General features: G+C 41.7%; 7 protein-coding genes, 1 non-coding gene and 1 pseudogene across 15 annotated transcripts; 2 read left to right on the top strand and 7 right to left on the bottom strand.

Moving 5' to 3' along the window:
* The first annotated feature begins 340,388 nt into the window (after positions 1–340,388).
* Positions 340,389–341,594, top strand: LOC138779048 (bone morphogenetic protein 7-like). The gene has a single exon (XM_069956556.1). The coding sequence runs from the start codon at positions 340,389–340,391 to the stop codon at positions 341,592–341,594; it is 1,206 nt and encodes a 401-aa protein (XP_069812657.1).
* A 13,228-nt stretch (positions 341,595–354,822) lies between these two features.
* Positions 354,823–882,730, bottom strand: THSD4 (thrombospondin type 1 domain containing 4). Of its 7 annotated transcripts, none has more exons than XM_069982054.1 (18): positions 882,487–882,730; positions 843,580–843,702; positions 836,575–836,644; positions 784,159–784,589; positions 744,345–744,753; positions 718,437–718,539; positions 634,620–634,753; positions 432,203–432,407; positions 411,450–411,625; positions 400,358–400,454; positions 394,394–394,639; positions 393,118–393,247; positions 384,536–384,740; positions 380,678–380,851; positions 378,836–379,009; positions 361,405–361,584; positions 360,914–361,058; positions 354,823–356,729 (listed from the first exon to the last, which is right to left on the bottom strand). In XM_069982054.1, the coding sequence occupies exons 2-18, from the start codon at positions 843,606–843,608 to the stop codon at positions 356,587–356,589; spliced, it is 3,051 nt and encodes a 1,016-aa protein (XP_069838155.1). In that variant the 5' UTR covers positions 843,609–843,702; positions 882,487–882,730; the 3' UTR covers positions 354,823–356,586. The 7 variants fall into 7 exon arrangements, with proteins under 7 accessions (XP_069838155.1, XP_069838171.1, XP_069838164.1 ...); XM_069982070.1 differs by lacking the exon at positions 882,487–882,730 and adding an exon at positions 858,301–858,485; XM_069982063.1 differs by lacking the exon at positions 882,487–882,730 and adding an exon at positions 857,764–857,853.
* A 56,876-nt stretch (positions 882,731–939,606) lies between these two features.
* On the bottom strand, positions 939,607–1,030,800 carry LRRC49 (leucine rich repeat containing 49). Its single transcript, XM_069956555.1, has 17 exons — positions 1,030,593–1,030,800; positions 1,027,406–1,027,468; positions 1,021,359–1,021,449; positions 1,019,542–1,019,766; positions 1,016,475–1,016,586; positions 1,012,301–1,012,504; positions 1,008,397–1,008,463; positions 1,005,234–1,005,377; positions 993,891–993,952; positions 989,974–990,121; positions 975,498–975,581; positions 967,837–968,006; positions 946,239–946,476; positions 945,495–945,680; positions 945,216–945,325; positions 944,433–944,586; positions 939,607–940,120 (listed from the first exon to the last, which is right to left on the bottom strand). The coding sequence occupies exons 1-17, from the start codon at positions 1,030,629–1,030,631 to the stop codon at positions 939,917–939,919; spliced, it is 2,301 nt and encodes a 766-aa protein (XP_069812656.1). The 5' UTR covers positions 1,030,632–1,030,800; the 3' UTR covers positions 939,607–939,916.
* LOC138781889 (U2 spliceosomal RNA) lies at positions 945,763–945,942 on the bottom strand (annotated as a pseudogene).
* Positions 1,030,801–1,042,641: 11,841 nt separating the features above from the next.
* LARP6 (La ribonucleoprotein 6, translational regulator) lies at positions 1,042,642–1,078,195 on the top strand. The gene is made up of 3 exons (XM_069956554.1): positions 1,042,642–1,043,126; positions 1,074,775–1,074,985; positions 1,076,610–1,078,195. The coding sequence occupies exons 1-3, from the start codon at positions 1,042,894–1,042,896 to the stop codon at positions 1,077,657–1,077,659; spliced, it is 1,494 nt and encodes a 497-aa protein (XP_069812655.1). The 5' UTR covers positions 1,042,642–1,042,893; the 3' UTR covers positions 1,077,660–1,078,195.
* Positions 1,077,690–1,098,975, bottom strand: LOC138783550 (adenosine deaminase-like protein A). The gene is made up of 9 exons (XM_069958378.1): positions 1,098,917–1,098,975; positions 1,097,132–1,097,219; positions 1,096,704–1,096,774; positions 1,093,948–1,093,986; positions 1,093,421–1,093,449; positions 1,091,809–1,091,909; positions 1,090,934–1,091,113; positions 1,079,172–1,079,351; positions 1,077,690–1,077,785 (listed from the first exon to the last, which is right to left on the bottom strand). The coding sequence occupies exons 1-9, from the start codon at positions 1,098,973–1,098,975 to the stop codon at positions 1,077,690–1,077,692; spliced, it is 843 nt and encodes a 280-aa protein (XP_069814479.1).
* Positions 1,098,976–1,105,330: 6,355 nt separating this feature from the next.
* TM2D3 (TM2 domain containing 3) lies at positions 1,105,331–1,118,022 on the bottom strand. The gene is made up of 6 exons (XM_069982042.1): positions 1,117,510–1,118,022; positions 1,112,911–1,113,003; positions 1,111,590–1,111,747; positions 1,109,732–1,109,912; positions 1,109,319–1,109,394; positions 1,105,331–1,107,159 (listed from the first exon to the last, which is right to left on the bottom strand). The coding sequence occupies exons 1-6, from the start codon at positions 1,117,586–1,117,588 to the stop codon at positions 1,106,994–1,106,996; spliced, it is 753 nt and encodes a 250-aa protein (XP_069838143.1). The 5' UTR covers positions 1,117,589–1,118,022; the 3' UTR covers positions 1,105,331–1,106,993.
* Positions 1,118,023–1,120,403: 2,381 nt separating this feature from the next.
* Positions 1,120,404–1,152,772, bottom strand: LOC138800383 (threonine--tRNA ligase 2, cytoplasmic-like). Of its 2 annotated transcripts, XM_069982020.1 has the most exons (23): positions 1,152,424–1,152,772; positions 1,143,646–1,143,729; positions 1,140,641–1,140,793; positions 1,140,377–1,140,553; positions 1,140,052–1,140,136; positions 1,139,164–1,139,210; positions 1,134,868–1,135,058; positions 1,134,551–1,134,674; positions 1,133,655–1,133,776; positions 1,132,447–1,132,564; positions 1,131,209–1,131,273; positions 1,129,376–1,129,454; positions 1,128,670–1,128,816; positions 1,128,060–1,128,158; positions 1,127,045–1,127,211; positions 1,125,373–1,125,535; positions 1,125,150–1,125,287; positions 1,124,986–1,125,063; positions 1,124,473–1,124,573; positions 1,123,694–1,123,798; positions 1,122,665–1,122,737; positions 1,122,354–1,122,468; positions 1,120,404–1,120,658 (listed from the first exon to the last, which is right to left on the bottom strand). In XM_069982020.1, the coding sequence occupies exons 1-23, from the start codon at positions 1,152,724–1,152,726 to the stop codon at positions 1,120,510–1,120,512; spliced, it is 2,883 nt and encodes a 960-aa protein (XP_069838121.1). In that variant the 5' UTR covers positions 1,152,727–1,152,772; the 3' UTR covers positions 1,120,404–1,120,509. The 2 variants fall into 2 exon arrangements, with proteins under 2 accessions (XP_069838121.1, XP_069838130.1); XM_069982029.1 differs by lacking the exons at positions 1,139,164–1,139,210; positions 1,140,052–1,140,136; positions 1,140,377–1,140,553; positions 1,140,641–1,140,793.
* On the bottom strand, positions 1,131,437–1,131,628 carry LOC138781332 (U2 spliceosomal RNA). The gene has a single exon (XR_011361467.1). It is a non-coding gene; the product is annotated as a U2 spliceosomal RNA (small nuclear RNA).
* Positions 1,152,773–1,153,433: the final 661 nt, after the last annotated feature.

Genomic DNA, 1,153,433 nt, shown 5'->3' with positions numbered 1-1,153,433 from the left:
ATGTAATGCAGCTTACTTGTAACATGTAGTAGAAATAGGCATACAGCTGAAATCGTCCTTGTGGATTGAGCTATTGGGCATGCAATAAATTACTTAATGGCAAATCATCTGGTGAGTGCCGACAGACTGTGTATAGACATTAAGGACATCACAGGCTTCTCTAGCAACTGAAGCAGTTCTGCTTTTGGGAATGTAGGAGCACAAAGCTCAAACTTAGTACATACATTAACCAGCTGCAAGCAAAAAGAACAAGCTCTGCACCCCATTAACTTAAAAGGAGGAGTTGTGAAGGGGTTAAATTAGCTCTACAGTGATGTTTTTCTGATTTAAAAGTCCATTGATTTCATTAGCATTATTTTCACTTAGCCCTCAGTTAATTTTACTAAGTTTCTATTAGCTAAATGAAGTGTACTTTAAATTTACTTGCTCTTCTTGATGGACTTAACTTATCCTGATTTTCAGTCTTAGGCCACATTTTCACATCCTGTACGTATTAGACAGGTCTTAGCAATTGAATAGGTCTCACCCAGCGGTCCAAAACCTTTTTTTTTCTTTTTTTAAATGGCGATGCAGTTCATGTGCAGGGTTAGAAATATATGGTCTAAAAGAAAAAGTTGTGCTGAACAGGAGGTACAACTCTCGGAATAGCATAAAAAGTATAAACCTGCAAACCGCAGCCACTCCCGAACTCCACCAAGGAAATAATGAGGAAAAACACCACCAAACTCCAACAACGGGGATCCAGGCGCAGGTCCGACTAATGGTGACCAGATGAATAATGTAAAACTATAAAAGTTTATTAAAAAGACCATTTGAGTCTTTTTAATAAACTTTTATAGTTTTACATTATTCATCTGGTCACCATTAGTTGGACTTGCGCCTGGATCCCCGTTGTTGGAGTTTGGTGGTGTTTTTCCTCAGAAATATATGGTATCCTTCATGAATATATGGCATTTTTGGTATATAAGGCATTATAAGGGTAATGTGGATGGATTGTTTTGCTTTGGTATTAGACTTTAAATATACAAGACTCTCTGTGTACAGAATAACGTATTTGCGTATCAGGTCAGGCATGATCCCATTATAAATGTTACAGCTGTCATTACTTTCATAGCCTTAACTATGGGTACGTTCCATATTGTACGCAATAAGTAACCAAGAATGGTCAGCTGTCTTCATTCTTTTCTGTTTATCAGTAAAACAAGTACCGTAATTTCTGGCATATAAGAGGACTTTTTAACATCAAAAAATCTTCTCACAAGTAGGGGTCGTCTTATACGGTGGGGGAGCTCAAAAATGGTCGCATCCCAACCGTAGGCAGTGACCCCTGTAAAAAAACAACAACAAAAAAAAAACAATTCAACTCACCTGTTACCTGTTCCTGGCAGCTGCACATCCCCGTCATGTTTTCGGCGCAGGCAGTGTGATGCAGAGACACTGCTTGTGCCGGAGGTCCCCAAAGCTTTTCCGGCAGCCAAGCATCTCATTGGAGAAGCTCAGAGATGCTTGGCTGCCGGGAGAGCTTTGGGAGAATGGCAGAGGTGCTGGAAGTCCCCGAAGCAAATGTCAATCTTCCAAAGCTGTCCCGGCAGCAGAGCATCTCCGCGCTTCCCCAATGAGACGCTCGGCTGCTGGGAGAGCTTTGGGAGAATGACAGAGGCTTCGGGGACTTCCAGCACCTCTACCCCTCTCCCAAAGCCCTCCCGGCAGCCGAGTGTCTTCAAGCTTCCCCGATGAGATGCAGGGCAGGCAGGGGTTAACATTTTCTGGCATTTAAGACAAAAATCTTCTTAAAAGTAAGGGTCATCTTATACACCCAGTTGTCTTATACGCCGGAAAATACGATTATGTTAACATATTTGTGTTTGTACCTTGAATGGTGAACTGATGAAACTGTACTGTATTTTGTATTCTTCAGTCCATTGTCATGTACAATGCATGTACAGTATAATTACAATGTCAATATGTACAGATGTAGGATATATCAAATGTTCAGGGTATTAACAAGGATGTGCCACCATTAACAATTATTTTCTGTCCATGGTGGATGGAAGAAAGTATACACCTATTCTATTTTTAAAGAAAGCATTAATACACTTTCACGCTAGGTTCACACTACGTAAAAGTACGGCTGTTGTTGTCGATGGTGCGGATGGTGAAACAATGCCTGTTGTTCTATGGGATCCCGGCCGGAGCGTACACACATCGTGTGCGCTCTGGCCGGGATCCCATACGCCGCCACAAACAACTGACATGTCAGTTTTCTGCGGCCGGAATTCAGTGAATTCCTGCCGAAGAAAGACCTGTCAGTTCACACAGTGAAGCGAGCGGCTCCGACCACTGTGTGCTATGGGAAACTCTGATGCGGGCGCGCGCTGCGGCCGAAAGGATCATCCGGCCGGTACTTAAGTACCGGCCGAGATGATCCCGCCAGAGACCGGCCGTTCTGTGACCTGGCCGGGGTCACAGAGTGGCCGGTCTCTTACGTAGTGTGAACATAGCCTAAGTTAGGACTGTCATGTTTTGGCACGCTACATACATAGCATATTGTGCCGAATTTTCATTTTGTGGCTGTTGCATCTGTTTTCTTACAATATATTATTCTCAATAATTAAACCAGATTAGCCTACCTCTCCGCTGCGTTGAGACATTTTCTTGTAATATAATAGCTTCAAAAGATTATGTCATGAAGTTAGAATTATCTATTTTCAGTTGCATTTAATTATATGGCAGCTTTGTTTTACCATAAGTAGAATTGCGAAAGAGGTCTGACAACATAAAACATATTAGCAAAATGAAACAAAGAACAGTAATCAGTGAGTAAATAAAATACTTGGGTAACAATATAGTAGTTGCTCTGCAAATGTTGACTTAAAAAGTATATCTAACTGCAAATAAACAGGAATCTTTTTACAATCCATTTACAACCAGTGCTACCGTACACATATGTCTTCAAAAATATGTCTTCATTCATTTACTTATAGATATCCAGGAGGGATAATGAGCGTGGCACAATACATAGGTCTATGATGCTCCAGAATAATAGAATGCTGGTTTTATGTGTTGTCTGTAAATGTGCTGGGAAGTACTGTATTCTCTTATACAGTGGTGCCTTGGATTAAGAGCATAATTCATTCCAGTGTTGTGATTGTAATCTAAATCCACTCTTAAAACAAAGCAAATTTTCCCATGAGAAATTATTAAAATGACGACAATTGGTTCCACACCCCGAAAATAATGATTTTGTTATCCTGAATAACTTGTAAAACAAAAGAAACATACATTTAGAAACAGCTGTTGATATTATAAGCTACTGTACAGTATAGCAATCAGCATGTGGAGTATAATGTATAGTAAGCGCATAAACCTGAAAAAACAGCAGCAGTTTGTAGATACAGGATGGAGCTGCAGATCCCCATAATGCAGTAGCGTAATACAACAGAGAAGTACAATAGAGAAGCAGAGCTGCTGTCAGAGGTCTGTGTGGTCACATGACTGCAGTGGGGAAGGAGTGTGTGTTCAGCCTGGACCAATCAGGAAGGAAGAATCCGAGCTGTGCAGGAGGACAGTGACAGAAACTTTTCTATACAGCAGTGTAAATGGAGGAGTGTAAGTGCAGGGACACAATAGTAGCAGTGTGTATAGCTGAGTGTAATTGCAGGCACATTATAGCAGGAATGGAGAAGATGGGAAACACAGGGGCTGACAGAAACTGCAGGGAGCATAAAGGAATGAGCAGGACATATGTTGGCACATATATGCAGCACTCTGTCTGGGGAGAGAGGGGTTACAGGTATGGAGAGATTACCTACACAGTCCTGTGCCCTGATGCAAGTTTCAGCCCAAAGTGGATCTTTGTTTGTTATATTGGGGTTTGGATAGTAATTGCATATACCTGTCCTGGCTGTACGATTAAGTGTTTTTATACTTCAGTTTCATTTTTATGAAAATTAAACTTATGAAACTTACGAAAAGTCACCAAATAAAACTTTTTTGCAGCAGCAGCACTATGCATTTTGTTCATGGGATGGAAGGCTTTGTGTGCTAGTGCTGCTTTTTAGTCCCAGCCTGACCCTGCATCTACAGTACACTAACAGTGGTTAACATTAAATCAAAAATATATTTTTTCAGCAAACCAATCATGTAAAAATATTAAATTTCCCACAAGCTCTTTAATTCTCTCTTTTGCATTATTATATTGAAACAGATGGGCAGCAGGTTGCTTTAACATTATTCAGGTCCCAGATATTTTAATAATACTATTTTAGACATATTCTAGAAAAGGAAAAAAAGATATTCAAAGACACCAAAATTCAGATATGCCGGCAAAGCAGTATTTTGTTTCTCTTACTGTACCCACTTATTTCTTGTAATTTCGTAATATAATTTAAAGTGTCACTGTTGTTATAACTTTAAAAATCTATATCAACAGTTATTTGTTATTAGTTATGTGCTGGTTGAAAAGAAGAGACTAAACACAGGAAGTTCTGTCCTGTACAGAGTGTCAAAGGACTGCCTTCTTTGTGAGCGTGGAGATGACCAGGACTTCCTGCATTTAGTCTATTTTTATTTAGACCAGCACAAGACTTAAAAGCTGCCTTCAGGAGTCTGGACCTGGATACAAGTAAGTATAGATTTGCTTTAAATAAAAAAATAAAAAAAAGTAAATTACAAACATGCTTTATTTTCACATCCCTTGTTGATTTTGATTTTGAAAGTTATAAAGTGACACTTTAAAATTCAGAAATTATTTGTGAGCCTTTTTGAATAATTTGGCAAAAACTTACAAACTGATTTGCAATGCTTAGAGTTCTTAGAGATTGGCTGAAGACGGCTGAAGACAGCTGAAGGCTAGCTGGAGTCGGCTAAAGACATGGAAAAGAACACCAGGAGAGTGCAGACAGGTAAGTATAGGTTTATTAATGTTTGGTTTGCAAATTTCACAAATTTTATGGTAAAATTTATGGTACAAACATTGTGAACAAAAGTTTTAAGATTGGCTCATCTCTACAGGTAACCTAATAGTGTGTTAGTAGAGGTCAAGCACAAACATGTTGTACTGCGAGACAAGCAAAACAAGTCTTACTGAGACATTGGTTGCAATGGAAAAGAGATGATGTTAGAGCACAATAGTTAAGTGGGTCCAAGATTTTCACTGTTCAACTAGTTTCATCAGATGTCATTTTTTCAACATGATCTATTATTAAAATGTAAGTCTCAGTATCAGAAACAAATTCAAAGGTGACAAATAATGTAACCAAGCTATCAAACACTGGCTACTGCTATAATTTCTGAATTACAAATTTAATATAGTTGGATGCTTTCTTTCATAGCTGAAAAAAGAAAAAACAACTGTTTTAATATGGTATATGCTACTTTGTATCACTACTTTGTAAACCCCCTTTAATATAAGAAAAGGTATTCAGACACAACAATGTTTTCAATGTCTATGAAATATTATTCCCCTGAAAACTTGAAGTTTTGAAGATGAAATAGTTTCTGTTGGATTTCAGATGAATAAGTACAGGTTACATGAAAATGAAAGTCGAAAGGATTTATGCACATAAGAATTGTAGGACACAATAATGAAAAGATAATGCTTTGTGAACAAGCCTGCCTCGTACCTGAATAAGCTCTTAATGCAGCTTGAATACTATTGATAGCACAAAGCAGAAGAAATTCTATGACAACAAGCACCAGTAAAAATTGTTAGAACTATTTACATGCGGTACATATATATAATAGGTTTAAATATATTAACAAATATCACAATAGTGTCGGCTATACATGAACAGTTTCAGAGCAAGTTGAATACCACAACAGTAAGCACTCCAGTACAGTTCTAACTGTAGTTATAAATATATTTTATTTGTGTGACCATATCCATTAAGTAGCTCCCTATTTGGAGAACATATGAGCAAATATAATGAACCCTGGGGTCTGGTCTTTAATTGAAATAGGTGACAGTAAGATGCAACAAATCTGCACATTAAGGCTATGTTCACACTACGTATATGTCCGGCCGCATATTTTTGCGGGCGGACATATACGCGTTAAGCTCTGGCCGGGAATTTACGCAAGTTGCGGCCGGCTACGTACGGACCGTGAACTTACACCCGTAGTCTACTTACACTTCCCAAGCACCCTACGTAGCGATCTGACAGCGGTCTTTTACTTGGAAATCTTCGCCTAGCCCCGGACACCCCACAGAACCTTTTGGATCGGCAAAGAAAAGTGGAAAAATGAAGAAATCGCCACTACGTACGGGACCGCATGTTACGCTATGGGCGTAAGTTACGGCATTTTCGTCCTCAAACAATGGTCTGGTTCATTTTTTATGGCGCCGCGTACGATCCGGGCGTAAGTTCGCCGTACATCGTATACTTTCCATTGTATGCAAACTATGTTATTCACTGAACGCGATACGTCCAGAGACTTACGTAGTGTGAACATAGCCTAAATCTTAAAAAGGTACTACAGAGTGGAAAATGCTGTCAGAAAGTTATACAGATTTGTAAATTACTTCTATTTAAAAATCTCAAAGCTTCCAGTACTTATCATCTGCTATATGCCCTGCAGGAAGTAGAGTATTTTTCTAGTCTAAAGCTATGTTCACACAATGTAAAAAAAAAAAAAAAAGGCGCCCGATTATGATATTTAAAAAAAATGTTAGTTTTAGCTGTGATTTAACTGACTGCAATGGCAATGCATTGAGATTGGGAAGACGGATGTCCAATGCACACAATGCATTGAATAATAGACGTTTTTACAGCGGACGTCAAAATAATGAACATGATCATTATTTTCAGATGTCTTTTGCAAACAGCGGATGTTTTTTATTAGTTGTTCACACACACAGTTTTTGTTTTGTCACCGTTCTTTTTCCGTTTTTACTATTCAATGAACTTTTCAATTGAGCCACACCCAAATTCCAATTAGTAACCCAAACTAGAATAATGTACAAACACCAGTCATTGCACTAAAGAGAGGTCAGACAGCTAAATGACGTCCGTTATTTAAGACTCAAAATGACAGATGTTATTTAAAACGGAGCTGAAAAAACATTGTGTGAACATAGCCTGACCCAGTGCTCTCTGCTGCCAGCTCTGTCTGTGTCAGGAACTGTCCAGAGCTGTAGAAAATACCAATAGAAAACCTCTACTGCTTTGGGTTCCTGACATGGACAGAGGTGGCAGTAGAAAGTACCATGATGGTCTGTAAAGAATACACCACTTCCTATAGAACATACAGCAGCTGTTAAAAACTGGAAGAGTTCAGTTTTTAAATAAAAGTAATTTACGAACCTATAAAACACCAGTTGATTTAAAATCAGTGTTCTTTCTCTTTAGTACCCATTTAAGAAATCTATAAGCTGGGTCACCAGTGCAAATGATAATAAATCTGTTCAGGTATGGGAGGTCACAACCCCTTCCAGAAATTAGTGTTCACATTGTGAAAAGTTAAAAAGCTACAATATTTTTTCTGAGAATAGAATTTTAACAACAAAGTGGGGACTTTGGTACTTCTACAGTTATGTAGGATGTATGATGACTAACAAGCCTACTATAGTTTCAATTCACATTGGTGTTGTTTTCTGTTCAACCTTTTTATCCTTAGCATGAAATAAATAGAACCCTAAACGAAATCTGACAGAAACCCTTATAAGACAAAGGGAATCATCAAGGGGATCAATTTAAAAAGTTAAGACTGGGAAAGAAATCATTGCAAAAGTGTGAACAGAGCAAAATCTCGATCATTAATGGGAATGTATTGTGAGAAAATATTAAAGTATTCCTAAAATCTTGCTGATCACTCATTACACTCTGGCCACTAAGTCTGATAATAAGCAAACACTTCCTGGTCTTATTTTCCATCACAGACAAGATTACAATACTGTATCTACCCATCTATCTATCTATCTATCTGCAAGAAAAAAAGCAGCATTGCTTAGTATATTAGCATTGGTGTTTGTGGACCTAGGTCCTGACTCCAGACCGCAGTAATATAAGAAAGGAAAGTCCCCGGGACACCAAGGTTTTACAGTGAAGAAAAAACAGTGGCTGATTCAATAATTCATAATGCAGCACTAGCGTCTATGGAGTGCTCCACTATGAATTATTGAATAAACCACAGTTTTTTTTCCCACTGTAAACCCTTGGAGTGCCGTGGACTTTCCTTTCCTATCTATTTCTTTATCTAACACTTGATTCACCATTGACAAAAGCCCCCCTTCTCCCCTCCCCGTCCATTGACCTCACTGCAGGTCACAAAGCATACTTACAAACTCTCCCATAGATGTCAAAGAGTCCCCTCCAGACTACTATTTCCTATGTCTATGGGGCTGTTGTAAATAATAATTCTAAAAACTATTAACAGTGCAAAACAGAAGCCCAAGCAAAACTGCTGCTCCATGTTAAAACACAAAAGAAATTAAATACAAAATACAATCAGAAAAGCAAAAACTGATAAGAAAAAGAATTGCAGAATTTTTCTATAAACAATAACAATCTCGGTGACACGTTATAGTTATAAAGGAGTCCATTTTGAAGTAGACCTATATGTAGTTACTGCTGCAAAGTCAATGAAGGATGAAACGCTGGAATAAGTGCTTTTGATTTCTGCCTCAATTGACTTACGTATGCAAATATGGCTCCATCGTAAAAAATTTGCATGTTCATAATACGTTGATTAGGTGAATTTTTAACAATTTGCTAATCTCCCATAATAACACAGTCTTACTTTTTCTTATATACAGTGTCTCATGTCATTATAAGGTGTAAGAGCATTAAAGTTATGACATCACACATTAGCATCCCATACTTGTCAGCCTCATCCAGAGCATACTGTCATACTTTCTATGCGATAAACATAGATGTTCTTTGAACATTTACTAAATCCTATATAATTCCCAAAGTATCAAAAAATATTCTTATTTTATATCATTTTTAATGTGATGGCTGAATCTTATAAATGCTATAGACTGTGTTATCCTTGAAATGCCAACAACATTTGGGCATGATTTGCCTGGGGAATAGTAATTGGGAAACAGCTGTCACTAAAAGCAAAGAAAAACAGGCATTCACACAACATCTTGAAAGATAAACTTTTCTATGTAGGAGCTGTATTTATTATTTTATAATATGTCAAAAGACATTTTACAACATGGATCAAAGTAATATCTGGGGATTCTGTGTTCGTGAGTGCTGTGCGTTTCATGTGACCCACTAATGTGTCTTTCCATTGACCTTTCTTGACTGGAACACAGAGCAACAGTGCTCATCTCTTTATAAAGTGATTGGTCTCAATGGTGGTTGAGCACTGAAGAGACTGCAGTAAGTGACACAAACTACTTCCTGACTTTCTCAGTTTCTTTGAGAGATACTTAAGATTCTACTCCTGTCAAATTCAGATATAAAGATTATATGAGAATAAAGACTCTTCAAATCTCAGCATGAAATATTGTAAATTACCGAACAGATGCATATTTCATACCGAGAGACTGCAGTAGATCTTACAAAACCATTGTCACAATGTTTCTTTCTCTTTTTTTTTGTATAAATAAGGGTCATTTGCACATGTAATAGAAGACAACTGAATTGAGATGGAAATATCTAGACAGCTAACTTTTTTCCTAGGTATTGTATCAAATATATAATTGATGTGCTGAAGTATCATTTCAAATAGTGCATTTTAACAATCTATGAACTTTATTTAACACTTACAGAACTTTTATTAGATTTATCCATTGTTTCAGATTCTTGCCTTCTCCCTGGCACACACCAGGGAGGGCAGGGGGATCGTGGCACCAGATTTTTCATTGTAAATTTGTGTTGCAATACCTGTGCCAGGCACATAGAAACATAAAAGGTTGTCGGCAGAAAAAGACCACTGGGTCCATCTAGTCTGCATGGCTGACTGGCTTTACTAAGAGGTGTATGTAATACTGTAATACCGAAGTCATGGTAGTATGTACACATCAACTAGTGACTAGCTGGAGCAAACATGTGCAGGAGTGGTACATTATAGCTTTATTAATGCAAACATATACTAGCAAGGGGAACACAGGACTAGTGTGAGATTTTTTCCTTAGGTTTTAATGTTATGTAATCAATAAAAATCCGACAGCTTTCTCATGTTGTTGAGACAGCTTTCTCTTGTAGTTGAGAAATTTGGTGGTTCCAGGTCTGTTCCAGTCAATACCAAGGAGGTATCAACTACTCTATTGGCATCTTTAAGTCCTGCTGGCCAGAAAGGCTGATTAAGGACCTTTTTGCCTACTCCACACCTTTAAAGGTTTATTCAATGTAAAATAGATAGCTTTTGCCAATTGCATTGAGGCTCCAAGTGATTTATGGGGATTAGCTTGCCCTCACCCCCCTTGCCCCTTTAAAAAAAAAAAAAAAAATTGTTCCAGAACTGGCTGGTGGCAACCATATCGATCCTTTTAAGTCACTGAAGTGGAAAATTTGGTGTTATGTACTGTATAGATGCGAGGACCAAACAATGTCATCCATTGCCCATGTTCAAACAACATATAACACTGTCCATTGCCTTGTGGCGTTCGGCACATTCCCGCAGGTGATACTGCTGTATGAGCTGCTGGGACATTATTTGTTTACAACTGACTTGCGGGCACCATTGGGTGTGCCCCCAAATTAATTAATTATTCATTACAATGTATAGTACGGCCACCGGATTGTCCGTAAATAATAGGCATGTTCATTATTTTAACACCCATTCTAAAGAACAAGTGTTAAAATAACGCTGTTGGAACAGAGCAGCAGCAATGCATTGAATTTATTGGGGTGTGATGTGAATGGCAGGGTAGGGGGTGTCCGCTATATACCATGTATTTGCTCTAGATAGATAAAGTAAGAGATAGCTATAATAGCATATACAGTCACAAAAGGGGAGGGGAGGAAAACAGATGGGGGTGTTACCAGGGGGAGGGTAATAGTGCCGATGGGGCCACTGGGAGGTGTAGTAGCAGAGCTTAGCAAGCTTCTGGCTAAACCGGAAGTGAGGTGGAGCACCATGGTTGTGAAAACCACATCTGTGGGTGAGAAAAAAAGGCGATTTTGGGCTGGATAGCTTCAAAGTGGTAAGTGGTATCCCAAAAGAATAAGCAATTTTTTATTTTTTTTTTGTCAAGTGGCCGGACTTCTCCTTTACATGGGGATTACATTTTTACATTTTGTTGATGTGACATAGCACTAAAAAGAACACACATAGAGCAAGAAATCATTTACAAATACCATTCACTGTATGATCATTTCAGAGAGAAACCACCCATTTACAGGATCCATAAATTTGTTAAAAATACATAAAACATTTATGTAGCAAGAACTTGCTAATGTGAACCTGGCAGAATTTCGATGATAATTTTAAACAATTATTCGCCTACATTTTCTTTACATATCTCTAAGAGAACATTTTTCTCTTAGTAATTATCTATTTACTCAACTCTCATCCTAACTACAATTTCACACAGCCACTAATTATTCTTTTAATTAAACATAGGCCCAAAGGATACTAATTACCTATTTGTGCTGTTCCTTTGTTTTAAGACTTGTACTAATGTTTGCTTTAAAAAAAAAACAACAACTGTATAGCATGAAAACAAAGGGGGAACTTACTAAAGCTTAAAGCGCAACTATAATTTCAGTAGCCAAAAAATGAAATTCCTCAAATAAAAAGCCCTCGTGTTACCTTTTAAAAAGAGCCCTAAACTGTGTTGATAGTGTGTACGCTCGCTGAGATATCCCCAGTTGTTTGGCTCAGAGGAATAAATGAAATTTTCTTCTGGCTGAGACAAAGTGGGCGTGGCCTATCCCTCATCTCCCTGGCTGCGTCCTTCCATTCACTGACCAGCACCTCAGCAGATGTATCACACAAAATGGGATTAGATACAGCCCCAGCATACAGTATCACAATGTAAGATTAGATACAGAGCTCCAGCAGATGTTATCACACACATTGGGATTAGATACAGTCATCTGCTCTCATTACACTGTAGGATAATGTCAGCCAGACAGGGGAGGACCTGCTGCAGACATCTGATAGTGAATGTTCTATGTACTATGGAAGGACTATAGCTGTGTTGTGCTGGGACTTGTAGTCCTCCCCTCAGTGACTCACCCACTCTCCCTCATGCAGTACATTGGCTGGGTCATGGCTGGGATGTCCCTCCTTGTTGAAGCACTGAGTCCCTCCATCCAGCTCTTCCCCTGCGCTGCTCCTCACACACAACACCCTCAGCTCTGCTAAGTCACCTCTGTGAAGGGAGGGGGGAGGACGTGCTGCTAGAAGGTGAGGGGAGGGGGGAGGAGGTTTTGTTTATGTCTGTGTCAGGGCTGTTATCTGATCCTCCTGTCAGAGTCCGTACACTCAGAACGGATCTGCAAGGAGGGGGCGTGTCCAGCAGGAATGCAGAAAAAAGTCAGAGCCAGACACAGCTGTAAGGGCATAATCAGCCTTATGTATTTAAAAAACTGTTCATTTTAGGTTATTAATGTATATTGCAAAAATTGTTATCATGACTTAAGCTAACTAAAACTGAATGGTCAAAATATATGCGCTTTAAGTTTCATATGCCGGCCTAAAGGCAGTGGCGTAGCTATAGGGGTCGCCATGGTTGCCATGGCGACCGGGCCCGTAGCTAGTGGGGGCCCGCTTGTCCCCCTCACCACTTTCTGTCACTCTGCAGTTCTTCCCAACTGGCTGTTATAATGACAGCCAGTTCGGAAGAAATGCACTAAGCACAGGCCTCCAGGAAAAAAAGTAACAGGCAGTGCAGGGGACAGCCCTTCCTTCCTGCCCAAGGCCCCCCTCCTCGTCCCCATGCTGCCAAACCATCTACTGAGAGCTGCCGCCAGACACTGCTGACAGCCGTGTGCAGAGTGGTGTCCGTCTCCTTATCTACACTGTGTGCTGTCCCTTCTTCCACCTGTGAGGTTAGAATAATTAAGTTCATGACCTGTGTGAGCAGGGTCGGCATCACAAACAGGTCCTGAACATGATTTATGGTTGGAAGTGGGGAAGCTGTGTCTGCCGTCTCCTGACATGTCAGGACGTTCCTCACTGTACAGCAGAGTCCAGGTGTCTCCCTTCCCTCTTACTGACCACACTGCATCTGCGCCTGTCATCCTCCTCCTCCTGGGCTGGTGCTGCTTTTGGAGGCTGTTGTCTGGTGAGTTTTCATAAGGGTGCTGAGAGTGGGAGTGATGGGGTCAGGGAGGTCAGCATGTGAAACTGAGGAGAAGATTTCCTCTTTTACTGCTCTGGCACAGCTTACACCCAGCCATGTCCCATAAGCCAGTCACTTAGTGTATCTTCATACTGGGAAAGTCAGGTTGTGTTCAGTTAACAGTGAATGGAGCCATCATTTATTGTCTGTCATTGTGAATTATATTGTCGTGTTTCAGGAGGGCTCTTGATCAGTTGTTAATGGCTCCCATGTAGCATTATGATTTTCTGAGGGCATAATGTGTTTGGAACACATTTTTTTAGGGGCACAATTTTTTACTGTAATACTCAGAAGATACAATGTGTGTGTGTCACTGTTTAGGGAGCATAATGTGAGTGGCACTATTTTAATCCGAGGGCACAGAATGTGGCAGCATAATATTTAGGGGACACAGCATGTGATGCCAATATATTTAGGGGACGTGGTCTGTGGCAGTATTCATGGGGCACAACATAACGTTCAGGGGACTATTTGTGTGTGGCACTACTATAATAAGGGGGCACATTAAGTGGCTGCATTGTATTCAGGGGGTACAGCATATAGAAGTATTTTAATCAGGGGTCGCAGTGTATGGCAGTATTATATTCAGGGGCACAGTGTGTGGCAGTATTATTCAATATATACAGAAGGTGCTTTCAGAACATGATGGGGGTAGGGCATTTAAATTTTCGCCTCAGGTGGCAAAAAGGCTAGAATCGGCCCTGAGTGGAGGAGGGGGGGGGGCCAAGCTAAAAATTTTGCACCAGGGCCCATCAGCCTTTAGCTACGTCCCTGCCTAAAGGGTTTATCCATTTAAATATTTTTACATATTAATGCCCTGTTGGAGAACATAAAAACATGTTATTCCTCCCTTTCTGTGCTCCCCGATGCTCTTGATGCTTCTTCTGTTGTGGAGTCTCTGGAGTCTAAGCCCGCTCAGCCAATCACTGGCTGCAAGGCTGTCCTGTCTCAGCCAGTGATTGGAAGAGTGGGATGTCAATCCTGTGACAAGTTTGTCTCAGAAGTAGCGGGGCTGAAATCAGGGGGGAATCGGCAGGGCCACATCGGGACACCAGTGAAGCATAGATAGGTTACCATAACACTTTTATTATGTTTACCAACAGGGCATACCTATTTAAAAAAAAAAATTAAATGCCAGATAACCTCTTTAAGTAAATCCTGGCCACATGCACTCTCACAATGGATCTATAAGAGAATAATGTTGTACAGTGTTAGCCATTAAAAGCCATAGAAATCAGGCGATACCTTTTAGAGGCTAACTGGGTGTATTTGATTGTAAGCCTTCGGGAGTCTAGCCCCGTTTGTCATGACAAGGTTTAGATTATTGACCTGTTATAAATAGCAGACCCTTCTCCGTGTATATTGCATTTTATTTTTCAAGTTTCTAAAATCCTTTGATCTCATTATAGTGTGTATATAAGTCTGTGAATTTAGTTTTGTATAACATCATATTCGACCAAGGAGGCTGGAGTCCCAAAAGCTTATAATCAAATATATTCAGCTGCCAAAAGGTATCGCCTGATTTCTTTAATCTTCTACTGGATTTATAAAGATTTGCAAGCCTCTTCACAATTCCCAGTGCTTCTAAGGCTGCTTTATGCTAGAATGCATAACTTTTAGTGAACTTGGCATGTGGGGTGGCCTCACCCCTTCGTGTAAGCCTCTGCACCAACCATGAAATGCCCTGCTGATTTGCTGAGCGTCATGTAAATCGGCAAAAAACATTTTGCACCTTTTTGCTGGTCTATGCTGGGCACAGGACTTGATAAATTCCCCCTATGTTTTTACGAAAAATAACACTACAAACAGGCATGGCAATCAGAGAATGTCTCCTTATCAATAGTTTCTTCTATATTGGTGATAGTTATTTCCTCTAGATACTATTATCTAGGGGGTTTCAAAACAAAAGAGACTAATGAGCCTTTTACCAAATAGCTTATCAGTCACTGATCGGTAGGGTGGATGCACCTGCTCCCATCAGCTGTTCAGCGAAGTTTGCCTCTATTCACTTTGTAGCTGTGAGACACAACTCAAATCACTGTGTAGTTTGTGGGCCTACTAGCTTATTAGCATGGGTGCTGCGTGTCAGTAACCCACCAATCAATCCTTTTTGCCTGGAAAACCCATTAAAATATTGTAAACCTCAATAGGTGTGAAGATGTAAATCTGCCCCTTAAAGGAAATTCAGTTCAATAACACATAGTAACATCTTAAAACTATAGATATGGGTTACATAATATGCTATAAATAGAAATGTACAGTGAAAATCTTGGGCTATTTCAATTTTTATTATATTTTTACCAGAAACCTAGCCTGAAACTTTTAGACCGTGGCATACCTTTTATCTCCTAGGCAAATTTTGGACTTTACCCTCCCATTATAGCATTTCTAGGGTACAAAAAAAATATGTTTTCCCCCACCCCACAAAAATAAAATAAGCATTAAAATAGGTGTAACACAATTTTCTGTGTATGACAAGGCTGAGTTCATACTCATGCTCATAACCCTCATTTTGATCTAATTGGGGTCATGCTCACTACTGTCTACGTATGTTTTGTCTCCATAGATACCTAAACGTCCTGACTTTCCTAATATGTTTTATCCTTCAGACAATCCACAATTTTTTTTCGTCTTTTCATCCATTTTATCAATATCTTTATGTGTCTTATAGATTGTAAGCCCTTGCAGGCAGGATCCTCTTACCCTATGTACCAGTCTACCATTTGTCTTCATGTGATGTGTTTTTGACCTTGTATTGTTCCTGGTTGTTACCCCCTATCTCTTGTATAGTGCTCTGGAATTAAGGGTAAATAGGCAATAATAATTATAATTATAAAAAGTAATAGGTGAGGTCTCCAGAACTGAACACAATATTCCAGGTGTAGCAGCACTTGAGCTCTATACAGCGGGATCACAATCTCCCTATTCCTAGGGGTCCAATATGTGAACATTGGAGATTATATTTCCATGTAGCTGCCTCCAGTGTTACTTCCTGACCATTGAAATGAGTGCCATATATATATATATATATAGAGAGAGAGAGAGAGAGAGAGAGAGAGAGAGAGAGAGAGAGATGTGCTGTCTATTCTATCAAATAAATTGTGGCCCTGAACATCTCAAAACAGTTACAAACAATATCCAGACCTCTCAAACTTAGCTTGGAAAGGTTAAGAATATAGTCATAAAGTTTTTTCCTTTTTTTTTTTTTTTTTTATAGTTAACCGTTTCAATATTTTTTGAAGCTTCTTAGACATTTTAAACTTCAAATAAATTTTTAATGAAACTATTCCATGCTTTTTGAAGATTATTACAGTAAGGGGTGTAATCCTAGAACAGACAAGTGAATTTATGTCACATTTGCTCTCATCTCATATTGAGAAAATGATGTTGCTAATTTAAATGCACCTACTATATTACAGACACATTTTTGAAAGCTGTAGGAATATATCATTGCAGATGTCTGCATTCAGAAAAGTCAATTTCTTATTAATTGAAATTTTGGCAATTGTAAGATTCCCTGTAATATTCTGCAGTGCAGAAGATAATGTTGAAGCTTCTGTACTGCTTGGATGTTGTGAAGAAATTAAAGTCATAATCCTATTTTGGAAGACAAGAAGTAACTCAGATTGTTTATTTAACAATATTTTCTTGGATTAAATCTATTATAATTTGTACAGCACAGTTGATGAGGGAATAGAGTCCTTCCCAAAACACATTAATTTTAGGGCTTGACAAGGATTCATGATAGAACACAGCTTTCATTTCACATTGACAAACCCATTTATATCAGGTTTTTTTTTCTGTAACAAGATAATTATATTAGCGGCGCATAGTGTATAAGCCAGGCAAGCAAAACATTTTTCATCTGCATTGGTTTTGTTTATGATATGACTTCCCAAATAGATATTATGTAGAGAAAAGATGAACACCTTCTTAGAGATGATTGATATTATTATGTTGTTTGTGCCACTATTTACAAATAATTTGTAAATATATCATTTAAACTGCTAATTGGCCATGGTTATCATTTGATTGTATTGATTGTATGGATGCATATTTAAAGGGGTCACTCAGCATAAACTATTACTCTTTGCTGCTGCCGGGGCTGCAGGGGACATGACAATGCTATACATTTACCTGTTCCGCTCCGCTGCCAGTTCCTGGCCCTCACACTGTCCCTGTTGTCCGCTGCAATTATCATTTACACATCTGCTCACATGCTGCCCCCACTGGAAATGGCCTCTCAGCAGAGACAGCACTATACTGAGGGGCCATTTACTATTTTTTTTAAAAAAGTTATCTTTTAAAAAGCTGTATAAATGGGTTTCATTGTAATCACGCTGACCAACAGAATACAAATAATGTCATTTTATCTAACTTGCTTTGCATAAAAAGAGCAAACCCCAAAGTTTGTTAAAGGAGACCTGTCACACCCCGTGCTGGGGTGACAGGCTCCCGACCCCCAGCTAGATCCCTTTATACTGACCTCATCTCGCCGAGTCCCGCTCCCGAAGCCGGTCGGAGGACGGAGATATCCTGGTCAGAAGCCGGCTCTTCTGACCAGGAGATAGGTCCGGCATCCATAGAGAATGAATGGAGCTGTGTGCGCGCTAAAGAGATGAGTCCGGCTCCATTCATTCTCTATGGACGCCAGACCTATCTCCACAGCGCGCAAGGGGGTGACAAGTCCTCTTTAAATCATGGCCTTTAGAAGGCAAAGAAGAAAAAAAAAAAAAAAAAAAGCAAACCTGGTGTTGAAAGGTAAAAATGAGGTCATTTAAAGACTTAAGGGAATTAATAAAGTAGCCACATTGTTTTACTCCCCACCGGACTTCTCGTCACCTTTATCTTTTATACTACAATGGTTACCTTAGGCCTATACCTTTTTATGCTCCAAGGTAATGTAATACCACAATTTGTACTTGGACAATAAAAACGAAAACACAAGTGGTTTGTGTTTTTTATTTTAATTAAAAACTAACCAATAGGTGCATTAGTTAGTCTGGCCTAATTTAATGGCACCATAATGAGCAGACTTTACCTCCAATGGACTTTTCTTTGATGGGAGTTATCTAATATTAGGTATCAACATTACAGTTCAATATATGAGGCCTAGGTATATAAACAAAGATTGATTTAAACCAAAATCACAGAGTCGATCCTTTAAAAAGAGTTTAGGCATATGTTGCCTTCTTTTCCATGCACATTCTATCTAAATTTGACTAGTAATTGTACTGACATGAAAGGCAGTTTGAACTTAATATGTTGATGAGAACAATCTAAAATAAAAAATATTACATAGAAAAAGTGAAGGCAATGACAATGTTCCATTAATCGGCTATTGGTCAATCTGGAGGGAGGTGGAGAATGCAATTTATTACTTATTCATAACCAGGTAGTACCAGATGAACAATGAGCTTCATATGTTTGGTTTACATTGTATGCAATAGGCACTTGGCACTTTATGTAGACCTCTTCGTGAATACTAGTTACTTCTTGTAATGCTTCCAGTGACGTAATCTTGTTAGTGATTTGATACTGATGGCTACTTTGGTTTACCTATGATAATTGTTAGTGATAAGCGAATAGTGAAATATTTGAATATTCGATATTCGTACGAATATCTCCCGAATATTCGAATATTCGATCGAATGGGAATGAAAAGTCAATGGGAATAAGTATTCGATTATTGAAAAACATCTATTCGACCACTTGGAGGTGAAAACCGGAAGCTGGGGGATTTCGGCGAACTATTCGATAATATTCGATAGATCGAATACCTTACTATTCGATCAAATATCTATTCGATCGAACAGTATTCGCTCATCACTAATAATTGTACAAATATTTTTTATTTTTTTTATGTTCAGTATTTTAAATATTTTTTTGCTTGAATTAAATATATATTTTGAATGACAATTGTGGTAACTTTTCTGAGAAGCTTACCTTTTTTAGGATATATCAATGGAGCAAATTTGTAATTTGTTGATTTAGAGAATTTTGAAAAGCATTTTTATTTTGCTTTATCTATTGTGCTTATGAAAAATATCCATAATACCATAGCAATTTATGGGGAAGCTGTGCAGTCCTTTCATTTTGGTCTACAATGAGCCTCTATTGTTTTACAAGGATAATTTTACTGGAGTAGCTATTGACAGCCTTGAGATATTTATTGGAGATGAGAAGCCTGAAGTAGATAATATGTATGAGTAAACAACCAAGGATGGAAGCTTACTTATAATGTACCTACATTCATTTTTATTATTTATTTATGTTTAACTGAAAAGATTTCAACAACAAGCAAGCTTTTAGACTATCATTTGCATCTACTGGCTAGCAAAGATATTTGTTCCTCCGATTATACACAACTTTACATAAATAAATAGTCCAAACATGACAAGAAGCTTAACAATATTTCTTGTTAGAGAAAAATATGTCTTTCGCCATTTATGAGAATCCTTTCCTACCCTCACCATCTTCTCAACACCCTAACAGCTAGAAAACCCCTTCTGAAAATGTCACATAGGGACAAGGACAGAAGCAGTTGTCTCCGCTCACTGTGCAGCAGTGGTGATCTGTTACTGCAGCTTAGCAGCCATTCACTTGATGGGGGGCTGAAGTTGCAGGTACAACATGCTATGCAGTGAATAAGGACAACTGCTTCTGGCCTCATTCACTCATAGGGTGTGTGCCAAACAGCTGATTGGTGTGGGGGGTGACGGTTGTCAGTTTATCAATCTATTTTGCCTGGGAAAACCCCTTTAATATGTGCATACAAAGTCTCTGGTGTAAGGAAACTGACTGGTCACCAGCAACACCTTGCTCCTTCTAAAGCAGTTGCTTCTTCTGGATTCCAACTGTAGTTCACAGCACATAGCTAACTCAAAAATTAAAGTAAAGCTAAATAGAATAACCAACAGACAATAGAGGAAGGTCACAGGAATGGGATTTCCTTCTCACCATTACATAACTAAAACTAATTAAATCAAATCATGAAAAAATAAGAAGACAAACTGTGACAAATATAGGGAGCTGGATAATTTCCATATTAAATTGGCCCTCATGTATTTCTCAGCCTCTTTGTCCATAGCAGCTCATTGCTATTTCCTCTTTCCCTTCTTAGTAGAATTCTACGGACAGCTGTAACCTGATCTCTTAGTGAAGCTGAAAATTCATCTCCTCTCTGCTGTGTGGATTTTGAATCAGGGTCATAGGTTGTTTATTGTTCTTCCCTCGCTCCATATAGTTCTTTAGTCCCCCCCCCCCCCCCCCCGCACACACACCCAGGGGCGGACACAGCCTACCTTAAAGGCGCACACATATGTGTGCCCGGGTATATGGTACTTGTGTCCTGGTTTCTCGGAGGGGCCCTATAGCACAGCACAGATGCCAGGGCCCACTATAGCATTGTACTGCAGTCTGTGCAGGTCCCAGTGTGGAACTGGGGTACCTTTGGCCCACCAATAGAACTGATCATGGTGGACACCCAAATAAAGAATCTGTCAGAAGTAACATGCTGACCTGAGCCAATCCTGTACTGATGTATCTGTAACCACAACTCCTGGAATAACAGTAACTACAACCCCTCAGAATGCCTTACATCTATGAAGCTCTCACAGAACACTGGGAGTTGTCTACTCATGTGTACTTCAAATCCCAGCACACCCTGAAGGCTGTAGTAAATGCTGAGAGTTGTAGTGTTTACAGCTGTTGTACTTGGAGGGTCCTAGGTGCATTGTGTTGAAGTGACCCCCAGATCAGCACTAATAGGGGATAGAACAGGTGGGCCCTTAATCACTGTACAGGTGGTATTCATGTACTGTATGTGGCTGCACAGGTGGGATACATGTACTTTATGTGGCTGCTTGGGGGGGGGGGATAACAACCATGCTGCAGGGGGAGGGGGGCACAGATATTGGCAAAAAAGGCACAAACTTACATTCAAACTAACAGCATCAGAGGGTGGGGGCTCTGTGCTTTCCGTTACTCAGTCTACCATCTATCTTACAACTTCCAGCAGCCTGACAGACACACTGACAATATTCACTCACTGTCAGAGCTGCTGCTGTTGCTCCTCTTTACAGTCCTGTCTCTGGCAGCCATAACCCTGCAGGATCCCTCCAGCGCCTGTCATCACATGCTCTCTCCATCCTCCTCTCACAAGGTATGAGGGAAAGTGGAGTAGAGGAGGGGGATCAGAGTACAGGAGGGGGAGGGGCTGTCAGCAGCAGCGTGCAGGAGGAGAGAGAAGAGAAGAACCAGCCCTAGCTAGGCACAGCACCCAGTGACTAAGTGGGCCCCCCAGGAACAGGGGACCTGCACTTCCCACTACATGCCATGCTGATCTGACACTTGATCCTGGTGGCTCCTCTATTGATCTGGGCCCCTGTGCAGCTGAACAGGCTGCACAAGTGATACAGTATGTCCGCCACTGCGCGCACACACACACACAAAAACAAAGAAATCAACTTTTTTTTTTTTTTTTTCAGCTTTCCTCATGACTATCTTACTCCTGGGCCTGTATCCATCCTTCCTTTTCATTTTCCTGTGTGGTCCTATTATACTTTCCTGCTGTGTGAATTTTATAAGCAAATTCCAAGCTAGTTAGCAGTTAAGGAGGCAAGAGGGGGAAATGAAAAAATAAGTTTGAAAAGTGGGAAAAGAGGCTTTTTTCTGTAATAAGATGCGCAACAAAGTTTCTTATCTTCGCTTTTACTGCTGATTTATGGAAATGTATTTCTAATCAAAGGTACACGTTAACTACTATTCATTGTTCTTTACATACGTGAACACAAGTGAGAGCCACATGAGTTATGGTTCCCAATTAACAAGTTCAAAGCCAATGGCTTAACTAATAGGTTTATTGGCTGTTCATGTCCTTATCTTTTTTTTCTATTGGAAATGTAATTTATGCCTATATGGTCTGCATGTTTTGTGATAAAAGTCCTTTTCATCCTAAGTTATTTTGCACCACTTATCCAGGGCTATTTCATCTGGCACATTTCCAGATGGCTTTAAAGTTGCTGAATGTATTTGGGTGGACAATGCACTGAGGAGATTCCAGAGGGGATCTGCAGCTCATGATAAGGGCTAAAAGTAAAAGAATGATATGAGAATAGAGCACTGAGAACAAGCAACTCCACACAGCTAGGAAAACCTTAGTACAATTGCAGTAAAAGATGGTATATGCAGTAATAAAGTATTTGCCCCCTTGCAGGTGCCACCTATAACAGCATATTTGTCACACAGAATAGTTTCAGGTTTTCACAGTTATCACAAAGTTTTCCAGTTTTTTTGTGTGTGTGTTTACAAATAAATAAATTTACCAGTTTTATTACCCAACTGAAAAGTACACCTTCACCATTAAGTTTAAAAATTAGTTGTTCCACCTTCAGCAGATATAACTACAAGTACTGTAAATGTACCCTTGTAATTTGTTATGAAAGCACAACACAGTAATGACATTTCCACAGTTTTTGCTCTATAACTGTCTGGGGTCATATGGTAATGGTGTAATAGTTTCATTCTATTAGGTTTCCACTTAAGTTATATATATATATATATATATATATATATATATTTTCTATGACATTTTGTATACTGATCTAAAAAGTCTAAACAGTTCTGAACATAAAGGGAAGGGTGAGGGTCTCACACCAATTTACACCACCATTACGTTTTGCAAGAGCTCACCCCAGTACCTTCATCCCTTTGGCAACAATTAAAAAAAAAACCCTCATTCCTCCCACAGCATTTCAACATAGCGGTGCCACCAGACATTCCACCCATTCCCTTGTAGCCCCCTAGGCTGTTTCCCTCAGAATATATCTGGGGATATGGGTCAAAGGCCATGATATGCCATAATTGGGAACGGTAGCCCACCAGGGAATCTGGAATATATGTCCTATATCTCTGAGCAGGCCTGCCTTTTAGCTATGTGTATACTGGTGAGGATCAGGGTGCAAGGAAATTCTTGTACAGGCAGTGTCTGTCTGCCAAGCTGTCTTTACCAGAAGCTCACAGAGTAGCAAGAAGGCTTCCAAAATGCAAGAAGGCCAGAGAGCTATATGGGAGCAGTGCCAGAAGTGAGTTGTTTTCTTTTTTTCCTCACATAGGGGCATTGTAGGGTCCTAACACTATTCAGGTGGACAGAAGGGGCCTAATACTATACAGGGGGCACAGAGGGGGCCTAATTGTGTACACTGGCACACAGTGACCTAATTACCATACAGGGGTACACAGGGGGCCTAACTTAAATAAAGAGGCAGAAGAGCCTAACTATTAAATAGCAGCAGATATGTATTTCGACCATCTGTCTTTCAAAATCTGAAGTTCTATATTTGGTATGGAGCTTATATATTCCCTTTTAAGATGAGCCTCTTCTCACTGGCCGGTGATGTGTGCTTGCCCCCCAGGCTACATTGCTGGAAAAGCCCTTCTTGTAACTACTGCAAATAAACAAAGTTAAAATGTATACAGTACACATGGATATAGAGCGACACAACAATATATATCTAGACTAAATGAAACTTCTGAGCTGTACCTCATAAGCAAAGTGTCCAATTAAAGTGGCAGGCAACCATATACAAAAGGACACTGTGCTGCAAGGACAATACACAATTCATTCTCCTTGCAAACATACATTTTCAGGCTGGGTTCACACTATGTATATTTCAGGCTGTATTTGGTCCTCATGTCAGGTCCTCATAGCAACCAAAACCAGGAGTGGATTGAAAACACAGAAAGGATCTGTTCACACAATGTTGAAATTGAGTGGATGGCCGCCATATAACAGTAAATAACGGCCATTATTTCAATACCACAGCCGTTGTTTTAAAATAACAGCAAATATTTGCCATTAAATGATGGCCATCCACTCAATTACAACATTGTGTGAACAGAGCCTTTCTGTGTTTTCAATCCACTCCTGGTTTTGGTTGCTATACAGCCTCACAAATACAGCCTCAAATATACATAGTGTGAACCCAGCCTAAAATTTCAAGCACATATGAATAATAAAAATAATCAGTGCTCCTTTAACCCCTTCAAAACAGGGTCCTATTAGGCAAATCGATTTTTAACTGTTAACAATAAACGATCAAAAAGAAAGCTACTTGAAATCGTGCACCACATTACACAGAACGATAGTCGTTACTTATGATCCTTACTGCGATCATTTACTTCACCTGATTCCAGCAAAAGACCAAACGATGTGGAATTATGGTCCTTTTACATGGAGCGATAATTCGCCTAATCAATCGTTTATTGATTTTAAGGCAATAATTTCAATTTGATGTTTATAATGATCAGCGTTTAGACAAAGTGAAAAATTGCTTAAAAAATCATTATTGCGATCGTTTTAAGATTGCTTAAGGACATCTCACGCAATAGGGTGCATCTGTGAAAGACTGTTTACACGAATCGATCTGCAAATTTTTAGCAAACGACCAACGACAATTTGAGCACGTGTTAAGGGATCACAATATATGATTTCTCGCTCATTGTTTGATCGTTCGTTGTGTTTACACAAGCTGATTATAGCTCCAATGCGATCGTTATCGTGAAAATTCGAACAATAATTGTTCCGTGTAATTGTACTATTACATTGAACAATTAGTGATTGGTGTTGCCTGCATTCACATGAAAAAAATTATCATTTAGGTTCGAACGATATAACGATTTTTCGAATGATAATCATCCCATGTAATACAGCCCTTAAAACAACTATAAAATGCTTTATGTATCCATCCTAATATACAAATGCTAAAGCTCCAATATGTTCACTCTATTAATATACAGTACAGCCTGGTATTAAGCTCTCCAAAAAGCTGACATGTTTAACCTAGAGTACTGTATGAGTAAAATGCTCTAACTTGTGAGACAGATTTCTTTTAATAAACATACACGCAACAGGGATTTTTACAGCACCACCATAAAGTTTGACAGCTGTGTGTGAAACTTTGCAATTATAAATAGTGAAAATAAATAATAACTATTAACTGAAATGTTTCTGCATGTTTTGCTACAAAACTTTTCTCTGAGATTTTGCCCATATAAACTTATGAAATCAATATGCATTTAACTGTCATAGAAGGCTAGAATTAACAACCTATATACTCAGGTAATCTGCAACTTTATGGAGCTTTAAAATAGTAGGGTTGGTTCCTCCCTCATATATTGTAAGTAGTAACAATGCAATGTTCTCTATACCTAGAGATATAATGATAATGATAACATGTAGGATATTGCTTTCCCTAAATTTCCTAAATGTGAAAGTTAGAGAACATAATAAATTATAGTATAGGAAGAACCCACTGTCCCCTAGCTCAGAACCTCATGGCAGTAAATAGCATGGTACAGAACAGATGGAGAGCTGTAAAGTCAATCTAGCAAAAAAGGCAAAATAACATTTTGCCAAAGTGATTGAGCCTTTAATAAATGAAACATAAAGTCTAGGGTCTGCTAAATGTAGCTTTACTACTGCAGCTCATTCACAATATGATAGAATGCATGCAAGAGATTTCTGTATTACACAGAGCTGTAAAAATACTTAAAAGTAAAAACTGTTGCGTTATCATAATGAAATAAGCAAATGATGTGTCAGAAGGTTTCTTAATTACATCATTATATAAAGCATAAGGCTGCTTTGAAATCCAAGGTGACATCCATTACTACTTTTTTGTTATTTGTTACATTGCAATTTCTATTCCCAAACTGGAAAATGTGTTAGATGTACTGTACCCAGTTTATGTGGCTGTGTCCTTTTGGATGTGTGTTTTACTCTATGCAAGACATTGAGACATTAGAGTAAATGTCACTGGGGACAGGGTCAAATGTAATTCAAATTTAACTAAGTGAGTTTGTACTTGTATGTTCTCTTTGTGTTTGCTTGGGTTTCCTATAGGTACTCTTGTTTCCTCTCGCACTCCAAAACCATACTAATAGTGTCAGGATCATGCAGTAAACTGGTGTGAACTAGGCTTGGTTTTTGCATTTATGTGACACACCCGACTGATTCTCTGCATCCGGCAATGCAGGAGTTAACTAGAGCCCTGCAAAGATCTGATTACTGCAGCTGAGCGGGCTTCTTGACTGACTTGTTCCTCTGCCTGTCTGGAGACTGGGAGATCAGAGCGCCGGTCCAATGAGGATCCGGACCGGACTCTTGGTCAGCATAAAACTTAGCTGAAGGAGTTTCTCAGAGCTGGCTATTAGATTAACACCCTGATCCCAGCTCCCCCCTGTCTTTTCCTGCGATCCCCGTACCTAATCCCTCTGCTTGCTCGACTTTATTACCTGACCTCTGGCTTGACTTTTTTGACTATCCGATTGTTACCTGATTTTGTACTGCGCTGCCCATTTGGTTCTGACCTTGCATGTTTGACTATCCTTTATTGTGTTCGTTTGTCTGTCTTGTTCTTTGTGCACGTATCCAGTACAGGGAACGACTTCATGGTTGTCCATGACTACCTAGGGCCATTTGAGGCAAGTAGGTAGGGACTAAGGATGGTCCAAACCTGCCGAGGTTTGGGTTCGTCTGAACCCGAACGCACGGCAGCAGATTCCCACTGTCTGCGCGCTCCGTGTAGCGGGCGGATCCAGCGGGAGTAACGCCTGGAAAACTTGGATACAGCCTATGGCTATGGCTGTATCCCAGTTTTCCAGGCGGTCCTCCCGCTGGATCCGCCCGCTCCACGGAGCGGGCAGACAGCAGGAATCATTACCGAGGGTTCGGGTTCGTACGAATACGAACCGAACTCGGTTCAGACCATCCCTAGTAGGGACAGTTGGTGGGTTCAGTATTAGGACTCACTGTCATGTCTTGTCCCTGCCTCCCCGTCCCTGACAGATAGATTAATTGGTTTCTTAATGACAGTGATGTAACATCTGTTGGCCCTATATAAGCTATTACCATTAATGCATTATATGTGACATTTAACACGTTATACTATTAGCATAATGCATTTTACAAGAAGTAGGGACATCCGCATTTGTTAAGTGCCCATATAGTTTCCATAGTGCCACATGAAAACTTTAGTAGGGACAGTAAACTAGGGATGATTTATGCATCCCTATTTTACTGTCAGTAGATTCCAAGGGGCAGGCTCACAGAAAATATAGGGGAATCTCACAAGAGGCTCCTTGTTAAATAGAAAAAAATGCCTGTGCTTGCTGGCATTGACATTTTGCTACATGATGTGGCAAAACTTTTTGCTTCTGTTATGGAAATCCCATCGTAGTAAACAGTTGACAGCAAGCCAATGCTGCACACAGCAGCTTGCTGAAATTTGGGGAAAAGTTGATTCCCAGCATTGGTAGCAGTGAGCCCAGCCCTGGGAATCTACTGACAGTGAAAGAGGGAAGCATAAAGCATCCCTATTTTACTGTATAAAATCTGTGACAGGAATTTCACTAGTCAGGAGCACTGCTCCTGGCCCAAGAAATCTATAGTAATATTATATTGTTAAACAGCTTCATTCAGACTTATCCAAACAATAAACATTAGTAAATGAGTGGTTAAAATCCAAATAATAACTTCAAAAACCTATAAAATAATAACAACCCACTATACAATAAATTAGTCAAAATATCCAAAACAATGGTTGGTGGGAAATATCCATTTTTCTGTAAGCAACTCTCTAAAAACATCAAAAATTATGGATGTATGAAGGCCCCTGGATTGCCACCACAGTACAATTGGTAATAAAAGGCCATGTATAAAACAAAAGTACAAGTGCAATACAGTATGTAGAATGATTATACATGTACCAGGTCTAGGGTAATACGGTATATGTAAATAACAGCTAAAATAGTAACAATAATAAATATTTACCCACACATTTTCCACAAATAGACCTGTATACAGATGTATAGCAATGCAGCAGGGACCCCCAACCCAGACCTTGCCACATGTTTCCCCTCTGTCTTTGTCAAAAGGTACAAAGACAAAGACAAGCGATACCTCTTGACAAAGCCTGAGGTGAAACATGCATCAAAAACTCAAGACTTTTAAGTCTGCTCTGTTCATGAGAGAAGCACCTCTCCCATGATGCCCGGAACACATCCAATCAGCAGGGATCTTAAACTAGCCCACCCCCTGTGTGACGCCGGTATTGCTTTAAGAGGAGCGGTCACATGACCGCACCACTCAGTGTGTAGAGGGAGAGAGAGAGAAAGCAAGCAAGCTTCTGTTGTGTACTACAGGGTACTGAGAAGATACTGTGGGAAAGGAAAGGAAAGATTAGGAAAGCGGAGAGGAGAAACATCTAGTGATTGAGAGAGAAGTATAGAGAGGGCGAAAGATAGATAGATTAGGCATTGTACAGAAGAGGGTGCACGGAACCAAAACATGCAGTACAGATATACAAGTCCTATACTTCTGATAGTGTGTATATCACATCTGTCTTATCCTGAGAGACTAAAATAACTGGTTTAGGTGTATAGCATTGTAGCTTTAAAAAAAAGTGCTCTCTCTCTCTCTCTATATATATATATATATATATATACAGTATATATATATATATATATATATATATATATATATATATATATACACCCAATTTCCATACTTGGACCCTTCTGATTAAAAAGTGTGTATATCACATCTGTCTTATACTGAGAGACTAAAATACCTGGTTCAGGTGTATAGCATTGTATCTTAGAAAAGTGCTATATACCCAATTTCCATACTTGGACCCTTCTGATTGAAAGTGTGCATATCACATCCGTCTTATCCTGAGAGACTAAAATACCTGGTTCAGGTGTATAGCATTATTGGCTCACACTTCAGCGTCCACAAGGATGAGTAGTGAAATAGCCAGCCAGGTATCTGTGGGCACCTCGGACACGACCCTGACTTGGTACGGGCACGCAGCAATTCCCCCACGTCCTCCATCTGACATCCCCAGCAACATCCCGCTAACTTTTGACCCGCCACCTGCAAGGGAACTGTTGACGTCTATGAGCAGCCAACTGCTCTTTGATGATGATGAGCACGTGGACGAAGAGACAGGGGACAATCAAGTGCAGGGCATAGCTGTGTCGGAGGCAATATCAGAGCAGGTACATGTTAGGCCTGGCAGGAGAGCAGTAGGCAGTAGACGAGAGAGGGCTGGGCAGGAGCCTGATGAGGATGATAGCATCATTCTGGAACAGGATGATGCTACATCGGATGTTACATGGGATCTACGGCAGGATTTGGCTTATTTGACGGATTCGTCAACCGGGAATCCGTCCGCCAGCAGTCCCGCCACAACTAAAAAGCAGACAGGCAGCAGTTGTCAACTAACAAGCGTAGTCAACTAACAAGCGTAGCCGGGACAAGCAGATGACCACTGGGGAAACCTCCTCCACTGCAGGTCCTAGTATTTGCAGTGCCTGCCCATCCTCGCAGCCTGTCAGTACTAGACTCTACACCTCGCCTGTGTGGCAGTTTTTTAAAAAGTGCCTGGAGGATACCTATGTGGTCATCTTTCGCCTGTGCGACAGACGCATTAAAAGAGGCAAGAGTTGCCATCCTGGCACCAGCGCCATGGCTGCCCATATGAAGCACCACCACCTTTCCGCCTGGGAGAAACAGGGTGATAGTGGGTCACAGCAGGCCCAGGCAGAGCCGCGGTCAACAGCAGCACGAAAGCAGCAGTAGTCAGGGGGGCCTTTCACAGAGTCAGACCTCCTCTGTGGAAGGGAGTGTGTCTTCACTCCCTTCTTCGGCTGGTGGCCCCTGTGTTGCTACCAGTAGGCAGCCTATCATCATGGAGTCCCTATACCGGAGGCAGACATATGCACCCAGCAATCCCGTAGCAGTCAAGCTGAACGCCCACCTGGCCAAGTTGCTGGTGCTCCAGGCTCTGCAGTTTAAAGTTATTGACTCGGTAAATGTAATATGGCCGGCGGACCCCCAGCAACTTGGCCAGGGAAGGGTGATGACACCACCCCGTTGTCACAGCAGGGTTCCTGTGTCGCGGTCCTCCTCCACCTCCTCCAGTAGTTCCAAAACCTCCTCAACCACCAGTGTTCCTCCCTTGTACCACTTAGGTGTAGCACAGAGGTGTCACGCTGTGCTGCATCTAGCCTGCCTGGGTGAAAGGAGACACAGGGAAAGAGCTGCACCTGCCTGCTCGAGACGGAAATCCTCTCGTGGCTGACTCCATGCCATCTTAAAGTTGGGACGGTGGGGCGCGACAATGGGAGCAACATTCTCTCCGCGCTGTGTCGAGGAGGGATGAGGCACGCCCCGTGTATGGCACATGTTTTAAACCTAATAGTTACACACTTTCTAAAGTCTTCATCCCATTTACAGACTGTGCTGTCAATGGCTCGAAAGCTGTGTAACCATTTCAGCCATTCAAGTCGCTCTCACCACATCCTCCTCGACCTGCAGCGGAGGAATGGTCTTCCCAACCATGGTCTCATTTGCAATGTAGCCACGCAGTGGAACTCCACCCTCCACATGCTGGACAGGCTCTATGAGCAGAGGAAGGCTTTGACACGGCGACTCCCCTGTGTATCCTGGAGCTCAGCCAGTGGCAACTCATGTGTGACACCTGCCGCTTGCTACGACCCTTTGAGGAGGCCACCTTTCTGGTCAGTGGGCAAGACACAGGACTGAGCGCCATCATACCCATGCTTCATGTAGTGGAGCTGATGCTGATGTGATTCAGTGGCGAGGGGGAAGAGGTCTTGCCACTGTCACAGCCTAGGTCGCTGGAGGAAGGCTTGGCGGAAGAGGAGGGAGAGGAAGTTGAGGAGGAGGAGGAGAAGGACCTGAACGCACAGGAACTCTTAGGGGAGACAGGTGGAGGAGGAGATGAGCCTTCCTGCCAGACCAGAGGAGGATATGCAGGACTATGAGGAGGATGAGGAGGATGGAGGCATTATTCTAGAGAGGAGCTGGGTGCACAGTTAGTGGCAGCCTTTGGAACACGTCGCTCTCATTCACGCCATTCCCACCAGGGCCACACCAGCAGCGTTGCCTCCTCCACATCCTCCTCTAGCAGCTTGGGTGGCATGAGCAGTGGCACCAGTCTGAGCCTGATGTCCATGATGCACACTTTTATGCAGCCACAGGCCGGGGTAACAGGGGCACCCGCACAGCAGCAGGACATGGCGGCACACCTCAAACAGCAAGTCCAGGTGTTTTTGGACTGTACGTTGCCACCTAACGTCCCCAAACCCCTGGACTACTGGGTGGGAAAATTAGATGTCTGGCAACAACTCGCTTAATTTGCTTTGGACATACTCTACTGTCCGGCCAGCAGTGTGTCATCCAAGTGAGTTTTCAACGCAGCAGGTCATATTGTCAGTCCCAGGAGAACCAGATTGTCCTGTGATAGTGTGGAGCGTCTGACTTTCATCAAAATGAATGCCATATGGATAGATAAGTACTTTGTGACACCTGCTCCTGATACCACAGAGTAGGATTTGGTTGTGTTGTCACCAAGATGTAGAACCTTTTCTGCTTCTATTATAGCCTATATGTGAACTAGTCCATACTGGTCATTCCACCATTCCTGCTGCTGCTGCCCTGCTACCTCTCGCCTGTCCATGGACCTCATTATTCTGCTTCCGCTGCTCATGTCACCCCATTACAACTGCTACTCCTGCCCTGGCCTCCCTGTTGGCTACTGCTGCTCCTGCCTGGCCTCCATGTTGGCTACTGTTGCTCCTGCCCTTGGCTTCATGTTGGCTACTGTTGGGCCTTGACTGGCATCTAGGTTGACTACTGCTGTGCCTGCCCTTGCCTCAATGTTGGCTACTGCTGGGCCTTGACTGGCATCTAGGTTGACTACTGCTGTGCCTGCCCTTGCCTAAATGTTGGCTACTGCTGGACCTTCACTGGCATCTAGGTTGACTACTGGTGTGCCTGCCCTTGCCTCAATGTTGGCTACTGCTGGGCCTTGACTGGCATCTAGGTTGACTACTGCTGTGCCTGCCCTTTCCTCAATGATGGCTACTGCTGGGCCTTGACTGGCATCTAGGTTGACTACTGGTGTGCCTGCCCTTGCCTCAATGTTGGCTACTGCTGGGCCTTGACTGGGATCTAGGTTGACTACTGGTGTGCCTGCCCTTGCCTCAATGTTGGCTACCGCTGGGCCTTGACTGGCATCTAGGTTGACTACTGCTGTGCCTGCCCTTGCCTCAATGTTGGCTACTGCTGGGCCTTGACTGGCATCTAGGTTGACAACGGCTGTGCCTGCCCTTGCCTCAATGTCGGCTACTGCTGGGCCTTGACTGGCATCTAGGTTGACTACTGCTGTGCCTGCCCTTGCCTCAATGTTGGCTACTGCTGGGCCTTGACTGGCATCTAGGTTGACTACTGGTGTGCCTGCCCTTGCCTCCTTGTTGGCTACTGCTGGGCCTTGACTGGCATCTAGGTTGACTACTGCTGTGCCTGCCCTTGCCTCAATGTTGGCTACCGCTGGGCCTTGACTGGCATCTAGGTTGACTACTGCTGTGCCTGCCCTTGCCTCAAGATTGGTTACTGCTGGGCCTTAACTGGCATTTAGGTTGACTACTGGTGTGCCTGCCCTTGCCTCCTTGCTGGCTACTGCTGATCCTGCCTGGCCTCCATGTTGGCTACTGCTGCTCCTGCCTTGCCTCCATGTTGTCTACTGTTGCTCCTGCCTGGCCTCCATGTTGGCTACTGCTGCTCCTGCCTGCCCTCCATGTTGGCTACTGCTGATCCTGCCTGCCCTTCATGTTGGCTACTGCTGCTCCTGCCTGCCCTCCATGTTGACTACTGTTGCTCCTGCCTGGCCTCCATGTTGGCTACTGCTGATCTTGCCTGGCCTCCATGTTGGTTACTGCTGATCCTGCCTGCCCTCCATGTTGGCTACTGTTGCTCCTGCCTGGTCTCCATGTTGGTTACTGCTGCTCCTGCCTGGGCTCCATGTTGGCTACTGCTGCTCCTGCCTGGCCTCCATGTTGACTACTGCTGCTCCTGCCTGCCCTCCATGTTGGCTACTGCTGCTCCTGCCTGGCCTCCATGTTGGCTACTGCTGATCCTGCCTGCCCTCCATGTTGTTTACTGCTGATCCTGCCTGGCCTCCATGTTGGCTACTGCTGATCCTGCCTGGCCTCCATGTTGGCTACTGCTGCTCCTGTACTGGCCTCAAATGACTATTGCTGGACTTCCACTGGCCTCCAATGACTACTGCTGCTCCTTCACTGCATTTGTGACCTTTTTCCTGCATAGACCCTGTAATGGTGAATATTGAAGTAAAAAAAAAAAATTGACTTTGAGATATCAAAAAGATAATGATGTTACTGACATGTAGAGCCCTAAATTCAACCAAATACACTACCCCTGTATCATATAGATGCTTTATACTATGAAATCCAAAGAAATCCGAAATTCGGTCGGACCGAACTCTCCGAAAAAATCCAAAAGTCTGGTCGGACCGAACTTTTGAAAAGTTCGCTCATCTCTACTAATCAGCATTCCTTTATCTAAACTCTCTCCCTCCAATCTATTCTTAATGCATCTTTCTGTCCAATCACTACACCGATGCCTCCCCCCTGTGCCAGTCACTACATTGGCTCCCTAATAAACACAGGATACAATACAAACTCCTCCTGCTCTCCCATAAAGCTCTCTACAGTGCTGCACCTCCCTACATCTCCTCCCTCATCTCTGTCTACCGCCCTACCTGTGCCTTACGCTCCACTAACTACTTAAGACTAAAATCCACCTTAATCCGCACCTCTCACTCCCGTCTCCAGGATTTTACCAGAGCTGCACCAGTTCTATGGAATGCATTACCCAAGACAGTCAGGCTCACCTCCAATACCTAAAGCTTCAAATGTGCCCTCAAAACTCATCTGTTCAAGCAGGCTTACCAGGTTCCCTAATTTTAACTGCTACCCTCAACCCCCCCCCCCCCCCCCGCCCCATACACACACACACATCAACATTTAAGCACTTAGACCTACACATGCAGGTATTGGTTGGTGACTGGTTCACACTACTTGTACTGCCCTATTTATAAGGATGGCTGCACAATAAGAACAATGAAGGACTTTGACCCTCTGCCTTTTTATCTCACCCCCACTCATAATAGTCTGTAAGCTCATGCATATGAGCAGGGTCCTCATGTATGGATAATTATATGTACATCTCTGTAACATTTGGTTTTTGTCTATGTATGTACCCCCAGAATTGTAAAGTGCTGCGGAATCTGTTGGCGCTATATAAATAAAAAATATTATTATTATTATTATTATTAGTAGTAGTAGTAGTAGTAGTAGTAGTAGTAGTAGTAGTAATAATAGTAGTAGTGGACTATGATCGTATATGATCCATACAGATGTAGAAGCTAAGGAAGAAGAAATTAACTTTTACAGTTCTGTAACAAAATGGGCCCTGTGTGTCTCTACCCTTATAAAAGATTCTTTGTCCGGGGAAATATGTAAGGTGAGAAAGTTTCCATCAGAAGAAAAACAGAGATTTTTATGCTGCTTCCAATACTTAAATAACATTTTTCCCACTGGTCTTAACATCAAGGCACCATCTCCATTTTATGTCTATTTCTCAATGTGCCAATTTTATGTCTTGGGTCAATAAACACTGAAGCTGGATTTGTCAAATTCTGGTCCACAATTTTTAATCTTTACAAAGAACTGGCCTTTATAAATGGATTTAACAGCAAGCCTGAAATAATCATTCCAATACATTTTGGCCATTTTCACTTAGGTAATTAAAAGTGCACAGGCTTAGAATTATATAAAGTTACCGGACTGATGTCAATTGTTAGAACATGAAAACACAAAAAATATGTATGTGTATTATTCCAAGCTAATCTTCCATTTAATAGTGCCCTCTGTGGTTTACGTGAATGCTATGGAAGAATAAAATGTTCCCTTAGCCTGCTGACTCTAATTTAATTTAATCAGAGCCTTCTGGCTTACAGCATTGCTCTAACATTAAAGTGGACCTGTCAGCTGTGTATGTGTGCAAAATGGCTTTAAAATCTGTAAATTTGCTTTTGACACAGAACTCTGCTTTTTATTCTTTTTTTTTCACTTTGATTTATTTTCCTAACGTTGATGTCCAATGATGAAACTATACAGTTAGTAAACTGACAATTCTAAGGCAACATGTGATATGCTAATAAAGATAAAGATTTTTGGGCTTTACTTTGCTTACTTCAGATATAATTTAACCCCTAGGTGACCCTGGGCGTACCCGTACGTGAGGCGGCCCCGCTCTGAATCGCCGCGGTCCCAGGTGCTGTTTGTAGCCTGGGACCGTGGCTACTAGCAGGCACGGTCTGATCGCCATGCCCGCTAATTAAGTAATCAATGAGATAGGCACTGGCAGATTTACCCCAGGGTGAACGGCGTAAAAACAAAAACCCTCCAAATAAAAGAAAGGTGTTTTTTTTTTTCAATTTCACCACACATTGAATTTTTTTTCTGGTTTTGCAGTGTACTTTATAAAAAATTCAGCCTGTCATTGCAAAGTACAATTAGTGGTGCAAAAAATATGGCCTTTTAAGCACAAGGAGGAAAAAACGAAAACTGAAAAATTTAAATTGGCCCTGTCCTCTAAGGGTTAAGTATATAAGTACAAACTTCCTGAATCGAGATTCGCTCCGAACTTTGCAGAAAGTTTGGTTTTGTAGCGCATGGAACTTTTTGCAAAGTTCCGAACACGTTTGGAAACATGGCAGCCACATATATAATATATAAAAAAAAGTTTTTCTCACTCGCCCACGCCCTTCTACAGGTCTCAGGTGTCCTCAGCTGCTTCCAGCTCATTCAGTCAATCACTAGCTGAGATGGAACAGCACTGTAATCAGTGACTGGCTGAGTGGGCTGTCACTCTTGTCTCATTGATTGACTGGGATGGGACAACGCTGGGACAAGAGTGACAGCCTACTTAGCCAATCACTGACTGTGTTGGTGTCCCGTCTCAGTCAGTGATGGGCTAAATAGGATTTTGGCTCTGTGGGGGACACCGGACTCCAGAGAAGGACATTGGGGTGGGGGTGGGGGTTAGGGCAAATCCGATATTTATGTTAAAGTTAGGCAAACCTACTGCTGTGACTAAAAAGGTATATTACTACAATAGATACTAGTTAAGGCTAATATATTTTCAGGTGACTTTTGAGAATTCACTATTCTGTATGTTAACATGAGGAATAAGCACTCTTTCTGGGTACTATATGCATGGTATCTTGCATTTTTCACTTTTGCAAGCTCTATCAGCTTTCCTTGATCTCAGTGCCAGAGTTGTTGGAGAACAGAATCTATTACACAGACAGGATATATAGAAAACAGAGAAGCCTGGCTCTTCCTGCTGGTGGTCATTCTGGAGACCACAACTTGTCCAACTTTGATTGCAGTGTATAAGGGGAACAATAAATGGTGCCTATTATACTCCTCATTCCAGTCTGGCCAACACCAAAGCAAATGCACTAGAGGGTACATTCTAGTCTAGAAACATTACTCTGTTTCAATCTCTTGCTTGATTCCTGTATATGCAGTGTGTAATAAAGTAACATTTATAATATGTCATTATTGTAGTGGAGTGAGGAGTTTAATGTAGACATTTTAATAGCTGGAAAACAGAAAGTCAAAAAAGTCAAGATAGGAATGGTTAAGTATTGTCTTTCTAAGGACTGAAACTTTCTAAAAGGAAAATTCTACATGAAGGAGAATGGTTCAAACCTTTAGTCAAGTACAGAGTTGCAGCCTGTACTAGACAATATATAAGATATGAGGGAATGGGACCGAATATATAAATGGTTAGACAAACAGATGAAAGACTTGTAGATATTTTTTTTACTGAGTCAAAATGTTGAAAGAAATCTCCATATCTTGAATGCAAAACAGTGCCAAAGATGGTACTGTCTTTATATGCTCACTTGTACATTTAACCCTGTTTATAAGAAACATGCTGAGAAATTATAGATTTAATCAGAGATGCAGCCACAGACTATATTGGAAGCCACAGACTATATTGATAACATTCAGACTTTGTTCACACTGTAAAAGAAGAAAACAGGGAATGGGGAGAAAGGGGCACCTTCTGGTGTAGAATATTAGCAGCATTCCAAGAGAGCTAGAAAAAGATATGCAGATATGAAGATATGCATGCTCACCTGGAGCAGTTGTGTGTATACACCAAGTGACTTAGGGTATGAAACATTGTGATTATTATTAATGACCATTATGTTTTTAATGTTGTTGGTATCTTTTATATGAATAAATGTACTAATACCTGTAAATCAGTGACCATCAGAATATCCGGAAGTGTTTAATGGTACCGAGGGGTCACCTATGGTATATTTAAGAGTGGAGTGTAGTATGTTGATGTATTTGTGAGGAAGGCTTTCACATAATACTGAGCCAAAATGCAAGGCCAAACAATGAAAAGTTTTTTTTATTTTTGCCAAGTCCATCTGATGCAATCGTGTTTAGCTACTAACGACTTGATCGTAGCTACACAAACATGATTGTGATACATGACACGTCTGCGCCCGACTCATTCAAAGGGTTCCCTGCCCCAGACTGTTTCATCTGGGAAATGCTGCTGTAACTGAAACAAAATTACTGCTGTAATTGACCTTTATTTTAAGGTGTGAACATAGCCTCAAACTATTTTTAAACGGGCACTAATATGTGCAGGAAACAAAGTTTTTCCATTTTTTACAGTATGGTTGAAAACTGCAGTATTTTATACTTATTCCAAAGAGAAGCCAATTACAGATGCAGAGCACAAATTTGCAATTAACACTTCATAAATTTGCAATACTTAGGCTACCAGTTGGGAATTAAGTATCTTTTTAGAGCAAAACAAGTATTAGGCTTTGCGCATTTGCCAAATATTATGTGGTAACGGATCAGAATTTGTTAAATTCGACCCTGGAAATTAGGACATCTTACTTTAAAAGATGTTTTCCTTATACTGTGTCACAGGACAAGATTTAATCATGTCCTCGGTACTAAATAGATGGTTCCTTTAAAGAGCGTAAAGATCCCACAGGAAATAAGCTAATATTGCCTTCTGTTAGGGTATGTTCCCACTACAGTATAGCTTTTACACAATGTTTTTTTTAGTTCCGTTTAAAATTACGTCCGTCATTTTGAGTCTAAAATAACTGATGTCATTTAGCTGTCTGGCCTCCCCTTAGTGCAATGATGGCTGCTGGTACATTATTCTAGTTTGGGATTAATAATTACCCTTAAGGTGTGGCTTAATTGAAAAGTCAATTGAATTTAATAGTAAAAACGGAGAAAGGACGGTGACAAAAGACGAACTGCGTTTGAACAACTAATAAAAAACGTCCGCTGTTTGCAAAAGACGTCCAAAAATAATGATCATGACATCTGCGGTAAAAACGTCTGTTATTCAATACATTGTGTGCAATGGGCATGCTTCTTACTATTGACTTCAATGTATTACCATTGCAGTCAGTTAAATCGCGGTAAAAACTGACATTTTTTCAAATAGCAAAATCGTCCGCCTTTTCTCTATTTTTGACGTTGTGTGAACATAGCCTAGAAGTGCAAATTTCGAACGGAGGCTGCGCTGAAGACTCCACTTGAAGTCCCATAGACTTAATAAAATTCTGAAGCTCAATCCACTGTCCACCCAAAGAATTGACATGAAACTGACAGAAGCTATTCAACAATGAACGTTCGGACCTGACATCTGTAATGTGTTGGTGCACCATCTTGCTGGAAGAACTCAGGGAATGTGCCAGCTTCAGTCCACATAGAAGGATACACATTATCTTTTAGCAATTGCAGATAACCAGTGGAATGTACAGTAAGTCTCATTTGATGAAGAATGGCCCCACTATCTTTGTAAACCATATACCACACCATCAATTTTTGTGTTCCAACACATTTGGAGGGATCTGTCCAGTGTGGGTTACTGTCAGACCAATAGCGGTGGTTTTGTTTAACTTCACTGTTCAGATAAAAGTTTGCCTCATCACTGAACAGAACCTTCTGTGTAAACTGTGGGTCCTGTTCCAGTTGTTGTGTCATCCACTCTCCAAATTCAACACGCTTCTCCGGATCATCCTCAGTGAGATGTTGTAACAGCTGGATCTTGTGCCATTTGTTTGTAGCGAATATCCGTCTAATGGACGTTCGAATGATGCCAAACTCCAGTGACATACATTAAGTGCTACGCTGTGGGCTCTTAGTAAATGCTGCCAGGACAGCCACAGATGTTTGGTCCCTGGTGACAGGTTTCATATGTCCAGATTTGGCCTTATCCAACACCAAACCAGTAGCATGAAATTTGGCGAGCAGTTTGCTAGCTGTGGCATGGGAGATGGGTGGTCTCTAGTAATGAGCGAATAGTTAAATATTCGAATATCTCCCCAATATTCGAATATTCGATCGAATATTCTATCCCATTAAAGTCTATGGGAACAAGTATTCGTTTATCGACCACTTGGAGGAAAAAAACGGAAGTAGGGGGATTTGAACGCTTATCGAATATTTATTGAATATTCGGTGAACTATTCGATAATATTCGATAGGATTGAATACCTTACTATTCCATCGAACAGTATTCGTTCATCACTAGTGGTCTCGTAAGGTTTCTTGCATTGAAGTGTGCTGCAATGACCCAGGTACTGCATTCACCCAATTAGTTAACTTGCAAAAAATGCAGAAAATAAAAATGTTCCACTTTTTAAAGAAACCACTGTGTGTGAAATCATTGTGCAACAATTCTTTACAGCTTTAAAAATAAAATATTTCAGAAAATGGAAAAAACAACTTGCTTGACTTGTGTTTTATGAATACTTACAGAAAATTTGAGTTTCCCTTTCCCATAATAAAATTATGGAAAAGATGTGAAAGAGTTACAAGTAACACAGGAAGCGTGTTATTGCGAATATGTTTGTATGGGGAGAGAGATTGGATCAGCTACAGGCAGGAACACTTTGTGCCCAAAGAAGTTCTGAATTATAACAGCCCTGCCTATAACAATTCAAAGCAATGTTCAGAACACAAACATGTTACAATGTGTGCTCCTCTTTAATCGCTATAGTAATAATGCTTTGGTAGATTTTGTTTATCTTCACAATGTTTACACATTATCATAGATAGCAAAAAGTGTGAATTTCAAATTTAACTTGTGTGACCATAAAATGGGAGTTTAAATATAGATAGTTTTTCTTGCTTCTGCATTCATTTAAGTACATAGTGACCTACATGAGATGTGCACATAATAAAACATCCACACTACAGAGTAGATAATGTCACTAATTATTCTTCAAATGTCTGGAGATTTCTGTACATTACCATCGTCTAGTTGGAAAATTGAATGCTCTTAAAGTGAAAATTATGCCCAAAGCAATAAGATGTTGTCAATTACATTTTAGAAAATGTAGAAAAATAATACAATTGTTAGCCTCAGTTTCATATAAATAGAATTAGAAGGGTCTTATCCTCCATCAAAAGTGACAAAAATAAATGCCTCTGCTCACCATGTCAATGAGGTGACATCATCAGAAACAGTTTTCATCTAATATAACAAGCCAAAACTAAATCATAGAGTGCCCCGCAGACAAACATTTATCATGCTCAATGAATCACTAAAGGTTCTCTAAAAATAGTTTCAAAAAAATTCTTGCACAAATTACATGTTGTTGTTGTTTTTTTTTTAAACAGCAGACCCTTGTTTCTTATTATGGACAACCCTTAATTATAATAAAAGGGTATGTATAATATTTCATGGGCAGCAGGATACGCTGTGAAAAAACCTGCCGCACCGCTCCGGATTTACGTAAGGAGGTACGGATTTCTTCCAGCAGTACTTTTGATTGCATTACAATCAACGCAATCATTGCTGGAAGATATCTGTAACTGCTGCATGCCTTCATTAGTGCGGTGCGACAGGATTTTACACTGCATATCCTGCTGCTTGCAAAACATTATAGTTACCCTTTAAGTAAAGCCCCCTTCACACACTTTTTGCAGCTATTTTCATTCTTGAGAAAAATCCACAAAATCTGCACCAATGTTTTTGGTGCTTCATGATGCAGATTTTTTTTTCTCTTCCCAAAATTTCACATTTGATGTGCCAAAAGCACCAAATATGTGCCTCATTAATGACATGTAGGAAACTGTATCAAGATTCCACCAATTGTCAGAGTTTTAGGCTCCATGCACACATCAGAAAAATCTATCCAGATTTCCTATCAGGAAATCCAGATAGATTTTCTGACCCATAGAGTTCTATAGGGCACAGACACCTTTCAGTATTTACAGAGATAACAGAGCTTTGCTTGATAGTGGACGTAATCAGCTGGAACTTTAAGATGTTTATATATAGGATTGAGTCTCATTGAAAGTAAGGTCCACAATGTAAAATTTGGATTACCATGGGAGCATAGCATTCAAGAGGTGTCACATAAAGACATAACAGGTGTCATCACTTAGATAAGAATTGTATTGTGTGATTATTATACAGTATATAAAAATAATCTATTGTATTTTCCATTGTATAAGATGAATGGGCGTATGAGACGACCCGTGACTTCTAAGAAAAATTTCAGGGGTTCGTCTTATACGCCGTAAAATGTTAACCCCTGCCTGACCACAGCAGGGTTTACCAGCTGCAGCCAGCTGGAGCCCTGCTGCGGTCAGGCAAGGGTTAGCTGAATCAGGAGGCATGACCCCCCCCCCCACCACCGACACCGCCCAACTCCCATATTGAAATAAAAAAAAAACATACTTACCTGTCACCCAACAGCTGCGCATCTCCTGTCATGTTCCCAGCACAGGAAGCGTGATGCAGAGACAATGCCTGCGCCGGAAGTTTCCAAAGCCTCTGCCATTCCCTCAATCTCTCCAGGCAGCCGAGAGTCTCATAGGAGAAGCTGGGAGGTGCTCGACTGCTGGCAGAGCTTCAGGAGAATGTAAGAGGCTTCAGGGACTTCCGGCACAGGCAGTGTCTCTGCATCACGTTGCCTGCGCTGGGAACATGACAGGAGACGCGTGGCTGCTGGAAACGGGTGAGTTGATTCATTTGTTTTTTATAGTAGTCACCTCATATGATGGGGATTCAGCCCTTTTTGAGCTCCCCCACTGTATGCTGCGACCATACCCGGGGTATGAGACGACCCCGACTTCTGATCAGGTTTTTCGGGATTTTAAAGTCGTCTTATATACCGGAAAAAAGGTTTTAAACCCTCCATGGATCATATAGATCAAAAGACAAATTCATTTTTTAAATGCAGTTGTTGATCTGGAAGTGTTGTGGGTCAGTGGCAGACAATCCATCCATGGTGCTTTAAACAAGGTGTTAAAATCTCACTCTAGAAGAAATACCCCTGATAAAGGTAAAGATTGTTTAACAACTTTAGCATATAAAGTGGATGTAAAGAGAGTCTGGCAATGATGAGGAGGGAAATGACTGTAAATGAACAAGAATAGTCAAAACAAGGATGACAATAGCCACAGTCTTTTTATTGCTGTTGTCAGGTAACAGGTCCCTGGCAACCAATATTTCCTAGGTTACTTAGCTCTGCAGCTCATGACAGAATTGTCACCAACCTGTAGACAAAACTAATCTTTAATGGAAAGTCGTTTTAAAACTCTGAGAATCTCATTTTTTGAACTTGCTATAAAGTATTTTTCCTAGATAAATAGTAGCAATATGGAAACTAAAATCCATTTTTTGCTGCTGAACACTGCACTAGGGAAAACGTTTCAGATCATATCTCACAGTTTTGGAAAGGATTATCTGTCCCAATCTCAAGTATGAGAATAACATTCTTAGCTCTCTTTATTTCTTATGAGACTTTGCTTCTCATTGAATGAAAAGCGTTACAGATGTGCATATTCCCTGAAATTGCCTAAAAAATGTATGTGAACCAAAAGCATATTCCAAAATGTAGGTAGCTTTGAGATATCACACTATTTAAACACAGGTTAAAATACAAACTCTTTACTGTTGCTTGTATTTACTGTAGTATCATTTAAAGGGGTACTTTTTTGCTAATGCATTGCTTTAATAAAGTTATGTTACTTTGTAATATAACTGTAAAAAAAAAAAAAGTTTGGTCTTTTTTACATAGCCACTTCTGTTAAATGTCAGCAGTGAGGGGCAACAATCCCTGCTCAATCCCTGCTCTGCTCAAGCGCTGCCTCATAGTGCTATACAGAGCATGATCCTATTCACTCCATGTATTGTAAATTCTTATATACAACACTCAGGGGAAAGCTGTCCTTTACTATCGCACCACAAGGCAGCCTCTCGACATCGCGTGGTGATTGCTATCCCTACTTGTTGAGCAAGAACCACTAGGAGAGTGAGCGGTGATAGTAATCATTGCTTGCTTTGAAGAGGCTGTCACACTGTAGGATAGTGACGTGCGTCCTTTACTCCCCCCCCCCCCCCCCCCAGGTACTCTACTGTACTGCACTGTGCATTAGCACTAGATCAGAATACAAATTTTGGTGGCAGCAAAGAGCTTATATGACCCCTTTCTGCTGCCATTCAAAAGTAGTGACTATGCAGATAAAAAACTATAAATTCCTAATCTCACACGGTTAACGGCGTAAGCGCAAAAACCCACCAAAGTGCAAAGTTGTGCCTTTTTTTATCACATCAAATCCAGAAAAATTTTGATAAAAAGTGATCAGAAAGTTGCATATACTCAATCAAGGTACCAATAGAAAGAACAAATCATGGCGCAAAAAATGACGCCTCACACAGCCGTATACACCAAAGCATGGGAATAGAGCAATTTCAAGGAACATTTATTTTTTATAAAAGGATTAAATTTTTTAAAAGCCATCAAATAAAATAAAAGTTACACAAGGTACATATTGTTGTAATCGTACTAACTTGAGGAACATGTATAATAATTCAGTTTTACTCAAGGGCAAATGGCGTAACCCCCCCCTAATTAAAAAAAAAATCTCACCAAACATATACATTTTTTTCTGGTTTCGCAGCGTATCCTATCCTTTAGAAGAGTTCTTATAATACCATATAGGGCAGTAGGGAATTTAACTTGCCTATACCCTTCAATAACTGCAGGCAGGCTTCCATGTGTGTTATATAATATGTACTATAATGAATTACTAAATATTAATATTCATTGTGATACAACATTGATTATAAAAGCCTTACAGTAACTATGAATCTTTTGTTTAAAATTCTATAATGAATTAATGAAGCATGTAGACGACTTAATTAAATTGTTGTACCCAATGCATTATTCAGTGTCTTAGCCAGAACAAAATTTGCCATAGAACTATTCAATTTAATGTAATTTATATGTGATTATGTATTATGCATTACCTTCCCCATATCCATTTATCACCTATTCATATACAACTTTCACCAATGCATCAGGTCCAGGACCTGGGGAATAGAGCCCCTTTGAGGGCCTGACTTAAGACTTTGCTTAAAGCGACTCCGTACCCACAATCTGACCCCCCCAAACCACTTGTACTTTCGGATAGCTGCTTTTAATCCAAGATCTGTCCTGCGGTCCGTTCGGCAGGGGATGAAGTTATTGTCACAAAAACATCTTTTAATCCGGCAGCGCTTTGTCTAACGTCTGTGGCTTACATTTGTATATGCATTAGGCTGGCACACCCTCTCTGTCCTTCCTCCCCACCCTCCTCATCATTAGGAATCCTCCAGGCAGATTGCTTCCTATTCGTCATCTGTGTGAGCCCGACACATGGGCTGGATCATTAATACACCTGTGCAAAGCTCAAACAGCAGTAAATGTTCCTGGATCATTCCTAATGATGAGGAGGGTGGGGAGGAAGGACAGAGAGGTGGTGCCAGCCTAATGCATATACAAATGTAAGCCCCGGCCGTTAGACACAGCGCTGTAGGATTGAAAGTTGTTTTTGGGACAATAACTACATCCCCTGCCTAACGGACCCCAGGACAGATCTTGGATTAAAAGCAGCTATCCAAAGGTACAAGTGGTTTGGGGGAGACAGATTGTGGGTACAGAGTCGCTTTAATTTGATAACCTAAAATGTAATAGTGAATCCAACAAAACATTAAAAAACACACAGCCCTATGCTCATATAGTAATTATACTGTCTAGTGATACACCAGTCCTCATCACTGGAGATTTTGTTTGATCAATAGGAGCACAAGGAGTAACTAATTAAAATGGTAAGTATAGTCTCTGCAACATGTTTTGTGTCCTCCGGTAGAGATACAACGGAGAGTTCCACTCAACCTATGAGGGCAGTCCAGGGTTTAGGCAGCCTATTTAACCTATTTAGGTTACTGCTAAGAAGAGGTCTTAAGAAAGACCTTAAGAAAGAGTCTTTGGTACCGGTTTGGTGTAACGTTTGATGTTTTGAGGTGCTGGGCAGTCGGCTGGTCACTTCTATAGTTAGAGTGGCTTATATGTTTTGATGGTTTTAAAGATTTATTTTTGTACTGTTGATGTAAATTAACTTTGTATGAAGAGAAAAAAAACTGACTGAGGTTTTCACAAAAGAATCTCTACTTTGGACTTAACTTCTTGTTGCCCCAGTGGTGTCTCTCTTTAATCAGTGGCTGTGCAGACCTTTCCTTCAGGGAAGCTGGAATTCACCATGCATTATTTTTTAAATCATCCCTACTGCATTATAAAACATTCTATATGACAGCATCTAACCTGCTTATATGTTCCTATTGCTCAGGGGGTACTGAGGATGAAGGTAATTTTCTTACCCGAAACCTCAGCATAATTTTTTTGGATATTTATAGTTAATTTCATATGCTAATGAGGCATATTTTTCGACCCTCAGTGCACCGATCTGCCCTGGCTGACCCACTCAGACTAATGAATATTAGCAGAGCAGGGCACCACCCCAATATTTATTAGGAGTGACAGGCATGCCATGGCGGATCAGTACACTGACAGCAGTAGCCCTGCCCCCAGTGCACCAAAATGCCTCATAAGCATATAAAATAAACTAAGAATACCCCAACTCTGCCGAGTTTTAAGGTTAGAAAATTATCTTCATTTTCAGTGTCCAGAATTTCCCTTTAAGTTCTTTAAAAAGCTGTCTATTTAACCTGCTAATTTATTTATTTTTTAAGTGTGATTCAAAAATATGTTTTGTTTTTCCTAGTTTCCATAGGGATATGCCATTGTTTTTTCCTCTCATATATCTTATTATTATGTTCATATTTCTTAAACTGTATCTTAGTGACATGGAACCTCATACTGAGCTATCAATCACATATAATTGAGACAATAGCACTGCCAACATAGCTATATTAATTTCTGGTGTGACTTTTAACTGTGTGCTGTAAATCATTTGCAGCCTCTTCATTCATTTATAAATATCAGACACTTATCAGGAAAATTCATTTTATTTCTAGACTTGAAACACAATAGATGTATTGATGTATTAAACTGTCCTCAAGTCAATTTACTATTGCAAAGAACTTATAAAAGATAACTTCATTTTCTGTTCTGACACAAAACAGTGATTTTTTTCTATTATAAGATAAAATAAGCCCAGTGCCTTTTTGCTTCATAAAAAGGTTACATTTTTAGTGTTCTACACATACAATACAAATATACAAGTATTAAACCACAATATGATGTACAATAATTTACTTTACATAGATCACTTATTACACAGTGATGTTAATAAATCATACTGCAGTACCGGCTGGTATGATTTTTTTAGAGACTGGCCGTTCCGTGACCCGGCCGGTCCAATACGCTGTGTGAACATAGCCTTAGGGTGCATCACATATACAGGATCTGCAGCAGATCCACAGCAGATCTACACCATCAATTCTGAGATGGATCCATTCCCCAGAGGAAAAAGCCAGATCTGCTGTCAGCTACTATACCTACAATCAAAACACAGGAGATAACATAGTAGATGTCAGTCAGTTATGCATAACAAGCAGTCACAAGGATCGCTAAAAACCTGGGACCAGCAATAACATATAATACCTCTCGGAGATGAACACCAAAGTTAAGGATTCACACCTGCACTGAAGGACAGTAAACCAATGCAGTATCACATGGTTCTTGGATATGGCAAATAGCTTCTCAGAAAATGCAGGCACAAATTTACCAGCATTCAAATGTTATGCTTCTAACAGTTCCCATTACTGGAACAGTTCACATGACTGGAAACTGATGACAGCAGATGGTCCCATAGGTATGCTCAAACAGATGCCTATGCATTCTATATTCACAGGCAATAATGTAATGTCATGTAGAAATATGACATTACATTACAGTTCACAAAATATGTTTAAATGTCTGCTAAAAGGATAAGAAAAAAGATGAAAATAATGTATTCTGTTATTAATATTACAAAAGTGGGCAGGACACCGTTAGGCTATATTCACGCCGCATACTATTTTTGTTTTCATTAAAACGAAGGCCATTCTTTTCATACTGCAATGATATGCATTGAAGTCAATGCCAAACACAGACTGTTGTTCAATGCATTGTGTGAAAACAACAGCAGTTGTTCCATTGACTTCAAAGCATCATTGCAGTTTAAAAAGATTGTCCGTTGTTTTAATGGAAAATATCATCAGTTCTTTTATAAAATACGTTGTGTGAACATGACTTTAAAATCAAAATTTTTTCCTTTTCCCTTTGATTAAAATTTTAAACAATGGCCATTAAAAGATTTGCATTGAAGTCTATGGAAACAATGGACGTTGGAGTTATTTTAACTTGTTCACACACAGTCCTTTTTTTTAAGCATCCTTTGCATTAACCCCTTAAGGACCCATGACGTACTAGTACGTCACCGGCGCCTGTCACTTAAGGACCCATGATGTACCGGTATGCCAGTGGGTCCGGCGTCGGTATGTAGTAAGCTCAGAAGCTGAGCTCACTTCATATCACGTGGGGACCGGCTGCTATCAGCAGCCAGGTCCCCAGTGTTAATGACTGGCCGCCATTAACTCCTGCACTTACAACAGTGACAGGAGCTGCACTTCTCTCACTGTCCGATCGGGTCAGATCATTGTAACTGACTTCCGGACATCAGTGCTATGCTATGACATAGCAGTGATCAGTGTTTGTAATCCAATGTAAAAATGTAAAAGACCCCTAGGGGGACATAAAAAAAGTAAAATAAAATTCTTGATGTCCCCCTACTAGTGTATATGTGACAGAAGGTTAATTTAGGTGGCAAAGTTTCTTAAATTGGATGTAAAATACAAATTATTGTGTATACCATATATGGCGAACATTTATCAAATTGGTGTAAAGTAGAATTGGCCCAGCTGCTCTTAGCTATCAATCAGATCCTACCTATCATTTTCCAAGGCATCTGTGAAGAATGAACAGTGGAATCTGCTAGGGGCAACTGAGCCAGTTCTACATCCCTTTGATAAATCTCCCCCTATGTGTTAATTATTGAGATGAAGACAACATGTAATCTCTGGCATTAAAGAACAACTCCGATGCCTATACAAAAAAAACTATTTTTTTATACTTACCCTCACTCCTGGGTCAATCTTTGTTTGAATTTCGAAACAATTGAGATACCCCAAGGCTCGGTTCAGCTCAATTGATGATTTTTGTGTGATTTTTGTTGTCAGCACTAGTGATGAGCGAATAGTGAAATATTAGAATATTCGGTATTCGTACGAATATCTCCCGAATATTCGAATATTCAATCCCATTAAAGTCAATGGAAACAAGTATTCGATTATTGAAAAAACATCTATTCGACCACTTGGAGATAAAAAAAAAGGAAGCTGGGAGCTTTGAACGCTTATCGAATATGTTTCGAATATTCGGCGAACTATTTGATAATATTCCATAGATCGAATACCTTACTATTCGATCGAATATCTATTCGATCGAACAGTATTCGCTCATAACTAATAGGATATAAGGTGCTATATAACTGTAGCAAAAAAAAAACAAAAAAAACCCTTAAACAATTGTACCAATGTAGTTTAACAATATAAAAAAATGTGCCAATAGCGCAAAAAATCAAACAGCAAAGCTACAATACTGTTCAGGTAGCTAGGCTGTAACATCACAAGTGGGTGAAGTCTGAACTCCTACACATTCTGTCACGCGTGTTCTCCTGAGTTTTTTTTTGCTACATTTATATAGCACCTTATATCTTATGCACTTTATTATATTGCTTGTTTGGGTTATTTATTAATGCTGCAACTCAGTTATATATATTTCAGTAAGTCAGGTGTCACCGGGTTGCATCATAGCCAGTGAGGCAGTGTATATGTTTTTAAATGCTTGTATCCGTCTTGCATTTATGTCAATAAACAAACTTCTTTGATTATGATTTATTTGTGAGGTGCAGTCTAATTATTTTTCATTTCTGGTGTTGTTTTGAAGTCATACATAAAAAAACTTTAATAAAAATTTAATGCAAGAAAAAATAAACACTACTGCTTTGGCAACTGTAAATCTCTGGTTCTACACTATTAGCCATGGGTTTGTGAATATACTGTACTTCTACTTATTCCTTGTAAAAGCACAACAGGTGCAGACTGAAGATAACCGAATTAAGACCAATGCCTTATGCTGACAAAACCATTAACGCTTCTACCTGGACAGTTACTGCACATGCTTCTTTGTTATCGATAGCAGCAGGAGATAGAAGTAAGGTAAGATGGAGGCACACACACCACAAACATTATATAAGGAATCAATCTTTTAGCCATATGAAAGCTTTATGGCTTAATTGCTTGCCGTCTATTGATGAAAATGTACATGGGTGGCTGAAAGTTGCAGATTTACTACCTAATGATCTTGCTTGTGGGTTCAGCAGCAATAGCCAGTATGTAATACAGAGCCCTGCTCCTCAGAGAACTGCCAGAAATAGAGAAAACTCTGACCCTCATGGGGGTTGTCCGGGAAAAATGCACAATAAGCCATGCTGCCGGGAGTGGGGGGACAAGACAGTTATGTTTATTTACCTGTCCTGCTCTCAACAACATCTGCTGATATCCTGTTCCCATAGGAAATAGCTGGACCCTTAGTGGTCATTCCAGTGGGAGCGAAACATTCTTAGATGTTACTGAAGCGCTGACAGCGGTGCAGAGCAGGCAGTCTAGGAACTGGCATATCAAAGAAGACCATAATTATCTCAGAAATCGATTGCCACAAATAAACTTACAACAACAGAAAGCTGAAACAACTGGGAATGTTCCCCATGATGTACAGATACTTCATGTGCTGTCCATGGTGCTAAGCCCAGAGCTGAAGGTAATTAATTTCTCATTTTCTTCGATATGCTACATGACCATCTTCTCATTGAAAACTCTTTCTCTAGGTACAATATGATGGCTTTCAGCATGCCAGCCATATTCCAAACATAGCCCAAAAGACCCCAGGTGAGCCTTTTTCAAGCCATTTAAATGCTGCTGTTGATTAATGGTTGATTAGCCAGTGTGGCGATCGGCCAGCGACCCCTCTTTGTACCCTCCTAGGGACCACAAGATGTACCAGATAGTGCAGTACTGGCCGGATGATATTTGGTGCCGCAGAGTTCTAATGCAGGCTCCTCCGTGCACGCCCGCATCAGAACTTCCCACAGCACACTATGGAGCAGGCAGCCGGAGCCGCTCACTCCATAGTGTGCACTGACATAGTTTTCTGCGGCCGCTATTCAATGGGTAGCAGCCGCAGAAAACTGACATGTCAGTTTTTTGCGGCGCAGCTAGGGATCCTTAATAGGGATATTATGTGTATACGCTCCGGCCGGGATCCCATAGATGGCAAGGTGAAAATCCTGAAAAGTTATCAAAAAGTGGTAAATGGTAAACGGCAAACGGTAAACACAAAACTCACCTGAAAAAAATAAAGGAACTCTGTCACCTTCAACCCACCCTCTTCAAAACCCTAAACTAAAGACATCTGTAAGTAGGATAAATAATGCTGATTACAAATCTATAATTTGTAGCTTTCTACTCATTTGTATTTCACTGGTGTAAGCCTACAAACTGGGCATGTTAATGCATAGAGAGGATTAATTAGCTCAGGAAAATAATGGAAAGGACTACTTAGACTCTTTGACTTGTGGGCTTATAGCAAAGGAACGCAAGAACATAGATAAAAATTGCAGATATAAAATCAGCATTGTATACTCTATTGATCACTTAAGTTTAGTGGGTGTTTTACAAGTGACAAAGTCCCTTTAAGTGTCATTACAAAGTACAATTGGTGTTGTAAAAAAAGACCTTATATGGGTTTGTAGAAAAAAATAATGGAAGCAGTATGGTTTTTTAAATACGAAGAGGAAAAAACAAAAGTGCAAAAATGAAAATTCATAAAGGGGTTAAGTTTTCAATGTTCTATATGGGTGCATTGAGTGAAGCTAGATCAATATTATAATGCCACATACTGTACAACATACACAAATATGCATTACATATGCTTAAAGTAGATGTCTGCCAAAACATTACAGAAGCGTGTCTGACACTAAATTTTCTCTGAGTGAACGATCTGCATGAGTCAGTTTTATAAGAAGTAATGGAAAAAAAGTGCTGAATGCATGGAAATAGCATTCTAACAGAATAGACTAAAAGTTAGCATAAGCAATAACTCTGTTCACTTGCTATTGAAAATTGAGTTTTTGTGAGATGTTTTGTAGGACAAATGCTTAATTTTAAAGTAAAACAAGTTGATAGGTGAATTAAATAACATTGCCCTCCAGGTAAAATAAAAGAACATTAAATGGGTTGTCTGTGATTTTTTTTTATAAATTAGCATTCGTAGTTTATTTACCTCTGTGGCTGTTGTATATTCTATATACACTTTATTATTATTATTATTGTTTTTTTTTTGTTAATTTAGAGCGCTTATTGTGTTCTTAGGCTCAGTCACATGATTACTCTTCCTGTGTTTTCTCTACTTCCTGTGATGTCACACTCCTTGTCTGTCATCAGGTGGGTGGGGTTATGCATCCACATTGATTTAGCCCCACCCCATGTAGGAGGAGCTAACATCTGAGTCTGGTAGAAGCTGCAGCAGTAAGGACAGCATGACATGGAGGAGACCAGAGCTAATAGCTATGTTGTGGGGGACACAGAGGTTAGCCATGTTGTAGGGGGCACAGAGGTTAGCCATGTTGCATTGTAGTGTTGAAGCCCTGGGATCAAAGGCCACCAAGGATAACAGCTGTATGTATGTTCTCTCAATGTTTGCATGGATTTTATCACATACACTAAAACACTGTGAGCCCCATTGGGGACAGGGACCAATATAAATAGCTACAATCTCTATACAGCACTACTAAATAAGTTGCAGCTCTATAAATAAAGGTACAATATTGTTGTTATTATTGCACTGTTCTGATCTGTATTGCTCTGTTCACACAACATATATTTTTGTAAAAGTACAGCCTTTGTTGCAACCGGCAACAATGGTCCTACTTTTTAAGAAAATATACACGCACTGGCCACTTTATTAGGTACACCTGTCCAACTGCACGTTACCACTTAATTTCTAATCAGCCAATCACATGGCGGCAACTCAGTGCATTTAGGCATGTAGACATGGTCAAGACAATCTCCTGCAGTTCAAACCGAGCATAAGTATGGGGAAGAAAGGTGATTTGAGGGCCTTTGAACGTGGCATGGTTGTTGGTGCCAGAAGCGCTGGTCTGAGTATCTCAGAAACTGCTGATCTACTGGGATTTTCACTCACAACCATCTCTAGGGTTTACAGAGAATGGTCCGAAAAAGAAAAAACATCCAGTGAGCGGCAGTTCTGTGGGTGGAAATGCCTTGTTGATGCCAGAGGTCAGAGGAGAATGGGCAGACTGGTTCGAGCTGATAGAAAGGCAACAGTGACTCAAATAGCCAACCGTTACAACCAAGGTAGGCAGAAGAGCATATCTGAACGCACAGTACGTCGAACTTTGAGGCAGATGGGCTACAGCAGCAGAAGACCACCCGTTACTAGCATGGTGTACCTAATAAAGTGGCCAGTGAGTGTACGTTGCCTTGTCTTCTATGGAATCCCGGCCAGAGCGTATACACATAGTATATGCTCTGGCTGGGATCTTTCACGGCACCATAGAAAACTGATATTCAGTGAATAGCGGCTAAAGAAAACCCTGTCAGTGCCCACTATGGAGTTAGCGGCTCCAGCCACTTGTCCATAATATGCAGTGGGGAGTTCTGATGAGGATGCGCAGGGATGCACCCGCATCGGAACTGCAGTATCGGCCGGGATGATCTTTTTAGAGACCCGCCGTTCCGTGACCCCGCCGGGTCGGCGGAACGGCCGGTCTCTTACGTAGTCTGCACATGGCCTAAAGATGTACGGTGGTCGGGCAGTGTAATATGGAGAGATGAGAGGATACCTCACCTCATGTCACCATTCTATTTATTACTGAGGTAAGCCTCACCACTCCCACCTCCAGGTTGCTGACCCCCTGTGACCTGGAAGTTCTTTAGGCAATTAAACAAACACAAATTTGAAAAACAGCAACAGAGAAAACAACTCAAAAATCTTACTCATGAAATCATGTATTGTTAATATTGCACCTATTTATTAGGTCTTTTTCATGAGAAGTTGCAATGTCCCATCTTTTAACATATTGGTCCAGGTGTACAGTAAGTAGGGAGTAAACTTTTATTTTACAGCTCCTTAAGGCTACTTTCACACAGTATGCTAGTTAGTATTTTGGTCAGTACTTTTTCAAATAAACCCAGAAGTGGAATAAAAAAAAACACAGAAAGGCCACAACCACACAATGAGGGAAACTTATCAAACTGGTGTAAAGTAGAATTAATTGCTATTAGCAACTATAACGAAAATGTCAGTACTTACAAGCGACATAAGACTGGTGCCAGTAAGAAGAGGTAAGCGGTCATCTAGAACTATCAACAGGTTTTTATGCACAAACCTGATGATATTTTTCTTTTCATGTAGCTTGTTGTTATATTCAAATACAGCTGCATTTTATACCTATTTTACATTCCTGAATGTGTGAACATATCATACCAGATATTGCTCACTTTAGGGTTAATAGGACCTCCTATGTTCATAAATCCCCCCCCCCTTTTTATACGGGGCCTAATACACAGCATACAAAGCAAATCAAATATAGGAAGAGACCTGCTAATGGCTACATAACTAATTTAATGTGCTCTGTTTGTTTGCTTGCGTGGAAATGTTTCAGGAAAATTGTATTAACCCCTAGACGACCCTGGACGTAGGGTTACGTCATGGAAGTCTGTCCCCAGACGACCCATGACGTAACCTTACGTCACGGGTGTTATTCCCGCTATGAAGCGCGCTCCGGAGCGGAGCGCGCTTCATAGGAGGTGGGGGCCGGCTGCAGTGAGCAGCCGGGACCTCACCGGTAATGACACGCTGCAGCGATCGCGCTGCCGCGTGTCATTAACCCCTTAAACGCCGCGATCGCGGCGCGACCGCGGCGTTTAAGTGTAAGTGACAGGGGGAGTCCCCTGTCACTTACCGATCGGGACCCCCGCAGTGTGACTGCGGGGGTCCCGATCGGTATAACGGACTGCTGGAGGTCTCTCACCTGCCTCCGTGCGGTCCGATCGGCGATCTGCTACACTAAGCCTGCACAGGCAGGCTCAATGAGCAGAGCGCCGATAACACTGATCAATGCTATGCCTATGGCATAGCATTCATCAGTGTAAAAATCAAACTAATCTATGTACAAGTCCCCCAAAGGGACTTCAAATGTGTAAAAAAAAAAAAGTTAAAAACACTAATACACTACCCCAAAACCCCTCCCCCAATAAAAGTTGAAATCACCCCCCTTTCCCATTATATAAATAAAACATATAAAAATAAATAAATAGATAAACATATAATATACCGTAGCGTGCGTAATTGTCCGATCTATTAAAATATAACAAGTGTCATTGTGACCGGTAAACGGCGTACACGAAAAGAGGGGAAAAAGTGCGCAGATTACCGATTTTATGTTACATTATATATATAAAAAAATTAATAAAAAGTGATCAAAACGTCCGATCTTCACAAATATGGTATTAATAAAAACTAGAGATCATGGCGGAAAAAATGACACCCCATACAGCCCCGTAGGTGAAAAAATAAAACCGTTATAAGCGTCACAATAGTCCCATTTTATTTATAATTAATTGCCAAAAAAAAGGATTTCATTTAAAAAAAATATATAACATTAGAGAATCTGTGTAAACCTGCATATGGTTGTGTTCGGGCTGACCTATAGAATAATTGTATCATGTCGCTGTTACCATATAGTGCATAACGTAGACACAGGAACCCCCCAAACGTTACCATATTGCATTCTTTTTTGCGATTTCATCAATTTATATCTTCATAAATAATATATTTGGGATTCCATCATACATGTTATGGGAAAATGAATGACGCCATTACAAAGTACAACTATTCCTGTAACAAATAAGCCCTTACATGGCCTGTAGATAAAAAACTGAGAGTGCTAGAGCTCTTAGGAGGGGAGGAGGGAAAAACGGAAACACTAAGATCAAAATTTGCGCGGTCCACTGGGTCATTTTGGGCCTGGTCCTCAAAGGGTTAATATTTAAAAGTTTCCACTTGTTGACAAAAACATTCAATAATTCTTTATGTTATTCATTAGAAATTACAGCAAAGTCGGCAATTACTGAACAAAACCATTAACTGCATTATGTCTAGACTTCAAGTAGAAATTTATGGAGACTCAATAATGTGGTATTGTATGTATGGTAAGAAAAGTATTTTCTTTACTTTGTATGTGGTTTTCTACAGTATTAGGCAAAGTTCACAATACATTGTAATGTATTCTTGAAGTACAAACTAAGTAAAATACCATATACCCCCATTCACTCAAAAAGAACGTCCACTTGGACTCTACTAGAGAAAGAAGCAGTTATTTCTCCTACATAGACCACTATGATAATATAGGGCTATCTATACAACACTATATTCCTACAAAAATCGATAGCTCGCACAGCCATTAAATAGTAATGTAAACTTTATTGAAACATGATATGACATACATAAAAACACATACTTTTGATTAAAAATCTAGAGTAGTATTACAGATTTGCACGGATAACACAGGCAGGCCACAGAGATCACCAGAGCATATGTAAACAGTTTCTAAGGGAGCATGGTATAATGGCTCTAATAGCCAAACAGGATCTATGAATAAATAGTAAATAAAGTGCACAGTTCCGCAGGACTAGTGTCCAATCTATGTATTATAGCAGCAACCGAGGTCCGGACTAAAGTGCACAGTGTTAAATAAATACTTAATCGAAAATCCCCAGCACAATAGCAGCAATGTAAGTTGTAAACATGTCCACAAGAACCAGGTAAGTGCCGGACCAGCTTCCAAGCAGTAAGTATGCACAGTGCAAGTATACCTCAGATCTGATGACAGCATGGTCCTCCTCCTCCTCCAACGCACGTTTCGTGTTAGCTTGATCACCCTGTGCCTGGGTCAGCATGAAGATTACTCCCAGCCATGATTTATCTATGCAGAATCGGCTAGACAAACATTTTAGGCTCCTCACTCTCTCATCATCCTCATCTATTTACAAAATCCACATCTGTCTTATTATACTACAAACCTTTATAACACGTGGCGGAGTCTACATGACTTTATAACTATCACAACAGTTGTGTATCTATCATAACAATATGTCTGTCCGAAGGGTCTTAGCTTGTCACTAGAGATGAGCGAACCTCGAGCATGCTCGAGTCTATCCGAACCCGAGCATTCGGCACAGCGGGGGCTGCTGAACTTGGATAAAGCCCTAAGGTTATGTGGAAAACATATCCATGTATTAATGTTTTCCAGACAGCTTAAGAGCTTTATCCAACTTCAGCAGCCCCCGCTATGCCGAATGGGTTCAGATAGACTCGAGCATGCTTGAGGTTCGCTCATCTCTATTTGTCACAGTAGTACCAAATATGTGACATAGATCCAATTTCTTTCTCACACTTCCAACAGGGTGTTGAAACATCTTTAAAAATTCTGTTAAGGTGTAAAGCAGTTCTGTACCACCTGTTTATTATTTTACATCTGTATTCTTTGTTTCATTTATTCCTGTTAGAAATGAGTGTTGCTAACCTGACCACTAACTGTACAAAATACATTTATACAAACTTAAAATATATGGCCATGTTCACACATAGTAATTTGGTCAGTATTTTTATTTCAACCAAAACTGGGAGTCGGTCAGTCAGCCTGAAAAAAATAAATTTTCAGTTCCATCCCTGACCCAAAGGGAACGTTTCCACAACATCTTTTTTGGCCATTTTGCAGACCTTTTTTTTTTTTTTAACAGACAGCTACTATTTGGCGCCAAAACGTCTGTCCAAAAAAAAAAAAAACAGCCGTGAAACAACAACAAAAAAAAAAGACATTGAAATATTGCCAAAGGCCCACACTCTTGTCAGTATGCCCGTGGCCTTGTCCCTCTACATTAGTCTTTCCCATGTTTTCTGTATTAACAGGGGGGATTTATCATACATGGTGTAAAGAAGAATTGGCTTAATTGCCCCTAGCAACCAATCAGATTCCACCTTTCATTTTCCAAAGAATCTGTGAGGAATGAAAAGTGGAATCTGATTGGTTGCTAGGGGCAATTGAGCCAGTTTCACTTTACACCATAGTAAACAATGGCGTATACTCAGTCACCATGACTAGAATTTTGCACTATGGCACTGTTTAGACTGTAAAGTACTGTACGGCAGATTTTGTTTCCTAGGACTTTTGGATAGTTGTGGATATAACTGACTATTACTAACTATATACCAGTATACTATTCCGTACAATACTGGTATATTTTATGTAATTAACTCTTTATAAGTCACACTGACAGACTACTAGTCCTTAAAAGGACTCTTGGGTGCTCGCTTGACTAACCACACTAAGCCTACACTACCACCTTCTCAACTCCAGTAGCTCTGCCTGACAACTAACAGCAAGCCCAATAGCATGGTAACAGCATCTCACTTAGGCATCTCACTTAGTCCTGGAGGAGGAGTCTGCATATATGTCATCTTTCTGGGGACATGTCCAGTGCTGGCTCAGCTATATCGACGACATTTTTTTGGTGTGGGAGGGGTCAGAGGAAGAATTACTGCAGTTCCAAGTTTTTTTGAATGGCCTCCATAATGACTTGCGTTTTACCCTTGTGTCTTCCAGGCTGGAAGTAGTTTTTGGATACACAGATTTTTAAAGTTGGTGACAAGCTTGAGTCTGATTTATTTGTTAAGCCAACAGATAGAAATAATATCTTACATTTTCAGAGCAATCACCCACGGAGGATGCTGGAATCCCTACCGTGGAGTCAAATGCTCTGTGTTAGACGGGTAGTAGGACAAGAGGAAGTTGTGGATGAGAGGCTTAATTCTATGTGCAATAAGTTTATCGCCAGGGGTTACCCTCCACAACTAGTACAACAGCATAAGAACAGAGCCCTGTCCGTGTGTAGATCTGATTTGTTTAAACCTAAGATGCGTTCGACGGAAAAACGTATCCCTTTCATTTCCACCTTCTGCCCATTGAGTGGTAAAATTCCTAATGTTTTGAGAAGGAATTGGGGTATACTTACTAAAGGTTGCCCGAAGGTAGAAGAATTTAAACTCCCCCCCCTAATGTCTTATAAACGTACAAGTAACATTAGGGATGCAGTTGTGAAATCTGATATAGGAGTTTCTAAAGGTCCGGTACAAACAGTGTTGTCCACATGTAAAACTGGATGTTTCCCTTGTCTGAATTGCTCCTGTTGTGGGAATTTAGTCAAGGGAGACACTTTTCATCACCCGCATACTGGTCCTGAATTTAAAATCAAACAGAGATTTAATTGTAGATCTAGTTTTGTGATATATATATAATTTCCTGCCCCTGCGGTCTTTACTATGTGGGTGGAACGACAAATGAAGTAAGAGTGAGGATACAAAAACACAAAAGTACCATTCGTACAGGAAAAACCGAATTGCCAGTCCCACAGCATTTTTTGGAAGCGAGACATACATTAAGCCAGTTACGCTTCAGGGTAATTGACGGTGTCCCTCCGTTGGTAAGAGGGGGTGATAGAACATTGAAGCTTAAAAAATTGGAACTAAAATGGATTTTTTGATGGATACAATGAGCCCTAGAGGCTTAAATTTGGAATATAAGGTGCTGCCAAATATGTATTGCATCTAGTCCGTATACGTGAAATTGTATATGTTAGGACTCAACCCTTTTCTGTTTTTAGCTGTGTTTTTACATATTTTATTAATTTTATGCTTTTTTCACTTTTTGTTTTAGATAGATGCGTTTGCTCTCCATGGGTCCGCTAAATGAGGAGCGTTTATACTAAAGAGGAGTTTAGTTATTATCATCCTGATGTGGTGCCAGCCGTGCCTTATGCTGTACTTTATTCCAACTGATATCAGTGATGCCCTATGGGACTTGAATTGAAGGTTGTCTCATGTTACCTGTCATCATAAGGAGATGTTATGAGGAGATGCTGTCCGGTGATCCCCGACTGCCATCTAACTGAAAGATCTTGTACCCAGGTCTGTTTTCTGCATTTAGCGGATCCGATTGTACCACTGAGAAGCGGACACGCGCGGATTGTGTGTTCTTTTGCGCTTATGGACTGGTGGAGTCTCAGTGCACAATACCGGTGGAACCGCAGTGCATAATGTTTGATGTGCCGCAGCTTGTGACCGGAGGTTGACGGTGAAGGTCTGCATCATTGGCATTGATTTGCTACTTCTAGCCTATGTGCATGAAGAGGACCTGTTTATGTCTAACAAGGACTATGGATTCGGAGATGATGCCGTGCTGATTTAGTTTTGGAACTCTCCGTACGTGGCCTATTCTGTATAAGGCTGAAGATCAGTTGTATTACAGGACATTTACATGAGACGTTCCCTATATTGAACTGTTACCTGTGACCTTTGATTACGATGAACTGAGATTCCTTACAAGTAATGGCCGGATGACACCTGTCAGGGTGAGCGTGGAGGGTTGCTATGGTTGCGATCACATGATCGCAGCCGTTGACACCCACCGTGCCCTAATTGGTCTTTGCTTAGCGCAAGTGCAGTAAGCGCCGCAAGACGCCGGCGCCTGTGCATATCGCGCTCCTTCCATGCTCGGATAGTGGGTACACCTGTTGGAGACTAGCGCTTCTGAGTAGTTTTAACTCTATAGTGATGAGTGTAGCACTTGATTATGTTTAAATAAAGGTTATGTATATATGCTGTCTAACACGGGTTTGTTAAGGGTTAATGTGTGTTAATTATGGGTTTTTCTTCATTGGCTGATGATCCCTTATATACTACATGGTGATCCTAACTATGTATGCTTGAAAAAGACCATTAAGGTTGAAACGTCGCTCTGTGTGCCATGCTGGAATAAAGTTTTTCTTTTTCATATTACCGCCTAAGTGAGATGCTGTTACCATGCTATTGGACTTGTACTATGTTGTCCCTATAGGACACAGGGACGGGTAACTATTGCATCTACATTTCTAAACCCTTTTTTTTCTCATGTTATATTTACACCGGATGGTCTTTGTGGGGAAGTGCTATAGTGTCTCTTTTTTTACATATTAACTAACAGCAAGCAACTGGAGACCTGGGTCTTTATACACCCAGGTCACCTGATGCAGCGGGCCAATCACTGCTATGCCAGCAGCTAACATAACTGCTGGGTAGCAGGATCTCCCAGCCCCTTCCCTGCATGTTTGTTGGCTGATTAAAACTACCAAATATGCAGGGAGAAGACTATCAGTGTTATCCAAACACCACGCCCTACCGTGATACTCAAGAGAATGGTGAAAAAGAGCATGTTCACTTATCACTACTTGAGATCATTAATACCGGCTGTTGTTTTCCAATAATGGACATTATTTGCCCTTATTTTTACATTGTGGGAACATAGCCTTATACTGACGGCTTCTTGGGCTTCCTCTGCTCCAGACAACACCTACTGCAGCGAGGGGCTAACAGGGGTCGCCAGATTCATGTGCAACACAAAGAAAACAGCATATGCAGAACACGAAACAGAGAAGACACAACTTGTTTCATTGTCTCCACGTCTAGTCTAATATATAAAAAAAAATAACCTGTTTCTTTAACCTATATATACTGATCTAACCTTTGCTGAAGCACATTTTTTTTTTTAATAATATTACTGCGTGGTTGCTTTGATAGATATCTTCACACATACACTGAGTATAAATGACTGTAAGAAATCAGCTGTCTGGCAGTTGGAAAACATTTGCTGTGATGATAATTCTGATGAATGCTGAGATGTTACTCAAATAAAGTATGCTCCACGTGATTTATGATTTCATTTAATTTCAGCTGAATACATGGACTTTCTAGGTTGTTTGTGCTGTCAGCATTCTCCTGATTTACCTTACATGTCAGTTAGGTTTTGCTGGAATAAGCAAACTTCCTTTATTTATCAGGATACGCTGAGGCTCTGACTGAGCATCTTCCACCACCCCTCATAATGCATTAGGCTGGAAGAGCTATGCCCTTTTATCATTTCTCAAATCCTGCACCATTTGTATTGCAGCTTCAAGATCTTTAACAGAAGTGCTTCTGCCTTCACTTGTCTGGAATGCTTTCTATATATTATTCTTGGAAAATGTCAGAAAGACCTCACTGTGCCAAACAATCGGTCTCTGTCACATAGTGGAGCATCCTAAAACAACCCTGCACCTCTCTGTGAGCAAGAAAGATTTGATAGAAACTGCTTATTTCTATTCCTCAGAGAAATGTGGTAGACAGGTTATTCTGACCCCAGTGTAAAATTAATATGCTACTGGGACAGGGGAGGGGAATAGAAAAAGAAACATACTTACCTATATCCAGTCCCCTGCTGTTGGCCCGCAGTTCCAATTCACCTCAATCTAGTCCTCCAATTGTTTCTCTTTTTCCTACCTCTGAGACATGTGCTCAGTCACAGTGACTTGCTGCTTCTGTCAGAAGGTGCGTAACCACTGCAGCATGTTAATATTTACAAAAGACAGGTTTTAAAGGAAAGAAAACAAATCAACAAAAATAATTTAAATATGTTAATGCAAAAAAAAAAGGTCAGAGCATGTAGGACCCTTAAAAAATGGTGGCAGGAGTTGATAAAGTTGATTATTGAGGAACAAGATAAAGCAAAGTTGCTGAATTTGCTCTTTAGCACTAAAGAATTTTTTATTATGGCTTCTATGCCAGTAATTTGGTGTACAAAAGACCTAAATCTCATTTCTGAAAAAATGTGTGACTTTTCAGCTGGTTACCATCATGCTTCTTATTTATCGGGAGACATTTCAGAATCTTAATCTGTATAGTATAGAGGAAAGAAGGGAAAAGGGGACATGATCCAAACCTTTAAAAATGTCAAAAACTTAAAGTGGTATTCTAGTCAGGTAAAATACATGTTAAATCATACCCCCTCCTGCAGAATATTAATTTGTTTCATACTTGTTATTAGCTTTTCAGTCTCCTTACCCAAATTCTTAACCTGCTGCTTTCCGTAGCATGATCCTACTTTGATTAATCCTTCCTGCATTACCAAGTGCTGGGACAGCTAGCAAGGGACACTAATTACATGCGCTTATGCTATGTTTACACGGAACGATTATCAGGCGTATTTTCACGATAACGATGGAGTTCGAACTTTAATCATACGTGTAAATGCGTTGAACGATCGATAAATCGTTCATTTTGATCTTTTAGGCTATGTTCACACTATGTATCTGTGCGGCTGTATTTTTTATGCGGCTGGAAATGTGCAGTTGAAACTACGGCCGTGGGAAAAAATAGACATGCGGCTGAAATCTGGTTCAACTAAAAATAACAAATAAAATCTTTAGAAAGTGATGCAAACACCTCTGGAATGTATCTGGAAAAGCAGGGAAACAGTTTACAGGAACCGCTATTACCGGGGTTTGCGATCCTCTGCAGTAATGCCGATGCCTCTCATGGTTAATATATTTAATTAATCAAGCACATTTTCGTTCATTTTGCAATTAAATATACTGGTAAAATAAATATATATATACATAAATGTATATATATATATATATATATATATATATATATATATATATTTATTTTGACAGTATATTTAATTGCACAATGATGGATTCGTTTAAATTAAATTATTGAACAACAAAACGGATTTTATTACAACAAAAATGTGTTTTATTAATTAAATATTAAATAGTACAGGAAGCTCCATTAAGCCATTAATTCATATTCCCGGTAATCAACACTTTACTTTAATCTAAACATCAAATGTTTCTTCTAATTATGTTATCACAATAGCATTATTAGAAGAAACATTTTGAATTATATGTGCGCTCAGCTGATTGGCTGATCGGCTGAGCGCACATATAAAGAGCCGGTCCGCAGTACAGTGACTTCATTGTGCTGTGGACCAGCGAAAAGGACACATCGGGGTCAGTATAAAGCTCTCCCCACCCCCTCCCCAGCACTGCACCCATCCCAGCAAGGAAGGGGGGGGTCACCTAACCCCTTCCTTGCTGGGATGCATCCTCCCTTAACCCCTTGGGGGCCAGACTGTAAGCAGCGATCTGTAAAGATGCTGCATACTGTAAGGTGCACAACAACGCTCACAATGATGGGTGTTGTGCTCCTGTTTGTGTGTGTTTTTGTGTGTTTCTCCCGTTTTGTTTTTCAGATATCGGTATCCTGTGGATTACGTCGGATTCGGTGGACTACGTCCATGACCAGCGGTTGTTTGGTGTTTTTTTTTTATAAAATGGTCAATGAGGGGTGTGGGGGTGTTTTTATTTGAATAAAAAAAATTTTTTCACTTGTGTCTTGTCTTTATTTCTTTACTTTATAGACTTAGTAGTGGAAGCCGTCTAATAGACGGAATCCATTACTAAGTCGGGGCCTAGTGTTAGCCGGTATAAAATGGCTAACACTAACCCCCCATTATTACCCCAGTACCCAATGCCACCAGGGGTACTGGGAAGAGCCGGGTGCCAGTGGTCCCGCAGCATCAAAATTGGCGCTCCTGGACTGGGGCGGCAGCAGGCTGGTAAGATTTAGGCTGGGGAGGGCCTAAACCAATGGCTCTTCTCACCCTGGTGTTACCAGGCTGCTGTCGCTTGGTTTTTAACCCGGCTGGTTATAAAAATAGGGGGGACCCTATGCGTTTTTTTTAAATAAATAATAAAAAAAAAACGCACCCCCCACCACCTACCGCTGCTGCTTCGAGCGCCCCCCCCCCCCCCCCGTCGTCGCCGCTCCGATCGCCCCCGACGCCCCGGCCACGAGCATACGTTACCTGCTCTGCGTAGCAGGTCTTGGAAATCCCCGACTCCCCTCTTCAGCGCATTGATTGGCTGAAGAGGGAAGCCGGGAATTTCAAACGGCTCCTCTGCAGCCAATCAGTGCAGCGGGGGGGCGATCGGAGCGGCGGGGGCGGCGATCGGGGCGGCGCAGGGGGCTGCGGTTGAGCGGGAGGCCGGGCTGCGGTTGAGCGGGGGGCCGGGCTGCGGGCGGGCCGGGCTGTGGGCGTGTTCACACTACGTACATTTCAGTCAGTATATTTCAGTCAGTATTGCAACCAAAACCAGGAGTGGATTAAAAACACAGAAAGGATCTGTTCACACAATGTTGAAATTGAGTGGATGGCCGCCATATAACAGTAAATAACGGCCATTAGTTCAATTTAACAGCCGTTGTTTTAAAATAACAGCAAATATTTGCCATTAAATGGCGGCCATCCACTCAATTTCAACATTGTGTGAACAGATCCTTTCTGTGTTTTTAATCCACTCCTGGTTTTGTTTGCAATACTGACTGAAATATACTGACTGAAATATACATATACTGACTGAAATATACGTAGTGTGAACATAGCCTATAGGGTTCATGAGAGAAATGTTTTTAACCCCTGCCATCAGTAATCTGTATACCTTATATACGTTCCTACTGCACATACCCCATGCAGTAAGAATGTATATATATATATATATATATATATATATATATATATATAGACTACCGTTCAAAAGTTTGGGGTCACATTGAAATGTCCTTATTTTTGAAGGAAAAGCACTGTACTTTTCCAATGAAGATAACTTTAAACTAGTCCTGACTTTAAACAAATACACTCTATACATTGCTAATGTGGTTAGTGACTATTCTAGCTGCAAATGTCTGTTTTTTGGTGCAATATCTACATAGGTGTATAGAGGCCCATTTCCAGCAACTATCACTCCAGTGTTCTAATGGTACAATGTGTTTGCTCATTGGCTCAGAAGGCTAATTGATGATTAGAAAACCCTTGTGCGATCATGTTCACACATCTGAAAACAGTCTAGCTCGTTACAGAAGCTACAAAACTGACCTTCCTTTGAGCAGATTGCTCAAAATGGCCAGAAAAAGAGAACTATCATCTGAAACCCGACAGTCTATTCTTGTTCTTAGAAATTAAGGCTATTCCATGCGAGAAATTGCTAAGGGTGTGTACTACTCCCTTCAGAGGACAGCACAAACAGGCTCTAATCAGAGTAGAAAAAGAAGTGGGAGGCCGCGTTAAACAACTAATCAAGAAGATCAGTACATTAGAGTCTCTAGTTTAAGAAACAGACGCCTCACAGGTCCCCAACTGGCATCTTCATTAAATAGTATCCGCAAAACCCCAGTGTCAACATCTACAGTGAAGAGGAGGCTGCCGGATTTTGGGTTTCAGGGCAGAATGGCAAAGAAAAAGCCATATCTGAGACTGGCCAATAAAAGACAAAGATTAAGATGGGCAAAAGAACACAGAAATTGGACAGAGGAAGACTGGAAAAAAGTGTTGTGGACGGATGAAACCAAGTTTGAGGTGTTTGGATCACAAAGAAGAACGTGTGAGACGCAGAACAAATGAAAAGATGCTGGAAGAATGCCTGATGCCATCTGTTAAGCATGGTGCAGGTAATGTGATGGTCTGGGGTTGCTTTGGTGCTGGTAAGGTGGGAGATTTGTACAGGGTAAAAGGGATTCTGAATACGGAAGGCTATCACTCAATTTTGAAACACCATGCCATACCCAGTGGACAGCGCTTGATTGGAGCCAATTTCATCCTACAACAGGACAATGACCCTAAACACACCTCCAAATTGTGCAAGAACTATTTACAGCAGAAGCAGACAGCTGGTATTCTATCGGTAATGGAGTGGCCAGCGCAGTCACCAGATCTGGACCCCATTGAGCTGTTGTGGGAGCAGCTTGACCGTATGGTACGCCAGAAGTGCCAATCCAACCAATCCAACTTGTGGGAGCTGCTTCTAGAACGTGGGGTGCAATTTCTCCAGCTTACCTCAACAGATTAATAGCTAGAATGCCAAAGGTGTGCAATGCTGTAATTGCTGCAAAAGGTGGATCCTTTGACGAAAGCAAAGTTTGATGTAAAAACAATGTTATTTCAAATAAAAATCATTATTTCTAACCTTGTCAATGTCTTGACTCTATTTTCTATTCATTTTACAACGTATGGTGGTGAATAAGTGTGATGACTTTTCATGGAAAACACAAAATTGTTTGGGTGACCCCAAACTTTTCAATGGTAGTGTATATGTTCCTGCACTGACGAGGGCTTCCTGATGTGAGCGGGATCGCTGCAGTGAGAGTGATCCCGCTCACATCAGTGTCTGGGGCTGGAGGTAATGAGAGTCAGCTGCGATCCCGCAGCTGACTCTTATTAACCCCGTAAACGCCGTGATCTACAGTGATCATGGCGTTTAAGGTGCTCAGTGACAGATCAAGCATCTGTCACTGAGTGATCGGGACCCCAGCAGCGCGATCGCGTGTGCCAACATTTGGGGGTAAGCTCCTTACCACCGTCCTGTCGGTTGGGCGATCCATGTATAGAGTCAGTGGCGGATTAACTTTACCATAAACCATAGATTGGTTCGTGAAAAAATGTAAAAAAGCAGCGATTTTTTGCAAATCATGTCAGAAATGTAGCCAGGAGACAGTACACCACTGAAAGTCTTTTTGAGTGGCCATGGGCCCCCCAGGAGCTCAGGGCCCAAGGCTATCGCCTGAAGAGGACCTATTATAATCCGCTACTGTATAGAGTCTGCTCTCAGGCAGGCTCTATACATAGATCACCGATAACACTGATCTATGCTATGCTATGGCATAGCATAGATGAGTATATGCAATCTAATGAATGCATATTTTACAGTGAAAAAAGTGTAAAAAAAAAAAAAAAAAAAAAGAGTGTAATCAAAAAGTTTAAAAGTATTTATAAAAAACCCTTATAAAACCCCTCCCAAAAAAAGTTTAAAAGACCCCCTTGCCCAGTATAAAAATATAAATATAAATAAATAAACATATTACATATCGCAGTGTGCAGAATTGTCAGATCTATTAAAATATAATATTATTGTTCCCCCACGGTGAACGGCATAAGCGGGGGAAAAAAGAAATGCACCAGGATTGCTCATTTTATTCAATTATATCTCACAAAAAATATAATAAAAAGCATCCAAATTTTTCTGTTACACCAAAATGATATTAATAAAAACTAGAGGTCATGACACAAAAAATGACGCTCAAACCAGCCCTGTAGGTGGAAAAATTAAAGTGCAATGGCTCTTAGAAGGCGGGGAGGAACATTGCATTAATCTGACCCAGACTTTTGTGCATCAAAGGGCTCTGTCTTGAAGGGGTTAATAATAAACTGAAAACAAGAAAAAGGGAACACACCCTGAGGTTGGTAGGGGGAAAGAAATAACATGAGAAAATATTACCTTACTTATTAGTTAAACATCTCTTCAGCCACACAGAGCACCTTATCTCATTAACGCGGTCCTGCTTGCTTACCCGCCTGCTAGAATGCACACACCTGCCTCCTAGGGTGCACGCACCGGCTCTGTGAAATTTGAAAGGACAGTACATCCCTTATTGGTCAAGTATACTAAACACTTCCCTATAAATTCCAGCTTGTCCTGACTCTAGTGTTGAAGCCTCTGCATGCCTTCTGCTGTTTCAGGCGTTAGTCCTGCCGTCTTCCTGCTGCCTGCGGTTCCAACCACATGTCCTGCCGTGTTCCTGCCAGCCTACATGTCTCCAGCTGCACCTTGCCTGCCGCCGTTAGCAAGCCAAACCAGGGCTAGCAACCTGGGGGTCACCTGCCACAGCAAGTCCATCCCGCCTTGCAGTAGACACTAGGGAAGACCAGCGGCCCCTTAGATGGTGCTAATAATGTCATTGCTAGCAGCCAGAAACCTACCGTATTTCCCTGAAAATAAGACAGTGTCTTATATCAATATTTTCTCCCAAAGAGGCACTATGTCTTATTTTCAGGGGATGTCTTATTTTTCCATGAACAGTTCACACTTAAATGTTGAACAAAAACATTGAATATTTATTATATACTGTACAGTAGTCGTCATCACAAACCAGCATAACCAGACATAACCCTTGTGGCTACTGGGGATTTATGTTCGGGGGATGCCTTATTTTAAGCTATCCTGTAAATCCTCCGCTATGCCTTATTTTCGAAGGATGTATTATTTTCAGGGAAACAGGGTAGAGGCCTACTGTATATCATTGTTACAAAAATGGCAACTAGTCTCTGAGTCAGATGAACAGGAAAACCTAGGGACATCATGACTCTTATATAAGATATAATACATAGTACCTAGTACCCAGAACTTAGTGGCAGGTATGACTAATATAAACATAAATAGTAATGTAAAAATTATACAATTAACACAGAAACCCAAAATATATAAGTGGGGCTGTGCCATTTTTTAGTTGGGAAACCACATAAATCAGGGAACTGTGAAGCGACGTGTGGGCTTATGCACTTTGATTAAAATGTACCTAACTTCTGATGTCAGTAGTATATAGTGCTGAGAAGCAAAAGGATCAGTGATAAGTATATATATATATATATATATATATATATATATATATATATATATATACACATTATTGTCCATGTAAAAGCAGCTTGTAGGTATTTCATACTGTAACCACACTTCATGAAAACACACTATAGGAAAGAAAAAAAATGGTTTAAGTGTATCATAACCTCTATTTTGCTGCTTTACTAATGGACTGAACCTCTGATTACTGAAAATGTATTTTTCATTCAGTCTTTGAAAACTAGAAGATACCAGTAATAATGTTAAGTGCTGGATTTGAGGAGAAAACTAAATTAATTGCTTTAATGTTAAGGGGCCATATTGGGGAATGAGCCAACTTGACTGTCTCTGAGTTATCAAATTAACTGTTCCATTTTTCTTTCTCCTATAAGACGCTAACACAGTCTGACCATATATCAATAAGACAATATATGCGGCCTAGACTACATGAGAAAAATATAGGCACAGAGGTCTCTGCCTAAATATTGATTTTAATACTATGTCTGGGAAAATGTGTGTAATATTATAGTTATAGATCTGATAGATGTGAGTAATAGAAAATCTACTCTTAGGAAATTATTTCAGATGTAGAAATTGAAGTCTTTTAGAATATATTTACACAGAAAAATATATGAATGTTTACCTGTGCCTGCTTCATTATCAATTCCCGTTTTCTCTTCCATCATAGAAAAGCAAAATTGATAAAAAAAGCTAAATTGTTTTATAATGTGGCCTGTTGAGTTCCATCATGCAATTTATGATTTTGATGAAAGACTAGAGCTGTAATCGGCTTTATTCTTCAGATCAATTTTGATTGAAATCTGCAAGAGAGGCTCTTAAGGAACTGCCAATACAGATGTGAACACAACCTAATTCAGTAAGTAATATTTTAAGAAATGATTTTAAATTGCCTGGTGCACAGATTATTTTTTTTTTAAAGTGAAGATCAAAGAATATAGGGTAATCGTGATGTTAATTTCACATGACCAGTCTTATATGTATTATTCATTCATATTCCAATAAATGCCTTGAGCAGTTCTTCTTCACAGTTGGAAGTTTTTCATCAGTAAAACTCAAATGATAATGTTAGCATGTTCTATAGGAAATTCTACAAAGTTTCTGGCTGCTTGATAGTATTTCTGCCTAACCCTTTGAAGACCAAGCCCAAAATGACCTAGTGGACCGCACAAATTTAAATTTTTGCGTTTTCGTTTTTTCCTCCTCCCCTTCTAAGAGCTCCAGCACTTTAATTTTTCTATCTACAGGGCCATGTAAGGGCTTGTTTTATTTTTAGGAATAGGTGTACTTTGTAATAACATCTTTCATTCTAATATAACATGTATGATGGAACCCCATTGCGATCACGGCATTTAAAGGGTTAATGGCAGGCAGCAGCTTGATCACTGCAGCCTGTCATTAATGGTAAGGGCCCGGCTGCTCACTGCAACTGGCCCCCAACTGCTATGAAGCGCACTCCGCTCCGGAGCGCGGATCATAGCAGGATAAACACCCAGGACGTACAGTTACGCCCAAGGTCGCCTGGTGACAGACATCCAAGGCATAACTGTACGTCCAGGGTCGACTAGGGGTCGTCTAAGTATTTGTGAAAGAAAATTGCATAGACCTTAACAAAAAAACAAAACAGATAACAACTGTTAATTGATATATTTATTTATTGCATTGTTACAGACATGATTTATATTGTTTAACCCCTTCACATCCACAGTATGTAAAAATACAGTGGTGTCTTGGATTACGTGCATAATTCGTTCCAGTACTGTGCTTGCAATCCAAATCCACTCTTAAACCAAAGCTAATTTTCCCATAAGAAATCACTGATAAGTAGACAATTGGTTTCTCACCCCAAAAATAATGATTTTATATTCTGAATAACTTGAAAAACAGATTAAACAAACAATGAGAATCTGAATATGTCATATTATAAGTTACTGTACAGTATAGCAACCAGCATGTGGTGTATAATGTATAGTAAGTGCATAAACCTTTAAAAAAAAAAGGCAGCAGATGGAGATGCACATGCCCATATTGCAGTAGTGTAGTACAACAGGCTAGAATAGATAGGAAGGGCTGCTGTCAGAGGTCTGTGTGGTCACATTACAGCAATGGGAAAGGGGTGTGTAATCAGCATGGACCAATCAGTAAGTGAGAATCAGAGCTTTGCAGGAGGACAGTGACAGAAACTTCTCTATACAGTATAGCAGGAATGGAGAGAATGGGAAACACAAGGACTGACAGAGACTGCAGGGTCTATGAAGGAATGAGCAGGACAGATGTGGGCAGATAAATGCAGTGCTCTCTCTTGAGGAGAGAGGGGTTTCAGCTATGGAGAGATTACCTCCACAGTCCTGTCCCCTTATGCAAGCCCCAGCCTGAAGTGGATCTGCTATGATTTGGAAGGTGAGGGAGACTTCCTGGGTCAGAGTACAGTGCTGTAGACCACCCTGTGCAGACCACGCCCTTCCCCCACTTACCCTCCAACCCAGTACAGGGAGCTCTTAAACCGAAGCAATGCTCTTAAACCAAGTTACAATTTTGAAGAACTATGAGCTCTTCTTGCAAAATGCTCTTAATCCAAGTTACTTTTTTTTTTTTGTAACTGTAATTTTTATTAGAATTTTTATAAGATAGAAAACGCTTAATAACAAGCAATGAAGCCAGGGAACAGGTGGCTATACAGTATGACATGCATGAACAGTAAGCTTCCAAGGGAGGTTGCATAGCAAACAATAGGCAAAGAACACACGGCGCATTCAAGAGGACATGTATAGAAACATTGAAATATTGCAGCAGAGTGGACCAAAGTAAACAATCTCCGAGCCTGCATAAGTACTGCATGATCTGTTACTGAAACCACACAAAGAATATAGAGAGTTGGAAGAGACATAGATAGGAAAAGAGACTAGTAAGAAACACAGAGAGAAGGGAGAGATAAGAGAGGCGAAGACAGGATAGGGAGGGAGGGGGAAAGGGTAAGGTAGCGGCCCAGACTCCTCAGGTATAGCCTTGCTGTGTACAATAAGCATCCCATGGGGACCACACTGCATCAAAGAGATCCAGGCGGTTCATCAGGGAGGCTGTAAGATAGTCCATGGTCCTCATATCTCTTATTCTAGCCACAAAGTCCATTAACCCAGGAGGTAGGGTCTGTTTCCACTGCCGCGCTATCAGGGTCTTAGCTGCTGACAGCAGTTGCAGTATGAGCTTAGTGGCTCTCTTACCTATAGTCTTGGGGGTCAAGTTAAGTAGACATGTCAGAGGATCACAGGGGAAGGGCTTCTGTATAATAGTAGACACCATGCCACACACAGTGGACCAATCAGGCTTAATGACCGGGCAGTCCCAAAAGATATGCTGGATTGTTCCAATTCCCCTCAGGCATCGCCAGCACAGGGGGGAGATGGAGGCATTCAATTTGTTCAGTAATTCGGGGGGTGATACCACAGCATAAGCAATTTATACTGGGTTTCCTTGTAAACGGTGCAAATGGACGTTTTGGCTGCCCTCTCCCATATGATCCTCCATCACTCCGCAGAGATGGTCCTAGCGAAAGCCGTCTCCCATTTCGCCATGTACTTATGGCAGGTTGGGGAGTCATCCGGAGGCGAGCCCAGTATTTTGTAGATGTCAGAGATCAGACCTAGCATATTAGGACCCGTTCTAGACAGCTGTTCAAATGCTGTAGGCCTGGAGACCGTGGTGGACCCCATTAGGGTTGTCATAAAGTGATGTATTTGTAGGTAAGAGAAGTGCTCCGTAAGAGGGAGTCAATATTTCTCAAGCAAGTCCGCAAAAGGTAGCAGAGTGCGAGTGAGTGGGTTGACAATATCAGCAAATTGGAACAAATTGTGCTCACCCCACGTCCGGACCACCACAGAGTGCAGGCCCAGGGCAAATGCAGGGGTAAGGAGAAATGAGACTAAGGGCGAAGCTTCAGAAAAAAGTTTAAATTTAGCCAAGTACGTTAGCCAAATTTGCCTTGTATGTCTGATAGGACCCAGGAGTCGATCAGGAGGGGTGATATCTGGGTTAGAGAGCCAGAGGAAAGAGTTAGGATGTGTGGGGGCCAGCTATCTCCGTTCAATGGCCATCCATTTGCTGTAGGCATGATAAGCGGTCCAGGAGGGGATATGCCTTAGATGGGCCGCCCAGTAATAATGTGTGACATTTGGAACTGCCAGGCCACCTTGCAATTTTCTAGCCATCATTACCGTTTTAGGAATCCTATGCCTTTTCCCATTCCATATAAATCTAAACATAGCCGCCTGGATGGCCTTAAGTTCATGCATAGGGACCCTAACTGGTAAGGTTTTAAACAAATACAGTAATTTGGGGAGAATAGTCATCTTAACTGCCGCTATTCGACCCAGAAGAGAGATGTAATGCTTGCTCCATTTCACCATAAGGGCCTTGATGTCTCCAAAGAGCGTGGGGAAGTTAGCTCGGTACAAGGAGGGATAAGATGCGGTCAAACGGATCCCCAAATATCAGATATATTCTGTAGACCAGCGGAACTTAAAGGTAGCACGTAGGCGTTGCAGCTCCCCAGCTGGCAAATTGAGAGGTAATGCCTCTGTTTTTGCCGTATTGACCTTGTACCCCGATAACACCCCAAACTCCTGCAATATTTTAGTTAGATTAGGTAGAGTTATGAGTGGGTTAGTGAGGGTCAACAGGACATCATCAGCAAACAACATTAGCTTGTATTCCCACCCCCTAATAGTAATCCCGTTAATGTCCGCATTACTCCTAATGGCCGCCGCCAGATGCTCTTTACAGAGAACAAATAACAAAGGTGAAAGCAGGCAGCCCTGGCGGGTGCCTCTAAAGGGGTGGAGCACTCCCGAAAGATGATGCGAGGATTTAATGGATGCTGTCGGGTGGGAGTATAAACCCTAAATTGCTGTCAGGAAGGGACCGGAAAATCCATAGGTGGAAAGAGCTTCCCATAAGAAGGGCCAGCCCAGGCGATCAAACACCTTTTCAGCATGAAGGCTCAGGACCAGCACTTTATCATTTTGGAGGTTGACAGCATCGATTATATTGATCGCCCGCCTGGTATTGTCCGCCCCATGCCTGCCCATAACGAATCCCACTTGGTCCTTATCTACTAGTGATGGTAGATATAGCCCAAGGCATGTGGCTAGGATTTTTGTGAAAAGCTTTAAGTCTGTATTCAGCAGGGCGATGGGCCGATAGCTGGAGCAATCTAAGGGGTCCTTGTCCGGTTTGGGTATTAGAGTTATGAGAGAGTGAAGCATAGAAGATGGGATGGGGGATCCCTGCATATAGGTGTTAAAGAACAAAACCAGTCTGGGGGAGAGGAGTTCCGAGAAAGTCTTGTAATACAAGTAAGTATAGCCATCCGGCCTCGGGGACTTTCCTGAGGGAAGATGTTTAAGCACTTCCTGCAATTCTTCGAGGGTAATGGGGGAATTTAGGTGTTTCACCACCTCCAGGTTTAGAACGGGCAGATGGCAGGTGGCCAGAAAGTCTCTTATCTTCTGGGCCCGAGTGGTAGGGTCGGATGGCAGTGAAGATGGGAGGGAGTACAAAGCAGAGAAATACTTCTCAAAAATTCGGGAAATGTCTGCTGGATGGCATTTTGTGTTCCCCTGTTCATCTCTGAGAGCCTGCGGAGATTGTGCCGCCGAGCGTTCGGAGAGCATGCGGGCCAAAAGGGTATGTGCCTTGTTCCCCTTCTCATAAAAGTGTTGCTTGGAGAACAAGAGCAAACGTTCTACTCACTGGTGCTCACTGAGGGATGTGAAGACAAGGAGGCCTCTAGGGTCCGGATTCTGCGTTTAGCTTCCAGGATGTCGGCTTGGCGATCTTTTTTAAGTTTAGAACTAATCGCAATGCAGTGTCCTTTAGTGACTGCCTTATGGGCTTCCCATAGAACTGATTGGGAGGACACTGACCCCTCATTTTCTCTTAGTTTTCAAAACATAGTTTAATAGAGTCCCGGGACACCTGAGTTTTGAGTTGGGATTTGTTAAGACGCCAGTGACAGTGTCGGATGGGCGAGAGCATGGGGGCCAGGATAATGTGGACAGGGCCGTGGTCTGACCACGAGATGAGTTCAATATCCGCTCTCCGGAGCAAGCGTAGTGTCGGGATATTCCCCCAAAAATAGTCAATTCTAGTGTGTGTTTGGTGTAAGTGCGAGTAAAAAGAACAGGCTTTCTTCAGGGGATGTACAATACGCCAGAGATCGTAAAGGTTATGCCGGTGAATTAATTTACGAAATTCGACCGATAACCTACGCAAATTATGGGAGGGAGGTGCACCTGAGTGGGAGCATCTATCCATCAGTTCTGAGAACGGGAGGTTGAAATCGGCCCCCAATATTCTGGGGGAAGGCGGGTAAGCCGCAAGTCGCTTGAGCACCCCCCGGAGAAAGGGAATTTGCCTACGGTTTGGAGCAGATACGTTGCATAACAGGAGGGGTTTACCCTGCAGGGTCCCTTCCACCACCACAAATCTCCCCCTTGGGTCTGAGTAGGAGGATGTCACCTGTATGGGACAGTGTCAGGAGATCAGTATAGCCACTCCTCCTCTTTTACACCCCATTGTGGCTGAATAGACATGCGGGTAGGAATGTTTAGAGAAATTGGCAGTAGCGTCAAAGTGGGTCTCCTGTACAAAGACGATATCCGCTCTCAAGGAGCGTAGCTCCTGTAGGAGCAGACGTCTCTTAGCATTAGAGTTTAGCCCTTTGGCATTTATCGTGACTATCTGAGCCATAGGGGAATCAGGCAGTAGGAAAGGCTAGTAAAAGCATAAAACTCACCCAAATCCAGAGCACAGGGTATCCACCACAACAGGCGGTCTGAGGAGGCTGGAAATCCATTCGGAGTCTGAAGCCGCTGGGGACAGGGAGGGAAAAGAAGGGAGGAAGGTACACAAGGGCTATACAGAAAAAAGAAAAAAACAAGTAGTGGATCCATAAACATTCCAGAAAAATCCCAAAAGAGGGAATCTGCGGCCTCTCTAGGCCATATACCCATGTAAGATAAGCATGGGAAGGAGCAAAAACCAAAAAAAAGGTTTCTCCTACCAAAAACAGGTAGAAGGAGATTCAAAAAGAGCAAAGGGATGAGGCTCCTAGGGGGAGGGAGAAACCAGGCTGCGAACCTGACAAGCAACAGAATGTACAATAACCAAGTGGACAGCTTGTCCATGCAGCCTAATTAGCTAAATAAGTGAGAAATAGGCCAAATGTGCAGTAAGAAACAGTCCCACCACAAGGTGGCAGCTCAACGAGTCACATTCGCCGAGTGTCAAATCAGCGGGGAGAGGAAGGAAAAAACCCGAGCCATGAGCAGGAGGGGGTGAGGGGCAAGATGAGGATCTGCGCCGCTTCTGCTGCGAGGGACGCCAGACGGTTCCAGGAGGGGTTGGAGGATGTGCGATGATCCGATGGACGGGAAGGGCAAGGGTCTCGCAGAATGCAGGGAGGTCGGCGAGGTCTCTCAGCGTTGCCGATATGCCATCCTTCCTAGCCACTAAGGCAAATGGAAAGTTCCAGCGGTACATGACCTGGTTATTCTTCAGCGTAGTGAGGAGGGGACGGAGGAACCGTCTCTTTTGTAGAATAAGCCAGGATAGATCCGGGAAGGAGCTCCATCAAACTCAAGATCCTTCATGGCACGGACTTTAGTCATAATACGTTCTTTCACCACATAGTCATGTACACAGCAGATAATGTCTCTAGGGGCACCAGTGTTCAATTTAGGCCTAAGGGCCCTATGAGCCCTATCCAATTTAATCCTATGTGAGGAAGGTTCTCCCAGGACGATGTTGAAAATAGCCTCAAGAGTCTCAGAGAGATCCTCATCTTGTGTTGCTTCTGGGAGCCCCCAGACCCTGATATTGTTGCGCCCTCCCCTATTGTCCAAGTCCTCCATGTGGCACTGCATATCGTTGAGGGCAGAGGACTGCACCGCCACTGTTGCATGAAGTTGGGTAATATAGGAGCGGGTAGCATCATGCTCCTCCCCTAAGTTTTCCACCCAGTCTGAGACATGCTGAATGTCTTTGCGAATCTCCGATACTTCCACCCTGCATGCTTTCATCTCTGATAGAAGGGCTTTGAAGTCATTTCGTGTGGGCAGTTGGAAGAAAAGCTGTCTGAGATTGTCCTCAGACTGAGCCCCAAAGACGAGTCAGAGTCGGAGACCCCCCAGGGTGCCAAGAAGTCTTATGTGGAGGTGTCCCAGGGAGGGGATTTCCCCCATCTTTAGCTTTCGTAGATTTTTGCTGGGAGGATTTTTGTTGTGAGTTTTTTGTGTGAGACTTGTCACCCCTTGGAGGAGTGCTTAAAATTTGGCTTTCTGACCATGCTAATGTAGAAGAAAAAAGGTTTCCTGGTGTTTTATTTCCACTTTACATAGAGGTTTACATTGTGTTTGGAGTGTATTGTTGAGAGGCTGTGATAGTGGTGTCATACTGCGATTTGGGCGTGTTAAATGCACCCAGGTGTGGTGTCCTACCACGGGTGTTACTGTTATATACTCTCTTCAGAAAAGTCTGTACTTATTGTACTTGTATGGTGATGAAAGTAGTACTAAAGTTTCGCCACTAGATGTCTCTGTTTGGGATATGTGTATCCAGATGCTGCACGGCTGAACTGTGTAAAGGGTTATTGTTTGTTTGTATGTCACATGGATCTGCGAACCAATGAGAATCTGTTCTTCTTCTCTAATATCATCTCTCTCTTTACTTCTTCTGTTTGCACTTTTCACACACTCACAGCGCACCTTAGATACACTGAGGAAGGAAGTCACATGGGTGTAGGAAGTGTATACAGTAGGTCTTTCGTGTTGGACATTGTGGAGGAAGGACGCAAGCTAGATAGCTTTCTTCAGTGATCCACTCAGGGCCCTGGTCCTCTGCCAGGTCCCCTACTCTGGTCGGTCTTAGCTAGAATCTAGCCTTAAGAAACTTACAATGTACTAGTATACCAGTTTACAGTACAGCATTACAGTATTTGTATTTTGCAAAGGGACCAGGCCGTAAGCAGTAGGACTGGGCCCCGTTGGGCAATTTGCCTAAAATGATTCCCAATAAGTTTGGATTCAGAAAAGAAAAAAACAAATATGTAAATTAACCAAATATAAAACAAATGTATACAGTGGGATTGGTGGATTAAATGCTTATGTTATGCTGATAGTACTAATATTATAAATACCTATTATATCCTAACTACTAGCTACTTTTTTATTTGGTTTACATGTTAAAGAAAACAAGAGACACCGATTGTATTATACATTCTATTATACTCATGGGGATGCTTGTTGAGTCAGTTAAGATGAGCTAAAAAAATCCTATTAAAAAATTAAAGTGCTACAATTTGTACCTTTTACTCCTCATGAATCTTTCGTACTGCCTCAAGGTCTTAACCATTAGTCACAGTCACTGCAACCCTCTTGCTTTCATGCCTCTATAAGAAAACCAATACGTTGGCATTGAAAGTGAAATTTTCCTAATGGCCTGCCCTGTAAATATCAATAGGCAAGAAAACATCTGAAGACACCACATTTTAACGTAAGTAATAAATTCTGTTATATCCCATTTAGCTTATATTGTATACACACTTATTATACTGTTTTATGTTATGTCATCACCTGTCACAACACTATTAAGGAAAATCGACAAGCACTCTAACTGTTTGAAGGGTTCTTTTTTATTATTTATTTTTACGATGGTTAGTATTACATTTTACTGTATACTTGCTTGTGTTGGATCACATAACAGTGTAAATCATTCTCTGCAGAACACATGTAAATTACTGATATTCTTTATTTACTGTGAGAATTATCTTTGTCATTGTCAATTTTTTTTTTTTTTATCTGATCAATCTATCTTCTATACAACTTACAGTATGTTAGGCTTAAAACCCGACAAGTAGGTTTTAATAAATAGGTAAATAGGTTTAAATTAATAGGTAAATAGGATCATTTTAACTGGACCCTACTAATATAAACAGCATGCCAAGACACCCTGATTTATTGTACTTGTGGTCCTATACAGATTTAGCCAGTGTCAACTTTATAGTCAGCATGGTAAATCTATTTCCAAGTTGTACGTTGTTATTGTAGCGCACTTTGCAAGGAGCAGCACTGGAGGATATTAAGTCTAGGAAGCCTTATGTATCCCCTTGACTGGAAACCATAGCGGGGACTGTGCCATTGATGGCGGCAACAGGTTTTGCTTCTCATTTAAAATCACTAGTTTGGACAACCGGATCCTGGCCGTAATTTTGGGACATTGATACCTGATGGAAACAGTTTTGAACGATATTGCTACTGTGTTCTAAAATTTCACTTTCATTAGTAAACTGAGCAATTCGGTATTTGAAAGATTCGAATTCAATCGAGTAGTGAGGCGAATACGTGCCAAACATTCGAAAGCCCTCCCATCGCAGTTGGTGCTTTTTAAAAATCAAATGACCATGCAGGGAGGCCGTGAGGGACCCTTGGAGTATGCACGCAGCGCGAAAACAGCGTCTACCCTTATTGGATAGCTTAACCACATGACCTCGAATGTTAAATACTTCGCTCCAGCCTCTCGACCGCAGATGAGCTTTTAATCTAGCCAGGGAAAGATCTTGCAGCAGAGAGAGATAGGTACCCAAAAGTCCTTTTCAGGGCTAAGATCAAGCAAAAAAGTCATCTCTGTATCAAAAGCACTTCTCAGTGTTAAGAAATAGATGATATAACAGCAGCATCAGCATCAGCAGGTGTATTCATTCCTGTACCCTGTGTGTACAAGTGACTTATAGTGTCCCTATTTAACACCACTAAGGGCACGTTATACATATTGTTCCAGTAGCCCACTAAGGGCACCTGATATATACTGTTTCAGTAGCCCAGTAAAAGGCACGTGATACATATTGTTTCAGTAGCCCAGAAAAAGGCAGGGCATACATACTGTTTCAGTATTGTTCGTACAGCATTACGCGTGATACGCGCGAATAACATGACGCTCTGCGGACACACATTGGAATCATGTATGTAACACTGCGCACGAAATACGAACAAAATGTGTGAACATTGCCATAAATGTTCGTAAAGTGTTCGCAAATATTTTTCCTTTGCAACTGCAGAGAGTGGCATTATACTGCGATTTTGGGGTGTTAGGTGCACCCAGGCATGCTCCCCCTAATATCCCAGTGTCTTTCCGGAGGTGTTTGCATTGTTTATGGAGGTTTTATGAAGGACTTGGTGACCTCCAAGTAGTCGAATTTTGATTTCCAAGTGCCGTGAATTTTTTTCCCATAGACTATAATGGGATCAAATACTCGTTCGAATAGTCAAATATCGGTGACTATTCGATTCGAATTCTCAAAAGTCGAATATTTCACAACTCGCTCATCTCTAATAATCAGTACTCTTACTCCATTCCTACTGTGTTAAACAAGTTTGTTTTCATTAGTGAACTGTGTGCTTCTTACATAAGTGTGCTTCTTACATAATCAGTGCTCGCACTCCACTCCTACTATGTTCTAAAAATTCATTTTAATTAGTAATGGGCCACTCTACGTCTACATTAAAATAAAATAAAACATCAATTGAAATAAAAATGAAATTGGCACTTATATTGGTTCCACTAAATGGGGATACAAAGGGTGCCACACAACCGGAGGTGAAAGGGTACTTGAAGGGGTATTGAAATATGTTAAACTGTTTATTAGAAAGTTTATATATTTTATGCCGATGTTCCACCAAGGTCCTCTGCTGTCCATGGCTGAAAATGAATGATTGATTGGCTGACATTCTTTTTTAAATTGTGATTTTCCAATTTTTCACACTTTTACAAGCACGTGTGTTATCAAATTCGTCATTCTGTAATAGTCCCAGTATTGTAGCTACTATAGTTTGGCTGTTTTATTGAAACTCATTATAATTCGATTTACGAATCTTAATGAGTTTAACCCAAAATTTGCGAAGCTTGCAAACAAACTTTGCTCATCTCTAACAGCCTTACATTAGACAGTGTACAGATGTGCCTGATATTTCAATCAGTCTTATACATTTTGATAAATCGGGATCATTTGAAGAGTGTGCTTCTATTTGCATCTAAGAATGTATTACTGTAGGCCATTGTTTTATTAGTTTATGCTATAAACAAGAATCTTTTTTGTTCGAAAGAAATTAACATAATTATATGCACTGTATATTATAAAGCAAAAATGTAAAATATGTCACTTCTGATATGAATACATTTTACTGGCATTTAATTTTAACATGTCATTTGATTTTTGAAGATCATCAAGCAATAGTGATGAGCGAACATGCTTGTCCGAGCTTGGTACTCATTAGAGTATTAGGGTACTGGATGGTACTCGTTACTCAGACGAGCATCTTGCGATACTCGAGAAAATCTCATCATCCGTTTCCTTTAAGTTTCAGCACTTTTTGGTACTCTTTGGTACATCCTGCGATCATGTGGGACCCATACATGTCGATAGTAGCGATTTGTTGGCCAGATCAGATAACCCTGCCATGTAAAAATTGTCGCCGGCAAGGCTCGGCTCACATGCATGTTGAAAGAGATTAGGGACAGAGCTGCTGCTGGTCAGGGAGAGCTTTAGGGAGGGAATTAGCGTTCCAGTAGGCAAGGAATACTAGCGAAACAACCAAACAGCCCTTGTAAGGGCTTCAAATTGTTTTTAAATTGTATTACTACAGACCACTGGCTGAGACTTGCAGTGCAGCTACCCTAAAAACTAGTGGGCCTTCTACTATATTTCACGATTTCTGTTTTTCTTAGGCAAGGCATATCTAAGTTCACTACTGCTTGTTCAGTGTAAAGGGGGTGTCACAGAGTTTTTATAGGTACAGCCACCAACAGATTGTATCCCACAGCCAGCCCCCTAAAAACTAGTGGGCCCTCTACTATATTTCCTGATTTCAGTATTTCTTACGCAAGGCATTTGTAAGTTTACTACTGCTTCCACAGTGTAAAGGGAGTGTCACAGAGTGTATATAGGTGCAGTCACCACTAGATTGTATCCCATAGCCCCCTAAAAACTAGTGGGCCCTCTACTATATTTTCTGATTTCTGTATTTCTTACGCAAGGCATTTCTGAGCTCCATACTGTGCAGTGTCCATAAAATGGTGAACCCCAGGGGTAAGGGTCAAGGGCGTGGGCGTGGGGTTCCAAGCGATGCAGTTGGCAGAGGCCTTGGTTCAGTGCAGGGTGACACAGCAGCCCTTAGACCCTGAGTCTAAGCACATTTATTACAAATTTATTACAAAATCGTAACAAAGACTGTACAGTGTTTTGCTCATTCTGGAAAGATAAAGATCAGTGATACACAACTCTGGAAATTGTCCAAAGGTTGCGGCATTAACTTTTTCCTTAAGAGTGAATTATTGGTTTTGTCTGCCCATTCCCTGCCACAGGGGCCTGCAGATTCTTGCACTGTAAGGAGATACATACTCCTCTGGCTGTGAAGAAGCAGAACATGGCAGAAAATTGCCTTTCAAAAACAGGAAGCTGACCTTGCCCATCTTTGTAAATGAAATACGAGAAGGATTTTCACATAAAAATGCACACACGTGTGTCTTTTATTACCAAATAGTGCTACAATTAACAATGCAAACTTTGCTGTCTAATTCTGTGTTTGTCTCTCTCTCTCTCACTCTTTTTTTTGTACAAATTGGAAACCGAGTGGTAAACTTTGTCAGTATTCTGTTCTTAAGAGTGTGTCTATATACAGACCTGTGTGTGTTGTATAAAGACCTGTGTTTGTCTACTGACATAAAATGATAACAAAACAAAAGGAAAAAGGGGGAAAAAAATAAGACCCTGCTCAAACTAAAGAAACAAATGACAATTCTAGTTGTTGGGCAGCACATAATTAGTAAGGCCGGACCTCAAGTGATGATCCCTTTGCATGAGACAATTGCCAGATCATCAAGGAATTAAAACCAGGATGCCTTAGCCACATCAGTTCTGCAGTTGTGTTGAGTATTGTGCTGAGACAGCCATACCCCATGAAAATCACTTGATGCAGGGAATGTTACTCCAACTGCTACAGTCAAAGTCAAATTCAAACTCAAAACAGAAGTGGGGGGAGAAGTAGTGAGTCACATGATGCAGGGAATGTTACCTCAACTGCTACAGTCAAATTCAAAGTCAAATCCAACTTAGCATCCTTTTCTTGTCCATTTCGAACCATGTTATTTGTGGATGTCATCTTACAGGTGTCCTCTGCCGTACTTTCACCAGTACCTTCTACCTTCTTTGGATGTTGCTATGTTGTGGCAGGCAAAATTTTTGGGTGGTTCATCATATGCTACCTCTGTTTTAATCCTTCACTGTGTGATCACTGCCATACTGTTGCCCATAATTTGGCGTAATAGTGCGATAAGGCAGCCTCAGAGGCATCCATGCTTTCTGCCCCTGCTGTTTCCTGTCCATTTCAGTGGTGTTTCCATCATTTTTTGAAGTTGACAGGTTTTCACATGACCTTCCCTCTACCAAACTTGGGTTCCCTGCAAAAATGTTTGAGTTTACCATTGACTTCAATGGTATTCGTTACTCGAAACGAGCACTCGAGTATCAGGAGATATTCATCTCGAGTAACGAGCACTTGAACATTTTAATACTCGCTCATTTCCATCAAGTAACTTTCAACTTAAATGTGTGCCTAAATTACTTAAAATGTGAATTGTTAACAGTATCAAACTGGAATATCTTGTTCCTGGCATACAACATGGAAATAAAATTGAACTTTTCAGATGGGGAGACTAGGAAGTGCAAAGCTAATTAAAGTTAAAGTTATGTAAATGAGATCAGCAGTCCATGATATTTTTACTTTAAAGAAAGAATATTGCTACAGAGAGGATCTAAAAAAATGAAAAATGTCTGCAATTGAAGCTTTATATATAAAAAAGGCATCGTCCATAAAATTGCTTTTCTTATTAAACCCTTTCACGTCAGCAATCTGTATATATACGTTCCTACTGCACATACCCCGTGCAGTAGGAATGTAAATATACTTTCCTGCTATGACAAAACACCAAAAATATTATTTATCGGGTGAAATTGGAGTGAGTTAACTTGTTTACGCATTGGACTTTACAGTACAGCTGTTAGGACAAGGAGAAACAGTTTATCTTACAAATATCTATTAAGGTCCTATGCTGCATATACAGGTATGAGGTTTGGAGCTTGGGAAACCCTCTAAGACACTTTGCTTAAGAGAACAAAAGCCTTTTTTTTATCATATGGAAGCACAAACAAATATTTGAAAGGTTCCATGTGTCTCATTGCTCTAACAGCTAATTCTGCCCTTATAAACAACATAATAAACAACGTACTGTTACCTCCCCATTTACCAGATTAAGATGTTTATTATACACCATTATTGTTGTATATAAAGGTAGCATTATAAAAAAAAAGTTTTGCTAAGTAAAATATACTCAAAGGTAGAGATACTCAAAGCAAACCTGGATTCGCAACAAATTTAGCAAAAATTTGAACGAGGCAAATTTAGCAAAATTCATTTTAAAAAAGTTTATTTACCTGTCCGTACTCCCCTGATGTCCTCTTTCGTGTCTTCAGTCGTGCGCTTAGGCAATCATTGACTGAAGGACAGCACTGCAGCCAGTGATAGCTAAGCGTCCTGTCACTCTTGAGACCAAAAAGTGACAGCCTGCTCAGCCAATCACTGGTCAAGGTGCTGTCTGTTCTGTGAGTAATTGGCTGAGTAGGCTTTCACTCTCCGCTCAGCCAATCACTGGTCACGGTGCTGTCTGTTCTGTGAGTAATTGGCTGAGTAGGCTTTCACTCTCCGCTCAGCCAATCACTAACTAAGAATGGACAGCACCGCTGCCATTGAGTGTGTGGCTGATGACATGGAAGGACGGTGGGGGAGTATGGGCAGGCGTGTATTTATTTGTTAAAGTGTAACTATAATTTAAGCAGCCAAAAAATGAAATTTATCAAATAAAAAGCCCACGTGTTACCCTTTAAAAAGAGGTTTAAATTGCGTTGATAGCTTGTGCGCTTGCTGAGATATCCACAGTTGTTTGGCTCAGAACAATAAATTAATTTTTCATTTGGCTGAGAGAAATTGGGCGTGGCCTCCTCCCTCATCTCCCTGGCTGGGTCCCTTCATCCACTGATAAGCACCTTAGCAGATGGTATCACACACAGTGGGATTAGATACAGCCCCAGCATACAGTATCACAATGTAAGATTAGATACAGAGCCCTAGCAGATCACACACAGTGGGATTAGATACAATCATCTGCTCTCATAACACTGTAGGATAATGTCAGCCATGGAGGTAGGAGCACCTGCTGCAGACATCCAATAGTGAGTGTTATATGTACTATGGAAGGACTACAGCTGTGTTGTGCTGGGACTTGAAGTCCTCCCCTCAGTGACTCACCCACTCTCCCTCATGCAGTACATTGGAGTCATGGCTGGCATGTCCCTCCTGGGTGAAGCACTGGGTACTTGTCCCTCCATCCAGCTCTTCCCCTGCGCTGCTCCTCACACAACACCCTCAGCTCTGCTTAGTCACCTCTGTGAAGGGAGGGGGGAGAACGTGCTGCTAGGAGGAAGGGAGGAAGTTTTGTTTATGTTTCTGTCAGGGCTATCTGATGCTGCTGTCGGAGTCCATACCTAGCTGCTGCTCTGTACGGATCTCCAGGGAGGGGCGTGTCCAGCAGGAATGCAGAAATAACTCAGAGGCTAACACAGCTTCATGGGGACTTTATGCTTCATGTATTTAAAAAACTGTTCATTTTAAGTTATTAATGTATATTGCAAAAACTCTTATCATGACTTAAAGGGGTAGTGCGGCGCTAAGAAATTATTCACAAAATAACACACATTACAAAGTTATACAACTTTGTAATGTTTGTTATGTCTGTGCATCGCCTCCTTCCCCGTGTCCCACCACCCCGACACGTGAACCCGTCAGTGTGGTGCATTATACATACCTGTCACGTGCCGACCCCGTCTCCGATCTTCTGCTAAGGACGTCATCTTCAGACTGACGGCCGAATCGCTGCAGCCGTCCCTCATGCCGGCCCCCCTCTGCCGCGTCATTGGCTGCTCAGCCACGATTGGCTGAGCATAACTGTACTCAGCCAATCGCAGCAGAGCAGCTGATGTACTGTATGCTTCTATGCAGCTGAATCCGTGTCTTCTCCCTCCCTGTGCTCTAATGTACCCCCTCCCTCCATCCTATCACATCACACTGCCTGTCTGTCTCTCTCCCCGCCTCTATTATACCTTCTGCCGGTTCCAAGCAGCGGGGTGAGCGCTACTTATCTAAAACTCACCACGCTGCGGAGCTCCCCCCCCCCCGCCCGTTCCCAGCTGGATCAGCATACCCCTAAACAGTCCTGTGGAGGAGCGCTCACCCTCCCCGCTCCTTCCCAGCGGGGTGAGCGCTCCTGCACCTCCCTATGCCTGGTCCCTTGCAGAAATGCTCACCCGCCGCTTGCTCCTAGTGGGGTGAGCTCTCCTGCCCCTCCTCATCTGGTCGCCCGATCCCTTGGAGGAGCTCTCACCCGGTGAGCGCTCCTGTACCTTCTCCATGTGCACCAGTCCTCACTGAGGTGCAGTGGGGCATGGAGGCTGTACTCACCGCGCCTCAGTGATCAGCTCCCCTGCACCTGGTCCAGTTAGTGAGGACTGGTGCACATGGAGAAGATGCAGGAGCGCTCACCGGGCGACCAGATGAGGAGGGGCAGGAGCGCTCACCCCACCAGGAGCAAGCGGCGAGTGAGCGCTCCTGCAAGGGATCGGGCATAGGAAGGTGCAGGAGCGCTCACCCCGCCGGGAAGGAGCAGGAAGGGTGAGCGCTCCTCCACAGGACTGTTTAGGGGTATGCTGATCCGCAGCGGGGTGAGTTTTAGATAAGTAGCGCTCACCCCGCTGCTTAGAACCGGGCAGAAGGTATAATAGGGGGGGGGGAGAGAGACAGACAGGCAGTGTGATGGGACGAAGGGAGGGGGTACATTAGAGCACAGGGCGGGAGAAGACACGAATTCAGCTGTATAGAAGCATACATCAGCTGCTCAGCCGCGATTGGCTGAGCACAATTATGCTTAGCCAATTGCGGCTGAGCAGCCGATGACGCGGCAGAGGGGGGCCGGCATGAGGGACAGCTGAAGCGATTTAGCCGACCGTCCGAAGATGACGTCCTTGGCAGAAGATCGAAGACGGGGGTCGGCACGTGACAGGTATGTATAATGCACCACACTTCCGGGTACACGTGCGGGGGTGGTGGGACACGGGGAAGGAGGCGATTCACAGACATAACATACATTACAAAGTTGTATAACTTTGTAATGTTTGTTATTTTGTGAATAATTTCTTAGCGCCGCACTACCCCTTTGAGCTAACTTAAACTGAATGGTCAAAATATTTTATAGTTACCCTTTAAGGCTGGGTTCACACTACGTATATTTCAGTCAGTTTTGTGGTCCTCATATTGCAACCAAAACCAGGAGTGGATTGAAAACACAGAAAGGCTCTGTTCACACAATGTAGAAAATGGGTGGGTGGTCGGCATTTAATGGCAAATATTTGCTGTTATTTTAAAACAACGGCTGTTATATTGAAATAATGGCAGTTATTTACTGTTATATGGCGGCCATGCCTCACTCATCTCTATAGATGAGCGAATAGTGAAATATTCGATTCGATTGGATTCGATTCGAATAGCTCCCGATATTTGACTATTCGATTGAATATCAAATCCCAGTATAATCTATGGGAGAAAAATCCTTGGCACTTGGAAATCAAGATTCGACCACTTGGAGGTCACCAAGTGCACAATGAAACCTCAGGAAATTATGCCAACACTTCTGGAATCCATATGGGACAAGCAGGGGAAGCATGCCAGGGTACATGAACATAAAGTAGAAGTGAACCTTTTGGTCTAGCGGTATTTGCCTACGTATTAGGTGGTGCGTAATATTAGCGTATGTTTGTTTCTTGTTTATTCAGTACACTTGTGAAATACAGTTGTTTGCAGAGTTATATATTGCCCAGCCAGTGATGTGAATTGCACACATGAATATATTGCATATACTGTAACAATAAGGTAAGAAGGCGGCACTCCGAGTTTCCCCTGTTTGGGATGTGACAATTGTCCCTTGATGTTAAAGGGTGATACTTTCACCCACCCGGTGACAAAAAAACAGTTCAAGTTAAAATACCATGTAACTTGTAAGTCTGACTACGTAATTTATGTTTTACAGTGCCATGCCCTCGCCTATATGTAGGAGAAACCACCACAGAGTGCAGAACCAGACTCAATAACCACAAATCCTCCATACGTACAGAGAAGTGTGAACTACCTGTCCCTCACCACTTTAAAGAATGTGGTCACACCACGAACCAGTTAAGATTTTGTATTATTGACCATATACCAACCCCCAGACGAGGAGAAGATCGTCAGAGACAGTTGAAACAGAGAGAGGCACAATGGATATCAAAATTAAATACATTATATCCGAACGGCCTGAATGTTGATTTCTCACTGAGATCTTACATGTAATCCTTGCCCGACCCCCTCCCGATATGTTTGACATGACCAGTAGGGATAGGTTTAGTGATCCTAAAATTGTATATATGTATATTTATACTTTACACATCTGCTAACACTTTATGTCCGTTCCTTTAGTATCTGTATTATTTTTATTCATTATGTCTTTTTTATTTGTTCTAGATCTTTATTGATGGATGGAGTCCGATCACTCACCTGCTATATAGCTCTATTCTTTTTTATATGGACACAGTTTGGATTGGCGCCATAATATGGAACCAATGGTTTTGGTCAGTGTTCACATTGTATATTGGGAATGTCGTCCTACCATCGTGGAGTGGGGAAGACCCTGGTCTAGGTAACTTTGATAGCCGGAAGGATCAGGGATCAACCAGTCCGGAGGTCCCGAGTGCGACACTCACAGAGGGCGGGGACCCGAATTGGACGCTTCTACTTCACCAGAGGACGATGCCTATTACTAATTTTTTGGTTCACTCTAAGGGACACAATGACCTTAACCAAGATGGCTTCAGCGGACGCCTAGCGCTTACAGCGTATGCGCAATCTCCGAATACCGATTGGAAGTGACTGCAGTCGCTCCGTATGGAGAGCGCACGCGCGGTCCCGTGACACTGAATGTGAGTTATGACGCCCATTCTGACGAGTCCTCTGATTGCACCCCTCCACGCATGAGCAGTGCCTGTGTTTACAAACCGAGATCGACTAGGAACAACACGTGGAGGAGTAGCTGTTTATTCAAGATACCGGGTGAGAGACGGCCTCCCTCCATTAACCCTTTAATGTATATGAGCTGGATCTATTATGAATTATGTGGACGATACTGCATTGATATAGGATCGGACTTTATTTTTATGAATAGTCACTATCACTTCACACTGTATTATGTTTAAAATGGGATTTTGTACACTGTAATAAGTATTTTTGAAGATTGTTTATATAATAATGTAATTATGATGTCACTGATTATGGGCTGAGCTTATGGACTTTAAATACCAGCCCCTTCCTTCACATGTGTATGTGTTGCTTTAAAAAGGTTTCATCAAGAAACTGAAACGTTGTATTGCACATTATGGGTGAATAAATCCACCGCATTTTTTCACTATTTCGGAGTGCCGCCTTCTTACCTTATTGTTTGGATTCTTGAGGAGCCTGGGTCTGACTCCTGAGGGCTGTGCACCCACCGGAGCAATTTGCCGCACAGTGCCTACAGTCTATACCTACCTGATCTTTTGCATATACTGTATATATCCACTTTCAGTATTACGCCACTATCACAGACTATCAACTATAGACTCCAAACACAGTATAAACGCTTTGTATAACAGAAAAAAATACTCGGACAACTTATTTCCTCTACATTAGCGTGGACAGAAAGCCAAATATTGAGCAAAAGAAAATTTATCATGCAGCCATTTAAATCACAAAAAGCAAAATTGGTGTGGGGATTACCTTAAATGGCAATAGAGTATCTCTCCCCATGCTGTTTAGCCAAACAGCAGTCCTTTTATTTTTGAGGCAATGGAAAAGCCTGGAATACGTGGGAGCAGTCGTCCCACACGTCGCTTTGACTGCTCCAGTAAAGCCGGACCCGGATCAGCTGTGGAAACAGCTGATGCATCTAATAAAAGTGACAATAACCTACAGTTACTGCCTAAAGCTACCAGTTCACTTCACCAAGGCCAGGCACCTCTGTGACACGTATCTGTCCTCTAAAATGACAAATAGTATGAGGCCTATGAGGTGAGCCCTCGAAAGATTAGCTTGAAGCCCATGAGGTTAGCTCTCGAAAAAATTAGCTTTAGGCCCATGAGGCTAGCCCTCGAAAAATTAGCTTGAGGCCCATGAGGTTAGCCCTCCAGAAATTGTATAGAGGCCTATGAACTTTGTCCCATGAGGTCAGCCCTCCAAAAAATTGTATAGAGGCCCATGAACTTTGGCCCATGAGGTGAGCCCTCAAAAAAATTGTTTAGAGGCATATGAACTTAGGCCCATGAAGTGAGCCCTTAAGAAAATTGTATAGAGGCCTATCAAGTGAGCCTTCAAAAAAAATGTATAGAGTCGTATTAAATTAGGCCCACAAGGTGAGCCCTTAAGAAAATTGTGAATATGGCCCTTCAGATGAGCCTTGTTATTTATTTATTTTTTTTAAATGGTCCATTTCTATGGCAGTGAAGGAGGAGGAGGAGGAAATGACATAGAGCTGAAACATGCAACTTCACTTCTCGAGGCATTGAAATGGTGGAGAAGTTTGGGTCTATCCACTGGGCTTTCATTTTGATGAGCGTCAGCCGGTTAGCACTGTCAGTTGACAGGCAGCTGCGCTTATCTGTGATGATGCTCCCAGCTGCGCTAAAGACTCTTTCGGACAGAATGCTGGCAGCAGGGCAGGCCAGCACCTCCAAGACGTATAGCAAGAGTTCCAGCCACGTGTCCAACTTGGAGGCCCAAAATGTGTAGGGCGCCGAGGGATCCGGGAGGACAGGGTTGTGGTCGGCCATGTACTCCTGCAACATGCGCCGATACTTTCCCTCCTGCTCGTACTAGGCCCTGCACTGATGGTACTTTGGCGAGGGGGTGGCATGAACGTGTCCCATACTTTTGAGAGTGTTCCCCTGGCGGCCGTGGACCTGATGGATGTTGTCTGGCTTTGGGAGGAACTCTCTTCTCTGCTGCCAGCAATGGAAGGTGGGAATATCTCCATCATATTCTGCAGAAGTTCTCTCTGGTAGTCCAGTAGTCAGGTGGTCCTCTCTTCTACTGGAATGAATGAGGAGACATTATCTTTATACCGGGGGTCCAGCATTGAAAAAAAAACAGTATTTTTTGCTCCCCTTTATGTGGACAATTTGTCCCTCGCAAAGCAGCTCAATATAAATTCAGCCATGCGTGCCGGGCTGTGAATTGGCATCACATCACTGCCCCCACCAGAAGTATCACTCAACATTTCCTCCTCCTCTTCCTCGTCTCCTTCCTCTTCGCCCCATCCTCACTGGACCAATGGAACGTACACAACTGCACCGCCTCACCAACAGTGTGACAACAGCCTCCTCCTCCTCCTCTTCCTCCAGGAATCGACCCTGAGAAGCTGACAGTAGTGTAGTGTGATTGTCTAGCTCCGTCACATCTCCTCCTATCCCAGCCTCCGCTGCGTGCAAGGTATTCTCCCTAATGGCGATGAGGGATTCTGTAATGACGCATAGGAATGGGATGGTAACGCTCACTATGGCATTGTCGCAGCTCACCCTCTTGGTGGACTCCTCGAATACCCTTAAAACTTCATATAAGTCTGCCATCCATGGCCACTCATGGTTGGCAAACTGAGGGAGCTGAGTTGAAGGCACCCATGGGTTTTGTAGCTGGTATTCCATGAGAGCTCTCTGCTCACACCCTGTACAACATATGATATGTGGAATTCCAGCGAGTGGTGACATCACACAACAGCCGGTGTTCTGGCAAATGTAGGTGTTTTTGGAGCTTTTTAAGGCTAGCAGACGCCATGGAGGACTTCCGAAAGTGGGCGCACAAGTGCCGCACTTTCACCAGTAGCACTGCACCACCAAATTAAAAAAACGTGGGCCAGGCATGGAACGTGTTGGAGTTCTCCGAACTCCAGAGCTGCCACCAAGTTACGGCCATTATCACACACGACCATGCCTGGTCCCAGCTGCAGCGGCGACAGCCAAATTTCTGCCTGCTGCAAGATGGCATCTTTGACCTCTGGGGCGCTGTGCTTCTTATCACCCAGGCTGATAAGCTTGAGCATGGTCTGGTGACGTCTCCCCATGCCAGTGCTGCAGCTTTTCCAGCTGACCGATGAGGGTGATTTTACAGAGGAGGAGGAGGAGAGGGAGGGTTTGTCAGAGGCCGTGCTGGCAATCTTAGGCGGGGGGGGGAGGAGGATCCATGTGGCAGTGGTCAAATGGATCTTCGCTCTAACCACGTAACTCAGGGCCCTCCCGATGTTACGGGACACGTGCTGGTGCAAGGCAGGGACGGCACACCTGGAAAAGTAGTGGTGGCCAGGGACGGAATACCGAGGTGTGGCAGCTGCCATGAGGTCAAGGAAGGCTTGTGCCTCCACAAGCCTAAACGGCAGCATCTCCATGGCCAGCAATTTGAAGATGTAGCGGTTTAAGGCTTGGGCAGAGGGGTGAGTTGAGGCACCTGACTGAGAGGCAATTCACTGGACGCAGACTGCGCAAATCTCTAGAGTCAAGATAACAGCTATATTATCCCACACAATGTATACAGCCGAATACTTGATATAGAATTTTTTTTACAACAATAGAAATAAAGGGCTGGTTGGAGCCTTTGCTGGACGCAGACTGTGCAAATCTCTAGAGTCGAGATTACAGCTATATTATCCCACACAATGAATACAACCTTATACTTGATATAGAATTGTTTTTACAACAATAGAAATAAAGGGCTGGTCGGCGCTTTTACTGGACGCAGACTGCGCAAATCTCTAGAGTTGAGATAACAGCTATATTATCCCACACAATGTATACAGCCATATACTTGATATAGAATTGTTTTACAACAATAGAAATAAAGGGCTGGTTGGGGCCTTTACTGGACGCAGACTGCGCAAATTTTTGCTAGCAAGATAAAAGGTATTATCTCACAATTACAGTATACAGCCGTATACACTATTAGGCTATGTTCACACTACGTATATGTCCGGCCGCATATTTTTCACGGCCGGACATATACGTGTAAAACTCCGTCCGGGATTTACTCAAGTTGCGGCCGGCTAAGTACGGTCCGCGAACTTACGCCCGTAAGCTACGTACGCTTCCCGAGCGGCGTACGTAGCGATCTGACAGCGGTATTTTACTTGGATATCTTCGGCTAGCCCCGGACCCCCCACAGAACCTTTTGGTTCGGCAAATCAAAGTGTCAAAAAGAATAAATCACCACTCCGTACGGGACCGCATGTTACGCTACGGGCCTAAGTTACAGCATTTCCGTCCCAAAACAATGGTCTGGTTCATTTTCTACGGCGCCGCATACGTTCCGGGCGTAAGTTCTTACGTAGTGTGAACTGTGCAGCCGTAGATCGTATACTTTCCATTGTATGCAAACTACGTAAATCTCCGGCCGCTTATTCACGGAGCGCGCTACGGACGGAAACTTACGTAGTGTGAACCTAGCCTCAGTGGGTATACACACTGTGTATAAACACTGCCTGTCTCACAACAGCTTATACAGAGTAGACACATTGCCTGTGTCACAACTGGTTCTACAGTGTGTGTATACACTGCCTGTCTCACAACAGCTTATACAGTGTAGACACACTGCCTGTCTCACAACAGCTTATACAGTGTAGACATACTGCCTGTCTCACAACTGCTTCTACAGTGTGTGTATGCACTGCCTGTCTCACAACAGCTTATACAGTGTAGACACACTGCCTGTCTCACAACAGCTTATACAGTGTGTGTATGCACTGCCTGTCTCACAACTGCTTATACAGTGTAGACACACTGCCTGTCTCACAACAGCTTATACAGTGTAGACACACTGCCTGTCTTACAACTGGTTCTACAGTGTGTGTATACACTGCCTGTCTCACAACAGCTTATACAGTGTAGACACACTGCCTGTGTCACAACAGCTTGTAAATGTCTGTTTTTATATAGTTTCAGCCCTAACAAGGGCTTTTGGGGGTCCCTTCCTACCTAACTTCACCTAAAACCTTCCTCTCCCTGATTTACAGACTTTGGGGGAGATTTATCAAAGGGTGTAAAATTTAGACTGGTGCAAACTGCCCACAGCAGCCAATCACAGCTCTGCTTTAGGCAGTGCTGAAAGGAAAGCTGAGCTGTGATTGGTTGCTGTGGGCAGTTTGCACCAGTCTAAATTTTACACCCTTTGATAAATCTCCCCCTTTCTCTCTTTAGTTCCAACCAGCAAGTGACACGAATATCAAATCACTACTCTTTTATTCAGGAGGTCACATTGTTTAGCCAGCCAATCACAGTTAGAGTTTTTTTTTAAAGTCCTGCCTTCTCCTAGTGCCTGTCCCTACCCCCTGCATGTTTATTGGCTGGAAAAAAGCGCCAGGTGATGTGGGATGGCGACTCAAATTTTTACTGCATTTTAGCATGAATATTCGACCGCGGTCGAATACCTCAAATATCGTACTTTTCAAACGAATAGCTGTTCGATCAAATAGTATTCACTCATCACTAATCTCTACTCAAAGGTCCTTTAATAAACAGCAGTAAATGGCAGTGACACCTAAATGTTATCTAACCATGCCCACATATAAAAGGTTGTTCTGCAGTAGACAGGGATAAATCAGTGTTGAAATATTTGGGAAATACCATCAGTTCAACAGTTTGCAGTTTTCTAAACTGAAGTATCAATTTGTCCTATGCACAGATTGATAAAAGCACCTTTTATAAAATAATCCTTTCAATGATATTTGCGCTCTTATCATTGCTAATCAAAAAGGGAACCAACACATAGTAAGTAAGAATGTAATTACAAAATACTGCGCAACAAAGAGGAACTGGTTCTCTATCAGTAGAACATTTAAATTAGTCTTCTAGTCACAATAAAGAACATTTCTAGACTTAATTGCTTTTACTTTAAGGGTTTCATTTAACCACCCCGAAACAAAGCACTTAGGCTTAAATGTGTTTCTCTTTTATGTAGCATTTCAACTAGCACTTTATGCTCTATTTTATATTATGAACAGAAGAATGTTTTTCCTTGATACTGAAACCCATTGAAAATAATTATTAGGTAATTATTACATTTGGAGGATGCTCCACAATTTTCTTTATTACTGTGTAGGTGGTAAATACAGAGTTCAGAAATATGACATAAAACACTTTTTAAAGTAGTTGTCCAGGCTTAGAAAAACATGGCAGCTTTCCTCTTGAAATATTGGCCCTCCTTTTGATTGTGGCTTTGCAGCTCAGTTTTATTGAAGTGAAAGAAGCTGAACTGTAATACCACACCCAACCTGAGGACAGGTGTGGTGCTGATTTTACAAAAAAAAATAGCTGTGCTTTTCCTAATCCTAGCCCCTTTATTAGGTTAACATATTGGCTTCATGAAACATATACAAACCAAATTTTTTCATTAATAGAATATGTTTTTACAGATAAAGTAATGGAAAAAGAAATAATGGAATCTCTCAATGTTGAGTGAAAATTACAATTTTTTTGACGGACACAAAAATGTAGCTGACACTACTTTTGTGTCTGTTGCAAAAAAGCATCCGTTTTGATCCGTTTTTTTTTTTACAATGGAAGTCAATGGAAAAACAGATCAAAACCGATGCACACAAATGCATTTCTGTAATGCATTTTCTCTATGCATATCCTTGTTATAACCTATAATAAACCTTATCTTGACCTCTAGAGATGAGTGAAGTGAATCTAACGAATTCTAATTTGCAGCGAATCGGGCATTAAATTCGCTTTGTTGCAATTCGCAAATTCACCAGATTCACTTCACAAATTCAATAAACATGGTGTCCGCAATGGTAGCTGCACATGTTAGCTAAGGCTAGGTTCACACCGTGTTTTTGCAATCTATTTTTTTCATCCGTTTTTTTTTTTTTTTTTTTTCAAAAAACGGATGAAAAAAACGGAAGCATTTGTGTGCATCGGTTTTGATCCGTTTTTCCATTGACTTCCATTGTAAAAAAAACGGATCAAAACGGATCCAATTTTTTTGACAGACACAAAAACGTAGCTGACACTACTTTTGTGTCTGTTACAAAAAAGATCCGTTTTAATCCGTTTTTTTTTTTTTTACAATGGAAGTCAATGGAAAATCGGATCAAAACCGATGCACACAAATGCATCCGTGTTTTTCATCCGTTTTTCATCCGTTCTTCGCAAAAAAACAATGAAAAAAAAAACGGATTGCAAAAACGCAGTGTGAACTTAGTCTAACAGAGCTTTTGGTGGGAGCAAAGGATTATCCATAATCCCCTGCACCTGTTCAATCAACCCCACTGTGATGTCAGAAACCAACCTCACCCTCTATATGAGGTGATTGGCTTCCTGGAGGCGGCAAGTGGGCTGTGTGTAGTTGAGAGTAGGTGGCAGCAGGCAGTTAGAGCAGGAAGAGAAATACAGAGAGATAGGGACAGAGAGGAGGGTGGATTGTGGATGGTTTACTGTTGGAGCAGTGAAGCCATTGTCCAGTTTTAATAAAAATTTGCTTATATGCGATTCATGAACATTCACAAACTTTGCAAAATGAAATTCCGAGTGATTAGCTAATCTCTAATGACCTTGATTATATGACCTGTGAACAATGGTATCAGCAATCATATCCTACTACTGAATAATAATAACAATAAAGGAGTATTCCAAGTGGTGAGCATAAAGTATGTTCTGTACTATACTGCACTGATGAGTTTATTCTCATGTAATCCAAATTTTTCATACAGCTTTAGCAAGCCACCTTGGTATTAGAGGCTGTTCACACACTGAAAAGCAATACAGAAGTACAGTACTTTATTTTTCTATAAGCCATCAAGCATTACTTTGTTTAGAGGTTATACAAGGATGAAAGAACTTTCTGTTCTTCAATAATGGTAGCTGACTTAAAAGGATATGTGCTTGAACAGATCAAAACAGGTGCTTTGTTTTGTCTCTGACACTGAAAACTATAACTTCAGAAGATTACACAGGTAGACTTTGTCATGCAGGCTGGTTAAAGTAGCAATTGAAGTCCAGACAATTTAAAAAGAGTTTGTGCTAAAAGGTTTTATAATATCTGTACATGGATATCTATGATGTCACAGTTATTGCAGCCAGGAAGATTTATGGTCATATTACAGCAGGGCAATTTAAAAAACAGAGGCACATTACTTCTAATGTTTTGAAGAGCATTCCTTGCTCTATCATGGTGGTATCATTTTTATACTAGGAATACCGTATTTTCATCTTTCATGTTTACATTTTTTTTTTCAGTCAGTGGACATTTTTTATTTACATGTTCTAGGTTTTTCTGGCATTTTTCTACGCCTACGGCGTAGGCAAAAAGGGAGGTAAAGATTTTGTCACATTATTCATCAGAAAAAAAAGAAAAACATTTTTAAAAATATATAAAATATGATGCTAATAAAAACTGTAGGTGATAAAATCAAAGAGCTCTTGGAAGGTGAGGAAAAAAAAAAAACACAAAAATTTTATTTGGCCTCGTCCTTAAGGCCATAATTCACTGTGTCTTTAAGGGGTTAATGCAAAAAAAAGCTTTTTTTTTTATAAACTGGCCAACACTGTATGGCTATGTTCACACAACGTCTTTTCATCTCCGTTTAAAATGACGTCCGTCATTTTGAGTCTAAAATAACGGACGTTATTTAGCAGCCTGACCTCCCCTTAGTGCACTGACTGGTGTTTGTACATTATACTAGTTTGGAATTACTAATTGGACTTTGGCTGTGGCTTAATTGAAAAGTCCATAGAATTTAATAGTAAAAACGGAGACAGAACGGTGACAAAAGGAAAACTGTGTGAACTACAAATAAAAAACGTCCGCTGTTTGCAAAAGACGTCTGAAAATAATGATCATGTTCATTATTTTAACGCCCGCGGCAAAAATGTCCGTTATTCAATATGCTGTGTGCATTGGACGTCTGTCTTCCCATTGACTTCAATGCATTGCATTGCAGTCAGTTAAATCTTGGCAAAAACGGACGTTATTTTAAATATGAAAATTGGCCGTCTTTTTAATATTTTTGACGTTGTGTGAACATAGCCTATAAGTGTTTACAAACTTTTATCAAATAGGCCCGCTATGCATCCCTCTATGCAGGAAAGACTTTGGGGGAGATTGTACCTGTGCCTTGCGAATACTTAGAAATAATTGCAATTTTTGCACAGAGCATCATCTGGCTCCTTTCACACAATGTAGTAATGCCGGCCGTTTTAAGTAAACGGCCATTATTTAACAGCAAATAACTTTCGTTATCTCAAAAACAACAGCTGTTGTTTTGAAATAACAGCCGTTATTTGCTGTTAAATGAGTGCCGCCCACTAAAAATGTCGGTCATGAAGACAGTGTGTGAAGAGAGCCTCTCTGTACAAAAATCTGTGATTATTTTAAAGTATTCACCAGACACAGTCCCGCTCTCCTGAAGGGCGGGCATGGAGATGTGGCAAGGCTGGCAGGATGAGTGGCCTTCTCCTGCAACTAATTTATGCTAGCAGGCGGAAATCATGGTAAAAATCTATGTCTTACTAAAAGTCCAGCACAGCGCACAGGGGGAGCGAAGTTTATTAGACCTGTGTATGTGTATGCTAGTTTGATATATTTCACCCAGGCACCTTTGTTAAAAAAGTTTTGTCTTCAGACAACCCCTGTAATTGCAAACTGTCTGTGAATATGGCTTTAGAGTATACATAAATGTGTTGAGGGTTTGAATATGCAAAGTGTCCAATCATCAATTGATTACAGTTATGCTGCGTTTACACGGAGCGATAATTCGCCCAATTGATCGTTTAACGATTTTGAAGCAACAATTTGATTTTTATAACGATCAGTGTTTAGACAAATAAATCGTTAGAAAAATCGTTAGAACATTTTTAAGAAAAATCGTTGTTTAAGCCTATCTCACACATAGGGTAAATCGGTAAAAGACTGTTTACACGAAGCGATCTGCAAATTTTTAGCGAACGACCAACGCCAATTTGAGAACATGTTGAAAGATCAAAATAAATGATTTCTCGCTCGTCGCTTGATCGTTCGCTGTGTTTACACGAGCCGATTATCGATCAAATGCGATCATTATCGTTAAAATTCGATCGATAATAGTTCCGTGTAAACGCAGCATTTAACATTGATCTCAAATCATAAGCATTTAGGAAATCTTTATGTACATATTTCCTTTACAAGTAGCAGACAGACAGAAAGTAAACTCAATCAGATTTGTAAACATCATTGTAATAGGCATTGAAACAAATGAAATTACTTATCCTTCCAGGCTTGGCTTGTTTTTGCTTACTGATCTTTTTATGATTTAATCACCAAAAGGTTTCCTTTGAGTTAAATGAAGCAAAGTCATTCAGCCATTCAGTGTGGTATACAGCAAGACACTAATTTATTTTATATTTTAAAAAGTTAAAATATGTAAATGTTTTCTTTGATAATGAGATTCTGCATGTTTGCATCTATTTATTTTTCAACATCCAGAGTCTAAATGATTCTATCTTTGCTTTTGGCCAATTTTCATCCTGTCTGAATTAATTTTTCAGATTGTCAACACTTTTTGTCCTAACTGAACATTTGTAATTCTATGCCCTAACAATGGATTCGGATTAGTTAATACTTCATATGGAAGGACAGTGGTAACTTAAGTAATAAAAATATATTAACTGATAACAAAACTAAAACTATGAATATAAAATACTAATGAATGTTTAGAAAAAAATGTTAGCAATATCTAGTAATATCTACTCCCCTGTAGATAGAAGTATGCACTAAATTACAAGCAATCCCTAATGGTAAATTTCAAGGTATATAACATAAATTATTATGATTATTAGACATGAGCAAACCTTACAAAATTAGTTTGGGAGGATTCACTAGAATAAACTTTCAAGCTGAATTTGGAACCACCAGCTGATTCGTACCTGTGCACTGAGTGGCAATGCATAGTATATTTGGTTAATTTGTGTTAATTAGATGCTTGGCCAAGCAAAAGTTAGCTGAGAAGCGAAATAGTGTATACGACATATGCCTACTTGTTCAATGTAAAAGAGCAGAGACTGGATGACAAGTCCCTGATTCTTAAAGTAGTTAGCCTTATGCCTTAAAACAAATCTGTACCAACCGCCACCCACCCCAAACTGCCAGTACCATTCTCTAGTCTTCACCACCCCATGCCCATATTGCAGTTGAAAAGATATTCTGGCGGCATGGTGAGGCAAGGAGTCAATAAGGCAGGGCCTAAAGCATCCATGCCCTAGGCCTGTAGCTCCTGAGAGAGGCACCTCATTGACTCCCTACACCATCAGAATAAAATTTGTATTTAACCATAATACTGACCCCAGGAGGAAGGCCGACTCTGGGACTGGATGTGGCGTGGTGAAGATACCGGCAGTTTGGGGTGGGTAGCAGCCAGTACAGATTTGCATTAAACTTATAGCATAGGTTGCAATGAAAAGTATGTACAGGAGCAGGAACTTCTGTTAAAAGCAAGTGTCCTTGATCCTGTACCCCTACAGTTACTCAATGCATACACTGTATGCCTTGCCTCTTAAAAAGTATTTGCTGAATTGTGCAAAACATGCAAGATCTTAACCCTAAACTTAAAAGTTGAAAATATTACTTTTTAGTTTGTAATCTAAGATCAAGGTACAATAGGACTTCTTACCCTAATTCTATAGCTACTTTTCTTATTGAGATATCTTTGTTTTTATTTATATGCAAATCCGTTCCCAAAGCTTATGGAGCATTTGTGGGACTGCAAAAGTCCAGCAAGGTTCAGTCCCTTTACTATACAGTAATGTCTTGTCCTGCTTTTATGCGCTTGTAGGCTTTTGGAGCTAACTTTAATATAAAAATAAAAAAAACAGTAGTGGTGCCAAAGGGGTAATTTTTCTAAGTAAAGCATCTGGGGAATCAGGGTAGGAAGCCCTTTTGTACACTGCCCTTAAATTAGACACTAAAAAGCTACTGTCGGGTTGTCTTTATAAAAGCACATGGCCATAAGTGCCATAATGAAAGCCAAAATGGTATGTGTTTTCAGTTATTTTGACGGAAGTATATAAAGTTATTGCCATGGGAAGGTAACAGAAGGTAGTTGGGGTTGGTGTGTGTTGGTATGTGTGTGTGTGTGTATAGGGTAGTTGTTGCTTGTTCTTGTATCAGAAATTCAAGATATTCTGGTGAGACTTATTTTTGCTAGAGATACATGTTAATGCAGCAATACAAACAATTTTATGGCATTTATATTGGTGATATCACCACATCAAACAACCACATCTAGCTTTGATCCCACACTAGCTTTGATACCTTTCACTAAATGTTGTTCTATACTAAATTACCTTCTCTTTCCGTATAAACGGTTTTCTCAAGTTCAAAGTACAAATATTTAATCTGAGTGGGCTCTTGAGATTAGTCTCAGAATTGATTTTATGTCAACATAACCATTTTCTACAGAAACCAGTTTGCCCTTTGGCTTCTTGTACCTATCATGCCATCATTCATCTTACTTTTTCTTTACTTATGAAATTGAGGAAATGTATTTATATATGTATGTACAAATGTTTAGTGAAAAAGAAGGTCTGGTTTCTAGACTATGTCAGTTTTTAACATAATTAACCAAATTGAAGTAACATTACAGAATACCAGATGTCATATATTAGTAATAATTTAATTAGGCATAATCCGCTATTTCTGTTGGAAGTTGATAACAGAAATTGTAACTCAGTAATAGTACTCAAACCAGGGGCATAGCTAGAGGCTCATGGGCCCTGGTGCAAAAGTTTAACCTGGGCCCCAGGTTAAAGATGCAGAAGACAAGGGAGTCACACTATGGGCTATGTACAGCACATGATGGGCACACTATGGGCTATGTACAGCACATGATTGGCACACTATGGGCTATGTACAGCACATGATGGGCACACTATGGGCTATGTACAGCACATGATGGGCACACTATGGGAGATGTACAGCACATGATGGGCACACTATGGGCTATATACAGCACATGATGGGCACACTATGGGCTATGTACAGCACATGATGGGCACACTATGGGCTATGTACAGCACATGATGGGCACACTATGGGAGATGTACAGCACATGATGGGCACACTATGGGAGATGTACAGCACATGATGGGCACACTATGGGCTATATACAGCACATGATGGGCACACTATGGGAGATGTACAGCACATGATGGGCACACTATGGGCTATGTACAGCACATGATGGGCACACTATGGGCTATGTACAGCACATGATGGGCACACTATGGGCTATGTACAGCACATGATGGGCACACTATGGGAGATGTACAGCACATGATGGGCACACTATGGGCTATGTACAGCACATGATGGGCACACTATGGGCTATGTACAGCACATGATGGGCACACTATGGGCTATGTACAGCACATGATGGGCACACTATGGGTTATGTACAGCACATGATGGGCACACTATGGGCTTTGTACAGCACATGATGGGCACACTATGGGCTATGTACAGCACATGATGGGCACACTATGGGAGATGTACAGCACATGATGGGCACACTATGGGCTATGTACAGCACATGATGGGCACACTATGGGCTATGTACAGCTTATGATGGGCACACTATGGGCTATGTACAGCACATGATGGGCACAATATGGGAGATGTACAGCACATGATGGGCACACTATGGGCTATGTACAGCACATGATGGGCACACTATGGGTTATGTACAGCACATGATGGGCACACTATGGGAGATGTAAAGCACATGATGGGCACACTATGGGCTATGTACAGCACATGATGGGCACACTATGGGTTATGTACAGCACATGATGGGCACACTATGGGCTATGTACAGCACATGATGGGCACACTATGGGCTATGTACAGCACATGATGGGCACACTATGGGCTATGTACAGCACATGATGGGCACACTATGGGCTATGTACAGCACATGATGGGCACACTATGGGAGATGTAAAGCACATGATGGGCACACTATGGGCTATGTACAGCACATGATGGGCACACTATGGGTTATGTACAGCACATGATGGGCACACTATGGGTTATGTACAGCACATGATGGGCACACTATGGGCTATGTACAGCACATGATGGGCACACTATGGGAGATGTACAGCACATGATGGGCACACTATGGGCTATGTACAGCACATGATGGGCACACTATGGGTTATGTACAGCACATGATGGGCACACTATGGGAGATGTAAAGCACATGATGGGCACACTATGGGCTATGTACAGCACATGATGGACACACTATGGGAGATGTAAAGCACATGATGGGCACACTATGGGCTATGTACAGCACATGATGGGCACACTATGGGTTATGTACAGCACATAATGGGCATACTATGGACTATGTACAGCACATGATGGGCACACTATGGGAGATGTACAGCACATGATGGGCACACTATGGGCTATGTACAGCACATGATGGGCACACTATGGGAGATGTACAGCACATGATGGGCACACTATGGGCAATGTAGAGCACATGATGGGCACACTATGGGCTATGTACAGCACATGATGGGCACACTATGGGTTTTGTACAGCACATGATGGGCACACTATGGGCTATGTACAGCACATGATGGGCACACTATGGGAGATGTACAGCACATGATGGGCACACTATGGGCTATGTACAGCACATGATGGGCACACTATGGACTATGTACAGCACATGATGGGCACACTATGGGCTATGTACAGCACATGATGGGCACACTATGGGAGATGTAAAGCACATGATGGGCACACTATGGGCTTTGTACAGCACATGATGGGCACACTATGGTTTATGTACAGCACATGATGGGCACACTATGGGAGATGTACAGCACATGATGGGCACACTATGGGCTATGTACAGCACAGGATGGGCACACTATGGGAGATGTACAGCACATGATGGGCACACTATGGGCTATGTACAGCACATGATGGGCACACTATGGGCTATGTACAGCACATGATGGGCACACTATGGGCTATGTACAGCACATGATGGGCACACTATGGGAGATGTACAACACATGATGGGCACACTATAGGCTATGTACAGCAGATGATGGGCACACTATGGGCTATGTATAGCACAGGATGGGCACACTATGGGAGATGTACAGCACATGATGGGCACACTATGGGCTATGTACAGCACATGATGGGCACACTATGGGCTATGTACAGCACATGATGGGCACACTATGGGAGATGTACAACACATGATGGGCACACTATGGGCTATGTACAGCAGATGATGGGCACACTATGGGAGATGTAAAGCACATGATGGGCACACTATGGGAGATGTACAGCACATGATGGGCACACTATGGGCTATGTACAGCACAGGATGGGCACACTATGGGAGATGTACAGCACATGATGGGCACACTATGGGAGATGTACAGCACATGATGGGCACACTATGGGCTATGTACAGCACATGATGGGCACACTATGGGCTATGTACAGTACAGGGAGGCACACTATGGGCTATGTACAGCACAAGGAGGCATGAGGAACCAGTTTCTGCACATAAAAATATTAAATCCAGCAGATAGTTTATGCAGTGTGTAGAGTCCTTACCAGCAGCTGCAGGCTCAGCATGTCAGGTCTCAGACCTCAGACTGGCTCCGGAGCACATAGAGATGAGGTGAGGAGGGGGAGGGGCAGCTGTCCTCCTGCTGCAGCTCTGTCCCTCCTCCTCTCCGTCCACAGACACGTTGGAAATTAGGGGCTGCCGCTTAATAAGTAAGTGTGCTGCTGAGGCCCCAACTCTCCTGTCCTCCCCCTCCCCCTCCTTACAGATGAAAATATTCCCTGCGGGCCCCACTTTGATGATGGGCCGGGTCGCAAGTGCGACCTCTGCAACCTCTAGCTACCCCACTGACTCAAACTATTACAATGATCACACGATCATTTGCAACTTTATTTGAAGTTTGGAAACAACTTATATGATAGCAAAAATATGTAAGAACACTTTGACAACACAGGTATGACTATTAACTTGTTTTCACCTAGTTTTCACTTAGACAGTTTTAGTAAATGTAGGCCCTTGTGTTTGTATGTATGAATGCAGTATGTATACAGTATCGCGCAAATTCTTACCTTTTTTCGTGGGGTACCCCAGGGGTACGCCCCGCTCACTTGATAGATAGGTGGGGGGCCTCAAGGCAGGGAGGAGGCATGCCATACGTATGTGGTCAATAGCCAAATGATTTTTCCAGTGAAACTGCATAGTTACTAACAAATGCAACCATTGGCCACCACATGGGGCTATGATTTCATTCACATACAGCAACTGTAACATGGAAATGCCCCCATAAGCAGTGTCCTAACGTGTCAATGAATGCTTGTGGCCGATACCACACCCCCATGTGTTTACAAGTGGCAGTGTGATGTTTCAGATAATCCCTGAAACATTGTGGGGCCATCGGTCAATCCATATGTTGTGGTTTTAGACAAATGCATTCATCAGCTTTTGGGAACACAACCTAAGGGTAGGGTCTCAATCGGTGTAAGCTGTGTTGCCACAGAGTGTACCGATCAGCATGGTTTTCTAACTGATTATTAACACCCATGCTGGTGAGTAAGCTGCAGTTTTATGACTTAGGCTATGTTCACACATTGTGGGTTAAAAACTAAAACTGTGGAAATCTTTGCATTATGATTTTGCTGTCAGTTCCACTCCTGATTTTGTTTGAAAAAAGACAAAAAGCCTTAAACAGACTTTTTTTTTCTTTCAAAGGGTCTAAACACAGGAAGTCCTATGTTTCCCAGGTCATCTGAGCGCTCACAGAGAAGGCAGTCATGTGATTGATGGACACATTGGGGGAGATTTATCAAACATGATGTAAAGTGAATCTGGCTTAGTTGCCCCTAGCAACCAATCAGATTCCACCTTTCATTATCCAAAGAGTCTGTGAGGAATGAAAAGTGGAATCTGATTGGTTGCTAGGGGCAACTGAGCCAGTTTCACTTTACACCGTGTTTGATAAATATCCCCCATTGGATTTCTGATATGTATAGCTTGTTTTACAGCACGATAAAAAAAAAAAAGAATGTATATGGCAAATTGCTTCATTTCTATCTGCATTCTGCCCAGCAGGATGCGGGCTTTGAAGTCTAATCCGCTCAGTGCTGCTCCTCCCTGGGTGCTGGGAAAAGATGGATCCAGTCTTAGGAAACTGGAGAGGATCTGCAAAGAGCAGAGCAGACTTCAAAGCCCGCAGCCTGATGGGCAAAATGCACATAGGAACAAAGCGTTTCTCTCTGTTCCTACTGTAGATTTGCTCATCTCTAGTTATAAGGAAATTTCCAGAGCAGTAGCAAATCTCCATAGAAAACTTCTCCTGCTCTGGACAGTTCCTGTCTCGGACAGAGATGTCAGCAGAGAGCACTATATCAGACTAAATAGAAAAAAACATTTCCTGCAGGACATACAGCAGCTGATAAGTATGTGAAGACTTGAGATTTTTGAATAGAAGTAAACAACAAATGTATACAACTTTCTGGAACCTGTTAATTTGAAAGAAGAAGGTTTTTGCTAGATAACCCCTTTAATGATGGATTGAGATGTCTCATAAACAAGTTGTTCTAGCAAAGTCTACTCTGTGAACCTCAATAGCAGCAGACTTTTTTTTATCTTATTATATTTTGCAAACTGAAATAAGTACAAAATGTTCTTTTTATAATAATGTTCCCAGTTTCTTTGTGTCGCTAGCCTAAAAAATATCAATTGCCTTTGTCATCTCTATGTGAGCAGGTACTTGTTGTCTAAAATAGGGAATAATATAGCAAAATTTTATGAAGGAAACAAAAGCCGGACTCTCATTACCTTTATTATGCATTTTACTATTTCAACAAACCAGGTCATTATATTTGTGAGCAATAGGAATTTCTGCAATGCAGTGCAAAATATGAATTATTTACATAGGAACACATGACAATAGCAAATGAGGGTCTGCAATGGAAAGGAACACAGTGGGGGAGATTTACTTTTGTATTTGTACAAAGCAACAAACATTAGTACATTTCTGATACAAAATGTTGCACCCTATTTTACACACATTTAAAAGCAAATGCCAGCCTAAGGTATGACCCAATGCACCTGGCTTATTTGCTTCAGTTTCTCAACTTGAAAAGGGATGCATAGGTGAGAGAGAGGGGATGGCTTACCAGCATTGGGAATGGTTTGAAATATTTCAATAAGTACCACAACTGCGACAAAGTGTGGTACATATTGAGGTGTAAAGTTAGACAAAGGTTTTGAACATGTAAAAACAATGGGAACACATTTTGTCATTACATCTAATACTTGAAGGGGTATTCCAGGGAAAATCAATAATTTAGCAAAGGAAAGGGTTAACCAAGGTTAACCCTTTCCTAATATACTTACCTGTTCTTTTTTGGGCCCCCAAGGAGATCTCTGGTCCAGTCACGTGATCTTCCAGCTTGTGGCTCGGATCCTCTTCTCCTTCCGGTCCGGTGACGTCACCCGGCCGGCGTCGCTCTCCGTCTCATTAGCAGCAGAGCACTAAACCCTGACTGGCTTGGTAGCGTGTAGCCAATCAGGGTTCAGTGCTCTGCATCCCCACCACGCTCCAGAATGGGGGGTCCCCTGAGGCTGCAGTAAATTTTCAGGGGTTGTGGGGGCTCAGTGCCGGTCGCCAGTTACATGGGCCGGCACTGCACTACAGCAGGTAAATGCAGGGTCTGGCGTCCATCATCACTTCCCAGAACCCCCCCCCACCTTGTCAGCAATGCCGACCGAGTCCCGGGAGGGGATGCGGCAGGCGGCATTACTTCATTCATAGCTACCAGACACCCGGCAGCCCGCTGCATCCCTTCACCCCAGGGACTCAGGGTCAGCATCGGTGGGGAAGTAATGTGTATTGGCTGCTGATCCCCCCAGCCCCCCCTCCCTGAGTCCCTGTCAGAGATCTCACCCCCACCCCCAGAGCGTGCTGCTGGCCCCGATCTCTGCACTGGTCTGAAGCACCTGTACTCAGCTGACAGGCGCTGTGTGAGTGAGGAAGGAGAGATTTTTGTCTTGCTCCGTACACAGCGCCTGTCAGATGAGTACAGGTACTTAAGACCAGTGCAGAGATCGGGGCCAGCAGCAAGCTCCGGGGGGGTGGGGTGACTGATCTCTGACAGGGACACAGGGAGGGGGGGCCGGGGGGGGATCAGCAGCCAATACACATTACTTCCCCACCGATGCTGACCCTAAGTCCCTGGGGGGAAGGGATGCATCCACTCCCGGGACTCGGTCGGCATTGCTAACAAGTTGGGGGGGGGGGGGGTTCTGCGGAGTGATGATGGATGCCAGACCCCGCATTTACCTGCTGTAGTGCAGTGCCGGCCCATGTAACTGGCGACCGGCACTGAGCCCCCACAACCCCTGATAATTTACTGCAGCCTCAGGGGACCCCCACTCTGGAGCATGGTGGGGATGCAGAGCACTGAACCCTGATTGGCTACACGCTACCAAGCCAGTCAGGGTTTAGTGCTCTGCTGCTAATGTGACGGAGAGCGGACGCCGGCCGGGTATAGTGGCGTCACCGGACCGGAAGGAGAAGAGGATCCGAGCCACAAGCTGGAAGATCACGTGACCGGACCAGAGATCTCCTTGGGGGCCCAATAAAGGACAGGTAAGTATATTAGGAAAGGATTAACCTTGGTTAACCCTTTCCTTTGCTAAATTATTGATTGTCCCTGGAATACCCCTTTAACTTAAATAAAAATTAGTAACAAACTAGTAAAAATGACAACCCCCTCACGACAACAAAAACAAACCTACCATAAAAAAAAGTTTGACTGTTTAAGGAGTTTGTTTTTGTGGTCTGTTTGTATTAAGGGGAAAGGGTTGTGTGTCCTTATACTTTTCATTGCAATTTTGCAATGATAGTTTAAACAAATGAGAACAAAAAATGTAATAGCTTTCTGCAAGACAGATTAAAAGTGTGGGGGGATTGCGGGCAATCACCAGCAATCCTACTGGATTTCTAATGTGTTTTGCAGAAGGCTATTACATTTTGTTGTTCTTATTCTTGTATATTTTGTTTAAACATCCCCAGAAGGAACAAAATATAAAGAAAATTACAACAAAAAAATTTAATAAGTTTTAACTGACAGATTTCAGTTACCTGAGAAGCCTCTGAGCTTGCTCGCTGAACACTTGTCACAGGGGGTACAGCTTTAACTGGGCCTTTCCCCACTGCCTCTTTAACCCTTTTAGGACCAAAAATGACCCAGTGGACAGCACCAATTTTCATGTTTTCGTTTTTTCCTCCTCCCCTCTAGCACTTTAATTTTTCTATCTACAGGGCCATGCAAGGGCTTTTTTTTCAGGAATAGTTGTACTTTGTAATGGTGTCTTTCATTCTACCATAACATGTATTATGGAACCCCAAAAATATTATTTATGAAAATATAAATTGGTTAAATCTTAAAAAAGAATGCAATATGGTAACTTTTGGGGTCTCTGTGTCCTAATGCACTTTATGGTAAAAGTGACATGGTACCATTATTCTATAGGTCAGTCCGAACACAACCATATGCAGGTTTACACAGATTTTCTGTGTTTTTATGTGTTTTTATGTGTTTGGGTTTTTTTATGATTTTTTTTTTTTGTGCAATTGTGTTTTTATGTGGTTTTTTAATGATTTTTTTTTGGTGCAATTAATTATTAATAAAATGGTCCTTTTGTGACTCTTATATCGATTTTAGTTTTTTACCTATGGGACTATATGGGATATAACTTTTTCGGTCGAAGTGTTGATGTCTGAGGACTAGAATGTAACTGCGACTATTATTGCTGACCACGTTGACTTATACACGGATGGATCTGTTGGTATAGTCACTACTCCTTTCTATAGACTATGTGATGCTGGTGGACTACTGTGACACTTACACAGTGTACTGCTATTAGTGGTTTGGTTTCTGGTAATTGGTCCCTCTGGTGGATCAGGGAACGGACTGGACCGGACAGGACCAACTGATTTATGTAGGGAAAGACTAACACGACATGGTGCATAATTTCCTACTTAATTAATAAGATTGTGGAGAATTTTGATATTTGTACATAACTGAATATATTGGTGACGGTTGGATACTTAATAAACACCTTTTTGTTACAAGCATATCCTATTTTTTCTTTTGTATTTTCGATTGCTGGGATACAGTTGATCTATTGCTTGGTGTAGCATATATACACTGTCGTATACATATGCAAGTTTACACAGATTTTCTGTGTTTTTATGTGTTTTTATGTGTTTGGTTTTCTTTTATGATTTTTTGTGCAATTGTGTTTTATTGTGTTTTTTTATGATTTTTTTTGTGCAATTAATTATTAATAAAATGGTCCTTTTGTGACTCTTATAACGGTTTTAGTTTTTTACCTATGGGACTATATGGGATGTAACTTTTTGCGCCATGATCTCTAGTTATTACTAATACCATATTTGTGTAGATTGGACATTTTGATCACTATTTATTATTTTTTTAATATATATAACGTAACAAAAAAAAATCAGCAATCCTGATGCTTTTTTCCCCCTCTTTTTGTTTACGCTGTTTGTCGCAAACTAATTAGCAGAGCACTAATCGGACTGCACAGAGAAAGGTAAGAGACCTCCAGCGGCCCGTGAAAGTGATCGGGACTCCCGCAACCACACTGCGGGGATCCTGATCTGTAAGTGACAGGAGCTCGTTGAAACCTGTCATTAACGTTGAGGGCCCGACTGCCCACTGCAGTCGACCCCACTTGCTATGAAGCGTGCTCCACTCCTCAGCGCTCTTCATAGTTCCTTAGAGACCCGGGACGTACAGTTACGTCCAGGGCCATCTAGTGACACACCCATGATGTAACTGTACGTCCAGGGTCGTTTAAGGGTTAAGGTTGACTACTGGTGCCTTACTTGCTGAAGCACTGATAGGGGCAGGGATGTCACACAGGTCAGAGAAGTAAAGTTATAAATATATAGATTGGTTTTACTAATTATAGCTATGACCAGGGACAGGTTACCAATTACAGCTCCTGTCTCGGTCCTTCAGCTCCAGGCCCGCACGGGTACATGAGTCTACAAGGGTCCGTACTTAACTCCCCGCTAACTCTGCCTGAGCCTCACCTCTACTCGCAGCTTATCTCACCATAAACTATATATACATATATATATATATAAATCCAACTTTTCAAAATGAAGTGACCCCACCTCTTTACCTCAAGGTAAGGAGTACAATATCGTACCTTTCCCAATCATATTCAGCGGGCATCTAAGCTGAAGCAGACATGCTCCCAACCTGGACCAAAAAGCCGAATTTATGAAATTGGCTAACGCCCCAGAATCTATGTGAGCGTAACCGGAGATACAAATTTTCTCCAAACTTAAAGAAATGGGTAACATTAATTTACTCTTTTGATCGAAGGTTACCTGTGCACCTGAATGACCCCCTCGACAGTCACTCAGGTGCTGGAGTTTTCCGGCGGTGGTCCAGGTCTAGAAGAGCATTCTCGTACTCGATGTCCGGCCTTCCCACAGTATAGGCTCAATTGATTTTGTAGTCAATATGCCCGTCTGACCTTAGCATCAGTGAACCCGATCTGTATGGGTTCCTCTTGTGGTAGAGAGACTGGAGAAGGAAGTTTAGGAGAAGAGTTTATAGGATACAGACTTTTAAGAGATTCAGAGACCCCCATCTCCTTCCGTCTGTCCCACACCCGTCTGTCCACACATATCACACTGTTTCAAAGAGGTCAACTGACGCTCTGCCACTGCTGCTCGGTCCTGGTCGTCATACAGTAACCCCAAAGCTGAGAAAAAACGATCAACCAAACTTAATTCAACCAAGTCGGAAGGCAAAAAAAACGCCCACTCCTGCAGCGGTCCCTGCAGAAGGGACATGACAATGCCCATCTTGCCCACTGACTCTCGTCCCCAGAGGGTTGGGGGCACAACCGAAAAAAAAGTTTGCATCCTTCTCTGAAGGCCCAAAGACTCCTCCTGTCCCCCTTAAATTTTTCAGGTAACTGCACAGGTGGTTCAGGAGGTTGGGGGTTCGTCATGGTCACCTGACGAGGTGCAGCCTTCTGTACTTGCACACGTTCAGCAAGGTTCTGAACCAGCATGTTTAGGCCATGCATTTGCATCACTAGTGCCTTCATGGGGTCCATGATGCAAAAATTCCCCCGGACACAAATGGGCTGGCTATTCTGTCAGGAAAGCAAAGACAGAGACAGTACGAGACAGTGGGCCCATCCACTGTCCCTGCCTGCTTGCCACGGACGGCCATAAATGGCCGCGGACAACCACGGAGCCGCACCCTACTCTGAATATGTGTAACACCAAACGCAGACAGACGAACAAACACAATAAAGCAGTAGCCAGTAGTGAGCAGTGTAACCCTTGCACTGCCAGGAGGCTGAAATGAAAGCGGGTGTGTCAGACAGAAGGTAAAACAGGCCCAGTTCACACCAGGCTCAGTGCACATTCCTGACACAAACACCAGTCATTGCACTAAGGTTAGGCCAAGCTGCTATATAACGTCCGTTATTTTAGACTCAAAATGATGGACATTAATTTAAACAAAGCTGAAAAAACGTTGTGTGAACATAGCCCATCTTTGTCGCTGCTTCTTTTTACCAGTGGATACATTTCTCCTAACCCTGCCCTCCCCACTGGATCATATCTACCCTGCAGCCCTCTTATCATCCACCAGCCTCCTCTAGACCACACCACTTCATATGTATTCTTCCCACCCTCACTTCTTCCTTTCCTCTTTTTGGCGCACTTAGGAACTCACGCTCTGTCTGCAATAAATTTTCATTTATCCACCAACTCATTCTTGACCACAACTAATCCTTTATAGGCCTACTGAAACATGGTAGACACCTACTGACACAGCCTCCCCTACTGCACTGTCCTACAGCAGGCTTCAATTGTCTTTACTGTCCCTCGCCCTGAAAACAAACAGGGTGGCAGCGTTGGTATGCTTCTACCAGACAACTGCTCCTTCACCCCTGCTCTCACTACCCTCATTACCTTCATGCAAAGTGTTTTCTAATTTTGTAATGTTCAGTTTGTTAACCTCATTGCTTGTATAGCGCTCTGGAATCAAGGGTGCTCTAATAATAATAATAATAATAATAATAATAATAATTTACATCCTTCTTGTGCTAGAAATAAAAGACTCAATTCTTTACTCCTACTGCACAGTGTCTTTCTTCCTTGGTCTTTTTGCATTATGCACAGGATTTAGGAAGTATTTAATTGGAGAACCTAAATGGATGTCTTTCTGGCAAATACTACAATCTACATCAGATTATAAATACACAGAACACCATTTGCCATTGTGCATATTAAACTCTGCTTGCAATGATAGTGCTCTGTAAGGATAATGGCGGAGATAAATAAAAATGGTCTACTTAGAAAGTGTAAAGTTAGGCCAGGCATTTTAAGGCTATGGGGAAGATTTATCAAACTGGTGAAAAGTAGAATTGTCTTAGTTGCCCCTAGCAACCAACCACATTCCACCTTTCATTCCCCACAGATTCTTTGAAAAATAAAATATGTAATCTGATTGGTTGCTAGGGGCAACTAAGACAATTCTACTTTATACCAGTTTGATAATTCTCCCCCTATGTTCCTATTACATTCTTTTTACAGTTGTCCCTTTGGATGGCAGTCATATTAATGCCAAAACACGGCAGTCTTTTAATAATGACGCTGGTATGATTTTACCTGTTGGGCTCTAGTACACCAACAGATTATCTGACAGATTTTTTTAAGCCAATGCCAAGAACAGACTATAAACAGAGAACAGGTTATAAAGGAAAAACTGAGATTTCTCCTCTTTTTCAAATCCATTCCCGGGTTTGGTTTAAAAAAATCTGTCAGACAATCTGTTGGTGTAATAGGGCCTGAGGTACGACAGACACTGTGCTGTTGGCCATGAATTTTCACTTATTTTATGTATTATTTACATTTTTATGAGCTCTGTCTGAACACTCTCCTATTCCTTCTGCATGTTGATTGATTGCCCTACCACACCCGTCATTCCTCTCCTCAGTTTCTTCTGGCCACCTTCTGGTTCCCTGTGCTAACTTCTTTATCTTTATGGCTTTCCTCACCATGGCTGTTGTATCCAGGCTACTCTTTGTTATCTGACTTCTCGAACCTTGACTTTCGTAAGCTTACTATTTTGTGAATTCTGATTCTGTACCTCTGCTGCCTGTTTGATTTGCCCTCAGCTCCCTGACTATCCCTATCTGTGAGCTTCTAGTGCCTGTGTGTTCTGGGTTTCACATATTGTAAGTTAGGAACTGCCGCCCAGTTGCCTGTAGTCACCTAGGGCTGTCCGAGGCAAGTAGGCAGAGACAGTGGTGGGGACTAGTTCAAGGTTAACTGTCCGTGTCCTCCCAGTCACTTTTCTGAACCGTCAGTGCTTGCAGTTTCCTGACAGATGGTTGCAATTAAGGATTGTGAACATGAATTGCTTCCTTTTATTTGCACTAAAATCACCTCCAGAAAGACGGTCATCATTTTCCCATTGTGAAAACATAGCCTCAGAGTTAGCCAAATTTTTCACAGTAGCTCAGGCTGTTTAAAGATCTGGTGCAATGTAGACTGTCTTATTTAACAATAAACTTTCTCCAAAATTCAGCAAATTTTTAGCTGATCTGTTGTTTTCATTGTTATAAATCGGAGGTGGATGGGACCTTTTCTATTTTTATTACTACAGGTGTAATTATACTAAATCAATTAAAAGAAAACAATATTTCAAACACTAATCCTGCAGGTAATATTAGATTGCTTACTGTTGTTTGCCAGACCTTTCAACTGATGTTTAATGGGGTGACTGACTGGTGTATATATAGCGATAGCCAGGGAGAAGGCACAGATTCACCCCTTCTCTCTGGTGTACCCCTGCCATAACCCCTGCTTACCCAAAGATTTACCAAGAAGCCTGGTTTACCATGACTTGTGCCTGTGCGCAGGCAATAAATCATGGGTGCGATTGGGGGCATGGCTTTATTCAAGACCAGTGTACTCATATGATGCTTTTTATAAATGTCCCCCAATATTTCTATACATCTACATTATAAGTATACAGTAATCTAGACATTGAGCTGTTAACAATGAGAGGGACAGAGTAGCATATCAGTAGAATGACACAAGTTTGCTAAATGAATGTCTATGCAAAAATATTTAACATGTCCTACAAGTTAACTATACAAGTTAAGATGGAGATACCCATTTAGGCTATGTTCACACAGCAAACAAACAACAGTGGTTATTTGGCACTGACAATTAAATCGAAATCAATGCAGAATGTCCGGAATGATGCGTAATTATGCTGGAAATACAATAATTATATTATTAAACCCGCAAAATTTTAAATAAGAAAGATGCTAATTTTGTAATTTTTTTGCAGGAAAAATTGGCATTTTTCTGAAAAAAAGTGTACAGATATCAGCCAAAATTTACCACTAACCTAAAGAACAATATATCACGAGAAAACAGTCTTAGAATGGCATGGATAAGTTATAGCATCACAGAGCTGTAACGGCATAAAGTGAAACAGGTCAGATTTCAAGTCACCATCTGGACTGGTCCTGAAGGGGTTAAAAGAACATACTTTGTGAGTTTTATACAGGTAATAATGTTAAAATAATATTTTCATTCCCAAAACAATTAGCTATGATTGATTAATCCTTCCAATAGTAATTAATTATAACATTTCTACAGAACATTTTGTGAATTCCCCAAAATAACTGGTTGTTTTGAATTCTATTACAAAAACAAGTATAGTAAACACATTACATAAGTCCCAGAGACGCTGGAGAAATCAATGAACTTGAATATAAATTTATTCAATGAGCAAATTTTTTTTTTTTTTCCTGTGAACCAAATTTACTCGGTGGACTATATTTTATAATAGTCACATCTTAGCAAGGTATTTCAAAACTCTTCTCCAATAGTTTAACCAAAGTCCAGGCTAACTTTCAACATAATAGAACAAATAAATCTTTCTTACAGGATCAAATTATATAACGTTTGTAATGAGACCAAAGTCATTAGACGGAAAGCCCTAAATTATCCGTGACAATGCTGATCCAGTTCATCCAGTTCATTTACATCAATTTCCTTTTAGTCACAATAACAAAAGTAAGGCTAAAACAAAGTAAACAAAGAGAACACAAAGTTAAAACTACATCATTTTATTAATGGCTATGATAGAAGGGTGTTAAAATACAGTACATTAAAGCTTGTTGTATGGGGGGCTATATGGCTACAGGTAGAGTGTCCATGCTGACCCCTACGCATTAGAACTGAATCATGAAACAATAAAAGAAAGTACCTGGTCTGATAAATCACATATTCTCCCATATCATATAGATGCTCAAGAGTGTGTATGTTATCTAGGGAAAAAGCAAGCTGGCAGAGGCAGTGCCATAGCTTGGTCAATGTTCTGTTGAGAAAGCTTGGGTCCTAGCATTCATGTGAATGTTACATTGTCAAGTGTCATTTAACTATATGTTGTTCAAGACCAAGTATACCCCTGACAATGGCAATGGCATTGCCTAATGGTAGAAGCCTTTTTAAGTGGGATAATGCAACCTGCTACACTGCAAAAGAATAGTTTGATGAACAAAGTTTTTGAGTCATGGACATGGCAAATTCCCAAATTTTCAATCAGATTGAGCATTTGTGGGATATGCTGGAAAAACAATGCTCCAATCCATAAAAACCATAACTTGCAGCTGCTGACAAAATCTTAGTGAGAAATACCATAAGACACCTTTAGGCTATGTTCACGCAACGTCAAAAAGAGAGAAAAGGCGGACAATTTTGATATTTAACTGACAGCAATGGAAATGCATTAAAGTCAATGGAAAGACGAACGTCCAATGCGCACAATGTATTCAATAATGGAAGTTTTTTGGACTTTTTCATTAGTTGTTTTTTGGACTTTTTAATTAGTTGTTCACACACAGTTTATCTTTTGTCACCGTTCTTTCTCCATTTTCACTATTATATTCAATGGACTTTTCAATTAAGCCACACCCAAAGTCCACTTAGTAATCCCAAACTATAATAATGTGCCAACAGCCGTCGGGTGGGTTCACACATAACGTATCTGCTGCCGATCCCTTCACTGTCACTTTCAATGAGATTACATACTCGAGGCAACGCCCATATTATAGACAGCACACTGATTGGTTGAGCAAGACGCCCAGATGCCGGGATCCCCGGAAGCAAACTGGAGCGCAGAGCAGCAATATATGTACCGAACCACAGAGGGTCAAGGGGGCTGTGGGATGACAATTCTTCTGCGAGTCCACAATCTCATTTAAAGTGGCAGTGAAGGGATCCGCAGTGGATTTCACTTCTATGACATACTGCAGTACATAGTAGTCAGATTTCCTATGCACTGCATAGAGGTTAAAGTAATCAAATTCATGTATTATTTATTCATAATAAAATGTCAGCCTGCTTTGTGTGTCACAATAAAATGTCAAACTCATGCATGCTGTCCAATAAAATGTCCATCTTACCTCAGGAGCCTGCTACGACCAGATACATGATGAATTAGTAATCTCAGGAGGGAAAGTTGAATAATAAAGTTCAGCAGCATCTAACATCAATTTGGAAGCATGATACACATGTCCAGTAGAACAATGCTCGTCATCCCGGACTGCTTTGTGTATAACCTGATAAGTATGATTAAATGATAGCTGTGCAAATGTGGCATCAAAAGAGAGCAAAGATGAAGATGTAATGGTCTAATATCCATCATACCTCATTTAGAAGCTGCACATCTCTGTATAATAGATCTGCACTTTGGGATTCTCGCTCTTTTCAGTTCCCATCATTTTGCTTGATAAGTGGCTGGCAGACGATCATGCAAACTGAAGTTAAATATTACATTTAGGCGGTGTATTATACATTTCTGGCTTATATGAAAAACAGATTTTCGCAGTTGTCCAGGAGACTTGTATTATTGTGGTTATTCACAAACTATGATACTTATTGCAATCAATAAATTATTGTCATCAGTCATGTACCAAAAATTATAAATTGGCCTGTAGAGACATTTATACAAAGCATTGCTTGCAACAATGATGCTACCTGTCCAGAAGTTAGGAGTTTAATTCGCTACTGGCTGCAAGGATAGTGCTGATGTGCAGATGTGTCTACACTCTACACTTACCATCCACTTCAAAATTCCTTTTAAGTCTTATCTATTTAGAACCTCACACTTCAAGAAAAATCTGAGGTTCTTAATAGCTCAATTAACTTTAAAAAAAACTTAAAAAAATATTAAAAATTTGTATTGACAGAGATGTATCTTATTTACTACAACTATTTCCAAAAGAATAGACTCAGGGGCCTATTCCACGGAGCGAACATCTGCCGATTATCGCTCCGTGGAATAGAGAGAGAACGATCAGCCGATAATTGTGTCATCGACTGATCGTTCATTTGGGTTCAAACCTAAAATCACTGATGATTTCACAAACATCATACACTACCTGTGCAGGCGCAGGTCTTCTCCTTCTCCCGATCCCGTGCTGCAGCATAAGCTTCAGAGTGGCCTGTCTGAGCTGACAGACCACTCAGCCAATCACTGGCCAGGACCGCCACGGCCAGTGATTGGCTGAGCAGTCTGTCAGTTCAGACAGGCCACTCCAAAGCTGATGCTGCCGCACGGGATCGGGAGAAGGAGAAGACCTGCGCCTGCACAGGTAGTGTATGAAACAAGGGCTGCAAGGACACTGGTAACGATGTCCCTGCAGCCCTCACTAACGATTGTCGGGCCGTGGAATAGGCCCAGTAAACGAGCGCCGATCTAGCCGATCTGTGCTCGTTTACATTGTTGATTGGCCCTGCTCTGCCCATGAAATAGGACTCTAACACTGTGGGGGAGTTTTATCAAATTGGTGTAAAGTAGAATTGGCTCAGTTGCCCCGGCAACCAGATTCCACTTTTCGTTCCTCTCAGACTCTTTGGAAAATAAAAGATGAAATCCGATTGGTTGCTAGGGACAACTGGGGCAGTTTTACTTTACACCAGTTTGATAAATCTCCCCCTATATTTTTTCCTCAATAAATACTGTAGATTTGGACTGTTTCATAGATTTTACCTTATGTAAATGGTACAGGTTTTAGACTAAACAAGAGCTGTATGTATAATGGTGATAATAAGCACTAATGATAGATAGATAGACAGACAGACACCTTTACATGTGAGACATGGCTACTGTAAGTTTTGTTCATTGTTCATCAGAAATTAATGATGAAGGTATCTAAGAATTGAGGGTCCCTAGAGGCCAGGCGCACCTGAACTATTTTACCATTTGCCCTCCTTATAATCCAGTCCTGTAAAAGTAGAACATCTTTTGTTGTGAGGCAATATCAACAGTGAAGATTTAACATAAAATACTGATAGGAGGTTGTTAATAGCAATGAAATGATAATTACTTTAAGATGCCTTTAGTTCTAGTCAAAGCAAACTTTATGAAAAGAAATATGTTCTTTCTATTGAACTAGTCTGAGCAGCATTTTCTGTTATTTGCTTTGCGTTTTAAGCAACCTCAGGCAATATACTTGGGAAAGAGCATATGCAAACTTTATTATATCCCAAAGCTGATAACAGGAAGCGCATGAACCAGCATGCCAAGTATTAGTTTTAGGGGTTTATTAATAAGCCAATACTTGGATCACAGCACCACCTACAGGCAGTCCTTCTTAAGGGATACCCTAGTTCAGTAAGACTAAGCAGCTTTTCAGCTGTTATATTTCGACTAATTGCTTATTAAACCATAACTAAACTTGTGTTGGTTTCTTTCCACACTCCAAAAAATACAATAATTGGTGAAGTTGCTTCCTATGAAATTTGACATGTATGTGTCTGTGTGTAAAATAAGTAATCCCATTGGGGGTAATAAGTAATCCCGTTAGGGACAGGGACTGAAGTGAGTGGGAAATTTTTTGTGCAGTTTTGAAAACTTCTATGATCAACTGTGAATGTTATTATTGAAAAATGGAAGTTGTTAGCGATGACATCAACTTAAAGTAACCATATACCTTCAAGACCAGTGGTACTGTTACCGTGAAGCCCCGCCCACTTAACACAATCTGCAGATGATAAAAGATCACTTTTTACTTGAACAAGCACCATGACGTATGATTTAAATAAGGTATGAAAACTGCAATATGTACCCTTTACACCTGTGTAGAGAAGTCATAATGCAAAAAGGGGGTGACAGTGTCACTTTAAATTCAGCAGGATAGATTAGAGATGGACTGTGGGAGGATAGGAGTAGTCCAGTCAGATGGAGGTTGGGGGGGGAGCCGGGGTGTCGGGGTTTGGGAGGGGGGAGGGTTCGGGCAGCAGTGGAATTTTTCTTTTTTTTTTTTTTTTTTCTCTCTCCTTGCTTTTTTAATGGGATCGGAGGTTAAAGTGGTTTTCTGGAATGTGAGGGGAATGGGAGAGGCTGCGAAGCGGTGCGCCATATTCGATCATATATCAAGGAACTGACCAGCCATCGTTTGTCTTGCAGAGACACATTGCGTCGAGGAGACTGTTGTGCGCATTAGGCGGCGATGGGCAGGTAATGAGTTTCACTCCTTTTGCTCTGGATATTCAGCAGGCCTGTCCATATATGTGCACAGAAGCATTCCATTCACACTCCTCGCGAAAAAAATAGACCTGTTTGGGCGTTATATATTCCTACACTGTAAGGTATACAATTATGAAGTTATTTTAGCCGGTATCTATTCCCCCCCCCCCTTCTCCCCCCATGTCCTAGTAAATTTATTAAGCTTTCTTAATGCTAAAGAAGGGTTACCTGTCTTACTATGTGGGGACTTTAACTGTGTGCTGAATAGCCAGATGGATAGGAGGGGTAGGGTGCAAAAGAGCAGTCCCTGCAGTACACCATTGGCTAAATGGATTTCAGAGGTTGGGTGGATGGATGTGTGGAGGGGGCTCTATGGTGAAAGATATGCCTTCTCATGTTTCAGCCCTGGCTCCAATGCAGCCTCTAGGATAGACATGGCACTAAGTAATGATGTTGGGATGAGATGGGTTAAAAAGATGACATATGAGTTAAGGACAATATCTGACCACTCCCCATTGACAGTCACGTTAAGGGGTCCATGGTGTGGTGAACAGGTGCCAAGGGGCTTTAGGTTCAATGCGCATTGGCTGAGTCTTCTGGAGAGCAAGGGGCAAATAGGAATTGAAATTGGGCAGTTTTGGGAGGAAAATAAGGGGTTCACCCGTATCCAGTTTCTATGGGATGCCCTAAAGGCCTCATTGAGGGGCTTGCTCTTCAGGGAAGTGAAATTGAAAAAAAACTGTTTTATGCACAGGAGAAACTTCTTGTAGAGAATGCAGCAGCCGCAGAGCAGGAGTTTGCTACAAATCCCTCAGAAGCTAATGGGGAAAAGATGAAGATGGAGCAGTCTAAGTACTCAGAGTTTCTTTATAAAAAAGCCCAGCAACGTACCTTCTTTAAGGGACCGAAGTACTTTGCGGAGGCAGGGAGGCCGGGGAAACTACTCTCTGCCATCATTAAGGCGCAAGATGAGAAACCCTATATAGCACATCTAAAAGTGAAAGATGGTTTTGTAATTAGGGAACCAGAAAAAGTAAGGAAGTTAGTGTTTGATTTCTTTTCAGATCTGTATTTGAAGGGCGGTGTTAGGGGTGTCCCCGCAGACTTTTTGCGAGGCGTCTCCCTCCCTGAGGCGGATGCTGCGCAGAGAGCCCTGTTAAATAGACCATTATCAGTGCAGGAACTGAAGACCGCTCTGTTTAGTTTCTCGGGAGGTTCGGCCCCAGGTTCGGATGGCCTTCCTTTTGAAGTATATAAAGAATTCGCTGATATATTACTCCCTTTTTTGTTAGAGACATATAATGAATCCTGTAAGGATGGGGAACTTCCAAGATCCATGAGAGAGGCCACAGTAGTTTTATTGGGGAAAAAAAATAAAGACCTAAGCTATATAGAATCATACTGCCCTATCCCACTCCTCAATGCCGATATTAAGATCATAGCGAAGGCACTGGCACTCAGGCTGGCAGAGGTGGCTCCTGGTTCCCCGTTCCATCCTGTCATTGGACGCTACTAAGGCCTTCGACAGGGTGGAATGGGGGTTCCTTTGGGAATCCCTCCAAGCGTTTGGACTGGGGGAGGAGTTCATCTCCTGGATTAAGCTGCTGTATACAAGTCCGATAGCCAATGTAAGGGTCAACAATGTATGTACAGATTGGTTTGCATTACATAGGGGTACTCGACAGGGGTGCCCCCTGTCTCCCTTATTGTTTATTTTTTATTTAGAGCCGCTAGCAGCCTGGCTGAGACAAAATGAGGAGGTGGAGGGATTTGGTCTGAAGGGTCATTCAGAGAAATTCCTCTTATATGCATATGACGTAGTATTGTTTGTGAAGGGTCAGGAAGCCCCCATCCTAAAATTAATTTGCTTAGTAAATGAATATGGCTCTTATTCTGGATTGCAGATAAACTGGGAGAAATCCGCTTTATTACCGTTGGACTGGGCTCCTGGGGTAGGGAATCTACCGATTAACATAATTAGAGAGGGGGACACAATGGAATACTTGGGGGTTAAGGTCTCCTCTGTAGTAAATGATTTTGTGGTAAATAATATGGCTCCCCTATTGAGAAAATTGAAAGAGAAGGTGAATGTCTGGTCCAGAATGCCAATAGCCATGGGGGACAGAATTGGGATCATAAAAATGATAGTTTTGCCACAAGTTCTATACTTGTTAAACAGCTCTCCGATATGCATTCCGGACAGCTGGTTTAAAAAATTTATGTCTTTAATGAACTTTCTGATTTGGGGTAGGAAGAAAGCTAGAATCAAGTTTGTGACATGGACACAGTTATGGGGAGAGGGGAGTCTTGCCTTTCCAGACTTTCAGCTATACTTCTTGGCAGTGTTGGCTCGAGGTCTGGCGATGTGGAGATCCTCCCCATTAATGGAATGGATGTTAGCAGAATCCACAGTTAAATATACAGATATTTTTCAAGCTGTCGATGCAGGTTTTGGTGGTCTAGGTTCTTCAATATCTTTTGTTCACTTATATACTAAAGGGTGGAAAGCACTTAAGAAAATATGTAAGTTGTCGGGTAGTTTTGTATATACCTCCATATAGGGAAACATAAACTTGGTAGAATTTTCTAAAATCCACGATAGAAAGTTTTGGTTGAATAAAGGGGTTAGCACGGTAGCACACATTACACAAGATGGACAGTTATTAACATTTGAACAGTTTAAGGCAGTATTTGACTTACGCAATGCACAGTTTTTTTGGTTTTTACAGATTAGGGATGCATTTAATAGTACGCTAAATAAAAGTATTTGGAACACTAATGCACATGATTTTTTTGACTATGTCACAAGGGAAGCGCACGGGAAGAAAATATTAACTGCAATTTATAGGAGATTGGTAAGGGAAAGGGGTAGCGTCCATTTGAATAAAATTAGAATGAAGTGGCAAAACTATGGTATAGAAACCTCTGAAGATGAATGGAGTAGAGTACTGTGGAATACTAGGTTATTATCATCCAATATAACGTTTAAAATTATTCAGTTAAAAGTTTTATACTGTACCTACCTGTCCCCCCTGAAGATGTTTAATAATGATTGTCGCTCGGATTCCCTATGTCCCAAATGTGGGAAGGAAAACGCTGATTTTTTTCATATGGTATGGTCATGTCCTAAGGTCTTGGCCTTTTGGAACTTGGCAAAGGACTACTTGGAGAACGGGCTTGGTATTAAATTGAAGGGGGGCACCATGGAGATGCTGCTGGGAGGGTTCCCCGAGGAGGGGAGTGAGAGCTCTCTCGCAAATAGGGCATATGCCATATGTAAAGTCTTATTGGCTAGAAAATGGTTCTGCAAAGGAGCGCCAGATATTAAGGAGTGGAGGTCTCTGGTGGGGAAAATCAAAATCTATGAGGAATGTATAGCAAAGAAAACATCTGCAAAGGCTATTATTAGATACACTAAAATTTGGAGCTTGTGGAAATGATCCCGTGGTAGTTTGCTGAGGTTTGTTTTTGTTTTGTTTTTTTTCCACTGCCGCCCGGGGTGGGGTGGGGAGTTGCTGAGGGGGGGGGGGGGGGGATTGGGGGATTGGTCTATATGGTTTTGTGTTAAAGGGATATCTATTGGTTCCCCTTTTTGTATTTTATATTTGTACTTTTTGGTTTGCAAAATAAAAAAAGAAAGAAAAAAAAAGTGTGTTGCCAATGGGCCTCTCTGTCTCTTGGATATTTTTCTGGGTCTCCGCCCCTAATTTTGGGAGTGATTTTTTCGGTGCCATATATTGCAGGATTGTTGCATTTGCCTTGATGATTTTGTGTGGAGTGTGGCGAGGCCCCGGATATGTTTCTCGGTGGATTCCCTGTTATGTCATTGACATGCTCAAGTCGAGGTGTCTTTAGTTTGCGAGTTGTAGATCCTGCATGTTTCGTGTTGCGTTTGCGGAACATTCTATGGCATGGGCAACATTGGTTGAGTTGCAGGCAGTTTGCTGTCTAGTGGGAAATTCTCTGGTTTTGGAGCTATTGTGAGAAGAGGTACAAGGTTTAGCATAAGTGCAGGTGCAACCACACCTAAAAAAAACCAAGACGTTTCAATGGGGACTAGACATTCTCCCCATTGGCAAGTCTTATGATCTCTTCTTGGGAGGAGCAATATGTTTTTTCTGATGTTAATCCCTTTGTGTCCCAGTTACAATGGTACCTGAGATTGATGATGTCATCATTTGGAACAGAGATGTATCTCCAATGCCATTGTTTTTGGAATATTTAAACTCCAACAATTATAATTAGCTTTTTATGTATAATTTACAAAACAAAGTTATTGAATTCTTGGACTTGCAGTTACGGGGCACAGTGGGATGTAAGATAAATTTTTACGTATCGCAAGCCCATATCGGGCAATACACTGTTGAAAGCAGACAGCAATCATCCTGCTCACACCATCCGTGCAGTTTCTGTGGGCGAATTAACGCCTTAAAAGGAAGTGCATGGATGTTGAAACATTCAAAAAGAAATCCATTGCATTAGAAAATAGGCTGAAGGCAAGAGGTTATGACACCCGCCATTGGGACAGAGCAAAAGCATTTTGTTGCAAAGAAAGATCGAGATACACTAATAAAACCTAAAAAACAACAAACAAAAATAAAATTACCAAACTAGTGCTATCTATCACTAATAGTCCTCTGTTCAGTATTTTGCTAAAAATCATATTCATATCTTATTGGAGGATGACAAAATTAGCAGAGATACTCATTCAAGGATGTGCAATAGTCCCAAAAAGGGCCAAAACATTGGGTGATATGCTTTCATCCAGTTTAGTACACAGTGTGGTGTATAACCTTGTCGCACAGGCACTTACGTTGGAGCCCGTGCTTCTTTTCGTGGTGGCTCTGGGACTGGAGAGTTTCCCATTGGATAGCGGATTGATTGTGGTTCGGCTGGTTTTGTTTACCGGTGTGACCCCTATGGGTACGCCACTGCCAGTAGGATATATGCCACATATAGAACTATATTCCAGCAATGTTTATATTCCCGACGTAGCCACATATGTCAGAAGTGTATATTATGTGCCCTCTAATTTTAATTTACTAATTCAGACTGAACACAATAAATTATAGCTCTGTCCAGCTTTACAGGTGCTGCCTACAACTTGATTTTCACAGTAATAGTCATACAGTTTGCAGAGGGTTAAACTTACTTTAACCTTATGGCTTCTGGGAGCTGGAGGGAGACTGCTGTTTTAAGGTGCAGGCATTGTTCTGGTTTCCTATCTGACCTCCTTGTCATTATCTTCTATCCCTACAACTAAATAACGCAGGAAACTTCAGCAGGACTCACCAGACTGTGGCCTTATGAGCTGACGCCAGGAGCAGGACACCCGCGATGCAGCACACTCACTGCAAGGGGCAGGCGGAGTTCTGTTTTAGCAGCTACAGCTAGGAGAGCGTCAGGGCGGCCATCCCACCCCACACCATGCAGGGTGCTGCTACCACAGTGTGCACAGTGTGTAAGCCAGTAATCCAGGCCTTATCATTTTAGTTAAAGATAGACTAATTTAACTAAAATGACAAGTTGCCGCCCCCTCACAAACAGGGTACCATAGCCAGGTATACTGTCAGCTATAAGCACTCATTAGTGCTTATAGCTAAAGGCATGGGGGCAGGGCTTCATGCGGCAGGAGTGGAGCTTCCCGGGACATACTTGGGACATGGTTTTGCCGGGACTGTCTACTCTAAATCGGGACAGTCCGGGCAAAACTGGGACTGTTGGCAACTATACTATCTGTCTGATGGACATGTCTGCATTTGGCAAATGCCAGGAGAACAAGTGGAAGCTGTCATAACAACATAGAGATGACCAACTCCATATTAGTGACTGTGAATTTAGAATTGGGTCCTCCAAAAGCTTTCTTTAAGTATATTGTGTAGTCAACCCAATACTTTTGTCCATGTATTGTACGTATAAATATCCCTGATGTACTGTATACCATAATTACAACAATATAGCCTAACAATGCTTAGAAACACTTGGAGAGAGAGCAATGCAACTATAAATTTGGTTGAGTTCATATGTGAAGGACTTTTTTAAGTGAGTGGAAATACCCTTTTAAAGTATCTGCTACCCACCTCTAATGGCAGACACCATAGGACACTTTCAGAGGTCTTGGGAACCAATATCTGGGTGGAGCTGACAGTCTTGGTGGCATTTGGAGGGCTCATACAATATTAGGCAGGAGGTTTTGACCCCTTCAGGACAGAGGACGTAACTGCACATCCTTTTTTGCCGTGCATTTCCGCTGAAGGACGTACAGTTACGTCCTGGGATGAAACAGGCGCAGGAGCTATAGTGTAGAATAGAGGGTGAATCTTCCCTCTCTTCCCATCAGGGTTGTGCAGAAGCGATCAAGCGGCCCTGATGGCTGCTTTGACACCAGGAGGCTTTCCTGAAGCCTCCTGTGTCATAACTACGATGGCTGACGAGGCACAATCTGCATTGGAATTTAACTAAAATCTGGCAATCAAATAGTGATGTCCCTATGGTGGGACAGTAAAATAAAGTATTACAGTAAATAATACACACAAAAAAATAAAGTGCACAACACATAAAATCCGCATAGCCCCCAATGCAGTAATAAATGTAAAAAAAAAAAAAGTACACATGTTCAGTATTGTCCCGTGTGTAATGATGCTGGCAATAAAGTTATCATATAACTAAACCTGCACGGTGACCACAGGGGAAAAGAAATCCGAAAATCAAAAATTTTGTCATCTTTTCATTTAATGTGGGCATTTTTCACACCAAAATTTTACGGATATCGGCCAAATTTTACCAGTAACCTAAAGTACAATATGTCACGAGATAACAATCTCAATATTGCTAGGATAAGTTATAATTAGTGATTAGCAAGCATGCTCGTCCGAGCTTGGTACTCGTTCGAGTATTAGGGTACTCGTTACCGAGACAATGGCATGTTCCACTTCCTGTATGTTTGGTGGCTTTTTTCAGCCAATCATCATGCAAGAGAGACTTTGGGAGCTTGTAGCATCACTTGGGAACCCTACATGTCGATAGCAGCGATTGGCTGGCCAGATCAGATGATCTTTGCACATAAGAATCAGGTCCCGCGATGCCCGCTTTAGACGCAGGCTGGATGAGCATAGGGAGAGAGCTGCTGTCTGTCAGGGAGAGTGTTAGGCCGGGAATTAGTGTGCGGTCAGGCAAGATTCTAACACAAAGAACCCAACAGTCCTTCTAAGGGCTTAACATTTTTAAAAACATATTTTTTTTCTGCTACTCTTGGCTGCTGGCTTGGACTTTTAGTGCAGCTGTTAGTAGTCAGTTTGTCCTGTTGCTGACATTTTCTTGGCTGGCTGGGATCTGTAGTTCAGCTATACCTTTCCTCACTGTGCATTGTCCTGTGTATGTGGGGCCTTAAAAAAAAAAAAAAAAAGCACCAGTTACACTTGCCCATCTTGGTCTAGGTCAGCATAATTGTATTGAGGGCCACCACCCAGCTGTAGCCCATAATTTAGTGTAATGTTGCGATTAGCCAATCCCAGAGGCGTCCATGCATGCCGCCCCTGCTGTTTCCTGTCCATTTCCGTGTTGTTTCCTTCATTTTCTGAGGTTTCCAGGTTTTCACACAACCTTCCCTGTGCAGAGCTTTGGTCCCTTGCAAAAATGCTCAAGTTTCCCCCTTGACTTCAATGGGGTTCGTTACTCAAAACGAGCACCCGAGCATTGGGAAATATTCGTCTCAAGTATCAAGCACCCGAGCATTTTAGTTCTTGCTCTTCTCTAGTTATAATATCATGGAGCTATAACCACATAAAGTGAGACTGGTCAGATTTAAAAAAATTGGCTTTCTGGACTGGTCCTGAAGGGGTTAATGTTATGGCCGGTCTGTACATATACAGGACATTTTTCAGACACTAAAATAAAAGAATCCCCCCCCTCTTTTAATCAAATATTAATGATTTCTTAAAGAAGTTTTAGAATTTCAATAAAACCATTTGTCTCATCTGTCTTATACATGCTTCTCACCTTTGCAACTGCAAAATATAGACATTTGATAAAGTTCAAATTCTTTCACGCTAGAAAGCCTTAATCTAGTCTGCCGTTCTTTCCTCTGGCATCAAACCTCTGCTGGATAGAAAATACTCACGATAAACTGCCAGAATGATTGCTTCCATTTGTCATAGTCTTTAAAAAAACATATGGTTTGCAAACTGCCATAAAGGGCCTACCCAGGATACTGGAGAGTAATCTCATAACATATGCTTCTAAAAGGACAATTACATTTTATTGAATTGAAATATTTTTGTTATTTACATTCCAGAACTTGTCATTCAAATGTCTAAATATTGCCAGGTACACAAACTTTGGGAATCTAGGAGGCTCACCTTCTAAATGATGAACAATCTAATCTTCTGATATGCAAAAAAAGAGTCCGTGGAACCTCGGTTGTGAGTCTCAAAACACAGGAATAGCCAGATATCACTAGCTTGTTGGTACGGGGCTCCTCCATGATGGGGAGAGCACCACACCACCCCGTTAGATAGCCCCTTAAGTCCCACTCGGTTGCGAGTATTGAAACATAAATAGGGAAACAACAGAATGGCCCCTTTTGTGTCAAAGTCTAACTCAAGGTGCGTGTATTGTGACATGACAAGCGATAGCCAAGCCAGGCATCCATCCACAGACAACCGTTTCGGGGTATTTGCCCCTCGTCAGTGTGGAGCAGGAATCTGGCTATTTGGGGCAATAACAAATCAACCAACAAAACACAGTACTCACTGAACTCAAGAAGATCAGCGAAAAATTCCAATGAAGTATTCAATGAAGAGTCTCCACTGATGCCCCCAAAAACAGGGCTAGTGATATCTGGCTATTCCCATGTTTTGAGACTCGCAACAGAGGCTCCACGGACTCTTGTTTTGCACATTTAAATTTTTGGGGTGAAGAGTGCAAGCCAAACTTACCCAATTTTCAATATGGCGGTTTTCAGCCCTTGTATAGCTTTTATTCTATTTTTCTACTGCCAGTTTTTTTTTTTTTACGCCAAAATACATTGTTATTATTATTATTATTATTATACATCAATTTTTAGAGGACCAAACCTACAATCTTAAATGTATTTATTAGCTAAACTTATGTTTATTGTACATTTCATATGTCAGGTTATCAAATTACTAATTATGGAACATTCACAGTATGATACTAAGAACATACCAATGTTACATTTTATAATGACATAATCATATATCATGTCTTTCTGCTGAGGTTCTCTTTGTTGTCTCATAGTAAAGCATGGGTTTCTTATTTATCCAGCACTAAATGATTTTTTGCTCATGCTAAAGTTTTAGAAATGTGGAGAGCTTAACTACAAATGAAGGACTGGCAACCTCTCAGTTTGACTCTAGTTTTAAATCTGGCTATAGGTAATGCAATTTGCTTGAACATAGCATGCTATTAAGGGACTGGTAACATATACTGCAGGAAACCATTTAAGAATTGATCAGCTGACACCTAATGCTATGCTTTCAAGGAAGAAATTTTAGTTTACACAGAATAATTCTTTCCTATACTTAAAAGCCCTTATTTTTCACTTTTTATATATACAGTGGTGCCTTGGATTACGAGCATAATTTGTTCCGGGACCGTGCTTGTAATCCAAATCCACTCTTAAACTAAAGCAAATTTTCCGATAAGAAATCATAGAAATGTAGACAATTGGTTCCACACCCCAAAAATAATGATTTATTATTCTGAATAACATGTAAAACAGATTAAACAAACATTCAGAAACAGCAGAATATGTGATATTATAGGTTACTGTACAGGAATGGAGAGGATGGGAAACACAAGGGCTGACAGAGACTGCAGGAAGCATGAAGGAATGAGCAGGACATATGTGGGCACATACATGCAGCACTCTCTGTCCAGGGAGAGAGGGGTTACAGCTATGAAGAGATTACCCCACAGTCCTGTCCCCAGATGTAAGCCCCAGCCTGAAGTTAATCTGCCATGATTTGGAAGGTGAGGGAGACTTTCTGGGTCAGAGTACAGGGCTGTAGACCCCGCTATGCAGACCATGCCCCTACTCCACTTGCACTTCCACCCAGTACAGGGAGCTCTTAAACCAAAGCAATGCTCTTAAACCAAGTCACAATTTTGAAAAACTGTGAGCTCTTAAACCAAAACGCTCTTAAACCAAGTTACTCTTAAACCGAGGTACCACTATATTTAGTTAGTTAACAGGCTATGTTCACACAATGTTTTTTTAAGTCCATTTAAAATAACGTCCATCATTTTGAGTCTAAAATAACGGACGTAATTTAGTAGCCTGGCCTCCCTTTAGTACAATGACAGCTGTTGGTACATTATTCTAGTTTTGGTTACTAATTGGCCTTTGGGCGTGTCTTAATTAAAAAGTAATTTGAATTTAATAGAAAAAAAACGGAGAAAAAACGGTGACAAAAGAAAAACTGCGCGTGAACAACTAATAAAAAACGTCCGCTGTTTGTAAAATACGTTCAATATTTTGATGTACACAGTGATAACGTCCGGTATTTTTTTTCAACATTTCGATTGACTTCAATGCATTGCCATTGCAGTCAGTTAAATTGCGGCAATAATGGACGTTATTTTAAATCGCCTTTTCTCTATTTTTGATGTTATGTGAACATAGGTACAGTGTGTGATAAATGAGATGGTTTTATAGTTTGGGTCATTTGTCTTTTTTTTTTTTTTTTACAAGAGGACAAGTGATCTCTTGTATCATTTCAGTATTTAATATCCACTCAGCAGCCATGATAACATACTGGCACCTAGAGATTGTGATGCTGGGAGGCCATATGGGGGAAAGACACAGAAAAGCCTTAAATGCAGCAGTTATCTATGCAGAAATGCAGAAACTAAGGCATTGTTCCACCCCGCAAAAACTACGGCCGTTGTTGCCATCGGCAACAGCGGCTGTAGTTTTACATAGTTTGACCATAGCCTAAATCTGGAAGTAAACAAGACCTCACATGGCCCTTTAGATGCAAAAATAAAAGAGTTATAGCTCTTAACCCTTTGAGGACCAGGCCCAAAATGACCCAGTGGACCGCGCAAATTTTGATCTTAGTGTTTTCGTTTTTCCCTCCCCCCTTTCTAAGAGCTTTAGAACTCTCAGTTTTCTATCTACAAGCCATGTAAGTGCTTGTTTTTTACAGGAATAGTTGTACTTTGTAACGGCGTCATTCATTTTACCATAACATGTATGATGGAATTCCAAATATATTATTTATGAAGATATAAATAGGTGAAATCGTAAAAAAGAATGCAATATGATAACGTTTGGGGGGTTCCTGTGTCTACGTAATACACTATATGGTAACAGCGACATGATACTATTATTCTATAGGTCAGCCTGAACACAACCATATGCAGGTTACACAGATTCTCTAATGTTAAATACATATTTTTTTATGAAATTCTTTTTTTTGGCAATTAAATATTAATAAAATGGGCCTATTGTGACGCTTATAACGGTTTTATTTTTTCACCTACGGGGCTGTATGGGGTGTCAATTTTTCCGCCATGATCTCTAGTTTTTATTAATACCATATTTGTGAAGATCGGAAGTTTTGATAACTTTTTATTGATTTTTTTAAATATATAATGTAACATAAAATCGGTAATCTGCGCACTTTTTCCCCTCTTTCCGTGTACGCCGTTAACCGATCACAATGACGCTTGTTATATTTTAATAGATCGGACAATTACACACGCTATTTATTTATTTTTATATGTTTTATTTATATAATAGGATAGGGGGGGGTTATTTCAACTTTTATTGGGGGAGGGGTTTTGGGGTAGTGTAATAGTGTTTTGAACTTTTTTTTTACACATTTGAAGTCCCTTTGGGGGACTTGTACATTCACTACTTTGATTTTTAAATTGACCATTGCTATGCCATAGACATAGCATTGATCAGTGTTATCGGCAATCTGCTCATTGAGCCTGTGCAGGCTCAGTGTAGCAGATCGCCGATCGGACCGCACGGAGGAAGGTGAGAGACCTCCGGCGGTCCGTTTCAATGATCGGGACCCCCGCAGTCACACTGCGGGGGTCCCGATCGGTAAGTGACAGGGGACTCCCCCTGTCACTTACACTTAAATGCCGTGGTCGCGCCGCGGCGTTTAAGGGGTTAATGACACGCGGCAGCGCGATCGCTGCAGCGTGTCATTACCGGTGAGGTCCCGGCTGCTCACTGCGGGAGAAACACCCAGGGCGTAGAGTTACGTCATGGGTCGTCTGGGGACAGACTTCCATGACGTAACCCTACGTCCAGGGTCGTCTAGGGGTTAAAAGGCGAGGAGGGAAAAACGAAAACACAAAACTGAAAATTCGCCCGGTCCTTAAGGCCATTTTAGGCTCTGTCCTTAAGAGGTTAAAGTATGGGTACAGTATGTTGACCTCTTACATATTGAGAAGGATTACAGAATCTTTAATAAAATAAACTAAAGATCTATCTTACATACATTCAAACTTTATTATTGTTTTGCTTTAGTAAATGTAGGTAAAGGGAAGACTGCAGTTGGTTTAAGGCAGTGCACCAACCACACAATGTCAACTATGGCAGTATTCAATAAGATGATGAAACATAAAAACTGCATAAACAGTTTCAGGCTAAGTTCCCACACAGTATTTTTGCGCAGTATTTTTTAACCAAAACCAGGAGTGGGTTGAATACACACAAAGGCTATGTTCACACACTGTTGTAAATTAACGGCTATTATTTGACTTTAAAGTATGGCATTCACTAAATTTCAACAGTGTGTGAACACAGCCTTTCTGTATATTCAACCCACTCCTGGTTTTGGTTGAAAAATACTGACCAAAATACTGAGTAAAAATGTTGTATGGGAATATAGGTTAATAATGGCCGTTAATTAACGACAATTATTTGCCATTAAATGATGGCCATGCATTAGCAAGGCTTATTTTCAACACTGTGTAAAGATAGCCTTTCTGAGTTTTCAATCCATTCATGGTTTTGGTTGAAAAATACTGACCAAAATACTGAGCAACAGTACTGTTTGTGAACATAGCTTTTGAAGGAATAAAAGGAAGGTTAAATGGGTTATTCAGCATTTGAAAAACATGGGCACTTTCTTACAGAGATAAAACTACTCTTTCCTCCAGTTCAGGTGTGGTTTTCAATTAATCTTCATTCATTTCATTGGAACGGAGTTGAAAAAACCCTCCCAAACTGGAGACAAGAGTCGTTGTGAATCTGGAAGAAAGTGGCCATGTTTTTTCTAATGCTGGATAACCTCTTTAGTAAAATTATCTCAGGACAGATGAATAATGCTCTTTGTCCTTTGTATCCTGCTCAACAGCACTCACATCCTTAAATCAAGCTGAATTATAATCCATTTAAATGTTAAAATGTTATTTTGTTCAGTCACAAAAGTAACACAAATGCGCTGTTTGCCATTTTCCTGTCACCCTGCTTTATAATCAGTTTTGATTTTCACAGCATTAACTAAGCAGAATTTTGCCTCTAGGATTTTAGAATATTTTACATATGGTAGTTTGATGCTCCATGTTAATCATTCAACTAAAGCCCAATGGGCAAAAGAAGACAGATTTTAGAATATTCTACATGACATATAGACACACTAAAAAACCAACGTAATGCAGTAGCTCAAAGTTCCTAAATACTTTTCCACGCCATCAACCTCGTGAATCCCAAAGGGACAAAGCTGAATTTTCACATATGGTTATGTTTACCCAATAAAAAAGCAAAAAAATTATTTATCTGTATTAGGAATGAGCGAACTTTTCAAAAGTTTGGTTCAGTTCGATCTGGGGTACTTTCGTGAAGTTCGGATTCGTACGAACCAAACCTAAAACGAACCTTGCTATAACGGCTGAATAATTGCAGCTACAATAGTGGGAGTCTGATAGGGTAAAGTTTCATTTAGTTGTAGTTGCTTTTACAATGAAAAAAGTGGAAAAAATCAAAGTGCAAAAATAGTGAAAAAAAATTAGCCAAGGTGTAAGTGATAACACAGGACATAGGACACAAATTTCCTTGGACCCAGTAGGGTAGAAAACAGACATTTGACAGTGGAACCAGAAGCAGTAATTGTACTGTATTGGACCCAGTATGGTTAAGAACAGACAATTGACGGAGGAGGAGGAGGCAGCAGCACTTGATTGCACCCAGCCCAGTATGGTTGAAAAAAGACTATTGGAGGAGGCGGCACCACTTGATTGCACCCAGGCCACTATGGTTGAGAACAGACTATTGACGGAGGAGGAGGATGTCCAGCCTTGGAGTGGTGACCTGGGAATCCTCGCTGATGATGTTGTTCAGCGCACTTTCCAGAACACGGACGAGTGGGATGATGTCGTTGATCCCATAGTCATGCCTGCTCACAGAGTTGCGTCCTCAAAAGGGATCAACAATTGGCAGGACATGTTCAAAGAAACCTGTGCACTATGAGGTTTATCACATGTGCCATACAAGGTGTATGACTCAGCCCACCCTGCGGCACTGCAGAGACAATGTTCCTCCTTTTCTGGGCTACAACATTTCCCATCTTTAGTTGACCTGGGGTAAGCCATTCATATATCTCCTCCCTTATGGTCCAGGGGAGCTTCTGCCCACTGTGGCTCTCAAAAGGCTCACCCAGGCTCACAAAATGGAGGACAGCCTGAGAGCGCCGGGCCTGACATCGATGGTAAGACACCCGGGCAGGATGGACTGCAGTCAAAGCAGCGGGTGGTTGCAAGGTGTTGGAGGCAGAAATGGCCCCCTAAAGCACTGGGGAGGTGACAGTGGCAAGAATGGGCTAACTTTCTGATGGTCTTCTGGGAGGATGTTGACCCAATGGGCAGTAACAGACAGGTACTGCCCTTGCCCATAATTAAAGGACCAGACATCAGCACTGGGGTACACGGTCTTGGGCACCAAGAATCCCAATGAGTCGCCAACATTTTTCTACACAACTGTGCAGTGATGGGACAGACGATGGGACTTTTTTTTTCTGGGACAGTGATGGGACTTTTTGTGGACAGTTTTTTTTTTTTTTTTTACTTTTTTTGGTTGCGGCTAAACGGGGTTCTCCTATAATCTTTTTTGAAGCTTTATTGTAAAGATATGAACTGAGATTTTCACTTAATAGAGTGGATCAGCTTGAACACTGACATTGCTTTTATGTGTCTTGGTTGACTCACAGACAGCTGTCACATTACATTTTTGATTAGGCAGCACCCAGGTATATCTGAGGAGACAAATTTAAGGTCTCACCCTAAGAGGGGTGACGTCACACATCTTGATATTCACAGAAAACCAGCATACAAGGGGTTATAGGAGTAATAATCCCTTGTATCCTGGTGTATTCTGTGATTTTATTTGTTGTTGTTGTTTTAACTAGATTAATCAAACAAGGAGAACAAGGCACTACTCAAAGAATGATAAAAAAGCATGGGGTACTCTACCCAATATGGCATGAAAACATATGTAACACTAAAGAAAAAATAAAAAAAAAGCTATGCCATATACAAAAGAGTGGCACATCCACAATAAATAGACTGCATCCTCAAATATGAATAATATAGAAATCTTTATTAGTATATGGAACTACAGGTGCAAGGCGAACAAAATAAAATCATTTAAAAACACACAAAACAGACATGGAACTGTGCGTGGTAAGCACAGACCCAAATATGTGAGAAATATGTGTGTGAGCCTGTAACCTAATCAGCACAAAGCAAGAAGTGACAGAAGGTAAATGTGGCCAAATAAGGCCAAAACATAATAGGTTCATATCACTGTAGAAGGGAGTCCATGTCGGGGTCCAATGAACCATGGACTCCCTTCTACGGTGATATCAACTTATTATGTTTTGGCCTTATTTGGCCACATTTACTTTCTGTCACTTCTTGCTTTGTGCTGATTAGGTTACAGGTTCACACACATATTTCTTATACATTCTATACTTGGTTTTTGATATAGTTAGCCTGTACCATTGAATGAGCTGTTGAAGGGGTCAGTATATTTGTACATGTCGGGGTGCTTTGGGTCTGTGCTTACCACCCACAGTTCCATGTCTGTTTTGTGTGTTTTTAAATGATTTTATTTTGTTTTTCTTGCACCTGTAGTTCCATATACTAATAAAGATTTCTATATTATTCATATTTGAGGATACAGTCTATTTATTGTGGATGTGCCACTCTTTTGTATATGGCATAGCTTTTTTCTTTTTTCTTTAGTGTTGCAGTTGTTTTAACTAGATTCGCTACGAACTTTCTCAAAGTGCGGTTCGATGACGAACCATACTCTTTGTAAAGTTCGTAACGAATCTGGTTTGTTACGGTTCGTTCGCTCATCCCTAATCTGTATAGTTATGTCATCTTAAATTATTGAACATATATGGTAAAAAAAGAACTGTAGTATGTTACTTTGGACCTTTATTTTATGTTTAATACATGCAAACCATTGGCATATCCCATATTAATAAGTTACATTATTGAGCAGTTATTAGGTTTATTTGCTAAAAATTGGAAAAATAAGTGGCAATGAAGTCTAAGAAAAATAAAAAATATATATTTTCCTGCACCATTCACTATTATGTTTAACCCAATATTACTGTACTTCCCCCACATAATTAAATTGCACCAATTTGACCAGCTAATAAAGTTAAAGGGAACCTGTCAGCCGCGTCAGCCCCCCAAACCCTCCCCACCCTGCACAGGGCCCGGCATACATATTTGCTCCTGTGCTTCCTGTTTTCAGTCCCGCCGCAGAGATATAACCATTGGCTGACTAGCTATGATGGGTCCGATGGCCATAGACAGTCACTGCTCTAGGAAGGTTAATATAATTTTTGATATGGGACCCGTTTTCTTCTGTGTACACCGATTTCCAAGAGAGGCTGAAGTTCCTAAGGGGTTTCGAGTCGGCAGGTTGATGACTGCAGACAACAGACTCAGGACCTGTATGAATTATATTGGTTTGGAATTGTCTTTTTGAAAGCCAAACTAAGCCAGAGAGAGCAAAATCTGTGTTGAGAGTGGGTTCACACGTAAGGGGATACGACGCTGCGAGTATGTAAACCCATACAAAATCATAGTATCAGAAATCGCAATGGATTTAGCTTCTGAACTCACACTATCATTTTGTATGTATTGTATTTTGAATCTGATGCGATTCTTGCTACTATCATTTTGTATGGGTTTACCAACTCGCAGAGTCGTCCCCTTTAACCCACCACTGCCCAGTGAATACTTTATTTCTCCTCAGTCTGACCTGCTTTTGTGGATCCCAGCTTCATGAAGTGCCGCTCAGGCAATAAGTGCGCTGTACCGCTGCAGCCACTGATTGGCTGAGCGAGATGTTAGGAAGCCAGGGGCCACAGAAGGTGGGTTAATAAGGATGGGGCTTTACATACTCGCAGCAGAATGAAAAATGCGTTGTGAGTATGTAAACCCATGCAAAATGACAGTAAGTGAAATCCACTGCGATCCAGTATGTGTGAACCCACCCTTAAGCTTAAACAAGGGAGCCTAATGCAGCCATACACCTATCAAAGAATTGGTCAATAAATTAGCTTTGTTTTAAACTATATGTAGTGTCTCATTTTGTTTTTTTCTTCTTTCATAAACCTAGGTAAAAGTGTCTCTGTATGGTGTCAAAGGTAGGGCAGTAAGCTGCTGTTCTTTACTCCAACCACTAGGTGTCACATTCTCTCACAGCACAGCTGGATTAAAAACCAAGTTCAGCTACACACACACCCTCCTCTTAATAGTCTACATTTCCTTTAGTTTAGTTAGTGTCTGGCTTCAGGCCAGGCAGGACATGTATAGCTTGTTCTCCAACACTAGTGACTCAACCTTTATGGGTTGCTAGTCTTCACCCCAAGGGAAGCCGGAAACAAGGTAATCTCACCCCTTGCCTACGCCATGGATTTATTTAAACTTGGGGCATTCAACCACCTATAGAAAGGAGAAGAACACTAAGGCTGTGCCGCAGTAGAGCACAGTCCAAGTTAGCCGCTCTCTACTTAATTGCAATCGGCTGAGTAGTAAGGATATTACTAACTAGCTCCACACAGTGACAGAGACCTGGGACCTATGCTAGCCATCAGGATGGAAACCCAACACTGAAGGGCAGAAGGCAGTCATATGAGATAACTGAGACTCATCTATATGATACCATAAGATACTATTTAGACACTTCACCACATCACCGGCAGAGTATTCACTAAGGTAGGCAAGCGTACCTCCTAACCTGTCCCTGACACCTGCACTGTTATATTATTCTATCAACTCATCTTTTGTCCATTCCTATTGCTATTGTAAATTTTTTTGCACTAAGTACCTGAGCACTGTTTGTTACAACTGCACTGAAAATACCTTTTTTATGTAAATTTGGATGTTGTTTAAAGTCATCTCTTTTGCTGACCGACACGGTGTGGAGTTAGCGTAGGGACCCGTGTGGACCAGAGGACCTGCGCGGTGGTACACGGGGCAATATGGCTTGATCAATTCATATACAGACACTCTGGTGTTGATTTTTAATATAGGCCTAGCGGCATTAGTATCAGCCATAGATGGGATGTGCAGCGGTTCCATTCTCTCCAGTTCGTGAAGTCATCTCTTTTGCTGCAACTGCACCTACACTCTGCACCTCACATTAGTCCTAACCAAGGTCCGGTTGCAGTGTGTACGGGGGTGGGTGTTACCAGTCCTGGCCACCGTGACAAGTAGCCCCCCAAAATACTAGAGCCCACCAGCAGGTTCAACACCAGTCCCAGCAACCTGGGCCACGGCATATATAGTAGCTCAAATTAAGCCATTTTGATAAATGTTATTAAATCGTTATATCATTTTGTAATTTACTTTGACTTTTAATTCATCAGCTTTTCATGATCTCTTATGCAAGTAAATGGAAACTTTTTACATTATTTCCAGAAGCTGAAAACTTGTCCAGATCATGTCTTAGTGACACAGCTGCAGTTAATAAACCCTCTCAGAAAAGACATTTATGGAGTATCCACAGGACAAGAGGGATTCCCTCACTTCTAATCTGCCTGAAGAGGTGACTTATGGCTGTTGTATCCAGGCAGTGATTAAACAGATGGCTGCACATGCTGATGGCTCTCCATTCTAGTATATGAGTTACAGAAAAAAAACAACAAACTGTGATATTGTGCTACTGTATATGGTATGACTTTTCTTTTTAGAAAGTATAAAGGAAATGGTTAAAGTATTCTGCAATACATAATGATGTGATATTTTTGGCAGAAAATCTTAGCATAAATCTGACCTAGCTATAATTTGTTTTAAAGTGTGCTCAAAAAGAGATAGTAGTTAAATAAGCAGGATTTTCGTACCAGAAAATAGAGTATTGTTGTATTGTGTTAGCCATATAAATCAGTAGAATAGAGAAGAAATCAGGCGATACCTTTTAGAGGCTAACTAAGTATATTTGATTATAAGCTTTTGAGAGTCTAGCTCCCTTCATCAGACATGATGTTATACAAAACTGAAAAAATTAAAGACTTTGAAGCGACTCTGTACCCACAATCTGACCCCCCCCCCCCCCTTGTACCTTCAGATAGCTGCTTTTAATCCAAGATCTGTCCTGAGGTCCATTCGGCAGGTGATGCAGTAATTGTGCTAAAAAACAACTTTTAAACTTGCAGCCCCGTGCCCAATGGCCAGGGCTCTGTCTCTCCTCCCACCCTCCTCATCATTAGGAATGCTCCAGGCAGATTATCTCCTCTTCCCCACCTGTGTCAGCACGGCACATGGGCTGGATCGTTAAGGCACCTGTGCAATGTTCAGACAGGAGAAAATGTTCCAGTGGAATTCCTAATAGTGAAGAGGGTGGGGGGGAGGGACGGAGGGGTGGTGCCAGCCTAATGCATAGACATTCTAAGCCCTGGCCATTGGGCACGGGGCTGCAAGTTTAACATTGTTTTTTAGGACAATAACTGCATCACCTGCCTAACGGACCCCAGGATAGATCTTGGATTAAAAGCAGCTATCTGAAGGTACAAGAGGTTTGCGGGATCAGATTGTGGGTACAGAGTGACTTTAAAAAATAACAAAATACACAGGGTCTGCTATTAACAACAGGTCAATAAACTAAAGCTCGTAAGGCGTGACAAGAGGATGGTAAGCTCTGTTTGGTGTCAGATTAATAGCCTAATAGCAATTAATGACCTCCATAGCTAGAACAGGTCCCACATAGTCCGACATGAGGCTGGCATGAATAATTAGACCATGTTGCAAAGTTTTAAATTTGAGCATTAGTTTATGTTCCCATTCATTTCTTTCTCTTTGTGTCTTAAAATGCCCCATTAAGGCTGTAACCCGTAGGTCTTCAACTGTATGTCCCTCTCCAGAAAAATATGCAGCCACGGGGAGATCTGTCTGGCCGTTGTTAATATTAAAGTGGTGTGAGTTCATTCGTTGACTGAGTCTCTGCCCTGTTTCCCCTACATAGAGGCCTGTAGTGAAACATCACACACACGTGATCAGATACACGACATTAGAAGATCTGCAAGAAAATGCTTTTTGATTCTGTGTATCTTCTGTGACTGTGGAATTTGTACTCTGTCAGAGATATGAATATGTGTGCAAGTCTTGCACCGGTTTTGTAGGCATGGTGAGGTGCCATTATCTGTTGGGGCCTTCAGAGCACTGCGGACATTGATTTGTCGCAGGTTTGGTGGTTGCCGAAATGAAAGCAGCGGGGAGGGGAATATTTCTTTTAGTCTGCTATCCTTGTGTAGCACAGATTGGAGTTCCCTAGCAATCTTTTGTAGGATCTCAAACTGTGGATTGTAGGTGACAACTAGGGGCCCTCGGGTTTCATCATGGGCCTCCTTGTATGTGAGTAGTGTCCCTGTTTATAGCTACTGCTTGGCTGATCTGTTTGTCCATCATGTTTGGTTTGTAGCCCAATTGGAGGAATTCAGTCCTATCTGAGTTTCATTCCCAGCACCTAGCCCAAAAATCACAAAGAACAAAAGGGGTCTTTTTTATTGACATGTTGTAAATAGCAGACCCTGTGTATATTGCATTTTGTTATTTTTCAAGTTTCTAAAATCCTTTGATGAGCTCTGTCTAGTGTGTATATAAGTCTGTGATTTTTTCAGTTTTGTATAACATCATGTCTGATGGAGGGAGCTAGACTCTCGAAAGCTTACAATCAAATATACTCAGTTAGCCTCTAAAAGGTATTGTCTGATTTCTTCTCTAAAGTACCAGAAAATGTAAGAGAAGAATTGCACTCACAGGTGGGGCAGTATTTAGGCACAACTCCATGATCGCCTTGGTCACTTGGTGACCGCCTAGCTGATGATTTAATGCTCACCCATATTTCTTCTATTTGAAAACCACGACTGGATTAGTAGTGAACTCTTGTATGTATGTGGGAGAAGGAGATTCCTGTTGGCTCTGCTATGTAAGTATCACACTTACCACAGATGTGGACTTACTGTGATGAATTACCGTGACGCCAAAGAGCAACGAGTCGGGGTACTTGGAAGAGAGTGAGGGGAATGAGGAGAGGCTGATAGTGGTAGTAGTCTCTCCTGAGTGTGGCGCTGAGCTCCTCTGTGAGGGGATGCACTGAGGGCTGCAGAGTGAGGGTGTGCTATACCTGCAGGATATCTGGATCTTGTCACGGTCACAGGTGGGCACGAGGGCTTCTGCAGGTACAGGGGGACCCTCTGGCACTTCCCTGAGTTCTCTCTCTCTTCTGTGGGCTACTGCAGAGGTTCCTGTAGGGGGGCTGCACCAGTATGTATGGTGGTCAATGGTGTGGACCTGTAGTTCCCCCGGGGCCAACCCCAAATACTGCTGTCCGGTACAATGGCCCTTGATGGTGGTGTGGTGCAGATAAGCAGAACAACAGGGAGACAAGGAGGAAGGCAGAGTAACAATAACTCCTTTGCTTATAGACCTGCAGGTGTTCTTACAGTCTTTTGGCATACAGCGGTGAATACTGGCGGCTTTGACTGGGTCACTGCACTTGTGGAGAGTCTGGTGGTGTGTGGAGAGATGATCTGCCTCAGATCCTGGTCTGTCAGTACATGTGGGACGCTGGTGGGCACTGTGATCCTGTGGACCTCTTCCCCAATGGTGCTTGCGTCTGTCTTTCCCTCCCTGTCAGCTAGGGAGCTTCCTGCTTAGGTTACTAGGCCGGGCCTTAGGCCACAACTTTCGGGTCCCAGAGGTATCCAGGGGTCCTAGTAAATCTTACCCCCCAATTCAGGAAGATGGGTGCAGAGGGCTACGTTAACTCTGCTCCCTTTTACAGCCAAGTCCGTCCACTTAGGGTGTCTGTCTTTAGGATTCCCACTGACTGTAAGTGTGCTAGCCCTTTCCTGAGGGTGCACCTGACAAACTGTCTCTCAAAGTCTCTCTTTTCCTCTCACCTCCAGCTGTTTTCTTTGGCTGCTCTGTTCTTGTTCCCCTTAGCAGCTTTGCTCTGTGGTGATGGTCTCTCATGAGGTGATGTTGTTCCCTCAGCAGCTAGTCACTTGTCTCACTTGTCTCAGCTATGCACTGCAACTGCCATCCTTATATAGGGGTTCCATCTGCATAACCCCACCCCCTTCTAGCAACTTCCTAGGCTTACCACACTACCTAAAGCAGTTCCCACTAAGGACAGTAGGTGTCGCTGTTTTGTGTGGTGTGCAGTGAAAAGCATATAACCCATTCTCTGCCTGCCAGTTACTGGTACAGAGAAATATACATAACAGTTCAACATAAAACATGTTAACTCCTAAAATATATAATAAAACACTTGTTGACAGGTGCCATTCTCAGCCCAGCCACAGGGATTACGCTCTGGTATACTACATAATTCCCCCTCTAAAAATAAGCTGGCCTCGACGACGGGCTGGGGCGAGGATGAAAGCTGGAAACACAAATAAAAAGCACCATACCTGTTTAAAATAAGTGTAAAAATTTGGTTAGGCACATAGGCAAATATAGTGCAAACAACTCTGTAAACATAGTGGGCTCCTGCCCAACAGGGAACGTTTGAAGTCTCTCTATTGGCACTTAGCATAGCGTCCATATTAGAGTGCTCCTTTAAACAAGCAATACACATGGCTGCAATAACAGTGTACTAGTGCAAACAAAACTATTTGGCACATGACCTGGGTAGAGTCCATTAGAGTTTCACGGAAAAGAGGCAGTCCATGGCAGATGTGTGTCTTTTTAACACATTAAACCCCAACAAAAACATACCCCCCCCCCAAAAAAAAACAATAGCACTTTGATGCAATACTTTGAAACGACCACATTACATGGTTTAAGAACCAGGCACCTTTACTTAAAATGAAAATGTTGCAGCACACATAAAACTTTGTAAAAGCATATTTTGAATCATGGCGGATGCCAGGCACATATCACTTAAACGTTGCAGTAAACAGTTAACTTTTTGGAGTCTATGAGGTAACACCGGGCAGCACCGGGGCCACTGAGCACCTTCACTCCAGGTGCGAGGTGCATATGCCAAGTGGCATTCGCCTCCACAATAATGGTGGTGGCAAAATCCCGGACTCCCGGAGGGCTGGTGGTAGACACAGTAGGCACAGGCTTTTCAACCACCAGGGTGGCCTCTGTGGGTGTGGTTGGTACCTCTGTGGACACCTCTGGAACGGCAACTGGAACCGCTGTAGGATTCGCCATGCTGTTTACGACTGAACCCCCTCCTTTTATGGGTGGTCCAGGTTCCGCCCACTTCCTGTGTGGGACGGAAGCGCTCTTTTTCCTTTGAGGCTGAAACTCACCCAAGATGGCGGCACACGGTGGACTCCGGAAGCGCTGTCTGTGCAGACCTCTAGGAGACTTGGCGGGTGACCGTTGCTGTTGTGGTGCTGCTGCGTAGCTGCTCTGAGGTGAGGCGGGACTAAGAGTGCGTTTACACAGACAGATTTATCTGACAGATTTTGGAAGCCAAAGCCAGGAATGGATTTGAAAAGAGGATAGATCCCAGTCTTTCCTTTATGACCTGATCCCTGTTTATAGTCTGTTCCTGGTTTTGGCTTCAAAGATCTGTCAGATAAATCTGTCGGTGTAAATGCACCCTCACTCTTTCCCACGCTTCAGTGGAGCTGTAGTTAACCCCTTGAGGGGCAGTGCGTTGCAACTGTGATGCAGCAAACAAATCCTTCTACTTTAGGACAGTGGCAAAGTCTCTGAGAGCACAGTAAAGGTGGCACAGTGAAGCAAACATGGTGGCTTGCAAAGTCTCTTTCAATAAAGCAAAGTCCATGCTGTACATCTGTAAATCCACACACAGGGAAATGGGTTCCATCTTCCCCCTCTTTTATGCAAAGTTTCTCTCAGGCGAAACAGTTCAGTAAAACAGTAGCAGAAACACTTTAGCAGTCCTTTCTCACAAGCAGCATACAGTTAAAGTCTCTGTGGGTACAGGGTTCCCCCTCTTTTGCGGTTAGCACACACTTGAGGGCGGTTTTCTCACAGCTGAGGTGTCGGTACTTTGTTACAGGCACACAGCCTTTCCTGTTCGTGACACCAAAGAAAACTGTGCGGCGAGCCGGGGTACTTGGAAGAGAGTAAAGGCAATGAGAAGAGGATGATGGTGGTAGTAGTCTCTCCTGAGTGTGGCGCTGAGCTCCTCTGTGAGGGGATGCACTGAAGGCTGCAGAGTGAGAGTGTGCTGTACCTGCAGGATGGCTGGATCTTGTCACAGTCACAGTTTGGCACGAGGGCTTCTGCAGGTACAGAGGGCTCTCTGGCGCTTCCCTGAGTTCTCTCTCTCTTCTGTAGGCTACTGCAGAGGTTCCTGTAATGGGCTGCACCTGTGTGTAAGGTGGTCAGTGGTGTGGACCTGTAGTTCCCCCGGGGCCAACCCCAAATACTGCTGTCTGGTACAATGGCCCTTGATGGTGGTCTGTCTGCTAGGCAGCTTACTGCTTAGGCTACTGGGCCGGGCCGTAGGCCACAACTTTCGGGTCCCAGAGGTATCCAGGGGTCCTAGTCAATCTTACCCCCCGAATTTAGGAAGATGGGTGCAGAAGCCTCAGTTATCTCTGCTACCCAGTATGCTCAATTCCTTTTGCTTAGGGGTTCTTCCCTTAGGATTCCCACTGACTGTAGAGAAATACCTTTTATCTCTGTAAATACTCCTGAAGAACTTTCCTTTGGTTCAGTCTCTCCTCCTTTATCTCCTTCTCCTTCTTTAGCAACAGGCAGGCTTAACTGGCCTGCTTGCCGAACAGCCACTAGCTGCACTATGCAGTGACTGTAGACACTGAGCACTGAGCTCTGACTTGCCTGTGACTGCACACTGACTGGACTGAACTGAACACACACTGAACACTACTTCCTGTCACAGCTAGGTTTTATGAGGAGACTGCTCCTCCCTCTTTCTGGCACTTTCTGAAGCAGTCCCCACTAAGGTCAGTAGGTGTCGCTGTTGTGTGGTGTGCAGTGAAAAGCATGTAACCCATTCTCTGCTTGCCAGTTACTGGTACAGAGAAATACACATAACAGTTCAACATAAGACATATTAACTCCTAAAATATATAACAAAACACTTGTTGACAGGTGCCATCCCCAGCCCAGCCACAGGGATTACACTCTGGTATACTACACTTTACTATATTTTTAGGTGCAACAGACTACAATGTTTTGCTGAATCAGACTGATCCTTTATCATCTAACCTGACCAAGCCATCCCAAGATTTGTTGTAGTCTGTTGAACCTAAAGATAAAATAAAGCAAGTCTTCTTCTGAGAAAAAGTAAAGAGCGGCACTGAAACAAATCTTCTTCTTTTACTACATATACTACATATTTACTACATAAGTAGACATGTCGTAGAGACATACAGTATGAAAAGTTTTGAGGTCTGACTAACTGATCTCTATATTAGAGAAAAGCACAAGACTGAGCACTTGCCTCCCCACACTCTGTGCACATGACCGAGGCAGGCCCATAGACTTACACTCGGTGTCTGTCTCATTCTGGTGCTATAGAGGTGAGAGGGAGCATGCTTAGCATGAACGTCTTCTGCCTTGTTATAGCGACCGGTCAGGATCTGAACACCCAGACTCTCTGCCCATTTAAACTGAATGAAGATGACAACATTAGTGAGAAAAATACTCCACTATTTAAACTTCCAAGTCATCACCATACTGTGCTTTGACTTAGGTTGGAAGATTGTGTATCCATTACCAGCAATGATCATTCCCTGTCATAGTAAATCTCTTTGACATTTCACATGCTACACTGGAACATCATACCCTACTGCCACAAGCGCAGTCTGTCTATGACATTTTATGTCAGCTGCTTTATCCGAACTAGTGAAAGAATGAAAAGTTCTTGTTACATTTTAGTACCCCAGGGATATGACCTTTACATTTAAAGCAATAAAAAATAGAACAAGCTAAAATTCGAAAGTTTGGGAAATTGTTGTTACTTGCAGTAGTGTAGATTAAATCCTACAAGCCATTTTTTTTATTGAATATGCATCAAAATACTTGATAAATTTTTCAGGCAAAATTATAAAAAAGGCATCTTAAAGGTATTTACAATTGATTACCTATCAGGGTAGACCAGGGCAGCTTTAACCAGAGGGCACATGGTGCACGTGCACCGGGCCCACTGGTTAAAGGGGCCCCCCGAGCAGGCCGGCCGTTGCTATGTGCGACCAGTGCAGTCGCACAGGGCTCCGGCCACCAGCCTGTCAGGGGGGAGCGCCATGGATGAGTAATCTACTTACCCCTCCATGGCGCCCCCTGCAGGGCCCCCCCGTCCGCCACTGCCCCCGCCCGCTGCTGCTGCGCTTCATCAGCAGCGATACTGACAGAGAGAGAGCCATTGGCTCCCTTCCTGTCAGTCACTCTTGTGGCCGCACTTCTGCGGTCACAAGAGGCCGCACTCTCCCTCTAGCACCCAACGTCACTGGAGCGTCGGCCCGAGGGTAAGGGGAGTGCAGCCTCTTGTGACCGCAGGAAGTGTGGCTACAAGAGGAAAGAGAAGAGGAACGCGTGGACCTAGGTGAGTAAAAGTGTTTGTTTTTTTCAATGTTATATGGGAGGGGGAGCGCATATACTATTGGGGAGCACAGGGGAGCTATATACTATGGGGGAGCACAGGGGAGCTATATACTATGGGGGAGCACAGGGGAGCTATATACTATGGGGGAGCACAGGGGAGCTATATACTATTGGGGAGCACAGGGGGCTATATACTATGGGGGAGCACAGGGGAGCTATATACTAAGGGGGAGAGCACAGGGGGGCTATATACTAAGGGGGAGAGCACAGGGGGGCTATATACTATTGGGGAGAGCACAGGGGGGCTATATACTATTGGGGAGAGCACAGGGGGGGCTATATACTATTGGGGGGAGAGCACAGGGGGCTATATACTATTGTGGGAGAGCACAGGGGGCTATATACTATTGTGGGAGAGCATAGGGGGCTATATACTATTGTGGGAGAGCAAAGGGGGGCTATATACTATTATGGGAGAGCACAGGGGAGCTATATACTATTGTGGGAGAGCACAGGGGGGGCTATATACTATTGGGGAGAACAGGGGAGCTATATACTATTGGGGAGCACAGGGGAGCTATATACTATTGGGGAGCTATATACTATTGGGGGAGAGCACAGGGGGCTATATACTATTGGGGGAGAGCACAGGGGGGCTATATACTATTGTGGGAGAGCATAGGGGGGCTATATACTATTGGAGAGCACAGGGGGGCTATATACTATTGTGGGAGAGCACAGGGGGGCTATATACTATTGTGGGAGAGCACAGTGGGGCTATATACTATTGTGGGAGAGCACAGGGGGGCTATATACTATTGTGGGAGAGCACAGGGGGCTATATACTAATGGGGGAGCACACAGGAGGACTGTATATAACTGGAGGAGCACATGAGGGTCCATATACTACAGGGACACCTTAAAACTATGGAGGCACAGAGGGGTGTAACTATGTAGGGGTACAGAGGGGTGTAATTACTGTATAGGGGTACAAGGGACCTAACTACTGTATGTGTTGGAGCCTAAAATATTTGTCTGGCAGATTCTGGAGAGAAGATTCACAGCCAGGAGAAGACTTCAAGGTGGCCCAGGCTGAATGGAGAGAAAAAGAAAAGGTGTCACACTCTGATCGGAGAAGACGCCCCTGGTGAGTCACTGGATGTAACTGCACTCTGTTATAGGGTTGTAGTGTTAGGGGTCATGATGTGGCGGTATTATGTAATGGTATCATTGGTTATATCTTTCTGTTTTGTTCAGTGCAGTTTTTATGTAATATGAAATCAATGTATGGTGGAAATAGTGTTAGAAGGTAACTACTGTATGTATTGGTGCTCTTGATACAGTGTGGGGGCAAATTCAGTACATTATACAATGTGCCGAAAGGGAAGGGGGGGGCCTACTCTTGAGGGCTGTGCACTGGGCCCACCAATGTATTAAAACGGCCCTGGGGTAGACACATCTGTGTAGTCATACTCACTAGCTTTTGTCTAAAATTTTTGCAAACTTTCTATCCATTTTTTTATATGCATTGATGCTTTGCAGCAGCAAATACTGTTTGCAATGACCACTGTAAATGTTAATTTATTGAACTGTTTAAAATCATTGAGTAATATATGACATGCCATATAGTTGTATCATAGCAGAGGTACCAATGGAGCTTGCTATATGAGCGCGGTATTAATGGTGATCAATAACATTTACATTGGAGCGTAAGATCTCTTTTAAATAAGCCATTAAACCATCAACTAAACAAGGGCTGACAAAAAAAAAAGCAAGGCTGTGTTATTACAGACTATGTTTCTGTTACATCCTCATGTACAAGACAGATACCTGTGTCCCGTTAAGCAGCCCTACCATTTATTATTGCAGCATATATTCAGCAAGCTAGTGCTGCTCATCCCTGCAATCTTTAAATGAACATCTTGACATTTTCTATTTATTTCTGACATGCACTGAAACGATGGGGAGCAAAGAAGAACAATGACAGCAAGGAGAAGAAAACTCTTTTTAATATACGCCAACATAATACAGAGACAATTTAATGAGAAGTAGTGATATTTTTCACAGGCTATGTTCACACATAGTATTTCCGTCAGTCTTTTGGTCAGTCTTTTTTCAACCAAAACCAGGAGAGGGTTAAAAAACAGAAGCTGTGCAAATCTTCCCATCAAAACTTTGCCCTGTCTGTTCCACTCCTGATTTTGGACTGACGGAAGTACTATGTGTGAACATAGCGTAAAGGGTGCGTTCATATGTACAGGATCTGCAGCCGATCTGCAGCAGGTTTGAGGGGCCAAAATTGATTTGCTTTGAATCTTCAAATCTGCGCCATTAAATCTGCTGCAGATCCTGTACATGTGAACGCACCCTAAGGCTATGTTCACACTATGTAAAACTACGGCCGTAGTTTTGCGGGGTGGAACATAACCTTACTTTCAATGGGATCCCGGCCGGAGCGTACACACATCGTATATGGTCTGGCCGGAATCTATGCGGCGCCGCAAATAACTGACAGGTCAGTTTTCTGTGGCCGGAATTCAGTGAATTCCGGCTGCAGAAAGACCTGTCAGTTCACACAGTGAAGCGAGCGGCTCGGGACGCTTTCTTCACTGTGTACTATGGCAAGCTCTGATGCGGGCGGGCGGTACTTAAGTACCGGCCGAGATGATCTGGCCAGAGACCGGCCGTTCCATGACCCGGCCGGGGTCACAGAACGGCCGGTCTCTTACGTAGTGTGAACATAGCCTTATACTGTTTTTTTTCCCCCAATATGTAAACAAATGTGAACAATCTTAGAATCTTCTGTCCTGTAGCATATCAGGAGAGACATGAATTTTACCTTTGCTAGTATTCTACTATCCATATGCTTGGTAAACAGGATCAACATTTCTAATATTTTTATTTAACTGTGTTGGTAAAGTATGCAGAAGATGGAAATTCAAGATGTATAGGTTATGTTCACACTACATTTTTTCCTCTCCTTTTTTTAAAAGAACAATGACGTCAGTCATTTTGAGTTCCAAATTATGTCTGTCATTTCGCTGTTTGGGTGCCCATCAGTGCAATGACGGCTGTGGGTACATTATTGTAGTTTAGGTGGACTAATTGCCCTTTGGGTGTGTCTTTACTTTAAAAGTCTATTGAAATAAATAGTAAAAATGGTGAAAGGATGGTGAAAAAAGAAAAACTGTGTGTGAACAACTAAAAAAAAAAGTCAGCTATTTACAAAATACGTCCAAAAATAATTGTCATGATCATTACCTTGATGCCCGTGCAGACAACGTCCGTTATTTAATAAACTGTGTGCATTGGGTGGCCGTCATTGCATTAAAGTCAATTAAATTGTGGCAATAACGGACGTCTTTTTAAAAAGAAAAAGAGGATGCCTTTGCTATGTTTTGAATGTAGTGTGAACATAGCCTAGGGGAGTACAAATGTGTGTGGAATAACAATTCTGCACTGTAATCAGTGGAGTTTTACTACTGCGACCACCACCACCGATCTGAAGACTAGGTTTGCTTGGGCCCTGAGTAAATGTAGTGACAGTGTGCAGGCTTATTCCCTTTTTGTCACAATTTCTATTGTATTGAGCCTATCAATTTATCATATAAATTCATATACAATCCCCTCTCCATGATAGAATTTTGGTAGATTACTCACATAGCTTCCCCGCACCCTTACGCTATGTTCATACACAGTATGGGACTGGCCGTTCCATGTCTTTGAAAAGATCATACCGGCTGGATGATCTTTGCAGCCACAGCCGTCTGCTCTATAGTGTGTGCTGACAGGGTTTACTGCAGCCGCTATTTACTGAATAGCGCCCGCAGAAAACTGACAGTCAGTTTTCTACGGTGCCGCTAGGGAACCCGGCCGGTGTGTATACCATGTGTATACACTCCGGCCCAGGATCCCTTCAGCCTGCAGCACTACGTAGGTTCCGTGGAAATCATGGCCGTTACGTAGCCTATCATGGATATCCCAACACCAATTTATCTCACTATAACACAATGGTAACATGTTTTTCATTCGAAAGTATAAATTCTATAAGACTACAAGTGAGCAACTTATAATTTTTGAAAATTTTACACGATGCAGGGCAACAGAAAAAAGGTGCAAAACAAAAAGATTACAAAATACACACATACACACAATGCAAACAGTTACAGTTGTAGCACTATCAGAGTACCCCCATCCAATGCATTCCGATATTCCTCACATTTTCATACCAAACATGAAGATGATTATGGTAATATGGTTGGACTTTTTCCTTGGATATATGATTTCATTTATGGTTTACTAGAAAATGTACCCGGCGCTGCCCGGGTATAAAGTGTCAGTGTGTTAATTAGATTTGTTCTAAGGTGCCCAGGAGGCCAAGCTAAAGGTATTGTTTCATCTGAGTTAATCAGTGGAATTAGTGTATACCTGTAGTGCATAGTTGGAGGGGTTCTGTATACCCACAATGTATAGTTTTTAGGGGTCTCGCATATCTGTAGTGCATAGTTGGGGGGGCTGTATACCTATAGTGTATAGTTTAGGGAGGTCCTGTATACCTTCAGTGTACAGTTGGTGAAGGTCCTGTATACCTGTACTGTATAGTTTGGGGGTCCTGTATACCTGTAGTATATAGTTGGTTCTGTATACCTGTAATGTATAGTTGGTGGAGGTCTTGTATACCTGTAGTTTATAGTTTGAGGGTCCTGGATACCTGTAGTGTATAATTGGTGGAGGTCTTGTATACCTGTAGTATATAGTTCGGGGGTCCTGTATACCTGTAGTGTATAGTTTGGGGTCCTATATACCTGTAGTATATAGCTGGTGGAGTTCCTGTATACCTGTAGTATATTTGGGGTCCTGTATACTTGTAGTATAGAGTTGGTGAAGGTGCTGTATACCTGTATTATAGAGTTGGTGTAGGTCCTGTATACCTGTAGTGTATGGTTTTGAGGTCCTGTATACCTGTAGTGTATAGTGTGGGGTCCTATATACCTGTAGTATATAGTTGGTGGAGTTCCTGTATACCTGTAGTGTATAGTTTGGGGTCCTGTATACCTGTAGTATATAGTTGGTGGAGGTCCTGTTTACCTGAAGTATATAGTTGGTGGAGGTCCTGTATACCTGTAGTATATAGTTTTGGGGTCCTGTATACCTGTAGTGTAAAGTTTGGGGTCCTGTATACCTGTAGTATATAGTTTTGTGGAGGTCTCGTGCACTTGTAGTGTATAGTTTTGGGGTCCTGTATACCTGTAGTGTCCTGTATACCTGCAGGGTTGTATTTACCCATATGGCAGTGTTATTCAGTCACAGTTTGTCGGTATTGGTCATGTCTGGTATGGGGGTGTTATCCAGTCACAGTATGGCGGTATTGGTCAGGTCTGGTGTGGCGGTGTTATCCAGTCACAGTATAGTGGTATTGGTCAGGTCTGGTATAGCGGTGTTATCCAGTCACAGTATGGCAGTATTGGTCAGGTCTGATATGATGGTGTTATCCAGTCACAGTATGGTGGTATTGGTCAGGGCTGGTGTGGCGGTGTTACCCAGTCACAGTTTGCCGGTATTGGTCAGGTCTGGTATGGCAGTGTTATCCAGTCACAGTATGGCGGTATTGGTCAGGTCTGGTATGACAGTGTTATCCAGCACAGTATGGCGGTATTGGTCAGGTCTGGTATGGCACTGTTATCCAGTCACAGTATGGCGGTATTGGTCAGGTCTGGTATGACAGTGTTATCCAGCACAGTATAGCGGTATTGGTCAGGTCTGGTGTGGCGGTGTTATCCATTCACAGTATGGCGGTATTGGTCAGGTCTTATATGACTGTTATCCAGTTACAGTATGGCGGTATTGGTCAGGTCTGGTGTGGCAGTGTTATCCAGTCACAGTATGGCAGTATTGGTCAGGTCTGGTGTGGCGGTGTTACCCAGTCACAGTATGGCGGTATTGGTCAGGTCTGATATGGAGGTGTTATACAGTCACAGTATGGCGGTATTGGTCAGGTCTGGTATGGAGGTGTTATCCAGTCACAGTATGGCGGTATTGGTCAGGTCTGGCAGTGTTATCCAGTCACAGTATGGCGGTATTGGTCAGGTCTGGTATGACAGTGTTATCCAGCACAGTATAGCGGTATTGGTCAGGTCTGGTGTGGCGGTGTTATCCATTCACAGTATGGCGGTATTGGTCAGGTCTTATATGACTGTTATCCAGTTACAGTATGGCGGTATTGGTCAGGTCTGGTGTGGCAGTGTTATCCAGTCACAGTATGGCGGTATTGATCAGGTCTGGTGTGGCAGTGTTATCCAGTCACAGTATGGCAGTATTGGTCAGGTCTGGTGTGGCGGTGTTACCCAGTCACAGTATGGCGGTATTGGTCAGGTCTGATATGGAGGTGTTATAAAGTCACAGTATGGCGGTATTGGTCAGGTCTGGTATGGAGGTGTTATCCAGTCACAGTATGGCGGTATTGGTCAGGTCTGGCAGTGTTATCCAGTCACAGTATGGCGGTATTGGTCAGGTCTGGTGTAGCAGTGTTACCCAGTCACAGTTTGGTATACCTGTTGTGCCCTGTATATACATGTACAGTATAGATGGAGTAGGGGGCCCTGTATATACATGTACTGTATAGATGGAGTAGGGGCTCCTGTATATACATGTACTGTATAGATGGAGTAGGGGGTCCTGTATACATGTACTGTATAGATGGAGTAGGGAGTCCTGTATATACATGTACTGTATAGATGGAGTAGGGGGTCCTGTATATACATGTACTGTATAGATGGAGTAGGGGGTCCTGTATACATGTACTGTATAGATGGAGTAGGGGGTCTACCAGTTATTACTGTGGATGTTGTGAGGCAGCTTCCCTAGCAACCATTGCTCCCTGTGAAAATGAAAGCAGTAATCCTATTGGTTGCTAAGGCTCCAACTGCCGTGTCTGCTGCAGCTAATTATATCACCTGTGTTTGCAGTGAGGAGATTTTCCCATTCATCTCTATGGGGCGCCTCTCTTTCCCCTCCCCCTCCCCTCCTGTACATCTGGCAGGGACGGGACCTTCGCAATAACCTTCCCGGGCACCCAATGTATCTGTCTGCCAAATTTGGGGTCAAACGGTTCAGGCATTTGGAAGTCTATAGAGGACAGACAGACAGACAGACAGAAGGAAAGACAGACAGACAGACTTTGATTTTTATGATATAGATGTGAGTGACCTGACCAGCGACCTTTTGATGACTCCACTGGGTTCTATAAGTATGTGGTTTCAGGACTTGGATTGGATCTGTTTAGAATAGTGGAGTTGTAATCTTAATTGCTTTATGGCCCCAATTTCCTTGGCCTGGTTTTGGGCAAGAAACATAGATTAAGAATCAAGGAATGTGAAGCAGGGTTCAATGACTCCCGAGCATATTTTTGAGGTATAGAAATTCTATTATCACACTGTTGTATTCTATTTCTGTTGGACTTCCAAAGATAACTGAGCGCTATACTTGACACATAACACAAAGAAAAAAGACTTATTCTATCACCTAGAAAGAATATTATTACATTTTAATCGGAATAGTAGTTCTACATGAAGAACATTTTTTCCTGTCAAAATTGCAGAGAGTGAGGAGGCAGTCAACATATCCAATTATGTATATTATAGTCAATGGGGCCTGCCAGCTGCCATTGGTTTCCATTGTGCATATGATCTCGCACTTAGTACTAGATTATAATTTTCATTTATAGTATAAACAAAGATGCAAAAGTGAACTGAACCTAAACAGGGAGCCCAGAATGATATTTACAGAACACGGCAAGGCAACATTTAATGGATTACTATTTCTGCCTAAGAACACTTATTTCAGACACACCAACTGCAATTAATCCTTAAAGTTCAGGATATTAATATTATCAATGATTGTTTTTGGCATTTACTATTTGATTAGTCCTCTACCTAACAAACATGAGTAAAGTTGGAAGTTTACCAACAGTAATTAGGTTGAAAAGGTTAGAAAGCTATCAAATTAAATATAGTTGTTTATTATTAGGCGATCACAGAAAATTATGATGTCGATCTTAACTTCTGAGAAAACAGGAGTAATTAAATTTGACAAACCAAGTATAGAAAGGTTGATCAGCAATCCCAAGTGTGCTGTATCTTTAGACTAAAAACTGAAATCTGCAATTACCCTTAATGCCACAAGATATGTGACTTGACATCATAAAACCTACCTCTATACAGGAGTTATTACTAAGATTTATACTGAACAAAACTTGCTGCCTCAATGGTAGAATTCCATATAGTTTCAGACAACTTGGCTAATTCTGCTTTTTTTTCTTTTTGTTTTATCAAGTTGTGCATGGATATTATAGAGGTTATACTATCTGGGCAACCTCTCCTCTTAATGAACAATAGCGATCGGTTCGTGTTCACATTCACATTTATGAACAAATAAGGAATGTACTGTAGATGCGTACGTTTTGGTCTACGCATTCGTGTACAGATTTTTAGGTGCAAAGCGTAAACTACGCCGCTGTGTACGTTTTGGTCTAGAGTTACGCACATGTGTACATATTATTAGATGTAAAGCGTAAATTACGTAATTACATATGTTTTGGTCTACACACATGGGTACAGATTATCAGGTGTTAAGTGTAAATTAAGCTGTTGCGTACGTTTAGGTCTAGAGTTACGCACATGTGCACAGATTATCAGACGCAAAGCATAAATCACGTAGTTGCGTACATCGCGAGATAAACATTTGCATGTTAGAATATGTTTGAAAATAAGGGAGACTACACAGAGGGGGTCATATATAAGGGGCACTACACAGAGGGGGCATCTATAAGTGGGACTACACAGAGGGGGGTGTATACTATTGGGGATACACAGAAGGGGACCATCTATAAGGGGGACAACAAAGGGGACATGTATAAGGGAGACTACACAGGGGTTGTGTATACAATAGAGGATTCACAGTGGGGGTCATCTACTATAGTGGACTACACAGAGGGGTCATAAATAAGGGGGTACAGAAAGGGGGGGCATATACTATAGGGGATGCACAAAGGATGTCATCTACTCTAGGGGGACTACACAGTAGGCATATATTATAGGGCATGCACAGAGGGTGTCATCTACTATAAGGGAACTACACAGGGGGGGCTCTCAAGGAGATGCACATGGGGCCATCTATATGGAAGAATGAACAAGGGGCCATCTATAAGGAAGCAACACAAAGGGGGGCATATACTATGAGGGGGATCACATAGTGTCAGGGCTACCCACTAAATCAGGACGTAAAGGGGACAATACAGATGTGCAGTTTGTAAAGAGATGATCATGGTGACAGAGTGAGGAGCCTAATATGTTAGATATGTCAGAGCAGATGGAGAAGAAAATGAAACTCTGATCAGAGAAGACATCCCCTGTGAGTCAATTAATATAACTGCACTGTAATTTATATGGTGTACAGAGCCTGTGAGCCTTCTTGATATGGCAAGCCCCGTAGCAGCCACCACGGATACACACCCATCTCTATTGTATCATACACACTCAGCTCTGCTACATAAACATATCACAAACACACAGTGCTACTACAAGAATATACAGACCATTGCTACATCACCCTACACAAACGGCTTTGCTACATACAAAGACATACAAACACCTGGCTCTACTTCATAAACATATTCAGATACACAAACACCTCTGCTACATGACCATACACAAACAGCTCTGACACATACATACAGACAGACAGACACACACACACAAAATGTTTTAACACAGATTGTCTCAACCTACAGTATCTGTATCTGGACCATACTAATCACATGACTGTGACATCACTTAAGGTCCTGCAGGTCCTTCAGCTCCCCTTCTGAGTAAGATCCCAGATAGAGTTTTTACATGTGGGAATCTGAAGGTAATGCACATTACCTCGAGATTCCTCTCAGGAAGGGCACTGATCTCATTGATTGGTGTCCAGCAGAAGAGAGAGGACTGTGCAGTATCCGCACAGTTTAGGCTGGGTTCACACAACATTTTTTTTTTTCATCCATTAAAAAAAAAAAATGCAATTGTGTGCGTCCGTTTTGATCCATTTTTCCACTGACTTAAAAAAAAAAACCTGACCAAACGGATCAGTTTTTTTTTTAACATACACAAAAACGTAGTCAACCTTATTTTTGTGTCTGGATCCGATTTTTTTTATAATGGAAGTCAAAGGAAAAACGGATCAAAGAGGATGGACACAACTGCAGGCGTTTTTTTTTTCCATTCGTTTGGGGGGGGGGGGAATTGGATGAAGAAAAACGTTGGATGATTGCAGAACGTAGTGTGAACCCAGCCTTCCCAAGCAGTCGGGCACATCGCTGAATCAGCGCTTTACCCAAACATTAGGGAATGATTTAGAGTGGTCTGACACTGTCAGGTCACCCTGTCTGTGGAGAATACACTTCTTGCTAGATATTTTCTTTCTAAAAAGAGTGTCTTATAAAGCGGAAAATAGTCTGTGTTTACAATCTTAGAATGTGATGGGGTTTTGGAAATATCCCCTGTAGGTTGAACCTCCCTTGAGGCTCTGTGATTACTTCTGACGTCTTTTAAAATAAGACCTTACTGCTTTATCATATATCTTGATAAATGATATGAATAAGGATTTCAATTTGTAATGCATCAGGTACTAGTTAAAGAAAATTTCCAGGCAGGACACTTTTTTCAATATGGCCAGTGAGGGGGTGGGTGAAAACAGTAACATCCACTTACCTCCCTGGCTCCAACACTGACGCCTGCAGTCCGCTGCTTTAATCCCCGCTCCCTGGACACTTCCTGGTGGTGAAAACAGACCTGAGGCGTGACGTGGCTATTAGGCCATTCAGCTGCTGTAGTGGTTTCCCACCTCTGCTGCTAAATGACTGAGTGGGCCTACCACATCACACCCCAGGTCAGTTGTCATCAGGAAGTGGCCGGGAACTGAACTGGCAGACTGCGGGTGTCAGAGCTAGAAACGGGGTGGTAAGTGGATGTTATTGTTTTTAACCACCCACTCCCTGGCCATATTGAAAGAAAACTGTCCTGCCCAGAGTTCTCCTTTATTCTGTATAACCCTTAGATGTTGATTTTCACAACAAATAAATGAAGGAAGAACTTTGCCTTCTCCATTCTGATGCTGAAAGTTTCCTTTTCCTCAAAGTTGAATTGCTGGCTCAGACTAATTTATGCACAATGTGGGTTAATATGAATAAAGCATTGATCTGACCTTGGACCTACCTGTTTACTCTTTTATAAATAGTTCCAAAGTCCCAAAACGGAAAAGGAAACCTTTTGCATCAAATGAATCAAGTTCTATCATTATTAATTTAATTAACAAATAGTCACAAAATAATTTTTGTTATATCAGAAATTTTAGAAAGGAAAAATAATTGAAACTAAAAACATAATAATTTTCTATTTGAGCAAATGCATAAAAAAAATCAAAAACAAAAACGTACAGTGATACCTCTGTTTTTTAACTTAATTGGTTCAGGAAGTTTGAGAACCAAGCAGTGTTTTCTAGAGATAAGCGAACCTGCCGAGGTTCGGGTTCGTATGAACCTGAACTCTCGGCGTCTGATTCCTGCTGTCTGCAGCCTCTGTAAAGAGGGTGGATACAGCCGGAGGACTGCCTGGAAAACTGGGATACAGCCTGTGGCTTATGGCTATGGCTGTATCCCAGTTTTCCAGGCGGTCCTCTGGCTGTATCCACCCTATTCACGGAGGCTGCAGACAGCAGGAATTAGACGCCGAGAATTCAGGTTCATACGAACCCGACGCTCGGCAGGGTCATTCATCTCTAGTGTTTTCCCATAGGAAATAATGTAAATGTGTTTAAATGGTTACAGCACCTACAAATAATTAACTACAGTATTAGTTTATGGCATGGAATTTTTTTTAAAACTGAAAGGTACATGTTCAAATTCTTACTCTCAATGTCAAAAATACACATTTCCAAAAGAAGGAGCATACTAAAGATTTTTTTTTTATTTAAAGGGATTTTCAAGGCTAAAAAAACAGACTGATAAGCTATACCGCATTGTCAGGATGTGTACCTATTCGAGAAGTGGAATTGTGAGAAGTTAGCCTAGAAGGTAGAAGGCTTCAGGGATCGTCTTCTCTCTAGACAAGCTCTATAATTAAACATGGGTTATTTATCCTTTTTTCATTGAAAAGACCAGCCCCTCCAATCTGTCTTTCTTAAGGGAACGGCTTTAGGCAAGAAGATATTTCCATGGCCCTAAGGGGATTATGGTTATGGAGGGGATTGGATTTTAGTTCATACTGTATGATTTAATGCTGAAAGTTATAATGTGAATGTAGGCAAAGTATTGTGCCCCTCTACATCCAACCCCAACCCCCCACACACACACATACACACACAGAGTGCCACAATAACTGCTATGAAGCCCCTTTTATCGCGGTTACTCTGATTATGCCCCTATTATTACAATTAACCCCCTTGAAGCCCTTAGCTTTGCATTTAACCCCTTGTGATGCCCCTAGTATTGTAGTTAACCCTTCATTACCTAGTATTGCAGTTAACCCACATAAAGCCCCTAGTATCACAATAAAAACCTCTCCCAATGACCCTAATATTGTAGTTCCCCCCATGATACCTCTTGTATTGTAGTTAACTTGTTGTCTCTTGTATTGCAGTTAACCCCCCTAAAGCCAGCTTTTTGAGTACAAAAGAAAATCTTTTGCTTATAAAAACCTATTACAGAGTTTCTAAACATACCAAGTGCAGAAGGAACGTAAATGCACCTTGCTGACTGAAGGGGCTGTGGATGTGTGCGGGACCGCTGTAGTGAGAGCGGTCCCACACACTCAGTGTCCGGGAAACCAAGGATAATGAAAGGCATCTACAATCCCGCAGCTTTCTCTAATTAACCCCTTAAACCCCAAGATCTATAACGATCCCGGCGTTTATTGTACTCAGTGACAGGAGAAGATCCTGTCATTGAGTGGTCACGATCGCTTGTATCAATGGTCAGGGGTAAGCCTCTTACCTCTGTCCTGTCGAATTGGCAATCTGTGCATAGAGTCTGCTATCAGGTAGGCTCTATGCGTAGATCGCAGCGTGCGGAATTGTCCGATCTATTAAGATATTATATTATTGTTCCTGTACGGTGAATGACGTAAACGGAAAAAAACACCAGGATTGCTGATTTTTTTTAAATTATATGTCAGAAAAAAATAAAAAGCAATCAAAATTTTTCTGTTACACCAATACGTTATAAATAAAAACTAGAGATAATGGCGCAAAAAAAAAATGACACTGCAACCAGCCCTGTAGGTAGAAAAATAAAAGCGCTATGGCTCTTAGAAGGCAGGGAGGAACATTGCATTAATTTGGCCCTGACATCCTGGCACGAATGACCTTGGTCTTGAAAGGATTAAAATTTCTTGTACTGATATTTATTGATTTCTAAAAAGTGACATTTAAATGAAAGTTACGCTTTAAGAATTATGCGCTGGTGCCGTGGATTGGCACTTGTCCTACGACCGAATCCTGGTTCACAGACCAGCGATTAGGGACCCCTGCCCTAAAGAAAAACATTTCTGTTGCTAATTTATATGGTTGGCCTACCAGGTTACACTTTATGGTAAAATTTAGGTAACTTTAAGAAAAAGTAAGTTTAATTTTAACAAATTATGCCTTTTACACCCAAGCATGAAAGAGAAGTAGTTAACTACAAGGACTAAAAAGATCAGTGTATATATAAGCAAAGCTTTAGCAGTCTTGTTTTCTACTGTTTACATTTTAATTCACTTGTGTACAGTCTGTTTGTTCATCAAATGTGTGTCAATTGACATTGTAAAATGGTCTTTTTGCAGAGTGATCTCTCAAAGAAAATGGCCAGTACACATAGTATACAAAAAAAAAAACTGTTACAGAAAGTAAGGTATACCTTTTCAGAATTTTTTTTTTTTTTTTTTTGGGGGGGGGGGGGGGAGGTTTCAAGGTCTTTGCATCAATTTTAGACAGCTAGTTGAAGTTGGTAACAAATGTGTATGCCTGTTACACCTACTGAAGTGAAGCCTTTGTGGCTGTATCCCTAAAAGTACTTAGAAACTATATAAGTAGTACAAATCATATTGCTTTCATCATAGTAGTGAACATAATAGCAGCCACAGTGCAACATATTAGTCCCTATGGTGATAAGTTCATTGTAGTAATTATATTGCAAGACTCAGCACAACCCATTTAGCTCTGCCACGGTTCCTTTCTGTTTTTGACAGCAGCCAGAAAGTTACATATGAGCTGGGTATTGTGAGTATGATATATACTGTAGGTAGGACAGTTGTGAGGAACTACCTACATTATGTTTTTTGATTATTAGAATGGTCTCTCACAAATAAATGCTTTATAAAAAAAAGAATCTGATTTTACAAGTATTCAGTAGGGAGTGTGAAAACAGGAAACTGCTTTGGAAAAAAGGAATACATACTATTCCGGGATGGGAAGTAATGAAATACTTTTAATCTCAGCTGTTTGGATTTTATAAAGGTTACCTATAGCCACACCTGAATTGTCAGGTCTTTACATTTCCGTCATAGCCTCTATCAGGAGCCTCCATTAGATATTTCATTATATTTAACAGAAAAAAAGTGATGTAACGTTCAGTCAACTTAATTATCAATCAATGAGATCTAATGGAGTGTGTCGTGCAGGGTGGTTTCCATTTACAGAGGTGTCCTATTTCAATATATATGCATGAAGTTACCATCTTTTCACAACATAATTTGGTGATAGTCAGTCATTAGATGTATACATTGTATTTGTTATGTGTGGGCTCCAAGAGTTTGGCTTTTGTGTGTTTTTGATGGCATGTTACAAACAGTGTAATCAACAGCACTCAAATGCATGGAGCTATATTAGCTTTCATAAGGGCACATCTAATCATCTGACCTGTGGATCCTACCAGTCAAAAAGCATATGTAAAAAAAAAAAAAAAGGGATAATGACAGCAGCATCCAAAATTAGGCAGTCAGAAGGCAGACCGTGCGCTCAGCCTGCAGCACTGCCGGAGCGTGCGGCTAGCCCCTTGCTGATGGCGATCCTTAGCTACTTACCGGCCGAGACTCCAGGCCCCATAAGTATCCTCCCCTGCTAATTTGGGTCATGTGGGTCTTATGAAGGGGAGGGCCAACTGCTCAGAAAAGGGAGAAAAATAAAATATGACACGGAGAGAAAGGAGCTGCTGCACATCACACCTATGGCTGATACTAATGCCACTCAGCTACATTTAAAAACCAATGCCAGGATGTTGGTATATAATTTGATCAAACCATATTGCCCCATGTGCCACGTGCCGGTCTCCTGGTTCACATGGGTCCCTACACTAACTCCACACTCTTGAGTACAAGAGCATATTCACACTTGTGTTGTTTGGTGGCAGCTTTCTCCACCGGTTGTGCCAACTGGGTTTGGGGAGGGAACTTTGGGTTTGGTCCTGTGACATTGGGGTTGCAGGGCCATTCCATGGCCTCCCTTCCCTGTTTGTGCATGCTTTTCAGGGTTGGCGGTCGCTGACCGACACAGTGTGGAGTTAATGTAGGGATCCATGTGAACCAGGAGACCGGCACGTGATACATGGGGCAATATGGTTTGATCAAATTATATACCAACATCCTAGTGTTGGTTTTTAAATGTAGCCGAGTGGAATTAGTGTCAGCCATAGGTGTGATGTGCAACAGCTCCTTTCTCTCCATGTCATATTTTTTTTCTCCCTTTTCTGAGCAGTTGGTCGTAAGACCCACATGACTTAAATTAGCAGGATACACTTGTGCTCACATATCAGTACCTCCTATCTTTCCCATTCTATCTGCAGTAGTAATGGTGAGTACAAGAGCATATTCACACTTGTGTTGTTTGGCAGCAGCTTTCTCCGCCAGTCATTTCTGTGTTGCTCCTCTCTGGGTGCCTGGAAAATCTGGGTCCAGAGGGGCATGAAGTGGCACTGAATTCAAAGGCAGCTGGCTGACAAGCTGAGTTGATCATACCTGCTTTTTACATGCCTCTAGGACATTGCCCATTTAAATAATAAACCATATTTTCATGGATCTGAGATGCTTGTATAGGCAGGGGAGGAGGAGGGATGCCAATCTTACTTAATAGGGGACAATTAAAATACGAAAATATGGAAGAAACAAAAAGACAGTGAACTTTTAAAACTTTATTCATACATTAGTAAATGCTATTTGTTCAATAAAAGCAAGTAAAAATAAAGATCAACCTAGACGAAGAATCAGAAATTCATTGGGGCCATTATAAATATAACACATACTGTACAAGGTAAACAGAATGCTTTGTTTAAAATAGTTATTTTGCAGCAAATCCTCTAAAGATTTGTGATAAATAAAAGTTTAAAGCCACATGTAGCTTTCTTTGTAAATGCCTGTTAGCAGGCAACTACCCTTAGTGCTTTGTAGTTCATTCTTCCTCTCTGTAAGGAACAGTTTGAAAGGAACATTAAATTAAATTTGTGAAGAAAACAAGAAAACTAAGTAATTTGTTAGGGGAAAATTCATAGTTTTTTAAGGCCATTATAAGCCTCCAGGTAGAAAACAGAGGCTTTCCAAACTCTTCAGGCCATGGTTAGTGCCATATATGATAAAGGAAACAGTTTGAAATATTTTATGAAACATTCGGCATTTATAATTACAGTTGCTTTCTCCCTATTTTAGCTATTATTTCTCTGTTTTAATTGACATTGAAGGGAAAAATCGTAAAATTATGTTTTTATTCTTACAACGTTTACAAGTGATCAAAACAAATTAGTCACATAATATATAACCTCTTTCTTTTGTATAAAAGTTTCAATTTCCTGTATGTTTTTATACTTTACAGTGAAAGTCATAAGGTTGATATCTGAGTTGGAAAACAAATGGTATTATTCCACTTGTCACTAGTTACCTTGATTTGGTTGTTTATATTCTATAAAGAGAAAAAAGGCATGGTTGCACATCCACATGATATACACTGATACACTGCTTTTCAGCACAATTAAGGCAAATATCAAAAGTTAGACCAAGTCTCCAAGTTCTGGGCCACTCAGCCCTACAGACACAACATTACAGCAACAATGGCCATTACACAGCACCACAACAGTGTTAACAGATGGATAAGCTCACCTTGTGCTCCCAGCCAACTGAGAAGAGCTTGGGGCTTGGTATGGCAACAGTGGACCACTGGATCACTCCATTTATTGGCGCGGACCTTATGGCGATGGTCATGGCCAACACTACACCATTTAGATTAGCGACTCACATGAATCAGGAACCGTGAAGTGGTGTGTGGGCTTATACACTTTCACCAAAATGTAAAGTATACTAACTACTGATATTAGTTGTGATTGTGCTGAGAAGCAGTGGATCAGTGTATAGCATATGGATTAAAATGTAATACTACATATAATGCCCTAGGCAATTTATTCTGCATGCTGACTAGAACAGTCACCTACTATTGTACATATTGTAATATTGTAATGACTAGTCAGGTACAAGAGCAGAGACAGACAAGTGAGCCCTGAACTGACCCAATCCAGTGCCCCTGCCTACTTACCGCAATCTGCCCTAGATGACAGCGGGTAACTTGGAGACGTTCCCTACACTGAGTAGGTGAAACACAAGACAAACAAAACACAATAAAGAAAGGTCAGCAATCCGGGTCATACACTGTCAGGTAGCAGAGGTACAGAGTCACAAGGCAAAAGCAAGGTCAGAACACAGGCAGAAGATCAGGGCAAGCAGCAAACAAGGAAGGTCCAGGAACAAGCCAAAAGGTCAGAAACAGGATACAATACAAACCAGGGAGCTGAGACACTATGTGGATACACACCAAAATACCCAGCAACTCCTACAGACACAGACTGTGTTATATGAGAAACCAGGAATCTGGTTCAGGACAGGATTGGCCCAGCCCCTAATCTCCAACCAGAGACACCTGAAACACACACACACACACACACACACACACACACACACACACACTGGGAGCAACCTGCCTGTCACAGAATGCAAGCCAAACCAAGGTTAACCCTGCAATTGCCAGAGAACACAACAGAGGCAACCTGAGCTGAGAAATAGGTCAGTGTACAGATTACCATCAGCGGCGTCTTGTCCGCGCGCCCTGAGCACAGGAGACCTCTGCTGATGCAAAGTCAGGTAAGTTGCTAAAACATATACTGTAGATATACCAAATGTAAATTTATGAACCTAAAAAGGAGCTTTTCAGCTGGCACGATGTTCTGTAATAACAAGATGTGTTATTGGAGATTTTTGATGTAAGCCTGAATCTAAACCTGCATAAGTTAAAATGTAGGTTTCAAGCCAACAAATATGTACTGTAAACCGCACACTGGTTTGCCTATGGTAATATTGTGGCCAGGCTTGGGGCATTCTGGCTCTCACATATAGTGAAGGCCTGTAATTCCTTGTCTTATCTTGTCTTATTTCTGAGGCCACTGTTACTCTCACAGTTATAGGATTACTGTTACTGGATCACAATGTGACCATCACTGGGATTTTATTTACATGAAAACTAAATGTGTGTACACCTAACCCGTGCTTTAAGTGTCACTAAACAAGATGTCCCAAGTTGGGCTGATAATCCTGAGCTATATAATGATGAGAGATAATGTATAAGTCAATGTAAGGAAACATTTACTAGTGTGAACTACCTGACCATAGCCTGTAGTCTCTGACTTGTATTCAAATAGTATGTTTTCTTTGTTCTAAAAAGTACATTCTCCAACTGTTTATTACATAGTGTCAAAAGTCCACTTCTTACTACTGGGGGAAGTTTGAAAGAGTTGAACTAGAAGCACAATGCCTATAACATTGTGTTAGGATATTTTAGCTTATCTCCTGAGCTCTGGTATATTACATAGGACAGAACTTGATAGAAAGGTTGTCATGCTACTCTTGCTAGAAGCAACACTGAACAGCAATATACAGTAATCTTACCCACTGTTCCGGGTAATTTTCATGAAATATATTTGTATTAAATGGTATTTTGACCCTAATTTATGTTTCTTTTTTGGTGCAGACACTTGAATGAGTACATTGCCTAATTCATGTGTTATCACTGCCGTGTATACATGAGCTATTGTTACATTATTTTTTAACATTTTACTCTAGAGGTGATTTCAGAAGGAGCTAGGAGTCTTTCTGTCAGAGTCTGAGACTTCAGAGAAACTGATGAAGTATAAAATCAATGTCAGCGACCTAGGTTGTTCAATCACCTTGAACATGGCCAAGGGGATTTGCATGACTTTGCTTGGCAGGAACATAGGGAAACAAATTTGCAATACAGTTTTTAATCATAATTAAATATTAACAGAAAAAAGGGAACTGCTTTGTTTGGCAAAAAAACTTATTGGTACTATTCAGCATTTTAGCATTGTCCGAATCATCCAGCCATATTACTTCTTCTGGACACCATCTGTACATTTTACTGCAAGAAAGTCTCTGGAGCAAAAAAGCAGAGTGTGCTGATTGACTTTGACAGCTGAGCTAATTTGGATATATCTGGATAAAGAGGGCATCAATAATACAAAGAAAATCACACTTTTTTATGACAGAAAATGACATTAACCATAGTCAAAATATTAATTTAACTTAAAAAATATTCAGTGTCTTTATATTACCATACTTTCTGATGATATATATAAGTTTAAGGTTAAGTTCGCACTTTCTTTTTTATGGAAAAGAACGGATGCTGATTGAAATGAAATCAGCATCTGTTATTTTCTGCAGCGGCGGCATTGGATTGGATTTAATGCAATACCACCCGCTGTTTCGACACTGTTATTTTAACATCCGTTCTTTAGAACAGGAGTTAAAATAATGAGCATGCCTATTATTTATGGACGCTGTTCGCCAACCAGTGTTTAGAAACAATAACTGTTCACACAATGTTAAGTATGGCTGGCGGCCGTACTTTACATTGTAGTCAATGATTAATTGAATTGCAGGCCAACCCAACGGTGGCCGCTATTCAGTTGTAAAAAGATAATATTCCTGTAGCTGATACAGTGGTATTGGCTGCAGGACCATGCTGAACTCCACCTGGCGGATGGCAGTATAACCCTGCACACTGCTATGCAGTGTGAAAATAGCTTTGCAGTGCATATTCATTCTGTTAGCAGAGCTCTGCTTATACAGATACAATATGTCAATGTCAAACTATAATAGAATCATGACACACCAATTTCTGATATATAGATACACTTTTGAAAAAGTGGGTGAAGCATTGATTAATAGGGCCATGGCAACAGCAGCCCATCAGATTTACTATGATGTACACTAATGACCTGGCATAAAACAGAGCTATATGAATAGGGAGCCACGTCCACTACTTTAGAAACTGAAATGACCTACAGCAACTTATACAATTTCACTAATCAAAATGTAAAAATAAAAATAAAAATACCTCCTAAACCTTAACACAAAAATAATGTGTAACCAAGAAATAAGCCATACATTACCAGGAGTAAAATGAAAAATATTTTACCCCTCTTGTTAGCTTGCAGCCACATGGGTATATAGGAAAGAATTAGAACACTAGGTCCACTTGTCACAAAGTCTTGAAGCGAATAACCTTCATTAAGCATTCTTTTTAACAATGGTTATTTTTCTCCAAGGTAGATTACACGGTAGGATTCACATATTTCAATAAGCTTGTAAGCTGTTAGTAAGAATTGAGACAAACTACAGTAGGCAAAAGATCTTTGGCCCTTACACCTGCTACCAAACTCATCCTCCAAGAAGAGCACTTGACGTAAGAATTCCCAAGATACTATGAATGTACAGTATGTATCCTACTTTGTCCTACAAAATAAAAAAGGTCAGCCCAATACTGACAACAAAGTTTTAGGAATGGTTATGCATACATGTAAACCCCAACTTTTGTCAAGTTTGCTTGAATCTACTCATATTCATTGCCTATAGACCAGATCGGTCATTGTAACTGTCCCCTGATATTTTTTTTTCTAGTTAATAGAAAGCAAATATTGGGACTATCAAGCGTATTGTTTATTATATGTGTTATAAAAACCATGACTGAATAATTGGGGCTTCTGACACTATGGTATCAAATCACCTTCTAGAAGTACAGAAATATATTAGATAATCTACCAATGGAAGAATAAAGCATTGTAGGATATAATGGTCTTAAATGTATTCATTGTGTAATACATTTACAATGAGTTGCTTCTCTAATTCTAAACTTATTCTCTGAATATACATTAGGCTTAGGCAATATATTTTACTTACTCATGTAGAAATTCCTAAACCCACATACTTATCAGTACAGCCAGTAACACAGATGAATGTATTTTCTCAGAACTCTGCCTAAGATGTCCAGTAGTTGCCTTTTCATCAGTTGTATAAGTATATAGGTTACTGGGATTAGCCTGGAAATATTTTGTAATACATGGCATGAAAACTAACATGATTTAATTCATATATCACTTAAGTTAGGAATCGGGGCAGGATAACACAAGGACAGGTGAACCCTGAAACTGTAGTGGTGACCAAGGGATGCCAGGCTAGATGGTGGTGCTCCTGAGGCACTTGTCATGGTGGCCAGGAGTGGTATGTGCCCACCCCTGGATAAACCAACAAAACCCTTTTTTAATATGGGTGTATGTTTGAAGTAAATCACCAGAGTCAGGGTTGAATTAAATCAGGAAATCAATTTTACTGTAATCCCTTGAATGCAATACAGGGTAGTAAATCTCTTTTTTCAATAAAGGTGCAATATGTATATGATCCAATCCTTGAGCTGGGTATCTTTAGTTTTGAACACAGCTTTTCGCTGGTGAAATAATACTTGAATACTTTATTTAATAGGAAAGTCTTTGAATACTGTAGCTTGGCTGACTTTGGAAGAGGAGAGGACTGAGGGTTACTACGGGCTTATTGGGGCCTAACTAGACCCTAAGATACTCAACTGAAGGGGCTTTACGCCCATGGATATGAATCCTCCACCTATGGCTGTCTATAGGCACCTAATGACTTAGAGCTGGAACGTAGGCCCCACCTTGTGGGTAGAACTAGCTGTCATGGGGGGCCCTAAGGAACCTAGCAAATTGAAGTAAAGTCTTTCACCTCATCGCTTTTTCTTATTCACTGGCTTGTAGTCCTGTTTTAGTTATCAGGAGAGAAAATAGCCGCCCAGCATAGGTAGGGTATCCTTTTCATTTTTCACCTCAGCCCCCTCTATGTATTGTTAGCCAGGCATGGATGACCTGAAGCAGTTGCAGAAAAGATAAAATAAAATAATCCTTTTTCTCATATCCCTGCACAGGGCACCTGGCATAAGCCAGGCCCTGAAAGCAGGAGCTCTCCCTAGTGTAGTCCTCCCTCAGAGAAAAATCCTTACTCGAGTGATTTACCTCAGGGGAATAAACTAATCCTTGATTGGCCGAACACAGACTCGGAGGCCTTAGTACTGGACAGGGATTGGCCAGATCACTTGAGGCACCTAACTTATGGATTGGTCAGTGAACATCACCTCATACGTACTTAACAGTTATACAGTTAACCCTTTCTTTCAGCTGTGCATACAATTCATATAATACAGTGACATCTAGTAGCATAAAACAAGTAGTGCAGGCACAAGTAAAAAATGCAGTTACAAACAGGGAATATGTTTCGAGTGCAGATAACTTCAGGTGGACAGGAAACACAACAGAGGCCACACACGCTCTTGGACACTGCACTGGCACCTGCCCTGCTGTCCCTGCCTACTTGCCTTAGGAGTCCTAGATGGCAACGGACAACTGTACGACAAAACCCTTACCTAATCCAAGTGCAACATAGAACAAAACAAGACAAACACAAAAAATAAGGCAAAGTCAGGGATCCAGGTCAAAAACAAACAAGTGGCGCAGTACAATACAGAATCAAAGGGGGTAGTCAAAAATCAGGAGCAAGAAGTCAGATAACCAGAAATAAAATGCAGGATATACACTAGGTCAAGATACACTAGTAAACTAGACACTATTTCAGGCAAGGAAGGCATGCAAAAAGAGGATACCTATGGAACCTGGAGTCCCAGCCCCAGGCGTGATTTGAGCTGAGGCTCCAGGTCCGGCCCAATACTGACAGCTGACTGGCAGTGTCAGCTGTCAGTCACAATCATGAAATAACAACACCTTATGCCGATCGACTGGGGGCAGTGAAACCCCGACCGCAACTACAACAAATAAATAGCGCTGCCATGCCCCCAGGAATCTGGCCGGCTGTTAGGAACCCAGTTTGTGTGCCCCTAGCAAATGGCCAGGCTGATCGCTAAGGATGCCGTCGGCTCCCCTGTTAGGCCAGCCACGCGCTCCTCAATCCCACCTACAACCGAGACCTTATGTGCAATATGATATTAGTGCAAGAAAATTAACTACAAAATATGTATAAATTGTACCTTTATTGTTTAAAATATAACAGTATAAAATATCAAAATTCGACACATGGATAACAGCACCCTAGGTTTAGGCAGCTTTGGGTAACCTCATGATAAAGTCTGCACCCATGCCATAAAACACTGTCAAGTCCAAAAATACTCTGATGGTGTAAATAACATTATACATAGTTTAATGCTGAATAACAACCTAATAGCCCATCATTGGTAAGGTGACCAGTGCAATTGTGACCATAAGCAAGGTGTAACCCATATACAGTACGCTGCTCGCCTGGGATGCCGCCAAACTGTGCCGCCCGGTTTCTAACAATTACAGTATTACTACTAAAGACTAGCACATCATTGCACTGTTGTATAGGTTTTAGAATACCATATTTTTGTCCATCATTTCAGGTGGTCTACATCACTAAGAAAGTATATTTTATATACAATGACTAAGGTAAATTCTTCTATATATCTCCATGTATTGTCATTTCGTGTCAATATTTTATTTTGATACTGTATGTGATGGAAGCATATAGAACAATTCAGCCTTTTCTAAGACTGTTGTAATCTGGTGAGTTTTCTACGGTATTTTACCTAAAATCTTTTGCATACCGATATTGTTCTATATATTTGTATATTCCAGCAAGTAAAGCAGGTGCCAATTAGTTACAGTGACCTTTATACTCTTTATGACAAGAATTTAATTGACAGAAAATTGTTAAAAATAGTCTAAAATTTATGACATTACACAAGCCTTTAGTGTCTGCAAATAATTGCAATCATTCCAGGTACAGTGAGCAGCAAAGCAGCATTCATCCATAGTGAGTAATGGCCTCATTTTCTCTAACAGGCAAAAGAAAAAAAAGTTATAATAACTTTTTGTTTCTCATACTTTTTATTATAAGATTTGCTTCTTGTCTTCATACTAAGGCACATTTTTCAAAGTAAAGTATGTAAGCCATTGGATACTAAAAAGTTCCCAAAGTTTTTGGAAGGCATTGTACAGTATGCAAAAAATAACAGATGAAAACGGATGCATACTGTACACATGCATCCATTTTTTGCAAAAAACGGATTGCAAAAACGTAGTGTGAACCCAGCCTAACCCTGCAACTTTTTAACACTACTATTTTTGTTTTATTCAGAACAGTGGTGCCTTGGATTACGAGCATAATTCTTTCCGGAACCATGCTTGTAATCCAAATCCACTCTTAAATCAAAGCAATTTTTCCCTTAAGAAATCATAGAAATGCAAAAAATTGGTTCCACACCCCAAAAATAATGATTTATTATTCTGAATAACAAGTAAAACAAATTAAACAAACATTCAGAAACAGCTTAATATGTGATCTTATAAGTTACTGTACAGTAATGGAGAGGATGGGAAACACAAGGGCTGACAGAGACTGCAGGGAGCATGAAGGAATGAGCAGGGCAGATGTGGGCACATACATGCAGGACACTCTGTCCAGGGAGAGAGGGGTTACAGCTATGGAGAGATTACCTCCACAGTCCTGTCCCCTGATGCAAGCCCCAGCCTGAAGTGGATCTGCTATGATTTGGAAGGTGAGGGAGAATTCCTGGGTCAGAGTACAGGGCTGTAGACCCCGCTATTCAGACCATTCCCCTCCCCCACTTGCGCTCCCACCCAGTACAGGGAGCTCTTAACCCCTTAACGACATCGGGCGTAAATTTACGCCCTGATGCCGGTAAGGGAGTTCAGAGCGGGGCCGCCGCCGCCTCTGAACCGCGCCGGTCCCGGGAGCCGCGTGTAGCCCGGGACCGTAGGTATTAGCGGGCACGGTCCGATCGCCGTGCCCGCTAATACAGTAATCGGATGCAGCTGTCAAACATGACAGCTGCATCCGATTACCGGACGCAGCGTCATCCCTGGTGTCTAGTGGGGAGATCGCTCCTCCGGGATGTTATCCCGGAGGAGCGATCTCCGTAAATGAAGCCGGCCGGGGACCGCTCCAAGATGGCGCCGTCCCCGGCTCGGCACTCGTTTACTTCCGGCTGCAGCAGCCGGAAGTAAACGAGTGCCTATCTCATGGATCTCTGCAGCATATCTATGCTGCAGAGATCTCTATGAGAGATCAGATCACTTATACTAGAAGTCCCCCAGGGGGGCTTCTAGTATAAGTGTAAAAGTTTAAAAAAAAATGTCATTATTAGTAAAAAGCCCCCTCCCCTAATAAAAGTCTGAATCACCCCCCTTTTCCCAGGTTATAAATAAAAGTAAATAAATAAATAAATAAATAAACATGTTTGCTATCGCCGTGTGCGTAATTGCCTGAACTATTAATTAATCACATTCCTGATCTCGCACGGTAAATGGCGTCAGCGCAAAAAAATCCCAAAGTGCAAAATTGCGCATTTTTGGTCGCATCAAATCCAGAAAAATTGTAATAAAAAGCGATCAAAAAGTCGTATATGCGCAATCAAGGTACCGATAGAAAGAACTCATCATGGCGCAAAAAATGACACCTGACACAGCCCCATAGACCAAAGGATAAAAGTGCTATAAGCATGGGAATGGAGCGATTTTAAGTGACGTATATTTGTTGACAATGGTTTAAATTTTTTACAGGCCATCCGATACAATATAAGTTATACATGTTACATATCGTTTTAATCGTAACGACTTGAGGAACATATATAACAAGTCAGTTTTACCCCAGGGCGAATGGCGTAAAAACACATTTCCCCCAAATAAACAAAATGCGGGTTTTTTTTCAATTTCACCACACTTTGAATTTTTTTCTGGTTTCGCAGTGTACTTTATGCAAAAATTCAGCCTGTCATTGCAAAGTACAATTAGTGACGCAAAAAATAAGGGCTCATGTGGGTCTCTAGGTGGAAAAATGCAAGTTCTATGGCCTTTTATGCACAAGGAGGAAAAACCGAAAACGCAAAAATCGAAATTTGCTCTGTCCTTAAAGGGTTAAACCAAAGCAATGCTCTTACACAAGTCACAATTTTGAAAAACTGTACGCTCTTAAACCATAAGACTTTTAAACCAAGTTACTCTTAAACCAAGGTACCACTGTACTTTACTTTGATAATCAAAAGAATAGAACATGTTGACATAAAATAAAAGCAAATACATTAAATGACCACTTTTTCTTGGGGCATATCTGGCTTGTTAAATCATTTTCTGATCAGAGCACATGTTAAGTTTTGAGCTCTAACCTTGTTTTCAGTTGGTCTCCTGCAATTCACTGTAGGCTGCTGCAGCTTAACTGTAGTGCTCCAGGCTCCCCCCATCTGCTCCACACATCTGCTTAACGTTTGTAAAATCAGCCCTAAAGTCGATTAGCCCCTTTGGCCCAGTGATGCATGCCAATATGAGGAAAATTAGCTGAAAGCAGTTTCTAATTCTTGCGAAGTATTTTGTTTGCTTTCAGGACTAATATCTTGATTTAACAAATATATGTTATAAAAATGATATGAATAATGACCATATGTACAGTAGAAGAACCCTAACATAGTATATATTTGTAAAAGTGGGGCATTGCATTCATTGGACTGTTTCTTATTTCTTAATTGTATTAATGATCCCATTGGCAATTATTTAAACTGTAGAAAGTCTTATCTGAATTTTCATTCATTAACCCTTAGGCGACCCTGGACGTACCCGTACGTCCAGGGCTACCTCACCGCATTCAGAGCGGGGCCGCGCTCTGCACCTCCGCGGGACCAGGTGCCGCTCGTAGCCTGGAAATGCAGGTATTAGCGGGCATGGTCCGATCACCATGCCCGCTAATACAGTAATCAGACGCAGCTGTCAAAGTTGACAGCTGCATCCGATTACTGAATGCAGCCGTTCCCTGGTGTCTAGTGGGGAGGATCGGTCCTCCGGGATGTTGTCCCGGAGGAGCGATCCACACATCTTACCCCTTCCGGGGTCAGCGCCGTGATGGCGCTGATCCCGGCTCGGCACTCGATTGCTTCCGGCTGCAGCAGCTGGAAGCAATCAATGTGCCTATCTCATGGGTCTGTGCTGCAAATCTATGCAGCACAGATCTCAATGAGAGATCAGTGCACTTATACTAGAAGTCCCCCAGGGGGGCTTCTAGTATACTGTAAGTGTAAAAGTTAAAATAAAAGTGTGGTTATTAGTAAAAAGCCCCCTCCCCTAATAAAAGTCTGAATCACCCCCCTTTTCCCATGTTATAAATAAAATTAAACAAATAAATAAATAAACATGTTTGCTATCGCCGCGTGCGTAATCGCCCGAACTATTAATTAATCACATTCCTGATCTCGCACGGTAAATGGCGTAAGCGCAAAAAAATCCCAAAGTGCAAAATTGCGCATTTTTGGTCGCATCAAATCCAGAAAAATTGTAATAAAAAGTGATCAAAAAGTCGTATATGCGCAATCAAGGTACCTATAGAAAGAATACATCATGGCGCAAAAAATGACACCTCACACAGCCACATAGACCAAAGGATAAAAGCGCTATAAGCCTGGGAATGGAGCGATTTTTAGGAAAATATATTTGTTAACAATGGTTTGGATTTTTTACAGGCCATCAGATAAAAGAAAAATTATACATGTTACATATCGTCGTAATCATAACAACTTGAGGAACATATATAACAAGTCAGTTTTACCCCAGGGCGAATGGTGTAAAAACGAATTTTTTCCTAGTTTTGCAGTGTACTTTATGCATAAATTCAGCCTGTCATTGCAAAGTACAATTAGTGGCGCAAAAAATAAGGGCTCATGTGGGTTTCTAGGTGAAAAAATGCAAGTGCTATGGCCTTTTAAGCACAAGGAGGGAAAAATGAAAACGCAAAAATTTAAATTGGCAGGGTCCTCTAAGGGTTAAGATCCCATTGTTCCACGTCTTGCAAGTGTAAGTGATCTATTTATTTTTGTTTGCTCCCCATCACTTGTCCAACAGTGCCATTTGTATCATTCCAGCACAGCAACATCCATTTATTTAATAACCCCCAGAAAATCACAGTATTTAATGTGTCAGAGGACTTGGCCTGTCATGGGTTTGCTGACTTTCTGTAAACTAAAAGATTATATTTCCATCTATTAGATCCCCTCTGGCTGCTCACAAACCCCTCCCCGCTCGGTCCTATTTATTAAGAGTGTTCACAGCATACATCAACAAAAAGATGCAGATTTTGCACAAACCACTTAATTTAAAGTTTTTGTATTAGTTGTTGTTCCCATGCACAGGAACATTCAGCACAGCCAACCATTCCTGTGTTCTCTATGGGGAGGGGAGGGATAAGTTGAAGTCAAAAGAGCTATGGCTTTAGCTTGCTTCTCATAGAACAAAGGGGACGGTGACTTTTGGTGATTTTTTCATCACGCCCGACCCCTTTCTGCACTCAGCTAAATACAAAGCCAGAATATTGTACTGTATAACACGAAGCAACATGGATGCTTTCTTGTCTTCTCTTTAGGTTTTCTCATACTTCTATTGTTTAATAACAGATCAGAGTCAAAGAAACTAGACATTAAAAAAAGATACAAAGGAATAAAAAATACAACATTAAGTTGACTAGAAAGTATGCCTGAGTTGACATGACCACAGCATAGTCAATACATCAACGTTTCAAGCAAATGAAGCAGCACTCAAGTAGTGTATAAATCACAATAGCCCTGATTTATCAATCTGTCTGAGCCATAAATTTGCCTGATTTGCCTTTTGTCTGACAGACAGCAACCAATCACTGCTTAGTTTTTGTTTTTCAAAGCAATTAATACATAATTGGTACTTGTTAACCATGTGTGACTATAAAAAGACTAATCATCATAAAGCTCATGAATCAACAGAGAGACAAATTTATCACAAAATAACCCATAGCCATTTGTTAAGCAACATGTACCATGAGATGTGTGCATAAACAGCAGACATTGAAGGGGTTATCCAGAACTTAAAAAACATAGCCCTTTAATTCCAAACACAGCCCCAGACCTGTCTTCAGGTTGTGTGTGGTATTATATGTCTATCTCATTCACAACAATAGAACTGAGCTGCCATACCACTCAAAAACAGGACAAGTGTAACACTATGTCTGTAACAAAGCAATTAGGGTTTTCTAATCTCAGACAACACAATTAACCCCTTAATGACATCGGGCGTAAACTTAAGCCCTCGCGCCCTGGTACTTGGCGCATCAGGGCATAAATTTACGCCCGATGTTTCCCCGATCGCTGCGTGTTCGCACACAGCGATCGGGGAAGATGGCCTGCTATAAATCATAGCAGGCCATCTTAGCTTCACGGCACGGGGGGTGGTTAACACCCCCCGTGCTTACGATCGCCGCTATAGGCTGATCAATTCAGATCAGCCAATAGCGGCGATCGGAACCTTTCCGGGTCATCGGTGACCCGATGACCCGGAAAAAAAATGGCGGTCGGTGCTGTCCGAGGATGGCACCGACCGCCATTACTGTAAAAAGTAATGGTGGTCACCGTGCCACCGGCCCGATCGCCGTGAACGGCTGTCCGGTACCGGCCGGCCGTTCACGGCGATCGGGCCGGTGGCACGGCGATCAGAGTCACACAAAATAGTAAATACCTGCCCTGGACCCCTCAGCTTGGTAGCCGAGGGGTCCAGAGCAGGTATTTGTACATTACTCACCTGTCCCGGGCTCCTGATCGGCGTCTTCCGGGTTCGCGGCGTCCTCGTGTTCGTTCGGGTCTTCGGCTTCCTCCGTGACGTCACGTTCGGCTTCTCTCGGCTATTTTCGGCTCCAGCGTCGGCTTTTTCCGTATTTTGCGCTCTGCTGCCCTCTAGCGGCTGATATGTGTAATACACTTATCAGCAGCTACAGGGATGTTCAGAATGTAGAAAAAGTTTTGTTTTGTTTTTTTCAAAATTTTTTTTTCTATTTTCCGCACCCTATCGCCGCTGAGTGTTGATCAGCATCGCACAAAAGTGCACTGCTAATCAGCAACTCATCCTTTTTGGCGTAGGGTGTTTTTTTTCTATACCCTACTGCCACGGTCTGCTGATAAGTGCCGCACATAAGTGCGGCATTTATTAGCAACTCCTTTGTTGGCGTAGGTTTTTTTTTTATACTTACTGTAAAAAAACACGTAAAAAACACTACATTACACCACACTACATTGAATAAAGTTTGACACTACACCACTACATACCCCATATACTAGTCCCCGTATAAAGATGGCCCCCAGGGTGTTTTCGGCGTCAGAGGGATACGTTATTGCCTCCGACACCGAAACAGCCAGTGAGGATGAATGGGGGGATCCTTCTTTCCTCCATTCATCCTCATCATCCTCATCATCCAGTGACATGTCTGGGGGTAGCGTAGCGTACGCTGCCCCCCAGACACGTCTTTTCTGCCAGTACCGTCCCAATAAGAGATGACGGTATGGTGTGAAATTCTACAAACTCTGTGAGAGTACCTCTGGGTACACTTACAGATTTAGGGTACGTGCATACTGCGGAGTGGTGAAGGATAACCCTTCGTGCATTCCGCAGCTGGCACCCGCTGGTGGACTGATGCGGGCGCGTGTCTCCGCCCGAGTCATAGACTCCATATTATGCATGGGCGGATTCCATCGTCCATCCAAAGAATGAACACGTGCATAGAATGGAGTCTATGACACGTGTGGAGACGTGCGCCTGCATCACTCCGCCGGCGGGTGCCAACTGCGGAATGCACGAAGGGTTATCCTTCGCCATTCCGCAGTGTGCATGTACCCTTAGAGTGTATGTAGGAAGGGACACCCGAATCCAGCCCCCAGATGCCCCCTCCCCCCCCCATCCTCGGAACAAGTGGGAAGATCGTCCAGGAACTGATCTTCCCACTGCTGGATAAAGGTCACCACCTGTACGGGGATAACTTTTATACCAGCGCCCCCTCTTCCGGTCCCTCGCTGCCCTGTAGCTTGCGGCACGATCCGAAAATATCAGAAGTAGTAATAGCGCCCTAATATTTAGCAGCCATAGAGCGGACCCAGTGCTTCTGGATATGAAGGACCCCGGATCGCACCAGGACAACATTTTCCAGGTGACGTCCCCCACACTGGGGAACAGGAGACCCCAGAAGAAGTGCAGAGTGTGGCGTAACAGGGGGATCAGGAAGGACACCATTTTCCTGTGTGACACCTGTCCTGATCCCCCCGGCCTCTGCATACTGGATCGCTCCAAGGCGCACCACACGTCACTGGGGTTCTACATTATCTAAATTCTGTCCCTTATTCCTATTTCAGGGGTCACGTTGGTCCGGGGATTATTCTGATCGCCAATATGGAGTCGGGAAGGAATTTTCCCCTGTGATGAGGCTACTGTCGTCTGCCTTACGAGGGTTTTTGCCTTCCTCTGGGTCAACACAGGTTGAGTTTGATGGACACCTGTCGTTTTCAACCTTATAAACTAATAATTGCCCTAATACCCCCAAATAAATTAGATTTGTCCCTTTTCCCCAGCTAAGTAGGTATGGCCGCCATTCCCATTAGAGGATGCCATGATGCAATTACAAAGCCTCTGTGCAGCCAGGACAGTAGAAACCCCCCACAAGTGACCCCATTCTGGAAACTACACCCGATAAGGAATCTAACAAGGGGGGCAGCGGGGATATGGCCCCCTGGTGACGGCCACATTTGGGACGTGAAAATGAAAAAAATTGTATTTTTTATTTTCTCGGCACATGTTCTACGTAAGTGCCCGTCACCAGTGGGGTCCATATGCTCACTGCACCCCTTGTTAGATTCCTTATGGGGTGTAGTTTCCAGAATGGGGTCACTTGTCGGGGGTTTCTACTGTCCTGGCAGCACAGGAGCTTTGTAATTGCGACATGGCCTCCATCCTCCATTCCAGTCTCTAAATGGCGCTCTGTCCCTTTGGTGGCTTGCCCTGTGCCCATATGGCACATTATGCCCACATGTGGGGTATTTTCGTACTCAGGGGAAACTACCCTACACGTTTTGTGTTCATTTTCTTTTTTAACCCCTTGTGGAAATGGAAAAAAATCAAGGCTAGACCAACATTTAGTGTAATTTTTGTAAAATTTTTACTCTAAATCATTAATCTTGTCATGATTTTTTCATTTTCACAAGGGGTTAAAAGATAAAAAAAAACATTAAATGTGTAGCGCAATTTCCCCTGAGTACGGAAATACCCGACATGTGGACATAAAGCGCCATTCGGGTGCAGGGTAAGCCTCCGAAGGGACGGAGCGCCATTTGGTTTTTGAAGGCTGGATTTGGATGGAATGGATTTCGAGGGGCCATGTTGCATTCAAAAGGCCCCTGTGTTGCCAAGACAGTTGAAACCCCCCACAAGTGACCCCATTATGGAAACTGCACCCCTCAGGGAATGTAACAAGGGGTGTAGTGAGCATATGGACCCCACTGGTGACGGGCACAAATGTGGAACAATGTGGCGTGAAAATGAAATATTACATTTGTTACACTATAATGTTGGTTTAGCCTTGAATTTATCATTTTCACAAGGGGTTAAAAGAGGGAAAAAAAACAAAACGTGTAGAGCAATTTCCCCCGAGTCCGTAAATATCCCACATGTGGACATAAAGCGCCATGTGGGCGCAGGGCAAGCCTCCCAAGGGAAGGAGCGCCATTTGGATTTTGGAGGTTGGATTTGGCTAGAATGGATGATGAACGCCATGTCGCATTTACAGAGCCCTTGTGCTGCCAAAACACTGGAAACCCCCCACAAGTGACCCCATTCTGGAAACTGCACCCCTCAGGGAATCTAACAAGGGGTGCAGTGAGGATATGGACCCCTTGATGATGGGCACATTTGTGCCATGAAAGTGAAAAAATGACATTTTTTACTTTTATGTCATATTGTTCCACATTTGTGCCCGTCACCAGTGGGGTCCATATGCTCACTGCCCCCTTTGTTAGATTCCTTGAGGGGTGTAGTTTCCAGAATGGGGTCACTTGTGGGGGGTTTCCAGTGTCTTGGCAGCACGAGAGCTCTGTAAATGCGACATGGCCCTTGAAATCCTTTTCAGTGAAATTCAGCTTCCAAAAGCCAATTGGCGCTCCTTCCCTTTGGAGGCTCGTCCTCGTACTCGGGAGAAACTGCGCTACACATTTTGTGTCTTTTTTGCCTCTTATCCCTTTAAGAAAATGAAAAATTGAAGGCTAGAACAACGTTTTAGTGTAAAAAATAAATTTTTCTTTTTTCACGCCATATTGTTCGGAAAATCTGTGAAGCACCTGTGGGGTCCAGATGCTCACCGCACCCCTTGTTACATTCCTTGAGGGGTGTAGTTTTCTAAATGGTGTCCCTTTAGGGGTGTTTTTTAGGTTTTGGCACCCCAGAGCCTCTGCCAACCTGAAGTGGTACAGTCAAAAATGACCAAATATAACGGAGGCGTTGAAATTCACTAGGCGCTCCTTTATATCTGAGGCTTGTGGTTGCGTCAAATAGCGCAATAGGGCCACATATGGGGTATTTCTATAAACTGCAGAAACGGGACAATAATTATTGGGGTTCATTTCTCTGGTAATAGGTTTATAATTATGAAAAATATTGGATTACAATAAAATCTCTGCACAGAAAATTAAAATTTTCAAATTCCTTACACACTTAGCTTTTATTTCTGTGACTCCCCTAAAGGGTTAAAACACTTTCTGGATATGCTTTTGCAGAGTTTGGGGGGTGCAGTTTCTGAAATGGGGTGCTTTGTGGGGCTTTCTAACATACAGGCCCCTCAAATACACTTTAAACCTGAACAGGTCCCTAAAAATATCTGATTTTGAAATTTTACTGAAAATTTGGAAATTTGCTGCTAATGTTTTAAGCTTCCTATCGTCTAAAAAAAATGAAAGATCGTTTAATAAATGCCGCCAACATAAAGTAGACATGTTGCTAATGCTATTTAATATATAATTTATGTGGTATAACCACTTTCTGTATACGCAAAAAAGTTTCAAAGTTGGAAAAATGCATTTTTTCAAATTTTTTCACATTATTTGGATTTTTTTCATAAATATTTGTTATGAGTATCGACTCCAATTTACTAGAAATGTAAAGTACAATATGTCACGAGAAAACAATCTCAGAATCAGCTGGATAGGTAAAAGCATCCCGAAGTTATTAATGAATAAAGTGACACTGGTCATATTCATAAAATTTGTCTCTGTCCTTAAGGGGTTAAAAAATGTGAATGAGACCTTAAGGATCAGGCCCAAAATGACCCAGTGGACCGCGCAAATTTAGATTTTTGTGTTTTCGTTTTTCCTCCTCCCCTTCTAAGAGCTCTAGCACTTTCAGCTTTCAGTTTATCTACAAGGCCATGTAAGGGCAATTTTTTTTTTACAGGAGTAGTTGTACTTTGTAATAACGTCTTTCATTGTACCATAACATGTATGATGGGACCCCAAAATTATTATTTATGAAGATATAAATTGGTGAAATCGTAAAAAAGAATGCAATATAGTAACTTTTGGGGGGTTCCTGTGTCTGCGTAATGCACTATATGGTAAAAGCGACATGACACCATTATTCTATACATAGGTCAGTCCAAACAAATTAAGGTTTATACAGATTCTCTAATGTTATATATATATTTTTAATGAAATCCTTTTTTTTTTGGCAATTAATTATTAATAAAATGGGCCTATTGTGACATTCATAACAGTTTTATTTTTTCACCTCCAGGGCTGTATGGGGTGTCGTTTTTTTTTTCGCCATGATCTTTAGTTTTTAATAATACCATATTTGTGAAGATCAGACTATTTGATCATGTAACATAAAATCGGTAATCCTGGCACTTTTTTCACTCTTTCGTGTACGCCGTTCGCCGTTCGCCGTTCGCAATGACGCTTGTTATATTTTAATAGATCGGACAATTACGCCAGCTATGGTATATTATATGTTTATTTATTTATTTTTACATGTTTTATTTATATAATGGGAAAGGAGGGTGAGAGACCTCCAGCGGTCCTTTACAACCAGGGGCGGACTGGGCCACCGGGGGACCGGGGAAACCCCCGGTGGGCCCCAAGCAGGAGTAGGCCCCGCCCCCAGTCAGGGAGCACGGTCCCCCCGCATCGGGGGCCCCCGTGCTCCTGGGGGGCCCACTCAGCCGCCGGCACCTTCCCTTCCTTGTGATCGCAAGCTTCCCTTCCTTGTGATCGCAAGCCCCGACAGATGAGCAGCTGCTGGTCCCGGCAGCGTCATCACCACTGAGCTCTGTGTGCGGTGCGGCTGCTAGGACTTCCGGATCACGTAGCGCATACCGGAAGTCCCAGCCGCTGCGGCGCGCACGGAGCTCAGTGTTGATGGCGCTGTCCAGGACCAGGAGCTGCTCGTCTGTCGGGGAACAGAGGAGAAGAGACCAACGACAGGGGAGCGTGTTGACAGGTGAGTTGAGTTTCGGTTTTGTTTTTTTTATCATAGGGGGGAGATGGACAACATGAGGAGAGGGGAGAGATGGACAACATGAGGGGGGTGGGGGAGAGATGGACAACATGAGGGGAGGGGAGAGATGGACAACATGAGGGGGGTGGGGGAGAGATGGACAACATGAGGGGAGGGGAGAGATGGACAACATGAGGGGGGTGGGGGAGAGATGGACAACATGGGGAGGAGAGATGGACAACATGGGGGGGGAGAGATGGACAACATGGGGAAGAGATGGACAACATGAGAGGGGGGAGATGGACAACATGAGGGGGGGAGATGGACAACATGGGGGGGGGAGATGGACAACATGGGGGGGGGGAGATGGACAACATGGGGAGGGGAGAGATGGACAACATGAGGGGGGGGAGATGGACAACATGGGGAGGGGAGAGATGGACAACATGAGGGGGGGGGAGATGGACAACATGGGGGAGAGATGGACAACATGAGAGGGGGGGGGGAGATGGACAACATGGGGGGGGGAGAGATGGACAACATGGGGGACCAGGGGGAGAGATGGACAACATGGGGGACCAGGGGGACAGATGGACAACATGGGGGGGGGAGAGATGGACAACATGAGGGGGGGGAGATGGACAACATGGGGGAGAGATGGACAACATGAGGGGGGGGGAGATGGACAACATGGGGGAGAGATGGACAACATGAGGGGGGGAGATGGACAACATGAGGGGGGAGATGGACAACATGAGGGGGGGGAGATGGACAACATGGGGGAGAGATGGACAACATGGGGGGGAGATGGACAACATGGGGGGGAGATGGACAACATGGGGGGGGAGATGGACAACATGGGGGGGAGATGGACAACATGAGGGGGGGGGGGAGATGGACAACATGGGGGGGGAGATGGACAACATGGGGGGGGAGATGGACAACATGGGGGGGAGATGGACAACATGGGGGGGGGAGATGGACAACATGGGGGGGAGATGGACAACATGAAGGGGGGGAGATGGACAACATGGGGGGGGAGATGGACAACATGGGGGGGGGAGATGGACAACATGGGGGGGAGATGGACAACATGAAGGGGGGGAGATGGACAACATGAGGGGGGGAGATGGACAACATGAGGGGGGGGTAGGACAACATGGGGGAGAGATGGACAACATGAGGGGGGTGGGGGAGAGATGGACAACATGAGAGGGGTGGGGGAGAGATGGACAACATGAGGGGGGTGGGGGAGAGATGGACAACATGAGGGGGGTGGGGGAGAGATGGACAACATGAGGTGGGTGAGGGAGAGATGGACAATATGGGGAGGAGAGATGGACAACATGAGGGGGGAGAGATGGACAACATGGGGGGGGGGAGATGGACAACATGGGGGGGGAGAGATGGACAACATGAGGGGGGAGATGGACAACATGGGGGGGAGATGGACAACATGAGGGGGCTATAGGGGGGAGATGGACAACATGAGGGGGCTATAGGGGGGATGGATAACATGAGGGGGCTATAGGGGGGATGGACAACATGAGGGGCTATAGGGGGGAGATGGACAACATGAGGGGGCTATAGGGGGGAGATGGACAACATGAGGGGGCTATAGGGGGGAGATGTACAACATGAGAGGGCTATAGGGGGGAGATGGACAACATGATGGGGCTATAGGGGGGATGGACAACATGAGGGGGCTATAGGGGGGAAATGGACAACATGAGGGGGCTATATGGGGGGATGGACAACATGAGGGGGCTATAGGGGGGGTGGACATCATGAGGGGGCTATAGGGGGGGATGGACAACATGAGGGGGCTATAGGGGGGGATGGACAACATGAGAGGGCTATAGTGGGAATGGAAAACAGGAGGGGGCTATGGGGGGGATGGACAACATGAGGGGGCTATAGGGGGGAGATGGACAACATGAGGGGGCTATAGGGGGGAGATGTACAACATGAGAGGGCTATAGGGGGGAGATGGACAACATGAGGGGGCTATAGGGGGGATGGACAACATGAGGGGGCTATAGGGGGGAAATGGACAACATGAGGGGGCTATATGGGGGGATGGACAACATGAGGGGGCTATAGGGGGGGTGGACATCATGAGGGGGCTATAGGGGGGGATGGACAACATGAGGGGGCTATAGGGGGGGATGGACAACATGAGAGGGCTATAGTGGGAATGGAAAACAGGAGGGGGCTATAGGGGGGGATGGACAACATGAGAGGGCTATAGTGGGAATGGAAAACAGGAGAGGGCTATAGTGGGAATGGAAAACAGGAGGGGGCTATGGGGGGTTGGACAACATGAGGGGGCTATAGGGGGCAATGGACAACATGAGGGGGCTATTACTGAGGAATCGACAACATGAGGGGGCCATATGGGGTGAATGGACATGAGGATATCTATATTGAAGAAGGACAACTTGAGGGTGCTATATATATGGGGATGGACAGCATAAGGGGGGTACCTATATGGGGGATGGACAATATGGGGTGCCATTTATAAGGGGGACAACAGAGGGGGGACCATATACTGTAAGGAATATATATATATATATATATATATATATATATATATATATAGAGTGAGGGCGTACAGGGGCCAATACAGATGTGCAGTTTGTAGAGAGATGAGGATGGTGACATAGTGAGGAGCCTAATATGTCTGTCTGGCAGATTCTGTGGATTCGTGGCTCATAGAAGTTCTCATTATGGCCCAGGACGGATGGAGAAGATGAAAAGGGAAGAACTCCGATCAGAGAAGACGTCCCCTGTGAGTCACCTGATATATTTGCACTGTAATGTATATGGTGTATAGAACCTGTGTAGAGCTGTGTCTACCTCTATATGACTGGATGAGGTGATGGTGATCTGTGTACAGTGAATTTTATTCAGTAGCAGTGGTGGTGTTAGTCAGTATGTGGTGGTATTAGTCAGTAGCAGTGGTGGCGTTAGTCAGTATGTGGTGGTATTAGTCAGTATGTGGTGGTATTTGTCAGTATGTGGTGTTATTTGTTGCTTGTAATCCGGTACTGTGTTTTATTGGTCTTAGTATACTAGATTTGGTCAGTAACAATATAGTGATGGTATTGGTTGTGGTGTGGCGGTAATATTTTCCCCTTGTATACTGGTATTATTGGTATACAGGATTTGGTCAGTAACAGTATGGCGGTAATATGTATGGTGATAATATTTCCCTCTGATATACTGGTATTATTAGTAATATCACTCTCAGTACACAGGATCTGGTCAGTAACAGTATGGCGGTAATTGTGGCGGTAATATGTATGGTGATAATATTTCCCACCTATATAATGGTATTATTGGTAAAATCAGTCTCAGTATACAGGATCTGGTCAGTAATAGTATGGCGGTAATATGTGTGGGGATATTTGCTCTTTATATACTGGTGTCATTGGTAGCTGTATGACTTTTGTATCTAAGTATACAGTGTTATCATACAAAGGAAATTGTCTTATAGCCCAATTACACCGGCCAATTATAGGTAACAAGCGCTCCTAGGAAGCCCCATGTAACAGTGTCAGAGATCAGCTGACAAGCAAATGCCCCATAGTCGGCTGATTTGATCTTGTGCGGCTGTAAAAATCATTGCTGTCGGCTGCACATCTCGGTGTATTCCTGCCCTGCTGATTAGCAATCGTTTGCACCCCCATACTGCCCCAAATCACGCCGTGTTACTGGACCCTTATTAATGTTACCATAGATAAGTATGGTGGCTGAAGGGTGGGCCCTAAGAATGATTTCCCCTGGTGGGCCCAAGGCACTCCAGTCCGACACTGTTTACAACTATCGGGACCCCCGCAGTAACACTGCGGGGGTCCCGATCGGTAAGTCACCTGTCACTTACACTTAAATGCTGTGGTCCCTCCGTGGTTGCCCCGCAGCGTTTAAGGGGTTAATGACACACTGCAGCGTGATCGCTGCAGCCTGTCATTAACAGTGAGGGCCAGGCTGCTCTCTGCCCACCTCCTATGAAGCGCGCTCCGCTCCGGAGCACGCCTCATAGGAAAGGAGGTACACAGACTTCCGTGGCATAAAGGGTCTGTCCTTAGTCATCTAGGGGTTAAAGTGACACTGTCATCCCCTGACCTCTTACCGCGCTGGTGGCACTGCTATATAGATACCAAGAGAAGCATTCAGAACATACTGGTGTGTTTTTTTTTTTTTTTTATGAAAAACACCTTTATTTGTGCAATGAATAGTGTCACGGAGGTTGGGCCTATCACTTCTATGCCCCCACTACAATGTATGCCCGCTAGAGATGAGTGAACTTCTTAAAAGTTCGGTCCGACCAGACTTTCGGATTTTTTTGGAACGTTTGGTCAGACCGAATTTCGGATTTCTTCGGATTTCATAGTTTAAAGCATCTATATGATACGGGGGTAGTGTATTTGGTTGAATTTAGGGCTCAGTCAGTCAGTAACATCATTATCTTTTCGATATCTCAAAGTCAATTTTTTTTATTTTAGACTTCAATATTCACCATTACAGGGTCTATGCAGGAAACTCATCATTACAGGGTCTATGCAGGAAATTCACCATTACAGGGTCTATGCAGGAAAAAGGTCACAAATGCAGTGAAGGAGCAGCAGTAGTCATTGGAGGCCAGTGGAGGTCCAGCAATAGTCATTTGAGACCAGTACAGGAGCAGCAGTAGTCAACGTGGAGGCCAGGCAGGATCAGCAGTAGCCAACATGGAGGCCAGGCAGGATCAGCAGTAGCCAACATGGAGGCCAGGCAGGAGCAGCAGTAGCCAACATGGGGGCCAGGCAGGAGCAGCAGTAGCCAACATGGGGGCCAGGCAGGAGCAGTAGTCAACAATTGGGTGTATAGCACTTTTTTTTTAGATTTAATGCTATACACCTGAACCAGGTATTTTAGTCTCTCAGGATAAGACAGATGTGATATACACACTTTCAATCAGAAGGGTCCAAGTATAGAAATTGGGTATATAGCACTTTTTTTTAAGATACAATGCTATACACCTGAACCAGGTATTTTTGTCTCTCAGGATAAGACAGATGTGATATACACACTATCAGAAGTATAGCTTTTCTGTCCAATGCCTAATCTATCTATCTTTCGCCCTCTCTATATTTCTCTCTCAATCACTAGATGTTTCTCCTCTCCGCTTTCCTAATCTTTTCTTTCCTTTCCCACAATATCTTCTCAGTAGTCTGTAGTACACAAAAGCAGCTTGCTTCCTCTCTCTCTCTCCCTCTACACACTGCGTGGTGCAGTCATGTGACCGCTCCTTATAAAGCAATACCGACGTCACACAGGGGGTGGGCTAGTACAAGATCCCTGCTGATTGGATGTGTTCCGGGCATCGGATCGGATTTCCAAAAATCCGAATCCGATCGGACTTGGATTTTTGGAAAAATCTGAACCGGATCCCATACCGGTCGAACCGGTTCCCATACCGGTCGAACCGGTTCGCTCATCTCTAATGCCCGCCCCTTTGCCTAATCAGGGCCAAACACTGTACAAATAGCAGTGCTAGGGCCCATGAAACGATAGGCTCTGCCTCCTATTATGAAATAAACTGGCACAAGCAACAAATGTATGTTCTAAAAGTTTTTTTTTATAAACATCTCTCCAGCAGTGCCACCAGTTCAGAAGGCAGTTTTTAGGTGACAGTGTTGCTTTAATAAGAGCGATAACCCTATAATCAACATAAATGCCCAGGTCAGGAATGCACTAGAGCTGTAGAAAATACAAAGACAAGAAAAAAGATAAAAAAAACTTTCATTAGTCAAGGTCATACTGCTGAGACCCCCTCCAATCAGGTAAATGGGAGGCACGCCCAATAGCGCACGTCAGTTACCCACAGTCAATCCTCTTTGTCCAACAGCCTCATAGACTTATGGAGCTGTCTGGACAGAGATTGATGTGAGTTGGGGAGTTCAATGTATTACCGTAGATTTCTCTCATCTCATTCTTTTAATTGGTGGGAGTCCTTATGGTACAGTATGTCACAAGTTTTCTTTTAAATGACAGTGCCCACTTTTTACAGTGACAGTGCCTACAATAGTATAAATGGATCTAATGGAAAATATGGTGAAAAACTGATTAATGAGCTTTCCCAAAATAATTTCCAGCATCGACAAGACTTCATTATAAAAACTGTAACTATAACTGTAACTGTCAGGAGCCGATCGCAGCAGTAATAACTCATAGCTTCAAAAATAGCTTTGAAGATATAAGGCCTTATTCACATGCCGTAAGATATCGGCCATTCTTTGAACATCACAGGTGTGAAGTTCCTCCTTGCCAGTACTGCAGTAGACGAGTTGAGGTCTCCCTCACACATCATTGGTAATGCCCCCTTTTTAATGTAGCTTATATCACCATTGATAAATTGTATTACTTATGGTGAGCTTAAACTCTGTTTTAGGACTGTGAGACCACAGAGACCAGGGAAGACACAGCAGTGAGCCCTAGGGATAGACCCCCCCCCCCCCCCAAAAAAAAAAAAAAAGTCCCTGCTTACTTGCTAGCCTGATCCTAGGCAGTCTACAACAACTGGTTGACAGTCCCTCCCTACATAAGGGTGCACACAGAGACAAAATGAGACAAACAAATGCAATAAGAAATGGTCAAGCAGATGTAGGTTATAACCACACACAGCGATTACAGTACCAAGAAAATTGGGAGTCAAAGAAGGGTAGGTCGGAAGATCAAAAAAACTAAATGGATTAACCACCAACCAAATCTAAATAGACTTATAAAAAGCACTGAAAGAAGGGTCAGTTGTATTCTTATGTAATGTCAGAGTCCTAGTACAGGGTATGATAGGAAGAAACCTCTGACATTCAGACCACAGAGATCACAGGCTAGTAGGATGGAGTGAGAATGGTGAAGGGATCTGTCAATCACACATAGCTTAACCATCTGCAGCCCAAAACAAGGTCAACAAAAGAAATAGTCTGGTGTGATGGAATCCAATCAACATTGCAAGGAAAGGAATAGAGCCATACAGACCAGTGTAAGACAACAAACAATACATACACTAAATCAGGGTAAACAGTGCAATCCTCCGCCATACTCCACTGACTGGCTGGCGCTGAAGCCTGTGTATGCATTGATTTCACTTTGTTTTTAATTTTTTTAGGGGCATGATATGTCAGACCTTTAAAGTTTCCAAAGGGGAATCTGTGACCAAAGTTAATAGATGTGTTAAGGTACAGTGTACTCTTTCCTTGATTATATCTCAAAATGCAAAGACTGGCAAAACATTTTTACACAGATGTAAAAGTGGTTGAAAGTCACATTGTGACAAAAGAAACCAAAAAGCACTGTCAGGGAAGGACAGAAGGCACAAGGACAGGTGAGCCCTGAAGCTAGCACCCGCCCCACTGGTCCTACCTACTTGCCCCAGATGCCCAAGATGGCAAACGGACAACTGGACGGCAGTCCCTGTACTTACTAAGGTGCAACACGAAACAAACAAGACAGACACACACAATAAGAGAGAGGTCAGAATTCCGGGTCAATAACAGTCGAGCGGCAAGGTACAAACACGAGTCCAAAGGGTAGTCAGAAATACAAGCCAGAGGGTCAGGTAACGGGAATAGCAAGGTCAGGAAAGATTGCGAGGTCAAGAAAACACTAGGGGTACTAGGCTCTATCGCAGGCAAGGACTGAGACACAGGGGAAGGAACTTATACAGCCCGGAGTCCCAGACCCCTAACACCATTGGAGCTGAGACTCCAGGCTAACACAGAGCGATGTATTTGACTGGAGCCTACTGCTGTCAGTCACCATCCCTAACGCCGCTCAGCTGGGGAAGAATGAGCCCCAGCCGCGGCTAGCAGTGGGCGTTCCCAGCAGGCTGACTGCCAGGGACGCTGCCGACGCGCCCCTAGCAACCAGCCCTGCACTAAGGACGCCGTCGGCTTCTCCTGAGCCTGGCCCACAGAGTGAGAGCCAGGAGCGCGGCCGGCCGTAGTGTAATAACAGTGGGCCGGCCGCTAGGGACGCCGGCGACGCGCCCCTAGCAACCGGCCCCGCACGTCACCAGGGACGCCGGCGGCTCTGCTCAGAGTCCGGACGCGCGCTCCGGCAGAGCCAGGAGCCGAGCGCGTGGCTCGGACCCTGACAAGCACATTGGGGAAGATTTATCAAACTAGTGTAAAGTAGAATTGTCTTAGTGCCCCTAGCAATCAATCAGATTCCACCTTTCATTTTTTAAAGAATCAGTGAGGGATGAAAAGTAGAATTTGATTGGTTGCTGGGGGTAACTAAGTCAATTCTACTTTACACCAGTTTGATAAATCTCCCCCATTGTTTCTAAAACAAATAGGTTTATAGAACATCACATATAATAAAGTCTATCAAAAGCAAATGGCAGGAAAAAAAAGTTATTTTGTCCAACACCTGTCAGTGTTGCATGACTTTTTTAATGTCTTATAGGCTTTGAGCAATTGAGCCAAGGCCATGGCACTCTGTAGGAAGGAGTGTGAGACTGTTATTGCTGAAGGGAGCTTCTTCCTCTTCACTTAGTTCTGGTTATGAATTACCTTGATACGTTGAACAGATTACTTTAGAAGCATGTTATAACCCCCTGGAGCCAAACTGTGAGGTTATCTATTATCACGATAAAGCAATCTTTCTTTTAGTTTTGTTTAAACAACCCCCCCCCCCCCCACACACACACACACACATTTTGTTAGCTTGTTCAACTTTCTTTGAATACGTTTGACATCTCAACTCACTTCTCAGTAATGTGCCAGAACATACAATTAGTTGGATGCAAATATTTATTGTTTTAGCCAACTCGTTCCCCTTGTCAGGATAACAGATGACTTGCATTCAATATTCATTTAATCTAAACAGCTGAAGGCTTTACCATGATTCATCAATACAGAAAATGCTGCAGGGGCAAGAAAGTAAAACTTGTTTTATTAATTCTGTCATACCACAGGCCTCTCTACGAATAAATCCTTTATTTGTAAGCTTTTTTAAATCATTTTTTTTGTCACTATTAGCTTTCATATTATGATCAGAAACCTATTTTAATGACTTTTGCTCTGGTTTAATCATTTAGATTGCAGTTTTCTGTAGTAATGGAACAACTTTGTATTGCTTTTAAAAATAACTTAATAATCTAAACATTGTTACTAATTTTCTTTTTTAATACTTTTAAATAATTGTGCTGACTCTTACTTTGTTCTCTTAAAAGTACAATTCCATTAATATATAGGGAAACTACATTAAATACACTAAAACACATTTAGTATTGACATAGCTTGTTTAGCAGTGGGTCTGATTTGGTTTTAGAGCAAGATAGCAGCTATATATTGATTGCCATGTATAGTGGCCGGCATTGTGCACATGGAGCAACATGCACACACTTACATAAAACAACCAGTGTCTCAAAAGCTGCAGGGAAATGGATGGGAATTTGCCATTCCTGTGGTTTCCCTGCTCAGAACACTTCTCACTTTTATTCAATGCTGTTATGTAACAACTATTATGTAACGTTTGCCAGTACAGTATTTATTGAAGCTGAAAGACAAAAAACAGTAGCAAAAGTGTAGTTGACAGAAAGTAGAGGCTTAAGCCAAGGATGTGGGTCATTTGGACTGCAACCTGAGTGTGAAAACTAAGGTAGAATAGCCACCAGTTGGCAGCTGGACACAGCATGCGTTACTGGCCAGACACCAAATCATATGAGATTGGAAGATTTCAGACCAGGAGCATGGACACCAGGAACAAGGACAATGGAGCAGAAACCAAGAATATGGACGCCAGATAGAGCTGAAACATAATCTCAGCAAGTCAAATGAGCAGAACTGAAACATGGTCACTGCAGCAAGTCTACAACGTGTATATGGGACTTGAAGGCCAGTGGTGAATTATAACGTAGGCGGTTTGGGCAGCTGCACGGGGCACAAGGTTCCTGAGGGACCCATGCCATCCAAACTGCCAAGATAACTATCTACTACATTCAACTTGGCATATCCCTCCCCAGCGGAGGATCTGATGTTCTGCAATGCAGCGGCGTCCCAGGAATCCTAAGTGAGCGCACCGTTTATTTGGGTGTATGCCATTAAGGCACACAAGCAATGTTCCCTCCAGGTGGCTGGCCGGGACTTCTGTCATAGGCAGCGTCTGAAGCATACGCTGCCTGAGCCGGAAGAAAACTGAAGGGGAGAGCCAAGTGCTGTGAGAGGATACTCAGCAGCATCAGCCTCCAGCTCAGAGGGGGAGCAAGGTGAGCAGGTGAGTTCGTTTTTATTTATTTTATTATCATATTTTCATGAATCATTATGGTGCAAGGCCATTTGTAGCAGAAGCAGCAAGGGGCCATCTACTGTAGTGGAGGCAGAAGGGGGCCATCTACTATATTAACCCCTTAGTGACCGCCGATACGGCTTTTTACGGCGGTCACTAAGGGTCCTTATTCTGCTGCCATCATCTTTTTACGCCGATGGCAGAGAATAAGGCTGCGGGGCCGGGACGGCCCCCACCCCATCCCCCGATTACCGGTGCTGCCGCCGCCTTTCATCTCCCCCCGCCGTGAATCTACGGCTGGGGGAGATGAAATAAGTGTCCCCCAGACCTCAGATCAGCCCCCCCTAGTAGGGCGATCACTAACCCCCTCCCCCGGCGGCCATCATTTCCAAAATGGCCGCCGCCATCGCTGTGAACCGACTGTCGGTTCACAGCGATGGAAAAGTTAAAATGAATGAAAGTCATTGGGGACCCCCCTGTTGGGTCCCGGTACAAGCGATCAGCGGTATATACTATATACCGCTGATCGCTTGTACCATGTGCTCCTGGCACTTTTTATCCCCTGTCACCATGAATGATTGGTGACAGGGGATAAAAAGTGATGTCCCCCCATCCCCCAAGTCGCCCCCACCCCCCCTGTCACCCCCGTCCCCTAGTCACCCCCCCTTCCCCATATACTCACCTGATCCTGGAGCTCCTTCCTCCTCGACGTCCTGGCTGGTTATGAAGTGCGCATGCGCTTCACAACCAGCCAACTCTGAAAATTTAAAGTGACAGAGACCAATTTGGTCTCTGTCACTGAACTATGATTACTGAGATAGAAAATATCACAGTAATCATAGTAATACAGTGAAAATGAATATGTAAAGTACAAAAAGTGACAAACATACAAAAAAATAAAACACACACTTTTTATTATAGTAATAATTGCAGTTTACTCCCAAATTACCCCTAACCCCTCCCCAGATTACCCGTAACCACCGCACGTTGCCCGTAACCACCGCACGTTGCCCGTAACCACCGCACGTTGCCCGTAACCACCGCAAATTGCCAGTGACCCCCTCCCGATTGCCCGTAACCACCCCAAATTACATGTACCTACCCCAGATTACCTATAAGCACTTCAGTTTATCAGTAACAATCCCAGATTGTCTGTAACCCTTCCAGGTTGCACATAACCCCCCCAGGTTTCCCGTAATCATGCCAGATTACATGTAACCCCCCCAGATTGCACGTAACCACCGCGCGTTGCCTCTGACCACGCCACGATGCCTCTGACCACGCCACGATGCCTCTGACCACCGCACGTCGCCTCTGACCAACGCACGTCGCCTCTGACCACCACACGTCGCCTCTGACCACGCCACGGCGCCTCTGACCACCCCAAATTGCCAATGACCCCCTCCAGATTGCGGTGCCCATGCCAGATTACAGGTATCCACCCCAGATTGCCTATAAGAACTTCAGTTTATCCGTAACCACCCCACATTGCCCGTAACCACCCCACGTTGCCCGTAACCACCCCAGATTGTCAGTAAGCACTGCAGGTTGCCCGTAACCACCCCACGTTGCCCGTAACCAACCCAGATTGTCTGTAAGCACTGCAGGTTGCCCGTCACCACCCCACATTGCCTGTAACCACCCCAGATTGTCTGTAAGCACTGCAGGTTGCCCGTAACCACCCCACGTTGCCCGTATCCACCCCAGATTGTCTGTAAGCACTGCAGGTTGCCCGTAACCACCCCACGTTTCCCGTAACCATCCCAGATTGTCTGTAAGCACAGCAGGTTGCCCGTAACCAGCCCACGTTGCCTGTAACCAGCCCACGTTGCCTGTAACCACCCCACGTTGCCGTAACCACAGCAGGTTGCCCGTGACCACCACACGTTGCCCATAACCACCCCACGTTGCCCGTAACCACCCCACGTTGCCCGTAACCACCCCACGTTGCCTGTAACCACCCCAGGTTGCCGTAACCACAGCAGGTTGCCCGTGACCACCCCATGTTGTCCATAACCACCACAGATTACCTGTAACCACCTCAGGTTGCCCATAACCACCCCTGGTTGCCCGTAACCACCCCACATTACCTGTAATCTCATTTTTTTTATTTTATTTTAGTAACTGCGCTATTCTAATAACTATTACTAGCTGCGGTTTTGCTCCAGCAAATTGGCGCTCCTTCCCTTCTGAGCCCTGCTTTGTGCCCATACAGTGGTTTATGCCCACATATGGGGTACCGTTGTACTCAGGAGAACCTGTGTTACAGATTTTGGGGTACATTTTCTCTCCTGTTCCTTGTCAAATTGAGAAATTTCAAACTAAACCAACATATTATTGGAAAAATTCGAGTTTTTCATTTTTACTGGCCAATTTTGAATACTTTCCTCTAATACCTGTGGGGTAAAAATGGTCACCACACTCCAAGATGAATTCTTTGAGGGGTGTACTTTCCAAAATGGGGTGACTTTTGGGGGGAATCTATTCTGCTGACACTACAGGGGCTCTGCAAACGCACCTGGCGCTCAGAAACTTCTTCAGAAAAATCTGCACTGAAAATGCTAATTGGCGCTCCTTCCCTTCTGAGCCCGGCTGTGTGCCCATGCAGTGGTTTATGCCCACATATGGGGTACCGTTCTACTCAGGAGAACCTGCTTTACATATATTGGGGTGACATTTTTCTCCTGTTCCTCGTGAAATTGAGAAATTTCAAACTAAAGGAACATATTATTGGAAAAAATCGAGTTTTTCATTTTTACTGTCTACTTTTGAATACTTTCCTCTAATACCTGTGGGGTCAAAATGGTCACCACACACCAAGATGAATACTTTGAGGGGTGCACTTTCCAAAATGGAGTGACTTATGGCGAGATTTTACTACAGGGGCACTACAGGGGCACTGCAAACGCACCTGTCGCTCGGAAACTTCTGCAGCAAAATCTGCATTGAAAAAGCTAATTGGCGCTCCTTCCCTTCTGATCCCTCCTGTGTGCCCATACAGTGGTTTACGCCCACATATGGGGTACCACTGTACTCAGGAGAACCTGCGTTACAAATTTTGGGGTACTTTTTTTCTCTTGTTCCTCGTGAAATTGAGAAATTTCAAACTAAACGAACATATTATTGGAAGAATTCGAGTTTTTCATTTTTACTGTCTTCTTTTGAATACTTTCCTGTAATACCTGTGGGGTCAAAATGGTCACCACACACCATGATGAATTCTTTGAGGGGTGCACTTTCCAAAATGGGGTGACTTATGGGGGGTTTTCTCTCTGCTGACACTACAGGGGCACTGCAAACGCACCTGGCGCTCAGAAACTTCTTCAGCAAAATTTGCATTGGAAAAGCTAATTGGCACTCCCTTCCTTCTGAGCCCTGCTGTGTGCCCATACAGGGGTTTACGCCCACATATGGGGTACCGTTGTACTCAAGAGAACCTGCATTACAAATTTTGGGGTGCTTTTTGTCTCACATTCCTTTTGAAAATGAGAAACTTTAATCTAAACGTATATATTATTGGAAAATTTAAATTTTCCATTTTTCTACTGCCTAATTGTGAATACTTTCCTCCAGCCCCTGTAGGGTTAAAATGCTCATTATACCCCTAGATTAATTCTTTAAGGTGTGTAGTTTCCAAAATGGGGTCACTTATGGGGGTTTTCAGGATACCAGACTTCTAAATCCATTTAAAAAAAGAACTGGTCCCTAAAAAAATCAGTTTCACGAAAATGTGATAATTTGCTGATAAATTTCTAAGCCCCATAACACCCTAAAAAAGTAAAATATGTTTACCAAATTATGGCAGAATAAAGAAGACATATTGGTAATGTGACTTAGTAACTAATTTATGTGCTACGACTTTCTTTTTTTAGAAGCAGAGAATTTCAAAGTTCATAAAATGCAAATTTTTTAAATTTTTCATGATATTTTGATGTTTTTCACAAAAAACACACAAAGTAGTGACCAAATTTTGCCACTAACATAAAGTGCCATATGTCACGAAAAAACAATCTCAGAATCGCTAGCATACGTTAAAGCATCACTGAGCTATAAGAGCATAAAGTGAGACAGGTCAGATTTTGAAAAATTAGCCTGGTCATTAAGGCCCAAACTAGCTGCAGCACGAAGGGGTTAAGGGCAGCAGGAGGATATCTACTATAGAAGGGGCAGCAGCCAGGGGGCAATCTTTTAGAGGGGCAGAAGTGAGGGGACCAATGGGTGGGGGGGCGATAGCTTGGTGGCCGCCATCACCACTCATACCTCTGGTTGCAACACGGTCTATTCTCTATACATACAGCTAGTATACCTGTTGACAAAGGTCTTGTTTTGACCGAAACGTCCAGCAATAAAATAGTATACTAAAAATATGCTTTGAGCGCTATACTACCCATATCGATAACTGTTTAAAACTGTAAATGCAACCCTCCCCCCCCAAAAAAAAATTAAAAATAAAAAATGATGGCAACCTAATGTGTGCAGTTGATATTTTTTTCTTCTATTTTTTTCTTTTTTGCATCTTATCTGGCTAACATCACCAGGGTATGTGAACTTTTGATCACGGTTATATACTGTATATGTTTATAGTTGTCATGATTGACCTGCCATTGGCTATAGCAGAACAAAGAGAAGGTTCTGGAGTGGCCATCTCAGTCTCCTGACCTCAATATTATTGAGCCAGTCTAGGCAGATCTCAAGCGCATAGTTCATGCAAGACAGCCCAGGAATTTACAGGACCTGGAGGCTTTTTTGCCAAGAAGAATGGGCAGCTTTACGATCTGAGAAAATAAAGAGCCTAATCCACAACTTCCACAAAAGACTTCAAGCTGTAATAAATGTTAGAGGGGGGCAATGCACTGTATTAAGAACTGGGGTATGTTTACTTTTGATTAGGGTCATTTTGATGTTTTTGGTTGTCAATATGATTAAAACAGAGAAAACAGTAGTTTGACAATAAATGGCTTCAGCCAACCACTAACCATGAGTGGATTTTTTTGTGTGTATTATCACTCATATTCGTTGAAAGAAGGACAGGAAAGCAAAAAATTCTGCTGGGGTATGTAAACTTTTGAGCACAACTGTATAATTACACACTCTGCTCACACACTATCTATTCTCCACATCGCCCCCTTAACCCTTTGATGACCAGGCCAATTTTCACACTTTCGTTTTTTCCTCTTTATGTCTTAAAGGCCATTCTGCTTGCACTTTCTTAAGTTTAATTAAACAAAACTAAAAGAAAGATTGCTTTATCATGATAAAAGACAACCTCAAAGTTTGGCTCCAGGGGGTTATAACATGCTTCTAATCTGGTCAACCTCACAAGGTAATTCATAACCAGAACTAAGTGAAGAGGAAAAAGCTCCTTTCAGCAATAACAATCTCACACTCCTTCCTACAGAATGCCATGGCCCTGGCTCAATTGCTCAAAGCCTATAAGACATAAAAAAGACATGCAACACTGACAGGTGTTGGACAAAATAACTGGAACACTCCTACTTTACAAACACTAATTTAACTCTTCCTGACATACCTGCCACCACCAGTTATGTCCCTTTTTTCTGCCATTTGCTGTTAAAAGACTTTATTATATGTGATGTTCTATAAACCTGTTTGTTTTAGACACAATGGGGGAGATTTATCAAACTGGTGTAAAGTATAATTGTCTTAGTTGCCCCTAGCAACCAATCAGATTCCACCTTTCATTTTTCAAAGACAATTCTACTTTACACCAGTTTGATAAATCTCCCCCTCAATGTGTTAAATTTACGTGTGTACATTGTACATGTGTTTCCCTTGTTTTCATCTGTAATATGAAGATGAGATGCAGGACGCAGCATTTCATTTAGTGACTCCAGGTCATTAGAGGACGACTGTTCTATGAATATAAAAGGGTATGGTAAACCATGGCAACCTGTTATTCAGGCCAAGGTATAATGACAGGCTTTAGAATACTCAAAAGTATCAACGAGCTGTGCATTATCTAGATCTAGTATGTTTTATAAGTGATTATGGGTAATGGAATAGTAAGATGGTTACAATATTTACTATATTTTTTAATGCTCCCAATCTTATTAAATTAAACACAGGTTGTGTAACATCACTTTACAACTGCTTGTGTATACCTCTATTTTTTTTTTTATTATATGACAACATGGAAAACAATAAAATTGCAAAATCCAAAGATTTGCAATAACACAATACTACTATTGTAGTGAATTTCACATTCATGTAGCATTTCTCGTTTACAGTATTTTCTGGTCTGATCTTTATCATATATAAAAATGTGTAAAATGATTGGCCTTAGTGAATCACAGAGCAAAGCTCCATTTCACTTTTTTGTAAACTATGTTTAAGTTATAACCTAAAAACAATAGAGATTAAAATAGGAGTACACATGGTTGTGTTGCTTTCTTGCTTGTTATGTTATTGCTTGCCACCTTGCGTTGATCTTCCTATTTTCTATTCTATACTAGACAGTAGAGAATTGTGAACCTTTAAACAAAATAACAGCAAGATGCACTGGCTTCATGCCAAGTAATTATTCTAGCAGTGTAGATGTCTGAACAGCAACCAAAGTCTGTTTTGTACTGGAAACAATAGTAAAAATAAATACTATTGAGATATTTGACAAGTATTAATCCTTTACCATGCTGATTTTTTCTGTTTTGAGAAATTTCTCATACGCATTTGTGTGGGCCCTATAGCTAACACCCTACCACACTGTCCCTACCTACTTGCAGTGCAGGTTCTAAACGACCCTCCGCAACTGGGTGTCAGTCCCTGCACTCAAATAAGTGCAAAACACACAAGACACAGTACAGGCAAACAAGGTACAAAGACAGTAAACAAGGCAAAGTCACACAGAAGGACAGGACCAAAAAGGCAGCGAGGAACAGGGGACCAAACCAATGGAGGACGAAGCCAGAGATGCAACAAGGTAAACAGAGAACCAAAAGCCGGAGATAGTAGCAAGATAAACTAAGGACAGAGCAAGAAACACTGAGGACTAAGCAATACACAGAACTAAAAGAGAAAGAATGGCAAGAAAAAGGGATAAGGAACCAGGAATACACACTGTAGGCAAAAAAGGCTGGATCTAGCTGAACAGACAAGCTGTACAAAGCTATCAAGAGCCCAGAGTAAAGGGAGAGACCAAGCTACAGTATAAGCAAGGCTGTAATAACAGCTGCTGCTGCCCTAGGCGCTAAACCTAAAGACGCCCCATCTTCACTCATCACATTGATATATGATCAGTCTTAGGCTGCGTTAACACATTTACTGTACATCACCACATGCAGCAGATACCAGACACTCATGCGGTAACCATAGGTGTATGCTCAACAATCCTGCTAACAGCACATGACTAGTGGGAAAGAAATGGGAGCGTGGTTTCCGCCACGTGCATACCCCCAACACCTCACCACCACCTTGAAAATACACCAGATTTACTGGCAAGCCTGAAGGGGAGGTGGGAGAGTAAAAAAACAAAAACAGAAAAAAAGTTTTTTTCTTCCCCCTGCTCCCTGGTGCTGCCCCCCCTGAAAGCTACTGCCCTAGGCACCGGACCACGGGTGCCTAGTGGTAAATATATGAGTATAAGGGTGAGTATACCCTGAGTATAAGGGAACAGAAGTCCCGGACTCCAAGCTGAAAGGTAGAGCAGGAGAAACACACAAGAGAATCACAGAAAGCCAGAGGTGAAGAGACCTATCATTTAGAACACAGCAGACACAATTAGTGAATAGACCACAGCAAGGATAGTGCAGGGTGAACTAAGAAAATATGAACCGGATCACAGAAGACATAGGCAAAGAACAGAACAAAACCAGGCACGGACTTAATGCCAAAAGTGCAGTCTTTGGCGCAGAGGTTGGATCTTCACCGCAGAGGGTAGCACAGATGTCTTTTCAGGCACAATCATGACAGATACCTTTGGTTGTATGGGGTCCGGTGGTGTTACAGTACAGTTGAAAAGGGTGTATGACCAAAAACTTAAACCAAGAGTGAAGAGAACATATAGATAATGGGGACTATGGGGCCTATGGGTAAATTTAGAACTTTGTTTCCCCCTATTGATCCAAAGAAAGTCAAGAAACCCATAAAACATAAACCAATCTGCCTGTATTTTTTATTTTTTTCAACCCCTTAAACCCACTAATGGGCTTTATTCCAATGCGTACGCCTTTGAACGGCGTACGTATCGGAATGAATTGCCACCCGACGGCGGCGGCAGTGCGGGGTATCAGCGGTCAGTATGACAGCTAACCCTCTCCTGTAACTGCCTGGAGCGGAGGATTCTCCCCTTCGGACAGTTTAACCCGTTAAATGCCGCTGTCAAAGCATGACAGCGGCATCTAATGGGTTCCGGTGTGTACCGGACGGCGCCGCAGATCCACTTACGTGATCGGAGGTCCCGCAGCGCCGTCCGGTCCCCCAACGTCTCCATGGTAACTCCGGGGGCCTAATGAAGGCCCCCGGGCTTACCATGGATAAGCCATCCTGCTGACAGGGGGGGCTGTGCTACTGCCTGTCAGCAGGATGGTCACATGATACAGAAGCAGTACAGTGTATTGTATAATGTAATCTAAGTGTTACACTAGTGTACAGTAATGTACACTAGTGTAAGAAAGTAGAAAAAGTGCACCAAACACAATCCCCCCCAGCCCCCCATAATAAAAATGCATTACATTCCCCATACACTATAAAACATTACATAAAAGCGATCAAAAACACAAATCATATACATATTTGGTATCGCTACATCCGTAACGACCCAATCTATTAAATGATATCAATAATTTTATCGCATCACACACGCTGTAAAAAAAATAAATAAAAAAACAGAAAAAGAATAGCTGTATTTTATCAATCTGCTTTAAAAAATATGTCATAAAAGAGATTAAAAAGTCATATACATATAAAACTTGGTATCAATAGAAACTTTTTGTGGGTTTTTGCTAGGAAGATAGTTTCTATTGCGCCAAAGTGGTAATAGTTAAAAAAAACCTCCACAAATGTGGTATCGCCGTAACAGTAGTGACCCAGAGAATACATGTATTATGTTATTAGTGACCGCCAATATGAATTTTTACGGCGATCACTAATGGGCTCTATTCTGCTGCCATCAGCTCTTTATGGCGATGGCACAGAATAGTGCAGCAGCGGCGGTAATGCCCGCAGCCCCCTCCGCTACCGGAGGTCGCTGAGAAGTTGGGCCAGAATGTGGGGTCAGTCCTGGCCAGTCCCCGCACCGGCGATCGCCGTTATTATCAGTATAATGGCGGTCACTGGTAACGGGCATTGCATGCTTTCATCACCTCTCACCGTAAATCCACGGTGAGAGGAGATGAATGTCCCCCCCGGAATAACCTTAGTGTTCACAGTGATTAATTCCTTAGGGTACAAACACACTTGCCGCATCGGCAGCGAGACTCGCTGAGGATCCCGGCCCTGTGTACTCAATGGCAAACAAACTCGCAGCAGGGATGTACATGTGCTGCAAATTTGTCCAAAGGACGACCCGTTAACCTCCCGCCGACGACTATACATCACCTGGTCCCGACTATACATCATCTGGTCCTTCGCTGATTCCCGACACATCCCGCTCGGCCAATCAGTGGCTACCCCACTGCAACACTGATTGGCTGAACGGGCTGTGAAGACGTCGGGAGCCCCGTAGCCGGGATTAGCTGGTGTATAGTCTCCGGCGGCCGGGGAGTTAACGGGGCGAGCTGCGGACAAACTTGCAGCAGGGATGTACATCCCTGCTGCGAGTTTGTCTGCCATTGAGTACACATGGCCGGGATCCTCAGTGAGTCTCGCTGCGGATACGCAGCCAGAAACTCGCTTTGGATACAGCAAGTGTGTTTGTACCTTTAAAAAAAGATCAAACTCTCATTCTCTCCACTACCAGAGGTGGCGGAGAGCATGGGGCAATGAGCAGACTAGCCAATGTGGTCCTGGTACAAGTGATCAGTGGTATATACTATATACCACTGATCACTTGTTCCAAATGCTGCCGGCACTTTTTGTCCCGTCACCATAAATCATTGGTGACGGGATAAAAAGTCAAGTGCCCCAGATTACCTCTAACCACCTCGCATTACCTGTAACCACCCCAGATTACCTGTAACCACTCCGCATTACCTGTAACCACCCCGCATTACCTGTAACCATCCCAGATTACCTGTAAACACCCCAGATTACCTGTAACCACTCCGCATTACCTGTAACCACCCCGCATTACCTGTAACCACCCCGCATTACCTGTAACCACCCCACATTACCTGTAACCACTCCGCATTACCTGTAACCACCCCAGATTACCTGTAACCACTCCAGTTTACCTGTAACCGCTAAGATTACCCGTAACCACCCCAGATAGCCAGTAAACACCCCCAGATTGCCTGTAACCACCCCAGATTGCCACAGGCTACCCATAACCACTACAGATTGCCCGTAACCACCCCAGATTGCCCGTAACCACCCCAGATTGCCCATACACACCCCAGATTGCCTGTTACTCCTCCCCGATTGACCATCACCACCCCAGTTTGCCTGTGACCCCCCCAGATTGCCTGTCACCAACTCAGATAGCCAGTAAACACCCCCAGATTGTCCGTTACCACCCCATATAGGCAGCAAACACCCCCAGATTGTCCGTTACCACCCCATATAGCCAGTAAACACCCCTAGATAGTCAGTAAACACCCCCAGATTGTCCGTTACCACCCCATATAGCCAGTAAACACCCCTAGATAGTCGGTAAACACCCCCAGATTGTCCATTACCACCCCAGATAGCCAGTAAACACCCCCAGATAGCCAGTAAACACCCTTAGCCAGTAAACACCCCCAGATTGCCTGTAACCACCCCAGATTGCCCATAACCAACCCAGATAGCCAGTAAACACCCCCAGATTCCCCATAAACACCCCAGATTGCCACAGACTGCTCGTACCACCCCAGATTGCCCGTTACCACCCAAGATAGCAAGTAAACACTCCCAGGTTGCCTGTCACCACCCCAGATTACCTGTAATCTCATTAAAAAAAAAAATTTTAAGCAACTGTGCTATTCTAATAACCGATACTAGCTGCGGTTTTGCACCAGCAAAATGACGCTCCTTCCCTTCTGAGCCCTGCTGCGTGCCCATACAGTGGTTTATGCCCACATATGAGGTACCGAGAAATTTCAAACTAAACAAACATATTATTGAAAAAAATCTTTTTTTTTTTTCATTTTTACTTTCTAATTTTGAATCCTTTCCTCTAATACCTGTGAGGTAAAAATGCTCACTGCACCCCAAGATGACTTCTTTGAGCGGTGCACTTTCGCAAAATGGGGTGACTTTTGGGGGGTTTCTCTTCTGTGGACACTACAGGGGCTCTGCAAACACACCTGGCGCTCGGAAACTTGTTCAGCAAAATCTGCACTGAAAATGCTAATTGGTGCTCCTTTCCTTCTGAGCCCCGCTGTGTGCCCATACAGTTGTTTATGCCCACATATGTGGTACCGTTGTACTCAGGAGAACCTGCGTTAAATGGGGTGACTTATTGGGGGGTTTCACTCTGCTGACACTACAGGGGCCGCACCTAGCGCTCAGAAACTTCTACAGCAAAATCTGCACTGAAAATGCTAATTGGCGCTCCCTTCCTTCTGAGGCTTGCTGTGTGCCCATACAGTGGTTTATGCCAACATATGGGGTACCTTTCTACTCGGAAGAACCTGTGTTACAGATTTTGGGGTGCCTTTTCTCTCCTGTTCCTTGTGAAATTGAGAAATGTCATACTAAACTAAACTCTAATACCTGTGGGGTCAAAATGCTCACTGCACCCCAAGATGTATTCTTTGAGGGGTTAACTTTCCAAAATGGGGTGACTTATGGGGGGGTTCACTCTTCTGGCACAACAGGGGCACTGCAAACGCACCTGGCGCCTGAAAACTTGTACAGCAAAATCGGCACTGAAAATGCTAATTGGCGCTCCTTCCCTTCTGAGCCCCGCTGTGTGCCCATACAGTGGTTTATGCCTACATATGGGGTACCATTGTACTCAGGAGGACCTGCGTTACAAATTTTGGGGTGCTTTTTCTCTCCTGTTGCTTGTGAAAATGACATACTTTAATCTGAACGAACATATTATTTGAAAATTTCTATTTTCCATTTTTTTCCGGCCTATTTGTGAATACTGTTCTCCAGCCCCTGTAGGGTTAAAATGCTCATTATACCCCTAGATTAATTCTTTAAGGTGTCTAGTTTCCAAAATGGAAAGTATACAAGCCTCCTAAACACACTTAAAAAAAGAACTGGTCCCTAAAAAAATTAGTTTTGGAAATTTAATGAAAAATTGAAATTTCAAGAAAAGTAAAATATGTTTACAAAATTATTCCAGAATAAAGAGGACATATTGGTAATGTGACCTAGTAACTAATTTATGTGATACGACTTTCTTTTTTTAGAAGCAGAGAATTTCAAAGTTTGTAAAGTGCAAATTTTTCAAAATTTTCATATTTTTATGTTTTTCACAAAAAACACAAAAGATAGTGACCAAATTTTGCCACTAATATAAAGTACCATATGTTACAAAAAAAACAGTCTCAGAATTGCTTGCATCTGTTAAAGCATCACTGAGCTATAAGCGCATAAACTGAGACAGGTAAGATTTTGAAAATTAGCCTGGTCATTACGGCTCAAATAGGCTTGGTCCCTAAGGGGTTAAATAAGTCTTATTTTAAGCCATAACTTGTTTATTCTGTTACTAGTCCCTGACTTTTCCACAGATTGACAGTTATTAAGTTAAAGAAGCCTTGTTGCCTCTAGGCATGGGACATTTTTTGCCAGGTGGGGCAAATGTCCCTTGGTCTTTTGAGAAAGTTTTACATCAGTTAGCTTTTCACCATATTTGTTTACAGGCCATTTATATGTTTATATAATAAAGATATTTAATTAATCTTTCGTTATAACTAAGATGTTCTATACTCTATATCAGTTGCGTTGCTTGTATTTGTACCCATTTTGAGCTCAAGGGCATCCTTTCAATGAACTGGTGTTCAGAACTGAATAGCATACTACAGATGAGGTCACATCAATGCTTTTTATTCTGTCCCTGTCTGGCAAGTCACCATGGTGTTCTGTATCCTATGATTTACCTGTACACCCAGATTATACTCTACAAGTGACTCTCCCAGTTTTCCTCGCCTTAGGACTTATGATGCATGAAGGCTATTAGTTCCGAGGTGCAAAACGTTACATTTATCGACAATACACCACTTTGGACATGCAGATAACCAAACACTTAGGGCAGGCATGTCCAAACTTTTTTCGAAGAGTGCCAAATTTGATGAAGTGAACATGTGCGAGGGCCGACCATTTTACATGCTACATGCTATATGCTTTATAACACAGGCAGATAATAGCAAGCTGGATACTTGGGGGGCCGTAAAAGTTCGGAACGCGGGCCGCAAATGGCCCTTCAGCCGGACTTTGGACATGCCTGACTTAGGGGGACAATCTGATTTTAGGCGCAGATGGGCCAGATCAGTGTAAAATTATTCATAAATGGTCTATTCGCGAATATTTAATTTGTATCGGGCCCATGTGTGCTTCCTACACCAGTAGGCAGGGGCCTCATGGGCGCGACCTCTGCCTGCACCGCATTTATCATTTTTCTAAAGGAAAAATTATAGTGAAACCTACACAAGCTTGGAGCTGGCGTAGTTTTTAATCTATTCGCATGGACGAGCTCAGTGCACCTCTACATAAATCCTCTGAGCTCCAGAGCTGCGGGGACATTTGTAAGCCTGGCGTAAAAAAAGCCGGACTTAATAAATGTCCCCCTTAGTGTGTTCAAGTTGGCTTGTAATTTATGAATGTCTGTAAGAAATGGCCCTATATTGCATAATGTGGTTCCTGGTGCCATTTGCAAAAATAGGAATAGTGCTTTTAATCTCATCATATATATCACAAACCCAAGTGTGCATCATTTAATTACCAATGGCTGAAGAAGGACTCTCTAGGGCTCCATCCAACATCTTCAGACACCGGTAATCAAATGCTGCACATTTAGGTTTGAACAAACTAGGCATTTGAAACACTGTCATATAACAAAACTAGCTATGGTCTACAATCTGAGTGAAAAATTTCTATTGTCTTAATTACCATTATCTTGTTCACTAGACTTCTACTCCCCAGAGACAAATTATAGGTTGGCACAAGTACCTATAAATTCAGCATGGACAAAACTAGTAAAATAACATACTCCTCAATAAAGATTTTATTGCTCTCAGCGTGGGAAACAAAGTAGCAATCTTGCAGATATGATACCATTTTATGGCTAACAAAAATAAAAGAAATCATGTTGAACAGCAAACTTAGGAGACAACTTAGGTCTCTTCAGGCATGATAAAACAAAGTATTTGAAGGAACACACACATAAGCATATATGTATCCTACTGTATACATCTAATGGGTAAAATTTGAATTTTGACTGTGAGCCCCAATAGGAGAAAGAAGCAGATTTGAGGGATGACAAGATCTGTACACTAATGTGGAATAAGTTGTCAGTATAAAAATAAAGGAAGTTTTCTTATTGTTATTGGCTCTAATGTATATCAATGTGTAAACATACAGTGAAATATGTTGCATACTGACTTTATTAGCACTACATGCTGTATGCCACAGATGTTCTCTTAGCCTTTTGTCATAATCCCTAAACACAAACAAGAACCAAGCTCAGTGCATAGTTATGGTAACAAGACCGTGAATAGAGCTGATCATCTCATGATTTGGGGGTCTGAAAATGAACAAAGGAATTAAAATTGCAGACTCAAACTCAAACATTACTTTTAAGATTGGCGCTAACACAGAGATGTGTCCACACTTCACTTATTTGTAATTTGCTTGGGGAATCCAATTTCCCATTAAGACAAAGATGGCTTATAATCCTGTTTCTACGATTTAATTAATACTAAAAGAGAGAATTCACATTTCATGCACTACCCTTTAAGGCCCTGACCTAAAGTACACTATGGCAAGTCTGCTTCTTTAATTCAGATTTGATATGTTGCTGGGGTTGCAGAGGAAACAATCAACAGCCTATTATGGCACCTTTGGGTCCCCCTGTGGTACACTCGTCTTGACAGTGACAGTCTGTTCAGCATCACTGACTGAAGTGGGACAGTGCTGCAGCCTGTCACTACCGAGACTAGTCCATCACGGAAGTAGTGGCCAGAGTGTTCAGTGGGCGATCTGAACATGCGACAGAAGGATCCCAGGAGCAGTGTGTTAAGCATATAAAATAATATGAATTCCAGAAGTAACCTTTTTAGATATTGAAGATTTACAAAACTAAAGATACCTGCACCAGTAAGTACATAAAAAAGCTACTGTTCAACCTTTTTAATTGAAAGCTGAGACAGCCAACAAAATCTCACATTAGTCTAAAGTATGTTGCTCACTAGAGATGAGCAAAGCGAGTCTGGTGAATCAAGATTTGCTGCAAATCAGGCTGTCAATTTGCTTCTTGCCCATTCTCATCCATTCATTAAAGAAATCCGCAAAAATACAAAATGGAGGCTGCACTTGCTGTCTGAAGAGTCACTGGGTGGGAGAAAGGGATTAACTATAATCCCTAGCACCTGTCCAATCAACTGCGGGCCCCTCTGTGATGTCAGCACCTCACTTTCTATATAAGGTGGTGCGGTAACGGGGGTGGCCGGTCAGCTGTGTGAGAAGAAGAGAGCAGCATGGCAGAAGGCATTAAGAACAGAGCAGGGAGAGACTAACAGCGATTTAAGAACAGAGAGGAAAGGAGAAGAGGGCTTATTGTGGGTGATTTTTTGTTGTACTTGTCAACCAAGTGTCCAGTTTACCAAGTAACTGGATGCCTATAGGAATTCACTGGGACCAGTGAAGACACAGTCCATATTATTCACTCACTGGGCACTGTAAACTTCTATTGAGTTATATCAGTTTACTGGGATCAGTGAATTGTGCGTGCGCCTTACATAATCAGTGGTCGTACTCCAGTCCTACTGTGTTAAACAAATTTGGTTTCATTACTGAACTGAGTGTGCACTTTACTTAATCAGTATTTGCCCTCCACTCCTACTACTGTATGTTATACAACTTGGGTTTCATTACTGAACTGAGTCTGTGCCTTACATAGTGAATGCTCGCTCTCCAGTCCTGTCCTGGGAAAAAAATTGATATTACACCACTGATCCACTGAGGTCCATTGCTGTCCATGGTGGGAAAAGAGTGATTGCGATTTTCCACTTTTTGACACTTTTACAACAACATGTTTTAACAAATTTGCCCTTCTGTAATAGTCCCAGTTTTGTAGCTACTATAGTTTTGGCTGTTTTAATGAAATTCATTAGGATTCAATTGGCGAATTTTAACGAGTTTGGCGAGTTTGAACCAAAATTCATGAAGCTCGCAAAACGAATTTCCGGCTGCTTCACTCATCTCTATTGCTCACTGTCTGAATCCAAAATAAATGTGTAAAACCTGCCTGTATTTTTTGCAATATATGTAAAAATTACTGACTTTCTGGTTTGCACAAGCGTCTGCTATTGTCATTGTTTCCTCAGAAGTAATTGATTTCTTTTCCTTGCCATTATTTGTATACATGTCAAATGTATTGCACAAACTAAGCCTCTAGATGGTAAGTGCAAAGCTAGCAATGTCTCCCAGTATATGGAGGCATCATGCTTGAGTGCGAAGGACACAACAGGGCATAGATTTTATCTGGTTAAATAGTGACAGGTAGCATCTGAGATTAACATTTCCCAAGATGCGCTCCGGATAGTACAATGTAAATCATTCTAGGCACTGACAGAGCTATCAATTCTGAATGCATCGCTAGGCACGAGAAGTCAGAGGGTTTATTGTTTTTCAGCATTACCTTTAGACAAAGATTGAATGTTATACCTTGGATAGCAATATGGAATGACAGATGTCTTTCATAGGCACTATGTGGTGTGTGGTATTTATTGTGGCAGGGGTTGGGACATGGTAAAAGTGAGACAAAAGGAAAGGTCGGCTAGCGTATTTGTTCTTATTTTTTTCCCCTCTTCTAAAAATAGAGATATGGCAAGTAAGAAGGCCTGAGAGTAATTCCAAATCCTACAGAGTTTGCTCCCTTTTAAAATTACCATTTTGCAGTTTTAATATGTAGATGTAGTCTAAGTAACACATTGGATCACTTTGCAGATAGGTTGCATTAACAGTACTGGTTCATGCTGGATTTTCAGCAAATTTGTACACTGTCAAATCCCCAATACTGTATCTTATCCGAGCTCCAAAAATACATTGGAACAGTTTATCTGACATATATCACTATCAAGTGTCTATGATAAGAAGAACTCTAGCCAGAATGTGTATCACCGGAGCAAAATGTGTGCACAGCAATGAATGCAGACTTATGATAGTAGTTTTGGAATATAATACAGGACATATATCTGGATTAGAGCATAATAAATAATTTAATGTGTTATTCAACTTTTTATAGCATTTGTTCACACTTACAGTAATTCATTTCCTTCCAGCTCCCGAGATCAACTTACAAAACCTCTTGGAATATGCACATCAGTTTATTTCTTAATAGATTTCTTTGCTGTTTTGTAGCTTTAGTCACTGCCAGTCTATGTTCAAACAACATCTTTTAATGTTAAGGCAAAATACTGCCTTATTTTGATAATTATGGCCATTTATAACAATCACACTCTTTATGATGAAAATACAGATGTATTTTCATCTCAAAAGACATTGTGTGAACATAGCTCTAGACTGCACACTCCATTATTTCCAATATAGGGCAGTGTAGGAGGTGGCCTAAATTCCTGCAGCCTTTTACTTCATGTCCTTACCTTTCCTCTTGGTTTCATATTTCCCAAGATATCCTGAGACAAGTCTTGAAAATAAACATGATTTTGCAATACTATAGTCAGTAGATATATTTTCCATATGTGTCTTAAGTCCCTATTACACAAAACGATTATCGGCCATTACGGTCGATAATCGTTTCGTGTATTAGAAGACAATGATCAGCTGACATGAATAACATGTCTTTCAACATGTTAAAAGACAAATGACTAACATAGCAACGATCTGTTGCCGTCGCTCTGTGGAATAGGAGCGGCGGCAGCAGACCACTGCTATCTTCAATGAGCTACCCGGACGATCTATCAATCACATGTCACAATAATGTATTGAATTTGTATAATGAGAAATAGGAGTACTAAACAAAATGTGTGGAAAGGTAGGTAGGGGTGGCCACAGTTGTACAAGATAAATAGAAGAAAGATAGTCTAATGCCTGCTGCATACTCCCCTTAAAGCGACTCTGTATCCACCAACATTCGCCACCAAACTGCTAGTACCATCCATTTGATGAGAGTAAGTCTTTATCAGTCATGTCTTTTAAAATGTGTCTTGGTTAAAGCAAAAAATGATCTTTTAAATTTGCAGCATTGTGTCACACTGGTGTGGCCTAAAGTGTCTTTGCCCCGGGTCTGCAATGCCTCTTCTTTCTTCTTTTCTCCCTTTCCACCCTCCTTATCAATAGGACCACCCCCAGGCAGGATTTCTTTTTATCAGCTGTCTAAACAGTGCACATGTACCATAGAGACACAAGTGCACTGTTTAGATGAGCAATGAATAAAAATTTCTGCCTGTGTTATTATGATGAGGAGGGTGGCGAGGAAGAGAGGAGAGGCATTGCAGGCCTGGGGCACAGACACTCTAGGCCACATCAGTATGACACAGTGCTGCAAGTCTAAAAGATCTTTCCAATGTTCTTTTTGCTCTAACCAAGACACAGGGAAAATTTAAAAAGACACGGCTGGTAAGGATCTACTCTCATCAAATGGATGGTACTAGCAGTTTGGTGAGGTGGGTTGATGGATACAAAGGCGCTTTAAGAACATAATCACAAATATGCTAGGCATATGGAAAGGTTGTCAAGATATGATTAAAGGGGTTGTCCAATCATAAACTCTTAGAGAGGATAAGTATATAATGATGGAGGAAGGGGTTCATGACTACTGGTCAGACCCCTACGGCATAAGCATGAGACATGCATTATCAATATTAAAGGGGTTATCCAGCATTACAAAAACATGGCCACTTTTCCTCCTCTCTTGTCTCCAGATTGGGTGGGGTTTTGAACTCAGTTCCATTGAAGTAAATGGAGCTTAATTGCAAACCACACCTGAACTGGAGACAAGATAGGGGGAAAAGTGGCCATGTTTTTGTAGTGCTGGATAACCCCTCTAAACTAATTATTATTCACCACAAAGAACCCTCAACACAGCAGCCTAGATCTTTTGCTTTCTGAATTCCTGTGAACATGACAAACAATATCTGGAATTTTGAGATATGCTTTTGTCAGACCTCATCTGACCGGGTATGTGTCATCAAAAAAATGACCTTCGGCTTAAATCTAGTTTGTATGTTAATTTTAAAACTGGTGATATATCTATATCATAAAAATCAAAGTCTGTCTGTCTGTCTGTCCTTCTGTCTGTCTGTCTGTCCCATATAGACTTCCAAACGCCTGAACCGTTTGACCCCAAATTTGGCAGACAGATACATTGGGTTCCCGGGAAGGTTTTAGCGAAGGTCCCGTCCCCGCCAGATGTACAGGAGTATAGGGGGAGGGGGAAGAGCGGCGCCCCATAGAGATGAATTGGAAAATCTCCACACTGCACACAGGAGATATAATTAGCTGCAGCAGACACGGCAGTTGGAGCCTTAGCAATCAATAGGATTACTGCTTTCATTTTTACAGGGAGCAATGGTTGCTAGGGAAGCTGCCTCACAACATCCACAGTAATAACTGGTAGACCCCCTACTCCATCTATACAGTACATGTATACAGGAGCCCCTACTCCATCTATACAGGTATACAGGGCAGTATTACCAGCTGCTGCTGCCCTAAGCACTAAACCTGAAGATGCCCCATCCTCACTCACCAATTAGCATCAGGACTGGTAGGTAATAGCTCCACACGTCACATTTAACACCGCCACACCATACCTGACTAATACCGCCATACTGTGACTGGATAACAACTCCATACCAGACCTGACCAATACCGCCATACTGTGACTGGATAACACTGCCACACCAGACCTGACCAATACCACCATACTGTGACTGAATAACACTGCCATACTAGACCTGACCAATGCTGCCATACTGTGACTGGATAACAACTCCATACCAGACCTGACCAATACCGCCATACTGTGACTGGATAACACTGCCACACCAGACCTGACCAATACCACCATACTGTGACTGAATAACACTGCCATACCAGACCTGACCAATACCGCCATACTGTGACTGAATAACACTGCCATACCAGACCTGACCAATACCGCCATACTGTGACTGGATAACACTGCCACACCAGACCTGACCAATACCACCATACTGTGACTGAATAACACTGCCATACTAGACCTGACCAATGCTGCCATACTGTGACTGGATAACAACTCCATACCAGACCTGACCAATACCGCCATACTGTGACTGGATAACACTGCCACACCAGACCTGACCAATATCACCATACTGTGACTGAATAACACTGCCATACCAGACTTGACCAATACCGCCATACTGTGACTGAATAACACTGCCATACCAGACCTGACCAATACCGCCATACTGTGACTGGATAACACCACCACACCAGACCTGACCAATACCACCATGCTGTGACTGGATAACACTGCCATACCAGACCTGACCAATACCGCCATACTGTGACTGGATAACACTGTCATACCATACCAAATAAGACCGCCACACCAGACCTGACCAATACCCCCACATTGTGACATGATAACACTGCCATACCAGACCTGACCAATACTGCCATACTGTGAATGCATAACACCGCCATACCAGACCTGACCAATACCGCTATACTGTGAATGAATAACACCGCCACACCAGGCCTGACCAATACCGCCATACTGTGACTGGATAACACCGCCATACCAGACCTGACCAATACCACCAAACTGTGACTGGATAACTCTGCCATACCAGACCTGACCAATACGGCCACACTGTGACTGGAAAACACTGCCATACCACACCTGACCAATACGACCACACTGTGACTGGATAACACTGCTATACCAGACCTGACCAATACCGCCATACTATGACTGAATAACACCACCATACCAGACCTGACCAATACCGCCATACTGTGACTGGATAACACCGCCATACCAGACCTTACCAATACCGCCATACTGTGACTGGATGAATCTGCCATACCAGACCTGACCAATACCACCATACTGTGACTGGATAACACCGCCATACCAAACCTGACCAATACCGCCATACTGTGACTGGATAACACTGCCATACCATACCTGACCAATACCGCCATACTGTGACTGAATAACACTGCCATACCAGACCTGACTAATACCGCCATACTGTGTCTGGTTAACACTGCCATACCAGACCTGACCAATACCACCATACTGTGACTGGATAACACTGCCACAGCACCTCCACTAACTCTATACTACAGGTATACAGAACCCCAAACTATACACTACAGGTATACAGGACCCCCGAACTATATACTTTAGGTACATAAGACCTCCACCAACTCTATACTACAGGTATACAGCACCTCCACCAACTCTATACTACAGGTATACAGGACCCTCTATACACACTGACACTTTATACCCGGGCAGCACCGGGTACATTTTCTAGTATATATATATATATATATATATATATATATATATATATATATATTCCATTTTTTTCTATCTGTATTTTGAAATCTTGCAGTTTCCATTCTCACCACTAGACTTAAAACAAAGATGAGACTTTCTGTTCTGTCTGTAATGCACTGGAAGTTCCCTGCTCCAACACAGCAGCCCCAGCAAGTTCTTCTGTACATCAGGGGCATGTTGCTATTGATAGCAGATGTCTTGCTATTGATAGAAAGCATGTCTGCTAATAATATTGTGACTTTTAAAGTGACAGGGCGCCTTGATGACATCTGGTCACCGCAACCGTTAAGTGTGCTGGGGGAATATCAGCCGGGAAGGTGGGCATACACCCCTCTGCTCTTCCGGCTTGCTGTTGGCACTGTGCATCGTGCCCGGGAGGTGGCAGCAGACACTGCTGAGTCCATGGATTATGCCCCCTTGCCAGTAGCGTAACAACCAGTGTTGCAGTGGTCACAGCTGCAACCCAGCCCGCCACAAGGCCCCCATCAATCACTCTTGTGACCACAAGCCATGCAACATCCGGGGGCCAGACGGAGGCTGAAGAAGAAGAGAGGATCGACAAGGGAGTGCGTTGTTTGGTGCGTTGTGTGTTGTTGTTGTTTTTTTAATTATTTGTATGCCCGGAGTAAAAAGGTAACCATCTGTAGAAGGGGGAGGGGGCCATCTATAGGTGGGTGGGGAGAGGGGGCCATCTATAAGGGGGAGAGGGGGGCACCTATAAGGGGGGAAAGGGGCTATCTATACGGGGGGCATCGATAAAGGGGGGACATCTATAAGGGGGGAGAGGGGGCCATCTATAGGAGGGGGCTATCTATAAGGGGGGCCATCTATAAGGTGGGGCAACATAGGGGGAGAGGGGGCCATCTATAAGGGGGGGGAAACACAGAGGGGGCATCTATAAGGAGGCTACATAGAAGGGGGCATATACTATAAGAGGGAAACACAGAGGGGGACCATCTATAAGGAGGCTACACATAGGGGGGCATATACTATAAGGGGGGTCACATAGAGTCAGCCTACCCACTAAATGAGGGCATAAAGGGGCCAATACAGATTTACAGTTTGTATAGAGATGAGGATGGTGCCAGAGTAAGGAGCCTAATATGGTTTACAGAACCTGTGTGGAGCTGCGTCAACCTCTATATGACTGTATGAGGTGATAGTGATCTGTGTATAGTGGATGTTATTTAGTAGCAGCGGTGGTGTTATTCAGTAGCAGTGGTGGTGTTAGTCAGTATGTGGTGGTGTTAGTCAGTAGCAGCTGTGGTGTTAGTATGTGGTGGTGTTAGTCAGTAGCAGCGGTGGTGTTAGTATGTGGCGGTGTTAGTCAGCATGCGGCGGTGTTAGTCAGTATGTGGTGGTGTTATTCAGTAGCAGCGGTGGTGTTAGTCAGTATGTGGTAATATCAGTCAATAGCAGCAGTGGTGTTAGTTAGTATGTGGTGGAATTATTTGTTACTTGTTAACCGGTACTGTGTTTTATTGGTCTTATTATACTGGATTTGGTCAATAACAATATGGTGGTGATGGTAGTGGTTGTGGTGTGGCGGTAATATTTCCCTCCTATATACTGGGAATATATTGGCCTCAGTATACAGGATTTGGTCAGTAACAGTATGGCGGTAATATGTATGGTGATAATATTTCCTCTTCCTATATGCTGGTGGTATTGGTAATATCTGTCCTGGTGTATATCTACTATCTATCTATCTATCTATATATCTATATATATATATATATATATATATATATATATACACACACTACCGTTCAAAAGTTTGGGGTCACATTGAAATGTCCTTATTTTTGAAGGAAAAGCACTATACTTTTCAATTAAGATAACTTTAAACTAATCCTAACTTTAAACAAATACACTCTATACATTGCTGATGTGGTAAATGACTATTCTAGCTGCAAATGTCTGGTTTTTGGTGCAATATCTACATAGGTGTATAGAGGCCAATTTCCAGCAACTATCACTCCAGTGTTCTAATGGTACAATGTGTTTGCTCATTGGCTCAGAAGGCTAATTGATGATTAGAAAACCCTTGTGCAATCATGTTCACACATCTGAAAACAGTCTAGCTCGTTACAGAAGCTAAAAAACTGACCTTCCTTTGAGCAGATTGTGTTTCTAGAGCATCACATTTGTGGGGTCAATTAAACGCTCAAAATGGCCAGAAAAAGAGAACTTCCATCTGAAACTCGACAGTCTATTCTTGTTCTTAGAAATGAAGGCTATTCTATGGGAGAAATTGCTAATAAATTGAAGATTTCCTACAAAGGTGTGTACTACTACCTTCAGAGGACAGCACAAACAGGCTCTAACCAGAGTAGAAAAAGAAGTGGGAGGCCGCGTTGCACAACTAAGCAAGAAGATAAGCACATTAGAGTCTCTAGTTTGAGAAACAGACGCCTCACAGGTCCCCAACTGGCATCTTCATTAAATAGTACTCGCAAAACACCAGTGTCAACATCTACAGTGAAGAGGCGGCTGCGGGATTTTGGCCTTCAGGGCAGAGTGGCAAAGAAAAAGCCATATCTGAGACTGGTCAATAAAAGAAAAAGATTAAGATGGGCAAAAGAACACAGACATTGGACAGAGGAAGACTGGAAAAAAGTGTTGTGGATGGATGAATCCAAGTTTGAGGTGTTTGGATCACAAAGAAGAACGTTTGTGAGACGCAGAACAAATGAAAAGATTCTGGAAGAATGCCTGACGCCATCTGTTAAGCATGGTGCAGGTAATGTGATGGTCTGGGGTTGCTTTGGTGCTGGTAAGGTGGGAGATTTGTACAGGGTAAAAGGGATTCTGAATAAGGAAGGCTATCACTCAATTTTGCAACGCCATGCCATACCCAATGGACAGCGCTTGATTGGAGCCAATTTCATCCTACAACAAAACAATGACCCTAAACACACCTCCAAATTGTGCAAGAACTATTTACAGCAGAAGCAGGCAGCTGGTATTCTATCGGTAATGGAGTGGCCAGCGCAGTCACCAGATCTGAACTCCATTGAGCTGTTGTGGGAGCAGCTTGACCGTATGGTACGCCAGAAGTGCCCATCCAACCAATCCAACTTGTGGGAGCTGCTTCTAGAAGCGTGGGGTGCAATTTCTCCAGCTTACCTCAACAGATTAATAGCTATAATGCCAAAGGTGTGCAATGCTGTAATTGCTGCAAAAGGTGGATTCTTTGGCGAAAGCAAAGTTTGATGTAAAAACAATGTTATTTCAAACACAAATCATTATTTCTAACCTTGTTAATGTCTTGACTCTATTTTGTATTCATTTCACAACATATGGTGGTGAATAAGTGTGACTTTTCATGGAAAACACAAAATTATTTGGGTGACCCCAAACTTTGGAACGGTAATATATATATATATATATATATATTTATATATATTTACCAATAGCATCACTTGGTCATGAAAGGAGGGAGGGGGGCAAGTTGACCTCTCGCACCAGGGGCCAGGAGACATCAGCTACGCCCCTGCCCCTAGCTATCGCCCAGCTTGCATGGTGGTGGAAATGGCCCTGGTCAATGTGACAGGTCCTGTCGATTGTTGTCTATATCCATGGGTCTTGCTGTAAAGCATATCCCTAAATGCTATTATAAACATATTAGGTAACAGAGCTGCCCCTACAATAATGTGCAAAAAATTTAATAAAAAACATTACAATCAGAAAATAAAAACAGAGAATTAACGCTTGTACCCTTTTCACAGAACGTCATACAGATGTTCCCTAAAAACAAAGTATCCAAACATATCCTACCTATCCCTCAAGCTGTACATTATATTGTGTGCACATTAGTAATAGAATCTTCTGCTTAAGCCATGTTTAACAAAATTAAAATATATATATATTCCTACACAAAATGGAACAAAATACATTCAAGACTGTGTGCCCTTGGCAGATTAACTGTGTTGAACTCATAACCCTATACATCTTTTACTAGTTCCTAGCAGCCCAGATGCAATCTTGCTGTAAGTTTGTATCTGTCTAAAGAAATATGTCAAGTAATGTCCAGTTAGAATTTCCAGCAGACCTTAACTATGTAAGTCTTCATTCTTTGTGAGAACTGTTTCTCACGGCACCGCTCTCTTCTTCCCTTGGGTCAGAACAGTAATGGAAAAATCAAACTTTAGAGCACACCTGCCACACAATTTTATTTTGTGATAGATTACTCAACTAAGCCATGATTAAACTTTTGCTATTTACATTCATGGAAGACGAGAAGAATTGGAAATAAAGTAACTTGGGACAATGTGGAACAATAAATATATCCTTTATCTGTGAGCTCTGTATTTAAGATTCTTGGCAATGCCATCTCTCAGAGGCAATAAGTTAGAGGAACACTTTTGTGACCCTTATAACTGCCTGGAGTTTTGTACTGATCACTAATAGTTTAAGGTCAGAGTGTTATCTCAGTCACACTTATAATAAAACAAATCTACATAAACTAACACACAAGTGGTAGCGTTTTGCAAACATCCAAAGTGCAACAGAGAAAGTAAGTGAACCTTTTGTGTTAATATTCTGAAATCAAATTGTACTAGTGCAACCCTACAGCAACTCTGCCAGGGGATTGTGGCATACACTAATTTGGTCAGTTAGCCACACCAACAACTGACATATTATCTGTGTCTTCATATATAGACAGATGAGTTGGGAGAAGAGATGAGCGAGCAATAAAATACTCGAATGTTCATTGTTCATGTCCAGTATTTTTTTTTTTATACTAGAATGCTTGATTAAGTAACTAACCCAATTAAAGTCAATGGAAGATTAGAGCATTTTTTTCAAGAGGCCCTACTCGGCAGAGGGGAGAGTGTCTGGTCCACCCGAAAATCTCAGAAAGTGATGGAAACACCAAGAAAATGGAATGGGAACAGCAGAGGGAGCATGCATGGATGCATCTAAGACTCACAGGTCACTGTGTTAGCTGTACTAGCTGTATACAGTACCACTATCAGGCTGGGTTCACACTATGTATATTTGAGGCTGTATTTGGTCCTCATAGCAACCAAAACCAGGAGTGGATTGAAAACACAGAAAGGATCTGTCCACACAATGTTGAAATTGAGTGGATGGCCGCCATATAACGGTAAATAACTTCCATTATTTCAATACAACAGACGTTGTTTTAAAATAACAGCAAATATTTGCCATTAAATGACGGCCATCCACTCAAATACAACATTATGTGAACAGAGCCTTTCTGTGTTTTCAATCCACTCCTTGTTTTGGTTGCTTTACAGCCTCAAACATACAGCCTCAAATATACGTAGTGTGAACATAGCCTCAGACTGCGTAGACCACCTAATAATGGTATACTATACTGTATACACAGAAAAACACAGAAAAATGCAACAGCTCACCACAATGGCAAGATACAGACCCACTGCAATCATTAAAAGCAGCCCTCCAACTGCCCAAAAAAATCTTCACAAAAATAATTAGGCTCTTGGTTACCATTTGCAAACAATGTAAACCACCCCACCAACGATAAGGTGGCTTCATGCTCGGGGTGGACCCTACACTGTACTATGGCCTCTCCATGGCATGTAATAAGTCTATTCTCTGGGCATGCAAGATTTATTTTATACTGGCAAAAAGGGTGGGATAGGTGGAGTGCACGACCAAGTACAGGCAGCCACTCCCCCCATCTGGAACATAGAAAAAAAAAAAATTTAGTCAGCTCTCCTAGAACACCATTCACACTAGGCAAGAGCACGTTACTATGGCTGAAATTGAAAACACACAAAAATGCAACTGCTCACTGCAATGACAAGATAAAGAGGCTAAAGTACAGAGTAGGGTCCACCCTGAGCATGAGGCCACCTTATTGTTGGTGGGGTGGTTAACACTGTTTGCAAATGGTAACCAAGACCCTTATTATTTTTGTGGAGATTTTTTTCGCAGTTGGAGGGCTGCTTTTAGTTATTTTCATATCTCTAGTGGGTCTTTATCCTGCCATTGCGGTGAGCTGTTGCATTTCTCTGTGTTTTTGTGTGTTTGCAATTTCAGCCATAGCAACGTGCTCCTGCCTAGTGAGAATGGTGTTCTAGGAGAGCTTACCAAATTTGTCTTATTTTATACTATACTGTATGTCGGATGCTTTTTTCGGTGTCACATTGGGGTATAACTAGTCCTAGAAAGCACTTTTGGGTAGTTGTGGATTAATGCTAGTACTCCGACTGCATACTCCAACTAGATTTGCATTTCCAGAGAAATACATAGTGCTTGAAAAGAGCGCCCCTTTAACAGTGACTTCCAGAGCGCCCTTTTACCAGTGAATTCCTTTTAAGAGAAACTTTACCCTGGGTGCTATCCCTTTAAAAGCGACTTGGTTCTCATCCCTTTAAGAGCGACTTGGGTCCCGTCCCTTTAAGAGCGACTTGGGTCCTGTCCCTTTAAGAGCGACATGGGTCCCTTTAAGAGCAACTTGGATCCCGCCCCTTTAAGAGCGACATGGGTCCCGTCCCTTTAAGAGCGACATGGGTCCCTTTAAGAGAGACATGGGTCCCGTCCCTTTAACCCCTTGCCGCAAAATGACGTTTGGGGAACGCCATGTAAAACAAGTAGTTCCCGCAACATGACGTTCCCCAAACGTCATGCTTTCCCTGCCTCCCCCCGCTGTCCCTAACGGTGATCGGGCAGCGGGAGGAGGCTATGTCATATAGCGTCCTCCTGCTGCCGCTGCCCGGAGGGGAGCCGCGCTCCCCGCGGGCAGTTAACCCCATAAATGCCGCGGTCAATGCGACCGCAGCGTCTATGGGGGAGATTTGTGTCCTCCCGCCGATCGGGCAGCGGGAGGAGGCTGCAGAACGTTGAACGGGTATTACCGGCGCCGCCGACAGATTTCATCTCCCCCCACCGTGAATCCACGGTGGGGGGAGATGAAAATGTATAATTCAGACCCCAGATCAGCCCTCCTAGTGGCCGATCACTAACCCTCTCTCCTCCCCGATGTTTGTTCGCAGGGATGGAAATGAATAAATGATCAAAGCCCCATGCTCTCCGCCACCGGAGGTAGCGGAGAGCATTGGGCAGTGATCGGGGATCCCCCCCGTGTGGTCCCGGAGCAGGCGATAGACGGTATATACTATATACCGCTGATCGCCTGTTCCCAGTGCAGAGAAGCACTTCTTATCCCCTGTCACCATAAATCATTGGTGACAGGGCATAAAAAGTGTCAGTGTGTCGCCCCCCACCCCCCCAGTCACCCCCCCCCCCCCTTCCCCATATATGTTACCTGATCCTGGAGCTCCTTCCTCCTCGGCGTCCTGGCTGGTTGTGAAGTGCGCATGCGCTCCACAACCAGCCAGCTCTGAAAATTTAAAGTGACAGAGACCAATTTGGTCTCTGTCACTGAACTATGATTACTGTGATAGAAAATATCACAGTAATCATAGTAATACAGTGAAAATGAATGTGTAAAAGTACAAAAAGTGAAAAACATACAAAAAAATAATACACACACTTTTTATTATAGTAATAATTGCAGTTTACTCCCAAATTACCCCTAATCCCCCCAGATTACTCATAACCACCGCAGGTTGCCCATATCCACCCCAGGTTGCCCGTAATCACGCCAGATTGCACGTAATCACCGCACGTTGCCCCTAACCACCGCACGTTGCCCCTAACCACCACACATTGCCCCTAACCACCGCACGTTGCCTCTAACCACCGCACGTTGCCCATAACCACCGCACATTGCCTATAACCACCACACATTACCCATAACCACCGCACGTTGCCCATAACCACCGCACGTTGCCTGTAACCACCACATGTTGACTGTAACCACCCTGAATTGCCAGTGACCCCCTCCAGATGGTGCGTTATCAGCCCCGATTGCCCGTAACCCCCCAGATCGCACGTAACCACCGCACGTTGCCTCTAACCACCGCACGTTGCCCCTAACCACCGCACATTGCCCCTAATCACCGCACGTTGACTCTAACCACCGCACGTTGCCCATAACCACCGCACGTTGCCCATAACCACCGCACGTTGCCCGTAACCATCGCACGTTGCCCTTACCACTGCACGTTGCCCATAACCACTGCACATTGCCTATAACCACCACACCTTACCCATAACCACCGCACGTTGCCTCTAACCACCGCACGTTGCCTCTAACCACCGCACGTTGCCTCTGACCACCGCATGTTGCCTCTGACCACCGCACGTTGCCTATAACCACCGCACGTTGCCTATAACCACCGCACATTGCCTCTGACCACCACACGTTGCCTCTGACCACCGCACGTTGCCTATAACCACCGCATGTTGCCTATAACCACCGCACGTTGCCCAAATTGCAAGTGACCCTCTCCAGATTGCCCGTAACCACGCCAGATTGCCTGTTCTTTGAGGGGTGTACTTTCCTAAATGGGGTGACTTTTGGTGGGGTTCTATTCTGCTGACACTACAGTGGTGCTGCAAACGCACCTGGTGCTCAGAAACTTCTTCAGAAAAATCTGCACTAAAAGTGGTAATTGGCGCTCTTTCCCTTCTGAGCCTGGCTGTGTGCCCATACAGTGGTTTATGCCCACATATGGGGTACCGTTCTACTCAGGAGAACCTGCGTTACAGATTTGGGCATGCAGCTTCTCCCCTGTTCCTAGTGAAATTGAGAAATTTCAAACTAAACGAACATATTATTGGAAAAATTCTAGTTTTTCAATTTTACTGTCTTATTTTGAATACTTTCCTCTAATACCTGTGGGGTCAAAATGGTCACCACACCCAAAGATGAATTCTTTGAGGGGTGTACTTTCCAAAATGGGGTGACTTTTGGGGGGTTCTCTTCTGCGGACACTACAGGGGCACTACAAACGCACCTGGCGCTCAGAAACTACTTCAGCAAAATCTGAACTGAAAATGCTAATTGGCGCTCCCTTCCTTCTGAGCCCTCCTGTGTGGCTATACAGTGGTTTATGCCCACATATGGGGTACCGTTGTACTCAGGAGAACCTGCGTTACAAATTTTCAGGTGTGGATTCTCTCATGTTCCTTGTGAAATTGAGAAATTTAAAACTAAACAAACATATTATTGGAAAAATTCGTGTTTTTCATTTTTACTGTCTAATTTTGAATACTTTCCTCTAATGCATGTGGGGCAAAATGCTCATCCTACCCAAAGATGAATTCTTTGAGGGGTGTACTTTCGAAAATGGGGTGACTTTTGGGGGGATTCTATTCTGCGGACACTACAGGGGCTCTGCAAACGCACCTGGCACTCAGAAACTTCTTCAGCAAAATCTGCATTAAAAAAGCTAATTGGCGCTCCTTCCCTTCTGAGCCCGGCTGTGTGCCCATACAGTGGTTTACGCCCACATTTGGGGTACCGTTGTATTCAGGAGAACCTGCGTTACAAACTTTGGCATGCTTTTTTTCTCATGTTCCTTTTGAAAATGAGAAACTTTAATCTAAACGTATATATTATTTGAAAATTTAAATTTTCGATTTTTTTTTTACGGCCTATTTGTGAATACTTTCCTCCAGCCCCTGTAGCGTTAAAATGCTAATTATACCACTAGATTAATTCTTTAAGGTGACTAGTTTCCAAAATGGGGTCACTTATGGGGGTTTCCAGTATACAAGCCTTCTAAATCCATTTTAAAAAAGAACTGGTCCCTAAAAAAAATCAGTTTTGGAAATTTTCACAAAATGTGATAATTTGCTAATACATTTCTAAGCCCCGTAACACCCTAAAAAGGTAAAATATGTTACCCAAATTATGCCAGAATACAGAGGACATATTGGTAATGTGATTTAGTAACTAATTTATGTGCTATGACTTCCTTTTTTAGAAGCAGAAAATTTCAGAAGTTCATTAAATGCAAAATTTTCAAATTTTTCATGATATTTCGATGTTTTTCACAAAAAATACACAAAGTAGTGACCAAATTTTGCTACTAATATAAAGTGTCATATGTGACGAAAAAACTATCTCAGAATCGCTAGCATACGTTAAAGCATCACTGAGCTATAAGCGCATAAAGTGAGACAGGTCAGATTTTGAAAAATGAGCCTGGTCATTAAGGCCAAAACAGGCTTTAGAGGCAAGGGGTTAAGAGCAACATGGGTCCCTTTAATAGCGACTTGGGTCACATACCTTTAAGAGCGACTTGGGTCCCTTTAAGAGTGTCATGGGTCCCGTCCCTTTCATCTTCTCCATCTTCTATTGGCCAATAGTGGACATGTGACTGTGTGAATGTTGTGATACATTGCCTGACAAGACCTTAGAGTTCCTATTGGCTGCTATATTTCAGCTATTTGCATATGTGCTGTGATTGGCTGTCAGCAATTAGAGTGTGACCATTATTTCCAATGGGCCAATATTTTCTATGGGAAATTAGGGGTCTTTAAACATAAATTTCTTAAAAACGACAAATCCGATCGAAACAAAAAATAGATAGCACACCTCACAACGCCGAGGGCTTCGAAACGCAGTTTGAACAGAGTCTGTGCGCAAAGCGGTTCGGGCTGTATTAATCGCAGAAAAATAGGTGGAAGAAACGGAAGAAACGGTAGAAGAAGAATACGGATTACAATATAGTGCTTTTCAAGCACTATAATAACACAAACTATAGCACAATATGTATGTTTGCATTTATAATATACCAGTATAACATATGATACTGGTATTTATTGTGTCACACTGTGAGATTACTAGTCCTGAATAAGACTTTTGAGTGTTTGTTAGCTAGTAATTTACCAACTAATAAAACTAAGGCTGCATTTACACGTCCAGTGTTCTGTCCATGCAACACGGACAATACAGACATTGAATACAAGTCCTGGAGTGTTTCCCCAGATGGTATGATGTATCAATATCATGCCAGCATCGAGAAAACTCTTTGAATCCACCAACCCACCCACCCTCTTCGAAACGTTAGTACCATTCGTTGGATGAGAGAAAATCCTCTAGAGAAAAAAAAAATATCTTTTAATCCGTAGCAGGCAAGTCAAAGTGGTGTGGCCTAGAGTGTCTGTGCCCCAGGTCTGCAAAGCCTCTCCTTTATTCCTCCTCTCCATCCTCATCATTAGGAATGCCCCTGCCAGGATTTCTCTTATTCATCACTTGTCTAAAGAGTGCACATGTGCTATAGCGACACAGGTGCAGTTTAGAAGAGTGATGAATAGAAATCCTGCCCAGGGATGTTCAGGAGCACATGCAGTTAAAGGGATGCGGCATAGCACCCAGCAGCCAAGTGGTACTGATGCCAGCGTACCCACTCAGGGACAGGCCTATTGGGTAGATGCTGCCTACTCTTCAGGCCAGTCCAACACTGTCAGTAGGCCCCCAGCCTGTGTGGGCCTGGGAGGTAAGGCATCCCTTGCTCAGGATACAAAAAGCTTTTTGATTAGGATCTGATTGGCTGCCTGGCGAAAGTAAAGCTAGAAGAACAGAGCAGTAACTATAATTTTCACCCCTCAATAGACACAATCTGGCTAGGTAAATTGGCCCAATTTTAAATTCCTTACAATATCTACTAGAATTATAAATGGGCAACAAAACTAAAAAAGGGTTAATGGATTTTAGTAGTTTTCAAGAACAGTTAATTTTGTGTACCAAGTGAACCAAGTATTTTTTTTCTGAATAACTACTGTACATTACCAATTATATACCCAGTCATCCCTAAAAGACCTTAATAAATTATTCCTGATTAGCAATTTTCCCTTCAGCTAACAGTTGTACAATATACAGTGAGATGTCACATTTAAGCAGAATTAATGAATTATTACAATGTGAATGCCCTTCGCGTCTTGTAGTTTGCATAGTCTTTAACCCCTTGCCTCCGCAGCCTGTTTTGGCCTTAATGACCAGGCTCATTTTTCAAAATCTGACCTGTCTCACTTTATGCGCTTATAGCTCAGTGATGCTTTAACGTATGCTAGCGATTCTGAGATTGTTTTTTCGTCACATATGGCACTTTATATTAGTGGCAAAATTTGGTCATTACTTTGTGTGTTTTTTGTGAAAAACATCAAAATATCATGAAAAATTTGAAAATTTTGCATTTTATGAACTTATGAAATTCTCTGCTTCTAAAAAAGGAAGTCATAGCACATAAATTAGTTACTAAATCACATTACCAATATGTCCTCTTTATTCTGGCATAATTTGGGAAACATATTTTACTTTTTTAGGCTGTTATGGGGATTAGAAATTTATTAGCAAATTATCACATTTTCATAAAATTTCCAAAACTGATTTTTTTAGGGACCAGTTCTTTTTTTAAGTGGGTTTAGGAGGCTTGTATACTGTAAACCCCCATAAGTGACCCCATTTTGGAAACTAGACACCTTAAAGAATTAATCTAGTGGTATAATGAGCATTTTAACCCTACAGGGGCTGGAGGAAAGTATTCACAATTAGGCCTTAAAAAAATCGAAAATTTTAATTTTCCAATAATATATATGTTTAGATTAAAGTTTCTCCTGTCCAAAAGGAACATGAGAGAATCTGCACCCCTAAATTTGTAACACAGGTTCTCTTGAGTACAACGGTACCCCATATGTGGGCGTAAACCACTGTATGGGCACACAGCCGGGCTCAGAAGGGAAGGAGCGCCAATTAGCTTTTTTTAAAAGTTTGAGCGCCAGGTGCGTTTGCAGTGCCCCTGTAGTGTCAGCAGAATAGAATCCCCCCAAAAGTCACTCTATTTTCGAAAGTACACCCCTCAAAGAATTCATCTTGGGGTAGGATGAGCATTTTGACCTCACATGCATTAGAGGAAAGTATTCAAAATTAGACAGTAAAAATGAAAAACACGAATTTTTCCAATAATATGTTCGTTTAGTTTGAAATTTCTCAATTTCACAAGGAAAAAGAGAAAAAAAGTACCCCAAAAATTGTAACACAGGTTCTCCTGAATACAACAGTACCCCATATGTGGGCGTAAACCACTGTATGGGCACACAGCGGGGCTCAGAAGGGAAGGAGCGCCAATTAGCATTTTCAGTGCAGATTTTGCTGAAGAAGTTTCTGAGCGCCAGGTGCGTTTGCAGCGCCCCTGTAGTGTCCGTAGAAAAGAACCCCCCCAAAAGTCACCCCATTTTGGAAAGTACACCCCTCAAAGAATTCATCTTGGGGTGTGGTGACCATTTTGACCCCACAGGTATTAGAGCAAAGTATTTAAAATTAGACAGTAAAAATGAAAAACTCGAATTTTTCCAATAATATGTTCGTTTAGTTTAAAATTTCTCAATTTCACAAGGACCATGAGAGAATCCGCACCCCAAAATTTGTAACGCAGGTTCTCCTGAGTACAACGGTACCCCATATGTGGGCATAAACCACTGTATGGGCACACAGCGGGGCTCAGAAGGGAAGGAGCGCCAATTAGCATTTTCAGTTCAGATTTTGCTGAAGAAGTTTCTGAGCGCCAGGTGCGTTTGCAGAGCCCCTGTAGTGTTCGTAGAAGAGAACCCCCCCAAAAGTCACCCCATTTTGGAAAGTGCACCCCTCAAAGAATTCATCTTGGGGTGTGGTGACCATTTTGACCCCACAGGTATTAGAGGAAAGTATTCAACATAAGACAGTAAAATTGAAAAACTTGAATTTTTCCAATAATATGTTTGTTTAGTTTGAAATTTCTCAATTTCACGAGGAACAGGAGAGAAGCTGCATGCCCAAATCTGTAACGCAGGTTCCCCTGAGTAGAACGGTACCCCATATGTGGGCATAAACCACTGTATGGGCACCCAGCCGGGCTCAGAAGGGAAGGAGCGCCAATTAGCATTTTCAGTGCAGATTTTTCCGAAGAAGTTTCTGAGCGCCAGGTGCGTTTGCAGTGCCCCTGTAGTGTCAGCAGAAGAGAACCCCCCCAAAAGTCACCCCATTTAGGAAAGTACACCGTTCAAAGAATTCATCTTGGGGTGCAGTGAGCGGTTTGACCCCACAGGTATTAGAGGAAAGTATTCAAAATAAGACAGTAAAATTGAAAAACTCGAATTTTTCCAATATATGTTCGTTTAGTTTAAAATTTCTCAATTTCACGAGGAATGGGAGAAAAAATGTACCCCAAAATCTGTAACGCAGGTTCTCCTGAGTACAACGGTACCCCATATGTGGGCATAAACCACTGTATGGGCACACAGCAGGGCTCAGAAGGAAGGGAGCGCCAATTTGCTGGAGCAAAACCGCAGCTAGTAATGGTTATTAGAATAGCGCAGTTACTAAAATACAATAAAAAAATGAGATTACAGGTAATGTGGGGTGGTTACGGATAATCTGGGGTGGTCACGGGCAACCTGCGGTGGTTACGGACAACCTGCGGTGGTTACGGGCAACGTGGGGTGGTAACGGGCAACGTGGGGTGGTAACGGATAAACTGAAGTGCTTATAGGTAATCTGGGATGGGAACCTGTAACGTGCGGTGGTCGGGGGCAACGTGCGGTGGTCGGAGGCAACGTGCGGTGGTCGGGGGCAACGTGCGGTGGTCGGGGGCAACGTGCGGTGGTCGGGGGCAACGTGCGGTGGTCAGGGGCAACGTGCGGTGGTCGGGGGCAACGTGCGGTGGTCAGAGGCAACGTGCGGTGGTTAGAGGCAATCTGGGGGGAATTACATGTGATTAGGGGCAACATGGGGTGTTTACAGACAATCTGGGGTGGTTATGGATAAACGGAAGTGCTTATAGGTAATCAGGGGTGGGTACATGTAATTTTGGGTGGTTCCGGCAATTGGAGGGGGTCACTGGCAACGTGTGTGAGTTAGAGGCAACGTGCAGTGGTTAGAGGCAACGTGCGGTGGTTAGAGGCAATCTGGTGGGAATTACATGTGATTATGGGCAACCTGGGGGGGTTACAGACAATCTGCGGTGGTTATGGGCAACATGGGGTGGTTACAGACAATCTGTGGTGGTTACGGGCAACCTGGGGGGGTTACAGACAATCTGCGGTGGTTACGGGCAACATGGGGTGGTTACAGACAATCTGCGGTGGTTATGGGCAACATGGGGTGGTTACAGACAATCTGGGGTGGTTACGGATAAACTGAAGTGCTTATAAGTAATCAGGGGTGGGTACATGTAATTTTGGGTGGTTACGGCAATCTGGTGTGGTTACGGGCAATCTGGAGGGGGTCACTGGCAACGTGTGTGAGTTAGAGGCAACGTGCAGTGGTTACGTGCAATATGGGGGGGTTACGGGCAATCGGGGCTGATTACGGACCATCTGGAGGGGCTCACTGGCAATTTGGGGTGGTTACAGGCAACGTGCGGTGGTTATGGGCAACGTGCGGTAGTTATGGGCAACGTGCGGTGGTTATAGGCAACGTGCGGTGGTTATGGGCAACGTGCGGTGGTTAGTGGCAACGTGCGGTGGTTAGTGGCAACGTGCGGTGGTTATGGGCAACGTGCGGTGGTTATGGGCAGCGTGCGGTGGTTATGGGCAACGTGTGGTGGTTAGTGGCAACGTGCGGTGGTTAGTGGCAATGTGCGGTGGTTATGGGCAATGTGCGGTGATTACGTGCAATCTGGGGCGGATACGGGCAATCTGGGGCAGATATGGGCAACCTGCGGTGGTTACGGGTACTTTGGGGGGGCTAGGGGTAATCTGGGAGTAAAGTGCAATTATTACTATATACTTTATACATTAATTTTCACTGTATTACTATGATTACTGTGATATTTTCTATCACAGTAATCATAGTTCAGTGACAGAGACCAAATTGGTCTCTGTCACTTTAAATTTTCTGAGATAACTGATTCTGGAGCGCATGCGCACTTCAGAATCAGCCTGGACGTCGAGGAGGACGGAGCTCCGTGGATCAGGTAACGTATGTGGGGAAGGGGGGGTGACTGGGGGACGGGGGGTGACTGGGGGGGTGGGGGGCGACTTGGGGGGGGGGCACGGTGACACTTTTTATCCCCTGTCACCAATGATTTATGGTGACAGGGGATAAAAAGTGCTGATCAGCACTGGGAACAGGCGATCGGCGGTATATAGTATATACCGCCGATCGCCTGCTCCGGGACCACACGGGGGGTCCCCGATCACTGCCCCATGCTCTCCGCTACCTCCGGTTAATTTCCATCCCTGCGAACAAACATCGTTTGTTCGCAGGGATGGGGGCGGCCATCTTGGATCTGATGGCCGCCCGGGTAGGGTGATCGGGGGGCTGATCTGGGGTCTGAGGGGACATTTTTCATCTCCCCCCACCGTGAATCCATAGATGAAAGCTATCGGCGGCGCCGGTAATGCCCGGTACCGGCGGATCGCCGCTAAAACGGTAGTAGCGGCGATCCGCCGGTATCGGAGGACGAGGGGAGGGGGCCGGGGGACACAGACTGAGTGGCGGTGGGGGGAGGCAGCGTTCTGCAGCCTCCCCCTGCCGCCCGATCGGCGGGGGACACTGAATCTTCCCATAGACGTTGCGGTCGCATTGACCGCGGCGTTTATGGGGTTAACTGCCCGGGGGGGAGCGCGGCTCCCCTCCGGGCAGTGGCAGCAGGAGGAGGCTGTGTGACACAGCCTCCTACTGCTGCCCGATCACATCTAGGGACAGAGGGGGGAGGCAGGGAAAGCATGACGTCCAGGGACGTCATGATGCATTCTGCCACTGCTTTTCATGACGTCCCTGGACGTCATATTGGGGGAAGGGGTTAAAGAATATTTCCTCAACCCTTGCACTTTTGTTTCTTCTCAAACACAAAATCTATATTCAAGCCAAAATGTCTAGGACAGTCAGTAAAGTATTAAAAAAAAAAACAAAAAAAAAACGAATGTGATTATTTGTATCTATCAAATGAAAAATGTGATGGAGATAATCTGTCACAGGTCCAGGAGTCATGTAATCAGTTAAAATAATGAAAGTTCAGTGGATTGAATCTGACAAGTATTGTATAATTTTATTTTATCTGGGATTACAAACCTTCTTTTTAAGAACACATTGCAGAAACTAGTACTGTGAAAGGCTATGCTCACACAACGTCATGATCATGTTCATTATTTTTGGACGTCTTTTGCAAACAACGGATGTTTGTTATTAGTTGTTTACACAGTTTTTCTTTTTTTGCCATTCTTTCTCAGTTTTTACTATTAAATTCAATGGACTTTTTAATTAAGCCACACCCAAAGGCCAATTAGTAACCCAAACTATAAAAATGCACTGAGGGAAGGCTAGACAGCTAAATGATGTTTGTTATTTTAGACTCAAAATGATGGATATAATTTTAAACGGAGCTGTAAAATCATTGTGTGAACATAGACAAGAGAGTAATCCCTATTAGAAGACATTATTTGTGTACCATTCAATAACCCTTAAGGCCGTGTTCCCAGGTAGTAAGAGACCTACCGTTTTGTGACTCGGCCAGGTCACTAAACGGCCGGTGTCTGAGAAGATCATCCCGGCCAGTACTGTAGTAGCAGCTGGATGATCTTTACTGACGCTGAATTCGGTTGCAACAATGGAGCGTGTGTCCAGAGCCGCACGCTCCTTTGTGTGAACTGACAGGGTTTTCTGCGGCAGCTATTCATTGAATAGCGATCCCGGGCGGAGTGTATACTATAAGGGACATGTATCAAGCGGCGTATTTTATTTTTTCAGTGGAAAGTGCCGTTTTGCGAATAAAATATTTGTAAATCTGCACTTTCCGCCGGGTACGCCAGGGGGAGGAGACGTGGAGGGGGTGATTCGCGATTTGTCATTGTTTTCGCGCTAAGATACGCAAAAAGCGTACTCCAGCTCTCAGCTGGCGTAGGTTTCCTGTTTTGCACACCGGCTCGCACGGCATTTATGTAGAGGCAGGCCACCTCTACATAAATCTCCGTAGTGCCGGAGCTGCGGGGACATTTTTAAGTCCGGCGCAGAAAACGTCGGACTTTATAAATGTCCCCCAATGTGTATACCCTCCGTCCGGGATTCCTTAGACGGTACCACTACGTAAGTTCTGTATTAATCACGGCCGTTGTTACAATGGCTGTGATTATTATGAAACTTACGCAGTAGGCAGGTCCTGCTCTAAGCCATTTCCTCAAAAGCAGTCAAATTAAGACGAGCAGTGTGAACTCGAAGTGGAAGAAAATGCATCTGCAGTGGAAGTAGGGGTATATAGTATAGCTTTGTTTTTTATTATTATTATTATTATTATTATTATTATTATTATTATTATTATTATTATTATTATTATTCTATGGTCCAGTAATATATTATTTTGTTTTTAAAATACCAGAATATCCAGGACTCATGCACAAAGCATATCTGTCATGAATGTGCCTGTACCGAACTCCGTGCGCCCCTTGGCTCGTGCTGCGCGCCTGAGATGGCGCTGATATTCAGTGTTTTTGTATGTTTGTGCAGTGTCCTGAACCTTGTCTGAACACTGCTCTATTTCCTTCTGTGTTTGTTCAGCCACACCCGCTTTGCCTGAGATACTCCTGGCCACTCCGGAGTTAACTCTGATGCTGGTTAGCTAGTCTGATAGACTGTTCTCTCTGCCAGTCAGGTTGCTCTTGCCCCAGGTGTTCTGAGGAGATTAGGGGTCTGGTCCAATCAGCTCCTGCACTGGACCTCTGTTCTCCTATATAGTGTCTGCCAGCCTGCCTCTCACTGCCAGATATTGAGCTTGTCTCTGCCTGGTTCTGTGTCTCCTGCTCTGTTTATTCTGACTCTTTTGCTTTGTATTTCTGACCATCCCTGCTAGCTGCCTGCCCTGACCATATTGACTGTTTATAGACCTTGCTTCTTGGATTGTGTTTTTGTACTGCACTGCCAGACTGTTGTGACCCGGATTCCTGACCATTCTCATTGTGTTTTGTCTGTCTGTCTTGTCTTTTTGTCCCACCAAGCCAGTACAGGGACTGCCGCCCAGTTGTTGCCCTGGGGTTTAGCCTAAGGGGGCAAGTAGATAGAGGACAGTGGGCGGGGCTGAGCTTAGGGTGCACTGTCTCTGTGTGTCTGGTGTCACCGGTTCCTGACAATATCTTTTATAGAGGGTTATTAAACCTATAATAACCCCATAAAAAATTCAAATCCACAAAAATACTCTTTATAAATCCAAATAAATATTATTGAAAAAACAACAACCCGTAATCCCATAAAAAACATAAATCCACACAGACAGTTTAAAAACAGGAGGAGTCAGGACAAAAATGATATATGATTGTTCACAAAAATTTCATAATGTATCACACACTAGCCAAATGGCTACAACAATGCTCATATGGTAATATTTATTATTGCATTAAATGGTTATGGATAGATCCCTATGTATTGCAACAACCCCAAATAGCAGCAGATGTATATTGCACACACTATATATAGCAGCATACAATTTATTGCACATAAATCCCAATTCAGACTATATGTGTCATATCCCTGTAAGGATGCACTAATGCCTGCACCTATATCCCTATACCAATGTATACCAAAGCCAAGCTGCAGGGTTAATAATCCACTGAGATCATACTCAAAGCAATATGCCGGGATAAATCACTCACCCAATCTGAATATCCTGACTCGTTCACTCCACACCCCAACGCGTTTCGCCGCTGCTTTTACCAGGAGTGATAGATTGGAGGAGTGTATAGTGCCTTATAAGGGGGATATACGTCTGGTGGCCAATTATGTAAAGTGTCCGGTGTTAACTTACCGGCGTGTCCATGAACGCATGGTGAGCCGCCCGGACGCCATGTTCCTTCTAGTCTCCGCCCACAGATCAGGCATCATGGCGCCATCATTGGGGGCGGGAGTGTCAGGAACACAGCGTCCGTCGGCGCATGCGCACACCGACGCGCAACACTCGACGGCCATCTTGGAGATGGGAAAATCGCCCATATCCATGTGAAACTAGTAAGTATGGTTGAATGAGAGAGTGTGTAGTGAAACTTAAAAAAAAAAAAACTAAAATCTAATGTGCAATCAAAACCATACGTAAAACTAAAGTGACAAGTGCAGTATACTTCAAAAATTGTGTGATCACCAGAATGACAATAGTGATGTTGTGTATACTGTGAAAATTAATTACAGAAAGAAAAAATTATTTTAATCCAAAACATGATTGTGTATATATGTATATGCATGATAATAGTAACCTAACAAAAACTAGTGTAGAATGTGAACCTAATGAAGTGCTGTGTGATCTAAGTGAATTAAATGAATAAATACCATAATGCTCTCCAATAATAAAATAAGATGAATTCATATCAAAAAAATATATCCCACAAATATTGTAAAGTGCAAAAACTTGTGTTAGTGATCTACATGTTGTGTTCATAAGTAAATTTGATAATGGAATAAATAGTGAAATATTGAAAAATGTCAGAAAAGACCCTAAACAACAAAAATATAGTAAATAAACAAAAAAATAATAAAAAATAAAAATTATGAAATGGATAATAAAAATGTATAACGAGCAAAATAATTGAAAAATGTTTTTTCTAATATCAATAATGAACACAATACAAATCTGAAAAATTATTATAAAGAAAAATATGATAATATAAATCGGTGAAAAAGTATAATTATGAATTTTCAAAAACAGTTTTTTTTAGATATGAATTACTGATAGAATCATTCGTAGCTTCATCTTCCACAGACAAAAGGGTCCAAAAATTTTCCATACAGTTAGCCCCAAGATGGCCGATAATGATGTCTACTCCTATTAAACAAACATAAATGTGATTAATACATAATTCAATATGGCAAGTATTCATGTCCCCAGTCCAGATGACCACCATCCCATCTCCTCCCATAAGAAAGTTCAATCCTAAATAAATAAATATATATATAATAAAAGACACTTACCCCCACCCCGCACTTATAATACTCTATCCACAAGACCCAAAGTAGTTATGTATTACAGAAAACTAGAAAAACTCAGCTGTTCATTTAGTCCCTGGGGCGACATTGTCTTCAATTTGCAGATCCACTTACATTCCAACTGTGCCAGCTTTTTCCGTATATCTCCTCCCCTCATTCCAAGACGAGCTTGATCAATTCCTCTGAATTGCAATTTTTCCCACTGCCCTGGATGGGCTACCCGGAAGTGTCGTGGAATTGGCTTGAGACTCCTCATTCCATCTTCATCTGTTAGATCTATTTTCTGCGCTGCTCTGATGTCCCTGTTGTGTTCCAATATTCTTGTCCTTAGTTCTCTACTTGTGAGTCCCACATAGATTAGGCCGCATGGACATGTGGCATAATATACCACTGCCGTGGATTTACAATTTATGTAATGTACAATGCGATATTCCCCATCACCCTTTGAATTATAAAATGTTTCTGTTTTCGTCATTTGATTGCATATGGAGCAAGCACCACAGGCTCTAGAGCCCCACTTTGGGCCCTTCGATGAAAAAATAAAATTTGAGGGTTTAGAGGGTTGTCCAGGATAAAACAATACTTGATCACTGGGTTGCTGACACCTGACAAATTTTAAGGGAAAAGGGGGGGGGGGGAATGGAAACCTTTCAGTATATTAAAGGCCTGAATAAGGTTCAGAAGGGAAGTGTTTTTAATAAAAACTGAGCACTACGGGACATAATCTGAGGTTAGTTGGGAAAGATTCCAGAAGCAATATGAGAAAATATTACTTTACCAAAAAAGTAACTAACTTCCAGCAGATGTGGTTGGTAAGTCTACAGTAACTGACTTTAAACATATCTGGGATAAACATATATCCAAAGAGGATAATAAAGGAAATAATATATAGGCGGACTAGATGGACCCAGTGGTTTTTCTCTGCTGACAATCTTCTATGTCTTTGCGTAACCAATGGCATCATCAGTTCATCATGACATGACAAAGCCATGCAGCGATAAACTGTTACTTTATTTAATTTAACATCAACTTAAATAAAAGAGCTATTGAAATATATAAATGGTCTGTGCAGAGAATATGGTAATAGCTATTACATGTGAATCAAGAGTGGTATGCTTATATGTAGGTACTGTATAGGGTTAAAATGCATGAGCTTTTTTTATTTGAAAATGGGATAGTTGCCATTGATTGGGGTATCTCATATTGTGAACATGTCCATAGGGCATTGTTTCCCCATTGGGACCTGCTGCAGTTTTCTGCATTACATTCTTTACAGATCCCATTAAAACTAATTGCTACTTAGTCTGTGATGTGATTAGAATCCAACATTTTTCTTAAACTATTTTATTACTTAGCTAATCTGTTAACTGAATAAAAGTTGTCTTTTAAACTTTAAAAAGTATATGAACATTACTGTAATAAATATAGTAGATCAATAGCAATTGGTATTCTGTAAGAGAACTATTAACCTCAAAGGATATGGCGGGTATGGATATTCTCCACATTTAGATGCTTTAGGACGGTCAATACAGGCTTATTATTCCTTTCACATGCTTCAAAATGCTGTTGCAGACAGATGTATGAAATCTCCTTTGGGTAGAGTATTTTACTACGGTGCTAACTAGCCGGCACTAAACGCAAGGGTCGGAGCAGAAAACATGCTTATTTATGGGGAACCGCGGCTGGTTCACACTCGGCTGTTCTTGAACTTTATAGTATGGCAGCTGCATAAAAAGGACACTAGACATTTCTTAGCATATATGCCTTCTTTAGAATTAAATAAGAAATTATATGATATTATAAAGACCCTATAGGCACTGACTTACAATGTTAAGAAAGGCCTTACAGTCCTTTGTATAGTCCAGAGCTGCACTAACAAATAATAAATAAAATAATAATAATAATAATAATAATAATAATAATAATAATAAAAGCAAGAACACTTCCCACAATGCAAATCAAAAGAAATATCTATTTACAAAGATTAACACTCAAAGGAATACAAAACTGTATGGTAAGCATTTGTTTTTTAATTAAATCATGCAGAGAACTAGGGGTTTATTTCTCGCTGATCTTTCTCCATTTTCAGTTGTGAAACTGCTGAAGGATTGGGCTTAGCCAAGCGAGTGGGCATGTTGATCAAATTGTCCAAATGCAAACAGAGCAGCAGGATGGCTCCTGTTCCAGCCAATCTTACAGCCACACTCGGTCTAGGGTCCTCTTAGATAGGCCGATGGCAGCACAATAAATGGTGTAAATGAGCGCCAATCTGCTAGATTGGCACTCGTTTACTGGGCCTATTACACGGCATCGTTAGCGATGTCCGTGCAGCCCTTGCTCAAACAGTTTACATCACCTGTCCATGTTTCTGGTTTTCTCCTGTCTTCTGATTACTCCTCGGGTCCAACGATCTGCAGCTTCAGAGCGGCCCATCTGAGCTGACAGGCTGCATAGTCAATCACTGGCTGGGAACACCGCGGCCAGTAAGCACAGAAGAAAACTGGGAACAGGGACAGGTGATGTAAACTTTGTTGAATTGTCATCTGTCGGTTATTACATGTAGCAATGCTCAGTTGGCGGACAATGTTTTTAGGTCTGGGCCTAAAGAAACAATCAGTTGATGATCGTTTCATTGGCTCATCGATGTTTTTATTACATGGAGCGATAATTGGACAAATCAAGCCGATTCGGCTGAATATCACTTAGCATAATAGGGCCCTCAGTGAAGGGGAAGGAGAGGGAGCTTAGTTTGTGGCAACAGAAAATTTCTTTATCTAGTAATGGGATTAATAGAATGAAGGGGAGGTAGAAAGATAGATAATAGATATGATAGAACCGCCGGTCTTTTCTCAAGTGTGCACATAGCCTTAGACAGTATTTACCTAGCAACTTTGATGGGTTCAACCAACTGTCTAAGGTGTATGGGGGCGTCCCCACTCTTTCCCAACAGATAATGTCAGGGGAGAGAAAGGTCAAGTATGTTGGATGTTAACTGCCGAACACTGCCGAGCAGTCTGGCAGCATCTTACCTATCCTTTATCCATAGGGAACACATAAAAGTTTGGACGTGCCAAACGTTCTTGTATATGGGGAAAATCGTGTGAGATCAATTTCAGCCAAACATTCAGCTGAAGGCTAATCAAAGTGAACAGCCACCTGAAGATGTGGTAATAGTATAGGGAGCAAGGATATATATTCTGTAACAGCAGCCTGGAAAAGGCATGCCTACAGTACATACTAGCTATAGCTATTTGTTGCTAATATAACAATTTCATTAAATCAATTCTTTTCCATTTAGACCAAAACCCAATTGATTATTCTATTCCTCTGGTGAGATTCCTAAGTAACTTAGCTCATCAGGGTGTACTCGGCAGGTCTCAGTATATCAGCATGTTCAAAGACCACACTCATGCATTTTTGTTAGCACATCCAAAGTAAATCAATGATTGTCTAAGAGATGAGATTCTGGTTTGACCTAATTAATTTCCTGCCAGGAACTTGCATGATTGCTTATGCAAATTTATTGATGAGAGAAATCAGCACTAGTCACCTATTATGTGTATTTATTACAGACATTTAGCATTTGTAATGCAAATTAAAATGATTATTACTGTAAGTGGTGTCACTTTATATGGAATGTATCTGAAACCTCAAGCATGAACCCAACAGAGGGGTCAATGTGTCATTAGTGGAAACAGATTGCAACATGCAATCTGTTGTGTTAACAGTGGTTCAGGGCAGACGCTTCATAGATCCCTGAAATGTAGCTAAATACATCTACAGTCTTTTATATAAAAATAAATAAATAAAGAGAGCAGTAGCTTCATAAAAGACTAAGCCTGTAATGCAGAGCTTATTATCCATAGCGTATGAATGCTATACATTAGAATATGTTTGATGTTATTTATTCCAGAGGTAAATATTTATAAGTGCTAAACACAAAAAAATACACAATGTCATAATGAGATCATGATATTTTCTAAATTTGTTTTTGTTGCATATGTTGCAATTTAATATGACCTTACAATTTAATGTAATGATTAATGAATAGAATTTGTGCTCCTTGCTTTCATGGTTCGTAGCATGAACTGAACTGCATTTGTAATGGCTCATTACACTAGTCCAAGGCTACAGTATCAACTTTTATTGCAGTTACATCTGAACGATGTACTGTATTTTGCAAACCAGCATTTTTTTTTTTTTTTTTTTGCTAATTTGCCCCCAGTAATGAGTCGCAGCTCCTAAAAATGCATTTCCCATGAGCAAATTACAGTTATCCTCCGGAACAACTTTTGTGTCCAAATAAGCAAAATGAGGTGACTGAACGGCATGGTAACTAAACCTCCGCAAACTGTTATCTACAGTTATGAGATTTCTTTTAAAGGCTAAAAGGGAACCTGGTATGGTAAAAAAATAATGCAGTTTGATTCCCATGTTATAGAGCACAAGAAACTGGGCAGATATCTTGTTTTGCAGGAGAATTTCCAGTACAACTTGTCATTTATTAATGCAAATCTCTGTGCATTTTGGGCTAAGTAGTTATGTGGACAGGGAAAGGGAGTGATTGGCAGTTCTCTCTTTACTCCTATACGCAGATAACTGTCAATCACTGAGTTGGACTGCCCACATGTTACAGTTATCCTGAAGCTTTTTACACAAAACTGTTTTTGAGCCTGCTCAGCTTCTGCTCTATAGTGTCATGCCTGCAGATTCAATTGAATTTTGTATAGGGTCATTTTAAGAAACCTCTTAAGACATTATCCTGAAACTGTTCCTGCTGGAACCACATAAATAGAAATGCCGGAATATTGTCACAAAAAAATAACAAACCTAGACCATCTTGGAAAATCCATACTCATAATCTTGGTGCAAAATTAATGTTCATTTGCTATTAAAGATTTTAATGTATTTAACATCCTCAGCTTCCACAACAATATCATGTAATTGTGGATTTGTTGTGGATTTTGATTCTTTATTGAAGTAAATTGGAAAAGTATACCACAAATAAAAACCAAGATATGCTTCCATGGGAATTCTGTGCAGATGTCTTCTGCTTAATCTGAATGGGATTTCTTACAATCTCATCGACTGAACATTACAGACACTTCATATAGAATATATGCAGTGTTTATATTTTGTAAGGCATGTTCCCAAAACATCTTTTTTAGGTATTAAAAAAAAAAAAACAGTTTGTTTGTTTGTTTGTTTGTTTATTTATTCATTTTTATAATGACTGGCATTGTTATAAAAAAAGGGCATTTTTTCACCTAAAAACATAGCCTACATGGGAACATAGCCTATGTCTGTATTTTTAATGGTTCACACAGTGCCATGTTTTTTGGCAAATTACAGAGTTCTTTCTCATAGTGCCATGAAAAAGTTCCATAACTAGTAAGTTTTGGTTTAAAGCATTACTGTCATTTCACTAAACAGTTGACATGTCACAGAGACATGTCAGAAGCTTTGATAGGCAAGGATCTAGGTGTTCACACCCCAATCTCTTGCTGTTCTCCCCATCTCATCAGTAGGCAGAATCTATAGTAAGTCTGTGGAGCCATTCTTCTGCAGCAAGAAGGCACATTCTACCAATTGGTAGGGATGGGAACACCCAAAGACTGACCAATCAAATCTTAAGACAAGTCAACTGTTTTATCAGATGATTAGAAAAATATGGCTGCTTTCTTCCTCAAACAGTGCCACACTTGTTTACAGATTATGGGAAATTTTCTAATTGCATTTAAATGGGTATTCAGAAAAACTGTTGCTGGGAACACATTAAAAATAAAAAAATAACACATTCCTACCTCGCTGCATCTGGGCTCCCCCTGTGATGTCATATGGCCCTCCCTTCCTTCCAATTTTATATGTTATATAGTCAATATAACGATTCATGACTTGCCATGCATTTCCCTTTATTTAATGTCATATTTGAAGATTTTAATAATTATAGCACCTTGCGGCATGTGTTGTATTTGCAAAGAATAGAACATTTTACACTGACATCCAACATCTTAGCTTGTACTGACTGTGAACATAATAGCTGAACACAACCAGCCATGATTATTTCTCTCTAATGATCGATGAACTGGTATTGAGTTTCATAACCAGTATACACTTACCAGGGCACATATTAGTAATAAATAATATAACTCATTTTTCTCTAACCTGGCTCCACTGCTCCAATATTCATCTTCTTTTTTTTACACCACTGGTATCCAATCTATGGCTCAGTTGTGCAAAAACTACAACAGCAGGGAACTTAAAAAGTCTGAAAAAGACTTCTTGTGTGGTATTATCGTTCGTCATTTTACCCATAGAATACTTTAATAAGAGAAGAATTTTAAGGAAGCTTTTAAGCAACCACTTGTTTTACTGGATTTGCTGTCTGAGTATGCTGGAAGTTACTCTTTTATAACAGGTAGGGATTTTCGAGCTGGTCCCCACTTTTCTATTTTGTAGATTAGGCTTATACGCAACCTTCACGTGGCTCACAGTGTTTTGCTTATTGAAATGTAACATTCCCTTTTTCAGACAAATGTATAATCTGTCAGAGCCTTCACCTCAGTCACTAGTTGTGCATGGCCCTAGCAGTCACAAGAGCATATGATAGAAACTTCTTGTCCCCCCTCTTCCTTCCCTCTCCCCTAGCCCGCTCTCACCCCTCCCTTTATTTAACCTCTCTCCCAACCTGCCCATCCCCCTCTTTCCACCTGCACCTCCTTTTCTCTCCCCCCCCCCCCCCCCCCCCCGACCTGACTTGCTTCTCCCCTCCCCTCTCCCTCCACTTCTCCCCCCCCCACACACACACACTCAGCTGGTATCATTTATTGTAGGCCTCGGTCTAACCCGATATAAATTTGTTTTCTGCCTTCTACTGGAAGAGAGTATTTAAATATTGGGTATGTTGCTGGAATTGTGTTTGATGTGCATGGGGATGCCTCACCCCACTCCATCATCTGTTTCTAGTGTTGTACAGTTTGTATTGTTTATATGCAAAAACTTTTCAATAAAAAGAGATTTGGAAAAAAAAAAAAAAAAAGAACCTTCTTGTATCTATCCAACCCCATTAGACTGCACCATCGGTTGCGCAGCTCTTTCTCCTAGAGTCTATGGTTACAGTCAGAACATAAAGCACAGAAGATATTTGCACAGATCATCATGAATTCTAATACAAGAGAGTGTAACATCTTAAGATTAAAGTGCTAAGGAGATTTGCCTTCCCCAGCATGCAGGCTGGATTCGCAATGTGAAAGTAATGGAATATCAAATGTTTGTATTTTACTGCTGTAAAGTGTTTTTGATGACGGACATATTTTGTATATAGCTATAATTTTCAGCTAAGCGTATGTTTGTTGACACGTTCTGTAAGCCATTCATTTCATGACTTTTTACTTAAGGTTTTTGTGATAATTCATTTCTGTTTTCCTAACTTGATATTCATGACACCATGCATTTTAATTTTAATAATATCTTCCATTTTCCTTATTGATAGTGCCAGGAACCCCTAGTGGTGCATCACACACCGCCAGTTGAAATCAAGCTGCGAGTATAACAGAAGAAAGAAAGAAAATGTGTCAGCATGAAATCTCTTCCATTTTCAGATATGAGTGTACATTCTTTGGAGTCTGTCTAAATATGATAAAAGGGCTTGACTTAACTTGAAATATCTATTACAGCTTCATCAGAGAATACCCCACAGTGCTCCAACTCACAGGCTGTCATTGTTCTCTGCAATATGTTCTCAAGTGCTTGGCTGTTTGTAGAATGTAAAAACCAAATGCCAACACCTCCCAATGAGCTGCTCATTGATTTCTAATTTCCTGGTCCTGCAGTTTATAAGTGATTGTGTGGATATGATTGAAGGGTCTCAGAGGTTTAGTAATGAAATGCTGGATGGAACTTGTGTTGCTTCTTAACTTTTAATGCATGCCAGGCTAAAAATTAAAGAGTGTTATTGAGGGCCCTATTACACAGACAGATTTATCTGACAGATATCTGAAGGATCATTAAAGCCAAAGCCAGGAACAGACTATAACAGGGAACAGGTCATAAATTAAAGACCAAGATTTCTCCTCTTTTCAGATCCATTCCTGGCTTTGGTCTCAAAAATCTCTCAGATACTGCATCTGTCAGACAATCTGTGTGTACTAGGGTCTTAAGTAGAACCAAATTAGTGTTAGTATTAGGAGAGTCTGTCATGATGGTTGCAATATGTCTATTTTTATTATATACAGTGAAACTATTCTGCAATGACCATCCAAAACTACAATAAAAAGTCTTCTCTAAGAGGAGGACTAACATACATAGTTTATAGAATGATTGAAAATTTGCGGCTGAAAAATCTTGTCATGGGTGGTCTTAAACGACCTATTAGTATTTCACTGATAATCACGTTGGTTTTCCAAACTAAATATATGAAGATCAACAAGTGGAAACCCCAAAACGCATGCTATTAAAAGGAAATGATTATAGGTTCTATACATATACATTTAAGTGTCTTTGGTCTAAGAACTTGTCTAGGCCTGTTTTGAAGCCCTCTACTGTTTTTGCTGTGACCAGATCCTGCGGTAGACTGTTCCACAGATTCACAGTTCTCATTGTAAAGAAGGCTTGTCGCCTCCGGAGATTGAACTTTTTTTTCTTTAGGCAAAAGCAGTGCCCCTTTGTCCTTTGAGGGGGTTTTACCCAGAACATCTTTTCCCCATATTTCTTGTAGGGGCTATTTATATATTTAAATAAATTAATCATATCTCCCCTTAAACGTCTCTTCTCCAGACTTCTCATAACTAAGATGCTCCATTGCCCTTAGTTTAGTTGACCGTCTTTGAACCCTCTCCAGCTCTAGGACATCCCTTTTATAAATTGGGTTTCAAAACTGGACAGCATACTCCAGATGAGGCCGCCCCAAAGCTTTATAAAGCGATAATATTATATCCCTGTCCAGAGAGTCCATGCCTGTTTTAAAGGGGTTATCCAGTTGTTATATAATATTAAGTCAGTTGATGGTTTCATTTGCATATTGCATGGCATGTGTATCATGAAAAACTAGTAATTTTTAAGAAAAGGTAAGGCTGGACAAAACTGTATGTTTGTTTTATTGTGGCACTACAAGAGGAGCTATATCAAATAGGTAAATGAGGTTCTGGCACATTTCACTGATTGTTTCTTGTGCTTGTACAGTAAAGGTTTGCCCACTATCCGTCAATCAGAAGAGCAGTGCTATTTTTTCCTAATGTAGGAATGGTGTACTAATGGCTGCTCGTGCAATCAGTAGTAATGGCACTTTGTAATATAAAATAAAGCTTGATTACAATATATTTGCTTCAGAGATGAGGTCTTCTGCTAATCATTTCAGCTTTACAAATGCTGTATAATAATGCTTAACAGCAGACGTCCACGACTCATTATTTTGCTCATTTGTATCACCCATATTTCTGTGCCAATTTGCTAACTATATGCAGAGCTAAGTAAGGCACTGATAGAAAATTGTATGCTATGTAATATCAAAGACCTTGATGCTTAAAAATCTTCTTTTATGTTGTGATTTTTACATGTACTATATAAATGTATCTATTAATCAAGCTTTAGTCTTGATGTTGTTGTTAAGATTATTGACAAAATGTGTTCTTTTCCCTCTTAAAGAGGAAGTCCCATGAAAATTAATAATGGCAGACAGGCAGGGAATGGGAGAAAAAAATAAACAAGTAAGCTCACCCCTCCTTGCGCTGCTCCCAGGTCCTTTTGACTTCTGCTGGAAACCAGGTGCCTGGCTCTTCTAGCTGCAACATCACAACTCGGCTGAATGATTGCCTGGTGTCCCGCCCCAGTCACTGATTGGCTGAGCAGGCAATCACTCACATGATGTTGCAGCTAGCATTGCTGCAGGATACTGGTGGCTGTCGATAAGACCTGGGATAGGTAAGTTTACATTGTTTACTATTAACCCCCCCTCCGGCTTTTGTGGGACTTATCCTTTAATGGTACAACATGCTGTAAAAGTAATGATGAACTAGGATAAGTATTAGTAGTAACAGTAATAGGAAAAAATAGACATTGGATAACATGATTGATCCAGCCATTAAATCAGGACTAGATGCAGGATTTTTTTTTAAAGAAAGTCTTTTTTTTGTGACCTGTAGGTCTAATTTAATCCTCCACCAGCATACAGACTTGCTGGATTTATGTAAAGGTACCGCTATACAAATCTGGACACATCTGACCTTTCATACATACCAAAATCCACACCAGTGTTCATTTACTCATGTGCAATTGTAGAAAATTCAGTGCAGGGGGGGATGGCATGCCCCCTTATGTCACAACCTGCCTGCCCTCCTGGCAATCTAGACACAGACCTGGCAAATGTTTGCATTTTGCTTCTTTAGTCTGCTCCAGGTGCATCCTTGATGGGTTTCCTGCATCAAAACTTGTACAAAAGTAATTCACTGGTTACATAGGTTTACTTCACCTTCAGATAAATGACAAGTCTCTTTAGTTTCCCTATGTGAAGATATCACAATATAACTTTAAAAATGCACAAATAAGAATTGCATTTTCAATAATAAGTACAAAGTTTTAAAAGTTAAGCTTTACTCTGAGAATCGGCAGTATTCAATTACATTTTGTGTACAGATTTCCTGGAGCATATTCTCAGGTACATTGCTGAATACATGCGCTTAGCCAGAAACCAATTTAGAGCAATATTTGTCTTGAAGCAATGTCATAAAGACCATTAACGTTGCTGTGTGCTGCCAATAAGCAAGTTTCTAAGTTATCACAACGCAGTTACTTCTATGTTGCTTGCAACTGTAAAATTCAATTTTCCTTGAAAAGTATAAAACCGTAAATAATATTTGTTTATTCCACGAACAAACCTCATAAAGCCAGAAAGCTTTATAATAGACCTGAAAGTGGAAAGTATTGTACGCTACTGAGCTTCATTGATATTGGGCCTGAACTTCAGGAATAAACACCTTAAACTGATTTATGTACTAAGATGAAGCGAGGACTATTCCCAGTCAAACAAAATGGCTTATGTTCTATTTCATTGAACACAGGGGGATGTGTCATTGATCTGGTAATGTAAAAGCACTATTCCGCATTGTGCTAAATGACGTTCTGACTTCTAGTATTAATATTTAATTTCTTCGCTTGAAAGTAGGAAAAGTTCTTTGAAAGGAAATATATTTCTCCAGTTTCATCTATGCAGCACAGCCTTGAGGATCTATCAGCCTTGTCATGGTTTTGCAGTATTTTTTAAAGTTAAGTTACTTAAAATATAACAGATAGAATATATAAAGTATAGGTTATATTATATAGGTTCCCTATTCACCTAGTTATAAATAATTAAACCATGCTAATACTACTTGTAGACATTGATGCATATTGTGCCTGAAACATAGAAAAGAAACATAGAAAATGGTCGGCAGAAAAAGACCAATTGGTCCATCTAGTCTGCTCTTTTTAGTATTTCCTTTCTTATTATCTTAGGATAGATATTTCTTTCAGTGTTGCTTCTGTTCTTTCCCCAATTTAACCTCGAACTGTGTCCTCTTGTTCTTGTGCTCAGTTTTTTTTATTTTATTTTTTATTTTTTATTAAAAACAAGTAAAGAGTAAATTTGACATTTAGAGGAGTGCAGTTTATTGCAGCTTGCAGAAAGGGAGACATGTAGGAATTGGTGTGAGTCCTGGGGCGGTTGTATTAAACACAAGTTCTTCGTCCACCAGGAGTTCCATTCTATTTTTTTATTAAAAATACTTCCCTCTCCAACCGTATTTAGTTCTTTACCATATTTAAAATATTTGTAAGAACCTGTATAGCTCTGTTACATTAACCTTTCAGAGGGTGACAATGTGATTTTAGTGCTCTCTCTGCTATTACTAAGCTTCAGAGAGCCTCCTCTATGGAACTATTTCTCATTCTCTCCATTTTAAAGGGTGGGCCTTTCTGTGAAACCAAGGGACTGAAAACTTTCATAATGTGTTGATAAGAAAACAAATATCTCACCCAAAAAGTTTGGCTGAGTAGGAAGAATACTACTAGCTAGCTCCACCTAGTGACAAATGACCTGGACTCTTACTACCCCATTAGGACGGAAACCCGAAACTGAGCGGCAGAAGGTGGTTATATATGCAGAGACCAAATATATTCGTGAGTACAAGGATTATTACAAAACACTATAAAGACATTTCACCACATCCCGCAGAGTACTAATTAGGAAAGGGGCCCTCCTATCTGGTCCCTGGCACCTGCTACTTTTAACTTTTTCTATCAACTCATCTTCTATTAGTTTTTATTTGCTGTTATTGATTGTGCACTAAGTACTTAAGTACTGTTCGTTACTACTCCTGCACTAAAGATCCCTCTACTAAGTAAAGTTGACCATTTTTTAAAGTGGGACTCTGTCATCTCTATTGCTGCACCTGCACCTACACTCTGCACCTCACATTAGTTCTAAGGTCTGATTTGTCATGTGTCCAGGGGTGGGTGGATTAAGCTGTGAGCCAGGGAGTAATAAGCACAGCTGCATACTTATCCAAGCCTTATTGAGTCATTGGTCGGGGTCTCGGCATGATTGGCTGAGTGGGTATTTCCTGTGTGTTGACAGGTCTGGTCCCTAAGGGGTAAAATTATATTTTGCATGTAAGTATTACATTAATTTTTAACAAGACAAAAGAGAAAATCATACTTACGAATAACGTGGGCAAGCTGGTGAAGCTGTAAGAGGTCTTCAGGTTGTAATAAAGGGACAAGCACAAAGAGGTGGATCCCCTGGATCACCAAGGAGTACTGACGAGGAGCAGAGTCTAAGGAGTTGCTGGTTTTCACCAGTGTTCACCCCAAGGCCAGTTGGACTTCACTGCGAGAGATTCCCGGGTCGCTATCCTCATAGAAAGACCTTGGTTACCACCAACTAAAGAACTGCAAGAATGCTGGCATCCAGTAAAAGATGCTCTTCCTCTGGTGGAAGTGCGGGATGCACGTTAGGAGACAGAACTGGGTTTGAGCTGGAAAGGAATAGAGATCCAGATAACTGAAGATCGCTTGAAAGTGGCCATAAGCCAGGTAGCACAGATGTGGTTGAGAGTCAACTCCAACTACTGAGCAAAGAGGGATGGAGACTATATGTACTCCAAGAGCCTCTGAGCTGCGCCATAACAGATGCATTCATGCCACTAGAGGGAGGCCAATCAAGCAGGAGATGAGCTCAAAGCAAGAGGGCTGTCGCAGGAGAAGCATGCTCAGAGAACAATGCAGTGTGAACCTGAGCAGGTATGGGGTAATGGACACAGCCACATGCTGTTACACAGGTGTTTTGGTACATTCTGTTTTATAATTGCAATTATTGAGTACAAAAAGTACAGAAACAGATTGAAAATAGTGGACACATATAAAGGAGAGACTGACACTGCTCCTCTTTTCATTCCTAGATTCATTCCTGGATTTGTATTAAATAACTGTAATTAAAGCCTTGAACATGTTAACACCCCTATGAATGCATAGAAGGCCATGTTCAGCTGTAGGCCAGGAGCATCCCAATTCATAATCATCAAGGTCACATTGAATTAGTGAAGTGAGGCACCAAAAAGTAATAAATGCTATCAGTTTAATTTTACGCATCAAAATAACCATTTTAAGCAGTTTCACATTTTCAAGATGAATATAACCCCTGAATTATCTGTGTAATTCCATGATAGAATATTCTTGTGAAGTTCTGTCTGTGAAATCAAAGCCCTATTAAATCATGCAAGTATTCACAGGGAATGAATGTCACATACACAAGTAATTTTACTCGTCAAAAGAGGAAAAGTTGCATATATCTTGCTGTGCATTAATAGGTTTCACTCCATTACATATATCCTTAGGCCTCTAGTCTGTAATTTCATTAAATTCTTCATCTGCATTTCCACATTTCTAACTGATAGACTGTGCAAGGAGACATTTGGCCTTAAAGAGAACCAATCATGGACGAAAGTTAAAATTTTTTTATTCCTTAAATAGATGCAAATCATAATTTAATTGACATTTGCAAATATAATTAATTATTTTTATTGTCACGTTTTTGAATTATTCCCTTTTTACTTTCCTGTCTCGAGCCGGCTCTTTTCAAAAGAGCCGGCGCGAGACAGGAAACTCCCGTCATGCAGAGTGGCAGGAAAGGTTCCCATGATCCTTTGCCTGCCGCTCTGTTAACACACAGTGATCTCGCGCTATACAGCGCAAGATCGCTGTGTATTATCTAAAGTCCCTCTTCTCTAATCTATTTATGAAGATACAGACTGCCTCTGCAGTCTGTATCTTTATACTTTACCTAATCCTCTTCTTCGGTGCAGCAAGGCCGGCGGCGCCATCTTGATTACGTCACTTGCGTTCCAGCGGTGGAACGCAAGGCCCGTAATCAAGATGGCGGTGCCCGGCCTTGCGGCACTGAAGCAGAGGATAGGTAAAGTATAAAGCTACAGACTGCAAATGCAGTCTGTATCCTCATGAAGTCTATCTATGAAGATACAGACTGCCTTTGCAGTCTGTATCTTTATACTTTACCAGATCCTCTGTTCCCTGGCTGTTCCGGCGGCGCCGCCATCTCGATGACGTCACGCTGGAACGCACAGCTGGAACGCAAGTGACATCATCAAGATGGCGGCACTCACCGGAACAGCCAGGGAACAGAGGATCAGGTAAAGTATAAAGATACAGACTGCAAAGGCAGTCTGTATCTTCATGAATAGACTTAGGGAGAGATGTACTGTCATAATAGGGACAGTTATATTTAGGTGATTGGTTCTCTTTAAACAGGAAGGAACCTATAGCTGTGCATGATCAAAAAACTGTATGGCCAGAATAGTCAATCTGTGTAAATCAAAAACAGGTGTAGTTTGCCCATAACAGCCAATCACAGTTCAACTTTGATGTTTGATTGAAACCTGTGATTGTTTGCTGTGGGCAGCAACCATCTTTTGTTTTACACTTTGATAAATCTGGGCAGTAAGATATGAATATAAATCATATAAGCTATATTTACACAAATAGGCCAATACACAAAATAGGAGTGTTTTAGGAGCAAATATATAAAAAGCTATGGATATTTCAGGAAGGATTTTTATGATGGTCATAATTTACGCAACATATAACTGGGAATTGAGGCCGATATATTGATGTAGACATATCCAATCAAGCGTTAAAGTGGCCGGAAGCCAGATATATTACTTCTATTTATTGACTATAGAAAATTTACTATAACTGAGATTGAACACTTTTAGGGTAGCTTCACATGTAACGGATTTGCAGCGGATTTCACGACACGAGTTTGCGGCAAAATCTGCTGCGAATTTTGCTACCGTGATTTTCAATGAGGTTCCACTGTGAATATATAGACGCCGGCCCCTTTAAACAGCTGCAGCCCGGAGAATACATTACCTGCTTAGCGCCGCGGTTACATCTGAGGCTCCCATCTCCCGTCAGTCCCAGTCAGCCAATCAGTGACTGCGGCCGGGCTGTGCACTGATTTTTGTTCCATGTAGGGGTGTGTGGCTACCTTCTGTTGGTTTGCACTCCACTTCTCTCCTGCGGGTGTTTTAAACAGAGATTAGTCGGATCCTTCATGCCCAGTTTATAGGCTTTATATGAGCCCAAGAGAGACCACTGCTAGCTAATGAACCATCTCTCTGGGGTTCACCTTGGTGTGGGGAGATGGCACATTCAGTTTGATCAAATAGTTTTCTAAGAATCTAACTTTTTATAATCTTTAAAACAGCTTTTGATTGCATGTATGTTGGGGGAGTATGTGAGGTAAGTCCTGGCACTTGCAGGTTGCTGTAGCGCTCTCCTGTTTTAACCTTTCCTTGAAGTCTCTGCTGATTGGGTCTCCCTTAGGCAGAATTAATCAGCAGAGCATCAATATAACTGATCATTGCTATGCAGAAGCATAGCATTGATTATTAAACAAAGCATTGGCAGTATAAATCTAATGATTGCATATTGTAGTCGACTTAAAAAGTATACATGTGGTGTACCAGCACAGGGTGCTGTATATAGCACCTTAGTACGTCACTCCCACAGGTTCACACAGGTGGAGATGATGTGCTGTTGTGTTCTCCCCACAAAGTGTCCCTACTGTCTTGTCTATGCACGGCTGAAGAAGCATAATGGTTAATTTGTTTTGTTTCACATGTTAAATGTTAACCAGTCACAGGTGTGAGTTCTTTTCTGTCCTATCCCATCTTCTCTATCACACACACTCAGCCCCACCACTCACAGGAGGGTTAACACAGCCCCTAAAGGAGGAGTTAATTCTTGGTGGGAGAAAGCAGGGAGTTCTTAGTTAGTCTTAAGTTTGAGAGGAAGAAAACAAAGGAGCTAGGGCCCCTCTGGCAACTCCTCTCCTTTCTCTCCCTCTCTCTTTACTACAAACCACCTTTCTACTAAAAGCAAGATCTGTACTGCTGTACTGCACTGTTACTAGGTGTACTGTTTTTGGTTTGCACTATGTTAATCAAAAGTAAAGTATTTTATTTTTACCAAAATGCACGGCACTCTGGTCTACTCTTTCAGCACCTGCACCTAAACAACTCTGTACACTTAGGCTATTTTCTCTTTCTTTGTTTGGAGGTACCGACAGTCCAGGGAGGGTCCAATACCACTGCAGGCTACCGTGACAAGTGCCCAAGTGACCCTAAACACCTGGGAGACGCCATCTACTGGCCCACTACCCCATACAAATAAATATGTTTGGAAAGTACAAAAAAAACATTTTCTATTGAAAGTTAAATCCCTTCCCTTTTCCTATTTTTCAAATAAGAAGCATAGATTAAGAAAAAAAACAACAACACAAGACATGACGATGTTAAAAACTACAGATCATAGTGCAAAAAATACGCCCCCATTATAGACCCGGTTGATAAGGTTATAGAAGTCTCAATATGGCAGTTCAAAACAAAGTGTTAGAGTGTGTGTGTGTGTGTGTGTGTGTGTGTGTGTGTGTGTGTGTGTGTACGTGCGTGTATGTGTGTGTGTGGGGGGGGATAAAAATAAAAAAAAATGAAAAAGGAGGGCAATTTAAACTTTTATTTTAGAATGGATTTATTTATATATTTAAAAAAAAATTGGTCACCCTATTCCATTCCTCAAGGCCCACCAACAGGTCATGTTTTGAAAATATCCTATAGGCTATGTTCAAGCAACGTCAAAAATAGAGAAAAGGCGGACGATTTTGCTATTTAAAAAATGTCCATTATTACCCCGATTTAAGTGACTGCAATGCAATGCATTGAAGTCAATGGGAAGACAGACATCCAAAGCACACAATGTATTAAATAACGGACGTTTTTTATCAAAATAATTAAACTGATCATTATTTTCGGACGTCTTTTGCAAACAGGAGACTTTTTTTATCAGTTGTTCGCACACAGTTTTTCTTTTGTCACCGTTCTTTCTCCATTTTTACTAATAAATTTAATGGACTTTTTAATTAAGCCACAACCAAAGGCCAATTAGTAACCCCAACTAGAATAATGTACCAACAGCTGTCATTGTACTAAGGGGAGGCCAGGCTACTAAATAACGTCCGTTATTTTTTACTCAAAACGACGAATGTCATTTTTAACGTAGCTGAAAAAAAAATATTGTGTGAACATTGCCATACAGAGAACATCTGTGATAATACCTGATGCTGTACAATTATATTACCTGCAAAATACTAAAGGAATCCTCAAAACATGACCTGTTGGTGGGCCACGAGGACTGGAATTGACAAGCACTTGCCTAGAGGACTTCCATGAGCAACACACTGATTTTTAATAGGCTTTAATGCAATACTGCATTGGTTTATTATTCTGTGCTCGATTGCTACAGGGTGCATGTAGCACTTGCCGATGTCAGACAGCCTGGGACTTTGCTAACAGTGGTTTGGCTCCCAAAATCTCACTGCAGGGAGCTGATCCCCCCCACTGGACTACCAATGAGGGTATTCTAGGCCATTTATATGTCATAGAGGAATGCTCCGTGCTGACTGTTTGCAGCTGCCCAAGTTGCTGATAGCAGCCAGGTGGCGCCATGTATAGAATGGGCTTGCATCCTGAGGCCGCTCTATACAATGTTGACGGCACCAGAATGAATATGCTTGTTTGGTGTCGTCAACCAGTTAACCCCTTCAAGACAGAGGCCTATGATGCACAAAAGTCTGGGTCAAATTAATGCAATGTTCCTCTCCACCTTCTAAGAGCCATAGAACTTTTATTTTTTCACCTACAGGGCTGGTTGGGGCATCATTTTTTGTGCCATCATCTCTAGTTTTTATTAATATCATATTGGTGCAACAGAAAAATTTTGATTGCTTTTTATAAAAAAATTTGTCATATATAATTTAATAAAATCAGCAATCCTGGTGCGTTTTTTTTTTCTGTTTACGCCTTTCACTGTGTGGGAACAACGATGTTATATTTTAATAGATCGGACAATTCTGCACGCTACAATGTGTAATATGTTTATTTATTTATTTATTATTTATATATATATATATATATATATATATATATATATATATATATAGGGCAAGGGGATCTTTTTAACTTCTATTGGGAGGGGGTTTATAAGGTTTTTTTTAATACTTGTATAAAACTTTTTTATTACACTTTTTTTTCACTTTTATCACTGTAAAATATGCCATCATTACATTGCATATACTGTTGTATGCTATGCCATAGCATACCATAGATTAGTGTTATCGGCGATCTATGTATAGAGCCTGCCTGAGAGCAGACTCTATACATGGATTGCCCATCCGACAGGACGGAGGTAAGGAGCTTACCCCCACCTGTCGTCATATGCAATTGGGACCCCCACAGCATGGCTGCAGGGGTCCCGATCACTCAGTGACAGATGCTTGATCTGTCACTGAGCACCTTAAACGCCGTGATCGCTGTAAATCACGGTGTTTAAGGGGTTAAAGAGAGCCGGCTGCAGAATCGCAGCTGACTCTCATCACCTGCGGCCTCGGACTTTGATGTGAGCAGGATCGATATGCTCCTGCTCACATCATTAACCCCATACCAGCAGGAATGTATATATACATTCCTTTTTTTTTTTTTTTTAATTCATTTATTTCTTTTTAAACAAATGTATACAAACAACAATCATACATAATGCTAGTCAAAGACTTTTAAAGAAGGGAGACAAGTACAATAACCATACAATTATATCAAACCTACAAAATAACCATATACAATATTAATCCCTTCCCACCCCACCACCCACTTTGGACAGGGAAGAAAAAAGAGAAGAAAAAAAAAAACAACACCCATAATAACTGTCAAAGCCTCCAACCACTAAAGTTCAATTATTCCTATACCCATTTCCTCCAGAAGCTATAATGTTTTAGGCCACCGTCTTTCTTATGAGAATACCAAGACTGCTCAAATTGTTTAATCTTTCCAACCGTGCTAATCCTCAGATACTAAAGGGGGGGATGGGGAGATCCAATTCCTTAGGATCACCAACCTCGCATAGAACACCAACCTAATTATAAGTTTTACGTATTTTTTAAGCCCACATGAATCACCAAGCAAAAGGAGGAGAGGATCCCTAGGAACAGTGTAATTCAGCCTGCTATCCAGAGTTCTACAAACTTCTTCCCAATAGCTGCCAATACTCGTACAAGTCCACAACATATGGATTAAGTCAGCCTCTACCTGCCTGCATTTCGGACAGCAAGATCTCTCTGCAGAGCCTATTCGTCCAATAAGTAATAGGCACAATATAGTAGCTTGAATTGTATCAGTTTATGAGATTCACTCAATGATACCTTATTCAAGTTACTAAGAATAGATTCACGGCTACCAGGCTCAATCTCCCCTAGATATTTGCTCCATCTAAACCAGCATCTATCCACCATTTTATACGAGATCCAGAGATTTGTAGACAAAGGAGAGGGGATTCCTGCAAGCCGAAACCCGCGACCACCTTATCAAAAATAACCGAATGTGAAATTATAAATCTGTGCTTATTCTCAGTGTCAAATTTAGCTGACTCTAATTGTTTATAATACAACCAGTGTTTTTCCTCTAATCCATAAACCACACGTAATCTCTCAAAGCTAATGAGTGAACCCTGATCAAATATTTGACTCACTCGTGCAATACCATAGCCCAACCAAAATTTATTAGGCATTTTAGTGAAATGTTGCAATAAATACAGTGTATGTGCAGTAGGAACGTATATATACAGATTACTGACGTGAAGACGTTAAAGAATGCATGATTAAAATGAAACAAAATTGCATTACCAAACCCACAAAAAAAATGAGCTAACTTAAGATGGTAATCACCGGCGTATGAGGACCACTTAGGACTAACTAATACTTAACTTTTAATGATACATTAAAAATATACAACAAAAAGGTCCACACAGACAACAAAAAGAATATCCACTAGTGTGCTCTATGTACAGTGAAGTAACCTGAAAGGCCAATATGCATATCGGGGAGATTATCCCACGTCCCCGAAGGGATACTAATAATTAGGGACTACAGGCCAGGTGTCAAGGTACACAAGATACAATCTAAGAGTAAGGGAGGAAAAGAGAGGAGAGTGGTGGTGCGCCCTGCTCTCTGCCCTAGTAACCTCTTGCCCTGCCTTTTGGGGAACCCACCTCCTTAATAGGGTGGCCCCAACCACGATGACGGTCCCTTCCTTATTGCACGTGCCCAGGAGGAAACAAGAAACACAGAAGACAGAAAAGAGTGAAAAAACAGTGTAAACTCAAAACCACCTTAAAAACAAACAGCAAGAGATATCATTATATCTACACAGCCCCTATTTCATAAGCTGTGCTTGTTCCTACACAGCACCTATTTTATAAGCTGTGTTCGTTCCGACGCGTTTCAGCCATCCCAATTATGGACGGATTCATCAGGGAACACATGTAGCACTCCAGAGGATGTGCTTAAACCAATTCCTGCTGTGAGGGATATCCTCTCATCACAACAATATCCATGGACCTCTTAGGAATGGTAAAAATAATGCAGCGATAAGTCACTAGTACTCAGCATGGTGACAACAAATAAGAAAATAACAGGAGAATGACCCCATATAAATAAATGGATAAATAAATAAAGCAGATTGTTGTACTTAGCTATACAGATGAACTAGAGCAATAAATAGATAAATAAATAAAGCAGATTGTTGTACTTAGCTATACAGATGGACTGAAGTCCTTGTTATCTTCTGCAGGCGGGTAAGTGGTGCTTGTGCGCCCTATGCTTATACAGAGGCTACCTGATAAGTATCCAGTTAGGATTGTAGCGGAGTCACGTGACCGCATATAGGTCACGTGACCGCATCAACATACTAACCGTAACCCGGAAGTAATATGACTATTACCGGTATATAAGCCTGGCCTGCCTTTGATTCAGTGTCACCCTCTCATCGTGGGGTGAACATGGATCCCCGCAGGCAGTGTTGCGTCAGTCCATCTGTATAGCTAAGTACAACAATCTGCTTTATTTATTTATCTATTTATTGCTCTAGTTCATCTGTATAGCTAAGTACAACAATCTGCTTTATTTATTTATCCATTTATTTATATGGGGTCATTCTCCTGTTATTTTCTTATTTGTTGTCACCATGCTGAGTACTAGTGACTTATCACTGCATTATTTTTACCATTCCTAAGAGGTCCATGGATATTGTTGTGATGAGAGGATATCCCTCACAGCAGGAATTGGTTTAAGCACATCCTCTGGAGTGCTACATGTGTTCCCTGATGAATCCGTCCATAATTGGGATGGCTGAAACGCGTCGGAACGAACACAGCTTATAAAATAGGTGCTGTGTAGGAACAAGCACAGCTTATGAAATAGGGGCTGTGTAGATATAATGATATCTCTTGCTGTTTGTTTTTAAGGTGGTTTTGAGTTTACACTGTTTTTTCACTCTTTTCTGTCTTCTGTGTTTCTTGTTTCCTCCTGGGCACGTGCAATAAGGAAGGGACCGTCATCGTGGTTGGGGCCACCCTATTAAGGAGGTGGGTTCCCCAAAAGGCAGGGCAAGAGGTTACTAGGGCAGAGAGCAGGGCGCACCACCACTCTCCTCTCTTTTCCTCCCTTACTCTTAGATTGTATCTTGTGTACCTTGACACCTGGCCTGTAGTCCCTAATTATTAGTATCCCTTCGGGGACGTGGGATAATCTCCCCGATATGCATATTGGCCTTTCAGGTTACTTCACTGTACATAGAGCACACTAGTGGATATTCTTTTTGTTGTCTGTGTGGACCTTTTTGTTGTATATTTTTAATGTATCATTAAAAGTTAAGTATTAGTTAGTCCTAAGTGGTCCTCATACGCCGGTGATTACTTTAGTTTGTTTTGACCACTGGACCTTATGCTATTATGGTGTAACGGCACCTGTATCTCCGTTATTTGGATTTTCGTGTTTATGCTGTTTTTCACTGATCTTACAGTGTGTTGTATTTACATTGGGCATGGCAAGTTATTTGTCCAGTTGTCTTAACACAGACACATGGACGGAGGAGGCACGTGAAGTTTTTTCAGATAAAAACATTAACTTAGTTAATCAGGCGACACCTACCCTCCACAATGTGTTTAAAGATCTGGAACAGAATTATAAGGATAATATTAAGTCATGGTGGGAGGTGAAATCACTTGAAAGCTATATCTCGCACAATATAGTCCCAAAAGGCCTTAGGATCAACATTATCCCGGCAGAAAGATCACAAACCCCTGAGTTTATGCGCAAATGGGAACAGGAGGCTACTATTAGCTCACTCAGATTTATGAATCTCTTATTGGATCAGGAGAAAAAAATTCTTAAAAACACCACCACTAAACTACAAGAAACAATTAATTTAGCAACCAGTCTTAGAGACACCCAGGACTTCTCCAAGAAGGAGACTGAATTACAAAACAAGATTGAGAAATTTAAATATACATTGAAGGAGAGGAAACACCGGCATTTCATTAAGGACATTAATGAATTTAAGGAAAACAGGGCCTACACCCATCTACTACAATCCAACCAAAAAAGGGGGGTCGATACTGACTACACCTCCTCGGACACAGACACCTCAGACTCCGAATCAAGGAGGGAAAATCGAGGGAATAAAAAGTACACACATTACAATAGAAACAGAGGGTCTGGAACATGGAATTCGCAGAGGGGAAGGGGAAACATGAATCGAGGAAGGGGGTACAATACACGATCCTTCTCCAATGCCTCCTCCTCTACTTCCACGGTGCCTTTTTTGGACAGGGGTCCACTACCACCCACACAGGGGTAAAACACACAGGGTCTCCAACTGATAACCAAATTATCAATTTATCACATCATGACCTATCTAGAGCAGAGACCTCCCTCCTGTTGAAGGGACTGTCCTTTATCCCTACCAACAGAAGGGATACTTTTGGTTGGATTAAAGATCTTCACTTGTTTAGTAGGTCACTTAGGTGGAAAAAGTTCTTCCTGATGAGAAATCAACGGATCCATCAGGATCCGACACTGGATATGGTGGATTTTGCTAATATTGACATGTTGTCTTCTCTCCTTAATGAACAAAATAGGGCTCCGGGGACGGGTCCCTTTACTGATCTTAGACCCAAGAGCACCAGAATGCCACCAGTGGGGGACCATGACGTCATTGACGCGTTCCTACAGGTCGTTATACGGGCCATTGAACAACTGGACACTAACCCCCCCAATATTGGACATAATCTGTCCTTCGAGGAGAGAAAAGCTCTGGTGTCATTGGAAAGAGATAGGTCCTTGGTCATCAAACCCTCGGATAAAGGGGGTAATTTGGTGATCATGGACCATGATGATTATGTTACGATGTGCCAACAGGTCCTCAAGGATAAGTCCAATTATACATTGTTACGGTCTGACCCTACCCCAGTATTTCAAAAGGAGCTCAAGAGTATCCTGGACCAAGCTAAAAACAATAAACTAATCGATCAGAATGAGTTTAATTTTATGTACCCAGTTTCTCCACAAGTGGCAACCTTCTATGGACTTCCTAAAGTCCATAAGGGATTGACACCTCTGAAGTGCCGCCCCATTGTCTCAGGTGTTGACAATCTAACCCAGAATGTAGGGATATACCTGGACAAAATTCTTAGGCCGTTTGTACTTTCTATGCCATCTTACCTGCGTGATACCACTGACCTGTTGCTGCGCACTCAGGATGTCATCTTAGAACAACACCATCTGCTCTGCTCCATAGATGTAGAGGCCCTTTACAGTTCCATCCATCATGAACTAGGACTCAAAGCGGTGGGTCATTTTCTAAGTAGCAGAAGTACCCATGATAGACCACATAATGTATTTATTTTACAACTTCTGGAATTTGTTCTGACCAAGAACTATTTCCTCTTTGCTTCCCATATCTTCCACCAGCTCAGGGGCACTGCAATGGGTGCCCCTGTGGCGTCCACGTACGCAAATCTGTTCCTGGGCTGGTGGGAGGAAGCTATGGTCTTTGGCGATCACCTATTGGAATACCAGCAGCATATTCAATTATGGGCTAGGTATATTGACGATGTGGCAGTAATTTGGTCAGGCACGCGCAGCGAGTTCGTGGATTTCATGCAGTGCCTCAATACCAACACTATTGGGATGAGGTTCACCTATGAAATCCAGGAACAAGAATTGTGTTTCCTGGATGTAACCCTGAAGAGAGGGGCTGATGGTAGGCTAAATATGGCCATCTATCGAAAACCCACGGCCGGTAATTGTCTGCTACGGTGGGACAGCTATCACCCACAACCACTCCGCCGAGGTATCCCGAAGGGGCAATACCTTAGGGCTCGGCGGAATTGCTCCTCCCCGGATGCGTTTAAACAAGAAGCGGATACGCTGTATAAGCGATTCCGCGACCGAGGATACCCTGACCATGTACTCAAAACCGCCTATAAGGAGGCTAAGCGACGAGACAGACGGACTTTACTGATACCTAGGGATACACCAATAGATGGACTGTCTAAGACGAGAATCATAGGGACCTATGACTCATCGGCAACCGAGATCAGGGACATACTTAATCGCTTTTGGCCAATCCTTAAATCTGACCCTGTGGTTTCCCAACTAGTGGATGACAGACCGGCTGTCACCTACAGACGGGGTAGAAATTTAGGCGATCGCTTGGTACATAGTCACTACTCCCCTCCATCTACGCACATGTGGCTGAGACAGGCTCGAATGGAGGGTACCTATAAGTGTGGGACCTGTAAGGCCTGTAAGTACATACTACAGGTTCGTTCTTTTCATGGGGCAGATGGTAAGCATTACACTAATCGGGAGTTTGCTAACTGCAAGACCTCTGGGGTCGTGTATTTGGCAAGCTGCCCTTGCCCCCTTCAGTATGTCGGCAAAACGAAGCGGGAATTACGCAGACGTATATTAGAACATATGGGAGATATCTCACACAGTCGAGATAAACCTCTCGCTAAACACATGCGATTGGTCCATCGGGATGACCCATGGACGGTTAAGTTTCAGGTTATTGAGGTGCTACGACCCTCACCTAGGGGGGGTGATCTGGATAAACGTCTTCTCCAAAAAGAGGCCCAGTGGATCTACAGACTTGGTACTGTGAGTCCAAGGGGCCTCAATGAAGCACTTGTGTTTTCATCATTCATTGGTTAAATATGCCCTTATTGTGTACTCTTGGTGACTGTTCTCTGGTTAATGATCTCATATTGTGGATATTGAGTGGCTTCATTGGCCCGGGAATGTAACCCCTTATAATTGCATCTACACCCAATGATCTCGCCACCCATTACACTATCTTGTCTGTGTGGATATTGAGTGGCTTCATTGGCCCGGGAATGTAACCCCTTAAAATTGCATCTACACCCAATGATCTCGCCACCCATTACACTATCTTGTCTATGTGTGGGTGGCGTATGTTGGGCTATGATTGATTTCTTATTATGTTTTATTATTTATGAATTATCATGTTTACCTTAGTTATTATACATCGTTTTATTATTACCTTTCTCTGTTAGTTATGGGTTACTAACATCATGATATTTCTGCCCCTATACACACTATTAGGTATTTACATGGGGGATTCATCATTTGATGTGGCTTATGTGTCCACCGATCATGGGCTGTATTGCCTTGGATGTCATCACTGCGTCCTGTTCAATAAAACTGCGGGTGGAACGCATTCTGCGCTCCACTCCATAGCCCTGTACCTGATACATGACGCACTTCCGCCGCTTGGAACGCATTTGCGTTCCGGCAACCGGAAGTGGCCGCAGAACATCTTTATATGGATTACTAGTGGCGTCTTTGACACTCTCGGCGTCCTTGTTATCTTCTGCAGGCGGGTAAGTGGTGCTTGTGCGCCCTATGCTTATACAGAGGCTACCTGATAAGTATCCAGTTAGGATTGTAGCGGAGTCACGTGACCGCATATAGGTCACGTGACCGCATCAACATACTAACCGTAACCCGGAAGTAATATGACTATTACCGGTATATAAGCCTGGCCTGCCTTTGATTCAGTGTCACCCTCTCATCGTGGGGTGAACATGGATCCCCGCAGGCAGTGTTGCGTCAGTCCATCTGTATAGCTAAGTACAACAATCTGCTTTATTTATTTATCTATTTATTGCTCTAGTTCATCTGTATAGCTAAGTACAACAATCTGCTTTATTTATTTATCCATTTATTTATATGGGGTCATTCTCCTGTTATTTTCTTATTTGTTGTCACCATGCTGAGTACTAGTGACTTATCACTGCATTATTTTTACCATTCCTAAGAGGTCCATGGATATTGTTGTGATGAGAGGATATCCCTCACAGCAGGAATTGGTTTAAGCACATCCTCTGGAGTGCTACATGTGTTCCCTGATGAATCCGTCCATAATTGGGATGGCTGAAACGCGTCGGAACGAACACAGCTTATAAAATAGGTGCTGTGTAGGAACAAGCACAGCTTATGAAATAGGGGCTGTGTAGATATAATGATATCTCTTGCTGTTTGTTTTTAAGGTGGTTTTGAGTTTACACTGTTTTTTCACTCTTTTCTGTCTTCTGTGTTTCTTGTTTCCTCCTGGGCACGTGCAATAAGGAAGGGACCGTCATCGTGGTTGGGGCCACCCTATTAAGGAGGTGGGTTCCCCAAAAGGCAGGGCAAGAGGTTACTAGGGCAGAGAGCAGGGCGCACCACCACTCTCCTCTCTTTTCCTCCCTTACTCTTAGATTGTATCTTGTGTACCTTGACACCTGGCCTGTAGTCCCTAATTATTAGTATCCCTTCGGGGACGTGGGATAATCTCCCCGATATGCATATTGGCCTTTCAGGTTACTTCACTGTACATAGAGCACACTAGTGGATATTCTTTTTGTTGTCTGTGTGGACCTTTTTGTTGTATATTTTTAATGTATCATTAAAAGTTAAGTATTAGTTAGTCCTAAGTGGTCCTCATACGCCGGTGATTACTTTAGTTTGTTTTGACCACTGGACCTTATGCTATTATGGTGTAACGGCACCTGTATCTCCGTTATTTGGATTTTCGTAACTTAAGATGGTGCATGCTAAAAATAAACAATCTAAAGATGTGACAGAGTCACTTTATATGGTGCATGTGTAGAAAATTTATTCTAAGTGTAAACTGCTGCAATATTTTATTTATTTCCCCTGAGTATACACATTTTATCCAAAATGTTCCTGATTTGTAACTCTGTTTTCCTGATGTAACAAAAGAATTCAATTTTGGTCCCACTACTTATTATAAATAGTATTTATTTTTTTCACTAACATGTTTGGCTGTCTAGACTAGTAATTCTTTTACAGTTACTGCAACCTTTTTATTTGCTATTTTTTGGACTATACTTATTGGAGGAGGTTGTTTTTGTAATCAACGAGCATTATGTTGTAAGAAGATTCTTAGTAAAGATTGATGCACAATTATAGCACCCTATTAGAAATGTCAGAGTTAATCTTATTCTTCAGTGTGCTTCTAAGAGGATAACGTTTAATGTATGACCTACCGTGTTTCAGGAACAATTATGTTAGAATAATTACATTTTTGAAAGCTAGGTCTGTTTAGAATTTCAGGTCATAGGAAGTTAATATGATGTACAGAATCTAAATGAACAAATACTAACAAGTCATCAAAGAAAGTGCAAATCTACATAAGACATTGTCACATATCAGGTAAGGGGACCTTCTATAACATAGTCAGTTAAATAGGCCTTGATGAGGTCATTTAAATGCACCTTCACCATCGCAATATGACACCAACAAGCTAGAAATGCAAGGGCATTGCCAGAGGAGGGCATACTTGTCAGTGTAGAATCGAAAACATAAAAAATCCTCCCTAATGGCCATGCTGTTTTATTTTCTCATCCTCCTCACTTTCCAGAATCCATAACTATTAAAAAAAATAAAAATAAATAAATATATATTTATATATATATATATATATATATATATATATATATATATATATATATATATATGTGGGATTGTTTTTTGAGGTATCAGTTTTATTTTTTTTATTTTTTTATAACATAATTGATTTTACCACAAAATGTCATATAAAACAAAAAAAGGGGCCTAATTTAAAAAAAAATGCAATTCTATACCGTAACTTTTTTTTTTATATCATTCACTTTGCATTGTAACTGACTAGAGATGAATGAATATGATTCGATCGAGTAGGTATTTGATCGAATACTGCGGTATTCGAAAGATTCAAATTCAATCGAGTAGTGAGGGGAATACGCGGGAGACATTTGAAAGCCCTCCCATCGCAGTTGGCGCTTTTTTTAATCCAATGACCATGCAGGGAGGCCGTGAGGGAAAACGGCATCTACCCTCATTGGATAGCTGAACCACATGACCTCGAATCTTAAATACTTGGCTCCCGCCTCTCGACCGCAGATGAGCTTTCAACCTAGCCAGGGAATGATCTTGCAGCAGGGAGAGATAGGTTTTAGTAGCGTTTTGGTTAGGCAGGCTTACTACTGAACCCAAAAGTCCTTTTCAGGGCTAAGATCAAGCGAAAAAGTCATCTCTGAATCAAAAGAACTTCTCAGTGCTAAGAAATAGATGATATAACAGCAGCAGCCTCATCAGCATCAGCAGGTGTATTCATTCCAGTACCCTGTGTGTACAAGTGACTTATAGTGTCCCTGTTTAACACTACTAAGGGCACGTTATACATATTGTTCCAGTAGCCCACTAAGGGCACCTGATATATACTGTTTCAGTAGGCCAGTAAAAGGCACATGATACATATTGTTCCAGTAGCCCAGAAAAAGGCACATCATACATACTGTTCCAGTAATGTTCGTACAGCATTAAGCGTGATACGTGTGAATAACATGACGCTCTGCGGACGCACATTGGAATCATGTATGTAACACTGCGCAAGGAATACGAACAAAATGTGTGAACATTGCCATAAATGTTCATAAAGCGTTCGCAAATATTTTTCCTTCGCAACTGCAGAGAGTGGCATTATACTGCGATTTTGGGGTGTTAGGTGCACCCAGGCATGCTCCCCCTAATGTCCCAGTGTCATTCCAGAGGTGTTTGCATAGTTTAGGCAGGTTTTATGAGGGACTTGGTGACCTCCAAGTTGTCAAATTTTGATTTCCATAGACTATAATGGGATCAAATACTCGTTCCAATATCGTTCCAATATCGGTGCCTATTTGATTCAAATTCTCGAAAGTTGAATATTTCACTACTCGCTCATCTCTATAACTGACATGTCAACTTTAAAAAATTGACAATTCTGGCAGTTGTTATTCTCATTGTCTCACTTACAATGTTCATGCTACTTAAATAAATATAGTTTAATCATTTAGACATTCCCATAGGCAGTTATACCAATCATGTATTTTCTTTAGCTTTAATTTTGTATTTGAGCAACAAGAAAGGTGTGCGTTGGATTTTTAATGTGTGGATGTTTTGTTTTTGTTTTTTTTGTTTTTTTTTTATAAAAAACCTTTAATTAAACCCTATAGGATTCTTGAATACTTATAAGCGTCCACAAGCTGTAGATACCAAATAAACTGTGAATCAACCAAATTATAATGCCTTTTACAGTCCTCAAAATACATTAACTTCCCATCAACCACCAACTGATTTACATATCTCAACCCCCTACTTAACCAAAATTGTGAATCTTATATTTTTAAAAATTCTCTAAAGGCAACATTACCCCAGAGTGATGAAAATTCAAAGTTCCCTACACAATTACAAATCTTCTTTAAATATTTCCAAGTGTTACAATATTTTTTAACTTGTGCTAATACTTTACATCCCCCAAAGCCTGCATCAACACCAATCAGAACATCATTATATCGCCATTGACTGTGATCCATAATATATTCCAAAACTGGAAACTTAATCCCTCTGTGCAAATCTTGTGCTCCTATAGCTAAGAAGTAAATAAAAAAATCCGGCAACCCACAACCACCTTCCGCCTGAGGGGAGGTCCAGTTCTTGTACTTTAATCTAGGCTTACGACCGCCCCAAATAAAGGAATTAAGCATTACAGTTAATTTATCAAACCAGGTCTTAGGGATCCAAACAGGAGCTGCATACAAAAAATATAGTAGCTGCGGCAATACAATCATCTTTATTAGCGCTATCCTATCTGCCATTGAAATAGTTAACTGCGACCAGAAATTAATTCTACTCTGTATCTTTTTTCATAACGGGTAAAAGTTTAGGTCCAAGAAATCATTTATATTATCTGAGACTTGCACACCCAAATATTCAAATGAGCCCCCCGGCTGAATAACCGAGATTCTGAGCCCTTCCAATGAAGCCTCTGGTTCGAGAGGGAGCAAAGCCAACTTTCTCCAATTCACCTCTAACCCTGAAACCGCCCCAAAGATATCAACCAGGTCCATGCCTTCCTGACTGCCTATATACCGCCCCTTACAAATAACAAAATGTCATCTGCGTATAATAATATTTTTTCTTTCCATCCTTTTAACCCAAATCCTAAAACCTGGGGGGAGGATCTAATAAGTGTAGCTAATGGTTCAATATAGAATAAAAAAAGCAGGGGGGAAAGGGGGCAGCTTTGTCTCGTACCCCTCGAAGGATAGAACCACTCAGAGGCATCGTTGTTAACCCTCACCCTAACCATGGGTAACGAGTATAGCAGTTTAACCCAAAAAATAAAATTATCTCCAAAATCCAGCTTCTCCAATACCCTCCAAAGGAACCCCCACTCCACCCTATCAAACGCCTTGGTGGCATCTATCGATAGGATGGAGCGGGGGACACCAGTCTCCAGCTGCAGATTCGCAGAGATATTGTCCTGTATAAATCTACCTGGAACAAAACCTGTCTGTTCCTCCCCAATCACATCCGGTGCAACCTCTCCCAATCTTTGCGCCAGTACTTTAGCTATAATTTTGCAGTCAGAATTTAATAGGGAAATAGGGCGGTACGAATCAACTTTAGCTAAATCCTTGTTTTTTTTTCCAATGAGAACTATACACGCCTCCCTCATAGATCGAGGAAGAGCACCTAACTTACATGATTCTTTAAAAGTCTCCAGCAACTTAGGGAGAAGCAGATCCTGAAATTCCTTGTAGATTTAAAATTGGAGCCCATCTGACCCGAGCAAGGAATTACCTTTGAAACTCTTAAGAGAGCGAGCCAAATCATCTACTGTTATTGGCCTATTCAAAATAGCTTTCTGTTCAAGATTCATTACAAACATATCTAGACCATCTAACAGTACCCTTGCCTTATCTGGATCATAATTATCCGATGATTTGTATACCTGTTGAAAGTGTTGCAGAACAATATTTTAACCTTGACTGGGTCATGAGTGAGTATTCCCTGCTTATCACACAAAGCTGTTTTACAATTCCTAGAGTCAGAATTTTTAACCATATTGGCAAGAAATCTTCCCGGCCTCCCCCCTTCGATAAATCTGAAGAAGGATTTTTGCTGGGCTTTAGATAGCAGATATTCAGTATAAACATCTTGACACTGTTTTAATTTTCTACCATTCTCGTCTGAGGGCTCCATAGAGAACTTATCCTCTGCAATACGTAATTCATCTTTAACCCTATCTTCCTCCACAGAGAACTCCTGCTTCTTCCTTTTTACCTCTTTAAACAGGATACCCCTCAGATACGCCTTGAGGGCGTCCCGGACAAACTGAATATGCGTTGAACCTTTATTTAAGGACCAAAATGATTCTATCTCCTCCCTAATAGCTTGTTTAGACTCCAAGATGGTAAGCCAATGAGGGTTAAAATGAAAATCCTTTCTTAGTCGCAATCCACTTCCAAGTAATTTAATACACAACAAAAGAGGGGAATGATCAGATAGTGATCTAGGTTCGTACCTAATAGAGCTGACCCACGGAATAGATACATCATTACAGAAAGCCAGGTCTATGCGAGAAGCCGCATTATGTGAGGAGCTGAAGCAGGAAAATACAGAAGAGTCACCGTGCAGGCACCTCCAAACATCATGCCAGTTTATTTAATCTATTACCCTGCCCAGAGACGTGATATGTGGCGAGTCACTAAGCGTCTTACCCCTCCTATCCAAACAATTATCTATTGGACAGTTAAAATCCCCACATACAAATAAGGGAACACCTTCCTTGTCCTGCACAAATTCAATTAACTTAGCTAGTACCGTAAGGGAAAATGGGGGAGGAACATAAATAGCTGCAAGAATAACTGTGACATCATACAACACACAGTGCAAAAAAATAAACCTGCCCAATTCGTCCACCTTGCACTCGAGTTTCTGAAAGGGGATTTTATTGTGTATATATATTGCTACCCCTGAAGTAAAACTAGAATACATTGTATGATATTGATTAATAGCCCATCGTCAAGAGATGGGTGTAGCTGGAACATTGTGTCACATTCTTTTTTTGAATTCTTTAGGAATCTCCCGGAGGGGAAGAAGGTACTATCCAGTATTTATAGGTATCTGGTTCGGGAGAGGAGCAATCCATATCTCTCAAAAATGAAGGAAAAATGGGCTCTTAGGATAGGAGATATAAATGACACTCAATGGGAGGTAATGAAGAAAAATCTTAAATCTATATCCTTCAGTGCCTCCCATCGGTTAATCGTTTTAAAGATTCTTTACAGAGTGTATTTGTCTCCACAAAGGCTGGCGTTGATGGGAAATAGAGAGGATGCTGTTTGCCCAAAATGTCAACAAGATCAGGCGGACTTTGTGCATTTGATCTGGGATTGCCCATCTGTCCAGGCTTTCTGGGGGAAAATATTAGGATTCATGAGGAACTCCCTCAGTATGGTGGTGGAGGAGGGGATATTTCAAACACTAATGGGGGCACATTCCAATGACACAATTGATGGTAGGTTAATTAATAAACTTACTGCATTAGCGAAAGTTCTTCTTTCCCGTTATTGGATGGGAACACTATCCCCTTCATTTCAAGAGTGGGAAAGTCTGGTAGAAAGAGTATATAAATACGAGAAGACTATTGCCAAAAAACAATCTAGTAGAATGTTGACTCGGTTCTGTAGGACTTTGACGAAATGGGAAAATAGGAAAGCAGAGTAAGAGGTTGTGAGTGTTTTTTCCTTGCCTTTTTTTTTTTTTTTTTTTGAGGTGTGTTTTTTTTTTTTTTTTCTTTCTTTCTCTCTCTCTCCGCTGGAAGGGTGGGGGGTGGGGGTAGTGGGATGGTTGGGTTGGGTGGGTTATAGTGGACATGGTAAAATACAGTGGAGTATTGGGATGGCACCATTTTGGTGTCTTCGGATTAGTATGTGTGCTACTTGGATTGTACATTACACTGTATAATTTTGTTTTAATGTGTTCTGTTGGAATGTCTCTTTATTTTGTGTATCTTGTCAGTAAAAATAAAAAAAAAATTTGGTAAAAAAAAACAACCCTATAGGATTCTTGAACACACAATTATCTGGTTGCTCATATATTACACTTCATTAAATATATTTTACAGTATACTGTAAAATATACAGCTTACACTTGCCTTGTGGAGACTAAATTCATCTCTTGGACCTCCTCCATTTCACTCCACTGCACTTCTGATATTGGATCCCCTTCACACATCAGAAACATCTATCTGGATTTATTAACAGTAAATCTGGACAGATTTCTTGACCAATAGGGTGGTATTGGCCATGGACACCCTTCAGGATTTTTTCCAGAAAAAAAGAGCCAGTCCTATAATTCCATCATGGATGCCAATGCCCCCATAAAAGTCTATGGGAGCGTTCAGAATTCCAGACGCTTTCCTAAAGCAGAGGTGAAAGCAGAGAGCACTCTGTCAGGCTAGAGAGAATACAACACTTTCTGCAGCACATACAGAAGCTTATATGTACAGAAACACTTGAGATTTTTTAATAGTAGTAAATTACAAATCTGTGGCACTCTTTGGCCAGACTCTTTAAACCGATGTTTCTTACCCTGCCGTGATGATCTTTCCATGTCTCAGGATTGGTGTACACCTTTCTCAAAGGATTGCGGCATGTGCAAAGGAAGAAATATCCAATTCCTATTGTCACTTGTTGTGTGGTGTCCAAGCTAGATCTCCTTACTCAAGGTCATTTGGTCAAGGTCTCAGAAGGACGACCCCTCCCCATTCTACCCCTTTGTGTTGTCCCTAAATAATAAATAAACACATTCTTCCAATATCCTCTCACCCTCTGACGTCCGTTTCCACCACGTGATCGGTATCCTCGGGGAGCGTGCAAGAAGGATGTCTGGGTATGATAATTAGGGTACGCTTCAGATGCAGTCTTCTACAGTGGTAGAAACAGATGGTTTGTTGCCCCTGCCGGTGCACTGAGAGCAGTAGAGTGTGGGGCAGTGGCTCGAGTGGGGAGCCATGTTCCTGTGGCCAACACTGACATATCAGCTTCAGTAACATTATCTTTTTCCCATTTGGATTGCGGACACCTTTGGGTGTGCCCGCAATCCAATAAAGCATTGAACACAATGTAAAGCATTACTTAGCCCCATACTTTACATTGTGTGCGCAAATATTTTATACGGCCGCTGTTCATCAAACTGTGGCCGTAGAAAATAGACATGTTCATGATTTTCTCCAGCCGCAGTTCAACAACACCCGTAGTGTATACTGTGTGTGTACACTACGGCCATTGTTGCATTGAAGTCAATGCAAATCTATTGATTTTATTACCAATGGCTGTTCTTTTTAGTGAAAAGAAAGGCTGTTCCTAACTAAATAAATACATTGTGTGAACATGGACTGAGGATAACTAAATTTCCTGCCTTTTTTTTTAACATGCAGTATTTCTGTACTAAGTTTTATTTTCCCCATCCTTCCATAAGAAGGATTAGTAGCACAGAGTATCAGGCTTGTATTTTGCTGTCTTGGAAAGGATTAAGGACAACAGCTTTGGAAAATGAGTAAACTGCTAAGTGTTTGATAAATGTTCTTGTGTTTCCTTTACTTTTATAGCCAAGAGTTACAGGGACATTCAGACTATTCACTGCAACCTATTTATTGTTACCGGGCTTTGTGTACTTTTCGACATTTCGATTATAGAGCAGAATGTGACCAGGCTGAATTATGTTTTATTTTCTTTTATTCTGTGTAACGCTGACAATTCAAACCATGGTCATGAACACTGATACAATTAATGTCTCACACCCACAATACACTTTTTTATATGCCCCAAATAAATTTGGCATGCTGTATGTTAAATGTAGATTTATGTTAGCAGGGTGAAAAAATAGCAATAGTTCTCTGGTATTTCAGTTGTTAGACACAGCCAAAAATCTGGACAGCAGATAATAATCTACAGCCTGTTTGTGCAGTAATATGCTAGTGACATGGATAATACCATATTTCATCCAGATGGCTAAATGAAAAATTGCCAGATTAGTCAAGCATGTGTAATCAATCTGAGAACTGTTCCTTGTATGGAGTCAGGGCAATAACAGGTTAGTACCCTATGTAAAGGTAACAAAGTGATCTGAAGGTTCTGTTGACAAGATCAGTTGTAAAAATAAGTGCAAATAACAGCAGTTGTTGTAAAACAATGTCCATTATTAATGAACTTTAACATTACTAACAGACGTTGTTTTGAAACAACGTCCCTTATTTGCACTTATTTTTACATTGTGTGAACATAACACTTTGTATTACTATTCTGAATTCAGAATAACCAACAAAACACAGTTATCACTGAACTCAAGGAGAACAGTGAAAAAACTCCAATGAAGCACTCAATCACTGATGCCCCCCAAAATTTAAATATGCAAAACAAGAGTCTGTGGAGTCTGGGTTGCGAGTCTCAAAACACGGGATAGCCAGATATCTCTAGCCTGTTGCCACGGGGTGCCTTCATGATAGAGAGAGCACCACACCACCCTGATAAATAGCCCCTTAAGTCCCACTTGGTTGCGAGTATTGGAACATAAATAGGGAAATACCAGGGTGGCCCCTTTTTGTCAATGTCCAACTCAAGGTACGAGTATTGCGATCATGAAAAGGGCTTGCCAAGGCAGGAATCCATCCACAGACAGCCGTTTCGGGGTATTTGCCCCTCGTCAATGTGAAGTAGGATTCTGGCTAGTTGGGGCAATGACAAATCAAGCAACAAAACACAGTAATCACTGAACTCAAGGGATGCCTGCCCTGGCAAGCCCTTGTCATGATCGCAATACTCGTACCTTGAGTTGGACATTGACAAAAAGGGGCCACCCTGGTAGTTCCCTATTTATGTTCCAATACTCGCAACCGAATGGGACTTAAGGGGTTGTTTATCAGGGTGGTGTGGTGCTCTCCCCATCATGGAGGCACCCCGTGGCAACAGGCTAAAGATATCTGGCTATCCCGTGTTTTGAGACTCGCAACCGAGACTCCACGGACTTATGTTTTGCATATTTGAATTCAGAATAAACTTTAGTTTTTGTTGTATCACTTTCAACAACTGTTATTACTAGGTCTGTATACCCTGAGTCATTCTTCAAGGTAAAGAATGTCATAGTTGATTCAGGTGTTTAACCCCAGTCTACCCATATGGAATCCCATCTCAGCTTCTTATCCCCTATTTTACTGACAGGAGATAAGAAGCTGATTGCTGGTGTTCCATCCACCAAGACCCCCACCGATCCTGAGATTGAGGATCACTCTAGAATGAGTGAAGAGTAGAGATGAGCGAGTACTAAAATACTCGGGTGCTTCATACTTGAGACAAATATTTCCCGATGCTCGGGTGCTCATTTCGAGTAACGAACCTTATTGAAGTCAACTATCAACTAGTAAACTCGAGCATTTTTGCAGGGGACCAAATCTCTGCACAGGGAAGGTTGCATGAAACCTCAGAAAATGATGGAAACAACACAAAAATAGACAGGAAAAAGCAGGGGCAGCATGCACAGTGAGGATATGTATAGCTGAACTACAGATCCGAGCCAGCCAAGAGAATGCCAGCAACAGAACAAATTAATTACTGACAGCAGTTTTGGGGGTAGACAAATAGAGTATATGTATAATTGGTGCTGTTTTCTTTATTTTTTAAAGGCACCCGTTGCACAGGACACTGCACAGTGAGGATATGTATAGCTGCACTACAGATCCCACCCAGCTAAGAAAATGTCAGCAACAGTACAAATTGACTACTGACAGCTGCACTACAAGTTCCAGCCAGCAGCCAAGAGTAGCAAACAAAAAATATGTTTTAAAAATTTTAAGCCTTAGAAGGACTGTTGCTGCATGATGATTGGATGAGATAAAGCTGCCAAACATGCAGGCAGAGGAAGGTGCCATTGTTTCGAGTATCGCGAGATACTGGTCCGAATAACGAGTACCATCAAGTACCCTAATACTCGTACGAGTACCAAGCTCGGACGAGCATGCTTGCTCATCATTAGTGAAGAGTTCACCTTGCCTGTGCTGCCACAAGGCCTGCACTCAATTTATTTTCTATTTGACTGACAAACACTTCAAAGCACTGATGAATGGAGCAAGTACAGTCACCACTCTATTCATTTCAGGGCAATTGCAATTCAAGGGCAATCCCCTATCCTATGAGGATTGTATATAATATTGTGTATGTGTGTGGGTATGTGTGCGCGGTCATTGTGTGTAATGTATATTTTATGTAAGTTTTATGTGTACGGATATATTTCCACACATCTTTTTTTGACCGTGTGAAGCCAAATAACGGCAGTTATTTCATAATGATAGCCATTATTGTACAAATGGCCAAAAAAGACATTGTGGCATAGCCTATATGTGTGAGTAATGTGTGTGTATCTATGCATGTAATGTCACTGGGAGCTTTATAGCCATTTATGCTTCTACAAGTTAAAGCAAATATACCATAAAAACTGCAGAAATTTTTTCTTTCCAGTCCCTGTTTGGCGCTGGTGTGGGGATCCCGGGAGCGCAGTCCTTTTTCCAAAATACACACCCATTCCCACACTCTGTGTAATTTTCTGCTTGAGCAGCGGCTTGGCTTGGAGCCTGGTGTTCCCCTGTGTGAAGATAACCCCTTCCCTTTGTGACGGTCCCCCTGCTTAATTCTAATAGAGAGGCATCACCAAGAAAAGTGGTTATTGCCCACAGTGCTCCGAGACAGGCTGGTGCTTACATGACCATTAAAGGGGTTATCCGGGTAACAAAAACAATATTCCAAACAATCCCCCTTCCCAATACTACCCTATGTCTAATATACATGTATTACCTATCTTGCACCATTTCCCTGTTTTTTTTGTTTTTTTTCCCCTCATTCTTCCCGACTCTTGTTGTCTAAAATCCTCTACTCTCTGTCCACTCAGACCATGCTTAGCTCCCTCTTCATTTGTGGTCTGAGGACATCTAATCCCCTCTCTGGGGGCCAGGTTAGCTTGTCTATTGATTTGGTAACCAAACTCCCAGGAGACATTATATTCATGCACCTGTGCTGCTTCCACAGGCTTGTGTCCTTGAGTCTAGGTCTCTGTAATATGAAAAGATATAGTTTTATCTCTACTTGCTGTCAGTGAATGCAAGTATATGTTCTTGTCTTTGTGTCACAGCTCTGCATATTGTAAGTGTTATAGATGTCCGTAATAAATCTGGATGGAACTAGAATGTTTCCAGTCAGCAAGCAGAGATCCAAACCTACACTACAACCCCCACCCCCTGGTAAACAGATACCCGTTATGCAGCACATAGTTACAACATGTGCGCATCAGCTCTGCTACATCATCAGCTAATATGGAATACATAATGGGGTGATATGATGCAAAATCAGTGAAAAAAACATACCTGTGTTTACTGTGCAATAGTAATGACAGCAGTGAGAAGGAAAGAATGCCAAGGGGGCGTGTACGCAATCAGGCAAATGCATGATGGGAAATGTAGTTTCCTATCTTAGATTTAGATCGGCTTTTAGAAAAACTTATAACACAGGAGAGGGCTCAAAATACACAGGGGGTCTTAGTGAGTAAGACCAACTAGCATTTCTATTTTTCGCTCCTATGTGGATAACCCCTTTAAGGATTTTTATTTTCTTTACCATTGTGCACTTATATCACATTTGTATTTTTTAAATCCATTATTTTTTTTAATCATGTAAAATTAATTTTACAAAGATAATGTATGTTTAAGTCCTCTATTTATTTTAATATACCATATGGCAATTTATTAGTCATTTACATCTGACATAAAAAAGTAGCAAATTTTTGGGCAGTGCTTAGTAGCACAAAGCATTGCAGATTTTTGGTTGAATAACACCAGGCTTGCCACTCTAGGAAGAGGATAGAGGATTGATGGATTAAAGGGTGTAGCCATGGTGACCCACCAGATTTGCAATCATTTATGGCTGTGACCTGATGTAAATCATAGAGAATTCTATGCCAGCTCAGAGCTGTAGCGCACAGTCCTACAGGATTTATATAGAGGCCGGTGTCTCTTAATAAATCTGCTAAAAAGATTAGCTATAGAGAATTTACTTAACACTGACGAGTAATACGCCAGTCTTAGTAAATTCCCTCTTGTATGTCTAAGAGCTAGGGTTACATAGAACTTCTAGTAACGTTTTTAATAATAACAGATTAAGCAACAATGGTTAAGCAACAATTTTTATTATGTTTTGTGAATGATAATCCTTCTATTTACCAGTTCATGGTATTACTTAAATTATCTGTAAGACTAGCTGATGTAATTATAGTTTGTATCTATAGAGGACAATGGCTAAACATCGGGGCAATGTAATAATAAAGGAACAGCAAATGTAGCTTGTGTACTGTCCCTGCCACTACACTTGTAAACCTCTCGATAGAGAATTATATACAAATTGCATTTTTCAATCTTTACTAATTCTAGGGAAAGCCAATAAACCATAAGGCATCTGATGGAGCATGGCATAATGTTTTCTTATATGGCAGCTTATGGAGAGCATACAAAAACACCTCCATACAAACAGACACTGGATAAAACTACTGCCATATAATGGGCTTGTACAACATGGAATATGAAGAGAACCATAATGGGGTTGTCTGCATGAGATTATTTATTTGTCACAGGGACCCAACCTTTAAAAAAAAAAGCCAAAACAGCGATCAGCTGGTATAGTGGTGGAATCCACCTCTGGCCATTAAAGTTTATCACTTGGACAGCGCAACAGGATATGTTAAAATAGAATCCTGCAGGTTTGCAATCCTTTTCTGATGCGAGCAGGGGACACACTCCACAAAGTTTCATATGCTGCATTGTAATACACTTGCTCTGTCTGCACCAGAAGAGGGCAGTGTACCTACAGGAGTTTTTAATTGTATCTTGCCGCAAAGTCTAAGTCATAGGTATAGTTTAAAGAGGTTGGTCAGCACAATGAAAAATATAATATGTAGCGATTCGGAGATTTGTTAAGCATTTCATTCAGGGGCGTAACTAGAAATGGCTGGGCCCCATAGCAAACTTTTGATTGCCCCCCCCCCCCCGACTGACCACTAAACGGTCAAGTGAAGTCTAATAACTACATAACTGCTAGCTCTGGTCAGGAGTGCTTGCAGTTAAAGGGACATTTGCAAAAACCAGGAGACCAGCAGGGCCACCCGGTGCTGCAAATGATGACTGCTCAGGGGGCCCAGTGTATTGCAGGAGCAGGCCATGGGGCCCCCTGATGCGGCAGGCCCCATAGCAGCCGCTATGGCTGCTATAGTGGTAGTTACGCCCCTGATTTCATTACTGGTGGCTGAAGAAGTTGGTTGCCGCCCTAGAGAGTCTGGGAAAACATGGATACAGCCTATGGCCTAATAATCTGACTTGAGCATGCGCGAGTTGTGCTCATCTTTATTAATAATTTTTCACCTAACTCAACTTCCATGAAGTATTCATGCTACACTATGCTACTGCCTACTAATAGGGGGTAGGCTGTGCTACAGGTAATGGTCTCAGGGGCTTAACTCGAAATGACTGGGCCCCATAGAAAACCTTTGATCCCCCCCCTTTGAACTGACCACTAAGCCGTCAAGTAAAGCCATAACTTCATAACAGCAAGCACTTCCTGGGAGTTCTTGTAGTTAAAGGGACATTTGCAGAGCCCAGGAGACCTCCGTAACAGGTCAGGGGGCCCAGTGTATTGCGGGAGCGGGCCACCGGGCCCCCTGGTGTGGTGGGCCCCATAGCAGCCGCTATGGCTGCTACAGTGGCTGCTATGGGACCCGCTAGATGGTCCTATGTTGTGACCTCCGTAAGTGGGTGAAAGTAAACTTGCATAAGGTGGCCAATGGCATCAGCAATATAGTTATTGGTCACTGTATGCAGGTGTGGTTTGATATAGGAGTTGGTTGCGATATAGCTAAAACTAAAAGTGGGTCCAGAATACAGAAAAGACACAAATTGCTTCATTAATGTCTTGTCTATGAAATAGTTCATCTCCTGATGTTGGGTAAAAATATTGATCAAAATACTTATGTATGAGCATAGTTATACTACATATGAACATACTCAATAGAAAGCTACTTTTAAGGTAACAGAGCTCTCATGCAACTTCACAGACTGCAGCAAGTTTAAGTAAAAGTTCAAGGCCCTATTCCACCAACAGATCTGACAACAGATTATCTGCCAAAGATTTGAAGCCAAACCCAGGAACAGACTATAAACAGAGATCAGGTCATAGAGGAAAGACTGGATTTCTCCTCTTTTAAAATCCACTCCTGGGTTTGGCTTCAAATCTTCGTCAGATCTGTTGGTGGAATAGGCCTTTATTATTCTTGCTTCTAGCATCTGTCTCCCATCCTTAGAGATAGAGCACGGTTATTAAGGGCTTAACACCAACATTTGTAAACATCAATTCCGAGTCTGTCGTACGCTGACAACAGATTATGTTTACTTTTAGGACATTTTTATTTCTAGTGTACAGTAGTCTGACTGAAAAGCAAACTTCATATTTTTCCCTGCTTCCAATTAGGAAAGCTTTTAACAAAAATCCATCAAGCATTGATTTCCAACAGGCGGCATTCAAATACAAAAGGAGACTTGTCCTTATCTGTCATACAGGCTAGGGGCTCTTTGGACTTACTATAGGAAAGTTAAATAGCAATGCTGCCACCTGCTGGTTATCTAGAATACAACAAATGAGAATTCTGCTGAATTGCTTTCCTGAATTATTTTTGGAAGACTGTTTTAGTACAGTGCAAAGGAAACGATTTCATAAATAAAATGAAGCTTTTAAGTAATATCATCCTCACTAAAGTAGAGCAATCTCATAAACTAATGTATCAGATAACTTTGGTAACCTATGGAATTACATTGATACATAACCAAAATGCTGTGCTTGCTTACTGGCCATTTCTTGCTCATAGCATAATGATGCATGCTCTTTTACATGGAACAAGTCATGTCAAAAGTTAGGGGTTACAGGGAATCTCAAAAAAAAAAAATCATGTTGGCAAAAATATTCTTATGGCAAAAGAGGGGAAAGATTTCTCACAAAGTATAAGGAAGCTAGATCATCCATGATCAGCACCAGTGCTACATTTTCAAAGCAGATATGTCAGACACGGGAAATCCTAACTCTACAAAGTGTGTTTTTGCATTTGTCTCTTTATATGACCTTCTGCTGACGCTGAAAGTTAAAAATAGGGGTTAAAGACAAGGCTGCATAGAAAAGGATAATTAAAAGCAAAAAGCACTCAAGAAAGGGTAAAGCATATGACTGGGGCCCCACATGTGTGCTGGAGCTCCCTAAAATATAAATAAAGAAAGCGCTGCTATGATTTTTCCTCTATAGTGAAATCTTGAGAGTGTGATGTCACTGTCTGCTGTAGTTATAGGATCTGTTATCACTATGAACAGCATTGTATTTGCAAATACTCTACATAGTGGTTAAGGAAGGGATCCAGAAGGTAATAGCAAGGAAGCACAAACATAAAGGTAAGTATACTGAGAAGTTTTTTTTTTTTATCTCAGGCTATGTCATATCACCTTACTCCTTAAAAAAAACTTTCAAGTTTGTTAAAGTTTTTTTTTCCAAAGCTAGACCCTTGCCGTCTATCCACAGTTTGGGATTTGCAGGGGTCTGTCTGCTGGAACCTCCACTAATCATCAAGAAGGGTCTTGTGTTCTCCTCATGTCAATAGATTCGTTGTCGAGCATGCTTGCTATTGCTCCATGTGCTTGCTATGGATGTGGCACAGTGTTGTGATTTTGTTTAAGATCGGAGCAGCCATCTTGTTGTATAAAGAGTAGCGATAAGCAAACCTAGAGTACTCTCAGGTTCATCCAAACCAAAGTGTGAAGCATTTGATTACCGGTCGCTAAAGAAGTTGAATGCAGCCCTAAGGCTGCTTGGAAACATGGATACAGACATAGGCTTAGTTCAGACGACGGGATTTTGTGGCCAACATTGCCGACGGCCATCAAGAAGACACCTGATATTTTCTAATGATGGACGTCTATAATGAGAAAATTTGTCATAGGCTGTATCAATGTTTTCCGGGACGCCTTAGGGTTGCATCCAATTTTATTAGCCACCAGTAATTAAATGCCTAGCGTTCTCGAGATTCGTTTTACTATAATAAAAGAGCCTTATATAGAATTAATGGCTTTTAGACTTTAGTAATAAAAGTAATTCCGTAGTAATAGCTTTCTTTCTTGACTGTCTCAATTTATATTATTTCTACTATGCTGCTCATTCTGCAAACCAAAATCATGAGGTTATCATTCTATATAGCAATGCAATAATCTGCTGACTGTCCCAGTCAAACTTCAGCAATTCTTAACTGTAATTGGAATTATATTATCCTCTATATAGGAAGATCTACATTCATTCATAACAACCTACCCTCCATAGCTCAGTTAACTTAAGGGTCTGACAGGCAAAGTAATTAAACAAGATGGAGGTCAAATGGATTCACTGTGTCTTGACATCTGTAAAATATGCTGTGAAGCGGTGACATTTCCATTACTGTTGCTATAGTACTTTGGTAAAATATGCTAAGTGTTGCATAAATTCATGCAGTTAGACATGTATACAATTTGCCATCTTGTTTCAACTATTTTAAAGCCAGATTTACTTCCTTCCTTGCCACCAATCGTATGTAGTAGCAGATGAAAATTAACACAATATTTGAAGTCAGATTAATAATTTAAGAGAATATGGTATAGCTTATTTTTTTATGTCTGCAAAATGGCCCAGATTGCTCCTGTTTAATAATTCATTATGTAATTCTTTGACATTTGACATTTTTTTGTTATTAAATGTAGCTTATTTTCTACTTGGAATTCTACTAAACCTTCATCTAATCTTGAAGGTTTATATTTGAAGGTTTACTTTTTTTTTTTTTTTAAATGTAAGGGATTTGAAGACATGTTCTAATATACTTAATCAGAGGATCTGGTCCTCATCTGCCTGAAAAACATTGCTAACTGGTGCTCGCTATTCCCTAGATGCTCTTGCTAAATAACTAAATTAGATGCTATACCCAATGCCAGAGAAAGCGAGTACCGGGAAAAGAACTGGACAAAATTATTTAGAAGTAGTAAAAGAACATAGGCACAGTGTACGGAGCTGTATCGGGAACAGCATGTAGTGCTGATGTGGCTCTGTCTTCCTCTGCTACAGTACCCTGTACCCATGCTCTCTGCCTAAGGCTCTATAAATTAGTAATAGCCTGCTGGACCCAAAAAATAACCAATGAGATAGAGCAGCACTAGAAAAAATGATACACAAAAGATAAAAGCTATGTTCGCGCTACAGCATTTTAGCACAAAAAGACAGACAACTATTTGATAATAATTTCCACAAACAATGTTCATTTTAAAAAATTTTGCGACCGTCAATACGTGTGTTTTTGCGCTAAAATGTTATAGTGGAAACATAGCCATAGGGTGCACACCTCACTTGATGCAAGTTCTGCTTTGGTAAATCAAATTAAAATTGTCAGGAAGTCCTGGGGTCCGGGAAGATGACAGTCCCTATTTGACCCACAACCCCTGTCCGTACCTACTTGCCCCCCTGAGCTAATCCCCAGGGAAGCAACTGGGCGACAGTCCCTAGCCTAGCTAGGGATAAAGGGGGTTAGACAGAACACACCGACAGGTATAAAATAACAGGTCAGACAATCCGAGTCGGCAACAGGAGGTAACGTCAAAATCCAAATCAGTAAGCAAAGGGTAAACAGAGTCCGGTCTAAGTGCAGTCGGACGAAGATTGATTTCTTGGATGTGTCCTTGCAGGTTGACGAACAAGGCTTTGTTCAGACGGATCTATATCGAAAAACGACCTCTGCCAACACGTTGTTACATGCATCATCATCTCACCCTTCACATCTGATTAAGAACATTCCAGTTGGCCAATTCCTACGCGCTAGGAGAATCTGTTCCACTGATGCAGCATTCGAGAAACAAGCTGAAGATCTAAGGATGCGCTTTCGAGAGCGGGGTTACAGCAACAGATGCATTAAAAGAGCATATTTGCGAGCCAAGCACTCCCAGAGACCGGATCTACTACACTCAGAGAAAAAAGAAAAAATAGACGAGACACAGGTGAGATTCATCACGGACTATAATGGACAAAGTCAAGCAATTGTACAAGCACTTAACAAATATTGGCCAGTCCTTTGTATGGATCAATCGCTTAATACATTTTTGCGTCCACAGGCATCTGTTACATACCGTCGTTCAAGGAACCTGAGAGATCATATGGTTCGTAGCCATTACCAGCCAATGAATCAAGTAGAACTATTCAAAGGTGCGAAGCCAAAGAAGTTTGAATCCATTCCCTGTGGTAAGTGTGTAGCATGTCCCAATATGTGTAGATCGAATTGCTTCTACAATTCGGATGGCACTAAACAATATGAGATCAGACACCACATCTCGTGTGAAACAAAGGGAGTGATCTATTTTGCTACATGCCCATGTGATAAGATCTATGTGGGCATGACCATACGCCAGTTGAGAAGACGTGTCCGTGAACATGTTCTAGACATCCGGGCAGCCAAAGATACAAATGATACTGCGGGCTTGAAGTCATTGCCGAGGCACTTCAAATTAGCCCATGGATGCGATGAAACAGGCCTCAAAGTACGGGGGATTGATATGATCCATACTAATATACGGGGTGGTGACATTAAGAAACGTTTGGCACAAAGGGAAACGAGATGGATCTATCTCCTTAAAACAATGGCTCTGTCTGGCCTAAATGAGTATAACAGCTTTGCCCCCTTCTTATAATGACGCCGCCCTATACTCCACATTCTATATTCCACACTTCATATCTCTGTTTTATACTTTCTTGACTAATAAACGTGTGTTTTTCATGTCCGCTAAATGAATATTCTTTATTGAGGAAGCCTTTTCTTCATTTTTAATATGTTGTGTCAATGTTGGCACACATTTTTTAATAATTTTTTAATCCTGTTTGTTAATTGTGCTGTAGTGCTTCATTATATGTTTGTTATTATGTTTTATCTAGTATATAAATCTGGGATCTGCAATCAATGAGAAGCCGACGAATTTTTTTCATCCTTGGAGCGTTATCGATATACGAGACTAGAGGGACTATCTGTAATGAGTGGTGCTTATTATATTGCATCTAGTTATGTCAATATACATACATATATGCATTAGTCACCTTATACGATGATATGCACATTAGTCACTTTATATGATGATATATTGCACTTTAGGACCTGGTACATCAATTTATTTACATATATGCATTGGTCACTTTATACGCTGATATATTGCACTTTATAACCTTTTTATGTATTAAATGTCTGTATTAAATGTCTTTATATTGTCTATATGCATTTTTATTGTAGGTTTTGCACATATTACTATTCATGCATTAGGCATAGTTTTCATTATACGCTTATATTCACAACTCACATCTGCATTTGGTTGTATCAACCAATATGCATTTTTTTCACTTGTTTAATAATTATGCAAATTTTTGGTCTATATACTATTAATCACATAATATTGGAATCAAACTGCACATTATTCTAGTGATCTATAGTTCACTTTATATTCATTTACCCATTTCTGTTTAACACTGATCTACGGTATACCTACACATTTAACTATATTAATGTAACATATTCTGTATATATTTACACCTCTGAGGGTAAGTGGTAAGTATTCACGTGTGTTTTTTTGCACTTTTTTGCACATCGCACTTTTATTTGTTTTTCACTTATCACTGTGGTGTATTATCTGTCTTAATGTTATTTGTCTTGTGTGTTTTTGTATGTTATGCATTGGTCCATGTTAGTTTGCAATATAGTACATCTTAGGTGTTATGTATGTATATTCAGTCTAAAGTATATTCTGACTATTTATATTAGTATATAGAGAGATAGAGGGTAATCTGAACATATTGGTCTAGCTGTGTTGTGGATCCACCTTGAATTCTCTCTCTCTGTCTTTTTCTTGCTTTGATCTGTTTATGCTCAGATCACATGTCCGCATTTGCGGTCATGTGATCTACAAGGCGTTGTTATGACAACAAGTTCCTGCCTGTGTTAGCTGCTTCCCAGTCACATGGTCGCAATTGCGATCATGTGACTTGAGGGATCTGACACAACTTCCGGTTACAAGTGACGATTGTTGTCACATGACTAGTATGACCATCCCCTTTAGTCACATGTGACGCACGTTGTCACGTGACCACATAGACTATCCCCTCGGTCTCCACCCACCTCCTCCATTAGGATGCAACTTCAGACTATCGGTCAGCTCGTCATTAGGGTGAGTTATTTCACCTGCCATAGGCAATTCTCATTGGTTGTAAGGTGGTATATAAGATCATGGCTTCCCCCCAATGCTCACATCCCTTGATAAAGCCACGCGAAACGCGCGTAGGGTGAGTGGGTGAGTGGGACTATATTGAATGCAGCCATCCTCCATTACTTATAAATTTTAGACATTAGTTTATTTTCTGTGTGGGAGACACTTATTTGTGTATCTCCCGTACTTTCCAGGGCTTCTGCCAGGTTATACATTATCTAGTGTTGTATATAATTACATTCAGTGCGCCATCTAGTGGAGGCTGCCTGCATTCCCTCAATTACATATATCCTGAATAGCATGTGCAATATATGATCCTATAAAATATGAGTATATCTCCCCTCACCACCTGTATGTTTTTTCATCTGTTTGGTCGTGTTTTATTCCTTTGTGTGTTTTTTCTTTTCATGATAATGTGATATATTGTATTTTATTCATATGAATTGTCTAAATAAAAAATTCTGTTTGATATATTGATCTATGTTTGTCCCTGCATTTCTTTGATCCGTAATGGGATCCTTTTCTTGTTGTATGTGATGCTTTTGGTGCATTTTGGGACTAGTTATTTTTTGGGCGTTTTCTTTTATTTTAGAGTCCGGTCTAAGGTCAAGCACAGGAGGTAACGCAGTACAGAGGATGAGGCAGAGGCAAAGTGCAAGTCAAAAACAAGCAGAAATATGGATACGCTGGTGTAGCTGGAGACTAAACATACACTTGCAACTACTGATAGAACTGGCCAGACTAAACAGACTAAACAGACTAAACTGCCAGAACTCCCGCCCCAGCTCCTGATAGGAGCAAGGAGTCTGACAGCAGTGATGCAGACCAATAGCAGCCAGGGAGCCCTCCCTGTGCTCTGAATGGAGCAAGCCCCAGGAGCAATGCAACACCTGAAGGCTTAACCCCACAAGCACCAGAGAGGAATCAGGAGAAACATGAAGCCGGGTGTCGGCTCCCTGGCAGCACAGATAGAAGTGTGTGAATCAGGTCTGAGTAATGGGGCGTCGGCTGGTTCTTCCAGCCGAATTCACACACAGGAAACGAATTCTAACAAAAATATTTCAAAGCAGCACTTCCACGTGAAGAAAAACTTGCTGTTGTGGAACATTTTATTTGAATCTGCTATACAGGCGCTTGGACATGTCAATTCTTTGGGCAGATGGCGGATTACACATTGAGTCAATGAAACAGGAGGAGCTTCAAGTGGAACCCGCAGCGTGTTTGAAATTCCTCATTTAATTCCTTAGTGTTCACATACCTCTAGGAGGTGAGGAGGAAAGAAGGAAGTAAAAGTACAGTAAACCCAGTCTTAAAGGGGTCACATGAAAGATCTACCGATAGTTCATGCAGCCCTGGATATGCAATTAAAGAGCCATTTAATAGGCTGAGTAAGAGATCAATGAGATCGTCACTCTTCACTAAACTGCTCGGGTTGGTTGACAGGTAACACAGCCTAGTTAACAGCTATCGCTGTATCCGTGTGTACAGAGAAGGTTGTCAATCGACTTGTATGGAAGCAATAATCTAGTAGAAAGGGTTTTTTTTATATTGTTTCTCTTTACAGAGTTGGTGTATGTGAATATGTGCAAACAGTGCTGTGTCAAATCATGGGATTACATGGCATACTACTGTTCATGTCTAATGGGATTAACACACTTGTCCTAATATTTGCTATTTGTGCTACATTACAGTATGCTCTATCATGTTGAGTGTTTGAAAGAAAACTAATGTTTCCCCTATTTACTCACAACATTTAATTTTATTAATACCAATTTATGAAAATGTAATTCAGCATTTGTTACATTTAATGCAGGTGTAACAACAGGGAACACATTAAATACATTATTCAAATTTACTGACACACTACTTGTAGCTGCCCCATGTTCTAGCATGTCAAGTGCCTATGAACCATGTTAGCACTTGATTGGATATAGTGATGATCACAGAGCTTAGTGTGTGGCACAGCTTAACTATTCTGACAGCTACAGTCATGTCAATGCTCAGGGGGACAGCTGTTAATGTCAGCATATAATGACATTGTCCAGCCAGCTTGCTAACATCGTTGTTCTGTTAAGTTACAAGCCATCTGGAACTTGACAGGTTGTACAGTTTAGAAGCCCAGACTGTGTTTACTAAACTATGGCCAACATTACAATGACCACAGAAACAAATGCAGACTACAAACACATCAGTGAAATATATTTTATAATGCATAAATTAAATATAAGATCATCTACAGTACAGAGAAAAAGTATTGTCTATCTCTGTTATATTGTTTAAGTGTTACATTCAATTGCTTGTAACTCCTAAATAGAATATAAAGGGAAAACCCAAGTAAAAATATAACACAGGTTATTATTTATGTAACCTATTTGTTGCTGGGAAAACTTTGAAACAATTTGAAAAAAGAATCATATCATAATATATGAAAACCCCATACATATGTATTTAAGACTGAATCCAACATGGAAGTGAATTTACACAGCCAGATTATGGCACCTGAAATGGAAAACTCTGGTATGGAATCCATGGTACATTAAACAGCAGGGCCAGGCTGGAAGTAAAATGTCCTGGTGCAAAACCCCTACCGGCCCTAATACAAACTCCCTCACCATCACTGGTGGACATTTCACTCGTGCAGCTGGTTCAGCTGCACAGGGGCCCAGGCCAACAGAGGGGCCCCTCCAGGTTCGGACTCTGAGCCTCAGCCTAGTAGGCCCCTCCACAGCCCTGGGCCTCGCCGCATAGGTGATATGTATTGTGCATCTATTTATGTACCAGGCGCCTGATCAGATGTCCTGCCACCTGCAGCCTGCCAACCAGAGATGCCAACAGCTGCACCCTGCCCCACATACCACACTTGTCTATTGAATATGTGAGCCATGGCCGGCTGCAGAGGCGCCGCGCTCCTGCCCTTCTTCGGGCCGTTCCGCACCAGTGATGTCACCTGGTGGTCATACACTGGCAATCGTAGCAGTAGGCATCCTGATGACCTTTAGGGCCGCTGGGGGGTCAAGTGGGGTATTGTGTGTGGGGATGAGGGTCAGCCAGGATGGGTAGTGTGTGGGGAAGGGGGTCAGCCAGGATGGGTAGTGTGTAAGGATGGAGGTCATCCAGGATAGGTAGTGTGAAGATGGGGTTCAGCCAGGATGGGTTGTGTGTGGGGATGAGGGTCAGCCAGGATAGGTAGTGTGTGGGGATGAAGGTCAGCCAGGATGGTTAGTGTGTGTGGGGATGGGGGGGGGGCAGCCAGGAATGTGGTGGAATGTCTTGCTTATGGGGGGCCCAGGCAAAGTTTTTGCACAGGAGCCCTATGCAGTCTGTGTCTGCCCCTGCTCACCATATTGCAGTAAAATGAGTAATTAAATAAATATCATTGCTTTTAGCAAAATGTGCTGTACTTAATGGTGAACTCTGGATAGGGAAAAATATTTTCTATTAAAAAGTACAATATAGATGTCTCTATATAATGTATTACATTCTGCGCAGTTCTGCTGCAACATCTAGAAAGAGAAGACAACAGTGTAATCCACCCTGTTCCCTGCTCCCTCTGCTTGACCTTCCCCCACAGGAGAAAGAAATCATGTGACCTCCGTCTCACATTGAGTTTTCTTGATGACCACAGGCTGATGATGTAGACATGACAGTAAAAAAAAAATTCTTGATCATAATACTTGTGTAGAGATGAGAAGGAAAAGGGCCACACTGACCAAATTAAATTTAAAGATAATCTTTACTCCAATATTGGTGTTACAGGTATCGAATACAGTGTGCTGTGGGGTGTTACAGGTAGAGAATACAGCGTGCTTTGTGGTGTTACAGGTAGAGAATACAGCACTGTGTGGTGTTACAGGTAGAGAACACAGCACTGTGTGGTGTTACAGGTAGAGAATTCAGTGTGCTGTGTGGTGTTACAGGTAGAGAATACAGCATGCTGTGTTGTGTTAGGGTATGTCCATATCTCGTTTTTAGCCGCACGTTGGGCTACACGGCAGAAATCAGTGAAAAAAGGATGCTGCCGTACAGCCCGACGTGCGGCCGCCGGCCACATGACGGCCACATTGACTTTAATGAGCAGGACAGAGTCATTATGTGACTGTGTTCTGCTCATTTGCGGGATGTACACGGCTTTTGTGCAGGACTCAAAAGCATGGTCGACTACGCATCAGCATGCGCCCGCATCAGAGCTTCCTATAGCCCACAGTGAAGCAAGCGGCCGGAGCTGTGTGAACTGACAGGTCTTTCTGTGGCTGGAATTCACTGAATTCCGGCTGCAGAAAACTGGCATGTCAGGTTTTTTCGGCGTCATATGGGATCCCGACCAGAGCATACACACATCATATACGCTTTGCAAATAAGGCTATGTTCAACTCCTCAAAACTACGGCCGTAGTTCTGCGGCGAGAACTACGGCCGTAATTTTACGTGGTGTGAACATAGCCTAAGGCTGGGTTCACACACAGTATATTTCAGGCAGTATTTAGTCCTCATGTCAGGTCCTCATTGCAACCAAAAGCAGGAGTGGATTCAAAACACAGAAAGGCTCTGTTCACATACTGTTGAAATTGAGTGGATAGCCGCCATATAACGGTAAATAACTGACTTTATTTCAATGCAACAGCCATTGTTTTAAAATAACAGCAAATATTTGCCATTAAATGACGGCCATCCACTCAATTACAACAATATGTGATCATAGCCTTTCTGTGTTTTTAATCCACTCCTGGTTTTGGTTGCAATGAGGACCTGACATGAGGGCCAAATACTGCCTGAAATATACTGTGTGTGAACCCAGCCTTAAACATAAGCATGTCACATGGAAATAACTGTGCATATTAACTGGTGGTCATAATAATGTGATTTAACTGTATACTGTATGAAGCAGTCATTACAGACAATAAAGCAACTTAGAGACAACATAGACAATATAGATTCACGGAAGAAAAGGAGCGCTGCTGCAGACAGAATGGGAAAAGACAGAAGGGATTAAAACCATGTGCACTCAGGTGTCTCCTGCTAATTGCGGTCATGTGGGTCTCACCAGGAGGAGTGCAAAACACGGAGAAAAGAGAGAAACAAAATGCGGTTCACGGAAGAAAAGGAGCGCTGCACCTCACACCTATGGCTGATACTAGTGCCCCTAGGCTAAATAAAAAACAAATCAGAATTTTGTGTATGAATTGATCACGCCATACTGCCCCATGTACCATCGTGCATGTATCTGATACACATGGGTCCCTACATTAAGTCCACACCGTGCCAGTCAGTGGCCACCAACCCCGCAGGCGCGCACAGTCAGGGAACGGGGGCCATGGGACGGCCCTGCGACCCCCATGCCACAGGACCAGACCCAAAAACACCACACGAGAACCCGGCCAGCACCGCCGGCGGAGAAGGTCGCCCCCAAACAGCACAAGTCTGGATGAGGTATTGCGCTCACCATGGCTGCTGCAGACAGAATGGGAAAAGACAGGAGGGATTAAAACAGAAAATATAGAGACAGCATTTAAATATCAAATGTGGGAAAAAGATGGTTGATGGTGGAAGTGTCCAACCAGAGCTGTTTAGAAACATTATACCAGGTACTTAGTGATGAGCGAGTACTAAAATGCTCGGGTGCTCGTTACTCGAGACGAATATCTCCTGATACTCGAGTGCTCGTTTCAAATAACAACCCCATTGAAGTCAATGGGAAACTCGAGCATTTTTGCAGCGGACCCGAGTTCGGTAGAGGGAAGGTCGTGTTATAACCTGGTAACAGAAAATGATGGAAACACCACTGAAATAGACAGGAAACAGCAGGGCAGCATGTATGGATGAGTCTGAGGCTGCCTTATTGAACCATTATGCCAAATTCTTGGCAACAGCCTGGTTAAGACAGAGGTAGGCATATGAACCACCCAAAAACTCAGCCTGACACAGCATGGCAGTGAGAACTAAGGGAACCATTAAAAAAAAGGTGGCATATGAGGAACCACCCAAAAACTTACTGACACAGTATGGCAGTGAGGACACAGAGAACCATTAAAAACAGAGGTAGCATATGAACCACCCCAAAATTTAGCCTGACACAGCATGGCGGTGAGAACACAGGGAACCATTCAAACACAGGTAGCATATGAACCACCCAAAAACTTACTCTGACACAGCATAACGGTGAGGACACAGAGAAACATTAAAAACAGAGGTATATATGAACTACCCCAAAATTTAGCCTGACACAGCATGGTGGTGAGGACACAGGGAACCATTCAAATACAGGCAGCATATGAACCACTACAAAATTTAGCCAGACGCAGCATGGCAGTGAGGACACAAAGCACCATTAAAAGTGAAGTAGCCAGTGAGCCTCCCAAAAATTAGGCCTGACACAGCATGGCAGTGAGGACACAGAGTTCCATTAAAGCAGAGGTAGCATTTGAACCAACCCAAAATTTAGCCTGACACAGCATGGAGGTGAGAACACATGGAACCATTCAAACACTGGCAGCATATGGACCACCCAAAAACTTAGCCTGACACCACAGACCCAGACCAAGATGGACAATACAATCATCCAATAAAAATAGCCGGATTATGGCTAGATTTAGCCTCACACCCTGTGCATGAGAGGCATATATTTGGAGGTAGGGACGAAGAACAACAATACAGTCTTCTTAAGAGGCCCCGGAAGTGCGGTAGCCTGTCTAATAAAAAGACCTGGTCAATTCTGTCTTCAAAAAGGCTACAACATTCAAGAAAGGTAGAAGGTACTGTTGAAAGGTCTGGTGAATCCTGCCTTCAAAAAGGCTACAACAACATCCAAGCAAGGATAGAAGCTATTGGTGAAAGGCCTGGTCAATCCTGCCTTCAAAACGGCTAAAACATCCAAGGAAGGTAGAAGGTGCTGTTCAGCAGTTTGAACACCGCCTGTTGGCTCTTACCCACGGGAGTGCTGCTGCGCCTAAAACTAAAATAGCCGGATTATGGCTAGATTTAGCCTCACACCATCATGCAGTTGTGCGTGAGAGGCATATCTTTGGAGGTAGGGATGAAGAATAACAATACAGACTTCTTAAGAGGTCCCGGAATTTTATCAAAAAATCCTGCCTTCAAAAGGGCTACAACATCCAAAAAAGGTAGAAGGTACTGGTGAAAGGACGACAGAGGACACCTGTAAGATGATATCCACAGATAATATGGTTTGAAATGGACAAGACAAGGATGCTAAATTCCCCACTTCTCCCTTCACTGCTGTTTCGACTTTAAATTTGACTGTGGCAGTTGGGGTAACATTCCGTGCATAATGTGACTCCCCACTTCTCCCCCCACCTCTGTTTTGACTTTGAATTTGACTGTAGCACTTGGGGTAACATTCCCTGCATAATGTGACTCCCCACTTCTCCCCCCACTGCTGTTTCGACTTTGAATTTGACTGTAGCAGTTGGGGTAACATTCCCTGCATAATGTGACTCCCCACTTCTCCCGTCACCGCTGTTTCGACTTTGAATTTGACTGTAGCAGTTAGGGTAACATTCCCTGCATCATGTGACTCCCCACTTCTCCCTCCAACGCTGTTTCGACTTTGAATTTGACTGTATCAGTTGGGGTAACATTACCTGCATAATGTGACTCCCAACTTCTCCCCCTACCGCTGTTTCGACTTTGAATTTGACTGTAGCAGTTGGGGTAACATTCCCTGCATCATGTGACTCACCACTTCTCCCCACACCGCTGTTTTGAGTTTGAATTTGACTTTGAATTTGACTGTAGCAGTTGGGGTAACTTTCCCTGATTGACTTGCGGAAATGCGCACAGATGCAGTGCACCTTGGTGAGCAAGTCAGCCAAGTTAGGGTAGGTTTTAAGGAACCGCACCAACATTAGGTTGAAGACGTGGGCCAGACATGGTACATGTGTGAGACTGCCAAGTTGCAGAGCCGCCACCAGGTTTTGCCCATTGTGACACGCAAGCTCCCAAGCTCACTGCTAATTACACAGGGTATTACAATACAGTCTTCTTAAGAGGCCCTGGAATTTTATTAAAAAGACCTGGTCGTGGTCAATCCTGCCTTAAAAACGGCTACAACATCCAAGAAAGGTAGAAGGTACTGGGGAAAGGACAGCAGAGGACTCCCGTAACATGGCATGGTACATGTGTGAGGCTGCCTAGTTGCAGAGCCGCCACCAGGTTCCGCCTGTTGTCACATGCAACCAAGCTCACTGCTAATTACACAGGGTATTTAACAGGGAGCTTGTATATGGCTGAAATAAGAAATAATAAAATTAATAAACGTCAGCCTGTCAGCGCTGCCAATTGAGAGGCGGGTGCGCTTATTAGTGACTGATGATGCCACCAGCTGCACTGAAGACCCGCTCTGACAACACACTAGGGGCAGGGCAGCCCAGCACCTCCAAGTCAAACTCAAACTTGAATCTGCGGTGGGGAGAAGTGGTGAGTGACATCCAAGCTCACTGGTAATTGCCCTGTGAAAGATGGATGCATATACTATATAGCTGCAGTTACCCACAAATTGTATACGACAACCTCCAGAAACTTGTTTGACCAATATATTTTCTTATTTCTTCATTTATGACTGCAGTCACATCAACGCTCACTGCTAATTGCCCTGTGAAAGATGGCATATACTATATAATAGTAATAATAATATAATAGTACTGAGGACTTCTTAAGAATCTTTATGCAACACCTTCTGCCAGCAGCTGATCACCACAGTGTGCTGCTAAAATCTTGGTAGCTGCACTGACTTTGAGCATAGTGGAGGTTAAGGGGTGGGTGTAGGGCGGGAGGCGCTCGTGCCTGGGGCCTGGGCAAGGGGGCTGACAGAGCCAGCATGTGACACAGAGGAAGGAGCACTAACTAAGTGAACGGCCTTGGTTCCACTGAGTGGGGTGTTTAGCACTCATATGCCTACGCATGCTGGTAGTAGTTAGCCTGGTAGTGGTGGCTCCCCTGCTTATCCTGGCGTGGCACAGGTCTCACACTACAGTCCGGCGGTCATCTGCAGTTTCTTTAAAGAACCTCCAGACTTGTGAACATCTAGGCCTGCCCATGGGAGTTTGACTTCGTGAAACAGTTGCTGATCTACTTGCTCTGGCCCTGCTTCTCCCTCTGCTCAACCCTCTTCCCCTACCAACCTTTACTGTAGCTGAACTTGACTCCCCCTCAGAAGCACTGTCACTAGGCTTAACCACCCAGCTAGGATCAGTCACCTCGTCCTTATCCACCACTAGCCCTTCCTCCAATTCTGAATCCCTCCTTTTTCTGGAGGGGCCAGGCTGTGAGGAAGGAGGTTGAGCTTCTGGAGCAAGGGTTCCACTCCCTTGGCTAGCGTGGGTGGACTGCGTGGAAGACTGGGTGGTGGATAAGTTACTGGACACACTATCCGCTATCCATGTCAGCACCTGTTCCCGCTGCGACCCCGTAAGTTGCGAGAAGAAGCTAGGGATTGAATGTCTGCGGTGTGCCACTGCTCCCTCCTCAACGGGTGCTGCTGTGTCACCCTGCCCAGAATCACGGCCTCTGCTCACTGCAACGCTTGGAACCCCACGCCCACGCCCTTGTCCTCGACCCTTACCCCTGGGATTCACCATTTTATGGACACTGCACAGTCAAGACTAAGATAGCTGCACTACAGATCACAGCAAGCCAAGAAAATATATTACTCAGACTACTTTTGGAGGTAGTCGTATAAAGTCTGTGTGTAAGTGCTGCTATATGGTGTATAGCAGCTCTTACACAGGGCAATTAGCAGTGAGCTTGGAGAAATACAGAAATAAGAAAATTTACTGGTGGTCAGGTCACACTAGTGTTTGGGAGGCTGTGGTATACAATCTGTTGGTGGCTGCACCTATACACTCTGTGACACCCCCTTTACACTTTGCAAGCAGTAGTGAACTTAGATATGGCTTGAGTAAGAAAGACAGAAATCTGAAAATATACTAGTCCCACTAGTTTTTGGGGGGCTGTAGTATACAATCTGTTGGTGGCTGCACATATACACTCTGTGACACCCCCTTTACACTGTGCAAGTAGTAGTGAACTTAGATATGGCTTAAGTAAGAAAGACAGAAATCTGGAAATATACTAGTTGTCCCACTAGTTTTTGGGGGGCTGTTGGATACAATCTGTTGGTAGCTGCACCTATACACTCTGTGACACCCCCTTTACACTGTGCAAGCAGTTGTGAACTTAGATATGGCTTGAGTAAGAAAGACAGAAATCTGGAAATATACTAGTGGTCCCACTAGTTTTTGGGGGGCTTTGGGCTTTGGAATCTGGTGGTGGCTGCACCTATACACTCTGTGACACCCCCTTACAATGAGCAGTGAAGTTCTATGCAGGTGTACAACAAATCACAGCAATACTGTACTGAGCACTTCTTAGGGGTCTGTATGCAACACCTAATGTCCCCTTTCTGCCAGCAGCCGATCACCACAGTGTGCTGCTGAAATCGTAGTAGCTGCACTGCAAGTCCCAGCCAGCAGTCTGTAGTAATACAATTTAAAAAACGATTTGAAGCCCTTACAAGGAATGTTTGGTTGTTTCGCTAGTATTCTCTGCCTACTGAAACGCTAATTCCCTCCCTAACGCTCTCCCTGACCAGCAGCAGCTCTGTCCCTAATCTCTTCCAGCATGCATTTGAGCTGAGCCTCGGCGGCTGCGATATTTATATGGCAGAGTCATCTGATCTGGCCAACCAATCGCTGCTATCGACATGTATGGGTCCCACGTGATCGAAGGATGTATCAGAGCCAAGAGCTGGGCCGGCTCCAGGTTTTTGTGGGCCCTTGGGCGAGAGAGCCTCAGCGGGCCCCTTTGTATAGCACACCTCGGGGCACACCTACCAAATAAAGTTTGACAAAATACCGAAAAAAACTGTAATCCAGTAACTCACAGGTGACTTCTTCTTTGATCTGAGGCGATCGCTCTCCGTTTCCTCTCCATCTTGCCCAGACCTCCATGATGATTTCTTCCAGCTACAATTCATCTCTTCGGGACCTGTCAGGCAAACATGTTAGGCTCCGCACTTTTCCAGCAACTTCCTTCCCTTTTTCCCACCCATAGGCTCCTATACAGTAGTAACTCCACTGTTTGGTGTCATGTGCAGTAAAGTAAGGAGGTTTGTGGGTCCCGTGCTATGCCCCCATATAGTAATAATGCCCTCTGTCCCCATAGTAATGCCCCCTGCTCTGTCCCCATAGTAATGCCCCATAGAAATGCCCCCTGATCTCCCTCAGCACAAGAAAATAAAAAAATAAAACATACTCACTAATTCGGGCGGGGGACGGGTCCTCTTCTCCGTTGTGTGCACCTTGTAGATCCACCAGCAGGCGTGATGACGTTATCGCTCTGCGCCTGTTGGTGAGATCGCATCCATGCTAGAATGAACTAGAATGTAGGTGCTAGAAGGAGGTCGTCCCCCTGGAGTCTGTATTCTAGCTTCTTCACCATAGAGCAGGCTAGAATGGAGTTACAATAAGAGACATAACATGAGGTATACCAGGGGGAACTACAACTCCGAGCATGTCCAGCCTGTTATTATGGGATATCAGAGGACATTAAAGGAGGAGATATAATAGGACTACAACTCTCAGCGTGTCCAGCCTGTTATTATCGGAGGTCAAAGGACATTACAGGAGGAGATTTAAGAGGAGTACTACAACTCCCAGAATGGACAGCCTGTTATTATGGGAGATCAGAGGACATTACAGAAGGAGATATAAGAGGACTACAACTCCCAGCATGGACAGCCTGTTATTATGGGAGATCAGAGGACATTACAGAAGGAGATATAAGAGGACTACTACTCCCAGCATGGACAGCCTGTTATTATGGGAGATCAGAGGACATTACAGAAGGAGATATAAGAGGACTACAACTCCCAGCATGGACAGCCTGTTATTATGGGAGATCAGAGGCCATTACAGGAGGAGATATGAGAACTACAACTCCCAGCATGGACAGTCTGTTATTATGAGAGATCAGAGGCCATTACAGAAGGAGATATAAGAGAAGGACTAAAACTCACAGCATACAGAGGGAAGGTATTAGTGAGCCCCGCCTCCTCATGTCACATGACAATGATCACAGGTCCTTCATCCACATGCAGCCTCTCCCATTCTCAGCTCCGCCCCCTTATGATGTCACCACAGGTCCTTCATCCATATGCAGCCTCTCCCGTTGTCAGCCCCGCCTGCTTATGACGTCACCACAGGTCCTTCCCCAGTGCAGCAAACATGGCAGGTCCTTCCCCAGGCCCTCCAGCCCTCCCCCGGATTTGGTGTCGGCAGCACCCGCTCCCCCGGGGGTCGGTGATGCAGCGGACATCTGTCTCACTGCTTGGGCAAGTGTCGGGGGCCCCTTGACGCCGGCCCTGCCAAAGAGTCTCCTGCATGTTTATTGGCTGAGAAATAGCGCCAAAACTTACAGGAAACAGATGATGAGATTTTCTCGAGTATCGCGAGATGCTCGTCCGAGTAACGAGTACCATCGAGTACCCTAATACTTGATCGAGTACCAAGTTTGGACGAGCATGTTTGCTCATCACTACAGATACTGAACAGATCACTCCAATGGTTGAGGCCACTGAGAGATTTGTCCTGCTCCACATGGAGTGGAAACAGCAAAAAGTTTAACCATTTTTGCATAAACACACTAATTTCCCCCCAGATTTAGTGATGTTTTGCTTTCTATGCCACTCATTTACAAAAGTTAAGGAGAGGAGGAACAGCTGCATACTTGGCAGGGCTGCAGCGGCATCCCATGCTCCGGGCCACCGCCGCACCCCCTCCCTGTCTCATGCAGCCACCGGTGTCCAGGTGCAAGGACCCAGTGCTGCTGCTAGTTCGCCCCGCTCCTGTCTCCATCTGTCCCGGCTGGCATGCGCGTCCCCGCCTCCTAGGGCGCGCGCGTGCCGGCTGTCACAGATTTAAAGGGCCAGTCCTCCCCTAATTGGTGTCTGCACATAATCACTCCCTATAAATCCCAGCATGCCCTGTCCTTCGTGTTGGAGCCTCTGTATGCTTCCCATAGCGTTTTGGCCCAGCTCCCCATTGTTCCTGTCCACTGCCCTTGTCCGTTGTTCCTGTCCAACGCCTCTACCGCCTGCGGTTACACCTAAGACCACTATCTGCACCATCTCCTGCCTACTGCTCCTGCTTCACCTTGCCCGACGTCACCAGCAAACCAAGCCAGGGGTAGCGACCTGGTGGTTACCTGCCACAACAAGCCCATCCCGCGGCGGGCTCTGGTGAAAACGAGCGGCCCCTTAGACTCCGCTCCCTGGTGCAGTTTAAGCCATTCCTGGTGACGGTACAGAGGATCCACGACTCCAGTTGTTACAGCAGGCTCCAACCATGGATCCCGGCGAGGTGCCCGATATCCGTGACGTTGCGAGAGTGGTCGCCCAGCAGGCACACCAGATCCAGCAGCAGTCCCAGCAGATCCAACAGCTGACTGCCGCCTTACAGCAGCGTACTGCAGCCAAATGGTCGCCTCTAGCAGCACCGCCTCCTGCGCCTGGTCTGTCTCCTCTTGGTCCGAACCTACGGCTTGCGCTTCCGAGTAAATACGGTGGAGAGCCCAAGATGTGCAGAGGATTCCTCACCCAGTGCACTATGCATATTGAGCTCCTAGGCGGACAGTTCACCACCGAGCACTCCAAAGTGGCATTCATCATCAGCCTCCTGGAGGGTAGGGCCTGGGCTACAGCGCTGTGGGACCGAGATGACCCAGTTGCTGCCAACCTCCGGACGTTCCTGGCCGAGTTTCGCTCTCTCTGTCTTTGAGGAGCGAGCCCGTGCTTCATCGGCAGAGACTGCTCTCCTCAACCTCTTAAAGGGGAGCTCCTCCGTTGGCGAGTACGCCATCCAATTCGGCACGCTGGCGGCGGAACTAGACTGGAATGAGGCCACTCTGGTAGCCACCTTCAAGAAGGGCCTGTCCAGTTGGGTGAAGGATGTGCTCTCCGCCCGAGATCTTCCGACCTCCTTGAATGATCTCATCCTGATGGCTACTAGGATCGGTGTCCGGTTCTCCGAGAGAGAGGAGGAGCTTTGGCAAGAACGGTGACCAAGTCTTCCCCGTCGTCCTCACCGGCTGGCACCGGTCTTTCAGAACCCAGTTACCCCTACATCTCAGCTGACATCTGAGGAACCCATGCAGGTGGAATGAGTTCGCCTGACTCCCGATGAGAGAACTCGCTGTCGGGAGCTGAATCTCTGTCTCTACTGCGGTGGCTCTGATCACTTCCGGCTGAGCTGTCCCCAACACCCACAGTGTCCGGGAAACGCTTGCACTTAGGTCCGGTAGAAGAGGCCTACCTAGGTGTAAATGCCTCCTCTCCAAGGTTAGCTATGCCAGTCTCCATCTTCGCATCCTCTGGACAGAGTCATCAGTCCACTGCTTTCCTCGACTCTTGGTCTGCAGGCAGTTTTATTGCAGCAACGTTGGTCCAGAGATGGCAGCTACTCGTGACCCCGCTAGCTAGATCCCTGACTCCCTGACTAGATCTCCTCGGTCACTGGTGAGACTCTTACTGATGTTGTGCACTAACAGACTGCTGCCACTAATCCTCCAAGTGGGCGCTTTGCATCAGGAGAGGATCTTCCTCTACATCTTGCCCCGTTCCTCCTCTGCCATCCTGCTGGGACTCCCTTAGCTGCAATTACATTCCCCTAAGCTAGACTGGAGAACCGGGGAAATTCTAAGTTGAGGTCCGGACTGTTCAAACCGGGGCCTGAAGTCCCCTTAGCTCAAGTGCTCTGTGACATCACCTGACCCCGTTAAGCCTCTATCCGGCCTACCGGCAGAATACTAAGACTTGGCTGACGTGTTTTCTGTCAAAGAGGCTGACTCTCTACCTCCTCACCAGCCATATGATTGTCCCATTGACCTTCTTCCCGGGACTTCTCCCCCTCGTGGTCGAGTGTATCCTCTCTCCATTCCCGAGACTGAGGCTATGTCCTATATCGAGGAGAATTTGCTGAAGGGCTTCATCCGCAAATCCACGTCCCCTCCCGGCACAGGATTCTTTTTCGTGCAGAAGAAGGGCGGTTCTCTCCGCCCATGCATCGATTATCGGGGCCTTAATAAGGTGACAGTGAAGAACCGATATCCTCTCCCGCTCATCTCTGAATTATTCAATCGTCTCCACGGAGCCCGGGTCTTCACCAAGCTGGATCTCAGAGGGGCATATAATTTGATCAGAATCCATGAGGGTGACGAATGGAAGACCGCCTTCAACACCAGAGATGGGCACTATGAATATCTGGTCATGCCATTCGGCCTATGTAATGCCCCAGCGGTCTTCCAGGAATTCGTCATCGATATATTTCGTGACCTTCTCTAGGTCTGCGTCATCGTCTATCTTGACAACATTCTGGTCTTCTCCCCTAATCGACACAAGTACGCCAGGTTCTGCAACGACTACGGGCCAACCATCTGTACGCCAAGCTGGAGAAGTGCGTCTTCCATCAACACAGCCTTCCTTTCCTTAGGTAAATTGTCTCCGATCGGGGTCTGCAGATGGATCCAGCAAAGCTCTCGGACGTCCTTCAGTGGCCACGTCCCGTAGGACTCAGGGCAATCCAACGCTTCCTGGGATTTGCCAACTACTTGCGGCAGTTCATCCCACATTTCGGCCAGGCCGTTTTCTGTAGACGTCGATGCATCCTCGATGGGCGCTTGGGCTGTTCTTTCACATAAGGACTCCTCAGGCAAGAACAGAACCTGTGGGTTTTTCTCCAAGACCTTCTCTCCTGCTGAAAGGAACTATACTATAGGAGACAGTGAGCTTCTGGCAATTAAGTTTGCCCTGGAGGAATGGCGTCATCTCCTAGAAGGAGCTAGGCATCCGGTTAACATCTTCACGGACCACAAGAATCTCCTCTATCTTCAATCGGCCCAACGCCTCAATCCCAGGCAGGCCAGATGGTCGCTCTTCTTCTCGCGCTTCAACTTCATCATCCATTTTTGCCTGGCTGAGAAGAACGTGAAAGCCGATGCCCTCTCTCGAGCGTCTGATGTCCTGGGACAAGAAGAATCCCCTTGCCACATCATACCTCCTAATCACTTGATGCCAGTCGCCACTTCCGTTCTTCAAAAGGTTCCTCCCGGAAAAACTTATGTACGCCCTGCACTCCGGAGAAGAAATTTGAGATGGGGGCATTCTTCTATGATTGCCGGGCACCCTGGAGTTCACAAGACCAGGCAGCTGATCTCCCGCCACTATTATTGGCCAAGCCTACCCCAAGACGTCAAGGACTTTGCGGCTTCCTGTACCACCTGTGCCAAAAATAAATCCTCCCGTCTAAGACCAGCCAGGTTGTTGCAACCCTTGCCAGTTCCAGACCGCCCCAGGTCCCACATTGGCATGGACTTTGTTATTGACCTGCCACCTTCTTCGTTTGGGTGGTCACGGACAAATTTTCTAAGATGTCTAATTTTGTGGCTCTTCCTGGACTGCCGTCTGCTCCTCGCCTGGCCCAGTTGTTTTTTCAACATATCTTCCGTTTACATGGACTCCCTCTACATATCGTCTCAGATAGAGGTTCGTAATTCATTTCCAAATTCTGGCGTGCTCTCTTTTCTCGGCTCCAAGTGAAGCTGGATTTCTCTTCTGCCTACCATCCCCAGACCAACGGACAAGTGGAAAGGGTCAACCAGATCCTAGGAAATTATCTACGACACTTTGTCTCTGCACGCCAGGACAACTGGTCCAGTCTTCTTCCGTGGGCAGAATTCTCATACAACCATCTGGACTCAAGTTCCACAGGTAAGTCACCCTTCTACATTGTCTATGGTCAGCACCCTCATCCTCCTTTGCCTCTCTCTTCATCATCCGAGGTTCCAGCCGTCGAAGAACTGGTATCAGATCTTCAGTCTATCTCGAGACAGACTCAACAGTCCTTACTCAATTCTTCCGACCACATGAAGGTCCAGGCGGATAAAAAGAGGAGACCTGCCACAAACTTTTCTCCTGGTGACAAGGTTTGGCTTTCGGCCAAATATGTCCAATTCCCAGCTACAAGTTGGGACCCCGATTTCTTGGACCTTTTTCAGTGCTAAGATGCATCAACCCGGTCACCTACAAACTTCGTCTACCCCCTACTATGCGGATCCCGAACTCCTTTCACGTCTCCCTCTTCTCACAATTTCTGCTGAAATTATGCAGCACTCATGCATTAGGACTTATTTAGAGACATGCATCTGTGTGCTGGTGGGAGATTTTTTAGAGATACTGATCTAAATAAATTGTCTAGATAAAAAATATGTTTGAAAACACTAAACACTAAATTAGTTAATTTAAAACTGTGTCAGTAGTTTTAACCATTGATTTGTGTAATTTTCATTTAAATGGTAATATGAAGTTACAGTATATCTGGTGGCAATTTACCTATTAGATTCTATTTCCACTATATACACAAAAGTTGTGTCATTCCTGATGGATTGTAGCGCTAAGAATGCATGTTAATGTCATGTGGTCTACAGCAGTGCTTCTCAATTCCAGTCCTCAGGCCTCACCAACAGGTCATGTTTTGAGGATTTCCTTAGTATTTCACAGGTTATATAATTATACTCAGTGCATCAGGTATGATCACATGTGTTCTTTGTATGGGATATGCTCAAAACATGACCTGTTGGTGAGGCCTGAGGACTGGAATTAAGAAGCACTGGTCTACAGGATTCTGTTTCAATGATGCTTTCTAGAACAAAGTTCAATATGGTTGTTGCTTAACAACATGGTTAAATGGATAACAAGCACTCATGACTTGTACATATGTCTTTTAGCCAGTTCATCCTGATGGCCAGTGGCTGCTGCTTAATGAATCCTTTAAGTGTGGTAAGACTATATGTGTATTGTGTAGATAGATGATAGGAAAAAAAAAACAAACATCAAACTCATTCACTTCAAAACATTCTGGCAAGCAGTACTGAATATAGTCATTAATCAATTGTGATTCTACTTGTGGTATAAATGATTCATTGTGTAGAATGCAGAAAAAGACCACTTGGTCCGTCTAGTCTGCCCTTTTAATATTTCCTTTCCTATAATCTTAGGATAGATATATGTTTATTCCAAGTATGTTTAATTTAGTTATTGTAGGTTTACCTACCACATGTGCGGAATGTTTTATCCAAACATCTACTACTCTTTTAGTAAATATTTTTTTTTTCTGACCTTTCTCCCAACTAATCTAAGATTGTGTCCCCTTGTTTAAAAATTAAATACACTTCCCTCCTTAATCTTTTTTTTTTTTAGACCTTTAATATATTTAAATGTTTTTACCTGTAAGCTTATTAATTTAAAGGGCTTTGGGACTTATTTACTGCATCAACAACTTGTTAGCCAGCTCGATCACAGGTGCAGCAGGAAAGCACAGAGGTGTTGGGACGCACAGTCATCAGTAATAAGGAAGAGAAGAGAATAAAGAGTTCAATTGTTAATATGGCAGCTTTTTTACCACTGCAATAGGTAAAAATGTAGAATCCCCAACAGCCAACATGTTTGAGGATGAACTGCAATGATAAAGGCTTGTTCAGCCCGAAACGTATTGGCCTCATTGTTATTTATTTTTTCTGTAGTCGCTGGAGTCTCCCTTCTCCCCCACACACACTTCATCACTCCTCTTCCCAATTAACATTATTTATGGTACCAGTCTCCAACAGACATGGCTAGCAGGGAAAATGCATGTTTCTAATATTCATTTTGAAGGCTGGACACCTCCCTGATGACTGCTATGAGCATTAGGTATTTGCATAAGAGGCGGAGTTCCGTGTAGGGCCCCCACTGTGGACTCCCCATAAAAAAACACCTGCCTTATTGTGTCAATGCTTTGAGTAGAGAGCAGTGGAGGGCATGGTATCACATTGGCATACTGAGACAGGCGGGAGTTCGAGCGGGGTCTGTGGTGGGGGCTCATTGCGGAATTCCACCACTTTTACTCAGTGTGAACATACCATAACAGGTGAGCTTGGAGGGATATTGTCCCTCCCTTGCTTTGTAGGCCATTCTCTGCACCATCCACATTTGATGTATTCCTTTATGCATGTATAGAACGTGTCTGTGTCTTCTTTCTGCTCTGGAGTTGCTTTGTTTAGTTGGTGGACGGTGTCGCCTAGGTGGGGATTCATGGCAGTTGGACCACCTCTCCTTGGGCCCAGGGGCTGTTGGGCCCTGCCCTTGTGGCGCTGTCCGCTTATAGAATGGGGCAACTTTGCAGCGGAGAGAGGACACAGATAATAAGATATAAGAAATAAGATATTTTATTGTCAAAAACAGGAAACATACATAACAGATAAGCTTTGTACATGTATACAGGTATATATTGAAAGTGCAGCATCTAAGCTTGTGGATGATGCGGAGAACGGCTAGTAAAGTGGAGGCATGATACTGTCACTTTAAGCTCACCTGTAAGGGTTGTGCGATGCTCAGGGACTATCCTAGAAAATGCTTGTGTAGTACAGGTAGACTGCAGATCTTCTGAACCAGCTAATATAATGTATTACTAATTTACTATCAATTGAAGTGATCCTGTCGCCTCTATTTTCCTGTGTGCTTTTGTCATTGTTGGACAGTGTCAATATGATAAGCTTAGCGTCCATTAAGCCCCCTCTTTTTGCCTCAGTCCGATGCTGTTGTCCACACTGCCCCCATTAGTGGCACTTGGACAGCTGGACACGGTGATGATGACACGCAGGAGGACTGGAGTGACAGGACCACTTTAAAAAAAAAAAAAGAAATATATATATATATTTTTTTAATCATGTCCCCCCTTTCCCTTCTTTCCTCAAGACTAGAGATGAGCGAACCGGGTTCGGGTTCGAGTCCATCCGAACGTTCGGTATTTGATTAGCTGGTGCTGTTTCATGTAGAGATAAGCGAATTTACAGTAGTAAAAAAGTTTATTGCTTTGTTATCTCTGCAATCTGCTAATCAGCTGTCCGCCTTTCCAGGCTCCGTGTCGTTTCTCCCAGGCAGGGCCGTTTCTAGGACATTTTGATAATAGGGCGAATGTTGAGAAAAGCGCCCCCCCACCCCCCTCCAATCCCAAGAGAGGTTCTGGGCACATGGGGAGTGTCATTAGGAAGAAACTGTATGTGTATTATTGCATATAGCAGTGTTCCCAACACTCTAAACTCACAGGCGATGTCTTCTCGGATCTAAGGCGTCACTTTGCTTTTCCTCTCCATCTGGCCCAGACCACCATGATGGCTTCTTCCAGCTACAATTCCTTTCTTCAGAACCTGCCAGACAAACATCTCTCTGCACTTTTCCAACAACTTTCTTCCCTTTTTCCCTCCGATAGGCTCCCAAACGATAGTCATTTAGCTTTTTTGTGTCATGTGCTGTAAAGTGAGTGGGTTTGCTCCTTGTATGCTGGATTCCCTGCTTTGCACATATATATAGTAATAATGTTTTCTGCTGTGCCCCCATTTAGTAATAATGTTCCCTGCTGTGCCCCCATATAGTAATAAAGTCTCCTGCTGTGTCCTCCTTATAGTAATAATGTCTCCTTCTGTGCTCTCCATATAGTAATAATATCTCCTGATGTGCCCATATATAGTTGTAATGTCCCTGCTGTGCCCTCTATATAGTAATAATGTCTCCTGCTGTGCTCCCATGTAGTAATATTGCCTCCAACGGTGCTCCAATATAGTAATAATGTCTCCTGCTGTGCCCCCATATAGTAATAATGCCACCTGCTGTGCCTCCATACAGTAATATTGCCTCCTGCTGTGCTCCTATATAGAAATAATGTCCCCTGCTGTGCCCTCCATATAGTAATAATGTCTCCTGCTGTACCTCCATATAGTAATAATGTCACCTGCTGTGCCCTACATTTAGTAATAATGCCTCCTGCTGTTCCCCCATATAGTATTCATGCCCCTGCTGTGCTTCCATACAGTAATAATGTTCTCTGCTGTTCCCCATATAGTAAGAATGCCCCCTGCTGTGCCCCCATATAGTAATAATGTTCCTTGCTGGTCCCCATATAGTAATAATGCCCCCTGCTGTGCCCTCCATATATTAATAATGTCCTTTGCTGTGCTACCATATAGTAATAATGCCCTTGCTATGCCTCCATATAGTAATAATGTCTCCTGATGTGCTCCCATATAGTAATAATGCCCCCTGCTGTGTCCTCCATATAGTAATAATGTCCCCTGCTGTGCTCCCATATAGTAATAATGTCCCTGCTGTGCCCTCCATATAGTAATAATGTCCCTTGCTGTGCCCCATATAGTAATAATGTCCCCTGCGGTGGCTCCATATAGTAATGTCTCCTGCTGTCCCCTCATATAGTAATAATGCCTCCTGCTGTGCCCTCCATATAGTAATAATGTCCCTGCTGTGATCTCCATATAGTAATAATGTCTCCTGCTGTTCCTCGTTTAGTAATAATGTCCCTGCTGTGACCTCCATATAGTAATAATGTAGAAAAATAGAGGAAATCCACAGCTTCCATAAAAGAATATCTTTTATTCCAGCATATAAAAAAAATTCCAAAGTATGGTTAAAAACGTAGGCCTACATGTTTCGGGAGAAACACCTTCTTGATCATGGCAAAGCATACATACAGAGTAACTGCAGTGATATATAAGCTGCTCATGTCTAATTGCAACCTAGAAAGGAACCGCCCACTTCACTTGATGTAGAGATCTTCTATCATGTGTTTGTCCCACCTGATAGTGGGCAGTTCCTTTTTAGGTTGCAATTACTATCCACTTGCTCCCTTCAGGATACCACACCATAATCCTACAAGCCAACTGCGGTGAGCTGATCTACTTGTATATATTGGACTATAGTAATAATGTCCCTGCTGTGCCCTCCATATAGTAATAATGTCTCCTGCTGTGCCTCCATATAGTAATAATGTCTCCTATAGTAATAATGTGCCTGGCTGTGCCCTCCATAGTAATAGAGGGTGCTCAGCATCGCGAGGTCTGAGAGAGTGCTTTTGCAGTTTTAATGAATGCTGCCCTCCTTAATAAGATATAATGCACTGCACCCCCTCAGTAGGATATTTTGTACTGTGCACCCACTTAGTATGATTTAATGTACTGCCACCCCACTTAGATATAATGCACTGTGCCCCCTCAGTAGAATATAATGCACTGTGCCTCCCCCATTAGGATATACTGCAGTGTTCCCTCCTCAGTAGAATAAAATGTATAATGTGTGCCCCCTTAGTAGAATATAATGCACTGCACCCCACTTAGATATATTGCACTGTGTCCCTTCAGTAGGATACAATTTATTGTACTGCACCAACACTTACACAGCACCTTTGTCATGTGATGTGGTGCCGCACTATGCTGAGGTCCAGGGGGGTTTGCGGGCGATGGATGCTATGCTTCTGTCTGGTGCAGGGTAAGGTCCGGGGGTGCTACCCCCTAGCTGTTGGTGCTCTGTGCAGCCGCCTGCCTCATCCGCCCCTAAAAACGGCACTGCTCCTGGGGTGCCTGGCAAAGCTGGATCCAGTACTGGGAAACTTCTCCCAGTTTTCCAGGACTGGATCCAGCTTTTTCGAGCACCTGGAGCACAGCGGCATTGAGTTAGAAGACAGCCGGCTGATTGCCACAATAACAAAGCAGTTCAACAGTAACAAATTTGTTACTACTGTAAATTCGCTCATGCTTTCGACCATCCACCATTATATACAGCATAGAATACTGTATATAATGATAAATCACATAACTTATCATTGTAAAAATGCAAAGACAGAATTTATTTATTTTTTCTCATTCACCCAAAAAATGTTTAGTAAAAGTTATTTAATATAATGTTTATACCTCAAAACTGTTCCTCTAAAACTATAACTCAACTTGCACAATACAGTATCAAATACATCCACACTTAAGAAAGAATAAAAATTTTATTACTGCTGGAATTGAAAGAAAAATGACTGCAATGATTAGCCGACATTGTTCTTGTCGGCTGATCGTTATCTTCTCTGGAATACAGACGATAATCGTTTTGTGTAATAGGGCCTTTAATAACTGTACATACTGCACTTACTGACAGCAACATCCTGTGTACCTTATAAAGCTAACATCAGACTTCCCCATCCAGGCTGTGCTGTCCTGCTCTGTGGTGAGCAGGACTTGAATTGGGAGGGCGTAGTCATTTTGTGACTACGTTCTGTCCATTTTCCGTACATATAGTCTTCTTACACAATAGAAGTATATGTCCATTGTATGGACAGAACATAATCACAAAATGAGTATGACCACACAAGAGGGTACACATCGTCCTTACTTTACCATACTTGTTTTAATGAAGTCATATTACAAAGTAATAAACCTTCATTGAAGCAATGTATTAGTAAAAATAAAAACTTTCTCCGGAGTACTGCTTTAACCTCTGGTCCTCATAGTAGCAGCTATGGATGATACAGAAAGCGGCTGCAGGAGCCAGTGAGTGGATACAGAAACTGAAAACATGTGCCCTTGTTGGGACTACCCTTTTTAGCTTAGACTAGTGCTCCCTAACCTTTTCCATCTTGGGGCACCCCTACCAAGTAACGCCCAACAAAATAATAAAAAAAATAATAATAATTTGTCACTTTCCCTTTTCCTCTCCATCTGGCCTGGACCACCATGATGATTTCTTGCAGCTTCCTCTCTTCAGAACCTGAGTACTTATGTAATGTACTTAAATACACGAGTAAGAAGATATAAGGGAACTCACCATTCGATGCAAATAGTCTTTATTGGTGATCTTCTAAAAACATAATTAGCAGGCGGCGAGGACCCCGTGCACCTCCAGGACTGCTGTTTCGTGATAATCGCTGACGGAGCAAATATCGTGAAACAGCTGTCCTGGAGGTGCACAGCGTCCTCGCCGCCTGCTAATCATGTTTTTAGAAAATCACCAATAAAGACGATTTGCATCGAATGGTGAGTGCCTTATATCTTCTTACTCGTGTATTTATGAATCGGAGGCATTCTACTGCCGTTCAATAAGTGAGTACCACCTTTGCAAAGTTAAGCGAGACTACTCCACCCATCCTGCAGTGTTTCCTAGCCGCATGAGAAGGGTTGTAGTGCCGGTGGCTGTAACTACTGTGCAAAAGTATGTAATGACTTGACAGTAACTACATGTGTCAGGTTACCTCTGGGGCAGCTCATATATATATATATATATATATATATATATATATATAGAGAGAGAGAGAGAGAGAGAGAGAGAGAGAGAGAGAGACTTCCGATGAAAACATGGCAGAAAACTCTTTCACTTAGTATGCTGACAAATGTGGTAAGTACTTCTCATTTCACTGCATATGCCTGGGAACACTCATTCAATTGAACATGCTGGGATTTTAAGATGGCTTCTCATAAGGTAAGACCCTCTGTGAGACACCAGTCATACCACAATTAGTGTCACTACAGACTGGATTAGATGTCTATCCAGGGGTTTGGCTTGCGTGAGCAATGTTACAGCATCATTTTTGTGAGAATGCTCCTTGTGCTATTTCACAGTGGTAAAACAGTATTGTGAAAGCTTAGGGTAGGAAAACAAAGTTATCAAATTCATTTACATTTCACAGACTTTATCCACTGTGGATGCTATGCGGAAGATTTCATCAATATAAATAAATAGCTGAAATTTGCATCAGATCATGCACATGTGAACGTACCCTAAAGTGGATTGTATCGTGAAGAGAGAACAGGACTTTCAGCTGTCCTCTAAATATAGTGTATAGTGCTGCTCAGGCCCGGACTGGTAATCTGGCAAGGCGGGCAAATGCCCGCTGGGCTGGCCAGATTACCAGTCTGTGGGCCGCCCGGGCTGTCTAATAGAAAAAAAAAAAATCACCGCTGCGGCCCGCTCCTGACATGCTCCTCCAGTCCAATCAACGTGGGGCCGATGCGGCCCGCCGCTGTGGCCCCTCGTTGATTGGCGGAGCACGTCAGGAGCGGGCCAGCCGGGCCAAGGTGAGCGGGCTGTGGTGGCGGGAGGGGGCTGCGGTGGCGTGTCTCCGCCCCGTTGTTCCCCTCCCAAGTGCCGAGGGCTGCAGACGTGCCGCGCGCAGGCACGTCTGCAGCCACCTCCACCAGGCCCCCAGCGGTGACGTCACTTCCCTGACGCGCCGCTGAGGACCTGGAGGAGAGAGAGGAGAGCCGCCGCCGCCGTGGACCGAAGATCCAGCCGAGGAAGAAGCTGCTGGGAGCGAGGTGAGGTGAGAATTTTTTTTTTTAACCCCTTCACATGTGGCCATGCAGGGGGGCTATTCTATATGGGAGGGGGTGCAGGGGGGGGGGCTATTTTATATAGGAGGAGGATGCAGGGGGGCTATTCTATATGGGGGGGTGCAGGGGGGGCTATTCTATATAGGAGGAGGATGCAGGGGGGCTATTCTATATGGGAGGGGGTGCAGGGGGGGGCTATTTTATATAGGAGGAGGATGCAGGGGGGCTATTCTATATGGGGGGTGCAGGGGGGGCTATTCTATATAGGAGGAGGATGCAGGGGGGCTATTCTATATGGGAGGGGGTGCAGGGGGGACTATTCTATATAAAAGGAGGATGCAGGGGGGCTATTCTATATGGGAGGGGGTGCAGGGGGCTATTCTATATGGGAGGGGGTGCAGGGGGGGCTATTCTATATAGGAGGAGGATGCAGGGGGGCTATTCTATATGGGAGGGGGTGCAGGGGGGGCTATTCTATATAGGAGGAGGATGCAGGGGGGCTATTCTATATGGGAGGGGGTGCAGGGGGCTATTCTATATAGGAGGAGGATGCAGGGGGGCTATTCTATATAGGAGGGGGTGCAGGGGGGCTATTCTATATAGGAGGAGGATGCAGGGGGGCTATTCTATATTGGAGGGGGGTGCAGGGGGCTATTCTATATGGGAGGGGGATGCAGGGGGGCTATTCTATATGGGAGGGGGATGCAGGGGGGCTATTCTATATGGGAGGGGGATGCAGGGGGGCTATTCTTTATAGGAGGGGGATGCAGGGGGGCTATTCTATATGGGAGGGGGTGCAGGGGGGCTATTCTATATAGGAGGAGGATGCAGGGGGGCTATTCTATATGGGAGGGGGTGCAGGGGGGGGCTATTCTATATAGGAGGAGGATGCAGGGGGGCTATTCTATATGGGAGGGGGTGCAGGGGGGCTATTCTATATAGGAGGACGATGCAGGGGGGCTATTCTATATGGGAGGGGGTGCAGGGGGGCTATTCTATATAGGAGGAGGATGCAGGGGGGCTATTCTATATAGGAGGAGGATGCAGGGGGGCTATTCTATATGGGAGGGGGTGCAGGGGGGCTATTCTATATAGGAGGAGGATGCAGGGGGGCTATTCTATATGGGAGGGGGTGCAGGGGGGGGGCTATTCTATATAGGAGGAGGATGCAGGGGGGCTATTCTATATGGGAGGGGGTGCAGGGGGGGCTATTCTATATGGGAGGGGGATGCAGGGGCTATTCTATATGGGAGGGGGTGCAGGGGGCTATTCTATATAGGAGGAGGATGCAGGGGGGCTATTCTATATGGGAGGGGGATGCAGGGGGCTATTCTATATAGGAGGAGGATGCAGGGGGCTATTCTATATGGGAGGGGGTGCAGGGGGGGCTATTCTATATAGGAGGAGGATGCAGGGGGGCTATTCTATATGGGAGGGGGTGCAGGGGGGGCTATTCTATATGGGAGGGGGATGCAGGGGGCTATTCTATATTGGGGGGATGCAGGAGGCTATTCTATATGGGAGGGGGATGCAGGGGGCTATTCTATATGGGGGGGTGCAGGGGGGGCTATTCTATATGGGGGGTGCAGGGGGGGCTATTCTATATGGGAGGGGGATGCAGGGGGCTATTCTATATTGGGGGGATGCAGGAGGCTATTTTATATGGGAGGGGGATTCAGGGGGGCTATTCTATATAGGAGGAGGATGCAGGGGGGCTATTCTATATGGGAGGGGATGCAGGGGGCTATTCTATATGGGGGGGATGCAGGGGGGCTATTCTATATGGGAGGGGGATGCAGGGGGCTATTCTATATGGGAGGGGGTGCAGGGGGCTATTCTATATGGGAGGGGGTGCAGGGGGCTATTCTATATAGGAGGAGGATGCAGGGGGCTATTCTATATGGGAGGGGGATGCAGGGGGCTATTCTATATTGGAGGTGGATGCAGGGGGCTATTCTATATGGGAGGGGGGTGCAGGGGGCTATTCTATATGGGAGGGGGATGCAGGGGGCCATTCTATATAGGGGGGGATGCAGGGGGGCTATTCTATATGGGAGGGGGATGCAGGGGGGCTATTCTATATGGAAGGGGGGGTGCAGGGGGCTATTCTATATGGGAGGGGGATGGACAGGGGGGCTATTCTATATGGAGGGGGATGCAGGGGGGCTATTCTATATGGGAGGGGGATGCAGGGGGCTATTCTATATGGGGGGATGCAGGGGGCTATTCTATATGGGAGGGGGATGCAGGGGGGCTATTCTATATAGGAGGGGGATGCAGGGGAGGCTATTCTATATGGGAGGGGGTGCAGGGGAGGCTATTCTATATGGGAGGGGGGTGCAGGGGGCTATTCTATATGGGAGGGGGATGCAGGGGGCTATTCTATATGGGAGGGGGATGCAGGGGGCTATTCTATATGGGAGGGGGATGCAGGGGGGCTATTCTATATTGGAGGGGGATGCAGGGGGCTATTCTATATGGGGGGGGGGATGCAGGGGGCTATGCTATATGGGAGGGGGATGCAGGGGGGCTATTCTATATCGGAGGGGGATGCCGGGGGCTATTCTATATTGGAGGGGGATGCAGGGGGCTATTCTAAATGGGAGGGGGATGCAGGGGGCATTCTATGTAGGAGGGGGATGCAGGGGGGCTATTCTATATGGGGGGATGCAGGGGGCTATTCTATATGGGGGGTGCAGGGGGGCTATTCTATATAAGGGGATGTACAGCAGGGGGGCTATTCTATAGGGGGGGATGTATAGATGAGGATGTTGCTGGAGCATGAAGCCTAAAATGTCTGTCTGGCAGATCCCGTGGAGAGGAGTCATGGCCAGAGAAGCCTTCATGATGGCCGGAGCCAGATGGAGAAGAAAAGGAAAAGTGGACGTCTCGTCATGCAGAGAAGACACCTACTGTGAGTGACAGGATGTAACTGCACTATAATCACTTATAATGTCTGCAGAACCTTTATACAGCTGGGATCTACCTCAGTATCAGGGGTGTCACACTCCGGCCCTCCAGGTGTTGCAAAACTACAATTCCCGTCATGCTTTAGCTGTCCAGTCCTGATGGGATTTGTAGTTCTGTAACAGCTGGAGGGACAGAGTGTAACACCTGTGTTCTATTGTCACTGCTTTGGGAGAATATTGGTCTTTATATAGTGGCTGTTATTTGGTGCCAGTATAGTGGTATCCAGTCACTGTATGCTGAGAGTAGTGGGCATGGTGTGATGGTATAGTGGTATTATCCAGTCACTGTATGCTGAGGGTAGTGGGCATGGTGTGATGGTATAGTGGTATTATCCAGTCACTGTATGGTGGGAGTAGTGGGCATGGTGTGATGGTATAGTGGTATTATCCAGTCACTGTATGGTGGGAGTAGTGGGCATGGTGTGATGGTATTACTCGTATTATTGGTAATATTAGTGTTTTATATATGGATTGTATATATGGATATATATATATGGATTTTATATATGGATATATATGTGGATTGTATTCAGTCACAGTATAGCGGTATTAGTCATTATGTGGTGATAATGGCCGTGCTCATGGTGTGGTGATATTATTTGTTACTTATATACTGGTAGTATTGGCAATATTGGTGGGTTTGCTTAGTGACAGTATGGCAGTAACGTGTACAGTGTGGTGATAATATTTGCTTACTGGTGTTATTAACTATGACAGTATTATCATGCACAGAAAATTCTTACCCATGTTACCATTATATATCCTTCAATTTTTCCTGGGGCCCTACTGATAGATAGATAGATAGATAGATAGATAGATAGATAGATAGATAGATAGATAGATAGATAGATAGATAGATGGATATCCAGTAGGAAATGGCTATCTAGCAGCTTATTATGTAGCTTTGACTGCCATTATATGGTGTGCAAACATAGGATAAAAGGTATTTAAAAAATATTGTAACTTTTGTCCAAAAACAGCACCACCCTGTCCTCAGTGTATGGTTATTACAACTTGGCTCCATTCACTTCAATGGAACTGAGCTGCAATACCTCACACAAACTGAAGAAGAGTGTGGCGCTGTTTCTGGAAGAAAGTGGCCATGTTTTTCTCCTATAAAGGGAATCTGTGAGGTCCGTACCAGGTCTAGGGCTGTAGCTCTTAGCAGACAGGGGTGAGGGAGATATCACTGATCTTTAGTCCAGTGTAAACTTATATAATTGTCCTTTTCATTTCCAACTAAAGTTTCACAACAGCAGCGGCAGCAGCAGCAGCACTAACCTATACGTCCATCAGTCAGAGCAGGAAGGGGCGGGGCAGAAAGTGCTGCTGTGGCTCCACCTCTGTGACACTTCAGCTGGTAATGAAAAGAAAGATTATAGAGGTTTACACTGGACTAAAGGTCCAGTCCCTGATCTGTACGCTGGGATCTACAGCTGTGCACCTGGTATAGACCCCACAGGTTCCCTTTAAGGGCACGTTCATACCTAATCCAATGTGGATTTGATGCTTCTGATTTAATCAGTTGAATGAGTGCATAAATATGCTGCATCAAATCCACAGCAGATTATGTTATAGCATTATTTTTAGGTGCTGATGGTGGGGTTCACATGTTTAAGGGAGTAGTGGGGGACATGGCTAAATAAAGTAGAATTTGCAACAGCTCGTATTTTATACCACTATCCATGATATATAGGGAGGGATATGATATGTGGGCTGCTGGGGTTTGATTGCCAGGGCTGATTTTAAGTCCCAGTCCGGCCCTGGTGCTGCTGACCAGTTCAATGCCCTATGGATCATCAGTGTAATACAAACATTATTCAAAGGAACAATTCATAGCTCTCTGGCATACGGTAGTAGGGTTTTATTGCAGTAGACAAGGAAAGACATTTATAAACATAGGCAATGTGCATCCAAGCTAAAGGTTACATCCTTGCTACCCTGTAAAATAATAATCCAAGAACAATGCTTATTCTTGACCCTTTAAAATAGCACTGAGGGCAGGAGGATCAGGTTTATGTCATGCTGTTTGAACCTGAATAATTGAGTCTTTGCTCTGACTTGCATCTGTTTTGGCTTCTGGAAAAAAAGAGCTGATTTACTGCCAATAACTTGTCTACTTTATGTCCTTAAAGCAAATTATATAAAAATCCTTAACTGCGTCTTTCAACTTTTTGAAACAACATCAATTATAATTGCTATTAATATTTAGCAAACCCATAAGGCTAGTATCTATGCACTTCTATGTTAAGGGTAGCTTCACATACACCCTATCTCAGCGGATTTTCTAGAATTGATCTAAATAACTGAACACAACATCAAATCTGCACCATCAAATCCGCTGCAGATCCTGTACGTGTGAATGCACCCTTAGGGTAGTTTCACACATACCGTATCGCAGTGGATTTTCTGACTAAATAAATGAACACAAAATCAAATCCGCACTGTAAAATCTGCTGCGGATCTGCTGTGGGTCCACTGCAAAAATCCACTGCGATACGGTACGTGTGAAGCTATCCTTAACCCCTAGACGACCCTGGGCGTACATTTACGTCCTGGGCTGCCTAGGGGTGTTCAGAGCGGGGCCAGTGCGTGTCCTTACCCGTCCGGGGTCTCCGCCGTAATGGCACAGATGCCGGCTAGGCACTCGGTTGTTTTCGTCTTCAGCAGCCGAAAGCAATCGAGTGCCGATCTCATGGATCTCTATAGTTATACTATAACATATATACTAAATCAGTGTGGCTTCTAGTATAAGTGTAAAAAAAAAAAAAGTGTTTTTATTAATAAAAACAATAAAAATTAATGAACAATGAATAAAGGATAAAAGTAGGCACTCACCAGCAGTGTATTCAGACCATCCGGCTTTTATTGCTGTGCGCAGGGGGAGCAGGGGAGACAAGGTGGGTAATGAAAGTTTGAATTTAAGGAACATATATTTGTTAACAATGGTTTGAATTTTTTAAAAGCCATCAAATAAAATAAAAGTTATACATGTTACATATTGTTGTAATCAAAAGGAACTTGAGGAACATGTTTTACCCCAGGGCGAACGGTGTATAAACAAAAACCCTGCAAATTAAAAAAAAAAATGCTTTTTTTTTTCTCATTTTCACCTCACATTTAATTTTTACCTGCTTCTCCAGTGTACTTTATGAACAAATCAGCCTGTCATTGCAAAGTACAATTAGTGGCGCAAAAAATAAAGGCTCATGTGGGTTTCTAGGTGAAAAAATGCAACTGCTATGGCCTTTTAACCTCTTAACGACGCATGACGGGTATACCCGTCATGCGGCCGTTAAGGGTAAACAGAGAGGGCTCTCGGCGTGAGCCCTCTCTGCAGCGCGCGGTCCCTGGTTGATATGTGCAGCCAGGGACCGCGTGTATTAGCCGGCGCGGCGATCGCCGCGGCCGGCTAATTAACCATTCAAATGCCGCTGTCAAAGCTGACAGCTGCATTTGAACAGTGAATGTGGCCACTCTCCCTGGTGTCTAGTGGGGGATCTCCCCCCCGCGATGCGATCGCGGCGGGGAGATCCGTTGTACTGAGCCGGCAAGGGCTCAGCGTCGCTCCGACGCTGTTCCCGGCTCGCCAATCTATTTAGATGGTCTGCGGCAGACCATTATAATAGAGCCATGATCTGATGGATCATTGCTCTATTATATACACAGGATTGATCTCAATGGGAGATCAGTTCTGTGTATATAGAAGTCCCCCAGGGGGCTTCATATTACTGTAAGTGAAAGTAAAAAAAAGTGTTTTTATTAATAAAAAAATCCCCTCCCCTAATAAAAGTCTGAATCACCCCCCTTTTCCCATTTTACAAATAAAAATAAATAAATAAATAAACAAACATGTTTGGTATCGCCGCGTGCGTAATCGCCCGAACTATTAATTAATCACATTACTGATCTCGCACGGTAAATGGCGTAAGCGCAAAAAAATCCCAAAGTGCAAAATTGCGCCTTTTCGGTCGCATCAAATTCAGAAAAATTGTAATAAAAAGTGATAAAAAAGTTGCATATGTGCAATCAAGGTACCGATAGAAAGTAAACATCATGGCGCAAAAAATGACACCTCACTCAGCCCCATAGGCCAAAGGATAAAAGCGCTATAAGCCTGGGAATGGAGCGATTTTAAGGAACATATATTTGTTAACAATGGTTTTAATTTTTTACAGGCCATCAGATACAATATAAGTTATACATATTATATATCGTTTTAATCGTAACGACTTTAGCAACATATATAACAAGTAAGTTTTTCCATAGGACACACAGCGTAAAAATGAAGCCCCCCAAAGAAAAATAATTGTGTGGTTTTTTTTCAATTTCACTGCGTATATAATTTTTTTCTGGTTTCGCAGCATATTTTATGGAAAAATTCAGCCTTTCATTGCGAAGTACAATTAGTGACACAAAAAAAGGGCTCATGTGGGTCTGTAGGTGTAAAAATGCAAGTGCTATGGCCTTTTAAGCACAAGGAGGAAAAAACGAAAACACAAAAACGAAAGTTAGCCCGGTCCTTAAAGGGTTAAACACAAGGAGGAAAAAACGAAAACGAAATTGAAATTGGCCAGGTCCTCTAAGGGTTAAAGGTAAACCATCACCAGAAAATGTTTTTAATGCTTTTTTCCCCCTTTGCCATGTGGTATACTGTAAGGGTCGTCTCAAACGTACCTGAATCGCAGCAGATCTCGTGCTGCAAGTTTAGCAGTAAGATCTGCTGCGATTTCCTGAACTGTCAGTTTGAATAGGTTTACATACTTGCAGCGGAATGAAAATTAAGTATTTAAAAGTATATTAAGTATGTAAAGCACCATCCCCCTTAACCAACGGCCTGATAAATACATTATCGTTCCGCCCTCCAGCTTGCTTCTGTGGCTCCCAGCTCCCTGATGTCCCCCTTAGCCAATCACTGGCTGCGGCAGGACAGTGCACTTACTGGCTGCGCGGGACATCAGGGAGCCAGGAGCAGGCCAAGCGTGGAAGGGTAAAGTATTCACTAGGGATGAGCGAACCGAACCGTTACGAACCAGATTCGTTACGAACTTTAGGAAAAGTTCAGTTTGGTACCGAACTGAACTTTGAGAAAGTTTGTTACGAATCTGTAAAAAATAACAACAGTGACGCAAAATTGTACTTTTTTCACAGAATACGCCAGGATACAAGGCATTATTACTCCTATAATGCCTTGTATCCTGGTTTTCTCCCCAGCACCATGAAGTGCCTGAGCGTGCCAGCAGCTTCTCATTGTGTTGCAAGACTTCAGAGAGAGAGAGAGAGGAGCTCCACAGTAGATAGAGAGAGAAAAGAGACAGATAGATAGCCAAACAACTAGATCGATACTGGGACAGATAGATAAGGAATACAAAGTGTTGGTGAGAGAAGCAGGAGAGAGGAAGAGAAAAAAAATAGCAAGATCCAAGGAAAGCTGGATGTAGAAGATAAGCTCATACATAGGGAAAGAGGCTGAGAAATCAAGAGAAATAGGGAGAGAAGAGGACAGGTAGCATTGAACCAGCTCCTGTCCCGTGACTGAAAGTCAGCACCCCACAAAACCTGTCCGTTTGTGCTTTGCTGGGTGCCGTCAACTTTGTTTAGCCGCACCAAAAAATGTTTGTTTCTCATAAGCTGTTATAGATGAAGTAATCTATAGCAGCAAAAGTTATTGAAGCCCTCCATAGAGAGTGACTAGAGATGAGTGGAACTTTCGGAATTTCGGTCCGAAAGACGCTCACTTCAGTGCGATGCGTGCGATCCCGGGTGCGTGGGCAGGATCTTCCAGGGAATTCAAGATACATTCCCTGGAAATCCAGGGAATGTATCTTGAATTCCCTGGATGATCCTGCCCGCAGATTACCGGGAGCGCTACTACGCACGCGGGATCGCAGGCATCTAAGTGTGATGTAAGTCAGCTCCCCACAAAACCTGTCAATTTCTGCTTTGATGGGTGTTGTCAACCCTGCTTAGCCGCAACAAAAAAAAGTAAAAAAATTTTTAAAAAATAAATAAATAATAATAAAGTTTAAAAAATTAAAATAAAAAAATTGTTTCTCATAAGCTGTTATTGGTGAAGTAACCTATAGCAGCAAAACTTGTTCAAGCCCTCCATAGAGTGTGACGCAAAGTCAGCGCCCCTCCTCCTACTCCTGCTACTCAGCTTGTCTGTTCTTGTCTGTTCTCAACAATACTGGCCTGGGTGCAATCAACTGCTGCCTCCTCCTGCTACTCAACTTGTCTGTTCTCAACAATACTGGCCTGAGAGCAATCAACTGCTGCTGCCTCCTCCTCCTCAACTTGTCTCTTCTCAACAATACTGGCCTGAGAGCAATCAACTGCTGCCTCCTCCTGCTCCTCAACTTGTCTCCTCTCAACAAAACTGGCCTGGGTGCAATCAACTGCTGCCTCCTCCTGCTACTCAACTTGTCTCTTCTCAACAATACTGGCCTGAGAGGCGAGCAATCAATTGCTGCCTCCTGCTACTCAACTTGTCTGTTCTCAACAATACTGGCCTGAGAGCAATCAACTGCTGCTGCCTCCTCCTCCTCAACTTGTCTCTTCTCAACAATACTGGCCTGAGAGCAATCAACTGCTGCCTCCTCCTGCTCCTCAACTTGTCTCCTCTCAACAAAACTGGCCTGGGTGCAATCAACTGTTGCCTCCTCCTGCTACTCAACTTGTCTCTTCTCAACAATACTGGCCTGAGAGGCGAGCAATCAATTGCTGCCTCCTGCTCCTCAACTTGTCTCTTCTCAACAATACTGGCCTGAGAGGCGAGCAATCAACTGCTGCCTCCTCTTGCTCCTCAACTTGTGTCTTTTCAAAAATACTGGCCTGAGAGGCAAGCAATCAACTGCTACCTCCTCCTGCTCCTCAACTTGTCTCCTCTCAACAATACTGGCCTGGATGCAATCAGATACATCCTCTTTAATCTGACACAGGGATAGAACGGCACCGTCACGGGCAAGCGGTCTGTTTTTCTGTTCCCGTGTAGGGCACCATTCCATCCACGGGTTCCGGGACGGTGCTCAAGCACTGGAGGCAGGCCGGCCCACCCCCAGTAGGAGGAAATTACCTCCCTTGAATGACGTGGCTCCATTGATATGTATATCAATTGGTATGTATACCTGTTCAAACTGACAGTGCTGAGAATTTCAGCGGATCCCACTCTTAATGTATATTTGCTTGTGTCTAACAGAAGCACAATAATGGGATATTTCTGCTTCTGTGCATTAGTAGGGCAGATGGGGTCTTGAATGAAATTATCTCAAATTACCTTGAGCCCCAAACCTTTTAAAACATGTCTAGCGCCTTCAGCTCTCCAACTTGTGTGCTGTGTGGACTTGGACAAATGGTTTGCCAATGGATTGCTTATTATTTTGGTTGCTCTTTTCAGTTTATCAGACTTCAGTTTATCAGACTTCTTAGATAATGTTGCTGGAGAGATACAATCTAATTAGGCTGGGTTCACACTATGTATATTTCAGTCAGTATTTGGTCCTTATGTCAGGTCCTCATAGCAACCAAAACCAGGAGTGGATTAAAAACACAGAAAGGCTCTGTTTACACAATGGTGAAATTGCGTGAATGGCCGCCATATAACGGTAAATACCTGTCATTATTTCAATACAACGGCCGTTGTTTTAAGATAACAGCAAATATTTGCCATTAAATGGCGGCCATCCACTTAATTACAACATTATGTGAACAGAACCTTTCTATGTTTTTAATCCACTCCTGGTTTTGGTTGCTATGAAGACCTGACATGAGGACCAAAAACTGACTGAAATATACATAGTGTGAACCCAGCCTAAGTAAAGGTAGAAATTAAGATTCTCAAAGGAGACAGCATTCTATGGGATCTGTGTTTTTGCGGACATCCCAGATGACACTGTGAAGTCTGTGAAAAAGCTGATGAAATATGGGCGAGCTACTTATTTATTTATTTATTTTACCAGTTCAACTTTATCAGAGCGTACCAGCACGGCACATACCATTGCCAACATATAGGTGTGATTACAGCCAGACCATGCCCTGGGACTGTGACTAGTTCCAGCCCAGATGACTAGATGCCCTACAGCGCGGGACTTGATATAAATACATTTTCGGGGTACACCTTTCTTCAGGCAGCCAGGGGGTTGACTAGGGGGAATTAATAGCATTACTACGTTTTTTTTTACTAGCTGATTGGTTCCCTTTAACTAACATTGGGCCAACTGAAGAGACCACAGAAAAATAGATTGAGTTTGTTCACACATACCGTAACCCATCGGATTTCGCACTGTGAGTTTTGCAGTGAATTCTGCTGTGATACTGGTTACTGTTTAAGTCTATAGCACTCAATTCTCAGAGCGGATTTTCATAGCATTGTAAAACTCAAATATGTAGCTGCTGCAATGTTAAAAATAATAAATACATAATGCTTATCTGCCCGTGTTCCCCTAGTGCCATCCTGCTTGCTTTTCCGGGATCACCGCTAAGTGACAGCCTACTCAGCCAATCACTGCATTGTTCCACCACAGTCAGTGATTAACTGAGCGGGCTGTCACCGAGCAGGGAACCCTAAAGAAGCACCTGAAGTGCCCAGAGTGATCGTGGTCCCTTTAAAGGGGTACTCCAGCGGTGGGGGGCACTTTTTCGCTGGGATCGGGAAGGAGGTAGCTGAGAGAAAAGACGTCCACCCACCTCCCTGGTTACAGCGGCGGGTTCCACATCGTGGTGTTCCGGTGCCTGGTTCCCGTCCGCTTCCTGGTGTCTGACGTGGGCCCGAGACGTGACGTCTCAGGTCCGCTCAACCAGTCAGAGAAGGAGGCGGGATCCGTTTTAAGTCCACTCAGATCCCGCCTCTGTCACTGACTGGCTGAGCGGACCTGAGACGTATCGTCTTGGGCCCGCGTCAGACACCAGAAAGCGGCCGTGAACCAGGGACTGGAGCGCCGCGATGCGGAACCCGCCGCTGAAACCAGAGAGGTGAGTGGTCGTCTTTTCCCTTAGCCACCTCCTCCTTGGTCCCAGGAAAAAAGTGCCCCCCCCCCCGCTGAAGTACCCCTTAATATGTTTAACATCACAACAGCTAAATATCTAAGTTTTACAAGGCTAAGGCACTATATTCTCACAGTCGAGTAAAAATCTGCTGCAAGAATAGAGTGCTACAGACTTTAATAGTAACCAGTATCACAGCGGATTTAACCTTTAAACTCACAGCTTGATATTCGCTGCGATATGGTACCTTTAAATTGACCCTAAAGTTTTTACTTAGCCTGTAAAAACCGATGACCTATCCTTCGGAAAAGCTGTCAATATTAGAATGGAGAAGGCTAGAGCTAAGCAAACTTTACAAAAGTTCAGTTCACCTGAACTAAACTGAACTTCTAAAAATAGGTTTATGACAAATCTGGGTTCGAGAAGTTCGGTTTGCTCATCTCTATTGGGGGCCTCCTGACACCAACTTCTTTTCCAAACCAATTGCACCACAAAGTTTTTTTTTTTTTTCCATTTTACTCTCCTAGCAGATTTAAACTAATGTAAAAGAGGGGGGGGGGGTTGAATATTTAAGTACACATTGACTTTTGTGAGTTTTAACCCCTAGACGACCCAGGGCGTCCTGGCATCGCTAAGGGAGTTCGGAGCCGGGCTGTGCGCCAGCCCTGCTCTGAACCGTCACGGTCCCGGGTGCTATATGTGGCCCGGGTCTGTGGCTATTAGCGGGCATGGTCCAATTGCTGTGCCCAATAATTAAGTATTCAGATGCAGCTGTCAAAGTTGACAGCTGCATCTGAATACTAGCTGTCCACCTTCCCTGGTGTCTAGTGTCAAATGTTGCCAAGAAAATCTGCAAGGAGGTTTTTTTTTGTGTGTTTTATGTATGATGCTTGTGTGGGTTTTATCCCATATCTCCCAGATTGACTGATCAGTCAATTTGGAATTTAGATTGTGAGCCCTGTTAGAGACAGTGGCCTGTGTGAGCAATAACCATCCCTGTTAAGCGCTGTGCAGTAAGTGCTATGTAAATTTGTGATAGAATCCTGGGTCACTTAAAGGAAAAGTCCCACCAAAGTGGGAAAAAAAGCAGACAGGCAGGGGGATGTGGAAAAATAATAAACAATGTATACTATGTATACTATGTATCCTCGTGACCCATAACACCGATACGCTCAGCCAATCGGTGTCTGTGTTCCGTCCCAGTACTGCCTAGCTAAGCAGGCATTCACTCAGCCGGGCCTTGTCATTTCAGCTGGAAGAGCCAGGTTTCCAGCGTAAGATGACATCTGGTGGCCATCAACAGGACCCAGAAGGGGCACAAGGAGAGGTGAGTTTACTTATTTATTATTTTCTTGCACCCCCCTGCCTGCCTATCTTATTTTATTTTTTATTGTAGGTGTCAACAGGGCCGTTTCTAGGGCGGGCAAGCAGGGCCACCCCACGGGGCACCCCCCAGCAGTACCCAGCCCGCACGCTCAGATCTTGCCCAGGGATCTGGAATATAAGTTCCAGATCCCCTGGCCAGAGCAACCTTTAGCTGTGCTTACGCATGCACAGCTAAAGGAAACAGTAGCTGGGGCAGAGACACAGAAACTTCCTATGCAGGCGGCCTCTGTATGACAGGTGGCTGCCTGCACCGGAAGCCAGAAGAGGACGGACTCACCCAGAAGAGGAGCTGGAGGCTTCAGAGTGACAGGTGAGTATCTGGTGGGGAGAACTCTGCACAGAGGGAGGCCCAGATATGTCCGATAAGCCTGTGCCCGCGTGATAAGCTCCGCCCAGCAATAAGCCCCGCCCCCGGCGCCAAAGTTTACAAGTCACCCAGCTTTCCCAGCATCCTGTATGCCAGTGTAATGGAGGTCACCCAGCTCTCCCAGCATTTTGTATAGCAGTGTAATGGAAGTCACCCAGCTTTCCCAGCATCCTGTATGGCAGTGTATAATGGAGGTTACACAGCTTTCAGCATCCTGTATGGCAGTGCAATGGAGGTCACCCAGCTTTCCCAGAATCCTGTATGGCAGTGTATAATGGAGGTCACCCAGCTTTCCCAGCATCCTGTATGGCAGTGTATAATGGAGGTCACCCAGCTTTCCCAGCTTCCTGTATGTCAGTATAATGGAGGTAACACAGCTTTCCCAGCATCCTGTATATCAGTGTAATGGAGCTCACACAGCTTTCCCAGCATCCTGTATGTCAGTAAAATGGAGGTCACACAGCTTTCCCAGCATCCTGTATGTCAGTATAATGGAGGTCACACAGCTCTCCCAGCATCCTGTATGTCAGTGTAATGGAGGTTACCCAGCTTTCCCAGCTTCCTGTATGTCAGTATAATGGAGGTCACACAGCTTTCCCAGCATCCTGTATATCAGTGTAATGGAGCTCACACAGCTTTCCCAGCATCCTGTATGTCAGTAAAATGGAGGTCACACAGCTTTCCCAGCATCCTGTATGTCAGTATAATGGAGGTCACACAGCTCTCCCAGCATCCTGTATGTCAGTGTAATGGAGGTCACCCAGCTCTCCCAGTATCCTGTATGGCAGTGTATAATGGAGGTCACCCAGCTTTCCCAGCATCCTGTATGGCAGTGTATAATGGAGGTCACCCAGCTTTCCCAGCTTCCTGTATGTCAGTCAAATGGAGGTCACACAGCTTTCCCAGCATCCTGTATGTCAGTGTAATGGAGGTCACACTGCTCTTCCAGCACACAGTTTGGAACCTTGTAGGTGGGAAAAGGGAAGGAAGTTGCTGGAAATGTGCTGAACCTGAGTTGTTTGTCTGGCAGGTCCTGAAGAGATAAATTGTAGCTGCAAGAAACCGTCATGGAGGTCTGGGCCGGATGGAGAGCAAAAGGAAAGTGACCGTCAGATCAACAAAGACGTCACCTGTGAGTCCCTGTATAATGATTTTGTATTCAGTAGAACATTATTTGGTAGGAGCACTGCACTGCTCTATGCCGTAATACACACGCGACTTCTTCCTAATAACCCGAATCTTGCTAAAAGCCCCCCTTCCCTCCCCAGGGCCATAAATATTACAAGATGGCTTTTTTTCCTGCTATGTTCCCATAGTAGGGAATGTTCACACAATGTAGTTTTTAAGCAAACAACGGCCATCTTATTCGTTTACAGCAATGGCCATAATTCAATGATTTACATAAAGTCTAGACGTTGGTTTACACAATGTATTAAATAACTGCCGCTGTTTGCGTGAGCCGTCAAAATAATGTGATTTATCCTTGACCATTATTTTAACATGTTCATGCACAGTACTTATTTTCAGTGGTCCTTTGCATTAAAATCAATAGACTTTTTATGACAAGACACAGCCAAAAGGGTCAGCATTCAATATTGAACTAAAATAAAGTTAAAGGAACACACTTAACCACAGGCGTTGTTTCAAATGCCAAATATCTCCTATTGTTAGGACATTGTGTGAACATAGCCTACTGGTGCGTTTACACAGAAAGATTTATCTGACAGATCTCTGAAGCCAAAGTCAGAAACAGTCTATACACAGGGAACCGGTCATAAAGGAAAGACTGTGCTTTTTCCTCTTTTGAAATCCATTCCTGGCTTTGGCTTCTAAATCTGTCAGATAAATCATCCTGTGTAAATGCACCATAAGGGTACAAACACACACACACCGTATACGCAGCAGATACGCAGCAGATCTGCAGCAGATTTGATGGTGCAGATTTGATGCTGTGTTCAGTTATTTAGATCTAATCTGCTGCGTATTTGTTGCGTATTTGCTGCGTATCGTATACGGTGTGTGTGTTTGTACCCTAAGGCTATGTTAACACAACATTTTTTCAGCTCTGTTTAAAATGACGTTGGTCATTTTGATGCTAAAATAACCGATGTCATTAAGCTGTCTGGCCTCCTCTTACATTATTCTAGTTTGGGGTTACTAATTGGCCTTTGGGTGCAGCTTAATTGAAAAGTCTATTGAATTTAATAGTAAAAACGTAGAAAGAACGGTGACAAAAGAAAAACTGTGTGAACAATTAATAAACAATGCCCGTGTTTGCAAAAGACATCTGAAAACAATGATCATGTTCATTATTTTGACATCCTTGGTAAAAACGTCTGTTATTCAATACATTGTGTGCATTGGACGACCGTCTTTCCATTAACTTCAATGAATTGCCATTGCAGTCAGTTAAACCATGGCAATAGCGGACATTATTTTAAATATCAAAATCGGCCACCTTTTCTCTATTTTTGACGTTGTGTGAACATAGCCTAAAGCAGTAGTAGTTTTGCAAAATTGAATGGTTGCAAGAATTTCAAAAATTTCAAAAATAATAAAATGCAACATACCAACATAAAAACATTGCATATAAATATATCCTTTAAAGGGGTTAATTAACATTTAAAAAAGCATGTAATTTTTTTTCCCCAGAGATAGCATAACTTTTGTCTTTAGTTTGTGTGCAGGTTTTGCAGCTATGTTCCATGGAAATGAATGGAGCTTAATTGCAAACCACACCTGAAGAGTTGTGTCGTCTCTGGAAGAAAGTGGCAGTGTTTTGCTAACGCTGGATAACCCCTTTGAAAAATTGCAATGTAGTCTGATGTTTGTAACAGTGGCAGCTTTTTGTTTATAGATTTCACATGTTAATGACTCATCACGTCCACTGATTGAATGAGAAGGTGTCTGGGTTTACTAGGTGTGTCTGTGTTGTCCTCACACCCCGCTGCTCCATTTTACCTCGAGACCAGTTCCTATTCTAATAATCTTCTAGACATGGTTTATTAATCTTTCTGTGCTTAACTTTTCTTTGCTCAGTTTTAAAACAAACCCCTGCATGTGGATTCCCTATGTGCTCCAGCGGCCCATTGCATAATCTCATCTATTTCTGATATCCTATCTTTTTTAAGCCAATCAAGTGAACATATCCTCTACAAATGCAGGTGTGAAGACTCACCTAGGAAGGGATGAATTCAATTGTATTCTTATTCAGAGGATCTGTTTCTGAAGGAGCTAAAACAAACATCTAGTTGGCTCCTCAAGATTATCAAGCAGTCACCAGCCAAACTTATTTTTGGAGTAGTAGATTTTCCTGGAACCATACAAGACTCACTGCAGCGGCCTGAACACAAATGTAAGTAGAGTATATCTCATTTCACTGAAGGAAATCAGTTTTTTATTTTTCTATTTTAATGTACTGTAGCTGACCACATTTTTCTGTGCATTAAAATTAAACATTTTGAAATGGATATAGTGAGCCTTAAAAACTTCTACCATATTCTTAGAAAACATGTTAAATAATGCATGTGTAAATATGTTGTTGCATTCTTTGTGGAATATATGACTAATATATTTGTTACCTCGATTGTAACTATTTTTTTCCCCCCTCATTTATATGCTTGAAACAGTGGCAAAAATGTTATATAACTATGGTGTTGGACCGCAACACTCTATTTTCAATGCACTTTTACGCCAATACTAGTTTTAATATAGTAACAAATCTGCTCCGGTGACTCTTTACTTAGAATACGTCTAGACGTTTTCCTGACATATAGGCTATGTTCTCACACAGTATTTTTATCAGTGGATTGAAAACACAGAAACTGTGCAAATCTTTCCATTATAACTTTGCCATGACAATTCCACTTCAAGACTGATGGAAATACTGTGTGTGTGAACATAGCCATGCTCTGATTTATTTTACCCACAGTATGATTGTATACTTTGTGACCATTCTTTTCTGCAAATGCATTTTCTTGAATAACTGGCCACTTTCTGTTATAAAAGATTGAGTGCATGTGGTGTATACGCTGTAGAATTTCTATACAGATTATCCACAATAATTTTATAGTCTATTGATTTAAAAAATCTTATCCATATGCTGTGAGGAAAAGAATCTGAACAAAAAAAATTCAAAATTGGTAAAAAAGGGTATTGATTTGGTGTCAATGTTTGTGCCTGGCTCCCTAGACAATATACTAGATAGCTACTGTCCCTCTCCCAGGTACGCAGTATTCAAACAGCATGGCGCTAGGCAAAAAGTCAATGGAAAATAAATGTAATCACTATTTAGAGGGTAGTTTCACACATACCAGTTTGGTGTAGTTTTTGAAGATCAAAGTAGGAGAGAATTAATAAAGGAGAAATACATTATTTTTTTTATATAACTTCCCTTCTGTAATGATCTACTCCTACCAGAGGCTTCAAAAACTGCATTAAAAAAGGCCCATTTTGGATGAAAACACACACAGCTTATTTTGGGAAAACTGCTGCTGCAGTATTTGTGCCAAAACCAGAAGAAGATCAAACATAAAAAGTTTAAGTCCTCCCTTTATATTGTATATCCCAATTGAATCCACTTATGGTTTTGCCACAAACTCCAGTGGCGGTTTTCCCAAAATAAGCTGTGTGTGTTTGCAGCCTCTAAAAGCACCCTTGCAAGGAAAACAGGAATATTTGATAGATGCCTAAAAAAAAAAAAAAAAACTTCACACAAACTTCACACTTGGATTTTTAAATATTTTTTCTTAAATACATAAATTGCAAGGAAAATATTTCTAATAGGAAAACTAACCTGTCTACTAGACATAGTTGAATTTCAGTTATTTGTGCTCACTGTTATATAAATGGATCCCAGTACTACAACATTTGTGCAACTCCTATTAATATCAAGGTAAGTTACACAAATTGCATGACATTTTCTGTCACTGGAAAATCTCAAACAGCAATTGCCATGTAAATAAGTCATCTCCTATTCACAAGCTTGTCAGTGCTCCACTGATCCTGAGAACAGGGACCACATTTTTCTGAGAGTGAGTGCGCCAGCCAAGCGCCCTGTTTAGTCCTAAAATATAAGAAGGAATGAGCCGCTGGCTGTACAAGCAAAAGGTGCCCTGTTTATGCTGATGACAAACTGCCTGAAAATTCTAGAGCAGACGTGTCACTCAGGCCCTCCATCTGTTTTAAAACTACAATTCCCATCATGCCTGGAAAGCTAAAGCTTTGGCTGTCCAGGCATGATGAAACTTGTAGTTTTGCAACAGCTGGAGGGCCTGAGTTTGACATCCCTGTTCTAGAGCATCCTGCTCTAACACCACATTAAAACTAAAATGTTTGCACTGTATTTTAAGGCTATGTTTACACTCCATCAAAATGTCAGCCTTTTTATTGATCGTCTGTTGTTTAATCCCTTCAGGACAGGGCTAATTTTTGTTTCTCCATTTTAATTTCTTCCTCCTCGTGTTTAAAGACTATGGACCATGGAAAAAAACTTTTTTTACCTACAGACCTACATGAGCCCTTATTTTTTGTGCCACTAATTGTACTTTACAATGACAGACTTAATTTTTCCATAAAGTATGCTGTGAGACCAGAAAAAAATTATTTGTGCAGTGAAATTGAAAAAAAGTCATTTTGGGCAGTTTCATGTTTACGCCATTCATTCTATAGTAAAACTGACATGTTATATATGTTCCTCAGGTCAGTAGGATTACAATGATAAGTAATTTATATAACTTTTATTTGATCTGACTGCTTTTAAAACCTTTAAGAAAAAACTTATTCTTATTCTATTCCCAGCCTTATAACGCTTTTATCCTTTTTGGTCTATGCGGCTGAGTGAGGTGTCGTTTTTTTGCGCCATGATCTGTACTTTCTATTGGTACCTTGATTGCGTACATGTGACTTTTTTAAATCACTTTTTATCACAACTTTTCTGGATTTGATATGACAAGAATTCAGCAATTTTGCACTTATTTGGATTTTTGTGCTTACACCAAATAACGTGCAAGATCAGGAATGTGCTAATTAATAGTTTGGGTGATTACGTACGCGGCGATAACAAACATGTATGTTTATTTTTATTTTAAAATGGGAAAAGGGGGGTAATTCAAACTCTTATTAGTCACTTAATCCCCCCCACTAGACACCAGGGAAAGGGGAATATAATACATTTAAATGCAGCTGTCAGTTTTGGTAGCTGTGTTTAAATGTATAATTATTGGGTGTGGCCATCGCCCGCTAATAACTGCGGTCTGGGGCTACAGACAGCAGCCGAGATTGTGGCAGTTCAGAGCGGCAGACCCCTCCGAACCCCCCCCCCCTCCGCATCAGAATGTAAATGTACTGACTGATGCGGAAAGGGATTATTAATGAATAATGGCCATTTTTATAAAATAACAACCAATATTTGCCAATGACTGACAATAGTCCTCCATAAGACAGCTGTCATTTTCATGCTGTGTGAACATGGCCTAAAATATTCCTATTAAAGGGGTTATAAAGTGCATAAAAAAACATGGCCACTTTCTTTCAGAGACAGTACAACTCTAGTCTCCAGTTCAGATGCGGTTTAATGGAACTGAGCAGCAATACCCTGCCCAAGCTGGAGACAAGAGTGGCGCTGTCTCTATAACAAAGTGGCCATGTCTTTGTAGCCCTGGGTAACCCCTTTACCTTTTCAGCTTGCAGTTGGCCACAGTTATTATTTTTATTTATTTTTTTTACAAAAGAATGCATGTTTAAGGATGCATGTTTAAGGCTATGTTACCACTTTTGGGAAGGTGGTCATCTTGTTATATAAATGGCCGCTAATAACCAGCATGATCTTTATTAGCAGCTGTCTATATAATTAAACTGCCACCTTCCTCTGCTATTATCCCAAAGTAGGAACATGGCCTGAATATTACAAAGGGGAGTTTTGCTGGATAACGCCATATGTAAAAGCAGCCTGAGTGTATGGTGGATTTTGGCTTCTCTATTTAATCTGCAGCATAGTCACTAGATCGAATGTGTAATAGTCTGGAACATCACTTTAGTTTTTCACCTAAGAAGTAATACACAAGAGAAATATTAGTCTTTTTGTTAGGCCAGTATCACATGGGCATAGGTTTGACGTCGCTCACAGGTTTTTTTCTTTTTTTAAACTGCCACTGAAGTCATTGAGCCAAAGCCAGAAGTTGGTCTAGTAGGAATCGGAAGTATAAGTTCTTCCTTGTTCTTTTTAAATCTACTCTTACTTTTGGCTCAAACTGCAGTGGTAGTTTTTTTTTTTTTTTTTTTTTTTTTTTATAATAATAATAATAATAATAAATAATAATAATAAAAAAAATTCATGTGTTACAGCTAGTGATGAGTGAGTACTAAAATACTTGGCTGCTCATTACTCGAGACGAATATCTCCCGAGTGCTTGTTTCGAGTAACGAACCCCATTAGAGTCAATGGGAGACTCAAGCATTTTTGCAGGAGACTCAAGTTCGGTAGAGGGAAGGCCGTGTGAAAACCTGTCAACCTCAGAAATTGATGGAAACACAAGGGAAATGGACAGGAAACAGCAGGGGCAGCATGTATGCATGTCTCTGAGGCTGCCTAATGGCACCATTATGTCTAATTCTGTGCAACAGCCTGGTTAAAACAGAGGTTGTCATATGGACCACGCAAAAACTCAGCCTGACACAGCACGACAGTGAGAACACAGGGGACCATTAAAACAGAGGTAGCATATAATAAACCAGCCAAAAATTCAGCCTGACACAGCATGGCATTGAGGACAGAGAGAACAAGGTAGAAACGGTAGCCAGTCAGCCTTCCAAAAATTATACCAGAACAAGCATGGCACACAGAGAACCATTAAAAGTGAGTCAGGAAGCAAGTGAGCATCCCCAAAATTAGGCCAGACACTGCATGGCATTGAGCACACAGAGAACTCCCGTGAGCAGCAGTAGCCAACATGGAGGCTATGGCAGGCACAGCAGTAGTCAACATGGATGCCAGTGAAGGCCCGCTGTTTTGATTTTCAATTTGACTTTGACTGTAGCAGTTGGAGTAACATTCCCTGCACCTCTCCCCCCACAGCTGTTTTAATTTTCAATTTGACTTTGACTGTGGTGATGTGGCTCTGGCATCCTGGTTTTAATTCGTTGAGAATCTGGCAAAGGGATCATCACTTGAAGTCCTGCCGTACTAAATTATGTGCTGCCCAACAACTAGAATTGTTATTTGTTTAGTTTGAGCAGGGTCTGATTTTTTTTTTTTTTTTTTCCTTTTTCCTCTTTTGTTTTGTTATCATTTTATGCCAGCAGACACACATTAAGAACAGCATGCTCAAAAAGTTTACCACTCGGTTTAAAAATTGTAAGAAATTCTTAAAGGGGTTATCCAGCACTACAAAAAAAGGGCCACTTTTCCCCCTACTGTTGTCTCCAGTTCAGGTGTGGTTTGCAATTAAGCTTTATTTACTTCAATGGAACTGTGTTTCAAAACTCCACCCAAACTGGAGACAACTGTAGGGGGAAAGTGGCCATGTTTTTGTAGCGCTGGATAACCCCTTTAAGAGTGAGAGAGACAAACATAGAATTAGACAGCAAAGTTTGCATTTTTCATTGTAGCACTATTTGGTAATAAAAGAAACCCTTTTCATTTGGACAGTATAAAGGGAAGCAATATAAAGGAATTACTATATGTGAGGTGAGACAAGGGGCCATAGGGAGATATGTATAAATTTACTCCAGAATTCAAACGGAAAGCTCTGTGTTTATTTTCCCATAAAGCTATTCCCTTTATGGGAAAATACGTTTTTTTGTTTAAATTGCGCAGTGCTGCAGCATTTTCGGACATTTTATATAATATATATTATAAGTTTACACCAGCTACTGGCCCCAGTTCACACTGAAGAATGCAGTAATTTTTTATTTTTTTGCATATATACACAGATACACATACACACACCAAAAGCATTGCTTGGTCGAGGAGGGAGGGGGGGGGGGAGAGGGCCCCAAGCTGACCTCTTGCACCAGGGCCAAGGGGACATTAGCTACGCCCCTGCGTAGTAATACTTTTAAAAAACAATTTGAAGCCCTTAAAAGCGCTGTTTGTATTGCTAGTATTCCCTGCCTACTGGAACGTTAAATCCTACACTAACGCTCTCCCTGACCTACAGCAGCTCTGTCCCTAATATCTCACAGCATACGTCTGAAGCGAGCACTACCTGCTGTGCTTTTTATATGGCAGGGTCATCTGATCTGGCCAACCAATCGCTGCTATTGACATGTATGGGTCCCACGTGATCGCAGGATGTACCAGAGAGTCTTCTGCATGTTTATTGGCTGAGAAATGGCGCCCAAACTTACAGGAAACGGATGATGCGATGTTACTCGGACGAGTATCTTGAAATACTCGAGAGAGTACCATCGAGTACCCTAATAATCGAGTACCAAGCTCGGACGAGCATGCTCGCTTATCACTAGTTACAGCAGCTTAAAGGGGTTGTCTGGGATAACTTGATAGGGCATCCAACTGGGGACATGTCAGTAATATATACTCACATGTCCTACTCCCCTACAGCTGCCAGCTCTCTAGTTGCACGTTTCTGCCTCTCAGTGTTTTGGAAACATCTGGTGAAGTGCCACTCCCTCCAGAAATGGCCGGTCAGCATACACCATATAAGACTATGCTAACAGGCCATTTCTAGAGGGAGCAGCACATCGCTAGACTGGTCACCAATGATAATATCCCCTCCAACCCCCCCCCCCCCCCCCCAAAAAAAAAAAAAAAAAAACTTGCCAAAGGTTGGTAAGAAAACTATTGTCTTGAACTGGATTTTGATTTCATATAAAACAGTATGTAGATGCTATATATATATATATATATATATATATATATATATATATAAGAATATATATCATAATACATTACATTTTAGCACTAAAACGGTAAAAAATATTCTTTCCTCTTTTGCCTTTGGAGGACATAGAAACCAAGGCCAAAAAGATCTGCACAAAGACATACATTACAGCCAAACTGAAAGGGAATTATTTTAATGAGATGCAATGTTAAAATACATTGCTGCTGAATGCAGGACAATTCCAAGCCTAAAGATTAGCAGTGTGATAAGGCCTCCTCCCAGTAATGTGTGAACAGATGTTGATGTTTTCAACTTTGTCATAAAGGCAGTATTGTGGCTACGGCATCACATTTGCAGTTCAAGGCAACAGATGCTAATGTGAAAATGCACAGGCACAAAAAGTGCTGAAGCCCGGATAATGTTCTTGGGGATCACGCTCTAGTTTGCTTTGCAGACTTTTATTTGAACGATGCACTTTTCCCCTAGCAATCTTGCTATTTTTGTGACAAAGCATTGTGAGCAATGCATCAGCTAGAGGAACAGACAACGCTAATGGTGAGAACCTACTCGCTGAACTGGGAATTGAAAGCTAAAGAATTCTTAGTATATTTTATGCAAATTCACGTAGAGCTGGAAGGGTAATAATTTTCATTACGAAATTGTTGACTTCTGTAAAAGCTAGAGGGAATTCTTATTAATGCTTATTTGTTCCATACCTTTTGTGCGCACACAAATATTATATACATGTTTTAGATCAGAATAAAGAGGTATAACAATCATGGCAGTGACAAAAAGTGATTTCCAGGTCATACTGAAGAAGTGTATTCCTCTCTTAAGGGCCATAACTTTTTTACTTTTCCAAATGTAGAACTTTTTGGGCCTTTTTTTTTTTTTTTTTTTTTTTTATATATACTTTTTTGATATGTATAACATGACAAAAATTACTACACACATAGAATAGTCCCGCATAGACAAATCTTTAAAGCAGCCTCCACACAACCGGACTCCACAGGTCCCGTATGTTCCAATATGTATAACACAGTAAATATGGAGGAAATAAATGGTTGTCTCACCAATCAGTAGATCCACTTGGTCCGATATGAACCTTCATGCTCTGAGAATTCAGAACATAAAATACTCACGAATGCCTTCTTGACATATATTTCACTTTTATTTTACAAGTTCACGTTACATGCTGCAGCTCACAGCTGATGTATCCATCAGACACGGACGCCCAGGTACGTCCTCACCGCGGACCTTTCGGAGGATATAGACTCCTCCTTCCTCATGTGCAGGGACGCAAGAGGCTGGACAATGTTATAAGGATATAGCAATTAATAACAAGACCTGCACATAGCATAATGGCCTATGGTGAATATAACACACGTAATCCAAATAACATATACAATCCTAGGTGTGGGAGACTGGATATAAATATACAAATGAAAATCACAAAAATGCTCTAAAGCTACAGACCTCATTGAGTCCATTTGGACTCAATGTGTCTAATCTTGAAATTTAAAAGGTCTCACAGCGGAGTAATCGCTTGCGATTCTCCTCCTTTTCGGCACAAACTCTACCTGCTCCACCACTTGCCACCTTAGATCACAAACATTGTGGCGTGATTCACAAAAATGCCTGGCTACCGTAGTCTCACCAAAAGTCTTAACATCTCCTCTTGTAACCATCTCTGTTTCCTGATTAAGGCTGGGTTCACACTACGTATATTTGAGGCTGTATAGTAACCAAAACCAGGAGTGGATTAAAAACACAGACAGGATCTGTTTACACAATGTTGTAATTGAGTGGATGGCCGCCATTTAATGGCAAATATTTGCTGTGATTTTAAAACAACGGCTGTTGTATTGAAATAATGGCCGTTATTTAATATTATATGGCGGCCATCCACTCAATTTCAACATTGTGTGGACAGAGCCTTTCTGTGTTTTCAATCCTCTCCTGGTTTTTGTTGCTAAGAGGACCAAATACTGCCTGAAATATACGTAGTGTGAACCCAGCCTCATACTGAATTTGCAGATCGCGGCTTTGTGCTCGTTCAGACGCAGCTTGGTAGGACGGCTGGTCTGACCCACATAGCCGTACCCGCAAGGACACTTAACCAGGTTTTTGTCATTACAGGTGAAAAACCCTTTAACCGGGTACTTGTTACCTTTATTGGGATGACAAATGGAGTCACCCTTTATGATTGCACTGCAGTGCTGACATGTCATGCACCCAAAGGTGCCTTTCCGGCGGCTGGCTAAGAAAGTCTGCCTGCTCACTTTTTTACCAGCTATGTCTCCTCTCACAAGTTTGTTCCCAATAGATTTATTTTTCTTATAACAAAACAAAGGTCTCTCTCTAAATATACTACCGTACTTCGGATCATATTGTAGCAACTTCCAATGCTTCAAAACGCATCTTTTAATAATCTGAGAGTGTCTATCATAAGTGCTACTAAACAGCAATCTGTTACAGGTTTTATCCACTTTATCTTTTTTCTTCCTCACTTCTATCTTTTTTCTTCCTCACTTCTCTCCTATCCAATCTACCAACCTCCCTCTCCGTGGAATTCATCTCCCTCTTATTGTATCCTCTCTCGATAAATTTAGTTTTAATTTTTTCAGAATTTTTTTGATACTCTATTGCAGTACTGGCAATTCTCTTAGAACCGCACCTCCTATGTCAATGAAGCCCAACGCCAATTGGCGGATGTGAACACATACCGTAGGTTGCCGGGTGATCCCACAGTTCTTTTTAAAAAGGAGGTGGACACATTTGTCAATGATGCGGTTGTTAATGGTGTCATACAAGAGAAAACAGCTGATGCATTGCGAGTTGAGACTCCCCGTGTACCGATTTTATATCTCCTTCCTAAGATCTACAAGGACTGCAGCAGCCCACCCGGCCGACCCATTGTGTCTGGGTCGCTGCTGCAGTCCTTGTCGATCTACGTGGATTAGTTTCTGCAAGGCATTGTACGCAGGCTCGATAGATGCCTGGTTGATACTGGCCATTTTCTGGACGTGATTGAACGTATTGATACAGCTAACGTGTCCTTTCTTTGCACACTTGATGTGCAAAGTTTGTACACTAATATTCCCCAAGAGGAGAGCATGCTGTGCATTAGGGAACAACTTAATAAGGATTGCAAACTTATGGTGCATTTACACAGGCAAATTTATCTGACAGATTTTGGAAGCCAAAACCAGGAATGGATTTGAAAAAAGGAGAAATCTCAGTCTTTCCTTTATGACCTGTTCCCTGTTTATGGTCTGTTCCTGGCTTTGGCTTCAAAAATCTGTCAGATAAATCTGCCTGTTTAAACGCACCATTAGTAATAGCATGATCAATTTTTTGATGGGTTTATTGGACCTGGTACTCAGTCGTAATTATTTCAGGTTTGATACTGATTTTTATTTACAGACCCATGGCGTTTCTATGGGCTCGTCTGTAGCCCCCAGTTTAGCCAACATTTTTATACATTCTTTTGAAGAGAAATTTGTCGTCCCTTGCTTGCCCGCGCCGTCCACGTGGGTGCGCTACATGGACGACGTGTGCTTGCTATGGACGTCAGATGAAACCTCTTTGCTCAAATTTGTGGAGACGTTAAACAGCTGCCATGATTCCATTAAGTTTACTTTGGAGTATGACAGTAAACGCATTCATTTTCTAGACGTGGAAGTTCGCAAAGGCGATAATATGCTGGAAACTACATTATTTTCCAAACCCACTGACAGGAATAATTTATTGCACCGTGAGAGCCAGCATGCCCCCCATGTGTTTAAGAGTTTGCCCAAATCTCAGTTTATGCGGGCTAAGAGAATTGCTAGTACTGCAATAGAGTATCAAAAAAATGCTGAAAAAATTAAAACTAAATTTATCGAGAGAGAATATAATAAGAGGGAGATGGAATTCCACAGAGAGGGAGGTTGATAGATTGGATAGGAGAGAAGTGAGGAAGAAAATAGATAAAGTGGATAAAACCTGTAACAGATTGCTGTTTAGTAGCACTTATGATAGACACTCTCAGATTATTAAAAGATGCGTTTTGAAGCATTGGAAGTTGCTACAATATGATCCGAAATACAGTAGTATATTTAGAGAGAGACCTTTGTTTTGTTATAAGAAAAATAAATCTATTGGGAACAAACTTGTGAGAGGAGACATAGCTGGTAAAAAAGTGAGCAGGCAGACTTTCTTAGCCAGCCGCCGGAAAGGCACCTTTGGGTGCATGACATGTCAGCACTGCAGTGCAATCGTAAAGGGTGACTCCATTTGTCATCCCAATAAAGGTACCAAGTACCCGGTTAAAGGGTTTTTCACCTGTAATGACAAAAACCTGGTCTACATTCTTAAGTGTCCTTGCGGGTACGGCTATGTGGGTCAGACCAGCCGTCCTACCAAGCTGCGTCTGAACGAGCACAAAGCCGCGATCCGCAAATTCAGTATGAATCAGGAAACAGAGATGGTTACAAGAGGAGATGTTAAGACTTTTGGTAAGACTATGGTAGCCAGGCATTTTTGTGAATCACGCCACAATGTTTGTGATCTAAGGTGGCAAGTGGTCGAGCAGGTAGAAGTTTGTGCCGACAAGGAGGAGAATCGCAAGCGATTACTCCGCTGTGAGACCTTTTGGATTTCAAGATTAGACACATTGAGTCCGAATGGACTCAATGAGATCTGTAGCTTTAGAGCATTTTTGTGATTTTCATTTGTATATTTATATCCAGTGTCCCACACCTAGGATTGTACATGTTATTTGGATTATGTGTGTTGTATTCACCATAGGCCATTATGCTATGTGCAGGTCTTGTTAGAGTTAATTGCTATATCCTTATAACGATGTCCAGCCTCTTGCGTCCCTGCGCATGAGGAAGGAGGAGTCTATGTCCTCCGAAACGTCCGCGGTGAGGACGTACCTGGGCATCCGTGTCTGATGGATACATCAGCTGTGAGCTGCAGCATGTAACGTGAACTTGTAAAATAAAAATATACAGTATGTCAAGAATGCATTCGTGAGTATTTTATGTTCTGAATTCTCAGAGCATAAAGGTTCATATCGGACCAAGTGGATCTACTGATTGGTGAGACAACCATTTATTTCCTCCATATTTAGTGTGTTATACATATTGTAACATGACAAAAATGCAAGCAGGCCACTTTCTTTTTTTTTTTGTGATCTTTTAGTTTGTTCACTGTGTTGGGATAGTTTGAAAATTGCACACTGATACCAGCGATACGCTGAAAAACTTGTTAAAAAATGGCTTGAGGAATATGGGAAAGGGCTTGGCCTTCAATTCCCCACCCACACACCCCCAATCCCATCCTGGTAGTGCATGGGATGTGTTTGGAAAACAAGTCAAAACCTTAGAGGCCCTACATAAAAATAATACATATTGTTGCTATATACCAAAGGACATATTTTTTTATTGCTTCCGGTAGCCAGAATCCTCCTCCACACTGACGAGGGGCAAATACCCTGAAACTGCAGTCTGTGGATGGATGCCTAGCCTTGGTAACCCTTGTCTTATGTCGCTATACTCGCCACAGAGTTAGACATTGACTTACAGGGGCCACCCTGGTGTTTCCCTATTTAGGTCCCAAAGCTCGCAACAGAGTGAGGACCTTAGGGACGTCGTATCAGGGTGGTTTGGTGTTCTCCCAACTAGGAGGCACCCCTTGGCAATGGGCTTCCTTCTCTGGAGAGAGGGATATCTGGCTATTCCCGTGTTTTAAGATTCGCAACTGAGGCTCCAAGGACCCCTTCTTTGCATATTCAAATTTTGTAGGGGGCAATCAGTGGAGACTCGTAAATGAGTACTCCATTGGATTTTTTTTGCTGCTCTCCCTGAGTTCAGTGATTGTTGTGTTTTGTTGGTGTCTGTGTGTGTGTGTGTGTGTGTGTGTGTGTGTATGTATGTATGTATGTATGTATGTATGTATGTATGTATGTATATATATATATATATATATATATATATATATATATATATATATTTATACTGTATATATAATTATACTGTGTATGTGTGTAATATATATATATATATATATATATATATATATATACACACACACACACACACACACACACACACACACACACACACACACACACACACACACACACACACACACACACACACACACACACACACACACCAAAAATATGAGTTTGAGTTGATTGATCTGGGCATCTCGGAACAACAGATCAATCAACTCAAATTCATATATTTTTGGTATATGTGTGTATATTACACACTGGATTGCATGTTTATTCTATAGCATCCCATCTCTTCTAACTTTATTAAGGTTCCTGATGGACTGTTTGAGCTGTGCAGTGTGTTTTGGTGGGCAACAATGCACAAACTTGAAGAATGTTAACAAAAATTAACACTTTGTTAAACTTTAAACTTTTATAACTTCTCTAATTCAGATCTTTACTAATCTACATTAAACTGGTTCCAACTTTCTTTAGGAGCTATTACAGATCAACTTCGCAGGATGGGGCCTCTTTGCTGCATTTGTACACTTTTTTTCAATTGTTTTATTGTGCCTTTTATTATTTTCCCAAGGTGCATTACTGTTCAATACAAACTCATTGGAGTCATTTTTGGCGTGCCCATGTGTTCTCCAGTTTTAAAATTTTCCATTTTGTTTATATTGCGCCCACTTTGTGATTCTTTATTTATTTGTAATTTTTCCTTTTGTTTTGCAGTAAAATCCTGGGGAAATGACTGTAAAAGTATCCAATGAAAGAACCTTTATAAGTTATATAATTGTATCTTACATTTTGTTAAGACTTGTAATGGCAGACCCAACACTTGAACATGGTACTCATTCCAGTTTTATACAGAAAAAGTTACGAGGCCATGAACGCAGAGAGATCCAAAAAGAAATTTTATCTGTCTTGGGATTACCACATAGACCAAGACCTCACTTAAATGAGAAATCTACATCTGCTCCAATGTTTATGATGGATTTATATAATTCAATGAATGTCAGAGAAGAGCCACATGTGGATTTTCCTTTTTTTAAACAGTTTTTCACAGATGACGAACTTTCATTTGTGAGTCTACAGGAAAACCACTTTCTTGCTGATGCTGATCTAGTAATGAGCTTTGTCAACGTGCTTGAGAATGATACTGAAGTTTGTCACCAGTGCTACAGTAAGGAACTCAAATTTGACCTTACGGACATACCTGTGGAGGAAAAAATGACAGCTGCTGAGCTAAGGATATATAAAGATCAAGTCCCCTATAATAAAACATACAAAATAAGTGTCTACCAGGTGATTCAGGAACAAACACGTAAACTGAGGAAGATTGATGCACAAATCATCCATGGGTCAGACGTTGGATGGTTGACATTTGACATTACTGCAACCAGGAATGATTGGGTACTGATTCCACAGCACAGTCTTTACCTCCAAGTATTAGTTGAAACTATGGACATCAAAAGAATTCAACCAGGATTTGTAGGTTTAGTGGGCCGAAATGGCTCACAGGAGAAGCAGCCATTCATAGTGGCATTTTTTAAATCTGAAACTATCCACCTTCGAACTGTAAGGTCTACTAGTGGTAAACATTGGAATCAAGACAAAACAAGGGGATCTAAAGAACATGAAGATCTTCCATTTGCCAATATTACAGAAAGCTTCATGAGTAGTAGCACTCATAGTGGCCGGCGTTACTTAAAACAGGCATGTAAGAAGCATGAACTATACGTGAGTTTCCGTGATCTTGGTTGGCAGGATTGGATCATTGCTCCAGAAGGTTATGCTGCGTATTACTGTGATGGAGAATGTGCTTTTCCATTGAACTCTTACATGAATGCCACCAATCATGCCATTGTCCAAACTCTGGTTCACTTTATTAATCCAGAAATTGTTCCTAAACCATGTTGTTCTCCTACAGAGCTCCAAGGTATATCAGTCTTGTATTTTGATGATAGCTCCAATGTTATACTAAAGAAGTATAGAAACATGGTAGTTCAATCTTGTGGCTGTCACTAGGATGCCCAGAGAAGGCTCACCATGTCATTGAATTCTTTTAAGTCTCTTTTGTATTTTTATTATTTTTAAAGATTATCTATGGGAACACTGTTATCAGACACTTTACACAGTATACTGTTTGTCACTCTTGTTTAAAAGGCAGATTGGAACTTTGTACAAGTAAGCTGGAAATCCTCTTTATTCTTCCTTGTGCCAAAGGCGGATCCTGCTTTTGATCAAAATATACATTCTGGAGTATTGATCTCCAAAGCCTGGATAAACATTAAATAAACAAGATCATATATATATAAATCTCTGGAGTGCCCTTTTAATTGGTTGAAGATTTTTAAAGGGGTTATCCAGGAAGCAGGAGCAGCTATTGAATTTACTCAGTTCCCTTTCCTCAGTTCAGAAATGTAACTACCATACATGGGGGCTTTGTATTGCCATCATTGCATGTGGAGAAAGTGTTCACATGTGGTGACCAATGACCACACAATATTGAGGCAAGATTGTGTAGCCATTGGTCACCAAATATGGACATGGTTTCACCAATACATAATTAAAATACAGTACCCACCTTCTGTCTGAGACGTTATACCTCCAAGATGACAGCAGGGCAGAAAAAGAATCTATGGAATGGCAATAAATTTCCTGCCCTGATGACCAATTCAAGGATTTGTGGTGGTTAATATTACCTGGCAACCTATGGGTTAACTTGACCTTTAAAAAAAAAAAAAAAATATGAAGGCTATGTTCACACAATGATCCCCCAGCAGTCTTTTTAGCTGGCCATCATTTTGAGGTAAAAACATGGCCATATTCAGAATAGTATGGCCATAATTTTTAGAATACAGACAATTTGGTGTCAAAATGAGAGCTGTCCAAAAGGGTCAAGAAAAGGTGTTATGTGAACATAGCTAGAAGATAAAATAGTACCTGTTAGAAGGAAAACAAATCATTTTTTATTCTCCTTTTTAAAATAGGTGTGCGAGTCCCCTAAAAGGATGTGCTGTGACCTGATATCTTAGTCTGTCAGAATTTTTCACCCCATGCTGTCTTCTGTCCTCTAAAGTAAAAAATAAATTGATATTTTTCTGATTCTTTTAGTTGTTTAGCATAATCATGGTACAAATAAGGAGCATCTTCTGGTGCCAATGCCAACAATGAATGCTTTTTTGTGACAAGGGACGTGGATGAACAAATAGTGTTTTTTTTTTTTTTTTTGTTAATGTTGTTTTAAGATGTATAAACACTGGGAAGTCATTGCTAAGGCTCTTTTGGTCCCAGTTATTACCCAGTGTAAAGCCCCTATCAGTATTAGATATGGCTTTCCCTACTGGGTCACTCTAGGTTGGCTTGGTTCTGCACCACAGTCTCACTGACACAAGGCTGCAAGATCAAACACAGCTGATGTTCCTACCAAATAATGGAGAGGCTGGAGTCCTTTCAGTCAACATATTTTTGGTGATTCAAGCAAAATCTTATATTGTTTGTTAACCTCTTAAAGGGGAACTCCGACATCTTTTTTTCCCTTTCAAATTAACTAATGTCAGAAGGTTATATAGATTTATAATTTTCTTCTGTCTAAAAATATTAAATCTTTGATACTTAGCTGCTGTATGTCCTGCAGGTAGTGGTGATCTTACACTGTGATCTCTGCTGCCACCTCTGTCCATGTCAGGAACTGTCTATAGCAGTAGAGGTTTTCTATGGGGATTTGGTACTGCTCTGGACAGTTCCTGTCATGGACAGAGGAGGCAGCAGAGAGCACTGTTAGACTAGAAAGAATGCACTGCTTCCTGCAAAACATACAGCAGCTGATATGTACTGGAAGACTTGAGATTATAAAATATTTTTTAATTTATTTTTTTTAAAGACCAAATTATTTAAAACAAAGTTTCCCCTTTTTTTATTTAATGACATTCACCCACCATGGTATCATTAAGAGTAGAGATGAGTGAATTTCCAATACAATCCAATCCCTGTTTGATCAGCAAGCGGCTTATCAGGTGCCTACCTTTTAACTCTGCTCTTCTCCCTGCCGCTCCTCCCCTGGTTACATCCAGTCCAGGAAAAATTCTCCCTGGACGGAATTAAGCTTTTTCTGACACCCAGGGTCAAGCCGAACAGAGTTGAAATTCAGTCTGCTTAAAAGCCACCTTCCAATCAAACGAAGCGATTTGCTTCGTTTACATGGGTGATTCGCTCATCTCAAAGTATAGTGAGGGTTAACAATGTGACCCCTCTGCATACCCGGCAGCTCCCTGCTGCTATCAGCCGACACTGCTGAAAGACTTGAGGTTTTTTATTTTAACTAAATTACAAATCTCTATAATATCAGTTGATTTAACCCTTAGATGACCCTGGGCGTACCCATACATCCTGGGTCGCCTAGGGGACTTCAGGGCGGGGCCGCGCGGCGGTCCCGGGTGCAGCTTGTGGCCCGGGACCACGGCTATTAGTGGGAACGGTCCAATCGCAGTGCCCGCTATTTAAGTATTCAGATTCAGCCGTCAAAGTTGACAGCTGCATCTGAATACTTCTTGCAGCCGCAACATTGTTGCGGAGGAGCGATCCCAGCGTCTGGCACCGGCTGGGGTCTGTGCCGTAATGGCACTGATCCCGGCTCGGCACTCAATTGATATCAGCTGCAGCAGCCGAACGCAATCGAGTGCCAATCTCATTGATCTATGCAGTATGAATATACTAGAAGCTTAATAAAAAGCCCCCTCCCCTATTACAAGTTTGAATTACCCCCCTTTTCCCATGTCTAAATAAAAATAAACATGTTTAGTATCGCCACGTGTGTAATCGCCCAAAATTATAAATTATCACATTCCTGATCTCACACGGTAAACTGCGTAAACGCAAACAAATCTAAAGTGCTACATTGCGCATTTTTGATTGCATCAAATCCAGAAAAATAGTAATAAAAAGCGATCAAAAAGTCGCATGTGCCCAAATCAAGGTATCGATAGAAAAAACACATCATGGAGCACAAAATGACACCTTAAGGGTTAAAATGAAAGGGAAAAAAATCACTGGAGTTTCCTTTTAATGATGGATACACCCATCATGGTGTTAAGAGGGCTCACATCATGACCCCCTCTGTATACCCAACAGCTCCCCGCTGCTATCAGGAGGACAACTGATAATAGCCGACATAGAATGGTCTCTTCTTACCAGCTTTTTAATTATTTAGATGCCACTGTTAAAACTGATCCCGTATTAAAAGTTTAAATTGCTCCTTTTTTTAAATAAATACATAAACAAAAATAAACACATTTGGTATTGCTGCATGCAGATTTGCCCGAACTGATTTATCACATTCCTGATCTTGCACACTAAGGGGGAGATTTGTCAAACTGGGATAAAGTAGAACAGGCATAGTTGCCTCCAGCAACCAATCAGATTCCACTTTTCATTTGCCAAGGAATCTGTGAAAAGTGGAATCTGGTTGCTATGGGCAACTGAGCCAGTTCTACTTTACACCCCTTTGATAAATCTCCTTTTAAATGTGCAAAAACCCACCAAGTGCACAATTGCAGATTTTTTTATTTTTTTTTCTGGATGTGATATGAGTGATTAAAAAGTCACATACACAAGTACTGATAAAAAGTACACATGGCGCAAAGAATGAGCTTTCAAATTGCTCCATAGACATATAGCAAGATATGTAACTTGCTAATATAGTGTTATCACTAATGGTACTGGCTTCAGAATGCTTTTGCTTGACTGACCACTGACAGTAATTGGGAAAACAGCAGAACTATAAAATGAGTCTTGTCTCCAGATCCTCCTTCTCTTAACTCACTGATTTATATACAACATTGGCAGTATTACATACAGCCTGGTTATATACAACAGTTGTATACAACATTGGCAGTGTTATACAGAGCCTGGTCACATACAACATTGGCAGTGTTATATATAGCTTGGTTATATACAGCCTGGTTATGTACAACATTGGCAGTGTTATTGCCAGGTACATAGACATAAAGATTTTTACCTGATACAAATCTGAAGCAGCAACATACACTTGCCCATGCGGAAAACATGCAGAATCCAGATGTATGCTGCCACCTGCAGTGATCAGGCTTGGGCCTTGTTTATTGCCATTGCAAATGATGCTTAACAGGAAACTGCAGTCATCTAAAAGGTATTGTTTCATCTGAATTAATCAGTCGAATTAGTGTGTACCTGTAGTGTATAGTAGGGGGGGGGCTGTATACCTGCAGTGTATAGTTGGGGGAGGTCCTGTATACCTCAAGTATGTAGTTGGTGAAGGTGCTGTATACCTGTAGTTTATAGTTTGAGGGTCGTGGATAACTGTAGTTTACAGTTTGGGGGTCCTGTATACCTGTAGTATATAGTTGGTGGAGGATCTGTATACAGTACCTGTAGTGTAAAGTTGGTGGAGGTCTTGTATACCTGTAGTGTATAGTTTGAGGGGCCTGTATACCTGTAGTATATAGTTGGTGGAGGTGCTGTATATCTGTAGTATATAGTTTGGGGGTCCTGTGTATCTATATTATAGAGTTGGTGGAGGTACTGTATACCTGTAGTAAAGATTTGGTGAAGGTCCTTTATACTTGTAGTGTATAGTTTAAGGGCCCTGTATACCTGTAGTGTATATTTTGGGGGTCCTGTATACCTGTAGTATAGATTTGGTTTAGTTCCTGTTCACCTGTAGTGTTTAGTTTTATGGTCCTGTATACCTGTAGTGTATAGTTGGAGTAGGGGGTCTACCAGTTATTTCCGCGGATCTATTGTGAGGCAGCTGGCCCTAGCAACCACAGCTCCCTGTGAAAATAAAAGTAGTAACCCTATTGGTTGCTAATGCTTCCAACTGCCGTTTCTGCTGGAGACCTGCAGCGCTAATTATATCACCTGTGTGTGCAGTGTGGAGATTTTCCCATTCATTTCTATGGGGTGCTCTCCCACCTCCCCCTCCCCTCCCTGTACATCTGGCAAGGATGGAACCTTTGCTCTAACCTTCCCAGGCACCCAATGTATCTGCCTGCCAAATTTAGGGTCAAACGGTTCAGGCGTTTGAAGTCTATAGAGGACAGACTTATAAATAACAAAAAAATCGGCAATTCTGGGATTTTTTTTCCCCTCTTTTCATGTATGCCATTCACCATGACGATTGTTATATTTAATTATATCATGGTACGGTATACAGTATAATATGTTCATTTATTGATTTTATTTTTTTTTTATATGTTTTATATAATAGGATAGGGGGTGATTTTTAATCTTTATTGGGGGAGGGGCTTTGGGGTATTTTTAAAAACATTTTAACACTTTTTTTTTTTTTTTTTTTACACATTTTAAGTCCCCCTGGGGGACTTTCACATGCAATCATCAGATTTCATACACTGATCACTGCTATGCCATAGGCATAGCATTGATCAGAGTAATAGGCGTTCTGCTAATTGAGTCTGCCTGTGACAGACTGAATCAGCAGAGTGCTGATCGGACCGCACGGAGGAAGGTAAGAGACCTCCAGCGGTCCGTGAAAGTGACTGCAGCGTTTAAGGGGTTAATGACAGTTTGCAGCGCGATCGCTGCTGCCTGTCATTAATTGTGACCAGGCTTAGAAAAACATGGTTGCTTTCTACTAAAAACAGCACCACTCTTGTCCTCAGTCTGGTCCATGTTCTAAGCTTGGATAACCCCTTTAAAGTGACATGGTGATACAAAGTGGACATTAATTGTTCTTAAATATTTCACTACAGATTTGTTCTTATTACTACTAATCTCAAACATGTTATGCTAACTAATGAAGTAATAGGCCTACCAATTCTATGAGTGCAAAGAGTTTTGCCTGAGATGGGACTACCCGATTAAACCATAGAATGTATAGCTGTATGTAAAATTACAAGAATTTTCTAAAACGTAATTGGGTACTTCTGTTTGTGTAAAATTACAACTTAAAGCAACTCTGTACCCACAATCTGCCCCCCCCCCCCCCCAAAAAAAAAAAAAGAAAAAACACTTGTACGGTCAACTGCATTTAATCCAAGATCTGTCCTGTGGTCCGTTCGGCAGGTGCTGCAGTTATTGTCCTAAAAAAATACTTTTAGGCTGCGTTCACACTACGTATATTTCAGTCAGTATTGCAAGCAAGATGGTTGCCATATAACAGTAAATAACTGCCTTTATTTTAATATAACAGCCATTGTTCTAAAATAACAGCAAATATTTGCCATTAAATGGCAGCCATCCACTCAATTTCAACATTGTGTGAACAGATCCTTTCTGTGTTTTTAATCCACTCCTGGTTTTGGTTGCAATACTGACTGAAATATACGTAGTGTGAACGCAGCCTTAAACTTGAAGCCCTTGTCAAACAGGAGTACCTGTGCCCTAATTTTGCACCACCCCTCCATCCCTCCTCCCCACCCTCTTCATCATTAGGAATACCACTAAGACATTTTCTCCATGCTGAACATTGCACAGGTCCTTAACGATCCAGCCCATGTGCCGGGCTGCCACAGGTGGGGAATAGGAGGCAATCTGCCTGGAGTAATCCTAATGATGAGGAGGGCGGGGAGGAGGGACAGAGAAGTTGTGCAAAGTTAGGGCACAGATACTCCCGTTTGGCACGGGCTTCAAGTTTAATAGTATTTTTAGGACAATAACTGCATCCCCTGCCAAACGGACCGCAGGACAGGTCTTGGATTAAAAGCAGCTATCCGCAGGTACAAGTGGTTTTTTTTTTTTTGGGGGGGGGGGGGGTTAGATTGTGGGTACAGAGTCGCTTTAATTACCACCTGAATGAGTAGCGGGCTTTACAGATCCATTCCTATTAAAAATTCTATTTGGCTTTTGACAAGCCCAGATCAGGCCCACATTTTCTAGTTCTTGAGATTTGCTCGCACCAAAGCATTATGCAGAAGCCTATATTTTCCCTCATTAAGGATGTTTGCAGATTTCTGGAGCATTGGCCATCAATAAAACCGGCACATTATTTCTAAGATGAAATGCTTCAACTTTTTAGTCAACACGTTACAGCTCTACGTGCCTAGGAGCACACTTATCATTTATGAATCTTAGTCTATCACAGGTTCGTAACACTTCCTTACTTCAACTGACATGTATATCACTGCGTCGGTGGTATAGAATTTTAATGTGTTCTAAGCTAGTTAACAAATTGAATAATGACAGATTAATTTTGGAGAATATTTTGATTATTTATATTTTGGTCATGTGCTGTAATCATTCTACCTAAACTAAAAGACAAGATATATATTGACTGAAATCAGAAGCAAATGAACAAAAATACTGTACATAAATAAAATAACTCTAAGAAAAGGAGTAAAAAAAGGATAACTTATGTTGCACATATATTATGGTTACGCTCATCTTTTCTCTCAACTCTTTTGGGGATGGTCCATCCTAATTTAGACAAATTAAAGAGGTAATCCCAGTTGGTAATAAATGCTGGTTCTTTCTGTGGGGGGCATATCTATTAGGATAAATACAATAGGTGTAAGGACCCTAGTTAGCAGATTTAAGAGGGACACTTTTGACAGGCGTCAGCACTCAAAACTTAACCCATGAAAGGTACACAGCCTGTTTTATATTTATCAATGTTTGGACTGAAGAGTTATTAATGGGAAAACTATCAGCAGGTTTCTGCAGACAAACCTGCCGATTGCTAATGGTTACTTTCTGTTACCTCCTTTTAGAACACCCACCCATTTAAGACCACTCACCCTGCCCATTGCCTCCTACATAAACCCACCTGCTTATGCATCCTTGAATATCATTAGATATGCGTTAATGTAGGAGGCAAAGTGCTCCTTGCGTACTAATTTACAGATTTCTTTAGGAGTAGCAGCATCAGGAACAGGAGGTAACAGCGTCGTCTTTGATCTGAGGGGTCACTTTCCTTTTCCTCTCCATCAGGCCCGGACTACCAGGACGATTTCTTGCAGCTACAATTCGTCTCTTCAGAACCTGCCAGACAAACATCTTTTTCCCACCTATAGCCTCCCAACTGTAATAATTCTGCTCCAAAGTCATTAGGTATGTGGATTGCCCCCTGTATGTAAGATGATCTGCTGTGCTTTCATATAATAATAATAATAATAATAATGTTTCCTATTGTCCCCCATATACTGTAGTAATAATGTCCCCCCTGCATTGTCCCATATACTAATAATGCCCCCCTGCATTATCCCCCCAATATACTAATATTGTCCCCCATATTATAATAATAATAGCAGAGTGCCATTAGCTCGCACAGCTCCGTGGTCTGCAGTCCCTGCTGCACCGCCCTCTGGGGGGGGGGGGGGGTTGCTAGTGGAGGGCACCATGAGCCCCCTAGATCAGGGTTTCTCAACCTGTGGTACGCATACCCCGGGGGGTATGTGCCGCTGGTTGAGGGGGTATGCGGGAAAGGGGGGGGGGAATAAACTTTTGGTTTTAGTGCCGGGACACTGCTATCCCCCAGCAGTGTCCCGGCACCTATGCCGCGGCAGCTCTAAGCTCCTCCCTCCCCTCCAGCAGCAGCTCACCTGCGGTACCAGCATGCTGTGTGGGTGATGCTCCTGGGGGATGCTCCTAGGGGAAGGAGAGAGATCAGGGAGAGATCAGGGCAGTTCCTATCAGCCAGCGACCACGGGAGGTGCTGGCAGTGACATCCCCCGTACCCTACTCGGCTTTTGCCCTTCCCTCCCGGACCCCACTCTGAGGATAGTAGCAGCCCGCCCTCCCCCTGGCTCACCATCGGGCAATGGGGCCCGGGATGGAAAGTGCAGGTGCATTGCGGCGATTGCACCCCCCTTACACTCAGGGTGCATAGCACACACACTTTCCATCTCGGGACCCATCGCTCGATGCTGCCTGTGTCTGTGGGGAGTGAGGTCTAGCTTTTGCAGTGGCTCCATGTAGCCTGTGAGGAGTGAGCTCCAGCTTTTGCAGTGGCTCCATGTAGCCTGTGAGGAATGAGCCCGCCCTAGCTCCAGCGTTACCAGCGCTGTCAGTGTCCAAAAGTTTACTTGTATTTGGGGCCATGCTGTGCAGGGAGACATCAGGGGTGCAGTGTAATGGTGGCCATCGTCAGCTGGGGAAGCCATGGATGTGTCTGGGTCGCTGCTTCGAGGGGTCTCTGCTGCTGGTGTCGCTTGTGATGTCTTTAGCTGGGGGAGCTGTGGACAGGAGCGGGGTCTCATGCTGCTGCCACCATTTGGAGTCTTTAGCCAGGGAGAAGTACAGGCTGGCGCTGCTGTGCTGAGGTAATATATCTCTTGTCACCCCTCACACTGCAGAGATGCCTATACTGTCCTGTGTCTCTGCAGTGGGCTGGGTTAGCAGCAGTAAATAATTACAACCCAGCCCACAACAGAGGACATGTGACCTCGTCTTGTAAAGGAGGGGGGAAGAGGAGTAAACAAGACGGAGAAGTCTCAGTCTAGCCGCATTTTTGTGCTGACATGGTATAAGACACGTAAAAAACATCAAAAATGGTGCAGAGGCCGTAATAACATCCAATTGCACATATTTTTAACTTTTTACGTACTATTAAATATTGCAAAGAATTTTTTTTGTGGAATACCCCTTTAATACTGATGTTACGGAGTTTGACTATAGCCTTAATTTGCATTTACCTGGTTAGCCACATCCTAGCAGTAGTGTAAGAAGGCTCGGACTGGGTCATGGAGGAACAGCAGCCCCCCCCCAGTGGGCCCTGCCTTACAGTTGGGTCCCCTCCCTGCAATGCAGGGATGGGGAACCTTCAGCCCTCCAGCTGTTGCAAAACTACAATTCCCATCATGCCTGGACAACCAAACCTAAAGCATGATGGGGATTGTTGTTTTGCAACAGCTGCAGAGCTGAAGGTTTGCCATCCATACTGTAGAGCATAGCTGGCAAGGCCTCCCCGGTACTGCACACTTCCTTTAATTGATAGTGCTACTACTCACACTTTGAGTTACACACAGTGCTCTGATTGATGGAGCGAGGAGCCATTAGCTCCCCAGCCCGCCAATCACCCTAGTGACTCTTTGCTCTGAAATGCGGCTCTGGCTCACACGTGACGTCACTCTTGCACTGGAGCTCAGCAGATGAGAGCGGCCTTGTGTGGCCGCAGGCAATTGGTCACGAGACTGCTCTCATCTGCTGAGCTCCGGCACAAAAGTGCTGCATTTCAGAGTAAACAGCAGGAAGAAACGTTAGGGGATTAAACAGAAACTAGGTGAGTATGTGTTTTTTAATTATTTTTTTTGTAATTCATTTTATTTAAAATTGCAGAGGAAGCATGTGGGGAGGGGCACTTACTGCTAAGGGGTGGTGCATAATAATGTACAGTACTGTACATCTTACCAGCTCAACTCTGTATAATCACATCCATCACCTACTATTCACTAGTATTATTAAAGTTAGATTCATGCTTATCTGACAAATAATTTGTCAGACAAAATATAAAATGGGAGGGCATTTAGAAAAACTGTAAAAGGGTGTAATCCGAACACCCTAATTAATTTGATGGCAATACCATCACATTTTTTCCAACATTGGATACAGGCCCCCTTTTAAAGCGAGTTTGTACCCACAATCCCCCCAAACCGCTTGTACCTTCGGATAGCTGCTTTTAATCCAAGATCTGTCCTGGGGTCCGTTTGGCAGGTGATGCAGTTATTGTCCTAAAAAACAACTTTTAAACTTGCAGCCCTGTGTCAAATTGACATGGCCAAAGCAGTGCTTCTCAATTCCAGTCCTCAGGCCTCACCAACAGGTCATGTTTTGAGGATTTCCCATACAAAGAACTCCTGTGATAATACCTGATGCACTGAGTATAATTAGATCACCTGTGAAATACTAAGGAAATCCTCAAAACATGACCTGTTGGTGAGGCCTGAGGACTGGAATTGAGAAGCACTGGCGTAGAGGCCCCATGCCCTAGGATTGCGACACCCCTCCGTCCCTCCTCCACGCCCTCTTAATCATTAGGAATGCACCTAGAACAATTTCTCCTATTTATCACCAGTGTGAACACTGTACATGTGCTGGATCGTTAAGGCACATGTGCAGTGTTCAGACAGGTTATAAATAGGAAAAATTCTACCCGGGAGCATTCCTAGTGATAAGGGCGGGGGGGAGGGATGGAGGGGCATTACAATCCTAGGGCACATACACTCTAGGCCACGCAAGTTTGACACAGGCTTGCAAGTTTAAAAGTTTTTTTTTTTTTTTTTTTAGCACTGCAATAAGTGCATCACCTGCTGAACGGAGCCCAGGACAGATCTTGGATTAAAAGCATTTATCTGACAGTACAAGCGGTTTGGGGGGGGGGGGGTCAGATTGTGTGTACAGAGTTGCTTTAAAGGATTTGCTGCAAATGCGATGATGCCAGATACCATTCAAAATTGGGTAGGTTGTTTTAATATCATGGTTGCTCAGTGGGGCACATTAGTAGCCTATTAGTTTGCTTTTATTTAAATAGTAATGTGTTGGTTGACATTTCTGTATGTATTTTTTTCCTTTTTCATGTGTTTATTTCTTTGCACGTTATTGTAAAAAAATAATGTATGCAGAATAAGTCAAAGAATTCTGTTTAGCTAATTCACAAACAAGCTCACAGTTGACACTGTAGGATTGACAGATGACTCTAGTGTACTGTATCAGAACTGAGTGACTCCAGCTGTGCAACCAGTGGAAAGACCAACTTCCCAAGAGTGGTTTCATAAACATCGTATAATTAGTATTAATTACATCTCTATGTTCATTTTCCCCTGCTGCTCCTGTTTGGTGTATGTGCAGGGATTGTTATATAAGGTTGCCTAGTAACTACTTATATGACAATCTTCTGCACACATGTAGCTACAACTGTTTTCCAATAGTACTCATTCTTATGCCACATATGAATATGATTGCCGAGACACAGCAGACAGTTACTGTATGTACCATCTCTTTAATCAGTGGTAGCCTTGGGGGAAACATTGACTAAAAAAAAACACGTTAGGGACTTTAAAAGGGCATTTCCTAATATTGTTAAACTTGTAGAAGACGTCAAGTAAAATATTTTTTACTTCATAAATTTGTATTAGGGTACAAACACACATAACATACATAACGTATCTGTAGCAGATTTCTCAATGAAAAATCTGCTGCACATACTTGCCCATTCACATTAATGACCTACTCGCAGCGGAATTGTCATCCCGCTGTGAGTACCGTATGTCAAACTCAGTACTATTAACCCCCACGGCCTGAGAATATACTGTACCGGGTCCCCTCTCCTGCTTTCTTCACGGTCTCCTGGTGGTCAGCCAATCAGTGCACTGCTTTGCACTAATTGGCTGACTGCCGGGAGATGCCAGGAGGCCCTGAAGCAAGCAGGAGCAGCGACACGGTACAGTATCTTCCTGGGTCATGGGGGTTAATAGCGCTAAGTTTGTCAGCCCATTGAAGTGAACCCCGCCAATCACTAGTACGCTCTGCCCCTTCATCTCCACAAGCGGGGAAGGAGGCGCGGCCTCTTCTTCAGTCTGATTAATCATGGTTTACACCTGCCAAATCATGGCAGAAATCTACATCTGCTCTGGTGCATGTGGAGATTCCTGTTCCTGTCGTGCAGTAGCCACAGATCCTCCAGGTTTACTGAGAGGCGTGCACCTCTTAGTAAAGCCAGCGTGGGGCATGAGGGGAAGAATTTGAGGGTATGCCAGTCTTGAGAAATTCCAATAAGGCTGTGTTCCCACTACGGTTTTCTTTTGTCCGTTAATAATTTTTAAAATTACGTCCTATTTTTGAGTCCAAAATGACTATTTAGAGGATTGAGGATTAGCCACCTGTCATTGCAATAACAGCTGCTAGTACATTATTCTAGCGTTGGTTTGATAATTGACCTTTGGGGTGTCTTTAATTAAAAACTCCATTAAATTTAATATTAAAAACAGAGAAAGGACAGGGAAAAAAGAAAAACTGTGTGTGAACTAAAAAATAATGTCCGCTGTTAGCAAAAGACATCCGAAAATAATTGACATCATCATTATTTTGACGTCCGTGCAGATAACCTCCGTCATTTTATACACTGTATGCATTGATCGTATGTCATTCCATTGACTTCAGTGCATTGCAATAATAATAGAGGAAATAATATAGACAGATAAAATGGATCATGTGATCTTTTTTTTTTTTTTTTTTTTTGCCAACAATGATCTGCCGATGACATTCTGAACCCACTGAGGTTGCATTGGGCTGGGAACATCAGCAACATTAAAAAGGAGTGTGTGTCATCAGGGTACGTAAACTGAAGTATTAAGGTTGACCAGAGTGCTGGACCTGGCAAGACCAGTATGTACTGCTTTGTTATTTCTCAGCTCAGAAGGCTGCAGTTTGTTTTTACCTCCTTATCTGTATTGCACAATGATCAGTGCACATAATGACATTCAATCGCTGGAAATTTAGGTAGCCATGGATATGACCACGCCGAGTTGTTTCTTTACACAAGCCTCATTCAGATCCAAAAGGGCTTATGTGCGAAACAGACCCTGCGTGGTTTTATCCATCAAGAGACTAACTTCCAGCAGTAGAATGGAATGCATGCTGATCAGGTCAGTGCACATCATGACATGTACGCTTTAACAATGTATGGAACCCAAAAATTGCTTTAAACATCAGGATATTACTCATGTCAATGAAAGCATAGGTTTTACAGAGATCTCTTGTTGTGCTTACCACAATTTTCATACAAATAAATAATTTTTCAATTGGGATAACCAATGCAGCTGGTCTTTAATGAAATCATCTAAAGTCATTGCGTTTCATTGTTTATATTTGAGTTCTGCATTAAAGTGATAAAGGTCCAGGGGCATAAAATTAATTTAAGAAGTTGTATAAGATAAGGGTTTGCACTTTTTTCCAGAAAAATTTGGACTCAATTACAGCATCAGACCGAGCCAATTTACAAGAGTGGCACTGCTACTGGAAAAACTGGCTGTTTTCTTCTCATAAAGCATCTTTTTGTTTTGTCAAAAATAAAATTTGTAATCTCAAAATAAAGATGAACTATTCCAAAAAAAAATACAAACATTTTATGCACATAAAGTTTTCATGCAAAAGCTGAAAAGCAAACATGTTAATGTAGTTTAGTAGATCGTGAAACTGTAGCTGTAGTTCCTATGAATAGGTACTAAGAGTCACTGGTAAAATAGTCCAACATTAGTAATAATACTATATAATAACATTTGTATGTGACCTGGCCTGCCATCCATACTTCTATTAATCCCTCGTAAAATAAGAGATTCTTATGGGTAGCCTAAAAACAAATATTGAAGGAATAGGGTACGGTTTGTTTTGTAGGAACTGTATACACAGTGCCAATGTAAAATAGGTGGTGATGGGGAAGATGTATGATTTTTCTAAATATAAATTTGGCAGGTACATTTAGGTTTTTACAATAGTTACAATGCACCTAAGTCAGCAGCTTCTAATATTACAAACTGTGAACCACTATTTGACAAATTCGTAAGACATTTACCAAGAATCCAAAATAATTATACTCCAACATATTCTGGCGTACTAACAGGAGCCAAAAGACTGCAGCATTTCAAGTTTATATATAAAATCATTATTTACAAGATTTCTAAGCCAACATCCCAATCTCATTAAACTACAACATTTCTTGATTATTTACAGAACATATAATACCCACAATTACTCAAAGTAAAAAAAAAAAGGTGCCAAATCTGTGCCTTTTCATTTGGCTCTCCCAATGGGTGAAGAATGGGTATTGTCTTGTTCCAACAGTGTGCACAAAGTCCAGTTTATAAAGTGTGAAAGTTTTTCAGCTCAGATTATAAAAAAAAAAAAAAAAGTCAACAAACATTCCTATAAAAGTTGTGGCAATTTAAAGAGCTATGTCGCTGGTAATGAAGTCCCACGTGGCATAAAATGTGAAGTTTGTACTGTACAGCCAGAGGCAAGGAAGTCAGATCAATAACTGTCACTGTTCAGGTGTGTTGCCTCTTGTCTTGGATAAAAGGTTCAGTAGTTGTTATCTTGGTCCTATAAATCCTGATTGCCTACTGGCTGCTTTCGAGCAGGAAGCACAACAGGCAGTCTTGTAGTAGGCATATACACAAAGTCTGGCCTGGACCACCACATTGCAGTTGTAGTATTTATCTTTGCATTGCTCATCTGTTAGAAAAGTAAAAAAGAAAATCTTAGACGCAGTAGCTGCACAAGATGTGAAATTTTTCTAAAAATAAAAATAGAGAAAATGTGACTGTAGAAATGAGCAAACCAAGATTCGTTATAAACTTTGCAAAAAGTTTGGTTTGTAACCTATCTTTTTGCAAAGTTTATAACAAGTCAGGTCCAAAATGGCAACTGCACAATTTAATACACATATTAGTATGCTAACCTGTCTGTGCTCCCTGGTGTCCCCCGCTGATCACAACTGCCTCCAGACCGCTCAGCAAATCACTGACTGAGACAGGATAGCACAGTGGCCAGTGACTGGCTGAGTGGGCTTTCACTCCCAAGACAAGAGTGACAGTCCATTCAGCCAATCGCTGACTGTCTTAGGGTCTATTTTACACAGACAGATATATCTAACACATTATTGAAGTCTGGAATGAACTTAAAAAAAGGGGAGAAATATCAAACTTTCCTTTGTGACCTGTTCTCTGTTTATAGTCTGTTTCTGACATTGGCTTCAATAATTTGAATTGGTCTGTGGAAAAGGACCCAAGTCAGTAATTGGCTGAGCAGGCTGTCAATCCCGAGATGAGAGTGAAAGCCTGCTCAGCCAATCACTCTGAGTGAGAAAAGTCAGTCCTATGGCCAGTGAATGGCTTTGGTCTCAGTCAGGAAGTGGAGGCAGCTGCGATCGGCAGGGGACACCAGGGGTGCGCAGGCAGGTAAGTATTGATAAACCAACTTACTGACCAACACTAAAACAGCTAACCTGCTTCAATTGTTTAGCTGTTTTAGTGCAGTTCTCTTAAGGTTCATTTCCCTTGAACCCTGTAAAATCAAAAAATTTAAAGTTCACTTATTTCTACTGGGCTGTTCTGTAACACTGCTAGTCAACTGTGAATTAATTAACTTTGTTAGCAGGGAACATATTATCTATGAATTCCTTGCTGTCTCAATATGTAAATCACTGATAGATTGCTATTACCATAAATCTGTATAGCAAGACATGGTAAGAAAATGCAGATCACATCTTAAATATATAATTCCAAGCCCCCTGTGTACCGTTAATGCATAGACATCATCACTGAACAGAGCCTAAGAAGTAGCAAACCCCTATTATTCACAATATACTTTTGAAAAGATAACAATGTATTGAATTATTTTGTCAGGTTATAAATATTTGAAAGTGGTAATACACAATCATTAAACTAAGTTCCGTTTTGCATCAATACACTAAGGTATACATTCACTGCAGATTCATCTATTGTATTCAATTCATAGTTCTGCTACTCTATATCAATACTGCACTGATGAAGAAACAAGAAAAAAGAGAACACACAGGGATATGACCCTGTAGAGCTGACTTTCCATCTATAATATAAATAGTCATTTATGTTCCTGCAGTATTTTGGAAATATATTTAAGTATAATATGTACAGTAATATGAAAGATACTACTTATGAGAAAAACTAATTGAAAAATATACAGAATGTAGTGAACAAGTAAACAAAAGCTGTTTTCGTCCTAATAACCCGATATTGTGGAAATAAAGATGACTTTAAATTTGACAAATACAAGAAAATCTGGGAAGCGTAGATTGATTATGAAAATGCTGTGCTGTTCCTGCAGTATTTGCTATATTATCCTGAATCAGCTCATTATTTATGGATAATAATACACAGAACTGTGACAAAGAAAACTTTCAGTCTGGTACATCTTGTTAGCCAAGACTACGGTACAAAGTGACTGCACAATATGTACCACATGTTCTATAGTACACTAGGTAAATCTCTTACATTATTGAGTTATTATTTAAATGTTTTATAGAGACGAGCAACTCTCGGGCACGCTCTGCTTCATCCGAACCCAAGCGTGCAGCATTTCATTACCTATGGCTGAAGAAGTTGGATGCAGCCCTAAGAAATCGTGGAAAACATGTATACAGACTACAGTTGTATCCATGTTTTCCAGACAACCTTAGGACTGCCCTCAAAGCGCTCATACACTGGGTGTAATTGATTGGGGCCAGCCCACTGGATATCTCAAAATATATATAGTGGTTTAATGGATTGCAAAATGCACATACACTCACAGAACAATAAAATCAATAAAAACAGTATTTGCAACAAAGCGACCAAAATATTTTTCCAAAAATGGAAGACATTGTTACACACTACAACACACAAGAAATAGCTGACATTATGCATCCCTTATTGCTGACAGAGTGGTACTGCAAAGCGGATTTGGCTCATTCCCAGGGGCGGTTGAAGGTGATACCTTCCACCATATAGCACAAATATTGCATTATGATGCTACCACAGTTAAAGATGGACGGAATGGGAAGATCATCATCTGACTGGATTGTATATATAACCCATGATAGATATATTTATAAGGTACTATTTCGACCCGAAGAGTTCTACTGTAGTAGATTTCTACTGTTTCTTTTTGGTTATGTTGCCACCATTTTAAGTTTTCTTCACTTTTCCTTTTTGTATCTGTGTAATGTAAAATCAAATAAAATTTATTTGGAAAAAAAAAAAACAGTAGTTGCCACAGGGCCCATGTGGAAAAAACTGAATGGGAACCATACACGAAAATAAAGAAAAACTAAATACGATAGAAAAAAAATATAGATATTCAGAAGTTCAGAGTCTCAATAATAATTGTTTGCCAGCAGTTATTGTGTGCTTGTCCCGTATAGCTTAGTGGGTTGGTAAATGGACTTGTAGTATTCTGGTATGGGTGATCCACTAAGGTAAAGGTATTGTAACTCTGTCAGGTGTCACTAAGGGGATGAAGCTGCCGTTTGCATTTTCACCACTTGGTAGCTCACTTTCCCCTAACTGTCTGTTTTGTAAAAGCACAGCTGAAGGAAAAGGGTTAACTATGCTTTTTTTATGAACACTGTTTCTGACCAATAACAGGTACAGGTACCAGACACAGCTTTCAGCCACTCACACTGCTCCACCAATTGGAGGTTAGACCCAGTCACCCCTATAAAAGCTTGGATAGTTCCTGGTGGGAGGTCTTTTGTCTGGTTATGGGAAAGAGAAAAAGCAAGCTAGAGAGTTCCTGCTGCAGTGAAACCTGGGCCAGAGCCCTTGTCAGCGACAAAGAAAGAGAAATATTTCTTCTATGAAAGTAACTTTTGCTAAGATGCTCTGTTAAAACCACAAGAGGGGTAGCTGTCCTCTAGGGAAAACATTGTCCATGCCAGGGATCCTTCTCCAGTTTCTCAGGACAGTCTACAGGATTCAAGGGACTGGTCTGCAGAAAGACAAAGAGCATAAGCTGAAGTATCTTACTGATCGTGCACAGCTATCTTGGGAGGTCTCAAGGAGTCTGATTCACCCAGTTGTATAGGCCTGGGGCTCGTACTACTCAACCTGGCATTACCTGATCTGGTTGGGCAGAAGGCGGTCTGTTATATACATAAGTATGAGTATTCTCTTCTTCAGTACTAAGTACTTTTCTCAACACTAATCCCGACAGAGTACGCTTCTACAGTGCTCCTGGCCAAAAATTATACTGACTAACAGCGCAGGACCGGTGTGGAGGAGGAGGAGGTAAGACATATACCTTCCTCCTCAGCACCCCTGGCACTATCAGCAGGTTAGATTTGTCTAACCTGCTGCTAGTTTCCGTTTAATTTCTTTTTATTCTTGCATTTTATTGCATTTATTTTTATGGTTTCTATTTAGTCTTTTACGCATGGTCCTGTGGCACTGTTTATGCAACTGATTCATGCTAACTGCTGTTTTATTGATTTTTATTGTTCTGTGAATTTATGTGCATTTTGGAATGCTTTAAACCACTATATATATTTTGAGATATATATTTTGAATATCCTATTCAATTCCACCCATTGTAAAAAACAAACAAAAAAAACACAGCACTTTGAGGACAGACTTCTTTTGTATATCTTCAAGAGTTTATTGTGCATTGAGGATAGTGCACTTATTTCTGGTTCACCTCGGTTCTTTCTATAGTTACAGTAGGTGAGTTGCAACATATGGTTTTCTTTTAACCTTAGCACTGCATCCAACTTCTCCAGGCAACAATGATCAAATATTGCATGCTCAGGTTTAGATTAACCCAAACCTGCTCGAGATTCACTCATCTCTAGTGTTTTATGATTTCATCATATCCTGGAAATTAGATAATACTGATATAGTTACCTATTTCCGGAATGCACTCTTGAGTGTTGCAGGATTCAGTGTCCCCTGGTTTTAGGTCTGCTTCACATTTATCACTATGTGACATGTCATCCGCCAAGCACCGGACCTCACGAACCCGGAAGCCTCCTTCACAAGACTTGGAGCACTAAGCATTATATAGAATACAAAAATTAATTAAAAGCATAACATGAGCACAAATTACAATAAAATATTTTAAATTGAAGGCATAAAAGAAAAATGGTTCCTTTGTGTGTAAGAATTTGTGTACATGTATTGCAGGATTAGGTGCAGCCCACTATACCCTCAAAGGATATAGGTAAAATAGGCATTCACTACCCAAATCACTAAGTCTCGGTAGGAAAAATTTGTAGAAAGGAGCCTAGACCTCAAGGCAGTGTGGTATATATTATGAATATGAATTAACAAAGTATCTAAAAACACTCATTTAATGTAGCAATGTGTGTTAATGTACTTGCATTAGAATAACCTACCGTACTCCAATCAGTAAAGAACCATTTTGCTCCACAGGATTTCAGAAGGCAGGTTTGCTGATTGGGAGGTCGCTCCAGATAGGAACACTCTTGCGGCCTTACGACTGTAAAACTGTCCGATGTTTTGCGAATGCAAACTACATCTCTCTGCTGGGTTCCGCTTCCACATTCAACAGAACACTATGGAAGATATAGATAGATAGATATATATATATATATAGGTCATCACATACCACACTGTGACATGGGCTGGATCGTTAAGACACATGGGCAAATGTTCAGCATAGAGAAAATGTTCCAGTGGCATTCCTAATGATGAAGAGGGCGGGAAGGAGGAACGGAGGGGTGGTGCAAAGTTAGGGCACAGATATTTAAAGCCACGCCCATAGGGCACGGGGCTGTAAGTTTAAAAGTTGTTTTTTAGGACAATAACTGCATCACCTGCCAAACGGACCGCAGGACAGATCTTGGGTTAAAAGCAGCTATCCAAAGGTACAAGTGGTTGGGGGGTCAGATTGTGGGTACAGAGTCACTTTAATAACAATTTAACCATAATATAAAATATTTTTACACATCCCCCCCCCCACCCCCACATACATCTCTTATCTATTCATTATCAAAACATGTCTACATTACAGAAAAGCAACGTGAAGACAGGTTTGCGCTTATTATAATCTATAGAGGGTGAAGGGGCCGAGGGGGATGACTGAGCAGAAAGAGGAGACAAGCAGCTTGTGCAGTATGCAGACTTTGTGGCCAAAGTAAACACTGGATTTGCATGTTACACTGCTCAATGCTGGTCTGCAAACTTCTGAAGCTTTGCTACAGTGAGGTAGGATTGTAGGATCTTGTTTTTAGTGTTTATATAGTGTATATAAGGCAGCACAGAGGCTAGTCTACATCTACACTGCAAATGAGCATAGAGAAAGCAGGCAGAGAGAGAGAGAGAGAGAGAGAGAGAGAGAGAGTGTGTTTGCAGGGTGGTAAATGGCATTTACAAGTGATAGAATGACCAAATATAGTCCTGCTCCTTAAAAATCACCTGAAACTATAAGTTACACTTTAAATATGGAGCCAAACTGTCCATTGTTTCTGTGTGTGTGTGTGTGTGTGTGTGTGTGTGTGATGTGAACTGCAGCCTGTATATAAACTGCAGCATGTAACAGCTAAAAAAAAAATAAAATGGGGGAGGGGCACAATCATTGTAAAAGAGAGGAGGGGAGGAAGCATGACAGGATGGAGGAGGGGAGGGAGATGTAAGATATATATTGAAAAGCATGACAGAATTATAAAAACTCAATATAAAGAACAAAATCATGTAGAAATGCAGGAATGGTGTCAAAACACAGTGAGCACAACAGGGCTGCCTTTGCAATTCTTTTTTTTAAACTGGCCTGGGTGGAATCCCCTTTAAGTGGCCAACCTAAGAAATTGATTGTACAGACATTAACATTCAGTGCAGTAGATTCCCACCTTTTAACCTAAACACGTTGGCATTGCTAAGGAATAGTTGGTTGACTGCACATGGAGATTTTTCCAACTTTTGGCAGAATTGCTTTGTGTTGTTTCAACTTCTTTCAGTTAAAAGAAGTTGGAGATATGATACGAAACTAGTTTAAAGTAAAGGGGAGGTGTTGCTTATAGCACCCAGTAAGGTTATGGATATTTTTCATTGACTTTAAAATTGTACTTGAAGATGTGATATTTTATAAAAATCAAAAGTTATTGGGCTTCTGGCTGGTAAAATATTTGAACATATGATGCAATAATATTTTAAAAAACACCATTTGATTTAAATCCGCAAAGTAAAGATTATTCTGCCTGTGTGGGATTTTACAACCTTATATTTTATATTTATTGCCATACTAGTTTCATAGGATATATAATGTAATGGATTTTATAATGGAAGACCTTAGGGTGTAAAAAAATGTTTTATCGCTATGTCATGGCATAAACAATGATAAATTCAATCGTCGATGGAAGAAGCAGTTAATTTACATCATTTGAAATGGTCTTTTTAAAACAGTCTAAATGCAAATTATTATAGTGCTTGAAAAAGCCCTATATTGTAATTCCTTTTTTTCCTCCTTCTAGTTCTTCTCCCGATTTTCTGCAATTAAAGGGACTCTGTACCCACAATCTGACCCCCCCCAAAACCACTTGTACCTTCAGATAGCTGTTTTTAATCCAAGATCTGTCCTGCGGTCCGTTAGGGAGGTGATGCAGTTATTGTCCTAAAAAAACACTTTTAAACTTGAAACCCGTGCCAAACGGGAGTATATGTGCCCTAACTTTGCACCACCCCTCCGTCCTTCCTCCCTACCCCCTTCATCATTAGGAATGCCACTGAAACATTTTTTCCATGCTGAACATTGCACAGGTCCTTAACAATCCACCCCATCTTCCGGGCTGTCGGCTGTCACACGTGGGGAATAGGAGGCAATCTGCCTGGAGCATTCCTAATGATGAAGAGGGTGGGGAGGAGGGACAGAGAGTTTGTGCAAAGTTAGCGCACAGATACTCCTGTTTGGCATGGGCTTCAAGTTTAAAAGTATTTTTTTAGGACAATAACTGCATCACCTGCCGAATAGACCGCAGGAAAGGTCTTGGATTAAAAGCAGCTATCCGAAGGTACAAGTGGTTAGGGGGGGGGGGGGGTCAGATTGTGGGTACAGAGTCGCTTTAATAGAGCCCCAACCACTTTGTATATAGACTCTGTTGAAGCTGTGTTTTAAAGCCCTCGGTACTGTAGTGAAAGGTGCTATGTATTTTGGGATTTGATCGGGTTTGTCTTTTTTAAGAAATTTATGTTTATAGACCAGCAAACATGCAAATTTCTGAAATGTAGAAACCAACAGAAACTCGCAGGTCCTTCACTCAATGCCTGACAATGCCTACTGTTCTGACTCCAGTGGACGACCCGTACTATAGCCTATGTTTCTTCACCTGATTCTCTCACTGCTCCTGACTGACCCCCACCTGGGCAAACAGCTACCACATCAGGACCACCAGGTACCTGATACCTCCTGGAGGATGGTTATACTGTATATTGGCCACCATCTCCCACTGACCATCATAATATTTAGTATAAATTATCTGCTGTTAATCAGGTTAGTATATTATCCTGACTAAAGGGGGCCCATAAGATTTAAGGAAAAGATTTAATGTCCTGATTACTGAATTCTCTAACATTACGATTCATCATAATAAACGCTACATTGTCACAGTATTTATAGCCTTACATAGACTGTCCTTAATGAATGTTATTTTAAATATTCATGACAATACATAAAGTAATGTGTAACATGTGCCATGCATATATTAAAGGACTGTTCAGAATAATAAATTAAGCAATATTAATTCATTTTTTTATAACAGAAACAAGAATTCATGCAGCCACAGGAAGTCCTAATGCTATTAAAGTACACAACAGAACCTACAGTGCTTGGAGCCATGAAGTATTTATAATACAAGCAGTACAAGAATAACAGCTTGCATTGGCTTTTTAGAATACTACTTTCTATAACAGTAAATGTGTTTTTACACTGAATACATTATTTACAAGTTCTACTCTCCTAAAAAAGACACACTGCATATAGTCAGCCTAGAAGAACCAACAATAAACTAAGTAGAAACCTTTTTTTTTTCTGCGCTTTGATTATAAGTGTTCTGTAATTCAGAACACTTAGGGTATATTCACACGAACGGGCTAGCAGCGAGATTCTCGCTGCGAGCCCGGCAGGTCCTGGCAGTTCTCATACACTACATACTTGCTGCGGTCTAAACGACCGCAGCGAGTATGTAATTATACCGCCCTTAACCCCTTCTGCTCCCGCCCGGCTCCCCCGCTGTAAGCATACTTTACCTGTCCTTGCTGCACGGGTTCGGTGTCCTGCTCTCCCACCTGGCCAATCGGTGGCTGCGGCTGGGCAACACACTAATTGGCCGGACAGGAGAGCAGGACGCCGGACCCGTGCAGCAAGGACAGGTAAAGTATGCTTACAGTGGGGGAGCCGGGCGGGAGCAGAAGGGGTTAAGGACGGCAGAATTACATACTCGCTGCGGTCGTTTAGACCGCAGCAAGTATGTAGTGTATGGGAACTGCCAGGACCTGCCGGGCTCGCAGCGAGAATCTCGCTGCGAGCCCGTTTGTGTGAATATACCCTTAAGGTAGGAAATCTGACAATAAATGCCATTTTTGCATAAAGTATTTTGGACTACAATATTAATATTCTTATTTTTGTTGTTTTACTTTAACCCCTTCACATCAGCAATACGTACATATACACTCACCGGCCACTTTATTAGGTACACCTGTCCAACTGCACGTTACCACTTAATTTCTAATCAGCCAATCACATGGCGGCAACTCAGTGCATTTAGGCATGTAGACATGGTAAAGGCAATCTCCTGCAGTTCAAACCGAGCATCAGTATGGGGAAGAAAGGTGATTTGAGTGCTTTTGAACGTGGCATGGTTGTTGGTGCCAGAAGGGCTGGTCTGAGTATTTCAGAAACTGCTGATCTACTGGGATTTTCACGCACAACCATCTCTAGGGTTTACAGAGAATGGTCCGAAAAAGAAAAAACATCCAGTGAGCGGCAGTTCTGTGGGCGTAAATGCCTTGTTGATGCCAGAGGTTAGAGGAGAATGGGCAGACTGGTTCGAGCTGATAGAAAGGCAACAGTGACTCAAATAGCCAACCGTTACAACCAAGGTAGGCAGAAGAGCATCTCTGAACACACAGTATGTCGAACTTTGAGGCAGATGGGCTACAGCAGCAGAAGACCACAACGGGTGCCACTCCTTTCAGCTAAGAACAGGAAACTGAGGCTATAATTTGCACAAGCTCATCGAAATTGGACAGTAGAAGATTGGAAAAACGTTGCCTGGTCTGATGAGTCTCGATTTCTGCTGCGACATTCGGATGGTAGGGTCAGAATTTGGCGTCAACAACATGAAAGCATGGATCCATCCTGCTTTGTATCAACGGTTCAGGCTAGTGGTGGTGGTGTCATGGTGTGGGGAATATTTTCTTGGCACTCTTTGGGCCCCTTGGTACCAATTGAGCATCGTTGCAACGCCACAGCCTACCTGAGTATTGTTGCTGACCATGTCCATCCCTTTATGACCACAATGTACCCAACATACTTTCAGCAGGATAATGCGCCATGTCATAAAGCTAGAATCATCTCAGACTGGTTTCTTGATCATGACAACGAGTTCACTTTACTCAAATGGCCTCCACAGTCACCAGATCTCAATCCAATAGAGCATCTTTGGGATGTGGTGGAATGGGAGATTCGCATCATGGATGTGCAGCCGACAAATCTGCGGCAATTGTGTGATGCCATTATGTCACTATGAACCAAAATCTCTGAGGAATGCTTCCAGCACCTTGTTGAATCTATGCCGCGAAGAATTGAGGCAGTTCTGAAGGCAAAAGGGGGTCCAACTCGTTACTAGCATGGTGTACCTAATAAAGTGGCCGGTGAGTGTACGTTCCTGCTGCACATACCCCTTGCAGCAGGAGCGTGTATGTATGTTCTTGACTGTCAGTGGGGTTTGATGTGTGGGGGACCACTGCAGTGAGAGCGGTCCCGCACACATCAGTGTCCCAGGAGCCAAGGATAATGAAAGGCAGCTGCAATTCCACAGCTGCATGTCATTGACCCCTTAACCCTAAAAGGATCGGGCCAATTTGCATTTTTGCACCCCGTTTTTTTTCCTCCTTGTGCTTAAAAGGTCCTTATTTCTTGCACCACTAATTGTACTTTGCAATGACAGGCTGAATTTACAAAGTACACTGCAAAACCAGGAAAAAATTCAATGTGTGGTTAAATTTATAAAAAAAAAAAAAAATCAAATTTTTTTTATTTGGGGTGTATTTGTTTTTACGCCTTTCGCCCTGGGGTAAAACTGACTTGTTATATATGTTCCTCAAGTCGTTATGATTACAACGATATATAACATGTACAACTTTTATTTTATGTGATGTAAAAAATTCAAACCATTGATAACAAATACAGTGGTGCCTTGGATTACGAGCATAATTCGTTCCAGGACCGTGCTTGTAATGCAAATCCACTCTTAAACCAAAGCACATTTTCCCATAAGAAATCATAGAAAAGCAGACAATTGGTTCCACACCCAAAAAATAATAACTTATTATTCTGAATAACATGTAAAACTAAAGAAACAAACATTCAGAAAAAGCAGAATATGTGATATTATAAGTTACTGTACAGTAATATAGAGGATGGGAAACACAAGGACTGACAGAGACTGCAGGGAGCAGGAAGGAATGAGCAGGGAAGATGTGGGCACATGCATTCAGCACTCTGTGTCCAGGGAGAGAGGGATCACAGCTATGAAGAGATTACCTCCACAGTCCTGCCCCTGATGCAAGCCCCAGCCTGAAGTGGATCTGCTATGATTTGATGATATGATGGGTCAGAGTACAGTGCTGTAGGCCCCGCTATCCAGACCATGCCCCTCCTCCACTCGCGCTCCCACCCAGTACAGGGAGCTCTTAAACCAAGTCACAATTTTGAAAAACTGTGAGCTCTTAAACCAAAATGCTCTTAAACCAAGTTACTCTTAAACCGAGGTACCACTGTATATGTTCATTAAAATCGTTCTATTCCTATGCTTATATCGCTTTTATCCTTTGGTCTATGGGGCTGTGTGAGGTGTCATTTTTTGCGCTATGATGTGTTCTTTCTATCAGTACCTTGATTGCACATATGCGTTTTTGATCACTTTTTTGATCGATTACAATTTTTCTGGATTTGATGCGACCAAAAATGCACAATTTTGCACTTTGGGATTTTTTTTGCACTTACGGCGTTTACCGTGTGAGAACGGGAATGCAATAAATTAATAGTCCGGGCGATTATGCATGCGGCGATACCAAACATGTTTATTTATTTATTTATTAACATGGGAAAAGGGGGGTGATTTATTTATAATAACACTTTTTTTTAACTTATAATAGAAGCCCCCCTTGGAGACTTCTAGTATATGCACACTGATCTCTCATTGAGATCTATGTAGTATAGTTATACTGCATAGATCAATGAGATAAGCACTGAATTGATTTCGGCTGCTGCAGCTGAAAGCAATTGAGTGCTGAGCCAGGATCAGCGCCATTACGGAGCAGTCCCCGGCCGATGCCAGATATAAGGATCGCCCCTCAGTGACTATGTCGCGGAGGGGTGATCCAAACCACTAGACACCAGGGAACGGCTGCAATGAAGTCTTCAGATGCAGCTGTCAACTTTGACAGCTGCATCTGAAGACTTAATTAGCGGGCAAGGCGATCGGACCGTGCTCACTAATAGCCGCGGTCCCGAGCTACAAGCGACACCTGGAACCGCGGCAGTTCAGAATGCTCTGAAGTCTCCTATGCGACCACTTGATGTACGGGTACTCCCAGGGTCGTCTAGGGGTTAAATGCTGTGATCTATAGTGATCAAGACATTTAAGATAGTGAGTGACACAACAAGCCCATGTCACTGACTGATCGCTTGTACTGACGGACGGGGGTAAGCCACTTACCTTAGTCTTGTCAGATCGGCCATCTATGCATTGAGTCTGCTCTCAGGCAGACTGTATGCATAGATTGACGACAACACTGATCTATGCCATGCTATGTTTTAAAGTTAATACGTTGTTGTTGTTTTTTTTAAAGTCTAATAAACTTTTTAAGTATTAAAAAGCACCTTATAAACCCCCAAATAAATGTTTAAAATACCCCCTTGCCCATTCAAAAAATTAAAAATATTTAAAAAAATTAAAACAATAAACATTTTATATCGTAGCATGCAGAATTGTCCAATCTATTAAAATATCACGTTATTGTTCTCGCATGGTGAATGGCGTAAACAAAAAAAAAACCACCAGGATTGCTGATTTCTTTTTAAATTATCAGAAAAAAAATTAATAGAAAGCGATCAAAAATTTGATTTTACACCAATATAATATTATTAAAAACAAGACATAATGGCGCAAAAAATGACACCCCAACCAGCCCTGTAGGTGGAAAAATAAAAGCACCATGGCTCTTAGAAGGCGGGGAAAAACATTGGAATAATTTGACATCCGTGCATCAGTGGGCTCGGTCATGAAGGGGTTAAAGTAACTTGTGCTGTGAATAACTGTGAGCACACCTCAGGAATAGACTCTGTGCAAATGGTCATAATACAGCACTATGTAGAGAACGTAGATTAAGCACCAATGAGTTATGAGATTTATGAGAACAACTTTCCCAAATCTTTTAACCCATAGGGGACACAGCCAGTTTTGGCGTTTATGACACAGCCAAATTTTTCAAATATGACATGTGTCACTTTAAGCATCAATAACTTTGGAATGCTTTAACCAATCCTTGTAATTAAGATTGTTTTTTTCAAGACATATTCTACTTTATGTTAGTGGTAAATTTGGGTTTATAACTTTAGAATTTTTTTGTGAAAAAACTCCAAAATGTTGTGAAAATTTGAAAAAATTGCATTTCTCTACATTTGAAAGTCTCTGCCAATAAGGAAAATAGTAATACTACATAAATTATTTATTAATTCATATCTAGAACATGTCTACTTTATAATAACAGCATTTGGTGAACATGCTTTTACTTGTTTAGGATGATAGAGGCCGTTAATGTTTAGTAGCAATTTTCAAATTTTTCATGAAAATTTCAAACTGAGAAATTCTTTAGGCACCAGTTCAGTTTTGAAGTATATTTTGGAGGCCTGTACACTAGAAACCCCCATAATTTACCCCATTTTGAAATCTTCACCCTTTCAAGTATTCAAATCTACAGTCACACAGTTTTTTTTAACCCTTTGGGCATTTCACAGGAATAGCTGCAAAGTAAGAGTGAAAAGTTGCAGAGATTCCAATGTAATCCTATGTATTTTTTACCACACCAATTACCGTTACCGATCCACCAATGCCAGCAATTGCCGATGCTGGAACTCTTTTGGGGGTCCAGTGGCAGTTACACTAGACTGTCAGCTATCAGCTGACAGTTTAGTTGCGGCTCCCGGTCACTGTTTGTGTAAACAGCAAGCATCTGAAGCTGCGCAGTTATAATACATCATCGTGCTGAAACTAACCTTTTACCATGAGGTATTATAACTGCATGGTGCGGCTAGGGGTTAATCTCTAAGAACAGGGTCAGATCCCATCATTAACACTAAATATACAAGCCATTTTACCTCGGCCAGGGCTACACTGGTGAAGTAAGCTTTGTAGCTAGTAAAGGAAAGCCTACCAATGACAATAAAGATGTCTATACATCTTTTGTGAGTTCAGACTGTCTAAGATGCATGTTGGTCTGTCGAATTGGATTTTTTTTTATTTTGGGAGAGATACACCGCCACCAGAGCTGTAAGACTGAAGCTTACATTATCCCTCCCCATAAAGGAAACATAAACTTTCAGCTGTGCCAAACGTCCATGTGTCAGGGGAAATTGTTGACTGCCAATTGAATGTAAAAACCAAAAGAAAAAAACTATGAATGCAAGACCAATATATATATAAATACTTTATTTTTTATTGTTGTTAGAATATCAAAATATCAAAAAGAAATTATTTCAGTTAAAAATACAAAACAGGGGGGCTAGAGCTAATACAAATCCCCAAACAAAACGGTGGATTGACTAGGTTCTTCTACATAAAATATGGTATCAAAAAAATAGATAACAGTAGAAAAAGGGGGGAACCTATATACACACATATATACTGGGCACTGGGTTGGTACTACATACAATACATAAGTATAACTCACAGTGAGTACACAAAAAGAAATATCATCCATATATAGTAAATATTACCCATACGTGTCCTTAGTATACAAGTCCACCTCACCATGCACCCGACGCGCGTTTCGCGTGTTGCTTTATCGAGGGTGATGTCCCAAGTACTGAGCCCAAACCTTATAAACCCCATGTAGCCAATCAAGCACATGCCCATCATGTGTATCATATAAAACAATCAGTAATGCCGGAAAAACCGGAAATGATGTCACTCGGTCACATGGTCTTGTTTCGTCACATGATGGGCAAATGTTCACATATCTAGGTTATTCCTTTATATAAATTCATTACACCCCCGTCTAATTCCCCCCTTCCCCATCATATTGCTATCCTATTCCTCTCGTTTGCAAATAACACTTAATACCTAAGTTGCTGCATCCATGGACCGCATCGTAAGACCGGAAATGACGCGCGACACGTGACCGCGTCACATGACCGCGTCATTCACGGAAACCCGGCGCCAGAACTGCCACTCAACGAGCGTCATCCGGAGCAAGGTTGTATGTGAGGCCATGTGACATCCCGCCGGTCACCTGACCAGCCCGGAGTCACATGACCGCACACAATGTAAACATGGCCCTATAACGAATGGACATTACTCATTTGCAGTCTTGATGTTACATCTTATGTGCAATACAGAAACAAAGACAACATATATACCCACAATAAAGCTCTATAGTGAAAAATAAAGGGAAAGAATAAATAATGGACGCAGTAGTGTTATATCTACATATGTGAAGTGGTTAAAGTGACAGTGTCCAGAGAAAGGTGCAACTCGTGCTAAAATGTGAACATAAGTGCCAAGCCGTGCCGTGCCTAAGAGAGTGCCAAACCATACTTACCTAATCGATTACAAAAATAAGAGACAAAATAAATAAATATAATAAAAATACACATACAATTTAATTATATTAATAGGGGCAAAATAAATACATGTGAGAATAGAGATACATATACAGTTAAAGATACATATACAATTAATTACATGTCTAATAAAGTGCATCATATAAATACTATAAATAATGTAATATATATAACCATATAAATAGATAAGATACACATGAAAATATATATATATATATATATATATATATATATATTGAATAGGAAGGTTTAATGCATATATACCTTCCTATTCAATATATATATATATATATTTTCATGTGTATCTTATCTATTTATATGGTTATATATATTACATTATTTATAGTATTTATATGATGCACTTTATTAGACATGTAATTAATTGTATATGTATCTTTAACTGTATATGTATCTCTATTCTCACATGTATTTATTTTGCCCCTATTAATATAATTAAATTGTATGTGTATTTTTATTATATTTATTTATTTTGTCTCTTATTTTTGTAATCGATTAGGTAAGTATGGTTTGGCACTCTCTTAGGCACGGCACGGCTTGGCACTTATGTTCACATTTTAGCACGAGTTGCACCTTTCTCTGGACACTGTCACTTTAACCACTTCACATATGTAGATATAACACTACTGCGTCTATTATTTATTCTTTCCCTTTATTTTTCACTATAGGGCTTTATTGTGGGTATATATGTTGTCTTTGTTTCTGTATTGCACATAAGATGTAACATCAAGACTGCAAATGAGTAATGTCCATTCGTTATAGGGCCATGTTTACATTGTGTGCGGTCATGTGACTCCGGGCTGGTCAGGTGACCGGCGGGATGTCACATGGCCTCACATACAACCTTGCTCCGGATGACGCTCGTTGAGTGGCAGTTCCGGCGCCGGGTTTCCGTGAATGACGCGGTCATGTGACGCGGTCACGTGTCGCGCGTCATTTCCGGTCTTACGATGCGGTCCATGGATGCAGCAACTTAGGTATTAAGTGTTATTTGCAAACGAGAGGAATAGGATAGCAATATGATGGGGAAGGGGGGAATTAGACGGGGGTGTAATGAATTTATATAAAGGAATAACCTAGATATGTGAACATTTGCCCATCATGTGACGAAACAAGACCATGTGACCGAGTGACATCATTTCCGGTTTTTCCGGCATTACTGATTGTTTTATATGATACACATGATGGGCATGTGCTTGATTGGCTACATGGGGTTTATAAGGTTTGGGCTCAGTACTTGGGACATCACCCTCGATAAAGCAACACGCGAAACGCGCGTCGGGTGCATGGTGAGGTGGACTTGTATACTAAGGACATGTATGGGTAATATTTACTATATATGGATGATATTTCTTTTTGTGTACTCACTGTGAGTTATACTTATGTATTGTATGTAGTACCAACCCAGTGCCCAGTATATATGTGTGTATATAGGTTCCCCCCTTTTTCTACTGTTATCTATTTTTTTGATACCATATTTTATGTATAAGAACCTAGTCAATCCACCGTTTTGTTTGGGGATTTGTATTAGCTCTAGCCCCCCTGTTTTGTATTTTTAACTGAAATAATTTCTTTTTGATATTTTGATATTCTAACAACAATAAAAAATAAAGTATTTATATATATATTGGTCTTGCATTCATAGTTTTTTTCTTTTGGTTTTTATGTTGGACAGTTTTGGGTGCGTATAGACCGCACTACTTGGGCCTTATATAGGATTGCCAATTGAATGTGTAGAGCCATTAGTTGAGTTGATGTGTGCTTAACAGGCCTGTTACATGGCCCCATTATCATTCACCACAATTGCTCATGTGGCCTTCTGGTTCCTCATTCGTCAGCCACCCATTTCCTATTATTAAGGTGCAGCTGACTAATAAGCATTTTTTGACCTGTAAAAATTATGTGATCAGTTGATAAAAGAGCATTTTCTGGTAGTTGGTCCTATTACACGATGTGATATAAACTTGTTTGGCCAATATTCATCCTTAGTCATAAAGCCCTAACTTCTTAAATACTATTTCAAGTTGAAAGCGAAATGTTATTAACAAGTTTTCATTTACTTAGTATAAGAAGGTAGTTTTTGACTTTAGAACATGCTTAGATTAGAATCCAAGTATACGGACAAAATGTTTGAATGCTACAAGCATACAAGAGCCTCCCGCTACTGTTATTTTGTTCAGCTGAGTGAAACATTAGGCTGTGCAAGAATGAAAGCATGTATGACCTATGGAGAGCTCTGGCCCAAAGACACAATAGAATAGATCAGTATAACATTTTGCAAGCTTTCTCATTTTTGTGCCAGATGGATATAGTAATGAAAGTCTTCATTAGCAGGCACTTTTGAGCCAACTCAATGGAATGTTGGCTTTAAGAACTGCATTTGCTGAGGTCAAGCCACAGTCCTACCAAGAAGACATAGTGTACCTTTCATGACTCTGATTCTTTGCTTAATGCACTTCTACCACTGGAAGCAGCATATTTTATACAGGAATAAAAAGAAACCTTGAAGTAGAAACAAGGATGCAAATTTATCTTAACAGGGGCGCCTTAGGGAAGCTGAGACATAGCCAAATTGCGTATTCTTCAAGTGTCACCTAAATACTCAGAGTACCCTAAGCAAAATAAGTGAATGCTAAAGGTTTCTTTTTTTGTTTTGCTCCTTATAAAGACAAAGACACAGCAGAGTTTGGCTTGGGATTCTGTAAGGTAATATATTTTCTTTTGCATTACTGCTACTTAACAATGTAACACTATTTTCTTAATGTTCTAAATAAAGACTTGTAAAACTCCCTGCTCCCTGACAGATTTGAAGAATATTGTGTAAAACAGTTGACTCTATTCAACACCTTAAAAGGAAAAGGCCTTTATAATTCTTTACATTGGTTTGTATTGTAGTTAGTTTCTTGGATAACTAGTCTTAGTATGAAAATAAACACAAGTATGTGAATGGATAAAAAAAAATGTAACGACTCAAAATGGCTGCAAATAAAAATAAATATTAGCTTTGAACAGAATAATTTTCCCAATAAAGAAGACAACATTAAACTGTACAACTGTACAGCTAAAAATGTGTAGTTTACAATAGTCAAAGATTAAAAGCAGTATTTGTTTAACATAGATCCTGTGTTATTTTGTATCAACCTTACCATACAGAAAAATAAAACTATACTTTACTTTTGTTTTTTTTTTAAAGTCCCTACTTTAGACACTTGGATCCTGAAAGTGGATCAAATATTTAGACTAGAGGAAATTTCTCACTGGGAGTCAAACATGGGACATAAATTTCTAACTATATGGGCCCCTTGGATCTCCTACCGGGAACCTGTGTTCTCCCAACCAGCCTAAATATAACAAAGCCCAAACTAATAACTAATCTTGTGTACCCCTTTGCCTCAATAAACACTACAGATTCGAATAGTAAACTGTAAGGGAAAGCAGTAAGTTATACAAGATGTTTTATATTCTTATTGTTACAATATTACTAACACTTCCCCCCCTTACAGACTTGCTCGCTAACAAATAGGTTGATATGTCATGTAACAGATTCAGTTTACTATTAAAGTGACTCTGTACCCACAATCTGACACCCCCCCTCCCCCCTAAAAAAAACAAAAAAACGCTTGTACCTTCAGATAGCTGCTTTTAATCAAAGATCTGTCCTGGGGTCCGTTCGGCAGGTGATGCAGTTATTGTCCTAAAAAACTACTTTTAAACTGGCAGCACGTGCCCTTTGGCCATGGCTTACATTGTGTATGCATTAGGCTGGCACAACCTCTCTGTCCCTCCTCCCCGCCCTCCTCATCTTTAGGAATGCTCCAGGCAGATTGTCTCCTGTTCATCAGCTGTGAGAGGACGGCACATGGGCTGGATCCTTAAGGCACCTGTGTAGTTTTCATTGCAGATGAACAGGAAAAATGGTGCAGAGGGTGGGGAGGAGGGACAGAGAGGGTGTGCCAGCCTAGTGCATACACAATCTAGGCCACGGCCAAAGGGCATGGGGTTGCCAGTTTAAAAGTTGTTTTTTAGGACAATAACTGCATCACCTGCTGAACGTACTACAGAACAAATCCAAAGGTACAAGTGGTTTTGGGGGGGGGGGGGTCATATTGTGGGTACAGAGTCGCTTTAAGAAGATATTTTGCTTTTATATTAGCAATATAATAGTTCTCGGTGGCGTACTTTAATTTTTAAAACTGTTTCTAAAATTATTCAATTATGTTAGAATTGAAATAGTTGGTGGCTAAAGCACACCAAAAGAAAGTGCATTAATGGGAGCCTATAATTACTTCCATGTTGCCTGAGCCAAAAATCAATTGGACAGTCCCTGGAGGCTTCTAACTGTCCTGCCAACCTTGATTTATACATTGTATGTACACTTCACCTGTGATAGACAGAATATATTTAAAAAAAAAAATAGGAATGTGACTTCGCGCTACTTGGTCCGTGCTAGGCAACCGAGGAAGTGCTGAGCCTCTGGTTGTTTTTTGTTTGCAGTCATCTGTCTAAATGCCGTCTTAGTTTCCCAGCCACACTCGCATTGCCTGTTACACTCTGGCAGTGTGGGGGTTACTCCTTCTGAAGGACCGTCCAGCTGAGCTGGGTGCTGAGATCAGGGCTTATCCAATCAGCTGCCGGACCCAGTCCCTGATCCAAGGTAAATAGCAGCAGACTCCTCATTTCCCTGCTAGCTATTGAGTGTTACTCAGCTAAGCACTTCTCCTGGTTCTATTACTTCTGTTGCCTGACCCATTGCTTGATCTTTCTACCTGCTTTGTCTGCTGCCTGCCCTGACCTCCTTGCCGGTCCCCAACTCTCCTTCTGCCTTACGTTTTGTACCACGCTGACCGCCATTGGCGACCCAGACCGAAGACTCTTCTTTATTGTGTTTGTTTTGTCTGTCTTTGTTTTGTGTATCACTGGGTGTAGGACAGGGACCGTCACCGTGGTTGTCCGTGGCCGTTTAGGGCCGTTGAGGCAAGTAGGTAGGGATAGAAGGTGGGTTGCAGTGTCTAAGACTTAACTGTCCTGTCCTGTTCTCTACCTCTGTCTGGTGCTTTAATGACTAAAACGTCAAGAAAATCACATTTTATGATTTTGAAATAATGAATTTGTGTTATATTGCATGAAATAAGTATCTGATCACCTACCAACCAGCAAGAATTCTGTCGTGGAGTGGCCAAGCCAGTCTGTAGACCTGAAGCCAATAAAAAAAATTTGGAGGGAGCTCAATGTTGCCCAGTGACCTCTCCGGACCTGGAGAAGATCTGTATGGAGGAGTGGGACGAAATCTCTGTTGCAGTGTGTGCAAACTTTGTCCAGAACTACATAAAATGTCTGGCCTCTCTAACTGCAAACAAAGGTTTCTGTACAAAATATTAAAGGGGTAGTTCAGAAAAAAAAAGTAAATAAATGGTGCCAGAAATTTATAATTTCCTTCTATTAAAAATCCCCAGTCTTCCAGTACTTATCAGCTGATGTATGTGGTGTATTATTTCTTTTTAGTCTGACACATGCTGCCACCTTTGTCAATGTCAGGAACTGTCCAGAGCAGGAGCAAATCACCCCCCCCCCTTTTTTTTTCCTGAACTACCCCTTCAAGTTCTATTTTTGCTATTGTATCAAATACTTATTTCATGTAATAAAATGCCACTAAACCATGTGATTTTCTGGAAGTTGAGAAGTTCCTACGAAGAAAATTGCACACTTTTCCATTCTTTGTAGGTGGGAAAACTGGCAAAATTAGCAGTGTATTAAATGTTTGTTTCTCCCACTGTATAAGCAGCCTAGCAGTCAAAGGGCTTTACTTATATCCAAATGACAACAGAGGGAAGCAGCTAGACTTCTCAATGTAGGCTTTGGCAAATGTTGCAGGACTGCAGTTACACATAAAAACTCAATCTTCTTTATGGTAAATTTTAAAATCCAACTAGCCATACAAACACAATAAGATGCTACTACCAGCATAATGGTGTTAAGTAGAGATGATCGAATTACAGTAATAATAAAGCAAATCACTTTGTTATCTCGGAAATCTCCTTATCAGCCTGCTGCCTCTTACCTCACTGCTGCTCCGTGCTGCTCCTCCCTGGGTGCTGGGAAAAGCTGTATCCAGTCCTAGGAAACTGGGAGAATTTTCCCAGAACTGGATCCAGCTTTTCCAGGCACCCAGGGAAGTGGCATGGAGTGGCAGTAAATCAGGCAGCAGGGTGATGAGCAATTTTCCAAGATAATAAAGCGATTTGCTTTTTTATAACTTCAAATTTGTTCATCTCTAGTGTTGAATAGCTCTATGGAGAGAAAAGTTTAAAAGACATGGCTGAGCATTCACATGTTATACATAGATCTGCTGCTTATCAGCAGAATTTACAATAACTAATATGCATTTTTTTTTTATTACACATCTTGATGAAACGGTAAGTTCAAAATACCAAGTACAGTCCAAGTACTGTGCTACCATGCCCTCCATTCTATAAATATAGTCTGTAACCTAGTAAACATCTATAATTTTATATGAACTGAATTTAGTCTTTCCTATTAATCAGGTAATACTATATTATTTTTCTGCAAGAAAGAACCCCATAATAAATGTGAAATTTGTATTTTAATATGTGTACAGAGAATTGAGTGGTGCTTTTAACTTGAAAGTATAAACATTTAGGCAGTTATATAGGTCCATTCTTTATATGCAACCATTCAGGAAGTCAGCCGTGAGTAGTAAAGAGATTTACCTGACTCCAGGCTCCAGTAAACCACTCCACCTTGCCTTCACAAGGACCGTTATCACATGTTGTAGTTTCTGGTGGTTTATTATTTCCACATCCTTCTAATGGTAAACTGCTAATGTGATTGGACATGCAAACCACTGACCGTGTCCGCACTCCTTCCCCGCATTCTGCTGAGCACTGGAACAGAGAATAGAAGCAATTATTCTGACCACCAGTATTTGATTATGGAGAGCAGCTGACTTTAATACAGATGAGGTAGACTAAAGAAGTCATTCGGAGTGTTGTATGGCCACAGTGTGCATGTAAAATGTAACTGAAGGATGGATTATTTGCACTTCATATCTGCCACTATAAAAGCAGTGCTGGCCTGGATGTGAATAATACATCATGTGGTAAACTCTAGAGAATGAAAATCAGTTGTAAATTCTTTCAGTGGAACAAAGACAAATATTTTGTTGACTTTTTATTTACAATAGCAATCATTGTTCACAGAGGACAATGTAACACAATGTAATTGCCCATTGGCAAAAGCACTGCATTGCAACTGTGGGTACCCTAACAGTGTGCTATGTAGTATTTCCATCTAGGTCTATAAACCATGTATATAGCTGTAGTCACAATGCACTGAAGGTACTGTAGAAAAATTAAATTTGGCTTAGACCTTAGAGGTCATGAATACATGGAATTCCTGCCAATAGAGTTAAATGGCATGCCTACACAAAAGAGCATTACATTATGTTTATGTTCTGAAACTTTTCTAATATTGTCCTCTATCACTGGGGGAATAAATACTACTTCCAATCTGCCAAGAGGTAAGATAAACATCTCGCCTCAGGCGGCAGACTGACAATAGACACGAGTCCCTGTGGGGTGGCATGTTCCATGGACTAAATCATGCTGTCTAGGATTTCTTTTACTACACACCACTAGCTCCATTGACCAGCAAATGGTGGCTGGAGACAGATGTGGAATGCAAGTCAGTCAGGACTGAAAATGCAGTAATCATTTGGTATATGTGTGAATATTATATAGAAGTAAACAGTACTGTATGGTAATAGTGTATCATACTGCAGATTTTCTGCACACATACATTACTTATTTATGATTTTTAATGGAAGAGGTGCTATTTTTTGCCTCAGGCAGCAGAAAATCCAGGATCTACTGTGCTTGCACTTTTTGGGAGATTCCCATGTGACTTCCATACTAGTGCATCAACAGCATTGACTGTTCTACAAACGTCTGCACCAAAATCACACAATACTGTCACCAGAACCCTGTAAACTGTTAGTTCTAAAGATATCTGTTTCAGAAGTCTTCACTGCTATACATACCAATTTTGCATTTTAAGTAAAGTCTAAATAAATTGTCTCTTCATAAAAGTACAGTGCTCCCTCAAATTACAATAATAATTGGTTCTGGGATAAACCAATGTATGTTGAAAACATTGAATTTTGAAAAAAGAAACACTATGGAAAACTGGTTCTGAAGCCCCCAAACATGAGTAAAAAAAAATTGTATTTAAAGAAAAATAAGCAGATAACTAATATAGATAAAGTCCTTCCATATAACAGTCCTTAGCATCTACAAGAAGCTTTAAATTACTTTCTATGTAGAGGACAAGAGCATTTTTTTGCTCCTGTAGGGTTCATGTAGGGTCCAAGAAAAATAAAATGAAGACACTCCTATCTGGTGCCCAAAGGAGCAATCTGCCCTGGCACATACAAAGAGCAGTACAAAACATGTAGTATCACACTGTACTGTAGAAAGGGTGCTACTAGACAGCCAATCAGTATGTAGTGTAAAAAACATTATCCACTCATAAGAGACTGGGAAATTATGTCTTACCCTGTCACTCCACTCCGTAAGGAACCAACTCTTGGCACATGGTCCCATATCACAGTTCTCAATGTCATTTGGCCGCAGTTTCATATTGCATTCTTCATCATCAACCACATCGCCTATGTTGCTGACGCATTTTACATCACGCGTCTTCTGCCCAACACCACATGGCACGGAACACTGTATAAAATGGAGGCAAAGATTGCAATTATTATATCCAGAAGCAATGTCAGCAATCTTACTTTTAGCTTGGTTATGTCCTGATGAAATGATAGCAGAGAATGAACAGGACAGATATTTGTAACAGCTATAAAAACTGATTATTAGGTATGAACCAAGACAAATTGCTCAAACAGAACAGATTTACTTCAAGCATTATATGAGAAATATACAATTCACAGAAATGCAAAAGAACATTGTAATTTGATTAAAGGAATTGCCAATAATGACCCTTATTCAATTTATTTGATACTGAAATATAACTGTATGGCAAAAGACTAAAGAGCGACCATAATATTAAATAACCAGAATGTGGTTAAAATACGGTAATTCTAATCTGTGCTTATAAACATAATGTCTTCCCTAGGCAGAAAGAGAATGTTTACAGCTAAAGATCTTTCTCTGGGCTTAAGCATGAGGCCAAGTGGTTTATAGCTACAGGACACGTTTGGCTTAATGTCGGAGGCAAGACATATGTATTTCCAATGGCCTATTAATAAGCTCTTGATTAACTAGACTGGGCACAAGAGTCATGTGTGCAGGCAGATATGCTGCAGAAATTTCTTAGTTATTTGTATATTTTTGCTGCTAGTCCATGCTGTGCATTCAGGGTTGGATTTCATTATCACACTGGGCCAGATGTAATAATGTTTCTGCATCCAAATTCCACCCAAAAAGTGACATATAGGACTGTTATCCAAATGTATTTTGCATTATAAAGATGCTTTTCCTTGGGGTCAGAAAAGGGGGCACAGCTCCTGCAAAAAGGGTTTTGACTTAAATGGGAACTATCAGCAGGTTAGACTAATCTATCCTGCTGATAGCCTCCTTTAGCACACAAGATGCTGAGGAGGAAGGTAAGACACATACCTTCCACCTCAGCATTCAGGGCGCCACAGGGGGCTATCAGCAGGCTGGATTTGTCTGATAGTTCCCCTTTAAGGTGCAGCATTGTATACTGAAAAATATGACAAAATTTGTCTAAAAATGATGGCACGCTTTAAGAAAACTAATACATGTAGAGTACAAGTCACAACATAACCAGAGAGTCCCAAATATGGTCCCAAGTGGTATTTATTCAAAGTCCACTATCAAACAGTATAGCAACGTTTTAGCAGGCAAAACTGCTTTCATCAAGCTTGCACTGCTCCTTTACAAGGGCCAATGTAGCAGAAATGAGTGTTCCTGCTAACCTATAATGGGTCCATGTAAAAGAGCCTTTATATATTATCTCAGCTATTCAGATGAAGGCCCTCTTATGCCCCTGTAAGGGGCTACACAAACATTTCCATGTCCATTGGACAGCTTTCCCAGCTGTTAGTGGCTGCACCAAATTCTACACAGACACTGAAAGGCAACTGAATGCATCCAATTTATGAGAAGATACAGTATAGGCATCAGTATATGTGCATGTGTTTATTTCCCAACCACAGACATCAAGGAAAGTAGTCACAGGGGTAAATAAAGTGACTGCCACCATCTCGCAATCTATGGATTGAGAGACTATCACTTCATATTATTAACATGGCGCATACATATGCAGAGGGTGGATTCCAAAGGAACAGCTAAGGTTAACTACAATGATGATAGGCAGATTGTTTTGAAATGTCAGAGGCAATATTGCATTTCAAAGCCAACTTATGGAAACACTGCAAACTTAAAGGAATTACTTTTCTTTGAATGCATCTGCATACTCAGAGCTAAAGTGATGTCTCATCTTTTCTATATCGGAGCTGTCAACGCAATGTAAATTAGTGAACTCCATAGACAAACTGCAAGACCGACAATTGGCACACATTAGGTTTGTATACAATAAACACGGCTAAAATTATAGGTTGTTACTTGACAAATTGCTAAGAACACATGCCATTTTAGATATAAAACAATGTGTGTGAAGGCGATGTGAGGAAAAAAAAAACACACACAAAAAACCATCATAAAGGAAGCAGCCTCGGACGTTTTCAGAGCCTGCATAGCAACTCATTTCAGGATATTTTTCTTCTTTGCACAGGGTAGGAGAAAACATATATTGTTAGTGACAAGCAGCTAGAGACAACCCCTAGTCATATTCATGAAGAGAGGAAAAGAGTGGGACTCTATAAAAGCGGGGGAATGTCTGCAACGTAAAATAATTCTGACATCTCCAAGTCAAGAAATATTCTATTTATTAAGGGCACAGATTCATCTGTATGTAAATGCAAAGGCATAAAGTAGAGCAAGGATTAAAGTAAACTTTGTGAAAAATGACTTGTTTACTTTGTCTCCAGCAAATCTCAAAAAATAAAAGGCTATTAGAGATGAGCGAACCTCGAGCATGCTCGAGTCGATCCGAACCCGAACTTTCAGCATTTGATTAGTGGTGGCTGCTGAACTTGGATAAAGCCCTAAGGCTATGTGGAAATCATGGATATAGTCATTGACTGTATCCATGTTTTCCAGACAACCTTAGAGCTTTATCCAAGTTCAGCAGCCCCAGCTAATCAAATGCCAAACGTTCGGGTTCGGATCGACTCGAACCCGGTTCACTCATCTCTAAAGGCTAAGATGATGGAAAGTATTCACTTCAAGTCTGTGAAGCATGTTTGGAGCATGTGTTAGGAAAGCTCCAGTACAAGCATCTAAAGGATCCATAAGGCTCCACTGTCTTTTTGGCAGTTGCAGAATCAGGTACAATACATAATAATGTAGTAGACTACACTGTTCTATACAGAGTTAGGCCAGGTTCACACTATGTATAACATCAGCCGTTCTGTGACCTGGCCGGGTCACAGAACGGCCAGTGTTACAGAAGATCATCCCGGGTGGTACAGCAGTACCAGCCAGATAATCTTACTTTCTGGTGAATCCAAATGCGGGCGCATCAGTGTGTGCCTGCATCGCAATTCACCACTGCACACAATTGAGCGTGCGGCTGTAGCTGCACGCTCCACTATGTGGACTGACGTGTTCTGTGCGGCTGCTATACACTCAGACCGGGATTCCCTCTACCTGCAGTACAATGTGAGTTTAGTATTCATCATGGCCATTGTCACAAATCGGCAACAACGGCCGAGATTAATACTAAACTTAGGTTGTGTGAACATAGCCTTATATAGTAAAGCATTAAAGGGAAACTAACAGCAGGTGGTGTATCACCATTTTTAAGTATTTTACTCCAAAGAAATTACGGAAATTAGACCATTCCCTGCCCTCTAAGTGCACAGATATAACTGCCTGTCTTAGTCCCCTACTGCTTATGCATATTCAGGATGCATAAGAGGTTCCATCTCCCTGCTCGGATGAGATCTCACACATATAAAGGAGCAGCACCCAGCGAGCAGGGAGATGAGACCACTTGCATCCTGAATATGCATGAGTAGGGGGAACGCCCCCAGTACACCCAACAGGCTCACTTTATAATTCCTTTGGAGAAAAATACTCAAAAACAGAGCCACACAGAAAGATAAGAATAACAACGCTGGAATCAGAGGCATTAACACTACAGGTACCTGCTGTTACTTTCCCTTTAAGTATTTCCTGGTGCGTGGGCTGGACATGCACAGTGAATATTGTACAAACATATACTGGACTTGTACCATGTAAAAAAAAAAAAAGTATGAAACATGGCATTGTGCTCTTATTCTTCCCCTTACATCTGGGACTTACAGGTGTCCAGTCTGCTCTGATTTGCCATTCACTGCAGATCTTCAGTTGGCAGCTGCTTGTTGTCTCTGGCTTCTCCAGGTTCTGACAGCGGTGTGGCTGCACTGTATGGGTGCGGTTAGCATAGATATGCCTGCATAAGATCTGCCGGTGCTGCATTCCCAGACCACAGGTCTTACTGCACTCAGACCACTCGCCTATGTCCCAGCTAAACAAAGAACAGAAATGGTAATATAGTTGAAATTCTGATTGGGAAACTGATGGGCTTATTCGAATGGAGGAGAACGTTGTCAAAATTGAAGCAAAATAAGGTGAAACACACCACATTTACTATTTGTCATAGACATTATGCTTATTTTTTATTTGTCCCCCAGCAGCAGGATGGTGCATATACTTACCAATAAGGAACGGTGTGGCTTCATTCCGGATCTACAGCAGTGTTCGAATCTCACATGTGGTGAGGTCAGAGCTCTTCTGACCCGTCGTATTTCTCCAGGGCTATTGAAGGCCGGAAGTTGGAGTCTCAAATGAATCTCTATGAGAGCGCCCTCACAGAGATGCATTGGAGACCCAGACTTCTGTTCTCCTCAGCTTCAGGCCACTCAGTGGAAAGGACACATGGGCGCCAATGGGACTTGAACAGTGCTGCTAGACCGCAATGAAGCCATGCCACGGGACACCAATTATCATTGGTAAGTATATGTGGGTGCCAGCCTGCTGCTGGGGGACAAATAAAAAAATAATGTGTAAGAAAAAAAGAGTGTGTGTCTCAAATAAATGATAAACATAAGCACCTACAGTACAACACATAGATTTTTTTTCTCCCAGTGTGTCAGTGTGGGTAGAGAACTACATATGTCTGTAGCCTGTAACAATGGAGACACATGGACCTCCATAGTGCCTGTTGAACCAAATAAGGATATTTTTAATTAGTAAAGTTTCTTCGAAAATTAAAATTCTTTTAATTTTTTTATGCATTAGACATTAATTCCACCAAAAGAATGTAGATGAGTTTTTGTCAAATTCTTTTTATTATTGTATGTTTCTCACATCCTGCACCAATTATTTAACACATGGCTAGTTACCAGATAATCTGAAAAAAATATTCCTATATTTATGAAGACTTTAGTCAGTGACTCAGCAGCTTGGAAGAAGTTGTTAAGTACGATCTCAGCAAATTAAAAAGCATAGTAGGATATTAAAAATGGCAAAAAGTCTTATACATTATTTATCAAATCTGCTCTGCTTAACAATGCACAGCACTCATTAACATCAGCACTAAAATAGACAGCGTACATAGAATTATTCAGTGTTATTCCCATCTCATTGATCCTATTTAAATTATGTAAAGTTATGTATATATTTCTATGCATTTTTTTATGCTATTTTTTTTTGTTGCTATTGTTATGGCCACAATGTTGGTGCAGAGACTCTTGATACTCTAGGTAGCGATTAGGGATGAGAGGACTTTTGAAAAGTTCGGTTCGGCTCGATCCGGCGAACTTTCCTGAAGTTCGGCTTCGTCCGAACCAAACCTAAAACGAACCTTGCAATAACGGCTGAATAATTGCAGCTACAATAGTGGGAGTGTGAGAGGGTATAGTTTCGTTTAGTTGCAGTTGCTATTACAATGAAAAAAGTGTAATATAAACAAAGTGCAAAAATAATGGGGAAAAAAAATTGCCGCACCCTTTAATAGTTAATATTTAATTAATAAAACAAATTTTCGTTCTAAAAAAAACCATTTTCGTTGTTCAATAGCATAATTAAAAGGAATCCATGCTTTTGCAATTAAATATACTGTTAATAAAAAATTAAATATATAAATGTGTGTATATATATATATATATATATATATATGTGTGTTTATTTATTTACAGTATATTTAATTGAAAAAGCATTGATTTGTTTTAATTATGGTATTGTACAACAATAATAGCTTTCTTAGAACGAATATCTGCTTTATTAATTAAATATTAACTATTTAATGGAGCTACATTGATGCATGGGTCAGGTGCAGTGCACCCGGTCCATGGGGTTTAAAGGGTTAAGAAGTGATGCAGTCGCATCACTACTAACCCTCTGTGGCTGTACAGTAAGGAGGGGTGCATAGCGCACCCCTCCTTACAGTACAGGAGCAGGGAATCCCTTAATTAAGTGGGGATTCCCTGCCCTACGGGTTTCCCACCGAGAAGCAGAAAGCGGTCTGCTTCTCAGCGGGAAATTTAAAATCCCCTGCACAGAAGTTACAGTCTGGCTCCCAGGGGCTTAAATCCTTGGGAGCCAGACTGTAACTCCCAAGCCTATGCTGGAGGTTACCCAGCTTTCCCACCATCCTGTAAGGTTAACCCTAACAGGATCCTGGGAGAGCTGGGTGACCTCCAGCATAGGCATGGGTGTTACAGTCTGGCTCCCAGGGACTGAACCTCCTGGGAACCAGACTGTTCTGCCACTGCACCTGCACCAGCAAGGAAGGGGGTTAAGTGTTCTCTCCCTTGCTGGGGCAGATGCAGTGCGATCTCCAAGGGGTGGGGGGTGAGGGGGGTGATGGCTGGGGCTTGCCTGCTGCTTTGTCCATAGTTGGTAGCAGTCCCAGTATGTCCGGTAAGCCCCGCCCCGTGACAATAAGGGACATCGGGACAGCTAGCAACTATGGACAAAGCAGCAGGTAAGCCCCAGCCATCACCTCCCTCCCCCACCACCCCATGCAGATCGCACTGCATCTGCCCCAGCAAGGGAGGGGCACTTAACCCTCTTCCTTGCTGGTGCAGGTGCAGTGCTAGAACAGTCTGGTTCCCAGGGGGTTAAATCCCTGGGAGTCAGACTGTAACTCCCATGCCCATGCTGGAGGTCACCCAGCTTTCCCACCATCCTGTAAGGGTTAACCTTACAGGACCCTGGGAGAGCTGGGATTTAACCCCTTACTTGCTGTTTGTTTTTTCTTTTTGTTCTTCAGATACCGGCATGCAGAGGATTATGTCGATGACCGGCGGACTTTACTGTACAATAAAATGGTCAATGAGGGGTGTGGGGGTGTTTTTATTTGAATAAAAAAAATGTTTTCACTTGACAACATCTAGACAACATCCCTGGTGGCTGTTTATACACTGTGTGAAGCTGGGAAAGTAATCTGAGGTCAAGTTACTTGTGACCTTACAATGACTAACCCTTCCTGCTGAATAGAGAGAGGAAACAGCTTACTAGGGAGTTGTTTACATAAGCTGTCTCAGAGCAGAGTTGGACTGATCAGCTCAGATACAGATTTCTATGTCTCCAGCAGAAAGCAGCAGCTCAAAACTGAAAGGAGGAGACAGATGAGGTAAAGACATGAATGGAATGAATTGGTAGTCTCCTGGATGAGGGATGATTTAACATATATTTTACCTAGCCAGATAACCCTTTCAAATCAATCAAATAAAGGCTTCCATGTACTTTTCCTGCTCTTAATGCTTCTTGGTGACTGACCTATTTTAGGACTCCTTCCACCAAGATAGGGTACCTCTATTTCTGTTGATACAGTGTTTCTTATTTTGTGTGTATTGCATAGTGCACTTTTGTTTTTGCTCCAGATTAACTTTGAAGTACAAATAATGTTGTATATTCAATAATAAATTGTAGAATTACAACAGCATAACAAACCAACATCGGGTCTTTGGAAGTTATAGATGGGGCCCTCACATAAAACCTCACTCTAAGAGCAGATCTTGTTTAATGATTTATTATAATATATATATATATATATATATATATACACCTGTATAGTATAGTTTTGGTGTCCTGTATACCTGTAGTGTAAAATTTGGGGTCCTTTATACCTGTAGTATATAGTTGGTGGAGGTCCTGTATACCTGTAGTGTAAAGTTTGGGGGTCCTGTATACCTGTAGTATAGAGTTGGTGAAGGTGCTTTATACCTGTAGTATAGAGTTGGTGGAGGTCCTGTATACCTGTAGTGTATAGTTTTGAGGTCCTGTATACCTGTAATGTATAGTTTGGGGTCCTATATACCTGTAGAATATAGTTGGTGGAGTTCCTGTATGCCTGTAGTGTATAGTTTTGGGGTCCTGTATACCTGTAGTGTCCTGTATACCTGCAGGGTCGTATTTACCATTCGGCACCCATGGTCTGGTGCGTAGTGTAGCACCTTGCAGAGGGGCAGTACCCTCCTGTTCAGAATTGCCAGAAAATCTGGTGTCTTTTCGAGAGGGGTATGGCGGTATTGGTCAGGTCTGGTATAGTGGTGTTATCTAGTGATGAGCCAATAGTGAGATATTCGAATATTCGATATTCGTACGAATATCCCGCAAATATTCTAATATTCGATCGAATATTCGATCCCATTAAAGTCTATGGGAAAAAGTATTCGATTAGTGAAAAACATCTATTTGACCATTTGGAGGATGAAACCGGAAGCTGGGGAATTTGACCGCTTATCGAATATGTATCGAATATTCGCGGGATATTTGTACGCATATCGAATATTCGAATATCTCACTATTCGATCGAATATCTATTCGATCGAACAGTATGCGCTCATCACTAGTGTTATCAATAATCACAGGCGGTATTGGTCAGGCCTGGTATGGCAGTGTTATTCAGTCACAGTGTGTCGGTATTGGTCAGGTCTGGTATGGCGGTGTTATCCAGTCACAGTATGGCGGTATTGGTCAGGTCTGGTGTGGTGGTGTTCTCCAGTCACAGTGTGGCGGTATTGGTCAGTTCTGGTATGGTGGTGTTATACAGTCACAGTATAGCGGTATTGGTCAGGTCTGGTATGGCAGTGTTACCCAGTCACAGTATGGCGGTATTGGTCAGGTCTGGTATGGCAGTGTTATCCAGTCACAGTATGGCGGTATTGAACAGGTCTGGTATGGCGGTATTGGTCAGGTGTGGTATGACAGTGTTATCCAGTCACAGTATGGTGGTATTGGTCAGGCCTGGTGTGGAGGTGTTATCCAGTTGCAGTATGGCGGTATTGGTCAGGTCTGGTATAGCAGTTTTTTCCAGTCACAGTATGGCGGTATTGGTCAGGTGTGTTATGACAGTGTTACCCAGTCACAGTCTGGCGGTATTGGTCAGGTCTGGTATGACAGTGTTATCCAGTCACAGTATGGCGGTATTGGTCAGGTCTAGTATGGCAGTGTTATCCAGTCACAGTATGGCGGTATTGGTCAGGTCTGGTGTGGCAGTGTTATCCAGTCACAGTATGGCGGTATTGGTCAGGTGTGGTATGACAGTGTTATCCAGTTACAGTATGGCGGTATTGGTCAGGCTTGGTTTGGCTTAAATGTGACATGTGGGGCTATTACCTACCAATTCTGATGCTAATTGGTGAGTGAGGAATGGGCACCTTGAGTTTTAGTGCTTATAGCAACAGCAGCTGGTAATACTGTCCTGTATACAAGTACTGTATAGATGGAGTAGGGGGTCCTGTATACATGTACTGTATAGATGGAGTAGGGGTTCCTGTATACATGTACTGTATAGATGGAGTAGGGCGTCCTGTATACATGTACTGTATAGATGGAGTAGGGGGCCCTGTATATGTACTGTATAGATGGAGTAGGGGGTCCTGCATACATGTACTGTATAGATGGAGTAGGGGGTCCTGTATACATGTACTGTATAGATGGAGTAGGGCGTCCTGTATACATGTACTGTATAGATGGAGTAGGGGGTCCTGTATGCATGTACTGTATAGATGGAGTAGGGGGTCCTGTATACATGTACTGTATAGATGGAGTAGGGGGTCCTGTATACATGTACTGTATAGATGGAGTAGGGGTTCCTGTATACATGTACTGTATAGATGGAGTAGGGCGTCCTGTATACATGTACTGTATAGATGGAGTAGGGGGTCCTGTATAGATGGAGTAGGGCGTCCTGTATACATGTACTGTATAGGTGGAGTAGGGGGTCCTGTATACCTGTACTGTATAGATGGAGTAGGGGGCCCTGTATACATGTACTGTATAGATTGAGTAGAAGGTCCTGTATACATGTACTGTATATATGGAGTAGGGGGTCCTGTATACATGTACTGTATAGATGGAGTAGGGGGTCCTGTATACATGTACTGTATAGATGGAGTAGGGGGTCCTGTATACAGTACATGTACTGTATATATGGAGTAGGGGTTCCTGTATACATGTACTGTATAGATGGAGTAGGGGGTCTACCAGTTATTTTTGTGGATGTTGTGAGGCAGCTGCCCCAGCAACCATTCAGATTCCAGCTCCCTGTGAAAATGAAAGCAGTAATCCTATTGGTTGCTAAGGCTCCCAACTGCTGTTTACTGCTGGAGACATGCAGCTAATTATATCACCTGTGTTTGCAGTGTGTATCTGTGTGCCAAATTTGGGGTCAAACGGTTTAGGCGTTTGGAAGTCTATACGGGACAGACAGACAGAAAGACAGACAGACTTTCATTTTTATGATATATATATATATATATATATATATATATAAATATATATATATATATAAGAAAAAATAACTAACAAGAACTGTAAAATGGTAATTACCCTATGTTTGACCGAAAAGTTCTTAAAGTGACACTGTCACCCCCTTTGTGCATTCTGACATCACAGGTGTAAAGGGTAAATTTAGCAGTTTTCACACCTTATTTTATATTATACATCATGGTGCTTGTTCAAGTAAAAAGTGATCTTTTATAAACTGCAGATTGTGTTAAGTGGGCGGCCATTGGTGGGCCAACATAGAGGGGGTGGGGCCTAGACCTTTAGGCCAGCCTGTTCCAATGGCCGATGAGGGGGTGGGGCCAACGGTGGCGATGTGGGCGGGGCTAAGTGGAGCTAATACCGCGAGGCCCCGCCCACTTTTTACTTGAACAAGCACCATGACGTACGATATAAAATAAGGTATGAAAAACGCTAAATTTACCCTTTCCACCTGTGTAGAGATGTCAGAATGCACAAAAGGGGGTGACAGTGTCACTTTAACCTTTTTTTCTTAAAGCGACTCTGTACCCACAATCTGACCCCCCCAAACCACTTGTACCTTCGGATAGCTGCTTTTAATCCAAGATCTGTCCTGGGGTCCGTTCGGCAGGTGATGCAGCTATTGTCCTAAAAAAATACTTTTAAACTTAAAGCCCGTGCCAAACAGGAGTATCTATGCCCTAACTTTGCACAACCTCTCTGTCCCTCCTCCCCACCCTCTTCATCATTAGGAATGCCACTGAAACATTTTCTCCATGCTGAACATTGCACAGGTCCTTAACGATCCAGCTCATATGCCGGGCTGCCACAGGTGAGGAATAGGAGGCAATCTGCCTGGAGCATTCCTAATGATGAGGAGGGTGGGGAGGAGGGACGGAGGGGTGGTGCAAAGTTATGGCACAGATACTGCTGTTTGGCTCAGGGCTTCAAGTTTAAGGCTGGGTTCACACTATGTATATTTGAGGCTGTATTTGTGAGGCTGTATAGCAACCAAAACCAGGAGTGGATTGAAAACACAGAAAGGCTCTGTTCACATAATGTTGTAATTGAGTGGATGGCCGTCATTTAATGGCAAATTTTTGCTGTTATTTTAAAACAACGGCTGTTATATTGAAATAATGGCAGTTATTTACCGTTATATGACGTCCATCCACTCAATTTCAACATTGTGTGAACAGAGCCTTTCTGTGTTTTCAATCCACTCCTGGTTTTGGTTGCTATGAGGACCTGACATGAGGACCAAATACTGCCTGAAGTATACAGTGTGTGAACCCAGCCTAAAAGTATTTTTTTAGGACAATAACTGCATCACCTGCCGAACAGACCGCAGGACAGATCTTAGATTAAAAGCATCTATCTGAAGGTACAAGTGGTTTAAGGGGGTTAGATTGTGGGTACAGAGTCGCTTTAAAACAAAGGAGTCTGAGCAAAATTCATGTTGAATTAATGTACTATAGAAATACTTACAGTCTCTTGATGATGATAATAATAATAATAATAATAATAAGACTGCTGGTAGAATATACATTTTATGAGTGTCTTACTGTGCATTAATAATGCAGTAGTATGCTGTAAACAGAAGGATAAAACAGTATGCTATGCCCTTAGAAGTATTCACCCTTCTCTATGCTGGGATCATTATAAATTGATCTAGTTATTATTTTTTTTCCTTGTATGCTTCCTAAGTTTACTGAGATATTTTTTTCAGTGTTGCCTTTGTTTCTAAGCTTTAGCTGGACAATCCTAGAGAAGCATCCTATAGAGAACATAATTACCCTGGTGAGGGAAAAAAGATTCCTACCGCGTAATGTCAGTCCAAGTATGTCAGTGTCTACTAAAAAATAAATATATTGACCCAGATTTACCAATGTGTCTGCGCCACCCCGCCACCCCTTTAGTTTGTTCTCTCTCTCTATATATATATATATATATATATATCTCCCACAATTCTACAGTATAAACAAAAGGTAACAAGAATGTAAGTCATGTTCCATGTGACACGCTACATACATTATTTTTTAAATGCAATAAAAAGTACAATGTTCATTGTATTATGAAAAATATATTATATTTTCCTGTGTTGCTTAAGTTAGACACTTTTGTTACTGTAGTCGTGAAAAACTTACAATGCAGGACAAGGAAAGTGATTACATGGCTCTTCTTCAGAACTGGGTTTTGTTGTTAAGTCACAGGAGGCATCTGACACCTCTTCAAGAGTGATCCTATTTACACAGCGAAAGATGGGGTACCGTGAACCTAGAAGATAACACAGAGGCATGGTTATTCATTCATTTCTATCTCATGTCCTGGTCCTTACATTAGAAACATATAGTGTGTGTTCCTTTTGCAGCATTGCCATATATGGTATTAGCTAAACTTTTTGAGACTAAGAGGGACATTTACTAAGGAGTCTAATGTGTGCAACTGTTCTAATGGGGATTGGTGTGTATTTTGTTCCAATATCTTGGGACTGATTTATTAACATGTAGCACTGCCATAGTAAATGTATCTAAGTAAAAAGTCGCAAAAAAAGTCAGACAAAAAGTCGCAAAAATTGTGCAAGTATATTTACCTGGTACTGACCAGACGTAAGCCTGCACTAATCCTGGATTATTCGAACTTTTGGGTGAATACTCAAAACAGGCAGATTAAAAAAAAGTCCCATCTAAAAAATATCGAATAGAATAGAACTTAGACCAAAACTGGTCGAAAAATCCAATTATTCACCTAAAAATAGACACAAAGCCCTTGCTAAGTTTCCCCCTAAGTGTTTTCTTAGATATAATGCAGCCAACATTTAAACAACCACAAAATGGGTTGGCATCCTTTATCAGTGATGCCAGGGATATATGCGACATGATGTGCCATATTGTATCATTTGAGGTAGCAGTCTACCTCAACAGTCCCATATTGAGGTAGGGTCTACCAAATATGGAACCACTGTGCTAGGTGTCACTGGCAAGGATTTCACGGGGTGATCACACGATTTCGTGTACAAAAGCTGCACTACTAATTTTCCCTTGAGCATTGTATAGTACATTTTACAAATATTTTGTTTTCTGAGGCCCCATAAGGAACCAAGGCCCTTTGAGCCTAACTGCGAACTCTCCAGTTCAGGCCCTATCAGAATGCTCTTTCAAAACGCAACAGATTTAAAAAAAAAATGTAAACAATCACTTACATCACATGGTTTTGCATGCATAAGTAATAAAACAAGTATAATGTAAATGTGACTTGGAAGACCCCACATTGCACAAATTTTCTTGAATTTGGCTTTATGTATTGTATGTTTTGTGTCATTTTATAACATTTTTCTCACCTTAACTAAAGTGAGACATGTAGTTGAAATGTACCCATATACCCTATTTTTTTGCATATTGTACTTTATTTTACCAACCTCACCTTTACCACAAGAGACTGAGCAGTCAGTTGAGCCCACTTGCTTCCAGTTATAGTCCCGATTCCGTCTAGGCGGCTGTAGTGGAGGCACCTGATTATCAGGCTGATAAGAAGGATTTCTTCCAGGTTGTCTAGGAGGTAAAGATCCCGTCGGCTGTCCAATGTTTGTATCAGTATTACTCAATGAGTCTTGATTTTCACCAGGATTTGAAGTATCTTTTACGTCCAACTGGCCATTTAAAGGGTCTCCTAGATTAAAAAAAAAAAAAAAAAATCTATATTACTGCTATATTATAAAATTAGGCAAAATAAGAGACAAAAATATACAATCAACATGTTAAACAACAATATGTTATACACTCTATATCCAATAATGATTGGTGCTCTATATTTTAGATATCAGTAAAAAGCAGTTTATATCTATTCCTACAAGTATTCTAAGTTATTTATTATCTTCATCAATATGTCATATCACATAAGAACAACATGGTTTTAAAATATGTACACATGTTCTGCTTCAATATACTAACTAGCCAAGTTAGTAGGGCATATGTATATTATTCTGATTAAGGGTGCCTTCGCACCTACCGACTCGCAGCGTTAATAACGCCGTGAGTCGGCTAGGTCCTGGCAGATCACTGTCAGTACATACATGCAGCGGTCTCAACGACCGCTGCGTGTATGTAAATCTGCCGGCAGCTTAACCCCTTCTGATGCCGGCCGGCCGCCTCCCGCTCAGCTCTGTGTACATTACCTCCTCGCTCCACGGGGTCCCGGCGTCCTGCTCTCCCGCCCGGCCAATCAGTGGCTGCGGCAGGGCAACACACTGATTGGCCGGGCGCGAGAGCAGGACGCCGGGACCCCGTGGAGCGAGGAGGTAATGTATACAGAGCTGAGCGGGAGGCGGCCAGCATCAGAAGGGGTTAAGCAGCCGGCAGATTTACATACACGCAGCGGTCGTTCAGACCGCTGCGTGTATGTACTGACAGTGATCTGCCAGGACCTAGCCGACTCACGGCGTTATTAACGCTGCGAGTCGGTAGGTGTGAAGGCACCGTTAAAGGGAACTTGTCTTCACTTTCATGCTGTCTGAGCCACAAGTCAATGTTTTGTTTTTTTTTCTCACCCTGCTGGCTTTGATTGATAGCTCTCTATCTATACTCAAACAAGGAGAAATTTAACACTCAAGGCTGGTGGGATGCAGAGAACTGGCAGGGAATTCTCAAATCACTTATGAAAGTGATGGCAGGTGCCCTTTAAATATATGTACGGCTATAGTTATTTGTTGAACATTTACAAATATTCACACTATATGCTGATTGCGATTCACATTTTAACAGTTACATTAAAATTAGAAAAATAATGTCAATTTTTTAATTGTAGATTTCAAATATATGTTTTAGGTAAATATTGTTGGTGCCTAACTTCGATGCATTATGTGGCTATAAGAGGCCGTTTAGTTTTTACAACAAATAGTTTTTATAGGAACCATTTTTTGGGTACATATCTTGTAATTAATTTTTGTTACTTTTTTCTTCTGGGGAAAAATGAAAAAAAAAAAAAAAAAGCCATAATGGTGGAGATATTATACTAATAAATATAATATTTGGCTTTATTCTGATACTAAATATGTATAGTTCTTTTTACATTAGGGTGCCCTCACATGTAACGGATCCGCAGCAGATTTTACTCTACGGATTCGCAGTGAAATCCGCTGCGATTCCAGTGCCATTCATCCCTATGAGAGCACATACTCACAGCAGGATTGACATCCCGCTGTGAGTTTGTGAGGTAACCCCCCGCAGCTCGCAGCCCATATCCGAGAGTGTACGTTACCTGCTCGGCGATGCAGCTGCACATGCAGCCGCATCGTCGAGCAGGTAATGTATGTTCTCGGCTGCGGGTGGTTAACTTACATACTCACAGCGGGATGTCAATCTCGCTGCGAGTATGTGCTCTCATAGGGATAAATGGCACCGGATCCACAGCGTATTTCGCTGCAAATTCACAGTGTGAAATCCGCTGAGGATCCGGTACATGTAATATACATGTAATATACTACATTAATACGTAGTATAGCCATGACAGCATTTGTAGATCCTGGGAGCATTTGTTAGTCTCTCAGCTGACATGGCAACCATCAGCACAAAGCGACTTCTATTTCTTGCTCCCCCTGTCATATCCCTTACATGTCATGTGATCACTACCTCGTGGCATGTGAAGGGTTAAAGTAGACTTCAGCATGTGGGAAGGTGTAAATAGTTATAACTAAAAAATGTACCCGGCACTGCCCGGGTATGAAGTGTCGGTGTGTTAATTAGATTTGTTCCAAAAGTGCTCAGAAGGCCAATCTATACCCTATTTTTTGTTTAAGGGGAAATCGCCAGGAGCCCTATATACCCCGTTATAGCTTATGCACATTAGAAATAAACTAAAAACTTTAAACATTCTAAATACCTAATAGCCAAACTGAGATGTCATGTGATCAGACTGTATACAGAGCCTGATTATATACAACATTGGCAGTGTTATATACAGAGCCTGGTTATATAAAACATTGGCAGTGTTATACTGAGCCTGGTTTATTACAACAATGGCAGTGTTATATACAGCCTGGTTATATACAACATTGGCAGTGTTATACAGTATACAGACTGGTTATATACAACATTGGCAGTGTTATACAGTATACAGACTGGTTATATACAACATTGGCAGTGTTATACAGAGCCTGGTCACATACAACATTGGCAGTGTTATATACAGCTTGGTTATATACAACATTGGCAGTGTTATATACATAGCCTGGTTATGTACATGATTGGCACTAGGGATGGTCCGAACCTAGTTCGTACGAACCCAAACTCTCGGAAATGATTCCCGCTGTCTGGCCGCTCCGTGCAGCGGGTGGATAAAGTGGGAGGACCGCCTGGAAAACTGGGATACAGCCATAGCCATAGGCTGTATCCCAGTTTTCCAGGCGGTCTTCCCACTGTATCCACCCGCTGCAAGGAGCGGCCAGACAGCGGGAATCTGATGCCGAGTGATCGGGTTCATACGAACCCGAACCTCGGCAAGTTCTGACCATCCCTAATTGGCACTGTTATTGCCAGGTACATAGACATAAAGAATTTTACCTGATACAAATCAGCAACATACAATTGTCCATGCGGAAAACATGCAGAATCCAGATTTATGCCGCCACCTAAAGTGATCCGGCTTGGGCCTTGTTTATTGCCATTACAAATGATGCCTAACAGGAAACTGCAATCGTCTAAAAGGTATTGTTTCATCTGAATTAACCAGTGGAATTAATGTATACCTGTAGTGTATAGTTGGGGGGGGCTGTATACGTGCAGTTATGGATGGTCCGAACCTGAACTCTTGGCAATGATTCCCGCTGTCTGCCCGCTCTGTGGAGAGGGTGGATACAGCGGGAGTACCGCCTGGAAAACTGGGATACAGCCATAGCCATAGGCTGTATCCCAGTTTTCCAGGCGGTCCTCCCGCTGTATCTACCCGCTGCACGGAGCGGCCAGACAGCGAGAATCTGATGCCGAGCGTTCGGGTTCATATGAACCTGAACCTCGGCAGGTTCGGACCATCCTTACCTGCAGAGTATAGTTGGTGGAGGTCCTGTATACCTCTAGTATATAGTTGATAAAGGTGCTGTCTACCTGTAGTTTATAGTTTGAGGGTTGTGGATACCTGTAGTTTACAGTTTGGGGGTCCTGTATACCTGTAGTGTAGCATTTGAGGTCCTGTATACCTGTAGTGTATAGTTTGGAGGGGTCCTGTATACTTGTATTATATAGTTGGTGAAGGTGCTGTACACCTGTACTGTATAGTTTGGGGGTCCTGTATACCTGTAGTATATAGTTGGTGGAGGTCCTGTATACGTGTAGTGTTTAGTTTTGGGGCCATGTATACCTGTAGTGTATAGTTTGGGGGTCCTATATACTAATACCGTACTTCCCAAGTGTCCCTACTTTTGACCTATGTCCCTCTGTCCCTCTTTGCCCCTTACATGTCCCTCTTTTTGACCTAGGAATTAGATTTGCATTATTAAACCTTCAATGTTGCTCTAGAAAGTGTCTAGTTTCTTACTGTATAATAGACCCAAACTTGCATATTATTCTATCATGTGGTGCAAGCTGGATCCAAAAAATTGTTATAGTCACATGAATCATGTGACATTATGGCCGCTGTCACACATGCAGACTCATTAAGTTCTATGGCCCCATACACACACTGTAGGTGTTTCTGATCCATTTGGGGACATGATCCATGCTGCAACAAAACGATGAAGCCATTGATGCGTCTGTGTCACCTACAGTATATGACAGTGGGTACCTGTAAATGCCGACAAGAACTGAAACACATTTGTAATCCTGTCCACAGTTTTGGGTCCGCAATTACAGACAGGGATACTGATGTGTGAATGCGACCTAAGGATGCAGTCACACATACAGGATCTGCTGCAGATTTGCAGATATCGATGTAACTAAATGCATCAATCTGCAGCAGATCCTGGATGTGTAAATGCAGCCTTAAATTAAAAAGAAATGCCTGTAAAATTTTCCTAGCATGAACCACAACTGTCCCTCTTTGGCTGTCCAAAATGTTAAGAGGTATGTATACTTGCAGTGTATAGTTTTGGGTTTCTGTATACCTGTAGTTTCCTGTATACCTGTACTGTATAGTTGGAGTAGGGTGTCTACGAGTTATTTCTGTGGATCTGTTGTGAGGCAGCTGGCCCTAGCAACCAATCAGATTCCAGCTTCCTGTGAAAATGAAAGTAGTAATCCTATTGGTTGCTAAGGCTTCCAACTGCCGTTTTCTGCTGGAGACCTGCAGCACTAATTATATCCCCTGTGTGGAGATTTTCCCATTCATTTCTATGGGGCGCTCTTCCCCTTCCCCCTCCCCTCCTGTACATCTGGCAAGGATGGGACCTTCGCTCTAACCTGCCCAGGCATCGATTGTATCTGGCTGCCAAATTTGGGATCAAGCGGTTTAGGCGTTTGGAAGTCTATAGGGGACAGACGGACAGACAAACAGACAGACAGGCATTTTTACGATATAGATTGTCCACGGGTCTATGTCCGTTTACTAGCACCAGACCTGACAGACCGCTCCACTCCTCAGCTGATGCGGGACTCTACTGAGTGAAGCAATCTATCAGGTCTGGTGCCAGTGAACAGATGTGAAGCCCAGGAGATAAGTATAACTAATTACACCTTCCAACAGGCATAGGATCTGAAAAAGGGTGAGCTCCCCCAGACACATTCTTCACATGCTGTGCAGTCAATACTGTATGGCATTTGAGAAGGGTTAACTGCCTGGAACTGACTACCAAGCAGTCATTGCAGGATTCCGGCTATCCCTCTCTCTGTCTTTCTCTCTTTACATGGAGCAGTCTCTATAGACTACGGCAGGGCAATGAGTTAGACAACTGAGAAAAGAATGCTTTACATTCCTGACTGTTGCAGCACAGGCGGGATCCTGGGCAGAGTCCTGGTTGAGCAAAACTGTAGTGGCCTCAGCTATTCAGCTTGGCCAGACTTAAAGGGGTTATCCAGCGCTACAAAAACATGGCCACTTTCCCCCTACTGTTGTCTCCAGTTTGGGTGGGGTTTTGAAACTCAGTTTCATTGAAGTAAATGGAGCTTAATTGCAAACTGCACCTGAACTGGAGACAACAGTAGGGGGAAAAGTGGCCATGTTTTTGTAGCGCTGGATAACCCCTTTAAGGGAAAATTGATAAAATTAAGATGATTAGGCAATTCTTAAAATTTTCAGACAGCACTGAAGCTAAGCCTTGTTTAAACTACTCCCTAAAAAAAGTCATAACTGTAGCATTTATGTTAAATTTCAAATATCAAAAAGATCACTTTTACTACAATGGACCCATACAGTGGTAACATGTTCAATAGAAGTGTGCAAAATCTGTGAAACCAACAATACCTGGTCTTCGTTGAGCTGGTAGTTGAGGACTGATAGTATTTGCATATGGAATGACATATTCATAATGGATTCCAGGGTTAGGTTGCTGGTGAATCATCTGGGAATATTAAAAACAAGTACTTGTTGTTTAATTTATTGCATATACACTACATCTCATATTACATTAAATTATGTATGCATGTTAGGTATGAATCTTCCCAGTGCAAAGGTAATCAAGGAAAATCTTCACATGTAAAAAATATTTGTAGTAGGCTTGTAAACAAATTAAAATTGTAGACATTGGGGTGTATACATTTGATGTGAGTTTTGAAAGTGTCATTTTATTTTATCAGTATCCACAAGGGCCCTGTGGTTGAGGAGAGACATTATATTGCTTATTTTTGGACTATAATAAAACTAATAAGCAACAAGATGGATTAAAATAGAAACATAGAAGATTGTCGTTTGAAAAAGACCACCTGGTCCACCTAGTCTACTCTTTTAGTATTTCCAATTATTATTATTATTATTATTATTATTATTATTATTATTATTATTATCATCATCATCTCAGCATAGATATTTGAACCCTATTTCTTATTTATCCCTTTAAACACCGTCCACCAATTTTGTAGCCCATATTTGGACCTATCCTATTAATATTTTTTTTATAGGTGAGATCTCCAGAACTGGACACAATATTCCAGATGTAGTCTCATTAGAGCTCTATACAGCAGGATCGCAATCTCCCTCTTCCTATCGGTTATACCTTTAGCTTTATAGCCCAGCATACAGTTAGATTTCCCTGCTGCCTGGTTGCACTGTCAAGGCAGTCAGAAATTACTGACCCTAAATCTTTCTCTTCTAAAGTCTTTGGTAACACAGAACTGATTATATGATACTCAAATAGAGAAGTCCTTCTCCACAAGTGCATTATTTTACATTTGGAAACATGTGTACAAATAAATACTAGCCTGGTATTAGCCTAAAGATAAGACATTTTGGAACAGCACAATTCCTAGCACATGCTTGGAGTAACTCTTATAGGCTTCAGTGGTGAGAGCTATCTATATGTGTAACATTTCTATACACGTCAGGACATCCCTTTTCTCCCAGTTCTGAGGATATGTCATAAATATCTAAAGATAATACTATATAAAATTACACAAAATTAGGTAGGTACTTAATATTCAAGAAAGTAAACAGCAGACGAACACTGTTGTACAGCTTGAATACACTATAATAAAAGTGTGCCCTTGGCCACAAATACATATTTATGAGCAACTATACACTTTGGGATCATTACAGAGATTTACAAAATGTGCATAAACACCTTAAAACAGATTTGTGCATAATTCACCTTCCACTTGACAAACGTTTTACGTTAATGAAGAATAAAAGATTTATCATGTTAAAGCAGCAAGTTTGACAAGACTATAAGTCCTGAAAAAATGATGAAGTCAAAACTCAATGGTTTTTGGAGCATGATAGTGTTTATGGTGGCTGCAATGCTTGTTTTAGAGAATGAAACAACACTGCCAAGTTGAAAATATTAATAATGTAGGCTGCTTTGTCAACTCAAGTATTTCTGGAAGACCTGTGACACCATTCACCATGAGTTCCTTAGCTACTTTACACAATGGTGTCAAGTAGCATTGATAAATCTGTTTGGAAAAGGTAGAATCGCTTTTATTCCAGAAATAAGATCTGACTGGGAAGCAATAGGGGTGGACATAGCTGAAATTTATTTTGATAGATTGATTTACTTGCTTGGAGACCATACATTAAATGTTGTCAAAAAATGTAGCAAAGGGAATCATTCTTTACTTACATAAGCATTACCGTTATTATTTCTGTGATTTTTATCTTACTATATGCATAATGAAATGTTTAACTTGTTTAATTTCCAACAAAGATTTATACTATTACACTCTCCAGCTAGAAAACATATGTAAACCATAATTCAACCTTCACATCTACTTGATTACTCACCCTCACTTATTCCTTTAATGACACCTGCAAAGTTCTCAGTTAGGTAACCTGAAGGTTTCAAGTCACTAACCCAACTAACCCTTCAGTGCACGGACAATAATTGGATTTATGCGGCCTAACACTCAACAAAATAAGGCAAATTATGCAAAGCACACCAGTACACAAGCCAAACAGTGAACTTGGTGAAAGCATATAAATGAGAAATTATTCATCAGTTCACACACATGTAGAATAATGTCCTTAAAGGGAATTTGTCACTAAGTTTATTCCTCCTTAAATGAGGGCTGCATAAACTAGTGATATAATTGCTGAACAGATCGGTGTATTACTTCCTTTATACTGTTCAGCTGTTCTCCTAATATGCAGGAGAATAGGATTCTTGCCACACCCCTCCCCCAACCCTCCAGCTGCTGATTGACAGTTGACTGCCTATACACAGCATGGATAGACAACTGTTAATCAGTGGCTGGTGAGCAGATTTTTCTGATTCATTTTAATATTGAGGACTACCTGGTTCATGCAACTAATGGAGAGGATCACTTATTGTCCATCTTATTAAGGAAGATATCTTCAAACCAGCTGCACAGAAAAATGTAAGTGATACAGCTTTCTGTTTAGCTTCTCTGTCAACAGTTTATGCTTCCCTGAGATAGGACACCATAAACCTGCTGACAGGGTCTCTTTAAAATAATAAACATGATCTATATTTATGGCCATCATTATGTAAAATACAGGAATATTTTCAGCTCTAAGGATATGTTCACACTGAGTAAAACAGGCGGAATTCTGCGGCGGAACTTTCCTCCACGGAATCCCGCCTTTTTTAGTGTCCCATAAATCTTGTCATGTCACTTCTTTGAGCGGAGAGCGGCGGCTGTAAGGAGAGCGTGCTCTCCAATTGAGATGCTGTGACACACAATTTTACTCAGTGTGAACATACCCTAAATGATGGCCACCCAAACATCTGGCCTTAAAAAACGTCTGCGCTGAATCGCAATTCGGCACAGTCGAAGGGCTGTGACAAAGCACAATTCAACGCAAAATGATCGTCAGCTATCTTTTATCATTTGTACTGTCTTTGTGACCATTCTCATGACCGTACATTGTATTGAGGTCAATGGTTAATTGCAGTGCAGATACACCTAAATGTGCCCACATTTCAATTAAAATAAGATTATATTCATCAAGCCGATACTGCAGTATCGGCTGGGTGAACATTTAAGACAGTGGTCATTTTTTGGCCACTGTTCTTACCTAGTGTGAACACAGCCAAACACTGCAGTCCCAGAAGATCCCTTTGCCGTTTTCCGTCTGCCCACTTAACTGAACTCAATCATTACTGCTTTGTAGTGATCACTTTTAATCCCTTCAAAACCGAGCCTATTGATGCATGGATGTCCGGGTCAAATTAATGCAATGTTCCTCCCCGCCTTCTAAGAGCCATAGTGCTTTATTTTTCCACCTACAGGGCTGGTTAGGGTGTCATTTTTTGCACCATGACCTCTAGTTTTTATTAATATCATATTAGTGTAACTGAAAAATTTTGATTGCTTTTTTTATTATTTTTTTCTGACATAAAATTTTTAAAAAATCTTCAATCCTGGTGTTTTTTTCCCCCGTTTACGCCGTGCGGGAACAATAATGTTATATTTTAATAGATCAGACAATTCTGCACACTACGATATACACTACCGTTCAAAAGTTTGGGGTCACCCAAACAATTTTGTGTTTTCCATGAAAAGTCACACTTATTCACCACCATACGTTGTGAAACGAATAGAAAATTGTCAAGAGTCAAGAAAGAGTCAAGACATTGACAAGGTTAGAAATAATGATTTGTATTTGAAATAACATTGTTTTTACATCAAACTTTGCTTTTGTCAAAGAATGCTCCTTTTGCAGCAATTACAGCATTGCACACCTTTGGCATTCTAGCTATTAATCTGTTGAGGTAAGCTGGAGAAATTGCACCCCACGCTTCTAGAAGCAGCTCCCACAAGTTGGATTGGTTGGATGGGCACTTCTGGCGTACCATACGGTCAAGCTGCTCCCACAACAGCTCAATGGGGTTCAGATCTGGTGACTGCGCTGGCCACTCCATTACCGATAGAATACCAGCTGCCTGCTTCTGCTGTAAATAGTTCTTGCACAATTTGGAGGTGTGTTTAGGGTCATTGTCCTGTTGTAGGATGAAATTGGCTCCAATCAAGCGCTGTCCACTGGCTATGGCATGGTGTTGCAAAATTGAGTGATAGCCTTCCTTATTCAGAATCCCTTTTACCCTGTACAAATCTCCCTCCTTACCAGCACCAAAGCAACCCCAGACCATCACATTACCTCCACCATGCTTAACAGATGGTGTCAGGCATTCTTCCAGCATCTTTTCATTTGTTCTGCGTCTCACAAACGTTTTTTTTTGTAATCCAAACACCTCAAACTTGGATTCATCTGTCCACAACACTTTTTTCCAGTCTTCCTCTGTCCAATGTCTGTGTTCTTTTGCCCATCTTAATCTTTTTCTTTTATTGGCCAGTCTCAGATATGGCTTTTTCTTTGCCACTCTGCCCTGTAGGAAATCTTCAATTTCTTAGCAATTTCTCGCATGGAGTAGCCTTCATTTCTAAGAACAAGAATAGACTCTCGAGTTTCAGATGAAAGTTCTCTTTTTCTGGCCATTTTGAGCGTTTAATTGACCCCACAAATGTGATGCTCCAGAAACACAATGGGGGAGATTTATCAAAGGGTGTAAAACTTAGACTGGTGCAAACTACCCACAGCAACCAATTACAGCTCAGCTTTAGGCAGTGCTGAAAGGAAAGCTGAGCTGTGATTGGTTGCTGTGGGCAATTTGCACCAGTCTAAATTTTACACACTTTGATAAATCTCCCCCAATCTGCTCAAAGGAAGGTCAGTTTTGTAGCTTCTGTAACGAGCTAGACTGTTTTCAGATGTGTGAACATGATTGCACAAGGGTTTTCTAATCATCAATTAGCCTTCCGAGCCAATGAGCAAACACATTGTACCATTAGAGATAGTTGCTGGAAATGGGCCTCTATGCACCTATGAAGATATTGCACCAAAAACCAGACATTTGCAGCTAGAATAGTCATTTACCACATTAGCAATGTACTGTATAGAGTATATTTGTTTAAACGTAGGACTAGTTTAAAGTTATCTTCATTGAAAAGTACAGTGCTTTTCCTTCAAAAATAAGGACATTTCAATGTGACCTCAAACTTTTGAACGGTAGTGTATATTTATTTTTTACAATTTTTTTTCTATAATGGGCAAGGAGGTATATAAAACTTTTATTGGGGGGGGGGTTATAGGCTTTTTTTATTACACTTTTTTCACTTTAAATCATGCAATTAATAGATTGCATATACTGATCTATGCTTTGATCTAACACTATGCAGGGTGTTATCTGTGATCTATGCATAGAGCCTGCCTGAGAGCAGGACGGAGGTAAGTGGATTACCCCCACTGGTCGGTACAAGCGATTAGGACCCCTGCAGCATGGGGGCCCGATCACTCAGTGATAGGAGCTTGTCCTGTCACTGAGTACCTTAAACGCTGCGATCGTTATAGATTGCAATGTTTAAGGGGTTAATGAGAGGCAGCTGTGGGATCGCAACTGCCAGGTCATTCACATAAGTGATGGTAACAATTTTCTTCCTCCCCGTACCTGCACAATAACCTCGACAAAAGCAAAACGAATGCCTAAAAACTGTTTTCCCTACAGTCTATGTACATATGTTTCTATGTCCATGGATCTGCTGTAAAGCATGGCATTTCTTAATGCTGTGAGTAAAGCACACCAAAAACTCAGGCAATATTGCTTCCCCAAATGATAATGTACATAAAAGGAAGTTAAAAAAAAGAAAAAGTGTATATTAAAAAAAGAACATGTACCAGTATTTGGCCCTGAACTAGTTAAGTAATAAATTTCTTTTTATAAATCACTGCTACCTTACTTTGAAAAATGGTACAGCTAGGGGAGGCTTATTTTGTTATAAGACACTGTAACCTCATGAGAATAAAAAATTAAAGGATGTCTATTACTTAGCTAGATGCATGTCTTATGCGGATATCAGGTGTTTTTAAGCATAGTAAATTCCCATAAAAGTTGATAAAAGGCTATTATTAGGATAGTGTATCGTGTAATAAATAATGTAGCAGCAACTGATATTTATCTGTTATATTTTATAGAAAATATGCATAAACTGATACACATTTTACAGTTCATAACTGGTGCATGTAGTCTTTATAGGATAATCTCTCAATTACAACACATACTGAGAATGTTTTTACACAAATGTAAATGCTGTGAAGACTGCTGACTTTGATATTGTGGTAGTCTCTTTTTTTTCCATACCTAGTTATGGTAGATTGTTTGTATAATCCCCTGAGCTTGTGTGTTCGGGGCAAACTATACTGATCAAACGCACTAATAAGCATTTTCTACCTCCACCACTCAGACACACAAAACCTATCCTGTAGATATATAGGTTGCAAATATAGAAAGGCCTTTAAAGTGACTCTGTACCCATAATCTAACCCCCCCAAACCACTTAAACCTTCGGATAGCTGCTTTTAATCCAAGATCTGTCCTAGGCTCCGTTCGGCAGGTGATGCAGTTATTGTCCTAAAAAACAACTTTTAAACTCCCCGCCCTCCTCATCATTAGGAATGCTCCAGGCAGATTGTCTCCTATTCATCAGCTGTGTGAATACTGAACACGGGCTGGATCGTTAAGCACCTGTACAATGTTCAGATAGGAGAAAATGTTCCAAATGAAAAGTTAGGGCACAGATACTCTAAGCCCTGGCTGTTGGGCACGGGCTGCAAGTTTAAAACTTGTCTTTTAGGACAATAACTGCATCACCTGCCGAACAGACCTCAGGACAGATCTTGGATTAAAAGCAGCTATCTAAAGGGTTTGGGGGGGGGGGGGGGTCAGATTGTGGGTACAGAGTCGATTTAAATCCTATTTTCTGTGGCTTAACAGTGAATGATGTCACACAGCATGCCAGTTAAGGTGTCTATACACCTCCAATAACTGTTGGCCAAATGACAATTCAGCCGACAGTTATCTCCCCCATCCTCTCTATACACAGGAACATTAAACACAGCCAAGCAATACTCTGATCCCTATGGGAAGTGATGGGAAAGCCACAGCTCTGGCAATGGCTTATCTTTCTGAAAATAAAGGGGTGGGGCTTTAATGTTCCCATCATCATGCCCAACCCCTATCTTCACCTATATCAGCTTTTGGCAGAGTCTCAGGGGAGCCCCATACACTGTATACTGATAGCTGAACTCTCCATAACTGGCTGTTTCAGAAATATAAAGTGTATAGAGACCTTTAGTGAAGCTATTAGTATGTAGAAAAATTTGCTGAACTAAATAATCTGAAGCTTTATTCAAATTTATATTAGTTCCTGTTCATCAGGTTTCCATTTCTTTTTACTGACCAGAGTACAACGAAAGATTGTATTATTTTATTAAATTAAAAATCCAAATCTAACAAATCCATTATGAGCAAAAGGGATCTGTCAAAATCCATTAGGATCAGTTACAAAATGAATAATAATGAATCAGTCTTAATTGGCATATAACAGGCTGGACGGCAGCAGATAACAAATGAATATTTGCAAGCAATTTAAGATTCAATTACATTGTGAATCATACATAATAATAGATCCAAATACATACAGCAGACAAAAACTGTTTTTTTTTTTTTTCATAAATGATTTATTTAGGCCTGTCAATGCCCAAGACATATCAGCCCATCTAAGGATGAGCTTTTACTTTCTGTACAAAAGCTGTCAGGTAATGTATATAAAAAACTATTTCTCAGCAATACCGAGTCAGAACATTCTTGAATTTCTCTCAGCCATCCTTATTGGGATTACAAACAATGAGTTTTTTTATGTGTGATTGATTAGAATACAGGCAGCGTGGGTGCATGCTTAGGACCCAAGGCTGTGCAAACCCCCTGCCACCTTAATAGGCAGCATGCAATTTATGCATCACAACAAACAGTTAATCAACTTAGGCTTGTCAACTGAATGGTATAGTGCAAAAAAACAAGCTAAAATATACCTTTTATTAATTGTATTAAAAATAACAGCTGTAATTTATCAAAGAAATTCTCTTATACCATATCTCAACACTAGAAACAGGGATCCTGGCCAAGGTTACTACACTGAACCCTGATGGACTGTTGATAGCCATCCTAATCCTAGGTGGGGTGATCACCCTAAAAAGAGCAGTCCCGTTTTGGAGCCTAGGCCTGATATGCTTTTATGCACCCTGCTGTAAGGTAAGCACTAAATGGCCTGGTCCATTACGGCTTTCCCTTACCACCTGACCAACTCACCAGATAGACCAGATCCCTGTTCAGTATCATCTAAAAATACCCCTAACTAGGCATCAGTCTCAAGACTCCAGCAACCAGATTGTTGTATATAGATAATGCAAGATCTTAGTAGCCGAGATATTACTTAGATGAATGAATGATTTGTATTTGAAATAACATTGTTTTTACATCAAACTTTGCTTTTGTCAAAGAATCCACCTTTTGCAGCAATTACAGCATTGCACACCTTTGGCATTCTAGCTATTAATCTGTTGAGGTAAGCTGGAGAAATTGCACCCCACGCTTCTAGAAGCAGCTCCCACAAGTTGGATTGGTTGGATGGGCACTTCTGGCGTACCATACGGTCAAGCTGCTCCCACAACAGCTCAATGGGGTTCAGATCTGGTGACTGCGCTGGCTACTCCATTACCGATAGAATACCAGCTGCCTGCTTCTGCTGTAAATAGTTCTTGCACAATTTGGAGGTGTGTTTAGGGTCATTGTCCTGTTGTAGGATGAAATTGGCTCCAATCAAGCGCTGCCCACTGGGTATGGCATGGCGTTGCAAAATTGAGTGATAGCCTTCCTTATTCAGAATCCCTTTTACCCTGTACAAATCTCCCTCCTTACCAGCATCAAAGCAACCCCAGACCATCACATTACCTCCACCATGCTCAACAGATGGCGTCAGGCATTCTTCCAGCATCTTTTCATTTGTTCTGCGTCTCACAAACGTTCTTCTTAGTGATCCAAACACCTCAAACTTGGATTCATCCGTCCACAACACTTTTTTCCAGTCTTCCTCTGTCCAATGTCTGTGTTCTTTTGTCCATATTAATCTTTTTCTTTTATTGGCCAGTCTCAGATATGGCTTTTTCTTTGCCACTCTGCCCTGAAGCCCAAAATCCCGCAGCCGCCTCTTCACTGTAGATGTTGACACTGGTGTTTTGCGGGTACTATTTAATGAAGATGCCAGTTGGGGACCTGTGAGGCGTCTGTTTCTCAAACTAGAGACTCTAAAGTGCTTATCTTCTTACTTAGTTGTGCAACGCGGCCTCCCACTTCTTTTTCTACTCTGGTTAGAGCCTGTTTGTGCAGTCCTCTGAAGGGAGTAGTACACACCATTGTAGGAAATCTTCAATTTCTTAGCAATTTCTCGCATGGAATAGCCTTCATTTCTAAGAAAAAGAATAGACTGTCGAGTTTCAGATGAAAGTTCTCTTTTTCTGGCCATTTTGAGCGTTTAATTGACCCCACAAATGTGATGCCCCAGAAACACAATCTGCTAAAAGGAAGGTCAGTTTTGTAGCTTCTGTAACGAGCTAGTCTGTTTTCAGATGTGTGAATATGATTGCACAAGGGTTTTCTAATCATCAATTAGCCTTCTGAGCCAATGAGCAAACACTTTGTACCATTAGAACACTGGAGTGATAGTTGCTGGAAATGGGCCTCTATACACCTATGTAGATATTGCACCAAAAACCAGACATTTGCAGCTAGAATAGGCATTTACCACATTAGCAATGTATAGAGCGTATTTGTTTAAAGTTAGGACTAGTTAAAATTTATTATTTTATTTATTTAATTTATTAATTAAAGTACAGTGCTTTTCCTTCAAAAATAAGGACATTTCTATATGGCCCCCAAACTTTTGAACGGTAGTGTATATATATATATATATATATATATATTTTTTTTTTTTTTCTTTCTTTTTTTTTCCCCTTAAAATGCCTCAATCACACACAGTCACACCGAAGGACAAATTATTTTACTACAGGTGAGGTGTCAAAACAAAGAAAAAACAATTTGTTTCCCCTGCTTGTGACCATAGGCTTGGATGCGCTCGTGCCACACTTTCAGTTGCTTGCTTATACATTTAAATATTTTGCCACTGACATTTTGTGTTAGGCGTGGCGTTATTATTCATAACAACACCATACCTTATTTCTGATGTTGGGATATGGTATAAGAGAGATTCTTTAATATATTACGGCTGGCAGAGATCAGATTTTATCATTTTTGTCTTCCTGTCACCACCTCCTGCACCAGTAAAAAATATCTGACTTGACCGCTCATGGCAGTAGCTGGTGGAGGCTGGCAAAATTTTAACCAAAATTGATAGGGACCCCTGACAGTGACATCAATGCGTATGCCAGAATACCATAAATAGCCAACAGGTGCAGCATCTGCTTCTAGCTATCCAACAAGGCTTCCCCGACCCTGCCTGTCCTGTTTGCAAAAACACCTGAACTTACTATTTAGTTCCTTTTTGTAACCTCCATAAAATTAATGATGGAAGTAAAGATACATATAAATTACAGAACCAAAGAAGCACCATGAGCTACACTGTTCCTAAAACGTAGGAGTTGGACTTGGTTTTCATAATCCATGCCACCTTAGCTACTGCAACCAGGCTAGACACAATCCCTATGCTACGCACAGATGTAGGGTCTACAGTTGGGGCCCCACACTTATCACCTATTTAGGGCTTATCCTTTGGATATATTATAAATGTATGACATACTTATATTTATTGCATTTGTGAGAGGAGTTGTGCCACAATAGACATTTTACAGTGAAATGGTAAGGGGGTCTTTGACTTTAGTTCTAGTGATTTCTGGGAATCATGGCGACAGGCCTAGCTGAGAGTGCATGAGCAAAGAGCATAACCTAGGGCCTATGGTAGAGTAAATCTGATTAAGAATTATTTAATATATTGAAGAATTTAAATTCATTCATTTTTTGCTATGCTCTACTTACATAAACTTCCAGTATTTCATTTGTTGGTCCTTCTGCTAGAAATGATTCACCTGCAGTGCTTGAGATTTCATTTGGTCGCTTATATGTGAACATAGTTCCTCCACCTTCATATTTCCCAGGTCTGTCAATTGCCCAATTTCCATTAATGATTGATCTGCCAGAACGACTACGGAGAGCTAGTAAATAAAAAGATATTGAATTTTAAAACACCTAGTACTGTGCACTCAACAGTGACCAGAAGAGAAAAAAAAAATACATATAAAGGATCAAAACAATTGAATATGTATTAGTGTGCAAAAAATATTACAGTAATAGACTTACATGGTTAAAACATGAAAATAAAAGATGTATTAAAACAGTAGACATGAGAACTGAACACCTTCAAGCATACCTGTCATGAAGTTCGCTGGGCCCAATGAGCGTGCAATCCATTTGCTGCAGGAAGTTTGGCTATCCATGGTGACAGCCATGCAAGGTTGGTACTGTGCACAACCCATGTTTGGATTCAATTGAGGTATTGTGCATTACTGACCCGGCAGGGTCATCTCAATGGATACACAAATGTCTGGCAGCAAATGGGTTACAGGCCGACTTGGTCTTGTGTACTTCTTGACAGTACCATTTAAAGCGACTCTGTATGCACAATCTGACCCCCCCAAACCACTTGTACCTTCAGATTGCTGCTTTTAATCGAAGATCTGTCCTGGGGTCTGTTTGACAGGGGATGCAGTTATTGTCATAAAAACAACTTTTAATCCTGAAGCGCTGTGTCTAACGGCCGGGGTTTACATTTGTATATGCATTAGGCTGGCACCACCTCTCTGTCCTTCCTCCCCACCCTCCTCATCATTAGGAATGATCCAGGAACATTTACTGCTGTTTCAGCTTTGCACAGGTGTATTAACGATCCAGCCCATGTGCCGGGCTCACACAGCTGACGAATAGGAAGAAATCTGCCTGGAGCTAATGATGAGGAGGGCAAGGAGGAAGGACAGAGAGGGTGTGCCAGCCTTATGCATATACAAATGTAAGCCCCGGCTGTTAGACACAGCTCTGCCGGATTAAAAGTTGTTTTTATGACAATAACTGCATCCCCTGCCGAACGGACCCCAGGACAGGTCTTGGATTAAAAGCAGCTATCTGAAGGTACAAGCGGTTTGGGGGGGTCAGATTGTGGGTACAGAGTCGCTTTAAAGGCAGGCAAGTGGGTGCAGAAACTTAATAAAATATACTCGCCAGTCCTTGTGCCTCCGTAACGCCATTCCCAGGTCTCGCTAGCCGTAATTTTTGTCTGGAATCCGGGTACGTCACACACCCGGATCCTCCAGCTGTAATGTCAAGAACCTGGCTGATCAAATACCCAATCAGCCAGTCAGTGACTGGGGGAGTGCCCTGCTTTAGTCACTGATTGATTGAGCGGGCAATCGATCAACTGGAGTTTGTGATGTTGCAGCTGGAAGAGCCGGCGGCTGTCAACAAAACTCTCGGAAGCAGCATGACAAGGCCTGAGGATAGGTAAGTATACTTTGTTTATTATGTTCCCCCACCCCCTGCCTTCCTGTCTTTTTTTTTTTTTTTTTTTTCACGACTTCTCATTTAATAGATAATAGTACCAATATGGGAAACATCCAGGACTGTAACGCATAGGCCTAGATTTACTAATGTGTCTGTTCAACACTTTCGGCTTGTTCTTAGTTATTTTGTGATACTCAGGTTTTTCCACCACTTGCATTTTTTCCCATGTGGCATTTGTGCGCTAAATGTTTTTGGTTTTTTTTGCCACAAAAATGTCATGTCATTACTCCTGACTACTTTCTAGTTTGATCTTTGGAACAAATGCGTCAGATAGTGGTGCATAAATCTGTCACACAATATATTACTTTGAAGATATAGACAGACAGTGTACAAAGATCAGACGAGTAATGCCTACATTACCATAGTCCATGCACCATAATAGTAATTGATCAGTGAGGTCCTGATGTCAAGCATCCCAGATAATATGCTGCTTGGCAGAGTTGCAGTTGCCAGGTCTACACTGTGAATAAAGCCAGAAGCAGCTGGCTTTCTTCCCTGAATTACTGCAGCTCAGCTCCCACTCACTTCAATGGGTGTTTAGCTACAGTGTTCCAACATGGCCAATACAAAATGAATGGCACCATATGCTTCCAGCTCTGTTCACAATGTAGATTTGGCCAATGCAGCTCTGCCAAACAGGTGATCAGTGAAGGTGGCAGGCTTAGACAATAAAAAGAAATTCGGCTGTGGACATTAAGATATTGACATTTTTGAGGTTAGCCCATAACATAATGAAAATTTAATTTTCTTTTAGTGGAAAAAAAACTATATCTACCAAAACACATAAAATACTAGTCTTTCAAATATTGCCTAGACATTATATACTACACACCCAAATTGAGGGCCAAAAGCCCAAAACAACTCACCCTGACTAAACCCTATAATAAAACGTAACTTTTACTGGCTTCTTAATAAAAAGTAAAGTAAACTAATAGCTTAAAAACCCACACCACCAAGCTATCTGTGCACTATATCTATACTGTGTATACTTTGAAGGTAATCACTGACAGTGAGGTAGCTGCAGTCTACCACTGTCACTAGTATCAATCACTTATAACTAATGATATGCATGGTGGAGCGATTATAAAATTTACACCGCACAGCCCCTCAACTAGTTTCACCCATCACGTGGGCGTCATCAGGAGGAGGGCTTATTGTCATATTGTCTTATTGTCTGCAACCTATTCACATCCTACTGTTTACTGTTCGGTAAGTTGCTGATAAATTTTGGGTCACTTCTAGATATCAGCAAGCATCCACTCAAGTATCGGGCTACTCGAAAATACTGTGTATTTAGCGTATTTAGTGGATAGCCTCCATTAAATGGTGGCCATCTGCTCAATTTTAACAGCAGTGAACATAGCCTTTCTGTGTTTTCAATCCACTCCTGGTTTTGGTTAAAAAATACTGACCAAAAATACTATGTGGGAACATAGCCTAATTCTGTATATACTTTATTCACATACCTTGTAATCTGAAATAGACATAATATTATTCACACATCTAATAAACACTCCACTTCCTGTTTTAATATTGATAGTTGATATGTATTTGTTAATAAGTCTTTCTCCTATCTTGTAATAGGACCACGTCTATAGGATTGCATTCTCAACCTCGATAATGGGAATTTTATGTAACTCTCTCACATCATTTTTACCCAGTAAGATGAGCAATTATTGTATCAGCTGAACGACTAAACATATGTACACAGTGAGGACAGAAGACGACTAGACAAGCCGTGGGTACTTCAGGAGGGAACTTTAGAATCATGTCTGGATAATTTGCGATCTTATCTTATTGCATAAAACACGAAGAAACTAGAGTATGTGGGAAAGAGCACTGTGCCTATTTTACTAACTACCCAATTCTGTAGAGATGGACAACTGAAAAGTATGGGATTTCATGTCACTTGTTCATGTATTTGTTTCTAAATGCATATCCTTCCTTGAAAAAGCTGATTCTAACATTTTAAAGTCTCATCTAATAACCTTGATTCCTTTTATGTTGTCTCCATTCTATGTTGTTTAAAAGAACACAGGTTTAACCCCTGTGTATATATCTTGTTGGGGCATATGAATGTCATAGAGGATGGTCCCTAGTGACCCCCCAGTAATAGTGCAATAGAAAACATGTCTTCATGTGACAATGACAACATGCAGAGGCAGCTAACAGAAATCGGAGGATAGTTTGCAGTAATATACAAACAATTTCATAATATTTGGTGTAAAATGTAGCCAGTATTAAACTACTATTCTGTGAAATGATGATGTGCAGTGATAGTTTGGCTACATTCACACATCCATAATATCTGACGGCATTCATTTGAACGGCCCCGTTCATTCGCCCATAAGTGTTACAAGGTCATGATCTCAACAGTCCCAGGGAAGGGGGATTTGAACACTTATCGAATATTTGGCGTACTATTCGATAATATTCGATACTATCGAATATCTTACTATTCGATCAAATTTCTATTCGATCGAACAGTATTCGCTCATCACTAATAGGAAAATGTCTCAAAGGACTGTCTTGATGGTTTACTTTTGGTTTGAAATCTAGGCCCACTAGGGGAAAGGTAGCTTTCTCCTATTTACTCTGAAATAAACTATTTGATGTCATTACTGTTTACATGGAACAAAATGTTACCAGGTTGTCCTCAGCACTGGCCCATCATACTGTTGTCTATTTTCTAAGTATAAAATATACATTTTATGAAAAAACAGCAATGACAATATGAAAATGTCCTTTTCAGAACATATATAATTAAAGGCTTACATTTCTTACTAATGCATTAAGTACTTACCAAAATAACATTGCATTAAAAAAAAGGTTTTAAATAGATGCAGGTATGTGGTAATTATAATACCTTTTACAATTAACTTTTACATTTAATGAAGCTTGGTATTATACAATTAATAAGAAATTATATACACCAGAATGCATCTCACTGCAAAGTGACACTTGCCCCAGGTGTTGAGAAAAGGGCACAATGCCAAGCGCAGCGCACCTTCAGCATCTGGCACATTTAGTGGTTATACTACACTGTGCATTATTATACCTTCACTCCTCTCTCACATGTTACTGTAACTGATGTTTAATTAGGCAAATGAAGATTAGAACACAGGCAACAAATACATCAGAGATTTTCTCTATCTCATGTAGTTACTGAAAGCACTTGTCTCACAATGTGATTATGTAAACAGAAATTTTACTAAAAACGGCTTTAGGGATCCTTTATACACACATTTTTATGACATTCTTCAATGCTTATTAAAAGGCCAAAAGTTTGATGCTGATCCTTTGGTGGCATTTTATTTTAAAACAGTCAAATAGGTATTGTAGCCATAGGCTAAAAATTTATATTGCACAATGCCTCTCCCAAAGTAGAAAAAAGCTTACATCACAACTGTCCCTCTCCATTGTCTCTGTCCAGTTTTCTTATCTTTTTTTTGTTCTGCTTCTGAGATGAGTACTTGCCAGTTCAGACAGACAGGACACTGTGTCAGCCAGAAAGAGGAGAGGAAACAGGGGCAGCAGAGGATCAGAGCTAGGCAAGTATATTTTTTTTCTATTTTGTAAGGGGCCTAGCACAAAATCTATTCTTAAGCAAAGTGCCAGAATACCCCTTTAAAACTTTTTTTTTTCCCCAATTTCAAATTCTGTAAATATTTTAATGGTTAACCTAAAGGGGTTATCCAGTCTCCAGAAAAAGTACAGCCACTTTCTTGCACAAACCCAGATTGTGTGGAGTATTACAATTCAGCTCCATTCACTTCAATGAAGCTGCAAAGCCACACCCAAACTGACAATGTACTAAAGTACACAGCACTCAGCATTTACAGTATTTACAGTACTGACCAAGACTTTTCTCTGCAATATCTGCCAGGCCAATCCTTGTTCCATCTTGACAATGGCCTCTCTACAAACTCCCTATGTGTATTGTCCCACAGAGTAAGGCCAACATCTTCAAAAATTGTCTGCAACTGCAGATCCACAATGGCAGACACATTTAAAACATATTGATTTAATGTGTTTATTCACACATCTGTAATTTTTGCGGATCCATGAATAGGCAATGATTCAGTCAGTGCCAGTGTTTAGAATGTAGCGGTCCATGAGCTTCGCATTGCAGGTCCGCGATTGTGGATATTGCTCTAGGATGTGAGAATGAGGTCTTATTGTGCACATTTTGTACCCCCATAGAGTAGTTAGGCTCCTCTGTGCCCCCATACAGTACTTAAATCCACCTTTATACTACCATACATTATGTCTCCTTTTTATGGCAATGAATGAATATGATAAGGTACACAAGAGGGTATAACAATGCAAATAACCTAATCAGTTTGCAGCAATTTAATTTTATTTCATGTCTTAAAAAGAATTGCTGTGCATACTGTATGTTGTTAGAAGCAATGTTTTGAGCATATGCCCCTTATCAGGCTAAACAAGTTACCATGTACACTTTACCTACCTATTTACTATAAAAAGATATGCATATTTTGCTTTTTGAGACACAGCAGTGGGTGTGGGGGAAATGGTTCCAAACTAACTGCTGCAAATTAACAATTAGGAGTGCCAGCTCATAAGTCCTTTTGATAACATTGGTGGCTTTTTAGGTGAACCACAAGGGCCTGACACCAATTACTTGCAGTAAGTTTGGATCTGTGTTGCATTATCATTATAATATATTGTTATAATAAATGTAGTCAGGGACTATAAAGCCCCCCAAAGTGCTGTAACGATAATCACATACACTGGCTCTAAAATATTCCCTAATGGATCACTTTTGACTTAAGTTTTCCCTCAGCTTTTTACCACTAGCTAGAAATAAAAATGTGAGGACTGGACCTATTGAATGTGAATAGTTGGCCACACATGATTTGTATAACATTTTCTAGTTATCATGATCATCCCCGAGGCAAACTCATGAATATTTCCGAGCATTTTTGGAATTTTTGCACCATATATGAGGAACTTCAAATGATAATATCTGTTTAAGACAACACAGGATTTTATAGCTGCACAGATCCTACTCGCATCACAGTGGGTGTTCGCCACAAGGCAAAGGCTTCATATTGCCAAGGTACATTAAATTCCATAAACCATTGCAGGATCAATGAGAAATATAAATTTAAAGTGAGACTGCTAAGGCTGGATGAGAAATTAATTATATGATTGAATAGTTAAAATCTTTTAATGAAAACCCCAGGCCTGAAGTTTTAAGAAGGTTAACATTGTAAATTCAAAAATGTGTCCATTTATTCAGGTTCTCAAACTAAGGAAATTACACTCTAATTTTAAAATTATGTGTTCAATCAGAGTGGAAAATTAAAATTAATGTGGCAAGAATTTGGACTGTGCACTCGGGAGGTCTTAGGATCAAGTAGTTCATTCAATAAAACTTCCTAGCAATTGCAGAAATAAAACTTGTTACTGAATCCAATTATATCTAAGATAAAATGAATTAAGCAAGCAATAAAACTTCCACATGTGGAGTCTTCAATAGCTGGGCTCTAAAGGCAGTGCAATATATTACCATGTCAGGATTTAGAAAAATAACAAGTGTAGATTTTTGAAAGTTTTACTATCAATAAGAACAACAAATCCTAACATCTAGTACAAATAACTGAAATTCTTGCTAGTTCCTTTTATGTAAAGCGTGTATTTATTTTGGTTGTTCCTTAAAAAGACATCATAAAAGCCATTCCGTTGTTTGGCTTGTATGTAGCAACTAAAGCAATTTACAGTCTTTACAGACTTTGACTAGCCAAGATAGACAACCACTTGGCTCAGAGAATTTAAAATATCTTGGTATATTGATTACCCCTAACAAGGCTGTTGGCTTTTATTTCTTGGCAAGATAAAAATAGTGAAAAATAATGATGATAATAATAATATTAAAAATAATAATATTAATAAAAATAATAATTAGAGACGAGCAAAGCAAATCCAGCAAAGCTCATCTCTAAGAAGGGATAATGCCGCCGCCAGTGATTGGCTGATCAGACCATGTCTTAAGAGTGACAGTCCACTCAGCCAATCACTGGCCGCAAAGCTGTCCCCCAGTCAGTCATTGCCTGAGCGGGCTGAAGGCAGCTGAAGACATGGCAGAGGACAGTGGGAGAGTGTGGACAGGTAAGTATAGCTTTGTCATCACAAACCAAAGTTTTCAAAAATTTCACAGACCATAACAATCCAAACATATTTTTGCTTTTAACGCTTTTGAGTGTGACATTTACAAATATGTTCTTTAACTTACATAGTCGTTCAATATCTGAACATTTTTACAGTACTACTGGTGTAGTGACATAGTGTAAAATAATGTTACGGTACTTTGTCAGGAAATGCACTGTATATTCTATACATGGCCAACCAGTGGCAGTGATATCTATAGTAGTCTGTTGGATTTTGCTGTCCCCACCTCCTGTGGAGAGAGAGAAGTATAACCATCCCTCTACTGTGCCTTTTCTCACGTCTGGGAAAGGCAGTGTCAAATGGTTGCAAGAAAATGTCAGTAATAGCCATCAATTAATGATATTAGCAATAATAGCAATTCATTGTATACAGTATATTGTTCCTATCTGCATTTATAAAGTGTATACAATTCTTAGCCATTGGGCTAAAATGGAAACTTGTACTGTACATATTCCTGTGGACAATAAAAGCAACTTCACCTCTCCTTTATGTATGATACCACATACCAAGATTTTTTGCAGGAGCAGCCAGTTTGATAGGAGGCAATTAAACCATCCAGGAAAAAAGAGAGGGTTGGAATGAACAAGAAACTGCTCATGGCTTCTGAACTGCATTTTGAGAAAAGCAGCTTTACAAGACAAATGGAACTTTGTACTGTGTTTTTCATGGCAGATATGTCTCATTCTTTCAACATTTTTCATCCCAACAGAGACTGACATCATAGATATAAATCTTTTTCTTAAGCTTAAAATAATATTCATTACATTCATATTCTCTCCAGCACTTGGCATTGGTCACTGGAAACTATACAACCTAACATTTATTCAGTGAGTTTTAATTGGGCTCCTGGGTAACAGCAGTTAAAGGCAACTTCATGGACAACAACATAAGAGACAACCAGAACGATGAAAAAGAGTGCATTATTGTTGATATAGCAAAAATATATATATTTATATAGCAAAATATAATGGTCCTAAAAAGTCAACAGGACAACAGACTGAGCACTACAATTCGAAACTCACTCTTTACAACAGCGTCATTTCAGGGTTATCATAGTTATATTCTCAGGTGGGAATATGTTTCCAAGTCATCAGAGTAATTAGTGGTCTTCATTAACAAGTCTCTCAAATTTACATACTGTACAAGAGAGAACTATCACTGACTCCGAGACACTTTCCCAGCCAAAGATGCAAACATAGTTTATCTTGAATAGTACAGCTGTTAGTAGGTCATTGTGATAAGGGAGCCCAGGGTTGAGGCAGCATAAAACTAGTGACAGGTTCCTAATAATAATAATAATAACAACAACAACAACAACAACAACAACAACTATTATTATTATTATTATTATTATTATTATTATTATTATTATTATTATATATTTATATACCATGAACAGATGACAGATTCCTTTTTATTCTATTAATCACTTGAAAACAGAAGAGTCAGGGGCTTCCACTCAGCACAATATAGATTTTCAAAATACTGCAAAAATCTGTAGGATGCATCAACAGACATTAAAAAGTCTGTTTTATAAAACTCTATCAGAAGAGAACTCAAATGGATTTCTAGAAAAGCATTATGCTTGGATAAGACCACCATGCAGGGTGTTAAAATGCTTCCCTTCAGCTGTTGCAAAGCTACCATTCCCATCATCCCTGGCATGATGGTAATTGTAGTTTTTCAACAGCTGAAAAGCTACACCTTTAACACCCCTACCCCAAAGCAAGAAGACTAAACATCTGGCTATAAGTAGCAGACCCTGAACAGAACCTGACCACTGCTCGGAGATAGGAGAATAGGGAATAGTCTAATATCCTCTCATGTGCATTTTGCATTTTTTTCTTTTAAGTTGAAGACCTTGAAGAAAAAATGACAGAAAATACTCACATATATGTATACATGCATTAGTTTTTGTTTTGTCTTTTAACCATTGGAAGTCTATAAGAGAAAAATTAAATTGTCAGAGCAATTGCCCCTAGCAACCAGATTCCATCTTTCATTTTCCAAAAAGTCTGTGAAATCTGATTGGTTGCTAAGGGCAACAAAGCCAGTTTAACTTTACACCATGTTTAATAAATCTCCCCCAATTATGTCCTTTAGTACAAGGGGTCCTTTTTTGTGGCCTAGAGCTTTGTAACTGTGGTCCACCATAAAACATGTTAGAATCTGTTTAAGACATAAGTGCCCAGAAAAGGTTAATGGCTGTATCTTTTAGGGTTGTTAAAGTTTGAGGGCTGTCACAGTGTCAGACATTCAGACATGCCCTGTTTTTGTAATACTCTAGCTTCAATGTTTTAAGTCTCTGATTATTGCTTCCTCCAGGCCTGCTGCCATGTCATCCATTTTGTTTTCCTAGGCTGCAACGTGAGAGCCAAGATTTTGCAGCTGCTTCATAAAGTCAGCTACTGCTTTGGAAAGTTATGTGGTGGACAACTTTTTTATGTTCATATAAAGTTCTGTCGGAACAGACCCAGCTGTGGATGTATCTACAAGTGGATCTTGTTCAGAGGGCACTAGTGAGTTGGTGCTGTCATGAGGGGAGACACTCTCTGTTATGGTGGAAAGTCACAGTGTCCACAGTATACAGTGTGTACTTCGGCTCTCATTACATGTCACTTAAAAAAAAAATACTTGCACTCACTAAAAAATAATTCAGAAGAATTTTCTCTTACAAGAGACATACTGACAGGTCCTCGCTAAAGGGGTTACCCAACGATTTACTGGAGGACAGGGGATAAGTGTATGATCTTGGAGGGTCCTATCAGTCATATAGTAAAAAGAAGTACCCAGTTCTCCTTATGGAATGGGGCAGCGGTGATTTGTGCCACTGTTCCATTGTCTATGGAAACAGCTGAACACAGTGCTACATAGATCGATTATCAGCTGGTAGCAATGCCTACAGTATTTATCTTAATCATCCTGCTAAAAAGGCCAGGAATCAGATGATTGTCGGCAAATTACATATTTTGGACAACCATTAAAAGCATCACTAGTTGCCGCACATCTTTCCACGTTAACAATAATTGTGTGCCCGACAATGATGAAATTAATGGGCTGCATGAACAATCCAGAGATCCTTCATGTGGCCTAGCTGCACAATTGATCGAGCCTCTGAAAATGAGTGACAGTCTTGCACCAATCAACACTCTTTTGTGGCCTTAGGATACTACTAAACAAATTGATTATCGGCCATTACGTCCGATAATCGCTTTGTGCAATAGCTCATGACATGCATGATGTTGGCTGATCGCTGGTTTACAACAGGAACCAAAATCCTGATGCCGATAGCGACGATCTGCTGGCTGTCGCTGTGTGTAATAGAGGTGTCAGCAGCAGACCGCTTCTATCTTCTATCTAAAGATAATCCGGACAGTCTCTCCCGCAGCTTCCTGCGGCCAGGTCGGCGCTCTCTTGCTCCTATAGATCACACCATGTCATAAGGCCTTTATTTTGAGTCATATTAAAAGGACCTGAGTCTTAATCAATGGCGGACATATCACTTGTGTAGCAGGTTCAGCTGCACAGGGGCCCAGGCCAACAGGTAGGCCCTTCAGGTTTGAACTCTGAGCCTCAGCCTAGCGGGCCCCTCCACTGCCCCGGGCCCCGCCGCATAGGGGATATGTATTGTCCATCCACCCATGTACCAGGCACCTCATCGGATGTCCTGCCACCTGTTAGCTTCCAGCGCTGAGATGCCAGAAGCTCCGCCCCGCCCTGCATACTGCACTCGTCTATTGGATATATGAGCCACGGCCAGCCGCAGCGGCGCCACGCTCCTGTCTTGGGACGCGCACCAGTTACGTCACCTTGCGATCGTACATTGACAATCACGGCATTGGGCATCCTGATGACCTGGAGGACCTCTAGGGGGTAATGTTGGGTATTGTGTTCAGGGATTGAGGTCAGCCAGGATGGGCAGTGTGTGGATATGGGGGGGGGGGGGGTGCAGCCATAAATGCGGTGGCATGGTTTGCTTATTGGGGGGGGGGTGTCAAGGCAAATTTTTTGCACAGGGACCCTATGCAGTCTGTGTCCGCCACTGGTCTCAATTATGCGACAACACCTGTAAACACCTGTTTTTTGTCTACTGACAGACAGTACACAAAGTAACAGCCTATGATACAGATCTTTCTCCCAGTTTCCAGGTGTAAGCAATAAGTAGATTTTCATTAGATAAAAAACAGTATTAAAAGTACACAATAATATTAAACATTTACATATTCCATGAAAAACTTTTGAATCACTGTAAATTCCTTTCCACAGTGTGGCAGATACCAATGCCTTAAATGCCCAGGAGACATTGAAGACAAAATAGAAGTAAACACAGTACGCTAAATGAAAGGTACAATTACCATGTGCCTCATAAATAAAATAATTGCCTCTCAAATCTGTGTTTTCACAAGCAAAATGTAACTTTTCAGGCATAAACAGATTCTATATAAAACTCATCAGAAAAGCTCAGGAACCTATATTTATTTTAAAACATTATAGAAATAGTAAGATGCCACCAATTGAGGAATATCCACTGTGCACACAGTTCTTATACACTGATCAGCTATGATATTGTCCATCTGCTCCACTGGGGAGCAGATGAAGACCTCTGCTCCCTAGTGCTCACTTTCTGTGAATCCACATCTCTGAAGTAAGCCTTCTGAGACATCTAAGACATTGAGGGGGCATGCATATATCTTCTTGATCATTGACCAAGAATTTCACGGACTTCCAAAAACTGTATTAACGAACTTAAAAATGGAATAATGATGGATAAAATAATTTAAGAGCAGAAATTAGTTTTTTAAAGTGCAATTGATAATTTATGGGTAGGGACTAAGAGGGATATTTATGATTGTATCATTCTGGCGTACGCCACAGAAATGGTGAATATTCTAACATTCTCCATAGCATATGCCAGCCATAACCCCTACTCACCTGATGGGAAGGTGTGTGTGTGTGTGGGGGGGGAGGTGGATGGTGGGGACGAGACGTGGACTAATCCTGCACCTGATTTACCATGATTAGCGCCTGTTAGGAGGCAAAAATCTATATTTGCACAGGAGATGGCCCTTCCAGATTTACCTAAGAGGCGTGCACCTCTTAGTAAATCCACCAGAGGGAATTGGGGCAGGCCTAATTTAAAACGTATTGTCTTGAAGTGTCACTGTTGTCACAAAAAAACTTTTGACTTTCTCTCCTGGCTGTATGCCACGTGATAAGACAGCCTCATAAGGAAAGCCTAGGGGGCACGTCTTTTCTCACTGACACAGAGCAGTGAGTGGACCACACAATCACTACGGGTCTGAACACATGGGCCCTGACTGGTGAAAACTTTTGACATGTGTCTCTGACATTTCAAAAGTTTTTTTTTTGTAAAAACAGTGACACTTTAATAAATGTACCCTTAACAGTTCAATTTGAACCTATTTTAAAAGATTCACAGGAAGTGAGCTACTGATGTGTAAGTGACCCTTGAGCCACATGGACTCCACAAGACCTTTAAAGGTGCATCAAGATGTTGGCAGAAGATTGGAGTTATCTCTGATCCATTGCTTCAGTACTCAGCAGTGGAGATGAGCGAACCTTGGGCACGCTCAGGTTCATCCTAACCCAAACACTCTTTTGATTACAGGTGGTTAAAGAACTTGGAGGCAGCCTTAAGCCTGCCTGGACAACATGGATACAGCCATATTTCTAGGACTGCCTAGAGATGCATCCAACTTCTTTATCTAGCAGCAATCAAATGCAGAGTGTTTGGGTTTGAAGCCGAGCGTGCCCAAGGTTTGCTCATCTCTACTTTGCAGTAAAATATAGCTGATATCCACTGCATAAAAATTGTCCTCCTAAAATGAATGTGCGACAGACGGCACCAACTGATAAATAAAACAAATAAAAACAGCAGGAAAGTGTCTTTTTATATTGTTTCTGAAAAAACATACAGTATGTAACGTATTAACATTATTAAATGCATGACTGGAAATACAATAAAGGTTAAATTCTGCTAAAATGTCAGATATAAACACAGATGAGTTAAGAAATGTTTAAACACTTAACCTCTGCACAAAAAGAATTTAAAGTATCACATATTTTACTTGGCTCAATTTAAGAAACAATACTAAATCTTAACACTTCTTAAGGTTAAGGTCTGCTGTATTAAAATACATTTATTTTAACGTTGTTAAATAAAATGTAAATATATTTTTGTTTTTTACTTTTTTTTTATTGAATGGCAGCAGTAAGGGTAAGCAGTAAGCCCTCTGTTGCCACCAATAGCTGTGTTGGGATTTGCAGGGCTGCACAAGCCCCGTCCTGGCACAGTGGAATGCAGTACTAGTAAAACTAAGCCTTCTCTAATGTCAATTTGAATGCAACCTGTGTAAGAAGCACAGCAGCTATCGAACATTAAAGCAGTAAGCGGTGACTGACAGTTATCCCTGTTCACTCTGCTTCATTGTGTAGTAGCTGAAGTGCTCATGACACAGGCTGTTTCCCCAACTATAATGTCTATTCTAATGAAAATATGCATTAGAATTGACATTAGAGGAGGCTCAGCTTTGTTAGCACTGCACGCAACAACATTAGCAATATCTAGCTAGTCTACCTGTAGTTTCTCACACAGCCACTGATGGCAGAAGAAGAATCATGTTGTGCTCCATTTAAACAGAGTAAAACTGGCGGAATTCCAACAGCTTTCGTGACATACTGGTATTCTATGGGAGGCTTGTACGCCTCCTCTCTCCACGCTGAAGAATTGACATGTCCATTCTTCAGCGCGAAGAGAGGAGAAGCGTGAGCCTCCCACAGAGTACCAGTATGTCATGGAGGCTGGTGGGATTCCATCGCGGAGAATTCTGCCAGTTTTACTCCGTGTGAACAGAGCCTTACCCTTTTCTGCTTTATGTCATTTCAAACATGTAAAAAAAATACCATTAGAATACCCCTTTTAGGTTTTGTTTAACCCCTTAGTGACCGCCGATACTGCTTTTTACGGCAGTCACTAAACAGTGGTTTATGCCCACATATGAGGTACCGTTTTACTCAGAAGAACCTGCGTTACAGATTTAGGGATACGTTTTCTCTCCTGTTCCTCGTCAAATTAAGAAATTTCAAACTAAACCAACATATTATTGGAAAAATTCGAGTTTTTCATTTTTACTGGCCAATTTTGAATACTTTCCTCTAATACGTGTGGGGTAAAAATGGTCACCACACCCCAAGATGAATTCTTTGAGAGGTGCACTTTCAAAAATGGGGTGACTTTTGGGGGGAATCTATTCTGCTGACACTACAGGGGCTCTGCAAACGCACCTGGCGCTCAGAAACTTCTTCAGAAAAATCTGCACTGAAAATGCTAATTGGCGCTCCTTCCCTTCTGAGCCCGGCTGTGTGCCCATGCAGTGGTTTATGCCCACATATGGGGTACCGTTCTACTCAGGAGAACCTGCGTTACATATATTGTGTGTCTCTCCTGTTCCTCGTGAAATTGAGAAATTTCAAACTAAAGGAACATAGTATTGGAAAAATTAGAGTTTTTCATTTTTATTGTCTAATTTTGAATACTTTCCTCTAATACCTGTGGGGTCAAAATGGTCACCACACACCAAGATGAATTCTTTGAGGGGTGCACTTTCCAAAATGGGGTGACTTATGGCGAGATTTTACTCTGATGGCACTACAGGGGCACTGCAAATGCACCTGGCGCTCGGAAACTTCTGCAGCAAAATCTGCATTGAAAAAGCTAATTGGCGCTCCTTCCCTTCTGAGCCCTCCTGTGTGCCTATACAGTGGTTTACACCCACATATGGGGTACCATTGTACTCAGGAGAACCTGCGTTACAAATTTTGGGGTATTTTTTTTCTCTTGTTCCTCGTGAAATTGAGAAATTTCAGACTAAACGAACATATCATTGGAAAAATTTGAGTTTTTCATTTTTACTGTCTTCTTTTGAATACTTTCCTGTAATACCTGTGGGGTCAAAATGGTAACCACACACCAAGATGAATTCTTTGAGGGGTGCACTTTCCAAAATGGGGTGACTTATGGGGGTTTTTCTCTCTGCTGACACTAGAGGGGCACTGCAAACGCACCTGGCGCTCAGAAACTTCTTCAGCAAAATCTGCTTTGGAAAAGCTAATTGGCGCTCCCTTCTTTCTGAGCCTGGCTGTGTGCCCATACAGTGGTTTACGCCCACATTTGGGGTACCGTTGTACTCAAGAGAACCTGCGTTACAAATTTTGGGGTGCTTTTTCTCTCATGTTCCTTTTGAAAATGAGAAACTTTAATCTAAACATATATATTATTGGAAAATTTTAATTTTCCATTTTTTTTACTGCCTAATTGTGAATACTTTCCTCCAGCTCCTGTAGGGTTAAAATGCTCATTATACCACTAGATTAATTCTTTAAGGTGTGTAGTTTCCAAAATGGGGTCACTTATGGGGGTTTTCAGGATACCAGACTTCTAAATCCATTTAAAAAAAGAACTGGTCCCTAAAAAAATCAGTTTTGGAAACTTTCACGAAAATGTGATAATTTGCTGATAAATTTCTAAGCGCCATAACACCCTAAAAAAGTAAAATATGTTTACCAAATTATGCCAGAATAAAGAAGACATATTGGTAATGTGACTTAGTAACTAATTTATGTGCTACAACATTCTTTTTTTAGAAGCAGAGAATTTCAAAGTTTATAAAATGCTATTTTTTTTTACATTTTTCATGATATTTTGATGTTTTTCACAAAAAACACACAAAGTGCCATATATGACGAAAAAACAATCTCAGAATCGCTAGCATACGTTAAAGCATCACTGAGCTATAAGAGCATAAAGTGAGACAGGTCAGATTTTGAAAAATTAGCCTGGTCATTAAGGCCCAAACTAGGGGTTAAATATGTATTACTGATTATGAAATCAAGATCCTCATTATCTTTACTCTGACTCTTATACAGTGTATCTGTAAAATCTGTGTTCTTTTATGCTCTTGTCTATCTTTTTATGTTTTGTTTACAGTCTTTCCAATGTTCCATCAAATTTCCTGTCTCATCTGAGTTCCTACATTGCTACACAGTCTTCTTTTATGTGCTGTATTCATAACCTGACCACTAACATCCCTAGGTTTTCTGATCTGTTCCTATGAGTATCTGAATGCCTTTTCTATCCGAGAATAAAGAAGCAATAAGAATGTAAGGTTTTTCACATACAATACCTTTCTGTTGTATTATCTTTGTTCTGCCTCAATAATCTTTATCATACTAAAGTCTGATAAAGCATTTAATGAAGTGCATGTTACAAATATATATAGAAATATAATATTGCATATAGAACTATAAAACGGTATATAGAAATATATATAATAGAAATGAAATGTCTATTGCACTCAAGATTAGTTCTCCTCCGAACAATAAATAGTAAAAAGAATGACCCACAAAAATCTATAAAATCAATAAGATACATCTGGAGAGTATATAAAGTTAAAATGAGAATAGCTTTCATAATACAAACCACTGTTAAATGCTGCTTTATGTACTTAAAGGGAATCTGTCAACTAAAAAACTTTCTACAAACTGCTGACACTGGTATATAGCTAGTAGAGGAAGGAATCACACGGTGGCTGTTTTCAGATGTCTATGCTTCCAAATTGCTAATTTCCTGACTGCCCCGACTTGGAAAGCCTCCTCACTCCCTTTCTTGGCTCGACTGACAGACATGGTTTGGCTTCAAGACCAGTCAAAATCTGTCAAATGCTGAGCATTTTTATTGTGGTGCATATTCAAAGTGTGAATGCTACTGCTGCCCATCAGGAAAACTCACCGCATGTGCACCTCAATATTATTCCATGGCACGTGAGGGACATTTAGGGTCCTATTACACCAACAGATTATCTGACAGATTTTTTTTGAGCCAAAGCCAGGAATGGACTATAAACACAGAACAGGTAACAATGGAAAGACTGAGATCTCTCCTCTTTTCAAATCCATTTCTGGCTTTGGCTTAAAAAAAATCTGGAAGACAAGCCCGTCTGACAGTCAAGTCGGGAGAAGGTTCAGGAGAGAGAACAAAGAGGCATTCCAGCCTAAGGCACTTCAGTAACTTAAAAATTCCTCTATATTTGGAGGAAATTTTTGTTTATTTTTTTTTTCTGATTTGAAAATCTAAAAGAAAAATAATATTTATTCCTTGCGATACTAGCTACTAGGTCAAACGTTTTATCTATTTGACTGGATAACAGCAGCTCTTGTGTGGATGTTCCTGGGATGCATTAGTTGGAACCTACCAAAAGTGGTCCAAGTATGGACAATAAGCTGACAACAGGATCATGGGTGCACCAGGCTTATGTATGGGGAGCGATGGCTAGCCCATTTGGTATTAGCCAACTAAAGATTTAGGGCTGTATTAGATGTATCGCTATAGTAAGCCAAGCGCCGATCTGCTAGATTGGTGCCTGTTTACTTAGCCTATTACATGGCTCGATTATCGTGCAGTAAGGGCTGAATGGAGATCATTAACAATGTCTATGCAGGCCTTCCTTTAAAAGTCTAATAATAAATTTCATACATTACCTTTCCTGCACCCCGGTGTCTTTCTGTCTTTCCCCCTGCTCCCCGCAACCACCGGTGCAACTGCAGAGCTGGTCTCTGAAGTGACAGGCCACTCAGCCGATCACTGGTTGCGGCATTCCTGTCTCAGCCAGTGATTGGTTGGGCAGCTTGTCACTTCAGAGACCAGCTTTGCAGTTGCAATGGCAGCTGCTGGGAGTGGGAGAGAAGACAAGAAGACCCTAGGGACCTTGGACAGGTAATGTAGGAACTTTATTATTTTCTTCACACATTTATCTGTCATCAGCTATGCATCACTATTACACATAGCAATGCATACCCGACAGCAGATGTTTTGAGGCCAGGTCCAAAACACACAATCAGCTGATGATCAGTGTCATCAGCCGATCATTGCTTTTATTACACAGAGCAATGATCTGCTGAATTGACCTGATTTGGCAGATTATTGTTCCGTGTGATAGGGCCCTCACCGTAGAACAAATTGCTAAAGTTAGAAAGGCGCTGGAATATACAGTGCTTCTTGCTGTATATGGACTGCATAAATACTGACTGGTCAGGGTACCCATATTAATCCCTGTCCTCCACAAAACATGCCTGCATCAGAATTAAACCACAAAGAAATGGGGGAAGTTCTAGTCTGAATAATTGTACATCCTGTGAACAAGAAGGGTGTGCTTGTGTCGCTTAGCTGGTACCAAGATTCATTACAGGAAAAAGGCCTACAGTGTGATACGTTCTGCTGGGTAAACTTGGGTCCTAGCACTCACACAGATCCTAAATTGACACATACCACCTAAATCACCTAAACATTGGTGCAGACCAAGCACACACCTTCTAGCAAGCGTTTCCTAATAGAAATTGGTGTACACTTTTCTATCATTTATGGAAATTTCTGAGATAAATTATAATTAATTTGTATCACTGCAAGAAGTTGTGACCCACTTATTAGAAGGTGCTATGAATGCTCCAAACGTGAATAAAGTAAAATCATGTTTTTTTAGAAATCTTGAAGTTTTGAAATATTACTTATTTTTTTATTTAGCCAGCCTCGGTTCTACATGATTATACACACATAAAAACTCATTAAACCTATTTAAATTGTAGCTATTATTTAAACAAACATGTCAGAAATTTGCATAGGTGGGGGTCAGGTTGCTGAGACCTTCACAGATTGCAATACTGAAAGGGCAGAAGGGCCCCTTCTTCTCTGCTATAAACTGCTAATTCAAACAGTGAATGTTATAATGGGAATCTATGGAATTTCGGGTATACGTTGAGAGTGCCTGCTCTTCGTTCTAGCAATCAGCATTTCAAACCCCACTGATACAAACTTCTAACATGTCGCTATGTTTAAATTGTACCCTCGGATAGCTGCTTTTAATCCAAGATTTGTCCTGCGGTCTGTTCAGCAGGTGATGCAGTTATTGTCCTAAAAAACAACTTTTAATCTTGCAGCCCGTGTCAAATGGGAGTATCTGTGCCCTAACTTTGCACCACCCCTCCGTTCCTCCTTCCCACCCTCCTTATCCTTAGGAATGCCACTGGAATATTTTCTGCATGCTGAACATTGCACAGGTGCTTAACGATCCAGCCCATGTTCCGGGCTGACACAGGTGGGGAATAGGAGATAATCTGCCTGTAGTATTCCTAATAATGAAGAAGGTGGGGAGGAGGGACGGAGGGGTGGTGCAAAGTTATGGCACATATACTCCCGTGTGGCACGGGCAGCAAGTTTAAAAGTTGTTTTTTAGGACAATAACTGCATTACCTGCCGAATTGACCGCAGGACAGATTTTGGATTAAAAGCAGCTATCCGAAGGTGCAAGCTGTTTGGGGGGGGTCAGATTGTGGGTATAGAGTCGCTTTAAGGAGCTGCAACCTAACATGGAACTTACATAATGAGGCTGCGTTCACACTACGTATATTTCAGTCAGTATATTTCAGTCAGTATTGCAACCAAAACCAGGAGTGGATTAAAACACAGAAAGGCTCTGTTCACACAATGGTGAAATTGAGTGGATGGCCGCCATATAACAGTAAATAACTGCCATTATTTCAATATAACAGCTGTTGTTCTAAAATAACAGCAAATATTTGCCATTAAATGGCGGCCATCCACTCAATTTCATCATTGTGTGAACAGATCCTTTCTGTGTTTTTAATCCACTCCTGGTTTTGGTTGCAATCCTGACTGAAATATACTGACTGAAATATACATATACTGACTGAAATATACGTAGTGTGAACGCAGCCTAAAAATGCATTCCAATCTACAGATATCATGGTATAGAACAAGTAGACTTGAACAGATTGATATATAGTTCTGTTAGAAAAGTTCCAGTATAACTTGTCAGTGTTCACTGAAATTCCTGCTAATTATGGGATTAGTACCCAAGTAAGAGGTCAAACCAAAAGGGAACATGACTTACCCAAGTAATTGTTACTTTTTGTCATTTCTGTAACATTGATTTTTGTTGCTCCCTCTGGAATTTCCACAATTTTATGGTAGCCAATTTTACTTAGTACATGCTTGAAGACACCTGATATAACCTTACAAGCTGTGTTATCTCCTCCACAAACTCCACACTTGTCAACCACTTTGTCTTGTCCTAAGTAGTCATCGCAACCAATAATCTGTAAAAAGGCAAAATATTCAGTGTCACATAAATAAAGCTTTACACCAAACTGTACAAAGAGCAAAAATATAAACAGCAATAATAAACAGCAATATTGCCAGAAATTATCCATCAGTAATATCACAAACATGCTTATATACATTTAACTTAATGCTAATGTTTTTTTTTTATTTTGATTCCACGATTTTGCTCTATGAAAGTTATAATCATTCTACTTTAGATTGTTCATTATTTCTATAAAATATGATTTTGAGATATTCCCCAGAATTCTGAACTGACCTACTACAGTTTTGTTGTGAATATAAGGTACTCATTTGAATTCTGAGTGGATCCTCAAAAAGAGGAAGAAAATAACCAAGGCCATGCTTTATTATTACTAAGGGGTTACATTGTGAAGAAATTACAGCCCTACAATTGCTTAAATAGACTCCAGGATTTTATCTACTTATAATGGGTTTAGCAACATAAGAAGGAAAAGATCTGCACTTTAACAATTGCAAAAAAAGAAAAGCACACAGCAATAAAAGAAAATAACCTTTCAGCACAATTTCTAAGCAAAGAAGCGCATTAAAATACAATATAAGAAATCACAGAGTGCATGAACTTTATATTGCCCTGAATTACCGCACCTACAATACTTAGAAATTATGTTCCAAGTACAATCATTACACCAATACTAGGAATTTCTGCGCATCCGGCTTTTACTCATGCTTCTTGGAAATCTGGTTTGAATTCTAATATAGACAAGCTTCATTCAAAATTATATTATTGAAGCAATCTGAACCTACTGCCAGGCTGTCAATATGGGAATCAAATTTCCCACTGATTCCTGACCCCTAAGATCTGCTGTCGTGGAACACAATGTTTAGGATATGTTGGTTTTTAACATGCTAAAATTTTACATTTGCTTCCCTGGTACATGTACCTAGTCCTTGTAGCAAAAGGTATTTACACTCATTCATTCTTTATGCAAGTTGGAAGAGTACTAACAGTAACATTTTCTTAAAGAGAATCTGTCACATTGTACACACAGTCCTATTACGAGTGGTTATAAAGGAGGGGAGCAGATTTATAAATAATTTTGTGGTCAAAGTCTTAGTATTAATTTACATCTTTCTATGCTTAGAAATACAGTGGGCAGTTCCACTTAAATGGACAACCTTTCTATATGACTTTTCCCACTAAACTATGCTGTATTATTATTATTATTATTATTATTAATACTATTATTATTATTGTTGTTATTTATTTTTATAGAGCCCTTGATTTTAGAGCACTATACAAGTGATAGGGGGTGACAAACAGAACATTACAAAATCAAAAACACATTACATTAATAAGGTAAATAGTGAATGGGTAAATAGGGCTAGAGAACGCTGCCTGCAACGGCTTACTGGGATATCAATCTGCTTAGCTCTTCCTGTTTTATATTATGCCATCTAAAGATCAGGCACCACGTTAGGCATGACAGGGTCCCTTTAAACCCTTGAAGACCCAGGGCATACCCGTACATCCTGGGTCGGGTAAGGGAGCTGTCAAAAATGCCCTTTTCCCCCATCATTGGTGGTATAGTTGCGGGATCTCCCCCCTCCACCTACATGATGCAATCGTGGAGGGGCGATTCCTGCTTATTGTCAGGCTGGGGCTTTATGCCTTAATGGTGCTGATCACTGGTCTCATGCATCTATGCTGTACATATGTACTGCATAGATATCAATGAGAGGTCAGTGTAGTTATAAGTCCCTAGGGAGACTTCTAGATACTGTATAAAAAATAAATAAAAATACATTTTATTAAAAAATTCCCTCCCCTTAAAAAAATGTTTAAAACACCACCATTTTCTCATTTTATAAATAAATAAACATTGTTGGTATTGCTGCATGCGTAATTGGCAGAAATATAAAAATTTCACATTCTTAATCTTGTATGGTAAACAATGTAAGTGCAAAAAATTGTCAAAGCAAAAAATTGCTGATTTTAGTCATATCAAATCCAGAAAGAATTGTAATAGAAAGCGATCAAAAATTAGCATAAACGCAAGCAAGGTAATTATAGAAAGTACAGATCATGGCACAAAAAGACACCTTATGCAGCCCCATAGACGAAAGGATTAAAGTATATTGATGGTAAAAGAGTAATTTTAAGAACATTTAGTTGTTTTTTTTCAAATGTATGAACTGCGTGAACACGAACACCCCAGCCCCACCCCTGCCAAAATGAAAAAAAAAGTGTCTTCAATTTCTTTAGGTGAAAAAATGCAAGCACTATGGCCTTTTAACCCCTAGACGACCAAGGAGGTACCTGTACGCCCTGTGTTATGCAGCGCGATCTGGAGCGTAGTGCGCTTCATAGCAGGTGGTGGCCGGCTACAATCAGTAGCCGGGCCCTCACCATTAATGGCAGGCTGCAGCAATCATGCTGCAGCCTGTCATTAACCCCTTAAACACAGTTTTATTAATAATATATATATATATATTTTTAAAGAGGATTTCATAAAAAAAAAATGATATATGTATATTAGAAAATCTGTTAAAACCCACATATGGTTGTGTTCAGACTGACCTATAGAATAATGGTATCATGTCACTTTTACCGTATTGTGCATTACGTAGACACAGGAACCCCCTAAAAGTTACCATATTGCATTCTTTTTCCAATTTATATTTTCATAAATAATATTTTGGGGGTTCCATCATACATTTTATAGTAGAATGAAAGATGCCATTACAAAGTTCACCTATTCCTGAAAAAGCAAGGCCTCACATGGCCCTGTAGATAGAAAAATGAAAGTGCTAGAGCTCTTAGAAGAGGAGAAGAAAAAATAAAAGTGCAAAAATGAAAATTGGTGCGGTCCACTGGGTCATTTTGGGCCTGGTCCTCAAAGGGTTAAAGACAAGGAGAAAAAAACAAATGCGCAAAAACGATATGTAGCACATTTCTCTCATACATACATACATACATACATACATACATACATACTTAAATTAAGTTGCTATTGCTGGGAGAGAACATGCTAAGTGCAAACTTCTCCAATTGTGTACTCCTAATTAGTTGCAGTCTAAACACTGCAAAACACTGCAAAAAGATTTCAGCTGATAAAATATTTTTATAGGTCTCTGGGGTAGGCTGTTTTTGTTTGTTTGTTTTAATTCAATCTTTTGTATATCATGATAATTTTGTTGTCATTTGGGGTTTTGTTACAGATTGGTAGCAGGACACAATTATCTCTTACCAACAAAAACACTGTATTATTGAATAGTCTGTTTTTAGTCTACAATGTGTTATTTGTAATGACTGTAACAATGTATGCTGCTGTGTATGCCATTTGAAATCATTTGGAAAAAGGGTCGGCTCTGGTTGCTTATTTTGTAAATATAAATCACTATACATCTTCACTGACTTAAACATAAGGAAAATAATGTGATACCCGCCTTAATTAATTTAGCATTAATGGTATATTCTGATTTAAAGACAAGTAACTCATTTGCATGTACAATGACATAATTGGCAAGAACAGAAAATGATTGAGATTAGAAGCTAGAGAATGGCATCTTCACCAGCTGGCATCCTGTGAATGAATGAAGCTATTGTTTAAATTAACATCAGTAAGTCTTTTCTTAAAAATCACCTAGGTATTTTAAAGTAAATGCACCTACTTATTTGTGAAAAGGATATACTTTGGGTTCACCGGATACCTAGTCAGCTTTGGAGTGTATAAATATTGAGGGGATGTCTTAACTTTCTGTTTATGTTACCATCCAATGACACACAAAACATACTCCATCAGCCCCTTATTAACTTATGCTGCGTTTACATGGAACGATTATCGTTCCAATTTGCATGATAACGATCGAATTCGAATGATAATCGTATGTGTAAACGCAGCGAACGATCAAATGACGAGCGAGTAATCATTAATTTTGATCTTACAACATGTTCTTAAATCGTCGTTCCTCTTTCGCAAAAAATTTGCACATCCTTCCATGTAAACAGTCATTCACCGATTTTACTTATGTGCGAGATAGGCCTAAGTGATCGCAAAACGATTGCAAAACGATTTTTTTCGTACGATATATCATTCCGTCTAAAAGCTGATCGTTATAAAAAAAAATTGTTACTTCAAAATCTTTAATCGTACGATCGGGCGAATTATCGCTCCGTGTAAACGCAGCATAACTCATGAGGTATGTTATTCTAACATGAAGAAAACATATTAGAGCAACATGTGGTTGAGGAGTGGTCTCTCCCCAGTCGTATCACCTGATTCGGTGGGATCAATATCTTTTGACTTGTCTGATGACGCGTCAAAAGTTATTTTTTATGACAAGTACTTTTTAAGTGATGATAATAGTCTAAATATTACCAATAACAAATACTCTATATATAAAAATAAACTATGGACGCTAATGATTTATATTCAGCCATGCTTAGAGGTACAAAAATGATCAAATGTGATGGGGAACAGATAAAGAAACACATACCCTACTTAATTTTTCAGTAACACCAAGGATATTCAGCCATGCTTGGAGGTACAAAAATGATCAAATGTGATGAGGAACAGATAAAGAAACACATACCCTACTTAATTTTTCAGTAACACCAAGGGTATTCAGCCATGCTTGGAGGTACAAAAATGATCAAATGTGATGGGGAACAGATAAAGAAACAATCCCCTTCTCAATTTTTCAGTAACACCAAGGGTTTCAACCCACTTTTTACCATGATAATGCACAATATACTCCATGCCATAAACCCATCGTCAGTAGCCCCATTAAAATGTAAGAGCAAGAGGCACACTGCACTCTCCTCTTACTCTGGCTGCCCCCTCACCTATGTCATTTCTCACTCCATAACTCGAGGTCCCTTATTGCTGTGCCTGAAGGATAAAATGCAGTCAAATGCATGTTTCATAGCCTGAACATTCTGACCCTCACTTAGACCCAGCCAAAAAGGAGAAAAAGCCGAGAGAAATGTGCAAAAAATAAATGCCTCTTTTTATACCCATTTTATTTACTGTCATTTTTATGTTTTCATTTTCCATTGTATAAACTCAGTCTAAATGTGAATCTATTCGAACAACACATTTTCATTGTAGAGGATTCATCAAGACGTATTCACTCTTCCTTTGTGGGAGTATGACATCAAGACTACTAAAAAAAAAAACTACTACAAATTGTAAGCAGTAGAGGACTTGATTATAGCATACTGTAATTATTAATCCCTTCTTTATGTTTTCTGAAAGTGGGTGTTTTTTTATATATAAGTATGTGCTTAGGTAGGCACAAAGCGATGATTATGTGCTTTCTCTTTACTTTGTGAAGAAAAAAAAAGTACATTAATACAGTTGGGGAAAAAATCACAGCGAAAAGGCATCTGCTTACAACACTATAAAGATTGTCCCAGATCCTCCCCACTTAAAGAATACCTATCATTAGGAAAAAAAAATTGACATGTCAGAGAGACATGTCAAAAGTTTTGATCAGTTGGGGTCTGATCAGTCATCGACCATGATCGATCAGGAGAACAAGCCAGTAAAAGTCTGCACTGCCCCGTGTTGCTCTCCTCTCTCTGTAACTGCCCAGCCTGAATGACTTCATAGCTTTACTCTATGCGTCCATCCAGGTCTCATAACAGAAGTGCTCTCTAGGCTCCTTCTCCTGGCTAGTCGCAGTCTGAACAATTAAACCCTGACTGATGTAAACCTTTGACATGTCTCTGTGACCGCTATCTCCTCTGATATCCTCTTTCAGTGGTCTGTCAGGAGAGCATCTTACTCTTTATACTGTCAGCGGAACCAACTGCGAATAGCAGCGACAGCCAACAAAAGCATAAGGTGTATGGGGACCTTTACTATTTTGTGACTTATTTGAACTAAAAACTAGAGAAAAGGTGTCCCATGGTAGCTTCTTACTTAAATCATTGCCTTTCAATATAGATATAAGACTACTGCCTAAGCGGAAAGATTTTTGGATCTTTCCTAGAAGGTATCTGGAGCTCTAAAGTGCTTGCAATATATCATAAGTGTCTCTACCAGTATATGTGTACTGGCAACAAGTATCTTTAATTGATTTTCCATATTCTGTGTTATTCTTGTCTAGTAATAAAAGTCTAATTGGGCCAGAATTAAATAAGATATGGTTAGTTTGGATGTTAAAAGAAATTTGAACATAACCATATAAGGGGTATAATTGTAAATATCTATCCTTTTTACAAAAACGGATAAGTGGATTTAGCTTCAAAGAAATGTAGAGTAGGCCACAAAATAAAGCCTGTATGGGCATCAAAGGGCTTGATTTTTCAGTGGAAGTTTAGAAGGGGCTCATACACTTTAGTGGGAATTAACACTTGTTCCATTGATCTGAATAGGTCTTGCAGAAATAGGTTTTACAACAAAATAACCCCATTCAGATGGATGAGGGTGATTTTTAGTAGCATACATTTCTGACACAAACCTGCTATGTGTGTATATTCCTTTACATACAAGCTTCATACCAGCTGTACCAAACCAACTATGTAATGGGCTATGTTATGGAACCCATTAGTGGCATCATTTTGATAAGTATACATTTTGCCCAGCACCCCATGATATACTAAAAATTAACTTTGTGAGAGAAAAGAAAATGTAGTGAACAGTCAGAGCAGGCATTTCATTGTTTCTATAGAATTCTGCCAACACATTCACTAATCCGACTCGTTTCTTGGCTTTTAATCTACCACAGTTTGTTTTCATAAAATAATCCTATCCTTTAGATCTTAAACAACTACAAACAGCCAGTAAGAATGGGAAAACACAAAGTCCAGAACAGCTGAAGGAGGTCGCTCAAGGATAAGAATAAGTTATAACAGTGAGACATACAAGGAACACTTAAATAGAATGGGTGGGAAAATGAAACCTGTAAAGATCTGTTGTATATTTCATCGAAGAATGTCACTAAGAAAAACAATGTCCCAAGTATAATACAACACATATGTTGCATGTCAACTTTAAATGTACTTTAATAATTAATGTGATCATGCAAAATGCCTCAAAGTAATAATATAAAGGAATGTGTAGGGAGAGGAATCACACAGATCTCAGTTTTGCATACCATGGAGTATATAGGCTGCCAAGCTTCAACTGGACTAAGAACATCTGCTTCCATTTTTCAGTGATAGGAATACAGTATATAAAATCAATTAATATTCAATAAATATGGGTCATACATAGAACTTGTCCAACAATGTCAAAAACACTCAAAAATTAATCCTCAAATGGGAACAACAGTGTGAACGATTAAGTGAAAAACTAGCAAAAATACATGATGGATTGAATACAGGTGGGAGATTGCACTGACCTAATGTAATTTGTTCTAGCACCACTGAGACAAAATGATTACTGTGAAAACATATTGCTCTGTGCTGGGACATCTTACATATTAGTACTTTCAACCTTGACTACAGTATTTGGAAGATGGAGAAATAAAATTACAATCCAACCCCTTAGGTGCCGATGCAGCAAAAACAAAGCAAGGATGCAGATGTCCCCCCAAGAGTCCATATGAATACAGTGAATGCCTATCTAGTAACGTAAATGTCCTCCAAAAGGAATATTCCCACATAGAGATTTATTTGGTTTTGATTTACCCAGACAGCAATGGGATTTGTCTAATTAAAATCATTAAATTGAAATGCATCAAACACAACTTTTACTCTTTAGCATACTAAACACACAATGGACAGAAACCCGTGAGTATTCACCTTGCTGCTCACCTCCGTCCCTACATCCCTTCAGCTGCTACTCCTCTCTGGGACATGCCCTGGCAGCGCCCCATGGTTACTCGTTATGGACAATGCAGCTGGGATGATTCTGTATATTCCTAGTGCTAACATGGGTTGATTGAATTCTAATAGAGTGAATTCTGGTTAACACCTGTTCATTTTCTGGAGTCAATTCTACCAGCACCTGAATAGATAACTCCTTGCTTTGCTGGTGATTGACAGCCCATTTCTTCTCTGCTCCAATTACCTCTGAGACGAGGACCTTGTTTCTTTTAAGAGTCATTCACTATGCCTGATGCCTGCTATAGCGTATACTTAGTGTGCCTATACTTGCTTCCTACCCTGTGCTATTGGTTACCTGACTTTGACTTATGTCCCTGACTACATGTTTGTCTCCTGACTTGGCCTGTGTTTTTGTCCTCTGGGGTGCCTCATTGACTCTGTTTATTGCCTAGAAACTTCGTACTAGTATTTGCCTCTCCTGGTTTTACCCTAGTTTGCTGACCACCCGCCATTGTGCATCTTTGTCCTCATCTCGTAATTGTCCTTGCCTCATATTTTTCTCAAGTTTGTCTTGTTTCATGTTCCACCTACAGTATACTAGCACAAGAAGCAGCTCCAAATTGTCCTGTGTCCTCCCTCCCTATAGCAAGATGCAATAAGATATCCACATCTTCCAGACTGAGATTTTGCCTTTTTGGCACTATCAAAGTGAGCCATATGAACATAGCAATAAACACATGAAAAGTACATATGTACAATAGTATAACATCACCCATCAACTATGTTATCCAGGTATTGATATTATTATTATTAGTAGTAGTAGTAGTAGTAGTAGTAGTAGTAGTAGTAGTAGTAGTAGTGGTAGTAGTAGTAGTATTTATATTTAAAGCGCCCTTAGGTCCAATCACCTTTCATGTTAGAAAAAATGATGGTAGTCAGCTCACCTCCTGTATAGATCTAAGAGGATCCTCATATGAGAAAAGAGGGTGCACGGGTCCGGCTTCGGCCAACTGCCAATTTGAGATGAAGGTAACAAAAGTGGTGGTCCCAGCACTCCGCAGTTAAAAATATATCAAAACTTTATTTAATTCCAAAATAGTTAAAAAGCTCATATATGGTAGACAGCAAAGGACCTACGGGTTTTGCGCACATGCGCCCGAAACGCGTAGGTCCTTTGCTGTCTACCATATATGAGCTTTTTAACTATTTTGGAATGAAATAAAGTTTTGATATATTTTTAACTGCGGAGTGCTGGGACCACCACTTTTGTTACCTTCACCTTTCATGTTGCAGTTACAAACTTTCTTTTTTTCAAATAGTTTGGCTCAAAAGACATAGGGGGGATTTATCAAGAGCAGCGCCCCTTTCCCTCTCGCTTGGTGAACAGGCCTGTACACCAGTGAAAGATTTTTTTTGCAATGTAACTTTTTACCAATCTGTTCTAGACACAGACCTTGACAAATGGCCCCCATCATAAAGGCTTTTATATAAATATTTACAGTACAAAAAAGTTCCTCTGACCTGCTATAACTTCAGTAAGAAAATCTTAGGGAAGCTTGAAGTCGTCTGGATCTGTAATACATTATTCTCAATGAAGGAACTCTGAAGGTTCACAGACTCCTTAGTCTGACAGGTATTGTGGATTGTAAACCTTGTAGCAATATAAAAGATATATCTTTCATAAACCCGTGAATGTGGTGAAGTAATTTGTGCTGTCTGGAAATCTGATATACTCTGATATATGTTTTGACAAACCGACAAGACCTGCACTGACCTAAACCATGAAACAGAACAGCTGGAAGGAACCTTTCATTCCTTATTACTCAGTCGGAGCACTGTCATGGCAGAATTAGAGGGCTTGACCAGAAATAAAATATATCCACCCAAAGATATGTGTGTCACAAACAATTTAGAAATGTACTATGATAAGAGCAAATTGTTTTATTGTAACCTGCCACATTATCCAACATGCATAAGGTAATTCAGAATCTCTGGCTTAGGAAAGTGAATGCTAAAGATTATACAGGTGGTACATGACGACAAGGATGTTGAATAGACAAGCTATGAAATTTGCAGCCTGTGCATGATTAGTTCTGCAACATGAATTGGATATAAAGTTCATTACTATATTATCCATTATTAGATCATTCATTCACTGTGTATGATTTATTAGCATCTATTAACTTAATTATCTACAGGTTTTTTTTTTTTTTTAAGTCTCCCGATAATATTGCAGTAAGCAAATTATGCATCATTGTCATTTAAAAATAAAAAGTGGATGGCAAATAATTGCCTAAAAAAAAAAAAAAACCAACAACAGGCGTTCTTTGCCATTAAATGGCGGCCATCCACTAAATTTTAACAGAGTGGGAACATAGCCTTTCTGTGTTTTCAACCCACTCTTGGTTTTCGTTGCAAAATACTGACCAAAATACTGAGCAAAAATACTGTGTGGGAACATAGTCTAAGGCTATGTTCACACTTTGCAGGACATTTGCTAAGGAGTCTAATTTGTGTGACTCTTCTAATGAGGATTGGTGTATATTTTGTTCCAATATCTTGTGACTGATTTATTAAAATGTATATGTATATTTAATGAATAGCGGCCGCACAAGACTGACAGAGCAGACAATGTAAAGTGCAGCTCCTGACGCACTTTACATTGTTGCCTATGGTGATTTATAATGCCGGCACACCCCCATCCCAGTTAAAAAGAAATGAAGTTCCTCCAGCTGGTACTTTAGTACCGGCTGGGATGAAAATCACTGACACTGGCCTAACACTGTAATGATAATAGGATAATGCATATAGGAGGTCCAAATAAATAAAGAGCCCTGTCACAATCAATCCCACCCTGTGTAGCCAGTCTATGACCAAGGATAGACACTTAGTAAAAGCCAAGTACAACAAACCAATAAAGGTGTCCACTTAACTCAAGCACCCAGTGCATGTATCACTTATTGCAACAGCGGAGACACTAGAAGTAGATTCTGCAGCTAAGCTTTTTATGTTGCTAAATGATGAGTGCAAATGTTTTTGATCTGAAGTGTGTTTTTGTTTCAAGTGTGAGACTTTAAAGTAGGTATCAATAAGAAATCACACGACGCTCCAATTTCCACTTGCTTTATTCAGCCATATACATGACACGGATGCACCCGATGCATCAATGTCATATATATTGCTGAATAAAGCAATTGGAGCGAGTGCTGCATCGTGTGATTTTTTTATTGATACATGGTAATGTCTATTTCTATTGCATGCTGAGCACCGCGGAATCCACTGAACGTGTCCAGGTGAGCCGCATCCATTTGGCTGCTGTGAGGTGGGGATATAGTGCCGTGGCTCCATTGCTCTATAAACATGACTTTAAAGTAGGGATGGAAAACCTTCGGCCCTCCAGCAGTTGCAAAACTACAATTCCCATCATGCTTCGACAGCCAAAGTGAGCAGCAGGATATGCAGTGAAAAAACCTGTCGCGCTCCTACGACAGGCACGTGCCAGGTACAGATTTCTTCCAGCAGTGCTTTTGATTGCATTGCAGTCAATGCAATCAAAAACACTGCTGGAAAAAATCTGTACCTGGTGCGCACCTGCTGCAGGAGCTGGGTGGGAGCATGGGAGGAGTGCTGTGGCAGGTGATTTCACAACGTATCCTGCCGCCCGCAAAACTTCATGGCTACCCTTTAAAATTCAGGGACTTAGGATTCTGGAAGTTTAGAGGGGAACAAATCTGTTAGCATTTGTATCTTTTTTCACTGTCTGTATCTTATATACCCATTGCAAAATGTCCTCTATGTTTGATGCGGTCCAATGTACATCTTGTGCAATGTATTCAATCCTGGAATTTAGAGAAAATGTCAATTTAGAGAAAAGTTGAGAAAGGGCACATCCGTATTAGTCCATGGGCAGCATTTGGTATGACTTCGTTTTTCATTTATTTATTTATTTTTTTCTAATCTTAGGGTATGTTCACACTGAGTAAAATAGGCGTAATTACACCTGCCTCAGTGTGTCATATCATCTCAATGGGAGAGCCCAAGCTCCTCCGCAGCTGCCGCTCTCCGCTCAGAGAAGTGACATGTCAATTCTTCGGGCGGAGAGGGGCAGCAGCGGAAGAGCGAGTGCCCTCTCATTCACTCACAGCGGGACACTGAGCAGGACGGGATTCCACGGCAGAGAGCTCTGCTGCGGCATTCCACCACATGGTTAAGATAACTGAAAACAGGAAGAAGAAAAAAATTCATGCTAATTAAATTTCCATGGTGGTCTGAGGCGGTGAAGGGGTCAAAGTTTATTGAAATAACAGCCATTTTGACAATCTCCATGATAGTACATTATACCCACACATACACAGCTCTACAGAATGCACAATATACACACAGCTCTGCTACATAATACACACCTGCTACTTCAAAACACACACACACAAACAGATTTTAACACAGATTGTCCCTACCTACAGTATCTGTAGTGCACACCGCTCACAGTCATGTGACCAATAACATGACTGTGACATCACTAAGGGTCCTGTAGGTCCTTCAGCTCAATTCTGGAGAAGTTCCAAGTGGCTTTACATGCAGAAATCTGGAAGTGATGAACATCACATCCGGATCCCTCTCCTGTCAGGCACTGATTTTACAGATCAGTGCCCGGCAGGAAAAGGGAAAGGACTGTCAGTTATCAGTTGTGCACACTTTACCAGTCAGTTGGCACAGCACTGAATCAGTGCTTTGCCTGAACAATAGGGGAGGAGTTAGGGGGGTGACACTGTCGGGCCACCCTATCTCTTAAATATAAGATGCAGACACTTTTTGGTGTAACTAAACTATAACTATTTCAGGACTGCCCTTTGAAAATAATTATCCACATTTTATGGGCTTTATATAGCACCAACATATATTTACACCCATTTTTCTGCTGGCGAATGTGCCCTTCACAGTAGGATCAGAATGTCTCTATCAATGGTTATAATTCCACACATCTATAACAATTCATCACTTAAACTATGTTACATTTCATACCAATCTGGTACACTATGCATACTGAACCGAAACATATTCACATCACACAATCACAGTATACTTGCTTTATGATCAAAATAATTGAAAAGGATAAAGGTCTGTTCTTAATCTGGCTAACAAGTTTGGTTTAGTGTTTCTTTGGGAATATTTCAGCGTCCCATCATATTTCACCTAAACTGCACCTCGAGGAATTATTAAGCCATTGGAGCTTTTACAACAAAAGTGTTATAAACGTTTCGGAATAATAGAATCACATCTGTGTCTCGTCTATTGTCAGACTCTAGCTCACGTTACTTATGCACCTGGGATTACTAATTCTTGAGATCAAATCAAGTTTGACTTTGTTGTCTCATTGTTCTCGCTAGAAACATATTTTATTGATTATACCTGGCAGAAACTTTTTAACCAAACCTTTGTTCAAGCCTCACACATCTATAAAACAGATTCTGACCTCCCATTACAGATCCCAGTTATTGCTAAAATATGAGGAAGGAAAGGTCTCTCCACAGGTTATAAGGTGAGGAGAAGTAAGCACATTCATAAAAACATTCATTTCACAATGGAGATAATGTTTAACAAATAGTTTGAACAATTACATTAAAAGGAAAACAATGATATTTAAGCTAGATCTATAGATTGTATGTATAGCAAATGATGACTACATCTCTTCCTTAGCAGCAGTCCACACCTGCCCTGATTGTTTGCCTCAATGTATCAATGTAAGTAAAATATCTCTCTGCTTAGCTCATATTAGTCTTGTCAATCTTTTCTACTGAGGTCTCACTAGCCAGAACATGGGTACAGGTTTTTTTTTACCGAATTCTTTTCTATTTTCCGGTCATCTCGTTGTAACTTTTGATTTTTTGGACATTAATATGAAGGCTGACATCTTGCCTGAACTGTTTTACCAGCTTTTAATGACACATTTTACAGTAAGCACCTATTTGCTTGAGTATTGGGGTGCTCGAAATACATCAATGAGTACCACGTGGTACTCGTGTTAGGCTGGGTTCACACTACATTTTTGCAATCTGTTTAACGGATCCGTTTTTTTGTTTCGTTTTGTTTTTTTACAAACACAAAAATGAGATTGACCACGTTTTGTGTACATTAAAAAAAAAAAAAAAGGATCTGTTTCGATCCATTTTTTTTTATAATGGAAGGCAATGGAAAACGGATCATAACGGATGCACACAGTTTCAAAAACGGATTGCAAAATCATAGTGTGAACCCGGCCTTAAATAGTAGGTCTCCTCCCCACATGTTTTAGTTTGCCATTTAACGTGCAGAGAAAGGGTCTGGATAATCCTGCTATGCCGTAGCCATGTTGGCTACTGGTCTAGCAATGATTGGCCAGCCACATCAGGTGACTTGGGTGTATATAGACCCAGACCACCTGATGCTTGATTTACTTGCATTCTGTTAGCTGACAGGGATAGCTGCTGGAGCAGTAACTTAGCGTAGGGTTTTTTTTTTTAATAGGTAGGCAACTAGCTAACAAAAGACCTTTTCAGGACTAGTAGTCTCAATGTGACACAAAAAACAACAATATTACATACAATATACCAGTGTTATTTGGTATACTCATAGTGGTGCAGTATACTGGTACTGGTATAAAGCTAATATATGCAGTTTTATACTGTGCTATAGTTTGTGTTTAGTAGGAGTACTAGCATTAATCCATACCTATCCAAAAGTGTTGTTTAGGACTAATAATATACCTGTGTGACACACAAAAAAAGTATCTGACATACAGTATAGTATACCAGTATTAGATGGTCTACTCAGTTTGATAGTTGTACAGTATACAGCTAGTATGGCTAATACAGCGGCCTGTGAGTCTTAGGGCCCTATTCCACAGGCCGAGCAACGATGTAAACAAGTGCCGATCTGCTAGATCGGCGCTCGTTTACTGGGCCTATTCCATGGCCCCGATGATTATTTAGCGAGGGCTGCAGGGACATCGTTACCGATGTCCTTGCAGCCCTTGCAGCATACATTACCTAGCAGGGCTTCTCCTGCGCTCCGTCTTCCTCACCGGGTCCCGTGGCGCAGCATCAGCTTAGGTGCGTCCTGACTGAGCTGTCACACCGCTCAGCCAATCACTGGCCGCGGCGGTCCCGGCCTGTGATTGGCTGAGCGGTCTGACAGCTCAGTCAGGTGGCTCCAGAGTTGATGCTGCGTGCGGGACCCAGAAAGGAAGGAAGCAGGAGAAGCCCTGCTAGGTAACGTATAGTGCTTGGATTGCGGTCGCCGCAGCGTACCGCTATTCCACCAGAGCGATGTGCAGTTGGCGAAGGACGATTTTAGGTTTGAACCTAAATGAACAATCAGCCGATGACACGATCATTGGCTGATCGTTCTCTCTATTCCACTGAGCAATAATCAGCCAATCGGACCGATTATCGCTCCCGTGAAATAGGCCCCTTAGATGCAGATGTTTCACATTCACAGCAAGGGGCAGACTCTGTCTATTGTTGTCTGTGTAAATGAGTCTTGCTGTAAAGCATGTCTCTAAATCCTGTTAAAAACGGTTCAGGCAAGATGTCAGTCCCCATAAAAAAAAGTCCCTTTTAAGCCTAGTGGTGAGAATGAAAACTGCAAGAACTGCCCAATTCTTACTGTAGGCAAATTTTGGTGGTGACTAATCAATAACACAGCACCTGAAACAAATATACACTAGAATACATGTACACTGTTTTATACAAAGTAAATTGTATATTGATTAAACAATCTTATTTAATAGACTTTCTATTTTAATATTTCAGGCATACTGTAGCAGGATGTTGGCTGAGCGGATATGAATTTATAATTCTGTTAAATCTTATAATGCTGTTTTCCAAACTTCTAAAAACAGCCAGGAAACGCATTAGAATTTTATAACTCGAGAAATATAAATAAACAAATGTTTTTTTGAAACTATTTTCCTAAAATTAATACTTTATAAAGTAATTATATGTGGTTATGGTGTGTTTCCTACAGAAATTCTGCTATAGTGTCATTAAAGCATTAAAAAAACCAGAAATTATATGTCGGAAATAAAACCATAGTATGAATAAAATATCCTGCTATAAAAAGATAACTGTGTACTTATCAGCAGTATCTCTACGTTGTTTCAGCTGCATATTTATGATTATACTTTAGGGATTCACATAAACACAATACAAAATACAGCAGTTAACTAAAGTAGTATTGCCCTTATGCCATTCGTACTGGCATTCATTTAAAGAGTTTAGTTTTTTTTTTTCTTAAACTTGTAACTTATATTGTAGTATTTCTACCCTCCTTCTTAAATACCTCCAGAAGGTAATACACGCACCTACCGCGGCTGCAGCAGCAGCTTTATATGGGAGAAAATTAAGATTAAATCCCCGTTACTGGCCCCCCTGCCTGTCAATCATCCCCGCCGAGCGCACTGACAGGCAGAGAGCCGCCTAGATGACTACTTGCCCATCTCTGCCTGCCGGATGCTGGGGAATTGAAACATAATTTTATCCCATATAAAGGTGCTGCTGCCGCGAGCAGCAGAGCAGCAGAGCAGCTTTATACAGTGATGCCAGGAAACAAATCAGCTCAATTGGGCTGATTGGTTCCATTTAATTATAACCTGTAATGTTAAAAATCCCCCATTATGCCTGCTAGTTCTCACTTGTACCAGCCACATATAATTTACAGAATCTTGAGTAAACAATATAATATACATCTTCACACTACTTTCCCTTGATTCTTGCTTGTAAGCGCAGACAAAGAGAAAGATATCACAAGCAGGAGGCAGGGCAAGACGAGCTGAAGCTACATCACATAGGGATACACTGAGACTTTTTAGTGGGTCAGATGACATTCTGTGTCATTGGTCTATGGTATCACGTGGTGTCCCTCCATGGCTGCATGGGAAATAAAACATCACTGAATCTTGTTCGCATTTAAACAAGTATGAATCTTGTTCACATCTGGTTTCTTATAAGGTTATAAAATATCCAGGAGGGTGCGCTGGGACCATCTCTCATATACGTTTTATTAATGGAAATTAAGGTAGTGTAGGTGAATTAAGAGGAGTAGAAGGAAATGAGATGGCCAATGACCCATAAATAGCACATCAACTAAAATAGATATACACAAGAGCTTCTCTGCCATTCTTTAAAGATAACCTATACTGCACTGTACAGAAAACAGAAAAATACACAGATGTGCTTCTTTGAAGAAAGAACACCTGTGGCTGTACGTCATGCACTGACAATAATTTATTCATTGTTTGAGAGTACTCACTGCAAGTAAAAGGGACAACGTTATAAAGATGTGCATGCCTTCCTTTATCTGAAAACATTGTTCCAAGGATGTTGACTTCCACTGAAATGAATAAAAACCTCGAGAGGCTGAATTAGTATTTTTAGTTTCTAGAATACATATGGGGGGGAGATTTATCAAACTGGTGTTAAGTAGAATTGTCTTAGTTGCCCCTAGCAACCAATCAGATTCAATTTTTCATTCCTCATAGATTCTTTAAAAAATGCAAGGTGGAATCTGATTGGTTGCTAGGGGCAACTAAGACAATTCTACTTTACACCCGTTTGATAAATCTCCCCCATGGTGTTGCACATTGGTAAGCCAGTCTTAAGGTGCCTTTACACAGAGAGATTTATTTGACAGATTTTTTAAGCCAAAGCCAGAAATGGATTTGAAAAGAGGAGAAATCTCAGTATTTCTTCTATGACCTGATCTCGGTTTATAGTCTGTTCCTGGCTTTTGCTTCAAAAATCTGTCAGATAAATCTCTATGTGTAAAGGCACCCTTAATGTGAGAGTACTTTCTTCCTATGTATTAACTATGTAGACTGCACAGCGGCTTGGCCATCAGTGTAACATATAAGATTTGAGAATCGGGAGAAGTGTTCATATACATTTCCATGCAGCTGGATGATGAGAATACCCATCTGCATAGCTAAAAAGCCATTCATTAGGATCCTAACTTTCAGAAACAGCAACTCTTCCACACATGCCTGCTCTGATAAGCATAATATTGTACTAGGAGACCAAGAACAATCATGAGCTGGATTTAATTAAGCAAAAGATCAGTTTCCTTGAAGTCTTTTAGCAAATGTACTGTACTAATAAAACTCATCAATGATGTTAATTGAATTTAACATATCTCACTATTCCAGTCTATTTCCATTTCTAAAATGCATCTGTAATTGGTTGCGTCTATCTAACCATCTTCAATCAGTGGAATAATCAAATACTATCTAACTGGAGACTCTCATAAAGAATGCATTAAATGGAAACCCTCCAAATCTGTGAAAACACAATTAAGCACTCAATTTCTCTCGCTATGTAAACTTGCTACTAGATATGGGTCCTACAATAACTATTACTCATCTGAAAATTAAATATAATCATAAAATCTGGTCTTTAGAGACCATTTAAGCAGTGAAGAATGTGCGGTGATTAAAACAAATGGAGCAGCTTATTTCTTTATGCAAATCAAGAGTAAAGCAGATCCCCTCCCGAGATGAAAATGAACGCTTATACAAGTCAACATACTTTTTGAAATAGATCCTTAAGGTTGGATTGTAAAAGGAGATTTTTATTCTAGGTATATGTTTGTTACAAATTTTACCTAGCCTCACCCTACTTTTTTTTATTTTTCAGCAAAACAGCTCATGAACATCTTCCATATATCTTTATTTAAAGAGCCACTGTTTAATGACAGTAACCCTTTAAGCAGGGGCCTAGCTAGGATTCATGGGGCCGAAAAATTTAAGGGGCCCCCTTCCCCTAAGCACAACACAAAGCACTGTGTGTGTGTGTGTGTGTGTATGTATATATATATATATATATATATATGTAAAATCTATCTGCTTTACTTCTGGTGTACTGATAACCCCTGGCCTCTGCAAGGAGCTCTGCACATTTTCCTTTCCTACTTGATTGCTAGCTGGAGAACAGAGGTCAGGGGTTATCAGAGCAGTGAAACAGAGATCTCTGTCTTCTGCTTGTTAACCCATTTTTTGTGCTGCAGCATGTAAGTAAACATTGGGTCACTTACATGCTGCAATACATAAGTGGTTAAGCAGAAGGACACCTTCTCCTCCGGGCCCCCCTCCTGCACGGGACCCATACCAACTGCCTACCCTGCCTCTATGGTAGCTACGCCCCCATGCCTTTAAGTAGAACAAAAACTAAAAATATTTTTTATTTACTAGTTTGTCCCCATTATTTAAACTGCCAAACAAATGAATGTGGGTGACTGAAAGCTTCTTCTTTACATTAAAATTATGCTACAGACATTATTTCCACATCTAAAAGTAGAAATCATCAAACATCTTGCAGGGACATTGGCTATCAATGCCACATAATAACAGCCTTTGATGCCATTGTACACGTAATGTACCAGTGGATGACAACTGAAAGAAAAAAGTACTTTTTTTCACTCCCTTTATCCTACAGGGATCATTTATCCAATGTTTATTTAGTATGTTTAATGCTCCACTGACACCATCAGAAAAACACATCACAAAAAGAAGCAAATGACACCAGGGACTAGAAGACAGCAGGGCCACAGAAGTGGAAAAAGGGCATGTGAGTACAGTATGTTACTTTTCATGTTGGACCTTTCTAAAAAAAAAAAAAAAAAAAAATCATCAATGGTCAACCCCTTTAACCCTTTCCCGCATGAAGGCGTAACTGTACATCCTCATGCAGATGGGAGCATTCAGAAAGGGGTCGCGTGGCGACCTTACACAAGTTACATATCGTAATCATAACAACTTGAGGAACATGCGTAACAAGTCATTTTTTTTTCATCACACATTTAATTTTTTTCTGGTTTTGCAGCGTTTTATGCAAAAACTAAGCCTGCCATTGCAAAGTACATTTAGTGGCACAAAAAATAAGGGCTCATGTGGGTTTGTAGGTGAAAAAATGCACGCGCTATGGCCTTTTAAACACATGGAGGAAAAAAACAAAGTGCAAAAATGAAAATTAGCCCGGTCCTGAAGGGGTCAAACCCACTACATATAACAATGGAAGCAACAGTAAAGGTAGAAGTCTAAGTAGCCGATCCAACTAATTATGATTGCTCTGGTGTCAATAAAGCCACTACAATTATAGGGTTTGTAGACAGGTAGATGTACCAACTTAATTAGTGACTACAAATCAATAGCGCTCTGGAATCATGGACTCTTTAAAATGAATAATAATAATTCTGTGAAGTAGAATGAAGTTTTCAGAATAAATTAAAAATCCTAATTCTTACATGACTAAAGGCATACCTGCTCTCTCAATGTAGATAGTAAATATATTGTGGGTAAGTTAATTATTCACTGTGGTAGCAGGGATTGAACGAAATTTAAAAAATCAAAGTTCCTAATGCAAATGCAATTTACAAAAGGTCAATATCTTAATGTTATTACTTGGAGACTTCCTTCTCACTAAAGCAATTAAAACCAAGTTAAAGCATGATGAGCACAACAACTGCGCCCATAGCAGAGTTATATTGAAATTCTGTTGGGGTATTCCACTCAAACATAACTTTAAATATTTTGCTGACCATTGTGAAACTAACGATTCCTTCCATACTGAAAACATTTTAACAATTTTTTGTCCCAAAAAAGGTATCACTCCTTTGATCACAAGTATTTACAACAGTATGGATGTCTGTCTATCCCCCACCCCTAGGAGGGTTATTCTGAGGTCCAAGTTGCTGATAAACTCACTGTGCTTATCCCTCCCAGAATTACAAAGAAGCTACAATGTTGCAGATACAGTCAGCCAGGGACTTGTTTACATCAGTCATCTCAGAAGGGAGTGGGGGGAGAGAAAGGCTCACATATAAATTTTTATGTTTTCAGCAGAAAGCAGCAGCTGAGAACTGGGGGAAGGAGACTGAATAGATAATAAGTATGGAATTAATTTTAAGTCTCATCATGGGAAGCAACATATCAAAAGTTATGTTTGAATGGAATACCCCTTTAAAGGGGTAGTACATCCCATAAAGTGATGGCCTATCACCAGGATATGGCATCATGTAATAAATTATAGAGGTCTGACTCTGGGATCCCATTTATCCTGAAGGGTTCTATCCTGACTAGGCTATACGTTGTGAGTCTTTCTGTGTATGTTTGTATTTAAGCTGGTACTCATATCATGGTATATGTTGTCAGACATTGTCAACTCAACTGGTGAATATATACCTCTTATCTAAACGGCTTTGTGTATAATGTATTAATGAGTAGCATCTTTGGTACAGTACATTGTATATTTTTGATGTGAGAGGAAAGGTGCAGTTAAATGTATTGTATAGGGGCGAAGACAAGAAGAACAGGAGACCTTGTGTACTGCCTGAACAGAAAGAGAGGTCAAGAATGGGAACGGCTCCCTACACACTTGCAAGGTGTCACATGGTTAATTTAGAACTTATTACCACCAGTAATAGAATTAAAAATAAAGATTAAGTTTTCAAAAAAATTTGCCCCGAAGTAATAATATGAGTTAAGGTGGAAGATACTTTAACAAACCTGGCTAGTTCATATAGTAATTGGTTAAGGCATGCAGAACAGTAAATTACTTGAGATCATTTGAGCTGCTTGACTCTATACACATTAGAAGTGACAATAGGCTATGTCTGTTAGAGGGCTGCGTTTGTCATGATGTGCTGTGGTAGTGGCCAACATTCTTCAAGACTGTTTGAGGGTATCCATGTGGCAACATGCTGTGAGTAATTCATCACCCTGAGACACCATGAGGGTACAGCCCAGCTCATTAGAACACTGAGCTGCCACAGACTGAAGGCTTACACAATGTCCTCTCAGCAATAACATCAGAGGTGTTGGGAGGACAGATACTGAGCTGGAACTAAATTACTTCGATCTGAAACAATTTGTTCATGCTTACTTCTTAGAATGTTAACAAGATGTGGTTAAATAAAGACATTAACAGTTTGGCTGATCTTTCAGTTTTTCAGCCTTAGGACCGTAATAGTTACCTCCTGAAGAATTTCTTAGAATTAATTCATGAAGACAGCATTTACATTTTCAGCCGCTATTCTTTGTTGGCTATTAATGTAGCACTACATGTGAACACTTAAAGCATCACTGTCACTTCAGAAAACTTTTGACATGTTACAGAGACATGTCAAATGTTTTGATCGGTCCGGGTCTGAGTGTTCAGACCCGTACGGATTGGGAGATAGAGCGGGGAGGAGTTGTGCTGCAGTGCGTCCTCTCTTTGCATTGAGTCACGTAATCAGTCGGGGTCCATAGAGCTCCATTGTAAGTCTGACTGATCAAGCGACTCAGAGCCAAGAGAGGACGCGCTGCAGCACAACTTCTCCCCACTCTATCTCCCAATTGGTACGGTTCTGAACACTAAGACCCGGACCGGTCAAAGCAATTGGGTCTGAACATTCAGACCCTGACCGATCAAAACTTTTGACATGTCTCTATGACTTGTCAAAAGTTTTCTGAAGTGACAGTGACGCTTTAAATGAGTGGCCCTCGATATAATACGTTAATGGCACAAATCCATAAGTGCTACTGTTTTTAGGTTTCACACCATCATCATGTGTGAATGGACAGGAGCTGTCTTAGGCCAGGTTTCCACACACATCTATTATATGATCCAAATGTTGTGGAAATAGCACCCCCAGTTTTCTGCCAATAGCAGTGTAATTATCAGCAACATTGCATGGCTATTTGGGGGGAGGTAATCATAGGGTTCAAATCCCATTCTGAAGGCATATGTGTAAACCCATCCTTAGGGTTTATATTACATTTGTTGAATAGATGTTGGCTGAATGCCACCAACTATCTCTCCCAAGCTCCGCATACACTAAATGTGTTCTTAGTGGAGGGAGGATTGATAAGTCACTGCCAGACAGCTCTAACTGTGGCTTATCTCTCTGAAAACAAAAGGGTCGGGCAGTTATCCAGCTCTTTTTTGTTGCAACATCATCTGTTGGGGGAGAGTCAGGAGGCTACCATACACCTTAAGCAGCTGGCCAGTTTAGCCAACTTTTGACTAAATTGACATAAACTCTTTTTAATGCATTTTCTAGTTTGGAAACCGCAACTTTATAATGCAGATCCAGCCAAAATAAATAGATGTAGGTGGTATGTTAAGCATGTCCATGCTGTACACTGTTTTCAATAAGAACTATAATGTTCAGTGGTGCTGAAAGCTTCAGCAGGTTGATTTATCTAATAAATGGGAGTTCTAGGGTTCCATTAGGAAGAAGTTCTCATAAAATGTATAAATCACTATGCAAAAATCAATGTAATTCTTGAAGATACGTTGGCCTTCAGGGCACCTTTTATAAACATTTACATTGATTTCTCAGTTCTTTTTTTCGTTCAGTCCGTTTCCAGAGACAGTTGAATGTCAGTCATGAACCCTAGAATTCTCAGAGTTCAAGTGCATTACAATAATATTATCACATCTGCTCAAAATGAAGCCTATATTTGGGGTTTTCAATGCTTTTTTAGTCATGTTTTGCTAATTAGTAATTAATCTCAACTGATACCAACATTGCACTAAAGAGTTGAGAGCCATGCAAACACTAACAATCCTAACAGACACTACCAAGATTGAGCATGGAGAATGGAAAAACAATGTTTCTTTCATAAAACAATAAAAATCTGGGTTTTGGATAAAAGAAAACAAATGGTAAAACTATGCAAAATAACTGGCACCTCACCCATCCTACAAAACTGGTGCAAGACCTGCAAACACATCCATATCTATGACAGAGTACCAGTTCCACAGTCACAGGAGATTGCACATTTCCCCAGAGAGGGACATACAGTAGAAGACCTGCGGGTTACGGTCTTAATGGGACATTTTAAGACACAAAGAGAATGAAAGGAATGGGAATTTAAAACTAATGCTCAAATTTTAAACTTTGCAACATGGTCTCAATATTCATGCCAGCTTCATGTCTGCCTATGTGTGACCGGTTCTGGATATGGAGGCCATGAATTACTATTAGGCCATTAATCTGACAACAAACAGAGCTTACCATCCTCTTGTCACGCCTAATGAGCTTTAGTTTATTGACATGTTGTAAATAGCAGACCCTGTGTATATTGCATTTTGTTATTTTTAAAGTTTCTAAAATCCTTTGATGAGCTCTGTCTAGTGTGTATATAAGTCTGTGATTTTTTCAATTTTGTATAATATCATGTCTGACGAAGGGAGCTAGACTCTCGAAAGCTTACAATCAAATATACTCAGTTAGCCTTTAAAAGGTATCACCTGATTTCTTCTCTAGTCTACAGAATAAATAAATGGTTCAGTTTGAATCTTAATATCATAAGCCTAGTCGGAAAGGATAATCTGAAAGGATAATCTACCACGCATCAACGCTAGACACAAATTACAAATGAAATATGAGAAAATTGTAGGATCATTAAGCTTACAAATCACATAACTATTACAGTCATACCTAACCATGTTCAACATAAGAAATCACTCAAAGTATTTGGTGGAGAAAAAAAATTGCAGTTTGGAGTAATTATATGTAATTATACAGTGAAACCTCTATGAGCTGACCACCCAATTTTGCACAAAAAAATGGTCTTTTATGGGGGTGGTTTGGTCAAAGAATAAAGTATAAGAAATGCAGAATTAAGAGTGTAATTGAACAAGGAACATGTACAGCATACATATATACATAATGGCGAAATATCTTACAGTCATGTATTTTATCATGTGTTTAATATGAACTTTTTTTTTGTACATTCCTACATAAGGGAAGTATTGCCCAGCTCTAAAACTATTCTTGGAACTGAATACAGTATAACATATGTACAGTATCAGCTCTATACACATGTTTTATATATCACTGGTATCAGGATCTATACATCATTTTATTACATCACTGGTATCAGCTCTATACACCATTCTATTGCATTACTTGTATCAGCTGAATACACCATTCTATTACATCACTGGTATCATGAGCTCTATACATCATTTTATTACATCATTGGTATCAGCTGTATACACCATTATATTACATAACTGGTATTAGCCATGTACACTATTCTATTACATCACTAATATTAAGATCTATACACCATTCTATTACAGTGCATCACTGGTATCAGCAGCCAGTGGCAAGAAAGAGGGGGAAGAAATTGCGGCAGTGCACTCTGCCAATCCTCCCCTCTCTCCCTGTCAGCCTCTGTAAACAGCCAGGACACCCCTTCCCTCTCTTTCTATGGCCTCTGTAAGCAACCAGGAGACCCTTACTCTCTCCGTCAGCCTGCCCTCTCTTCTCCCGGGCGACCTCCATAGGCAGCCAGAACACAAGACCTCCTTTGTCCATGGCTACCTTCAGGACTTATATGCGATCACATCACAGAGCCCCATTGGTAAGCAGAGGGAGAATTCTCTCTCTGTACAAGAAGAATTCTCTCTTTGTAGCTCTATAGATGCTACAGTTGTGCCTTTACAGAGTTAACTGTAAGCACTGGAACATGGCTCCAAAGCTGACAGTTGTGGGGGACCCCGACTATCATTAAAATCTGGGACCCACCAAGGATGGCAAAGGCAAAGCTTCTCTGTACCTGTTCCATCCAGAGGACGCTAATTACCAGGGAAGGACAGTGCACTCTGCCAATCCTCCCCTCTCTCCCTGTCAGCCTCTGTAAACAGCCAAGACACCCCTTCCCTCTCTTCCTATGGCCTCTGTAAGCAACCAGGAGACCCTCGCTCTCTCCGTCAGCCTGCCCTCTCTTCCTGCCCCCCCTTCTCCCGGCCGACCTCCATAGGCAGCCAGAACACAAGACCTCCTTTGTCCATGGCTACAGTTGACAGTTGTGGGGGGCCCCGACTATCATTAAAATCTGGGACCCACCAAGGATGGAAAAGACAAAGCTTCTCTGTACCTGTGCCATCCAGAGGACGCTAATTACCAGGGAAGGACGACGTCAGTCTGGGGGGTCCTGGTGGCTGCTGATGCTGCTCCCCGCATGGCTCCACTGTGGGTGCTGTTCCTCGGCGCTATGGGGCTCCTTCGTCCTCCTCCCAGCTCAGCCACACCTCCACCCTCTCTCGCCCTGCTTGTGTGCTCCCTCCTTCTTTATTATGGCCCTATCATAGCTGTCAGGTAGCAATTTTATCATGTAAGTCTTGCTTCTGGTCTTTTTATGGAGGTCTTTGGTCGGATAAGGGGGTCTTCTCAAAGAGAAGCATTGTCCATGAGAAATACTGGTTAAAAAATCGGTCACAAAAAAATTGGTCACAAAAAAATGCAACAAAACCGCCATATGTGAACAAAGCCTTGGGATATCTTAAAAAGGAATCAAGATAAGACCAATAACAGAGAATCAATGTCAAACTTGGGTTTGTGTAACATGTATTGATATTGCACTTCATTTCAAAAGTAGGTAATTCCTGAAGGGTTTACAATGGTCCATCATAGTATACTGCAATCATCTTTTCATTTAGCAGTTTTTTAAAAATAGAAACATAGAAGATTATTAGAAGAAAAAGACCACTTGGTCTTTTAGTATTTCCTTTCTTGTTATCTTATGATAGACATAAGTTTATCCCAGGCATGATTAAAATTCAGTTATTATGCACTAAAGCCCCTATTACACGGAGCGATTGTTTTTTAAAGATTCGCTGTAACGATTGATTGCTAGCAATAACTAGCAATTTTATAGCGAACGATTTACACGTTATTACTTGGAAAAAAATGCGACATGGTTGCTTTAATCGTTTGTGCTAGAGAAAAATCATATAGGTTATTTCATTAATGACCAAAATATTTCTTATTGCACAAACAGATTAGTGAATTATTATTGAAAGACCAACTTTTTTTCCCCAACACGCTGAAAGATCATTTTGAACGAGAATGCAACAATTTTGTGTTTGTCGATCGCTTGTTTATACCTTTCACACCTAATGATTATCACTAACTATCGTTTTAGCGGGTTTTTAAATGATAATTGCTCTATGTAATAGGGGCTTTACCTAGCACATCTGCTGGAAGTTTGTTCCAAGCATCTATTACTCTTTCAGTAAAGTGATATTTTCCCATGTTGCTTCTAATCTTTCCTCCAACAAACCAACTGTGTCCTCTTGTTCCAGAGTTCAGATTTTTTTCATTAAAAACACTTCGCCCCTGAACCTTATTTAGTCCTTTAATATATTTAAAGGTTGTAATCATGTCCACCCATTTCCTTCTGTCCTCCAGATTTAACAGATTACAGATACAGTCCTTAAAGGGGTTATCCAGTGCTACAAAAACATGGCCACTTTCTTTCAGAGACAACATGACTCTTTTCTCTAGTTCAGGTGCGGTTTGCAATTAATCCCCATTCATTTCAATGTAACTGTGCAGCAAAACCCACCCAAGCTAGAGACAAGAGTGGGTCTGTCTCTGGAAGAAAGTGGCCATGTTTTTGTAGCGCTGGATAACCCCTTTAAGCCTTTTCTGATGTTTTATGCCTTCCACCTTCCACTATTTTTGTAGCCACTTTATTTTATCAATATCTTTTTGTAGATGAGGTCTTCAGAACTAGACATAGTATTCAAGATGTGGTCTCACCAGAGCTCTATACAGTTGGATTACAATCTCCATATTCTTACTGGTTATATCTCTAGCTATACAGTTCAGCATACGATTTGGTGACTACCACTAAACTCTTCTCTTATAAAGTCTTTACCAACACAAAACTGCAGATATGATACTTCGATAAAAGATTACTCCTACCAAGTGCATTATTTTACATTTGGAAACATTGAACTGCAGTTTTCATTGTTAGGACCACGTATCTAGTAAAGCTAAATTGTTTACCATATTACTGACACAACCAGGAATATCAACCCTATTGCTCACTTTTGTGTCATCCACAAACAGACTAACCTTACCTACCAAACCTTCTCCTATCTCACTTAAAAAGATACTAAAAAGAATAGGACCCAGAACAGACTCTTGTAGCACATCACTTGTAACGGCTCTCTGCTCAGAATACACACCATTAACAACGACCCTCTGATGTCTATCCTTCAACCAGCCACAAATCTACTAAACTATCCAGGCATTAAATTAAATTTTCTCTAATTTTTCTATCAGCTCTTTAGGGGAACTGTATCAGAGGCTTTGCTGAAGTCCAGATAGGTGAGCTCCACTTCACTACCTTCATCCAGCACTTTTGTGAGATAATCAAAGAAATCAATGAGATTAGTCTGACATAATCTGCCAGCAGTTTTCTGGTTTGGGTCTATCAAATTATTGATCCTTAGGTGATCCATTATTTTTTTTAGAAGTAGTTTCATTATATTTACTACTTAAGATGTTAGGCTAACTGGCCTGTAGTTACTGGGCTCTTCTCTACTACCCTTCTTGTGAATGAGTACAACATTGGCTGTTTTCCATTCATCAGGAACATATCCTGTTAGGAGGGAGTGGTTATACGGATCCATCAGGGGGACATCAATCCGTGATCTGAATTCTTTAAGAACCCTGGGGTGGATGCCATCTGGACCCATTGTCTTACTCAACTTTGAACGGGCAAGTTCCTCTGAAACATTGCCTCTGAAAACACTGGGGCTGAACCCATTCAACTGAAGGTAATAATATGTCCAACCATACTGTCATTGTGAAGGCCTCCTTCTGAAAACACTGAGCAGAAGTAGCTCAGAAGGTTTTATTCCCCTCCTTAACAGATTTTGTCTTCTGAGGCTTTAGCAGCATTTACAATCTACTTTGCCTCCTTCTGTATAATTTTATATGTCTCTTTGTCAGTTAAACTTCCAGTCTCTTTATTCCTCTTATTGACTGCCTTTTTTCCTTTACAATAGCCCTAACATCTCTAGTAAACCATAGTGGTTTCTCCTTCCTTTTACATTTGCTTATTTTTCATACATATAGTCTAGTTGCCTTTAATATAGCAATTCTTTTAGGACGAATGAAAGATCGCTCCCAATATTTTAACCTACCCTTTTAATTCATTATTTAAATATTCCTTCATTTTCCCAAAATCAGTCTTTCTAAAATCCAATACTTTGGATGCAATATAGGATTGCACATTGTCAGTTGTATGTCAGAACATAAACACTGGTGGTCATTGGAACCTAAATTTTCTTCCACACTAACTTCAGACACATGACCCCCATTAGTAACTACTATAAGTAGAATGTTCTCTCCTCCAGTTGGTGACCTCACAAGCTGCTTTAGAGATGCCCCTGTAAGGGCCCATTCACACAACGGCATAAGGGCAAAGATTCCGCCCAAAATTCCACCCAAATGCTGCCTGGCATTAAAATCAACATCCGGCATGTTAAAGGAACCCATAACTACAATGTCCCCCTTTACTTACATTTTTATAATTTCATCCATCAACATGTTATCAAAGTCCTTATCTATCCCAACAATATTCCATTGTAGCACAGAGAGTTAATCTTTTGTACGGCATATATTTAACATGAACAATTAAATGTATACAGATATAGATAGCTAAAGAGATACTCTAGTTTAAAAAGTAGAGCAATCTTTTAGCATCATTATTTCAAGTAACCGATTATATGAAAACTGAACGTCATGACACTATCATAGCATGAACCATTAAAGATAGTATATTATTTCCTGGGTGCCCACAGCATAGATGTCACATTTAAGAAACAGTATTTGTGTACCAAGAATATCTCTTCAAGAATCTACAACTACACTGTAAAGACATTGAGAAAATGATTTAAAATTGTCATTCTACTAGTGTAAACTCAATTCTGATTTTGGACTGGAAGCAACTTGGACCAAAAAAACTCTTGGCGGGCTTGTATAAAATGCTAAATTAACTTTAGTACTGTGTGCATGAGCAAAAAAACATTCTGATTTATAACAATCTAAATCACTTTTGGTGATAGAACACGCCAGGTCATCTGGCAGCAACTTTCCTCCTCTGCACCAGACCTCGGCCAATTGAGGAATAACTCTGTTTAAGTACACTGACTCAACAAGAATGACACTATGATGTTTCTTGGTTATCCCTTTTGGAAGCCAGTGTTTTACTACAAAGTGTGAAAAATAAAAAGGGAGAGCTGAATCATAGTGTAGCACATGACACTGTGAGCCATATGACGAGGTGACTGAAGACTGCAAAACACATTACTCACAAGAATAGCAACACTGGATGATTCAGACCTTAACCGCTGATCCCAACTGTATTGAGCCTATCCAGTTAGTGGATGTATAACTATGTTTTAAAGGGGAATTCCCATCTAAAATTAAATAGTTATGCTTGTAGGGCTTCAAACATTTTTTGCAAATACATTTATTTTGCAAACTTGCCTTCTTCCTTGATATCTTGCTCTTGCCTTCATCTTCTTCGCCATTACCATGCATTTTTAATGTAATCCTTTGTCAGGTGGGGCTGTTTGGAGCACTGCCCCAACGCCAGAGCTCTTATCCCCTCATCTGGCCCACCCCTTCTAATGATTATGAGTAGAGCGGCCCAGGGATGGGCTAGATCTTCGCTCTGGGGACAGGGCAGTGCTCCACATCCCTACCGGACACAGGATTACGTTAAAACTGCACTGGAACGACACCAAGGATGAAGGTAACAAACATACCTTCATCCTCAGCTCTCAGTGGGCAATAGGGAGCTATCAGCTAGTTATATTCGTCTAATCTACTGATAGTTCCCTTTTAATCAGTCAGAGAGAACTGAAGGGGCACAAACGTGTTAAATGAAAGGCCAAGTGCACATTTACCATGGCCACAGATTATAAGCATAGGTTAATTCACTTTGGTTGGAAATGTTGCAGATAGAGCTGCAGAGAAATACAGAAGCAGGCAGACAAGTGGTAATTCTTTTTTTAATTTGCAACAATTCAGGGACCATGGGCTGTATATGCAGGAAAAGACCATTGACGATAGTAATTGACTGCAGCATCATGTGAACAATGTACATGACACCACCACATCAGAGTGGCAGTGTTAATTTAAGGGATGAGTAAGCAATGTTTTTTTTTGTTTGTTTTTCCCCAGTTCAAGCCATTGGTAAATGTATTACGAGTGCTGGAAAACTATTTAAAATACACTAATTGTTTTATGTTAGCATTTTATTGTGCACTCTTTCTAGAGGGATTTCTACTATAACAAACATCGTAACAATATAATAAAGATTTGCATACTTTTCTATGGTTATTTTACAATCCTGGAAACCTATCAGATCTTTCTGTCATTGCTTCATTACAGGAATTGCACTGTTTACACATAGTTTTATACAACCTCTTCTAAACTAGGGAGAAAAAAAGTTAACTATGGAGATCAGCCTGCTTCTCTGTAAGCACTGGGCTCCTCTGCCTATCAATTTATCCATGGAAAATCCGTTCTCTCAGACAGTTTTCATCAACTGCACTTGTCAGGCATGAGTCATGGTGATGACTGGGATGTATTTCAAAGTAGCCTGGCTTTTTCCTATTCTGATTTATGGTGGTTTCTTAGTTCAGTAGCAGTCAGTAGATGCCACATGGGAATCCAATGTTCTTGGATCATACAACACTTAAGAATAAAATGAAGTTTTCATATAATTCAGACTCTGTCAAGCTAGCGTGCACCAAGGCATCTCAGTTACTTATGATTTCTTACAGGTGAACAACGTTCTTATTAAACTGACCTTTGTGTTACACATCTTGTAGAACAAGATTACACTATGTCCTGGAATCCACTGATGCTTATTGCAGGCTTGTTTTAGGATAGTACTACACAGCCTAGATAATTATTTCTATTTATTACCAGAATCAGCACTAGCTATTGTATTACAAAGCAAGGTTGTTGCTTTCATTTAGTCTGGCTGCTCAGCTGGATATATACTTAAGTATTATTTAGCCACAACAAATATGAATCAAAATGAAATTGCTTTGCAAAGTACAGGCTCAAAGTATATGTTCTGTTGTTAAATTAAACATGTACAGTATTTTGGAATGTTTTCATTGTTTTATTACAAAAACGTAGCCCTGCAGTGAGTCTTCTTGTCTAGTTAGGCATGTGCTACACAATGTGATGTTTTTTTTTATGTGGAATCACATTTGGTGTATGTTATATATGTAGAACATACTGGAGTTTTCTTTACCAAGGGCAAATATTCATTTTATTTCCGCAACCATGTGTGTAAACTTCCTAGACAAGGCAGTTTAGCTTGTTGGCACCCAGACAGAGAGTGGTGGCATTAATCAGTATGTGGTGGTATTAGAAACAGAAGATTGTTCTAATCTTCCATCTAATCAGCCATTTTAGCAATACCTTTCTTATCATCTTAGGACAAATATATGATTATCCCAGGTATGTTGAAATTCAGTTATTGTGGATCTACCTACCACATCTGCTGGAAGTTTGTCCCAAGGATCTACAACTCTTTCAGTAAAATACCATTACCCCATGTTGCTTCTGATCTTTCCCCAAACTAACCTCAGATTATTTTTACTTGGTCTTGAGTTGTTGTTTTTTTTAAATTAAAAACACTTCCCTCTTGAACCATATTTAGTCCTTTTACATATTTAAAGGTTTTAATCATGTCCCCATTTCCCTTCTTTTCTCTAGACTACACAGATTGAAATCCTTAAAGAGGAAATTTATTAAGGGTTTTGCGCCTATTTTTTAGGTGAATAATTGCCCATTTTTGGTCTAAGTTATATTTATGAACCAGTATTCGACAGACGAAAAAGTCGCACAAACAGGTGCAGGCCTATGTCTGGTCATTACCATGTGAATGTGCTTGCACAATTTTTCCTTTTTTGCAACTTTTTTTTACTCAGATACATTCACTATGTCAGTGCTACATGTTAAAAAATTAGTCACAAGATATTGGAACAAAATTTACACATATCCTTATTAGAATAGTCACACAAATTAGACTCCTTAGTAAATGTCCCTCTAAGTCCCTCCTGATATGTTTTATGCCTCACACCCTCCACCATTTTTGTAGCCAGTCTTTGGACCAGTTTTATTTTATCAATATCTTTTTTAGATGAGGTCTCCAAAACTGGACACAGTGTGGTCTTACTAGAGCTCTGTACAGCGGGATCAAAATCTCCTTCTGCCTACTGGTGATACCACCATCTGGTTGCACTGGTGACTCATTGTAAGGCTGTTAGACATCACTAACCCTAAATCCTTCTCTTCTAAAGTCTTTGCCAACACAGAACTGCCAATATAATACTCGGATAGAGGATTCCTGCTCCTCAAGTGCATTATTTTACAGTTGGATACATTAAACTGCAGTTTCCATTGTTTGGACCACATATCTAGTAAAGCTAAATTATTTTCCAGATTACTGACATCTCCAGGAATCTAAATCCTATTGACCACTTTTGTGTCATCAGCAAACAGACAAACATTGCCTAGCAAACTTTCTCCTATGTCACATACAAACATAATAAAAAAACAGGACCCAGAACAGACTCTTGTGGCACACCACTTGTAACCAGTCTCTGTTCTGAACATACACTATTAACAATAACACTCTGATATCTATTAGTCATTATATAGTGGTAAAATGTGTCCCTTGTACACTGATACAATATTATCAGCCTTAGTAAACTTGATTTGGTGAGTAACAATATGGTGGCAGAGGTCATGGTATTGTGGTAATATTTTGCATACTGAAAAAGCTAGTGATAAAAAGCTTGGCTTGTATTGCTATATAATGAGCATTATGATACAATTCTAGTGAGCTCTGAGCTCCCAACTTGAATTCCATTAGGATCTCTACCTTGGGACTACATGGGCACCTCCACAACCAGGTAGGAATCTGCTACATACGCAATCTAGTACTCATTAGAACTGTGATTACATTGTATCATAATGCTCATTATATAGCGATACAAGCCAAGCTTTTATCACTTGCTCAGATATTTGTATGTTCAACTGCTTTGTGCAGTTAAGACATTTATTGGCACCCTTTCATTGTTCGGGCACCACATTACATTACAATATATAGACAATATATCTGGCATCCATTTATAGCCATATAGACTTTGATATATATTTTTAGTACTGGATTGAATTCATGTATACCTAGGTGTATATATATATATATATATATATATATATATATATATATATAATAGTCTAACAACTAAAAACCACATAAAGTAAAACCAAAATACTTTTAAAATATGAGAAAAAAATCTTCTCAAGTGAGATGAATCAAATTAGGGAATCTAAAATATAATTCTCTCTATATTTTCTTATTTACTATTCAAATTTTTTTCAGCAAAAATAAAAAAAGGATACAACCTAGTGGCCTATATTTATCAATCTCTCTGAGACACAAAAATGCCTGACTGTTGTCTCAGATGACAACCAATTACAACTCAGCAAATCTGGGCCCTTATTTTAACTCATAAACCAACAAACTACTTTCTAATAAAAGGTCCCAGACGGGATCCAGTTACTTTCTATAGCATCAACCTTCAAGTTCCACAGGTCTAGAGGTAATAATATGAAGGGCTGTGTAAACACCATGGCATGTACTGCACCTGGGTAACCAGTCATCTTACAGCTTAGTATGTTTCCTTGTAAAAGCCTTTTGTGAGCTGAGAATAGGCTAGTGTTTTTATGTACTGTATTTTAGAATTTATATAAAGCAATCTGAATTTAAGGAGGACTATAAATTATCTACCCGGATTACAGAACCAAATATCATCTATTGTAAAAGTCAATTATTCAAGGAGGAATAATTCATCATCATAATCATCATACAAATAGAACAACAAAGTATGGAGAATATTTTTGAAGGACTTATGTCATCCAAAAATATTTAGTTTTTATCAACTATGAACTATTTAACTATGTATATTAAAAAATAACACTGAAATAGTTCAGCTTCTATTCTATTTTTTAAAGTCTAATAATACCCTGGCATGTCCTGTTCTGAGAAGATCACTTTTCAGTCGTCTCCTCCTTATCTTTGGAGAAAGGATTACAGTGAAAGGTAACTCTAGTATACAGATAACACCGGATCATACAACTTACAATAGGTGATGTTCAGAGCTCCCCCTCCATCTACAGTGACATTTGCACAAGTAAGCTGTCCTTGTCTATTACAGTGATGAGTTCCTGCTCTTCCAATACTTCTCACTATGTGCCTCCCCATCTCTCCTCCCTCCTTCCTTATGAGAACGACGAGTAAAGAGGGAAGAGCATATAGCGTTGCAAAAATTATTAAGCAGAGGAGGTACTTTCACACTTCACTGGGCAGTCAGTGACAAGTGCAGTAAACAGGATAGGATTTTTTTTTAATTGAGGAGGGATTGCTTAGGTATCAATATGGTGTCGCAGAATTGCACAGCTTGAATACATTGCTGCCACAGAAACCCTGTAAGAAGTGATGAGCTGACACCTGCTGGACTGATAGCTACGATTTATGTTATGTACTAATGGCTCTATTTGTTTATAAATAAAATATAAGTCATTCAGTATTCTCCCTATTGCCTGGTAACTTACAGGACTATCTACTGTATATGTTAGAATTGCTTTTCATGTAATTTATGTTCCTGTGAAATGTATATAATGATAGGCTTCAGCTTGGGTTACCAGGTGAAAATGTATCAACATCTATAATTGTGAGCTAAGGAAAATGGGAACAATTAAAGGAAACAAAATAACTAGTGCACAGTTTACATTGCACACAGACATTTACAACACAGCAGGGAATGGAATGCTTTCCTTGGTATAGAACTTTCCATCATAAAACTTTAAAGGTATATAAATATTGTGAATTAATGCTGTCATCCAGTCTCTTGGAGGAATTGTTTACTGCAGAGCAGAGACCACCGCCACATAAATCCGTCTCAAGAAATAATTTCAACTACTAAAATTCTACAGAATGACTTTCTCTCCTGGCACAGAGAAATAAACCTCAAGTAGGGGTGTCAACAGGCTAATCACCTGGGGTAAGTGCTCAACTCATTTGGGAAATTAATGAAGATGCTGCTCAAGTAATGCTGAATGGGTGGATTAAGAGTCTGACTCTGCCATGGCTGCTTTATAGTTTGTAATGTCATTGAGATATTACAGACTTTCCAATTATTTCTTGTTGAGATACAGTACAATTATGTCTTGTCATTGCCAAGAGATTGTTTTTAGTGTCGTTACGTCCTTTGTTTTTTTTTACTATCGGAATTGTGCTCTGCACTGTGCAATGATATATCTGCATATAGTAATTACACAGCAATTAAATCTGGAACCTTTTTTCTCCCCCACCAGTAATCTCCATTAGTAAAATAGCAGCACTTATAATTATTCTATTTACAGCTTTATTTTTTAAATACAATTCCAGTTCCATTTCTGCTCTTAGCCCATGTGACCAGTGCTCTGGCTTCTCAAATCCCAGAGCATTTACTGTGTGGACTGGAAGTCACTTAATTGATGTAGCTCTATAAGAATTTTATGGAACAAGAGTAGTATGGCTAGGTTCACACTATGTAAAAATTACATCCAAATTTCATAACAATGGGCAAATAACGTCTGTTATTTTAATAACAGATGTTATTTGCACGATGACACCCATTGTATTGGAAGAAGCTGTCATTTTGTTGCAGTGTGTGCATGTAAGCTAACAGCAAGACTGGAAGATCTTATTTGTAAAATGGAACCAACAATAGGAAAAGTATGAATTTTGAACTTCTGTGTAACTGTTTACCACCTCCTGACCAGGTGTAAAATTTAAGCAATTGGGAAAATATTTTTTTAGCTTAATATATGCATTTAAAATGAACAAAAAAATGCAATAAAAGAAGACACATAAAAAAAAGGATTGCAGTTATCAGAGAAATACCTCCTATTGCCTTTAAGTAATTGCAATAGTTTAATTTTCTTAGTATTAGCTACAAAGCTCTCTTTAAAAGAGAAACATTAGTCATGTTTGATCATAGTAAACATAAAAAAAACAAATATCACCATCTAAACTGTGTCACTTATAAAGCAATAAAAAGGCTACTACAAGTCACAAAACATTTTACAAGGCACAAAACATAATACTTACGGCTAGTAACCCACAATCAACTTCTTAATGATCACTATACACCTCGTAATAGGGGTCACCAACTTATCACTGCAGTCCTAGAATAAGGTATTGCGGGTCCCCCAGATGGGCATTGTGGGAGCTTGGCTGTCAAGTATTATAGCCGGGCCCCTGATGTCTCTACCAGTTTCTGGTATATTATGTCTTTATATTCTGCTGTCAGATCGTAACCGTGACATGTAAAGAGTGTGCAGATCTATCTTTACCTGTCGGCTTCTAGATGAGAGGATCGGAAGAAAAATTAGTCTTCATGGAAGCTGGGGGGCCTTAAGAAGACCCCCAGGGCTGCCCTGGATGCCCTGCCATGAAGTTCTCAGCTGTGTTCGCAGTGTGACCAGGTAGAGTCAGCATAAGCCTGACAGGCTTAATACACTGCAGATGACTAGTGCTGTGTATTACATATAGTAGTGATCTATGATCACTGGGAAACGTCCCCTTTTGGAACAAGAAAAAAAAAAACAAAAATAAAAACATTGAATAAAATATTATTTTAAATCACCCCCAATCCACACATAAAATAAACAACACATTTTCCCTTTAACTTCTCTTCTACATAAAAAAAATGAAAAATAAACATATTAGGTATTGCCAATGTCCATGGCAGCCTGAACAATAAAAAAGGGAGTAAAAAAAGCATTTAAAAAAAAGCACTAGGATTGCTGTATTTTGTTAATCTGCCTCCCAAAAAACTCTAAAACATAAATCAAGCAGTTAAACGTTTTAATAAAGGGAACTAATAAAAAGTACAACTAGTCCCACAAAAGGAAAGCCGCCATATGGTTAAGTTGATGGAAAAATAAAAGCGTTATACCACTTGGGATGCAACCATAGAATAAATAGAAATAAAAATAAATAAATAGGGCAGTAAGCCTTAGAAAGTGGGATGTGAAGGGGTTAAAAGGGATAAATTCAAACACACTGTTTTATAAACTTTACTTGCTTGATGGTTAGCTTATTTATACTTATCGTTAACAATAGCTTCTAATCCAATAAACAGAAACTGTGAATACAATAGTGTCAGAAAAAGTAACACAGTACATGCACCAACAAAGAGTAAAGTCATGGACCACTAAGAAATTTATCTTTTATTCTTCAGTCATTCACAATGGCTGCATCTTGACGGCCAAATAAGTACTAGAACTTCATCATTTCTTGTCTCGGCCAGATTACACCACCCCATGAAATACGTTTTATTATGCCAGCACGATATCCAATCCAGGAAGAATCAACAATTTTCAAGGTCTGTTGGTGTTATCCAGATTTAAAAAAAAAAAAAGCTCTAAATGAGGCTTTTAACAGCAGAATTCCTGTATAGATCCCAGCTTTATGATACACTTTACATGCTTATTCATCTGCAAATAGGGCTTCAGAAAACTGGGGGCCTTTATTTCAGAAAGACAACAAAGGGCAGATAGCCGATAGCCTATGATGCCAGTCCCCTGTATAACTTGCAGTTTTTCTGGGAATGTTCATTTTCCTTTTCCTTTCACAAGCTTCTGCTCTCTCCTCAGTGTTTACAAGTCTGCTTGCACAAAGCCATCTGTCATTAGTGACCCTGCTTGAAAGGTCTCAAGTATGACTAGACCCAAATTATTCCTTCAATGAACCTTTTACATTGGGCATCTTCCCCTGCATTCCCCTGGAAGCAGGTGGCTTAGAATTTTGTTCAAATGAGTTAGCATTCATTACCAACACACAATGGTAGCTAAGTCTCCACTGGCCAAAATACTTTCCCCATCCAAGACAGACAATGCTGCTGCTAAGAGACCTTTATGAACTACTGGTCCAGACAGTGCACTTGTGTATTTGGTGGTAAACGCCAGTAAACTTTAAAGTGCCAGCTTCCGTTCAAGTATAGCAGTATGTGTGCTAAAGAGTGAGTGTTTACACTGTAGGATGTATAGTATAATTAATGATGAAAGACGTGTTTTCACAAGATTCAGCGGTTCATGACTTAACGTGAAAGTCAGACATTCAGACGTTACATAACTTATACATTATGTTATATACATCAATGTCCATTACAATCATGTTACAGATGTGTGGATAAGTTTTATGTTATACAGATAACCATACAGAAGCGTAACCAGAAGCTCCTGGGCCCCAAGGGGACAGCTGCTTACAAGTTTAACTGGTTGAAGATTTTCTATTGTGTGGATATCACACATCTGGATGCTCTATGTTTTATTTTCCTTATAATAGGATGTTCCTGCATTAAAGCTAAATCTATCTGGGAGGATTACCTAATAACTGATTACCTCCACTATCCGTACTGTGTCCACATAATGTGTCCACATAATGACTTGATGGAATAATCTGTAATCCGATCTGACGCTATAAAATAAGTGTGTGTGATGTCACATATGCATATCCCCAAACTCCTGTGGGTCCTGAATTTTATGTGATGCCACCAATCCTGGAGGTCTAACACATGTTGCGCTGCTGTAATCATGCCCCCCCCCCCTTGGATCCTATCAGTGAGTTGTCAGCTTGAATATATTCCTATGCCTATGCCTACCTCAGCATCCTGATCTGTTCTGCACTTAATTGAGGCCATCCATAATGGATGAAGGTGTAGTTCTGTACAGCTGTTTTGATGATGGTCTACTTGAAGAAGTAGGGTGCAGTTGGGTGTTCCTTGGGCATCAATTTGGTAAAGTTAGAGGAATGACTTTAAAAAAAATCTGTGTTTCTATTTTTTAAAACATATGGGAGGAATGACTATTTTGTGTGTATTATACGGGCACTATTATATGGGCACTATTACTGGCAAAAACTTCTGCAGAAAAAAAAAACATGTCAGTCTTGCCCCATTAGGAAAGATGGGGAAAGGACATGTCTACAGTCTGAGAACTACAGTTATTGTGACTACATCTGATCAGTACTGGTATTCTGTTGGTTCTGCAGCTATGAATTTAAATTTAAAAAGTAACATCCACACAGAAATGGTGTTTTTTAAGACCCTAGCAACTCTTTTGATATACCCTTACACCCATATACCTGTCACAACTTGGTACTAAGCAGATCTCAGGATCATCTCAAGCTACAACAGTAGATTTCAAACTTCCTAAAGTTGATTATTCTGAACATGTCCCATCGCAGGAGACGTATGGCCACAGGGTCCGAAATGCTGTTTCTGAACACTTAAAGGTACTATCTAGTGTTTATATACAGTAGGAGCTGTAGTATATACATAAAGGAGCTGATAGTTGCCCTTTAAATGCCTGGTTTATGAATATAAGCCAGACTGTTTACCTTTCAATTGGCCTGATATCTTCATTGAAAACACTGGGGTTGGTAAGCATTAGTGCTGACATGATTACATATATAAATGTAGAGGAGGGACGAGCCATTTGTATTTGTCTGACATTTCTACATATTAGCATGATTTACGTCACTAAGATAAAAGATATATACTCTACGCATCTATGCTGCCTTAGCTTCAAGTGGCTCACTTTGTGCTATAATTCCCAGTTGTAAGTAAACTCAAAGTTAAAGGAGCTGCACAATGAAACAATCATCTCTACACAGACATCTCAGAAATTGTGGATGCTAGCTCGTAAATATAAAATTGTGCAATCCAGCAAGAATTCACTTTCACAGAAGCACTTCAACACTCATCGCAAAACCAACATTTTTTTTTAAATGAAAAAGTCGTATTTTATCTTGTGAAATATGCCTTACATAATTCCTTTCAATGTGAAATCAATACTTAGGTTCGTAAACAAGATTTATCTAGTAGCTAGGTGGCTGGCATAGCGCATAAACATAAAAATATGCACTAGGTGCCAGTAAAGAATATTAGAGATGAAGATGCAGAAAGAGACACAGTTTGCCATCAATGTATATATCATGAGTGTATCTGTCACTGCCGTATTTCTATTAGCGAGTGTAATCAAACTGTCATTTTACAAGACGTGTGACACACTTGATTATTAGGTGAAATAGATTTCTGGGTCTCACAGCTGCAACTCCAGTCATTTCTGTGATCGGTGAGATTTACAGTCACCCTGTAATTCACATAGAGCAAGGGTGTAAGAAAATCATTAGATTTTACGTAGCTCTTTTCACATCTCTACCTGCATTACAGAAAAAAAGAATGATGCAAATGGAACCGGCATAACTATACATTTATATCAATGTAACTGACTTCATAATGCAATGCATTGTAATAAAAAGTTATTGCTTGGCTAAGATTCTGCATGACGTGCCTGTATATTATATCCACATTTATTCCTGTGCCTTTAGAGACAACGTATTTTTTGCTATGTAACGTCGGGAGTAAAAACCATGGAAATGAAGTAAAAGCACAAATAATCTGAATAATAACCGTTTTCCTTTTATTAGAACACTCAATGTGCATTTACATTGTATTATACTGTAGGTACAAATTATTTGGAAGTGAAAGGCAAGCGAACAGAATCTTAGTGTAGTTTAGGTAAGAATGATCATTATGATGCCTTTTACAGCTTATTGAAGCCTTTTATACAACAAACATGCAAAGAATTTGAAAGGGTATGAACAGTAAGTGAGGCTAGGTGCACGTTATGTTTTTGCATCTTGTTAAAATGTCCTGGTTTTTTTTTTTCATCTTCAAAAAATGTCAGTTTCTGTTTTCACTGGGTTCAAACTAAATTTTGTAGCATATGTATCACTCAGTTTGTGGCATTATTTTGGCAAAAAAGATGTTTTTACGCATGTCATTTTTTTCACTGCATTTATCAAGCCGTTTGCGGTATTTTTGAGCATTTTACGTATGGATGGGGCATGTTTGGGGTGTGGTTTATATTATCAACTTTTTGTTCAGATTTATCATGTGCAATTTTTTATTTTGTGCAATAAAAATTGCACAGCAGTACATTAATCAGACCCTGGCGTAGTTAGTTAGCCTTTTTTTAGACAATAAATAAAACACAAAAATTGCACAACTTTCTGTGCAGACGTACAGCAAAAGAAAAAAAAAAAAAAAAAAAAAAAGAGGACATGTTAAAAGACCATATGTTTTTAACAGATTGTTTTCTATTTGTCAAATATATACTTTGTCATGGCGTCCCCCACTGAAAACAAACGGGTTGATTGACAAATTAAAAAACAAAAAGTAAAGAATTTAAAGTTGACCCAATCAGCGAGAAATCCATTCTGCTACCATATTTCCGGGTATCCATTGAAAAGACAAGCTAGGTCTGTTGCATGCTAGGTCTGTTGTCATAAAATTGAAAAATTGACTCGGTACAGTTGTATCCATAGAACTTCCGGCGGCAGAGGGGATTTCAGGGCAATCGGGACAGCATTAGAGATGAGTGAACCAGGCGGATTTCTGGTTTGTATGAATCAGAAATCTCGGCGGCTGACTCCCGCTGTCTGTCAATGGCTGTATCCAAGTTTTCTAGGCGTTCCTTACGATGTATCCACCCGCTGCACGGAGGGAACAGACACCGGGAGTCAGCCGCCGAGATTTCTGATTCATGCGAACCAGAAATCCGGCTGGTTCGCTCATCTCTAGTCAGCATATGTCATGACAGGTATACTTTAAGTGGCCATTTCAACACTTAAACAAAGAATAAGATTCCTATGCTTCCATGTGGCCCATGAATTGAGTTCTAATCTAGTGTACATAGGAGGACCAGATTACTAAAAAAATCTATGCTATCCTAAGCACATCTCAACTGAAAGTACAATACAGGCTACAGCTTTGTGCAATATGGTTTATCTATATGGTACCCAAAGAATATAAATAGTGCACAAATAACAGTGACCTAAAATAAAAATTAGCTAAGAAATACTGCCTGGATTGGATGCCAGGATTCCCAGCTGTATCCAGCTTTTCCCAGCATCCTGGGAGAGACAGGAGCGGAGCAGTCCTGAAAGACAGGTGGCTTGATGAGTGGAGCGCTCTATGACTACACAAAACCCACCCAACTTTGGCTGACCCTGGGTACGTTTCCTTATGAAACATCAGAATCAAAGATAATGCTAAGAAAATTAAATGTTAACTAATTTGGAAATACACTATGAGAAATTTCACATCTCCTACTCTCTCTTTCCTTACAGATAATCTGCGTTTTTGTTTTTTTGCCTCATTGACTTTTAATTTATTTCTTAGATTTCCATAATGCAACACTTTGTTTTAATGACTAGGAGAGCAAACCCTCCTACATCAATAATAACAAAGCGATGGAAAAGTGACAATGTGAAGAACTGCATGAACAGTGTTTTGTTTCTTTTTGGTCAAAATAGCAAGCAGTAAAAAAAAAAAAAAAAAAAAAAAAGAAAAGAAAGAAAGAAAAGAAAAAGGAACCCTGATGAATCCAGTATAAACCAATAGATAAGAATACATTTCATACACCCCTTTATTTAAATGGATGAGATTTACTCAATTAATGTCCCATCCAGTAAAATATTTACAAGTCAGTTTAACACACACATAAAATGGTCAATACTGCTTTGCTACAGCCAGTCCTGATGAAACCCATTATTGGCTGGCTAAAGGATGAGAATGTCTCTACAGAAATTACTTTGCAATTTACATCTGCTATAAAAACCTTAATGTTATGGCTACATACTTATTCAGTCATTGAATTCTACTCTTGTGATTTCCTGTGGGCTCTTGAAACAATTGTTGTTAGCAATGCAAAGAATCTCTTCTGTTTCTTTGGGGTTTTTTTTAGTATTTGCTCTATGTATTTTCCATTTTGTTGCTTTTCCCCCCTTTGGCACAAGGAGTGAATCTATTTTGATGTGCATATTTTAATGTTAAGTTCTATCAGACAGGGGTTTACAGCTGTAAACTGTGGGGGAGCCATTAATTGATTCTGTGCCGTGCCCATTCAGAATACTTAACACAGCACAGTTCCCAATAAAATCAGTGAACTTTCCATGTACTATGGATAAAGAATATAAAAAAATGGCTCTGAACTGAGTGATAGAGTAGAAAGTTTTTATTTAATCTACTTGCAATAGCTTTACGTTTTTAGATTCCCTAATTAAACTTTGCATCATACAAATGTGTGCATCCTAATCTTTTTTGGGAATTTAGTTCCAGATTTCATTTACTCTTCATACAAATCTAATACAATATTTTGACACGCTAGCAAAGTCAAGTGAATAAATAGGAGAGAAATCTTAATTAAACATCACATTGAGACATCACATTGAGACAGTGAGGCAGGTGGCGTTCCGAGCGGAGTCTGCTTCTTGAGTTCCGCTCAGAATGTCCAGCTGTTTTCCTTAGTGTGAATGAGCCCTAAGTTCCAAATGTCTTGGTAAACTAACCACAGGTTTCTAAATGTAAACTTCTCAAATCCTTCTGTCTCTTCATATAATTCTAGACAGACTGGATGATGTTGAGATAAGGGTTCTGTGGGGCCATATACCTTGTTGTTCTTAGGTTGTATGTTTGGGGTCATTGTTCTGCTGCAGAATGAACTTGGAGTCAATCAGACACCTTCCCCATGGCATTGTATGATGAAAAAGTATCTGGTTGTATTTATCAGCATTGAGGAAACCATTAATCACCAAATCCGACTCTATTTGCTGAAATGCAGCTAAAAACTTGCAAGGAACCAACAAATTTCATAGTGCATGTAACTGCTGATTTTTCTGTCCTCCACCCATTAGTAAAAAGCCTGGTTTACCTTTGTAGCAGAGTTTGGCTGTTCTTTATTCAAAGAATAAAATGTTTTAAAGTGTACCTGTTGTTATAAAGAAATTTTTGACCTGCCACAGAGAAATGCCAAAAGTTTTGATTGGTCCGTGTTTAGACCTGTACAGATCGGGATAATGAGCAGTAGTAGTAGTAGCAGTAGACCATGCTAAGCGTAGTTCTCTCCCAGCTCTGTGCCATGTAATGATTTAGGCTCATAGAGTAAGTATATGGAGCCCGCTCACACCTGGCCCGATCAAAACTTTTGATATGTCAAAAGTGTTTTATGAGGACATGTACACTGTACGCTTTCTACATAGCTCCTTCTGTTTCAGCTAATGACTGTGTTTCAACCTACATATCAAAATGATAATTATTATCTCATTTGGTATAGTTGGTTAATCATATGCTTGACTATAAACCTACAAATTCTCTGTCTTTGTGTAAGTGTACTTAAAAGATTTGATGCTGTTTTGAAGGCAAAGGGCAGTCACACCAAATATCGATTTGCTTTAGATTTCCCTGATGTTTATTTCATGTGCTTTTTCCTAATTGATACAAATTATTTTAAACTATTAACACTTTTTTAAGCATTCTTAAATCAACTCTGTACCCACAATCTGACCCCCCCCCCCCAAACCGCTTGTACCTTCGGATAGCTGCTTTGAATCCAAGATCTGTCCTGGGGTTCGTTTGGCAGGTGATGCAGTTATTGTCCTAAAAAACAACTTTTAAACTTGCAGCCCCGTGCCCAAAGGTCGGGACTTAGATTGTGTATGCATTAGGCTGGCACTACCTCTCTGTTAAAGTAAGGCCACAGATACTCTAAGCCCCAGCCGTTGGGCACGGGCTGCAAGTTTAAAAGTTGTTTTTTAGGACAATAACTGCATCACCTACTGAACAGACCCCAGGACAGATCTTGGATTAAAACAGCTATCCGAAGGTACAAGTGGTTTTGGGGGGTCAGAGTCGCTTTAATTTTCAGTACTCTTTCCCAAGGGCACTCTATCTATATTATATATATATATATATATATATATATATATATGGCTGGAGTCCTCCCACAACCTCTTGGGCTGGTCCTTGCAAATCACAATCATCTATAAGTTGAACTTTACAGAAGAGCAAGAATTGCTCAGTTTAGTTTTTCATCTGGATAAAGAATGTACTCTTAACCTAAACATGTAACCTTTGATTTACAATTCCCATGATTTCTTTTTCATTGCACGTTTTATTGAATGACCTTTAAGCACTGAACTGGAAAATGTAATCAATGGGCTATAGAAGATAGCTTGATTAAATATTATTGGAAATTGTACATTTACTGAAGTAACCCTTTAAGGGTGTTGCATGTTTTATTGAATGTCTGTTAAGTACATGATTTCAAGTCTTGTATGATGATCCTCTTTGAAATATAAACTTTCATTTCCACATATAAATTGAGGAAATTGTAAATCATGGAGATTTATATAAGACAGGGTAAACGGCAAGCACAGCAGCAACCAAGCATTTCCCAAATGGAGCAATCCAGCAGTCATGGACATCAGCCCATAAATAAAAATGAAGTCATTTGGCCTCTGAAGTATGAAAGGTTAAAAGACATCATAAAAACTTGTCTCTGACTGTTAAAAGACCTCCGAACAATTGAATTTCTACTTTTTGTACATTTTTATTTTTTTTTGCCGGCTGCTCCCAGCACATAAGTAGGAGATCATGAATCAATTATACTGGAAGTATTATCTCTGGTGCGTTTTCATCTTCTTGCCACTGCACATATGTGGGTGTCACTTACTATAACTGCATGTTTCTCTTCAGAGTAAGATAGTCGAAGAGGAGTATGTGGTATTTCTATTACAGAAAAAATAAGCAAGGCCTTACAGGATTAAATATACTATTGAAGGAGATTACGGAGCGCAATTACCAACCTCATGGAAGTGGAACAGTACAAGGAAGAAAAATAATGTGATTTGTAACTTCAAATGTATAGATCCAAGAATAGCAAAAGATTGTTCAAGTACATATTGTTCTATGAACTTACATGTCAAGTACATTGGTGACATAGATAAAATAACAAGATTCTGATTTTCTATGCAGTGCAAGCAGCACCTGATGAAGTTATTCAGTGTTAAGTAAATTGAAATGATTCAATTGATGCAGATTTTCAAAAGTTCAATACTAAAGTCATGTGTAGCATCTGTTCAAAGGGGCTATCTAGGTCTGTATGGATTATCTAGAATTGTTGGGTTATTTGCAGTGTATTTACAGTATGTATAGTATTTACAATACTCAAACAAAAGAGAATATCCCCATCTCTTTGTTTGAGGTTACATAAGGCTAAAGGAATGGAAGGTGGATGTGCCCGCTGGAGGTCAGTGGCTGGAATACCCTTTTTCGAACAACTCGCTTGTTGTATTTTATGGAAATGGTTGATTTAAGCTCCTGGTTTAAAAAAAAAAATCACAAAAGCTGTAGCCGACCTCAGGGAATGGTGTTAATATGTGTTTGGGTCATTACCCTCTTTATAATGTTATGCTTGCTCCCTATAGTCTCTTAAACTTCACGTGGCCATGTTCTGATGACGGCCACCCTCCGTCCTGTTTTATGCATGTTGAACTTAATTTCATTTATGGGAACTGAGGTTTATTCTTGTTATTTTACAGATGGCAGCAGCCTACTTTTATCAGAGTTTACCTATTCTTTAGCTAATTAATCCATTTACCGCTCCTTTTGCTAAGCTTGATATGAGAAAGTTCTTTTACCAAATCTCAATAACACTATTCTACTATATTCACAGTGTACAAAATATGGAAAACTACGGCCGTAGTCTTCATTTAAAACAGCCGTAGTTTTCCACTGCAGTGAACATTGCTGTCAGTGCAACAACGGCCATAGCGCTCACACACAGGTGAACTACGGCTGTTGTTCACTGCTGCCATGGAAAAATGAAATTGTCAATTTTCAATGGCCACAGTTCGGCAGTGACCCTGGTTAACCCTCTATGCAAACAATGTATGGCCGTACAATGTACAGAGGGCTATAGCTAATTGGTTTACAAAATATTTTTATTTTATTTTTTTCCACAAGTGACCAACAGCGGCCAACATTAGAAATCACAGGTAGAAGCAAGAATAAAAGAAGATAAGACAAGTTCTAAGAATGTTCAGAAGGTACGATACCAACTAAGAAATCTTTCCATGCCATCTTGTAAACATTAAAGGAATATAAGAAACACTAACAAACCCTTCTTGGGTCTGTCCATTAAATATCCCACCTCCTACCAGACTTTAGTTTCATAATAAGACAAAACACATAACAAACAAAACAAAAGACATTGACTAGACAACCACTGAACAGGACAGGAACAGAAAAAAGGGAGCAACAACACCCCATTCGATAGGAATCGATGTTATCCCCTGCTTCTCCCTACCTGTTAACCACTTCTTCTTTATAGGAAATCCAGGGAGGCTATAACTAGTTGGATTGTAGGCACACCCAAAGTTGCCCGCAATGCAACTTAAAATAATATAATGTTCCTGCAGCCGATAGGGCAGTATCAGCCACAGGAACATGTAAAACAGCGTTGATCGACCCTGAAAACAATGGCCAATGTTTTAACAGCGTGTGAGCAAGAAAAAAGAATAAAAGAAATTATAAGAAATTAAAAGAGTATTACATAAAATTAGTAAAGCAGAAAGGATAGTAAGGAAATACAATGCATAAGGGAAAAAAAAGAAAGAAATTAATATTATTGCTATATTATGGAAACTTACTTTAAAGGACAACTCCGGCGAAAATTTTTTTTGGCTTATTTAACACACATTACAAAGTTATATAACTTTGTAATGTGGTTAAATACCCGGTCTGGCCCCCTTCCCCCACTTTCCGACCCCCGACCCCCCACCCCGGAAGTTAAAGAATATATACATTACCTATTACGGTCGTCACGGTCCTCTTCTCTGGTGTCGGGTGATGTCAGAGCTGGGGGCGGTCCGGGTCTTCTTCCTCCTCGGCGTCTTCGTTGAGAGTGAATGGGAGAGAAAAGGCTGCTGGTGCACATGCGCACCAGCAGCCTTTTCATTGGCTGGAGCGCATCACATGGCTTCCAGCTTGCTCAGCCCTGATTGGCTGAGCTTGCTGGAAGCCATGTGATGCGCTCCAGCCAATGAAAAGGCTGCCGATGCGCAAGCGCGCTGGCAGCCTTTTCTCTCTCATGGACCCGGAAGAAGGAGACATCGCTGGACGGCGGACGCAGGTGACGGTGAGGCGGACAGCGGGCAAATGGAGTGGCGATCGTCACCGGAGGGATGGTGAGTATGGTGTCTGTGTGTGTCTGTGTTTTTTTTTTGGGTGGTCCCGCCGGAGTTGTCCTTTAATGACTTAAAAACCATTTGGCATAATAAGGCATGGACAGGGTAGTTGAGAAAGGAATGGCAAAAAATGTCATATTGCGCCATGGGCCATGTAGATGTTGGATAACTCAATTGGCAAACCAAGCCTAGTACTACTTTGGCGAGCTTTACATTGAATGAGTTCTATAAATCTTCATAAAGTCCTAGAGGACACCATGTTGTAGATTGTACAGTAACGATCTAAGGTGCAGCTCACCTGTATCTGATTTGGCTGAGGTTAACTGGAATACACCATCCAATGTACACAGTAACTAAAAAAATTCTAAGCATACCAGTCCTCAAAGCAAAATCTGATAATATGTGTCAATTTATTGTAATAAAATGTAATAAAAATATATATAAATATATAATAAAAAGAAAAAAAAAAAATCTTAAACCTGAAGTGTCTTTCTGTCTAGTCCAGGATAAAATACTCATAAACACATTAAAAGCATAAACCATACAAATACATAAGCCCCGGGGCCCTTATAGTACAATAGATCAACACAGAGGGTTAGGGAATGCGGTACAAAAGCATATGAAAACAAATGGAAGAAAAAAGAAAACACAACAAAACATAAAGGTTTAAAAGTGTATAAAACAACTAGATACTCATATAAATAGCCATATAGTCGTTGTACTGCAATGCTTCAAATATATAATCAGCATAAAAAGTGGTAGAACTGGTCTTTTGGTTCAGACCAAGAGGGGGATTCCCATCACCATGTTGTAGATTGTGTTTGGTAGATTGCATGTATTTGAAAGAAATTTTTCTGCAATTAGACACCAGTATGAAGTAACCATCCTGCCCCATAATAAAACTTGTGTGCCTTTGAATGTTTATGGGCTCTTAATCTTTACAGTATTTTAATTGCTACAATTGAAGTTTAAGCTGCAGAGCAAGTATTAACATGCCTCAAAAAAAAAAAAAGACATAAAACTGAAACCTCAGTCCACATCTTTAGGGTAGCTTCACACGTACCGGATTTGCAACGGATTTCACGCTGCGAGTTTGCAGCGAAATCCGCTGCGAATCCTGGTAGTGTGAAGTTAAATGGGGTCACATACCCGCAGCGAATTTTCATTCCACTGCGAGTATGTAACCTGGCCCCTTTAACCCCCCGATGCCTGCAGCATACATTACCTGCTCAGCGCTGCGGCTGCATGTGAGGCTCCCGTCTCCCATTGGTCTCACTTAACCAATCATGCCTGAATGAGGAGCGCGGCGGTAGGATTTTGACAGCGTATCCTGCCGCCTGCTAAAGATGATAGTTACACTTGGAATCCAAATTGAAATTGTTGTAAAAACCAAGGGTAATTCATAAGTTTTATACTCATACTCATATTACAAGAGTTCTAATGTACAGGGAAAAAGCTAAAGGACTAGGCTGTTGCGGTTGATTCTAACAATATACACATCTGCAAAGCAATAATTCTGCCACTTCATTTATCTCAAAGAGCAATCAGTATTGGAAATGAATGAATATATATATATATATATATATATATATATATATATATATATATATATGCACACATGACGTGACTTCATTTTTAAGCCATGATTAATTTATCTAGTCATTGACGTATGCTGTATAAAGTTTGTCTCAATGTTATTTGAAAGGAATATTTAATCTTATCAGTTAAGTGCTTTGAACCTGCAACCACAGTCCTAGAGAAATCTTAATGTGTACATCAATCTAAAGAAGCATAACAATGTCAGATAATGATATAATTAGTCCGCTGATGCTGGGAATGCATTTTCCTGTTTCAACCTCAATTAAGTCTTTAATACATATTTATTATATGTTTGCACAAAGTTACTACTTGAAGCCTTGATAATTATTATAAGTAATTTCATAATTATTCATTGTCTATTGTTTTCTTGAAACAATATTTTATATACAACATTTTAAAAAATCTATTTATCATAGCCTGTGTACTTGCAGCACCGTGTGAATATGGGCCAGTTTGATTAATATAATTTTAGAACAGTTGTTCTATGGTAAGCAGCACAAACTGCTAAACTTGTCAATTAACCTGAAAGGGTGTTACATCTTTAGTGTGACCCCTAATGTGAAGAAATAAACTGAAAAAAAGCTGTAAATATATAGAACTTTTACAATAACAGGTTTCATTGTGGTTACAAATTGTTCCAGTAGGGCTTGCTATTCATACAGGAAAAATCCCTTACAAAGCCAAGGTATTACAAATCTCAGCATGAGTGGAAAAACATAGATTTGGTTACCTGCATTTAAATATTCAAGCTTTCTATAGTTTTGTGTCAATGCTTTACAGATGGCATCTATAAAGGAAAACCAGTGTTTGCTGCCCTATATGCTGAGAGTTTGGTTTATTTTTAATACAGTGGAAAAAAATGAAATCACTACTCACAGAGGCTCCACACACTATGCATATTTACTTACAGGGGTATTCACACACACAGATCAAAGATATGACACAGAACACTAATAGCTGAACACAACAACATTTAATGGCTGAACACAACAACAGGCTTCTGATACACAATCCGTATTGCAGTCCGCAACTGTGGCCAGACAACAGACCCACCAGTTTGAATGGCCCTGTTCACATGTCCATATGTGATATATATATATATATATATATATATATATATATAAATATATATATATATATATATATATATATATAAATATATATATTTATTAAAACACACACACACGTATATATGTGTGTGTGTTTGTGTTTTGCTAATGTGACTTTTTCAGGCAAATTAAACTGATGGGTTATCCACAGGAAATGAAAAATGAACCAAAGAAAATGTTTATCTAGGACTTGAAAAAACACAGCTACCTACGTACAAAAACAGCACCACTCCTGTCCTCCACACCCCACCCCTGTTGTGTGTGATATAACAATTCAGCTTCTTTCACTTCAATGGACCTGAGCTGCAAAACCCACACCCAAATTGAGGACAGGAGTGGTGCTGTTTTAAAATGAAGGTGGCCATGTTTACCTAAGCCTGCATACGCCCTCTGTGTCTGTCCCTGGCATATGTTTACATTTGTTGACTGTTGATTTTAATATAACAAGTGCTGGAATTTTGCTCCAAGCATCCACCCTACAGTTCTGATAGCTCTTAACCTCAACTATTTTTACTAAAAATACCCCTATTATAAGTCTTAGCATACAGTTTCTATTTATTGTCTTTCAGACCTTGTAAAGTTGGTAACCTAGTTACTGTATCATTCACTGCACATGAAATGGTTAATATAAACTACAAAGCTCCACTGAAAATGTGTCCTCAATGACCACTGATCATTCAGCAAAAAAAATGAGTACTTCCCAAGTGAACAAATAGTTCAGAGAGAACAGAAAGTGTTGAACTTGTATGGAGTCACATGTTCCAAATATAGAGGTCTCAGTTAAGCACTCTATTGTACCTGGCTCAAGGCATTCCTGGCATCGCTTCACATCCCATTTGCTCTGGCTAGCAGCACTCACAACAATATCTTTGCGCCAAAGTAATGACATAGGATATAGGGATACAGCATGAGGTCTTACTCAGCTGCACACAATTCCATGCAGGTGCTCTGCGGCTTCCAATTGATTTATGAAGCACTCTGCAGACTTCACCAAATGTAATGCTTAGTGGGTGAGTAGCATGGCAGCTGCTTTAGCAATTTGCTGGAACTTTCTGATACTTAATTCTCCACTGAACTTGCCACTTTTAGGATGACAAATTGATGACTGTTTTGTTATTGTAGTGCCAAGTACAGAACCACCAGGTCAGCAGTGGGTGGTCTTGGCTTTTTGACACTGAGATGTATGTTTTGTACAGTAAAGCAATTTAAAGTATGTGGGGTTACATACTGTACAGTATATGCTAAATATACTGTACATATGAAGTATCAATTTAACCCCTTGAGGACAGAGCCAATTTCGATTTTTGCATTTTTGTTTTTTTCCTCCTTGTGCTTAAAAGGCCATAGCACTTACATTTTTCCACCTAGAAACCCACATGAGCACTTATTTTTTGCATCACTAATTGTACTTTGCAATGACAGGCTGAATTTTTTTATAAAGTACACTGCGAAACCAGAAAAAAAATAAATGTGTGGTGAAATTGAAAAAAAAACACATTGGGGGAAATTTATCTAAGGGTGTAAAATTTAGACTGGTGCAAACTGGCCACAGCAACCAATCACAGCTCCTCTTTCCTTTCACCAGAGCTGGAAGCTGAGCTGTGATTGGTTGCTGTGGCCAGTTTGCACCAGTCTAAATTTTGCACCCTTTGATAAATCAACAAAATCCCCCATTTTGCTTATTTGGAGGGTATTTGTTTTTACGCCATTCACCCTGGGGTAAAACTGACTTATTATATATGTTCCTCAAGTCGTTATGATTAAAATGATATACAACATGTGTAACTTTTCTTTTATCTGATGGCCTGTAAAAAATTCAAACCATTGTTAACAAATATACGTTCCTTAAAATCGATCCATTCCCAGGCTTATAGCGCTTTTATCCTTTGGTCTATGGGGCTGTGTCAGGTGTAATTTTTTTGTGCCATGATGTGTTCTTTCTATCGGTACCTTGGTTGCGCATATACGACTTTTTGATTGCTTTTTATTACATTTTTTTCTGGATTTGATGCGACCAAAAATGCGCAATTTTGCACTTTGGGATTTTTTGTGCCCTTTGTCGTTAAGGGGTTAAGGCTTTGTTCACACAACGTTTTTCAAGCTCCATTTAAAATTACGTCTGTCATTTTGAGTCTAAAATAACGGACGTCATTTAGCAGCCTGGCCTCCCCTTGCAATGACTGGTTTTGGTACATTATTCTAGTTTGGATTTACTAATTGGCCTTTGAGTGTGGCTTAACTAAGAAAGTCCATCGAATTTAATAGTAAAAACAGAGAAAGAACACTGACAAAGGAAAAACTGTATGTGAACAACTAATAAAAAAGACGTCCGAAAATAACGATAATGTTCATTATTTTAAAGTCCGCAGTAAAAATGTCCATTATTCAATACATTGTGTGCATTAGACGTCCTTCTTTCCATTGACTTTAATGCATTGCCGTTGCAGTGGCGGCAATAACGAACTTTTTTTAAATATCAAAATCGGCCGCCTTTTCTCTATTTTTGATGTTGTGTGAACATAGCCTAACACTTGTTAAATATTTTATATTTATATAGGGTATTTTAAAGAGAATAAAAGTAAATTAAACTGTGAGGCTAATTTGGAACATCCTTTTTTTATTAAAAGCTTTGTTTAGTTTCTGCGCTACAGCCTACAGTTTGCTGTGTGAGCTCAGCTTCTCCTTTACACTTTTACACTCAATTTAATGTTGTGTACAAGGAAGAAAGCATAATTTGAAAAGGATGTTTTCATTACAGCAACATCCTGGGTTCAGGGACGTCAGCTGAGCACTGGGCATTGTGACAATGTAAAAGCGCAGGAGCAAGGTACAATAAACATAAAAATAAAGCAAATCATATAAAGGCAGCCTAGATAGAACAGGTCGTCGTTTTTGCTGACAATGTTCTATGTTTTTTAAATCTTTCGACACCTTACATTTGATATTGAAAACCCCTTCTTTTTTTTTTTTTTACATATGTTAATAGTACTAGTTACCTTTAATAAAAAAAAAAACACAATAAATTGCATTAGGTTTTAGTCTGCAATCTTCATACAGTCATTTTTCAGTGTGCAGTCTACTCCTTCTACAGTTTCCTCCTTCTACAGTGTCTGTAAGCTTCCATCCTTAAATGTTTTTCCCTCTCTCCACACTGTGGTCTCCAGTATACACCCCCTCCCATCCAGAAAATGATCAAGAAAACACCACATATGGATGCAGAGTGTGTGATCACTCACATGCCTGTTATCTTCTATCACTATGGTCTTAATGCATTCTCCCCGGTCTGGGCTCATCGGGAGATCAACAATAAACATCGCCAGATGCCAGAAAAGAGCATAATTCATACATTAATTGCCTATGTCTCAACCTGCATTGTGCCAAAACAAAGGCACCATCCGTCAGGTAGAGCTTGTAAAATCACCAATATCACATGAGTAAGTTATGCCCTGGCTCATAGAAGCCATTCCCATGATTACGTAACCATAATAAGGAGATGCCGAGGACCCCCTCACCAATATCCCAATATTAATTATTATAAAATACTGTTTATTATTTTATTTGTAGAATTAAAGAGCAATACATATAAATATCTCATAAAGGGAGTAATTGGTCATTAATTGTGAGAATAATCCTTTAATTTCTTGTGGAACCAGGGCCCTTGTGTTACTGCAACCCCTGCTGTTTCTATAGCTTTTCCCTATGTTGAATATTGCCTTTAAAATTAAATTGGACCTGTCAGTAGTTGTAAAAAAGGAGTCATGTGTACAGTTGGCCTCCCCCAGTATGCCAATAATCCAGGGTTATGCCTACCCTCCCTGTGAATAACCCTTGGCTCTTGCCATGTTGGAGAATGTCCCCTGGGCCCGTCGGTCTCATTTATTTACATATTACAAACAGGGTCTTGACATGTCTGCTTTAAGTGGATTGGCGGACCTCAAAGCGAATGTACCATCAGATACATTCGCTTTAAGTATTACCAATGTACAGAATGGCGCCAGTGTGGGCAAGCTGGTGCCACAGCCCTTTTTTAAACCGCGGCCCGGGTCCCGTGTACGGCCCGGGTCCCGTGTATGGTGCAGGTCTATTCACGGGTAACGGGCTGGACCGCCCCAAGTGGGAAGAAACCCCCTCCCCTCTATGACGCGGCTCCATTTGAATCAAAAAGCTCTATAAATGGGTAATGCTTAAAGCGACAACCTTTTAATATGTTTTCTTTGTCAGTATCTAACTCATGTATTATCTTGGAAGGTAACTTCTGCAATGAAAACACTCTGCAGTGTAGTGTTTATAGCATGGCAAGGACTAATCAAAAACATTTTAGAAGAATATTGCAGTTTTCACTGACACCAAACTAAGTAGTTAACTAGACATCATAACACATTAATACAAGCTATGGCAATACAATGAAAAGGTCTTCTCCCTCAACATTTATTTGTATCACCCTGCAGCCAAGAAAGTTGGCACAGTTAAGTTACCAGGGATCTCGCAGTAGGAATGCTTTCAACCTAAAGCCCAGGAGGCTAATATTAGGGCAGAAAACATTCACTGTTTCTTACAAAATAAAGAGCAAATCTGCCATTTCAACAACCCACAATAATTTCCTTTAAAATGTATATTTTTTAAAGTTTTAAATGTCAACCAAGAAGTGGAAAAGTCCTGTTTACAATAAGGAATGGTCACATTGTCTTTTGCCTGCAAAGTGAGGTGATCCTACCTTTAAGTGCCTGTGACTTCCACATTTACTGGGATGCTTTTTGCACCTTACAATCACACTTTGTGGAGTGAAAAGTTAAGTGATTTTTCTCTAATGTGTTAAATCTCTAAAAATCATAGATGATACATTTTTCTAGTCCCTTTGAACCTGTGACACCCACACGAGGTTAGAAAAGTAGATCAGCAAAAGGCTAAAATAAGCCAAAAAAGGACAAAACTAATTGTCCGGTTCCAGAAAAACAAAGACTGTTCATTGCTAATAGTTTGTACTAAAAATATTTCTACTGAAGATAGAGTTAGTCTCAATAAAAGAACATCTTTAGCCAAATGTCTCTATCTAGAATAGATTCCCTCCCACACAGACTTGATTAATATTTCTTCTATTATGCTGCTAATTTGGGAATGTTGAAACACATGCATTGCTAGCTGATGAAATACAGTACCATTCTTCAGCACAGTAGCTGAGCAACAAGTGTAACCAGCCAGGGACTTAACAAATGACTTTAAGATCGTCTGTCAAGATAACTAAATATACAAGCTCTTTGTGGCGTCTAGAAACAATGTTAGGACATCAGTATAAATTCTTCCAGCTGGAGAAATAGGAATATCCTATCTGTTACACCTCAGCACCATGCCATGTCTGCAGAATTTTCACTCTTTCTGTAAAAAAAAGAGAGCACATTATTGGGAATAAATGTCTGCTTCCTGCCCCCTTGTACTATTTTTTCTTTGTCTGACCAGTTTAGATAGGGTAGCACAGTTTGGTATCATTGGTGCAGTCACCATCTGATTTCGATTTCTGGAGTTTATAGGCACAGATTGTCTGTGACCTTTAAAATCTATGGAGATCCTTGTACAGATTCCTTTTTTTTGGTCATTGATTTGTTTCCTGAATGAAAAATAATAAAAATTTCTTAACATTTTTATGCTACTTATAGAACAGTAAAATAAATGGGTCCAATAAACCTTTCACTCTCAGTATTAGAGACAGCAACTGAAAGGGAAGGGGAAATCAGCAGAGTTGGAGAGTCAGTGTTATGGCAATCAAGTTGTAATCCAATTACAACTCTTAGAATGCCTTAAACTTATTAAGCTCTTAGAGTAGGCTGGGAGTTGCAATTTCTGAAAAGACAACCTTTTAATAAATTATGGTTGTGTGGGCCATGAGCCCTGAAGGTCTATTAATCTTTCAACAGTGACAGCAATTATCAGAGGAGTTGTCTGTTCAATTGTAATTAAGCCCTCCATATGAATCCATAGAGTAGTTGACTCCCCATTTAGTACTGTAGTTAGGCCCTTCTGTCCCCATATTGTAGTTAGGTCTCCTCTACATATTCATATAGTATTTAGACCCCTCTGTACATCCATATAATTTATATAGCAGCTAGGCCTTACTTTCCCTCCACATAGTATAGGTGCTCTCTGTGCCCCATATAGCAGTTAGGCCCTGCTGTCTCTATATAGTTGGTATGCCCCTCTGTGTCTCCATATAGTGGTTAGGCCTCCTTGTGCCTCCATATAGTAGTTAGAACTTTCTGTATCTTCCTATAATATAGACACTTTCTGTGCCCTCATATAGTAGTTAGGTCTCCCCTGTGCACTTAATATAATGGTTAGGTCCCCCTCAATGGAAAGCATCACCATCTTAGGCTTCACTCTGTAGGTAATCTCCTCTGTAGGTAATTCTTGTAGTTAGCCCCTCCCCCAAGTATGTAGTATACCCCAGGTAGTAGACATCCTACTGTAGGTAATCCCCCTGTTAGTTAGTAAGTCAGCCCCAGTGGATAGCATCCCCTATCTTAGGCATATTGCCTGAAAGTTAGCTCTCCGCCCCCATGAAGGCACTCTTTGTAATTTAAAAAATAAACTGCCAATCAAAGTGTTGCACTTAACTGGATGAACCTATCAGGAGTACTAAACAGAACTGGTGAACACCTCCTATACTCTGTGATAAGGGCTTTCAACAAACATGAGAGCAAGGGTCACAATGTCAAACACTCTGCACCTGAATGTATACTGCACCACGATAGATAATATATGTGTGCAACACAAAAAAACACACTGCCATGCCACCAAAGGAGATAGTCACACCTATTCATCATGGAACATGCAGAGTAGTACCTCAGAGCCCAGCACGCATGGGGGCAGTTTTGAGCAAACTAACTTGCTGCCGTGGGAATCCCAATCTCCAATTTTTGGTAAGTGGTGGTGAGGTTCGGGTGTTCTGTAGGGTTGTTGCATGTGATCTGTATCCTATATGGCCGTCCGTCTTCCAGCAATCCACTTTGGGTATCTTGTTTAGTATTTTTTTTAAATGCTATTCCTGCAATAGTAATGTTCTTGAGGAGAGCGTCCCGGCCTGTGGCGCAATTGTCACTCAAGCATAGCAATTCAAAATAGGAGGAGACGGGAGATCCCGTGTGACATCACAGTGGGTACGTATGCCTGCATGGATTAAAAAAACAACTAAGGAACAAACCTCACCACCACTTACTAAAACATCAGAGAAAAGGATTGTCATGGCAGCAGGTTAGTTTGTAAAACACTACCCCATGCATGCTGGGCTCTGCGGTACTACTCTGCACCTTCCATGATAGAACAGGTGTGACTATGTACTTTGGAGGCACGGCAGTGTGTGTTTTTTGTGCTGGACCTCTATCCTTGTATAGTGGTGCAGTATACAGGCCTACTCTAAAAACCCTGAAAAATCTACCTAGGGCTTATTTTCAGGGTAGGTCTTATTTTTGTAAGAACAGGGTAATAATCATGCTCAAACTCAAGATATCTCCTGGTCTTGTCTTGCAGTACACCATTCATAGACTACTAAGCAAAGTAACATTGTACATCTCAAAGACTAAGAAAAAAATGATGACATTGTCATTTAATTGCTCTTTTTGTAGATGGAATATGCTAAATCATATATTTTCCAGGTCAACACTAATACATTTGGAAGCAACTGAAACAGCTTTTTCCAAGAGAAGATAGTGGCAAATCACACTCCCACAGGGTGTATTTTACACAGGGCTGTACAGAGGCATGGTTCTAACAATCACTGGGCATAATTTATTTGACAGAAGTCATCTAAGGCTAACTTGTCTTTCAAGCAAATGCTCGCAGAACATATTTTAAAGTCAGACAAATACACGTTTCTGGCTTCAGTAAATATGTTCAGAGTTTTTCCTAAACTTTTTCTACCAGGTCTTCAAGAACAGTTTTCTGTTAACTATATTGTCACTGCCAGTAGGAAAAAAAACACATATGGAAGTCTACAATAAATCTTTATTTTGCTTACTTACCTTTCACAATTTTCCTTTTTAGTAACTCGACATCTTTAATAACTCTAATGAAATATAGGCCTTTTTGTGTTCTTTTTTTTTCTCATTATTGTATCATTAGTATTAGTTGTTTTTTTTTTAATACAATGCAAAAAAAGTTATTTTTTTCTTCACATCATTGTATTAAAAAACTAAACTAATCTGGCCCTGATTGAGAATTCTTTGAACAATGATACAATAATGAAAAAATTAAGTAATCATATTCCATTTCCAACAGGGTATTTTAATCAAAATGGTGGTGGTCTTTAGACAGGTAATTTACCCCTAGACCACAGGTCCAACACAGGCTAGAAGATTCAACTAATGTATATCTGATTGCAGATCAGTCCTCTGTTGGCAGATACCGGCTGACAGCTGAGCAAGCAGGAGGCCAGGCAGCATTAAATATTCAAGAAGAGGGAGGAGGAAGCAGTGGTGAGATGTGCCAGAGTGTGGCACAAACGCTGAGGCACACATCCTGTTTGACTCTTCATTACAGTAAGAGACCTCAGACCAGTATAATCCAGTGAACGGACAAATTACCAAAAGGTAACATGCTCACTAGGGGACTGCCAACCACAGCAAACTCTCAGCCTCAGAGGTGGGGCAGGGCTGGGGTGCTGACAGATTCCCTTTAAATACTAAAATCCACAGTGATTATTTTTAGGAGCTGTCCAATTTAGACTACTGTCATGATCATGCCTGAAAAGGCATCAGTGCCACCCTCTGCTGCGAAGTTTCGACCTCTGCGCCAAAGAATGCGCTTTTGGCCATGATCCGTTCCTTGTTTTACTGTGTTTTCTGCTTATGTAATCTGTGTTTCGGTCCATGTTTTCTTAGTTCTCCCTGCACTTTCCTTGCTGTGGTCTGTTCACTGATTGTTATCTGCTGTGTTGTAATGGACAGGTCTCCTCACCCCTGGCTCTCTGTGATTTCTTGTGTGTTTCTCCTGCTCCACCTATCAGCTTGGAGTCCGGGACTTCTGATCCCTTATAGCTGTGCCTCTTCCTTCACTCAGGGCTCTTGATAGCGTTGTTCAGCTTGTCTGTCTGCTAGATCCTGCCTTTTCTCGGATTGTCTGTATTCCTGGTTTCCTGATCCCTTGCTTGTTCATTACCTTCTTTGTCTTTTGGTTCAATGTTCTCCTTTAGTCCTCAGTGTGCCTTGCTTGTCCTCAGTGTTCCTTGCCTTGTCCTCTAGTTACCTGGTTATTGTCTCTGGTTTCTGTTTCACCGTGTACCTTGTTTACTGTCTGTTATTGCGTATAGTTCCTTGTACCTTTTCCTTGTATCTCTGTTCCGTGTTTATAAGTGTTTCTCACCTGGATTTCGTGACCTCGACTTTTCTTGTGGATTCTGACTCTGTACTTCTGCTGCCCGTTTGTTGCCAACCTTGCCTGCCGACTATTCTTTATTGTGTTAGTTTGTCTCGTCTTGTTTTGTGTTTGCACTTACTGCAGCGTAGGGAACGCCGCCCAGTTGCGGACGGTTATTTAGGACCTGCACTGCAAGTAGGTAAGGACAGTGTGGGGGGCTGTTAGCCATAGGGCCCACTTGTCCTGTGTCCTTATTTCCTGGGGCCCTGACAACTACCTTTTTAACAGTCAATATTATGCTATTACAGTAAACTGTATCTGCTTTGCCCAGGACCTGTTCCATCTCACCCCTTTATAGAAAATAACCCAAACTGGCATGAGAATGAACCAGCTGTTTTAATTGTAATTAGTTAGGTTTTCCTCTGCCTGATTATGAAGCAATATAATATAGCTGATGCCAGAGAGACCTGTGCTATCCGGATATTCTTTGGGGTACTGTATTTTCTTATGGTGCCCTTGCAGTTGGCTTGCAGTTGGTTTGCAAAATTAAATCAATTCTTAGAAAAGAGCGCGTACATTCTGAACCAAGTATTCAGCAATTCTGTTCAAAGATAACAACTAGAAGAAAAAGAAAAAAAAAGTGTGCGACGTTCGCTTGGGCTCTTGTAGCTGTTATCTTTAACTCAGGGATTTGTGACTTATAAAATATCATTGATTTTAGTCAAGGAGTCAATTACTGAAATAATGTACTGTTTCTTCCAAAGCGGTTTTTGGCAGTTACAAGCAATGGTTTGCCATCTTTGATTAACATTAATGTGACATGGTAATCTCTGCTGATTACAGATGTTGGATGGGTACAGTACCTGCTGTCAATTACATTTAGAAATATTTTAGCTCATTACAACACTTTATGATAATGATTCTGAACACTTTAGCATCATGGCTTTGGATGATAATGAAGCCATGACAGCTATTTCAGATCGTTTTTTAAACAGATGGCAGGGAATCCTGAAAGAAGTTATATGTATACAGGGTTTAATTTGCATTTTCAGTGTTTCTTAGAGCAAGAATAACACTGTCCACTGTTATTCTTCCTGTCAAAGATATTGAAAAGTCTGATGGAATGGCAAAAATACCATTGTGAACAGAGTCTAATACTGGAGTGTTAACACTATATAATATCATTTCTCACAGCTACTTACTCTGTGGAGTCATTAACATTGACCTCAGTGATGGGAAAAAAAATGTCCCCTCTCATAAACAGTAGAACAAGATTTCCAATATTATCAATCTTCCCTTCCTTCTAAGTAATGGAAAGGACTTAAACCTTCTCAATCATACTATGTGCACATTATAGAGGGAGATTAAAGTATCAAGAAAAGTCTTACTGTTCATAGGTAAGCATTAGCCATTGCAATAGACAGCTTGCAGATTACTGATATAGACTGTTTTTAAACCGTGTGGGTGGGAACATATAATATCACTTTAAACATTAAAAAATCTGTATCTGCTGCAGAAATGTGCCTTTCATATTATTGATTTGCGGGCAACGTTGTGAGTGCCTGCAAATCAATCAGCCATTAACTTCAATGTAATGTGCGGCAACCAGGCTGCATTCAGGATGTTCAGGCTGCAGGAAGATTCTTTATATACTATTGATTTGCGGGCAGCATCGTGTATACCCGCAAATGAATTAGCAATTCACTTCAATTTAAAGTGCGGCCGCCACCACACATTTCCTTGTGTGAACGGCTATTATTTCCAGACACTCACTGAACAGCATCGAAAAATAATAGGCAAGTACATAATTTAACACCTGTTCTAAAGAATGGGCGTTAACATAACACTGTGTAAAACACAGATTTCAATGTAATGCCGCCCATGCAGTAAAGAACAGATGCTGATTCCATTGCAATCAGCGTTCGTTCTTTACATAAAAATTACTTTGAGTAAACATAGCCTGAAACGGATGCACACAAATGCATTAATTTTTCATCCATTTTTTTGCATAAAATGGATGAAAAAAAAAGGCCAGCAAAAACACAGTGTAAACCCAGCATTACTTTTGCAATACACAGAAACACTAAACTGCAGTTTTTATTTTGATCACCTAGTAAAGCTAAATCATTTTCCATATTGCAGAAACCTCCAGGATAATTAGCCCAACGGCCACTTTTGTGTCAAACCAAAGACAAACCTTACCGCCAAAACTGGAGAGCTGAGGGAAAGCAATGCATTCTTTGAATTTTAGTACTGCTCAACTGCTCAACCAGGGAGTAGCAGACTGTACAAAACAAAGACCCCCAAAATAAATTTATGGTGGTTTCAGAACTGGGGCAGACAGACAAGCAATTATTTACTTTTTTTATCTGATGTCTGAGTACCCCATTAAGTCCAAATTTTACTAATGTATTTATGTGGGATATGCACAGCTAGGTGTCTGAACCAACCAGGGACTGTATAACTGAATCAGTGCTGCAGCCAGTCCATCCTCAGGATTGTGGGGGTCCCAATTGTTAGACCACCAGCAATCATAAGGTGATGGCATATCCTAGTCATAAGTCATTACTGTTTGGGATGAAAATTCTACTTAAAGGAGAAGTCCAGTGAAATGTTTATAAAAGTATTGCATTGCCCCCCAAAAGTTATACAAATTGCCAATACAATACAATACAATACAATACTAATATAATATAATAAAAAAATTTGCTGGACTTCTCCTTTAAAATTAAACCCAGAAGAAACTGCTAGATGAATAGGATCAATACATTATATCCAGTTCTGAAACAGGCTAAACAGTATTATACAGTATGTTCCAAGATAGAAGTTTCAGAAATGCTTCACAAGACAATGTGCTTTAGTAATGCTGCAATGTACATGAATTAAAAAGCATGGGAATGCTGAATGTATGTTATAAAGTCTAAATGTAAAACCAGCCAGAGTAATGACAATTGAACTGTGTGAATAGTGTGTACCTCTGTGCATGGTAATTTTTTTTTCCATTTCTTGTAACACCACCAAACATCAGCATGACTTCTTCTGGACTAATAAAATGGTGAAATCTGGCAACTGCACTCTCATAAAGACTTCTATGTGCCTCGTGTGTACAGGCTTTCTTGTTGATCGTGTAGAGGAGGAGAAGTGCATTGGTGGTAACAAGCTGATAAAAGACAAATTAAATTCCCAGGCACAATAAATAGCAAAAACTGGAACACGAATGTTCATTGTATCTGCTAAACTCACAAGTGTTTTAGCTGCTGCTCTAGATAGCAGACGGAATACTTCCATTTGTTGTGTAATTAATTTCAGTATCTTTATGTTGCACCTTTAGTAACCCTGCACTCATATATTAGAAAACTGCAATAAATGGCAACTACCTGATATAGTCTATTCATCTGAAGCACATAACAAGCTACAACAGGCGAGTAGTCAGCGGCACAGGTTGCTGTACAAATTTATCAACAAAATGCAGGCTATTCTACAGGTGGAACAAGCTTTTACTGATGACAGACTAACAGAAAACGCACAAATAATTGAAAACCCTTTGATTTCCACAGTCACATACAGAAGATTGGAGTCTTTTATTCACCACAATGTCTTGCTATATTACAACGCTACTTTGCACTCCTGGTGTGGTTAAAAATTATAAAGTGACCAATTGGCATGCAACTTTGAAAAGGGTAAAACCAACTTAAACATAGGTTCTGTCTTTCTTAAGATAGCTTCTTTATTACCACTATTTCAGCAGGTCCTGTCTTCTACATTTCCATCTCAGTTCACATTTCACATTCCAGCCTTGTCAGAGCAGCCTCTGTCAACTGTATGTATGTTTATTATCATGTGCAAACACCTACCACTTCTAAGAACATTAATGGAATCATCACACTAAGACAATGTTTTCCTAATATTTATTTCATACCAAATATAAGTCACAGATACTATACAAGATAATGGCCTACATTTACTAAGACTAATTCTTAGGCAGCGTAAATTTAGACTAGACAGCTTAAGAATGCGCCAAATATATCACAGTGGCTCAGGCTGTTTGATAAATCTGTTGTATTCTTAGACTGTCTAGTCTAAGCTTAGACCACTAAACAAAACATGGCTGGCTGTAATAAAGGGGCAACATATAAAGTGTACCTGCCCCTTTAAAAGAAATGTTGGTCACATTGGGATGCTGTGAGAGAGCCCAAAAGCATCCAGAATTTAATCAGTAATCAAGTTTTATTGCAAATCCAAGAGCACAGTGACAATGATTCCACGCCGGTGGTGCTTTATTAAAGTGTCACTGTCGTTATAACTTTCAAAATGTAAATCAACAGTAGATGAAGTGTGCTGTCTCAGCACTATTAGTAATTAGGCAGGAACAGCTGAGTGTGTCCTCAGCTGATCACACACGGAGCCCAGTGTTATGCTGGGTTTACATGGATCGACCATTCGCCCGATCATACGATTAACGATTTTGAAGTAACCATTTTTTTTTATAAAGATTAGCGTTTCAATATTATTTATTAACACAAATTTTTAAATCTTTATAACATACAGCAGATAGAGAAGGCTTCATAGGTTAGCATGTACATCAATAACAGACTATAGCTTGTAGGCGACCACAAGTTATTATCGAATCGACTGATTGTTGTTGTCCATATTTAGTAGTCCACCAACAAGATATGATACGAATAGAATATTGCAACTCTGTAATCGTTCATCAGAAGTACAAGTTGAGTGGATAAATAATACTCTAAAGTACATGCTCCACCGTAGCCGATAAATTGAGTCGAACAACATATCGACATAACACAACAACATAACTAATAACAACTAACAGACAGTAATTACATTTAGTAGCATAAGGTATCGTATGTGTGGTCAATCTTCATCCAGTCCACCTGCGCCTGGTTGGTGTTTGAGGAGGTTCAAGTGGTGCGGGTGCAGAAAAGGAGGGGTGGGGGAGAGTGGAGTGGAGGGGAAAAGAGCTGTTTATTTTGATTCCTGTTCCCAGCAAATCCACCTAGTCAAAGAATTTTAGGTGTGCCTAGTAAGCAGGAGGTTCAGAATGGTATTGACTTGAGACCCATATTGCCCATTGGGTGTCAAAGGAGGTGATGTTATCTCTTCCCATAGCTATAAGGCGTTTTAACGATTAGCGTTAAGACAGAACGATACTGCATATCGTACAGAAAAATCGTTTTGCGATCGCTTAAGCCTATTTCGCACATAGATCAAATCGGTGAATGACTGTTTACACGGAACGATCTGTGATATTTTTGCGAACGACCAACGACGATTTTAGAACATGTTCAAAGATCAAAATGAACAATATCTCGCGCGTCGCTTGATGCATTTACATGTATGATTATCGTTCGAATTCGATAGTTATCGTGCAAATTTGCGCGATAATCGTTCCGTGTAAATGCAGCATTAGTATTGCAGCCTTACAGCACAGGTGCTGTACACATCCAAAGATCATCCAGATCGTAACGTTCGAGAAAGAAGTTGTGGCACTCACCATAAGCTTAAAAGTCTTGTATCTTCATTCCAGTATAATGGTCGCGAAGTAAACCAATGTAGGCTATGACCATTTCGCGCGTTAGTGCACACGCTTTATCTGTGAGTGCCACAACAGTAGATGTAATATAAAGCAAGTTTTCAATTTACAGTAATGATTTTTTTTATCATGGAAAACACGGCACTTCCTGTGTTATGACTCTTTTTTTTTTTTTTTAAAGAGAATTAACACAGGAAGTGCCGTGTTTTTCCCAGGACAACATCTGCACACTCACAGAGAAGGCAGTCATGTGATTAATGGACATATTGAGATGTGACTCTTTGTACTGGTCAGACTTCATAAGGGAGATTTATCAAAGGGTGTAAAATTTAGACTGGTGCAAACTGCCCACAGCAACCAATCACAGCTCCTCTTTCCTTTCAGCACTGCCTAAAGCTGAGCTGTGATTGGTTGCTGTGGGTAGTTTGCACCAGTCTAAATTTTACACCCTTTGATAAACTTCCCCCCATGTCTTCATGTTTAGTCTGTTTTGATTTTGTCTAAAAATCTGCCTTTAGGAGACTGGACCTGGATTTTTTAAAAAAAGTAATTAATGTATATTGCAAGCTTGCTTTATATCTAATGTTGATTTAGATTTCGAAAGTGATAATGACAGTGACACATTAAGCATGCTTTATAGAGAACTATTAGGGTTTAAACATTGCTGCTATGCTCTTGGGTTTGCAATAAAACTAGAAGATTACTTATTGAATTCGGTATGCTGTTTGGACTCATTTTTATGGCATACTGGTTAGTATTGGGATGGCTTACACTCCAGCGTGCATTCTCACAAGTAACTGCCAATTCCCGGACCTATTTCCACAGTGCCGTTGGACTCCAAGTCTTCTGTTACGTCGTAGACATTTATCAAAAGTTTTGACTGGTAGAGGTTTTTGTAAATCATTTACAGCAGCCAAGAATAAAGCAGAGCTGACAGATGCCAGAATGGCATTGCACTTCCCTACTGCTTGCTTTCTTTTAGTGATTGGCAGGTACCATGGTAGCTAGACCCCCACTGATGGGAAATTGATGCCCTATTCAAGCACTTGGCCATTAACATCTGTGGACAGCTCATCAGTCTATTCTGTCCAGTAAACCCCTTTAAGAAAATTGTACACCTAGCCTGTCAAAACTTCAAAAATGGTTTCAATACCATTGGAGATATTTGGATACATTTAGATTTGTATGCCAACAGAGCTCAGCCTTGCTGATCAGATGAGACAGCTCATACTAATACTACTGTGGTTGAATGGATGCAACTCTCTGCATCCAGGTTTCAGAATCTGGTAGAAAATCCTTGCAGAGTACTAAAGCGAGGGCATCATATTTCTGGTTTCCACATACTTTTAAGCATGTTTATGTCATATCTGTTCTAACAATCATTGTTTCTGGTATTAAAACCTGCCCATGTAAATTATGCTTCAGGTACCCAATATAATCATATTGTTTCTGATTGATGCAACAAGAAAAAAGCAGGTTACACTATATCATGAGATCACATCTATATTATATAAGATTTCCGAGACTGTATGAAAAATGGTTAAATGAAAAAAATCCATAATCTTCTAGTTTGAGAACAAATGAATCAGCGCATTTAGGTATCAATAGACGCTGCCATCTACTGACCAAAATATAAAAATGGTTGTTAATATTTTCCTTATTTGTTAGCAATAGGTTCCTATACAAATCACTGTTCTTTTACATCCAATATGATTTATACCGTAGAAAATGTACATTCATTGTACCAAAAAAGCCTCATATAGATAGTTATAATTTTTATGCTTCCAGCCCTGCTAGAAATATAATTATAACATAATTTAATATCAATAACTTAATGCTTTAGAGCTATAGTACCTCGCATAGATTTACAAGTGTCACTTTAAACATTTGCAATTTACTAGTACAAATAGTTTAACATAAAAGTGAAAGTACCACCTATAGCAAACTATAAGCCCTCTGAAATAGTTCTAGGACCTAATTCATTGCTATGAGCCACCTGCTTCATTTTATATTCTCAACATCAATCATATTTTGGTATTACGGACTGCATATTCAGGACAGATTCAAAGAGAAATAGAAATGTTTTAATGTTTTGGTAGACCTACTCTTTTTGGGTAAAGAAGAGTTCCATATGTTAGTCTTAAGTAAACCCTCACCAGAGTAGGATTGCACCAGATTTTTTTTTTTTAACACCTTTTGACCAATCCATGTGCTTTATAGGGTGCCCATGCAGCAGCATTAGTTATCTACACCAGACTTTATGCTGATCTGTGCCAGGTGCATAATTCATTTAATCCCTTTATTTAAGAACAAATTAAATATTTTAGTTTTTTTAAAATATATATTTAAAGGGCTTATCCAGCGCTTCATAGATATTGCCACTTTGTTCCAAAGACAGTATCACTCTCGTCTCCAATTCAGGTGGTTTTGTAACTAAGTTACACTGAAGTATATGGAGTTTAATTGTAAACCACACCTGAACTGGAGACAAGAGAAGGGGAAAAGTGGCCATAAAGAAATTGGCCATGTTTGTATAACCCTTTTAACCTGAATGGAAAAAAAGTTATATATTTGTGTTTTGTTTTTTTTAAATGACTTGATTACCTGATTTGTACACACAAGAGAGTGGGCACAATCCAAAATAACATAAAAATAAGAACTTCTTAAATTAAACCAAGCATTGGAGAAAGTAGATGAGTACATAAACAAGCACCAAGCACCTCCTAAATGGTTGACAGGTAAGCCAACAGAAATGATATACCATCATCATCTTCTTTATTTGAGAACTGCTGAATATGAAACTCCATAAAAAAACAAATAAAATCTTAGCTTTTACAAAACAATGAGTGCAAAGCAGTAGTTAATATTAGCAATTTGTAATAAAACCAGATTATAAGTAATTTAAAAATGGTTAAATGGGTATATATTTAGGGACTTCTAAGTAACCATATATCATCTGTTCTCTACATTAGAGAACTAACAGTAGGGAGTACATGTTAATATTTCCCTGTACAAAAAGCCATAATCACAAAGTCTTGTCCTTAGAACCTCATCACACAATAGTTTTATATGTTAGTTTTCCCAAAGCATTAAAATGTTTGGTGGAAAGCAGCACATCACCAACAAAGCACACAAAACTTGCTCTGTAGAATGAGGTTAACAAGAGTTTTACAATGTATTACCATGTGTTCCAGATTCTATTGGAGACCGTCCTTATATTTTAATCCAGAAAATACAAACTGCGCTCACTGGCCACTCAGCATTCAAGTTGTAAGTCTGGATGCAATTACTTTCCTTGAAAATGTCTTGGTGAACTGAACACTACGTATGTGGTATTCAAAGCTTAAAACAATGTAACTTGGAAGACGCTGCCTTAAATACCTGTGCCAAAATGGACTAAAATGTTTGAAGATTGTCATTATTGTGAAGTTATTGATAGCAACATGAACACCAAGTCAGGAGTTTCTTCCATCCCTCATACTAATGGGATTTCAGTCATTTTACAGATCCCATTTGGTTTACACTTGGCAAACAATGAAGTGCTCTAGTGTGTCAATGGTAAAACCAGTCGCAAGCTTGTTTTAGTAATTGTGGAGGTGGTAAGAGACAGGTTTGATTTTCATTAGGATTTACGAGGATAAATGATAGGGAAGGATGCTCATGTAAAGTGAGTAATGGTCATTATTTAGCTGACTTCACAAAATCAACCACTAAGACTGTCCATATGCTTTACTGTTAATGATTTTTAAAGCTGTGCAGCTGAATCCATCCACATAACTCAAGAGATAAACACACACTTTAATGGATAAATATGGATCTAAAATAATTGAGAAATTTCTGGAAATTTATTTATGAATTTACAAACCATTAATATCAGCTGTAAAAGAAAGATTGTCTCTTCTTGGATACCTAACAACAAAGGTTAGTAGCAAGTTTTACTTTTCTGGAAAAACCGTAGCATTTCTACAGTCAAATCCAGACAATAATATGATGCTTGATGCTTATTTTTTAAAGAATTGCTGCCACAGATTTGTACACAAAGTACATAAAAGTATTTTTTTTTAAATGATATGAAACTAAAATCCCCAAATCATAGTAGATTTTGACTTTTTTGACTTTCCTGTTAAAGTCAATAGGGAAACCCTGCAACAGATTGGCAGTTTATCAATAACCAAAACTGATCCTGCAGCCTTAAAACCTGCACTGCAAGTCAGTTTCAACAATGATTTTCAGTGGAATTTGTACTGCTTGGACAAGATTACTATAAATCCCATTGATTTTCCAGTTACTGTAACATCCTGCATATTTTCTGCAAAAAATGTGATAGACTAGAGATGAGTGACTCAACACATCCAAAGTTAATTAATCGTCTATCATTTTAACTAGTCCTCAAAAAATTGTTCTGCTTTCAAAGGGTTCCCCCTCCCAAGAGAAGTCTTGTATGACACAGTTCTAGGTGCCCTTAGAGTCATATATTAACCAATCATTTAAGAGTTATAACAATACTGTTTCAGACTATGTAGCCAGTTTGAAAAAAGAATCAAGGAAATACTGAAATGTGGCAGAAAAACGTGTGTAATAAAGTAAAGATTTATACATCATTGGTTGAGATGAAGTCCAATCATTCTGCATTTGCATAGTGGTGGGTAAAGAAGTGGGATAAAGGGAGTTATAGAGGGAAAACATGGCTAAAGCTTATGGCCACCGATACTCAAATGTCGAACGATTGGACATGCTAGAGCATGCTTGAGTTGAGCTCATCTCTTATCATTGGGAAACAACTACTGGTTAGGTGTTTACTTTAAAATGAATGCCCATCCAAGAACTACAAGGGTTGGGGTGGGGGGCATTTGCAAAGGAAAGCCTTTCTATTACCTACATACAGGTAGCAAAGATAGTAGAAACAAATAGCTATCCCACAGTGACAAGTGTAGATATATGAAAGAAGTGAACCCCTTCATAGCCTCTGTTATAGAAAAGTGAGCATAAAAGTGAGCATGTACATAGCGACTCTGTATCCACCAACCCACCCCAACAAACAGCTAGTATAATCCATTTGATAAGAAAAAATCCTTACCAGTCGTGTCTTTTAAAATGCACCTGATGCCTTGGTTAGAGCAAAAAATGATCTTTTAATCTGCAGCACTGTGTGAAACTGGTGTGGCCTAGATTGTCTTTTCCCCAGGTCTGCAACGACTTTTCTTCCTTCCTCCTCACCCTCCTCATCATAAGGAACACCCCAGTTGCACAGTGCTGTAGCAACACAGTTTAGACACAAGGCCATGTCAGTATGACAAAGATTAAAAGATAATTTTTTCGCTCTAAAGGCCCTATTCCACGGAACGATTATCGGCCGATATCTGATGCTACGGACGATAGTCGTCCCGTGGAATAGAGTGCAATGATCAGCCGACATCATTCATGTCGGCTGATCGTTGCAGTCGCTTGTTTTTCAACATGTTGAAAAACAAGCGACTGATATAGCAGCGATCTGCTGCCGGCGCTCCGTTGAATAGGAGCATCGGCAACAGACGCTGCTATATCCTATGGGCTGCCCGGACGATCAGCGATCACCCGGGCAGCCCCCCGCAGCTCCCCGACGCCCCCTCCCGCAGTCACCTGCTCGCTGCAGCCGCGCTGAATAGCGGTGGCAGCGAGCGGGGAACGAGGAGCAAACGAGCGCTGAGAGCGCTCGTTTGCTCCTCTTAACGACCCGTGTAATAGGCCCTTAACCAAGGCACTAGATGCATTTAAAAAAAAGACACAACCGGTAAGGATTTACTTTCATCAAACGGATGGTACCAGCAGTTTGGTGGGGTGGTTGGTGAATACAGAGTCGCTTTAATAAAGGTTTGAGTTATCTAGGCTTAGACAAGTATGACAGCTTTCTTCCAAAAGCAGAAACCACTCTTGTCCTCAGTTTGGGTTAGGTTTTGTAGCTTATATCCATTAAAGTAAATGAAGCTGAATTATTATACCATACACAACCATAGCATAGTACTGTATATTAGCATTGATTCTGGACCTTTATTTTACCAATCAGTATAAAGTTACCTTAACCCGTTCCGCCAATATGACGTCCAGGGACGTCATGAAAAGCAGTGCCATTCAGCAACATGACGTCCCTGGATGTCATGCCTGCTGTGCCTCCCCCAGCTGTCCGTATCTGAGATCAGGCAGCGGAAGGAGGCTGTGTCACACAGCCTCCTCCCGCTGCCAATGCCCGGAGGGGAGCCGAGATCTGATGCCTCCCGTTGATCGGGCAGCAGGAAGAGGCTGTGGCACATTGCCTCCTCCTGCCGCCACTACTGATGCCCTCCCCCCGCCTCTCTCCCTCCCTCTCCGACCCCGTGCTGCTCCCCCTGCCCCAGTCCAGCTCCCTCTCCCCATGCGCTCCGGCCCCCTCCTCGATCCTGTTTCCTCCGCCTCATCCGGCTTCTCCCCCATGCGCTCCGCCCCTCGATCGGCTTCTCCCCCATGCGCTCTGCCCCCCCTCCCCCGATCGGCTTCTCCCCTATGTGTTTGTCCCCCTTCCTCCCCCGATCCGTCTTTGCATGCACTCCCCCGTTTCCCCTCGCTCCGGCTCCCCCCCCCCTCAGCTCCCTCCAAAGACTCACCCCCCGCCCGGCTCCGGCTTCCTCTCGGTGCTCAACGATCAGGTCCCTGCACTGCAGGTACCTGATCGTTTGAATGAGCTGTCAGCTGTAAAGCTGGATATCACTGTAAAGCTGGATATCACTGTAATCGTATCAGCCTGACGAGTAACGATAAAATGTCATATATAACATATAGTAAACAGCGTAGAAAAAAATGGTGAAAAACTGCTGCTAAATTGTGTTTTTTATTCGTACCACCTTATAAAAAAATTAACTAAATATTGATCAGGGTGTCACATGTCCCTCAGTATGGTACCGGTAGAAACTTCAACTTGTCTTACACAAATATTTTGGCACCGCAAGGCCTCTGTGACATGGTATAATGGCAAAAAAAAAAACTGAAATAAGAAAAGACCCCAAAATTCACCAGGTCTCTGTCATGTCTGCGCCCTGTGGTTGAGTCAGATGACGCACAGCAGCCACATATGGGGGATTTATAGAAACATTGGCGTAAGGGGAATAAATAGTGAGTTCCATTTTTCAGTTAGTATTTGCTGTGTTAGAGGGAAAAATGGATTAAAGTGGAATATCAGCCAAAAAAATTAAATGTTTAAATTTCCCCTCCAACTTGCTTAAATTTCTGTGAAATACCTAAAGGGTTAATACACTTATGAAATGTTACTTTGAATACTTTGAGGGGTGCAGTTTTTTACTGTGGAGGGATTTATGGGGGTAACTAACATACAGGCCCCACAAATCCACTTCAGAACTGAACTGGTCCCTAATAAAATCTGAATTTGAAATTTTCCAGAAAATGTGAAAAATCGCTGCAAAATTTTGAAGCCCTCTAACATCCTAACAAGTAAAAGGACATTCACCAAATGACGTCACCATAAAGTAGACATGTTGTAGATGTTGCAGTAATAATTAGTTCATGTGATATAACTATTTTTCTTAGGAAAAGAGAATTTTGAATATAAAGAAACGTAAATTTTTCTACTTTTTGCGCAAATGTTGTGTTGTTTACAAAAAACTTATGAGTGTATCAACCAAAGTATACCACAAACATAAAGAGGAATATGTCATGAAAAAACAATGTCAGAATAACTGAGATAATTAAAAGCATCGCAGAGTTATCACTACATAAAGAGAGACAGGTCAGATTTGAAAAATATTAGGAAGAGCCCGGCACTCACCAAGTAGATTATGCTTCTTTATTGTAGTGTAGCAAACATATGGTACAAGGACGCGTTTCGGCCAAGCATGGCCTTCATCAGCTTAGGGGTGTACACCCCTAAGCTGATGAAGGCCATGCTTGGCCGAAACGCGTCCTTGTACCATATGTTTGCTACACTACAATAAAGAAGCATAATCTACTTGGTGAGTGCCGGGCTCTTCCTAATATCTGAACATTTTTCTCACCTCGAGCACCACCGCCACGGAAGTGCCGTCTTCTACATATTTCTACAGATTTGAAAAATAGGCCCTGGTCATTAAGGCCAAAACAGGCTGCGAAGGCAAGGGGTTAAAGGAAACCAATCAGCTGAAATAACTTATATATCTATTTATATAATATACCTACTGTCTGTGTCCCTGCAAAACCATTTTTAATAACTCCAGCACTATATGCATATCCAGCTGAACTAGGCATCAGTGAAGTCCTTGTGTCACTAGTCACAGTCCTGGGGCTGTACAGAGCTATAATCACATATCTCACCCGCCTTTGTGTGATGCAAGCGAGGTATTGTCCTGCGAATCATGCTCAGACATGATTACAGCACTGTACAGCCCTGGACCGTGACTAGTTCGTCCACATAGACCGAGCTGGATTTGTATACAGCGTGGGACAATACATATATGTTTGTTATTTCAGCTGTTTGTTTCCCTTTAAAACTCCACTTTAAGGCTTTCTCCTCTACAGTGCTCAGATCCAATGGGTTAATGTTCCTGGATGTCACAATAGTCATGGGACACTGTAAAAGCAATGGTATACATTGTATGTGTATTATTTGGAAAGGAAATAGCACTTAAGAACTTTATGAACATGAATTTTGTTCTGCACAATGTATATTAACAGCTGTCATTTTATAATACAGATGGACTGCTATAAGTAAATCCTGTTTCTATAAAAGAGTATCTAGCCAATACATTTGACACTTAGACAGTGCTTTCCAGACTGTTAGATTAGCCTGTAAATGTAAATCTCATGGCAATGCACATCACATAGATAATTGATAGTGGAGATCTAAATTCTTAAAGGGGTTATCCAGTGAGGGAAAGGGGTTTATATATTGTTGCAAGTATATAGAAAACAATAAAGAAGCTATGCTTTCCTACTTGCACTTCCCCAGTGTCTTCCTATAGGTCTCTGGTGTCCCCCGCTGAACAATCCCGTCTCCACTTCCAAGGCAGACATGTCTCAGCGGTCACAGGTCATTCAGCTAATCACTGATTAAGGCTATGTTGACACTACGTAAAAGTATGGCCGTTGTTTCCATCGGCAACAACGGCCGTACTTTATGCAGTGTGGAACATTGCCTACATTTCTATGGGATCCCGGCCAGAGCGTATACACATCGTATATGCTCCGGCTGGGATTCTGTGTGGACCCGCAAATAACTGACATGTCAGTTTTCTGCGGCCGCAATTCAATGAATTGCGGCTGTAGGAAACCCTGTCAGTTCACACAATGAAGCGAAAGGCTCCGGCAGCTTGCTTCATTGTGTGCTGTGGGAGGTTCTGATGCGGGTGCGCGCTGATGCGCCCACATCAGAACCCTGCGGGCAGAGACCGGCAGTACCGTGAGCCGGCCGGGTCACGGAACGGCCGGTCTCATACGTAGTGTGAACATAGCCTAAGACAGGATAGCATTGTGGCCAATAATTGGCTGATAGGGCTGTCACAGCTGAGGTGAGTCCTTCTTTGAAGTGGTAGAAGGATGATTCAACAGAGGGCACCAAAGACTCAGGGGAGGACATCAGGAAAGCGTGGAGAAATAAACATAACTTCTTTATTGTTTTCTATATACTTGCAACAATATATATATATATATATAAAAAAAAGATAACCTTATTAAGAGTGGGTTCACATGTACCAAAATAACAGCAGATTTAATGCTGCAAGTTCAGCAGTAAAATTTTTCATTTCACTGCGAGTATTTAAACCATGCCCCCCTTAACCCGCTATGGCCCGGTGAATACTTTAACTGACACAATTAGGCTTGCTTCTGTGGCTCCTGGCTCCTTGATGTCCCGCTCAGTCAATCAGTGGCTGCGGCAGGACAGTGCACTGATTGGCTGAGTGGGACATCAGGGAGCCGGGAGCCACAGAAGCAGGCCGGAACGCAGACAATTAAAGTATTTACTGGGCCATGGTGGGTTAAGGGGGGCAGGGTTTACATACTCGCAGTGGAATTAAATATCTGCTGCGAGTATTTAAACCATACAAACTGACAGAATCGGGAATCGCAAAATGAAAAATTTAAATTGTTAGAGTAATATGTACTTTTAGCTTAAATAGACACTGTTATTTTAACAAACTTTGCATGTATCAATAGTACAAGCAAATATAAGAAACTTTGTAATGCATCTTGTTAGACAAATATGTTTCCATCTCCTGTTATCCTTCCTCTCCCCTCCTTCCTGCTTAACTGTCATCCACTCTCAAAATTAGCTTAGCAATAACTTTTGTTGACTAGTTATGACAACCACCACTTTGCTTTTAGAGCAGTATGGTGGTTGATAACCTAGACATGATGTCAGAAGTGAAATCCTAGGTGCATTCCTGCTATCCATCCACAGACAGCTGTTTGGGGGTGTTGCCCCTCATTAGTGTGGAGCAGGATTCTGGCTAGGTGGGAGCAATTCCTAGTAAAGCCATATAAGAAACAGATCGCCGATCTCAGGGAGACCAGGCAAATGATAACACTGTCAACTGTGGGTTAAAGTGCTTAATGCAGTGGAATCCTAGGTGGATTGCTCCCTGGGAAACATGAATATGCAAAAGAAGAGCCCATGGAGCCTCATTTAAGAGTCTCGAAACACAGGAATAGCCAGATATCCCTCCAGGAAGGACCCAGCCGAGGGGTGGGTCCTGTAGGGAAACCATCATATTAAGTGGTCCTATAAGTCAATGTAATGACAAGGGAAAACTCAAGGTCAGGTATCCGTCCACAGATAGCTGTTTTGGGGTGTTGCCCCTTGGCTGGGTCCTTCCTAGAAGGATATCTGGCTAGTCCTGTGTTTCAAGACTCTTAAATGAGGCTTTACAGGCTCTTCTTTTGTATATTCATGTTTCCCAGGGAGCAATGCACCTAGGATTTCACTGCATTGAGCACTTTAACCAGCAGCTGGCAGTGTTAACGTTTGGCTGGTCTCCCTGAGATCAGCGATCTGTTTCTCTTATAGATCTACTAGGCATTGCTTCCACCTAGCCAGAATCCTGCTCCACACTGATGAAGGGCAACACCCTGAAACAGCTGTCTTTGGATGAATACCTGGCCTTGGTTTTTCCCTTGTCATCAAAGTGACTTATAGGGCCACTTAATATGGTGGTTTGGTGGTTTGCCTACAGAAGCCTCCCTTGGCTGGGTCCTTCCCGGAGGGATATCTGGCTAGTCCTGTGTTTCAAGACTCTTAAATAAGGCTCCACATCTTTTGCATATTCAAGATGTCAAAAGGGGAAGAGAAAGAGTGGGCATATCAGGAGATATTTAATCCCAAAATACGTATATAACTTTCTAATATAGTATTACCACAAATCGCCTTAAACCCGGAAGGTTACCAACCATTTTGGGGAGCCGGCCACATACAAAAAGCAGGTACCAACATCACACCTGTGTGCGTGTCTAGTGCACGCAGTTTTCCGAGTTCACAGGAAAACTTACCAGTAGCACACCACAATATTAGTAGTTGTATTTTTTTTAAATGAGTGCTATACAGTACTTGTATGGTTCCTTCTACCTTATCAGATAGTAAAAGTAGCTTTGTCATGCACTAGTAAAACCCTGATGAGAATTCATATTCTTTTATATTAGGAAACTAATCACCCATATAAATCAGTACAAAGTGTTGCAGATACATTTTGATAAACTGTCTACAGAACTGCATTTAGGAATGTCCCATAAAACGGCAGGCACACAGCCAAGTGTCATGGGGTCACTTGTGATGCTAGAGTGTTTTTGAAGTGGTGAGAGTTTATGATGAAAGCAGCAGCTAGGGAACCACCTGCAGTAATCAAACTACTTTCCCCGAGACAGCCAGGGGATGACTTAAACAGCATCTTGTGAAACAAAAGCCCCAAACTACACAAAAACATGAGAAGACTGCATTGTGAGTGATTTACTCATAGTACCTAAATACAGAAGCAGTTCTAAAAACTTTTATTCCATGCTTTTTATTGGAATGAGTGGATCAACTTAGAAGAAAAATGAAAGAATGAAGAAATAATAAACTGTATCCAAATTTTTCTTCAAACAAAAACAAACAAACAAGCCTCTAGAAATATAAGGTTATGTTTACACACAGTAAAATAAAAGCAAAATACAGCCTTAAATTTAAGTGAAGATAAAATAATGTGTGAAGACATTTTTCTTTTCCCTTTTTTTCCCCCCAAAAGTGTGCTAATTATTTGGATGGTATAAACTAGGTTTCCAGAAAACCTGTGATATATTCTAGATCAGGCATGTCAAACTCCCATGGGAGGTCCAGATGGCCTCTTAAACCACCCATATTATAATTGAAGCCTGCAGCCTAGAAGTCGCGTCCTTTCAGAGGCAGCATGGGGACATCATCATCCCACACGTTCTGCACAGGGTGCAGCCTGCTGCCTGAGGAGATAGTTACTGAGTGCTAGGATGACAGCAGGGAGAGCATGTATCAAAAAACAAATAAATCTGTTTAAGGCTATGTTCACATATTTTTTCAGCTCTGTTTAAAATGACATCCGTTATTTTGAGTCTAAAATAACGGACATTATTTAGCAGCCTGCAATGACTGGTGTTTGTACTTTATTTTAGTTTGGGATTACTAATTGCCCTTTGGGTGTGACTTAATTGAAAAGTCCATTGAATTTAATAGTAAAGACAGAGAAAGAACGGTGACAAAAGGAAAACTGTGTGTGAACTACTAATAAAAAAGTCTGCTGTCTGCAATAGACGTCCGAAAATATTTGATATGATATTTTTGACGTTGTGTGAACATAGCCTAAATTTGATGTTTCCCTTTACACTTTTTTTTTAAATAAAAAAATAAATTAGGCATAGGGTACGGACAGTAAAACATTTAGGCACTAAAAAGAAGAATTTAGGGGCACAGAGGGGGCATGGTTTTATGTTCACTACTTTTTTTTTAACCAGATTTATAAAATCTTGTACAAAATGTTTTGTACAAAAATAATTGCACAACAGTACTTCAGTCAGACCCTGGAGTACTCCAGTCAGACCTGTGCTCCTAACAATAAATTTTGTGCAAGGACCAGAGATTATGTGCAGAACTTGTAAAGTACACAAGCACAAAAAATACTGTGCAAAGGATACAAGCCCGCTTAATCTTTCACTGTACATAATGGGGTAGAGATGGCAAATCTTGGCACCCAGTTGTTGCAAAACTACAATGCCCATAATGCCTGGAGAACGATATGAATTTGGTTGTCCAGGCATGATCGGAATTGCAGTTTTGCAACAGCTTCACCATCAAGGTTCACCATCACTGTAATAAGGTACACAGGCACACTCTCAGATTTCTGCATGAGATGTTGGCACAGATTTGGATGTGATTTGGCACTTGGGCTCTACAACCAGGCTACCCAACAAAGGATCCACACAGTTTCTGTATGCCAGTGGACACTTATTTTTTTCTGTGACACATTTCTAGGAATAGTCTGCTCCAAATTCCTTTTAATAATAATTGGATGTGGATTTCAAGTAAATTCCACATAGGCTTTCTGGAAGAAAAAGCTACATGTAAACATAGACTCAGAGTCAACATAGAGAAATATCCCCCTAAAAGCAGATTTACTCAGATTTACAGTTGGCAGCCGGGTAGGGGTTAACGTTTTTCACTCTACATTTTTATACATGGGAAACAGTTTTTTAGTTTGAGTCCAGTGTCTTATTGAGAAGTAAAATCAAAACTAAGCCAAATAAACTTTCAGAGAATAATCAAAATGAAGTATTGTATAGTGTAACATAGTCCTCTGCTTATTTTTATAAAGGTGGGGTAATGTATGAAGTTTGAATGTCTTTCATCAAGTCATCACTTGCTGCTCAGTAAACTGAATATAACTTTACACAATAATCTACACCCTTTTACTTTTAAGCAAAAGAGCCGAGCAGTCTGTGATTCTACAAACCGTGCTGATCCCTGGAGAGAGATCAGGTGTTGCAGAACAACAGAGTAACAAGGTGTTGAGTGGAAAGGACTGGACCAGATGGAATCTCTATCCTTTAAGGTTAAATATTTGCTGACACAGTAAACATTAAAGCGTAGGCATAGAAGTGGAGTAATGTTTTCTGCTTCTGGTACAGGTGAACCTCACTTCAGTTCAGTTGAACCACAGGAAATTGTCTCAATATCTACATCAAATGTAGACAACCTATGACCAGAGCTTCCTCTATGCTGGCCAATTGGGAAATTATAGGTTTAAACATTGAACTTTGAAAAAAAAATGATGCAGGCTGTCAATGGAAGTCTTCAGAAAGAAGTCCTCATTAATGATCACTTTAACCTCTTCTTGCCTGGGTCTAGATATAGTTGTAGGTTTTGTGGAGCTATGTGGACAGAAGTTTCCCTACCATTTAAAATTATGCTATTAGGAGAAAACGTATTTGTTCAGTTGACCATCTAAGATTGTGATGGCAAACCTTCAGCATGACAACTGTTGGAAAACTATAATACCCTGCATGCCCAGACATGATGGGAATTGTAGTTTTGCAACAGTTAAAAAGTCAAAGGTTCTCCATCCTTGATGTGTGAGGTGAACTAAACAATAAGGTTAGTCATAATGGTTGTGCAGCTCAAGAGTAATGGATCCTTACTAGAGTTGAGTGACCTTGCCAAAAGTTGGGGCTCACAATGCCAATTTTTCGTGTTTGTCCGAACCCGAACTTTTGGCAAATTCGCTCATCTTTACTCCTTATCATTTTGCAGAAAAAAGATGGAGATACTTACTATAAAATACAATAAAGTGCAATGGGAAAAAAATGACAACTTGTTCCTTATTTCCAAAGTCTTACTTGGCAAGATCTCAGAAAATGTTCCTGCCACATTCCATAGTTATTACAACCCTCGGCACCAGTGTAATGAGGCATTCTTAAGAGGTTATCCAACTAGGTAAAACCTTATATATGGTTTCCAAAAAATAGAAAACAATGTAGAAGGTATGCTTACCTCTCCGCGCTCCCCCTGTGTCCTCCTATAGATTTCTGGTGCCCCCCACTGACTGCAGCCGCTGCCACTTCGTAGACTGACTTGTGTTAGGGAAGACAGCTCGCTCAATCACTGGCAGCAGCGCTAAATAAATGGTCACCAATATAAATAAGGTGCTACACTACAGGGAAAGTATGCAGAAAGAGTCTCTATGGTCTTGACAGTGTATGAGCCTATAAACTGATGCCATTTCCTTAGGCTATGATTGGTTCAGGTTTGGGAACACTATAATATACGAGTGGGGCTGTGTTTTGTTTCCCTATTTTGTACTTCAGCTACTGTGTCTGCCTAACTGAATAAGGAAGTGTTCACTTTGCGTTGAGATGTACAGTATGGGCATTGTGCCACCACCTTTTTCTCAGAAGCACTGTTATGTATAGTAGAAAGTTTCACCCCATACCAATAACAATCTATGCAGGAGAATTTCAAGCAAATATACAGCTTTTTTACTTGTAAAAAAAAAAAAAGGAAAAAAAGTACTTTATTATATATTTTGCTTAGTAATCTGCAATAGCTCTAGAATAAACATAATGTAAGAAGCTTTAACAGCACTTTGGGCGATTTTCAAAAATTCTAAGATCTAAATCCTATATGTCTGATAATGCTACACAAGTTGTATGTCTATACATTACAGCATACAGGGCGACTTCACAGCAGCATATAGTAGAGAAATGTTTTTTGTAATAACGCAATGCATTTTTGTGTTCCATATAAATGGAGTTTCTCCTGAATACCCATGTGGCCAGTAAACAGTAACTGTTTTTTTGGAGAAAGGTTATGCCAGTTTTAGTTTTCCACAGCACTATAAAAGAGAAAGGTAGTGTGTATGGCATATGTTAAGCATTACAGGCTCTAGAGTAAAAAACATATATGCCTACAAGACATCTACCGTGACAATTCCTCTCCAGATTAGCTTGTAACTCTTTTTATGGCTTTTTCTTCCTGGAGTTACTGTAACATGTGGTAACATACTACTGCTGAGCTGCTTTAGATTTTTCCCTAATAGTATCTATGAATAGTATCTGTATATAGGGGGTGAGAATTAGAAATGTCCACTAAGTTCTTAAAGAATTAGAAACTGTGAAAGTTTCTAACACTTAGTACTGTAGGCTAAAATCAATGAGTGGTGCAAAGTCTTCTATTACCAGCCGCCATACCTGTAAATTAGGATAGAGCTGCAAACCAGGAATTGTCGACATATATATATCCTTAGAAGGCTTTTAGCTTCAATACGTTTTCTAATGTCAATGATGGTGTAACATACAATATACAGCATTTCTTATACAAAACAGCTGTAAATATATATTTAAGGTAAGTTTCCTAATGGCCTTCTATGAACCCTGACTGGAATTTAAAGTGACACTGTCACCCCCTTTGTGCATTCTGACATCTCTACACAGGTGTAAAGGGTAAATTTCATATCATACGTCATGGTGTTTGTTCAAGTAAAAAGTGTCCTTTTATCAACTGCAGATTGTATTAAGTGGGAGTGACCTCACTGCATTAGCGCCACTTAGCTCCTTTCGGCCAGCCTGTTTCAATGGCTGGCGAGGAGACGGGGCCAACTGTGGCGTTGTGGGCGGGGCTAAGTGGCGCTAATGCCGCGAGGCCCCGTCCACTTAACACAATCTGCAGTTGATAAAAGATCACTTTTTACTTGAACAAGCACCATGACGAATGATATAAAATAAGGTATGAAAACTGCTAAATTTACCCTTTACACCTGTGTAGAGATGTCAGAATGCACAAAGGAGGTGAATGTGTCACTTTAAAGAATCCCTGTCAATCAATCAATTTTATAAAAAAAAAAACTTCCGACATATCCTAGAGGCATGTCAAAAGTTTTTGATCGATCAAGGTCTAAATGTTTAAATTGGGAGAAGCATCCAGCTGAGCCCTTCACTCTCTATCTTTCTGCAGGACAAAGGCTTAATAGGGTACCTTTACACAGAGAGATTTATCTGACAGATTTTGGAAGCCAAAGCTAGGAATGGATTTGAGAAGAGTAGAAAACTCAGTATTTAGTTTATTACCTGTCTCTATTTATAGTCTGTTCCTGGCTTTGGCTTCAATATCTGTCTGTGATAAATCTCTCTGTGTAAACATACCCTTTGGGTGGGTTCAAACTACGGAATCCGCTCAGATATCTTTCTGTGAATTCTGTGTGCTCACTGTAGCACGCATCTCCGCCCATGCCATAGACACTGATCTATGACCGGGCCGATTCCTCCGTCCACAGAAAGAACTGACATGTCAGTTCTTTCAGCAGATGGCAGAATCGGCCTGGCCATAGAATGGTGTTTATGGCACGGGTGGAGATGCGCGCCGCCGCGAGCAAGTATGAGCAATGGAGTCCGACGGAACTTATCCGTGGAGATTCCGTAGTGTGAACCCACCCTTAGAATCGAAAAGGCAGCGAGCCAGGGAGTGAAGCGCTTGGCCACACACCTTTCCTGACTCTGTTGACCAATCAGTGTAGGGTATAATAGTGACTTTACACAGCAAGATTTATCTGATTTTTAAAGCAAAAGCCAGAAACAGGAGAAATCTGTCTTTTCATTATGACCTGTTTCCTGTTTATAGTCTGTTCCTGGCTTTGGCTTCAAAACTCTGTCAGATAAATCTCTCTGTGTATAGGCACCCTTAGAATAATGTCTGCGCAGTCTGTTAGGATGGAGCCAGTTGAAATACAATATATAGGAACAGTAGCGAAATTTGGTGGGGGGCAAGGGGGGCGGTCGCCCCCGGGCCCACTCAGACAGGGGCTCACTGAGGTCTTAGACAGTTAATGCTGTCTGCAAAAGCTATTGCTTTTGCAGACAGCATTAACACGTCAGTAGTGGCCGGAACTGTATGCGCTCGCACTCCTAATGAGCGCATACAGTTCCGACTGGGCCAGGATGTGATTGACACAGCATCAGGAGCCATTGGCTCCTGGCTGTGTCAATCATTCTTGTGGCCGGAGGCAGCGTTATGCCTCCAGCCACAAGAGGCTGCGCTCCGCATCCGCACACGCCCCCCGAACCGCCGAGCCCACCCCCTCCTTTATGCCTCTCTTGCGACCGCAAGCACGGTCTTGCTTGCGGCCGCAAGAGGCAATCTTGCCCCTGTCTGATGCGTCGCTCCCTGGGGGATTCCCAGGGAGCGCACGTATCAGGAACCTTAGTGCGCGTCGCTGGGACTTCCTGTACCGGAAGTCCCGGCCTGGGCGCACACTCAGCTTCCGGATGTGTGCGCTGCCCGGGAATCCCCCAGGGAGGGACGCATCAGCTGGGGGCAGAAGAGAGGACAGCAGCGACGGGGGAGCGCTGGTAGGTGAGTTGTGTGTTAGTTTTTTTTAATCTGCTGTGCAGGGCGCAAACTATAAGGGGGGATACAGGGGGGGAGCCATCTACAAGGGGGGAATACAGGGGAGGGAAGCTATCTATAAGGGGGGATACAGGGGGGGAGCCATCTATAAGGGAGGGATACAGGGGAGGGGAGCCATCTATAAGGGGGGATACAGGGGGGGAGCCATCTATAAGGGAGGGATACAGGGGAGGGGAGCCATCTATAAGGGGGGGGATACAGGGGAGGAGCCATCTATAAGGGGGGGATACAGGGGGGGAGCCATCTATAAGGGGGAATACAGGGGAGGGAAGCCATCTATAAGGGGGGGGGATACAGGGGGGGGGGAGCCATCTATAAGGGGGGAATACAGGAGGAGTCATCTATAAGGGGGGATACAGGGGAGGGAAGCCATCTATAAGGGGGGGATACAGGGGAGGGGAGCCATCTATAAGGGGGGGGGGATACAGGGGTAGCCATCTATAAGGGGGTAATACAGGGGGGGCATCTATAAGGGGGCAATACAGGGGGGAGCCATCTATAAGAGTCAGGGCTACCCACTAAACAAGGGTGTAAAGGGGCCAATACAGATGTGCAGTGTGTAGAGAGATGGAGATGGTGTCAAGAGTGTGGAGCCTAATATGTATGTCTGGCAGATTCTGTGGATTCGTGGCTCGGAGAAGTTCTCATAACGGCCCAGGACGGATGGAGGAGAAAATGAAAAGGGAAGAACTCTGATCAGAGAAGACGTCACCTGTGAGTCACTAAATATATCTGCACTGTAATGTATATGGTGTATAGAGCCTGTGTAGAGCTGGGGCTACTGCTAAATGACTTGAAGAGGTGATATTGCTCTGTGTACAGTGGATTATTCAGTTGCAGCAGTGGTGTTAGTCAGTATGTGCTGGTATTAGTCGGTATGTGGTGGTATTAGTCGGTATGTGCTGGTATTAGTCGGTATGTGCTGGTATTAGTCGGTATGTGCTGGTATTAGTCAGTAAGTAGTGGTGTTATTTGTTACTTGTAATCTGGTACTGTGTTTTATTGGATTTAGTATAGAGGATTTAGTCAGTAACAATATGGTGGTGATGGTAGTGGTTGTGGCGATATTTCCCCCTTGTATACTGGTATTATTGGTAATACCATATATATATACCAGTAGCATGCACTTGGTCGAGGAAGGGGGGCTCCAGGTTGACAGTCTGCAGCCCTCAGGGTATGCTGGGAGTTGTAGTACAGTAGTACAATCCTCCGATAACTGACGCTGTAGACAGATGTATTGCTGGAACTTCAGGGCTGATGGTTGTCACCCACAGGTTGCAGCCACCAGGAGAATCAAACTGAGGACAAGAGTGGTGCTGTCTGTGGAAGAAGGCAGCTATATTTTTCTAATGTTAAGCCCTTTTACTTTTTTTGTGGTTCTATATTCCAGATGTAGAAGCCTCTTACACGGCTCTGTATCCTTATTCACTATAAGAAATGTAGAAGAATATTCCCTTTATTATTCAAAAAAATCCTTGTCACCTGCTGGGGTTCCCTATGGGTAACGTTGGTTGGGGGCCCACTCAGCCTCACTCGCCCCCCCTAGGCTGAACCCCTAGCTACGCCCCTGTATAGGAAGAGTGTGATATCAACTGCTAGGACATTTTTTGCTCAAGTTACCTTCTTTTATTTTGCAAATTGCTGTTCACATTTATCATCTGTAAAAGGCACAAAAACTGAAATTATGCATTTTTCATTAGTAGATCAGCCTTTCAAATACACTTATTTGTCTGGCTACTTTGGTCAAGAAAAGATCTTTCCTAAAACACTATAAAAGGCTATGTTCACACAACGTATTGAGACCGGCCGTTCCGTGACCCGGCCGAGTCACAAAATGGCCAGTCTCTACCCGGATCATCCCGGCCTGTACTTAGGTACCGGCCGGATGATCTGTCCGGCCGCAGAGCTGTGATGCGGGTGCATCAGCGCGCGCCCGCATCAGAGCTTCCCCCTGCACACAGTGAAGCAAGCGGCCGGAGCCACTGGCTTCACTGTGTGAACTGACAGGGTTTCCTACGGCCGCAATTCATTGAATTGCTGCCGCAGAAAACTGACATGTCAGTTATTTGCGGGGCCGCACGGGATCCCGGACGGAGCGTATACGATGTGTATATGCTCCAGCCGGGATCCCATTGAAACTAAGGCATTGTTCCACTCAGCAAAAACTACGGCCGTTGTTGCCATCGGCAACAACGGCCGTAGTTTTACGTAGTGTGAACATAGCCTAATGGTGGCATGAAGACATAGGACATAATGCCTAGATGCAATTTAATAATGGTTCAGCCTAGAGCCTGAGCTGGAACAGTCTGACCCCCAAGAGGTTAAGTGGGGTCGCATGACATGTCCACTTAACCCTCTGGTGGCCAAATTATTCATTCAGGCCCCTAAAGGGTTAAGTGGATATGCTATGCGACCCTACTTAACCCCCTGGGGATGAGGCTGCTTCAAGTACTGTGCTGCACCCATCCCCTCAACAAAGGATTCAGTTACTTAACCCCTACCTTGCTGGGGTGGGCACAGTGCGCTCAGTGCAGATGGGCCACAATCTGACCCCCAGGGGGTTAAAAGGGGAAGCACATCATATATGCTTAACCTCCTAGGGGCTAGACATCTGTACAAATGCTTTTTTCGTATCTCCTTTTTGTTTTTCAGATATTGATATCCTAAGAACTACTTCAGATTTAAAAAAACTGCATCGATGACCAGCAATTTTTTCTTTTTATTAAAATGGTCTAAAAGGGAAGTGGGGGGAGTTTTAATTTAAATAAAAAAAAAAGTCTATTGTGCATTATCTTTTTTTAATTACTAAGCCTGTAAAATGGCTAGCAACAACCCTCACACACATTATTACCTCAGTACCGACCACCACAAGGGTACTATAAAAAGCCAGGTACCAGTAGTACTGGAGCATCAAAAATGGCACTGGGCAGTAGTAGGCTGGTATTATTATGCTGGGAAGGGACAAAAAAAATGGCCCTTCGAACCCTGGTATTATTAGGCTGCTGCTGTTTGTTTTTGCTTTTTTTTTTACCTGGCTATTTATGGGGGATGAGGGCGAAGTCTCACACGCTTTTTTTTTAAATTATTTAATTGAAAAAAAACCCTCTCTATTCCATAACCAACCAGGTAAAAGACCAAACAGTAGCAGCCTAGTAAAACCAGGATGGGAAGGGCAATTTACTAGGCTATCCCCAGCCTAATAATACCAGCCTGATACTGCCCAGTCTAGGAGCACCATTTTTTGACACTTCAGGATTATTGGTGCCCAGCTCTTCCCAGTACCACTTTGGTGTTGAGTACTGTGGTAATAATGTGGGAGTACTGTTAGCCATTTTATGGGCTAACACTAAGCTCTGGCTTAGTAATGGATGTCGTTTCTCAGACGACTTTTACTACTAAGCCAATTTAAAAAAATACAAAACTTTAGAATATTTTTATGTACATAAAAAAAAACTCCTTATTGACCATTTATTAAAAATAAATAACAGTTGGTTATCGGCATGGTCCATGAAATTCAAAGTAGTTCTCAAGGTACCAATATCTGAAAAGCAAAAAGCAAAAAAAAAAAGAAAAAAAAGGAAGAGTCATTTCCGCCTTAGAGTATGCAGCATCTGTAGAGATAGGTTCTTACACTCTGACCCCCAAGAGTTTAAGTTGATATGCTATGCACCCCTTCTTAACCCCCTGGGGGCCGATTGTGGTCCACCTGCTGTCCTTAACCCACTGCGCCCCAGGGAGTTAAGTGTAGTAACATAGCATATCCACTTAACCTCTTAGGGGAAAGACTAAAAAAATGTGTCTTCTTTCTTTTGTTCCTTTTAATACACTGAGCTAATCAGCAGCTAATACGGGACACTGCTGCAGCCACTGATTGGCTTAATTGAGTTTTCTATAGTTTCAGCTTCCATAGTTTCTTCTCTACTTTCAGCACTACCTAAGCTGTTGATTGGTTCATTGTATTAAAAATGAAAAGATGAAAGAAGACAACTCCCTGCCAGGCGGCAGATTCTGCAGTCCCAGAAGGGGCAGCATAATCTTCCCCGCTGCCGTCATTTAAGTTAAGTTTAACTTAACAAAAATTACAGCCGTCACGGTCCTACTTGTCAGCCGCTCACTGCTATCTGTGCTGTCCTGCCACCAAGTCCTGCACCGTCTCCCGGCAGCTCTTATCCCCTGACTCTAGAGCTTAGCCCCCTGAACCCAACAGTACCTCTTTTATAAGATATATCTTCCACCATTGCTGAGAACTCCACTTAACATTGAGTATACTAATTAGTTGCTTCTTTTCTATATTCATTGCCTTCCTAAGCCCTGATGTAGCTTTTCCAGGTTGCAACAATACACACATGTGCACTAACTTCTCCTGCCTGGCAACCATGCAAAGATAGGGACAAGTATAGGACCTTGTAGCTCAGATAAGTCACATGAGGGCTGTGAAAGACAATGAATATGAAAGTAGCTACTAGGCTAATGTTGGGATGCACTGGGGGGCTCCTCCTGGCTTATTGACGACGACACCCCCCCCCCCTTCCCCACTCAGGCTGATTGATAGGTCTCCCTGTGTTTGTGTATGAGACCTGTCAAGCAAGCCAAGCAATCTAGGTGGTTGGGAGGGCAGAATACCACCTGATGCCATAGCTTGTTCTTAAACTAAATATATGTTTTTAAAACACTGTAGCAATTCAGACTTAGGGCCATATTACACGGCCTGATATTCCAGATAAGTGAGTGCCGATTTGCCAGATCGGATCTCATTTACAGAGCCTACTATCATGTGGCAAGGGCTGCATGAACATCGTGTCTGTGCAGTCCTTGCTGTGTATACAAAATAATAATAATAATAATTTTTATTTATATAGCGCAAACAGATTCCGCAGCACTTTACAATTCTGGGGGTACATACATAGACAAATAAAACCATTTTTTACTTACCTCTCCATGCTCCACGATGTCCATCTAGCTTTTCCCCATGTCAGGAGCCAATGCAGAAGCTACTACACCCTTCTCAGTAGTGACTGGCCGCTCAGCCAATCACTGACCGACACGGGCCAGCGGTGGCTGCGGGGAGTGGGCAGAAGTTAGGAGGACATCACGGAGCGTGGACAGGTATGTATAATTTTTTTTTTCTTTTACACATTCACTAGCTGTTGCTTAAAAAGACAACGATCAGGCAATAATCGTTTCTTTGGCTTATCATTGTGTTTTTTATATGAAGTGATAATCTGACGAATTGGCCTAATTGGAATTGGGCAGATTATTTCTCCATCTAATAAGGCCTTAAGAGTTAAGACTTAGCTGTCTGTGAAGAGGAAGCCAGTCAGAATTTAATACTGCCTGTGGATTAGGCAGCATAAATCTACAGACTCCCTTCAAAATCAGTCAATGACAGTGAAAGAAATCTATTCCACTTAGGGCCCTATTACACGGCCCAATATTATGGAGGAAGCGAGCCTGAAAGGTGAACGCTCGCTTCCTCCTTATTCCCTGCTCTCTGTCTGTGCCATTACAGCCACAAACAGACATGGAGCATAGAGGAGCAGGGGGGGCACAGCAAGCTGTGGGAGGGGCTGCCTGGATGATCTTTAGATCCATTACATGGAGTGATGGGCAGCAGACTCTTGCTATTGCATGCCGGCTGATTGTTACCTTTCAACATAAGCTATCACACAAAACAATTATTGGCCAGAGGCTTGACAAGGGAGCATGCGCTCTTGAAACGTTGCGATCTTCCTCATGGATGTGTTGGATTTTTATCCCCTGCCGTGAACAACATCCGGATGGCTACTAGCTGAAATAGGACGCTTTGAAAAAAGACTTTGCCGCTACAACAGACTGGGTGATATATGCATGAAAACTGTATTATGAGCATGTATATGTTTCTATGCAAAAAAGAAAAAAAGACAATGAAGTTTTGAGCAGTTTAAAAGAAATCGGTGGTATGTGTGTTCCTTTTTTGTATGTGGGCTGATTGTTGCCTTTCAACATAAGCTATCACACAAAATGATTATTGGCCAGAATGGCCTGTAACTAGCCAATTACGGGTGATAATCATATCATGTAATATGCCCCTCAGTCATGGGTAAATCTCAGGGTCCTGTTTTCTTCTTTTGGCAGTCTACATTGGCCTCTGCTGTTAGTCCCTTTGCCACAACCCAGTAACCCAACTGTTCAGTCTGCACAGCTTTGTGCTTTGAGTAATCATACCACAGAAAGAGTTGTAAGGTACATGACCTAAGTTACTGAAAGGTTTCTAGAGTTGTAAGGCACATGACCTAAGTTAACGAAAGGTTTCTAAAGTTGTAAGGTACATGACCTAAGTTACTGAATGGTTTCTAGAGTTGTAAGGTACATGACCTAGGTTATTGAAAGTTTTCTAGAGTTGTAAGGTACATGACCTAAGTTACTGAAAGGTTTCTAGCAGAGATGAGCGAACCTGGAGCATGCTCGAGTCAATCCGAACCCGAACGTTTGGCATTTGATTAGCGGTGGCTGCTGAACTTGGATAAAGCCCTAAGGCTATGTGGAAAACATGGATATAGTCATTGGCTGTATCCATGTTTTTCAGACAACCTTAGAGCTTTATCCAAGTTCAGCAGCCACCGCTAATCAAATGCCGAATAATCGGGTTTGGATCGAGCCCGGTTCTCTCATCTCTAGTTTCTAGAGTTGTAAGTACATGACCTAAGTTACTGAAAGGTTTCTTGAGTTGTAAGGTACATGACCTAAGTTACTGAAAGGTTTCTAGAGTTGTAGGGTACATGACCTAAGTTACTGAAAGGTTTCTAGAGTTGTAAGGTACATGACCCAAATTACTGTATCGTCTTGTGCCGTGAATTAAGTTGCTACACTGTTGGGGCTGCAGAATTACACACTACTTTTTATTAAACAAAGGTTTCATTATTAAATTATTTATCAACTTATCTAGTGCCCTATTTCTAAGTCCTAAGTCCACAGACACAGTTAGTTTCTACTAAATCCTTTGAGAACATCAAAATCTGTCTCAACAATGTTGACCACTCACTAGATGCTGGAGCTGCATAATGAGAGTTGTGGTCGGAAGTGGTGTGTTTCACTGATGCTATAAAACCACATCCACATCTTGGCTATGCCCACCCATATATATACATTTTTATATACAAGGGTTGCAAACCACATACAGTTGATAAATGCAGCTCTAAACATTCTTACCTTTCCACGACATCTGGCACTGTACTTGGATTATGTCCATTGTACAAAGAAGTTGTGACCTGACAGGTAGTACTTGATGGATTTATTATAGTCTATTATACTTATAATAGTGCTAACAACTGTTTAAGCCTGATCCAGCCCTGTCATTGGCTATGTTAAATTCATTCTTGTTGTATTATAAGCAGACCAAGTACAAATCACAATACTATCTCAAAACATAATAATCAAGTTACAATAAATACATACTGATGCCGTTTTAGCATTAAAAGTAACACATATTAGAGGGTTTAAAAAGTATCTTAAACACGCCACAGTAACCAACCACTTTGAATAAACAAGATAGAGAACATGATACCAAGAAACAATGTTGATACATTACTTTGTACATGGAAGAACATGACCTCTGTTGATAATGATATTGATTTCACTGACCACTAGCTGACCATTACTATAAAAAGAATATACACATATAAAATAATTACAAGTAAAGCACATGTGATTAGAGATAGATTGTAAGCACATATGAACAGTGTTCTTGCCCTTTTTATACCCTGCCACTATCAGTTCTACGCTTTCCTTATGTGTGTTCCATTTCTATTTGCCTTTGTCCTTAGTTGTACAGCGCTTCTGTCTATGATGGCACTACATGGAAAATAAAATCAATTTAACCATTGACGTTTACAACAATATTAGCATAAAACAAAGTTCTGGCAAGTCATATTATCACTTTCATCATACAGGAATATATAGTATATGTATAATACAGTATATATGTTACACCTCCAAGGTTTTAAAGTTCTGTTTTTTTTCACACAGGAATGGATCAAATAAAATTCAGTATTAGAGAGCGGTACGATTAGCCTATTTATTAGGTGAGTTTTAAATTGATTCATAACAAAGACATAACTCTGTTGAGCAGAACTTTGACAAACTTTCATTCATCTCCTTCCATGTAACAAGTTGTACTTAAAAATGATCAACTTTTTCTCATTCGACAAAACACATCACATTCTGCTATTAAGAACTAAATCAGTTCTGAAAAGTACATCACACTAGACCAAATGTGACTTACCTCTCCCCCAGGTCTTGCTAGTATGGCTTTTTGAAAGGAGAGGAAACTTAAAATGAAGTAGCTGACAAACATTATTATCAACTCAATGTCAAAACTGTCCTAGAGGAAGAAAATCCTTCTGCCAAATATTAACAGCTAGCAGATGCACTTGTGTCTCAGTATCTCAAGACTGCAGTTCTGCAAGGCACTGATCCCTCTCCCTCTCTGTCTCGAGCTGTTTCAATACAAGAAGCTTTGCTTCAGCCACAGCTCTGGAGACAACTGGTAAGCTGATCCCCTCATGGAATAACTTCTCTGTGCTAGGGGAGGGGGAAGGAGACAGCAGTGTGTTAGGGGCTGTAGTTCATATAAAGCAAAGAGAGGGAGGGACAGGAGTGGTCCATGCCAAGTTACGCATCTGGTCCAGTTAAAAGATAACTTTCTCAGTGGACCAGGAAGGTGACTTTTTAGCCTCTGTGCATCACACAAAGAATCTAAGTTTAATATATGAAAGTAACAGCAATTCATGGATTTAAGATGGATAGCCAATGAATCACAGTGAAGGAAATATTCAAATTGTAAAAGAGAACATAAAAAGTTGTTTTAAGTGTTATCCTTTGTTCCACTGTTGATGTATCCAGGGACCATACGTTTGTTGGTTAGTAAGACAGAGAAGAAACGATTCACAGATGGGATGAAATGTACTTGAAAATCACAGAAAAAGTACAGTAGTGATACAAGGACAGGTTCAAACACCAATTCTCAGTAGCAGACAAAGAAGCAAATAGTGATAAACAGCCACTCACACACCTGCTCTCTACAAGCTTCTAAGAACTGGTGAGTGAACCTGCCCCCTGCCCCTCTGTATTAATAAGTGTGATATTTTCTGTCATTTCAAGATCAGACTACACACAGTTTGTTTGTAGTCTGTAACCACGTAAGGCGTATGCTTTTTTGTTTTAAAATGGCGCCCATTAGTATAGCATTTTAATTAACCTCAATAGAAAACATTTAGGTCAATGACGACCGCCCAATGCACATACAGTTTTTATTTTTTCATCGTCCTTACTGTCTTTACTAATAAATTCAATAGAATTTTCAATTAAAGACACACCCTAAGGTCAATTAGTACACCTGAGCTAGAATAATGTAGTAACAGCCGTCATTACACTAACAGGCCGCCAAACCACAAAATAACGGACATCATTTTTTCTTTTAAAGACAAACAGGAAAAATTGTTGTGAGAACAAAGCTAGTCACGTTTATTTAATATGTCCAGTTTGTTGTTTATGCAAAAAAAAAGCTTGAACATGTCTCAGAGGCATGTCTTTGACCCTGCTGCGGTCTGTTCTTGTCCGCTTCCCATGCCCCCATTCTCACAGATTGAGTGGCAGGCAGGTGAACTTCAGACTTGCTAGAATCCAGAGCAGGTGCCCTTTCTCCTCAACTTCAGCAGCAGCCTCCAAGACCTACTGTGCATGCACATACCCTGAAAGGTCAAACACTAGAGCAAGGTCTTTACTAACTCTCGACCTGTTGGTGCAAATGCACACTGTCAGTTAATATTATGACACTATTATACATATTTAAAGAGGAAGTCCCACGAAAATAAAAAAGGCAGGCACGCAGAGAGGTGCGAGTAATAATAAGTACACTCACCTCTTCTCATGCATCTGTTGTGGCACTCCCGGGTCCCGTTGACGGCAACCGGCTGTCATCACCTTCTGTAAACTGGGTACATCACGTACCCAACTCTTCCAGCTGCAAGGTCACAGCCCAGCTGAATGATTGCCCGCTTAATCAGGTAGTGACTGGGGCAGTGTGGGCCCCAGTCACAGATTGGCTGAGCAGGCAATCACTCACCTGGGTACATGACGTTGCAGCTGGAAGAGTTGCAGGACACGGGCAGCTGTCAATGGAACCCAGAATGAAAGTTTAGTTTGTTTATTATTTTCCCACATCCACCTGCCTGTCTGCATTTTTTCAGTTTTGTGGAAATTCTCCTTTAGGGTGCGTTCACACCTACAGGATCTGGAGCAGATCTGCAGCAGATTTGATGCTGTGTTCAGTTATTTAAATGAAATCTGCTGCAGAAAATCAGCTGCAGATCCTGTAGGTGTGAACGCACCATTAATTACTATAAATGCTATATATTTATAATATGGATGTCTGAACCATCCAACAACAACCCACCACTCTGTCGTGAAAATAAACTGCACAAACAATAGAAGTGATTGCTAGCTAATTCACAAATAAAGCTAGCTATACACATTAAATAAGTGTTGAATAATCTTACATACCGTATTTTGGTAGGACAGGACAACCATCAAATGTATATGGCGGCATCACAATCCTTACTCAAAAGGTAAAGTCAGGGGAGATAAGGATTAGATTTAACTGCCCAATATACTGGATGCCCACCAGTGGCTTACACTTCCTGTCTCCATTGAAACACATCAGTCAGGCTGAACATGCAAGTTTATGAGGGGGGATCAGAAGAGATAGCTACTTGATAACATATCTAATGTGTATGGTAAGCTTCAGACATGCACACTTGCTAGTTTACAAGAAAGGACAGCTTAACAAACCATCTACAGTAATATGACAAATGCAGTCAACTGCGTGAGTAAAGTACTTGACTACCGCTTTTTGGTATCTACATATCCCTTTAAAGTTACTGTGACCAAATAATGACAGATGTACTTTGATGTTCGTGTAAGCAACTGTTTTTTTCATTCATGTTAATCAACTTCTGCATTTAGCCTAATATATCAGTATTAAAAAGTTGCTTGTGACTAAAAACTTTTCCACTAGATAGGGACGACAAAGATACTATGTTATTTCCTTCTCATATTAACCATGACTGAGTACCTTCTGTGAAGTACCTGTAACCAATGAATGTTTATAGGATTGTGAAAGACTCACAAAACAGATGGAATCCCCCTCTTATTTCGTAACTCACTCAAGTAATGTTTTGCGTTAGTAGTGACTAAATGTCCCTGTGAAATGCCATGTGCAAATGTTTCTGGAAACCTCAATGTTGTCATGCTGTTTGTTCCTTTAAACCTATATTTCACATACATTATTTCTATTACCAAAGCACATTTATTATTTATCAGTCATTACACCAAGGAAAATGCAGAGAACACCTGGCTGCTTACAAAATGGAACACGTACCCCCAAGCTTAGTGTAAAGTTTTATAGAATTTCCCAAGTTTTAATAAGTTCATGACTCACTTGAAAGTAAGTCCTGTCTGCAGTGAAATTTGTTAGATGTCACAAATGAAATGAATAGTTCTACTGCAAGACGTATGTACTGCTGTGATAACATAGTATTTGCCATCATTTATACTGCCGCTCCGAATGGGTTTCCCACATGCGTATCTTGGAGGCATGTCCAAGATATTCTGATGCATAAACCTTGGAGACTATAGATGTCTCTTGATCATAGGTGATGAACGCACATTATGTCACTGAGCAGATGTGATGAAGCTTATGTACCAGAGTACCTCATAAGTCAGGTATGCATTGTTCTTAACTTCATCCATGCCAGCATATAGGACTCTAGGGGGGACATTTATTAAGTCCGACGTTTTTTACGCCGGACTTAAAAATGGCCCCGCATCTCCGGCGCTACGGGGATTTATGTAGAGGAGGAGTGCCTCTACATAAATCCCGTGCGCTCCGGTGCGCACGGCCGAAAACCTACGCCAGCTGAGGACTGAAGTAGGTTTTTGGCGTATCTTTTGGCAGAACGGATGGTGAATCGCGCTGACTCTGAGTCCGTGCCCTCCATTCCGCCCCCTTCACACCCCTCCCCGCCCCCTGGCATACCCGGCGGAAAGTGCAGATTTGCGAATATTATATTCGCAAATCGGCCATTTGCGAATAAAATTATGCGCAAATCGGCACTTTCCGCCAAAAAAAAAACAGTACGCCCGTTGATACATGTCCCCCTAGGTGTTTAAGGGCACATGCTGTAATAGAATCTATGCAACATTTTTATAACCCAGAAGAACTGAAAATTTTATCTATGTGATTAAACAATTACATGAAAATGAAAGGCGAAGGCCACATTCACACCATTCAGTACATGTAATCCCAACCCTGTTGCTGCTCTAAAACACTGAAAAGATGCCAATCATTCTATTATATACTTGTTCTCTGATTCTGTTTCACTCCTGGTTTTGGCTTGCATGTACTGATGCTAAATAATAAACCTAAATACAGGGTTGTGGCCTATGACTTGACTTGGGGTTCTTATTCACCTGCCCAAATCCCCCATCCCTATCATTCCTCTGGCATCTGTCGCACATTAATGTGTAATAACAAGCCTATATTACAGTGCTTTGTTTTGTGCGTAGGGGAGAGGGCCCCTTTAAAGTTTTGCATAGCTATGTCCCTAACTTTTGTAATGTACTCTTTGGACCTAGATTACTCATTTTTTAGAAAAACATTTTGGGGGGTCAAAAATACAGCAGCCAGATGTTAGCTGAAAGTCGGTGAGAAAATATGAAATGCAATATCCACAGGACGTTTTGTCAGGCAAGTCTGGAGTTTTTCAGTGCAGTTTTGTGAAATTACAGCAGGCCCTGCATTCAGCATTTTTCCGCCATTGCGTTATCATTTTGCCCCTATAGACTTCTATAGACTATGAAGATAAAAACTTGATGTCTATATTTACAAAACCTAGAATCAAATGACTTGTACAAAAAAAGGGGCAGGGGAAAAAATGCAAAATATAAAAACACCTATAATAATTTACACTAAAATGACAAAACAAGTCTTGTCTACTGCCTTTTCATGGAAGATTCTGTAGGGCAGCAAAGTAGTGGCTAACACTGTTCTCTTACAAATGGGGTTATGGGTTGAACCAAGATCTGCATTAAGCTTGCAAGTTCTCCCGCAAGTTCTCCCGCAAGTTCTCCCGCTGTCTGCTCTCTAGTTTTCTTCCACACTATTAAAACTACTTCTTCCACACAATTTAAATTGTGACAAAAACTGTACATTGTTGTTATATAGCTTGGCGCTATAGGAGAGAACAACTAATATTAAAGATAAAACATTACTGAGAATGCATTTCCACTGAACATTTGTTCAAAAAATAAAGGAAAAAAATAAAATAAATAATCATAAATTATAATAAAAAATAAAAAAAGATAAGTTGACGCCCATATAGATCTATGTCTTGTTTTGTGATGTGAGCTTTTATGTTTCCAGTTAAAATGACAGAAATTTCAAATATTTCAACCATAAACCACCTCTAATAACAAAAGCAGTCCACCAACTGCACTAGAGGCTGCTCAAAAATCATTGCCCTCCATCTTCCCAAAGCTTCTGATGCACAATCAGTCAACTGGGCATCCCTTACCTTTTGCACCCTCCTTTGCTACCTCCTGTTGTGATAGAACCTACAAACCAGCTTTAGACTCAACACTGGCCATCAGTCTGCTCTAAAGTTCCTGCGCCAACAACAATCAGGCATTGTGGGTTCTAATTGCCTGTCCCTTTTGTTCCGGGAGAGAAAAACCACTGCCAGATCTGTCATGCAGCAACTAACCTCTCTTCTTTCCATAGAGAACAAATTAAGATTTGGAGATTGGGAGAGATAGCTGTAAGCCATCGAAAGTGTACAGCCACCTTTGTTATAGCAGATGAAAGAAGTCGATCTTCCCCATCACAACACATTCATCCTCTGTCTCTCACATTTAGCAAGGCAATGTGACAGAGAGGGGGGGGGGGTGGAATTAAAGGTTATATTTTTGTCAATTAATAAACTGACTTTTTATAACTTTTCATTTTGGAAGTCAACAGACCTATCCTTGGATGTCTTGAAGAAACTGACATAGAAGAGAGAGCAAGGCATAATATTTCTACTTAGTGATGGAAAATAGCTGATTAGTTGCAAACCACTATGTAAATTGTCAGCCGAGTTCAGTGTCACTTCATTGCACATTAAGCAAAGTATACAGTTTCTTAAACTATAAGCACTTAACGAAAAACATAATGCTTGTAATGGTCTAAAGCTTGACACCAGAACCCTGAGAGAACAGTCTTTTACAAAACAGTTCTTTAATGTTCATGCATGAAGTATAATGCTAAGAACGACCTCAGCTTTATGTTGTTTGCCAACTTGATGATTTGATCTATGGTTAATAAGCACAGCAGTTTAAATCCACTATTGAAGGACCTGGCTGGGATGATTTTTCCTTCTTTTTTGCCTCCAACAACATTAAAGTCCTCAGCATGTGCTGCTATATACATTTCAATAACTCAACACACTTGGCTTCTTGAAGGAAGCGGGCTCAGTAACAGGAGAGCCATCTTAGTAGAGGTAACAGCAGATTGTGTATCACTGAATTAACAACAGATTTCAAATTGGCATTTAAACTATTGCATTCATTTACACAACTATGTGAAATTGCAGATCGAGGTAGGTCAGAGAATCTTTTTCCACTAATGGCACCAAGAATAAGCTATCTGCAATACATGTACTAAATGTGTATGTTACCCTTGTGTTCACTTCTGTGGGGGGATATTTGTCAACCCGTTTTGTCATGAATAAGGACCTATACATACTGTAACTGTACAAGGATTTGCATGAGGTCACATAATAAGGTGTGTACACACCCTAGAAATGCAAAATTCCATAAAAAGCTGTTGTGATTGGGTCTTTTTGGGACCTGTATTAGATAAGAGGGTCTTGTCTAGGGTATGTATTTAAGGTGTCGGGTCTAGGGTTTGTATTAAGGAGTCTGGTCTAGGATCTATTTAGGGAGTCTGGTCCAGTACCTATTTTCAGGGAGTCTAGTCAAGGAACTGCATTTAGCTTCAGTCTAGTGTAGTGTTTGAATTTATTTAGACATCTGTATTATTTTTAGCGGGTTTAAGTTTTTTTTTTTTTTTTCTGGGAAATGTAGGTATATAGGGTATTTGGTCTAGGGAATGTAATATTTTAGGGGATCTGTGGTCTGTATTTGTTTATAGGGTTTAGCCTGGGGTATGTGTGGCTTTAGTCTGGAGTGTGTTTAGTGGTCTCCTCTATCATCTGTACTTTTTGGGGTGCAAAGAGGTTTTTTGAGGGTGCATGGTATATTTAGATCCAAATACATGCAGATATTGCGTTGCACTTCTACACTGACTAAAATTATGGGATACATGAATGCACCCTAAGGCTGTTCACAATATTCAAAAGTACGGCCGTTGTTGCCATCGGCAACAACGGACGTACTTTTAGCGGAGGGGGGAACAATGCCTTATTTTCAATGGGATCCCGGCCGGAGTGTATACGCATCGTACACGCTCCGGCCGGGATCCTGTGCGGGTCAGCAAATAACTGATATGTCCGTTTTCTGTGGCCGCAATTCAATGAATTGCTGCCGTAGGAAACCCTGTCAGTTCACACCCTGTCAGTGCTTCACTGTGTGCTATGGGAAGCTCTGATTAGAGCTCTGCGGCCGGAAAGATCCCCTGGCCGATACTTAAGTACCTGGCCGGGGTCACGGAACGGCCGGTCTCATATGTTGTGTGAACATAGCCTAATATGAGCACTACAAAGAATATAAGGGAAATTCTTTATTTCTTTAGCTATTAATGTGACAACTTATGCACTGGTTAAAATATATACATAGACATAGACTGTAGAATAATATAGTATACTTACTGTATAAGCATTGTCTTATTCAAGGTTAAGCCAGTACCCCAAACCTGATATGTAATCATACTTAGAATATACAAAAATCAGAAAAATCAGGTGCTGCTGATGGTCATAACATCCAGGGTTTTACTAAAACGTTGTCCATCTCATAAATCACTTTACAAAGAGAAAATAAGAAAGCCCTAAACACAAATTCAGTAGTCTCAGATCTGTAAAAGACACAACTGTTCCATGCCAAATGCAAAAAAAAAAAAACAACAACAACAACCAGCTATTCACACAGAACACTGATCCATTTACTAAACAGATAATGTCTCTCTCTAATCAGTATAGTCCTGTATAAAATGTTGTGATTACAAGGTAAACTGTAGTTGACTATTCACAATGATGCGATTTAACAGGTCGGAAATACCAAACATAGCTAAATTACTATATAAATATTTACTATGGAGTTTACCAAAGCTTGCATGTCAGTTTTTTGCTGTAGAAAAAATGCTTATAATCTGGGTTACAGGCACTTGTGCACGTTGTCTGACAAAGAAGCATGACTTTAGTATAAGATGGGTGTGGTTTAGGTTAAGTTAGTCTTTAGACACATTTATCAACTTTAAAAAAAAAAATCGGAAATATTTTTGCACAACTTCACATAATAGGTTGTGTACAAACCACACAACAGAAAGTGCATAAAAAAAAGTGTGTCAATTCATAACAAACTGTTTAACGTGAATCTGTCAGCACCTATTTTGGTTCTATATAAGGTCTGTGTCTGTTAGTGTGGTGGGTTACCTTTCTTTCAGATCGGTGCTGTAGTTTGTCTTCACAACTGTCAAAGAGGGGGAGTGGTGATGTCTTTGTGCCGCACTTTGGCCTGCCTCACCACTATCTCCTCCCAGCTTGTCTTGAATATTCATGGCGCCCGTCCCCCGGCCTCCTGGCGACGTCATCTGTAGCTTCCTGGTTCTGTGTACTGTGCACGCTCCCGCGGTCTGATTCGCGCATGTGTCGGAGTGGCCAAAGCCTGTGCCCTCAATGGCTTCGCTTAGTGCCACTCCGATGCACTAAGGGGCATGCACGAATCACGCCGCGGGAGCCCGCGCAGTACACAGAACCAGGAAGCTACAGATGACGTCGCCAGGAGGCCGGGGGACAGGCGCCATGAATATTCAAGACAAAGGAAGTACAAAGGAATATTGCAAATGTTGTCTTTAGTGAAATTTAAACCCCAGTGCTGCGAAGCAACAGTGCTAACCACTGAGCTATCGTGCACCAAACCACTAAGCAGAGAGTTGAGATCAGGGGACCAGTAGTTACAAAATGATCTACGAAACACTTTTTTTAGACTACAAATTCAGCACAAAAAAAAATCGTTAGGAATTTCTTACTTAAAGGGTAACTATAATGTTTTGCGGGCGGCAGGATATGCTGTGAAAAAACATGCCGCACTGCTCCTGCTGCAATCAATGCAATCAAATGCACTGTTGGAAAAAATCAATACCTGGCGCATGCCTGCATTGGGAAAGCAGCAGGAGCGGTGCAGCAGTTTTTTTTTTAACAGTGTATTACTTTAAGAGAATTGATACAAAAAAGTACCATGTGCTGCCGTACAACCCTCCAAGCACTCTGCCTCATACTGCATCTAAATCTATAAATTCCTTGGTCATGATAAATTAATAGTTACAATCAATATATGCATATATTATATGCAGTTCTGTACTAAAAAAATTGTATAATCCCATGTAAACATCAAATTAATCCATTTGTGCTCTGTAATAAATTCTAGTGCTGTTAAACTTATAAATACTATTTTAGAGAATGTACCACTTTGCTGCTATAATGTCATTCTGTTGAATTTAAACAGGTGCCTTGTATACCATATAGATCTGTGCAGATAAGATTAGTTTATTTGGACTATCAGTGTATGTCTAACATGGCAGAAACAAAACAGATAGATGAGCCATACTTTCAATAATTAAAGGGGTTTTCAGGGCACAACACTGACACTCAATACCCACACCAATCAGCTACACAACAAATGGAGCTTGTCTCCGTTTATTATGTATTGGTGGCGATATGCAATTGCAACTCTGCGCCTATTCACTTGAATAGAAGCTAAGCTAATGTTAAACATTGCAACCACTACACAATGGATGGAGATAAACTCCTTTCACTGTGTTAAGCACTGATGATCGGCTAATTGGAAGGGGTGCTAGATGTCAGCACCCCGCCAATTACTGATGACTTATCCCTTTTAAATGATGTAGCAAAAATTAAAGTGGTTTTCCAAGAGTTAAAAAAGAAAAAAAAACACAACTAATTTCTTTTATCCCCCGTAATTCAAATACTCCAATGTTCCCCACCAGTTGTTTACAGGCTTCAGCGATAACACGTCATATGGGCATGTTACTGCTGTAGCCAATGAGTGGCCTCAGCCGTCATGCGCTATGCAACCATTAGTGCTTGACAAGGAACTATACAAGTTACTACTGTTGTTTATTTTTTTTCCAAAATACTTGGACAAATCCTTTAATTCCTTTACCAGTGGAAAAATGAGATTTACATATTAGAGCAGGGCAATAGCAGGAAATTTAAAGTCTTGTCCTCTTCACCATCAGCAGAACAAAGGATCTCTGTTAGAATTGTTGCAAATAAGGAGCTCATAGGGGTTGTTACAATGTACAACAACATTCTCTCTTGCCAAAGGAAAAGCTGTAAGGGATTTAGATTCTCCTCTGTCACCCTGTTTTACTATAGATTTCACTTTCACTTCTATTGTGAGAAATATGAGTAGCAGATAAGACCAATAAAGCAGTCACTAGTGGTGTTTCCCTAACATCATTTTACTTGTGTTTTGGTTCATTTCAAAATGAATTTAAAAAAAAGTTATAAAATTGTTAAAATGGTCTCCACACGTCCTTATAACACTCTCCTGAAGGATAATTAGTATCCCTCTGGTCCCATGACAAAAGACCTCTATAGCTATCACCCCGCTCTGTTCTGATGAGGGGCAATAATGCCAAAACAGCTGTCTGCTGATGGGTATTCTTTCCAAAGAGACTTTTGGCTTGCCACATATCCCTAATTAATGTTTAAAGACTCCTAGTTGGAGTGTAACACTGACTGAAAGGGAAAATCATATTCTTTCTGCCTATGGGAAAGAACATACCAAAATGCACCAAAGTACCATATAAAAACGATAAGTAATATGCCATTTGAGTATTGCATTTTTGGTAACACTTTGCTGCAGAATTTTTGGACCAAAACAGGTAAAACACTACAATAACACTGCATTTTTCAAAATAATGCTGTCTATGAAACCATCCCAAAGCATATACAGAATATACAGAAACTGAAATCAATGGCTAGTTTTGGTGCTGCCCAGCCCAGCCAGAGGTAAGTGATACTATAGAAATTTGGGCCAAATCTAATGCATCAGCCATTAGTCTAGACAAACTAGTTCCCCTTTCAGGCTATGTTTACACTACGTGAAGAGACCGGCCGTTATGTGCACGGATCATCCCAGCCCGTACTACAGTACCGTCCGGATGATCTTTTGGCCGCAGGGTTCTGATGCGGGCGCATCAGCCCGCGCCCGCATCAGAACCTTCTACAGCACACAATGAAGCAAGCAGCCGGAGCCACTTGCTTCATTGTGTGTACTGACAGGTCTTTCTGCGGCCGCAATTCACTGAATTGCGAACGTAGAAAACTGACATGTCAGTTATTTGCGGCCCGTACAGGATCCCAGCCAGAGAGTATACGATGTGTATACGCTCCGGCCGGGATCCCATAGAAGATAGGCTATGTTACACACTGCACAAAGTACAGCCGTTGTTGCCATCGGTAGTGTGAACATAGCCTCAAGGTGCTCCTGTTGCCCAGACAAGAAGGATACAGTCCTAGGAGACCTCAAACTGCCTTAGACAATGTTCATTAGATTATCCCTTTCCCGACCTGCTGAATTTTCTTCCTCCTTACTTTCTAAGCCTCATATTTTTTCGGTATGGGTTCTCATTCTTTTTTGGACAAGTTGTACAAAAATATATGAAAATAATGCAAGTTTGTGAGACAATTCACTGCCTAGTAAGGATGTTTTCAGACAATGTATAACACTGCCCGCTGCATAGCAATGGATTATGTCATGTTGCCAGACAGCGTTTGGCATGTTCCTGCAGCCCATATTGCTGTATTGGCTGCAGGAACATTAATTTTTTTACAAATGACTTGTGGGCACGATTGGGTGTGCCCGCAAATCAATTAACTTTTCACTATAATGCAGAGCATGGCCGCAAGCTGTACTTTACATTGTGTGAACAGCTATAATTTTAACGCCCGTTCTAAAGAAATTATTTTATTAGATCAGTGTAATGCATTTGTATTACAATGATCTGTTAGATTGGTGCTGTGCTGGTAGAGTCCTCTACAGGCCTCAGGGTGCTGGGCCAACCAGTTGGCCCACAGTAATTACAGAGAGGGTGCCAGGCCCCTGGACCACCAATGACCCAGGAAGAAACTGTTTATATTCCCGTGGTCACTATTGATCGCACCATCTAAACAGCCAAGTGACCATCCTATAGTAGAAAAAGCTACTGGCAAACAATAGCAATCTGATAAAAGCGTCAATGTGCCTTATATGGAGGTTCAAATAAAGGTCACTAAAGGGGTGTTCGCTCTCTAAAAGTGCAATCTTTTCAGTGAACAAATAGTAGAGATAAACAAGAGGGCACTCAGATAGTACCCGCTGGGTATGATGTGGGCCCCAAATATACTCCCGCATAATACTCCCTGATTCTCTTATGTACTTTGTGGGTTGGGAGGAGGTTAAATATATATACATATTTTTACCTGCAATGAAAAAAGAATTACTGTATTTTCCAGCGTATAAGACGACTTTTAAACCCCGAAAAAACTTCTCAGAAGTCTGGGGTCGTGTTATACACCAGTTATGGTCGCCACATACAGTAAGGGACCTAAAAAATGGCTGTATCCCCACCGTATGCGGGGACCACTATAAAAAAACAAACAGTTATCTCACCTGTGACCCGTTCCCGGCAGCCTCGCGTTTCTGGTGCAGACATTGTAAAGTTCTCCCAGGAAGCCGAGCGTCTTATCAGATAATCTCAGAGATGCTCGGCTGCCCGGAGAGCTTTGGGAGAATGACAGAGGCTCTGGAATTTCCCAAAGCCTCTGATATTCTCCCGAAGCTCTCCCCCGCAGTCGAGAGGGGCAATAATGCCAAAACAGCTGTCTGCTGATGGGTATTCTTTCCAAAGAGACTTTTGGCTTGCCACATATCCCTAATTAATGTTTAAAGACTCCTAGTTGGAGTGTAACACTGACTGAAAGGGAAAATCATATTCTTTCTGCCTATGGGAAAGAACATACCAAAATGCACCAAAGTACCATATAAAAACGATAAGTAATATGCCATTTGAGTATTGCATTTTTGGTAACACTTTGCTGCAGAATTTTTGGACCAAAACAGGTAAAACACTACAATAACACTGCATTTTTCAAAATAATGCTGTCTATGAAACCATCCCAAAGCATATACAGAATATACAGAAACTGAAATCAATGGCTAGTTTTGGTGCTGCCCAGCCCAGCCAGAGGTAAGTGATACTATAGAAATTTGGGCCAAATCTAATGCATCAGCCATTAGTCTAGACAAACTAGTTCCCCTTTCAGGCTATGTTTACACTACGTGAAGAGACCGGCCGTTATGTGCACGGATCATCCCAGCCCGTACTACAGTACCGTCCGGATGATCTTTTGGCCGCAGGGTTCTGATGCGGGCGCATCAGCCCGCGCCCGCATCAGAACCTTCTACAGCACACAATGAAGCAAGCAGCCGGAGCCGCTTGCTTCATTGTGTGTACTGACAGGTCTTTCTGCGGCCGCAATTCACTGAATTGCGAACGTAGAAAACTGACATGTCAGTTATTTGCGGCCCGTACAGGATCCCAGCCAGAGAGTATACGATGTGTATACGCTCCGGCCGGGATCCCATAGAAGATAGGCTATGTTACACACTGCACAAAGTACAGCCGTTGTTGCCATCGGTAGTGTGAACATAGCCTCAAGGTGCTCCTGTTGCCCAGACAAGAAGGATACAGTCCTAGGAGACCTCAAACTGCCTTAGACAATGTTCATTAGATTATCCCTTTCCCGACCTGCTGAATTTTCTTCCTCCTTACTTTCTAAGCCTCATATTTTTTCGGTATGGGTTCTCATTCTTTTTTGGACAAGTTGTACAAAAATATATGAAAATAATGCAAGTTTGTGAGACAATTCACTGCCTAGTAAGGATGTTTTCAGACAATGTATAACACTGCCCGCTGCATAGCAATGGATTATGTCATGTTGCCAGACAGCGTTTGGCATGTTCCTGCAGCCCATATTGCTGTATTGGCTGCAGGAACATTAATTTTTTTACAAATGACTTGTGGGCACGATTGGGTGTGCCCGCAAATCAATTAACTTTTCACTATAATGCAGAGCATGGCCGCAAGCTGTACTTTACATTGTGTGAACAGCTATAATTTTAACGCCCGTTCTAAAGAAATTATTTTATTAGATCAGTGTAATGCATTTGTATTACAATGATCAGTTAGATTGGTGCTGTGCTGGTAGAGTCCTCTACAGGCCTCAGGGTGCTGGGCCAACCAGTTGGCCCACAGTAATTACAGAGAGGGTGCCAGGCCCCTGGACCACCAATGACCCAGGAAGAAACTGTTTATATTCCCGTGGTCACTATTGATCGCACCATCTAAACAGCCAAGTGACCATCCTATAGTAGAAAAAGCTACTGGCAAACAATAGCAATCTGATAAAAGCGTCAATGTGCCTTATATGGAGGTTCAAATAAAGGTCACTAAAGGGGTGTTCGCTCTCTAAAAGTGCAATCTTTTCAGTGAACAAATAGTAGAGATAAACAAGAGGGCACTCAGATAGTACCCGCTGGGTATGATGTGGGCCCCAAATATACTCCCGCATAATACTCCCTGATTCTCTTATGTACTTTGTGGGTTGGGAGGAGGTTAAATATATATACATATTTTTACCTGCAATGAAAAAAGAATTACTGTATTTTCCAGCGTATAAGACGACTTTTAAACCCCGAAAAAACTTCTCAGAAGTCGGGGGTCGTGTTATACACCAGTTATGGTCGCCACATACAGTAAGGGACCTAAAAAATGGCTGTATCCCCACCGTATGCGGGGACCACTATAAAAAAACAAACAGTTATCTCACCTGTGACCCGTTCCCGGCAGCCTCGCGTTTCTGGTGCAGACATTGTAAAGTTCTCCCAGGAAGCCGAGCGTCTTATCAGATAATCTCAGAGATGCTCGGCTGCCCGGAGAGCTTTGGGAGAATGACAGAGGCTCTGGAATTTCCCAAAGCCTCTGATATTCTCCCGAAGCTCTCCCCCGCAGTCGAGAGTCTCCAAGCTTCTCCGATGAGACGCTTGACTACCCAGGAGAGCTTCAGGGACCTCCAGCACAGACAATGTACATCACACTTCCTGTGTCGGGAATGGGACAGGAGACGCGCAGCTGCCTGGAACAGGTCACAGGTGAGTTAACTGTTTTTTTTTTCGTTTTTTTTCTTTAACCCCTTAGTGACCGCCGATACGGCTTTCTACGGCGGTCACTAATGGGCCTTATTCTGCTGCCATCAGCTTTTTACGGCGATGGCAGAGAATAAGGCTGCGGGGCCGGGACGGCCCCCACCCCATCCCCCCGGCTACCGGAGGTAGCTGAGGGGTTGGGGCAGTGTGTGAGGTCCGTCCCGGCCCCCCCCCTTACCGACGATCGCCGCTATTAACGTTATAGCGGCGACCGTCGGTAAATGAGAGTACCGGTGCCGCCGCCACCTTTCATCTCCCCCCGCCGTGAATCTACGGCGGGGGGAGATGAAATAAGTATCCCCCAGACCTCAGATCAGCCCCCCCTAGTGCCCCGATAACTAACCCCCCTCCCCCGGCGGCCATCATTTCCAAGATGGCCGCCGCTATCGCTGTGAACCGACTAACGTCGGTTCACAGCGATTAAAAGGTTAAAATGAATGAAAGCCCCATGCTCTCCGCCACCGGAGGTAGCGGAGAGCATGGGGCAGTCATCGGGGACCCCCCTGTGGGGTCCCGGTACAAGCGATCAGCGGTATATACTATATACCGCTGATCGCTTGTGCCATGTGCTCCCGGCACTTTTTATCCCCTGTCACCATGAATGATTGGTGACAGGGGATAAAAAGTGATGTCCCCCCACCCCCCAAGTCGCCCCCCACCCCCCCTGTCACCCCCGTCACCCCCCCCTTCCCCATATACTCACCGGATCGACGGAGCTCCTTCCTCCTCGACGTCCTGGCTGGTTATGAAGTGCGCATGCGCTTCACAACCAGCCAACTCTGAAAATTTAAAGTGACAGAGACCAATTTGGTCTCTGTCACTGAACTATGATTACTGAGATAGAAAATATCACAATAATCATAGTAATACAGTGAAAATGAATATGTAAAGTACAAAAAGTGACAAACATACAAAAAAATAAAACACACACTTTTTATTATAGTAATAATTGCAGTTTACTCCCAAATTACCCCTAACCCCTCCCCAGATTACCCGTAACCACCGCACGTTGCCCGTAACCACCGCACGTTGTCCGTAACCACCGCACGTTGCCCGTAACCACCGCACGTTGTCCGTAACCACCGCACGTTGCCCGTAACCACCGCACGTTGCCCGTAACCACCGCACGTTGCCCGTAACCACCGCACGTTGCCCGTAACCACCGCAAATTGCCAGTGACCCCCTCCAGATTGCCCGTAACCACCCCAAATTACATGTACCCACCCCAGATTACCTATAAGCACTTCAGTTTATCAGTAACAATCCCAGATTGTCTGTAACCCTTCCAGGTTGCACATAACCCCCCCAGGTTCCCCGTAATCATGCCAGATTACATGTAACCCCCCCAGATTGCACGTAACCACTGCGCGTTGCCTCTGACCACGCCACGATGCCTCTGACCACGCCACGATGCCTCTGACCACGCCACAATGCCTCTGACCACCGCACGTCGCCTCTGACCACCGCACGTCGCCTCTGACCACCGCACGTCGCCTCTGACCACCGCACGTCGCCTCTGACCACCGCACGTCGCCTCTGACCACCGCACCTTGCCTCTGACCACCCCAAATTGCCAATGACCCCCTCCAGATTGCGGTGCCCATGTCAGATTACAGGTACCCACCCCAGATTGCCTATAAGAACTTCAGTTTATCCGTAACCACCCCACATTGCCCGTAACCACCCCACGTTGCCCGTAACCACCCCAGATTGTCAGTAAGCACTGCAGGTTGCGCGTAACCACCCCACGTTGCCCGTATCCACCTCAGATTGTCTGTAAGCACTGCAGGTTGCCCGTAACCAGCCAACGTTGCCTGTAACCACCCCAGATTGTCTGTAAGCATTGCAGGTTGCCCGTAACCACCCCACGTTGCCCGTATCCACCCCAGATTGTCTGTAAGCACTGCAGGTTGCCCGTAACCACCCCACGTTTCCCGTAACCATCCCAGATTGTCTGTAAGCACAGCAGGTTGCCCGTAACCAGCCCACGTTGCCTGTAACCAGCCCACGTTGCCTGTAACCAGCCCACGTTGCCTGTAACCACCCCACGTTGCCGTAACCACAGCAGGTTGCCCGTGACCACCACACGTTGCCCATAACCACCACACATTGCCCGTAACCACCCCGCGTTGCCTGTAACCACCCCACGTTGCCTGTAACCACAGCAGGTTGCCCGTGACCACCCCATGTTGTCCGTAACCACCCCAGATTACCTGTAACCACCTCAGGTTGCCCATAACCATCCCTGGTTGTCCGTAACCACCCCACATTACCTGTAATCTAATTTTTTTTATCTTATTTTAGTAACTGCGCTATTCTAATAACCATTACTAGCTGCGGTTTTGCTCCTGTAAATCGGCGCTCCTTCCCTTCTGAGCCCTGCTGTGTGCCCATACAGTGGTTTATGCCCACATATGGGGTACCGTTGTACTCAGGAGAACCTGCGTTACAGATTTTGGGGTACGTTTTCTCTCCTGTTCCTCGTCAAATTGAGAAATTTCAAACTAAACCAACATATTATTGGAAAAATTCGAGTTTTTCATTTTTACTGGCCAATTTTGAATACTTTCCTCTAATACCTGTGGGGTAAAAATGGTCACCACACACCAAGATGAATTCTTTGAGGGGTGCTCTTTCCAAGATGTGGTGACTTTTGGGGGGAATCTATTCTGCTGACACTACAGGGGCTCAGCAAACGCACCTGGCGCTCAGAAACTTCTTCAGAAAAATCTGCACTGAAAATGCTAATTGGCGCTCCTTCCCTTCTGAGCCCGGCTGTGTGCCCATGCAGTGGTTTATGCCCACATATGGGGTACCATTGTACTCAGGAGAACCTGCTTTACATATATTGGGGTGACATTTCTCTCCTGTTCCTCGTGAAATTGAGAAATTTCAAACTAAAGGAACATATTATTGGAAAAATTCGAGTTTTTCATTTTTACTGTCTACTTTTGAATACTTTCCTCAAATACCTGTGGGGTCAAAATGCTCACCACACCCCAAAATAAATTCTATGAGGGGTGCACTTTCCAAAATGGAGTGACTTATGGCGAGATTTTACTCCGCTAGCACTACAGGGGCGCTGCAAACGCACCTGGCGCTCAGAAACTTCTTCAGCAAAATCTGCATTGAAAAAGCTAATTGGCGCTCCTTCCCTTTTGAGCCCTCCTGTGTGCCCATGCAGTGGTTTACGCCCACATATGGGGTACCATTGTACTCAGGAGAACCTGCGTTACAAATTTTGTGGTACTTTTTTCCTCTTGTTCCTCGTGAAATTGAGAAATTTCAAACTAAAAGAACATAATATTGGAAAAATTCGAGTTTTTCATTTTTACTGTCTACTTTTGAATACTTTCCTCAAATACCTGTGGGGTCAAAATGCTCACCACACCCCAAAATAAATTCTATGAGGGGTGCACTTTCCAAAATGGAGTGACTTATGGCGAGATTTTACTCCGCTAGCACTACAGGGGCTCTGCAAACGCACCTGGCGCTCGGAAACTTCTGCAGCAAAATCTGCATTGAAAAAGCTAATTGGCGCTCCTTCCCTTCTGAGCCCTCCTGTGTGCCCATGCAGTGGTTTATGCCCACATATGGGGTACCATTGTACTCAGGAGAACCTGCGTTACAAATTTTGGGGTACTTTTTTCCTCTTGTTCCTCGTGAAATTGAGAAATTTCAAACTAAACGAACATATTATTGGAAGAATTCAAGTTTTTCATTTTTACTGTCTTCTTTTGAATACTTTCCTGTAATACCTGTGGGGTCAAAATGGTCACCACACACCAAGATGAATTCTTTGAGGGGTGTACTTTCCAAAATGGGGTGACTTATGGGGGGTTTTCTCTCTGCTGACACTACAGGGGCACTACAAACGCACCTGGCGCTCAGAAACTTCTTCAGCAAAATCTGCATTGGAAAAGCTAATTGGCGCTCCCTTCCTTCTGAGCCCTGCTGTGTGCCCATACAGTGGTTTACGCCCACATATGGGGTACCGTTGTACTCAAGAGAACCTGCATTACAAATTTTGGGGTGCTTTTTGTCTCATATTCCTTTTGAAAATGAGAAACTTTAATCTAAACGTATATATTATTGGAAAATTTAAATTTTCAATTTTTTTACTGCCTAATTGTGAATACTTTCCTCCAGCCCCTGTAGGGTTAAAATGCTCATTATACCCCTAGATTAATTCTTTAAGGTGTGTAGTTTCCAAAATGGGGTCACTTATGGGGGTTTTCAGGATACCAGACTTCTAAATCCATTTAAAAAAAGAACTGGTCCCTAAAAAAATCTGTTTCACGAAAATGTGATAATTTGCTGATAAATTTCTAAGCCCCATAACACCCTAAAAAAGTAAAATATGTTTACCAAATTATGCCAGAATAAAGAAGACATATTGGTAATGTGACTTAGTAACTAATTTATGTGCTACGACTTTCTTTTTTTAGAAGCAGAGAATTTCAAAGTTCATAAAATGCAAATTTTTTAAATTTTTCATGATATTTTGATGTTTTTCACAAAAAACACACAAAGTAGTGACCAAATTTTGCCACTAACATAAAGTGCCATATGTCACGAAAAAACAATCTCAGAATCGCTAGCATACGTTAAAGCATCACTGAGCTATGAGAGCATAAAGTGAGACAGGTCAGATTTTGAAAAATTAGCCTGGTCATTAAGGCCCAAACTAGCTGCAGCACAAAGGGGTTAAAGGGGTAGTGCAGCGCTAAACATTTATTCACAAAATAACACAAATTACAAAGTTATACAACTTTGTAATGTGTGTTATGTATGTGAATGGCCCCCTTCCCAGTGTCCCCACCCCACCCCGGAAGTGTGGTGCATTATACTCACCGCATTTGTGTCGACCCCCGGCCGCCATCTTGGGACAATGAAGACATCTTCAGGAGGCCGGCCGAACCACTCCAGCCGTCCCCCCTTTGCCGTGTCATCAGCTGCTCAGCCGCGATTGGCTGAGCATAACTGTGCTCAGCCAATGTGTGTTATTTTGTGAATAAATGTTTAGCGCCGCACTACCCCTTTAACTGCAGGGGTTGTCTTATACACCCAGTCGCCTTATACACCGGAAAATATGGTAACAGTTCTCCCTTTTTTTTTTCTCTCAGGGGCTTTAAAACTATTTTAATTCGCATCACACAAATAAAATCCCACTTCAGCTATTCCAATGAGATATAATTAAAGTTGTGGTACTCTAATAGCAGTGTACTAATCATATGCACTTAGCGTGCTCACCTTTGGAAATTAAATTAGTACATTTGCTTTCATACAAAGCGCTCCTTTCCACTTAATGCAGACACTTAGATATCTACAGATATTATAGATATACTGGGTAATAAAGGAAACTGAAATTAAAATCAGTCAAATAATGGCCACAACCTATTTATCATATATAATATTATATTTATACTATACTACAGAAGAGAAAATATTTCTGCTTTTTCCTCCACACACATATTTCTTTACTAATGAAAGTGCCAAAGATGGTTAAAAACTACAATTTAATAATAAAAAAAATCTCTAAAAAAAAATCTAAAATCCTCTAAGAATCTTATTTCCTCCTCCCTGATAGGAAAAGTTATATTGTTCTGGTGAGTCTCCAGATTACAATTCAGACTTTCACAATATTTTTCATTTGTGGATTATTCTAAATTATACCATTGGAATGTACATAACCAATGAAACCACTTAAATCCAGTACACAGACCGCAAGTAAATGAATATCCACACCTGATTCACTCTGCTCCTTTTTGTATACTTGAATGGTAACCCCACCCAACAAGGTTGGAGAAAGATGCTGCTTGATAGAACTGCCAGACCTTATGTACAAAGCAGTGAGGACAGTCTTGCAGCAGTAGTCAGTCTCAAGAAGACTGTCTGCCTCCCTCTGCCCCATGACTTCAACTGTCTTCCACTGGCCAACTTATGAAACTTTTTGTAAGTTGGCCTTCTATACCTCCCTTTCCTTACAGAACCTATGCTAGAACTCCACTCACAGAACTTAATCATGTTGTTAGCCATACAAAATTTTCTGAACCTGAAGTACTAACCCCAACCCTGGTATACCCAAGGAATATGCAATGGGAAAAAGCTTCTATGACTTTATCTCCATAACACTTTCTCCTCTGTGGCCTAACAGCTAAGTAGCAAAAGACATACAAAACACATTTTCTTTCTATTTGTAAAACCTGCAATATTTGTAAAAAAGCTAAATTTCAAAAACCTGCAGCACCTACAATATTCTTTATGTATGCATCTGGTCCTCAATTCTCATGGAAACAGAAACTGGATATTTAACAACTCTTAACAGAGCATGGAGTTTATTTTTGCAGTGGGACGACATAAAAGCAAACAAAGGTATACTAAATAAAACTGCTCTGTTAGTTATGTTATGATGAAAGTGTAAAACCACAAGAAAAACATCCGAATGGGTTATGTCATCAGGACAGTAATTAGGATATATAAAATATTTCTTAGTTCCATTGTTTGTCCAGACAGTTATAGAATTAGATGCATTATACTTGTAACTTTAGAAAGGTTTTCATTCCAGTTTTGTAATTTTTCATTTGTAACCCCCACCACCACCCAAATTTAAAAAATTTGAATGAAAAAAAATAAATAAATTACAGTGCATAAAAAAAACACATGAGAACAAAAGAGGTATGCTGGGAACTCATAGCCAATGTGTTGTATACGTAACCCGAGCACCACAAGTATTCAAGTATCAATACTTGATCAAGCTCAGACAAGCATGCTTGCTTAAAACTAAAGTTATGAATAGTCAGGAAAAAAGGAACACGGACAAGCGAGCCCTGACTGGTGCCCCACCGGGTACCTCAGACTGCCCTAGATAGCAGTGGGTTACTTGGCGACAGTCCCTACAGTGAGTTGGTGATACACAAGACACAACAAGACAAACAAAACACAATAAAGCACTTTAATGGTCTGGTTTCCGGTAGCAGACTAAAAGTTAACAGGAGGATAGCAAGGATCAGAACCAGAAGATCAAGCAGGAAGTAACAGGAGTACGCTGTGTAGGGTAAAAGCCCAAATAGCCAGTAACTAACTGAGCCCCCTGGAAGAACTTATAGGAAATCAAGAGACCAACTAGTCAGGTATGTTTTACACCAAAAATTAAATGTGAGTTAGAGAAGCCATGGGTCAGCTAATAGAGAGGTGGGGATGCAGTACCATGAAGAAGAAAGCAGTTAAGCAAGCCAAGGTTTAGAAAACAGTGATCAGTCGGAGCACGCTATACATTACAGCAAGAGGTCTAAGGGAAATGTCTGGAGACTGGGTCACAATAGTAAAATAAAATACAAGTTTTGAAGACAAAACTCATATACCAAATGAGTGAATGAAGCCTGTGTATTGCTGCTTTAAATCTATAGCCCTATAGTCTGTTAGGCTGGCAGCTGTGCATTCTGCAGGCTCTGACACAAGACTCAGTAGTGGCTAGTGAGAAGAACAGATGTGCAATGCTGAGTACATTGCAAGGTGTTTATTATAGAGTTAAAAATAACGATCTTAGATTTTAAATGATTCAAGGCTATTGACTGACTGTTAAAAGTATCAAATATTGAGCATTTTGACTATCCAATTCAAATTCATTAGTGTATCATTCATGAAAGCAGGATTAGTAAAGCAGGCTGTTATGTAAATGCAGAGCATTGATCATAAGGAATGACAGGAGATCAAAGCGGCAACTTGGCAGGATCAGAATACAGTTTAATGTGTATAGGTCTCTATGTTCACACACTGTCAAAATAACTGTTATCTTCATTAGACGGCCGTCATTTAATGACAAATAAGGACCTTTTTTTTTTTTTTTTTTTTTTTTTTACAAATAATCACGAATATCATTTTGATGGTGTGTGAATATAGCCATAAAAAGCATTTTTGAATTTTTGTTTTGTACTTTGGTACAAAAATATTTTCTAACATCTTAGGCTATGATCACGCAACACTGTTTTGCAACCGACTTTTTGTACGGACATAATTTTGATGCCAAAAGATAGTCATCTTTTCATCATTACAGCCGCAATAAATAATCATGATTATTTGCAGTGAACAGACGTCATCATTACATAGTGGGAACATAGCCGAAGACTAAACTTAACACCTGATATTTCCATCTCTGCTTTCAGCACTACCATAACGCCTAGACAGCAGACCCACTGTTTAGGGGTTATGCTAGACAAAAAAATAAACAGTTAAATAAATAGTTTCTGTAGATCTGTAAAAATACGGATAGTGCAAATAGCCCAATAGAAATCAATGGTCCTTAACTATTGTATCAGAGAAGGGAAGTATTTCCCAGAGTATCCTATGTTATGACAACTAGTCACTGACGACTGGGAAAACCCAGAGAAGATAGACTTGGGCAGCAAGTTTCCTTCTGTCTATGGCCTAGAGGGCTTATCTTCTGAAAGTGTGAATCTCCCCAAAAAGTAGCTATACTAGCTATGAAATCAGTTTTTCCCTGCTTAGGAGTCTTTTTCCCTTAAAGGGGTAGTTGAGCAAAAAATGTTTTCTTTCAAATCAACTGGTATTTTACTTCTGTAATTTACTTCTATTAAAAAGTCTACAGTACTTTTCAGCTGGTGTCTGCTGGAAGTGGTATATTCTTTCTAGTCTGACAAAGTGCTCTCTGCTGCCACCTCTGTCCATGTTAGAAACTGTCCAGAGCAGTAGCAAATCCCCATAGAAAACCTCTCCCGCTCCGGAGACTGGAAAGAAAACACCCCTTTAAATATCCCATGAAACGACGGCATACACCCTAGCCAAAAGGGCCTATGGTATGTTCCCGAGCCTGTAAGGTGTCATTGTCTGCTATTTTAGTAGCAGAGGCCATAAAAATAGGGCTTAGTGAGACATTTAGGATGGAGTCTCGGGAGAAAGAATTCTAGATCACATACCTACCTTCATTTAAACCTGTGATTGGCTATTTGATTCTTTTAATCGTAACCTTATCAAGATGCTCTGCTATAACCTGAAAAGAGCTTGCCTGGAAGACAGCCAAGAAATATTTAAAAACTAAAACACATTGGCATGGTGAAATGGTCCAAAGTTCCTCCTCATCATTGTGCAAATCTTATTTGCAGCTACAGGAAACATTGGTGGCTGCTGATTCCTACTAAAGGAGGATTTACAGGTTATTAAATTCAAGGGTTCACTTACTTTGTCTCCTAGCACTGTGGACATTTTCTCAATGTGCTCAAAAAAACATTACCAGTACAATATTTTGTGTGTATATTGTCTAGATAGATGTTTGTCTATAAATGTGACTTAGTTAACAAGCATGCCGCATTTTATTGGTAATCAATGTAGAAATCCAAGTATTTCTAAAGAGATCTCTTGCTACTTTCTCTTGCAACTGTAATCTTGGCCTTTAAAATAAATATATTAAATCAGTGAACAAAATGTTGGGTTTAAAAAAGAAATCTCTATCCTATCCTCTCCGGCACAAGATGTGTTCCAAATGGCTAATTCTGAGATTTACTATCCCTGATGTGTCTATTCTCCAATGCAAAAAACATCTGCAAGGGCCTCTATTTTACTTAAACATCTGAACTCAACATATTGTACTAGTGAACTGGGAAAATTGCATAAAAGCAATAAAGTCTACTGCATAATGGAACTACTGGACATCAAACAATTGAATACTAATAATTCTGGTGTAAAGTGAGCCTTTTATAGAGGTGCTTAAACTGCAGCATTATTGGGACCCTAAAAAAAAGGCCCGCAACTTTATCCAAGGGAACTCATTCCATTCAGGGCTATACCCCCTGTAACACATAGGTCTCTGTACACCAATGAGTACTCTCTACCACAGCCAATGGAAGATACAAAACATCATATGTTACGCATCTTCCCTTGTATCCCCCCAGTAGATAGTGGCCCCCATGGTGGACAACTCCCATATTGTCTCCCAAATAAGCATCTCCCCTAGTATCCACCCCTCCCCAGTACATAGTGTCCCTCATGGTAGACATCTCCCTTGGAAGTAATCTATTGCAGAAATGGGCCCCCTGATGTGGTGGGCCCTGTAGCAGCCGCTCTGGCTGCTATGGTGGTAGTTATGCCCCTGGATATGGTGGAATCATTAAGAAGGGTCATGCAGCAGAATGCAAACTGAACCATTAACAACCACTACCCGGAATTATCATTTACACAGCACATCAGTCCCAGTACAATGAGTTTCTTAGATACAACCATACATAGACCACCAGATAGGAGACCTGAAATTGTAGTATCTATGTACTGTACAAGACAGCCAATCACTGAATGGACTTCAGAATTACTGGGGTTTTACCAGTAAAATGGTCACTTTTATTGGTCAATCATCTAGTTATTCACATGTGCCTGACTGTCTGTAGCATTGCATGTTGATTCAGGTCTCAAGATTCTGCTCTTAACAATGGTCTAGAAAGGACTGTTGTATGCTGAAAATATTGTAACCTGAGGCCATTGTAAGTTGAGGGACCATTGTATATGAATTTGATGACAGATGCATTTTAATAAACTGTGACCTCTTAAAACCGCACTTTTAGGGATGGAACCAGTAGACTTTGCCAAATAAAAAATAAAAAAAGGATTTTCTTAATACATATTTCTTTACTTTTATGCGAAAATGTTATTTGGACCAAAGGATTTAATGTTTTTTTTAATTAAATTTGGAAGAAACATCTGCTTTCAAATTCAGAAAGAGTCATCAAATCACACTCAATTTAAACTAACATTTAGTCCATTCACTGGAATCAAAGGAGAGGAGATTGACTTTTGTCTACAATTCTGTATCTACGAAGAATGAAAATGATTAAGGTTTAAAGCTTTTCGTTTTGTAGCCAAACACATAGCCCTTTCATATGGTCACAACTATAGACACCTTTGACATATTACAGATTTATGGCATGGCATAAATCCACTGTACATCATACATATGGTCATCTGGCAAGAGATATATTGAATTTAAGCTGTCCAAACTTCTAATAAGTACCTGGCAGATCATAATTAATCGAGTTGGACCACATTCTGGTGAGGTTTCCAATAGCTGTACTTAATATCAATCAGCCTAGAAGAGATGTAGAATAAAGGCCTTCCAGACCACTATGCTAGATGTAAGCTGCAATTACACGATCCTTTACTGCTGCATCCAGCTTCTGTCCAGCCATACTTTAAGTACAAATACGCACAGTAGCTTCTACCAACAGATGTCCAATGACTATAATGTAACCGAAACTCCTAAATGTCCATCATATCGTAAACCCTGATGACAATGCTAAAATGCTTTTAAATAACCACCCACTGAATTGGTATTGCCTTACTCGCAGATGTCTCAAGCCCTAGAATTACCTCCCCCTCATTTCCTGCTCGTCAACATCATCTTATTGGTTTGCTTTCGACCTCAGTCATCTATAAGTTATTGCTACAGTAATGCATGTCACACAGAAAGCATGTGCAGCTCCAGGAATTTTGACATCTTCAGGAACCATGAAGCATATGTAAAATAGCTTAGTAATAGGAAATTTTAAATCATATAAAACTCATCTGAAATAAAGACCAATAAAACGACAACAGCAGTTAATCCGGTAGAAATACACATTTTGTAATATGTGGGTTTATGTCTCTATGTGCTTACTAGCTTTAGAATTGTAGGTCATCTGAGACTCATAAGGGCCCTGAAACACCTAGAGAACTTTAAGATGATAGAAGAGGCTTACTGTTCTTTCTAAGTGCAATAGGCGAGATCCTGTACACTGCTTTTTAATAGATGCATGCCTCATTTAATACATACATGTTAAATACCGTAAATCTGCCAGGAAAAAAGTACCCCACCAGAGAAACTACAGGTGCCTGACAATTTGCTGAAGATTTACAACAATTAAGGTAAATGGAGCCAAATGCTAGTCTTTATATGCAATGGTTATTCTCAAGCATTAAATGTATACTCACCTGCCCCAATCTCCTGGTATGATGCCTCACCACATCTGCTCTCCCAGCTGAGCAGTGCTTGTTTCATAATCCAAGTTTTTGCTCAGATAATCACTGGGGACTGGCACTACTTAAAGTGACGCAATCAGGGATTGGGGCAGGAAAGTCTAAGCTTTGCTTCTTCTTTTACTTTTTCATAATCTGAGGCCAGGAACAAAACTTTTATTTGTTAAGACAACCCCATTAAACCATTAAAGTCACATCACTTTATGGTTTAAAATTGTTATGCTTGTGATGCTGCATATTTTGTGTATTATTTCCCCCTCATGTTACTGCTTATTGGTTGTATTAACTATTTGAGTCCTGTTACATGGTTTAAGCACTTGCACTTTAACTGTATATATACTTATTGATTTCTATTCCATGTGTAGGGGGGAACATTGTATGATGGCAACATCACTATACTAAATATATTCGTTTGATGGTGTCCTGGGCTCCCATTTTTTGCTTTTGTGTGGTCATAAGTGTCCTTTTTGTAACAAAAAAATATTTTTTCATGTGACACTACACAGACCCCAGTGTTGGTGCCTGTGTGAGTGTGTATTTTTGTTATACATTTTAAAAACAATAAATATATAACAATAAATAAATATTCATATTTTCCCTATAAATGCTTCCCTTTTGTTTGTACATATTGAATTGTGCATTGGGATTTTTTTCTTTGTTAATTAATCATATATATACACTACAGTTTAATATACAATAGTGGCGGAAAGAACCAAGAAAGTAGAGCTTGCTCTGGATTTTTGAATCTACAGCATGCTCATTTCTGTATTTTCAACAAGGATTTCAACATCAGCAAAGCAAATGAGGAAATAAACAGCACAGTTTGCAGCAAAACTCCCATGTGGAGATTATAAGTGGATTTGCCATGAAATTGCCTAATATCCACAATGGAAAAAAGTCTACTACATGTGGACCTTACTCCACCATGTGAAGAATAACACCCAGAGCATCCTGCTGGTGACTTGAGCCCAACTGAGATGCTGTGTACAGGCCTCAACAGGTTCATATATGAAACCTACAAAGTGTTTGTATTAGATTGGTCATGTGACCAATCATAAAACTGTATAAACCTACATATTTTGGGAATGGGGGAGACATCTCAATAAACTATAAAGTGAGTGTAATCAGGGCACCCCAAGCTATTTAATAACAGTGAAATATCTCTCTCACAAAAACAACTCCTGCAGAGATGTATTGGAACTACTAGGGCTCATGACAAAAGAAAGAAAGCAATGAAATAGCTGATTAAAGGTTTACTTTAAAAAGACTTTCGCAATAATATATGTTTTAGGTCAGTATGTAATATATACGTAAGCATTGCATTTCACTATACATCTGGTCCTCAGAAATGTCTTGCAAATACATTTAATTTCTAATAAAATGCACATTTTGTGCAATGAGAGACATGTTGCTTCAGTACAGCAGAAAAACAGTGTTGTTTAGTGCATATTTGTACACTTGGGTCACTGCTATATAAAGTCCTTCTTTCTATCTATCTGGTAGCAAGATGTTGTGCTGATGACTAGAAAATGAGATTAATTATTAAGCCCCATCTTCTTATGCTGTATACACATCGCTCTGGTATGAGCACATGCTTAAGGATTCCCAGCAATAAATATGGGAGTGATTTACTTACCATTACACATTAGTGGGTGACTACTGTATGGAGACTGCATTAACCTGCTTTGTCAGTGAACAACTAAGGGCTATTAGACATCAGAACACAGCAGAGTCTGAAAAAGACTGTCTTAGAGTATTGTGAATTAATAAACAATATTTTCTTGGTCAGGACTTGGGGACTATGCAATGCTTTATTTCACCAGCAGGGGCACTGTAGACAAATGGAATACTTTCTGTTTGATTACCCCAACAGATTGTTGGGGGTTATGGCAGTGTCCCAACTTGTCAGATAAGCATTGTAACAAAATAGTATTGTCCAAAACACCTTAAAGAAGTGTCTGTTTTGTCAGCTGTAAAATTAGGTTTCTAGAACCATATGGTAACAGACAGTAAAGTTTTACCATCTGAAAAAGTTTCTGAAAAACTAGCTTGAAAGTCACAGCTAATAGCTAATATTTCCTATGTGATGTCACTTTTGTAACAATTACCACTAAAACATAATAGAAGAAAGCTAATTTCTCTGTGGCCAAATAAAATTTAATCAGTAACACATTTGGCTAGTTTAAAATTTTAATATTTTGTAATATATGGCAAATGTAATAATTTGGGTACAAACTCTCTCTCTCTCTCTCTCTATATATATATATATATATACACACACACACACACACAGATTAATATCTTCATGGTTATTTTAGATTTCTTTAGGGATTAGAGTTTACTGACTGTAACGCCCGGAGTAGTGGATCCACTGGACCGGCACCAGCGAATATCTTTAACAACGTAGACGTCGTCTGAGACGGCTTGTGGAACAGAGAACGGAGACTGATCGGAGAACCGGTTGAGGACCACAGGCTTCAAGAGGGAGACATGGAAGGCGTTCGGAATCCGCATAGTAGGGGGCAGGCGGAGTTTGTAGGTGACAGGGTTTATGCGTTTCAGCACCGAAAAAGGACCAAGGAATCGGGGACCCAACTTGTAGCTGGGAATCTTGAGTCGAACATATTTGGCCGAGAGCCAGACTTTGTCACCTGGACGAAAATTTGTGGCAGGTCTCCTCTTCTTATCAGCCTGGTCCTTCATGCGTTCTGAGGCTTTGAGTAAGGACTGTCGAGTTTGTTCCCAGATGGACTGCAGGTCAGATAACAGCTCCTCCACGGCTGGGACCCCAGAGGATGGAGAGAGAGGCAGAGGAGGACGAGGATGATGCCCGTAGACCACATAGAAAGGAGACTTGCCTGTGGAACTCGAGTCCAGATGGTTATAGGAGAATTCCGCCCATGGAAGGAGGTCGGACCAGTTGTCTTGGCGGCTGGACACAAAATGCCGTAGGTAGTTACCCAGGATCTGATTGACTCTCTCCACTTGCCCGTTAGACTGGGGATGGTAGGCTGATGAGAAGTCCAGCTTTACTTGGAGCTGCGAGCAGAGGGCACACCAAAACTTAGAGACAAATTGAGAGCCTCGGTCGGACACAATGTGAAGAGGAAGTCCATGCAGGCGGAAGATGTGTCGGAAGAACAACTGAGCCAGACGAGGAGCAGAGGGTAGGCCAGGAAGAGCCACGAAGTGAGCCATTTTAGAGAAGCGGTCCGTCACCACCCAAATAACAGTATTGCCCGCAGATGGTGGTAGGTCGGTGATGAAATCCATCCCAATGTGGTGCCAGGGATGGTCCGGGACTGGCAAGGGCAAAAGTAGGCCGGCAGGTCTTTGACGGGGAGACTTATTCCTGGCACAGACTGCACAGGAAGCCACAAAATCCTTGACATCCTGGAGGAGATTGGGCCACCAGTAGTGACGGGAGATCAATTGCCCAGTCTTTTGAGTTCCTGGATGCCCGGCCACCAAAGAGGAATGCCCCCACTTCAAGATGCGTCTACGGAGCGCGGGGCGCACATAAGTCTTCCCGGGGGGCAGTCTCTGCAGAGCAGAAGTAGCAACTGGTACTAGGCGGTCGGGAGGTATTATGTGACGAGGAGATTCCTCTTGCCCCATGACATCGGATGCTCGGGATAATGCATCGGCCTTTAGGTTCCTCTCGGCTGGACGAAAATGGATGGTAAAGTTGAACCGAGAGAAGAAGAGAGACCACCTGGCCTGCCGGGGATTGAGGCGTTGAGCCGACTGGAGGTAGAGGAGGTTCTTGTGGTCCGTGTAGATGTTAACGGGGTGTTTAGCCCCCTCTAGTAGATAACGCCACTCCTCCAGTGCCAACTTAATGGCCAGGAGTTCACGGTCCCCAATAGTATAGTTCCTCTCGGCAGGGGAGAAAGTCCTAGAAAAGAACCCGCAGGTTCTGGTCTTGCCTGCTGTGTCCCTTTGCGAGAGAACGGCTCCTGCGCCCACAGAAGAAGCATCGACCTCGAGAGAAAACGGCCTGGAGACATCCGGGCGGACTAGGGCAGGAGCAGAGGCAAAGGCAGACTTGAGGCTATTGAAGGCTTGTTCGGCCTCTGGAGGCCAACGTCTGGGGTCCGCCTTCTTTTTAGTGAGAGCCACGATGGGTGCGACCAGGGTAGAAAAGTGAGGGATGAATTGCCGATAATAGTTGGCGAATCCAAGGAAACGAAGTCCCACAGGGCGTGGCCATTGGAGGACAGCTGAGAGCTTGGCCGGGTCCATTTGTAGACCCTGGTCGGAGACGATATAGCCAAGAAATGGAAGACTGCGCTGATGGAAAACACACTTTTCAAGCTTGGCGTATAAATGGTTGGCCCGTAGTCTTCGGAGGACCTGACGCACTTGTGCCACATGAGTCTGCTGATCCGGGGAGAAGACCAAAATGTCGTCCAAATAGACAATGACGCAGACATAGAGGAGGTCTCGGAAGATGTCGTTCACGAATTCCTGGAAGACCGCTGGAGCATTACATAGGCCGAATGGCATGACCAGGTATTCGTAGTGCCCATCTCTGGTGTTGAAAGCGGTCTTCCATTCGTCTCCTTTACGAATACGGATCAAGTTATACGCTCCCCTGAGATCCAGCTTGGAGAAGATCTTAGCTCCACGAAGACGGTCGAATAGTTCAGGAATAAGTGGAAGAGGATAGCGGTTCTTAACAGTCACCTTATTCAAGCCCCGGTAGTCTATGCATGGGCGAAGGGAACCGTCCTTCTTCTGGACAAAGAAGAATCCTGCGCCAGCGGGAGACGTGGATTTACGAATAAAGCCCTTTTGTAAGTGCTCCCGGATGTAGGAGGACATGGCTTCAGTCTCGGGCACAGAGAGAGGGTATACCCGACCACGTGGAGGAGATGCCCCGGGAAGAAGGTCTATAGGGCAATCATAGACCCGATGGGGTGGTAGAGAGTCCGCCTCCTTGGCCGAGAAAACATCACCGAAATCTTGGTAGTCCTCTGGTAGACCGGCTAGAGGCTTGTCATTAGCAGGAGACCTCGTAGAGCACTTGGGTTGAGGAGATCTCAGACACCGGTTATGACAGTCCTGGCCCCAGCTGAGAACCTCCCCAGTTCTCCAGTCCAGCTTAGGGGCATGAAATTGCAGCCAAGGAAGGCCCAGCAGGATGTTAGAGGAGGAATGGCTCAACACATAGAAGGAGATCCTCTCCTGATGTAAGGCGCCCACCCGGAGGGCTAGGGGTGCCGTCTGGCAGTGCACAGTTTCGGTAAGAATCTCCCCCGTAACCGAAGAGATAGACCGGGGTTGGGCTAGCTGGATCACGGGTAGCCGCCATCTTTGGACCAAAGAAGCAGAGATGAAACTGCCAGCAGAGCCAGAGTCGATGAGGGCAGAAGTCTGGAAAACTTGCCCTGTAGGTGACTGGATGGAGACGGGTATAGTCAACCTTGGAGAGGTGGCATTCACACCTAGGGAGGCCTCTCCCACCGGACCTAGGTGCGAGCGTTTCCCGGACGCTGAGGACGTTGGGGACATCTCTGCCGGTAGTGATCTGCACCACCGCAATAGAGACAGAGATTCAGCTCCATGCGGCGGGCTCTCTCATCAGTCGTCAGGCGAGCTCGTTCCACCTGCATAGGGACTTCTGGAGGCGACTGGAGTATGGGAGCAACGGGACTCTGGAACACCGGTGCCAGCCGAGGAAGGCGACGGGGCAGGCTCAGTCGTCGTTCCTGCCGGACCTCCTCCTCTCTCTCGGAAAACCGGTTGTCGACTCTGGTAGCCAGTAGGATAAGATCGTTTAGAGAAGGAGGAAGATCGCGGGCGGAGAGTACGTCTTTCACTCGGCTGGATAGACCCTTCTTGAAGGTGGCTATTAGGGCGGCCTCATTCCAGTCCAATTCAGCTGCCAGGGTGCGGAACTGGATGGCGTAGTCACCGACAGAGGAGCTCCCTTGTGAGAGGTTGAGAAGAGCAGTCTCGGCTGAGGTGGCACGGGCAGGTTCCTCAAAGACGGAGCGAAACTCGGCCAGGAAGGCCCGGAGATTGGCAGCAACAGGATCATCACGGTCCCACAGTGGCGTGGCCCAGGCCAGAGCTCTACCCTCCAATAGGCTGATGATAAAGGCCACTTTAGAGCGCTCGGTGGGAAACTGACTACTTAACAGTTCAATATGCATTGTGCATTGAGTCAGGAATCCCCTGCACAACTTGGGATCACCTCCATATTTATTCGGGAGGGCCAATCGGAGTCCCGAAGTGGTTGCAGGTGGTGGTGGGCGCTGGCCTGTAGTATGCTGCTGTAGGGCGGCAGTCAATTGCTGGATTTGCTGCGACTGCTGCTGGATCTGTTGAGCCTGTTGAGCGACCACTCTGGCGACGTCACGGAGATCAGGCACCTCGCCGGGATCCATGGTTGGAGCCTACTGTAACGCCCGGAGTAGTGGATCCACTGGACCGGCACCAGCGATGGCACAAACCTCACCAGGGAGCGGAGTCTAAGGGGCCGCTGGTTTTCACCAGAGCCCGCCGCAAGGCGGGATGGACTTGCTGCGGCAGGCGACCCCCAGGTCGCTACCCCTGGCTTGGTTGCTGGTGACGGCAGGCGAGGCGTGACAGGAGCAGGTACTGACAGTGGCGTGTAAGCGTACCGCAGGTGACAGGCTGAACACAGGAACAGCAGAGAGACGGGAAGCAGGAACCAGGGACTAGGAGTAAAGACTGGGTAGCGGACAGGAATCAGGAACAAGGACTAGGGACCAGGTAGCGGACAGGTATCAGGAACAACAGGGAGCTGGGCCAAACGCTATGGGAAGCATGTAGAGGCTCCAACACAGGGGACAGGGCATGCTGGGACTTATAGGGAGTGATTGGGTGCAACTACCAATTAGGGGCGGACTGGCCCTTTAAATCTGAGACAGCCGGCGCGCGCGCGCCCTAAGAGGCGGGGACGCGCGCGCCGGCCGGCACAGACGGAAGGAGGAGCGGGACGAGGTGAGGCGCCCCCCGGGGCCGAACAGACAGCAGCGCCGGGTCCCTGCACCAGGACCCCGGCGGCTGCCTGAGCTGGATGGCGGTTGCGGCGGCGTCCCGGAGCACGGGACGCCGCCGCGGCCATGACACTGTGCACATTATTAACAGGGAACTATCAGCAGCTTAGACTTATCTAACATGCCGATATGTGCCTTTTGTGCATGTGGCGCTAAGGATCATCATCAGCTCAGTTTCTGTGCAGTTTGTAGTTCTATCCTTAGGCTAATCAGCTGGTTTGGAGCACTGAGGTGAGATTACCACCCCAGGCCCTGGCTGGCATGCTCTGTTGAAATACATTAGGCAGGAGCAGGCCAGCTAGGGGCGGATCGATGCTCCAAACCACTATATTAGGCTGGGTTCACACTACGTATATTTCAGTCAGTATTGTGGTCCTCATATTGCAACCAAAACCAGGAGTGGATTGAATATACAGAAAGGCTCTGTTCACACAATGTTGAAATTGAGTGGATAGCCGTCATTTAATGGCAAATATTTGCTGTTGTATTGAAATAATGGCCGTTATTTACTGTTATATGGAGGCCATCCACTCAATTTCAACATTGTGTGAACAGAGCCTTTCTGTGTTTTTAATCCACTCCTGGTTTTGGTTGCAATATGAGGACCACAATACTGACTGAAATATACGTAGTGTGAACCCAGCCTTAGTCTGTAAATATAACTACAGACTACAAGGAAACTGCGCCAAGGATGAAGGCAAGAAACTTACCTTCGTCTAGAGAAGCCCATGCACAAAAAAGACATATCAGCAGGTTAGATTAGTTCCTTTAAACTCATACTAGTGGTTACAGCTCTAGGTGAGGGTAAGGTACTCTTAAATGAGTATTCAAGCACTAGGCTAAAATTTATATTATGCTTTCCAAAATAGAAAAGAAAAAAAAAAAATCACTTTCTCCCTTGTAACCTGCGACTCCCTTTAAGTGTTGTCTGGCCACCCAATCTTCTCTTTTTCCCCTGCTACTGAGAGAAGTACTCGGGAGCAAAACCTGTCAGTTCAGCCAATCACTGGTCACTATGGTGTCCCATCATAATATTCAGAAGATCCAAATGTACCATCCATATAAAAGTTTACATTTAATCTGACTGGAGCTTTCTATCTGGTATTTTTATGCTGAAACCCATTTACTGTATATACAGTATGCTCAGGCCAAGCTATAGTATGCTGGCCAGTTGATGACCGTCTGATATATTATTTAAAGATTGGACGAAATGCAAGTATGGAGCCATACCACAACATCAAACCAAAGAAAACTAAATAAAAGACTAAATAAAAGACAATACCAAAGATGGATTCCAGGCTCCACTGGTAGTCATACTAATAACCTGGCTCTATTTATTATTTCATTTTACAATGAGAAGCCTTGATCTCAAGCTGTCAATCAGGCTTGTCTCGTAGCAATAAGGGTGCACACTGTTTAACATTATTTTTAAGCTCTATGTGGCATCACAGAGAGCCCCGAAGAACAGTGTCAAAAATGTGTTCTGCTTACCTGTCAGTTCCTGAGGCCCATATGTGAGGTACCTTGGATCTCACAGATTCTTTTGAAGAGAAGTCTGCTGTTAGGTATTGTGTGCCATGAAACTGCTTACGCAAATTAAAATTTTGGTAATGTTGCAAAGAAGCTAAGAAACTGGTTTTGTGAACATTGTATATATGTTCAGGCCAAGGTATAGCGTGCTGGCCAGTTGATAACCGTCTATCGCTTTATGATGTCCTCTAGGACTAGGTAAATTTTGTGGAGAATTATGGGTGGCCTCCACACTGCCACGCTTGTCGTTAAAGACTGATGAGCCATGGACCTATCTAGCCATATGCATCAAATAAATTGCCTGGAGGGCAGGAGATAACATTACCTTATAAGACGTGAGCAATACCATAACATCAAACCACAGCAACAATGCAATAAAGGACAACATTAAAGGAGAAGTCCGGCCAAAATTAATTTTTGATATGTTGTTACTTATGAAAAGTTATACAAATTTCTAATGTACATTAATTATGGGAAATGCACATATAGAGCTATTTCCCTTAATTTAGTAGATCAGGAAGTGTTAGAAATATCTCTGAAGAAGTGACGTCACGACCCAGGGTGTAATTCCTATGGAGTGTCCAGCAGGGGGCGCTCTCTATATAGAAGTCTATGGGACTTTATTGTTTCTATGGGTTTCTATGTAATGTAATGTAGTGTACAGTGCTTTATTGAATGAATACATCTATGGAATACTTTGGGGAGCAAGTGTCCTTGCTCCCCAAAGTATTGCATAAATGTATTCATTCAATACATTCAATACACAGTAAGCCCGCCGATCCGCCGCATTTCCGCCGCATTCCCGCCGTTCCGCCACACGCTGATCCGCCGCATTCCCGCCGATCCGGACCATATACATTGAACTACAGCTCCCATCATCTGCTTCTAGTATGAACAGGTGATGGGAGCTGTAGTTGGGTAATGGATATGACATGCCGCCGGGCGCAGGGGGGAGCCGCTCAGTACACAGCAGCTCTCCCCCCTCCTCCTTCCGGGATAACTTCCGCCTATAGCACTGCTGACTCCCTGCCTGGCCGCCGCTCTCCCCCCCATACATACCGGCTCCCGATGCATCCTGGTGTCCGCGCTGATGCCGGGAGCCGGTATATGAGAGCGGCGGCCAGGCAGGGAGTCAGCAGTGCTATAGGCGGAAGTTATCCCGGAAGGAGGAGGGGGGAGAGCTGCTGTGTACTGAGCGGCTCCCCCCTGCGCCCGGCGGCATGTCATATCCCTTACCCAACTACAGCTCCCATCACCTGTTCATACTAGAAGCAGATGATGGGAGCTGTAGTTCAATGTATATGGTCCGGATCGGCGGGAATGCGGCGGATCAGCGTGTGGCGGAACGGCGGGAATGCGGCGGAAATGCGGCGGATCGGCGGGCTTACTGTGTATTGAATGTATTGAATGAATACATTTATGCAATACTTTGGGGAGCAAGGACACTTGCTCCCCAAAGTATTCCATAGATGTATTCATTCAATAAAGCACTGTACACTACATTACATTACATAGAAACCCATAGAAACAATAAAGTCCCATAGACTTCTATATAGAGAGCGCCCCCTGCTGGACACTCCATAGGAATTACACCCTGGGTCGTGACGTCACTTCTTCAGAGATAATTCTAACACTTCCTGATCTACTAAATTAAGGGAAATAGCAGTATATGTGCATTTCCCATAATTAATGTACATTAGAAATTTGTATAACTTTTCATAAGTAACAACATATCAAAAATTAATTTTGGCCGGACTTCTCCTTTAACAGATGGATTGCATGCACCATTTGTAGTCATACCCATAACATGGCTGTATTTATTACTTCATTAAACAATCTGTATAGCATTGTATTGGCTGACTTACAGTATACCAGAGCATGGTACTTCCTAAAGCTTCTGCACAGGGAATGGAGGTACTTAGACCATAGGTTGGACTCCTAGACAGGCAAAGGCCAAGTCCTATAGATAAAAGTATTGTAGCAGGCTTTATTCTAGGGATAGCTCTCTGTATAGACCCATGGAGAAAGCAAGTGAAACCCAAGCCAAGGAATTCTAAAAAATAAAAATAAAAATAAAAAGACCCTGTCAGGTCCCAGGTGCTTCACAGACAGACCCTAGGACCTGACACTTGAGAACAGAATTCTGACATTGTTCTTTGCTGTTGTATACAATACCACATATGCAAATAAGATAAATATAACTTTGAACAGTACTTTGGCTAGCATCCAGTGGTGGGCCGGGGGGGGGGGGGCATGTGACTGTTCCAGTCATGCTCGCTGTGCCCTTCTCCCCCCCAGGCTGGTATGATCGAGAGCCTTATTGCAAAGAAAAGCCCTGATCTCAAATTTTAAACTGGCCTTGACATGATAAGGGTGCACACTGACTAAAGTTATATTTAAGCTTTATGTGGCATCACATAGAACACAGGGGAACAGAGTCAGAAAGGTGTTCTGCTCACCTGTCAGTTCCTGGGGTCCATATGCGAGGCACCTGGCACCTGACAGGTTCTCTTTAAGAGAAGTGTTCTGTTTAGTATAGTGTGCTTTGAAATTGCATATGCAACCTTAAAAACTGGTAATGTGGCAAAGAAGCTATAAAACTGGTTTCATGAACACTGTATTGCCTATAACATTTTTCATAGTTCTCCTTTAAGGCTGTGTAAATAGAACTTGGGTGTTCACATTCAGTATCATAAAACCCTATTCAAAGTAATGGCAGTTTGTGTCGCTTTTTTTCCCCTTAAATCCGTAAAAGTATTGTGATTTTATTTCCAAGAATGTCAAATATTAAGACTGGAGACAGCAATGATCATTTTGCTAGGGTGATTTAAAGCCATCATCCAAATTTCATGACCTTTCGTATCTATCAGTTAATTAGCTACAGGGAAGCATATGATCTGCTGCAGCCTAATAAATAAATCTAAAATATGTTGAAAGGGGATAAAAATGTTCCAGAGATAACAACTAATCATTTTGACTCTGAATCCCCTCAGCAGTCCTACGGTACATTTCACACTGGCTGCAATCAAAGTCGAAAATTGTCTGTATCAAGGTAAAGCAGACTTTAAAGGTCGCAGAACTGTTACAAAAGTTGCAATATTTTGTATTCTGTTGGATCTGGCAACATATTTTCTATCGAATACCAAGTACAGATTTGACAAAAATTAAAACCAGGTTTTGAGGACTTGGTAACAGTTCAACTAAGCTGTTGGCACCATAATTGCTTTGAATATAGGACATTTATAAAGCTTATGTAATGTACATTGATAATATCTTATTAGAGACAGCTGTTGCTTGATATATTAGAGCCTGTATATGAAGTTCAATGAACTGCATTTTTGGCTATAAAACTTAAAATGAGTTTCCTAATATAATTGCATCAATGTATTTGGTATGGTTTTAGTAAGAATGTAGGCCATGCCTGTGTAGAAACTTGGAGGCATTATAGTTAACACAGAATATTGGAATGTAAATTCTCTTAAGTATGGGGGATCGGGCAAAACAAGTATTGCTGTCCAGGGCTTATTTTATTACTACATATTTTAAGAATAGAGGTTATTAAAGAGGCTCTTGGAGAAAATTCAGATTAAGTTGTACTGGAGAGTTGGGCAATACCTTCACCCAATAAAGGTCTTACAAAATCAGGCCAAAACTAAAGGCGAAGTCACCTGCTATTAATCTGTGAAGGCCTTTTCGTCTATCACAGTAGAGGTGTCGTACTCTATGGTTGTGGCCCAATTCCACATACAAGAAAATACTCCCATGCACATATCAAACTTTTACGTGAATAGGGGGGTCAGGAGAGATTACTGCTGACTAAATAAATCTTCAGCCAACAGTTAATAAAGTGTGTGAAGTTTATGCCCTGTTGAAGTTCGTCAGAGGCACTGCCACCAACATATCCCTCTTCCCTCTAAGGAGCAGCCACTCTTCATCTTCATAATTCATTATCATCTTGGTCACCACATCCATGTATAAAACAGGACAGTAATAAGCTAACCAGTATACTATGTAAATAAAGCTAACTGGGATGACCATTTTGTGTCCTGTTTTGGCCCGTCAGTGTCTGTCTCCCTTCTGTTTAAGTCCTGTAATAATTAGGGATGGTCCGAACCTGCCAAGGTTCGGGTTCGTATGAACCCGAATGCTCGGCAGCAGATTCCCGCTGTCTGCCCGCTCTGTAGAGCGGGCGGATACAGCGGGAGGAACGCCTGGAAAACTAGGATACAGCCTATGGCTATGGCTGTATCCCAGTTTTCAAGGCGGTCCTCCCGCTGGATCCGCCTGCTCCACGGAGCGGGCAGACAGCGGGAATCATTACCGAGGGTTCGGGTTCGTACCATCCCTAGTAATAATGTTACCATGACCCTCAGCCAACACAACCTATTACTGTGCAGCTTCTTGTTGCCTACTGCTGCATGAGCATATCACCACCTGCCTAAATCCTGAATCCTGAATTTAGTTGCAGAGTGCAATGGCAGGAATAGTATTTTTGGGGAACCAGTGCACTTGCTTTTACAGTTTATTTACTTTAAAATGTACACTCTTCGTATAGGTAAATAAAATAAATACATGTGTTACCCATTTCCATTCCCTTTGAATAGTTTAACTTTTCCTTCCATATGCCAAAGAACTACAACTCCCAGCCAGCCCTGAAAAATTGAGGCCTCATTTACACGTCCCGCAAAGTTGTCCGTGATTGCGGATCAGCAATCACAGATCAACTTTAAGGACAACTCCAGCGATTTTTTTTTTTAGCTTATTTAACATGCATTACAAAGTTATATAACTTTGCAATGTGTGTCAAAAAGCTATCTGGCCCATTCCCCCACTTTCCCCTGCCGGAGTTGTCCTTTAATGCCCATTGATTTCTATTGAGCTGTTCACACAGTCCGTTCTATTGCAGATCCGCAATCAGTACTGCAAAACTTGTCCTAGTATGGATTGTGATTGTGATACGGATAACTAATAGAAGTCTATGATGTACCCCACAGTTTCTGAGAGATGCTGGCATTGTGATGCAGAGACGGGTACAATGCACCATGTGGGGTGGGGATGCCCAGCTCTCCAAAGGTTCTGGAAAAATGTATTTTCTGTCTACGTGGAGATCTTTGGTTCTTCCCTAGAGTTCTCTCCTGAAATTGTGTTACTGTCTATCTTCCCAGAATCTATCTCTGTTGCTAAAAGAGGCCTACTGCGACATCTGCTGGTTGCCGCAAGGACAGTTACATTAAGTAAATTTGATCAAAAAATGGAAGAAATGGGTAAAGATAGGACAATGGTCTTATCCAGTCCACAACAGATGTGGACTCCATGGACACAATTCCTAGATTCTCAATATTTCCATACACTAGTGAGTTAGGATCCCTAGCTGAAGGTTAATTTGTATTTGTGGACTCATTCGCTTATTGATTTATTTTATTATTAATTTATGTATTAATTTATTTTTTTACTGTTAGTATCATTGTTGGTGTTTTGTTGTGTTTGTCATTGATGTATTCGTGTCACTAATTGTTCATGGTGGGACGTTATGTAATGTGTCTATTTATGTTTGGAAAAAAGGAAAAAAGCACTGATAAGTAAAGATTAAAAAAAAAAAAAGTTGTCGTCTATGGGATCTGTGTTTTTTGCAAAAGTCACGAATATCACATCTGTGACTTCTGTGAAAAACGCGGATCAAATCTAAGCAAACTAATTAATTTTTTTTTTTTATCAGTTCAACATTTTTGCTGATGTGGATACAAATGTACTATCGATGCAATTACGGATCATATTTCACAGATCACAGAGTAAATATAAGGGAGTGTGTGAATAAGTTAAACCTACATAAGAACATCAACTTCCCAATCGTATTCAAATACGAGATTTTTACAAAATACATATATCCCCTACAGAAAAAATCCCCCAAAAATTATTATTGTCCACAACCATGAATTGAGAAAAGTTCATAAATTTTTATTTCAGACAAAACCAGTCCCCCCATAAAAAACATATACACTAAAGACATTTAAAATCATATAGATCAGGAGTCAGGAACATCTATTCACAGAAAGGGTAATGAATCATTGAGAACAAAAATTCATAAATAACACACAAAATTTGAGCAAACTAAGGGTACTGGGGGTCGAGAGGTATAAATATAACTAAGTAATACAGAGCAGTGTATATACTACAATACTGGCAAACAATTAGTCCAATCCAAAGCCAGGGAACAAGAAAAAACTATATTGCACAACCCAACTATTGCACGTGGATAATATCCCCACTATATTGCACCAAAACCATTTGGCCTACAAATCATATGGGTGAAATTGCACATGTCCCTTACTGCTCAGCTCAGATCCTAAATTCTGGAGTGAAAACCCCAGTTAGACCTGAGTACCCCCCAACACATCCACCATATCCCCCTGTACCGACCCAGTGGCCATGCGTCCTGACTCCACTTCTCCACACTCCAACGCGTTTCGCTACCGCTTTGTCCAGGAGCGATGGAGTGGGAGAGTGGAGGGCCCATTTTATATGCCATACACACCTGGGGCCGTAATAATCACCGGACGTCACTATCGGTGCGTCCGTCCGCGTCACGGTCCCGGACATCCCACGTCATCACGCGCCGGCGCACAGAGATGACGCCGAGGCCCCATCACCATACGTAACATGACGCGAATGACGGAGGATTCCCGGACATGCGCAAAAGGACGCACAACATCCGGACACCATGTGGGTTACTGGCAAATGAAAGGGCAATACATAATAATGTTCATAAATTACTCATATAAGGCCATATCTTCATCACTTCATCACAACAACTAACAAACAAAAAGTGCATAATGTGTGATAAGAAAATTTTTTTTTTTAATTTTTCTTATCACACATTATGCACTTTTTGTTTGTTAGTTGTTTATTCACTGCATGGCACTTGCACTTTAATTGCACTATATAATCACTTTATCACTATGATTTTGTATCAAATGAATTCACTATTTTTGCCTTTTGGATATATATATTTTTTTATTTTTTTATTTTGTTATTTATTAGTTATTATTTATTTATTATTCCTTATTACTTTTATTTTATTTATTATTTGTTTATTTTTATGTCATATACTGGTTACTACATAAGAATAATTTGCTATCCAGTTAACATGGGGACTAGATAAATCCGGTAACTACAGGTTATGATTAGTGATGAAGATATGGCCTTATATGAGTAATTTATGAACATTATTATGTATTGCCCTTTCATTTGCCAGTAACCCACATGGTGTCCGGATGTTGTGCGTCCTTTTGCGCATGTCCGGGAATCCTCCGTCATTCGCGTCATGTTACGTATGGTGATGGGGCCTCGGCGTCATCTCTGTGCGCCGGCGCGTGATGACGTGGGATGTCCGGGACCGTGACGCGGACGGACGCACCGATAGTGACGTCCGGTGATTATTACGGCCCCAGGTGTGTATGGCATATAAAATGGGCCCTCCACTCTCCCACTCCATCGCTCCTGGACAAAGCGGTAGCGAAACGCGTTGGAGTGTGGAGAAGTGGAGTCAGGACGCATGGCCACTGGGTCGGTACAGGGGGATATGGTGGATGTGTTGGGGGGTACTCAGGTATAACTGGGGTTTTCACTCCAGAATTTAGGATCTGAGCTGAGCAGTAAGGGACATGTGCAATTTCACCCATATGATTTGTAGGCCAAATGGTTTTGGTGCAATATAGTGGGGATATTATCCACGTGCAATAGTTGGGTTGTGCAATATAGTTTTTTCTTGTTCCCTGGCTTTGGATTGGACTAATTGTTTGCCAGTATTGTAGTATATACACTGCTCTGTATTACTTAGTTATATTTATACCTCTCGACCCCCAGTACCCTTAGTTTGCTCAAATTTTGTGTGTTATTTATGAATTTTTGTTCTCAATGATTCATTACCCTTTCTGTGAATAGATGTTCCTGACTCCTGATCTATATGATTTTAAATGTCTTTAGTGTATATGTTTTTTATGGGGGGACTGGTTTTGTCTGAAATAAAAATTTATGAACTTTTCTCAATTCATGGTTGTGGACAATAATAATTTTTGGGGGATTTTTTCTGTAGGGGATATATGAGTGTGTGAATAAGGCCATACACTTTCAGGACCTGCTGTGAGTAACAATGCAATGCAATGCAAAAAAGTTAATTGTTATTTTACTGAAAAAAAACTTTGTACAGAGTATTTTGGCACTTTTTGCCTTTTGTTTTACACAGAGGTGATGATCAGCATCATCATGAAAACAGGGTCTGGGTATGAATTTATTGCCCGGTAGTTACTATGAGAATCTATGAGTAAGTGACAGCCCCGTTAACCCCCCGCCGTCCAGGGCATACTGTACCTGCTCTACGCTCCAGATTGCTTCAAGGGCTCTCAGTGTCTGGACATCCTGCTCAGCCAAACAGTGGGCTGCGGCAAGCGCTGGTAGACGCCAGGAGTCCCCAAAGCAAGCCGGAGTGGGGACCCGGTAAAGAATGTACCCGGGCCTCAGGGGTTAATGGCGCTGACTTTGCAGATAAAATAAATGTGTAATGCCTAAACTGATATTGCTTTTTTTTTGCTTTTTTTTTTTAACTTCTGCCCTACAAATACATTTCTTAATTGATTATATGCTAAAATAAAGGGTAGCTCTGGAAGTGGAAGAGTATAAACCTTATGGGTCTTAAAAGGTGAAGAGGAAGACACCATAGTTTTACTGTATGTGAACCTAGACTACATGATTGAAATAGCATATTTATTTTATTTGCTAAAGAAGGGCCCCCCGCTGGGTCAGCTTGGTGACCTATTAGTAAATAGGTTAGGTGGTTTCCTAACAGGAGCTGCCCCTTGGCTGGGTCCTTCCTTGAGGGATATCTGGCTAGTCCTGTGTTTTGAGACTCTTCAATGAGGCTCCACGGGCTCCTCTTTTGCATATTCATGTTTCCCAGGGGGCAATGCACCTAGGACTTCATTGCACTGAGCACTTTCACTAGCAGCTGGCAGTGTTGTCGTTTGGCTGGTCTCCCTGAGTTCAGCAATCTGTTTCTCTTATGGCTCTTTTAGGCATTGCTCACACCTAGCCAGAATCCTGCTCCACACTGATGAGGGGCAACACCCCGAAACAGCTGTATGTGGATGGTAACCTAGCCTTGGTTTATCCCTTGTCATTACATTGACTTTTAGGGCCACTTAATATGGTGGTTTTGGTGGTTTCCTAACAGGAGCTGTCCCTTGGCTGGGTCCTTCCCGGAGGGATATCTGGCTAGTCCTGTGTTTTGAGACTCTTCAATGAGGCTCCACAGGCTCCTCTTTTGCATACTCATGTTTCCCAGGGGGCAATGCACCTAGGACTTCATTGCACTGAGTGCTTTCACTAGCAGCCGGCAGTGTTGTCGTTTGGCTGGTCTCCCTGAGTTCGGCAATCTGTTTCTCTTAATAGTAAATGTGGCCCTTCTGGAAGATTGTTGCTACATTGTTACTGCTCTTTATAGATGAATAAACACAAATATTTTTCTAGCTCAGATTCCCAACTTGATGAATCACAAGCTTTTGCAAACACTGAAAGAAAAAGCGCTGACATGTCTCTGTGTTGTCTCTCTGTGACGCACGGCTACCAATAACTTGTTTGTCTGTCACATAGCATCAAGCTGTTTAGCCTTTTATTAGATTACAATAACATCGGGCTACAGTAAAATGATATTGGTTGTCTATGAGATAAAACAAGATATACTTCAGTATAAGTAGCTTTAAAAGAAGAAATCATTGGAAAACAAGACGTTGCATAATGGATACAGAGACCTACCACAGACTAAGTGTTATTCCCACCATCTTAGCATCTATTGATACATTAATAAATGGAAGCCACACCACAGAGAGCAATGCCATAGACCTCTAAATATGCTATCCTTACAGACAATATGATATTCGTTTTAACTTTGATGGAAAACATTACACATTACACTTTCTAACAAGATTTCTGCACCACAATAAACGGATTACTGGCAAGTAGTACCATACACTTTTTAGACCATAAAAATAAATACCTTAATGATTAGTGAGTGGTTTTAGTACTAATGTCTTATCCCACTCAAGAAATTAACTGTATTAGTCATGCCATACAGTAATTGTGCTGGCACTCTAAAATAGTAGTGCTCTTCATCTTCAATCACATTTTCCATTCAGTATAATTTCCAAAAGTATCACTTGGACTGAGTATACAAGAAGACCAGAAGTCAAAATATAAAACTTAAAAAAGAACACAAAAAAATGCTGATGTTACATTTCTCATGGACCCCACACATTGACTTCACAATGGCGAATTTTCAAATATCAGTAACATTGAGTAACATGCAGCTTATGGAATACATGTAATTACAAGCACTATAATGATCATTATCAACTCAGTTAACCTTTTTTCCATGCTGCGCAAAAACTTACAGGCCTTTCTCAAAATGTATCATTAGGCCTACAGGTCTAAATGAATCTCTCAAATTTTTTGTTTGCTTGCTCAATTGTTTGACTAACCAAATTATGCCAAAAAACAAAACAAAAAAACTATGCCATGTTCTGACTAAAGTACTACTTCACAAACAAATAAATGGACATAATAAAGCTGGCCAATAAAGTAGTTAACATGAGACCATGCTCCCACTACATCCCCTCCAAGTGAAAAAAATGGCGAAAAAAAAAAAAGAGCAAACTGCTCAAAATAGCACAAACGCCTTGATAAACCTTGCTAAAAAATTTTATGCCGTACACAAAAACACCAAATTAGCCAAAATAATGGTGCAAAGAGAATGATAAATGTACCCCCTAGGTATCTATGTCGTGATGTGCTTCAGGTGAGCTGCACCAGTTCTGAATTGCTCCTGGTTTCCAACACCCATTTGCAAAATCTCCAAGCTGGCAGGGCAGAAAATAACAATCAATCAATCATTGTTTACCTCTCCACATACCCATGATGCATCATTGGGACAGGCTGGAGGGGAAAATGCCCGATCTGGCTGATGGATTGCATGTTCAGCCAATCATTGACTGCAGCGGTGTCCCACCCAAGTCACTTAATGGCTCAGTGGCCAGTCCATCAACCGGGTTGAGAGATCTGCAGGAGATCCCAGAACAGCAATCCAGTGCTGGAGAGGCATAGGGAGAGATGAGTTGGCATAGTTTGTTATATCCCCCCCCCCCCCCCCCTGCTCCTGCAGTTTGCAATTTTTTTCTGCATGTTTGGACTTCTTCTTTAACCCCTTAAGGTCAAAGCCAATTTTCTTTTTTGCACTTTTGCTTTTTCCGCTTAATGTTTAAAAGGCCATAGCGCTTGCATTTTTTACCTAGAGACCCATATGAGCCCTTATTTTTTGCAAAACCAATTGTACTTTGCAGTGACAGGCTGAATTTTTCCATAACATATGCTGCGAAACCGGAAAAAAATCATTTGCGCTGTCAAATTGAAAAAAAAAAGGAGTTTGTTTTGATTTCGGGGAGTTTTGCATTTACGCCATTCGCCCTATGGTAAAACTGACTTGTTAGGCATGTTCCTCAAGTCGTTACGATTACAACGATATATAACATGTATAACTTTTATATTATCTGATGGCTTGTAAAAAATTCAAACCATTGTTAACAAATATATGTTCCCTAACATCGCTCCATTCCCAGGCTTATAATGCTTTTATCCTTTGGTCTATGGGGCTGTGTGAGGTGTCATTTTTTGCGCCATGACATATACTTTCTATCAGTATCTTGATTGCGCATTTGTGACTTTTTGATCACTTTTTATTCAATTTTTTCTGGATTTGATGCAACCAAATATGCGCAATTTTGCACTACAAATTTTTTGCGCTTACACCGTTTACCGTGCGAGATCAGTAATGTGATAATTTAATGGTTCGGGCGACTACGCGTGCTGCGATACTAAATATGTTTATTTATTTGTTTATTTATTTAAATTTATAAAATGGGAAAAGGGGGGTGATTTGGACTTTTATTAGAGATCAATGCTGTGTATATACACAGCAAAGATCCATCAGATCTGTGATACATTACTATGGCCTGCTGCAGGCCATAGCAATGTATTGCCGTGCCGGGATCAGCGTCATTGCATAGCGGGGGGGAGATCCGTCCCACTAGACACCAGGGATGTGCAGTACAAAGCCTCTAAGTGCAGCTGTCAGGTTTGACAGCCTCATTTAGAGGCTTAATTAGCCGCCACGGCAATGGGACCCACGCCGGCTAATAGAGGCACTGCCCAGCTGCACATATCAGCCGGGAGCAGCGCCGTTCAGAGCAGGGTCCCGGCGGGACCCCTCTCTAGACACTCCCCGCGGCACCATGACATATCAGATACGTCATGGGTTGCTAAGGGGTTAAAGGACTATTCTGAGGAAATTTACCTATCCTATATCCTTTGGATACGGATAAGTATCCTAAGACTCAGGGCCCTGTTCTGGACAACTACACTCCTGTGGATAAAAGATAAGTTATTTTAACTTGGAATGCCTCTTTAACCCCTTAGTGACCGCCGCACGTATTTTAACAGCGGCCACTAATGGGCTTTATTCCGATGCATACGCCTTTTAACGGCGGACGCGTCGGAATAAATCACCGCCCGGCGGCGGCAGCAGTGCGGGGGATAAGCCGTCACTGTGACCGCTGACCCCCCCCCCCTGAAACTGTTTAACCCGTTAAATGCCGCTGTCAAAGTATGACAGCGGCATCTAACGGGTCCCGGTGGGTCCCTGACAGCGCCACTCGTATACTCAAAAACACAAATCCTATACATATTTGGTATTGTTACGTCCGTAACAACCCAATCTATAAAACAATATCAATAATTATGTGGCACGACACACGCTGTAAAAAAATAAATAAAAAACTGTACTAGAATAGCTATATTTTATCAATCCACTTTAGAAAAAAAATACGTCATAAAAGAGATCAAAAAGTCATATACATATAAAACTTGGTATCAATAGAAACTAAAGATCTTCCCGCAAAAAATAAGCCCAAAACCAGCTCTGTCGCGCAAAAGATAAGAACGCTATTGATCTTGCAATGTGACGACAGTTTTAGTGGGTTTTTGCTGGGAAGATAGTTTCTATTGCGCCAAAGTGGTAATAGTTAAAAAAACCTACACAAATGTGGTATCACCGTAACCGTAGTGACCCAGAGAATACATGTATTAAGCTATTAGTGACCGCCGATACAGATTTTTACGGCAATCACTAATGGGCTCTATTCTGCTGCCATCAGCTCTTTATGGCGATGGCGCAGAATAGTGCAGCGGCGCCGGTAATGCCCTGCAGCCCCCTCCTCTCAGCTACCGGAGGTAGCTGAGGGGTTGGGGCAGAGTGTGGGCCGGTCCCCGCAACAACGATCGCCGTTATTACCAGTATAATGGCGGGCACCGGTAACGGGCATTGCCAGCACAGCTGAACGCTTTCATCTCCTCTCACCGTGAATCCACAGTGAGAGGAGATGAATACATGCTCCCCCCTGTCCCCCCCGGAATAACCTTCGTGTTCACAGTAATTAATTCCTTAGGGTATAAAAACACTTGCCCTATCTGCAGCGTCACCTGATCCCAACTCGGGCTTCCTTCGCTGATTCCCGGCACGCCCCGCTCGGCCAATCAGTATGCTGCCCCACCGCAGCGCACTGATTGGCTGAGCGGGCCGTGAAGACGTTGGGAGCCCCGAAGCAAGCCAGAGGAAGCCGGGATCCGGTGACGTATAGTCCCTGGGGGCCAGGGGGTTAACAGGGCGGGCAGCCGGCAAACTCGCAGCAGGGATGTACATCCCTGCTGCGAGTTTGTCTGCCATTGAGTACACAGGGCACGAGTCTCGCTGTGGATACAGCAAGTGTGTTTGTAGCCTTAAGAAAAGATCAAACTCTCATTCTTTCCACCACCAGAGGTTGCGGAGAGCATGGGGCAAGGATCGGGGACTAGCCGATGTGGTCCTGGTACAAGTAATCACAGCTATATACTATATACCACTGATCACTTGTTCCAAATGCTGCCGGCAATTTTTATCCCTGTCACCATAAATCATTGGTGACGGGATAAAAAGTCAAGTGCCCCGGATTACCTGTAACCACCTCGCATTACCTGTAACCACCCCATATTACCTGTAACCACTCCGCATTACCTGTAACCACCCCAGATTACCTGTAACCACCCCGCATTACCTGCAACCACCCCGGATTACCTGCAACCCCCCCCCCCCCCCCCCCCCCCCGATTACCTGCAACCACCCCGCATTACCTGCAACCACGCCGGATTACCTGTAACCACCCCGGATTACCTGTAACCACCCCGGATTACCTGTATCCACCTCGGATTACCTGTAACCACCCCATATTACCTAAAACCACCCCGCATTACCTGTAACCACCCCAGATTATTCATAACCACTCCAGTTTACATGTAACCGCTCAGATTACCCGTAAACACCCCAGATAGCCAGTAAACACCCCCAGATTGCCTGTAACAACCCCAGATTGCCACTGGCTGCCCAGAACCACTACAGATTGCCCCATATTGCCCGTAACCACCCCAGATTGCCCTTAACCACCCCAGATTGCCCATCACAACCCCAGTTTGCCTGTGACCCCCCCCTAGATTGCCCGTCACCAACTCAGATAGCCAGTAAACACCCCCAGATTGTCCATTACCTCCCCAGACAGCCAGTATACCCCCCAGATAGCCAGTAAACACCCCCAGATTGTCCGTTACCACCCCAGATAGCCAGTAAACAACCCCAGATTGTCCATTACCACCCCAGATAGCCAGTAAACACCCCCAGATTGTCCGTTAACTCCCCAGATAGCCAGTAAACCCCCCCAGATTGCCTTTAACCACCCCAGATAGCCAGTAAACACCCCCAGATTGCCCATAAACACCCCAGATTGCCACAGACTGCCCGTGCCACCCCAGAATGCCCATAAACAACCAAGATAGCAAGTAAACACTCCCAGGTTGCCCATCACCACCCCAGATTACCTGTAATCTCATTTAAAAAAATTTTGGGGGGAAACTGCGCTATTCTAATAACCGATACTAGCTGCGGTTTTGCTCCAGCAAAATGACACTCCTTTCCTTCCGAGCCCTGCTGTGTGCCCATACAGTGGTTTATACCCACATATGGGGTACCGTTGTACTCAGGAGAACCTGCGTTACAGATTTTGGGGTGCGTTTTCTCTCCCATTCCTTGTAAAATTGAGAAATTTCAAACTAAACAAACATATTATTGGAAAAATTCTAGTTTTTCATTTTTACTGTCAAATTTTTAATACTTTCCTTAAATGCCTGTGGGGTCAAAATGCTCACTGCACCCCAAGATGACTTCTTTGAGGGGTGCACTTTCCAAAATGGGGTGACTTATGGGGGAGTTTCACTCTGCTGACACTACAGGGGTGCTGCAAACGCACCTGGCGCTCAGAAACTTCTACAGCAAAATCTGCACTAAAAATGCTAATTGGTGCTCCCTTCCTTCTGAGCCCTGCTGTGTGCCCATACAGTGGTTTATGCCCACATATGGGGTACTGTTCTACTCGGGAGAACCTGCGTTACAGATTTTGTGGTGCGTTTTCTCTCCTGTTCCTTGTGAAATTGAGAAATTTCAAACTAAACAAAAATATTTTTGGAAAAATTCTAGTTTTTCATTTTTACTGTCTAATTTTGAATACTTTCCTCTAATACCTGTTGGGGTCAAAATGCTCACCGCTCACCAGGATGTATTCTTTGAGGGGTGTACTTTCCAAAATGGGGTGACTTTTGAGGGGGGTTCACTTTGCTGGCACTACAGGGGCACTGCAAACGCACCTGGTGCCTGAAAACTTGTACAGCAAAATCTGCACTGAAAATGCTAATTGGCGCTCCTTTGCTTCTGAGCCCTGCTGTGTGCCCATACAGTGGTTTGCACCCACATATGGGGAACCATTGTACTCAGGAGAACCTTCGTTAAAAGTTTTGGGGTGCTTTTTCTCTCCTGTTGCTTGTGAAAAAGAGATACTTTAATCTGAACAAACATATTATTTGAAAATTTCTATTTTCCATTTTTTTCCGGCCTAATTGTGAATACTTTCTTCCAGCCCCTGTAGGGTTAAAATGCTCATTATACCCCTAGATTAATTCTTTAAGGTGTCTAGTTTCCAAAATGGGGTCACTTATGGGGGTATACAAGCCTCCTAAATCAACTTAAAAAAAGAACTGGTCCCTAAAAAAAATCAGTTTTGGAAATTTCATGAAAACGAGATAATTTGCTGATACATTTCTAAGCCCTGTAACACCCTAAAAAAGTAAAATATGTTTACGAAATGAAGCCAGAATAAAGAAGACATATTGTAATGTGACCCAGCAACTAATTTATGTCATACGACTTTCTTTTTTTAGAAGTAGAGAATTTCAAAGTTTGTAAAGCGCAAATTTTTTAAAAAATGTCATGATATTTTTATGTTTTTCACAAAAAACACAAAAGATAGTGACTAAATTTTGCCACTAACACAAAGTGCCATATGTGAAGAAAAAACAAGCTCAGAATCGCTAGCATATGTTAAAGCATCACTGAGCTATAAGCGCATAAAGTGAGACAGGTCAGATTTTGAAAAATGAGCCTGGTCATTAAGGTCCAAATAGGCTTGGTCCCTAAGGGATTAAGAGATGCACAACATTGCCTACAATCAAACACGAGATGCACAACATTGCCTACAATCAAACACAGTGCAGAGAATTGACAGTCAGCCCTCTTGAAAGTGAAAGAAACTAAGTTGCACTTCCTAGAAGTCAGAAATGGCTCTATACAGCCGCCACTGAAGCATCACTGTTCTAGTAATTGATGGGGATCGACATTAATATGACAACCCTTTCTATTCATTAAAAGTTTAAGATTTTTTTCAGATCATAAGGTAGTAAAATGCAATTTCTATACTAAGTAAGTAAGTATGCAGTATGGTAATGGAGATCATATAAGCAGTATTGGTAACATAGCCATCATAGTCCTTTTACTGTATAACAATGTGTCAGCTGACAAAAAGTATATTGAATAAATAGAACATGTTGGCATCCCTGCTTCTACAGAAGGACTGTCCTCTTCAACTTTATTACAAAGTGTCAAGGGTAACAAAATGATTACTATAACAGGTTTAAGGGACAGATGTGACTTTTATATAGGGACAGGTTCACTACAGGATTAAAAGACAGCACTTTGGAAACATATTTTATATGCTGGCTCTGTAATTTCCGCAGGAAACAGTCTTAAATCAGAAGAAGGGGAAAAAGTCTGAAGTTCAAAAAATATTATTTAAGTTATAAAAATGCCTAAAGTTACATCTTAAATGCAAGTCAATTTAAAGGTTCATATTTATATATTACTCAACATTTCATGAGACACAAGCTCATTTTAAGTATTTTTCCAGCAATCCTTAAGCATTTGGTTTTCAAAGCCGTGAAGAATGTTTTTTTATGTGATTTATCGTGAAGACTTAAAACACCATAAGGAAAAAGAACAGAAACCAAGGCACATGGATTTTAGAAAAACATTGGACTATAATTGCAAATTATTACACATTCTCACTTTAACCCCTTGTACAGACAAACTTACATTGTCACAAATTCACTATGATATCATCTTTGCTGGCAAGACATGGCGTAAAAGGTAAAGCATTTGAGCACAAAGAAAGTTTATATATGGAACTGAAAGCTTGTGGCGTCTATTCAAATCAAAAAATTGTGTGATTGTTGAGAATGTATATTTTGATACGTAAGTGTAAATGAGCATTAACATTTTCTATATTCTGCAGTAAAACTTTATAAATATATATATATATATATATATATATATATACACACATTATAAATTAAAGTGCACGCAGTATACACATCTATACACACTTAACACATAAATATATTTGCCTTAATAAAAGCTTGAATGGTACTCTGTTCAGAGCTCTGTTCTGACACTGAGCTGTCATCACAGAGCCTTGTGTAAGCTGAGGTGAAGGCTACTATGTGAAGTGAATAGGGATGGTCCGAACTTGCCAAGGTTCGGGTTAGTATGAACCCGAACGCTCTGCAGCAGATTCCCGCTGTCTGCCCACTCCGTGGAGCGGGCGGATCCAGCGGGAGGACCGCCTGGAAAACTGGGATACAGCCTATGGCTATGGCTGTATCCCAGTTTTCCAGGCGGTCCTCCCGCTGGATCCGCCCGCTCCACGGAGCAGGCAGACAGCGGGAATCATTACCGAGGGTTTGGGTTCGTACGAACCCGAACCGAACTCAGTTCGGACCATCCCTAGAAGTGAACCTCGACCAGTAGCAGTCAGCTGTCTCTGGTGCACCTCATCCCTACCTGATAGGCCCAATAGCAGCTAGCTTGGAAATGGGGGCTCTGGGTAATTGCCCCACTAATAATGGTCCTGAGGCTTACCACTACTTTTTAAGTTCATGCTGGATAACATGTTGCAACAGGATGGGACCAGAGAAGAAGGAACCCAGGTGAATGCGGAGATGTACGTATAATGAACGAATAACAAATTTGCTCATCTCTAACAGAAACAAAAGCAATCAGATGCAATGTCATAAAATAATTCACTGAAAGTGCCATGGTCAGAAAACATAAGTAAGTGAAATTAAACATGCCTTGGATAAACGTATATTTATTGCAAGATAAAAATAAAATAAGCACTTCCTGAACTTTTCTTTACCCTCACACTGCTGGAGGTGTCATTCCTCATTGGGCACCTTTTCCACATCTTTTGGACTTGCTGGTCAGATGTCGGCTCTCTACTCGAATCTCTCTTCTGTATGCCAATCCCCCTAGACCCTGTAATTTATTTACTCAATGACCCCCTTACCCCCAAGGGCCTTTGGAAGTGCCTGGGTGCCTGGGTAAGCTTTTACTCTCTATTCTCACAGCTTACAAGTCCCTTATACCCAGAGCCGGGAAACAACAAGCACCTCCCTACCACCTAGACCTTTATGCTAGGATTAAAGAGATCCGGTCATTGAAGTACCTTACAATCTCACTGACTGATAAACTAGACCTCTTTCTATCCATTTGGAATGCACTGGATTCCCTGTCCATTACTGATGCTATATGAATCATACCCTATCTAGTTTTACCTTACCCATCTCTTTCCTCTGTTCACTCCCCCCCCCCCCCCCCCCCCCTTTTAGGTTAGTTCCCTATCCCTATTGTTTTATATTCCTGTTATAACTTAGACAATACTTAAATGCATTGGATTGGATTGAATAACTTGTTATACACCTATTCTACTGCCCTCCATTACTGGTTTACTCTGCTGATAACAGGACTGACAATTTTAATGTTTTGTACTGTGTGAAACGTTATTATTACCACATTTTCATTGTTTGTTCTTTGTATTTTATGGGGGGAAAATAATATTATAATTTGGAAAAAAAAAATTAAAAAAAATAATATAAGGCAAACTAGGTATACCATGTTGATATTAGTTCTTTCTTTTTCTAACTCTTCTATGTATTCTATATATCAACCATCAAAGAGATGTAGTTTCCAAGCATCCCAGCATCCCATCTTGCATTTTAAAAAATAATATGTCTGTTTTTCAAATATCATATTCTCCTGTTTAAACCACTCTAAGGTTCGCCCAAGGTTTTAGAGAAATTAAATTCACAAGGTTCTCCATGTCTCTTCCAGCTATGAAAACATGGTTACACCTATCTGTACTGGCAGTGATACAAATCTTTGTGGGATAGAATGCTTTCCTACAGACTTCTCCAGTTTGCATCTCAAGCACAAGAACAACACTGAGAAATCATAATAAAAATGCTGCTTTGTTTTATTCTTCAAACAAGTTGCCCGGACAAATATAGAATCAACATTGCTTTCTAAAATAAGTGGCTGGGGGTTAAAAATCTTAAAATACATTATATAAACAGCTACATAGGTTGTGACACTGAAGGTTAGTGCAGATTGTTACACGTGTTTGCTACAGATGGTACCTAAAGCAGAAATATTATTAAAGGTTTAAGCTTTGAAAAAGAAACAAAAATAGACTATACATCTCAAACAGATTTATCTGCTTCTCATAAAAGTGCCCAAAGTATCTATATACAACATGTCTGAATGAGTCACTTTACTACCAAGACCAGAAACTACCCCCCCCCCAAAAAAAAAAATTGTTCTACAAAGACTCAGATTGTTCTATCACGAAAATAAAAAATAAAAGAATAAAGTATAGGATAGACTATAAACATGAGGAGCCTTAAAGAATCTGTCGAAATTTGTGTTCTTTTAAGTCACTTTTAGTGAACGTTGGAACAGAAAATAACAAAAATCCTAAGTATGTGAACACAAGCCTAAACCATTCCAGTTCAGTGAAGTATTACATGTAAATCAAGGCAAAAGGGTATCCATAAGTAAAATGGGTGGCCAACCTTGGATCCTAAGGTACAGTATATTAAATGACATGTATGTTTGGCGTGCCATCAACTCTAACCCTTGTTCATAGGCCCCTCAATTTGTTCATTTTATTTCCAACTCAAAGTTGTCAGTTTACCAACCCCAAAAGGTCATGTGTGTTCAATCATTCCCCTTTTTATGTGTTAGAAAAACTAACCCTTGAGATTAGATAAAGGACCAAAAGGGTTGTATAGATGAAGCCTACATTTCTTCTTCAGCAATTCTTATAAAATAAGACCTATGGGTGCTTTCATGGTAGAGCTGAAAATAAAGACAAAAAGAGGCACAGGCGCCTCGTGTGATACCAGAGGTAAACGTGGAGAGTGGAGGGGTGGTATTGTGCTCACCTTAAAGCCACTTGGGCTAGTAGCGTATCACCCTAATTAGGGTATATATCCAAGCCGGGGTCTCTCGCTTGCTAGCTGGATTCACAGGACTGCAAAAGCTGGTGGTACCTCTAAACGGGATGCTCCCAGGGGGGGGGCCGTGTGTAAACAAGAGTAAAAAGAAAAATCCAAAAAAAAAATGGTATCATTACCAGCGCTGTCACTGCCAGAAAATCCAATTCACCAGGCGAATGAAGAAAAACTTGTTTATTTGGTTGCACAACGTTAACATGTTTCGGGAGAGTATCCTCCCTTCCTCAGAACCAAAGTGCATCTTTGCACTTTGGTTCTGAGGAAGGGAGGATACTCTCCCGAAACATGTTAACGTTGTGCAACCAAATAAACAAGTTTTTCTTCATTCGCCTGGTGAATTGGATTTTCTGGCAGTGACAGCGCTGGTAATGATACCATTTTTTTTTTTTTTTTTTAATTTTTACTTCATGGTAGAGCAGGATAGGGCATAGACCCTACAAAAGGGACATTATCATTCATGCACAGAGAATCAGAGCAAGACAGATTCCTCCCTATTTTAGAAGGGGTAATATGGTTTGAAATAAAGCTAAGTGTGGATGAGCTACATCAACCATTCTTTTCAGAGCAATCTTGTAAACAGCTCAGTGCTTGTGGTGCTTAAGACTATGGGGGAGATTTATCAAACTGGTATAAAGTAGAATTATCTCAGTTGCCCCTAGCAACCAATCAGATTCCACTTTTCATCCCCCACAGATTTTTTGAAAAATTAAAGGTGGAATCTGATTATCTGCTAGGGGCAACTAAGACTACTTTACACTAATTCTACTTTACACCAGTTTGATAAATCTCCCCCTATGTTCTAGGAAACTTTTGCTAGAGTAGTTCAAATAACGTTTTCAATAGCATTTTACCCTAGGGGTCCTTTTACATGGCCGATTGTCGGCAACGAGCGCTGCTAGAAACACTTACCAATAGCAATGAACTGAAATGGCTGCACAAATGATTCAGGGATTGTTCAGGCGGCCTGGCTCCATTATTTGTGCCATGCAAAGGCACTGCAAATGCATGCAGATCTCACTTATAGGCGCTCATTTGGGGCCGTGGATGACTGAAAATCTATTAGTGTAAAAGGACCTTAGGTGATTTCGGTTGAACAGGATGATTTTTGTGCATTTTTGTAGCTTTTTGTATCCTGTTTTTTTTTTTTTTTTTTTGGGGGGGGGGGGTCAAAACTACAGCAAAAATGGCACAATTTTACTGAAGTTACACAAATTGGGATAAAAGTGTGTTGGTTTTACTGCAATTTGCATATTTGCTGAAAAAATTCAATTATTTGGTAGATTATACAAAAAAACATGAAAAAATACACAAAGCAAAATCCCCCTGTGTTAACATAGCATAAAAAGACCCAGCAATCAGCCGACGGCTGAGATTCTGCAGCCCTCTACATATCTCTTCTTTGTGTAAACAGGGCATGTCAATCCGACAATGATGCAATGAAAGGCCGCACAAAGATCCAGAGATTGTTTGTGAAACCCTGGCCACATGATCATTCAGCCATGTAAATTAAATCACTACCAATCTTCTTGATCAATGTTCGTACAGGACAGGAGACTGCTATTCTAAAAGAATCAGGAACAAAGCAGCCCTATCACAGTCTAATAATCATCCCAAACCAGAGCCACCTTAGTAGGCCCTAAAAATATTATGCTGCAGTACAACTCACTCATTCCCATTGAACACTGGAAAGCTCGCCCTACCAACACTCTTGACCGACAAATGTATTCTACATAGTTTATCACTTTTTGTACCCCCCATTATTTCTCACAGATATAAGAACACATTTACTTGTTTACAGATGAAAAGAACAGATCTCTGCAGAGAAACATAAGTCATTCCAGATGACCTTGTCAGCCAGCCTAGAAGGAGTCCTTAGCACCCAAATCATGAAAACAAGCCAAATTGTGGCTAACTATGGCCAGCTTTACATGGAAAAAATTTCATTAAAGATATCTATTTCAACACAGAAAATATGAAATCTGCTAAATTTATAATGGCAGATTTGACAGGGTTGTATCCACCTATGAGAGTTATGATAGATATACAGGTATCAAATGGTACTGTATATTCTAAACTATTCCTCTCAAATATGTAACTCTCCAGCTATAGCAAAGCTATAACTCCCATGACACCCTGACTGCCTCTTTATTTAATGTGAGCGTATAGTTTTCTTGCATAGCCTTTATTGTTTCTACTGCAAAACAATACAGCTGCCACAAATAAGGGCACAGAATGGCCGACAGCTTATTCTTCCTCTTCGATTCAGAGTATATTAATCCCATCTTCGGCTAGCTAGCTTTCTAGACTGGAATCTGAGGGTAAAACAAAATAGGCACTGCATGTCTGTTTGGACCATCTCAGATTTTACGATGAGCTTACTCAGCCTTGTCTATACAAGTAACAAGTCTAGTGTAACACCTGCTTAGTGCATACTAGTGCACATTTATAGAGTCTCCAGAAATAACATATTTACTACATTTACACAATATGAACTTTTGTCTGCACCTTTAGCTTCTGTTATTTACAACGGGGGCGATTTCAAGGACTAAATAAATCACACTATATCCTGGATCTTCGGTAACTGGGCAATATGCTTTTATGTGTAATTACTGTAAATCAGATTGTAGTATTTTTCTACAGATCTGTGATTTAGATGTCTTTGTTGTGATACTCGTGTAATGGAACTTTATTGATTAGGTCTGCATATTAAACAAGATAATTCTGTGGACTGGAATTTATTTATACTCTCTTTATGAAGTCAACTCTATAAAATACATATGAGCCTCAGGTAAAGGTGAATACAATGTAGTGCTGGGTGTGGGGGTATAACACAGAATTTTTGTCCAAGGATCCTGCTTCCAGATTGTGGTTTCTCCAAGGATGGAAATTCCTGCAGCAATCCGACAGTGAAGCAGAAAACCATTATGCCCAATTGTCAGCACCAGTATGCAGTCATTTGCATTGCTTAGCCTGGAGGTCACATAGTCTTCCTAACACCCAGCCCTGCTCTGGGTGGTCATCTCTGGGATTAGTGCATACAGATGTAACATTCAGAATCATGTTAGCTGACTGTGTTAACCTACCAAGTCATACTGGTAACTCTGATACATTAGTAATAGGATAAGGAAGGTGAATGTATGCAACTTGAGACAAGCATTGACACTGAGACTGCATCAGCATATTGGCTGCAGATAAGTAATCATTAGATACCAAGTATTTACTGCTTCACCACCCCAGACCACCAGGGGTATTGCCAGAAAGATTCTTTATTGTCTATGAAATTTCTAGACACATAAATTCTATTAATAATCTTCTATTATACTGTAGCTCCAAATCATTAAATTTTCTGAACATTACTGTACTCTTTCCATGTATGTCTTTCAAAGCCATAACCCTCTATGCTGTATACTGGCTCTACCAAATGCAATTGCAAATATAATTATATTGGATAAATATCTATTGTTCCTGAAAGGAATGTGGTATGTTTAAAAGAAAAACCACAATAACGACAACACGTTATTAAATGCTACAAGAATACATCTATGCGGGCTCCTCCAAGGTCTTTGTTGTTGAGGTTAGAATTAAGGAACAAATATTAAGGAATGGAACAATATGGTATAATAAACTTTTCATTGTTTTTAAAAAAAAAATATATATATATATATATTATATATATATATATATATATATATATATATATATATTAATAACGCTGTTTGATTTCTTTGATTTTTGTTTCTCTTTCCCATCAACATAGTTCTTTGAACAGCTGAGGTAATAGTGGAAAGCAGTTCTTCTCAATTCCGGTCCTCAGGCCTCACCAACAGGTCATGTTTTGAGGATTTCCTTAGTATTGCACAGGTGACATAATTATACTCAGTCCATGAGGTATTAACACAGGTGTTCTTTGCATAGGGTATCCTCAAAACATGGCCTGTTGGTGAGGCCTGAGGACTGGAATTGAGAAGCACTGGTGGAAAGCAATAAGTCTCACATTTTACCTTCTCTATGTATGTATGTTTGTTTGTATATAGCTACATCCTAGCAATGAACTATAAATACACACAGTTGCTACACAATTCACAACACTACAATTTACTAATACTATTCTAAACCAAAAGAACCTGGAATGTTATTAATTAGGATGTGTACTTTAGAAATATAGCACATTGAGTGACCTGTTAACTGAGACATAGGCTTGCAGTAATAGCTTATATCTTGGTTCCCAGGACGGGGATCTCATGGACAGTTGGCTGCAGACAGAGGCTGTGCTTACATATTTGTAATGTCCACAAAGCAGTCTATGTGCACACAGTAAGTAAATAAGCAATGCCCCCTCCTGCAGCTAGACTTCCAGAGGCACACTATTACAGAACAAGTTTCAAGATACACTATAGCAGAGACTGGGAACGAGACTGGGAGTCATAAAAGAAAAAAAAAATACTTATTGCAATTATTATTAGAAATTCATTTACCAGTTTATTAGAAAAAAATGAAAGGAAGTAGACTAAGGAGGTAAATCTTAAATAAAGCCTTGTTCCCTTTTCCCTGGCCAGATTTACTAAGAAGCACACACCTCTTAGTACAGCCGGAGCAGTTGTAGAATTTTGCTTGGTTTCTAGGCCTCCTCGGGCCTTGCCGTGCCCACTCCCTGGCATACAGCAGGGGTGCAACCTTAATAAATCTCCCCAACAAGCCTTATTTGAACACAAATAAACTTATTGCCCATTGCTTTATATTACACTATTTAAACATTTTGCCTTTTCATGGATCCACAATCCGTTCTGTAAAAAAATATAAGTCCTAGTGCGGATTGTGATTGCGGTAGGGATTAGCCAATAGGAAGTCCATGGGATCCATTTTTTTCAAGGACGCCACGGATGTCTCGTCTGTGAAAAACACGGATCAAATCTAAGCAATTTTTTTTTTTTTTTTTTACAGTTCAACATTTTTGTGGATGCAAATGCAATTACGGACAATTTTTTACAAATCACGGAGTAAAAATAATGGACCTGAATATGCAGACCTGAAAATTCCCTGTGTCAGGAATGTGACTGCTGGGCGACCGAGGAAGCGCTGAGCCTATGGTTGTTTTTTGTTTGCAGTTCTGTCTGAATGCTGTCTGTTTCCCAGCCACACCCGCATTGCCTGTTACACTCTGGCAGTGCGTGGATTACTCCTTCTACAGACCTGTCCAGCTGAGCTGGGTGCTGGGATCAGGGCTGATACAATCAGTTGCTGGATCCAGTCCCTGATTCCAGATAAAAAGCAGTAGACTCTTCATTTCCCTGCTGGCTATTGAGTGTTACTCAGCTAAGCGCTTCATCTCTCCTGGTTCTGTTACTTCTGTTGGCTGACCTATTGCTTGATCTCCCAACCTGCTTTGTCTGCTGCCTGCCCTGACCTCCTTGCCTGTCCCCGACTCTTCTTCCTTACGTTTTTGTACCTCGCTGACCGCCAGACCGTAGACTCTTCATTATTGTGTTTGTTTCGTCTGTCTTGTTTTGTGTATTACCTGGTGTAGGACAGGGACTGACACCGTGGTTGTCCGCGATCGTTTAGGGCCGTTGAGGCAAGTAGGTAGGGACAGAAGGTGGGTTCTAGTGGTTAGGGATCACTGTCTTGTCCTGTTCCCTACCTATGTCCGGCGCATTTGTGACACCCTGAATGTCTAAATGAGGCCTTAAAGGACAAGTGCCATGAAAAACTTTTTCCCAGTAATTGAAGCACATTACAAAGTTATATAACTCTGTAATATGCTTCAATCACCTATCTGCCTCCCTTCCCTGTCTTTTCCCCCCTCCACCCCCCAGCAGGAAGTGTCCTAACACACAAAGACCTAATGACTGCCGTCACCGTCACCGTCACCTGACAAGGCAGGGGAGGGGGGAGGCTAGTGTAACAGGAGAAGGAGCTGAGAGAAGAGCTTGGTGACGGTGACGACAGTAATAAGGTCTGTGTGAGTTAGGACACTTCCTGCTGGGAAGTGGAGGGGGGCAAAGACAGGGAAGGGAGGCAGATAGGTGATTGAAGCACATTACAGAGTTATATAACTTTGTAATGTGCTTCAATTACTGGGAAAAAGTTTTTCATGGCACTTGTCCTTTAAAGGAGAAGTCCGGTGAAAATTTTTATTAAAGTATTGTATTGCCCCCCAAAAGTTATACAAATCCCCAATATACACTTATTACGAGAATGCACATAAAGTGCTTTTTTCCTTGCACTTACTACTGTATGAAGGCTTCACTTCCTGGATAACATGGTGATGTCATGACCCGACTCCCAGAGCTGTGTGGGCTGTGGCTGCTGGAGAGGATGATGGCAGGGGGACACTGAAGGACACCGGGCACTGGAGGGACACTGAGCATCCCCCTGCCATCATCCTCTCCAGTAGTCACAGCCCGCACAGGTGGTCTGGGATTCAGGTCGTGACATCGCCATGTTATCCAGTAAGTGAAGCCTTGATGCAGTAGCAAGTGCAGGGGGAAAAAAGCACTTTATAAGCATTTCCCTTAATAAGTGTATATTGGGCATTTGTATAACTTTTCGGGGTGAAATACAATACTTTAATAAAAAAAAAATTTTGCCAGACTTCTCGTTTAACCCTTAGAGGACTAGGCCAATTTAAATTTTAGCGTTTTCGTTTTTTCCTCGTGCATAAAAGGCCATAGCTCTTGCATTTTTTCACCTAGAAACCCACATGAGCCCTTATTTTTTGCACCACTAATTGTACTTTACAATGACAGGCTGAATTTTTTCATAAAGTACACTGCAAAACCAGAAAAAATTCAAAGTGTGGTGAAATTGGAAAAAAAAAAAAGCATTTCTTTTATTTGGGAGCTTTTTGTTTTTACGTCGTTCGCCCTGGGGTAAAACTGACTTGTTATATATGTTCCTCACGTCGTTATGATTACATGATTACAACGATATGTAACATGTATAACTTTCATTGTATCTGAATTCCCTCCCCTGTATGTCACGGCTCCATTCATTCTAAGGGAGCCGCGTCATACAGGGGAGGAAATTCCCTCCCACTGGGGGCAGGCCGGTCTACCTCCAGTGCTTGAGCACCGGCCAGTTACAGTGCATAGTATGGCGCGGTGCACGGAAGCGGGCCGCGGTCCGAAAAACGAACCGCAGCACCGGATTCCCCGTGACGGCGCATATCGATCCATGGGTTCAGCTTAAAGGGGATGTACCTGGTGGTACATCCTCTTTAAATGGGCTTGGCATATGCTTTACCTTTGTTAGAGATAGAAAATTCAATTCATGTATGCAGACAAATTGCTGAAAAATTGTGGCTATGTTTAGGTCCATGAAAGAGAAAGGTATCCAAGGATTTATATTAAAATGTCACTTTAACTCTATTTTGCAGCCTAATGGGTCATGTCTCTAAAAGTCTGTAAATAAAACTTTTTTGGAGTAATAAAATCCTCTAAATTAGCAACTAATGAAATAAAGCAGAGTCACTGAAGGAAGAAAAACAATTCTAGAAATGTTAAACCTAACACTGGAGCTCTATGTGCAGTATGAAACAAGTCTTGTGCAATGTGACCTAAACTTGTTTAGTATTTTGGCATTATACAAAGATTTAATCCAAAGCTGCCGAAGATTAGCTGCAGGGAGACATTCACAAATAACTGAGATGTTGTCATGTATCGAATTTGCCATCTACTATCACAACTAAAATGTATTCTAACAAGCCTCAGTAAGCTCCGAATGGCCTGAGGGACAATGTAAAACATGCACAGATTGTTTGGGTGATATAGTTTTCATCCACTACAGGATAAACAAATTACCTCTTCACACTCAAGAAAAGTGGAGTTGATTAAATAGTTTTAGAAATCACAGCTTTGTCAAGGTACAAGTACTTCTTTCTCTGTAGGAGATGTCTTCCCTTGCCGTAAGTCAGTGTTCAGCAATCTGAGGTTCTTTAGTTTTTGCAAACCTAAAACTCCTACTGTGCCCTTCCATATAAGAAGTGGTAGTTTTGCCCCAGCTTTAAAGGTTGGGGAGCACTGCCCTTAAAGAGGAACTCCAGGCAGGACTGTAAAAAAAAAAACAAATTCCAAACAGTGCAAGGTTTTTACCTATGTTCCTCCTTACACCCTTCATGTGGTTGTATAGTAGTCCCTCTCCTCTGAAGCATATTTTTGACTGCTCCGTATCTCTTGTTCTTCCTCTTCTCATGCACTGCTATCAGACTACAGGTCCCGATAGGCTCTTTGGTGCACGCTCAGAATGTTCTGTTTCTCCCACTCTCGTAACCCTCCTGTCTATGCCCTTTCTCTCTGTCTGCACCTCTCTCTCTGTCACATCTGCATCCTCGGTCACTTTATAGTATGTAGGGACTGGCTGCTATCAGTTGCCATGAACCCCTGCAGGACCACCATTGCTGCATTTAAAACAGGAACAGGAGATGCACTCCTGTCACTGTCCATTCGTGTGACTGGTTTCTTTACCTTCCTCCCGGCAGTAAGCTCGACAAACAATGCATAGAGTCTGCCACAGGCATATGGCATAGCAATAATCAACATTATTGATTTAATGTTAGGCTGTGTTCACACTACGTTTATTTCAGTCAGTATTGTGGTCCTCATATTGCAACCAAAACCAGGAGTGGATTAAAAACACAGAAAGGCTCTGTCCACACAATGTTGTAATTGAGTGGATGGCCACCATATAACAGTAAATAACTGCCATTATTTCAATATAACGGCCGTTGTTCTAAAATAACAGCAACTATTTGCCATTAAATGGCGGCCATCCACTCAATTTCAACATTGTGTGAACAGATCCTTTCTGTGTTTTTAATCCACTCCTGGTTTTGGTTGCAATACTGACTGAAATATACTGACTGAAATATACATATACTGACTGAAATATACGTAGTGTGAACGCAGCCTAAAAATGTTTAGGTATCCTAGGGGGACTTTAGAAAGTGTAAAATAAAAATTAAAAAAGCCCCTTCCCCAATAAAAGTTTAAATCACCCCTTTTCCCATTTTATAAATAAAACACATAAAATAATTAAATAAATAAACCTATTATGTAGCATGCGTAATTGTCCGATCTGTTATAATAAAAGTTTTTATTCCCGCAAAGTGAACGATGTAAACAAAAAACTGTAAAAAAAAAACAAAAAAACATGAGGATTATTGATTTTGTATTACATTTTATATTAGATAAATTAATAAAAAGTGATCAATACGTCCCATCTAGTGCAAAAAATGACACCTCACACATCCCCATAGACCAAAGGATAAAAACATTTAGTTTTTTTTTTAAAGATTTTTGTTTTTTTAAAAGCCATCAAATAAAATAAAAGATACACAAGTCACATATCGTTGTAATCGTACTAACTTGAGGTACATGTACAACAAGTCAGTTTTACCCTATGGCGAATGGTGTAAATACAAAACCACCCCAAATAAAAAATATTGTGTTTTATTTTCAATTTCACCACACATATAATTTTTATCTGGTTTCGCAGCATATTTTATGCAAAAATTCAGCCTGTCATTGCAAAGTGCAATTAGAAGCACAAAAAATAAGGGCTCATGTGGGTCTGTAGGTGAAAAAATGCAAGTCCTATGGCCTTTTAAACACAAGGAGAAAAAAACTAAAACGCAAAAATGAAAATTAGCCCGGGAGGGAAGAGTTTATGGGGTTAAACATCATATACAGTAAATAAATGTACCATTACAGCCATTATACTGTACCTAATGTAAAGCTCTTGATCAGACATGTTTCCTTACTGAGTGAACATACAATAATATACCGAGTTTACCTAGTAACCTCTGACCTGAAGGATTTGTCAAATGTTTTCTTTAGTGCAATGTATGTGTAAACCAGGTGCTACAGATGCTGCAAAGTCAAAAACAGAAGTATCTTCTTCTCAGTCATATTTTTGAATGGTATATTTTTGACAGTATAATAGTTTGTATATTCACAAGTAACCAAACATGAGTATTCTTGTGCAACAATAAGACAGTAGACTATTTTTAGTAATACAGTACAAGACCCACATGTATGACATAGCCTTGTAGGAGATGGGCTCATTCTAATTGATCATTAAAGCGAGTGTACCATCAGGTACATCACTCCATTAGAATCAATGGACGTGCGTCACAGAGGGGAGGGGATATTGTTACACTAAGTGGTGCTGGGCCCGTCTCCAGTGCATAGCAGGTCAGTGCACAAGAAGAGCACGAGGCCAAGTGTAGGACCATGCCACCAGGATGCACCGGTAATATAAAAAAAAGTGATGTACCTGATTTTACATTCCCTTTATATGTTTTAAAACTCATATTTAAAATATAAAGTTATGGTTAAGGCTATAGGTTATATATACCAAAGTCTGGGGAAGGGTTCCTGTTTGAGGGATTTATCCTATTACACTGATTTTAAATTAATTAGCGTAAGAAGAAAATCTTCATAACATTATACTAAGGTATTAGTTAAATCAGTACAGGCATCCAAGAGAGCCCAGTATGCTGGCAGTAGTAAAGAAGAACACCACAATTTGTAGCAAGGGAAGATGAGGTCATTGGTTTAAGCAGATTTACAATGAACTTCGGAAGTAAATATGGGCAAGGAACCAAATGACTCACCAACAGAGACTGTACTTATGGAACACCACACAATGGCCCTGTTCTGTTTTTCTTTATGAACAGATCTCTTATTACAGGAAAATATATGGCCATGCAACAGTATAAACTGTGTCTTTCCTTGCCTTAAACCACATTCTGAAACAAGACTCAGCAAAGTTTAGTTGACATTCAATAGATATCTTTAACAAGAAGGCAGCATTCTCAAAAACCTGTAAGCCTTATTGCCATGTGCCACTAGCTGATGAGTTGTATTTCTCAACTGGGAAAAATTTAGGCTATGTTCACAAAACATTTTTTAGGCAAAACTATGGACATGTTTTCATAATTAGAGCCATAAATATAAAGCATGATGATTTTTTTAAGGCCGTAATTATCAAAATATGTATTATTGACTCAAAATATGTTGTGGTAATATAGCCTTAAAAACCCTTTGGCCTCGTTCACAGGCCTTGTTTACACACTGTATGGTTTAGTTAAACAATGGCCATTGTTATAGCTTTGCAACTAACAGTGCTTGATTACACTGAAGTATATAGAACACCAGCCGTGGTGTATACGCTCTGTGTACACTACGGCCGGTGTTCTATGCAGCAGCACAAAAAACTGACATGTCTATTTTGTGCGGCCGCTATTAAGTGAACAGGAGCAGCACAAAATAGAGTGTGCACACAATGTAAAGTACAGCTTCTGGCCAGACTTTACACTGTGTGCTATGGCCAATTGGAGTGCGGGCACACCCGAATGTGCCTGCAGTCCAATTATAATGAAGCAATGTTTACCCAGCCCATCAGCGGGGTGAACATCACTGAGAGCTTCTCGGCCTTTTGGCTAAGATCAAGTGTAGTACCGCTCGTGAGAGAGCAGGGAAACACACGGAGGGAATAAGGGTTGAGCAGGTGGCTGGCGCGGCAAGTCAGCCGGTGCAAGATGCCATGACCCTCCGGATCTGTGCCAGGGGCTCGAGGGGGCTGAGAGCCGAGGTGCCAGAAGTGCCCTGGGAGTGGTGACCCCAGGGTGCCGTAACTCACTGGAGATGGGATCCCACTGAGTGAAAGCACTTAGCACGGTACTTCACTATCACCCCTTGAGCACACTCACCTTTAGCTTTCCGGTCTCCGGCTGTTGAGAGCTATGGGTAATTTTTATAGATCCGGCCGGATGTCCGGGCTGTATCACACAGCACACATCTTTATTTATTTAATTTCATTTTTGTCACTGTGTGTTCACTTTTCACGTGTGTTTTGTCACAAGGATTTTCTAGGTTGCGGTCGCCCTTCTGGGTGTCCCCCTAGAGGTCTAGGGGAGGCATGTGTGGCCATCAGGTTCCTTGCCTCCCTGCACCCCTGGGTCTCCTTCGGGAGATAGCCAAACCGTTTGGTACGGCTGCTCATTGGCGAACGCCTTAGCTAACGCTAGGGTGGTTGCTATGAGCGGCATTGGTCCTCTCTCTGCTTCGGCAGTGAGAGGATATTTGTCCCGAACCTTTGCAGGTGCCTTCTGGCCCGGAAGGGGAGGGAATGTGGTTGGTTGGGGGCCCATCTCTTTTTAGAGTGGGCTTGCGATAGACCGCATCCTTGTTGCACTTTTTTGTGTGGCACGTCTGCACCTTTTTGTGCACTTGGGTGAGAGCACGCTCCTCGGACTCTCAGATAAAAAAGAAAAAATCACTGAGAGCGGCCGTTTTTTGACCCGGCTGTGTCAAACAACAGCCGCAGTTTTGCCATGTGGGAACATGACATTTAGGTTTAATCTCTTAGAATAGCTTTATATTCAGTTCAAAGTCCTGATATCTGCTGGTTCCATGACGTTATCGGCTGTCTAGGAAGATTCCTGTTCCCTGTTCGTGCCAAATCTTGTATTTTATCTCAAGGATAATTCACATTAGAACACATAAGCATAATCAATATAATTCCAATGTATTGCAATTATTTCTATTTGCTTTCTTTCAATAAGTAAAGAGATTTTCCAATCCGGTAAAATGCATATTCATAAGGTGTTTATGTTCCTGTGATAAGTGCATCCTTAGTGATAGATTATCTGTGTTTTCTGCTAACTCCCATCAGTTTAGGCATCTGCTTGATCACTATATAATGTTAACTACACCTCTAAGCTTCTGGAAATCTCATATTACAGTTGTTATTTTGCACAACAGCTGGTTAGCATGTGCATTTCTCAAACCTTTTTTTATATTGTTGCTTTTTATGTCTTGGCTACATAAAAACAGATGCTACATTAAAGTGCAGACAATTAAAAAGTATTTTATTTTGGGGTTTAAAAGAGTGTGGAAGTTCAAAGGCATTCTGAGAGAAAGAGCTTGTATTGCTAGTAAATCCGAAGTGAGACAAAGTAAAGAACTCAACAGCGAATTCCAGGCTTTGTTCTGATTGAATATTTACATCTAAGTAGATACAAAGTGATAGCAATGCTGCATAGAGTTTTGGGAGGCAGTGTTGGGTTATAACAACTCAATGCGATTTGTTTAAACATGATTTATGTAAGCAGCAATGTATGAAAACAGATGATAATGAAGGTCTACTTTATGAAATGCTTCTTGTTTCTGGCAGTATACTGTAATTCCCTCTCCATCTATGGTTGCCACTTGTTGGTCTTTGTGAAGATAGAACCAGAAGAATAAAAATTACAGATGTCTCATAAACATATATAATCAGTGTTCTCCAATAATGGATTTAGTTAAAAGACATTTAGGCTCGTTTAGCATCTGCTGGAGAAAGGTTTCTGTTGCTTTTTTTTCTTTCTTTAAAGAATAGCATATTCTGCTGGGCTTCTCTCTTCTGAGAAAACAAATATATGCAATCCAGAAGGACCCATATGCAAGAATGTCTTACATAACATACTTATCATAACTGTGTCAGATCCAATAAAAATATTAGCCATAAAACTAGTGTGAACGGAACTTTATCGGTAACAAAGAACAACACAAAAACCTAGGACATACAATATATACCACAGAGTGAGCCCATTGAGCTGTTGAGGCCTAATTGAATTAAGGACCCAGCAATGGTGCCTGCTGCTAGAGGCAAACAACCAGATTGCCATAGGACCTCACTTCACAAGTAAATGAACATCAGGGATGAGCCAATCCATCGCCATTTCAATACAAACCCATGCAGCCCTAGGGAATCTGGGAAAACATGGATACAGCCATAGGCTGGGTTCACATAATGTAAGACATCGGCCATTCTGTGACATGGCCATGTCACAAAACGTCCAGTGCAATTGAGGTTCATCCCCGGCAGGAACTTTATTTCTTTTGACTTGGGATGCAGGCGCATTCAGGTGTGCGCGTATTCCAATTACTCATAGCACACAATGTAAAGTGTGTCCGGAGCCGCACTTTACATTGTCTGCACAGTCAGTTTTGTGCAGCCGCTAGTCAATGAAAATGAAATGGAAATGAAAATGAAAATGTCAGTTTTTCATGCGGGCGCAAGGAATCCCGGCGAGAGTGTATACACTCCAGCCAAAAGTCCATAGACTTCAATGCAATGTACAGTTTTAATTAATCACGGACTTGTTCCAATTTGCAACAACGCCCGTAATTGAAAACATATGTTGTGTGAACTTAGCCACAGACTGCAATGAACAAGGTAAAGCATGTTCAATGGTTCATCCTATCATTGAAACAGTTTAAAAAAAAAAGTGTAGCCAAAAGTGATGAAAGTAAACGTCCACTCATATTGTGCTGTAGTCGGTATCTCTGGAGGGACTCTTACTGCCATTCACATCTACAAGGGGAGTGTGTGTGTGCAGGGGGTGGGGGGTATAGAAAGATGGACAGTAGCAGTTTTTAAATCCTAGATTAATGGTTTTATCCAGCCATAAAAAAATAAATGAGTCATAAGTTGCCATCTTCTAGCAATCACGACGATCAGCTGTTTGAAGGATTGGTTAAGTTTGCGCAAGCGCTGCCATCTCTCTCTTCAATGTTTGTTTCTGCTAGTAATTGAATTGCCATACTATTAGTAGTGGTGGTACAAGCTACTACAACTCTGCCATGTAAGCTGATGCAAGGATAAGAAGCAGTATACACTGAATAGTCTACAAGGTGTTAAAGGCCTTTCAAGCAGCTGATCAGTATGGGTCACAGGAGTCAAGGATAGCCCATTAATTTTATGAGGCTGGATAACCCCTTTAAATCCTTTTTCATACAGTGCAACTAAATAGTCCAGAGTGTGGATTCTCCTGTCTCTGTGACTTAGAGCTATCAAACATGGAGCCAGTGTATAAAGCCACATTTGGTGCTCACTATCTATTGAGAAGAGAACTAAAAACAATAGTAACAAACTTTATTAGATCAATGTATATAAAGCTATACATTAATACGCTCACTGTCTCCTGTTCTGGTATATGCTGCATAAAGATCAAGTAGCATAAACTAGCTGTCAAGTCCACCATAAAAGTGATAAGGTTAACCAAGCCAGCATCCTAAAATAATTGAAAGTACTTTGTTATATTCAGAGGACATTCTAAGCAATGTGTTGCAAGCCTTTAAACAAATGTCAAAGTCACATGCAATAAAGACCAGAGCTGGACTGACAGGACATTTAGGATCATTAGTGTAACAGGTGTTGCTTTACATTTGAGGGCAAGAACTCAAAATTTACATGAAGCTTATATGGTTCTGTAAATCAGTACCTCTGCATCCTGCAGTGAATACCAATGATGCCAAACTAATTCAGGTTCCTTATAATAAAAGTCATCTTTACATTATTATACAGAGAGAGACAGTTCTATCATACAGTATGTACTTGCATCCTAGGCAAATGGTTAGATGTACTCTAGTGATAAAGACAGACCTAATGTCAACTATTAGGAGGAGATGTTGTTACTGGTAAAGATAGTTCCTTAAATCTTAGCTAAATCTTAGAGGTTTGTTCTCTCTTCTGGGAGCAACTGTAACATACAATAGATGATTGATAGATAGATAGATAGATAGATAGATAGATAGATAGATAGATAGATAGATAGATAGATAGATAGGAGATAGATAGATAGATAGATAGATAGATAGGAGATAGATAGATAGATAGATAGATAGATAGATAGATAGATAGATAGGAGATAGATAGATAGATAGATAGATAGATAGATAGATAGATAGATAGATAATAGGAGATAGATAGATAGATAGATAGATAGATAGATAGATAGATAGATAGATAGATAGATAGATAGAGGTGTCTCATACTAAGTAGTTTAAACCAAGAGATTGCTATAATCATAAACTACATTCTCAAAAAGGACAAAAGGGAGATGGAAGTACAGGCTATATTAGGCTGGGTTCACACTACATATATTTCAGTCAGTATTGTGGTCCTCATATTGCAACCAAAACCAGGAGTGGATTAAAAACACAGAAAGGCTCTGTTCACACAATGTTGAAATTGAGTGGATGGCCGCCATATACCAGTAAATAACGGCCATTATTTCAATATAACAGCCGTTGTTTTAAAATAACAGCAAATATTTGCCATTAAATGACGGCCATCCACTCAATTTCAACATTGTGTGAACAGATCCTTTCTGTGTTTTTAATCCACTCCTGGTTTTGGTTGCAATATGAGGACCAGAATACTGACTGAAATATATGTAGTGTGAACCCAGCCTCATACTGCATGTAGTGATCTCTGCCAGGCCTTGGCTCCCTGAAGCCCACTTGTTACTTATTACACCTTTGGGCAGCTTCCCTAGCTCTGACATACTGTTGATTCTAGATTTCAACAAAAACCTATGTAATGGGTGATGTCTCACCAGCTCTGGGAATGACAGAGCTCTTACTCACTATGACTCTTTCCCATAATTGCAGAACACTCACTTTCCTCATTAGCACATTATAACCCATGTCTAAAAGTTTGCAGAAATGTAGACTAATAAGTTGGAAATGAATCATATTTTCACTCTTAACACAAGATACTGTACTTGCCAAAAAAGAGTGAACTAATAGCCGTATAAATCAGTGTGTAAATCTAGCATTATGAAAGCCGCTGCATTAAAGTGATGGCTTTAAGGCAGGTTTACTGTTGAGATGCATATCTACAGAGTGACTAATCCTTCTTCACTTAGAACTGCAGCAAAACGAAAGAACTCATTTTCTGAATCCATCAGATACGCTGCAGTATGGAAATGTAATGTGTGAACTGTGAGACCAACACAGGTGCTTGTTTTCCTCAACACAATGAATGCATACAATATAGGAAGACTCATTACTATATGCCTTCATTATTACATTCTTACTTGTATATTTTTAGTAAATTCCAATACTTTCAAAGGGAAAACAAAAAACTCTACATTGAGTAAATTAATAAACAGAGATCAATGGGCAGATTCCTTGAAGGAGTTATCCATAATTAGAAAAACACAGATTCTTTTTACCCAGAAGTAGCACCATTCTTGTACTGTGCGGTACTGCAGCTCATTTCTATTGAAGTGAATGGAACTGAGTTTTAATACCACACACAACCTGAGGTCAGGTGTGGTGCTGTTTTTGGAATAAAGAAGCTATTTTTCTAACCAAGAACAATCCATTTAAAGGACTTCTCCATACTATTCAGAAATATACAAACATCAACACAGTTCCTGTTCCAGTATCAGTGCTTCAGTCCACCACATTTTCTGTGTTTGATTCCCCTGATGACATGCTTTTTCTGCTCTGCTGATGAAAATCAAAATTCACTAAATCCTAAATGATTAGCCTCAGTTATGGTTCAGAGCACCAGTGGCAAAATACAAAGGGCATTGTTACAACTGGAGGTCGTGGATCCACTGTACCACTACTAGCGATAGCATGAGGCAAACTAGGGAGTTGAGTCTAAGAGGCCACTGGTTTTCACCAGCGCCCACTGCAAGGTGGGAAACAATTGCTGCGGCAGGCAACCCTCAGGCTTGCAAGCGGTGGCAGGCGAGGTGCAGCTGGAGACATATAGGCTGGTAGGCTGGCAGGAACACAGCAGGACTCATGGATGGAACCACAGGCAGTAGGAACCACAGTCAGTAAACATAGGGCAGGAATCACGGGCAAGAATCACGGGCAAATGGGACCACACACTAAGGCAAGCATGCCGAGGCTCCAACACTAGGGAGTATGGAGCAGGAGTATGAACGCATGAGACACCCTGCAGCACTAAAGAGGTAGCGGTGCCAGGTCCCTGCATGTGGGGTCCGGCATCCACCCATGACTGAGAGCGGGGGGGGGGGGGAAGCAGCAGTGGCCTGGAGCACGAACTGCCACCATGGCCATGACAGGCATGTAATCAGGTTAAATTAATACAGGGACCAGGGTGGATGAGTACACGGATGCTGGACCTAAAGAGATGAGTATGGTATACTCTGTTATTGCATTACACTTGTTTACAGACATGCACAGTATGACTATGTTAACACACCATCTTTTTCTGGCCGTTTGAATGCCGTCATTTTTTATATCCGTCTGTCATGAATGTGCATGTGCGGATCTCTGTGCGCCCCTCATCTTGTGCTATGCGGCCGAGATGGCGCTGATATTTAGTGTTTTTGTACATCTTGAACCCTGTGTGACTACTGGCCTGTTTCTATTAGGATGTTCAGCCCCGCTCGTTTGCTGTGTGCTCTGGCTATCAAGGAGTTACACTGCTGCCAGTTTTGGCTACAGGTGATTTTGTTTGGAACCAGGAGTCTTGTCCAATAAAGGCTGGGACTGTCTCCTGGTTCCCTATAAGTGTTTGGCTGAGTCTCATTCTAGAGCCGCTTATTGAGCTTGTCTCAGCCTGCTTCTGAGTCTGCTATTCTCTGTGTTTATTCTGACCCTTCTGCCTTGTATTTCTGACCATTCCTGTTTGCCGCCTGCCCTGACCATTTAGCCTGTTTTTTTACCTTGCTGTTTGGATCTTCCTTTGTACTGTGCTGCCCGATTGTTGTGACCTGGACAGTTGACTCTTCTTTATTGTGTTTGTCCTGTCTTGTTTTGTGTTCCAACTAGGCAGTGCAGGCACTGCCGTCCAGTTGCTTGCTGTCACCAAAGGCAGATTGTGGCAAGTAGGCAGGGACAGTGGGTGGAATTCAGCATAGGGTCCACGTGTCCACCATCTTGTCTGTCTGAGTGACCAGTCCCGAACACATTTTGAGGCCAAATAATTGATGTCATTTCATGTCTTTTTTCCATCTTTGGACACACATGTTGGGTTATATGTCGAGCCATCACTGTCACTTACACTGTATCTAGGTAATCTCAGACTCATTGCCAGTTATTTAAATGACAAAAAAATTTTTTTTAAGCCTGTAGAACATTGAAGAATACCTGTTCCATGTCAGGAAATGGAGGCAACCACTCCCTTAACTATACAGTCTACAAAACATTAACATTTCTCTTTTTCCCAGAAATAAACTCTGGAAACCTTTGCATGATCTTACAGTAGAGAATTTACAGCACTTGCTATAATTGTCCTGTAATTCGTGTCTTTGTACCTTTGGCTAGTTGGCTATTTTGTGTCTGGGGCAATTTAATATATGAGAACAAGGACCAGACTGTAAGTCAAGTGGAAAATATGCAAACTTTACACTTAAGCCCACACCAGTGAAACGCCTTGCCGAATTTCCAAGCAGTTCATTAGTAGCAATTTCTGTAATGCAGACATTCTTTAATATTACATGGTCATTTAAATGTTGTGGTAATAGACCAGTAAACTGTCAGCTAATTATTGCAAGAATAGGTAAGTAAATATTGGCAGAATGTTCTGCTTTTTTCTCACTTGTGTCCACACAGTCGAGTGGCAGGGAGGCATGGGTGCAATTTACAGTGTTATGACTGGGCATGCCTACTTAGCATACCCCTCTTGCTTGCTCTTGCTTTTCAAAAGAGCTGGCGCGAGACAGGAAACTCCCGTCATGCAGAGCGGCAGCAGGGCTGGGGGGGGCGCCATCTTGATGACGTCACTTGCGTTCCACCGCTGGAACGCAAGTTACGTCTTCAAGATGGCAGCCGCCCGGCCTAGCTACACCAAACAAGCGGATTAGGTAAAGTATAAGACTGTAAAGGCAGTCTGTATCTTCATGAAGTCTATTTATGAAGATACAGACTGCCTTTGCAGTCTGTATCTTATGCCTTACCTACTAACTCTGTGTCGGTGCAGCAAGGCCGGCGCCGCCATCTTGATGACATCCTTGCATTATACCGCTGGAACGCAAGTTATGTCATCAAGATGACGGCGCCGGCCTTGCGGCACAGAACAGAGGATTAGGTGAACTAGAAGATACAGACTGCAAAGGCAGTCTGTATCTTCATGAAGACTATTTATCTACTATACTTACTCTGTTCTGTGCAGCAAGGCCAGGGCCGCCATCTTGATGACGTAACTTGCGTTCCAGCGGTGGAACCCAAGGACGTAATCAAGATGGCAGCGCTGTCCTTGCTGCACCGGCACAGAGTAGTAGGTAAGGCATAAGATACAGACTGCAAAGACAGTCTTTATCTTCATAAATAGACTTCATAAAGATACAGACTGCATTTACAGTCTGTATCTTCTACTTTACCTAATCCTCTGTTTCTGTGCAAGCAAGGCCGGGCGCCGGACGTAACTTGCATTCCAGCGGTGAAACGCAAGTGACGTCATCAAGATGGCGGCGCCCGGCCTTGCTTGCACAGAAACAAAAGAGTAGGTAAAGTATAAGATACAGACTGCAAAGGCAGTCTGTATCTTCATAGATAGACTTAGGGAAAGATACTGTATACTTTAATATTAGGGACAGTGAAATTTAGATGATAGGTTCTCTTTAAATACTACTGCACATATATTATCGTGTAGGACAGTACATAGTTGGCTGAGTAAATGAACTGGTTTTATCTGAAAGTGCACTTGAGCTTTATAACTCCATTGAGCCATAGACTGGCCCATGTATACACAAAATTAAAGGGGTAGTGCGGCGCTCAGAAATTATTCACAGAATAACACACATTACAAAGTTATACAACTTTGTAATGTATGTTATGTCTGTGAATCGCCCCGTTCCCCGTGTCCCACCACCCACACCCGTGTACCCGGAAGTGTGGTGCATTATACATTACCTGATCCGTGTCGAGGGCCATCCGCCATCTTGTGCCAAACATCATCTTCGGACGGACGGACGAGTCGCTGCTGCCCGTCCCCCCTCCGCCGCATCACAACTCTGCTCAGCCGCGATTGGTTGAGCACAGTTATGCTCAGCCAATCGCGGCTGAGCATTGGATGAAGCTGCAGAGGGCGGCCGGCATTCGGGACAATCGGAGCTGTTCGCCGTCACTCGCTGAAGATCGGAGACTGGTGTCGGCACGTGACAGTTGAGTATAGCGCACCACACTTCCGGGTACACAGGTGGGGGTGGTGGGACACGGGGAAGGGGGCCATTCACAGACATAACATACATTACAAAGTTGTATAACTTTGTAATGTGTGTTAGTCTGTGAATAATTCTTTACCGCCGCACTACCCCTTTAAGCAAACTATTGTATTTGCAACAATTAGTACAGTACCAAGTAAAAAACATATTTAAATAATGGTGTTTTATTCTGAAAGTGGAAATCATGCCTTGTTATACAGTTACAAAAAACTGATCAAATCTTAATGATTTCTCAGCGATTTTTTTTTGTTACATGTTGATATATCATGTTATTATTGGAGCCTTTAAAAAGTAACATTCAGCAGTTCTCAGTGTATGTTTAAAGTACACTTCAGACATAAACAGATTAGGCTTTGTGCAGACATCTCTTATACACATCAGCCATCAACATGTAAACGTGACGATCTCCTTCCACAGCCTTGAATTAGTGTTGGGTCAGTAAACAGCCATAATGCAATGTCCACATGGTACCTTTCAGGGAAGAGGACAGCATTCACTGTGTGAAAAGCACTGTGCACTAGTAAATCAGTTGTCAATATCAGAATGAAGTTGTGAAGAACTGTTTCCATATGTCAACTGTTAATAAGCGCTAAGAGCTGCCAACGGAAGTCCCGGAAAGGTTTCTTATTTAAGGGCACTTAGGACAATAGGGCAGGAGTGACACCATTAAAAATAAAACCTTTTTTCTCCATTAACCCCTTACATGTCTCACACAATGGAGTTGTAGCAATACATTGTAAACATAATCTACAATTGACAATAGGAGGGGTTTTCCAAAATGAAATAATGGTAAAAAATTACGTTTCTAATTTACTTGTTTTACTAATTCTACACATTGTAATAGCTCAGGTCCTGCTTCACTGGCTATGCAGTCATTGCTCAGCCTTTATGTAAAAAAGGGAATACAGAAGCAGGTCTGTATTAGGTCTTGTCCAATTACATAAGAATGTTAGGTAATACATTAACCTACTAAGAGAGTGGAACAAACTAAATGTATTAAACCGCTTTCAGTAGAATACACAGTGCTCTTATTATATGTGGCAAAATGTTTGTGTATCTGGTGTGTTCTGCAACACTTACTGTATAGATACTTTATGGTGCTTGTAGATTTACATGGACTTTTGATTGACAGCTTAGTAAGGGAGGCATAATGAACCCGCAGTGTACTAACAAAAGTACTTCTACTATCCGTCACTCAGGAATGCTATACTTTGACCAAAGTTATGTAAAATGATGCTAACTTAACACAAGATGCTAAAGATTAAATCGACTGTACTGAAGTATATGTTTACGTATGAAAGCATTCATACATGTGTACAGTACTGGAACTTTCAGATTTCAAAGAACCCTACTCAAGATGTTTACCGCACTCTTCCGACCAAACAAGTCAATGCATTAATGCAATCCAAGGAAAGGAATTTTAAACAAACATTTCTATTTATATCTGTAAATTGGGAACAACAGTAAATAAATTCATTTTGAAACCCGATGATTCAATTATGAATCACAAATGGAATAACTTAGCCAAGCAGGACAATATGCTTTTGACTTTGAACAGATCTCACAATTTTGCCTTGTTCCTGTCCCCAAGTGGACTATTTCAAATTACTGCCAGAACATCTATCTCAAGCCATTGTGGAGAAAACCACACAAAACAATCTTTTTTCTTGAAGCATTCGCTTTTCCTTGTACTCTTATGACTGATCATTGAGTCAAAGCATAGTTGATCTTTATTTAATAAGTTTAATGAATTCTGCTTCCGTTCTCAAGCCTTTGAACATACTTTTGAACATACTATATGGTTTCATAAAGAGCCCAGTCCTCTGAAGAAACAGAAAAAAAAACTGTCCTCAGAATAGATGCAGTACTGTGCAAAAGTTTTAGGCAGGTGTGGAAAAAATGCTTTAAAAAATTGACATGATAATAGTTTATTTTCTATCAATTAACAAAACGCAGAGTGAAGAATAAAAAGAGAAATTTAAAACAATTCAACATTAGGTGTGATACTTCTAGGTACAGTACTTGCACTCAGTTTTTTAATGGCAGGGAGGTTGTTCCAAACAACTTGGAGAACTAAGGCCAGATTTTCTGTAGATGTTGCTGCTCAGAACATTCTGTCTCTTCATGTAATCCCAGACAGACTGGGGGATGTTATGCTCAGGTCTGTGGGAGTCATGTCATCACTTCCAGGACTACTTGTTTAAATGTATGCCCTTAGAATGAGAAAGCCTAGCCCTTGCTGGTCCTATCACTTTTCCTATTAGCTATTAGGAATCTGTGCAGGACTGTGGGACTCCCTATTTTTAAAGGGACTTTCTGGCTTTTTTAGAATGAGATAGAATATGAAAATTCAGGGGCATCACCCCACATGGACATCTAAGTTTCATCCATAAATTTCATTGGAATAAGTTGGCCATACATACAGATTTCATTACTACTAGGATATTCCATTTGTCTCTTGTCAGCATGGATGCCACAGCACTGGCTTAGTGCTGTATTAGTCACAGTGTTTGGCCCCTCCACAGCTTTACCCCATTCACTTGAACAGAGTTTTGGTGCTATTCCAGCAAATGGATGGACACAATGTTGTACAGAGATACTATTGTGAAGGGACTGGAAAGCCAATTGAGCGATGCTGTACCCACATCTGGAAATATGTATTTATTTTCCTCTAAAGCTGGCCATACACATACTGTATACTCTAGGATTAGTAGGATTAGAATTGGACAGAATCAATTGTACATCAGACGGTTTGACTCTCAACGTACCAGACTGAACTAGTAGATGAGGGACATAAAGGCATGGGCTTGCACAAGGTGGTAACAAACTGGCCACAACTGTCCAATTATCCCATTCAAGCATAGTTTCTGCCAACAACAAAATAAAAAATCACCCCCCTGCAATTGTTTTTTTTTCTTCTTGTTGTCACATAATGTTGCTCACTATTCATATTTTACTACTTTTTAATGAATAAAAATAAATACTTCCAGGAACTTCCTATCATCCCTGCACTACAGCAACCTCTTATACAGGGAGCAATTTCCCTTCCAGTAATTGAATATGTATCTGTGTGTTCTTCCCCTTTTGGTAAACAGATGAAACTATTGCTTAACAGGTCAGCCAAATATTATGTATACTTTGCTTCTTGGAGCCTTCTGTGAGAGGAATAGGAATCTCCATCCATCCAGAATTATGGAGCAGATGCTGGAATTAGTCATTCGTAACTCTTCTTGATTCATGTCCCCTACGTCCACTTTCTTCTGAACCTCCATGGTAAAATAATTTCCCAATAATTTTGTCTATAGTGTCCTTCCCGTCTCTGCTGGTGATTATCACTGTCTGAACAGGAAGAGGGACTGAGCAGTATTTTAAGATATTGGCAGTTCAATAAATTCTCAGACTGTGTTCACATAAATACATCTGGCAGCATGGCTCCTATGCATCACAGACATCGTTTTTAATTTACACAGCTGACAAGTTTACAGTAAATGTAAATGAGAAACAGGAATCACTCCTTCAAAATGAAAAAATATCTCAGGGCTAAGTAAGGACAAATGATGTCAAAAATATGACAAAATGTAAGAAAAGGGATGATTTTATAATATTGCACATCCACATGACTTAGCTTTGGGTGGGTGTTATGGATGAAGCACCAGTTGGCCAAGGAATCGGTTAAAAATGATTTTATTCCTGACAATGGATATATTTACATGTATTCCATTTTCTAATATTCTGTGTATGAATAGGGTTTTCAGAAATCCACTCAGTTTGGCTATAAGGCTTGGTCTACATGCCCCCTAATGTTATAGATGTTGTACCTCTGGCTGTGAAGCTGACCTGCAGAATTCAGGCCCTTACATTGTAGATGATTTATAATGTTGGGTGTGGAGGAAAGGCCAATGTATTTATATGCAATGAAAGGATTAAAAAGTATTATTCATCAGACAGACCCTTTAATTTTGGGGCATTTTATAAAGATAATCATACTGGTGTATCTGTTCCTCTATTCTGATGGACTGGCCGTTCAGCCAATCAGTGACTGAAGTGGTGTCCTGCCCCAGTCACTGACTGGCTGAGCGGCCAGTTCATCATATATATGTTACTGTTATGTCCCTTAATGCATACAGAAACCACTACTTCCTCTTTCTGTGCTGTCCTGTGAGCGTCGATGATACCGTCCATGATACCGCCATGAGCACGTTACATGCACGTACAGTACAGTAGGGGACACAGACTGCGTGCATGTCCTCCATGCACGGCCATATCATGGATGGGATTGGAAGGCACAGAAAGGAGGCATGGCAGCTTCTATCTGCAGTCTGCAGTATAGGGCACAAGCAAAATATATGTGTGTGTGTGTGTGTCAGTTAAGCTACAGTACCATTGGAATTTATACTTTACAAAGCATGTATCAAAACAAAACTTTTTTTTCAAAATAATGGATATACAAAATGTGCACATAAGTTAGCATCATACGATTGCTAGTGTCAACCTTCTGTGGTGTACTGTAAAGATATCCATTTTTACTGTACATTGCAATTTCCAATTATAAAGCACAGAAATGGTCTCACTAAGAAAGACAAAGTAGAATAAACAAGTTTGTAGAATGTTAACCAAAATAAATCTCAGAGACACCAGGATATTTCAATAGACATAATAAACCAAATATTACCTTCATTTTATTGTTTTAAGTAATTGCACCCTGCTGCTGCATGGAGCCATATTAAATGTAAGCTATGCTTGTCAATTTCAATACCATTGCTAAAGCATGCCCTTAGGCTGCTGTGCGCTTCCTTAGTTTAAGAAAATAAAAAAAAACCCTTTACTTTACACATTAATTTTCAGTGTCTTCCCCTTTCTTATGCTAATACTGTAATATTAAAACTGTTATTATTTTTTAAATATTTTTCTTCTGACCTTCAAACACTGCAGTCAGATAAGGACAGCTTGAGAGCTTGTAGTTTCAAGCAAATTAGACAAAACTGTAAATATCTTAAATACTTTGTACAGGGGTGTACCCAAAGATTTTAGACTGGAAATTGGCAATATTGCCTTGACACATGACTATATTTAGGGGTAGTGCGGCAGTAAACAATTATTCACAGAATAACACACATTACAAAGTTATACAACTTTGTAATGTATGTTATGTCTGTGAATGGCCCCCTTCCCCGTGTCCCACCACAAACACCCGTGTACCCGGAAGTGTGGTGCGCTATACATACCTGTCACGTGCCGACTCGTCTCCGATCTTCAGTCAGCGATGTCGTCTTCAGACGGCCGGGCCGAATCCCTCCAAGCGTCCTGAGTGCCGGACGCCCTCTTCAGCATCATCAGATGCTCAGCCGCGATTGGCTGAGCACAGTTTGGCTCAGCCAATCGCGGCTGAGCAGCTGATGACGCGGCCGCACTACCGCCGCACTACCCCTTTAATGTATTTTTTTTAAGGGTAGCCAAATATGGTAGACTATTTAAAATGTAGCTGCTATAGAGGAAGAATTGCAATTTTAAATTTCAGCCTTGAAATAAATAAAGGACCTTTTAATAGATAACATTGCCACATCTCCTAGTATGGGAACAGCTTTCTGCTCCAACAGATAAAGAGAAGTTTCTTCTTTGACATCAATTTATCCTAAAAGGGGCGCATAGACAGGGGTTATCAAGTTGGTTACTTGATAACCAAGTTACATAATATCAAATTACTATCTCTGTAGGGTCAGTACATGTTATCCCTTGTAGTCTAGGGCAGTTTGCTGGTAACATATGTCAGCATGTAAAGGTGTGGCATAGGAGCAAGACGGCACTGTGTAATGGGGTGGTGCTAGTGGTAGGAAACAGTCCAAGTAGATAGTAAAGGAATATCCCGGCACTCACTAAGTTCTTTGTGCTCGTTTATTAAAGTCACATCATACAAATACGGAGGAGCTGATTAAGGCCACAGGCCAAAATGCGTCCTCCTTTCTTGTACTTGTATGATATGATACATTCCTTTACTAGCATATAAAGGTGTAACCATTACTTACAGCCTCAGTTTCTTCCTGTATGATGACCAAATGTGAGACTGTTAAGTTCGGTTTGCGGTTGCGTTTGCAGATTGTTCCATGTGAACAGTCGTTCGCCGATTTAACCAATGTGTGAGATAGGCTTTAAGCGATCACAAAACAATCGCAAATCGAATTTCCGTACGATATATCGTACTGTCTAAACGCTGATCGTTATGAAAAAAAAAAAGTTACTCCGACATTGTCAATCATACGATCGGGCGAATTATCGTTCCGTGTAAACGTAGCATTAGTCTATTTATTATAGTATTAATATTTAGTCCCGCTGCTCCTCATAAGCCAATTGTTTGCTCACTGTATGCACCTTAGCCATGTCCTATTATACAAGTATCAAACTTGCAGCTTTCCAGCTGTTGTGAAACTATAATTACCTTAATGCCAGGGCAGCAAAAGCTTTGCAATCCAGGCATAATGGAAATTGTTGATTTGCAACAGCTGGTGGGCCGGAGGTTTGACACCTGTGTTCTACCACTTCAGAGACTTTCTCTCCTCGGTCTACAGTTCAGAAGAAAAATCTTCACAAAATCTATATGAAGTGATAAATTGAGTGGGAGGAGTTGAATGCACCTGTACTATGGATGCACTTTATTGTAAAAAAAAAACACCATGGTAACAAGGCATATGCCATTATATAATGTAAACCACATCATCTGAGATCTTATGAACTGAATAAATCCATTTCACAATTCTTCTGACATTTCCTTTTTTCTTATTAGCTAGTAGCTTCCACCTAGGTTGATAAACAGAGAGCAGATGGCGTTGACAGCATTGGAGCAATTCCTTTATTCATATATAGTGTACATATAGACAGTAAATGTCAGATTTGATAATGAAATTACTAGATGATCCTCAATTGGGCCTTGTGCTTTCTTAGATTTTACAGTGTGTTTGGTACAAAGGATATCTTGGAAAAAGGTATCTTATTGCATTCTGATGTTGTAAAAATCAATAAAAAATAAAATATATGATGGCTCGGTCTCCAGGAAGCTTCTCTGCAATGAGGTAGAATCTAGTACAATCCGTTTTTATGAAGTCAATTATACAAAGAAAGCATTCCAAACATATTAAAAAACAACACATCAGATTATCTACATATTCACTTGTTAGCCTTACCAACAAAGATCAACACTTAAAGGGGTTGTCTTGACAGGAAGGGTTTTTGTATATGTTGCTAGAGCTGCAAAGAAAAATAAGAGGTATACTCACCCTCAGTGTTGGACTGGCTCACCGGAGGATTCTCTGGTGGGCCCCCAGCTCAGAACCTGCAGTAACACTGACTGACAGGTTGTTTCTCACTGTTTCTTTATTGGTGGGCCCAAGGATCATTTCCTCTGGTGCGCCCCAGGTACCTCAGTCCGACACTGCTCACCACACCCATTCCCTTGCCGCTGATGGTTTCTAAAGCTTCAGGCTTCAGCTGCAGTCCCCTTCTTTTTAGTTCCTTTCATGTGTGGGACAAAGAGAGCCCAGTCAGACCAGAGATTGACTGACTGTCTGATCAGGCAGTCCATCAACCTGGTCATGATGTCGGCTCTGCAGGGGAGCCCGACGGAGGGCCCAGAGCAGAGATCCAGTGCTGGAGAGGCCCAAGAGGGAGGATAATACCCTAAGGAGGTAGCCAGATATACACTGTATCAGCATTTGTACAAAGAATTATAAAAACGATTGTAAGGCCACTTTTAGGAGGAGATGGATTTAGTGCAGATTCTGATGCAGAGGACACAATCTGCATCTAATAGATGCAGAGAGAATTAGGGCAAAATACGCAGCAGAACACCTGAATTCAATATTATAACATTTTAAATTCTTAAATATTTCAGTCTGACAAGCAACTTGTGTATCACCTCTATAACACACTAATGGGACACTTCTTCCAATCATTATTGCTATTGTCTTTTTTATACACATTAGCTTTTTCCTCTAAACTGAAGGTTATTTGAAAAACAAATGTGGTTTTTTTTTCTGTATGGTGAATAAACAGGATTTCAAAGCAAACTGTGATGACAGCTCCATGTTAAACACTTACATTAATGCTTGATTAGCAATGACGTTCCTGCAGCAAACTAACGCTGGAAATTATTATGCAATTTTTTCTCTATATATCTTGCATAAAGTGGAAGTGCATAAAAGAAGGACAAACCAGAATGCAAATTGTTCTACAATGCCACAAGGTTACAAAGAAGGAACCACCAGAGAATGCTTAAATAAGCAGAACCGAGCCAACCAAGTAAATGAATTATTTGGAGAAATGTGACACTAAAAGTAGCTACAGCAAATTGGAAAACCAAAAAGGTGTCAAATGTTAAAGCCAGTTATAGTCAATATATTTTATTCTTACCATCCAGCCACAGTTAAACATTGTTACAATTAACTTTTTTTTTCTTTTACAAGAAAAGACCTACAAAATGTTAGAGCAGCAGATGAAGGTCTATAATATATGTTGACTATTGTATCCAAATAAAGTTTAAAGGGGTTATCTTGCCTTAGAACAGCTTGACCATTCTTATTTTCACCACCACTCTTGGCTTCAGTTTGGGTGTGGTTTTGCAGCTCAGTTCCATTGAAATGAATAGAGCAGAGGTGTAGTACCACACACAACCTGAGGACAAGAGTGGAGCTGTTTTTGCATGAAAGTAGCTGTGTTTCTCTAGTCCTATTGTAGATAACAGCTTAAATCTGCTGATTGTCATGTCTCCAGGGACAATCCAAGCCCTGGAGACATGTGTAAGGTCAGTGGGAGAAAGTGGATGGGGAATAAAGCAAACTTATTGCTCCCCGAGGTTCCGACCACCCAACTGGCATCTCCGCCTGGTCACCACACTCAGAGCAGAGTGCAGTGGTTGGGAATCTAGGCAATGAACTGACAGCAGTACAGGGACATACAGGTATCAAACTACAGAAGAAAGCAACTTCTTTTCCATTCCCTATTACATAATAAAAAGTTTAGGTGACAGGAATTCCCCTTTAAGTTGAAGTGCGTACCAATATTTTTGCATGTCAAGTATTCTGTCCCTATACCTCAGTTGTATTAGAAGCATTTTCTGCAACAAATCTGCAGAATGTCAACATGCAAAATTTTAAAGTGTTACAAAAACACACTAAAAGAATCCTACCACTGCTTCCCTCTGGAAAAGATGGTCATTTGTCTGTCAGACACTGAACATTGTCCTAAACCTAAACCTTTTTACGGAAAATCACCTGTTTAGCTGTCAAAGCACTAAGAAGGGTCAATATACTTATTTTGTACAGAGTCTGGGTAAAATTGGGATCTATAAAGATTTAATGTCATGGAAGTTGAGGAAGCCAACATTTTAAAATAAAGCTATAAGAAAGGCAGGCCTTGTTCCACAGGAAACAGCCGCGTGCTGCAGACCTCATTACAAAACTAGCCAGGGTTCACGCTCAATTCTTTTCTAAGGGTAAATAATAATATGTTTAAAGCAAATATCATACAGGCTATGAAACCCAAGTACATTATGTCATACAAAATATATTAGGAAATAACTCTTTAACTCTTTGCCTGGGTGCAGGAAAAAATTATAGCTATTTCTGCCAGATACAAATTGTTAAGCTGTAACCTGTTAAGCAGGATAGTAAAGAAAGACTGTAAGTCTAATTCCAAATCTTAGGAGCCTTAGAAAAGTGCAGGTGCAATTACTCCAGTCAATATAATTCAACAATAATTTATTGTAAAAATAATACAATTGGATGCAATACTTGCTTTTAAAAATATGTTCACACGTAATGTAACAAGATATTAGTTCCGCTGCAAGGATGTAGTGGTAGCTTTTTTTAACTACGTCCATGCCGTGATCGTAAAAATAGTAAAGACCCCATTGCTTATCCACTGACTGCCATCCCTCTGGTGTTCTTCTGTCTGCTTCTTTGGGTCCCAGCTCTCTGGCTGTGGCAGGGCCAGAGACGCAGAAGGGAGCATGCTGGAGGTACAGTGGCTAAAGAAAGCTGCCATTACATTCTCATAGCGGAATTAAAATCCGCTGTGAGAATACAGGTATCGCAGAGGATATGCTGAGATATGTGCAGCGTGAATTTTTTTAAATTTTTTTTTGTTCAAGCCAGATACCAGACCATGTTTGGCCGGTGCTTCTTTCATTCTGTATAGGGCCTCTGAAAACTGGCGAGTGCTGGACTTGGCAATGTTTAGAAGCTTATAGAGAATGATTGACGTGTTGGACCTGTACATATGGTGCACTACATTTATTCAGGAGACATTTTTCCTGCGTGTTTGAGATCTCTTTGAGATCCCAGTGGTTGGACCTCCATTATGTTAGTTATCTATTCTGTGGATAGGGGATAACGTTCTGAAATCAGAATCTCTCTTTATTCCACCATTCCCAGTGCATTCTTTGACCCTATGTATATAAAGTATGATATAAAAATATCTGACAATAATGTTAATATTTATAGAATATCAAACCTACAGCATGTAAGCATGCAAGTAGCTGCTGCAAAGGTTGGAATAACATTGATCTGTCTCCTAACAGTCTGTATAAGCTGACCACATTGCCTACACCTACAGTAAATCTAGAAATCAAATAGTTAAATCTCTTAACAGTGAGACTTTAAGAAGGGCTTTTTCTTCACAAATTTAGCCAATACTATACTGTACTCGCATATCCCAGTAAGGGACACATGAATCTCTCCCTTAGTCCTACTGCCAGATGTAAAGTTTTACAATTGTAATTTAATTGTAATTTTAATGTACAGTCATCAGATAAAGGATTTATTTCACATGTTTGTAATATTAAGAGAAAAAATGCCAATTTTATAACACTCTGCTATAGGTGTAAAACATTCAGGGAAGAAATGTTAACTTGTTGCATGCCAATGAATTTATATGGCGCGGCTATTGTGCCACAGGGAGCCATGGTTAAGTAAAAGAACACAATGCTCTCCCACCCAAACTATTCCCCTTCTTTCTCTATTTTAGGTTTATTGTCTGTGTCACATGTTCACTCTATTTAGTCATAAGCATTTAAGCTGAAAAAGCTAAGAAATGATTTAGAAGAGACTTGAAAACTTCAAAAGCAGTCCCCAACTCAAGTGCAGTGTCAATGCACATTCATTAAAGGGCCGGAGCAGGGCAGACTGACCTTACGTCACCCGCAATTCCCATGGAAAACATTCCAGAGGAGCACATTTACCACCGCTCATGGAATCTCCTCACATTGTGAGGCCTATGTATACAGCACACACACTACCTTGGGGTGAGTTTAAAGGTTACACTATGAGCGGCAATAAAACATTGTCTCCGGAGTGCAAAGGGACTTAAGAAGAATTGCTCCAATAGTATAGATTTCTTCTGAGGTCAATGAATTTTCTGTCATGCCCGATTTACTTCCAAACTAGGAAAAACTGAGAAATCTATTCATATGAGGCATGCAAGGGGAAGGATGTTTGATTTAAAGAAGACGTGTCATGTGTCCAAAAAAGTAAAAAAAAACTGCATCGTGCCATTCTTGCTCCTGATTTTCTTTTCCTGTTCCCTGGCAATCGTCAGTGTTACTTTACACACCTGATATGATAACCTGAGGGGCTCTAGAATTATTATTTAAATACAAGTATATATTAGAATGGACTGAAAAGAGCTGAAATCCTCTTTAAAATAGAGCCACATCTTGTCCGAATGGCAATGTAGCTTATCCCTTGCATTTGCTTACTGAAGTCCATGATGGTTAAATCCCATACAAAGAAAGCTGCACTATAGGACACATGGAAAGCCCTCAGTTATGTTTTTTACATAGGGTATAATAGCTTATTGTAGTGCTGCACCACAAAGCCTGAGTGTTAAGAATAACAACATATACTGGCATACAGAAAACAGACTGAAAAAGAAAAAAAAAACATGACTATATGGATTATTCGTTAAATATTTAGTCTATCTATATAACAGCTAATGCACTCATCTCACAGAACTCTCTGACAAAACTATATTCAGGAAAACTGCAGATGTTCCATTGCGTAATGATTTCCTTGTACTGGAAGGAAACAATAAAATCTATTATATATTACAATTAAAACTGGTGACAATTGACACCTGCATCATAGACTGTGAATTGTTTTAACTGTTACCGCATTGCTTCTCTCTTTTGCGCACATTTTTAAAATCCATAACAAACTAGCAATGTATAAAAGGCATGCCCATCCCAAGAATTAATCTCTGGGAAGCACTATGCAGGGCTTGCCATGTAAGCTAGTTATACTATATTTAACTTTTGAGATAGCCTCACTAGGGTACTAATTCTCCTTGCAAAGAATATAAAAGTTAAAAACACAGGCACCCTAGTACCGTACTGTATGATTTTTAAAAAGGGTCTTTTCTGGTAGTGAAGAATGAACAGTAAACTTTAGTAGTAGGTACAACTCCACTGCAGGTATCAAATGACAAGCCACAGCAGCTCCTCCTGATGTTGTTCACTGTCCGCCTTACATAGGGCAGGGAAACCACAATTGTTACTACATGTTACTACAAGAGAAAGTGCTGCCTTTTATATGTGATTGCAGATCCTCTATGGAACAGCCTGGTCCTAGATCTTGTAAAGAATATTCATTCCAATTAAACAGTGAGATTGTCCAGCCATACACCAGTAATAGGTGCCACGGTGCCATGAGGTGAAGTGAGCTTATTTTTCATGGAAGCAGCTTTGTAGAGTCTCTGAAGGGCGGCATGTTTTATGGAGTGGCCATAAATGATACTGTCTGCTACACACCACTGACTTCATTGACCCCATGATCTGCAAATGATAGCTGGACACATAGAATGCAAGGAAGTCAGAACTGAAAACACTCTGCAGGTATTGTTATATCCTTCAGACATCAGTAGTCACGCATTGACTCTTCTATATGTCAGTGGCTTTTATTCTTTGAGAAGCAATACAGAATTGTATACACTGTACACTGGTGAAATTGGAAATTTTTAAACTCTTTTTCTGTGTTGCCCACACCAAAGATGGAAGGCAGTGCTTGATCAGGGCAATTTATGGTGCCTTTGGGTATGTGCACACTACGAAATACGTGCTTAACTTTTGCGCACTTGGGGGGGGGGGCAACATTTCAGGTTTGACCTCAGGCAGTAAAAAAAACTAGAATTGGCCCTGCACGGCACTACACTGCAACTTGATAATTAAATATTAATAAACCCTTCAAGACCAAGCCTATTTGCACCTAAAAGACCAGGCTCATTTTTCAAAATCTGACCTGTCTCACTTTATGCGCTCATAGCTCAGTGATGCTTTAACGTATGCTAGCGATTCTGAGATTGTTTTTTCGTCACATATGGCACTTTATATTAGTGGCAAAATTTGGTCACTACTTTGTGTGTTTTTTGTGAAAAACATCAAAATATCATGAAAAATTGAAAAAATTAGCATTTTATGAACTTCTAAAAAAGAAAGTCGTATCACATAAATAAGTTACTAAGTCACATTACCGATATGTCCTCTTTATTCTGGCTTCATTTCATAAACATATTTTACTTTTTTAGGGTGTTACGGGGCTTAGAAATTTATCAGCAAATTACCACATTTTCGTAAAAGTTTCCAAAACTGATTTTTTTAGGGACCAGTTCTTTTCTTAAGTTGATTTAGGAGGCTTGTATACTGGAAACCCCCAAAACTGACCCCATTTTGGAAACTACACACCTTAAAGAATTAATCTAGGGGTATAATGAGCATTTTAACCCTACAGGGGCTGAAGGAAAGTATTCACCATTAGGCCGTAAAAAAATGAAAAATTACAATTTTCCAATAATATATACGTTTAGATTAAAGTTTCTCATTTTCAAAAGGAACATGAGAGAAAACGCACCCCAAAATTTGTAACGCAGGTTCTCTTGAGTACTACGGTACCCCATATGTGGGCGTAAACCACTGTATGGGCACACAGCGGGGCTCAGAAGGAAGGGAGCGCCATCTAGCTTTTCCATTGCAGATTTTGCTGAAGAAGTTTCCGAGCGCCAGGTGCATTTGCAGTGCCCCTGTAGTGTCAGCAGAGAGAAAAACCCCCATAAGTCACCCCATTTTGGAAAGTACACCCTTCAAAGAATTCATCTTGGGGTAGGATGAGCATTTTGACCCCACAGGTGTTAGAGGAAAGTATTCAAAATTAGACAGTAAAAATGAAAAACTCGAATTTTTCCAATAATATGTTCCTTTAGTTTAAAATTTCTCAATTTCACAAGGAACAAGAGAAAAAAAGTACCCCAAAATTTGTAACACAGGTTCTCCTGAGTAAAAAGGTACCTCATATGTCGGTATAAACCACTGTATGGGCACACAGCCGGGCTCAGAAGGGAAGGAGCGCCAATTAGCTTTTTCAATGCAGATTTTGCTGCAGAAGTTTCTGAGTGCCAGGTGCGTTTGCAGAGCCCCTGTAGTGCCAGCGGAGTAAAATCTCGCCATAAGTCACCCCATTTTGGAAAGTGCACCCCTCAAAGAATTCATTTTGGGGTGTGGTGAGCATTTTGACCCCACCGGTATAAGAGGAAAGTATTCAAAAGTAGACAGTAAAAATGAAAAACTCGAATTTTTCCAATAATTTGTTCCTTTAGTTTGAAATTTCTCAATTTCACAAGGAACAGGAGAGAAAATTCACCCCAGAATCTGTAACGCAGGTTCTCCTGAGTAGAACGGTACCGCATATGTGGGTATAAACCACTGTATGGGCACACAGCCGGGCTCAGAAGGGAAGGAGCGCCAATTAGCATTTTCCGTGCAGATTTTGCTGAAGAAGTTTCTGAGCGCCAGGTGCATTTGCAGCGCCCCTGTAATGTCTACAGAATAGACCCCCCCCAAAAGTCACCGTATTTTGGAAAGTACACCCCTCAAAGAATTCATCTTGGGGTAGGATGAGCATTTTGGCCCCACAGGTATTAGAGGAAAGTATTCAAAATTGGCCAGTAAAAATGAAAAACTTGAATTTTTCCAATAATATGTTGGTTTAGTTTGAAATTTCTAAATTTCACAAGGAACATGAGAGAAAACGTACCCCAAAATCTGTAACGCAGGTTCTCCCGAGTACAACGGTACCCCATATGTGGGCATAAACCACTGTATGGGCACACAGCAGGGCTCAGAAGGGAAGGAGTGCCAATTTGCTGGAGCAAAACAGTAGCTAGTAATAGTTATTAGAATAGCGCAGTTACTAAAATAAAATAAAAAAAATTAAGATTACAGGTAATGTGGGGTGGTTCCGGGTAATTTAGAGGTGGTTACGGGCAGTCTGGGGTGGTTACGGGCAGTCTGAGGTGGTTACGGGTAATCTGGGGTGGTTACGGGTAATCTGGGGTGGATACCATCAACATGGGGAGGTCACGGGCAACCTGCTGTGGTTACAGGCAACCTGGGGTGGTTACAGGCAACCTGGGGTAGTTACAGGCAACCTGGGGTGAATACGGACAACCTGCTGTGGTTACGGACAACCTGCTGTGGTTACAGACAATCTAGGGTGGTTACAGGCAACCTGCTGTGGTTACGGGCAACGTGGGGTGGTTACAGACAGTCTGGGGTGGTTACAGACAATCTGGGGTGGTTACAGACAATCTGGGGTGGTTACAGGCAACCTGCTGTGGTTACGGATAAACTGAAGTGCTAATAGGTAATCTGAGGTGGGTACCTGTAATCTGGCGTGGTTGCGGGCAATCTGGAGGGGGTCACTGGCAATTTGGGGTGGTTAGAGGCAAGGTGCGGTGGTCAGAGGCAAGGTGCGGTAATCAGAGGCAAGGTGCGGTGGTCAGTGGCGACGTGCAGTGGTCAGTGGCGACGTGCGGTGGTCAGAGGCGACGTGCACTGGTCAGAGGCGACGTGCGCTGGTCAGAGGCGACGTGCGCTGGTCAGAGGCAAGGTGCGGTGGTCAGATGCGACGTGCGGTGGTCAGATGCGACCTGCGGTGGTTGCGTGCAATCTGGGGGGTTACATGTAATCTGGCATGATTACGGGCAACCTGGGGTGGTTATGCGCAACCTGCGGTGGTTACGGGCAACCTGGAGGGGTTACAGACAATCTAGAATTGTTACGGATAGACTGAAGTGCTTATAGGTAATCTGGGGTGGGTACATGTAATTTGGGGTGGTTACAGGCAATCTGGGGTGATTACGGACAATCTGGAGGGGGTCACTGGCAACGTGCGGTGGTTACGGGCAGTGTGCGGTGGTTACGGGCAACGTGCGGTGGTTGCGGTCAACGTGCGGTGGTTGCGGGTAATCTGGGGGGTTACGTGCAATCTGACGTGATTACGGACAACCTGGGATGGTTACGGGCTAGCTGCGGTAGTTACGGGTAATCTGGGGGGGTTAGGGGTAATTTGGGAGTAAACTGCAATTATTACTATAATAGAAAGTGTGTGTTTTATTTTTTTGTATGTTTGTCACTTTTTGTACTTTTCACATTCTTTTTCACTGTATTACTATGATTACTGTGATATTTTCTATCACAGTAATCATAGTTTAGTGACAGAGACCAAATTGGTCTTGTACTGATCGCTTGTACCGGGACCCCACAGGGGGGGTCCCCGATGACTGCCCCATGCTCTCCGCTACCTCCGGTGGCGGAGAGCATGGGGTTTTCATTCATTTTTACAAAGAGATCACTGTGAACAGACATTAGTCTGTTCACAGTGATCGCGGCGGCCATCTTGGATCTGATGGCCGCCGCGGGGAGGGGGGGTTAGATACCGGGGCACTAGGGGGGCTGGTCTGGGGTCTGATTTTAACTATTTCATCTCCCCCCACCGTGGATTCACGGTGGGGGGAGATGAAATATAGCGGCGGCACCGGCCCATTAGTGACCGCCGTTTCGGCGGTCACTAAGGGGTTAATCGGGGTCAGCTGCGGGATCGCAGCTGATTCTCATTATCTCCGGTGCCTCACTCAGATGAGAGCGGGATCGCTGTCCCTGCAGCGATCCCGTTCTCATCACAAACCCCCGTCAAAGCAGGAACATATATGTACATTCCTACTGCACGGGGCATGTGCAATAGTAACGTATATATACAGATGGCTGACGTGAAGGGGTTAAATACGGTATTCGGCGTTAATGTGTCTGTAGTTCTGACCGCAATAGCAGACCTGCAGTTAAGGACAGCACTAAAACTTTGTTCATATGTCCATACAAGTGCATGGGGCAGTCATCTGTGCAGCAAAAATAAAAGACAGGTCCTAGTACTACCACAATTGGGGCACTTATTGCTATCTGTCTTTGCAGACTATGGATTCACATCTGTAGCGCGGTCCACAATTATGGATCACACTACTGATGTGTGAATGAGGCCTTAAGACACGGAATACCTAACAGGACTAGTGAGCCCAATGCTTTGTTCATAACTTAGTGCTTGATTACTTGTCATAAGTATGGGTCTACAATTGGGTCTGTTTGCATTGCGCTTGACCCATTGGTACTTATGGCTACATGAAACTTTGTTTTGTGTTGTAGGAAGTATCAATTTCAAATAAGTTTATAGTAAAAATTATGTTTTTATCCCCTCTGTGAATCACTGTGTACATCAGCATGCATTGTATTTAAAGGGGTTTTCCAGCAAAAATCTTTTTCTTTTAAATCAAATGGTGTCAGAAAGTTATATAGATTTGTAATTTACTTCTATTAAAAAATTTCAAGTCTTCCCATACTTATTAGCTGCTGTATGTACTAAAGGAAATGTTGCTCTATTTCCAGTCTGGCACAGTGCTCTCTACTGACATCTCTGGCTGAGACAGGAACTCTCTAGAGAAGAAGAGGTTTTCTATGGGTATTCCCATTGAAAACCTCTCCTGTTCTGGACAGTTCCTGTCTCGGCCAGAGATGTCAGCAGAGAGCACTGTGCCAGACTGAAAATAAAGCAACATTTCCTTTAGTGCATACAGTAGCTAATAAGTATGGGAAGACTTGAGATTTTTTTAATAGAAGTAAATTACAAATCTATATAACTTTCTGACACAAGATGATTTGAAAGAAGAAGATTTTCACTGGATAACCCCATTAACCAGTATCAGAGAAACAGGTGCTCAAACAACACAAAGTTAAATTGATCTGTATGAAAAAGCAGAGATACCCAATGCCAAATGTTTTAGGGCAATTGAAAAAGTTTAGATTTTTTTTTTTTTTTTTTTGCATGGCTTCACTGCATTTTCAAGACTATTTAACAATAAGTTGTTCATCCTGTAAGTACTGATCCCTGCACTGGGGCAGGAAACCAAGGTGATGGAGACTTCTGTATGAAAATGATGAATCATTCTGTCAGGCTGTAGGAAAGGAAAGATTAAACGGTATAAAGGAACAATAAGCAATAAAACACATGACACATACTTGGACTTAAATGTGCTTATCACAGTGAAAAGTGCCTGTTAATTTAATGCAATCAAATCCTTCCTGAAATAGGAGCAGGATGTCTGTACCAAATGACAAATAATTAGCAGCCCTTTCAACTCACAATGATTCTCTGCAAGTCCTGATGATATAAAATTATTTTCTGCTCCACAGCAGAAGAAACACTTTCAATCATTTCGGTAGCAACAGAAGATAGTTTGTAACCTAGTCTGAAACCTAGCTGGAATACAATGATAATGACAAATAAAAGGCACGGCATCATGCAGTATTATGATTCAATTACAGGGACTGTTGTGATGCCATCTTAACGTCTGGCTCTGACATTTTTAGATATAGAAAGAAACAATTATGTCAAGAAATTATGGATACAAATTAGCATTTGTCATTTACCCTATGGCAATGTAGTCCAATGGTATATTACATTCTATTTTTCTTTTCAAGAAGAGTCTACAATACTGTACAATAGTGTTTCCTACATACATGTCTATGGGTGAGTTATTACTGTCAGTAGATGCATTAATTTAAGGCCACATTCACACATTCCGTGTTCTGCACGAACACAGACGTAGAATGCATGTAACAGACTTCTCCCGGGCAGCATCTGTGATAAGATGCAGGGAGCAGAACACGGAATGTATGAATGCGGCCTTAGGCTATGTTCACACATCCTATTTGGTCAGTATTTCTTTCAGTATTTTGGCCAGTGTTTGTAGCCAAAAGCAGGAATGGAACCAACAGGGCAAAATTATAATGGAAAGATGTGCACAGCTTCTGTGTTTTCCACCCACTCCTGATTTTGGTGGAAAAAAAGACTGACGGAAATACCATGTGTGAACATAGCCTAAGATTGTTAAAAATGTCAACAATTAAGTGTTAAGTGTATGGCAAATGGCATATATGGCATAACAAATCTGTTGTGACTTGTTAGACCCCAATGTTAGCTTACTCTGTTGACATCTGGGTTAGGCTATATTCACACACTGTATTTTGATCCTTTTGGTCACTATTTTTACAAAAACCAGGAGAAATTCCAACACACAGACAAAACTACATTTTTATATTACATTTTTTCTTTGTGTTTTGGTAAAAATACTGACCAAAATTAGCTCTAATATAAGGAACAATATGTTGTGTATGCACATAGCCTTACATTTTTTTCATTTGAAGGTACCATTATTTTTAAGGTCAAGATAGAGTTTGCGCCATCAATAATAGATTGGAGCCATCATAATTGGAGCCATCATAGTTGTTATGTCCCTGTTATGAAGCATCCAATAGATTGCAATTTTCAAAATTTCATTTTGTATCCAAGTACATGACACTCTTTGATACCCATCTGGGTCTTGTTAAAACAGTGCTTTCTTATACTCAATATACAAGTAGAGACTTAAAGACTTTACTCTATTGGATGCTGTTTGGCTTTTCCACTAGTGTGAACACTCTGTGAGTGAGTTCACATTGAGGAAACCACTTAGAGAAGTTTCCGTGGATTCTCTGACATTTCTGCCAGTCCCATAGACTCCATTCTATGTTCAGGCAGATTCCACCCTCTGCCCAAAGTATTGACATGTCAATTGTTTGGGCATATGGCGGAGTCCGCCCGCGCCTAGAATGAAGTTGATGGCAGGGGCGGAGATGTGAGCAGGAGCTTGTGAGGGCGAGAGGCAGAATCTGTGGGAACTTGTCCGCGCAGATTTCTCAATGTGAAAACACCCTAAGGGTACAAACCCACACACCGTATACGCAGCAAATACGCAACAAATACGCGACAAATACGCAGCAAATACGCAGCAGTTTGATGGTGAAGATTTAATGCTGAGTTCAGTTATTTAGATCTAATCTGCTGCGTTTTTGTTGCGTATTTGTTGCGTTTTTGCTGCGTATTCGCTGCGTATCGCAGCAGTAAATACGCTGTGTATACGGTGTGTGGGTTTATACCCTAAGGGTATAAACCCACACACCGTATAAGCAGCGTATTTACTGCTGCGATACGCAGCAAATACGCAGCAAACACGCAGCAAATACGCAGCAAAAACGCAGCAGATTATATCTAAATAACTGAACACAGCATCAAATCTGTACCAACAAATCTGCTGCGTATTTGTTGCGTATTTGTTGCGTATCTGCTGTATATACGGTGTATGGGTTTGTACCCTAAGGCTGGAAAAGCGTCCGTCTTGGTGTGTAAAGGCAGCCGACAGTTTACATAACTTGGAAATGGGTTGCACCCAGCACAAAACAATTCCTTTTTTTTTTTTTTTTTTTTAAAGGTAATTGTGACGGTCTTGGCTTTGACGGGTTTGTCCACAGTAGAACTGGAACTTACCTGTTTTTAATGTTTTTTTTGTTTTTTTTTATAAAATTTGTTTAAATTGTTTGGTGCCCGATATAACCCATTTCAGTGATTTCTTAACTGCCATGTCCGAGGCAGTGTTCATGCACTTGGACTATCTACAGGAAGAGGTCACAGACCCACACCTATAATGAGCTGTATCCAAATGTTCTGTTTATTTCACAAAACTACTGTATTCAGGGAAGTATATTGGGGGAGATTTATCAAACATGGAGTAAAGTGAAACTGGCTCAGTTGCCCCTAGCAACCAATCAGATTCCACCTTTCATTCCTTACAGACTCTTTGGAAAATGAAAGGTAGAATCTGATTGGTTGATAGGGGCAACTTAGCCAGATTCACTTTACACCATGTTTGATAAATCTCCCCCATAGTGTTTAAAACACAATACATTTAGTACACATGATGTACATTCACCTTTGTATAAACCCTTTTTTCCTTAGAAGAAATGTATGACATATCAATTATAACATCTATTACTTTCAAAAGAGAAAGTGCAAACCTATCCACCACTTACCACTGAGAAGCATAGCCAAAACTGATATGTTTTCGGGATCAGTAAAGGAGAGTCTAGGCTGCTGAACTAATCTCACTTTCATGAAATGTGCGCAAATAAGTCATAAATGTATTTACTGGGACACATTTAACTGAAACCTTTGATGTACTTTAAGTGGATTTGTCATGTATGGTTTTCATAGACGAGCTGCCATGTTAGTATCACAATGGCAGGTTACAGCTGGCATTGTAAACACAGCCCTGCATTAAAAAAAAAAATGAAATTATAACAGCCAAAAGGGACAACTACTTTTCACAGCAACCTATATATCTGTACAGTGGGCTATACATTTTGGATGTTGTTTTTTTTTGCTATGTTTAATTATACCACCGATTGGAAACTCAATTTTTTTTATATTAGGCTCCTGGTCAATAAAATACTTAAGATATAGATATTAAATAACTGATATATTAAAGTTTCATTTAAAAGTCCATAAATAATACATGAAACAGTTTGTATGTGTTGGGAATAAATAAGCAACATGTTGTTTATTAAAGTTTCATAGAGATTATTCTCATCAATAATATCTCCGAATTTCCTGTTATTTTTCGGAGAGAGGTAAAATTTTATGTAGTATATACTGCCATCATGTGGCAAGCTGTGGAAGTGAAAACTATAGCAGAAATGATTCAAACTAAAGTATGTCAGTATAATAGTTCCGTAGATCCATATAGTAATATACATATAGTGTACCAATAATTATCAATTTTATTACATAAAATTGTACAAAATAATACCAATTCCCTATGCATTTAGTTATAGAAAGACCAGATTGCTATATCAGTGCTAACTCCAAGGTCTGCATTATTAAATGTGGCGATCATAAAATCTGTTATGCATTAAGTTCACAGGACATACCATAAATGTGTCACTTCTGTGACCCAGACCTTTTGAGAAAAAAGTGAACCCATGACCCTTGTTGTCCAACAGAAGCCAGGTGGCTGCTTCAAAAGGAATATTGTAGTTAGAGGTCAGTTTTACACATGTGCATCTCTCCACTGCAGTATATGAGAATTAATAAAACTTCCATAAGAGCTACTAAAAAGTTATTTCCTGTTTACAGGATAGGGGATTTGATCACTGGTGGGCATCCTACCTCAGGGACCTCCTGTGATCTCCCCGCTGGAGCAGTGGGTTAGCACTGCTAGAGACAGCTAGACATGTAATAAGCTTTCTATAAAGGCTTCATATACCATTAGAGAGTGACTAGGATTGCTGGGTGTACATACCCACCTGCATCTCCCATCAGCCAGAAGAGGCGGGGCCCCATTCTTGACATTACGGGGTCTCCCAGATGTCAAACCCACCACAATCAGACATTAATCACTTATCCTGTGGATAGGAAATATGTTTTAGGGGCTGGAAAGCCTCTTTAGGGTCTGTTCACACGTACAGACTCGCTGCGTAAAACCCGCACAGAACTTGCATCAAACTCGCATGAAAGTAGCTGCGTTTTTTGTGGTGTTGAATTTGCCTGTGAAAATCATGTGAAAATCAAAACTCACATGTAAAAATCGCACCAAACACACAGCGAGAATACACATACAGTACATTGACTTGATAGCAATCAGTATCACTATGAATTTATGTGCGAGAAACTCACAGTGATAAATACGCAGCGAGCCTGTACGTGTGAACAGACCCTAAATATCACTGTACTCTTGTGATATAGTAGTAGGATGCACACAGCAATATATTAGCAGCCATTTAATGCATGTACTGTTACTCAAAAGCACTGCGTGTGGGGAGAGAATATCTCCAAAATACAGTGCTGTATGAAAGTGCCCTACATCAGCACAAAGGGGGAGATTTACCAAGACCGGCGTACTTGTATGCTGGTCTTAAATAAAGCCCTGCCCCTACGCAGTGTGCTGGATTTATTAAAGCCCCTATTACACGGGGCGACTGTGAGGAGCAAATGTGCGATGTCAGCGCTTGTTTTCTCCTTGTTCCCTGCTCGTTGCTGCTGCATGGAATAGACGGCCACTGAGAGGCGTGGGGGGACTGCCTGGGTTATTGCTAGATCGTCTGGGCAGCCCATAGCATATAGCAGCGGTCTGCTGCCACCGCTTGTATTCCACGGAGCAACGGCAGCAGATTGCTGCTATATGAGTCATTTGTCTTTCAACATGTTGAAGGACAAATGACTACAAAGATCAGCCGACATCGTTCCAATACGGCCGATAATCATTCCATGTAATAGGGCCTTAAGAGACAAACACACACCTCATAGTAAATCCAGTGGGACCTGCACCTGCCGCACGGTGGGCATGAAAATCTACATCAGCCGAGGAGCATGGGTAGATTTCTGCCATGGTTTACACCTGTTTTGCAGGCGTAAACCATGATAAATCATGAGAACTAGAAAAGAGGCACAAAATCTGTGCCTTTTCTATGGCGTGAGCCAAGGTCACAGATAATAAATCTGCCTTAAGGTTTACACGTAGCTTCCTAATATAGAGCTGTAAGGACTCTGCTGTTGTTTGCAGTGGAAGCTCATAAGCTGGAGTGCAGCTTTCTTAGAGTATGTTCCCACACTGTCAGGTTTTCTAATTCACTTTTGGAGCCTGAGCTGGGAAAGAATAAGAATGGGAAGAAATAATAATAATAATTAAAAATGTCATATGCAAACCCTGACATACTGTACCAATAACATGTAACTATTTGCTGCCTGCTAGGGCTGTACAATAATAAACTATACTTTAGTCACCTCATCCAGTCCACCCTGGGCCCCCTGTTTACTGACCCTGACCCAGGCACTGCCCCACCTATCCTGATGAAGTTCTGGCCATGTGATGCGGTGGGTTCTAAATCTGTACAATTTACTATTTAATACCCCCAGAAAGCAACAAATAGTCTGATAGTCTGTTAGGTAACTCAAAGAACCCCTCTAAAACCATGGAGGACATCCTTTGTCTCCACAGTTTTAACATGAGGCTCTTAGGAAAACATTGTCCATACGGTATAGCCAACACATATAATATCTGGCATTTTAATAGCTTTCCTTTATTACCTTTTGCTCTATTCTTTTTTAGTTTAGTGTAGAAGAAATAAACACCTCAAAGAAAGTAATTTACATATATTAGATGGCAGATTTCATGACTATATGTTAATCAATGGTGGAGTGTCACTTTAAAACAATATAGCAGACATGTTTAGCTTTTGTTTTTGTGAGTTTTTCATTTTTATAGGGAACCTATTTGATACCATAAAGCCAGGAATGAGTAAACACTGTATATTCTAATGCTTAGTAAATTTATTGCAGCCGTATTAGAGAATACTATCATTACTTGTGTTAGGCAGCAAGATTTAGGGGATGTAGCATGTGTGATGATGTAATACCAAGAAATAATAGCTAAATACTACCATATTATTATTACAGACATAAAGATCAAGCAGAAATATATTTGGTGGTGCTAAACCTACCTGGCTGTGCATGTAACTCAGGCAGATATATGAACACTACCAGAATGCTGAATTCCTATTGCAATTTATTACACAAGCCTGAGTGTGACACTGCTGGAGCCATAGTAATTGGCTGTTTATTTTGCCTGCCAAGATACATCAAGATTTTTAATGTTATTTTCAGTGTTTAGCTGAACTCCTGACATCGGCCCATCATTTAGTAATGTAGACAATTTCTTATAGTATAAAAGCTGGGACAGACACACATAAATCTGGATTCCATGCTCATTTCTGAATTGTCTGTGCAATGCGATGTTATGTTGGAATTAAAGAGAACTTGTCATTGCTTTTAACCTGCCTGCCTTGATTGGTAGATCAATAGAGGAAAGGCCTAGGCTTCTAGGTGCCCTAGGGCAGTGATGGTATGTCAGCTGTTACAAAACTACAATTACCATCATATCAGGTAATAGACAAACATACTGTATGTTTTTTTTTCCTTGCAAGTGCCATAGAGGAGGGGCCTCAGGTACTAGGTGCCATAGGGCAGTGATGGCACTCCAGCTGTTGCAAAACTACAATTACCATCATATCAGGTAATAGACAAACATACTGTATGTTTTTTTTTCCATGCAAGTGCCATAGAGTAGGGGCCTCAGGTGCTAGGTGCCGTAGGGCAGTGATGGCACTCCAGCTGTTGCAAAACTACAATTACCATCATACCTGTGCAGTCAAAGCCATATCTTTGGTTGTCCAGGCATAAAGGGAATTGTAGTTTTAGAGTACTTCGGCACCACTACCCTGGGGTCACTACACCTCTGTGATCCGAATGCATACCTCCTTGGTGTTTAATTGACCAGCAGGGTTCGACTTACGTCACCAAGCTCTGCCCAACTCCTGCCGCCAATTACAATTGCACCATGGATTGGTGCTGGGAAGGAAAGACAGTACCATCCTCTGTGATTCACCACATATAGCGCATTGCCACTACGAGAGTGCTGAGAAAGAACTGCCTCGGTATCTCTTTCTCTACAAAGGCATGTTGAGAGTCAGAATAGAGGCTGCAACATCAACAGTTCACATCACCTGCGTTGCAATTGTATATGTCAGTCCAAGCACACAAATTGAAGTTAGTGTACACTGTGTACTGCTATCCACTTTAATAGTAATCACAATGAGAAGTGGAAACTACAGTATATAGGAGCTGCGTGTCAGGAAAAAAGGATACCTGTAATCAGCTAGTAGTAGCAATAGTATACTAATGTGCCTGATCACGTTCCTACTAATTAACCATATGTCCACTAAAGACTCCCACTGCGTTCCCTAACTGTGGAACTACAAGTGAAAGGTAACAAAGTTGTGGAGACTCACCTTGCAAGTGAAAGTACCGGGTAACTGAGCAACATCACCGGCCGGGACATGCTCCTCTGATAGCAAGAGACTGAGGATCGGCACCAGGATTTTAGATACAGCTACTTTGGACTTACCCACTCGGCATATTGGGACACAAAATACCACCACCGTGAGAGGGTGAGTGTTAGTATATCACTTGTGTTTGACCAGCACTAATGGTAATGATAATACCCCTGTATTGCCTTATCTCTAGGGAACACCGTCAGTAGGGTGAACTCCTGTATGTCAGTTGTGCTTTTCCACATATTGCTAGGAGTGTTACCTTTCACTCGTAGTTCCACAGTTAGGGAACTATGGGAGACTTTAGTGGAAATTAATATATGGTTAATTAGGAGGAACGCGATCAGACACATTATTAAATTATAAATATGTATGTGGTTATTAGGCACTTACAGTACTATTAATTGTGTCGTGAAGCCACGTACTAGTAGCAGTGGTGCCAGAGAAGGGTCAAGCCCAGATAAACATGGAAATAGGTACTCCGCACTGAGTTGCAATTAAAGTAATTTTTATTTGCATAGTTGGTAAAGAAGATATAAAATGTATTTATATATGTAAAATATTTTATATCTTAAACCTACCTAAAAGGTACTTAAACTCAGCCAAACTAGTTGGGTTACAACAATTAAAAGGTGGTAATGAAGGCAAGAGGTAAATACATGGCCCTGTCTATATATATATATATATATATATATATATATATATATAGAGTTCTTAAACAGTGTAAAACTAGAATAGACAGTCTAAGGGTATTACATGGCCCGATCATAAACTGTAAATGAGGGCCCATCTGCTAGATCGGCACTTGTATACAGAGCAATTACATGGGCCGGCTATCGGGCAGCAAGGGCTGCACGGACATCGTTAGCGATGTCCTTACAGCCCTTGCTTTTAGTGTAAAATAATAAAGTATTAACTTACCTTACCACATTACCTTCCCTAGTGTCCTCTGGCCTTCTCTGGTCTCTGCAGCTCTGCCTTCTACTCCCTTCTGTTCTTATCTCTCCACTGCAGCGGCAGCGGCCGCTCAGCCAACTACTGGCCGCTAGAAGGTAAGTTAATACTCTATTATTTTATAATACAATCATCAGCCGTCGGCCGTGCATCACTATTACATGTAGTGCTGCACGCCAGATGATTTTAGGTCTGGACCTCAAGAAACAATCAGCCCATGGTCGTTTCATCAGCTGATTATTCTCTCTATTATAATTCTCCTCCCTATTATCACTCCCTGCAATGGGGCCCTAAGAGTGCACCACATTTACAACAAATGCAAACCCTACAGGACTTTTATTACAGGCACTTTTGATTACCTCCCCCATTGTCATTATAGGTCACACCGCAATATCATACTAATCATGATTATATGTGATTACAGTCGGAAAGAAAATACTCTAGGAATGGCAAAAATCATTTTTGGTTATACAACTCAAGTATTTGCTGAATATCATTAGAAAATATATTGTTGGGAAACATTTGCAATTTCTGAATGTTAAAACCAGTTGAAATTCAGATATTTAGTGTCTGGCATGAAGGGGGTCTGAAGATTAGATAGTGGTAGAAGAGACCCTTAAAGACTTAGGAATAATATGTGGAATATGAAATATGTTTGCACATTTTTGGAAACTAAAACACAGGTAAGAGATGACCAGGAAGGAAAGCAAAACTTACTAATAGTCTGATCTGGCAAAACTTCTTAAGATTAGATGGTGTCTTCCCCTACAGTATTGCTGCTAGCAGTTTAATAGGGAATCACGTAGATACCAGAAAAACCACCAATACCACAAGTATGAATAACTGGAGCTCCAGCATGTAATCATGGCAAATGCCTCACCCAAACCTCCATAGATCATCCTTCCTATCTGTACAACCACAATTCAAGACACTTCACAAGAAAATCAGGACTGTTCTGATCCCTTTCAGACCACATAATGTTTAGCTAAGTGAAGGTGAAATAGAGGACAGTATACTAATTCCAAAATACAGAGTAAGGCCATGTTCACACACTGTATTTTTGGTAAAACAACGACCATTGTTGGAGGATGCAACAATGGCCGTTGTTTACTAACAGTGCTTAATTGAATGGCAGTGAATGGGACAACGGCGGTAGTGTATATACACTTTGGCTGTTGTTCACTGTGGCTGCAGAAAATAAAATAATTGACATGCCTATTTCCTACGGCAGCTAAAATAGTTTGTGCTCACAGTGTAAAGTACGACTCCCGGGCCCGAGTAAGCACGCATTTCAATTAAAATAAAATCATGTTTATCGGGCCAATACTGCAGTATCATCCGAGTGAACATGTAAGACAGCGGCCATTGTTTGAAAAATCCATGTCAAACAATGGCCACTGTTTTTACATAGTGTGAATATAGCCTACATGAGTTAATAGATAAATGCAGCAGTTATATTCAAGTGACTATTCATTCCAAATCCATTTTAAAGGTTCAGAACTGTGTGATTATTCCATAAAGGTAATCTAGCAGCAGGTTAGATGAACATAACATGTGGATTGGTTAGGTCTTTTATTAAGAAGGTCCACTGCCCCAATAATGATAAATCGTTCTTTTTCCTAAATACGTAAATACGGGGGTTTTGGTGCACTGGGATGGGGGTCCTGTAGCCCTAAGGGTACCAATTCTCTAAATTGCTGGCTCCTGCAGCACATCTTCACATGAAGATTTATAACAGTGATCTGCAGTGATGTCACTCTCTGCCGCTGCTCACTGCGGCAGCCATTATGAATAAGGGAGGAGTGCAGCAGGACCACCCCCAGTGCACCAAACCTCCTCATTTACATACAGTATGAAGAAAAAGGTTTATTATCAATGGGGCAGTGGATGTTCTAAAGACTTTGCTGGAATAGTTTTAGGGCATCATTTCACATATGCTCTCCCCCTGAGGTGCCAGAACAGTGGGGTCCCCCGACAAGTGACCCCATTTTGAAAATTCATTTAGGGGTGTGTTGACGATGTGACACCGGGCACTGCATATGTGAAATGATGCCCTTAAACCATTCTAGCAAAGTTTGTACTAAACATTTTTGTTGATCCCTGCTGTGCCTAAACAGCATTATATGGTCACATGCAGCTGGTAACTAAGAGTTAAACAACCAGGATGGCTCAAAGATAATGTACTGCCATCACTTATTATTTGTAGTGGTATATGTAGTACTAGTTTCTATAGCTTCTCAAGGCAACTAAACAATTCATCCAAATAGTATTGAAATATATTTCGGCAGACGTAAATTTTTCTGTGTTGTTAACTACAGGTGATCAGCAGAGGTCACTAAAGACCACATTTTCACCAATCAACCATAACATTAAAACCAAATAGAAGTAAATAACATTAATTATATTGCAACCATTTTCTGATAGGATGAACTATATCACCCTCTAGATGGTGAAAAACACTTTTTTGAAAACTACTGTATCAAAAAGTTATACAGATTTATAAATAACTTCTATAAAAAAAAAAAAAAAAAAAAAAAAAAAAAGACGTCCAGTACTTATCAGCTGCTGTATGCCCTACAAGATGTGGTGTATTCTTTCCAGACACCTCTGTCCATGACAGGAACTGTAAGAATAAAGGAGTTTGCTCTACAGGTTTGCTCTGGTTCTGGACAGTTCCTGACATGGACAGATGTGGCAGCAGAGAGCGCCTTTCCGGACGGGAAAAACATACACAGAAGAGTAGAAGTATTTTACAAATCTGTATAACTTTTTGGTACAGTCTTGAAGTTGATTTTGCTGGAAGCGGGAACAAGGGCAAGCATTAGAATCTGACCAACTTAGACAAGGGCTACATTTTTCTAGATAAACTGAGTAGTACATCTCCAAAATCCCAGGTCTTGCAGGGTGTTTCAGTGATTCATGACTACCTAACGCGGTCAAAGGCGTTAGCAGTGACAGGGTCATTCCTGTCTAAGGAAACATACCTCAAATAATAAAAAACTGTTTTTAGTTAATTACACATGAAAGGATCAATTTTGTTGAGAAATAAAATTACACAAGCATCATGTAAAAATCCCAGTCAGTACTTTGTTGTTCATCTCCGCTTTTCTGTATACTGCCATATATTGTATGTTATATTGTATGGAAAATTCTAACAAATCTTCGCTTAGCTGCATAAACAGGTACTCAAGCAACACCTGTGGTGATGGAAAGCACTTCACATCAGAGCGAGATGTACCTGATAGGAGAACATGTACTTTACTGCGGAAACTGAAGCACGTGCTGATAATTTTGTTAGCGTTCCTTGTTGAAATATTTAGAGAAGATACAATGTTTTTACATAATAAGATTATGTTATTTCTGATCATTAGCATGGCAGATTAAAGTGTGTTTGAGTCTATAAGCTTTGGGGGAAAGGACAGAAACCTAAGATAATATCAAGTTGAATATATATGTTAATCACCCATTGTCATATAGAATACCACAAATGACAGTAACAATGTATTAGTTTCAAAGCCACATCTGAAATAAACTGTTTTTATATTAGATATCTCTGGGGGGGGGGGGGGGGGGGTCACCTGTATGGGCTGCTTGCAGATTGCAGAGTGGTCACAAAGAGGGTCTCTCACCCTGGAGGACCTGTCCTGTCCCTAATACACACAACTCATTGGTTGCATAGGCACGGTGCAGTGCTCTAATTCTTCTGTGATGGCACCGCAGAGAAATTAAACACTTCATGGGGGACAAGGTGTAGCTAAGTGCTGCATAACAGACATCTCTTTACCAGGGGGTGGGGGTGAAGTTTAGTTTTAGATCTCTGTTTGCTGACTGTGAATAAAAATTTTTTAGTTCCATCCAGACTCTAAGAGCATCTATAACACTTACAATACATAGAGCTGAGACACAGACAGGTACTATGTGTGGACATACTGCAGCCTGACTCTATTTTTTCTATGAATCCCATGAACAGAAGACAAATCTTACACGGGAAGGCAGGAAGCCTTTATTCTATAAAAAATATACACTAACCCCACGTGCAGTAATCTCAAATTCATAGCACTGAAATATGATGCTAAAGTGATGCATCTGTGGGTACACAACTACAACCTCCATGGTTGTACCGTCAACAAAATGACAAGAAAGGAAATCATGAATATAAGGCAAAACAAGAGAGCAGCCCTGCTTCAAACAGGCTTGACAAAGGCTTATAGCAAGCCGAAATGTGGCATGAAAGGGTGAATAAAGCCACATGATTTTTCCATTAGAGTGCTGTTTGCATATGGATTTCTGTGGGTGTCTGCTCCAGTCCGGTGAGGCATGCACCCTGGTAAAGTTATTCTATGGTAACAGGAACTATTACCATACAGAAACAGACATGCTGCATAGAATAGATACTTTCATGTAGGCAGTTATCAAGGTGCTCTCCACTTACCTTGCACTGGCCGGATACACAGACTGCTGTCCCATTATGATCACATGGAGTTCCATCGATAACCTTTTCAGCTTGTCTTACATAGAACCTGTAGCCCATAGCCCGACATGTCAGCTCACACTTCAGCGTGTTTCCTGTGAATTAAAATCAGATCCTTTAACTGTGGAGCACAAACATTCCGTAATATATAATAAAACTGTCAGGAGAGACAATGATGATAAATACGTAGGATATAGTATCAATGTGACGTCTGAATGACGAGTGGCAGACACCACTAATCTCCAAAACAAGTTTTAGCTGCACTAGAAAATGCTAGAGCACCATGCAACCTAATGCACTCTCTGGAGACGGCATGTTTGGCCACAGGCTGTATTGCATAGCCAAAGTGGACTCCTACTTACCTGAGCAAAGCCATAAAGAAACATTTCCTGTGGCTGTAGGCCTTCCTAGTGCAAATCCCAATTTGTTTTAGCCACCAAATTGCAAAGGGGATTTTTCAGGGGCTTATCACTTGTGCAGCCTGTTCAGCTGCACAGGGGCCCAAGCCAATAGAGGGGCCCACCAGGCTCAGACTTTAAAGTGTCAGCTTAGCATGGCACATGTCTGTAGTGGGCCCCTCAGGCGGTACCAGCACTCGGGAAGTGTGGGCCCCTGCTCCTGTGGGGCCCACTTAGTCACTGGATGCTGGGGCTGGCTTTTCTCCCTCCTCCTGCACGCTGCTGCTGACAGCCCCCCCTTCCTGTACTCCACTGTCCGGTATACCTTGTGTAAGGAGGAGAGGACAGAGAGCATGTGGTGACAGGGGCTGGAGGGATCCTGCAGGGTTATGGCTGTCAGGGACAGGACTGTGAAAAGGAACAACAGCAGCAGCTCACAGTGAGTGATTATTGTCAGTGTGTCTGTCAGGCTGCTGGAAGTTGAAAGATAGAGGGTGTAATAGAAAGCACAGAGCCCCCATCCTCTGATGCTGTAAGTTTATACCTTTTTTTTTTGCCAATAACTGTGCCCCCCGCTCCCCTGCAGCATGGTTGTTTTTCTCTTTCATCTACCCCCTAAGCAGCCACATACAGTTCATGTCTCCCACCTGGGCAGCCACGTACAGTACATGGCTCCCACCTGGGCAGCCACATACAGTACATGTATCCCACCTGTGCAGCCACATACAGTACATGTATCCTACCTCTGCCCCAACAGTAATTAAGGGCCCATTTTTTCTATCCCTTATTACTGCTGTTCTCTGGTCACTTCCGCACTCTGACCTATATATTCTAATTTCCCACACAGCATCCAGTGTATAATGCACCTAGGACCCTCCAAGTACAATAGCTGCAAACACTACAACTCCCAGCATTTACTGCAGTCTGTAGCCCTCAGGATGTGCTGGGATTCGAAGTACAAATGAGTAGACAACTCAAGGGGTTGTCCTCTCGGAAACTGCAACTCCCAGCATTTTCTGAGAGCTTCATAAGTGTAAGGCATTCTGAGAGTTGTAGTTATTGTTATTCCAGGAGTTGTGGTCACAGATACATCAGTACAAAATGGAACAAGGTTTGCATGTCGCCTCTGATAGGTTCTTTAGTTAGGTGCCCGACATGATCAGTTCTTTTGGTTGGCCACAGGTACCCCAGTCCCACACTGGGGCCTGCACAGACTGCAGTACAGTCCTTTAGTGGGCTGTGGCATCTGTGCTGTAGGGCCTCCCGAGAAACCAGGACACATGTACCATATACTCGGTCATACATATGTGTGCGCCTTTAAAGCGACTCTGTACCCACAATCTGTCACCCTAAAACCACTTGTACCTTCGGATAGCTGCTTTTAATCTAAGATCTGTCCTGGGGTCCGTTCGGCAGGGGATGCAGTTATTGTCATAAAATCAACTTTTAATCCAGCAGCGCTGTGTCTAATGGCCGGGGCTTACATTTGTATATGCATTAGGTTGGCACCTCCTCTCTGTCCTTCCTCCCCACCTTCCTCATCATTAGGAATGATCCAGGAACATTTACTGCTGTTTTAGCTTTGCACAGGTGTATTAACGATCCAGCCCATGTTCATTATACACACAGGTGGGGAATAGGAAGCAATCTGCCTGGAGCATTCCTAATGATGAGGATGGTGGGGAGGAAGGACAGAGAGGGTGTGCCAGCCTAATGCATATACAAATGTAAGCCCCGGCCGTTAGACACAGCGCTGCAGGATTAAAAGTTGTTTTTATGACAGTAACTGCATCCCCTGCCGAACGGACCCCAGGACAGATCTTGGATTAAAAGTGGTTTAAGGGGGACAGGTTGTGGGTACAGAGTCGCTTTAAGGCAGAAAAGTGGAGAAACAAATAGGTTATGGGGGCCCAAACACATTTTTTGCACAGGGGCCCTTTGCAGTCTGTGTCCGCCCCTGAGATGTTTCATTGGTTAGTATGTATCTAATAGGGGTTTTGTAGAAGGGTCAAAATAAAAGTGTGATTTAAAAATATATATATAAATTTTTATGACAAGCACGAACAGTAAAAAATATTTATTTTTTCACATCTAAAAAATACACTGCATACACATAAATGCACACTATAATCCCATGTGTGCAACTTCCCCTTTAATTCTAATACTTCTTCGAGGGTCACTGACTTAAATGCACAAATAATGACGTTCAGATGAGCTAATGCGTGTCTATACAGTACCCTGATGTAGTCACATTGTCCGCTGTCATTCTAAATGGGCTTGCTCAGCTATGAAAAGACTTGATGACTGATATATTAGCATGTCAATCACAGCAGATCCTGAAGAACATGAGGAACTGATTAGAATGACTCTACTTATTAAACAAGTGGGAAAAGTATTCTCCAGCGCACATGATTAAGATTCTCTGATGTATCTCCAACTATCAAACCTCATCACTGTCAATGTGTAACCAACCACCGATTACACATATTATAGTGTTTGCACAGTGCTAGTGCACCCCCTGAGGAAGGTAATGAACACCAAAGAGAGAATCCCGGTGTCATCCCCTCAGGCTCAAATTTGTTCACTGTTTGCCCAAGTTAAGAGTGCAAAAGAACAGAAGATGAAACAACTACAGTCTTATTACATCATCAGGAAGGAGATATTGCCACATTTATTTAACCCACTGAGGAGCAGAATTTCTAATTTGCCAATAAGAACCAAGGATACTCGTATTCTAATGGCCATCTTTTCTTTTTATTTATAAAAGCTATGGATGATATGACACATAACTGATTCCAGTAAGACTGGGTTCACACTGTGTTTTTGCAGTCCGTTTAACGAATGCAATTGACTTCCATTATTAAAAAGAAAAAAAAAAGAAAAAAAGGATGCAAACGGATGTGTTTTTTTCTTTTTAGCACACACAAAAACATGGTTGACCAAGTTTTTGTGTATGTTCAAAGTAACCCTTTAAAAAAGATACATTACTGCAAAAACACAGCTGAGTACAGTGGTGCCTTGGATTACGAGCATAATTCGTTCCGGGTCCGTGCTTGTAATCCAAATCCACTCTTAAACCAAAGCAAATTTTCCCATAAGAAATCATAGAAATGCAGACAATTGGTTCCACACCCCAAAAAAACTAATGAAAAAAACATTTAGAAACAGCTGAATATGTCATATTATGAGTTACTGAACAGTAATGGAGAGGATGGGAAACACAAGGACTGACAGAGACTGTAGGGAGCAGGAAGGATGTGGGCACATAAATGCAGCACTCTCTGTCCGGGGAGAGAGGGGTTACAGCTATGAAGAGATTACCTCCACAGTCCTGTCCCCTGATGTAAGCCCCAGCCTGAAGTGAATCTGCTTTTATTTAGAAGGTGAGGGAGACTTCCTGTGTCAGAGTACAGGGCTGTAGACCCCACCTTGCAGACCATGCCCCTCCTCCACTCTTGCTCCCACCCAGTGCAGGGAGCTCTTAAACCAAAGCAATGCTCTTAAACCAAGTCACAATTTTGAAAAACTGTGAGCTCTTAAACCAAAACGCTCTTAAACCAAGTTACTCTTAAACCAAGGTACCACTGTAATTATAATTTTTTTTAAAAAATGCAGTCTGTGGACTTGAGCCGAGCCTTTTGGTGGGTTTACATAGAGAGATTTATCTGACAGACTATTGATGCCAAACCCGGAAATTGATTTGAAAAGAGGAGAAATCTCAGTCTTCCCTTTATGACCTGTTTCCTGTTTATAGTCTACTTCCAGCTTTGGCTTCAAAAATCTGTCAGATAAATCTCTGTGTAAGCGCACCATAAGGTTACTTTTACACACACAGATATCTGACCAATTTATCTGACAAATTATCAAAGCCAGGAATGGATTTGAAAGGAGCGATCTCAGTCTTTCTTATATGACTTGTTCTCTGTTTATAGTCTGTTCCTGGCTTTGGCTTCAAAAATCTGTCAAATAAATTGGTCAGATATCTGTGTGTATAAAAGGGCCTTTAGGATCAACACTATTTATCATGATAACCAGGAAGACAGTACCAAGGGAGTTCTCTCCTTTTGTCAGCATCACAGTTAGCGGTGCTTATAGGTATAGGTACACAGCTTTGAGTGGATTTTTTTCTAGCCACACTTCTCCTGGTGACCTGTTCTGTCCATGTGATCACCATGATCACCATGAAAGTCTTAAAATAATGGACGCTATTTAGCAGCCTGGCCTAGTGCAGTGACGGCTGTTGATACATTATTCTAGTTTGGGTTACTAATTGGCCTTTGGGTATGGCTTAATTGAAAAGTCCATTGAATTAAATAGTAAAAACGGTGAAAAAAGAAAAACTGTGTGTGAACTACTAATAAAAAATGTCCGCTGGTTGCCAAAGACGTCCGAAAATAAATATCATGATCATGACTTTGATGTCCGCAGTAAAAATGTCCATTATTAAATACATTGTGAGCATTGGACGTCCGTCTTCTCATTGACTTCAATGCATTGCCATTGCAGTATTAAATCACAATAATGGACATTTTTTTAAATAGCAAAAGTGGCCGCCTTTTCTCCATTTTTGACATTGTGTAAACAAAGCCATAGGAAGGAGGCATTAACATAGTAGAGGAACTATAACATCCAATACACAAATGTGCAATGACTAGAGATGAGCGAACCTCAAGCATGCTCGAGTCGATCCGAACCCGATCGTTCGGCATTTGATTAGCGGTGGCTGCTGAAGTTGGATAAAGCCCTAAGGCTATGTGGAAAACATGAATATAGTCATTGGCTGAATCCATGTTTTCCAGACAACCTTAGGGCCCTAATCCATGAATATGCGAACGATAATCGTCCGGCGGAAAAGGGCCCTTAGAGCTTTATCCAAGTTCAGCAGCCCCAGCTAATCAAATGCCGATCGTTCGGGTTCGGATCGACTCGAGCATGCTCGAGGGTCGCTCATCTCTAACAATGACATTTTTAATTTCTAAGTCAACCCCCCAAAAATACTATATAGTTTATACAGCCCTTATGCAGACTGCCCATCTCTAAGGTAATAAACAGTAACTAGATCCTCTAAAATGCAATCCTGCAGAGTTTCTAAATGGGAATGCATAATCTACATAGGGTATAATATTTATAAAGAATGCAAACTTATGAAAGAGATGCTGAACAAGCAGGCCTAGAGGTACAGTTAAGCATTTTGACCACTAGATGGCAGTACTATCCTTTCAACAGCCAGCTATACATGATCACACTCTAGCAATGTGTTTTACTAGAAGTACAAGTGGTGGAGATTTTCAGCTAATTATAGTGGTTTTCATTTAGAGATTTATTGGAATGGAAAAGAGAATATTTACAAGTTTGCACGTTTTTAGACTTTGCAGACTTATTTGCCCGGTCAGAGATTTTAGGCTATAGTTTATTTTTTCATCTCTATTCTTGTCAAGGTTGATACAATAATTATAATGTGATCATCATTATTATTATTATAATTATTACCACCAATTTATTAAGATTCCATTAACCTACCACTTAATAATGTGACACATGTGAAACACAAAGGGCCCAAAACAGAATTTAAACATCATACTTGAGAAAGGTAATGAAGTAAGCCCAGTCAGATGGATAAAACAAATGGTTAAAAAAATTATTATTCAAACAACATGTTAGGCCACATCTCACTACATCTGACCCAGGTACTCTTATTGCAAGCATGCCAAGCAGCAGTACCTGATGTCAATCAGCTGTTACAACAGCAAATATTACTGTATATAACATACAAACCTGTGGTCCCAAAGATAATATTAACCAATTCTAAGCAAGACATTGCACTAAAGACAGTTCAAAGGCAGATTCCTAGTTTGTTAAATAATGAGGGAAGTCTTCACAAGGGGCTTGGAAAAAAGTCACTTTAGGTGATTTTCTACATAAGTTTATGTATAGTAACTACAAGGAACGAGCACATAGTATATTAATTTAAAGAACTAACTAAAAGGCCAGGGGATATTCTTTATTCTTTAACTGTGGAGGAAAGGTATTTTCTACATCGATAAAGGAAATGTCCTTATAGTTAGACTATTATATGGAATGCCCAACCCAAGAGGTAATAATGGGAGATTGTATTCCCTATTTAAAGAGGTTATCCAGCGAAAATCTTTTTCTTTCAAATCAACTGGTGTCAGAAAGTTATATAGATTTGTAATTTCTATTTAAAAATCTTAAGTCTTACCATACTTAACAGCTGCTGTATGTCCTGTCGGAAGTGTTGTTTTCTTTTCACTTTGACACAGTGCTCTCTGCTGTCATACTGTCCGAGACTGCTCTAGTCAGTTCCTGTCTTGGCCAGAGATGTCAGCTGAGAGCATTGTGTCAGACTGAAAATAAAACAACACTTCCTACAGGACATACAACAGCTGATAAGTATGGGAAGGCTTGAGGTGTTTAAATAGAAGTAAATTACAAATCTATATAACTTTTTGAAACCAGTTAATTTGAAAGAAAAAGATTTTCACATGATAATCCCTTTAAAACAGGGCTACATGCTTATAAGACTAGGATGGAACACAGTACAATAAAAGCTAAATATGAGTCTTATTTTAAGTATAAGTACAAAAATAATTCTGAAATCTTACTGTTTTCAGTTTGCCTCTAAAGGAACTTTTACACAGCCCCATATATGTGCAACTAAAGTTAGGTCATTCTTAATAAGTGATTTCAGTATAACCCCTCTCAATCTCTCATTGCACAGGGCCACAGATCATATTTAAAAAAAAAAAAAAAAAACTCTCCCATAGAAGGTAATAGGATCAGATCAATTTCATTGTGCCTTCATTCAAAGGGTTTGCAGTAAAGCACTTTGTTAAATGGTCTCAAACAACTCAGGTTGTTATACCATAATATCCAAAATATTAAAGCGACTCTGTACCCACAATCTGCCCCCCCCCCCCCCCAACCACTTGTACCTTCGGATAGCTGCTTTTAATCCAAGATCTGTCCTGCGGTCTGTTCGGCAGGTGATGCAGTTGTTGTCCTAAAAAACAACTTTTACACTTGCAGCCCGTGCCAAACGGGAGTATCTGTGCCCTAACTTTGCACCACCCCTCCGTCCATCCTCCCCACCCTCTTAATCATTAGGAATGTTCCAGGCAGATTGCCTCCTATTCGTCAGCTGTGTGAATACTGAACATGGGCTGGATCATTAAGACACCTGTGCAATGTTCCGCATGGAGAAAATGTTCCAGTGGCATTCCTAATGATGAAGAGGGTGGGGAGGATGGACGGAGGGGTGGTGCAAAGTTAGGGCACAGATACCCCCACGGTTGGCACGGGCTGCAAGTTTAAAAGTTGTTTTTTTATGACAATAACTGCATCTCCTGCCAAACAGACCCCAGGACAGATCTTGGATTAAAAGCATCTATCCAAAGGTACAAGTGGTTTGGGGGGGGTCAGATTGGGGGTACAGAGTCGCTTTAAATAAAGAATACACAAAAAAAAATAGAAACAGATGATAAAAAAAATAACATTTCAGTATCCGACCGTAGTCAGTATCACATTCCCTGTGAGGCAAAAAATGGCTTGGTCATTAGGGGGTTAAAGTAACACCTGCACTGTCGGTTCAGAGTACAGTTATAATATGATGGGAATGGGAATATGCAGCTAAACAAGCATTCATAAAGTGATACAATTTGCATAAACATTTTTATCATTTTTGGTCTATGAGAAATCAGGTTCAGAACACATTTTGGCAGCCAATATAACTTCTACTAGTCTAAATGGAATGCCTTAAAGTTTTAATGTCATATTAGACTAACCCTTGATCTGTTACTAAGATGTAGTCTGGATACATTATAGTTGATTTAACAATTATATGATATCATTTTTTTCCAAGAAAAGAAGTTGAGGATGTGCATGTGAAAATACTGATACATTTGAGAATACTTGTCTAGTTATCTAGCCGAACAGTTATGTGGTTACAAAAGCAAAACTTTATGCTTGTGTCCGTCCTCACATGCCTTGGGTTCATTTGTTCCTGTTTATTAGTACTGTAAGTTATGAGATTGATTCTTGGGCTGCATATAGGTTATAATCTTGGATCTGGCGCTATGTTTAGGGAAATAGAACTCTCCCTACAGTTTGTCACCCATCAAACTAAGTAACTGGGAAGAAGGGCCTTGGATAAAGAGGTGGCCAATAACCCATTGGTTATTCTGGATGAGCTCCAAAGATCATGGGGGCATTTATGAAGTCTTAAATTAGGCTCCATCCCCAACTGCCCCACTGGATTCATGACATTTATAGTGCATTTACACAGAGAGATTTATAAAACAGGTTATAAAAGAAAGACTGAAATTTCTCCTCTTTTCAAATCCATTCCTGGCTTTGGCTTAAAAAATCTGTCAGATAAATTTACTGTGTTATTACGCTATTAGTTAGTCCGGTCTCACCTTGACATGCTCTACAGCAGCTGCAGAAATCTACACCTGCTCCTGAGCAATTGTTTAAAAATAACAACAATTATTTGCCATTAAATGACGGCCATACCCTCAATTTCAATAGTCTGTGAACATAGCCTTTCTGTGTTTTCAATCCATTTCTGGTTTTAGTTGAAAAATACTGACCAAAATACTGAGCAAAAATACTGTGAGAGAAAAGAGCTTGATCATTTTTACAGCCCTAACCCTTTAAAGCGACTCTGTACCCACAATCTGACCCCCCCAAACCGCTTGTACCTTTGCATAGCTGCTTTTAATCCAAGATCTGTCCTGAGGTCCATTTGGCAGGTGAGGCAGTTATTTTTGTAAAAAAATACTTTTAAAATTGCAGCTCCGTGCCCTACGGGCGTATCTGTGCCCTAACTTTGCACCACCGCTTCGTCCCTCCTCCCCACCCTCTTCATCATTAGGAATGCTCCAGGCAGATTGCCTATTATTTACCACCTGTGTTACCACAGCACATGGGCTGGATCATTAAGACACCTGTGCAATGTTCAAACAGAAGTAAATGTTCCAGTTCCATTCCTAATGATGAAGAGGGAAGGAGGGCCGGAGGGGTGGTGCAAAGTTAGGGCACAGATACGCCCGTAGGGCACGGGGCTACAATTTAAAAATTACTTTTTTTATGACAATAACTGCATCACCTGCCGAACGGACCGCAGGACAGATCTTGGATTAAAAACAGCTATCCAAAGGTACAAGAGGTTTGGGGGGTCAGATTGTGGGTACAGAGTCGCTTTAAAGACAGAAATTACTTCAAAGACCGCAACGATTTTCAATTTTGCGTTTTCGTTTTTTCCTCCTGGCCTTCTAAGAGCCACAACTCTTTTATTTTTCCATCCATTTTTTTCAGAAATAAGTGTACTTTATAATAGTTCCTTTCAATCTACCATAAGATGGATGACAAAATCCCAAAAGTATTATTTATGGGGTGAATATGGGGGGGAAGAAAAAAAATATTTTTCCTAAGGGCGGGTGGTGTTCCGTGTTTACATAATGCACTTACAGTAAAACTGACATGATATCTTTATTCTATAAAGTCTAAATACAGCGTGCATATTTATGTAGCTTTTCTAATGTTTTACTATTTTTTTAACAGTAATTTTTTTATTAATTATTTTTATTAATTATATATATATTTTTTTAATTGTGACTTATAACAGCTTTATTTTTTCACCTATGGGGCTGTATGGGGTGTCATTTTTTGCACTATGATCTCTAGATTTTATTAGTACCTTATTTGTGTAGATGGGATGTATTGATCATTTAAAAAAAAAAAAATTCAATATAAAATGTACATAAATAATCAACCCTGACATTTTGTTTTATTTTAATAGATTGGAAAATTACGCACACTAGGGTATATATTATGTTTATTTTATTACTTTTAACAATGGGAAAGGGGGGTGGTTTAAATTTTAGTACCAGCGGTACAAAAAGATGACCGTTCTCCTCCAGAGACAGCATCACTCTTGTCTGCAGTTTGGGTGGGGTTTTGTTACATAGAAGTGAATGGACCCTAATTGCAAGCCACACCTGAACTGGAGACAAGAGTGGTGCTGTCTCTGGAAGAAAGGACCATGTTTTTGTAGCGCTGGATAACCCCTTTAAGTGACAGGCTCATCATGGGTCCCTAAAGGGCTAATGATCAAAATATGGCCATATATTTGCATGAAAAAACACTGTGGGAACATACCCTTAGACTTTTTAGTCCCATGACAAGCTACCATTGAGAAATATTTCTCACTAAGGCTAGGTTCACACTGCGTTTTTGCAGTCCTTTTAGCAAATACGTTTTATTGAAGAAATAAAAAATACAGATGCAAAAACAGATGCAATTGTGCCATCTTTTTGGATCCGTTTTTCCTTAGTGTACGCAAAAATGTGGTTGACTGTGTTTTTCTGTACGTTAACCATTTAAAACAGATCCATTAAATAGACTGCAAAATGTAGTGTGGACCTAAGATTGGGTTGCCTTTTATAGTCTAAAAATATAGTGTGTTACATCCAGGTAACTTATTAGGGAATTCTGTGCTTATGCAATGGGATTATTCAACTTCTTCATCTATTAACCATAGCAATAAGCAACTAAAGGCTATGTTCCCACAACATCTTTTTTGGCCATTTGAGTCACTGTACAATAACAGCCTTGAATATGAAATTTGGACTCAAACGGCCAAAGAAAGACGTTGTTTGAACCTAGAAGAAAAGGGATCCCACAGCATCCGATGCAAAATAAAGTGTGTTTATTCACACATCAGGGTACAGAAGTGCAACGTTTCGGCCAATCCGGCCTTTGTCAAGCATACACATGGCGTGTTAACAGGGGATATATATATGTGCAAAACATAAAAGAATCAACCCACGGGGAGGTACACGGGAGGGAGGGGGGAGGAGGAAGTGAAGACAAAAGAAGAGGGTAAAAAGAAAAACCTGGGATGGCACAGCTCATATGAATCATATATAAACATCTCAATAATAATGATCAACACTTATGTATGCTCGGATAAGTGTGTGATCATATGCGGTAGATATTGTGACACTCACAGGCTGAGAATAAATGCATTACATATATATGCATGTTTAATACATTACCAGGTCTTGGATGTAGCCGACATGACAGGAGACTATGCACGGAGAAGCGCTGACAGCTTCCGGACGCCAGGATCAGCTGATCCGTGCTGCCGCGCGCGTGCGTGGTCACGTGACCGGCAGAGTGACGTAGACCAATAGCAGTGGGAGAGGGAGGAGCTGTGTCCCGGTTGTCAAGGTGCTGAGAAACATAAACATCAGGCTGTCAAAGCAGCCCGGCGCTCATGTCGGGAAGGCAGCGGGGGCACCGTGTGTCAGGCTGGAAAGCTCACAATAGACAGGAGATAGGTAGAAGAGCATGTTATTAAAGAATGCATATGAGTCCAAATAATAAACCACAGAAGGTGGCCCAATGCTTGTAGGTCCACATAAAGGTGGACAAATAGAGAAAATCTAAGTAAATCCAGGGATCATGACCCGACATTGCAGGTCTGCACTGTAGATGTCAGCGCTGTGGGGTTGTATAAAGGATCACAGTGGTGATATCGCGGTAACGCAAATCAATGCCGTAGGTGGCAGCATAGTGGACTATGTAGTGGCTAGGTGACCATGGGAAAAATGACCCGACATCGCAGGTCTGCGCTAAGTACAGTAGCGCTTTGGAGCTACACCAATGGAGAGTGGCCAAACGGGGTAGGGCCTGTGATGGCCGGTATGCGCTATGTTTAATGGGGACATGAAATAACACAACCGTCCCATGGACTCCAGAGATCTGGACGATGACTGAATACATAAATAGTGGGAGAACATATCGAGAGCCGTTGTCCTACAACAAATCCGTGCACGGCACCACAGTGTATGTGGACTGTCATATGAGGGTAAGCACTAGCTCGGGATGGACTATTAGGCTCAATGTCTCCGCACCATACAGTAAGGGTCAGTGTATAACGGCTGAGAGGTACCATGGCCTGTATGGGCACACGGTGGTCTGTGTGGGTTACACACAGAACCACATGTGTAACCCCCAAGTCAAAGGTCCCCCCAGCACTATAGCAGGTATCAACCCAGGACTGTGTTGGTATATGGGGTAAAGGGATAATGATGGTCACTCCTGGCCAAGGTACTAGGTCACCACAACTCACTACGGGAATACTAAAATAAATTCATGATAGACCCAAAATATGATGCTCAACAGTTTATTTAGAAAAAGCAGATAGCAAAAAGTGCATAGAAAGGAAAAAGGAATAGAAGCAAAAAGGGAGTCCCAGCCATCAACTCCGGATATCCCATGTATGTGGCACAGCAACCGAAGTCTCTCTCATGTCCGGCTAAATACAAGACCAGTCTCAACAGCTGAAAAGAAGGGGAGACACAATGAAGTTAGTATATCACTTGGCACATATGTCAGGAGATCCCCATAGGTTAAGACACACTATCTGAAAAAACCGCTGTGCTAATCCCCACCCCTAAAGAAGAATTTAAAAAAAGGAAAAAATCAACAAACACCCGTACATTAAATGTCCATATAGAAGTCAAACTATACAGAGAAGTTGTAACCGAAGGCCACAGATGCACAATACTGTAAGTCCAAGAACAAAGCAAATATTGTATATGTACACAACAATTTGGTCTAAGGTCTGGTGGGTTAAGAGGCATGTTCTGTCAGAGAGAAGCTGAGGGGGAAAGAAGGAAGGGGGGGGGGGGAGAGAAAAGGGGAAGGGGAAGGGGGAAAAAAAGGGGGGGGAAAGGGGGGGAAGAGGGAGTGGAAAAGGTGGGGGTAAGGGGGAAAGGGTAGGGGAGAAAGGGAAAACGGGGGGCGGAGAAAAAGGTTGTTTGAACCTAGTCTTAGAATTAGAGATGAGCAAACCTCGAGCATGTTCGAGTCGATCCGAACCCGAGCATTCGGCATTTGATTAGCGGTGGCTGCTGAAGTTGGATAAAATCCTAAGGCTATGTGGAAAACATGTATATAATCATTAGCTGTATCCATGTTTTCCACACAACCTTAGAGCTTTATCCAACTTCAGCAGCCCCAGCTAATCAAATGCAGAACGTTCGGGTTTAGATCGACTCAAACATGCTCGAGGTTTGCTCATCTCTACTTAGAAAGTGTTTTCTCTGAGGATCAGCATGTCCATACATTACATAGATAGCCTACTGATTTTAGCTTTGTAATGTTTAATTCCCCCTGAGGCTCTCACTAGGCAGCAGGATACTGTTTCAAACATTATTGCACAAACCAACACTTGATTTCCTTGTCCAGAATCTGGAACCAACCCTCAACTTTTGTTTACAGCTGAATAAAGTATATTTTGAGGGTATACCATCAACCTCCGCATTAAGTGCTCTTAGTAGACTATGAGACTCCTTTGAGTTATATCACAATGGACAATTTACAACTATTCCTGGCACCACATTCTAATAAAGCAAATAATAGCAGATCCCGGAAACAGATCCTATTAAGTTATCAGTTATTAGCTGTTCCTCTAACCGGGACACATGATACGGCTTTGGCAGGACCATGTTATAGTTTCATTTGATATTTTATGTTACAGATAATGGAGCTTGGAGGAGATCTGTAAAGTATTATACTGCAGCGCTCTATAGCCTTTGTAACAATGTAAAAGTGAAACGATTGTTCTGGTGCATATTAGCCATGGTTCTATAGCAATGCCAGTCATTTCACGCCTGCTGATCAAGAGAACTATGCACCGTTTCCATATACAACATTCCATTACTTTTTATTGCCTTGAAAAGGAGCCGTTTTACATACAACTTTTTTCCATTTGTAAACTAAACAAATTAATATTTTTACTTCACATAACAGTTCCCTGAAGGACATTCACTAAAGCCCTTCTTACTCTTTTCCAATAGTTAAAAAGAAATGGAGGTGACCTCATATTTCACTGCAGACATTCGGATGGAAAGGCCAAAGAAAGAAAATACACCTCTAAAAGTTTTAAAAGTCATAAACTGGGTAACACTTCTAACAACAAAAGAATGAAGATATCATGGTAATAGCATAGTATACTGTGTGTATATATATATATATATATATATATATATATATATATATTCACCACAGCACTCATTCTGAAATTCAACCTAAGCTTATTTTTATTTCACCCAGGCAATAGCAATAGGCAATAGTTTCAGCTCCTCGTTGGAGCCATTTTCAAGCTGTGCAATACATGTGTCAAAACTGTGGGCAATCTTAGGATAATTGATATCACATCAATCAACCCTTTCATGACCAAGATCATTGATGCCCGGATGTCCAGGTCAAACTGAAGCAGTGTTTCTCCTCACCTTGTAAGAGCCATAGCGCTTTTATTTTTCCCCCTACAGGGCTGGTTGGGGTGTCATTTTTTGTGCCATGATCTCTAGTTTTTATTGGTATCATACTGGTGTAAAAAATAAATTTGATTGTTTTTTATAAAAAAAAAAAAAATAATAATATAATATATCTTTTTTTTTTTAAATCAGCAATGCTGGTGTATTTTTTTTTTTTTTTCGTTTTCATTTACGCTGTTCACAGTGCAAAAACAATATTGTTATATTTCAATAATTCAGATAATTCTGCATGCTACGATATATAATATGTTTATTTTTTTAAATATTTTTATTTGTATAATGGGAAAGGGGTACCGTGGCTGCTTGTCATTACGGCCGAAACTGGGGACAGTAATGTGTGCAGGTCCAATCACATTGAAACGGCCCTGCACACATTAGAACCCCTTCACATCCTGGAATGTTTATATATGTTCCTGCTGCAACGGGTATGTGCAGCAGGAAAGTATATAGCCGAATGGCTGACGTGAAGGGGTAAACATCCTAAGGAACTTGGGTATTGCAGTCTACTGCCATTTCTAGGGAGGTCTTTAACCCCTTCATAACCAAAGGTCTTTGATGCACAGATGTCCAGGTCACATGGAACGAGTGTTTCTCCTCTCCTTCCTAAGAACCATAGCGCTTTTATGTTTCCACTTACAGGGCTGGATAGGAACTTATTTTTTGTGCCATTATTTGTAGTTTTAATTAGTATACAATTTTTGATCCCTTTCTATTAATTTTTTTTCTGATATTTAATTTTAAAAAATCATCAATCTTTTTTTTCCACCATTTACTGTGCGAGAACAATTTTGCTGTATTTTAAAGCTACGATACCAAATATGTATTCTTGCTTTTTTTTTTACTTAATTTTATTTGTATTTAGGAAATGGGGCGATTTAAACTTTTAATGGGGAAAGGGCTTTTTCTATATTTTTAAAAACTTTTTAAAAATACTTTCTTAGTCCCCCTTGGGACTTATTAGATGTCATATAGTAAGATTAGATTCCATTGAAATATGTGCATTTTAACACAATGACATAAACGGCAGTACATCTAGACAAAAATCAGGGACCTCATTACATTTCTTGCAGGCACACAGGGATTCTAATAAATACCTCAACATCTATGGTATTGAGAGAGTATATCCAAAAATGCGTGGAGATTTAGAACTGGTATACCAGAGGCTTTAAATATTGCATTGTTTTTTCAGTTCAAGTAGATTTAGGCTATGTTCACACTATGTAAAAACAACAGCTGTATTTCATAACAATGGTCATTGTTTGCACAACAAGGTCCATTGTTATTAAATATGGCCATTGTTTTTACATAGTGTGAACATAGTCTTAGTGTGTACCCTGTTTATAGCACCCCGTATCATGGTAACTACGATTGTTATCCATTATTGCTTCATGTTTTGTAATATTGTATAATCACCGGCAATACAATAGTAGTGATTATTCTTAGCTTTCTTGATTTAATATGTATATTTTGTATTATATGTATCATTATATGTATTAAATTTAATCTTTAAATTGGGAAAATTTTACAAGTAGCTATTCCCCCTAGATGAATGTGATCTGTATAATTAGTAATCATAGCTGACTACTGTGTATTTAATCTATGTTGTGGGTATAGCTGGTGTCTGTAAATAAGGGTGCGCACAGGCCGGAAACGCGTCAATACAGACTAAAAGTGTGTTGCACTGTGGTGTGATCTGTCCAGAACTGAAAGTTCTGGATCAACAGTTTTTTTTGTTGGATTCTACAGCACATTGCCAAGTGCGGATATCTGCACTAAAGAGTGCTATGCTACTGCATAGCATTGATAAAGGTTATAGGTAGAGATGAGCAAACCTCGAGCATGCTCGAGTCCATCTGAACCCAAACGTTCTGCATTTGATTAGAGGTGGCTGCTGAAGTTGGATAAAGCCCTAAGGCTATGTGGAAAACATGGATATAGTCATTGGCTGTATCCATGTTTTCCAGACAACCTTAGAGCTTTATCCAAGTTCAGCAGCCCCAGCTAATCAAATGCCAAATGTTCGGGTTCGGAAGGACTCGAACCCGAACCCGGTTCGCTCATCTCTAGTTATAGGCAATCTTCTCATAGAGACTGCCTGAGGGCAAACTGTATGAGAAGATTGACAATCTGAAGAAGGTAACTATTAAACCTCCGTCTGTCAGTGTAAATGATCAGGACCCCCACAGCATGTCTGATAAGTCAGTGACAGGTATTTCTCCTGTCACCGAGTCCCTTAAGGGGTTAATGGTAGGCCGCTCCATGATTGTAGCTGCCCATCATTATCCCCAGATCCTGGGACACTAATGTGTGCAGGGCTGCTCACAATGAAGCAGCCCCGTACACATTCATACCCCATTTAGAAATGTTTATATACATTCCTACTGCACTGGGCATTGGTAGTAGGAATGTATAGAGCCCTATGGCTGACACGAAGGGTTTCAATGGCATTTTAATGGCATTTTTTACTGGCACCCATTGACTGTGGCACCTAAGGGGGGAGCACTCCTTAATCCCAGAAACCAATAGCTGGTGTCAGATAGTAGCCTGCTCGTAAGCATGTTTCGTACTCCCCCACCCAAATGTGAAAGAGGTCAAAGTATAATATTATAATGCAAAAAATTATAGTAGTATACAAGCCCAATGTATTCATACTAATGTGTTCATACACAGAAGCATTCACTCAAAATGATACACTACATTGAGCTGACTGCAGCTTTAATACTAGGGAGAAGCATGTGAACTATTCCCACATACAAAAGAATTATGTGACAAGATTCTTTTCCCGTGACATTTTTTCTTCAAGTGACAGAGAGCTAATCTTTTCAAAATTAATTTTGCTAGGAAAAAACGTGTCAACTCTAGCCAGGCCCATTAAGCTGTCTATTGTAATAACAATGGCTGAAAAACACATAGCTGAGTAAAGGTGGACATTTGGTGACCCTAGAAGTAAACTGCACATAATTACCTCAAAGTCTGTGGGCACCTTAATGAAAACTAACACAGGAGAGCTGAAAATAAAAATGGTGGCAGCCAATGCCAGGTCAGACAAGGGCACACTGGAGATGGGGTTTTTCCAACTGCTGAAACTGTAGCAGATGTGACATTTCATTTACATTGTGATACAATATGTGCCCCATTTCAGGTAGTTGTACTTAAAAGGCTTTGCTCTACGTGTACACTTATGTACCCCTTCTATCTTGTGCATTTTTGCTAGCATCTAGTTTGTAGCTAGCAAAAGACTGTATGGGGCTCCGTGAATCCTGTACGCCCCCCCCCCCCCCCCTCATATACTCATCTGGCCCGGTGCAGTCCCTCGGCACCCCTTCATTCTCCCAGCTCCGCAGCACACTAGTGACGTCACTCATGCGCTGGGGAGCTGGGTGAATGAAGGAGCACTGCGCCAGGTCAGGTGGGGGGGGGGGGGCAAAAAGGGTACCATGGGCTTAGGGCTGTATGGGGAGTGCAGTCCCCTTTCCAGATCTAAATACTTAAGCAGATTATAATTTGGTGTGGATTTAATTGGGGAATTATTATGAGGAAATCTACAGCACAGCATTAACACAACAGCTTCATGATGTCCACACAAGCCGCCTTTATGCATATAATTCACACACAGGCACACTTTTACACACATAGGCTATGTTCACACTGCTTATGTGTCCGGCCGCATTTCATACACCACCGTACATGTGCGGCTGAAACTACGGGCGTGGGAAAAATCGGCATGCGGCCGGATGCGTACGAACCGCGAACATACGCCCGTAGTACAGTTATGCTTCCTAGCTAGTTTCGAAGCGATCTGAGACAGGTCATTTACTTGGAAATCTTCGCCCAGCCCAATAAAACTCACAGAACCTTTTGGATCAAAAAATCAAGTTCAATTTGGCTAAAATAAGTACTTTGTACGGGACCACATGGAAATCCACGGCCGTGAGTTGGAACATTTCCGTCCTCAAACAATGGTCTTGTTCATTTTTCACAGCGCCGCATACGATCCGGCCGTAAGCTCATACGTAGTGTGCATTGAGCGGCCGTATATCGTATACTTTCAAGCGAACGCATCAACCTCAAAACTACGTGCGTATATTCGCAGTTCGCACTACGGCCGGACTCATACACAGTGTGAACATAGCCATACATTTTTACTTCACTAAATCACCCCAGTAATGGTCACAGCAGCTGCATGGAACAGCAGGACCTCTGAAAACTCTACTTCTTATCTCTTTAGATACTGTATGTAAGGGAGCTGAAGACTTCAAGCCTGGTAATTTCCACAGTATTATCTGTGTGAGGTCAGTGTGGGGCAGGGGATAGTATAGGGAGGGACAAGAGGTCACCAAGCTACACACAGAGCGGGGAGCAGAATCCCCAGATCCCTCTGATAGTCAGCACAGCCAGTGATATACAGCTAACACTCTCATTGTCTGCATGGGTTATTATCAGAAGTGAGATCTTTCAGTATTTTTACGGGCCCTTTGGGAGCCCGGCACCATAGCAGCTGCCTGGTCTGCCTACATTGTAGGTTCCCCACTGCATCTAGAAAATTTTCACCAAATGTGTTTGTTTTTTACTATACTGGTGTGGCAAAGGGGCTTTTATGGCCTGGTGAGGCCGCCATCCTAGCACCAACTACAGCTATACCCTTGATCTAAGACTATTAGGGCAAACATTGTGAATATGAATACACTGTAGAGATAAATGTGATTGCTCAAGACCGCTGGACAGGGCCGCTGCCGCGCTCGCTGCTGACATCTGAACTGTAACTATGAGCACTCGTAATGAGCGCTCATAGTTACATGCAGCAGCACTGACACGGCGGAAGACATTGACTCCCTTCCTGTCAGTCACTTTTGTGGCCGCAGAAAGGGCAGCTTTGTCCTTGTGGTGCCAGCACTCCAGTGACATCACTGGAGCATCGGCGCCAGGACAAGGGGAGTGCGGCCTCTTGTGATCGCAGGGAAAAACCCTTCCTCTGGCCACAAGAGTGAAGAGAAGAGGAGACGCCCGGACCCAGGTGAGTATAAGTGTTTGTTTTATTGTGTTATATACTATGGGAGGGGGAGCACACAGGTGTCTGTTTAACTTGGGAGCGCACATCGGGGGTCTATATAACTAGGGGGAGCACACAGGGGGGCTATATAACAGGGGGAGCACACAGGGGGGCTATAAACTACTGGGGCTTTACAGAGGGGTCTACATACTACTGGGGGCAGCACACAGGGGTCTATATACTACTTGGGGCAGCAGAATGGGGTCTATATACAACTTTGAGAGCACACAAGAGGTCTATATCCAAGTAGGAGAGCACACAGGGGGGCTATATACTACTGGGGGAGCACAAAGGGGTCTATATACTACTGGTGGGGCACACAGGGGGTCTATATACTACTGGGGGAACATACAGGCCTGTATTTAGAGTTCATGCTGCCCTAGGCACTTTGCACGCAGAGGCGCCCCCCCTCACCCCCCCCCCCCCCCCCGCCGCGCCGTTACTTTACATGCATGGTATATACCCTGGCACTTGGGTGCCGCTCTGCTTGATGCCCGCTGTTCTCATCAAACAGACGTGATGGAGGAAGGAAGGAGGCCGGGGGACTGGTTCTGTCCAGTGTTGGACTGGGGTACCTGGAGCCACCAATATACAACCAGTGAGACACGACATGCTGACCCCGCTCCTTTCCTGAATTCATCTGTATCTGTGACAAATCTCAGAACACCCTCCATTTATACAGCTCTCAGGGTATGCTGGGAGTTGTAGTCTCTGAGAGGACAACCCTGTAATAAATCACTGTGTGCAGAGGCTCCTGGTGGCTGCAATCTGTGGGTGACAACCATCAGCCCTGAAGGTCCAGTAATACATCTGTCTACAGCGGCAGTTATCATAGGATTGTACTACTGTACTACAACTCCCAGCATATCCTGAGGGCTGCAGACTGTCAGTACATGCTGGGAGTTGTAGTGCCTGCAGCTGTTGTAGTTGGGTTCTATACACTGAATGCTTTGTGGCATATAAGAATAAAGAGATCTGTGGGGGCTCAGTGCAGGGAAGTGACCCCAGAACATCACTAATAGGGGATAGAACAAAAACATCTCCCCCTATCCCTATTAGTGATGTTCTGGGGTCACTTCCCTACACTGAGCCTCCACAGATCTATGTATTCTTATATGCCACAAAGCATCCAGTGTATGATGCACCTAAGACCCAACTACAGCAGCTGCAGGCACAACTCCCAGCATATCCTGAGGGCTGCAGACTGTTCTGGGAGTTGTAGTGCCTGCAGCTGTTGTAGTTGGGTCCTGGAGGCGTTGTGGGAGATCAGAATACATAGATCTGTGAGGGCTCAGTGCAGGGACATGACCCCAGAACAGCACTAATAGGGGCTAGGGGGAGATGTTTTTGTTCTATCCCCTATTAGTGATGTTCTGCGGTCACTTCCCTGCACTGAGCCCCCACAGATCTATGTATTCTTATACGCCACAAAGAATACAGTGTATAATGCACCTAGGACCCAACTACAACAGCTGTAGGCACTACAACTCCCAGCAAGTACTGACAGTCTGCAGCCCTCAGGATATGCTGGGAGTTGTAGTGCCTGCAGCTGTTGTAGTTGGGTCCTAGTTAAAAAGTTTGCACTAGTGTACTGTAGTGACCCTGGGGCTGTGTCAGTACACTACCGCAAACAATAAACTGACCCTTATAGACCCCAATGGTGCACAGGCTCTGCACACTATAGAAGTGATTACAGTGCAGTTACTAATGACTCACAGGTGACGTCTTCTCCGATTGCCGTCGCTAACTTTTTGCTTTCTTCTCCATCTGGCGCAGCATCATGAAGACTTCTCCGACCACAACTTGTCTGCAGGGGCAGCTGGGGGTGACTGGGGAAGGGAGGCAGCTGGGGGGGGGGGCTGGGAAAGGGAGGCAGCTGGGGGTGACTGGGAAAGGGAGGCAGCTGGGGCGACAGGGGGACTGGGGAAGGGGGGCAGCTGGGGGTGACAGGGCAAGGGAGGCAGCTGGGGGGGACTGAGGAAGGGAGGCAACTGGGGGTAACTGGGGAAGGGAGGCAGCTGGGGGAAAGGGAGAGCAGCTGGGGGAAAGGGAGAGCAGCTGGGGGAAAGGAAGAGCAGCTGGGGGGCAGGGGACCAGCAGGGAGGGGCAGCTAGGGTGGCAGGGGAGAAGCTGGGGTTCAGGGGGGGCTGGGGCTCAGGGGGAGAGGCTGGGGGTCAGGGGGAGCGGTAGGGGGGCAGGGAAGAAGCTGGGATTCAGGGGGAGAGGCTGGGGGTCAGAGGGAGAAGCTGTGGGTCAGGGGGAGGGGCTGGGAGGCTGGGGAGCAGCTGAGAATGCAGGGGAGAGAGGCTGGGGGCAGGGGAGAGGCTGAGAATGCAGGGGGGAGAGGTTGGGGACCAGGGGAGAGAGGCTGGGGTCAGGGAAGAGGCTGAGAATGCAGGGGGGAGAGGCTGGGGACCAGGGGAGAGGCTGAGGGTTAGGGGGAGAGTCTGGGGGGGGGGGGGCAGCGGAAAGGCTGGGGGGCAGGGGAGAGGCTGGGGGGGGCAGGGGAGAGGCTGGGGGGCAGGGGAGAGGCTGAGGGTTAGGTGGAGAGGCTAAGGGGTTAGGTGGAGAGGCTGGGGGGGGCAGGGGAGAGGCTGGGGGGCAGGGGAGAGGCTGAGGGTTAGGGAGAGAGGCTGGGGGCAGTGGGAGAGGCTGAGGTTTGGGGGGAGAGGCTGATGGTTAGGTGGAGAGGCTGGGGGGAGCAGGGGAGAGGCTGGGGGGCAGGGGAGAGGCTGGGGGGCAGGTGAGAGGCTGGGGGGCAGGTGAGAGGCTGAGGGGCAGGTGAGAGGCTGGGGGGCAGGTGAGAGGCTGAGGGGCAGGTGAGAGGCTGAGGGGCAGGTGAGAGGCTGAGGGGCAGGTGAGAGGCTGGAGGGCAGGTGAGAGGCTGGGGGGCAGGTGAGAGGCTGGGGGGCAGGTGAGAGGCTGGGGGGGCAGGGGAGAGGCTGAGAATGCAGGGGGGAGAGGTTGGGGACCAGGGGAGAGAGGCTGGGGTCAGGGAAGAGGCTGAGAATGCAGGGGGGAGAGGCTGGGGACCAGGGGAGAGGCTGAGGGTTAGGGGGAGAGTCTGGGGGGGGCAGGGGAAAGGCTGGGGGCAGGGGAGAGGCTGGGGGGGGCAGGGGAGAGGCTGGGGGGCAGGGGAGAGGCTGAGGGTTAGGTGGAGAGGCTAAGGGGTTAGGTGGAGAGGCTGGGGGGGGGGGCAGGGGAGAGGCTGAGGGTTAGGGGGAGAGGCTAAGGGGTTAGGTGGAGAGGCTGGGGGGGCAGGGGAGAGGCTGGGGGGCAGGGGAGAGGCTGAGGGTTAGGGGAGAGGCTGGGGGCAGTGGGAGAGGCTGAGGGTTAGGGGGAGAGGCTGGGGGGCAGGGGAGAGGCTTAGGGTTAGGGGGAGAGGCTGGGGGGCAGTGGGAGAGGCTGAGGTTTGGGGGGAGAGGCTGATGGTTAGGTGGAGAGGCTGGGGGGAGCAGGGGAGAGGCTGGGGGAGCAGGGGAGAGGCTGGGGGAGCAGGGGAGAGGCTGGGGGGCAAGGGAGAGGCTGAGGGGCAAGGGAGAGGCTGAGGGGCAGGTGAGAGGCTGAGGGGCAGGTGAGAGGCTGAGGGGCAGGTGAGAGGCTGGGGGGCAGGTGAGAGGCTGGGGGGCAGGTGAGAGGCTGAGGGGCAAGTGAGAGGCTGGGGGGCAGGTGAGAGGCTGAGGGGCAGGTGAGAGGCTGGGGGGCAGGTGAGAGGCTGAGGGGCAGGTGAGAGACTGGGGGGGCAGGTGAGAGGCTGGGGGGGCAGGTGAGAGGCTGGGGGGGCAGGGGAGAGGCTGCCCCCCAGCAGGGGGGCAGCTGAGGATGCAGGGGGGCCGGGGGGGCGGGCAGACGCTGTGGGGCTGGGGGGAGACGGGGCGGCCGGGAGCAGGCTGGTGGGCAGGCTGGTTCCCTCCCCCCATGCAGCTCCGAGGTCCAGGGTCCGGGGTGCGATGCAGGGGGTGAGCTTCCGGCACACACAGTCTGACAGAGGCCGGAAGCTCACAGCTGCAGCCCCGCGTTCCTGGATCTTCTCTCCTGCTAGGCGATGACGTCACATCACGTGAGCGCCGCCGAGCAGGAGAGAAGATCCGGGACCGCGGGGCTGCAGCTGTGAGCTTCCGGCCTCTGTCAGACTGTGTGTGCCGGAAGCTCACCCCCTGCCTCGCACCCCGGACCTCGGCGCTGCATGGGGGGAGGGAACCAGCCTGCCCACCAGCCTGCTCCCGGCCGCTCCATCACACCTCCCCCCCCCCCCCCGGCGCGGACTAGGCACCCGTGGGCCGGTGCCTACGGACGTTTTTTTTTTTTTGTTTTTTTTATAATAAAAAAAGTGTTCCCTGCGGGTGCCGCCCCCCCCCAGGGCGCCGCCCTAGGCACTGGACCACGGGTGCCTAGTGACAAATACGGCCCTGGGAACATACAGGGGATCTATATACTACTTGTGAGGCACACAGGTGGTCTATATATAACTGGGGGAGCACACAGGAGTCTGTATACAACTGGGGCAGCACACAAGGGGTCTATATAATACTGGTGGGGCACACAGGGGGTTTACATACTACTGGGGGAACCACACAGGGGGTTTATATACTACTGGAGGAGCACACAGGGGTCTATATCCAAGTGGGGGAGCACACAGGAGGTCTATATCCAAGTGGGGGAGCACACAGGGGGGCTAAATACCCCTGAGGGAGAACACAGGGGGCCTATATACTAGTGGGGGAGCACACAGGGGTATATACAACTGGGGCAGCACACAGGGGGGCTATATATAACTGGGGGAACACACAGGGGTCTATATACTACTGGTGGAAGCAAACAAGGGGTATATACTATTGGGGGCAGCACACAAGGAGTATATATTACTGGTGGTAGCGCACAAGGGGTATATACTACTGGGGGCAACACACAGCGTTCTATTGTTTTGGAACGTGTGTCGAGAGGGGGCCCCAGACATAACTTCGCTTGGGGCCCCAGAAATGCCAAGACCGCCCCTGATTAGGATACGTCTGATATAACAGTAATCCAGATGGATTTTTGCGTGTTAAACCTTTAGGAACCCAGAATGCTGTCGACACATACTATAAATGTGAAGCAACATATCATCTCATAGTCATGGTGGACTTGAGCAGCACTTGGAGCAGTAACTTCCCCCACGTTTAACCATAACTAATGATACATGTGAAACACATTACAGTGAAGGAGAGAGCCTGTTACAAAATATAGTGCATGCTACTAGGTAAGGTTAAAGGTGCAAGGTTCATCTATCAACATTCCGTTTTCTAAAATCCTTGAGCATTTCTAATTTCTACTACGGACAGTCTATGAACTATTAGACACTATATATCTAATACTGGACACAATGAAGTCCTTATCTTTAGATTCAAATTTCTTTGGACATCAGGAGATGGTATATACAGATATGTAAATTATGCGTATGCAGGAGCTTTAATGTTCTAATATACTTTATTTACTTCCATACAGTATTTCCACAGTACTATATATCCTATTTGGATGAGATGCATTTATTGTCCTGTATAGATCATATATATCCACATACATCCAAAAAAATATGTCCCTATTTTCAGTGTAATTTTGTGCTCTATTAAAGTCTATTGAATTGACAATCAGTGCACACGCAGTCGAGAAAAACAGGTGTAATTGAGTATTGGTGTAAAACTAATAAAACTAATAAATTGTTTTATTTTCACTCCAAATTATGATTGTATTTTTCTTTTGGTATAAGGTTTGAAAATAACTGCAATGATGCAATGACATGAATGGTTGTTCTATGTAACCTTTAACACAGTAAAATAATGCCAAAATATGGCCATAATTTTGAAGCAAAAATACAGACATATTTTCGATGTCGATTAAAGTTAATTTGACGGCAGTGCACACACAGTATAGAAAAACGGCTGTAATTGATTATGTCCATCAAAGTAATAAATTGCTTTTGCAGAAATGGCTGGGTTTTTTTTTACACCTGTTCACACAAATTTTCACTCAAAATTATTTCAGCATTCTGGTATTATTTTACTGTGTGTGAACAGAGCCTTATAGTGATTTAATTAAATTTTGTTTTCTTAAAAAGCTTCATACTGTATGTGATGAGATTGACGTTTTCTCTTCCACAACATTGGTGTAAATGTTGAAGTAAAAGGTTATACAGTACTTGCCTAATATAACATTTTAAATAGTTAAGGCTGTATAATAGAACCTCCATTTTCTAACTGCCAAAAATTAAGTACCTGAAAGGTTTACGCTTTTGGCTCTAAATCTGGCACAGCACATTATGGCTTTCTCTGCTTCATGCTCAGAGAGAATGTTAACTTCTTCGGACAGTTTTGAGAAAAATAAACTTGAATGTTATGGATCTCCCTTTTACTCCCTACTGATGCAAAACTTGACTTTGTACAAAATATTCCACTTTATTTATAATCTGAAAGCGACAACTTCTGCTCTGTATTCGACTTGCTATAAGCATCAAGGGCTACTAAGAGGTTTTGTTAAGACATACAGAAATGAATGGAGTAGAGCTTATTTTAACATATTTACATTCTGGAGGCAGACATGAATAACTAAATACTTACATAAAGTAAGAATTCAACAGTATTCCAAAATGAATAAATGGACTGAATGTAAATCATTTCTTTACTTGTTATCAAAAGGTTTGCTTTAGAAAATTCTTTAGACCTTTCAAGTTGTAGTTTTATAAAAATAAATGTATGTTCAACATTAATCTTATTTACGGTATCGTTCTAAATGGTGAAAAAATGCAGAACAGGTTACTAATTTACAAACTTAAAGAAAAAAAGCGCAATTGTTTCCATATAATGTACAGTGCTAACAAGCAGGTTTGTAGAACTTTAACGTAAAGTTCAGTTTTGGCTCAACCAAACCTTAAAGAACTGCACTTCTTGCTTATCTATACTTACCTGTCCACACTTACCCGGTGTCCTCCTTCTTCAATGTTCCTTGCATCCAGCCTGCAGTGATTGGCTGAGCAAGCCATATATTTTGATAGGCAATGAAACACTGTAAAGAAATCAGAGACCAAGCTAAGTCTTGAGCCCCCTTTATTCTAAGGATTAGTGGGGGCCATAGAAAATAGACCTCACTTGCCAGTAAGACTTTTTATATCCATGTAAGGCACAAACATCTTAGGTACAAAACCTCCCATATAGTATGTGATATGCACTACATTTTTTTTTTATTTTGGACATAAGTATGACACTGAATGCTTCCTCTAAAACTGATATTAATATGTGTGTCCTCTAATCTCTAGTTATATTTCTACATACACTGATATCCCATTAAGCTTAGCAAAGACCACCAAGAGTAATACAAGGTGTGGGATTTTGGACACGGTATCTAGAAGCAGGATGAGTAAAACAAGGGACAATCATGGGAAAGTCTACGAATGCTGGGGTTTAACATTCCATCATTTTTCACTAAGGAACCAAGATGACACCTTCATCCTTGGGTAGTAGAATAGAAGCTTACTTGTCTTAGTTGATTCATATTCTCAGACATCCACTCTGCCCTTTCAGGTTCTCAATAAGCCACCCTCAGACTCTTACACATAAACGCTGCCTGCAAAGCATTAGTTTAGATTTTCCTTGTAATTTAACAAAGTGACAATTCCATTTAAGTATGTGCAAATCTACTAAGAGCGCACTACCTCAGATTCCTGATTGTTCCCATAATGATCGAGTCATTACATTCATTTAAATAAACTAAATGGATTTTAGAACTGTAGACATAGCTTATACATACAGACTATTTCTGGGGGTCATTAACATCATTCATATTAATAAAAATAGCTATAATGAGGTGTGGTGCTCCTCCATGACCATGAAGGAAATAAACTATCATACAGAAGGATGTCTATTCATACAGAAGGAGGTCTGGGACTGTATACATGTGTGGTCAGGTCAGGAAAGAATCAATATTAATTTATTATATGTTACAGTTGGGGAAATTAACGAGAAAAAAAAATAAGGAATAGGGAGCATTCTAGTCTAGATTTAAAGTGAATGTACCATCAGTACATTCACTTTAAGTTGTGCACATGGATAGAACAGCGCCTGCTTTGGGAAGCCGATGCTGCGCTCCTTTTTTTTTGAGCTGCGACCCGGTTCCCACGTACAGCACCCCGGGCACCTGCCGGGGCGTAAAGCACTGGAGGCAGGCCGGTCCACCACCAATGAGAAGAAACCCCCTCCCCTCTATGACGGGGCTGCTGGGCCAGTGCCCGGGAATAGAACGGCACCATACGCGAGAACCACGCCATGGTTCAAAAAAGGGCTACTGCCCTGGCATCATGTGACCACTCTTTCACTTTCTGTTTGATTGCTGAGCACAGACTGAGAATGCAGACATGATGGGGGAGGGGGCTGTGAGGTGGAGAGCATGAGCAGGGGGGAAGAGTTATAGAGTTGGGAGAAACAAGATGTTCCGAGCATGCACCACAAAGACTAGGAACAACAAAAGAGACAGAGCAGGCAGAAAATTGCATCAGAGGAGCTGGACTACTGTAAAATCACATTAGGGGGGGAACATATGTGAGAACTTTGCCTTGTTTGGAAGTTGTTGTTTTTTTATTGTTGGCTGCCCTGACTTTAAAGGACAACTCCGGCCAAAACAATTTTTTAATATGTTATTACTTACGGAAAGTTAGACAAATTTCTAATGTACATTAATTATGGGAAATGCACATATAGGGCTATTTCCCTTAATTTAGTAGATCAGGGAGACTTCAGATTCTCTAAAAAGAGAGGACGTCACGAACCGGGGGTGTAATTACAATGGATCGCCTGCAGGGGCGCACTATATATAGAAGTCAATGAGTACCATTGACTTCTATATATAGTGTGCCCCTGCTGGACACTCCATTGAAATTACAATGGATGTGTATGTACAAGTAATACAGTATACAGTGTTTTTGTTTGAATACATTTATGGAGTACTTTGGGGAGCAAGTGTCCTTGCTCCCCAAAGTACTCCATAAATGTAATCAATCAGTACATAACAGTAACCCCGCCGAACCGCCACCGAACGCCCGCCGAACCGCCGCTCTGGACTTCACTCAACTACTACTCTCATCAGAGAGAGTAGTAGCTGGGTTCTATCGCCGCTGCCGCCGCCGCTGGTGCTGCTGATGGGCGCAGGGGAGCCGCTCATCACTGTGCAGCTCTCATCCCCCTCCGCTCCCCCCTCCTCCTCCGGCCAAACTTTACTCTATGTGATCGCTGAATCCCCGCAGGCGCCGCTCTCCGATCACGCATGTCGGCCGGGGACACCAGGAAGCACCGGGAGCCGGCATGCGTGATCTGAGAGCGGCGCCTGCGGGGATTCAGCGATCACATAGAGTAAAGTTTGGCCGAAGGAGGAGGGGGGAGCGGAGGGGGATGAGAGCTGCACAGTGATGAGCGGCTCTTCTGCGCCCATCAGCAGCACCAGCATCGGCGATAGAACCCAGCTACTACTCTCTCTGATGAGAGTAGTAGTTGAGTGTAGTCCAGAGCGGTGGTTCGGCGGGCGTTCGGTAGCGGTGGGCATTCGGTGGCGGCGGCATGCTTACTGTTATGAACTGATTGATTACATTTATGGAATACTTTGGGGAGCAAGGACACTTGCTCCCCAAAGTATTCCATAAATGTATTCAATCAAAAACACTGTATACTGTATTACATGTACATACACATACATTGCAATTTTAATGGAGTGTCCAGCAGGGGCACACTATATATAGAAGTCAATGGTACTCATTTACTTCTATATATAGTGCGCCCCTGCAGGCGATCCATTGTAATTACACCCCCGGTTTGTGACGTCATCTCTTTTTAGGGAATCTGAAGTCTCCCTGATCTACTAAAATAAGGGAAATAGCCATATATGTGCATTTCCCATAATTAATGTACATTAGAAATTTGTCTAACTTCCCGTAAGTAATAACATATTAAAAAATAGTTTTGGCCGGAATTCTCCTTTAACTTACTAAAGTAGGCCACATTTAATCCAAGGACTAGAGAAAAACAGACAGTAAATATGGCCTTGCATATAAGGTTGCCAAAACCCAAAATTCATTATCTCAGAAAATTAGAATAAATAACCCAAAACACCTACAAAGGCTTCCTAAGCATTTTAAAAGGTCCCTTAGTCTGGTTCAGTAGGCGACACTATCATGAGGAAGACTGCTGACTTGACAGATGTCCAGTAGTCACTGACACTTCACAAGGAGGATAAGCCCCAAAAGGTCATTGCTAAAGAAGCTGGCTGTTCTCAGAGTGCTGTATCACAGCACATTAGTGGAAAGATGGAGTGGACTGCTGCTGGAGCCAGTGCTTTATGAGCCACCACACACAGACGTATACAGGACATGGGCTACAAGTGTTTCATTCCATGTGTCAAGCCACTCATGACCAATAGAAAACGCCAGAAGCATCTTACGTAGGCCAAGGAGAAAACAAACTGGACTGTTACTTGGTAGGTATTGTTTTCAGATTAAAGTAAATTTTGCATTTCATTTGGAAATTATGGTCCCAGAGTCTGGAGAAAAAGTGGAGATACACAAAATCCAAGCTGCTTGAGTTCTAGTGTGAAGTTTCCACAATCAGAGATGGTATGGGAAGTCATGTCATCTGCTGGTGTAGGTTCACTGTGTTTTATCAAGGACAAAGTAAGGGCAGCCATCTACCTGTCCACGCTGCCAAAAGTACCAATACCTTGTTTAAAAACCACAATATCACTGTGCTTGATTGGTCATCAAACTTCCCTGATCTTAACCCTATAGAGAATTTATGAGGTACTGTCAAGAGGAAGATGAAAGACACCAGACCCGACAATGCAGACAAGCCGAAGGTTGCTATCAAAGTAACCTAGGCTTCCATAACACTTCTGCAGTGCCACGGGCTGATCGCTTCCATGCCACACCACATTGATGCAGTTATTAATGCAAAAGGAGCCCCCACCAAGTATTGACTGCATTTACTGTACATACCTTTCATTTGGCCAACATTTTTGTGTTATGTTTATTTATTTTTTTTACAGTTGGTCTTATATTGAATTTTCTGAGATAATGAACTTTAGGTTTTCCTCAGCTGTAAGCCAAAATCACCAACATTCACTTCAACACTATAAAAAGTTTAGTCTGTTCGTAGTGACTCTATATAATATAGGGGTTTCACTTCTTAAATTGAATTACTGGAAAAAAAATACTTTTTTTAATATTCTAAATTATTGAGATGCACTTGTCTTGAAATAAAGTGTAAGTAATCATCCAGCAGTGGGTCAGTGATGGATGACATTTGTCCATTTTACTGATCCTGTAATTGCAAGCACTGAAGTGCTATTGGCCTTTCTGCCTTGTGCTGAAAATATAACATTCTTTCACGGATAGAAAGAAAACAAATGTATATCAATCTGTCTGTTTGCAACAATGGCACTAAAACCCAGAGCTGTTCTGAAAGGAGTCAGTGCACAAGCATGTGAAAGCATGTATTTCCTGGAGGTTTGGGAATAAAGGTTAAGTTTATTATATAGCACATTGAAGCATGAGTCACAGCTAGGCATATGCTAGCAATCAGCGCTAAAGTCCTGTACATTATAATAGAATACAAATATTTGGTATGCTCAATGGAATTTCACTATTCTCTCCAATGATTAAACCCTTTGAGTGCTAAACACTGGGCCAGTGACGGGTAATGCTTTGTTATGATAGCATTACAGTCCCTACTCATTACAATGTAAAGTTGTTCTACAGACCCTGGAAATAACTAAACTCCATTTACCACTGATATCAAGAGGTCTAATATCACCTTTGCTGTGGATATGTCAACATGTAATTTTGTTAGTGCTTAATGCAATAATGGTAAAGATGTCATTCTACATAGTACCTCCATGATTTTCCACAGGGGTGCTGTATCTATCACATTTTCTATATTTGTAGATCATTATTTTTCTTCTAACCCAAGTGGTATGTAGCTCTAACACAATAATATAATCTTCATATGAATGCTTTCATAACGTGGGTCTAAGATGTATGACTCTGAGTGGCTAATATTTAAAATGGAAAAGACAGTTGCCATATAACTTATTATAGACATGATATCCAAATGTTGTTTGAACAGTCTAGAATACCTGTCTTCATTGTTCTCCTATGGAGAGAGCTAAAGAAAAGACCAAAACAGGACAACAAAGAGTTAATCTACAAATCCATCACCGTTATCTCCTGGGACAGTCACCACTGACCTGTCTGAGCTCAGATTACAGCTGTCACCCAGCCGGCTAACTCCCTCCTTCCTCCTCCCCCCTCCCCTCTCCCCTCTCCCTAGAGCAGACAGGGTACCACTCATGCAACAAGTCACAATTTTCAGATTTTTTGCAGTGAATGGAAAAGAGGAAGGAGGGGGGGACCTGGGAAAAGGCTTTTTACATGCAGATAATGGCAGATTTGGCTAATAAACCCAATTACAAAGTTTCTTAAAATCGCCTGGACTATTGATTTCTGCAAAAAAAAAATATGACAGTGAGACTTTAAAGTGTCACTGTCGTTGCAACTTTCAAAATCTAAATCAACAGTAGATGTGAAATAAAGCAAATTTGCAATATACATTCCTTATTTTGTTGTTGTTGTTATGCTGTAAAACAAAGTTGAACTTACCATAAATCCAGGTCCAGTCTCCTGAAGGCAGATTTTTAGACTTGTGCTGGTTGAAAAAAAACAGACTAAACACATGAAGTCCGGCCAGTCCCGAGTGTCACAGCTTAATGTGTCCATCAATCACATGACTGGCTTCTCTCTGTGAGCGCTCAGATGGCCTGGGATACACAGGACTTCCTGTTTTCTGACTCTTTGAGAATAAAAGAGTCAGAAAACAGGAAGTGCTGTGTTTTCCCTGATAACTAAAAAAAAAAATAATGAATGTAAATAACAAACTTTATATCACATCTACTGTTGATTTAGATTTTGAAAGTTATAACGCCAGGTACACCTTAAGACCTTTTACTCAGTACTTGGTTGAAGCACCTATGGCAGAGATTACAGCCTCCAGTTTTCTTGGCTATGATACCACAAGGTTTGCTCCTGGATTTTGGGGCTTTTCTACTATTCTTCTCTGCAGATCCTCTCAAGCTTTGTCCAGTTGGATGGGAACCTTCAGTACACAGGCAATTTTTAAAGACTCTCTATGTTAGGTCAGGGCTTTGGCTGGGCCACTCAAGGATATTCACAGAGCTATCCCTAAGCTGCTCCTGTGTTGTCTTGGCTGTGTTCTTAGGGTCATTGTCTTGATGGAAGGTGAATCTTTGGCCCAATCTGGATCAGGTTTTCATTAAGAATATTATAAATGATGAACAAACGGTTTAGGCCAGCTTTGCAGGTGCAAACAGATGTTTCTTTATTGAAGAAGTATAAATCACAGTGTTAGTACGAGCATGGTCACTTACACATGAGAGAGTCACCTTACACAGGCTAGCACTGTGATTTTATGGTGTTTCAATAAAGAAGCATCTAAGTGCACCTGCAAAGCTGTCCCTAAACTGTGTGTGTATTCATCATTTACATAGTGCTATATGCTTTGCCAAGCTGACTTTGAGCAAGGTTTTTTTTATAAGCTTCTTTTACTAAGAATATCTCCATTCAGCTTTCCCTAAACCCTGACCAGTTTTCCTTCCCCAGATGCTTACCCACACACATACAGCATGATGCTACCACAAATATGCTTCACTGTAGAGATGGTACTAGGCAGGTGATAAGTAGTGCCTGGTTTCTTTAAGACATGATGCTTAGAACTGATGGCAAAAAAGCTCACTCTTGATTTTATTACATAAGAGAATTGTGTTTTCCTCAGTCTCAGAGTCCTTCAGGTGTTTTTTTGCAATCTCCACATTTCTTTTATTATGGAAAGACTTCTTTCTGGCCACTCTGCCATAATGTCCATACTCGTGGAGTGCTGCAATGATGGTTCTCCTTCGGAAAGTTTTTCCCTATTGCACACAGGATCTTATGGTCTCAGCCAGGGTGACTATTGGGTTTTTGGTCACCTCTCTCTTACCAAGATGCTCCTCCTCGATTACCATTTGATGGGGTGACCAGCTCTAGAAAGAACCTCGGATTTTCCAAGCTTCTTCCTTCTTCAGTTTGGGTGGAGGAGACTAATACTGTTTAACCCCTTTAAAGTGATATTGTCACCCCCTTACTCATCCACACTGTACATTCTACAAGCTTAGATACTGCACATTCCATATAAACCCGTATAACACTTGTGTCTTCTTTCTGCTGTAAAATTGCTCATTTTATGGGTGGACATTGTCACCTAGGCGGGGCTTCACTGCAGTTAGGCCATGTCTCTCTTGGGAGAGGGACCCAACTGCTGTGTAGCCCCACCCAGGTGACAATGTCCATCGATAAAATGAGCAATTTTACAGCAGAAAGAAGATAGAGACAAGTGTTATACAGGTACACATTGAATGAGCAGCATTTAACCTTGTGTATGGTGCGGAGAACTGCACATAGAGTAAAGGGGGTGAAAATATCACTTTAACCCCTTGCCTCTAAAGCCTGTTTTGGCCTTAATGACCAGGCTCATTTTTCAAAATCTGACCTGTCTCACTTTATGCGCTTATAGTTCAGTGATGCTTTAACGTATGCTAGCGATTCTGAGATTGTTTTTTCGTCACATATGGCACTTTATATTAGTGGCAAAATTTGGTCACTACTTTGTGTGTTTTTTGTGAAAAACATCAAAATATCATGAAAAATTTGAAAATTTTGCATTTTATGAACTTCTGAAATTCTCTGCTTCTAAAAAAGGAAGTCGTATCACATAAATTAGTTACTAAATCACATTACCAATATGTCCTCTTTATTCTGGCATAATTTGGGAAACATATTTTACTTTTTTAGGATGTTATGGGGCTTAGAAATTTATCAGCAAATTATCACATTTTCATGAAAGTTTCCAAAACTGATTTTTTTTTAGGGACCAGTTCTTTTTTTAAAATGATTTAGGAGGCTTGTATGCTGTAAACCCCCATAATGACCCCATTTTGGAAACTAGACACCTTAAAGAATTAATCTAGGGGTATAATGAGCATTTTAACCCTAAAGGGGCTGGAGGAAAGTATTCACAATTAGGCCGTAAAAAATCGAAAATTTTAATTTTCCAATAATATATATGTTTAGATTAAAGTTTCTCCTTTTCAAAAGGAACATGAGAGAATCCGCACCCCAAAATTTGTAATGCAGGTTCTCTTGAGTACAACGGTACCCCATATGTGGGCGTAAACCACTGTATGGGCACACAGGAGGGCTCAGAAGGAAGGGAGCGCCAATTAGCTTTTTTAATGCAGATTTTGCTGAAGAAGTTTCTGAGCGCCAGGTGCGTTTGCAGAGCCCCTGTAGTGTCCGTAGAAGAGAACCCCCCCAAAAGTCACCCCATTTTCGAAAGTACACCCCTCAAAGAATTCATCTTGGGGTAGGATGAGCATTTTGATCCCACAGGTATTAGAGGAAAGTATTCAAAATTAGACAGTAAAAATGAAAAACACGAATTTTTCCAATAATATGTTCGTTTAGTTTGAAATTTCTCAATTTCACAAGGAAAAAGAGAAAAAAAGTACCCCAAAAATTGTAACGCAGGTTCTCCTGAATACAACGGTACCCCATATGTGGGCATAAACCACTGTATGGGCACACAGCAGTGCTCAGAAGGGAAGGAGCGCCAATTAGCATTTTCAGTGCAGATTTTGCTGAAGAAGTTTCTGAGCGCCAGGTGCGTTTGCAGAGCCCCTGTAGTGTCCGTAGAAGAGAACCCCCCCAAAAGTCACCCCATTTTGGAAAGTACACCCCTCAAAGAATTCATCTTGGTGTGTAGTGACCATTTTGACCACACAGGTATTAGAGGAAAGTATTTAAAATTAGACAGTAAAAATGAAAAACTCGAATTTTTCCAATAATATGTTCGTTTAGTTTGAAATTTCTCAATTTCACAAGGAACATGGGAGAATCCGCACCCCAAAATTTGTAACGCAGGTTCTCCTGAGTACAACGGTACCCCATATGTGGGCGTAAACCACTGTATGGGCACACAGGAGGGCTCAGAAGGAAGGGAGCGCCAATTAGCTTTTTTAATGCAGATTTTGCTGAAGAAGTTTCTGAGCGCCAGGTGCGTTTGCATAGCCCCTGTAGTGTCCGTAGAAGAGAACCCCCCCAAAAGTCACCCCATTTTCGAAAGTACACCCCTCAAAGAATTCATCTTGGGGTAGGATGAGCATTTTGACCCCACAGGTATTAGAGGAAAGTATTCAAAATTAGACAGTAAAAATGAAAAACACGAATTTTTCCAATAATATGTTCGTTTAGTTTGAAATTTCTCAATTTCACAAGGAAAAAGAGAAAAAAAGTACCCCAAAAATTGTAACGCAGGTTCTCCTGAATACAACGGTACCCCATATGTGGGCATAAACCACTGTATGGGCACACAGCAGTGCTCAGAAGGGAAGGAGCGCCAATTAGCATTTTCAGTGCAGATTTTGCTGAAGAAGTTTCTGAGCGCCAGGTGCGTTTGCAGAGCCCCTGTAGTGTCCGTAGAAGAGAACCCCCCCAAAAGTCACCCCATTTTGGAAAGTACACCCCTCAAAGAATTCATCTTGGTGTGTGGTGACCATTTTGACCCCACAGGTATTAGAGGAAAGTATTTAAAATTAGACAGTAAAAATGAAAAACTCGAATTTTTCCAATAATATGTTCGTTTAGTTTGAAATTTCTCAATTTCACAAGGAACATGGGAGAATCCGCACCCCAAAATTTGTAACGCAGGTTCTCCTGAGTACAACGGTACCCCATATGTGGGCATAAACCACTGTATGGCCACACAGGAGGGCTCAGAAGGAAGGGAGCGCCAATTAGCATTTTCAGTTCAGATTTTGCTGAAGTAGTTTCTGAGCGCCAGGTGTGTTTGCAGCGCCCCTGTAGTGTCCACAGAAGAGAACTGCCCCAAAAGTCACCCCATTTTGGAAAGTACACCCCTCAAAGAATTCATCTTGGTGTGTGGTGACCATTTTGACCCCACAGGTATTAGAGGAAAGTATTCAAAATAAGAGAGTAAAATTGAAAAACTAGAATTTTTCCAATAATATGTTCATTTAGTTTGAAATTTCTGAATTTCACTAGGAACAGGGGAGAAGCTGCATGCCAAAATCTGTAACGCAGGTTCTCCTGAGTAGAACAGTACCTCATATGTGGGCATAAACCACTGTATGGGCACACAGCAGGGCTCAGAAGGGAAGGAGCGCCAATTAGCATTTTCAGTGCAGATTTTTCCAAAGAAGTTTCTGAGCGCCAGGTGTGTTTGCAGCGCCCCTCTAGTGTTAGCAGAATAGAACCCCCCCAAAAGTCACCCCATTTTCGAAAGTACACCCCTCAAAGAATTCATCTTGGGGTAGGATGAGCATTTTGACCCCACAGGTATTAGAGGAAAGTATTCAAAATTAGACAGTAAAAATGAAAAACACGAATTTTTCCAATAATATGTTCGTTTAGTTTGAAATTTCTCAATTTCACAAGGAAAAAGAGAAAAAAAGTACCCCAAAAATTGTAACGCAGGTTCTCCTGAATACAACGGTACCCCATATGTGGGCATAAACCACTGTATGGGCACACAGCAGTGCTCAGAAGGGAAGGAGCGCCAATTAGCATTTTCAGTGCAGATTTTGCTGAAGAAGTTTCTGAGCGCCAGGTGCGTTTGCAGAGCCCCTGTAGTGTCCGTAGAAGAGAACCCCCCCAAAAGTCACCCCATTTTGGAAAGTACACCCCTCAAAGAATTCATCTTGGTGTGTGGTGACCATTTTGACCCCACAGGTATTAGAGGAAAGTATTTAAAATTAGACAGTAAAAATGAAAAACTCGAATTTTTCCAATAATATGTTCGTTTAGTTTGAAATTTCTCAATTTCACAAGGAACATGGGAGAATCCGCACCCCAAAATTTGTAACGCAGGTTCTCCTGAGTACAACGGTACCCCATATGTGGGCATAAACCACTGTATGGCCACACAGGAGGGCTCAGAAGGAAGGGAGCGCCAATTAGCATTTTCAGTTCAGATTTTGCTGAAGTAGTTTCTGAGCGCCAGGTGTGTTTGCAGCGCCCCTGTAGTGTCCACAGAAGAGAACTGCCCCAAAAGTCACCCCATTTTGGAAAGTACACCCCTCAAAGAATTCATCTTGGTGTGTGGTGACCATTTTGACCCCACAGGTATTAGAGGAAAGTATTCAAAATAAGAGAGTAAAATTGAAAAACTAGAATTTTTCCAATAATATGTTCATTTAGTTTGAAATTTCTGAATTTCACTAGGAACAGGGGAGAAGCTGCATGCCAAAATCTGTAACGCAGGTTCTCCTGAGTAGAACAGTACCTCATATGTGGGCATAAACCACTGTATGGGCACACAGCAGGGCTCAGAAGGGAAGGAGCGCCAATTAGCATTTTCAGTGCAGATTTTTCCAAAGAAGTTTCTGAGCGCCAGGTGTGTTTGCAGCGCCCCTCTAGTGTTAGCAGAATAGAACCCCCCCAAAAGTCACCCCATTTTCGAAAGTACACCCCTCAAAGAATTCATCTTGGGGTAGGATGAGCATTTTGACCCCACAGGTATTAGAGGAAAGTATTCAAAATTAGACAGTAAAAATGAAAAACACGAATTTTTCCAATAATATGTTCGTTTAGTTTGAAATTTCTCAATTTCACAAGGAAAAAGAGAAAAAAAGTACCCCAAAAATTGTAACGCAGGTTCTCCTGAATACAACGGTACCCCATATGTGGGCATAAACCACTGTATGGGCACACAGCAGTGCTCAGAAGGGAAGGAGCGCCAATTAGCATTTTCAGTGCAGATTTTGCTGAAGAAGTTTCTGAGCGCCAGGTGCGTTTGCAGAGCCCCTGTAGTGTCCGTAGAAGAGAACCCCCCCAAAAGTCACCCCATTTTGGAAAGTACACCCCTCAAAGAATTCATCTTGGTGTGTGGTGACCATTTTGACCCCACAGGTATTAGAGGAAAGTATTTAAAATTAGACAGTAAAAATGAAAAACTCGAATTTTTCCAATAATATGTTCGTTTAGTTTGAAATTTCTCAATTTCACAAGGAACATGGGAGAATCCGCACCCCAAAATTTGTAACGCAGGTTCTCCTGAGTACAACGGTACCCCATATGTGGGCATAAACCACTGTATGGCCACACAGGAGGGCTCAGAAGGAAGGGAGCGCCAATTAGCATTTTCAGTTCAGATTTTGCTGAAGTAGTTTCTGAGCGCCAGGTGTGTTTGCAGCGCCCCTGTAGTGTCCACAGAAGAGAACTGCCCCAAAAGTCACCCCATTTTGGAAAGTACACCCCTCAAAGAATTCATCTTGGTGTGTGGTGACCATTTTGACCCCACAGGTATTAGAGGAAAGTATTCAAAATAAGAGAGTAAAATTGAAAAACTAGAATTTTTCCAATAATATGTTCATTTAGTTTGAAATTTCTGAATTTCACTAGGAACAGGGGAGAAGCTGCATGCCAAAATCTGTAACGCAGGTTCTCCTGAGTAGAACAGTACCTCATATGTGGGCATAAACCACTGTATGGGCACACAGCAGGGCTTAGAAGGGAAGGAGCGCCAATTAGCATTTTCAGTGCAGATTTTTCCGAAGAAGTTTCTGAGCGCCAGGTGTGTTTGCAGCGCCCCTCTAGTGTTAGCAGAATAGAACCACACCAAAAGTCACCCCATTTAGGAAAGTGCACCCCTCAAAGAATTCATCTTGGGGTGCGGTGAGCGGTTTGACCCCACAGGTATTAGAGGAAAGTATTCAAAATAAGACAGTAAAAATGAAAAACTCGAATTTTTCCAATGATACGTTGGTTTAGTTTAAAATTTCTCAATTACACGAGGAATGGGAGAGAAAATGTACCCCAAAATCTGTAACGCAGCTTCTCCTGAGTAGAACGATACCCCATATGTGGGCATAAACCACTGTATGGGCACACAGCAGGCCTCAGAAGGGAAGGAGCAACAATTTGCTGGAGCAAAACCGCAGCTAGTAATAAATATTAGAATAGCGCAGTTACTAAAATACAATAAAAAATTAGATTACAGGCAATGTGGGGTGGTTACGGACAGTCTGGAGGTGGTTACGGATAATCTGGAGGTGGTAACGGGCAACCTGTGACGGTAACGGGCAACCTGCGGTGGCAACGGGCAACCTGCGGTGGTAACGGGCAACCTGCGGTGGTAACGGGCAACCTGCGGTGGTTACGGGCAACGTGGGGTGGGTACATGTAATTTGGGGTGGTTACAGCCAATCTGGAGAGGGTCACTGGCAATTTGGGGTGGTTACGGGCAACGTGCGGTGGTTAGAGGCAACGTGCGGTGGTTAGAGGCAGCGTACGGTGGTCAGGGGCAGCGTGCGGTGGTCAGGGGCAACGTGCGGTGGTCAGGGGCAGCGTGCGGTGGTCAGGGGCAACGTGCGATGGTCAGGGGCAACGTGCGGTGGTCAGGGGCAACGTGCGGTGGTTAGAGGCAGCGTGCGGTGGTCAGGGGCAACGTGCGATGGTCAGGGGCAACGTGCGATGGTCAGGGGCAATGTGCGGTGGTCAGGGGCAACGTGCGGTTGTTAGGGGCAACGTGCGGTGGTCAGGGGCAACGTGCGGTGGTCAGGGGCAACGTGCGGTGGTCAGGGGCAACGTGCGGTGGTCAGGGGCAGCGTGCGGTGGTCAGGGGCAACGTGCGATGGTCAGGGGCAACGTGCAGTGGTCAGGGGCAACGTGTGGTGGTTAGGGGCAACGTGCGGTGGTTACATGTAATCTGGCGTGTTTACGGGCAACCTGTGGCGGTTACGGGCAACCTATGGCGGTTACGGGCAACCTGCGGTGGTTACGGGTAATCTGGGAGTAAACCGCAATTATTACTATAATAAAATGTGTGTTTTATTTTATTTGTATGTTTTTCACTTTTTCACATTTACACTTTTTCACTTGTGCTTTTTACACATTCATTTTCACTGTATTACTATGATTACTGTGATATTTTCTATCACAGTAATCATAGTTTAGTGACAGAGACCAAATTGGTCTCTGTCACTTTAAATTTTCAGAGCTAACTGCTTCTGACGCGCATGCGCACATCAGAAGCAGTCAGGACATCAAGGAGGACGGAGCTCCAGGATCAGGTAACGTATGTTGGGAAGGGGGGGGGTGACTGGGGGACGAGGGTGACTGGGGGGGTGGGGGGCGACTTGGGGGGCGACTTACTGACACTTTATCCCCTGTCACCAATGATTTATGGTGACAGGGGATAAAAAGTGCTGGCAGCACTGGTAACAGGCGATCAGCGGTATATAGTATATACCGCCGATCGCCTGTTCCGGGACCCCACAGGGGGGTCACCGATCACTGCCCCATGCTCTCCGCTACCTCCGGTGGCGGAGAGCATGGGTGTTTCATTCATTTTTTTATTTCCATCGCTGCAAACAAACATCGTTTGTTCGCAGCGATGGGGGCGGCCATCTTGGATGTGATGGCCGCCCGGGGATCGGCCACTAGGAGGGGGGGGGGCGGATCTGGGGTCTGATTTATACTTATTTCATCTCCCCCCACCGTGGATTCACGGTGGGGGGAGATGAAATGCAGCGGCGGCGCCAGTAATGGCCGGTACTGGCGGATCGCCGCTATAACGGAAATAGCGGCGATCCGCCAGTACCGGGGGGGCACGGAACGGCCAGGGGGGCATCAGTAGTGGCGGCGGGAGGAGGCAACATGCCACAGCCCCCTCCCGCCGCCCGATCCCCGCAATTGTTCTTATCTCCCCATAGACGCTGCGGTCGCATTGACCGCGGCGTCTATGGGGTTAACTGCCCGGGGGGAGCGCGGCTCCCCTTCGGGCAGAGGCAGCGGGAGGATGCGGTGTGATACTGCCTCCTCCCGCTGCCCGATCTCACCTACGGACAGCGGGGGGAGGCAGGGAAAGCATGACGTTTGGGAAACGTCATGTTGCGGGAACTACCTGCTTTACATGACGTTTCCCAAACGTCACTTTGCGGCAAGGGGTTAACTGCTTAAACTACATGATATAAACAAAGCAGCTAGTGACCTCCAGTCTCAAGCTGCTATTCTGTCCAAAATCCCTCCATCATAGTTTATCTTCCAGTTCTGCTTGCTCAGAATGACAACTGTGTACTAGCACACGCCGTCACAAATTCCCTAATATGTAAAAGGATGAAAATTGAGCACAGAATAAACGCATAAACTACATTAACATCCCAAAGAATAGTTTCTGAAGCCTTATGGTAAATAAAAGCAAAACATATAATGTTACACTATTGGTAAAACAAAACATATAAGCTTAGTTCTAATTTTATATGAAAGAGCTTTGCTAAACTCAGTACTCAGTACATTTAAGAGATGTGGCAAATGGAGCAGATAAACCAGTGGCAAGACACATTAATGCCACCCATGGAGGAGATGTGTCAGGTCTCAAATTTGTAGGGATACAACTGATACACCCTCATTGTAGGGGTGGCGACTGGGATAGAGTGATCCTGCAAAAAGAGACCCAATGGATCTTTAGATTGCAGACTGTATCCCCGAAAGGGTTAAATGAAAAACTGAGTTATGCATGCTTCATTTAACTAATTAAGACTTGGCCAATGATATGTTCCGCCCCTTCGCTGGTAACACCTTTGATGCAATAATAGGTGTTGTACTCTGCTATAAAGAGAGCCCTATAGTGGACATCTAATTTTGAGTAATGCTTATAGGATATTATATATAGTATTCCGATATATGGATTGTGGATCAGGACTTAGAATAGAACGATGTGCATGTAATTCGCTATTACTGAGATAGATACTGTAATGATCTAATTTATGACACCGGAATCTAATGGAGGTATTGTGATATTCAGTGTGACAGTATAGGCTAGGTAACGGCCGCAGAAGTTTGTAAATCTACTGTGGAGTCAGTTCGTAGTACTATTTATTGTTTCCATGGTTACCGGCGGAAGTGACGTTGCGGCGGGACCGGAAGTGGATTTAGCGTATATAGGAGAAGCCCCACAGTAAGAACTCAGGTACAATGATCTGTAGATGCCATTGCACCAGACACTTTAGCTCACTATTTGCACAAGAAGGCCATGACTCTGACAGGCTGCTGGATGCACTTGCACTTTAGTGGAGGACGCAGGTTCCGATAAGCTGCTAGTGACATTTGCACTTTATATGACCAGCTGTAGAGCACTGTACACTTTATGTGAGGCCAGGCTATGTGAGCAGTATAGACAATATAGCACCACTGTGTATGTATAAGGTACCCCGAAATATGTTCATGGATTTTTAGCATATTTGAAGTTTAGATTTTTTTATTATTAGTTGATATCTGTTTTGATACCCTATTTTGGTGTTTTCCCCTGATGAATTTGGTTACCCAGAGGAAACGTGACAAATACATATACAGGGTATAACAGGGAGTGCACAAAGGGATAGACCGGGGCAGGGGTCGCCCTTTTTAGGGCGAGTGCCCCGACAGTTCCCTGAGAGAGAAGCGGTAGTGACCAATACGCAGACAAGAATAAGGGCAATATAGGGAGAGTAAGACTCCTGATTGGTCACAACCTTTTGATTTTTTTGCACGGTCTACAGAAACACAGAAAGAGAGCCACAGGATTTCGGGACGACAGACTGGTGAGATACATCTGTTTTTATTTTCATATATCCCGGCTGGGACTGCGTAGACCGAATATATTTGTGGACTGGTGCAATTACAGATTCATTTGGACTTGGGTTTTGGTTGTGGGGATGTATGTTTTTTAGAAGATTACTAAAAGTGAAGTTTTAATGGTGTTCACCCCTTATATATATTGATTTACTCACCGTTAGGGTGTTTTGTTTTGGTCCGCTGGTGTGAGACGGACTTGTGATTGTGTGTTTAAAGTCAGTACTAGTTTAAAAAAAAAGCCAGTTGTTATTGATGTGACATAAATAGGCCTGTCACGTCCTTCTTGTGATTCATCTAGAACGTTAATAGTTACATGCCCATATAAACAAATTTATTGTTTGCCTTTCTAACACTTAAGTAATACCATAAAATAACAATAGCCATTAGTATAATGAAATATGAGGTTATGGCTTGGACAAATACCCAATGTACATTTTGTTTCTTCAAGGCTCAACTCTTCAAGCAGAAAGTGAAAATTAAATTACAAAGGAGGAAGAAAGTGTTTTAGGTTTCCCAGTGGGAGGATTAGATTCTCATGTGAATCATTAAAGCCCCAGACATATCCTGCTAGATTACAAATGAAAAAATATCCTTTCATCTCGCTAATAATTTACTATGTTATATGCTGCTTTGCGGCCTGCATATTAATAGAACTAACACTAAATATGTGTAATGTGTCATTGTTATAAGAGACTTCACATTTTATTCCCCTAAAATAAAGGTTTTATAGGTGGAGTTGTAAAGTTTTACTACATGAATGTTCAATTAACTCTGATAATTCTCTGAGGATGCAATGACACATACAACACAAGATTGGGTTTCCGCCATGTTGGTCTTTCTGATATGTACATAATGAGGATGATGACAGACAATAGGTCATTATCAGACTTCTATTTTAATGACTAAGAATATGAATACGCCTTTCACTGGCACCAGCAATCGGAATGAGTACATGTTGCCAGACTATCTCACATAAAGCACTAATAATTCGCATATCAATGCACTTTTTCATGCAACAAAAAATAAACAATTCTACTGTTTTTTAACACATGTGAGAATGGTTTAAATTATAACCCTTATAATAACAATAGTACCTAGTAGTACCTAATGGTAAATATTGATTTTATTACTAGTCCACTTTGTCGTATGACATTTACAATATACATATTTATTCAGTATGATGTGTATTGTATTTAAGGAGGTTGAAAACCCCAGATGCATCACAACATTTAATGTAGTACAGCTGGAGAACTGGAAAATAGGCCATGATAGTAATGGATGTGAGCCAGTAATGGGATACTTACACAGAACCATACTATAGACTTCCGCCAGGTACAGTGTTTCCTACTGTGTCAAGTCTCCTGGCTGGTCCGTAAAAAGGTCACAGTATAGTCAAGAATTCCAAAACCTTAAATTTATTTTATGTTGTTTTATTTTTAAATTGAGCCAACATATGTCAAACTCAGGGATGTAAAATTTGGAAGTTTTGACTGAGACCTTAGGTAAACAAGGAGGGACAGTGTCCTATAATTCTTCCAAGTTGTCTGAAGGCTCATGCTGACTTGGATTAAAGTTATCTCAGGTTGTTTATGCAGAAAAGACCTGTACTGCTAAACACAAGATAAAAACTGTCTTCGGGTACTATTACACGGAACGATAATCGGCAGAATTGGCCCGATTCGGCCGATTATCGCTCCGTGTAATAAATGCAACGATCAGCCGATGACAACGATCATCGGCTGATCGTTGATATAGGTTAGACCCTATTTTCGTCGGGCGCCGACCGCGCACCGCTGCATGTAATAGCGGTGCGTGGACGGCGAATAACGATATACATTACCCATCCATGTTCCAGGGCTGCTCCTGCCGTCCGCTACTCCCGGGGTCCCGTGCGCGCTCTAGCTTCACAGAGGCCTGTCAGCTGATAGGCCGCGGCGGTCCCGGCCTGTGATTGGCTGAGCGGCCTACCAGCTGACAGGCCGCTGTGAAGCTAGAGCGTGCACGGCACCCGGGGTGAAGCGGACGGCAGGAGCAGCCCTGGAACGTGGATGGGTAATGTATGCCAGTTTAGCAAGGGCTGCAAGGACATCGGTAACGATGTCCTTGCAGCTCTTGTCAAACGATTATCGGGCTGTGTAATAGGCCCAGTAAACGAGCAACGATCTAGCAGATCGCTGCTCGTTTACAGGTATTATCGGGCCCTGCTCAGCCCGTGTAATGCCACCCTACGGGTGGGTTCACACTGAGGAATTCTCGCAGATTTTCAGGTGGATTCCGCTGCAAAATGCACACGGAATCCGCACGGAATTCCGCCCGTAAATAATGAACATTGTGAATGTACATTGGCTTTAATGGGCTTTCTGCTTATTTGTTCTTCATACAGCGGAATTTCCATGCTGAAAATTCTGCCGCAGATCTGCTTTCCGCCTGGAGAATTGACATATCAATTAATTCTACTTGACATTCTGCTTGAATTCCGCTCAAATTCTGCTCCTTTTCTGCCAAAGCTAAACAGGTGAGGAATTTCAAGCAGGAAACTTTCTGCTCCAATTCCTCGATAATTCACCAGTGTGAACCCACCCACATTTTTTTTTTATTCTCTAATTTAGTTACTAGTTATTTATTATTATTATTTATTTATTTATTTTCTCAAAAGAGTCAGCACAAGCCTGGAACCCTCTGACATGCAAGCGGCAGGATGGGATCCCATGATCATTTGCCCACCACTCCATCAATATACAGTGATCTTGCACTGTCCAGGATGAGATCGCTGTGTATTAGTAACTGTCAATGTTATAAAAGTACATAATTCCCTAATCTGTATCTAATACTGCACCTAATTTCCCGTCACGGTGCTGTAGTGTCCACCGACATTACAAAGATGGTGGTGCCTGACGTTACGGCACCAGTACAGAAAATTAGGTGCAGTTTTTGGGTAAATTCACACGGGTGGATCCGCCGGGAGTCTCACGCATGAAATCCGCAGCTAATCCGCAATACACGTATTATTCTTATTAATATTAATACGTGTATTGCGGATAAGCTGTGGATTTCGTGCGTGAGACTCCCGGCGGATCCGCCCGTGTGAATTTACCCTTAGATATAGACTACAAAGGCAGTCTGTATCGTTCTAAATAAAAGGGAATCATGTACTTTTATAATAGTGACAGTTACATTTAGACAATAGTTTCTCTTTAAAGGAAACGTAAGATCAGAAAATGGTATTAGAATTAATGTTAAATAAAATAGTCCTGTAATATCGCAATGTTTATACTGGCTATTTAGCATTACAATATACCGACACTTTCTGTTTCATAAAAGTTACTACTCTACAGTCATCTCATTAGCCTCACAAACAGGATTTCAATAACATCTCTATTATAAAACTGAAGGTAGATAACACATGATAGTTCTGAAATTATTACTTTAAAAAAACTTCGGACAAGTCTTAGTGACATAACGGATGTTTGCATTGGTGGGGGTACAGGTGCTGAGACCACCGCTGATCGCTAGACTGAAAGGGCAGATGCCTTCAGTAGCACGCGCTCTGCCTCTTCATCTCTATGTTTCTATGTCACTATGACATGTCAAAATCTGACCTCCCAAAGTACTTGTACCTTCGGATAGCTGCTTTTAATCCATGATCTGTCCTCTGGTCCGTTTGGCAGGTGATGCCGTTATTGTCATAAAAAATTACTTTTAAAATTGCAGCTTTATGCCCTATGGGCGTATCTGTGCCCTAACTTTGCACCACCCCTCCGTCCCTCCTCCCCGCCCTCCTCATCATTAGGAATGCTCCAGGCAGATTGCCTCCTATTCACCACCTGTGTTACCACGGCACATGGGCTGGATCATTAAGACACCTGTGCAATGTTTAAACAGAAGTAAATGTTCCATTGGCAGTCCTAATGATGAAGAGGGTGGGGACAAGGGACAAAGGGGGTGGTGCAAAGTTAGGGTACAGATACGCCCGCAGGGCATGGGGCTGCAATTTTAAAAGTAGTTTTTTATGACAACTGCATCACCTGCCGAACGGAGCGCAGGACAGATCTTGGATTAAAAACAGCTATCCGAAGGCACAAGTGGTTTTGGGGGGGGGGGTCAGATTGTGGGTATAGAGTCGCTTTAAATGATAGTTACACTTTAACTTTTTAGGATGGGGAGAGGGTATCAACAATCCGACACCCACCCATCCACTAGTTATCTCCTATACTTTGAATAAGCGATAACTAACCTTGGTATCTCCCCTTTAAATAACTAATTTAAAAAAAATCAATAAAAATATATAAACAATTTTTAAAAATGACCATGTATTCTCGTGACGAAATAGTCAAAAGTTTTTACAAAATCGAGCTATTTCCAATTTTTTTTCTAGAATTCTTGTCTTCTGTCATACACTATTAGCACAATCAGTACATTATTATCAGCAACAGAAATCTTAAGAAAAAACATACAGGAAGCTGCCAACAAGCTATCGCTGTTTGGATAGTGAACTTGAAGTTATTTACTGTGGTGACAATACTGTCTCAGGTTATTAACGTGTTTATTTCCCTGCTGGGCTAGCAATGATTCTGGACATGTAAAAATGGTTAGTTTCCTGTCATAACTTACTTAAAGAGAAATGGATGTGTGAAATTGTACAACCAATGCAAAAAAAAGCTTAACATCTGTTTCCCAAAAGTTTAGCCCCCAGCACAAAATGTAAATGAAAATTACACACTAGGTCAAAGTAAGAAAAAGGGATAGTGCATGAGAATCCAAAATACTCATTTTTACAGAAAACGGCTGTTTCAGTGCAGATGTTGATTTATGAGGAAATATTTAGGTGACTGTATGCAGCAGTTAATAGCTCTGTGAGTCTATACACATGGATAATCATTTAAAAACAAAAATGTCAAAATATGAAGCCATTGGTAAATAATGAATGATGAATAATATATTACAGTGCCTTGGAAAATTATTCAAACCCCAATGGATTTTTTTTACATTGGCTGGGTTCACACTGTTTTACAATCCATTAAACTGTTTCTATTTCAGGACATTTAATTTTTATGCACAGAAACATGGTCAACTACATTTTTGTGTATGTAAAAAAAAAACAACGCATCTGTTTAAATATTTTTTTTTTTATAATGTAAGTCAACAGAATACAGATCTGTCTGTCAGTTCTGAAAGGCCCCTGAAGCTGACCAGCTAATAACTTTAAAGCGACTCTGTACCCACAATCTGACCCCCCCCCCAAACCACTTGTACCTTTGAGTAGCTGTTTTTAATCCAAGATCTGTCCTGGGGTCTGTTTGGCAGGTGATGCAGTTATTGTCCTAAAAAACAACCTTTAAACTTGCAGCCCCGTGTCAAATTGGCGTGGCCTAGAGTGTCTATTCCCTAGGCTTGCACCGCCCTCCATTCCTCCTTCCTGCCGTCTTCAACATTAGGAATGCCCCAGGCAAGATTTTTCCTATTCATCACGTGTCTGAAAACTGCACAGGTGTCTTAACGATCCAACACATAGGAAGTGTTTAGACAAGTGGTGATTAGGAGAAATGCTGCCTAATGGTGTGTATATATTTATTATTCTAGAATCGAAAAATCTATGAAGCACAATGAATAGGTACTAAAAGGTCATCCACACAGCTCAAATGTTATTTGACAGGTACACAATACCCTTGTACATCCTTATGCTTCCAATTTGATATGGAGGTTTACATGGTGTATTGCATCTATATGAAATAAATTAAATAAGGCTGGATGCATGGAGACGCTCTCTTTTAGAAGCATTGCTCTAGGGGAGAACATCCATACACATATACTATTCATACTAAAGAGACATACAGACGTTGTGCATCGGACTCTGCCATGTGCATTAGTCCTAACGCTATGATAATGCCAGATGTGAGACCTCTGTATTCTGTCCCTGAAAATATACTGTAGTTTTCCATATAGGCAACTATGAGCTGGCAGATTTCTTTTTTTAACACTAGAACTTTGCATGAGTGCCAAATACCAAAGCTGGTGAATGAACATTTTTAACTCGACCCTTAATACTTCTAATAAAGTACTGCAGACACACACACAATAAAAACCAGATGCTGGAAACAGTGACCTTTACTTTTTTTCTTTCTCAGTGGGCAAAAGCGGAGTTGGCTTTTCAAAGTGATCACTTTCACTTGTTTCACTATATGGTAACAGCGACATGATACTATTATTCTATAGGTCAGCCCGAACACAACCATATGCAGGTTTACGCAGATTCTCTAATGATATATATTTTTTTTAAATGAAATCCTTTTTTTTGGCAATTAATTATAAATAAAATGGGCCTATTGTGACGCTTCTAACGGTTTTATTTTTTCACCTACGGGGCTGTATGGGGTGTCATTTTTTCCGCCATGATCTCTAGTTTTTATTAATACCATATTTGTGAAGATCGGACGTTTTGATCACTTTTTATTAATTTTTTTTTATATATAATGTAACATAAAATCGGTAATCCGCGCACTTTTTTCCCTCTTTTCGTGTACGCCGTTTACCGTTCGCAATGACGCTTGTTATATTTTAATAGATCGGACAATTACGCACGCTACGGTATATTATATGTTTATTTGTTTATTTATTTTTATATGTTTTATTTATATAATGGGAAAGGGGGGTGATTTCAACTTTTATTGGGGGAGGGGTTTTGGGGTTGTGTGTTAGTGTTTTTAACTTTTTTTTTTTACACATTTGAAGTCCCTTTGGGGGACTTGTACATACATTAGTTTGATTTCTACACTGATGAATGCTATGCCATAGGCATAGCATTGATCAGTGTTATCGGCGATCTGCTCATTGAGCCTGCCTGTGCAGGCTCAGTGTAGCAGATCGCCGATCGGACCGCACGGAGGCAGGTGAGAGACCTCCGGCAGTCCGTTTCAACGATCGGGACCCCCGCAGTCACACTGCGGGGGTCCCGATCGGTAAGTGACAGGGGACTCCCCCTGTCACTTACACTTAAACGCCGCGGTCGCGCCGCGATCGCGGCGTTTAAGGAGTTAATGACACGCGGCAGCGCGATCGCTGCAGCGTGTCATTACCGGTGAGGTCCTGGCTGCTGATTGCAGCCGGCCCCCACCTGCTATGAAGCGCGCTCCGCTCCGGAGCACGCTTCATAGCGGGAGAAACACCCAGGGCGTACAGTTACGCCCTAGGTCGTCTGGGGACAGACTTCCATGGCGTAACTATACGCCCTGGGTCGTCTAAGGGTTAAAATAGAAAAGTTCAGGTGTCAGGACTTTTTCATAAGAAAAATTAGGTTCTTAGCAAACCATTTGATCAAATACAATCTACCAACTCACCACATTGAGGTGTGCCCAAAGAGAGCTGGACCCTATCCCTAGCTGAAGGCCTCTCTCGGACTATAAGTCTACAAAACTGGGCATACAGGATCAACTAAACTCTGTGTAAAGCACCCAAAGGAGCCATGTAGAGGGAGGATATCGTCCGGGGACCACTGGGAAAATGTCTAGAAAACATTGCTACAGGCCTCCTCAGTTCTGTCTCTCTCCTGTCCTCTGGTCAGCCTAGCTGTCCCATGCTACATTCCATTTCATAGGATATAAAAGCACAAAGAAGAGTAAAAGAAGTGACACAAAAAGCTTCAACAAAGCAAGCCTTAACAAAACACCTGCACAAAAAACAGTGACTGTCGAGAATGAGAGGCAGTCTTTTCAAAGAAGGCCACTGTAAATAGACCATAATGAAATTACTAATTGGCCATAAAAAAATCTGGTCTTTATGCAGGAAGAGGATTTCAAAGAGGTGATTTAGTGGAGTGGTATATATACACATTTATATATATAGCCATACATATTCTAAGTGGCTAGCACTCCTCCTTGTAAGATCCATGTGACCCCAATTAGCAGAAAGCACCTGTGCACACATGGTATATACCTCCTATTTTTCTCATTCTACCTCTGGAGCTGTGGTGAGTGGTAAGTTCTTGTTCACACTTGTGTTGATTGGAGGCCGCTTTCTCTGCCGGTGGCACCTGCTGGGTTTGGGGTGGCCCTTGGGGTTTGGTCCTGTGACAGTGGGGTTGCAGGGCCATTCTGTGTTTTTTAAATATAGCCCAGAGGCATTAGTGTCAGCCATAGGTGAGAGGTGCAGCAGCTCCTTCTCTCCATGTTCGTAATGCAAACCCTCCAGAGATGGCTATAATAGTTTATGGAGCTAAAAAGTCCCTAAAGTTGGTGGAAGGTCCCATATCTCTGAAAGAACACCCTACTGTATATAACTAAAGCATGTCACCCTAAAGCCTATCAAATCGGAGGCACACTGTCTTAAAGGGAAAGAAGGGTACACCATTAATATCGTGGAGCAGTAAGAATAAACCTCTGTCAGTCCTATAAAAATGTAACAGAAAATCTGCAACCCTAAATGGTGAAGGTGAAAGCAAAGCCATATAAGTAAAAAGGGTTATCAAGGATTAGAAAAAAAACAAACAAACAAAAACATAGCAAATTTCTGACAAAAACAGCACCACAGCTGTCCTCAGGTTGTGTGTGGTATTACAATTCAGCTCTATCAACTATAAAGGAACAGAGATGCAAAACAACATGCAAACATACAATTACGTACATACAGTAGCTCAATTGCATGATATGAAAAAACACACGCATTGCGTAACAGGCCATGCCATAAAACACATGGAGTCCACTGCTTGCACAAAATGGATCTAATTAAACGAACATGACAGTGATAAAACCATCAGCATCAAGTAAGAAGACTGCATCACTAAGGAAACTGACTCCAGATGTCAGCATTAAAGCCCCAAATTGCTCAACATCAGTGTAAGCTGCAGTATCACTACAGATCCAAATCCAGACCAGAATTCTTCAAATGTTAAGTATGCTGTGAAGAAATGTGTCATTTAATGAAAACATAACACACAAAAAATTTATGGTTTGTGGTAGAAAGTCATTTTTTCTTTTGTAAGTTATGTGCGATGGCTGAACCTGATGGGATCATTTCACACTATGTGCCTTTAATAAGCAACGAAACACAGATCAGCTCCGCTTAGTATTGAGTTGGTTATAAATCACTAATTGGATTTTTCATACAGTTTAAACTATGCCAAAGTATTTATTACATAAAGATTGGAATTCCCTCCTACAGTCACCTGCCCTTTGCTGATATTTGAGTGTACCTCTTGATAGATAGATAGATAGATAGATAGATAGATAGATAGATAGATAGATAGATAGATAGGAGATAGATAGATAGATAATAGATAGATAATTAATAAATAGATAGATATAGATAGATAGATAGATAGATAGATAGGTAGGTAGATAGATAGGAGATAGATAAATAGATAGATAGATAATAAATAGATAGATAGATAGATAGATAGATAGATAGATAGATAGATAGATAGATAGGAGATAGAAGATAGATAGATAGATAGATAGATAGATAGATAGATAGATAGATAGATAGGAGATAGAAGATAGATAGATAGATAGATAGATAGATAGATAGATAGATAGATAGATAATAAATAGATAGATAGATAGATAGATAGATAGATAGATAGATAGAAGATAGATAGATAGATAGATAGATAATGAAGATATCGAGAAGCACTTCCTTATTGCACAGTAACGGGTGCCAGTGGAAATGTCCCGACAATTAGACATTCAATTATTTGAATAGTCCAAAGCACTTACTTGAATAGGGTGAAGAGAATTTGTTTTACATGTAGTCACACATGTACAGCACAGCAATCGTGGTTCAAGATGCAACGTTTCGGCAGCCAGTTGCTGCCATTTTCAAGCATTTGGGGGTCATTTGATGCAGTTTATTTTAGGGTTGGCTACTTGACATATTGTTCTAATGTATTCTTTTTAGGCTAGGAAATGTATATATTTCCTGCAGTGGCATAGCTACCATAGAGGCAGGATAGGCAGTTGCTATGGGGCCCCGCAGGAGGGGGGCCCCGGGGAGAAGGTAAGAGCGTGTGTCCTTCTGCTTAACCCTTTATGTACTGTAGTGTGTAAGTGCCCTAATGTTTACAACACAAAAAGAAAAGGGTTAACAAGCAGAAGACAGAGATCTCTTCTTCACTGCACTAATAACCTGACCTCTGTTCTCCAGCTGCGCAATCAACTAGGAAAGTAAAATGTGCAGAGCTCCAAGGTTATCAGTGCACCAGCAGTAAAGCAGATATATACGCAGTCCTTTGTGTTGTCCGTAGGGGAGGGGGCCCCTAGAAATTTTTTGCTATGGGGCCCCGTCAATCCTAGCTACGCCCCTGATTTCCTGTATATGTATATATGTATACACACACAATATATATACACATTTTGGGAGGGTCTGTTATTTCATACCTGTACTAGCAGATTACACTGGGTATGCAGTGTTTATAATCAGTTACATCCAAATATACAACGGGGGGAGATTTATCAAACATGGTGTAAAGTGGCTGTTGCCCCTAGCAACCAATCAGATTCCACCTTCCATTCCCCACCTTTCATTGGAAAATAAAAAAAGTGAAATCTGATTGGTTGCTAGGGGCAACTGAGCCAGTTTCAGTTTACACCATGTTTGATAAATATTCCCCATTAATCTTATCTGAATAAAAGTTACTTTTTTTTGGGGGGGGGGGGGGGGGGGGGGGTTGTTCTGTAAGGGGTATTGTACCCGGACCTCGTGCCTGTGGGTTGATTTGATACTAGTACCTTAAATGGGCAGTGTCGTTAAAAAATAAAAAATATTTTTTTTTACATGTCACAGGGCCATAGTTTTGATAGGGAAGAGTCCCACACTGTTAAAGCGACTCTGTAGCCACTGTGGAACACCCCCAAACTACTTATACCTTGTTGTAGCTTAGGCGAAGTCCATTCTGGTGGTATGTTTTGTAAAGTAGGTTAGGCTTTGATGAGGCATAAAATCCAACTTTAGTAGCGGGGCTTCCATGTCTAAGAGGCGGAGCCGAAGCATTTGTGCCCTAGTGCAGCGCCGCCTTTGTGGTGGTGCTGGTCATCTCCCCCTGCCTCCCATGCCGCCCCCTGCCCGCCTTCACAGGGTTCCATGTTTTTTTTAGCACCGCCTCCTTTGGCCATCTTCTACGCTCTGTTTAGTGACGCTTTTGGCCCAGCCCCGACTCGCATGCCTGTCAGTGGCCACCCCGCCCAATCGCATAACATGTTGGGGCACAATGCCTACGTCACCTTGTAGAGTTCTTGGGATCGGATTGTGCGCAGGCGCTATGACGCTTTATCAAACTAGTCTAGCCGGTCGCGTCAGTGCGCCTGCGCACGATCCGATCCCAAGAACTCTACAAGATGACGTAGGCAGTGTGCGCCAACATGTTATGCGATTGGGCGGGGTGGCCACTGACAGGCATGCGAGTCGGGGCTGGGCCAAAAGCGTCACTAAACAGAGCGTAGAAGATGGCCAAAGGAGGCGGTGCGGACCCGGCCATGTCACTACAGCAGCGCCAGAGCTCAAAAAACGCTGCATTCGCATTTACATGGAACCCTGTGAAGGCAGGCAGGGGGCGGCATGGGAGGCAGGGGGAGACGACCAGCAACACCACAAAGGCGGCACTGCACTAGGGAACAAACGCTTCGGCCCCGCCTCTTAGACATGGCAGTCCCGCTACTAAAGTTGGATTTTATGCCTCATCAAAGCCTAACCTGCTTTACAAAACATACCACCAGAAAGGACTTCGCCTAAGCTACAACAAGGTATAAGTAGTTTGGGGGGGTTCCACAGTGGCTACAGAGTCACTTTAAGAAGAACAAGTCAGCAAAAGTGTGTGCCTGCATATTTTACTTCCTGGCTTGCAGCATCTTCATGTGGGCAGCTTCATATTATTCTATGGAGCTGCCTGGATGGAGATACAGTAATTAACAGGGGGGAAGTGTAGTGTGTTGCCTTTTCCTGCTTCCCTCTTGTTCTTATGATCGGTATGTCAAGAACGTACCTGACCGTGGTCCAGCGTTGGTCTCAGCTTCCGGGTTGCGACACCGTCCTCCTAGCCGGGGCCGCGTGACGTCATGGAGACCCGACGGAATCCCTGGTTACCAGCAGCGCCGTGGGCTCCAGTGATGTGCGGCCGCTCAGCTGAGCAAAATAGTGCTCAGCTGAGCAGTGTTAGGCTCAGGCTGAGTGGCTGAAGTTTCTGCCACCCAGCTTGCAGCCTTTACATGTGTGTTTGATCAGGACTCAGAAGTCCGGACCTATCACGTTCTGGTCCGGGCTCCTGGTCCTGTATTCAAAGAGCCAGCGGTCATTTCCTGACAGCAGCAACTGTTAATACAGCCCTGTAGGTAGGGACAGTGGGGTGGGTGCAGACCCAGGGCCCACTGTCTTTGTTCAATAATTTAATTTAAATGAATCCATCATTGTACAATTAAATATACTGTCAAAAAATAAATATATATATAAATATACATTTATATATATATATATATATATATATATATATTTATTTTTATTTATTTTTTAAACGATATTTTATTAGTGGCTTATGTAATGTCCACTAATAAATGTATGTAATTATGTAATGTCCACTAATAATATGTCGAACATACATATTGAAAATTCATTACATATTCAAAAAGAAAGTCGCTCACAGGCAACAAAGGATTGTATGTTTACAATATCATACAGATACAATGAGCCTTTGTAATAACCTTAACCCTTTGAGGACCAGGCCCAAAATGACCCAGTGGACCGCGCAAATTTTGATCTTAGGGCTTTCGTTTTTCCCTCCTCCCCTTCTAAGAGCTCTAGCACTCTCAGTTTTCTATCTACAAGGCCATGTAAGTGCTTGTTTTTTACAGGAATAGTTGTACTTTGTAATGGCGTCATTCATTTTACCATAACATGTATGATGGAATTCCAAATATATTATTTATGAAGATATAAATAGGTGAAATCGTAAAAAAGAATGCAATATGGTAACGTTTGGGGGGTTCCTGTGTCTACGTAATGCACTATATGGTAACAGCGACATGACACTATTATTCTATAGGTCAGTCCGAACACAACCATATGCAGGTTACACAGATTCTCTAATGTTATATATATATATTTTTATGAAATCCTTTTTTTTGGCAATTAAATATTAATAAAATGGGCCTATTGTGACGCTTATAACGGTTTTATTTTTTCACCTATGGGGCTGTATGGGGTGTAATTTTTTCCGCCATGATCTCCAGTTTTTATTAATACCATATTTGTGAAGATCGGACGTTTTGATCACTTTTTATTGATTTTTTTTTAATATATAATGTAACATAAAATCGGTAATCTGCGCACTTTTTCCCCTCTTTTCGTGTACACCGTTTACCGATCACAATGACGCTTGTTATATTTTAATAGATCGGACAATTACACACGCTACGGTATATTATATGTTTATCTATTTATTCATTTTTATATGTTTTATTTATATAATGGGAAAGGGGGGTGATTTAGACTTTTATTGGGGGAGGGGTTTTGGGGTAGTGTAATAGTGTTTTGAACTTCTTTTTTTTTTACACTTTTGAAGTCCCTTTGAGGGATTTTTACATACAGTACTTTGATTTTTACACTGACCATTGCTATGCCATAGGCACAGCATTGATCAGTGTTATCGGCGATCTGCTCATTGAGCCTGCCTGTGCAGGCTTAGTGCAGCAGATCGCCGATCGAACCGCACGGAGGCAGGTAAGAGACCTCCGGCAGTCCGTTTCAACGATCGGGACCCCCGCAGTCACACTGCGGGGGTCCCGATCGGTAAGTGACAGGGGACTCCCCCTGTCACTTACACTTAAACGCCGCGTGTCATTAAGGGGTTAATGACACGCGGCAGCGCGATCGCTGCAGCTTGTCATTACCGGTGAGGTCCCGGCTGCTCACTGCAGCCGGCCCCCACCTGCCCCCACCCGCTTCATAGCGGGAAAAACACCCAGGACGTAAGGTTACGTGATGGGTCGTCTGGGGACAGACTTCCATGACGTAACCCTACGTCCAGGGTCGTCTAGGGGTTAAAAGATATATTATCATATACAATACAACGTAGTCTTACCAAAAACATAAGTAGAAAAACAGTAATTTATATTATCATCTTAAAACATGGTATTGATGTCAGATAGTCAAATATGCTACCAATAGAATGGAGAGAATTGTCTTTAACAGAGAAAGGGAAAAGCTTAAGATATTTGGAGTGCTCCCAGAGTTCCCTTTTGGGCGGCCATGCATTACCAATCAGTGTCCTTAAATTGATTAATGACAGAGTCTCTCTCTTCTATAGTAAAATCATGAATTAGAAATTGTGTCCCTTTGGACATAAATGTTTTTGTTGATTTGTATTGTGCGCAATACATCCAAAAGTTCCCAATGAAAGATCTCCTTCAGAGCGGAGATTACCTCAGAAATGTCTGGTAGAGTATCCAGTATCCAGTGTCTTAATAAACATTTCAGGGAAACTAATAGAGTTAAATGAATTCCTTTAGAAGTAAGTAATTTAGGAGAGTGAGTAGTAGAGTCTATATCAATAAAATGAAAAAGATAACTAAGAGGGAAAAGTGGTATGGCATGGCCCCAAGTGGACAAAAGATAGAGCCGCACAGAGTCCCAAAATTCCTGCACTCGCGTGCAGGCCCAGGCACAATGAAACAAGTCTGCTTTAGGAAGTGAACATTTCGGGCAACTGTTTATGTGAGAAGTGTGGAAGTTGGAAAAAAGAATATTAAAGGCATATATATAGCCTTGTGTATAAAGCAGAAATGTATTTCACGTAGAAACACATTAGGAGTGGCAAAATGCACTAGTTGAGATCCTCTCAATATTTGTTGGGTCAGATCCTCTGAAAAAATTACGGAGGACCATTTTTTGAAAAAAAATTGTCTAGATAAATTCTTTTGAGAGCGTGATCTAAGTTCTCCATATGTATGTGATAAAGAATTATAAACCGGTGGTGTTGGGAATAGATTATCAAATTCCATATCACTTTCTGCTTCTGCTATGTCCCGTACTCTGGAAGTAAGAAATTCAATTATAGAATCGTACTGAGGTAAATTAAATGAAGACAATTGGGTAAAGTGGTGGGTAAAGTGGTGAATGCCACAGAGGAAATCTTTTCGATAGGCAAAAGGGTAAACCATATAATTTTCGTATCGCCTTCCATGTGGCAATGGTGTCTTAATTTCTGGGGGTAGTTCTGGTAATTTAGCATGTAGCAGGGTGGGTAAAGGCCAAGGTGCTGCTAAAGCTTTCTCAATTAAAATATTGGAGAAATATGATGTGTCCATAATCCAATCTTTAGCATGGCGAAAGAGAGCGGCTAAATTATATAATCTAATATCTGGGCATTGAGCGCCACCTTTAGAAGTAGGGAGACGGAGAGTGGAATAGGCAATACGAGGTCTCTTTGATTGCCAAATAAATTTAGTGAAATATGATTGGAGTAGGGAAATGTCAGAATGTTTGAGTAAAAGGGGTATTGTTTGCATTTGATATAACAGTTTTCCAAAACACATCATTTTGATTAAGTGGGTACGGCCTAGAATTGACAATGGTAGAGATTCCCATCTCTGGAGATCTTGTTTTATTCTCTTAATTATAGGGCGATAGTTCAGGGAATATAGTGAGGAGGGAGTTCTGCCAATCTGGATTCCAAGATAAGTAATATAGGATTTAGCGATGGAGACCCCCGCAGGACCCGAAGTAGACCTCTTATGTGGAGTTAGGTAAAGAAGTTGACTTTTATGTATATTGATTCTATACCCAGAGAAGGAACCAAAAAATTGTAAGGCATCTAATACTGCCGGAACATGTAGATCTGAATTATCTAAATATATTAAAGTATCATCAGCAAAGCATGTAACTTTGATGATTTGGGAACCAACCCGTATGCCTGAGAAAAAGTCAGAAGAAATAAGATATCTAGCAAGAGGCTCCATCGCCAAATTGAACAATAGAGGGGATAGGGGGCAACCCTGTCTGGTACCTTTTTGTAAGGGAAAGCTATCTGAGAGGAAACCCGGGGTATGAATTCTAGCTTTCGGAGATGTGTATATAGTGGAAATAAAATCTTTGAATTGACCTGTGATACCAAATTTTGTTAAGGTCATGTCCAGCCACTCCCAGCTGATAGTATCAAAAGCCTTTTCGGCATCAATTGCCAACAGACCTGGAGAGTGGCTGGAACGACCCCCAGATTGGACACCAGACTGGGCCGCTAGTACCGTTCTTATATTAGTGACACCAGAACGTCCTTTTATAAAGCCAACTTGATGGCTGCCTATTAGTGATGGTAGGATGTCTGCCAATCTATTGGTCATAATCTTTGCCAACAATTTTAGGTCTACATTTATTAAAGAGATTGGCCTGTACGAATTAGGAGATGTCGGATCCTTCCCCTGTTTATGTAGTATTTTGATATATGCAGTATCTCCCGAGGGGAGCATGTGATGGTCAGTCAGAATAGTTTGGAAAGTAGAAAGAAGAGTGGGGGAGATGACAGAAGACATAGATTTATAAAATTCCGCACTATAGCCATCAGGGCCTGGAGCTTTGTTATTTTTAAGTGTAGAGATAGTGGCAGTAATTTCCTCCAATGTGACTGGGGCGTTGAGAGAATCAAGAGAAGGTGTATCAAGAGAAGGTAGAGTTAATGACTCTAGAAAGTTCTTACCAGCAGCTAGATCAAGCCTATCTTTGGAATATAGTGAGCGGTAAAATTGTTGTAAAAGTTGTGATATGACTTTAGGATCTTTTTGTATATTACCCGCTGTATCTTTGAGAGCAGGGATATGTGTAGTAGGTCTACGTCCTTTAGCAATGTTAGCTAACATTTTTCCTGATTTATTACCATTGCGGAATAAACGGGATATGTATTGATCTCTATATAGCATTGAGTTTTTCCTGTGCAATTTCAAAAGCTTGTCTAGCTGCTGTCCATTTAGATTTATTGTCATCTGTAGGGGAAGACAGGAAAAGAGTGTATGTAGAGCGCAGATCTTGGGAAAGTTGAAGATGAAGATTGATTCATCATTAGCTAAATGAGAAGGAAATCTCCAAATAATATCGGATCCCTTCTGAAAAATATCTCTTAATTGTAAACTAACAGGGGAGTGATCCGAAATTACTATATCATGAATTTCAGAGTCTTCTACTCTGCCAAGAGAGTCCAGTGACACTAAACAGTAGTCTATTCTTGACCAGGCAGTTTGGGAGTGAGAATAAAAAGAGTATTCTCTACCATCTGGGTGTAGATGACGCCAAGAATCAGATAGGGAGGTAGAATTAAGGAAGTTGGATAAAATATTATCTGATGAAGTATATACAGTAGGGGTCTTAGTTCTTTTTCTATCTTCAGTTGTATTAATAACAGTATTTAGGTCTCCACCAACTATTTTAAGATTATTGTCATCTTGCAGAATGAGGTTTTCCAATTTAAAAAAAAAATCAGGTCTCTGAGTGTTGGGACCATAAACGTTATATATGCTATATTTGCCCGCTGGAGTGTCAATAAGAAGATGACATATCCTGCCTTCATCATCTTGATATTGAGATAATACCGTACAGGCAAAATTTTTATGAGTAAGAATAACTACTCCGCCTTTACGGTTAATAGCTGGTGAACCATAAACTGCACCTACCCAAAAACGTTTGAGTCTGAAATAATCCGATTCAGTTAAATGTGTTTCTTGCAATAATACTATATCGGCCCTAAGTCTCTTAAGGTGTTTCAGTATAGAAGTCCTCTTAGATGGGGAACGTAGTCCCTTAACATTCCAAGTGATTAATTTCATAAAATATTAATAGAAGAGGAGGCAGAAAAAGAGGATAGCATGTAGCATTTTCAGACAAACTAAAGGTGATATACCTAAGAATAAAACAGTTAACAATATAATCTAAGCGAATAAAGTGAGATGTGGACTTCACTTTTTTCGTATTGTCCAATGTTCGGAGCATTCGCAAACTCCGCATTATGGAGAAGAAATAAAGAGAGAAATAACTGGTGGAGAGGTCACATCAACCTCCGCTCCACTAAATGAGTATATATTAAAATTAATAACATACACATCCCTACCCTCCTGAGAAATGTGTGAGTTGTCACAGGGAAGCAAATAAATAAAATAAGATTAAAGGAAGAGCCAGTATATAATGATTAGTACTTAAAGAAGTTGTACTTAAACTTAAAACCATACAAGGTGGAATTCTACATATACATACATATACATGCACACACACACATATACATATATACATACATAAATACATACTTACACACAGACACACACACCACCAAATGCATTACTACCTAGACTAAAGAAAATAATAATGTAGTAACAAGGTGTCCCTAATAAAGTATTTAGTCAACATATATAGGACAAAATAGAGAAAAAATACTCAGTTTTAATGAGCAGCATAGCGTCCAACAGAATAGAGATGGAGTTCATAATCATTCCATTTTTTCTACCGTGTCAGTAGGACTATCCGAACGTCGTCTCTTGTGCTTGTCTTGAATAGGTGGAGTGAGACCCTTTACATCTTTAGGCTGGGTTCACACTATGTATATTTGAGGCTGTATTTGTGAGGCTGTATAGCAACCAAAACCAGGAGTGGATTGAAAACACAGAAAGGATCTGTTCACATAATGTTGTAATTGAGTGGATGGCCATCATTTAATAGCAAATATTTGCTGTTATTTTAAAACAACGGCTGTGGTATTGAAATAATGGCCGTTATTTACTGTTATATGGCGGCCATCCACTCAATTTCAACATTGTGTGAACAGATCCTTTCTGTGTTTTCAATCCACTCCTGGTTTTGGTTGCTATGAGGACCTGACATGAGGACCAAATACTGCCTGAAATATACATAGTGTGAACCCAGCCTTAAGGGAAGAAATGGCTTCCTCAGGAGAACTGTAAAGAGAGGCTGAACCATCCGATTTGAAAACTTCCAGTATGGCAGGATAAAGAAGAGCAAATCGTATTTGATTTTTTACCAATGTCGAGCAAATGTGTGCGAAAGCTTTATGTTTTTGAACCACTGCTGCGGAGTAGTCATTAAACATGAGGATTTTGTGGACACGAATTGCAACATCAACTGTAGATTTTTTTAAAGCTTTGTAAAATGTTGTTTTTATCATTATAATTCAGATACTTGACAATCACTTGTCTGGGTTTCTGTTCCTTTTGATTTGCATCTTGCTTTCGTTTCGCTGGTGGGGGTCCCACACGGTGAGCTCTTTCCACAGTAATGTGACCTGGGATACCCAAGGCTTGGGGAATTTCTAGAGAACATATAGCATGTAATTGCATGGCTGGAATGGATTCAGGTAAACCTATAATACGTAAATTGTTGCGCCTAGAGCGGTTCTCTAGATCATCAGTCTTTGTTTGCATTGAAGCTGTGACATTCATATTCTGTTGTAGTTTTATTTTTGTAGAATGTATTTCATCTTCTAACAGGCTGACTCTCTCCTGAAGTTCAGTAATCTGTGAGGTATGCGTTGCTATATCTCCCTGTATGGTTGCTAGGGAGGAAACTATAGTGGCCTCAAGAGAGGATTTTATGTCATTTAATATCATTTTGGACACTTGAATTGCCAGTGCCCTGCAAGACATATTTAGTCCTGGTATTATGGTGTCACAGAGGTCCGGCACTGGGGTTTGTGAGGTATGTGTTTCCTCTGTGTGTGCCTCAGCAGCAGCACCTCGTGTCGGCGCCATCTTAGGTGTCCCTGTGACAGAGCTGTGAGGTAAATGAAGGAGGGCTTATGGGGAGGTGTATAACTGGTTCCCCGCTTAATGAAGTGGTGCCTCCGACTCCTCGGCACTTAGAGAAGTCAGAGATGTGGTCCGGCAGGGCCTGTAATGTCAGGAGTCAGGAATAAATCTAGGCCCTGTTTACACAATAAGTTATTTCAATAAATTATTGCCATTGTTGCAGTCTACACCAGCGGCCGCTTCTTATTGAAAGTGTCAAATGACATTGTGTTCTATGGAATCCTTGCCGGAGTGTATATACTCTGGCTGGTATTTCACGCAGCCATACTGAAAACTGACAGGTCAATTTTATGTGACCGCTATTCATTGAATATGTAAAGTGCGGCTGCGGCCATGTCTGCTCTGGTTAATTGGAACGCGGGCACACCCGAATGTGCCCGCATTTCAATTCGAAAGGAAAAACTCAATGACAATAGTATGTTTCAGTGCAATTTATATGTGAGCTATATGGAGGCATAACTTTTGCTTGACTATGAAACCCATAGTTGTACCACAAGTCAAGGATTATTGCTAAATATGTACTAAAATGGTTGTGCATGACTTTATTTTAAAAATGGGATATAGAAGTGGGGCTTATCTACTTTATTATACCTTTATGGCTGTTTTGAAAATAAGGCACAACACCTGGAAGTAAATAAAGCCCACTCTTCATATAGTTACAGTGTTATAAGTAATTCAATCTTTTCTTGGTGAACACCTTTCACTTTCTTCCAACAGGAACCATGCAGATGTTCTAGTAAATTGTGCTCCCACTTGACTTACACTGATACACTAAAGACTTCTATGGCAATTTTGCAAACTGTTATATTAAAATACAGTACTTGCTGCATGCTGGAAAGCATCCATGACTTGTTTCTAAATACTGTATCCCCACAAGCCTTCAGTCTTGTGCTACAAGGTAAAGCCAGAACACATGCAAACAGTTCAGAGCTGGATTTTAAACTCCACAGATTCTGCAAAAGGTCTAAAGTTCATATTAAAAAGACAGAACTTAGAATGTTTGTTGTCCTAACAAATCCTGGAAAGGTTTTAGGAACTGAGTAAAGCATGTAGACCTATCCGTTCTTATTATGACTTGTTCACTACCTCATGTAAATTTAGTGACATTTTGGCATAGGTATACTGCTTTGTAAATGTTATTTATGCTTCTTATGGACACCATGCAGTCTACACATTAAGAAAATAAACATCAAAACTAAAGTTACTTTGATACACAACCATATTCTTTACCCAAGAGCTTCTCCTGCCAAATAGACAATAATGTACTATATGAATGTATAAAGATATCACTGACAACAAAAAACTCATGTACAACCAGTAAATAATGGAGGTGACTTTTTTACAGTGCATTGTGTAAGAGCTTTGTGACTTTTTTCCAACACTCACAGTCAATCATCATCCAATCTAAAAGCAAGGATAGGTTCTAAAAACAGAGAAGCTGTTCCAAACACTCCAATGTCTCGGGACATACTACATCGCAAGGTTTCACACTCTGTTAGGGTAAAAATAGTATTTAAAATCTTAACCCTTAGGCGACCCTGGATGTACCGTACGTCTAGGGCCGCCTCTCCGCGTTCAGAGTGGGGCCACGTGGCGGCCGCGCTCTGAACCGCCGCAGTCCCGGGTGGTGCTCGTAGCCCGGGACTGCGGGTATTAGCGGGCATGGTCAAAGTTGACATCTGCATCCGATTACCGAATGCAGCCGTTCCCTGGTGTCTAGTGGGGAGGATCGCTCCTCCAGGACGTTGTCCCGGAGGAGAGATCCACACATCTTACCCCTTCCGTGGTCAGCGCCGTAATGGCGCCGATCCCGGCTCGGCACTCGATTGCTTCCGGCTGCAGCAGCTGGAAGCAATCAATGTGCCTATCTTATGGATCTGTGCTGCATATCTATGCAGCACAGATCTGAATGAGAGATCAGTGAACCTATACTAGAAGTTCCCCAGGGGGGCTTCTAGTATAAGTGTAAAAGTTAAAATAAAAGTGATGTTATTAGTAAAAAGCCCCCTCCCCTAATAAAAGTCAGAATCACCCCCCTTTTCCCATGTTATAAATAAAAATAAACAAATAAACATGTTTGCTATCGCCACGTGCGTAATCGCCAGAACTATTAATCACATTTGTGATCTCGCACGGTAAACAGTGTAAGCGCAAAAAAATCCCAAAGTGCAAAATTGCGCATTTTTGGTCGCATCAAATCTAGAAATATTGTAATAAAAAGCGATCAAAAAGTCACATATGCGCAATCAAGGCACCGATAGAAAGAACACATCATGGCGCAATAAATGACACCTCAAACAGCCCCATAGACCAAAGGATAAAAGCGCTATAAGCATGGGAATTGAGCGATTTTTAGGAACATATATATGTTAACAATGGTTTGAATTTTTTACAGGCCATCAGATAATATAAAAGTTATACATGTTACATATTGATGTAATCGTAACAACTTGACGAACATATATTACAAGTCAGTTATACCCCCAGGGTGAAAGGCGTAAAAACGAATACCCCCCAAATAAAAGAAATGCTTTTTTTTTTTTTCAATTTCACCACACTTTGAATTTTTTTCTGGTTTCACAGTGTGAAAAAATTCAGCCTGTCATTGCAAAGTACAAATAGTGGCGCAAAATATAAGGGCTCATGTGGGTTTCTAGGTGAAAAAATACAAGTGCTATGGCCTTTTAAGCACAAGGATGGAAAAACGAAAATGCAAAAATTGAAATTGGCCTAGTCCTCTAAGGGTTAATGACCAGTACACACTAGGAGGGAAAAAAAGTACCCAGACAGTCCAAGGCTACCAGATCACATACCAACCTACTGTATTAATTGATAATAGTAGTAGAATATACTGCAGTGTGGGCATATTGTGACTTACAAAACTACAAACATGACAGAGAATAGGACATTTAGATTCTTGCTTTTATCCTAAATCAATGTGAACCCTTATTCACTTTGTATAACGATTTTCATTAAAAAATTAAAAGAACAGTTTTTTCCAAGGATTAGCTGATGAACAGGTGTTTTCTTGTTTATTGGCCGATTCCCAATTATTGGGAATGAACGTTCTTAGGAATGTACAATAAGCCAATAACCAGCCTTTGCCTTGGGGAGGCAATTCTTACATCCCTCGCATCTAATGCAACTCTACGGCTGTTTGTGCGTTGGTTTCCATTTCTTTGGTGGTTGTACTGTATTGAGGACATTGCTACTATGCAATAAAGAACAAAAATGCAGGTACTATTATTCATATCTACCAATTTCAGTTCAAGTGAGATCATACTAAACCATTTTATTTCTCACATTGTGATCTCAATTTAACAATATAAAAGCAGTGCATGAAATCCCATATAAATGTGCCCAGCTCTAAGTCATCAAGCTGTGCATAGCTTTTACAAGATTACACAGTCAAGCTCTATGTTTAAGATATATAGACAAGCAGCAGCTAACAACCACAAAGAAGTTGTGTTTTAACTGAGAAAAAACAATAGCAGTAATGAAATATGATGGAAGTGAATAATATAAATTGTAGATATAATGTTAGCAAAACTATTGCCAATAAGTGTTTATAAATCAGAAAACATGTCTCCATTTCTAAAGCATAAATAACTATAATCCATAACAGACTTGCAGAGTCAGTTTAAAAATAATTTACACAGTTCCAAGATCTCAAACACTTTAAATAGCAAATAGTGGAAAAGTCTAAGAATACAGCACATTTTGGAACAAAAAAAACTGATTATTATTGAATGGATATATGTAAAGGTAAAGTATGTCTATTCCAGTCCACTGGAAAGGAGAGAAGACAGCGCACGGCGCATATAGTGTAATACTGCAGTGTCCAGTGTCCGATAAATAAATGAATCGGTGCTGCTCACCTTAGCGGGTCATGCTACGAGCCCGACACCGCCAGAAGCTTTTTATCGCCCGCTGCCAACCAGAGGATCCGACAGGGTCGGTTGAAGGAAAAGGTATACAGTGTCGCTTTTGCAGGCAGGATGCGTGATGTACTCTGGTGTCTGGCGCTGAGCGTCTCTCTCAGGAATTTTACCATGAAAGATGGGAGTCATAGTCTTTAGTGGCTTCAACTACTTTAATGATGACGTAAAACAATGATACGTTTCAAGGAATACCTCTTCATCAGATAATTAAAAACCGTGCATACATCCTCTCTATTTATAATGAGTCCAGCGCGGGAGATTCAGGATTCGAATCTCCAGGGATTGAAACTCATTGGTTGTGACATCTTAATCAGTTCATTTATCTCTTTAATTTCTAAACAACAATAAAATCTTCACTATATAGTCAATTATGTGATAAAAACAAGTTAATAAGAAAAAACATGTAAAAATACATAAAATTAACCTTTATAAAACAAGTCTGGTTCTCATATATTCTGTATAGAAAGTGCCTATTACTAACGTCAGTTCTCCGTCGCACATCCAAGTGTGTTGTGGTGTACAGGTAAATGCCCCGACCCTCGTGGTTGGCATCCTATGTTCAAATCCCCTGCAGGGTGGTTGTCTTCAAAGTTGTTTTCTTCAATCCAATTAAAAAAACACCGCTCTTTTACACTATACTTATAACCACCAAAACCAAAATAATTTCGACGACAACCACCATGCGGGGGATTTGAACATAGGATGCCAACCACTAAGGTCAGGGCATTTACCTGTACACCACAACACACTTGGATGTGTGATGGAAAACTGAAGTTAGTAATAGGCACTTTCTATACAGAATATATGAGAACCAGACCGGTTTTATAAAAGATGAATTTTATGTATTTTTACATGTTTTTTCTTATTAACTTGTTTTTATCACATAATTGACTATATAGTCAAGATTTTATTGTTGTTTAGAAATTAAATAGATAAATGAACTGATTAAGATGTCACAACCAATGAGATTCAATCTCGGGAGATTCGAATCCTTAATCTCCCACGCTGGACTCATTATAAATAGAGAGGATGTATGCACGGTTTTTAATTATCTGATGAAGAGGTATTGCTCAAAACGTATGTTTTACGTAATCATTAAAGTAGTTGAAGCCACTACAGACTACGACTCCCATCTTTCATGGTAATATTCCTGAGAGAGCTGCTCAGCGCCAGACACCAGAGTACATCACGCATCCTGTCTGGAAAAGCGACACTGTATACCGTTTCTATTCCAGTCTATGCATAGAATATTCTCACTTAAAGGGGTTATCCAGTGCCACAAAAACATGGCCACTTTCTTCCAGAGACAGCACCACTCGTCTCCAGTGCAAGTGTGGTTTGCAATTAGGCTCTATTCACTTCAATGGAACTGAGTTTCAAAACCTGCATCCAACTTGGAGACAAGAGTCTTGTTGTCTCTGGAAGAAAGTGGCCATGTTTTTATAGCACTGGATAACCTCTTTGAACTATGACACATACTGAATTGTACTGATGACTTATACTCATTTGTGCACTAGTATTATCCCAAGCTATTTTGACCTATGATCATCAGCATAACACAAAATTTAAATACATATCCCTCAGGTGACTTAATTACAATGCTGTACAATATACAGTATACTTTGTGTTATACTTTAAATATTTTATATACTTTAAATGTCAACCGGGTTGTAGCTGACCCAAGTAACATTGCGCTCAAGACCTCAAAAGGCAAAACTAAATCCTCAGCCTTCCATACTACTGAGCATCCAAATATGAGAATTGAGAATTATAAAATGTTAAATAATAGCAGTGAACAAGAAGCATGACAAAATGTAATTCATGTAGATGATTCTATAGGTAAAAAAAACAATTCCTGTCTTTTTCTAAACTAAAATATTCAAGCATACAGTATACTTAATAGATTGATCTGATACAAATGTGAAGCAAAGGTGCTTATCACCTGCCACTTCTCTGTTTCCTCAGTGACAAAGGCTTTCTTCCTTTTGTGCATCTTGTCTGTAGGCCATCTTTCAATGCCCCATTTCTTTTATGACCTCTCTTTTTAACTCTATCACCAGCATGGTGCACTCTTTTATCGTACGGTTTATTGGTACTATAAGTGCCTCTAATTCTCATATACAGATGTGAATCACTGAACTGACCATAATTATAATATGTATCTGCAAGTTTAAAAGACAAGGTCAGTCAAAGGAATCCAAGCCATTTCACCCAAAGGTAAGCTGAAGTTAATTTCAATACTTTAAAATATTAATGTTTCAAATTTTACCTATAAAATAAAAGCATATACTTCACAATGAAGAAGTTAATGTCAACAAAACACATACAATTATATTTACTATATATACAGTCTTACTACTTAAAGAAGTCCAGTGAAATTTTTTTATTAAAGTATTGTATTGCCCCCCAAAAGTTATACAAATCACCAATATACACTTATTACGGGAAATGCTTGTAAAGTGCTTTTTTTCCCTGTACTTACTACTGCATCAAGGCTTCACTTCCTGGATAAAATGGTGATGTCACGACCCAACCCCCACAGCTGTGCAGGGTGTGGCTGCTGGAGAGGATGATGGCAGAGGGATGCTCAGGGTACCTCCAGTGCCCTGTGTCCCTCAGTGTCCTCCTGCCATTATCCTCTCCAGCAGCCACAGCCTGCACAGCTCTGGGAGTCGGGTCGTGACATCACCATGTTATCCAGGAAGTGAAGCCTTGATGCAGTAGTAAGTGCAGGGGAAAAAGCACTTTATGTGTGTGTGTGGGGAGGGGGGGTGTGTGTGCAGGGGCAATACAATTCTTTAATAAAAAATTTCACCAGACTTTTCTTTTAACTACATGGGACTCTATAGTTTTTTGTTATTGTAGTACAAGCTTTTTCTAGTTCTGACTCCTGATCCATCATGTGACTTCTTTGTTTCATCCGCTGACTTGTGGCATTCTGCTCACAACCCTTGGTTAAGTTTATGACTACACTTTTATTCCTTCTGCTGCCAATCAGTTACTATTTCCATATACTGTGACCCACAAATCCAACCACAAAGCCCATACTTTACTGCAGACTGTAGTGTGGCTAGTACCGAACCAATAATAGAGGGTCCACTTTTCTTGTAAGGATCTTAACACTATTGCATTGGTTATTTATTCTAATATTGATATCTGCAAAAAGGTTAATAATACTGCATCATGAGTCATTGGCAGGGTCTGCTAGACGGTGACAGAATCAATCCTTTTCACTATTCAGGAATACACAATAATTAAAATAATGATTTGGCAAACACTTTCTTAAAGCTGCCTTAAGGGCAATCTTTAATTCTGATGTTGATTCTGGGTTTTAAAAAGAATATTATGTGCCGAGACTTGTGCAGAGTGAATTGTAACATATAAAAAGCATGAGGGACGACATATTTTATAATTTACTTCCTAGGGAAAAATTTACAGTGGATATCCACCTTGATAATGACATCACTTTTTGGAAAGAACACAACTCCAGCTTAAAGTTCCATTTTCAGTTTGTAAAATTGGTTTCTACATATATCAAGAAGGTTGTGTAATGTTTCCTGAATATTCTTAGGCTATTCTTGTATTGCATGTACTAATTTCTCCAAAAATCATTTGGATAAAGTGCACCTATATCACTATATAAATTGTTCTCTCAGTCATTTATGTTCAAGGGGAACCATAACCAGAAGCACCTAACCTGCTGATATCTCTCTATAGCAGACAGGGTGCCGAGAATGAAGGTAAGTTCTTACCTTCACCCTTGGAGCCATTTTTGTGTACTTTTTAGTTTACACATATGCTAATGAAGCTGGTTGGTGCACTGGGGGCAGCCTGAGAGCACCCATTCACCTGGATGGCCCGACCCTTCTAATGAATATCCATCTGTCAATCTGCAGTGATTAAGTGCTTCCCCACTATTCATTAGAAGGGACGAGCCAGCCAGGGCATAATGGGAACATATCAGTAGCTTAGATGCTTCTAACCTGCTGATGGTTTCCCTTTAAGGTACCTGATGAGGAGGCCTTTGTGCTCCAAAAACATATATTTTTTTTTTCATTTTGCTGACTGCTTGTTCCCCTAGCTTACTGCAAGAGATGGACCCAAGATTATAGAATCTGTCTCCTGCAGTGAAAAAGTAAGGGACTGTTCTAGCAATTGGTGGGAGTCTGAACACCCAAACCCTGACCAATCAAAACTTGGCACATGTTTCTTTGACATTTCTAATCTTTTGTATGTGAATATAACACTTTAAAGCATAGTAACTTGCATACATAATTATAAATAAAAATAGAACGTGTCAACTTGTAGAAAATGTCAAAGTGTAAACTCATAGCTGGTCCAGAGCTTGTGCTTGTTTAATCACTCAAAATGTCTTCTACACATCTATCATGAGCCCTGGAACCAATATGTAGCAAGAACTTTTCAAATAAATTACAATTTTTAAATGGCCCTGGAACATTTATCTGCGGGCAGCTCAGTAATGGCATAACAGAGGCTTAGTAATGTATAGTAAGCTTACTTTAAAATATTCCAGGTAACAATGACAAGGGAGTATAACCAGCAGCAGTAGAAGCAGGGGCTAAGTTGTAGAGATATGTCTCCAATGTGACATATCCTCTTTGACCTAATGTTTTACTTGCCATAGATATGCGAAACAAATTTAAAAGAAAGTCTTGGATAAATTACAAATATCCACAAGTACATATATCTGCATAAAGACGTTATCCAGAGATATACCTAATATGCCTCAATGTAAAGCAGTAAGATGCAGGTGTTAGAGCGTGTGTCATAGGGGATTTACCAAAATAGTCTTAAATAGTTTTACAATGAAAAAAAAAAATTGAACGAAAATGATTTCACCAACAACATGTTTTTTCTTATTTATAGAGCTAAGCCCTAAAGTAATATCACGTTTTATGGCTCACCCGCAAAACTTTTTCGTGAATGTCCCTATGGGTTTATGTACATCCTTGCTTTAAATAAAATAAGATTATCACTTCCTGTCTCAAAGTGTGCATCAGAGATTGGTGTCAAGTCCAGAGGATTGTTTATCACATTTATGGACAATGTTAGAAAAATGCAATGACCTGTACTCATGTAGGAATCAAAGCATACGGAAATAACTGTACACATAAGGAGCTGATAAAACCCAACAGGTTTCCAGGATCTGTCATATTAAATAAATTACCAGAAATAACCTTTATCAGTTTCTCTTTTTACAGCACCAAAATTGGATCTTGTGCAGCTTGTAAAAATCAAGATTCAATTCTGGTTTTATTTTGTACTTTTTTATTATTATTATTATTATTATTATTATTATTAAATCCGTTTTGGTCAATTGTAAAGGTTACACAGCAAAGAAAACAATGTACATGTTCCACATACATGCACACATAGGGAGTATAAAAAAAACCTTAAGGAAAATAAAAAACTGAATAATCATACAACATGAACATGAATGAGAGAAGCTAATAATATAATTAACATATCTGAGTGTGTAAAGAGAATGTAGAGATGGAGACTGTACTTAAAATTCACAACTCCTAGAGCCAAGATTGAGAAAGGATCCACAATAAGTTGTACCAGGTAAATATTAAAAATAATTTTAGTTCTGTTTCCATCTTTTATTTTGATTGCTAAGCAAAAAGAGGATGTTATTAAGCCCCAGAAGCTTCCGCCCATGGTGTACAGCAATTTCTTGGTATCTTTATTTCAGGGGGCAGGACCAGAGCTGGGCAGTTTGCCCATGACAGTGCTTGAGAAAGTGCACTACACTGAACAGGCTGGCACTGTGATGAAGGTTACTGATGCACTGACTTTGCAAAGTGCTGTGTAAGAAAAAAAATAAAAGATGCAGCAAAACAAGGAAAGGGTTACATTAACCATTTAACTGCTGCACCTAGTGACCAAGACTTTACAGTTATTTTCAGGGGTAACGAGTCATTTTTGGTAAATAAAGTGTTTTGTAAACATTTTCGGAATCACATAGGCTATTGATTGATTGGGTAGCTGTGTCACAGCATTACATCATTATGAGCTTATGTATCTTCACAGCATTACATCATTATGAGCTTACTGTATGTCTTTTCACTGTGCTTTTAGGTTTTAATTACCCTATGTTTTAATTACTCTTTTTCTGTACTGATAATGGATTGTGCAAATTTCTGTTTATGTTTTGTACTGATTCGGAGCCGATCGTTCAATCAGCGAATGTTTGTATTGTAAAAATGAAAAACTTTCTCAATAAAAATGTAAATTTAAAAAAAAAAATCTGAATCACATAGGCTATTCATTGGAAAGAACTGTACTCAATGTTGAACAGTATTTCTAATCAGGAATTTTGCATTCCTGTAAGATCTTTATTTACTAAAGAACAATGATTAAGCACGTTGCCAAGTCATTAAGAGAACTGATCCCTGCTGCACATTTTCTACTGGCCTGGACTGACAGTTTGCTTGCTTTGTGTGTGACTGACCAGCTATTCAAATCTTTAATTCATTCTAACAGTCCAATGACGCATATCCTCAGTCATTTGCATCAGCTTTCGGTTTCCATTGTAGGCAACGCATACACAAGGCAAAGTGTCAATTGGGACCAGTAGAAAAGTCTGCTGCTGAGATTCAATGCATAGTACTCTTCAGACAGTATATTCATGTTGGCCTTGCCTCCCTTGCTTGTGCTGCCTTATAGTGTCATTGTGTCATTGTTGTCCTCTGTAGCCAGATAACATGGGCCATAAAATGGTGGTGTTGGTGGTGTTCTTGGTGAGTCTACACTCTATTCTCCCTATTTGAGTCGAGTCCATTCACTGTTTTGTGCAGTTAAGCTGCTGGTGCCTTCCCACCGGTCAGTCTGGCGCTCTCTACATCATGGGATGCAGCCCGAATCTCACCTAGACCGTAAGACCCTTTTAGTTATCTCTATATTGGTGGTTATCTTAAACTGAGGGATCTGACTAAGAGACCTGACTGACGCCATATTGAATATATTGGATAAATCTACCTAGCCATATGTGTTACCTATCAAGGTCATATCAAGCCACTTGCTACACTTATAAAAGATATCCACAAATCAGGACCTCATATGATTTTTAGGAGACTCAATTCACATGAATGAGCATAAGCTTTCAAGCAAGATCTATCAATATTAATCAGAACACGAATTATCTGGGACCAAGATATCTCTTATATTCCATACATGAACACCCAAATACTCCCTGATGAACCCGCATATCGTGTAACCCGAAAAAAGGGGGAAACGCGTTGGAATAGGGTGCTTAATTGATCTATGCAGATACTCCTGGTAACAGTATCGGATACTGGAGTTTGACAAAAGACAACATAATCCAGTTTCTATATAGACTATACATAGTCTTACTGTGCTTATATTCATTTAATTCTATCTTCTTATAGACAAGAATAGATTGCATTGTTTATTTTTTATCATTATCATTGTTAATTCTGCCTATGTCTCCAGCATAGGGACAGCCCCCTGCAATCGGCAGCGTGGGGACGCCCATACCGGGGGGGAGCATACTTTAGCTGTGAGGCAGGGACATGACAGGCTATTGTACATATGTAGTATAATTATTGTTTTGCTATTGTTTGACCTTTTGTACGTAATAAAGATTTTTTAAAATTTACATATATCAAAAAATGTTTTAACCTGAATTTTGGAATCATTTCTTTAATTTTCTACCTTTAACTCAAACATACATTATTGATATGGCTTCTTGACATGGCTAAGAGGGATATCAATGTCATGTTAGTATATTGTAAAAATCATTCTACATATACATTACACATTTAATAATTCTAACCTGGCTTAGCTAAACTAAATACAATATTCCAAGTACACTATGTTTTATTAGAAAATCTAATGTTTGTCTGAAGTAACTTTGGACTAGATATGAAGAAAGAACAAATCTGATTGATATAAAAGTCTCTGAGGGAAAAAGAAATGAGATTCCCTTGGACAATAAGACAATACCTGGCAAAGAAGAAAGTCATTAAAAATTGATTATGCTAGATACAAGGTCATTTCATCTTTAAACTTGGATACACTTTTTATTTCCGATTTGCTTCTAATATATTGTATGTGCCAAGCTAAAATATGATTTATAACCTTGGGGAGCTGATTTCTATAGATTTAGAGCAGCTTATTTGGGAAACATAAGTTATATTATGCTATAATATGTTGTAGTATAGTGTTTAATATAAAGCCTTAGAATAATAATTGTACGTATGATAGCTTAGGAAGTTAAAGCAATAACTGTTAAAAAAAAAAAAACTTTGACTGGATGATTTAATGTATTGTGGAACATATTGTTCTGGTTCACAATTTCCAAATTTTCCTATTTTTCATTTAACTGTGTTAGTATACAATAACTCTCAAATGCACAAATTGCTGAAATACCCAAGAATGAAGATTTATTTTTAATAATAGTGAGGAAAGTGACTTATCTCAAGCTAAGCTCTCATTCAGATGGGCGTATTATTCCTGAATTTAATTGTCCATATACTGGAAGTAAAACCCAGGGCTCCCTGTGGTTCTACGGCAACATTGGGATCTAAAGTATATCCTGTGAAGATAAAGCAATATAAATTGGCACTGTAGGATTGGTTTAGTAAAACTGAGCAATGGAAGGGGTTCTAGGTGTTACATCCAGAATATGGAGAGTTCAACACAGATACAATCTATGATTGTAAAATATGAAATAATGGTTACGCTTGGACTCCTGATCCTAGGCTCAGCTCACCCAGAGGAAAACTGGCGGAATTCTCTGTTGCGGAATCCCACCAGCCTCTGTGTCAAAATGACAGTCTATAGGAGGCTTGCACGCCTCCTCTCTTGAAGGTGAACTTCAGCCATGCTATAAAAAAAAATAAAATGCACAAAAAGAATGTAGGTGCTCTCACCAATTCCCTTCCAATTGTTTGACACTTTCCCACTTGTCTACGCTGCTCCTAGCCCCAGATTTAAACTTTTACAAATGATCCCCGTTTCCATTACTGCACCTTCCAGCATGCATTGCACCTCAGAACCAACTGCTGAGTACCTGGCCCTTTCTTGTAGTATCTGCCAACCACTGGCTTTATTTGCTTCTGCTTTGCACAGTAAACACAGTATCTATCTATCTATCTATCTATCTATCTATACAAAAATGCAAAAAATCCACAGCACTTGTTAGGAAAAATGATGAGCGGGTGCCAACCACGGCACTAAGGGTCCCTCGTGCACAGATATAGATAAAAAAAATCGTAGTAGCACTCCAAGTAGAAGCAATCAGTGGTTTATTTTCTCATAGGCAAACAGCAACGTTTCAGTGTCACAATAAACACCGTTCTCAAGCAATAAACACTTTGCTTGAGAATTTTATTTTTGATCTCTATCTATCTATCTATCTATCTATCTATCTAGATTACAGCAATTGAAATAAAACAACAGTGTATCTATTCCCCTATACTACTCAGGAGATGTTGTTTTTCCTTGCCCTCGGCCAGGTGATCACTGTATAAAGTCATGAGTGGAGACAGAGTGGACCAGGAAGTGAGGAAACCTATTTACTCAGGGTGTCAGGATGTCCTGCAGACAAATGGCCCAATTCATGAAATAGGAACCTATTACAAACAAGCTTAGATTATGAGTGGGGGTTAAACAGGGTTATATCTTTTTTAACCAGGGCTTGCCTTAACCCCTTAATGACATCGGGCGTAAACTTACGCCCTCGCAGCCTGGTACTTAACGCACCAGGGCGTAAATTTACGCCCGATGTTTACCCGACCGCTGCGTGTAAACACGCGGTGATCGGGTAATGATGGCTGCTGTTACTAACAGCAGACCACCGTAGCTTGCCGGCACGGGGGGGTGATTAACCCCTCCGTGCCGACGATCGCTGTAATTGGCTGATTTATCCAAATCAGCCAACTACAGTGATTTTCTGGTTCCCGGGTCATCGGTGACCCGGGGACCCGGAATTTAATGATGATTGGTGCTGTCCGAGACAGCACCAATCATCATTAGTGTGTATACTAGAGGGGGCCATGGTGCCACCCCCCAGATCGCTGCTATTGGCCGGCCAAGCCCGGCCGGCCAATAGCGGCGATCAAAGTAAAAATAAATATTTTTACTTTGATCTGCACGCCTCAGTCGGTTACCTGAGGTGAGCAGAGCAGGTGTGTGTGGTGTGTAGTGCACCATACTCACCTGATCGTAGCGTCCGGTGCGGCGAATCGGCGATTCCGTGGCGTCCGCGTCTTCGTTCGGCGTCGGCTTCTTTCCACGTCATCGTTCGGCTTCTTCGTTCGGGTCTTGTCGCATTTTTTCCGGAGATCTTTGGCTATTTCCATCAGGTACGTAGTACTGCCCCCTAGCGGCTGGTTAGTGTATATCATACACTAATCAGTGGCTTTGGGGTGAAGAAATAGCATTTTTTTTTTTTTTTCCCCCTCAATTTTTTTTTTTTTTTTGCGTCCTTTCGCCGCTGAGTGCCGATCAGCATCGCACGTAAGTGCGCCGCTGATCAGCAACTCCGCTTTTTTGGCGTAGGGTTTTTTTTTCCCCCTTTTCACCCTTTTTTTTTCTATATCCTACCGCCACTGTTTGCTGAAAAGTACCGCACATAAGTGCGGCATTTATCAGCAACTCTTTTTTTGGCGTAGGTTCCCCCCCCCCTTACTGTGAAAAACACGTAAAACACAAAACACTACACTACACTACCACACATTACATTACAATACATCTAATAAAGCTTTACACTACACCACATTACATTTACATACCCCCCTACCCTAATCCCCGTATAAAAATGTCACAGAAACGATTTTCGGTGGAAGAGGCGTACGCACTTATCGCCTCTGACACCGAAACAGCCAGTGAGGATGAATGGGGGGATCCTTCATTCCTCCATTCATCCTCATCATCATCATCCAGTGATGATGATTATCCACCACGGCGTCCAAGGAGAACGCCTCGGGCTGCCCCCCGTCAATCCATCCCATCCCCTGCCCCCCAGACAAGTCATCCCATCCCGCCCCCTGCCCCCCAGACAAGTCATCCCATCCCGCCCCCTGCCCCCCAGACACGTCATCCTATCCCACCCACCGTCCCCCAGACAGGTGACCCCATCCCGCCCACTGTCCCCCAGACAGGTGACCCCATCTGGACCCCAGACCCCCAAAATCATCAGCCCTGGATTCCTGGCTTTACGGCAACGGCGGGAATCCAGGTTAACCCCACAGGTCTCAGAGAAATAGACTTTTTCAAACTCTATTTCTCTGGTGACCTTGTAAATTTGATGGTGGCGCAAACAAACCTGTACGCGCACCAATTCCTGGCCCAGAACCCCTCCTCTTCTTTTGCTAGGCCCATGGCGTGGAACCCTACTGATGCAGCCGAAATGACTAAATTTTGGGGGCTCCTGCTGCACATGGGCCTAGTAAAAAAACCCACAATGCGGCAATACTGGAGTGGGGATATTATATATAATACCCCACTTTACAGAATGGCCATGGGACGGGTACGATTCGAAACCCTCCTAAAATTCTTGCATTACAATGACAATGCAAGGTGCCCCCCACGAGATGACCCCTCATATGACCGACTGTACAAAGTACGGACGGTCATAGAGCACTTCTCATCCAAATTTACTGAGATGTATATCCCAGAGAAATACATCTCAGTAGATGAGTACCTCCTGAGCTTCAAAGGAAGACTCCATTTCCGCCAGTACCTTCCCAATAAAAGATCGCGGTATGGCGTGAAATTCTACAAACTCTGTGAGAGTACCTCAGGGTACACTTACAGATTTAGAGTGTATGAGGGTAGGGACACCCAAATCCAGCCCCCAGAATGCCCTCCCATCCTCGGAGTTAGTGGGAAGATCGTTTGGGAGCTGATCTTCCCACTGCTGGATAAAGGTTATCACCTGTACGTTGATAACTTTTATACCAGCATCCCCCTGTTTCGGTCACTCGCTGCCCGAGCTACTGTAGCTTGCGGCACGATCCGAAAAAACCAAAGAGGCCTCCCAAGTCCCCCTGTTAGAGAAACGATGAGAAGGGGTGCGTGCAAGGCCTATTCCTGTGAAAACATGTTGTTGGTCAGATATAAGGACAAGCGCGATGTCCTTATTCTGACCACAATTCACAGGAATAGCACCACCCCTGTCCCTGTACGTGGTACCACAAACGTGGTGAACAAACCTGATTGTATTCTAGAGTACAATCATTATATGGGAGGAGTTGATCTCTCAGATCAAGTCCTCAAGCCATATAACGCCACGCGAAAAACCAGAACGTGGTACAAAAAGGTGGCCGTACATCTGGTACAAACAGCGATGTACAACGCTTTTGTGTTGTACCGATGTGCCGGCCACCAGGGGAAATTCCTTGATTTCCAGGAAGCAGTAATCAAAGCCCTGATATTCTGCAGCCACGGAGCGGGCCCCAGCGCTTCTGGATATGAAGGACCCCGTATCGTAGAGGGACAACATTTTCCAGGTGAAGTCCCCCACACTGGAAAAAAGGGGAGATCCCAAAAGAAGTGCAGAGTGTGCCACAAAAGGGGGATCAGGAAGGACAGCATTTACCAGTGTGACACCTGTCCTGATCACCCCGGCCTCTGCATAAAGGATTGCTTCAAGGCGTACCACACGTCATTGGAGTTCTAAATTTTCAATATTCTGTCCCTTATTCTTATTTCAGGGGTCACGTTGATCCAGGGATTAGTCTGATTGCCATTATGGAGTCGGGAAGGAATTTTTCCCCTGTGATGAGGCTACTGTTTTCTGCCTCACTAGGGTTTTTTGCCTTCCTCTGGATCAACACAGGTTGAATTTGATGGACTCCTGTCCTTTTCAACCTTATAAACTTCTAATTGGCCCAATACCCCCAAATTAATTAAAATTGTTCCTTTTCCCCAACTAAATAGGCATGGCCCCCATTCCCATTAGAGGATGCCATGATGCAATTAGAAAGCCCCTGTGCGGCCAGGACAGTACAAACCCCCCACAAGTGACCCCATTCTGGAAACTACACCCCATAAGGAATCTAACAAGGGGGGCAGCGGGGATATGCCCCCCTGGTGACGGGCACATTTGTGCTGTGAAAGTGAAAAAAAATAGTATTTTTCATCTTCCCAGCACATGTTCTACATATGTGCTCGTCACCAGTGGGGTCCATATGCTCACTGCACCCCTTGTTAGATTCCTTATGGGGTGTAGTTTCCAGAATGGGGTCACTTGTGGAGGGTTTCTACTGTCTTGGCAGCACAGGAGCTTTGTAAATGCAACATGGCCTCCGTCCTCCATTCCAGCCTCTAAATGGCGCTCTGTCCCTTTGGTGGCTTGCCCTGTGCCCATATGGCACATTATGTCCACATGTGGGGTATTTTCGTACTCAGGGGAAATTACCCTACACGTTTTGCATTTATTTTCTCTTTTAACCCCTTTTGGAAATGAAAAATATCAAGGCTGGACCAACATTTAGTGTAAAAAAAATATATATTTTTACACTAAATCATTGATCTAGTCTTTATTTTTTCATTTTCACAAAGGGTTAAAAGATAAAATAAACACTAAATGTGTAGCGCAATTTACCCCAAGTATGGAAATACCCCACATGTGGACATAAAGCATCATGCGGGTGCAGGGTAAGCCTCCAAAGGGAAGGAGCGCCATTTGGCTAGAATTGATGGTGAATGCCATCTCGCATTTACAAAGGCCCTGTGTTGCCAAGATAGTGGAAAACCCCCAAAATTGACCCCATTCTGGAAACTACACCCCTCAAGGAATCTAACAAGGGGTGCAGTGAGGATATTGACCCCTTGATGACGGGCACATTTGAGCCGTGAAAGTGAAAAAATGAAATTTTTTACTTTCACGTCACATTGTTCCACATTTGTGCCCGTCACCAGTGGGGTCCATATGCTCACTACACCCCTTGTTAGATTCCTTGAGGGGTGTAGTTTGCAGAATGGGGTCACTTGTGGGGGTTTACCACTGTCTTGGCAGCATAGGGTCTTTGTAAATGAAACATGGCCCTTGAAATCCATTCCAGCCAAATCCAGCCTCCAAAAGCCAAATGGCGCTCCTTCCCTTTGGAGGCCCGTCTTGCGGCCGCAATGCGCTTTATGTCCACATGTTGGGTGTTTCCGTACTCGAAACAAACTGCTCTACACGCTTTGAGCTTTTTTTCTCTTTTAAACCCTTGTGAAAAGGGAAAAAATCAAGTATAGACCAACATGTAGTGTAAAAATGTTTTCATTTTTACACTAAATCATTGACCTAGACTTGGTTTTTTCATTTTCACAAGGGGTTAAAAGAGAAGAAACAAAACAAAACGCGTAGAGAAATTACCCCTGTGTACGGAAATACCCCACATGTGGACTTAAGGCACTATGCAGCCGCAAGACGGGCCTTCAAAGGGAAGGAGCGCCATTTAGCTTTTTGGGGCTGGATTTCGGTAGAATGGATTTCAAAGGCCATGTTGCATTTAAAAAGTCCCTGTTCTGCCAAGCCAGTGAAAACCCCCCACAAGTGACCCCATTATGGAAACTACACCCCTCAGGGAATGTAACAAGGGGTGTAGTGAGCATATGGACCCCACTGGTGACGGGTACAAATGTGGAACAATGTGGCTTGAAAATGAAATATTACATTTTTTACACTATAATGTTGGTCTAGCCTTGAATTTTTCATTTTCACAAGGGGTTAAAAGAGAAAAAAAGCCACAAAATGTGTAGAGCAATTTCCCCTGAGTCCGTAAATACCCCACATGTGGACATAAAGCGCCATGTGGGTGCAGGGCAAGCCTCCGAAGGGAAGGAGCGCCATTTGGATTTTGGAGGTTGGATTTGGCTAGAACAGATGATGAATGCCATGTCGTATTTACAGAGCCGTCGTGCTGCCAAAACACTGGAAACCCCCCACAAATGACCCCGTTCTGGAAACTACACCCCTCAAGGAATCTAACAAGGGGTGCAGTGAGGATATGTACCCCTGGATGACGGGCACATATGTGCCGTGAAAGTGAAAAAATGAAAATTTTCAATTTCACGTCACATTTTTCTACATTTGTGCCCGTCACCAGTGGGGTCCATATGCTCACTGCACCCCTTGTTAGATTCCTTGAGGGGTGTAGTTTCCAGAATGGGGTCACTTGTGGGGGGTTTCCAGTGTTATGGCAGCACGAGGGCTCTGTAAATGCGACATGGCCCTTGAAATCCATTCCAGTGAAATCTAGCTTCCAAAAGCCAATTGGCGCTCCTTCCCTTTGGAGGCTCGTCCTGCGCCCCCTTGGCACTTTATCGCCACATGTGGGGTATTTCCGTACTCGGGAGAAACTGCACTACATGTTTTGTGTCTTTTTTTTCCTCTTATCCCTTTGTGAAAATGAAAAATTGAAGGCTAGAACAACGTTTTAGTGTAAAAAATAAATTTTTCTTTTTTCACGCCATATTGTTCGGAAAATCTGTGAAGCACCTGTGGGGTCCAAATGCTCACCGCACCCCTTGTTACATTCCTTGAGGGGTGTAGTTTTCTAAATGGTGTCCCTTTAGGGGTGTTTTTTAGGTTTTGGCACCCCAGAGCCTCTGCCAACCTGAAGTGGTACAGTCAGAAATGACCAAATATAACGGAGCCATTGAAATGCACTAGGCGCTCCCTTATATCTGAGGCTTGTGGTTGCGTCAAATAGCGCAATAGGGCCACATATGGGGTATTTCTATAAACTGCAGAAACGGGGCAATCAATATTGGGGTGCATTTCTCTGGTAATAGGTTTATAAATATGAAAAATATTGGATTACAATAAAATCTCTGCACGGAAAATTAAAATTTTCAAATTTCTTACACACTTAGCTTTTATTTCTGTGACTCCCCTAAAGGGTTAAAACACTTTCTAGATATGCTTTTGCAGAGTGTGGGGGGTGCAGTTTCTGAAATGGGGTGCTTTGTGGGGCTTTCTAACATACAGGCCCCTCAAATACACTTTAAACCTGAACAGGTCCCTAAAAATATCTGATTTTGAAATTTTACTAAAAATTTGGAAATTTGCTGCTTATGTTTTAAGCTTTCTATTGTCTAAAAAAAAATGAAAGATCGTTTAATAAATGCCGCCAACATAAAGTAGACATGTTGCTAATGCTATTTAATATATAATTTATGTGGTATAACCACTTTCTGTATACGCAAAAAAGTTTCAAAGTTGGAAAAATGATTTTTTTTACAATTTTTCACGTTATTTGGGTTTTTTTCATAAAGATTTGTTATAAGTATCGACTCCAATTTACCAGAAATGTAAAGTACAATATGTCACGAGAAAACAATCTCAGAATCAGCCGGATAGGTAAAAGCATCCCGAAGTTATTAATGAATAAAGTGACACTGGTCATATTCATAAAATTTGTCTCTGTCATTAAGGCCATTTCAGGCTCTGTCCTTAAGGGGTTAAAGGTAATAATGGCACTAACAACAATAATGTTTTTACATAATTTTACCTTCCGAAAACGGTTCCCATTCATACAGTCGGCCCATGAATGGCTTGTTGTTGTAGGATGCACACTGCACTTCTCTTGTGCCTCTGTTGTTACTAGGACACAGCTGTGAAAACAAACAACCAGACAAGAGTTTATAATGAAGAGTTAATGACTTTCTGTCATGATTTTGTATAACGCTAAATCTATAAACAGTGACATAATATATACATCCTCCTCTTGTTAAAATGCAAACCTTATTTATTCTTAGAATTTTGTTGTAACATACAGTGCATGTGTCCTAAACATAGCTGTATTTATAAGGGCCATTCAAATTCCACCTTGTGATAATCATGATACAAAAAGGAAGTGGCCCGAAATAAGTCCAGACATAGAATCACCTGGGAGGATAGCTACTTTATACAGGTTACATGATAACTAATGAAAATATTGTATATGAAAATATTTATGTGGCATAAGGCTAGACACTTTGTACACTAGGATATGCAACAATATTTTGATCAGTAGGGGGGTCCTAACCCTGGGATCCCTTCTGATAAATAAAAATGAAGAAACCAAGGTTCCTTCAGTTTATTCCATGAACAGTGACACTCCTTACCATGCTCTGTGCGGGAAGCTGCAACACAGCCTACTAAAGTGATTCCTAGCATAGCAAATGATCAGAAGCATTGCTGTGTGGGCAAAATATGTGATGAAGGAGTGCTAAACCCACAGTGCAGCTCCTGTACTCTGAGGATGTTCACCTCACAACCCTTAAATCTATAATAGGATACCCAATTAGTATTTTGGAAAAACACCATTAAGTACAGATAAGCTTTAGGTTATGTTCACATACAGTAAAAAAAAAATATGGCTGTGATATTGAGTGAAAATAACTTGGGTGAACAGGAGTAAAAAAACAGCTGTATTTTGCAAAAGCAGGCTGTAAGTAACCTCTCCCTACTCTGGCTAATGAATGACATCCTGGTCATTCCTACCCATACATGAAAATAATACTCACTGCACATGGTATAAACACAAAAAAATCCTCAATCCACACATTCCTGTTCATGGCATACATTTATCTTTGTTCTGAAGTGTATTTTGCATTAAGTAATTATTATTATTTATTTATAGAGCGCACTTAATTCCAGTGCGCTATACAGGCAACAGGGGTAACAAACAAGAGCATTACAAGATCAAAACACATTACATGAAGGCAGATGGCAGACTGATACATGGGGAAGAGGACCGTGCCCGCGAGGGCTTACAGTCTATAAGGTAGTGGGAGAGAAACAGGAGGTAAAGTGCAGCCAGTCAAGTGTGATGCAGAGTTATTGTAGGTTGTGGCCTAGTTTGAAGAGATGGGTTTTCAGGTTACTTTTGGAGGACTTGATGGTGGATGAGAGCCGGATGTGTCGGGGTAGTGAGTTCCAGAGTATGGGGGAGGCTCGGGCAAAGTCATGGAGGCGGTTGTGCGAGGTACGAACAAGGGGGGAGTGCAGACGGAGGTCACTGGAGGATCGAAGGTTGCGTGAGGGATGGTAGCGGGATATCAGGTTAAAGATGTACGGAGGGGACAGGTTGTGGATGGCCTTGTACGTCATGGTCAATAATTTAAAGTGAATACGTTGGGCAATGGGTAGCCAGTGGAGGGATTGGCAGAGGGGAGAGGCAGAGGCAAAGCGAGAGGAAAAGTGGATTAGTCAGATGGCAGAGTTAAGGATAGACTGGAGGGGAGTAAGGGAGTTAGATGGAAGGCCAGAGAGGAGGATGTTACAATAGTCCAAGCGGGAAATAATGAGAGCATGCACCAGCAGTTTTGTGAAGTCAGGGGTGAGAAAAGAGCGGATTCTGGAAATGTTTTTGAGTTGAAAGCGGCAGGAGGTAGTTAGGGCCTGAATATGCGGTTTAAAAGACAGGGCAGAGTCAAATGTGACCCCAAGGCAGCGGACTTGGGGGAAAGGGGACAGAGTGCAGCCATTGATAGTGATTGTCAGATTAGACGGCAGGGTGGAGCGGGATGGGGGAAAAATGATAAGTTCTGTTTTGTCCATGTTGAGTTTTAGAAAGCGGGAAGAGAAGAAGGAAGATATGGCCGACAGACACTCTGGAATTCTGGATAGCAAAGAGGTGACATCCGTACCGGAGAGGTAGATCTGAGTGTCATCAGCGTAGAGGTGGTACCTGAAGCCGTGGGACTCTATGATATGTCCCAGGCCAGAGGTATAGATGGAGAAGAAAAGAGACCCAAGTACAGAGCCTTGGGGAACACCAACTGTGAGCGGGCGAGGAGGTGGTGTGGGAAACACTAAAAGTGTGGTTGGAGAGGTAAGAGGAGATCCAGGAGAGGGCTGAGCAAGTGACGCCAAGGGATGAGAGAATTTGTAAGAGGAGAGAATGGTCAACTGTGTCGAAGGCAGAAGATAGGTCAAGGAGAAGGAGCACAGAATATTGGTCTGAGGTTTTGGCAGTTAGCAAGTCATTGGCCACTTTGGTTAAGGCAGTTTCTGTGGAGTGGTGGGGGCGGAAGGCAGATTGCAGGGAGTCAAAAAGCGAGTTGGATGAAAAGTGGGAGGATAGTTCATGGTAGACATGCTGTTCTAGGAGTTTTGAGGCAAAAGGTAATACAAGCTTTCATTGCTTTTACAGGTAGGGAAATGGAAATTGCAACATACTTCCTTCTACATTAAATCACTGATCCTTGCATAGGACTTTAAAACATTGTATTAATACATATAGAACTTTCAAATGCAATAAATAATTGTTTTCCCAGCTGCCAATGCAATAGTGATAACTGCTATATAATGATAAAATGGGGATCTTTTGGAACAGCAATTATTCCCATAATAAGTAAGAATTTGGCAAACTCCAAATTTATTGCATCACGCAGCTTGTAAATGAACTGGGGAACCACCTGGATTCTCACACAGTTGAAGTGTATATAGTTTAGTACTATGGTAACCTGGGTAAACCTAAGTATGAGCCCGTAAAACCTTTCTAAAAATTGTTTTGCTTAGCTGTTACAGCCATAAGTATTGTGACTCATATGGCTTGTCTCTACCCTATGTTAACTGGAAAAAATAGGAACAATCCGAATTTTCAGTTCCTAAATTATTTAGGCATTTTCATCATATATACACACAGTATATATATATATATATATATATATATATATATATATATATATATATATATATATATATGCAAAAAAGGGGTCCGTGGAGCCTCAGTTACGGATCTCCATCGGCCACTATCAAAAATCATCTTAGGCCTATGTTCAGACGTTTAGACATTTAGACTAAGCAAAAAAAAGAATGAATTGGCATCTGCTTTTTCTTTTTAAAATTACGTCCGTTATTGCCATTATTTGAGAAAACGTTAAAATAATGATTGTGACAATTACTAGCAGGCATCTTTTGCATACAATGGAGGTTATTTTTGTGTTTTTTCACCGTCCTTTGACTGTGTTTACTATTATATTCAATAGACTTTTCCACCAGAACTAGAAAAATTTACCAACAGCTGTTATAGCACTGACGAGCGACCAAACATCATAACGATGGACGTCATTTTGAACTCAAACAGAAAAGAAAAAATGTCATGTGAACAACGCCGTGCAGTGATTTTTTTTTTTTTTGTACTCTTTATGATTGTACTCTTGTAATCTGATCCCTGTGCTAGACATCTACAAATCTGTAGAGAAGGAAGAAGTAAGAAGATGGCAGGGGGACTACAGAGAAAAAAGATAGCTAAGAGACAATTTGAAGAGCCAAAATCCATTGAAAAATGTCATATACAAGATAAATAAATTCCACATATAGTCCTGCTCCTCATACATACACAGGACAACTGAAAAGTCACCAGAAAGGACCTGGGTACTTTAATAGGTTACTGTTCTCTGAATCAATTTACATAAAATCTACCCAAACTAGGGCTCAATACCTGTTGCCATTCCTTAACTAAACAGGTTTTAGGGAGTTAAATGGGCACTTTCACTAACCTTTTTTTTTTCTGGATCCTGCCCTTCCACCCAAATGGGGTCCATGTATAAGTTTTCCGTATGTCATTTCTCGACACATATGGAATACTGACAGCATTAAGATGGTGTGAAAGGAACCTCACTCAAGATTCTAAGCAAAGCACCAAAATGTGGATGGTTATGTCATTGCTAATGATTAAAATCTGTATGGCACTGAAGGGGTTTGCCCACATTATTATTTTAGGAATCAGTTCAATTTGGGCTGTAAAACTGTACAGATGTGATCTTCTGACATGCTGCATTATGCTATAATCCCTATGACACATTGTAAAACATAAACAGTGTAGCAGGACCTAATAACAGAACCAGCCCTATAGTGGCTACATTCTTTAAGAATGTATTGCTTGGCGGACACCTCCCAGTGCATTACAATAGAGGTTAACAGAACCGAGAACAATAAGGTTTCAATAACCGCACATGCTCAACATTCTGGCACACTGTATGTCTACCCCCAAGAATTCTAAATCATATAGACACACCATTATCAAACAGAATTTTACCAATAAATTGATAGATCAATAAACCCTGGAAGATATTGGGATAATATAGGATTACTTATTACTCATAGCATCTTGGCCTTACCCTTTAATAACAATAACCTGCAGTGAGATAACTGGGATTCTATCCAAAGTGGACATCCCGCTGACTATCGCTTTGATCTAGAGACGTTTTACTGATATAAAGCACACATGTCTGGTGGATGATATTGGAGAGAAGACTCCCATACATGTGTTTTCTATGAAAGCATCATATGCAACATTGCAAAAGAACAATGTCACAAATTGTAACAAATCACTTTTTTATAAAGTGTATTCTGCAAATGTCATTATGTTGTATAGATTTACTTAATCTCTGCAGAAACTGAAAGACTGAATCCTATTGTGAGTCAGGCCCATTGACATTTCAATAGCACTGGTGTATAGTTTATTCCATCCACAGTAAGTTAAAAAATTTGGAACAGAAACAATACAAGCTTAAATAATTTTTTTTCAGGTGCAATAAATCTGCTGAAATGGAGAGATGAAGCGGAGATGAATCTTTAGCTGGCAGTGGCACCAAGTTGTGCAATTACTAATACAAGTGGTCCATTGTCTGGATGAAACCTACCATGTGGCTGCTGTTTAGGTAAGTTAGAATCAACAGATCATCCTTCTGGTTTGTTGCACCTAAAAACAGGACTTGCAATTATACTGTCTGGATCCTGGTTTGTGATTGTGTCTGGCATATATATATATATATATATATATATATATATACACACACACATATTCATTACATCTGGGGAAGCTGTCTGAGCACTTCAGCAACAGCATAGTATAGCAGAAAGAGGAGAATTGAGTATCAATCACTGCAACACTCATGCCACACTCAGCTTCCTAAAGTGTATTGTCTATTCTAATGCTATCCTACATTTATGATATACATGGAAGGAGGCTTAGTATTATTAATGCTGCATGCCAGGACAGGGCTTGTGCAGCCCTGCAGTTCCTGACACATACATTGGAGGCAGTGGAAGTGGAAGTCTGCAGTCTCTCTCTCTTGTATCGTAATCTACATTTTTTTATTGTAAAGGTGTCAGCTTCTATAAATATTTAGGAAAATAGAGCAGAGGGACTGCTTTCTAGAGTTTGTCTGCCGAAATGAGCACTGCTTGGCATCCAGCAGCTGCTAATGCATTGTAAGACATACTGGCTGCAGAAGATAACTGATCCACTATTTTAATTCTAATTAAAACCAAATTGAAATATGTTATGGTGCATTTACACAGACAGATTTATCTGACAGATTTTGAAAACCAAAGCCAGGAATGGATTTGAAAAGAGGAGAAATCCCAGTCTTTCCTTTATTACCCATTCCCTGTTTATGGTCTGTTCCTGGCATTGGCTTAAAAAATCTGTCAGATAAATCTGCCTGTGTAAACGCACCATAATTTAGTGAAATACATACAATGCAACAATAATGCCTGCAAATGTGTCCATAGCTTTTGAAGAAACACTTATGATTGAGTAGCATGTAGCAGCCTCATGGTTTTTTATATTCCATCCCCAAGTTATCTAGAGTGATAAAACATCCAAAAAATAGAGTGGAAAATCATATAAATAACATGGAATTTAATATGTGTTTACAAGTACATTGCAATAAAGGGTTATACGAGATTGGGGGAAAAGATTACATTTCATTTCCAGCATGTCAAAATTTGGTACCTGAACTGAGATCTGTAGGGAAGCTTCTGTATAAGGCTATGTTACCACTACAGGAACTTCATTTAACGCCATAAAATGGCCATCTTTTATAATGATGGTCACAAATAATAATAATTATCATGATTATTATTTGTGGCTGTCAATATAAATAGATAGCAGCCTTTGGCTGCTAAAATTCTGTAGTGGGACATGTTGGACAGTTGGATAATCCATAATCTAGGTAATATCTATTCACAATATATTTACAATGTCTTAAAATACTGACAAATATGAGGCAAGGGATATAGAAATTTGCCAGAATTTGGATTTGAAACGGATACTTAGTTCAGTACTATGATTTTCATATCCAAAACAATACCTTGAATGGCTAACAATGGCTGTCCATTTTCTGAACAAAAGGGATGGGTTAAGACCTGCTAAAATTATATATTTTTTTTATTTGGAAAATGAAAGAAGAGGGGTAATGTAGAGCTTACATTAGAGAATATAATATACTACAAGGTTCTCTAGATTATTTCAACACCAAGTCACCTGCTGCTGTGGGTACCTAAGAGGAGGAGAATTCAGGTAGATCTGACCACACATATGCCGAGAGATTTATTGGGGGAGATTTATTATTAGTGTTTTCATACTAATCCGGCCTTCCTGTTTATACTAGAACAAAGCAAGTGAAAGTGACGGGTGAGTCTCTGAAGCCCGACCTACTTTTTATGACTAATTTTTATGTGTTACAAATTTTGAGACAGAGCCTCGTACAGTAAATATGGTGTTCATCTACTGCTGGCATATTATATATATACACTGGTAAATCGGTTCCATTGTTTGTAAGAGACCCCCAAGCCTGGGAGTAGAGTTTAGGAAAAGTATACATTACAAAGCATAAGCAAGTTCAATGCCAAATTTACTGACCTTAATTCTCTAATCCAAGTACGCTCTTTAACTTTGTAGTAAGAAATTACTGTAATCCGTATAGTCAAGAATAATGCTTCATATTAAAGGATCAACTATAAGTAACTATAGTACACATTATGACTCTACATATGTTAAACGCCCAAAGCCATTTGTTCGAGTAACCAAGTGATTGAAAATAAGTTCTAAATCATAGAATGTCTCTACAATAGCACATGTATTGCTGATTTTGTTTCAATGCCAGAAACTATCTAGGGAATAAAATCTTGGTATATAGCTTATACGGTCTAATAAAAAATACTACACTGAAATATCAACTGATTTTTTTAGTCATACTAGTTACTATACAACATGTTGGTGTATAATACTATTCAATAATTAGTAGCTGGTATATTGCCAATTAGCTGTAAATAAATGGGAGCAGTAAGATTTTTTCCAGCATCACATTCTACAACTACTTTGACTTCCAGGAATTGTGCAAGTACTTTTCACCCATTTGAAGGGGACAGGCAGTGTCACTGGGCAGAGGAACATGGTGTGGCCATTAGCATGGTCTCACCTGCATGTGGTGGTCATATACTCACAGCTCTGGAGAAATAGACCACCACTATAAAGCATAAAGGAATGTATCCAGCTGTGACCAAGTGACCAAGGATAAGCATACAAATAACTTTTTGGTGCTGGGATATCCCCTTTAAGTAATGTTTCTATTAACCCCTTAAAGACCAGGGATGTACATTTATGCCCCTGCAGCCCGGGCCTTGGCGCAAGAGGGCATAAATGTACGCCCCGTCGGGGTACCAGGCCGTGAAGCAAGCTCAGGAGCTGAGCTCGCTTTACAACAGGTGAGGACCGGCTGCTATCAGCAGCTGGGCTCTCCCCCTAAATGGCGCGATGCCGCGATCGCCCGCCATTAACCACTTAAACGCTGTGATCACAGCTTTAAGTGAAAGTTACAGGGGCAGCTCCTGTCACTTACCAATCGTATGGCCAGACTGCCGGAGGTCTCTTACCTTCCTTCTGTGCAGTCAGGTCTTCAGTCTTCTGAAAGAGTCTGCCACAGACAGGCTTTATCAGAAGATTGCAAATAACACTGATCCCTGCTATGCTATTTCATAGCAGTGATCAGTGAATGTAATCCATAGTATCCATGTTAAGGTATAAAAATGTGTGAAAAAATAAATAAAAGTTTTTAAAAATGCCCCAAAGCCCCTCCCCCAATAAAAGTCTAAATCACCCCCTTCCCATTTTATAAATAAAACACAAATAAATAATAAAATTAATTATCATATTATATACCGTAGCATGTGCTTAATTGTTCAATCTATTAAAATAAACCAATATTATTTCAGCATGGTGAATGGCGTCAACAAAAAGCGGTAAAAAACGTTTCATTTTTTTTTATATTTTACATATAAAAAATTTATAAAAAGTGATCAATATATCCCATCTACACAAATGTGATACTATTACAAACTAGAGATAATGACGCAAAAAATTACGCCCCATACAGCAACATAGGTAATAAAATAAAAGCACTATAAGACTCACAATAGGGCCATTGTAATCACACCTATTTGCAAAAAAAAGTTTTACTGTTAACAATAGTAAAACAGTAGAAAAGCTATGTAAACATGCATATCTCAGCATCTATGAATTAAGACTGACCTATATAAGACAGATAAAATTTCAGTTTTACCATAAAGTGCATTACGTAAACACAGAACACCTCCCCACACACACAAATTTGTAGAATTGCATTTTTTATCCAAATTTCACCCCATAAATGATATTTTGGGGGTTCCGTCATTAATTTTATGGTAGATTGAAAGGCACCATTACAAAGTACAACGGTTCCTAAAAAAAACAAGGCCCAGTAGCTTGAAAAATAAAAGAGTTATAGCTCTTAGAAGGCGAGAATAAAAAAAAACTAAAATGTATAACTGAAAATTGGTGCGGTCCTTAAAACGACTCTGTACCCACAATCTGACCCCCCAAACCACTTGTACCTTTGGATAGCTGCTTTTAATCCAAGATCTGTCCTGGGGTCCGTTCGGCAGGGGATGCAGTTATCATAAAAACAACTCTTAATCCGGCAGCGCTGTGTCTAATGGCCGGGGCTTACATTTGTATATGCATTAGGCTGGCACACCCTCTCTGTCCTTCCTCCCCACCCTCCTCATCATTAGGAATACTCCAGGCAGATTGCTTACTATTCCCCACCTGTGTGTATAATGAACATGGGCTGGATCGTTAATACACCTGTGCAAAGCTCAAACAGCAGTAAATGTTCCTGGATCATTCCTAATGATGAGGAGGGTGGGGAGGAAGGATGGAGAGGTTGTGCCAGCCTAATGCATATATAAATGTAAGCCCCGGCCGTTAGACACAGCGCTGCCAGATTAAAAGTTGTTTTTAGGAGAATAACTGCATCCCCTGCCGAACGGACCCCAAGACAGATCTTGGATTAAAAGCAGCTATCCGAAGGTACAAGTGGTTTGGGGGGGGGGGGGGGGGACAGATTTAGGCTCTGTCCTCAAGGGGTTAAATTTGTAGATGTTTTTATTTATTATTAGTTTTCCCTAAATTGACAGTTGTACCACATTCCCACACTCTAAACCTTTTTTTTAGTGGGGTCTCACAATCTCATATACAGTATATAATGCCTGTATGTCACCAGTGATACAAGGCAATTCCAAAGGTAAAGATATTGCTCAATGGTAAAAAATGGCAAAGAAAACAAAGGCACAAAAGTAAGTAATTAGAGCTGAGCCAATTTACAGTAATATTGAAGTGATTTGCTTTATTATCTCGGAATTCCTAGGAAAGCTGTATCCAGCCCTGGGAAACTGCGAGAAGTTTCCCAGGACTGGATCCAGCTTTTCAAAGGATTCGGGGAGTAGCGGCACGGAGAGGCAGTCAGTTGAAAGGCAGCCAGCTGATGAGCGGAATTCCGAGATAATGAAGCAAATCACATTGTTACTGTCAATTGGTTCAGCTCTAATTATTTACATACTGTTATGTTCATTAAATTAACCAAATAGTTTATCACAATAACTGATATTAGAACAGAGAACAACATCCAATATTACCTACATAATTTTTAACTAATATAGATGAGCGAACCTCGAGCACGCTTAGAAAACATGGATGCAGCCATAGGCTATGTTCACACAACGTATGTTTTTGTAAACATACGGCCGTTGTAATCGGCAACAATGGCCATACTTTGTACGAAACCATACGTTGCCATACTTTCTATGGGAAAGTATACGCTTTTGCCTGGGATCCCTAGCGGCGCCGCAAAGAACTGACAAGTCAGTTTTCTGCGGCCGTTATTTAGTTAAAATCGGATGTAGAAAACGTTCACACTATGAAGCGAGTGGCTCCGGCCGCTTGCTTCATAGTGTTCTGTGGTGAGTTCTGAGGCGGGAGCGCGCTGATGCGTCCGCATCAGAACTCTGCGGCAGGAAAGCTCATCCGGCCGGTAGATCTTTGCAGAGACCAGCCACTCCGTGACCCATCCGGGTTACGGAACGGAAGGTCTCTTATGCCATGTGAACATGGCCATAGGCTGTATGCATGTTTTCTAGGACTCCCTAGGGCTGCATACAACTTCTTCAGCCACCAGTAATCAAATGCAGCCCACTCTGGTTCGTATGAAACAAAGTGTGCTCATGGTTCGTTCATTTCTAAAACTAACTTGAGATCTGATGTTTAGAGTAGTAATATTCTGTCTCTATATACTTTTAGCAATCCCACAATTACCTGTGGGGGGACCTTTCCACCAATATAAAGTCTCTAAATTGGAGACAACTAAATTGTTCATCGTCCTCTATATATATCATATAATATGATGGCTTTAAACAAAATGTATGTTGTGAATAACAATCTGTATGATAGAATCTGTTCCCATCAAAGCTAACACATTCTCCAGGTAACTACATCATGTTCGCTATGCCACTATTTGAATAAAGCAAGTTAAACTATTTACCATCAATCTTTGTCACTAGACACATTAACTGGAATTCAATCCCTCAGAGAAAAATATTTAGAATATGGATTATGTTGAGTTACAATGTTATACTGTACAAATAAAACAAAAAAGGCCCACCCGGAGGAAAATATTTTAACCACACAATAACATGTTGGTGCAGATGTTTGTAATAAGACAAAGTGGCAGATATTTTTCAGTATGGAGAAGTAATATATTTTGTGTAAAATCTGTTTAAGAGATTGAACCCCCACAAAAACATAAATGGGTTAAAGTACAGTACACTACTTATCACTACTCCCATGAGGTGTCCAGTACAAATCACTGCTTATGTACTGGCCGCATGGGTCTGCATAGAACCTGCCTAGCAGCGAGAGCTTACATGATGTACAATGTGCAAATGTGTGTAGCGTACTGTATCTAGTTTAATGAGGGACAGAGGAAAGAGCGCCCGAACTACCTGCACAGGACCCACGTACATCGCCCCTGTTGTCCTCTCACCCCCGCCTGTTTTCTATCACCCCTGCTACGTTCTCAATCACCCCCATTGTCCTCTCATCTCTACCCCTTCTTCTCTCATCTCACCTGGCATCCACTCGCCCCACCTGTTGTCCACTCACCCCCGCCCATTGTCCTCTTACCTCTACTGCCTTCTTAATCACCCAAATTGTCCTATCAACCCCGCTGTCTTGTCCTTTTATCCCTGCTGTCCACTCACCCCCACTGCCTTGTCACTCACCTCCACTGTCCACTCACTCACTTCAAAAATATGAATAGAGGGAGGGGGAGGGTAAGGGTTCAAATCAGGGGACTTGCAATATTTTTTTGTCTTTTTCAATGCCATGGCCTGAATACCCCTTCAAGGTCCATTTAAGTGAGTAGGCATTCATATTAGCATCGGCCAATATAGTAAGTGGCATGTGTGCCTGCTATTAGAGATAAGAATTTGACATGTTGCAGAGACAAAAATGTCAAAAGTTTCAATTGGCCGGGGTCGTTTAGATCCCCACTAATCACTAAAAGGAGATAGAAAAATCATATGCTTATGCGCTACACTCCCAAGCTTGCCAATTCAATTCAATAGTGTTTTTTTAAGAATTTTTAAAAGAAAATAAATAAAACATACAATCAATGCATGTGTATAGTCTGGTTGCTACAGTAGTGTGATAATATGGACAATACACAAATAAGACTGGAAAAAATAAAAGAGGTCTCATAGCGGAACACTTACTACAAGGCACTGAAGTCATATAGATCTTTATCTGCTAGTGCCGCCGCCTTTTCTCTCTAGTTTCAAGCTCCATAGACTTATAACTGAGCTTGTGCAGTGAGACAGAGGTCAAGGCAAACCAGGGAGTTAAATGTGTAACAGTTTGAGTTCCTAGTTTGTTTTAAAGACTAATGAACAGTAGCGGATAGCCCAGGGCCCTGAGCTCTTGGGGGGCTCATGGCCACCCAAACACACTTATACTTTCAGTGGTGTATTGTCTGAGGGCTACAGTTCTGCCATGATTTGCAAAAAATGCTGCTTTTTTACTGTGATTTTGCACAAATCAGGGCATCACAATATTATCTATCCTGTACTATAAAAACCACACTAGTGCTGCCATAGTTACAGTAGGGTGATGGGACCCAGGTTTGGTGAACAAAGACCTGGGGCCTATGGTAAAGTTAATCTGACCCTACTAATGGAGGGTCTGAAGACTCAAGACACCCGACTGATCAAGACTTTGATATTTCTCTGAAACAAGTCAAAAGCTTTTTTTTTTTTTTTTCTTAAGAACAATTACATACAAGCTTTCAAGTACAATGCTATTGTCTAAATAATTATTCAAAATTTCTTGCATGGTCACCTTTTTTTAAAAAAAATGGGAAATTCTAGCTCTCTATCAAACAGTTTGTGTCCATATACTACAATGAAGCAATTATTCAAGCGATCAACCAGCATTGTGTCCCCCGTGGTTCTGTCACTTTACCTGTTGATGATTAATGAACTGCTCGTGTAAATGGGTCTTTGGTCTAACTAAAGTAAAAGTTGTTTTTAGAACTACCCTATGTGAAATCAGGCATGGATATAAAGCTAAGATATACCAGTGCTGTTAGCCATACTACATGCCAGTATATAAAATACACATTCAAAAACTATTCTACAGGAGATTGCTTTATTTCTAATAGTGAAGAATTCCAGATGTTTTTGTTTTTTGTTAGGTTCTTCAGAGGTATAAAATATGTCTTTCATTTCCTTTAGCTAAAAGTCAAGGTTTTGATGTTTCTAGATGTATTGTATAGCTTTACTAGTTCCAGGAGAAATGTACTTTGCAGTATTACAATACATTTTATTAAGTCCAGTAGTTTATCATAGCTTAAAAGATCATTACAGACATTACACGTAAGATTTGAAGTAACCTAAGATTCCTAAAAATAAGACTAACTCCACAGAAAACCTGAAGATTGAGATGTTTCTCCAGTTAGCAATCATAATCTATTGCTTCTTAACTCTTGCTAAGAGTGATCAGAAAGCAGAGATGCGAGGATGGTTTGGTAGATGTAAAAGGACGCTGGTTGACCTCAGAGAGATCAACTAAAACACCGCAGAGACACCATCACGTGTCTCGACGTCAGTCTATCTAGGACATTTCCCCTCTGGGAAATCAAATATGCAAAAAAAATTGCAGAGACACCATCACGTGTCTCGATGTCTGTAAGCTAGCCAGACCTTCCTCCTGGAAGGAACAACCAAGCCAATGAATGTCTCCAGTCAAGGAAACCACCCAAGCAAGGTATTCATCCACATACAGTTGTTTCCGGATGTTAGCCCTTCATCAGTGTGGAGTAGGACTCTGGCTAGTGGGAGCAATGCCTAGTTAGTTCATGCAAAAGGACGCTGGTAGGTTTGGTAGATGTGGCATTGATTATTATCCTATTATCTCATGGAAATAAAATTACTCTAGTTCACCACAGGAACATCTGAAATGGTAAATATTGTGGGGACCTGCACTAAAAACCATCCTGGTACACTCAACTGTGATGAACAATTTCCCGCTGTGTCACGTATTCTGGTGCTATGACACATCATGCTGACACCCACATGACCTCTTCCCTTTCTGTCCCGCATCTTCAGAGGCTGAAGAGTTTTTTATGCATTTCTATGAGAGCACTCTCATTGAAGACCCTGATCAAATATCAAATCAAGGGGGTCAGAAGAGATGTAAATATGTATAGGAGAAGGACGGCACTCTGTGGAGCTATGTTGCATAAGGTAGAAAAGTCCAAATAGTAATATAGAGAGATACCCGGCACTCACCAACATTTGTGGATACCTATTAATTTAGTGAAGCATAAATGCAACAGATACATCAAGTATGTGTTTCGGCTAACAAGCCTTCATCAACTCACAAGACCTGTGATGTCAGCGCCAACAGGACTTGAACAGTGTCGGAGCACCGGAATAAATCTGTGCTCTGTGTAAGGTGGCATTTATGAACGGGCATATCTTGAATATTCTAGCGTAGAGGGGCCAGATGTGAATAATTTTATTCACACACGCTTGTTGTGCAAATAATTTTTTTGTAACAGGCCCCTCTGTCCTACTCACACCAAAGGGCCATGCAAGGACACACACTTGCAGTGCCTTTTCAAGGCACAATAAATGACATGGATGGGCCAAAAGAAAGATTGCTGTATTATTTGTGAGGCCATTTAAATATTTAAAGGTGTTGTCTGTTGGTCGGCCTTTTTTTATATACTGCTGCTGGTGCATACATAACAATAAACATATAAAACAATAAACATCTGCACTTCCTCAGTGTCCTCCTTAGGTGCCGCCGGAGCCCCCCGATGACTGCAGAGCCTCCACTTTCGAGTAGAACTCACCTTGGGAGTGACAGCCTGCTCAGCTAATAACTGGCAATGGGGCTGTCCCAATCTTAGTGATTGGCTGAGCAGGCTGTCGCTCTTAAGTCAAGTATATTTTGGAAATGGAGGGTCTGCAGTCAGTGGGGGACACCGGCGGCACCAAAGGAGGACACCAAGGAAGAACAGACAGGTAAGGATGACATCCTTATTGTTTTATATGCACCAGCAGCAACATATTTTAAAAAATGAAGACCGCTGGACAACCAAAGGCTGATTACTGGCTGAATGTTTGTTCCAAAGAACAATCGTATCAATTATCAGCCTGTGAAGAAGGTCCTTTACCTAGCCCAGTCCACCTCAGCTCCCATTAAAATTCATCAAATTCCCTATGGTTTAGGTAGACCTGACTTTTAGATACCATTGCAAGATATGTTTTTACTTTGCTAAAATTCATTTCTTCACTTGAGTAAAAAAACAACCAATAAAGTAAAACACAACAAATATGTTCTGAGTTTTACAGACAGAAATCAGATGTCTTGTCTGAATCTTGTAGCCCGACATGAAAATATGCATAAAAACTAGCACCTGAGTTATATTTTGGCTGGTTTATCTGGTTTGAAGTTTTCTTTCTTCGAGTAGCGCAACAAATCATTTCTCGGTAAAAAAAAAAATAATCTGCACATGTGATATACTAAATCGCAAATATTTTAAGGAAAATTACAGAGAATGAAATATGTACTATATCAGCAGCATATGAAAGTAGTTACAGTAGATCCTGGTTCATGGTGAATAATAATTCTATGGCAGTCAGATACCCTAGACATACTATATCAAGAATAAATCTAATGCATGTCTTGAATAACCTACTTCAAGAATGGAATGTGTTTAATGGCTTTTAAAATGTAGAAGAATTTCTTTTGGATCTGAAGAGGAAGGGAGGGTGCTTGGTTACTCCAACACAGAAATAAGAATGGGACTACATGCAGGTGGCAGAGTTCAACACCAAGTATGTATAAACACAGCTGGTAAGAGTAGCAGGAAAGTGCATTCAATCTCAGTATGTTCTCAGTCAGGACACCAGAGAAACTAGTCAAAGAGTAGATGTTGTGTTTACTTTAAACAGGTGTAGATGACACTGGGAACTGCTGCTGGCCTTGTGTCAGCCACACTTAATTTTTATACTAAGTGGTGACAGAAATCCGCTAGTCTATTGATGCTGTCCTATCATGTACAGCAACAAAAATTAGCTCAACAATAATCGTGTTATTTGATCTTTGCACAATGTGGGAACAAAAGGACTTTCCCTAAGCAAAAGTGATATTGACCTTAAATGTTCTTGAAGAATTCCTATCCTTATGTATTGATGAAGGCTAAAAGTATATAGAAGGCGCCATAGGGTGATAAAGTAAAGAAAAAGAGACAAGTGAATAGTTTAGTTTTAAAACTGCTCACCTGATGGTGTTGTGCTCAGAATAAAACACTTCTAAGCGTAATCAGTGTAGAAGATATTAATAATGGTAGCCGGAGCAGCCTGGTCCAAAGAGATACCACGGTTCCAAGCCAGTGAAACGAGAAGTAGAGAAATGGAGATCCGGTGTCAGGTCCAAGGATTTGTGCAGAGGACCGCAGGGACCAAAAGAACAGGCAACATGTTTATGGTTAAGATACCCCTTTGTCAAGTAAAAGAGACATCATGTCTCTCTTACTTGACAAACGGGTATCTTGCCCACAAACGCGTTGTACATGAGACCAATAAAGTGTGACATTGTACCTACGTAGTATCGAAGCCGTACAGTGCTGTTCTTTTGGTCCCTCCGGTCCTCTGCACAAATCCTTGGACCTGACACCGGATCTCCATATCCTTATGTATTGAAACTTCTTGAAAAGCATCATTTCTAAGTTTGGTGTTGAAGCGCATGTCCATTAAAAAAAAAAAAAAAAACTGACGTAACAAAGGGTCATGTTAAAAAAAAATATATATATTGGTTGAGGTTTAGTGTTTACAAGCCGACTGATCACACAGTTATTTTGTGGTATAACCACAATTTTTATCACAGTTTTTATATGTCTTGGCATGTTTATTAATAATGATAATGTTTATTAATAACAATAATAATATTAAAATATTTAAATATTTATTTGTATAGTGCCAACAGATTCCGCAGCCACCAGTCATTCACAATGCTGCTGGGTAACTTTATCAGCTTGGCTTTACTTTATGACTTGTGACCATCCATTTTCCTTTTGGTCACATTCCAGAGGTTATCAATGGGGCTCATGTCTGGAGATCGGGCTGACCATGACAGGGTCTTCAGTAGAGATAAGCAAATCACTCAGAAATTTGTTTCAAGAGGTTCACGAATATTCACATGAATTTGCGAATATTTGCAAATTGCATACAAACTAATCTCATTAAAAGAGGCAAATTATAGTAGGTACAATAGTGGGATTATTACAGAGTAGCAATTTTTTAAACAAAAATTGGAAAAAGGCAATTTTTTAAAAAAAATGTCAATTAGCCTGTCAATCATTCAATTTCTGCCACGAACATTAGGGGGCGTTGGTGGATCAGTAGCGTAATATCAATTTTCTCCCAGGACAGCAGTGGACATTGGTAAATGAGCACCCAGTGAGGTTTTAAGATGGACACTGTGTTCATCAAGATTTTATTGAGATGACGGTCATCATAGAGTCAATTCCGCACTCTAACAGTCTGTAGCTTTGTTTTTCCAAATGTTGGCTGGTTGACCTTGCTGTTAATAACTGCTATAATTTTTAAAAAATTATAACCCCTTCCCCCCGCACTTGTAATAGCCCTATCGTAGGGGAAAACCCATGTGGAACTATTAAGACCACTGTAGAATAATAAAAATGAAAACCTACTGTAGTACTTTGTTTATAATTTGTGGTTTTCTATGGTTTCCTGATTCATGATTTAAAATGTCAAACTATTTGAATTTATCTGAAAACTATATTTTTGATGGATGTTCCTTTATATAAATCAGCTGTTCTTCAACACTAAGTCCAAGAAACTCAGACTGACTCTTCTGTTGACCTCCAAAGCCTGAAAACCAGCAGACAACTGTATTCCACCCAAACTGTATCCAAGCCAGAAACATAATTCTTACAGAAAAAATAACTCGCACAGTGCTGTGCAAAAGTCAGAGATCACCCTGATTTTTTTCCACTAAAAATGTCTCTGTGCACCAAGGTGAGACAAGACCATGCACAATATAAGAACCTTAAATGTAAGACAATAAAATAAGCTGGCTCAAAAACATACCCTTTTTTTAGGGGGGTGAGGGGCTCACAGGGGCCAAATATATTTAGGGAATTGTGCCCTGAAGCACCATGAAGCCAATAGGTTAGCTGATGAGTGGATGCGTGCTAGTATGTCGGCAACTGGCTTGTAGTCACATGGAAATAAAAAGAGTCCAACAGCATCCAAATACCCCTGTGGTTGAAACATCTCTCTTTTTTAACTAAAAAAAGGAATGAAAACTATAATGGCAACATAAACATAATATAGAGGTGATACCTTTACTGCATAACCAGGAAGGTTAAGTTTACAAGCTTAGGCTTAGGAGTTAAGAGATTTGGAGTTTGTCTGCTGTAAGTTGTAACGTGTGTGAAAAAAAAAGTAAAGCAATCTAGGTGAGTCTTGTGAGTCTTGTGAGTCTAGTTAGGTTGAATCCTTGTGTCAATGTTCTTGGGAGTTTAAATTCTCAGACTTGGTTCAGGTAGCGAAGATAGAAAACAACTGCTATCATGGAGAAATACATACTTTGAATAAGGATGTGACTAACTAATTATAGATCCATAGAGACAAAACAAAAGACTACTGAACTATCCCTAGTAGATCAGTTGTAACTAGGACAGATGTTCATGGAACAGAATGGTATATAAGTAAATATATTAGAAACCAGTCACATGACTTTAAGGCTGTCTTTACACACTTACATTTTAAGTAATAGTTCTCTTTTAAATTCCTCTATGATGGCTTAAAAAACTAAACTAAAAAAAAAAAGCCTGTACCAAGCCCAATGTAAGGCTATGTTCACACATCGTTTTTCTTTTTTAGTAAAGAACGGACTCTGATTGCAATTACCTCAGCATCCGTTCTTTACTGCAGGGGTGGCATTGCGTTAAAGTCAATGCAATGCCGCCCGCTGTGTTCATACATCGTTATTCTAACACGCAATCTTTAAAACGGGCGTTAGAATAATGTGCCTGTCAATTATTTCCGGACGCTGTTCCCTGAACAGTGTCCGGAAACATCAGTTGTTCACACAACGCTATGCAACAGACGCTGGTAAACGATGTGCGAACATAGCCTAAACCTGAATAATTAAACTTTATATATTTACATATATTTGAGATTTGTATCCCTCTCTTTGAAGTAAACCGGTTGCTAGTTTCTTATTGCCTCAACCACAATAATAGGCATCCCTATCACAACAATCTATGATTAACTCTGAATAGCTATACAGAATAGCTGAGAGATTTGATAATCAGGGCTAGGGGACTACTTCAACGACACAGAGCCCCATTCCTAGTGGAAGATCTAACTATTAGTATCATTCAAAGTGAAATCATAAATCATTGTCTAGGGAAGCCTATCAGTGTTTCATACTGCTCGTGGATCAGGCACCATAAAACTAACAGGTTCCCTACAAGTGTGATGCAACACCCTATTACATTCTTCTATGCTGACTTACTCATAACATAAAAACTAGGGATGAGCGAAGCAGTCGGAAATTCTTTTCTCAAGCTTCACTAATTTTCAGTCAAACTTCTTAAGATTCACAAATTGAATCTTAACTAATTTCATTTAAACAGCCAAAACTATAGTAGCTACAGTACTGGGACTATTAGAGAAGGGCCAATTTGTTAAAGCATGTTGTTGTAAAAGTTTTAAAAAATCAGAAAAATCACAATTTAAAAAAAGTCAATCATCCAATTTCCGCCATTCCTCTCCTCTCTGTCCCTATATCCCTCTGTTAGTCTCTCCCTGCATTGCTCTAACTGCCTGCTGCTATCCTGCTCTCTCTTCCACACATAGCTGACTGGCCAGCTCCGTTAACAAACCACCTTATATAGAGGGTGAGGGGAGGTGCTGATATCACCCACAATCAGCCCTCTTATACTAGCCTCTCCTCTCTGTCGCTATATTACTCTGTTAGTTTCTCCCTGCTCTGCTCTAACTGCCTGCTGTCATCCTGTTCTCTCCTTCACACACAGGCAACTGGACACCTCCATTAATGAACTGCCTTATCTAAAGGGTGAGGGGGGAGGTGTTGACATCACAGAGGGGCCTGCAGCTAATTGGATGGGCACAAGGGATTATGGACAATCCCTTTCTCCTGCCCAGTGACTCTCCAGACAGAACGTGTGGCTGCCTTTTTGTTTTTTTGCAAATGTCCTGAGCGAATCATCAGGAATTCGTTTTGCAGAACAAAGTGTATTGACATCGCTATTTGCATCGCTCATCTCTAATAGAAACGTTTCCAATAAAATTTCAATTATAAAAGTATAACTGGTTTACACATTTACTGGGCAATGTTGGTACAAGGAAATTATTAAAGCAATATGTATTTCAATAACTGAAATATGTGAGTTTTTGCCTGTTACTATAGACACGCAGGAAACATTACACATAAATCAAGGACAAAGACAGTTCTCATTCCTGATGACATCCAGGCTTCTGCATTCCTTCAACTACATGATTTCCTCTCCTTCAACCATTCTCTACTTAAAGTCAGCGAAGCATCTTAGATTGTTTCCCTAATTACCACGTATCAGATTTTTTTCTAAAAGGTTAAAGAATAGGTCATTCTTTGCAAAGGTTGATGTTAAGGCAGTTTTCTAGAGTGGGCCACCAGTGCTGAAGAACTGTAGAGCAGTGTGTTACACATGTGGGTTTTATGATGCGTGTTAGTACCCACTTGGGAACATCTTTTCAACCGCAACTCTAAATTTTGATTCCATGAACTGTGCATGCAATTCTAAGTGGGGGGAATGTGTGCCTGTTTCCCTGGGTGTGGAGTAAATGAACATAAAGTAATTATAACAGTATTCCGTATTGTACAGTGCATGACTATGGAGGGTTGTATATACGTGCAGACCATAAAATTCAAGTTCTGGATATCAGATTTTTTTTTTTTGCAGACATGAAAGCCCACAAGTGAGGACATGCCCTGACAGTCATCATCTACTTCTCTAAGGTATTCATTTCAGCATACAGCTGGAATAGTTAGGTTCCATATGTTTTCTAAATGTTTCCTAACATTACTTAATGTTATGTTTACTTCTGGGTTTTACTTGAATGGTTTGGTCATGGTACAAGGAACAAGTGTTACACTTGGGGCTGGCAGCTGTTGGATGGATGTGGTCCCGGTAACCTGTATATTTATATTAATGCAGTTGAGTAATCATCTGTAAAAACAATAGCTTTCTTGCTTAATGTGATCTGCAAAATGTTAGTGTCATTTGTAATAACTTTTGACATGTCATTCAGGCTTGTCAAAAATTAAGATTGCACTGGGTCACAGTCCTGGTTAAGCATGTAGTCATGTACTTTATTCTCCATTCAGCAACCCAATCCAAATAGAACCATATTGGCTATAACACATATAAGAGCCGATGCAATCTGATCACTTCTTACATGTCTGATGTCAAAAGGTATTGTAACAACTGGAGTCGTGGATCCACTGTAACACCGCTAGCGATGGCGTAGGCCGCACCAGGGAGTGGAGTCTAAGGGGCTGCTGGGCTTGGCTTGCAAATGGTGGCAGGAGAGGTGCAGCTGGAGACACATGGGCAGGCAGGAACAGAGTAGGACTCACAGCTGGAACCGCAGGCAGCAAGACACACAGTGGGAACCGGTGGCAGTGGGAACACGACAGGGCTAGTGGCTGGAACAGCAAGCAGAAATGGGCAGGAAGAACGGGGAGCTGGGACCATATGTTAAGGGAAGCATGCAGAGGCTAACATTAGGGTCAGGGCAGTTCTGGAATTTATGGGGAGGTGTTTGGTGCACACTACCAATCAGGGACGCACTGTTCCTTTAAATCACAGTGAAGGGGGGGGGGTGCAAGCTGACAGATGGAGAACAGGAGCACGGACATGTGAAGCATCCTGCTGGGCTTAAGAAACAGTGGCGCCAGACCCCTGACCATGGGGGCCACTAGTGACTGGGGGCAGGGGGATTAGCAGCAGAAGTGGTCCGGAGCATGAACTAGCACCTTAGCCGTGACTGGTATTACAATGACAATAAAGCTTTAACCTTACAGATGCCCAAACATAAAGCTAATAGACAAAACTGATGGGATTACTCAAACTGGTTGTCTATACATAGATGTTAGTGATACATTAAAATTCCATTTTATCACATACAATGTAAAAACCAATATCAGATCGACTGCTGTAAGCCCTGCAGAAAGTGGTGTATTCTTTCCAGCCTGGCACAGTGCTCTCTGCTGCCACACCTGTCCATGACGGGAACTGTCCAAAGCATTAGTAAATGCCCATAGAAAACCTTTACTGCTCTGAACAGTTTCGTTTACGGCCAGAGGTGGCAGCAGAGAGCACCGTGTCAAACTGGAAAGAATACACAGCTGATAAGTATTGGAAGATTTGAGATTTTTAAACAGAAGTAAATTATGCTGCGTTTACACGCAACGATTATCGTTCGAATTTTCGAAATAACGATAGCATTTGAGCGATAATTGTTCCCTGAAAACATAGCAAACAATCAAGCGACGAGCGAGAAATTGTTCATTTTGATCTTTTAACGTGTTCTCAAATCGTCGTTCGCTAAGAATTCACAGATCGCTTCGTGTAAACAGTCTTTCAAAGATTCACCCCATGTGAAAGATGGGCTTAAGCGATCTTTGAAACGATAGCAATAACGATTTTTCTTACGAAATTTCTAACGATTTTTCTAACAATTTATTCGTCTAAACACTGATCGTTATAAAAACCAAATCGTTGCTTCAAAATTGTTAAATGATTGATTGGGCAAATTATCGCTTTTTTTACTGGAGTACCCTTTTAAGGTTTATGTAAGCACATACAGCTGAACAATATAAAGCTGCAGACAAAATGAATTTACATGAGTGTCCAAAAATTCTTAAAATTTTATGCATTAAACAAAAAAGCTTCACATAACTCATTGGGTGCACCTCTGCCTCCCTGGTGCTCAACCTTGTATGGAAAATGAAAGTGAGGGACCTGGATAGTTTAAAAAGACCCCAAACACATCACAGTCAGTAGACTATGCTCCACTATGATTGAACCAAGCCATCAATAGCAAGTACGGTCCCGCATTCAAGACAACAAAAGATGTTCTATTACTGTTAGATCACACTGTACTGTAGGTCCCATTAAAATAGATAGGTAGACTGGCATAGTCTTCTATTCTACACAACAAATACTTCAAGGGGTATTCTTATCTGGTGATAACAAGACAATCACTAGGACCCCCACCAACTCTAATAAACACAGTGGACAGCACTCCATTCATTCTCTATAGTCAAATTAACAGCTACAGAGAAAAGCATCCATCAAGATAAATTATATTTTAGCCTCTGCCCACTTATACTTTTCAATAACCCGTAGGCATTTTTAAGCTCTTCCACTATATATGTAATTTAATATCAGATATAATACACTGTTTTATGACTCCTGATTCCTGAGCAGACTTCATGATTCTGCTTTTCACTCCTGACATAACATGTAAAAAGATGATGATGATGGGCTTAGCCTAAAAACTTCATTATTACTTCATGAAAATGATTTTCAGAGGGCTTCAACCGGGCAAATTGGAAATGTTGAGACCACTGAAAACCAAACCACAGTACACTTCTGTTTTTCTCCCTGCCAGGACACATTGAGAAAATCACTTATTTCCCGTTGTCTGTGATTTATTTGGTCAGACGGCAATTTTTTCCACCCATGCGGTTTTACAAGTATAAAATAACACACTGTATATTTACCCTTGTCTTTTTAAATCTACTAAATGTATAAAATGAGTTCCCCCCAATCATTAAATATTGCGCTAGGATATTATTTTAAGGAGTGGAAATATTTTACAGAACACACATATATGGCTGCAACATAAAGAACTTATTTAGAATTTTGGATTGCTTGCTATAGGAAAATTCATTTTATGCTAAGTTTTTGCATTTTTCCTTATATTTAGTGGTTATGTATGTGTTGCATTAACAATAAATCATATAATAGGGTTATGCAGTACAAATATTTGCCTAAATATATAGGAAAGAGTTTATATTTGATAAGTAACTTTTCTGTGGACAGTTCAGCTAACAAACTAACAAGGAAAAGAAGTTCTACAATAGTAGCCAGACAGTCATGTTTGCTGCCATGAAAAATTACAAAGTATTCTAGATTCTTTTTTATATAGTAGCTGGTAAAGATAACATATATACATAGTTACTATGAGCTATGGCTCAGATTTTGGACACATATTATGTCATTATAGTTGTGGTGGCCATAAAAAGTATTCTGCAACCACATTTATGGTTCTCTCCATGCTAATACATACAGGAGATGTTCTACATTTATTTGGCATGTTACTATCATTTTGGCGTATAGTTTCGGCCACCAGATGTAGTTGGGAGACGATATAGACAGACAGGTAGGTATTATGTGGTAAGCACAGTTGCCTTGCCTTGGTCATGGGTCCATGTTCTCCCTATGTGTGCATAGGTTTTCCAGTTTACTCGCACACTACAATATACTTTCATTTGGAATTTAGATTGTGAGCGCTACTGGAGACAGGGATCAATGTGAGTTATGAGAAGCTCTGTACAATGCTGCAATGCATGTTAGCACTATATAGAGGAATATTACATGTTACATTGATATTACACAAGGCATTACTGAATCTGACACATGACATTACAACAGCAGAACAAGGTGTCTCTCATTCTGGCAATAAAACGCACACTGCATGCAGTGCTATTTTTCCTCTCCAAAAATCCTTATCATTGTCGCACCCCTGGCCTACACCACAGAGAAGGAGCAGATTCTTACCTTCTCCATGGCATACACCAGCCATAACAGCCAGCTTACCTGATGGGCGGGTGAGGGGTTGCGGCAAGGTGGGGAGGAGGTGTTGACTCCTCCTGTGCCTGGTTTACCACAATTTAAATCATGGCAGAAATCTTCATCTGTTCAGGAGCAGGTGTAGATTTCTGTGCAGTGCAGCAGGTTTAGGTCCTGCCAGATTTACCTAAGAAGCCTCTTAGTAAATCCAGCAGGTTGAATGGGAGCGGGGCATAACTTTGGACCTAAGATAAGGGAGAAAAAGTTTTTTTTTGATGTTTTTTTTTTTCGGGATCACCATTGCAGCACATAGAATTATCTAGATGGACTGTTTGTTTTGCTTGTTTCTTCATTTGTTTTACTGTTTTATTTCATCTGCTTTGTGCCCCTATCATACACAGGAACCAAACACAATGGGGGAGATTTATCAAACATGGTGTAAAGTAAAACTGGCTCAGTTGCCCCTAGCAACCAATCAGATTCAACCTTTCATTTTCCAAAGAGTCTGTGAGAAATGAAAGGTGGAATCTGATTGGTTGCTAGGGGCAACTGAGCCAGTTTCACTTTACACCATGTTTGATAAATCTCCCCCAATGTTCATGTAGCACACAAATGTACTGGGTCCTCCAGCAACAGAGGCTTCTTTAGTTAGTGTTAAATTGCATATGCTGTTATACTATAGATGTAAACAACGCAGTACATGTCCCTTATTCAAAACCATTGAAAACCTAAAGGGATAATACTTTTCCAAATAACAGAAATTGACTGTTCCTTCGTATCGCTGTTATGCTGTGTTAGTATCTACATTACAAAACAGTACAATTGGTTAGTCTCACACAAATCATGTGTTTTAGACTTACATCCTTATTGCACAGCTTATACTGTTTGTAGGCCCCAGTGCACATGATAGCTGTAGTTCCACGTTGTCCTTGTGGATTACTTCTGAGTAGATTGAGTGAAGTTCCCTGTACACGAGCATCAGGAAATATATTTTGAGATGTTGGTTGCATCTGAGATGAGGAAGGTATCCATTGATTCGCTGAAGGATCTGCTGACCTGTGAGAAGGATAAAGTCCTTCCTGGTAATTGTTACCAACGCTGGAGTAGCGATTCTGAGCTATGATTTGTCCACGTGCAGGCTGTCTCCCAGACTGTTGCTGTCTCTTTTTTCTTGGTCTGCCTTGACCTGTGTCACTTTGCAGAGGTAAAATGTAAGGAACTTTTCCATATCCATAAGACCCTGGACTGACTGGAGTTCTTGTTCGGTTTCTGAATTAGAACAAAGAAAAGTATAAAATATATAGTACTAGATACAAAGTGTACAACATTACAGTCTACAAATATGTCTACAACATATACAACAGTCAATGGAAAAATGGATTAAAATGGATGCACACAAATGCATTTGTTTTTCCAACTTTTTTTATCAGATTTTTTGCAAAAACGGATGAAAAAAAAACGTAGTGTGAACCCAGCTGTTTTATTTTTTTATATTTTTTTTCTTCATACTAGTACAGGGTCTCAGAGGTTGACTGAATATACTATGCAATGCCATAATAGATCAGGATTACTAGTATGTTATTAAACATTGATTTAGGGGTCACTGGTTATGACAGGACTCAGTTATAGCGGAAGAACAGCTTTAGGTTTTAGTTGTTGCTTCTTGTTGCTCTTTTTGTAACCACTGTCTTTAAAGCGACTCTGTACCCACAATTTGTCCCCCCCAAACCGCTTGTACCTTCGGATAGCTGCTTTTAATCCAAGATCTGTCCTGGGGTCCGTTCAGCAGGGGATGCAGTTTTTTTCCTAAAAAATACTTTTAATCCTACAGCGCTGTGTCTAACGGCCGGGGCTTACATTTGTATATGCTGGCACACCCTCTCCGTCCTTCCTCCCCACCCTCCTAATTATTAGGAATGATCCAGGAACATTTACTGCTGTTTGAGCTTTGCACAGGTGTATTAACGATCCAGCCCATGTGCCGGGCTGCCACAGGTGGGGAATAGGAAGCAATCTGCCTGGAGCATTCCTAATGATGAGGAGGATGGGGAGGAAGGACAGAGAGGTTGTGCCAGCCTAATGCATATACAAATGTAAGGGCCCTTTTACACGGAAAGATTATCTGACAGATTATCTGCCAAAGATTTGAAGCCAAAGCCAGGAATGGACTATAAACAGAGAGCAGGTAATAAAGGAAAGCCTGAGATTTCTCCTCTTTTCAAATCCATTCCTGGTTTTGGCTTCAAATCTTTGGCAGATAATCTGTCAGATAATCTTTCAGTGTAAAAGGGCCCTAAGCCACGGCCGTTAGACACAGCGCTGCTGGATTAAAAGTTGTTTTTATGACAATAACTGCATCCCCTGCCGAACGGACCCCAGGACAGATCTTGGATTAAAAGCAGCTATCCGAAGGTACAAGTGGTTTGGGGGGGTCAGATTGTGGGTACAGAGTCTCTTTAATAGAACGACCTACATATGTGCATTCACCTAGCTATTTTACTCAATGGAGAAGAGGCCATTGTGGGCCATCAAGGCAGTGGACCCTTACCAACAAGGAATTTATGTCATATCCTGTGAATGTTTAAGGTGTAAATACACCTTTAACCCTTTAAGGACATGGCCCATTTTCGTTTTTACGTTTTCCGTTTTTCCTCCTTGTGTTTAAAAGGTCATAGCACTTGCATTTTTCCACCTAGAAACCCACATGACCCCTTATTTTTTGCGTCACTAATTGTACTTTGCAATTACAGGCTGAATTTTTGCATAAAGTATACTGCGAAACCAGAAAAAAATTAGAAGTGTGGTGAAATTGAAAATAAAAACGCATTTCTTTTATTTGGGGGAAATGTGTTTTTACGCCATTCACCCTGGGGTAAAACTGACTTGTTATGCATGTTCCTCAAGTCGTTACGATTAAAACGATATATAACATGTATAACTTATATTGTATATGATGGCCTGTAAAAAATTCAAACCGTTGTTAACCAATATACGTTCCTTAAAATCGCTCCATTCCCAGGCTTATAGCACTTTTATCCTTTGGTCTATGGGGCTGTGCGAGGTGTCATTTTTTGCGCCATGATGTGATCTTTCTATCGGTACCTTGATTGCCCATATACGTCTTTTTGATCGCTTTTTATTAAATTTTTTCTGGATTTGATGCGACCAAAAATGCGCAATTTTGCACTTTGGGATTTTTTTGCGCTGACGCCGTTTACCGTACGAGATCAGAAATGTGATTAATTAATAGTTCGGGCGATTACGCACGCGGCGATAGCAAACATGTTTATTTATTTATTTATTTGTTTACTTTTATTTAAAACCTGGAAAAAGGGGGGTGATTCAGACTTTTATTAGGGGAGGGGGCTTTTTACTATTAACAACACTTTATTTTTTTTTTTTACACATATACTAGAAGCCCCCCTGGGGGACTTCTAGTATATACACTGTGATCTCTCATTGAGATCTCTGCAGCATAGATATGCTGCAGAGATCCATGAGATCGGCACTCGTTTGCTTTCGGCTGCTGCAGCCGAAAACGAACGAGTGCCGAGCCGAGGACGGCGCCATCTTGGACGCGTCCCCGGCCGGCATCAGTAACGGAGATCGCTCCTCCGGGACAAGGTCCCGGAGGAGCGATCTCCCCCACTAGACACCAGGGAAACGTTGCCTCCGGTAATCGGAGGCAGCTGTCAACTTTGACAGCTGCCTCCGATTAGCTAATTAGCGGGCACGGCGATCAGACCGTGCCCGCTAATAGCGGCGGTCCCGGGCTACACGCGGCACCCGGGATCGCGGCACTTCAACGCGGGGCCGCCGCGCGGCCCCGCTTTGAAGTGCAAGTGAGGACATAGGACGTACCGGTACGTCCTATGTCCTTAAGAGGTTAAAGGCATACAATATTTTTAATATACTTTGTGTTTCAGTTTTTACTATTCTGAAACTCTCTGATTGATGGTAGTCAATTGTAACACTATGGTTTATATCCAGAAGCTACAATGCCATAGAAACAGATGAATACTTCTCACAGTGGAGAAGTGGCTACAAATAAATGAATTCCCTGGACTCCAGATAATTTTACCAATACTAATACATTGTAGCAAACTATCAAGCTATTGCAAACTTTGCAATCGCAAAACATTATCAAAAAGGAAAAATCACAACAGCACAGTTCAGAAAAAATATAAGTGGGTGCTCGTCTCACCAACTGGGCCCAAAGTTGGTAATTCAATCCAAGAAAAAGATACAGGTGACAGCACATCCAAGGTGAAAAAATGTGCTGAGGTGGTGGAGGTATATCAACGTCATTTTCGTCATCTGGACAGGTTCATACCAACAATTAGATGACTTTTTTGACTTCCTCAATCTGATTGATGAGGACATCAAGTTCACGCGGGATTTTTCAACGACTTCGTTACAATTTTTGGACACCAGGGTGTACATTGACAACAACAGACTTTTAACAGACTTGTACTGTAAACCAACAGACCGTAACACCTTGCTTCGTTTTGAAAGCTTTCACCCAAAACCCATGCTAGAATCACTACCATTCAGCCAGTTACTAAGAGTGAAACGCATAGTACAAGATCCCATTAATTGTGACACACAACTTGACAATATGTGCAAGAAATTCACAGACAGGGGATATCCCATACATCTAGTCAGTAAAAAGCGTGACAAAGTGACCAACATGGAGAGACAGAACTTACTTACAACAAAATCCTCCACAACAAAACCCCCTAGACTAGCCTTTGTATCCACCTATGGGACCGAAAGTCAATATGTAGCCAAGATCATACGCAAAGAATGGGGTATCCTGTCCAGGGCCTTTTCAGACATCCCCGAGTTCAGTTTACCTCCAATCATGGCTTATCGTCACCTCAAAAATCTTAAAGATAGATTAGTTCGGGCTGACCTGGGACCAACAACGACACAAACACAGACTTTTTTTAGGGAAAGCACGCTTTGGTAGTTTCCCTTGCCTGGGGTGTGGTAACTGTGGACAAATGATCAAAGGGGAGGAGTTCATACATCCAGCTACTGGACAGAGATTTAAAATAAACAAACATCTTACATGCAGATCAGATTTTGTAGTTTATGTTCTACAATGCCCCTGCAAGATTCTCTATGTAGGGGAAACTACTGGTCAATGTCGATTACGTATTAACCAACACAAATCCACCATCCGCACAGGTAAAATTGAGCTCCCAGTCCCCAAACATTTCTGCGAACAAAACCACACAGCTCAGTTATCAAAAGACGGCTGCCTTTTTGCACGAAAATTATGTCCATCCAGAAAGACGTCCACAAAATGGATTGTGTGAACATAGCTTAGCTGTGGTGTAAAACTTGATTTATTATCATTTTTGTCTAACTCAGCAAATCCATTTAGTAGCTAGACAGCTGTTTGCTTTACCCAGCACAGCTGTTGCTCCCATACTACTCACTCTAGCACATGAGTCATACAGTATGGATACTATGCATTTTTATCTTGTGTTACAAAAAGTGGTGTAAAAGCAAGCTCTGTATGACATCTTACACATAAGAATTTTACACGTGCATTACAGACACATGGGGTGCACAGATCCTGTTTAGATATAGATATTTACATAGCATCCAGCACAGAATGCATTGTTCTTTTGAAGCAACAATGGGGAATTAATTAGAAAGGGCTAGATTATGGAGAGGGCAAAAGGGGTAATTATTTAGAGACCTCTTTACCCTTCCAAGTCCCCACATGTATAAGTCTATTATGGAGCAGAAGAGATGATTATGCAACTGTTACTAAATTTTATAACTAGTCAGATTGCTTGCCTACACTGTTAACTGTAAGAATATTGATGGATTAGCATCAATATTGGATGAGCGCTGCGGAATCTGTTGGCGCAATACAAATAACTTTATTATTATTATTATTATGAGCATGCGTGTTTATAGCAATAGGAAGCCTGGCTGCATTTATCTCCTGTTTGAACCAGGATGAAGCATGTTTAAATACAGCATGCTAAACATTGTTTGCCCTACAGCAGACACAGGAGCTGCCCTCATACATATTAAATTCTGTTCTGATCCCGCTGACATCATCTACTGGTTAATCTAGCTATCATCTAATGATTACAAATAACGTTTATGCCCAGCATAACTTATCCACATATATTTATAACATGGTGACTGAGGAGGTGACCCCTGCTAATTTCTCAGGCCCACTGAGACCCATCAACATTGAGGCAGCCATGCTAAAAAGCTACCATAAATCAAATGGATGACTACTGAAAGCACTGGATTATCTGAATTATACCTAATTAAGGAGGTACACAATATATTATTTTAATACACTATAATATAATACCCCCCCCCCCTTATTATAATTAATAAAGTGGGGTACAGTTTAATATAGCAATAACCATCAGTGCTTTATAACTCATTAAGGGGGGTACAGTGCAATATAACTCATTAAGAGAGGTACTGTACAGTGCATTATGACTCTTTAAAGTGACTCTGTACCCACAATCTGACCCCCCAAAACACTTGTACTTTCGGATAGCTGCTTTTAATCCAAGATCTGTCCTGCGTTCCGTTTGGCAGGTGATGCAGTTATTGTCCTAAAAACCTACAGGCGTGGCTTAGAATATCTGTGCCCTAACTTTGCACCACCCCTTCGTCCCTCCTCCCTACCATCTTCATCATTAGGAATGCCACTTAAACATTTTCTCTATGCTGAACATTTGCACAGGAGGGACAGAGAGGTTGTGCCAGCCTAATGCATACACAATCTAGGCCACGGCCGTTAGACACAGCACTGCCAGTTTAAAAGTTGTTTTTAAGACAATAACTGCATCACCTGCCGAACAGACCCCAGGACAGTTCTTGGATTAAAAGCAGCTATCTGAAGGTACAAGTGGTTTGGGGGTGCAGATTGTGGGTACAGAGTCGCTTTAAGGGGAAACAGCGTGTTATATCACTAAAGGAGATATGGTGTTATATCTAGCACCTAACTGGTTCTAGTTCTAATGTTAACCAATATAGAAAGCATGCTCACACATGGCAGATGTCATTCAGAAACATCTAGCACTAAAATCCATACCATACATCTAAATAGGGTTCTTAAACTATATGTGGCAGTGCTGCAGAAACATCTCTATTGAGACATGTGGAATGGATTTTCCGCTGTAGAAATGTTACTAGCATTATGCTCTGAACATGCTACTGTGTTTAGCCTCTTTTTTTCAACCAGCACAAGTCAGAAAATCTGCCTTCAGGAGCCTGGACCTGGATTTCTGGTAAGTTCAGCTTTGTTTTACAGCATGATAACAACAAAAAATAAATAAATAATGAACGTTTATTGCAAACTTGCTTTATATCACATCTACTGGACTAGATAAACATAGCTACTTTCTTACAAAAATAGTTCCATACCTGTCCTTACTATGCGTGTGGTATCACAACTAAGCTCCATTCACTTTCATAGGTCTGAGCCATAATACCACACACAAACTGAGGACAAGAGTGGTGCCATTTCTGGAAAGAAGCAGCTCTGCTATTCCAATCTTGGATAAACCCTTTTTCTAGGGTTTAACAGAAATGTTTTACTAACCATTTAGGAATTACAGATACTTTTTACATTTCACTGATCAGCAGTTTTATGATCAGTCTAACCTGTCCCTTCATCACTAAATTACATCTCTATCCTATCCTTGTGAGAGAGCCACACCACCAAATCCTCAGAATCATTAAAGGTGTCCCAACAGAACCAAGTTTTATTGTAAAGGGATTTTTCTTTTTCTGACATAGCTCTCAGCCCTTCTGTCCTTTTAAAAGAGAAGAGACAATCCAAAAAAATCCCGAGGAGGGAGGCAAAGCAGATTTCCACCTCCGGGTATAGACTGTTTAGACTTGTAAAAAGTGACCCAAGAGCCTTTTCTTAAAGTGCTTAAAATGTCCCCCTTGAAACGACAGGAGAGCCAGACCTATGGATGCATACTGTATCCTTTTAAATACATTTAATGCTTGCACAAATGCAACAAAGCTCTTATCAGAGATCTCACGGACAGGTCCCTTAATATGGAGAGCCTTTGTTTTAATTCCCTGCGAAAGAGATCTAAAATACACAATGAACTTTGGCCTAATCCAGAGCCTACTGTATATGACAATAGTGCCCTTTTGTGTCTAGATATACTTTTTATTATTATTTATTTATTTATAAAGCACCCTTAATTCCAGAGCGCTATACAATAGATAGGGGTAATGAGCAGGAACAGTACAAGATCAGGACACATTATATGAAGGCACATGGGGAAGAGTACCCTGCCTGCAAGGTCTTACAATCTATAAGGTACAGGGAGAGAAACAGGAGGTAAAGTGCAGCCAGTCAAGTGTGATGCAGAATTATAGGTTGTAGCCTAGTTTGAAGAGCTGGGTTTTCAGGTTACTTTTACAATTTCAATTATACTTGAATAATAATGAATGTTTAGTAATAACAAAGTTTTCATAGGATAGAATAAGCTTGAAAAAGAAATACAGCACTGATGGAAGGATGTCAATTTTTATTGCTGCCATGCGCCCAAACCAAAAGAGATCCTTAAGCAACAGGATTAAATTAGCGTAATAAATAAAGAGCCAAAGGATCTTGCATTTTTTGGATCCCCAAGTATTTAAGGGAGACTGACTTCCATCTAAAGAGGTACAAAGATTTCAAATGGGTCAGGGAGATAAATGTTTAAGAATTCTGATTTATTAGTAATAATTTTCTTGACCTATCTTTTCTGACATAAAAATGAGCATAAACTCTTGCAGACTTTAACTGCACATTTCCTTCTGGACAGGTATTTAGAAGACAGGTTCCTGTTCTCACAGATATATTTTTTTTAAAGATTATAGATCTTTTTTTATAAAGATTATAGATCTTTCTACTCAACACAAGGAGGCCCAGGAAATATTGTTATTGACAGGCGATCCGTCCAGGGTTAATGAGATCTTATAAGGGGCAGATTCTGTCCCGGGCCAATTAAATAGTCTTGGAACCTTGCCTATAATAAAGGAAATCCAAAACTTTACTGTACCTCTGATACAAAGTACATTTCCAGTTCAGTCCAATATTGAGTGTAATGAATAGGAAACCCTTTAGGAGGGAAGTAAGCTGACGTAGTAAAGTATTACAACACACACATAATCTTCTGAAGAGCTGCCAAGCTGATGATAAGTTTAGTTTTCTTTTAGGTTTCATAGTGGTTGGGGCCTCATAATGATTCACTGCAGGCTCAGATCTGTGAAGTCAGGTGCTGATTTGCTATGTCAGATCATATCTTATGTCATCCCTCCTGGTGAATTCACACAAGCTCAGCTGTTGCTGTTCTTAAATAAAAATGCTGAGAGACAGTAATGCTTATTACTGATATTTTATTTGTCTCTGCTGCAGTGTAAAACACCAAAGGTGTGTCCTGAAATTTCCAGAATCAAATAACATAGATGAAAAATTGTAGATAAAATGTCCCATTGTTCTTAATCTTATGCCAACAAGCAAAGAATACAGGGGGAAATATTATGGATTATGGCTAACTCGTTGCAGTACTGAAGCATACAAGTACTCATTCTTGACCAAAACTGGTTGGTGTAAATAGTAAAAGAGCTGCAAAAAAGTAGCAGTATACTGTGTAATACACCAGCTATTTTACCTCTAATTGCAGTCCTTGCACCACCAAAAGCAGGGACGATTCTAGTTTTTCTGCTGCCTGAGGTGACCTGAAATGCAGTGTTTGCAGTCTTGACTTCCTTACATTCTATCTCTGTGTCCAGCTATCATTTGCAAGTCATGGGGTCAATATAGTGATTCATGTGCAGCAGACAGTATAATTTACGGCCACTCCATAAAATCTGCCTTCCCTACAAACCTGCCACCTGAGCAATAAACTTATTTTGCCTCATGGCACAAACAGCCCTGACCAAAAGCCACCAAGTCACATTGGAAAAAGTAATCTAACACAAACAAAATTTAAACACTATGGTAGAACATGTTCTCCGGTAACTATGGACAGGCCCTGTAAGCTCTAGTTCCGAGTATATAACGACTGACTAAGTACTTTCTGCGTCTCAGTACAGGAGTGTCGCGAATAATCAAACAGTCTTGGAGCCCCCGGCATCATAATGAATGCTGATACCAGGAGCTCTGAGGTCTGGTCTGCAGAATATTGTCCGAGCATGCACTGTATTTGTAGAAGTTTAAATGGTGCCTAAGAGACTGCTAAGTGATCATGGTGCTTCCTGTGTATTTAGTTATGTTATGTATGGCCTCTAGATAAGTGTTGTTAAGATAATTGTTTATTGTCTTACTTGATTGATAAATTCATGCTCTTGTATGTTGCTACATAATGTTATTTGTATCAATAAATTATTGACACTGCTTTGATGACACACCAGCAAGTTCTTTTCTAAAAAGAATGTCTGTGTGCGGTATTTAATTTATTTTTTATTTTTTCAATTTCCGAACTGGTCACAAGGAAGTGATTTATCCTAATGGTAACAAGCATTTTTAGTGTGCAGTGCGTTGCATGCTTTCTTCATTTGTTGAAAACCTCCCCCCTCAAGCACTGCACCATTTGCTTCCATACTTCCACTATTTGTTCCATGTTGCATAAGAATGATAAATGTGAGTGAGGCTTGGGAGGTGTCTATATATGGTTAAAGGAACTACTTGGGCTTAAGATGGTGTAAATATGAGACTGTGGGGTCATGAATCAGGCACAGAGGGTTTGAATATGAGCCTGAGGGGTATAAATCAGACTCATAGACCCCTAGCCTATAGCATTCACACCCCATTTAAAAAAAGTTCATGCCCACCTGACTTTTTGTAGAAAAGTGCAAACAATCAACCAAATAGTAATATTACTATATCTCAGGAATAGCTACAACATAATATAAAACGATTTTTTGTTCTTTTTGTTTTTATACTGACTATAGCTCCTCTTTAACATAAGGTTACTATTTTAATTACAGACACATATTGCTTATTGAATATAGATAAAATAAGCATACAGCAGTCTATGTGAATTTGTGTATGTCAGTAATGATGCATTAACAGTAACAAGAAATCTGAAAAACACTGAGTTGAATCTCAAGGTATTCTCATTATATGTACAGTATTTATTAGACACAAAATAAAAAGGGATATATTAAAGGACAACTCCCACGAAAAAATTTTTTAGCTTATTTAACACACATTACAAAGTTATATAACTTTGTAATGTGGTTAAATACCCGGTCTGGCCCCCTTCCCCCACTTTCGGACCCCCGACCCCCCCGCCCGGAAGTTAAAGAATATATACATTACCTATTACGATCGTCACGGTCCTCTTCTCCCGGGCGGCATCTGGTGACGACGACGTCAGAGCCGGGAGGCGGTCCGGGTCTTCTTCCTCCTCGGCGTCTTCATAGAGAGTGAATGGGACGGAAAAGGCTGCTGGTGCACATGCGCACCAGCAGCCTTTTCATTGGCTGGAGCGCATCACATGGCTTCCAGCTTTGTCAGCCCTGATTGGCTGAGGTTGCTGGAAGCCATGTGATGCACTCCAGCCAATGAAAAGGCTGCCGGTGCGCAAGCGCATTAGCAGCCTTTTCCATCCCCAGGACCCGGGAAATCAGAGACATCGCTGGACGGCGGGCGAATGGAGTGGCGATCGTCACCGGAGGGATGGTGAGTATGGTGTCTGTGTTTTTTTTTTTTTTGGGGGGGGGGTCCCGCGGGAGTTGTCCTTTAAAGTTAATGCATATGTTTGAATACAAATATCACAGGAGATTATATTATAGGATAAAAAAAATGTTTAAAAAACTATTATCAAAGTTTATGTTGTATAACAAAAAGAAACTGCAGGGCCCTTGCAGATAAATTTGTATAATTTACCGTAATATTTCTATCCAAACATATGTATCAACTTCATGAATCTATCCCATTTGATTTTGTGTGTCTAATAAATACTATACCTATAATTAGAATAACTTGAGAGCCAACTCATACTGTTTTTCTTTCTATAATTCTCAAATCTCAGGGGTACAAAATATCTGTTGTGAAGTAGTTCTCCAAAATACCATTTTATACTGGATTGAAAACTCACAAACCTATAAAAAGAAATATGGCATGACTTAATATGATTGGCAAACCCCTTTGAGGAAGCAGTGGGCCCCATGCTTGCTAAACCCCTTTGCCACTACACAGATTGCAAATAATGTATGATCAAATCAGGCTCTGAAGAGTCCATATGTTGCTGCAATCTCTGCAGCAGTGGATAATTTTATGGGGAATGGCCCAATGTATATAAAGATTAGCATCTATCCCCACAAACATAAGTACTAACAGTATCAGCAGTTTTTTTAGGCCTCATACCCACAGTCATCTATAACTGCCCTTGCCATGTGCATGAGAGTGCTATGTACTATATTTCTATTTCTCCTTTTAGACCATGACCCTAAGACCCTTGTAAAATTGTTGAGCTGATTAAAGTCACATGCAGCATTTTGTGAGTGAATCCTAAGGTCTCACCATTACTCCCTTTAATTTTCACAAGTTACTGATTAACATCTAGATTTGTATTGTATAAATTGTAATGTGATTCCACTGTTCTATGGTTCCATTGTTTTATTACCTACCATATTTAAGGCTATCGTTTTATGCACATAGAATTCATATACGATGGTCTGTGTACCTGGTTTATTTTTAATAAAAAATAAACAATAAAATAACTTCAAACTCTATATATTCAAAATTACATTGCAAACCTTTTGTTTTTGATCAACACATATAACAAAATTGAATATGTAACTAGTAACATATTCTAACACTCACAACCAGTAGACACAGTAGTTTTAGGGCATGTTCACATCAATACAGTCAGGTTTTTAAATTACAAATACTGAATACAAAGCCAGGAACAGATTACAAACTAAGGTCAGATGATAAAGAAAAGACTGAGATTTTTCTTCTTTTCAAATCCATTCTTGGCTTTGTTTTCATTAATTAGAATTACAAACCTGAACATGTGAATATATTAAACACCCCTAATTTTTAAGTTGAGGTACGACGATAGCAGACTATATAAAATGTACTATATTTCAGGTCTTCTATATCTATATTAGACATAAAGTGGTACCAAATATCTACTAAACGATAACGCTGTCAGCAAGCCAAGTCCTCTTAATGTGAGCTTTGTGCAAAATCACAGACACACTGCATCATGTAGATTTATCTCCATCACAAGTATAACTTGCTGATTCCTCTCAATGCAACACTTTCTTCATTATGTCATATGAGTGGGTGTTTAGACAAAACTAAGTAGCCCGACTGATAACATGAAAGGGCAACAAATTAGCAGTAATCCAACATAAATTCTCTACTTCATTCTCCGGATTAGCTTAACAATACACTTAGTGGCCTGTGTTTGTCCCAGTTGCTGCTGTCCCAGTATACTATGCCAGATATATGCCCACGTCACATTACAAAACCATCCAGATAAAGCGATAAAAACTGTGGCACCACATCATAAAGTAATAATGTGACTCCCTAATGGATGAAGTAAAAGACCAGAATCTAAGAAGTCATTCCCTACAGAGGAATCTTACAACTGCCAAAGAATACAGTTCACTAGACCTCCAACATTATTACTACTAAAATATCCCTCCGTGAAAATACAGGCAGCAGCAGCCTGGTGTATCCAGCCAGAATTCTGCTGCAGAACAGAACTTGACAACTTTATTATTAGATGCATTTCCAGTAGATTGACTGTTATTTCTATGCGTCTACCACAGACTGGGATTCAAGACGTGAAAACAAAGCAATTCTCAAAATAAACTAATTGATGGAGACACAGAAAAAAGACGAATGTGGCTTTATCGTAATCCTGAAAAACACCTGCTGGAATTTGTCTTGGCAAAATCGAAGGCAAAACTGCTAGCCAAGTCGAAACACAAATAGAGTAGAAATGGCAAAAAGTATGCTAAACCTTTTGAAGTTTCCTTCTCGTCTTCTCATTCTCTAGAAAGCACTTTTTCTCTCACCACAACTTCGTACAGTACGTCCCAATGGTGTATTTTGGAGTCAGGTTAAGTGATAAAATGTGTGACGGTATTGTACACAATTACTGTACACCTATTCCAATAAGAAGTAGGTTTAAATAGAGGAGAACAAAAACAAAAGATCTATTTTCATGTTAATAAAAAGGAAATAACCCAATATTAAGACCAAGAAATGTTAGAATATTTACAGAGAAACACATGCTGGAAGCAGCCATCTTATAGCAGGCTTGGCTGAGAAAATTAAACTATTCCCAACAATGTTGGAAACACTGGAGTCTATGGCCTGGTAGATACATAGTGGGGCTGGGATGAGAGATAGCAGTGTAGCTGAGGACTGCACCACTACTGCTAAACACAAAAAAATAACACAATGTTTTTTTTTTGTTTGTTTGTTTAGCAATTTGTTTATCCATTTTTAAGTACTAAAAAAGTCTATAGGAAACAGAATATACAGTACACATTAGGTAAAATAATTAGAAACCATCACACTTTTACAGCAGTTAGTGCAAACTGCAAGTGGGACTGTCCTTGTACTCTGACCCCTATCTCCGGCTACAGTTTTCCTTACTTTACTCTGTCGCAAGCTGCTGTTACTGTTTATTTGCACCAAGTACCAAAGTCTGTTTGCTTTTGTATTGCACTGAATATAACTTCAAGTAAAGTTCTGCATTATTTAACCCTTAGAGGACCCTGCCAATTAAAATTTTTGCGTTTTTGTTTTTCGCTCCTTGTCCTTAAAAGGCCATAGCACTTGCATTTTTTCACCTAGAAACCCACATGAGCCCTTTGTTTGCATCACTTATTTTACTTTGCAATGACAGGCTAAATTTTTTCATAAAGTACACTGCAAAACCAGAAAAAAATTCAAAGTGTGGAGAAATTGAAAAAAAAAAAAACGCATTTCTTTTTTGGTGTTTTTTCATTTTTACGCCGTTCACCCTGGGGTAAAAATGACTGGTTATATATGTTCCTCAACTCATTACGATTACAACAATATATAACATGTATAACTTTCATTGTATCTGATGGCCTGTAAAAAAATTCAAACCATTGTTAACAAATATATGTTCCTAAAAATCGCTCCATTTCCAGGCTTATAGCGCTTTTATCCTTTGGTCTATGGGGCTGTGTGAGGTGTCATTTTTTGCGCCATGATATGTTCTTTCTATCGGTACCTAGATTGCGCATATACGATTTTTTATCGCTTTTTATTACAATTTTTCTAAATTTGATTCAACCAAAAATGCGCAATTTTGCACTTTGGGATTTTTGTGCCCTTACGCCGTTTACCATGCGAGATCAGGAATATGATTAATTAATAGTTCAGGCGATTACGCACGCGGCGCTAGCAAACATGTTTATTTATTTATTTGTTTATTTTTATTTATAACAGGGGGAAAGGGGGGTGATTCTGACTTTTATTAGGGGAGGGGGCTTTTTTACTAATAACCACACTTTTATTTTAACTTTTACACTTATACTAGAAGCCCCCCTAGTATAAGTGCACTGATCTCTCATTGAGATCTGTGCTGCATAGATATGCAGCACAGATCCATGAGATAGGCACATTGATTGCTTCCGGCTGCTGCAGCCGGAAGCAATCGAGTGCCGAGCCGGGATCAGGGCCATTACGGCGCTGACCCCGGAAGGGGTAAGATGTGTGCATCGCTGTCCCGGAGGAGCGATCCTCCCCACTAGACACCAGGGAATGGCTGCATTCGGTAATCGGATGCAGCTGTCAACTTTGACAGCTGCATCCAATTACTGTATTAGCGGGCACGGCAATCGGACTGTGCCCACTAATACCTGCGATCCCGGGCTACGAGCGGCACCCAGGACCTGAGCGCGGTGAGGCGGCCCTGGACGTACCGGTACGTCCAGAGTCACCTAAGGGTTAAAGTATCATCTAACCCTGCACCTCACACTAGTCCTACCAGAGGTCTGGTTGCCCATGTGTCCGGGGCTGGGTGTTACCACTCCTGGCCACCTTGACCCCAAAACACCAGAGCCCACCGGCTGGTTCAATACCAGTATCCAGCACCCCGGGTCATGACATAATTGCTTACGTTTTTTTTTTTTAACATTTCTTGTTTATGATACAGTACAGTATAGTGCTGTTCTATACTTTACTGCAGTGATTACACTGGACACTTTCAATGTAATAAATGATACTGTAGTTAATTAACACATTTACATTATTTCCTATGGGGAGACACTGTTCTGCTCTCAAACTGCCCTCCTGAACCAATTAGGTTCGAGAACACAGGTACCACTGTATATGATTTCATTAATATTTTTTGGTAACTGTAACCATCCTAGAGCTGACTTAAGCTGGACTTTGGCAATCTGGAACCTTCTGGTGGCTTCAGACAGATTTTGGTCTTATGACCAATATCCTATACATCCTTAGATTTAATCCACCAATAGTGGCAAATAATAACCTTTGCATCCCCCAGTACCTCTCAGCATACCCAGTAAAAGATTCCAACAGCATCTGGGACATGATAAATTAATTGATGTTGGATTCATCAGATTCTGTTTCTCCAAATCGTACTGTACATTTCTGCTCCTTAATAAACTGAAAATGGGTGTTACCATACTTCTTGCTAAAAATCTATGCCCTCACACAATCTAATACAATATGCACTGCTATAGAAACAATATGCACTGCCATATATCTATACCTATATCTATAGTGCCATGGGAATAAGTATAGCCTAGGCAGCTGCTATGTGACTCAAAGGTTGCAGGGGCCCACTCAGGTGCTAGATCATTGTGCCATTTTGTGGGTGGTTTTCTGCTATTAAGCACTACTATGTGGATCCTCAGATACATGGTACTATCAGACATACTTTTTTATTGCTTCTTATGCTGCCCTTTTAGTTTCCTGTCATTAGGTGATGGGGTTTCATCTCATACTGCTAAGGAGTACTAAATATTTTAGTCACGCCCCAGTATACTGTCTATATCAGACCAGTGTAGAGTTATCAGCAGGGCCATATTTACCACTAGGCACCCGTGGTCCGGTGCCTAGGGCAACACTTTGCATGGGTGCAGCAGCAGGGAGCAGGGAGAAAGAAACAACGTTTTTTTGTTTTTATTTTTTTAGTCTCCCACCTCCTGTTCAGACTTGCCAGTAAATCTGGTGTCTTTTTGAGGGGAAGGTTTTGGTCAGGTCTGGTATGGCAGTATTCGGCTGCATGTGGTGTCGTACAGTAAATGTGGGAACGCGGCCTAAGACTGATCATCAGATATCAATATGATGTTCAGAAACTAAAAAATCCTGATGCTGATTGGTGAGTGAAGATAGGGCGTCCTCAGATTCAGTGCCCAGGGCAGCAGCAGCTGGTAATACAGCCCTGGGTATCAGGCAAAGGTAGAAAAATAAGCAGACTTTTTAAATATTACCTCAACTGAGAATGCTTATTGGTTTTAGTGCCACATATCAGTTGGAATGTACAAGCAGAAAAATACATGGTTAACAATCTTAGTGCACATTCAATTGTGATGAGTCCGCAGATATAATTTAGCACCCATGAGCAGATTTTTTAGATGACCTTTTCACAAAGTAATACATTCCATAGAGAGAAAGCACTGAATGAAAGATCAGGTAAAACGGAGGAATATCACTGAAGGGCTAAAAAAGAAACATCTATAGCATGAGCTTAAAACACGTCAAACTGCGTATGAAGGTGCAATGAAATAAAACAGCTTCACAGTGTCACCTTACTGCTGCCAGTCAATGGACATGAAAATCTGAATTAAAAAAATACACATTTTTAAAATAAAGTTATACTGTATTAAAAAGTAATATACCGTTATTAAAGCAAAGTATTAAAAAAAAAACATTTTGTATGTTCAGCTGTTAAAAAGCTGTTAATTCTTTTTTTTTTTTTTTTTTAAAGACATAGACACAGAGTTTTTTCACACCAGCATTTGAATTTCTACAAGACAAGCTCAAAGAAAACTCCAAATACTGTAGTTTCCAGAATTGCTGATTTTTGGTCACATCTCATCCCAGAATAAACTGAATAAAAAGTGATCAAAATGTCCGATATACAAAGAGATAAAAATAAAACACAGTAATCACTGAACTCAAGGAGAACAGCGAAAAAAATTCCAATGAAGTACTCAATCAAGAGTCTCCACTGATGCCCCCAAAAATTTAAATATGCAAAACAAGAGTCCGTGGAGCCTCAGTTACGAGTCTCAAAACACGGGATAGCCAGATATCTCTAGCCTGTTGCCAACAGGGTGCCTCCATGAAAGAGATAAAAATGTTTAGTTTTTTTTTTTACTCAATTTTTATTGAAAAGTAACATGAATATAGAGACATTCAGAAATCAGTAATTACACATACTGTATAAGTTGCCAACATGGCAACAGCCAAAACATAGGCCAAGATCAAGAGCAGAGACCTTCAGATAAAAAGGTTTTAGTTGTACATTATAACAAAATCCTGAATAATCATCTGAACCCAAACATTATGCTTTTAAAAACCGAAGACTGAAGAAGTTGGATGCAGCCCTAGGCAGTCCTGGAAAACATTGATACGACCTATGGCTGTATCCATGTTTTTCAGGCAGCCTTAGCCCTGCACCCAACTTCTTCAGTCACTGGTATCCAAATGCAGCACGCTTGGGTTCATATAAATTAAAATTGGGCCTCTGGAAAATGAGAGATGAAATCTAATTGTAGCCATGTGTAGCCACTTTTCTGCAATAGTGTTGATAAATCTCTCTAATTTTTAATGTTCTATAAATTACAAAAAGAATGAAATGTAGGCGCAAGAAAAAAGGTGACTCAAAATCGGCTTTGTCAAGTACGAACCTAAGCCTCAAAGTATGTAATTAATTATGACAGACAACTGTTAAAAAAAAAAGATGTACTGAAGCATGAAATTTAGGCTGCGGGGTATAAAATACCTATAAAGAGTAACACAGACACAGTCAGGAATCCAAAACAGGAATCACCTCCATGCTGCCAAATGTACCCATCTGCTAAACGAAAAAGGTTTTTTTGGTCTTTAGTTCTTTGTGTAATTCAAAGTGGAAGGAAATCTATTTTCCTTCCACTTTGAATTACACAAAGAACTAAAGACCAAAAAAACCTTCAATTTCACTGATAAATGTTAAGCCATGCAGTAATTCTGGAGGAATGTAAAAACTATACAATACGGCCTTATTTGACCGATTACCGGACGTTCAGACCGATAATCATTTCATGTAAAAGCGCATATTAAAAGGCAACGATCACCCAACATGCACGATTTCCCCATGTTGAAACAGCATGATCATGTCAATGACGGTCTGCCGCTCGTGTCTCCGTGGAATAGGTACGGCAGCAACAGACCCCTGCTGACTTCAATGGGCCACCGGAACGATCCAAAGACCATTCGGCAGCCCCTCCTGCTGCTCCACACTCGCTGTCTGTGTGTGTAATAGCACAGGCCATGAGCAAGGAACGGGGTCGGCGCTTGCTTCCCCGGGCAAATCGTGCCATGTAATTATGCCTTGTTCACATGCAGTATTTTACCTGGTATTTTGGTCAGTAGTTTGGCCAGTATTTTTTCAACCAAAACCAGGAGTGCGTTGAACACAGAACCTGTGCACATTTTTATATTATATTTTTTCTCGGTCAATGTCACTCCTAGCGAATCGTTTGAACCCACTATTACCGTCAATCATTCATTGGGACCAGGTATGATTTATAAAGGGCAGAGAAGCTAGAGACAATATAAATAAAACACTTTTACTGGTTTCAAAAGCAAAAGGGAAGGGTCCTCCGATGTGCTTATTATCAGTTGACGCCGAGAAGGCCTTTGATCGTGTACACTGGGATTTTTGGAAACTTCACTGACACAAATTGGCTTGGACCAAAGTTCCTGGTAAAAGTATGTCATTATATACAGATCCAACAGCCCAGGTACGAGTGAACGGCTTTTTTTCAAGCCCCTTCACAATGAGAAATGGAACTAGACAGGGGTGTCCCCTCTCCCCCCTGTTGTATGCTATAGTAATGGAGCACCATTAGGAAGAACCCCAGTGTGCACGGTCTTAATATCGGCAAGACCCAAGTAAAAGCAGCCCTTTACGCTGACGACCTGCTTCTATATGTTACCCAACCGCGGATTTCTTTTCCTTTAATTTTAAAGGAGTTTGAGAGATTTGGACACCTGTCCAACTTTAAAGTGAATCTATCTAAAACGGAAGCGTTGGATATCTCTCTTCCTAGGGGAGAAGTTGAGAACTTGATACGAGTGTTTCCCTTCAGCTGGAAGATCCAGTCAATTAAATATCTTGGAATATCTGTCCCAAGGGACCCTTCCCTTTTGTTTAACCTAAACTACCAGCCTCTCCTGGAGAAGATAGCTGGGGACCTTAAGCGACACGCGGGCAAAACACGGTCATGGTTTGGGAAAATTAATGTGTTGAAAATGGATGTTATCCCACGCATGCTATATGTCTTTCAGGCCTTACCTATTAGACCCCCAGTTAGTTTCTTTAGGAGACTAAGAGCTCTTTTCATTGCATTTATCTGGGGAAGCCGAGGACGCAGGATTGGCTATAAAACATTGTCCCGCCCCAAAGAGCGGGGTGGCGCTGGCCTACCGGACCCTAAATTATACCATATGGCGTCGGTCTTACTACGCGTATTAGACTGGCACTTTCATAGAGGGAACAAACAATGGGTTTCTTTAGAGATCCAAATAGTTCTTCCAGATCTGCACATCACTCCATGGCTCCCTAGGGAGAAGAGACCAGTAGAGGTCTATCGATCGCTACTTTCCAGGGCCTTTTTTGAGATTTGGGATAATATCGTGAAGAAAGAGCTCATGACAAAAAAGAGAGGTCCACTTACTCCCCGGCTGGTCAGTAGAGGAGGATACTAGGATCCATCATGTCTTAGAGGGTTCCTCATTGCCCTCGTTGGAAAACCTTAGGTTAAAATATCCTAACGTCCATTTCATGGATGGCGTATTATCAACTGCTTTCCTATGTTAACAGCCCAACTAGCAGGGACAACTTTAACCCCTTAAGGTCAAAGCCAATTTTCGTTTTTGCGCTTTTGCTTTTTCCATTTTATGTTTAAAAGTCCATAGCGCTTGCATTTTTTCACCGAGAGACTTATATGAGCGCTTATTTTTTGCGAAACCAATTGTACTTTGCAATGACCGGCATTATTTTTCCATAAAATATGCTGCGAAACCGGAAAAAAATCATTTGCGCTGTCAAATTGAAAAAAAAAAGGAATTTGTTTTGATTTCGGGGAGTTTTGCATTTACGCCGTTCGCCCTATGGTAAAACTGACTTGTTATGCATGTTCCTCAAGTCGTTACGATTATAACAATATATAACATGTATAACTTTTATTGTATATGATGGCTTTTAAAAAAATCAAAACATTGTTAACAAATACACGTTCCTTAAAATCGCTCCATTCCCAGGCTTATAGCGCTTTTATCCTTTGGTCTATGGGGCTGTGTCAGGTGTCATTTTTTGCGCCATGATGTGTTGTTTCTATTGGTACCTTGATTGCGCATATACGACTTTTTGATCACTTTTTATTACAATTTTTCTGGATTTGATGCGACCAAAAATGCGCAATTTTGCACTTTGGAATTTTTTTGCGCTGACGCCGTTTACCGTGCGCGATCAGGAATGTGATTAATTAATAGTTCGGGCGATTACACGCGCAGCGATACTAAATATGTTTATTTATTTGTTTATTTATTAATTTATATTTATAAAATGGGAAAAGGGGGGTGATTTGGACTTTTATTAGGGGAGGGGATTTTTTATTAATAAAAACACTTTTTTACTTTTTTTTTTTTACATGTACTAGAAGCCCCCCTGGTGGGCTTGTATATACATAGCACTTATCTCTCATAGAGATCAATGCTGTGTATATACACAGCAAAGATCCATGAGATCGGTCATAGATTGCTATGGCCTGCTGCAGGCCATAGCAATCTATTGCCGAGCCAGGATCAGCGTCATTCCGACGCTGAGGCCCGGCACGGGTAGAAGAACGGAGATCCGACTTACTAGACACCAGGGATGTGATGTCTGAAGCCCTTCAATGCAGTTGTCAGGTTTGACAGCTGCATTGAAGTGCTTAATTAGCCGGCGCGGCAACGGGACCCGCGCTGGCTAACAGAGGAACTGCCCGGCTGCACGTGTCAGCCGGGATCAGCGCCGTTCAGAGCGGGGTCCCGGCGGGACCCCACTCTGAACACCCCCCGCGGCACCATGACGTATCAGATACGTCATGGGTCGCTAAGGGGTTAAAGAACCACTTACTAGACTGGAAAAGATACTTACACAGACACAACCACTGAAACATGCTTTTTCAGCTCTCTATAATCTCTTGTTGAAGTCAACCTCACAAAACCTTTCCCCCATATACGGCAAAATGGGAAAGGGAGATACAGGAGGCCATTTCTCCAGAGGAATGGGAGAAAGCTTTTTTATTTGCTCATAAGACATCTCGAGCATGCGCAGCTCAGGAAAAGAACTACAAGTTATTAACCAGATGGTATAGGTGCCCTAGTCATCTTCATACAATTTTTCCCACAGTGCCAGAGACCTGTTGGCGCTGTGGTATAGGGAGCGAAAGCATGCTCCACATATGGTGGGACTGTCCAGTCCTACAAGTATTTTGGAAGAAAGCAATTTCGGGTGTCTTACTGGAATTGTCTCCTAAAATTGCACTATTCTCCATGGTACCAGGCTCTAATTCTTCTCTCAAGAGGGGAATTTTAAGACATCTGTTAGTGGCCGCAAGAACGGTCATTCCAAGACACTGGAAGGATACTAACCCCCCGACAATTCTAGAATGGGCCCATGAGGTAATATGATTAAAAGAATGGAAGAGCTGACCATGGAGAAGGCAGGGATCCCGGACGACAATTCACAGATTTGGATTCCCTGGTCACAATTCTTAGACTCCCCATATTTTTTTTCACTGATAGATTGAGACCCCTACCGAGTAATAAAAATGCTGTTGTTGTTTTTTTTCCTTTCCCTTATTTGAATATTTTTTTTTCTCTCTTTCTTTCTTTTTATTGTGCTTAATGTTTATTGTTATGATTGTCGTAATTTATGTATTAATATGTTTTGCATGCTTATTGTATGTCAGTTCGTATTGTCAATTTGCCCTCAATAATGGAAAACTGTAAATAAAGATTTGTAAAGAAAAAAAAATAATGTCACTCCTGAAATTGGCTACAAACACTGACCAAAATACTATGTGTGAACATAGCCGTAACTTGTATAAGTTAACGGATCATTGTATGGCTATGTTCCAACTGAGTAATAATATCGGGGAAGACGGCCGTCTCATGATCATTATTAGTGGTTATCTATGTTACAAGATGGCTGCCTTCCCTGATCCCTGATATTATTACTTAGTGGGAACATAGCCTAAATCTGTATTTATTTTCCCTCTCAAATTTTTTATATTACCCTATATTTTATGTTTTTCTGTTCTGTGGATTGCTTTTTTTCTCCCCTCTCTGTGTGTGTGTGTGTGTGTGTGTATATATATATATATATATATATATATATATATATATACTCAATACAATCTAGAAGAAAAAAAATGAGAATAAAAATATATAAAAGAAATTGCAGAGTGTAGGAATTATAAGGAAGGTAGGGTTGGGTATTCTACCAAGCAAAATATTCAGAGGTTCCAGTTCAAACCTATAAAAGTCAGGAAATGGATTAATGTAGATTGATTCTAGAAGGTTTTTTTTAGACGAAAATACAGCACACAGCAAAACGTCTTACCTTCGTCTTAGAGTTTTATATATTTAATCAGTAATCAATCTATGTACTTAAAAGCAGCTGCCTCAACTAGAAAATGTATGTTCTCCCTGCTAGACTACCCAGAGAACATATATGCTTGCCACCAGTTTCCAGATGCCTATTATACAAGCATCACATACATGTCTTTAGCGATGCTTTGTGCTCCCGCCTCTTCCAGGAATGATTGACAGCTAGCTCATGTTGTAAACCTGCGTAGCCAAAGATGAGCTGACTGTCAATGATCCTAGAAAAGTGGCCTGAAAACACAGCAGCTTCCGGAGACACTGTCAGTCTGAAATAAAGATAGTTTTTACCAAAGACGTACGATCACAGAGCAATGCTAAAGGTACTGTATGTTTGCAACGCTGGTGTGAGAGGCATCTGGCAGCACAGATATATCAATCAATGCTGTCAGTTTCCCTTTAATATGACAGCTTTAAGGCTCCATTCAAACAGGCAATTAGATCCTTCGCTGGCAGCTCTGTCAGTGGTGACAGCAAGAATAGCAGAGCATTCAGTAATAAAATGTCAGAAACCTTGATGGACTACATTATAAGGTAGGTCAATGGTGGTTGTTTGGATCCATGGTATGAAAGAGCATCAAGCACTATGTCATAACAAAAAAAAAAACATAACACCAGTGTGAACTGTGAATTTGTTTATGCTATTATGGACATGCCATTATTTTATTATTGCTGAAGGTCTAACCCTTGGGATTCCCATTGATCCCTGGAATAAAGAGTGCATCATCCCTTTCTATGGTTTTTCCTGCACAGTTGTCCTGTTCATTTGAAAGTGGAACATACTGCAGTTCCCTGCACTGCTGTACTGGGGAATGCTGTACGGGGGAAAGAGTGTCAAGGGAATGCAGTGCTAAGTCAGTGCTGCGCCCCCTTCATTCTTAGGATCAATGGGGTCGCTAGTGGTTGGAACCAAATGGGTTATAAAGTGATGACATATCCTAGCAACTACCCTATAAGAACCATGTGGGAACTAAAGTGGGAAACTTTTTTTTGTTTGTTTGTTTTTCAATAACCATCCACCAGCAGTTTAATTTTCATAAATTGTTAGGAGCTGAATGGATGTTTGCAACCCAGATTTTATTGTTTTCTACTATAGCAAAAAGAATGCAACTATGATAACAGAGATTACTGCAATGGGCATTGGCTAAGCTGCGGAATACTGCCTCATTCCCTAGATGAAATACATCAATCGATTATAATTATTCTCATATTATAATAATTGCTCAGAGCGGTAGACACTCTTCAGCAACGGTACACAGATTCCATTTCAAGTACCATATTTCTACAGAATTGTGCCAACACCCTCCCACCAACAGTAATATTGTGCTGCGGAATCTTTTGAATCTTTACAAATAATTATTATTATAATAATTCTTATTATTATACAGCCCCTACCCACTCATAGTTACACCCCCCCCCCCCCCCACACACACACACACACATCATACTTACCTCCTGGAGCAGCTCTTATCCATCTTATGGCTTCCAGATTGTAAGTTGCAGGACAGTTCCCCCAGCAGGAACAAAGACGTCTTATCATTGCGCCTACTGGAGAGATCTTATCCCGGCTGTTCATAGACTGTTCACTGGCCATTACCTGTCCATCATGCGACATCATGCTGTGGTGGCGACATCATGCTGTGGGGTGTTTTTCAGCAGCAGGACAGACCTGAATACTCAATAAGACTGGAAGCTGTAATCACTGCCAAAGGTGCTGCAACTAAGTACTGAATAAATGATTTGAATACTATGTCAATCTAATATTTCTAACATTCAGTTTTTATGTTTATTATGCAGTATTAGGCGTAGAATGAAGAGGGAAACCTTGATATTTTATCAAGCACAGGGCTGCAACAAAAAACTAAATGTCAAGAAAAGTGACAGTCATTAAGCACTGGAGAATCGGTATGATACACAAGAATCAAGCAGGGGTAGAGGTTCAGAGCCAACAATCCATGTCAGGCACAAGACAGAAACAGGCAGTATAGGAGACAACAGATTCAACAAAATCAGATAAAGCACACCTTCACAATAAACACTAAGGAACCACAACAATGCTCAGGCATGAGAAAATGGATGAAACTGCCTTATCTAGATAATGTACAGTCATGACTGGAAGCGGGCAGATTAAAAGCACATAGCTGTTGTAAATATCAGCGAGTAAACATGGTGCCCTATGGGCCAGAGGCGGCAGAGTAACTGAGGAAGCAGAACGGCAGCAGCGGGGAAGAGTGAGGTGGACACAGATCTGAGGGCCTGTGAAGAGAGTAAGTGACAGGATGCCAGTGGGGGCAACCACCAGTGTTTTAACTACAAATAAACCTTATGTCCTTTACACATCAAATGTTCCGGTGCTATGTTTTGTCTCCTAGTGTTGAGAAGTTAGGGTATGTTCCCACCATGGAATATGTGCCAGAATTTCAAGTGGGATGGACTCTGCTTAAAGTTCCGCCTGTCCCATAGACTCTTTGGGTGGAAGGCGGATTTAACTTGAATATATCATTGAGTCTATGGGAGAGACGGAACATCGCGAGGCCTTTGCTTGAAATTCCAGCACATATTTCATATTAGAAACATACCCCAAGCGAGAAAAAGGGGGAGAGAAGGGGTAGTGCACTGAAACAGACTTAACAGAGTTTGTTTATGGTCCGTAACCATGGAGACACATAGGTCTGCACAGGAGCTGTATTCAAAAAGAATATTTTCAAGAATATTTGCAAAGTTATTTTTTTTTTCATTCCTAAATATGACCCTAAGTACCATCTTTCTATTTTTTCTATCAACTGTGTGGTGCTATATATAGATATGGTCATGCTGTATTTAAGCTCTTTAACATTAATACTTCTTGCCAGACTCCACATAGTACTGCTAACTCTCTAAATGGCTTTTTGTACTAAACTGGAGCTGCAATTCTAATAAAATCATTAAAAGGTACTTATCTTTATCATCTTCAGCTAAACAATTTTAGTATTAACAATACAAAGGAGCTAGTGTTGATCTTTTAAAAGGAGCTGAGCTGTAAAGACTTAAATGTTTGTAGCTATATGGAATTTTACTAGCTGCTCTGTAATGGAAATTTTATTATTATAACCATACCAAACACTGGAATTTAGTACATGAATGTTAGACTAAGACTATATCAACCATCACAAAGTAGATATAAAAAAGAAAGATATTATCAGCCTAAACCCCCCCCCCCCCCAAAAAAAAATCAGATATTATATAAGACATAAATTGGCTTGAATAATTAATAATTTGTCAGCTTTAAAAAAAAGGAAAAAATACCTTAATACCAAAACTAAAAACTTAAAATGATTGTGGAGCATGGATATTTCAATCAGCAAAGAGCATGAAAAGTTTGGTATCAGCACTTCAGATATATATAAAAAAAAAATTCTATAGAATCTATTATCTCTTTTTGTTTTTTATTGTTCCTGTAAGCTATTGCTGCTTCAAAGTGTCACATCTGTGACACATAAAATGCTAGTTACTGTACCCTGGTTAGCAGAGGTGTAGCTAAAGGCTATTGGGCCCTGGTGCAAACTTTTAGCTCACATACGCATACTTCTGCCAACATCCTTTAGGGCCTGTGACATAGTCCAGGGGTTGTTGCTGGATGGGAGGTATTTTCCTCTCAGCTTGTCTTGCTCTGAGGAAGGCAGAGAGCTAGGTTCAAGGACTGGACTGGAGTTATTAAGCCATTCCAGGTTTTTAGGCATTTCCCAACATAGAAAGCTGAGCTGGGAGTGAGGGCAGAGGGAGGTGGTGTGTGCTCAAGTCTGGAGTACACCTAGGTGATCTGTCTAGGAGGACTGGTTGGACTGTGTTCAGACACATGGACTGTGTACAAGGCAGCTGCTGCTGTAAGGTCTGAACCAACACTTAGAACTTCTGTTACTGCTTTAAAGGCCAAGCTGGAACTGCACTTTTGTGTGATGGCAGCATGAAGGTAATGCTGGATTTTTGTTCCATTTGTTTTTGTGGTGTGAATAAACACTAAGATTTGAACTGTGAAGTGCCTGTTTTCCTCTGTCTGCGACCGCTACCTAGCTATACCAGAGCAACTCCCCTACAGGCCCTATTCAATGACGACTTTTCAATGATAACGATTAACAATCTCAAATGACTGCTTTAGCGAGCATGTAGAAATCGTTCACACAATCACACAGAACGATGGTCTTTAATGCTAATTGTCATGCAGTTGTCCTGACCTCTTTGATCGTTCCCTTCAGAGTGCTTACATGGGAACAACAGATTATCATACAAGTAGGTGGGGCGGGTGATTTTTTTTTTTTTTTGTGTGTGTGTGTTTTTTTCAATCTCTCTGCCTCCTGTGGGCTTTCTTAAATGTTTTTCCTCCTATTTTCCTTGTATTTTCTTACTTTTATATTCGTACGCAATGTATGAATATCATAAATCTTTATTCACATGCATGAATATACATAAGTCAATACATTTAATAAATTTAAATATTAGGCTGTTTAGTGGTATCTGTCAATCTACAACTATCATAAAAATGAATAGAAAATTCAAAATAGGTTGTCAAAGGAAGTATGGCTCCTGTCAATCAATGTCTTTAGCCAATAGAATTTGCACTATGAAGCCGTTGAACGCACCCACTAACGACCAAGGAACGACCAAATGTTGTTTTATTACACCTAGCGACTTGCGAACAATTTACGAACGAGCAGAAATAAAAATAAGTCCAGGTCTTATTAAGCGATAAACTCTTTCTCATTCGTCATTTAATCATTTCCTATTACATAGAATGATTATCGATTCAATCCGAATGATTTAACGGTTATCAGAACGATAATCGTCCCGTGGAATAGGACCCTTACTACTTATACAACAACTTTGTTGATATTTTGAGTTCTCTTCTGTCTTTCTTGCCCGTGTTATTTGCCACTCTCCAACCATTCAAACTTTGAATTGTATCCTGAAAATTCCCTTTTCTAACAAGCTTAAGATCTGGCTTGTGGTTCCTACTTAACTAGTCCCAGAGGATTTTACATTTAAAGGGGCAGAACCCTCACCTTAGTATATCTATGCTTTCATTTGTTTGATCTGCTTCATATCCTGCATTATACCGTATTTACTATATATTAAAATACATAACAACAGTCCTCTGTGTAGTAAAAACAAAACTAAAAAAAAAACTCATTTACAATTAGAGGGGACATAAAGGAAGCCAAATCCTCCCAGGGCATTTGCCTTTTTTTCTGAATACTTTATATAATGCAGCAAACAGGGGATTGTTATTCTGATAATAAAAGCAGCACACTATTATTCTATTTTCTGTTATGGAGCAGCAAACGGTATTCTGCTATTATTGAGCCAAACAAGGTATTCATTAACATGCATGTCTTTAAATATTCTCCACAGTTATAATTTTTCACTCAGATGGACACTGGCCAACACAGCAGTTAAATCTATTATTGAATTCACCTAAAAATGATCTAGAAAATGGATATGGAACAAAGGCATTGTGATGTGCAACTTAGTGTGACCCCAGCAAAAATTGAAAACAGTGTTTCAAGGATTTATTAAAACATGATCAATTGTTCAGAATTATATTTTCCAGATGGGCAAATGTCCCATATAAAATCTACTGTAATGTATACATGTTTTATGCTTATAGACATAGAATACGAAAAGTATGGTCTGTATCAACAAATATCTCACAGTATATTGCACAAATCAGGAAGCTTGTTTATGAATATCTTGTGTGATCAACTGAATACGTAAATATAACCATATACAGATATTTCTTGCCAAGGAACTACAGATAAACGTACACCAAACACCACAGCGCTGGGTAAACACATCACACACTGAAAGACAATTGGTTGAGGTGGCAAAGCAGCCTTTTTATTAACAAATACAAGATAAACTGTATCTAAACTACAGGTGGTGATTGAACTGTTGGCAGTGGCTTTGAGATCATCCTCATTAAAAACTGTTTGAAATGGAAAGAGTGGTATGGTTCTATTGCAGTAGCATTTGGCCGATAAAAGTTGAAAGGTGATGGGTGTTTTGAATAACCTCCAAACAACCCCCTTTCTAATGATACTGTTCATAACATTGTAAAAAGTACTTGTTTAAATGGTTTAGATGGTTCAGAAGGTTTAGAAGGTTCAGCTGTTACAAGACTACATTTCCCATCATGCCTGGACAGCCAAAGCTATCGCTCTGGCTGTCCAGGCATGATGGAAAATGTAGTCTTGTAACAGCTGGAGGGCCTGAGTTTGACACCCATGATCTAAAGCATTTAAACAAGTACTTTTTACAATGTTATGAACAGTATCATTAGAAAGGGGGTTGTTTGGAGGTGATTCAAAACACCCATCACCTTTCAACTTTTATCGGCCAAATGCTACTGCAATAGAACCATACCACTCTTTCCATTTCAAACAGTTTTTAATGAGGATGATTTCAAAGCCGCTGCCAACAGCTCAATCACCAATGCAAACAAGAGAGGAAAAAAGGCGTCACTGCTGTCCTGCCCCCTCTCCAACTTACATGTCCCACAGAGCTGACCATTTATCTTTATTTTTGCCTTTGGATCACTTTTATTCATCTTGGAAAGCCAAACCTAGAGAACATTCTAAAGATAGTTCCATTATATACAGTCAAAGGCTTTAACTGCATCTAAAGAGAGGGTAACTGAAGATTTGCAACTGTAGATTTATCCGGCCTAAACAACCATTGGTCCTCATGAACAATATGTGTCACTACACCTGCCAGTCTCCTAGCAAGCAGTTTGGACAATATCTCAAAATCTGTGGGTAGCAAAGGTATTGGACAACAAGATTCTGCCAATGGTGGGTCTTGAGTATAATGATGACTTCTTGCATAGAGGTAGGAAGTAAACCTATCTTCAAAGCTTCATTAAATACGAAGATTTTGCCAGAAAAGCATCTATTCTGGGAGATTGATCATTCTGAAGGTTCCTTCCGTTCTGTTATATGAAAAGGTGCATCTTCAGCCACCCTTTGCTCTTCTGACAAAGTAAATAAAGACACATTACTATCTTAATATCCTTTAATCTTGTTTTCAGTTTTAACAGACTTGGAAGTATATAAAGATAGAATTGATAAAACTCTATGGTTGACATTTATTAAGCCTAGGCTCTGAGGATTTATGTAGAGACGCCATGCCTCTACATAAATCCTGTGCGCACCGAAGTCCCTCAGTGTGCACAAAGTGAAACCTACGCCAGCTCAGAGCAGAAAAATGTTAAATGTGGCGCACGCAGAGGCCGCATCCCCTGTACGTGCACCCGCACTCTCCTATCCTGCCCCCTCCCTGCCCCTTTGGCGCGAGCATCTGCAAATATTTTTACATGCAGTCCCCCTATGAGTATTTCTGTTACCACTTTCCCCAGCACCAGTCCTAAGAGAAGTAACAAATGTATTCCTCTGCAGTAAACACGTCTCAGGCAGCAAATGTCCTATACCTTCCCATTCTATATATCTTTTCTGCTTAATCAATAAACTTTTATATTCAGCTTGAGTCAATAGGTACTCTTTTAAATCTTTTAGGGCATTCAGCCAATCTATTTGTTAATCCATACTACTATTGAGATTACTACTAATCCATCACTTGTCTAATTCAGGATGCAGCCACTTTAGGGAGCAGGCTGACTGCTCTTTTGAACCTGGAACCTATATGTCTATTGTCTAACACTTTAATCAGGTACCTCATCCTTTATTTGACCCGCTTTTTTCCGCTATATATGCCCAGTGTTTTCAATATTGTCCCATACCAAGACACCAACTCCAGTTCTCTGTGTCTGATTGCAAAACTCCCATAAAAACAATGAACCTGCCCCCTTCCTTATTTACTTTAAGAGAAATATTATTTATTTCTAATGTTACTTTCTCATGCTGCCACTATGCCTGGTGACACAGCTAACAATCATCTAAATGATATCCACAGATGAAGTAGATACGGGGATAGGGGCAAAGGCCACCATAGAAGTGTTCTGCTAAGAGCCTACTCCATTTCAAATTCCTTATCACTACTCATGTCATGTTGGTTTCCTCTTTAACCCTTTAAAGACAGAGCCAATTTTCATTTCTGCGTTTTCGTTTTTTCCTCCTTGTGCTTAAAAGACCATAGCACTTGCATTTTTTTCACCTAGAAACCCACATGAGCCCTTAATTTTTGTGCAACTAATTGAACTTTGAAAAGACAGGCTGAAGTTTTGCATATAGTATGTTGTGAAACCAGCAAAAAATTATATGTGTGGTGAAATTGAAAATAAACCTTTTTTTATTATTTGGGGGGAGGGGCGCTTGTGTTTACGCCTTTCATCTTAGGGTAATGACTTGTTAGACATATTCCTCAAGTTAGTACCATCAGAACGATATGCAACTTGTGTAACTTTTATTTTAAAACAGTTTTTTTTTTTAACTTAAAACTGCTCTATGACGATGCATTTATGAGGTGTTATTTTTTGCATCATGATCTGCACTTTCTATCGGTACCTTTTTTGCGTATATGCGACTTTTTGATCACTTTTTATTACATTTTTTCTGGATTTAATGCGACCAAAAATGTGCAGTTTTGCACTTTGGAATCTTTTTTTTTTTTGTTTGCATTGTTTACCGTGCGAGTTCAGGAATGTGATAATTTAATAGACTGGCCGATTACAAACGCAGCAATACCAAATATATTTGTTTCTTTATTTTTATTTTTAAAATTGGAAAAGGGGGGTGATTAAGAATTTTATTAGGGGAGGGACTTCTAGTATCACTGCACTGATCTCTCATTGAGATCTATGCAGTACATATATACCGCATAGATCAATGAGATCTGCAATCTATTGCTCTGGCCTGCTGCAGCCAGGAACAATAGATTGCCAAGCCGGGATTGGATTGGACCGTGCCCACTAATTGCCACGGTCCTGGTTTGCAGATAGCAGCCAGGATTGCAGCGATTCAGAGCGAGGTCGCCAGATGGCCCCCTCTGAACTCCCCTAGCAACGCAGGGGGTACATGTACGCTCTGTGTCATTAAGGGGTGAAAGAGACAAAGCAGGTCACGGGTGATATAATCCTATAGGGCACAGGGCAATGAGGATGAAGGTAAGTTTCTTATCTTTACCCTGGTCCCGTTTTCTCGATATTAAGAATGTAATGCATATGAAAATATGTCATTTTGGTGCTCCAAGGGGTGGGGCTACTACTTCCAGGGCACTGATCCGCCCCTGGCCAACCCGCCCCTACTAAAGAATGTCAGCAGTGCAAGGCAGCACTGTGTGGCCGGGGCAGATCAGTGCACTGTGGATGGTATATTGCGCAAACTATGCCAAAGATGAAAGTTGGAAACATGCCTTCATCTTCACCACTCTATGCCCTATTGGAAGCTATGAGCAGGTTAGATACTTCTAAACTGCTGATGGTTTCCCTTTAAGAAAACACAGCTAACAGATATCTACCACAATATTACCCCATTTAATATATAAGCGGCTAAATAATAACAACAAAAAGATAAAGATGCACATACAATTAGAAACTCCCAGACAATCATTGTCCCAATCCATGCATTATCTTGGAGACTTTGGAAAGGACTTTGGAATGATAGGTATTAAATTATGATTAAATTTCTATTAACAGCTTGTTGTTTTGTTTAAATTAACCACAGAACAACTATGAACTATTCAATTTCCTCTAGGTTAAGAACAGATAGAGAGATCCTGGATATTTCCACGGCATGGTACAGCAACCAGCATTTCACAAATACCCACCGCACCCTGCAGTACAATAGTGAGTTTGAAAGGCAAAGCATTTTCTGGCAATGAATATGCAGTTTCCTGAAAGCAAACAGGTAATGGAAATATCAACTCTTAAGTGGTGTGAAACTTCCGTAACATTGCTTAAAGTTACACTCTGTAAGGGTGCAGCCTAGTCGTAAAAAGCGTCTTATATCTAGCAGCAGAAAATTATACAGGGCCCACACCCCTGTGAGGATGAATAGAAGCTCTTAGCTGTAAAACACAGTGCATTTATATAGTATTGCATACATTTTATGTGCTTTATGCTTGTGCAGCTATAGAAAGTATATTATTGGCACCTGTCAGCAGTTATTACACCCCTTTTCCTGCATCTCAGTCCAATGACTAACATGTAAAATATACCAATCTTTATAACTCCCTTGGGGGCTGTGAGCTGTGCTACCTAAAAGTAGTTCAAACCAACATATATTTTAATATTTGCATTTACCAATTGAACTTTATTTTATTTTTTTTTAAATCTTTTACAAGAAATATATGTTTCTTAAGCTTCCTGGTTAAAGCTGGTTTTAGCAAATAAATGTTATTCTTTGTGTAATAAAAAGTTATACAACTTTCCAATATACTTTCTATATTAATTCCTTACAGTCATTCCGCTCTCAGTTTGCAGGTACTTTAATATAAACGTTTAATGCATACATAAAAGGCCCTAGTCATGTGATAGATACACAGGAGCTTGCTTTGTTAAACAAAAGAATTTTGATAGACACATTGGGGGAAATTTATGAAGGGCTTTGTGCCTATTTTTAACTAAATAATTAGATTTTTTTACCCATTTTTGGTCTAAGTTCTATTTATGAAGAAGTATTTGACAGGCGAATATTTTTTAGATGCACCTTTTTTTTAATGCGCCTGCTCATCTGCAGCGAAGCAAAGAGAAAATACACGGAACGATTATCGGCCGTATTCGCCCCGATAATTGTCCTGTGTAATAGAACACATCGTTCATGTCGGCTGATCGTTGTAGTCATTTGTCTTTCAACATGTTGAAAGACAACGACTCATAGCAGCGATATGCTGCCGTCGCTCCGTGGAATAGGAGTGGCGGCAGCAGACCATTGCTATATGCTATGGGCTGCCCAGACAATTTAGCGATTACCCAGGCAGCCCACCCACACCTCTCTGCGGCCCCTTCGGCTCTCAACCGCTCGCTAGCAGGGCACGAGGAGCAAACGAACGGCGACATTGCTCGTTTGCTCCTCACAATAGGGGCTTAAGTCATTTTAGGGAAGCTTGAGTGGCTAACTACGCCCGGTTATGCAAGCCCAGGGCTTGTAACCAGCTTACATTGTCTGTGTTGTCCACTAGGAGAAGGATTGATTTTTTATTGTTGCACCTACTGACATATACTATATTTTTTGTATTGCACTGGAGATTTGCTCAGTAAATTGTTCCACTTGTTTAAGAACCAGACTCTGCTATACACCTACACCTGTTCTCCTAAACATCAAAGTCATGTGTCGGTATACCCAGGGGTGGGCATGCCACTCCTGGCCACCATGACAGATGCCTAGTCGGTGCACTTAACGTCTAGCCCACTGCGAATTCCAACAACTAGCGATCCCAGGTTACTGCAACATCACTTGGGGGCAGGGGGTTTAGAGCTCAGACAAGAGATCCTGCCAAAGGCTCCTGTGACATCAGATGATGCATTTCTCGAAAAAGAGGGAGTAGCCAGGGAGCTGGACACAGTACACATTTTGTAGCTCTTCTAAAGTTAATTTCCAGTCAGGGGTGGATCACACAGAAGCCAGTGCTATTAATCCACTCTGAAACCAAAGCAAATTTTCCTATAAGAAATCATTGAAATGCAGACAATTGGTTCCACACCCCCAAAATAATGATTTTTTTTTAAATTCTGAATAACAGGTAAAACAAATGAAACAAACATTTAGAAAGCTGGATATGTAGTATAACTATCAGCATGTGGAGTTTAATGTATAGTAAGTGCATAGACCTGAAAAGCAGAGCTGCTGTAAGAGGTCTGTGTGGTCACATGACCACAGTGAGGAAGGGGTGTGTGTTCAGCATGGACCAATCAGGAAGTGATAATCACAGAGATGTGCAGAAGGACAGTGACACAAACTTTTATACATAGCTGAGTGTAAATGCAGGCACATTACAGCAGCAATGTGTATAGCTGAGTGTGAGTGCAGGCACATTATAGAAGCAATGTGTATAGCTGAGTTTGAGTGCAGGCACATTATACCAGCAGTGTGTATAACTGAGTGTAAGTGCAGGAACATTATAGTAGGAATAGAGAGGATGAGAAAAACAAGGGCTGACAGAGACTGCAGGGAGGGATGAGTAGAACATATGTGGGCAAAGTATGGCAGCACTCTCTGTCCAGGGAGATAGGGGTTATAACAATTGAGAGATTACCTCCACAGTCCTGTCCCCTGATGTAAGCCCCAGCCTGAAGTGGATCTGCTATGGTTTGGAGGGTGAGGGAGACTTCCTGGGTCAGAATACAGTGCTGTAGACCACCTATGCAGACTAATGTTCTCCCCAACTCGCCCTCCCACCCCAGTACAGGGAGCTCTTAAACCAAAGCAACGCTCTTAAACCAAGGTACAATTTTGAAAAACTGTGAGCTCTTTTTGCTCTTAATCCAAGTTACTCTCATACCAAGGAACAAATGTATAGGCAAGACCTTATGGGGACAAAAGGGTTGTGCAGGACAAGAAAAATAGAAAAACATGGCTGCTTTCTTCTTCACTCATACCTGTCCACAGGTTGTTGTATTGCAGCTCAATCCCAGTGATTTCAATAGACCAAAGCTGCAATAACAGGCACAGCCTATGGAAACATTGATTTTAAAGAAGTCTGCCATAAAGAAAAAAAGATTTTCTAAATAAACTAGGTATATAGTATACAAATTTGCAGATTTGTAATTTATGTCTATTATAAGAAGAATCAAAGTCTTCCAGTGCTTATCTGCTGCTGTATGCCCTGGAAGAAGTTATGTAGGTGCTTGTCCTTGTGAGGAACTGTTCAGAGCAGCAGAACAAGAGAGTTTGTTCTGGCAGTTTGCTTCTCAACAGTTCCTGACACACACAGAGGTAACAACAAAAAGCATGGCTGGAAAGAACTAGACAACTTACTCCAGGGCATACAGCAGGTCATAAGTACTAGAAGGCTAACTTTTTTTTTTTTTTAAATAAAGGTAATTTACACATTTTCAGACACCAGTTGACTTGAAAACAATTTTAAATTTTGAAACCAGTAGCCCACTCATCTAAAAGAACACTTACTTTCACAAATGTATGATGACAGCTGATTGATTTTTTCACATGTTTAACTTGTTGTGTGGTCAGACTTCCAGAAATGTGAATAGGCTATCATATGTGTTATAACTGACTTTTATTTGAACCACCTGTGATGAGGACCCTTTTAGATTCTATACAGCTGTTCCCATAGAGTGAAATAATTACTGCATAGAGTCTATGTTACAGCTGTTTATGTAACCCATCCAAAATGTGCAACCTGAAGAAATCTGATGCTCCTTATTAACAGGTGTAGATAAACATGCATCAGTATAGATGCAAATTTATTTTGAACATTCAAGTAAAACAAGAAAAAAACAAAACAGGAATACATAACTATTAAATAGCAATCTGAATATATGGGCAGCTTTACGGTCATAAGTTTTACTTTACTTTAAAAGAAAAAAAAAACTTTTGTCAACTTATATAGACATCACCTCAAATAACAGCACCAAAACTGTCTGTAAGGCAATAGTAGAAGCAGAAAAAGCACCGAAGGACAACAATCCCAGGTGAGGGAATTGTAAAGTCACAAAGGAAAGTCCAACAGCATTCAAAACAGTGCAAATTTCATGTGGTTTATTTAGTAGCCAACATAACAGCAACATTTCAACCCAGTAGGGTCTATTTCAATAATGAAGATGTTAAAGGGGTTATCCAGTGTGGGGGCACTTTTTGGGGGGGACAGGGGAGGAGGTGGCTGAAATAAAAGACATCCACTCACCTCCCCGGTTCCAGCGGCGGGTCACTCATCGCAGTGCTCTGGTCCCAGGCCGCTTCCTGGTGTTTGACGTCGCCCAAGACGCTACGTCTCAGGGCCGCTCAGCCACTCGGTGAGGGAGGCGGGATCCGTTTGAAGTCCGCTCGGATCCCGCCTCCTTCACTGAGTGGCTGAGCGGCCCTGAGACATAGCGTCTCGGGCAGCGTCAGACACCAAGAAGCGTCCGGGAACCGGGTACCAAAGCACCGCGATGAGTGACCCGCCGCTGGAACCGGGGAGGTGAGTGGACGTCTTTTATTTCAGCCACCTCCTCCCGGTCCCCCCCAGAAAGTGCCCCCATGCTGGAGCACCCCTTTAATGGCAAATGGAAGAGGGAAAGGGTTGCCAATTGTCCATTAATTCCTGGACTGTATGTTAAAAACAATTCCCCATCTCCGTAAAAAGAAATATGCGACTGTGACTTTTTGAGGCTGGAAGATCTTTTACAGGTTTTTACTATTGTAACTATATTTATTTCACAGGTCACAGTACATGGTCTTTTTTTGCATCACATCATTCAGTATGTTCGGTGCTGTAAGCATACATCACTGCTAAAGATTTGTTGTTGTTTTTTTTTGTTTTCTTTTTTTTTTCCGAAGTGTCTGTATAGAATTTCACTAGAAGATTTAACTAGAAGTGGATCTAAAGCACGGAAGCTGCAAAAATCTTTCCATTATTAGTTTTCTCTGTGTAATTTTGGCTTACAGATACTAGGAAAAAAATACTGACTGTAGTATTGCCCTGGGAAATTGGACTTATGGGTATTTTGATCAATAACTATATGTATTTGCTTTGACTTCACATCCAGGTCTAAGGACATACCACTGTATAGGTGAAGAGTATTTTATTTTATTTTTTTGGTGGCTTAGAAAGCTTTAGTTCTTAACATAATAGGATAATATCATTGAAAATAATTAATTTAATAGGTTAATTTACATTCAAAGAAAACTAAGGATTTCAGACTTCAAAAAGACAATTACAAAATTACCATTATTTTTTCTTTGTACTAATCCTATATGTCGCCAATACCCTTGTAAGCTCATACCAATAAATGTTTTTCAGGTAAATAAAAGGGATGATGTAAATGGTTGGTAAATTTATAGCATAAAAGCACACTTTGGGAATTTATTTCAAGCATTCTAATGTTGCAGATGAAGGTCAATAAAATGAATGCTGGCTGGGATTAGTAGTGGTTATCAGAAAATAGTTTTTAAATAAAAATGACCCCAAGATTTATAACTTGTTTTGCTTGATTTACCCCCAACAAGAAATGTAAGAACTACACATGTGGTACTGTCTCCAGCCTCTCTCTCCCAAGGTAATACATTTATCCTCTGCAATCTTACAAGGTTTGGTTAGATCTGGTCACTGACCACAAGCCCTAAGTGATCTCTTAACCCCTGACCAGCCCCTACAGCCTATGTTACCATCAGATAGATAGATAGATAGATAGGAAAATTTGTAGAAGAATGAAGTGTGCTTACAGCATGCTGCCTTGTGCTTTACAATGCCACAAGCAGCGAAGCAGGCATTGAATACAACAACTTTGCAACTTCCTGGGTGAGGGCAGAGTCTGCCATTTTGAATAATGTTCAGCAAATTCACTTCTGGCTTTAGCTCAAAAACTTGAGTGGCAGTTTTGTAAAGACTATGGGTAGATTTATCAAAGGGTGTAAAATATCTACTGGTGTAAACTGCCCACAGCAACCAATTACAGCTCAGCTCTGGTAAATTAAAAAGAAGCAGAAATTAGTTTCTATGGGCAGTTTATACCAGTGTATATTTTACACCCTTTGATAAATCTCCCCCTATATGTGTAAATATTCTCTTGTAACCTTTTCTAATATTATTAATATTTTTTGACCACTGACTAAACAAACAAATTAATTGCTTCTAACCCCTTGCCTCTGCCGCCTATTTTGGCCTTAATGACTTTTATTTTATTGCATTTTCGTTTTTGTCCTTCTAGCCAATAGCGCATTTACTATTCCACCTACAGGGTGGTCAGGGTGTCATTTTTTTTTTTACACTTTTTAAGTCCGACTGGGAAACTATAACATGCAATCACTGGAATGCATATACTGGTCAATGCTATGCCACTGAGACAGACTATTAGAAGATCACCAATCAGACTGCACATCATAATGCATGAACGAACTGCTTTTTAGGATGAGCCAACTCATCATTTTGCATCAAGGGGTTAAAAAAGCTAGTATCTTTATAAACATACCTTTTCACGAAGATGTTCAGGCTGGGCACCCATACACAAAGAACCCAAATTTGGATTGTTCTATTATAAGAATCTTTTTCTTGACATCATAAAATTTACAGAGTGCCTCATCTCAGTCCAAAGGAATGTGCTGGCGTCCAAGTTATTACCTTATGCCAGTGTTCCTCATACATAAAATACTCTCTACCACAATGATGGCCTTACATTAAATATCTTTAAATTTATGAGTTTTCAGACATATTTTGCCATCTCTCAACTAGCTCAAGCAGTATTTCACATATGGTAATCCTCTACAAGCCTCTTTCATTCACTGTGTTACCTTCCTACTATTTATACTTGCTAGCAGAGATGAGCAAACTTACAGTAAGTTTGGGATTGCGTGAACCTCAACGCTGTATCCATGTTTTCCAGGCAGCCCAAGGGCTGCATCCATCTTCTCCGGACAGCACAATTCAAATGCTGGGCATTCAGGTTCGCACGAATCCGAACTTAACGTAAGTGCGCTCATCTCTACATGCTAGCCTTTCTGAAAGAATATTCATAGGTTACACATAAGGAGATACACCGCTCTGTTACATCATCATAAGTATTTCAGAATAGATACAAGATTACTCCTTTAGACTGTCTAATTTTATTATGTTATGTAGTAGGCTAAAAGTAGCAATATACTCGTGGAAATGGAAAATAATTAATGGTTTCTAAAATTAAAAATTAACACTTGCAATACCTCCTGTCAAATCTTGAGATGTGTCCTTGAGGAAGTGGCTGTCGATTTCTGACTATTCCTCTTCCAAGGTGAGTTTGACTCAAGTCACTGGATCCGGGAAAATTTACTCTAGGGTTGTCCCCACTTCTGTGTAATGGTACTGATGTCCGAATGGCTGATACAACATGCCCAGTATACGGATTCAATGAGGTATCATGGCCAAGTGTATTCTGATAACTGGTACTTCTTTCTCCAGCAGAGTACTGGAAATGTGAAACCTGTTGGCTCCTTTCTTGGTAATTACCAGGAAGACATGGGCGGGTTTGCTCCATAACACCACCACCACAACTCCTAGAGCAAGCTGACCAAGGTCCCCAACTACCCCAGTGACCAGTAGACCCAGCACTGGAATTGTCTGCAGTTTCACTTTGACCTTCTATCCTCTGTGGAACCTGTAACATAAAAAAATATTTTAGGATTAAACTGCTATACTGTACACTTAATATAAAACAGTCATCCCAACAGCATTAAGTTTTAGCACACCTTCATTTAGAAACAAACAGCATAACCCAAGAGCATTAGGGTAAATAATTTACATAAGTGTGTTAGCAGATCAATCATTTCATACAATTTGATGCTGGGTTCACACTACGTATATTTCAGTCAGTATTGTGGTCCTCATATTGCAACCAAAACCAGGAGTGGATTAAAAACACAGAAAGGATCTGTTCACACAATGTTGAAATTGAGTGGATGGCCACCATTTAATGGCAAATATTTGCTGTTATTTAAAAAAAAAAACGGCTGTTATATTGAAATAATGGCAGTTATTTACCGTTATATGGCGGCCATCCACTCAATTTCACCATTGTGTGAACAGACCCTTTCTGTGTTTTTAATCCACTCCTGGTTTTGGTTGCAATATGAGGACCACAATACTGACTGAAATATACGTAGTGTGAACCCAGCCTTATTTTTATCTATACATAGGGGTTGTCTTTTTCTTTACATCTTAGTGGGGAATTGGAAGTTAATAGAGTAGGCTCCTCAGTTCAGGATCATTAACGCCCATTAACCCCTTAAGGTCAAAGCCTATTTTCGTTTTTGCGCTTTTGCTTATTCCATTTTAAGTTTAAAAGTCCATAGCGCTTGCATTTTTTCACCTAGAGACGTATATGAGCGCTTATTTTTTGCGAAACCAATTGTACTTTGCAATGACAGGCATTATTTTTCCATAACATATGCTGCGAAACCGGAAAAAAATCATTTGCGCTGTCAAATTGAAAAAAACAAACAAATTTGTTTTGATTTCGGGGAGTTTTGCATTTACGCCGTCCATCCTATGGTAAAACTGACTTGTTATGCATGTTCCTCAAGTCGTTACGATTACTATGATATATAACATGTATAACTTATATTGTATCTGATGGCCTGTAAAAAATTCAAACCATTGTTAACAAATATACGTTCCTTAAAATCGCTCCATTCCCAGGCTTATAGCGCTTTTATCCTTTGGTCTATGGGGCTGTGTGAGGTGTCAGTTTTTGCGCCATGATGTGTTCTTTCTATCGGTACCTTGATTGCGCATATACGACTTTTTGATCGTTTTTTATTAAATTTTTTCTTGATTTGATGCGACCAAAAATGCGCAATTTTGCACTTTGGAATTTTTTTGCGCTGACGCCGTTTACCGTGCGAGATCAGGAATGTGATTAATTAATAGTTCGGGCGATTACGCGTGCGGCGATACTAAATATGTTTATTTATTTATTTATTTATTAATTTATATTTATAAAATGGGAAAAGGGGGGTGATTTGGACTTTTATTAGGGGAGGGGATTTTTTTTTAATAAAAACACTTTTTAACTTTTTTTTTTTACTGTAACTAGAAGTCCCCCTGGGGGACTTGTATATAGACAGCACTGATCTCTCATAGAGATCAATGCTGTGTATAAACACAGCAAAGATCGATTAGATCGGTCATAGATTACTATGGCCTGCTGCAGGCCATAGCAATCTATTGCCGAGCCGGGATCAGCGTCATTCCGACGCTGAGACCCGGCACGGGCAGAAGAACGGATCTCCCCCCCCCCCCGCGATCGCATCGCGGGGGGGGAGATCCGTCCCACTAGACACCAGGGACGTGAGGTCTGAAGCCTCTAAGTGCAGCTGTCAGGTTTGACAGCTGCACTTAGAGGCTTAATTAGCCGGCACGGCAACGGGACCCGCGCCGGCTAATAGAGGCACTGCCGGGCTGCACGTGTCAGCCGGGATCCGCGCCGTTCAGAGCGCGGTCCCGGCGGGACCCCGCTCTCAACACCCCGAGCGGCACCATGACGTATCAGATACGTCATGGGTCGCTAAGGGGTTAAAGCACTACAATACAAGGGTCCATGTACATGTGCAGGATCTCCTGTACATGTGAACGTACCTTAAATATATGATAGTGATTCACTTAAAGGGAATCTGTCGCTGGGTTTATTCCACCTTAAATAAGGGCAGCATAAACTAGTGACAGAAATGCTGTACAGATCGGTGCATTAATTACATCATACTGTTCAGCCATTCTCCTAATATGCAGGAGATATAGGATTCTTGCCACACCCCTCCCCCGTCCTCCTGCTGCTGATTGACAGTTCACTGCCTATACACACATGGATAGATAACTACCACTTAGCAGTTGGTGGGTAGAGTTTCTGTTTCTTATGAATATCCAGGACTACTGTGCTTATGCACATAATGGAGAGAACTACCTATAGTCCATGTTATTCAGGAAGATATCTTCGCATCAGCTGCATAAAACAATGTAAGTGATATATCATTCTGTTCAGCTTCTCTGTCACTAGTATATGCTACCATTAGATAGGACACCATAAACCTAATTAAAATGTTAAGGCTTTAGGGTCAACTTGCCATTAAGTAATGGATGTGTTTAATGACTAACAAGTGGCAAAGTTATCCATAGGATATAATGACATGTGTTGAACCCCTTCAGGGCCGGATTAATTTTGGCCTTCAGAGTCCATTCAGAGTTCATTTTTCAAATCTGGCCTTTCTCACAGATTTTTCTTAATAACATATTGTACTTTAGATTAGTGGTCGGAGCCTAATTCTGCTCCCTACAGTTATGGCGGGTGCCTGGCTATGATTGACAGCTGGAGTTCGGCACAGGCACTACTTCACTAACTCTAATTAACATATATAAGATAAATAAGAAAAAGACAGAAAATGGGACGTGAGCAGACGGGGCCTAATACTACCTCATTCCATACATTGTGGTCTTTTAACCTAGACGATCATGCAGCATAGCAATCATCCAACCTCTCCATGAAGCAGCAAGGTTTGAGGTGGAGTCTTCCAGCAATAAAATCATAGCACTTTTAACATTTTCCTTTCTCTATCTTATTAGATAAGAATAAAAAAATAGTTTGTATTTAAATTTTTGCAGACATGTCAAGGCATTTTTCCATATTACACCTTGTCCATCAAGATACGGGTTCATGCAAATGATTGTTTCATAGCTCTGTGCCTGGGCCGTAATATTTAGAGTCAAAGATGGGATTGAATCCTCTTCTGTGAAATCAGGAAAGCCTCTTACAAAGAACACTTTGTGACAATTTGGCACTGACACTGTGGAATACTACATTTCATGGTTGGTGGGCTCACACAACTTGTGCATAAAGCAGAGAAGTAACCTGAAGCTTTTAGACCCTAACACACAATCTGTAACAGGGCCTCCTACCTACCATGTGCTATTGATAATGTGAAAGAGGGACCTCTGGGCCCACTGAGGCACCACAGCCTGCTTGTGACTGATATCTGCGTAGCTATAACCCTAGAGCCCTGCTCCTATCACTTAAAACCTCACATTTAGAGTATTGTACTAATACAATAAACAGAAATACATTCACATGTATCTTAGCAATTCCAAACTGCTGCTGCATAGTTACTGTATATCTGTTCACTAATGCATTATAGTGACAGCAGATTTGTACCTCCTAGGGATGTGTAAATTTACAGTACTAGTGAAACAAAGTGATTCGCTAGGCTCGGCAGTCGGTTTGTCAGCCTGCTGCCTTAAAACTCCATCCATTTTTGGATCCAGCTTTTCCAGGCACCGGAGCAGAGTGGTACATAGTATAAAGGCAGCTGAGTGACAAGCCGACAGCTCAGCCTAGGGAAGCGCTTTGCTTTGCTAGTACCGTAAATTTGATGATCCCCAGTACCTCCCCATTTACATTTTATTAGGGAGTGCTGACTTTGCATTTTATTTTAATATTACATGTCCTATGCTGTATATGTGGCTGCATCGCCCCCCCAAATAATAATGCAGCTGATCTACAGAGTAACCAGTTGATCAGTACGACTGGTTCATTTAGAAACAGATTAAAAAAATAAAAATTAAGTATAAGCACCACAGTTGTCTTGTTCACTCTTATCCAATGTAGAAAAACATGCAAATAAGAATTTATTGTAATTGTTTATACTTGAGAGGATTAAATATAAACTGCACTAATAGCAGAGAACAAAGTGCAATATTACTTCTCATTTTATTAAAATCCAATTTATAGTAAATTATACAAATAAATCAGATTCCATCCTTCAGCCTTCATTGAGGAATGCAACAAGTGTGAGACAGAAATCCAAAACAAGAATGGTAATAGAAACAGTATGTTAAAGTGCTGGCGTCAAGGACACAGAAAATCAACAGATGAATGTGAGATCCTGCCAGTTTTCTCAGATTGTAGCTTTTTTTAGGTCTGAAACAGACATGACCGAATAATACTAGTGTAAATATCCAGTAACTAATGGAGCTGTTCTGAATGCCCAGCAGTTATCCTGTTCTGAGCTCACAATAAACCAAGAGTGGTTCCAAGGTGGAACGTGAGGTTGAAGCCATGTGTATGGAATTGTTGGATTGTGATGAAAATGAAACATATTTCACTGGGGTGGATCTGTTTGGGCATCATGCCACTTCACTTTTAAACCCTTTTTTCTTCATCTTTTTCTAAATGTTGAATATATCCCAATTCCCACACTTCTGAAGTCAGCCAATGTGTGTTGGCTGAGCAATGCGCAATCTTCCAAGAGGACCTCATGATGAAATTCTTAAGCGTGCAACAGACATAAGATCTCCAACAATTGACAAATGCTTAACTGATGGATTGATTGAGTCATTCATTCATTCATTCAAACATTTACAACTATTAAAAATTATTAATTGCAGGAAGGAGAAGGGAAAAAAATGTATATTGGTTAAAAAAATAGTCTACACTCATGGACTTTTTGGACAAAATAACACTAATTTGAAAAAAGTGTAGACGAAGCTATAGCAAAGTGCTTCATAGGGGCATGGGTTTTGCCCATGCATAGTACTTTGGCATTTCTTTCTTTGAGCCAAGGGGAAAATATAGTAAATCAATAAGTGAGGGAGCTCACACAAAAATCCCCAAAGAAACATGTTTCTAAAATAACATACCAATTATGAAACAAGAAGGAAAGCTAGACACTATACATACTTTACCACTCTAGTAAAATACAAAAATCAATCTTTATTACGACATGATTCAAGAAAAAAAAAACACCACAACAAACACTAATAAAACAATTAAAAAAACCACATAGATATATAAGAAACTAAGCAAAGGGAATATATAAATTGCATAACACAGCAGCACTATTAATGGTTGGACAATCTCTGTAAAAATGCAGCTGTGCTGAGAAAGATGCACCAACTTTATTAGGTGCTCCACACCTTGTAATATGTTTGGCACAAGAGTGCACCATCATACTGAATCCTATGCCAGCTATGATCTCAGGAAGATTTTAGCTATAATTTATGCTAATTTCTGGCATTAAGTATATAGTAAATCTGCCAGGCTACCGCTCTAATCCCAGCCCAAAAATCAAAAAATGCAGATAGCTGTGTAAAACTAACAAAAAGTTGCACATTTTGTGCTGTAAAAACCTCACAAAATTTCTCCTAAAAGTTCAAATATTAGTATTTATGTTTATAAAAGAAAACTAGTATTTCAATAATTCTATTCAAATACGGTGGTACCTTGGTTTAAGAGCATTGCTTTGGTTTAAGAGCTCCCTGTACTGGGTGGGAGCGTGAGTGGGTGGGGGGCATGGCCTGCATAGCGGGGTCTACAGCACTGTACTCTGACCCAGGAAGTCTCCCTCACCTTCCAAATCATGGCAGATCCACTTCAGGTTGAGGCTTTCAGCAGGGGACAGGACTATGGAGGTAATCTCTTCATAGCCGTAACCCCTCTCTGCAAAAAGTGGAAGTCCACAGCTCCGGAATAAAATATAAAGTCTTTATTTAGAAATCTGTAATGCCAGAAGGTTCTGCTGCAGTATTAGAGCATAGAGGTTGGATGTTATCACCTCCGTCCAGCAGAGGGAGTCAGTTCCCAGCTAGGGGTAACAGAGGTAACTGGGGAAGGAAAAGCCAGAGACTCAGGAAGTGTGACCCATCCAGTTCCTGTAGAGAGAGAAGATTCCAGTGCTGGAGGTCAAGGGCAGTGACCTGTGCCAGAGCTAAAGAGAGGTGTGACAAGGTGATCCACAGAAAGCAGGACAGCTCAGCCAGGTCCATAAGAGCTACAGCAGACAGAGCAGTGTGCAGCAGTGAGGGGAGAGAGCAACACAGCCCAGTGCTAGCAAGTGGAGTGCAGAGCACCTGGGACAAAGAGACACTGACACAGGAGTGTCCAGCCAGCCTCATCACTGCAGGAAGGAGGAAGGTACTGACACAGGAGTGTCCAGCCAGCCTCATCACTGCAGCAAGGAGGAAGGTACTGCTCAGGGGAGACAGAGCTGGTGCTGCAGGGGAGCCCATTGTTACCAGCAGAATCAGGAAGTGGGGCCCCCTGAGAGACTGTATATAGTTGTGCTACACCACATAGACTGAAGTGATATCCTCCCTGATACTTACCTAGCTTCATAAAGAGACAGTGTTCCTGTTCAGTAAGAATCTACCTGTTATACAAGTTAAAGAATTGTTGTTGTACTGCTGAATTATCTACAGTAAAGTTATCCCAACATTACTCAGCTGTCAGAGTGAGTTTGTCGCCATCCACCTGCACCCCTTACAAATCCTCTTAAAATCCAAACAACAAAAATAAAAAACACGCCCCTTTCTCCCTGGAAAGATAGTGCTGCATGTTTGTGTCCACATCTGTCCTGCTCATTCCTTCATGCTCCCTGCAGTCTCTGTCAGCCCTAGTGTTTCCCATCCTCTCCATTACTGTACAGTAACTTATAATATCACATATTCTGCTGTTTCTGAATGTTTGTTTCATCTGTTTTACATGTTATTCAAAATAATAAATTATTTTTTAGGGTGTGGAACCAATTGTCTGCATTTCTATGATTTCCAATCGGAAAATTTGCTTTGGTTTAAGAGTGGATTTGGATTACAAGCGCTGCCCCGGAACGAATTATGCTCGTAATCCAAAACACCACTGTATACATCAACCTAGGAATTCTTTGTGGTCTGTTACTTTATTTCTATTTATAAGTAGGTATACAAGCTTTTTTTTTTATTATTTAAAAATCTGGGACCAAATGATATGCCGGATTCACAAAGCTCAGACTAGGAAACTGTCAGAAACATTTACAAGCTTTCTCCTGACAGAATGATATGTTCCAGTTTCATACCCCACATTTATTCCTTCCATCTAAATAGTGTAGCTTACACCAACCAACTAGACATTATATAACTTGTAATTGTGTGCTAGGAATTCAGCAAATGCCAGACATGCCTGCTTCACCTTTCTAGCTTACAATGAAATTGCTGAATATTGCTGTTTGCATCATACTTTAAGTAAACCATTTCAAGTCCTCCAGAAAACAGTTTTCATTTTAGCATCACATATATATAGAATTATTTAGTATTTTATTATTACAATACGGACGTTATTATGAAATAACAGCCAATATTTGGACTCAAACAGCCAAAAAAGACATTGTGGGAACATAGTCCCACACTGTAATCCTGCCTATGATGATGAGAGGACCCCTGAGAAGTTTTCCCTACAGTAAGTATAAGCTTATTATGAGGTATAGCAGCCAGAATGAAAACTACAAGATTTTAGAATTTTTTTTAAATATAAAAAAATGAAGGGGGGGATCACCAATGTTTAGCATAAAACGGATTTAAGAATAATGTTAAGAATAATGTAGGTACGTTTCTCATGATACAGTCCTTTTAGCTATCTGAAGAGAGGTTAAACAATAGTAAAATAACATTAACAGCTTTATATAATCCAGATGTACAGTAAGTGGAGATTTATTTTAATTGAGAATACTTTTTAAAGGAGTTGTCCAGTGTCAGAAAATGAAACTTAATTTTATCCAAAAACAGCATTGTTACTGCCTGGTATTGTAGTTTATGTCAATTACATTACATTCATGAAATGAAGGATTGTTCTGTGCAGAAGCAAACGTACTAGTTTTGACAGCTAGTCACTAACATTAGCCTGATCGATGAGGTCTATCATTAGCAGCGGGTGTTTGCTATAGAAAGCAGCTGACACCCACGGTGTTCGGAGGTAGTTCTTTATAACCTGTGAAGGGATTACGCTGCCAGGACTGTATTGAGCTCCGATCCTTCCAGCTGTGAGAGCAGAGGTCTTGCTGCCATGGTAATGCTGAAGGTTCTCTGCTGCTGTTACTGAAAAGAATATGGCCCCAGCATAATACAGACCATACAGGTCCCTGCTTACTGCCCCTTTCCCCCATGCTCTCTGAACAGAAGGCAAAGTCTCCCAGGAAGCAGTTCAACCACTCTTTTAGGGGCTGAAACTGTCCCCCACTCCCTGGGCTGAGTGCACTGCTCCTGGCCCAGCAAGGAAAGAGATATGTGGGGATGCACACTGGGGGGTTAGATCACTGTTTACTGTAGAGGAACAGAACACCTGACAAAATGACAGTTGTTCTTCTCCTCAGTCGTGCCTTGCACAGATCACCATTTCATGATCACTAGAGGCTGCAGTGAAGAGGAAGATACCAAGCCATACAGACTGGAGTGTGGAGGGGTGAGTGTTATGTGGTGTTCCCATATTGCATTAACATTATTAAAAATGCCAGAGAACACAGTCTTTCAGCACTTTGTGGGTGCTCTTCCCTGCTATGCAAAACAAGAGTCTGTGGAGGCTCCACAGACTCTTGTTTTGCATATTTTAATTTTTAGGGGCATCAGTGGAGACTCTTGATTGAGTACTTCATTGGAATTTTTTCACTGATCTCCTTGAGTTCAGTCATTACTGTGTTTTGTTGGTTGATTTGTCATTGCCCCAACCAGCCAGAATCCTGCTCCACACTGATGAGGGGCAAATACCCCGAAAGCAATACAGTGTACAACAGCAGCAGCAGCACCAGCCACAAAAAAATAATAGAAATGAGGACTTCTTTGGGCTCTGTATGCAACACCTGCTGTCCCCTTTCTGCCAGCAGCCGATCACCACAGTGTGCAGCTAAGATTGTGGTAGCTGCACTGCAAGTCCCAGCCAGCAGTCTGGAGTACTCCAAAAAAAATAAACATTTTAAGCCCTTACAAGAGCTGTTGGGTTCTTTCTATAGTATCCCTGCCTACAGGAATGCTAATTCCTTCCCTAACTCTCTCCCTGACAAGCAGCAGCTCTGTCCCTAATCTCTTCAAGCATGCATGTGAGCCGAGCCGGCCCAGATTCCTTTATGCCAGGGTCATCTGATCTAGCCAACCAATCACTGCTATCGACATGTATGGGTCCCACGTCATCGCATGATGTACCAAAGAGTCTCCTGCATGTTTATTGGCGCCCAAACTTGCAGGAAAAGGATGATGCCATTTTCTCGAGTATCGCGAGATGCTCTTCCGAGCATCGAGCACCAGGAGTACCCTAATACTTGAACGAGTACCAAGCTTGGACGAGCATGCTCGCTCATCACTATATATCTGTGTATATGCGCCTCTTAATAAATCCCGCAGCATGAAGGCAGGGGTTAATTAAAAATCAGAGCAGGGTATAAAATGTATTCACACATATCTTTTATCACTCACACATATAAGGTTTTACACTTTTACACAGTTTTAATTATAAAAACAATACCTACAGTACTATACAACAAGATCTTCATCTATCTGTCCATAGTCTTTGGATTCTTGTGTTAATACAGTCACTGAATGCCTTGGTATCTTCTATTATACTAGGATTATATTTCCTGCATGTAACATCCTATCATTGCGTGAGTTTTCTTTAGTCAGCATAAAGCAGTTAGTAAATTGTCCTGTTTTTTGTTCATTATCCAAGATAAAAAAATAAAAAGAACAGTGAAAGCAGATACTTAGCAACTGTCCATGAAGCGTGAAGAAATAAAATCCTACTTTAAAGATTTACTAAACAGTTGTCGAAAATTGCCCCGCAAAATAGGCACCCTGGGGCTGAGAGTGTCATTTGTTGTTTTAAACAAAACATACACAAAGCAAGTTTTATTTAGGGTCTGACATCATCAGATTTCTACTGTTATTTTATATCACCATAGCCTCATGCAACAGCAATCTCAGTGAACTTTACATTAGCTCTTTGCAAACTTGGTAAATTTGTATTTCAAATAGGGAGCCCTGGAAACAAAGCTCTACTGTTGGGGCTGAATGCTATGTCAAACAGTAGTTCCCAGTTGCCCATTCAGTCATTGAGATGAAAATAACCCCAATAATGGGTTTAACTTTCTTTCCAGACACATTCATTCCTTCCATTTTCTGCTACGATCACTAATTAGAGTATATATTGTGGACCACGGTTTAGTAATTTGGACTTGGATGGAAACAAATTAACAAAGGTCAATAGGGCTGCAATGTAAAGGACATTTTCTGTTCTGAATTGCAATGATAGAATTACGACATTATTAAACTGGTTGTCATTTGCATGTTTTTATATGATCAGAAGAAATAAACCCTAAAATGCATCATTTATAAGAAATAAAAATATCACAAACTGATTTTAAGCCCACACAGTCCTCAGAAGGGATATGGGCAAATCTTATCTGCCATGTGCCTCTGGACAGCCTCCATGCACTCAGATCTGCCTAGTGCATGAGGATTGGTGGCTGTTTTTTTGGCCATTTACGGACAAAAACAAGCACCGATCAGTGAGAGGGATGCTCACTTGCAGTGCCTGTACAAGGCAGATCAAATGCACAGACAGGTCACACAAATGACCACTGTATTGTTCATGCAGCCATTTAAGTGCATTGTTATCAGACGCACATCTCCTGTTTACGCACTAAGGTGTACTACAGCATTTGCCACTACAACTGGAGGTAGCCTTAATTTTTTCCAGCAAATCTTAATATATTTTTGTTAGGCTAGGTTCACACTACATTTTTGCTGTCCATTTAACATATTTGTTTTATGAGAAAAAATGGTTACAGTTTTATGCCATGTCAGGTTCTGCTTTCCATTGAATTAAATTATTTTTTTTCATAAGTATCTGTTTTGGCGTATTTTTAGCATACATAGAAACATGGTTGACCACTTTTTCTATACATTAAAATTAAACATTTAAAAATGGATCCAGCAAAATCGTGAACTTAATACATTTGTATTAACCTACCCATCATCCATCCCCCCCCCCCCTTCACCCATCTCCTCCTTGATTGAACTTGATGGACATGTGTCTTTTTTTTAAACCACACTAACAATGAAACCTTGCCTTATTAGTTTTTTTTTTCTTGAGGTTATCTTTGAGGCTCACAAGGTGGACTGGTATTATTAAAAGGAAGATGCCTTAACCACAGGCAACATTGAAGAGACACAGGCTCCCTTATTACATGCTATAACTTGGGCCTCTTTCACACTTTCAGTAGGCCATCTGTAGCTGCACACTAGTAGTTAAGAAGTTGTCCCAATGGCCGTAATTGTAGGACCTTACTAGAACCTGTCGATTTTTATGCGGAATGGATCACAGCCCTGTAACACATATAAACAGGGCCATTCAAATGAATGGGTCCGTAGTGCTGTCCGCAAGCCTATGGAACAAGAGGCCTTACTCTGAAGCATTTCAGTTAAATAAGGTTCAAAAAGAGCTAGGAAAAAGACAAAAATCTCCCAGTTCATCTTTTAGGCCGGGTTCACATTCCTAAAAAAACACGGCCGTATTTCACAACACGGCCGTGTTTTTTTAGGTAGTGTGAACATACTGTAGCCTTAATCTGTATTTTTCTGTAATGCTACAGCAGTAAATCCTAACTCATTGTTTCATGTTGCACACTATTTGTGCAGCCTGAAGAACCTGACAAGTTCACCATCTAATTCTCCCTCAGTTTGTCAGTTTAGCATGTGTGTTATCTGTTACGGTAACATAGTATATACAAGTATTTTGCTTTATCTACATAATTAATACTGTTGATAGAAATAGGAATACTATATATGACACTGAAATCATATACCGCTTATCTACACTTAAGCCCTCACATGTACATACTTTATCACACTTGATGGTTATTCAGCCAGAGTCATTATGACTATAATAACATATCATAAGACACATACCTGAATGTAAAAATATAAACAGCTTCAAACAATTATGTGCAATAACATTTATAGTTAGAAAAAATGTCTTATCTGCTTGCCCCCTTTCCCAGGACAATACACATCATATACATCATACATAATCAGATCTGCCAGTCTGAAAGATTATTTTACAAGTAATTCCCATGATGAAATAACTATGCAATTCACAAGTAATCATTTCCTTTCAGCAAATGGATTATGTGACTACAATTTGTATATTATATTGCGGAGGATAGAAAGATAATATATATTACAGTAAAAGGCTAAGTTCACACAACGTAAATATTCAATAAATAAGGGCCGTTGCAACACGGCCGCTATTTGTTGAAAATTAAAATAACATTGTGTCCTATGGAATCCTGGCCTGAGTGTATACACTCTGGCCGGGACTCCATGCGGCCACATAAAAAAATTGACTATTCATTGAATATCGGTTGAACAAAACTGACAGTGCAGACAATGTAAAGTACAGATCCCAACACACTTTACATTGTCTGCTATGGTGATTTGGTGACGGACAGACCGCTCCAGCAGTCCCTAATGCCGGCCCCCCTCTGCCGCATCATCAGCTGCTCAGCTGCGATTGGCTGAGCATAGTTATGCCATCCCTTCGGCCTCCCGAAGATGACGTTGTCGACCCAAGATGGCGGCTGGGGTCGACAGCAATTGAGTAAGTATAATGCACCACACATTCAGGGTGGGGGGAACACGGGAAAGGGGGCCATTCACTTAAATAACACACATTAAAAAGTTGTATAACTTTGTAATGTGTGTTATTTAGTGAATAAATGTTAAACACTGCACTACCCCTTTAATGCCGCACATACCAGTGATATATGCTCATGAACAGAGGTGTAACTACCGTCGTAGCAGACGCTTGGCTAACTCCTGCAATACACTGGGCCCTCTGAGCCAGGCCCAGCCATTTCTAGTAATGCCCCTAATAATAAAAATAATAAAAAATAAAAATTTACCCCTAATACCAATCATAGCTCAGCTTTCATATCTTAAAAAGCTCTGGCCAAATACAAGCTAAGCTCTGATTGGTTACTATGGGCTAATTGCCCCAGTTTTATACGGATTGATAAATCTAGGCCATAGAATTGGGACTGTTTGCGGCCACAGTTATCAGGTGAGTCTTTATGTAGCTCATAGTTCTGCAGAATATAATATCTTGTGGTTTATAAGTAAGTTGAGTCCTGCTTCAATTGTAATTATTATATTTCACAGCATTTTTCAATGATCATTTTTTTTCAGATGACAGAAGTCATTGCAGCACAGGAGGGGTCACTTGCCTAGTAAATAATGATTATTCGACTAGGGTAGTCAAGAAAGGAATCATGCGAGGTCACAGTAAAAGTCTCCATGTGGAATGCATTGCATATTTCATGACACTATGCAGAGTGTAAGGTTACAACAAGGGGAATACTTCTGAAACTTAACAGCGACAGTTTTCACCATAGCAGAGAGCCCAGTGAAAGAAAGTGAGAGTGACACCAGCAAATGATGGTTTTAATGAACATAAAGCAACAGCTGTGTCTGGGGACAGTTACTCAAGGCAGTGAAATAAGATTCAGGGTGTGTGGAGTCCGGGAGGCCGCTATTCAAGGACACTGAATGCATGGGTTAACATGGGTTCACATCCTGTTTGTACAGCACATGGAAATACAACATTTCAGTCACTCAATTAGCAATTACCCTTTTGCCTCTGATAGACAGATGGCTCAATAACATCACTACTTATTTATCTGTCAACCCAATGGCTGGCGTGGCGAACATCAAATACGCTCTATGGCTGAAATATCAGCGATGATGGATATGCAGACTGCAAGTTAATTAAATGAACAAGTCTACTGATAGATAAAAGTATCCGCAGAATGTACTATTCCTGTGAGGTATCTAGTCGTCTAGTAATGCATGCTATAAAAAAAAAAAAGAGTTACAGTGCAATCATCTATTATACCTTGGCATACACTTTAAAGGAAATTTGTCATCAGGTGACTGGAGACTGCTGGGAAGTGATCTGTACAACATTACAGTGAAAGGTGAGATCAGCAGATAGGAAAGACAATAGGTAGTGTTCACAGCTCAGCCTCCCCCTTCGTGTGGAATGACCTTTGCAAAGGTCACCAATCGTGACGAGCGAACACGCTCGTAAATGTTCGTATGCACATGACGCCAATTGTTCGTGTTCGCCGATCACTAACAATTTGTTTAATAATCGGAATGGGTGTAACGATAATTTTTGAACATATTTGAACTTGCACCTGATGATCTGTACGCATTTGTGCAGGCCGAAACATACGCTTTTACTGTATGTTTGTGATTTGTTCGGGAATGTTCAGCAAACACAAACATGAACCGATCGCGTAAAAGAAAAATTATGTTCATGTTTGGGATCTGAACCCAACATCAGGATGTTCGCTCATCACTAGTGACCAAGTATCCCCAGTTCCAAACCCAAACATTTGGCATATGATTACCGGTAGCTGAAAAAGTGGGATGCAGGCCTACATTTCGCTCATCTCTACCAGTAACCGCTCCCATTGATGTTAATAGGACAGCTCTTGTCTACTGTTGCCTATGTCCATGGGACTTGCTGTTACGCTTATATCTAAATGCTGTTAAAAACAGCTCAAGTAAACTGGCTGCTCCCATAATAATGTACAAACAATGAAAACATTAGCAAAAAAAAAAAATCTGTATATGATTCTAGGCAAAAAAGCAACAATTACATTAAAGAGGTTTTCCAAGATAAATAAGTAATTTAAAATATCCAGCTGCATTGCCAAAACCTAGACAAACCTCCCCATTTTTCTTCTCTATCAGCTTCTCCTGCAATTATATAGCTTTTTTTTACATCTTGTATTGTTTGTTTACAAACTGCTCTGCTTGTTTCCTAACACAGCACACCAAGTGGCCAAAGGTGGAACTGCAGTGTATTCCAGCCAATCAGCAGTGAAATTCTTTCTGCAAATAGTTGAAAGTAGGACAGAACAGCATAAGAACACCTGCCATGACAGACGGGCACATTGGCGGCAGGAACAGCATTCAACCCTCCCACTATAGTGAATCTCAATGCTTATTGGCTGGTTAGCGCTATTCCAGTCAATAAGCAGTAAAATTAATTATACACATAGCTGGCTACTGTGTCAGACATTGCGCCCCTCTAGCTGAATCACAGAGTGCACAGGACAGCATGAGGACACTTGCCATGAGCTGCAGGAATATCAGCAATCCTTGTGGGTTTTTTTTTTTCTTTCTCGTTTACTCCGGTCACCGTGTGGGAACAATATTGTTATATTTTTATAGATCAGAAAATTCCTAACACTACGATATGTAATATGTTTATTTATTTATTTTACATATTTTTATAATGGGCAAGGATCTATTTTAAACTTTTATTGGGGGAGAAGTTACCATGGGTTTTTTAGTACTTTTAAAAAACTTACTGTTAAACATGCAATCATTAGATCGCATAGACTGATCTATGCTATGTCGTAGCATAGCATAGATCAGTGTTATCGGCGATCTATGCATAGAGGCTGCCTTAGAGCAGACTTTATGCACAGATCGCCTATCCAACAGAGCGGAGGTAAGTGGCGCACCCCCGCCTGTTGGTACAAGTGATTGGGACCATGCTGCGGGGGTCTTGATCAGTCAGTGACAGGTGCTTAACCTGTCACTGACACCATGATCGCTATATGGCAACAACGGCCGTATTTTTACGCTGGGTGAACATAGCCTTAACCCCAAATTGTTATCTTTTCATAAAGTTCTTTAACTTCTAAAAAATGTTACAAATGTATCAGCATGATTGTTGGTGGTGTCAATCTGATCACCAAGAAAATAAGAAATCTAAAAAATGATTAGTGAGTAAGATTTTTAATGTGTACGTCTAGTCTTCCATTTCAATTCTAGTTGCCCTTTAAGCTGGAACACTAATACATAGTAAGCAAAAAGTCTATGTAAATGTTGCGTATTCATTTGGAACTATGACTTACTATGGAATGAAAAGCTGTCAGCAACAAATTTTCCCATTTACCTAATTTCTCATTTTACAATTATGTAGGAGTATCATATCCTGGTCCTAACAGCAAGGTTCAAGCAAATAAAGGTTACATTCAGCAAACTGCACTCTCTGCCAAGGAAAAAATTAAAGGTCAGATATGCTTTCCTATGGAAAATAAGTAGCCCTGTGTGATAGACAACAGCAGATATACAGTACTGTAAAAAAAGAAGTTAGCTGGTGAAGCTCATATTGGTGATTTATAACTATATAATTAAAGTGCAGCATCCTGGGTATCAATGACAGTACTGAATTCATTAAAGCGGACCTGTCAGAGATGTATATATGCAAACGGCTAGACAGGACTAGTTACTATGATTCTGGGCATACCTTTTTTATTGCAATAGTCCCTTCCATCACTGAGATAAAAGCCTTTGTGTTAACATGAAACTTCGTCTCAAGTGCCAAGGGTGCATCCCCCTGCATAGCAGGGTCCAGCCCACATCCTCTTAAGACCATCCCATGGCACATTTGCATCCACCAACCTGATTTGACTGTCAACCAGTAGAGAAAAAGTACATTAACCGGGACTTCTCAGGGCTCATCATCAACTAACACAGTAATGATGACACTATTCACACAGTTGCTCAACAAATCCTAATTTAAAGGTTGTTTAAATGTTATGATTTGCCAGGGGAAGACAGCAATTGAGTGGTCAGGTTATCACTCGCTTCCCCCCTCATTCCCCGCTTACTGTCTGTGCTATTACATGTATAGACAGCAAGTGGGGGAGAAGTGGGGAGAAGTGGGGAGGAGTGGGAGGAGCTGCTAGAACAGTCTTTAGATTGTTTGGGCTACCCATTAAAGTCAGTCTGCTGCCACCACTCCTATTACACAGAGTGACACGAAGCACACTGTTACTGTTTCGGCATGTTGAAAGACCACAATCAGCCGACATCGTGCATGTTTGCTGATTGTTGACTTTCAACCTGCACTGTTACACAAAACTATTAACGGCCTGAACAGCCAGTAATCGGGCAAGTAAGGTTGATAATCATTTCATGTAAATAGGGCCCTAACTGTGCTGGGGAACACCCCCTAGGCACTTGAGCCTCATCTGATTTTTAACAAAAAGGTGCTGGAAAGATTTATTGAAAAGGTATTCCCAGAATCATTATTACTAGCCTCGTCTAGTCTGGAATTATTTACACCCTTGTTTGACTGCTGACAGATCTACTTTAAGGATTTTCCAATAGTGGGTGGAAAGCAGAATATCCAAAAATACATCACAATAATAGACCATGTGGCAAGCTGTTGTCCACAAGCTGAGTGAGGCATACAATGGGCCATGGGTATGACTATGAGCTATGTTACAGATGCATACCACTGGTTGGGATTAGTTGTGGAATTTACACACCCATGATATTTGTAATACACTGAAAGTATAATTATATGGCAGGTAGTAGTTCAACAATTAAAGACTTGGCTTGGCAATCCTCAATATAAACGAGCCAGGTTAATTGTTCCAGTATATATTTTTACCCTTATATAAGTGACTACAAAGTACAATGGTGGAGAAATCTTTCAGGATAACCATAGATGACCAAGATTTCCTGAAGAGCATGCCACTTTATTATGCCGTTAGGACAACTGCCAGCAAAGTGGCATACAAAACCAGATAATTCCCATAATAGGAATGATTTTCTCATTAAGAGGAACATGGATAATACTAAAGAATTGTACTGCCCCATACTCATTCTTCTTAATCAACAGTAATGCTGCCACAGTATCTACTTATGATTAAAAAAAGGTGGACGTCCCCATATCTGTTTTGGATTTCCAAATATTCATCTATAATCCTGAACACAAGGGTATACATATTTGCTGGATCAGCAGACAATGTAAACTTGTGGGCTTGGACAAGGGAGAACAGACACTTGTCCATTGGGAGACAGAAGAGGATTGTCTTTTGAGTCTTCAAAAAGTGAATTGTAGTCCATGGGACCACTAGAGATTAGATCTTATCCAATGTACCAAAAGTAGGGGCCTATTCTACAAAGCAAAAATCAGCTGAATCGGTCCTGCGCACAGAAGCAGCTTCGGTGCGGCCTGTCTTAGCAGACAGACCGCTCAGCCAATCACTGGCCAGGACCGCCGCAGCCAGTGTTTGGCTGAGCAGTCTGTCAGCTAAGACAGGCTGCACCGAAGCTGCTGCTGCGCATGGGACCGGGAGGAAGAAGGAGCGCAGGAGAAGACCTGCAACATGTTTAGGTAGGGTATGGTGTTTAAACAGGGGTTGAAAGGTCATCGGTAACATTGTCCCTGCAGTCCTCGCTAAACGATTATCGGGCCATGTGATAGGCCCAGTAAACAAGCGCCAATCTAGCAGATCAGCGCTCGTTTACATTATTGATCGGGCCCACATCAGCCCGTGGAATAGGATCCTAAGTAGATGTTAGCGGTGTGTGCTAACAGAAAAGTCCTATTAGCCTGCTAGGCCACCAGAGTATAGACACTAAACACCCACCCCAACAGGACCTGACAAAGGATAAAAACCAAAATAGTATAAAGGCCCTATTACATGGAGCAATAATAATTGGTCTGTGTAATAAAGACAACGATCAGCCGATGAAAGCTGGAACTTCTGAGCCGGTCTCTTAAATAACTAACCGCTCAGCCAATGACTGGCCGAGATGGGACGGTGCCTCGGCCAATGATTGAGCGGCCTGCCACTTCACCAGCCAGCTCAGAGGTTCCACCGATGGCTGCGAGCAGAAGCGAGAAGAACACCAGAAGCATGGAGAGGTACTGTATGTATAACGTTTATAAGACAAGGGCTGCATGGACATCGCTAACGATTATTAGAGATGAGCGAATTTGCCAAAGTTCGGGTTCGTATGATTCCCGCTGTCTGCAGGCTCTGTGAACAGGGTGGATACAGCCTAAGGACCGCCTGGAAAACTGGGATACAGCCTATACCAATGTCTGTATCCCAGTTTCCAGGCGGTCCGTAAGGCTGTATCCACCCAGTTCACGGAGGCTGCAGACAGCGGGAATCAGAAGCCGATAGTTCAGGTTCATACGAACCCGAACTTCGGCAAATTCGCTCATCTCTAACGATTATCAAGCCATGTAAAAGGCTTAGTAAGCAAGTGCCAGGTCCACGCCTGCTTCTCTGGAATATCAGGCTGTGTAATATAGACCTAAGGTCACCAAAGAGAGAGACAAAAAACAGAGAGGAAACAAGCAAATTCAGCCATTTAAAGCATTAAAAGTTTAAATAGATATGCTACTTATGGAAAGTAGATGTCTGCTTTACCGAGGAAAACAGGTTAAATGAACATATTGTTTTGCTTTTTCTGGGGCTAAATTTAGTAGTATTAGCTGAATTAGCTGTCATTTTTATGTCACGCTAGGCAAATAGAAAACAGACATGTAACATTAAAATGACTAAACTACACATAGAATTTTCCTTATTATCGGTTTATATGGGAGGAGATAAATACTTGGATAGAATAACCATAACCTGTGTGCCTTCTAAGCTACAACTATGTCAGTCCCCTATCACAAAGCATGCAGGCTCTTCCTGAAATGACAGAGACAAGTGACCTGTAACGTCGGGAAGCATTTCCTGGAGCATTGTGTACATTGTCTGAAAATGTCACTTTAATACAAGTCTTTAGCCTGTGGCCAGTGATGTGCGGGCAGGACTGGAGGTGGGTTTCCCACAATGAATACAGCTTGGTATTCTATTCTGCTACTTAATTACGTGTGACAATATCCTGCATAGAAGGTAACATGCTGCTTCTAGACACGCATTTCAGCACTTCTAGCGATAACCAGGTTTATAGCTGTATCCGTGTTTTCCAGGCATTCTCCAGGCGGTATCCTCCCTCTGCACGGAGTCGGCAGCCTGAGGGAGATAAGCAAGGGTTCTAAACTACACAAAAGCACTCAGACCAGAAAACTAAAGATTAAAATATTGTGTATGGTGGTCCTAAAGGTTACACCATTTTTATGGTGGCCTTTCTCTGGTTGTTGAATACTACATTCAAGTTACAATACAACAGGAAGTGATGAACTGCATAGTATGTAATTGGTAGCAGAGTCAGCTAAACAGCATGCAAGCCATCATACTGGGGGCAAGAAGAACCGCTAACTGTGTTACTGAAAAGCTAGTCTAGAAGCATTTCGGTGCAATAACGTACATGAACTGTTCTACCTGTGACTGGATGAACCGATCCCTTAGGGAATATGTCAGCACAATTTTTATATTAGACCACAGTGCCAACAAGCAGAGGTAAATTTACCCAGGGCATTTGGGGGAGAATTGGAGAACATTTCTAGGCATTTACACAGATTTTCTATGCAGGTGACAATTATTATGGCCTGTGCATAATCTTGCATTCCTTGTGCAAAATGATCACATGCTTTTGATAATTTTTGTTCTACTTTGGCTAATAAAGTTTGGTTAACGTAATGATGCATACAAGTGTCCTGGAGGTGTAGCCCAGCCACTGAAATGCCGCAGCTTTTTTTTTTTTTTCTTCCTTGTTGGGGGGGAGGGGGGAGTTTGGGTTCTTTCTGGGTAAAAAGGCTTGTACCTTATGCGTCCTAAGGAGTCATGTTATGTTTTAGAATGAGTATGGATTTACATGATGTACTAAATTAAGAAGTTCACATCCAGATGTAATTGAATATTTTGTTGGACGCTATTCAATTGTAATTTGATGCTTTTATATGGAAAAGAAATAAAAAAAAAAAAAAAAAGAAATGCCGCTGCTTGATTTTCTCAACCTTTCCCCCTCCATCCTGGTCAAACTGTCAGTTAGGATGAAAGGTAATAGATAAGGAAAGAAAAAGCGTCTCTTCAGCAGCTGGACACTCAAAATTTGGAGCAATCCAATGCCTAGGGACGAAAATTATTTCACCTCATGCAAAAATGTGTTCACAGACTCCCTTTACGCACCAGATTAGGTAAGTGCAATTTTATCTTTACTATACACAGTATATTATTATTATGGAGAAGGGCTTATTAACGAATTGTTATGGTATGAACTGCAATATTGATTTTCCTTAAACAATTCCTGATATACTGCAAATCCCCTAACAACTGAAACCAATGCTGGGTTTACACATAGTGATAATTGGCCCGTTCGTACGATTAACGATTTCGAAGTAACAATTTTTTTTTTGTTTTCGTTTTGCCGTTTTGCGATCGCTTAAGCCTATCTCGCACATAGGTTAAATCGGTGAACGACTGTTTACATGGAACGATCTGCAAATTTTTTGCAAACGACCAAGGAGTGCAGGAAGAGAGGTGGAAAAACAGAAACTGACACTACAGGCTTGTATCACTCCAGTGCTCGATTTACAGCTTAGACTGCTCAAGTACTATTATATTATAATATAGAAGTATATTAGTATATTATATAATTATAATGTCATCCATGCTACTGTGGCTATGGTTTGCTATAGAGAGGTAGGAAAGCAGGATCCCCTGTGTTTTGTATGTATGTAGTATATGGTTGTCATCAGATGTATTAGCCTCCTACCACTCTGGAGCTAAGCTTAGCGAACTGTGATACAGAATTGCATTAGGGGCTGGTATCTAAATCCAGAAGGAGTTTCTACCTGGCCGGGTTGCATTAAAATGAATGTAGGCTACACCTTAAAGTGTACTAGTTACTAGTTACATTTCCATCAACCTTCGCCACATTCATTACAACTCAGTTTTTCCCAATTCCTGACATTTAATCCATGTACACATTCCCTCTCTTAGGCCAGTCCGGATTACTACTAGATTTCAAGAATGTGAAATGTCAGAATAATACTAGAGACAATGTTTTATTTTAGCTTTTATTTCTTTCATCGCCTTCCCAGTGACTCCGGAGATTACATATACGTGGTTAGTATTTGGTAGCATTGCCTTAAACATTTTTTAACTTGGTTTAGATGTTTTGGGTAGCCTTTCAATAACCTCTTACAGCAAGTAGCTGACATTTTGCTCCATTTCTCCTCACAGAACTGAGTCAGGTTTTAAGGCTTCCTTTTTCATTTCTTCCAACAAATTTTCTAGGGATTGAGGTATGGGCTTTGTAACGGTCACTCCATTAACTTCACATTGTTATCCTTAAAAGGGTGGTTACTTTATAGTAAAATTGTCCAGGTGAACAATATTAGTAAGTGTAGTTCCTGTATATACTGACAGCAGCTCCCTGTGTACCTCATAGAGCTAATATCAGACTCCCCTCCTCCAGGCCATGCTGCCCTGCTTTGTGGTGAGTCTATTCATAAGATGGCCAACATGGAGAAGCATACTCCGCCCCCTTAGTGTCCTCCATAGGAAAATACAGGCTCAGTGGTCGACACTGGGGGGCAGGCATGGTCACATGCTCCTCCACGTCAGCCATCTTATGGACAGACTCACCACAGAGCACAGCAACCCAGCCAGGAGGAGGGGAGTCTAAGTGCAGTGAGTACACATACTAATAATAGAATATGGATACATTCAGTACAGGGCTATTGTTTGCATACTCATGATACATCTAGGATATGCTTCTATGTGATTGTACAGAGCACCAAAAATAGCTATATACAGTAACTCCCAATCCAGTAGTTAAAAGAACATGATATTCATAAATTATTTTAACAAATGTCTCTGAAACAAAGTATAAATGTAAAACACTAATCCTCCAATACAACACCATCATTCCTTGAGAGCCTATGATTTATCCCACCTTTTAAAGAACAAGGAAAACCAGCTGTGCAATGCATGCACATCAAAAGACCATAAAACCCTAATCCGACTCAGCCCGAGCAATTCATCTATTGTTTCAAAGTTAAATGTGATTATTCCATTCACAGACATTAAAAACCAGAACTGACAATATTTTCTTCTCATCAGCTCACAAATAGTTTAACAGTTAAAAATGATTGTTGGAGACTTCCCACTAGAACTATCATCCGCAGCTAACACTATGGCAGAGTGGAACGCTCCAAACGACCTTTTAATGGAGAGCTGTCATCAGTCGTTTTCATGAGTTATCTTAACACTTGATTTTTCAAACAATAACTTCCTAGGGTTATGAAAGCAATGCTATCGGAGGCACATGAAGACTTTACAACGTTCTACTCTGGACCACACAGGTATAAATGGATTTCAATATTTCACCAGTGCCTCTAGATCTGCAGTGCTGTCAGCGAGGCATGTATTCATTTCCATCTGTTTTATTAGGCAGCATAATGTTAACTGAATGTGAAAACTTTTTGCTCCCCTCACTGCCAGGGACAGCCAAGTGTGCAGAACCATGCCTCATTGTCAGCAACCTGCTGGCACACAACATCATTCCTTCAGGGGCAATGTATGCAATGTATGTGCAATATAGGAGTGCAATTGCATTTAGGCTCCAAGGAGAAAATGCTTAATCCGTAGCAGGGTCCCCATGTACCGTTTATAATGCTGATGTCTTCTTATCAGATAGAAGGGTTATTAGGAGCCCTTCTCCCCTATAGTTATGTTGCAAAGCTAATTGAAAAACCATTTGTTCCTGTTTTCCAAACAAATGTACTGGATGTATCATTCACTCGAGCAATGTGCAGTCCCCTAATAATGTACAGTATATTATCATTAGCCGACTGCTCCTACTCCGGCAGCGGTAATAAAGCCAGAGAAAGTGGTGGCATCAGTGTCAGTGGTAACATCCCCAAATAATCGAATCCTGCATCCCTCTTCACCAGCGATATAGAGGCAGACACACACATAGGCTATGTTTACACATTGTTTTCTATGAGAAAAACAGCCAGTTTTTGACAATGACAGCCATTAAAAAATTATAGCAAAGAAAAAGAAGGCAGAGCGCCTCATTGGGTGATAAATCTCAGTAGGAAGTGACAGTAATCCTCACAAAGGACCTGCTCACCTGAAAAGGTTGTGTATGAGCCACAACAACCTTATTGGTGGCCGCAGCAGATATCACAATACCGTCCACCACTCTGGGGTCCGGAAAGAATGCCAAAACGAAGCAGAAAAGGAGGATATTCTGCTCAGGCTACTGTTCACACTCTATTTATTGGTCCATAATGATAACACTTTTCAAAGCTATAACAGCCTCTTACTCAGAAGTGATAGCTTTGAAACGCGTTATCATTATGGACCAATAAAGAAAGTGTGAACAGTAGCCTGCGCTGAATATCCTTCTTTTCTGCTTCGTTTAGCCATTAAAAATGATCATGGTCATTATGAAAGGCGGTCAAAATAAAATAACAACCATTATTTCATCTAAAAAGATGTTGTGAAAACATAGCCCCGTGCGATGCATCTTCATTTCCTTGCTCTATGTTGGTGCAGCTGAAATACACTTACTTTTAATGCAGCCAATTAATGGTGTGTTTAAAGAGACAGATTTATCTGACAGATTTTTGAAACCAAAGCCAGGAACAGACTATAAACAGAGAACTGGTCATAAAGGAAAGACTGAGATTTCTCCTCTTTTCAAATACATTCCTGGCTTTGGCTTCAAAAATCTGTCAGATAAATCTTTCTGTGTAAATGCACCATTTGGAAATCTATGCATGACCACTGACCACCTAGAGGGGGGTTTAGTGTACAATGCTGATGCAGAACAGAACAATCAATTCAGTCGGTGCATTAGTGTCCCCTATTGCCTTGCTTTTTAAAGTAAAATGTAAGTTATCTAGGCAATAAATAATATTTTAATAATATTTTATTTCTGTTGCAAATATAATTTTTTTCATGCTCTTTTACATTAAATATAATGTTGCTCATGGATTTCCTCTTTAAAAGCACACCTTAAACTGTAAGTGAAAGATAAAACTAAAGTAAGGAAACTTGCCCACACAGTTTCTCAGCATGTCTCAGGCATGAGACATTATTACATCAGGGCAACATTACCAGATGATCTAACAGGTCTGCACTCATGTACAGTGCAGCCCGAGCTGTGGAGTACCGCTTTAGGCTATGTTCACACTATGTATCTGTACGGCTGTATTGCGGGCTGTAAATCATCGGCCGTATTTTTCCGGTTCATGCGTACGCTGGAAAGTATACGATATACGGCTGCACAGTGCACACTATGTATGGGCCTACGGCCCGATCGTAAACGGACCCGTAAAAAATGAACAAAACCATTGTTTGCGGCTGGAACTGTGCAAATTCACGGCCGTGGATTGACAGGCGGTCCGTACGGAGAACTTAAAAAATAGCCAGCAATAATGCCGAATGCCGATGCCTCTAATAGTTAATATATTAAATTAATAAAACACCTTTTCTTTGTAATAAAGTCCCTTTCATTGTTCAATAATTTAATTCTAACGAATCCATCATTGTGCAATTAAATATACTGTTAAAAAATATATATCAATAAATGTATTTTTCTATATATATTTATTTTTTGACATTCTATTTAATTGCACAATGATGGATTCGTTAGAATTAAATTATTGAACAACGAAACTGATTTTATTACAACAAAAATGTGATATATTAATTAGTACAGGAAGCTCCATTAAGCCGTTAATTCATATACCCGGTATATAGAGCATTCTGTACTAATCAACGCTTTACTTTAATTAAAACATCAAATGTTTCTTCTAATTATGTTATCACAATAGCATTATTAGAAGAAACATTTTGAATTATATGTGCGCTCAGCTGATTATATGTGCGCTCAGCCGATCAGCCAAAGAGCCAGTCCGCAGCACAGTGACTTCATTGTGCTGCAGACCAGCGAAGAGGACACATCGGGGTGAGTATACAGCTCTCCCCACCCCCTCCCCAGCACTGCACCCATCCCAGTAAGGAAGGGGGGTCACTTAACCCCTTCCTTGCTGGGATGGGTGCAGTCTGACATCAGTCTGGCCCCCAAGGGGTTAAGGGGGATGCAATACATCCTCCCTTAACCCCTTGGGGGCCAGACTGTAAGCAGCGATCTGTAAAGATGCTGCATACTGTAAGGTGCACAACACCGCTCACAATGATGGGTGTTGTGCTCCTGTTTGTGTGTTTTTTGTGTGTTTCTCCCTTTTTGTTTTTCAGATATCGGTATCCTGTGGATTACGTCGGATTCCATGGACTACGACGATGACCAGCAGTTGTTCTGTGTTTTTTTTTAATAAAATGGTCAATGAGGGGTGTGGGGGTGTTTTTATTTGAATTTTAAAAAAAATTTCACTTGTGTCTGGTCTTTATTTCTTTGCTTTATAGACATAGTAGTGGAAGCCGTCTAATAGACAGAATCCATTACTAAGTCGGGGCCTAGTGTTAGCCGGTATAAAATGGCTAACACTTAGCCCCCATTATTACCCCAGTACCCAATGCCACCAGGGGTACTGGGAAGAGCCGGGTGCCAGTGGTCCCGGAGCGTCAAAATTGGCGCTCCTGGACTGGGGCGGCAGCAGGCTGGTAAGATTTAGGCTGGGGAGGGCCTAAACCAATAGCTCTTCCCACCCTGGTGTTACCAGGCTGCTGTCGCTTGGTTTTTAACCCGGCTGGTTATAAAAATAGGGGGGAGCCTATGCGTTTTTTTTTTTTAAATAAATAAATAATAAATAAAAAAAACACATAGGGTCCCCCCGATTTTCATAACCAGCCGGGTTAAAAACCAAGCGACAGCAGCCTGGTAACACCAGGGTGGGAAGAGCCATTGGTTTAGGCCCTCTCCAGCCTAAATATTACCAGCCTGCTGCCGCCCCAGTCCGGGAGCGCCAATTTTGATGCTCCGGGACCACTGGCACCCGGCTCTTCCCAGTACCCCTGGTGGCATTGGGTACTGGGGTAATAATGAGGGGTTAGTGTTAGCCATTTTATACCGGCTAACACTAGGCCCCGACTTAGTAATGCATTCCATCTATTAGACGGCTTCCACTACTAAGTCTATAAAGTAAAGAAATAAAGACAAGACACAAGTGAAAAAATTTTTTTATTCAAATAAAAACACCCCCACACCCCTCATTGACCATTTTATTTAAAAAAAAAACGCCAAACAACCGCTGGTCATCGTCGTAGTCCATGGAATCCGACGTAATCAACAGGATACCGATATCTGAAAAACAAAAAGGGAGAAACACACAAAAAACACACAAACAGGAGCACAACAACCATCATTGTGAGCGGTGTTGTGCACCTTACAGTATGCAGCATCTTTACAGATCGCTGCTTACAGTCTGGCCCCCAAGGGGTTAAGGGAGGATGTATTGCATCCCCCTTAACCCCCTGGGGGCCAGACTGATGTCAGACTGCACCTATCCCAGCAAGGAAGGGGTTAAGTGACCCCCCTTCCTTACTGGGAGGGGTGCAGTGCTGGGGAGGGGGTGGGGAGAGCTGTATACTCACCCCGATGTGTCCTCTTCGCTGGTCCGCAGCACAATGAAGTCACTGTACTGCGGATCGGCTCTTTATATGTGCGCTGAGCCGATCAGCCAATCAGCTGAGCGCACATATAATTCAAAATGTTTCTTCTAATAATGCTATTGTGATAACATAATAAGAAAAAACATTTGATGTTTTCATTAAAGTAAAGTGTTGATTAGTACAGAATGCTCTATTTATCGGGAATATGAATTAATGGCTTAATGGCGCTTCCTGTACTAATTAATATTTAATTAATAAAACACATTTTTGTTGTAATAAAATCAGTTTCGTTGTTCAATAATTTGATTTAAACGAATCCATCATTGTGCAATATACTGTCAAAAAATAAATATATATATATATATATAAATATACATTTATTTATATATTTATTTATTTTAACAGTATATTTAATTGCAAAATGATGGATTTGTTTAAATTTAATTATTGAACAACGAAAGGGACTTTATTACAACGAAAATGTGTTTTATTAATTAAATATATTAACCATGAGGCATCGGCATTACTGCAGAGGATCGCAAACCCCGGTAATAGCGATTCATGTAAACTGTTTCCCTGCTTTCCCAGATGCATCCAGAGGTGTTTGCATCACTTTCTAAAGATTTTATTTGTTATTTTTAGTTGAACCAGATTTCCAAGTAAATGGCCGTATGTTTTCAGCCGCATGTCTATTTTTTCCCACGGCCGTAGTTTCAGCCGCACATTTCCAGCCGCTTAAAAAAATACAGGCGCACAGATACATAATGTGAACATAGCCTAAAGGTGGGGAAGTATTCAGTGGGATTCAGAAGCAATGTTCCTGTGAAACAGTCTTGTAGAGAATTTAAGGCAAAGTATTTCCATCACCGGGCACCTGAGTGGATGGGGTTCTCTATCCTACTACACACGGCACAGTGGAAGACGCTCCGGCTGCAGCCAGCTGTCTCACAGCCAGACACAGGATTACTAAGAGAAGGAGGAAAATGGCTGACTGCCTAGGACACCTATATAATGAAATTGTATGGCTCCGTTTTGATAGCAGTATGAGTCACAATAGGATCAAAGGTGAAAACATATTAACCCGTTCAAGACAGAGCCTTTTAATGCACAAAAGTCCGGGTCAAATTAATGCAATGTTCCTCCTCGCCTTCTAAGAGCCATAGTGCTTTTATTTTTTCACCTACAGGGCTGGTTGGGGTGTAATTTTTTTGCCGCATGATCTCTAGTTTTTATTTATATCATATTGGTGTAACAGAAAAATTTTGATTGCTCTTTATTAATTTTTTTGTGATGTATAATTTGATAAAATCAGCGATCCTGGTGCATTTTATTCTTTTTTCCGTTTACGCCGTTCACCGTGCGGGAACAGTAATGTTATATTTTAATAGATCAGACAATTCCGCACGCTACGATATGTAATATGTTTGTTTGTTTATTTATTTATATTTTTATTTTTATAATGGGCAAGGGGGTCTTTTAAACTTTTATTGGGAGGGGGTTTATAAGGGTTTTTTTTAATACTTTTCAAAACTTTTTATTACACGTTTTTATTTTTTTAACACTTTTATTAACTGTAAAATATGCAATCATTAGATTGCATATACTGGTTTATGCTATGCCATAGCATAGCATAGATCAGTGTTATCGGCGATCTACGTATAGAGCCTGCCTGAGAGCAGACTCTACACATAGATTGACGAACTGACAGGACGGAGGCAAGGAGCTTACCCCCGCCTGTCAGCACATGCGATCGGGACCCCCGCAACACGGCTGCGGGGGTCCCGATCACTCAGTGACAGATGCTTGATCTGTCACTGAGCACCTTAAACGCCGCGATCGCTGTAGATCACAGCGTTTAAGGGGTTAATGAGAGTCGGCTGCGGGATCGCAGCTAACTCTCATTACCTGCAGCGCTGGACACAGATGAGAGCGGGATCACTATCTCTGCAGCGATCTCACTCTCATCAAAAAGCCACTGTCAGTGTGGGAAGGTATATATACATTCCTACCGCACGGGGTATGTGCAGTAGGAACGTATATATATGGATTGCTGACGCGAAGGGGTTAAAGAAGGAATGTTAAAATTAATGTTTCTTATTTTGGGATATTTTCTATGTTTAGGGCATGTCCACACAGCTAAAATCCATGCTGATTTAGATAAAGAATCGGAGCCAATTTCTCTGCCCAATGAGGGCATTTCTGCACGGAACTCCTCCTCTTACTGATTTGAATGTCTTTCACTGTCCACATGGCCCTTTTTAAACCTCACATCACAGATTTTGTAATGCTTAAAAGTACTGACATATCTTTGTTTCTGTATGAAATCACATATTGTAAATAAAACTGCATCACAATCTGCACTAAAGACCATCCACAGCACTGCAAGTTTAAAAGATAATTTTTTTGCTCTAACCAAGGCACCAGGCACATTTTAAAAGACACGACCGGTAAGGATTTACTCTCATCAAAAGGATGGGACTAGCAGTTTGGTGGGGTGGGTTGGTGTATACAGAGTTGCTTTAAAGTTTTAAGGCTGGGTTCACACTACGTATATTTCAGTCAGTATTGTGGTCCTCATATTGCAACCAAAACCAGGAGTGGATTAAAAACACAGAAAGGCTCTGTTCACACAATGGTGAAATTGAGTGGATGGCCGCCATATAACAGTAAATAACGGCCATTATTTCAATATAACAGCCGTTGTTTTAAAATAACAGCAAATATTTGCCATTAAATGCTGGCCATCCACTCAATTTCACCATTGTGTGAACAGATCCTTTCTGTGTATTCAGTCCACTTCTGGTTTTGGTTGCAATATGAGGACCACAATACTGACTGAAATATACGTAGTGTGAACCCAGCCCTAAATCTGTATAGTGTGGAGGAAAGGAGAGAAAGGGGGGGGACATGATGGAAATCTTTAAATATGGTAAATGACTAAATAAGGTTCAGGAGGGAAGTGTTTTTAGATTTTAAAAAAAACTGAACTCAAGAACAAGGAGACACAGTGAGAGGTTAGTTGGGGGAAAGATCAGAAGCAACTTGAGAAAATATTATTTTACTGAAAGAGTAGTAGATACTTAGAACGAACAACCAGTAGATGTGTTTGGCAAAATCTACAATAACAGAATTTAAGCCTGCCTGGGATAAACATACATCTATCCTAAGATAATAAGAAGAGAAATACTAAAAAGGGCAGACTAGATGGACCCAGTGGTCTTTTTCTGCTGCCAATCTTCTATGTTTTTATGTCTTATTTCCCTTAGTCTCCTATCTGTAACATGAAATACAGTATTTCCTTCTAAAATTTCACACCCCTTCTTTTTGCATTTTGTTATTTTGTGTGATTTTTCTTGTACAACTAAATCTATGACATAAATCTATGTTGCATGGCAACTCTTTCAGCCTGGTCCATAGTATTTGGTTTAACAAACTCCGAGGCCTATTTATCACTGCGGCACTGCAAATTACTTGTGTACAACCCACTGCAGACATGAAAGACAGATTCCCAGCTACTACAGAGCGCTGACCTAGCTTCACATGAATTGTCCTATAGGGTTGCATTGTGCTGCACATACATTCAGGCATCGTAAAGAAGAATAGAAAAAGTTTCCTTGGTGATCCCTCCTTTTCCCCTTCCTTATTAATCTCCAGCCTTCAAATTCCAGAGATACAATAAGACGTGAAATAAGTTCACTCATGCCAGACTTTTATCTCTATTAAACTAATGTTGAAGCAGACTGCTCTTCTGGATTGCAATGCCATTTAGCCGTTGCCCCAAGTAACAGCATATGTTCTTTTTATCTCTTAAAGGGTTTACTTGCATTTTCCCATTTAATATCTCATGCCAGATATAGCCAGACATAGCAATTTTCATTCTTGCATAAAGCATTTGAATATAAGAACTGTCCTCAAAATGCTTGATTTTATTAGGGCTGGAATTCATTTAGGTATTTTTCGCTTAAGAATAGTAGTCTAGACGTATCCCGATGCTGGTAAATATTTGATTTATTGGCTGAACTGAAGTGCAAGAAATGTGAGACAGATTATTACAAAACTGTTTATTACCGTCCAGTGACGTTTCAATCCATGAAAGATCAAATGTTTCTGCAGTTGTATAATGGTAGAGCAAGTCTATGGGGCTAAATGGGGGAGCAATTTATTTCAATTTGTATTCCAAAGTTCAGCATTCTAGCTCAGTTGAAGCAACATATTAAATACTTCACATGCTGAAGACCTTTACTAAATAAAATGTTAGAGTGGTACTAAATAGGCAGACTACAACCCAACTGCAGTACTGAGGTTTTCTATGGGGATTTGCTACTGCTCTGGACTGTTCCTGACCCAGACAGAGGTGGCAGCAGAGAGCATTGTGGCAGAATACAAGTTTCCTCAGAGCTCTGTGCACTTGGCCTCTACAGCATCATATGTTTGTAATGGTTTCAGAATTCTTTAGTGACTGGTAATATTCTTATGATTTATAACAGGGAATAAATTATCCAAAAGAAAACTTTTTTATTCTTTAGCTATGTCACAGTAAAGTAATGAATCACTGCCAACTATTGATTTTCACTCAGTGCATAAAGAATAATTACTTATTTCTTCTAAAACCACATGCAAGCCTTGATAACATTGTTTTTCCTATGATAACAAAATCAAATAAAGGAAACACCCAAGAGCATGAGACAATGATAAAGGCAGGGCCTCCCATTGCATCCTCCATAAAAGTCTCATTTAAAGAAAATGCATCATGTTAACATTTGAGAATAAATGGTTATAACATGAGGGCTTGATCTGAGGGATATAAGAGGTCAGACCAACTCCCAGATAATATGTATAAAAATGTATATAATGTATATGGATATATGTATATAAATGTAGCAACTCTCCAACTCAGAGGAAGGATGAAGAATAACCTTTATTTCATAATTACATTAAACATATCATAATCAAACTCCAAGAAATTAAAACCTAATTAAATTTTCTTCTTTTGCATATTATTTTGTTTATAATGCTAATGGATCATATGACCCTTATGTCTGTATCCATGTTTTCCAAGGCTTCGTAGAGCTGCATCCAACCTCTACAGCTGCAGGGAGTCAGTGCATTCAGGTTCGGAGTACGTTGCTGAACCCAAAAAAATTGGCCGGTGAGCTCTACTACTCAGGATACTTCAGAAATTAAGACTTAGGGAAAACTTAGTAAGCCACAGCTTTCAGACACCTGTACAGCTGTCCTGTATGCTCCTCTGCTGTGCTCCATGCTTGTCCTAAGGCTGCTCATTTTAAGCTGAAAAATTCCCTCTTCAATTCTTCATTGTGCACATACCCTTAGACTCCATTTCAAGGAAAGGTGTGTTTCAGCTACTCTGCTGACTCTGACCTGAATTCTGACCTGTCTCTGTTCTTCGGATTACACTTATTGCCAGGCCCCTGCCTGTACGGTGTGTCTCTCCTGTTGTCTACTCGGATTCTCTGACCTCCCTGGTACTGCGCTGACTCTCCTGCCAATGACTCGGCTTGCTGATGACGTATACTTAGCCTGTTTCCCAATGCCTAGTACCTACTCTGATTCTTGAGAACCAGCTGCATCTAACATCAGGACCACACTTGTGCAGGGACCTTGTGCCCTCTAGCCACAGAAGTCTAGCCTCTGCATCCTGGGGCAGGATAAAGGGAAAAGACCTAAAGGGCCCTTAAGGCCCTATTCCACGGAACGAATGTCGTTCGTATTCGGCCGATATCGGCCGCTACGGACAATAATCGTCCCGTGGAATAGAGTGCAACGATCAGCCGACATCGTTGAATAGGAGCATCGGCAGCAGACGCTACTGTATCCTATGGGCTGCCCGGACGATCAGCTATCCTCCGAGCAGCCCCCCCGCAGCTCCCCGCCGCCCCTCCCGCACTCACCCGCTGCAGCTTCGTTGAATAGCGGCGGCAGTGAGTGGGGAACGAGGAGCAAACGAGCGCTGAGAGCGCTTGTTTGCTCCTCTTAACGACCGGTGGAATAGGGGTATTAGACTCTGCTCCCTGGTGTGGTTCAAAGCCAGTGAGTCCACACTTGCTGTCTGTTACAAAGCCCTAAGATCTGACACTTATTCCCTATCTTGTGGAAAAGAGATAAGCAATTTTAACTTGAAATACACCTTAAAGTTTTGGTTATACTAGAATTCTAACATGTGATAAAGAACAAAGAAAGAGCTAGAGACTGCATCCATAGCATCCTCTGGCCGGGTATGCAAAGACCTCACAATAACTTACATGTGTCCACACCTCACAGCATAAGTTACAGACCAGACAGAAGAAAAACTTAAAAGGGTTTTAAATATTAAAAAAGAACAGAAGCCTGACAACCTTTTAAGGCACGCATGCCAAGTATAGAAGAGAATTAGGCTATGTTCACACCTTCTTCAGGATGGCAGTCATTTTGAGCCCAAAAAAAAGACTATTTGTGCTCAAAACGGTGGCCGCCATTTTCACTTCCAAAAGACGTCTGTGAAACAGCCACAAAAAGATGTTGTGTAAATTTAGTCTAAGGATATGTTCCCACAATGGTTTTTTTGGCCATTTTACGGCTGCCTTTTTGGATGGCTTTCATTTTGGTGCCAAGATGGCACATAATAGGGTTGTGGCACAAAATGATAGCCGTTCATAAAGGCGACTGTAAAACAGCCAAGGGCTATGTTCACATGAGGTTTTTTCTTTTTACTATTTTTTAAAATAACACCCATCATTTTGAGTTCAAAATTACTTCAGTCATTCTGCGTTTTGGTCACCCGACAGTGCAATGATGGCTGTTGGTACATTAGTCTAGTTCAGGTGTAGTGTTGAACTGATCTGTTAAAATGTTGGAGTTTGGCAACTGGAACACTCAGCATTTGATTATCAGTGGCTGCAGAAATTGGATGCCGCCATAGGGCTGCCAGGTAAACATGGACATGACCAAAGGTTGTATCCATGTTTTCCTGGCAGCCCTAGGGCAGCATCCAATTTCTTCAATCAAATGCCGAGCGTTCACGTTGCCAAACTCATACATTTTGACAGATCAGCTCAACACTATTCAGGTGGACTGATTACCCTTTGGGTGTGTCTTCCATTGAATTAAATAGTAAAATCAGTGCAAGGACAGTGAAAAAAGAACTGTGTGTGAACAACTAAAAAATAATGTCCAGTGTTTGCATAAGACTTGCGCTAATATTTGTCATAAACGTTATTTTGATGTCTGCGCAGACAACATCCATTATTTAATAAACTGCGTGCATTGGACGTCCGTTATTTAATAAACTACTTGAATTGGGCAACTGTCAAGAGGAGTCACTCGGCTCTCCAAGAGCCTTAGGGCCCTATTCCACCAGACAATTATCGTTCAGATTATCGTTAAATCATTCGAATCTAAACGATATCCGTTCGGTTGAAATGCAGTTAACAATTAACGACCGAACGAGAAATCGTTGATCGCTTTATAAGACCTGGACCTATTTTTATCGTTGCTCGTTCGCAAAACGTTCGCATATCGTTCACATTGAATAAGACATCGTTCGGTCGTTCGCAATAGATACGAACGCAATAGCGAATAAATAGAGAAGAAAACGATCGCAATTACGATCATAAGTACCAATTATCGTTCCATGGAAATGAGTGAACGTTTTCAGGTCTTTCGCAATAGCGGTCGTTTGAGATCGTTAATCGTTAACGATTATGCAAACGATAATTGTCCGATGGAATAGGGCCCTTACACTGGAATTTAAAAAAAAAATTAAAAAAATTAACATGAGACTAGAATGCTGGCTTATTTCACTTCTATTGTTTCTGGGATCTTCCGCCGTGCACCTAGGTGGGTGAAGCTGCTACTTGTTGTTCTATGGTCATACCCCAAGTATGTTTATGCAGGTAACCACCCTATGTTTTATGTATATATTTACTATTTATTTCACTCTATCCTTAGCTATGACCTAGTTTTGTTATTTCAGAGAGCTGCAGTTTGCGAGCCTATTACAAACCAAAAAAAAAAAAAATGCAAAGAACAAAGCTAAAGTTATACAGTGTCAGTAATCCACAGGGATTTCTCATATTCTTCACCTCTGGATAACATAAAGGAAACACCTACATTTACCTTCACTTTTATCCTTCCTACAAAGGTTACAGATGTAACAAATGTTACTATACATACAACGCTGAAGCATCTGGTCTTCCTATGAAGAGAGCCATACTTGCTATCAGCACTGGGTTTGAAGTTATCTCCCGGGCACTGCTTTGGATAAATATAGCAGGCACAGTGAGCTACAGCTGAGATTAATCACTGTCGGGCTACATAAAGCCGCTACTATTACATCACTACTTATACTCAGGGGAGAAGCAATTGGGCAATTATGTCAGTGCCGAGGCCAAAAATATGCCATCTTCTGTATGTTACCCACCTCTGTTTTCCATTCACATAATCTACGGCAGTGCTCCTGACTGACATTCTCTTCTCATTTAGAGTACTAATGATAGTTTTCCGTATCCATTTTGTGACAAAGTTGTCACAATAACATTTTGTATCTTTAAGGAAAAATAGAGAAAAGAGCCTCTAAAACACAAATTAGGGATAAAGCTGGAAATTGGTTTAATGATATTTTGTCCCAATTAGAACAAAAAAAAACACTTACCAGTACGTGATCCAACTAAGTGGTATATATCAGCGGACATATACCACTGCCAGGAACTGAAGAAATGCAGTGTAAAAGAGTCTAATGAAACCTTATGGTCCTCTGGCCACTGTGTATACACCAGCATTCATGTAGCGAGCCAAGTACACAGGACCATGTGCTTCTCCTGTGCCAATAGTATTGTGTCTGTTCATTAACTGTGTATCCCAAATAAAACTAGCTAAACTGATACAATACAGGGCTGCACTGTCCACAAGAGGAGGTGAGCATTGCATCTCTGCTCATGCTCTTCATATAGAATGGAAGGAGCAAGTTAATAAAAAGACCATCTGGGACTGTAACCTGCTGCCACCATTAAAACTGCCTACAGTGTGTCTTCCAATATATCACACATAGGTGGGGACACACCACCGTTATATCCACCACCGGGCTGGAGTGGACAGGGCCCCGATCCTCCCCTCTGCTGAGGGACATAAACCCACTGACTTTTCCTGCTAGACATACTCCTCCTCTCAAGTGGCCTCAACAATCCTTACTGCGATTCTTTGGCCCAAAAAGAGTGTCCCTACCACTACCTGAGAGAGACCTGCGCACGGGAGAACACTCTCCTGAACCGGTGAGCAACAGAGGAGTGGAATCCGACTGTGACCCTGACTCCACCATGCCCCTTAAAAGCTCTAGAAATGCCAACTCGGCAAAAAAGGGGACAGCAACACATGCCCGACATCATGGGGGAGGACCTTCACAACAGGAGGAGGACTACGGCCTGACCCCCTCCATCCTAGCCCCCGCCAAGGGATGGCGTTCTTCATCTGAATCCTTCCAGGAAGAGGTCTCTGACCCCCAATCGTCCTCACCCCCACCGGAATGGCGTACAATTTTGCAAGCCCTACCCACTAAAATGGACTTCCAGGCCTTGGTCACAGAAGTAAAGGAAACGTGCAGAGCTGAAATCGCCCACATCCGCAAGGATTTAAACTATGTGGCCGCAAGGGTAGATGGCTTAGAGGAAGCTAATGATCACACCAGGAAATACATCTCGGCACTCCAGAAACATGTAACGCTTACCACTAATCACTTACAGGAGACAACGCGCCACCTTGAAGACTTGGACAACAGGGGTAGAAGACACAATATTAGAGTCAGGGGACTACCTGAAATGACCACAGAAGACCTGAATATCACCTTGCAGAACATCTTTAATGACGTCTTGGGCCGTCCGACGGATGCTACCATTCAACTAGACAGAGCACATAGGGCTCTTAGGCCTAAAAACGCATCCACACAACCCAGGGATGTGATATGTTGTGTCACTGACTATACCACCAAGGAAACTATCATGGCTAAGGCACGACAAATAGACGTCATAACTTATCAAGGGGCCACTATACAGCTTTTCCCAGACTTATCCTGGCTGACCCTACAAAAAAGGCGTCACCTAAAGCCACTGCTCTCAGTTCTACGTGACAACAACGTCCCCTATAGGTGGGGGTTCCCGTTTGCCCTTATTGCAAGGAGAAATGGCCAGACAGCCACATTGATTGCCCATGCGGACTTGGAGGACTTCTGCGGCATTCTGGACATTCCGCGTCCTGAATTATCCGACTGGGAGATACCGATGCCGCCTAGACCTCCACCACCGGAGTGGCAACGAGTGGAACAGCAGAAGCGGAAATCCACTCCTTCTAAACATACTCCCTCACCCTCACCCCGCTGAGGCCCTATACCTATGCGATACAATACGCAAGGCGGGCGGGTCCTGAGGGATTCCCTCTCTCCATTAAGATGATGGCCGAATAGACACTGTTAACTCAGCCTTGTCGCTCAGACACTAAGGTGGACACTCTGTTGGAAGTTGAATGAACCAGCTTATATTTTAGGTTAACGGGTTTAAGTTTATTGCCTGGCGTTGCAGCAACGCCACGATTCATACAAAAGTGGAATCTTATTTGGCGGTTGAGTGAATGTTCTATCACAACTGTTGTACTTATTATCTATTTGTGCTATCTGAGTTGTAGCACTTGTTGGGTCACCCCAGACTTCGTTCCCCCACACCCTAGGGGTACCGTGTTGGACTCATCGACTCCCTCCTTACCAGATTGGGTTGGAGGGGACTGATTAGTCCGTACTACCCTGATATAAACAAGCTTAATACTATTACCCCACAACGGGTTTTCCAGGACGACACTCAAGGAGTTACTAAGTGTCTCCCTGGTCTAATTGCTTATAAATTTAGTTGATCCTCTCCAACGTTCTTCTTTAGACTGAACTACATTGTAAATCTACCTAAATCTTATTTGATTCTCATTTCTTTTTTTTTGGCGTTTTCTTTCTTTTTGACTTAGTATTTGTGTGTCTGCGTCTTTTGTCTGACCCCTCCCTGGTGTTCTTCCCTAGACTGCCCTTGCTCGATCCGACCCCTACGCTTGGTGAGTACTACCTTATCTTACATTTGACTGGGGTCTGCTGGTACTTGTGCTGTGTGACGATGGTCCGGCTGATATCACTAAACGTCCACGGCCTTAACTCTAACGCTAAACGTAGACTAACTTTAACTGAGATTGTAGCGGCAAATGCGGAGGTGGTTTTCTTACAGGAAACCCACTATGACTCATCAGGTAACTTTAATTTCGCCAAACATAAATTCCCTACCTCTTACTCGGCTAGCTGTGATAGAAAACGTGCAGGTGTAGCAATTTTACTCTCCAGACACTGCCCTATCCAAGTCACCGCCACAGAACTGGACCCTGGCGGTCGATATATCATTCTTCAAGGCCTCTATAGAGGCAACCCTATAACCCTGTGCAATGTGTATGCCCCTAACTCCCATCAAATTAGATTCCTGAACAGACTACTGCTTAAACTATCTCGGCTGCCCCCTTCTACACTCCTCCTAGGGGGAGATTTTAATATGATTTATTCAGAAAAAATGGACCGCTTCTCTCCAACTCAGACACAAACCCCACCCTCATCCATTGCACTGGCTAGGGAGTTCCGCAAATTACTCCGTAAGTTCTCCTTGTATGATTTGTGGAGGATTAACCACCCTAGAGATAAATCATTTTCCTTTTTTTCGTCTCCCCACAGTACGTTCACGAGAATAGATTATTTCCTTGGAAACACCCTAGGTCTCCGGAGTATGGTAGATGCCTCTATGGGCATAATTACATGGTCCGACCATGCCCCCATCTTTTTGGAACTGAAGGACACTGTTTCCCCCCTGAAATCTTGCCATTGGCGACTTAATGAATCCCTCCTAAAAACCCCTTACTTGAAAGAAACCCTCTCTATACACCTACAGACTTTCTTCTCTGACAACGTCGGTTCTGTCGAGTCTCCAGTGATATTGTGGGAGGCACATAAGGCAGTGGTAAGAGGACATTGCATCTCAATGTGCGCCAAATTGAAAAGGGATAGAAATCTGTTGATAGAAAAGCTATCAGCCCAATTGCGCAAGCGTGAAGCTACATTATTACAGGCTCCTTCCCTATCTACTCTACGGAAGGTGATAAGCCTCCGAGCGCGAATTAAGAGTTTAACCTTACATAAAGTGGAGAAACTACTCTTATATACTAGGCAAAAATATTATGAGAGAGGGAATAAAGCCCATACACTTCTTGCTAAGCAATTGAGGGACCGCACAGAACAGCAAACACCGCATGTTGTTCGAGATAATGATGGCACTATGATACATGATCCTACAGCCATTGCTGAGAAATTTCGGGAATACTTTGCCCGTCTATACCACCTGCCTGCCACACTGCCTGAGGACCACGCAGACCGCACTAAACTTTTCGACTCCTTTCTTGCTGACTGTCATCTCCCCACTCTCCCCCAGGAGGCTCACGAGGAACTAAATGCAGACGTTACGGCCGAGGAACTAGGAGACATACTAAAATCTTTACCCACGGGTAAATCCCCAGGTCCGGATGGATTTACCTATCTTTACTATCTAACCTTTGCTCCCATCCTGATCCCTCACCTGTTATCTATGTTCAATGCCTTTTTATCTGGTGCCCCACTCCCCACGTCTCTAACCCATGCGTATATTTCTTTAATCCCTAAGCCAGGGAAAGACCCAGCAGATTGCGGAAGTTATCGCCCTATAGCTCTTCTAAATGCAGATCTGAAACTGTATACCAAAGTGTTGGCTACCCGCCTGTCAAAATGGATGCCCCAGCTCATTGACAAGGACCAGGTTGGTTTTGTCTCCTGTCGGCAAGGGGGTGACAACACTAGAAGAGTAGTAAATTTAATAGACGCGGTCAATAAGGAACATGGCTCTGCACTCTTGCTAGGCCTCGATGCGGAGAAGGCCTTCGACCGCCTGGGTTGGCCCTTCATGACGAGGGTCCTGGAGACATTCGGCTTACAGGGAGCCTTTCTCAGAGCGGTTGGGGGCCTCTACTCCAATCCGACAGCCACTATCAAATTCCCTCACGCCATGTCCAATTTGATTCACATTCGCAATGGCACCCGCCAGGGATGTCCTCTCTCACCGTTAATTTTTGTAATGTGCATAGAGCCCCTGGCGGCTGCCATACGCAATCATCACGACATCCATGGGATCCAAATACGAGGGAAAGAATATAAATTATCCTTATTCGCGGATGACGTACTACTGACACTAACCCAACCCCATATCTCCCTTCCCAACCTACACACACTCCTCTCCACTTTTGGGCGCCTCTCTGGATACAAAATAAATGCCGCTAAAACTGAAGCTCTCCCTATTAATATCCCTAACTCCTTACTATTAACCCTACGCGCGAATTTTAGCTATAACTGGAAAGATACATCTCTTAAATACTTGGGAGTACACATCACGAACGCATATTCCTCCCTCTACATACACAACTTCCCCAAACTATTTGCAGAAATCCGTGCCCTACTGGACAAATGGAACACACTGCCTCTCTCCCTATTGGGAAGAATAGCAGCAATTAAAATGACGATTCTCCCTAAAATTCTATATTATTTTGAGACCCTCCCAATCCCTGTACCTATGAGTGCGCTAAAAGCAATCCAAGCTTCTATTCTGCGTTTCATATGGGCACATAGGCGACATAGAGTTGCAAAAACTATCCTACAGGCCCCCAAGTCTCTAGGAGGCTTGGCGTTGCCGGACCTACCCTGCTATTACTGGGCAGCTCACCTACGCCATGTTCCGGCGTGGTCAACGCCTTTGGCTTATACGAAGTGGATGATGATTGAGAAGCTTTGGATTGCCCCGGTACATCCTAACTCTCTTTTATGGGCCACCCCGACTACGGCACTACATGGACCAATGTTAGGCCCCATAGTACACACCCGACAGATTTGGCGTACCTGTGTTAAAAAGTTCCCCCTAGTCTCTAAAAACTCCCCTATGACCTCTTTTCTTTATCATCCCGATCTCCCAGCCAGTATGACTAGTGGGATGACTAGAGTCTGGCAAGCTAGTAAACTATTCAGATTTGCCGACATCGTCAATCCCAGAGATAGAACCCTCCTACCATTCTCCGCATTGGCCGCTGACCATGGGCTACCCCCTACAGCACAGTACCAGTACCTCCAGATCAAACATTTCATGAGTACACTCTTCACGTCTACTACGGTCTCCTCGCCCACAGACTTTGAAAGGTTGTGTAAAGCGGGAGTCTCTACTAAAGGTTTAATTTCCGACATATACCGCATCCTAAAGAGCCCCTCTCCTGATGAAGACGTTAGATATCCCTATATGTCTAAGTGGGAGGCGCTCTTTGGGAGGCAGTTACCCCAATCTATATGGAGTATTATCTGGGACAGGGCAGCCAAGACGTCTATATGCACCACGTATAAAGAAAACCAATACAAACTGATGTTTTTCTGGTATCACACACCCGAATTTTTGCACGCCATGAACCCAGGACTACCCAATATTTGTTGGAGATGTGGGAGGGGAGTAGGCACTTTACAACATATCTATTGGACATGCCCCTTGATTGCTTCCTACTGGGTAATGGTACGGGACCTGATAAAGGAATTCAGTGGATTGGAAATCCCCCTAGATCCAGTTTTCTATTTATTCAATGTACCCTCAGTGAAATTAGGCCGCAAGATTACGAAATTGCTGCTCCATGTTCTTACCGCAGCCAGATGTTTGATAGCCAGATTCTGGAAGAGAACAGTCATACCCACCAGGAATGATCTGTATGCTCGTATTCGAGACGTTAGGAATATGGAGCAGTTAACAGCAATGATCAATAATAGACTCGACTACCTTAATAAGGTTTGGAATCTGTGGGACGTCTTTTGGGCGGAAATGGAATCAGCTCGTGCCAGGGACTCAAGGATCGGGCAGATTCAAGGACCTATACGTCCCCAACCTGCCCCCCCCCACTCCCCCCCTCCCCCCCCGTTAGGTCTCTTGTCTTTTGTTTTATTTTTCTTATTTCCATTGCTTGATACTGATATAATGTTGATGGTTATGTATAACTAAGATTGTTTGAGACGCAGACGATGCTTTAATATTGACTATATGTTATATGTTATACAATATTGTTATATCTGGATCGCAGTTTACGCCTTCCAATTGTAAACTTCCTTTATTGTATAAAACAAAACCCCCAATAAACATACAATTGAAAAAAAAATAAAATAAAAAGACCATCTGCATATTTTTACATTTTGTGGTTTTGCCATAATCTGCACAAAACTGAAGCAAAACCACTGCGACTGTACCACAATTTATGCAGAACTATACTGTATAAGGAGTGAAGGTGTGTAAAGATCCTTTTACATTAGCCAATTTTTCAGCCACGAGATGCCACAAACAAATGCCAATCAGCAAGATCAGCGCTCGTTAGCAGTGCCTTTACATGACACAGGAAATCAAGCAGTTAGGCTGCACAAACAATCCATGTATTGCCATAGTCTCCGGGATAGGGTCAGTTACTGAACCCCTTTCCCAATATTTGGATTGGCTTTTGCGCCCTTTGTTGAACGAAATACCAGCATTAATCAAAGACACGAACGACTTCTTAACAACGATAAACGACATCGGGTGGCAGGAGGGGGCGTACCTAGCCACCATCGATGTCGAAAGCCTATACACGAAAATACCCCAAAAATTAGGAGTGGATACCATCCGGAAGCTCCTCGAGAAAACAGAAGTGAGCCCGGATCTGTGTGATTTTGTATGTGAAGGCTTATTATTTGTCCTGGAGAACAACAATTTTGTTTTTGGTGACAAATGGTATAGGCAATGCAGCGGCACGGCGATGGGGACACCGGTCGCATGTACTTTGGCAAACCTCTTCCTGGCCGGCTTTGAGCGTGAGAATATTTTTAGTATAAAAAATCCATACTCCAGATTTATGAAATGTTATCTGCGTTTTGTGGACGACATATTTATAATCTGGATAGGTACAAAGGAACAGTTTTCTGACTTCGTATGCTACCTTAATAACAACTATTATAATATGTCGTTCACCAGCAAGATAGACGATAAAGAAACCGAATTTCTAGATGTCTTAGTCCAAATAAAAGAAGAAACTCTAATAACAGCAAGTTATCGGAAGCCTACGGCTTCAAACACCTTACTTCATCGTGAAAGCTACCATCCTACACACGTAAAACTGGCCGTTCCATACGGCCAATATTTACGGTTAAGACGTATAAACGGAACAGATGAACTGTATTTAGAAAAAGCAAATGAACTTACCTACCGTCTAGCCCAGAGAGGATACTCCAGGGTAGATTTAGAGGCAGCAAAAAATAGAGCTTTTAGGAAACAAAGAAGCGAACTACTAACAAATAATAAAAAATATAAAAAAACATCAAAAGCACAATTAAGGTTTGCCTTTGCCTTCAAATTCTGCCCCTTAGCGGATAAAATACGTGAAACCATTCAAAAAAACTGGTACCTCATAGAAAAAGATGAAGTTTTATCACAAATTTATCCCGATAAACCTATAGTGACCTTTAAAAGATGCAAGAATTTAAAAGATATACTAGTACATAGCAGGTTCAAAGGAGAAAAAAAGAATCAGTCATGGCTTAAAAATACTGCCCCGAAAGGTATGCACAAATGCGGGAATTGCAAGTGGTGTGAACAATGCCTTACCACAAAAACCGTAACACTGGGTGGTCACATTTGTGACATCACAGATTTTATTTGTTGTAAGACCAGGGGAGTAGTCTACGCCATAATATGCGAATGTGGCGTTCACTACATAGGCAAAACAATAAGAAGTCTAAATAAAAGATTCTATGAACACGTATATTCCTGTAGAACGGAAAGAGGAGCCACTAGGCTGATAAAACACGTAAATGAAATGCATGGAGGGAACACCAAGTGTTTGAAGTTCGTAGGCTTAGAGCGTGTGTTCAATAAAGCCGGACAGGACACAAATAAAATATTATTGCAGAAAGAAGCCCGGCTTATACTTAGAACAAGAGCGCAAGCCGATATAGGATTAAATGATAAGATCGAACTGAATATGTTCATTTAAGTCACATGCTTGTAATAAGAGAATTACGTCTGCTTGTTTTTATCCAGAATGTAACGCCTACTGCTGTACGTCATCGGGGGCAGGTTTTTAAACCCAGTACGGACAGGAGAGGCGAGGTCTGACGAAGCGCGCAAGCGCGAACCAGCTGTTACCTATCACATAGGTGCTTGGCGTCCTGACAGAAGCCCTGCACATGTCCTGTAAGTTTTTACTATTCCGTTATAAATAAAGAAGATCACGCAAAAGGGTGAGTGCCCTCTCTATTTTCTCTTATTGTGGATTATCAATCCATGTATTGTTCGCACAGTCATGGAAACTGACAGCATGGATATACATATATCCGTGCTGTCAGTTTCCAGATCACACAGCAGTTCATACTTACCTAGTGCGTTGCTGCTGTGATCCAGCATTCTCCCGCTCTCTTGTCCAGCCGCTGTGTTATCAGGCCCTGCCTCCTCCAGCTGTCAATCATTCTGGAGGATATGGCAGTCTGAACATGCAGCAGCTGGACAGGAGAGCCAGAGAAGAGGATGCCAGATCAAAACAGCAGTACAGTAGGTAAGTATTTACTGCTATGTTATCTGCAAACTGACAGCACGGATATATGATGTCAGTTTGCTTTTATCATTATCAGCCTCACATCCCCTTTCCGTTTCTAGCAATGCTCCTGGGCAATAATAAGTCCATGTAAAAGGCATGTATAAGTTCCATTGTTATGAGTTCATCAGTATTCACTATGGCTGATCGGTGTGCAGATAACAAATAAAAATAGTATATTAAAACCTAACATTTTATGTCATGATATTTTGCAGTAAATAAAGGAAACCTATGAATCTTGATACACGATTAGATAAAAAGCAGACTCAGCATTGTACATTGAGGCTGAATTTATTCCCTGTGGAGACTAAAAGGATTAAGATATCAGTTAATTATAACAAACTCTTTCCAGCCATAGTGATGAAATTACAGTTTATTATATTCTATTCCCCATTTAATAAGGTAAAACTTGACCCTAAAACAAGTGTGTTAACCCATAACGGGCCTTGGTGGAAATCCCTAGGTGAGGTAATCACGCATCTCGAGGCGAGGGGTCAAAAGAGTTGGTGTTATTTCAAGGTCAATGCATCATATCCTATGAAGCTGCAGGCTATTAGCTGCATCAGAATATTGGCTATGCTGAGAGGCATGCAGATGTTCTTGTCAGCACAAAAGTCTGAAACACAATTTTTGATATCCCACATGGCTACACTTAATGGAGAACTGAAACGTCTACCCCACCAACGCACAACTGCGTAATCTGGAAAGGATATTGTTAACGCATCCCGGCAGAAAGGGAAATTTAATTTTAGCTTACATAATTCATTAAAGTTAGAGCCTTATCCCACAAGGTTATATTCATATATCACTATCCCTCATTTCTTTTTTTTTTTTACATAGCAAGAAATTTTTGACAGGACTAACACAGAATCTCTCTCCAATATTATCAAAGAAGGATCCTATAAAATCCTTATAAGATAGCACCTTATTCCTACATTTACTCATCTCACTGTTCACTCCTATAGAAAAGGACAGAACACCCCACTACAGCATTATCCCTATCTGGATATACATGGCATATCCACACCCCATATGCTATAAATGTCTCACAGCTGACAGTCACAACTCTGGGAGTTGCAATTATCATTATACTGAGGGCTCCCAGACCCCTCTGGCCTGCTTGTAGCCACTTGAGATGGCCAGAAAGCCAAAAACAAGCAATCAAGCTCTTTTACATAGTTTGTGTAACTCTCATTAACATCAATGGAAGTTGAGCAAAGAGCATATTACTGCAAAATGTATTAACACACTAACGCACTGGAACCAAGGGGCCTAAACCAACCTTTAAAGCGACTCTGTACCCACAATCTGATACCCCCTCCCCCCACAAACCGCTTGTACCTTCGGATAGCTGCTTTTAATCCAAGATCTGTCCTGTGGTCCATTTGGCAGGTGATGCAGTTATTGTCATAAAAAAACATCTTTTTAACTGTCAGCCCTTTGGTCGTGGCCTACATTGTGTATGCATTATGCTGGCACACCCTCTCTGTCCCTCCTCCCCACCCATCATTAGGAATGCTCCAAGCAGATTGCCTCCTATTCATCACCTGTGTGAGCCCGGCACATGGGCTGGGTCATTAAGGCCCGTGTAGTTTTTACTGCAGAGGAATAGGAAAAATGGTGAAGAGGGTGTGGAGGAGGGACGGAGAGGTTGTGCCAGCCTAATGCATACACAATCTAAGCCCCGGCCGTTGGACATGGGGCTGCCAGTTTAAAAGTTGTTTTTATGACAATAACTGCATCAGCTGCCGAACGGACCCCAGGACAGGTCTTTGATTAAAAGCAGCTATCTGAAGGTACAAGTGGTTTGGGGGGTCAGATTGTGGGTACAGAGTCGCTTTAACAACAGCCCCAGAACATTACATTTGGCAGACAGGTAACATTCTCTTGATTTAAATCAAACCCAGAGTCATCCATTAGACTGCCACATAGAGAAATATTAATTATCCCACCAAACACATTTCCACTGCTTCAGAGTCCAGTAATGACATGATTTATAAGACTCTATACATCAATGGAAGTGTGCTTGGTGATGCAAATGCTTATATGTAGCTACATGGCCAAACCTACTATTTGTGCTGATTTTAATGCCAGATGAGGTTTGGAACTTTGCAGGTAATGCGTCCTTAGTGCCACTCAGAACTGAGGACCCCCCTCCCTTGAAGCCCCATTTCATACACTATACCCTTCCGCACTCAGGACCCAACTTTACAGCATACTTCTCCTTATCAACATAAATTTCATTGCACAGGGGTAAATAAGCTGCGAATACACAGCAAAATTTTCAGAAAAATCTAGTTGTTAAAAATTCACAGAATAAATCCATGATGAATATACTTACTAAGGTGGCAGTAACCCAAAATCAGTGCTACAGTGTATTTCCAAAATCACCTAAAATATAAATTTACATTAAAGGGTACCTAAAATAAAAAAAATAAAAAAAACTTCTGACTTGTTAAAGCAGCACTAAAACAGTGGTGGGAAACCTGCAGCCCTCCAGCTGTTACAACGCTACAATTCCCATCATGCCTAGACAGCCAAAGCCTGTGGAAGGTCCGATCTGTATGCAACTTCTGCAGACTGCAATTATTGGAACTGAATCCTATAGTTGACAGAATGCAGGCATCATCATGCGGTGATGGAATTCACAACATTACACAACCTTTTCTTCTCTCTAATGACAAGGCAAGATAAACAGTGCCTGTAATTCATTTCCACTGCTAAGCAGGGAGGGGATTTATGCCCATGCATTTGTTATATCACCTTCTAGCCAAATTACTTCTGAGCCAAAGCCAAAATATATAGCAAACTTTTACTTTAAATTTGCTGCAACTGTATCTAAACAGCCATCCATCAATTCAAAAACTCAGTACACAATTTGCTTGCATATTCATGCATTATATTAAAAGTGCTTGAGAATATGTATAAAATGTGTAAACATTTCAGGCATAAATTCACCACATGATGGAGCACCGCATCAATGGAGGATGTAAGAAATTTGGGGAAACTTGTTCTAGCCACAAATAGAAAAGCTATAGTCAATAGTGCTATAATGATTATAAAAGTCAAATCAGCTGTGAGCACACAGAAAGTACTAACATACTCAAAGTGTCACTGTCGTTTACATTTTTTTGGGCAGAAATCAATAGTAAAGGTGTTTTTAAGAAACTTTGTAATTGGGTTTATTAGCTGAAAATGCATTTTTATCATGAAAAAGTAGTTTGAAGCTCTCCCCCCTGTCTTCATTGTTCTCTTATAGAGAGGGGAGGGGTAGATGGAGATGAGACACAAAAACAGGAAGACAAAGAGTTAATTTACAGCTACATCATCGGGCTATAGGGTGTGTTAGCCGTGACGAAGTGCGCCTGCGCACGAAACAGCCGTCGCTTTATGCACCCCTATGCGTCCTCCCTCACCTGCGTGATGTCCCAGTGGATTGTTTTGTACAAAGAACCCTAATAAAGACTGAAGAGAAGTCGGGTGAGTGCCGCTAGTTCATTTTCTTTATGCTATATTGATCATCGGGCTATCTACTCTGAAGTCAGCACTGACCTCTCTGACCTCTGAATACGGCTTTCACACAGCTCCCACTGTGTAATCCTTTTTTCTCTGCTGGCAACTAATCTCCCTCCTCCCCTTTCCATAGGTTACACAGGGCACGTCTGATATAAAAGAATCGAGATTTCCTGATAATGAGCAGTGAATGAGAGAGAGGAGGGAGGGGGGCTGGGAGAAGGCTTTTTGAATGCAGATAATGGCATATTTGCCTTATAAACCCAATTACAAAGTTTCTTAAAATCGCCTGGACTATTAATTTCTGTGTGTGTGGGGGGGTGACAGTGACACTTTAAAGGGGAACTCCAGAGAATTTATTTGTTTTTTGCTTTTTTTGTTTGTTTTTATTATAATGACATGACACTAACCATTGATACCTATTCATACTAATGAACAACAACATAGTGTTATGTAACACATTATGTCATATACTGTAAAAACCCTCTAACCTCTTAGTATAAGTATAAGCCAGAAATATTCTAAGACTGGAAAATATTTTATATATATATATATATGCTTCCATCTACACTGTTACCTTTCCCATACAACACCTGGTACACATAGGACTGCCACTTCTTTTATAAACAACACTTCAAAAAGATAACTTGGCAAGACTTCAGTCAGAGGTCTTTAATATCTTTAGGAAAAATATGGTTGGCTTCAAACAAAAAGGGAGAAGGTATGTTCACTGATACAATGTCAGATAAAGATTCACAGGTCATCTATTATACTTTGGAGTAAAACTGGTGCACGTGAATGCACTTAGTTAATAAAAGATTTTGATGTTTATTTCCTTCTTTCAGATTTTTCCAGATGTTTTTGTTTTTTGGCATGTCCAAAAACACGGCACACTTCTGGCCAAACGTGTGCCATTTTTGCAGATGGATAATGCTAAAAGGCTGTGTTCACACACTGCAGCTTTTGTGCAGTTTTATATGCTCTGCCTTTTTCGGCACCTCTGCCACACTGTGTGGCAGTAATCCTGTAAGTCAGGGATTTGACCAGTTCACACTTAAGATATAAAAATAAGATTTCTTTTCCCCTTCTGTAAAATTTTAAAGCCATTTTTCAAAATTACAATATTGATAGGTTTTTATAAAAGGTCTTCAAGGCGTTGGGTGTTGTACACCAGTAAGTAGATATAGCAGCCTTGTCCCAATTGAGTGAATTTAGAAAAAGGATGCCATGCATAAACACCAAAGGGCCTTTTACACATTCCGATTATCGTCCAGAAGTGTGGCTAGGAACTCAAAGTGACAGCAATCAGCCGAAGACCAAGCAAACACCCGATTGTTGGCTGATCCGGTCAATAATGATAAATGGAAGCTCTCAGCACAGATATGTATATATCTGGGCTGTCAGTTTCAAGATCACAAGCAGTCTATACTTACCAGTCACGCTGTTTGTGATCCGTAAATCTGGTTACCTGATTCTGCTGTAACTTCAGGCTGACAGACGGAGAAGGCGGGTCTGAAGATACAGCCTGTGTGAGGACCAGAAAGCCAGATGCCAGATCACAAGCAGCGTGACTGGTAAGTATACACTGTTAGTGATCTGGAAACTGACAGCCAAAATATAAACATATCTGTGCTGTCAGTTTCAGGGCTGCACGAACAATACAGTAATTGTTCGTGCAGCCCATTTACTCGATTTCTTATACCGTATAAAGGCACAGCAAACAAGCCACCGATTTCGCTGATCAGTGCTCATTTGTGGCCCCCACAGCCGAGCAGTCTCTACATCTAAAAGCACCCTTAATGTATGATGTGCCGATGTACAGAGCCATGTAAACAATATATAGGATGTGAGGACATGCCATTAATGTTGTGATCTCAGAAATATATATGTTAGAGAAATATATCTACAGATAGTAATACTAAAAAAGGGCTAAAGCAAAGCATAACTCAACAGCAAAATCTCATTAGTAAGTATGGTTACATTTTTACAATTGAGCCTTAGGGTACAAACACACACACCGTATATGCAGCAGATACGCAGTAGATCTGCAGCAGATTTGATGGTGCAGATTTGATGCTGTGTTCAATTTTTTAGATCTAATCTGCTGAGTATCCCCTTTAGGGTACAAACACACACACATACGCAGCAGATTAGATCTAAATAACTGAACACAGCATCAAATCTGCACCATCAAATCCGCTGCAGATCTGCTGCGTATACGGTGTGTGTGTGTTTGTACCCTTAGGCTGGGTTCACACTACGTATATTTCAGTCAGTATTGTGGTCCTCATATTGCGACCAAAACCAGGAGTGGATTGAAAACACAGAAAGGCTCTGTTCACACAATGTTGAAATTGAGTGGATGGCCGCCATATAATGGCAAATATTTGCTGTTATTTTAAAACAACGGCTGTTATATTGAAATAATTGCAGTTATTTACTGTTATATGGCGGCCATCCACTCAATTTCAACATTGTGTGGACAGAGCCTTTCTGTGTTTTTAATCCACTCCTGGTTTTGGTTGCAATATGAGGACCACAATACTGACTGAAAAATACGTAGTGTGAACCCAGCCTTAGGGTGTTTTAACAAACATCAGTATCAGCCATTGCTGCCATGTTTTACCCTGCAATGCAGGCAAGCCCTTTAATTGCTGCAAGAACAGGTGCTGTCCACAATTATCTTTGAATTGCCAGTGTCGGTGATCATTCTGGCCACTAGCACTTGTGATTTACCACTAACTGCACAAGTCCAGGTGCCGCCAGCAATTATGGTACATGGCAGCCATGGTTGACACTACCCATAATTTACATTTTTTTCTTACATGACCCCTTGAAATTTTAATCAGGACTGTTTAGTAATTTGTCCAAACTTCTCATATGTTGACCACCTTTAAAAAAAACAAAAAAAAAAAAACCACAGAATCTCACTATAACTAATGGATATAATGAATAAAGAAGGGGTTTTAATAAGGGCAATGCTTCTGGGAAATGTACGTCAAGAGCTTATTTTAAACCACAGAGAAAATTTTGTTAAATTAAGAGCCATCAGTAATGGAAGAAAATAACTGTAGTCACTTGATTTATTGACTCCCCTGAAGCCTCAGCTGCTCACAGTCTAAATGTGAAAGTCTAATCAATAAAGGACACATGATTTTTCTACAAATGGAAACATATGAGTTCAAGGCAAGCTTTGTTCAAACTTTTACTACTGAGGAGACAGAGAATAACATTGGCCAGCGAACAGCGGAGATTTCTTACCTTTCTGTGGTCAACTGACAGCTGTGAGAAAACCAGCTGAACTGCTAACAATACTATGGAGCTGACCAATCTGCAAAGAAAAACAGAGCTGGTAATGTAAAGATAACTTAATATTCACTCCAGCATTCCAGCTGCATACCAGCACATTGGCTAGCAATTACAGATGCCGCATTCTTTATAAATTAACGTCTGCCTACAGTATACACACATCAGTAAAAAGGGAAACATTTGCTTCATTAATTCACAAAAACATATTCCTATTTCACAATGGGGTCATGTACAGCTCAGAGAACCTGGTATGGGCTTCCCTCCACTTAGGGCAAGGAGATATAGATACGTTCACTGGATGGAAAATACAGTATAATGGTGCGTTCACACCTACAGGATCTGCAGCTGATTTTCTGCAGCAGATTTCATTTAAATAACTGAACACAGCATCAAATCTGCTGCAGATCTGCTGCAGATCCTGTAGGTGTGAACGCACCCTAAGGGTACAAACACACACGCCGTATACACAGCGTATTTACTGCTGCGATACGCAGCAAATACGCAACAAATATGCAGCAGATACGCAGCAGATTAGATCTAAATAACTGAACACAGCATCAAATCTGCTGCAGATCTGCTGCGTATCTGCTGCGTATACGGTGTGTGTGTTTGTACCCTAATGCAGGTAATACAAAGGATAATGTCAACAAAATAAAAATCATAAAACATTTAATTGAACTCCCACTTTTCAACAATATTTATTTTTGGGAACCAAAATATAGAAACATAGAAATAAACCTTTTTAGCCTCAAACAGCAATAGCGTTAAACTCTAGAATTTTAACTGCATACAGAAACGTCTAGGAGGCTAATAGGAGCTTACTGCAAACACATCTGTTAATGTTATTGATAGCATCTTCTCTCATCTGGTGTTGCACAGCCTGGCTTCTATGTCTACACGCTATTCTACTTGTCAAAGGTGAAAGGTTAATTAAAGGGGTTATCCAGTGAAAATCTTTTTTCTTTCGAATCAACCGGTTTCAGAAAATTATGTGGATTTGTAATTTACTTCTATTTAAAAATCAGTCAATTCAGTCTTTCAGCACTTATCAGCTTCTGTATGTCCTGCAGAAAATTTTTTTTAAGTCTGACACTCTGCTAACATCTATGTCCGAGACAGGAACTGTCCAGAGCAGTAGAGGTTTTCTGTGGGGATTTGCTACTACTCTGGACAGTTCCTGTCCTGGACAGAGATGTCAGCAGAGAGCACTGTGTCAGACTGAAAAGAAAACAACATTTCCTGCAGGACATACAGCAGTTGATAAGTATGAAGAGACTTGGGATTCTTAAATAGAAGTAAATAACAAGTCTATATAATTGTCTGAAAACAGTTCATTTAAAAGAAAAAGATTTTCGCCAGAGTGCCCCTTTAAGGAGTGGTGCTGATGTGCGTTTGTATGACATGAGCATTTTATAATTTAACCCTACAGCCGTGTTAAAAGAAGTAGATTTCAAATTCTGAATTAAAAAAAAAAAGTTTCTATGCATTAAACCAAAAAGTGTAATAATCTGGTGTACATATCCATATCAGAGTACTGAGGTAATCCATAGAACTAGATTTTATACATAAGGGAACATGTCACATAGTTAATTTCAGTTGTGAGTTTGTAGAACATTTAGTTGTGAATTATTCTAGAAGTGTGTCACCCCTGGGGATTAAGAGGGCAGGAGGCTTTCCCACTTCCTAAATATATATATATATATATATATAAATATATATATATATATATATATATATATATATATATATATATATATATATATATATATATACACACACACACACACACATACAGTACAGCAGGATGTGTGCAGCTAAACTTTCTATTTCTAGAGAAATGTCATAGATTATTGTAGTGTCCAGGATATGGTAGGGAAGATACATATAGAACCTTTATCGCAGTGTATGGTGTCTAGTATTACTATCCTGCCTTCTCTAGGCCTCCAGCAGTATAATTTAGCTGCCATTCAATCATCCACTTGTAAAATTGACAGTAGGCTTGTAGGATAAGGAATGCAGGACAAATGGTGGTGATGGTGTTTTCCCTGCTAAAAGAGGTGCTGTAAAACGAGAGAGGACAGGCAGACTTCTTCACGAAGGGAACTCCTCACTGCACAGCTAATTTCAACATCGCAAACCTAATAAGTCTTCTGAGGAATCTCCTTTATATGAAGTGTGACTCTCTAAAGATAAGCTCTCAGTCTGGGAAAGGACAGGCTATGCCTCGGCCTAGGGGAGTTACAACCACGATGATGGCATGAACCTTGTTTGTTTGAGGTACTGTATACTACATAGTGACCTACAACATACCAAGGATCTCATAGTGAAGGACCCTGTGGGTGTTTAGCATAAGGGTAAATCTTTGCACTATGCTGAAAAAAAAGTTTCGAACTGTTTGGAACCAAATCCACTATGCTGGAGTGGAAATTTTTTTGTGTATATCGTGGCAATGGCAATCCTGTGAGCTAAAGTGCCATCAAGTTACCACATTGTGATCAAAGCCCATTCTATGAGACTATAGATCTCTGCTGAAAAAAGACTGCTTTGTTGAATTTAGAGACTGTTACTGTTTGAAAGACTATAATGAGGAATTCTGCAAGCAGGTTGTGGGGTTATTACAGTCTAGCATACTGCATAGGGAAGCTGCCTAAAAACTTCTGGCAGACCCTGCTGTAAAGAGAGAGAGTGCTGTTACTTAGGACAACCTGCCGGCACCATATGGAATAAACGTTATATTGCCAAGAGTTCATGTGTTTCTGGAAGGTGGTTGCCAATCCTAGAGGACCTGTGACGCTAAGGCGTACTAATGTGGTTGCTCCCAGTGACCATCATTGAGGTACCAGGAAGCTAACCAATGTGCACCTGACTTGAGACCTGAAAACTTCAAAAAATGTGGACTGATGGTGGGTGGAATCCCACTGTTTGCTGAATGGGATTGTCGCCAATAACTGTCAAAGGTCCTTTCAGAGATATTGCAGTTTATTAACTAGGGCCAGGAGACTAGGGAGACCATGCTGATTTATTTTAAAATTTGTTTTGAAACTGTAAAGCGTGAACAAGAAAATTTTGAAGAACTTAACATGGAATTTATTATTGGCAGAGACATCCTTTGTTTTTGGTAAATGTGGGAGAAAGAAAAAATTTCAGAAAACCATAATGCCTGCTCTTTGGGAAGTTCTCTACAGAATATACTTGCTGAACTGCCTAAGATGGAAAGCTCATCTGAAGACACACAACAGATAGACAATGACACTAATGTAACGTGCCTGACATGTCTTTACCCCATGGCACATAGCCTGTAGTGTTGTAACTGACTGTCAAAGAAACTGCAGCTTAAGCAGAAGGAATAGCTCCAGTGTGTCCCTAGAGATCATGGGAGACAATGAGAGTGTTTTACTGTGCGTTTTTGTTGTGACTGATAGCAACCAAGAAAATAGAAGCTTCTTTTGAATTTTTGAGGCACTGTAATGGTAAAGCCACATGCAGTGGCGGAACTACCGCCGTAGCAGCAGTAGCCGTTGCTATGGGGCCCGGCTCTTCAAAGGGCCCGGCTAGCAGGTCAGCCTGGGTGATGTTCCCTGCTTAGCCGTTCAGGACGTTTGTCTTGAAACCAGCTAACCAGGGGAGAATAGTTTGCGCACAGAAGCCGGCCCACAGCCACCCACACAGGGCCCGACATCACTGACACCTGCACAGAGCTTAGAGAGAGGGAGATAACCATCCGCGCTCCCCCTCCCTCTCTCCCCCCGGTCACTGTGCGGCAGTGCTGATTGGAGGAGAGACTCCTCTTGTCCTGCAGCAGCAGCTTCTGCTATCTGACTGCACAGAGGATCCTCTGGCCGGAGGGATGACTTCTGACCCTTTCCTGCTGGACATCAGACTGAAAACTCCTTGTGTAAGTAAACTCTGTCACTGATAAGGGGGGGAGGGGGCATGGTGGCTGCTGCCTTACATACAACTTTTGTCAGAAGCATAAGTGTGGGGGTTTACTTGTACAGGAGTTGTGAGGCACAGACTGCATAGAGAAACCACACTGGGAGTTGTAGTCCCACACATATATACAAAGCCTCCATGTGACTGCAGCTCCTGCAGAACTGAAAAGCTCACCCCTATGCATAATACCAGTCATGTATATGAATTTGAATTGTCCCATTTTACTTATTTTTTGTAAATAAGAGGGGGGGGGATCAAAACAGTAAAAGATAAATAATCTTTTTTGTGATCACCACATGTGGAAACCTCCAATGTATGGAAATAGATCCGTATGGATCCTGTGTGATCATCGTACTCAGGACCAGAATTATTATATTTTTTTGATGGCCATATCAAATCCTATAAAATAAGAAGAGACTAATCATTTTCATCTACCCCAAAATGGTACTATGCCGGTGTTATCCAGTCACAGTATGGGGGTATCAGGTCTGGTATAGTATGGTAGTGTTATCCAGTCACAGTATGGCGGTATCAGGTCTGGTATGGCAGTGTTATCCAATCACAGTGTGGCAGTATCAGGTCTGGTATGGTAGTGTTATCCAGTCACAGTATGGCGGTATCAGGTCTGGTATGGTAGTGTTATCCAATCACAGTGTGGCAGTATCAGGTCTGGTATGGTAGTGTTATCCAGTCACAGTATGGCGGTATCAGGTCTGGTATGGCGGTGTTATCCAATCACAGTGTGGCAGTATCAGGTCTGGTATGGTAGTGTTATCCAGTCACAGTATGGCGGTATGAGGTCTGGTATGACGGTGTTATCCAATCACAGTGTGGCAGTATCAGGTCTGGTATGGCAGGGTTATCCAATCACAGTATGGCGGTATCAGGTCTGGTATGGCGGTGTTATCCAATCACAGTATGGCGGTATCAGGTCTGGTATGGTGGTGTTATATAGTCACAGTATGGTGGTATCAAGTCTGGTATAGCAGTGTTATTCAGTCACAGTATGGTGGTATCAGGTCTGGTGTGGTGGTGTTAAATGTGCATTGTCTGAAGCTATTACCTACCAATCCTGTGATGAGAATTGTCTCAGACAATATGCAGATCATGTAGACAAAAAAGATTCAGACAATGCATGTGGCAAAAATCATGCATCCATTTCTTCCCCAGAAGTCGTGTGCTGTTACCAGGATTATTGGCCATACCGCTATTGGGTACTTCATGGGGGTTTGGTTGGAGTTGCATATGGTGACGCAAATGTGGGAACATAGCCAAAGACTAATCAATTATCAATGTGATTGTTTGTAAAGTAGTAAATCATGATGATAATTGGTGAGTGAAAAGGGAACATCTTCAGGTTTAGTGCAGGAGCTATAAATACGGCCCTAGACATAGGTGTACATGTGCAGGTGCCCTCTGCTCTGCCGTACTTGCATGTACACTTGGGGGGAGGGGGGTCAGAGTCAGAGCTCCAGGCACCATTATAAAGGACTGACCGGGGGGTGTGGGGGGCCCCATTGGAAAGTTTGCTATGGGGCCCAGCTATTTCTAGTTACGCCCCTGGCCACATGGTTGTGTCATTACAGTGGCGCTAAGATTTCGGGTGCGTTCACAGGTACAGGAACCGCAGCAGATTTGATGGTGCAGATTTGAAGCTGTGTTCAGTTATTTAGATTAAATCTGCTGCGTATCTGCTGCAGATGATGATATTTATACTGCTAGGAATGACAGACTGGAAGTTACCATAAAGAAGGATAAGCTTCCCCTGTTTTACACGTGACAATAATACAGCATGCTAAAATTATCCTAGAGATGCCTAACCAATGGTGTTTATCTACAAATGAAGTAACTATTATTGTAGAGGTGACCCCAAGTGACCCTAGCTGCCGGAGTCGCAGTAAACCAGGGTGTGTGCAACAGAAAAGGAGGTATTTCTCTGAGAATAAGGCCTTATGCAAACATTCAGTATTAATTTTTAGTCCATAGATTCCTCCTGCTTTCGACCCATACAATCCACTAAAAATTACAGATTGGGCATATATATATATATCCATAAAAAATAGCAGATCCCATTGATTTCTATAAGTCTATGAGTCTAAACCAAGATTAGGACATAATTATTGGAGCTGGGGATAAGAATGGTGGGATTCTGCTCCATCCACCCCATTTGTGTGTACAGTTAATAAGGCTTATTAAGAGTAACCGGGGAAAGCGCTGTTATATGAGGGGTGAGGTTCTCAAGCAATGCTCCCAGTCTGTGGTAAAAAAGGAAGTGCTAAGATTTGTGAGAGTCACAACCAAGATGACAAACCAAAGTAACTAGCACCAGGGTCTTAAAAATAAGGACTGTGGGGGCATTTAATAAGTCCAGCATTTTTTTCACCAGATTTTAAAAAAGTCCCGCAGCCCTCTACATAAATCCTGTGCGCTCCAGTGTGCGCACGCAGTAAACCCGATGCCATCTCATGGCTGGTGTAGGTTTCTTTAACATTTTTCCTCTGGAAAAATGTTCAATTTGTCAGGGGCCACGTCACCGGTTCTGCCCCCTCTCCACCCCCTCCCTCTAGCGTGACTGGCATAGAGGGGCCCGATGCAAAAATTTTGTCTCAAAAGATACGTATGCAAAAAGATTTATCTGCTTCGGGCCCCTCTCGACCAAAAATGCCACTTTCATCGATTCAAACTCACTTTTACTCAGTTTCCAGGTGTCAATCAAGCAGGGAGGGAGGGGGAAGGGAGGAGACATTACAGCTTACAGCTATTCAGGAACAGGTATCACGTGTTTGCCTGACCTAACAGCTATCTAACAGTGTCAGCCGTTTGTAATGTTAATTGCAGCTGACATATTTCCTTTAATGTTATGGTTATTATGGAATAACTATCCTACAATACCATCTGAAGTGATAGTCTCACATTTTACATCTATTTTAGAGTGATGTGTTAAATACATTGGTCATGCATGGTGAGTTAGCAAATTAAACTTCATGAATCAACGGTCCAAAGCAGTAATGATGAACAACTTACCGTAAAGATACAATCAAATGGTCAACCATGTTCCTAGGAAATGAAAAATAGCTTAAGTGTGAAAAAGCTTCCCGAAGGATGATAATCTGGCCTTGATTTCCGATAATTCAAACAAATTCCAACCTGAAACAAAAAACAAACACATATGTAGTATATTAATATCAAAGAAATCAATGAAGAGCTCAGTTCTCCTTAGAATATGCTGAAATGGAATGAAGTGATCAACAATGGTACAAAGAGGATGGTAGATTTCCATCATTAACACAAACCAAACCAGAATAGTGTCATTACATAATCTAAAAATAAAGTTGCCATTTTAGATAATTGTATCGAATAGGATTCATGGTGTGGAGATTTGAACCAATATTGGCTATGTTCACATGTAGAATTTTGCTCATTAGTTTTACCCAAAAAGTGGGTCCAAAATACTGAAAGAAATGTGCAAATCTTCCAATTATGCCTTTTCTTTGCGTCCTTTTCACTCCCAGTTTGGGTTAAAAATACTGACTGAAATTCTACAAATAACCATAGGATCCGTTTAGATAGGCAGAGCACTAGGTTAAGATAGCTGCCCATCAGCCAACACATTTGAATCTCCATTGACATACCATGGAGATTTGTTAATGCACAACATATTGTAGTGTATACTGATTTACAGGTGGAAATGCAATTGCAAATTTTTTGTAGGGTATTTTTCTTTTGAGGCTATGTTCCCACACAGTATTTTTGGTCAGTATTTTTCAACCAAAACCAGAAGTGGATTGGAAACACAGAAAGGCTATGTTCACACACTGTGGAAATTTAGTGGACGGCCATCATTTACTAGCAAATAATTGTCATTATTTTTAAACAACAGCCGTTATTTTCCTGACAGATCAGGATGGGTTCACGCTACATTTTTGCAATCCATTTTTTTCATGCATTTTTGCTAAATATTTTTTTTTTGCAATTATTAAAGAAAAAAAAACAATCAAAACAGATCCGTTTTTTAACAGACACAAAAAACATGGTCGACCTCAGTTTTGTGTTCGTTAAAAAACAGATCCGTTTTGATCCAGTTTTTTTTATAATGGAAGTCAATGGAAAAATGGATCACACAAATGGATGCACACAAATGTATACATTTTTCCATCAGTTTTTTGCAAAAAGGGATGGAAAAAGCGGATGGAAAAAACGTAGTGTGAACCCAGCCTTACTCTTTGTCAGCTCATAATCCTGAAAAGGGGACAACCCTAAAACAGCGTCCCCATGCTGTCCCCAATAGCAATACAAGTTGCAGATAATCTTGGCAACATTGCACAGCTAATGGTAAAGAAATGCGGGCATGGTTTCAGGGGCATGCGTTCTTCTGCAATGTGGCCTAAGGGCTTTCCTCCGTATATGTTTTTCTTGTTTAAAAAAAAGTCTCTAGGCAGCCCATGTTATTATATAGCTGTACAGTGGCAATTATTAAAAGTATACAGGAAGTCTCCTCAAGGCATTGCACACCTCTAATGTACACAATTTGAATTTGAAGGGCTAATATTAGAGACCTTTAAACAGTAATGAATTTCGGGCACATTTCAACTGTCCCAGACTGCCTGCTGCATGTCCCACTAAGTCCCAGCCTGGTAGAGGGGACAGTCAGAGACAAGAAACACACCATGCCCTGTGTGCATGTATACTGTCTGCCCGTGTCTGCTCCCTGTCCCTAGCTGATGATCTGATTTGGGGTTCCCTTTCTATGAGATGAGGAGGCAAGGCATGATTGGATGTGCTCGTGAAGAGTGTGAAGATGGTTAGAAGAGTACACTGCACGCACAAGTAACATCTTTTTTCTTACCAAACACTAAAAGTTGGGAGGTATGCTAATACGGTCTATATGAGCCCATGTTAAAAATGTATCCGCCTGCCTGTAGTTATTGGTGAGCATACCATACCAGCATGTTATAGCTGGTGAGGCCCAGTCTAGGCAATTTAGAACATAGACAAAGATTTATATACTTATAAGCTCCTATGTGTCCTGCAGGAAGTGTTGTTTTATTTACATTCAGAAACACTGCTCTCTACTGCCACCTCTGTCCATGTCAGGAACTGTCCAGAGTACCAGCAAGTCCCCAGAGAAAACCTCTACTGCTCTGGACAGTTCCTGTCTCGGCCAGAAATGTCAGTAGAGAGCACTGTGTCTGAGTGTTAATAAAACAACACTTCCTGCAGGATATACAGCAGCTGATAAGTATGAGAAGACTCGAGATTTTTAAATTACAAATCTATATAACTTTCTGACACCGGTTGATTTGAAAGAAAACAATCTTTCGCTGGGCAACCCCTTTAACATTTTAGTCCAATGAAAATAAGGTCGAGGATTCACAGCTTCCATAACTTATTCAAAAGTGAATTTTCTACTTGTATTTGTTGCCTAAAGGGGTTATCCAGCAAATATCTTCTTCTTTCAGTTCATTTGGTTTAGGAAAGTTATATAGATTTGCAATTTACTTCTATTTAAAAATCTCAAGTCTTACCATACTTATTAGCTGCTGTATGTCCTGGCCGAGACAGGAACTGTCCAGAGAAGCAGCAAATTCCTATAGAAAACCTCTCCTGTGTCAGACTAAGAAGAACACTCCACTTCCTGCAGGACATACAGCAGCTGATAAGTATGGGAAGACTTAAGATTTTAAATAGAAGTAAATTGGAAATCTATATCACTTTCTAACACCAGTTGATTTAAAAGAAAAAGAGTTTTGCTGGACAACCCCTTTACAATTTTAGTACAGTACCTACAAAGCCCTTAAAAAAGCCAATACTATAACATCATATCCAACAATTCTAATCTTTATTGAGAATAAATAAAAGGCTCAACCAAATAGCCAACATTGTATGCACAGCTTTTTTTCTTCATCCACTGCAATGTGGTGAGGGAATAAGGCGCTAATAATATGTTATACCATGATGTTCAGCCATATCTAATGTCAAGCAGAAACGTAGTCTTAAGACTTGTATAAGCATATTCTTTGATAAAGAATAAAACAAGACAATACAGATATATTACATTCCAGTTGAAAAGAAGGGGGGGGGGGCACTGAGTTTCTTAAAGATAAAAATGGGCCCTTGGTCCTTTTTGATTTGGATAATGGGTTTTACATATGAAAACACTGTAACATCTATGGGGCTCTGGGCTGATGAAATGTCATTGGATTAATCATTCTGGTTAGGCATTGTGATGAGTGAAACTTTAGCCTTTTATCTATACACTGGGGCTCGCAGCAGTAAGCTTCTGTAATAAAAAAAAACTCTTTATTGACTAAAGAATGAGAGCATAGGGGCTTTCTTCTAGTTTATTTACTACTGGTGAATAGGTGGAAATGCTGGACATCTGGTCAAGAATCTATCATGTAAGTTTAGTAACTTAAGAGAAGGACATTATATACCAGCCGGCCACTTATACCAATGAAGGCAGCGTATTAAGGATTTAATGTACAAGTAGTGGACACCAGTACTTAAGTGCAAATAACATATCAAATATGGAGCAATACCATAGCAGCAAAGTATCTAAGTAAACTCATGACTACAGGGGAGCGCATACATCACATTGCCATTGCACAAAATACATGGAAAATATTGGGCACACACACAGCCCAACGCCCCAACACACGTTTTAGCATCAGCCTTTATTGAGGGGTTTGTAAATGGTATTTGGTTTTTTTATAGTTTTGTTATCAATAAAATATTTTCCATTTTTCTGTTTACATTTGAGTGTTTCAGTTTTCTCAGTTAGTGTCGTAGCTCTTTGCTAGAACCCTTTTTTACGCAATTGAGCCTTTAATACATATTCCCCTACACAGTGTGTTTATGTATTCTCCTTTTTAGAGAATCTCTGGCCATTATAATTTTGGTGTTTATTTAAATGTGCCTGGACATGTTCTGGTGTAAGCTAGGGGACCTTGCGTGCCCTTACAGGATTTTAATCCATGACAGCATAGTGTGTTACTAACAGTAGTCTTTGAGACTGTGTTCTTAGCTCTTTTCAGGTCATTGACCAGGTCCTTCCATGTAGTTGTGGGCTTATTCCTCACCTTTCTCAGAATCATCTTTAACCTACAAGGTAAGACCCATGTGTTTCTTCCATTTTTTAAATAATTGCACCAACAGTTGTTGCCTTCTCACCAAGCTGCCTATTGTCCTGTAGACCATCCCAGCCTTGTGCAGGTCTAAAATTTGGTCCCTGGTGTCCTTAGACAGCTCTTTGGTCTTGGCCATTGTGAAGTGGTGGAGAGTGATCCACTCTGTGTGGATAGGTATTTTATATACAGGGAATGAGTTTAAACAACTGCAATTAATACAGATAATGAGTGCCGAGAAGGGCTTTTCAAAGAAAAACAGGTCTGTGAGAACCAGAATTCTTATTGGTTGGTAGGCGAACAAATACTTTTCTAATGCAAAAAAAAATGCTAATTAATCATTTAAAATCATAAAATTCTGCTTATTGTACAGTTTGTACAGTATGATAGAAATACATGTCTTTTCACCTGTCATGATGTAGAGTTAATTTGACTTCTTTAAGGACTAATGCAATGATGTACTGTCCATTGTCAACTAAATGTAAACAATGTACAGGCGGAACATGTAAGCAACCTACCTCCTCCAAAATAGCGACTTAGTTTAGCTATCTTGTGGCCGTGCCATATAGTGCGTTTCCCACAATGTTCTCATATCTGCTTTTTATAATTTAATCAATAGTAGAAAAATAACATTAGAAAAGCCCCTCTGTGGAAAAGGCTTTCTACTTTCATCTACAGAGGGAAAAGTATGTACATTACGTCAGTGGCAACATTGGCCTCTATATTAGGAAAAGAGATTAAACCATTTTGGCATATTCTTCTTGCTATAATATTTGGCAACAATCATCTGATTTCTAGATTTAGCGGAAAAAAAAATTTCTTACTGTTCCATTACAACAACCATAAGAAAAAAAAACACAATATTGTGGATAACTGGCTCATGTCCATTTCTTCAGTGTACTAACAATGGTTCATTGGATGAATGGGGAAAACCAGAGCCCTTTTCTGAAGTTTATTTTTATCTTGGCAGCCAACAAGTCTTAGTTGTGTGCCAACAAAAAGGTTGCTGAGCATAACTGGACTTATCTTCACTATTCTATAGAGGATGGACAGCTGGGGAGCAGTAACAGATGAAGCCCCCTATTGTTCTTTCTCCAAAAGATGTATATTGTCATTTGAACTCTTAAAACATAATATTGTACATGGACCACCTGTTTCGAATTAAAAATTCTTTGTCGAGATTCTAATGGGATATACAGACAGTACAATTAGCGAGCAGAGCTATGCAGGGCTGTCTCCATGTTTATGTGAACCCTTGGGCAACAAAGTTACTATGGCATTCTTATCTAATCCAAGATCTACACTAGACAATACTGCATGGATGCCACTATAGACAGCAGGGTAAATTTGGTTTAGAGAATCTTGAACTGAAAATAATGTAATAAAATGTATTTATATTTTGGTTTTTCACATGATTTTTGCTGGCACATTTCTATATCTATACTACTCCATACAGCAGCCAATGGAACATGTAGTATTCAAGTAAATTAGATGGAACACCTATGTTAACTGTACATTAAAAGGGCTATGGCCCCATAGACCCCTGAATGGGCTGTATTACTTCTCTTTATTGCAAGTACCGAGCCCTCTTGGTATGATGTCCTATAAATTCTTTCTGCAATAAAAATAGTTGGTTGTCTAGCAATTCTCAATTAGGCTATGTTCCGACAACATGGTAAACATTGCAAGAATGGCCGTTGTTGTCAAACAAAGGCCAAAAATAATGATCATGAAGGGTAGATGGGGTACTACGATCATTAGTGGATGGTGGCTGTAACTACTGGGGTAGTAGGAAAGCTTTAAAGGGGTTGTCCAGCAAAAATCTTTTTCTTTCAAGTCAACTGGTGTCAGAAAGTTAAGTAGCTTTGTAATTTACTTCTATTAAAAATCTCAAGTCTTCCCATACTTATTAGCTGCTGTATGTCCTGCAGGAAATGTTTTCTTTTAAGTCTGACACAGTGCTCTCTGCTGACATCTCTGGCTGAGACAGGAACTGTCCAGAGCAGGAGAGGTTTTCTGTGGGGATTTCTAGAAAACCGAGACAGAGTTCCTGTCTTGGCCAGAGATGTCAGCAGAGAGCACAGAGTCAGACTGAAAATAAACCAACATTTCCTGCAGGACATACAGCAGCTGATAAGTATGGAAAGACTTGAGATTTTTAAATAGAAGTAAATTGCAAATCTATATAACTTTCCTAAACCAAATGAACTGAAAGAAGAAGATATTTGCTGGATAATAGAAGTAAACTACAAGTCTATATCAGTTGATTTGAAAGAAAAAGATTTTTGCAGAACAACCCCTTTAACCCCCAAGGTTGCTGATGTAAGTACTGTGGTAGTAGATATCTGTTGTATCTACAGGGGAATGTAAGGTCCGGTATGACCCAATGGCATTGCTAAGGGTAGAAAGGCAAAATAATGCCATGTGTGAATGTTTTAAAGGGGAAGTCAGAAAAATGGCAGGCGGGGGTGGGTGAGAAAAAAAACAACTCCCATCCCTTTGCCTCCGTTGTATTGCTCCAGGGTTCCGTTCATTGTCGCTGGCTGTCAACTTCTTCTATCTCCAAAAGCATGAGAGCAATACCAGATGCCCAGTTAAAGTGTAGCTTAATTTTGATGTAATTTCAAGAACCTATTTGAGAAGTGCATAAGCAGAAGGAACAGTGGCCGATATGATCGCTGTGTGCGGCAGCCTCTCCACCGCGAGCTGTGATTACTATCATCATTCGCTCTGCTAGTATTACTATGTGAGGCTGCCGCACACAGCCATCTGATAACTCCAAATATGTCTGTCCTGTCAAGGCAGGGTGCCGGGTAGTGCAAGCTCTATCAACATATGCTAGAATGCAGTAATGTGAGGCATCAGTACTGTGACTTATTCAGCCAAGCCAGAGCAGCGTACCTTTTCATTACAGTACAAATATGTATCCCTTTCTTTCTGCTGCCAATGTCCTTGCTGTAACAAGGAAAGTATTTATTAAGTAGCAGCAGCAGGTTGGTCAATCATTTCCATAATGTGCAAATTACATTGTATTCATGAAAACCACTATCCAACCCAAATGACAGGAAATAATGGTAAAATCTTATTTCTTTATTCTCAGCTAGGGAAAATTTCATTCATAGCTAAAATACATTTTTTATGGAGTTCCAGTAACCTGGGGCTAAGTAATACTCACTGCAAGAATATGCAGGGAAGTAACTACTGGTGTACAGCTCTGTTGATCCTAGGAGCTATGTACACACACCAAAGGAGATCAATTTTAGTTCAATTTTACCTTCCTACTGTATGTCCTATTGGAAGTGGTATATTCTTACCAGTCTGACACAGTGCTCTCTGCTGCCACTTCTGTCCATTTCAGGAACTGTCCAGAGCAGCAGTCAATCCCCATGGAAAACCTCTCCTGTTCTGCTTTGCACTGTTCCTGTCATGGACAGAGGTGGCAGCAAAGAGCACCATGTTAGACTGGAAAGAATACACCACTTTCTGCGGACATACAGCAGCTGATAAGTACTGGAAGACTTGAGATTTTTTTAAGGGCCCTTTTACACAGGGCTAATTATGTTGTTACAAATGCTCATTCGGCTGAATCTGCCCATGTAAAAGTGTTATCGATCAGCCGAGGAGCAGGAAAATGCCCACTCCTCAGCTGACCGCTCCCCAACTGATTGCCGCGGGCTGCCAAAGATCGTTCAACCTAAAAGAAACTTATCTTTCTGACACCAGTTGATTTCAAAACAATTTTTTCCTCTTGTGTACCCCTTTAAAAACACCTCTCCTTATTTAGGCCGTTAACAAAAGGTTAAAGGTGTCAGTTATACCCCCCTTCCTTCCTCCAGACTATCCAGAATTATGGAGCAGGGTTTTTTATTGAATTCAATAAAAAAATAAATGCAGATATATTGGTGTTTTCACAACCATAAAATCACAAATAAAGGGGTTTTAGTCAATCTGGCTTGATATGAAGTTCCAGTAAATAAGTTTCTTAGTCATTTTATACTCAGAAATTCATTGTTGTCCAACATTTAATAAGCAGTGGTCTAAAATGTTAGGGTCACTGTTTGCCAACAACCACCGCTGCCAATGGGCGACATAGCGAGACATTTTTGATCCTATTAAGTTTTAAAAATGTTTCACATGAAGTACTAAATGTACTTTAACTTGTTTAACCTTTTTCCACCAGTTATTTTGTTTTTATCACTTCCATTTTTTTACTCCTTTATTTTGCAGTACAGTTGTTATATGAGGACAAAGACAAGTTTGTCTTTTTACTGGTGCCCTTCATTTCCCCGTATAATGGATTGCACTATATATTTGTGGATTGACATATACAGAAGCAAAAATTTTGTTTATCGTATACTTAAAATGACATGTTAATATTAACTAAACCAAATGTATAGAATTTTTGTATAGTAACTCCTACACATGTACATCATGGGTTTAGTAGAAAAGTATGGTGATGGCTCAATAGCTGAGCACACTCCATACACAGCAGGTGCTAGCTACTATGCAAAGCTGCCATTTGCTGTCAATGACCAGCATCAAGATCAGTCTTGCCAGCAATTCAAATATCTACCTGCCATGATTGTTAGAGTCAGTTACTTTACAGATGCAGCTCTGGTCAAAGTGCAAACAGCCCCGCTGCTATCACAGAGAGTCAATCAGCTGTAATGGCAGCTAATAGCAGTACCTTAAATTGTTAATAGCAATACCTTAAATTGTATAAGCATACTGGGGGATGTGAAAAAAAATGCACTTTGGCATTCAGCATTTATTAATTTTTTTTTTATTTACAGGATTCCCCGTGCAAGCTGCACAGAAGAGCTGATGAACGCCCGTTCCTTTGTCAGCTGATTTTTAGCATTTTTACATTGACCAATGAACATAAGTTGATATGAATGCTTATTCAGCCAATAATCAGCAAATAAGATTTTGCCTCTGACAGTTCTGATAAATCTGCCCCGGTGTAAACTGCAGTGATTTTTATACCCAGGTAGCACTGGGTACTTTTTGTAGTATTTTGTCGTGGCCTGTTTGTGTCTGTCGATGCACAGCCTTATAGCAACCTATGGTATTCAGATGCAATAGCTACAGGGCATTCATCTCTGCAAGTGCCTTTTGTCCATATAAAGCGATACACACTCAGAGAACATTTAATGCTCTTTTATGTGAGCTATGCTTATACTAAAAAAGATCCCTTATAACATATGTCAAAGATATCACAGTCTGTCTGGTCTTTGGGAGTTTATTTAAACATGAAATGTAAGATACGGTGTCTATCTTTTGGTCTGAATCTTAATTTATGAGCGTGCTAATTTGGTGCTTGCTTGTACCTAGAGTGCTACCTGCTGGTTGTATATGAGTGAAATATTTAGCTAAATCCACTCAGTGACTGTCCTGCACTACAATCTACCGTATAGATGGTGACATTTTCTGATACTCTGCTCTATAGAGGGTATGTGGATTACACATACCCCACACACAGGCGAGTGGGGTATGCTAACAGATGATCAAACAGCCCTTAAGAATGAAAGATCTGGAGTGCAGTAAAGGTGATTATTCCTGAACTAAAATGTGATTTAAAGTAAGAAACAGATTTAAGTTTCTGGTCATGAGTGGGAGTCAGCATGAAACTTGCAGATGTGATCAGAAGTGCATAGGAAAGTATTTTTTCTTGGCACTAAACAATGTAATGCAATTTTATATAATGTTCATTATTTAAAGGTGCAACATAGAACGCTTAATATAGGGAAGAAGGGAACACAATAATGTCTCTGAAATGATAAGCATTATATTCCATCACAAAGCAGTTATGACTTTGATTCCGTTGGGTAAAGTATATGCACTGAAAATTCTGATCAGCAAAAGTCACATTGTTGTGCTAAGGATACTGCAGAATCTGGAGCTGCCATAAACCCTCAATGGAAAATGATGTCTAAATCCAGAGGCGGACGCAGACAGCAGAACTGTATGCAGAGGCGTATTTATAACAAGACACCAGAGGGCAGGTGCCTACAGTGGCAGGAAGGAGGGGGCAGAACTTTACAGAGAAATAATTGGTTTTATATTCATCATCACGTGTAAGCTCATGTGCTGCTGCTGCTGCTGCTGCTGGAGAATTGTTTGAGAGTCCGGCAGCAGAAAAGGGTGGGTGAGAGGAGTGAGCACTGTATACAACTGGAAGACAGGAGGATGACTGTGTGGGACCATTGGACAGCTGCTATAAGCCATTGAGAGACTAGTCTTCCCAAGTGGCATCAGGCACTTAAGCTGACAGTAGTAATACTATTTCTCAGCACAGTTAAAGGGGTTATCCCAGGATTAAACATTATCCTCTATCCATAAAAAAGGTGGTAACTAGCTGGGGGTATGAGTGCTGTGACCCCAACAACCGCAAGAACTAAGGTCCCTTGTCCCCTAAATAAGTAATGCAGCAGTGTGCATGCTGTCACTGGCTTTGATCGGATATGTACAGAAGTTTTATAGTGAATCTTATTTCCCTGCAATAAGATCTGATTCAATGTATTTTAATGTACAAGTGATTAAGCTAATGTAGCCCATAATAATAACACAATAATTTGTATTGTAAAGTGTTAGAACTATGAATCCAAGACACTCTTCCTGACATGTTTATCTGGGTTGCTGGAGCTTTATGAATATACGTTATATTATAAGACTATACACACACATCCATTTCAACTACATAAAAGAATTTAGGGAAAAAAGGATGCTTTCATGCTTATTGGTTTTCTGTTTCTTTCAATATTGTTACATTTCAACATGTGACTTTCATATACAAAATATAGATATCTACATTTTTAGCAAAAACAATAGCATAAAATCCTGCACTCGTGGCTTCCCTATGTATGATATGCTTTTGTATGACTTTTTAGAAAACAAATAAATACTTTGTAAATACTATGTTCAACAATCTAAACGAAGTTCAGCAATGCACTAAAAAAAATATTATGTAAGTTGTAAAAGAAGTGTGACTGTATGTACAAGCAGGAACTTAGCATAAACACAAATTTACCAGTAGAACTCCCAATATACTCCATCAGAAGTTGCAGCATGCTGAAGGTTGTAGTTTCATCATTTCGACAGCTGGAAGACCTCAGGTTACACACCACACAATGTAACCTAATCCCAACAAATGTCTGGAGTACAATGCCATGCTAAACTAAAATACCAAGTGTAAAACCTAGCATTAAAGAAGAATTTTTCACATCACTATTTGTCAAAGTTTTTCTGTAAAATACAAAAAAAGCTTAAAGGGATGTGTCATCACAAAATTACTTATTTTGTAAATAATGTTTTTATCTTAAATATATTAACTAAGAAATTCTGTGACATTTTTTCCATTTTTCTATCTATGTTAATAAATAATCCTTAAATCTTGCAGTTTTCACTCTCACCACTGGGCTAAAACTAAGCTGAGACTTCCTGTTGTGTATGTGGTGACAAGGGGAGCCTGCTGTAATGTGTACAGCATTACAGGGACATGTGACACCAGTAGACAGAAAATACATTAGCAGCTCCCCATGAAATGACCTGTTCAGAGGCCACATAGTACACTCAGTAATAACACATAGTTCACATTCATCTCAAGGAGACAGAGTCTGTCTTTTGTTGTCTATGTCCATGATTCTTGCTGTAAAGCATGTTACTAAATGCTGGAAAAAAAACAGCTCAGGCAATATGGCAGCCCCCATAGCAATGTAAAAAAGTGAAATACAATACATTACAGCCAAATAGAAACAGATTAGAATAAAAGAACATTTTGGTGACACATGCCCTCAAAGAATGATTTACACATTGCATTTTCCAAATGAAATGTTATGAAACATGCATTGGGGGAAATTTATCAAGAGTAGCATACAAATCATTAATTAGTTACAGAAGCTGGGGCCCTGCCCAAAAATTTAAGCCTTTTCACCAGCCTGTTCAGCCCACATTACCATTTCCCTATTACATATGTCTGTATTGGGATATTAAGGGAGAAGGAGAAGTGTTTACAACATGCTGTCTCGTGATAAATAATGCCCCAGAAAGAGCAGACAGTGAATAAACATTGATTGTGCAGTAGTTTGCTGTCAAATGAAATGTTCTGCAACAGCTTTAGGTGGAGAGTTGGCAGAAGTGCTGTGGGAGGGGAGTAGACAGGGTGGGAGGACTGTGATGGAGAGCTGACGAAAAGCAATGCATTCTGGAGATTTTAGTATGGAGGAACTGCTCAACCAGGAAGTACAGAACTAAGACCCCACAAACAACTTGATTTGTGGTGTTTTCAGAATTGGGGCAGGCAGGTAAGAAATTCTATATGCTTATGAGTTTTTTTTGGTTTTTTTTTAACGACACTCCATGCCATTTTCATGCCTCCCCTGCATCTGTTCCCTTATGATACTTAAAAAAAATAAGTAAGAAGGGAAGACTCTGTGAGCGACTCAATTTATTTCTTTATTGCTGAAATATTGTTTACATCTGCTGACAACAACCCTGCATCTGTATACTGTACATGCTGGGATTAGAGAACTGGTCCACTAAACCTAGAGTAGTGTCATCTATGTCTATATTTATATGTTATCCTGTGTATATGCCACAATGTTTTAGATATAAAACACCCCTTTAATGGTACATTAAAATAAATAGAAATAATAATTCACCTATGGTAAACCCCCAAAGAATTAGTGCAGGGGTTGGGACCCTTAGCTCCCATAGGAGTTGTAGTGGGAGTTGTAGTTTTGCAACAGCTGGAGAACCAAGGTTCCCTACCCCTGGATTAGAGATTATTGATTAGTAGTAGTGGTTGGAATTAAATGAAAACTATACATTTGCACATATAGTAATACTTTCGTGATTGATAGAGATGAGCGAACCGGGTTTGGGTTTGAGTCGATCCGAACTCGAACGATCGTCATTTGATTAGCTGTGGCTGCTGACCTTGGATAAAGCTCTAAGGTTGGCTGGAAAACATGGATACAGCCAATGACTATATCCATGTTTTCCACATAGCCTTAGGGCTTTATCCAAGTTCAGCAGCCACCGATAATTAAATGCCGAAAGTTCGGGTTCGGATCGACTCGAGCATGCTCCAGGTTCGCTCATCTCTAGTGATTGAACATTTCTGTATTTGAACCACATGTACCCCTATAGTTTTGTTTGGTACAACATTGTTTGATATCTGAACAAAATCAGGAGGGATAACTGTCAGCTAAAAAACTAAAGTGTTAAGGCACCAAGGTTACAGGAGCAGGCATTCCCATCATAATGATGGGAATCCCTGCTCTAAACTGGTAGGCAGCAGCCAGTAGTATGAAGGAGGGTGCACTTGGGGGATGCTGTTTGTGTATTGGTGGTGACCAGAGCTCTGTGAACAGTCACGTCCTCCCTCAAAGGTGGCAAGCATGTCTCCAATGGCACTGAGCGCGACGGCCACCTGGAGAAGGAGGAATTCACTGTGTATGAGATCGGAGTCACCATAAATGCCTAGCAGGGGGGTTTCTCTCCGGCTTTCACCCACCGGTTATGACAGGAATCTCTGCTTCTTTATAGTAAGTAGTGGTGCACAATGCACCTCTAGTTACTGCTTGTCCAGAGGAGGTAAGTGGTGATGCTATTGCATCACCTCTTTACTGCTTACACTCTGTGGGCCAGGCACTCTGCACCTGACCCACAGAGTGTAAAAAACAATTAAACACATTTACATAGTTCGCTACAGCTTGGTTCTCGTACTGCTCAGTTCTAGAACAGCCTATTGTGTTCGAGAACAGAGGTATTACTGTGCTGAGAAAGTGAAAACTATTGTGGACACAGAAACTAGACATTTCTCCACATTACTCCACAGACTCAAAGAATTGAAGGAAACTGGTACTCACAAACATCCTAAACAAACTCCTGCAAAGATTATCGGCCCATGTAAAATTGGCAGTGATCAAGTGAGGAGCAGGAAAACACAGGATCCTTGGCTGATCACATCTTTACAGCTCACTTTAAAATTTTTGTTATCATTATCCTTAGCATCACATAAAAGAATTCAAGGAAAGGTGACACCTGTGTACAACAGCTGATGCTTAGGCTGCATTCATACCTTCACTGTTTTTCCTGGTCCATTAATGTAGTCTGCTAGTTACCTCTGTGCAAAAAAAGTCTGTGTTTACATTCGTTTTGCTTCCATTTTGCATCCGTGTTCGTGTTTTTCACGGATCTGTTTAAAGCTTTTCAAATTACATTGATTAAATCAGATCCATGTTTTTCATGGATGAACACGGAAACGCAGATCTCATTGATTTAAGTGGGGAATCCGTGCCGTGCTTACATTCCAAGTTATGACATTCCTATTTTTAAACCGAACAAATTGGAGATCCGTGAAAACACTGAACATGTGAATAGCCAAATACAAAGTAATGGGCTATAAATTTGTCCACACACCGACAACTTCACGGAACGTGTGAATGCAGCCTTAGAGCTCTGCATGGATCATGTCCAGAAATCTCTTACATACAAGTGAATAGAATCTGCTCCAGACTATTGTATCTATGATATGGGGCTTGCTGCAAAGCATGTCTCTAAATGATGTTAAAACAGCTAAAGGTCCCCTTACACTTTAGACCTTTGACAGCCGTACCTGCCACTTGCGGTGGGTTTGGTCTTCAATATAAGGTTATGGGGCTATCTAGAACGACCACTGACATTATCTGATGGGGGACCCCTTTGTTATGAGAGATATAAAAAGAAGGGAGAGCACTCTCACTGCAGCTTACCCTTTCCCATAGAGAAAACTGGAATGCTCGGCAGTGCTGAAAATGTCTGTGTATGCGGAGGACAGGTGGCAGTTGGGAGAGGTAACTGACTGGCAAACGGTCATTCGGCCGTCAGTTAATGAAAGTGTATGGTAGAAGGGCTGCCACCATAATAATGTACTAACAACTAAATAAAATGACAATTAGAAAAGAGAAACCTGTTTCAGTATCTGGCTTTAATCAGTACAAGAAAAATCTGTGATACATTAACTTTAATGCTTTATAGAATGTTCCTATTACAAGGTGGTTCAGATTGACAAATAACTGCCCCCATGTATTTCTATCAGCTACAGTAAGTCTTGCACTGATGATGTTGCTGTACAAGTTAATCTTCTGTACTTATCATATATGCTCTTTTTGATGTACAGTATTCTGTATAATACGTTTTTTCTATGGAAAGCTCAATAAAATCAAATAAAAAATGGAATAAAAAAAATGCTAATCACCCCTCTAATCACTGCATGCAGCAAAAGGATTCTTATTTCCTGGGTCCCCAAACAAATCTGTAGCAGGTTCCGATCTACATAGAACCTTTTATAATATGTGTCATATATAGGGCAGAGTGGTCTTGGGGCCCCCTCAGGCTTCATGGCCATGGTGCAACTACTACCTCAATACCCCTAACGTTATACTGTACCTTGTTATAGGCAAGGAATTCATAAAATGTAAGGCATAAGTAAAGAAGGGCTTCACAGAATAAGTGGGTGTTAAACATGCAAGACATTGGTAAATCAGTATATGTAAATAATAAAACCTTACGTAACTAACACATAAGATTTTACAGATTACTGCACGCTGTTTTGAACAAATATTTAAGCAAGTAACTACAAATCACCACCAAATGCCAACAAAGCTAATCGTTTTAGAACTGACTGAGTACAGACAGGCAGAGAATTACTGTCCATCAAACAGGGGAAGAGCAGACGGGAAAAATGTGACTTCTCATCATCCTGACAATGAAAGCTGCATATCAGTATTCTCAAGACATCTGTACTCTTAAAAAGCATGGTTGAAGGCTTTCAGCACTTTTGTTGTGCACCTATCTGTATTAATCTGTACTAAAAGTATAAAAGCATAAATTACGAGAACAAATAGAGATTAAAAGAAAGAACATAAAAGCATTGCTTCTTCAACAGATTATAATAGTCACAAATATTTATTTGCAATAATTTTGATCAGTATTTTGATCAGTGTTTTTAACCAAAACCAAAACCATGGTTGAAAACCCAGAAACTGTGCAAATGTTTACATTTTTCTCTGTAAATTCCACTCCTGATTTTGGCTACAAATACCGATGGCAATACTGGCCAAAATACTGTGTGTGAACATAGTCTAAAACCTAATATTGTGTAGCCGCCCAATTGTACCCCCACAATTGAATCTGGAATCTGATTGGTTGCTAGGGGCAACTGAGCCAGTTTCACTTTACACCAGTTTGATAAATCTCCCCCCATGTCTCTGAAGTACAGTATGTCAAGTGAAAAGATGCTACTGTGGCATAAGCTAGGCACAACATATTGGGCACTGAAACAAAATATCTGTGGAAAAATTGCAATGTTTACTGTGCAACATCCAATACATTTCTGGCAGCATATACATCCATAGGTGAATGAGAGGTGTTATTTCCGAAATAGCGAAATGTACACCAAAATGCTAAATGTACTCTGGAAATGCATAGAACTAATCTTAGTGTGCCTTTTCTTAGATTATTGGAAAAAAAACTTTTCATTTGGGTGGCCAAATGCTAAAAAATTTGTTTAAACACCTGTGGGGTTTAAATGGTCACTACATAAATAGTTTCCAAAATGGGGTCCATTTTAAACTGTACTGGTACCCCAAGGGCTTTGCAACATGGCACCTTAAAACTACTCCCAGCAAAACCTAAACTAAAAAGCCAAATGGAACTCCTTCTCTTGTGCGCCCTGTCCTGTATCCAAAAAGTACTTTACAACCACATATCATAATGGCCTAATCTCGTAAAAGCAAAATTTGCCCAAGGACCTGTACCATTAGGTGTCAAGTCACAGTGATGGAGGATGAAACCAATTGAGACACAATAACAGTATTTGTAGAGTTCAATAAATGCCAAGGTCACACAATACAAATGAGCTAACCTATATGGCATTACTTTGACAGGTTGGCACAACTGGTATGTTTTCCATCTCCTTCCTTTCCTTTTAGGTATCTATTTCATAAGTAAGATCCTGATAATCCTGCATACAAGATTATTTCTGTACTGTACATAACAAGAGACAACTTTGTAGGTAGCCTACAGGCACATTTTTTCTGTACAGATTCCCTCCCCCAAATGAATCTCGATGGAATCTAGGGCCTGTGGTGCCTTTCTGGTCCATCTAATCCTACTAAGAATTTGGCAAGAATATACAACTTTTCTATAGTATTTCTCAGTGGCATGTTCCCCTGCAGGAGAGATTAATATTTTTAACATAAGGCTCTGGAAATTGTGCGAAGTTCTTTAATCCCATTGTCAAAAATTACATTCTTGAACATAGTTACTAATTTCATCTTAATGATCATAACATTTTTGTATAAGAATAAACAGTAGAGATAGCGCCAAGGCCACAGGAGGTATGTGAATCTGGCTGAGGCGAGGAATGAACCCATAACATTACAGGCTGAGGTATAATAATCTGACATGAAAACCAGGGCTCACTGTGTTCTCTCTACTGGTTTAATGTGTTCACCTTTGAACTGGTTGGAACAGATTTGCTTTGGCTACAGAGTGAGAAAACATTCTATTCAACATATCTTTCATTTTTTTAACTGTAGCTGGAAGATGAAATATAAAAAGTTTATCTTACACATTTGAAGTAAATCTGCAATGTAGCAAAACAGTATCCTTCCAACATAAGGACCTTTCTGTGCAGCTGTTTGGGAAATGAAACTCAACATTTGGTTAATGTTGGCTCAAAAATATAAAATATTGCATCCATTATATTTCAGTCTGTCCTTACAGTCACTTTAGTTTGATAACTGGGAACCAATAGAAATCTGCTGTTGTCATTCTTCTTTCTATTTAGTATTTTGAGGAGATATTCCCACCTGTAAAGGGAGGGTGACTGGACCCTCACTGATCATGAGAATGGAGGAGAAATGTGGCGTGGCTAGCAGAAGCAAGATGGAGTAGCTGCACCTGCCTCTGCTCCTCCAGGCCCTCACCAGTCTGATGATAGACCATGCTTACCCCCTAGCCTAGCCCCACCTAGGTTGTCTGGACTCCTGGATGGAGGCTCGTGGGCCTGTGACGCAGGTGGAATGGCCCGCTGGAAAGTGGAGAAGCCGCTGGGAGACGATGGAGCGCAGAGTGGGGAGAGTGAAATGGGGCTGGAGTGCTGGTGCGGCCTGCCGTGTCTCCTCTGTATGGCAGTGTGCCGGGCATGGCATACAGTTTGTGGCCGTGATGCTGGGTCGCGGCGGCAGGATCCGGCAAGGATAGGGGTTAAATGGGAAGGAGGTGAACTCCTGAAGCCCAATTGCTATAAAAGAGGATGGAGGAGAAATGTACCCCAAATGGAGCCCACCATGTTAGTCTGGCCTGTGCTGCATTTATGCTCTATGGAGAGTCTGAACATTGCTATGCCATGGATACGGGATCACTCCAGAATGTCATCTTTGTAGTATCTAAAGCTTAGCTCTTTTATACCAGAGATAATTATTTAATATCTATATGTTAAAACATCTAATCTGCTTATGTATTCTCTAATTTCTCAATCGCATTGGGTTGTTATCCCAAGATTGTACCTACTGAAGGTGCAGTGGCTGTTGTTTCACGTGGACCCTCCTTTTACCCCATTTGAAGAGACCAGAAATAATACACTATAGTTCTGTGACCCTGGGTGTGTCCTGCAGAAGTGATGTATTCTTTCCAATCTGACACAGTGCTCTCTGCTGCCTCCTCTGTCCATGACAGGAAATGTCCACAGCAGTAGCAAATCCCCATACACAAACTGAATTAAATTGAACAGTTCCTATCACAGACAGAGGTGGCAGCAGATAGTATTGTGTCAGACTGGAAATAAAACAATTACTACAAAGCATACAGCAGCTGATGAGTACAGGAAAATGAGAAATTTTAAAATAGAAGTAATTTAGAAATTAGTATGACTATCGGTTTATTTAAAAAAGAAAAAAAAATTCCCTTCAAGTAAATCCACTTAATGATACAGTTCCGATAGTAAAATTGAAATCAATAGTCAGTTAAAATGTATTACAAAGATATTTTTTATTATTGCAGACTACAAAGCAAATACTAGGTAGATCTTTAAAGTAGATGTATATTGCCTGTACTACATAAGGCCTCCTTATTAAAACTACAGGGCTGTATGCCAAGTGGCCAAAACTACACAAAATATAGTGTGTTGTTTGGCTAATAGTCACCATGACAGAACACAGTGGACTCACAGCTATGAGTCTCATGTATTCATGAAGAAAACACTCCAGGCCAGTAAATGCATATATACAGTATACACAGCAATATGTCAATTATCACCCTGTGGGGACGGGAAAGATGGGAAGCACGCTTCTCATAAATACATCGCATAGTTTGGACCAAGAGCCTAATGTATTCTTTTAGTGTTCTTAATAGCCAACCAACACACAATGTTTTGTGCCATTTCGTCTCCTAGAAGTATGGCCCTGTAGCTATAACATGCTGTCCTTACATAGCACAAGCAGTAATTCATATTAGGCTAATTCATAGGATTTGCTGACTACAAAGATGTGCTCGGTTTCCACAGTATAACATATTCTGCTTTGTAGTTGCTCAGTTGATAAATGTCCTGGTTATCTTAATGCTGTAGATTAGTTTGATCATTTCAGTACATATGGTTTTATTTTAGCTGCTTGTATTATATTTATTGGTTGCTGGAACAGTGCACATTCAGTTATCACTGACTGAAACCTAACATTGGTGGAAGTAATAAGCGGATTGTGTGGGGTCCTTACTGCTCACTGAGAAATACCAACAGAAAAATAAATGGAGTAGAACATTAAAGGAGTAAGAGTAATGAGGTTTATATTTTTTGGGCAGAAATGGCCCATTTTTATCATTGCTTATAGGAATACTCCAGGCACGACTGACTCACTGTTATGACATTACAAGGCCAGAGAGGTAGAGCATGACTTCTCTCTATGTTGTTCTTTGAATCCCTGTGCCAATGTCAATTCCCTCAGGCCATGAATTAGGTGTAACAAAGAGCATCAATCCTTACATATAGTGTAGCCAGAACTATTTTGCCAATCCTGCAAGACAGAAATAGTTCAGGAAGGTTTTGATGAAGATGGCAAAGAGTTCAAGGTGTTGACTTGGGTCTCCAAATTCCACAAATCTATAGGATATATTACCCCACCTTATAATTTACAGGGCTTAAAGGACACTTGACTCAAGGGGGGGAAGACAGTTTTGTCATAAGCGGGTCCTTTGTACCATGGACAGGGCACAGAAGCTGCATCAATAATAGAAATGAGTTGGATTTCATTGGCACCTACTTTTAGAAGAAACTCATCCAATGTCATTTCAAAGTAAACAAGGAGGATACTCTCAAGAGGTATATTGAACAGTAACTATGTCAACTGGACATTTGAAGAAAAATACATTTTAGCTTTGCTGTTTAAAGGATAAACTTTAGTTCAAACAAAAAAAAAATAATAGTAGCCCCTGATTTGTCTACAATCCATTGTTATTTATGCTATAACTGTATATAGAGGACAGAGAAATGCATGAATCTTGTTGTGGTTAATGTTCTAGTGTGCGTATTATGACATAATAAAGGGGTACTCTGGCCCCTCTTACTTCCCAAGCAGCAGCTCTGCCGCCAGAAGTGTAACATCATGGCATGGCTGCTTTCCAACGCTGTGCTGTGATGTCAGCTGCAGTGGGCGTCTCTTCCTCAATGGGCTGCAGTCACCATCAGACACTTGAGTGTGGTGTACTGTCTAAAGCCTTGATCTTCAAACTGCGACCCTCCGTCTGTTGCAATACTACATTTCCCATCATGCCTGGACAGCTACACCCAAAGCTTTAGGTGTCCGGGCATGATGGGAATTGTGGTTTTGCAACAGCTGGAGGGCCACAGTTTAAAGACCCATGGTCTAAAGCATCTGAAGATGAGAGCGGCTCATCAAGCAAGAGACGCCCACTGCAGCTGACGGCACGGCACAGAATGGCAGCTGTGCCATGACATCATGCTTCCGGAGGCAGAGCTTCTGAAGAAGTAAAATGGGCCAGAGTACCCCTTTAATTTGTAGATGGCTTGCTGCAATCCCTGTCAACCTGCAGGAGATAGGATTCATGGAAAGACCCTGGACTGATCAAAACTTCATCAATGTCTTTGTAACACTTTAAATTGTTAGTTACGCTGTGGGGATGCTTACCATTTTCCATAATATTTGGCCATATATTTTACCTTAGCCATACATTTTTTTTCCTTGGCCATACATTTTTTTAGGAGGTTTTTTTCTACATTGACATGATTTACAACAAACAGCAAACAAACAGAGCTAAAGATAAAACCATTTGTCAGTTAAAAAATATGAAATCTAGGAATATTTCTATTTCATATATGAAAGTCAGGGTTCTCCTATGTATAAATGAAGTGTTCAACTTTCTATTGCAAAAGTGAAATTAAATATAATCCCAGAGTTAGTTGTTTTTTTTTAATCCAGTTAATGTAAACATGAACTTTTTATGAGGTCAGAAGAACAAAAAAAAAATCACAATAAATTATTATTCTAAAATAAATTTTGTCTCAGCTGAGTACACAGACTGACACCTGGCACAGCAAATAGTCCAAAGATTTTACATGATAAAGAGTTACTACAATGTACTGTTTTCTACTATAAACAGAATGTCAGGCTGTTACATATGCGTTTTACTTTAAAATTAGTAATGTTAAATTATTTTTGTCATCTAAAATGGTATGTAGAAAAAATGTCAAGTAATTTCAGCTCTGTTCTGGAAATGACAGAACTGGATAGTAATGTCAACAAGATTTCCCATTTTCAGCAACCCCCCTTCCCTCTACAGGGAAAACAAAGCATAACAGCTCCATAATTACATGGATACATTTTCACGTGTTTCTATCCATTAGCAAAACCTCGGCTGAATGGGGAGATGGAGTGTAAAAATTTTCCTTTGACATTGCACCAGCAGAGTACCAGTGGCAGGTGGGTATGCTTCATCCCATCCTGAGCTCTTTTGAATATAACATTAATTCTCCAGATGACCCCTTTAAAGACACAATTAAAAATTCTTCTCTCTCCTGCCTGAACCACATAAACCTGCATAAAAATTTGGTACATAGTTCTGTAGGTTACCAGACAGACATTAGACCAGTGATTGGTTGAGCGGGCAGGTCATGCTCTGAGCTCTTGTCCCAGGGACCAAAAAAGAGAAGACGAGCTGCCGAGAAACAGCATGGTACCAGGGCTAGGTAAGTATAGGTTTTTATTCTATTTTTTCAATGCTCCAGCAGCAAATTATTATGTATATTTTTTAAAATGTCTTTTTGCAGTCACACAAATAGGTGTAAATATCAAGGCAACAGGCATAGCATTTGCCATGGGCCTCAGCAACTGAGATTTAAGAGCATAAAAAAAAGTACTCAATATTTTCAAAACTATCCCAATCTCTTGAAAGTCGCACAAATGCACTCTGTAAAACTAATTCACCGCTTTGATTGCACTAATCACCATATACTATTGCCACTTTTACGCACAGACCTTCAAAACAATCTCTGTCCACCCACGTGTTAGCAGCAGCTAAGACTCTGATACTCCTCCAATGGCTCCAAAAGCCATCGAAAAGCAGGCTGTAGGACTTAAAGGAGAGGTCCAGCAAAGCTATTTTTTTAACAAGCGCTGGTGAAATAACATGCTCTTACCTCCCCCACTCCATCGCTGGTGACCGTGTACTGCCTCTTTGGTCCCCAACCGCTTCCTGTTCTGAACCGGGACCTGGGCTGTGACATTTGCGGTCTGCTCAGCCTATCAGAGGATGAGGCGGGACCCCGCTATGGCCACTGACAGGCTGAGCAGGCCACATACGTCACAACCCAGGTCCCGACTCAGATTAGTAAGCGGCCGGGGACCCAGGGACAAGAGCAGCATTTCAGTAACCTACATATCTCTTTTTAGGTACACACAAACTGTAATATAAGTGGCAGCCTGAAAAATTATGCTGGTTGTATAAGGTAGGATTCTCTTTTAAGGAGGGTAGCATTAATTTTCTTGTAAAAACCTATTAGCCTGCCTTACATAGGAAAGCATGATCTTTGGTGCAGGTTCCAATAACATGGCTGCAACATTAGTTGCTGGGTAATTTTATCCAGGTTTCAGTTTAGTCATGTAAGGGGTCAGTTTAAGATAGTGTATCACCATACAGAGCAAATGTGACAGACACCTGTAAAGTAAGCAAGGCATTCTTTTTTAAAGCTGTCAAAAAGCACTCCTGGCTATAGCATTAAAATGTCAACTCACATCTTCATGTCCATAAAACTGGTTACAAAAACTTTTTTCCCAATGCAATAGAGAAAAGAAATGATGTTTAAACATGTCCCACTGAATTCTCATCAGCAAGTGTCAAAGGGAACTGAAAGGAACATAAAATGGTGCCCCTTAATACGTTGTTCTTCACAACCAATAAACACAAGAATAAATGTAATGAATGAACTCAAAGAAATGTCTTCCTACACTTTTCACACAATTATTTATAAAAGCTTCAGTCCATAAACAGAAAATACTAAAAGTTCAGACTAGTGTTGAGTGAGCTTGCTCAGTCGAGCATAGTGGTCAATTCAGCATCGGGGTGCTCAATTGAACTTGATGCTCGTTGCCATTATGTGCATAAAACTGAAGCATTTTGGCGCCAAATTGACGGCCATTTAAAAAAAATCAGTGAAACGTCCAAAAAAAGATGATGTGTGAACATGTCCTATGGCCTTGGACTGTCTCAATCTTCTCCATGGAACGGGCAGACAGTGGGATTCAAAAGCCGATAGTTTTGTTTTGTACAAAGCTAAACAAAGCCCGCTTTGTTCATCTCTACTTACTTCCAGCCTCAGTACTCTTGGGTTTTTGCTTCTTGTGATGCGGTAACCATGCAAGAACTATTCTACATTTTTCTACATTCTAGAAGTACAGACAGATATATAAAAGGTGCCATGTGTCTCCTTGACCTAACAGCCATCTATCAGTGTCAGCAGTTTGGAATATGAATTGCAGCTAGTATATTCCCCTTAAATATATGCACACAAAACCTGGTTACTAACAAATCTGTATGCACAACGTATCAGACATTTCAGAAGGCAGGGCTTCATTAATCATGTGGCGTATGATTAAGGAAGCCCCGCCTTCCGCAACGTTGCGAGACAGGGGAAAGGACACCTAGCCTCTAGCTGTCTCCAGCGCTTGTTCACACGCAGCCGAACTTGTACAAATGTTAAGTCGTTGTGAAGACTACTAAAAGTGAGTGGACTTTTTCATACATTTACACTCACGTGAGTTGTATTGAAGTAAGGTTGGGATACATTGTGCATACAAGTTGTTACGGTCCAATTAGGTGGACGTTGGCAGTATTCTTTAGTAGCACACATAAATGGTTCTACGTTGGTACTAAACTAGTATTTGTGGATATAGATGGTACTAACAAATCTGATCTTCTGAAGAAAAACTAATAAGTCCTAGCTCAATGTAAAGAACTTTCAGAAAACATGTTACAGAGAAGCTAAAATTGTGCCCATTTTAAAATGGAGAAAATTCAGGAGAGTGACTCATCTGTCAAAGAGTGGACATCCTTTTAAAATCACTTCAAGAACACAACTGTTTACGTGGTATTAACTCAATCGCATTATACTTGCATACAGTTGTGAGGGTTCACTTATTTTTTTCTTACAACTGTACAGGAGCCGGCATAGTAATGCTTATAAAGATAATAGGCTCATTAGAATAACATCTGCATGCACTTTATGAATGGAAAACTGATCATTATAATGGACCGCCAAATATGAAGTTTAGAAGCTTACATTACTTATTACTGAGTTCAGTGGATGCTATATAAATCTATTTGCAGCTAGCTACTCTTTGTATTGGCCACATACAGTTGTTATTTCATAATATACAGCAACTATATCTATACAGAAGCCCTGCATTAGAAGAACTGAGCCTCAGTTTACTAAAATAATATGTTATAAAAACAAATCTCCACAGAATATTGGTCACAAGAAATAAACAATATTTTTATTTGGAGGTTTATAGTTGGCTCAAATTATTTAAAAAATGTGGAAATGTGCATAGAAGCAATAAATATATTTTATTTCTAGCATTATATGAAATTCTGAGCAGTCCACCCACATACTGCCTCCAGCAACAGATATTAAAATTGCTAGGAAGTCTACTATAGCTACAGGTCCAGATTCAAAGGTATTGCGGGGATATATATAGCTCCTATATATAGCCCTAGATCAAGGAAATTACTTTTCCTTGACAGCATTATAAAACATATTGACACATATGACACTTTCAAACACCCATCCTCAAGGGCAGTCAGGTGGGATTGTATCCTTGCAGTCACTGAGGAAATATCAATTACCATCTGTCAATAACTATGTACTATAACAATTCTATCACATACAGTACATTGATACATGTTAATCCAACACATACATTCTTTTTTTTCACTAATTTAATTTAATATTTTAATGGTCTTATTGTGTATGCCATTAACTATAATGTTTTTATAGGCATCACAAATTACATTGGATTAACATTAATGCATGAAAATAAACTTAGCTGTACCAGGGCCAGAAAACATGACACAAAGGCCACATTCAACACAATATTTGTGTAACGCCCGGAGTAGTGGATCCACTGGACCGGCACCAGCGATGGCACAAACCTCACCAGGGAGCGGAGTCTAAGGGGCCGCTGGTTTTCACCAGAGCCCGCCGCAAGGCGGGATGGACTTGCTGCGGCAGGCGACCCCCAGGTCGCTACCCCTGGCTTGGTTGCTGGTGACGGCAGGCGAGGCGTGACAGGAGCAGGTACTGACAGTGGCGTGTAAGCGTACCGCAGGTGACAGGCTGAGCACAGGAACAGCAGAGAGACGGGAAGCAGGAACCAGGGACTAGGAGTAGGGACCGGGTAGCGGACAGGAATCAGGAACAAGGACTAGGGACCAGGTAGCGGACAGGTATCAGGAACAAGGACTAGGGACCAGGTAGCGGACAGGTATCAGGAACAACAGGGAGCTGGGCCAAACGCTATGGGAAGCATGGAGAGGCTCCAACACCTGGAAGGGGGCATGGCTGGAACTTATAGGGAGTGGTTGGTGCAACTACCAATTAAGGGCGGACTGGCCCTTTAAATCTGAGACAGCCGGCGCGCGCGCGCCCTAGGAGGCGGGGACGCGCGCGCCGGCCGGCACAGTGACGGACAGGAGCGTGGTGAGGTGAGGCGCCCCCCGGGGCCGAAGTAACAGCAGCGCCGGGTCCCTGCTTGCGGACACCGGCTGCTGCAGGGGCAGGAGAGAGGGTGCGGCGGCGGTCCGGAGCACGGGACGCCGCCGTGGCCCTAACAGTACCCCCCCCCTTTGGCCTCCCCCTCTTTCTGGTCTGCAGGAATTCTTTGATAAGGTCCCGATCCAGGATATTAGATTCGGGTTCCCAGGATCTCTCCTCAGGACCAAAACCTCTCCAGTCCACCAGGAAGAAACGTCTTCCTCTGACAGTTTTCATCGCTAAGATGTCTTCAACAATGTATACGTCATCAGAAACAGCTTGTGGAGAGGAGGAAGAAGCTTTACTGGAGAATCGGTTGAGGACCACTGGCTTCAAGAGGGAGACATGGAAGGCGTTAGGAATCCGCATAGTAGGGGGTAGACGGAGTTTGTAGGTGACAGGGTTGATGCGTTTAAGCACCGAGAAAGGACCAAGGAATCGAGGACCCAACTTGTAGCTGGGAATCTTGAGACGAACATATTTGGCCGAGAGCCAGACTTTGTCACCTGGGAGAAAATTCGTGGCAGGTCTCCTCCTCTTATTGGCCTGGTCCTTCATGCGTTCAGAGGCTTTGAGTAAGGACTGTCGAGTCTGTTCCCAGATAGACTGCAGGTCAGATAACAACTCTTCCACGGCTGGGACCTCGGAGGATGGAGAGAGAGGCAGAGGAGGACGAGGGTGATGCCCGTAGACCACAAAGAACGGAGACTTGCCTGTGGAAGTCGAGTCCAGATGGTTATATGAGAACTCCGCCCATGGAAGTAGATCGGACCAGTTGTCTTGGCGGCTGGAAACAAAATGACGTAGGTAATTACCTAGAATCTGATTGACTCTCTCCACTTGCCCGTTGGTCTGAGGATGATAGGCCGATGAGAAGTCCAGCTTCACTTGGAGTTGCGAGCATAGGGCACGCCAGAACTTTGAGACAAATTGAGAGCCTCGGTCGGACACAATGTGAAGAGGAAGTCCGTGCAGGCGGAAGATGTGTCTGAAGAACAACTGAGCCAGGCGAGGAGCAGAGGGTAGGCCAGGAAGAGCCACAAAGTGAGCCATTTTTGAGAAGCGATCCGTCACCACCCAAATGACTGTATTGCCCGCAGATGGAGGTAGATCTGTGATGAAATCCATCCCAATGTGATGCCAGGGATGGTCCGGGACTGGCAGAGGCAAAAGTAGGCCGGCAGGCCTTTGACGGGGAGACTTATTCCTGGCACAGACTGCACAGGAAGCCACGAAGTCCTTGACATCTTGGAGGAGATTAGGCCACCAGTAGTGACGGGAGATCAATTGCCCGGTCTTTTGTGCTCCTGGATGCCCGGCCACCAAAGAGGAATGCCCCCACTTCAAGATCCGCTTCCGGAGTGCGGGGCGCACATAAGTCTTACCGGGAGGCAGTCTTTGCAGAGCAGAAGTGGCAACTGGTACTAGGCGGTCAGGAGGTATAATGTGACGAGGAGATTCCTCTTGCCCCATGACATCGGATGCTCTGGACAATGCATCGGCCTTTACATTCCTCTCGGCTGGACGGAAATGGATGGTAAAGTCGAACCGAGAGAAGAAGAGGGACCACCTGGCCTGCCGGGGATTGAGGCGTTGAGCCGATTGGAGGTAGAGGAGGTTCTTGTGATCCGTATAAATGTTAACGGGATGTTTAGCCCCCTCTAAAAGATGACGCCACTCCTCCAGTGCCAACTTAATAGCCAGGAGTTCACGGTCCCCAATTGTATAGTTCCTCTCGGCCGGGGAGAAAGTCCTGGAAAAGAACCCGCAGGTTCTGGTCTTGCCAGATGTGTCCCTTTGCGAGAGGACAGCTCCTGCGCCCACGGAAGATGCATCGACTTCTAGAGAAAACGGCCTGGAGACATCCGGGCGGACTAAAGCAGGAGCAGAGGCAAAGGCAGACTTTAGGCTGTTGAAGGCTTGTTCGGCCTCTGGAGGCCAACGTCTGGGATCCGCCTTCTTCTTCGTGAGAGCCACTATAGGTGCGACCAGGGTAGAGAAGTGAGGGATGAATTGCCGATAATAGTTGGCGAATCCAAGAAAACGTTGGATAGCTCGAAGTCCCACAGGACGTGGCCACTGGAGGACAGCTGAGAGCTTGGCCGGATCCATTTGTAGACCCTGGTCGGAGACGATATACCCAAGAAACGGAAGCTTGCGCTGATGGAAAACGCACTTCTCTAGCTTGGCGTATAGATTGTTGGCCCGTAGTCTTCGTAGAACCTGACGCACTTGGGCCACATGAGTCTGCTGGTCAGGAGAGAAGACCAAAATGTCGTCCAGATAAACTATGACGCAGACATAGAGGAGGTCTCGGAAGATATCGTTCACGAATTCCTGGAAGACCGCGGGGGCATTGCATAGGCCGAATGGCATGACCAGATATTCGTAGTGCCCATCTCTGGTGTTGAAAGCGGTCTTCCATTCGTCTCCTTCACGAATACGGATCAAATTATACGCTCCCCTGAGATCCAGTTTGGAGAAGATCCTAGCTCCACGAAGACGGTCGAACAGTTCGGGAATTAGCGGAAGAGGGTATCGGTTCTTGACCGTCACCTTATTTAAGCCCCGGTAGTCTATGCATGGGCGGAGGGAACCGTCCTTCTTTTGAACAAAGAAAAATCCAGCGCCAGCGGGAGACGTGGATTTACGGATGAAACCCTTCTGTAAGTTCTCCCGGATGTAGGAGGACATGGCTTCAGTCTCGGGCACAGAGAGAGGGTATACTCGGCCACGTGGAGGAGAAGTTCCTGGAAGCAGGTCTATAGGGCAATCATAGGGCCGATGAGGTGGTAGAGAGTCCGCCTCCTTAGCCGAGAAGACATCTACGAAGTCTTGGTAATCCTCCGGTAGTCCAGTGAGAGGCTTGGCGTAAACCGGTGACCTCGTAGAGCACTTGGGTAGGGGAGACCTCAGACACCTATTATGACAGTCCTGACCCCAGCTGAGAACCTCTCCAGTTCTCCAGTCCAGCTTAGGGGCATGCAATTGCAGCCAAGGAAGGCCCAGCAGGATGTTGGAGGAGGAATGGCGCAAGACGTAGAAGGAGATCCTCTCCTGATGTAAGGCGCCCACATGGAGAACTAGGGGTGCGGTCTGGCAGTGCACTGCTTCGGTCAGAATCTCCCCCGTAACCGAAGAGATAGACCGGGGTTGGGCTAGCTGGATCACGGGTAGCCGCCATCTTTGGACCAAAGAAGCAGAAATGAAACTGCCAGCAGCGCCAGAGTCGATGAGGGCAGTGGTCTGGAGAAGCTGCCCAGAGGGTGTCTGGATGGAGACTGGCATGGTCAACCTTGGAGAGGTGGCATTCACACCTAGGGAGGCCTCTCCTACCGGACCTAGGTGCGAGCGTTTCCCGGACGCTGAGGACGTTGGGGACATCTCTGCCGATAGTGATCAGCGCCACCGCAATAAAGGCAGAGATTCAGCTCCAGTCGACGGGCCCTCTCATCAGACGTCAGGCGAGCTCGTTCCACCTGCATGGGAACCTCTGGAGACGACTGGGGCGTAGGAGCAACGGGATTCTGGAACACCGGTGCCAGTCGAGGATGGCGACGGGGCAGGATCAGACGCCGTTCTTGTCGAACCTCCTCCTCCCTCTCGGAAAACCTGGTGTAGACTCTGGTAGCCAGTAGAATGAGTTCATTCAAGGAGGTAGGCAGATCTCGGGCAGCGAGCACATCCTTCACCTGACTGGACAGGCCCTTTTTAAAGGTGGCAATTAGAGCGGCCTCATTCCAGTCTAGTTCTGCGGCCAGGGTGCGGAACTGGATGGCGTAATCACCAACGGAGGAAGTCCCCTGGGAGAGATTGAGGAGAGCAGTCTCAGCCGAAGACGCACGGGCAGGTTCCTCAAAGACAGAGCGGAACTCGGCCAGGAAGGTACGGAGATTGGCAGCAACAGGATCATCACGGTCCCACAGTGGTGTGGCCCAGGCCAGAGCTCTACCCTCCAATAGGCTGATGATAAAGGCCACTTTAGAGCGCTCGGTAGGAAACTGACTACTTAACAGTTCAATATGCATTGTGCATTGAGTCAGGAATCCCCTGCACAACTTGGGATCACCTCCATATTTATTCGGGAGGGCCAATCGGAGTCCCGAAGAGGTTGCAGGTGGTGGTGGGTGCTGGCCTGTAGTATGCTGCTGTAGGGCGGCAGTCAATTGCTGGATTTGCTGCGACTGCTGCTGGATCTGTTGAGCCTGTTGAGCGACTACTCTGGCGACGTCGCGGATATCAGGCACCTCGCCGGGATCCATGGTTGGAGCCTACTGTAACGCCCGGAGTAGTGGATCCACTGGACCGGCACCAGCGATGGCACAAACCTCACCAGGGAGCGGAGTCTAAGGGGCCGCTGGTTTTCACCAGAGCCCGCCGCAAGGCGGGATGGACTTGCTGCGGCAGGCGACCCCCAGGTCGCTACCCCTGGCTTGGTTGCTGGTGACGGCAGGCGAGGCGTGACAGGAGCAGGTACTGACAGTGGCGTGTAAGCGTACCGCAGGTGACAGGCTGAGCACAGGAACAGCAGAGAGACGGGAAGCAGGAACCAGGGACTAGGAGTAGGGACCGGGTAGCGGACAGGAATCAGGAACAAGGACTAGGGACCAGGTAGCGGACAGGTATCAGGAACAAGGACTAGGGACCAGGTAGCGGACAGGTATCAGGAACAACAGGGAGCTGGGCCAAACGCTATGGGAAGCATGGAGAGGCTCCAACACCTGGAAGGGGGCATGGCTGGAACTTATAGGGAGTGGTTGGTGCAACTACCAATTAAGGGCGGACTGGCCCTTTAAATCTGAGACAGCCGGCGCGCGCGCGCCCTAGGAGGCGGGGACGCGCGCGCCGGCCGGCACAGTGACGGACAGGAGCGTGGTGAGGTGAGGCGCCCCCCGGGGCCGAAGTAACAGCAGCGCCGGGTCCCTGCTTGCGGACACCGGCTGCTGCAGGGGCAGGAGAGAGGGTGCGGCGGCGGTCCGGAGCACGGGACGCCGCCGTGGCCCTAACAATTTGGAATAAAATTGATATATTTGTTCCAACAAACAATTGAGAAGGAGTGATGTATTTACAAGTGCGCTCAATGTGATTTTTTTTCTCCTGTTTATGAAAACCTACTTCATATACTTCTTTACTGAATTCCAGCAATGCATTAGACACAAGGACAATGTAATTCACCACTGATGTCATTATTTCCCACTTGGACCACTGTAACATCCTTCTCTCTGGCCTTCCATCTAACTCCCTTGCTCCCCTCCAGTCTATCCTTAACTCTGTTGCCCGACTAATCAACAATCAACCTTTCCTCTCGCTTTACCTCTGCCTCTCCCCTCTGCCAATCCCTCCACTGGCTCACCATTGCCCATTGTATCTACTTTAAACTGTTGACCATGACGTACAAGCCCATCCACAACCTGTCCCCTTCGTACATCTCTGACCTGATATCCCGCTACCATCCCTCACGCAACCTTCAATCCTACAGTGACCTCCGTCTGCACTCCCCCCTTGTTCCTACCTCGCACAACCGCCTCCAAGACTTTGCCTGAGCCTCCCCCATACTCTGGAACTCGCTACCCCAACACATCCGGCTCTCATCCACCATCAAGTCCTTCAAAAGTAACCTGAAAACCCATCTCTTCAAACTAGGTTGCAACCTATAAAAATTCTGCATCACACTTGAATGGCTGCACTTTACTTCCTGTATTTCTCCCCATACCTTATAGATTGTAAGCCCTCGCAGGCACGGTCCTCTTCCCTCATGTACCAGTCTGCTATTTGCCTTCATGTAATGTGTTTTTGATCTTGTAATGTTCCTGCTTGTTATCCCTTTCACTTGTATAGGGCTCTGTAGTGCTCTGGAATTAAGGGTGATATATATATATATATATATATATATATATATATATATCACTGTAGGCATATTCCTAGGAACATCTGTATTTCTGATCCTGCTACAGAGTAACAAACTATGGGACAAGTAATGGGTATCACTGTGTTGCCAATGTGGTCTAATCATAGGGATTACAGTTTTACATAGGTCTGTACAAACATACAACTGTTTTCTGCAGAATTAATCAATGAATATCATTAGTACCTATATCCTTAAAGGAATTGTTGATCTTTGGCCTTTTACTGTTCTAGTTAACCCAGCAATGTTCATTGTCTGTTGCCTACAGATCATTCCCAGGCTGTCATCGGTGTAATGGATATGGCTGTGTTGCCTGATAAGCTTGGGTCTTTCAAGAAGGGTCAGTGTTGTGAATCCCATTGATGTGTCTATAAATGCCTATGTGAAAACTACAGCAATAAGCTAAGCACTAGTAATGATAGACACTTATAAGGAATGTGCTGTGAGGTATTTGCCATGTAAAATATATCACTTGTCAAGTAGAGTAACATGAGAAAATGTGCAGAGATGCTACATTTTGTAATGATATATGTAATGCTGTATTTTGGTAGAATTATGTACAGAACCGAATATTTCAATCACCTTGTCCAGATGTTCCTAATGCCAACCTGAAGATAATCACCCCTATTATATTTAAGGGTCCTTAACACACACACACACAGATATCTGACAGATTTAAGTCAAAGCCAGGGAACAGACTATAAACAGAGAACAATTCATAAAGGAAAGACTGAGATTTCTCCTCTTTCCAAATCCATTCCTGGCTTTGGCTTCAAAAATCAGATATCAGTCAGATATCTGTGTGTGTAAAAGGACCCTAAGGGAACAAAATCTTATATGATGTTTCTGTAATTATTTTTATACCAAGAATTCTTTCTGTTAAATATATATATATATATATATATATATATATATATATATATATATATATATATTTATAAATAATCTCTTTATTACTTTTAAATAAAGAATCTGTAGTCTCATAATATCAGAGACACATTATTATAGGCAATAAATATCCTTTCCTAGTTTACTTAATTTCGCTGATAGATAGATAGATATTTTGGCACAATTCATACCAATTTGAACCTGTTTTGGGATATATATATATACCCCAAAACAGGTTGAAATTGGTATGAATTGTGCCGAAATAGGATTAGGCCTCAATAGAGGATAAGGTGTGCTTTTTCTACAGAAAATGTTGTAGATGCTTTACTTGATCCCTATTGCTAATAAAACAACAATTACATAAACTGTTTATATATAAAAAGACTAATGGGCCATACACACATTCACATAATGCGGTCCGTGCATATATAGAATTCTTCAGACCAAACCTCAGAACTCCCGGAATCATCATTCATTAGGATGCTGGGAGCTCCAAAACTGTTGAAATCTTTGCCCTACTGTGCTGACACAGCATGTCAGTACAGTAGTGCAAAGATTAAACAGTTTCGGAGTTCCCAGCATTTGGTGCTCTCGTGTATGTACACGGACCGTATTTTGCGGGTGTGTGAGTGGCCCCTAAGGTTTACACATTTAAAAGTTCCATAACTAGAGTTCTTTTTGTCATGTGGCTTCTACAGGATTATATAGGTAGGGGTAATATTTTGTGGTACATATAACCCTGGAGAAACTTCCTTAAACTAGCATTACACAGACACTGATTTTAAGGCCTTATTCACACGTCCCGTAATCTACGGATCTCTAATTCCGTATTGGAGTTAGTGCACATTGTTGTCTACTGGGCTACTCACATGATGAGTATATTACAAGGACGCAAACCAATGCTGAAAAAAGAAAAAAAAAGAACATGTAGGAGTTACAGTGAGGATTGCTGTGAGACTGGGCAGAACTCGAGGCATGGACAGCCATCAAAGGGCACACCGCTGCGTTGTGTGAGAAAGAAAAGGCCAGAGAAGTGACTGGGAGAGACAGAGAACATGTGCTCTGTATGTAGGAAGAGGGGATTGCATCTATAGGTGACAGCACCACTGAGAGACTGATACGGATCCTAGTCTCTAATCATTTTCCTTCTACAGGTAGAGGACAGGGGGTAGCCCACCTTTAAACCTTAGCATCATAAATGTTTTCTTTAATAGTCCTCAGTCTTCTTGGAAAGCAACCAGCTTTGAAGCTGAAAAAAGACTGTACGTCAGGCCCTATTACACTAATCGATTATTGGCTGTATTTGGCCAACTATTGGCCGTTACGGCTGATTATCGCTTGCTGTAATAGCTTTTAAAAGGCAACAGTACAAAAGGCTGACATGCACGATGTTGGCTGATCCTTGTCTTTCAACATGTTTAAAAAAAAACTAGAACGATAGCGACGGCCTACTGGCCATCACACTGTGCAACAGGAGCGGCAACAGCAGACCACCGCTTTCTTCTGTGGCCCACCTGGATAAACTAAAAATTGCCTGGGCAGCTCCTCCCGCAGCTCCCTGCGCCCCCCAGCTCTTACCTGCTTGCTGTCGTTGTGTGTAATAGCGCCGGCAGTTAGCGGGGAATGTGGAGCAAGTGATCGCTGATCTGACAGGTCATCGCTCGCTTGCTCCTCCAGATCGGCATGTGTAGGGCCTTAAGTGTGAGAGAGTCGCTCTTGTTTAACCATTACGCTTGTGTACCATTGAAGGTATTAATAGCCGTCAATGAAAAATAAGGGTTTCCTGTTAAAAGTAGGTGACATAGATGTACAGAAGAGGGCTCTATATTAATGGCTCCATATCATATGGAAGTGCAATACGGCCATGAGCATTAAACAGTGGCTGCATAGCTAGCGGTAACAAATTCCTTTTCATTCTTTCACTTTCTTGGAAGAGAACATTTTCTGTCAGTCATTTCACCTTATCTTCCATTCCTGATTTACAACAATACTTGTTGGCAGATTTTGAAAACACATTCTTTAAAGTAAATTAAAATTAGACATATACAGACTCCCAGGAGTAAGCAGACAGCTTTTTAATCTCAGGATTTATCACTCATTGCCTGTGAGCCCTTAAGCAACACAACTCGCCTTTACCTGCATATGTCAGGAGCTGCCGAGCGCCAGGTAACAGCGTCTCAGGCAAATCAAAGAGAGAGCAGGAATCTCAGACTGAGGAAACTGCTTCTCACACAAAAGGGACATAACGCCCATTAAAGTGTGATCACTCGATGACACGTGGCTTATTCTTGGCATTTATGTTACTGTAATATTTCAGAATAGCACCCATAGGAAGACAATGACGAGAGACTATGAATTCCCTTCAGCTTCTTATAGGACACAACCAATACATTTTTGTTTGTATTTAACTTTTACCATTCCACTGTCACATCTTGTTTTTTTGTGGGACTAACTGTGCTTACTAATGCTACTCTTCATTTCAACATGAAATGTAATGTGAAATATATATATATATATATATATATATATATATATATATATATATACACACACACACACACACACACACATTACACACACATCGGGAGGGTTCATTTTTGTGCAGTTTGCCTTGCAGTAAAACTGACATGTTAAAAGTATTCTGTAGGTTATGATTATAATGGTGATAATTGAGAGTGATACTTAATTTACAGTGATAAGTGAATCTCAAACACATTTGGGTTCGCTTGAACCAAAACTCTTGGCATTTGATTACCGGTGGCTGAAGAAGTTGGATGCAGCCCAAGGGAGTCCTGGAAAACAAGAATACAACCTTAGGCTATGTTCACACAGCGTATGTTTTACAAAACTTAAGTTGCATTTGAATGAATGGAATTCTGGCCAGAGCGTATACATGTAGTATACGTTCCGGCTGGGATTCCATCTGGCCGCACGAAAAACTGACATGTCAGTTTTCTGCAGCCGCTACTCATTAAATAGCGTCCACACAAGACATGTCAGTTCACACAAAGGAGTATGCAGTTCCGGTCGCACACTCCATTGTGTGCAGCAGTGAATCGGGATGCGGGCGTATCCCAATTCATCAGAAATGAAGATCATCCAGCCGGTACAGCAGTAGAGGCTGGGATGATCTTCTCTGACACTGGCCGTTCTCAGAGTCACAGAACGGCCGGTGTCTTACACCATGTGGACATCTAAAAGAAAAACAAGGGACAGCGCTCCATGGCGCAGATCAGCTGGACTAAAAGGGGTGAGGGGATAGAATATGGTAACCCTCACCTGATAGAGTTGTGCTGAACAGGAGGCACAACTCTCAGAATAGCATGAAAAGTATAAACCTGTGAACCGCAGCCACTCCCCAACTCCACCAAGGGAATAATGAGGAAAAACACCACCAAACTCCAACAATGGGGATCCAGGCGCAGGTCCGACTAATGGTGACCAAATGAATAATGTAAAACTATAAAAGTTTATTAAAAAGATCCAACGCATTTCGGAACCGTACTGGTTCCTTTTTCAAGAGTCATATGACATGCTATATCATGTCATATGACTCTTGAAAAAAGGAACCGGTACGGTTCCAAAACGCGTTGGATCTTTGTAATAAACTTTTATAGTTTTATATTATTCATCTGGTCACCATTAGTCGGACCTGCGCCTGGATCCCCGTTGTTGGAGTTTGGTGGTGTTTTCCTAACCATGTGAACATGGCCTTCGGCTGTATCCATGTTTTCCAGACAAACATAGGGGTGCATGCAACTTCTTCACTTTTGTTAATGAAAAGCCAAGAGTTCCGGTGCAAACAAACCCAAACTTGCTTGAGGTTCACTTATCTCTATTAATATATATAGTTTTTGTTAAAAATGTAAAACTTAAAGTAAAACTGCTATGCATCACTATACTACGTTGTGCGCATTTTTATGCAGTGAGCTGCTTTTAAGTGGAAGAATTTAGGCTGATGGAACTTCTTGACTGCTTTTTATTCCACCTTAACTGGCATTCAAGGTGACCAAAAACAGCGGTTTTATCATGTTTTTTTTTTCCTACATTGTTTACCACATTAGATACATATCATTATTAGAGATGAGCGAACCGGGTTCGCGTTCGAGTTGATCCGAACCCAAACGTTCGGCATTTGATTAGCTGGGGCTGCTGAACTTGGATAAAGCTCTAAGGTTGTCTGGAAAACATGGATACAGCCAATGACTATATCCATGATTTCCACATAGCCTTAGGGCTTTATCCAACTTCAGCAGCCACCGCTAATCAAATGCCGAAAGTTTGGGAATCATGCTCAAGGTTCGCCATCTCTAATCATTATATTTTTACCTTATATTTTTGGGTTGAAGCCTTTCCTGTAGGGGATTATTTTTATATCTAAAAGAAATTTTTTATTAAATTCCAGTTGACTTTACTATGCAACAGACGTAAGGCACTGAACTGTCAGACATGGATAACACAATCTAAAATCATTGTGTCTGGCTGCAGTGATTGTTCTGCATCACAGCGCAGGTAAGCGAACCCACAAGTGGCCATTACTTGACAATGACAATGACATTTGTCTGTCAGGTCACACTCACAGCCACTTCTGGGTCACAACATTCACTTTCCTAAGCTGTGATGGATGCAGCATCATCACTGCAGTGTGACCCTGAGTTTTGGCTGGGTAGCTTTAGACTTTTGGTTGCAGGTTGCAAGTTGCTAGCCCTGACTTTTTTGCATCTTTTTTTTTAAGCTAAACTGCAACTGTAAAGTCCCAGACAAGTCACTCCAATATTTTAGTCAGGCAATGTATGTTGCCGTATACTCCAATTCTTCACCTGAACAGCCCGTCAGTCTCTGAGCTGTAATGTGGCCACTATGGTTCCACTGGGTCAATCCTCCCAGGTGCTGCAGTGTGGCGGCCCTTTGCGGGCCCTTTTCCCGTGGGCATTTCAAAATACAAAGAAATAGAAATCTTTCTGTTAAAGTTCTTCTCTAGTAGTTTTTACTCCTGGTTTTGGCTTAAATGCAAACTGCAAAATAACATAACCTAAAAGTGGCCTAAGGATAAAAAACTGTTATTTTAGAAATTTCTGCGACGGAAAATCATTTCATGTATCTTACTGGTATTGTTTCCGCAGCATGTACTGTTTATGGATTTGTGTAGAACCCATTCAAATGAAGTTGTAGAAATGTCTACAACAAATCTGACACATGTGAACATACCCTTACAGTATAATTGGGATAATACAGATTAATATAATTCTGATCCTTATATAGTCAGTAGTAACAGATCACTTGTGCGTGTAGAAAAAGATGACATGTCAAAACAAGCCTTTCCTTGCTGCGATACACAAGGTTGTAGAAGCTCGCACTGTCACAGCACCGGTTGTATACTGTACTATATGACCCAGCACATACTCATCCTTCATTTGCACTATGCATGTTTGCAGGTATGGCAGCGCCTCAACAATTCCAGAGATTTCATACAAGTGTTGCTAGGTCTTAAATCTATAGTCACACAAATGAGTCATTTAAAATAAAAATTCCATGAGAATGGTCACAATCAGCTTGTGTAAGACCAGTGCCCCCTGATCCACCTGGCTCCATCACTGCACCCTCTGCAGTATACAGACAGGTAGCAGTATATGGAGGATCCCATGCATGCTATCCCATTACAGCACATGTGTGCAGCAGGTAATCAGCCAGGGGCTGCACCTCACCTGTGTTGGTGTCTCCTCTGGATCCTCCAGGTCTGCACTCCAGATTCCAGGATCGATACACAAGGTGATCAGTTCCCCAGCTTCCTCCAGTGATCAGAAAACAGCACAAAAATTAAAAACCAGCAGAAAAGTTCCCCCAATGGAGGAGATCTGCGGGGGAGAGAGAGTGCATGCAGGTTCACTTCAGTTCCCTGGCAACTCCACGCTGTGGGAAAGTAGGAAGCGTCTCTCCATGCAGCTCCGTCCCACAAGCGCTACACACTGGGACATGCACTGTCAACTCCGGAGGAGATCAGGGAGAGACGAGTGCTCTCTACCGCCACCTGCTGTGGAAACGCGTCCATTCACAGAGAAAGCTGCCGTACAGGGAGCCTCACACCTCTGTTCTTCCAGTCACTGCTATCAGTTCATCTCCTGTTTGTGGCTAGAAATACTGACCAAAATACTGTATGTGAACATAGGCTAACATTTTGTCTACATTGGGCTGTTTTTAATAATATGAAGTGTTTATGGCTGAGTGTACATGTTACTTGTCAGACTGGTGGCTAAAAGAAAAACCTGACTGGCATGGCAATATACCCTCCCTAACATGTGCAATCGCCTACTTGAACCTCCTAGGTAGAGCCAAGCAAATTTACGGAAATAATGAAGCAAAGTGCTTCATTATCTCTGCAATCCGCTCATCAGCCGGCTGCCTTCTAACTGACTGCCGCTCCGTGCCGCTCCTCCCCGGGTGCTGGGAAAAGCTGGATCCAGTCCTGGGAAACTTCTCCCAGCTTTTCCCGACATCTGGAGCAGAGCGGCACTGAGTTAAAAGGCAGTCGGCTGATAAGTGGATTGCAAAGATAATGAATCATTTTGTTTCCTTATTACTGTAAATTCGCTTCTTTCTACTCCTAGGGTCCCTATGTCTCTCCCTATCTGGTCGGAGTGAAGAACTAACTAGATACAGTACAAATCCTAAAAAAAAGTCCAAAATCATCGCATGGCAGTGATCCAGATGGTAATAGAAGAGAAACATATTATGGGAAACCTGTCTGAGAACATATAACATAGTAGCTAACTGGAATATAGAATCAATATGCGTATACATAGTGCTGGGTTCACACTACGTATATTTCAGTTAGTATTGTGGTCCTCATATTGCAACCAAAACCAGGAGTGGATTAAAAACACAGAAAGGCTCTGTCCACACAATGGTGAAATTGAGTGGATGGCCGCCATATAACAGTAAATAACGGCCATTATTTCAATATAACAGCCGTTGTTCTAAAATAACAGCAAATATTTGCCATTAAATGACGGCCATCCACTCAATTTCACCATTGTGTGAACAGATCCTTTCTGTGTTTTTAATCCACTCCTGGTTTTGGTTGCAATATGAGGACCACAGTACTGACTGAAATATATGTAGTGTGAACCCAGCTTGCGCAGATGTAATCGCACTATGAGCAAATGCCATGTGCCAATAAGACACCTGAAATTATGTTAAGGACATAGTAAATAATTTACATTATATGATTTCAATTACAATCAGATATACATGATTAGATAGTCACAATGAATAATAAGAATGATGGTGCCTTTACACAGAAATATTTATCTGACAGATCTTTGAAGCCAAAGCCAGGAACAGACTATAAACAGAGAACAGGTCATAAAGGACCCAAAATCCTATTCAGCCAATCACTGACTGAGATGGAACAGTGCCTGAGCGAACTGTTACTCTTGAGGCAAGAATGACAGTCTTTTCAACCAATCACTGTCCTGTCTGAGGAGCCAATTCCTCAATAAAGGCATCCTGCCCTGTAGCGGATTATAATAGGTCCATTTCGGGCCTAGCCCAGGGCCCTGAGCTTCTGGGGCGCCCATGGCCACCTAAAAAGACTGATACTTTTAGTGGTGAAATGTCTTCTGGCTACAGTTCTGCCATAATGTGCAAAAAATCGTGGCTTTTCTAGAGCAATTTTGCACGATTCAGGGCATCGTGACATTATTTATCCTGTACTATGAACACTATGCTAGTGCTGACATAGTTACAGTGGGGTTTGGGGGCCCAGGCTTGATAAACAGGTCATATGTGTAAATTGATGGTACTTGCAATAATATTGTATACTTTTCTTTTGTACCTGTGAGCAGATATGTTCAAAGTATACTTATGCTGCTTCACTATTGTACTTCAAAAAAAACATTTATAGTTAGTGCCTTCACACGTACCAGATCTGCATTGGATTTCACGCTGCAAGTTTGCAGCAAAATCAGCTGCGGATCCTGGTATAGTGAAGGCCTATGGGGTCACATACCCACAGCGGAATTTTCATTCCGTTGCAGATATGTGACCTAGCCCCTTCAACCCCCGGCCGCCCGCTGCCCTCAGCCCTGATGCTCCGAGCCGGAGGCAGCGCTGGAGCATACATCTCCTGCTCCAGGCTCCTGCTTGCTTTGGAGCCTCCCGGCATCTCCTGGCGGTCAGCCAATCAGTGCGCTGCGGCAGGGCAGCGCACTGATTGGCTGACCGCCGGGAGATGCTGGGAGGCCCCAAAGCAAGCAGGAGCCTGGAGCAGGAGATGTATGCTCCAGGCTGGGGATGAGGGGGTTAAAGGGGCTGGGTTACATATCCGCACAGAAATGAAAATTCCGCTGCTGATATGTAACCCATAGACCTTCACAATACATGGATCTGCAGCGGAGTTGGCTGCAAACCCGCAGCATGAAATCTGCTGCGGATCTGGTGCATGTGAAGGAACCCTTAAGCAGCGTGCCTCTCCATTTTCAGTCCCCCTTCTTTGTGTTACCAGTTGCAGACCATCATTCATGGCACTTGGACATTTATGTTTTTATGTTTTTAATCAATAAAGCTTTCTATGTTGTATTTGAGCAGTTCAGCTTTTTCTTTTGTTGGTAATGTAATTAATTACGGAGTCTAATATATTTGTGTGATTTGGTTCTCTTTACTTACTTTTAAGAAAACCTGAGGTACTTTTGAGTCAAATTTATGTGAAAATATATTTAAAAAAATCTTAAAAAGTCACTGTTGTTTAAATTTTTTTGCAGAAATCAATAGTGCAGGCGATTTTAAGAAACTTTGTAATGGGTTTATTAGCCGAATAATGCATTTTTATTATGAGGAAGCAGTTTGAAGCTCTCCCCCCTGTCTTTATTGTTCTCTATGGAGAGGGGAGGGGTGGAGGGAGATGAGGCACCAAAACAGGACAACAAAGAGTTAATTTACAGCTACATCACCAGGCTATCTCCTCTGAGGTCAGCACTGACCTCTATGACCTCTGAATAGCAGCTTTTACACAGTTCCCGCTGTGTAATAATTTGTTCTCTGCTCTCTGCTGCCGACTCATCTCCCTCCTTCCTCCCCCCCTCCTCCCCTCTCCATAGAACAATTGTTCACTTCGCTAAGTTCACTGTCCACAGATAACATGGAGAATAATATTACTAAAGGCAGCAAATCCCCTTAAAGTCATTGTTAAATTTATTACACCTGTTACAGATTGTGAGAACAATAGCAATAGCTTTGACACATATCATGGGAGCTTATACATGGTTTTCTCATCCACAGGGGTTAATATGCTATCATGTTATAGGAAAATACATTTATAACATTCATCAACCAATACAATGCCTTTCTGATATAACAATTCCAGAGATTCAAAGTATTCTCCTTGTCAGGAATTGCAATCTTAATGAATTCATAGATGCATGAGATCAGTTTATTGGTTACAGCCAAGAAATCTGCTATAATGTCATATCTATATATATATATATATATATATATATATATATATATATACACAGTGGTACCTTGGTTTAAGAGCATTTTGGAAGAAGAGCTCACATTTTTTCAAAATTGTAACTTGGTGTAAGAGTTCCCTGTACTGGATGGGAGGGCAAGTGGGGGAGGGGCATGGTCTACATAGTGGGGTCTACAGCCCTGCACTCTGACTCAGGAAGTCTCCCTCACCTTCCAAATCATGGCAGATCCACTTCAGGCTGGGGCTTACATCAGGGGACAGGAGTGTGGAGGTGATCTCTTCATTGCTGTAACCCCACATATGTCCTGCTTATTCCTTCATACTCCCTACAGGCTCTGTCAGTCCTTGTAAGGGTGCGTTCACATCTACAGGATCTGCAGCAGATTTGATGCTGTGTTCAGTTATTTAAATTAAATCTGCTGCAGAAAATCAGCTGCAGATCCTGTAGGTGTGAACGCACCATTAAGACTTATTTTTTCCATAAATTATACTGTGAAGCAAAAAAAAAATATTTACACAGAGAAATTGAAAAAAAATATATATATTGTTTTCTTTCAGGGGAGGCGGGGGGGTCATGTTTACACCTTTGCCCTATGGTAAAACTGACATGTTATCTATGTTGCTCAAGTCAGTACGATACAACTTTGATTTTATTTGATGGATTTTAAAAAGTTAAAACCTTTTTATAAAAAAAAGTCGCTCTCTTCCTATCCTTAAGGCGCTTGGTTTATGGAGCTGGGTGAGGTGTCATTCTTTGCGCCATGACCTGTACTTTCTATAGTTACTTTGCTTGCATACAGTACTTGCAACTTTTTGATTGTTTTTTATTACAACTTTTCTGGATTTAATGTGACAAAAAAATCATCAATTTTGCATTTTGGATTTTTTTGCACTTACGCCATTTACCCTGCAAGATCAGGAATGTAATAATTTAATAGTTTGGGTGATCACGCATGCAACAATATAAAATATGTTTTTTATTATTTTATTTATCTTAAAAGGAAAAAGGGGGGCAATTTAAACTTTTATTAGGGGAGGGGATTTTTTATTAATGAAAAAAAAAAATTTCCCCACACTTAAAATTTTAGTACCCCTGGGGGGCTTTTATTATAATTGCACTGATCTCTTACGACGATTAGTGCAGTATACTTAATACAGCCAATGGGGAGAAAGGAGGTCGGCACCACTATTGTATCAACGTAATAGGATCATAATGAGCAAATCGGTCACCAGTTGATTTAAAAGAAAAACATTTTTGATGAACAATCCTTTAATTCAGGCCATCATTTGACAACAACGTCCGCTGTCTGAGTTTTTCAGTATGTCGTGGGAACATAGCCTTAGTCATGTTGCGATCTTGTGCTAAAATAAAAATAAAATGTTTTCTCCATCATTCTGCACTTATTGCCTTGTAATACCATATTACATTGACTGAAGTATTTAGACCCTTCACGCAGTACTTAGTTACAGCACTTTTGGATGTAATTACAGCTTCCAGATGACTTGAATATAGTGCCACAAGGTTTGCACACTTGCCATTCTTCTTTGCAGATTCTCTTTTACATTGTCAGGTAGACGCCATCAGTAGACGCCATCGGTAGACGCCATCGGTAGACGCCATTTTCAGATCTCTGCAGGGATGTTCGAAATCAGGGCTCTGGCTTGGCCACTGAAGGAAATTCACAAGGTTGTCCCTACATTACTCCTGTGCAGATTCTATGACGGTTCTCTAGTCTAGTTACTGTTTCAAGGGTGCACACTGCAATATCTCTGAAAAAAAGATTTACATGATGAGAATATAGTAGATCTGACAATCAGTGATAGGAACGCTCACCACATTCACCTTAAATTTAACACATATTTCATAATCTTTGTTTGGGAAGAAAGACATGGATATTCATACAGATCTCTAGGTATATTTCTATAAAAACCTTGGATATTATGGCTAATTGTCAGAACATTACATTGCAGGGATATCACACAAGACTCTTCTCTGAGGCTGAGCGCCAACATGTGAGAACATGTACAGTGTAAAGCTCCAGAGATTTACTGAAGGATATCATTAAAGCACTTGCATTTACCCAGAGCGGAGGCATGTGATTGATCTGCTCTCTACTCCGTCACATATCTACTTTAAGGACTTTCCTGGCTGTAAAAGTGCAGATATAAATCAGATTGGTGGATCATACAATGTAGGACATCTTACACAGTAGATAAATGATAAGGCTTTAATTTTACATTGTTCCAAAACCAGGATTAGGTCCAAAACACAGAATAATTTCCATTATGTTTTTTCACTGTGCCAAATTTACTCCTGGTTCTGGCTAAAAATACTGACCAAAATGCTACCCGGAACTCAATCTTCATGGTAATTTATAACCAGGAAAATCAAGGATCCATTTTTGTTATTCCATAAAGATATACATTGCTTAGACTGATCACTACATTATGCCAAAGGATGCAAAACATAGTGAATATAGCTATAGAAGAATATGAGTTTCCAGAGGAATAAAATATACATTTTATATTTTGTTAATAAAAGTTGATCCGTTGATTAACTTTTTGCTAAGTGCCCGCATCACAACCCCCCACAGCACACAATGAAGCAAGCGTCCGGAGCTGCTTGCTTCATTGTGTGAACTGACAGGGTTTCCTACGGCCGCAATTCATTGAATTGCGGGCACAGAAAACTGACATGTCAGTTATTTGCGGCGGCACACGGGATCCCGGCCGGAGCGTATATGATGTGTGTACGCTCCGGCCGGGATCCCATAGAACAAGAGGCAATGTTCCACACTGCATTAAGGATGGCAACAACGGCCGTACTTATACGTAGTGTGAACATAGCCTTAATCTCATGGGGTATTCGATAACAAGTAATAAACCTCATAAAGATTCATGGTAAAAACACAAGAAAAGAATATGTTGTCTGGTTTATAATGGAAGCAGTAACAAAGTGACAAGTAAGTGCTTGTAGGCTTCAGCCTTTGCTTTGGAGTTTTGAAAGAAAATGTAAAAGAGGGAACTTAAGACTAATGCACTGCCTCATACACAATGAGACTGATACTAGTATTTACTGTGTATATCTATTATTATTCATTTACCATATACACGGCACAGTAATAAAGAAGCACATTGTAACAATTACAGAAGATAGTAGTATATAGACAAAGTGGAGAATTTACAAGATACATTTGATAGGAACCCTTCCCATAGCAACCTACAATCCATAAGGAATTGGGAATAAGTCAAGAAATGGCATAAGATGTTCTGGATATATAAGGTGGCGGTTGTTAGATTACTTAGGTTGCAATCACGGAAACATCATGATTTGCATTATTACACCAGTGCCCCTAGTGTAATAATGTGCTTTTATCTGACAAACTGATTAACCCCTTCGGGACGAGGCTAATTTTCATTTTTGCGTTTTCGTTTTTTCCTCCTTGTGCTTAAAAGGCCATAGCACTTGCATTTTTACACCTACAGACCCACATGAGCCCTTATTTTTTGCATCACTAATTGTACTTTGCAATGACAGGCTGAACTTTTGCATAAAATATGCTGCGAAACCAGGAAAAAATTATATGCGCAGTGAAATTGAAAAAAAAACACAATTCTTTTTCTTTGGGGGGATTGTGTTTTTACGCTGTGTGTCCTATGGAAAAACTGACATGTTTTATATGTTCCTCAAGTAGTTACGATTAAAACAATATGTAACTTGTATAACCTTTCTTTTATCTGATGGCCTGTAAAAAATTCAAACCATTGTTACCGAATATATGTTCCTTAAAATCGCTCCATTCCTATACTTATAACGCTTTTATCCTTTGGTCTATGGGGCTGTGTGAGGTGTCATTTTTTGCGACTTTTTGATCGCTTTTTATTAAATTTTTTCTGGATTTGATGCAACCAAAAATGCGCAATTTTGCACTTTGGGATATTTTTGCGCTTACGCCATTTACCGTGCGAGATCAGTAATGTGATTAATTTATAGTTTGGGCGATTACGCACGCAGCGATAGCAAACATGTTTATTTATTTATTTATTTATTTACTTTTATTTATAACCTGGGAAAAGGGGGGTGATTCAGACTTTTATTAGGGGAGGGGGCTTTTTATTGACAACAACACTTTATTTAATTTTTTTACACATATACTAGAAGCCCCCCTGGGGGACTTCTAGTATATGCACTTTGATCTCTCATTGAGATCTTTGCTGTATAGTTATACAGCAAAGATCAATGAGATAGGCACTCGTTTGCTTTCGGCTGCTGCAGCCGAAAACAAACGAGTGCCAAGCCGGGGACATCTTGGAGCGGTCCCCGGCCGGCTTCAGTAATGGAGATCGCTCCTCCGGGACAACGTGGGAACGGCTGAATCCGGTAATCGGAGGCAGCTGTCATCTTTGACAGCTGCCCCCGATTATCTAATTAGCGGGCACGGCGATCGGACCGTGCCTGCTAATAGCCGCGATCCCGGGCTACATGAGGCACCCAGGATCACGGCGGTTCAGAGCGGGGTCACCGCGCTGCCCCGCTCTGAACGCCCGCACCCGCACAAGGATGTACAGTTACGTCCTCGTGCGGGAAAGGGTTAAAGAACAGATGCTGATTGCAATGGAATCAGAGTCAGTTCTTTACTGCAGGGGTGGCATTGCATTAAAGTCTATGTAATGTCGCCCGCTGTGTTCGCACATCGTTATGTTAATGCCTGTTCTTTAGAACGGGTGTTAAAATAATGTACCCGCCTATTATTTCTGGGCGCTGTTGAGTGAAAAGCGTCTGGAAATAATCGCTGTTCATACAATGTAAAATCAGCCGTCAGCCGCACATTACACTGAAGTATAGGATGGTGCCTGCGTGTAAATGTTAAAAAAGAATGTTCCTGCAGCCGACACGTTCCTGCAGAAACGTCCTGAATGCAGACCGACGGCCAAAAAAAAGACACTGTTAAACCAAGTGTGAATATAGCCTATACTTGGAAAACATTAATCTGCTCAGAAGGTCACAGCCTTCATAGTCATAGTTAGAATAGTCAGAATCCACAAATTAAAGGTTTGAAGATCATCACCCTAGAGGTATGGTCATTGGTCACCCTGCTTAAAGGGGTATTGCCCCCCCCCCAAATTTTTTGCATTAATACGTTCCCCTTATGGATTCTGCACAGTTTTGCTGTTATCTAGATGCATCCACCCCCACTGATTGCATAGAATCATCAGCTCTCAGTCCAACCTGACACGCTCCTTGCTCCTGGCCCTCACCCTCCGAGACCGCATCACGTGTCCTCAGTCTCTTCAATGAGCTGGGTTCTAACTGACAGCTGCTGATCAGTGTCTCCTGACTCCCTCCCCCCAGGTCACCTTTGTGACCCCCCACCTTTGAGCTCACCTGTAGCCCCCGTAAGAAGTCCCGGTGATCGGTGCAGATCGGCACCCCACCCCCCAGGACTCACCAGAAGCATCGGCGTCAGCACCCAATCCCCCTCCCCCGATACTCAGCAGCAACGGCGGCACCTATCTCCCCCCCCCCCCAGGGACTCAGCGGCAACGGCGGCGGCAGCCGCTCACAACCCCCCCCTCCCCCCCGGGAATAAGCAGCGGCGGCACCCGCTCGACCCCCCCCCCCCCCCCCGGGACCCACTGGCGGCACTCACTCCCCCCCGCACAGCCCCTCCCCCCCCCTTCCTGGCTCACCAGCAGCGGGGGCAACCAACCCCAACCCGGGACTTTGACTCCTGACTTTGATGCTGCAGACCCTAGGATTGACCTCTTGCGAAACTGTTCCAGTCTCTGCCATCTGCTTCCAGATATGAAACTTTCAATCACTCGGCTCTACTATATCATTCACTCAACTCTGCTATATTGCTCACTCAGCTCTGCTATATCGCTCCCTCGGCTCTGCTATATTGCTCCCTCAGCTCTGCTATATCAATCATTTGGCTCTGCTATATCGCTCACTCGGCTCTGCTATATCAATCATTCGGCTCTGCTATATCAATCATTCGGCTCTGCTACATTGCTCACTCGGCTCTGCTATATCGCTCACTCGGCTTTGCTATATCGCTCACTCGGCTCTGCTATATAGCTCACTCGGCTCTGCTATATAGCTCACTCGGCTCTGCTATATCGCTCACTCGGCTCTGCTATATCGCTCACTCGGCTCTGCTATATCAATCACTCTACTCTGCTATATCACGTAGCCGCAATCTTCGGGTAATGAAACCCAATATACTCCAACTATGTGGAGCACTATACTCACAGAGTCGATATGACTTCAGAAATCTTTTTTTATTTTCTTATGTAGATAGATGCAGCATACCAAAAAGTTACATGCTCACAGCTGATGTGACTCTCACATCCGGACGCCCAAGTACGTCCTCCTCGCGGACGTTTAGGAGGATACAGACTCCTCCTTCCTCAAGTGCATGAGGAAGGAGGAGTCTTTATCCTCCGAAACGTCCGCGAGGAGGACGTACTTGGGCGTCCGGATGTGAGAGTCACATCAGCTGTGAGCATGTAACTTTTTGGTATGCTGCATCTGCTATATCTGCTATTAGAGCCCCCTATACTCACCTAATCCCGCCGGGTCCCACTTCTGGAGGTGGTCGAGTGATGAAGATCTCAGCCGCTGCAGCCCGGTGCGCGCGCTGAGAGATGAGTCCAACGCTCATAGAGAATGACGAAGCGCTGGACTCTCCTGTCATTCTCTATGGGTGTTGGACTCATCACTCAGCGCGCGCGCCGGGCTGCAGCGGCTAAGATCTTCATCACCCGACCACCTCCAGAAGCGGGACCCGGCGGGATTAGGTGAGTATAGGGGGCTCTAACGGGGGGTCGGGAGCCTGTCACCCCGGCACGGGGGGTGACAGGTTCCCTTTAATTCTGCTTGAAATTCTGCTCGAATTCCGCTTACATTCCAAATTAAATTCCGCTCAAATTCCGCTCAAATTCTGCTCCTATTCTGCCAGAGCTGAATAGGCGAGGAATTTCAAGCAGAAAACTTTCCTCTACAATTCCTCTACTATTCCTCGAGAATTATTCAGTGTGAACCCACCCAAACTATGGAACGGAAGCAGCTAGAAAGACGGGAGACAGTTCAAAATTCTCAGGGGGACTTGGTGAGTAAGACCAGCTAGGTTTGGGAGCATTTCATTTTTTTAGCTCTTGGGGGGAATACCTCTTTAATGGCATTGGTTCCATGAATGAATCAGGAATAATTCAGGTGTTAACCTCTCAGCTTAAAGTGTACCTGTCATTTGTAAAAACTTTTGACATGTCATAGAGACATGTCAAAAGTTTTGATCAGTCCGGGTTTGAGTGCTCAGACTCGTGCCCGACCCATGTCCTCTCCCGCTCTGTGATCTATGATCCCCACTCATAGTTTTTTAACACAGAACGAGGAAAGGACGCAGCGCGTCCTCTCCCACTCGTTCTCCCAATCAGTCTTTATGAGATGCCAAAAGTTTTCACAAACGACAGTTACACTTTAATTAATGCTGTTTTAACATACTGGGTGTGCTAAAATAAAAGCAAAATGCACTGGGGATGTAATTAGTGTAGCATTTAATTTAAAGGTATCCATCTGTGTCTGTGACTAGAAAATCTTACTGTGTAACTGATCCCCTAAATCTAGGGGCCTACAGAGCAGGGTAATGACATGTTGTGCATATAACAAAGCACTTAATGTTTACATCTGAGCTTGCCATAGACTGCTTTATGGATATGCAGCCACCTAAATAAGGAGGTATTCCCAGAGGAAAGGGGAAAACAAGCCACTGGGACCCTCACTGATCTGGAGAATGGGGACAAAATAGTCTTCGGAATTAAAGAACTAAGGAAGGACAAGAGGTGGGAATATGTCAATGAAGTGATATTTACTAGTGATGAGCAAGCATGCTCGTCCGAGTTTGGTACTCGATCGAGTATTAGGGTACTCGATGGTACTCGTTACTCGGACAAGCATCTCGAGATACTCGAGAAAATCTCATTATCCGTTTCCTGTAAGTTTGGGCGCTATTTCTCAGCCAATAAACATGCAGGAGACTCTTTGGTACATCCTGCGATGACGTGGGACCCATACATGTCGATAGCAGCGATTGGTTGGCCAGATCAGATGACCCTGCCATATAAAACTCGGTGCCTGCAGTGCTCGCTTCAGAAGCATGCTGTGAGAGATTAGGGACAGAACTGCTGCTGGTCAGGGAGAGTGTCAGTGTAGGATTTAGCATTCCAGTAGGCAGGGAATATACTAGCAATATAAACAAACAACCCTTTTCAGGGCTTTAAAGTGTTTTTTAATAGTATTACTAGAGACTGCTGGCTGGGAGTTGCAGTGCTGCTACCACGATTTTCCCAGCACACTGTGGTGAGCGGCTGCTGGCAGAAAGGGGACATTAGGTGTTGCATACAGACCCCTAAGAAATGCTCAGTGTACTCGTTTTTATTTTTGAGACCGGGGGTGCTGCCGTACTACATTGAATTGCTGGGATTTGTAGTACACCTGCATAGAACTTCACTGCTCATTGGACGGGGGTGTCAGAGAGTGTGTATAGGTCCAGCCACTACCAGATTGTACCGTACAGCCTCCCCCCAAAAACTAGTGTGTACTACACTGTATTGCTGGGATTTGTAGTACACCTGCATAGAACTTCACTGCTCATTGTAAGGGGGTGTCACAGAGTGTGTATAGTTCCAGCAACTACTAGATTTTACCGTACAGCCCCCCAAAAACTAGTGGGTACTACCAGAGCCGGACTGGGGCTGAAAAGCAGCCCGGGCACAAAACCCCCACCAGCCCCCATACATATCGTTGCCCCCCCCCCCCCACACACCCATTTTGCCAACTATTTCCAACAGAAGAATTTTTAGCTCTACTTAGTCACATTACTTTCTTACATATGTGAAGCCCAGAATTATCACAGAAGAAAAATGAGTGTACACTACCAATATAATTAATAATACCGCCATACACTGACCATATAGTCACCAGATACAAGGTGTACACAGATGCAGCAGACTATTACACCCTCAAGACTACAGAATAGAATACAGCAGTGATATTACATACCAGGTGTACACAGATGCAGCAGAGTATTACACCCTCAAGACTACAGAATAGAATATAGCAGTGATATCAGCTACCAGGTGTACACAGATGTTGCAGAGTATTACACCCTGCAGACTATAGAAGAGTATACAGCAGTTATCAAACGCAGTCACAGGTAGAATACAGAACAGTTACAGAGGCTCTGTCCGCTCTCCTGTCATTGTGCTGTTCCCCTATCAGACTCCCAAATATATTATCCCTCGCACAGTAAACACTTGCTGTTATTATTACTATGTCACACACTATTAGTACTATTATATAGTGTGTGAGCAGCAGGACTGTCCTCAGAAGATGCAATATTAGCTGTCAGCAGGGGTGGACACAGACAGCAGAGGATCCCTGTGCAAGGATGTGCCTGAGCCCCCCATAACCTAAGTATCCCCCCACTCTTGCCCCTACATAAGTGATTACACTGGACTCACAGGTGGCGTCTTCTGTGATCAGAGTCGCTCACTTTCTTTTTTCTTTCCCATCAGGCCCGGCCATCATGACTATTCTCCCGAGCACAATTCATCTCCACAGAATCTGCCAGACAAAGAATTTAGGCTCCTGGCATTAGCACCATCCTCACTTCTATACACAGTCCCCATGAATTGCCACACACTGTAATAGTGCCCACTCTGTGCCCATATAATAGCCCTCTCTGCACCCCCATATAGTATACATAGCCCCCTTTGTGACCTCATATAGGGTATATATATCCCCACTGTGCCCCCATATAGTATATATATATATATATATATATATATATATATCTATCTCCCCCCACTGTGCCCCCATATAGTGTATATATATATATATATCCCCACTGTGCCCTCATATAGTGTATATATATATATATATATATATATATATATCCCCACTGTGCCCCCATATAGTGTATATATATATCCCCACTGTGCCCCCATATAGTGTATATATATATATCCCCACTGTGCCCCCATATAGTGTATATATCCCCATTGTGCCCCCATATAGTGTGTGTATATATATATATATATATATATATATATATATCCCCACTGTGCCCCCATATAGTGTATATATATATCCCCACTGTGCCCCCATATAGTGTGTATATATATATATATACCCACTGTGCCCCCATATAGTGTGTATATACATATATATATTATATATATATCCCCACTGTGCCCCCATATAGTGTGTGTAAATATATATATATATATATATATATATATATATATCCCCACTGTGCCCCCATATAGTGTATATATCCCCACTGTGCCCCCATATAGTGTATATATATCCCCACTGTGCCCCCATATAGTATATATATATCCCCACTGTGCCCCCATATAGTATATATATATCCCCACTGTGCCCCCATATAGTATATATATATCCCCACTGTGCCCCCATATAGTGTATATATATCCCCACTGTGCCCCCATGTTCGTATGCCCCCTCTATGCCCCATATAGTTTTTAAATGCCCCCTTTGTGCCCCATAGTGTTCTATGCCCCCTCTTGCCCCCTACAATGTATAAAGTATTTCTGTGTGCCCCCTTAGTTTTATATGCCCCATATGGTTTTTAAATATCCCCTCTGTGCCCATATATAGCTTTTTCCATGCCCCCTCTTTGCCCCAAATACTTTTCTATGTCCTCTGTGTCCCCTTGTTATGCTATGCCTCCTCTGTGCCCCGTATTTTGCCACCACCCACAGTGCCCCACCAGCAGTGACCCATCCATAGTGCCCTACCCGCAAAAAAAAAACAAACATCATCTTACCTGTCACCCGTTCCTGCCGCTCCTCCCCCGGCAGCGCGCGTCTTCTCGCTCATCTTCCGGCGCAGGCAGCATAGTACAGGAGACTCTGCCTGGGCCGGACGTCGCAGCCCCTATCAGACGTCAGCGTGTGCGTGTGTCTTTAAGACGCACACGCTGACGTCACACGCTGACGTCTGATAGAGGCTGCGACGTCCGGCCCAGGCAGAGTCTCCTGTACTATGCTGCCTGCGCCGGAAGATGAGCGAGAAGACGCGCGCTGCCGGGGGAGGAGCGGCAGGAACGGGTGACAGGTGAGATGTTGTTGTTTGTTTTTTTTCCCCCTCCCGGCCCACCACGCAGTCTTCAGCCCGGCTGCGGCCCTCTGCTACTGATTAAGCAGCACAGCGGCAGAGGGCCGCGGCGGGGCTGTTTATTTATAATGTCTTTTTTTTTTTTTTTCTTTGCAGTCTGGCCGGCCCCCGGACTGGTAATCCGGCCAGCCCAGCGGGCATTTGCCCGGTTTGCCAGATTACCAGTCCGGGCCTGGGTACTACACTGTATTGCTGGGATTTGTAGTACCCCTGCATAGAACTTCACTGCTCATTGTAAGGTGGTATCAAAGAGTGTGTGTATAGGTCCAGCCACTACCAGATTGTACCGTACAGGCCCCCCAAAACTAGTGGGTACTACACTGTATTGCTGAGATTTGTAGTACATCCTGCATAGCACTTCATTGCTCATTGTAAGGGGGTATCACAGAGTGTGTGTATAGGTCCAGCCACTACCAGATTGTACCGTAGAGCCCCCCCCCCAAAACTAGTGTGTACTACACTGTATTGCTGGGATTTGTAGTACATCCTGCATAGCACTTCACTGCTCATTGTAAGGGGGTATCACAGGGTGTGTATCTAGGTCCAGCCACTACGAGATTGTACCGTAGAGCCCCCCCCCCCCCCCCAGTAAACCTGTAGTAAACCTGCATAGAACTTCAATAGAATGTTAACCCAACTGCTACAGTCAAATTGAAAATGGAAAGGGTGCTGGGGGTAGAAGGCTACTTGTTGGCTACTGCTGGGCCTTAACTGGCATCCATGTTGACTACTGCTGGGCCTTTATTGGCATCCATGTTGACTACTGCGCCTGCCCTTACCTTCCTTGTCTTGTCCATTTCAAACCATATTATCTGTGGATGTCATCTTATCTTATGGGTGTCCTATGCCATTCTTTCACCAGTACCTTCTACCTTTTTTCAATGTTGTAGCCGTTTTTAAGGCAGGATTGACCAGAGCAGTAATGGACATCCATGTTGACTACTGCTGTGCCTGCCCTTGCCTCCATGTTGGCTATTGCTGGGCCTTCACTGGCATCCATGTTAACTACTGCTGGGCCTTTACTGGCATCCATGTTGACTACTGCTGGGCCTTTACTGGCATCCATGTTGACTACTGCTGGGCCTTTATTGGCATCCATGTTGACTACTTCTCTTCTGTGCCTGCCTCTGTTTTACCTCTGTGCTACCTCTGTTTTAATGGTTCCCTGTGTTCTCACTGCCATGCTGTGTCATGCTGAGTTTTTGGGTGGTCCAAAAGAGGGATAAGAGTGTGAGTGTGAGAATACCCCTTTAATTGGAAGAAAAGTGTTTTTGTGCTATTTAAAGACCTCTTTTGTTTAAAGGGCTGACTGAAAATATGCTGAGCACCCATGTGACTTCTAGAGCCCCAAATAAGCAGCTGTATCCTGCTAGTGATCCTGACAACTAGTGACTGATCACTTTGTCCCATTTTAGGGGGAAATGAAGCTACAAATGGCCTCCATGAAAAACAATGGGCTTTCCATGTAACTCATGGATGTGCTGGGTTCCCTAGATAAGGAGAAACTATTCTTAGCTACCCACCACATTGTCTAACTGATGGAGTTACAAATGAGGTTGTATAACCTGTAGGTGGCCCCTTAACATAGTTATTTCCTTTTGGAATCATTGTAGATATGCCTTTAAAGGGGTACTCCAGCGTGGGGGCTATTTTTAGCTCTGGCCGGGGAGGAGGTGGCTGAAAGAAAAGACGTCCACTCACCTCCCTGGTTCCAGCGGCGGCTCCCGCATTGCGGCGCTACGGTGCCCGGTTCCTGGCCGCTTCCGGGTGTCTGACGTGGGCCCGAGACGTGACGTCTCAGGTCCGCTCAGCCACTCAGTGAAGGAGGCGGGACACCCGGAAGCGGCCGGGAACCGGGCACCGGAGCGCCGCGATGAGGGAGCTGCCGCTGGAGCCGGGGAGGTGAGTGGACGTCTTTTCTTTCAGCCACCTCCTCCCCGGCCAGAGCTAAAAATAGCCCCCACACTGGAGTACCCCTTTAATGCACTTTTCCATATACAGTGGTGCCTTGGATTACAAGCATAATTCGTTCCGGGACCGTGCTTGTAATCCAAATTGCTCTTAAATAAAAGCAAATTTTCCCATAAGAAATCATTGATATGCAGACAATTGGTTCAACACCCCCAAAATAATGATTTTTTTTATTCTGAATAACATGTAAAACAGATGAAACAAACAATGAGAAACAGCTGGATATGCTATATTATAAGTTACAGTTTGCAGATACAGGATGGAGATGCAGATCTCCATAATTCAGTAGCATAGTACAACAGGATAGAATAGAGAAGCAGGGCTGCTGTCAGAGGTCTGTGTGGTCACATGGCAGTAATGGGGAAGGGGGGGTGTTCAGCATCAACCAGGAAGTGTGTAGGAAGACAGAAACTTTCCTATACAGTAGTTTGAATGGCTAAGTGTAAGTGCAGGCACATTATAGCAGCAGTATGTATAGCTGAGTGTGAGTGCAGGCACATTATAGCAGGAATAGAGAGGATGGGAAGCACACGGGCTGACAGATCTGCCATAATTTGGAAGATAAGGGAGACTTCCTGGGTCAGAGTACAGGGCTGTAGACCCCACTAAGCAGGCCATGCACCTCCCACACTCCCCCTCCCACCCAGTACAGGGAGCTCTTAAACCAAAGCAATGCTCTTAATCCAAGTTACAATTTTGAAAAACTGTAAGCTTTTCTTGCAAAACGCTCTTAATCCAAGTTACTATATTATATATTTGCATATTTTATATATTTACATATTATAAAGACCACACCAAACAACACAATAAACATACATACAACAAAAGTTGCAGAAATATATTTCAGTATGAGGCACGTTGTATCAATCAATATGTCTTTGATTTATCGTATGTTCTGGCTCCCATTTCCTTCCAGTAAAGTGGCTTTATTAATCATTGTGACTTGTTCGGTAAACTAGAAAGACTTTAGCCCATTATGTAACATTACATAAAATGTGCAACAGATCATTTATTATTCTGCACTGTTTTCCTGTTGTTATTTAAGCGGATACATTATATGATTTGAGGGGTAAATCAATAGGAACGAGAACTTGATAAGTATGTTCTGTTTGGGTTCACATTAAGCACCACAGCTGCCTTCAATTTCATTGCATGATCTCATTCATTGTTATGGAATGTGATTTGTGATGTAATTTCACTGAGAATGGTAAAATATTGGGTTATAGTACCATTCACTGTCAATCATGTCGATAGCATAAGCTCCTTTCTCTTGGATTTAGTTCTGTTTACCAGATTTCTTTTTTACTAAAAAAAAAAGGAAGATTTCATTGTACATGTTCCGCCTCTAGTCTCAGTAATTAGAAAACCAGTGTTTAGTCTCAGAATTAGAAAACCAGTGTTACCATATGTAGCAACATTGACAAGATAGGGCTCCAGTTCCTGCATGCTAACCACTGTAGGTGGGATATAGTCTGCCTTGGCTTGCTTAGCTTGCTTGGCTGCTTGGATAGATTTTATCCTTTAATAATGTTTATTACCAAGATGTTATTTGTAGTCTGTGTAGCTTTTAATAAATTAATTGATGAAACTGTACAGTAGGTATGATTATAGTCCACATACACTATCTTGTAAATTCTACCCCCTGTACCTCTTTGTACCCCATTGTTATAGGTTCCTTAGAAGGTTGTGCAATCAACACAGGGGGGAGCACCAACATTTATTGTGAAAATATACACTGAAAAGTCTAAAAGCAGTGGGGTTGCTGACTATTGGGCTGCTTTCCCTGTAGATAATGGTTCTGCAGCGATGGTGGTCGCCACCCAGCAATACAATACTAGGATAGGAGCCCACTTGAAGCAGGTGGCCATGAAGTGACTAGTAGGGATGGTCCGAACCGAGTTCGGTTCGGGTTCGTACGAACCCGAACTCTCTCTAATGATTCCCGCTGTCTACCCGCTCCGTGCAGCGGTCGGATCCAGCGGGAGGACCGCCTTGAAAACTGGGATACAGCCATAGCCATAGGCTGTATCCCAGTTTTCCAGGCGGTCCTCCCGCTGAATCCACCCGCTCCACGGAGCGGGCAGACAATCTGATGCCGAGCATTCGGGTTCATATGAACCCGAACCTTGGAGGGTTCGGACCATCCCTAGTGACTAGTAAACTTGTACAGTATGATAAGCACTAGAATAATATATAACATGTAAATATGCAGCCATGTCTTTTTTTTGTCTGCATTTGTGGTATATACTGAACAGAACATGGCCCACAGTCGAAACAAAGCACAACCCCACAGAATGTAGAACACTGGTACAGTCCACTTTAAGAAGATCCATTGCTAGGAGAATTTAGTCCATTGGGAAACTCCACTTAATTGCCACTTGAGGCAGCAACACTTTAGGACAGGGATGGGGAACCTTTGGCCCTCCAAAACTAAAATTCCAATCATCCCTGGACAGCAAAAACTAAAGCTTTGTCTGTCCAGACATGATAGGAATTGTAGTTGTGCAACAGCTGGAGAGCCAAAGTTTCCCCATCCCTGTCCTAGGGCCATCTCCTGGTGTCATTCTAGTGGTGTTGGCCTCAGCAACATCACCCTGCTTCAATGATACAATGATGTTGGCTGATGGACTCTCTCTACATACCCACATCAGGTCCTTAAATACCTAATAGGGGAGGCAACGTTGGCAGTTTCTTGATACTCTCCCTAGATTCAGCTGTAGACAATGATTTAGGGCACAGCAGGGGGCATCGATAACCTCTAGACAAATTAGGCTAGATATACAGTATGTATCTACACCCAAATAATCATTTACCATCCTGTGCCACTGTGCACACTGTAAACATGCCACCCAGCCATTCCTCATACTCATCATATAGACTCAATGGCCGATTACATATACTTGCAATATATATATTTCACCCTGTGTTAAGAAAAAAAATACCAGCTTCAAACAGATGCCAACTGAGCATGAACGGTATACCTTTTTTTTTCCACAGATAAGTTTGCAGACATTGTCTGGTATACAGTTGCGTCTGGAATAATGGAAACTTGTAAAACACCATCACACTTGTCTATTGTTACTTCTTGCCAACATCTCTCTCTCTCTCTCTCATGCTATAAAGGAATCACAGCTTTCTCACCGTGCATTGCATGTAATTGTCAGTGCAGATTAGGGAATATGACGAGTGTGCCCAGCTCTAATACAGCTAAAGATGGCCTACAACTGGCAGTACCTCTGACCCAGCTGTCAGCCATTCTCAAGGACCAAACATACTGAAATAGGTTACTATGATCTCACCTCCCTAAAGAAGGGCAGAGCAATCTTTCCCGACTGGGGACACACTATCATCTCCAGGAGGCATAACAGAGACATTAGCCCATATTCTTTAGATTTGCAAACATTTAAAATTCCCGACACCACACGGCAGATCAGCCCGATCCCACCTATCCTATACAATGCAGCAAATATTCAAAAGGGTAAATCTGATGGATTATTCCTACCACTTCTGTGAATGTTTGCTGTTAATACTGTCTATTCCATTAGCCTGTCAGGTGTTACCTTTGTAACTTTCCATGTATAACAGCAAACTTTAGAGTCAGTAATACCCAATATGTAGATATCCAATAAACTGTGCACCTTACTAAATCCAATGTGCTACACATCTGGGACTACTTACTAGCAGGAGGTGAGATGAGGTACAGTCTGCTCTATTTGGCTGTATTGAGTGCTTATGACATAGTAACAACTCCTTCACTGTCAGTGATGTAGTCAATCCATCCTAACATATGATAGCTTCCCATGCAATGGAACGCCCTTAGCACCACACCCTGCACTTCTCTTTCAGTAGTCAAAGTAAATTGCCCAAGTAGCTATATTTAGAAAGACAAAGAAAAGATATATTATTTAAAAAAAAAATATTCTCAATAGTGTAGAGCCTTCCAGTTTTCTTATCAGACGCAGCACCTCCATACAAATATCTGGAATATTTGGATTATTTCCAGTGCAAGCTAAAGCCAGGTACTTAAATGTGGCATAACGTGTTAAGAAAAAAGATCCAGGGATACGCTGATAATAGGGTTGAAATGAAACGGACCAGCCGAATGATCTCTCATGTGTAACACAATATTCATTATAGATAGGGAGTATGCTATTAATATGAGATGTCATATCACTCAGCCCAAGGCGCAGGATTATCAGACTAAGTTAAAATAAAGGCTGGTTTTATCAACACATGTGGAATTCGGAATGTGTGAGCTTTAATTTGGCCATAAAAACTGCTTTCGTTTGGATTTGACTCCCCCACAACAAGCAGTAAGTTATATGTAATTTTGGAATTCTCTGTTTGATATTTGCTATATATAGCAGTTTTAATTAAAGGGATATCACATAGAAGACCGTTACTAAACTGGCATCAATGTTATGGGGCTGTGGGGATTGCAAAGCAAAAGGGACCTTTGTGGCCGCATACACTGGAAAATTAATTTGATTCTACCTGTAAAGAGTCAAAGAGGTGTGGCCAAGGCACTGAATTCCCCTGGCCTGTAATGCATCTGTTGTTCACTTCCCTTTCTGCCTCTCCTGTGTCTCAGTGACAAGCTCTCCAAGCCCTGCCTGACATCTCATGCATGCACCATGTTCTCAAAGTATCATTCCAAATTCATATAAAACATTTTTAGTTAAAACAAATAAAGTAAGTTCTTAGATACATAATTAAGCAATTGCTGCTGGAAACTATAAATCACTTTGAGGTCAGCCACGTCTTCAGAGTCCTGTACAGTACACACAGTATATAGAACACAGATTTCAGTAATTACCAGTGAAATACCCAGTCGGATTGGTCAGATCACACTCTATGCAGATTTGTGGCAATGTAAGTGTAGTGTAGCTTCAAGTTACAGAGTTTCAGGAAAGACTATTGTATGTTTGTATGTAATCTGAGGAACTATAAATGATAACATGTCCCTTAAAGGGTTACAGTCACTGGCAATCACCTCTATTATAACATTACTTTCACTTTGATCAACAGTATCCCATTCTAATGGAACTGCGTCACAGAGGGGTGGGGGTTTCCTCCCACTGGGGGTGGGCCAGCCTGCCCCCAGTGCTTCAGCCCTGGCCAATGCTCGGTAATAGACTGCCACCGTGCGTGCGAAATGGGCCGCTGTTCAGAAAAAGGACCACGGCAATGACTTCCCTGTGTCATTCTATTGATATACTACACTTAAAAGGAATGTATCTGATGGTTAATTCGCTTTAAAGCGACTCCGTACCCACAATCTGTCGCCCCCAAACCGCTTGTACCTTCGATTAGCTGCTTTTAATCCAAGATCTGTCCTGGAGTCCGTTCGGCAGGTGATGCAGTTATTGTCCTAAAAACAACTTTTAATCCTACAACGCTGTGTCTGACAGCCGGGGCTTACATTTGTATATGCATTAGGCTGGCACACCCTCTCCGTCCTTTCTTCCCACCCTCCTCATCATTAGGAATGATCCAGGAACATTTACTGCTGTTTGAGCTTTGCACATTGTGTATTAACGATCCAGCCCATGTGTCGGGCTCACACAGATAACGAATAGGAAGCAATCTGCCTGGAGCATTCCTAATGATGAGGAGGGTGGGGAGGAAGGACGGAGAGGTGGTGCCAGCCTAATGCATATACAAATGTAAGCCACGGACGTTAGACATAGCGCTGCCGGATTAAGAGTTGTTTTTATGACAACAACTGCATCCCCTGCCGAACGGACCCCAGGACAGATCTTGGATTAAAAGCAGCTATCTGAAGGTACAAGTGGTTTCGGGGGGTCAGATTGTGGGTACAGAGTCGCTTTAATGTTTCCTAAGGACAAGAGAGATGAGTGGTCTTGCCCAAAAGTTTCGGAAAGTTTGCTTATCTCTACTAAGGACAATTTTTTAATCCTAGCCCAAAGTGTGGAAGAACCCTCCTGGTTTAGAAACAGTTAGGGAGCCATGTTATGTATAAGTTTATGTGTAATGATTTTGTGCTCCCAATGCTTATGATGTTGCAATTTGTAAAATGCAGATTGGTGAAGGAGATTAAATTTATACTTTTTTGCTATAGTGCTCAGGCTGCATAAAAAGTAATAATAATCCTATTTTATTTTACCACACTCCTCCGGGGTGCTGCTGCAGTATTTTTAGAACGCTAAACCCTCCCACCCCCACTCTCAAGACTGACCCGTCTCAGCAGTGACAGCCCACTTAGCCACCACTGTCTGTAGCACTGTCCCATTTCAGTCAGCAATTGGCTGAGTGGGCTGTCACTACCAAAACAATTCTGACTCGGAAGTGGCAGCTGGGGCAGTCGGACGAGAAGCCAAGGGGGGGGGGCATGATTGAATATTGGATGATTATTATTTTCTATGCAGTCCCAGTACTGTAGAAAAAAGTTAAAACGGCCTAAGTACAACTTTAACCTCTGCTATAGCATGTTGTTGGAGATCAGGAAAGTGAGAGCGGGAACAAGTTTGGCTCCCAGAATCCTGTGTTCAGAGTACTTCTTATCCCTCCGTCCAACACAGCATACTAGTTAGGGAACCACAAGTGGAGCTAACTTGCCCAGTTAACAAACTTATATTTCTTTTAGGGCTTAGGGCCATATTACAGGGCCTGACCCAAGGGTAAGTGAGTGCCGATATGCCAGGTTGCTTGCTACTTGGCAGATCATTGTTTTTATTACACAGGGAGATTCAGCAGATAATCGCTCCATGTAATAGGGCCCATAGTCTCATATGACAACATAATGGCAGTGGCATCTGGTGTCAGCTGAAGTATATACAAAAAGAACAACTTCATAGTGGAGATTAGTAGGACCAAAGGGTTATTCTCAAATTATGTCTAGTGCACATTACATGCTAAATGGTTTGAGAGGCACAAAGTATTCATATCAGTCTTTAGGTCAGTGTTTTTTCAACCAAAACCAGGAGTGGGTTGAAAACACAGAGACTGTGCAAATCTTTCCATTATTATTTCACCCTGTCAGTTCCACTCCTGATTTTGGTTGGAAAAAGACTGATGGAAATACTATGTGTGAACATAGCCTTAATGTGAGAATTCATGACTGTAAAATAACGTATACAAATACAAGTGTGACACAGCAACCCTGTTGGTTTTAAAACAAATCCATCAATCTGGCTTTTCACAGGCTCTGATATCATGGAGTCAGAGATATTGTATCTCTAGAATGTATGTAAATCAATATTTGCTGTGACCGCCCTTTGCCTTCAAAACAGCATCAGTTCTTCTAGGTACTTGTACACAGTTGTTGAAGGAACTCAAGCGGAAGGTTGTTCCAAACATCTTAGAGAACTAAGCACAGATCGGTGGATGTAGGCTCGCTGCAATCCTTCTGCCTCCCAGTGTAATCCCAGACAGACTGGATGATGTAGAGATCAGGACTCTGTGGAACCATATCATCCCTTCCAGGATACATCTTCTTTTCTCTTCTTTACACTGAAGATAGTTCCTAATGCCGTTGGCTGGATGTTTATGGCTGTTGTCCTGCTGCAGAATAAAAATGTGGAGCCTGATAGAAGGCATTTTATTTTTTAGCATTTTCCCCAAACCTGCACAGCACTGTAGTTACATATATTGTGGGTGTGCAGGATGTGTGGTATTAGAAATTATCAAATGGCATCATGTCTCGCCTTAGTTGCTAATTTTTCTTTTTTATATATGTATTTCCTGTTTTCTCTATTATATTGCCCCCGCACACTATTCCTAGCTGCTGTAATTTACTTGTCTTAATGCTGAACTCTCCCCCAGAATTCTGACTCTTTTCTTGTATCCTGCCCAGTTACAGCTCCTTTGTCCCCAGGCTTTTGTATCAGCCACATCATAACTTTCCTGTTTTCATTTATGTATAAAAAGCTAGTCATTTCTTTACGGGAAAGCTACATCTGTAAAAGGGAGAATTATGTTAAATGTAGTAAGCCAGAATGGAGACTGGCAGCACAGAAGCGTAGGAGACTTTACATCCATTGAGCCAAAAAGCATCAATATCATCCTTTCTTTTCCACACTTTGTCTCCACTGAATCTCTTTAGTCTCTGTCTATTTCCTATTTCCCAAACCTCTTGTGTACTTTGTTTTCCATCAATACATTCTATATTAAACGCCCTTTAATCTGGACCAAATGGACCAAATATCCTGTAGATCTATCATTTCACAAAGTAGTATCAACGCCAGATTTTCAGGAAATTGCATTATGGTCCAAAATCATCCCAGAATACTGTAATCTTAATTGTGATGCTGTCAGGATCCAATCCAAATGGAGAGGAATAAAGTGCTGAAGCATCAGGAAACCTGCAGTTCAGCATTAGGTTAGTAAACACTTCTTGCCGTAAATGTATTGAAAATGTAATGCAGATAACATGGTATGTAGAACTATGCTTCCTTCTGGGTCATCCATGATTTAAACCAGTAGCCATGAAATGCAATGTCATATGGTTCTTCTTAAAGAAAATTGTGCTGAGTTTGTGTTACTCTCTCAGTCATGCCTATTTTCCATTGTAATGGAGACAATAGGGAACAAAAGACTTCTGGAGACTGAAAAATAGACCAGCATAGTTAGATCACAAGCCAAGGTCAGTGACAAGCCAGCAACACAGGACAGCTACTTGTAACAAAAAAAGCACAAGGACATATACTGTGGAATACAAGCCATAAGGAACCAAGGGAGCCATGCGTGAAGACATTGCACATGGTGAGTGGAATAATCATCTAAATAAAAATAGTAAGTAAAAATAATCATCTAGTCCAAAAACATAACAAATTAGAAGATCTATTCTTGGTAGATTAGTCTAATTATCATAAATCAATAAAATTAGTACATGGCACCAATCAAGTATTAGTAATAAAAGCAACCACAAATTTTTGGGGACCGTGAGTCTAGGATTGTTATGCTCCGTTCACATGGAGTAAAACTGGCAGAAATTCCTCGGCGGAGAATCGCCAGCCTCCGTGTCATATTGGCAGTCTGTGGGAGGCTCGGGAGAAAAATGGACAAGTCAATTCTTCCGCGCGGAGAGAGGAGGCGCACGAGCCTCTCATAGACTGCCAGTAAGACACGGAGGCTAGTGGAATTCTCCGCCGTCGAATTCTGCCAGTTTTACTCTGTGTGAACGGAGCCTTAGAGTCATTAAAGGTTTGTCAACAACCCTGAACCATCTGCCTTATTGGGGCTCATTAAAATTGTACACTGCTAGTTATAATAACGTTAACATCACATCTCTGACATCACATCCATGTTTTTCACAGATGCTGCATCCGTAGAACCTGTGAAAAACACGGATTCCATTGATTTCTATGGGAGATCCATGTTGTGATAAGGGTCGGCACTAGAACATTTGCTATTTCTTCAAGGCACAGATCGCGCAGATGTGTGAATAGCCCAATAGAAATCCATGGGCCCTAAAATTGTTCATGATCACAGGCAACTTTGCGTGACGTGTGAATAAGGCCTAAGCAGGGAGGGAAAAGAGATAAGAGTAGATGGAGGGGGGACCTGGGAAAAGGCTTTTTTTAATGCAGATAATGGCATATTTGCCTATTAAACCCAATTACAAAGTTTCTTAAAATCGCCTGTACTATTGATTTCTGCAAAAAAAATAAAATAAAAATACGACAGTGACAGTGACTCTTTAATAGCATTGCTTTAGTTTAAGAGCTCCCTGTACTAGGTGGGAGGGGGAGTGGGTGAGGGGCAGGTCTGCATAGGTGGTCTACAGCACTGTACTCTCTTTATAGCTGTAACCCTTCTCTCCCTGTAGACAGAGTGCTGCATGTATAATGTCCTAGGCGTGACGCCAAGAAAAATTATAATGTCCCTTTGGTGGTATTATGGTAATATGCTGAGGGTATTGTGTTGCTGGGCGGTGTAGTGCAACCTTAGGGCTCACCTTCTGAAACCTTCCTGTCATGGTGGGGTCCGAGGGTGCTGGGGCCCTTGTCTTCTTCAGCATACACGCAGGGATATATAATTTTTAATAAAAGTCTTCACACAATAGCGGTGAAAGTATATTACGACTTTACTTGAAGGATAACTATATACAATCCAATACAGGGGCATCTGATGATGGCAAACTGTTGGCTTGATCAGAGTCCTTTGCTTCAGGGGGGAAGGTTACCTTGGTTACTATAGCTTAGACTTGGTGGATAAATAGGATTTCAAAGAGACAGACCTGTTCCAGAGACTTTATAGCTTTCCACCTTTATAAGGTACGTGTGAATAGGTACTTGAAGTTACTAATACACACTGTCTAAGGTTGCCAATAGCAACAAAAAATCTCCAGAGGCATGACAATAAATACCGTTCTGGGCCATTACACATGTATGTGCCCACTTATGCCCTGCTCATTCCTTCATGCTTGTCACGGCCGCGGCGGCGTCCCATGTTCCGGGCCGCCGCCGCGACCTCCTCCTGCCCCATGCAGCCGCCGGGGTCCTTTTGCAGGGACCCGGCGCTGCTGCTAGTTCGGCCCCTGGGGGCGCCTCACCTCTCCTCCGCTCCTGTCTCCGTCTGTGCCGGCCGGCGTGCGCGTCCCCGCCTCCTAGGGCGCGCGCGCGCCGGCTGTCTCAGATTTAAAGTGGCAGTGCGCTCCTAATTGGTTAGTTGCACCAATCACTCCCTATAAATCCCAGCATGCCCTGTCCCTTGGGTTGGAGCCTCTACATGCTTCCCATAGCGTTTGGCCCAGCCCCCTGTTGTTCCTGTTTCCTATCCGCTACCTGGTCCCAAGTCCTTGTTCCTGATTCCTATCCGCTACCTGGTCCCTAGTCCTTGTTCCTGGTTCCTGCTCCCCTGTCACTCCATTGCTCCTGTGTTCAGCCTGTCACCTGCGGTTACGCCTACAGACCTCTGCCTGCACCATCTCCTGTCTACTGCTCCTGCCACGCCTCGCCTGCCGTCACTAGCAACCAAGCCAGGGGTAGCGACCTGGGGGTCGCCTGCCGCAGCAAGTCCATCCCGCCTTGCGGCGGGCTCTGGTGAAAACCAGCGGCCCCTTAGACTCCGCTCCCTGGTGAGGTTAGTGCCATCGCTGGTGACGGTACAGTGGATCCACTACTCCAGGCGTTACAGTAGGCTCCAACCATGGATCCCGGCGAGGTGCCTGATATCCATGACATAGCCCGAGTGGTCGCCCAACAGGCGCAACAAATCCAGCAACAGTCGCAGCAGATCCAGCAACTCACCGCCGCCTTACAGCAGCATACTACAGCCCAGCGCTCACCACCTCCTGCTGCTTTTTCTACACTTCGACTGGCTCTCCCAAGTAAATACTCTGGTGACTCCAAGTTGTGCAGAGGATTCCTGACCCAATGCACCATGCATATCGAACTTCTAAGCAGTCAGTTTGCCACCGAGCGCTCTAAAGTGGCTTTCATCATCAGCCTATTGGAAGGTAGAGCTCTGGCCTGGGCCACACCACTGTGGGACCGTGATGATCCTGTGGCTGCTAATCTCCGAATTTTCCTGGCCGAGTTCCGCTCTGTCTTTGAGGAACCTGCCCGTGCGTCTTCGGCTGAGACTGCTCTCCTCAACCTATCCCAAGGAACTTCCTCTGTTGGTGACTACGCCATCCAGTTCCGCACCCTGGCGGCAGAATTAGACTGGAATGAGGCCGCTCTAATAGCCACCTTCAAGAAGGGCCTGTCCAGTCGGGTGAGAGATGTGCTTTCCGCCCGAGACCTACCTACCTCCCTGAACGAACTCATCCTACTGGCCACCAGGGTCGATACTCGTTTTTCTGAGAGAGAGGAGGAGGTCTGGCATGAACGGCGACTAGGCCTGTCCCGTCGCCATCACCAGCTGGCGCCGGTCTTCCAGAATCCTGATGTTCCGGAGTCCCAGTCGACTCCTGAGATTCCTATGCAGGTGGAACGGGTTCACCTGACGCCTGATGAAAGAATTCGTCGTCTGGAGCTGAATCTCTGCCTCTACTGCGGTGGTTCGGATCACTTTCGGCTGAGATGTCCCCAACGTCCTCAAGTGTCCGGGAAACGCCAGCACCTAGGCCCGGTGGGAGAGGTCTCCCTAAGTGTGAATGCCACCTCTCCAAGTTTGTCTGTGCCAGTTTCCATCCAGATACCCTCAGGACAAACTCACCAGACTACTGCCTTTCTCGATTCTGGGTCAGCAGGCAATTTTATTGCAGCTACATTGGTCCAGAGATGGCGGCTACCCGTGACCCCACTAGCCAGACCCCTGACTATCTCCTCGGTCACGGGCGAGATTCTTACCGACCATGTGCACTACCAGACCGCACCTCTAGTCCTCCAGGTAGGCACTTCACATCTGGAAAAGATCTCCTTCTACGTCCTGCCCCATTCTTCTTCCACCATCCTCCTGGGACTCCCTTGGCTGCAATTACATGCCCCTAAGCTGGACTGGAAAACCGTGAAGATTCTCAGTTGGGATCAGGACTGTTCCAACCAGTGTCTGAGGTCACCTCAGCCCAAGTGCTCTATGTTGTCACCCGAGCCCGCCAAGCCTTTGTCCGGCCTACCGGCGGAATACCAAGACTTGCCTGATGCCTCCATCTGCAGGCAAGAAAGAGGGGGAGGCCAAAGGGGGGGGGTACTGTCACGGCCGCGGCGGCGTCCCGTGTTCCGGGCCGCCGCCGCGACCTCCTCCTGCCCCATGCAGCCGCCGGGGTCCTTTTGCAGGGACCCGGCGCTGCTGCTAGTTCGGCCCCTGGGGGCGCCTCACCTCTCCTCCGCTCCTGTCTCCGTTTGTGCCGGCCGGCGCGCGCGTCCCCGCCTCCTAGGGCGCGCGCGCGCCGGCTGTCTCGGATTTAAAGGGGCAGTGCGCTCCTAATTGGTTAGTTGCACCAATCACTCCCTATAAATCCCAGCATGCCCTGTCCCTTGGGTTGGAGCCTCTACATGCTTCCCATAGCGTTTGGCCCAGCCCCCTGTTGTTCCTGTTTCCTATCCGCTACCTGGTCCCAAGTCCTTGTTCCTGATTCCTATCCGCTACCTGGTCCCTAGTCCTTGTTCCTGGTTCCTGCTCCCCTGTCACTTCATTGCGCCTGTGTTCAGCCTGTCACCTGCGGTTACGCCTACAGACCTCTGCCTGCACCATCTCCTGTCTACTGCTCCTGCCACGCCTCGCCTGCCGTCACTAGCAACCAAGCCAGGGGTAGCGACCTGGGGGTCGCCTGCCACAGCAAGTCCATCCCGCCTTGCGGCGGGCTCTGGTGAAAACCAGCGGCCCCTTAGACTCCGCTCCCTGGTGAGGTTAGTGCCATCGCTGGTGACGGTCCAGTGGATCCACTACTCCAGGCGTTACAATGCTCCCTGCAGTCTCTGTCAGCCCTTGTGTTTCCCATCCTCTCCATTCCTGCTATAATGTGCCTGCACTCACACTAAGCTATACACACTGCTGCTATAATGTGCTTGCACTTACACTCAGCCATTCATACTACTGTACATAAAGTTTCACTGTCATTGTCCTCCTGCACAGCTTTGTGATTCTCACTTCCTGATTGGTTCATGCTGAACACACACTCCTTCCTCATTGCTGTCATGTGACCACACAGACCTCTGACAGCAGCCCTGCTTCTGTATTCTAGCTTGTTGTACTATACTACTGCATTGTGGGGATCTGAAGTTCTTTCCTGTATCTACAAACTGCTGCTGTTTTTTCATGTTTTTGCACTTACTATACATTATACACCACATGCTGATTGCTATACTGTACATTAACTTATAATATCACATATTCAGCTGTTTCTCATTGTTTGTTTCATCTGTTCTACATGTTATTCAGAACACAAAATCAATTATTTTTGGGATGTGGAACCAATTGTCTGCATATCAGTGATTTCTTATGGGAAAATTTGCTTTGGTTTAAAAATGATTTGGATTACAAGCACGGTCCCAGAACAAATTATGCTTGTAATCCAAGGCACCACTGTATTAGTAATTGTACAGCATGGCTGTTAAAATTGTATAAAGTATGACAATATAGAGGTAATTAGAAAATTATTATTATAAATATATTCCTATTTATATAAAATGGGAAAACATTCAAAAGTGACCACTATACTATATGTTTGGATACTGGGATCTACAGCAACCAGCAAAATAAACCGTCCAGGTAGAGGAATTCTCTGACCTCCACAGCTGCTTCATATTGAGGGGACTGCACATAAGTGGAAAACATTTGTTCCTCTGTTGACTTGTGATTAGGAGCATTCTTGTCAGATGACACAGCAGCCAGTACAATTTCTGCATTCTCCTGTCCCCAGGAATGGTTGATAACTAGTGATGAGCAAACATGCTCGTCCGAGCTTGGTACTCGTTCGAGCATTAGGGTACTTGATGGTACTCGTTACTCAGACGAGCATCTTGCGATACTCGAGAAAATCTCATCATCTTTTTCCTGTAAGTTTTGGCGCTTTTTCTCAGCCAATAAACATGCAGGAGACTCTTTGGTACATCCTGCGATGACGTGGGATCCATACATGTCGATAGCAGCGATTGGTTGGCCAGATCAGATGACCCTGCCATATAAAAATCGCGGCCGGTAGTGCTCGCTTAAGACGTATGCTGGAAGAGATTAGGGACAGAGCTGCTGCTGGTCAGGGAGAGCGTTAGGGAGGGAATTAGTGTTTCAGTAGGCAGGGAATACTAGCAAAACAACCAAACAGCCCTTGTAAGGGCTTCAAATTGTTTTTAAATTGTATTACTACAGACTGCTGGCTGGGACTTGCAGTGCAGCTACCACAATTTCAGCAGCACACTGTGGTGATCGGCCGTTGGCAGAAAGGTGTTGCACACAGACCCCTAAGAAGTGCTCAGTACTATTTTATTGGGCCCTCTACTATATTTTCTGATTTCTGTATTTCTTATGCAAGGCATATCTAAGTTCACTACTGCTTCCACAGTGTAAAGTGGTGTCACAGAGTGTGTATAGGTGCAGCCACCAACAGATTGTATCCCACAGATGTTGCCCAGAATTTGGCATAATGGTGCGATTAGGCAGCCTCAGAGGCATGCATACATGCTGCGCCTGCTGTTTCCTGTCCATTTCCGTGGTGTTTCCATCATTGTCTGAGGTTGACAGGTTTTCACACAACACTCCCTCTACCGAACTTGGGTCCCCTGCAAAAATGCTCAAGTTTCACATTGAATGGGGTTCGTTACTTGAGTCACATGAGTATCGGGAGACATTTGTCTCAAGTAACGAGCACCCGAGCATTTTAGTACTCGCTCATCACAATTGATAACGCTCTCATTAGAAATGTAGGAAGTCTAGTGACATAACCTGATAAACTGATTGTTCTGTTATTTAAAAAAAAAATTCAACATTTTCAGCATTTTTGTTTATAGAAGTTTGCGTTGTGGCTACTACTGTTTTTGACTTTTGTAAAGTTGCACTAATAAAGTTATCAGGCTCTGTTCACATCTGTGTTGTGGCTTACAAATCAACTGGTGCCAAAAAGTTACACACATTTGTGATTTACTTCTATTTTAAAATCTAAGGGAAGACTTAAAATTCTTCCAGCACTCAGCTGCTGTATATCCTGCAGGAAGTGGTGTATTCTTTCCAGTCTGACACAGTGCTCTCTGCTGCCACCTCTGTCCTGTGACAGGAACTGGAGCAGGAGAGGTTTTCTATGGGATTTGCTACTGTTCTGGACAGTTCCTGACATGGAAAGGGGTGGCAGCAGTGAGCACTCTGTCAGACTGGAAAGAATACACCACTTCCTGCAGAACATACTGTACAGCAGTGGATAAGTATTGGAAGTTTTTGTTTTTTTATTTTATTTTTTTAAATAGAAGTTATTTATAAATCTGCCAGTCAGATGACAGCTCACAGAGACTCACTGTACCCTACTGCCTCAGCTCCAGACAGTCAGTGTGCAGTGTATTGCACGTTCTGGGCTGGGGGCCCACCGGAGGATCATCTGGTCCTCTGGTGGGCCAGTGCGACACTGTACCCATGTGTAAAGAAAAAACATAAATTGTTCTATACCAGTGCTTCTCAATTCCAGTCCTCATGGCCCACCAACAGGTCATATTTTGATGATTTCCTTAGTATTTCACAGGTGATATAATTATACTTAGTGCGTCAGGAATTATCACAGGTGTTCTTTGTATGGGATATCCTCAAAACATGACCTATCGGTGGGCCATTAGGTGTATGGATGGAGTTTTTTAAACCAGATGCTGCAAACACAGTGAGGAAATAGAATGAAACCACATATTAAAATGGTGTAAATCCAACAGCTTGATAGTAGATTGAAGAAATTGAATTCATTAGAAAAGAGAGGTATAAAATTAAAATGTTCTGTTGGATCCGACCAGAGTTTAGGCGGTCACGCTGTCTCCTCAGTCCCCTGATTAGACTTTCAGTATTGAGCTTGTGCTACAAGTATAGTACACGCCCTTGAGTACGGTTCACTTACCTGATCACTGGAAACTAGTAACATTAGAAACATTATGAAATACAGGGTACTTTATGCTCCTACAAATGTGGATACAGTAACGTTACTTCTGTAGTTAGAAAGGAAATGTCAGCAGATTTCATCTTCCTAGTCTTTATCAGCTCATTTGGGCTTATTATATAAATATGTATGAGCGATGTGATGACCCTGATTGCTGCTGATTCTATCAGGGCCAGAGGGTCATGTGCTGGGAAAAGAGTCAAAAAATAAAACCTACAAGTTTTTCATTCTTTTCTGCCAGATTGTTTTCCAGTGTTCCTGCAGAGTATGGGAAAGCTTCACTTTTTATCCTAAGGGTAAACTGTAGAAATCTGATACTTCTGCTCCATTGCTGGAGCTGGCTGGTTAATACTTAGCAATATAATATACCAACAAGTAACCACAAAATAAGACTTTACAGTATGTGTTGCAAATTGTACGTAAATAAAAACCTTGTCACCGTCTGAATATAATAATTCACTCTCGATGAAAGCATCTGAGAGCTCAGAGGTTAAGTTTGCATTGACGAAGAACCAGAACCACAATATAAATACGGTCATTTCTGTACTCTATATACTGTATAATATCTAGAAAATAACATTTTTTTTTATCTTATGATGAGCGCACAGCATTATATCCTATTCTCCTATTCAACACACACAGGATACTGTCCCTGGAGAATTTAAAGTGTACCTTTCACACGGACCACTGCCAGATCAGTGGTGAACTCCAGGCTGCGAGCGGAAGACCACGTCCCCATGGCTATGAATGCGCATGAGACTGTAATACACACAGTCCCCATTCTGACCTAATGGGGGTTACAGCAGTGCGGTAGCGGGCCTCATGACAGGTACAGTTAAAGGATGGATTCACACGTACCGGAATCACAGCGGATTTCACACTGCGATTTTACAGCACAATCCACTGTGATTCCTGGTACTGTCAGTTTCTATAGGTTTACAAACTCACAGTGGATTTTTCATTCCACTGTGAGTATGTAAACCCCATCCCCCTTAACCCACCGTGGCCCGGTGAATACTTACCAGATGCATATGTAACTTTTTAAGAACAGTTATTTAAAAAAATAAATTTTTACATTCCATTTTTTTTCTACATGTACAGTATGTCTCTAGTTCTCCCTCTCTGTATTGCGTTTCTTGTGCTAGCCAGGTCTCTATATAACATCATCTGACCATTGATGGATGTGTGCCATAGAAGGCTGTAACATCTTGTTTCATTTGATGAGTTTTGCATTTACACTGGGAGTTTATCATTAAAATAGTTTCCTCTCGTCTTCTTCCTCCCCAGTTCACATTACTTTGGGTCCAGGGAAATCAAAATAGATGTGTTGTAATGTTTCCCTTTTCCTATAGGAGCAAATTAAAGGACATCTGTCAGCAGGTCCCTACAGCTGGCCATACACATCTAAAGTTAAAGAGGTATTCTCATTTGGACATTTATGGTACCTCAATAGGTTACCTGTATCTACCCGAGATTAAGAGCCTCCCAGCTCCCTCGGGTCTGCTTGTGGCTGCTGAAGGTGGTCAGGAAGCCAAAAAACTGCTGAATTATGCAGTTTCCATAACTTCCAATATGGGGTTAATAGGAATTAAGTAAGCTACATTGTTTTCATACCTCAGGTGGATTGCAGAAGGGGGCCCTCGATACCAGAAAGTTATGGAGGTGGGAATCGCATCTATTGGACATTTATGGCATATCCTGTATATATACCAAAAATATCTACATGGGTATAACCCCTTATATAAATGACAATTTTCAGAAGATTGTTCAACTATGTTAACTATGTGATGTGTATGGGGGCAGCATGACAATCCAATTGTCTGCCTTTAGGGAAAAGAAGGATTGAGCATTGACCACAAACCTGCCCTATACAGAGGACAAGGAGAGAATTTTAAATGGGCACTGTCACTTATAACAACTTTTGAAATGTCATCAGACATGTAAAAAGTTATATACAGTAGCAGAGCAGAGTGTCCCTGCTATGATCAGAAGATACACCCAGGAATGATCGTGGCGGCCGCAATCCACTCCTCAGCCAGCAGCTCAGAACATCAAAATTTCCCATAGACTTCTGTGGGGACTTTTGACGTACTGCACTGCTGGACAAGGACTGCATTGAGCAGCCGCAATCTTTCCCCTGGGGGTGTCTTCTGATCACAGCAGGAAGACCCGCTCAGATCAATAACTTTCGACATATCCGATGACACAAACAGGAAAGAGCAACAGCAATCTGCAAATGCCAGGACTTACAGGTTTTTATTGTGTGTACGCTGGAGGGAGCAGTAGGTCCATTTTTTTTTGCTTTTTTATGTCTGATGACATGTCAAAAGTTATTTTTAGTGACAATACTCCCACAGGCGTAAATCATGATCCAAACCTACACCTACTGGAAGCAGGTGTAGATTGGTTGTGCCGGGTGCTGGTTCAGGCACCCGGCAGGCCAGATTCCATTCTTCATACATCTTTTCCCAAGCATTTGGTGCCATAACTATGGTAAGGCTTCTTATCAGTTGACTATACCTCTTTGCATCCAAAGCTTCACTGGTCCCTTCTCTCAGATCTGAGTAGCAGCTATAGTATCCATTCAAGATACTGCTAGAACTGTCAATCATAACTGAGCGGAGGGGTTGGGGAAGTTGCCTGATATTTTCTTTTTCCTTATGACTTGGCCATCCAAAGATCATAAGTAGCTTGTAAACATTTGCCCTCTGCCAGGAGATTAAGGTTTCAGGTTTTGACAAATTACAAAGTGAATCTCATAAACCAAGATATATACTAAGTTATAGGTCTTACATAGAAGAAACATAAAGAATGACATCTACAGCTGTAAAATGTGTAGTGTAGCTACTTAGTGATAAGTCAGATTTGTCAGAACTACGCTCAAAGCTGGTATTAAATGGCTAGTACTGAAGTCATAGACTGCTAATATAAGAGTATCGGAATAAGCCAGATAATCTCACTTATTGGGTGGTATGTACTAAAGGTTTATTCTTACAGTCGGCATGTACCAAGATAATAAATGCGGCATTACAGGCTTATATATAAAATCTCAATAACATCTGTTAAAGTTGTAAAGCAAATGTCTCTCATTTAGTGTTTACAATAATTGCCAAATGCCAAAATGGGGACTGATTTACCAGTTATCCTCTAAGTAGTATAACCTAATTTTAAAAATAATAATATTACTGAAAAAAAAGATAATTAAACACAACTGTTTATTAGTTTGATTGAAACAATTTATGTATCGCCCTATTACGTGTTTATTTATATACAGATGACTAATCAATGACCGTATATATAGCCACTATATGAATTCCATTGAATTCCAACATTAAAGTGACACTGTCACCCCTCTATTTGCATTTTGACTGCTCTCCACAGGTGTAAAGGGTAAAGGTTACAGCTTTCATTACTTATTTTATATCACACCTCATGTTGCTTGTTCTGGTAAAAAGTCATTTATATCACCTGTGGATTGGTTTATGTGGGCGGGGCCTCGCAGCCCATGTGCCACATCGCTCCGCCCCTAGCACCACTTAGCCCCACCCCACCCATGACATCATCATTGCATAGGCCCCGTCCCCTCAGCAGCCATTGGGAGGGCCAGCCTAAAGCTCTTGGCCGGGCGGGGGCGAGGGCCAGCCTAATGCTCTTGGGGGGGCGGGGCCTATGCAGTGATGATGTCACGGATGGGCGGGGCTAAGTGGCACTAGAAAGCTGTAACATTTACCATTTACACGTGTGTAGAGCAGTCAAAATGCAAATAGGGAGTGACAGTGTCACTTTAAAGATATTTTTATATATGTGACTATACAAAACTCACAAAAAGTTAGGAGCAAGATATTAAACGTTCTCTAACACAGGATAACCCCTTTATGGATTGTGTTTCAACTTACATATAAAATTGATCATTATTATCACCTGCTCAATATAATTAAATAACAATACACCTGACTATAATGCTACAAAATCCTTGACTTTGCACTAGTGTAGATAGAAGAATCAATGCTATTTTCTAAGCAAATGTTGCTCAAGCCAAATATTGATTTGATTTAAATTTTCTTTTGTTCATTCATTTTGCATTTTGTTAGTTCATAATATTTAACAATTAAAATGTTCTTCACACCTGCTAAAAGAAGCAGTTCACTTTTTTTTTTTCGGCCCCCCGGGTAGCCGCTGTCATGTATACTTACAGAAGATGATCGGTGTCCCGTTCCCATCGGTCAGTTACCGTCCCGCGGTGCCGTTCAAATCGGGCGCGCTCACTTCCACCGGCGCTGTGACTCCTCTTCTCGGCCTTGTAATTTGAACGCCGGAAGTCACGCGCTTCCATAGCGAATGCATGGAAGCGAGTGACTTCCGGCATATAATCACTGGTCAGAGAAGAGCAGCCGGCGGAAGTGAGCGCGCCCGATTTGAACAGCACCGCGGGACGGGAACTGACCGACGGGAACGGGACACCGATCATCTTCTGTAAGTATACATGACAGCGGCTACCCGGGGGGCCGGAAAAAAAAAGTGAACTGCTTCTTTAAAACATGTGTACAATACTGTGATTTTATATATATATATCTATATATATATATATATATATATATATATATATATATATATATATACATATACACTTTTTTATTGAAATATATATATATATATATATATATATATATATATACACCTTTTTATTGAAATATATATATATATATATATATATATATATACCTTTTTATTGAAATATATATATTTCAATAAAAAGGTGTACACAGACTGAATTAATGTAACTGTATGAATTGACACAGTAACTTGTGGATTCATTGCAAGGTCACATTTTTATGCCATGTGTCGAGCGTACGGTGACTTCACATGGGTTGTTGCCAGTCAATTACCCAACTGTCAGAGAATGGAAACTGTTGTCTTACAGGATGTCCTGGCAACTCGAATTTTGCTATGTGTCATGGAAAAAGGAGAAACTAAGAAGCTAATGACAGATATAGCATGGGGGAGAAGAGGTGTATTCTTTAGTGTATTAATAAAAGGTATTTCAAGCCTGGAGGCCTCTCAATACAGCAATTAATTACCATGAAACTTCTAACAAAAGCTCTGCTAGTCAGCGGCTGATTCGGAAGGACGCATAAAACTACTAAAGTACAATCTGAGGTGTAAAGCCTTTTCTACTAGTGCCAAATTGATGTTTTTATATATATTGTTTTACTCGGGGACATGCAAATTGAGCTCTATAAATATAACTGTACTTGTATGGAGAAGATGGTTTATACGATAAGAGAAAACAGTAAACAGTTTATAGATGACTATTCCCTGTATTAACCTGCAGGTTATGTTTCTTTTTATTATTCTGGGTGGTCTGGCAGTACATTTATAAGCCTGGGGTTGGCAGACTGACAGAGGAAGTTTCTTAATGTCCACCCACACATTTTATGTCTTCTTAAATTACTATCTGACTCTTGTTTCTGCTTCTGAGTTCCTCTCTCTTTGAAACCAATGATGTACAAACATGTTAATAAACACAGAATGACAAGCCGGGGTTCAGATTATGTTATATAAAACAAAGAGTCATCAACATTTACACTTTATCGGTCAAGCTTGAAGAGTTAGGACAGTTGTAATTTGCAGCAAGAAAAACAGATACCTTAAGGGCCAGCTTACAACAATGCTAGACTACAGGCTATTTTTTACAGTATATAGAATACTTTCTCCAATGGTAAGAGCCTGAACTTCTGTAAACATCTCAGGTGTACACATATCATAGCATACAACTATGCCATCCAAAATACTCTCAAGAATGCACAGCAAAAATTCCAATTCTTTTAGCCAATGTTTCCCAGAGGGGTATTAGCACTCCTGAGTGGGGAGTAAGGGTATGTTCACACTACAGAAAATTCCGCCGTGTAAACAACAGAGCAGAAATCACATTGAACACAATAGGACATTGCTCTGTACATATTTCACAGGCAGAATTAACGGTGGATTATGCTTGAAATTCCTTGCCTATTCCTTAGTGTGAACATACCCTAAGAGGCATTATAACCACTCTTGTATGGAGTACATGGCCAGAGATACCCAATATTTCTGGACACTTTCCAATTTTTCATTCAGAATTTAGAAGCAGATTTTAAGAATGATTACTTCAAATGGATTTCTATTAATTGAATACCCTGTACAGCAACGTGACCACATCAACCACTTTGCACAATGCAGCTTAGCCCATTCATTTAGTCTACTGACAGGGGTCCCCGAGTCCCAGATAATGTCTTGAGATATTTTAACAGTGATGCAGAACATTGACACAGATGTATATATACTAAATGTTTTGGATATGCTAATGACAACCTAAAATGTCCACTGGGTTGTAATCACCCCTCAATTCCCAATGGGAAAAAAACACAGAGTTTAGGGTAGAGGTAAGCATTGGTACTCATAATACAGTATAATCTCAGACACATATTACACAAATAGGTCACATTTATAGGAAGCCATTAAACTTGACAGTATGTTTTTGGAGTGTGTGAGAAAACCAGCCTAGTTGGTAAAAACCCACATTATTCTGGTGGTTTTTCAATACAGGAACCCAATGCTGTAAAGGCTAACCATATCACATGCCGCCATGTGGCATTATACAGTATATGTCTCTAAATTAGTGCCAAAAGTTTTTCTTTTTAATAAAAAAAAAAAAAAAAAAGTTATGTTCAGATTTGCTCAATGTTTATACAGCACATAATCCACTATTTCCCTGACAATGGTTCACGAAAAAGCTGGAATGCTTCAATAAATTTATTTTTTTCTAAAGCTGGGGCAAGAACACAAATAATCTTCAGATTTCACTATTCAAGTATTATTCATATTTTACATTTATCAGCCAATGTCCATCAGTTTTAAGCTCAGTGCCAGAGGGAAAAAAACATCTCCTTGTTTTCTCCATAAAGCGATAAGCCTATTAAAGTCATGTAAAATTAGCATGTGTATTATATAATAAGTAACATTTTATGAAGTATGACAGTTCATGGGAAAATATGCATTAAAAGTTTTCTTGCCCTCAAGGAGTCTCTTAAATACAAATTAGATACACAAGGGAGAAACAAGTACCAGTAATAAGTTAGATTTTCCTGCATTTGACATATTTTATGTGAGCACTCAATTCATAAATTGTGTTCTCTTATACTGGGTGAATACATCTACAATGCAGTTCTAACAGCACATGCCCGAAAAAGAGCAGCATGATGCACACTAGTATTACTTTAATACAAGTACTACTGTATATTACTACATCATTTCCACTATTAGGCTAGATTCACACGTAACGGAATCGCAGCGGATTAAGGGGGCTGCCGCTTACATACTTGCAGTGGGATGACAATTCCGCTGTGACTATGTAATCTCATTGCAACTGACAGGAGGGGAATTGCAGCAGATTTCACACTGAACTTGTGGCGTGAAATCCGTTGCGATCCATTATGTGTGAATCTAGCCTTACAGTATAAAGAGCTACCTTTAAAAACGTCATTGATCATCGCTATGCTGCGTTTACACGGAGTGATAATTCGCCCAATCGAACGATTTCAAAATAACGATGTGTTTTTTTATAATGATCAGCGTTTAGACGGAACCATATATCGTTTGGAAAAATCGTTATTGCAATCGTTTTAAGATCGCTTAAGCCTATCTCACGCATAGGGTGAATCAGTGAAAGACTGTTTACACGAAGCAATCTGCGAAGTTTTAGCGAACGACCAATGACAATTTGAGAACATGTTGAAAGATCAAAATGAATGATTTCTCACTCGTCGCTTAATCATTTGCCGTTTCTTTTTTCACGAGCCGATTATCGCTCAAATGCGATCAGTATCGCGAAAATTCGAACGATAATCGTTCCGTGTAAACTCAGCACTAGACTGATATGCTAAAGAAGATCCTCACAACTCAGTTCTCATCAGGCTCGGACTCAAGCCCATTCAGAGCAGTGCTAACCAACCTCTTGATAGTCTGGGTACATTGTTGCAGCCTATAGATTGTCAAGGGGCAGACACCACTCTCGTTGAGGTATTAACCTGAGCTCTCTTAAGGCTTGAGCTTGTCCTACAAAGTGACTTTGGACATGCAAAATAAGACTGCAATATCACATCTAATGATTGCCAATGTGGTCACAATGTGACTTGCGTCACTAGGCAACTGCAATGTAATAGATGCAAAAAAAAAAAACTCTCTTCCATGGAGTCGTACCAAATGTTTTTGTTGCTCAACATTCGTCATTGGGTAGTTCTAACCTAAGAAGTTAGTGGAGGTAACCATATGTGTGATTACAGGACAGTTACATCCAGTGAGTCACAGATGACATCTTCTCTGATAGGAGTTGTTTACCTTCCTTTTTTTTCCTCAAGCTCCAGTCCGTCCATCATGATGACATCTTCCAGGCAAGACTTTTATCTGAAGATTTTTTTTAGTAGATTAGTTCTCTGCTTCTCCAGCACCATCTCTACCTATTTGTACTCCCTACATGAAATGCCCAATTTGCTGCCCCTTTTACAGTATTACCCTGTGCCAGTTTTTGTCCCCAAACCCTCAAAACTGGACTGTGTGTCTTGGACCAAGTTGCAGCCCATAATGCAAACAGGAAACAAAAGGCCAGTTGAAAAGGATGCAATGGGATGGTTTTAAATAATTAGGTAACCTCCTGATGCATGTACTGTACATTAACAATTATGATCAAGCAATGGTGCACCATATGGGTTATACCAGCCTGTGTTCCTTATCAGTCCTTGACATTAATAAACTTTTTAGAATGTCACTAGCTGTCAGGACCACACTTGTAATGTTAGCAACTGGCAATATTAGTGTCCATTATGATGCCACCAATGTTATCTCCCCATACCACTATCACATGTACTTGTGCTGTACAATGGACCTGAGTCTCTGACAATCCCGATGATAACATTGATGTTACCAGGGTAGAAAATTAAACGGGTAGTTCACCAATAATATAAAAAAAAAAAAAACTGGTGCTAGAGATTTGTAATTTAATTCTATTAAAAAAAATCTCAAGTCTTCCAGTACTTGCAGCTGCTGTACGTCCTGCAGGAAGTGGTGTATTCTTTCCAGTCTGGAGGGCAGGAGAGGTTTTCTCTGACGATTTGCTATTGCTCTGGACAGGTGTAAGCAGAAAGCATTGTCAGACTGGTAAGAATACACCACTTCCTGTAGGACATACAGCAGCTGATAAGTACTGGCAGACTTGAGATTTTTTTTTTTTGCTGAACTACCGTTTTAATAAATGTACACTATAGCCATGTGACTTCTAACCATGCATAGCATATCATTATGCCTATGAAATTACCACCTTCTATTGAGGTTGGTCCTGTGTGCAACCACCACAGCTGCCTGGCTTATGCAGGTCTCAATTTATATAGTTGGCCAGTCTTCTGATGTCTCCTTTATGCTCCCAGCTATGATGTTATCACCTGGGATATAGCCACCTATTCAAGGGGATTAATGCTGGATCTTTAGGAACTTCTAACCCCGTGTAAAATCTCTTCCAGTGTATTACAGTCATGACAAATGACCTTTCTATTGGTAAAATACTAATCAGGACAATATATTTTTATTTATTTATTTTTGCTCAAAAGCAAGTTGGAGTTAAGAATAACAATGTCTACAAGACACTGTACTTCGAATCCTTCCGGTAGAACAAGAACCATTTGTTTCCTCGATTAAGGAAGGGGGTTCCGAAGCATGTCTAGCATGGTCCCTGTTTGGCTATATCTCAGTAGGCTGCAAGTATAGACAAGTATGGATGCTATCAATCAAGTACAGGGTAAGAGCAGACTTGTTCTGTCTCTATTCAGTGTTTCATAAACCAATATACTGACAGCAAGCCTAAAGTACAGTGACAGGAAAGGGGTTAATTTCATATACAGTAAAAACATCAAATTACCCCAAGGCCAGTCACGGAAACATACCTTCACGTCTGGCCACATCTAGACATGCATGTTCTGTACAAATACAGTAGTATATGTTATGTTTTTTTCATGTTAGTGTGGGCAGGCAGGTGAGGAAAAATTCAGTGCTGGAAATGTTATGACATCAAATAATAAAATGATGGGGCTATTAGTACGAAGAGGTATCTAACAGATCAAGTATGTTATACACATTGCAGACAATACAAGCTAAGCCTTAACCCCTTAATGACGGAGACAATTCTTGTTTTTGCGTTTTTGTGTGTTCCTCCTCATGTTTAAAAGTCCATAGCACTTGTATTTTTTCACCTAGAGACCCACATGAGCAGACTAAATTTTTGCATTAAATACGCTGCAAAACCAGAAAAAAATTATATGCGCGGTGAAATTCCAAAAAAATATATATTTTGGCGATGCACTATAGAGGACTTTTAAATGCAGCTGTCATGTTTGATGTTTAATGGTCTTAATGAACAGGTGCGGCAATTGGCTGTGCCCGCTACTAGCCGCGGGATCGCGGCAGTTCAAAGCAGGGTGGCCGCACAGCCCCCCTCTGAACTCCCTTAGCAACAAGATGGCATAAATGTACGTCATTATGGGGTTAAAGGGGTAATCCAGCATTACAAAAACATGGCCAAGTTCTTCCAGAGACAACACAACTCTTGTCTCCAGCCTGGATGGGTGGGGTTTTGCAACTCAGTTCTATTGAAGTGAATGAAGCTTAATTGCAGACCACACCTGAACTGGAATATGTTTATATTCATATTTTTATAGAAGTTATTTAAACATGAGTTGTGGTCTATTTTTATTGTCTCCTTAATATCACTTTTTACTGAGTAGCTTTATTAATTTTTGTATTTGATGTACATCATATTAGGCAGTACGTTTATTTTTCGTAAAAACATTACGTTACAATTTATCGTTGCCATATACGGGTCACATGACTTATGATTCAAAATCATGTGAACTGCATGCACAGCGCACACACGTCTGGGTCACATGACTGACGTACCTCCGTCACATATTGATTGAGTCCCAGGATGTGCTGCGCGCAGCCACAGATCTCATCTCAGCCTGTCAGATATCAGGCTGATTTACATATCCACGTCATAGTGACGTATGTGTTGTGCGCAGCCGCAGATCTCACTTCCGTCCGCCGTCTTCTTGATGCCCTGTCATCCATGATTGGAACCCCAGTTAACTAGGTATATATACTGGCCTGTTCACTCCTGATGAAGCCGCCGAGGAGCGGTGATACGCGTGGGGTGCTCGGTCTCCTGCTACATTGGGACATTGTACTGTGGGGTAGTATTTCCTCCCATCATGTTTTTGTATCATGCCATTTATATGGTATTGTCTCTACTTGCTTTGTAATCATCTTTTTGTTTAGTCCCATATTGCTTGGTTGTAGCAGGTAGCATTCTCCTGCATCAGAGGAGACTGCCGTGTAGTGATTTTAATTTTTATAATCTTTGTAGCCGGTGTTAATAAAGCTATTTTATAATTTATTCAGGTGTGCGCCTCCCTCATATACCCTATGGTTCTTTTTTCTTTTGGTTATTCACATCTGAACTGGAGACTAGAGTCGTATTGTCTCTGGAAGAAAGTGGCCATGTTTTTTTGCACTGGATAACCCCTTTAAAGTGAATGTACCATCTCGGAATTAAATATATTTATTTCATTAGCCTGCCAGCATCGGGTGAATCAGTCAATTTTTAAAAACGCCACCTAGTTCCCACGCTTGGCACCCTTTTCAATGCATTGGAGGTGGTCCCAGTGCGCCCCTCCCCCCCTCGTTGACGTGGCCAGGATTGATTGTAATGGAGACATGATATTATTAAATTTTTTTTTTTGGGGGGGGGGGGGGTGAATCTGCCTCTAGTGCATAGAGCAGGGTGGTGCACAAGAAGAAAATGTTGCAGAGCGCGGAAAGCGGGCCACCCCAGGAATGGACATCGCCACCAGGATCACTGTGCTGGTGCCGACAAGGTGATGAAAAGAAAAAAATTGAATTACGAAATGGTGCATTCACTTTAATTTTAGATCTGTTAGCTGTATCATCCAGTTGTGAATGTATACATACTCTACCATGAAAATAACAGGAGTGGCACACATCATATTTCTAAGAAAAGGTGCTGAAACATTGCTGTTTTATGGGTAAATTAAGAATTTACTGAACTAGACATAGCAGGATGTCTGTGATGCCATTCATTGCATACAACGATAGGCAATTTAGATGAAATTAAAGATATTTGTCTGCTTTTAAAAATTTCAAATAAAAAAAGTATTTTAAATTTTTCTATTCTGATCCTTATAACGCTTTTATTTCTTTTTCTATGGTGCTATTTGAAGCGTTATTTTTTTTTGTGCCATGATCTGTACCTCACTTGCAAACATGCAACTTTTTGATTACTTTTTATAAAAAAAAAAATTATGCATGTGATGTGACCAAAAATCTGCAGTTTTACACTTTGGTGGGTTTTTTGTACTTACTTTGTGCGAGATTGGGAATGTGATAATTCAATAGTTGGGCGATTCTGCTTTTTTTCTTTACAGTAATTTGTAGTCCCCGTAGGGAACTTCTATGAGCAATACATTCCTATAAGATTGCCTATAAGAATCAATCAAGTACATATGGAGTACATTTGATGATCAATGATCTATTCTATCTTGGTCGATTACTAAGGGCTGCTGAAGGCAGTCTCTAGTGATTGCCAAGCCGGGACCAGTGTCAGAGCGTCACTGAGGCCTGGCTTAGTAAGTATGAGTTATTGGCTGCTCATCATTGCATCGTGAGAAGCTGATACCCCCACTAGACCACCGGAGATACCTTTTAACTGCATTTAAATTCTGCTGTCTGTTTTGATTTCTGCGCTCTCCAATTCCATAATTAGAAATAAGCAATATACATTCTTATCTATTACTCTCCATGGTTAAAATATTAATTATTCTTATATTTTCTCTATACTAGACTGTGTCCAAAGTGGCAATATGCCACCCTTTCTATGAACCAAAATGTGGAGAGTGACATCATTGCATGCACGCTCTCTAGGTATATGTGGAGCTATAGAAAATGGCTTAGACAGCTGCCTTGGCCGCTGTGTGGAATCCTAAAGTGGAAGGGAGAACTTTCAATTATTTACTTGTAGTTTTTATTGGAGCGATGTGTAGTTTTCTTTGGTATTGTGACTATCATCACTTATGTAAAATGTGCGCGCTTCTAAACCAAAAGTAATTATTAATTATATAGACCCATCTTAGCCCAGTGTTAGGCGGCTTCCTCTGCCAACAGGCTCCTTGGTTTACAATATAACATTAAGCAGTAAGTGCTGAGAAGTAATGAAAAAGACCTTCATAAAAAGTGAGGAATGGAGAGACAGAGCAGTGATGTCCTTCCTTGGCAAAGCTCCTTCAGTATATGAATAAACCTAAGCTATTTTTAGCTGCTTTCTTTTTTCTACTATAACAGGGAAGTTTTCAGATTCATCTTTTTCGAAGAAGCCGACTCTAAAAATGATCTACATATACACATACTCCTAAAGCAACATTTTATATACACAAAACCCACACAGCTCTATCCAAACGATAGGGATGTCTAATCAAACCTCAATAAGCCATTTCAGTCCTACAGTAAGACAGTGCTGGAGCCCCATGCTAATGGAAGAGGACTTTGCCTGACTTAGGGAAGCAGCAGCCTTATATACCTATTTATTTATTAATCAATACATTATTACTACTCCATAAAGGTGAGAGTGCTAAAGCTAATGGCTCTGATTGGTAAGGAACATGGGGGAAGGGGGTGGTAGGGGAAAAAAAGGAAGAATCTGGACATCTACTAACATGTCACATGTCCTCTTCATGTATTCTATGTATCTATGATTATCATGCCCTAGTTTAAAGGGATTTTTATGTACTTTATTATTAATTACCTCTCCTTTAGATCATCAGGAAGTGGCTCAACAGGTTTGCCTATAGGTATAGGAAAGGCTTGCTGAAGCACTTATTAACTCTTTAAAAGGGGTTTTTCCCTGTACAGTGCTGTAGAATGTGATTGTGCTATAGAAGCGGAGAATATATATACAGTGGTACCTTGGTTTAAGAGCGTTTTGGTTTAAGAGCTCATAGTTTTTCAAAATTGTGACTTAAGAGCTCCCTGTGCTGGGTGGGAGTGTGAGTGGAGGAGGGGAATGGTCTGCATAGCGTGGTCTACAGCACTGTACTCTGACCCAGGAAGTCTCCCTCACCTTCCAAATCATAGCAGATTCACTTTAGGCTGGGGCTTACATCAGGAGACAGGACTGTGGAGGTAATCTCTCCATAGCTGTAACCCCTCTCTCCCCCCGGACAGAGAGTGCTGCATGTATGTGCCCACATCTGCCCTGCTCATTCCTTCATGCTCCCTGCAGCTCAGTCCTTGTGTTTCCCATCCTCTCCATTACTGTATAATATCACATATTCAGCTGTTTCTGAATGCTTATTTCATCTGTTTTATATGTTGTTCAGAATAATAAATCATTATTTTGGAGTGTGGAACCAATTGTCTGCATTTCTATGATTTCTTATGGGAAAATTTGCTTTGGTTTAAGAGTGCATTTGGATTACAAGCACGGCCCCGGAACGAATTACGCTCGTAATCCAAGGCACCGCTGTAATGTAATTAAAGGGACTGTGTCACCTACATTTTCTTTTACGGAATAAAGTCAGATACTAAAATTTATTTTATTCTAATCTGTTTCTATTTTCTGACAGTAATTGTTTTTTTATTTTACTTTTTGTATGGAGGCTGCCATATTGCCTGAGCTGTTCTTAAAAAAGTCCAGGCAAAACCTATTTTTAATTATGTTATAGCTCAACAAAAGTTATACAATTTCTCCATATACACTAATTATGGGAAATGCACATATACTGTAGTGCTCCTTTTCCCCCATTTACTTAAGATTGCAGTCTTCATTTCCTACCAAAAATAGTGACGTCACGACCCCCCGTCTAACATACAGCGGTCCGGGCTGTGCTGTGCTACAGATGGGACGGGAGCCCAAAGCAGGGTAAGCTTTCTTCGGACAGGAGAAAGACCATCAGGATAATGTGACATATGAATTATCATTTCAGTGGACACTTGGCTGCTCCTCGTCCTGCTCTATATCTTCTCCGGCAGTGTAGCGTTTGTCAACTGATTGCACATGACGCTTCTCCAGAGGGGCTCACTGCGGATTGTGGTGGGGAGCTGAGGAGGCAGAGGAACCTGGTCTCTGCTCACCAGTGTCCTCCGGCTTAGCACTGCCCCTTATATCCCCTTGACAGCTCCACCACAGCTGGATGACAGCTCTGGTGCGGGGAGGGGAGACAGACAATCAGGATGATGATTCACATGTCACATCATCCTGGTGGTCTCTCTCCTATCCCACACCGGAGATTACCCTGCTTCATGCTCCTGTCTAATTAAAAATAGGTTTTGCCTGCACTTCTCCTTTATCCACATTTAGTGACATGCTTTACAGCAGGTCTCATCAATATAGACTAGAATCGACAGTTTGTCCCCTTGACATGAATGTAAAACATCACTGAGCGTGCTTTGTGACCTTTAAAAAGGTAATTGCATAGGGAGCTGCTATTGTCTTGTATTGATGCTATCTATCCACTGGTGTCACATGTTGCTGCAATGCTTTACAGATCCCTTTACAGCAGCCCTCTCATCACCACAGACACAACAGGAAGTCTCAGCATAGTTTTAGCCCCAGTGGTGAAAATGAAAACTGTAAAATCACAGGATTTTTTTTTATAATATACACTACCGTTCAAAAGTTTGGGGGTCACCCAAACAATTTTGTGTTTTCCATGAAAAGTCACACTTATTCACCACCCTACGTTGTGAAATGAATAAAATGTCAAGACATTGACAAGGTTAGAAATAATTATTTGTATTTGAAATAACATTGTTTTTACATCAAACTTTGCTTTCGTCAAAGAATCCACCTTTTGCAGCAGTTACAGCATTGCACACCTTTGGCATTCTAGCTATTAATCTGTTGAGGTAAGCTGGAGAAATTGCACCCCACACTTCGAGAAGCATCTCCCACAAGTTGGATTGGTTGGATGGGCACTTCTGGCGTACCATACGGTCAAGCTGCTCCAACAACAGCTCAATGGGGTTCAGATCTGGTGACTGCGCTGGCCACTCCATTACCGATAGAATACCAGCTGCCTGCTTCTGCTGTAAATAGTTCTTGCACAATTTGGAGGTGTGTTTAGGGTCATTGCCCTGTTGTAGGAGAAATTGGCTCCAAGCGCTGTCCACTGGGTATGGCATGGCGTTGCAAAATTGAGTGATAGCCTTCCTTATTCAGAATCACTTTTACAAATCTCCCACCAAAGCAACCCCAGACCGTCACATTACCTCCACCATGCTTAACAGATGGCGTCAGGCATTCTTCCAGCATCTTTTCATTTGTTCTTCATCTCACAAACCTTCTTCTTTGTGATCCAAACACCTCAAACTTGGATTCATCCGTCCACAACACCTTTTTCCAGTCTTCCTCTGTCCAATGTCTGTGTTCTTTTGCCCATATTAATCTTTTTCTTTTATTGGCCAGTCTCAGATATGGATTTTTCTTTGCCACTCTGCCCTGAAGCCCAAAATCCTGCAGCCGCCTCTTCACTGTAGATGTTGACACTGGTGTTTTGCGGGTACTATTTAATGAAGATGCCAGTTGGGGACCTGTGAGGTGTCCGTTTCTCAAACTAGAGACTCTAATGTGCTTATCTTCTTGCTTAGTTGTGCAACGCAGCCTCCCACTTCTTTTTCTACTCTGGTTAGAGCCTGTTTGTGCTGTCCTCTTGGGGGAAGGTCTGGCTAGTTCACTGACTTTGAGACATGTGATGGTGTCTCTGCAGTGTTCTTTTGCATATTTGATTTCCCAGGGGACAATGTTCTAGAATACACTGACGTTGAGACACGTGATGGTGTCTCTGCAGTGTTTTGGTTGATCTCCCTGAGGTCAACCAGCGTCCTTTTGCATGCACTTACTAGTCATTGCTCCCACTAGCCAGAAACCTACTCCACACTGATGAGGAACAAAAACCCCGAAACAGCTGTCTGTGGATGGATACCTTGCTGAGGTGGTCTCCTTGACTGGAGAACGCCTTTGGCTTGGTTGTTCCTTCCCGGAGGGAAGGTCTGGCTAGTTCACTGACGTCGAGACATGTGATGGTGTCTCTGCAGTGTTCTTTTGCATATTTGATTTCCCAGGGGGCAATGTTCTAGAATACACTGACATTGAGACACGTGATGGTGTCTCTGCTGTGTTTTGGTTGATCTCCCTGTGGACCAGCGTTGACCTCAGGGAAGGTCTGGCTAATTCACGGACGTCGAGACATGTGATGGTGTCTCTGCAGTGTTCTGTAGCTGGCAGTCCCCCAGTGAGCATGGTGCCTTTTTGGTAATTTTCTGTGCAGTGGATTATGTACAATCTTATGTCTCCTACTGTCACAGAGCTGTTGTTCGTGCCACACTTGTCATGCATCCTCCTCCCTCTCCATGAATAATCAATGGTGCCCGGCCTCCTGCTTGCTCAGCTGTCAGATTGCAGATCAGTCCTCTGTAGGCAGGTTATTTCTGAAAGAATCTCTCCTCCCTAATGTGTTGGAGCTGTGGTCTAGGGGTAACTCACCTGTTCAAAGACCTGCCAGTTCATTCTCTGTTTCGAATCCCCTGATGGAAATTAAATAGATGTCTTTTCTTTCTCATTATTGTATCATTTTTAAGGCTATGTTCACACACAGTATTTTTGCTCAGTAGTTTGGTCAGTATTTTGCAACCAAAACCAGGAGTGGATTGAGAACACAGAAAGGCTATGTTCTCACACTGGTGAAATTGAGCAGATGGCCGTCATTTAATGGCAAATATCAAACGTTTAAAAAAAACTGTAATTATTTGCCATTAATTGACAGCCATCCACCCAATTTCAACAGTGTGTGAACATAGCCTTTCAGTGTTTTCTATCCACTTCTGGTTTTGGTTGCAAAATACTGACCAAAATACTGACCAAAAGTGTGTGTGAATATAGCCTTAAAAATGATACAGGAAAAAAAGACATCTAGACCACAGCTCCAACACATAACAGAGGAAAGATTCTTTCAGACATAACCTGCCTACAGAGGAATGATCTGCAATCTAACAGCTGAGCGAGCAGGAGGCCGGGCAGCATTGATTATTCATGAAGAGGGAGGAGGATGCATGACAAGTGTGGCACGAACAACTGCTCTGTGACAGTAGGAGTCATAAGATTGTACATAATCCACTGCACGGAAAATTACCAAAAAGACGCCATGCTTACTGGGGGACCGCCAGCTACAGCACACTGTCAACACTGACTGATGACTGATGACTGGCTGACTGATTCCCTTTAAAATAAGGAAAGCAAGGACGTAGATTTGAAAATTACAATAAACATTCTTCTTGAACTTGAACTTGCCAACTTTCTTTAAATGGTAAGCAAAGAATCCTTAACATTATTTTAATTTAAGACAATAAAGAACTCATGTGTTAGGTACGTCTAAAGATAATCTTAGTATTGCAGGATGAGTAGCCTTCTTGAGACAAAGGAAACCTTTAAATACATGCCAAGATGTCAGACAACCCTTTAGGACACTTGAAGCTGAAACATTGACTTATCAGGGGCCTTTTCCCACGTTCTTTTGACGTCTAGTTTCTATAATCGAGGCAGAAGCAAATGGGCAGCTTCTAAATACAGCTTGATACAAGACAATGCTCACCATGCGATGAAAGTCTCCGATGTGACTGTGCCTTACAGTGCTGAGTAAACACACAGCTTTTTATAGCTCTGAATAAATTTAATTTATACTCTTTTAAAAGTCACCTACCATGAAAGCATTACAGAACTTTACTGCTCCCCATTGCATACAATGTAATCATTTCACAAACAGCAATGGCTAGTGATGTCAGAATGAGTTATTAGTAGTTCTGGTTTGTGCTCGGTCACTGTGGTTTCACACAAAGTTTACAAGTAAGCCAAAATTGGTTACACTCCTGCATGACTCTTGTGCATTTATTTATTTAACAGGTGTCATTTAAATTTATTAACGAGCAGTTCACATAAACATTTATATACCTGAGTGAGAGAGAGTGCGGAGAGGAAAGGAGAGGATGACAGAGAGAGAGAGAGGAGGAAGTGAGAATGAGGGGGAAAAGGAGAGAAGGGGAAAAAAGCCCTTGGATCAAATGGATGCAAGCTTTCCTTTAAAATTCACCTAATAACGTCCAAACATTGTGCCCAATTATCGATCTGCCAGTCTTATTCAACTCATTCAATGTTGCCATCGCAAACAGTAAACCCACTGATTAAATATTAAAATACTTTTATTTGTCTCGATAAAACGCTGCAAGATTTTGTTTTAACACTAAAACCCCATCCCTTCCATAAAGGTGGAAAAGAAACACCCCACTAAACCTTCCTTACTAATACATAAATTGTGGTGGACCATGTTGAATTATGAGAAACAGCGATCTCACAGAGCTTAAATTTCTGTACTTATTCAACAGCGTCCCCTCCCATACTGATCTCGGAGTGCACTGGTGCCTGCTTTCTAAAATCAATAATCATCTCCTGAGTTTTATCCACAATCAGAACTAAATTATTTTTCTTAGACCAACTCTCTATTTGTGGAATTTCAGATAGATAGGCTGTTTCATCCCATTGGTGATCGGCTCAACCACTGTCATATCACTGAGATATTTTAAAAGTTAAAAGTCAATAAACGGAAAGAACTGGCAAATCACAAAACTACTGAGTTCCTCATAAATTAGATCAGCACAATGCCGTAGTTCCATGGAGTCCCACTGGTCGTAGACTGTACTAACAACGGAAAGTAAAGTCCAGCAAGCAAAAAAAAATATATATAAAAGCAGAACAGATATGAAAAACCACACACAAGTACGCAAGTGTCAGGCTAGTATGATTCTTGATTATAGCAGACTATGCATAACAACAAGATATAAATAAATGTGTATTCCTATATTAAGTTGTTATAACAAGCTGATTGGTGGAGGACTGTACAGCTGCATAATGTCCTCCATGCTGCTGCCATTCCTGAGCATGTATAAATGTAGAGTGAGGCTACTTTCTCTGTCTGCTGTGTACAGGAGGCATCACTGTAACTAGTCTCAGTCTACTCTGGAGCTGATCTCAGGAACAACAAATTCAAAATTGTGCCTACATAGGGAGAAAACTTCTGGAAGATGCAGGATACAAGTCACAAATAGAGCTATGCCTCAATCTACAACTTATCTTGAAAAATCACCCAAAAAATAAAGTATGTTGTATCATGAGGCAAAAAAACAGGATAATAAACAACTGTCTAATATACACCAATCAATGGGCATTGTGGAGTCTACCATAAATATCATTTCCTAGCTGCCTTATCCAGGACAGGAAATGCAATGTATGCAGTTGCGCCAATTGCATAACATACGAAAGACTCCAGCATCTGCAAATCAATGCAAAGAAGCAACCCCTTAAAGGGGTTGTCCGGCGAAAAAAAATTATTCACAGAATAACACACATTACAAAGTTATACAACTTTGTAATGTATGTTATGTCTGTGAATGGCCCCCTTCCCCGTGTTTCCCCCCACCCACACTAGACCCGGAAGTGTGGTGCATTATACTCACCGCATGTCGTGTCGTCCACGGTCTCCGATCGTCAGCAGTGACGTCTTCTTCGGGAGCTTGGCGGATCTTCCCGAGTGCCGGCCGCCCTCTGCAGCGTCATCCGAAGCTCAGCCGCGATTGGCTGAGCATAACTGTGCTCAGCCAATCGCGGCTGAGCGGCTGATGACGCGGCCACGTCATCAGCTGCTCAGCCGCGATTGGCTGAGCACAGTTATGCTCAGCCAATCGCGGCTGAGCTTCGGATGACGCTGCAGAGGGCGGCCGGCACTCGGGAAGATCCGCCAAGCTCCCGAAGAAGACGTCACTGCTGACGATCGGAGACCGTGGTCGGCACGCGACAGGTAATGTATAGCGCACCACACTTCCGGGTACACGGGTGGGGGTGGTGGGACACGGGGAAGGGGGCCATTCACAGACATAACATACATTACAAAGTTGTATAACTTTGTAATGTGTGTTATTCTGTGAATAATTTTTTTTCGCCGGACAACCCCTTTAAGAGTAGTCTAATCAGTGTGTGTGTTTTTTTTTTTAATATCTAAATTCTCTACTGTTCAGTATAGCTATACAATTCCTTAACATGTCAATGTAGGTTGAAGGGGTATTCCAAAGAATAACTTTACCATTAAAGTGACTCTGTACCCACAATCTGTCCCCCCCAAACCACTTGTACCTTTGGATAGCTGCTTTTAATCAAAGATCTGTCCTGCGTTCCGTTCGGCAGGTGATGCAGTTATTGTCCTAAAAAACAACTTTTAAACTGGTAGCCCTGTGCCAAACGGCCGTGGCCTAGAATATCTGTGCCCTAACTTTGCACCACCCCTCAATCCCCCCCCCCACCACCCTCTTCATCATTAAGAATGCCCCTAGAACATTTTCTCCTGTCTGAACATTGCACAGGTGATTAATGATCCAGCCCATATGCCGTGCTGACACAGGTGATAGTAGAAAATCAGCCCTGGAGCATTCCTAATGATGAAGAGGGTGGGGAGGAGGGACGGAGAGGTGGTGCAAAGTTAGGGCACAGATATTCTAGGCCACGGCCATTTGACACAGGGCTGCCAGTATAAAAGTTGTTTTTTAGGACAATAACTGCATCACCTGCCGAACGGACCCCAGGAAAGATCTTTGATTAAAAGCAGCTATCTGAAGGTACAAGCGGTTTGGGGGGGGGGGGGTCAGATTGTGGGCACAGAGTTGCTTTAAGGTACCATTCTAGCATAGACCCTGTACTCACCTGCAGTCAATCTCCCACCAGAGCCCCACCAATGGAGTCAGCCCCTGCTGTCAGTACTTCCTGCCTTGCCCTTGATTTGATAAGGCAGGCATTTCCTGCATGTTGGAACAGAGAAGAAAAAGCACTGACAGCAGGAACCAGGTTACCCCCTTTAAATTTACACTTGGGCCCGATTCACACATTCGTAGTCCTGGCCACAGTCCCGGACCCGCAGCTTTGGGCATTGGACTTATTCATTAAATACAGTTGATCAGCACTGATAATCGTTTCATGTAAATATAGGCAACAATCAAAAAATTGTCCATATGTCGTTGATTGCATATTTTGAGCTGATCCTAAAATCATTGTTAATTGCTCGCTGTAATTCCACATTTATTCGCTAATTGCTCACTAATCGTTCAGTGTAATGCCACATCATTCGTCCATTTGCTGGGATCAGATGGAGTAAATGTTCGTAGTAACTTACTTACGACTGTCATTCTGTGTAATATGGTGAATGATTTCAGGAAGCTCTCATTTGCGATAGTTTATAATTAAAAATCACTTCATCTAATAGGACCCTTACGGGCTAAACAAAAGGCTTGCCAGTTTCTTTATGGCATGGATCACGTCCCAAACATGGACCCATAACACCTACGGGTGTGTGTATGGGGCCATAGAAATGAATGGGTCTTTATTCTATAATAATATAGAATAAACAAATGAGTGAAAGGCGTCTTATGGTGAGAGATTTATCGGACAGACTTTTGAAGCCAAAGCAGACTATAAACAGAGAACAGGTTTCTCCTTTTCAAATCCCTTCCTGGCTTTGTCTTCAAAAATCTGTCAGATAAATCTGTCTGTGTAAACACACCATTAGGGTGCTGTATAATTTAATTATGGGGACAGAAACACCTGACTCATCATCTTAGATAATTAGAGAACCTCATGATCGGGACTGCGTCACTTAATATCCAAAACAGCCTTTTAGATCACATATCCTACAAACGTTACCTTCGCTTACTGGTATAAACTATACTAATAGTGATGAGCGAACCTGGAGCATGCTCGAGTCGATCCGAACCCGAACTTTCGGCATTTGATTAGCGGTGGCTGCTGAACTTGGATAAAGCCCTAAGGCTATGTGGAAAACATGGATATAGTCATTGGCTGTTTCCATGTTTTCCAGACAACCTTAAAGCTTTATCCAACTTCAGCAGCCCCAGCTAATCAAATACCGAGCGTTCGGATCAACTTGAACCCGGTTCGCTCATCTCTATATACTAAATTAACATTTTTTTTATTGGACTTACGTGGCAAAACTATGCTTCTCCTTATATCTTCAGCTGTGTAGTTATAATCCTTGTCTCATTTTACATTCTGCATCTTGTATTTTATTCCAGAAGAGGGCAGCACCACTCTCAGGATGACACTTGTCTTTCTATATGAATATTTACAATATTTTAATGCAATCCTAATAGAAAAAGTTTTTTTTATTGTATTATCAAGGCCTAGGCTCCAAATATACATAGAATGAGCATAGAATGAAATTCTGGGAAAGATAAAGGCGGCTGAATAATTCAGACCTTTATGCCTTGTGTTTTATGTGATGACTACAGTAAAGCATTTTCCTTCTGCTGATGTTTAAATGTTTTTCTTAGATATGGCAGCTATATAGTTGCAATACATATAATGACATCTTTTAATATTCTTGTTCAGGTTAGAAGGAATGCAGAAAATAAAAGGTCTCATCTAATCACAATCTCTTCAGCACTCACAGGTTGTTACAAAAGAGAATTTATTTTTGCTTTTAATTCAAATAAAACAAAAAAAAAAAAAAAAAAAAATCAAACGAGCAAAGTTTATTGAAAGATAATAGGTGGGCATCCGGTCTCTTCCATCTGTTCTTAAAGTAATGGAAGACAATTAAGGTTCATGGCTTGCCTGATTTAAAAAAAAAATCCAAGTACTTTTGTGTAAAAAAAAATATTTTTGTAACACTGGAACTTCTATAAAAAAATGCATTAGGTGCAAAGGAAACAAGGCCAGAAGGAACATTGAATATGAGTATCAAATCATCCTGCTGGCTCTCCATGCCTTATTCCAAGCTGAGCTGTGCAAATTTATGAGACCTGGTACAAGGAAGGCTATTTTTGTTCAGAGATCCTGTGCAAGCACTGCTTCATGTAGGCGTTCTTATCTCGGACCTCAATCACTGCATCTCTGACAAGTTCAATGAACATTTGGGGCCACAACTTCTGCAACGACTCATTCTTCAAGCTGATTTCATTTGCTTCATTGACAAGGTCCTTCACGTAGCCCTGGCAGAAAGCTTTCTTCTCTGTCAGTTCCTATATAGAGAGATGATAGATACCAATAAAACACATAAAAATACAAAAGCACAGACACTTGCATTACTTAAAGGGAATCTGTTTGGTTTATGTTGCCTCAAATAAAAGCAGCATAAGCTAGTGACAGAAATGCGGAAGGTATTACTTATATTCTATATTCTGTTTAGCCATTCTCCAGATATGTAAGAGAATGGGCTTCAAGCCGCACCACTGCCTTCAACCCCAGGTGCTAACTGACAGCTGTCTGCAAAAAAATAAATAAATAAAATTATATAATATATATATATATTATTATTTAATATATATATATATATATATATTATACATAGACAACTGCCAATCAGTGGTTGGTTGACTGAGGAAGCTGATGCTCATGAATATCGAAGACTACTAAACTCACACACACATAATCAAGAGGACTAGTGTGCAGCGATCAGAGTTTGTTATTCAGGATATATCCAAATCAGTTGCACAGAACAATGTAAGGGATACATCATACTGTTCAGCTTTTCTGTCGCTAATGTATGCTACTCTTAGATAGGGCAGCATAAACCTAATGACAGAATCTCTTTAAATACCTTAGAAAATGGAGGTTTACAACCAACTTATGCAAGGGTCATGAAAACACTAGGGCCTTCTGTCCTGGGTGGCAAAACCAAGCAATATAATGGGGGCCCCATTTTAATCTTTATTAAGGAACCCTGTGTTCACCACTATTTTTAAATAACATAAAGAAGCAGATGCGGCACTATTTCTTGAAGAGAAAAGCTGCAAAGAAAACCTAAAGAGTTGCATCTGTGAATATGTGTGAATAAACCTTGACTGTTCCTTTGAGTTGCGTTCTTGGGCCCATTGTTGTCAAATCTATATAAAGTGCACAATTACTGTAATGTCAGGATGCAGACTACTATAGGTAATTGGTGACAGATCGAGACTGGTACCTTTCCATAGACCTAGAAAGGCATATCAAAGCTGTACTGATATCCAAAAGCTGTAACCAACTAGTCTGTGATACTGTCAGCATTTCATGTCTTTCTGTCATTTCATTCATAAATGAAAAATAAGATGATATATAGCTTTCTAGAGGCTGATTGAAACTGTTGCAGTGAATGAAATTCTGGGAGAACAGGTTGTAACAGAACATATTATTATCACACATATCAATGCTGCATGTGTGAGTGTAAACTACGGGGGCTCCTGGAAAGATTTGGAGCAACACGCATACCATTTCTTCACATTAGTCATCCATCAAATATTCAACTCTAATATCTAAAGCTAATAAAAGGAGAAGTACAATTCAGTTTAACAAGGTATCAATTTAACATTTAAATCTAATATTGCATATTTTCCAACACAATAATATTTTCTCATGCATCATAAAATCGCTTTTGCCCGAATTTGTCCAATAATGGAATTACTTATATTGTATCAGAAGCCATTAGACACGAAACCAGAGTCAACGAAGTGGGATTTGTTTTGTTCCTGCCTAAAAGCATTAGATCATGACTTGGATCATCTATAGTGAGCGTGAGAATTAACGTTAAAAACACACAAAGTCCATTCCAGCAAATTGTTATGGTGAACAGTGCTTTTTTTTTCTTTTGCAAAAAAACCCAACTGGGGATCCTCATTAACGGAGATTTTTGTGGCAACTCAGATTTAGTTTGCTGTTTTATTGCTGATAGAGAACAGGGCTTAGCAGGTTTTCCTAGTACTTAAAATATGTGAAATAAAAACAAAAACGTACAGACAGCTGGAGAAGGGAGTAATATAGAATTGAATATATACTGTACGGAGAAAATACTATCTACAGCTATATTTTACCATAGCCTGAGCAGCTCATTAATAATTCCTTATGACTCACCTCAGAAAAAAGATTTGCTAAATGGTTATTGATTGCCCCAAAGAAAGTATTAGGTTTTATGTTCTTTTTCATTTACATTTTGGTTTATCTTACCACTCTCACTATCTACTCTTGCTATCCAGATAAGGTGAATCTGTAGCAGAAAAATCTGCAACAAATTACTGTACAATGCTTGTGGATTCCCCGGTCACTGCAGCTCTCACTTCTAGTCCAGTCTCTGTATAGACAGACCGCTCAGCCAATCACTGGATGAGACAGCACAGTGGCCTGTCACTTCAGAGACATGACCTGGTGATCAGGTAAGTATATTTCTTTATTTTACACCAAAGCAACTGGTGCTCGATAATTGAGCTGTGCAGCAAGGGCAGGCTCAGTTATCAGAATATTAGGCCGCGTATTACAGCCCTATAAATCAAACCCCAACACAGTCCATCCACCACAGATATACAACTTACTGCTATCAACTACCTACCATAGTTCTGTGTAAACCGAAAAACACACAGACACACACACAAATGTTTCTAACAGTCTAACAAAGGACTGACATACTCAGAAAGGGGATAGACTCAGTAACTCTAGAACTTATTTAGATCTAAATAAAAGGTTTATACTAGAATATAAAGTGCTTAAAAATTAACAAAATAAAAGAACAATAAAAAGCAAAATCACAAAGCGCTAAACAATTACAATTCTGCTTCTCTGTGTACAGAAAGGAACAAGTGAAGCAAATTTTAGACATGGGTCTAACCTACTTTATGCTGTCCAAGACATCTAGAATAACAACAAAAAATCTTGACCATTGTGCCTAATTCCAATAGTTTTCGTCTCTAGATAGGGATCCTGTTGTGGCCATTTACACAGTCCTATCACCTTTTTTGCTACATCATTATTTTAGGCTGCTTGAATTCACACCATACTTGCTTATTTAAGTGTTCGAAAACCAATAACTGTTGGCTGACCTAAAAGTAGGAACCATGCAATCCTTTTACAATAACCACAACAACTTTTACACACCAACCCACTGGTTCTTCTTCTTAGATTTTCCTTTTCTTTAACCATGTACTGTGCAATTTTATTCATCCACGTCAAAGTCTAAAAACAGGTCTTCTCACAAGAAGCTTTCTAAGAACCAAAGACTGGTATAACAACTTACACAAATAGTATAATGAAAAGACTTGGATGAATAGCTCTAGAGAAAGGTCAACTATCTCTGACCTCTTTCATCAAGATGACTGTACAAATATAGGTCGTCCCTGTTTATTTCGTCTATCTAATCATGGCGTTTATTAAACTCATAAAGACACAATGCAGTATGTCTTTGTGTTCCCATAGTTATTTTTATGTATAGTATTTTGCCTTTGTGTTTCAGGTTTGTGATTTTGGTGTTCCACTCCCTTTCTTTTCTGTTTTCTACGCTGTCCTTACCTAACCCTGGTAATATTGTTATTCTTTGTAGAGGTCCTTTTCTACAAATATAGACTATAACAAACACTCTGCCTCTCCTTTTTCAACAAATGAACTAGATTTAATTGTTACATCATTTGACCTTGTGGTTTTGGTTTTATTTCCAGAGAGTGACTGTGTTGGTTTAACATATAAACTGATTTTACTAGTACAAAGCAACTATTATTTTACTGTAGAAATAGATTTCATTGGCCACAAATACACAAAAATGTAAACATAGACAAACTTAAAGTAACTGTCTGGTCAAGGACTAAAATACGATATGAACCATTAGTCTGTCTCTAGGGGTGGTGCTTACCTGCTATTTTCTTTGCTGTTTGGCTACTCTTTAGCTCATCTCTATTATGGGAGAGATCTGTGACTACAGTTTAGCTACAATGTCTACAGGTAGCTTTAGGTAGCTTGGGACATGCCCCGTCTCATCACTGCTGCTCTGCCCTACACTAGAGAAATGACAACTGCATACTGATAGAATTATTTGCCCATTGTCTCACTTGCATTACTGTTAGTATAAATTCACTTATCCACCACTATTAAAGGAGTACTCCAGTGGGGGGGGGGGGGGCACTTTTTTGCTGAGACCAGCAGCGGGTCTCGTATCGTGGCGCTCCGGTCCCAGGTTCCCGGCCGCTTCCTGGTGTCTGACGCGGGCCCGAGACGTCACGTCTCAGGTCCGCTCAGCCAGTCAGTGAAGGAGGCGGGATCCGTTTCAAGTCCGCTCAGATCCTGCCTCCTTCACTGACTGGCTGAGCATATCGTCTGAACGTATCATCTCGGGCCCGCGTCAGACACCAGGGAGCGGCCGGGAACCGGGCACCGGAGCGTATTGTCTGAACGTATCGTCTCGGGCCCGCCGCTGGAACCGGGGAGGTGAGTGGACGTCTTTTCCCTCAGCCACCTCCTCCCCGGTCCCAGCAAAAAAGTGCCCCCCACTGGAGTACCCCTTTAAGTAACACATGTAATTCTAGCAGTGCAACAATTTACCTCTAGCTTCTCACTGAGCAGATCCTGTGGAATGTATTGTAAAGCTGCTCGGGTTGGGGTTTCCCCACCAATTCTCTTACTGTCATTACTTTCTTCACCACCTGTCGGAATCTTCTTAGACTTTGTCTCTAGTAGATGATGGAATGTTTTCTTTCTATAGAATACACATAGAAGGTAATGTTAATTAAAACCACATACACAGGAGTCATGAAAACATTAACAGAAGAGTAGTAGTACAATACAGAAGAAACCTGAGAACCAAGTTTTTTTTTTTTTATTCTTTACGGATTAGAGCCAAATACAGATTTTTTTTTCTGAACCACAATCTACGCAATTTTCATAGTTCCCATGAAAGTCAATGGGAACTACACAGAACGCAAAAACTAGCCTGTTTTCCTGTTTTTAACTTTTCGACCACCTCCAGCAACTGCAGGCAGACCAAAGGAAGATGGGACCCTTCATTCTGAGATTGGTACAGTTCTCAGGGGTGCGACCCACATTTTTTAGACATGGATCACTTTGATTTGCCATAAATTTTTAGACAAGAATACCTCTTTAGGGTACATTCACATGCAAAAATATTCCTGGTTCTTAGTGGTAGCAGGCATTTTAAGTTTACATTTAGAATTTACAGAAATTTTTAGAACTGAATCTATTTATATGGACTTGCCCAAAGGAACACACATGCATAGAAGATAAAGAATACCCTAAATGGGACAAAGCCTTTGTCTGTCTTCCCAGTAAGAATCATAACATTATGCAATATTTGAATTGAAGAGGTACCTGGAATCACCAAGCAGAGCAGCGAGTCTATACTGTGGTAACTCTGAAGATGCAACATAAGCAAGAATTCCAAAGAGCCTTTCAGCCATAACTACATCATTCTGGGTGACCTGCCAATATACAAAAACATGGCATTCTGTGCATTTTGTAAAACAAATAGCCCCAAATTCTCATTCTTACTTTATTAATTCACGAAAATTAGGAAAGTACTATTTTTAAACAATAGTACTTTAACTTGTTTGGAAATAAACTGAAACTACCTAACGTGACTTGTCATACCTCATTTTCATTGATTTTCTGAATGTTGAAGTTGTTCAGTCTGAAAAGAACATAATACTTCCAAAGAGTAAAATTAAGAACAGGGTTTCCCTGAGGATCCACAGTCAACTGATCGAGTCGACGCATCTGAGCTAAAGCATTAAACTGATTCAAAGTGATCAGATTGTTTTCCTTAAATTTAAGGTTCTGTAAAAAATAAAAGATAAAAAATAAGTGACAGGATAATCTATCAAAGCTTAAGGTCCAAAAGGATTTGCATTATTTCATTATGTTCTCCACTATGGGAGAAGTTACTAGGCATACTCTGTTACGTTTACAGAGCTCTCCCCCCATCTCCCTGCTCCAAAAATCCACCCAATATATGGTCCCCAGACAGGGGACATATTAGATATTAAACTGATAAGAACAGACACTACACTTGATCTTAGCCAAAAGTCTGAGAAGCGATAGGTGTTACTTTTCATTGTAATCCTGTCTGTGATGATAAACAGAATGCTGATAAGTGATTTCTAAACAAATGGCAACTTATTATCAGGTCAGCTGCAGAGTGAAAAATGCAACATCTCCAGACTTTCCTTTTAAATACATAGTGATGTGGGAAATTAAAAAATAAATACATAACAGAAAATTCTTAATTTCAACAGGAACCATTTTTGTAATGACACATACCCTTTAAGAAGTTACATTATCTAATGAGTTGCACTAAACCCAATAAATACAACCATTTACTGTTGCCACACTTACTGTTGCATTGGGAAACTTGATTCTTATTTTTGGCAGAACCTGAACTATATCTTCAAAGTTTATAAAAGTAAAAGAGATGGTGTTGACTGAACCAGCTGTCTGTACACTCCACGTCCTGTCAAGACATTCAAGAGCTCCCAATCCATACAGGGACAATGTTTCTCCTTCAAGTTCCACAAGATGGGAGTCCACCACAGAAAGTCCTTGTACTGCACTGGTGAGAACAGTATCAAGTGATCTACAAGGTAAGAAAAAGATCATCAACAGTCAAAGAAGGTTCCAATAGTTAAAGGTAATGTTCATGATTACAAATAAGTGTCCTGACAATTTAGAAATATAACTTTCTAAAAGTGTTCCACTCTGAGTGCTGATCATCACTCCAGACTAAGGGGAGCATAGATGATGACAGGAGAGTCATTTGTCAGATGAACTGCTCTACCACAGTACCATGGTTTTATCTTCTATTGGCACACACTTGAATTTCTATCTTAACTGTAAAATGTACATTTCACTTTCATTTCCTGTCATTTATCTGACCTTTTGACAGGTTATCTAGACATGTTAAAAGTTTAAACCATCCAAGCTCCTGACACCAGCTGGAGAAGCTGCCGCTGGTTGTCTACAGTTTGCAAAGAAGATGGAGCCAAGGACAAGAGGAGGGAGAAAGTTGAAAAGTTAGGGCCGTCCTATGCATGGGGTAAGCGAGCAGTGATCTGCTAAATTGGCACTCGCTTGCAGAGACTATTAGATGGCTAAATCATCATGCTGCAGGGCTGTAAGTATATTATTAGTGATGTCCGTGCAGCCCTTGCATTAATCAGCAGTAGGTCTCACATCGTCTATTACACAAAATAAAAAAAAAATAAAAGATATTTGCTATCGTGTCATGCAGAATCGGCCGAACTATTAAATTATTAGATTACCGATCTTGCACAGTAAACGGTGTAAGTGCAAAACCTGTCAAAGTGCAAAACTGCTGATTTTTGGTCACATCACATGCAAAAAAATGTAAATAAAAAGTGATTAAAAAGTCCCATATAAGCAAGTGTGGTACTGAGAAAAAGTACAGACCGTGGCACAAAAAAAAAGACAAAGAACAGTCAAAACAAAAGTTACATAAGTTTCTTATTGTTGTAATCGTACTAACTTGAAGAACATAGATAACATGTCAGTTTTACCACAGGGCAAACAGCGTAAGCACAAAACACCCCGGAATGGAAAAAAATATTTTGTAACAAATAATTTGGTTTCACAGGATATTTTATTGAAGAATTAAATGTCATTGCAAAGTACAATTGTTGTTGCAAAAAATAAGGGCTTATGTAGGTGAAAAAAGTCAAGCGATATGGTTTTTTAAAAACAAGGAGCAAAATACAAGTGCAAAAATGAAACTTGGCTCTGTCATGAAAGACTTAAAATAGATGCGCTCCAAATTTTTTTTTTTTTTAATTTTTTTTTTTACAACCATTGTTAACCAGCCCCAAGCTTAAACAAATCCCATATTTTACTGTTTAATCTCTTTATAGGGTATTCCCATGTCAGCTGACATAGTTATCATGAGGAGGCAAGTTTGCCAAATGAAAGTATTTGCAATAATATTCATTTGACGAGACAAATAATATAACTGAATGCATAGCAGTCACTAGTTTCCCTATAATGCTTTTTTATTTTACAATGAACACTGGGTAGTCAGACCCATGGCCATTTCATACAACACTTTATCAACACCCTGACAAAGAAATGATCACGGGTCTGACTCTACAATCTGTGACCACTTCTAAATAGGTGGGTTAGTCCACAAACCACGAGCAGACACCAATATTTCACGGTATTCCTGAGAACACATGGTATGCAGGGTGTGTAAACACTGTACAGAAGCAGCGCCAACCAGGTCTTCTCAGTCTTTGTGACTTCACTTATTTTTTTTATGTAATTAAAATGAAAGTAAACCTTTACTGCTTTTACACTTTACAGAATGAAGCTAAAGTGAAGCAGTTCGTCTGGCTTTATGGTATCATATATGATGTGATATATATATATATATATATATATATTACACACACATATATATATACATATACACATACACACACCAACAACAACAACAACAAAAAAACACCTATTCACCCTATGAAGGTACACGCTGCCATGGCTGAAATACAGACAATAAAACAGAAACATTTTTTATATGCTTAGCATACCATTTGATCAAAGACTGACGTCCCCTTTAACGTGGTGGGATGGTACACACTATTTGATCATGCTAAGCACCTAATTTCTTTTCTGTAGCCATTTTGCAATTCTAAATATCTCTGGTAACCACGTGTCTAAGCATATATAGTGTGTTGTGGCACGTTTCCGTTTTTTATGCCTCTTGAACACGTCAAATTTCTTATAAGACTGCCAGGTACACTAAGCGTAACACTCTATGTAAAGGTGAGTGAAATAATATACCATACCAATAATATACCATTTACCATGTTTTATGAACATAGTAAAATAAAACAATTTGAAATGGGAATGTACAACTCAGAAATATCAGAAATATTATAGCAATAAACCTTAGCTGTGCAGATGCTAGACCTAAATGGCTTTGCTAACTATTTCTATGGAAAGTCTCAATCACACAATGTAGCAATATGAAATGGTTGTTCTGCCATCACAGTGATCCGGAGCCAAACTTTTAGGATTCAAGTCATCAGCCTTACATTCACCCAACTAAGCCTGCCTGCACTGTGGATCATATTAATTTAGCTCATGTTGGCACATACATTCAGCTCCAAGAAATTACTACTTGGCAAGAACATATAAGCTTTTCCTAAGCAGTGCTTTTTTGTTTGGTTTAATGACGGGCACATCCAACTGAGCACAAATCCCAGTTCTATTTCCAGGTCTCTCCGATCATGGGCAAGTCATTTCCTTTTCCTCTGAAACCTAAGTGCCAAACATACTTGGTGAGTGCTTATACTGTGTTGTCTCGATGGAGCTACTAAAGGTTAATACAATAAACATGCTTCAAAGCTCAGATTTTTTGCATATAAAAAATTCAAGGGCAGCTTACCCATGATATGCAATAGCCTATTATAAAAGGGGTTGGCCACTTTATAGTAAAATTGCTCAGTGTACAGTATTAGTAAGTATACTCACAGCCCTTACTGACAGCAGCTCCCTATGTACTTCATAGAGCTAAAATCAGACTCCCCTCCTCCAGGCTGGGCTGCCCTGCTCTGTGGTGTTTTGGTCCATAAGATTGCTGACATGGAGGAGCATGTGACCAAGCCCCGCCCCCCTGTGTCCACCACTGAGCCTGTATATGTCTATAGAGAACACAGTGGACAGGGCATGGTCACATGCTCCTCCATGTCAGCCATTTTATGTACAGAAACAAAACAGAGCAGGGCAGGGCAGCCCGGCCTGGTGAAGGGGAGTCTGATTTTAGCTCTATGAGGTACACAGGGAGCTGCTGTCAGTATATACATTGAGCACACTAATGCTGCGTTTACACGAAACGATAATTGGCCCGATCATATGATTAACGATGTCGGAGTAATGATTTTTTTCATAACGATCAGGGTTTAGACGGTACAATATATTGTACGGAAAAATCGTTTTGCGATCGCCCGCCCGCAGCCCGGCCCCCGCTTACAGCCCGGCCCCACGGTCAACCGCAGCCCCCTGCGCAGCCCCGATCGCCACCACTCCGATCACCACTCCCGCGCCGCTCCGATCGCCACCCCCGCCGCCGTTCCGATCGCCCCCCCCCCCCCCCCCACGCCGCCGCCATTCCGATCGCCGTTTGAAATTCCCGGCTCACCGCTTCAGCTAATCAGTGCAATGAAGAGGGGAGCCGGGGATGTCGAAGACCTGCTACGCGGAGCAGGTAACATATCGTCGCGGCAGGGGCGATTGGAGCAGAGGCGGCTGGGTGGCAATCGTAGCGGCGGCGGCGTGGGGGGGGGGTGGCGATCGTAGCGGCGGTGGGGTGGTGATCGGAGCGGTGGCGGGCAATTGGATCGGAGTGGCGGGGGTGGCGATCAGAGCGGTGGCGGGGATGGCGATCGGAGCAGCGGGGGGGGGGGGGGGATCGGAGCGGCGGCAGGGGTGGCGATCAGAGCGGTGGTGGGGGGGGCAATCGGATCGGAGCAGCGGGGGTGGCGATCAGAGCGGCGGAGGGGGGGTGGCGATCAGACCGGCGGCGGGGGGGGGCAATCGGATCGGAGCGGCGGGGGTGGCGGCGATCAGAGCTTCGGGGGCCGATCGCGGCGGCGATCGAGCCGGCACAGGGGGCTGCGGATGAGCGGGGGGCCAGGCCGCCGGACTGTCGCGCGACGACTGTTTACACGGAACGATCGGCAAATTTTTTGCGAACGACGATTTGATAACATGTTGAAACATCTAAATGAAGGATTTCTCGTTCGTCAATTGATCGTTCGCTGCATTTACACGTATGATTATCGTTCTAATTCAATTGTTATCGCGCAAATTCGCACGATAATCGTTACGCGTTAACGCAGCATTAGGGTCCATTTACACAGAAAGATTATCTGACAGATTATCTGCCAAAGATTTGAAGCCAAAGCCAGAAACAGACTATAAACAGAGAACAGGTCATAAAGGAAAGCCTGAGATCTCTCCTCTTTATGTGTAAATGGGACCTTACTAATACTTTGTATGTGTAAATGGGACCTTACTAATACTTTGTACTGAGCTATTTTACTATAAAGTGGCCAACCCCTTTAACTAGATCATGTCTGCTGTGTCTCATAAGAATAAGATAAAATAAGCAGATTTCCCAACAATCTAAAAGAGTTAGTGGTGGGTGTTTCTGGTGGCACTGCCCTAACTGCTTACAGGTTGTATAACCCAATGCCACTCTGATTAAGTCTAACCTTGTAACCCTGGATCAATATTTTAAACAACGTCTTAACAGTAGTGGCTGTCCTTGTGGCTGAGTTTTACATTTCTTAGCTGGTCTCTGTCTTCTTAAAACAAAAAATATTAATTTAATGACGTTATAAGAAAAAAGGTAAATGTTTTATAACTAGCTGTTTACCCATCAATTTCCAGCCAGAGGGTGGGTTCAGACTGAGGAATTCTCGCGGAAAATGTCAGCGGAATTCCGTCAGCTGTCCGCCCGCACATCTGGGCGCCTTTCCGCCGGCCCCATAGACACCATTCTATGGGCCGGCGTATTCCGCTATACGCTGAAAGAAGTGTCATGTCACTTCTTTCAGCGGATCGCAGAATACGCCGGCCCATAGAATGGTGTCTATGGAGCCGGCGGAAAAGCGCATGCCCGTGCGGGCGGACAGCTGTCGGAATTCCGCTGACATTTTCCGCGAGAATTCCTCAGTCTGAACCCACCCCCACTGTGTACAAGGCAATGGTTGTGTGTGTCGGACCACTGCTAAGTATCAGAAGAAGAGGCAAATGGATAACCGTTCTGGCTTTCCATCTCTTTTGCAGATTCAACATTGTCTCTTGGAATGCTGCCTATCAGCAATTCAACTACAAATTCTACTCTTTCAGACTGGGCTGTCAGAGAGGTGGTATATGGAGTCCAATGCTGGAATGTGGATTACAGGGTACTTTATTTTTTTCTTTTTAACAGTGCTACACTGGAGATAGCATGGGGGATTATTTGCTGTGGAGAACCACAGTCATCGACATTTAGCAGGGCACCTACAGAATGCAATGCCTCCAGAGCAGTCTTGAGAACACTTTAATATTTTATTACCAATTCCATTACTTTTGTAAAATTTAAACATACACACAAACAATCCTTACAAAAGCGGAGAGGTTAAAGGACAAGTGCCATGAAAACCTTTTTCCCAGTAATTGAAGCACATTACAAAAGTTATATAACTCTGCAATGTGCTTCAATCACCTGTCTCCCTTCCCTGTCTTCCCCCCCCCCTCCACCCCCCACCAGGAAGTGTCCTAACTCACACAGACCTAATGACTGTCGTCACAGTCACCAGGCAGCTCCTTCTTGTGAGGATGAGTCATCAGCAGGAGGGCTGCTCTAGGTCCTGTTACACCAGCCTCCCCCTCCCCACCTTGTCAGGTGACTCTGCTTGCTCAGCTTATCTTCTCTAGTGACATGACTAATTCACTGAGTCCACGGCAGCAGGAGAGAGGGTATGAGGGAAGGGGGGGGAGCTGTCTAAGAAGATAAGCAAGTGAGATGTGACAAGTGATGGCTTGCAGTTTTTCAGCCAATCGGAGCTGAGCAAGCTGAGTCACCTGACAAGGCAGGGGAGGGGGGAGGCTAGTGTAACAGGAGAAGGAGCTGAGAGAAGAGCTTGGTGCAATGACGACAGTCATTAGGTCTGTGTGAGTAATGGCCCTATTCCACGGAACGATTATCGTTCATAAACTCGCTCAAACGACCGCTCGTTAACGATCAATAAACGACTATTTTTTGCGAACGATTACACATTCAATCTAGTGGTAATGTGAACGATAACGATTATTTTGCGGTCGTTACATGATCGTTAAAACGTTCGCTAATTGTTAATTTGAATACAACACACCTACTTTTTAGACACATTTTACGAACGATTTAACGATTTCTAATTCAACAAAACGATTAGCGAATTATCGTTGGAAGACAAACGATTTTTTTTCGACATGTTGAAAAACTTTCGAGAACGATTCAACGACCATTTTGCTCGAGTCGTTCGATCGTTTTCATCAATTCAACGGAACGATTATCGTTAACGAGCGGTCGTTTGAGCGAGTTTATGAACGATAATCGTTCCGTGGAATAGGGCCTTTAGGACCCTTCCTGGTGGGGGGTGGAGGGTGGAGGGGGGAAAAGGCAGGGAAGGGAGGCAGATAGGTGATTGTAATGTGCTTCAATTACTGGGAAAAAGTTTTTCATGGCACTTGTCCTTTAACAAGAAAAAAAAAAACTGATCAGTTACAAGAGCAGACCCCAAGTCCATAGTAGATGGAAATGAGCCCACGCAGTAAGCTCAGATAGCACCTTCATGTTGTAGCTTGTCTGACTACTTAATTGTGTTATTATATGAAATATTTCACCAAATGAAGCCATTAAATTGTCCTATATAATAACTTCACTACATGTTGTTATTGGATAGGAAAACCTTTCAGACCTTGAGAAGTCAGGGTATTACATAAACAATACCTATACAGTCACTTCAGGCGTCAGTATGACAAAGCCACCATCAATTAAGCCAACACTGTTTCCGTGATAGGTTTTCCTAGCACACAAAACATAGATAATGAAGTTACCATTTCCACCGACCTACACGTTTTCATTTAAATATGTTTTAGTTTTTTAAGGTCTTCTAGCAATTCCATTACCTATCCACAATTACTTCCATGCTGCTGGTCCCACTAGGATCCCGAGACAATGATTGGCACACTGACAGTACATCCTTACATAAAAAAATGTTCATATATGTAACATATTCAGATCCTGAAATTTGCATGAAGTGTTCAGTAAAGGCTGGAACGTCTTTCTTTTTTACCACATTCCATACAAGAACCGGGGGTTGTGATAAGTATAAAACATAGGACAGCAATATCAACCTTTGTACTGTTAGTAGAAATCTAAGATCTAAAAAGAATAAAGTACTACTAGATTAGGTTTACTTGCTTAAAAAAAACTAAAATAAGAGATTCCATGATCAACTATTAGAAAATATTGTATATATTGGATCTGCCAATAATATACAGAAAAATCTCCTAACTGGCCATCTTACAATACATATGCACCAAATTAGGATGAGCAATCAGACAGTACAAGCTAACATTGGCTCAGATGTACTAAGGTGCCTGTCCAAACACTGGTGCACAGGACCTTCCTCCACATTTACTATGCCTTTAGACTCTTTGGAGACACATTTCTACTGGATCCCAAAGACGGCATGGGCTTGGCAAAAGTGTGTGACCTAAGGTGTATGTGTGTGGTACAGGTTTTTCAATTGCTTTTCAAATCCGCTTCTGTTTGGTCCAAACAATTCCAGAAAAGATGCACATTTTAAAGGCCCTATTACACTAAATGATTATTGCTGTATTCATCGGATATCGGCCATTACTGCAGATAATAGTCTTGTGCAATAGACGGTAATGATCAGCTGTCATGAACAATGTCGGCTGATCATCGCAATCTAATATAGCAACAATCTGCTGCCATCGCTTCATGGAATAGTAGTGGCGGCAGCAGACCACTGCTATCTGCTATGGGCTGCCTGGATGATCTAGCGATCACGCGGGCAGATACTGCCCCCCCCCCCAGAGCTCCCACCCCCGTACTCACCTGCTCGCTGCCGGCGCACGTAATAGCGACGTCAGTGAGGACGTCAGGGGAACGAGGAGCAAGCGAGCCCTGACAGAGCTTGTTTGCTCCTCTATGTCGCCCCGTGTAATAGGGGCTTAAGGCTATGCTCACACAGTGTATTTTTTATGAAAAGAACGGTCATTCTTGTCATAGAGAAATGTGTTGCATTGAAGCTAATGCAAACAACAACCATTGTTCACACAGGGTACTGAACAATGGTCCTTGTTAGACACTCACTACAAAGGCCGTTGTTTTTGAGTGTCAAATCTTGTGTGAACATAGCCTAAATGTTAAAAAAAAAAAAAAAAGAAATTTTTTTTAATTCATGGTATTTTGTTTGTAAAATCATTTATTAAAGTGTACCAGTCATCTGTTTTCATGCTGCCTGAACCACAGACACCATGAATTGGGCTCCCTTATAACAACTGGATATAAAAGCGATTACCTAAATTATGACCAGAGGCAACAAAAACTTTTATATATAAGTAATTTACAGTATCGTTATATTGAACATTGAAAGAATATTAAAAAATTCAACAAAGTATAAAAACCATATCAAAAATACAAAATACAAAGCATACAAGGTAACAATGGCAGCAGCTAGTGGAATAACTTTTAAGTTCCTATTTGTAGTGTCTAGTCTGATACCTTTTATTAGAGGCCTCAACCTGACACCAGTAAAGCAGCGACAGTATTGACTAAATTGCCATAATTGAGAAGGGGAAGCTCACATTATCTGATTTTTACACCTAGAACAAGGTCCCTTTTGTGCCACAGTTATATCATTGCAATCATTATGACAGTATCATTAAGTATAGCAATACACTGTATAAATCACACTTTGTTCAGGAGGAATGCATGCTATTTTAGGACAGGATTTCAACCTTGAGCCTTCGAGGTACGTGTGGAAAGCTGACATATGAGGTAATCATGTACAGTTAATGTGTACCTTCTAGTCTCTAAATACGTGGCAGACTGTAAGGCTCCAGGCAGGTATTACTTTAGGATATAAACACCTCTCAGGTTTCCATTATAATTTCCTTATGTATGCAAATTACTGGAGTGGAATAATTATTAGACGCAAGGCAGCAGGACAAAGCATATGTGCTGAGGAATTCACATACATACATACATACATACATACTTCCTAGGTTCGGGAAATGCAGAATTACTTAAAGTGTCACTGTTGTTTTATTTATTTTCCAGAAATCAATAGTACAGGCGATTTTAAGAAACTTTGTAATTGGGTTTTTAGGCAAATATGCCATTATCTGCATTCAAAAAGACTTTCCCCAGGTCCCCCCCCCTCCTCTCTCTCATTCACTGCTTATTATCAGGAAATCTCAACTCTTTTACATCAGTCGGGCCCTGTGTAACCTATGGAGAGGGGAGGGGGGAGATTAGTTGCCAGCAGAGAACAAAGGATTACACACAAAGGATTTGTTGTCCTGTTTTGGTGCCTCATCTCCCCCCACCCCTCTCCATAGAAAATTTATGAAAACAGGGGGAAGAACTGCTTTTTCATAAAATGCATTTTTCGGCTAATAAACCCGATTACAAAAGTTTCTTAAAATTGCCTGTACTATTGATTTCTGCAAAAAAAAATAAAAATAAATAAACAACAGTGACACTTAAACTATGGTTTGATTATTCTTAAATGAGAGCGCTATACAAATATATGCCACCATATAGACCGTCAGTTGGTTGCAATGCAAAAAAAGAATAAAAATAAATACTGCAAAAAGGAAAGAATGAAAGGAAAAAAGGAGGCCAGCACAAGCCACCCTAACGGAGTCCAAGAGGTACACTCTATTCTCATGGCCCTTGTTCCCACTACATAAGTCAAATACGTTTACTAGAGATGAGCGAGTAGTAAAATATTTGACTTTCGAGAATTCGAATCGAATAGGCACCGATATTCAACTATTCAAATGAGTATTCGATCCTATTATAGTCTATGGGGAGATCACCAAGTCCCCCATGAAACCTTCCTAAACAATGCAAACACCTCCAGAATTACACTGTGACATCAGGGGGAGCATGCCTGGGTGCACCCAACACCCCAAAATCGCAGTATAATTCCACTCTCTGCAGTTGCAAAGGAAAAATATTTGTGAACGCTTTACGAACATTTATAGCAATGTTCACACATTTTGTTCGTATTTCTTGCGCAGTGTTACATACATGATTCCAATGTGTGTCCGCAGAGCGTCATGTTATCATGTCATCACGCGTAATGCTGTACGAACAATACTGAAACAGTATGTATGCCCTGCCTTTTTCTGGGCTACTGGAAAAATATGTATCACGTGCCTTTTACTGGGCTACTGAAACAGTATATATCAGGTGCCCTTAGTGGGCTACTGGAACAATATGTATAGCATGCCCTTAGTGGTGTTAAACAGGGACACTATAAGTCACTTGTACACACAGGGTACTGGAATGAATACACCTGCTGATGCTGATGCTGCTGTTATATCATATATTTTTAACACTGAGAAGTGCTTTTGATACAGAGATGACTTTTTTGCTTGATCTTAGCCCTGAAAAGGACTTTTGGGTTCTGTAGTAATCCTGCCTAACCAAAACGCTACTAAAACCTATCTCTCCCTGCTGCAAGATCTTTCCCTCGCTAGGTTGAAAGCTCATCTGCAGTCAAGAGGCGGGAGCCAAGTATTTAAAGTGACACTGTCACCCCCATATATCATTTTTCAATCATCAGACATTTACAAGCCTCAATTAGCCCTCTGCATACCTTATTTTTTATTTTTTTTTCCTCACGCTGGTTGATGAGAAATTGTTACTTTGATGAGGCGCTTCTAGCGCCACTGGGCGGGGCTTAGTCCCTGAAGCGCCACATAGCCCCGCCCAGTACATCGTCGTTGGCCCCGCCCCCTTGTGTACCTCATATGTCTTGGCCGCCGCTCACATTCTTGACTACTGCTGGATGTAGGTGATGTGCGCGTCCACATCACCCTGCGTCCTGCGCGTGCGGGCCCGTCATTCGCCGCGCAGGCGCAGAAGGTGAACACCGGGGCAGCCACTTCCGGGCTGTGCGTGCGGTCGCACAGCCCGCGGATTGCACCAGCCGCACGGTCCCTCGGCGTCCCGATGCCTCCGGAGCCCTCGCTGCCGTGTGAAACTCTCCTCACAGCCAGCAGCGAGGCGCAGAGTTAGTGCGCAGGCGCACTGCGGCAGTCTTCTCCGGCGCCGCAGTGCGCCTGAGCACTAACTTTGCGCCTCGCTGCTGGCTGTGAGGAGAGTTTCATAGCCGCAGCGAGGGCTCCGGAGGCATCGGGACGCCGAGGGACCGTGCGGCTGGTGCAATCCATGGGCTGTGCGACCGCAGGCACAGCCCGGAAGTGGCTGCCCCGGTGTTCACCTTCTGCGCCTGCGCGGCGAATGACGGGCCCGCACGTGCAGGACGCAGGGTGATGTGGACGCGCACGTCACCTACATCCAGCAGTAGTCAAGAATGTGAGCGGCGGCCAAGACATATGAGGTACACAAGGGGGCGGGGCCAACGACGATGTACTGGGCGGGGCTATGTGGCGCTTCAGGGACTAAGCCCCGCCCAGTGGCGCTAGAAGCGCCTCATCAAAGTAACAATTTCTCATCAACCAGCGTGAGGAAAAAAAATAAAAAATAAGGTATGCAGAGGGCTAATTGAGGCTTGTAAATGTCTATGATGATTGAAAAATTATATATGGGGGTGACAGTGTCACTTTAAGATTCAAGGTCATGTGGTTCAGCTATCCAATGAGGGTAGACGCCGTTTTCATACTGTGTGCGTACTCCCAGGGTCCCTCACTGCCTCCCTGCATGGTCATTGGATTAAAAAAAAAAAAAGCGCCAACTGCGATGGGAGGGCTTTCGAATGTTTCCAGTGTATTCGCCTCACTACTCAAATGAATTCGAATCTTTTGAATACTGCAATATTCAATCGAATACCTACTCGATCAAATCTTATTCGCTCATCTCTAGTTTTTACCTAATGCTGTGTGAACATAGCCTAAGATGTAATATCCATTTTACTTAGTACATCAAAAACCATTTCCCTCAGAATAGAACTGCATACGAAGTGGAAATGTGCACAGTGCAGAAGCATGCACCACAAACCTGCACAAAAACATGCATGCTAGTGTTAAAGGGAAGCAATCATGAAGATTTATGGTGCGTTTACACGGACAGATATATCTGACAGATTTTGGAAGCCAAAGCCAGGAACAGGTCATAAAGGAAAGATTGAGATTTCTCCTCTTTTAAAATCCATTCCTGGCTTTGGCTTCAAAAATCTGTCATAAATCTCCCTGTGTAAACGCACCATTAGGGTTCTGAGTTACAATAATGATGCTAAAGCATTTTCTACTACATTAACTGCTTGTTTGCAGTCGCCTCCATCTCCCTGAAAATGTAGTCTTATTTCTTCTCGTACTGTATGCAAATCAGTGCTAGCTAGCCATGTGGGTGATGTCACTTCCCCACCTAGTCACAGCTCTGGTGCTGTAGTCACACCCCTACTCTCTGCAATCCCGCCTCTGAATAATGTAGCAGGCTCCTGGCCCATGAATCATGCCCACAGACGTTGGGTTACAGCGAGGAAGGGAGTGACTTTAGCCTGGGCTTTCTGGGGTTTGATTGATTCAACAGAAAATCGGAGGGTTTTGGTAGAAATACAAACTCTAACATATTGGCACATTGTGGATTAGAGATTATAGTGGCACAGAAGTTGGCACTATTTCTTCAAGCAATTTATAATGCACATACCCCAAGCAGAAGCCAAAATGGTAAATGGAGTCTATTGATCGATTAAACAGTGCTGGTGTTAAATGTAGCCTGCTGGTTTACAGCTAATACAGTGCAAACTCTATAGGCTTACATACTTGCAGCATATTTCTCATTCCACTGCGAGTATGTAAAGCCCTGTCATACTAAAAGTGACTTTGTACCCACAATCTGACCTCGTACCGTCAGATAGCTGCTTTTACTCCAAGATCTGTCCTGTGGTCTGTTTGGCAGGTGATGCAGTTATTGTCCTAAAAAATAACTTTTAAACTTGCAGCCCTGTGTCAAACTGGTGTGCTCTAGAGTAATCATGCCCTAGGCCTGCAACGCCCCTCCGTCCCTCCTTCCCGCCCTCCTCATCATTACAAATGCTCCAGGCAGGATTTTTCCTATTCATCACCTGTATGAACACTGCACAGGTGCCTTAACGATCCAGCACATGTACAGTGTTAACACAGGAGATGAATAGGAGAAATTGTTCTAGAGGCATTCCTAATGATGAATAGGGTGCGGAGGAGGAGAGTCACAATCGTAGGGCATAGGTCCTCTTGGCTACGCCAATTTGACACAGGGCTGCAAGTTTAAAAGTTGTTTTTTAGGACAATAACTGCATCACTTGCCGAACCCCAGGACAGATGTTGGATTAAAAGCAGCTATCCGAAGGTACAAGTGGTTTGGGGGGTCAGATTGTGGGTACAGAGTCGCTTTAACAGGCTCATACATTACCTGGCCACACTCCTGCTTGCTTCTCAGGCTTCCAGCTTCCTGACATCCAATCAGCGCGTGCAGCGCACTGATTGGCTGAGGTGGACACCAGGGAGTCGGGAGCCTCAGAAGCAAGCAGGAGTGTGGACAGGTAATGTATTAGCCGGGTAGGGCCAGGTTAAGAGGGACAGGGCTTTAAAAATACTTACAGTGAAATGAAAAATATGCTGCAAATATGTAAGCCTATAGAAAATGACAGGAGAAAGGTTCGCAGAGGATTTTGCTGCGGAACAAGCTGCAATCATGTATGTGTAAAACTGGCCTTAGCAACATTTTTCCATCATTCACTTTGCAGGGTTGGTAACCCCTAGTTTTGTGCTCTTGTGAGGCTCTCATTTATTTGCCATTCTCAACCACAGAGCTGGCATTTGCTGGATGTTTTCTGCTATGTGATCCAAGTCTACAATATATCTAATAAAGTTACCAGAGTTTTCGAAGACATATAAGCTTCATTTCGTCCATTAATCTACCAGGACGTAAGTGTATGAGAATAGGCTGATGTCTCTCCAACCTAAGTTAGAGATTTGCTGACCCATGACTGCTCTTTGTGTACCATTGTAGTAAGGGAAAAGAATGATAAGCCACACTTTAAATGCACAATAAAATAATACAGTCTGCTCTCATTAAAATGATTATACAAATAAAATGGACAATTACTTTCAGCTGTAATATTTTATCCACCAAATATAGAGTAAACTGACTGAAACGTATAGCAGGGAATTTTGGGAGGGGAAGAAGTAAATTACAGTAAGTAAAGACACCAGTGTACTAGACTGGACTGCAGTGGAAAATATTGCTTATAGAACCTTGCAAATTACATCACAAACAGGATCCTAGTTAATGGTTTCTAAATGTTTATATATTTGTTGGCATTTTAACTTGCACAATCTGCTGTGTAAAACGTACACTCACAGTTGTGTAAAATCTTTCTAAACACATCCATCTGAAGCTCATAAAAAAGATGCCACTTAGTGTTCTGGTGTGCTTTTATGGCATTAATAAAGCTCCGGAGATTTTCCTGATTAAAGCGCCTGTGTCCTGCTGCAGATTTTTCACATTAATATTTAATACCCAGCAATGTTTTATATATGTTATATACTTAAGGACGCAGCTTTTTAAAAGCCAGAGGGTTCTAGCAATGTAGCCATATGATGGCTTGTTTTTTGCAGGAGGAGATGTATTTCTTAAACTGCACCATTTTGGAGTACATATAACTTTGTGGGGCGGTGGGGATTGGTACATATAGCTCTTTCTTGGGTAATAAATATAACGCTTTCATGGGGGGGGGGTGAAATATAGCTGTTTCTTGGGGGCGGGGCAATTCTGAGTTTTCTTCGAATTTTACATTTCTGTGGCATAAGAACGCCAGTGTTTTCCTGCAGATCACTAAAACTATAACAGTACCAAATGTATTTAATTTCATTTTTAGGTTTTACAATCTTTGCACAGCAAAAAAAGATATCTTTTATATACCCATATTTTAAAGACCCATATGTGACATTTCCAGATACTAAAATACCATGTATGGTGTTTTTTATTGGTTATATTTTTTCCATGATAGATAGATAGATATATTTATGCATATATACATACATACACACACACAATGCTTTTGGCACTGCCACATCAGGAGCTTGCTCTATTCCTGATTCCATGACATACTAGTTTGACACACATTTGTTTTACATGTATTTCTATAAAACAGGCCCCATGTAGTCTGACCCTGAAGTAATATTTTTTTGACTTTTACATCTTGAAAACATACTCTCAGTTGCAACAATTAATGCGTTAAGAAACTAGGCTTCTTAGGTTCTCAAGTCCTTATATAACCCATCCCTCATTGTCTGGGCAATATATGGAACACCTGGGAACCATATGGGGGAAAGGATGTTTTTTTTAAAAGAAAAAAATACCTTCCCGACCTAGCTCTTGTGTAGACATGCTTCCTCTGGAGGTGTTTCTACAAAATAAATGTTGCACCTATTCATACATGTTGCCAGAGTTTTTAAGCAAGTGCCAAAAGGCTGGCTAGGATAGAAGAGAGTCAGAACATAGACTGGTCAGAATACCAATGCCCACCAATGAAAGAAGGTGGCCTGGTCTGATAAACTGTGTCCTCTTTTACATCATGGGGTTGATGGTCGATCTTCCTATCTTGTTGCTTAACAAGCCTATTAGTAATAATTAAGCCATGTAATAAAAATGAACAGACAATACTTAAAGTGTCACTCTTGTTATAACTTTCAAAATGTAAACCATGTAAGTTACTTACCAGAAATCCTGGTCCAGCCTCCTGATGGCAGCTTTTTATTCTTGTGTTGGTTGAAAAAAAAGAGACTTAACACATGAAGTCTGGCCAGTACAGAGAGTCATGTCTCAATGTGTCCGTCAATCACATGACTGCCTTCTCTCTGTGAGCGCTCAGATGGCCTGGGATACACTGAACTTTCTGTGTTTAGACTCTTTGAAGAAAAAAAGTATAAAAACACAGGAAGTGCAGTGTTTTCCATGATAACTAAAAAACAATGAATGAATGTAAATTGCAAACTTGCTTTATACCACATCTGTTGATTTAGGTTTTAAAGGTATAACAGGTACACTTTAAGTTTACAAGAATGGGTTTAACCTTTTTAGGCCATGTGCATACAGGGTTTTTTTCTGCCATCCTCATGCTAATCAAGTTTGATTGACAGCCAGGTGCAGGGGAAGGATGATGGGAAGAAGCCACGTCCACTCCCCTAAAGCCCTCTTTCTGCTCTATGCGGGATCAAATAAAGCATAAAGAACAGCGTTAAAACAATGTTCTCCTCACCTGTCAGGTCCTGGTGCTGGTATGTGAGGCCCGGAGGCCTGCCAGGTTCTTTTTAATATAAAATCTTTTTTTGTCTTTTGTGTGTGTGTGTGTGTGTGTATGTGTGTAAATGTAATGTAATGTATCCCAACTTATCAACTCAACCAGGACACATAAGTTCTGAGAACATATTGAGTGGAAGCACCTGCACTTACACCAACTGCAATACAATTCCTGCTGCAGGTATGGATACGCATTTAAAGAAATAAAACCTTGTGTGATTTACTAACTTCTAAGAACTATGCTTTTAGGCATACAAACATTTTATTGCAAGCATTTAAGTGTAAATCATTTATGAGACAGAGAACTGAAAAGCTATTTTAGGGCTCGGACTAGTCCACAATGATGTGGTATTTTGGTTTCTTAAACCTCTGGGATTTTAGTGCTCAGTATTGCAGCCTGTAATGACAAAATAGATCAGGATATGGTAACCCAGATGTCATGTATTGTGAATGTCTTATACTAAAATATCCCATAGTGGGGATTTAGTTACAATCCTGCAATCTTGGGTAAAGTGCTTTGGCACTAAATATTGATTCCATATGCAGGACTGATATGCTTATAGGAGCATCTACCTATATTTTATGGCATCATACCTATGCCATAAATGTGTGATAGATGTGGGTCCTTCTTCTAGGCTCACACCTGTTTGGACAAAAAGGGTCCCCTGGTGAGACAGGCACTGGCCATCACATCAAATCCGAGAGTGAATGGAGAGGTGTCTGCAATTGTCCGCAGCTTTTTTTCTATTCGTCATGAATGTCCTCAGAATAGGCCATCAAACATTCAATATAGAAGGTCAGTCTCCCGATACACCTGCCGATAAGCTGTGTGAGTATGGCAAGTAGAAGTAAACACTGAAGAGGGTGTGGCAGTCACATGGGCATCAAGGACTCTTAAAACAGCCGATCCGCCTGGCGGGGCCAGGGGTCAGACCCCTGCCAATCTATAACCTAAATATATTGATGGCTTATCTTGAGCATCAATTTAAGGCTATGTTCACACTATGTAAAACAACAGCCGTAGTCCTCGACGCAAAATTACGGCCGTTGTTTTGAGGTTCCCAATTATGAATGCAATGCAATGTAACTACGGCCGTTGAATGCACACTACGTTTAAGATACTGGCCCTTGTATATACGTCCCCGTGAAAAATGAACATGTCAATTATTTCCAGCCAGTAATACTGCAACAACGGCTGTGGATTTCAATGCGGCCGCGAACGTAAAACTTAGATCTGCCGAATTAAACTTGATTTTGATGTAGAAAAATTTCTGAGTGGTTTCTCGGGCTGGGCGCAGTATTTAAAGTAAATGACCCGTTTCAGCCCACTTAAAAACATGCTAGAAAGCAAAATTAAACAACCGCCATAGTTTTACGACTAGCCCGTACGATCATAATTCCACGGCCGTAGTTTCGGTCGCAAATGTCCGGCCGGTGAAAACAACGGCCGTAGTTTTACATAGTGTGAACATAGCCTAATAAGGGTTAATAACAGCTTTAGAGAGGACTGCAAGCTGACATCAAGCTGATAAACTAAGTCTGGTTTAACACATCCTCCTAATTTAGCAAAAAAAAAAAAAAAAGAAAAAACACCAGGGGCCGGGTCTGGTGCAGAAAGAAGATGCCTCGTGGTGAGTATGAAGCATATACCCCCCCCCCCCCCATATGGGTTCACCTATTTCCATAACCAGCCGGGTAAAAACATCCACTTACTTTGCAATTATTGCCCTATTAGATGAAGCGACTTTTAATTTTCTCTGACTAAAAATAAACGAATGCAAACAAGCACTTTTGTGAACAACCAGAAATCATTTACCATAATACATGGAAGGATGGACGTTGCAATTAACATAAAAACTAATTTTCCTTAGTTGTTTGTTCGGTGCCTGCGCACAAATTGAAAGATTATTACTTAAACGTGAACGATACAACCATTTTCAAGCGATAATCTTTCTGGGTAATAGGGCCCTTAGAGAGCAAAAGCTGTTCCAGCCATGAAGGTTCTTCTTGGGAAGCCAAATGTTATTTTTCCTATTTTCCTGCAGCTTCACTGCTCTGACTGCAAAGAGATGAATTCAATCCCAGCATTCTCTCCACTTATGTCTCAGAGAAGACACCATTTTAACCCCTTAGCGACCCATGACGTACCTGGTACATCATGGTGCCCTGGGGGGTGCTCAGAGCGGGGTCCCACAATCTGCAGCCGGGCAGTGCCTCTATTAGCCGGCGCGGTCCCGTTGCCGCGCCGGCTAATTAAGCACTTCAATGCAGCTGTCAAACCTGACAGCTGCATTGAAGGGCTTCAGACCGCACGTCCCTGGTGTCTAGTGGGACAAATCTCCCCCCCGCGATGCGATCGAGGGGGGGGAGATCCATTCTTCTGCCCATGCCGGGCCTCAGGGTCGCAATGACGCTGATCCCGGCCCGGCAATAGATTGCTGTGGCCTGCAGCGGGCCAAAGCAATCTATGACCGATGTAATCGATCTTTATTGTGTATATACGCAGCATTGATCTCTATGAGATATCAGTGCTGTGTATATACAAGTCCCCCAGGGGGACTTCTAGTTTATGTAAAAAAATTAAAAAATAAAGTAAAAAGGTGTTTTAATTAATAAAAAATCCCCTCCCCTAATAAAAGTCCAAATCACCCCCCTTTTTCCATTTTATAAATATAAAATAAACAAATAAATAAACATATTTGGTATCGCCGCGCACGTAATCGACCAAACTATTAAATTATCACATTCCTGATTTTGCACGGTAAACGGCGTCAGCGCAAAAAAATTCCAAAGTGCAAAATTGTGCATTTTTGGTCGCATCAAATCCAGAAAAAATGTAATAAAAAGTGATCAAAAAGTCGTATATGCGCAATCAAGGTACCGATAGAAAGAACACATCATGGCGCAAAAAATGACACCTCACACAGCCCCATAGACCAAAGGATAAAAGCGTTATAAGCATGGGAAGGGAGCGATTTTAAGGAACGTATATTTGTTAACAATGGTTTGAATTTTTTAAAAGCCATCACATAATATTAAAGTTATACATGTTACATATCATTGTAATCGTAACAACTTGAGGAACATGCATAACAAGTTAGTTTTACCATAGGGTGAACAGCGTAAATGCAAAACTCCCCGAAATCAAAACAAATTCTTATTTTTTTTTTCAATTTGACAGCGCAAATGATTTTTTTCCGGTTTCGCAGCATATTTTATGGAAAAATAATGCCTGTCATTGCAAAGTACAATTGGTTTAGCAAAAAATAAGCGCTCATATAAGTCTCTAGGTGAAAAAATGCAAGTGCTGCGGACTTTTAAACATAAAATGAAAAAAAAAAAAGCGCAAAAACGAAAATTGGCTTTGACCTTAAGGGGTTAAGGTGTACCAAAGGCAATAATAAGATTTACATACCACATTATCAGCACCGCTGCAGTGAATCAGCTGGTGTGGATCTTTGGTGAATCCATGGGCTGTTTATGAGATTACTTGTCCACTTGAGGCAGGCCTGGCGCAAGCAATTGAGCAATGGAAAGAAATCTCCAACCCCCTGGTGACACGCACCTCTGCATATTCTGACCTGTCTCCAGTTCCCTCCCCAGCCCGCCTGTCATTACACTCCAGTGCACAACAGACCTCATAGGCATTAAGGAATACCGGCAAAGATAATGGGAACCAGTCCACCGATAGTACAGGTGATTTTAAGAAACTTTGTATTTGGGTTTATTAGGCAAATATGCCATTATCTGCATTCGCAAATACCTTCCCCAGGTCCCCCCCTCCCTCCTTTCTCATATTCACTGCTCATTATCAGGAAATCTCGATTTTTTTTTACATCAATCGGGCCCTGTCTGTTCTATGGAGAGGGGAGGGGGAGGAGGGAGATTAGTCAGCAGCAGACAGCAGAGAACAAAAGATTAGAAAGAGGGACCAGTGTGAAAGCGGTATTCAGAGGCCAGAGAGGTCAGTGCAGACTTCAGAGGAGATAGCTGGTGATGTAGCTGTAAACTAACTCTTTGTTGTCCAGTTTTGGTGCCTCATCTCCCTCCACCCCTCCCCTCTCCATAGACAACCATGAAGACAGGAAGGAGAGCTTCAAACTGCTTTCTCATGATAAAAATGCATTTTCGGCTAATAAACCCAATTACAAAGTTTCTTAAAATCGCCTGTACTAAAAAATTTAAACAACAGTGACACTTCAATCTTCATCCTGAGTGTGTCATGTGTGTGTGCTGTTCAAAAAAATAAACAACTCATCACATACCTGGAGATGCAAGGTCACACACGCCATGACCTAGCATCGCAGGACACATGCAGCGGACCTCCGATAGGCCTCCTACCTACCTCTATTACATACCCCCAAAGGATTTCTACCTACAGACTCCTTGACAAAAGGAATAAACACCAAAACGTCAGGTAAACTTATGGTATAAACAGAGAATAATCCGTTCCTGGCAGTTAACTTTACACATTTAGGGTGGGTTTCGACTACGGAATTCTCGCGGATAAATTCAGCGGAATTCCGTCATTTGTACTCGCTCACGGCCGAGCACCTTTCCGCCAGCTCCATAGACACCATTATATGGGCCGGCTGATTCCGCATTCCGCTGAAAGAATTGACGTGACAATTCTTTCAGCGAAATGCGGAATCAGCCGGCCCATAGAGTGCGTACAGGTGACGGAATTCCTTGGAATTTATCAGCGAGAATTCCGTAGTCTGAACCCGCCCTAAAGGAAAGGTAAAGGTGGACACATCGGTATAAACAGAAGATTACACACAGCAGGATGTTAATATTTTATCTACTGCCTGTTCCTTATGGAGCATTAACACAGTATTCACTGCTGCACACAATACAGTCACTCAGATTCCCATTTTACATTACCTCTTGTCTTCATTAAATTCATAAGGAGTAGATCCATTCAACTGGCATGACTTATGAGAAGGGCTCACAGAACCTCCACCTTCCTGATCTGAATTTGTGCCAGGTAAGACTCTGTTTTGCTGAATATCCCATTGTCGTGCAGCATTGTGAATTGCAATTCTTTTTTTCTCCTGCAAACGTAATAATAATTATATTAATAACTGTAAGTGAATGATTAACATAAAATGTTCCTATATCACTATTTTTGTAAACAATATAAAAGACAGGGGATACACTTCTGAGATATATACAACTCACATGTCCTTGGTATCTCTGAGCTGGTATCCGAGGTGCAGAGGATTCTAACCTGCAGACCAAAGGGCGTTGAATTGGATGCAAGGAGGAGGATTATCCAGCAGGCCACCGATAAAATCAAACAGCTTTATTAAATTCAGTCCATAAAATACATGGTGCAGAAAAGCTGCACCATCTCCAGATATTGGAGTGCTAGGTGCACTTCAGCATGCTGTGAACAAGGCCTAACATAGGCCGAAACGCGTCTAGATATCCAATCTCTGGAGTTGGTGCCACTTTTCACCATGTATTTTATGGACCTAATTTAAAGGGGTATTCCAGGTTATTTTGATATTAATTCTACTGATTTCTCTTGTAATATAATTAATATATCTCATTGGTTTCTATAATAAATTTTGTCTCTTTCTCTCTATTTTTATGTAAGTCACGTGTTTCTGTGACGTCACCGAACCGGAAGTGTGGGGACTTCCCCGACTCGGCCGGCCTCTTGGTGTTTATGTAGTTAGAAAGCTAGCAGAGCTTTACAAACGGCCTCCCTGCGCACGGGAGGTCACATGACACCCTGTTCCCGGGCGGCCTGTCAGTGTGAAGGAGGTCGCATCCACCTCCTGTATAATCACTAAAACCCTCCACCCCCTGCCAGTATAATCCTCCCGATGTCTCCCCCGGCCCCCTCCATCCTGTGTATACAGTCCTTTTCAAAGATCTCTCACCCCATCCCCCGGTCTCGGCACCTCTTGCACTCAGCTGACAGGCTCTCTCTCTCTCTCTCTCTCTCGCTGTGTGTGAAGCAGGAGAGATTTCTTTCCTGCTCCGTACACAGTTCCTGGCAGCTGAGTTTTATCGGGGCAATTGACAGGCACTGTGTACGGAGCAGGAAAGAAATCTCTCCTGCTTCACACACAGCGAGAGAGAGAGAGAGAGAGAGCCTGTCAGCTGAGTGCAAGAGGTGCCGAGACCGGGGGATGGGGTGAGAGATCTTTGAAAAGGACTGTATACACAGGATGGAGGGGGCCGGGGGAGACATCGGTATGATTATACTGGCAGGGGGTGGAGGGTTTTAGTGATTATACAGGAGGTGGATGCGACCTCCTTCACACTGACAGGCCGCCCGGGAACAGGGTGTCATGTGACCTCCCGTGCGCAGGGAGGCCGTTTGTAAAGCTCTGCTAGCTTTCTAACTACATAAACACCAAGAGGCCGGCCGAGTCGGGGAAGTCCCCACACTTCCGGTTCGGTGACGTCACAGAAACACGTGACTTACATAAAAATAGAGAGAAAGAGACAAAATTTATTATAGAAACCAATGAGATATATTAATTATATTACAAGAGAAATCAGTAGAATTAATATCAAAATAACCTGGAATACCCCTTTAATAAAGCTGTTGGATTTTATCGGTGGCCTGCTGGGTAATCATTCTGGCATCATATTCATACAGTATATACAGTACTTCAGCTGGAAATTCTACAGCATACCCTTATTTTTTGGACACAACCTGCCACCAAACGGTGATTATTTCCATCAGGAAAATCAGCTGTATTTTTTTTTTAATTCCTGGACACCCCTTTAAATAATTATGTCCCTGTAAATGATTGTTGGGGAGAACAATAACAATAAGGATAACAATCTAATAATACTGGAGTAGAGTCAAGTGCTGTCTGTGGGAGAGAATTTAGAGCATATATAGTTTTATGGTCATTTTCTTCATTTCTTCAGTGCCAGTAAGCCATTCATCAATTTGGCATAAGTATGCAGGTTTCACAATCACCCCGCAAGGGCATGTTTACCAGGGGTGGCCTGGAGCACCACAGGCTCATTAGAAAAGCCAACTATGCAAACATAACAGTGACTGAAGCTTAGGGAAAACAGTACAGGACTTATTTGTGAGCAGATTTGATACATAAAGGAATAGTACATGAACACACAGTTTGATATACCGTACGTTAGGTAGTCTATTTATCATTTCAAGTAAATTTATTCCTGCATTCACATATTGAAACACCCCTGTCATCGGTACTTGATTAGAAAAAACATATAATATATAGGCCAATAAACAAGGCGTGCCATGAAAGTGTCACACCATAGCTATATGATAATCTAGAGCATCCATAGGAATGGATAAATGCCGTATTAAGGTGGCACATTCATTTTTACTTATTTTCCTAGTATAAGTTCTCTTTTTCCTAGTATAAGTAAGAAGAGACTGGAAAGTAAAATGAAACGCACGCTATGCCTTAAGGTGTTTCCGAGTTATTTATATCTATATTAACAGGGTATTAAAATGCTGTGTCTTTGCTGGTGTCTAGCTGGCAAGTGACAGGAGTTTGGAACGTATGAGATTTCAAATTAGAAAGGTTGTACAGTAGAGGAGACGAGGTGCTGCCAACTGGCTATGGTTGAGCAGACTTCAGTGGACTGAAAAGAGCAATTAAATGAATTAAATGTAGTCAGTAGTAAATTAAATGTTCAATCTGAAAGGGTAGAAGATTCCAATGGAAGAATATGAGGTCCGCACAATGTGCTATTCACAGCTGCCAGTGAGAGTCACGGATGGACTGTGTGATAAAGATATAAAGAAATGGCTTGAACTGCTTGAGCGTTCTAGACAATAAACTCAAGCATCAGTTCTCGAAAGGGCACTGGCATTTCATTATCTTTGTGGAAAAAAAGAGAAGCTAATTTCAGGCAAAATGAGAGAACATTATCATACTTACAGTATACAGTAACGTATCATTTCATGCCTATAGTAGGATGCTGCATGTCAGCTCATACAGGCTTAATTTCTTGCAAAGTATGTGAGGGAAGGAAAGTAGATTCCTGCAGTAAAACCCCACAGCATATACTAATTATACGAACCATAATTAAAAGAAACAACTGTTTTTATTACTTAAAGGGGTATTCCAAAATAACTTGTCCCGAGGGGATGGGGAGTGGGGTCTGAACTTCGTATCCCCTGTCGATCTCTATATCGGGCCCATGGCTCTTCTGTTTTGCATAGAGCCATGGGTACAGCATGTGACCTGCAGCTTTATTCATTCCTAAGGAGCCATCGGAAGCAGCAGAGTGCTGTACTCAGCTCTCTCCTGCACTTCCATGAATGAAGCTGCGGGTCACTGCAGAGGGCTGGTGATGGGTACCGAGGGGTCGGGCAGGCCGGCGGGGTGACTGGCACGGTTGGGAGAGACAGCAGCAGGTGGCCGGGCCATGGGAAGGTTAGACGGCAGGCTGGTGATGGGTGCCGGGTGTAATCCCTGCAGCAGGGAGAAGCAGTGGTGGGTGAATGCCGGCAACCTAGAGAGAAGTCCCTGCAGCTGATGCAGTTCACCCGGCCACCGCAACTGCTTCTCCGTGCCACAGGAACACCTCCGCCAGCCTGCCCCAGCTTCAGGCACCCCTGCATTGTCCACTGCGTGCCGGCCACTGTTAGAACTCAGCACCGGCACACGGCAAGTTTAAAGAGCCAACCCGCTCCTGCTTCTGCACCTCACCCATGGAGTATAAAAAACAATTAAACACATTTACATTGTTCCCTTTGGGAACACACAGCTTGGTTCTCGAATTGTTCGGTTCTAGAACAACCTTTCAGAACGGCTTGTGTTCCGAGAACAGAGGTATTACCCTAGAAATAAATCAAGAATGCCCGCAGCACTCCAAGATAAGTGTTATCCTGGAGTGCTGTGGACATTCTTGATTTATATTTACAATTTGCATTTGATCTTCTGCTGCTGCTGGCCCCCATTCCACTATGGCTGTACACACTGCTGAGGATGGATAGATAGGCCAGCTCCACATGCAGTAGAAATTCCACTGCAAATGTCTTAGGGTGCCTTTACACAGAGAGAATTATCTGACAAATTTTTTAAGCCAAAGCCAGGAATGGATTTGAAAAGGGGGGAAATCTCAGTCTTTCCTTTATGACCTGTTCTCTATTTATAGTCTGTTCCTGGCTTTGGCTTCAAAAATCTGTCAGGCACCCTTACACGTTGAATTATGTGTGGAGTTTGCATTTCGCTACATTTACAGCAGCCAAAATCTATTACAAATCTGCAACAAAATCTACTGCATGCTCATATTTCCATGTGTAAAGTTTCCACATATGAAAGAGATTTGTACATCTGGTACAATTACCTTCCAATGTAATTCACTGTGGATTTTCCCTTTGCAAACTCTTGCTGTTGCAGATCATGCATCTTGCTTTTAATGTGTCCATGATATGTTTTTTTTTTTTTTGTAATACACAGGCAGGTCACATTATTCTAACCACCAACTAATATCCAGAGTAACGGACAGCAGCTAGATGGACTGGGAGTTACTCAATAAAGTTCCTTGTAGGTAGTCACAGGTATATGGAGCCATACTGATTGCAACACATCTACAGCTACTGTAGGGTGCTTGGGGAAGGAGCCATAGAGTGAACAAGATTAATGAAGTGGTCCCACAAATTATCAATTTGCTTCAAGTCTGTGGACTTGTATGCAGCTGCTCAGCCATGGAAATGCACACTGCAGCTTTTGTGCTGATTTTAATTCCCGGTGAGGTTTGAACTCTGTCGGGGTATGTCTACACTACGGAATTCCGGCGGATCACCCACTTATGATTCCGCAGCTCGCATCTCTGCTGATCCCATAGACTTCATTCTATTGTTTGGCTGATTCCGACGTCCGCCCAGGAATGAGCGGGGGCAAGCTGCAGAATCCGAGGTTGGGTGGTCCGCCGCGAATCGGTAGTGTGGACATACCCTGAGTCAGCAGTGTGGTTTTTATTCACTATGAGCAAGAGCAATCAGTAACCCAAGTAAAGTCCATAAACTGACTTGTAGCAGCAGTGGCATCCTATGACCCGCTCAAAAGGCAGTTTACATTGGACGGCCTTGATTTTATACACACGGGGCAATGGTTTATCTGCTGAATTATACTCAGCATTTTTATTATTTTGGCGGGGGTTGTTTTAGGTTAATTGTTGCACAATACTTCTCTAGTCCATTGTAATTCATACTGTGCAGCACAAATAAACGGAACAAAATAAAAAAGAGAGTAATACAGCCATAAAGTAAATTACCTAGTGACAGAATTACTTTCATGTTAGCAATATGGCGGGGATTTTATGTGCGTGAGCAGTAGATCACAGCGACTGTTTAACGGCTTTATGCCTGTGGAAAGTTTATTCTAATGGCTTGTGAAAGCGAGCAAGGACAAGAAGGAGGAAAGACTATAGCTAAGGCAGCTTACGCACCACTAGTAAGTATTCATCAGATGTAACTAGCATGACTGCAGGCTCTCAGTATTAGTTCTATCATATCTATTTATATTCAGATTATTTCATGACACGGACAGTTCCGTTACCACCATAACATGCAATACTCTAAACACCTATATTTTCCTGTTTAAATCTGAAATGCTTTCAAGCAATACAGGAATTTCACTTCAATGCGGGCAACATATTATAACAACCTAACAGCGACTTAATATCTTAAAGCGTAACTGTCATTTCAGGGTCATTTTTTTTAAAACATTAAATATCAACAGTTCAAGTGATTATAAGAAACTTTGTAATAGGTTCTATAAACCAAAAGAGTTTCCTTCTGGACTGAAAAAGCAATCTCCCAGCCTTCCCCCTGACTGCAGAAGAAGCAGGATTTCTGTCTCCATTATGTGGCTATGGAGAGGGGAGGGGCTGTTAGGAGTGACTGAGCACGGAGGATTTCTGCACAGCACAACACCCTGCAATCCTCTCTCAGTAAGTTTATAGATAAGCGCTGACCTTTCTGACCCCAGAATCCTGCGGTTTAGGTGCCCAGACAGTCTACAAACAGCTGACCTTCATGTCACCTCTTCCTGCTCCCTCATCTCCCTCAGCCCCTCCCCCCTCCAGAAGGATAGAATGGAGAGAGCAGAGCCCATCTTTACTGGCTTCTCTGTAATGAAGACGTATTTGCCTGATAATGCACAGATAAGAAGTCAGGGGGGGGGGGGGGGGGGGGGGGGGCTGGGAGATTGCTTCTTGAGTACAGAAGGAGGCTTTTTTGGCTGATAAAACCTATTACAGAGTTTATTAAAATCGCTTATACTACTGATTTCTGCAATAAAAAAAAATATGACAGTTACGCTTTAAAGGTCATTTAATCTTAGTAACATTTTAGTCTATGACACCTTGTAGAAGAGTACAGCCAAACAGACCGTCTCTTCAACACTTACAAGACACAGTTTAATTAGCTCTCGGCCGCACATCGCTATTACACGTAGCAATGCGCGGCTGATGGTTTTAGGTCTTAACCTAAAGAAATGATCGGCCCATTCATCTCTTAAGCTCATTATCGCTCTGTGTAATAGGGCCCTAACCGTAAATATAGAGATGGCTGTAGGTCACTGAATATGACCGCCACTGGGCAAATCACAGAATACAAAATATGGCTAAGTTCAAACACTGTAAGAGACCGGCCGTTTTGTGACCCGGCCGGGTCACAGAACGGCCGGTTTAAGAAAAGTTCATCACGGCCCGCATCAAAACTCCTCACTGCACACAATGGAGCATGATACTGGAGCCGTTCGCTCCATAGTGTGCACAGACAGGGTTTTCTGCGGCTGCAGAAAACTGACGTGTCAGTTTCTCGCGGCGCCACTAGGGATCCCAGCCAGAGTGTATACCATGTGTATACACTAAGGCCAGGATTCCCTCAGCCGGCAGCACAACATAAGTACCGCAGAAATCACGGCCGTTGTAACAACGGCCGTGATTACCGCGGGACTTACGTTGTGTGAACATAGCCTACATGTTATACTGAATGTTTTCCCAAAACACTATATAACAGCTTGTCCTGCTCTATAACGTAATTGCAGATTCTGTTTGTTTGTTTAATGGGACAGGTTCTCTATCAATCTCTGAGTTTAATTTAATTTTCTCTACACTGACGCCTAAGGTCAGTGAAGAATCCGAAGGCCACCATGCACCTGAAACAGTTGTCTGATATCAGTCTAAAGTATATGGGCGCCTTTAGAGGGAACCCTTCACTTTTCACACATAAAGGTTCTTAGCAAAGTTGTAACTTATGAGATCTGATCATCAACCTTCACAGGATGAAAAACTTCATGCAGGGGATTTATCCTGCCAAACAGATCAAGGCAGATTACAGCTGACATCTAATTGGCTGCTACAGTCAAAAGGTTTAATATCTGTACCAGTTTCTACAAGACAGACCCTGTATGTCTGTCGCTACCATGCAATAGGGCAAAACGCCAGCATTAGAGGAAACTCTGGTGCAACTATAGACAAGTTTATCGTAATGGTTTCCGGATGAGCTAAAATTGTTAAAACCTGATGAATGAAATGCTCAATTTGCCTTGAAATTCTTGCTTGACAGATATTACCTTTAATAAGGCCTGTTTATGGCTTTCACGCTTCCTCTCTTCCTCTTTTCTTGCCAGAACAGATGCAGTACGTCTTTCTTCTTCCTAAAAGGAAAAAAAAGAGGGAGGGGGGGATTCCTATTACCAATGCAATATAAGATGTGAATAACTAATTCTTCACAACACTAATAGGCTTTCAGTATTTCAGAGCAACAAACTGGTTTAAGTTGTTACTAGGCCACAAGTATCCACTAAATGGAGGATATGTTTTTTATGTATTGGTAAGGGACACATTGTGGTATGACCACATAATATGGAAATTCTGCAGGTTTCTTTCCACCCAGATTTGCCAGCAGAAATTTTGCAGCATTTACGCAGGTAAATTCACAGTAGCCAATCCGCACCAATTGATGCCAATTTTAGTGTGGATTTGCAGCTGCACATTTTGGTGCAAAGGATGAAAAAGTAATAGAAAGCCAATTAGTTAAAACTTTGCAAATTTTTACTTTCTATTGAAGTTTAAGGGGAAATAAACCTCAAATCCCCAAATATTACTGACATGCGGTAGATTTAAAATCTGCACAGCTTTTCGCTTGCTCATCTGTATGACGGATTTTTGGTGAACTTCACACATGTACGACAGCTAAGAGTAGTAATGTCTAAACACCTGGGACCGCATCCACTAATTAGCCATTAAGGATCCATTTACACAGAAAGATTATCTAACAGATTATCTGCCAAAGATTTGAAGCCAAAGCCAGGAATGGATTTGAAAAGAAGAAAAATCTCAGGCTTTTCTTTATGACCTACTCTCTGTTTATAGTCTGTTTCTGGCTTTGGGTTCAAATCTTTGGCAGATGATCTGTCAGATAATCTTTCTGTGTAAATGGACCCTTAGATGCAGCTGTCAAAGTTGACAGCTGCATTCAAATAGCTATTTCCCCCCATCGTTGGTGGTCTCGTGGATGGATCACCCCTCCGCGATCGCGGAGGGAAGACCTGTTCAACTGACCCAGCCAGGCATCAGCGCCAGAATGACGCTGATCCCAACTCGGTACTCTATAGATCTGGTCAGCAGCAGACCAGAGCAATACAGCACTGATCTAAAGGATCAATGTTGTATTATGTATACTACACTGATCTATATGATAGATAAATGTAGTTGTATTAAAAGTCTCCCAGGGGACTGTGTAAAAAAAATAAAGTTTTTTTCATTAATAAAAAATCCCCTCCCCTAACAATAATTTAAATCACCCCTCTTTTCCCATTTTATAAATAAAAATAAATAAGTAAATTAACATACTTGATAACCCTGCATGGGTATTTGTCCGAACTATTAAATTATGACATTTCTGATCTTGCATGGTAAACGGCGTAAGCGCAAAAAAAAACGCCAAAGTGCAAAATTGTGGATTTTTTTGTCACATCAAATCTGGAAAAATTATAATAAAAAGTGAACAAAAAGTCACATATAGGCTCCCAAGGTACCGATAGAAAGTAGAGATCATGGGGCAAAAAAATCTCACACAGCCCCGTAGACCAAAAAACAAAAACGGTAATAGAGCAATTTTAAGGGACATTTCGATTTTTAAAAAGGTTTTCAAAAGCCAACAAATAAAAGTAAAAAAATAAGTTATATAAGTTGCCTATCATTGTAATCGTACCAATCTGAGGAACATAGATAACGTCAGTTTTACCATGATGCAAATGGTGTAAACACAAAGCCCCTCAAATAAAAAAAATTGCACTTTACTTTCAATTTCACAGCGTAAATAAATTTTTTTCTGTCATTGCAAAGTACAATTAGTGGCGCAAAAAGTAAGGGCTCATTTGGGTCTGTAGGTGGGAAAAAAAGGAAGTGCTATGGCCTTTTAAACACAAGGAGGAAAAAAAAGAAAGCGCAAAAGCAAAAATAAGCCTGGTCCTAAAAGGGTTTTTAATACAGTAAATAAAAATTATGGCTGCCATGACACTGAAAATTTTTTATGTAAATAACATGAAAATTAAGAGGCTAACTTTGGTGTACACTGCGAGTGCCCAGTTTGGAAAACTAGCTGGCAATTACAAAGAGCAAGCTGCAACCTGATAGTATCTCATCCCAAAATGTGTAACTGAAACTATTCCTTTACCCAAGCATCTGTTTTAAAGGGGTATTTCCCAAAAATAAATTTTTTGCATTAATACGTTGCCCTCCCATAGCTTTTCATCTTTCCAATATCAATGTATTATCGATTCTGCACAGTTTTGCTGTTATCTAGGTACATTCACCCCCACCAAACGCATAAAATCATCAAATCCCAGTCCAACCAGTCTCCACTCCCTGCTCCTGGCCCCCACCCTCCGGGATGGCATCACGTCCTCCTTCTCTTCAATGGGCCGGGTTAGGCTTCTAACCCAGCCAAACTGAAGTGAAGGAGGACACTGACAGCAGTGGCTGATGTTAGAGAGGGAACAAAGTATACAAAAGGTAACAGCACAAACAGCCAAAAGGCAAAAAAATTAGAAAAAATAGAAAAAATAGAGTAGTGCACGCCTCACCAGATGGAACTCAAAGAAATCCGGACTCCAAACAATGTAGTAAACGGAGACAGCACTTAGGTGAAAGTGAAAAAATCTTGTGGCTTTATTCACACCCCTGCAACGTTTCGGCTATACACACTAGCCTTTCTCAAGCTTCACAAGATTTTTTCACTTTCACCTAAGTGCTGTCTCCGTTTACTACGCTGTTAGAGAGGGAGACAGCAGCCACCCCCGTCACCTATACAGTGAGCCCCCCCCCAGCCCCAGAGCTCAACCCCTGACTGCCACCTTACTCACATCACCCCCGTCACCCGCTTACCGACCCCCCACCCCCACCTTTCGCTTACCCTTCGCTGGGATCAATCGCGGCACCCATCAGTCACCCACGGCTGTCAATCGCGCCGCTCGCCTGTGGCATCCCCGCGGGTCACTCCATCTCCACCTAAAGCATCTAAGCTACCGGCGGCACCCCCCCCCCTGAATCCCCCCCCCACCCCCGATTAAGCTTAAACACGGCAGCGGCACCCCCCGCCCCTTATGGTTGTGCTCACCCGTGGCACCACCAAAACCCCCCCTCCCTATCACCCACGGCCCCCCCAACACCCCCGCAGCTCACCCGTGCATGGGGCTCATCTGAGTTCTGCTACACCATCTCAGCTCTGTTACACCTATATCAGCTCTGCTACACCATCTCACCTCTGCTATACCATCTTAGCTTTGCTACACCATCTCAGCTCTGCTACGCCATCACCATCTCAGCTCTGCTAAGCCATCATCATCACCATCTCAGCTCTGATGGAGTTTCTAGGGATGGTCCGAACCTGCCGAGGTTCGGGTTTGTATGAACCCGAACGCTCGGCATCAGATTCACGCTGTCTGTCCGCTCCGTGGAGCGGGTGGATACAGTGGGAGGACCGCCTGGAAAACTGGGACACAGAATATGGCTATGGCTGTATCCCAGTTTTCCAGGCGGTCCTCCCCCTGGATCCGCCCGCTGCACGGAGAGGGCAGACAGCGGGAATCATTCCCGAGGATTCGAGTTCGTACGAACCCGAACCGAACTCTGTTCGGACCATCCCTAGTAGTTTCCTATATTGATAATAGACCAGCTTTTAGAAAAACTTGTAACTAAGGAACGGCAGCAGCTAGAAAGATGGGAGACGGCTCAAAATGCTCAGGGGGACTCGGTGAGTAAGGCCAGCTATGTTTGGGAGCATTACATTTTTTTTTTTGCTCTTGGGGGGGGAATACCCCTTTAAGTTTTTTTCAACTTCACCTTTCTAAATGCGCAAGCACACCATCCATACCAAGCATTGTTACAGCATATACATTACAACCTTCTTGCGGTTTTAGTACACTGTTGAGAAAGCACTAACTGTTAGAAGTTTAGAGCCCCGGCAGGAATGTCCTGAAAAGGGAACACTTGTGCAACCTTTGCTCTGTTTTCAAGACCTCTTGCTGAGAAGGTGGAAATTTCCACTTAAAATACAAAAACAGGAAATCCAGAAAACATAAGTTCTTGAGTGGTGCCCTACTATGGTCTCGGTTAATTAACCATATCTGGGTATCTATATACACATACACGTCTCATAGAAGGGGTTCATATATAGATATAATTGTATGTATAGCTTTCAGGTAATAAACTATTACGATTCCATTGGTGTTATTTCATGAATATTTACAACAATAAGTATGTGATCATCAGTGCATAAACACTATATCAGCCGTGGATATCTGTCGTGTATCATCAGTTTTATTAATTATTATAAAATTACTTGTCCATGGTAATTTATCATTTCAGTATGAAGCGAGACTCTCCCCATCTGTGCATACCAATGGGCCATTACATTAAAACCACCTGACTAATATATTGGTTTCTTTATGTATTCAGTCTGTAGGCTACATTCTGGTGTTACTAGATTATTAAAGATATTTAATTAAGTCAACAGCTTTATTGTTATGTCTGATAACTATAATTTTCAATATTTTTAGTGCAGTCCAATGAATAAAGTGTACGAGTACAGCTGCATTACAGCTCAATCCTGCCACCTAGTGGCCCATCATCAGGTACCATTATGAAAAATGGCCAACAGCAGTCATTCAACAATCCTAATGTCAAATCTACTTCAATATAAATGCATTAAGAAGAAATAATGTTTTTGGCGCTGCAGCAAAATTCTATCACATGATGCAGCACTGCTTCTAGAGAGAATATCTCTGAGCATTCAGTATGCTGTGAGATGATAGAAGGAAATTACTCAAGGTCAATGCAACCATCTGTCTTGTTATCTTTCCATACCCTGTTAACTCAGCATCTAAATAGAAAACAGTTGTACAAGAAGCACAGAAAGTAGCGTTCAGTGTAAGACTGGCTGGCAACAGAATGAGTGAAAGGCATCGAAGGGACAGTTATAGACAAAATATAGTCCTGGGTAAAATTACAGGTATGTACAATATTTCATGTACAAAATTATCAAATACTGGATGATCAATGTCTTTATTACTTAGGCAGATATCTACCCAATTCAGCAGATAATCATTCCATGTAATAGGGCCTTTACTCCCTATCCAAAGGGACCAATCAACACAACATAAAATAAATGACAAAATACTGCATGTAAATAGCAACCCCTGTCATGGTCACCTACCAAAAGAATGACGGCGATAAAAATTTGTGACCAGAGGTCAGCAGACACCCCCCCCCCCCCATTCTCTCAATAGAGAATCTGACCATCAGACACTTATGGCACATCCATAGCATGCCACATGCGCTACACTGACAGTAGTACAGGCAGAAAACACATTGAGGTTAATGGAATGAGCGTAGTCTACTATTGATTATGTTAGGACCATCTGCAAAATGGCAATGTATATGTTCCAGAGAGAGTCCTAACATAATCACGCTCAGTCCATTGACCTCAATGTGTCTGCTGCCAGCACACTATGGTATATGTCAGCATAACTTTTTCACAAGATCTTCCAATTAAATGTGATTGGGACAGCAGACCCCCCCCCCCCACCCCTTTTCATGCATAGGGTGTGGACTGTCCAGATATGACACAGATTTCAGCATCATATCTAATCAATGTAACTTACAACAACTTAACAAAACCATACCTACACAAGAGTTATCAATATTCACATGCACACAAACACATACACACACTCTTTACTAGGTTGATGCATAAGCAGCTAGGATGGCAGACGGAAGTATGCAGTCCGCCATTAGGGGGAGTCAGGGGCCCCCCAGGAGATTTATCAGCATCTCTCCTCGTCCGAGCCCTGTCAGGTTCATTTTTATATGCTGCAGGCTTTTACTGCTGCACTCCTATCCCAACATAATAAAGAAGTGATACTTATGCATCCCGGTGCCCCTGCAGCCACAGTGCCACCAGCTCACTGTCAGCCTACTCCTGAATCTCACAGTTCCTGTGTTGTGACTGCGGTGACGACACGTGTTGGGTCTCAGTCAGGACACCGGATCTCATGGTCATAGGGTGATCAGACGAACTTCCTTGTTATCTGTGCTTACCTTTCTGGTGTTTTATTTTATTTGTATATTTATACCATGTCCTAGTTTGTAGCACTTGAGCACTTTAGAGTTTAGCACTTTTCTACACTAAGTTGTTCTTAGGCATTTGTGATAATCATTGACACATTAGTAGAGGATATTTAGATAATCAGCTTTGACGTTTGGGTTTAATTATATTTTTGTAAAAAAACATTTTTTTTACGCCAGTCTGTTTTTTTTATTTCACTGCACAATAAGATAGAGTCTTTGCATATTATCATATATATATATATTGTTTTGACCATGAGGAAGGATTTGTTTTTTTCTGGTGATGTCCTGATGTAGTGAGAGGACTATCATATCCTCTCACTCTTTGGATTGCTTATATACCTATATGGTTTTTTAAATTTTTTTAAATCATGTTTTCTATGGTGCTTCTTTCTGTCTTGTTTTTCTTTGGAATCTTGTATAAATAAAATTTGATTATATACTTTATTTTGGAGGTGTGCACTATTATGGTGTTTAGCTTGTTTCTTTTTTTTGGTTTTTTGTTTTTTTTTGGTTTGTGTTGTGACTACCAGACAGTGCCATCCGCTCACTGTCAGCCTACTACTGAATCTCCCAGTTCCTGTGTTGTGACTACCAGACAGTACCATCCGCTCACTGTCAGCCTACTCCTGAATCTCCCAGTTCCTGTCTTGTGACTACCAGACAGTGCCATCCGCTCACTGTCAGCCTACTACTGAATCTCCCAGTTCCTGTGTTGTGACTACCAGACAGTGCCATCCGCTCACTGTCAGCCTACTCCTGAATCTCCCAGTTCCTGTGTTGTGACTACCAGACAGTGCCATCCGCTCACTGTCAGTCACAACACAGGAACTGGGAGATTCAGTAGTAGGCTGACAGTGAGCGGATGGCACTGTCTGGTAGTCACAACACAGGAACTGGGAGATTCAGGAGTAGGCTGACAGTGAGCGGATGGCACTGTCTGGTAGTCACAACACAGGAACTGGGAGATTCAGTAGTAGGCTACCAGACAGTGCCATCCGCTCACTGTCAGCCTACTACTGAATCTCCCAGTTCCTGTGTTGTGACTACCAGACAGTGCCATCCGCTCACTGTCAGCGTACTACTGAATCTCCCAGTTCCTGTGTTGTGACTACCAGACAGTACCATCCGCTCACTGTCAGCCTACTCCTGAATCTCCCAGTTCCTGTGTTGTGACTACCTGGCAGAAACTACCTGCTCAGCCAGTCAGTGACTGCAGAGGTGTCCAGCCTCAGTCACTCATTGACTGAAGGGGCATTTCTAAGCCTGGTCATAACATCCCAGGATCGGGAGATACAAGACACAGGTAAGTAACACTTCTTTATTATGTTCCCACCACCCCCTGCAGGTTCTGCAGCAAAACACTTATTCTTTAGGTCATGTATTAGTAAGACAGCTGGTGGCCTAACTGGGCAGGGGCTATATTCTTGAGGCGGAATGAAAATCCACTGCAAGAATGCAGAGCCGTAGGGAATGACACTACAGAGTATTGCAACATATTTTGCTGTGGAACTTGCACCACGAAATCCGCTGCAATGCGGTACGTGTGAAACTGGGCTTAAAAGTTTAGTCACTGTAATCAACCCCAGCTCACGTGCAGGCCCTTGGATGCACAGCTGACTAAAGCCCCAGAATGTATGCCTCCTCCCTCATATCTCCCTGCCTTGACTCACTTACGTATAGGACTGGAAGCCTCAGTCATGTATATGAATCAGTCAAGTAATTTATTCTTGAATATAGCTGATCCGAGAAGTTTTTCTTGCGCAGGATAAGAAATTGTCCAAAGTCAGGAGAGAGAGTAGAAGGATCTGGTAGAGTACTTATTAAATATTTGACTGTATAAAGTGTGTGTACCTGAATAGCAGCGTTTCAACATGATTTGAACATTGTTCTACCCAGTCGTAGTGTTCCAGATATTTTTGCCGGAAACCTGGCTGCACAGTCTCTATAAGAGGTACATACTTGGTGGGCACAGTCTTGAAAAAAAATGTATGAAACTGTAGTTTATGTATTACGCTTGTCAGAGTCTCTTAAGAACAGAAGATCAGTAACAGCATCTCTACAGGAAAGATCTCATTCAAGCAGGAAAGCTGCCCCCATCCATGCTCTACCTAAGCCCTGTGCATAGGATTGCATCAGCGTTGTGTAAAATGGCCAGGGCCTCTAAGGTGTCTGTCATTGCTTAATCTCCACCTGCCTTCACAATTACTTTAACCAGCCAGTCATGAGCACAAAGCTTAGATACTAATAACACCTGCAGATAAAGAGAGAGTGATCCCTTTAACACCATTAAAGAGTACCAGTCATTAAAAATAACTTTTGACATGTCATCAGGCATGTTAAAAGTTAATGACCATAGCAGGTTGCAAAGACCTGCTGCGTCAGGAGATATAACCAGAGAGAGAGCGCATGGCGTCCCTGTGATCCACTTCCCGGCTGTATCTCCTAATCAAACAATGGAAGACTATGAGGCTACACTGTCAGAATTAGCGAGAGGAGCGCAAGGACAACGCATATACTCCTTGGCTATATTTCCTGATTGCAGCAGGTCTCAACAGTGAGACCTGCTGCAAGCAATAATTTTTGACATGCCTGATGACAAAAGTTATTTTTAATGACAGGTACTCTTTAACCTCTTAAGGATGGAGCCCAAAATGGCCTTAAAGGACAACTCCGCCGAAAATTTTTTTTAGCTTATTTAACACAAATTACAAAGTTATATAACTTTGTATTGTGGTTAAATACCCGGTCTGGCCCCCTTCCCCCACTTTCGGACCCCCGACCCCCCCCGCCCGGAAGTTAAAGAACATATACATTACCTATTACGATCGTCACAGTCCTCTTCTCCCGGGCGGCCTCTGGTGACAACGACGTCAGAGCTGGGGGGGGGGGGGCGGTCCGGGTCTTCTTCCTCCTCGGCGTCTTCATAGAGAGTGGATGGGACGGAAAAGGCTGCTGGTGCACATGCGCACCAGCAGCCTTTTCATTGGCTGGAGCGCATCACATGGCTTCCAGCTTGCTCAGCCCTGATTGGCTGAGGTTGCTGGAAGCCATGTGATGCGCTCAAGCCAATGAAAAGGCTGCCGGTGCGCAAGCGCACTGGCAGCCTTTTCCATCCCCAGGACCCGGAAGTCAGAGACATCGCTGGACGGCGGACGGCGGGCGAATGGAGTGGCGATCGTCACCGGAGGGATGGTGAGTATGGTGTCTGTGTTTTTTTTTTTTTGGGGGGGGGGGGGGTCCCACGGGAGTTGTCCTTTAAGGACCAGAGCAAATTTCAGGAATATGACATGTGTCACTTTATCCATTATTAACTTCGGGATGCTTTTACCTATCCGGCTGATTCTGAGACTGTTTTCTCGTGACATGTTATACTTTATATATTTCTGATAAAATTGAGTCAATACTTACAGCCTATCTTTATGAAAACCCCCAAAATAACGTGAAAAATTGAGAAAAATTGCATTTTTCTAACTTTGAAATTTTCTGCTTGTAAGGAAAATGGTTATGCCACATAACTTAGATATAAAATAGCATTAGCAACATGTCTACTTTATGTTGGCAGCATTTATTAAACTTGCCTTTAAAGAGTAACTGTCATGTTTTTTTTTACTGCAGAAATCAGTAGTATAAGCGATTTTAAGAAACTCTGTAATAGGTTTCATCAGACAAAAAAGCCTCCTTCTGTACTCAAGAAGCAATCTCCCAGCCTCCCCCTCTGACTTCTTATCTGTGCATTATCAGGCAAACACATCTTCATTACAGAGAAGCCAGTGAAGACGGGTTCTGCTCTCTCCATTGTAAGCCTATGAAGGGGGGAGGGGCTGAGGGAGATGAGGGAGCAGGAAGAGGTGACATGAAGGTCAGCTGTTTGTAGACTCTCTGGGCACCTAAAGCACTAAATTCAGGTGTCAGAAAGGTCAGTGCTTATCTATGAACTTATTGAGAGAAGATTGCAGGGTGTTGTGCTGTGCAGGACTGCTCCGTGGTCAGTCACTCCTAACAGACCCTCCCCTCTCCATAGCCACATAATGGAGACAGAAATCCTGCTTCATTTGATGTGAGGGGGGAGGCTGGGAGATTGCTTTTTCAGTCCAGAAGGAAACTCTTTTAGTACATAAAACCTATTACAGAGTTTTTTAAAATCGCTTGTACTGTTGATATTTAATGTTTTTAGAAAAATGGCCCTGAAATGACAGTTACGCTTTAGGTGTTTAAGACAATAGAAAGTTGCAAAGTTTAGCAGCATTTTTCCCAATTTTCACAAGAATTTCAAAATTTTATTTTCAAGGGACCAGTTCACGTTTGAAGTGTATTTGAGGGGGCTGTATTTTATAAAGCCCCCACAAAGCACCCCATTTCAGAAACTGCACCCCCTAAACTGTTCAAAATCAATTCCAGAAAGTTTTTAACCCTTTAAATGAGTCACAGAAATAAAAGCTAAGTGTGTGAGAAAATTGAAAATTTCAATTTTCTTTGTAGAAATTATATCATGATCCAATATCTTTCATAATAGAAAACCTATTTCCAGAGAAACGCACTACAATTTTTATTGCCCCATTTCTGCAGTTTATAGAAATATACGATATGTGGCCCTAATGCGCTATTTGATGCAACCACAAGCTTCAGATGTAAAAGAGCGCCTAGTGAATTTTGAAGCCTCCTTACAATTGGCCAATTTTCAAAGTACTACTTCTGGTTGGCAGAGGCTCTGGGGTGCCAAAACCTAACAAACCCCCCTAAAGGGACACCATTTAGGAAACTAGACCCCTCGAGGAATGTAACAAGAGGTATAGTGAGCACATGGACCCCACTGGTGACAGACACAATGTGCCGTGAAATTGAAAAGTTTAATTTTTTTTACACTAAAACTTGGTCTAGCCTTAAATTTTTCAGGTTGACAAGGGGTTAATAGGTAAAAAAAAACAAAACATAAAACTTGTAGAGAAATTTCCCCCGAGTACAAAAATACCCCACATGTGGATATAATGTACCATGCGGGCGCACGACATGCCTCAAAAAGGAAGGAGCACCATTTGGCTTTTGGAAGCTGGATTTGGCCAGAAAGGAGGACGGAGGCCATGTCACGGTCGCAGAGCCCCAGTGCTGCCAAAACAGTGGAAACACCCAAAAAGTGACCCCATTATGGAAACAACACCCCTCAAGGAATGTAACAAGACATATAGTGAGCATATGAACCCCACTGGTGACAGCCACAAATGTGGAACAATGTGCCGTGAAAATAAAAAATGTTATTTTTTACACTAAAATGTTGGTGTAACTTTGAATTTTTCATTTTCACAAGGGGTTAAAAGAAAAAATAAACCACTAATCATGTAGAGCAATTTCCCCCGATTACAGGAGTACCCCACATGTGGACACAAACTGCAAAGCGGGTGCACGGAAAGCCTCCAAAAGGGAAAGGAGCGCAATTTGGATTTTGGAAGTTGGATTTGGCCAGAATAGAGGACGATGGGTTCGCAGAGCCCCCGTGCTGCCAAAACATTGTAAGCCCCCCACAAGTGACCCCAATGAACTTAGGAATCTGTGGTTCATATGGGGTGGGGTAACTTAAGGGGGCTTGTGGGGCTTCCTGGGGCGGCGCCTTGGGGGCTTGTCATTACTAAATGATGAGGAAGAAGGAACGAGGGATCTTCCTCTTCTCCCTCAATGTTTGTCTCAGTATCGGAGGCAATCCAGGCGTATGCCTCCTCAGCCGAAAACAACCTGCGGGTCCAATGTCAGTGCATCCCTCTGAGAATACATACACGCAGCGGGAATGACATCCCGCTGAGTGTATGTAAGTTAACCCCCCGCTGGCTGGAGCATACGCCACCTGCTCCCCGTTCCAGCTTACTTCGGGGCTCCCATTGTCTGCTCATCCCCCGCAGCCAATCAAATCGCTGGCCCACTGCACCCACTGATTGGCTGAACCCCCGAAGCAAGCAGGAGCGGGGAGGAGGTGATGTATGCTCCAGCCAGCAGGGGGTTAACTTAAATACACGCAGCGGGATGTCATTCCCGCTGCGTGTACGTATTCTTAGAGGGATGCACTGACACTGGACCCACAGGTTGTTTTCTTCGCTGGCCGTGAAATCTGCTGCGAATCCGGTGTGTGTGAAGGCAGTCTTAAAGGGGTGTGTAAGTGTTCTGCTTTTACACTAGTAAGTGTTAGTGTGTGTGTTTTATGTATGTTTTATGTACTGTTTTTACATTTTGTGTTTTTTTACTTTTTATTTTTTTTTTACTTGGGGGGCACACCAGGTAGGTGTGTGTGTGGTTGGGGGGGGGGGGGGTTTAGAAAAAAAAAAAGAATTTTTTACAAAAAAATAATACAGCAGAGGGAAGAGGCAGGAGACACTACATCACCACCGATCCAGGGGAGAAGGTGGCAGGAGAGGGGCGGCAGGACGGAGGGGAGAGAGTATGAGAAGAGTGTGGCAGCGGAGAAGGTGGCAGCGGGGAGGATAGGTGTCAGGAGATAGGGTGGCAGCAGATAGGATGGCAGGGAGGGTGGGTGGCAGGGGAGAGTGGCAAGGTGAGTGGCTGGCAGGAGACAGTGGCAGGGTGGCAGGAGAGAGTGGCTGGGTGGGTGGCAGGAGAGAGTGGCAGGGTGGGTGGCAGGAGAGAGTGGCAGAGTGGCTGGGTGGGTGAGAGCAAGGAGGAGGAGGGGGCAGCAGCACTGGAGGCGGTGGCGGAACGGGGGGGCAGCGGCAGCACGGGGAGGAGGCCAGAGGCAGGGAGAGGTGGGGGAGAGGCGGAGAGGAGGTGGAGGAGACGGGGAAGAGACGGAGAGGAGGGGGGGTAGAGGTGGAGGAGGCCGGCGGTGGACGGACGTGGGGGCAGCGGCGGACAGATCCTTCTCTGCTCGCCAATTTTCGGCGAGCAGAGAAGGAGATTCGCCCGTGAATGGCCGCCGGTGGTTACCGGCCAATCACGGGCAGGGTGCCACGGGCACATGACACCCGGGCACCGAGGTGATTGTTGCTGTCTCGGACAGCACCAATCACCGCTAAATTCTGGTATACCGACGTTGTATACCAGAACACTGCTGTGATCGGCCGATGAGAATTCATCGGCCAATCACAGCGATCGTCGTCACGGGGGGGCGTAATGATGCCCCCTACGTGACACAGGAAGATGGCTGCTATAGTAAACAGCAGCCATCTTCCCGCAATCGCGACCCGGCAGCCCGCGGCAGCCGCTTAAAGGACCGGCTTAAGTGACAGTGATCCATGACATACCTGTACGTCATGGGTCCCCAAGAGGTTTAAGTCTCTGAATGGGAGGCGGTCTAGTGCAACTCATATAGTACCGCATCATATAAGGCCAGATGACAAACCAGGTAACTGAATAAATAAATGAAGGCAAAACTAAGGCAGTCAAATCCAGGAATGTACAGTGCCCAAACACAGTTCAAAGTAACTTGTACATACAATGACATGCCACTAGAGATGAGCAAACTTTTCAAAAGTTCGTTCCGATCGGATTTCTTCGGATTTCATAGTTTAAAGCATCTATATGATACGGGGGTAGTGTATTTGGTTGAATTTAGGGCTCTACATGTCAGTAACATCATTATCTTTTAAATATCTCAAAGTCATTTTTTTTTTTTACTTCAATATTAACCATTACATGGTCTATGCAGAAAATTCACCATTACAGGGTCTATGCAGGAAATTCACCATTACAGGGTCTATGCAGGAAATTCACCATTACAGGGTCTATGCAGGAAATTCACCATTACAGGGTCTATGCAGGAAATTCACCATTACAGGGTCTATGCAGGAAATTCACCATTACAGGGTCTATGCAGGAAATTCACCATTACAGGGTCTATGCAGGAAAAAGGTCACAAATGCAGTGAAGGAGCAGCAGTAGTCATTGGAGGTCCAGCAATAGTCATTTGAGGCCAGTACAGGAGAAGCAGTATCTGTAGAGCACTTTTTTTTAGAGTTTTATTCCACACAAACGGCCGGCGTCAAATAAAATTGTCCTGGCCGGTACTGCAGTACCGGCCGGATCATCTTTGGCACCGCTGAGTTGTGATGCGGGCGCATTCGTGTGCGTTCGCATCAGAACCCCCCACAGCACACTATGGAGCGTGCGGCCGGAGCCGCTCGCTCCATTGTGTGAACTGACAGGGTTTTCTGCAGCCGCTATTCCCTGAATAGCAGCCGGAGAAAACTGACATGTGAGAGTTTTCTATGGCGCCGCTAGGGATCCCGGCCGGAGCGTATACCACTCTGTCCGGGATTCCATAGACGGCAACGCAACGTATATTTTTCATATCACGGCCGTTGTTGCAATCGGCAACAATGGCCGTACTTTAATGAAAATATATGTTGTGTGAACATGGCTTTAATGTGTATGTATTTGTAATATTATTCTCTCAGCATTATACATTTTTGCCCTTACCGTGATTCTCTTCATATCCAGCTGTCGCAGCTGCAGCATATGACCCAGAATGGTTTGCCTGTACCATGACTCTTGAGCTATAGGGTTGCCATCAAGTGTGACATCTGAGAGCGATGTTGAGTCACCAAGGCACAGGATGTCATTGAGTCTGGTAAGGAATATGAAATATTACTGATGTCATTTAAGCTCCAATTTTTATAAGTTACATCACACAACAAATATAATTTAAAAATAAATCCCAGGCTAGGGAATGACAAGCTGATGATTGAGGGGCCATCTGCTAGGACGGACCTCCACTGATCATGAGACTTGAAGTAGTAGGTACCCTGCAGTGCACCATGCAGGCATGCCAAGCACTCAACTCAATTAGGCACAGCCATAGTCTCAAAGAAGGAAAGTTGTTTCATTGTAGCCTCAAATTCAGTGCAACGTGCAGGCGCAGACATTCATTCAGCAGCATCTGAACTTTGCTGACCTCAGCGCTCTGCAACGTTCAAAAGTCCCGAGAGAATGAATAGTGCGTTGTCTCTGCAAGTTTGCACTCCACTAATTTGAGGGTCCAAGTTTCTAGTGATTGGAACCCCACTGATCAGCTTGTTCTTCCCTGTCCTGTGGACCTTTTTTAACAACTAATAAACAATCAATGGCTTGAAAGGCCAGTCATTAGGACTCAATGGGACATATAAAAGAGAACATTCCTTGTAGAAGCAGAGAGAAAATTCCCAAAAGCAGTGTGCTAGGCATAAATCTCAGTTGTGAATGTCATTACAAGGGCCATTTACATTTTTAGATCATCTCGCCTCCATTGATTTCTCTATTAAATTAGTATTTGAAGATTGCTAAGTACTGCTAATAGAAAATTGGGTTTCATTAGCTGTATTTAAAACCTCAAGCTGGTCAGTCAAAAGAAAAATAAAGTTGTGGCTCACAATATGGTGACACAAGAGAGCAAATGTTACTATTTCATGTGATTTTATTGTGCAGAAGTAAAAAAACATTACTCACTATGGAAGTTTGGTATTTGCAAAACTTAACAACTGAGGTTACCTCCAGGAAATGGAATTAGTTTGTTTGATCCGTTAAAGAAGTGCACACTCACTGTCACTAGTCCCTGCAGTGTCATCTGTTACATCCTAGCTCTGCTGCATCCATACATTACTGTATCTGGGTCATGTGATTCCTGATCAGCCACCATCCTGACTTTCAGATTTCAAACTATATCCTCTCCCTTTTAAAACTGCTATTGAACTCATGATGCAGCAGCACAGCATCACACGGGCAGCTACAACCATCTACTACCTGTACCAATTTATAATTTCTATAATTCTCTAAATAAGCTAAGAGGCTATTAAGTATACAGTCAAGAAGGTTGAACTATCATTACAGCTATTATAACAGTGTGACAGGAGCTGTATAATCAGCATTAGTTTCTCACTTCCCCGTTCCCTTGAAGAGCTTGTGTGAAATAGTCCATGCAGCTTTATCAGCTTAGACGTTCTGAAGACTCTGATGGTGACTCTATTGAGATCAAAGAAACAGATGCAATTTCCATGGGGGTCAGACCCAATTAAAAGGAAGCATTTCTGGGAATTTTCAGATAGAAAGGAACAACTAAATGAGGTACTACTAGCTGAATTTTATATATATAATTATATATATATATATATATATATATATATATATATATATATATATATATATGCTGCATAATGAAGATTAAAAATCCTGCAGAGGGTATCTCACTGTATACATCAGAAAGACTTTTTGCCAATATCCCATGTATATCGGTGATGTAACTGGAAAAGTTGATGTGAATAGGGCCTCAAAAGTAAAAGTAACTAATAACTCAGCTAAGGGTCCATTTATCCAGCCTAACATGGGGTCGGGCACGGACACAAGTGAGTACCGATCAGTGAGAACAGCTCTCGTTTCCAGTGTTCCGCACAAGTGATCGCTGTATGGTGTGTGCAGCCATTTATATATTGCTAGCAACCACATATTCCGTTTACACAGGGAGATGTGCGGCTGATAGTAATACATTTTTTTAACCGCAAAAAAGATGCAATCAGAGGATCATGCACTTTCCTGATCCTAAGCCGATAACTGACAATTTTACGGGGATGATTATTGGGTGAAGGAGCTTTTCTAGCGTTTCCCATCATAAAAGTGTTTAGCTGTCCCTTGCATGGCATTCACGGGTATCAAATAGTTGCAGCACAAGGGAAGTTTTACATTTACTGTTCTCCCAATAAATAAATAAATACTGTATATAATAGAACAACATCAACAAAAGATTTAAGAAAAAAATTATAATGTATTTATTAGATAGGGGTTACTAGACAAACCAATAGAACAGATCCTCATCTACCTCATTTGCATGTGTCGGGGAAGGGGAGAGCTGCGGCAGGGCTATATCATAATCTGCATTAGAGGCTGCTGCTAGAGAGAACTCTGTGCCCTGCCCTGCCCACACACTGATCCTGTCTATCTCATACACACTGATCACCTTCTATCCCATCCCACTGTCAGCAATGCATCATTTTATGCAAGAAAAACTCATCACCATCTGACTTTATGCCATATAACAGGAAGACAGAACAGAAGCTTTTGTGACATGCCGGGTTCCTATACAGAGGTCTCAAACATCAAAGCACATGCTGCAGCAAACTGTGCAGTAGTATATCCCATCCTAACCTTATTCCCAAAACTATTCCTAGGTAAAGTAACTCCATAAGACAATGCAGATATTTCCTGCTTCGCTAATTTCTCTGCCGTAAATCTGTGCCAAGGTTCTCCGTCACAATACAAATTATAAAATAGTGTCTGAAAATTCAAAAATCTGCATCACATGCCAATGTCTGCACAAAAAACGGACAACCATAGCCATTACATCTAAGACAGTGCCCCCCCCCCAAGCCATGCTCCTTTGTTGAGCAAGAAAAAGTGCTTGAAACATATAAACAAATGTGGAGCAAGTCATGTAAGCCAAATTATGCTACATTTGGAATAGTAAAGCTATTGAAGAAAAGGTTTGTGCATACAAGTGTGCCCACCACATAGAATTACCCACACAGAAGTGATCACATTACTATAAGTATATACCAGTGACACAGAGCACTTTATCCTGCAGCAGTACCCCCACCAATGTACCCGTGCTCCCATACCATACACAACTAACTTATCTTCTCTATGGCCATGGATGTTTCCTTAATAGGAACTCTGCAGGTACCTAAATGTGGGTCATCCCTTTGTGTGCCATCCATTGCAGACAGATCAGCAGTAAGGTGAAGCTGTGCCTAAGAGGCCAAACAGCCACATGTGGCCCCTCAGGTTATATAACAAAGTATAGCACTGGCTAACATTGTAAATGGAGTACCGGAACCATGGTTATAAACTAGAAATTGCTATGAAACAAATAATCATCATTAATTAACATTGTAATAACAGAAAAGCAATTTTTTACAAAATGGAAAATGGTTAAGTTCATTTAAACATCATGAAATTATTTACAATAGGCTTCCTAAAGGCAAGCTGCAGTGCACACAGTGCTTTACCCTATACCAGCGTGCACTTTATTACTGACACTAAGACTGACAGCAGCCAAACTTCTAGTGAATCCAGAGGCCTAGTCCTCAAGCAGCACAAAGCATGCTGCATGGGCTTGGCTGCCTCATAAAACATGCCATCATCCCTATCCAGCAAGGACAATAGGAAGGATTACATGCCACAAGCTCCTATTCTCTTAGCTCTGTAACTGAATGCAGTCAGTAGGTGTGGCAGCTGCTTTTACAAGCCAAAGGCGACCATGCTCTATGCACACTGTGCAGCAAAGCAAGGACATCCCCCGCATTCTATATTACATTACAGCATTCACAATGCAGTCATGCATCAAGACATCAAACGTGTCTACGTCTTACCTTGATATGTTGTTAAAGCTGAGATAAAGGATCTGAAGGCTGGGCAAAGTATCCACATCTCTCTGAAAGGAAGCACAAATTGACTACATCAGTGGGATTATGTGACGTAGGCCGGTAACATCTGCTCAGCTGATGCAGCACCCTCTGTCCTGCTGCAGCATCGCTCACAGGGGAGTGTCGTGGCTGGAGACAGAGCTGTTCTGCAGAGCCAGCTACACTGGCAAGGTGAACAGCAGAGGGATGATGGGTGGAGAAGAGAGGTCCTTGTTTTCAGGAGCCAACATGCAGCCTCAGCAATTTAACTGTACGCTAGAAAGAGGACTGTGATCAGCTGCAGAGCAGCAAATTGGATTTTATAGTGTGGTCCTGACATGACACAGCACAGGCAGACTGCACAAACCATTCACACATCACACAAGCTGTAAGAGAAAATGACCTTTGCAGCCTATTGTTTCCGGCTCTTTTATTAGGACGATCGCAAAGTCGATAATTCATGCATAAAATATGCCACAGACATGACTGCTTCAATATATGTCACACTATATCTCTGCATGCAAATATACAGTGCAGTACATCTATCAACAAATACAACATTACGGCATTTGCTCCATTTTCTCAGACTTAGTAGTAATTGGACAAGTGACTGATCAGCAGTTTTTATGTCACCTGCAATATTTCATGACAAATTGGAATAAGGCCACATGTAGCGATGCAACACGGAATCCGTGAGACAAGTGGTGTTACCAGATGAGAAAAATGTCTGATGGATTATAGGGATGTTATAACAAAGGTGGAAAAGTCAACAGGATTTCCCTACCAAATTCTGCAGTGCAGATATATATTATGGGTTTCCTGCAATATTCTACTTGAAAGCCAAAGTTGTGGATTTTGTTGCAGATCTGAAGTATACCCACAGCACAACACAACAACTGGATTTTTTTGAGGATTTTGACTCTCTTCATTAACGTCAATGGAGAAAATCTGCATTGCTTAGGCAGTAGAAATTCACAGGCTAGGGATTTAAAAGCCACACCATAGATCATTTATGCACAGGATATGATTAGAATGCTCTGTGGATCCACCCAGTTTATTTATTTCCCTTAATAGCTGTGTAGCCATTAAAGGTGCCAATACACCTTCAATTGTTGTAGGCCGGGCAATCATTCAGCTGGCAGTAATATCTCCCATCCTCCATCCACAGCCAGACAGCTCTGGTAGTGGCTTATCTCTCTGAGAATAAAAAGAGTGAGTGAACGAAAATCCATTATACCTGGCCCCTATCTTCACCCATATCATTTGATTGTTGATAAGTCAGGAGGCCCTATACACCTTATACCGTGGGGCGGGTTTGACCCAAATTTAGTATAAAGTGACTAACAACTGAGCAAAGAGGAGGTCGGGCAGTATTGATTATTCATGAAGAAGAGGGAGGAGGAAAGAGTTATTAGGTGTGCCAGAGTACAGCACAAATGCTGAGCCACTCTTTATTACAGTAGGAGACTGTACATAATCCACTCCACAGACAAATTACCAAAAGGCACCAGAATCTTGTAGTTTTCACTCTGGCCACTAGGCCTTAAAGGGGTAGCACGGCTGAGCAGCTGATGACGCGGAGGAGGGGGGCTGGAGAGGTACGGCCAGCCTCCCAAAGAGGTAGTCGTCGACCCAAGATGGCGGCCAGGGTCGACAGCGCATGCGTAAGTATAATGCACCACACTTCTGGGGTCGGTGGAACATGGGGAAGGGGGCCATTCACCTAAATAACACACATAACAAAGTTGAATAACTTTGTAATGTGTGTTATTTAGTGAATAAATATTAAACACCACACTACCCCTTTAAACTAGGATAAAGACCCTATCACACGAAACGATTTGTCTTGTTTAATAGAAGACAACAATCAGCTGACATGGACGATGTTGGCAGATCGTTGTCTGTTGTTGTCTTTCACAGACAGGAATACAGTGAAAGGTGACACCAGTATATAGATATAACAATAGCTGAAGCTCACAGCTAAGCTTCCTCCTTCCCTTAAAATGAATGACCTCTGGACCTGTAAAAGAAAAGGTCAGAAACCTTATTCTTTAATAGAACTGGACAGCTGCAGTCTATTGTTGCCATGTCCATAGGGATTGCTGCACATTAAAAACCGCTTGTCAAGAAGGTTGCCCCCATAGAAATACAAAGATAGAAATGAAAGGACATTACAGAAATCCTAAAACAGATTCTATAAAAAAAAAAGTATCAGTAAAAAATTTAGATGATACAATCCCTTGAAGGATATAAAATGCTGCCCAGTCAGAGCTCCTGGTTTGAGGCATTGCCCATATTGTCTGACATACATGATGGAGGTAGTGTTATGGCATGGTCACAGAAGAAAACCAATAGAACTGTCTCACTGGTGTTTATTGACAATTAAACTGGTGGTAAATGTAAGAAGGAGGCACACAGAATTGAACTGCTACTGATAGGACAGGGCTACACATAAATGGATAATGACACAAAAACACCTTCATCACAATCATCTCACCTCTACCTGATGGAACATCCATACTGCAAACTGAGTGATGGCAGAAAGACCCCCAAACAAGCCCAAGTGTAGCAGGTGCAGTAGAGGTCTGGCATAGTATCCAATGGAAGGCCATTCTGGCGTTCCAGACTTTAGGCAGACAGTGCCTGCAAAGTATTTGTTTCCAGGTATTACAAACAATTATGTTAATTTATCTAATTACTGCGGAGTCTGCAAACAATGGAAGGTCTATGTAATAAACAGCTGTAATTCCTAAAAGGTTCATAGTCATTTCTCCTAATGGCTCATACTAATGCTGAATGTGGCAGTGTACAAAGGCTAACTGAATGACTGAAAACTGTACTTCTTATCATGTGAGCATTTTAATGTTGAGAAGTGTCTGTGTGCATATGTATGTACATACTGTAGGTAGAGCTATTCCATATGATTGTATGGCTCAGCAGCCCACATATAAAACATAAACAGATGCAGTGTCCTGCTATATATAACCAGGTTGACTCATATAACCACAGTTGATAACTTTTGCTATTATTGGAACTTTCACCACTATTGGAAATTTGGAATATTTAAAAAAGATTTTAAACTTTAATTTGAACAAAACAATCAAACAATGTAAATAGCTCAACACAACTAACTTTTACTGACTACCAGAGTCTCAGAATTATTTAACCCCAATTATGACAAGTGTGTATAGTATTGAGTAGAGAAACTGTAATGTAGGAGTAGGAGACTGTAATGGCCACTCCATAATCTTCCAGGAAGTCTTCTGCATCCAAGCCTTGGTGTATTCTTGGGAACATTGTCCTGTTCGAAGGTCACATAACACACAAAATGTCTGCTTCACCAAAGAAGGCAATGCTTTTAGGTTTTAAGGGTTTTCTCATATGAGTAAATCCTCTGATCCACTGCTGAGTCATTGGCTGAAAAAGTTCCATTTTTTTTTTATTGCTGCACAGAAAATAATATAAAACTTTCTGTGGTGGTTGTGTCCGTTATCCTCTACCTGCTGCAGGTTTTTCTGTGCTGTGGTCATCTGCTTTTTCTTAGCATGCTTCCAGCAGCCTCTCAGGTTGTGAGCTGGCCTCCTGGAGGATTGGGCTCCTTCTAGTGGCAGGTGTGTGCCTGTTCACCTGTATTAATAGCTCAACCCACAGGTTCTGGAGAATTCTAGCCTGTTCTCCTGAGGGTATTTATTGCCACCACCTTCACACCTCTGTGCTCAACTGTTGGTGTGTTTCAGTCAGCAAACATTGTCTGTGCTCAATGGCTTTTTGCCACTTTCTCACTTCCTAGAGTCTTTCTAGCCAATTGGATCTTGCTCCATTTCTAATTCTCAGCTCAGCTCCAGTCCGAACAGCGCCTTCCCATATCTTGAAGTGTGACTGCAGAAGAGGAGCAACTATTTCTGGGCTCCTGTAATTCTTCACTACAATTGGTCGGTGGTCACTAGGGACCTTCTGTGAGGGGGAGGAGGAGAAGGGAACTCTATATGCTGTTTTTTATGAATTTATAAGTGGAAATTTTAAAACATTTCGTGTGGTTTTGATTTTTTTTTTTTTTTTACTTGCACTGTCACTTTAGCATTGAAACCAATTAATTGTTTACACATAATTGTTTATATATGATGTTTCATTTGCACGTTCACCTTTATAATTTATATTGATATATAGGTCTTTGAAACATTGTTTTTTTTTTGCGCACATCATATTTAGCAATTTTTAAACATCATTGATTTAATCTGCAGCTATGTGGTAGTTGTAGCATTATAATTCATTGCACCTCAGCACTTTAATTCATAGTGTAACTTTGTTGCAACTTAGCACCCTATTTAAATTGTCTTCATGTAGAATTTGCACTCTCAAAGAGACTCTGTACCCTGGGGTCCGTTCGGCAGGTAATGCCGTTATTTGCCTAAAAAAACAACTTTTAAACTTGCAGCCCGTGCCAAATGGGAGTATCTGTGCCCTAACTTTGCACCACCCCTCTGTCCCTCCTCCCCACCCTCTTCATCATTAGGAATGCTGCAGGGCTGATTTGCTACTATTCATCACCTGTGTCAGCCCGGCACATGGGCTGGATCGTTAAGCACCTGTGCAATGTTCAGCATGGAGAAAATGTTCCCGTGGCATTCCTAATGATGATGATGATTACAAGTCAGTGTGTATATGATAGCAGGAATATCTCTGTTACTAAGGATATACCATTCATATGAATATTCTATTGGTGATGTCATTTAAATCATTCCCATGTGCACCATTGTCCTAGTATGTTGTACTGTGGACATCTCTTTTGCATGGTTATGTAATTTTTTAAAATTAATAAAAGTATAATATTTTGAAAAAATACACTCACATATTTCTTTTTTTTATATAATATTTCTTGGTTATATAATATTAGTTGGTGTTTCTGATATATTAAGGATACTTCACAGCACACTATATGATGTTAAATAGTGATATGTATTATGTAATAATACTATACTATTTATTAAAGCACTTTATTAGAACCTATTGGTGTTATTTCTTTAATTATACAGGCCTAACATATCCTACTAACTGTAGGGGAAAAAAATGACAAGAACGGCACATTGAAAAACAAAAAAATGCTTTCTAACCAGCAACCAAAATAGGTGGAAACCCTCTTAACAAACTTTGTAGACTAGGTATGGTGCATTGATTTCAGGGACAGAATTGAACAGAAATAAATCCATACTATTCAGTTTTTCTGGCATACAATAAAAGGAACCTTATACAGAATAGCTTGTCACTGGTTTCTGGAGACAAAAAAAAAAAAACTATCTATAGGCATCACCATAGCTAACAATAGGAAGTAAAGAGCAAGAAAATTATTTTAAACAATGCATGCAGGAATCCGTGATTTCTAATAAAATGGAGAGATAGATATAAAATAGTTTGGAGGTTTGATGTGTGATTTATGGAGTCATTACTCTTCCACTGCATTCTAACAAATGGTACATATCTGAAGAACCTCCTACTGACCTCAATACAAGATACTGTGCTGTCTATGTGTCACACACAGAACTTTACATTGATTAATTCAGACATAAGGCTTACATTTATTATTGTGCCATTGGTCTGTGAAAGTGAAAGCAGTCAGTGATTTTTAGATGCTAATATTTATCTTATTTTAGGCTTTTGGAGGTATAGTTATATACTAGACCACACTATGATAATGTATTTACAAGCTCAATTTGCACAAAAAATAGAGTTTACCTATTCAGTGGTTGGGGTGTTAAACAAAATGTGTTCCTACTATAAATGTTGTACTTGTGTATTGCAAACACTCAAAGGTTGTATTCAAGTATGCCGGATTTCATAAATTTCCACCATTGTGTATTTTTCCTGAGGGTTAAAATATGGCGCAAGAAAAAAAGCAGAAAAATTTGCAGAGTAACCTTGGATTTCTGCAGCCTTTTTGACACTTTGGATCGTATTTTCTATTTAAACTTTAATTTCTTTTTTAGGTTTTTCTTAGCCAACAGTTCCCTAATCTGAAGGTACATACTTTTTACCCCTCTCGGTGCTTGCAAATCAAAAGAACTAAGTCAGGGCTTCCAGCTTTTATAAATCTAGTAACAAGTTTGATCACTTCCAACTTTTCATGTCTAATTACAAAATCATTCAATGTTGTATTTCTCATCAAATACTGTATTCAATATTTTACGTAAACCGAGGACACATCCACACACATCAGAAAGCACAACAGAAAATTAAGAGGATAATTCCATCTGGTCACTGTTGTAGAAAATATGTAATACAGTTATAATACATAGCTCTAATTCAAACAAAAAAAAAAACAAGTAATATATGTTTGAAATGAAGAACAGGATTCACTCTTTGCAGTGAAGCACCTCAGCAGGGCATATAGCCAGGAGTTGTCCTTTATTTAAGGGCCTTTTACACGGGCCAATTATTGTCCAGAAACGTACCTTCTCCCGATAACTGGCCTGTGTAAAATTGTCAGCGATCAGCTGAGGACCAGGTACACCCCTGATTCTCGGCTGATGGGGTCTTTAGAGCAGACTTCAAAATTTATTGTTATATGTGGCTAGTAATGCACCATGCACCAAAATATCAATACTACTATCGATATTCCGGGCAAAAAAACGGTTCAGTACCAGGATTTTCTGGTATTCGATACTTTATGTTGAGCTGCATAATAGTGCAGATTAACAAAGTATAGCACAGAGAACACGGCCGGCGGCTAGCTGAGTGCTAGCCATGTTCTCTGTGCCGCCCTCTGGTTTCACCTCCTAAGTCCGCGCAATGTCCGCTCCCGGCGCTTGTTCCAGCTATTTTACAGTGTACATGCCGCTGTCACACCTTACAGCTGCATTTAACCCCTCAAGAGCCGCTCCATATACAGCAGGAGTCTGCTGCATGTGGAGCGGCCCCCACTGCTAATGTCTGCGGTCCACGATCCCGCAGGCGGCAGTCATGTAACTATCCCCTCCTTCCACTGGGACCCGCCGGTGTAGCAGCAGCGGTCCCTCGCACTCGCAAGTTCTTCCGCCCATCCTCACCCCACAGGAGCAACCACTGCACACTGCAAGCCCTGCCCCCCCATCCTCTCTCCCCCGGGAGCTGCCCCTGCACCCTGCAGTCCCCAGTTACCTTCTTGTGCCTTACAGCTCCCAGCATACCTACTTGTACACTTGTTGTAGTGCACAAGAAGGTATGCTGGGAGTTGTAATGCACAAGAAGGTATTCTGGGAGGTTAACTGCACAAGAAGGTATGCTGGGAGGTACAGGGGAATTAAAGTGTAAAAAAAAAAGAAGATTTTTTTTTAAATAATAAAAAAAAAATATTCATAATACAAGTTCTAATAATTCCCGGACCAAAAAAGTGGGATAAAAAAATATTAAAAACACCTGGCATATAAAATATAGCAAAAAAGTGACCAAAAAGTCACAAATAAAAATGTGGTTCATGGGGGCATCATATCCGCAGCCTGGGCAGGGGGGCATTATATTTTTATTTTAAGAGGGTTTTTTTATACTTTCTTAAAGGGAACCAATCAGCTCAATCGGGCTGATATGGTTCCCTGAACTGCTGTATACAGCTCCTGCATGGCACATACCGACCGCGACTGCAGCAGTAGCTGTATACCTGAAAATAAAGGACTTTAATCCCCCGGGAGCGTGACAGGCAGCGGCTGGGAGGTAGTCATCTGGGCGGCTCCCCGTCTGTGTCTAGTCACCGATCTCTGCCTGTCAGCAGGCTCGAAGGGATGATTGACAGGCAGAGAGGCCAGTAGAGGACCTCTCTGCCTGTCATTCATCCCCTCCCAGTGCTCTGACAGGCAGAGAAAGTTGACTAGATACAGACGAGGAGCCGTCCAGATGACTACTTCCCCGCCGCTGCCTGTCACACGCGGGGGGGATTAAAGTCCTTTTTTACGGGTATACAGCTACTGCTGCAGCAGCGGCCGGTACTTGCCACGGCTGCTGCAGGAGCTGTATACAGCGGATCAGGGAACCATATCAGCCGATTGGTTCCCTTTAAATATGGAAATAAAAAATATGGTATTGGTATTGAACTCAAAATTCTGGTATCGGGACATCCCTAGTACACGGCGAACAGTATAATAGGGCCCTTATACAGACAGTTATATAGTCTAATAGATAAGGAACTAGTAAGCAGAACACTCAAAGATAAGCCTATATGTAGCAGATATACCAAGCGGACAAGGCTAAGTACCCCCCATGTGATGAGAAGATCCAGCATAGTACCCCCAAGGATGCGATTGGTTATAAATAGAGATGAGAAAACCTTGAGCATGCTCGAGTCCATCCGAACCCGATCGTTTGGCATTTGATTAGCGGTGGCTGCTGAAGTTGGATAAAGCCCTAAGGCTATGTGGAAAACATGGATATAGTCATTGGCTGTATCCATATTTTCCAGACAACCTTAGAGCTTTTTCCAAGTTCAGCAGCCACCGGTAATCAAATGCCGAACGTTCGGGTTCGGATGGACTCGAACCCGAACCTGGTTCGCTCATCTCTAGTTATAAATAGAGATCCGAGATCACACTGCAGTCAATAGGCTCTGTATCAGCAGGTCATTCCCAAATCACATCCCACCCATAGCAATGTGACTGTGACTGATATGCATGTCCCTGTAATAACGTCCAATAATAACGCCCTGTGGGTCATAATTATGCTCCCTGTACCCTAAAAAATGCCCCCCATTTAAATGGCTTACAGGGGGCTCAGTTATCTCTTTACTTCCGGTACCTTGTGCGACTACTCAAGTCACACTGGGGTTTGTGGATGGACCGGAAGTCTCAGACATACATAGGGAAAGTGCTTTCTGGTTCTTTTAGCCAGCACTGTGTAAGGCCGCACTGCAGCGGGACAGAAAATCAGGAGCAGAACACTGGAACGTCTGTCTGTAAAAATCCAATATACCAATAACATTATACATAATACCGCCACATCTAACCACTCTAATCATCTAATAACACTGCCTAATGATGTTTGGTGCCTGTCACAGGTTCAGCCAAAAATACCCGACAAAAATAATGTAGCATACAGTATTAATATAATCTGTTCACATGACTCCATGCAGTAACCAGATGTACTCAAGGTCAACAGGGCGCGTATGGTTTTGTATGGGGGCCGTTTTGCAGCATCTTCATTTTTTCATTCTTTTGCTCCAATGATCAAGAGCTGAAGTACGATGTGAACCAAGCCTAATGCATTTAAACCTTACATATCTATGCACATACACACACACTACTCATATATATACCCATGTAAAGTATATGCATACATGTCAAAGACTGTTTGTTTTATTCTTTTTTGCAGCCACATTTCCAGCCACATTTTAGGACTTTACATAAATATATATTAAAATACTGTGTGTACATAGTGTAAAAGCGAATCTGTCAGGTGACTTATTCTGTCCAACTAAAAGCAGCTGAGCCCCATGATATATTATATAATAGGATATAATTTGATACAGGATCGGGCCATGTTCCCACATAGTAACAGCGGCTGTTGGACATGGCCGTGTGAAATAATACTGTAGTATCAGCCAGGTGAACATCACTTTATTAGAATTGAAATACGGGCACATTCGGGTGTGTCCACGCTTCAATTAGCCACAGAGAACAATGTAAAGTATGGCCGGGACTCTTACATTACATTTTGTGCACAGGCTACGATTTGCAGCCGCTGTTCACCGAATACCAGACGCACAAAATAGACCTGTCAGTTATTTTGTGCGGCCGCAGAGAACCACAGCCGTAGTGTATACAGTGTGTATACACTGTGGCTGTAACTCCATGCAATCTAATGTAATTGCGCAGTGGCATTAAACAACGGCCGTTTTTGCAATCTGCAAAAGCCGTTGTTTAATGAAAAAACACCCTGTGTGAACGCGGCTCTCAGAGTAGGAAGCAGTAATGATGGGTTTAAAGGTAACTGTCATCTCACATAAATTTATGGTGCGTTTACACAGAGATTTATCTGACAGATTTTTTAGGCCAAAGCCAGGAATGGATTTGAAAAGAGGATAGATCCCAGTCTCTCCTTTATGACCTGTTCCCTGTTTATAGTCTGTTTCTGGCTTTGGCTTCAAAGATCTGTCAGATAAATCTTTCTGTGTAAACGCACCATTACAGAAATCAATTAGTATAATTGATAAGAAACTTAACTCTTTCTGTATTCAAAAAGCAGTTTCCCAGACCCCCCCCCCCCCACACACACACACACTTCTTATCTGTTGCAGAAAAGCAAAGTGAAGACAGGTTTCCGGTGTCCATTATAACCTATGGAGGGGCCGAGAGGGATGAGTGATTATAGATTATAAATGACAGTTACACTTTATGGCTGGGTTCACGCTACGTATATTTCAGTAAGAATTGTGGTCCTCATATTGCAACCAAAACCAGGAGTGGATTAAAAACACAGAAAGGATCTGTTCACACAATGGTGAAATTGAGTGGATGGCCGCCATTTAATGGCAAATATTTGCTGTTATTTTAGAACAACGGCTGTTATATTGAAATAATGGCAGTTATTTACTGTTATATGGTAGCCATCCACTCAATTTCAACATTGTGTGGACAGAGCCTTTCTGTGTTTTCAATCCACTCCTGGTTTTGGTTGCAATATGAGGACCACAATACTGACTGAAATATACGTAGTGTGAACCCAGCCTATAACTGTAGAAGCTAAGTCCAGTGCAGGTACATATAGGGGGAGATTTATCGGACATGGTGTAAAGTTAAACTGGCTTAGTTGCCCCTAGCAACCAATCAGATTCCACCTTTCATTCCTCATAGACTCTTTGTAAAATAAAAGGTGGAATCTGATTGGTTGCTAGGGGCAACTGAGCCAGTTTCACTTTATACTATGTTAGATAAATCTCCCCCTATTATAGTATTCATCTGTGTGTGTACTGGCCACACCCACTGCTTGTGATGTCATGTCACGTATGAGGATGATGTCATAATCGAATCTGGTTGTGGCAATAAAACCAAGCCGCACCCTGACAGCAGTGTTAGTCTAGGGTAGCATTTCTCTGATTAGGGGCTTTCTTTGGACTGTCTCAAGAGGAAGAGGAACCGTTTTAGGCATGTTTTGCAGGTTAATGTGGCCCAGCCACCAAACCCTGCCCCATCCTACCCAGCCCCTATCAGAATTGTCTACTTGGCTCCCAAGTATAACATCAATTTGTCTATGTGTGTTATTTAAACGCAATAAAATCTGACCAATGGCATTTGTAAGCACCTTTACTAGATTATGCAGACAACGTAAAGTACAGCACAGGTATAGAGTTCTCACCACCACACTGATGCTGTTATGCCTCAGGTTCAGCTCTGTCAGGGAGTCTAGACCAGTTAGGTTTTCTACTTGGCTTATCTGATTTCGAGCAAGGTTTAACACTCGCAGCTCTCCCAGGTGACCAATATTCTCTATCTGAGATATCTATGAAGAAAGGGAACAAATTATAATCAACTATGAGACATAAAATATCAATAATACCATGATTTGATGCACACACTACACAAAGTCAAATACATAAACAACACGTTGGAGACCATTGGGATTCGGATTGTACTAGTCCTTACTCATCACCCACTAAGTGAATGAATGAATGAATGAATGAATGAAATGATTTCACTAGCAAAATCACTCAATTCATCTTCAGTTATAAAAGGAAGCTGTGAGGAAATAAAATATGAAAAAAAGTGCTAAAAATACAAAAAAAAAAATATTTGCACAATAAAGCTATCCAATGCCTACTTAGTACTGCCATGCACTGTTCACAAAGTACAAAAATACAGCTGACCGTGCTATACATTATTTGTATTATAGTGGCTCAGAGTGTGAGAAGGTCATGCGGTGTACAAACAATACAAGACTACAAAATATCATCCAGTACTTCAGCATTACACACAGTTCTCTTACGTGGAGTAACAAACACTACATACAATAACTACATAACAATAAAGCTTCTATGAAACCACTTCACAGTGCCAGCATAACTGTGCCGTACACAGTGCAAAAATCTATCCAAGATATGCTTTCCAAAGTAATACACTGACCATAACAGTGTGTCATATGGTGCAAAACAATGCCCCCAGCGCAGGCAGGGCTTTATTGCCTGAAACAATGTCATGTTTGTCTATGGACTTTGCACACTATTGCAGTATTACATGGACAAGTGTTTTTCTGCTCTCAAGCAACTTATTTAAAGCGCATGAACCATCAGGTACACTGCTCTTTTTTTTTCTTTTACAACAGCAATCGGTGCCAGCATCCTGGAATCGAGGAGATAGATAGATAGATATATATATATATATATATATATATATATATCTATTTTTTTTTTTTTTTTTTTTAAATGCTGTTTTTTTTGCCATGCTCCAGCAAGTCTCTATTTACAGCCCAGCTCTATGCACTGGCAGAAGGCCCGCTGCTCTGGGACCATATCCCCTCTGTGATGTGGCTCTATTAGAATCAATGTAGCCTCATCACATAGGGGTGATGGTACAGTCGCTTTAATTTGTTTCTTTCTCATCCACACCGCACACACTACATCAACCTTATCCAAACCCCCAGCCAAATAACCAGTCTAATGTACCTGTCCAATAACAACGGGATGTTGAGGCATGCTGCACAGCCACATCAGACATAGCATGTTTGGCAGTCTTTGTAAGTGTGCATTTACATTCACATAGGATGTGCTGCTGCTTACACTATATCACTATGGCTCTGCTCTCGACTTATGACCTTCTTCTTGCACTGTTATGTACCTATATGTTCATATATACCCGCCCTAATTACAAATTATATGATATTTATCCATAGCTATGCCACCACCTGCCTATCACAAAGTTAACACAAAATGACATTTAAAATAACTGAACATACTATAAAGCCACGTTTGATGTGTTGATATGTATGACTTATTATGCAGATTTAGCCAATACTATAGTTTTTATCCACGATACCGTGACATATACATTTCATACAGATATAAAGTTATGTATAAAATAGGTAAAATTGTACATAGTTATCACACAGTTTACACTGTTTATTTTTGTGTTCTTTACTACAGACTCCTTGACAAAGGTGTGAGATATACAGGGATTAACAAATGCTTTAGTCTGTGGATTCCTTGTTGCACAATAAATACACTTTAAGCATCTGCAAGACTTGTGAAAATTCATTATTTTCTGAATGGCAATTGGGTGGCTACAACTACTTATATAGTGATTATTCCCGCCCAGCTACAACTCTGAAGAGTGCGACCCGTTACACAGCATAGCATATGCACTGCTATTATGGCACAAATTATTCATGTAAGGTAAGGAAACAAGGCACGGTATATGGAAGGAAAAAAGGATTTAACAAATTAGGCCAAATCTATCACACAGTAGGGCACATAAAATTTATCAAATGGGTGTGTGGCTTTATCCCACACCTAATGTATTATTTTTTAAGCCTGGAAAGAGGCGTAAATAATGGCACAAATCTACACCTGCTCCGGAGGTCCCACCAAATTTACCTAAGAGGTGTGTGCAAGAGGGGTGAATGTGGGTGAGGCCTAATTTGTTAAAGGTGCCCCAGTGTGTCCTACTAGGGTCAGCTGATTTTTTGCAGGCTATCTATTCCCAGATGATTGTAAGCAATTGTTAAGGTCACTCTCATTCCACTTTTTTTTTTTTTTTTTTTTAAATGATGAAATGCATACATACATACATTTCAAATGCTCTTCTGATAGATGTACTGTACATTGTGAAGACAAAGGTTTCCTTATTGTTACAGAAAATGCTGTCTGAGTGTAGAATGCAAAAAGGAAACCAGCAGACCACTTATTACTGGATGAGTGACAGCAAATGGTCATGTTGCTTGTGAAAGGTCCATCTGCTTGGACAGCAAGGCATTGTCTGATATTGCATTTCTGAACAGGAGCAGAGGGAAAGCAATATGTGGGACTTGTTGTGGACGGCAAAAGGAGATCAACATTAATACCAAACTGTCCATGTCTGGGTTATGAAAAACTGGGTGCCCTGACAAGGCTTTCATGGTCAATACTAGCATCTGTACTAAAATGTAGGCACTTACAGTGAATCTATCTGCTGCAATACATGTTTGAAACTGATGACACAGTTAGATAGCCATAAGGCCATGGGAACACGTAATACCTTTTATATATCTCTCTGTGCTTCCAGCCTATCAGTGTCTGTAGTGGAATCCCACCTCAGTCACTGTTTGGCTGGGCATGAAGAATGACACAGAAGCCAGGAGAAGAAAAGACCAGTAGAGGACAAAGAGCATTGGCACAGCAACTGCAGTGGACTAGAAGAGGTAAGTATAGCATGTGCACCATCAAAAGTGCTACCTAAAATTGCTGTAGACCAATTACATTGTTCAGGAATGGTTTGAGGAACATGAGAAAAAATTCAAGGTATTCACTTTAAATATAGTGGATTATTACCTGATTGCCATGTAGATCTAAAACGTCAAGATTTTTAAGATTTTCCAAGTTTGATATTTTCTGAATTCTGAAAGAAAAACAATAAAATAATTTTCATGTAGGAACTGGTTTGCTCTTATTCACATTTTTTACATTTCATGCTAAATGGCTACCAGCAATCCAAACAGAATTTCCTGTTATTAATATCAAAGTCTACATTCATTATAGTCAGCAAAACTGTCTAGAAGTCATGAGTAATACACCATAATTACTAGTCTGCACACTGGTAGAAGAAAACAAGGATATGCAGCCTTCAGTAAATTACAGAAGAATAACGCGGGGCCTAAGAGGTTAAATTTTTTTTCTTATAAATCAATACAGGTTGCAATTGCAAGTAGCTTTGTAATATACATGTTCATGGGATTTTTTTACGTTTCTATGTTTAAATCAACCTTAAACATGTGGTCACTAGTTGTCTCCCTTTTACTTAAAGGGGTTGTCCGGCGAAAAAAAATTATTCACAGAATAACACACATTACAAAGTTATACAACTTTGTAATGTATGTTATGTCTGTGAATGGCCCCCTTCCCCGTGTCCCACCACCCCCATCCGTGTACCCGGAAGTGTGGTGCGCTATACATTACCTGTCGCGTGCCGACCACGGTCTCCGATCGTCAGCAGTGACGTCTTCTTCGGGAGCTTGGCGGATCTTCCCGAGTGCCGGCCGCCCTCTGCAGCGTCATCCGAAGCGCAGCCGCGATTGGCTGAGCATAACTGTGCTCAGCCAATCGCGGCTGAGCAGCTGATGACGTGGCCGCGTCATCAGCCGCTCAGCCACGATTGGCTGAGCACAGTTATGCTCAGCCAATCGCGGCTGAGCTTCGGATGACGCTGCAGAGGGCGGCCGGCACTCGGGAAGATCCGCCAAGCTCCCGAAGAAGACGTCACTGCTGACGATCGGAGACCGTGGACGACACGACATGCGGTGAGTATAATGCACCACACTTCCGGGTCTAGCGTGGGTGGGGGGAAACACGGGGAAGGGGGCCATTCACAGACATAACATACATTACAAAGTTGTATAACTTTGTAATGTGTGTTATTCTGTGAATAATTTTTTTTCGCCGGACAACCCCTTTAAACTGCAAACCTGTGCAGTCCCAGACATGGCTTAGGTATAATACAATTTTTAGGCTGGGTTCACACTACGTATATTTCAGTCAGTATTGTGGTCCTCATATTGCAACCAAAACCAGGAGTGGATTGAAAACACAGAAAGGATCTGTTCACACAATGGTGAAATTGAGTGGATGGCCGCCATTTAATGGCAAATATTTGCTGTTATTTTAAAACAACGGCTGTTATATTGAAATAATGGCCGTTATTTACTGTTATGTGGCGGCCATCCACTCAATTACAACATTGTGTGAACAGAGCCTTTCTGTGTTTTTAATCCACTCCTGGTTTTGGTTGCAATATGAGGACCACAATACTGACTGAAATATATGTAGTGTGAACCCAGCCTCAAGCTGTAAGAAAGCACTTGCTATGCGATTGTCCTTCTTACATAGTGTGTCAGTGTCAGGTGTGCATGAATGCTTTTATGCAAGTATATATATATATATATATATATATATATATATATATATATATATATATATATATATACAGGGCCGATTCTAGCTTTTTTGCCGCCTGAGGCGAAAACTGACAAAGCGCCCCCCAACCCCCCCCCCCCCCCCCCCCCCTCAGAGCAATAGTCAGGGAGAGAAGATCCAGGACAGGCACAGTGCAGCATCGCAGTGTGTATGGGACAGCACTATAGATAACAGTGTGCGGTGACCAGATTTTTGAACTGTTTGAGCCACTATGGGCCCCCCTGGGAGCTTCAAAACAAACTACAATCTACAACTGCTGACCTCTGACCTCAGGAGCCAGAGAAGAGCCATAAAACGGGCTGCTCTGTTAACTCTTTCAGTACTGCAGAATGTAGAGTATTACTGTGCATCACTTACATTCTGCTATACAGAAAGAGTTAACAGCAGAGCAGAACATGACTTTTATGCCTCTTCTCCTGCTCTTGCACTATGCTGAGGTCAGCTGGGAGTTCGGCAGTGCAGAGAAGACATAATATAGCGTCCCCGCTGCTGGTCACTTTTTCTTTTCTACAGTGTGTAAGTGATGCAGAGTATAATAACTCTGCATTATTGAAAGGGTTAACAGGAGGCACTATATCTATGTCTAATGTGATGTGAATACCTGTGAATACGAGGCTTCCAGTGCCTCCTCAGCGCTTCTCATGAGGCAACTGACAGGAAACACGGCTGGGCACTGAGCCGTAACTAGTTGTAATGATAAGGACACAGGACGCTGATGCCGCCCCCTCAAGGGCTGTGTTATCTGCCGCCTGAGGCGAACACTTCACCTCGCCTCATGGCAGATACGGGCCTGTATATATATATCATAATATTCCACAGCAGCTGTAGTGTAGTAGTTAGGAAACACAAGCAAATGCACAACTAAGTAATTTTTATATGTAAATAAGTGTATAGCAGGCTAGGGCTGTTGAACGACAACTCCTATCATGCTCTGATATGTTTGTCATTATGGCAGTATTTATTCTGCTAAGCTTTACATCGGTGGTTATGGTGCATTACTGAGGATAGGGTTGCTGTTTTATTGTTTTATATGGTAATTTCCTTTACTGAGGCAGAATTAGTTCAAGAGGGATAAAGGAAATGTATCATGTGTGCTGCAGTTACTCTCTCTCTCCTGGAGCTTTTCTTACTGCACTCCTCTACTGCGCTCCCTGTAGGTTTCCTGTTCCTACCAGTGAGTCATCAGGTGGGTGGGGTTATGCATCCACATTGATTTAGCCCCACCCCTGTAGGAGGAGCTAACATCTGAGTCTGGTAGAAGCTGCAGCAGTAAGGACAGCATGACATGGAGGAGACCAGGAGCTGATATCTATGTTGTGGGGGGACACGGAGGTTAGCCATGTCGCTTTGTAGTGTTGAAGTTCAGGGATAACAGCTGGATGTATGTCCCCCAATTTTCCCATGGATTTTATCACACACTCCACTCATATTGGTCTCAGTCCCCAATGGGGCTCACAATGTTTTGACTACAATCTCTTTACAGCACTACAGTTGGAGCTTTCTAAGTAAAGGAACAATATTGTTATTGTTGTACTGTAAAGATCTACAGTGAACGGGCAGTGTAATATGGAGAGGAGAGACGCTATTTCACCTCATGTCAGTCACCATTCTGTCTATTTATTGATGAGGGAAATCTGCAACAGAATCCCCTCATTTAAAGTGACACCGTCGCCCCCTTTTTGCATTCTGACTTCTCTACACAGGTGTAAAGGATTAATTCAGCAGTTTTCATACTTCATTTTATATCATACATCATGGTGCTGGTTCCAGTAAAAAGTCATCTTTTATCATCTGCAGATTGTGCTAAGTGGGCGGGGTTTTACGGCAACTGCACCACTTAGCCGCGCACCCTCAACGCCCATTGGTATGGGCTGACCTAGAGGGGGTGGGGCCTAGACCTTTAGGCCAGCCTGTTCCAATGGTCCGCGAGGGGGTGGGGTCTATGTGCCAATGTCATGGATGGGCTTGAGGCCCCGCCCACTTAGCACAATCTGCAGATGATAAAATATCACTTTTTACTTGAACAAGCACCATGACGTAAATTTACCCATTACATCTATGAAGAGAAGTCAGAATGCAAAAAGGGGGTGACAGTGTCACTTTAAGCCTTGCCCCCTGAAACCACACCCACCTACAGGTGCTGACCCCCTGTGACCTGAAAGCTCTTTATGTAATTAAAGAAACAAATTTGAAAAGCAGCAAAAGAAGACAGCCAAAACACATGTAAAATAAATAGACACACTTCAAGCTAGTGAATAATACTAACCTGTTTTTTCCGAGCATAAGAACACGTAAAGATCTCAAAGAAGAAAGACCGGTTATTTCTTCTATCTGGTTATCATACAGGTCAATAAATATTAGACGCTGAAGACTTGAAATATTCTGTATTCTTGTTATTGAGTTGTGCTGTAAATATAACAGCCGTAGTTGTTCTTCACCTTCTATAATGGGGAAGACTGTGAAGTTTTGCCTTAAAAGAAATAAAAAATAAAATAAAAATATCTTTATAGTATAGTGCAAATATTGCAAGACTGAGTTGCACACAGAAAAATTATATTTTTCACTGGGGCGCCACTCAACAATGACCACCTTATGTTTATTTTAGTCTCTGAAATGCATGGGAATAATGCAGACAGCGATTTCATAAGGTTGGGTTCACACTGCGTTTTTTGCAAAAAACGGATGAAAAACTGATGAAAAAAAACGGATGCATTTTGGTGCATCCGTTTCTCCATTGACTTCCATTGAAAAAAAAACGGATCCGTTTTTTTAAAAGGACACAAAAATAGTGTCAGCTACGTTTTTGTGTCCGTCAAAAAAAAACGGACCCGTTTTAATCCTCTTTTTTTTTTTTACAATGGAAGTCAATAGAAAAACAGATTAAAATGTATGCATACAAATGCATTAGTTTTTTGAAAAAAAAACAGATTGCAAAAACGGATTGCAAAAACGCAGTGTGAACCTAGCCTAATATAGGGATATTGTGCACAATGATGACAGTACAGGGATAATGGGGGAAAAAAAAAAGGAAAAAATTGGCAGCAAATCTATGACTCTGTTCACACTGCAGGTTGCACACTGCTTGTGGCTTAAGTACATACAAAAACCGTTGGTGACATAGTATACTATGTTTGATCAAATAGTTTGCTAAGATCCTCACTTTTTAATATCTACAGAGCAGGTGTTTATCGTGTGTACACTGGGAAGTAGGGCTGGGCGATATACCATCAAAATACCGATACCGTCTCTGGCGTCGGTTAACCGACCTCAACTCTGCCAGGACGGTATCTGCTGTATTTCTCCCCTCCCTCCTCCTCCTCACCCTGCAGCCGCGTGCTCTGTTCCCCTCAGTTAATCTTCCTGAAGAGGAAGGCTGGAGATCTGACAGGCTGCGCACAGGGGTGCTGTGTGCTCAGGGCTGCTGCTGCTTCTGGGCGGCTCTGGAAGCTGCACGGTGTGCCCTGCCTCCCCTCTCCCGTACATAAAGTGGCTGCAGGGGTCAGGTATGGGTCGGCACATCCTCCCCAAACCAGGCACCGCACTCTGTCCCCCACAGGAATCCTTGGTGCATCGTTATCTTTTGGCAGTGTTGGAAGTAGCCGTGCGTGACGATCTGCCCGGGACGCTGACGGCAGATATATGTGCCACAGCACTGAGTGACAGAGGGCAGAGGATTCCTGTGCAGGAGAGAGAGCGGTGCCCGGTGGAGCATGGTGGTGCCGACCTATACCTGACCCAACTGTATGTGCGGGAGAGGGGGGGGGGGTCCGGAACAGCATGTGACGGTGACTGGGGGCAGATATTAGATAGAAGGATATAGGAGATAGATAGAGAGATAGAGAGATAAAGAGATAGATAGATAGATCTATCTCCTATATATCTATCATTACATCTATCTCCTATATCTATCTCCTATCTATCTATCAAGGATATAGGAGATAGATAGAGAGATAGAGAGATAAAGAGATAGATAGATAGATCTATCTCCTATATATCTATCATTACATCTATCTCCTATATCTATCTCCTATCTATCTATCATTACATCTATCTATCTATCTATCTAGTAAGTAGATAGCCCACGGCACTCAAAGGGTTAACGGTGCAAAACGTAGATTTATTTAAAAAAAACAGTGCAGCACGTTTTTTTGAATAAATCTACGTTTTGCACCGTTAACCCTTTGAGTGCTGTGGGCTATCTACTTACTATTTGAATACAGTCAAGACCTAGGTCCGCTGGCACCAACCCCACACCAATTGAGCAGTGCTGCTTTTTCTCTTTTTTTCTCATGTATCCATCCATCTATCTATCCAACGTCCACACTGGAGTGCACACTGTTCATGCTTGAGAAAGGTCTCGGGATGAGACAGAAACGTTTCATGCCTGATGGGGGTTAACTAGGCCACCAGGGACATGCCTGATGGGGGTTAACAAGGCCACCAGGGACATGCCTGATGGGGATTAACTAGGCCACCAGGGACATGCCTGATGGGGGTTAACTAGGCCACCAGGGACATGCCTGATGGGGGTTAACTAGGCTACCAGGGACATGCCTGATGGGGGGGTTAACTAGGCTACCAGGGACATGACTGATGGTGGTTAACTAGGCTACCAGGGACATGACTTGGAGGTTAACTAGACTACAAGGGGCATCACTGGGGGTTAACTACAATAGCAGGGGCATCACTGGGGGTTAACTACAATAGCAGGGGCATTAGGGGAACAATACTTTGCCTTGCCCTGGGTGCTGCAAACCCACGCTAATTGCTGCGCACGGTATGCGGCCCTCGAATGATTTTTTTAATGCCCGACCGGCCCTCGACATGGAAAAGGTTCCCCACCCCTGGTCCACATCATGACTGCATCACATTGCACTAAGAGGCATATGCACAGAACAGCATTATATGGAAGAAAACTATTTATAGTGTATAGCACATGTTTGGCACAAACACTACTCAAACACCTGTCCTTTATTAGGCATGATTTCAAAACCTGTAACCCGCCATAGGGTCACCCATGGGCTGTTCTAGCCATTTGCTATGCAGGCATACTTAAAGGGAATCCATCAGCTCCTGGGCACTACCTAAGGTGTTGACAGTGTGCTGTAGCTGGCGGTCCCCCAGTAAGCATGGTGCCTTTTTGGTAATTTTCCGTGCAGTGGATTATGTACAATCTTATGACTCCTACTGTCACAGAGCAGTTGTTCGTGCCACACTTGTCATGCATCCTCCTCCCTCTTCATGAATAAACAATGCTGCCCGGCCTCCTGCTCGTTAAGCTGTTAGATTGCAGATCAGTCCTCTGTAGGAAGGTTATGGGCCCTTTTACACAGAAAGATTATCTGACAGATTATCTGCCAAAGATTTGAAGTCAAAACCAGGAACAGACTATAAACAGAGATCAGGTCATACATGAAAGCCTGAGATTTCTCCTCTTTTCAAATCCAGTCCTTGCTTTGGCTTCAAATCTTTGGCAGATAATCTGTCAGATAATCTTTCTGTGTAAAAGGGCCCTATGTCTTAAAGAATCTCGCCTCCCTAATGTGTTGGAGCTGTGGTCTAGGGGTAACACTTGTCTAGAGACCTGCCAGCAGTTCATTCTCTGGTTTGAATCCCCTGATGGATATTAGATATATGTCTTTTTTTTTCCTCATTATTGTATCATTTTGAGGCTATGTTCACACACAGTATTTTTGCTCAGTATTTTGGTCAGTATTTTGCAACCAAAACCAGAAGGGGATTGAAAACACTGAAAGGCTATGTTCACACACTGTTGAAATTGAGTGGATGGCTGTCATTTAATGGCAAATAATTACTGTTTTTTTCTTTCAAAAACAAACAAAAAAAACATCCGATATTTGCCATTAAATGACGGCCATCTGCTCAATTTCAACAGTGTGAGAACATAGCCTTTCTGTGTTCTCAATCCACTTCTGGTTTTGGTTGCAAAATACTGACCAAAATACTAAGCAAATATACTGTGTGTGAACATAGCCTTAAAAATGATACAATAATGAGAAAAAAAAAAGACATCTATTTAATTTCCATCAGGGGATTCGAACCAGAGAATGAACTGCTGGCAGGTCTCTAGACAGGTGAGTTACCTCTAGACCACACCTCCAACACATTAGGTAGGAAAGATTCTTTAAGACATAACCTGCCTACAGAGGACTGATCTGCAATCTAACAGCTGAGCGAGCAGGAGGCCGCGCAGCATTGAGTACTCATGAAGAGGGAGGAGGATGAATGACAAGTGTGGCACGAACAACTGCTCTGTGAAAGTAGAAGACATAAGATTGTACATAATCCATTGCACGGAAAATTACCAAAAAGGCACCATGCTTACTGGGGACTGCCAGCTACAGCACACTGTCAGCACCTTAGGTAGTGCCCGGGAGCTGACGGATTCCCTTTAAGATTATGCCTTCATTGACAGTTACCTTTCTAAGTTAAGCTTGTCTGGGCTGACTGCTTTCTCCTCCGCAGTGCGATGCACAACAGGATATCCCCGCTCAGATCTTGTTAAGGTTTTCAAACAATGAAAATGGTTCACTGAAAAAAAGGTCATATGACACAGATTCAATACAACAGTGTAAGGCATATAAAGAAAGAAAACAATGATACTTAAAAAGGGTATTCCCATCTTACAACATGGCTCATCAGCCTCCTCCGCTCAGTTACGATTGGAAAGCTGAAAACAGTGAAGCTCTGTAAACACGGCAGCACTGCTTGACTGCGGACTGACCTGCAGCATTTATTGACTTTATTTTTTTATTTTATTTTATTTTATTTTATTTTATAAAGAGATTATTGACTAGGGATGGTCTGAAGAGAGTTCGGTTTCGTACGAACCCGAACCCTCGGTAATGATTCCCGCTGTCTGCCCGCTCCATGGAGTGGGCGGATCCAGCGGGAGGAATGCCTGGAAAACTGGGATACAGCCATAGCCATAGGCTGTATCCCAGTTTTCCAGGCGTTACTCCCGCTGGATCCGCCCGCTCCACGGAGCGGGCAGACAGCGGGAATCTGCTGCCGAGCGTTCGGGTTCATACGAACCCGAACCTCGGCAGGTTCTGACCATCCCTATTATTGACTAAAGGGACTTTCCCACAAAGAAAGTATAGATCCACAGAATAGAGGATACATAGATGTTTTGTCACTGGAGGCTTAACAGTCAGGATCCCCAATTACCACTAAAACAGAGGTACCTAGCCTCCTGCTCCCCCTCATTGTACAACCAAAGTGAGGAGGAATTTAATCTATTGTTTAAATCAAGATTTTATGTTAAATGGAATCTTAAGGCCTTATTACATAAAGTGATTATCGGCCGTATTAAGACAATATCGGCTTGTGTAATAAAATGTCTTGTGTAATAAAAGGCAACGATCAGCCGACATGAATGATGTCGGCTGATCGTTGCAGTCGTTTGTCTTTCAACATGTTGAAAGACAAACGACTAATGTAGCAGCAATCTGCTGTCATCGCTCTGTAGAATAGGAGTGGCGGCAGAAGACCGCAGCTATTAGCATTGGGCTGCCTGGACGATTTAGGGATCACCCGGGCAGCCCCCCTGCAGCTCCCCACGGCACCGCTTGCTGCCGATGCATGCAATAGCTGCGGCAGTGAGCGTGGAACGAGGAGCCATCCTGTTCTGTATAGATTTCTTCCTAGGAGTGCCCTGCTTTAAAAACACACAGAAGTACAGAGAAAGGTGACACCACTATGTAGATAACAGAAGAGCTATTGCCCACAACTCATTAATCCCCCCCGTAAAATGACCATTATAAATAGTAAACAAGAAGCAATGGGTAAGCACCACCTAATAGTGTATTTGAATGCCCGGGGTGCTACAGGTGCTAAGAATAGCCATAATGCATAAGAAAAGAAAAAGGCAAAGCAAAACTGTGAAGCAAAGCCAATATTTCTAAAATAACGTAATCGAAAAACAGGCTTAGCCCGTTTTCTTTCTTTTATGTATTATGACCTTTATAAAGGTCACCAAGCATGCCCAGAAGCCTTTCTCATCCATTAATTGTTTTCTGTTGATGGTTGCGTATAGTACATGTGCTTGTTGTAAAGCAGATCTCTATATGTAGTTAAAATAACTCAGGAAACATCGCAGTCCCCATAGTAATGTACAAAAAAATTTATAAAAAAAACAACACAAGTCAGAAAAAAAGAAACAAATTAGCAAAAAAATATATATATACACATTGCCTTTAAAGGGGTACTCTGGCCATGCAAAAATTTTAATATAGCACTGGGGCTGCATAGTAAACATTACACATCCTATTCTTACCTAACCATGCTCCCTAAGGAGATCCTCCTGTTGCATCTTTGGGTCCTCGCTGGATGCTTCCACCACTACTTCCCAGCCAATCACTGACTGAAGCAGGACAGCATCATGGCCAGTGATTGCTTGAGCAGGCTGTCACTGCAGAGAGGAGTCTGTCTCAGAAGTAACGGCAGGAGCATTTAGCAAAGGACCCAGAGGGAGTGTGCTTAGGTAAGAATAGGATGTCTATTATTTTCTGAGCATTAAGGTAAAAAAATACAATTTCTTTTACAAAAAACAAGGCCACCTATATTCACATCATTGGTCACTAAGGGGTTAACAAAACCATTCCGAGTAAAATATGTGGCTATGTGGTTCAAAGCACTATCTATGAACTAAAAAAAAACAACATTAAAAATTAAACCTTGCTCCATGCATAGATAAAGAAAAATGTGTTTGTGTGTGTGCTTTTTACAGAAAATTGCCCTTCATGTTTGAGCTGTTTTACAGGATTTCAAAGAATTTCAAGAACATAAATATTCCTTTTCTAAAAGGTGAGTGACGCATGGACTGACATAATCTACGACAAATGTGTAGGCATCAGTTCACACATTTTCCAGCTATTGACACTCACCTACAGCCTAAGCTGGCTTATTACAGCTTCCGGGCTATTCTTTTAACCTTAAATGGGAACGGTCATTACCAACAACTTTTCACATGTGAAAGGGACAAGTCAAAAGTCTGACTGATCAGGAGAAAGAGGGGGAGAAGAGCGTGGTCATGTATTTAACCTCAGCTGTCTCAGTCCTAATGTGGTTGACAGCATGAAAGTGAAGCATGCTACCGTTTGCTTCTCCTTGCTTCTTGTCCTGACTAATCAAACATTTTCACACGTCCCTGTGAAACGTCAAAAGTTATTCTTAAAGACAGATACGCTTTAAGCTTATTTTCACCTTTCTTACGGAAGAATACAATTTTACATAGCTGCCGACAGGTGCTCCTGCCTACTGGACTGTTCCAATGAAACACTTGCCCAGCTCGGGAAGTTACTGTTGCTCTGCTTTGACTTTGTGTGAGGAATACGGCTCATACCAAATTGCCAATTTGACTGCAAACCCCAACAGAAATAGAACAAACGCTATTGCACCTATGTTATGTTTTACTTTTATACTACCTATGTCTATTGTTTGTTTTAGAATGACTAGATTATTTTGACTACATGCTTGACCAACCTTTGGAATGATGCAGATCCTCATTGTTGTTATTTGGACTGGCACAATGGGGTACAGATCTGGATCTGCTTTTCTTGGATATATGGCCTGGAAGCTCTCCAAATGCTCCCAGTGACACAGAGTCCCTGCCATGTCTTGAAGCAGAGCTAAAAACCTCAGTGATGTTAGCCGTTAAAGGAATGTAAGGCTGCTTATTCCGACTCAGAGGACTTGAAACTCTTCCATCTAGTAGAAAAGAAAAAAACATTAAAGTAAGCAGTGTGCAAGTAGTAATAAAACATCTGAAAAATGTAGCAACAGGACTTCTCCTACTAGTGATCCAAAGATCAGTTAAATTCTTACATATTCTTCTGGGAGAATAAGAAAGTATAAATGTCATATTTAAAGGTAGAGAATAGAAGCACCTAAAGTAAAATTACAAATTCTATAGGGGTTAAAAAAAAATAAAAATAATAATAAAACCATGTGTAATGTTATAATTCTAAGCAACAGAAACAGTGGTGGGCTAGGTTCACAGGCTGTTGACATCCGTCTTAATCCTGCACATATATTGGTATTCTAACACATACCCATGATATCTCCCCTGATGATGACACACAAAAACATGGGACTGAAACGTGTAGGGAGTGTGGTTTGCAGGGTTGTTTTAGCATCCTTGGCAACATGGCTGGGCATGCAATTTTTTTGGCGAAATTATTCATGTTGCCACAAAAGAGACCTGAGAGTCACCACCTAGGATATATTTTTGGTAAAAGTTGGTGGTGGCGTATTCCCATTCATTAACTGCTAGGCAAACAGTGTACTCTCTGGCCAAGCTATATGGCCAAGTCGCTCTGTGGCTCTAGCCTTAAAGGGGTTATTCACCTAAGAGCGAAAAAAAATAAATGCTAGCTGGTCTTACTTACCAAGCCCCCCTGAATATTTTGAGCAGTCTCCTGTCTTTCTAGCTGCTGCTATTCCTGGGTTACAAGTTTTTCTAAAAGTTGGTCTATAACTAAGATAGGAAACTACATTTCCCATCATGCATTACCCTGATTGGTCCATTTGCACACTTGCCCCTTAGCTTTTTTCCTGCCCACTGCTGTCATTACTATTGCATAACCACAGGATTGTTTTTTTCCCTTTTGCATCATATCACCCCAATATGTATTTCATACAAGCTGAAGATGTAGCAGAGCTGACACGCGTATGGTGATGGTGTAGCTATGTCCAGCATAACGGTCATCTCTTTACCGGGGGTGGGGGGTGTAATGTAGGTTTGGATCTCTGCTTGCTGATTGTGAATGAAAACATTCTAGTTCCTTCCAGACTCTAAGAACATCTCTGAAACAATATGCAGAGCTGTGACACAAAGACAGTTACATATGCCTGCATTCACTGACTGCAAGCAGAGATAGCACTACAACTTTTCATATTACAAAAACCTAGGCTCAGGGACACATGTAAGTCTATGGAAGCAGCACTGGTGCATGCAGATAATGTCTCATGGGGGTTACAAAGTCAATAGACAACCAACCCAGCCCCAGAGAGGGGATCACATGTCCTGTGATTAAAAAAAGGGGGGGCTAAGTGTGGTCTGAGTGGACCTAGTGGAGAGGATTTTACACATCCAAAGCAGATATAAATCAGAAAGAAAAAAAAAAAGGGAAAGGGTACAAGGTTATACATGTATATTAGACATAGGGTGGTATTGGGAAGGAGGATAGTTTAGAATATTGTTTTTGTTACCCAGATAACCCCTAACCCCTTTAATCAAAAGCATGTACAAATGTCTATATTAATATAGTAGCCAGTAATCTTATCACAGCTCTTCATACCTTGCCTTCCAGTAATGTGCTTTTCTAATTCATGTTGAGAAAGTTTGTTGTTGAGGGACGGCGCCGTATCCTTACTTAACCTGAAGTCAAACTGCAAAACACAGAACAGTCTCTATTAAAACCACATGTAGTCACACCATATGACGGCTTTTTATTCCAGCTGTTAAACACCTTTTTCCATGTCTGAACATACTGTATTGTTTCTTTGTTTTTTTTAATGCTCTGAAATAAATAGTATACATTAGGGACCCTGACAATATGGTTAGGACATCCTCACCATGTAATGAACTTAACCCTTTGAGGACCAGGCCCAAAATGACCCAGTGGACTGCGCAAATCTTGATCTTTGCGCTTTCGTTTTTTCCTCCTCCCCTTCTAAGAGCTCCAGCACTTTCAGTTTTCTGTCTACAAGGCCATGTAATGGCTTGTTTGTTACAGGAATAGTTGTACTTTGTAATGGCGTCTTTCATTCTACCATAACATGTATCATGGAAGCCCAAATATATTATTTATGAAGATAGGTGAAATTGTAAAAAAGGATGCAATATGGTAACGTTTGGGGGGTTCCTGTGTCTACGTAATGCACTATATGGTAAAAGCGACATTATACAATTATTCAATAGGTCAGTCCGAACACAACCATATGCAAGTTACCCAGATTCTCTAATGTTATATATATTTTTTTAATGAAATCCTTTTTTTTTGGCAATTCATTATTAATAAAAGGGGCCTATTGTGACGCTTATAACAGTATTATTTTTTCAACTACGGGGCTGTATGGGGTATCATTTTTTCCGCCATGATCTCTAGTTTTTATTAATACCATATTTGTGAAGATCGGACGTTTTGATCGGTAATCCGCGCACTTTTTCCCCTCTTTTCATGTACGCCGTTCACCGTTCGCAATGACGCTTGCTATATTTTAATAGATCTGACAATTACGCACGCTACAGTATATTATATATTTATTTATTTTTATAAGTTTTATTTATATAATGGGAAAGGGGAGTGATTTAAAATTGTATTGGGGGAGGGGATTTGGGGTAGTGTATTAGTGATTTTAACTTTTTTTTTTTTAATACATTTTAAGTCCCTTTGGGGGACTTGTACATTCATTACTTTCATTTTCATCAGTGATCTTTGCCATGCCATAGGCACAGCATTGATCAGTGTTATCGGCGATCTGCTCATTGAGCCTGCCTGTGCAGGCTCAGTGACCAGAGCGCCGATCGGACAGCGCGGAGGAAGGTGAGAGACCTCCGGCAGTCACACTGCGGGGGTCCAGATCGGTAAGTGACAGGGGACTCCCCCGGTCACTTACACCTAAACGCTGCAGCCGCGCCGCATTTGCAGCATTTAAGGACTTAATGTCACGTTGCAGCGCGATCACTGCAGGGTGTCATTAACGGTGAGGTGACGGCTGAATCAGCAGCCAGCCCCCACCTGCTCCGGAGCGGGCTTCATAGCTCAGGACGTACCGGTACGTCCAGGGTCGTCTGGGCACAGACTTCCAGGGCGTACCGGTACGTCCTAGGTCGTCTTGGGGTTAAAGTGTGACTGTCGTTTAATTTTTTTCTTTCTTTTGCAGAAATCAATAGTACAGGAAATTTTAAGAAACTTTGTAATTGGGTTTATTAGTCGAAAAATGCATTTTTATCAAGAAAAAGCAGGCTGAAGCTCTCCCCCCTGTCTTCATCATTGTGTATGGAGAGGGGAGGGGTGGAGGGAGATGAGGCACCAAAACAGGACAACAAAGAGTTAATTTACAGTTACATCACCAGCTATCTCCTCTAAAGTCAGCACTGACCTTTCTGACCTCTGAATACAGCTTTAATGGAGCTCTTGGCTGTGTAATCCTTTGTTCTCTGCTCTCTGCTGCCGACTCATCTCCCTCCTCCCTCCTTCCCCCTCCCCTTTCTACAGAACAGAAAGGGTTGTGTCTGATGCAACAAGTCACAATTTCCTGATATTTTGCAGTGAATGAAAAAGAAGAAGGAGGGGGGGACCTGGGAAAAGGCTTTTTTAATGCAGATAATGGCATATTTGGCTAATAAACCCAATTACAAAGTTTCTTAAAATCGCCTGGACTATTGATTTCTGAAAAAAAAACAAAAAAAAAACACAAATACGGCAGTGACTCTTTAAAGTGATATTCTCTTATTCACGGAATGTGTTACGCTCTTCACCCATGTCACATACATATTACATGAACACTGATAGGGACTGTATTAAGTTAATGGCTATATAAACGGCAAAGAGGCAAACAGAAGTTCTTATGCATAAAAAAAATCATCTTGCTGTATATTAGCTTTTATTGGGCAAACTAGCAACTCCATGGCCCGGGGAGATCCATTTTTGGCAAAATATCTGCACTGCATTAGTATGGCGAAAAATGTTGTAAAGGGACACATATAGTGTAATGAAGCCCCCAGCACAGATATAAAAAATGTAATTGACACCTTTCTGCTTTTGCGGCATGGATCCCCCCACCCCTCGCCTACTCCCGCAATGCTGGTGAACATGTGAGCTGGCTGGCATGGGGGGGGAGTAGTTGTCTTCTGCGCTCCTGTTCTCTCTGCGATCTCTGCTGCTGGGCGGCGGGGGGGCTGCATTTCTATTAGGGGATCCATGCCACGATCCTTCTCCGGTCATCATGGTAGGGATCATATGAATAAGGCCTAAATATGAATAAGGCCTAAATGATGAAAGGTAACGGTGGGCAAATGCCATATTAGTCAACACATATTGTATTGTGACCTCTAACCAATCAGCTGACAAGCACTGCCAAGAATCCCCTTCATTGTTTAGCAGGCACAACTCCATATATATTGTTGTGGTTGTGTGTGGAACTGCTAGGGCTGATAAGCAGGGGGGCTGGGTTGAACCTCCACTGTTCCAATACTGATGGCTTTTTGGAATATACCATCAATATTATAATCCCGAAAAGGCCTTTTAAACAGCCCTGATATGTTCAAGGGGTTCTCCAGCACTATTGCACTGATAGCTTAAAGGGAACCAATCACGCCGAAATTGCCCCCATTGATAAGGAAACGTGCTGGTACATCAGCCAGCACGCTTCCCAAACATCCCCCTGTCCCCTCCGTCCCCTCCTTTATTACCCCGTAATCTTACTTTTGTGATGTCCTGCGCCGTATGCTAATCAGCCCCAAGTAGTCAAGGTGGGCTGAACTAGTCAAGGTCCTGGGCGCTGTAATCACGCCCAGAGGGGCGTGATTCAAAGTCCTGCGCTCCGCCAACGTCATCTCTGGCCCGCGATCACGTCCGCGGCGCGTCTTTCGCATGCCGCGCATGCGCAGTAAGGCGGGAGAAGACGCTGACGTACTGCGCGTGAGCGGCGTGCAGAAGACGTCGTCGCGCCGCCGTCTTGGAGCGCAGGTCTTTGAATCACGCCCCTCTGGGTACAGCGCCCGGGACCGTGACTAGTTCAGCCCACCTTGACTAGTTCAGCCCACCTTGACTACTTGGGGCTGATTAGCATACAGCGCGGGACATCACAAAAGTAAGATTACGGGGTAATAAAGGAGGGGACGGAGGGGACAGGGGGATGTTTGGGAAGCGTGCTGGCTGATGTACCAGCACGTTTCCTTATCAATGGTGCAATTTCGGCGTGATTGGTTCTCTTTAAGCTCAGGACAGGCCATCAATATCTGAGTGGTAGGGGTTGGACACCAGACACTCGGCTGATAAGCCACTTGCCAGTGCCGTGAAGCGTGGCTACACAGCGAACGGACCTGGAGACAGACTGCCCCATTTGCACAGTGGCCATTAGGGTTGTGGAGGTGGAGTCAGAGTCATAGCAAAGGTACCGACTCTAACTCCAGCTTTAAAAAATCTTATTTTTCTTAGTTTTCATATAAATATTATAAATGTTCCATCAATCTAAGGCCCTTATTTATAACAAGCAGAAAAACCCTCTCATACATTTAGTTTCCTAAATCAGTATCAGTAATACAGCACTGGCCCTATTACATAAGGGTGGTCGGGGAAATGTTGTCGGTCACTATTTGGCAGTTTGTTTCTGAGCTGGAAGAGTCTATTGTGTGGGGGGAGATCTGTGCTGGTCTCTTCCTGGGTTCTGGATGATTGTATATGAGCAGCAGTGTAATATGGAGATATCCTGTGTAATATAGAGGAGGAGGAGAAGACATAAGTAGTGTAGCAGAAATCTCTGTCCTCAATGTGGTGTTTTCTCTCTGAGAGAAGATTGTGTGTTTCTTCAGTGTGCTATGGCTGCAGCAGGTTGTGTGTGTGTGTGTGTGTGTGTGTGTGTTTGTGCTATGGCTGCAGCAGGCAGAGTGTGCTATTGCTGCAGCAGGTTGTGTGTGTGTCTGCATGCGCGCTACGGCTGTAGCAGGCTGGGTAAGTGTGTGCTACAGCTGCAGCAGGCTGCGTGCGTCTGTGTGTGCTATGGATGCAGCAGGCTGTGGATGTGTGTGCTATGGATGCAGCAGGCTGTGTGTGTGTGTGTGTGTGTGTGTGTGTGTGTGTGTGTGTGTGTGTGTGCGCGCACGCTATGGCTGCAGCAGGCTGTGAATGTGTGTGCTACAGCTGCAGCAGGCTGCGTGCGTCTGTGTGTGTGTGTTATGGCTGCACCAGGCTGTGTATGTGTGTTATGGCTGCACCAGGCTGTGTATGTGTGTGCTATTGCTGCAGCAGGTTGTGTGTGTGTGCTACAGCAGCAGGCTGTGTGTGTGTGTGTGTACGCGCCCTATGGCTGCAGCAGGTTGTGTGTGTGTCTGCATGTGCGCTATGGCTGTGGCAGGGTGTGTGAGTGCTACAGCAGAATGCATGTGTGTGTGTGTGCGCGCGCGCCCTCTGGCTGCAGCAGGCTGTGTGTGTCTGCATGCGTGCTATGGCTGTAGCAGGGTGTGTGAGTGTGTGAATGCTCCAGCTGCAGCAGGATGTGTGTATGCTATGGCTGCAGCAGGCTGTGTGTGAAGGAGTGTGTGTGTTATGGCTGCAGCAGGTTGTGTGTGTGGGCTGATGCTGCAGCAGCAGGCTGTGTGTGTGTACGCGTACATATGTACGTACCCGCCCTATGGCTGCAGCAGGCTGTGTGTGCGTCTGCATGCGTGCTATGGCTGTAGTAGGGTGTGTGAGTGCTACAGAAGGGTGTGTGTGTGTGTGTGTGTGTGTGTGTGTGTGTGTGTGTGTGTGTGTGTGCGCGCGCGCACTATGGCTGCAGCAGGCTGTGTGTGTGCGCTATGACTGCAGAAGGCTGCATGTGTGTTAGAGAGAGAAAGAGAGGGGCAGAAATTTAGGGGGAATTTTGCGCAACAGTGAAAAATCCTGGGGGGTTAGGGGTGGTGCGATCATAATAAAGAAATCATATTTACCCATAAGGCTCCTGATCCTGTGATGTCTTGGGCCCACTCAGCCAATCAGTGAGTGAGGCAGGACACAGCTGCAGTCACTAACTGGCTGAGAGGGTAGTTCCTGTAGGATTGTGATGGTTCAGGAGTGCAGACGCCAACAGAGTGTCTGACCTCTATATCACAGGGATCTACCATTGTTAGCAGGTTTCCATAGTGTATGGTGAATATTTAGTTACATAGAAGATTGTCAGCAGAAAAGACCACCTGGTCCATCTAGTCTAGTTCTAAATTGTTCAGGACATGAAGGCTGGAGACTAGCTGCATTCACTGCAAACACAGAGGAGAGGAGAGTGCGGCTGAGCCAGATCTACTTTTCACCAGTGTGATAAATAGCTCCCCTGCTGTCTGATTGGCCATTTATGAAGGAGCAGGAGTCGGAGTCGGTAGTCGGTCCCTGATAAAATTAAGGAGTCGAAGCTGCAGCTTACCAACTTCACAGCCCTGGTGACCATTATAGGTTAGTTCATGTGACACTAAAGTGAACAGGAGGTGAGCTGCAGTAACCCAGCAGTCACTAGAGAAGGGGGCCGTCTGTCTCCAGCTCTGATCACTGTCTATGAGGGCACCATGACACCATGAGGGCACCATGACAGTCAGATATCTGCCTTTAAGGAGAAATAAATATTATATTAAGATACTTGTTGGTTTTACCTGTTTATGTTTATCAGTTACAGGAGTAGCTTGTAAGACCAAATGGAGACCACAGTTATTTACCTGCAGAAGGAAAAACACGTTCTATTTAATATATTTAGAGGTAAATGAATTAAAGTCACGTGATCATGTATGGAAGTCTACAGTGTGATTCTTAACCTGTGGGCGACTGTTCCAAAACTACAACACCCAGCATGCCTTGCCAGCTGGGAATTATAGCTCTGCAATAGCTGAAGAGTTACAGTGTGGAGGTCACTGCCCTAAAAGCTGCCTCACATTATTTGCTCCCTTCTCCATCATAAATATTTCTGTATATTAGGTAAGTACTGCCACAAATGTTACATCTGCGGAGATCTGACCATGTGCCCTGGTGGCAGAGAGGAGCGGCACCTTGTACCAGCAGTAGTAGGAGTGATCACTGACAGGTGCCCCATGTGCTGTCTCTACTGACAGGTGCCTTATGTGCTGCTGCCACTACTGACAGGTGCCTTATGTGCTGCTGCCACAACTGACAGGTGCCCTATATGTGCTGCCACTACTGACAGGTGCCTTATGTGCTGCTGCCACTACTGACAGGTGCCTTATATGTGCTGCCACTACTGACAGGTGCCCTATGTGCTGCCACAACTGACAGGTGCCCTATATGTGCTGCCACTACTGACAGGTGCCTTATATGTGCTGCCACTACTGACAGGTGCCCTATGTGCTGCTGCCATCACTGACAGGTGCCCATGTGCTGTCTCTACTGACAGGTGCCTTATGTGCTGCTGCCACTACTGACAGGTGCCTTATGTGCTGCTGCCATCACTGACAGATGTCCTATGTGCTGCCACAACTGACAGGTGCCCTATATGTGCTGCCACTACTGACAGGTGCCTTATATGTGCTGCCACTACTGACAGGTGCCCTATGTGCTGCCACTACTGACAGGTGCCTTATATGTGCTGCCACAACTGACAGGTGCCCTATATGTGCTGCCACTACTGACAGGTGCCTTATATGTGCTGCCACTACTGACAGGTGCCCTATGTGCTGCTGCCATCACTGACAGGTGCCCATGTGCTGTCTCTACTGACAGGTGCCTTATGTGCTGCTGCCACTACTGACAGGTGCCTTATGTGCTGCTGCCATCACTGACAGATGTCCTATGTGCTGCCACAACTGACAGGTGCCCTATATGTGCTGCCACTACTGACAGGTGCCCTATGTGCTGCCACTACTGACAGGTGCCTTATATGTGCTGCCACAACTGACAGGTGCCTTATATGTGCTGCCACAACTGACAGGTGCCCTATATGTGCTGCCACTACTGACAGGTGCCTTATATGTGCTGCCACTACTGACAGGTGCCCTATGTGCTGCTGCCATCACTGACAGGTGCCCATGTGCTGTCTCTACTGACAGGTGCCTTATGTGCTGCTGCCACTACTGACAGGTGCCTTATGTGCTGCTGCCATCACTGACAGATGTCCTATGTGCTGCCACAACTGACAGGTGCCCTATATGTGCTGCCACTACTGACAGGTGCCTTATATGTGCTGCCACTACTGACAGGTGCCCTATGTGCTGCTGCCATCATTGACAGGTGCCCATGTGCTGTCTCTACTGACAGGTGCCTTATGTGCTGCTGCCACTACTGACAGGTGCCCTATATGCTGCCACTACTGACAGGTGCCCTATATGTGCTGCCACTACTGACAGGTGCCTTATATGTGCTGCCACTACTGACAGGTGCCCTATGTGCTGCTGCCACTACTGACAGGTGCCCTATATGCTGCCACTACTGACAGGTGCCTTATGTGCTGCTGCCATCACTGACAGATGCCCTATGTGCTGCCACTACTGACAGGTGCCTTATGTGCTGCTGCCACAACTGACAGGTGCCCTATATGTGCTGCCACTACTGACAGGTGCCTTATATGTGCTGCCACTACTGACAGGTGCCCTATGTGCTGCTGCCATCATTGACAGGTGCCCATGTGCTGTCTCTACTGACAGGTGCCTTATGTGCTGCTGCCACTACTGACAGGTGCCCTATATGCTGCCACTACTGACAGGTGCCCTATGTGCTGCTGCCATCACTGACAGGTGCCCATGTGCTGTCTCTACTGACAGGTGCCTTATGTGCTGCTGCCACTACTGACAGGTGCCCTATATGCTGCCACTACTGACAGGTGCCCTATATGTGCTGCCACTACTGACAGGTGCCTTATATGTGCTGCCACTACTGACAGGTGCCTTATATGTGCTGCCACTACTGACAGGTGCCCTATGTGCTGCTGCCATCACTGACAGGTGCCCTATGTGCTGCTGCCATTACTGACAGGTGCCCTATATGTGCTGCCACTACTGACAGGTGCCCTATATGTGCTGCCACAGCTACTGACTGGTGCTCTATATGCTGCTGCCATCACTGACAAGTGCTCTATATGCTGCCACAGCTACTGACAGGTGCTCTATATGCTGCCAATACTGAAAGGTTCTCTATATGCTTCTGCCATCACTGACAGGTGCCCTATGTGCTGCCACTACTGACGGATGCCCTATGTGCTGCTCCCATCACTGACAGGTGCCCATGTGCTGCCATCACTGACAGGTGCCTTATATGTGCTGCCACTACTGACAGGTGCCCTATATGCTGCTGCCATCACTGACAGGTGCCCATGTGCTGCCACTACTGACAGGTGCCCATGTGCTGCCATCACTGACAGGTGCCCTATATGCTGCTGCCATCACTGACAGGTGCCTTCTATGTGCTGCCACTACTGACAGGTGCCTTCTATGTGCTGCCACTACTGACAGGTGCCCTATGTGCTGCCATCACTGACAGGTGCCCTATGTGCTGCCATCACTGACAGGTGCCCTATGTGCTGCCATCACTGACAGGTGCCCTATGTGCTGCCATCACTGACAGGTGCCCTATGTGCTGCCATCACTGACAGGTGCCCTATGTGCTGCCATCACTGACAGGTGCCCATGTTCTGCCATCACTGACAGGTGCCCATGTGCTGCCATCACTGACAGGTGCCCCATGTGCTGACTTCCGCCGCCACTGACAAGCACATTCCTCCATAGAGTACATGGCTGACACCCGTCTCTCGTTACACCGCTATGGATCCCAGCTCCGTGCACACACATACACACAGACAGGCAGCTGCAGGGCGCACACACAATGCCGCCTACTCACATTAGACACCAGCCGTCCTCGGTATTTGCCGGGCAGCATGTTTCATCCCTGGTAGGACATAGCGGGCAAGAATCGGAGGGTGACAGGTAATTATCGGTACGCCTCCCGTTACTGCAGGCTGCCAAACCTGCCCCCCTCACAAACAATACGAAGATGGTCTCTCCCACATCTTTGTCAGGTGGCGCTATCTGTTACCATAGAAACCGCCCGCCCCCCGTCCCCCCCATACACTGAACGCCAATGATCGGACCGCTTGGCGGCCTCCATAGTAACCATGTGTTGCTACAAACGATAGCGACCGAGGGGGATGTGTGCGCATGTGCGCCTCCTCAGCGGCGGAAGCGTATACTGGCTGTCTGAGGGCTGTGCTGCGGTAACGGAGCTTCATTGTCTTCCATCAGGCGTGTTTTGTACTGATATGCGCCCTTTTGTGTTTCCTGTGATACGTTGATCATGTGATTTCAGGATTTCTATAGAAACGTGAGGAAAAAAAATTCCACATGCAATTTTTCATCCATAGGAATCTATGAGGACGAAATCCCAGTGATTGGCGGGAGGTCAGTGCTGCAGCCTCTGGGGGTCAGGATCATCAATGTCATACTGTCACCCCCCTAATGCTGCCCTTATACACACACATCTGACAGATTTTTGAAGCCAAAGCCAGGAATTGATGAGAAATCTCAGTCTTTTCTTTGTTTATAATCTGCTCCTGGCTTTGGCTTAAATGATCTGTCAGATAAATCTGTGTAATAGGGCCCTTACTCCGTGTGTGGTTCTCCACACCATCCACAAGCTAAGGCCTTATTACACCAACAGATATCTGACAGATTTCTAAAGCCAAAGCCAGAAACAGACTATAAACAGGAAACAGGTCATAAAGGAAAAATTGAGATTACTCCTCTTTTCAAATCCATTCCTGGCTTTGGTTAATAAAATCTGTCAGATAAATTGCTCAGAAATCTGTTTGGGGTAATAGGGCCCCTATGGTGCATTTACACAGACAGATTTGTCTGACAGATTTTTGAAGCCAAAGCCCGGTATGGATTAAAAAAAAAAAAAAAAAAAAAAGGATAGATCCCAGTCTTTCCTTTATGACCTGTTCCCTGTTTTAGTCTGTTCCTGGCTTTGGCTTCAAAGATCGGTCAGATAAATCTCTGTGTAAACGCACCATTAGATGCTGCACATTTAGGCTATGTTCACACTACATAACTTTCGTAATAATCACGGTCGTTGTAACAACGGCTGTGATTACTACGGAATTTACATATTGCTGCCTTCTAAGGAATCCTGGCCGGAGTGTATACACCTTGGGGAAGATTTATAAAACATGGTGTAAAGTGAAACTGGCTCAGTTGCCCCTAGCAACCATTTTCCAAAGAGTCTGTGACGAATGAAAGGTGGAATCTGATTGGTTGCTAGGGGCAACTGAGCCAGTTTCACTTTACACCATGCTTGATAAATCTCCCCATAGTATACTCTCCAATTGGGATCCTTAGCGGCTCCGCAAGAAACTGACATGTCAGTTTTCTGTGGCCGCTATTAAGTGAATAGCGGCCACAGAAAAGCTTGTCAGTGCACACAGTGAGCCGCACGCTCCATTGTGTGCAGCGGGGAATTCGGATGCGGTCGGGATGATTTTCTCTGACAATGGCCGGGTCATGAAACGGCCGGTGTCTTTCTACGTGGCCTTAAGGTGCGTTCACATGTACAGGATCCACAGCAGATTTAAAGTTGCAGATTCAAAGTAAGTCAAATCTGGGTCATCAAATCTGTTGCAGATTTGCTGTGGATCCTGTACGTGTGAACGCACCCTTATTATATACCTGTATAAAACTTGTCTTTCTTCTCTAAAATTGCTTCATTTCATCGGTGGACAGCGGCACTTAGGTGGAGGCTTCATGGTAGTTAGGCCGTCCACCCACCGGGGACATAGAGCCTCACCGCTGCCAACTGACGTAAAGCCCCCGCCTTGGTGACACTGTCAAGCATCTTTAGAGCAGAAAGAAGACACAGACAAGTGTTATACAGATATATATTAAATGTGCAGCGTTTAAGCTTGTGGATGGTGCGTTAACACAGACAGATTATCTGACAGATTTTTTTAAGCCAAAGCCAGGAACAGACTATATACAGAGAACAGGTCATAAAGGAAAGACTGAGATTTCCTTTTCAAATCCATTCCTGGCTTTGGCTTTAAAAATCTGTTAGATAAATCTGTCAGTGTTAACACACTGTAAGGACAGTATCACTTTAACTCCTTATGGACACAGTGGATTTTGGCCCTAGAAGCCATTCACACATCTGCAGAATTCTGTCCATGCACGAACGGTGTTCTGCAGACCGGACCGTGTATCTTCCAGCATCATGAGTAATCACTGAGAGCGGTGGCCAGCGTCAACAGGTAATCCATGGAAGGTGAGTATTTTTGTTTTAGTCCCACCATGACCACCTTTAATTATAAAGTGTGGACAACCCATTTAATATTATGTTCTCATTTGTGTTGTTCACGCCTGTTGTCTACTCACAGGTATAGCACAGACATGATGATGGTGCCAGATCAGTTATGCTGCATTTACACAAAGTGATAATTCGCCTGATCGTATGATTAATCTTGATTAATGCTTGATCGTTCGCTGCATTTACATGTACAATTATCGTTCGAATTCAATCGTTATCGTGCAAATTCGCACGATAATCGTTCTGTGTAAACGCAGCATTAGGCTGTGCTATTATGTCTGCATTTTGTACAGAATCTGAATCTGCCCAAGTTCTGTAACTTTACCTTATACTATTGGGATAGTATATTTTCTTACAAACCTTTTATGCTACAAATCGGCCTTGTTGTGGTCAGTAGTGAGAGAAGGGAAAGGATATTCCCAGCCTATACATTTCCAGCACTGTCTGTCCCACAGTGTGCTACATAGAGGGCCCCTACAGCCGTTATGGCACTGCCCACCACCAACAACAACAACATGCATTTTTAGGCTGGGTTCACACTATGTATATTTGAGGCTGTATTTGGTCCTCATGTCAGGTCCTCATAGCAACCAAAACCAGGAGTGGATTGAAAACACAGAAAGGATCTGTTCACACAATGTTGAAATTGAGTGGATGGCCGCCATATAACAGTAAATAACGGCCATTATTTCAATATAACAGCCGTTGTTTTAAAATAACAGCAAATATTTGCCATTAAATGGCGGCCATCCACTCAATTACAACATTATGTGAACAGAGCCTTTCTGTGTTTTCAATCCACTCCTGGTTTTGGTTGCTATACAGCCTCACAAATACAGCCTCAAATATACATAGTGTGAACCCAGCCTTAAGGGGAAAGACCTCAAAGGAATCCTTGATACGGAAAGATACGAAAAGTCCAAAACATGAGCTTAAAGTGAATGTAACATCAGGTAAATTTGCTTTAAGTATCACCTGTGTATAAAACGGCATTGGCACAGGGAAGCCGTTGCCTCGGTCCTTTTGTTGAACCGCGGCCTAGTTCCTGTGAACGGCACCTTTCTATTCACGGGTACCGGGACAGGGGTGAAGCACTGAAGGCGGGCCAGCCCCACCCCTCTATGATGTGGCTCTATACATGGGTAATACTTAAAGCGAATGTACCTGATGGTACATTCGATTTAAGAAGAGTGCTGAGAACTTCTTATATGGAAAGGAGGTGACAATATCACTTTAACCTCTTAAGGACTGAGCCAATTTTTCATTTTAGCGTTTTCATTTTTTCCTCCTTGTGTTTAATAGGCTATAGCACTTGCAATTTTTTCACCTAAAAACCCACATGAGCCCTTATTTTTATTTATAAAATGGGAAAAGAGGGGTGATTCAGACTTTTATAATGGGAGGGGTTTTTTTTGATTAATGAAGACACTTTTTTTTTTACTTATATATTAATTAGAAGTCCCCCTGGGGGACTTCTAATACAACTACACTGATTTCCCATAGAGATCAGTGTAGTTGTATTATACAGCACTGATCCATGAGATCCATGCTGTAGACCATTGCAATATAATACCGAGCCGGGATCACCATCATTCCGACGTCAAGGCCTGGTCCGTTAAGACCAAGGGATCCCCCCTCCGCAATCACATCGCAAGGGGGGATCCCGCCACTAGAAACGTTTGACAGCTGCATCTAACGGTGTTAATTAGCGGGAGCGGCGATCGACCAGCTCCCGCTAATAGCCGTGGTCCCGTGCTGCAGATAGCAGCATAACTGTGCTTAGCCAATCACGGCTGAGGGGGGCCGGCATCAGGGACGGCTGCAGCGATTCGGCCGGCCTCCCAAAGATTACGTTGTTGACAGAAGATCGGCTACGGGGACAACGCGCGTCAGGTATGTATGGTACACTACACTTCCGGGTACACATGCGGGGGTGGGGGAACGGGGTGATCCACATACATAACATACGTTACAAAGTTGTATAACTTTGTAATGTGTGTTATTTTGTGAATAATTTCTTAGCGCCGCACTACCCCTTTAAAAGGTTTTTTTTTTCCTTTTAGAAACAGCACCATTTCTGTCCTCAGTTTGGGTGTGGGTTTTGCAGCTCAGTTCTATTAAAGTGAATGGAGCTGAATTGTAATATCACACACAACCCTAGGACAGGGGAGGTGCGGTTTTTGCAAGAAAATAGCTGTGCTTTTTTAAATCCTGGACAACCCTTTTAAAAACTCACTGCAGATTCTAGGCATATATTCTACGTAGGGATTTCTAAATTTACCTCCCAATTCTTTATGTGTTGCAGATTTCATTATATTGCAAAGAAAAGGTAACATGCACAGTGAAAATTAACACCAATTTCAGCATTCTGAAGGTACAAACACACACACACACACACCGTATTCGCAGCAGATGTGCAGCAGATTTGATGTGCAGATTTGCAACGGTGTTCAGTTATTTACATGTAATCTGCTGCGTATCGTATGTGTGTTTGTACCCTTAAAGGGATTTTCTAATTTCTAACAGCGGTTTTCATTCTAGTGCAAAGCTGAAATGAATAAACTTTGTAAACCACATTTTTTTTTTAATGGTCTCATTGAGCCTTTCTCTTAGGGTAACCTGACACAGGTTTTTATTCTTCATCTTCCACTGACATTGCGTTTGTTGTAGCCAAGATACTTTTAGGGTACGTTCACACTTACCGGATGCGCAAATTATTTTCTGCTGCGGATCCGCAGCAGATTTCATTTAAATCGCTGAACACAGCATCAAATCTGCACCATCAAATCTGCTGCGGATCCTGTAGGTGTGAACGCACCCTTAGGCTGGGTTCACACTATGTATATTTCAGTCAGTATTGTGGTCCTCATATTGCAACCAAAACCAGGAGTGGATTAAAAACACAGAAAGGATCTGTTCACACAATGTTGAAATTGAGTGGATGGCCGTCATATAACAGTAAATAACTGCCCTTATTTCAATACAACAGCCGTTGTTTTAAAATAACAGCAAATATTTACCGTTATATGGCGGCCATCCACTCAATTTCACCATTCTGTGTTTTTAATCCACTCCAGTTGCAATACTGACTGAAATATACATATACTGACTGAAATATACGTAGTGTGAACATAGCCTAAGGCTGGGTTCACACTACGTATATCTCAGTCAGTATTGTGGTCTTCATATTGCAACCAAAACCAGGAGTGGATTAAAAACACAGAAAGGATCTGATCACACAATGTTGAAATTGAGTGGATGGCCGTCATATAATGGCAAATATTTGCTGTTATTTTAAAACAACGGCTGTTATATTGAAATAATGGCCGTTATTTACCTTTATATAGCGGCCATCCACTCAATTTCCACATTGTGTGAACATAGCCTTTCTGTGTTTTTAATCCACTCCTGGTTTTGGTTGCAATACTGACTGAAATATACTGACTGAAATATACGTAGTGTGAACCCAGCCTAAGGGTACAAACACCATATAGGCAGCAGGTCTGCAGCAGATTGGATGCTGTGTTCAGTTATTTACATCTAATTTGCTGCGTATCGCAGCAGTAAATACGCTGTGTATACGGTGTGTGGGTTTATACCCTAAAGCTCATTTAGGGTTCAAACCCACACACCATATACGCAGCAGTTATGCAACAAATACGCAGCAGATTTGATGCTGTGTTCAGTTATTTAGATCTAATCTGCTCGAATTTTATGCGTATTTGCTGCTTATCGCAGCAGTAAATATGCTGCGTATACGGTGTGTGTGTTTATACCCTTAATGTTTAGTGCAATGAACAGTAGATGGTGATGTCATAGCCCTTTTTACATAGTAAACCCTTTATCAGGAGAATGGTGTACTGCAGATTTCTTTTATTCTTCCAGTTTACCATGGTAATTGTTGGTGCATAGATACCTGGGCCAGGCTGACCTGTGTGCTGGAAGATAAAGCAGATGGTGTAAGCACTAAAATGCTTTACAGTGTTTTCTCAGAGGTGACTAATACTATGTACACAATTTACTTCCGGAACAGACACGCCAAAGCTGCTGCTCTGGGCTCTACGGCAAGTGACCCCAAAGTCATAGTTTTGTTCCAAGGACTACAGTCCAGCATTATATTAAATTTCTCTTACTTATGGCTTGTATTACACTTTGTATAATTCACATTTGAAGTCAAAGCGTACCTGCCACATAGAGAAACATTTGACGTGTCCTATGGACACAACAAGGTTTTTGTCACTGACTAATCAGCAGAATGACCAGGGAGAGACGTGCGCTCCCCGCTGTGTCCATGAGACCTGGACAGTCCTATAGACTTGCATTGGGAATTCGTCCAGGCCATTTGACACAGTCATAAGAGAACGCACCAAGCCTGTACTTCTCCCGACTCATTCTCAAAGGTTTTTTAAATGACAAGTGTGCTATAAGCAATCCATGGAGAATAGGTAGGTTCTCTCTTACTTTAGACTGCTCAGATATGCTGACTATGCAGAAATATGGCTGTCTTCTTGTAGAAAGAGCAAGAAAGGAGGAGAAAGAGAGAAGAGGTAAATAGGAGACAAAAAAGGGGGGAATAGATGAGGAGGATTCACTAAGCTAGGAGAGTAAATTGACACCAGTAGTACCAGGTTCGGAAGAAGCCAGTGTTCCAGTCATATAGTTGGGCTGTGAGGTCTTCCATACGCCAGGTATCCTCTATCTTGCACAACCCTTATGGATAAAAGGGCAGGGTCTGGACACACCGCCACAGGGTTGGTATATAAGCTCTGGCAGCATTGGCCAGGTGGTGGAGTACAGAACAAATGGTATGAATCCCAACAGGTGGAGGAGAAAGAATGCCAGAGGAAAGGGAACTTGGTGGTCCATAAAGGTAGAGACTTAGAAGGAGATTTATCAAAGGGTGTAAAGTATATACTGGTGTAAACTGCCTACAGCAGCCAATCACAACACAGCTGTCAGCTTTGCTAAAATGAAAGCTGAGCTGTGATTGGTCGCTGTGGGAAGTTTGCATTAGTGTATATTTGACACCTTTTGATAAATCTGGGCCAAAGCGCCCTACCTCCTTTAGAAAGCGCCAAAAGGTATGTATGAGAGATCCTTCTCCTCAGTTCCTCCAACATGATGATCTTGTGTATGAGTGTATGAATACCCAGCCTCTTGCAAACAGAAGAGGAATGGGTAAGTGTGAGCACCCAGGATACCTTTGCTGCAAGGAGAAGCCAAGGAAATGCCCCCTAATGTCATGATCAGTGGAGGTCCCAGTTGTGGGGTAGCTTTCCCTCCATCATGTGGATAGGTTACACAGTGCTCCCTGCTGCCACATCTGTCACTGTCAGGAACTGTCCAGAGCAGGTAAGGTTGGCCACAAGATTTTTCTGACACTAACAGAAATCTGTATAACATGTTAGACCTCATTTAAACGTCCGTAGTGCAACTGCAGAGTGCACTACGAATACGCATAGAAGATAGTGATCCACGATGCAAATTCAGGGCCACACTAGGACCTGTGTTTTTTTGTGGCACGGATCACTGCCCCATACACACATATGGACGAGTGAACAGGGCCATTGAAATCGATTGGCCCTGATGTTTTACCTGTTGTCCTATCACTGTAAGTCAGTCTACATTGTATATACATTTTAACTGAATACAATTGGGCAAGAAGTTGAATGCAAAAAATAAGGCCCGAGAGTCAAAATACCTGCATCCCACATTGTTCATCCGGGGTGTGGCAGACAGTCTTGTGACAGAGGTAAGATAGCTCCAAGGTAGAGCCTGACAATAACATGCAGAGCTGTGGAGGAATGTTACATAACCTTACAGGAAAGCTATGTAATTTATAGGACACCAATACATAGCACAGTGCTGTATGGAGCTTGCCATCCCTCACATCAGTCTCTGTCCCCATCAGGGCTCACAATCTAACGGAAGGAATAAATAGTAAATATACCAGCTTACTCCTTCCTTGCAGAGGGCCACCCTTCTGACCACACCCTCCTTCACCCAGACACTTCACTACATTGCATGTGTTGTATAAGTGACAGTATGTACACTGCTCAAAAAAATAAAGGGAACAGCTAAAGGGGTAGTGCGGCTTTCAAAATTATTCACTAAATAACACACATTACAAAGTTATACAACTTTGTAATGTATGTTATGTTAGTGAATGGCCCCCTTCCCCGTGTCCCCACCCACCCACGCTAGACCCGGAAGTGTGATGGACTATACTCACCTGATTCGTATCGACCCCCGTCCGTCACCTTCGGGAGGCCGGCCGAACCGCTCCATCCGTCCCTTATGCCAGCCCCCCTCTGCCGCGTCATTAGCTGCTTAGCCGCGATTGGCTGAGCATAACTGTGCTCAGCCAATTGCGGCTAAGCAGCTGATGATGCGGCAGAGGGGGGCCTACATGAGGGATGGATGGAGTGGTTCATCCGGCCTCCCGAAGACTACGTCATTGTCCCAAGATGGCGGACGGGGTCGACATGAATCAGGTGAGTATAGTGCATCACACTTCCGGGGCTAGCGTGGGTGGGGGGACATTCACTAACATAACATACATTACAAAGTTGTATAACTTTGTAATGTGTGTTATTTAGTGAATAATTTTAAACGCTTCACTACCCCTTTAAACAACATAACTCCAAGGAAATCAAGCTGTCCACTTAAGAAGTTACACTGATTGACAGTGGAAATTATTGGCAATTAGCAAGGCACACTGCGGATGTTTTGGTCACTTTTGAATGTTGGTGGTGCTTTCACACTCGTGGTAGCATGAGACGGACTCTAAAACCCACACAAGTGGCTCAGGAAGTGCAGCTTATCCAGGAATGCAAATCAATGCAAGCTGTGGCAAGAGGGTTTGCTGTGTCTGTCAGTGTAGTGTCCAGAGGCGCTACCAGGAGACAGGCCCCAGTACACATGAGGGGGGTCATAGGAGGGCAACAACCCAGCAGCAGGACTGCTACCTCTGTGCAAGAAGGAACAGGCAGATGACGTCCAGCAGGCCACAAATGTGCATGTGTCTGCACAAATGCTTAGAAACAGACTCCATGGGGGCGCGACATCCACAGATGGGGTTGTGCTCACAGCCCAACACCATGCAGGACGCTTGGCAATTGCCAGAGAGAACACCAAAATTGGAAAATTTGCCTCTGGCACTCTGTGCTCTTTACAGATGAAAGCAGGTTCACATTGAGCATAAGTGACAGTCTGGAGACGCCATGGAGAGCGATCTACTGCCTGCAACATCCTTCAGCATGACCGGTTGAGCAGTGAGTCAGTAATAGTGTGGGGTATCATTTCTTTGGAGGGATGCAGAGGCCTCCATGTGCTCGCCAGAGGGAGCCTGACTGCCATCAGGTACTGAGATGAGATCCTTAGACCCCATGTGAGACCATATGCTGGTGCGGTTGGCCCTGGGTTCCTCCTAATGCAGGACAATGCTAGAGCTCAAGTGGCTGAAGTGTCAGCAGTTCCTGCAAGATGGAGGCATTGAAGCTATGGACTGCCCCGCCTGTTCACCAGACCTGAATCCGATTGAGGACATCTGGGACATCATGTCTCGCTCCATCTTCCAATGTCACGACCCCCTGTTAGATCCCCCTATACTCACGTGATCCCGCCGGGTCCCGCTTCCTGAGCCGGTCGGGTCACGGAGATATCAGCGACCGAAGCCCGGCGCGCGCGCTGAGAGATGAGTCCGATGCCCATAGAGAATGATGCAGCATCGGACTACCCATTCATTCTCTATGGGCATCTGACTGCTGTCAGCACGCGCGCCGGGCTTCGGGCGCTGATATCTCCGTGACCTGACCGGCTCAGGAAGCGGGACCCGGCAGGATCACGTGAGTATAGAGAAATCTAACAGGGGGTCGGGAGCCTGTCACCCCGGCACGGGGGGTGACAGGTGTCCTTTAAGGACTTTTACATCAAAGTTGGATCAGCCTGGAGTGCGTTTTTCCACTTTCATTTTGTGTATGCCTCCAAATCCAGGCCTCCATTGGTTAATAAATTTGATTTCCATTGATGATTTTTTTGTGATTTTGTGTCAGCACATTCAACTTTGTACTGAACAAAGTATTCCATCAGAATATTTCATTCATTCAGATCTAGGATGTGTTATTTGAGTATTTCCTTTATTTTTTTAGCATGTGGGCTCATATGGGTCACATGGCCTTTGCCTGTAGCTTATGTGAGAGTACATTTATGTGTATTATGCTAGGTTTTCACATAGTATTTGGTATGTATTTTTAGCCAGTAACGGTTACACAGTAAAAGGTGAAAATCTTTCTATTCTAGTTTTTCTATATATAGAGTCAGTTCCACTCAAGACCCTATTACACCAAGCGATTATTGACCTTTGTGGCTCCTTGCCTGCTCAGCCAATCAGTGAGCTGTCCCACTGCAGCCAGTGATTGGCTGATCGGGCTGGCAGTGAGCAGGGACCAGGGGACTGAAGCAGGAGTACTGGCAGGTAAGCATGGGCTGTTTATTATTTTTATTGGCACGGCAGCCAAATGGTTAAACATCACTGTCACTACATTCTTGCAGCGCAATCAAAATCCGCTATGAGGGTAGCTTCACACACACTGGATCGCAGCTGATTTTCTGCTGCAGATCCGCAGCTCATTTTATTTACCTTTGGGGTGGGTTTACACAGGATCTGCAGCAGATTTGATGCTGGCGCAGATCCTGTCTGTGTGAACCCACCCTCAGGATGTAAAATAAAGTAATTCATCAGACCAGGCAGTCTTCTTCCATTGCTCCATGCTTGTTATGAGCTATTTTGCCTGTGTACAGGGGGCAGCATGGAGAACTTGTGATACAGTACTACTACTACTACCACCTCTTTATTATGAGATCAGCCAGGTGCCCATAACCAGGGGCGTAGCTAGGATTCACCGGACCCAATAGCAAAACATTTTAAGGGCCCCCCTTAATATATCTGCTTTACTGTTATTGCACTGATAACCCCTGAGCTCTGCACATTTTTCTAGTTGATTGGCAGCTGGAGAACAGAGGTCAGAGGTTATCAGAGCAGTGAAGCAAAGATCTCTGTCTTCTGCTTGTTAACCCTTTTTTTGTGTTGCAGCATGTAAACATTGGGTTACATACACACTGCTGTACATAAGGGGTTAAGCAGAAGGTCACAGCTCTTACCTTCTCCCCCGGCCCCCCTCCTGCACAGGCCTCATAGCAACTGCCTACCCTTCCTCTATGGTAGCTACGCCACTGCCCAGAACCATATTGCCAGTTGTCCTTTCTTGGACCATACCATGTCACACCCCCTGCTGCTCTGGAGGTGCTCTGCCCCAGGCATCACAATTTGCCCCTTGCCCACTATTTTCCAGTTCCCAACAATCCCTCCAGGTGCCACTGCTCACTTGCTGCCTAGTACGACCTCGCCACCCTCCCCAGGTGCCATTCTCACCGGATAACCAGTGCCTGACAGGCGTCCAATGGTGGCAGACTGGCAGCGGTATAGCTTATGTTCATGTATGGGTATGTGCCGTTATGTATTGCGGCCAGCAGGCGGCGCCCGCCCTCCGCTCGGATGCTGTGTATGCAGCGGCCGTGTATAGTAGGGAAGGCTGGGGCTGTGTAGCGCCGTGTCCGCCTCCCCGCCTCGTCCTGCCCGCTGCCCGGCCCTGACAGGGACTGGCGGAGAGCTGAGCACGGTGTTAGAGGAGGCGGCTCTTCCTCTGGCTGGAGGAGGCGGTGAGCCCTGTTCTCCGCGCAGCAGCAGGAAGGGGCTATAACGGGCTGCAGCGGGAGGCAGTGCCAGCGCCCGCTCCTCGGAAGGGTCTGGCAGGCTCTGCAGTGACAGCCGCCAGGGAAGCCGATGTCTCAGGCTGTGGCCGCCACCGAGCTGCTGTCATTGTGTGCGCCCTGTGCTATCGGGATGGAGCCACCTGCGGGGGGCAAGGCTGCCGGCTGGGACCTGGGCACACAGGTGCAGATCACGGTGGCCATAGAGGCGGCGGAGGATGAGGAGCCCGATCCCCTGGATTACAGAGGGGGCCTGGAGGGAGGAAGCTGCAGCGAGGACGACTTCAGCCGCAATGACAAGTACAGGTACTGCCCTCTGCCATAGGCATCAGCCTGGCACCCCGGGCACCGACAGGTCAGAGCCCCCTGATCGTGCACGTGCAGCGCCGCTATATATCACATCGCTGCGATCTCCGGGATGTGCAGGGGGGGGCACGTGACCCCGGGGCCTGTGCTGTGTGTGCCTGACCCTGCAGCCGGAGGAGGAGGCGGCATGCAGCAGCAGCACCGGTGTCACCGTCTGCCCATCCCCCCGCAGTGACGCAGCCAGAGAATAACAATGACCTGCACGGGTGTATACATAACACACCACTGCAGCTGGGGCTACTACAGGGGCACAACCACACAGCCCATCATCCTGCTAGAAGGCTAAGGCTCTGTTCACATCTGTTGTGGTGACAAAGCTCTATGGCAGAGCCCATCAGAAATGGTGAAAAAGAGCGAGTTATACTGATAAATGGATAGAGCCAGCAGTGGTCCCCGCCATGTGACGGAGCCAGCAGTGGTCCCCGCCATGTGACGGAGCCAGCAGTGGTCCCCGCCATGTGACGGAGCCAGCAGTGGTCCCCGCCATGTGACGGAGCCAGCAGTGGTCCCCGCCATGTGACGGAGCCAGCAGTGGTCCCCGCCATGTGACGGAGCCAGCAGTGGTCCCCGCCATGTGACGGAGCCAGCAGTGGTCCCCGCCATGTGACGGAGCCAGCAGTGGTCCCCGCCATGTGACGGAGCCAGCAGTGGTCCCCGCCATGTGACGGAGCCAGCAGTGGTCCCCGCCATGTGACGGAGCCAGCAGTGGTCCCCGCCATGTGACGGAGCCAGCAGTGGTCCCCGCCATGTGACGGAGCCAGCAGTGGTCCCCGCCATGTGACGGAGCCAGCAGTGGTCCCCGCCATGTGACGGAGCCAGCAGTGTCCCTATGGCAGTACCAGTGACTGGCTATATGGATGGAGATGTCAGCAGACCTCAAAATACTCCTAGGCTGGCTTCCTGTGACATTTTCCCCTCCTGTTGAAAGGGAGGGGGGGGGGGGGGGCGACCAATCATTGCTTGAAAGGGAGGGGGGGGGGGCGACCAATCATTGCTTATGTACTTGAAGGGATTTTTCACACTGTTTTATCATCGTACCTGTGGCTAATTTATTAAAATGGTGCGCGCTCTTCATAAGTAGCTTAGGGGTTACTCACCCGCTCGCTGCCGCCATGTGTAATAGTGGCGGTAACGAGTGAGGAACAAACAAGGAGCAAGCGAGTGCTGACAGTGCTCATTGGCTCCTCTCCGTCGCCCCGTGTAATAGGGGGTTAAGTCCCAAGCTGTGGTCCAGTAGGGAGTGCCATATTTTATAGATTAACTACCACTGCAAAAGTCTAAGCAAGTTTGCCTTCATCCTATGGAGTTTGATAAAGATGACTCAGGCAATGCCGAAGCGAAAAAGTCACAAAATCGGCATTTGCCTATGGGTACATACAATGATTTAAAAAAGGGAAGGGAATTTGAGTGCATTTCAAGCTTTTCAGGGCTTCTTATTTCTTCCATTGTTCATCTTCAGTCATTGGAGCAGAGCGGTGCCTGACAGTCCATATTGACTTCAATGGGGCTAGCCAGCAAAAATCTTTTTCCTTCAAATCAGCTGGTTTCATTAAGTTATATAGATTTGTAATTTACTTCTATTTAAACATCTCAAGTCTTCCCATACTTATCAGCTGCTGTATGTCCTGCAGGAAATGTTTTATTTTCAGTCCGACGCTGTGCTGTATACTGACATCTCTGGCCGAGTCAGGAACTGTCCAGAGCATCTGCAAATTCCTATAGAAAACCTTTACTGCTCTGGACAGTTTGGTCTGGGACAGAGGTGGCAGCAGAGAGCACTGTGTTAGACTGAAAATAAAACAGAATTTCCTGTCATGTAAATTACAAATCTATATAACTTTCTGAAACCAGTTGATTTGAAAGAAAAAGATTTTTGCTGGATAACCCCTTAAAGGCATAGTCTGGCCATGTAAAATGTTTTATATGTTGTTGCCCTGGTGGAGAACATAAACATGCTATTCTTACTTCTCTGCGCTCCCCCAGTGTCCTCCTACTGCATCTCCAGGTCCCCCTCTGAATGATTCCTCCTCCACTTCCAAGACTTACTTGTCTCAGCAGTGACATCCGGCTCACCCGAACACTGGCTGCAGCGCTGTCCCCTCTCAGCCAGCGATTGGGTGAGTAGGCTGTCACCACTGAGACAAGTCCATCTTGAAAGTGGAGGAGCATTGTTCAATGGGGGACCTGGAGATGCTGTAGGATGACACTGGGGGACCGCAGAGAAGTAAGAATAGCATGTTTGTTATGTTCTCAGCCAGGGCAGCAACATATCAATTCAAGTTTTACAGTGCTAGAGTACCCCCTTAAGGGTGCGTTCACACGTAAAGCATCTGCAGAAGATTTGATGGTGCAGATTAGATTCAAAGCAAATCTGCAACTTCAAATCAGCGCCATCAAATCTGCTGCTGATCCTGTACACGCCTGTGAATGCAACCTAATACAGTCCAGCAGGTTTCTGACATGGGCTTGGTCATTTGACCTGATAAAACAGAGCAACATGCTGCTGTATTTTGGATGGAACCAGCATTGAAGGCAGCCAACTGAATCAAATGGATTTTTCTGACTAATCTATTGTAACAGTTTCCAAAACATCCCTTTGCCCATTTCTTTTTTTAAAAGAGATGTTAAAGCGGTATTTCAATCAAACATAACTTTTGATATGTTGCTGCCCATGGTGAGTAACAATTCATTCCATACTTCTTATCTATTCAGTCTCCTTCTCCCAGTTCTGAGCTGCTGCTTTCTGCTGAAAACACAAAAATCTGTGTGTGAGCCTCTCTCTATCCCCCCTCCATTCTGAGACCGCTGATGTAAGCAAGTCCCTGACTGGCTTTATCTGAACATTGTAACTTCTTTGTAATGCTGGGAGGGTTAAAGGGGTTGTCCAGCGAAAATCTTTTTCTTTCAAGTCAACTGATATCAAAAAGTTATGTAGATTTGTAATTAACTTCTATTAAAAAATCTCAATTCTTCCCATACTTACAGAGCACAGTGTCAAACTGAAAATAAAACATTTCCTGCAGGACATTTAGTAGCTAAGTATGTGTAGACTTGAGATTTTTTAACAAAAGTAAATTACAAATCTATATAACTTTCTCACACCAGTTGATTTGAAAGAAAAATATTGTCGCTGGACAACCCCTTTAATCTGAGGTCAAGGTGCTGATGGACTTGATGTGATTCCCTCCCAGCATTACAAAGAAGTTACAATGTTACAGATAAAGTCAGTCAGGGACTTGTTTACATCAGCTGTTTCAGAAGGGAGGGGGAGGAGACTGAGAGAACAGCTCACACATAGGTTTTTGGGTCTTTGGCAGAAAGCAGCAGCTGAGAACTGGGAGAAGGAGACTGAATAGATAATTACAAGTATGGAATGAATTGTTAGTCTCACCATAGGCAGCAACATATTAAATGTTATGTTTGAGTGGAATACCCCTTTAAAGTCTATTGCAATCTGTGTTATGTTATCTATACTTAAGGTAAATAAATAAAGTTTATTTATATGGCACCAACAAATTCTGTAGCACTTTACAATTTTGAGGGTACCTACACATACAATTGACATTAAAAAAATTACACATTACTATCACTCATAGACGGAGAGGGGACTTTGATCTTTTGCCTTTCTTTGGTTATTTTTTTGGTGACTCGTGTCCACGCTTGCTATACCTTGGGCACAGTTTCAGCTTTTGCTTTCTTTCTCTTTACCCTTTTTCTTTACTAACACTTGTTCTTTCCTAAGATAACTTGTGTGGATGGTTTGGCGGGCTATGGGGCTACTCTGTTACTATGCTGGAAGCCTGACAATAGGTGTCTCTGCGATTCTATTTCTATTGTTGTGTCCCATCCCCAGCTTTGTTTTATACCCATAGACGCACAATTGTATTGATTCTCTTGAAAACCTTTAATAAAATCAGATTACACATAAAAAAATTACCACACTAATAACTTAAGAATGAAGTTGCTGCTATTAAAAGCGTACAGTATGCACAGTATGTCACAGTACACCCTCAGAGTAAGCATCCCGAGACCTGTAGGATATAGGTAGGATCCTGTAGGATACAGGATTCTGGGCATACCTCTTGTCTCCATAGTCCTCTCCTGAGATATAAGCAGTTTTATTGATGAGACTCAAGAGCGCAGGGGGCGTTTCCTTGCATGGCAAGAGCTCAGGTAAATCTAGGCCTTATTACACAGAACGATTATCGTTTAAATTCGAATGATCTAACGATTTTTCTCACGATAATCGCCTCATGTAATAGGGCCCTTCGTTTCAGCAGCTAAACTTTCTACAGAACACATGGCAAGTCAGCTTTTTAGCGTGTCTTCCGGGCACTGCTAGTAGCCTTACCCGGCAAATGTGATTGATGTGTTCGCTTTAAGGGTATAAACCCACACACCGTATACGCAGCAAATACGCAGCAGATGTGATGGTGAAGATTTGATGCTGTGTTCAGCTATTTAGATCTAATCTGCTGCTTATCTGCTGCGTATCACAGTAGTAAATACGCTGCATATACGGTGTGTGGGTTTATACCTTAAGGGCTAATGCACTCATCTGCAGAAACCCGTCCATGCACAGACCATGTCCTGTGGTGTGGACCTTGGAACTCACAGCATCATTTAATGGCAAATAACACCTGTAGTGTCAAAACAACGGCCGTTGATTTAAATTAACGGCAATTATTTGCTATTAAATGTTGGCCATCCACTGAATTTCAACAGTGTGTGAACATAGCCTTTCTGTGTTTTCAATCCACTCCTGGTTTTGGTTTCTGGACTGAACATTTTTTCCCTTATGTGTATAAGGACATTTAGACTAAATAGAGAAATTTAGCTGTGTAATGCTGCGTTTCCATGGAACGATTATCGTGCGAATTTGCACACTAACGATCAAATTCGAACGATATTCGTATGTATAAACGCAGCGAACGATCAAGTGACGAGCGAGAAATCGTTCATTTTGATCTTTGAACTTGTTCTCAAATCGTCATTGGTCGTTCGCAAAAACTTCGCAGATCCATGTAAACAGTCGTTTACCGATTTAACTTATGTGCGAGATAGGCATAAACGATCGCAAAACAATTTTTTCATACGATATATCGTTTCGTCTAAACACTGATCGTTATATATATAAAAAAAAAAATGTTACTTCGAAATCGTTAATCGTGCGATCGGGCGAATTATCGCTCCGTGTAAACCCAGCATTACATTGGTATAAGAGGGTGCTAGAAATGTGTCAAACAACTAACACCTCTCTGAGACCATTCTATCACAGTGGGTGTTTTGTGATACCATAATGAAGCTGCACTGCCTAGATCCCCCACAGATCAAGTGAGCCTAAAGAAGGTGATCATGGGGAGCTTTCTGAATGTCTTCCAAGACATTTTAGATGTGACAGACATTTTTCAGTCTGTTATCAAAGCATTAATACACTAGTCTCACTGTGCGAGACGCCTTTCATTTGTTTTCCCCCACATGTGACATATTGATCTGTAGTATGTATGTAATTTGGGTTCATATTCCACCCTACATGAGTGTGGATCATTATGAAGCACCCCCTGTGAAATATGGATACATTATTGGTAAGATACAGACATCCTCATTCCGAGCACTCCTAGGGCTACACTGTGACTTTTTAGTATTGCTTCTAAATTGATTTTAACTATTGACTGACACCTGTATAAAATGTAATGTATGGCTTGTGGCGTGATAGTTAGCATCAATGTATGGTGGTACAGAAAGTTGCAATGTAGCCTAGGCCTAATAGTGCCTATAACACATTGGCCAGATTGGCCGGTGGCTCTCTCATCCAATCCCGCCATGCACATCAATGTTCAGCTCAGCTCTAGCGGATTTATCACTCAGAGAACAACCAGGTTATGGTGTGTTTACACAGACCCATTTTATCTGACAGATTTTTTTAAGCTTAAGCCAGGAACAGACTATAAACGGAGTCTGAGATTTCTCCTCTTTTCAGATCCATTCCTGGCTTTGGCTTCAAAAATCTGTCAAATAAATCTGTGTGAGTAAACACACCATTAAGCAGCTGAAAACCAACACACCTGACCCTTCTCTCTGCCTGATATCGTCATCTGTCAGCAGCAAGTCAAGATGCTTCCATACAAACTATGCAAAAAAGGGGTCTGTGGAGCCTCAGTTGCAAGTCTCAAAACATGGGAATAGCCAGATATCCCTCCAGGAAAGGAAAGCTTGTTGCCAGGGGGTGCCTCCCAGTGAGGAGATCACCAAACCACCTGGATATGTAGCCCCTAGAGATGAGCGAACCTTGAGCATGCTCGAGTCCACGCGAACCCGAACTTTCAGCATTTGATTAGCGGTGGCTGCTGAACTTGGATAACGCCCTAAGGCTATGTGGAAAACATGGATATAGTCATTGGCTGTATCCATGTTTTCCAGACAACCTTAGAGCTTTATTCGACTTCAGCAGCCCCCGGGTTCGGATCGACTCGAACACGGTTCGCTCATCTCTAGTAGCCCCCTTAAGTCCCACTCAGTTGTGAGTATTGGAACATAAATTTATAGGGCGCAATGTATCAGTGGAGACTCTTGAGTGAGTACTTTATTGGATTTTTTTCACTGATCTCCCTGAGCTCAGTGATTGCTGTGTTTTGTCGGTGTCTATGCAAACTAGACAGCTGGTCCACTAGGATTGGGCAACTGACATTTTGTTTAGGTCTGTATTGTGCTTTATTCCTGATCCTTGAACATACAATAAGGTCCAACAGGTCCAAACATAGGAAGCAAGACTAGGTCTATACAGTTGCATAAGGCTACATAGACAAACATTAATATACACTACCCAGTTTAAAAAAAAAAATTCTTACAGACAAAGTTGTAGAATGGATATTGGAAACATGAACCTTGAAAGAATAGAAGGAAGTTTCCATAAATACCTTTTATTAGCTTTTGTAGGTTGTTTTCAAATCTTAAATAGGAAAAAAATTTCACTTGAAAAGGAAACCTTTTACCTTCAATATGTTGTATAATGCACCAGTATGGTGTTATAAAGCAGGAGAAGTTGGGAAAAGAGTCAGCATAACGTGTAACTTACTGACAGTAGAGATGAGCAAACCTCAAGCATTTGTCCAAACCCAGAAGACTCAGCATTTGATTACCAGTGGCTGAAGAAGTTGGATGCAGCCCTAAGGCCATGTTCACACACTGTATTTTTTTTAATAAATAATGTCCGTTGTTTCAGATTGCAACACCAGCCGCTATATATTGAAAATGTGAAATAACATTATTTTCTATGGAACAATGGCCACAGTGTATACACTCAGTATACGCTGTGGCCGCACAAAAAACTCATATTTATTTTGTGCAGCCGCTATTCAGTGAACAGCAGCTGCACATATTAGCCCATGCTCACAGTGTAAAGTGCAGCTTACGGCCATACTTTACATTATGTTCTATGGTTAATTGGAACGCAGGCACACCCGAACGTGCCCGCATTCCAATTAACATGAAGTGATGTTCACCTGGCCAGTACTACAGTACCGCCCGGGTGAACATCACAGACATCGGCCGTTCTGTGACACGGCCCAAGGCTGCATTCATCTTTTCTAGGACTCCCAAGGGTTGCAGCTAACTTCTTCAGCCACTGGTAATCAAATGCAGAGTGTTTCGGTTCAGACAAAACTAAGTGTGCTCAAGGTTCACTCATCTCTACTGTCTATCAGTAAGCTATCAGTTATACTCAATCTTTTCCCACAAACCGTGCTTGAGATTTGCTTGTTTCCAATAGAAATCTTTGCTCATTTTGGGCTAAAGAGTCCAGTGGCAGGCCTACAAAGAAGGCTGTCAGTCATTGAGTGACACCACCCCCTGGACAGAAAGGTAGGGATTTTTATCTTATTACTTACACCCTATACTAAATTTTTTCCCGCAAAATCATAAATCAGTCTGCATCTGCTCCTACTTTAGAATATAACACTGGCAGATCCGATTGCATGTTCAGTATGACAGGTTGCCTTAAAAAAAATAAATAAATAAAAAAAATAATATATATATATATATATATATATATATATATATATATATATATATATATAATAATAATGTCATGGTACTGAAGGACAATCTCATCGATCATGGTCCATGAAGTAGGATCAATACTGGAAGATGCGGGTGTACGCTGTAACCGCTCAGTGTTACCCTAACTTAGTATTGTGGATTAAACAAAGCTTCAATATAAAGCTTTAAACCTCATTGATTTTTCTATGTGGAAAATCCCTTTAATGTAATTTGATGCATCAGTTCTCCTTTTTCCAGCTATAATCTGGAAGATTTAGGGGTAGGGTTACATAGCTGTTATGTAACTCCTCGAGATCCAATAAATCATAGCATGAAAAGAAGCAGACAAAACAGCAGCTCTGTTCACTTGATGCCATCTATATAATTTGCATGTATAACTAGTGTCTTCTCAGGATAAACACTACAGGGATCTCCAGCGTTTAGCACAAGCTGCCTTTTGTCAAGCCGCCAATGAAGGGAAATTATTGATCCATACCTTATGCGAGATCTGGCTCTTGGACAAATCAATGGCAGTGTATGGCCACAGATTATCTGAACTGCCAGCCATTTCTCATTTACAGATCGCTCCTAAATGCTGCATCACTGTTATTTTTATCTGATCCCATTCGTTCTGCTGCACAGACTATATTAGATGTGTCTAGTCAGCTATGGGAGCAAACATCCTCCCTTATCCAGTAAGCCGGAAAAGAGCTATATAGGACAACATTCTTCAGCAAAGGGAATGGTTACCCATGTCAGTACAGATATATTCACAGCAGTTTACTGTATAAGCACTGTAACATTGGTGGGCTAGGACCACAGTCACATTGACCAGGAACAGTTCAATTGTTACTTTTATGACAATGATCAAATGAGATTTTGAGTCAGCGTGTTTTATTGGGATAGTATAAGGAAAGATACTTGCGCTATATCTTGTGCATATGTCATACGTGTCTGATCTGTGGAAATCTAACAACTAGAACCCCCACCAAGTAGAAGGGGGAATTGTTCAGCCTGTTATCGCTCTAAAGCTCGGCCTAAGCCATCTGTGAGTCTATAAAGATTAATGGAACAAATGAGTACATACAGATCTTAACATTGCTTTCATTAGATAGATACAGAAAGACACAGACTCCTTCGGCTAATACACTGCTCCACTGCTCTTTTCATTGTCTATGGAGCTTCTGATGAGAGTCGAGTGCTGTACCGATTCTCAAGAAATCACAGAGGGTCCCAGTGGTTGGCCCTTCTTGATCAGACACTTATGCCCCTATCCTATGGTTTGGGGATAAATATTGTAAGTTGGAGTTTCCCTTTAAGGTTTACATTCCTAACATAATGGCCCCAGTTTACTAGGATTTTTTTTTTTCATGCTGGTCCAAGTAAGGCCTCATCATTTTGAGGGTATAACCACTGCTACTGATATACATCAAAAAACATGTCAAAGATACTCTGACCTATTATGGACCTAAAGGTGACGCTGACGTGAATTGCACTAGATTCATAAAAAGGCAAAATTTATAAGAAAATAATGAACAGAAGGTAAGAAGTACAATAAGTAAGAAGCACAGTATAGGTAAAAGTGGATTATAATGTAGAGAAAGCATTCCTTCTCTCTGATATGCCTGTACACATGTACTCGTCATCTCTAGTCCATTCCGGTGACATCTCCTTTAAGAATTGGAAACACTTCTTGATAAGTAATTCTGTACCATTGGAACAGCACTGATGTGGGCGTCATCAGTTGTACAGAGTCTTACATTAGATAAAAATGGCAATGGAAAATGTAATTTCTCTCAGGACAAATGACAAACAACCACTGAGAATGTCACATACAAACAATTTGCTACATAATGGCTTAAAACAGCCATTTCCTAGTAACAAGACTTCCTTTCACAGGTCCCGAGAGAATCCAATCATGTAATCCCTTCAGATTGTCTTTAGAGAAAGCTAACACACTGCTATTTCATTCGCCTTACCTTACTATATGAAGATTTCCTCTTCCTCGCCTTTGTTATTTATAATTGTAAGTTTAGTGGTCACTTAATTTCACTCAAGTTTTATAAACATGTCTTTTTACCAGGGTCTGACATATATATTTCTTCACTCCTTCACTTACAATAATGCAGGTGTAATGAATGATGGGATCTCATCAATCTTAAAGGGGTACTCCAGCACTTTAAAGGGGAACTATCAGCAGGTTTGACGAATCTAACCTGCTGATAGTGCCCCATGCACAATAGAGATTGAGAATAAAGGTAAGAGACGTACAGTTCCTCAGTCCTCAGTGCCTCCTGTACAGTAGGGAGCTATCGGCAGGTTAGATTCCTCTCCATAAACTTTTTATATAATGCTGCCCTTATTTGCAAGATAATAAACATCTTAATCTTACTTCACCCCGCGTTCTTTTGCAGTGTCTCCAGGTTCTCAATTAACTGTCCCACTATCACTTCCAAGACTAACTCATCTTGGTAATAACAGTCTGCTCAGTCACTGACTAAGATGGGACTGCACCAAGGCCAGTGATTGGCTGAGTGGCCTGTCACTGCTAAGATGAGTTTGTCCCAGAAGTGGCAGTGGCAGCGTTCAGCAGGAGACCCAAAGACAACACAGGAGGACCCCCAGGGGAGTGTGGCAAGGTACAAATAAGATGTTTATCATGTAATATATAAGGGCACCATTATATAAAAAGTTCTGAAGTGCTGGAGTATCTATTTAAAGTAGTTGTCTTGGGGTTGAATCGGCATGAAACTGTGACTGGGGTGCTTAATGTAAGCTTGAGGGCCTCATTCTAGCCATAATGTCTTCCCATAGCAGTGACACCCCATTTGTATTTACCTTAGCCTGCCCCTGTGCTGCTTCTCTGGCCATGTAAATGCAAGACTTGGAAGATGAATGTGAGCGCCCTCTAGTAAGAGGAGAAAATGAAGCTGTATATATATGCTGCTGCCTTTACTGAGACCATAGGGATTTACCATAGGGATAAAGAGAAGCATGTCTTCTCGAGCTGCACAGCATGGCGTAAAGTTGTACTTCTGGGGGAGTGGTGATCTCCCATTAGAGCCAAAAATAGGATTTAGGCTGTTGTCAAACATACCAGTTCAGCATTTCAGTTTTAGAGCCAAAGCCAGGAGTGGATTCAGTAGGATGGAGAAGTAGAGTGGAATAAGTGGCGAATGGGGAAAAGACAGAGGAATCTACTTCATTGAGGGAATTACAGAGTGGCACCAAAGTAATGGAAAAGGTTAGCTACTTAGTCAGGGGGGAAGAGATACCTAATGTGGGAAACCTACTGGGAGCATTTGTCTAGCTATCTATCTGCCTACTCCTACCCCAGATCGGCTTCACATCTGGAATTAGGATACATTTAGAACTGCTTTTTGCAAGGAAGACAGTCACAGTCTACCTCTTAACATTATGTATGCCTACATATTGTTTTTTTGCATTACTGATAATGTCATCTTGCTCTATGGCTAAAAATACTTAAGGCGTTTTTTGTTCTGCTGGGAAAAAAAAAAAAAAAAAAGTATTGCAACCTCTGACCCCCCTCTTGAAGCCCTTAAGCATGTTCAGCACAGAACAGCTCTAGAGAGAGACGGTAGAAGCCAACGTGGCTGCACGTCTGCTACCCTATTGTGTGGAATATCATGTGAAAAGCAGAAGGGCAATACAGCCTAGTGGCTGTTAAGGTGGTGGAGGAAAACACAAGCTGCCCACCAGGCATCGCTAACAAGTGCAAACAGGGCTGGAAGAAAAACTGTAATACACAACTAAGTAGGTGAAGACTTAGCTTTATTAAGTATAGACAAGTGTGTTGCCACTACATAAATAACGTGGTTTACAAAAGTAAATAAACAACAGAACAAAAAACAGTCCCTCTCTGGGACAGAAAAGGTGGTAGAGAATGGTGACCTGTTATGCCCTGCCTGACCACTAGATCCCCTGGGTGTGGGCGTCCCCACTGGGGGAATAAAATACCCTACACTGGGTGAGTATGGTCGGTATATATTGATACATAGGTCACTACTGGTGTCCTAGCCGTCAATGGTAAATAATGGTATATGTGGTGTTTTAAACCAGGAAACAGTAGAGTCAGGTATTCTACTGAAGGTGGGTAAATGGGGGTTACACCCCACGTCTTCCGACGCGTTTCTTCCGCTCTGGTCAACGGATCATCAGGGAGGCGGGGTGATGTATTGGCATGTAGTTAAATGCGACGGTTTTCGCATTTAACTACATGCCAATACATCACCCCGCCTCCCTGATGATCCGTTGACCAGAGCGGAAGAAACGCGTCGGCAGACGTGGGGTGTAACCCCCATTTACCCACCTTCAGTAGAATACCTGACTCTACTGTTTCCTGGTTTAAAACACCACATATACCATTATTTACCATTGACGGCTAGGACACCAGTAGTGACCTATGTATCAATATATACCGACCATACTCACCCAGTGTAGGGTATTTTATTCCCCCAGTGGGGACGCCCACACCCAGGGGATCTAGTGGTCAGGCAGGGCATAACAGGTCACCATTCTCTACCACCTTTTCTGTCCCAGAGAGGGACTGTTTTTTGTTCTGTTGTTTATTTACTTTTGTAAACCACGTTATTTATGTAGTGGCAACACACTTGTCTATACTTAATAAAGCTAAGTCTTCACCTACTTAGTTGTGTATTACAGTTTTTCTTCCAGCCCTGTTTGTACAAATACTCTAACTGTAAACACATCACTCCATTATTTTACCTATGGTGGGACACCTGTCTTTTTATCGCTAACTAGTGGAATGGATGAACTTGGAAGAGCTTTAGAAGTCCAGGAGAATTCCTGTGGTTTTTTAAATTTATTTGGATACGATTAAATTAATCAATTATCAAAGATTTCCTTTGATTCAGGGTCCGAAGCCCTATGCAGCCATGGCCTTTGGTTTATACACCAAAAACAGGTCCACTTTATTGTTAGGGAGATAAGGAAATAAAAAAAAAAAAATAACTACATTTGCTAGTAATGGAAGAGAGTGTCTGAGATGCAATGTGTAACCAGCTGAAGCCTCACAATGGTCATCACAGTGCCATGCTTCCGTGTTTCCTAGATTACTTATGCTTTACTGTCTGAATCTTAATCCTTGGGTTCTCCGATGCATTGGAAGACCGGTCTCATCTTTGAGATTTCAGTATATGTAAGATTTGCATATATTTTGCTATCCGTGAATTTATGCTACATCATCTTTCTCTGCATTATCTGTTGTCCTTGGGATCTGTTCTTACTTTTCCTAGAAAAAGTCAATGTGAAAGCATTGTGGGATAATCCAGATGTTGACAATTTAATTCTCTTAAAACCCTTGCTATTCTGCTGAATTTATCACCAATGTAGGGACCATACCTCTATATTTCAGTGAAATAAAGTCACTGATTCTAGGTGTGCACACAGGTAGAAGTAGCCACATTTGCAGATCCTCGTCATAAGGCTAATATCTATTCTAGCTGTAAAATTCCCTGAAGGGTACAGTAAATCTGCAGAGAGCAGCAATCGGTCTCTCAGAATGACTCATGTCTTTGCGTATTGGATTACTGGGGATTTACAGGTATTATTCTTGCATTTTCAGTTACGAATGGTTTTAATTCCCCTGTCCTGTGCTCGGAGAGGTTAAACTATTTTTTTCTGAATAAAAAATTAGGAGTAAAAATATCCATACCCAATAAGGACAAGTTGTGGGATCACGTATAATGAACTCTGAAGGCTAGCCATCTATAGAGAACCATGATTTTAGAACACAGGCTGCCGGTGCTGGTGTTATTTAATAGCAAATTTAGCGGTGAACGAACACTAACCCAATGCCAGATGATGCGGTGGCTGTCTGTGTTGCCAAAGCAAATTTTCATGTTAATCTATACCATAGTAACAGGACATATCCCTACAGTTTTGGTAGAAAAATAAAAGGAGAAATTTTTAAGGGCATGTACACCAATTATGAAGTGTACAAAAGTTGTTAAATTTTGAGCCTCATTTACACAGAAATGTGTGACTTTTTGTTGGGTTGTGCCTTTAGTCAGTGGTTAAAGACTGGGTCCTTACTCGTGAAATACAGACACATTTTTGTCCTGACCCCTATCACTGGGCATACATCTGTATTACACTAGTGTGAAATAGCCAAAAGGGAGGTCGCCAGACTGAAGGGAAAAGTGCATGGTGTCCTGGGGTATGACAGGTTTCCTATAATTTACATAAGATTACAATAAAATTAAAGCAGAACTCTATGCCAGCTCGAGTGCAATGGACAGTCAAAGATGTTGTACAGTAAGGGACAGTACACACAGTAAAATCAGCGCAATTCCGCCAGCTGTCTGTATCAATAGGATGGCGAACGCGATTCCGCGGCTCTCCACTCAAAGAATTGATGTGTCAATTCTTTGAGCAGAGAGCGTCAGAAGTGCGAGCCCTCCCATAGAAACAGACGGCAGGAGGGACTACGCTGATTTTACTCTGTGTGAACAGACCCTAAGGGTGGCCTGCATATCTTAAAGGGGTTAGCCACACGACTACTTTCTTCCAGAAATAGCACCATTGAACTCCTGTTTGGGTTTGGCTTTGCAGCTCAGTTTCATTGAAGTAAAGAAGCTTAAAGGGGTTGTCCAGGGTTAAATTACATTTAACTATGCTGCAGAGGGAGATGTTAGTGGCATATACTTACCTAACTCGCTCCTCTGCTAGGTTCTGGGCTGGCCATTCTCCGCCGCTGACAGCGATTTCAAAACATCCAGTCACGTGTTGTTACTTCAGGAAATGGAAGCTCCGTATAGCCAGAATAGCGCCTATGCTGAGCTCCCATTTCTGGTGGGAACTGACTCGTCACTGGCTTGAAATTCACTGGCAGCGTTGGTGGAACAGGTATGTACTTACATCTCCCCAGCAGCATAGTTAGATGTTAATTTATCACAGACAACCCTTTAATTGCAATACCTCTCACAACCTGCAGACAGGGGTGATAGGGCTCTTTTTCCAAGAAAGTAGCCATGCTTTTTCTAATCCTGGATAACCACTTTAAGAAATGTGTTAGTGAATTAATATAAAAAGATTGTGCACATTAATCACAAGCTACGTATATTAGCCTACATTATGTGTTAATCATAAGACAGCTTTACCATATCATAGAAAAGCATGAGATTATTGTACAGACATGTGTTTTGAACATAATCCCTTTTGTGTTACTAGTTCACTAATGTAATGAATACGTATCTGGCCTTATTTCTACTGCAGGAGAAAGGCTCCTGTGTAAGCCGAAACATTGCATGGATGAGTAAAAAGCATCACTTAAAGGGAATCAGCCAGCTGTAGTTCATTTTCCAAACTGCTGACACTGCTAGATAACTGTTAGGTGAAGGATACAATACTTCCAGGATGTAGAAACATTCTTTAATATACTTAAAGCATTTTTCTGCCTTCTGTAAGCACAGATATGTTAAAGGTACCATGTGTCTGTCACTTACATACTCGCAGGGGGATGTTAATCCTACTGAAAATATGCATTCTCATAGAAATAAACAGGCAAGGGATCCGCAGCGGATTTTGCAGCGTGAAATCCACAGCAGATCTGGTACGTGTGAATCTGGCCTTAAAGTGCTGCCTAGACTTTTCCTTTTATAAACTTCTATAGCCCCTATTACACAGGGCGATCAGCAAGAGCAAGCAAGCGAGGACCTGTCAAGTCAGTGCTCGCGTGCTCCTCGGGAAAGGAGGAGCAAGAGAGCTGGGGGGGGGGCTACTCGGGTGATCGTTATATCGTCTGGGCAGCCCATTAAACATAGCGGTGGTCTGCTGCTGCCGCTCCCGTTACATGGAGCGACGTCAGCATATTGCTGTTCTTTCAACAAGGCCCTAATTGTGGTTGTTCTGTATTCTACTTCAATCTTTTTTGGGCTCTTTTGAGCCTCAATCCATTGTAAGTGCTGAGAAAATCCTTGTGCACACGACCCTCTCGGTTGCTGTACCTGTTATAATTGAATTTTAGAATCTAATAACAAATGAGAAATGGACACTGGCAACCAATTTCCAAAAGACAAGAGACATTCCTCCTTATTCATAAGATGCTTTTGGCTTCAAATCTAATGTAGGTGGTATAATGCCCGTCACAAACATTCAAAAACTTAAGATACTGGCTGGGACTATGCTTCACATCTTGTACAACTGTCCTTCCATCAGACCCTTTTGTGATGCCATTCTATACACGTTCTTCCACTGGACTCTTTACTTCTGTGTCTTTAATTCCAATTTGATTTCGAAATCATATACTGTTTATACATAAAGAATTGATTGTTAGTATAGAACATAGAATTGAAGGCCTGTTTTGTGTAAAGATGGATGCCGCAGCTATAGCTGGCCAGATGGAGGCATTCTAGAAATGTGGTTGTTCTTTTTGGCCCAGGCAGTAGTTTTATCTTGACATTTGCAGAGTTTTGTAATTTTATGTTGCTCTCTTCCAGTGCCACATTTATTAAACAGTTGGAGATGAGCCATTACGTAGCCAGCACTGACACAGACCACACCACAAGAACATTAAATTAGTGAGTCACGTACTCCTCCAGCATGAAGGGTAATGACTACTAAATGGAAGAAAGGTTCTAATTTAAGGAAGACAAGTGCAATATCTCTGAATCATGTCCCTGGTAAGGGCTACCACAAGTAAAAGTAGCCAACACTAATACTTCCACTGAAAATCAGTATCCTATTTCTAGAATATACCAGAGCCCCTAGTCCCCCATCTGATTTATAGATCCAAGCTGAACATTGGGTCTGGTATAGGTTGGGTGCAGTTTTAACATACATCTTCCATGACCTCATAGTTATTAAAGGGATTGACCAGGCAGTCTCTCGTTTGATCTGCCTCTTAGATGTAGCTATAGGCTGGACAGAAGTTGAATTGCCAAGGAAACTTTGATATCCAGCGAGTATGGATATCATACTCGTCTACACACCTGATGTCATGTCAGACAGGAAAGTATGCCTGGACAATCCCTTTATAGGTGCCTTCACACCTACCGACTCGCAGCGTTAAAGGGGTAGTGCACCCAAAAAATTTTTCTTTCAAATCAACTGCTGCCATGAAGTGCCAGAGATTTGTAATTTACTTCTATTAAAAAATCTCAAGCCTTCCAGTACTTATCATCTGCTGTATGCCCAGCAGGAAGTGGTATTATTTCCAGTCTGGAGAGCAGGAGAGGTTTTCTAGTTGGATTTGCTCCTTCTCTGGACAGTTCCTGATATGGACAGAGGAGGCAACAGAGAGCACTGTGTCAGACAGGAAAGAAAACACCACTTCCTGCTGGACACACAGCAGCTGATAAGTACTGGAAGGCTTGAGATTTTTTAATAGAAGTAAATTACAAATCTCTGGCACTTCATGGCAGCAGTTGATTTGAAAGAAAAAATGTTTTGGTGCACTACCCCTTTAATAACGCTGCTAGTCGGCTAGGTCCTGGCAGATCACTGTCAGTACATACACGCAGCGGTCTGAACGACCGCTGCGTGTATGTAAATCTGCTGGCTGCTTAACCCCTTCTGATGCCGGCCGGCCGCCTCCCGCTCAGCTCTGCATACATTACCTCCTCGCTCCACGGGGTCCCGGCGTCCTGCTCTCCCGCCTGGCCAATCAGTGGCTGCGGCAGGGCAAAACACTGATTGGCCGGGCGCGAGAGCAGGACGCCGGGACCTCGTGGGAGGCGGCCGGCATCAGAAGGGGTTAAGCAGCCGGCAGATTTACATACACGCAGCGGTCGTTTAGACCGCTGCGTGTATGTACTGACAGTGATCTGCCAGGACCTAGCCGACTAGCAGCGTTATTAACGCTGCGAGTCGGTAGGTGTGAAGGCACCCTAAAGAGGAGTAGTGTGCAGCCACATGTAAGTGTGACAGGTTCATCCTGGAGGCATTGTCAACAAAATCAAAGCACAACCTTAACCTCATAAATAAAACTTCTGAGAAGGTGTCAGGTCACATCTTTGATATCACGTGCTGGATTAATCAGGGGAGAAAAATGCTAATCAATAAATGCTTGTCGATTACAGCAAATGAAAAAATGTATAGGATGATGTGCAGACAGTTATTTTTTTCCATTCTGCTCTTATTATTGAAGCAGAACAATGAAAAACTGACATGATGGATCCGCTGCACGCCCAACACCAACAGCACCCAACAGGTTTTATAGTGCTGTGGATTTTACTGAACTAGATAGATAGTGCATGGATCTGGGTTGGACTAGACGGATAGTGCATGGATCTTGGTTGTGTTTAGAGACGAGCGAACCTCAAGCATGCTCGAGTCAGTGGCTGCTGAAGTTGGATAAAGCCCTAAGACTATGTAGAAAACATGGATATAGTCATTGGCTGTATCCATGTTTTCCAGACAACCTTAGAGCTTTATCCAACTTCAGCAGCCCCAGCTAATCAAATGCCGAACGTTCGGGTTCGGATGAACTCTAGCATGCTCGAGATTCGCTCATCTCTAGTTGTGTTGTTTGCCATCTTTGGGCCCCTTCACACTACGGAATCGGTGCAGAGTCTGCAGTCGAGGGATCCAAGCAGAATCTCTGTGCCGATTCCGTAGTGTGAACGGGCCCTTTGTAAGAATTAGATAAAGACTCCTAAATGAACCTCCAACATAGATGTGAATAGTCTTATTTAAAAAAGAGAAACCTGTGCAGTTGTATTTAGTGATATATTTAGGGATGGGGCATGTTTCTCTGATAAAAAGCTCCAAGTCTTTTTCATAGCCATAACATTCTGGCTGCAGGGGATTGCTTAGGAACTAGAGTTGAGCAAAACTACAGTAAGTTCAGGTTTCTGAACCCCCAAATGCTTGGCATTTGATCCCCTGGTTGCTGGAGAAGATAGAAAACATAAATAAAGCATATGGCTGGGGGGAATAAGGAAATACACTGCTCACAAAAAGTTAGGGATATTAGGCTTGCCGGTGACGGTGGTGGTGCTACAATGTGGGCAGGTGTGTCTAGTCAATACTGAACTGCCCTACACTTAAGTGAATAGTACAGTGACAAGCCCATACTACTTGAATAACATCATTAACTTAGTTATTGTGCCTCTGCATGGACAACAAAGCTGCCTAATTTCCCCTTCATGGATGACAATGCTCCAGGTCATTGAGGTCGCTTTATTAGGGAACGGCTGCAGGAGACTGGGGGACTTCAAATGGAGTGTCCTGCACTTTCTCCAGACCTGAATCCCATAGAAAACCCATGAGATCAGCTGGGTCACTGTGTAGAGGTTATAACTCTGTACCCCAGAACTTCCCTTCAAGAAGAACAGGATGTCATACCTCAGCAGACAATGAGGCGACTTGTGAACAGCATTAGGCATCATTGTCAAGCTGTAATTGAAGCTCATAGGCACACGACAAGTTATGGAGACACTGACATTTTAGTTTGGGTATACCCACCACTGGTGTTGGCTTTTGTTTAGGAAAAGGAAATTACAATAGCATGCGTCTACGTAAATGCCCCATGATATAATATGACTGTAGCCTGAACCTTGTACATATTGGTGACTACAGCAGCATTACAGCAGACTCTGGCAGTCCTGCACTATGTTACTGAAAGAAGACATGTAATGAAGGGAAGCAGATTGGCCCAGACTGTGGCACATCTCCCAGTAGCTTTGTTTGCCCAGTTTTACTGCTGGCATCCTGTGATAAATAGACACCTATGATTTAGCAAATGAAATATCTTGAGGGATGATGCTGAGGACTAGAAACAACCCTGCAGATGAAGTGGAATCTGTTGCTAGGGAACTGATAATCAGATTAGTGTCCTCGGCACGCTGATCATAATCTCTGGCAGAATCGTCTGCCGCACAGACGCAAAGTCATACTGACATAATGGCTTGAGTAAAGCGGTCTAATTAAATGACGGCACCGGTGCCATTCTGCCCGCTGGTACAGAGGGGGCACTCTTACTTCTAATGTCATATTGGAGGAGCAGATATACTGAGGCCTATCCAGGTAATAAAGTAGACATTTGTTAAAACTCACTTCCCTTCACTTCCTGTAAGTGCTACTGTCATTTCAGAATCAATGGAGCTGCATCACAGAGGGCCGAGGGTTTCCTCCCACTGGAGGCGGGCCAGTCCGCCTCCAGTGCTTCACCCCCAGCTGGTGCTTGGAAATAGAACATCGCCGTACACAGGAACCGGGCCGCGGTTCAAAAAAAAAAAGGACCACATCACCAGCTTCCCTATGCCGCCACTGTTCTATCCATGTGAAAAACCTAAAGCAAACATACTGCTGGTACATTTTCTTTAGGGTAGCTTCACACGTACCGGATCCGCAGCGGATTTCATGCTTCGGATCCTGGTAAAGTAAAGGTCTATGGGGTCACATACCCGCAGAGGAACTTTCATTTAACTGCGGATATGTGACCCGGCCCCTTAAACCCCCCGTCACCCGCAGCCGCCGTGCACTGATTGGCTGATGGGGACCGACGGGAGCTTTACACAGCCACGGCACCGAGCAGGTAATGTATGCTCCGGGCCAGGGGCAGCCCTAAAGCATACATCACCTGTTCCAGGCTCCTTCTTCCTTTGGAGCCTCCCTGCACACTGATTGGCTGACCACCGGGAGATGCTGGGAGGCCCCGAAGCAAGCAGAAGCAGGAGCCTGGAGCAGGTGATGTATGCTCTGGGCCAGGGCTGCGGGGGTTAAAGGGGCCGGGTTACATATATATATATATATATATAATTTCGGGTTCGGCTGAACTCGAACGCTCGGCATCGGATTACCTCTGTCCGCCCGCTCCGTGCAGCGGGCGGATACAGCGGGAGGACCGCCTGGAAAACTGGGATACAGCCTATGGCTATGGCTGTATCCCAGTTTTCCCAGGCGTTCCTCCAGCTGGATCCGCCCGCTGCACGGAGCTGGCAGACAGCGGTAATTATTGTGGATGGTTTGGGTTCGTACGAACTCGGTTCGGACCATCCCTAATATATATATATATATATGTAACCCATAGACCTTCACACTACATGGATTCGCAGAAGATTTCGCCGCAAACCCTCACCGTGAAATCCGCTGCGGTTCCCGTACGTGTGAAGGCACCTTTAAGAAAGATAAACTCAAATGTTTATGGGGAGGACGTGAGAGATAACTGACGGCCAAAAGATGTGTTGAAGGTGTGTAACCAACTTTACAGTTTTTCAGAGCCCATTACACAGATTAAAAATTGTGCAGCAAAGGCCCTTGCTTTATACCGAAAATAACAAAGATGTAGTTATGCTTACCTCTACACACTCCCTCTGTGTCCCCCACTGACCGCTGACTACACTGATTAACCAGTATCCGCAGTGACAGCACACTCAGCCAGTCACTGACCGTGGCAGGACAGCACAACGCCCAGCTATTGTCTGAGTGGGCTGTCACAAGTTTAGCGGCAGCAGTGGTCATGGGGAAGGGATGCAGAAACATGGCAGGAGGATACTGGGGGAGCATGGAAAAGTAAACATAGCTACATCTTTATTATGGTCTATACTCTGATCTGATAGAATGATTGCTTGCCAGATATGGCCTGATTCAGCAAATAATAGCTCAGTGTAATTGGACCCTTTGGCTGCAGGAAGCGGGGAAACTCTTTTAATTGCGGCACAGCAGGGAAACAATCCATTGCATGCATTCACCGTCCATAGGTCCGCAAAATCTGTGGATGTGTGAATGCAGCCTGTGTGATTTGTTGCCATTAGAGATGAGCGAACCTGAACATACAGCATTTAATTACCAGTGGCTGAAGAAGTTGGATGCAGCCCCCATAGACTGTATCTATGTATTCCAAGACTCCCTAGAGCTGCATTCAACTTGTTCGGGTTTGCTCATCTCTATTTGCGATCTATCAGACAAAAATAAGACACTTTTTTGTGTCATATTGATAAACCTGGGCCAAAATGTTGTGGGAAAAGTTTCAGGAAAACTATTAATTTATGTAAATTTCTGATCATCGTGGGCTAGTAGTCTAGTGGGCTGTGATTAACAGCTCTCCCCATATGCACACTTCTACTCAATGATTGACAACTGTGTGTGACTGTTTTCTTATACTGTACATCTGTCCCATAGTATGTCCGCATACAGGTCAGAAATGCTGCACAGTATCTCGACAGCAAAAAAAGGCAAATATTGTAAGAAATTAAAGAAAACGTGCTTGGATGATTTTATGGTCTCTGGGAGTGGTTTATGTTCTGGTCTATTTTCTGCCTAATTTTTAAAACCATTTGCACCAATTTATAGTACCATTTTTCAGGATTCAAATTTTTTCTTTTTATTAATATCCTTTACCCAGTATGAGCACAGGTTTACCAAACTCAATCCACACCGTGCTTCTATCTACAGAGGGATGTAACCCATCAGTAGTTTGTTGAAGACATTCTTTAGCTTTTTTGCTCTTGCACCAGGGATGTTTCTACCTGTTCCATATCGTCATAATTTGTGCCACCTTTATGTGCCAAAAAGTGGCACAAGTGGTTTAAAAATGTGGTGCAAGTTTTACCAGAACATAAGTCACACCCACTTATGAGTGTGACAAGATCCTTTTTTTCTTTTCTTTTTTTTTGCAATCACATTGTGTGAACCAAGTTTTAAAGGCAATAGTAGCATTACAGTAAGCCTTGATCCCTATTGTGTAAGGTCTGGGCTACACTGTAACTACTAACTCAATTTAACTATTACGTTACAGCTGTTAAAATCAAACAGTAGTAGTACCACAAAATGTTGCTGTGGTAGCCATCACTTCTCAAAAACCATCCACCTCTTGGTTTAAACAAAAAACCCATTGTCTTAAAACTGATACATTAAACAGACTTCAAAAACACTGTGTGAACCCAGCCTAAGGGTACAAACACACACAGCAGATACGCAGCAGATTTGATACTGTGTTCAGTTATTTAGATCGTATCTGCTGCGTGCAGTAAATACGCAGCGTATATGCCGTGTGTGTTTGTACCCTTAGGCTATGTTAACACACAGTATTTTTGCTCAGTATTTTGCAACCAAAAACAGGAGTGGATTGAAAACAAAGAAAGGCTATGTTCACACAATGTTGAAATTTAGTCGATGGCCGCCATTTAATGGCAAATAATTAATTTTAAAACAAAAGACCGTTATGTTCATAACACAGGCTTTCTGTGTTACTGCACTCCTGGTCTTGGTTGGAAAATACTGAGCAAAAATACTGTGTGGGAACACAGCTTTATATAGGTTATCTGTTCACTCCAGTGGAGCATAGCAGCATAAAAACACTTGAACCCTCCCTGTACATCTCTCCTTAATTTCCAATACAAATAATAATAAACCACAAACATGCATAGCAACTGCCCGGTCTAAGTACATTAGGAAACTCCTTACCATAGAGCAGTGAATTGTGTCTTTTTGGTTTTGGTGCTGTGAGCTACAGGACATGAGGTTGTGCAGGTGGACTAATGAACGGCTGAGAAGTTCACCTGTGGTTGAGCAACTCAGTTCAGTTGTCCAGTTAAAGGATTAACATTAGAAAGCAAGAAAGGGTTAATGATCCTATGTTATATAAAGCAGAGCTAGCAGGGGGCAGAGCCCTTTCAGATAACCAGGCTGTGACTGTGGTCAGTGTGGGGTTATATTAGATAGGGCTGCATCCATCATGTATCAGTTGATGAATACATTTGTCCACTGCTTTTTAACTCATTTACCTTTCCCTGTTCAAGATGTCCTATGGCCTGGGCAGAGGAGTGAGATAAAGTGGTTTGGCTGTCTGTGTGGAAGGAAAAAGGGATCGCTGTATAGTTTTGATCAGGTGGATCAGGCTGCCAGTGGACCAGATACTGTTTGTATTTCACAGGTTGGACCCAGAGCCTTTCTCTGGGGGATAAGTACTTGGTTCTGGACTGTCTGGCAATCTGTGGACTGGCCCTTCTGTTCTCCATTTTTGTTTCGGACTTTACAGAAGAACCCGGGTGTCCCAAAACCATTATTGGCCCATTCAGATGCCAAGATGCAGTCAGATACAAATGTTATGGAAAACCATTGCTCTAATGCTGAAATGAGGCTTGGCTTCTCAACTTCAGTAGACCCCACAGTTGAGTTTTCAGAAGTTAAAGAAGAATTTGAGCCTCCTCCTAAATTAGAGGATGATCCTGAAATGCCAGGGCAAGAATCAAGACAATTGTTTGTAGGTGAATTTGAGTTCAGCCCTGAAATTCTGTTAGAGCCTGGGGTCTGTTCAGGAATAGACATAGACCAGAGCTTTGAAGAAGACTTGTTAACTGTGTTTGAACCAGGAGGTGGTTCCTCAATAGCAGATGGGGAATGTCAGACTGATGAGGAACTGAATGGCCTCTTTGGATACCTAGATGACTCTGTGGCCTCCATGAATTTTTCTAGGCCTATTGAATCAAATGTGTGGCTTCCTTTAGAGCCCAGTGAGGAGATGGTTTCTGCACCTTTGGAATGGTCAGAACTTCAGCCTGGGAGAGGACCTCTTACGGTTGATCTAGGCTTTGGAACATTCTCAGGAATGGAATGCTATGGAATTGGAAATCATTTAGGTCGTATTATAATAAATACTGGGCCAGATAGCGGCGACCAGGAGAGTGGTGTCACAGAAGGAGGAAGTTGCAGTGACGAGGACTACAGCAGGCATGATAAGGCCAGGTACTACGCAGATCTTTGTATGTCTTGTATTATCTGTGTCCCAGATGTTTTAATACTGTCTAATAGTTAGTGTACACCTTTTACAGGGGCTGAAACTGTCAAACTTACAGATTTGTTACTTTACTTACATTAAAAAAAAAAAAAAAAAAAAACTGATCCAGTACTACTTAGAATACACCACTTCCTACAGGACATACAGCAGCTTATAATTACTGGAAGACAGCAATTTACAAATCTGTATAACTTGTTGTTGATTTTAAAAACATTCTTTTCCCAGAGTACCCCTTTAAAGGGTCAGCGATCAGGTGAGAAATCCCTTATCAACCAATTGCATCTTTTGTGTGGTAACTTACGGTGCGTTTACACAGAAAGATTTATCTGACAGATTTTGGAAGCCAAAGCCAGGAATGGATTTGAAAAGAGGATAGATCCCAGTCTTTCCTTTATCACTTGTTCCCTGTTTAGTCTGTTCCTAGTTTTGGCTTCAAAGATCTGTCAGATAAATCTGTCTGTGTAAACGCACCATCAGTGACTGTACCACCAGGCCCAGGCTGAAGCACTGGAGGCGGGCCGACCCATCCTTAGTGGGAGGAAATCCTAGCCCCTCTATGATAGGGTTCCATTGATTCTAATGGAGTCACGTCATGGAGGGGCTGGGGTTTCTTCCCACTGGGGGTGGGTCGGCCCGCTTCCAGTGCTTCAGCCTGGGCCTGGTGGTACAGTCACTTTAAATCATCACTGGTCAGCTGCACATTTTCCCTCATAAATGGGGTTGTGCGGCTGACAAGGCAGAGCTGCCTTGAGGCACTGGCATCCCTGCCAACTGCTCTGCCATGTGAGGAGTTTTTTTATGTATCTTTAATAAAGCAAGTGAGTTTATGGTGAGTGCCCTTCAGTTTTCTATTTACCTGTTCATATGAAGATTTACTCTGCACCTGCTTTTTTTTTTTTTTTTTTTTTAATATAGAAGTACAAAATAGGTAATCTTTATAATATATTATACAATAAATAAAATTAAATAGAATAGAGAGCTTACAGACTAGGATGACACAAGAGGCAGTAAGTACTTTATTTTGCCAATGTTCCAGTCATTGTACATAGTCTTAAAGAGGATGTACCACCAGGTACATCCTCTTTAACCTGAACCCACGGATCGAATGGCGCCGACACGGGGAAGCCGGTGCCGCGGTCCGTTGGAGGTAAGGCCGGCCCGCCTCCAGTGGGAGGGCATTCCCTCCCCTGTATGACACGGCTTTATTCATTCTAAGGGAGACGCGTAATACTGGTGGTACATCCTCTTTAGGGTAGCTACACATGTACCGACTCGCAGCGTTAATAACGCTGCGAGTCGGCTAGGTCCTGGCAGATCACTTTCACTACATACACGCAGCGGTCTGAACGACCGCTGCCTGTATGTAATTCTGCCGGCCGCTTAACCCCTTATGTTGCCGCCCGGCTCCCGCTCTGTATACATTACCTGTCCTTACTGCACGGCGTCCCGGCGTACTGCTCTCCAGCCTGGCCAATCAGTGTGTTGCCCTGCCGCAGCCACTGATTGGCCGGGCGGGAGAGCAGTACGGACCCCGTGCAGCGAGGACAGGTAATGTATACAGAGCGGGAGCCGGGCGGCAACAGAAGGGGTTAAGCGGCCGGCAGAATTACATACACGCAGCGGTCGTTCAGACCGCTCCGTGTATGTAGTGAAAGTGATCTGCCAGGACCTAGCCGGCTCGGTTTGTGTGAAGCTACCCTTAAAGTGAATGTACCATCAGGCCCAGGCTGAAGCACTGGAGGCAGGCTGACCCACCCACAGTGGGAGGAACCCCCCGCCCCTCTATGAAGCGGCTCCATTAGAATCAATAGAGCCGCACCATAGACGGGTGGGGGTTCCTCCCACTGGGGGTTGGTCAGCCTGCCTCCAGTGCTTCAGCCAGGGCTTGATGGTACATTCACTTTAAGGTGCTTATAGGTGACTGGGCGAGACCGTTAAATGCCGTTGTCTTGTTTCAGGTAGAAAGCACATGGCACCAAGAAGGATATAGAGTGGATGGAGAAGAGATAGCAGAGAGGAAGACAAGATTAGGGAATGTTATAAATGCACCTGAAGAAATGGGTCTTCAGGGCACGCTTGAAACTGTGGGTGTTAGAAAGAAGTCTGAGGTCTTTAGGTAGGGAGTTCCAGAGAACTGGTGCACTAAGGGCCCTATTCCACAGTAACGATAATCGGCCGGATCGGCCCCATTTGGCCGATTATCGTTCGGTGAAATAGAGAGAACGTTCAGCCGATGATCGTGTCATCGGCTGATCGTTCATTTAGGGCCAGACCTAAAATCATCGTTCCCCCACCGCGCATCGCTACGGTTGAATAGCGGTGCGCAGTGGGCGACCGACGATTTGACAAGCAGCAGCAGTAATACCTTACCTGTCCAGGCTTCTTCTCTGCGCTGTCTTCATCCCCGGGTCCCACGCGCTCTATCTTCAGAATGGCCGGTCAGCTGACGGAGCGCTCAGCCAATCACAGGCCAGGACCGCCGAGGCCTGTCAGCTGACCGGCCATTCAGAAGATAGAGTGCGCGGGACCCGGAGATGAATACAGCGCGGAGAAGAAGCCTGGACAGGTAATGTATGCTGCAAGGGCTGCAAAGACATTGGTAACGATGTCCTTGCAGCCCTCGCTCAACGATCATCGGGCCGTGGAATAGGCCCAGTAAACGCTAGATCGCCGCTCGTTAACATCGTTGATCGGGCCCTCCTCGGCCCGTGGAATAGGACCCTTAGTGCCGATTGCTAAGACTCAACATAATCTACTAGTAATACATTTGACCGATTTTCAGAACTTGTTTTTTTTTGGGGGGGGGGGGGGGGCTGGAAACAAGCAGGCAGCCATGCTTTTCAGTTCCACATAATAAACCTACACATTGGCAATATGGACTGAATGTAAAGGAAAGGTTAGCTGTTTTGGTTGCTAGCTGACATTTTTGTCTCAAATTAATCGGGGCCTATGTGAACACTAAACCAATTTTTTTGTTGGCACAAATGACACCATATTTCTGCCGCAAATGCAATAGTAAATCTGCTCTGAATAAGCTCTACTAATATGCAATGCACCCTAGAAGTGTAACTGTATAGAGCAGTGTTCCCAACTCCAGTCCTCAAGGCCCAACAACAGGTCATGATTTGAGTATATCCCATGCACTGACCTGTGCGGATACCTGATGCACTGGCTACAATTATATCACATGTGAAATACTAAAAATCCTCAAAAAAATGACCTGTTGGGGGAACACTGATTTACTGCGTGGTACACAGCCTCTAATTCTAGCTCTGCTTTGCTTAATATGGAAGATGAACACTGTGTATATTACAAGTTGTGGTTCTAGTCTTTTATACAATGGAAATATTGAGAGATAGGGAAGGTGGGGGCTGTATTGTCTATAAAAAGTTTCTCAATGTTTATTGCATTCATTCCTGGCACTGCGGCCAGATCACATGTAAGAGTAATTACCTGGGAGTCAACAGCTTGTGTTTTTCTACTTTTAGCAGATAGCGGTGGAAGGTACATAAAATAACCTGTATGTAAGTGATACAACTCGAGAAATACTAGATCCCTGGCTCTTCATGAGAAAGCAGTTTTTTTTTTTTTTTTAATGAGAAACACAATTTTTGCTGTTGGTCACTGTGAGAGAGACCTATTTAGCCTGGTGCCCAATTTTATGATTGTGCCAGTCTATGTAAGAATGCACCATGTGAGAAATATTCCACTAGCTAGAGAATTCTGGCTCAATTTGATCTAAAAGAAGACATAAGTGTCGTCCACCGTGTTTCTTAAGTGTTTAGATACATTTTGTGTGGCTTGAAATTCAGCAGTTTGCCACATGTATATGGAAAATCTTGGCATAAAGGGCAACCTGTAGGTGGTATAGAGGTAGCAGGCTACAAATCCACCAAATTTGTTATACAGCATGAGGCACTGGTCTTACTGTATGTTCTGTAAATGGTACGTAGAATAAGTAAATTTGCCCAACTGTGCTCAACCCTGAACATAAGTTTTTATTAGAGTTGAGTGCACCTTTAGCATGCTCTGGTGTGCACTAACCTGAGCATGGGGCATTTGATTACCAATGGTTGAATGCAGCCACCATAGGCTGTATCCATGTACTCCAGGGCTGCATCCAATTTCTTCAGCCACCAGTAATCAAATGCCACATGTTTGGGTTCACTCATCCCTGGAAAACATGGAAACAGCTGTAGGTTGTACGACTCCCTAGGCCTGCATCCAACTTCTGCAGCCACTGGTATAATCAGATGCTGTGTACTTAAAATTCTCTCATCCCTAGTGCTGAGTAAAATGGACATTACAGGAGAGATTTATCAAACATGGTGTAAAGTCACCCTGGATCAGTCGCCCCTAGCAACCAATCAGATTCCACCTTTCATTCCTCACAGACTCTTTGGAAAATGAATCTGATTGGTTGCTAGGGGCAACTGAGCCAGTTTCACCTTACACCATGTTTGATAAATCTCCCCTTACATCTTAGGCTATGTTCACACATCATTAGGTAAACACATTTGGCATACATAATGACAACATGGGCCATGAGAAAAAGGTCCTAAAAGGGCTTAAATAGTTTCCCTTAGTTGCGCTTATCTCCCCTCACTTAAAACTTTTAAGGCCTCCACACATTTTTTCATATGAAAACAAAGCTAAAAAAAAAAAAAAAAAACACAGCAATTTTTAGAATTTTTTTTTTTTTTATAATGCAGGGTTTTTTTGTCATGTGATTTGAAAACAAATCACCACAAAAACTGTACCAAACCAATGTAACACACTTATGCACATAGTGCATGCTGCATTTTTGAAAAACTGCCTCTCACCCAAAAAAAAACACCTTGAGAATAAAATGCTATAAATTAAAAACCATTGTAGGTATTTTATTTTCCCCTTATGACTTCCACATAACATCTGGCTGCAGTGATTTGTCACCATAGACACTTAGTAGTCCACAGCAACCGCCAAGCTTTTATTTCATTTCATGCTCTGTTGCATCTAGACACTTTTATGACTAATCTAGCCCAGTCGGGGGTCTCAGCATTTTTTTTAAGGGGGAGGAGCACCATATGGGAAACAATCTTTACAGAAAATCTTACTAAATCAGGAGGAGATGCACCTGAGGAGACATAAGAATTAAGAATCCTTATTTTGTGGACGTTAGCAGCAATACTTCCCTAACATCTGCAAATTATGGACACTCCCATAGATTTCTGTGGGACAAACTGCACTGGTCCGTAAAATTATGAACATGTGAATACGCCCTTACTGTTGTCCGTAATTGCTGATCAGCAATTACAGACAAAAATACAGAATGTGTGAATGTAGCCTTATTGTTAAACATTTGCTTAGGGCAGCATGAAATTCAAAACGGGTCCCTTTAAAGAGAACCTGTCACTAATGTTGAGCGGATCTGTCAGTGTTTGGGTTCGGCAATATTATCCGAACCAGAGCGTTCTGCGTTTGATTCACGGCGGCTACAGAAGTTGGATGCTGCCTTAGGGCTGTCAGGGAAACCTAAATGCAGCCTGTGGCTGTATCCATGTTTTCTATGACTACTTAGGGCTGCATCCAACTTCAGCAGCCACAGGGAATCAAATACAGAGAGTTCCGGTTTGGATAACCCAAACACTGACAGATCCACTCAACGCTACTTATCGTCACTCCTGAGCTGTCTGTTTTAGTAAACACTTGTATTTTCCTCTGAAATAACAATTCTGGAGCATTCATTCTTATAGCTATTGAAGTCTATAAGGAAAATCTGAAGCTTGCATTGACCTACTGTGCAAGAGAGTGTTTTTCCTATGAAACTGTTTTCCCCATAATCACAATATGGCTTTAATAAAACGAGAGGTAAGACAGGAAGCAGAGTTGTGCCGTCCACGTAACATTGTTTTTAGAGGATTTCACAGAAATTGAAGAACACCGTGTTACAGGAATGTGCTAGAAGAGTGTTTAGAGAACAAGACCTAATCCTTGTGGCAGACAAGTTAGAACACGGAATGTGCAGTGAATGAATGTGTAAGAACTGGTTTGTGCTAATAATGCTACGGATAATCGATAGTTTACCAATTTTTCCTCAATTTTTATATTTCAAAGTCTTATTTGTTTATTACAATAGACTTTTTATCAAACTTGTCTTCTGCAGCAAGCATCCAATAGGGAGTACCAGTGCTCAGCTAAGCACTCCTCCCTATATTTTCCTAAAAGCGCTGGTGGTCTCAGCACTAAGACCCCCATAATCAAAACCTATTACATGTTTCTTTAAAAAAAAATACAAAAAATGACTATACAGAAATGTTCAACTTCTGACATTGGCTGCTGAGTCCTGTTTCTGCTGAGTTTTTCGGAGAGCTAAGCATCCAGGGTATGGAACGCAGTGAAAATCTTTCATTCTGTCCGTACTCTGTGTGCTTGGCTTTCTGAGGTAAGCTGAGCAGATATAAAGGGACACAGTGCTAAGGCAGTGGCTTCTGTCCTTTCACTCTAGTGATCAGTGGGGGGTCTCAGGCCCCAGACCCTATCATTTTTTATTACCTCATGGATGAGTGATGAATGTTAATAGCTAGAAACACACCTTTATATAATGCAGGCTGCTATAAATAGTGGCTGTTTTGTGCCAGTAGTGGTGGGGAATTAGAAATCCTTTCCAGGTTTGTAGGGTAGTTTGAGTACTGAGGTAGTAGTCACACCTTGGTTCTTGTGCAGGCCACAAGTCTTATAAGATCTAAATACATAATAGAAGTGTTCTATATGACTAGTATCTGTAATTTATAATCTGTCTAACTTATAGAATTTCCTCTTAACACTTTTTTTCATGCTGTCTTGCAGTGGAGCTGCCACAAGTGGGGGAGAGAATGATGGGGATGAGCTGGACCAGGACTGGAAGCCCCCAGATGCAGAACTTATCCAGAAACTTGTTGTACAGATAGAATACTACCTCTCTGATGAGAACTTGGAGAAAGATGCCTTTCTATTGAAACACGTGAGAAGAAACAAGATGGGATTTGTCAGTGTTAAACTACTTACCTCTTTCAAAAAGGTATATTGAGATCTGAGATGGTGCTGATTAGAGATGAGCGAACCTCGAGCACATTCGGGTTTGTCTGAACCTTACTTTCGGCATTTGATTACCCGTCGCTGAAGTTGGATGCAGCCTAAGGCTGCTTGGAAAACATGGATACAATCATGTTGTATTTGCAGGGCTCCCTAGGGTTGCATCCAACTTCAGCCAACTGTAACTTTAAGCAAATGCCAAGAGTTTGGGTTTGGATGAACCCTGAATGTGCTTGAGGTTAGCTCATCTATAGTCCTCATCGCCTGCGCTATGGTCTTATGTCTGACTCCTGCAGGTTCACGTGACAAATGGACACAATAGAATCTCACACATCCACTTTATGGGCCCTATTACATGGGACGATTATTGTGCAAAAAATCGTTATCGTTCGAATTTAAATGATAATTGTTCTCTGTAATTGCAGGCAACGATCGAAAAATCGTGTGTCATTGGTCGTTGATTAAGCTGTGAACCTAAAATTATCATTAATCGTTCACTGTAATTCCACATTCGTTCGCTAAAGTTCTGCATTTGTTCGCTAATCGTTCAGTGTAATTGCACATTGTTCATTGTTTCGCCGGGATCAGAAGGAGTAAACGATCATACTAACGATTGTAATAACGATCGTAACTAACGACCATCGTTCATTAGTTCGTAATATGTTGAACCCTTTTGACGTTAACGATAAACAATCTCGTTTGCGATCATTTATCGTTAGCCAGTAAGAGTAAGAGCCTGTGTAACATCAAATCAAAATACAGAGCATAGTTGATACACTACTATTAACACTTCCGTGTGAGCAGCCCTGCGCACATTAATTTTCCAGGAGCTGGACATAATGACGCAGATCGCAGCATTTAAAGCGACTCTGTACCCACAATCTGACCCCCCTAAAACACTTGTACCTTCGGATAGCTGCTTTAAATCCAAGATCTGTCCTGGGGTCCATTCAGCAGCTGATGCGGTTATTGTCCTAAAAAACAACTTTTAAACTTGCAGCCCTGTGCCCAATGGGAGTATCTGTGCCCTAACTTTGCACCACCCCTCCGTCCCACCCTCTTCATCATTAGGAATGCCACTAGAACATTTTCTCCATTGCACAGGTGGCCTAACGATCCAGCCCATTTGCCACACAGAGGGGGAATAGGAGACAATCTGCGAGGAGGGACGGAGGGGTTGTGCCAGCATAATGCATACACAAGCTAAGCCACACCCATTGGGCACGGGGCTGCCATTTAAAAAATAGTTTTTTAGGGCAATAGCTGCATCACCTGCCGAACGGACCGCAGGACAGATCTTGGATTAAAAGCAGCCCCCAGCTCCTTTGTTTTAAATGGAGCTGCTAGTCGGCGCATGACCTGCAACTCTATTCATTCCGTATGGAACCGCGGAAGAGAGACAAGTAAACCACCTGACTGTTTCTGGCAGCTCCATAGAGAATGAATGGAGCTGCGGGTCACGCACCAACCCGCTGCTCCATTCAAAACAAAGGAATCTGGGGTTGATCTAGAGATCACGGTGGATAGGGGCAAGTAAGGGTTAATCGAAAGACCCCTTTAATACAACAGATTATAACACGATTGCTTTTGTTTTGTTTTTTTCTTCTCAGGTAAAGCATCTCACACGTGACTGGAGGACCACTGCCTACGCTTTAAGGTATTCTGATATACTTGAATTAAATGAAGACAACAGGAAAGTAAGACGAAAAACTCCAGTTCCCGTCTTTCCTAGTGAGAACCTCCCCAGCAAAATGCTCCTGGTTTATGACCTGCATTTCATTCCAGAGCTGCAATGCTTAAATAAGGAGCAGGAAAATGGCGGGATGCAAGAAAAGATAATGGAGCAGCTGCTAAAGAGTTTTGGAGCTTTTGGAAGCATCTCCTCTATACGTATCCTAAAGCCTGGTAGGGATCTTCCATCAGATGTGAAAAGATTCAGCAGTCGATATGCTCAGGTTGGAACCAAGGATTGTGCAATAGTTGAATTTGAGGAGGTGGAGGCTGCAATAAAGGCACATGAGACCCTTAATGCTGAAAGTGACACAGATGATGGTATAAAGGTGGTCCTAATAGGCATGAAGCCACCAAAGAAAAAGATTCAGAAAGACCGAAGCAAAGAAGAGGACTCAAAGAATCTGCGTAAAAATAAGTCTCTCAATAAAAGGGTTGAAGAGCTACAGTACATAGGAGATGAGTCTACAGGTTATAGCACCTCAGAGCCAGATAGCAATCCCAACTCGCCAATGGTAGGGCGAAAGATACAGTCAACCAATAAGCTGAGCCCATCTGTTTACCCAAATAATCACCTGAGTCCAAATGCTTCACCCAGAAATAGCCCCTGGAGTAGTCCTTGTGGCCAGCGTAAAGGGGTTAAGCATTCCCCTCTCGCTGACAGCATGAGCCCTGAAGTTTCTCGAAGGTCTACAGAGTACTCTTCAGATAGCAGCATTACACCATCCAGTAGTCCTTGGGTTCAGAGGAGAAGACAAGCCCAAACTGTCACACAGGAAAAAAGCCCTGCATGTAGTCCAATGCTCGGGAGGAAGATACAGAATGCAGACGGGCTGCCGCCTGGCGTCCTGAGGCTGCCAAGAGGTCCTGACGGTACGAAAGGGTTCCATAATGGAACAGAAAGGAATAAGCTTGTGCAGAATTTATGAATTCCATGCAACTTTATTAGACTTGTAACTCTACTTGTCAACACCAGCCACCAGTACTGAAGTCTCCTGTTTGCAAGACAGTGCATGTGGAACCTCCAGTATTCCAGGGCTGGACAAAGCTTCTACCTGGGAAGAAATGGATTTATAGAAAGACTGATAAGAAGTCTGTATTTATTATTATTTTTTATCTGATTTTTCATGGGTATACATACTTTGTACAGTGGCAGCAGTTATGCTGCATTATATTTTTATTTGACCATTTTTTTATTTAGTTTTTGTTAAACCCTTTTAATTTCTATATCAATCTGACTGGGTATCTGAAGCAATTACTATCCATCGATGCTTATCTAAATATTAAGGCCAGGGATGCAACAGGTTGCATAATCTCCAAAACCTATTGGCAACTACTACTAGTTCATCCAATAGGATGTTGTGAGTCTTTCTGCGATGCTCATTGTACACTTCCAAAGAAAGATGTGTATAAAGAATGTATATTTTCCGTGCTGTGAATTAAATGAACTTCCATAAGCAGTGAAGCATCTTGTCTTGGACTTCTTGCCACCAAAGGATCCCAGTGTCACATATATGAAATACTCATGACTTTTGCTGTTACCTGTCTTCTAAACGCTAAAGCCTAAAATATGATTACCTACCCACTATGGTCATGTATACTATACAAAACAATTTTCAGTAAATCTACAGCACCACATCACATATTAGGCTTGGCAATGTGACTATATTTCTATACTTTCCATACATTTGTATTGGGTTAATATTTCCATTGTATGGAGACTTTAAGTCATTGCGTAATTCTGATAAGGTATTAATAGATGTAATGCTTTAAAGTGCTGCCTCATACTGGATCTTGTATTTCAGGTATAGTTGCCATTATGCTGAGTGAAGAGTAAAAAGGGCTTCATGTGAAATACTTTGTACTATTAAGTCCCCTTGTAGAATTATGCACCCAATATCATATTAGGCATTCTGCTGACATTACTGCGTTTAAAGGGAATGTGTCATCAAACATATGACCTTTTGTTTAAATCAAGTTTTTATGGTAAACATATTTTTTCTGATTTTTTTTTTTCATTCTCACCAGTAAACCTAAAACTAAGCTCACACTCTTCCATTCATGTCAATGGGTCCGCTTCTGTTTACTGTTACCTGTGTCCATGGTGTTTGTTGGAAAGCATATCACTAAATGCCTCCATGCATGTACAAAAAGCGAAACAATCTGAAAATACAAACAGATTAGAAAAAAAGAACAAGCTTCAGTACCTAATTATAATAGGAATAAACAAATGTAGGCAATACATTCTCTTTAAACCATCACCTACTCAAAGGTGTGATATAAAATGAGTGTTGTGCTGTTTCCCTTGACTATCTTTTGGCTTCTTGCCGACACTGTGTAATCTCTTCTAAAATGACAGCTGGAATCCTATTATCATAAAACAAACCAACTTATCCTAATGTACATGTATATATTTAGTCACTAGGGATGAGCAAATTTACAGTAGGAACGAATCGAAGCGCTTTGTCCCTACCAGCATTCTGCTCATCAGGCTGTGGGCTTTGAAGTCTGCTCGGTGTCGCTTCTCCCCAGGTGCTGGAAAAAGATGGCTCTAGTCCTTGGAGACGTTTCCCAGGACTTGATCCAGCTTTTCCCAGCACCCAGGGAGGAGCGGTAGTCGGCTGATAAGCATATTGCAGAGATAATGAAGCACTTCACTATTACTGTAAATTTGCTAATCTCTAATGATAAACTTGACAGTTGGCCAAAAAAGAGACAGATACATGACCACGGGATAGCCAAGAAGCGTGTCATATTTAAGAGGATTGCTTGGCATATCACCTGTGCATAGAATGGACCAACTATAAGATGGTGTGCTTTTTCTGCAACCACTGGCAAACACATGGGACACAATCAGTACATTTGTGCTGATTGGGCTTCCAGAATGGCTGCACGCAACTTGCACCTGGCTCTCAGGGGATCCAGGCTCCATGGGCTTAATGCGCGGTAAAATGCATTTTAATCTGGTATGCAAGGCAGGGGGAGAGCCAGGAACTAGTCATCTAGGCTGTGACTAGTCATGGCCCTCTGTCCTGTTAGTGCACACTGACAGGACAGAGAGCTGTTTTATTGGTGTTTTTCCAAAAATATAGGGCAGTGTGAGGCCAGCCAAACTAGTGTAAATTCAGTCTCAACTGAAACACTTAGCATTTGACTCCTACTGCCAGGAGAAAGTGGATGCAGCCCGAAAGCTGCTTGAAAAACAGATACAGCCATAGGTCTCCTAAGGTTGTATTCATGTTTTCCAGACAGCTGCATCCAACTTTTCCATGCTGCAGGTTTAAAGGCTGAGCGTTCAGGTTTGGCCAAACATACTGTAAGTTCGCTTATCACTAGTTTTTACCAAGTCTTAATGGATATGAGAGTTGCAGCCAGCATTGGTTTGGATGCAAAGTGGTTATTACATGCTCTAAATTAAAATCTCACTTGCTGTATAAAGGGAAGAGATCAGGCAACATTCACACACATTGTATTGGTATTACATTTTATTTTGCCATATGAGTCATACGAAAACTGGGGTGCCACTATAATATGTATGAACACCGCTTTATTTACCAAAGTGAAGTGTTTAAGACTAGAGATGAGCGAACCGGGTTCGAGTCGATCCGAACCCGAATGTTCGGTGTTTGATTAGCGGGGGCTGCTGAACTTGGATAAAGCTCTAAGGTTGTCTGGAAAACATGGATACAGCCAATGACTATATCCATGTTTTCCACATAGCCATAGAGCTTTATCCAACTTTAGCAGCCACCGCTAATCAAATGGCGAAAGTTCGGGTTCGGATGGACTCGAGCATGCTCCAGGTTCGCTCATCTCTATTTAAGACTTTCTTTCTACTTTATTATGTTAAAGCCCAAAGAGAGAGAGTGGAGAGCTGTGGATTATGAGCACCAGAACTGGAACAAACTATCAGGGCAAAAGGTCTTACAAATAAAAAAATAAATGTTAAATTCCGTATTTTAATAGTTAGATGGAAAATGGGCAAACTGGATAGTCCGAGAACATAGCTTGGCAATAGCACTTGTGTTCTCTCCACTACGCCACCAAATGTTTTTTTCTCTGGCAGTTTTGACAATATCCGTGTCGCAGCTGCTGACTTCTCACTGTGTTCTAGCTTTAATTCCCCTCAAATGTCAATGAAACTTTATGGGAAGAGCCCAGCTGTTGGCTTTTCTCTAGATTAGATCAAAGTTACATTTCATAGGAACACTGATCTTGCAATTCAGAAGCATTGCTTCATGACAAGGGTGTTGACACTTTCCATACAGAGTAAGTATACAGTATGTAAAGCTAACTGCAGAGTGTACTGAAATATAACAAACAAGGTGCAGATGGTGCCGTATACATATAGACTTTGTATATACTGTCACCCAGGGCCATGGCTTTGAAGCTGACTTGGACTCCATCTACTTAGAGGTTTCCTGCATTTTTTATTTTCATATCTGTGCAGTTCATTGCAGGTAGTGATGCGACGCAGAAGTGCATATATGTTGTATCTGAGCAACCTTAGCAAAATCCTGGATAGCTTTGTCAGTAACCAGCAGTCAAGGTTCAAAGTATTTAAATCAATATAAGGGCAGGTCTGATGGGATCTTTCAAGTTCACAACCTAGGCTCTTTTCACTCCACACTTTTGCGATGTCTGTATACAGTACATGTACTCACACTTTCAGGTTACAATCACAATTAGGCTATGTTTCCACAGAGTATTTTGGTCAGTATTTTGCAACCAAAACCAGGAGTGGATTGAAAACACAGAAAGCCTATGTTCATACACTGTTAAAATTGAGTAGATGGACGTTATTTAATGGCAAATAATTATTTCAAAACAATTGCCATTGTTTTACAATAACATGAATTGTTTACCATTAAATGGTGGCCATTCACTCAATTACAACAGTGTGTGAACAGAGCCTTTCTGTGTTTTCAATCCACTCCTGGTTTTTGTTGCAAAATACTGAGCCAAAATACTGAGCAAAAATACTGTGTGGAAACATAGATTCAGTACTAGTCCATCCAGCAAATAGAAAGTACCTGATCTAAAGTAATCTTTTGGTCTTCTTCGGGTGATGTGGGTTTTTCATTTGTATTTTCTCCCATATTTCATATACTTCTCCCATATATTTTAATTAAAAATACAGATTAATACTTTGGTTCTATCACGTTTAATAAGGAGAAAATGGCTTTAACACGGACAGAGTACACAAGCACACCCTGCAGGCCAAAACTGAGGGTGCATTAACCATCAGCATAGTACATCTGGTACTGCTGCCTGGGGCCCAATCCTAAACATGACTAAGGGACCTAATGTGCTGCCCATATAATATTATTTTAGACCTTGTGAGCAGGGCACCGGTGGTAGTTACTTTCGAGACTTTTAACTCCTGTACATGCTCTTATTTAGACAGCATTGCACCACAAAAATGAAGAGATCCTGTGAGTGACCATTTTGCTAACCTTTCATCTGCTGCCAGTTTTCTTCTTGTAATCCACTAAAAGAAAAATATTCAGAAACCACACATGAAAACATAACACATATATACTATGCTCATTTTGGTTTTTAAAGTTCCTGCCTGTAGCACAGCACCCTCTGCTGGACATAAGACACCATGCAGAAGAACAGTAATATAATTTCTGTTATTTATGGAACCCTGATTCCAAAATAGTTGGGACCATGTGTAAATTATAAATACATATAAATAAAAATACAATGCAATAATTTTTCAATCTCATTGACCCATTATTTTATTCACAATAGAACACAGAACACCTAATATATAGCTATTTCACACATGGTAAAACAGAAGCAAAATATAACACAATAATAGTGTGCTTCATTAAAGTCTATGGAAAAGCAGCTGTCTATGCACACATTGTAAATATATTTGTTTTTCCAATGTGTACACAGACTGACACATTTATTAGATTCAAAATACAGCCATGATATATACCTTTTTTACAGTTGAATTCTGCTTTTTGTTTACTGTGTGAACACAGCCTGAAAGTGAGACATCTTCTCATGTAATGAAAATAATTAACTCAAATTAGATCTTGACGGCAGCAACACATCTCTAAAAAGCTGGGACAGAACTGTGTCTACCATTATGTAGTCAGGGCCGATTCTAGGTTCTATGCTGCCTGAGGCGAAAATTGAAACTGCGCCCCTTCCCCGCAAACACAACTATATACCAGCAGTGAACATTGCATATATAACTACATACCAACAGTGCATACAGAACTATATAACAGAAGTGCATACACTAAGGGTATGTTCACACTGAGTAAAACAGGTGGAATTCCGCGGTGGAACTCTCTGCCGCAGGATCCCGCCTGTCTCACTGTCCCATAGTCCATCTATGGGAGAGCGTGCGCTCCTCCGCAGCCGCCGCTCTCCGCTCGAAGAAGTAACATGATACTTCTTTGAGCGGAGAGCGGCGGCTGCAGAGGAGCATGTATAAGTGCCAGTCTTAATGGTGGTGACATATGGGGAGCCAAGTGTTAGAGACCCCCAAATAGTAACTGCCTAATACTGCCAGCTTCAGACACTCAATAATACTGTTAGCCTCAGAGACCACCTTACCCATATCATCATACTACTCCCCCCTTCATCCTCCTTCCCCCTCCACCATCATACTACTCCCCCCTTCATCCTCCTCCCCCCTTCATCCTCCTGCCCTATCATCATACTACTACCCCCACCTTTATCCTCCAGACCCTCCATCATCATACTACGACCCACTTTATCATCCTCCTGCCCTTCCATCATCATAGTACTACCCCTCTCATCCTCCTGCCCTTCCATCATCATAGTATAACCCCTCTCATCCTCCTGCCCATCCATCATTATAGTACTACCCCTCTCATCCTGCTGCCCTTCCATCATCATACTACTACCCCCCTCATCCTCCTGCCCTTCCATCATCATAGTATAACCCCTCTCATCCTCCTGCCCATCCATCATTATAGAGAAGAGCCCAGTAACTACAGGCCAGTGAGCCTGACATCTGTAGTAGTGAAAATGATGGAAACTCTTCTAAAAAAGAAGATAATGGATCACCTAAGAATCAACAATTTGATGGATCCAAACCAGCATGGCTTTACTGAGGGCCGATCATGTCAGACTAATCTCATTGATTTCTTTGATTATGCCACAAAAGTGCTGGATGAAGGTGGTGCTGTGGATATCGCCTATCTGGACTTCAGCAAAGCTTTTGATACAGTTCCCCATAAAGAGCTGATAGAGAAGTTGGAGAAAATTGGACTAAATCCCTGGATAGTTCAGTGGATTTGTGGTTGGCTGAAGGAGAGATATCAGAGGGTTGTTGTTAATGGTGTGTATTCTGAGCAGAGACTGGTTACAAGTGGTGTGCCACAAGGGTCTGTTCTGGGTCCTATTCTTTTTAATATGTTTGTAAGTGACATAGGAGAAGGGTTGATAGGTAAAGTTTGTCTGTTTGCTGACGACACAAAAGTGTGCAATAGGGTGGATATTCCTGGAGGTGTCAGTAATATGGAAAATGATTTAGCTTTGCTAGATACGTGGTCCAAACAGTGGAAATTGAAGTTCAACGTTTCCAAATGTAAAATAATGCACTTGGGGAGGAGGAATCCTCTATCCGAGTATCACATCGGCAGTACTGTGTTGGAAAAGACTTCAGAAGAGAAGGATTTAGGGGTAATGATTTCTGAAAGCCTTAAAATGAGTCACCAGTGCAACCAGGCGGTGGGGAAAGCAAATCGTATGCTGGGGTGTATAGCTAGAGGTATAACCAGTAGGAAGAGGGAGATTGTGATCCCGCTGTATAGAGCTCTGGTGAGGCCACATCTGGAATACTGTGTCCAGTTCTGGAGACCTCACCTAAAAAAGGACATTGATAAAATAGAACGGGTCCAAAGACGAGCTACAAAAATGGTGGAGGGTGTGAGGCATAAACCATATCAGGAAAGACTTAAGGATTTGAATCTGTATAGTCTGGAGGAAAGACGGGAAAGGGGGGACATGATTGAAACCTTTAAGTATGTTAAGGGACTAAATAAGGTTCAAGAGGGGAGTGTTTTTAGTAAAAAACTGAGCTCAAGAACGAGAGGACACAGTGAGAGGTTAGTTGGGGGAAAGATCAGAAGCAATGTAAGAAAATATTATTTTACTGAAAGAGTGGTAGATACCTGGAACAAACTTCCAGCAGAGGTGGTTGGTAAATCTACAATAACAGAATTTAAACACGCCTGGGATAGACATATATCTATCCTAAGATAATAAGGAAGAAAATACTAAAAGGGCGGACTAGATGGACCCAGTGGTCTTTTTCTGCCGACAATCTTCTATGTTTCTATGTTTCTATGTTTCTACCCCTCTCATCCTCCTGTCCTTCCATCATCAAACTACAACCCCTCTCATCCTCCTTCCTCCTCCATCCTCATAGTACATCCCCTCTCATCCTCCTGTCCCTCCATCATCATACTACTACCCCTCTCATCCTTCTGCCCTTTCATCATCATAGTATAACCCCTCTCATCCTCCTGCCCTTCCATCATCATACTACTACCCCTCTCATCCTCCTGTCCCTCCATCATCATACTACTACCCAGTGGCGTAGCTATAGGGGTCGCCGGGGTCGCCATGGCGACCGGGCCCCTACGCTAGGGGGGCCCGCACGGCCCCCCTTGCCACTTGTTTTTGAGCATCCAGAGAAGCTGCGGCCGCGCAGCTTCTCAGGATGCACAGATCGCTTTGATGTTCCGCCCGCACAGTGAGCGGGCGGAACATCAAAGCGATCAGAATACAGGAGAAGGACCTGTCAGCGTCCTCCTCCTGTATTCTCTCCCATAGGCTGCCGGCACTTCATGCCAGCAGCCTATGGGAGGCCGGGACGTGACCTCTCCGGCAGGCGTGATGATGTGACGTCATCACGTCTGCCGGAAGTCCCGTCCCTGCGGCTCGCAAGATGGAGCCCGAAGAGGAGGAGGAGAGCTGCTGCCTGCACAGCGCGGATTAGGTGAGTAGGATGTTTGTTTTTTTAGTGGCACCTCTGGGGGCATTATTAGTGTATGGGGGGCACCTCTGGGGGCAGTATTATTGTATGGGGGCACCTCTGGGGGCATTATTAGTTCATAGGGGCACCTCTGGGGGCACTATTAGCTCATGGGGGCACCTCTGGGGGCGTTATTAGTTCATAGGGGGCAACTCTGGGGGCATTATTAGTTCATGGGGGCACCTCTGGAGGCATTATTAGTTCATGGGGGCATTATTAGTTCATGGGGGCACCTCTGGAGGCATTATTAGTTCATAGGGGGCAACTCTGGGGGCATTATTAGTTCATGGAGGCACCTCTGGGGGCATTATTAGTTCATAGGGGGCAACTCTGGGGGCATTATTAGTTCATGGGGGCACCTCTGGGGGCATTATTAGTTCATGGGGGCACCTCTGGGGGCACTATTAGCTCATGGGGGCACCTCTGGGGGCGTTATTAGTTCATAGGGGGCAACTCTGGGGGCATTATTAGTTCATGGGGGCATTATTAGTTCATGGGGGCACCTCTGGGGGCATTTTTAGCTCATGGGGGCCACCTCTGGGGGCATTATTAGCTCATGGGGGCACTTCTGGGGGCATTATTAGTTGATGGGGGCACCTCTGGGGCCATTATTTGTTCATGGGGGCACCTCTGGGGCTATTATTAGCTCATGGGGGCACAGCAGGGAATCCTACATACAGGGGGCATCCCATATTCCTACTCACTTTACTGCACATTACACCAAACAGTGCAGTTACTATGGGAGCCTACAAGAGGGAGGAAGGGAAGGAAGTTGTTAGAAATGTGCGGAGCCTAAATTGTTTGTCTCGCAGGTTCTAAGGGGATGAAACGTATCTGGAAGGAATCATCTTGGAGGACTGGGCCGGATGAAGAGGAAAAGGGAAAGTGACGCCTCAGATCAAAGAAGACATCACCGGTGAGTCACTGTATGACAGTTTTCTTATTTTGTAGAACATCATTTAGTAGGGGTGCCCCGAGGTGGAAAAGGTTGGGAAGCACTGCGCTAATCTGTCCCGCTGCGCCCGCTGGCACATGCTGTCATCTGATTGGGCCTCTTACCTAATCAGATGACAGCAAGTACCAGCGCCCCCTCCTCCAGACATCTGCCTTGGCGGCCCAAGCTATGTCCTATGGCCGTATCTTTACCGCGTTGAGCTCCAGCTTGTGCTGCATCTACATTATCTGTACTCAGAGATATCACTGTGTTATCTGTGGTGTTACATAGGACTGCAGGGGACATCTACTACATGATCTGTACTCAGAGATATCACTGTGTTATCTGTAGTGTTACATAGGACTGCAGGGGACATCTACTACATTATCTGTACTCAGAGATATCACTGCGTTATCTGTGGTGTTACATAGGACTGCAGATGACTACTACATTATCTGTACTCAGAGGGATATCACTGTTATCTGTGGTGTTACATAGGACTGCAGGTGATATCAGGTGACTTCTGCAGGTTGCAGAAGTTCAAACTTCATCATGCCCTGCTGACAGTTTATAATGGGAGTTGTAGTTTTGCAGCATGTGGCTCTTCAGGTTGCAGCACTACAACCCCCATCGTTTCCAACTGGCAGTTCATGATGAGAGTTGTAGTTTTTCAGCTGTAGAGTCAAAGATTGGAATACAATGATTAGACAATGACACATACAGTCCATTAATTATAGGGGGCAGTAGTGCAGTACATGAGGTGGAGGCAGTGACAGGGCATTAGAACATGGTGGCACATTAGAGTAATTGGATATAACGTTAGATAGGACTTTGCCTGATCGGGGGGAGATGGGGGGGCCCCAAGCTAAAATTTTGCACCAGGGCCCATCAGCCTTTAGCTACGCCCCTGCTACTACCCCTCTCATCCTTCTGCCCTTTCATCATCATAGTATAACCCCTCTCATCCTCCTGCCCTTCCATCATCATACTACTACCCCTCTCATCCTCCTGTCCCTCCATCATCATACTACTACCCCTCTCATCCTTCTGCCCTTTCATCATCATAGTATAACCCCTCTCATCCTCCTGTCCCTCCATCATCATACTACTACCCCTCTCATCCTTCTGCCCTTTCATCATCATAGTATAACCCCTCTCATCCTCCTGCCCTTCCATCATCATACTACTACCCCTCTCATCCTTCCGCCCTTTCATCATCATACTACTACCCCTCTCATCCTTCTGCCCTTTCATCATCATACTACTTCTCCCTTCATCCTCCTCCTGTGCCTTGATCATCATACCACTAGCCCCTTCATCTGTATTTAAAACAAAAAAAGCCATACTCACTTCACCAGTATGGACCCTCTAGTCTTCCAGGGACTCCTCTCCCGCTCTGCATGGGTGACATAACTCGCGCTCGGCAGGGGGCGGGGCTTCCCGCGGCAGGGGGCGGAGCTTCCCGGGACATGGTTGTGCCGGGGCTGTCTCGTCAGAATCAGGACAGTCCCGGCAAAACCTGAGGGCTGACACCTGCTCCCCTCCTCACGATCCGGACCGGGATCCACCGCTTCTCCTTTCCCTCGGTGACAGGAGAAGACGCCACACAGGCCCCTCCCCCAGGCCAGGTCACAGCGCCATACACGCTCTCTGTTGTACAGCATTGTGACCTGGCCTGGGGGAGGGGCCTGTCACCCAGCGGATGCCGTACAGGGGAGAGGATTATAGTGTGAGTGGGGGCGTCTTCTCCTGTCACCGAGGGCCCCGAGTCTGACAGTGCCCCTAGAGCTGCAGCTTCTAGGGATGCGGAAAGGGGGACACCTGAGCGGGCGGCGGGAGTCAGATGACAGGGCAGAAGTTGTCGCCCCTAAAGGGACCCCAGAATGTGCCGCCTGAGGCGGAATACTCATTCCGCCTCATGGCAAAAGCGGCCCTGTATGTAGTATTCCCTCTGTAAACTACAAAGCCATGCTGCAATATGTAGTTAGCGTTATCCAGAAATATGCAAAGCCTTCCCTAATAGAGACATTTGCCCAGATTTACTAATCTGTCTGAAAAACAAATCGGACACATTTAAAAAGTTTCAAACAGCAATCACAGCTTGGCTTTCATTTCTCAAAATGGGCTGTGGTTGGTTGCTGTTTGTCCAGATGTGGTTGTGTGTGTGTGTGTGTGTGTGTGTGTGTGTGTGTGTGTGTGTGTCTAGATTGGAGCATATGCTGTTCTAAAACCTCTATTTACTGTTCAGCATTGATATTGCCTTTCCAGATGTGGAAGTACCAATGGACCCCCATACTATCAGAGATGCAAGCTTTCATGCTGGATGGTTCTTCTTTTGAATCTGCAGGACACAGCATCCATGGTTTCAAAAAAGTTGAATTTGAAATTTTGATTGATCTGACCATAGAAAAGTTTCCATTTTGCCTCAGTCCTTTGTAAATGAGTTTTAATCCAGAAAAGTGCCATTTTCAGGATCATGCTAGCATTGCATGGTACACCTTTAGGCTGCATTCACACTACGTATTTTTCAGTCAGTATATGTATATTTCAGTCAGTATATTTCAGTCAGTATTGCAACCAAAACCAGGAGTGGATTAAAAACACAGAAAGGATCTGTTCACACAATGTTGAAATTGAGTGGATGGCCGCCATTTAATGGCAAATATTTGCTGTTATTTTAGAACAACGCCAATGGAAGATTTGGATATCATCACTTATGAAAAGTTATATTTTAGGGGTGAGGTTACTGCAATAATAGGGGTTTAGTGCCCTGGGCTTCATCCCAAGGGTTTTTGACTAATTCTGACATAAATAGACTCCCATGTTATACAGCATAGTATACTTTTTTTTATACAGAATCTAACTCAGAGGTCTGCGCCATTCCAAAACAGCAGAAAAACACAAGACCCTCTAAAAACCACAAAGACAGAGGCCAACATGACACTTTTCTGGCAAGGTCCATGAAGACAAGGTTGGGAGAATTTAGTGTGGAACTTGAGTGTCCAACACAGAGCCCTGATCTGAACCCCACTGAACACCTTTGGGATATAATAGAACAGAGATTGCAAGGTAGGCCCTCTTGTCCAACATTTGTGTCTGACCAGACACTCCAAACCCCTGTAGAATGTCTCTTTAGAAGGGTGGAATTGGGTATACTTGCAAGATGAGAACCATCTCTATACTAATGCCTATGTCCTAAAAGCTCTGGTAGGTATAATGTGTAGCTGTCCCAATAATTGTGTCCATATAGTGAATAAAAGGGTATTTTGCCTGCAGTAGATTCCTTTTTTAAAACAGGAAGAATATAGTGTACTGTATGAATATGATACAATTCTACTGGTATGGAACAATACTGAGCATTTAGTGAAGTTCTTAATGTGAGGAGAGGATTATCTTATAGTGGAATATATTTAGTTGAGATCTGTAAGATTCTTGGCTTATTTAGTGGTGTCAGGCAGAGCCAAATGCTGGATACAATCCTTGGAAATGACCATCCATCCACCCCATTCTGCTACAGACAGTAAAGGCTCCAATGAAGACACTGGTGGAGATTTATCAAACATGGTGTCCAGTAAAACTGGCTCAGTTGCCCCTAGCAACCAATCAGATTACACATTTCATTTTCCAAAGAGTCTGTGAGGAATGAAAAGTGGAATCTGATTGGTTGCTAGGGGCAACTAAGCCAGTTTTACTGGACACCATAGGGGAAATTTATCAAACATGGTGTAAAGTAGAACTTGCTCAGTTGCGCCTAGCAACCAATCAGATTCCACCTTTCATTCCTCAGAGACTCTTTGGAAAATGAAAGGTGGAATCTGATTGGTTGCTAGGCGCAACTGAGCCAGTTTCACTTCACACCATGTTTGATAAATCTCCCCCTATGTTTGATAAATCTCCCCCACAGTTCGCCCCCCCCCCCCCCAATTTGGCAGACCATAGGTGTTTTGCTGTATGATCAACTAATTAGCCTCATGTGTGCTATATGCATACACTGGAAAATGCAGACAAAGAAGACATATAAAGACTCATAAAGGAAATATTTAAAATACTTGCAGCCACTGAGCTGTAAACAATGGAATAAAAAACTATTTGTGCATTGCAATAAACTGTCTAGAGGTCAGTGGATGGATGCACTTTCTGTAAGGTTTCAGCTTTAAAAGTGAACTACTTTCCGGTCCCTGAGGTTGAAGCTTATTGAGTCCCATTATCTGCAGATATTACTGCATATGTCTGAATACCTCTGGTTTCATCTGTGTCCACTTTTCCTTCAGGTTTGATTTGATATGCTCTGCAGCAAAGATGAAATGAATAGATCTGTTGGACAATTCCCATATTTGTTGCAAGGTCAGATTAAATGTCTTGGCAGCTATTTCATACTCCAGGGAAAGATTTGTAACGAAGATGGCTTTATTGTCAGTCTACAAAAAGAGAAATTCTCTTAGCCACAGCATACAGATAAACCTATATCTGGCTACTGCATCCGCTGAATCTCTGCACTCACTGAAAGGGTATATGCATACAGAGTAATTCTGGCGGAAAACTCCCTGGGTGCTCGCGCTTCCCTCTCTGCCAGCTCCATAGACTCCATTATAGGGTCGGGCGGATTCTGCTGTCCGCCCAAAGTATTGACGGCTCAATTCTTTGGGCCGACGTAATTCACCCGACCAAATAACAGAGTCTATAGAGACGGCGGAGAGGGAAGCGGGAGCGCGCGGGGACGAGCGGCGGATTACGCACAGAGTTTTCCACCAGAATTATTCTGTGTGCATATACCCAAAAACCAAAACTATGAAGTATGAACGTTTGGCATCTACAGAGAAGCTGTCCCAGAGAGTTGATGGAGGAAGGAGGCTGCATTGATAAGTCCAGCCCGCAGCATACATTATTACATTCATTATTATTATTATTATATTATTATTATTGCATACGTTATTACTTGCTCAGCGCCGCGGCTGTGTGAGGCTCAGGGCAGCGGGGGGTTAAAGGGACTGGGTTACAAATCCGCAGTGGAATAAAAATTCCGCTGCGGATATGTAACCCCATAGACCCTCACACTACCAGGATCCGCAGCGGATTTCGCTGCAAACTCCGGTACGTGTGAAGCTAGCCTTACACATAATAGAGATGGATGATCCAAGTTGTACCATAGTCCAAAATGATGCTTGTCATATGAAGGGACAGTCTGTCCTTTAACATTTGAGGTCAAGCAGAGTTCTAGGCAGTGATCAGATATGTTATTATATTCTAGTTGTGTTCAACTATATTCATTTTATGCTGATATTTAACACCTAGCTAGCAGCAAGATCCATAAAACATGAAGCTGAATTAAAATGGAGAACAAAATGTTATATCTAAAAATACCAGTCGGTCAGACTCCTCATTACTTAACATTCAGAATACATACTCACATGAGGACTTGATATTTAGCTCTGCAAACAGCCACAATGTAAAACTGCACACGGTTAGTCATGACTGTATTTCATAAAAATGATTTCCATGTGGCTTCTGAGTCATTGCTTCAAATCCCAGCAAGGGTGACTAATTTTTCTAGATGATTTCAGCACAAATCTACCCATAGTATAGGGCCCCATACACATTTAGGCTGGGTTCACACTACGTATATTTCAGTGAGTATTGTGGTCCTCATATTGCAACCAAAACCAGGAGTGCATTAAAAACACAGAAAGGCTCTGTTCACACAATGGTGAAATTGAGTGGATGGCCGCCATATAACGGTAAATAACTGCCATTATTTCAATATAACAGCCGTTGTTTTAAAATAACAGCAAATATTTGCCATTAAATGGCGGCCATCCACTCAATTTCAACATTGTGTGAACAGATCCTTTCTGTGTTTTAAATCCACTCCTGGTTTTGGTTGCAATATGAGGACCACAATACTGACTGAAATATACGTAGTGTGAACTCAGCCTAAAAAGAATGTCAGTCAAACTAGGCAACTTTGGCAGGACCAGTTTACTGCATTATGTGAATGGAGGTCCTGCTATTAGTATATATGTCAAACTTTTTGGCGCATGGTGGTGTATTTTAGGCTATGGCCCTTTCCACTAAGTTGGTTCCCGTTATAGATTCCTTGTTTTTCTCTTCTCTCTATGTCGGTATTGTAGCCTGTAATTTTACTGTCACCCTGTTGCATGTCACATGTTTTGATGGGTTGCCAGGATAAGTGTGTGGTTATGCACTTATCTCCCCAGCTTCTGGTGATTTCCCACTCCCTGCACATAACATGCTCCATTATAAATCTTTGGAGCATTGTCTCGTACAGTGATATATAGATCACAGGAAGCTGGGGGGATCAGTGGGAGTCTAAACAATCATACCCATTTTTTTTATAATGAAAGGGATGCTTCCATATCCACTTTCTTAAAATGAAAAAGGATGCTTTAAATCCATAGTTCAACACATAAAAAGATACTAAAAAGTAAAACCTGTAAGGCGTATACCCCAAAAGAATACATGGTGTATCGCTATGGGAACTTGCTATTTTAATTAGAGGCAGAGTATATGTTCAAAGTAGTGCTTCATCTATATAGACTTGTCATGAAATATAAGATTATTATGACTATAGTTTTCATATTATCTTGCATACATAAAATGGCACCTAAAAGCTTGCTACTAACATGAGGATCAAGCAATGATACATTTTATTGTCATATAAAATATAGCTGTACATTGAGTTTACATACACAAACCACAATACCTACCCATGGGTATGCGATGTTCCCTAACTACACTTTTTGCAGAATTAGGCCATTTTCACGCAACGTATATTTTCGTAAAAGTACGGCCGTTGTTGCCGACTGCAACAACGGCTGTGACTAATATGAAAATATACGTTACATTTCCGTCTATGGAATCCCGGCCGGAGCGTACAGGGCCGCTTTAACCAGAGGGCACATGGTGCACCGGGCCCACTGGTTAAAGGGGCCCCCCCCCCCGAGCAGGCCGGCCGTTGCTATGTGCGACCAATGCGGTCGCACAGGGCTCCGGCCACCAGCCTGTCATGGGGAAGCGCCATGGATGGGTAATCTACTTACCCCTCCATGGTGCCCCCTGCAGGGCCCCCCCGTCCGCCGCTGCCCCCGTCCGCTGCTGCTGCGGCGCTTCAGCGCTGCAGCAGCAGCGACACTGACAGAGAGAGAGCCATTGGCTCCCTCCCTGTCAGTCACTCACTCTTGTGGCCGCACTTCCTGCGGTCACAAGAGGCCGCGCTCTCCCTCTAGCGCCCGACGGCACTAGAGCGTCGGCGCGAGGGTAAGGGGAGTGCAGCCTCTTGTGGCCGCAGGAAGTGCGGCCACAAGAGGGAAGAGAAGAGGAACGCGTGGACCCAGGTGAGTAACAGTGTTTGTTTTTTTCAATGTTATATAGCAGGGGGAGCTATATACTATGGGGGGGCACAGGGGGCTATATACTATGGGGGAGAACAGGGGGCTATATACTATGGGGGAGAACGGGGGCTATATACTATTGGGGAGCACAGGGGGGCTATATACTATGGGGGAGAACGGGGGCTATATACTATTGGGGAGCACAGGGGGGCTATATACTATGGGGGAGCACAGGGGAGCTATATACTGTGGGGGAGCACAGGGGGCTATATACTATGGGGGAGCACAGGGGGCTATATACTATGGGGGAGCACAGGGGGCTATATACTATGGGGGAGCACAGGGGAGCTATATACTATGGGGGAGCTATATACTATCAGGGAGCACAGGGGGCTATATACTATGGGGGAGAACGGGGGCTATATACTATTGGGGAGCACAGGGGGCTATATACTATTGGGGAGCACAGGGGGCTATATACTATGGGGGAGAACGGGGGCTATATACTATTGGGGAGCACAGGGGGCTATATACTATGGGGGAGCACAGGGGGCTATATACTATGGGGGAGCACAGGGGGCTATATACTATGGGGGAGCACAGGGGAGCTATATACTATGGGGGAGCACAGGGGGCTATACACTATGGGGGAGCACAGGGGAGCTATATACTATTGGGGAGCACAGGGGAGCTATATACTATTGGGAAGTACAGGGGGCTATATACTATTGGGGAGCACAGGGGAGCTATATACTATGGGGGAGCACAGGGGAGCTATATACTTTGGGGGAGCACAGGGGGCTATATACTATGGGGGAGCACAGGGGGCTATATACTATGGGGGAGCACAGGGGGCTATATACTATGGGGGAGCACAGGGGAGCTATATACTATGGGGGAGCACAGGGGGCTATATACTATGGGGGAGCACAGGGGAGCTATATACTATGGGGGAGCACAGGGGGCTATACACTATGGGGGAGCACAGGGGAGCTATATACTATTGGGGAGCACAGGGGAGCTATATACTATTGGGAAGCACAGGGGGCTATATACTATTGGGGAGCACAGGGGAGCTATATACTATGGGGGAGCACAGGGGAGCTATATACTATGGGGGAGCACAGGGGAGCTATATACTATGGGGAGCACAGGGGGCTATATACTACTGGGGAGCACAGGGGGCTATATACTACTGGGGAGCACAGGGGGCTATATACTATGGGGGAGCACAGGGGGCTATATACTATGGGGGAGCACAGGGGGTTATATACTATTGGGGAGCACAGGTTAGCTATATACTATTGGGGAGCACAGGGGCTATATACTATTGGGGAGCACAGGGGAGCTATATACTATTGGGGAGCACAGGGGTCTATATACTATGGGGGAGAGCACAGGGGGCTATATATTATGGAGAGCACAGGGGGGCTATATACTATTGAGGGGGAGCACAGGGGGGCTATATACTATTGGGGGAGAGCACAGGGGGGCTATATACTATTGTGGGAGAGCACAGGGGGGCTATATACTATTGGGGGAGAGCACAGGGGGCTATATACTATTGTGGGAGAGCACAGGGGGGCTATATACTATTGTGGGAGAGCACAGGGGGGCTATATACTATTGTGGGAGAGCATAGGGGGGCTATATACTATTGGGGGAGAGCACAGGGGGGCTATATACTATTGTGGGTGAGCACAGGGGGCTATATACTACTGGGGAGAGTGCACAGGGGGGCTATATACTAATGGGGGAGCGCACAGGAGGGCTGTATATAACTGGAGGAGCACATGAGGGTCTATATACTACAGGGACACCTTTAAAACTATGGAGGCACAGAGGGGTGTAACTATGTAGGAGTACAGAGGGGTGTAACTACTGTATAGGGGTACAAGGGACCTAACTACTGTATGTGTTGGAGCCTAAAATATTTGTCTGGCAGATTCTGGAGAGAAGATTCACAGCCAGGAGAAGACTTCAAGGTGGCCCAGGCTGGATGGAGAGAAAAAGAAAAGGTGACAGACTCTGATCGGAGAAGACGCCTCCGGTGAGTCACTGGATGTAACTTCACTCTGTTATAGGCTTGTACTGATAGGGGTCATGGTATGGCGGTATTATGTAATGGTATCAATGGTGATATCTTTCTGTTTTGTTTAGTGCAGTTTTTATGTAATATGTAATCACTGAATGGTGGAAATAGTGTTATAAGGTAACTACTGTATGTACTGGGGCTCTTGATACAGTGTGGGGGCAAATTCAGTACATTATACAATGTGCAGAAAGGTAAGGGGGGGCCCACTCTTGAGGGCTGTGCACTGGGCCCACCAATGTATTAAAACGGCCCTGGGAGCGTATGCACGTAGTATAAGCTCCAGCTGGGATATCTAGCGGCGCTGCAAAAACCTGACATGTCAGTTTCCTGCGGCCACTATTCATTGAATAGCGGCCGCAAAGAACATGTCAGTGAACACAATGAAGCGCGCGGCTCCGGCTGCACGCTCCATTGTGTGCAGTGGGGAGTTCTGATGCGGACACACACGGATGCGTCCACATCAGAACTCAGCAGCGCTGCAGTACCAGCCAGGATGATCTTATCTGACAACGGCCATTTCGCGGAACGGTCGGTGTCATACAATGTGTGAACATAACCTTACACAAGAAAGCCCCATGTGCAATCCTATCCGGTGGAATTCCTTGAAGCTTGGTCTCCTCTTCTTTACTGGGCACCTATGAAATGAAGTTGCTTACAAATCAGCATTGATCCATGTCCCTCAGTGCAATGATAGACATAACAAGGATAGTAAGGACCAGAATAGATGGACATGTTACAACCCTTTTTCTCTGTATATAACACCCTATATTAGGTGGTGGTTAGTGTTACATATCTTGTATTAAGCAGTTGCACACTCCCATAGCATAGCTACCTGTAAAACAGGGGTCTTTTGGCTGTATGTATGACTATAGGTTCATAGTATGTTTGTTAGACCTTACCTGGACAAGAGGGGTTACTACAACTACCAGTTTACTTACATTATTTTATACACCACTACACAAGCACTAATATATTCTGACTATAGGCCATACCTCTGACAAATAAAGAGCTAGTCTGAGGCCAGACCTTTTAGCTTCACTGAGAAGATCCATGAAGTTGTTTCCATGACCATCCTGAAAACTATAAACACATTACCACCATCATCATTATACTAGGAAACAATACTATTAACTCCAGTATATTCTCTAGTATATTTAACAACAGATTCCCTCCACTGTTTCTTCTTGCACAGCCATCCCAGCCACCCTCTCAGCACAGGAATGGAACCTCCATTCAATTGAATGAGGCTGGCTGCAGTTTCCTTTGAAGTGGCTGGTTCCCTCCTATGCATAGGACCAAATGCAAAACCAGTGCTTTAAAAGGGTTCTGCAGGTGGAATTCTTTTTTAATATATGCCATTTGAAAATAACAACTACGACTTGGTGTTGTGACATTGCAGGCCCACCCAGCCAATCAGCGGCTGCAGCGGTGTCCTGCTTCAGTTGCTGATTGGCTGGGCAAGCCTGCAACGTTACGGCCTCTGAGCCAGGAATTATCTGAACAGCAAGACAGATTGGTAAGATACCAGCAGCATCACAGGAGCCAGGGAAGTGCACTTTATTATTTTCAAACAGCATATCCCAGGACATATATTTAAATGAAAAATCCGCCCATTTCTCCAGAATCTGCCTATTTTTTATCAAAACAGATCGCTGATCTCAGGGAGACCAGCCAAACAACAACACCGCCGGCTGCTAGTGAAAGCGCTCAATGCAGTGAAGTCCTAGGTGCATTGCCCCCTGGGAAACATAAATATGCAAAAGAAGAGCCTGTGGAGCCTTATCAAAGAGTCTCAAAACACAGGACTAGCCAGATATCCCTCCGGGAAGGACCTATCCAAGGGGTGGCTACAGTAAGGAAACCACCAACACAACCATATTAAGTGGCCCTATAAGTCAATGTAATGACAAGGGAAAAACCAAGGCCAGGTAACCATCCACATACAGCTGTTTCGGGATGTTGCCCCTCATCGGTGTGGAGCAGGATTCTGCCTAGTAGAACCATAAGAGAAACAGATCGTTGACCTCAGGGAGACCAGCTAAACGATAACACTGCCGGCTGCTAGTGAAAGCACTCAAAGCAGTGAAGTCCTAGGTGCATTGCCCCCTGGGAAACATAAATATGTAAAAGAAGAGCCCTTGGAGCCTCAGCAAAAAGTCTCAAAACACAGGACTAGCCAGATATCCCTCCGGGAAGAACCCAGCCAAGGGGTGGCTCCTGTAAGGAAACCACCAAATTAAGTGGCCCTATAAGTCAATGTAATAACAAGTCCTGTGTTTCGAGACTCTTTGATGAGGCTCCATGGGCTCTTCTTTCGCATTTTTCTCACCACTGACACAGCTCAGACTCTTACTGTTGCCCTGATCCATTACTGTCTTGACTATTATAACTCCCAACTAATCGGTCTTCCTTTCTCTAAGCTCTCCCCTCTCCAGTCTATTCTGAATGCAGCAGCCAGACTCATCTTCCTCTCCAGCTGTTACAATGACGTCTCCCCCCTGTGCCAGTCACTGCACTGTTACCCATTAAATACAGTTACAGTTCTCCCCCCTGTGCCAGTCACTGCACTGTTACCCATTAAATACAGAATACAGTTCAAATCCTCACCCTCACCTATAAAGCTCTCCACAACTCTGCCCCTCCATACATCTCCTCCCATATCTCCACCTACCATCCTACACATGCTCTACTTTCTACTAATGCTCTCAACCTAACATCTTTACACTCCCGCCTCCAAGACTTCTCTCGTGCTGCACCAGTTCTCTGGAACGCCTTACCCAAAGACCTCAGACTCATACCAAACACTCACAGTTTCAAGTGCGTCCTGAAAACTCATCTCTTCAGGCTTGCTTATAACATTCCCTAAACTTGTTTCCCCTTGTTGTCCCCTCACTTTCTACTATATCTTCGACGATTCCATGCACTTTATACGTTTTATTTGTAACAAGACATTGGCGTGTAACTGGCTCGTCCAGCTCTTTCTATGTGCAATGGCTGGATCAGGGGCACATAAAGCACTTGTGCCTCGTGTCACCCCCAGTTCGTAGTCTGTATGCTCTCACAAGCAGGTCTCGTATTTATGATGTATTTTTATTCTATTTATATAATTTTATCATAAAATCCTCTGCAATACTCTATATTCCTTATGGCTCTACCTTCGCGCAGCAGATTTTCATTCCACTGCAAGATTGTAGCCCCAGCCAGGCAGGTAATGTATTAGCCTGGCAGCGGTTGGTTAAGTTGGCAGAGGCTACATTCTTGTGGTGGAATGAAAATCCACTGCAAAAATATAGAGCCATAGAAAATGACACTAGAGTATCGCAGCGGATTTCACTGCAGAACTTGCAGCGTGAAATCCACTGTGATACTGTGCATGTGAAGGCACCCTTAAACAAGTAATGTTTTGATGACACATTCCAAGTGACAAGTGCCAGTGACTTATATAGCTGTATTTTGGCATGTAATTTGGGACATATTTTGGGACATAGACATCCCAAAAATAAAAACAGCCTAAAGTCATCTGAAATCTTAAAAATTATTTGCCTTCTTTGCCTTCAAATAATCCTGATAAAACAACTTTTGTATTATGTATGTTCCAATGCAGGACATAGCACTGTATACTATCTTGCTATATTCCAAGAACAGATGGTACATGAGAGATAAGGCCTTTTTGTCATCAAGCCCTACTATGACACAGGCAATGAGGTCAGGGGCCTCCTCAAGGTTAAGACCTCAGAAGACATTGTGATTATGTTCTGCAGGAAGACACAACATTTCTACATGGCATGTTTTCATCCTCACTAGAACAAACATCTCAGCTTTTACATGATAAAAGAAGAAATGCATTATTATAAAAACTCTATGTTCTGGTCAAAAAATAATACTGTGCTGGATATGTTGTAAGACATATCCAATTAGCTTCTGATGGACCCCAATGACTTATAACAGGGTCGATCAGAAGTGATAACTGACAAATAAACCCCCATGGGAGGCACCAAACAGCAGTGGGCACAGAGCTTTACCAGTTTCACATGAATAAAGCTTAAATGGGTTGTACTACCATTAACACATATCCCCTATACATAGGTTATGTCTCAGCGATCTTTGGGAGTCTCACAGAATATAAATGAGGCAAACCATACTCAACCACCACTCCATTTAGACGGGGGCCCTAAAGTGCGATCATGCACTTATCCCCTACACTGTGGGTTGGAGGTAAATCCTTATGGTAGTAATACACCTTAAAGCGACTCTGTACCCACAATCCCTCCCAAACCACTTCTACCTTTGGATAGCTGCTTTTAATTCCAAGATCTGTACTGGGGTCCGTTTGGCAGGTGATGCAGTTATTGTCCTAAAAAAACAACTTTTAAACTTGCAGCCCCGTGCCCAACGGCCGTGGCCTAGAGTATCTGTTCCCTAACTTTGCACCACCCCTCCGTCCCTCCTTCCCACCCTCTTCATCATTAGGAATGCCACTGGAACATTTTCTCCACGCTGAACATTGCACAGGTGTCTTAACGATCCAGCCCATATGCCGGGCTGACACAGGTGGGGAATAGTGGACAATCTGCCTGGGGCATTCCTAATGATGAAGAGGGCGGAGAGGAGGGATGGAGAGGTTGTGCCACCCTAATGCATACACAATCTAGGCCATGCCCATTGGGCACGGCGCTTTAAGGTTTAAAGTTGTTTTTAAGGACAATAACGGCATCACCTTCCGAACTGACCCCAGGACAGATCTTGAATTAAAAGCAGCTATCTGACGGTACAAGAGGTTGGGGGGGAGGGGTCAGATTGTGGGTACAGAGTGGCTTTAAATCAGTGTATAATAAACAAAAAAGTGCTGTTTATGTATGAATTGCTTACTGTTTCATGTATTTTGCTATCATCGGTGAATAGAAACAACTGTTTACCTCTAGCTGAAAACCCAACCTGATTATGTGGAACAAGTTGTACTTTTTACTGGCACCCTTTATTTTTACCATTGAATTATGTACATTGTAATATGTATATAATATAGTATGTACACAGTGCCTTGTCTACAGTAAAAGAGCTTACTATAACCCCTTTTTTGCTGTACTCTTGCTGTTTCTTTTTTGCCTGTGTAACACCTTACACAACTCTTGCATCAGTAACCCCTTCACCCCCCCAAGACATCTTTATTACTGTACTGTGTAAATCATCAGCCTAGCAGTAACAGCCTGTTCGGTCCAGTGCACTTTCACTAGCACTATTACAGAGAGGGGTATTTACTGTGCTGTGATTGGCCAAAGAAATAGGTGAAAAAAGCCCATGTAAACAGCCCAGCTCTGGTCCCACAGCCTGAAATGGAGAGACTGAGACAAAGTTGTGTACCATGGCGGGGGCTAAATATCAGTGGTGGACCCTACAATCACCAGCCTAGCACAAGGTCACTGCTAGAGTTGAAGAACTCTTCAGCCAATTTAACAGTTTCTTTGGCAACTGTGGGGCCACCTCTTCTATAAACCGGTAGTTAGAATCTAAAAAATTACGCAAAACAGAAGTCAGTCAGATGATTGATTGTACATTCACACTTTGGCTGGGTTCACACATAGTATTTTGGTCAGTATTTGTAGCCGAAAGCAGAAAAAAATAGTATAGTAACGTGTTAGCCAGAAAAATCCATATCGTGGTAGATAAAGGTATCACTCCTAAAATACTTTGATCACAAGTATCTACCACGATATAGCCAAAAGCAGGGAACAACACCTTAAGAAACTATAAAGGAAAGATTTCTACTAAAGATGAGTGAACCTCGAGCATGCTGGAGTCCATCCGAACCCGAACGTTCGGCATTTGATTAGCGGTGGCTGCTGAAGTTGGATAAAGCCCTAAGGCTATGTGGAAATCATGGATACAGCCAATGACTATATCCATGATTTCCACATAGCCTTAGGGCTTTATCAAAGTTCAGCAGCCACCGCTAATCAAATGCCGAAAGGTCGGGTTCGGATGGACTCCAGCATGCTCGAGGTTCGCACATCTCTAATTTCTACCTTTTTCTGTATTTTGCTATACACCTACAAATTCTAGATTCTATTATGAAAAAAAACAATATCCAAAACAAAGGTTTCCGAATGGTCATTAATCATAGAACTCAACACCTATCAACACATCCGGCATGATTCTAAATACTAAATAAGAGAGGTCCAACAGCACTCAATAGATAAGTCAATCAATATGAGTAAGAAGTAACAGATGCACGCCTCACCAGACTGGATCAAGTCCGACAGCAATCCTCAATAAGTGTAGAGACAGCATCCAAAAATAGTGAAATAAAGTGTAGCTTTATTCACCAAGCCATGCAACTTATTCAAAATACTAAGTGTGAACCCTGCCTAGAGTATATGCACTGCAGTCCTACTGAAACTGACCAACCACCTATAAAGGATGAACTTTATGGAAAAAAAAAAAAAAGTTCCTTACTAAAAGAAAAACTGATTTTTATACATTCCCCAAGTAATATATGTCTTCAAGGGCTTTCTTCATGCAAAACAAAGTGATTACTGGGGACAAGTGAGAATATCCAGAGGACATTATAACAGAGCTCAGCAAGGCGTACCTAGAATCAATGTCCACTTCCTCAGCTTTACACTGCTTACTACCTTCAAGCACAGTCTCCACATATGTTCTCTTTGTCATCCCTGCAAGGAAAGTAAGTAACTCCATGAATTTCTATATCTATAGTCATGTGACTATCACAAGCTTCGCTGACATGAAATAAGAAGATACAGGGTTCAGGAAGACTCTCTTGGCGTACTATGTAACTCTTGGTACTTGACACCATCTGCCACAAACTCCTAATAACATCCTTGGTAACCTAGGTCAATGATAAGTGAACAGATGGTCTACATTTTAGGTCAATGGGCTATTATAACTATGAAGTCACATATGGATGTATGACGTATCTTTATGTGTTATTCACCACAAAAGCACTGAATGTGTTAAAACATTTAAGACCATTGGAAGCTGTAGGATGTGTTAAATATGTCTGCTAGGTGAAAGCTTGACATCTGGGACCCCAAACTATAGAAAGAATGAGGGTCTATGCCCTGATCTAAAGCAGCACGACTGTTCCTGTAACTCCCACAGACTGTATCAGAGAGAGTGTGCTTTTTCCCTTTCTTCATTGCCCCAGGCCACTATTGTCTGTGGACCCTCTTCTCCCTCATTGAGGTCTCCCTGGAGTGAGACTCCCACCTATAAGACTATTATGACGTATTCTATGGATATGCCATAAACATCAGAAAACTTTCCTGATAGTCAGAAAACTATTGAAATGACAGAGGTCATATGGAATAAACTAAAGAAAGTCCAACAGCACCTTGTGGAAGCAATATTCCAAATGGCTACTAGGTTTCAAGTGGCCATTTGAAATGTATCAATGTCACCATGGTAAATGGGCGGTCCATCTTTAGATTTCACTACAATATGACATACAGTATAATAAAGAAAGATAACATATAAATGGGCATATAACATCTAATATGTGGAGCTTGGAAAATACCTGCTATTATTCTTCAATACCAAGCTTATCAGACCAGGTTTAGTAACAAATCATGATATTGATAAACATGGCTATGCACACAAATAAACAAACCAGAGCTAAATGTCCACATTTCAAAGCACTATAACAATATAATGTGTACCTGTATCTTTAAAAATTTTGACATTTCTCCATGACATATACATTTTTTTTTTTTAACAACTGGGTTCAGACCACGACTAAAACAAGAGGGAAGTGCATAGCTAAGAAGTGTGCGTGACACAAGATGGTTTCATAGATTTAGGGCCTTATTACACGAAGCCTGATTCAGCAGATTATCACTCGATCAGTCGTAGAGCTGATCATCAGCTGATTGTTGTCCTTTAAGCCTAGTTAAACATTATCGGCCGCGCATTGCTACTTTAATGGTGTCAAAAAAATCAAGTTTATACTTACCTATTCTCCCTCCGTTGTCCTGCAGCCTTTGGCCTACGTTCCCTGCTCATTGCTGGCGCTTCTGGCCTGGTCTCTTTAGTGACAGGCCACTTAGCCACTGACCGTGGCGCTGTCTTGTGTGGACCAGTGATTGGCTGAGTAGTCTGTCACTGAAATAACAGGGCCAGAAGTGTCAGCAATGAGCAGGGAACATGGGCAAAGTCTGCAGGACAACGGGGGAGAATAGTTAAGTATAAAGTTTATTATTTTACAGGTAAAAAGCAGGAGCTGCACGGACATCACTAATGATATATATACACAGCCCTTGCTGTGTGATAATTGAGCTGTGTATGGCCTCTGTAGGGCATCACTAAAGCTCCCATTGATTTCACACAGCTGCCAATCTTCAGCCAGTGTTTTTGAAAGTAGAAACCAGCATAGTTTTCATGTCAAAACCTACGCAGGTTTGCCAGTGTAAAGATTATCTGAACCGTACCGACAAATGCATGCATCAGAAAAAATGGCAATGATCCTGGCAACCCCGTAGCCCATTGTTGAATGCATGCAGGAGTGGTTTCAGACACACCGGGGAAGACTTATGCAATTTGCAAACCAGCCATTAAATCGACCCCCCCCCAAAAAAAAAACATACGTGGCCCAAATTAAAAATAAATAAAATTAGAGATGCAAAATGTTCCTCAATGTAAATCAAAAACACTTTTTTCATTGAGTTTAACAAGTTTTCTAAGGGTCCAAAGAGGGGAGATCTCAGGCTTTCCTTTATGACCTGATCTCTGTTTCTGGCTTTGGCTTCAAATCTTTGGCAAATAATCTGTCAGATAATCTTTCTTTGTAAATGGACCCTGAGCTGTATGAACCACCCAAATACTATGTGTGATTAGTCTCAGTACCCCCAAGTGTATATACCAGTAGTACCCACAGTGCCCCTATACAGATACAGTATGTCCGAGCACAAATGCCCCAGACTCCACATAGAAGACATGCAGATTTTATTACAGACTTTGGTGCAGAATTTCAAATAGGTTCCAGAGTAGTTTAGCAAATTGTTTGAACTGAACCTACTCTGTCTATTGGTATACAACTAAAAGTAGAATAATTTCTGTAGATTATTAGAGTAATTCACACACGATAATGTAATAAACCTATTCCACATGCCCACAAGTATCCAGGCCCCCAGTCTACACTCCAAAAGACTCTAGTTTCAAAACAACACAAAACAAGAGCGTTATGAGAACACACTCATCCTTTAGAAAGAAATCTTTATTTGTCATTTACTTTACATCACTTATTTACATATATGCATTGTCGTAATCCTGAGGCAAGAGAGCTAGTTTTACATCTGCTATACAGGAATGCAGTGCAATAGGAACTTTTAAGATTTCAGACTAAACCCGTAACATGGCCATCTGCTTGGTTGTGTATTGGAGATATGACGACTTGATGGGTAAAGGCAATATAAAACAGGACTCAGTGGAAACAGCCAACGCTACATAAAAGAAATTAACTACTGAGATGCATTTTAAAGTTCACATATGAAAAGTACCATATACCTGTGGTTAAAGTAAGAAAACCAGTATGCAGCCAAATCGCACAGGACACCTGCAATAGATCCATTGAATTTAATAGACTGAACATAGTATACCAGTGACTACATTTTGTACATATCAACGTGTATATAGGTTTTTCTTGCAGGCCATCTATCTTTTTGAGTCCTACAATGTGCAGTATCACAAATTTTCCAAATATAGTCAATGGGTCCACTTCATATACACTTTGGTGTATGTCTACACACCACAAGGATAAGTTAGCTTTTATACGTGAACATAACTTTACCACAACGCAGAAAGTGCCCAGAAATAGCTGTAAAGTACACTCAGGAAGTGGCTAAAAAAACAAACAGCCACCATGCAAATGATTTACTTGATATGGCAACAATGCTTTATTACTACATCTACGGGTAGACACCAGGAAACCATTACTTTGTTTCTGGTTTGACCTGAATAAGAGCCATATACTGATCAGCCCCTAGTGGCAGCAACATACCAAGAGGCAGAGATTTTTTTGTCCCATTTTTGGAACAACCAATCACAGCTCAGCTTTCATTTAGACTGTGTACCATTTTCAGAAGGATAAGTCTGAGGCTTTGTGTGTATGAAAACGAACAAAATATACCTAAAAACCACATGCATTCGGAGAACATTCCAAATCATTTATGCAGCTATCTTCTCAGAAAAAGACAGTAATAATAGCATACTTTAAGATGAATTACATTGCAATTTGGTCAAGCTTAACATGTACTCCAATCTTAAAGTGATAGCTAGGGGTCTGACTTCTGGGACCCGCACTAATCCTGACAACGGGCTGAGGCCATCGCTGTTTCTCTCTGCATAGCAGTACCCGGTTATTTGACAGTTCAGGAGAGTACAGATTGCCCCATGCACCTGCTATGCAGCAATTACTCTGCGGCATCAGTGAAAGAGTGAGGCTAGAATATACTATTACTACTACCAGTAGGGGTCTGACATCTGGGACCACACTAATCCTGAGAATGAAGGGGCAGCAGCACAGATTCAGCACTTCAGCCCCTTAGTTCTCAAGATCAGTGGATGTCAAAAAGATTGACATCGTAGCAATATGCCATCACATTGGCATCGAGACTGAAATACCCTTTTAACGAAAAAAAATTGCATTTTTCATAGAAAAAAAAAATAAAACCATACAATAAAGATCACAGTTGGAGATAAATATGCTTAAGAAAGCCAACCTTAATGAAAAGGCAAATTTAGTACAGATACCGTACATTACAGAGGATATACAAACAGAACAACCAGAAGCTTGAGTGTTCTGAAAAGCTGAGGCTTGTTCTTTCTATCTCAGGTCCCAAGACTTTAAATATATAGTGAACCATCCGCAGGTCCAACATATCCAACGCAGATTAGAAATACATCAATGAGAGTCCAAATCCCCAGTCCTCCAAAACTGAAGAGCTTTCCCAGTCCCTCTCTCCACTGGCCCAGGTAGAAACGGTCAGCTCCAAAGCCTCCAAGGGTAATGCTGAAAGAAGAATCCAAAACACATATTACAATACAGCTACAGCTTTTCTTTGGAGATGTATTTCTAAAAGGGTTATCCCAAAATTAAAAGTTATTCCCTATTCACAGGACAGGTGATAACTATCTGATCAACACTGGACAGAATTCAGCACTCGGTTTGAATGAACAGAGCTGCGACAGTCACCCTGTTCCACCTCTCCTCTGCATTAAAGGAGAAGTTCGGCCAAAAGTATTTTTAATATGATATTACTTATGGAAAGTTAGAAAAATTCCTAATGGGAATAGCACTGGTACTACTCCCCTATCATCTGCTTATACTATGTGCAGATGATGGAGGGAGTAGTACAGTGTATATGTGTGCATACATAGACATGTGTTACATAGACATGTGTTACATAGACATGTGTTACATAGACATCCATTGAATCCATAGAGTGTCCAGCAGGGGGCGCACTGTATATAGAAGTCAATGGTACTCATTGACTTCTATGTATTGTGCATATCCTGCTGGACATTCCATAGGAATTACAACTGATTCGTGACGTCACGGTTTTTGAGGAAATTTGAAGTCTCCATAATCTACTAAATTACGTGAAATAGCCCTATATGTGCATTTCCCATAATTAATGTACATTTCTAACTTTCCATAAGTAATGTAAATTAATTATGGGAAATGCACATATAGGGCTATTTCCCTTAATTTAGTAAATTATGGAGACTTCAAATTCTCTCAAAAACCGTGACGTCATGAATCAGTTGTAATTCCTATGGAATATCCAGCAGGAGATGCACAATACATAGAAGTCAATGAGTACCATTGACTTCTATATATAGTGCGCCCCCTGCTAGACACTCTATGGATTCAATGGATGTCTATGTAACACATGTCTATGTATGCACACATATAAACTGTACTACTCCTCCCATCATCTGCTCATAGTATAAGCAGATGATAGGGGAGTAGTACCAGGGCTATCCCCATCACATGCACGTCCCTGCTGATGCCACAGTCGCTGACATTGCCTTCGCTGATGCACTACTCACATGCCCTACTGGGGACTGACTGCTGAGCTCACCGCCGCCCCAGCCTCCTGCCGAGTCGTTCCCTGATGTCACCCAAGCTGCCAGGGGTGACATCAGGGAATGAGTTGGCAGGAGTCTGGGGCGGCAGTGAGCTCTGCAGTCAGTCCCCAGCAGGGCATGTGAGTGCATCAGCAGCGGCAATGTCAGCGGCGGCAGGGATGTGCATGTGATGAGGATAGCCCTGGTACTACTCCCCCATCATCTGCTCATACTATGAGCAGTTGATGGGAGGAGTAGTACAGTGTATATGTGTGCATACATAGACATGTGTTACATAGACATCCATTGAATCCATACAGTGTCCAGCAGGGGGCGCACTATATATAGAAGTCAATGGTACTCATTGACTTTTATATAAAGTGTGCCCCCTGCTGGACACTCCATAGAAATTACAAAAGATTTGTGACATCACGGTTTTTGAGAAAATTTGAAGTCTCCATGATCTACTAAATTAAGGGAAATAGCAGTATATGTACATTTGCCATAATTAATGTACATTAGGAATTTGTACAACTTTCCATAAGTAATAACATATTAAAAAATATGTTTTGGCCGGAGTTGTCCTTTAATGCTTCTCTCTTCTGCATGGCGGTGTTGAAGAGGAAGCAGTGCACTGGAGCCATAACTAATATGGGGGCACTTCACACTTTATATTAGTCAAGGTGCAAACATAGTATCTGCTTTGTTTATCATTTATACTGAATTTACTTTAGAAATACAGCTCCTGCTTTGCAATTACCAAACCCTGCTTACAGCAAATAATATATGGAGATAACACAAAACCCAAACTTAGACAAATGGGGTTTACGAAGGGGTTTCAGTCTACTCCTTTTCCTGACACTGGCTGATGTGGATGCCCCGTAATGCAGTACACTATGAAGAATGCATATTAATTATCAATTATGCTAATAGTCTCCAGTCACACCAGGAATATCTATGGCATAGACATTACATTGACTTTTTTTTTGCTATATACATATGTGGCATATATCATATATACCTTTGTGGTATACTAACTTAATGATCACAAAAAAAAAAGATAAAATTATGGTCTCCATCCGGAGAATAGAGCCTGACCTGAGAGTTAGAGCAGTGGACCACTTGTAGCCTCCTGTCCAGTTACAGTACAGCATCTTAAGAAACACACGGTTTCCTGCAAAACAAATATTTACAGTTGTCATACAGCAAAAAATCTAAATCTAAGTTCTGCGACCAAGTAGATTTCTAAAAGCAAAATCACCTAGAAATATAATTCTCTTTGGTGAGATCTTTACATATCTTATTTAGCTGCTTCTGAGATGATGATACTACTGCTGCTACTACTAATAATAATACTAATAATAATATTTTGTTTTGCTAAAAAGGAAATGTAATCTGACTGACAACGTGAAAGTTTGAGTTAATGGCTGCTTAGTAACCACTGAAAGAACAAATCCAGACAGAACACAATAAATTGATAAAAGAGAGTGCATCTCCGCCGAGAGGCATACCTAAACATTGGACGTGATCCTTTACTGTACATGTAGCATTGTAACGCTGCCGAGGACAGGAAACAGTCATGCAAATGCTAGAATTGGATTTAGTACACTCATACTCAGATGGAGGGAGCTGCCAGCAAAACTGACAAGTCATGTTCGTTGTGAAATTTTCTTGTTGTTGATGGTTATCATCCTGTGTATAAAACATAAAAAGTAAATAGTGAACAAAGAAACTATAGAACTATAGAAACATAGAACTATTTGCCAATTCAATATAGAATACAATAAACTTACGATCACCCACACAACTCTCTACATCAGCGCTTCTCAAACTTTTTCTACTGGAGCCTCACCTAACAGACCAAATCAGTGCCTGGGCCTCCCCAGACTGACCGAGGAAAAGACTAGGCTTCACCATCTGTGATAAAAGTCCATTTAAAAACTGAAAATAATGCTAGGGCTACCTTTCTCCTAAGCTCTATATACCAAAAAAGCAAGTACAAAATAACTTAATAATATTGTTAAAATGGAGACTGTTGCAAAAAGCAAAAGGACTGTGCAGATCATAGCCACTTTTGTGAAAACTGTTTCCCCTTCTGGGCCTCACCAAAAACTAGGGGGCGCCTCACAGTTTGAGAAGCACTGCCCTACATAAATGTCTAACACCCTACCCATGTGTAACCCAATTCTTATTCATTCATTTTTAGATGGCTGTGCAACTGTATAAAATAAGCACTTCTTACTCCCTGTATCACCACCATGTACTTACAGACTAAGTGCTTGTGAGCATGGCCCTTTAATTGCTTACTTTGTAATAGTAACTATGTAATAACTAAAGTTTTGGCTGTTCAGGTAGGATGGAGATTGTGGTTTTGCAACAGCTGGATGGACAAAGGTTCCAGATGTAATATTTTACTATGTAAGACTTTGTCTGGGTATGCTCCCTCTGTATTTTTAAAGGGAACCAATCAGCCCAATTGGGAGTATGGTATGTATAAAGCTCCTGCAGCAGCCTTGGCACGTACCGGCCGCGGCTGCAGCAGGTGATTTATGCCGGAGGAAAATGACTTTTATTCCCCCAGCTTGTGACAGACACGGGCGGGGGAAGTAGTCATCTGGGCGACACCACGCCCATGTCTACTCACAGCACTCTACCTTTCAGCGCGCTCCGCAGGAATGACTGACAGGCAGAGAGGTCCGTTACTGGCCTCTCTGCCTGTCAATCATCCCACCGAGCACACTGACAGGGAGAGCGCGGTGACTAGTCATTTTCCTCCGGTATAAAGCTCCTGCTGCAGCCGCGGCTGGTACATGCCACGGAGGCTGCAGGAGCTTTATACATTGCTCCAGGGAACCATATCAGCCCAATAGTGCTGATTGGTTCCCTTTAAGTGCTGAGGCCAAAGAAGCATATTACTGAGGTATATGAAATATATGCATTGCTCAGTACACAATATTGTTGATGACATTATTGCAATTACACTTTAAGAAGGTAGATGAAAAGAAAAATCTCATATGTATGTGCAAAACTCCATTATGAAAGTAACTAAAAGACATGTACCTATAGTCCACTGGAAGAAGTTGAGGATGAAATGGAGCTGGCTGTTCAGCAACTGCTTTACTTGGCCAGAAAGACTATCACAGCACATTAGATTCAGCCAGAACCACCCACAATCCAAAAGTTCTAATCAAAAGTGAATAATATTATCAGGCTATAGAGAGGAGTGTATTTTAAGATGAAATCCCTTGAAAGTTTGAGTGAATATGGCATTGGCTTATGACATTTACTGTCTCTTATCACTGTAAAAAGAAAAGTCACTTAAAAAAAAAATGGAGTCCGCTGGAACATTGTTTGATTCTATTCACTTACCACACACATAACCTGAGGTTTGGCCCTACAGTCAAAGGTGACAGGCTTGCCGTAGATACAAGAGTGGTTCATATTACAGGTCATACAGTCTGCTGGTAACTTGCTGCAAAGCCCGTTGCTTGGACATTTGGATATGTAAGAAGGCATGACCGTGGTTTCTGGAAGAAAAAATTAGCAAACTGCATATCTAAAAAATATTTTAATTATATTATTCTTTATACTAAAGAAATGGAGAAACATAGCCTTAAACTGTAGCTGTCATGACATATAAAAAATTAAAATATATATAGTTAATATAACAGCAGCTGGCCAATCAGCATTCATGTTCACTGTTTCAACTGAGACACCTCGTGGCTGAATGTACAGCATTGTATATCATGTGGATAGGCAAAAATGAAGTACATTGCAAAGATGTAGTACATTATCTCTCCTGCTGATTTACAATTATTTACTGGTAACAACAGTGCCCATTTAAAGCCAGAGACTAGAGATGAGAGAATTTGCAGTTATAACAAAGCCTCAGTTTCCCAGGACTGGATCCAGCTTTTCCCAGCACCCAAGGAGGAGCGGCATAGAACAGGAGCAAGTTACAAGGCAGCAACTGATGAGCGGATTGCACAGATAATGAAGCTTTGCTTCGTTATTACTGTAAATTCGGTTATCTCTACCAGAGGCAAGTCTCTACTGTAACAGCTGGAAGCAGACAGCTGTTCTAGGTTATTGCAGCTCAGCTCTCGCTGAAGTAAACCAGCACAGTCACTACACAGAGAACAATGCCATCTGTTTACGCCTCTGTTCTCTATATGTGTGGCCACTGCAACTCTGGCACACAGCGGATTAGCAGGCATGCCGGGTGTGGAAACCCCACAATGCAATAGCGGCAAGCTATCCTGAGGATATCAATAAGTTTAGACCATAATACCTTTTAATACATTAGTATATATGTCTAAGCTTCCCTCTTTTATTGAAGAAATCTTGAATTAAGTAGTCCAATTGTCATCTATAGTAAATGACGAGATGTATAAGTTGTTAAAGCAGAGCTGTCCCTAAGAGGTGGATCAGCAGCTGCAGCACAGCTCCCATCTCTTGAACTGCAATTCCTGATATAGCGTCTGGTTAGGACTGATGTTGTCACGTAAAGAAAAACTAAATGGGTTATGGCCATTTCATTCCAGGCATCAGGGCTTCTTCAACTATCAGACAACCATGTCAAACAGTAAATTAAGACAGCCCTAAGTAGTTGTCGGTTTAAACAGAAAGAACAGGATGAATGTAGCAGATGAAGCTACTATTCCAGCAGCATCTAAACTAAAACAATTACCAACTACTTTGATGCTTGGCAGCATGGTGGAGGACGGAGCTTGGTCTTGCAGAGCTTGTGCTGCTGCTTGAAAGTGCTCAAAACTCAAGGACCCTGGGAAGAAAATGGAAGATAAAGATAAAAACTGAGATTCAGGCAAAAGTTGAGGCATCACATCCAAATCCTAATCTTTAAGGCCCTGTTCACACCCCATTTCTGATGTGTCTACAGCGTAATTATACCCAGTATACAGTTGTGAGAGGCATAAGTGACTACACTCTACAATACAACAGAATCCAGCAAGCCTTTCAGGACTAGTACTGCTGATCGCGGAGTTCATATGCACAGACTTCATAAGGTTCAGCGCTACACACTGCAATAACCCTGTATACAGCACTGGAAAAACGCTAATACAGTAATGCTAGAGACCATAAAAATCCACCAGATAAAGATACAAAAAACATAATGTGTTACATGTCCAAAACACACAAGCTGTCACGTACCCCATATTCTTATCTGATGGATTTTTATGGCCTTCAGAAATACTGGATTTGTGTTTTTCTAATGTTGAACTATCTCCAGTTAACCTTTTCAGGACCAAGGCCTTCAGAAGCCATGTATACAGGAAAAATCCTCAAAGGGCAATTGTTTCTTCTTAAGCCAAAGATTTTCGAAGGGCTTTAATGATTCCACCTACCATATGCTTGCAAGTTCAGCTTGGACAAGCATTCATATGTCTGAATGAAGAGAGGAGGTGTCAGCTGCTGTCAGACTCCTCTGTGAGAACAAAAAGATCCTCCTCTCCTATATACATTAGTAAGGCAATAGGTTTGGTTAACATGTCTGATGTCTGCGGGGGGCCTTCATACTTAGCTGGTATTAGTATATGTAAGAAACACACTGAAAGGCCTTTTTGACTCTTTATAAAATTTAATAAAAACATTTTTCTATGTTCTGGAAGCACAGATAGATATATGAAAGGTACCATGTGTCTCCTTGTCCTAAAGGCTATATAACAGCGTCAGCAGTTTGCAATGTGAATAGTAGCTGACAGATTCTCTTTACTGCAGGAAGAAAACTTTCTATATTCTGTGCAGTTTGGTCCCAATGCTGAACACTGAGCTGTAATGTGGCTATGTTTTTCTCCTCCATCCATTAGCAGGTCCCATAGGTTGCTCTTGTAGGTCGCTCCTGCTGGCTGCTAGCAGGATTACATCCCATGCAGGTGTCTGTAGTGGCCTGCCCAGGAACCTGCACTGAGCATAACATTTGGTGTAGCTACCCAATAAAGGACATTACAATGTCACAGAAATGTGCAGTGGTCTGATACTAGATGAGATCCGGTGGACCCCAGGGGCTCTGCCCGCTCATATCAGTACAGATTGATGGCTGTCTGCTGTATTCCTTCTACTATATCAGGCTCTATATACATGAAGCACTCCTAAGAGCAGCTATGGGGGCACCCTATGGTTTGGGAGATGTTTATGAGACACCTCAGAGTAAGCACTAGAGAATGTCTATGATACATCCCCAGGTAAGAAGCTATGGGGGGCACCTATTAGTCTGGGTGATATCTATGTGGCACTTAAAGGACAAGTGCCATGAAAACCTTTTTCCCAGTAATTGAAGCAGATTACAAAGTTATATAACTGTGTAATGTGCTTCAATCACCTATCTGCCTCCCTTCCCTGTCTTTTCCCCCCTCCACCAGGAAGTGTCCTATCTCACACAGACCTGATTACTGTCGTCACCGTCACCAGGCAGCTCCTTCTTGTGAGGATGAGTCATCAGCAGGAGGGCTGCTCTAGGTCCTGTTACACCAGCCTCCCCCTCCCCCTACTTGTCAGGTGACTCTGCTTGCTCAGCTTATCTTCTCTAGTGACATGACTGCTTCATTGAGTCCAGGGCAGCAGGAGAGAGGGTATGAGGGGAGGGGGGAGCTGCCTAAGTGCCGCAGTCAGTCAGAGGGAAGATAAGCATGACATGTGAAGAGTGATGGCTTGCAGTTGTTCAGCCAATGGGAGCTGAGCAAGCTGTCACCTGACAAGGCAGGGGAGGGGGAGAGGCTAGTGTAACAGGAGAAGGAGCTGAGAGAAGAGCTTGGTGACCGGTGACGACAGTAATCAGGTCTGTGTGAGTTAGGACACTTCCTGGTGGGGGGTGGAGGGGGGAAAAGACAGGGAAGGGAGGCAGATAGGTGATTGAAGCATATTACAGAGTTATATAACTTTATAATGTGCTTCAATTACTGGGAAAAAGTTTTTAATGGCACTTGTCCTTTAAGGGGCACCAATTAGTCGGGGGATGTCTATAATACACCCCCCGGTAAGCAGCTATAAGGGGCACCCATTAGTCTGTCTAGAGAATGTCTATGATACACCCCCGGTAAGCAGCTACGGGGGGAACCCATTAGTCTGGGTGATATCTATGTGGCACCTCAGGGTAAGCAGCTATGGGGGCACCTATTAGTCTGAGGGGGATGTCTATGATACACTCCCATGTAAGCAGCTATGGGGGCACCTATTAGTCTGAGGGGGATGTCTATAATACACTCCTATGTAAGCAGCTATGGGGGGCACCCATTGGTCTGAGGGGGGGATGTCTATGATACACTCCTATGTAAGCAGCTATGGGGGCACCTATTAGTCTGAGGGGGATGTCTATAATACACTCCTATGTAAGCAGCTATGGGGGGGCACCTATTGGTCTGAGGGGGATGTCTATAATACACTCCTATGTAAGCAGCTATGGGGGGCACCCATTAGTCTGAGGGGGGGATGTCTATAATACACTCCTATGTAAGCAGCTATGGGGGGCACCCATTAGTCTGAGGGGGGATGTCTATGATACACTCCTATGTAAGCAGCTATGGGGGGGGGCACCCATTAGTCTGAGGGGGATGTCTATAATACACTCCTATGTAAGCAGCTATGGGGGGCACCCATTAGTCTGAGGGGGATGTCTATAATACACTCCTATGTAAGCAGCTATGGGGCACCTATTAGTCTGAGGGGGATGTCTATAATACACTCCTATGTAAGCAGCTATGGGGGGGGGCACCCATTAGTCTGAGGGGGGGTGTCTATGATACACTCCTACGTAAGCAGCTATGGGGGGGGGCACCCATTAGTCTGAGGGGGATGTCTATAATACACTCCTATGTAAGCAGCTATGGGGGCACCTATTAGTCTGAGGGGGATGTCTATAATACACTCCTATGTAAGCAGCTATGGGGGGGGGCACCCATTAGTCTGAGGGGGGGTGTCTATGATACACTCCTATGTAAGCAGCTATGGGGGGGGGCACCCATTAGTCTGAGGGGGATGTCTATAATACACTCCTATGTAAGCAGCTATGGGGGCACCTATTAGTCTGAGGGGGATGTCTATAATACACTCCCATGTAAGCAGCTATGGGGGCACCTATTAGTCTGAGGGGGATGTCTATAATACACTCCTATGTAAGCAGCTATGGGGGGCACCCATTGGTCTGAGGGGGGGATGTCTATGATACACTCCTATGTAAGCAGCTATGGGGGCACCTATTAGTCTGAGGGGGATGTCTATAATACACTCCTATGTAAGCAGCTATGGGGGGGCACCTATTGGTCTGAGGGGGATGTCTATAATACACTCCTATGTAAGCAGCTATGGGGGGCACCCATTAGTCTGAGGGGGGGATGTCTATAATACACTCCTATGTAAGCAGCTATGGGGGGCACCCATTAGTCTGAGGGGGGATGTCTATGATACACTCCTATGTAAGCAGCTATGGGGGGGGGGGCACCCATTAGTCTGAGGGGGATGTCTATAATACACTCCTATGTAAGCAGCTATGGGGGGCACCCATTAGTCTGAGGGGGATGTCTATAATACACTCCTATGTAAGCAGCTATGGGGGCACCTATTAGTCTGAGGGGGATGTCTATAATACACTCCTATGTAAGCAGCTATGGGGGGGGCACCCATTAGTCTGAGGGGGGGTGTCTATGATACACTCCTATGTAAGCAGCTATGGGGGGGGGGCACCCATTAGTCTGAGGGGGATGTCTATAATACACTCCTATGTAAGCAGCTATGGGGGCACCTATTAGTCTGAGGGGGATGTCTATAATACACTCCCATGTAAGCAGCTATGGGGGCACCTATTAGTCTGAGGGGGATGTCTATAATACACTCCTATGTAAGCAGCTATGGGGGGCACCCATTAGTCTGAGGGGGGGATGTCTATGATACACTCCTATGTAAGCAGCTATGGGGGGGGGGCACCCATTAGTCTGAGGGGGATGTCTATAATACACTCCTATGTAAGCAGCTATGGGGGGCACCCATTAGTCTGAGGGGGATGTCTGTGATACACTCCATGGGGGGCCCTCAGGGTGAGCCCCTGTTTCTGAGGCCATCAGTCCTATGCGCCCCGCCATTACACCAGTACTAGGAGTCAGGCAGAGATCACACTGATCCCATAGGGCCACACGTCTCCTACCAGTCTCTATGGCATCACTGTCACCAGCAGCAGCACAGACCCGGCTACACGTCCCCCTGTCCCGTATATACAATACAGTGACAGCTGCACCCTCCTTACTGTACCACACAGGCAGCTATCCGCCAGGACACTCACCACGGCCGGAGAAAACATAGAGCTGAGACAGGAACAGCACTACATGGAAAAGCCGCTTCAGCACCGACCAGGCCGCCATGTTGTTCTCAGGGACTCGGCTCTCTCTGCGCAGAGCAGCCACAACTAGCGGCAGAAGCTCCACCTTGCGTTCCAAGTCTCGCTGTCACTTCTAGCTCCGCCCACACAGCCGATTTCCTGTTGTGATTGGACGAGCCGGCGCTGCTGTTACGTCCGTGTTCCTATGGTTCTCCTGGGGAAACAGCTGAGGGTGTCTGCGCATAACGGGGGTTGTAGCTCCGCTACAGCTAAGGAGCCAGGGGCCCGGGACCACCGTGCTGTATGTTACATCGTTGATGATGCGGGCCCGAAGCCTCATGTCATTGGGATCCGGTTCCAGCTTCTAATTTGCAGTGCGGCAGCTGGTTCGCAGATTGCCTATACAAAGGCCGGGGATAGATTGCGGACAAGGAGAAAGACTATGAGTGATGGATCCCTATGCGTACAGCCAGGTGTTACCTCACACTGGCTTTTCCCACAGCAACCAATCACAGCTCAGGTTACATTGTACCAGAGCTCATTAAGATATAAAACCAGAGCTGTGATTGGTCACGGTGGGAAACCCCAGAGAGGGCCAGTTTGTAGCAGCTTGATAAATCTGGCCCATAATGTGCTCAATGGCTGCACCTTCCTCCAGGAGTAATGACCACTATGCTATATGATGGTTCATTAGCTAAAATCCTCCCCCAATTAGATCTGCTGAAGGTCCCAGAGTACAGAGCTCATCCTCTCCAGCACTACCATAGGGTCTGCATTGAGAAACAGGGCCAGTGTAACCACCACAACATTCCAACTATGATCCCTAACATCTGTCCCTTCTAAAACTCTCATTGTCACTCTCATTCATTCCCATCTAGACTATTGCAATTCCCTACGTCGGCCTTTCCTTCACTAAACTCTCTCCCCTCCAGTCAATGTAACATGCAGCGGCCAGGCTCCTCGCCCTGTCCAGCCCCTGCACCCATGCCCTCTCTTGTGCCAGTCACTACATTGGCTTCCTACTGAGCACAGAAAACAATATAAACTTCTCCTGCTCACCCACAAAGCTCCACACAATGCTGCACCTCCCTCATCTCTGTCTACCACCATACCCCTGCTCTACGCTCTGCTAATGACTAACCCCTAGTATCCTCCAGAACCTGCACCGCTCACCTTTAGGACTTCACTCCAGCTGCCGCAGTTATATACAATGCCTTGCCTAAGAAAGGCAGACTCATCTCTAATAAGCCCTCAAAACTCATCTTTTTAGGCAGGCGTATCAGATTCCTTAAAGGACCTGTACATACAGTCACTTGTTGATGACTGGTTCACTCACTTTTACCTGCATGATCTTAATTATAAAGATGGTGTGACCATTGTAGCAATGAAGCACTTTTGCCCCTCTGTCTTTTGTCTCCAACCCCAACCCTCTCCTCATAGCCTGTAAGCTCTTGTTATCTGTTCCCTCAATCCATATATTATATATTATATATATATATATATATATATATATAGCTGCAGAATATATCGGTGCCATATAAATAAGATTATTATTATAATACTCACCTGAAAAATGCACTGCCACTCCAGTAATCCCCACTAGTGCTTGTTTATTTGGCTGAAGTGATGACATGCCCATACACCCATGTGACCACTGCAACCAATCACTGGCCTTAGAATACAGTGAGACTGCTACGGACAGCGATTGGCTGCATCCATCACATTAGAATACACATATGTCATCAATATATAGAGTAATACCTCAGTTCCCAAATTTCCCCCTGAAGTTTTGTTCAAAATCTAAACCTGTGTTCCCTGCAGCAGAGGTAGAGAGAGAGAGACAGGAATGGGCAGCTATTTGAACTTGCCAAGCAGCCCATGCTTCTCCCGGCTGCATGGAACAGCTCCTCCACCCCCTGGACCCTTCTCAAGCCCCAGCCAGCCGCTCACTGGTCTAGCAGCTGCTGGCCAGAGCATATACCGGCCACGGCTGCTGGTTCTCCCTGGGCTTACCTCCGCCGCCCTTCCCGACCTTCTGGAACCCTGTGACCAGGCCGCTGTCATCCCCCTCCAATGCCCCTGAGGGGACTCACCCGCTCTAAATGGGTATTCCTCACAGCCAAGACAGGAGCAGAGTCTGTTTAAACTTGGCACTGGCTACTTGAAATTGGCACTGCCCAGCGGGCATTAGAGGGGGATGGCTGCGGCCTAATGAGGTTGGGAAGGCCAGCAGAGGTGAGCCCAGGGAGAAGCAGCAGCCGGTGTATGCTCTGGCCAGCCAGAGCTCGAGATGGGTCCAGGGGCTAGAGGAGCTGTTCCCGCAGCGGAGAGAAGGGCAGCGTGACAAGTTCAAATAGCCACCTGTTCCTGCCTCCCTCTCTGCCTCTGCTGCAGTGAACACCGCTCCTTTACAGTAAGTAGTGGTGCAGGATGCACCGCTACTTACTAATAGTCTTTACACTCTCTGGGTTGCTCTGCACCTGACCCATGGAGTATAAAAACAAATTAAAAACATTTACATTGTTCCCCATCTACACAATGCTCGGTTCTGAAACAGCCTTCCAGAACCGATTAAATATGAGAACAGAGGTATTACTGTATTCACAGTTTCAACCCTTTCATACTTATCAGACAAATAGCACCTACAGCACTGAGCTCTACAACATATCAGCTTCTACTAAGGGAATATATAGTGTAGAGCTAAGAATTAGGAAAAAAAGAACAAAACAAAAAGTAGAATATGGATCTGTGCTTCCATTGTCTGACATGGGGAATATGACTTTGTAACATGGAGTTGGGCAAGTCATCTGTATTTCCTACCATTCTGCTGGGGAAATGATAAAACAACACTACAAATATTCATAATTAATAAATTACCAAAGATTTCTTTATTAGCAATTTGAGTTTTTTAAATAGTGGCAACAAAGTATTGGCCTATATTCAGAATCAGCAGATCCTTATTCTTCAGAATTCCTCTTCAGCATTTTTACTGTGCACCTTCTTTAACTTAGTCAGCTTTTCTATGGCCAGGGCTATAGATGCTTCTCCATGCACCTTGTTGTCTCGAGTCCGCACGTTGACTGCATTGTTTGCCTTCTCTTTTTCACCAACCACTAGAAGAACAGAGAAACTACTTAATATCATGTCCATTTACCACACAAACAAGAGGGAAAATGTTACTCTAAAATACTGGTAAATGTTAGCTGACTAATTCCCTTCCCCATCTGTCATATCTGGGATCTTTCTACTACAAAGTATTTACCAACATAATATTGATCTAGATTCCCATGGGAAAAAAATTATGCCAGTAGATTAAGATTAAAAATGTTGAATTCCCCGACTTGTGTACATAGTCTACCCAATCCAATGTTGTATTGTTTTAGTGTTTATGTTATTGCTTTAAAGTTTATTGTCATTGGTAAAAACTTTAGACACATGGCCAATGTCAAAAGATTAGATCACACAAGGTCTTAGGCCTCTCCACAACCAACTGTCTGATCTGACTCCATTATAAGTCTATGGAGCCAAACTCCTGCAAACAGTTGGATTGAGCAACCACCCAGGAAGTGAAGCTTGCAGTTGTGTGCTTCACCTGACTAACTAACAATTGGAGACTCAAGGCGATTGAAATGTTTGACATGTCTGGACAAAACATCAAACGTTTTTAAAAATGACAATAACACTCTAAGATAACTAAAGGTCCTTTTATAAGGCCCAATATAGGACCGTGTACAGAAGCAAACGAGCACTGGTCAGCGAGATCACTAGTTTGCAGTGCCAATAACAATGGATTTTACCGCTACACAAAAGATCCAATCAGCCGACAAGCAGTTCCTCAGCTGATTGCTAGCACTTTTTTTTACGCGGGCCAACTATTAGCTGAATGAGCGTTTCTAGGAGAGCTCGTTGCCGATAACTGGCCCATGTATAAGGACCATAAAACAGTCCTGAGACAGGCCAACACATGTCCTGTATGGACAAGCCAAAAAGACAGAAATGGCTGCACATCACACCCATGGCTGACACGAAAGCTTATTCAGCTACATTTAAAACCAACATCAGAAGTTAGTATATAATTTGGCCAAACCATATTGCCTCATGTACCACGTGCAGGTCTTCTGATACACGAGTCCCTAACCAAAAAACATCACTGTGCCGGTCAGCGACCACAATCCCCGCAAAAGGTGCGCAAGCAGAGAAGGGAGGCCACGGAATGACCCTGCAACCCCATTGTCACAGGACCAGACCCTCTGCATGCGCACGTTTTGCGGGATTGTGGTCGCTGACCGGCACAGTGATGTTTTTTGATTAGGGACTCATGTGTATCAGAAGACCTGCACGTGGTACATGAGGCAATATGGTTTGGCCAAATTATATACTAACTTCTGATGTTGGTTTTAAATGTAGCTGAATAAGCTTTCGTGTCAGCCATGGGTGCGATGTGCAGCCATTTCTGTCTTTCTGGCTTGTACATGTCCTGTATGGGTTTATAACTCCTGTATCTTCTAACTAAGAAGTGTCCGACAAGAATTTGATTTAAGACAGAACAATACAAGGACTTCCAATTGGGTTCTTTTAGATAGATTGGGTTGTTTTATTTTAGATAAAAACAAGTTGTAATACAGGTCTGATAATATGCTAATACCACCGGCATTTTTGCATAGAACAATGTTTTATATTCATAGTTGTTACTGAGTGTTTAGACAGCTTCTGAAAAACTCAAAATATTCTGCTGTGTAGTCTAAATTTTCGGAGAAAAAAAAAAAGGCTATTGCATTAGCCTAGCACAGATAATCTTTTATAGTTACCAAAAATAAAGTTGTACTGAGCCAGTTGTGCATTTCGTATCTTCTTATTCAATGTGCAGCTATGATCCAAGTCCACATCAGCCATAAAACCTGCATCGAAAAATTCTTTGCACACCTATAATTACAATCAAGAGTACATTAAACCATCATTAGAGATATATACAAATATCTATCTCCTCTCTAATAGGTGAAAGCAATTGGAAGAGGTTCGCCTTCCTACCACAATGTCCTCAGTGGGACGCTACAACATTGCTTTATAATTCAATTACATTAGAATTTAAGGTATTTTAATCTATCATGTGAATATATACCTGCTGGGCATAGTCATCACAGCTCGGTCCAACAGGGACTACCATGACTTGTCGAGGTGAGAGCCAAAAAGGCCTAATGGAAAAAAAAAAAAGGAAAAAAAATAATATTTACTTTCCATATTGTTCTTAATATGTTTAACACATATCTAATAAGGTTTCTCGCTCGTATCATTGGGCGACACAGACACAGTGGGTATAGGCTGGTGCCACTAGGAGGAGATTAAAATCGAATTAAATGGAACCAATCAACGTGATTTTACTGATATGGTTCCCTGCTGTACAGCATAGCTCTGCTGTGCAGCTCCACGAGACTATGAGCCACACCTGCAGCATTAGCTTTACATCAGGGAAAAAGGAGTTTCATCTGGGCAGGAAGCCACTCATGACTAGTCATGGCTCTCTGCCTGGCACCACACAGTGCGGAGATGATTGACAGGCAGAGACTTGTTAGTGGCCTCTCTGCCTGTCAATCATCCCCGCACTGCGAGGTGTCCGGCAGAGAGCCATGAGTAGTCACGAGTGGCTCCCCGCCCAGATGACTAGTTGCCGCCCCACTCCCGTCCTTGCGTAGTGGAATAAAATTCCTTTTTCCCTGCTATGCTGTACAGCAGGGAACCATATCAGTACAATCGTGTTGATTGGTTTCCTTTAAGCATTTCATTATTTTTCTATCTTCAAAAGCAAAACATGCTCCTGCTGACAATATCTTTACAATATGTCCACACAGAATGGAAAAATGCTGTGGATACGCCACCGAATTGTACCAATATGTTTACAATTTGCCACTGTGGATTATGTACAGTACATGGAAAAACAGTCAATGCCATTCAAAACAGTTAAAAGCCATTCAAATTTATTAAAATTTCATCCAGTTTGCTGGTACTGTAATACACTACAGATTATTTACATTCAGATCAACTTCACGTGAATTTGCTGTGCCTAACAAACCTGAGATTGATAAAATATCTCATGTTTTTTTTCTATCAATGCTCAACATGTATTCTACAAATTTTTAGACTTTATTCTTACCACTTTCCTCCATAATTTTCACAAAGAATTGCTATCATCCGCTCCACAGATCCTAAGATGGCACGATGAATGATAACTGGTCGGTTACTATCATCCCCATCTTTGCTGCAGTGGAAGAAACACAAAACTTAAAGACCATCAATATGGTATTCATACGATTTTAATGATATATCGTGTCACACTTTAAGTCTATGTTCACATACTGTACAAACAACGGCCGTTCCGTAGTAAACAGCCATTGTTTAGAGCTACCTGCGTCCGGAATTAAATGATCATGATAGCGTGTGAAGCATTTGTACAGCATGTGAACATTAATTAAAGTAGTATTTCAGTATCAGAAGATTGTTTTGATTTAAAAACAATCACCCCAAGATATATAAATTTGTAATTCTAGTGTTATCCGTAGAGATCAGCAAACCTCGAGCAAGCTTGGGTGCATCCAAACCCAAACACTGCATTTGATTTCTGGTGGCTAGTTACCACTAATAGTACTGGCTTCAGCATGTTTTATTTTATTTTTTTTACCCCTAATAGGAAGTTGAAAATAAAAGAACTACAGAATGTGGTATTGTCTCCAGCTAATGGCTCCTCCCTCTGCCTAGAGACAATGGGTCTTGTGTTGCCCAGCCCCACCTAGGAAAGAATGAGGTGCCTTTACTGCATGGTGACTGATGCTAGACAGGAAATGCTATGTTTTTGCAGAATGTGACTGTTTTTATCGGATGTCAGAATACCACTTTAATAGGACCACTAATGCAGTATATGAAGAAATAACTTACCCTACATAAGTTAAGTTAAACCGGATCGGGAGCTGGAAATCTAACTGTATTGTTGCACACTGATGGTATCTTCCAATGGCATCTCTGATTTTGATATCAATCTGCAATAAAGATCCAGTTTAGAATTAATATTGCCCATGTGATCTGTATAGTGCTTAAAAGGCTTTCAAGTAGGGACGGTCCGAACCTAGTTCGGGTTGGGTTCGTACGAACCTGAACCCTCAAATGATTCCCGCTGTCTGCCCTCTCCGTGGAGAGGGTGGATACAGCGGGAGGACCGCCTGGGAAACTGGGATACAGCCATAACCATAGGGTGTATCCCAGTTTTCCAGGCGGTCCTCCCGCTGTATCCACCCGCTGCACTGAGCGGGCAGACAGCGGAAATCTGATGCCGAGCGTTCGGGTTCATACGAACCCGAACCTCTGCAGATTCGGACCATCCCTACTTTCAAGTAAGAAAAAGAAAAGCAAATCTGACTTTATAGCAGAAACTGTCGGCGTCTTTGTTCTCACCTTGGGGCCATAGAAAGCGCCATCTCCTGGGTTCAGTTTCCACGGCTGTCCAAAATTATTCAGACTGTTCTCCAATTGCTGAAAAGAGAAGTTGTTTTTTTTGTTTTGTTTTTTAAACGTTAAATGTATTATGAAGGGAGCTGCTAGTACTGTCAATCTTATACCTTTTCAGCTTGACTCCACATCTCAATTTCTCCCAGATAGTTGTCAGGTCTAGTGGAAAGGTGAAGTTGGAAAGTAAATCCAAACACCTCATATACAGACTGCAGGAACTGTAGGCACCCCTTCATCTCCTCCTCTATCTACAAAACAACATATTAAGAGTAAATGTTTCCATTTTCTCACTATGACATGTACTGTGTACATTACGTATGATTTTACTTTTACCTGTTCCATAGTGCAAAAAATATGTGCATCATCTTGCTGAAAGCGCCTAACTCTGGTCAGTCCACTCAATGTCCCAGACAACTCATTTCGATGTAGAACGCCAAAGTCTGCAAAACGCAAGGGCAATTCTCTCCAAGAGCGAGGACGATGACCAAACATGAGACTGCAAGATGGCACATCAATGAGATATCACTGGGAAAACTCAACCGCCTAGATCAATATTAGCAGCCTGTTGATGTTACTCCTATTTACTAAGCATAAACATATTCCGCATCCCCTGAACGATAGGAGGAAACCCACACAAAAAGATGTGATGGAAGAAAATGCAACCTAAGGCTGTGTTTACAAACAGGTATAATCTATGGATAAATAATCTATGGTAAAAAAGAAGTTTTTTAAAAATTATATATAATTTTTTTTTTATAATGTGTGCACTGACATTTTTCCATAGACTTTATTATAGCTCATTACTGGATTTAAGATACAGTTTCATTTTATATGAACATATGTTCATCTTATATTGTAATTTTAGCTCATGTTGACTAGTTTTTAATATAATATAGCAATCCGACCAAAATAAAAGTGTAAAATGGTAGCAGACTTTTCACATACAACAAGTATAAGTCGAACAGAGCAATTATTGCCCCATGTAAAAGACCCAGCTATCAGCTTATGAGGAAGCAATTGCTTATTTCTTATGGCCCTATTCCACGGAACGATTATCGTTCGTTTTCGGACGATATCGACCGCTACGGACGATAATCGTCCCGTGGAATAGAGTGCAACGATCAGCCGACATCGTTCATGTCGGCTGATCGTTGCAGTCGCTTGTTTTTCAACATGGTGAAAAACAAGCGACAGATATAGCAGCGATCTGCTGCCGTCGCTCCGTTGAATAGGAGCATCGGCAGCAGACGCTGCTATATCCTATGGGCTGCCCGGACGATCAGCGATCCTCCGAGCAGCCCCCCCGCAGCTCCCCGCCGCCCCTCCCGCACTCACCCGCTCGCTGCAGCCGCGTTGAATAGCGGCGGCAGCGAGCGGCGAACGAGGAGCAAACGAGCGCTAATAGCGCTCGTTTGCTCCTCTAAAACGACCCGTGGAATAGGGCCATTAGATGGTCAATGGGATTGTGCAGGCCCAAAAATCAATAGTGGTTAGATGCTCTTGTCCCTCTGTAAAGAGGGTATATGCAACCCACATGAAGTGACAGAAGGGCTGCAAAAAATCCAGTGATTGCCCTGCCCGGACATTCAATGTGTAATGTAAAGTCCCATTAAATGACCAAGGATCTGCTAGATCAGCACTTGTATTGGGCATGGGTCTGTCTGGTAAGGGGTTTTCTTAGTCAAAGTCTTTCAATTACTCCAAGCTCCCACACAGCCCCTGGTGGAAATCCACCCTAATTCTTTGTGCCTCGGGGAGACAACCTGTATCTCCAAACTGAAACAAACATAACATTTTCAGGATAAAACAGTGTGAGGTCAGATACTCCACTGCTGTGGGAAGTAACATCTCTTTACCTGTGGCCAGAGCTCACATTGCATGTGTTTTAGTGTGCTGTGTATCTATACCTGTATGTCTTACAATGCACAGATGTTACTACATGATTAAAGCAGACAAGCTGAATAATGGAATCTGTACATGAAAGTAACTGGAAACATAATCTTACCAATGTCCAGGACAGTTCATAGGTTTAAGTGCAAAAGTTTCTTTTTCCACCTCAAAGGAGAACATGTTGTCGCTGTAATGCTGCCAGTGACCAGAGGCCTCCCACAACTTGCTATTATAGATGTTAGGGGTTGCTACTTCTGTGAAATGTCTCAACTGGTATTCCTCCTGTAAGAAGAGATTTCTGCCATTAAAAGATTTTCTTTGTACCTGTAGATCTTTGAACAGTATGTAGGAATTCTATATTATGATATTATCTAAATAATATACGTAGACAATAAAGAAATAGAGTGAATACTTGTTTAAACACAGAGAAATATATGATAAGCACCACATAACTAGTGTTGAGGGGACTTGCCAAACTTTTCGGGTTCAGCAATGTTCTCTGGACCTGAACAACTCCTAGCAGCTGGAGAAACTGGATGCTTCCCTAGGGCTGCCAGAAAAATATGGGTACAGCCTATGGTTGTATCCATGTTTCCAGGAATGCCTAGGATGGCATCCAACTTCTCCAGCTGCTGCAAGTCAAATGCAGAGCAGAGAACGCTGCCAAGATCAGAGAAATGTAACAACAAAGTCCATGCTTATACATGTAGTTCAATCAGGGGGAACTCAGATACACAGATCATTATAGAGAATTACTGGTCATCCACACAATAAAATCCACAGAATAAAACCCTGAATGGGCATAGCCGCTGTTTCATTCTATGTGGATGACAACAATTGATTTGTGCTGGTCTTGAACAGATTGTGGTTAGACTTAATACCACGTTTGTGATGTACCGTCAGCATAAACATGTGGCCAAATGGTCTGTCTGTAAGGTGCCAACCCTCTTCAGCTTGATATCTATGAATTATCCTGATGCTGCTGCTTCTAAAATAAGTAGTAGAAGGCCCCGCCACTTGTTCTAAAGAAGGGTAGGAGGTCTTGGTTCTTGGACAACCATCAATATACATGGGTGATGTATATTGCAAACACCATAAAAAGTTAAAGATGTTAAAGATGCTGCTCTAACCTTGATAAAGTCAATCAGAGTGTTAAAGATGTATGCTCCCCGAGGCAAGAAGAAGCAGCTCCCAGGGCTCAGTTCATGGAAGAAGAACAGCTCTTGATCCTAAAAGCAAATAACACATTAGATAATATTGACATTTAACGCCCAAAATTAATTTAAATACAAAATTAAAAGAAAACTTCTGACAATGGGCCTGTGTTAATAATATAGTAAGGAAATCAATCCTAAGCACCAAAAGAGTATTTTTTACTATTGCAGCTGCTGCATGCTGATGATACTGAGGATACTATGCCCACAAGCAGCAGCCAGTGGCAGCATGATGTAGCCGACATTGCCACCACTGGCCACTGCATGAGGATGTGATTTTGTCTCTGTGCAGCAGCCTCCATGTTAGAATGCTCAGATTGCTTCCTTTACAAAAAGGAGCAATTTGTGCAGTTGTGTTCAATGATCTGGCAGCTCCCATTATTATCATGCAATATAAATTGTTTACATGATACACTATATCTATAAATATAAAAGAGTAGAAGATGCTTGGGTGAAATTTCCAGCACATGTGCTGGGGAGGGGAGGTTAATACGGTTTTCCCCCTAATATCAGGAGCAATACAAACCTTTCCAATCTTTCTATGATCTCTGTTTTTAGCTTCTTCCTGGAATTTCTCCCACTCCTTCATCAGCTTATTATCAGGAAAAGAAATTCCATATATTCTCTGCAGTGTTTCCATGTCAGCTTTCCCTTCCCAATACGTAGAAGAATTCTGTAAGATTCCATGACAGAAAAATAGAAAAGTCAATGTTACAAAAAAAAAAAAATTATAATAATTCTACCACTTGGCTGGTACAGAATCTGCCTAACTGTATCACAGCTGGCTGTGCAGCTGTTTCTGACAACAATCCTATAGCACACTGCTTCTGGTTACTTTGGCTCTCTCTATCCTCCTATCTCTCTCTGTAGTGAGACGTCTAGAGAGAGGGGAATGTACAGAAGAGAACAGAGTGGAGAAGGAGGAAAGTGTCAAAGTGTCCAATGAGGGCAGATGATAGTGTGTAGTGGGAAGAAAGCACATATAGTCTAAAGGGGCATCCGTGTCTGTCAGCACAAGGAAAAGTGGATATCCACATGATGTATAGGCAGGATGTAGAAGTAGTCAGAGGGTAATTCAGCAGCAGTGCCAGGCAATAATGTAGGCACTATCACCATAAGAAGTAGAATTTTTGGCAAAACAAAACTATAGCTGTACAATTTCTTATATGTTCAGGGTGTAAGTAATATCTGCAAATACAATGGTGTAGCCTCCAAAAAACACCATGACTTACCTTGTATATCTTAAGAGCTTTAATTTTCCCAGTGTGCCTCACATGGGGACCCCTACACAGATCAATAAGAGGACCACACCTAAGGGAGAACAGAGGGAGACCATAATATGACCATAAAATTATGAAGGAAAAATAAAAAAAAATAAAGGAAAATAAAAAAGATTCCACATGTACGTATGTTGTCAGCACTTATCAGCTAAAGCTCCTAGAACACACAGAATGTATTAAAAGAATTACCTTTGTCTATTTCACCTTACACACACACACACTCATATCTAATAATACATCACACATCCACACACAAAAGATCAAAGTATTACATTTCTCCTGGATATACTGTATCATGCATTCTGCATGGCTACTTCCATAGCACTTACTCTTCTGTGAGCACATGGAGAATAACTAGTGTCTGTGCAAAGCTACCAGCAACTGCAAACTACCACAACATAGACTGGATTTCAATAAGTCACTAAATAGAAAATAGAATTGATATTTGGTTGAGCTAAGAAATGATCCTTTTCACCCCTTTTACACTAGGCTGAAACCCTAGGCTGCCCGAAATGTTTTGGTTGCAGTCGTTTTCCCCATGTGAAGGTTATGGGACAGTGCTCCTGAGTCAGCTGTGAGATAGCACTGGATTCAAGACCTTTGTCGATTTCCAAACGGAGTATGTGTTACTACAATGGTGCTTTTACCAATTTCTGCAATTGCACCATGCGTAAAAATAGCATCAATTTCTATACAAACTCATTCTGCTTAGGATTACATTAAGGAGACAGATTCTACTAAGGCCCTAACACCGCAATTATATATACAGCTGCTTGGTGAGTACTTCAAAAGTGGATACGGTATGTGGGTGACATCCCTGAAGATCAGTGGTGTAAGGTACTCATGTAAGTCCAAAGGTATCTCTATGTGAAGGTACAAAACATCTGCCCTCATGCACAAAATTTGTATAAAGGGATACCTCTGCGGTGTGGGGAGTTAGATGTACATTTAATGCATATGATTTGGGAATGCAGGGGACTAGAGGAAGAACTCATATTATACAAAGCGCCTTATCAATTGCTATCCCCACCAATCCCCAAAAATGTCTGTAAGGTAAGTTTGACCTCCATAATACAGATGATGCTACAAAGTTAGCAACTGAGAAAATGTTATGTTATACCAAGCCAGAAAGGTGATTGCTGTGCACTGGATCCATCCACAGCCCCCACCCATCTCAGAGTTTATAAGTAAAAATAATACTCCCATTTGCTTGGAAAGGGGAAAAGAATTTAAATCATATGGATGAGGTGGGTAAATACGCCTGGTCCCCAGAACAGGATATTGTAGAAACTCACTTTAATTTTGCATTAAAGCTCTGGAGTAAACTGTGCAGGCCAACTGGACTAACTCATTACTGCATGGGGCAGGCCAACTGTTCTACATATGTATGTATGTACGTGGTTTTTTTGCTATAAAAGTGGCGGCAGCGAAACAACACAGAAGTAATTTGCGTATATATTTTATATATATATAGATATATATATATATATACATGTTTATTAGTCTATGCAAAATTATACCCACTAGTGCACAATAGTATTTTTACCTTGTAAACTGTATGCTTAAATATATGCTTAAATATTGTTCTTAAGTTTTGTTAATGTATCCTTGGATATGTACCCTTGTTTTTCCTTGTTTTTGTGAACGATATTTTTAGTTGGACAAAAAAAAAAAAAAAAAAACTATAAAATTATCCGATTTTAAAAAATATATAAAGTAGAACTATTAAAAAAATGAACAAAAATACAAAAAAAAAAAAAAACTGAAAATTTATATTTCAGTTACCTGTACACTGTAGTGGTCGGTGTATCAACTTTTTCATTTAGGATCCGGCACTTAAATTTGTTATACTAGGAAAAATCATACATTTTTAGCAATGTTGACAATTAACTGGTCAAAACAAAAAAAACTTAAATACAACATTTGATTTAAAAGTTAAAAACTAGTACTAACCATACTCTATGAGCTCGGGTATTGTTCGGTTTCGAATGAACGTTGCCGAACTGAATTTTTTTTTTGTACACTGAACCTGGAAGCACTGCAATACCAGGTCAATGCCTGGTGAGGACAGAGCAAGCTCTTTTATCCATCTCCCTGTTCTAAAAATCCATTTAATATATGTTCCCCAGATAGGGGACATATCAGATATTAAACTGATAAGAACAGATACTACACTTGCTCTTAGGCAAAAGGCCGAGAAGGGATGCGAACCTGAATGTTTGTCAAGTTTGCTCACTACTACTTGAGGAATCAGGCAGCTATTCTCCAATTACGGTGACATACTGTCATCATATAGCAGCACATAGAGTGCAAATGTCTCTGCAAAACAGAATCAATACTCCATGTGCCATTGAAGAAATTACAAATTAAAGAGTAACTGTCACGTTTTTTTTTATTGCAGAAATCAGTAGTATAAGCGATTTTAAGAAACTCTGTAATAGGTTTCATCAGCCAAAAAAGCCTCCTTCTGTACTCAAGAAGCAATCTCCCAGCCTCCCCCCCTGACTTCTTATCTGTGCATTATCAGGCAAACACGTCTTCATTACAGAGAAGCCAGTGAAGACGGGCTCTGCTCTCTCCATTGTAAGCCTATGAAGGGGGGAGGGGCTGAGGGAGATGAGGGAGCAGGAAGAGGTGACATGAAGGTCAGCTGTTTGTAGACTGTCTGGGCATCTAAAACGCAGGATTCAGGTGTCAGAAAGGTCAGTGCTTATCTATGAACTTACTGAGAGAGGATTGCAGGGTGCTGTGCTGTGCAGAAATCCTCCGTGCTTAGTCACTCCTAACAGCCCCTCCCCTCTCCATAGCCACATAATGGACACAGAAATCCTGCTTCTTCTGAAGGGAGGGGGGAGGCTGGGAGATTGCTTTTTTAGTCCAGAAGGAAACTCTTTTAGTACATAAAACCTATTACAGAGTTTCTTAAAATCGCTTGTACTGTTGATATTTAATGTTTTCAGAAAAATGACCCTGAAATGACAGTTACGCTTTAAGTAGTGAACAATCTATAGATTTTCTATTACCTTAAACATTTCTAGAAGCAGCTCTTTTCTGATTTCCAGTCTTTCAAATGGCTGTTTCTCCTTAATGATTGTTTTACACATATCCTCCAAGACCGGGAACTCGTTGCTGGACACCCCTCTAGAGAAGTCACATATAAAAAAGGATTACTCTTTTGGTGAGCACAATAAAATACCAGTCCATTAAAAAAAAACTGCTAAGGCTGGGTTTACACTACATTTTTTTCATCAGTTTTTGCAAAAAAAAAGAAGAAACGGATAAAAAAAGAAAAAGAAAAAAGGGATGCATTTGTGTGCATTCGCTTTTCCATTGACTTTCATAATAAAAAGACGGATCAAAAGGCATCCTTTTTTTAACGTACACAAAAACGTAGCTGACCTTTTGTGTACGTTAAAAAAAAAACGGATGCATTTTGATCCGTTTTATAATGGAAGTCAATGGAAAAGCGGATCAAAACGGATGCACACAAATGCATCCGTTTTCGCAAAAAAAGGATGGAAAAACAGATTGCAAAAACATAGTGTGAACCCAGTCTTACTCTGCAAAAACAACATACAGCACATTACAGTACAATACTTCTGGATGGGCTACTGAATGCCTCATCCACATGTAGCTGTATAAATCAGTAGGTAAAACCAAGCAGGATGCAGATTTTTCTAGTCTACAGTATGCCAAATGTGTCTCAGATTGACATTGATCTGTAATGTATATAGGTCAAAAATGCAGTAAACTCCACAAACAGCATAATACATGCAGAATTGCTGCAGACTGGCAGAGAAATATACAGAGGATTCCTTCCACTCCTCACGGACCTGGCATAATGCTGTAAAAGTATTTTTATTCTTTTTTTATTTTACTCTAATGTGATCACTGTGATCTCAGGAATGGAGACCAGATCCTCTGCTTAGAATGGAGTGGCAGACCACCACTCTCCATTACGCTCTATGGAAGCCACTGCAAACAGTGCCTTGCGATCTCTAGTAGCTCCTATAGAGAATAAATGGAGCGAACCACCAATAAATTCAGTGGAGACAGTTGGATCCTTGTTCTTGAAATGTAAGATTGGGGGGGGGGGGGTCCTGCAATCAGTTCATTATATTTTTACAGAATTCAAAGTACACAATGTGTTAAAAGGCTTAAAGATGCATTCCTTCACACACAATTCTAACGTAATGTAAGTCATGCACAGTACTTCTGCTGAGATGGTTACCTTTCATCTAAATACATATCGTAATAGAAGCCATTTTCGATAGGTGGGCCATAGCACAAGCAGCCTCCATAGAAATTCTCCATAGTCTCCCCAAGAATATGGGCACTAGAATGCCAGTAAACCTGGTTGCAAGAAACATTTCCAATAGTAAGAATAATTAGAAAAACAAAAAATAACTGCAATTTATTCAATATCTGGACTATGACATAGCACTAAGCTCAGATGTAATGGAAGCCTTCTGAAAGAGTCTGGATTTTGCAAAAGCTTTGATGCAGATAACCTATGGAAACCTGTGCCACAGACTTAATATTTTCTATCATTGTTGTGTACTCTGTTGTGGATTTTCGGTGTAATTCTAATCTCAATGGGGGGGATTTATCAAACTGATGTAAAGTGAAACTGGCCCAGTTGCCCCTAGCAACCAGTCAGTTTCCACTTTTCATTCCTTACAGACTCTTTGGAAAATGAAAGGTGGAATCTGATTGGTTGCTAGGGACAACTGAGCCCGTTTTACTTTGCACCATGTTTGATAAATCTTCCTCAGTATCTTCAGCAGTTACACAGTGTGTGAACTAAGTATCTCCCTGAGCTCAGTGATTGATGTGTTTTGTTTATGTGTAAAATAAAGCCTAAGCAGTTTTCCCAAACACTAATAAATTATATTATTATATAATAATTAAATTATAATTATTATATATTATTATAAACAAAGACAAAGTCTGCAATACAATAGTACTGAATACAAGCTTGTAATAACTGAACACACATATATATATATATATATATATATATATATATATACATACATACATACATACACACATTTTATATATATATATATTTTTTTTTTTTTTATTTATTTATTTTTAATTATAACATAGGAATGTGTTACTTACAGCTTGAGCATCTTCATGGTCAAATGGGAGCAGTTCCAAAGTGCAGTCTACCTCTAGTGGTCGGTCAAGGTCCCACAGCTCAGCGTTAACCTTGGCTATAACAGTGCTGTCTGCCAATCCACGACTGCAAGGACGTAAGTATGTCACTAGTTTGCATGTTACTTAACTTAAAAGAATTGTGAATTTACCAGTAAGTGAATATACATTACACAGTTACACAGCTACTGCTGTCTAAAAAAACTTCTTGGTTATCCTTCATCTGAAGCATAATATTTTTTTGCTCTGAATTTTAGGATCTCAGGTTACAGACATCTCACCTGATCCCAGCAGCTACTTCATATGGGGTTGTCCTCCAAGAGTGTCCATCGATGGCCTTGCCATCCGGCAAAATGATTTTGATTGGCTTGCTTTGTTTTGCAGCTCGGTCAGCCATTAAAGCATCATGTTCCTTTTTTAAAGTTTCATACAGTTGAAGTCGGTCCTTGATAAAAGCCGGGGATGGAAGAGCCTGCAGGCAAAAAAGTCATAAATTAGCAGGTTTATGTATATTATTTACTATAAAGAACACCTATAGGTCAATAACATAACACACCAAACATGGAAGCAAATTGTAATAAAGAGAACTGTACTCATAAATGACTTTCTGTGTACCTGTATACAGCACATCCATGTACATAGCGCATACAAGGATACCAATAAAATCAGGGGGCCTATATACTAAATTGTATATACAATCCCTTTATGTGGTACAGGGAATAATTCCTCTATGCATAGGGTGGATAGGACCAGTGTTAGACCCAAGTGATACACCTCAAAGCCACCACAATGTGAATTTGCAAAGTGTCAGTATTTGCTTTTTTCAATACCCAAAATGAATCTCTGTGTACGTGGATTAAGAGTATAGCAATATATGCACAGTGATTCCTGTTTGGCACATGAAAAATAAATACTGACACTTCATGAGAATGTATTTTGTAGTGTGCTGACTCACCCTTCCAATGTGACTGTGTTGTATGGAAGTGTGTAAATATTCCAGCATTTTTAACAGGGAAATACAATTTAAATTCTCGGGATACAACCACTTTGAAAAGACACATTAATTGCAAATTTATTATCTTAACAGAAATGAAGGTTAGAAACAATACTAGTCCAAGGTCACTGGCATATAATATATCTACTGCATATATCCCACAAAGACACTGTTCACATGTGTGTATTGGCTATGGTACACACACTAAAAAACAAAACACAAATGGTGTTCCAGTTCTGTTGCATTATGTAAACCTGGAGCACCTGAAGAACTCCACCAGCAAATGATGTGATCAGTTATGGGGCATTTACACAGAGAGATTTACCTGACAGATTTTTGAAGCCAAAGCCAGGAATGTATTTTTGAAGAGGAGAAATCTCAGTCTTTCCTTTATGACCTGTTCTCTGGTTATAGTCTGTTCCTGGCTTTGGCTTCAAAAATTTGTCATATAAATCTCTGTGTCAACACACCATTAGGATCTGCCATACAGGCAGGAAAAGTGGCAATGGTCCACCTGTCACAGATGTGAACATAGCCTTACACCACCTCACAGCAATGCAGAGAGCATGCACATGCACATCAAGACTCCAAATGAAAAACAAGATGATGACTGTACAGGGAAGAGAGAAGACAAGCTGCACAGCAACCTATGGCAGCCACCAACAAACTCAATGACACGTAATGTTGGATCCTTCAGTCACTGCTTGAAAACAAGACAAGTAAACACCAACACTGTACAGCACAAATAGTCTATAGCAAGGAAGAATTACAGCACTGGGAGAAACACATATAAAGTGCTCTAGTGGGGCAAAGCAAATATGTTCTATAGATCACCCAGGAACATAATTTATTAGTGACACTGCAGATTACAGTCAACCCCATCTCCTGCTAAATCAATGTGATCTTATATATTCACAGAGATGGTAAAACAGCAATTTATGTAGTCATCTAAATCAGAATGTTACTGATAATATTAAAAGTAAACACCTCTGGCTGGAGAGGTCTGACATTTTACTTTTTTTTCCCTTTAATTAAATGGATTTTGATTTTTTTTCCATTTCACATCTTCGAAAATAGCCATAAACCTAATTAGGAACATAAATCTGGCATTGATATACGGTGATTATGACCACATACATTAAATGAACTCTATGGGGGACATTTGTGAACATTACAGCAGGGGGGTATGCCGGGGACAAGGTGCAGATTCACCCCTTCTCCCTGGCGTATCCACCGCTCACCTGATGGGCAGGCTGGATGGGGCACAGCAAGGGGGGTAGGAAGCATGGCCTCTTCCCGCACCTCATTTATCATGATTTAACGCCTGCTCGCAGGTGTAAATCATGATCCAAATCTGCACCTGCTGATTTGGTACAACAGGCACAGGTTCAGGTGCCCAGCCGGCCAGATTAACTAAGAGGCGTGCTCCTCTCAGTAAATTTGGGCGGGATAAGGGGCGTTGCCTAATTGAAGACCCCCTTATATCTCTGTTTTTGTGCTCAGTATAAGAGAAACAAAATTAGGCAGGTACCAAGAAAAACAGGACACAAACCACATGGAGATAATGATATGTGCAGCTAACTCCAGATCTACAACAGGACTCTTCTAGTAAGATTTTATGTACAGTGGGAAGGATAGTATGTAAAAGAGGCCTATCGGTTATATCATATAAACCACCAGAACCACAAACAGTCAACAAGCATTAGTACATTATAGTCATTGAACTGTTTGTGGTTCTGGTGGTTTATATGATATATCTGATATAGCACCCTAAATCAGTGGGTATGCCAAGACATCTCTGTGTGTGGCCCTTTTTAACTCTTTAGGCCTAAATATTAAAAGTTTTGTTTTAAATTTGTGATACGCCTCTGTGAAATAATGTATTAACGTGTCTACACCCCCCGTCACTGTGAAGTAGGTTGACAAGCCTGTGAATTGTATGTAACAGAGCCATATGTGCAACCTACATACAGTAAAGCCACATGTATAAAATCAATAAAAAGTAGAGAAGGAAATAAGAGGACACATGAATAGTTTAGAAGATTTAATGGTGTAATAAATAGCTGCATAATCTACAGAAGACACACTAAAAATGTCAACACGCAATACATGATGCCTTAAAATGTTAGCTTTGTAGAGATTCACCATGAGTAAACATCAGTTTTAGCGCCAATTTTATAAAACCACAACTTTTTTTTTTTTTTTTGTAAAAAAAATATATAAATAAATAGAAACAAAAACAAAACACTAAAATAATATGAGGCAATGGCATGCTTCAATTTAAGAAAACAGCAAGATCAGCAAAATAAAAAAAAATAAAAAAAACATTAAAACTATGTCTGGGTGAGCTTTCTACTTTTTAGCAATTACTAACATAAGAGAAAAATATAATTGACTGTGCAATAAAGTCTGTGTAGGGAGTTATGTATGTACATTGGGAATGTCTCCGGTCACTTCTAAACAAAAACCATTCTAGAAACTCCACAGGGATATTGGCATAATGACCCTTATAAAGGGGCTTTGCACCCCTTACCACTAGGATATGCCATCACTTAAAGATCAATGGGCATCTGACCAGTAAGGCCTTATTCACATGTCCTGTAAAATTGTCCGTGGTCACAGATCCGCGACCATGGACAATTTTGGGGTCCATTAAATCCTATGTGGGCATTCAATCTTATGTGGGATGCCGTGAAAAAAAAATAGGACAGGTCATGCCTCCCCCCACTCATATCACCCACTCCCGACTCTCATGTCCCCCGTCCCTGTCACCGTCTCTCATGTCCCATCTCCCCACTCCCAACCCAGCGCACGGATACAATGAACAGACGTTCAGTGTTTTTCACGAAGTGGACAAAAACACGCCCTGTGAAAAACACTGGACATAAGAATGAGGCCTTATGCTGCGTTTACACGGAACGATTATCGTGCAAATTCGCACGATAACGATCGAATTCGAACGATATTCGTACGTGTAAACGCTGCAAACGACGAACGAGAAATCGTTCATTTTGATCTTACAACATGTTCTAAAATCGTCGTTCGCAAAAAATTCGCAGATCGTTCCGTGTAAACAGTCGTTCACTGATTTTTCCTATGTGCGAGATAGGCTTAAGCAATCACAAAACAAATTTTCCGTACGATATATCGTAGCGTCTAAACGCTGATCGTTATGAAAAAAAAAAAAAAATCGTTACTCCGACATAGTTAATCGAACGATCGGGCGAATTATCGTTCCGTGTAAACGCAGCATAAGACCGCTGTTTCCCTGCACAAATATCATTCTGGCCACCCAATATGTAGGTTAAGGGTATGCACACTACAGGATTTGTACTGAAATTTCAAGCAGAGTCAGCACGGCGGACTCCACTTGAAGTTCCACCTGTCCCATTGACTCAATGATATTCTTAAACTCAATCTGTCGTCAGCCTAAAGAATTGATACCTTTTGACAACAACCCCTAAACAGCCACCTACAGAGGGGTATCTTTCCTTTTCAGGGGAGATTCTAGCTCAATCACTGGCCCAACCAAAAATGGTTGAGGATAAAGATATTTGAGTACAGTATGAATTATATTACTCACTTCCACTTTGCCTTTCTTCCGTTCCGTTGGATCCTTTGTCAAGGGACCTTGAACACCAAGTAACAGAAATTTTAGGTGAAGATGTGAAACTTTATACGCAACGTGTTATGCCCACAAACATTTTTTGCAGTTAGGCACTTTTTGTCTCACACGCACTCCACCATCCGCCCAAACAAAACTAACATGTAAATTCTTTCGGCCGATTGCCGAGCGCAAGCTGCTTCAGGTCTAGTGTGAAGTTTTCACAATCAGTGTTGGTTTGGGGAGCCATGTCCTCTGCTGGGGTAGGTCCACTGTGTTTTAATAAGACCAAAGGTCAACGCAGCAATCTACCTGAAAATATTAGAGCACTTCATGCTTCCCTCTGCCCACAAGCTTTTTGGAGATGGAATTTTCATTTTCCAGCAAAACATGGCACCTGTTCACACTGCCGGAAGTACCAATACCTGGTTTAATAACCACAGTATCACTGTGCTTAATTGGCCAGCAAAGCCCATTGACCTTAAACCCATAAAGCATTTATGGGCTATTGTCAAGAGGAAGATGAGCGACACCAAATCCAATAATGCAGACAAGCTAAAGGCTGCTATCGAAGCAACCTGGGCTTCCATAACATACTTTCCATTTGGCCAACATTTCTGTGTTAATACTTTTTTACAGTCATATAGAATATTTGAATTTTCAGAGATAATGAATTTTGGCTTTTCCTTGGCTTTAAGGCTATATAATATAAGGGTTTCACTTTTTGAATTGAATTACTATTCTAATTTATTGATATCCGCTTATACATCCTGTCATATCCTTGTTTTCCCAGAAGCAGAAATTCGGTTGTCAGCATCTACATTACTTCTATATAATCTGAACATCAAGAGCAGTCTCGTGACTTACCTAGTGAATTGAATTTTCTTTTTGTCTGTTCTTTAGAGTTGCCCTGCAGCCCTCTCTTCAGTAATAGTAAATAGGTGTCTGGTGACTATAAAAGATGAAATTGTGAATACAAACCCTGTCTGTGGTTCAGCCCAATCATACACTAATCTCCCAGAAAAGCTGCCATTTTGGGGGTACTGTGACAGTTTTCTCGCCAGTACACTTTGGCCCTTACGCTCACATCCTTACACCTTTGGCAGTTGTGTCTCATTTCTGCATTCACACATGGCTTTATTAGCTTATATGTATTTGTGAAGTAAATCGGATAACATTACAAGATACTCACTGGGTCTCGGAATAATACAGTCCACATGGTGTCCGATGACTTAAACTTGCTTTTCTCACATTGTTCCAGCCATGTGGGTAAGTCTTGGTCCTTTACTGCTTGGTCCTGAATGGTTGGTTCCTTCATCTTCTCCAGCCTTTTCAATATAATGGTTGAAGCAGGTTCCTTTAGATCTTCCTGAGTTGATAACAGTAGAATGAATGATGGAGTAAATAAAACAAAACCAGGAGTCAGACCTAACATGCACCCACACCCAACCAGTACCTCAAGTGGGAAGATGACTCTCCAAGGTCTTTGCATAGTGTCCACATATTCTCTTCGGTGAACAAGTTGGAATGAGCCAGGCTGTCCACTTGGAAAAGATGTTGGAGCTGTATGGTGGCATCTGTCTGGTCCTACTTCATTTCTCACCCTTTCCTGATCCACAGTCAAAAGAGCAAAAGTGGTTGCAGAGCATTCTCCATTATCTAGGCCTTTTTTTGTTTGTTTTTTACCAATTATTAATCTACTCAGAGAACTCTACATAGGGCAATTTTACAAAAGCATAGTCTGGGTCCACTTTTACGGCTTTCCATTTTTCTGCTTAGTTATGACCAACACAATGAAAGTGATCCCCTGCGAAAGTGATCTCCTGCATGCCGGACATGGGCGACGTCCGATAGATACCATGACAGCCATTTACCTGCCCACCCAACCCAGGTGGCCTGAGTTTTAGATCCTTTATTATAACTACCTATACTGTGTACAAAGTCTGGTGGGGTGTTTAATCTATTCCTATAAAGAAAACCTCTTGGGTCCCAGGTGCAACACACACACAGATTCTGACACAGTTCTCCTCTGCTCTATCTCATGTTGCCTAGAAATCAAATATAACTTTATAAGGTGCACACTATGACTGGTAAGTGGATGCAGTGTTCCAGTCACGCTCACCATGTCCTTCTTCCACCTGGATCGGCTTGCTGGAAAGCCTGGATGTGCAGGGAGACGCCTGTTCTTGAGGAACATGGCACCTCAATGTTCCCTTTTTAATAGTCATGAATTTTAAAAGGTTACAGATTTTATTCATTCTGTATACAAAGCAAATCACTTTCTCTTGGCTGGAAAGGCAATAACTAGAAATCTGTGTTATTTTAGTACTGTCACTACCCATGGATGCTCCCAATATTTCTCAGATTTTTGTGTTTTTTAAAGCCCCAAATCTTCCCAACATGCACTGCTTATTGTGTCTCAGTGTCCAGGAATCCCCCCAGTACTACATTTCTCAGACTGCAATTCACTTTCAATAAAAGGCGGCTATGTACCACTATGTGATGTCTCTATGATGTCTCTGTGTAATTCTAAGGATACTCTGTTAGGATCAACACTTCAGACTGCCCATGTATGTGATGTATGTACATTGTAGGAGAAAACTAGGCATCCTGGATCACATTACTAATGGATGGCTTATGGTCTTAAGCATCAGCCATTTTTGCATGCAATCCTCTACTATTGAAAAGCGGAAAGAAAACAATTAGTAACTAGAGATGAGTGAACCTGGAGCATGCTCGAGTCGATCTGAACCCGAACTTTCGGCATTTGATTAGCGGTGGCTGCTGAAGTTGGATAAAGCCCTAAGGCTATGTGGAAAACATGGATATAGTCATTGGCTGTATCCATGTTTTCCAGACAACCTTAGAGCTTTATCCAAGTTCAGCAGCCGCAGCTAATCAAATACCGAACGTTCGGGTTCGGATCGACTCGAACCCGAACCGCTCATCTCTATTAGTAACCCCTTTAAAAAAAAAAAGTGTTACAAGGGTTGTTTCATCCAGCCAACCACTTCTTCTAGGGGTCACTACAGCCACTGGCTGAACAGCATGGGCCCATCTCCTGGAGAAGCCCAGACATCAGCTGCACAAAAGTATTACAGAAGAAGTTTCTTATGACGGTACATTTCATAGCAGAACTTGCTGGCCAAACAAATGGCAGCCATGTAATGCACAGAGAGGCCAGGGCTGCCAGACCTTTTGCTCATTCATAACATGAATAAACTCATTTCAGTGTAGCGCTGTATTTCTGTTTATAGTGTTTAAATGCAATTGAGAGCATTATTAATATACTCAAACTGAAAGACACACCATTTTGTACATGTAAAAGCAGATTATAACACTTAGGCCCCATTCACACGTCCGTGTCAGTTTTTACTGTCAGGAAATCCTGATCAGGAAGCCTAAGGCCCCGTTCCCACTGAGCAAAACTAGCGGACTTCCGCGGTGGAATTGTTTGCGCGGAATGTCGTTAGCCTCCCGCTCATAATGGGAGTCTATGGGAGGTGCGCGCTCCTGCCATGTCCGCGCTGAAGAATGAATTCCGCTAGTTTTGCTCAGTGGGAACAGGGCCTTAAATGTCATCATGAAAGTATCACGATTTCCTGACAGTAATCCGTTTTTACCTTCAGGAAACCATCAGGAAACCATCAGAAAAACCTTCAGGATTTCCTGATGAGAAGAAAAATAGGACACGATCAGAGATGTATTTCTGCAAACTGGATGGTCACAGCTTGCAGAAGTACAACTCCCATCATGCCCGGCTGACAGGTCATGATGGAAGTTGTACTTCTGCAGTCTGTGGTCACCCAGGTTGCAAGACATGGTGGGAGTTGTACTTTTGGGTTTGGAGGGTTTGGGTTTGGAGGGTTTGCGGGGGTGGGGTGGGGTGGTGTTATGGCTGGTGTTTGGTAGTGCCGCGAGTGGCCGCGGCGGAGGGGTGTGATGTGGTCCGGTGCGGTGCCGCAAGTGGCCGTGGGGTGGGGGGGAGGGGTTGTGCCGCGAGTGGTCGCGGCGAGGGGAGGGGGGGTGATGTGGTCCGGTGCAGTACCTGCAGGTGGACGTAGAGGCAGCAGGAGGCTGGGGCAGACCGGGGGCAGCGGCGGAAGGTGGTCCGGGTGAGTGGAACTCCGGACGCTTTCCTGATGTACATCAGGAAAGCGTCCGGGGCCCGGGCGCTCCCATAGACTTCTAAGGGGGCGTCCGGGCCGGATTTCCGGACGAAAATAGGACCGGTTCGAAAATTCCGGAAGGGTGTCCGTGTCCAATGAAAGTCTATGCGTCCGGAAATCCGTCCGGATTTCCTGATAGGAAATCCGGGTGGTTTTTCCGGACGTGTGAAGGGGGCCTAAGCGCCAATGTGAAGCAAGCAAAATGATCCCTTTAATCATCAAGCTAACTGTGCAGATCTTATAAGCGCATGCCTTCTATACCTAAGATGAAATGCTTTAAGAAAATACTCACCTTCTGATTCTGCCCCACACTTGCCTTGCTGGCCTTCTTTTCATTCTTTCTGTTCTGGGAAGAAGCTTGTTGCTTAACATTTTTCTATAATAGAAGTATAAAGGATTCAGTCAATAATATTTTTAAATTGATAAACAAAGGCATCTAAAGCATAACACAAGCATACATGACAATTACCAATGCCGCTCTGGAATGGTGCTTGAACAAACATATGCATAAGCTCCTGTATATGTGCAGACACTTAAAGGGACAAGAACGATGACAAATCAAGATGCTTTACAGTACTGGGATTGGTAATGTGTAGTTTGGTCATAGACTGAGGGATCTGGAGGTTCTGGTTTTTTCTTTTATGAGACGGCTGACAATCTTGAGGGGACGGGCTATACTTTGTGTGCCCAATAAGAGATTTTGCTGTCAATGTTGTGGTATTTTATAGGATCATCACACAACCACTTAGACACGTTCAACATCTTTGTGATATTTCATTTTCATTCACTAAATTAGGACCTTGCCATTTTAACATTCATAGGGAAGCTAAAGCTTTGGCTGTCCAGGCATGGTGAGAGTTGTAGTTTTGCAACAGCTGAAGAGCCAAGGTTCCCTACCCCTAAATTAAAGTGTAGGCTGGCTAGTCAACCTACTCAATAATACCCCATTAAATCAGAACAACCTTGTGTACATATTTTAACAACTACACTGCTCTATCCCGTAACCAACAGCTCAAGCACACTTATAAATAAAAAGGTTCCCATACACATTAAAGGAGAAGTCCGGCAAATTTTTTAAATAAAGTATTGTATTGCCCCCACCCAAAAAAAAATAAAAATAAATAATAATTATATATATATATATATATATATATATATATATATATATATATATATATAAATCCCCAATATACATTTATTACGGGAAATGCTTATAAAGTGCTTTTTCCCTGCACTTACTACAACATCAAGGCTTCACTTCCTGAATAAAATGGTGATGTCACGACCCGACTCCCAGAGCTGTGCGGGCTGTGGCTGCTGGAGAGGATGATGGCAGAGGGATCACTTTAAGTGCATTTCTCATAAGTGTATATTGGTAATTTGTATAACTTTTGGTGGGCAATACAATACTTTAATAAAAATGGTCGCTGGACTTCTCTACTGACAACAGAAACCAATGTCGGTGGTGCATGGTTGGAGGTGTCCCAGTACCGTGTTACACATACCTGTGTGAACCCTGCCTAATAGGAATCACAATAGTAGCTATTAGACAGCTCTAACTGTGTTGGACCAGCAGAAAACTTTTTTTTAAAATGTCATATTAAAAAAGTGGCCCTTCTATAGTGTTAGTAAAGAAAAAATGCTATGCAAATAGTTCATTTAGTTGTGCTCACCTTATTGTGTTGTGATAATATGGACACAACACTAACTAGCACAGCTGAAACCAGCTTCTTCTGAGCCCAAGAGTCCATAGAGGCGACGTGTATAGAAGCAAATAAACAAAAGACTATACTGGATTTACAGGGCATCAGTACTTCATTGACTACACACTTCCGGTATGTTCAGCAATACATGTGTGCATTATTAGTATACACATATTAGACCTCGTATGTTACTGGATGTCATACATACTATTACTGTAGTATATATACAATTGTATATTTATATACACTAAGGACTGAGGACACTATGCAAATATAACTGCTGAGGTGGAGAAAGTTTGCTGTAAAATCTGTATATAGACTATGACCATTTCATGCTACGAAGTATACATAGAGAAACACATCACACAACCACGCGGGTCTAGTGAAAGGTTAACAAAATGCTAAAATGTGACATAAAACAGGGTGTAACCTTCCCTATAACTGTCTTTTGTGAGGTTGTACAGTGTTCGCATTAAATGCATTTTTTGCACTCATTTTAGGCCAGGATGTATGCCGAAAAACCTGTGTGACCCTGACCCAAGGCTAATGATTCTTTTATGCTCATACCTATTATCGCTGTCAGCATGTCCACTATTTACAGAGGGAGATGTGCTGCCAACAAGCGATTCTTATACCCAGATAAAATATACAATCAGACAAAAGACAAGCAATGTAAAATGTACGGAACAAAAGAGTTTTATTTTTTTTATTGTTTTTACTCCAAATGCACACTTCCATATGCCACAGCAGGTTTTGTATTTGGTGAACAGAGTTTACTATTACTACTCCTATTATAAATTCGCCAACATATAACAAAAACTCATTAACGTATCAGAATTTCTATAATCAAAGAGATCAATGAGATAAGAAGATCAAGTAGCTTCAGGGAACTAAAATTCCCCATCACTGTCCTGTAAGGCAATGAGTCACTCTATTTATATTAAAGGGAACCAATAAGCCCAATAGGGCTGATATGGTTCTCTGAACCGCTGTATACAGCTCCTGCAGCAGCCCCAACACATACTGGCTGCAGCAGTAGCTGTAAACCTGAAAAAAGCACTTTAATCCCCCAGGCAGCGGCAGAGAAGTAGTCATCTGGGCGGCTCCCCGCCCGTATCTACTCACCACTCTCTGCCTGTCAGCGTGCTCCGAGAGGATGAATGACAGAGAGGTCCGTTACTGGCCTCTCTGCCTGTCAATCATCACTCTGAGTGTGCTGACAGGAAGAGCGCAGTGACTAGATATGGGCATGGAGCCGACCAGATGACTACTTCTCTGCCGCTGCCTGTCACGCGCTTGGGGGATTAAAGTCCTTTTTTTCGGGTATACAGATACTGCTGCAGCCGTGGCCGGTACGCGTCGCGGCGGCTGCTGCACGAGCTGTATACAGCAGTTCAGGGAACCATATCAGCCCGATTGGGGTTTCCTTTAAAATAGAATGTAGGCAGAGTTAGTACTGCTACCTAGTCAGCACTGTTCCTATTTCTCCTTGTGGACATGAAGGTGCAGACAGTATTGTATTCCTGTTTCTCCCTTTAATAATGTATTCACAGACAGTACTATGCTCTTGTTTCTCCCAATAATGCAGTAAGCACAGATAATAGTGCCCCTCTGTCCTGTTCCTCTAAGGCTAAGTTCACACTACAGTACTTCTCGGCTGTCATTGACAACGGCCATCTAAAAGATATCTTATATTTGCTGATGACAGCAGTGTATAATGATCCTAATAATTACAGACAGCGTTTGTTAGCAAATATTGGATGTCTTTTTGACTGCACTCTCTGAGTCATGCCAAGGATTCTGCAGAAACCAGTGAATAAAAATATGACTGCTGGGCTCAGTGAAGATTATACGTATAAGAACGGGGGACTGAGAACCATATCGAACTAACAAATAGAATTACAGGGGGATCAGAGTTCTTCTTTAGTCTAGGTTCACACACAGTAAAATAAATGCTAAATATGGTTGTAATCTAAAACAATGTGCAAAAAGATGAAAAGAACGGGTATATTTTGCAAAAGCAGGTGGTAAATAATGTTCATTATTTGGAGGGTTCATTATTCTATACTGTGTGTGCACTGCCAGACAATTTTCCATTGACGTTAAAGGAGCCTATTATTATATTGTAAATGCGGCCGTATTTTCACATAAAAATTACAGCCGTATTTTTCTTTTATTTTACAATGTGTGAACATAGCCTTTAAATTGACATCAATGCCAATCTTAAAACTTTTATGTCATTATTATACAATAAGATGTAAGCTTGCAAGGCCTAGTGAGCCAGCCAAAAGCTATAATAAACTGCTAAACGCTAGCACAAATATGGCACAATCCTGGCCGCAGAGAAGGCATTACTCAGCTCGTGACATTCAAGCTGTAATCTCATCCCTGGTCAGAGCTGCCAGACAGTTGCTGGTGTACTTAGCACATGGCTGTATCATCCATAATAAGGAGAAAATAGCCATCAGGAACTGCTCATTGATGAAGAGAGACCCATCAATTACTCCAGCTCAGCTGAGCGGGCACCCTGCCAGCTACCTGTAGACTACTACTTGAGTACAAGGACCTCTGCCAGTAATAGAACTGTTTTAATTGCACATAAGATAGACAGTTATACATCTGCTTTTTTATGTTCATACTATGCACTTATTGTATGTATGCTATACCATATTATACACCGAAATTGTTTTGCCACTTTGGCACCCAGCAAGCTGCAGCACAGTAAGGCACTTGTACAAAAGAAAAATCTAGCTCTCTGCCAACAACTCTGTCTACACGTGCAGGCACTAAGCAATGGTGAAATGGCTTAAAAGGTTGTCCTGATGGCACATATGGACACCAATAGGGGAAGGGGGTTAATATGTGTAGGATTCTATTCGAATAGCTGCTACTTAAAAGGGAATGTGTCATCAAAAAATGACTAATTGATTAAATAATGTTTTTATGTTAAACAAATTTAAGAATTTTTGATGCCTTTTTTTCTAAAAAAAAATAAATAAATTCAAAATTTTCTATCAATATTATAAAATAATGCAGATATCTTGCAGTTCTCATATTCACCACTGAGACTCCCTGTTGTGTCTGTGGTGATGAGAGGAGGGTGCAGTAAAGTGATCTGCACAGCATTACAGCAACATGTGACAGCAGTAGGTAGAGAGCATAAATACAAAACAATAGCAGCTCTTTGTGGATTGACTTCAATGATGTTTTACATTCATCTCAAGGGGACAGAGTCTATTGTCCTCCATGTCCATGAGTCTTTCTGTAAAGTATGTCACTAAATGCTGTTAACAGCAGCCCCCAAAACAACGTACAAAAAGATGAAATAAAAATTTGAAGTCAAAATATAAAAACAGATAAGAATAAAAGAACAAAAGTTTTATCATCTGATTCTAATCAGTAAAAGAAAATTTAGGTGACACATTCCCTTTAAAATGTGAGGAGAGGTTATCCTAATGGTATGGCCACTAGGAGTATCATATATCTTCCTTTCTTCCAGTTTAGTTCTGCCCTGGTAGACCTTTCGTAACGGAGGCCGTCATCACTTTCTTGGCGCTTGAAGCATGAGTCATTGGGGCAGTTACCAGGGTCTGCCCTATTGACTTGTGGTTCAGGCAACATGAAAACAATGACTATCAGCCTATTGTCTAAAAAACATTTAAACAAGGAGGATTTGTACACAAGGGAGATCCAATTTCTATCAGCAGGTTATAAGCATCCAATCTGCTGATATGTCACTATAGTGCAGGGGGCGCTGAGGATGAAGATTTCTTACCTTCATGCTCAGTGCAGTTTTCCGGATATTTATTAATATGCTAATGAGGTGTTTTGTTGCACTGAGGGCGGGGCTACAGTTTTTCTTGGGTGCAGTTCAGCACAACCTCAATGACACTTAAGCTTGCTATTTGCTATCTTCCCATGTCTGCATCTCTGAGCATGATAGAACGCTGACAGCTTAGCCTTGGGATATAACATTGATGGTCTAAACATAGAGCAGGCAATCTCTGTGTGAAGGTCTTTCCTTAGAATAGGCCATCGATGTGCAATAACACTGATGGTGCCCATACTTCTTTTATAGCTGTTGGTTGCTGTGTATAGCTGTGGCTTGGCTAAACAAAGGAAGAGGGACTGGGGTGGTGGGCATGCCAAGGTTTAAACCTTTAGGGTAGCTTCACACACACCGTATCGCAGCGTATTTTCTGATGCGATACGCAGCAGATTAGATCTAAATAACTGAACAGCATCAAATCTGCACCATCAAATCTGCTCCAGATCTGCTGCATATACGGTGTGTGTGTTTGTACCCTTAATGACAAAGCAAAACTGGCTTATAAATTCATTGATAAGCCCTGAAAATCCCTTTTACCAATGCTAGAGTGTTACATCAATTCTGCATTCTGCATGCTCATACATTCTCACTTACAATTATAGGCCAACATTTACCAAACTGTCTTCTAAACAGAATTCCTCAAGCAATTATTATAACAATTACATAAAACAATGCTTCGGTGAGCTTACATTGTACAAAGAGACTGGGATAGAAAGCAACATAGTAATGGAACAAGAAAGATGACAAAAAAAAAAAAAAAGAGCAAGGTAAATGAGTTCTGGTAACTTATGTGATGAAGGACAGCTGTTGTATAGGGCATGGGTTTTGACAAAGAATTACAGGGTCTGGTGGTGAGGAACAGAATTCCAGAGAGTGGATGCAGCATGAGAGAAATCCGGAAGGCATGTATGCAGAGAAGTGATCAAAGAGGAAGACAGGAGAAGATCATGTGCTGGAAGGAGCCTCCGTAGGTGAGACAGCCTAAAGATGTGGGAAGACATGTCAGACTGTACAGCAGGTTTATATGGTAACACCAGAATACTCAAGGCGAAAGATGCAGCTCAAGAAGAGGTAGTAGCTGAAATTGGAGAAGCGCTTAAAGGGAACCTGCCACAAAGACAATGCTATCGGAGCTATCACCATCATGTTATGGGGCAGGAAGAACTGAGCAGATTGATATATATCTTTATGGAAAGAGATTCTCCATAACTTGTAACTTGCTCATTGACATCCCTGCTCATTATGCGATAAGGAGTCCAGTGGGCGGTGTCCCTCAATGGATTGGATCAGCTCCTTCTGCTCTATAACATGAGGAGGATAGCTAGTGGTGCCTTACACAGAGATTTATCTGAAAGATTTTTAAAGCCAAAGTCAGAAATGGATTTGAAAAGAGGAGAAACCTCAGTCTTTCCTTTATGCCCTGTTCTCTGTTTATAGTCCGTTCCTGGCTTTGGCTTTAAAAATCTGTCAAATAAATCTCTGTGTAAAGGCATCCTTAGGTAGCATTTACATGGTGACGGGTTCCCTTTAAGCTGTAGAACCAATGTTAGGCTGTGATTATACTGTGTGTTTTGTTGCTTTTCTAAACAAAAGCCCATTGAAGGACATGGGAGTTCACCATCAAAGTAGAACACACATTTTATAAAGCAATAAAATACACAGTGTTAATCTAGATGTGCCTTATTAGCGGTACAACTTGAGCACAAGAAGCCAACAATCAAGCCAAGAAAAGGGGCGCACACACCAGTAGTGTTATGGGGTCATGCTAAAGAGAGGATGCAAGACAAATCCATAAGGCATAAAGGTGAGGACAAGAGCAAAATGACTTCTAGATCCTGAAACAGATTGCTGGATATAGGGCTGGGCGACTAGTTGTCATTTCCTGATGAAATATTAGCATCATGATTTCAGGTCAGCCACACCCTGTATCAGTGGGGATAGCAGCAGTCACAACCCCAGTGATTATACATGTATCAACTACCATGTGGATAGGCCAAAGATGTTTCTGAGTGCTCAGCGTGTTCACTCCCTGCTCTGTCTGTGCCAAAGTCAATAGAAAGCCCCCTAAGAAAAATCACTTCTACGTAAAACCGACATATCCAGATTCCATTAATTCGTACTGATACTACTAGGAATATAAGGCAAAGAAATTCAACATGCCCTAAAATATGGGATTTTCCCCCAGTCATTCACTATAAAGAAATAGGCTGCAGCCAGGTGATGCAATACTGCAGGGGTCAAAAAGCAGCACGTGTGAATGCAGCCTTAGGCCATGTTCACACGTAGTATAGCACCGGCCATACTGTGACCCGTATCACAGAACGGCTGGTGTTACGGAAGATCATCCAGGCCGGTACTGCAGGACTGGCTGCCTGATCTTCATTCCTGATGAATTGGGATGCAGGCGCATCAGTGTGCGCCCGCATCCCAATTCACTGCTGCACACAATGGAACATGCAGCCGGAGCCACATGTCAGTTTTTCGTGCGGCCAGTTAGAATCCCGGCCGGATTGTATACTATTAGGCAGATTTATCACACATGGTGTAAAGTGAAACTGGCTCAGTCGCCCCTAGCAACCAATCAGATTCCACCTTTCATTTTCCAAAGAGTCTGTGAGGAATGAAAAGTGGAATCTGATTGGTTGTTAGGGGCGACTGAGCCAGTTTCACTTTACACCATGTTTGATAAATCTTCCTATATGTGTATAAGCTCCGGCCGGGATTCCATTCATGCACATTACAACATATGTTGTATGTTAAATTGCAACAATGGATGTGATTTATACAAAACATATGTTGTGTGAACATCACACACAGTATTTTTGCTCAGTATTTTGGTATTTTGCACCCAAAACCAGGAGTGGATTGAAAACACAGAAAGGCTCTGTTCACACAATGTTGAAATTGAATGGATGGCCGCCATTTAATGGCAAATATTTGCTATTATTTCAAAACAATGGCTGTTGTTTTAAAATATTAGCAATTACCATTATATGGCAGCCATCCATTCAATTTCAACAGTGTGGGAACATAGCCTTTCTGTGTTTTCAATCCACTCCTGGTTTTGGGTGCAAAATACTGACCAAGAATACTGTGTGTGACCATAGACAGTGTCCATGTTTCCCCAGCCTCTGTAGGGCTTCAGTCCCCAGCAGCTCTAGTGGTCAGTATATGATCAGTGAAACCCCTAGGACCCAAAGATTATGAGAAGGGTCCCCTGCCCCCCTGTACACATAGAGCAGATAGTGAGGTGCTAGACCTGACTATTTCCCATAGAGAGTGCCTGCAGAAGCCCATGCTGAATCACTGCTCCATTCACCAGGGGGTGCAGGAGCCCTCCTCTCATAGCTGTCAGCCCCCCAGCAGCAGCAGCAGATGCCCCTGTCCTGTGGCTGGACAGCAGGCTGCAGTCTTACACTATAGATGCCCTACAGCCCCGTACAATGGCTTTGTGCTATGGCCGCCTGTGTATGAGCCCGGCATCCGGCTGGCAGGGAGGGGGCACACAGCACAGGCACACACGGCAGCGGCCGCTCACCTCTCCGCTCTCCGGGCACCCCCGGGGCTCCTCCGCCGGCTCGGGCCCGGTGTGCTCCCCGTCAGGCCGCGCTCCGTCCTCCGGCAGCCGGCCCCGCTCCTGCTCCTCCTGCAGGCTGCGCTGCAGATGCGAGATGCGGTACTTGAGCTTCTCGTTCTCGGCCCTGAGCTGCTCGAGCTCCGGGCTCGGGTTCTCCTGCACGGTGCCCTGCGTGCCCAGGTCCAGCAGGCGGCCGATCTCATCGCTCAGCCGGCGGATCTCCTGCTCCTGCACGGTCAGACGCTCTGCGATCTGGGCGGCCATGATCCCTGTGATAGAGAGCGACGGGGACAGCTGCGCGGGAGGGATGCTCTGCAGGGCCGGCCCGATGCTCTGCACATATTAATAGCCTACGGATAGACTGCTCTGCAGCACACTGCGGGCACCGGGATCATATACAGATAACAGGCAAATGCAGGCATTGTCCCCACTCATCTATACACTGACCCTCTATACATGTCATTTTTTATTATTATTATTATTATTATTATTATTATTATTATTATTATTATTATTATTATTATTATTATCTTGTCATTTACTGATGATAGTTTTTCAATTTAAACAGATTGTATTTGCTGTTTTATACAAATTTCTTGCATGACTTGGTCTGCGGCAGCGCATAGATCCTGGTGGTGGTGGCCATTTTTTAAAGCGCTGCTTGTTTCTTGATGTGCAAATAAGTTGGCTTGGTGCACTGCAGGCGGCCCAATGCCCCCAGTGCACCGATATCCCCTCCCCTCATGACACGGTCAGTCTTGATTCTGAAGGAGATGCGTCACGGAGGGGAGGAGATATCGGTGCACTGCGGGCGCTGGGCCTGCACTGCGACAAGCTGCCTTATTTGCATATCAAGAAACAGATGCAGATAGCAGGAACCAGATGGCGATTTGAAATATAAACGGCGCCACCGGGGTCTACGTTCTGGCGCCGACCAGGTCATATATGTATATTAAAAAAGATCTACATAC

Source organism: Dendropsophus ebraccatus, chromosome 1 (assembly GCF_027789765.1).
Source record: "Dendropsophus ebraccatus isolate aDenEbr1 chromosome 1, aDenEbr1.pat, whole genome shotgun sequence".
Classification (NCBI taxonomy): domain Eukaryota; kingdom Metazoa; phylum Chordata; class Amphibia; order Anura; family Hylidae; genus Dendropsophus; species Dendropsophus ebraccatus.
The sequence above is the reverse complement of the archived record's forward strand: the minus strand, read 5'-3'. Positions and strand labels throughout refer to the sequence as shown.

Coding starts and splice junctions, on each gene's coding strand:
- LOC138800383 (XM_069982020.1), bottom strand. CDS start 1,152,726: ATGGCCGCCCAGATCGCAGAGCGTCTGACCGTGCAGGAGCAGGAGATC. Junction 1,134,675..1,134,867: donor GAAGTAGCTGCTGGGATCAG/GTGAGATGTCTG, acceptor ACGTCCTTGCAG/TCGTGGATTGGCAGACAGCA. Junction 1,120,659..1,122,353: donor TCAGTACAACTTTATTTTTG/GTAACTATAAAA, acceptor CTGTTCTTCTAG/TGGTTGGTGAAAAAGAGAAG.
- TM2D3 (XM_069982042.1), bottom strand. CDS start 1,117,588: ATGGCGGCCTGGTCGGTGCTGAAGCGGCTTTTCCATGTAGTGCTGTTC. Junction 1,113,004..1,117,509: donor CTATGTTTTCTCCGGCCGTG/GTGAGTGTCCTG, acceptor TTTTCTTCCCAG/GGTCCTTGAGTTTTGAGCAC. Junction 1,111,748..1,112,910: donor GCCAAGCATCAAAGTAGTTG/GTAATTGTTTTA, acceptor TTTTTCTTCCAG/AAACCACGGTCATGCCTTCT.
- LRRC49 (XM_069956555.1), bottom strand. CDS start 1,030,631: ATGCTGCCCGGCAAATACCGAGGACGGCTGGTGTCTAAT. Junction 945,326..945,494: donor AGAAAATCAATGAAAATGAG/GTATGACAAGTC, acceptor GTATATTGGCAG/GTCACCCAGAATGATGTAGT. Junction 940,121..944,432: donor TGCTCAGTGAGAAGCTAGAG/GTAAATTGTTGC, acceptor CTCTCTATATAG/GAACTGACAGAGAAGAAAGC.
- LARP6 (XM_069956554.1), top strand. CDS start 1,042,894: ATGTCTCAGGCTGTGGCCGCCACCGAGCTGCTGTCATTGTGTGCGCCC. Junction 1,043,127..1,074,774: donor AGCCGCAATGACAAGTACAG/GTACTGCCCTCT, acceptor GCTGTCTTGCAG/TGGAGCTGCCACAAGTGGGG. Junction 1,074,986..1,076,609: donor TACTTACCTCTTTCAAAAAG/GTATATTGAGAT, acceptor TTTTCTTCTCAG/GTAAAGCATCTCACACGTGA.
- THSD4 (XM_069982054.1), bottom strand. CDS start 843,608: ATGGTTGACCATTTGATTGTATCTTTACG. Junction 718,540..744,344: donor ATAAGCTGTGCAATAAGGAT/GTAAGTCTAAAA, acceptor TTGTTTTCACAG/CTGTGTCCTAGTAACAACAG. Junction 411,626..432,202: donor AAAAAGTAACAATTACTTGG/GTAAGTCATGTT, acceptor TTTATTTACTAG/CTCTCCGTAGTCGTTCTGGC.
- LOC138783550 (XM_069958378.1), bottom strand. CDS start 1,098,975: ATGAGTTTTCAGGACGCACTTGAAACTGTGAGTGTTTGGTATGAGTCT. Junction 1,096,775..1,097,131: donor TAGCTCTTTATTTGTCAGAG/GTATGGCCTATA, acceptor TTCATTTCATAG/GTGCCCAGTAAAGAAGAGGA. Junction 1,093,987..1,096,703: donor ATTGCACATGGGGCTTTCTT/GTGTAAGGTTAT, acceptor CGGCCACAAGAG/GCTGCACTCCCCTTACCCTC.
- LOC138779048 (XM_069956556.1), top strand. CDS start 340,389: ATGGCAGACCCAACACTTGAACATGGTACTCATTCCAGTTTTATACAG.